Source organism: Salvelinus alpinus, chromosome 5 (genome assembly GCF_045679555.1).
Source record: "Salvelinus alpinus chromosome 5, SLU_Salpinus.1, whole genome shotgun sequence".
In the NCBI taxonomy this organism is placed as follows: domain Eukaryota; kingdom Metazoa; phylum Chordata; class Actinopteri; order Salmoniformes; family Salmonidae; genus Salvelinus; species Salvelinus alpinus.
This window is the reverse complement of record NC_092090.1, coordinates 58,760,503-59,913,935: the sequence shown is the minus strand read 5'-3', so window position 1 is coordinate 59,913,935 and position 1,153,433 is coordinate 58,760,503. Positions and strand designations below refer to the sequence as shown.

General features: G+C 42.5%; 9 protein-coding genes, 1 long non-coding RNA gene and 1 pseudogene across 21 annotated transcripts; 5 read left to right on the top strand and 6 right to left on the bottom strand.

The window, feature by feature from the left end:
• Nucleotides 1-324,016: 324,016 nt before the first annotated feature.
• Nucleotides 324,017-854,269, top strand: LOC139576408 (uncharacterized). The gene is made up of 3 exons (XR_011675108.1): nucleotides 324,017-324,725; nucleotides 324,828-324,917; nucleotides 853,545-854,269. It is a non-coding gene; the product is annotated as an uncharacterized lncRNA (long non-coding RNA).
• LOC139576399 (reticulon-4 receptor-like) lies at nucleotides 423,514-544,398 on the bottom strand. 2 transcript variants are annotated; one of them, XM_071402504.1, is made up of 2 exons: nucleotides 543,811-544,398; nucleotides 423,514-425,648 (listed from the first exon to the last, which is right to left on the bottom strand). In XM_071402504.1, the coding sequence occupies exons 1-2, from the start codon at nucleotides 543,830-543,832 to the stop codon at nucleotides 424,234-424,236; spliced, it is 1,437 nt and encodes a 478-aa protein (XP_071258605.1). In that variant the 5' UTR covers nucleotides 543,833-544,398; the 3' UTR covers nucleotides 423,514-424,233. The 2 variants fall into 2 exon arrangements, with proteins under 2 accessions (XP_071258605.1, XP_071258604.1); XM_071402503.1 differs by lacking the exon at nucleotides 543,811-544,398 and adding an exon at nucleotides 516,148-516,658.
• On the bottom strand, nucleotides 665,166-679,648 carry LOC139576398 (proline dehydrogenase 1, mitochondrial-like). The gene is made up of 14 exons (XM_071402502.1): nucleotides 679,233-679,648; nucleotides 678,176-678,384; nucleotides 676,301-676,335; nucleotides 676,047-676,196; nucleotides 675,663-675,727; nucleotides 675,432-675,548; nucleotides 672,794-672,864; nucleotides 672,546-672,627; nucleotides 671,967-672,059; nucleotides 671,608-671,754; nucleotides 671,164-671,339; nucleotides 670,633-670,731; nucleotides 667,424-667,512; nucleotides 665,166-666,824 (listed from the first exon to the last, which is right to left on the bottom strand). The coding sequence occupies exons 1-14, from the start codon at nucleotides 679,539-679,541 to the stop codon at nucleotides 666,622-666,624; spliced, it is 1,845 nt and encodes a 614-aa protein (XP_071258603.1). The 5' UTR covers nucleotides 679,542-679,648; the 3' UTR covers nucleotides 665,166-666,621.
• LOC139576397 (scavenger receptor class F member 2-like) lies at nucleotides 680,673-706,583 on the top strand. Of its 3 annotated transcripts, none has more exons than XM_071402501.1 (11): nucleotides 680,673-681,444; nucleotides 684,188-684,246; nucleotides 686,018-686,119; nucleotides 686,278-686,797; nucleotides 689,551-689,769; nucleotides 690,234-690,362; nucleotides 691,351-691,454; nucleotides 693,125-693,239; nucleotides 693,780-693,877; nucleotides 699,141-699,302; nucleotides 702,917-706,583. In XM_071402501.1, exons 1-11 carry the CDS (start codon nucleotides 681,335-681,337, stop codon nucleotides 704,197-704,199), a joined length of 2,901 nt encoding a protein of 966 aa, XP_071258602.1. In that variant the 5' UTR covers nucleotides 680,673-681,334; the 3' UTR covers nucleotides 704,200-706,583. The 3 variants fall into 3 exon arrangements, with proteins under 3 accessions (XP_071258602.1, XP_071258601.1, XP_071258600.1); XM_071402500.1 differs by having other exon boundaries at nucleotides 693,753-693,877; nucleotides 699,144-699,302; XM_071402499.1 differs by having other exon boundaries at nucleotides 693,753-693,877.
• Nucleotides 788,786-845,041, bottom strand: LOC139576407 (calcium-binding protein 7-like). Its single transcript, XM_071402513.1, has 5 exons — nucleotides 843,863-845,041; nucleotides 791,531-791,674; nucleotides 791,276-791,388; nucleotides 790,336-790,486; nucleotides 788,786-790,025 (listed from the first exon to the last, which is right to left on the bottom strand). Exons 1-5 carry the CDS (start codon nucleotides 843,972-843,974, stop codon nucleotides 789,898-789,900), a joined length of 648 nt encoding a protein of 215 aa, XP_071258614.1. The 5' UTR covers nucleotides 843,975-845,041; the 3' UTR covers nucleotides 788,786-789,897.
• A 126,379-nt stretch (nucleotides 854,270-980,648) lies between the features above and the next one.
• On the bottom strand, nucleotides 980,649-1,046,148 carry nf2a (NF2, moesin-ezrin-radixin like (MERLIN) tumor suppressor a). 4 transcript variants are annotated; one of them, XM_071402491.1, is made up of 16 exons: nucleotides 1,045,369-1,046,148; nucleotides 1,043,407-1,043,532; nucleotides 1,043,080-1,043,202; nucleotides 1,036,879-1,036,962; nucleotides 1,027,691-1,027,759; nucleotides 1,027,381-1,027,463; nucleotides 1,026,773-1,026,848; nucleotides 1,017,175-1,017,309; nucleotides 1,016,864-1,016,938; nucleotides 1,015,714-1,015,827; nucleotides 1,015,377-1,015,499; nucleotides 1,014,720-1,014,937; nucleotides 1,009,758-1,009,863; nucleotides 990,843-990,961; nucleotides 989,493-989,652; nucleotides 980,649-983,381 (listed from the first exon to the last, which is right to left on the bottom strand). In XM_071402491.1, the coding sequence occupies exons 1-16, from the start codon at nucleotides 1,045,480-1,045,482 to the stop codon at nucleotides 983,331-983,333; spliced, it is 1,776 nt and encodes a 591-aa protein (XP_071258592.1). In that variant the 5' UTR covers nucleotides 1,045,483-1,046,148; the 3' UTR covers nucleotides 980,649-983,330. The 4 variants fall into 4 exon arrangements, with proteins under 4 accessions (XP_071258592.1, XP_071258593.1, XP_071258594.1 ...); XM_071402492.1 differs by lacking the exon at nucleotides 1,045,369-1,046,148 and adding an exon at nucleotides 1,044,703-1,044,722; XM_071402493.1 differs by lacking the exons at nucleotides 980,649-983,381; nucleotides 990,843-990,961 and having other exon boundaries at nucleotides 989,499-989,652.
• Nucleotides 1,046,149-1,067,471: 21,323 nt separating this feature from the next.
• LOC139576391 (F-box only protein 21-like) lies at nucleotides 1,067,472-1,080,667 on the top strand. Of its 4 annotated transcripts, none has more exons than XM_071402486.1 (13): nucleotides 1,067,472-1,067,727; nucleotides 1,069,927-1,070,062; nucleotides 1,070,354-1,070,448; nucleotides 1,070,772-1,070,893; nucleotides 1,072,849-1,072,995; nucleotides 1,073,292-1,073,428; nucleotides 1,077,623-1,077,759; nucleotides 1,077,985-1,078,164; nucleotides 1,078,281-1,078,295; nucleotides 1,078,391-1,078,523; nucleotides 1,078,831-1,079,021; nucleotides 1,079,310-1,079,467; nucleotides 1,079,976-1,080,667. In XM_071402486.1, the coding sequence occupies exons 1-13, from the start codon at nucleotides 1,067,501-1,067,503 to the stop codon at nucleotides 1,080,251-1,080,253; spliced, it is 1,956 nt and encodes a 651-aa protein (XP_071258587.1). In that variant the 5' UTR covers nucleotides 1,067,472-1,067,500; the 3' UTR covers nucleotides 1,080,254-1,080,667. The 4 variants fall into 4 exon arrangements, with proteins under 4 accessions (XP_071258587.1, XP_071258585.1, XP_071258588.1 ...); XM_071402484.1 differs by having other exon boundaries at nucleotides 1,070,339-1,070,448; XM_071402487.1 differs by lacking the exon at nucleotides 1,078,281-1,078,295.
• Nucleotides 1,080,668-1,081,957: 1,290 nt separating this feature from the next.
• LOC139576395 (calcineurin B homologous protein 3-like) lies at nucleotides 1,081,958-1,104,323 on the top strand. Of its 2 annotated transcripts, none has more exons than XM_071402495.1 (8): nucleotides 1,081,958-1,082,205; nucleotides 1,089,951-1,090,020; nucleotides 1,093,020-1,093,100; nucleotides 1,093,368-1,093,507; nucleotides 1,093,974-1,094,035; nucleotides 1,094,282-1,094,389; nucleotides 1,095,041-1,095,088; nucleotides 1,103,258-1,104,323. In XM_071402495.1, exons 1-8 carry the CDS (start codon nucleotides 1,082,142-1,082,144, stop codon nucleotides 1,103,339-1,103,341), a joined length of 657 nt encoding a protein of 218 aa, XP_071258596.1. In that variant the 5' UTR covers nucleotides 1,081,958-1,082,141; the 3' UTR covers nucleotides 1,103,342-1,104,323. The 2 variants fall into 2 exon arrangements, with proteins under 2 accessions (XP_071258596.1, XP_071258597.1); XM_071402496.1 differs by lacking the exon at nucleotides 1,081,958-1,082,205 and adding an exon at nucleotides 1,083,133-1,083,203.
• On the bottom strand, nucleotides 1,103,255-1,137,498 carry LOC139576393 (F-box/WD repeat-containing protein 8-like). Of its 2 annotated transcripts, none has more exons than XM_071402488.1 (11): nucleotides 1,136,885-1,137,498; nucleotides 1,136,691-1,136,795; nucleotides 1,136,367-1,136,531; nucleotides 1,136,108-1,136,196; nucleotides 1,133,425-1,133,582; nucleotides 1,132,931-1,133,127; nucleotides 1,132,372-1,132,617; nucleotides 1,126,664-1,126,791; nucleotides 1,107,743-1,107,916; nucleotides 1,107,340-1,107,456; nucleotides 1,103,255-1,105,493 (listed from the first exon to the last, which is right to left on the bottom strand). In XM_071402488.1, the coding sequence occupies exons 1-11, from the start codon at nucleotides 1,137,332-1,137,334 to the stop codon at nucleotides 1,105,328-1,105,330; spliced, it is 1,995 nt and encodes a 664-aa protein (XP_071258589.1). In that variant the 5' UTR covers nucleotides 1,137,335-1,137,498; the 3' UTR covers nucleotides 1,103,255-1,105,327. The 2 variants fall into 2 exon arrangements, with proteins under 2 accessions (XP_071258589.1, XP_071258590.1); XM_071402489.1 differs by having other exon boundaries at nucleotides 1,132,372-1,132,602; nucleotides 1,136,885-1,137,497.
• A 1,936-nt stretch (nucleotides 1,137,499-1,139,434) lies between these two features.
• LOC139575317 (RING finger and transmembrane domain-containing protein 2-like) lies at nucleotides 1,139,435-1,145,621 on the bottom strand (annotated as a pseudogene).
• A 332-nt stretch (nucleotides 1,145,622-1,145,953) lies between these two features.
• Nucleotides 1,145,954-1,152,694, top strand: LOC139576396 (SREBP regulating gene protein-like). Its single transcript, XM_071402498.1, has 5 exons — nucleotides 1,145,954-1,146,688; nucleotides 1,147,208-1,147,364; nucleotides 1,147,597-1,147,748; nucleotides 1,148,098-1,148,211; nucleotides 1,148,336-1,152,694. Exons 1-5 carry the CDS (start codon nucleotides 1,146,596-1,146,598, stop codon nucleotides 1,148,417-1,148,419), a joined length of 600 nt encoding a protein of 199 aa, XP_071258599.1. The 5' UTR covers nucleotides 1,145,954-1,146,595; the 3' UTR covers nucleotides 1,148,420-1,152,694.
• The last annotated feature ends 739 nt before the right edge of the window (nucleotides 1,152,695-1,153,433 follow it).

Sequence of the window (1,153,433 nt, the reverse complement as noted above, 5' to 3'; positions counted from 1 at the left end):
ATCCAAAATTAAATCTAGAATCGGCTTCCTATATCGCAACAAAGCATCCTTCACTCATGCTGCCAAACATACCCTCATAAAACTGATCATCCTACCGATCCTCGACTTCGGTGATGTCATCTATAAAATAGCCTCCAACACTCTACTCAACAAACTGGATGCAGTCTATCACAGTGCCATCCGTTTTGTCACCAAAGCCCCATACACTACCCACCATTGCGACCTGTACGCTCTCGTTGGTTGGCCCTCGCTTCATATTCGTCGCCAAACCCACTGGCTACAGGTTATCTACAAGTCTCTGCTCGGTAAAGCCCCGCCTTATCTCAGCTCACTGGTCACCATAGCAGCACCCACTCGTAGCACACGCTCCAGCAGGTATATCTCACTGGTCACTCCCAAAGCCAATTCCTCCTTTGGTCGTCTTTCCTTCCAGTTCTCTGTTGCCAATGACTGGAACGAACTGCAAAAATCTCTGAAGCTGGAAACACTTATCTCCCTCACTAGCTTTAAGCAGCAGCTGTCAGAGCAGCTCACAGATAACTGCACCTGTACATAGCCTATCTATAATTTAGCCCAAACAACTACCTCTTCCCCTACTGTATTTATTTATTTATTTTGCTCCTTTGCACCCCATTATTTCTATTTCTACTTTGCACATTCTTCCACTGCAAATCTACCATTCCAGTGTTTTACTTGCTATATTGTATTTACCTTGCCACCATGGCCTTTTTTTTGCCTTTACCTCCCTTATCTCACCTCATTTGCTCACATTGTATATAGACTTATTTTTCTACTGTATTATTGACTGTATGTTTTGTTTATTCCATGTGTCGAATTGCTATGCTTTATCTTGGCCAGGTCGCAGTTGCAAATGAGAACTTGTTATTTTTCACCTAAAATAAAAGGTGAAAAAAAACAACAACCGGAAAACAGCCCTGATTAGTTCTTTGTGCTCCTGCACGGTGTCTGAGTTATTAATTATAGATAGTGATCCTTACAATGCGCTGCCATGTCCGATTGACAGGGGCAGAGATAACGACAAGTGGGGTCAGATTATCGAAAGCTTTGCGCTGTCCCAGAATGCATTTGTATTCATGCCTTTTGCGCCAAGCTCACAGGCATAATGTTATGCTGATAGATCAGCGGGGGAATATAATATTTTGTGTGTGTTTGTGGGGGGGATGTGTGTGTGTGTGGGTGACAGAGTGGGTTTGGTTTGGCTTATTCGGATCTCTATTAGCTTTTGCCGAAGCAGCAGCTATTCTTCCTGGGGTCCGCACAAAAACACTGATACAGTGATAGACAAGAACAGTCACACCAATTTGAAATACAATGATATACAAACAATACAACTAAATATTAATGTGTGTGTGTAGATTGTGTGTTAGAGTGTGATAGTGTGTTTGTGTGTGTGTGTCATTTCACAGTCTCTATTGTTCCATGAAATGTTATTTTGTAAACATTTTAAAGGTCCTTTTGTTGTTTGCTTGAGTAATTGTGGGGTATGTATGGGTGTCTCAGTTGTATGTTATTTGATTATGCAGACAATCTGGAATTTTCATCATAGTAATATTTCTCAAAACTAGAAGAGAAGCAGTTAATCTCTCATCAACCCTCAACCAGGAAAGACTGGCATGCATGCTGTCAGTGGTGTAAAGTACTTAAGTAAAAATACCTTAAAGTACTACTTAAGTAGTTTTTTTGGATAGCTGTACTTTACCCAACTATTTACATTTTTGGCAACTTTTACTTTTACTTCACTACATTCCTAATGATTTTTAAAAAACTTTTTACTCCACACATTTTCCCTGACACCCAAAAGTACTTGTTACATTTTGACAGAAAAATTGTCCAATTCACACACTCATCCCGTTACTGCCTCTGATCTGACGGATTCACGAAACACAAATGTTTCGTTTGTAGATTATGTTATGAATGTTGGAGTGTTTGGCCATGGCTATCTGTCAATTTAAAAAACAAGAAAATTGTGCCATCTGGTTTGTTTAATATATGGAAGTTTAAATTATTAATACTTTTACTTTTGATACTTAAGTACATTTAGCAATTCCATTTACTTTTGATGCTTAAGTATATTTAAAACCAAATACTTGTAGTATTTTACTGGGTGACTTTCACTTGAGTCATTTTCTATTAAGGTATCTTCACTTTTACTCAAGTATGACAACTGAGTACTTTTTCCACCACTGCATTTTGCTGATGTTAGTTCTGTATGTGCAGTTAAGGGCAAGGCGTGCTGCTCTGTTTTGAGCCAGCTGCAGCTTTGCTAGGTCTTTCTTTGCTGCACTTGACCATATTACCGGACAGTAATCAATATGGGACAAGACCAAAGCCTGAACAACTAGTACAGTTGATTTTTGTGTTTTTTATAACAGGCAAACCCCTCCCCATCTTGACAATAACTATTTCAATATGACTTGACCATGGTAATTGACCATCCAATGTTATACCTAGGAGTTTCGCTTCCACAACATGCTCAATGGTCACACCCTTTATGCACAACTGCAGTTGAGGTTTAGGTCTTAGAGAATGTTTTGAACCAAATACAATTTAGTTTTAGATGTATTTAAGACCAGTTTATTATGAATCACCCATTCTGATACTCATTGTAACTCCTTATTTAGAATTTCAGTGAGCTCACTGGCTTTGGGTGCTGACATGTAGAGTGTGGAATCATCCGAATATGTAGTCATTCTCGCTTTGTGTAAGACCAGTGGCAAATCATTTGTAAAAGAAGAGAAGAGTAACGGCCCAAGGCAACTGCCCTGAGGGACACAAAAGTGTACATATCTAATGTTAGAGAAGCTTCCATTGAAGAACACTCTCTGGGTTGTATTGGATAAATAACTCTCCAACCACGTGATGGCAGGTGATGTAAAGCCATAGCAATTGAGGTTTTACAATAACAATTTATGATCCAAAACATCAAAGGCTGCACTGAAATCTAACAATCCAGCTCCAAATATCATCTTATCCATTTATTTTAACCAATCATTAGTCATCTGAGTCAGTGAAGTACATGTTGAGTGCCCTTATCTATATCTACGCTGAAAGTCAGTAGTTCACTTGTTCTCTGTAAGAAAAAGTAAAATACCTCTTTTGCATAATTTCTTTGAACCATACCATTTTTCAATTCATCATCAATCCAGGGGGCTCTAAAATTCTCACAGTTCATTTCTTAATAGGTGCATGCTTGTCAACAATTGGCATGAATAATTGTACAAATACTTCCGGTGCTGTATCTGGATTCACTTCCTCATACAAATCAGACCAACATACATCTTCAACAAAACATTTTGTATGTCCTCTTATAAATTACTTTCGGCCCAACTTTTAGCACTTTGGCTTTCCTTGTTATTGTCACAATGTTATGGTCACTACAGCCAATGGGAACTGATATTGCTTTGGAGCAAAGCTCTGCAGCATTAGTGAAGATATGATCAATACAAGTGGATGTCATGGACCCAACACTATTGGTATCAATAGCTAGGCTAAGGACCCTGGGACTAAACACCTCCCACTGCAACTTGATCCTGGACATCCTGATGGGCCACCCCCAGGTGGTAAGGGTAGGTAACAACACATCCGCTACACTGATCCTCAACACGGGGACCCCTCAGGGGTGCGTGCTCAGTTCCCTCCTGCACTCCCTGTTCACTCATGACTGCATGGCCAGGTACGACTCCAACACCATCATGAAGTTTGCCGATGACACAACAGTGGTAAGACTGATCACAGACAACGACGAGACAGCCTATAGGGAGGAGGTCAGAGACCTGGCCATGTGGTGCCAGGACAACAACTTCTCCCTCAATGTGATCAAGACAAAGGAAATGATTGTGGACTACAGGAAAATGAGGACTGAGCACCCCCCCATTCTCATTGAATGGGAGCATCACACATCTTATCCAAATACTTACAGCACTTGGTCGCTTATAGCAGCACTCCAAAAGAAGAGTGTTTAGACGAGGCGGGTGAACTTGCAACCACAACACTTCAACAATATTTGACATGAGATCCCCTCTAAGCTTTACAGGAATATGGCTCTGAACATATAAAGGAACACCTCTCCCATAGGCATTCCTGTATTTTCTGTAATGTTATATCCTTGTATAGCCACTGCTGTATCATCAATAGAATTACCTCACTTTCAGAGATGGCCAGTGAATGAATGTTATCCGATGTTAGCAAGCCTTATTTCTAAGGCTACATATATTAATATGGGCTGATCTTAGCCCTTTCCTGGGTAGCTTATCAGAGATAACAGCTGAAGCTACTGACCCTAAAGCTTTTTCTCACTCCTCCCAGGCTTTTGGGAGGGAAGGTAGACATTGAGCTTGTTGTAGCAGATGTAAGCAATGTCCCCACTAGGGCTGTTACGGTGACCATATTACCGCCACACTGGCGGTCATGGGTCATGACTGCAGTCAAAATTCCACGTGACTACTAGGCTTCTCCATGCTCTAATGCTGCTGATGGTCATTAGTAGCCTAAAAACACTTGTTAACTGCCTGGTACTCATCACCCTATTGCCTTTCTAATCACTCTGATATCAATGCAAATGCTTTCAAAAATCAATTTGAACACTTCATGAGAGCTCATGTTGCGCAAAATTTCTATAGGCTATGCAATTGCGTGATGGCCTTTTTTGAAGAGGAGGATCTTATCAGCTTTCTATAAGCTAGGCCTACTAAATTTATTTATCAACTTTCCTAATATTAAGGACATTGCTTTGCTTAACAACAGGAATACAGCCTACCTGACTAACATGAATATGAACCACAGGAAATACATCCTCCATTTGCTATTAAGTGCATACGTAGATGACATGCATTTTTTTCATTCCCCTGTTTCGAGACAGGTGCATGGAAATGGTCCATTCTAAATCAAAACAAATTGTACATATATATTATTTAGTATATGTAAAGACAACATTAAATAAAAAATAGTCTGATGGGTGACAATATTAGCCTATCACTTGTGAATGATGCCCAGCATGTGCAGTAAGGCAAAAAACAGTGTATGCCTTTTTTTGCAACTTTTTCAAATCATTATTTGACAGGACAAGTAAAACATTTGAACACCTCATTGAACACCTCATGTAGCCTAGCCCATGGGCCTATATGTTTTGATAAGGTTTATATCACAACTAAAGTGGGCAAATAACTTCTTAGAATTAAGCACATTAATCCCCTTTACAAATGGTGTAGAGCACAGGTGTCAAACTCATTCCACGGGGGGCCGAGTGTCTGCGGGTTTTCGCTCCTCCCTTGTACTTGATTGATGAATTAACATCACTAATTAGTTAGGAACTCCCCACACCTGGTTGTCTAGGGCTTTATTGAAAGGAAAAACCAAAAACCTGCAGACACTAGGCCCTCCGTGGAATGAGTTTGACACCCCTGGTGTAGAGCCTAACTGGCATACACATGTGAGATTCAAGTTTGGGAAGATCATTTACACCATAAAAATGCACCTTTATAATAAAGCATTCACTTAATAATCATATTTGCGGTCACTTTTGAGAACAGTGTTTTCAGTAATTTTATTTTGGAATTGTCACGCCCTGACCTTAGAGATCCTTTATTCTCTATTTTGGGTTAGGTCGGGGTGTGACTAGGGTGGGCATTCTAGTTTCTTTATTTCTAGGTTGGCCTGGTATGGTTCCCAATCAGAGGCAGCTGTCTATCGTTGTCTCTGATTGGGGTCATACTTAGGTAGCTTTTTCACACTTGTTGGGTGTGGGATCTTGTTTGTGTAGAGTTGCCTTGAGCACTGCATAGCTTCACGTTCGTTTTGTTCTTTATTGTTTTTTTTGCCGGTTCACGTAATAAAGATGATGAACCCAAACCACGCTGCATTTTGGTCCGATTCTTACAACAACGATCGTGACAGGAACATTCACGCTTAGAGACTACTGTGAAGTCTCTGCAATGCCACGCGTGTGCATTGCATCGCTTATAATGTGAAGAAATAGCCTAATAGTTTATCAACATTTTAAGCTAAAACGTTCGGATCTTTTGCATCAGCCTCATTGCATTTGAAAGTTTTTTTGATGCGAGTGGTTGTATTAATTTTGGATCTATCGCATCCTACAACTGTCCCAGAGTATGTTTGGAATATTTATTTTTTGCACAGAAGGACAAATTGACCAATAGAATGAGTCAACATTTGTACTGACTATGGGGGATAGTACATTGACATTGGCTAGTGTTTTTGCTGTTCGTGTTGGCCGACGAAAAGTAGGCTGAATATGGACAGTTCTAACATCTTCAATATGCGCCTCGGAATAAGAGGGACGCACAGCAGATGCTTTCCTTATATGTCTGTCTTCACTTGTAGTCTACTTCTTAGCTGAGATGCCTGTGAGAAGGAATCGATTACGTGACAGGCATTGACAAATATTAATTGAGATATCTGAGAGAGCCATGTGAGTGAGATTTGCTTCGGAGCACGGCAGCCGGGAATTATGATAATTATATTCAGCCCAAGGGCACAATGGCTACTTTGGCCGCAAAATGCATGGCTGTTTTAGGGGGCATTATGGCCACACAATGGGGATGCAGGCGTGAAATTTGATGCCTGGTGAGAATATTATCAAATGCTTGTCAAATTGTGAACGAGAGACTTATGAAGTGTGTGCAGCCTTGACAAGAAACAAATCAAAGCTCATGCCTTTCATGTGACTTTTCTCAAATCGCCAATAGAGTCGCATCATGCAGCCGTAGAATGTATTAAAAATCAAATCATACTGTATAGCCCAATGTTTGTATCACAACTAAAGCTGCATAAATAATAAATCACTCTAAATTAAGCATATAGGTCGGACCTGTTTTTTTGTTAACCGCTCAACACAGAATAGCCACATGTGCCTACTTCCTTGGAAATCGTTTGGAGATAAAGAGGTCCGGGATTCTAAGCAAATTTTGTCTGGTAAATGAACTAGTGTAGCCCATAGCATAGCCATATCAGGGCCTAACATAAGAACAACTCATGAGTATGCTATTCTGTTCTGAAATAGACTACATTTTCTTCATATCATGTTTCTTTAGACCTTTCTAAAATAAATAATGGATTTATTGTGTTAGTGTAGGCTATATTAAATGGATTTATTTGACTTTGTAAATTGTAGATGTTCCAAAGGTGTACATCAGTGGCTTGTAGGCTATGCATGGGAGTCAGGAGATGTTAAACGTGTTAATTAACGGTCAATTACCGTGAGACAGGCAGTTATATGCTTGACAATCACTGGCTGACAACATTTCATGACCGCCACAGCCCTAGTCCCCACGCTCTCTGGCAGCTTTCATAGCTGGTATAACTTATTCCGCCTCTAGCGCAAAGCTACAGAGAAGTCCTCGTAGAGGAAGATATTGGAGGTCCAATCCTAAATGTCTAATCAATCAATCAAATGTATTTATAAAGCCCTTCTTACATCAGCTGATGTCACAAAGTGCTGTACAGATACCCAGCCTAAAACCCCAAACAGCAAGCAATGCAGGTGTAGAAGCATGGTGGCTTGGAAAAACTCCCTAGAAAGGCCAGAACATTGACAGGGGTGGCCAGTCCTCTTCTGGCTGTGCCGGGTGGAGATTATAACAAAACATGGCCAAGATGTTCAAATGTTTATAGACGACCAGCAGGGTCAAATAATAATAATCACAGTGGTTGTCGAGGGTGCAACAGGTCAGCACCTCAGGAGTAAATGTCAGTTGGCTTTTCATAGCCGATCATTCAGAGTATCTCTACCGCTCCTGCTGTCTCTAGAGAGTTGAAAACAGCAGGTCTGGGACAGGTAGCACGTCCGGTGAACAGGTCAGGGTTCCATAGCCGCAGGCAGAACAGTTGAAATTGGAGCAGCGTCAACCCGGACTGGAAGATCACGTAAGTGACTCAACCCACTCAAACGACACACCCCTCCTAGGGACGGCATGGAAGAGCACCAGTAAGCCAGTGACTCAGCCCCTGTAATAGGGTTAGAGGCAGAGAATCCCAGTGGAGAGAGGGGAACCGGCCAGGCAGAGACAGCAAGGGCGGTTCGTTGCTCCAGTGCCTTTCCGTTCACCTTCACACCCCTGGGCCAGACTACACTCAATCATAGGACCTACTGAGAGATGAGTCTTCAATAAAGACTTAAAGGTTGAGACTGAGTATGCGTCTATCACATGGATAGGCAGTCCATTCCATAAAAATGGAGCTCTATAGGAGAAAGCCCTGCCTCCAGCTGTTGGCTTAGAAATTCTAGGGACAGTAAGGAGGCCTGCGTCTTGTGACCGTAGCTTACGTGTAGGTATGTACGGCAGGACCAAATCGGAAAGATAGGTAGGAGCAAGCCCATGTAATACTTTGTAGGTTAGCAGTAAAACCTTGAAATCATCCCTTGCCTTAACAGGAAGCCAGTGTAGATAGGCTAGCATTGGAGTAATATGATACATTTTTTTGGTTCGAGTCAAGATTCTAGCAGCCGTGTTTAGCACTAACTGAATTTTATTTAGTGCTTTATCTGGGTATCCGGAAAGTAGAGCATTGCAGTAGTTTAACCTAGAAGTGACAAAAGCATGGATACATTTTCCTGCATCATTTTTGGACAGAAAGTTTCAGATTTTTGCAATGTTACGTAGATGGAAAAAAATCTGTCCTTGAAACAGTCTTGATTTGTTCGTCAAAAGAGAGATCAGGGTCCAGAGAATGCCGAGGTCCTTCACAGTTTTATTTAAGACGGCTGTACAACCTTCAAGATTAATTGTCAGATTCAACAGAAGATCTCTTTGTTTCTTGGGACCTAGAACAAGCATCTCTGATTTGTCCGAGTTTAAACGTAGAACATTTGCAGCCATCCACTTCCATATGTATGAAACACAGGCTTCCAGGGAGTGCAATTTTGGGACTTCACCATGTTTCATCGAATTGTACAGCTGTATGTCATCCGCATAGCAGTGAAAGTTGACATGTTTCCGAATGACATCACCAAGGGGTCAAATATATAGTGAAAACAATAGTGGTCCTAAAATGGAACCTTGAGGAACACCGAAATTTACAGTTGATTTGTCAGAGGATAAACCATCCACAGAGACAAACTGATATCTTTCCGACAGATAAGATCTAAACCAGGCCAGAACTTGTCCGTGTAGACCAATTTGGGTTTCCAATCTCTCCAAAAGAATGTGGTGATCGGAATGGGAGATTCAATACAGGCCGATAGTTTTAAAATATTTTCTGGGTCAAGGTTTGGCTTTTTCAAGAGAGGCTTTATTACTGCCACTTTTAGTGAGTTTGGTACACACCCGGTGGATAGGTAGCTGTTTATTATATTCAACATAGGAGGGCCAAGCACAGGAAGCAGCTCTTTCAGTAGTTTAGTTGGAATAGGGTCCAGCTTGAAGGTTTAGAGGCCATGATTATTTTCATCAATGTGTCAAGAGATATAGTACTAAAAACTTGAGTGTCTCCCTTGATCCTAGGTCCTGGCAGAGTTGTGCAGACTCAGGACAACTGAGCTTTGGAGGAATACGCAGATTTAAAGAGGAGTCTGTAATTTGCTTTCTAATGATTATGATCTTTTCGTCAAAGAAGTTCATGAATTTATCACTGCTGAAGTGAAAGCCATCCTCTCTTGGGGAATGCTGCTTTTTAGTTAGCTCTGCGACAGTATCAAAAATACATTTTGGATTGTTCTTGTTTTCCACAATTAAGTTAGGATGAAAAATAGGATGATCGAGCAGCAGAGAGGGCTCTTCGATACTGCACGGTATTGTCTTTCCAAGCTAGTCGGAAGACTTCCATTTTGGTGTGGCTCCATTTCCGTTCCAATTTTCTGGAAGCTTGCTTCAGAGCTCGGGTCTTTTCTGTATACCAGGGAGCTAGTTTCTTATGACAAGTATTTTTTGTTTTTAGGAGTGCGACTGCATCTAGGGTATTGTGCAAGGTTAGATTTAGTTCCTCAGTTTGGTGGTTAACGGATTTCTGTACTCTGACATCCTTGGGTAGTCGGAGGGATTCTGGAAGGGCATCTAGGAATCTTTGGGTTGTCCGAATTTATAGCATGACTTTTGATGATCCTTGGTTGGGGTCTGAGCAGATTATTTGTTGTGATTGCAAACATAATAAAATGGTGGTCCGATAGTCCAGGATTATGAGGAAAAACATTAGGATCCACAAATTTATTCCACGGGACAAAACTAGGTCCAGAGTATGACTGTGGCAGTGAGTGTTGAGACATGTTGGACAAAACCCACTGAATCAATGATGGCTCCGAAAGCATTTTGGAGTGGGTCTGTGGACTTTCCATGTAAATATTGAAGTCACCAAAAATTAGAATATTATCTGCCATGACTACAAGGTTCAATAGGAATTCAGGGAACTCAGTGAGGAACACTGTATACGGCCCAGGAGGCCTATAAACATTAGCTATAAAAAGTGATTGAGTAGGCTGCATAGATTTCATGACTAGAAGCTCAAAAGACGAAAACATATTTTTTTTGTAAATTGAAATTTGCTATCATAAATGTTAGCAACACCTCCACCTTTGCAGGATGCGCAGGGGATATGGTCACTAGTGTAACCAGGAGGTGAGGCCTCATTTAACACAGGAAATTCATCAGGCTTAAGCCATGTTTCAGTCAGGCCAATCACATCAAGATTATGATCAGTGATTAGTTCATTACTATAACTACCTTGGAAGTGAGGGATCTGATATTAAGTAGCTCTATTTTGAGATGTGAGGTATCACAATCTCTTTCAATAATGGAAGGAATGGAGGAGGTCTTTATTCCAGTGAGATTGCTAAGGCGAACACCGCCATGTTTAGTTTTGCCCGACCTAGGTCGAGGCACAGACACAGTCTCAATTGGGATAGCTGAGCTGTCTACACTGACTGTGCTAGTGGCAAACTCCACTAAGCTGGCAGGCTGGCTATCAGCCTGCTGCCTGGCCTGCACCCTATCTCATTGTGAAGCTAGGGGAGTTAGAGCCCTGTCTATAATCGTAGATAAGATGAGAGCACCCCTCCAGCTAGGATTGAGTCCGTCACTCCTCAACAGGCCAGGCTTGGTCCTGTTTGTGGGTGAGTCCCAGAAAGAGGGCCAATTATCTACACATTCTATCTTTTGGGAGGGGCAGAAAACAGTTTTCAACCAGCGATTGAGTTGTGAGACTCTGCTGTAGAGCTCATCACTCCCCATAACTGGGAGGGGGCCAGAGACAATTACTCAATGCCGACATCTTTCTAGCTGATTTACACGCTGAAGGTATGTTGCGCTTGGTGACCTCTGACTGTTTCATCCTAACATCATTGGTGCCGACGTGGATAACAATATCCCTATACTCGCCAGTTTTAGCTTTAGCCAGCACCATCTTCAGATTAGCCTTAACGTCGGTAGCCCTGCCCCCGGTAAACAGTGTATGATTGCTGGATGATTCGTTTTAATACTGCGGGTAATGGAGTCACCAATGACTAGGGTTTTCAATTTGTCAGAGCTAATGGTGGGAGGCTTCGGCATCTCAGACCCCGCAACGGGAGGAGTAGAGACTAGAGAAGGCTCGGCCTCTGACTCCGACTCGCTGCTTAAAGTGGAGAACCGGTTGAAAGTTTCTGTCGGCTGAATGAGCGACACCGGTTGAGCATTCCTATAACATTTCCTTTGAGAAGCCATGAGAAAGTTATCCGGCTGCGGGGATTGTGCGAGGGGATTTATACTACTATCTGTACTTACTGGTGGCACAGACGCTGTTTCATCCTTTCCTACACTTAAATTACCCTTGCCTAACGATTGCGTCTGAAGCTGGGCTTGTAGCACAGCTATCCTCGCCATAAGGCGATCGTTCTCCTGTATATTATGAGCAATTAGAAGGCATCATGTTAATGTTACTACTTAGCTTCGGCTGGTGGAGGTCCAGACGAACCACGTCCAGATAAAGCGTCCGGAGTAAAAAAGTTGAATGAAAAAAGTTGAGCGAGGAGAAAAACTAAAAATATAAACGTAATTAAAAAGTAAAAACCGTAAAGTTAGCAACAAAACGCACAGCAGCATGTAAACAAGTCTACAAGTTGTCTCACCATGTTGTGGGCTGTGTTCAAACTGTCAAGGGAACCTGGCTAGCTAGATAGCTAGCAGCTAGGCTAGCTGCTTCGCCAAGCAACAGTTCTTCAGACTTTAGTGTTTGGCAGTATCCCGGGAGAGATAGTAGCGGTCACATTAACTGAGGCTAACCGTGTTGCGGGATCCAAATTAAACAGGTAGGCTAGTAAACTTTCGAAACAACAAACCGAGCTCTCTTGTTCTGTGTTTTGCATATGTCGCGCTCTGATGATGTAGAGCATGTGTATGTGTGTGTGGGAGAGGAAGGGAGAGAGCAAATACAGAGCATCAGAGAGAGAAAGAGAGACAGAGTGTGTGTGTGTGTTTGCTTGTGTTTCAAACAAAATCAAGAAGCCTACAAGAGGATAGAGAGAGAGGTTGTGGTGTGTAAATAAAGGAGACTGGGTTAAGTTTAGCTATTTTTTACATTTAGCATCACTACGTCAAGGGAAATATAGTATTCTTTCAAGCAAAGATATCTACATATATTTCAGGATGTTGTGTATTCATGTAAACCCCAGGTATGGGGTAAATTGAGTCTAGGGACAGGGTAGGTTGAGTCGCCTTGGGGTAAGTGAGTGATAGTGTCCTTGTTTAGAAAGCTCAGACTCCATGTCATCAGATAAGACCTTGTGTGCTTCTGTTACTCTATCAAAGCTTCTGTTTCGCACAGGTACATGTTCGTTTTCTTTTTTATCAATGTACCTCTTCATTGTCATTCAGTCTATTTTTTCATCCATTCTTACAGCTCAAATTAACTTCTTCCCTCTTCTCACTTCCTTGGCTGCTCTGACATGATCATGTCTGCTCTGTAACAAAAAACATGCATCTTGAGTTCATATGCATGACACATTGCAAAAAATATTATGCATAAAACTGACAAAATGTAATGGACCTAAATTACCACTTTTTCATGTGGTTTCTTCCTTCACAGACTCAATGAAATTATGACCTATTCCTAAATATTTGGCCACATTATTCATTTTGTGAATGGTTTCCTATAAACTATGGGTGGCTCAAATAACCCTCTGGCTCAACTTACCCCACTCTCCCCTACAGTAGCATGGAGCGTGTAATTTGCAATGGATTGACATTGACAGTCAGGGAATGGGAGTTTATTGCCTGTGATAAAGCTGACAGCAGTTTCTGGGGGAAAAACTATCTTCATCCAGTCAGCCAAGACTCTTCAGTCGTTGTCAGATATTATTTGATCTGTAATACTCTCAGTATTTCTCATACTGCAGATAAATCAAGGGGAGATCACACAGAACACACAACATGGGGAATTTGAAAGGAGGCTGTTGAAATAAATCTATGGACCTCAATCTATCAACCCCTCTAGCAAATTCATCCCCTAGAAACATTTTTTTTAAAGCTGACTCATGAACTTAGCTATATTTATACTCCGTTAAAACACACTCTTTTACAATGTAATTTGACATTTAATTTGACTTTTGACCAGCACACATATTTCAACATTTTAGATGTTGCTGAAGTTTAAGTTTTGAGTTGCATTCTTTCCTTATGGCAACTACTTTGATTCATGCGTTCTGCTACCAGATACCAGGTGGTGAAATCCAAGCTAGGTCGCATAAATAGTCTGGGTGGAATCGAAGTCTAGGTGGAAAGCAATACTTAGGACTGCTGATGGTTTTATGAGGGGTTGATGCGATGCTACCCCCAATGAGTACCTCAGCATGCCTTTGGGTATGAAATGCTACAGTTCCGGTCCTCGCTCCGACATTTGTAAATGAGTCATGGGCATTGGTGGTTATCGCTATTCCCATTTCACCTGAGGCACAGTAGAAACAGCCTCCACCCAGGAGAGTGTAGCTTGTATCACAATGAACCCAGTCCTCTCTGAGGAGCTCCAAGCAGTGTCTCTCTCTCTCTCTCTCTGTGTGTGTGTGAAGGTATAAACTAAAATACCATCTTGTCATCCAAGTGTCAAGCCGAGCAAAGTTGCAGTGGGATTCATACAATTTACACCTGAACATGCAAATTCCCAAACGGAGGAAATGTAAACCTGGCTGTGGTTCCAAAAAATGTTTGGAGGGGTGTAACATTTCTACAATGTTTCACATTGCTGACATGTAGCATGCGTTAGCTGGTAACCTGTGTATTTAAAGCCCTCTGACTGACAGACGGACAGGGCAACAGGAAGTTCATTCTATACAACTGGGAATTGTGGGAGTTGGAGGCAGCTGCTGACCTTGCACTACTGATCAATGCATCATCATCAAACCATATCAAAGGGACTGACAGCATGGCTTTATAACCAACATATGGTTTAATTGTTGCAGCTGCTAAACGTCTAATGGGCATAACCTCACAATGCAGGGGTAATGAAAAAACATAATGCCTCTTCAGTTATGTTTTTTCATTACCCTGCATTGTGAGGTTATGCCCAATGATGACTCATCACCTAGGAAAGAATATAGGTCACATCAACATTAAAGCCTTGTTGTACCACATTTCTCATTGTGGTGGATTTGAGCTACAAAACCAGCTAATAAAGAATGAAGTGTGTAGGAAATATGAAAACGTTATTAAGGGCTATTTTAAACTTGAAATGATCTCACGGTTCAAGAGCCACATATGTAAACATGTTGGCTGGTCGAGTGAGCACTAATATGAATTCATGCCTCATTGACGGTGAGTGTTTCAGCTACTACATCATGACTCAAAACATGATATACTGTATAACAACATGGCAGAAGCTAGCCATGTACCATTCCCCAATGTTGGCTTTGCCTGGAGCTATGCAGGGTTGATATTGGTCATTACAAAGGAAGGCCATCCCTCTAGTATAAGGAGACCCCAGTGCAACAGGTGTGTAGAGACACTGCTGTGCAGCTGGTTCTTACTCTCTTGGCACTCATCACAACAGTAAGGCTATTATCGCCAATGTCCTGGCTACTTTCCCAACCCCGATGTGTAGTGAGCCTTCTCTTGAAAAATGCCTGCAGGGTCCTTACCAGTCGGTTGAGTGCTAATTCCAGTTTATACTATTTGTTGTGCGCAACATACAATGCTGCCAAATACAACTTGTATTTTTTATACTAAAACATAAAAAAACTAAATTTTTAATGACCTCTAACATCACTTTTTCACTGATTGCACAGCTTTTCTGCTCTTGCCTCCGAGGGGAAAATGACAAAAAATTTAACATTTACTTTTACTTCCCAATACAAAGTCATGATATGCTATTTCTGTCAGAAAGGAAGCTGTAAATATCTCTGATACTTATCTTATTCAACCAGGAAAGTACCTGAGAGCAGTTAGGGATTCAGTCTAATCTTTATAAGCATAATTGAACCTTTTTAGAATAAGATATTGACTTATTTTATTCTGTCCTCCTAAACTGTTTTGGAATATCAAATATCTCCCCATAGACCTCTAATCCTCTCGGAAGCTACACTGAAAATATAGTTTACCTAGCTACAGTGCCAATTACTTCACAATGGAAGAAGTTAAGTTACACTAAAGATACCCTAAGAAAAGTATAGTTTACTTAACTAAAGTTACTTTGGAAATGTTCACTACATCCGAACTACTTTGTGATAAATTATCATATCTAAAATGTCATATCTAAAATGACAGACTATAAATTGCAAGAACAAATCAGTTAACAGAATGTGTAATTTAGCCTATTAATGCAACCGCTGTGTCAGATTTCAAAAACACTTTACGGAAAAAGCATAATCTGAGAACGGCGCTCAGAGCCCAAACCAGCCAGAGAAATATCCGCCATGTTGGGTAGTCAACATTATTCATAAATAGTATTATAAATATTCACTTACCTTTGATGATCTTCATCAGAATGCACTCCCAGGAATCGCAGTTCCACAATAAATGCTTGTTTTGTTCGATAATGTCCATCGTTTATGTCCATTTATGTCCAATAGCTTCTTTTGTTAGGGGGTTTGGTAAACAATCCAAAAGCACGATCTGGTCCATTCGGACGATACGTGAATGTATACGTAAGTATAGAATCAATCTTTAGGATGTTTTTATCATAAAAGTTCAATAATGTTCCACCCGGAGAATTCCATTGTCTGTAGAAATGCACTGGAATGAGAGCAACCTCTCAAGTGAAAGCGCATGACTGAGATGAGGCTGTAGGCAGACCCCCTTAGTCAAACATCTCTCATCCGGCCCCCCTTCACATGAGCAGCCTGAAACAACGTTCTAAAAACAGTTGACATCTAGTGGAAGCCTTAGGAAGTGAAAAATAACCCATATCCCACTGTGTATTCGATAGGGGTGAGTTCAAAAACTACAAACCTCAGATTTCCCACTTCCTGTTTGGATTTTTCTCAGGTTTTTGCCTGCCATATGAGTTCTGTTATACTCACAGACATCATTCAAACAGTTTTAGAAACGTCAGAGTGTTTTCTATCCAATACTAATAATAATATGCATATACACTGCTCAAAAAAATAAAGGGAACACTTAAACAACACAATGTAACTCCAAGTCAATCACACTTCTGTGAAATCAAACTGTCCACTTAGGAAGCAACACTGATTGACAATACATTTCACATGCTGTTGTGCAAATGGAATAGACAAAAGGTGGAAATTATAGGCAATTAGCAAGACACCCCCAATAAAGGAGTGGTTCTGCAGGTGGTGACCACAGACCACTTCTCAGTTCCTATGCTTCCTGGCTGATGTTTTGGTCACTTTTGAATGCTGGCGGTGCTTTCACTCTAGTGGTAGCATGAGACAGGGTCTACAACCCACACAAGTGGCTCAAGTAGTGCAGCTCATCCAGCATGGCACATCAATGCGAGCTGTGGCAAGAAGGTTTGCTGTGTCTGTCAGCGTAGTGCCCAGAGCATGGAGGCGCTACCAGGAGACAGGCCAGTACATCAGGAGACGTGGAGGAGGCCGTAGGAGGGCAACAACCCAGCATCAGGACCGCTACCGCCGCCTTTGTGCAAGGAGGAGCACTGCCAGAGCCCTGCAAAATGACCTCCAGCAGGCCACAAATGTGCATGTGTCAGCATATGGTCTCACAAGGGGTCTGAGGATCTCATCTCGGTACCTAATGGCAGTCAGGCTACTTCTGGCGAGCACATGGAGGGCTGTGCGGCCCCACAAAGAAATGCCACCCCACACCATGACTGACCCACCGCCAAACCGGTCATGCTGGAGGATGTTGCAGGCAGCAGAACGTTCTCCACGGCCTCTCCAGACTCTGTCACGTCTGTCACATGTGCTCATGTGCTCAGTGTGAACCTGCTTTCATCTGTGAAGAGCACAGGGCGCCAGTGGCGAATTTGCCAATCTTGGTGTTCTCTGGCAAATGCCAAACGTCCTGCACGGTGTTGGGCTGTAAGCACAACCCCCACCTGTGGACGTCGGGCCCTCATACCACCCTCATAGAGTCTGTTTCTGACCGTTTGAGCAGACACATGCACATTTGTGGCCTGCTGGAGGTCATTTTGCAGGGCTCTGGCAGTGCTCCACCTGCTCCTCCTTGCACAAAGGCGGAGGTAGCGGTCCTGCTGCTGGGTTGTTGCCCTCCTACGGCCTCCTCCACGTCTCCTGATGTACTGGCCTGTCTCCTGGTAGCGCCTCCATGCTCTGGGCACTACGCTGACAGACACAGAAAACCTTCTTGCCACAGCTCGCATTGATGTGCCATGCTGGATGAGCTGCACTACCTGAGCCACTTGTGTGGGTTGTAGACCCCGTCTCATGCTACCACTAGAGTGAAAGCACCGCCAGCATTCAAAAGTGACCAAAACATCAGCCAGGAAGCTGAGAAGTGGTCTGTGGTTACCACCTGCAGAATCACTCCTTTATTGGGGGTGTCTTGCTAATTGCCTATAATTTCCACCTTTTGTCTATTCCATTTGCACAACAGCATGTGAAATGTATTGTCAATCAGTGTTGCTTCCTAAGTGGACAGTTTGATTTCACAGAAGTGTGATTGACTTGGAGTTACGTAAGTGTTCCCTTTATTTTTTTGAGCAGTGTATTAGCATCTGGGACTGAGTAGGAGGCAGTTCACTCTGGGCACGCTATTCATCCAAAGTGAAAATGCTGCCCCCTATCCCAAACAAGTTCAACGTAGAAACTTTTTTTTGTTAGAATTAGGCAGGTCTGAAGCCGAAAAATAAAGGGAATTCTTGCTTACTTCACCCATATTTTATTTTTGCAAAATAAGTAGAGTGTAGTGCCTGTTTGGCAAAAAAGTAATTATAGTGCCTTATTGGCAAAAAAGTAATTATCTACTGAAAACATATCAAGCTACTGCAAAAAATTGTTAAATTACTATTTGATTGTAGTTCATGACACTGAAAAAATGCTGGGTCAAAAATGACCCAATTTGTGTCCTTTCTGTAACCCAGCACTGGGTTATTTTGATCCAGCACTGTTTGGATTAAATGAATGACCCAACACATTGGGTTACTTGATTGACCCCAAAATGTGGTTATTTTGGACCAGCAGTTGGTTACTTTTGACTCTTTTGCTGGCTTATTGTTATTCATGTATATTTCCACCCAGCATTGGGTTATTTCTTTGTTTCTTGCTGGGTTTTCTATTTTCTGTGTTACAATATCAATAATTCAGATTTCTGCTTCTAAACAATAGCAATCAATGGTAAAGGTTTGATATAATTATTTGATGTAAAAACTGTGTTATAAAAACTCACCATTTATAACCCTGCTTCAGCCCAGTAGCCTCTAAGTTTAAATCCAACACATTGTTACATAATTATAGTTTGTGGCAATATAAAAATCTATAAAAAATAATTTAATCATGTAATGTTACAAATGCGCTGTGATACTCAGGTAATATTTATGGTTGATCTAGCCTGTCCAATGCATTCCAAATTAATGCACTGTAAACATATGAACTTAATGAAACTCAAATGGCCAACGTCTTAACAAACCTTTAAATACACACGTTCCAATAACAGAAAGGGCTCTGAAAACTACTCTCCATGGAATGTTCTATTAGCCATATCAGGAATGCATTGTGAGGATTTCATAAGACTGCATTTTTTACATTTTGCTCATCTCTGCACAGGCATTAGACATAACCTTATAAAATGAGCCAGGAAATGTGCAGGGAATCACAAAATAAAACGGACCTTTTAACATTTTAGACATGTGCCCGTCTCGCACAGTTTGGCTTGTTCTTCTATGGAAAGATACTGTTGAAGTCCGGAAGTTTACATACACCTTAGCCAAATACATTTAAACTCAGTTTCTCACAATTCCTGACATTTGAGTAAAAATTCCCTGTCTTAGGTCAGTTAGGATCACCACTTTATTTTAAGAATGTGAAATGTCAGAATAATAGTAGAGAGAATGATTTATTTCAGCTTTTCTTTCTTTCATCACATTCCCAGTGTGTCAGAAGTTTACATACACTCAATTAGTATTTGGTAGCATTGCCATTAAATTGTTTAACTTGGGTCAACGTTTCGGGTAGCCTTCCACAAGCTTCCCACAATAAGTTGGGTGAATATTGGCCCATTCCTCCTGACAGAGCTGGTGTAATTGAGTCAGGTTTGTAGGCCTCCTTGCTCGCACACGCTTTTTCAGTTCTGCCCATAAATTTTCTATAGGATTCAGGTCGGGGCATTTTGCTGATGTCATTCATTACGATAAGTGGCCTATACTAAAGAAATGTGATGTTTGAAATTAAATAAGTTTGCTGATATGGGTAATTGTTAATGGGACAATTGATGGCTAAGACTGTCAAACTAGTAGTAGTAGTTTAAAGGATCATTAAAAACAATGTGGTGCACATTGTTATAAACGTATCGTTTGTGCATCAATTCAGGCAATTTATAGCAAAATAGATTTTTGTCCTTGACACCCAGCTCTAGTTAGAACTAGCCCACCAATGACAAAATTAGACAAAATTAATGGTTTTGAAAGAATTTCAGCGTTTCCAAAATGATTTAGATATATTGCTAGGGGTCCACTCAAAAGGCATCGGTCCGGATGCGGACTGCCAGTTGAATACAAGGGGTGTACCCTATTGTACTGTACGATACTGCACTGTACTGTAGCCAATTATAATGTAGTGTACTTTACTATACTGTAGGCTACTATACTATACTGCGCTGTACTCTACTGTATCAAATCAAACTTAACAATGCATTTCAAAAGCATTCAGACCCCTTGACTTTTTCCACATTTTGTTACGTTACAGCCATATTCTAAAATTGACAACATTTCCCTCATCAATCTACACACAATACCCCATAATGACAAAGCGCAAAAACAAGGTTTTAGAAATTTTAGCACCAAAAAAAATATATACAGTATATTTACATAAGTATCATTGATCATCCTTGAGATGTTTCTACAACTTGATTGGAGTCTACCTGTGGCAAATTAAATTGACTGGACATGATCTCGAAAGGCACATACCTGTCTATATAAGGTCCCACAGTTGACAGTGCATGTCAGAACAAAAACCAAGCCATGAGGTCGAAGGAATTGTCCATAGAGTGCCGAGACAGGATTGTGTTGAGGCACAGATCTGGGGAAGGGTACCAAAACATTCATGGAACATTGAAGCTACCTAAGAACACAGTGGCCTCCATCATTCTTAAATGAAAGAAGTTTGGAACCACCCTCTTCCTAGAGCTGGCAGCCGAGCCAAATTGATCAATCAAGGGAGAAGGGCCTTGGTCAGGAAGGTGACCAAGAACCTGATGGTCGCTGACAGACCTCCAGAGTTCCTCTGCGGAGATGGGAGAACCTTCCAGAAGGACAACCATCTCTGCAAAACTCCACCAATCAGGCTTTTATGGTAGAGTGGCCAGACGGAAGCCACTCTTCAGTAAAAGGAACATGACAGCCCGCATTGAGTTTGCCAAAAAGGCACCTAAAGGACTCTCAGACCATGAGAAACAAGATTCTCTGGTCTGACAAAACCAAGATCGAACTCTTTGTCCTGAATGCCAGTCGTCACGTCTGGAGGAAACCTGGCACCATCCCTACGGTGAAGGATGGTGGTGGTGGCAGCATCATGCTATGGGGATGTTTTTCAGCGACAGGGAGATTAGTCAGGATCGAGGGAAAGATGAATGGAGCAAAGTACAGAGAGATCCTTGATGAAAAACCTGCTCCAGAGCGCTCAGGAACTCAGACTGGGGCGAAGGTTCACCTTCCATCAGGACAACGACCCTAAGCACACAGCCAAGACAATGCATGTGTGGCTTTGGGACAAGTGGCCCAGCCAGATCCTGGACTTGAACCAGATTGAACATCTCTGGAGAGACTTGAAAATAGCTGTGCAGCGACGCTCCCCATCCAACCTGACCGAGCTTGAGAGGATCTGCAGAGAAGAATGGGAGAAACTCCCCAAATACAGGTGTGCCAAGCTTGTAGCGTCATACCCAAGAAGACTCAAGGCTGTAATCGCTGCCAAATGTGCTTCAACAAAGCCTTGAGTAAAGTGTTAGAATACTTATGTAATTGTGATATCAGTTTTTTTTTAACTAAATTTGCAAAAATGTCAAAAATCCAGTCTTCTTTGTCATTATGGGGTATTGGGTGTAGATTGATGAGGGAAAAAACGATTTAGTCAATAGAGGCTTTAACATAACATGTGGAAAAAGTCAAGGGGTCTGTCTGTATACAGCACATTTCATACAAGAGATGCAATTCAAAGTGCCCCACAGTAACCTACTGTACCATAATGTAGGCTAAAATACTGCAATGTAAAATACTACAGTATAGTGAATCCTACTGTACAGCACTCTGCTGTATTGTACTGTACTACAGCCCTGTCTCAAATAGTGGTGGCAAACTTCTTCAGCCAATCACAAATTAGAGAAATGAGTCCTCCTGGAGTAATTTTGGGATTTGGAAACATTGTTATTTTGTTTTAAAGCTGAGAACCAATAAACCAATATTGTGGTTTAACTATGGGACACTTGATCCTCCCCATCTCTTCATAAAACCCAGAGAGATTCACATTGACAGACATGCTGTAAATCAGCCTGGGCATTGGTCAGATGGATATCCTTACCTTCAAACTTTGAGATGAGTGACTCAAGATTGACAATTTTCCATGGAATCTCTAAGGAAAGAAAAGACATTGTTAGAACTGGCCAAGAATCTTTCTTTCGCTCTCTCTGTCTCTCTCACACACAAACATTCCTTCCCCGCGTAGCTAACTTAACTCTTTCAGCAGTGAAAACAGCTAGTGTTATTAGAGAACATTAGCATTAACAGAAATGTTTTACATCCTAATTACTCACATGAGACTAGCTACAGTACAACAGAAACGTAGCTGGCTACCGGTAAAGTCAGCTAACCAGCTAAGTTATCAAGCTAGTGGTACCAAGTTGAACCCGTAGCTACAACGTTCACTTAGCTAACATTAGCAAAGTTAGTGCCAATGTTTGCTAGCCTAACTGGGAAGTCAGAGGACTATATAATAATATATTGCTTCAAAATAAAGAGGTTTTAATAAGATAGTGAGGCTAACGTTTAGCTAACGTTAGCTATCTAGATAATGTGAGGTAAATCAATAGGTAGCTTGCTAGCTAACGTTACCACTTCACAGGAAAATAGCTGTTTTGGTCCAGCTTTCTGCTAACATTTGTAAATGTGTCTAATAAAATGTTGTCTATAATGTGAATGAAAAAATAATGTATCATTTGTAAATTAATGTTAGCTAGTAACGTTAGTTACTTACACATTTCAGTCAGCCACCATGCCTTGCCCCTCTGTCTAAAGCCAATCCTCATTCGCTCCCATGCAGTGTGGTGTATTGTGGGATTATTGACTCAATGCTGGGTTGTCAGAATTGCCTACACTGGCTGAGTCTATCTCAATAACCCAACATTGGGTCAATAGTCCTGCCACAACAGAAATGGCCCAATAAAATGACCCAAAACCTGCAACCCAGCAATTGGGTCATACAAACAACCCATTTTGTTAGTGTACTCCCCAACACTGCTAGAGTGTCAGTGTCAAACATCACTGGCACTTCTCTCACTTCTCCTAAAGGATCGTTGCATGAGTTCCACATAAAAGATTTTGCTCTAAGCTACGGGGGATAAAAGCTATCAGTCTTCAAACACAACTGTTGCTGTGAAGAGTTACTACTTCTTTCAAATAAGTTGTGCTTATTAGAAATATCACACTCAGACATTTTCTGGGTTGTCTTCAGGCAGGCAACCAACGTTTTAGATGTGAGACAAAAGTTTGGCAAAAATCCCATGAGTTGCTACTTTGCCGTGAGCGATTAATGAGAGTACAGTCATCCCACATGATACTCAAAAACATGGCTCTTTGGCTCTTTCAACATAAGATGAATCAAGTAGGTTTATATTGAAAACATACACAGTAACCTTGACTTTGCAAGTGACTAATTCTCAGGGGAAAGATAATGAGACCTACGGAGTTATGTTGTAGGTGGGATATGTTCTGTTTGTTTTGTAAGGTTGATGTTGACATTGGAAACTGTCATTAAACGATTCTGTGACACACAATGGTGGAGGAAAGCAGATGTTTGGAAAAAGTCATGCAGCGTTAACATTGTGTTAGGTTCTATGAAAGCTCAAACCAAGTTTATTCTTCCCATAGGGTCAATACAGCTGCATTAGACAAAGGCATGCACACAAGCACTGCTATTTAACCCTTTCTCCTATGCTGAGTGTCCTTCTACATATCTGAACATAGTTTCATGCCTAGCAATAAAGATACAAAGTGATACGGACCATAAACGTTTTTCTCCCTTAATGTGACCGGACCTCGACCCCTTTCATCACTAATCCATGGCCCTCTCCCCTTATCAATGCCTGCCACGTGATCATTTTCCCTACACTCCAAGCTTAATTGCACCTACCATATGCCTTCTTCCTACAGATAACCATTAACCTTTTCACACGTACCAACACGCGGGTGTGATCATTCTACAGTGGTCCCTGTAGCGTACGATCAAATCGGTGTGATTAGAACACTTATTTAGAATGCTTATTTAGAACGTCCAGTTTCGAATGAAGCGACAATCAGCATTTGAGCTGGCCACACTGTTTTTTCAGAAACATTTTGCACAAACACAGTCCTTACAAAGTTATGTCCAGAATGTGAGCAGTTTATTTTTGGATGCAATGGTCCGACATTCACAGAAGTATCTACAACATAACACAATCATCCAATCTGGAAAAATGTAGGCTACATTTTTCCAAGCGCTAACTGAGGAAAGATTGACGTAACGCAAGCTGTCAAATTTGTATAACTCCCGGTTGACAAACTACAATATGAATTAGCTAATAGAAATTACTATTTATAATTAATAACATCACGGGTGAGCTCACCATTGATCTAAATAATTGAGTAAAACACTCTCTAGAAATCTAAAATAATCAGACAATGGGTAGTTTCTGCACGCTGCCATGCTTCTTTTCCCTCACAGAAACCAAATATAATAAGAGAAGACAAGATGAGTTTGGTCTGTTTAAAGTATGCATGATGAAGGGGGTGTGTCGTCTACCATTGTTCACATCCCACCATTCATTTCCAGAACTTCTCAAAAAATTATTGAACCCTTACTCACCTCATTTTGTTATAACATCTTTGGCGCGACAGATGATTACATGAAACCGAGAATGCATTCTATGTCAACAAACATGGCTCCACACAGCTGGAATTAGCTTAGCTCATCATAATCAGTACAACCTTCAAAAATTTATTTTACACACATAATGTGCCCATTACAATCTATGCAAGAATTCGAATGCATGGTTTGTCACCAGTAATTGAAAACGTGAATAAAACAGTAAATACACTGCTCAAAAAAATAAAGGGAACACTTAAACAACACAATGTAACTCCAAGTCAATCACACTTCTGTGAAATCAAACTGTCCACTTAGGAAGCAACACTGATTGAAAATAAATTTCACATGCTGTTGTGCAAATGGAATAGACAAATGGTGGAAATTATAGGCAATTAGCAAGACACCCCCAATAAAGGAGTGGTTCTGCAGGTGGTGACCACAGACCACTTCTCAGTTCCTATGCTTCCTGGCTGATGTTTTGGTCACTTTTGAATGCTAGCGGTGCTTTCACTCTAGTGGTAGCATGAGACGGAGTCTACAACCCACACAAGTGGCTCAGGTAGTGCAGCTCATCCAGGATGGCACATCAATGCGAGCTGTGGCAAGAAGGTTTGCTGTGTCTGTCAGCGTAGTGTCCAGAGCATGGAGGCGCTACCAGGAGACAGGCCAGTACATCAGGAGATGTGGAGGAGGCCGTAGGAGGGCAACAACCCAGCAGCAGGACCGCTACCTCCGCCTTTTGCTAATTGCCTATAATTTCCACCATTTGTCTATTCCATTTGCACAACAGCATGTGAAATTTATTGTCAATCAGTGTTGCTTCCTAATTGGACAGTTTGATTTCACAGAAGTGTGTAACGATGTTCCTCCTCCTCTTCATACGAAGAGGCTGGCTCCCTTGAGCACCGAGCCTGCCCAACCTTACCTGGTTGAATGCTCCCCGTCGCCCAACCGGGGACACCATGCGTAAGGCTGGTGCCATGTAAGCCGGCCCAAGGAGACGTACTGGTGGCCAGATATGTAGAGCCGGCTTCATGACACCTGGCTCAATGCCCAATCTAGCCCTACCAGTGCGGGGAGGTGGAATAACCCGCACTGGGCTATGAACACGTACAGGAGACACCGTGCGCTCTACTGCGTAACACGGTGTCTGCCCGTACTCCCGCTCTCCACAGTTAGCCTGGGAAGTGGGCGCAGGTCTCCTACCTGCCCTCGGCCCACTACCTCTTAACCACCCCCCAAGAAATTTTTGGGTAGTACTCACAGGCTTTTCGGGCTTCCGTGCTAGACGCGTCCCCTCATAACGCCGGTTCCTCTCTCCGGTTTCCTCCGCTCTCCGAGCTGCCTCCAGCTGTTCCCATGGGCGGCGATTCACTTCAACTTTAGCCCATGGTCCTTTTCCTTCCATGATTTCCTCCCAAGACCAGAAATCCTGCTTCGTGCGCTGTCCGTTAACCCGCTGCTTGATCCGGGTTTGGTGGGTGGTTCTGTAACGATGTTCCTCCTCCTCTTCATACGAATTTGAGGACCAAAATGCAGCGTTGGAGTTAGACATAATATTTATTTAACAAGACAAAGACGAAACAAAATACTCTTAAACAAACTACAAAACAACAAACGAAGTAGACAGACCTGGACTACGAACTTACACGTAACGAAGAACGAACGAACGAACAAGTACTGACTACAAACAAAACGAACTCACGATACAGTCCCGTATGGTGCAACAAACACTGACACAGGAAACAACCACCCACAACAATCAAAGTGAAAACACCTACCTTAATATGGCTCTCAATCAGAGGAAATGAAAACCACCTGCCTCTAATTGAGAGCCATATCAGGTCACCCTTAAACCAACACAGAAACACATAACAAAGACTACCCACCCAAACTCACGCCCTGACCGTCAAACACATACAAAACAACAGAAAACAGGTCAGGAACGTGACAAAGTGTGATTGACTTGGAGTTACATTGTGTTGTTTAAGTGTTCCCTTTATTTTTTTGAGCAGTGTATATAAATAATCCTCCCTCATAGGTAAAGTAATTACCTACCAAAAGTACAGCGAGAACCTCATGAGAGAGCTGCTGGAGGAAATGCAGTTGGGATATGGGCTATGCATATTCAGTTTTTTCCCCCCTAGTAAATAAAGTTTTTGTTGTTGTTCAACCAATCTCCACTAATTCTGCAATAAAATAGACGACTATTACATATCGTAATTTACATATATGTGTTTTCATCCAGTAAAACTGTTAAGGCGTGTACACTAGCATACAAAATCTGGCCTCAATCTTCAGCTCGAAAGATGTCCAGCTCCAGTTCCAGTTCTGATATTGGCAAATACTGTTTGTGGTTTCTGAAAGTACAGAATATAGAGGAATTATTGCTAATTAGAATACAAATAAGGATATAGCAATAAAACAATATTACAAAGAAGTAACATATTAAAAATAGTATATTGCAGTGACAAAATCACACATTTGTAAGTAGGTAACAGTAACTTTTAAGCTCCACAAGGGAGCAAGGCAGGGCAGAAGAGAGGTATGCTAAATAGGCCAAATGAAAACAAACCATGGTCATATATTTGTATTTATTTAACCTTTATTTAACTGGGCAAGTCATTTAACACCAAATTATTATTTACAATGATGGCCTACACCGGCCGAACTCGGATGACGCTAGGCCAATTGTGAGCCGCCTTACGGGACTCCCAATCACGGCCGCTTGTGATACAGCCTGGATTCGAACCAGGGTGTCTGTAGTGATGCCTCTAGCACTGAGATGCTGCGCCACAAGGCCAGGGTAGCTTCAAAATACAACACAAGCAAATACTTCTCTGTCGCAATTAGCATTGTTTTACAGAGCTAATAGAAGAATGTAGCTAGCTACATAAGCACGACTGAATATAACACCATAAAGGTTATGAAATGAGTAACGCTACCTTGCGTGTCCGCAGTTATAAGGAATATACAGACATATATTATGCTCCATACATACAGTGAGCTACAGTAGAAACGGCATGCAGAAACTATTATAACATAATAAGGCACTTACTTTGATAGAAACGCACACATTTCCAAAGTTACTTTTAGTAACGAAAACAACAATGACTGCGAAGCGGGCAACAGACGGAAAATGTGAACGCCTGTGTGCAGATCCTGTTCTGTTCTGATGGCAGATGCGCAAGTGTCTGCGGACTTGAACTACACAAACAATTGGGAAGTGCTTGGGGAATCTTGTCCGGGTCAGAAATGTCCCCTAAAAAGGACTATTTTATGTGAATGAATGAGCCCCTCAGCTATGGCACCCCTCAGGTCTCTATTACAACTAATGATTAATAACATTTAAAGTTCAGAAATCCAAACCTATCAATTGTTATGACCCTGACATGTGGCAAGCATGTTCTCTCCCACCCACATATGGTACTCTGTCATGATTCATATTAAGTCAGAGGTGTTCAAATCACCACGATCACCTCACTTGAGTTCCAATGATACTGTAACACTGAAATACTGTCCACAGAAGTATCCATGCTCTTTGTTTAAGAAATTCAAAGCATCAGCATCTGTAGCCTGGAAATCTAAACTGAATCACACTGTGTTTCATTAAGGTAGTCAGATCTCTCCAATATCGATGAACTTGTTTGGCAAAACGCTCTTAACAAGTTTCCAATGATTCAAAATTGCATTAAAGCTCTTTTATCAGACTAGCCTGCTAAATTAAGGAACACTCCAGCAACACGATGTATGTATCTATCCGCATCCAACAGACTAATTGGGCCCTTGGAAAAAATCTACTTACAGTACGAACCCAACGAGTAACCCCAGAAATTAAATGGGAGGTGCAATTGGATCTGCTGTCCTTGTGATCCATCTGCGGACGCTGTCTCCAGGGTCATTACACTAGTGAGAGGAGAGGAGAGAGAAGGGAGATATAGAGAGAGTTGAGTTGGGTGAAATTATATCAGAAAACAAGTTATAACCATTGGATCCTTATTTTAAATACAATTATTTGAAGATTAGCCATGCCAGAAACTTCATTTAGAATTTAGTGAGACATAAGGACTCAACAAATAAATGGAGTGTATTCCAATCCCAGAGTCAGTGTCCAATTCATTCAATGGTAATGTGGCACTTCACAGTTTTTTGGATTTAGTGACACACAGCTAAAAACAACAGTGTTTTAAAGGTCGTTGCAATTTTGGGGGGAAAATTGTTTGTTCTCAATCCAATTTTGGGTCATTTTCCCACCACCACTTTTCTTGTTCACACAGTGCAGTGTAATGCGAGATTGGTTTCCGTGCTACACCTGTGTTGTTTGTGTTGTCTTGCATGCTGTTGTGTTGTGTGAGCTGAGACCATGTAGGCCTCAGTTTCTATGTAGTGTATTTATGCTGCCATTCTCATGCAATCTGGTTGGGGTAGATATGCCACCTCTCCATGTCTACAGGTGTGGAAAAAAGTATCTGCTCACGTGTTACCATAAATATTGCAGAATGTTTTGCTATACAACATCGACAAACATTGTTATGATGTTCATAGAAGTTTGGATTCACCATATTCATGTGTCTTTTGAAGCCTTTGTACATAGTCTGGGAATGGAGCTCATGAATTTAAATCCCTCCCTTTAAGTGACTCTGCAAGTAGCTTCTCTGTAATGTGTGTAGTCTCATACCCCCTCACAACTTATTTTGAGTATCATGAGGTTGTCAGCACAACTCTGATATATAGACCAGAATATGATTCTCTTCACAATTTGAATGAATTAAAAATATCAGTTTATTCATCTGGCTTCGATGCAAGTGCATCTACAAAGTTATTGGAGGCAGATACAATAGGTGTTTAAATCTGACCTGGAGTATGTATCTGGACAGAAAAGAGCGGGTGATTATTTTGTATGTGTTTGTGTATTTGTGTGCACTGTACATCAAAGGAAACTCTCAAATCGAATGAAGAAAAACCCTTCTTCAGACACCAAACCGCTCCTCCTCCTCCTCTTTTTCTTCCCTCTCTTTATTCTCAGCTGCCACTGTAACGTTCTGGATCAGTGCATAGGCCAGATGGCTGCACAACACAGTTTCTCTGTCTCTACCCCCCTCTATATATATTCCCCTTACCTCTCTCTCCCTGCATCTCTCCACCTCTCTATATATGCTTGTCTTCCTCCATCCCTCTCTTTCCTTTCTCTCTTCCTCTCTATCTACCCCCCTTCTCTCTCTCTGCTCCTGGAGGGATGATCCACTCCTCCACAGCCACCCAGAGCCTCTCTTGTCCCAGCCTCCTAGAGTCTCCTCTCCCAGACTCAGCTTGCCAACGCTAACGGCTGTGTTTCTCTACTCTTTCGTCTTCTAGCTGGAGAAGATTAGGAGAGGAGAAGAGGAGCCCTGCGCCTGCGGGTCTCCCTCCCAACACATCACTTTCCCCGTCTCCTTCCTGTGCCAGCTCCTCCTCCAGTGGCCCAGACACAGACACAGACACCCATAATCCTCTCTCTGCCAACAGCCTCGGTGGACCAACACCAACAAGGCATGCTATTGGAGCTCTGCGGGGATCTGTCTTTTGTCAGAGCAGTAGATTTGTAGTGTTGTAAACACAAACTAGGCAGATATAATTGCTTTCCAGTGGAAAGGCCAGGTCGTTACTGTAAATGAGAATGTGTTTTCAGTCAATTTACCTGGTAAAATAAGGGTCAAAGAGCTAATGCAGCCTATTTTATATCACTATGAACTAATTTCCGGGTAAAAATTAAGTACCTTACTGTAATAGTTTTCCATAAAAATGTTTTAAAAAATAGTCATTTGTCCCCCAAAAATATTTGCAGCAAGAATTTTGCTTGGACGGTCTGGGAGTGATCTGAGTGGGGAGGATAAAACTCAAAACTAGCTTTTTTTCAAAACTGGCAGAGGTTTGGAACTGTCTTTGTTAGGCTGATTTACAGGCTGATTTAATTTAAAAGGTATTATGTAGATTTTATTTTACAAACGCCTCCAAAAAAGACTTAGTCTTTTACATTCTTCTTGTAGACAAACTTATTGTCTTGTAGACAAACTTATTTTTGGTTAGCTAGAACAACATTATTTTTTTGAGACAGTGAAAACTTTTGTCTGTATTTATTTGATCTTAATCTTAATCTGTTTCTGAGACCCAGACTGTGTCCCAAATGGCACCCTATTTCCTACATAATGCATTACTTTTGATTAGGGCCCATAGGGCTCTGGATGGGCCCCCTGGTCAAAAGTAGTGTACTATATAGGGAATAGGGTGCCATTTGTGATGCATTCAAGATTGTGTTGTTCTCTCTCTTTGCTCCAAATCAATACTCATAATTTAGTAAGAACACAACGACGTTAGTGTATACACAGTGCATTCGGAAAGTATTCAGACCCCTTGACCAATTCCTCATTTTGTTACGTTATAGTCTTATTATAATATTTATGAAATGTTTTTCCCCTCATGAATATACACACAATGCCCCATAATGAAAAAGCAAAAACTGTTTTTTTTAAACATTTTTGCAAAAAACAAAATGTTTTCAGACCATTTACTCAGTAATTTGTTGAAGCACCTTTGGCAGCGATAACAGCCTTGCGTCTTCTTGGGTATGACGCTACAAGCTTGGCACACCTGTAATTGGGGAGTTTCTCCCAATCTTCTCAAGCTCTGTCAGGATGGATGGGGAGCGTTTCTTCACAGCTATTTTCAGGTCTCTCCAGAGATATTTGATCGTGTTCAAGTCCGGGCTCTGGCTGGATAACTCAAGGAAATTCAGAGACTTGTCCCAAAGCCACTCCTGCATTGTCTTGGCTGTGTGCTTAGGGGTGTTGTCCTGTTGGAAGGTGAACCTTCGCCCCAGTCTATGGTCCTGAGCGCTCTGGAGCTGGTTTTCATCAAGGATCCCTCTGTACTATGCTCTGTTCATCTTTCCCTCGATCCTCCTAGACCCCGCTGCAGAAAAACATCCCCACAGCATGATGCTGCTACCACCATACTTCACCGTAGGGGTGGTGCCAGGTTTCCTCCAGACCTGACGCTTGGCATTCAGGCCAAAGAGTGCAATCTTGGTTTCATCTTGTTTCTCGTGGTCTGAGAGTCTTTAGGTGACTTTTGGCAAACTCTAAGCAGGCTGTCATGTGCCTTTTACTGAGGATTGGCTTAAGTCTGGCCACTAACATAAAGGCCTGATTGGTGGAGTGCTGCAGAGATGGTTGTCCTTCTGGAAGGTTCTCCCATCTCCATAGAGGAAATCTGGAGCTCTGTCAGAGTGACCATCGGGTTCTTGGTCAACTCCCTGACAAAGGCCCCTCTCCCCCGATTGCTCAGTTTGGTCGGGCGGCCAGCTCTAGGAAGAGTCTTGGTGGTTCCAACCTTATTCCATTTAAGAATGATGGTTGCCACTGTGTTCTTGTGGACCTTCAATGAAGCAGAATTTTTTTTGGTACCCTTCTCCAGATCTGTGCCTCGACACAATCCTGTCTCAGAGCTCTAATCAAGTCAAATATTTGTCACATGCGCTGAATACAACAGGTGTAGAGACCTTACAGTGAAACGCTTATTTACAAGCCCTTAATATGGATAGGGGGCAGCATTTTCACGTTTGGATGAAAAGCGTGCCCAGAGTAAACTCCTACTCAGTCCCAGATGCTAATATATGCATATATATATATATATGCATATGGATATATATATATATATGCATATGGATAGAAAACACTCTGAAATTTCTATAACTGTTTGAATCATGTCTGTGACTATAACAGAACTTATTTGGCAGGCAAAATTCCGAGGACAACCCATTCAGATTTGATTTTTGTTGAGGTCACTCTCTTTTCAATGTGTTTTCATTGGGAATCCAGATTTCTAAGGGACCTTCTTGTAGTTCCTATCGCTTCCACTGGATGTCAACAATCTTTAGAAATTGGTTGAGGTTTTTACTTTGAGAAATGAAGAAGTAGCCAAGTTCAGAATGAGGCTCCAGTGAAGTGTACTGTTTGTTAGAGGCGCATGACCAGAAAGCATGCTACACATTGTTTTCCTCCGGTATTGAACACAGATCATCCCGTCTTCAATTTTATCGATTATTTACGTTTAAAAATACCTAAAGTTGTATTACAAAAGTAGTTTGAAATAATTGGACAAAGCTTACAGGTAACTTTTGTAATCATGTTGAGCGAGTTGGAACCAGCGTTTTTCTGGATCAAACGCGCCAAATAAATGGACATTTTGGATATATATCGACGGAATTAATCGAACAAAGGACCATTTGTGATGTTTATGGGACATATTGGAGTGCCAATAGAAAAAGCTCGTCAAAGGTAAGGCATGAATTATATCTTTATTTCTGCATTTTGTGTCGTGCCGGGAGGGTTGAAATACGATGGTCTGTGATTGTTTGCTGGGGTGCTATCCTCAGATAATAGCATTGTTTTCTTTCGCCGTAAAGCATTTTTGAAATCTGACATGTTGGCTGGATTCACAACAAGTGTAGCTTTAATTTGGTATATTGAATGTGTGATTTCATGAAAGTAAATTTTTTTTTGTAATTGATTTGAATTTGGCGCTCTGCATTTTCTGTCATGTTTTGTCTTTGATCATCATGTCTTGTCCCTGTGCTTCCCTCTGCTGGTCTTATTAGGTTCTTTCCCTCTTTCTATCCCTCTCTCTCCCCCTCCCTCTCTCCCTCTCTCGCTCTCTCTCTCTATCGTTCCGTTCCTGCTCCCAGCTGTTTCTCATTCTCCTAACGACCTCATTTACTCTTTCACACCTGTCCCCTATTTTGCCCTCTGATTAGAGTCCCTATTTCCCCCTCTGTTTTCCGCTTCTGTCCTTGTCGGATTCTTGTTTGATGTTTGCTGTTCTGTGTCCTTGTTCCGCCCTGTCGTGTTTTTGCCTTCTTCAGATGCTGCGTGTGAGCAGGTGTCTATGTCAGCTACGGCCTGTGCCTTCCTGAAGCGACCTGCAGTCTGTGGTCGCGTCTCCAGTCGTTCCTCTCTACTGACGAGAGGATTTCAGTTTCCTGTTTTGGATTTACCTTTGATAATATCCAGGAGAATCATTGTTTGTTTTATACTGGAATAAAGACTCTGTTTCTATTACGTCGCTTTTGGGTCCTCATTCACCAGCATAACAGAAGAATCCGACCAAGATGGACCCAGCGACTATGGATTCTCTCAACACTGCCGTCGAGTTCCAGGGAGCAATGCTCGGCAGACACGAGCAGGAATTGTTTGCTGCTCGTCATGCCGTTGAGACCCTGGCCGCTCAGGTCTCCGATCTCTCTGGACAGTTTCAGAGTCTTCGTCTCGTGCCACCAGCTACTTCCTGGTCTTCCGAGTCTCCGGAACCTAGGGTTAATAACCCACCATGTTACTCTGGGCAGCCCACTGAGTGTCGCTCCTTTCTCACCCAGTGTGATATTGTGTTCTCTCTCCAGCCCAACACGTACTCAAGAGAGAGAGCTCGGATCGCTTACGTCATATCACTCCTTACTGGTCGGGCTCGGGAGTGGGGCACAGCTATCTGGGAGGCAAGGGCTGAGTGTTCTAACGATTATCAGAACTTTAAAGAGGAGATGATACGGGTTTTTGATCGTTCAGTTTTTGGGAAGGAGGCTTCCAGGGCCCTGGCTTCCCTATGTCAAGGTGATCGATCCATAACGGATTACTCTATAGAGTTTCGCACTCTTGCTGCCTCCAGTGACTGGAACGAGCCGGCGTTGCTCGCTCGTTTTCTGGAGGGACTCCACGCTGAGGTTAAGGATGAGATTCTCTCCCGGGAGGTTCCTTCCAGCGTGGACTCTTTGATTGCACTCGCCATCGGCATAGAACGACGGGTAGATCTTCGTCACCGAGCTCGTGGAAGAGAGCTCGCGTTAACGGTGTTTCCCCTCTCCGCTTCTCAACCATCTCCTCCCACCGGCTCAGAGACTGAGCCCATGCAGCTGGGAGGTATTCGCATCTCGACTAAGGAGAGGGAACGGAGAATCACCAACCGCCTTTGCCTCTATTGCGGTTCTGCTGGACATTTTGTCATGTCATGTCCAGTAAAAGCCAGAGCTCATCAGTAAGCGGAGGGCTACTGGTGAGCGCTACTACTCAAGTCTCTCCATCAAGATCCTGTACTACCTTGTCGGTCCATCTACGCTGGACCGGTTCGGCTGCTTCCTGCAGTGCCTTGATAGACTCTGGGGCTGAGGGTTGTTTTATGGACGAAGCATGGGCTCGGAAACATGAGATTCCTCTCAGACAGTTAGGGAAGCCCACGCCCATGTTCGCCTTAGATGGTAGTCTTCTCCCCAGTATCAGATGTGAGACACTACCTTTAACCCTCACAGTATCTGGTAACCACAGTGAGACCATTTCCTTTTTGATTTTTCGTTCACCTTTTACACCTGTTGTTTTGGGTCATCCCTGGCTAGTATGTCATAATCCTTCTATTAATTGGTCTAGTAATTCTATCCTATCCTGGAACGTTTCTTGTCATGTGAAGTGTTTAATGTCTGCTATTCCTCCTGTTTCTTCTGTCCCCTCTACTCAGGAGGAACCTGGTGATTTGACAGGAGTGCCGGAGGAATATCATGATCTGCGCACGGTCTTCAGTCGGTCCAGAGCCAACTCTCTTCCTCCTCACCGGTCGTATGATTGTTGTATTGATCTCCTTCCGGGGACCACTCCCCTCGGGGTAGACTATACTCTCTGTCGGCTCCCGAACGTAAGGCTCTCGAGGATTATCTGTCTGTTTCTCTCGACGCCGGTACCGTGGTGCCTTCTTCCTCTCCCGCCGGAGCGGGGTTTTTCTTTGTTAAGAAGAAGGACGGTACTCTGCGCCCCTGCGTGGATTATCGAGGGCTGAATGACATAACGGTTAAGAATCGTTATCCGCTTCCCCTTATGTCGTCAGCCTTCGAGATTCTGCAGGGAGCCAGGTTCTTTACTAAGTTGGACCTTCGCAACGCTTACCATCTCGTGCGCATCAGAGAGGGGGACGAGTGGAAAACGGCGTTTAACACTCCGTTAGGGCATTTTGAATACCGGGTTCTGCCGTTCGGTCTCGCTAATGCTCCAGCTGTCTTTCAGGCATTAGTTAATGATGTACTGAGAGACATGCTGAACATCTTTGTTTTCGTTTACCTTGACGATATCCTGATTTTTTCACCGTCTCTCGAGATTCATGTTCAGCCCCTTCGACGTGTACTCCAGCGCCTTTTAGAGAATTGTCTCTACGTGAAGGCTGAGAAGTGCGCCTTTCATGTCTCCTCTGTCACATTTCTCGGTTCTGTTATTTCCGCTGAAGGCATTCAGATGGATCCCGCTAAGGTCCAGGCTGTCAGCGATTGGCCCGTCCCTAAGTCACGTGTCGAGTTGCAGCGCTTTCTCGGTTTCGCTAATTTCTATCGGCGTTTCATTCGTAATTTCGGTCAAGTGGCTGCCCCTCTCACAGCTCTGACTTCTGTCAAGACTTGCTTTAAGTGGTCCGGTTCCGCCCAGGGAGCTTTTGATCTCCTCAAGAAGCGTTTTACATCCGCCCCTATCCTTGTTACTCCTGACGTCACTAAACAATTCATTGTCGAGGTTGACGCTTCAGAGGTGGGCGTGGGAGCCATTCTGTCCCAGCGCTTCCATTCTGACGATAAGGTCCATCCTTGCGCTTACTTTTCTCATCGCCTGTCGCCATCGGAACGCAACTATGATGTGGGTAACCGCGAACTGCTCGCCATCCGCTTAGCCATAGGCGAATGGCGACAGTGGTTGGAGGGGGCGACCGTCCCTTTTGTCGTTTGGACTGACCATAAGAACCTTGAGTACATCCGTTCTGCCAAACGACTTAATGCACGTCAAGCTCGTTGGGCGTTGTTTTTCGCTCGTTTCGAGTTCGTGATTTCCTATCGCCCGGGAAATAAGAACACCAAGCCTGATGCCTTATCCCGTCTCTTTAGTTCTTCTGTGGCTTCTACCGACCCCGAGGGGATTCTCCCTGAAGGGCGTGTTGTCGGGTTGACTGTCTGGGGAATTGAGAGACAGGTTAAGCAAGCACTCACTCACACTGCGTCGCCGCGCGCTTGTCCTAGTAACCTTCTGTTCGTTCCTGTCTCTACTCGTCTGGCTGTTCTTCAGTGGGCTCACTCTGCCAAGTTAGCTGGCCACCCCGGCGTTCGGGGTACGCTTGCTTCTATTCGCCAGCGGTTTTGGTGGCCTACTCAGGAGCGGGACACGCGCCGTTTCGTGGCTGCTTGTTCGGACTGCGCGCAGACTAAGTCAGGTAACTCTCCTCCTGCCGGTCGTCTCAGACCGCTTCCCATTCCTTCTCGACCATGGTCTCACATCGCCTTAGACTTTATTACCGGTCTGCCTTCGTCTGCGGGGAAGACTGTGATTCTTACGGTTATCGATAGGTTCTCTAAGGCGGCACATTTCATTCCCCTCGCTAAGCTTCCTTCCGCTAAGGAGACGGCACAAATCATCATTGAGAATGTGTTCAGAATTCATGGCCTCCCGTTAGACGCCGTTTCAGACAGAGGCCCGCAATTCACGTCACAGTTTTGGAGGGAGTTCTGTCGGTTGATTGGTGCTTCCGTCAGTCTCTCTTCCGGGTTTCATCCCCAGTCTAACGGTCAAGCAGAAAGGGCCAATCAGTCGATTGGTCGCATATTACGCAGCCTTTCGTTTCGAAACCCTGCGTCTTGGGCTGAACAGCTCCCCTGGGCTGAGTACGCTCACAACTCGCTTCCTTCGTCTGCTACCGGGCTATCTCCGTTTCAGAGTAGTCTTGGGTACCAGCCTCCTCTGTTCTCGTCCCAGCTCGCCGAGTCCAGCGTTCCCTCCGCTCAGGCTTTTGTCCAACGTTGTGAGCGCACCTGGAGGAGGGTCAGGTCTGCACTTTGCCGTTACAGGGCGCAGACTGTGAGAGCCGCCAATAAACGTAGGATTAAGAGTCCTAGGTATTGTCGCGGTCAGAGAGTGTGGCTTTCCACTCGTAACCTTCCCCTTACGACAGCTTCTCGCAAGTTGACTCCGCGGTTCATTGGTCCGTTCCGTGTCTCTCAGGTCGTCAATCCTGTCGCTGTGCGACTGCTTCTTCCGCGACATCTTCGTCGCGTCCACCCTGTCTTCCATGTCTCCTGTGTCAAGCCTTTTCTTCGCGCCCCCGTTCGTCTTCCCTCCCCCCCCCCGTCCTTGTCGAGGGCGCACCTATTTACAAGGTACGGAGGATCATGGACATGCGTTCTCGGGGACGTGGTCACCAGTACTTAGTGGATTGGGAGGGTTACGGTCCTGAGGAGAGGAGTTGGGTTCCATCTCGGGACGTGCTGGACCGTTCGTTGATTGATGATTTCCTTCGTTGCCGCCAGGGTTCCTCCTCGAGTGCGCCAGGAGGCGCTCGGTGAGTGGGGGGGTACTGTCATGTTTTGTCTTTGATCATCATGTCTTGTCCCTGTGCTTCCCTCTGCTGGTCTTATTAGGTTCTTTCCCTCTTTCTATCCCTCTCTCTCCCCCTCCCTCTCTCCCTCTCTCGCTCTCTCTCTCTATCGTTCCGTTCCTGCTCCCAGCTGTTTCTCATTCTCCTAACGACCTCATTTACTCTTTCACACCTGTCCCCTATTTTGCCCTCTGATTAGAGTCCCTATTTCCCCCTCTGTTTTCCGCTTCTGTCCTTGTCGGATTCTTGTTTGATGTTTGCTGTTCTGTGTCCTTGTTCCGCCCTGTCGTGTTTTTGCCTTCTTCAGATGCTGCGTGTGAGCAGGTGTCTATGTCAGCTACGGCCTGTGCCTTCCTGAAGCGACCTGCAGTCTGTGGTCGCGTCTCCAGTCGTTCCTCTCTACTGACGAGAGGATTTCAGTTTCCTGTTTTGGATTTACCTTTGATAATATCCAGGAGAATCATTGTTTGTTTTATGCTGGAATAAAGACTCTGTTTCTATTACGTCGCTTTTGGGTCCTCATTCACCAGCATAACATTTTCACTGGATGTTGGCCAGGTGTGACGCTACCGTCCCACATATCCCAGAGAGGTTAACCAACAATGCAGTTTTAAGAAAATACCTAAAAAAAGTAAGAGATAAGAATAGCAAATAATTAAAGAGCAGCAGTAAATAACAATAGCAGGGCTATATACAGCGGGTGCTGGTACAGAGTCAATGTGCAGGGGCACCAGTTTCGGAGGTAATTGAGGTAATATGTACATGTACACTACCGTTCAAAAGTTTGGGGTCACTTAGATATGCCCTTGTTTTTTAAAGAAAAACAAATTTTTTGTCCATTAAAATAACATCAAATTAATCAGAAATAGAGTGTAGACATTGTTAATGTTGTAAATGACTATTGTAGCTGGAAACAGCATATTTTTTTAAATGGAATATCTACATAGGCATACAGAGGCCCATTATCATCAACCATCACTCCTGTTTTCCAATGGCGCGTTGTGTTAGCTAATCCATGTTTTGCATTTTAAAAGGCTAATTGATCATTAGAAAACCCTTTTGCAATTATGTTAGCACAGCTGAAAACTGTTTGTCTGATTAAAGAAGCAATAAAACTGGCCTTCTTTAGACTAGTTGAGTATCTGGAGCATCAGCATTACAGGCTCAAAATGGCCTGACCTTAGAGATCCCTGTTTATTCTCTATATTTTGGTTAGGTCGGGGTGTGACTAGGGTGGGTACTCTAGTTTTTGTATTTCTATGTTTTCTTTTTCTTTGTTGGTCTAGTATCGTGCGCAATCAGAGGCAGCTGTCTATCGTTGTCTCTGATTAGGGATCATACTTAGGCAGCCCTTTTTCCCACCTTCTGTTGTGGGATCTTGTCTTTGTTTGTTTGCATGTATTTTTGCACGACGAAGCTTTTCGTTCGTTGTATTATTATTTTAATTTTTTTCGCTGGTTCACATTTAAATAAAGTATGATGAACCCAAATCACGCTGCACCTTGGTCTACCCTTAACGACGAACGTTACAGAAGATCCCACCACCAACGGACCAAGCAGCGTGGTCAGGAGGACTGGACCTGGGAGGAAATCCTGGAGGGAGAAGGATCCTGGACAAGGGCCGTGGAGTATCGCCGTCCAAAGGAGCAGATGGAGGCAGCGAAAGCGGAACGACGACAATAAGAGGAGTTAAATCAACAAAGCAAGCACGAGAGGCAGCTGAGGTTCAGACCTGAGCCAACTCCCGTGCTTACCGTGGGGAGCGAGTGACCAGTCAAGCACCGTGTTATCCGGTTCCGCGCACCATGCCTTCAGTGCGCATCCACAGCCCGGTGCGCTCTGTGCAAGCTCCCCGCAGTTGCCGTGCTAGAGTGGGCATTCAGCCAGGACCGATTTTGCCGGCTCAGCGCTCCTGGCCTCCGGTGCATCTCTTCGGGCCAGGATATCCTGCGCCAGCTCTACGCACGGTATCCCCAGTTCGCCAGCACAACCCAGTGCGGCCTGTGCCAGCTCCCCGCAGTTGCGGTGCTAGAGTGGGCATTCAGCCGGGAAGTGTTGTGCCAGCTCTACGCTCCAGACCTCCAGTGCGCCTCCACGGCCCGGCATATCCTGCACCGGCTCTACGCACTATGCCTCCAGTGCGCCTTCATAGCCCAGTGCGTCCCGTGCCAGCTCTCCACACTCACCGAGCTAAAGTGGGTATCCAGCCAGGACGTGTTGTGGCAGCTCCCCGCACCAGGCTTCCAGTACGTCTCCTCAGTCCGGTGAGACCTGTTCCGGCTCCACGTACGAAGCCTCCAGTGATGATCCATGGTCCGAAGCCTCCAGTGATGATCCATGGCACGAAGCCTCCAGTGACGATCCATGGCCCGGAGCCTGTAGTGACGATCCATGGCAAGAAGCCTGCAGCGACGGTCCCCGGTCCGGAGCCTGCAGCGACGGTCCGCAGTCCAGAGCCTCCAGCGACGATCCGCAGTCCAGAGCCTCCAGCGACAAGCTGCAGTCCGGAGCCTCCAGCGGGGGTTCCCAGTCCAGAGCCTCCGGTGACGATCTGCAGTCCGGAGCCTCCAGCGGGGGTTCCCAGTCCAGAGCCTCCGGTGATGATTTGCAGTCCGGAGCCTCCAGTGGTGGTTCCCAGTTCAGAGCCTCCGGCGGTGATCCACCGGTCCGGTTCCTCCGGAAACGATTCACGGGCCGGTTCCACAGAAGCGGAGGGATCAGCGTAGGGAGCGGGGGCTATGTTCCGAACCGGAGCCGCCACCGAGAGTAGATGCCCACCCGGACCCTCCCCTATAGGTTCAGGTTTGCGGCCGGAGGGGGGGGGGGGGGGTACTGTCACGCCCTGACCTTAGAGATCCCTGTTTATTCTCTATATTTTGGTTAGGGTGGGTACTCTAGTTTTTGTATATCTATGTTTTTTCTTTTTCTTTATGGTTCCCAATCAGAGGCAGCTGTCTATCGTTGTCTCTTATTGGGGATCATACTTAGGCAGCCCTTTTTCCCACCCTCTGTTGTGGGATCTTGTCTTTGTTTGGTTACATGTATTTTTGCACGACAAAGCTTTTTGTTCGTTGTATTTTTATTTATTTTTCCGCTGGTTCACATTTAAATAAAGTATGATGAACCCAAATCACGCTGCGCCTTGGTCTACCCTTAACGACGAACGTTACACAAAGACCTTTCTTCTGATACTCATCAGTCTTTTTTGTTCTGAGAAATTAAGGCTATTCCATGCGAGAAATTGAAGATCTCGTACAGTGTTGTGTACTACTCCCTTCACAGAACAGCGTAAACTGGCTCTAACCAGAATAGAAACAGGAGTGGGAGGCCCCGGTGCACAACTGATTAACAGACAAATACATTAGAGTGTTTTGAGAAACAAACACCTCACAAGTCCTCAAATGGCAGCTTCATTAAATAGTACCCGCAAAACACCCGTCTCAACGTCAACCATGAAGAGGCGACTCTGGAATGCTGGCCTTCTAGGCAGAGTTCCTCTGTCCAGTGTCTGTGTTCTTATGCCCATCTTAATCTTTTATTTTTATTGGCCAGTCTGAGATATGGCTTTTTCTTTGCAACTCTGCCTAGGAGGCCAGCATCTCAGAGTTGCCTCTTCACTGTTGACATTGAGAATGGTGTTTTGCTGGTAAAGAGGTATAGAGGTCCTGGATGGCAGGAAGCTTGGCCCTTTGACCTCATAGCTTGGTTTTTGCTCTTACATAAACAGGTGTGTGCCTTTCAAAATCATGTCCAATCAATTGAATTTACCACAGATGGACTCTCATCTCAAGGATGATCAATTGAAACAGGATTCAGCTGAGCATCCTTGAGTCTCATAACAAAGGGTCTGAGTACTTATCTCAATAAGCTATTTCTGTTTTAATTTGTAATAAATTTGCGAAAATTTTAGAATAAGGCTGGAACGTAACAAAATGTGGAAAACGTCAAGGGGTCTGAATACTTTCCTAATGCACTGTATGCTTCGATGTGATTCATATTGTGAAACAAGGACATTTGATTTTGCGTTTCGTTTGTATAAGGACTTTATGTGTCCCAAATGGCACTGGTCAAAAGTAGGGCACTACATAGGGAAAAGGGTGCCATTTGGGATGTACACATAGAATCCCATTAAAGTCACTCTTTCCTTATAAAGCGCTCATGACACCTTGAAAATGATACCTTTAAAAATGTCTGCCCATACAGCTTTGACAAACATTTATTTTTGCAACTCCAACTCCCCCTCTCTCTTTCTCCCTGCCAACCCTCGCCTCCTCCGAGATAGGAGGGTTTTAGGTCACTATCAGCTCAGTCAGTCTGTCCAAAATGGCACCCTATTCCCTACATAGTGCCCTACTTTTGACCAGTGCTCTATGGTCCCTAATCAAAAGTAGTGCACTACAAAGTGAATATTTGGGACTTACACAGAGTAAAGGAGATAATTATAACATAACCGTTAGGCATAGGGCATGGTGCTCTCAGCTGCAATAGAGTTTTGAATTGGTTCCACCTTAATTGGCTTATTGGACTCTGAGCCAAATTGAATGCAGCAGATAGGCAGCTAGAGCACACAGTGCTGATAGCAAGACACCTGCGACAGGCGGGCAGGTAGCAGCACACAGGTAGCCAATTGTATTGTGCAGATTTTAACAAAATCTCCCACTTCATGGCACCTTAAGTAATTGTGCACACAGAGATTGGTTACAACATGGATATGAAAATAGGATAATGTATTAGGCCTATATATGCCAGGTAAATGAAGGTTAATATTATTCAATGTGTCCCATTGTGAGTGTTCGTCATGACAAACGTGGACATACAGTACTGTATTTCTCTAGGATGTTGGCTAATCTATGGCAACTCCTAGCTGAAGATTCACAGGCCCTTGGCCTCCCAATGTGGATCCACCAGTGAGAGAAAGAAGGCGATAAGGAGAATGGTTATAGGACTATTGTTCAACTCCCATTGAACTAGAATATGGCAACCTGTTGTTTTCTGATTCAAACATGCTTTCCCAAGATTAGAGTATTTTTTTATCTACCAGTTGGTGCTGAATTGAAGACGAATATGCATATATTTAGATGGTTTTCTTTCATTGATCCTGATTCTGAACCCGTTCTGTCTATGTATTCTAGTGAGTCTGTTGACAAAATTCTAATGAAAGGTACACTGTGTTAAAGTGATGGCTGAAGATAAATGTACTGAAAACCCTATTGAATGCCAACACCATGAGAAAATCTATTGGCCAGCAAGTGTCAGGGTTTTTCACGCATATTTGTCTCCTTTTCAGCACCAATTGGTAGATTTGAAAATACTCTGATCTTGTATATTATTTAGGGTTAGAAAAGTATAAATAATAAAATAACGCACAAAATATATTGGTGAATCAAAAATAGTGGTTTGATTCATCCTGAAAGTTGCAATATTCAATTGTCCAGCCATAAAATTTTCGAAGGTGACAGTAGTTCTATAAATCTACCATAATAATCGTCACTAATCCTAGAACTGTAACGTAACGTAGGAGGCATAGAAAGACAATGGAACTGAGATGACAATGGTCCAGTCGTCGTGAACCGTGCGCCCCCTCCAGGTTTAAACTGCTACGTATCGTCTGCATTCCATAATGATTAAAATGTTCAAATTATTGCACAACTTGTAGTACCTTAGCCTAATATGATCCACTATTGCTAGCGATCCTCAGGGAATAACCACACGGACGTGACAGAGGAAAGAACGGCTAACAATAGTGGCTAATATTTACCAAGATACAAATGATAAAGAATACAGTGAGAAGTCGGGGCATATACTGTATTTAAAACATTATAGAAATCATAAATCAACTGTAGGTTTAGCGCTATACTGTCATTTGTGCATGGCTACAGAAGCCTATAGCTTGGGTCTCCAAATATCATCCCTGCAAGGTTATAATGCCAGCATTTCAGAAACGTCACTGTGGAAAACGTGCTCTTATCAATTTGTAAATTACAGTGCACGTAGAATGGTGTTATTTCTATCGGAAATAATAAAGTAGATGTTGTTCCACTTGGAACCAAGAGGTTGCTCTACCTATGTCATTGTTTCATCGCATGCAGAGGTGGTGGAATTATGAGGGAATTAAGTCAAAGTCAGAATACAGTGTATCTGTAGACACACCTCCGACTACACCCATTATTTCTTTGACCTCCACCCCAAACAGATAGCGGGTGAATAGCATGCTATTCTCATGCTTAAATTCAAGGTCAGAATACGAGTATACGTTCCATTTACGCACTATTAACCTTTCACGAGCCTCTACCCCGGGTCCGGGATCACCCCCCACCCCCCCCACACACTGATTAGCATAGCTAGCATAGCTTCACAAGTAGATAGTAGCATCTAAATATCATTAAATCACAAGTCCAAGACACCAGATGAAAGATACAGATCTTGTGAATAAAGCCACCATTTCAGATTTTTCAAATGTTTTACAGGGAAGACACAATATGTAAATCTATTAGCTAAACACGTTAGCAAAATACACCACTTTTCTAACTCCATCAGTTTCTTACTCCTTCAGGTGCTATCACCAATTCGGCTCAACTAAGATATTGATAGCCAATAACCTATAAAAAACCTCTTCAGATGACAGTCTGATAACATATTTATGGTATAGGATAGGTGTTGTTAGAAAAAAGTGCATATTTCAGGTAGAAATCACAGTTTACAATTGCACCGACCATCACAAATCGACTAGAATTACTAGATAGAGCAACGTGTATGACCAATTTACTCATCATAAAACATTTCATAAAAATAGACAAAGCATAGCAATGGAAAGACCCAGTTCTTGTGATTTCAGACCATATTTCAGATTTTCTAAGCGTTTTTCAGCGAAAACACAATAAATCGATAAGTTAGCATACCACATGTGCAAACGTTACCAGAGCATCGATTCCAGCCAAAGAGCGCTATAACGTAATCACCGCCAAAATATATTAATTTTTTCACTAACCTTCTCAGAATTCTTCAGATGACACTCCTGTAACATCATTTTACAACATACATATACAGTTTGTTCGAAAAGGTGCATATTTAGCCATACAAAACCGTGGTTACACAATAAAAATACTAGGAAATCAAGCCTCAATATGTCTGACGTCATCTATCAGAGTGATCTAGTTTAATTGAAAGCTAATCATATACTTGACTAAAAAATACAGGGTTGACAGGAATCGAAAGACAAATTAGTTCTTAATGCAACCGCTGATTTACATTTTTAAAATTATCCTTACTTTTCAATACAGGGTTCGCCAAGTGACGCGATAACAAACAAAATGGCGAAATATGCGTTTAAAATATTTCGACAGAACAACAATTTATCATATTAAATATTGCTTACTTTGAGCTGTTCTTCCATCATATTCTTGGGCAATGTATCCTTTCTATGTTATAAACGTCTTTTGGTCGATAGATGTCCTCTGTCCTTCGAAATGTCCACCACCAACGACCGACACCCCGAAACGTTTCCAAAGCTAAAAAGGGCACGACAAAGAAATTCCTCAAAATCGCACTAAACGGATATAAATTGCTATAAAACGGTTCAAATTAACTACATTATGATGTTTTTAACAACTATAACGACTGAGAACATGACCGGAGAAATCTAACTAGTTAAACAACGATTTGGAATGAGGCAGGTCCGATGCCTATCTTGCTTGTGGCGCGCGGAGAAGAGAGGGAGGTGCTCCCACGTTTTGTGGTTTTATATGGGCTGGGATTGTGCAATAGACTCCATTGAAAACGTGATGACGTACAGACACCCAGAGGAAGACGTAGGCAGTGTCGGTTTCTTCATAGCATTCACTGTCGCCTTAAAAACAGACTCCAGATCAGGGGTAAAAAATTCTGAAATCTGACACCTGTCATGAAAAGTGCTGTAGAAATTGTTCTGTACCACTCAGAGACAAAATTCCAACTTCTATAGAAACTAGAAGGTGTTTTCTATCCAATAATAACAATAATATGCATATTGTACGATCAAGAATTTAGCACGAGGCAGTTTAATTTGGAGACCCAAATATGCTAATGCAGAACAGCACCCCCTATAGTTGCAAGAAGTTAACTCGGGTCGGAATTACCCCCTTGCTGAATGGGTCAAGTTGTAGATTATGTACCCTCCATCTCTATGTTGCCATGTATTGGGTTGCCAGATTTTGCCCTTGGGTCCTCCTGATTTGTTTTGGTTTTTGTTTTGGTTGTAACTCCTTGTAAAACTTTACAATTGCATTGAGATATAATGCTATTTCAAACAGCTGGATTGTTGTAGAAGAATTCTGAATCGCTCATGTTCCACCAGGTCCACATTAAGAAGACAATAATTTACTCTGAGTGTACAAAACATGAGGAACACCGTCCTAATATTGAGTTGCACCCCCTTTTGCAGGTTGCATCACCGCCTGGTATGGCAACTGCTCGGCATCTTGACCGTAAGGCGCTGCAGAGGGTAGTGCGAACGGCCCAGTACATCACTTGTTGTTGCATATAAATGGATGAGAGAGCTTGATGTAAATTGAGAAAAGCTTTGGGCCTATGATCGAGCCTTGGGGTACTCCCTTAGTGACAGGTAGTGGCTGAGACAGCAGATGTTCTGACTTTATATTCTGCACTATTTGAGAGAGGTAGTTCGCAAACCAGGCCAAAGATCCCTCAGAGACACCAATACTCCTTAGCCAGCCAACAAGAATGGAATCGTCTGCCGTTTCGAAAGCTTTGGCCAAGTCAATAAAAATATCCGCACAACATTGCTTTGAATCAATGGTGACATCATTTAGGACCTTTAAGGTTGCAGTGACACATTCATAACCTGAGCGGAAACCAGTTTGCATACCAGAGAGAAAACTATACACATCAAGAAAGCCAGTCAGTTGATAATTGACAAGTTTTTAAAAACATTTTTGATCTACAGGGCAAAATAGAAATTGGCCTATAACAGTTAGGATCAGCTTGATCTCCTCCTTTAAATAAAGAATGCACCGTGGCTGCCTTCCAATCAAGGGGAACCTCCCCAGAAAGGAAAGACAGATTATAAACGTCAGAGATAGGCTTGGCGTTGATAGAGGCTGCAACCTTAAATAAGAAAGGATCTAAGCCATCTGACCAAGATGTTTTTTTGGGGTCAAGTTTAAGGAGCTCCTTTAGCACCTCAGACTCAGTGACTGCCTGCAGGGAGAAACATTGTAGCGGGGCAGGGGAAAATAGGGAGGAGCATCGGGGCTAGTCGCATTAGAAAGGGTGGGAAATGAGGAAATGTTGGATGGGCAATAAGGCATGGCTGAGTCAAATATGAATCCTGACTTAATGAAGTGGTGATTAAAGAGCTCAGCCATGTGCTCCTTGTCAGTAACAACCACATCATCAACATTAAGAGACATGGGCAGCTGTGAGGATGAGGGTTTATTCTCCAGGTCTGTTATCATTTTCTAGAACCTCTTGGGGTTAGACCCACAGAAAGAGAACTGCCTGAATGCAGTTATTTCTCATTTTCCTGAACGAGAGCCAGTCACACTGAGTATGCATGTGCCGAGCCTTTCGCGAAATGGAATTCTTGAGGTGGAGTAACTCTGCCAGATCACGGTCGAACCAGGGGCTGAACATATTTTTAATTCTAATGTTCTTTATGGGGGCGTGTATGTTAAGAAAACCAATGCAAATATAAAAACGAAGGACCAAGCATCTTCAACAGAGGGAATCAAGCTGATTCTAAACCAATTTACAGAAGCAAGGGTCTATGACAAATCAGGACAGGTCGTTTCACTGAGCAAGCCATTACACAGGCTGTAAAACATTGATCACTAAGGAAGGCTTGCTCATTAAAGTTTTTTTAGCAAGTGTCTGTGACAAATCAGGACAGGTCATTTCACTGAGCAGCAATTATGCAGGCTGTAAAATAGTGATCACTAAGGTCATTACAGAAAATCCTAGACTGATACCTATTAGAATGAATTGTGAGGATAACATCAAGGATCGTAGCATTTTCTGGGTGTTTGGAGTCATAACTTGTGGAATTGGTAATAATCTGAGAAAGAATCAGGGAGTCCCATTGCTGTAGGACTTCAGGAGAGAAAGAGAGAGAACTTAGGGCAGGTAGGGTACAGGCCGGCAACAGTCAACAAAGAGCTAATTGAAAGTTTAATGCTTAAAACCAGCAAATCTAATTATTTGGGGACAGACTTGGTGGAGACAACCGAGCACTGAAGGTGTTCCTTGGTAAAGATTGCCATTCCACCACCTTTGGAAGATTTGTTTTGCCGAAAAAGGTTATAACCAGAAAGGTTAACATCAGTGTTCAAAACACTCTTTCTTAACCACGTCTCAGTAATGACCAACACATCTGGATTGGAGCTGTACACTTTCAATTGATACATTTTAGGTAATAAGCTTCTAGTGTTAACATGCAGAGAATTCAGGCTTTTACGAGAGCAGAAGTCAGTGAAACCTATATCAGGGCACAAGTCAGAATTGGGGCTAGCAACAGTAGATGGGCCAGCGTGTACATGCACATTTCCAGATATCATAAGCAGTAATGCAATCAGGGCACGGCAGAGGACAGGGAGAGCTCTGCAGTGTTTATGTTTTATGAATGTACATCAGATGGCAACAAGATCATATTGTACAGCAACTTCATCAGGTAACATGAATACAAAGCCGGAGAGGTGGTTAGGATAAGATGGGAGGCCAACAGTTAATTTAACCAATAGAGAATCAGAGTTCCAAGTGTGGGAACAAACCGTCTGTCCCACAGTTGGGTAAACAAGCAAGTTCATAGTCAACAAAGCATGCAGGAGTCATGAATCAAAAGGCATAAAGCACAATAATTAAAATATAACGACTTGGGGCCAGCCATTGTAAGTTCAAAGAGTCACTCGCCCCAACAAGATAACTTGAGAGATTAGCTCTCTATGAGTCCAATAGGCTATAAAAGCATGAGATAAAACATATAAATAGTAGGCCTTTACTAGTTAATTAAAGTGTTTATGAGTAAGCTCACATAATACGCTTCATAAGTTAATTAGACTACCTAAAATTTGATCAGTCCAAAGTCGGACTCCGGCCGCAAAACCTGAACCTATAGGGGAGGGTCTGGTTGGGCATTTGTCCACGGTGGCGGCTCTGGTGAGCCAGTTGAATAAGCAGGCCCTGAAACAGAGCCTCGTTTTCAGATTTTTCACTTCCTGTCTGGAAGTTTGCTGCCAAATGAGTTCTGTTTTACTCACAGATATAATTCAAACAGTTTTAGAAACTTCAGAGTGTTTTCTATCCAATAGTAATAATAATATGCATATTGTATGATCTAGAACAGAGTACGAGTCCGTTTAAATTGGGCACGATTTTTTCCAACGTGAAAACAGCGCCCCCCTATTGACAAGAAGTAACTGGTAAATGTAGGAAGATTAAACGTTTTAAATGTTCCAATTCAAAAAGTTTGAACAGTCTAATTACCATTCAATTACAATTCTATAACTTGAAGATTGTTGAAGTTCGAATTGAATACAACATAAATACTCCACTTCATGAGGGAATTCAAGAGTTGAATTAGAATTTCGAATTACATTGGAATTGACCCCAACCCAATGGTGTAGTGCCATTACTATGTGATTGGTTCTCTTCATATCCTGGTTAATGACATATTTTGTGTGCACTAAAACACATATTACCACACCTGTAAATGCAGTGCAGTCATACTTGTCGTGCACAAATAAAGAACACACAGCCAAACATTTGCAAATAAGAAGAAAAGCTAAAACTCAAATGTATGTGTTCAAGACAGCATTACTTACAACCCTTGTATTTTATTAACATTTTGAAATGAAATGTTGAATACAGTACGATAGCAATAACAATATCTATTCCTCCAGGAAAAAAGAACCAAGACTGTACGATACCCACAGAACATGAGACTGACACCAGGAATCAGGAAAAAGAGCCCGAGTGTAGCGGGGTGCGTAATGGGCGGCAGAGAAGTCAGGTGCAGGAGAGCAGAACTTGGTAATAACCTGAGAATTATTAAGCAAAACCAACGGCATCCAGAACAACAAGAATAAATGTCCACAAAATAACCTGTCGTGCGTTCCCGGGGAACGTGCACAAGCACTACCAGAAACAATCCCACACAAAGACATAGGGGGAACAGAGGGTTAAATACACAACAAGTAAATGAGGGTGTGAGGAAAAACAAGACAAAACAAATGGAAAATGAAAAGTGGATCAACAATGGCTAGAAGACCGGCGACACCGACCGCTGCCCGAACAAGGAGAGGACCCGACTTCGGCGGAAGTCGGGTATTTCAAAATCAGATTTATGAATCAAAACGTGGATGCTGAATAAAACAACATATCTGATGTCTATATGTTTCCATACACCGTGAATACTAAATGAAAGCCTTCTCACGACGATTCAGGAAACCTTGACCCATTGGCACCCTCAGTCTTTGGCTGCTCATTTTTGTGACAACTAAAAATGGATAGTAAAAGGTGGTGGAAGGGAACGGAAGGATGTGGGGGAACAGGCTATTGAGTAATGCTGCCCATGGCTTCATTCATTGAAGGACCCCTTCCTCCTCCTCCTCCTCTTTCACATTCACTCACGTCTTAAAAGTACAGTACATGTCAGGAAACCAGTTAAGACCCATGGCCATTCTCAAGATTCAAAAGTACATCAAAATAAGAGCCACTCCATTCCATTCTGCTTAACCTTTTTACGCGTGACTTCCAAATATCTCTAACGGTCCCTCCAGCGTGAGTTTTTTTAATGCGCGTGATGTTAAAATGAGCTCACTGTTAAAAAACATATTTTACTCAACAGGAAAACAGTTAACTCGCGCTGCCTTCAAACCAAGGCACGCTGCCTGCTAATTATCTATAGGCTATGTTTCAACTTGTCAATTTCAAATAGTTTTTAAACTGTTTTATTTTCAAATGATGTGTGTTCCGCCTCCTAATTAATTCACATAGAAGTAGCCCATTTCACTGTGGCGGTCAATTTACATTTGAGGTATGCTATGTTAACGTAGGCGAGGATTAGCTAGATGAGTCGGACAAACTTCTCTCCTCGATGAGAGCCCAAGCACTCCCCAGTGTTTTCCCTGGTCAAGTATGCTGAACCTGCACCTCCAGTTAGAACAGAACCTGCCCAAACTTTTCCCCCTGCGCATTTTTCGGCTGGTACCCGTATCGCCTTCATTGTTGTTTTCCTTACTAATAATTACTTTGTGTTCCTATCAAAGTAAGTGCCTTATTACGTTATCAATAGTTTCTGTATATCGTGTTATGCTGTTTCTACTGTAGCACACCGTATGTAGCTATGTATGGAGCATAATGTACTCTGCGTGTATTCCTTTATAACCGCGGACACGCAAGGTACTAATTTCATAACCTTTATGGTGTTATACTCAATTGTACTTATGTAGCTTGCTACATTCTTCTATTAGCTCTGTACAACAATGCTAATGGTGTAAGAGAGGTATTAGCTTGTGTTGTATCCTTTGAAGCTGCCCTCATCATGACAATGGCCTGTGTATTCATTTGGCATGTTGAGCATAGCTCTGCCCTGCCCCCTTGTGGAGCTCTTCAGTTACTGTTTCTTATATCATTCATAATTGTGATTTTGTCAATGCAACTTATTATTTTTCTATAGCAGTGTTATTATGTTACTTCATTGTAATATTGTTTTAATTTATTACTAATAATTCCCCTTTATTCTGTACTTCCAGAAAACACGCACAAACAGTGTTGCATTTCATTTGCCAACATCACAACTGGAACTGGACATCTTTCTTGCCGAAGATTGAAGCCAACTTTTGTAGGCTAGCAACATTCTGTACACTACTTTACAGTTTAACTGGAGGGAAAAACAGCAAGAAAAGACATTGGCCTACGTATAATGGTTTTCTATTTTATTGAAGTATTGGTAGTGATTGAACAACAAAAACAAGTTTTTCTAGAGAAAAGAAACATCACAAAAGACTGACAACTTATTAATATGCATAACCCATATTTCAATAGTCATGTAGCGATTGAACAACAAATACTGCATTCCCAACCCCCACCCCTTGTCACGCCCTGATCTGTTTCCCCTGTCATTGTGCTTGTCTCCATCCCCTCCAGGTGTTGCCCATTATCCCCTGGGTACGTTTTGTTCGTTCAAACCTACCAGCGGTTTCCCTTGCTCCTGTTTTTGCTATAGTCCCTGTTTTCTAGTTTCTGGTTTTGACCTTTCCTGCCTGCCCTGACCCTGACTGCCGTCTTGTACCTTTGCCTCTACTCAGGATTACCGACCTCTGCCTGACCTGACCCTGAGCCCGCCTGCTGTTCTGGTGCCTTACACCCTCTCTGGATTATTGACCCCTGCCTGCCTTGACCTGTCATTTGTCTGCCCCTGTTTAAAGAATAAACTTTTATTTCATCAACACTGTCTGCACCTGGGTCATTCCTTAAAACGTGATACGCCTAAAGGTATAGTATTGTGGCAGGTCACCTGTCAAGTCAATCAGTCAGTCTGTCAGTAATTGCTGCAGATGTGCTCAATAGTGCTTGAGCGTACGGTACTCCCAAAAGCATGGCACAACACACATGGGTGTGTCAAAAGCTAAACACATGTACTTTGTCAACCTCCTCTGCTTCCATCTCCTGAAGCTGGACAGGCAGACTTGGCAGTGCCTCTCGGTGTGACTGCCTTGAGCAGCAATGCCATGCAGTGAGGCGTTAAGGGGTTGTTTACCACAGAAAGGACGCCGAGGAGTGTGGTACTCCTCCAGCAGATCTCTCATGAGGTTCTCCCTGTTCTTTTGGTAGGTAATCACCTCATCTATGAGGAAGTAGGGTGAATGAGGGAGTGAAGGGGATGAAGAGGGAGTGGGTAGGTGGGTGAGATATTATCAATGATTGTACAAAACATCAGGAACAGACTGACCAGGTGAATCCAGATGAAAGCTATGATCCCTTATTGATTTCACTTGTTAAATCCACTTCAATCAGTGTAGATGAAGGGGAAGAGAAGATTAAAGAAGGATTTTTAATATTTGAGACAATTGAGACATGGATTGTATATGTGTGCCATTCACAGGGTGAATGGGCAAGATAAAATATTTAAGTGCCTTTGAACAGTGTATGGTAGTAGGTGCCAGGCACACCTGTTTGTGTGTTTCAAGAACTGCAACGCTGCTGGGTTTTTCACGCTCAGCAGTTTCCCGTGTGTATCAAGAATGTTCCACTACCCAAAGGACATCCAGACAACTTGCCAAAACAGTGGTAAGCATCCCTGTGGAACACCTCGACACCTTGTAGAGTCCATGCGCTGACAAATTGAGGCTGTTCAAAGGGCAAAAGAGGGTGCAACTCAATATTAGGAAGGTGTTCCTAATGTTTCTTACACTCAATTTAAATGAATAATGGAACTATATGTAAACTGTATGTCAAGTAACAAAAAACCTTCTTCAGTAATCATCTCACTTGTTAGCTGGCAATGAACTATGTGAACAGCAGTGTTGATCATATGGGAAAATATCTTCTTATACCACTTGGTATAAGTACATTCCACAAAGCTGTTTATCATTTCCGCCTTATCCACTGCCCCCATTTTGAGGTTATAGTCAAGCACACAGTTTGGTTTGATATTTTTCTCTCCCTGTGGTCAACACGGTTGCTGTATGGACAGTGGAGAGGACATGGACGTCTCGTTTGTCATGCCACTTTACTGCCAGCTGTTAACCGTTCTCCTTGATTTCCACCTCACACCTCTGCATCTTCATACTTCCAATTGCTGGCATCCCCTTCCTGTTTGACTGGACTGTGCCACCGGCCCCTATGCGGTTGGAGAGCAGATGCTGTAAGAGTGTGGGACTGCTGTACCAATTGTCCACATAAAATGTGTGGCCCTTTCCGAGATGAGGAGTCATCACCACAGACCTGGACAACCCAAGCCCCTCATAATGTTGGATGTCAGTGTTGGACCCTGTGTAGACTATAATATCCTGGACAAATCCTGTCTTCATGTCGCACATAACATGACCCCAAACCTGTGCTGTGAACCCAAACCTGTGCCTTTTGGAGGGAACACCAACCTACCCTTCCATAACATCAGGGACTCGTCAATGCATTGGTTCTTGTATGGCACAAGACCCAACCAAATGCTGATGTCAGGCTGGTAAGAACATTTCTTATCTTGTGTAAGGGGTCATTTAGGTTGGCAGTAGCATTGTTGATGAAATGCAGGCATTGCAGCAGAACTAGGAAGTGGTCTTGGGAAAAGAGAGTGGCAAAAAGGGAGTTGCAAACATAGGATCTTTTCTCCAGTATTCCCTTAGGTAGCTCTTCTTCACTGTTCCCTGGCTCTCTCTTCTCATGTAGCTCTAAGGCATAGCGATTGGTCTCCTCCACTATGTCTCCCACTAACTCTTCTGTCAGAAACAGATTGAAGCAATCAGCCTCAGAGAGATGGCAAGGGGCTTTGCACTCCAGACTGGAACTCATCAAAGCCAACAGCAGGGCCAGGAGGAGGGAAATGGCTGACGGCCTTCCAGCTACCGCAAACCTTTTGTACTTCACCCACTGTTGGTCTGCCTCCATCACAACCAGCACCCTCAGAGGGACCTGATACTTTGTCGATGGGCAAGGAGTTCTCAGATTCAGGGTTCTCAATGGCCACAAGGTTTGGGGGCAAATCCTCACTGTCAGAATCTAATTCCTCAATTTCATACTCAGAATTTCCACATTTGAGTAAATGTTTTTTATTTGTATATTGATCACTGAATTGTTAGAGCTTGCAAGAAAGGCATTTCACTGTACTTGTGCACATGACATAACTTAAAACTTTTCTCCTTTAGAAAGACATTGCAAATGCTCCAACTTAGCCCACTAGCTACATAAATAAACAACAACACTGAATGGCTCACAGTGAGTGTCAGAGGATACATGATTGACTGCCGGCTCCCGCCAGTTGTATCAATAAATCATTATCAGAAATTGGTTTGTGTGCAATTTTTTTTACATTTAATTTGTATTCACATATTTTCAAGAACTGGTGACAAATCATGCATTCCGATTCTTGCATAGATTGTAATGTACACGTGTGTAAAATACTTTTTTAAGGTTGTACTGATTATGATGAACTAATGCTAAACTAATTGTCAGCTATGTGTGGAGCCATGTTTGTTGACATCATACAATGCATTCTGGGTGTCACGTGAACGCCTGTCAGACCAAAGATGTTATAATGAGGTGAAGGAATGGTTCACTCATCTTTCGAGTTAACTTTCGGAAGTGAATGAAAGGATTTGAATGATCGTAAACGACACACCCCCTTTAACATAAATACTGCAAACAGACCAAACTCATCTTGTCTCCCCTTTTAATCTTTGGTTGATGCAAAAAACACATAGTGGCACACACAAAATACCCATTGTCGGATTACTTAAAAATTATTATTATTTTGAACAATGGGGAGCTCACTGGTGATTTGATGAATTGTAAATAGTTATTGCTCTTAACTAATTTATATTGTGGTTTCTGTCAGCCGAGAGTTATCTAAATATGACCAATTGTGTTATGTCAAACTTTCCTCAGTCAGCGCTAGGACTAATGTAACCTACATTTTCCGGTTTGGAGGATTGCCTTATGCTGTCACTACTTCTGTGAATGTCTGAATATTGCATCCCAAAAATAAACTTGTCACATTCAGGAAATAACTTTGTAAGTACTGTGTTTGTACAAACTGATTCTGTGAAAAAACAGTGTGGCCAGCTCAAATGCTGCCTGTTGCATCAATCAAAACTAGACCTTCTAAATAAGCTTTCTAATCACACCAGTTTGAGCATACGCTGCAGGGACCACTGTATAATGATCACACCCGTTTGTTGGTACGTGTCAAAGTGTTAAATGAAACTGGTATACTTTTTTTATTTATCCAAATTTTATTTTGCCAATTATGGTCTTTAATGCAGGACCAACAGACAAGTTCCTTACTTTCTCCCCCTTCCATTTGCCTCTTCCATTTTTGCAGTAATGCTGCAATTAGTTGGTTGTAATTTGAGTAGAGCAGACATTTCCATACATTTTTGTTAGCTGCATGTGTGGCATAACTCCACTAGTCCTATTTATGATATAATTTACAAAGAGTATACCTTTTAAATATTTTTTTATACCATAATATTTGTTGTATTTTTTGGGGGTGGATTAAACTGAAATTGCAACCAACTTTCTATGGCTTGTTTTAACCGAAAGTGGGAGGTATAAAGGGAAAAAGGCCTCTCGAACATGGGGTGAGACATTCTTACTAATATGCTAGAGAACCAGTTCGGAACCAGCCTTTAGTGAGAGGTCTAATGCTTTAATATTGAATATTTTCTGCCCTCCGAATTCAGATTCATTATATAAATAGACCAGTTTAATTTTGTCTGGCTTGCCATTCCAAATCAAATGGAAAATGTTTTGCTCATACAATAAAAAAGAAAACAAGTCGCTAGGTGTAGGCAAGGCCATAAGCAAATAGGTAAACTGGGATATGACTAAAGAGTTAATCAGGATGATTTTTCCAAGAATAGACAGGTATTTTCCTTTCCTTTCTTATCTATTTTTGCCAACTTTCTATTAAAATGCATGGTAGTGAGATAATTTATTTCTTTCGGGATATGAGTACCGAGTATGTCCACTTCACCGTTTGACCATTATATTGGTCAACTACACGGTAATAGCCTAGTGGTTAGAGCATTGGACTAGTAACCGAAAGGTTGCAAGATCAAATCCCCGAGCTGACAAGGTAAAAATCTATCGTTCTGCCTCTGAACAAGGCAGTTAACCCAATGTTCATAGGCTGTCATTGAAAATAAGAATTTGTTCTTAACTGACTTGCCTAGTTAAATAAAGGTTAAACATTAGATTTTTTTGTGGTCCAATACATAATATAGTACACTTATCATAATTTGGTAGACAATAGTGTTTTACTCCACTTGACAGTTTAATATTTTCTGAGAATTAGCCATTATTTCTATTTTACACCTAGGGTTACTATACATAACTTTAAGAGATTCTCCAACATTGAAATATTCCAGGCATTTATGTATAAATTCCAGTCGTACTTTATCAAAAGCCTTTTCAAAATCAGCTATGCCTGGTTTCCCAGATTTGTCATAGTGTTCTATTGTTTCCAGTATATTATCTCCAATGTATCGTCCGTGTAAAAAACTTGTCTGATTAGGATGAATAATATCCGACAATACCTTTTCAGAATTTATGCATCACAACACTGAAGTGTAAGGGGCCTCCAATTTTTTAAATGGACTGGATTTTTATATTTACCACTTGGGTCCTGTTTCAGTAATAATGAAATCACACCTTCTTGTTGATTATCTGATAATCTACCATTCTTGATCTGGTTTCCGCTCAGCACAACATTGCTTAGAAGGATGTGTCACTGCAACCTTAAAGTTCCTGAATGATGTCACCATTGCCCTTAATTCTAAGCAATGTTGTGCTGCTATTTTTATTGACTTGGCCAAAGCTTTTGATATGGTAGACCATTCCGTTCTTGTGGGGCGGCTAAGGAGTATTGGTGTCTCTGAAGGGTCTTTGGCCTGGTTTGCTAACTACCTCTCTCAAAGAGTGCAGTGTATAAATTCAGAAAATCTGCTGAAAATCTCTACCCTTAACCTTGTTCTGAACACCTCCAAAACAAAGGTCATGTGGTTTGGCAAGTAGAATGCCCCTTTCCCCACAGGTGTGATTACTACCTCTGAGGGTTTAGAGCTTGTGGTAGTCACCTCATACAAGTACTTGGGAGTATGGCTAGACTGTACACTGTCCTTCTCTCAGCACATATCAAAGCTGCAGGCTAAAGTTAAATCAAGACTTGGTTTCCTCTATTGTAATCACTCCTCTTTCACCCCAGCTGCCAAACTAACCCTGATTCAGATGACCATCCTACTCATGCTAGATTACGGAGACGTAATTAATAGACTGGCAGGTAAGGTTGCTCTCGAGCGGCAAAATATTCTTTACCATTCGGCCATCAGATTTGCCACCAACACTCTTTATAGGACACATCACTGCACTCTATATTCATCTGTAAACTGGTCATCTCTGTATACCCGTCGCAAGACCCCCTGGTTGATGCTTATTTATAAAACCCTTTTAGGCCTCACTCCCCCCTATCTGAGATATCTACTGCAGGCCTCATCCTCCACATACAACACCCGCTCTGCCAGTCACATTCTGTTAAAGGTCCCCAAAGCACACACATCCCATAAAACACTCAAACTGGACAGTTTTATCTCAATCTCTTCATTCAAAGACTCAATCATGGACACTCTTACTGACAGCTGTGGCTGCTTTGCGTGATGTATTATTGTCTCTACCCTCTGCCCTTTGTGCTGTTGTCTGTGCCCAATAATGTTTTTACCATGTTTTGTTTTGCTACCATGTTGTGTTGCTACAATGTTGTGTTGTCATGTGTTGCTGCCTTGCTATGTTGTTGTCTTAGGTCTCTCTTTATGTAGTGTCTCTTGCCGTGAGTGTGTTTTGTCCTATATTTATATACATTTTTTATTCTTATTTTTAATCCCAGCCCCCGTTCCCGCAGGAGGCCTTTTGCCTTTTGGTAGGCCGTCATTGTAAATAAGAATTTGTTCTTAACTGACTTGCCTAGTTAAAATAAAGGTTAAATAAAAAATAAAATAAAAATAGGAGTGGTTAAAACGTGCGAATAACGGTCCTCTGAGTATATCAAAAAGGTTTTGGTATACCTCAATATAGGGTTGTTAAATATACGTTTTTTTTTAGGAAAAGTCAAGAACAGAGAGGTGCATGACTTTATAAAGGGCAGAGATATTTAACAAAAAAATCATATTGAATCAAAATTATTCACTTAGCTCTTCTAGTGAAGTTGCATTGCTATTCAAAATTATTGCATAATTTGAGGGTAATGTCTCAGATTCGTCACATGTACTTGTTCAAAGACTACTAAAAAAGCTGGATAATTGAAGGTTAAAAAACAACCAAATGGGTAGCACTTAACTCACAGAATAAAGGAAAGAGGTGGTGTGTGAGAGAGGAGGAGAGGAGAGAGGAAAGGAGGTGACAGGAGCGTGCTGCTGTAGGAGGAGAGAGAAGTGGGTTGATGTGTTTCACCATGAGGAGTGTGACTGCCTAGGTCCTCTGCAATATGATTAGGTTCATGTGCACAAAGCAAAGCTGCCTCTGACGCTGAGTTTATGCTAGGCTGGTCGAGGAAAGTAAACGCTCCCATCTAAATAAGAGAAATCCCACAACCAAAACCAGGGATCTTTAATGGAGTGAAACCAACCCTCTAGGACACTGCTGATGGGCATCTCTTCTACATCACAACTCAAAATTGCCATCATAGGTTCTCGAACATTGTAGACAGAAATTCCATGAATAGAGCCAACATTATTCCTTATTCAACATCTCAGAGAGGCACGTTTGTTCAAAATATCATATTTCTATCCAATTGTTCCACAATGCCACAGGTTGTTAGCTATAGCTTGCTAATGAGGTAACATGACTGAACGAGGTGTAGCCTAAACAAATGGTTAACTGTTTGGTCCGCAAGTATCCTAGTTTTAGAACGTCCTGCGATATGCTTTATGAATGTAAAATGATGCCCGCCAATGCACGAAAGAAAGAAAAAACGCTGGTATTATGGATCATATATTTTTATTATGGATCATACATTTTTAAAGGTAAGGGCAGAATCAATGTTTTCTCTGAGGAAAAGAGGGAGACTTGGCTACGTTGGCTACAGAACCTGGCTATGAAATGCCTTGGGGAAAGTGGGAGGGTTGAGTGAGACTAAAAATTCAAAGCCAGCCTACTTTTCCATACTCAAGGGAGAGAAAAACATAGTTTTTAGAACGTTATTTTACTATTAAACTCACTGCTGCTATTGTTTCTAATTTCTTAAAGCAGCTTGTGTTTCTTAACAAGGCAAAGGGTAGCTCAGCCTGGTGTCATAGAATAGTAAATGTAAATCTGCTACACTTAAATTAGAATGAAATGTTATGTTTGGTATGGTTACATAAGACAGAAGGTTACTTAAGGCAAAAACAAAAGGAGGTGGATGGGTGAACATATAACACAAACATCAAGCAACACAAAGGTTGTGTGTTCAAATCTCCTTGCGGACAACTTTATCCTTTTAGCTAATTAGCAACTTTTCAACTACTTGCTGGTTTGCAGCTACCGCAACACTTCCACATTGTCTCCATTCTGCTGTGCTGTTTTTTCCTACTTGGCTAACTGTCAAACTTTCTTGCTTTTCAATTTTAATAACCATTTAATCAAACTGTACCAACGTCTTAGTTTTTTCCTCTACTTTTTTCATTAAACTTTTTCACCCTGGATGCTTTAACTGGCATGGTTCTGCAGGACCTCCTCCAGCCGAAAAAGCTAACTAACATTATGCATCCTCTTTGCAGTTGCTGTACTCATAATATTCAGGAGAACTTTAGCCTTAAGGCGAGGATAGCCGAGTGGCAAGCTCGGCTTCAGCCGCAATCCTTAGGCAAGAGCAATTTAAGTGTAGGAAAGGATGAAACAGTGTCTGTGACACCAATAAATACAGGTAGTAGTGTTAATCCCCAATTTTCTCACGGCTTCTGGAAAGAAATGCTGTTGGCATGTTCAACCGGTGTCGCTCATTCAGCCGATAGAAACTTTCAACCGGTTTTCCCCACAAAGCAACAAGTCGGAGTCAGAGCCTTCTCAGGTCTCTCCTCCACCTGTTGCCGACGTGATTTCAACGTTTTACTGCTAACCTACAAAGTATTACAAAGCACTATCTCTCTGATTTGGTCTTGCCGTACATACCTACATATACCCTATGGTCACAAGACGCAGGCCTACTTATTGTTCCTAGAATTTCTAAGCAAGCAGCTGTAGACAGAGTTTTTCTCATATAGTCAACATTTTTATGGAATGATCTGCCTATCCATATCAGAGACACAGATTCGGTCTCAACCTTTAAGTCTTTACTGAAGACTCATCTCTTCAGTAGGTCCTATGATTGAGTACAGTCTGGCCCAGGGGTGTGAAGGTGAAGGGCAAGGCACTGGAGTGACAAACCACCCTTGATGTCTTTGCCTGGCTGGCTCCCCTCTGTCCAATGGGATTCTCTGCCTCTGAGCCTATTACGGCGGCAGAGTCAATGGCTTTCTAGTGCTCTCCCATGCCATCCGTAGGAGGGGTGAATCATGTCTTGCATGGCTTTTTTTGCTGTACTCAACTTGAGTGGGTTGAGTCACTGACGTTATCTTCCTGTCTGGTCTTGCACTCCCTCGGGCTCGTGTGGTGGGGGAGATCTTTGTGGGCTATACTTCGCCTTGTCTCAGGGTAGTAAGTTGGTGGTCTGTTAATATCCCTCTGGTGGTATGGGAGCTGTGCTTCGGCAAAGTGGGTGGTGTTATAGACTGTCTGGTTGGCCCTGTCCGGGGGTATTGTCGGGCAGGGCTACAGTGTCCTCGACCCTCCTGTCCTCAGTCCCCAGTATCTATGATTCAATAGTCTATGTGCCGGGTGGCTAGGGTCAGTCTGTCCTACATGGTGTAATTATCCTGTCTTATCTGGTGTCCTGTGTGATCTTAGGTGTACTCCCTCTAATTCTCCCATCTCTCACTCTCTCCCCTCCCGGAGGACCTGAGCCCTAGGACCATGCCTCAGGACTACCTGGCCTGGCGAATCCTTGCTGTTCCCATCCCCAATTCACCTGGTTGTACTGCTGATCCAGTTTCTGCTATTCTGTCTATGTGCTTGTGCTTCCCAATAAGCATTGTAGTTTTGTTTTGACTGTGTTGTAATTTGGTTTATTCTGATTGATTGGATGTTCTGGTCCTGAGGCTTCAGTGTGTTAGTAGAACAAGTTTGTTCACTCAGCCCCAGGACCAGCTGGGTGAGGGGACTCTTTTCTTTGCTCAGCTCTTGGCATTGCAGGGCTTGGTAATGATATGAGAGGGGGTCACTGTATTTTAGACGTTTCCAAAACTTAATTGCTCTTTTTTGAGTTATTATTATTTGTGGATATTGGCCTAATTCTGCCCTAGTTTTCCTCTGGACATGTAGGAGAATCTTACAGAACTCTGCATGCAGGGTTTCAATGGGATGTTTGTCCCATTTGATGAAATCTTGTTTTGCAAGTGGACCCCACACCTCGCTGCCATAAAGTGCACTTGGTTGAATGACACATTCAATTAGTTTTAGCCTAATTTTAATAGGTATTTCAATTTGTTTTTTAATGGCGTAGAATGCCCTGCGTGCTTTCTCTCTCAGTTCATTCACTGCCTCATTAAGGTGTCCAGTTGAGCTTATTTTTAAACATAAGTAATTGTAGTGTGTGCAGTAAATCTATATATTGTGTACCAATTGAGAACTTTGGTCTAATTCCCTGAGATCTGGATCTTCTCTGGAAAATCATTATTTTTGGGGTTTACTGCCAGGGCCCAGGTCTGGCAGTACTGCTCTAGCAGGTCCAGGCTCAGCTGTACGCCATGTGCTGTGGGTGACAGCAGGCATAGGTCATCTGCGAAGAGTAGGCATTTAACCTCTAAATTGTGGAGACTAACACCAGAGGCTGAGGATTTTTCGAGAATAGTGGCCAATTCGTTGATGTAAATATTGAAGAGCGCAGGGCTCAGATTGCAACCCTGGCGAAGGCCCGGCCCCTGGTTAAAGAATTCTGTTATTTTCTTGCCAATTTTAATGATGTACGTATTGCCAGTATACATTGATTTAATTATGTCAAATGTGTTACCCCCTACACCACTTTCAATAACGTTGTAGAACAGTCCTGTATGCCAAATAGAATCAAATGCTTTTTGGAAGTCGATAAAGCAAGCGTATATTTTGGTATTATTTTGGTGGACAGGGTGTAAATATGATCAGTCGTGCGATGTTTTAGTATAAATCCAATTAGGCTTTTCCTCAAGACATTGTGCTTATTAAGGAAGTTTAGAACTCTTACACTTATAATACTACAGAAAACCTTCCCCAGTTTACTGTTGACACAAATGCATCTGTAATTGTTAGGGGCAAATTTGTCTCCGTTCGTAAAGATTGGGGTTATGAGTCTTTGATTCCAGATGTCAGGGAAATAACCTACACTCAAGATCAAATTAAACAGTTTTAATGTAGCCAATTTAAATTTTGCAGTAGTGAGTTTGAGCATCTAATTTAGGATGCCATCAGGTCCGCATGCTTTATTAAATTTGAGGGCCTGAAGTTTCTTATAGAGCTCCTGGTCAGTAATTGGCGATTCCAATTGATTTTGATTGTCCTTTATAGCTTTTTCTAATCCATTCAACATCTCGTGAATTTGTCGTTGTTCTGCGTTTGTGTCAATTTGAACGGTGTTGTAGAGTGTTTTAAAATGGGTTTTCCATATGTCACCATTTTGTATTGCTAATTCCTCTTGTTTAGATATATATTTTTTTTTTCTCCAATTTTGCCAGAAGTTGTTTGTGGACTCCTCAATTAGTGTCAGCTGCTTGCTGTTGTACTGTGCTTTTTTTGGTTCTGAGTGTACATTTATAGTTTTAAAGTCTCACAGTAATGAAGGCATAATTCACCATTATTTGGGCCTTTGTTATTTTGGTTGGATAGATTTTCCCTTATAATTTTACAATCTGCATCAAACCAGTTGTCATCTGTGATCTTTTTTGTTTAGTTTTTTTTATCAATTTCAATTGTGCTGCTTTTTCCATTTGCCTGAATATATTGTTGATGTTTTTTACTGCTAGATTGATGCCTTCTTTACTGTGAGTGAATGTGGTATCCAGAACGTTATCTAAGAGTGTTTGGATATTTTGGTTACAGGTTGCTTTCTGGTATTCTTCTGTGCTGTTTTGGGCCCATCTGTATGAATTTCTGATGTTGTACAGCTTACTGGGCTGTGAATGTGTGGTTGTTTCCATGTCTGTTCTTTTGGGGAACAACATAATTTGGCTGTGATCAGACAGAGGTGTTAGTTACTGTCAAGCTGACGTTGAGTGAGCTGAGAGAGAAAGGGTCAATGTCTGTAATCATATAGTCTACTGTACTGTGGCCAAGAGATGAGCAGTAGGTGAATCTCCCCAAAGAGTCCCCCCGTAACCTACCATTGACAATGTACAGACCCATGCTTCTACAGAGCTGCAACAGATCCCTTCCGTTTTTGTTGACGGTGCTGTCACTGTTGTTTCTATGGGGGAGATTAAGACAGTTAGAAACAGTATGGCCTGTAATAAAGCTGTCCCCTCGTGTGGTCGTTAGATCAGGTAGTGTTCCTGTGCGTGCATTTGTGTCCCCACAGATGAGCACATTTCCCTGGGGTGGGAAATAGCACGTCTCTTCCTCAAGGGTGGGGAAGATCTCCTTTGAGTAATATGGGGATTCTGAGGGGGGATATATATTGCGCAAAGGAACACATCTTTTTCTGTTTTAACCAAATGTGATATTTACCAAATTTGAGGGGATCAATTAGATTTTGTAGTTCAGATTTGTACCAAATCAGTCCTCCAGAGTCTCTGCCTCTATTGACAGAGCTGTGTTTCTGTGATGGCACAATTACCTCTCTGTAGCTTGTGGGACAGTGAGTGAATATGTCAGCCTTACACCATGTCTCCTGCAGAATGATGACGTCAACATCTTTAAGATTTTTGTTGAACTCCAGTGTTAAACTCTTCAGTCCAAAGGTTGATGAGTTTAGGCCCTGAATGTTCCACATGCTAACTGATAGTGATTTCATGTTTCAAAAAGAAAGAATAGCAGTCAGAAATACAGTAACTACTAACTAATAAGTTGTTAAGAGTGAGAAACAGGATAACAGCTATTTTCTCTGTTATATATATAAATATTCCTATTCATTAAACAAGATTTAGTACAATAGGTGTGTGTGTGCATGCGTTCGTGTGTGTTTAGTGCAGTTTAGTGCAGATGTATTGGAGGAGCTGTTGTGTTGGCTTTTGTGGAGCGATGGGTAACGATGCTTCGAGGGTGGCAGTTGTCTATGTGTGCAGAGGGTCCCTGGTTCGAGCACAGGTAGGGGCGAGGAAAGGGACGGAAGCTATACTGTTACATTGATGCTGTTGACCCGGATCACTGGTCAAAAGGGGGTTAAGTGTAACCGATGTGAAATGGCTAGCTAGTTAGCGGGGTGCGCGCTAATAGCGTTTCAATCGGTGACGTCAGTACAGATGCATCAAAGCTGGGAACGAGGGACTGAAAAACAGCTTCTATCTCAAGGCCATCAGACTGCTAAACCCCCGTACACACTAGTGATGGTTAAGCCAATGGAGGAGCCCCTGAGAAGAACCAAGGGATGCGGGTTGTCCCGAGACAGGGACTCCGTGACCACAACATCACATGCAATAACTTTTTTACTTCGCACAAGCTGGGACAGCAGCTCCTCAAGAGGAAGCTGACGATTGTAGGAACAGTACGAAAAAAACAAGCCAGAGCTCCCACCTCTGCTGTTCAATACACGGAACAGGCCTATCCTCTAAGTTTATCATCACGGCCGACACGTCCCTAGTGTCCTACGTGCCAAAGACTGGCAAAAATATGGTACTCATGAGTACGCTGCATAGGGATGGGAGAATCTGTGGCCAAGAACATCAAAAAACAGAAATCATAATGGATTACAATGCCACAAAAAGAGTGGTGGACAATTTAGACAAGCCGGTGACTGGCTACAGCTGCAAAAGAAGAACCCTACGTGGCCACTGGTGATATTCTTCAACATCTTTGACATCTCGGCGTACAGTGTGTTTGTCATCTAGATGGCGTTGAACCCAGATTGGAACAAAGGGAAGTGTCACACCCTGATCTGTTTCACCTGTCTTTGTGATTGTTTCCACCCCCTCCAGGTGTTGCCCATCTTTCCCATTATCCCCTGTGTATTTATACCTGTGTTCTCTGTTTGTCTGTTGCAGTTCATTTTGTTCGTAAAACCTACCAGTGTATGTTTCCCTGCTCCTGCCTATATTCCTGCTCCTGTTTTCTAGTCCTTCCCGGTTTTGACCGTTCTGCATGCCCTGACCCTGAGACTGCCTGCCGTTTTGTACCTTACTCCACCGTTCTGGATTATTGACCCCTGCCTGCCCTGACCCTAAGACTGCCTGCTGTTCTGGATCCTTTACACCATTTCCGGATTACTGTCCTTGCCTGCCTTGACCTGTCGTTTGCCTGCCCCTGTGGTTGTAAAAAACTCATGTTACTTCTACGCGGTCTGCATCTGGATCTTACCTAAAAGTGATAGGAAGTTCCAGAGGTGATGGCTCTTTCTCGAGAAGCTGGGCAAGGCATTGGTAAGACCTCAAATCTAGAGGAGGCCACATATCCCAAGGACCTCAGGATCTGCAGCCATCGTGAGGAGGATTCAGGAGTAGGATGCTGGTGCCCCATCTGCTCGACCCACAGAACCAACAACTCCAATACCGGAAGTAAGTGTGAGTGATGTTGTTGCATGTGTGTGTGTCTGATTCTCCTACCTTGGCCTGCTGTAACTTTATATGTGAGTGAGATGTTAGTAACATTTCTGAACTAAATGTTTTCATCATTCTAGATTGCAGACGGTAGCAACAAGAAGAAGCGCTGTGATGTGTGTGGACCCAAGAAGGACAGGAAGACACAGTACACATTCATCAAGTGCAAGAAATACATTTGCAACACACACACAGTAAAACTCTGTCCCTCATGTGGTGTGTAGACCAGCCTTAATTGTGTTCAAACAGGCTCATTTATCGTTTCCATAAAATACTGTATGTAAAATATGTCCTTCCAATTTCTTCAGTTCAAAAGTGATGAAAACCTTGTTTCATTTATATTTGTTCAAGATAAACATGATTTATTCCACCAATCTATTGACTATAATAGATTTGTTTACAAAAATCACATTTTATCCCAAAAAACAAATAGCGCTTTTATTGATAAATGTGATCTAGCAGAGGTAAATGGCAAATATTAACCATGTATGCTGTCTATATTGCTTGTAATTGATATAAGTCAACATCAAAGTACTAAGTATTTTTAAGTAAATTGTTATTGCTGTATTCTTTTAAAAACCCAATACTGTTGTGGGTCCATCAGACCTGCGAACATTGGGTGAATAACAAAAACATGACAACCGCACAAGGGTGAAGGCATCTATTAGGCTATACTGTAGTTATATTCAAGACTCACTGCATATACTACATATTGACAATTTTTGGCCTCAATGATGACACATTGTGTCTGGAAATAAACAACAGGATCTGGATTTGCATTGTGTTTCCTCCTGCACAATCTCCTCCAGGATGAAAACCTTTTCAGGGATGAAGATGTCATCCTGAAAACAAACGTTTTGTTAAGACATCTGAACCCAAATATCAGTTGGCGTTAACAAGCTACCTGTCTCGTATGCTATGTCAACACACACACAACACAGCAAATACAGGGACATTTATTTTTCAGCAAACATTAGCTTTGTCAACTTCAGTCTAGGGTAGCTAACAAAACATTCTAAAAACAAATCTGTAAACAAAATGTATTACAGTACTATCTAAATTGGAAGCTAGCTACAGTAATTCCTACAGCCTAGCATTATACAGTTCATGTTTGAATCACTACTTGTCTTGCACACGCCTAATGATGATTAGTTTTAGTGGATTGAATACATCTCTTTGCTTAGATTTACTTCCTAAAGTGTTTCCATTCCCCTTTAATGTTCATTTCTCTACCATAAGCCACCTCCAACGTCATTTTAGAGAATTTGGCAGTAGATCCAACCGGCCTCACAACCGCAGACCATGTGTATGGCGTTGTGTGGGCGAGTGGTTTGCTGATATCAACGTTGTGAACATAGTGCCCCATAGTGGCGGTGGGCTTATGGTATGGGCATTTTATCGATGTCAAGTTGAATGCACAGAGATACAGTGACGAGATCCTGAAGCAAATTGGCGTGCCATTCATCCTCTGCCGTCACCTCATGTTTGAGCATGATAATGCACGACCCCATGTCGCAAGGATCTGTATACAATTCCTGGAAACCGAAAATGTCCCAGTTAATCCCTGGCCTGCATACTCACCAGACATGTCACCCATTGAGCATGTTTGGGATGCTCTGGATCGACGTGTACAATATCATGTTCCAATTCCCGCCAATATCCAGCAACTTCCCGCAGCCATTGAAGAGGAGTGAGACACCATTCTACAGGCCACAATCAAAAGCCTGATCAACTCTATGCGAAGGAGATGTGTCGCGCTGCATGAGGCAAATGGTGGTTCCACCAGATACTGACTGGTTTTCTGATCCATGCCCAACAGATGCATATCTGTGTTCCCAGTCATGTGAAATCCCTAGATTAAGGCCTAATGAATTTATTGAAATTGACTGATTTCCTTATCTGAACTGTAACTCAGTAAAATATTTGAAATTGTTGCATGTTGCTTATATATTTTTGTTCAGTATAGTTATATGCCTCCAGGCCTGTTTTGATGAGCTGGCACTTTGCCACGAAATGCCTACTCCTGTTTACCTAGGTAGCATGATGAGCATTAATTAGCTAGGTCTTTAAAAATGTCACTGTTCCATTTTACCTTTGTATTGTGCATGCTGGATGTTCATTCAATGACAGATCTATCCGTGAGCTGTCAAATGTCTTAAGAGCTGTCTGGCTTTGGATGTGAGACAGACTTCTCACACTTGTTGAGTGCTATGGGCAAGTTGCAGTAACCGGCTCTTGTCCAAATGCTGTTGCTGGGGGAGAACAGTAGGCAGGAGAAGCAGTACAGGCGGCTAATAACAGCGCAGCCACAGAGCCAGTCTTTCCGTTGATACCACTCAGATTATCGTGTTATTTTCTGTCTCTTCCTTTGATGTAGATCCCTAAGCTCAGGTGTTCCTTTGATGAAGGTCCCTAAGCTTAAGCTTCCATCCGTTATTACCCCCTGTTTCACTGGAGAATCATACTTTTTCAGATGCAATATCTTAGCCATCCTGATCAGCTTATCTTTAGCTAGCAGTAAAACGAAAGTAACCACCAAAAGGCGACATATGACATGTGCTGTCCATAGGAAAAATCTTGCTCTGCCTATCCTCCTGCCTATCCCATTACTTTTTTCACACCAATTCACATGCACATTTTTTTGAGTGAATGAGACATATTGACATATGGAAAAGCAGCGAACCTCTCTGCCTGCCTTTTGATGTCCGTTAGCTGGCAGTATAAGGTAGAAGCACACATGCGCAAGTCATGTCAATGCCTTGCATTGAGTTTGAAGGGCTGGAGAACGGCACATGTTGAGGGTGACTATCCCCTGGCCTCCTTGTGCACTTTGTACCAGATCACCACAAATTTGGGAAGTCCTAATTCAGAAAGATTATTTCATGCAGAAAAAAAACATAAAGATGAAAAATGATTATTCATAAAAATGCAAATATATGACTGTTCTTTTTTCATTAATTCACACAAGCCCACCCAGCCTACCTTGACAACACATCACTAGTGTGGGGTTACTTTCCTCAATTGAAGGTTGAGTGAGAGAGAAAAATGGTTATCAGCTACACCTGATTGTATTGTCCTTTCAGAGCATTTATCTCTGTCCTGTTATCTTCCACTTCAAGTGATGAATAGCCAAGTGAACAATTGTATCACAGATTTATCAAGTCCTCTGTCTGATCCACTGATGGGAGGTAGTCTTACGATCCACCTTCGATAAACCATTTGTAGATGGGCTGCTGCAACATAAACACACAGACACAGAGGGTGTACTGGGGCCTACAGTAAGAGCCCCTGGACTTTGTATTGTAAGTGGGTCCTTTAGATGCTTTTTGTGCATTTACAGTGCATGTGGCCAACTATTTCAACACAGTTTCACGCTGGTCTGAGACAAGCAAGACTACTTTTAATACACAGATAATTTTTTTTTTTTTTTTTTTTTATCGAATTCAATAATATATTTGTCCTATTGTAAAGTGTAGCCTAAAGGCCAAAATGGGCAAACTTGCAATGTATTCAATGCTGAAGTACTCTAAACCATGCTTGTGAAAAACAAATTGCCTCCAACTGTCCATCACTACTGTAAATAAAAACACAGAATATCTAATGCATTCATGAATTAAATGGCTTTAGCCGACATGCTGCGGTTAATCTGAAGGTGCACATGGGCCTATTTATATAATGAATATGAAATTGGAGGGCAGAAATTATTAACTATTAAAGCATTAGACCTCTCACTAAAGGCGTCAGTCATACAAAAGTTATACTTAAATCCGAACTGGTTGGAGATTATAAGAGTACATGGCCATAAAGGCTAGATAATTTTTTAAGCTGTTCAAACGTTCATAGATGACCAGCAGGATCAAATAATATAAACAGTGGTTAAAGAGGGTGCAACCGGTCAGCACCTTAAGAGTAAATGTCAGTTGGCTTTTCAAAGCCAACCGTTATTTTGTATTTTTTTGTACCATCTTTGAAATGCAAGAAAATGGCCATAATGTATTATTCCAGCCCTGGTGCAATTTAGATTTTGGCCACTAGATGGCATCATTGTATGTGCAACGTTTTAGACTGATCCAATGAACCAATACATTTCTGTTCAAAATGTTGTATCAAGACTGCCCAAATGTGCCTAATTTGTTTATTAATAACTTTTCATGTTGAAAATTGTGCACTCTCCTCAAACAATAGCATGGTATTCTTTCACTGTAATAGCTACTGTAAATTGGACAGTGCAGTTAGATTAACCAGAATTTAAGGTTTCTGCCAATATCAGATATGTCAATCTTCGTTTGGGTATGGGTTAGCCTACAATTAGGGTGTGGAAATGTTGCTCTTAATAGTCTACTCCCGACCGGTTACGTTGTACAGCATCATATTTTCCTAACAGAAACCCTACATTTCTTAAAATCAATCCCATATACTATGTTCTTACAAAAAAAAAAAAAAATTCTCTAGTACAGCCAATACTAAAAACTGTAAATGCTTCTCAAAGATACCCTCTGGGGGTCAAACTAGCACTAACCAGCATTAATGGCAGCAATGGCTGACACTTAAATAACGTGCCATAGAATTCTGAGGCAGCCCGCAAGGTGTGCTGCAGTATAATGCAACTTTTTAAGGAAGAACCACTGTACATCCCTGCAATAAGCTAGAGTACAGGGTACCTACAGTACAGTACAGTTCATAACACCAAGACAGTGTAAAAAAAACTTTAGTCCTTATGTTATTCCTTCCCTCTCTCAGTAAGAGTAAACAGAGCCAATAACCCCCCATTTCTCTACCATTCCACTTCCCTCTCCCTCCTACCAGATGGAGGCTCCATGTGAAGCTTAACTAATCACAACATGTAAATAATGCAAGTCACTGGCTGAGAGAGGCTGTTCACACCAGAGGGTCCTTTAGGCCTACTGCCATGCATCAGTCAGCCCGCTGCATCCAACATGGATGATGATTAAATGATTTAAATATTGATAGAGGTCATTGTTCTGATGGGGTAATCAAGCACTCGTGTTTTGCATGTTTTACAATTAATATTTACTGCCACATATTTGATTAGGCTGTGCCCAAAGGCTATCATCAGACAGCTAGAACGTGAATTATTAGATTAGTCAGAATTCTGAATTGACATAACGGAATATATAAATTCTTGTCTGAGTGGAATGGAACTCTGCTGCAGTTCCATCTCCCCTGATTGGCATGTATCCAAGGCATTAGGTGGTTTCCCAGAAACCTGAAAAAAATGATAATCTCTAAAAATACATATCATTAACTTCATCTTTCTGTGCTGCCTGAAGCTCATTGACTTCCCCTTCAAAAGGAAATGCCACTGATAGAGAGGCTTATGTTGAAAATTGTTCTATTGCTTGCAGAAGATAGCTACTATATACAACTATAGGTAGCACTATATTTGGATAGTCTGTAAATGTTCTACAGACTAAGTAACATTTCAACTATCTACTAGCCCTAACCCTTATTCTAACCTTAAACTTAACCCTAACCTCTAACTTTAACACTTACCCTAACCCTTATTCTAAACCTAACACTAACTGTTACCTTAGCAAGCAGTTGGTTATCAACAGATAGTTTGTTTTTAATTTGAGTAACTCAGACTATCCAAATAAAGTGTGACCCAGCTCTACATATGATGTGGTCACAACCACTTTACATGAATTCCCTTCCAAACTACTACTATTTGTATTATTATTACTTTTTGCTTTGTGAAAGGATCTCACACTGGGAAGGCATTGGATTGATGTCCTGTACCGTATATTTCCCAAAACAAAATGACAGAATACCAATATGGCAAGTTAAATCACAAATTCAATCTGCATATTCTAATAAAACACCTTTACATGAGTAGCAAAGTGATCCATGTTCCAGCCAATGAGTAGAATGAATCACAATTGTTGGTTTTGCCTGTAGCAATCAATGGACCTGCTTAGAACTGAATATAAAACTCAGGAATGAACCTTCCCCCAATATTGACCAATCTCTATTTATAAAGCCTGTATTTGTTAGTGTTGAAGAAGAAGAAGAAAGTAATGACCCAGGTAGGAATAAATCTTTTGAAGGATGATGTTTTGGTTCAAGGACGACACGCCGATAGAGGGCAAGTAATAGCTCCTTTGAAAATGAAGCACTCTGGTTGCGTCCCACATGGCACTCTTTTACCTATGTAGTGCAGTACTTTTGCCCAAGGCCCACTACTATTGTAATACTCTCTATCGGAACCACATAGGGAATAGTCTGCCATTTGGGATGCAGACACTCTCTCTTTGGAAGAAAATAGGATGTCGCCATCCTTGAGAAAGACCAGTAGCTTGAGGTTGATTGGACTCTCTCTCTGGAGGCAGATGGGAAAATGTCCTTTGAAGCAGCAAAGACGTAAAGAGTAACAGTGGCTGGAGAGTCAAAAGAGGTAGATGCAAACATTATAGAAAAATAAGTTAGCTGCCACCAAGGGTCTCTTCAGAGTCCCCAAGTCAAAAACAAATTCACGGCAACGCACAGTATTATACAGAGCCATGATTGCTCCCTTCCATCTCCAATTACTCAAGCAAAAAGCAAAATGGCCTTACATTTTTTTATTAAACATTATCTTATGGAATGGCGGGAACTGTGAGGAGACACACAATGAATACTCAGGGAGAAATAGGTGTAAATTCACGCGCAGCAGATGTTAATTAAGCCTTCGCAGGAATCGTGGTCACAGCCAGGCAATGGTCAAACACAGGTAGGCAGTCAAAAACAAACAATACCTCACAACCATACAAACAGAAAGAACTGAACTAAATAGGGAGCTGATGAGACCAGGTGAGAAACGAACACAGGTGAAATCAATGAACAAAAATGAAAGACAGGGCTACGTTCCAGAACACAAAGAAACAGGGCTACGTTCAAGAACACAAAGAAAAAGAACACAAGGTTGACTAAGAAAAGAAAAGCGACTAAGAAAAGAAAAGCAGAACCTTACACACACACACTCAAAAACACACAATTATTTTTGTTGTTGTATTGTTTTTTGTATTGTTTGTATATCATTGTATTTTACATTTGTGTGACTGTCCTTGTCTATCTGTTTTGTTACTTGTCTGTTTTGTTACTTGTTTTGTGTTTTTTTATGGACCCCCAGGAAGAGTAGCTGCTGCTTCTGAAAAAGCTAAAATGGGGATCCAAATAAACATCATGGCAACTTTGCCATAGTTAGATGTTATTGTTCATGTTATAATTACACACACCTGCAGCATTCTGAATTAAATTCAACGAACTGGGCGCAACAATTATGTCCCCCTTTCCAAGTTCTCATTGTGTAATCAACAAAAAGAGCACAGAGGTACATAGTGAATGAATAGTAGTCTAACAGTTTGCTGGTCAGAAAATAGTCTTCAAAATATGTCACGTAAGTTTCACGGAAGGTGTTTAAAAGCATCCTTACATGATAGCATCCTTAAACGATATGCATGCATTAAAGACTTAACTGAATCCAGACAAAGTGCAATTCCTAAGTGAATGTATAGATTTGATGCTACTGGGGTGTTTTGCTTGGGAAATAGGACATGAATGTTTGATATGAAGAAAGTTTTTACTGTATGTGAAGATCACAGACTTGTTCAGACCTCTGTGATGACATAACAATAAACCTTTCATGCAAAACTGGGTTTTTGTTGTCCTATATTGGTGGGCTACATTTCTTGGCTGCCCCCCCCAAAAAAGTGAGCCACCGATGGAGTACCAGAAAATATGTTCTATTGATTCTGTTTCCTCGTGGCAGAGTAAGCACAAGGCTGACTGTTCAATGTCCCATATATTGAGCATTCTTTTTGTAGTTTTATATAATAGCTTAAAGTGGTACTGACATCTTTTTAACTACTTTGCAGATATGAAACACAGACAATCCTAATCAGTCATAAATATCAAATTCCCAGTTTATAATACAAAACCAACTTGATTAGAGATTTTAAAAATAGGTTGTATTTTACTCAACATTCCATGACGTGCACTTAGGCATTGTTGTCAGTTCAATGCATGATTAATATACTGTAATTCACCAATTCATTTCTTGGTAGTCTAAAAAATATTGCTAATAGGTTGTACATCACAGCTGGCCTGATACATTGTTTGCTGCCTCCATTCAGATGCACTGTTTCAGTTTCAATGACTCAATATTTTGGACAAAAACTGACGAATGTAACTAAGGCTGGGAATGTCAATACAATCAAACTAGCAAGGGTAATGATCACAAGTCAGTCATAACGTGGCTAATAGGCTAGCGTATCTATTTATGTAGCAAGCTAAAAATACGGAGCCTAACATCAGCCCAGCTAGATGCTAGGAGGATGTCATGTCATGTCAACGGAGGAGTGGGTGAGTGTTAAGTTCCCACAAGACAAATTCAAAATGTCGCTCACAACAAAGGGAACTTAAAAAGAAAATCACTGACAACCAAACAAAACAGAATGATTTTCAAAAGGGGTTCTGAAAGGCACCCATGTGGGTGCCCACTGAAAGTTGTTAAAGCCACTTCTTAGGGATCGTCGTCCCGTCAACAGGACAGTTGTAAATCATGCAGCGCCTTGTGTCACCATCGCAGATTTTAGAGAAACAACAAATGTCGGTACATATAAGTGTCTTACATTGGCTGAAAGCTTAAATTCTTGTTAATATAACTGCACTGTCCAATTTACAGTAGCTATTACTGCGACAAAAATGCCATGCTATTGTTTGAAGAGAGATCCTAACAACAAAACACCTTTTTAACCGCGATAGGTTTGATGAATTAATCTCTGATGGTGAAATGTGTACTTACATTCTGAAATCTTGCTCTGATTTATCATCCAAAGGGTCCCAGAGATAACATGAAGCATCGTTTTGTTAGATAAAATAATTTTTCATTTCCTAAAAAAGTCCATATAGCATGCACGATCAATTTTGTATTTCCACTCATTCAATTTGCAAAGAAAGGAATCTGTGTAAATCTCACCCTAAACTTTGTTTCAATGAGTTAAATCATGTTCGTATGTATTCCTCAGAGATGCTAGAACGTAACAAGACTTCACTATATCATTAGGAGTGTAGTATATCCTATAGAACACCATATTTGGTCAGAGAGCGACGCCTTCATGGCATGCCGATGACACGGGCGGTCTTCACTTGAACGACTCTAACTTTGTCAAATAAGCACCAATCGGGTTCAAACAAGGCTAGCTAGAGAGCCAATGAGCTGGGCTTTACAGAAACCATGTATCTGTTGTAAAATGTAGCTACTCACCTTGTACGACAGCATGCCTTTTCATTTTGGACAAAAATTTGAATATTCAGAGTTATGAAGTTATGAAAACTGGTTGTTTTGCAAATGTTGAACTTATAATATGGCTACTAATACTGTAAAAGTTAAATCAAAGTCCAAGTATACAGATTTGACGATATTCTTGCAGAAGAATGTAATATGAATGCAAATGTCTCCTTCACTATTTGCCCAAAATTACCTGGGTAACTTCCCACTAAATGTCATGTAGTTCGCTCATACTTCAAGTTATCTGTCTGAAACCTTGCGCATACACTGCTGCCATCTTGTGGACACCATCGGAATTACAACCATAGTGATGGCTGGAAGTGGGACCTTTCTGTTGCATTTCAAAGATGGTGGTAGATGATTTTTTCTTTGTCTTTGTATTTTCTTCTACCAGATCTATTGTGTTGTATTCTCCTACATTCAATTCACATTTACACAACCGTCAAAGTGTTTCCTTTCAAATGGTACCAATAATATGCATATCCTTGCTTCAGGGCCTGAGTTACAGGCAGTTAGATTTGGGTATGTCATTTAGGCGAAAATTGAAAAAAAGGGGGCTATCCCTGAGAATTTTAAAGCCACTAGTAAGGGGTTCTAAAAGACACCCACCATGGATGCCCACTAGGTTTGCCTCCAAAAAGACAAAGAAAAATAAACCCACAACAACTTAAGATAGGCAGTAAAAAGAATATGGAGCATAACAAACAGGGGGAACCAAAACTCAGGCTTTTTTCATATCTTGTGGCCATTTTAGGGATGTGGCAACCCGCTCAAACAGAGTAAAATATACATCCACCTCCTTTTCATTGAAAGGCATTGCAAGTCAGCTGTTCCGACCAAGATCAAACTGTTGAGGGTGTAGGATGGCCTAATTGGATTTGGAGTATTTCCAGATCTATCTCCCTTTGTCGTGCTTCCAGCTCCATCTCTTTAAATCAAATGACATGCACACATTCTTTTTGTTCTAGTCTGGCTGCACTCTCTCGTTCTTGTTCTCTTTCCCTTTACTCACGCTTTAATTTTTGTTGCTCCAACTTTGCCTCTAGTTCTAGCTCCCTTAGTTGCACGTCTAGAGGATGTACATCAACCTTCCTTTCCGGGAAGGATTTTCTCCTCCACCAAAGCAGCACCGATCAACTCTTTGACTACTGCTTTTGGATAGTCAGATGCCACCTTAATGTCTTAATGCTTTGCAATGATGAGCAAATTTGCCTTTGTACATTTATCAAACATCTCCCATGTAAGGTTTTCCACAAATGCTTCCAACTTGAAGTCCATGGTTTTATTTTAATGACCCCGGCTGAATATGTCAGTAAATGTAAGCAAAAAAAGTATTTCGTGACGAATGCTCTGGATAACATGTAAACAGCCTAGCTAACCAGCTCTGCTAGAGTGAGTAAAATGGTCATAGTGAGGTGTTCTCTCATTTGTGTCTGGAAGTAGCTAGCTAGCAAGCTAGCCAACTTTTGCCAGTTGCATTGGGTGCTTGGTCTGCCTCCTGTGTCTGCATCTGGGTCTCGCCCTGTGTCGTTATATTAGTAGTGGTTTCTTTGCAGCAATTCAACCATGAAGGCCTGATTCACACGGTCTCCTCTGAGGAGTTGATGTTGAGATGTGCCTGTTACTTGAACTCTGTAAAGCATTTATTTGGGCTGCAATGAGGCCTGTAACTCTAATGAAGTTATCCTCTGCAGCAGAGGTAACTCTGGGTCTTACATTCCTGTGGCGGTCCTCATGAGAGCCAGTTTCATCATAGCGCTTGATGGTTTGATCACATTCAATCACCAATCAATACTTTATTCACTTTTGGCACCATAGAAAGGGATACCAGAAAATAATCAATCCGACTAGCTTGATTAAGCCTCCTTCAAGTACAGTGCATGCGGAAAGTATTCAGAACTCTTGACTTTTTCCACATTTTGTTACATTACAGCCTTATTCAAAAATGTAGGAAATGTTTTTCCTCATCCATCTACACACAACACCCAATAATGACAAAGCGAAAACAGAAATACCTTATTTACAAAGTGTTTAGATCCTTTGCTATGAGACTCGAAATTGAGCTCAGGTGCATCCTGTTTCCATTGATCATCCTTGAGACGTTTTTACAAATTGATTGGAGTCCACCTGTGGTAATTTCAATTGATTGGACATGATTCGGAAAGGCACACACCTATCGATATAAGGTCCCACAGTTGATAGTGCATGTCAGAGCAAAAATAAGCTATGAGGTTGAAGGAATTGTCTGTAGAGCTCTGAGACAGGATTGTGTCAAGGCACAGATCTGGGGAAGGGTACCAAAATATTTCTGCAGCATTGAAGTTCCCCAAGAACACCGTGGCCTCCATCATTCTTAAATGGAAGAAGTTTGGAACCACCAAGACCCTTCCTAGAGCTGGCCGCCCGGCCAAAGTGAGCAATCGGGGGAGAAGGGCCTTCGTCAGGAAGGTGACCAAGAACCCGATGGTCACTATGATAGAGCTCCAGAGTTCCTCTATGGAGATGGGAGAACCTTCCAGAAGGAGAACCATCCGATCGATCCTGATCAAACATCTCTGGAGAGACCTGAACATAGCTGTGCAGCAATGCTCCCCATCCAACCTGACAGAGCTTGAGAGGACCTGCAGAGAAGAATGGAAGACTCAAGGCTGTAATTGCTGCTAAAGGTGCTTCAATAAAGTACTGAGTAAAAGGGTCTGAATACTTTCCGTTTTCTTTTTTTTATGACACATTTGCAAACATTTCTAAAAAACAGTTTTTGCTTTATCATTATGGGGTATTTTGTGTAGATTGATGAGGGAAAAAAACAATTTAATACATTTTAGAATAAGGCTGTAACGTAACAAAATGTGGTATGAATACTTTCAGAATGCATTGTATATTTTATGAGATCCAGGTTTTTAAGCCTCCAGATACCCGTCAATTCCAACATGTGCATAATAGTTGTGATCTCTTCAGGTGCCAGATGGTGAGAGTTGGTAGTATGACGCCTTTACGGTCTACTGACATACTTAAAACTGTGTTGCAGTCCCCTACCATTATCATATAGTTATTTGTATCTTGGAGACTAATTTGATTATTATAAAGATTTTCAAAGATTTTTCGGTCCATACACTGTAGATTTATAAGCAATATCTGTTTATGCTCAAGTCGTATATTCAATGCAATCCATCTTCCTTGAGGATCTATTTTAACGGATTGAACCTAAAGATCTGGACTTTTTTAATAGGATTATAACACCTTTTAAATTCCTTAGCCCATGACAGAAATATATTTTACCATCCCACTCTTATTCCCAGGCCACTTCACTTTTTAAGTCATGCACCCCTCCATCCTTGACATTTCCGAAATAAGTCTATGTAACACACTGTTGTTAGAATCTTAATATCACAAACAGATCTGGAGTTATAACCAATTTAATAAAACTTCTTCAGGATTCGTGGGACAGTTGAGCTAACGTAGGCTATTGCGATTAGCATGAGGTTGTAAGTAACAAGAAAATGTCCCAGGACATAGACATATCTGATATTTGCAGAAAGCTTAAATTCTTGTTCATCTAACTGCACTGTCCAATTTACAGTAGCTATTACAGTGAAAGAATACCATGCTAGTGTTTGAGGAGAGTGCAGTTTTGAACATGAAAAGTGTTTAATAAATAAATTAGGCACATTTGATTCTTGATACAAAATTTCAAACAGAAATGCAATGATTCATTGGATCAGTCTGAAACTTATCACATGCACTGCTGCCATCTAGTGGCCAAAATCGAAATTGCACCTAATAATAATAATACATGGCCTTTCTCTTGCATTTCAAAGATGATGGTACAAAAAAATGGTTGTTTTTTTCTTTTTATTATCTTTTACCAGATCTAATGTGATATATTCTCCTACATTGCCACTAATGTCAAAGTGTTTCCTTTCAAATGGTACCAAGAATATGCATATCCTTGCTACAGGCAGTGAGATTTGGGTATGACATTTTAGTAGAAAATTGAAAAAAAGGGGCCGATCCTTAAGGAGGGCATGTCATGTTTTGAATGGTTTTCCCCATTGTCCCTCCTTCTCCCGATAGTAGGGCCTGCTCCGTTCCTTCTCCCAACAGTGGAAGGTGCCATGCCCAGTTCATTATCACCTCGATAATTGATTTGAAACTGAACCTAAACCATACCGAAAATAATGTCACACATAAACTCAGAAAAAAAGAAACGTCCTCTCACTGTCAACTGCGTTGATTTTCAGCAAACTAACATGTGTAAATATTTGGATGAACATAACAAAATTCAACAACTGAGACACAAACTGAACAAGTTCCACAGACATGTGACTAACAGAAATTGAATAATGTGTCCCTGAACAAAGGGGGGAACAAAATAGAAAGTAACACCAGTTGTGGCCACCAGCTGCATTAAGTACTGCAGTGCGTCTCCTCTTCATGGACTGCACCAGATTTTCCAGCTCTTGCTGTGGGATGTTACCCCACTCTTCCACCAAGGCACCTGCAAGTTCCCGGGCATTTCTGGGGGGAATGGCCCTAGCCATTGTATCACATGTGGGAGGATGTCTTCCCTGTAACACACAGCGTTGAGATTGCCTGCAATGACAACAAGCTCAGTCCGATGATGCTGTGACACACCGCTCCAGACCATGACGGACTCTCCACCTCCAAATCGATCCCGTCCAGAGTACAGGCCTCGGTGTAACGCTCATTCCTTCGACGATAAACGCGAATCCGACCATGACCCCTGGTGAGACAAAACCCGCGTCTCGTCAGTGAAGAGCACTTTTTGCCAGGCGTACAACAGGCCTACAAGCCCTCAGTCCAGCCTCTCTCAGCCTATTGTGGACAGTCTGAGCACTGATGGAGGGATTGTGCATTCCTGGTGTAGCTTGGGCAGTTGTCATCCTGTACCTGTCCCGCAAGTGTGATGTTCGGATGTACCGATCCTGTGCAGGTGTTGTTACACGTGGTCTGCCACTGCGAGGACGATCAGCTGTCCATCCTGTCTCCCTGTAGCGCTGTATTGTGCGTCTCACAGTACAGACATTGCAATTTATTGCCCTGGCCACATCTGCAGTCCTCATGCCTCCTTGCAGCATGCCTAAGGCACTTTCACGCAGATGACTGTTCTGCCTGCGGTTATGGAACCCCTACCTGTCCCAGACCTGCTGTTTTCAACTCTTAATGATCGGCTATGAAAAGCCAACTGACATTTATTCCTGATTATTATTTGACCATGCTTGTCATTTATGAACATTTTGAACAGCTTGGCTCTCTCTAATTCTCTCCTTCTCTCTTTCTTTCTCTCTCTCGGAGGAACTGAGCCCTAGGACCATACGTCAGGACTACCGGCATGATGACTCCTTGCTGTCCCCAGTCCACCTGGCCTTGCTGCTGTCCCAGTTTCAACTGTTCTGCCTGCGGTTATGGAACCCCTACCTGTCCCAGACCTGCTGTTTTCAACTCTTAATTATCGGCTATGAAAAGCCAACTGACATTTATTCCTGATTATTATTTGACCATGCTTGTCATTTATGAACATTTTGAACATCTTGGCCATGTTCTGTTATAATCTCCACCCGGCACAGCCAGAAGAGGACTGGCCACCCCTCATAGCCTGGTTCCTCTCTAGGTTTCTTCCTAGGTTTTGGCCTTTCTAGGGAGTTTTTCCTAGCCACCGTGCTTCTACACCTGCATTGCTTGCTGTTTGGGGTTTTAGGCTGGGTTTCTGTACAGCACTTCGAGATATTAGCTGATGTACGAAGGGCTATATAAAATAAACTTGATTGATTGATTGAGATGAGCAGGGACCCTTGGCATCTTTCTTTTGGTGTTTTTCAGAGTCAGTAGAAAGGCCTCTTTAGTGTCCTAAGTTTTCATAACTGTGACCTTAATTGCCTACCGTCTGTAAGCTGTTAGTGTCTTAACAACCGTTCCACAGGTGCATGTTCATTCATTTTTTATGGTTCATTGAACAAGCATTGGCAACAGTGTTTAAACCCTTTAAAATTAAGATCTGTGTAGTTACTGTAATTCAATTTTTACGAATTATCTTTGAAATACAGGGTCCTGAAAAAGGGACATTACTTTATTTATGTTTATGTGTGGAGTTGAGGTAGTGCTTAAAAAATCATGTTAAACACTATGATTGCACACAGAGTTAGCATGCAACTTTTTATGTGATTTGTTAAGCAAATGTTTACTCCTGAACTTATTTAGGCTTGCGATAACAAAGGGGTTGAATACTTATTGACTCAAGACATTTCAGCTCTTCATTTTGAATTCAGCTCTTCATTTGTAAAAAAATTCAAAAACCATAATTCCACTTTGACATTATGTGGTATAGGCCAGTGACACAAAATCAAAATTCAGGCTGTAACACAGCAAAATGTGGAAAAAGTCAAGGGTTGTGAATACTTTCTGAAGGCACATATTGTTCCATACTTTTAAATATTGTAACAGTTATAAGTGATATGTAACAATGTGTACCTACACCATAATAATTTCTTAAGCTTCTTGCAATAATGTACAATATTAGAAGATAAGGTATTCTGCCTCCATGATAGATTTGATTTACTAGGGATCACCACTTCCTGGCAAGGTATTTTGTGGAGAGCGAGTGAGAGAGCGAGAGAGCGAGAGAGAGATAGAGAGGCAGAATAGAGCATCAGTGCAGTCACATTACGTAACTCAAACTGTAAGACTTCCAACATCACACAGTATTTGATGCAACTGTCTTTCCGAGGAGACTTATGTCACTTTACATTCTCTTTAACCAAAGGATAGTAAATGCAAGCCGGTATTATGACACGCCTAATGAAGGATTTTTGTTCAAGTTTTCAGTTAAAAAGGTAAACATGCATAGAGTTACCCAAAGCTCTGGTTTGATCTGCTGTAGCAAAGTTAAAAACAAAATGTTTTCTCTGGTCGTCAAAATATTACATGCAGTGTCTATACAAAGAGGGACACGAATGACATTGAAGCAGAATAACGTAATAATTATGATGATTTTGCTTTAGTCTTTGTTTTCATAAGAAAACACATAAATTGCATATGCATAAGATAAAGAACATCTGATGCACACCTAGCTATACTGTAATGGGTAACAGTGAAGCCAAAACTACAGTACAGCAATAAAATGTCAAAGGCAAGTGCAAGTCTCGTGCTACAAGCAGGGTCTCACAAGCTTACATACTGTAACCACTGGTTGTACTAGCAAATACAGTACAAGGGTTTCACTGTGTCTGTCTGAAACAGCCCTGTGGAGGAAACGTAGTGGCTGCACAAACCAAGTGTTCCCATAGATTGAGAAAACAATGGCTCTAGACAAGGGTAGTGTTAATTTTCATTGAGTTTAGAAGTCAAATGATTGATATCACAGGAAAGTAGGTTACCATCATAGAAACCAAGATTATCAAAATGATCCAGAATGTCTTCCTCTTTATGTTGTTAGTCACCTCTCTATCCCTCGCTCCTTCCCCCGGCCCAGATTGCTTCAGGGCTCGGAGATCCAGAAAAGCTTAATCGCAAACAAGACCAGAACCTCAGTCATGACAAACCAACAGTAAATCCAATGAGCTGTTTGTGATGGTATTAATCTCTATTCATCTCTTCAATGTTCCAATTTTCTTTTGATCTTTCTCTAAAATAAGACATTGACAGGAGAAAAAGTTATATCTAAAAATAAAAAATAAAAAGTATTGCTTGTATAAGTGTTTGCACGTGCTATAAATAAGGTTATATTTTGGGTTAAAAAATATACATCAACAAGATTCCCAGAGGATTCAATGCTTTTATGCCTTTTCTTAACCCTAATCCTTACATTAACCACACTGAAACTATACATAACCTAACCCACTTAAATCTGCTCAATTAATTATATTATTTACCACACTTTATAAATTTGACCTGTTTAGTCAAAATTGTGTACAAAGTATTTGCTTAAGGTGTTCATCAAATGTAATAACTCAATTATAATTTGTAAACTGTCTAAGCAATACCTGGATAAATTGTGTGGTTCTTTGTGTCACGTTGGTATAAATGGATTCGGGAGACAGGCGCAGGAATGTGTAATAGGGTTTTTTATTCAGCCCAAATTACGACGTGCCGTGTAATTGCACGGGGATGAAGACCAAACAAACACGTAACAAAAACACAGGGTTGAAACCCAAACAAAAGAGCGAGGAGTACCTTGAATAAATAACACACGTGCACGATGATTAACCCACGGGACGAGACCCGTAATCATTTGCGCAATCCACAAGGGCACGAAACCCCAAAACACACAGCACAGCACCAACGGACATAGGAACAATAATCGACAGCACCATGGTGAACAAAGAGCACATATATTGAAATACAATCTGTGGGAATAGGGGCCAGGTGTGTGCAATGAAAGTTACAGAGGGATCCGTGACACTTCGGCCCATACAATAAGGACGTGTTTTGTCTGGGCTTCACCAATCTTCTTACAGTATGTCATTCTGAAAACAATCATCCAAATCAAGACGCAAAAGTATTAAAACCATAGCACAAAGAACCATTACCTCAATATACATCCTTACATTTTTTTCTCTGCAACTGGTATCATTACAACCAGAAAGACTTTCAAATGATTTGAATGAAAGAGATTGATGGATGGCAATTGTGTCCGGTAATCATTCAACTATTTTGTGAGAACTTGACCCCTGATGTTGGAGTCTAAGGCACATTCTTAACATTGGTAAATCCACACATTAGAGGGACTGTTTGGCAATGGAGAACAAGAACAAGACATTTTTCAATTATAAATGTAATCACTTGAGACTCCAAGCTATTCAAAAATGTTAGTCATTGTTCCTACAATACACATAGCAGTGAGTTTCAAGTTCTTACACTCTGAATGCCCTTCCCATACACTTTATAGGGCCCTGGTCTTCACATAATATTCACACCCCTTTTACATCCTAAATTTAAAATTGATTAAATTGAGTTCTTGTGTCACTAATCTACACACAATACCCCATAATGTCAAAGTGGAATTATGTTTTTAGATGTTCATAAATGAATTAAAAATGAAATGCTGAAATGTCTTGAGTCAATATGTATTCAACCCTTTTGTTATGGCAAGCCTAAATCTGAATCTATGCTTCAAGATTGTTTTTATCACCCGGACTGGGATATGTTCCGGGTTGCCTCAGAGAATAACATTGACGTAGACACTGACAGTGACTGAGTTCATCAGTAAGTGCATAGAGGATGTTATTCCCACTCTGACAAGTAAAACTTATCAAAACCAAAAACTGTGGATTGATGGCAGCTTTCTCACAAACCTGAATGTGTGAACCACCGCATTTAACCAAGGTGACTGGAAACATGGATGAGTACAAACAGTCCAGCTATGCCATCCGTATTAGAATCAAACAGGCAAAATATCAGTGCAGAGACAAAGTGATGTCACAATTCAATGGTTCAGACATGAGACGTAGGGGACTGTTTGTCAGGGACTCCACACATTCACGGACTATGAAGGGAAAACCAACCATGTCGCGCACACCAATGCCTTGCACCAGGACAAGCTAAACACCTTCTTCACCTTCTTCGAGGAAAACACAGTGCTGCCTAAGTGGGCCACCGCCACTCACGAGGACCGGGAGCTATCGTTCTCCGTGGCCGAAGTGAGTAAGACATTTATGCATGTCAACCTTTGTAGGGCTGCCGGCCCAGACAGCATTCCTATCCGTGTCCTCAGAGCATGTATAGACCAGCTGGCTGGAGCGTTTACGGACATATTTAATCTCTCCCTATCACAGTCTTTTGTCCCCACTTGCTTCAGGATGTCCACCATTGTTCCTGTACCCAAGAAAGCGAAGGTAACTGAATTTAATAACTTCGGCCCGTAGCACTCACTTCTGTCACCATGAAGTGCTTTGAGAGGCTAGTTAAGGATCATATCACGTTTACCTTACCCTACACCCAATACAATTTGCATACCACCCCAACAGATCCACGGATGACGCAATCACCATCGTACTACAAACTGCCCTATCCCATCTGGACAAAAGGAATACCTATGTAAGAATGCTGTTCATTGACTACAGCTCAGCCTTCAGCGCCATAGTGCCCTCCAAGCTCATCACTAAGCTCGGGCCCTGGGTCTGAACCCTGCCCTGTGCAACTGGGTCCTGGACTTCCTGATGGGCCCAGGTGGTGAAGGTAGGTAACAACACCTCCGCTACGCTGATCCTCAACACGGGGACCCCACAAGGGTGCGTGCTCAGCCCCCTCCGGTACTCCCTGTTCACCCATGACTGTGTGGTCACACACATCTCCAACTCAATCATCAAGTTTGCAGACAACACAACAGTGTCAGGCCTGATTACCTACAGCAATGAGACAGCCTATATGGAGGAGGTGAGGGCCCTGGCAGAGTGGCGCCAGGAAAATAACTTCAATGCCAACAAAACGAAGAACCTGATCATGGACTTCAGGAGACAGCAGAGGGAGCAGCCCCCATCCACATCAACGGGGCCGCAGTGGGGAGGGTGAAGAAGTCGCCTCTTAAACCTCAAGAGGCTGAAGAAATGTGTCTTGGCCCCTAAGAACCTCACAGACTTCGACAGATGCACTATCGAGAGCATGCTATTGGGCTGTATCACCGTCTGGTACAGCACATGCACCATTTTTAACTGCAGGGCAGTGGTGGAAAAGGACCCATTTATTTATTTTGTGAGAACTCTTGATGTTGGAGTCTGATGCACATTCTTAACATTGGTAAATCCACACATTAGAGGGACTAAGTTTGACAATGGAGAACAAGAATTAGACATTTTAAAATTATAAATGTAATCACTTGAGACTCCAAGCTATTCAAAAATGTTAGTCATTGTCCCTACAATACACATAGCAGAGAATTTCAAGTTCTTACACTGAATGCCCTTCCCATACACTTTATAGGGCCCTGGTCTTCACATAATATTCACACCCCTTGACTTTTACATCCTGAATTTAAAATTGATTAAATGTAATTATTGTGTCACTGATCTATACACAATACCCCATAATGTCAAAGTGGAATTATGGTTTTAGATGTTCATAAATGAATTAAAAATGAAAAGCTGAAATGTCTTGAGTCAATATGTATATATATATTTTTTTCACCTTATTTTAACCAGGTAAGCTATTTGAGAACAAGTTCTCATTTACAACTGCGACCTGGCCATGATAAAGCAAAGCAGTGTGACACAGACAACAACACATAGTTACACATGGAGTAAACAATAAACAAGCCAATAACACAGTAGAAAAAAATTACATCTATATTCAGTGTGTGCAAAAGGCATGAGGAGGTAGGCAATAAATAGGCCATAGGAGCGAATAATTACAATTTAGCAGATTAACACTGGAGTGTTAAATGAGCATATGATGATGTGCAAGTAGAGATACTGGTGTGCAAAAGAGCAGAAAAATAAATAAAATAAAAACAGTATGGGGATGAGGTAGGTAGATTGGGTGGGCAATTTACAGATGGACTATGTACAGCTGCAGCGATCGGTTAGCTGCTCAGATAGCTGATGTTTAAAGTTGGTGAGGGAAATAAAAGTCTCCAACTTCAGTGATTTTTGCAATTCGTTCCAGTCACTGGCAGCAGAGAACTGGAAGGAAAGGCGGCCAAGGTGTTGGCTTTGGGGATGATCAGTGAGATATACCTGCTGGAACGTGTGCTACGGGTGGGTGTTGTTATCGTGACCAGTGAACTGAGATAAGGCGGAGATTTACCTAGCATAGACTTATAGATAACCTGGAGCCAGTGGGTCTGGCGACGAATTTGTAGCGAGGGCCAGCCGACTAGAGCATGCAGGTCGCAGTGGTGGGTGGTATAAGGTGATTTGGTAACAAAACAGATGGGACTGTGATAGACTGCATCCAGTTTGCTGAGTAGAGTATTGGAAGCTATTTTGTAGATGACATCGCCGAAGTCGAGGATCGGTAGGATAGTCAGTTTTACTAGGGTAAGTTTGGCGGCGTGAGTGAAGGAGGCTTTGTTGCGAAATAGAAAGCCGATTCTAGATTTGATTTTGGATTGGAGATGTTTATTTTGAGTCTGGAAGGAGAGTTTACAATCTAACCAGACACCTAGGTATTTATAGTTGTCCACATATTCTAGGTCGGAACCGTCCAGGGTGGTGATGCTAGTCGGGCAGGCGGGTGCGGGCAGTGAATGGTTGAAAAGCATGCATTTGGTTTTACTAGCATTTAAGAGCAGTTGGAGGCCATGGGAGGAGTGTTGTATGGCTAGTTAGCACAGTGTCCAAGGAAGGGCCAGAAGTATACAGAATGGTGTCGTCTGCGTAGAGGTGGATCAGGGAATCGCCCGCAGCAAGAGCGACATCATTGATATATACAGAGAAAAGAGTCAGGCCGAGAAATGAACCCTGTGGTACCCCCATAGAGACTCCCAGAGGTCCGGACCACATGCCCTCCAATTTTACACACTGTACTCTGTCTGCAAAGTAGTTGGTGAACCAGGCGAGGCAGTTATTAGAAAAACCAAGGCTATTGAGTCTGCCGATAAGAATATGGTGATTGACAGAGTCGAAAGCCTTGGCCAGGTCGATGAAGACTGCTGCACAGTACTATCTTTTATCGATGGCGGTTATGATATCGTTTAGTACCTTGAGTGTGGCTAAGGTGCACCCGTGACCGGCTCGGAAGCCGGATTGCACAGCGGAGAAGGTACGGTGGGATTCGAAATGGTCAGTGATCTGTTTATTAACTAGGCTTTCGAAGACTTTAGATATGCTGGGCAGGATGGAAATAGGTCTGTAACAGTTTGGGTCTAGGATGTCACCCCTTTTGAAGAGGGGGATAACCACGGCAGCTTTCCAATCTTTAGGGATCTCGGACGATACGAAAGAGGTTGAACAAGCTGGTAATAGGGGTTGCAACAATGGCGGTGGATAGGTTTAGAAAGAGAGGGTCCAGGTTTTGCAGCTCTTTCAGAACATCTGCTATCTGGATTTGGGTGAAGGAGAAGCTGGGGAGGCTTTGGCGAGCAGCTGCGGGGTGGAGGGCTGTTGTCCTGGGTTGGAGTAGCCAGGAGGAAGGCATAGACAGCCGTTGAGAAATGCTTATTGAAATTTTTGATTATCATGGATTCATCGGTGGTGACCGTGTTACCTAGCCTCAGTGCAGTGGGCAGCTGTGAGGAGGTGCTCTTGTTTTCTGGGAGGAGGATGCAAATTTCTGCTTGAAAAAGCTAGCCTTTGCTTTCCTGACTGACTGCGTGTATTGGTTCCTGACTTCCCTGAACAGTTGCATATCGCGGGGACTATTCGATGCTATTGCAGTCCGCCACAGGATGTTTTTGTGCTGGTCAAGGGCAGTCAGGTCTGGAGTGAACCAAGGGCTATATCTGTTCTTAGTTCTGCATTTTTTGAACGGGGCATGCTTATCTAAGATGGTGAGGAAATTACTTTTAAAGAAAGACCAGGCATCCTCGACTGACGGGATGAGGTCAATATCCTTCCAGGATACCCAGGCCAGGTCGATTAGAAAGGCCTGCTCCCAGAAATGTTTTAGGGAGCGTTTGACAGTGATGAGGGGTGGTCGTTTGACCGCGGACCCATATCGGATACAGGCAATGAGGCAGGGATCGCTGAGATCCTGATTGAAAACAGCGGAGATGTATTTGGAGGGCAAGTTGGTCAGCATGATGTCTATGAGGGTGCCCATGTTTTCGGATTTAGGGTTAGAACCTGATGGGTTCCTTGATGATTTGTTTGAGATTGAGGGCATCAAGCTTAGATTGTAGGACTGCCGGGGTGTTAAGCATATCCCAGTTTAGATCACCTAACAGAACTCTGAGGCTAGATGGGGGGTGATCAATTCACAAATGGTGTCCAGGGCACAGCTGGGAGTGGAGGGAGGTCGATAGCAGGCGGCAACAGTGAGAGACTTATTTCTGGAGAGAATAATTTAAGATTAGAAGTTCGAACTGTTTGGGTATAGACCTGGAAAGTATGACAGAATTTTGCAGGCTATCTCTGCAGAACTGCCCTTTGGCAGTTCTATCTTGACAGAAAATGTTGTAGTTGGGTATGGAAATCTCAGACTTTTTGGTGGCCTTCCTAAGCCAGGATTCAGACACGGCAAGGACATCAGGCTTGGCGGTGTGTGCTAAAGCAGTGAGTAAAACAAACTTAGGGAGGAGGCTTCTGATGTTGACATGCATGAAACCAAGGCTTTTTCTATCACAGACGTCAACAAATGAGGGTGCCTGGGGACACGCAGGGCCTGGGTTTACCTCCACATCACCCTAGGAACAGAGCAGGAGTAGGATGAGGGTACGGCTGAAGGCTATCAAAACTGGTTGCCTAGAGCGTTGGGGTCAAAGAATAAAAGGAGCAGATTTCTGGGCGTGGTAGAATAGATTCAGGGCATAATGTGCAGACAGGGGTATGGTGGGGTGCGGGTACAGCGGAGGTAATCCCTGGCACTGAGTGATGATAAGAGAGGTTGTATCTCTGGACATGCTGGTTATAATGAGTGAGGTCACCGCATGTGTGGGAGGTGGGACAAAGGAGATATCAGAGGTATGTTGAGTGGAACTAGGGGCTCAATTGTAAACTAAAACAACAATATACAAGGCATATTGACATTTGAGAGAGACATACAGCGAGGCATAAAGTAATCACAGGTGTTGATTGGGAGAGCTAGCTAGACAACAACGGGTGAGACAACAGCTGATCAGCTAAAACAACAACAGGTAAAATGGCGATGACTGGGCAGAGAGGGTCGGTTAACTACACACAGAGCCTGAGTTCGCGGCTGGGGCCGACAGATAAACAAAAAATAAACAGAATGGAGTACCGTGATTAATGGACAGTCCAGCAGGCATCAGCTATGTAGCCAAGTGATCATAGGGCCCAGGGGGCAGCAATAGATGGAACAGGGAAGCCACGGAAGTAGTCGCTACTACGCTAGCACGCGGGCGACACAGCGTTTAAAGTTAGTAGCCCAGGGCTAGTAGAAGCGTCTGCTCCGACGTCCGACGGAGGCCGGTTGAAGGCACAGCGGATGGAGTATTTGTCAACAAAGGATCCAAGCCAGATGGCGAAAGAGGTATTGTAGTTGTAGTAATTTAGTTTGCTAGCCGGGAGATGAGTCTGGCTCACGGCTAACTGGTGCTAGCTTCGGGGCAGGGGCGTTAGCCACTAAAGCCACTCGGTAGCAGCGGTGATCCGGTCCCAAGGTCCAGAGCTTACGGCAAGGATCCGGTGGAGTAGTGGGTTCTAGCCGTGTTTGGGTGGAGTCCGGGTGAACAACTGAGTAGGCCGGGAGGTGGGCCTCAGGGATAGCTTCGGTACTAGGTAACTCGGTGGGTGCTAGCTAGCTGTGAAGATCATGAGTTATGGTCAAGGGATAACGGCAGGAATCCGGCGCTGTAGTGGAGAGACAGTCCGATACCGGTGGGCAGGCGAGTATTATCCAGGCAAAAAAAAAAGTTCTGGTATCTGTGCAGAAGGTAAAGGCCGTTAGCAGTGGCTAACAATGACTAAATAGCTTGTAGCTAATTAGCTGGTTAGCTCTGATGGCTAGGTGGTTCTTGCTATAAAGGTCTAAAAATTAAAAATAATAGCGATTCCGTATCTCACTGGGTGAGGCAGGTTACCGGAAGGTATAATTGAATTAAAAAGGAAAAGAGATTGAAAATAAAATTGAAATATATACAAAAAAAGACGAAAATACAAAAGTACACGAGAGGACGAACAAACACGTCTGCACTGCTACGCCATCTTGGACATTTGTATTCAACCCTTTTGTTATGGCAAGCCTAAATAATAAAAAATTCCTTACATTAAGCAAAGCAGTCAGCACCATTTTCTTGTTTTTAAAATGTACGGATTGCCAGGGGCACACTCCAACACTCAGACATTATTTACAAAAGACGCATTTGTGTTTAGTGAGTCCGCCATGCGAGAGGCAGTAGGGATGACCACACGGTTTCTTGATAAGTGCTTGAATTTGACAATTTTCCTGTCCTGCTTTTGGTTGTCATGGAAAATGTATGGAGTAAAAAGTACAATATTTTCTTTAGGAATGTAGTGAAGTAAAAGTAATAGTTGTCAAAAATAGAAATTGTAAAGTACAGATACCCCCAAAAATGTCTTCTGTAGTACTTAAAGTATTTTTACTTAAGTACTTTACACCACTGCTGCAGGGCTCTCCAGAGGGTGGTGCTGTCAGCCCAATTCATCACCAGGGGCACACTGCCTGCCCTCCAGGACATCCACAACGCCCAGTGTCACAGAAAAGTCAAGAAGATCATCAAGGACCTCAGCCACCTGAGCCACGTCCTGTTTATCCCGCTACTATCTAGAAGGTGGAGACAGTGCAGGTGCATCAAAGCTGGGACCGAGAGACTGAAAAACAGCTTCTAACTCCAGGCCATCAGGCTGTTAAATAGTCACCATTAGCAGGCCTCCGCCGAGTACGCTGCCCTGAACTTTAGTCACTGTTACTAGCCGGCTACCACCCGGTGCTCAACCATGATTCTTAGAGACTGCCCTATGTACATCATTGAACACTGGTCACTTTAACCTTTTCACACAGGAGTTACAAATATCTCTAACCGTGGCCTTTGCGTGAGTTTTTTCATGCACATGATGTCAAAATGCTCTCACTGTTCCAAAATGTGATTGTTAACTTCTTGCAACTATAGGGGGTGCTGTTCCGCATTAGCATATTTGGGTCTCCAAATTAAACTGCCTCGTGCTAAATTCTTGATCGTACAATATGCATATTATTGTTATTATTGGATAGAAAACACCTTCTAGTTTCTATAGAAGTTGGAATTTTGTCTCTGAGTGGTACAGAACAATATCTACAGCACTTTTCATGACAGGGGTCAGATTTCAGAAATTTTTACCCCTGATCTTCGATGCTCTGGTAACGTTTGCACATGTGGTATGCTAACTTATCGATTTATTGTGTTTTCGCTGAAAAACGCTTAGAAAATCTGAAATATGGTCTGAAATCACAAGAACTGGGTCTTTCCATTGCTATGCTTTGTCTATTTTTATGAAATGTTTTATGATGAGTAAATTGGTCATACACGTTGCTCTATCTAGTAATTCTAGTCGATTTGTGATGGTCGGTGCAATTGTAAACTGTGATTTCTACCTGAAATATGCACTTTTTTCTAACAACACCTATCCTATACCATAAATATGTTATCAGACTGTCATCTGAAGAGGTTTTTTATAGGTTATCGGCTATCAATATCTTAGTTTAGCCGAATTGGTGATAGCACCTGAAGGAGTAAGAAACTGATGGAGTTAGAAAAGTGGTGTATTTTGCTAACGTGTTTAGCTACTAGATTTACATATTGTGTCTTCCCTGTAAAACATTTTAAAAATCTGAAATGGTGGCTTTATTCACAAGATCTGTATCTTTCATCTGGTGTCTTGGACTTGTGATTTAATGATATTTAGATGCTACTATCTACTTGTGAAGCTATGCTAGCTAAACTAATCAGTGTGTGGGGGGGGTGGGGGGTGATCCCGGACCCGGGGTAGAGGCTCGTGAAAGGTTAAGCAACAGGACAGTTACCCGCACTGTCATCAAACCAAGGCACGCTGCCTGCTAATTGTCAACAGGCTATGTTTCAATTTGTCAATTTCAAATTATTTTCTTAAAGTTTTATTTTCTAACAAAAGTTAGAATTAAGGTGTGTTCCGCCTCCTCGATAATTTGCATAAGAAGTAGCCCATTTCACTCTTGCAGACAATTTATGATGAGAGCCCAAGCACTTGCCTAGTGTTTCCCCACATCAAGTATGAAGACATTGCACATCTCTAGTCAGAACAGGCCTCCCCCGGCACATTTTCTGGCTGGCACCCGCATTGCCTTCATGGTTGTTTGTCTTACAAATTGGACTATGGACTTATGTGCGTTCCAATCAAAGTAAGTGGCTTATTTTCTGTGGCTTATTTTCTGTATGTTGTCGTGACTGGCCTGTGAGGATCAGGTTACCGTGGATCACAGTTCTACAGAGATATCTCTCACTCCTGCATAGGGGGAGAGGTATAGAGGGATTGATGTTGGGGGGTTTTATGACCTCACGCCCATCGTAAAGTATAAGGCTGCAGCCCAACTCCATTCTGATCTCTAATGTGCGAGACTGGAATGTCTGTAAGCTTTAGGAAGAGTTTACAGCCCAAAACTACAGAACATCAAATGAATGGACTTTGGGACAATATATTTCATCAGCCAAAATGGTGGTAACAATGATAGATGGAATATGAATGTCGTTTTTTTGTTATGTTATTATAGGTTAAATGGCGACATTATAATGACAACATTGTAACTTGAAGAGTTTTCATAATATGTACATGAGGTTTACATACTGTGCGTTGTGTAGAAAATATTCAGATCAAAGAGAATGTTTTTGTATAGCTGAACTGTGAATTCATTTGTCTAAACCAGATCCTGGTAAGTTCTGATACCTTGCCTTGTAACGAGCTACGCCCAAGGGAACCCAGGGAGCATGTTATAAAGACGGAAACGCCTCTTTGTGACCCGAGGGTATAAAACTTGTGAGTTAAGAATTTACATAGCAGACTGCGTGCTGCAGCAGCCAAGGTCTACGGATAGTCGTGATCCCAAAATGCAACAAGAAGAAGAGGACAAAGGAACCTCGTAACAATCAGGGCTATGGTTGATTACTGTATCTAAGAAGGTGAATTCAAGACGAACCAACCGGTTATTCTCTTCCAGTCATCGGTTGTCTACACGGCCCTCCTACCCAAGCTGGGTCGTCAACACAGCTGATTAACTTCCTCAGAAGTCTACTCTCACAGAATGAGTGCAAGTGAACAGACCCCTAAGAGAAAGGACACTGACATCGTGTGGACAATCAGAGACTTTCTCCCGGTAACGAAGGAGACGTGGCCATCGAAATAAAATGTGTCAGCCAAACCTTTTCCACTAAGTGGAACTCTGTCTAAGAGATAGTTTACAAATGTATCCATCTGTGCTTTTATCTCGTGCACTTTTTTTCTCTCTCTCTTTCATTAAATCTCCATTTTGTGTAACACGTGTCATATTGTGTTGGTCCGCTAGGGACCTGTTGCCATTGTATGGAGTTCTAACCAATAACATACACAATAAGAATGTTTGTGTATGTGTATCTTATATTATCATTTAGCTTGTTAGTAAATAAATAATAAATTGCTGTGGTACGGAATGATTTAGTGGCACCCGTGTTTGTGCAGATTTATGAATTATGTGACGTTCAGAATGAGACTGATTAGGAAATTAATGAATTAGAGACTGCTAGGAAATCGATATTCTGATATTCTTTGAGTTAATTTGGGAAACAGTAACTCATTAAACAAAGTTTTCCCATTGTGCCCCAGGTTACTGAGTAAATGGATACCTGATTAATGTTGTATCAGTAATTATAAACATAGTTAATTATTTAATGAATAGCAGTCATCACATTAATAATACCAACATCCCGACAATGTTGTTTCTGCTGTAGCACACCATATGTATGTATGGGTCATAATGTATTTACTTTTTTATTAACATATTTTCAAGTTCTGGTGACAAATCATGCATTCCGATTCTTGAATAGATTGTAATGGACACAGATGATGTCTGTAAAATACTTTTTTGAATGTTGTACTGATTATGATGAGCTAATGCTAAGCTATTTGCCTGCTATGTGTGGCGCCATGTTTGTTGACATCATACAATGGATTCTGTTTGTCACGTAAGTGTCTGTCAGACCAATGATGTTATAACAAGGGTTAGTTCACTCGACTGACTTATGTTGCTTTCAAGACAACTGTGAACTCGGAAAAATACTAGGTAAAATCATGATGTCAATGATCTTCAGGTCGGAAAGTCGGATCTCTAGAAAGAGGCCCGAGTTCCCGAGTTGGAAGTCCGAGTTGGATGACCGCTCAAAAAAAAAATCCCAGTTGGCGCTACTGTAGCTGTCACACCCTGACCATAGTTTGCTTTGTATGTTTTATGTTTTGTTTGGTCAGGGTGTGATCTGAGTGGGCATTCTATGTTGTATGTCTGGTTTGTCTATTTCTATGTGTTTGCCCTGATATGGTTCTCAATCAGAGACAGGTGTTTTGCGTTGTCTCTGATTGGGAACCATATTTAGGTAGCCTGTTTTGTATTGTGGGTTATTGTCTATATGTTAGTTGCTTGTGTCTGCACTGTTTTATATATAGCGTCACATTCGTTTGTTGTTTTGTAAGTTTGTCAAGTGTTCTTCGTTTCTTCTTTAATAAATAGAAGAATGTATTCACTTCACTCTGCGCCTTGGTCCTCGTCTCTTCCACATTACGACAATTGTGACAGTAGCTTTTTACCCGAGTTTCCAGTTGTCTTCATCAGATTATAATTTTGGTATCAGCTCAGACCCCCCTTTCCAGGGGTTTATTTTTATTTATTGTATAAACTTCTCTTGCTGTTGCCCCCCATTTAATGATCCCCCATCATAGTAATATTTCCTGCATCATATCCCCCATCACCTTCCCCCATTCTACCACCCACGGACTTGAAAACCCCCCTAAAATGGTTTCATCCCTGTTTAGCTTTCGCGCTATGGTTAGGCTAGGCAGTAGGCTTGTATTTGGTGTGATGATTTGTGAGGTGAAAATATTTTATTTGCTTTGTGATTTGTCAAAAACAGTAAACAACTTGTCAAGTCATGTTCTCCGGTTCTTGTATACACTGTAACAAGTACATCGACAATTTGTAATATGCTGAACAGTGGCTAAACTAAGTTAATATTTTTCAGGCAATGAGCGTAGCACTCTTTGACTTTGTTTATTTGCTTCTTATAGTGAATGTCATTCTGGGATTAGGGAGTTTTCACATGTCAAACGTAAACAAACACGGCTGCCATCATAAAGAATTTAGCTGCTGTTAGCCTAGCTGACACACATTTATTTTCTAAACAACATTACATTAGTCTCTTGTGCTCACCTGAGATGTGGTACATTGTAAACTAGTCTAGCTGTTAGGTCGCTAACTTATATTTCGTTTTTTGTCAACGCAACCTGTTATTGAGACTGGTTTATGGAATGAGCTTGGCTGTGGATGTGTTCCGTGTGATGCTTGGATGATGAAGTTCGCCTTCATTTTCCATCAGTACAAAAAAATATTTTGATGCTGTTCAGACAACAATGGTTTATAGGTGTGTTTGTTGCATCACACATTCTGTTGCTACTGTTCCAATCAAGTATTTGAGATCTTACGCTAAAGGGACCACTCAACAATGATCATAAATATGTGATTTTATGCATCAAAGGGTTAATAATGTTTACATACTGTTTAACCAACTTCATATGTACTCTATTGTATTGTAGTCAATGCTCATCCTATATAACTACTGCAGTACACACCTTTATTATTCATATACTGTCCTTAATGTCTATACACACCAGCACATACATATATATATATATTGATATTCCAGACAGACATTGCATGTTCTATATAATATTTATATATTTCTTAATTCCTTTATTTTTATTTTTGGGATTTGCGTGTGTTGTTAGGAATTACTGCACTACTAGGAACATAAACAATTCACTACACCCGCGATAACATCTGTAAAATACAGTACGTTAGGGATTACTGCACTGCTAGGAACATAAACAATTCACTACACCTGCGGTAACATCTGCAAAATACAGTATGTGACCAATAAAATCTGATTTGATTTGAATAAGTTCAGGAGTAAAAATGTTGCTGAACAAGCCACATAATAAGTTGCATGTACTCAAACTGTGTGCAATAATAGGGTTTAACATATGTTTTTAAATGACTACCCCATCTCTGTACCCAACACATACAATTGTCTGTAATGTTCATCAGTCAAGCAGTGTATTTCAAACACAGATTCAACCACAAAGACCAGGGAGTGTCACGTCTGCTCCCGCGCCCGCTCCCCCTCTACGGTGCTCGAGGTCACCAGTTCACTCATCATTACGCACACCTGCCACCATCGTTACGCACACCTGCGCTTAATTATGGGACTCACCAAGACTCCATCACGTCATTTATCTCCCCTATATCTGTCACTTTCTCAGTTTCATTCCCGAGTCAGCATTGATGTTATGTTTCTCCTGTCGAGATACTGTTCTTGTTTTGTTTCATGTCTATTTATTTTTAAATCCACACCCTGTACTTGTTTCTTGTCTCCCAGCATCTGTCGTTACAGAACCGTTACTATGCCTTGCAAAGAATGGCATCTATTGGTGAGGTGATTCCAATGTGTATTGATTAAGGAGGTTGAATACTTATCTAATGAAGAAATATACACTGCTCAAAAAAATAAAGGGAACACTTAAACAACACAATGTAACTCCAAGTCAATCACACTTCTGTGAAATCAAACTGTCCACTTAGGAAGCAACACTGATTGACAATAAATGTCACATGCTGTTGTGCAAATGGAATAGACAACAGGTGGAAATGATAGGCAATTAGCAAGACACCCCCAATAAAGGAGTGGTTCTGCAGGTGGTGACCACAGACCACTTCTCAGTTCCTATGCTTCCTGGCTGATGTTTTGGTCACTTTTGAATGCTGGCGGTGCTTTCACTCTAGTGGTAGCATGAGACGGAGTCTACAACCCACACAAGTGGGTCAGGTTTTGCAGCTCATCCAGGATGGCACATCAATGCGAGCTGTGGCAAGAAGGTTTGCTGTGTCTGTCAGCGTAGTGTCCAGAGCATGGAGGCGCTACCAGGAGACAGGCCAGTACATCAGGAGACGTGGAGGAGGCCGTAGGAGGGCAACAACCCAGCAGCAGGACCGCTACCTCCGCCTTTGTGCAAGAAGGAGCAGGAGGAGCACTGCCAGAGCCCTGCAAAATGACCTCCAGCAGGCCACAAATGTGCATGTGTCTGCTCAAACGGTCAGAAACAGACTCCATGAGGGTGGTATGAGGGCCCGACGTCCACAGGTGGGGGTTGTGCTTACAGCCCAACACCATGCAGGACGTTTGGCATTTTCCAGAGAACACCAAGATTGGCAAATTCGCCACTGGCGCCCTGTGCTCTTCACAGATGAAAGCAGGTTCACACTGAGCACGTGACAGACGTGACAGTCTGGAGGCGCCGTGGAGAACGTTCTGCTGCCTGCAACATCCTCCAGCATGACCGGTTTGGCGGTGGGTCAGTCATGGTGTGGGGTGGCATTTCTTTGGGGGGCCGCACAGCCCTCCATGGGCTCGCCAGAGGTAGCCTGACTGCCATTAGGTACCGAGATGAGATCCTCAGACCCCTTGTGAGACCATATGCTGGTGCGGTTGGCCCTGGGTTCCTCCTAATGCAAGACAATGCTAGACCTCATGTGGCTGGAGTGTGTCAGCAGTTCCTGCAAGAGGAAGGCATTGATGCTATGGACTGGCCCGCCTGTTCCCCAGACCTGAATCCAATTGAGCACATCTGGGACATCATGTCTCGCTCCATCCACCAACGCCATGTTGCACCACAGACTGTCCAGGAGTTGGCGGATGCTTTAGTCCAGGTCTTGTCAGGACCCGGTGCGAGAAACAGTCACTAATAATTGGCAGAACCCAGAAGATGAGGCAGACACAGCAGTACTAGAGATGGTGGTTTAAAAAAAAAATAGATATCTTCCAAAATACAAAAGAAAATCCACAAAGTGGTAAAAACAGCAAGGGAAAAAACAAACCTCAAAAGATCAATCCAAAAATACACGAGAACAAAACCAGAGAACCTCTGGAAAATTCAACAAGAGAAAAATGTTCACAAAGGCTGGGGCTGGGTGCTAACATACAAACACTGAGCAAGGAACTGAGGAACACACAGGGTTAAATACTAACAAGGGAATGACTTACAGGTGCAAACAATAATTAGGGCAAGAAAAAACAAAAGGTACAAAAAAGGTGCAAGGGGGACATCTAGTGAACAAAACCTGAACAGTCCTGGCCAAAACCTGACAGAATCCCCCCCCTAGGAACGGCTCCTGACGTTCCTACCAGCCTTCTCAGGGTGGAGGACCCTGAACTGACGAATGAGGTCAGGGTCCAGTATGTCCTTGGCAGGAACCCAGGAGCGCTCCTCGGGACCGTAGCCTTCCCAGTCCACCAGATACTGCCAGGACCGCTGCACCCGGCGGGAATCCAGTATCCGATGGACGGTATAAGCCGACTGGCCTCCGATGATACGGGGCGGAGGGGGAGGTCTGCCTGCCGGGATAAGGGGAGAAAAAACAACAGGTTTTAATAAAGAAATGTGAAACGTGGGATTAATTTTAAGGGATCTGGGTAAGTGCAGGCGAAAAGTAACGGGGTTCACTTTTCTGGCAACCTTAAAGGGACCGATGAATTTCTGGGACAGTTTGCGAGACTCCACCCGTAGCGGTAAATTCTTGGTTGAGAGCCATACTCTCTGGCCGAGGCGCAGGGTAGGCCCGGGACGGCGACGTCTGTTGGCTTGTTGTTGGTACCTCTGTGAGGAACGCAGAAGATTAAGACGGGCCTTCTTCCACGTAAGCCGACAGCGTCTGATGAACCTCGAGGCTGAAGGCACACTGACTTCTGCCTCCTGGTTCGGGAACAATGGAGGAGCATAGCCAAACTGACACTTGTGCGGGGACATACCAGTGGAGGAGGAGCACAAGGTGTTGTGCGCGTACTCGGCCCAAACCATGAAGGACGACCATGTGGACGGGTTATTGGAGACCATACATCTGAGGGTGGTTTCCAGCTCTTGATTCATCCTCTCGGTTTGGCCATTGGACTCCGAATGGTACCCTGAAGATAGACTGGCAGTGGCCCCTATGAGTTGGCAGAAGGCCTTCCAAAACCTTGAGGCGAACTGGGGACCTCTGTCGGAAACCATATCTTGCGGAATGCCGAAGACTCGGAACACATGGTTAATCACCAACTCAGCCGTTTCCTTGGCAGAAGGTAACTTAGTCAAGGGAACGAACCTGGCCGCCTTAGAAAACCTGTCGATGATGACTAGGATAGTTGTATTACCATGGGACGGAGGAAGGCCAGTAATAAAGTCTAATGAGATATGGGACCAGGGTCGGTGGGGAATAGATAGAGGGTGAAGGAGTCCTTGAGGGCGGAGGTGAGAAGATTTGCCCTGGCAGCACACGGAACAGGCCTTGACGAAAGTGGCAACGTCTTCTTTTATGGTGGGCCACCAGAACTTACGCTGGATGAACTCCAAGGTGCGACCTACGCCCGGGTGACAGGTGAGGCGAGAGGAGTGCCCCCACAGAAGGACTTGGGACCTTGCTGCCTTGGGAACAAACAACCGATTGGCAGGACCTCCTCCAGGGCCCGGTTCGATGGCTTGGGCTTGTTTCACGGTATCCTCCACTTGCCACGAGATCGGAGCCACGATCTTAGCGGCCGGAAGGACAGTCATGTCAGTATCTTCTCGAATGGCAGGAGAGTAGATTCGTGACAAGGCGTCCGGTTTGAGATTCTTCGACCCGGGTCTATAGGTGAGGATAAACTGAAATCGGCTGAAGAAAAGAGACCATCGAGCTTGTCTGGAGTTCAACCGCTTCGCCTGCTGGATATACTCCAGATTTTTGTGGTCCGTAAGCACTTGAAACGGTTGAGAAGCCCCCTCGAGCCAGTGTCTCCATTCCTTCAATGCCATCTTAACCGCTAGGAGTTCACGATCCCCCACATCGTAATTCCTCTCGGCCGGGGTAAGCCGGTGAGAGAAGAAGGCGCAAGGATGAAGCTTCTTGTCTTCACCCCTCTGAGACAGGACAGCTCCAACCCCAACCTCTGATGCGTCTACCTCCACCACAAAAGGTTCATCCGCCGTTGGTAGTGTCAGAATGGGAGCAGAGAGGATGCGCTGCTTGAGTCCTTGGAAGGCCGTCTCAGCTTCTCTTCCCCACAGAAACCTTGTGTTGCCACCCTTGGTTACAGCTGAGAGAGGGGCTGCCACCGAGCTGAAGTTCTTGATGAACTTGCGGTAAAAGTTAGTGAAGCCCAGGAAACGCTGAACTTCCTTAACGGACTTGGGGGTGGGCCAATCCGCTACCGCCCCTACCTTCGTGGGGTCCATCTGGACTCGACCGGGTTCCACTACAAATCCCAGGAATTGTACTCGGGAGGAATGGAATTCACATTTTTCCGGCTTAACGTACAAATGGCTGTCAAGGAGGCGTTTGAGTACTTGTCTGACATGCTTAGTGTGTTCTTGAAGGGAGCTCGAAAAGATGAGGATGTCATCCAAGTAAACAAACACGAAGATGTTAAGCATATCCCTAAGCACATCGTTTATGAGCGCTTGGAACACAGCTGGAGCGTTGGTCAGGCCGAAGGGCATCACCAAGTATTCGTAGTGACCAGTAGGCGTGTTGAAAGCGGTCTTCCACTCGTCACCGGGTTTGATCCGCACAAGATGGTATGCGTTCCGCAGGTCAAGCTTAGTGAAGACCACTGCTTCCTGGAGCAGCTCAAAGGCTGTGGCCATAAGGGGTAGCGGGTAGCGGTTACGGACGGTTATGGCATTAAGTCCCCGGTAGTCGATGCAAGGACGTAATCCCCCGTCTTTTTTGGCCACAAAGAAAAACCCTGCTCCCGCCGGCGAGGTGGATGGACGCATGAGGCCTGCTGCCAGAGAGTCCTTGATGTAGGTATCCATAGCAGCTCGTTCGGGAGGAGATAGGGAAAAGATCCGACCCCTGGGGGGGCATGTGCCCGGAAACAGGTCGATGGGGCAATCGTAAGGTCTATGGGGTGGTAGTTTGGTGGCCCTCTGTTTGCTAAATACCGGTTTGAGGTCATGGTAACACTCGGGAACTCGGGACAGGTCGATGGATTCTAGAGACTCGGGAGGGGAACTCGGGGAACTTGGGAAGATACAAGTGGCTTGGCACGTAGGACCCCACTGCTTGATAGTGCCCACAGACCAGTCGATGTGAGGGTTATGGCTGTGAAGCCAGGGGTATCCAAGGACGAGAGGGAACTCGGAACACGAGGTCAGATGAAAGTTCATCACTTCCTGGTGTTGGGAAACTGAAAGTCGCAAGGGGGTAGTGACACGAGTGACAAGTCCAGATCCCAAAGGGCTTCCATCCAACGTAGTAACCCTTATGGGATCACTTAGAGGTTCAGAGGGAACGCCATTTTCCTTCGCCCAGACACCATCCATGAAGTTACCTGCGGCTCCAGAGTCTACCAAGGCTTGAAGGGGAAGCTCGTGGTTGTCCCAGGAAAGGGTAACTGGAATGAGCAGGCGGGAGTTGGATGGATGGGAGGAGGTTATGTTTCCCGTTACAGTCCTCCCAGGCCTGCACGGGAGAGTGCGTTTTCCCTGGAGCCCGGGACACGTGGAGAGGAAATGGCCCGGTTTGCCGCAATATAGACAGCATCGCTCCCTCATCCGGCGGTCTCTCTCAGCCTGGGAGATGCGTCCAACCTGCATGGGTTCCGGTGGAGTCAGCGAGGATAAAGGTGGAGACTCGGAGCTGGGACCGATAGGAGCTAGGGTGAGAGATCTACGGTTGAGCTCTCTCTCTCTCAGACGCAGGTCTATGCGTGAAGCCAACTTGATCAGGGACTCGAGGTTGTCTGGTGGTTCCCGAGTGGCCAGTTCATCTTGGATGGTGTCGGAAAGACCCTTCAAAAAGCACACTGTGAGCGCCTCGTCGTTCCAGCCACTCGCTGCTGCCACCGTGTGGAACTGGATGGCATAGTCCGTCACGCTGCGCTGACCTTGGCGGAGAGTCAGGAGCTGTTTGGCTGAGTCAGGACCGCTGGTAGGACCTTGAAACACTCGCTTGAATTCTTCAGCAAAGGTAGAGTAGCTGGCACAGCAGGGACTTTGGGCATCCCACACAGCAGTAGCCCAGGCTAGGGCTTTTTCCGACAGCAGGGTGATGATATATGCTATCTTGGACCGGTCGGTGGGAAACGACGAGGGTTGCAGCTCGAAGGAGAGAGAACATTGGGTGAAAAACCCCTTACAAACACTCGGATCACCTGAGAACCGTTGGGGAGGCGGCAGACGAGGTTCAGCCAGGGGGTTAACTGCCACGGGCACTTGAATCTGATGAACTGGAGCAGAAGCGGTTGCAGGAGAAAGTTGATCAGAAATCTGCTTTATGGAAGTCATCATCTCCGACAGAAGTTGAGAATGTCCAGCCAGTAAGGCCTCTTGCTGAACCAGAGCAGCTTCGTGACGTTGGACAGTCCCCTCGTGGTGGGACAGCATGGGAAAAAAGTCCTGGGTACTGGCTGCCTCTGGGTTCATATTAATGGCTCAGTGTTTCTGTCAGGACCCGGTGCGAGAAACAGTCACTAATAATTGGCAGAACCCAGAAGATGAGGCAGACACAGCAGTACTAGAGATGGTGGTTTAAAAAAAAATAGATATCTTCCAAAATACAAAAGAAAATCCACAAAGTGGTAAAAACAGCAAGGGAAAAAACAAACCTCAAAAGATCAATCCAAAAATACACGAGAACAAAACCAGAGAACCTCTGGAAAATTCAACAAGAGAAAAATGTTCACAAAGGCTGGGGCTGGGTGCTAACATACAAACACTAAGCAAGGAACTGAGGAACACACAGGGTTAAATACTAACAAGGGAATGACTTACAGGTGCAAACAATAATTAGGGCAAGAAAAAACAAAAGGTACAAAAAAGGTGCAAGGGGGACATCTAGTGAACAAAACCTGAACAGTCCTGGCCAAAACCTGACAGGTCTGGGAGGAGATCCCTCAGGAGACCATCCGCCACCTCATCAGGAGCATGCCCAGGTGTTGTAGGGAGGTCATACAGGCACGTGGAGGCCACACACACTACTGAGCCTCATTTTGACTTGTTTTAAGGACATTACATCAAAGTTGGATCAGCCTGTAGTGTGGTTTCCCACTTTAATTTTGAGTGTGACTCCAAATCCAGACCTCCATGGGTTGATAAATTTGATTTCCATTGATCATTTTTGTGTGATTTTGTTGTCAGCACATTCAACTATATAAAGAAAAAAGTATTTAATAAGAATAGTTCATTCATTCAGATCTAGGATGTGTTACTTTAGTGTTCCCTTTATTTCTTAAGCATGTTATATATATTAGTTTAATTTGCCATTAATAAAAAATAAAAAATGAGTTTTTCACCCACTGACATTATAGTATTGTGTGTAGATCGTTGACAAGAAATGACAGCTAAATTCATTTTAATCCAACTTTGTAACAACAAAATGTGGAAAAAAGTCAAGAGGTCTGAATACTTTCTGAAGACACTATAGAGAATATGGTGTCATTTGTGACACATCCTCCATTCAAAGACACTTACAAACAGACCTGAGAGAACTCAGAGGAAAAACACAGTGGAAATCCTGTGGATGCTGTAGCAGCAGGTCGGAAGTGCTGTGTACCCTGTGGTAATACCATCAGGCTCATTTGCATGCCAGCCATACTGGCCCTTTGCCCCAGTCACATTAGCATTTCACAGGTGTAGCTTGGCTGCGGCAACCTCAACCGTGACACATCGATATGCCTTTGCTGTTGGCCTGAATGGCTGCTATTCTGGACCATCGGTAACAGATTGTGAGTGTGAGTGCTTCCATTGCAGCCCTAAAAAGTAATGAGAGGAGAGAAGGCCAGGGAGGCAGACATCCCAGCTGTTTAATTAATTTGACCGACTGAAGAGAGGACAAATAGTGTTAAGTGGCCAGTGATAGATGATGCTGACATCTAGCTTCTGATAAATGATTATTATTTCACAAGACCTTAAAGCTATCAGAATATAAACACTCTTTACACAACAGACAAAATTGTTCAAGACCATGTCAAAATCGAGATGGGAAGGAGCGAGGGGTCCGAGACCAAGTCAAGACCGAAACCAGAAAAATGAGTCCAATTCAAGACCATAGTTGTAATTGTGTCAAATTGCCACCATAATAGGAGTTTAAAATGCCCAGTATTTCTGTGTTCGTTTTTCAGAAGAACATATGGATTCTTTAGACATTCAGAAATGTGAAAGAATGCATGCTGAGCTCAAATAGAGCCACTACAAACGATCACTAACCCAAAACAAGTCTAAAATGGATAAAAATACAAAATATGTTACAACTTCTCCCAGTCTCCCCTTACTAATAGTGAGCATGCAACTTTCAAACAATGTCCCCCCCCACACTTCCCTACCAGCGAATCAGTGAAATTCTGATGAGCGCGACAAAGTTTGAGGATATTTTTCAACAAAAGTAAAGGACAGTATTGCTACAAGTAAAGTAGGAAGCCCAGGTTTCAATAGGAGATAAGATATTAATGTGTCTTGAAATGTGTGTGGATATTTGTTCTGGCAAACCGGTTTTATGGGCTGACAATGTGAACTGATGATTTTTTCTTTCAATAAATTACGAGTCGTTATTGTCCGAGACGACAAGTAAAAATGTACCCGACACCAAGACGAGGCCGAGATACTCAATGTGGTCTCAAGACTGGACTTATGTAACTACAGGACAACTACTGTCTGTCTCTCTCTGGCTGTCATTGTTACAGTCCTAATTAGTCAGTTTATGATCTGAAGTATAAGGCAACTCATGTTTGCTAGGTGTTAATGGTTGACATCAGTAGCTTAATAACCTATGCAATCATTGCTCATGCTAATTATGGTTGGCTTGTATTACCTGATAGCATATTTATTGCTCATCACCACCTTTGAAGTTGAACAGTTTAGTAAATATAGAGCTACAGTACTTATTCTAACTTCCACTAGTAGCACAATCCATATATCCATTTTATACAGGTAATACTCAATCTTTCCCCTTTGAAAGTGAATCTCCAAAAATGTGTCATAGCTTTCTGAATACCTCCCCAGCCTTGAACTTGTCAAGGAGATTTGGAGATGTTACATCATTTATCTCTGTCGAACTTAATGCTAGACGGTAATCCTCCGGTTAAGCTGTTAACCCCATGGTGAATTCACCTCTGTTAAAATGAAGGTTGAGGTAAAATAAGGGGCAGCTGGCAGATGTTACATACAGAAGGCAGAGGGAGAGGGAAGGAGAGAGAGTGTGTGTCAGAGATCCCTCAAACAGAATTCTGAATCCTGATTTAAATCTATTTCCCTGGATGTAGATGAGTCTTTATACCTTCCTGTCTCCCTCCCATAACACAAACACATATGCTACTGACTAAAAGACATCCCGGCGATGTTTCTTGTTCACATTAAGAGTATTATCATAATCAACCCATCAGATAAACAATAAAACCCAAGTGGGGATGTGTAGGGTTGTTGTGTCATCAACCAGGCTTATCTCTGACCACCTTTAATGTTAAATCTATGAGTGCGTCCCAAGTCTCACCCAATTCCCTATCACCTCCAAAATTATTGGCACCCTTGTTAACAATTAGCAAAAAAACGATATAAAATAAACAATACAAACAATGAGCAATATGTTATGCTTCAAAAATGTGCAACTTATAATATTTTATACTTTTACAATTGCTAAGAAAAAACAAGTAATACAAAAACAATCTAAAAAAGATGGGTGTAAAAAGTATTGACACCCCTGTTTTCAATTCTTTGTGACTTTGTGCACCCTCCCCTTGCAAGGATAACAGTTTCACGACTTCCACCGAAGGTGGCTCCTCTCCCTGTTCGGGCGGTGCTCGGCGGTCGCCGTCGTTGCCGGCCTACTAGCTGCCACGATCCATTTTTCGTTTGTGTCTGTCTGTATTGTTTACACCTGTGTCTTATTAGTTGATTTGGGTGGGTATATTTACCTCCGCTGCCTGCTAGTCTTTGTGCGGGATTGTTTTCTGTGGTTACGTTAGTAGGGGTGCGTGTCTGCACCACAGGGTTTTCTTTTCTCACGGCAGTTGTGCCGTTTGGTAGTGAGTTTAGAAGTAGAGGTTTCTCCCCCGTGTGTAGCGTTTATTTCCCTGTGTGTGTGGCGACCTCGTTTGGGCGTGTTTCAGTCCCATGTTGTAGTTGAGTTGGGACTGCCTAATAAACTATTTTGCCACTGGGACTTCCTTGCTCTCCTGCTCCTGATTCCTGCACCTCCCTCCATTAGGAGGCACGTAACAAACTGCTCTTAGCCTTTTTCTATAATGTTTTATGAGATTGGAGAAGACATTGAGAGGGATCATAGACAATTCCTCCTTTACAGAGTATTTTCAGATGCTTGATATCCTTCAATATGCCCTCTTCAATTCACACCAAAGGTTTTCAATGGGGTTCAAGTTACGAAACTGAGACGTTGAACATTTTGAAGTCACCTAACCATTTCTTTGTGGATTTTGATGTGTGCTTGAGGTCATTGTCTTGTTGGAAGATCCACTTGCGGCCAAGTCTCAGCTTCTTGGCAGAGACAACCAGATTTTGTCTCAAATATCCTGGTACTTGGTAGAGTTAATGTTGTAATTGACCTTAACCATGGCCCCAGGACCAGTGGAAGCAAAACAACCTCATATATCATCAAATATCCACCACCATATTTGAGAATAGATATTAGGTTCTTGTCTGCATATGCATCCTTCTTTCGAGGCCAAATCTATTTTCGTCTCATATGACAACAGCAGAAAATTCCAGGCGTTTACATTTTGTTGTTTGCTCTCAATAAATACTTTTTTCTGGCAACCCTTCAAAAAAGCCAATTGACATGGAGGTGTTGTCTAATTGTAGATTTGGAGACTTAGTGACGCCAAGATGCGACCAAGTTCTGTAATTGTCCAACTGTGACTCTTTTGTAATTTTCTTTGCCTCCCAAACCATCTTCCTCACTGTGGGTTCGGACAAGTTACACTTGCATCCTCTACCAGGCAAGTTTAAACATCTTAATTGATGCCCTAATAGTGGTAAGTGGTATATTTGTTTTTTACCCATTGCCTGGTTTATGAAAGTCCACAACCATTTATCTATTTTCTTTTGTGAGTACTTTGCCTTTCCCCATGGTGAAGAATTAAAAAGGGATTTTAGCCATCAGCATACCCCTCTGCATCCTCTGCTACCTTGCCCCTGAAGCTAAGCAGGGTCGGGCCTGGTTAGTCACTAAATTATGAATGTTCAGTAATACGTTCACCTTTGACCTTATTAAGTAACACATTAAACAGATGCATAAATAGATCATTTAAAGAAAATACCATATATATACTCAGCAAAAGATAATTTGTAAATATCCAAATAACTTCACAGATCTTCATTGTAAAGGGTTTAAACACTGTTTCCCATGCTTGTTCAATGAACCATAAACAATTAATGAACATGCACCTGTGGAACAGTCGTTAAGACACTAAGCAATTAAGGTCACAGTTATGAAAACTTAGGACACTAAAGAGGCCTTTCTACTGACTCTGAAAAGCACCAAAAGCTAGATGCCCCGGGTCCCTGCTCATCTGCGTGAAAGTGCCTTAGGCATGCTGCAAGGAGGCATGAGGACTGCAGATGTGGCCAGGGCAATAACTTGCAATGTCTGTACTGTGAGACGCCTAAGACAGCGCTACAGGGAGACAAGACGGACAGCTGATCGTCCTCGCAGTGGCAGACCACGTTTAACAACACCTTCACAGGATTGGTACATCCGAACATCACACCTGCGGGATGGCAACAACAACTGCCCGAGTTACAACCAGGAACGCACAATCCCTCCATCAGTGATCAGACTGTCCACAATAGGCTGAGAGAGGCTGGACTGAGGGCTTGTAGGCCTGTTGTAAGGCAGGTCCTCACCAGACATCAATGGCAAATACGTTACCTATGGGCACAAACCCACCGTTGCTGAACCAGACAGGACTGGCAAAAAGTGCTCTTCACTGACGAGTCGTGGTTTTGTCTCACCAGGGGTGATGTTTATTGACGAAGGAATTAGCATTACACCGTGGCCTGTACTCTGGTGCGGGATAGATTTGGAGGTGGAGGGTTCATCATGGTGTGGGGCGGTGTGTCACAGCATCATCGGACTGAGCTTGTTGTCATTGCAGGCAATCTCAACGCTGTGCGTTACAGGGAAGACATCCTCCTCCCTCATATGGTACCCTTTCTGCAGGCTCATCCTGACATGACCCTCCAGCATGACAATGCCACCAGCCATACTACTAATTCTGTGCATGATTTCCTGCAAGACAGGAATGTCAGTGTTCTGCCATGGCCAGCGAAAAGCCCGGATCTCAATCCCATTGAGCACGTCTGGGACCTGTTGGATCGGAGGGTGAGGGCTAGGGCCATTCCTCCCAGAAATGTCTGGGAACTTTGCAGGTACCTTGGTGGAAGAGTGGGGTAACATCTCACAGCAAGAACTGGCAAATCTGGTGCAGTCCAGGAGAAGGAGATGCACTGCAGTACTTAATGCAGCTGGTGGCCACACCAGATACTGACTGTTACTTTTGATTTTGACCCCCCACCCGTTGTTCAGGGACACATTATTCCATTTCTGTTAGTCACATGTCTGTGGAAATTGTTCAGTTTATGTCTCAGTTGTTGAATCTTGTTATGTTCAGAAAACATATTTACACGTTAGGTTTGCTGAAAATCAACAAAGTTGACAGTGAGAGGACATTTCTTTTGTCATTTATTTGTCTTTTTGCTCATCTTCATCAATGGTGCCAATCATTTTGGAGGAGACTTTAGTGCACCAGTTTTGACCATTGGGTTATTCATAGAGAATAGAGTGCATTTCGGATGGAGCCAATGCTACTTCAACACCTGTCTCTTTCTTTTAAAGGTGTTTCACTTTGGTTATCAAACTGTCTTGTCATTTTTTATTGAAATTCATGGACTCGCTTTCTGCCGGGGTGGGTGATTGCAGTGGGTATAGGAGATGTATCCTGGCTGGAAATGTAATCCTTTCATTTGCTTGAACCTGTTCAGGGAATTCACCCCTCCTTTTTGATATACACACTAATAATGGCAGAAATGGTTGCCACCCCACCCACACACGCCAACCTATACATTTTAAGCCAAGGCTCAGAAGTAAACGTTTGTACAGCAACATTGTAGCCTTGGTTTTAGTACTATTACTTTAACCCACAGACTTGTATTGTTAAGCAGTTATTCCCAGCAGAAGGCACCTGTGTGTGTCAGTGAGTGAGAATGAGCTTTGATGTTGAGGTGATTCCTACTTCGTTCTACCTACGTTCTTGTTCATGAAAAATATTAAAACGAGACAAAGTACTTTCTGACGTTATTTTTATTCTAAGGCCGACCCACACATCCTCCTCGTGACACAGATACACATTTCTGCTGCAATGCAGGTTTTCTCACATCTCTCACGGCTCTTTGAATCTTCTTTGAATTCACACCGCATAATATCTGAGTTCCACGGAGGGAAGACTTCAGTCCTAATCAGCAGGGCTTACAGAACTCCTGTTGAAACAATGCAGGATGCATGGGAATCCCCGAGTTGAAAAGGCCTCTGACCTCAACTCAAGCTCAAGATAAAATGCTTATTTCTCAGACGATATTGCCAGAATGCACAGTACAACAAAGTCATGAAATCTATTTTAAGTAAGAACAAAAAATGTATATGTATTTTCATATGGAATATTGATAATGCAAGAGAGAATAAGAAAGGTAGAGAGAGGAATGTGGACTGTATACAGTAGGTGCATTTGTGGGGCTTTGTTATCATTGTATTACAGCTGAAAGTTCATCAATAATGATACTCATTGACATTGAACAATATATTGCAACACTGTCTGCATCCCCATATCAGTTAGTCTACTAGCTCTTTGCCAGTCACTGCCATCCGAGAGCTAGGAGATTGACTGATAAGTCAGGTTTAACAACAGGGTAAAGTGTGGATCAGATATTCACAGCACGCATAACCTTCTTCACCTTTCCACCCCGTTTGGAAGGCTACAGTATGTAATGGCCATAAGAAGTCTGTAAAATAACTACACGTCTTTATGACCCCCTGTTGGAAATTAGTTCATGGTTTCGGCATGTTCCACTCAGCCAACAGGCAGACGTTTTATCTCTGGAGGCAACCTTCATAACCGATACCAAAAAAGAGGGTGTGGGGGGGGGGGACTTGGAGGCCTCTCAATTGGATCATTACCTTCTGCTGTACACATCTGATGTAGTGAAGAAGGTGAAACTGATTGTTTGGAAATGACGAGTGGCAGATAGAGCTAGGAGGAATGCCGTATCTCCCCTTCAAGGTGTTCTTTCCGATCTTCAGTGGGACACATTGACAAGTGTCTGTATCCCAAATGGCACCTTATTCCCTATGTAGTGCACTACTTTTGACCCGAGGTCTACAGGCCATGGTCAAACTAGTAAGTAAGCTTTATAGGGGATAGGGTGCCATTTGGGACACATCGACAAGCTCCTTCCAGCCCACGCACCACCTCTGTAGGGAGGTGAAAGGGGAAAAGGTGCCTACTTTGTAACTGTCCACTGAGCCTCTATCTCTTAACTTTAAGAGATTTAAGTTTGATTTATTGAAATTGTTTGAGGGCTCACAGCATGTGAATGTTATCTTTATCTCTCTCAGTAGAATTTCTCTGTGGCCCCTAGTAGGCCAAGCAAGACAACATTATAGTACTTCGAAATGCATGGCACAGGTGTCAATCTACTGATGACACCATATAAGGACATTACTGCCAACGTTTGACCAATTCCATCACATAATAGATCTTTCTTTTATATACAGTAGACCTTTAATTAAGCTATTCAAATGACCAAATCGATGTTTGGCATTATGGATTTGGGTCTCAAGTTCTCTGCCGTGAGTAGAAAGATCCTGTTTATTACCTCACTAGATTTGCATGCAAATATTCTAAAATCCCCGTGAAGAAAATATGCACATTTTCCCACCAGTGGTGTAATTCCATCAAGCGGACTTATTGCAGATATGAATTAGTGCGTTGTGATGTAGTGCACACTAAATATACTTTTTCGCTTAAGTTTTCATGGACCAAATATAAATCTAAAGTTCCATCGCATTTTCAGCTCTACCGATAGTTTTGTCACAAAGCTGTTGAGTTAAATAGCAAATGTGCCTACTCTGGTCTTGGCATGTGCGCTTTAGCCAACAGCTCGCAGATGCAGTGTGGGTAGGCTGTGCGGTTAGGCTAGTCTACATGATGACATTATAATGGATACGAGCCAGAATAGGTTGTTTATTTGTCAAATGGCAGTCAAGCATCGATCATCATGTCATCAGAATAAGACCATCAGTAGTTACTGGAAAGGAGCATCAAGATCACTGTGCACTTTCACCACCTGTGAAGTTCATCATCATTCATTTAATCTGTAGCCCAATAAACTGCATGGTTTCCCGAGTCGTAGGGGGAGGACCACACACAATATCCTCGCGACTCCAAGTTTACTTCAATATGATGGCTATTATATCAATATTTGCGCATAAAGGTATTTCCACCGCCATTTCTTGCATCATTCATTTTACAGACACAAAAAGGTCCAACAATGTCGAACAAACAAATTATCTGTCGGCATTTATAAAATAGTACCTAAACTTCCTGTTTCCATCACAGTTGTCACATTAAAAACTGTGGATGGATATGTGGTTACTGATGGAAAAACACATTGATTCTCCATAAATGGAAACATTAAAGACAAATTATACTTTAATGGATAACTTCTTATTTTCCATATTGAAAACAAAATAGCAAAAACCCTAGAATTTATTCCTGCAAGAACACAGAAGCAACCTCAACAGAAATGAATAGACAGGATGAGCTGCCTTGTAATTCAATATGCTGCCCTTCTATTAAAGATCTGAATGATAAAAAAGAGAGTGGACATGATGTCAAGATGGCCCTAGAGTGGAGAAACAAATACAAATATTGGACTGAGCACCATAATGGGCTTTTCAAGGAAAAGGACTAGCTGTGAGGCTCAAGGCTGTCTGAATGTGAATGATGGTCAAATAGCTGCATCAGACACACAAACACACACATGCTGAACTCATCCCAACAGACACCTTCTACATGAGGGAAACTGGAGCACGGCTGAACAGAGTGGTTATAACCACGGAGTAGATTTAGATTGCAGCAAAATTGTGAAATTACCTTAATGCCAGTGGTGTCCGCTGATTGGCTGATTACCCAGGGCGTGAGCTGGTTGGAGTTGTCAGCAAAGCAACAAGACAGAAATATGATGCCAAGTCTTCAAACTACCGGTAGTTTCTTTGAGAAAATATATAAAGTGATCTGTCCATTTGAAGAACAGCATAAATACACCTATTTCACTTTTGCATATCAAAAACCAAATGACCACTGTTGCACATGTTGCCACTGTGTTGAACAGATTGAAATATAATATGTAGAACGAGCAACCAACTGAAATCAAATTTGACTGGTCACGGACACACATTTTGCAGATGCTATTGTAGGTGTAGTGAAATGCTTGTGTTCCTAGCTCCAACAGTGCAGTAGTATCTAAAAATTTACAACAACACACACAAATCTCAAAGTAAAAGAATGGAATTAAGAAATATATAAACATTAGGACGAGCAATGTTGGAGTGGCATTGATTAGAATGTGTATATATATGACATTTGTAAAACAGTATGTAAACATTATTAAAGTGTTGAGTGTTCCATTATTAAAGTGACTAGTGATTCCATATCTATGTACATAGGGCAGCAGACTCTCAGGTGCAGGGTTGAGTAACCGGGTGGTAGCCAGCTAGTGACAGTGACTAAGTTCTGTGCAGGGTACTGGTTGCAGGTCGGCTAGTGATGGATATTTAATGGTCTGATGGCCTTGAGATAGAAGCTGTTTTTCAGTCTCTCGATCTCCGCTTTGATGCACCTGTACTAAAATCGCCTTCTGGATGATAGCGGGGTGAACAGTCTATGGCTCGGGTGGTTGATGTCCTTAATGATCTTTTTGGCCTTCCTGTTATTGGGTGCTGTGTGTCCTGGAGGGCAGGTAGTGTGCCCCTGGTGATGCATTGGGAAGACCGCAAAACCCTCTGGAGATCCCTGCAGTTGCGGGAGGTGCAGTTGCCATACCAGGCGGGGATGCAGCCCGACAGGATGCTCTAAATGGTTTATCTGTAAAGGTTTGTGAGTGTCTTTGGGGCCAAACCAAATTTCTTCAGCCTCATGAGGTGGACCATTTCAGATTGTCAGTGATGTGTACACCAATGAACTTGAAGCTTTTCACCTTCTCCACTGTGGTCCCATCAATGTGGATGGAGGCGTGCTCCCTCTGCTGTCTCCTGAAGTCCACAAATAGCTCATTAGTTTTGTTGACGTTGAGGGAGACGTTATTTTCCTGGCACCACTCCACCAGGGCCCTCACCTCCTCCCTGTAGGCTGTCTCGTCATTGTTGGTAATCAGGCCTACTACTGTCGTCTGCAAACTTGATGATTGAGTTGTAGGTGTGAGTGGCCACGCAGTCATGGGTGAACAGGGAGTACAGGAGGGGGCTGAGCACGCACCCTTGTGGGGCCCCAGTGTTGAAGATCAGCGTAGTGGAGGTGTTGTTTCCTACCTTCACCACCTGGGGGCAGCCCGTCAGGAATTCCAGGTCCCAGTTGCACAGCTTGATGATGAGCTTGGAGGGTACTATAATGTTGAAGGCTGAGCTGTAGTCATTGAACAGCGTTCTCACATAGGTATTCCTTGTCCAGATGGGATAAGGCAGTGTGCAGTGCGATGGCAATTGCATCGTCTGTGGATCTATTGGGGCGGTATGCAAATTGAAGTGGGTCTAGGCTGTCAGTTAAGGTGGAGGTGATATGATCCTTAACTAGCCTCTCAAAGCACTTTATAATGACAGAAGTGAGTGCTACGGGGCGATAGTCATTTAGTTAAGTTACCTTTGCTTTCTTGGGTACAGGAACAATGGTGGACATCTTGAAGCAAGTGGGGACAGCAGGGATAGGGAGAGATTGAATATGTCCCTAAACACTCCAGCCAGGTGGTCTGCGCATGCTCTGCAGATGGGCCGGCAGCCTTGCGAGTGCCAACCAGCTCACAAACTGATGAACGAGTGCACCAGGGAGAACCCAACAAGCACGTCAATGCAATAAGTGAAAACAAATTATGTAACTGGGGATAGCTAGCTAACAATGTCACAAAGCATGATGCACTAGCAAGTTAACTTTCATTTTGAAATAACTTTGTGTTTCCAAGTTAGTCAGATATTCGTTTTGAAAGGCAGATAGCTAGCTGCTTAGCAAAGGTAGATAATTGGTTAATTTGACCAAAAAATCTACCAAACTAATTCTCAACGTTTCTCAACATTTCTGTAGCTGGCTAATTAATTTAATCATGCTTTGTTATACACCCGATTTTTATGCTGTTTTAGTCCACACAACATGTTGCCCTGTTACCTACAGTAAAACCTGATGAACAACATGAGGGGGTAACAATAAGTCACCATCATGCTTTTGTCCTGCCATATCCGCGATGAGAATGTTCTAGGTGTATCCCTCTGTAGACTGATGTTGGATGTACATGTCCGGTTTATCAGGTCTCAGGCTCCCATGACTGTTATGATTATTTATTTACCAGTTCATTACAATTAGCTTTTTACTTTAGCGCCATCTGTACCTGATAGAGCAGAGCTAGTCTCACGTGCGGAAGTAAGTCGTCTGGCGCGAGAGACATATTGGGAGGGAGACTAAAGCAGACCCAGAAGTTCTGACTGAACGCACATCTGAGTGCCCCAGGACGGTTCATTTATTTGTGCTGTTATTATTTATGCTAGCAGTTCCACCGCATAGCAAATAGCTGGCAAAACAATCCAAGCAATGTTTACACGCCTATACGCCCATGAATGCGGATCGGCTGCAGGCTGTTACTGAGGGGCAGAGTAGTAAGTAACTGAACAACTTGTTTTGAACAATATATTTTTGAAACAGGAAAATGTACACATTTGCCACACTTTTATGAGCATTTTAAACATAATCTATCAATTATATCATATATCATTTTTTTATAGATATAAAAATATTTATATTGTTTTTTAACCAATCACAAGTGGGGCGTCATCACTAATGCCCTACTCTGCAGGCCGCCGCTCTTTGAGCACGATAATGTTTACCATTGATAGAGCATGGTTAGTTAGTGTTCATCCAATAACCACCTTATCCAGATCCAGGGATCCAGATTTTTTGAATTTCAATAACTTTTACATTTAACATCTAAATCTATGTCAAAATGCAAGATGCTCTCATTTTATAAATCATAATTTTGTCACAATATAATTATTTAGTTGATTAAGCTTTTTTTCCCCTTATAATGCTCCTCTGAAAAGCAAACTACAATAAATTATATTACAGTTATGCTCTTTCTGTTGCTTTCCCTGTCAGATCATCCTGAATCTAAGGGTTGTGTCTGTTTGGGGAACATCATTTTAGTAATCTAGACATTTTCTGACATTTTTTTAAATGCACTTCAAGAGTGTTGTGTTCCCTCCTAATTAGTAGCTTTCTCTTTGCCTCAAAATGCTACCCCAATTAAATGTAGCTTTATATCTGATGCTGTTGTTAGCTTATACTGTTCAAATTTTTTAAACAGAATTTTCAAGGCACATTTTGTTAGGTAACAGTAATGTATGTGCTTTGAGGAATCCTCCTACCACACGTAACCTTTAAAACCTTACATTTGAAAAGTGAGGGCATACAGTATTATATGGTCTAGGGCCTAGTAGAACAAGTCATTTCTTTTGCATTTTGTCAGTCAGTTCAAGTTGAAGCTGTCCACTTCTGAGAGAGAGACAGCTGTGACATGGAGGATTAGCTGCTAAATCGGTGTTAACCAGAGTATTATGATGTCTTAGTGCATGTCCCAAATGACACCCTATTTCCTATATAGTGCACTGCTTTTGATCAGGGCTCAAAATACTCTTGTCAAATGTAGTGAACTATGTAGGGAATAGGGTGCCATTTGGGATGGACACTTAATCACATATAGTTTATGCATTCTAATATCTTGTTTGATCGAAATTGAACATTTTATGCCCTGTCTTATTTTGCAAGTCCGTGTTCCAGTTGAGCTAGATTTCCAACATGACGGTGCAAGTCCAGTATATTATGCCTTGACAAAATAAATCCATAAGTGTTCATATTGATGTGTTGCAGTTATGTTTTATAAATTTATCCTTACACATAAATATATCTACCAAACAGGAAGACTGTACATACCACACAAAGTAGCATTCAATAAAGACAAAAAAGAATCAACTAGAAAGCCACATGCAATAAAAGTCAACACTGTAACAAAGGCTAAATGATCCAATAATATGTCAGAATTTGCACAACTACTGTAACAACAAGACAAAGGGATCAGAGAACTTACCTCTAAAAACACTAACCAGACACATTACATAGCTTGCTAAATAAGTACAAAGCAAAGAACAAGGTGTGTTATCTTACCTCCTGGTCTTTGATTCCCTGAGCAGAAACACTGTTTGTGTGCAAATGCCTTCCATCCTGCTCCAGCTAATCGATAGGGTTTCCCTAATGATGACAGAAAATGAGTGCAGAGAGGCTGTATTAATGCATGGTCGAGGGCCCTCACAATCACTGATCAATAACTTAGACAGTTAAAGACAGTTCTCCCTTTTGCCCTGGAGAAAATTACTTTAGCTGGCTAGCCTGGATAGTGTGTGTGCCTATCAATTCCTCTAAGTTTGTGTTCACAGCCAACACGTCCCTAGTGTCCTACGTGCCAAAGAAAGGCAAACATTTGGTATTTATGAGTACGCTGCATAGGGATGGGAGAATCTGTGGCCAGGAACATCAAAAATCATAATGGATTACAATGCCACAAAAGGAGGGGTGGACAATTTAGACACGCTGGTGACTGGCTACAGCTGCATTTGTGATATTCTTCAACATCTTTGATATCTTGGCGTACAACGCGTTTGTCATCTGGATTGTGTTGAACCCAGATTGGAACAGAGGGAATCTCCAGAGGAGACGGCTCTTCCTTGAGGAGCTGGGCAAGGCATTGGTAAAACCTCAAATCCAGAGGAGGCAACATATCCCAAGGACCCCAGCTTCTGCAGCCATCGTGAGGCGGATTAAGGAGGAGGATACTGGTTCCCCATTCGCCCCACCCACAGAACCAACAACTCCAATACCGGAAGTAATTGTGAGTGATGTTGTTCCATGTCTGTGTGTCTGACTCTCCTACCTTGGTCTGCTGTAACTCTATATGAGTGAGTGAGTGAGATGTTAGTAAAATTCCTGATCTAAGAGTTTTCATCATTCTAGATTACACGCCGGTAGCAACAAGAAGAAGCGCTGTGATGTGTGTGGACCCAAGAAGGACAGGAAGACACAGTACACATGCATCAAGTGCAAGAAATACATTTGCAACACACACAGTAAAACTCTGTCCCTCATGTGGTGTGTAGACTTAATTTGTTTTCAATGGGGCGCCTTTATCATTTCCATAAAATACTGTATGTAAAATTTGTCCTTCCAATTTGTTCAGTTCAAAGCAATAAACATCAATAGTGATGAAAACCTTGTTTAATGTATATTTGTTCAAGATAAACATGATTTATTCCACCCATGACTTGATTATAATAGATTTCTGCTAACAAAAATCAAATGTTATAAAAAAAAAAAAAATTGTGCTTTTATTGATAAATGCGATCTAGCAGAGGTAAATGTCAAATATTAACCATTTATGCTGTCTATATTGCTTGTAATTGATATAAGTAAACATCTAAGTATTAAGTACTTTTACGTAAATTGTCATGTCTGTATTGTTTTAACCCAATAATGTTGTGGGTCCATTAGACCCGCGAACATTGGATAAATAACAAAAACATGACACCACACAAGGGTTAACAACCTGGTAGATGAGCATGCCTGCATGATGAAGTTATTCATTATTCTTTGGATGGTGTATCACTGCAAAGATACAGGTGTCCTTTCTAACTCAGTTGCCGGAGAGGAAGGATGGTGACTTTACAACACATTACCTCGTACCACTCTCCATATTTTCAAGCATTGTGGTGGCTGCATCATGTTATGGGTATGCTTCTAATCGTTAAGGACTTTGGAGTTTTTCAGGAAAAAACGGAATGGAGCTAAGTACAGGCAAAATCCTAGAGGAAAACCTGGTTCAGTCTTCTTTCCATAAGACACTGGGAGATTAATTCACTTTTCAGAGGGACAATTACCGAAATCACAAGACCAAATCAACACTGGAGTTGCTTACCAAGAAGACAGTGAATGTTCCTGAGTGGCCGAGTTACAGTTTTGACTTACAGTAATGTACTTTACCTGAAGACCTGAAAATGGTTGTCTAGCAATGATCTACAACTTAACAGAGCTTGAATAATTTTGAGGTGATTCTACAAAGTAATGACTCAGGGGTGTGAATACTTACATATTTCTGTATTTCATATTCCATAAAAAACATAATCTAAAAACATATTTTCACTTTGTCATGGTGTATTGTGTGTAGATAGGTGAGAAAAAACTCAATTTAATCCATTTTGAATTCAGGCTGTAACACAACAAAATGTGGAATAAGTCAAGGGGTATTAATGCATTCTGAAGGCACTGTAGCTGTCCAGCTGTATTTGTATCTGTCCAGGGTTTTCCGTCAAAACGTAATATTACTTCTGTGGAAACTTTACATGGGTTTCATTTACCTTGTAATAACTTTATCATAAACCGAAATCTGACATCACACTGCCAATTTAAGTAATTTGCCTCAATCAGTCTGTATAATCATACAGGTATGGAGAAAAGTTAGTATGATATACACTGCTCAAAAAAATAAAGGGAACACTTAAACAACACAATGTAACTCCAAGTCAATCACACTTCTGTGAAATCAAACTGTCCACTTAGGAAGCAACACTGATTGACAATACATTTCACATGCTGTTGTGCAAATGGAATAGACAAAAGGTGGAAATTATAGGCAATTAGCAAGACACCCCCAATAAAGGAGTGATTCTGCAGGTGGTGACCACAGACCACTTCTCAGTTCCTATGCTTCCTGGCTGATGTTTTGGTCACTTTTGAATGCTGGCGGTGCTCTCACTCTAGTGGTAGCATGAGACGGAGTCTACAACCCACACAAGTGTCTCCGGTAGTGCAGCTCATCCAGGATGGCACATCAATGCGAGCTGTGGCAAGAAGGTTTGCTGTGTCTGTCAGCGTAGTGTCCAGAGCATGGAGGCGCTACCAGGAGACAGGCCAGTACAACAGGAGACGTGGAGGAGGCCGTAGGAGGGCAACAACCCAGCAGCAGGACCGCTACCTCCGCCTTTGTGCAAGGAGTAGCACTGCCAGAGCCCTGCAAAATGACCTCCAGCAGGCCAAAAATGTGCATGTGTCTGCTCAAACGGTCAGAAACAGACTCCATGAGGGTGGTATGAGGGCCCGACGTCCACAGGTGGGGGTTGTGCTTACAGCCCAACACCGTGCAGGACGTTTGGCATTTGCCAGAGAACACCAAGATTGGCTAATTTGCCACTGGCGCCCTGTGCTCTTCACAGATGAAAGCAGGTTCACACTGAGCACATGAGCACATGTGACAGACGTGACAGAGTCTGGAGACGCCGTGGAGAACGTTCTGCTGCCTGCAACATCCTCCAGCATGACCGGTATGGCGGTGGGTCAGTCATGGTGTGGGGTGGCATTTCTTTGTGGGGCCGCACAGCCCTCCATGTGCTCGCCAGAGGTAGCCTGACTGCCATTAGGTACCGAGATGAGATCCTCAGAGCCCTTGTGAGACCATATGCTGACACATGCACATTTGTGGCCTGCTGGAGGTCATTTTGCAGGGCTCTGGCAGTGCTACTCCTTGCACAAAGGCGGAGGTAGCGGTCCTGCTGCTGGGTTGTTGCCCTCCTACGGCCTCCTCCACGTCTCCTGTTGTACTGGCCTGTCTCCTGGTAGCGCCTCCATGCTCTGGACACTACGCTGACAGACACAGCAAACCTTCTTGCCACAGCTCGCATTGATGTGCCATCCTGGATGAGCTGCACTACCTGAGACACTTGTGTGGGTTGTAGAATCCGTCTCATGCTACCACTAGAGTGAGAGCACCGCCAGCATTCAAAAGTGACCAAAACATCAGCCAGGAAGCATAGGAACTGAGAAGTGGTGTGTGGTCACCACCTGCAGAATCACTCCTTTATTGGGGGTGTCTTGCTAATTGCCTATAATTTCCACCTTTTGTCTATTCCATTTGCACAACAGCATGTGAAATGTATTGTCAATCAGTGTTGCTTCCTAAGTGGACAGTTTGATTTCACAGAAGTGTGATTGACTTGGAGTTACATTGTGTTGTTTAAGTGTTCCCTTTATTTTTTTGAGCAGTGTATAATAATACATGTATGAAAAACGTTGATGAAAAAAAGCACACAGGTGAGGTAAGATCCACAGTTAAGATAGATGGGTTCTTGGTTTGCTAATGGCACAGATGTGTGTTGTAATTCGTTTAGGGATATTTGCAAGGTATCTGGAGTGTCTGTCAGTAAAAATGATTTCAAAACCAATATTGCTTTTCAAACTCAATCTCATTTATCACTGTGAAGTGATGCGGTTAGCTGGTGTGGGGAAAATACGTGCTCTCAAATCTTAATCAAGACAGAGTAATACACCTGGGAAGAGTTCATCACTGTACAACCACATGAAAAAATAGAAAAAATAAACATCTAACAACATAAAGCTGCATTTTTACAGTCTTGCTTATTGCCAATGTTCTGTAACATATTGGTGTTGTTTTTTATCTAACAACACAATTGAACTCTACAGAGTGATACTGGACCCATTACATCTATTGTAGGTTAGTGTAGTGCAGGGATCATCAACTAGATCAGCCGCGGCCAATTCTTTTCTTGAGCGGATGGTCGGGGGGCCAGAACATAATTACAAATAATTTGTGGACTGCAAATTGACCACAAGAAGCCCAAACAGATATAATATTTGACTAAAACATAATAATTTCAAACCCTGTCAGCTTAATTATGCATGGTAATACTGGGGAACAGACTTACAAAATTAAAATCACTTGGAGCTGATTTCAATTGTGATGTTCTTTTATGTCCACCAATAAAACCAGTTGGGGAACCATGGTGTAGTGGATGTTGTACTGAACACTTGAATTAGGTTATATATTTTGTAGCGAGCATACCCCTTTCAATGTTATAAATATTTTGAAATTAGCTTTTTCATTTTTCTCTATTCAAAATGAGCTCAGTGGCTACTCTCAATACCTCCACATATAAGTGCTGCCTCTACCTAAACAATCATTATATTCTCTAACTTCCCAACATGTATGATTATTCTAAATTATGAATGTTCAGTAATACGTTCACCTTTGACCTTAAGTAACACATTAAACAGATGCATGAATAGATCATTTAAGACAAGATCATATGTAAACTCAGCAAAAGATCATTCGTAAAAATCCAAATAACTTCACAGATCTTCATTATAAAGGGTTAAAACACTGTTTCCCATGCTTGTTCAATGAACAATTAATGAACATACACCTGTTGAACGGCCGTTAACAGCTTACAGACGTTAGGCAATTAATTAAGGTCACAGTTTGAAAATTTAGGACACTTAAGAGGCCTTTCTACTGACACCAAAAGAAAGATGCCCAGGGGCCCTGCTCATCTGCGTGAACGTGCCTTAGGCATGCTGCAAGGAGGCACGAGGACTGCAGATGTGGCCAGGGCAATAAATTGCAGACAGGACGGACAGCTGATCATCCTTGCAGTGGCAGACCACGTAACAGCACCTGCACAGGATCGTTACATCCGAATATCACACCTGCGGCACAGATACAGGACAGCAACAACAACTGCTCGAGTTACACCAGGAACGCACAATTTCTCCATCAGTGCTCAGACTGTCCGCAATAGGCTGAGAGAGGCTGGACTGAGGGCTTGTAGGCCTGTTTTAAGGCAGATCTTCACTAGACATCAGAATTACTTAATGACTAAAATTATCCTATTTACACTTTATAGTTAAAGTGTAAATAGGATAATTTTAGTCATTAAGTAATTCTCGTCCAAAATGGAGATTTGCGCGATAATTAGGGAAAAAAATGTCATGGAATGAAGTGTACCGTAACATTTTTCCTTGGTTTTTTTCAATCTTGCCCAAATGCCCACAGCTGGCAAATGCCCACAGCTGGCAGCACCCAATATCATCAATTCAGAGCGCAGCTGCAACCCAATATAATGCCCATGGTCAATTTGCTATCTGTAACAATCGTCTGTTGAAGAAGGAGTGGACCAAAGCGCAGCGTGGTAAGTGTTCATGATTTATTTATAAAACTGAACACTAAATAACAAAACAACAAAGAGAACGAACGAAACCGAAACAGTTCTGTCAGGTGTAGAAACACAAAACAGAAAACAACTACCCACAAACCACAGGTGGGAAAAGGCTACCTAAGTATGGTTCTCAATCAGAGACAAAGATAGACAGCTGCCTCTGATTGAGAACCACACCCGGCCAAACACACAGAAATAGAAAACATAGAACACAAAACATAGAATGCCCGCCCTGACCAAACCAAAATAGAGACATAAAAAGGATCTCTAAGGTCAGGGCGTGGCAATATCCCTATTTGGGCTAGTTAAGCACCATCAGTAAATTACACAATGTACATGGGACAATATATGTCAATAGCTCCAAATTTTGGACTTAAAGATATCAAACCAACTAAAATGATAGAAATACAAATATTGAAAGCATTTAATGAGACAACTAAAAGGTGTGCAGCATGAAAATAGTGTACCATTTACACTGTGTAATTAATTGACAGGCTATCCAAAGAAAAAAATACTTTGCCATGGGCTGTCTGACGCTAATTGCGAAAGAAGTTGGCTAGCTAGTATAGGATACTTCCAGACACAAGACCTGGTTAGACTGTTTCAAGTTATCTAGAAGGTTGAGTGACTGTAGCTGAGTACTGTTTTGGCAGAGTTAAAGTACAAACGCTTCCCACGTTTAACTTTTAGTTGGTACTCATCCCGGATCCGGGAGCACCCCCCCACAGTAAAAAAGCTGACTAGCATAGCCTAGCATAGCGTCACAAGTAAATACTAGCATCTAAATATCATTAAATCACAAGTCCAAGACACCAGATGAAAGATACAGATCTTGTGAATAAAGCCACCATTTCAGATTTTTAAAATGTTTTACAGGGAAGACACAATATGTAAATCTATTAGCTAACCACGTTAGCAAAAGACACCACTTTTCTAACTCCATCAGTTTCTTACTCCATCAGGTGCTATCACCAATTCGGCCAAATAAAGATATTGATAGCCACTAACCAAGAAAAAACATCATCAGATGACAGTCTGATAACATATTTATTGTATAGGATAGGTTTTGTTAGAAAATTTTGCATATTTCAGGTAGAAATCATAGTTTACAATTGCACCCACCATCACAACTCGACTAGAATAAATACAGAGAGCAACGTGTATTACCTAATTACTAATCATAAAACATTTCTTAAAAATACACAGCTCACAGCAATGGAAAGACACAGATCTTGTGAATTCAGACAATATTTCAGATGTTCTAAGTGTTTTACAGCGAAAACACAATAAATCGTTATATTAGCATACCACATGTGCAAACGTTACCCGAGCATTGATACAAGCCAAAGAGAGCGATAACGTAATCATCGCCAAAATGTATAAATTTTTTCACTAACCTTCTCAGAATTCTTCCGATGACACTCCTGTAACATCATATTACAACATACATATAGAGTTTGTTCGAAAATGTGCATATTTAGCCACAAAAAAACGTGGTTATAACATGACAATACTAGCAAAACTAGCCTGAAAATGTCGGGCGCCATTTTGGACAGTGATCTGGCGTAATGAATAACTAATCGTAAACTTGACTAAAAAATATAGGGTGGACAGCAATCGAAAGACAAATTAGTTCTTAATGCAATCGCTGAATTACATTTCTAAAATTATCCTTACTGTGCAATACAGGGTTCGCCAAGCGAAGCTATACCAAAAACAATGGCGGAATATGCGTATAACATTTTTCGACAGAACAACGATTTATCATCTTAAATATTTCTTACTGTGAGGTGATCTTCCATCAGAATCTTGGGCAATGTATCCTTTCTTGGGTCTAATCTTCTTTTGGTCGAAAGATGTCCTCTTGTCCGTCGAAATGCCCACTAACGTTCGACCGGGACCCCGAAACGTGCCCGGCGCTTCAAAGTGCATCACAAAGCAACGCCTCAAAATCGCACTAAACGGATATAAATTGCTATAAAACAGTTTAAATTAACTACCTTATGATGTTTTTAACACCTATAACGAGTAAAAACATGACCGGCGATATATAAGTGGCTAAACCAACGCTTGGAAAGAGAGCCAGTCCGACGTCCATCTTGCGTCAGGCGCAGCAGGAAAAGAACGGTACATCCGGTCTTTCGCGTTTTATACAGGCCCTGATTGCGCAATCGACTCCATTCAAATTGTCACCTCTTACTGAAATCTAGAGGAAGGCATGGGCAGTGTTTGTATCCTCATAGGATTTACAGGGACTTTAAAACTGACCTGGGACCAGAGGCCAACATTTCTGAAATCTCACTCCATATCAGGAAAAGTGCTGTAGAATGAGTTCTGTTTCACTCAGAGACATAATTCAAACGGCTATAGAAACTAGAGAGTGTTTTCTATCCAATAATAACAATAATATGCATATTGTACGAGCAAGAATTGAGTATGAGGCAGTTTAATTTGGAGACGATAAATGCTAACGTTGAAACAGCACCCCCTATATTGAGAAAAGGTTAAGCACAACCTCTTAGCGCACGGATCCCGTTACCGGGATCAAAATCACCAACATCTGGTGAAGCTGGAGCGCGCCAAATTCAAATTACAAAATTCTGTCCTACATCATTTAAAAGCTTAAGGGATATGGGGCAGCATTCACCGGATGTTGAACTGCCTCCTACTCTGTCCCAGATGCTAATATGTGCATATTATTATTACTATTGGATAGAAAACACGCTGAAGTTTCTAAAACTGTTTGAATGATGTCTGTGAGTATAACAGAACTCATATGGCAGGCAAAAACCCAAACATGAAGTGGGAATTCTGAGGCTGGTCGATTTTCAAGTCATCGCCTATTGAAATCCCAGTGGGATATGGATCTGTTTGCACTTCCTACGCCTTCCACTAGATGTCAACAGTCTGTAGAACGTTGAATGAAGCTTCTACTGTGATGTTAAGCCGGATGGGAGCTGTTTGAGTCAGTGGTCTGGCAGAGTGCCAGGTCCTGGTCACGCGCATTCCAAATGATATCTACTTGCGTTCCATTACTTTTACAGACACAAAGGAATTCTCCGGTTGGAACGTTATTGAATATTTAGGATAACAACATCCTAAAGATTGATTCTATAGTTAGTTTGACAAGTTTATTCGACCTGTAATATAACCTTTTTAAGTTTTCGTCCGATGTTCGCCTGGACCTGCACGAGCGTTTGGATGTGTGTACTAAACGCGCTAACAAAAGTAGCTATAAATAATGGACATTATCGAACAAAACAAACATTTAATGTGGAACTAGGATTCCTGGGAGTGCATTCTGATGAAGCTCATCAAAGGTAAGGGAATATTTATAATGTAATTTCTGATTTCTGTTGACTCCAACATGGCGTAGATTTTTTTTTTCTATCTGCGCGCCGTCTCAGATTATTGCATGGTTTGCTTTTTCCGTAAAGTTTTTTTGAAATCTGACACAGCGGTTGCATTAAGAACAAGTGTATCTTTAATTCTATGTAAAACATGTATCTTTCATCAAAGTTTATGATGAGTATTTCTGTTATTTGATGTGGCTCTCTGCAATTTCTTCGGATATTTTGGAGGCATTTCTGAACATGGCACCAATGTAAACTGAGATTTTTGGATATAAATATGCACATTATCGAACAAAACATACATGTATTGTAACATGATGTCCTATGAGTGTCATCTGATGAAGATCATCAAAGGTTAGTGATTCATTTTATCTCTATTTCTGCTTTTTGTGACTCCTATCTTTGGCTGGGAAAATGGCTGTGTTTTTTGGACTTGGCGGTGATCTAACATAATCATATGTTGTGTTTTCGCTGTAAAGCATTTTTTAAATCAGACACGGTGGGTAGATTAACAAGATGTTTATCTTTCATTTGCTGTATTGGACTTGTTAATGTGTGAAAGTTACATATTTCAAAATAATATTTTTGAATTTCCCATGTTGCCTTTTCAGCGGAATGTTGTCGAGGGGTTCCGCTAGCGGAACGTGTGTCCTAGAAAGGTTAACTTCTTGTTAATCCAGCTGCTTTGTCATATTTCAAAAGGCTTTACGGCGAAAGCATACCATGCGATTATCTGAGGACAGCACCCAGCATACAAAAGCAATAAAAACATTTTCCAAACCAGCACAAACGTCAGACATAGCGATAAAATAAATAACTTACCTTTGAAGATCTTCCTCTGTTTCCAATCCCAAGGTTCCCAGCTACACAACAAATGGTTGTTTTGTTCGATAAAGTCCTTCTTTATATCCCACAAAAGTCAGTTTAGTTGGCGCATTTGCTTCAGTAATCCACCTGTTCAACATGCATACAAAGGAATCGCAAAAGTTACTAATAAACTTCGTCCAAACAAGTCAAACAACGTTTCTAATCAATCCTCAGGTACCCTAATATGTAAATAAATTATACAATTTAAGACAAAATGTAGTATGTTCAATACCGGAGATAAATAGCGAGGTGCGCGCCCTCATCCACGTGCGCCACAAGACTACAGTCAAACTGAGAGCCACCTTGAAAAACTACAATTACTAAGTCATTTTTCAAAAAACAAGCCTGAAACCCTTTCTAAAGACTGTTGAAATCTAGTGGAAGCTATAGGAACTGCAATCTATTTATTTATTTGCATATCCCATAGACAAGCGTTGAGATGGACAGTGACCAAAACAAATTATTTCCGGATGGATTTTCCTCGGGTTTTAGCCTGCAATATCAGTTCTGTTATAGTCACAGACATTATTTTAACAGTTTTAGAGTGTTTTCTATCCAGTGCTACCAATTATATGCATATCCATAGCTTCTGGGCCTGAGTAACAGGCAGTTTACTTTGGGCACGTCATTTATCCGAACTTCCGAACACTGCCCCCTAGCCCTAAGAGGTAAAATAATTATTTACATGATAGTTATGGTAAAAGTAGGTCACCTTGTAATACAGCAATATACAAATTATTGTGCAATTAAGATGTACCTTTGTAACTTAGTGCAGTACTCAAACAATGCTAAGATACACTGTAAAGGGGTTACTGTGAATTTGACAGTAGCTTACAGGCAGCTCAGTGGCAAGTGAAGTTATATATTCTATATTACAGTACACCTACTGTAATATAAATACGGTAATATAAATATGATATCAAAGCAAGTACTGTGTAATGACACACAGTACAATACCGTAAAATGGACTGTAATTATACTGTAAAAAAAAGTGAATGCTACTCTAATCGCAATGAATGGATAAATAAATGTATCTAATTAATTGAGGGGATGTTTTGTATTTCACATTATTTTACTGTAATTACAAGGGATTGGTGCAAGCAGGTTGGCTGCTCGGTAAAGATTTTACACATTACAATATGAATGTATATTTGGTGTTTTATATCACTTGCACTTCTAGAGGCTTCCAAACTGGCCGTAACTACAAGGCGAAACAGATCAAATGAACATGACAAAATGCTCAACCATTTAAGGTTTAAGGCTTGCTGTCTCTCCAATCTGTCCTCTATACAAATTATTGGGCACTACAACCACATACATATGTAGGATCCTGATTTGATCATCCTGTTGCAGGAAACCTTTCCTGTAACGCAGGACATGTAAAACTTGTAGTGTTTAAAAAGGCTTCTGAAGTTTGTAATTTCCTCTTTGAAATCTCTTTGAAATCTGATTTTTCCTTGCAAAAAAATTATCAACCCCTTCAAAAATGTTGATGAATTATAATCCACATAATAGTTAACATTCACTGTTGCTGCAGGATTATTTTCCTGCTGGAGCAAACTGTCCTAAAATTAAGATCCTACATCTGTAGGAGTTAAACTAGTGCAGCATTCTCACTCACGGGTGAAACAAATATAGTCTCATTCAAGGCATGCCTCAAAATATGTTAATGAGCCAGAAACAACAATACCATGCACCCACTAGTGGTCAAAAGGTTTTTGGTGCTCCAAAGATACTGTATGGTACTGTTAAAATATGCCCCGCCCAGACAATTTTTACACAATGCACCATAATTTACAGTATGCTGCAGTAAAAAGTTGTGTTTCACTGTTCATAAAACCCAAAATGGCCATATTATTTACAGTTTTTGTTCACAGTGTACCAACTGGGCAGCCTCAAATACCCATCTATTTTGTGACCATGACTTTAGGGGTCATAAAATGTTTTTCAGTGCAAAGGGTACTTGCTTTTCTTTAGGGGTGAAAATATTGCATTCACCTGTTGGGAGAATGTGTGCATTGTACTTCAAGGTGTCTCAAAGGTATCTACCTACAATACACCCTTTAAGGTTAAGGCAAAACATATTTGAAATACTTTATCCAAGGTGACTCAAGAAGGACATTTATAGAAGCACATGCCATATAGGCAAAGGCAAAAAATCACACCACAGTATAAAAACCACTGTTATGATTTAACAATGATATTTTGGTCATAAGACGATAGACCTTTTGCCGTGGAAATCAAACGAAATTATGTTCACATTTTTGTAGCTTTACAATGCAGGGTGAAGTTCTGGATGCATATCCCTTGAGATGTGGTCCGTTGTTCTTTAACTCTCTCCAACCTTACACAGAATGGCTCGTAAATAAGTCATACCACTTGTCCTTAACATGTACTGTATGTAGAAAGACTTATGTTAGGTAGTACAGTATGCCAGAGGGCTACATGTGGAAGAGCAAAAACACCGGTTTGAAGGGAATAGCATGAAGTGCTCCAACTAGATAAGTTACAAACAATGCCAAAAAACTAACAAAATAGCACAGTTGGTTAGGAGCACGTAAAAAAGCAGCCATCCCCTCCGGCATCATTATTTCATTGTAAAGCTGAGTTCATACAGATTATTTTCCCGGAAGCTACTATCCTGATAAAAAGGTGAGGTCTTTTTTTTCTTTTTTTCTTTCTTTAGATTGACAGTAGCTTCCGGAGGAAAATCTGTATGAACCGAGCTTAAAGTTGAAATAATAGCGCTGGAGGGATGGTTTGTAATTTATATTGTACATAAAGTTGCTGCTGCCGTCTCTTACGACCGAAAATAGCTTCTGGACATCAGAACAGCGATTACTCACCTCGAAATTGATGAAGATTTGTTTCTTTAATGATGTGGATGTGGCAAGGCTTGCAAAATATTACGGACTACAAATGGAAATCCAGACGCGAGTTTCCCAGTGACGCGAGCCTACCAGACGAGCTAAAAGTATTTTATGCTAGCTTCGAGGCAAGCAACACTGAAGCATGCATGAGAGCCACAGCTGTGGCAGGGTCAAGACAGGGTCCTGAAAAAGTGACGTTTCTTTTTTTGCAGAGTTTACATCTCTATGCGACAACGAGACAGATTGAGGAAGTGGATAGAATCTTGTTTCATATGATTATCAGTAAAGTGCATATGTGTAACATATTGATCACTATGTATAGCTTTGTAAGATTATAAATGATCCACCACCCAGCTTTGGAGTAGTTAGATCTATTTCCCTGCTTTTGAGAAGAGCTAGCTAGTAGTTCCTGCAGATTTCCTGCAATTGTGCTATGCTAACAATATGCTACCACACAGATACATAAAAATGGTCTCCATGAGTTTAGGTGACTTTGGATAAGTGGGAAAAATACTTAATTGCCTATCCCTTTAAAGAGGAAGTGAGAACTGTGGGAAAGGCTGGGAAACACTTACGATGAAGTTGTTCTTAACTATGTAGTAACCCTGTAATTCTTCTATAGTTATCCTATTCGATAACACTTCACCATTAAGTTTCCCTTATATTTATGTAATAACTGTAGTGACAAACAACACTAGTTACTTAGACACTGCTATTCTAACACCAGTAACACAAAAAGGCTTTCCTATTCTCTGTGTAATACACTGATGGAATCCTAACTACAGAGTTGCAGAGTCAGAAGGAGGCATATATAGCACGAACACACAGTTTGTGTCCTTCATCATATTTACTGCAATGTTTGTCATATTCTATTTTAACCTAACAGGACTGGGGACAATACCTAGTATTCTATCTTATCCTACAGTACAATACTGTAGGTTTACACACCTGAGCTCAACCAAAAGCTACTCAACTCAATTAACACTTCTTACTCATTATTTTAACACATTGCAACTACCTGTTCGCTGTCAGAGTAAGGGCCCTCTCTACCTGATTCCTGTGTAAAGCAGGGCACAGGTGTAATCTTACTTGGTGCCATGGAATTGAGATGCACACTGTAAACCAACCAATCACTCCTCTGTTTTGTTGTGACCTTGGAGAAACTCACCCTATCGGATCATCATTCAGCCACAGCCATAACATTACCAGGGTTTATTTGCCTAGCCTCTATTATTTCTTGTCATCGTATGTGTTTATTTAATAGTGTGCTCACGCAGGCAGCCTGGCGTATTATGAATCCTAGAATTACAGAGGATTTGTGCACAATGAGCAGCAATCTAATAGTGGAAGCCACAATAAAGCACATAAGAGGCATCCGATTGTGGCTGTGTAGTATAGAGAAGGCATGGTTGTGGCTTTGTAGATATCCCTGTGTTTAGAGAGGGCTTACCCTCAGGCATGACTGTAGACTCGACTCTACAGCCATTACTTGGTTAAGAGAGAGCCCTAGTTGTGATTCTGTACATACTGTAGCCCTGTGTATAGAGAGAGATTGGCGTCTTATTGTACTTAACTCATGGTAACGTGAGCTTTCATGATGATAGCATCTTTAGCCATGCCATCAGGTTGTAGGCTGAATTTGCCCAGGTTGAAGAATGATAACAACACCATTGACTGAGTGTTTAACCATTAAACTATCGTTCTTGTCCACAATGTATGGATATAGCTTGCCTCCTCAAGCTCCTTCTATAGTGAATGTGTGTGTGTGTGTCAAATCAAAATCAAATCAAATGTTATTCTCCACATGCTTTGTAAACAACAGGTGTAGACTAACAGTGAAATTCTTACTTTTGGACCCTTCCCAATAATGCAGAGAGAGAGAGAAAATATAGCAATAATAGAAAGGTAATGACATGTAATAATACAAGTAATAATAAATGCACAATGAGTAATGATAACTTGGCTATATACAAGGGGTACCAGTACGGAGTTGATGTGCAGGGATACGAGGTAATTGAGGTAGATATCTACATATAAGTAGGAATAGAGGGACTTGGCAACCGGATAGATAATAAACAGTAGCAGAAGTGTATGTGAATCAAATAAGATAGTTCAAAAATGGTCAATGCAGATTGTCCAGGTTCCCAAATTGGTTAACTATTTAACTAACTATTTAGTCTTATGGCTTGGGGGTAGAAGCTGATCAGGGTCCTGTTGGTTCCAGATTTGGTGCATCGGTACCGCTGGCCGTGCGGTAGCAGAGAGAACAGTCTATGACTTTTATAGAGGTCCTGGATGGCAGGGAGCTCAGCCCCAGTGATGTACTGGGCCGTACGCACTACCCTCTGTAGCACCTTGCAGTTGGATGCCAAGCAGTTGCCACACTAAGCGGTGATGCAGCCAGTCAAGATGCTCTCAATGGTGCAGCTGTAGAAATGTTTAAGGATCTGAGGGCAGTGTGGAGTGCAATAGAGATTGCGTCATCTGTGAATCTGTTGGGGCGGTATGTTGGGGAGGTATGCGAATTGGAGTGGATCCAGGGTGTCTGAGATGATGGTGTTGATGTGAACCATGATCAGCCTTTCAAAGCATGTCATGGCTACAGATGTGAGTGCTACGAGGCAATAGTCATTTAGACAGGTTACCTTGGCGTAACCTGTCTCACTTTTGCTATGGAGAGCGTGATCGCACAGTCTTCTAGAACAGCTGGTGCTGTCATGCATGGTTCAGTGTTGCTTGCCTCGAAGCGAGCATAGAAGGCATTTAGCTCATCTGATAGGCTCACGTCACTGGGCAGCTCGCGGCTATTTTGTGTGTGTCTGCGCATGCGTGCGTTTGTCAAAGGCCTTAATAAAAAGCTAAACTCTGACAACTGACAGGTCTTTGCCCTACTCATGACCTGAATTTATGTATAATACAATCAAAGGAATACTGAGAGTAGAAGGTGTCGTGCACATTATACAGTAATGTATCATACTATCTATGGGACTGTGGGTGTCTATAGCAATCTCACCCACAGTCAGACTACAGTAACAGGAGATGGTTGTTGTTGTCTGTGGATATTGTTGTTGTTGTTGATTCTCATCACACATCTTGAATACCTTGAACAATGGCCCCTGTCTCCAAGAAGCTGTGTCTGTGTGTGTGTGTGTGTGTGTGTGTGGGAAATTGGATCTAACAGTACCTCTAACAGTGGCCCCTGTGTAGCTCTAGCAGTGGCCCCTGTGTAGCTCTAACAGTGGTCCCTGTCTGTCTTGATTCAAACAGAACAACAAGATTACCAGGCTGGTGGTGATAGTGTAGTGAGACTGGAAGGAAGGGACGGAACGGATTGAAGCTGAAATTGTAGTGATTGTCTAATGTAGGGAGACTAGGAGGTAGTATGGCGCTGCCTATTCATCCACATTATAAGGGAAAGGGGGATACCTAGTCAGTTGTACAACTGAATGCATTCAACTGAAATGTGTCTTCCACATTTAACCCCTCTGAATCATCGACCCTGAAATAATACTCTAGCACCACCTCAGTGTTCCACGCTTTGCATACAAACATAATTGCAGTGCTCCATGAGCAGGTGAAGTGAATACCTGAGTCATAGGGTTGAGGTACCCTTGAGCTCAATGTATATATCAAAGGGAAAGTAGGGGGAGGAGAAACAGAGATACAGAGGAAAGGCAGAAAAGAAGAGCGATAGAGGGGGGACGAAGAAAGGGGGATAGGAAGAGACTTAGGAAAAAGAGGGAGAGAAAGGCACGTGCTTGTGGTCAAGGCTTTAGGTCACTGAATTACAGACCCGAGTCACAAACTGTAAGATTAGGCCAAATTGTGCCTGACCATAGGCAAGCAACCAACATTTCACCCAGGTTAAGAGATAAATTACTAAAAACATCACAAGGAGTGGTAAAGTATGTTAGAGAAGTGAATCGGGCTCAGGCTCATCAAGCCATGTTTTGGCGTGAGGGTATGATGCCCGTGTGGGCCCCTGCAGTCAAACCGTGTTGGGTAGACAGACAGACACATTGCATCACAGGCAGATAACTGGCAGAGTGAAAGATGCGGGGAGAGGGAGAAAGAGTATTGTCTCCAGGCAAAGGGAGCCTGGCGAAAAGCTGAGCTGGCCAGATTGTGCGTTTGTTTGTACGTGTGTGCGATGTGGGCCTGATTATATCAAACACACACACACATACACAGAAACAGTCTCTCAGAATTGCATGACATTTGCACCATATGCGCACACATTACTGTGACACACAAACACTCACACGCATAAACGGTATCCTTTTGCATTGCATGAAGGAGGATATTTGCACCGTGCTTGTCTCTTCAATTTCCTCAAGCATTACTTGCCTACATAGCCTGAATGCTAAAGTGTACAGAGAGAGTACAATTTAGACATGATACAGAATAACATTATATATGGAGGGAGTCAACCAGTGCATAAAATGCCACATTTTCCACACAATTTACTGACAACATCATGGTCAGGACCAGAAAACACTTAGTTCCTATATGCCAACTTGCTTTTATGACCCCTGTAATGGATACCATTATGCACGCATTAGATCAGGGCATCCTGTATTAGATTTTGCTTTTGAGAGTTTTATGGTGCCAATTTCCAAAGCAAGTGTTGGTTTGTGGCTGAGCATCAATGACCTTATGTTTATGCTAATGTCATGTGTACAGTGTGTGTGTGTGTGTGTGTGTGTGTGTGTGTGTGTGTGTGTGTGTGTGTGTGTGTGCATTAATGCATTTGTGCGTGAATTCGTGCATATCTGTGTGAGTCACTAGTGCAGTGTGTGTGTGTGAAAGGGACTTGTGTGTTAAGACTAATGAGGCTCTAGATAAAGGTTGGCTGTATAGAGTGACAGGCTTGATTTACGCGACTGGTTGGATGATCAGCTGGGAGTCCCTGAGCAGTTCTCAGAGAGAGTCCTGCCTCTGCTGCTGTCCGCACCGATATTCATTCCTCACACACACTAATGACGGAGACACACACACACTCATTCCTCACACACAAACACTAATGTCGGAGGGGACACTAACAAGATTTTAACAGAAAGCATTACTGAAACGCATTGCAAGATGAGAGTTTTTATCGCTGGAATAGTAGTCATTTCTACATGTTCACTTCTGCTTTGAGTTGGGGAAGTGTCAGTATGTTAAGTTTGACAAGAGAGAGGATAGGCATATATCCAATTCAGTATATTTATTTTACTGAGTGGCTGCGGATCCAACATTTCTGGACCCCTTGTCCCGACAGCTAAAGGTCCCAAAGTTTCTGCGCATGTGCAGGATTGGCAGCCTCTGCCTTATTTTTAACTGATGGTACAACAGAAGTTGCAAGACTCTCGGATCAAGATAAGGAGATTTGTGTGATGCATTGCTTTATGCTTTTCAACAGCCAAGTGGGAGATGGACTAAGTTTGTTGTCTTTTGTTTATGGGGCCAATTAAGTGAAAATGTATTTACTACGACTGTGATATTTGTAAGTCGTTCTGGATAACAGCATCTGCTAAATGACACATTTAATTTTTTATTATAATAGTAAAACGTTGAACCAACTATCCTCTCAACACAGCAGCCTCCACACTTGTGAAATTCAGTGCTTAGGTCCCAAATAAATTATATTTCTGTTTCTTGCTCTCTCTCTCCCTTTCTCCATTTATCCATCCTTCTCTCAGGCCAGATGAGGTGAGCAGGCTTCCTCCTCTTTCAGTTCCGCTCTACCAGAGACATAATGGTGTGTGAATAATGTCTGTGGAGGAGTGTAAATACCTTGTCATGCCAAGTTGTTTGTATCAGGCCTAGCTTTGTGCAATCGGATGCTTTATAAACTCGGGGCAAGTCTGGGCCGTGTGTGTGTATGTGTCTGGGTGTGTGTGTGCGTTTGTGCGTGCGTGTGTGATACCAGGCCGGCAGGAGATTGGGTTGCCCTGTCACTGCTACTGAAGCCCTGAGAAGCAATTGTGCTTTTAGTGCCCCGCTAGGGAGGGCCGGGAGAAACGTAATACTGTGAAAGTGTCACTTCACTTTGACTCTGAGTTGTTCTGATAAAATGGCTCACAGAAGTTATACATCAGATATGGCAGCATCTCGGGCCGGGATAGAGGAAGGCCTACTGAAGCATGCAGATCAATTGTTGGTTTGAAATTACTGGGAGGATATTAAATCAACAGATCGCTATCATCTAAATCTAAATCCAAAATAAAGCCGGGTTTAGAATACAATTATACACCTGCTTAAACTCATCTGTCAAGGTCAAACATTAGTTGGAAGTTGGAATAAGTTTCACTTATCAACACACTGACCTTGTAAAACAGAGTCCAAGTTGCTCAGCGGTTTGTTGGGATTATTACAACACCGACGGATGCCGTTTGGCTTATCCTTTTCCCCCAACCAACGTAGTTTAATCCATGTGCTGTTTACCTTTCCACGGAAAAGGGAGGGTGGGCGTAGGAGGGCAGCAGTTCACTGTATTTATTCAACATTAAACCAATCAGGGCGAACAGCAGAGGTAATCAACGGTGAAATCACATCGCTCACCTCACTAGAATATGGATAAGCAGCGGTCCGTGAAACTGTTTGATGAACAGGTTTCTGTAAAGGGCACCGGAGAGGAGAGGATCCCACTCTGTTCTATAAAGATGGAAATGTGGACATGTTTATTGGAGCCGTGTGTTTTATAGGGATCATCCCAGGCTGTAGGCTCTCCGTCTCCTATTAATGACAGGTTGCCCTCCGATTCCCTTACTCTAAGTCTCTTTAAGTTCTTCCAGACTCTCGGTTAAGTTTTGGGGCTCCCGAGTGGCGCAGCGGTCTAAGGCACTGCATCTCAGTGCTAGCGGCATCACCACAGACACCCTGGTTTGAATCCAGGCTGTATCACAACCTGCCGTGATTGGGAGTCCCATAGGGCGGCGCACAATTGGCCCAGCCTCGTCTGGGTTTGGCCGGTGTAGGCCGTCATTGTAAATAAGAATGTGTTCTTAAATGACTAAGTTAAATAAATGAAAAAAAATATAAAAACGTTCAGTGTGCCTAGTAGGTGAATACTGGTCCATAATTTAGCATAGGCAATCTTATCCTCTCACATCCAAATGGAAGGCATGTTATCCAGCACCTTTGCTGGAAAACGTGCCTTCCATTTAGAAGTGCCACTGACAGCAACGGTGTCTCTGCCATCAGAGGACTACTCCAAATCATCTTGGCTCTGGCACACGCACAGACACATACACACAGAAATGCAAGCAGGTCTATCAACCCATCTAAATACACCTCAAAGCCTACAGTATCATGTGGATCATGAGAGAACCTTCAAAAATCGGCAGAACGTTGACACTTAATGTAAGTAAATAATTTGGTGGGTGCATATGTGTTTTTTGCATATCCCAACTCCCCCTGAGACTCCCTCGGAGAGTGGGGTCACGGCCAGGGTTGGGGTCACGGCCAGGGTCGGCGACCCTGGAGCAATTAGGGTTCAGTGCCTTGCTCAAGGGCACATCAACAGATGTTTTACCTTGTCGGCTCTGGGATTTGAATTAGTCCAACACTAACAACTAGGCTACCTGCCACCCTGTAAGTAAGTAAGAAAATTAACAAACACAGGAAAATAACCAGAAGCCCGGCAGTGTTATTGATTGTTTGACTGCAAGCATTTGATGAAATGCACGCAGTGCCATAACTTGATAGGTTGTTGGTACTGTGTAGCAGTGCATGTATGAGCGCATCCGATGCAGATTAGAGTAGACCGGGGGGGGGGGGGGGGGGTGGGGTGTTGTTATACCGAGGATATAGGCTACTGAATAGCCTATTCACGTCACAGTTTCATCTTGTTGAAAGACCAAAGTGAAAGTAATATGAAGTTTGGGACACACGTTATGCTTCTGGATAATCATAGAATTATTTAATGTGAGCATTTTCTCCAATAAACATATTGCATGAACAAGTTGTTTTATTTAGGCATTTTTGGTTCGTTTGACATTTGGCAATGTGAAATCAACCAGACCAAATAAAATAAAAAATAATTGAATTACAGCTCAGAACCACAGGAGGTTGGTGGCACCTTAATTGGAGAGGACGGGCTCATAGTAATGTCTGGAATGGAATGAATGGAATGATATCGAACTCATCAAACATATGGTTTCCATGTGTTTGATACCATTCACTCCATTCCAGTCATTATTATGAGCTGTCCTCCCCTCAGCAGCCTCCTGTTCTCAGAACTATGTGTGAAAATGCCCTGAGAGTAACCAGAGACAGCGAGTTAAATCTTTGAAGTATTCAGAGACGTGGGAGATTCTCATTGTCATATTTCCCAGCATGCTCTGTTGCAGGTTGATTTTAAGAATTGTTTGTTTCAATATCTGTGATTTCACATGTAGATTGATTGTTTATGGTCTCCTGCTACATAAAGATAAGTGACATACATTTTTATAAACTAATCCAATCTGTAAGTGGTAGGATTATTGCAACTGTTACTGAGAAGGTTGTTCTAGTTTAGATGATGTATGTCCTCAACATCAGTGCATCTTTCATTGTAGTAACAGGCATTCTGAAGAAATGTTGTGAATGATGTGAAAATGCTGGTTATCCTCCTTCGTTGGATTCAATCTAGTGATGGGAAGTTTGGCTAATTTTACAGAGTCAGATCTTTTTGACTCGTTCAGTCAAAAAAATCAAATTATTTTGATTAATTTTGTTCATTTGAGTCAGTAATGCCCAGAACATGCAGTACCCCCTACTGGCAAAGGATGAACTGAAAAGAATCACAATTCTAAAAGCCTCTCGTTGTCGTTCACAATAAGGGTAGCTGTCATTTATGACTGAGACTTGTAAAAGTGTGCTTTAAACAATGTACATTTGTTGATTGCTAGGCATACAAATAAGAAATAAGAAACATTTGAAACGAGGTCTAGTTGGGGCCGCAACCGGACTAGATTGTGAACGACTCTTGGTGGAATGCATTGCTTGACTGCCGTGAGGGTGATAAGCACAATATGGTTCGTGAACTGCAGCACCTCAAATGATTTGTTATCGAGTTCGAGTTTGTTGAGCAGTGGCTATGTGTATGTTTTGGGTCTATAAAGCTGTGTCCATCATAGCATTCAATAATCAATTTGTTGCATTCATTCTTGCACCATGCAATCAATTACCAGTTCTAAAGTAATTTTCTTCTCTATGCTGTCTGCAGCATGATCTATTTTACAGTTGTTGGTCGGGGCACGTCTCCAAAGCAAGGGGAGTGCTGCTGTAGTCATTTCGGCCAGCAGAGTCACTCAGAAAAACAAATCTCGACTCTCAAGTCAGTATAAAGAGTTGTTCAAAAACTGCACATCACTAAATCCAAAAGAGGTTAGATATCACTTTGCAAGCCACCACAATGTGACACATTAAGGAATAGGCAAAAATAAGACATTACACACTTAGGCCTACTCTTCAAAAGCAAACTGTTTAAAAAATCTGTTGTTTTTACAGTAACTTACGGTAACTTACAATTACAGTTACCTGTAAGTTACTGTATGTTAGCGTACAGTATTTTACTATATCCAATAATGTGACTGTAATTGATTTAGAGTATCAATAATGCTACTGTACTCATTTGATGGTAACATACTCTTAGTCTAAAGCCTTATTTGCATATTTCCCAGAGTGCCTTGCCTTGACTGTGTTTGTTAGTGACAGAGACATATTTGTTGGATTCATCCATGTTCAGTCTTGTTTCCTTCACCAAGTGAGAGCAAATATGTTATCATTCAAATGTAATTACTGTCACGCCCTGACCGTAGAGAGCTTTTTATGTCTCTATTTTGGTTTGGTCAGGGTGTGATTTGGGTGGGCATTCTATGTTCATTTTCTATGTTTTGTATTTCTTTGTGTTTGATCGGGTATGGTTCTCAATCAGAGGCAGCTGTCTATCGTTGTCTCTGATTGAGAATCATACTTAGGCAGCTTTTTCCCACCTGTGTTTTGCGGGTAGTTGTTTTCTGTTTAGTGTTTTGCAACTGACAGGACGGTTTCGGTTTCGGTCATTCACTTTGTTATTTTTGTTTAGTGTTCAGTTTAAATAAAAAGTCATGAACACTTACCACACTGCGCTTTGGTCCGATTTCTCTTCATCCAACGACGACACCCGTTACAAACACAATATGTATTTCATAAGGCCTTATTTTGAGGTCCTTATTTTACCCTTACATCAGGCCTGCAAGTAGGGTTGCAACATTTCTCAAACTTTCCCAAAATGTCCAGATTTTCCAGAAATCCTGGTTGAAGGATTACAGATTTCATGATTATTTCCTTCCATTTCCAGGAATCTTCCAAACAATATTTCTGGAAAACCTGGGAGGTTAGAGAAAGTTACCAGAATTGTGTGACCCTACTTATAATTCACATCATGCTGGCATGTAAAGTGATCCAGCCATAATTAGAATATCCAACAGTTGGAATTTATTCAGCCACATCATTCAAAATGACTGTCATGGTTAAGAACATTGTGAGGTGACTATCTAAGCCATTTAAACTGGAACAATATTTTCAGTAATGCGTACAAAAAATCTAACTAACTGATTGATTTGTTTAGAAACTAGTTTATTATTTATCTTATAAGATCAATCAATCAGTGTACATGAAAAAACACAGATATTAAAAATCAACCTGCAGTAGAACATGCTGGGAAATATGATAACAAATTGATTACCATTGTTTTACAGTAAGTTACCATAAACAAAACCATAAACAAAACAGATTTTCGTTACCATTGCTGTTACTGTAATGCATTGAAGGTACCATCACTGGTACTGCAATCTATTGTATTCAGTGTGGAGGGAAGGGGGAAAGTTATTTGAATTCAGGCTAATTTGCATAATTTCCACAAAGGGCCTGTATTTTACATTTCCCCCCCACATTCTAAAATTGCATTTTTGTCCCCTCCGGTTTTATCATTGGAATGTGACACAAATGAGTCAATGGTGTACTTTATGACATTGCGGACGCCTCCGAGCGGTTGGGTAGGCTGTTTGGAGCATTTATCCATCTGGGAATTGTTTTTAATAATAATAATGTCCCCCCCACTTCTAAAAGCAAAGTTGCACCACTGGTGGTCATACCGGCTCTGACTTCGTCCTAGTAGGGACTGGCAGGTGGGAATCAGGAGCAGCACATAAGTTTGTTGCCTACAGGTGGTGAGACCTTGCAACTGGCCTATTGTTGTGATCCGCTATGGCACCATGTAGGCTTTTGTCCTAGGAGCTGGTAGCTAGCTGTATATGTCCAGCCTTGTATACATGTTTTATTTCAATTCAGTTATTTTTACAGTCCCTTTTACCTTGTAAAGTAAGATTAAATTGTGTATTTTTACATAACAGAGATTTATGTGGTCAGTTTGTTATCATGCAGCAAGTAGTCCAAGTCATCCATGGTTTTGTTACTCTGGCAGTGTTGATGCTGATGGGAGAGAAAAAAATTGTATCACTGAAATCACTTATTAGCGTAAGTGTCAATGGCCTTTCCAAACCAAGTTTCCTTAGTATTTATTCTAAGTCAATGTAATTGGATATTAATTTCTCAAGTTTCATCAGGAAAAGGGAAAATAATGAACGAAATGTCACAAAAGAAAATAATTTAGCAATTAAACATTGGAGTGATAGATGTTCAGAAGATGAACATGCAAGTAGAGATACTGGTGTGCAAAAGAGCAAAAAAAACAAAAAAACAATATGGGGATGAGATAGCTGGAGGGGCTATTTACAGATGGGCTATGTACAGGTACAATGATCTGTGAGCTGCTCTGACAGCTGATGCTTAAAGTTAGTGAGGGAGATATGAGTCTCCAGCTTCAGTGATTTTTGCAATTCATTCCAGTCATTGGCAGCAGAGAACTAGAAGGAAACGCTCCCAAAGGAGGAATGGGCTTTGGAGGTGACCAGTAAAATATACCCACTGGAGCACGTGCTATGGGTTGGTGCTGCTATGGTGACCAGTGAGCTGAGATAAGGCGGGGCTTTAATTTTGGATTGGAGATGCTTAATGTGAGTCTGGAAGGAGAGTTTACAGTCTAAACAGACACCTAGGTATTTGTAGTTGTCCACATATTCTAAGTCAGAACCGTCCAGAGTAGTGATGCTGGACGGGCGGGCAGGTGCGGGCAGTGATCGGTTGAAGAGCATGCATTTAGTTTTACTTGCATTTCAGGGCAGTTGGAGGCCACGGAAGGAGAGTTGTATGGCATTGAAGCTCGTCTGGAGGTTTGTTAACACAGTGTCCAAAGAAGGACCAGAAGTATACAGAATGGTGTCATCTGCGTAGAGGTGGATCAGAGAATCACCAGCAGCAAGAGCGACATCATTGATGTATACAGAGAAATGAGTCGGCCAGAGAATTGAACCATGTGGCACCCTCATAGAGACTGCCAGAGGCCCGGACAACAGGCCCTCCAATTTGACACACTGATCTCTGTCTGAGAAGTAGTTGGTGAACCAGGTGAGGCAGTCATTTGAGAAACCAAGGCTGGTGAGTCTGCCAATAAGATTGTGGTAATTGACAGAGTCGAAAGCCTTGGCCAGGTCGATGAATACGGCTGCACAGTATTGTCTTTTATCGACGGCGGTTATGATATCGTTTAGAACCTTGAGGGTGGCTGAGGTGCACCCATGACCAGCTCGGAAACAAGGTTGCACAGCGGAGAAGGTACGGTGGGATTCGAAATGGTCGGTGATCTGTTTGTTAACTTGGCTTTCGAAGACCTTAGAAAGGCAGGGTAGGATAGATATACAGTGGGGAGAACAAGTATTTGATACACTGACGATTTTGCAGGTTTTCCTACTTACAAAGCATGTAGAGGTCTGTAATTTTTATCATAGGTACACTTCAACTATGAGAGACGGAATCTAAAACAAAAATCCAGAAAATCACATTGTATGATTTTTAAGTAATTAATTTGCATTTTATTGCATGACATAAGTATTTGATACATCAGAAAAGCAGAACTTAATATTTGGTACAGAAACCTTTGTTTGCAATTACAGAGATCATACGTTTCCTGTAGTTCTTGACTAGGTTTGCACACACTGCAGCAGGGATTTTGGCCCACTCCTCCCTACAGATCTTCTCCAGATCCTTCAGGTTTCGGGGCTGTCGCTGGGCAATACGGACTTTCAGCTCCCTCCAAAGATTTTCTATTGGGTTCAGGTCTGGAGACTGGCTAGGCCACTCCAGGACCTTGAGATGCTTCTTACGGAGCCACTCCTTAGTTGCCATGGCTGTGTGCTTCGTGTCGTTGTCATGCTGGAAGACCCAGCCACGACCCATCTTCAATGCTCTTACTAAGGGAAGGAGGTTGTTGGCCAAGATCTCGCGATACATGGCCCCATCCATCCTCCCCTCAATACGGTGCAGTCGTCCTGTCCCCTTTGCAGAAAAGCATCCCCAAAGAATGATGTTTCCACCTCCATGCTTCACGGTTGGGATGGTGTTCTTGGGGTTGTACTCATACTTCTTCTTCCTCCAAACACGGCGAGTGGAGTTAGACCAAAAAGCTCTATTTTTGTCTCATCAGACCACATGACCTTCTCCCATTCCTCCTCTGGATCATCCAGATGGTCATTGGCAAACTTCAGACAGGCCTGGACATGCACTGGCTTAAGCAGGGGGACCTTGCGTCCGCTGCAGGATTTTAATCCATGACGGCGTAGTGTGTTACTAATGGTTTTCTTTGAGACTGTGGTCCCAGCTCTCTTCAGGTCATTGACCAGGTCCTGCCGTGTAGTTCTGGGCTGATCCCTCACCTTCCTCATGATCATTGATGCCCCACGAGGTGAAGTCTTGCATGGAGCCCCAGACCGAGGGTGATTGACCGTCATCTTGAACTTCTTCCATTTTCTAATAATTGCGCCAACAGTTGTTTCCTTCTCACCAAGCTGCTTGCCTATTGTCCTGTAGCCCATCCCAGCCTTGTACAGGTCTACAATTTATCCCTTGTGTCCTTACACAGCTCTCTGGTCTTGGCCATTGTGGAGAGGTTGGAGTCTGTTTGATTGAGTGTGTGGACAGGTGTCTTTTATACAGGTAACGAGTTCAAACAGGTGCAGTTAATACAGGTAATGAGTGGAGAACAGGAGGGCTTCTTAAAGAAAAACTAACAGGTCTGTGAGAGCCGGAATTCTTACTGGTTGGTAGGTGATCAAATACTTATGTCATGCAATAAAATGCAAATTAATTACTTAAAAATCATACAATGTGATTTTCTGGATTTTTGTTTTAGATTCCGTCTCTCACAGTTGAAGTGTACCTATGATAAAAATGACAGACCTCTACATGCTTTGTAAGTAGGAAAACCTGCAAAATCGGCAGTGTATCAAATACTTGTTCTCCCCACTGTAGGTCTGTAACAGTTTGGGTCTAGAGTGTCTCCCCTTTGAAGAGGGGGATGACCGTGGCAGCTTTCCAATCTTTGGGGATCTCAGACGATATGAAAGAGAGGTTGAACAGGCTAGTAATAGAGGTTGTAACAATTGCGGCGGATAATTTCAGAAAGAGAGGGTCCAGATTGTCTAGCCCAGCTGATTTGTAGGGGTCCAGATTTTGCAACTCTTTCAGAACATCAGCTATCTGGATTTGGGTGAAGGAGAAATTAAGAGGCTTGGGCAAGTTGCTGTGGGGGGTGCAGGGCTGTTGACCGGGGTAGGGGAAGCCAGGTGGAAAGCATGGCCAGCCGTAGAAAAATGCTTATTGAAATTCTCAATTATTGTGGATTTATCGGTGATGACAGTGTTTCCTAGCCTCAGTGCAGTGGGCAGCTGGGAGGAGGTGCTCTTATCCTCCATGGACTTTACAGAGTCCCAACACTTTAATTGCCTAACGTCTGTAAGCTGTTAGTGTCTTAACGACCGTTCCACAGGTGCATGTTCATTAATTGTTTATGGATCATTGAACAAGCATGGGAAACAATGTTTAAACGCTTTACAATGAAGATCTGTGAAGTTATTTGGATTTTTACGAATTATCTTTGAAAGACAGGGTCCTGAAAAAGGGTCCTGAAAAAGTTTCTTTTTTTGCTGAGTTTATGTATGCGGATGACTCAGCGCTATACACGTCAGCTACTACAGCGACTGAAATGACTGCAACACTCAACAAAGAGCTGCAGTTAGTTTCAGAGTGGGTGGCAAGGAATAAGTTAGCCCTAAATATTTCTAAAACTAAAAGCATTGTATTTGGAATAAAACACTCACTAAACCCTAAACCTCAACTAAATATTTTAATAAATAATGTTGAAATTGAGAAAGTTTGAGATGACAAAACTGCTTGGAGTATCACTAGATTTTATCTGCCATGGTCAAAACATATTGATGCAGTAGTAGCTAAGATGGGGAGAAGTCTGTCTATAATAAAGCGATGCTCTGCCTTCTTAACAACACTATCAACAAGGCAGGTCCTACATGCCCTAGTTTTGTTGCACCTTGACTACTGTTCAGTCATGTGGTCAGGTGCCATAAAAAAGGACTTTGCAAAATGTGAAAATTGAAAATTGCAATTGGCTCAGAACAGGGCAGCACGGCTGGCCCTTGGATGTACACAGAAAGCTAATATTAATAATATGCATGTCAATCTCTCCTGGCTGAAAGTGGAGGAGAGATTGACTTCATCACTACTTTTATTTATGAGAGGTATTGACAAGTTGAATGCACCGAGCGCTCTGTCTAAACTACTGGCACACAGCTCGGACACCCATGCATACCCCACAAGACATGCCACAAGAGGTCTCTTCACAGTCCCCAAGTCCAGAACAGACTATGGGAGTAACACAGTACTACATGGAACTCTATTCCACATCAAGTAACTGACGCAAACAGACAGATAAAAAAACACCGTATGGAACAGCGCAGACTGTGAAGCAACACAAACATTGGCACAGATATGAATACACACACACCCACACACACACACACACACACATACACATGGATTTAGCACTGTAGATATGTGGTAGGGGCGGAGTAGGGCCCTGAGGGTACACAGTGTGTTGTGAATGTATTGTAATGTTCTAAAATTGTATAAACTGCCTTAATTTTGCTGGACCCCAGGAAGAGTAAGTGCTGCCTTGGCAGCAGCTAATGGGGATCCATAATAAATACGAATGCAAATTAAAATACACACACACACGATAACATACGCACTCTACACACACTTACACATGGATTTGGTACTGTAGATATGTGGTAGTGGTGGAGTAGGGGCCTGAGGGCACAGTGTGTTGTGAAATTGGTGAACGTATTGTAATGTTTAAAAATTTTTGCTGGACCCCAGAAAGAGTAGCTGCTGCCCTGCCTTGCTGCCTTGGCTAATGGGGATCCATAATAAATACAAATACAAAATACAAATCCCACACATCCCTACACAGGCTCAGGTGCAGCAGCATTCATCAACAGGATTACTTGTAATGCCTCTGCAGACAAATCCCTGAGTCCCAAAAAGCGCTCAGCCGCAATCACAATGATGCCTAATTTCTCTGATTTCCTCTCCGCTTGTACTGTGCAGTTGTTAACCAAGATTCCTCTGTTGACAAGGAATATCACCTTGTCTCTGCTCCTACTAACATTATGTCTTGAACTTCACGCCTTTCAAATCAAATCAAATGTTATTGGTCACATATACATATTTAGCAGATGTTATTGTGAGTGTAGTGAAATGCTTGTGTTCCTACCTACAACAGTGCAGTAGTATCTAACAATTCACAATAATATACACAAATCTCAAAGTAAAAGAATGGAATAAAGAAATATAGAAATATTAGGACGAGCAATGTCAGAGTGGCATTGACTACAGTAGAATAGAATGCAGCATATATATATAAATGAGTAAAGCAGTATGTAAACATGATTAAAGTGACTAGTGTTCCATTATTAAAGTGACCAGTGATTCCATGTCTATGTACATGGGTCTCTAAGGTGCAGGGTTGAGGAACCAGGTGGTAGATTGTCAATGATGTGTACGCCGAGAAACTTGAAGCTTTCCACCTTCTCCACTCCGGTCGCATCGATGTGGATAGGGGCATGCTCCCTCTGCTGTTTCCTGAAGTGCACGATCAGCTCCTTCGTTTTGTTGACGTTGAGGGAGAGGTTATTTTCCTGGCATCATTCCGCCAGGGCTGTCAACTCCTCCCTGTAGGCTGTTTGGTCATTGTTGGAATTAAGGCCTACTACTGTTGTGTGTACTATGGTGTTGAAGGCTAAGCTATAGTCAATGAACAGCATTCTGACATAGGTATTCCTCTTGTCCAGATAGGATAGGGCAGTGTGCAGTGCGATGGCGATGGCGATTGCATCGTCTGTGGATCTATTGGGGCGGTATTTCTTCCACTCTTCTCAACGCCTCCGGATAGGAGACATTCCGGACAGCCCTTATTCATGCCACCTACATCTCCTTCACCCTAACAGGACACTTCAGAAATGTGAGTGCATGATCACTACCATAATTGCAGGATTTAGGCTCAGCTGCCATATAATACTCCTCCAGTCTACATATACTTGATACAATAATTGAAATGTACAGTTGAAGTCGGAAGATTACATACACCTTAGCCAAATACAATTAAACTAAGTTTTTCACAATTCCTGACATTTAATCCTACAAAGAATTCCCTGTTGTAGGTCAGTTAGGATCACCACTTTATTTTAAGAATGTGAAATGTCAGAATAATAGTAGAGAATTATTTCTTTCAGCTTTTATTTCTTTCATCACATTCCCAGTGGGTCAGAAGTTTATATACACTCAATTAGTAGTTGGTAGCATTGCCTTTAAATTGTTTAACTTGTTTCAGGCAGCCTTCCACAAGCTTCCCACAATAAGGTGGGTCAATTTTGGCCCATTCCTCCTGACAGAGCTGGTGTAACTGAGTCAGGTTTGTAGGCTTCCTTGCTCGCACATGCTTTTTCAGTTTTGCCCACATATTCTTCATAGGATTGAGGTCAGGGCTTTGTGATGGCCACTCCAATACCTTGACTTTGTTGTCCTTAAGCCACAACTTTGGAAGTATGCTTGGGGTCATGGTCCATTTGGAAGACCCATTTGCGACCAAGCTTTAACTTCCTGACTGATGTTGCTTCAATATATCCACATCATTTTCCATCCTCATGAAGCCATCTATTTTGTGACGTGCACCAATCCCTCCTGCAGCAAAGAATGCCCACAACATGATGCTGCCACCCCAGTGCTTCACGATTGGGATGGTGTTCTTTGGCTTGCAAGCCTCCCCCTTCTTCCTCCAAATATAAAGATGGTCATTATGGCCAAACAGTTCTATTTTCGTTTCATCAGACCAGAAGACATTTCTCCAAAAAGTACGATATTTGTCCCCATGTGCAGTTGCAAACCGTAGTCTGTCTTTTTTATGGCGGATTTGGAAGTGGCTTCTTGCTTGCTGAGTGGCCTTTCATGTTATGTCGATATAGGACTCGTTCTTCTGTGGATATAGATACTTTTGTAACTGTTTCCTCCAGCATCATCACAAGGTCCTTTACTGTTGTTCTGGGATTGATTTGCAATTTTCGCACCAAAGTAAGTTAATCTCTAGGAGACAGAATGCGTCTCCTTCCTGAGCGGTATGACGGCTGAGTGGTCCCATGGTGTTTATACTTGCGCACTATTGTTTGTACAGATGAACGTGGTACCTTCAGGTGTTTGGAAATTGCTCCCAACGATGAACCAGACTTGTTGAGGTCCACAATTTTTTCTGAGGTCTTCGCTGATTTCTTTTGATTTTCCCATGATGTCAAGCAAAGAGGCACTTAGTTTGAAGGTAGGCCTTGAAATACATCCACAGGTACACCTCCAATTGACTCAAATGATGTCAATGAACCTTTCAGAAGCTTCTAAAGGTATGACATAATTTTCTGGAATTTTCCAAGCTGTTTAAAGGCACAGTCAACTTAGTTTATGTAAACTTCTGACCCACTGGAATTGTGTTACAGTAAATAATAAGTGAAATAATCTGTCTATTAACAATTGTTGGAAAAATGACTTGTATCATGCACACAGTAGATGTCCTAACCGACTTGCCAAAACTATAGTTTGTTAACAAGAAATTTGTGGAGTGGTTGAAAAATGAGTTTTAATGACTCAAACGTAATTTATGTAAACATCCGACTGTACATCAGACGGGTTTTAGACCAGGTCATAGCACTATCTCTGCTCAATTGGCCTAGACCAGGCTGCAAGGTAACTTGTTTAAAAATTACTAGACAGAAGAACTCAATGTCAAATCAAATCAAATTTTATTAGTCACATACACATGGTTAGCAGATGTTAATGCGAGTGTAGCGAAATGCTTGTGCTTCTAGTTCCGACAATGCAGTAATAACCAACAAGTAATCTAACCTAACAATTCCACAACTACTACCTTATACACACACACAAGTGTAAAGGGATAAAGAATATGTACATAAAGATATATGAATGAGTGGTGGTACAGAACGGCATGGCAAGATGCAGTAGATGGTATAGAGTACGGTATATACATATGAGATGAGTACTGTAGGGTATGTAAACATAAAGTGGCATAGTTTAAAGTGGCTAGTGGTACATGTATTACATAAAGATGGCAAGATGCAGTAGATGATATAGAGTACAGTATATACATATGAGATGGGTAATGTAGGGTATGTAAACATTATATTAAGTGGCATTGTTTAAAGTGGCTAGTGGTACATTTTTACATAATTTCCATCAATTCCCATTTTTAAAGTGGCTGGAGTTGAGTCAGTATGTTGGCAGCGGCCGCTAAATGTTAGTGGTGGCTGTTTAACAGTCTGATGGCCTTGAGATAGAAGCTGTTTTTCAGTCTCTCGGTCCCTGCTTTGATGCACCTGTACTGACCTCGCCTTCTGGATGATAGCGGGGTGAACAGGCAGTGGCTTGGGTGGTTGTTGTCCTTGATGATCTTTATGGCCTTCCTGTGACATCGGGTGGTGTAGGTGTCCTGGAGGGCAGGTAGTTTGCCCCCGGTGATGCGTTCTGCAGACCTCACTACCCTCTGGAGAGCCTTACGGTTGTGGGCGGAGCAGTTGCCGTACCAGGCGGTGATACAGCCCGACAGGATGCTCTCGATTGTGCATCTGTAGAAGTTTGTGAGTGCTTTTGGTGACAAGCCGAATTTCTTCAGCCTCCTGAGGTTGAAGAGGCGCTGCTGCGCCTTCTTCACAACGCTGTCTGTGTGGGTGGACCAATTCAGTTTGTCCGTGATGTGTACACCGAGGAACTTAAAACTTTCCACCTTCTCCACTACTGACCCGTCAATGTGGATAGGGGGGTGCTCCCTCTGCTGTTTCCTGAAGTCCACAATCATCTCCTTTGTTTTGTTGACGTTGAGTGTGAGGTTATTTTCCTGACACCACACTCCGAGGGCCCTCACCTCCTCCCTGTAGGCCGTCTCGTCGTTGTTGGTAATCAAGCCTACCACTGTAGTGTCATCCGCAAACTTGATGATTGAGTTGGAGGCGTGCATGGCCACGCAGTCGTGGGTGAACAGGGAGTACAGGAGAGGGCTCAGAACGCACCCTTGTGGGGCCCCAGTGTTGAGGATCAGCGGGGTGGAGATGTTGTTACCTACCCTCACCACCTGGGGGCGGCCCGTCAGGAAGTCCAGGACCCAGTTGCACAGGGCGGGGTCGAGACCCAGGGTCTCGAGCTTGATGACGAGTTTGGAGGGTACTATGGTGTTAAATGCTGAGCTGTAATCGATGAACAGCATTCTCACATGGGTATTCCTCTTGTCCAGATGGGTTAGGGCAGTGTGCAGTGTGGTTGCGATTGCGTCGTCTGTGGACCTATTGGGTCGGTAAGCAAATTGGAGTGGGTCTAGGGTGTCCGGTAGGGTGGAGGTGATATGGTCCTTGACTAGTCTCTCAAAGCACTTCATGATGACGGAAGTGAGTGCTACGGGGCGGTAGTCGTTTAGCTCAGTTACCTTAGCTTTCTTGGGAACAGGAACAATGGTGGCCCTCTTGAAGCATGTGGGAACAGCAGACTGGGATAAGGATTGATTGAATATGTCCGTAAACACACCAGCCAGCTGGTCTGCGCATGCTCTGAGGACGCGGCTGGGAATGCCGTCTGGGCCTGCAGCCTTGCGAGGGTTAACACGTTTAAATGTTTTACTCACCTCGGCTGCAGTGAAGGAGAGCCCGCAGGTTTTGGTAGGGGGCCGTGTCAGTGGCACTGTATTGTCCTCAAAGCGGGCAAAAAAGTTGTTTAGCCTGTCTGGGAGCAAGACATCCTGGTCCGCGACGGGGCTGGTTTTCTTTTTGTAATCCGTGATTGACTGTAGACCCTGCCACATACCTCTTGTGTCTGAGCTGTTGAATTGCGACTCGATTTTGTCTCTGTACTGGGACTTAGCCTGTTTGATTGCCTTGCGGAGAGAATAGCTACACTGTTTGTATTCGGTCATGCTTCCGGTCACCTTGCCCTGGTTAAAAGCAGTGGTTCGCGCTTTCAGTTTCCCGCGAATGCTGCCGTCAATCCACGGTTTCTGGTTTGGGAATGTTTTAATCGTTGCTGTGGGTACGACATCGTCAATGCACTTCCTAATGAACTCGCTCACCGAATCAGCATATTCGTCAATATTGTTGTTGGACGCAATGCGGAACATATTCCAATCCGCGTGATCGAAGCAGTCTTGAAGCGTGGATTCAGATTGGACGGACCAGCGTTGAACAGACCTGAGCGCGGGAGCTTGTTGTTTTAGTTTCTGTTTGTAGGCTGGAATCAACAAAATGGAGTCGTATAGTTTGTATAGTATGTATAGTGCATTCGGAAACTATTCAGACCCTTTGAATTATTTGACATTTTGTTATGTTACAGCCTTATTCTAAAATGGATTAAAAAAAATATCCTCATCAATCTACACACAATACCTCATAATGAAAAAGTGAAAACAGGTTTTTATAAATTGTTGCACCTTTATTATTGATCATCCTTAAAATATTTCTACAACTTGATTGGAGTCCACCTGTGGTAAATTCAATTGATTGTACATGATTTGGAAAGGCACACACCTGTCTGTATAAGGTCCCACAGTTGACAGTGCATGTCAGAGCAAAAACCCAGCCATGAGGTCGAAGGAATTGTCCGTAGAGCTCCGAGACAGGATTGCATCGAGACACAGATCTGGGGAAGTGTACCAAAAATCTGCAGCATTGAAGGTCCCCAAGAACACAGTGGCCTCCATCATTCTTAAATGGAAGAAGTTTGGAACCAACAAGACTCTTCCTAGAGCTGGCCACCCGGCCAAATTGAGAAAGCGGGGGAGAAGGGACTTGGTCAGGGTGGTGACCAAGAACCTGATGGTCACACTGACAGAGCTCCAGAGTTTTTCTGTGGAGATGGAAGAACCTACTAGAAGGATAACCATCTCTGCAGCACTCCACCAATCAGGCATTTATGGTAGAGTGGCCAGACGGAAGCCACTCCTCAGTTAAAGGCACATGACAGATTGCCAAGATTCTCTGGTCTGATGAAACCAAGATTGAACACTTTGGCCTGAATGCCAAGCGTCATGTCTGGAGAAACCTGCCACTATCCCTACAGTGAAGCATGGTGGTGGCAGCATCATGCTGTGGGGATGTTTTTCAGTGGCAGGTACTGGGAGACTAGTCAGGAACGAGGGATAGATGAACTGAGCAAAGTACAGAGAGATCCTTGAGGAAAACCTGCTCCAGAGCGCTCAAGACCTAAGATTGGGGCGAAGGTTCACCTTCCAACAGGACAACGACCCTAAGCACACTGCCAAGCCAATGCAGAAGTGGCTTCGGGTCAGGTCTCAATGTCCTTGTGTGGCCCAGCCAGAGCCCAGACTTGAACCCGATCAAACGTCCCTGGAGAGACCTGAAAACAGCTGTGCAGTGACTTTCCACCATCCAACCTGACAGAGTTTGAAAGAATCTGCAGAGAACGATGGGAGAAACTCCCTATATACAGGTGTGCCAAGCTAGACTACTGCAATGCTCTACTTTCCGGATACCTGGATAAAGCACTAAATAAACTTCAGTTAGTGCTAAACACAGCTGCTAGAATCCAAAAAAGTTATCATATTACTCCAGTTTTAGCCTCTCTACACTGGCTTCCTGTTAAGGAGAGGGCTGATTTCAATATTTTACTGGTAACTTACAAAGCATTACACGGGCTTGCTCCTACCTATCTTTCCAATTTGGTCCTGCTGTACATACCTACACATACGCTACGGTCACAAGAAGCCGGCCTCCTTACTGTTCCTAGAATTTCTAAGCAAACAGCTGGAGACAGGGCTTTCTCCTATAGAGCTCCATTTTAATGGAATGGACGCAGACTCCATCTCGACCTTTAAGTCTTTATTGAAGATTCATCTATTCAGTGTGTCCTATGACCTATGACCACACCCAGGAGTGTGAAGGTGAACGGAAAGGCACTGGAGCAACGAACCACCCTTGCTGTCTCTGCCTGGCCGGTTCCCCTCTCTCCACTGGGATTCTCTACCTCAAACCCTATTACAGGGGCTGAGTAAATGGCTTACTGGTGCTTTTCCATGCCGTCCCTAGGAGGGGTGCGTCACTGAGTGGGTTGAGTCACTGACGTGATCTTACTGTCTGTGTTGGCGCCCCCCCCCTTGGGTTTGTGCCGTGGGGGAGATCTTCATGGGCTATACTCGGCCTTGTCTCAGGATGGTAAGTTGGTGGTTGAAGATATCCCTCTAGTGGTGTGGGGGCTGTGCTTTGGCAAAGTGGGTGGGGTTATATCCTGCTTGTTTGGCCCTGTACGGGGGTATCGTGGGACGGGGCCACAGTGTCTCCCGACCGCTCCTGTCTCAGCCTCCAGTATTTATGCTGCAATAGTTTGTGTTGGGGGGCTAGGGTCCGTCTGTTATATCTGGAGGATTTATCCTGTCTTATCCGGTGTCCTGTGTGAATTTATGTAAGTATGCTCTCTCTCTCGCAGTGCATGCTGGGAGTTTTTTGGAGTTTGAGTGTTTGGTGTGGAGGGCTCTGTCCTAACTTTCCTTTGGTGGAGGGTTAATGCAATATTTGTTTTAGCGGTATCCACAGTTTTTTCAAAGTTAGGGTGGAAGAGGGCAGAGTAAGTTTCCAGGGGTTTGGAAGGTGTGGTGTGCGCGATGGCTTCTCAGCCTAGCGCGGAGGAGATGCTGTCGATACGGCATGGATTCAAGTGTGTTCCTGAGAATGGAGTTAAGGTGGAGGAGGTTCTGCTCGAGGTCGGTGAATAGGTAGGAGCTGAATTTATACATTCTGCTTCTAGAATGAACAAAGCTGTGGTTGTGTTTATGAAAATAGCAAATTTGGTTGGTAGGCTAATTGCTAGTGGAACATTTGTAAGGGGTGTGTTGGTGCCAATTTCTCCTCTCTCTGCCCCTTCGACAAGAGTGGTAGTTGCAAATTTGCCTCCGTTTATTACGGATGGTCAAATCAGGAAAGAGCTGAGTCGTTTTGGTAAGTTTGCTAGCGGTTTTCGTGTACTGTCGGCAGGTTTTCAGGCAGATGCCGTTAAGCACGTTGTTTCGTTCCGGAGGCAAGTGTTTATGTTTCTGAATAACATTGAGCAACAGCTAAATGTGCATTTTAAAGTGAGGCATGGGGAGGGGATATATGCAGAGTTTGCCAGCACTGATAGTCTATGGTGTTTTGAGTGTGGGGATTTGGGGCATAAGAGCTTTGCGTGCCCACATAAAGGCTGTGGACTAGGTGAGGGTACAAGCGACAGTGGGGGAAATCGAGGTCAATGTGCAGGGGGTAATGAGATGCAGGCTGGGCCTAGTCATGCCAGGGATGGTGGTGTAGATGAGGCTGGGCCTAGTCATTCAAGAGGTGATGGTGTAGATGAGGCTGGGCCTAGTCAGGCTAGAGATGGTGGGGTAGCTGAGGCTGGGCCTAGTCATGCTATGGATGGTGGGGTAGCTGAGGCTGGGCCTAGTCAGGCTAGAGATGGTGGGGTAGCTGAGGCTGGGTTTAGTCATGCTATGGATGGTGGGGTACCTGAGGCTGGGCCTAGTCAGGCTAGAGAATGTTGGGTAGCGGAGGCTGGGTCTAGTCAGGCTATGGATGGTGGTGTAGCGGAGGCTGGGTCTAGTCAGGCTAGAGATGGTGGGGTAGCTGAGGCTGGCTCTAGTTATGCTATGGAGGGTGGTGTAGATGAGGCTGGGTCTAGTCATTTTATGCTAGTGGATGAGCAGAGTATAGTGGGGAAGTGTAAGAGACTAGGGGGGAGGAGGAGGGTGTCAAGCGGAAAAGGAAAAAGGGTGTGGTCAAAGGCACCATGGAAACTTTGCCTGTTGCTGTGGGGGATGCCCTGACCAGAGAGGAAGGGCAGGTGGTCAGGATGGGAGATAGAGATGAGGAGGAAAGTGGGTGTGAGGAAGAGGATGAGGAGTTGTTTCTTCCAGACTCCTCTTCAATTGGCCCGGAGCTGACAGCCAGTCAAGCAGAGGGGTCAAAGTACACGTTGAGAGAACTGACAGGTTCCTGAATGAGACCAAGGGGAATCTCAAGTTAATCTTGAGGCTTTTTTTCTAATCCGAGAAAGTTTGTAAGATCAGTACAACATGCTATGAAAAATGAGGGGCATGGTGTCCTCTCACCCAGGAAACGGTTTAGGTTGAGGAAGTGGGTCACAACAGTGCGTAAAGGTTTACCTTCAGACACTGTTTAGATGTATATTTTCTTTCTGACACTGGGGCTTTTTGAGCTTTGCTATTGGTCTCTTTCTTTGCTGGCTTTTCTCCCACTTTTTATGGAGACTCTTCGGGTAGGCTCGCACAATATAAATGGCGCCAGAGATGCGTGTTGGGTATGTAAAACAAAAAGAAGTTCAGGTGTTTCTGCAGGAGACACATAGTGATGTGTTGAATGAAGTTGAGTGGGGGCTCTGGTGGAAAGGGGCAAGTGTGTTGAGCCATGGGACAAATTTTAGTGCAGGGGTGGCAGTCTTTTTTGCACCGGGTCTGTCTGTAAAAATGTGCTCCTCAAAGGAGGTGTGTAGGGGTAGGCTGCTTGTTGTAAAAGCAGAAATGAACAACATGGGTTTTGTCTTTATAAATGTGTATGCGCCTAATACAGAGAGAGAGGCGGGGGGTTCTATTTGCGAGTCTTAGGCAGGAACTCTCACAGGTAGCACCTGAGGAGACGCTGGTGGTCGGAGGGGACTGGAACTGTACAATGGATTTCACAAAAGACAGAAATGGGGAAGAGCCTCATTCAGTGTCAGTGAGATTGTTAAGGGACATCATTAATCAGTTCGACCTAGTGGATGTTTGGAAAACTAAACATCCCAACATAAGACAGTATACATGGGTAAAGGTTTTTGGGGCTAGGGTGAGTGCAGCCCAACTTGATCGGTTTTACATGTCTAGGAATCGGAGCAATAGGCTGTTGGGAGCTACCATTCTCCCGGTGGTGTTTTCGGATCACCACATAACCATGGCTCGGATGTCTATTTCATCAGGGGCCCGGCAGGCATCCTATTGGAAGTTCAATGTAAAGCCCTTACAAGATGCCACTTTTTGCTCATGTTTCCAGACCTTTTGGGAAAGGTGGGGGCAGTGAAGAGAGGAGTATGAGTCTCTGAGTCAATGGTGGGATGTGGGGAAAGTCCACATTCGGCTTTTCTGTCAGCAGTACACAGCTCTCTCATCCTCAGAGGCTAGGAGTGTATTGGGGGAACTAGAGCGTTGTATTAGTGAGATGGAGGTAGAGATGGTGGGGCAAGGCAATGTAGGCCTTCAGGCTAATTTAGCTGAATTACGTAGGGACCTGGGTAATTTTTCCAGGTTAAAGCAAAGGGAGCACTTGTAAGAGCTAGGTTCTCCATGCTCACGGTGATGGATGCTCCCAGCTCCTTCTTCTTTGGTTTGGAAAGACAGAGCAGTGAAGCCAAGGGTATGCATTGTCTACGGCTGTCAGATGGGCGGGTGACCTCTGTGGTGGGGGAGATGCGGGAGCGGACTGTGGAGTTTTATACTGAATTGTATAGGGCAGAAGTGTGTGATCCTATGTGTGCTCAGGTCTTGTTCGCAGGACTCCCTAAGCTCTCTCTGGTACAGAAGGATGAAATGGACATTCCTCTGTTGTCCAATGAACTGGCAGAGGCCGTAACCCAGATGTCCCCCGGTCGTGCACCGGGGATCGATGGACTCCCAGTGGAGTTTTATAAAAAATTCTGGGGAATAATTGGACAGGATTTATTTTGCGTGTTGTGTGAATGCGTTGGGGTAGGAGAGTTGCCAATGAGCTGCCGTAAGGCGGCTCTGACTCTCCTGCTCAAAAAAGGGGACTTGTGTGAACTTAAGAACTGGAGGCCTGTGGCATTACTCTGTGCGGACTACAAGATATTTGCCAAGGTCCTCTCTAACAGACTAAAGTCCCATTTGGACTCGGTAGTACATAAGGACCAAACATATTGTGTACCGGGACGCTCAATCACGGACAACTTGTTCTTAATCAGGGACATGTTGGACTTGTTGAGAGGATCTAATGTGACCTTTGGACTGGTCTCTTTAGATCAAGAGAAGGCTTTTGATAGAGTGGACCATGAGTATCTGTTTAATGTGATGTCTGTGTTTGGGTTTGGGAAGAGTTTGTTGACCTGTGTGAAGCTGGGGCGTCTTGTATGGTTAAGGTGGGAGGGGGGCTCTGTAGGCCAGTCTGGGTGAGAAGGGGCATTAGACAAGGATGCCCTCTATCTGGGCAGTTATACACACTAGCCATTGAGCCTTTTTTGGGGACTGCTATGCAGGAGACTGCAGGGAGAGTGCTGGACCGGCATGGATGTGGTGACAGGCATAGCAGTGTCAGCATATGCAGATGTTTCTGTGATGGTCAGGGATGGTCAGGATATGCAGGCACTAGAGACTAGTCTGAAGGTGTACGAGGGAGCTTCTTCAGCTAAGGTGAAATTGGGCAAGAGCAAAGCTCTGTTATGTGGGACATGGGGGGATAGGCCCCCTCCTCTGCTTCCAGCGGGTTTGCAGTGGGGTTGTGAAGGGCTTAAAGTGTTGGGGGTGTACCTGGGCTCGGAGAAGTGGGTCAGGAAGAACTGGGAGGGGCTGTCACAGGCAGTGGTGTCAAGACTGGCCAGGTGGAGGAGGCTCCTGTCCCAAGTGTCATATAGAGGGAGGGTGCTGATAATCAACAACCTGGTGGCATCTTCCCTGTGGCATAAACCGGCTGTCCTCAACCCCCGAGCAGGATGGCTGCTTTCCTGCTAAAGGCGGTGCAGAGACTGCTTAACCATACTGATGTTGGCTTGAGGGAACCAGCATGCGCGCTGCAGAGGAGAGCTGGCGGATTAGGGTTGAACCGGCAGCTGTTCCTCATGAAGCTGGAGAGGCTGAGTACAGCAGATCTCTCAGATTTTTACTCTGCAGTGATGAGGGCTTGGCAGCTGCTAAGGCCCACATGAGAAGGGGGTGTGGAGCCTGGGCTGTGGGTGTGGGTGTGAGAAGGGGGTGTGGAGCCTGGGCTGTGGGTGTGGGTGTGGGAGGAGCCTATCTTCAACAACCCAGCCATCCCTTTGAGATCGGTTCAGTCGGCCACCCTGCAGAGGCAACTGATGGCGGCGGGTTTACAAAGGCTGGGTTACCTGAGACTGGTGAGAAAGGAGGGGTGGAAAACCCTGGAAGTCTTGGCACAACAAATGGGAATAAAGTTTCTTAGGCTGCTGGAGAGATTCCTGGATGAGGTCCAGTAGGCACTGTCTGAGCCGGTAAGGGGGGTGTTTGAGCGGCCAAAGGGGGAGGGGCCACCAATGTTTCCGCCACTACAGGTGACGGCAGAGACTGGAGACTGGCAAGGGGGTCTGGAGGACTTGTTAGATTGTAACACTCCGAGCCTGGGGGAGTTTGAAGGGGTGGGAAGTAAAGCCCTCTACAACCTCTGCGTTAAGGTTAGGAACATTGGGAGCCTAACAGGAGTGAAGGCACATCAGTGGCAGGGGATATGTCGGGTGGAGAGTATGGTGGGTTTTAGATGGAGAGGGCTCTACAAATACCCAGTACCAAAGAGGTCAGGGGACCTCCAGTGGAGGGTTCTTCATGGAGCCCTGGCCACTAACAGCTGGTTGGCACGGGTTGAACCGGGAATCGGGCAGCGGTGTCCTTTCTGTGTAATGAAATAAACTGTGATTCATGTGTTTTCTGTGTTCACCAGGTTAATGCCTTTAATGTCTCTGTTGGAATGTCTGTGTGAGAGGTTGGGGTGGTTTTTACTGTTGGGATGTTTATAATGGGATACAGGTATTCGATTAAGGAGAAGGCCAAATGTGTTTTGTTGAATTTTCTGTTTGCTCAGGTGAAGTTGGCTATTTGGCTAACAAGGAGGAACAGGGTCAAGGTGGGGGATAACAGACCCTTTACTATTGTTTAATGGGATGGTCTCTGCGCGCCTTAGGGTTGAGTTTGAGTACTATAGAATGATAAAAAGTGTGGAGATGTTTCAGGAAATATGGTGTGTTGGGGGGGCTGTCTGTATAGCTGGGGAAGATGTTTTGGATATACGGTTGTAGAAGTGGGTATTGTTTTGGGTATTGTGATGTTGGTTTGTATCATGTGGTAGATGGAAAGGTGAGTATAGTACATGAATGCAGTACAGGATATATTTTGGGGTTTTATTTTTAAGGGGAGGGTGAATTAAAAAAAAAATGAAATGAGAAAGTTTCAGTAAACAAAGACAAAAAGTCAGTCTCTCTCGGAGGACCTGAGCCCTAGGACCATGCCTCAGGACTACCTGGCTTGATGACTCCTTGCTGTCCCCAGTCCACCTGGTTGTGCTGCTGCTCCAGTTTCAACTGTTCTGCCTGAGGCTATGGAACCCTGACCTGTTCACTCGACATGCTACCTGTCCCAGACCTGCTGTTTTCAACTCTCTAGAGACAGCAGGAGCGGTAGAGATACTCTGAATGATCGGCAATGAAAAGCCAACTGACATTTACTCCTGAGGTGCTGACCTGTTGCACCCTCTACAACCACTGTGTGTAACGACTCCCACCAAAGGTGGCTCCCCTTCCTGTTCGGGTGGCGCTCGGCGGTCGTCGTCACCGGCCTACTAGCTGCTACTGACTTTTCCTCCCCCTCCCTTTTTGTTTAGTGGTTACACCTGTTTGTGGTTAGGGTGATTAGTGGGGCTTTATTACCCAGCAGCCCGGCCTGCTGGGTGTGCGGGATTGTTTTGTGTACAGATAGTACATGCTTGTGTGTCACGGTTCGTGTACGTTGTGTCTTGTTATTTCGTGTTCTCATTTATGTGGTGGAGCATTACATTTAGAGTGGCGTCGTGTTCACCCGTTTAGGGAATTAAATTGGAACGCTACTCTGAACTCTCTGTCTCCTGCGTCTGACTCCTTCCTCCACTACACCCCGGCATTACACTGTGATTATTATTATTTGACCCTGCTGGTCATCTATGAATATTTGAACATCTTGGCCATGTTCTCTTATAATCTCCACCGACACAGCCAGAAGAGAAGTGGCCACCCCTCATAGCCTGGTTCCTCTCTAGGTTTCTGCCTAGGTTCCAGCCTTTCTTAGGAGTTTTTCCGAGCCACCGTGCTTCTACACCTGCATTGCTTGCTGTTTGGGGTTTTAGGCTGGGTTTCTGTACAGCACTTTGAGATATCAGCTGATGTAAGAAGGGCTTTTTAATAAATTTGATTGATTGATTGTAGTGTCATACCCTAGAAGACTCGAGGCTAAATCGCTGCTAAAGGTCCTTCAACAATGTACTGAGTAAAGGGTCTGAACCCGGACGAAGCTGGGCCAATTATGCGCCGCACTATGGGACTCCCAATCATGGCCGGTTGTGATACAGCCTTATGTAAATGTGCTTTGTCATTATGAGGTGTTGTGTATAGATCGATGAGTAAAAAACAACAATTTAATACATTTTAGAATAAGGCTGTTTTGTAACATAATGTGGAAAAAGTCAAGGGGTCTGAATACTTTCCGAATGCAGTGTATCTGCTGATGGTTTTAAATCAGGTTTCCTGGATATTACGAACAGTGTCCCGAAGGGGTCGATTCTTGGTCCTGTACTTTTTTACTGTTTACATTAACAATATCGACTTGACTGTATAAAAAAAGGTATCCTCGACTTGTATGCCGATGATACTGTTGTTTACCCTATCGTCCCCACAGTTGACTAGGCTCTATCTGAAATACAGTCTACCTTCATTGTATTACAGAAAAACTTAATTGATCTGAAATGTGTGCTGAATGCAGGTAAAACTAGGTATATGTTGTTCCCTATAGCGCATAAAAATAAGTTATTTGATTTAAGCATATGTACTTTGGTTGGTGTACATATTGATCATGTCCCTGCTTATAAATATCTGAGCATCTGGACAGATGAATGTCATGCCTACTTCCGCTTTGTGCCAGGCACCATCATTGTGTGCACCCTACTCCCCATCATTACGCACACCTGCTCCGCATCATTACGCACACCTGGACTTCATCATCACCTTGATTACGCTCCCTTTATTTAGCCCTCTGTAGCCTAAGTCATCAGGAAGTATTGTTTTTGTTCACGTTCAGTACTTCGGCTGTTTTGTTTATCTGCATTGTTCATGTAAACTTTCCTTCTGCACTTGCTTCCTGATTCCAAGCGCATACGATACAATGAAAAGGCGTCTTTTAAAAAGCATATTAATGAGTTAGTTAAGAATCTGAGAATAAAAATGGCCTTCTATAGAAATAGGTCCTGTCTCTCTCTAAATAATAGAAAGCGGATTATTCATTCCAGGTCCCTATTCGTCCTAGACTATGGCAACATCATTTATATGAATGCAGCTGCCACTTCATTGAAGCCATTCGATGCAGTTTATCATAGCGCACTACACTTTATTACGGGCAACAATTTTTGTACGTATCACTGCATTCTCTACCAGAAAGTTGGTTGGCCATCTTTGATGTAATATAGGTTGATTGATACATTGCTATCTTTTAATTTATAAAGCTCTTTTGCAAAAAGTCCCACTGTACTTGGTGTGACTTAGATATGAGACTGGGCTTACAGATGTTTGGGTGCAACCGCAGCATGTGAAATGCCCTGGGTTTACGATCTACAGAAAGTCACATGTATGGAAACTTGCAGAAAGGAACACAATATAGTGTTTGTTGTTGAGAATGCAGTTAGACAGTTGAGCCCTCATGCTATCTTAAAGTCTGCACAGACAACTAATTACCTTTTACACACAATCTGCTGACTGCCACGTATACAGAAAATTGGTTGTATTTTCTCCATAAAAGCAGAGACCCACCTATGTTTGTTACGCTTTCTACTCTGAACCATTCTAGGTGATGTTGAAGGCTTCATTTTTGCAAATCTTATAATTAAGCTGTTGTTGGAAGAATCTACAGTCTCTCTCTTCCTATAGAATTTCCCTGACAGTACCTAACATCATTACTAAACTTTAGACATATGAGTTACCACACCCGTTTTCAGGGATGGCTAAGTCTGGAAATTCTTTTGGTCTCTAATGAGTTAGGTAAATCAGCTAGCCCTCCATTTCTCACCACTACACTGAATACGGACCGTTCTCACCTGCATTGGAACTCCCGCTACAGAAGACACACATGGAGAGAGTGCAGGGACCTCACTTGCTCTTGTTCATCTAGTCTTGTAGTGTTGAGGGACGCAGCACTGCAAAGTAGTAACACTTCTTACATTTCAGAGATCTGAATAGTTCTAAGGGGTACCCCATTTATTTAAAGGTTGTGTCTGTTTATTAACTATTTTTGTGGAGTGTCATTTTTTTTGAGTGTCATCCTGCAGCACAGCATTTTGGGGATGAGGTCAGATCTAATATTGGGAATATAATATTGACATAAGGTTATAGATGCTTTGTGAAGCCTCAATTTAATATGATGTTAAGTGGTGCTTATGTCATACTTTAAAAAGCAGTTGGTAGTTGGTAGTTATGACACATTTATGAGCCCTTTATAGAGACTGACATATGGTTATAGATGATTTGTGACACATTTATGTAGTGCTTATGAAGCCTTCATAAGTTGCACTTTGTTTAAAGTGGGACCAGAAGTTAGGCTTTCACTGAATTGTTATAGTACTCTGCATCTTGTCTCTCGATGACATTATGCCCTCAGTACACCTGCTGACTTATTCAGGCTTGGTCTGACTAACATTTACAGAGAGTGAAGTGTGGGGTCAAAGTTGATAATTACCCCAATGGCTTCGTCTGACTCAGATCCTCTAATATGCAATGTTGATGGTTGCATGATATATTATTGATGTAATATCTGCCTTGCGTCATTTAGCCTGATTTTTAAAGGGCAGCTGTATGTCTCAAATGGCAGCCTATGTCCTATGTAGTGCACCACTTTTGACCGGGACACATAGGGCTTTGGTCAAAAGTAGTGTACTATATAGGGCATGGGGTGCCATTTGGGATACAAACCGGCTTCGCACTTTGACCATGAGTGTCCATCACATGGATATTTTCGCAGCGCTCTACCAGAATCTGACCACATGAACATTCCATTACCACTTCCATTAGGCTATAGGAAATTGGATGTACTGTTAAAAGCATGGTGTTGGTAGGCTATGGAAAGAGGATATAGGAGTAAGTATAGACACTAACATTTATACAGATTTTATGGTTTTTACGTATGAGCTGCAAGATTTAGTAGGACTTCCATCCTATTGTCAGCTTTGACCTCATGTCGGTGACTTATGTCACTGCAGAAAGAACATCTTGTTCTTACTGTTATCTCCCTGACAGGTAAAATAAGTACAAAACATCTCCAGAAGGAGAGAACTTTTTGCTGTCATATTTTGTACTTGTACTGTGATATGTATCTTCACTACAGATATGACATTACATATTGGCATCACCAACATCTGTCATGTAGCAGACTGTAGACGCAGATTATACTGAGTCATGCAACCTAATTATAAGCCAGGATATTTCTGGAAGAGCATGTTGGGAGTACATGGGCTTTTCATTTTATCCTCAACATTGTCTGTGCACTATTCTTCGCCATGATTTGATCAGTTTCATTCTAAAGCCAGAAGCCTGGCTTAGCTTTTGTTCTGTCAGGTGAGTGGGGAAACGCAGAGCCACAGACGTGTATCCTTGGATAGGCCATTGATGAATTGCGTACAAAGTAATTGATTTTACAGTGTATAATATAATGCTGAAAAGATGTCTGGTGTCTGCGCTCTCCGGTCCAAGTTTGTGTCTGTCTGCTGTCTGTGCAGACAGAACAAAAAGGCCTGCGTCTGCTCCCTCGCCCCCTCTCTTTCTTTCTCCGTGCCCTCCCTCCCTCAATCTCTCCCTGCCTACCAGGTGTGTGGCTTGGCGGGGCATATGGTACTATGGCCTTGCTATCTGCCCAGGCCTTCCAGACTGATGATGGAGGGCACTGATTCTTGGCAGATCCTCCAGAAGCTGTGAAGAATAAACTCCTTCTCCTCTCTGCCTCTCTCTCTGCAGTCTGTCCTTTGTTGTTGTAAATAACCCTGGATCTATCATCCATGATGCACGGCTCGGGCAGATGCCCCCCTTCACCGAACACTCGCTACAGTATGCCGCCTGAACCAGCCGCTGCATACACCGTGGGCATCTCTGGGTCTCTTCCCAGCAATAGCTTTTTTCAAAAGAAGAGGGATGCATATCAGACCAAATATGGGTTTATTACATCCCTAGTAGCATCCTGAGTCTTTTTATAAAATATTTCTCAGATAGTAAATTCAAATATTTCACTTTTAAGTCAGGCGTTCTCTCTGAGACCTCCTTTAAAAAGAGTTTTGGGAATGGGAAATATAGTGGAAAAGACTCCCCTCCCCCCCTCTCTGGCAGATAAGTGAGGTATTGATAAGCTTTTACCAATTCCATGCCACCACTCTAAAACACTCGCCCACAGCCTCTCAAGCAGAATCAGTGTCCTCGATCTCCAGAGTGGAGAGTATTCCTGTAATACCCATACAACAGTAAAAGGCCATCCAGACAAAAGCCATCCCAATACCCCCAGTCCTCTCTAGCCCGCTACCACTGTTTCTCCCACATCCCCTTCTTACCACACTCCCTCTCTTTCACTCACTCCGTCTCTCTCTCTTTCACTCACCCCCCCCCTCTCTCTTTCTCAACATTTTTCTCTCAGCCCTCTCACTTCTCTCTTTCCCCCTCTCTCTAAACCTTTGTTTGTACATGGTCTGCTGCTGGAGGGTCGTTTCTTTCTCTTAGTGTTAGCATAATCGACTTTCTCATTCATTATACAGAGACAACAGAGTGTGTGTTATACAATCCATCAGGCAGCTAGGTAATTAACTTACAGATGCACAAATATCATACCCGCCCCCACAAATGCTAACTTCCCCTGTTATTGTAATGGTGAGAGGTTAGCACTTCCTGGGGGTATGATAATTGTGCATCAGTAACTTTCTCACTCATCATTATTCACGATTCATTCAGTATTATCCGTAATCATAGTAGCATCCACATTAATATAGTAGTGTTTAGGAACATATTCTACTCTTATTTACAGTAAAGTGACTCCAAAATGACACAATACATTATTTACCATTAATTTCTATTGGGCATAAAATAATCTGAAACACAACCAAACAAATAGCAAATGCATGCAACAAGTTTGAAGAGTCAAATCAAATCAAATCAAATGTTATTCGTCACATGCGCCGAATACAACAGGTGTAGACTTTACATTGAAATGCTTACTTACAAGCCCTTAACCAACAAGGCAGTTGTAAAAAAGAAGAAATAAAGTAAGAGATAAGAATAATAAATAATTAAAGAGCAGCAGTAAATAACAACAGCGGGGCTATATACAGGGAGTACCGTTACAGAGTCAATGTCAATGTGCAGGGGCACTGGTGTCGAGGTAATTGAGGTAATATGTACACTATCGTTCAAAAGTTTGGGGTTACTTAGAAATGTGTTTGTTTTTGTCCATTAAAATAACATCAAATTGATCAGAAATACACTGTAGACATTGTTAATGTTGTAAATGACTATTGTAGCTGGAAACGGCTGCTTTGTAATGGAATACCTACATACAGTAGGCGTACAGAGGCCCATTATCAGCAACCATCACTTCTGTGTTCCAATGGCACGTTGTGTTAGCTAATCCAAGTTTATCATTTTAAAAGGCAATTTATCATTAGAAAACCCTTTCGCAATTATGTTAGCACAGCTGAAAACTGTTTTCCTGATTAAAGAAGCAATAAAACTGGCCTTCTTTAGACTAGTTGAGTATCTGGAGCATCAGCATTTGTGGGTTCGATTACAGGCTCAAAATGGCCAGAAACAAAGACCTTTCTTCTGAAACTCGTATCTATTCTTGTTCTGAGAAATTAAGGCTATTCCATGCGAGAAATTGCCAAGAAACTGAAGATCTCGTACAACGCTGTGTACTACTCCCTTCACAGAACAGCGCAAACTGTCTCTAACCAGAATAGAAAGAGGAGTGGGAGGCCCCGGTGCACAACTGATCAAGAGGACAAGTACATTAGAGTGTCTAGTTTGAGAAACAGACACCTCACAAGTCCTCAATTGGCAGCTTCATTAAATAGTACCCGCAAAATACCAGTCTCAATGTCAAGAAGAGACGAATCCGGGATGCTGGCCTTCTAGGCAGAGTTGCAAAGAAAAAGCCATATCTCAGACCTGCCAATAAAAAGTAAAGATTAAGATGTGGAAAAGAACACAGACACTGGACATAGGAAGATTGTAAAAAGTGTCATGGACAGACAAATCTAAGTTTGAGGTGTTCGGATCACAAAGAAGAACATTCGTGAGACGCAGAACAAATGAAAGATGATGGAGGTGTGCTTGACGCCATCGGTCAAGCATGTTGGAGGCAATATAATGGGCTGGGGGTGCTTTGGTGGTGGTAAAGTGGGAGATTTGTACAGGGTAAAAGGGATCTTGAAGAGGAAGGCCATCACTCCATTTTGCAACGCCATGCTATACCCTGTGGACGGCGCTTAATTGGAGCCAATTTCCTCCTACAACAGGATAAATGACCCAAAGCACAGCTCCAAACTATGCAAGAACTATTTAGGGAATAAGCAGTCAGCTGGTATTCTGTCTATAATGGAGTGGCCAGCACATTTACCGGATCTCAACCCTATTGAGCTTTTGTGGGAGCAGTTTGACTGTATGGTCCGTAAAACGTGCCCATCAAGCCAATCCAACTTGTGGGAGGTGCTTCAGGAAGCAAGGGGGGAAATCTCTTCAGATTACCTCAACAAATTGACAACTAGAATGCCAAAGGTCTGCAAGGCTGTAATTGCTGCAAATGGAGGATTCTTTGATGAAAGCAAAGTTTGAAGGACACAATTATTATTTAAATTAAAAATCATTATTTATAACCTTGTCAACGTCTTGACTATATTTCCTATTCATTTTGCAACTCATTTCATGTACGTTTTCATGGAAAAGAAGGCCATTTGTAAGTGACCCTATTTTTTTGAACGGAGTGTACATGTAGGTAGAGTTATTAAAGTGACTAATAACAGAGACTAGCAGCAGCGTTCCAGAGGGGAGGTGCAAATAGTCTGGGTAGACATTTGATTAGCCGTTCAGAAGTATTATGGCTTGGGGGTAGAAGCTATTTAGGAGCCTCTTGGCGCTCCGGTACCGCTTGCCGTGCGGTAGCAGAGAGAACAGTCTATGACTAGGGTGGCTGGAGTCTTTGACAATTTTTAGGGCCTTCCTCTGACACTGCCTGGTATAGAGGTCCTGGATGACAGGAAGCTTGGCCCCCAGTGATGTACTGGGCCGTACGCACTACCCTCTGTAGGGCCTTGCGGCCGGAGGCCAAGCAGTTGCCAAACCAGGCAGTGATGCAAACTGTCAGGATGCTCTCGATGGTGCAGCTATAAAACCTTTTGAGGATCTGAGGACCCATGCCAAATATTTTCAGTCTCCTGAGGGGGAAAAGGTTTTGTCATGCCCTCTTCACAACTGTCTTGGTGTGCTTGAACCATGTTAGTTTGTTGGTGATGTAGACGCCAAGGAACTTGAAGCTCCCAACCTGCTCCACTACAGCCCCGTGATCACGTTGAGGGAGAGGTTGTTGTCATTTCACAACACGGTCAGGTCTCTGACCTCCCCCCATATGCTGTTTCATCGTTGTCGGTGATCAGGCCTACCACTGTTGTGTCATCAGAACACTTAATGATGGTGTTGGAGTCGTGCCTGGCCGTGCAGTCATGAGTGAACAGGGAGTACAGGAGGGGGCTGAGCACGCACCACTGAGGGGCCCCCGTGTTGAAGATCGGCATGGCGGATGTGTTGTTACCTACCCTTACCACCTGGGGGCGGCCCGTCAGGATGTCCAGGATCCAGTTGCTGAGGGAGGTGTTTAGTCCCAGGGTCCTTAGCTTAGTGATGAGCTTTGTGGACACTATGGTGTTGAACGTTGAGGCTGTAGTCAATGAATAGCATTCTCACATAGGCGTTCCTCTTGTCCAGGTATGAAAGGGCAGTGTGGAGTGCAATAGAGATTCCATCATCTGTGGATCTGTTGGTGCGGTATACAAATTGGAGTGGGTCTAGGGTTTCTGGGATAACGGTGTTGATGTGAGCCATGACCAGCCTTTCAAAGAATTTCATGGCTACAGACGTGAGTGCTACGTGTCAGTAGGCATTTAGGCAGGTTACCTTAGTGTTCTTGGGCACAGGGACAATGGTGGTCTGCTTGAAACATGTTGGTATTACAGACTCGGACAGGGAGAGGTTGAAAATGTCAGTGAAGACACTTGCCAGTTGGTCAGCGCATGCTCATAGTAGAGCCTGATCACATGTATGTTTCAGTGTTACTTGCCTCGAAGCGAGCATAGAAGTTATTTAGCTCGTCTGGTAGGCTCGTGTCACTGGGCAGCTCTCGGCTGTGCTTCCCTTTTGTAGTCTGTAATAGTTTACAAGCTCTGCCACATCCGACGAGCTTCTGAGCCGGTGTAGTACGATTAGAACTTACTACTGTATTGACGCTTTGCCTGTTTGATGGTTTGTCGGAGGGCATAGCGGGATTTCTTATAAGCTTCCGGGTTAGAGTCCCGCTCCTTGAAAGCGGCAGCTCTTACCCTTTAGCTCAGTGCAAATGTTGCCTGTAATCCTTGGCTTCTGGTTGGGGTATGTACGTACAGTCACTGTGGGGAGGACGTCCTCAATGTGCTTACTGAAAAAGCCAGTAACAGGAGGATAGAATTATGGTCAGATTTGCCAAATAGAGTGCGAGGGAGAGCTTTGTATGTGTCTCTTTATGTGGATTAAAGGTGGTCTACAATTTTTTTCCTCTGGTTGCACATTTAACATGCTGATAGAAATGAGGTAAACTGATATAAGTTTCCCTGCATTAAAGTCACCGGCCACCAGGAGCGCCACCTCTGGATTGGCATTTTCCTGTTTGCTTATGGTGGTATAGAGCTCATTGTTTGTGGTTTTAGTGCCAGCATTGGTCTGTGGTGGTATGTAGATAGCTACAACAAATACAGAAAACTCTCTAGGTAGATAATGTGGTCTACAGCTTATCATGAGATATTCTACCTCAGTATATGCATAGGCCCCTGCACCTTACCAGAGGCTGCTGTTCTGCCCTGCCGGTGGTCTTAATGTCGTCGTTCAGCCACAACTCGGTGAAACATGAGATATTACCGTTTTTAACTTCTACTTGCTACGCATCCCGGATCCGGGAGCACCCCCCCACAGTTAAAAAGTTGACTAGCATAGCCTAGCATAGCGTCACAAGTAAATACTAGCATCTAAATATCATTAAATCACAAGTCCAAGACACCAGATGAAAGATACACATCTTGTGAATCCAGCCATCATTTCTGATTTTTAAAATGTTTTACAGGGAAGACACAATATGTAAATCTATTAGCTAACCACGATAGCAAAAGACACAACTTTTTTTCCCGCAATTTTTTCCTGCATGGGTAGCTATCACAATTTCGACCAAATAAAGATATACAGTGGGGAGAACAAGTATTTGATACACTGCCGATTTTGCAGGTTTTCCTACTTACAAAGCATGTAGAGGTCTGTAATTTTTATCATAGGTACACTTCAACTGTGAGAGACGGAATCTAAAACAAAAATCCAGAAAATCACATTGTATGATTTTTAAGTAATTAATTTGCATTTTATTGCATGACATAAGTATTTGATCACCTACCAACCAGTAAGAATTCCGGCTCTCACAGACCTGTTAGTTTTTCTTTAAGAAGCCCTCCTGTTCTCCACTCATTACCTGTATTAACTGCACCTGTTTGAACTCGTTACCTGTATAAAAGACACCTGTCCACACACTCAATCAAACAGACTCCAACCTCTCCACAATGGCCAAGACCAGAGAGCTGTGTAAGGACATCAGGGATAAAATTGTAGACCTGCACAAGGCTGGGATGGGCTACAGGACAATAGGCAAGCAGCTTGGTGAGAAGGCAACAACTGTTGGCACAATTATTAGAAAATAGAAGAAGTTCAAGATGATGGTCAATCACCCTCGGTCTGGGGCTCCATGCAAGATCTCACCTCGTGGGGCATCAATGATCATGAGGAAGGTGAGGGATCAGCCCAGAACTACACGGCAGGACCTGGTCAATGACCTGAAGAGAGCTGGGACCACAGTCTCAAAGAAAACCATTAGTAACACACTACGCCGTCATGGATTAAAATCCTGCAGCGCACACAAGGTCCCCCTGCTCAAGCAGGCGCATGTCCAGGCCCGTCTGAAGTTTGCCAATGACCATCTGGATGATCCAGAGGAGGAATGGGAGAAGGTCATGTGGTCTGATGATTCAAAAATATAGCTTTTTGGTCTAAACTCCACTCGCCGTGTTTGGAGGAAGAAGAAGGATGAGTACAACCCCAAGAACACCATCCCAACCGTGAAGCATGGAGGTGGAAACATCATTCTTTGGGGATGCTTTTCTGCAAAGGGGACAGGACGACTGCACCGTATTGAGGGGAGGATGGATGGGGCCATGTATTGCGAGATCTTAGCCAACAACCTCCTTCCCTCAGTAAGAGCATTGAAGATGGGTCGTGGCTGGGTCTTCCAGCATGACAACGACCCGAAACACACAGCCAGGGCAACTAAGGAGTGGCTCCGTAAGAAGTATCTCAAGGTCCTGGAGTGGCCTAGCCAGTCTCCAGACCTGAACCCAATAGAAAATCTTTGGAGGGAGCTGAAAGTCCGTATTGCCCAGCGACAGCCCCGAAACCTGAAGGATCTGGAGAAGGTCTGTATGGAGGAGTGGGCCAAAATCCCTGCTGCAGTGTGTGCAAACCTGGTCAAGAACTACAGGAAACGTATGATCTCTGTAATTGCAAACAAAGGATTCTGTACCAAATATTAAGTTCTGCTTTTCTGATGTATCAAATACTTATGTCATGCAATAAAATGCTAATTAATTACTTAAAAATCATACAATGTGATTTTCGGGATTTTTGTTTTAGATTCCGTCTCTCACAGTTGAAGTGTACCTATGATAAAAATTACAGACCTCTACATGCTTTGTAAGTAGGAAAATCTGCAAAATCGGCAGTGTATCAAATACTTGTTCTCCCCACTGTATATAGCCACTAACCAAGAAACAACTTCATAAGATGACAGTCTGATAACATATTTATTGTATAGCATATGTTTTTTTAGAAAAATGTGCATATTTCAGGTATAAATCACAGTTCTACATTAAAGCTGCAATCTGAAATAGTGCCGAAGCTGCCAGAATAATTACAGAGACCAACGTCAAATACGTAATTACTCATCTTAAAACATTTCTGAAAAATACACAGCGTACAGCAAATGAAAGCCCAACATCTTGTGAATCCAGCCAATATGTCAGATTTTTTAAGTGTTTTACAGCGAAAACACAATATAGCATTATATTAGCTTACCCCAATAGCCAGAAACACAACCGCATTTACCAGCAGCAAATGTTAGCGATCGTAACAATCCAGCAAAATATATATAATTGGACTAACCTTGATATACTTCATCAGATGACAGTCCTGTAACATCATATTACACAATGCATATAGGTTTTGTTCGAAAATGTGCATATTTAGCAGCACAAATCGTGGTTATACAATGTGATCAGTGGCAACAGGTCATGCATTCTGGCCGGCGCCATCTTGGAAAGGCACCTAATCTAATCAATAAATAATCGTAAACTTGACTAAAAAATACAGGTTGGACAGCAAATGAAAGATGCATTAGTTATTAATGCAACCGCTGAGTTAGATTTTTACAATTAACGTTACTAGACATACAGTGTGCGTTACAGCCAGACTAGTGCCGCAATAATGGCGGACAAATCCGTTTACATTTTTCCACATAAATACGGAATAACATCATAAATAGCTCTTACTTTTGGACGAGCTTCCATCAGAATCTTGGGCAAGTGGTCCTTTGTCCAAAAGAATCGTTGCTTGGTTGTAAAACGTCGTCTTCAACTTCGGAATTAGCAGCTAACAATAGCTATGTGGCCACAACATGCCCAAATCCTCAAAACGCAATACTAAGGAAATTCCGAAAATAGCAATATACTCGCATAAACTGATATAACTCGGTTTAAAATAACTTCGTTATGATGTTTCTAACACCTATATCGAATTAAATTACAGACGGATATATCTAAGGTCGATAACTGAGCGTTTCAAAATGCCATCCTGAGGTCTTGCTTTGCGCAATGACGGACGTCGAAAAGAGAGCTCCCTTCGTTCCTTGGCCTTTTATAAAGTCTGAGATCTACGTAGAAACTCCATTCCAATTCTCATTGGTTACTGACATCCAGGGGAAGGCGGGTGCAGTTCATGTCGACCCATAGGATACATACAGAGCTTTAAACTGATCTGAGAACAGAGCCTCGGCTCCTCACATTAATTAAATAAAAAAATAGCATGGTTGGTTGAGAGCCGATAAGTCGGCAGCCCTCCCCTCCGGCGCCATTGTAATGCCATCAGATGAATTCATCTCCCAGTGTCTGATGGAAAGCAGACTGAACCAGATTTTCCTACAGGATTTTGCATCTTACATGTCGGTTGCTTGATTTAGTTATTGCGTGCTAGGAATATGGGACCTAATACTAAACTTTTGACTACTTCAATACACATATAAGTTAATTTGTTCCAAAACTTTGTCTTCAGAAATGAGGGGACTATGTACAAAAAGTGCTGTCATTTCTAAACAGTTCACCCAAATGAAAGCTGCCAGTCTACACTTTAACCTTTAAGCTTAACCTAAAGTCATTGTATCATTTCAAATCCAAAGTGCTGGAGTACAGAGCCAAAACAGCAACAAATGTGTCACTGTCCCAAAGTTTTTGTAGCTCACTGTAGCTCTTCCATTCATTTTATTTTACTGGTACCGGGCTAAGTTCTGACGAGTCTTCTGAGGCTTGAGGGCGACCTAGAGCAAAACAACCGACATGTAAGACGCAAAATCCTAGAGGAAAACCTGGTTCAGTCTGCTTTCCATCAGACACTGGGAGATGTAGTCACCTTTCAGCAGGACAATAACCTAAAACACAAGGCCAAATCAACACTGAAGTTGCTTACCAAGAAGAAAGTTGTTCCTGAGTGGCCAAGCAATGATCAAAAAACAATTTCACAGAGCTTTAAGAATTCTGAAAAGAATAATAGGCAAATGTTGCACAATCCAGGTGTGGAAAGCTTTCAGAGACTTACAGAGAAGGGTCATTATAACATGTGTTGACTCTGTGGTGTGAAAACTTAATTTTCACACCCATTTTCAATAAATGTGCAAAAATATCTAAAAACATGTTTTCACTTTGTCATTACGGGGTATTGTGTGTAGATGGGTGGAATTTTTTAATATTTAATCAATTTTGAATTCAGGATGTAACACAACAAAATGTGGAAAAAGTCAAGGGGTATTAATACTTTCTGAAGGGACTGTATGTGTGCATATCTACCACAATTACCTCGTACCACTGCACATCGACTTGGTGCTGGTACCTTGTTTATTACAAGTCGTGTTACAAAATTAAAAATGTATTACTTGTGTAATTACCTTTCCATAAGTCCACACCTGTTGTTTACGAAGAATGGGACAAATAACATTTGAATTGATTAGATTTTCTGTCAAACGACCTGTGAGTTAATTTTAGGTTGCCAGAACCCACTGGCCATGAAAAATACATTGCAGAAGTCAAAAACCCTCCAGAAAATATACCTAACTCTGCTCACATTACTCACGCTTAAATATCAAACCATACGAATGTTTTCACCTTGTTTTCTCTATCTTCACGAGAAGAGAAGGTGTAGCAAGGATCGGACCAACACGCAGCGTAGCCAGTGCTCAACATGTTTAAGTTGTTTCTTGGTTTCTTTGGTTTGTTCTAGGTTAGTTTGGTTGATTTTGATTTTGCTACCTGTGCTGTGAAAAATGTCTGTGCTTTTTTCTATTTGTTGGTGAGCTAACATAAATATATATTGTGTTTTCCCTGTAAAACATTTAAAAAATCGGACATGTTGGCTGGATTCACAAGATGTGTATCTTTCATTAGCTGTATTGGACTTGTTAATGTGTGAAAGTTAAATATTTCTAAAAAATATTTTTAGAATTTCGCGCTCTGCCTTTTCAGTGGAATGTGGGAGGAGTTCCGCTAGCGGAACGGGGGGGCGAGACAGGTTAATTACGAAACTGTGAAAACTTACAAATAACAAAATAATAAATGTGGCAAACCGATACAGTCCTAGCTGGTGCAGAGAAACACAAAGACAGGAAACAACCACCCACAAAATCCCAACACAAAACAAGCCACCTAAATATGATTCCCAATCAGAGACAACACAAAACACCTGCCTCTGATTGGGAACCATATTAGGCCAAACATAGAAACAGACAAACTAGACACACAACATAGAATGCCCACCCAGCTCACGTCCTGACCAACACTAAAACAAGCAAAACACACAAGAACTATGGTCAGAATGTGACAGTTTGACTCTTGAATAGAGGTAAAGCCATAATAAACTCAGCAAAAAAGAAACGTCCTCTCACTGTCAACTACATTTATTTTCATCAAACTTAACATGGGTAAATATATGTATGAACGTAACAAGATTCAACAACTAAGAAATAAACTGAACAAGTTCCACAGACATGTGACTAACAGAAATAATAATGTGTCCCTGAACAAAGGGCCAGTCAAAATCAAAAGTATCTGGTCTGGCCACCAGCTGCATTACTAAGGCTAGGCGTCCCGCTAGAGGGACAACTTCCGGTGAATCTGGAGGGCGCGTAATTCATTTATGCACATACAAGTGTCTTATATCGGTTGAAAGCTTAATTTTGTCAATAGGGGGGCGCTATAATCGTGCCCAAATTAAACTGCCTCGTACTCTATTCTTGCTCGTACAATATGCATATTATTATTACTATTGGATAGAAAACACTCTCAAGTTTCTAAAACCGTTTGAATTATATCTGTGAGTAAAACAGAACTCATTTTGCAGCAAACTTCCTGACAGGAAGTGAAAAATCTGAAATCGAGGTTCTGTTCCAGGGCCTTCCTATTCATTTGCTTGAAATCTATGGATATACATGCACTTCATACGCCTTCCACTAGATGTCAACAGGCAGTGGGAGGTGGAATGGGGTGTCTAGCTTGATCTGAGGTCGAACAAGAGCTCTTGGAATGACGTGACCCCAATTTCCTTTGTCTAGCAAGGCTAGAGGACATCGACATTGGCTTCTGAAAAGCGTTCGGTATAGACGTCTAATAACTCTGGCTTTGATTTTATTTGATACATGTGATAATATCATCGTAAAGTATGTTTTTTCAATATAGTTTTATCAGATTATTGAACGTTTATCGGGAGTTTTGGCGTTTTCCGTTCTCTGCGTTTGGTGAAGATGGACATATTCACGCCACTTGGCTAGCTAAGGTTGCTAATTCGACAGGCGAAGAGGACATTCTAAAACCAAACAACGATTTATTTTGGACAAAGGACTCCTTGTACAAGATTCTGATGGAAGCTCAGCAAAAGTAGGAACCATTTATGATGTTATTTCGTATTTCTGTGGAAAATGTTTAGTTCTATTTTCCGCCCTCATTGCAGGCGCTGTCTCGCTATAACGTAAGCTGTATGTCGTACTAAAGTTATTTTTAAAAATCTAACACGGCGATTGCATTAAGAACTAGTGTATCTTTCATTTGCTGTACAACATGTATTTTTTAGTAAAGTTTATGATGAGTTCTTTGATTAGATTAGGTGACTGTCCAAAATATCTCCGGATAATTTTGTGCAGTTTGGCTACGTATTCACATTGTAAAACCACGATTTGTACCGCTAAATATGCACATTTTCGAACAAAACATATATGTATTGTGTAACATGATGTTATAGGACTGTCATCTGATGGATTTTGTCAAGGTTAGTGAATCATTTTATATCTTTTGCTGTTTTTTTGCGATCGCTACCTTTGCGGTGAATGAATGCGGTTGTGTGGTTGGCTATTGTGGTAAGCTAATATAATGCTATATTGTGTTTTCGCTATAAAACACTGTCACGTTCCTGACCTGTTTTCCTTTGTTTTGTATTTGTTTTAGTTGGTCAGGGCGTGAGTTGGGTGGGTTGGTCTAGGTTTGATTTTCTATGTTGGGATTTTGTGTTCGGCCTGGTATGATTCTCAATCAGAGACAGCTATCAATCGTTGTCCCTGATTGAGAATCATACTTAGGCAGCCTGGGTTTCACCTGTGTTTTGTGGGTGTTTGTTCCTGTGTCAGTGTTTGGGCCACACAGGACTGTTTCAGGTTAGTCACGTTTGTTGGTTGTTGTATTTTGTAGTGTTTGTTGTTTTCCCATTAAAATATGAATACTTACCAATCCGCATCTTGGTCCGATCCATGCTCCTCCTCGTCTGAGGAGGAGAACGACTACGACAGCCGTTACAGAAACACCCACCATAACAGGACCAAGCGGATTGGAGAAGGGAGGCAAGAACAACAGCAATGGGGAAAAGAGGAATGGACTTGGGAGGAAATCCTAGATATGAAAGGACCCTGGGCAGAGCCAGAGGAGTGTCGCCGCCCCAAAGCGGAGCTGGAGGCAGCGAAAGCGGAGAGGAGGTTTTATGAGGCGAAAGCAAGGCAGAGCGGCTGGAAGCCCGAGAGGCTCACCCAAAAATGTCTTGGGGGGGGCTAAAGGGGAGTGTGGCGAAGCCGGGTTGGATACCCGAGCCAACTCCCCGGGCTTACCGTGGAGTGAGAGGGCGTCGTACTGGTCAGACACCGTGTTATGCGGTGGAGCGCACGGTGTCCCCAGTACGCGTGCTTAGCCCAGTGCGGGCTATTCCACCTTGCAGCACTGGGAGGGCTAGGTTGGGCATCGAGCCGGGTGCCATGAAGCCGGCCCAACATATCTGGCCTCCAGTACGTCCCCTCGGGCCGGCGTACATGGCACCAGCCTTACAGGTGGTGTCCCCGGTTCGCCTGCATAGCCCAGTGCGGGCTATTACACCTCGCCGCACTGGCAGGGCTACGGGGACCATTCAACCTGGTAAGGTTGGGGAGGCTCGGTGCTCAAGAGCACGTGTCCTCCTTCACGGTCCGGTATATCCGGCGCCACCTTCCCACCCCAGCCCAGTACCATCAGTGCCGACACCACGCACCAGGCTTCCAGTGCATTTCCAGAGCCCTGTTCCTCCTCCACGCACTCTCCCTGTGGTGCGTGTCTCCAGCCCAGTGCCTCCATTCCGGCACCACGCACCAGACCTACTGTGCGCCTCAGCAGGTCAGAGTCGGCCGTCTGCTCAACGCCGCCTGCGCTGCTTGCCTGCTCAGCGCAGCCTGTGTCTGAACTGCCTGCCTTCCCAGCGCTGTCTGAACTGCCTGCCTTCCCAGCGCTGTCTGAACTGCCTGCCTGCCCAGCGCTGCCCGTCTGTCCCGAGCCTTCAGAGCCGTCCAGCCAGGACCAGCCAGAGCCGTCCAGCCAGGACCAGCCAGAGCCGTCCAGCCAGGACCAGCCAGAGCCGTCCAGCCAGGACCAGCCAGAGCCGTCCAGCCAGGACCAGCCAGAGCCGTCCAGCCAGGACCAGCCAGAGCCGTCCAGCCAGGATCAGCCAGAGCCGTCCAGACAGGATCAGCCAGAGCCGTCCAGCCAGGAGCTGCCAGCCAGCCAGGAGCTGCCAGCCAGCCAGGATCCGCCGGAGCCTTCAGCCAGCCAGGATCCGCCGGAGCCTTCCGCCAGCCAGGATCCGCCGGAGCCTTCCGCCAGCCAGGATCCGCCGGAGCCTTCCGCCAGCCAGGATCCGCCAGAGCCTTCCGCCAGCCAGGATCCGCCAGAGCCTTCCGCCAGCCAGGATCCGCCAGAGCCTTCCGCCAGCCAGGATCCGCCAGAGCCTTCCGCCAGCCAAGATCCGCCCCTCAGTCCGTTGCTGCCCCTCAGTCCGGTGCTGCCCCTCAGTCCGGTGCTGCCCCTCAGTCCGGTGCTGCCCCTCAGTCCGGTGCTGCCCCTCAGTCCGGTGTTGCCCCTCAGTACGGTGCTACCCCTCAGTCCGGTGCTACCCCTCAGTCTGTTACTGCTCTTTGGAATAGTGGGATTGACATGGAGGGTGGATATTGGGAGGAGGCCACGGAAGCGGGGGTTGACTATGGTGGGGTGGGGACCACGACCAGCGCCAGAGCCGCCACCGTGGACAGACGCCCACCCAGACCCTCCCCTAGACTTTGTGCTGGTGCGCCCGGAGTTCGCACCTTAAGGGGGGGGTTCTGTCACGTTCCTGACCTGTTTTCCTTTGTTTTGTATTTGTTTTAGTTGGTCAGGGCGTGAGTTGGGTGGGTTGGTCTAGGTTTGATTTTCTATGTTGGGATTTTGTGTTCGGCCTGGTATGATTCTCAATCAGAGACAGCTATCAATCGTTGTCCCTGATTGAGAATCATACTTAGGCAGCCTGGGTTTCACCTGTGTTTTGTGGGTGTTTGTTCCTGTGTCAGTGTTTGGGCCACACAGGACTGTTTCAGGTTAGTCACGTTTGTTGGTTGTTGTATTTTGTAGTGTTTGTTGTTTTCCCATTAAAATATGAATACTTACCAATCCGCATCTTGGTCCGATCCATGCTCCTCCTCGTCTGAGGAGGAGAACGACTACGACAGCCGTTACAAACACTTAAAAAATCTGAAATATTGGCTGGATTCACAAGATGTTTATCTTTCATTTGCTGTACACCATGTATTTTTCATAAATGTTTTATGATGAGTATTTAGGTATTTCACGTTGCTCTCTGTAATTATTCCGGCTGCTTTGGTGATATTTTTTATGGTAGCTGCAATGTAAAACTATGATTTATACCTCAAATATGCAAATTTTCGAACAAAACATAGATTTATTGTATAACATGTTATAAGACTGTCATCTGATGAAGTTGTTTCTTGGTTAGTGACTAATTATATCTCTATTTGGTCGGTTTTGTGATAGCTACCCTTGCGGTAGAAAAATTGTGAAAATATGCGGTTGAGTCTTTTGCTATTGTGGTTAACTAATAAAAATACACATTGTGTTTTCGCTGTAAAACATTTTTAAAATCGGAAATGATGGCTGGATTCATAAGATGTGTATCTTTCATTTGGTGTCTTGGACTTATGATTTCATGATATTTATATGCTAGTATTTACTTGTGGCGCTATGCTAGGCTATGCTAGTCAGCTTTTTTACTGATGAGGATGCTCCCGGATCCGGGATGGTGACCAAGTAGAAGTTAAATTCTTGCTAAACCAACTGCATTGTTTGATTTACAGTAGGCTTTACAGCGAAAGCATGCCATGCGATTGTTTGAGGATGGCGCCCCACATCAAAATACTTTTCCATCGGCACAGGTTTCATGAATTCACAAATAGCGATTAAATATTCACTCACTTTTTGAAAATCTTCATCTGATTTGTCATCCAAAGGGTCCCAGCTATAACATGTAGTGTCGTTTTGTTAGATAAAATCCTTCTTTATATCCCAAAAGTCTGTTTAGTTGGCGCCATTGATTTGAGTAATCCACTTGTTCAACATGCCAAGATAGGAATCCGAAAATCTACCTCAAAACTTTGTTTCAACAAGTCACAATATGTTTCTATTTAATCCTCATATACCCTAAAATGTAAACTATAATATTTCACACAGAAAGAAGTATGTTCAATAGGAAAGCGATATTAGCAGGGGCACCTTGTCTTCATGGCGCACGCACACAAATTTCCAAGCAGATGTCCTTGAACTAAAACTCATTATTCTTACTCGTTTTGGAAGAAACAAGCCTGAAAACTTGAAGAAAGACTTCTGACATCCAGTAGAAGCCATAGGAATTGCATACTGGGAGCTAGATTTAATTTTTTCCCTACACGTTCCAATATAAGAGCAAGGGCTCTCAAAAAAAAAAGTCCAGTTGGTTTTTCTTTGGATTTTCTCCTGCCATGTCTATTGTGTTATAGTCTCATACATTATTTCAACAAACTTCAAAGTGTCGTCTTTCCAGTGGTACCAATTATATGCGTATCAGGGCCTGAGCAACAGGCAGTTTACTTTGGGCACGTCAGTCATGCGGAAATTTAGTAAAAAGGACTCTAGCCTGAAGAAGTTTTAAGTACTGCAGTGCATCTCCTCCTCATGGACTGCACCAGATTTGCCAGTTCTTTCTGTGAGATGTTACCCCACTCTTCCACCAAGGCACCTGCAAGTTCCCGGACATTTCTGGGGGGAATGGCCCTAGCCCTCACCCTCCGATCCAACAGGTCCCAGACATGCTCAATGGGATTGAGATCCGGGCTCTTTGCTGGCCATGGCAGAACACTGACATTCCTGTCTTGAAGGAAATCACGCACAGAATGAGCAATGGCTCGTGGTATTGTCATGCTGGAGGGTCATGTCAGGATGAGCCTGCAGGAAGGAGGATGTCTTCCCTGTAACGCACAGCGTTGAGATTGCCTGCAATGACAACAAGCTCAGTCCGATGATGCTGTGACACACCGCCCCAGACCATGACGGATCCCGCTCCAGAGTACAGGCCTCGGTGTAGCGCTCATTCCTTCGACGATAAACGCAAATCTTTTTGCCAGTCCTGTCTGGTCCAGCGACGGTGGGTTTGTGCCCATAGGTGACATTGTTGTTGGTGATGTCTGGTGAGGACCTGCCTTACAACAGGCCTACAAACCCTCAGTCCAGCCTCTCTCAGCCTATTGCGGACAGTCTGAGCACTGATGGAGGGATTGTGCATTACTGGTGTAAATCGGGCAGTTGTTGCCATTCTGTACCTGTCCCGCAGGCTTGATGTTCGGATGTACCGATCCTGTGCAGATGTTGTTACACGTGGTCTGCCACTGCGAGGACGATCAGCTGTCCGTCCTGTAGCGCTGTCTTAGGCATCTCACAGTACAGACATGGCACGTTATTGCCCTGGCCACATCTTCAGTCCTCATGCCTCCTTGCAGCATGCCTAAGGCACGTTCACGCAGATGAGCAGGGACCCTGGGCATCTTTCTTTTGGTGTTTTTCAGAGTCAGTAGTGTCCTAAGTTTTCATAACTGTGACCTTAATTGCCTACCATCTGTAAGCTATTAGTGTCTTAACGACTGTTCCACAGGTGCATGATCTTTCATTGTTTATGGTTCATTGAACAATCATGGGAAACATTTTTTAAACCCTTTACAATGAAGATCTGTGAAATTTGTAAAAATTTTGGGATTTTTACAAATTATCTTTGATAGACAGGGTCCTCAAGTTCAAGGTCCCGAAAAAAGTTTATTTTAGAGTTTACAATCTGGGGACCTAGGAGGCCATTGACCAAGTGGGGACTAGACTAGAGTGCCTTTACTGTGTATTCAACCCTGGAACCAGACAAATTGCCTCAAATGCCAGGCTCACTTTAGGGGCAGTGTCTGGAAGACATTTCTCTGCTTTATCCAAAGCTGCCTCTCTCTCTGGCTGGATTCACTTTTTTCATTTACATTATTCATCCACCAGTGGTAGTCTTAAGACTATATAAAACTGAGACTTCCTGCAAATAGCATAAACTTCTATGGTAGGAAGAGAGGCGAGATCAGCGCATATTTCCCCTTACAATAATGGCATTTTGATTTAGTTCTCCTACCAGTGGCACTGGTAAAACATCAACTTTATAAAAGGGAAACACACCAGGCTATCTCCAGTGCTTGGCTATCGCCTCGGGTTACCTTTAGTATTGTAGGTATTTGTACCATTTCTAACTGCTTGAGAATTCCTACATGTGCTTCCCACTCCCTTTCAGGAGTCACCAGGGTTTGTTTATATGGCTGTTAATGTAATTCATTCACACGGGCATTGTGGGATTCTGAAAACACTAAGGTGGTCACCCGCCACTTGCTTTGCTAAACAACTGAATGCCCCTTTAATGCAGTTGAGACTATAATCATTATCTCCAACTGAAACACTAGATTCCGTTGGAGGGCAAGTGTGTGTCTCTTTGTTAACATCAGAGATTGTGCACCAGCTGTTGTTTAAGTAAGTCTTGAGGTTTTGCTCGCCTGAGTTAGAATACCTCATGATAAGCTACAGGCCATACTATTTACCAAGAGAGTTTCATCAATATTTTTTGCAGCTGTCTATTTATCACCACAAACCGATGCTGGCACTAAGACCGCAGTCAACGAGCTGTTTTGGGCCATAAGTAAACAAAAAAAGTCACCGGCTTCATTAATAAGTGCATCGATGACGTCGCCCCCACAGTGACCATACGTACATATCCCAACCAAAAGCCATGGATTACAGGCAACATCCGCATTGAGCTAAAGGCTCCAGATGCCGCTTTCAAGGAGTGGGACACTAATCCGGATGCTTATAAGAAATCCCCCTACGACCTCTGACAAGCCATTAATTAACCTCAATTTTCGACTCAAATGACATACCCAAAACTAACTGCCTGTAGCTCAGGACCTGAAGCAAGGATATGCATATTCTTGAAACCATTTGAAAGGCATTATTGTTTAATTAAAATGTTTAATTAATGTTGGAGAATATAACACATTACTCAGGTTGAAATATCACAACAAACTCTGAACCAATTATTTTAATTTGGGGACAGGTCAAAAAGCATAAAAAATGTATGGCAATTTAGTTAGCTAGCTTGCAGTTTCTAGTTAATTTGTCCTGGGATATAAACGTTGAGTTATTTTACCTGAAATGCACAAGATCCTCTACTCCGACAATTAATCCACACATAAAACGGTCAACCGAATCATTTCTAGTCATCTCTCCTCCTTCCAGGCTTTTTCTTCTTTGGACTTTATATGGTGATTGGCATCTAACTTTCATAGTTACCATGATGACTGACCAAACTCAGTTCATCTTTCAGTCACACCCGTGGGTGGAGACGGCACATGGGTATCTGCAGGACTTGCACAGCGTTCAGCGTCACAAATAGAACTGACTTCTATTTTAGAGCTTGGTAATGCAGACGCTCATTGGCGAGGGCGAGCAGTGGAGCGGTGTGATCAGCATGTTAGATCTGGTAAAAGATAATACAAAGAAAAAAAACATTAATTTTTTGGTACCACCATCTTTGAAATGCAAGAGAAAGGCCATAATGTATTATTCCAGCCCATGCACAATTTAGATGTTTGCCACTAGATGGCAGCAGTGTATGTGCAAAGTTTTAGACTTATCCAATGAACCATTGCATTTCTGTTAAATGTTGTATCAAGACTGCCCAAATGTGCCTAATTGGTTCATAACTGTGCACTCTCCTCAAACAATAGCAAGTTTTTTTTCACTGTAAAAGCTACTGTAAATTGGACAGTGCAGTTAGATTAACACGAATTTAAGCTTTCTACCAATATCAGATATGTTAATGTCCTGGGAAATGTTCTTGTTATTTACAACCTCACACTAATCATATTAGCCTACGTTAGCTCAACCGTCCAGCGGGGGACCCACCGAACCTGTAGAGGTTTTAAACAGTCAAAACGTCAATACACGACTAAAATCGAATCCTACTGTTGCTTGTCGGATGTGGCAGGGCTTGCAAACTATCACGTATTACAAAGGGAAACCCAGCCGTGAGATGCCCAGTAATGTGAGCCTAATACTCGCTTTGAGAATGAGAGCATGAGAGCACCAGATGTTCCGGACGACTGTGTGCTCTAGCTCTCTTCTATCACTCACATCTCTAGCCATAAAATGGTTTGAAAGGCTGGTCATGGCTCACATCATCACCAACATCCCAGACACCTTGGGCCCACTCCAATTCACATTCCACCCCAACAGATTCACAGATGACACAATCACACTCCACACTGCCCTTTCCCACCTGGACAAAAGGAACACCTATGTGAGAATGCTGTTCATTGACTACAGCTCAGCGTTCAGCACCATAGTGCCCACAAAGCTCATCACTAAGCTGAGGACCCTGGGACTAACCACCTCTCTCTGCAACTGGATCCTGGACTTCCTGATGGGCCACACCCAGGTGGTAAGGATAGGCAACAATACATCTGCCATGCTGATCCTCAACACTGGGGCCCTTCAGGGGTGCCTGCTTAGTCCCCTCCTGTACTCCCTGTTCACCCACGACTGTGTAGCCAAGCACGACTCCAACACCATCATTAAGTTTGCTGATGACACAATAGTGGTAGGCCTGATCACCGACAATGATGAGACAGCCTATATGGAGGAGGACAGAGACCTGGCAGTGTGGTGCCAGGACAACAATGTGAGCAAGACAAAGGAGCTGATTGTGGACTATAGGAAAATGAGGGCCAAACAGGCCTCATTAACATCGACAGGGTGGTAGTAGAGCGGGTTGAGAGTTTTAAGTTCCTTGGTGTCCACATCACCAATTAACTATCATGGTCCAAACTCACCAAGCCAGTTGTGAAGAGGGCACGACAATACCTTTTCCCCCTTACGAGACTGAAAACATTTGGCATGGGTCCCCAGATCCTCAGAAAGTTCTACAGCTGCACCATCGAGAGCATCCTGTACGGTTGCATCACCGCCTTGTATGGCAGTAGCGGTACCGGAGCGCCAAGTCTAGGTCCAAAAGGTGCCTTAACAGCTTCTACCCCCAAGCCATAAGACTGCTGAATAATTAATCAAATGCCCACCCGGACTATTTACATTGACCCCCCCCCCCCCCCCCCCCCTTTGTTTTTACACTGCTGTTTATTATCTATTCATAGTTACTTTACAAATTACCTCGATTAACCTGTAACCCCCCCCCCCCTGAGAAATAGCCTCATTATTGTTAAGGGCTTGTATGTAAGCATTTCACAGTGGTGTATGTATTTACTATGTTGGTGGGACTACTATATAGTGTGTGTTTGTGACATAAACACGCCTAATAATGTTATGTAAAAATGTGTACATAATGAATGACATGTATAGCAAATACATACATTTTTCGCAGATGGCTTGATTACGGCTCAATGCTTTGATCATATCCTTCAACACTCATTCATAGGCACAGACTACTTCATCTCAAGTACCAAGTGTTCTAATCTTAAATATCAACATATTAATAATGGATTCAGAGAGAGAGAGAGATGTACCCTCTCGGGGATCCTGGCCACCGTTGTAGAGGAGAGTAGAGAGGAGGAGAGCACAGAGTTTCTCTGGGGCTAAGCTCTGTCTTTGTTTAATTACCACCAGGAAGTGGTGCTTAGAGAAGAGAAGAAGAGAGGAGAAGAGTGGTGAGGAGAGGAGAGTCGCGTGAGGTGGCAGTAAAAGAGAGGAGATGAGAGGGATGAGTGGTTGTCAGGCTGGAGAACTGATAACAGTGCTCCACAGAAAGCCCAGCCACTGAGTGGACAGACATGCCAGAGCAGAGACTCTCCAGTGGGCTTAGTAAGCCAAGGCTCTCTGCTCCGGGTCACCACCCTGTTTCTGCTCTTTCCAGTGAGGCAAAGATTTAGAGTTGCCAGTAGCACTCTGCCTATGCCATATAAGCCAACTCCACTATCTGCATAACATGGGATAGTACTCACGCGCGCGCAAGAGAGAGAAAGAGAGACGCGTGTGTGTGAGTACATGTTTAATATTGTAAACTGTAAAGAATGATGTACAGTTTTTAACGCGCAAGATGTAAGAAAAATATAAAGGCAGCGATTAACTCACACACATACACAAGCAATATATAAGCTTTTGTACTGTATATGAGCCACCCAAGGTTTGTAATGTAGAGGGTTAAAAAAGGAGGGAGGGAGGGAGTCAGTGACAGGGGAGTGGCCGCACTGTCCTTCACTGGCTCTGTACATAATACATATTCTCAATGAACTGCTGCAGGCCGGCAGGGGCTCTGCTGCTGAAACATAGGGAGCGATGTCCCTTCGGCACAGCTACAGCACTGGAGAGTCAATGCACTGTAGGGGAAATGGCGAGGAAAAAATAAGACCGAAAAAATAAGCTAAGAAAGAGGCAAAGAGATGCTGTGCGCCAATGCTTCCCACCCACAATTTGTAATCTACAGGGATGGAGATAGGATAGTATCAGGAAAGAGGGGTTGTGCAGTGGAAGAAAGGCTGACAGTCTCTCCTCTTCTGCCCCCTACTGCACAGGGGAGAAAATGGCGAATGGATGATAGGAGAAGCATATGACACTGGACAGCTCAGCAGTGATGGACCTGTTTTATATAAGTTAAGGTTTGGTTGCCCTTCCTTCAAAGTTCTCATCATAATGCCTACACAGGATTTTACACTACATGATGTTGTCACATGCAAAAATAAACATGTAATGGGGATATACACTCCATGACAAAGACTGACCAGGTGAATTTAGGTGAAAGCTATGATCCCTTATTGATGTCACTTGTTAAATCCACTTCAATCAGTGTAGATAAAAGGGAGGAGACAGGTTAAAGAAGGATTTTTTATCCTGAGACAATTGAGACATGGATTGTGTATGTGCCATTCAGAGGGTGAATGGGCTAGTCAATAAGAACAAGGTATGGTACGGGGTATGGTAATAGGTGACAGTCCAGGCACACCGGTTTGTGTCAAGAACTACAACACTGCTGGGTTTTTCACGCTCAACAGTTTCCCAAGTGTATCAAGAATGCTCCACCACCCAAAAGACATCCAGCCAACTTGACACAACTGTGGGAAGTATTGAAGTTAACATGGGCCAGCATCCCTATGGAATGCTTTCAACAACCTTGTAGAGTCCATACCCTGATGAATTGAGGCTGTTTTGCGGTGCAAAATGGGGGGGTGGGGGTGTAACCCAATATTTTATTTTTATTTAACCTTTATTAGGCAAGTTAGATAAGAACAAATTATTATTTACAATGACAGCCTACCCAGGCCAAACCCTAATGACACTGGGCCAATTGTACGCCACCCTATGGGACTCCCGAGCACGGCCGGTTGTGATACAGCCTTGAATCAAACCAGGGTCTGTAGTGATGCCTCTAGCATGCCTCTAGCACTGAGATGCAGTGTCTTAGACAGCTGCGCCACTCGGGAGCCACCATTAGGAAGGTGTTCTAAATGTTTTGTCCACTCAGTGTATAAACTATAACGTTTTTTATTGTTATTTTTTTATTTTATTAAATTTTATCCCATTTTCTCCCCCCTTTTTGTGGTATCCAATCGCTAGTAATTACTATCTTGTCTCATCGCTACAACTCCCGTACGGGCTCGGGAGAGACGAAGGTCGAAAGCCATGCGTCCTCCGAAGCACAACCCAACCAAGCCGCACTGCTTCTTAATTAACACAGCGCGCCTCCAACCCGGAAGCCAGCCGCACCAATGTGTCGGAGGAAACACCGTGTACCTGGCCCCCTTGGTTAGCGCGCACTGCGCCCGGCCCGCCACAGGAGTCGCTGGAGCGCGATGAGACAAAGATATCCCTACCGGTCAAACCCTCCCTAACCCGGACGACGCTAGCCCAATTGTGCGTCGCCCCACGGACCTCCCGGTCGCGGCCGGCTGCGACAGAGCCTGGGCGCGAACCCAGAGACTCTGGTGGCGCAGTTAGCACTGCGATGCAGTGCCCTAGACCACTGCGCCACCCGGGAGGCCATAAACTATAACGTTTGAGGAAGATTACTGTCTAACTGTCACTTCATGGAATGCCAAAATCAACATCAGAACATTCAAATAGTGTTGCTAAAGTATTTTGTACTTAAGTAAAAAATACTTTAAACTACTACTTAAGTAGTTTTTTTGGGTATCTGTACTTCACTATTCATGTATACAAAATGTTTCAGACCCTATCATAGCACTGAGACTGCACTCGTGTAGGTAGTAAATTACCTTTTAGTGGCGTCAGACCGAGGCTCTGCATCTGTCCTCGTGCTCCTAGACATTAGTGCTGCTTTGATACCATCGATCACCACATTCTTTTGGAGAGATTGGAAACACAAATTGGATCTTATGTGTCGGAAAGATATAAGTTTGTCTCTGTGGATGGTTTGTCCTCTGACAAATCAACTGTAAATGTCGGTGTTCCTCAAGGCTCTGTTTTAGGACCACTATTGTTTTCGCTATATATTTTACCTCTTGGTGATGTCATTCAGAAACATATTGTTAACTGTCACTGCTAATCGGATGACACACAGCTGTACATTTTGATGAAACATGGTGAAGCCCCAAAATCGCCCTCCCTGGAAGCCTGTGTTTCAGACATAAGGAAGTGGATGGCGGAAAATGTTCTACTTTTAGACTCAGACAAAACAGAGATGCTAGTTCTAGGTCCCAAGAAACGAAGAAATCTTCTGTTGAATCTGACAATTAATCTTGATGGTTGTACAGTCGTCTCAAATAAAACTGTGAAGGACCTTGGCGTTACTCTGGACCCTGATCTCTCTTTTGGCGAACATATCAAGACTGTTTCAAGGACAGCTTTTTGCCATCTTCGTAACATTGCAAAAATCTGAAACTTTCTGTCCAAAAATGTGGCAGAAAAATGTATTCATGCTTTTGTCACTTCTAGGTTAGACTACTGAAATGCTCTACTTTCCGGCTACCTGGATAAAGCACTAACACGGCTGCTAGAATCTTGACAAGAACCAAAACATGTGATCACATTACTCCAGTGCTAGCCTCTCTACACTGGCTTCCTGTTAAGGTCAGGGCTGATTTCAAGGTTTTACTGCTAACATACAAAGCATTACATGGGCTTGTTCCTACCTATCTTTCCGATTTGGTCCTGCCGTACATACCTACACGTACGCTATGGTCACAAGATGCCGGCCTCCTTACTGTCCCTAGAATTTCTAAGCAAACAGCTGGTGGCAGACCTTTCTCCTATAGAGGTCCATTTTAATGGAATGGTCTGCCTATCGATGTGAGAGACACAGACTCGGCCTCGACCTTTAAGTCTTTATTGAAGACTCATCTCTTCAGTAGGTCCTATGATTGAGTGTAGTCTGGCTCAGGAGTGTGAAGGTGAACGGAAAGGCACTGTGAGCAATGAACCGCCCTTGCTGTCTCTGACTGGCTGGTTCCCCTCTCTCCTCTGGGATTCTCTGCCTCGAACCCTATTACAGGGGCTGAGTCACTGGCTTACTGGTGCTTTTCCATGCTGTCCCTAGGAGGGGTGCATCACGTCACTGACGTGATTTTCCTGTCCGGGTTGGCGCCGCCCCCCTTGGGTTCGTGCCGAGTTGGAGATCTTCGTGGGTGATACTCGGCCTTGTCTCAGGATAGTAAGTTGGTGGTTGAAGATAACCCTCTAGTGGTGTGGGGGCTGTGCTTTGGCAAAGTGGGTGGGGTTATATCCTACCTGTTTGGCCCTGTCCAAGGGTATCGTTGGATGTGGCCACAGTGTCTCCCGACCCTTCCTTTCTTAGCCTCCAGTATTTATGCTGCAATAGTTTGTGTCAGGAGGCTAGGGCCAGTCTGTTATATTTGGAGTATTTCTCTTGTCTTATCCGGTGTCTAATTCTCTCTCTCTTTTTCTATCTTTCTCTCTCTCGGAGGACCTGAGCCCTAGGACCATGCTTCAGAACTACCTGGCCTGATGACTCCTTGCTGTCCCCAGTCCACCTGGTTGTGCTGCTGCTCCAGTTTCAACTGTTCTGCCTGCGGCTATGGAACCCTGACCTGTTCACTGAACATGCTACCTGTTCCAGACCTGCTGTTTTCAACTCTCTAGAGACAGCAAGAGCGGTAGAGATACTCTGAATGATCGGCTATAAAAAGCCAACTGACATTTACTCCTGAGGTGCTGACCTGTTGCACCCTCTACAACCACTGTGATTATTATTATATGACCCTGCTGGTCATCTATGAACATTTAAACATGTTCTGTTACAATCTCCACCCGGCACAGCCAGAAGAGGACTGGCCACCCCTCACAGCCTGGTTCCTCTCTAGGTTTCTTCCTAGGTTCCGGCCTTTCTATAGAGTTTTTCCTAGCCACCGTGCTTCTACACCTGCATTGCTTGCTGTTGGGGTTTTAGGCTGGGTTTCTGTACAGCACTTTGTGTTGTAGATCAGCTGATGTTACATCAGCTGATGTAAGAAGGGCTTTATAAATACATTTGATTGATTGATTGACTGGGTGACATTTTCTTTTAAGGTGTCTTTATTTTGTACTTTTTACACCACTGTTTGTAAGATACTATGAACGTTGTACAGAGTCAACATGAATTTCTTTTGATTGATTATTCTCAGCATGGCCTTATTATAGTTACTCAAATTATATATGCTCTGAAACAATATCTCCTATTTGCCTTTCAATTAACATGTAGTAATTGTGTTATTTCACATTGATGTTTACCATCATGTACCTTTACTAACGCTAATCCTGGCTACGACTTTCATCTGACACAATGTTTCCATAATTTAGTTTAGCCCTTACATACAGTATGTGTGAATTATAACCTCTCTCATCTGCTGAGCCAGGCCGTGCAGACAACCCACACAGGGTTACTTTTCATTGCACACATCACACCAGCCACTGTGATTTTGTGAAGGTAAAAAATTGTCCGCTCCTCGTTCCCCTCTCACTTATTGATCAAAGTTACCTGAGATGTAATATGGTCCAGGTGAACGAAGCCTAGGGTCCATCCGTGCAATCGCACCATACAGAAACCTGCAGAACATTGTCAAGTAACATACACGCAATCAATCATGTACAAAGTCAGAGAGCTACAGTGAAGGATACTGATGGTCCCTCCTGTCCCTCCCGTTCCTCCTTTAGGCTTCATCTGGCTGGCTGCATGGCTGACAAGTGAGCAGCTATTGCATAACGTTCTAGCTAACGTGGCTCTAGCATCTCCTGCTCCGGTGGGAGAGAACCAGGCAGGCAGCAGAGAAGAGAAGGCAGAGATGAATAGAGGAATAGGTATATGTATTTTAAAGCAATGAGATTAAACATACGTGACCTGAGGGTAAAAACAAATTTCAAAGCACCAAGGGAGAGTTGCTAGTCAGTGATAGAAAGCCTTGATCAGTGGTCGGGTAACATGGGAGTAGGGTTGCAAAATTCCGTGAACTTTCAATAAATTCCCTGGTTTTCCAGAAATCCTGGTTGGAGAATTCCAGATTCCATCTTATTCCCTCCTGATTCCGGGAAACCTCCAACTGGGATTTTGGGAAAACCAGGGTATTTCTTGAAAGTTCCCGGAATTTTGTAACCTGATATGGAAGAATACTATGGAGATAGCATGGTGTCAATATACAGCAGCTGCGGCGGGATGGCAGGAACGATATTTTGAGTGGTCTAGTAACGGGCTTCATCGTTATGAGTTGGGGTGCATGCTGGAATCCAACACACGCACACACACACACACACACACACACACACACACACACACACACACACACACACACACACACACACACACACACACACACACACACACACACACACACACACACACACACACACACACAACCCTGTTACCCAAAGGATTTGACAGTGTCGAAAGTATACGACATGAAATATGCTGTTTGTTTGTCTCTTGTGGATTCTTTTGGTGTTTGTGTTTATCCTTGAGTGGGACTCAAAAGACAAAACGTCTTCCGCCATCCTTTGTACATCATTATTTCTCTTTGAAGAGGTGAAATAATATCCTATTAGAAATGCTCTTGCATTTCTAAGTAACAACCTATTTTTAGATCCTCTGCAAATGGCAATCATCATGGAGTTAGTCACTTAAAGGAGCATCTTTCCTTTTGGACATTGCACTACCAAGAACAAGAGCTGGTTCCCGGAGGTACTGGCACTGTGGTGGTATAAAGTATCAGCCGTGACAAGACATAACTGTGTGTGTGTGTGTGTGGTGTTCGGAATACCTCACTAAATCTGATCTCCCACTCAGTCAGTTTAGTTGAGCGCAAATCAAACATGTATAAATGAACAATTTCTCACATTTATGTAATTTCTCACATTTATAGCTTCCATAAACATCCAATACAGAACCTGGATAATATAAGGGACCAACTCCATGATTGCCATTTTGCAGAGGATCTAAAATGCACCAGGTTTTTGCTTTGATCCTGGACAGAACATAATCAATAGATTGCTCTGGATTTGGATGTGAACTGACATTTTATAGGATTTATCAAGCTTTTCTCTGCAAATACTACCATGGTTGAAATCACAAGGCTGCAGTGTGTATTCAATGCTGACAAAGAACATCATGTAATGGACATCTTTGCCAAATCCCTGGACATTATCACTTGGCACATCTAATGCATTCGTACATAATCCACCCAACCCAGACAACAGTTGTGGAAACATACTACAATGTGAGGATTGCATTTTAAGACAAGTGCATAGTGATAAAAAGGCTCAATGGTGGCTAAAGACGTTTGGTAAACTATGTATTATCAGGCTACAGAATATCACAAAATAGACATTTATCCAAACATATATTATATTTCATTAACAACGTGATTGTATGTTTGACAATGTGATTGTATGTTATGGATATTGGTTCCCAATGCAGGGAGAGTTTATCATTACTCCCTAAATACTTGAGGGTCTAGCAGATCTGTACTTTCTTCCTCCTAGTTAGTTCTAGTAATCAGCACGCTCAAGTCCTGAACTTGACATTCCATTTTACAGCTGAAGGATCTTTCGTATCTCGTCGCTGAGTAGTCAAAAGCACTTCGGTTGAATCCCAATTCCAAATTCATGAATACCAACTTTGTAACACTGTATCATGAGATAGGCTTTTAAATTATTTTGAGAATTCAATTGTAACTGTGCTAGGTTTCTGAGAGGTGGCATGGAATCTCTGAATAACTGCAGGGAAGTAACTGATTGATGTGTACGAGAGGCATTTCCCACTGCTCACCTGGGTCCAGATTAATATCTCATTACTGTTATGTAACATTTTTTGTTGTTGTTGAAGACACTGCTGTGTCCCAAATGGCACCCTATTCCTTATGGGCTCTGGTAGTGCACTAAATAGGAAATAGGGTGCCATTTGGTACGAAGCGACTGAGATACAAAGGATTAGAAATCTGTGGAACCAAACCAGCCCGAGGGAATTCCCAGGGACAAAATACTCTAATTCTGTAATTATTGTCTGATATTAGGGAAACGGAAACACAGACCACTGCATATAAATCAGTCGAAGAAAAATATTAAACTGAATGTCAAAATGTGGGTTTGGAGCCCCAGCCAAACTCAACACCAGCTAAATGAAGGAAAGGAAAACAGTAGGCGACTATAGCCCTGCACTGAATCTCTGCCTGTGTTGTTCTAATTACGGCATAGGCATTCCCGATGGGGACATGATGTAGCTGCTTGTAATCTAAGGGCTTAATGGTAACTATTACTCAACAGCGTGTGTGAAAAAATGTCTCATTCTATAACTTTGAAATCAAACACACCTATACAAGGTCTACATATCAGCCCCATTGTCTCATATTGACTCCAGACAGGTACTAATAGCTCATACCGAGGAGAAAGAATAGCAATGAAGATGTATTATGTGATTTACATTTTTGTTTATGAGAGAAATGAGTCATGAAAGAGGGGGGCTGTGTGTGTGTGTGTGCGTCTGTGCAATCCATGCATGTACTCTATGAGCATGTACGTGAGAAAGATTAGAAAAATAATACATGTAGTGAATGAAAAGTAAGAGAAAGAGAGATTTTCCTGATTGTATTCTGTCCTCTCTCTGATCAATGGCAACTGCCACTTAGTGCAGGCTCAGACACTCGTGTTTAGAACCACAAAGGTAGGTACTGTAGTGCCCTGCCTGCCGTGTGAAGGACCTTTATAATTCATGTGGACAAAGTACCGCACTGGAAGACTGGATGAGCACCTCAGTAGCTGTCACATATGTTGACACTGTTGAAGAAAACAGCCAACTGTCTGTGGGACAAAATTACCCAAGGTGTCTGTGTAGTCAAGACACATTCACAACACTCGTCCCCCATCACTATGCTCGTACCAGGAAAACAACAGTGTTTGGGACAAAATAACCGGAAGAATCTACAGTATGTCTTCAAGACAGTATTCTGCTATTCTCCAACATCGTCCTTTGTCAGGGTTGCCACAACAGGACAACAAATCCCCTTGAAAACATCTCTGATTCAATCTTTGAAGCCTAATGGCAAGTTCTCAAGTATACAGACACTATTCTCTCAGGCATCTGCAAGCCTGTGACAAGCCTTCCCAACAGCACAATATGTCTTTCAAATGTCCTCGGATCTGTGAACAAGGACATTGAATACCATAAGCCAGCTCCATGTAAACCTGAGGCTGTTAACATTGGAGGTCATGAATGTGATTATTGATAATCAAAAGGGGATTTAGCATTGTTTTAAATGGTGTTGTGTCACCTTGCCTGCCTTAGGTCACTTTAACATCAGACCAAACGCGAGATTAGATACACACTACTGGATGCAAAGCGATCCTCAAGACACACATTGTGAGTCATCGCTATCACTGCAGTTCAATGTGGTTTCATTTAAACCTGTTTATTTAGACATCAGCTCTTTTATTAAAACTAAAACACAATATCTACTCATTTTGATTTCCAGGAGAACATGGACAGCAATAACCAGGGGGCAGTTCATCTCATTACCCGTTTTAATGATATTGCTGTTGGAGGAAAATAATTAAATTGTTGTCATCTGAATACATCATGTCTGACTAATGAACATTTGATTTGCCCTGAATGGCTTTAAAACCTCTACACCAACATGGTTATTTTCCTAATCAATACTAAATGTGACATTGCATTATCTTATAAGTGGCCACAAAACCATTTAAAGACTGAAGAAAAAAAGTTCCTCCTCTACTAACCCCTTAGCCATTAAATCCTATTCTCCATGTGCACTATCCTGAGGCAATTTTTTACCCAGGCTTTAAAGGTTATCCAGTAAACCATGGATGCAGCAATATGCATTTTACTCCCTAGCTGTGTGGACTGCTAATACACTTTCAATCTCCTCCAACCTTTGCTGGGGCCCTGTACATCTGTAGGAGGATCAAGCCAGATCATGTGTGTAGGAAGGCTGGCAGGCTGTTGGCTGCATCCTGGCATGCCACCCTATCCTCTGGGTGCTCTTGCTAATTGCCCTCTATCTCTCACATTGGGAAGCCTATTAAACATGTGAACGCTGTGTAGGCTACATTGCTCCACTCGGCAGTCACAGACCAGTTGAGCCTCCTCACACGTTAGTGGAATGCATGTTCTATTGCAGGCCTGGTTAGGCTACATTGTTATTTCTGAGGGATAACTTTGGTGGTGTCATGACGTCGCCTGCTTGGGTAGTGCAAACCCCATCCCCCTCTCCCTGCCTCTCCCTTTCCTACCACAACCCATGCGGTAATCACAGAGAGATGTCGTAAATTCCTGAGAATCTCCTCATGGCCAAACAGTATTAAGAGAGAGGGTAAACTTTCAGAACAAAGGAATTCTCTTCCACCTCACAGAACTTGAGGTACGAACATATTTCATATTCCTGCAAAAGCATAAAAGATCGGTGGAGAGTCCAGCTATGAACCGGTCCATTTGTCACCACGTGGGAAACTCATGTGAGACTGTGGGACTACATTACCATACCGCTGTTTATATAATAACCTCAGATATGAGGTTTACATCTGTTTGTTGTATAAAATGAATGAGTGAGTATGATACTGTTTGTATAATTGTGTAATATGATTTTGGACTGTTTAATTAAGAAAAATACAAATACCTTTTTGATTTGAACTAAATCCAAGGACCGCCCTGAGCCCAGTATGGGTCAGAGACCATGGGACAGCCCCTCTCTGCTATCTGAATAAAAGCCAACTCTAAGAAATTACCATTAGACCATGTTTATCCTCCATGGGGAGAACGAAGGTTAATGTAACATTGCTGAATCGTTAACCATACCACGTGGTTAAAACTCTTATACGAATAATAACAAGTTTTGATATTGACTACTAGTCTGCAGCTAGGAATTCGGTATCATTGAACGCGAAGAAAGACAACTGCCGAAACATCCATTCTATAACGAATGTCACTCTGAACAATCCACAATAACCGAGACAGAACTTCACTCCAACAGAAACTAACTTCTCTCCAACGATCAAGACGACACACACCGAGCATAACTATATATATATATTGATTGCAATTGTTCCCGAATGAGTGAGCGTTCATGTGTAAGGATTAGCATGTCAATTGTTATAAAGAGTATACTCTGTAGTGACTTCTTAGTCGAACCACAATTTTTCCTTTGTCTAACAGCCGCAATGCCGGTTTAGCCCCCTAGGGCATATTTCTCCCATCATTTCATGTAACTATTTTTAAGTTTGTGTGTTTGTTTTTATGCATTTCTGTGAATTAATTAGTTAGTAATAAATAAATGATTTAAGACAATTGATGTATGGATGACTCATAGTGAAGACTGGGTTCGTGCAGATAATCAACAATTTACGACGTTTGGAATGAGACTAACGTGAGGTAAAGTAAATAAATAATTAATTAGAGGACTATTGATCAGATATGAAAATATCTGAAAGGTTATATTGGGAAATTATAACTTTGTAATCTAATAACTTTCCCTGGTGCCCTCGAATTCATAGTTAATTAGTTACGTTATTACTCAAGTGATTGCGTAATCCCTAATTACAGGAATCTTTGATAAAAACTATAAGTCTTCAATTTAACGATAGCAAAGACACGACAATGGTTTGGGTTGGGCTTAGTGATTTTGAAAGGAGGTATACCTCAAAAGGTCACAGATCTATATACAGTACCAGTCAAAGGTTTGGACACACAAATCTTTCTTTATTTTCACTATTTTCAACATCGTAGAATAACAACATCAAAACTATGAAATAACACATATGGAATCATGTGTTAAACAATTCAACATACACTACCATTCAAAAGTTTGGGGTCACTTAGAAATGTCCTTATTTTTGAAAGAAAAGCAATTTTTTTGTCCATTAAAATAACATCAAATTGATCAGACATATACTGTAGACATTGTTAATGTTGTAAATTACTATTGTAGATGGAAATGGCTGATTTTCAATGGAATATCTACAGAGGCCCATTATCAGCAACCATCACTCCACTGTTCCAATGGCATGTTGTGTTAGCTAATACAAGTTTATAATTTTAAAAGGGTAATTGATCATTAGAAAACCCTTTTGCAGTTATGTTCGCACAGCTGAAAACTGTGGTGCTGATTAAAGAGGCAATAAAACTGTCCTTCTTTAGAGTAGTTGAGTCTAAAGAAGGCTATTCCATGTGAGAAATTGGCAAGAAACTGAAGATCTTGTGCGATGTTATGTAAAACTCCCTTCACAGAACAGCGCAAACTGTCTCTAACAAGAATATAAATAGTGGGAGGCCCCGGTGCACAACTGAGCAAGAGGACAAGTACATTAGAGTGTCTAGTTTGAGAAACAGACGCCTCACAAGTACTCAACTGGCAGCTTCATCAAATAGTACCCGCAAAACACCAAAATAACATCTCCTGATCTGGAAACAGAGGAGGCTGGTATCCCTACGAAACCTGGAATGGTGACAGGCTGGTGGATGAACACTGGAGAGTGTTGTGTGCGCACTCCACCCAGGGAAGATTTTGACTTCAAGTGGCAAGGTTGGCAGACACACAGCTCCGTAAGGCGTCTTCAGATCCTGGTTCACCCACTCCGTTTGATTGTTGGACTGAGGGTGAGGACAAACTGCCCGAGGACAAACTGCCCGAGGACAAACTGGCTGATGACCCCAGAAGAGTACAGAACACCCTCCAGAATCTGGAGGAAAACTGGGGACCCCGGTTGGAGGCGATGTCCAGAGGAAGTCTGTGAAGGCGGAAAACATGCTGAATAACTAACTGAGCAGTCTCATGGGCAGATGGAAGCTTGGTCAGCGAAGCGTAATGTGCCTCCTTGGAAAAGCGGTCCACAATGACCAGGATGACAGTGTGGCCCTCTGAGGATGGAAGACCCGTGATGAAATCCATAGACAGATGAGACCAGGGTCGAGACGATGTTGGCAACGGATGAAGAAGCCCCAGAAGCTGCTGATGGGGAGTTTTGTCCCGGGCGCATGTCGGACAGGCCACTAAAAAGGTCTGAGTGTCCGCCTCCGCCAAGGGCCACCAAAACCTCCTCCTCAGAAACTTTAGAGTATGCTGCCCTCCCGGATGAGAGGTGAGAAGCGACGAGTGAGCCCACTGAAGCACCTTGGACCGGGCCTCAAGAGGAACAAAAAGTCTGTTAGAAGGACAGCCATCAGGAAATGCCTCCCTACCTAGCGCCTCCCTCACTACAATCTCTATACCCCAGGATGAGCGACCTGTGAATGATGGATCCAAGCGGCTGATCTTCACTGGAGCTGGATAACTGGCGAGAAAGGGCATCCAACTTTTACGTTCTGAACAGAGTGAAGAAAAGAGCCCAACGAGTCTGTCGGGGACTGAGGCGTTTAGGCTCGTGGATGTAGGCCAGGTTCTTGTGGTCAGTCCAAACCATGAAGGGGTGTTTCGAACCCTCCAACCAGTGCCGCCACTCCTCCAAAGCCAGTTTGACCGCAAGAAGCTCCCGTTTGCAGACATCTTAGTTCCTCTCAGCTGGAGTCAGACGCCTGGAGATGAAGGCTCAGAGATGAAGCTTTTGGTCTTTAGCCGAGCGCTGAGACAGAACCGCACCCATGCCAATGTCAGTGGCATCCGCCTCTAACACAAAGGGAAGAGAAGGATCTGCATTAACCAGAATGGGGGCAGAAGAAAACCGATGTTTCAGGTCCTGGAATGCCTTCTCAGCAGCAGGGGTCCAGCTTACATGCTCAGCTGAGCCCTTGGTGAGCATTGTCAATGGCACAGCCACCGAAATAAAGGTTCTCACAAATCTCCATAAAAATTAGCAAAACCCCCAAAACGCTGGACTTGCTTGACTGTGCTGGGTCGCGGCCAGTTGACCACCACTTCTACCTTTTGGGAGTCCGTACACAGCCCTGAGACACGATGTACCCCAGAAAGGAGAACTGAGGGACATGAAAACACACACTTTTCGGCCTTCACGAATGAGTGGTGAGAGAAGAGTCTTTGAAGAACCTGGCGAACATGTTGGATGTGTTCAACCATGGATCTGGAAAATATGAGGATGTCATCCAGGTACACAAACACGAACTGGTGAAGGAAGTCGCGCAGCACATCATTAACCAGGGTCTGGGAAACGGCTGGAGCATTAGTAAGTCCAAACAGAATGACACGGTACTCATAATGTCCATTTGGGGTGTGGAAAGCTGTCTTCCACTCATCTCCCTGTCTGATGCGCACCAGATTGTACACGTTCCGGAAATCCAATTTTGAGAAAACCATAGCGCCCTAGAGTCTCTCAAAGGCTGACGACATAAGAGTAAGAGGGTAACAGTTCTTGATGGTAATGTTATTTAAACTCCGGTAATCGATACAAAAAAAATACTAAAAAATGAAAACCCGAAGTGGACGGCCGAATCAAACCAGCCACCTGCGCCTTCTTAATATAACTGTTTATGGCTGCAGCTCTGGACCTGAGAGAGAATACAGCCCTCCTCTCAGAGGTGTGGTGCCAGGAAGAAGGTTGATGGCAGAATTGTAGGATCTGTGAGGAGGCAGTTCGCTGGCCCTTCGTTTGCTGAAGAGCTGACCCAGATCCCAGTAATGTCGAGGTACACAGGAAAGATCAGGCTTGTCATCCCCAGCCGAGGGAACAGGAAGCTTCCAGACGAGCAGGGCCGGAAGGACGTGGAGAGAGTTGCTGGCAGGTGAGCTGGCATGAAGGATTCCATCCCAGAACTCTTCCTGAGCGCCAATCAATTTGAGGATTATGGATAGAAAGCCACGGATGTCCAAGTACCAGGGACAGCTCAGGAGAATCCACCAAATGTAACTGGATAAACACCACATGATAATCCAGGACTCGTAGCTGAATTGGCATGGTGAGTTGCTTCACCTTCCCAGACCCTAGGGGTTTGACCATCCAGCACAGTGACCGACAACGGAATGTCCAGCTTAGTGAGAGGCAGCCCCTGTAGGCGAGCTAATGTGCGATCCAGAAAACAGCCAGTAGCCCCAGAGTCTATGAAAGCAGGAATGTCCAACTGCCCATTGTCCCACCGCAGGTTGGCCGGAAGCAAGGTGCATACCGTGTCGGCAGTTGGAGACTGTATCTGACTAGCCAGTATTCTCCCATCTAGTGATGAGTCATCCCATGTCCCGTCAGCTCGGGACAGGAGGCACGGAAATGTCCACACTGTCCACAGTAAAGACAATGTTGCTGGTTAATCCTGCACCTTCTCTCCAGAGCGGAAAGTCTGGTGCATCCCAATTGCATCGGCTCTTCTGAAGGGTATGAAGGAGAACCAGAGCCGAGTTGAGGACTCTGACCGGGTACAGGACAGACAGACGCACGATAAGGCAGTGGAACAAACAAAGAATCGACTCCCTCACAGGGACCCGAAACACTGGAAACAACTCTGAACCCCTCTGTCCTCTCACAACTACGTACCCGAATCTGGTTGTCAATCCGGATGGCCAGAACGATAAGCTCATCCAGAGTGTCAGGGTTGTCCCGGGAAGCCAGTTCATCCTTGAGAACCTCGCTGAGTCCGTTCAGAAAGGCTGAGTGAAGTGCCTCTGCATTCCAACCGCTCTCGGCGGCGAGCGTCCGAAAGTCAATGGCGTAATCAGCTATGCTCCGGCTTCCCTGCCGATGCGCAATGAGTCTTTGAGCAGCGTTCCTGCCACTGATGGGGTGATCAAAAACCCTCTTCATCGCCTTGGTGAATCTTTGCCAATTAAAACAAATGTCTGAGTGCTGCTCCCATATGGCCGTGCCCCAGGCCAGAGCCTGTCCTGAGAGCAAGGAAATTACGTATGCCACTCTGGCACGTTCGGTGGGGAGCGTTGATGCCTACAGCTTGAAGACCAGCGAGCATTGGAGCAGGATCCCATGACACCTCCCAGGGTATCCCTCATAGCGCTCCGGTGCTGGGAGATGAGGCTCCCGAAGGGAAAAAGACGCTGAACTAGTAGGAAGTGGAGGATTAGGAACAGCCACAGGTGCAGTAGCTGTTGCTCCCGCCTGTCCTGTCTGCAGAGCGGACACAAGAGTTCTTAAATCATCCGACAATGTCTGCAGCCGCGCCTCATGGCGCCCAAGCACAGTTCCATGGTGGGTAAGATCCAACCGCAAATGGTGGAGTTCGAAATGTTCCTTGGACGACTGAGAAATCTCTGCTGGGTGCATTGTTGGCTAAGGTCTACTGTGACATTAATGCTAGTACGAACTCGAACCCAGGCGCAGAGAATCACAGCAGGCAGAGGTAAGGGTAAATCCAGAACCTTACTTAGTGTACCCTTGTGCGGTCGCTTTGTTATGACTAAGAAAAACATGAGACCTAAGCAAGGATCCAGGCCAACAGAGGAACCTAAATAGCAAGGCAACCAGGTTAATCCAATAACCAACAATCAGGGTAACCTGTAAACTAGAAGACATGATAAGTCAAGGGTAAACCTGAGGAAACAACAGTCAAAAACGACAGACGTGATACTTATAACCTGGAATAAAGATATTCATATTAGTCCCAGGCTACGGTCTTCCCAAACCACACAGACCTCAAGCCTTATCAAGAAGGATCACCCAGGGGAGAAGATAATGAGGTCCTACTCCATAGAGCATTTCCAGTATGATGTCATCCACAGAGTTACAATCTATTCTGTTGTTTCTCCATTCGACTGGTGTAAAAAACAAACTGCAGTAATATGTCAACACCTGAAAAATGTACTTCTCATTGAAGACATTCAAGGTGTTTGTCCATAGTTTCACCTCTAGATATGATTGAGGCAAAGAACGGTCCTTAAAGATTCCTGCCGTTAAAATGTACAGTATATTTCAAACCCCTGGCATTTCCTATTGCTCAAGACTTCATTCTTCACTGACAATGTTTGTCTGTCAGATATTTGTACATTTTAATTGCATTTTAATTGCATATTCATGCAGAGTCTCTGGGTTCACGCCCAGGCTCTGTCGCAGCCGGCCGCAACCGGGAGGTCCGTCGGGCGATGCACAATTGGCATAGCGTCGTCCGGGTTAGGGAGGGTTTGGCCGGTAGGGATATCCTTGTCTCAGTATGTAAAATGTATGCACTCTACTGTAAGTCGCTCTGGATAAGAGCGTCTGCTAAATGACTTAAATGTAAATGTAAAATATTGTAAGGACTGGGTGTCGGAGTGCGAAGTCAGGCGCAGGAAAAACAGAGGATTCAATAACAATGTTCCTTTAATGAAACACGGAGAACTTCGGCCACTGGGTGCTCTACGTAAACTGCCCCAGACACGGGGAACGAAAACAGTCCAGTAACAAACTCGAACATACACAAACACGTAATAGACTGAAACAAACACCAAGCTTACAAACTAACAATCCCGCACAAAGAAACGGGCGGGCCGGCTGACTGATAAAGCTCAACTAATTAAGAACAAACACAAAACAGGTGTAACCAATGAACACATAAGGAGGGGAACCAAAGGATCAGTGGCAGCTAATAGGCCGGTGACGACGACCGCCGAGCGCCACCCGAACGGGAAGGAGAGCCTGCCTCGGTCGGAGTCGTGACACATATGTCAAAAACACAATCCCTGGAGAGTACCACGCAGGGCTGCAGCACAATAGGCATCCTATTAACTATCCTTAATAACAGCCTTCCTGACAGCCCGGCTTATTCTCTACTATGTCAAGGCCTATTTCTGGATGTCCTCTGTAAAATCCAATATCTACAAGGCAGACATGATAGACACCTCTTTATTGACACCTATGAATTCTTGTTGCAGGGTTTGAGGTGACTTTTGGACCGGAAAAGAGGTTATGAGAACAAAATATAGTGGATGGAATTTTTTTAATGCTATTATATGTTTTTTTCCCCTTAACAATTGATGTGATATCAGGGTTACTTTGCAGAGACGTATATAATAATGGTGTGTTTATGTTGATGGTGCATTTAAAAAAAAACATTTTTTAATTGTTTTGAGCCTACAAGGGCGAAACTTAAGGGAGTGGTGTAGATAGAGAAGCTTAAGTTTCGGTTTTACAAACTCCAACAACAGCTTTCTCTTATCTCTTCAAGCAAGATGTCCTCCGTGCCTGAAAAGCAGAAAGAGCCACCATCCATGCTTGAAGTAAATCTTCTCCCCATTTTGCTAAATTTGCCCATCTAGGGAGAGGATTTGAAGTGTTTTTGAAAAGCCTACCCGTGGCATGTTCTCTCTGCTCTCTCGCTCTTTCCATCTGAAACATCTCAATTCAAAATGTATTTTTGATACTGTTGCAAAGCTAACTAAAAAGCAGTATTCCCCAAGTAGCCATCACATCAGCAGTGATGAATTCATGATCTTCTTTGATAAAAATGATCATGGTCATTAGAAAACAATTTACTGACTCCGTTTTGAATGTGTTGTCCTGAGTCGGCACAGAACTGCCAGGACCTTGGATCAATGGAGACACTTAAAAATGTTTATCCTGTATCTCTCGACACATTCACTAAAATAGTCATGGCCTCTTAACTTTCCAGCCATCTACTGGATCCTATTCCAACTAAACTACTGAAAGAGTGCTGTGCTTGGCTCCCTGTCCTCCAGATGTGCACCAAACTCACGAAAACTGGCAATAATAAAGCCTCTCCTAAAAAGCCTGGGAAATTACCTGGGAAATGTTCTAAACTATTGGCCGACAGTGACATCAGAAACTATTCATACCCCTTGACTTATTCAACATTTTGTTTTGTTATAGCCTGAATTCAAAATTGAGTAAATATTATTTTTTCTCGTCCATCTACACACAATACCCCACAATCACAATGTGAAAACATGTTTTTAGAAATGTTTGCTAATTTATATAAGTATTCAATTCACACCCCTGAGTCAATACATGTTAGACTCCCCTTTGGCAGCAATTGCACCAGGAGTCTTTCTGGGTAAGTATCAAAGAGAATTGTACACCTGGATTATACAATATTTTCAAATCTTTCTTTTTCATATTCTTTAGGTTGGTTATTGATCATTACTAGACAGCCATTTTCAAGTCTAGCCATAGATTTTCAAGCTGATTTAAGTCAAAACTGTAACTAGGCCACTCAGGAACATTCAATGTCATGTTGGTAAGCAACTCCAGTGTAGATTTGGCCTTGAGTTTTAGGTTATTTTGCTGCTGAAAGGTGAATTTGTCTCCCAGTGTCTGTTGGAAAGCAGACTGCACAAGGTTTTCCTCTAGGATTTTGGAAGTGCATAGCTGTATTCCGTTTCTTTCTATCATAAAAAAAACTGCCTAGTCTTTGCCAATGACAAGCATACCCATAACATGATGCAGCCACCACCCTACTTGGAAATATGAAGAGTGGTACACAGTGAAGTGTTGTTGGATTTGCCCCAAAGAAACGCTTTGTATTCATGACATAAATTTAATTTCTTTCCCACATTTTCTGCAGTTTAACTTTAGTGCCTTATCAAAAACAGGATGCATGTTTTGCATTGTGGAAGAACTACAATGTTGTTGTTCCATCCTCAGTTTTCATCTATCACAGCCATTAAACTCTGTAACTGTTTTAAAGTCACTGTTGGCCTCACAGTGAAATCCCTGAGCAGTTTCCTTCCTCTCCGGCAACTGAGTTGGAAGGACGCCTGTAACTTTGTAGTGACTGGGTTTATTGATACACCATCCAAAGTGTAATTTATAACTTCACCATGCTCAAAGGGATATTGATTGTCTACTTTTAAAAATGTTACCCTACCTATAGGGTGGGGGAGATCTTCATGGGCTATACTCCACCTTGTCTCAGGGTAGTAAGTTAGTGGTCTATTGATATCCCTTTGGTGTTATGGGAGTTGTGCTTTGGCAAAGTGGATAAGGTTATATCCTGCCTGGTTGGCCCTGTCAACTATGGATGAGGCTACAGTGTCCTCCGATCCCCCCCTGTCTCAGTCCTAAGTATCTATGCAGCAAAAGTCTATGTGCCGGGTGGCTAGGCACAGTCTGTCCTATCTGGTGTAATTCTCCTGTCTTATCTGGTGTCCTGTGTGATCTTAGGTATGCTCCCTCTAATTTGTTTCTCTTGAAATTGGGATCGGTGACCCTTCCACGGGACGGTTGAGCTAACGTAGGCTAAAGCGATTAGCATGAGGCTGTAAGTAACAAAAACATTTCCCAGGATATAGACATATCTGATATTGGCAGAAAGCTTAAATGTTTGTTAATCTAACCGCACTGTCCAATGTACAGTAGCTATTACAGTGAAATAATACCATGCTATTGTTTGAGGAGAGTGCACAATTTTGAACAGTTATTAATAAACAAATTAGGCACATTTGAGCAGTCTTGATACAACATTTTTAACAGAAATACAATGTTTCATTGGATCAGTCTAAAACGTTGCACCTACACTGCTGCCATTTAGTGGCCAAAATCTAAATTGCACCTGGGATGGACTGGAATACTACATTATGGCCTTTCTCTTACATTTCAAAGATGACGGTACAAAAAAAATACAAAGAACGGTTGGTTTTTTCATTGTGTTATAGTCTCCTACATTCCTTTCACATTTCCACAAACTTGGTACCAAGAATATGCACCAAGAATGGTACCAAGAATATGCATATTCTTGCTACAGGCAGTTAGATTTGGGTATGTCATTTTAGGTGAAATTTTTTAAAAGGGGCAGATCCTTCCAGCCAGCCAGGAAATGGTCTTAGGATACATCCCAAATGAGACCCTATTCCCAAAGTATTGCACTACTTTTGACCAGAGCTCAATAGGTCCTGGTCAACAGTAGTGTACTACATAGGGAATACAGTGCCATTTCTGAGCCAGATTAGGGTTTTGTTCGAGGAGACAAGCAGGAAATGGATGTAGGATGTTTTCCTTTCCAGGAGCATCACAGCTGTGGACTAATTATACAAGTCAACTCAGGATGGTAAAGGAGAATAGCACTCTTACCCGCTGTGCCTCCCTGATGCTCTCCCCAGTGAGGAATCACATTCAGCTGAGAGAGAGAGTTAGTTCAAGCCTGATCACCAGTCCTTCAACACTTCAGCACTCTCCTCCACTTAGCATTAGTGTTAAGCGTCTTCATCTCATCAGCATGATATGCATTATGCATATAGTTTACAAGGCACTTATATTGCGTTAGGATGCAGGTATTCATAGAAGGTGTTACTGGCTTTTCATTAGGGAGCAGGTATTCATAGAATGTGTTACTGGCTTTTCTACTGTAACTACAGTACTTGGTTAGTGATGGAATATCTGTGTTCTTATGAACTTGTCTGAAATGCGTATGCTCTACTGACCAATTAAAGTGTGAGAAAATACTTGTGATCTTGTCAGATGGTTAATAAAGCACATAATATATATCCCCCTATTTTGTGGTTTTGTTGGATATACAGTATTTGTTTTAAATGGTCACTCTCTCTAGGCTTAATTACAATTGGAAGTCTGCTCTGGTATTCTGTTTTCTAGGAAAATGGTTCCAAAAACACTGTCTGGGTTTGTGCACACCATCAATTCTTCTCTGTGTATATGCCCAGTTCTTTTCTCAGTATACTGTAATTCAAGGATGAAACATGACTTCCCTTGTTCCCTTATCTATAGTAATTATCAGTACAATATACTGCACTGTGGCTCCATTATTGTTGTCAGAACTGTTAGGCCTAGTCAATTACATAGTCATTTCTCTGGAATTGTCACTGTTTACCAACTTCTGAAGATCTTACAGGCTTCTCAATGTTTTCTCTTAATACACCACCAGGGATGGAGAGGAATGTTATATGCTACGTCTTTTTACCCTCAAATGGAAAATGTAGCAGTAAGAGAGATAAATATTTGACAGTGATGTCATGTGCATCGTATGGGATAGTGTTTCCTATCAGCCTGGGTGAAGATTACAGACACACTGAATAGGAACAGGTTCACTGACTGCACAATCTCAACAAAGTAAAATGATGCCCACCTGTTTCAGCCAAGTTACATTTGTTTTTATTTTATCATGTGACCAAATATTTAGGAAGAGGTCAACATTTGGAGTCTATGAAGGAAGAAACCACATAGAACAACTGATTAGCAAGTTAGGTCCAAAAATGCTTGTATCTAACTAAATTAGATATTTTTAAGACTGCTAAATACATCAGTTGTGGTTTCTGTAAGCTGCAATATGAAGTCCTAAACATAGCATGAAAGTGCCTCCTTGTAGCTGTGTGGGCTAATATAGTCAAAATTGTTGCTTTGGGGAAAATTGTTGGTGAGTTGAGTCAATGGCTAAACAATATACACCATACATATGAGGATTACATTTAGTCCATTTTATGCATAGTATTTTGAATACATTGCACATTTGTGTGATTAGTCAAGTTGAAATTATGAAAAATGCCTTCCTCAGTTGGGTTCATCCCCCTCTAGGCCACAATTGAAGTGTTTTCTTCCCAGGTGTAATGCAAGGCATTATCAATTGGATATGAGGTTACACCAGGGCCTGAGCCATTGTTAAAAGTGTTTTTTTATAAGTACAAAGTGTTAGAAATGTGTCCCTATGCTTACCCCGTTCCTATGCTCAATTTACCTCATACCCATGGTAAGTTGTGCCAAAATGCCACGTTTTTGGACAAGCTATGTTTACATTAATTGATTATTTCCAGGGATACACAACATCCTGAAATATATGTAGATATCTTTGCTAGAAAGAATGCTATATTTCCCTTGATGTAGTGATGCTGAATGTCAAAAATGGCTCAACATACCCCACTCTGCTATGTTTTAAGATACTAAACATTTTTGATGAATGGGAAACATTCATATTATCTGTTGCATTAGGCTATTTATTACCACATTGAAGACTTCATTCAAATGAAACTATTTATTGTGTTTCTTCTACAATTGGGTCAACCAACATTGAAGAATCCCAAAAGTGTTTTCGGGAAGCAAGGCGGATTTTATTAACTTCTATCAGACCTCTGCCTGAATGTTTACTGAACAAAGGGGGGAGGCTGAGCACGGAGGTCCCCAAAAGACACAACACACGATTAGAGCAATGATTTTACAACAGCCCAAGTGGTTCATGGGGCACAATCATTTTCTTTCTCTTGTTTTTTTTTTCTTCGTCTGAAGATTTTCTTGTCAGAAGCACTCATGTTTAAATACATTTTTATGTTAAAGAGAAAATTTCAGCCTGACAAATATGACCCAATTTCTAGTCACTTTGAAGTAAGTGCTCATTGCTTATATTTTGTTGGGAATTTTGCAATGAGGTCTGATGGTGAAAAATAATTGTTTTCTTCCCATCCATATTGCATTTTATGATTATGGCAGTGAAACTTTCATAAGCACTTTTCATTTTCGTTGAAGAGGAGCTAAACACAACATACAGTACCAGTCAAAAGTTTTAGAACACGTACTCATTCAAGGGTTTTTCTTTATTTGTACTATTTCCTACATTGTAGAATAATAGTGAAGGCATCAAAACTATGAATAACACATATGTAGTGACCAAAAAAGTTTTAAACAAATCAAAATATATTTTATATTTGAGATTCTTCAAAGTAGCCACCCTTTGTCTTGATGACAGCTTTGCGCACTCTTGGCATTCTCTCAACCAGCTTCACCTGGAATGCATTTTCAACAGTCTTGAAGGAGATCCCACATATGCTGAGCACTTGTTGTTTGCTTTTCCTTCACTCTGCGGTCCAACTCATTCCATACCATCTCAATTGGGTTGAGGGGTGATTGTGGAGGCCAGGTCATCTGATACAGCACTCCATCACTCTCCAAATAGAGCATGGAACTCCCTAGAAAGGCCAGAACCTAGGAAGAAACCTAGAGAGGAACCAGGCTCTGAGGGGTGGTCAGTCCTCTTCTGGCTGTGCCGGTGGAGATTATGAAAGAACATGGCCAAGATGTCCAAACGTTCATAGATGATCAGCAGGGTCAGATAATAATAATCAGAATGGTTTAAGAGGGTGCAACAGGTCAACACCTCAGGAGTAAATGTCATTTGGCTTTTCAAAGCCAATCATTCAGAGTTAGAGATGGCAGGTGTGGTAGAGAGAGAGTCCAAAACATCAGGTCTGGTTCAAGGTAGCACATCCAGTGAACAGATCAGGGTTCCATATCCGCAGGCAGAATAGTTGAAACTGGAGCAGGAGCATGACCAGGTGGACTGGGGACAGCAAGGACTCATCAGGCCAGGTAGTCCTGAGGCATGATCCTAGGGCTCAGGTGCTCTGAGAGAAGAGAGAGATAATAAATACTGGAGGCTGAGACAGGAGGGATCGGGAGACACTGTGGCCCTGTCCGACGATACCCTCGGACAGGGCCAAACAGGCAGGATATAACCCCACCCACTTTGCCAACGCACAGCCCCCACACCACTAGAGGGATATCTTCAACCACCAACTTACTATCCTGAGACAAGGCCGAGTATAGCCCACGAAGACCTCCCCCACGACACGAGGGGGGGGGGGGGGGGCGCCAACGCGGACAAGAAGATCACATCAGTGACTCAACCCACTCAAGTGACACACCCCTCCTAGGGACGGCATGGAAGAGCACCAGTAAGCCAGTGACTCAGCCCCAGAGTTACCCAGAGGGTTAGAGGCAGAGATTCCCAGTGGAGAGATGGTAACAGGCCAATCAGAGACAGCAAGGGTGGTTCGTCGCTCCAGTGCCTTTCCGTTCACCTTCACACCCCTGGGCCAGACTACACTCAATCATAGGACCTACTGAAGAGATGAGCCTTCAATAAAGACTTAATGGTCGAGACCGAGTCTATGTCTCTCACATGGATAAGCAGACCATTACATAAAAATGGAGCTCTATAGGACAAAGCCCTGCCTCCAGCTGTTTGCTTAGAAATTCTAGGGACAGTAAGGAGGCCTGCGTCTTGTGACTGTAGGGTACGTGTAGGTATGTACAGCAGAACCAAATCAGGAAGGTAGGTAGGAGCAAGCCCATGTAATGCTTTGTATGTTAGCAGTAAAACCTTAAAATCAACCCTAGCCTTAACAGGAAGGCAGTGTAGAGAGGCTAGCACTGGAGTAATATGATAAAAAAATGTGGTTTGAGTCAAGATTCTAGCAGCCGTGTTTAGCACATACTGAAGTTTATTTAGTGCTTTATCTATGTATCCAGAAAGTAGAGCATTGCAGTAGTCTAATCTAGAAGTGACAATAGCATGGATGAATTTTTTAGCATAATTTTTGTACAGAAAGTTTCTGATTTTTGCTATGTTACGAAGATGGAAAAAAGCTGTCCTTGAAACAGTCTTGATATGTTCGTCAAAAGAGAGATCAGGGTCCAGAGTAATGCCGAGGTCCTTCACAGTTTTATTTGAGATGGTTGTACAACCATCAAGATTAATTGTCAGATCCAACAAAATATCTCTTTGTTTCTTGGGACCTAGAACTAGCATCTCTGTTTTGTCTGAGTTTAAAAGTAAAACATTTGCCCCCATCCACTTCCTTGTATCTGAAACTGTCTAGGGTGTGACTAGGGTGTGCATTCTAGTTTCTTTATTTCTATGTTTTCTATTTCTTTGTTTTTGGCCGAGTGTGGTTCCCAATCAGAGGCAGCTGTCTATTGTTGTCTCTGATTGGGAAGCATACTTAGGCAGCCTTTTCCCACCTGTGTTTTGTGGGTAGTTATTTTCTGTTTAATGTCTGCACATGACAGAACTGTTTTGTTTTTTCACTTTATTATTTTGTTCGAGTAATAAAGAATCATGAACACTTACCACGCTGCATTTTGGTCCATGCCTTCCAACGAGAGACGTTACAGAAACACAGGCTTCCAGGGAGTGCACGTTTGGGGCTTCACCATGTTTCATTGAAATGTACAGCTGCGTATCGTCCGCATAGCAGTGAAAGTTAACATTATGTTTCTGAATGACATCACCAAGAGGTAAAATATATAGTGAAAACAATAGTGGTCCTAAAACGGAACCTTGAACTCCGAAAAGTAAAGTTGATTTGTCAGAAGACAAACCTTCCACAGAGACAAACGGATATCTTTCCGACAGATAAGATGTAAACCAGGCCAGATCTTCTCTGTGTAGACCAATTTGGGTTTACAATCTCTACAAAACAATGTGGTGATCGATGATATCAAAAGCAGCACTAAGGTCTAGGAGCACGAGGACAGATGCAGAGCCTTGGTCTGACGCCATTAAAAGGTAATTTACCGCCTTCACGAGTGCAGTCTCAGTGCTAGGATGGGGCCTAAAACTAGACTGAAGCATTTTGTATACATTGTTGTCTTCAGGAAGGCAATGAGTTGCTGCGCAACAGCTTTTACAATTTTTTTGAGAGGAATGGGAGATTCGATATAGGCCGATAGTTTTTTATATTTTCTGGGTCAAGGTTTGGCTTTTTCAAGAGAGGCTTTATTACTGCCACTTAGTGAGTTTGGTACACACCCGGTGGATAGATAGCTGTTTATTATGTTCAATATAGGAGGGCCAAGCTCAGGAAGCAGCTCTTTCCGTAGATCAGTTGGAATAGGGTCCAGGATGCAGCTTGAAGGTTTAGAGGCCAAGACTATTTTCATCAAAAACCGTAAAGTTGTCAGGTAGCAAACAAAAGTTAGCAACAAACCTCACAGCAGCACCTAAACAAGTCTACAAGTTGTGACCGGAAAATATACTCGGAATCTACAATCAATATGCATTACCCCATAATGACACAGCGAAAACAGATTTTTAGAAATTCTTGCAAATGCATAACAAAATACCTTATTTACAGAAATATTCAGACCATTGTCTATGAGACTCGAAATTGAACTCGGGTACATCCTGTTTCCATTGATCATATTTGAGAAGTTTTTACAACTTGATCGGTTTCAACCTGTGGTAAATTCAATTGATTGGACATGATTTGGAAAGGCACACACCTGTCTATATAAGGTCACACAGTTGACAGTGTATGTCAGAGCAAAAACTAAGCGATGAGGTTGAAGGAATTGTCTGTAGAGCTCTGTAAAGCACAGATCTGGGGAAAGGTACCAAAAACTTCTGCAGCATTGAAGATCCACAAGAATAAAGTGGCCTCCATCATTCCTAAATGGAAGAAATTTGGAACCACCAGAACTCTTCCTAGTGCTTGCCACCTGGCCAAACTGAGAAATAGGGGAAAGGGCCTTGGTCAGGGAAGTGACCAAGAACCCAATGGTCACTTTGACAGAGCTTCAGAGTTCCTCTGTGGAGATAGGAGAACCTTCCAGAAGGACAACCATCTCTGCAGCACTCCACCAATCAGGCCTTTATTGTAGAGTGGCCAGACGGAAGCCAGTCCTCAGTAAAAGGCACATGACGGCCTGCTTGGTGTTGGCCAAAAGGCACCTAAGGACTCTCAGACCATGAGACACAAGATTCTCTGGTCTGATGAAACCAAGATTGAACTCTTTGGCCTGAATGCCAAGCATCACATCTAGAGGAAACCTGGCACCATTCCTACGGTGAAGTATGGTGGTGGCAGGGACTGGGAGACTAGTCAGGATCGAGGGAAAGACGAACGGAGCAAAGTACAGACAGATCCTTGATAAAAACCTGCTGCAGAGCGCTCAGGACCTCAGACTGGTAAAGGTTCACCCTTCCACCAGGACAACGACCCTAAGCACACAGCCAAGACAATGAACCACTGGCTTTGGGACAAGCCTCTAAATGTCCTTGAGTGGCCCAGCCAGAGCCCGGACTTGAACCCAATCGAGCATCTCTGGAGAGACCTTAAAATAGCTTTGAAGAAACGCTCCCCATCCAAACTGACAGAGCTTGTGAGGATCTTTAGAGAGGAATGGGAGAAACTCCCCAAATACAGGTGTGCCAAGCTTGTAGCGTCATATCCAATACGTTTTGAGGCTGTAATCGCTGCCAATGGTGCTTCAAAAAAGTACTGAGTAAATTGTCTGAAAACGTATGTAAACGTGATATTTCAGATTCATATTTTTTTGCGAAATTAATAAAAACTGTTTGCTTTGTCATTATGGGGTATTGTGTGTAGTTTGATGAGGGAAAAATACTATTAATCAATTTTAGAATAAGGCTGTAACATAACAAAATGTGGAAAAATTCAAGGGGTCTGAATACTTTCCGAATGCACTGTATATACTGTATATATACTCTGTACTCTGACATTGCTTGTCTTAATATGTATATATTTCTTAATTCCATTCTTTTACTTTTAGATTCATGTATATTGTTGTGAATTGTTAGATATCACTGCACTGTTGGAGATAAGAACACAGTCATTTCGCTACACCCGCAATAACATCTGCTAAATATGAGTATGTCAGTGGAGGCTGCAGAGGGGAGGACTGTTCATAATAATGGCTGGAATGGAGCGGCATCAAACTCATGGAAACCATTCCGCTCCAGCCATTACCACAAGCCCGTCCTCCCCAATTAGGGTGCCACCAACCTCCTGTGGTGTATGCCACCAATACAATTTAATTTGATTTGTTGTTTGTAATTCGTTTGTTTTCTTGTTTTTTTCTCAATTTAACACCAAAAGCAGGGCAAAAGCCAAAGCTTGAACTGTGCCCAGTTTGGTTTCTTTTCATGAATCTGCCAAATTCCCATCACATAAAATTGATAAACACCGACACTGTTCCGACCCACACCACTGAAGATAGCCTTTAGCAAACATTGGCCTACCGTGTTCAACACAACCATACGTATTTCAGCCTAATTCTTAGTATAATTTTTAACTGATGTTTCCAGACATAGACTATCAATTACTCTACAGCTCCATAACCCCTCCTAAAAATACTATTGCATCATAGGAGATGATGACTGATGGTGGAGACTTTTCAGTTTTTAATGGCCCAAAAGCAACCTCATCCTAAAGGCTCAAAACATATGACATAATTCAAACAGCAGACTTCTTATCAGCTTAAACAGGGACATCAGCTTATCAGAATTTTATGCCGATTACTCGATGCCTTAGAGATGAGGGTGTTATGCAATAAATATTATAATCTCCCGTAATACAGAGCATCGGGTGTTGGTCCGTCACATCAAGACCTCAGTATCAGTTAGATCGGCCATCTTTCTAAGTACAGCAGCTGTTCCTGACATCTGGCACATTGCTTAGGCTTGTCTGCTGACCATAAGTACATGATAAACGAATGCATTTATCTACAGAAACACAACACTGAGGACACTGTCACCTTAAAGTACATTATGAAGTTGGCTTCATAAATAATTGGTGAGAAGGCTGGCTATAAGACCATCAATAGGGGAATTTGTGGCAGAAGAAGTATCACATTGAATTTTCAACTTCTGGCCCAAACATTACTGTGGTGAAATACTTAGGGGAGTTGCTATTTTCAACTAAGGTTTGAAGGAATTGTGTGGCATATATTTTGAAATAAGTATTGTATTTCATAGCCAGTATTGCTTTGAACTTAAACATTGATGTGTTAAAAACCTCTCTTGGATATGTGGGACGGTAGCGTCCCACCTGGCCAACATCCAGTGAAAATGAAGAGCGCCAAATTCAAATGAATTACTATAAAAGTTTAACTTTTATGAAATCACACATTCAATATACCAAATTAAAGCTACACTTGTTGTGAATCCAGCCAACGTGTCAGATTTCAAAGATGCTTTACGGCGAAAGCAAACAATGCTATTATATGAGGATAGTACCCAAGCAAACAATCACAGACCATCATATTTCAACCCTCCAGGCGCGACACAAAACACAGAAATAAAGATATAATTCATGCCTTACCTTTGACGAGCTTCTTCTGTTGGCACTCCAATATGTCCCATAAACATCACAAATGGTCCTTTTGTTCGAATAATTCCGTCGATATATATATCCAAAATGTCCATTTATTTGGCGCGTTTGATCCAGAAAAACACTGGTTCCAACTCGCTTAACATGACTACAAAAATTACCTGTAAGCTTTGTCCAAACATTTCAAACTACTTTTGTAATACAACTTTAGGTATTTTTAAATGTAAATAATCGATAAAATTGAAGACGGGATGATCTGAGTTCAATACCAGAGGAAAACAATGTGTAGCATGCTTTCAGGTCACCTCTAACAAACAGTACACTTAATTCGAGCCTCATTCTGAACATGGCTACCTCTTCATTTCTCAAAGGAAAAACCTCAACCAATTTCTAAAGACTGTTGACATCCAGTGGAAGCGATAGGAACTGCAAGAAGGTCCCTTTAGAAATCTGGATTCCCAATGAAATATCATTGAAAAGAGAGTGACCTCAACAAAAAAAAAATGCTGAATGGTTTGTCCTCGTGGTTTCGCCTGCCAAATAAGTTCTGTTTTAGTCACAGACATGATTCAAACAGTTTTAGAAATTTCAGAGTGTTTTCTATCCAAATCCACTAATAATATGCATATATTATCAACTGGGCCTGGGTAGCAGGCAGTTTACTCTGGGCATGCTTTTCATCCAAACGTGAAAATGCTGCCCCCTATCCCAAAGAAGTTTTAACCCACTAGATGTCAACATTTTATTTGGTGTCAGTCAGAACAATTTATCTAGGTTCTCTTCCTAAAGTAAACTGAATGTGTCGCATACATTCTCACCAAACGACCAAATATCTCCAAATTGTAGTTTTTATAACATCCTCAAGTCAAGCTGTTGAACTACATCAAGACCACCTCATTAACACAAACATATGATGCATTACAAACCTGAGTTTAATGTCTTCAGTCTGCAGGGCGAACCAGGGGGATAATAGATGGACCAGACAGTGGTTGAGCAGCAATCCAGGTCAAGTTGTCTCTGTTTGGGCACACCGAGGCGAGGCCGTCTGCAAGATAACGACCACTGGGTATGAGCTCATGCACCTCTTTTGACAGAGTAAAAACTCACGGACAACAAGTAAAAGCTTAAACCAAGTTTATTCACCCACTGGGTCAAACAGCTGCAAAGACAAAGACACACAAACACAAATATTTATACCCTCCTACTAGGAGGAGTCAACTCCTTGGACATCTATTTAAGTGATAATCCCCTCGAAACTGGTGTTTGGAGGATATATTGGCTCAGGTTTTGTTAAACCATGCCAATATATCCTCCAAACCCAGGCTTTGAGGGCATTATCACATTTACACAATGGGTTACCAACATATTCAAATAATGATTGACATATTTTCATTAAAAACATTATTTTGATAAATTTACTCATACTATTTCATCCTTCCACAATATATAGTCCCGACACAATTCTACGGTTGCTACCCAAGCCGGCTGGTCGTTCGTTCTATCGGTTCGGTTTCCAGATACGCGACCCAGTTTTTCAGTATTTTTGTTCTGTATCTATGGACGCAACCCAGTTGTTTGTTCTAAATGTTCCATTGCCACACTGGCTGGCAACGTTCTTATCCCTTGCTTGCTAGCTAGCCAACTACGGCTAACTTACAGTCACGTCAAACGTCAAAAAGAACAACAACAGTAGCTGCATTTGCATTTGTTTAATCTGTTTTCTAGTGACATTCATTTGGATACATTCATAACAATGAGCTAATGAGGTGCAATTTCGCCTGGCATAGAAAATGCGCTCTCTCTCGTCAGGACACTGTTGTTCTGAGCAGCTAACACAATCACTTCAAACACTGAAGCTGTAAAGAATACAAACTAGCTGCACATTGTTTTTCGTTTGACCTTTTTTCAATTTATTTTTATATATCTATTAAAATGATGCCAGCTGATTCATGATTTCGACTGGCTGAGAAACGCTGCCTGTCTGTCTCGTCCCGACTCCCGACCCCTACACGTTTCATTACTATGGGACAGCTGGAGATCGTATTTGAATATTGAAACAATGTTGCAAATGTCGGATAGACAGACAGCAAGGTTTATGCAAATTTCCACTATTGAAAACTAAATGTTAGTCTAAAATAAATGTGAGATAATGTCTAGATGCCTTTTATAGTGGAGATCAAGTTTATAATTCGCCTGGCTGAGCTGATGAGACAGTGGATTGCGCAGTCAAATGTAACAGAGTAAATAGGCATTTTAAAGTCATAGATTTAGCTGGTGGTAACGACTGGAATGAGCTTTTAACCAATCAGCATTCAGGATTAGACCCACCTATTGTATAAACAGCCAATAGATCTCTGTTGCTAGTTAGGAACTTAATTGGTTCCTCTCACTCGTGTAATCATGGCCCCGCCTCCTGCTAGAACCTTTGTGGGCATGTATATATGTGTGTGTAATAGGACTGTTCCTTCTCACTTCATCTGACCTGACCTCGGACAGAATTCATCACTCCACCCCACTCCACGGCTGTCCTACCTTATTAGAGACTGAAACCAGACTGTTGCCCTTTACCTACCTCCATAGGATCCATGAGATTTAACAATAACATGTTTGACAGAATGTATATTTCCTGCCTACATACATCTCGTACTTTTCCACTCTCCATTGACCGCAACATATACATTCATGAAACATGTGAAGTAATAAAGACATTTTAGTATGGTAACATGAATAAGTGTATTTTCAATCTAGAATCCAACACAACAAACCAGATTCACTTATTATTAAACATTTGATTTTACTAATGGGACGAGATACCGCAAAGCCCTTGTGTGAAAAGTGGAGAACATTATGTTAAGTTTTGCTATGCAAAGAATCCGCTAGAGGAATTGATTACACTTTAAGCAGGGTGTACTCTACACAATTTTGGCCGCGATTTGGCTCCCAGACAAGTTTGAGGGCAGAGCCAAAATCCCAATGTCGTTGCCTACTCGGGGCGCACGGCCATCAGAGACTTAATCTGAGGGCTACCGATCCCGTCTTTGAGCAGTCCCAGACGTCCCAAAATTTTCAAACATGTTTGATTTTATTACCAAAAAACCTGCAATGCTCTTGTAGTGTAAGATGTGCAACAACACGTTTTGAGAACAGTGATCAGCAATAGCCAATGAGAGCTCACCATAGAAGAATGACAGTTTCGCATCACCCAGAATGTTTAGACACGAGCAGGAGCGATGACTACTACTAGTATGCGTTTGTACTTGCCTTTTAACCAAAGCTACAGTGTCAAATCATTACAGCTCTGAAGTTCACAAACAATGTTATTCAATTCAAAATGGCAATCGTGAATTTCGGACTGAAAACGTTGCTTTGAGCCACAGCTCGTTCTAGCTATGTTAACAATCGAATCACACACACACATCATTGTTTTCGCGAGACATCATGGTATCGGGAATTCTCAGGACCAAGTAAAAAATATTGTAGTGTGTGACACCGTGTGTGCACCACTACGTTGGCAAGACAAAAAAACTACATGAAAGGCAATCGTTTAATGAGAGGCTCAGCGATGTTGGGATTTTGAAAGTCGTGTAGTGTACCCCCGGCATTAGTTGAACCCTCCATCATTGAAATATGGCTATGGGCGCCTATACAGTGTTATTACATGGGCATAATGTCCCCAGTTCAGGGAAAAGCCACTGCATTTGAGCCACATGCAATGTAATGTTCAATACCAAATTCAATACCAGTGTAATAGGCATTAATCCATCAGTCATTCTGACCTTGATCCCTTTGTCCACGTTTTACAAATGGTATTTTTAGTATCCTGACCAATGTGTAAGTGTTTTGGCTGTCTGACAGAACAATATCCATTTATTTTAGAGGAGTAATCCTTGCAGAGAGAAATGTATGACATTTATTAATTTGAGACCCACAGCTTTGGAGGAATGTAAGGAGTGTAAGGCATTGCTCAGACCATACACAGCGACATTCCAATCGCCTCAGCCTCTGGTCCTCAAGTCACCCAGCTGGACTCTTCACCAACTCTAGAAAGTAGTGAAGTGGCACTAGGCAGCATATCAACACTTTGATCCACAAAAATAATTGAGGTTCAAAAGCCTAAAATTGTGTTGTATTTCCACCTCCGTGCCCCAAAAAGGCACTCCTTTCCTTGTCTTTAGTCCCCCCTGATCGCTTCCAGAGAGAGAGGTAGAAAGAGAGAGTGTTATATCCCCCTGAATGTAATACTTGATTCAATCTGCTCTTTTCCACAGCTTTCCAAAGGGACCCTTTATACAGCTAATTTATATTGGAGGCTAATCTTCCAAGTGACCATGCAATAAATACAGAGCAACAGATTGAATCAACTAAACCCAGCTCAGCCTTTGGCAGTATAGCAGCTGCAATCTCTTAAAAAACACCTAGCCTTGGTGTGAAAGCATCTAAACAAGTGTCTTTGATTTGTCTGCTGAGATGGTCCCGTGGGACCGCGCGGTAACGCTAGCTAAGGTTTTAAAGGCTAGCCACAAAGATGAGGAGTGGGCAGGGATCAATAGCCGAGCAGTTTCATGCTGCTTACACAATGTTCCCCAGTACTGGTTAATTGGCTTAATGAGCAGCTGAATTAGTGAAGCACCTCTCGTAATTACTCCCTGAACTCCCTGGGGGGTCATCAGGGAGAACATACTACATCATCCAATGGAAAAAGTGTTGGTTAAGCAGATTAGGCCTAGCTACACACCGGGAAGGAAGGTGTGATAATAATACGTAGCTTGATAAGGCCTCATTTGAATTCCAGTCTGTATACACTCTTAGAAAAAAAGGTGTTATATAGAACCTAAAATGGTTATTCTACTGTCCCCATAGGAGAACCCTCTGAATAACTCTTTCCAGGTAGAACACTTTTGGGTTCCATGTAGAACCATTTCCACAGAGGGTTCTACATGAAACCCAAAAGGGTTTTACCTGGAACCAAAAAGGGTTCTCCTATGGGGACAGCCGAAGAACCCTTTTGGAACCTTTTTTGTAAGAGTCTTCATAATAGGCCTATTGTACAGTAGTATATTATTCAGTATGATATGTGAATAATTATTGTGTAATTGTATGTTTAACTAATAGATCTCTATGTAATGCAAAGTCCCATTAAGTGTTGAATATGTGACCTCAGAAGCAGAATGATTATTTACCTATGACAAGATTTAAGGCATTCTAGTGTTAAAACAGTGTTAATTTCATCAACAAAAATAGTGACTAAAGTATTCAAACATCTATTTTTCTGTGGCAATTGACAAAACTATAACTAAATGAAAATGATTTTTCATTTCAGTTGACTAAAACAAGATGAGACTAAAATCTGACTACTAAATGGACTGGACAAGAGTTTTTGGAGAGATTGAGAGCTTCTTGCCCTTTGTGCTGTTGTCCGTGCCCAATAATGTTTGTACCATGTTGTGTTGCTACCATGCTGTTTTGTCATGTGTTGCTGCCTTGCTATATTGCTGTCATAGGTATCTCTTTATGCAGTATTGTGTTGAATCTCTTTTCATGATGTGTGTTTTGTCCTATATTTATATTTTATTTATTTATTTATTTTTAATCACAGCCCCCGTCCCCACAGGAGGCCTTTTGCCTTTTGGTAGGCCATCATTGTAAATAATAATTTGTTCTTAGCTGACTTGCCTAGTTAAATAAAGTTTAAATTAAATAAAAAGAATGCTTTCATTGACTACAGCTCAGCATTCATCACCATAGTCCCCTATAAACTCATCACCAAGCTCAGGACCCTGGGACTGATACAGTGGGCATCTGTTTGCTAATGCTATGTTAAGTTAAGCTTCAACAAGACCATTGGTAATTCAAAAAGGATATCCAGGAACAGGTCTATTTCTAACAAAAAGCTGTAATGCACTGTATCCAGCGTGGACACGAAAATAAATGTCTATGTATAACTGTGGGATTGCAGTTAAATAAAAATGTATCCCTCCTTTTGTTATAAAGTACATTCTGATACAGAATATCGGAAAACTACTTCATATTTTATAGCACTAGTGTAATGGAGAGTGTGGTAAGTTGACCCAAAAAGTTGAGCCACCCTTGTTTCTAGGAAAACATACAAAAAATGAATTATTTGACCAAATATTTAAGAAGTGGTCATAATTTCATGGAGTCTGAAGGAAGAAACCACATTGAAAAATGGGTAAGCAAGTGCCCTCAAAGTATTCACACCCCCTTGACTTTTTGGTAATTTTGTTGTGTTACAGCCTGAATTTAAAGTACATTAAATTGAGATTGTGTCACTGGCCTACAGACAATACAATATAATGTCAAAGTGGAATTATGTTTTTAGAAATGTCTACAAATTCAAAATAAAATGCTGGAATATCTTGTGTCAATAAGTATTCCCACCCTTTTGTTGAGGTAAACAAAAATAAGTTCAGGAGTAAATTTGCTTAACAAGTAATAAGTTGCATGGACGCTATGTGCAATAATATGGTTTAACATGATTTTTTTATGACTAACTCATCTCTGTACCCCACATACAATTATCTGTAAGGTCCCTCAATTGGCAGTGAATTTCAAACAAAAACTGAAACACAAATGCCTCGCAAAGAAGGGCACCTAGTGAAAATAAGGAAGCTTGTACAGAATAAAAATATTCCATAACATGCATCCTGTTTGTTATAAGGCACTAAAGTAATACTGGGAAAAAAAATGGCAAAGAAATTAACTTCGTGTCCTGAATACAAAGCATTATGTTTGGGGTAAATCCAACACAACACATCACTGAGTACCACTCTTCATATTTTCAAGCATGGTGGTGGCTGCATCATGTTACGGGTATGCTTGTCATCGACAAGGACTAGGGAGTAAAAAAATAAACAGAATAGAGCTAAGCACAGGCAAATCCTAGAGGACAACCTGGTTTAGTCCGTTTTTCAACAGATACCTGGAGACAAATTCACCTTTCAGCAGGACAAAAACCTAAAACACAAGGCCGACTATACACTGAAGTTGCTTACCAAGATGACACTGAATGTTCCTGTGTGGCCTAGTTACAATTTTGACCTATATCGGCTTGGAAATCTACAGGGGTTCCTCAATTAAAAGTTTTAAGATTATGCCTCGGGACTTAGAGGTAATTTGTGGTTTAGTACGTTATCCTGCGTCACTGCTTCATTGGTCCAAACCACCGAAAGGAGAGTTAGAACACTGATTATGTTATTGGGTCCCAAGGCCTACTGTGTCTCTACCTGACAATGAATGGGCAATATAAACCAAATAGAAACTGATGATTGAGCACGACTTCAAAATTGAATTTCAATGAACTTGAAAATGGCTGTCTAGCAATGATCAACAACCAACTTGACAGAGCTTGAATAATTGTGTACAATCCAGGTGTGCAAAGCTCTTAGATACTTACTCAGAGCTGTAATCGCCGCCAAAGGTACTTCTTCAAAGTATTGACTCAGGGATGTGAATACGTATACTGTTAGATATTTCTGTATTTAATTTTCAGTACATTTGCAAAAACTTCTAAAACCAGTATTGGGTGAGAGGAAAAATATATATTTAATCCATTTTGAATTCAAGCTGTAGCACAATAAAATGTGGAATAAGTCAAGCGTTATGAATACTTTCTGACTGCACTGTAGGTCCAAAAAGCGGACTCACCAAATGAAATGAATTTGTGTTGGTGTCACGATCGTGTGGAGGAGAGACGGACCAAAACGCAGCATGTGGAAAATAAGCCATCTTCTTTTATTTTACTACGAAGATGAACATGAAACAAAACACTATTACAAACTATACAAAAACAACAAACGTGAAGCTATAAACGTAGTGCACACACACAGGCTACAAACGTTCAACATAGACAATTCCCCACAAACAGCTAAAGCCTATGGTTGCCTTAAATATGGCTCCCAATCAGAGACAACAATAACCAGCTGTCTCTAATTGAGACCCAATTCAGGCAACCATAGACTTTCCTAGATACCTACACTCAACCATAGACACAGCTAGACTACTATACTAAACATAAACCCAACTACTCTAATAAACCCCCTAAACCTTACAACCACCCTAGACACTACAAAAACCACATACATTCCCCATGTCACACCCTGACCTAACCAAAATAATAAAGAAAACAAAGAATACTAAGGCCAGGGCGTGACAGTTGGAGGTTTCATGATGCTTGTATCTAAAGTTTGTTCTAAACATACGTTAGGTCCTAAACCTCATATGTGTGCGCTAATATAGTCAAAATGTTTGTCTTGGGGTAAGTTGAGCCAATGGTTGAGAAATTGTGTTTTTTTCCGCCAGGTGTAATGCAAGGAATTATCACTGGGCCCATGTTAAAAGTGTTCAAACTAAGTATTTCAATTATTAAAAGACAATTGATTGATTGTGTTGAGTTGTGTTTGGGAAATAAAGACAGACATGTTTTTTATATTTTATCATTCAGTACAGACATTTGTATGGGGCTTAACTTACCCTGTCCTGCGGCTCAACTTACCCCATAAGTTGTGCCAAGAGACCATTTGTTTTGGGCAAGCTGTTTTCAAAACTTTTGACATGAATTCTGATTATTTCCAGGGATACACAACATCCTGAAATATACAGTATACAGTCTGTTTAGAAAGAATACTATATTTCCCTTGATAGAGTGATGCTGACTGTAAAAAATAGCTGACCTTACCCCCCTCTCCCCTACATTTACATTTAAGTCATTTAGCAGACGCTCTTATCCGCTCTTATCCAGAGCGACTTACAAATTAGTGCATTCACCTTATGATATCCAGTGGAACAACCACTTTACAATAGTGCATCTAACTCTAACCCTAATAGTCCAATAACTACAAAGGGAGAAAACCAAGTGACCAGGGCTATGCCTGTGGGGTGTTGCTCGCCAGGACCAAGCAGCCAATAGCATGCAAGCACACATGCACGGATGCACGGAACACACACTCATCAGTCATCAGTGTGTTTGAGAATGGTATTGATCATCTTTCTGGGAGATGTTGACACACACCACCTGTTACTTCACTCCGCAGCATGGCCCCACAGCACCACCGGCAACCGGCATTCCAGACTCTGTAGTGTTTACTACATACATGCCCCTCAACTGCAAAACAGCTAAAAACAGGAAGATTATATATATTTCTTTGTTAAAGAAATATCATGCAGGGAACCACAGTAGCTTAATTTCTCTTTGCTTTTACCCTCAAAAGTAATGCCTATATTATTTAAAGGTGGTTTGATACCCTCATGAAAGCAGGCAAGGATAGCTTCACTTAGCTTCAACCTTAGCTTCTCACTGCTGGCAAATGTATAATAATGAGGGATGACAGGATTCCTCCGTAGCTTCAATTATGAATGATGGGTTTTTATCTTCTTCCTGTTAATTGGCTGTTCTTGCTCAGTGATCTAGTTTGCACCTCTCAGATACATGGATCTCTCTCTCGCTCTCTCTCAGAACTGGAAAAAGAAAACCTGTCTCAATGACAGACTGCTGAAATATTTTAATATAGATGTATAATGGAAAGTCAGGAACTATTGGCGCATCACAGGGACGTTAACAAAGGTGTTTGTGACACTTGGCTGTAAAGTGAATGTATTCATCTCGAGCTACAACACTAGTACAATATCTCATTCTATACATTATTTTAGCTTATTGCTGTGTGATGGGCATTGTGAAAGTAACATGATACTGATATAGAAATGATTTGATAGCCTGAATGACACACTTTGAATGCTATTGAAGCTTTTAAAGCAGTTAATTGGATCTAGTATTTGACCCAGTATCGCTTTAATTCTGTTTTTTTCACAATGATCTGTTCATTCAAGGGATGCTGGGTCAAACACTGGATCCAATTAGCTACTTTGACAGGGGGCTAGTGACAGCTAGACGAATGCTATGCTGCAACACACACACACGTCCTGTTATCTCAGCCTTAGATAAGCCACAGCAGCATAGAGGGATGGAGGAGAATAATGCAGGGAATAATAAAACAAACGAGTCACGACTCCAGGAGAACACTCACCACATAGTCATTAGGAGGGAACCTCTGCCTCCCACACAGGGGGAGGGAACTTCTGCCTCCTAAGCAGGGGGAGAGGAGAAAAGACTCACTCAGCATCCCTCCCTTCCCCCTCCCCTTTTACATACTCTCCTCCTAGCCCTCTCTTCTCAGTCCTTCTGCACGCCTTCTCAGTCCTTCTGCTCTCCTTTTCTCTCCTGTCCCCTTCCCCTCTCAACCCACTTCCTCCTCCTCTTACTTCAGTTTGGTTTGAAGCCTCAGCTTCATCCCACTGAGGCGAAAGTTGATGTTTGAGAGACTGTATGGACTGTTATTGAACATTGCAGTAAATAAATAAGAGCATTGAATTGGTTGTGCTGTCCTATACCTTTACCTTACTGTAGCTGTATAATCCAGTCTAAAAGTAGTATTTTAAGAGTAGGCCTATGAGGCATAGAGACATTTTGACCCTAGACGCATATTTGTGATCATAGCCCAAAGGTGGTTTATTCAATTGTTACATTTTTTATGACTTTGTAAATAAGGAAAACAAAGCCATTTGTTTGTTCATTTTCAATCAGTATCAATGGTTGAATCATTTTATCAAATAAAATAAAATGTTATTGGTCACATACGTGTTTAGCAGATGTTACTGCGGGTGTAGCGAATTGCTTGTGTTTCTAGCTCCAACAGTGCAGTAATATCTAACAAGTAATATCTATCAATTTCACAACAATACACTCAATAAACACATATCTAAGTAAAGGAATGGAAAATACAAATATATGGACGAGCAATGTCAGTGTAACGGTTCTGTGACTACAGACGCTGGGAGACAGGAAGCAAGTACAGGGTGAGGATTTAATAATAAATAGACAAGAAACTAAACAAGAACAGCGTCTGGACAAGAGAAACAAAACAACATCAATGCAGACACGGGAATGAATCAGAGGAAGTGACAGATATAGGGGAGGCAATCAATGACGTGATGGAGTCCTGGGGAGTACGATGAAGCGCTGGTGCACCTAATGATGTGACAGGCGTGCATGATGATGAGCAGCCTGGCGATCTCGAGCACCAGAGAGGGGGAGCGGGAGCAGACATGACAGTACCCCCCTCCCCTCTCTAAGGGTGCCACCTGGTGTCCTACCTGGGCGAGCCTGACGGGCCGGCCGAGGTTCCGGAGCCTGACGAGCCGGCAGAGGCATGGCATGGGAGCCCGCCGAGCCAGCTGAGGCATGGGAGCCTGACAAACCAGCTGAGGCATCCCCGGTTGCTTTGGCAGCAGCATCCGGACCCGAGGTCAACAAGAACATGTTTTAATTAAATAAAATACAGGGTGAGGATTTAATAATAAATAGACAAGAAACTAAACAAGAACAGCGTCTGGACAAGAGAATCAAAACAACATCAATGCAGACACAAGAATGAAACTGAGGAAGTGTTAGACTAAAGGAGGGTAGGCAATCAATGACGTGATGGAGTCCAGGTGAGTCCGATGAAGCACTGGTGAGCATAACAATGGAGACAGGTGTGCGTAATGATGAGCAGCCTGGCGACCTAGAGCGCGCCAGAGAGCGGGGGCGGGAGCAGACGTGACAGTCAGGGTGGCATAGACTAAGATAGAGCAGAAAATAATAGATAACAGTATATACATATGAGATGAGTAATGCGAAATATGTAAACATTATTAAAGTGAGTAGTGTTCCATTATTAAAGTAGCCAGTGATTTCAAGTCTATGTGTAATGAACACGAAGGGAGTTAGAGAGCTGGTTTCCAGCACAGGGCGCAGCAGGTGTATATTGCAAAGGACCACAGGAGGAGGCAGGTAGCTGGATCCAGGGGCAGGCAGAAGGTCATACACAGGGGGTCCAAAAGGGCAACAGTACAGGCAGGGAAAAGACTAGTAACGTAGTCCGGGAGATCAAGCAATAGGTAGATAACAGGAAATCTGATAGGCCAAAGTACAGGCAAGGAATAGGTAAAAGGCGTCGTTAGTGAGGCAGGCTATCCTGCACGGGAGGAGTAAATCACGGGAAAAACAGAGCTCTGAAAGACGTGTGTCACAAAACAAACAATACCTCACAGTGATGGGGTGCAAAGAACTTAACTAAATATTATGTGATAATGACATACAGGTGTTTGAACAGGTGATTGGGATCTGGAGAGTGAACTGTGTTCAGGGGATCTAGGTGTTTGAGGGTGTGAGCTGGAAAGTGGGCTGGAAAGTGAGCTGCATTCAGGGAATCTACGTGTTTGAGGGTGTGAGTTGGAAGCAGACGTTACACTATGTATATAGGCAGCAGCCTCTAATGTGCTAGTGATGGCTATGTAACAGTCTGATGGCCTTGAGATAGAAACTGTTTTTCATTCTCTCGGTCCCAGCTTTGATGCACCTGTACTGACCTCGCCTTCTGGATGATAGCGGGGTGAACAGGCAGTGGCTCGGGTGGTTGTTGTACTTGATGATCTTTTTGGCCTTCCTGTGACATTCGGTGCTGTAGGTGTCCTGGAGTGCAGGTAGGTTACCCCCGGTGATGCGTTGGGCAGATCGCACCCTCTGGAAATCCTTGTGGTTGCGGGCGGTGCAGTTCCCGTACCAGACGGTGATACAGCCCGACAAAATGCTCTCAATTGTGGATCTGTAAAAGTTTGTGAGGGTTGTAGGTGCCAAGCCAAATTTCTTCAGCCTCCTGAGATTGAAGAGGTGCTGTTGCGCCTTCTTCACCACATTGTTTGTGTGGGTGGACTATTTCAGTTTGTCAGTGATGTGTACGCTGAGGAACTTGAAGCTTTCCGCCTTCTCCACTGCGGTCCTGTCAATGTGGACAGGGGAGGTGCTCCTTCTGCTGTTTCCTGAAGTCCACGATCAGCTCCTTTGTTTTGTTGATGTTGAGTGAGAGGTTATTTTCGTGGTTCCATACTCCCAGAGCCCTCACCTCCTCCCTGTAGGTTGTTTTGTCATTGTTGGTAATCAAGCATACTACTGTTGTGTCATCACCCACGCAGTCATGGGTGAACAGGGAGTTCAGGAGGGGGCTGATCACACACCCTTGTGGGGCCCCAGTGTTGAGGATCAGTGAAGTGGAGGTGTTGTTTCCTACCTTCACCACCTGAGGGCGGCCCGTCAGGAAGTCCAGGACACAGTTGCTCAGGGCGGGGTACAGACCCAGTGCCTCGAGCTTAACGCTGAGCTTGGAGGGTACGATGGTGTTGAATGCTGAGCTATAGTCAATTAACAGCATTCTTACATAGTTGTTCCTCTTGTCCAGATGGGATAGGGCAGTGTGCAGTGTGATGGCTATTGCATCATCTTTGGATCTATTGGGGCGGTAAGCAAATTGAAGTGTTTCTAGGGTGTCGGGTAAGATAGAGGTGATATGAACCTTGACTAGTCTCTAAAAGCACTTCATGATGACAGAAGTGAGTGGTTCGGGGCGATAGTCATTTTGTTCAGTTACCTTTGTTTTCTTGGGTACAGGAACAGTGGGGACATCAGACTGGGATAGGGAGAGATTAAATTTGTCCGTAAACACTCCAGCCAGCTGGTCTGTGCATGCTCTGAGGACGCGACTAGGGATGCTGTCTGGGCTGGCAGCCTTGCGAGGGTTAACACGATTTAATGTCTTACTCACTTCAGCCGCGGAGAAGGGGAGCCCACAGTCCTTGGTAGCGGGCCGCGTCGGTGGCACTGTGTTATCCTCAAAGCGGGCGAAGGTGTTTAGCCTGTCCGGAAGCAAGACGTCAATGTCTGCAACGTGGCTTGTTTTCCTTTTGTAGTCCGTGATTGTCTGTAGAACCTGAATTGCGACTCCACTTTGTCTTTATACTGACATTTTGCCTGTTTGACTGCTTTAAGGAGAGAACAACTACACTGTTTGTATTCGGCCATATTCCCAGTCACCTTGCCATGGTTAAATGTGGTGGTTTACGCTTTCAGTTTTGCACAAATGCCGCCATCTATCCATGGTTTCTGGTAATGGTTGGTTTTAATAGTCACAGTGGGTACAATATCTCCTATACACTTCTTGATAAACTCAGTCACCGTATCAGTGACTTCGTAGATGTTATTGTCGGACGCTACCCGGAACATATCCCAGTCCGCGTGATCAAAACAATCTTGAAGTGTGGATTCTGATTGGTCAGACCAGTGTTGAATTGTCCTTAGCATGGGTACTTCCTGTTTGAGTTTTTGCCTATAGGAAGGGAGGAGCAAAATGGAGTCATGGTCAGATTTGGAGTAGCAGTGGTCGAGTGTTTTAGCAGTGCGAGTACTACAGTCTATGTGTTGATAGAACTTCGGTAGCATTGCCTGACCATTCTGCCTGCCTTGACCTCGAGCCTGTCTGCCACTCTGTACCTCCTGGACTCTGAACTGGTTTTGACCTTTTGCCTGTCCACGACCACTCTTGCCTACTCCTTTTTGGATTATTAAACATCTTAAATGTCAACCATCTGCCTCCTGTGTCTGCATCTGGGTCTCGCCTTGTGTCATGATATAATATGTTTGATGAGTAATGAAAAAATCAAATGGGTAATTTTCCTCTTTTCAACATTGTTACTGGCAGCTAGAGAAAACCTTAACTGATTGCTTTAAACACTTGTCTCTATTAGAGCTTTTCTCTATTTCAATGCATTTAAAATGTGTTGACCGAGGCGTGTAACGAGGTGTTCTGTAACGAGGTGTTTGTAGTAAAACTGCACACACCAGTCTTCTTCACCTCAGGACTTGTCTTAAACACCACATGTCCAGCTGATATTTGTGAGCCTTTGTGTTAAACGGAGAAGTATATGCATTGTTGATAGCAAAAAGGGAATATTTTGAATGAAGTAAAAAATAAACCATCCTATTCCTCTCCCAGTGTCCTTGTATGGCTATTGGCTACCTCTACTCTCAGGCAGGAAGTGTTGAGGACTTGGCACCCCGCTATAGAACCCTGGACTGAGGCCTTGAAGCAGGAAGCACTGACAATTGTCTAATCCTACTCAGAGGCCTGGATGGGCGCCCCACTCCGCTAGGCCCCATCTCTCCCACAGCTGTGCATGCCCCTGGACACCCACCAGCTGTGGGAGAGATAGGTAGAAAGAGAAGTGGGAGAGTGCCAGGCAAACCATTAGTGAGTAATGAGAGCGGTACTATACAGTGCCTTCAGAAAGTAGTCACACCCATTGAATGTTTACACATTTTGAAGTTTTACAGCCTCAATTAAAAATCTAATCTAATTACATTTAGATTTTGTGTCAATGGTTGACTTTTTGCAAATCCAATTTCCCACGTTGATTCTGCATCATCATATTCAATTTCCTTGTTGAAATGACATGGAAACAATGTTGATTCAACCAGTTTTTTTCCCCAGGGTGCTCCTTCTTCATTGTGCTCCATCACACACACACACACATGCGCGCAGCACACACGCACACACACACGCAGCACACACACACACACACACACACACACACACACACACACACACACACACACACACACACACACACACACACACACACACACACACACACACACACACACACACACAAACACTAAAAATACATTTCTTTGTCTGTGAATCATCCATGTAAACATCTTAAAAACACGCATGAATAATATCCAATAACTCCTTAGATCACGCTCTAAGACGTGCCGTCTGTTTGTCAGCTACTATATTTGTAATTTATGAATGGCTTCAGAGCTACAGCCCACTGATTTCACAGGGCCAGTCACACTTTACACTCTAATTAAGCAGGACAATTTGCAGTACTGTAGCGTGTTCAGGCAGTAGAATGTAATGGGGTCAGCTATGGGTTGACATTGTGTCCAGTAGGCCCTATATCCATAGCCTGTTTGTTCTATGATAGGCTGGGGCTAATGGTGAGGCTGTGACACACCCGACAGCTAGCATCAATGTTAATTGTTGCAAAGTCAGCTGGTCACTGGCTGCTGCCCTCCTCTCCTCTCTTAAGGTACCATCACGGCATACATGTATAAAGTAAAGCTGCATTAGTACAGATAGTAGCATAAATCTCCTCGCACAGTCTCCGCAGTCGGACAATTTTCTCATGGCTTCTGGAAGGAAATGCTGTAGGAATGTTCAACCGGTGTCGCTCATTCAGCCGACAGAAACTTTCAACCAGTTTTCCTCATTAAGCAGCGAGTCGGGGTCTGAGGTCTCTCCTGCACCCGTTACGGGGTCTGAGACGCCGAAGCCTACCACCATTAGCTCTGACAAATTGAAAACCCTAGTCATTGGCGACTCCATTACCCACAGTATTAGACTTAAAAAGAATCATCCAGCGAACATGCACTGTTTACCAGGGGCCAGGGCTACCAACGTTAAGGCTAATCTGAAGATGGTGCTCGCTAAGGCTAAAACTGGCGAGTGAAGAGAGTATAGGGATATTGTTATCCATGTCGACACCAACAATGTTAGGATGAAAGAGTCAGAGGTCACCAGGTTACTGTACATAGCTTCAGCGTGTACAGTAAATCAGCTAGAAAGATGTGTCAGCATCGAGTAATTGTCTCTGGCCCCCTCCCAGTTAGGGGGAGTGATGAGCTCTACATCAGAGTCTCACAACTCAATCGCTGGTTGAAAACTGTTTTCTGCCCCTCCCAAAAGATAATTGTCCCTCTTTCTGGGACTCACCCACAAACAGGACCAAGCCTGGTCTGCTGAGGAGTGACGGACTCCATCCTAGCTGGAGGGGTGCTCTCATCTTATCTATGAACATAGAAGGGCTCTAACTCCTCTAGCTCCACAGTCTGTAAAATGGTATAGAATCTGCTTGATCCCCTCTGTCGAAGACGCTTGGACCTTTTTAAAAAATATTTTCAGTGGTATTGTTAACAAACACTCCCCCATAAAGAAAATTAGAATTAAAAACAGGTTCAGCCCATGGTTCGACCATGATCTTGCAGAGTTACTCCACCTCAAGAATTATATTTGGCGAAAGGCTCGGCACACGCATATTCAGGCTGACTAGCTATCATTCAGGTTAATGAGAAATAAGTGCACTCAGGCTATCCGGAAGGCCAAAGTTAGTTACTTTAAGGAGCAGTTCTCTTTCTTTGGGTCTAACCCCAAGAAGTTCTGGAGAATAAACCCTCCTCCTCACAGCTGCCCATGTCCCTTAATGAAATAAAATTGCAATTAAATTATATAAATCACAAATAAGAGCCTTTTGACTCACCCATGCGTCAATCTAAGTAACATAGATAACACATCAAAGTCCTTCAGTTTAAGCCAGATATGTCCGTTTTTTTTGTTGCATGGGCTGCGTCTCAATCCACCTCATCTGCCTCTGTGGTGGAAGGTGGCTGAGCCACATCAGTGTTTGTCAGACCATGAGAGTCCCGAAAGTTGTCTTCTCACGAAAACATATGTACCGTCCGAACATTGACCTACAAACAAATATTACCACTATGGAAAATCCGAGACTCTCACAAACATGATGGCTTTCTCCGTTTGGCTCTACGAACCCCATAAGTGTTACATGACTTGTCTGAAGTCGGTCACGCTGATGTGCCAACTTCTGTCTGTAGCATCCGAACCCTTTGAGCTACAAATGGAAGTATGGAGGTAGTTTTGTGCCTCAAAGAATATGGAGTTAAATATATATATTTAAGGTGCCTTCGGAAAGTATTCAGACCCCTTAAATTTTTCCCCATTTTGTTAGGTTACAGCCTTATTCTAAAATTGATTAAATGTGTTTTAGTTTATCAATCTGCACACAAATACCCTATAATAACAAAACATTTTTTTAAACATTTTTGCTAAATTATTAAAAATAAAAAACTGAAACATCACATTTACATAAAGCATTCAGACACTTTACTCAAAGCACCTTTGGCAGCAACTACAGCCTCGAGTCTTCTCGGGTATGACGATACAAGCTTGGCACACCTGTGTTTGGGGAGTTTCTCCCATTCTTCTCTGCAGATCTTCTCAAGCTCTGCAAGGTTGGATGAGGAACGTTGCTGCACAGCTATTTTCAAGTCTCTCCAGAGATGTTCGATCGGGTTATGGCTGGACCACTCCTGGACATTCAGAGACTTGTCCCGAAGCCGCTCCTGCATTGTCTTGGCTGTGTGTTTCAGGTCGTTGTCCTGTTGGAAGATGAACCTTCGCCCCAGTCTGAGGTCCTGAGCACTCTGGATCAGGTTTTCATCAAGGATCCCTCTGTACTTTGCCTCATCTTTGCCTCGATCCTGACTAGTCTCCCAGTCCCTGCCGCTGAAAAACATCCCCACAGCATGATGCTGCCACCACCATGCTTCATATCTACACTACCACTTAAACGTTTTAGAACACCTACTCATTCAAGGGTTTTTCTTTATTTTTACTATTTTCTACATTGTAAAATAATAGTGAAGACATCAATATACCAGATGGGATGGCGTATCACTGCAGAATGCTGTGGTAGCCATGCTGGTAAAGTGTGCCTTGAATTCTAAATAAATCACAGACAGTGTCACCAGCAAAGCATCCCCACACCATCACAGCTCCTCCTCCATGCTTTACGGTGGGAAATACACATGCAGAGATCCTCCGTTCACCCACACCGCGTCTCACAAGGACACGGCAGTTGGAAGCAAAAATCTCCAATTTGGACACCAGACCAAAGGACACATTTCCACCGGTCTAAAGTCCATTGATCATGTTTCTTGGCCCAAGTACATCTCCTCTTATTATTGGTGTCCTTCAGTAGTGGTTTCTTTGCAGCAATTCGACCATGAAAGCCTGATTCACACATTCTTCTCTGAACAGTTGATATTGAGATGTGTCTGTTACTTGAACTCTGAAGTGTTTTATTTGGGCTGCAACTTCTAAGGCCAGTAACTCTAATGAACTGATCCTATCTAGCAGAGGTAACGCTGGGTCTTCCTTTCCTGTGGTGGTCCTCATGAGAGCCAGTTTCATCATAGCGCTTGATGGTTTTTGCGACTGCACTTGAAGAAACTTTCAAAGTTCTTGAAATGTTCCATATTGACTGACCTTCATGTCTTAAAGTAATGATGGACTGTCGTTTCTCTTTGCTTATTTGAGCTGTTCTTGTCATAATATGGACTTGGTCTTTTACCAAATAGGGCTATCTTTTGTATACCCCCCTACCTTGTCACAAAACAACTGATTGGCTCAAACGCATTAAGATGAAAATAAATTACACAAATTCACTTTTAAGAAGGCGCACCTGTTAATTGAAATGCATTCCAGGTGACTACCTCATGAAGCTGGTTGAGACAATGCCAAGTGTGTGCAAAGCTGTCATCAATTCAAAGGGTGGCTATTTGAAGAATCTCAAATATAAAATATATTTGTAACGGGTGTCGTCGTCGGATGAGGGGAAATCGGACCAAAGCGCAGCGTGGTAAGTGTTCATGACTTTTATTGGAACTGAACACTAGAACAAAAATAACAAAGAGAATACACGAAACCGAAACAGTCCTGTCAAGTGAATAACACTAAACAGAAAACAACTACCCACAAAGCATCAGTGGGGAAAAGCTACCTAAGTATGGTTCCCAATCAGAGACAACGATAGTCAGCTGTCCCTCATTGAGAACCATATCCGGCCAAAAAACAAAGAAATACAAAACATAGAAAAAAGAACATAGAATGCCCACCTAAATCACACCCTGACCAAACCAAAATAGAGCCAAAAAAGCTCTCTACGGTCAGGGCGTGACAATATTTTGATTTGTTTAACACTTTTTTGGTTACAACATGATTCCATATATGTTATTTCATAGTTTGATGTCTTCACTATTATTCTACAATGCAGAAAATAGTAAAAATAAAGAAAAACCCTTGAATGAGTAGGTGTTCTAAAACTTTTGACTGGTAGTGCATATATATAATTTCCTGAGTATTCTTATACCTCCTAGATATGGGACAAACACTTAAAAAACTTATTCCGCATGATTGATTATTCTACTTTTATCAAATGTTTTGTATATATATTTTTGGGGATAGCTAAAGAGGTCCTAAGATTTTAAATCAAATAGCTGAATGATCCATGTTATGACCGTCTTAAAACAATTCCATATGTTGGCTTAGTTGTAGCTACTAAGTACTGATATAATGAGTGATGCATGGTTGTTATGTAGGAACAACTTTTCTTTCATGAACTATCAATAATAGAAGCTATACTTATTAAGAATATACTTTTGAACTTTCTGTATGAGGGCCATCCTAAAAACGTACCTTTTGGGTCTTTGCTTGTAGCTGGGTAGTTGCCTCTTGTTTGATGAGTTAGCTGTAAATCAGATTTTCAACATTTGATACTATAATAATTATGTAAAATATATACTAAAAATGTTCCACCAACAGGTATCTGTGCCAATGCACGACAACCAATAAGCAAAGCATAGCAACTTCGAGCGCTTCAACATCATGGTTTGCGTTTTCAACACCACAATCTGCACAGTTTGGATGCTAGAATTATATTTGGGACAAACGTGGGGAGGTAGCCTACAAGATACTTTTGAAGTAGCCTAATCAGAGTAAAACATTGTGACTGGTTGTGTTTATGCCACACATAAAAGGTAACATATTTAAAAAGTGAAATTTCAAATATTTAGGCTATATTGAATTGTTAGGTTCTAGGTGCGAGAGGAATAGCCAATCACAATGCAGAGCGCATGTTAAGCTTTCCTGAATAACTGGGCCTGCTGGGAGCATATGTGGCCACATTATTATAGGACGGCTTGGGAGAAGGGTGATCAGCAACAGACAGCGCGTCTCAGTATCAGAACTTAAAATACAGCCAGACTGGCCTGCTGTTCTGATTGGATAAAGCATATCCCTAGTACCCTGTCCACTCTCTTCGCTTCATTCACCCAATTACTCCTCCTTGCATGTTTCAGTCTTATCATTTAGATTGCTGCTTCCTCCTGTTAGCCAACTACTATGATCAATCAAATGGCAAGGACGTTTGCTGCCAAGCTATCGATGTGCATAGTATCTAACAAGCGAGGCCGGGGGGGGGGGGGGGTGATGAAACGTCGATGGAGTGACAGCAAACTCATCTGCCTGCTGCTAGATGAGGATACAGACACACTCCCCTCCTCGTGCTGGTCCTAATCTACAACTTTTTTTAAATCTATAAGCGTGCAGGGAGATAGGTATTTTGCCAACATCTAGCATGCTTCGACATATTTAAACACTTCCGTATTTGTGTTCATGTAGATATAGAAAGGGGACAGTGTTCGCAGAGAGAGAGAGAGAGAGAGCAGCCACAGTCTGACCAGTCTTGTCTGGGGCTTGTAACCCTGGAGCTTGTTACCCTCTCATTTCATACATCAAAATGTTTTCTTCATAACAATGCCTTAGCTTAGGTAGCCTATATAGCTTAACACTTGGTTTGCAATATATATTATTTAGATTACATTGAACCATGACCATAACTCATGTCCCACCAAGACCCAGTCCATACAGTTCATAAAGTATATGGTCCTCTCAACCTTGATTTACCCGCCATGTTGTTTTACAATTAAGGTGGTCATGAACGCTTGTGGGCTTAATGGAGCGGTACAGTGATCAGACCGTGTTACTATGACAGGCAGAACATGCCAGTAATAGAGAGAGGGAGCTATACAGGCATGACGACAAGGCGAGAACGGATGGATCGCAGCTGTCGTCCTAACGATTAGTCTTGAAGCCTCGTTATTGACAAAATAGATGTTTAACTGTAACTGTACTGGATGTATTTATGCTACATTGTGACAGTGACTCAAACACAAGCTGGCAGTGAGATGAGCATTACTAACTGGAAAGTGTTTGCGGTTCTGAAAATAACATTTTCTTTAAAGGGTGTATAGTGAACTGTAATGCAAAAAGTTCACAGCCACACTCAGACGTATGCTGTAGAAATGCAGTGCAATGCATTCAGCAAGTGATATTAGTCTTGAGCTGGTTTATAACGATCCTGCAAATGTCATGGTTATAATAACTAGCTGATAAGGGCATTATTCTACCAAAGTAATTACTCAAACCTTTACCTCAGTCTGAGGTCCTGAGCGATCTGGAGCAGGTTTTCATCAAGGATCTCTCTGTAGTTTTCTCCTATGAAAAAGATCCGCACAGCATGATGCTGCCACCACCATGCTTCACCGTAAGGATGGTGCCAGATTTCCTCCAGATGTGACACTTGGCATTCAAGCCAATCTTGGTTTCATCAGAACAGAGAATCTTGTTTCTCATGGTCAGAGTCTTTTAGGTGTCTTTTAGCAAATATCAAACTGGCTGTCATGTGCCTTTTACTGAGGAGTGGCTTCCGTCTGGTCACTCTACCATGAAGGCCTGATTGGTGGAATGCTGCAGAGATGGTTGTCCTTCTGGAAGGTTCTCCCATCTCCACAGAAGAATTCTGGAGCTCTGTCAGAGTGACCATTGGGTTCTTGATCACCTCCCTGACCAAGGCACTTCTTCCCTGATTGCTCAGTTTGGCCGGGCGGCAGCTCTAGGAAGAGTCTTGGTGGTTCCAAACTTCTTCAATTTACATTTACATTTAAGTCATTTAGCAGACGCTCTTATCCAGAGCGACTTACAAATTGGAAAGTTCATACATATTCATCCTGGTCCCCCCGTGGGGAATGAACCCACAACCCTGGCGTTGCAAGCGCCATGCTCTACCAACTGAGCCACACGGGAGCCACACGGGACCACATTTAAAAATGGAGGCCAGTGTTCTTGGTGACCTTCAATGCTGCAGACAATTCCTTCGACCTCATGGCTTGGTTTTTGCTCCGACATTGTCACGCCCTGACCTTAGAGACCCTTTTAATTTGGTTTGGTCAGGGTGTGATTTGGGGTGGGTATTCTATGTTCTTTAGTTCTATTATTTTGTATTTCCATGTTTTGGCCGGGTAAGGTTCTCAATCAGGGACAGCTGTCTATCGTTGTCTCTGATTGAGAACCATACTTAGGTAGCCCTTTTTACCACCTGTCTTTGTGGGAGGTTAACTTTGTTTGTGACACATAGCCCTTTAGCTTCACGGTTGTTTTGGATTGTTTATTGTTTTTGTCGGCGTCAAAAAAATAAAGGAATATGTACGCTCACTACCCTGCACCTTGGACTTCTTCCAGCAACGGCCGTGACAGAACCTCCCACCACAAAAGGACCAAGCAGCGTGGTAAGGGGGACCGTGGTAAGGGGGACTCATGGACTTGTGAGGAAATCCTGAATGGTAAAGTAAATAAAAACAATATGGGGATGAGGTAAGTAGATTGGGTGGGCTATTTACAGATGGGCTATGTACAGTTGCAGCAACCGGTTAGCTGCTCAGATAGCTGATGTTTAAAGTTAGTGAGAGAAATATGAGTCTCCAGCTTCAGCGATTTTTGCAATTCGTTCCAGTCATTGGCAGCAGAGAACTGGAAGGAAAGGTGGCCAAAGGAGGTGTTGGCTTTGGGGATGATCAGTGATATATACCTGCTGGAGCGTGTGCTACGGTTGGGTGTTGTTATCATGACCAGTGAGCTGAGATAAGGCGGAGCTTTACCTAGCATAGACTTATAGAGGACCTGGAGCCAGTGGGTCTGGCGACTAATATGTAGCGAGGGCCAGCCGACGAGAGCATGCAGGTCGCAGTGGTGGTGGTATGAGGGCCTTTGGTAACAAAATGGATGGCATTGTGATAGACTGCATCCAGTTTGCTGAGTAGAGTATTGGAAGTTATTTTGTAAATGATATCGCCGAAGTTGAGGATAGGTAGGATAGTCAGTTTTACGAGGGTATGTTTGGCGGCGTGAATGAAGGAGGCTTGCGAAATAGGAAGCCGATTCTAGATTTAATTTTGGATTGGAGATGTTTAATATGAGTCTGGAAGGTGAGTTAGAATATGTGGACAACTACAAATACCTAAGTCAGAACTGTCCAGACTATTGATGCTAGTCGGGCGGGCGGGTGCGGGCAGCGAATGGTTGAAAAGCATGCATTTGATTTTACTAGCGTTTAAGAGTAGTTGGAGGTCACAGACGGAGTGTTGTATGGCATTGAAGCTCGTTTGGAGGTTAGTTAACACCGTGTCCAAAAAAGGACCAGATTTATACAGAATGGTGTCGTCTGCATAGAGGTGGATCAGGGAATCACCCGCAGCAAGAGCAGCATCATTGATGTGTACAGAGAAAAGAGTCGGCCAGAGAATTGAACCCTGTGGTACCCCTATAGAGACTGCCAGAGGTCCGGACAACAGGCCTTCCGATTTGACACACTGAACTCTGTCTGAGAAGTAGTTGGCAGTCATTTGAGAAACCAAGGATGTTGAGTCTGCCGATAAGAATATGGTGATTGAGTCGATGAAGACGGCTGCACAGTATTGTCTTTTATCAATGGCGGTTATGATATCGTTTAGTACCTTGAGCGTGGCTGAGGTGCACCCATGACCAGCTCGAATACCGCATTGCACAGCGGAGAAGGTACGGTGGGATTCGAAATGGTCAGTGATCTGTTTATTAACTTGGCTTTCGAGGACTTTAGAAAGGCAGGGCAGGATGGATATAGGTCTATAACAGTTTGGGTCTAGTGTGTCACCCCCTTTGATGAGGGGGATGACCGCGGCAGCTTTCCAATCTTTAGGGATCTCGGACGATACGAAAGAGAGGTTGAACAGTCTGGTAATAGGGGTTGCAACAATGGCGGTGGATAGTTTAAGAAAGAGAGGGTCCAGATTGTCTAGCCCAGCTGATTTGTACGGGTCCAGGTTTTGCAGCTCTTTCAGAACATCTGCTATCTGGATTTGGGTGAAGGAGAAGCTTGGGAGGCTTGGGCAAGTAGCTGCGGGGGTGCGGAGCTGTTGGCCAGGGTTGGGGTAGCCAGGAGGAAAGCATGGCCAGCCGTAGAGAAATGCTTATTGAAATTCTCGATTATTGTGGATTTATCGGTGGTGACAGTGTTACCTAGCCTCAGTGCAGTGGGCAGCTCAGAGGAGGTGCTCTTATTCTCCATGGACTTTACAGTGTCCCAAACTTTTTACATTTTACATTTACATTTAAGTCATTTAGCAGACGCTCTTATCCAGAGCGACTTACAAATTGGTGCATTCACCTTATGATATCCAGTGGAACAACCACTTTACAATAGTGCATCTAACTCTTTTAAGGGGGAGGGGGGGGGTTAGGAGGATTACTTTATCCTATCCTAGGTATTCCTTAAAGAGGTGGGGTTTCAGGTGTCTCCGGAAGGTGGTGATTGACTCCGCTGACCTGGCGTCGTGAGGGAGTTTGTTCCACCATTGGGGTGCCAGAGCAGCGAACAGTTTTGACTGGGCTGAGCGGGAACTGTACTTCCTCAGAGGTAGGGAGGCGAGCAGGCCAGAGGTGGATGAACGCAGTGCCCTTGTTTGGGTGTAGGGCCTGATCAGAGCCTGAAGGTACGGAGGTGCCGTTCCCCTCACAGCTCCGTAGGCAAGCACCATGGTCTTGTAGCGGATGCGAGCTTCAACTGGAAGCCAGTGGAGAGAGCGGAGGAGCGGGGTGACGTGAGAGAACTTGGGAAGGTTGAACACCAGACGGGCTGCGGCGTTCTGGATGAGTTGTAGGGGTTTAATGGCACAGGCAGGGAGCCCAGCCAACAGCGAGTTGCAGTAATCCAGACGGGAGATGACAAGTGCCTGGATTAGGACCTGCGCCGCTTCCTGTGTGAGGCAGGGTCGTACTCTGCGAATGTTGTAGAGCATGAACCTACAGGAACGGGTCACCGCCTTGATGTGAGTTGAGAACGACAGGGTGTTGTCCAGGATCACGCCAAGGTTCTTAGCGCTCTGGGAGGAGGACACAATGGAGTTGTCAACCGTGATGGCGAGATCATGGAACGGGCAGTCCTTCCCCGGGAGGAAGAGCAGCTCCGTCTTGCCGAGGTTCAGCTTGAGGTGGTGATCCGTCATCCACACTGATATGTCTGCCAGACATGCAGAGATGCGATTCGCCACCTGGTTATCAGAGGGGGGAAAGGAGAAGATTAATTGTGTGTCGTCTGCATAGCAATGATAGGAGAGGCCATGTGAGGATATGACAGAGCCAAGTGACTTGGTGTATAGCGAGAATAGGAGAGGGCCTAGAACAGAGCCCTGGGGGACACCAGTGGTGAGAGCACGTGGTGCGGAGACAGATTCTCGCCACGCCACCTGGTAGGAGCGACCTGTCAGGTAGGACGCAATCCAAGCGTGGGCCGCGCCGGAGATGCCCAACTCGGAGAGGGTGGAGAGGAGGATCTGATGGTTCACAGTATCAAAGGCAGCCGATAGGTCTAGAAGGATGAGAGCAGAGGAGAGAGAGTTAGCTTTAGCAGTGCGGAGCGCCTCCGTGACACAGAGAAGAGCAGTCTCAGTTGAATGACTAGTCTTGAAACCTGACTGATTTGGATCAAGAAGGTCATTCTGAGAGAGATAGCAGGAGAGCTGGCCAAGGACGGCACGTTCAAGAGTTTTGGAGAGAAAAGAAAGAAGGGATACTGGTCTGTAGTTGTTGACATTGGAGGGATCGAGTGTAGGTTTTTTCAGAAGGGGTGCAACTCTCGCTCTCTTGAAGACGGAAGGGACGTAGCCAGCGGTCAAGGATGAGTTGATGAGCGAGGTGAGGTAAGGGAGAAGGTCTCCGGAAATGGTCTGGAGAAGAGAGGAGGGGATAGGGTCAAGCGGGCAGGTTGTTGGGCGGCCGGCCGTCACAAGACGCGAGATTTCATCTGGAGAGAGAGGGGAGAAAGAGGTCAAAGCACAGGGTAGGGCAGTGTGAGCAGAGCAGTGTGAGCAGTGTGAGTGCTACAGGATTTACATTTCTGTTTGGAAAAAGCTAGCCTTTGCTTTCCTGACTGACTGCGTGTATTGGTTCCAGACTTCCCTGAAAAGTTGCATATCACAGGGACTATTCAATGCTAGTGCAGGCCGCCACAGGATGTTTTTGTGCTGGTCGATTTATACAAAAATATCAAACATCCCATGGAGCACCATTAAATCCATTTTTAAAAAACGTAAAGAATATGGAACCCCAACAAACCTGCCAAGAGTGGGCCGCCCACCAAAACTCATAGACGAGGCAAGGTGGACATTTAATCAGAGAGGCAACAAAGAGACCGAAGATAACCCTGAAGGAGCTGCAAAGCTCCACAGCGGAGATTGGAGTATCTGTCCATAGGACCACTTTAAGCCGTACACTCCACAGAGCTGGGCTTTACGGAAGAGTGGCCAGGAAAAAGCCATTGCTTAAAGAAAACAATAAGCAAACATATTTTGTGTTTGCCAAAAGGCATGTGGGAGACTCCCCAAACATATGGAAGAAGGTACTCTGGTCAGATGGGACTGAAATTGAGCTTTTTGGCCATCAAGGAAAATGCTATGTCTGGCGCAATCCAACACCTCTCATCACACCAAGAACACCATCCACACAGTGAAAAGTGGTGGCAGCATCATACTGTGGGGATGATTTTTATCAGGCAGGGACTGGGAAACTGGTCAGAATTGAAGGAATGATGGACAGCGCTAAACACAAGGAAATTCTTGAGGGAAACCTCTTTCAGTCTTCCAGAGATTTGAGACTGGGATGGAAGTTCTCCATCCAGCAGGACAATGACCCTAAGCATACTGCTAAATCAACACTCGAGTGGTTTAAGGGGAAACATTTAATTGTCTTAGAATGGCCTAGTCAAAGCCCAGACCTCAATCCAATTGAGAATCTGTGGCATGACTTAAAGATTGCTGTACACCAGCGAAACCCATCCAACTTGAAGGAGAAGGAGCAGTTTTGCCTTGAAGAATGGGCAAAATGCCCAGGGTGGGTGAATACTTTCGCAAGCCACTGTATCAATATTGTTTAGAAACTATTCTAAAATACTACTTATGAATGGAATTTAGAATGTTGGTATGCATATAAAAAGTGTGATTTATCAAACAATCCCACGAGTGTCATATGGACACCGGTTGGAAATTAACATTAATAAATACCAATTGTTCTCAGCCCCAGTGCTCGTGCATTACTTTGGCTATTTGCATTTCGATACGCCCCTAATTTAACAATACATGTTCAAAATCATCTCTGTGGGGAATATACAACCCCATACCAAGACATACAACGGCGCAACCAAAAAAAGCTACGAATAAATACGCTTTTCCGAAACTGAAAGAGGTGCTTGTGTCAGAGATTGAGTGCAACCAAAACGTTTTATTTGTCTCGCTCAGTTGTGGCTTGACCAGTAAAAATAAAAACATTGCTACAAAATTAGGCCAATTCAAGTTGCTTCAGCAATTGCAAGTATACTTCAAATGAGTAGGTAACACTCACCAATAAGCCATCCATTCTCAACAGCTCCCTCCTGTAGGTGTATAGGCCACTATTGCTGTTCTGCAGAATGAACGAGTTGTGTGTTTAACCTTGCCACCACATTCAGCAACGTCGTGTTCCGCATCACACATCACCTGCACATAACAGTGGACACCTTTTCTGTTCACATATTTTATGTCAATGTGGGTGCCGTCTATTGCTCCATTTTATATTTGGGAACCAATTCATGGCATAATGGCAAAGAAACCCCTCTTGACTTCAAACTGTCGTGTGATTGTCTATGGAAATTGTGTGATGCTGTTTGTTTTGCTGATGATTGCATTCAAAGCACTGGCTCGTCGAGGGCTGTGAGAAACAATATCAAAGGAGCCAATCTGTACCTTCTGCCAAAGAAAGTTCCACCTGTCTTTTAAAACGCACTCTTTGCGAAATGTGTTAAATATTCCAATAGAGCAAGATCAGCCATCTCTCATTCGATTTCCCATTATATGTATTTTATAGTATTTCAACAATGGTATCACTTTCAGCTCATGCCTCTAATTTAACAAATGACTGTACTTTAAATGGATTATTATCGTTACAAATGCACTGATGTGGTCAAACTATGATATAGCTAGCCTGTCTATGAATTCACAATGGAAATGCAATGTAATCATATATTTTCAAAACAAAATTGTATGTGTCTGTTAAACCGCCCCTAAACAGCATACAGCTCAATTTAAACCAGTTCCTCAGAGACGGCAACGGTCAAGATTGTGAGGGCGGCTGGTATTGTACGCCCATTGTCTGCCCTCTGCTAAGTGATGCAGAAACCGAGTTGGAGAGGCCAATTAATATGATGTCAATGTGTACACATTTCAATGAGTAAGGAGGAGGTTTTAGCATCTTGTTAGTGGGTTCCAGGAAGTATGCACACTTGTCATAAAACATAATTGCCACCTTCAGGCGCCATGGGCCCTGGTCAAAAGTAGTGCACTAAATAGGGAATAGGGTATCATTTGGGATGTATCCAGTGATTGGAAGCCTTCCAAATTTGCTGCTTTGCTTTGATTCCTTATTTTTCTTCAAATTTGCAGGGAAGGAAGAATGAATCTGCAAGGAATGCACTCAGCATCTGAAATACATATGCAATATGATTATAGAGAGAAGGGGAAATATTTAAGTTTTTGCTCTCCAAGAGTTTTACCTTGTCTTTGACCCAATTCCAAGGCATTCAGTGCTTCCATTGCAGTTTGCAAGACACCTTTTGAAAAATCTCTTGTCTAATTTATGCCGACTGTGTTAAAGGTCTTCACAGGTCCAACAAACCCAGAATTCTGAGATCCGACCCGGGACCGAGTGGGTACGGGTGCTAAATTCTGGCTTTAGTCTTGGATCTGTGTGGGTTTGATATAATTGCTTCAGGTCTTGGGTATGTGCAATTCAAATTGATTTACCGACTGGACCCGTCCTCTGTTAATTTTAATGCGTGAGGTGATGAGACCTGCATTAGCTTGTTATCTCTGTCAGCCAACTGCAGCTCAATAAAACTGATAGCTTATGTCCAGCTCAAACTGGTTCTGGCAATTCCCCTCACACGCGACTGCTGCTGAGGAGAGAGAGGGCGAGCGAGTGAAAGGAACCTTGGCCTATGCTACTGTTGCTTGCGAAGATGGAGGTATTTTTCATTGAGATATAATGAAAGTTAGAGGAGAATGAGTATAGTGAAAAGAAGGCAAGAAGGGAAATGTCCTCCAAGTTTTAATACTGAAGTGGACAAAGATGAGGAAAATGTTGGCGAGGCCAAACGGGCAATGTGCAACTTGCTATTCAGGTTTTCTAACTTTAAATGATTTATTATCTTATTTCTTATTTTTTTAATCGTTATTATTGTATATCATTATTATTATTATTATTGTAGGCCTATTTAAGAATCTAAACCATTGGCTAAATTGTTGTTTGCCGCACTATACTTGTGCCGCACTATAATTGAGTTACCTTTTTTATTTCGTGCTCCGTATTTAGTTTAAGACGACCGAAAAGAGCTTCTCGACATCAGAACAGCGTTTACTCACCTTGAACTGGACAAATAATTTTTCTTTAATGAGTCGGACGAGAGGGATTTACTCCAGACACCTGAATAGGCCCTCATCCCTGTCATTCGCAGGAGAAAGAGTGGCTTATCTGCCTTTGCCATGGGTACTATTGGCCAATGTACAATTGCTAGATAATAAAGTGGATGAACTACAAGCACGCATATCCTACCAACGGGACATTAAAACCTCTCTGGGATAGGGGGCAGTATTTTCACGTCCGGATGAAAAGCGTGCCCAAAGTAAACTGCCTGCTACTCAGGCCCAGAAGCTAGGATATGCATATAATTAGTAGAATTGGGTAGAAAACACTCTGAAGTTTCTACAACTGTTAGAATAATGTCTGTGAGTATAACAGAACTGATTTGGCAGGCAAAACCCCGAGCACAATCCATCCAGGGAAAAACATTTGAGGTCACTGTGTTTTCCAATTGTTTTCTATGGGAGACCTGATTTATTAGGGCCCAGATTGCAGTTTCTATGCCTTCCACTAGATGTCAACAGTCTTTAGAAATTGTTCGATGTTTTTCTTTTGAGGAATTAAGACGTAGGGCTGTTCTTTGTAGGTGTCACTCTGAAGGGCTTTAGTCTTTTGTTGCGTGTGAACTGGAGTGCGCTTCACGTTGTTTTTATCCGGTATTAGAAACAGTTTATTCTGTCTTAAATTGTATCATTTATTAACATTTTAGGATACCTGAGGTTGGATTAGGAACGTTGTTTGAAATGTTTGGACCAAGTTTACAGTTAACTTATTAGATACTTTGTAGTCATGTTGGAACCGGTGTATTTCTGAATCAAACGCAATAAATAAGACATTTATCGAACAAAACGACCATTCATTGTGTCACTGAGACATTTGACATTGCAAAAAGAAGAAGATCTTCAAAGGTAAGGCATTTATTATATGGCTATTTCTGACTTTTGTGTCGCACCTGCCTGGTTGAAAAATAATTTTCATGTGTTTGTATGCGGGGCACTGTCCTCAGATAATCGCATGGTTTGCTTTCGCCGTAAAGCCTTTTTGAAATCTGAAACAGCGGCTGGATAAACAAGAAGATAAGCTTAATTTTAATGTATTACACTTATATTTTCGTGAAGGTTGAATATTTATATTTATGTAGTTTGAATTTGGCGCGCTACAATTTCATTGGATGTTGTCAAATCAATCCCGCTAATGGGTTTCGAGCGGGATTTGCGCTTAGGGATCCCTAAGAGGTTAACTTCTTACGGCTGAGATCCCGTTAACGGGATCGACTTGACAACAGCCAGTGAAAGTGCAGGGCGCCAAATTCAAACAGAAATCTCATAATTAAAATTCCTCAAACATACAAGTATTTTTAAAAAAAATTAAAGATAAACTTGTTGTTAATCCCACCACAGTGTCCGATTTCAAAAAGGCTTTACGACAAAAGCACACCATCTGATTATGTTAGGTCAGTACCTAGTCACAGAAAAATACAGCCATTTTTCCAGCCAAAGAGAGGAGTCACAAAAAGCAGAAATATAGATAAAATGAATCACTAACCTTTGATCTTCATGAGATGACACTCATAGGACTTTATGTTACAAAATACATGTATGTTTTGTTCGATAAGGTTTATATTTATATCCAAAAATCTTAGTTTACATTGATGCGTTATGTTCAGTAATGTTTTGCCTTCAAAACATCCAGTGATTTTGCAGAGAGCCACATCGATTTACAGAAATACTCATAATAAACATTGATAAAAGATACAAGTGTTTTACATGGAACTTTGGATAAACTTCGCCTTAATGCAACCGCTGTGTCAGATTTCAAAAAAAAATTACGGAAAAAGCACACCATGCAATAATCTGAGTACGGCGCTCAGACACAAAAACAAGCCATACAGGTACCCGCCATGTTGTGGAGTCAACAGAAGTCAGAAATGGCATTATAAATATTCACTTACCTTTGATGATCTTCATCAGAATGCACACCCAGGAATCCCAGTTCAACAATAAATGTTTGTTTTGTTCGATAAAGTCCATAATTTATGTCCAAATACCTCCTTTTTGTTCGCGCGTTTAGTTAAAAAATCCAAATTCATGACGCGTAGGCCAGACAAAGTCAAAAAATTCCATTACAGTTCGTAGAAACATGTCAAACAATGTATAGAATCAATCTTTGATGTTTTTAACATAAATCTTCAATGTTTCAACCGAAGAATTCCTGTCTGTAGAAACGAAAAGGAACGCATCTACCTCTCACGGGGGTGTGCCTGAGTGAGCTCGTGGCACTCTGCCAGACCCCTGACTCAATCAACTCTCATTCCCTCATCCTCACAGTAGAAGCCTGAAACAAGGTTCTAAAGACTGTTGACATCTAGTGGAAGCCTTAGGAAGTGCAATATGACCCCATAGACACTGTATATTGGATAGGCAAACCTACAAACCTCAGATTTCCCACTTCCTGGTTGGATTTTTTTCTCAGGTTTTTGCCTGCCATATGAGTTCTGTTATACTCACAGACATCATTCAAACAGTTTTAGAAACTCCAGGGTGTTTTCTATCCAAATCTACTAATAATATGCATATCTTAGCTTCTGGGCCTGAGTAGCAGGCAGTTTACTCTGGGCACCTTATTCATCCAAGCTACTCAATACTGCCCCAGCCATATTAACAAACTTTTGTGAAGGTTTGGAGTGGTATGGCTATTATTAGGCTTAGCTACTGCAGGCCTACTGACTCCGACAGTTGAACTTGAGGTGAGGAAGATTTTTTTTTTAGGCCAACCAGAATTACTCCTTTAATCTAATGCTTATCTTTATAACAATATTCTGATAGAAAATTTACAAATTAGCCTCCTACTGTATGCCTATATCTGTGTAGCGGTAGTAGCCTGACAAGAATAAAGAATGCATGCTGGTGTCTGGAACATGGCACCTAAGCTTCTCTTCCTTTTATATTTATTAATATCATACAGTGGACGTCTAGGCCTATATACATGCAATGCCCTGATGAATCTTTCCATTTCTTTTTCTACTCTCAGATTAGTATGGGTCTCTCCGGTCCGAACTGGCACAGGTCTGTTTGGGTCCGTTTTTCCACTGGCCTGTTTCAGAATGGGTCTGATAGTCCTCTGGTCTATTTGGAACTGAACATTTATTTATGCATATCGGGTCAGATGGGAAAGCCACGGATACATTTTGGAAAGGGTCCAACTCATTGGCCTCTAGTGTTTGTGTGTGTGTTTGCTTGCACGTGTGTGTATGGGGAAAACCCTCCCATAACCCAGAGCTATAACTGATAATAGTAGCATAAACGTTACACGGTTGATGACAAACAAATCCTGTAACTAAAGTAGGTTGTCTAATTCCTTTTCAATACTCAATACATTTCTGCCACAACTCCCTGAGCTGTGGAAGTAAAGTGTAAAGGATATAATATGTAAGTAAAAGCCATTACAGTCTACTGTTACCGCGGATAGAATGAGTGAGTGACAGCAGACATGGAGGACGAGGAACGAGAAAGGCCATATTGCCCCAGAACCTCATAATCACCACTTTGTGTCTTGTGCCCCTTTAGAGTAGTAGTATCCAGTTGTCCCTGAAAGGACTTAAATCCTAGGGTGTATAGCTTTTTACACCATTAATAACATGGATGGTTCTTTCCAATAGTCGTAGATTACAGGCATACTATAACTTATATTCTACTTATTTATGTTTTGTCTTTAGAAGGAATTGATATTCTTCAGTAAAGGCTAAGATAAGTTTCCTCTAACAATTATGCAAAATTAAATTTGCCCTAATAGCAAACACAGATGTATTTTTCATCTCTGAAAATAATGTGTATGTGTCTGCTAGCTTTAACTCATAATGTATCCATACCACACTGTACTGCATATTTGTTAGTTTTGTTGTTTTGGGAGCCAGAGCTAAACTCCTCCTCCATTCTCCCTCTCCTGCCATAATTTTCAAGGACGGAGGTACACTTTCATCCCTGAGACCTCCTGATGACTGAAAATCCTGAAAGTGACATGACCAACCGGAGACCCAAGCACCCCCTAATAAATGCCTCTCCCAGCAAACACCATAAAAACCTTCACTGAGTGCAATTAGATTGTTCCCGTATATCAAAACGCAGCAGCCAGATCAATGAAAGTGACATCCACATATAGCCCTGCCCCAAATAGAGGGATGGCAAGGGCCATTAATGAGGCATTTTACACCATGTCAGCTTGAAGATGATTTAAGAGCCTTTCAGCTGCTATATGTGATTTCCCAGACGGTGACACCCCACTATAAAATGTCTTGATCGTCTTGCAGCAAAGGGACAGGGAGGGAAGGAAAGAGAGAGTAGGATCTTTAGAGAGATAGAGAAAGGAAAGATCTTTAAAAGAGGTAGAGCCACTCTTGATTTGTAGCGCATAGCAGAGTATTCACAGCCATTAGGATGCCTCCGGTATGAATGCTGTGACAAATCATTTGAGAAAGTGAGTGGGATACACCATTATGGTCCAAAAATATTAACTTTAATCTGTGAGGAAATTAAGCAGATTTATCCATAGGTAGCTATCCGAGAAATGTGCCATCCAAGGCATTTCATCCATTATAAATCCTGCCTGCTGATTAACCATAAAGAAGATAATGCCCCTTAATATTGCTTTGTATTCTACCGATAAAAGAAAGATGTAGTTAGTCTTTCTATCTGTGATAAAGGGGGGGATTGGATTAGTGTGGTAATGGTTGCTAATAGCTCTGCATATAGATCATAGTGCAGCTACAAAAGGTACCGGCAAGGCGGCGAACAGCGCGAGTCTGACATTTGATCCCAACTTGCTCGAAAGAGCATTTGAGTGTGTCATGAAAAGAGAACAGGCAGGAGAAAGGAGAGACGAGAATGTAAAATTGATTGTGCATTTGAAACAGACAATACAGGAGCCAAGACCGACTGAGGGAAATTATAAGAAATATTGAAAGCTTTGAGGCGAGGTTCACATATCAGTGCATTTGAGCCTCTTTGCACCCTATTCCCTACATAATTAATAATGTAGCGCATTGGGCTCTGATCAAAAGTAGTGTACTTTAAAGGGAAAAGGGTGGTATTTGGAACACACAGAGATGTGATTACTTTATATGTACTGAGTCAAATCAAATCAAAGTTTATTTGTAACATGCGCCGAATACAACAGGTGTAGACCTTACAGTGAAATGCTTACTTACAGGCTCTAACCAATAGTGCAAAAAAAAAGGTACGTGTGTGTGTAGGTAAGTAAAGAAATAAAACAACAGTAAAAATACATTTGAAAATAAGAGTAGCAAGGCTATATACAGGCACCGGTTAGTCAGGCTTATTATTAAGGTAGTATGTAGGTATGGTTAAAGTGACTATGCATATATGATGAACAGAGAGAAGCAGTAGCGTAAAAGGAGGGATTGGCGGGAGGTGGGACACAATGCAGATAGCCCAGTTAGCCAATTTGCGGGAGCACTGGTTGGTCGGCCAATTGAGGTAGTATGTACATGGATGTATGGTTAAAGTGACTGTGCATATAAGATAAACAGAGAGTAGCAGCAGCGTAAAAGAGGGGTTGGGGGGAGGCACACAATGCAAATAGTCCGGGTAACCATTTGATTACCTGTTCAGGAGTCTTATGGCTTGGGGGTAAAAACTGTTGAGAGGCCTTTTTGTCCTAGACTTGGCACTCCGGTACCGCTTGCCATGCGGTAGTAGAGAGAACAGTCTATGACTGGGGTGGCTGGGGTCTTTGACAATTTTTAGGGCCGTCCTCTGACACCGCCTGGTGTAAAGGTCCTGGATGGCAGGCAGCTTTGCCCCAGTGATATATTGGACAGTACACACTACCCTCTGAAGTTCCTTGCGGTCAGAGGCTGAGCAACTGCCGTACCAGGCAGTGATGCAACCGGTCAGGATGCTCTCGATGTTGCAGCTGTAGAACCTTTTGAGGATCTCAGGACCCATGCCAAATCTTTTTAGTTTCCTGAGGGGGAATAGGCTTTGTCGTGCACTCCTCACGACTGTCTTTGTGTGTTTGGACCATTCTAGTTTGTTGTTGATGTAGACACCAAGGAATTTGAAGGTCTCAGCCTGCACCACTACAGCCCCGTCGATGAGAATGAGGACGTGCTCGGTGCTCCTTTTCCTGTAGTCCACAATCATCTCCTTAGTCTTGGTTACGTTGAGGGATAGGTTGTTATTCTGGCACCACCCGGCCAGGTCTCTGACCTCCTCCCTATAGGCTGTCTCGTCGTTGTCGGTGATCAGGCCTACCACTGTTGTGTCGTCTGCAAACGTAATGATGGTGTTGGACTCGTGCCTGGCCATGCAGTCGTAGGTGAACAGGGAGTACAGGAGGGGACTGAGCACACACCCCTGGGGAGCTCCAGTGTTGAGGATCAGTGTGGCAGATGTGTTGCTACCTACCCTCACCACCCCGTCAGGAAGTCCAGGATCCAGTTGCAGAGGGAGGTGTTTAGTCCCAGGTTCCTTTGCTTAGTGATGAGCTTTGAGGGTACCATGGTGTTGAACGCTAAGCTTTTGTCAATGAATAGCATTCTCACATAGGTGTTCCTTTTGTCCAGGTGGGAAAGGGCAGTGTGGAGTGCAATAGAGATTGCATCATCTGTGGATCTGTTTGCGCGGTATGCAAATTGGAGTGGGTCTAGGGTTTCTGGGATAATGGTGTTGATGTGAGCCATGACCAGCCTTTCAAAGCACTTCATGGCTACAGACGTTAGTGCTACGGGTCTGTAGTTATTTAGGCAGGTTGCCTTTGTGTTCTTGGGCACAGGGACTATGGTGGTCTTCTTGAAGCATGTTGGTATTACAGACTCAATCAGGGACATGTTGAAAATGTCAGTGAAGACACCTGCCAGTTGGTCAGCACATGCCCGGAGCACACGTCCTGGTAATCCGTCTGGCCCCGCAGCCTTGTGTATGTTGACCTGTTAAGCGACTTACTCACGTCGGCTACGGAGAGCGTGATCACACAGTAGTCCGGAACAGCTGATGCTCTCATGCATGCCTCAGTGTTGCTTGCCTCGAAGCGAGCATAGAAGTGATTTAGCTCGTCTGGTAGGCTCGTGTCACTGGGCAGCTCGCGGCTGTGCTTCCCTTTGTAGTCTGCCACATCTGACGAGCGTCGGAGCCGGTGTAGTATGATTCAATCTTAGCCCTGTAGTGACGCTTTGCCTGTTTGATGGTTCGTCGCAGGGCATAGCGGGATTTCTTGTAAGCTTCTGGGTTAGAATGCCACACCTTGAAAGGGGCAGCTCTACCCTTTAGCTCAGTGCGAATGTTGCCTGTAATCCATGGCTTCTGGTTGGGGTATGTACGTACAGTCACTGTGGGGACGACGTCCTCAATGCACTTATTGATAAAGCCAGTGACTGATGTGGTGTATTCCTCAATGTCATCGGAAGAATCCCGGAACATGTTCCAGTCTGAGATAGCAAAACAGTCCTGTAGTTTAGCATCTGCTTCATCTGACACTTTTTTTTATAGACCGAGTCACTGGTGCTTCCTGCTTTAATTTTAGCTTGTAAGCAGGAATCAGGAGGATAGAGTTGTGGTCGGATTTACCAAATGGAGGGCGAGGGAGAGCTTTGTACGCGTCTCTGTGTGTGGAGTACATGTGATCTAGAGTACAAAACATTAACAACACTTTCCATGACATAGACTGACCAGGTGAATCCAGGTGAAAGCTACTGTATGATCCCTTATTTATGTCACTTGTTCTTAATATTGTGTACAATCAGTGTAAGTACAAGTAGTACAGAGAGTGAGAATGGAGAGATAATCCATACAGAAATTGGCCTGTATACCTCCTACCACCCATGGATGAATCAATTTTCAGTACAAAGCCCATTTTCAGGAAACGTACAGCTTTTCATTTTCAATGTGGGCACTTTACATCTGCGGAGTCACCTTATAAATAATACATTGGGCTCCATCATTGTAATTGCGTGCTTAGGCAGTACACTCAAACCGCACAAGTTTACACAGTATGAAAGCAAGTGTACCAACTCATGCATTATAGTGAAAGAATACAGCAACCACCTCTGTATGGTAGTTCATACATAGTATATGCTATGTTGCTTTTACCTGTTACACACATACATGCATTGTACTGCACTTGTAGCCATGCGTGACTATGAATGCACTGTACTGTAGTGTTCATCTGCTTACAACACTTAGGGTGTTTGAGTTGTTCCCTGTTTGAGTCCCATGGGCACCCTATTCCATATATAGTGCACTACTTTTGACTAGGGGACATGGGGTCCAGGTCAAAATTATTGCACCTTATAGGGTGCCATTTGGGATGCAGAGTTTGTTCCTGTGTGACATAGAGGGTTTGGGGCCGGGGCCAGAACCACCATGCCATGCAGTATACAACAGCCATTTGGAAAGCTATCTAATGACTGTGTGAATGAAGTGTTGTTCATGTGGCCTTAAAGGCTCTTTTAAACCAAAAAAAATCAGCCTGCTGACAGCTAATGTGTTTCCTCTTCTTATGAGATGAGGGTGAAGGCAGTAAAACACTTTGAAGTCACTGATTTATATAACTAGTGTTACTAAATGAACAGCCAGGTGTTTAGACCAATTGAACACAAATAATGATACAACATTGGAAATGACCTTGTACTTTGTATTGCTTTACATTAACCGGACATTGTTGGATAGAGAACAAATGTATACCTTTCATTTCTTGCCGAATTGGCCAAGTGTCCATTGTCCAATGATACTCAGATTGTTTCCATACATGATGGCAACAAAGTAATTTCTATTGATCCTGGAATTCTTACTGTGGTTCAGCGACAAGTGGCTGGACAGGCATTGGGAATGAAAGCTTTGTACTACTGAAAAGTAATATAGGCCAAAACACCCTGTGTAGAGACAGTGATCCTCTATATTCACAACATGATATCATAGGAAAATGTCATCCTGTCATACTTTCACAAAAAGTTAAGCATTAACTAATTGAAGCTTATGTCAAATGGCAACGCTCCCAGCAGGCTTTGAGAATGGGAAAAGATGAGCTTCAACGACTTGAAGCTTATGGTAATACATTGCAGTCAATGGGAAAAGATGAAAAGATGACTCACAGACAGACATGTCTCTCTCTCTCTCGCTACTTTAATCCTCCTCTCCCCGTCTCTCTTCTCTCGATCTCCCTCCCTTTCTCTACTTATTTTTGCCTACCTGTGTCTCTTTCTCTCTACCTCTTATCTCCCCTTATCTCTCTTGCTCTCCCTTCTTTCATCCCTTCTCCCGTTCCACCTCTCTCTCTCTCACGTCTTTCACCATCCTATTTCCCTCCTCTCTCTCACCCTCTCCCTTTCTCTCTTCCCTCACTCTCCCCCTTATTTCTCCCCCTCCAACCCCTTTTCTCTCCCATTTTCTTTCCTTCCCGCCCCCTCTTCTCCTCTCCCTCTTTCCCTCCCTCCCCCTATCTCCCTCCCTCCTCCCTTCATAGACAGTATATTGATGCATAAATATGCATCAAGGGCATTGATGCCTACGTCAGTACATTACATTCAAGGCAAAAAAAAATGTGATTTAGCAATGAGTATAGGGAGGGAGAGAGGGTGGAGGGGGTGAAAGAAGGGGGAGGGAGAGAGAGGAGGGGGGATAAAGAGGTTGTATAGAGAAAGAGTGTGGCAAAGAGAAGGAGGGAGGAGAGAGATGTTTGTCTGTCAGTCTAATCTATTCCCATTGACTGAATGTATTGACGTAAGCGTCAATTGGCTGGGACTCTTCTTTTCCCATTGACAGGAAATGTATTGACATAAGCTTCAAGCCTGTGGCACTCATCGTTTACCATTGAGTGCAATGTATTAACACTCAACTTTTTCAATTGAATGCATTATATTGACATAAGCTTCAAGCCTGTGACACTCATATTTTCCCATGGAATGCAATATGTATTTTTGAATTAAATGTTTATTTAACCAGGTAGGCCAGTTGAGAACAAGTTCTCATTAACAACTGCGACCTGGCCAAGATAAAGCAAAGCAGTGCGACAAAAATAACAACACAGAGTTACACATAAACAAACGTACAGTCAATAACACAATAGAAAAATCGACAGTTGAAGTCAGAAGTTTACATACACCTTAGCCAAATACAAAAAAACTCAGTTTTTCACAATTCCTGAAATTTAATCCAAGTAAAAATTCCCTGTCTTAGGTCAGTTAGGATCACCACTTTATTTTAAGAATGTGAAATGTCAGAATAATAGAGAGAATGATTTATTTCAGCTTTTATTTCTTTCATCAGATTCCCAGTGGGTCAGAAGTTTACATACACTCAATTAGTGTTTGGTAGCATTGCCTTTAAATTGTTTAACTTGGGTCAAACATTTCGGGTAGCCTTCCACAAGCTTCCCACAATAAGTTGGCTGAATGTATGCCCATTCCTCCTGACAGAGCTGGTGTAACTGAGTCAGGTTTGTAGGCCTCCTTGCTCGCACACGCTTTTTCAGTTCTGCCCACAAATTTTCTATAGGATTGAGGTCAGGGCTTTGTGATGGCCACTTCAATAACTTGACTTTCTTGTCCTTAAAGTATGCTTGGGGTCATTGTCCATTTGGAAGACCGATTTGCGACCAAGCTTTAACTTCCTGACTGATGTCTTGAGATGTTGCTTCAATATATCCACATAATTTTCCTACCTCATGATGCCATGAGGTACCTGTGGAGTGCACCAATCCCTCCTGCAGCAAAGCATTCCCCACAACATGATGCTGCCACTCCTGTGCTTCATGGTTGGGATGGTGTTCTTCGGCTTGCAAGCCTCCCCCTTTTTCCTCCAAACATAACGATGGTCATTATGGCTAAACAGTTCTATTTTTGTTTCATCAGACCAGAGGACATTTCTCCAAAAAGTACAATCTTTGTCCCCATGTGCAGTTGCAAACCGTAGTCTGGCTTTCTTATGGCAGTTTTGGAGCAGTGGCTTCCTCCTTGCTGAGCGGCCTTTCAGGTTATGTCGATATAGGACTCGTTTTACTGCGGATATAGATACTTTTGTACCTGTTTCCTCCAGCATCTTCACAGGGTCCTTTGCTGTTGTTCTGGGATTGATTTGCATTTTTCCAACCAAAGTACATTTGTCTCTAGGAGACAGAATGTTTCACCTTCCTGAGCGTTATGATGGCTGCGTAGTCCCATGGTGTTTATACTTGCGTACTATTGTTTGTACAGATGAACGTGGTACCTTCGGGCATTTGGAAATTGTTCCCAAGGATGAACCAGACTTGTGGAGGTCTATCATTTTTTTCCTGAGGTCTTGGCTGATTTCTTTTGATTTGCCCATGATGTCAAAGCAAAGAGGCACTGAGTTTGAAGGGAGGCCTTGAAATACATCCACAGGTACACCTCCAATTGTCTCAAATGATGTCAATTAGCCTATCAGAAGCTTCTAAAGCCGCCATGACATAATTTTCTGGAAATTTCCAAGCTCTTGAAAGGCACAGTCAACTTAGTTTATGTAAACTTCTGACCCACTGGAATTGTGATACAGTGCAATAAGCTGTCTGTAAACAATTGTTGGAAAAATTACTTGTTTCATGCACAAAGTAGATGTCCTAACCGACTTGCCAAAACTATAGTTTGTTAAAAAGAAATTTGTGGAGTGGTTGAAAAACGAGTTTTAATGACTCCAACATAAGTGTATGTAAACTTCCGACTTCAACTGTATCTACAGTGTGTGCAAAATATAGAAGAGTAGGGAGGTAAGGCAATAAATAGGCCATAGAGGCGAAATAATTACAATTTAGCAGTAACACTAGAGTGATAGATGTGCAGATGGTGATTTGCAAGTAGAGATACTGGGGTGCAAAAGAGCAAGAGGATAAATAACGTATTGTATTGACATAAGCATCAATAGGTTGACATCATCTTTTCCCATTGACTGCTAATCGGCGGGACAATAGTAGATTTTGTTTGAAACTCAATGTTAAATTAAAATTTCCCTACCATCATATCTAAGGCAATATATCACCAATGTTAATGACATTAGCAAATCACCTTGATTTGAGGTACACAACACACTCCCTGCCTCTCGTCATGACCGTCCGGCTGTTACCGTGAACCACATTCCGGATTTTGAACAGGGTCATTAGCATTAAGAAAAAAAGCAATTTTTTTGCCTTGACCTAGCTCAATATCTAAGCGTCGGATACGAACAAGACTACATAAAGTGGCCATTAGACATGCCACCTTTCAAACTGAATACGTTTGTAGGGTCCACAGTTTTGATTACATTTATAATTTATCGCTCTCACGTGCCAATAGAGAATCAACAAGGTGCTACCTTTTTGTAGCATTTCTGACAATCCTAACATATTTTTCAGAGTTCTAAAACTGGGCCCAGCAACTCAGTTGCTCAGCAACTCAACAACACAGCTGGCTGCCTGCACCATCCAGGCAGCCGGGCAGTCATAAGAAGTGGATGAGATCAAACCTAGGCTACTGTGCATAGCTATATATTGGTATTCAAGCAGAGGTTAATCAATAAATGCATACAGTGGATTGTCCGACATGAATCAATGGGTGGTTGTTATTAGTGAGCTGTTTCTGATTTGAATATGGTTTTGTTTTTATTAGCTAGGTAGCCAGCAGTTGTACTGTAGCTAGTTAGCCAACTTAACGTTTGACCATATAAGAGCTAATGTTGGCAAGCTAGCTATATTTGGTTATGGAAGGTTTTTACGCAGATTTCTTTGGTCATGAAATTAGCTAGTTAGCTGGAGACAGATAACAGCTGACCTAGCTAGTTACAGCACACATTTAACATTAGATAGATCATGTCCTAATGTCAGTTAGCTAGCTAGCCAGCCAACGATACCCAAACAGAGGTGTGGACATTCGTGCACCACAACTCAATGTTCAATACTGTATATACCACATTCTTTCACAAACAAGCTGGCTAGCTAGCTTTAAGTTGAAACATGAAACTTTGCAACTCTGCCATGCTAGTAACTCTGCATTACTCAACCTACATTAGAAAGCTAGTGCATTTCAGAAGAAATTCCAAGTTTTTACCTTGATGCTAATTCAGTATGTTCCCTTCCCTGTCATTGTCAACTCTTCCCTCTTCTCATGGCATTTAATCCCAAATATCTCTGACCAACAACTTTGCCATGTTACTTGATTGCACTTGATCGCTCCAAGCTGACTACTTGACAGCTAGCTTATGTGTACTAGCTAACTCTATTTACAGTGTTAGCCCATTATTATTTTTGCAGCGTTGGGCAACCTCCTCTCAAACCCTGATAACCAATGTATAACGATGCATAGCTTACACAGGGAAGATAATGGGTACAGAAATCAGGAATGCGACAGGCTCTATAGACCTCTATATCTATATGAGTGACATGTTGTTATGTTGGGCACCTACTGTCCCAAAAAATATTTTTTACATGTATTACTAAAATAAAAATGTAAGGAAATACAGGCAGGCACCACAATACTACAAGATAACACAGTTCACTCCATCAAGCCTGGTGGTCTTGTAAGTATAAAATAAAAGCTTGGTTTTTAATATAATAAAAAATATGTTGAAAAGGTACTGGAATGGGGTGTCAGTGTGGTATGTGAAGAATCCAATACTTTACCTTGTATGCAGTTTAATTCACATTAATGTTGGGACAGTGTAGGCCGGTGGGAGGAACTATGGGAAGACGGGCTCATTGTAATGGTTGGAATGGAATTCATGGAACAGAGTCATACATGTGGTTTCCATATGTGTGATGTGTTTGATACTGTTCAATTTATTTGTGGCGCTCATGTGAATTTCATATATTTTTTGGCTTCAGATCCATCTCACTTAAAACTAATCTGTTTGTTTTTAATAAGCGTCAACATTAACTGCAATTAATTGACATAATTGCTGGGACCACCCACATGCGAAATGTATTCATACATTGCTGTAACTAAATGGCATTTATTATTATTATCAATTGGTTGACGCTCTTCTTTCCCCATTGTGCCTGCAAAGCTTGCTATGAGCATGCCCAGTTGACGCCTAACTTTTTGCAAAATCCTGACAAGATGACTGATAATGGGCTGATAATCACTGAAAATCCTGACAAGATGACTGATAATGGGCTGATAATCACCCCAATGGTGGAACAAACTCCCCCACGACGCCAGGTCAGCGGAGTCAATCACCACCTTCCGGAAACACCTGAAACACCACCTCTTTAAGGAATACCTAGGATAGGATAAAGTAATCCTTCTAACCCCCCCCCCCTTAAAAGAGTTAGATGCACTATTGTAAAGTGGTTGTTCCACTGGATATCATAAGGTGAATGCACCAACTTGTAAGTCGCTCTGGATAAGAGCGTCTGCTAAATGACTTAAATGTAAATGTTAAATGTAATCCAAGCAGTTATAGGGGCTCAATAGGGAAATAAGGGGACTGTGTGAGTTTGTGTGTGTGTGTGTGTGTATGCAAGCGTGCATGCATGCGCGTTTGTGTGGCCTTTCGACTGAGGTTCTGATTGATCTTCCCACTTTTGCCAAAACGGATGAGGGCCGAGAGAGAAGAGCTGAAGCCAGGGTATCAATTGCCTCTGAGAGGCTGACCTTCAAGGCTGAGGGGTTATAAGGGTTCCAGGGCCCGACAGGTTAGACTCAAGAGAATTGCACCGGCATTTCCACAGACTTAACAAAACACACCTCTTCGTCCCTCTCCCCTCAGCTGGCTGATATTAGACATTAGAGGATGTTTGGTTGCCATATGTCCGTTTAGAGAGAACAGAGAGAGAGGGAGGGAGAATGAGGAAGGGAGGGAGGAAAGGATGGCGGGCTAGGAGAAGGATGGCGAGAGAGATGGAGAAAGTGTGAAAATGGCCTCAACCTCATAACTTAAAAGCAGCTGTTATTACTCAACTGATTACCGATTACTCAAAACTGTATTAAGAATAGCTTGTGAAGAATAGCTTGCTTAATTGGACCACCAGTAATGTTTAGAAAGTGTTTCACTTCACTGCTTTCCCAATTTGTCAAACAATTACAAAAAAATGCAATCCTTTAAAAATATATTTTTATTCATTTAATATGCACCTTAATTTGATCATTTTAAATGAACATTAAAGAATATTAGTTCAGTGTGTCATGTTATAATTGATGACAGTGTTAAATTTGCTGGGATTTAATTCTAGAAAATGTTGTTTTCTAATTATCTTGTTGTATTGTAACATAGCACAAAAAGGAGCAGCAAAAACGAATGAAATACTGAGGCCATTACTTAGAGGAGAATGACAGAACATGTGTAACTGTTTATTAATCATCAAATGTTCCTGTCATGCAGATACCTGATATGGTCTCCTCTCCCACTGTAACACGTCTAGTTCCAGTACATGTCCCATCGTCAGACCATTGGACTACTTCAGTAACATCCAGTCTAATTAGGCACCCACGGAGAGCAGGCTCTGTCACATGTATTAACTCATCCCGCGCTCTCCTCATAAAAAACAGAAATACCTTATTTACATACAGTGCCTTCGGAAAGTATTCAGACCCCTTGACTTTTTCCGCATTTTGTTACGTTACAGCCTTATTCTAAAATGGATTAAATAGTTTTTTCCCCCTTATCAATCTACACACAGTACCCCATAATGACAAAGCAAAAATATGTTTTTATATTTTTGCTAATTATTAGAAATAAAAAAATGGAAATATCACATTTACATAAGTATTCAGATCCTTGGTACTTTGTTGAAGCACCTTTGGCAGCAATTGCAGCATCAAGTCTTCTTGGGTATGACGCTACAAGCTTGGCACACCTGTATTTGGGGAGTTTCTCCCATTCTTCTCTGCAGATCCTCTCAAGTTCTGTCAGGTTGGATGGGGAGTGTCACTGCACAGCTATTTTCAGGTCTCTCCAGAGATGTACTTTGCTCTGTTCTAAATAAATCGCTACCTTCTGTATACCACCCCTACCTTGTCACAACACAACTGATTGGCTCAAACGCATTAAAAAGGAAAGAAATTCCACAAATTAACTTTTAACAATTCACACTTGTTAATTGAAATGCATTCCAGGGTACTGTCTCATTAAGCTGGTTGAGAGAATGCCAAGAGTGTGCAAAGTTGTCATCAAGGCAAAGGGTGGCTACTTTGAAGAATCTCAAATATAAAATATATGTTTAACACTTTTTTGGTTACTACATGATTCCACATGTGTTATTTCATAGTTTTGATGTCTTCACTATTATAGAAGGTGTGTCCATACTTTTGACTGGTACTGTATATAAAAAAGGACTCTAAGTTGAAGAAAAATGTCTACTCAGGTCCCTACACAGGCTCCAGAGACTGAGAGGGGAGAACGTCTTCATTCAGTATTCCCTGCAATGTTCCACCTTGAAGTCATGGATATCCAAAAATCTTTCCGCTGCCTTGACAATGATGTCTAGTTTCTTCAATTTTTATTTTATTAGTTTGTCATGTGCAATTCCTCACTTAAAAAAGTGAAAATCCATTTCTTCATTATTAGTGTTTCAGGATCCCTCTGAGTAATGGCGGCAGGCAGCTTAGTGGTTAGAGCATTGGGACAGTAACGGAAAGGCTGCTGGATCGAATCCCTGATTTGACAGATAAAAAATCTGTCGTAATGCCCCTGAACAAGGCAGTTAACTCCCTGGTATGCTGTCATTGTAAATAAGAATTTGTTCTTAACTAACTTGCCTAGTTAAATACATTTAAAATAAAAAACAACATTCACTGCAGGCTGTGGTGCATACACTTCCATCTCATTTCCACTCTCTCCTTCAGCAATTTGCACTGTCTCCACATTGGAGACTTTCTGAGTAGCCCTGATTCTAGCTACTGTGGGCTCTCTGGGAACTTGGGAACATGATAACCACACCTATACACATCTCAAGGAACCAACCTTATGAGTTACAAATCAACCTTTACCCTTAGCACATTAGACCATTGTTGAAAAGGAATAGTTACCATAGCTAATTGAAGCTGATTCAGACATCTGGTTATTCAAAGATAATGTACCTAGAATTATTATTATTATTATTATTTCTCTCCGTTTCTTCTATTCCCCTAATTGTCTTGATTAGGTTTTTAACTTTTCTTTAAAGTCCAATGGAGCCATATTTATCTCAATATCAAATCAATTCTAGTTAACAATTAAGTTATTGTGATTATTTTTGACCATTTTAATTGAAAACAAACAAGAATAGCAAAGAGCAATTGCTCAAGCAAGAAATTTGCTAAGACTGTCTGGGAGTGGCCTGAGTGAGGAGTGGAAAACTAAACTTGCTGTCATTGGTAACTCTCTTTCTTATTGGTCTATTAACTAATTAACTTCCTTGTGATGTCACCAGGTAGTACAAAACTCCATCCCAATTAAAACAGGATGAAATTTCAGGCAGTCGTTTCAAACAGCTTTACACTAAAAGGGCATTATCATAATTTTCATAATTTCACAGTATTATTCCAACCTCGTAGTGTGGAAATATATACAGTGCATTCGGAAACTATTCAGACCCCTTGAGTTTTACCACATTTTGTTATTTATTCTAAAATTGATTAAATGTTTTTTCCTCATCAATCTACACACAACACCCCATAATGACAAACAAGAACAGAAATTTTGATTTTTTTAGCAAAATGTAAATAAAAAAAACAAAACAGAAATACTTTCTCTACATAAGTATTCAGACCCTTTACTATAAGACTCGAAATTGAGCACAGGTGCATCCTCTTTGCATTGATCAGCCTAACGATGTTTCTACAACTTCATTGGAGACAGTGAATGTGAGAGTAAAAACCAAGCTATGAGGACGAAGGAATTGTCCGTAGAGCCCCGAGATAGGATTGTGTAGAGGCACAGATCTGTGGAAGGGTACCAAAACATGTCTTAGCATTGAAGGTCCCCAATAACACTGTGCCCTCAATCGTTCTTAAATGGAAGCAGTGTGCAACCACCAAAACTGGCCGCCTGGCCAAACTGAGCAATCAGGGGAGAAGGGCCTTGGTCAGGGAGCAGACCATTAATAGAGTTGACAGAGCTCCAGAGTTCCTCTGTGGAGATGGGAGAACATTCCATAAAGACAACCAGCTCTGCAGCACTGCACCAATCAGGCCTTCATGGTAGAGTGGCCAGACGGAAGCCACTCCTCAGTAAAAGGCACATGACAGCCCGCTTCGAGTTTACCAAAAGGCACCTAAAGGACTAGATTCTCTGGTCTGATGAATCCAAGATTGAACTATTTGACATGAATGCCAAGCGTCACGTATGGAGGAAACCTGGCACCATCCCTACGGTGAAGCATGGTGGTGGCAGCATCATGCTGTGGGGAAGTTTGCCAGCGGCAGGGACTGGGAGACTAGTCAGGATCGAGGGGAAAGATGAACGGAGCAAAGTACAAAGAGATCCTTGATGGAAACCTGCTCAGGACCTCAGACTGGGGCGAAGGTTCACCTTCCAACTGGACAACGATCGTAAGCACACAGCCAAAACAATGCAGGAGTGGCTTCGGAACAAGTCTCTGAATGTTCTTGAGTGGCCCATCCAGAGCCCAGACTTGAATCCGATCGAAAATCTCTGGAGAGACCTGAAAATAGCTGTGCAGCAAAGCTCCCCATCAAACCTGGCAGAACGTGAGAGGATCTGCAGAGAAGAATGGGAGGAACTCCCCAAATATAATTGTGCCATGCGTGTAGTATCATACCCAAGAAGTCTTGAGGCTGTAATCACTACCAAAGGTGCTTCAACAAAGTACTGAATAAAGGGTCTGAAAACTTATGTAAATGTGATTTTTGCTTTGTCGTTATGGGGTATTGTGCAAAGATTGATGAGGGGAAAAAACGATTTAATCTAATTTAGAATAAGGCTGTAACATAATGTGGAAAAAGTCAAGGGGTCTGAATACTTTCCAAAATGCACTCTATATAAAACACAGGGAAATATAGTTTTTGACTACACTGGGCCTTTAAGAGGAAAGCTTCTGCATGTTTCTATCCAGGTTTAGAGTTTAATGGGTGCATCCGCTCAATATTCCAGTAACTGAATAACAGATTGGGGCCCCATGTTCATGGATCTTAGTTTCAGCAGTGGGGGGAAAGTGTGTGAGACTTCTATTACTTCTCTAGCAATCTAAGAGCAAGACAGTGGTGCAGGGTAATAGAACCATTAATTATGCCTGGTCACAGTGATAATGGCAGCTCAGATAGAGAGGAAGGTTCAGGCAACAGCAGTATGTACTATATCAAAGGGAAGAATAGCATTGCATCCATTTGTGCTGCCACCACAGTGAGACAGCCAGACGGTTGTGTTGGCAGGCTGTGTGTGGATAATATTTCACTCAGAACAGCACCACTGTAATTTCGATGAATTATCTCTGCAATGAGAAAACAATAATTAAACTACCAATGATACCTATTGGGCTGAGGAAATGACGGCGGGCGGGCTGCGGCTTCTGCTTTTGTTGGATTGCCTTTTCGTTTCTCTCAACTCTAGCTTACTCGGCAGCGCTTTTCATTGTCACTTACTTAATTACTGTTAATTGAGCAACTTGATTGACTGCCATTGTGATTGACTCCCTTTATAAACCTTTTTGGGGGTCGCCCAGGGGAAGGTGCAGGTGGGAGAGAAGTGACGTGTGTGAAGCGACGTGTGTGAAGCGACGTGTGTTTTGTTTGATTTTAATTGTTTGTGCTGTATCCTCCCTCCATTTTGTGTTGAGCTTAAGCTAATGCTAACGTGGTTCTTGAAAACGGAAAAAATAAATGAAGTTGTCAACTGTCTCTGCCCCTCCCATGTTCTTCCACTCAATCCAAAACTAAAATAACATGTTTTGCCTATGGTAGAGCTGTTATTCAGAGCTCCCTATGCTCTTGGTGTAACCCTAGGCCGGCATAGTCGGATAAGGGGCACCGAGTGAGTTTAGTCACAGCCCCTTTCGGCCAGGGTGTGACACACACACACACAGTTTATTTATGGGTGCTGTTGTAGGCTACAACCACCCAATGAGTGTCAAATAGATACCCATACGTATGTCATCAATGGGATGTAAGGTCATGTTTGTGTCCCAGGTCTTCCTTGGGGAAGAGGTCTTCTGACCTAAATGCAATTGGTTCAATAATGGTAAATAAAGGATGGGAGATCAGCTCACAGTCAGATCTTGATTGCTGTCAGGGCTTTCAGTTTGCATTCACTATCCTTTTTAGGATAGGATAGGACAGGACATGATAGGATGTAGGAGATGATTAGACAGAAGTAGTTTGTTCCAATTTTGAAGCCCGGAAGAGAGGATGTTTCTCCCTCCCTCTCGCTATCTCCACTCATCTCTCAGGATTATAGTGCTTGAACCATGACCCGGTTGCCTGGGGATGATGAGAACACTTAAAATCTCTTCCACTATGCTCTCTTTTAGACTTAATGATCCTTGCATCACAGCATCTCCACGGCACCTGCTGTCCATCGGGAGGTCTTATAGGGACGGACAGTTTTTTTTTCAATTCCGTAAGTAACCTAAATATTGGACCGACTCAACACCACAGATATTATGACATGGCACATACTTTTTTTTCCTGGTCAGGAAAACTATTGACCCTATGACTAGGGCCCGTAGTTTTCCCTGGTACTGTGGTCAGAACTCCTAGCCCTAAATAAAAGGCTATAACTACAGGACTAGAGTTTTTCCTGATCAGGTCACGTGGTCAGGAATAACTACTGTCCCTATTATACAAAATGGAATAACAAAGTACATCAAATCTTATCAGTAGGTGTCACACCCTGGCCTTAGTTATCTTTGTTTTCATTATTATTTTAGTTAGGTCAGGGTGTGACATGGTGTAGTATGTGTTTTTGTATTGTCTAGGGTGTTGTATGGTTTAGGGGGTTAAGTAGAGTAGATGGTTTAGTGTTCAGTGTAGGTGTCTAGGAAAGTCTATGGTTGCCTGAATTGGTTCTCAATTAGAGACAGCTGGTTATTGTTGTCTCTGATTGGGAGCCATAGGCTTTAGCTGGTTGTGGGTAATTGTCTATGTTCTATGTCTATGTTCTAGTTCTTTATTAGCTTCACGTTCGTCTGTTTGTTGTTTTGTTTCGTTTTCCTTCTTATAATTAAAAGAAGATGTATTTTGCACACGCTGCGCCTTGGTCATCTCTCTCTCCTATAGACGATCGTGACAGTAGGAGACAAATGAGTTGTCAGCACCAGCTAAGTAGGACATGGCATGGCCCTTATTGAGCTTCCTCCCCTTCTCAGATGCTCTTCTCATGTAAACAAAAAGGTGCATGCTGCTGCCTCTCCTCCTCACAGTGTGCTTGATGTGGTGTATAGTTATCACTATCTACTGTCTCGTGTGAGCACAGCACTCAAATGCCACTGTCATCTCAGGCCATTTGCTTGGGGTGTGTAGTCCTATAATATGATGACAATGACCTTTACTGAGTGTAATGGGTACTTAATATCAGGCAAATCCCTCAATTGACTAACATTTGTACAGTAATTTAGGTTAAGATCTCATGTCTTACCAGCTGTAAGCTTGCCAGAGCTTGTTTGATAAAACAGCCTTGGCGGAAAATGTGCCCGGAGAATTATACAGTACTGTATGAGATACCATTTTAGTGCTGTGGTGTTTTATCTTAATACTGCCATCTGTTATGTATAAACTGTACATCCACATCACAAGTATCTCTTGACAACGAACGGGGATGGTAACTTTGGTGTGACTATATAATATCGTTGTGACTGTATGTTATTAGTGCCTTTGCTGCATTATGTATTCTCTATGTGTCCAAAGTCCTTCATGGTCGGTGGTTTCCAGGAAACTATCTCCCAGGCAAGAAGTGATTTATTACTTCAGTGGTTTGACGTTACTACCTCCTTGCCTTCACAAACCCACAGTAATTAATTCCTGTAGTAATTCACTGTGTACAAAAATGTGCCAGTCGGAATGCTAATTTTATTCGTATCTTTCCACATTTCATATGAAGAAAATAAAAAATAGCAATTGTCACTTTCATTCGTTTCAAGGACCTGTAATCAGTAAAATGTAGTGCTGTTACATGGTGGTACAATATAATAGAGACATCTGTTAAGTGGTACTTATTCTCCAGTTTGTATGGAAACATCCTTTTACCTGACCGTGAAATGTTTTCTGAACAACACAACCTTTATTCCCTGTGTATTTTCAGTGCCTTCAGAAATTATTCAAACCTCATGACTGTCACGACTTCCGCCGAAGTTGGTCCCTCTCCTTGTTCGTTCGGCGGTCGACGTCACCAGCTTTCTAGTCGCCACCGATCCCTATTTCATTTTCGTTTGGTTTTGTCTTCATTATTACACACTTGATTTCTATTCCACTAATTATGTTCCTTATTTAACCCCTGGCTTCCCTCTCTGTTTTGTGCGTTATTGTTTGTCATGTGGGTTTGTGTTATTTGTGCTTTGGATTTTGTGTTCCGTGCTGGAACATTATTCTCTAATTTTTTGAGTAAACTATCGGACTAAACTCATCTCTGTGTCCTGCGCCTGACTCCACCTTTATCCATTTCACCAAAACCCTCACAATGACTTACTCTACATTTTGTTGTGTTACAGCCTACATTCAAAATATATATTTCTGTATCTATATTATCTTTGCACAATTGCCCATAATGACAAAGTGAAAACATGTTTGTATAAATGTATGTCAATGTATTGAACATTAAATGCAGAAAGAGCTCATTTACAGTTGAAGTCGGAAGTTTACAAACACTTAGGTTGGAGTTATTATAACTATTTTTTTCAACCCCTCCACAAATTTCTTGTTAACAAACTATAGTTTTGGCAAGTCGGTTAGGACATCTTTTTTGTGCATGACACAAGTAATTTTTCCAACAATTGTTTACAGACAGATTATTTCACTTATAATTCACTGTATCACAATTCCAGTGGGTCAGAAGTTTACATAAACTAAGTTGACTGTGCCTTTCAACAGCTTGGAAATTTCCGGAAAATTATGTCATGGCTTCTGATAGGCTAATTGACACAATTTGAGTCAATTGGAGGTGTACCTGTAGATGTATTTCAAGGCCTACCTTCACACTCAGTGCCTCTTTGCTTGACATAATGGGAAAATCAAAAGAAATCAGCCAAAAAATTCTGGTTCATCCTTGGGAGCAATTTCCAAATATCTGAAGGTACCACGTTCATCTGTACAAACAATAGTATGCAAGTATAAACACCATGGGACCACGCAGCCATCATACCTCTCAGGAAGGAGACACATTCTGTCTCCTAGAGATGAACATACTTTAGTGCGAAAAGTGCAAATCAATCCCAGAACAACAGCGAAGGACCTTGTGAAGATGCTGTAGGAAACGGGTACAAAAATATCTATATCCACAGTAAAACGAGTCCTATATCAACATAACCTGGAAGGCCGCTCAGCAAGGAAAAAGCCACTGATCCAAGACTGCCATAAAAAAGCCAGACTACGGTTTGCAACTGCACATGGGGACAAAGATTGTACGTTTTGGAGAAATGTCCTCTGGACTGATGAGACAAAAATAGAACTGATTGGCCATAATGACCATCATTATGTTTGGAGGGAAAAGGGGGAGGATTGCTAGCCGAAGAACAACATCCCTACCGTGAAGCACAGGGGTGGCAGCATCATGTTGTGGGGGTGCTTTGCTGCAGGAGGGACTGGTGCACTTCACAAAATAGATGGCATCATGAGGCAGGAAAATTAAGTAGATATATTGAAGCAACATCTCAAGACATCAGTCAGGAAGTTAAAGCTTGGTCGCAAATCGGTCTTCCAAATGGACAATGACCCCAAGCATACTTCAAAAGTTGTGGCAAAATGGCTTAAGGACAACAAAGTCATGGTATTGGAGTGGCCATCACAAAGCCCTGACATCAATCCTATAGAACATTTGTGGGTAGAACTGAAAAAGCATGTGTGAGCAAGGAGGCCTACAAACCTGACTCAGTTACAACAGCTCTGTCAGGAGGAATGTGCCAAAATTCACCCAACTTATTGTGGGAAGCTTGTGGAAGGCTACCCAAAAGGTTTGACCCAAGTTAAACAATTTAAAGGCAATGCTACCAAATACTAATTGAGTGTATGTAAACTTCTGACCCACTGGGAATGTGATGAAAGAAATAAAACCTTAAATAAATAATTATTTCTACTACTATTCTGACATTTCACATTCTTAAAATAAAGTGGTGATCCTAACTGACCTAAAACAGGGAATTTGGATTAAATGTCAGAAATTGTGAAAAACGGAGTTTAAATGTATTTGCCTAAGGTGTATGTAAACTTCTGACTTCAACTGTACATTCTGTAGGTATTCACACCCCTGATTCAAAACATGTTAGAAGCACATTTGGCAGTGATTATAGCTGAGTCTTTCTGGGTAAGTCTCTAAGAGCTTTGCACACCTGGATTGTACAATATTAACACATTATTCTTTAAAAATTATTCAAGTTGGTTGTTGATAATTGTTAGACAGCCATTCTCAAATCTTGCCATAGATTTTCGAAGCTGATTTTAGTCAACTCTAACTAGGCCACTCAGGAACATTGTCACGTGTGCTCCCTCTCCGGCCTCTAAGTCACCAGGCTGCTCGTTAGGGCGCACACCTGTCACCAGCGTTATGCGCATAACGACTCTCACTTGGACTCCATCCCCTCCTTGATTACCTGCCTACCTTTATATGTCACTCCCTTTGGTATCTTCCTCAGTTGTCATTGTTGCTGTTTCATGTCAGTGCCCTGTTTGTGTTTCTTGTTTTGTTCTGTTAATTTATTAATTAAATGTATTCACTCCCTGAACTTGCTTCCCGACTCTCAGTGTATATCGTTACAAACATTTTAATGTTGTTTTGGTACAGTAAGCAACTCCAGTGTATATTTAGCTTTGTGTTTTTGGTTATTATCCTGTTGAAAGGTGAATTTGTCTCCCAGTGTCTTTTGGAAAGCAGACTGAACCAGGTTTTCCGCTATGATTGTGCCTGTGCTCAGCTCTATCCAGTTTATTTTTATCCTAAAAACTCCCTAGTCCTTTCCCATGACAAGCATACACATAACATGATGCAGCCACCACCATCCTTGAAAATATGAAGTGGTATGTTGTGTTGGATTTGCCCAAAACATAACACTTTGTATTCAGGACATAAAGTTGATTTATTTGACAAATGTTTTGCAGTTTTACTTTAGTGCCTTAATGCAAACAGGATGCATGTTTTGAAATATTGATATTCTGTACAGGCTTCCTTCTTTTTACTCTGTAATTTAGGATAAGTTATTGTGGAGTAACTACATTGTTGTTGATCCAGCCTCAGTGTTCTCATATCACCACTATTAAACTCTGTAACTGTTTTAAAGTCATAATTGGCCTCATGGTGAAATTAAATACATGAGTCGTTTCCTTCCTCTCTGGCAATAGAGTTAGGAAGGACGCCTCTATATTTGTAGTGAATGGGTGTATTGATACACCATATAAAGTGTAATTGAATAACTTTACAATGCTCAAAGTGATATTCAATGTGTTCTTTATTTTATTTTAATACATCTTCTGTATTTCATTTGAAATACATTTGTTTTCACAGAAGGGCACCATTTTGCTCGCTCGGATGCTTTCTCTGGTGAGATTGAGTCTTGCTGTTGGTGCGTGTCCTGGTCCAAATAATCAATGTCTATTCAGAGACTACCTATCATATCTCAAAATGTATGGGGGGGCACATCAGATTTTAGGGGGGCTGTGGCCACCCTGTGCCTCCCCCTGGACATGCCACTGCCCATGAGGAAGCAGCTCTAGCTGGATGGGTTTCAACAAGTCTCGGGGATGTCTGGGATGAGTGATGTTTTCACTGCTAACTGGGAAAAGACTGAGAGGCGAAGGGATGAATTCAGCAAGAGTTTTTATTGGAAGCAGGCCATACATCTTTTTTTTTATGGCAAGTGTATATTTATAGGTACTACCTTAATCCCCTTTGAATAGAAAAATAATAGCAACTATATATCAAGACACACCTTGCATACAGTAATAGTACATCTACATCACTGCAGGGCATTTACAGTTGAAGTCGGAAGTTTACATATACTTAGGTTGGAGTCATTAACTCGTTTTTCAACCACTCCACAAATTTCTTGTTAACAAACTATAGTTTTGGCAAGTCAGTTAGGACATCTACTTTGTGCATGACACAAGTAATAATCGTTTACAGACAGATTATTTCACTTATAATTCACTATCACAATTCCAGTGGGTCAGAAGTTTACATACACTAAGTTGACTGGGACTTTAAACAGCTTGGAAAATTCCAGAAAATTATGCATAGGCTTTAGAAGCTTCTGATAGGCTAATTGACATCATTTGAGACAATTGGAGGTGTACCTGTGGATGTATTTCAAGGCCTCCCTTCAAACTCAGTTCCTCTTTGCTTGACATAATGGGAAAATCTAAAGAAATCAGCCAAGACCTCAGAAAAAAAATGATAGACCTCCGAGTCTGGTTCATCCTTGGGAGCAATTTCCAAATGCCTGAAGGTACCACATTCATCTGTACAAACAATAGTGCGCAAGTATAAACACTATGGGACCACTCAGCCATCATACCGCTCAGGAAGGAGACTTGTTCTGTCTCCTAGAGGTGAACGTACTTGGGTGCGAAATGTGCAAATCAATCCCAGAACAACAGCAAAGGACCTTGTGAAGATGCTGGAAGAAACAGGTACAAAAGGATCTATATCCACAGTAAAATGAGTCCTATATCAACATAACCTGAAAGGCCGCTCAGCAAGGAAGAAGCCACTGCTCCAAAACTGCCATAAAAAAGCCAGACTACGGTTTGCAACTGCACATGAGGACAAAGATCGTACTTTTTGGAGAAATGTCCTCTGGTCTGATGAAACAAAAATAGAACTGTTTGGCCATAATGACCATTGTTATGTTTGAAGGAAAAATGGGGACGCTTGCAAGCTGAAGAACACCATCCCAACCATGAAGAACGGGGTTGGCAGCATCATGTTGTGGGGGTGCTTTGCTGCAGGAGGGACTGGTGCACTTCACAAAATAGATGGCATCATGAGGTAGGAAAATGATGTCGATATATTAAAGCAACATCTCAAGACATCAGTCAGGAAGTTAAAGCTTGGTCGCAAATCGGTCTTCCAAATGGACAATGACCCCAAGCATACTTCCAAAGTTGTGGCAAAATGGCTTAAGGACAACAAAGTCAAGATATTGGAGTGGCCATCACAAAGTCCTGACCTCAAACCTATAGAAAATTTGTGGGCAGAACTGAAAAGCATGTGCGAGCAAGGAGGCCTACAAACCTGACCAACTGGGAATGTGATGAAAGAAATAAAAGCTGAAATAAATAATTCTCTGCTATTATTCTGACATTTCACATTTTTTAAATAAAGTGGTGATCCTAGCTGACCTAAAACAGGGAATTTTTACTTGGATTAAATGTCAGGAGTTGTGAAACCGAGTTGAAATGTATTTTGCTAAGGTGTATGTAAACCTCCGACTTCAACTGTACAGTCGTGGCCAAAAGTTTTGAGAATGACACAAATATAAATTTTCACTAAGGCCTGCTGCCTCAGTTTATTTGTCAATTTGCATATACTCCAGAATGTTATGAATAGTGATCTGATGAATCCCTCTTTGCCATGCAAATTAACTGAATCCCCCCAAACATTTCCACAGCCACAAAAGGACCAGCTGACATCATGTCAGTGATTCTCTCGTTAACACAGGTGTGAGTGTTGACGAGAACAAGGCTGGAGATCACTCTGAAGCTTCAAAAGGAGGGTGTGCTTGGAATCATTGTTCTTACTCTGTCAATCATGGTTACCTGCAAGGAAACACATGCCATCATCATTGCTTTGCACAAAAAGGGCTTCACAGGCAAGGATATTGCTGCCAGTAAGATTGCACCTAAATCAACCATTTATCGGATCATCAAGAACTTCAAGGAGAGCGGTTCAATTGTTGTGAAGAAGGCTTCAGGGCGCCCAAGAAAGTCCAGCAAGCGCCAGGACCGTCTCCTAAAGTTGATTCAGCTGTGGGATCGGGGCACCACCAGTACAGAGCTTGCTCAGGATTTGCAGCAGGCAGGTGTGAGTGCCTCTGCACGCAAAGTGAGGCGAAGACTTTTGGAGAATGGCCTGATATCAAGAAGGGCAGCAAAGAAGCCACTTCTCTCCAGGAAAAAGATCAGGGACAGACTGATATTCTGCTAAAGGTACAGGGATTGGACTGCTGAGGACTGGGGTAAAGTCATTTTCTCTGATGAATCCTCTTTCCGATTGTTTGGGGCATCCGGAAAAAACCTTGTCCGGAGAAGACAAGGTGAGCGCTACAATTAGTCCTGTGTCATGCCAACAGTAAAGCATCCTGAGACCATTCATGTGTGGGGTTGCTTCTCAGCCAAGGGAGTGGGCTCACTCACAATTGTGCCTAAGAACACAGCCATGAATAAAGAATGGTAAATACATATCCTCCGAGAGCAACTTCTCCCAACCATCCAGGAATAGTTTGGTGACGAACAATGCCTTTTCCAGCATGATGGAGCACCTTGCCATAAGGCAAAGTGATAACTAAGTGGCTCGGAGAACAAAACATTGATATTTTGGCCAGGAAATGGCCATGGCCAGGAAACTCCCCAGACCTTAATCCCATTGAGAACTTGTGGTCAATCCTCAAGAGGCGGGTGGACAAACAAAAACCCACAAATTCTGACAAACTCCAAGCATTGATTATGCAGGAACGGGCTGCCATCAGTCAGGATGTGGCCCGAAAGTTAAGTGACAGCATGCCAGGGCAGATTGCAGAGGTCTTGAAAAAGAATGGTCAACACTGCAAATAGTGACTCTGCATCAACTCTCCCCCCCCCCCCCCCAGAAAAACTTTTTTATTTGAAAACTGATTTCCTACCATTCTAAAATATTTAGAAATTCCCTAACACATGGAATTAACTTTTTTTTTACAATAATGTCTAATAGTGTATTATTTTACATTGCTCTGTTTTAATTTTAATTTTATATTTTACCTTTTCTTGTTTCATTGTATGTACTGGCAGAGATTAGGGATTAATAAAGTATAACCATAATCATATATACAGAAATATATGTATTGTTATATGAAGACAAGACTAGATATTGTGGCCAACTTCATAAGATTTCTCCTCGCTAGTTGCTGCTGTCTTTCAAGCTCACGTGAAAGTTGCACATTAACAGGCTTTGGCTCCTGAATCCGAGACATCAGAGCTAATTTGTGACATTGGCTGTCTTTATGCGCACAAAAGCGCACAAAATGTCTCCAGTGCCTTCGTCTAATTTTGAGATCCCACAGCCCCGTGACAGAGTAAATGAGTTTCACATCATAATCACATGTGCCTGTCTATACACAAAAATTAAGAGGAAAATAAGCTATAATGTACCTAAATTAGTGCAGAAATTTGTCTGTTGTCTTCCTGCGATATCACAGCATCATCAATCAGAGCAACACAAAAGAGACTTTCCTTCAGGATGAACACATGGTAACTGTGTACCTCTCAGAGAGAGAAAGAGGTAAACAAGAATATAAAAAGTTATTGTGAATATAAAACAAAACATAAGATCTGAGTGGAACTCTACTCTCTTTCGTGAGTGCCACTTTCACTAGAACAGGTAGCACCTTGACATAGCGCAGTGTAGTAATAGTTACAAGTGATACTAGAGATTTTTTTAAAGTTAATAAAAGCTCTCTCCATGAAAGTGAATTGTGGTGAACTTTGTTCAACATAAACGCAATTCCATCAATGGTAGTTTAAGGAGTCCCCCATGACCAATAGACGGATTGGTTGGCTGAGATTGTCGACAACATGTAAGATGTATTTCATCTCCAATGTTTATTGAAAACAAATACATTTGCACAATGACTTGTCTCAAATACATTGTTAGTTTTTGGTTAGCTAGCTAGCCAATTTTAGCCAAATTAGCATTGACATGAAATCAGTCAAAACACCTCAAAACGAGACATGGTATCAAGAACAAGATGAAACGAGCTGAAATGAGTCACTTACGATTCTCCAGATGGCAGTTTCTAGTCATTCTTGCTAGCAATCTGGCCATCCAGAATCACAGCGACACGGTGACTTCTGCCCCATGGAAGCGCGCACATCGTTTTTGTCCTTTTGCTGTTCATTCTTGCAGTTTTACCTTACCTTGCTATCTGGTGTGCTATTGTGATCAACACACACAGTTCCCGAGCCTCTTAAATATAGCTGACAGATTTGGCTGTGCAGGATTCAGTCTCTCTCTCTCTGTGAATGACTCAGTACTGTACAATAAGTGACTTTTGTTAAACTCAGTTAGCTTTTTCTCAGATGAATAAATGATAAAACTTTGAGACACGAAGACAAATACAATAACCAACAAAGGCACCGCTGAGCGGACTTGACAAAGAGTCATTGTACACTTGCAGGAAATATGCTAAAGTGAATAAAGACAGTCTAAACATCAGTTTGATTTTGACTCAGCGGAAGACAGGGAAAGCAGCTCATCTAACTAGTGATTAAAGGGATTTACTTTTTAATATGATGCAGAATGTATCTCTGCCTGTCACGCCCTGACCATAGAGGGCTTTTATTCTCTATGTTGGTTAGGTCGGGGTGTGATTTAAAGTTTGGTTATCTAGGTGAATTATATTTCTATGTTGGCCTAGTATGGTTCCCAATCAGAGGCAGCTGTTTATCGTTGTCTCTGATTGGGGATCATATTTAGGTAGCCATTTTCCCATTATGCTTTGTGGGATCTTGTCTATGTATAGTTGCCTGTGAGCATTATTCTAGCTTCACGTTTCGTTTGTTCGTTTTGTTCTTTGAAGTTTTCTATTCCAAAATAAAGGATGGAAACATACCACGCTGCATCTTGATCTACTCCTTATGACGAACGTGACAGAAGATCCCACCACAAACAGACCAAGCAGCGTGGCCAGGAGGAGAAGACATCCTGGACTTGGGAGGAGATAATGGCAGGAGACGAAAGCCATCCATGGAAGCAGACGCAGGAGGATCAACGGCGACTCCGAAGTTCACGACCACAACGGAAGCTCGAGAGGCAGCCCCAGATCTTTTTGGGGGGGGAGCACACGGGTTAGTCGGCGAAGCCGAGGGGCGAGTCTAAGAGCGAAGAAGAATATTGGGATGGACTGAGCGAGGAGTATTGTGAGATAGTTGAGGGGAGTGATGAGGTAGAGTGGATGTTTTGGTGTCTGGAGCAAGACAGTCGCCGTGAGGAGCGTGGGACCAGTCAGGCACCATGTTTTGCGGAGATACGCAATGTGTCTCCAGTGCGCATCCACAGCCCGGTGCGTTCTGTGCCAGCTCCTCGCACTTGCCGTGCGAAAGTGAGCATCCAGCCAGGACGGGTTGTGCCGGCTCAGCGCTCCTGGTCTCCAGTACACCTCCTCGGTCCAGGATATCCTGCGCCGGCTCTACGTACTGTGTCTCCAGTGCGCCTCCACAGTCCAGTACGTCCTGTGCCTCCTCCCCGCACTCGCCCTGAGGTGCGTGTCATCAGCCCGGTGCCACCTGTACCGGTCCCACACATCAGGCCTCCAGTGTGCCTCCACAGTCCAGTACGTCCTGTGCCTCCTCCCCGCACTCGGCCCAGTATATCCTGCGCCGGCCATACGTACTGTGTCTCCAGTGCGCCTCCACAGTCCAGTACGTCCTGTGCCTCCTCCCCGCACTCGCCCTGAGGTGCGTGTCATCAGCCCGGTGCCACCTGTACCAGTCCCAAGCATCAGGCCTCCAGTGCGCCTCCACAGTCCAGTACGTCCTGTGCCTCCTCCCCGCACTCGTCCTGAGGTGCATGTTATCAGCCCGGTGCCACCTGTACCGGTCCCACGCATCAGGCCTCCAGTGCGCCTCCACAGTCCAGAGTTTCCTGTGACAGTTCCCAGTCCGGAGTTTCCGGCGACAGATCCCAGTCCGGAGCTTTGGGCGACAGATCCCAGTCCGGAGCTTCGGGCGACAGTTCCCAGTCCGGAGCTTCCGGCGACGTTTCACGGTCCGGAGCCTCCAGGGGTGGTTCTCAGTCCGGAGTCCCCGTCGACGATCTACGGTCCTGTTCCTCTGGCTACAACCCACGGTCCGGTTCTTCCGGCGACGACCCACGGTCCGGTTCCTCCGGTGACGTGTTCACGAGTGGAGTGGGTACTTCGCCCCACACCGGAGCCACCCCCGACGGCAGATGCCCACCCGGACCCTCCCCTATTGAGTCAGGTTTTGCAGCCGGAGTCCGCACCTTTGGGGGGGGGGGGTGATACTGTCACGCCCTGACCATACACCATTCTCTGTGTTGGTTAGGTCGGGGTGTGATTTTAAAGGTGGGTTATCTAGGTGAATTATATTTCTATGTCTATGTTCCCAATCAGAGGCAGCTGTTTATCGTTGTCTCTGATTCGGGATCATGTTTAGGTAGCCATTTTCCCATTGTGCTTTGTGGGATATTGTCTATGTATAGTTGCCTGTGAGCATTATTCTAGCTTCACTGTTCGTTTCGTTCTTTGAAGTTTTCTATTCCAAAATAAAGGATGGAAACATACCACGCTGCATCTTGGTCTACTCCTTATGACGAACGTGACACTGCCAGACCAAAGATGATTAGTCAACTCAACATTTAATCGATTGATTTCCATAAGTCTCGCTATCGAAGGTCAAATTTCTTTACCTCCCCTCGGCATTTACTGGTGTCCAATGTTATCAACTGGCCCTCAACAATCTAGAAAATAAATGCTTAATTCTAAGAAAACAAGTTTAGTAGTGAGGAAAGTTGGATAATCAGATGCTGAACTGATTTAATCCGTTTGAAAGCACCCTTTTCATGTCCTTTAGTACTTTGATAACCCCCGCCTTTGCCCTACTCATCTATCCCTCCCTCCCTCCTGAAATTCATGTCAGTGTTAATCAACAAGTGTGCACCCCTGTTAGAGGATTCAGTGGGTAATGGAACTGGTAACTCCTGACAGCTTCTCTGTGTTCACAGAGCAGACATGAATACAGGGAGTACATGCAGAAGGGCAAGCTATTAACTCTGGATGTATAAGGCAGCTAGCTGCCTGCGCATGTCTCCCGATCCAGGCTTCCCTCATTCCCTGACTGAAATGAAACCTCTATAACGAGCTGACAGGTGTAATGTTTATGCTTCAATTGTCACTCAAGTCGTAGGGGCCGACCTTCATTGTTTAGTCTCTTTTTGTTTTTTAATGATACCAGTAAAGCAAATGTTTATGCAGCTTCAAAGGATTTATGTCAAATATTGGAAGGAGGTCTTCTTAATGCGTGGCTTTCTCATCTCATCAAAGCCTGCTGTGAACACTTTCCAATCTCAACATATGTGCTATACTATACTACAGCATGTTTGTAGTAGCGTCTGTAATCCACTCTGATACACAGTGCCTTCGGAAAGTATTCAGACCCATTGACTTTTTCCAAATTGTGTTACGTTACAGCCTTATTCTAAAATGGATTAAGTAAAGAAAAATCATCAGCAATCTACACACAATACCCCATAATGACAAAGCAAAAACAGGTTTTTAGACATTTTTGCAAATGTAAAAAAAAAAAGATACCTTTAAGTATTCAGACCCTTTGCTATGAGACACAAAATTGAGCTGAGGTTCATCCTGTTTCCATTGTTCATCCTTGAGATGTTTCTACAACTTAAATGGAGTCCACCTGTGGTAAATCCAATTGATTGGATTGGAAAGGCACACACCTATCTATATAAGGACCCACAGTTGACTGTGTATGTCAGAGCAAAAACCAAGCCATGAAGGAATTGTTCATAGAGCTCTGAGACAGGATTGTGTAGAGGCACAGATCTGGGGAAGGGTACCAAACAATTCTGCAGCATTGAAGGTCCCCTAGAACACAGTGGCCTCCATTCTTCAATGGAAGAAGTTTGGAACCACCAAGACTCTTCCTAGAGCTGGCTGCCTGGCCAAACTGAGCAATCGGGGGAGAAGGGCCTTGGTTATGGAGGTGAACAAGAACCCAATGGTCACTCTGACAGAGCTCTAGAGTTTGATGAAAACCTGCTCCAGAGCGCTCAGGACCTCAGACTGGGGTTTAGGTTCACCTTCCAACAGGACAACGACCCTAAGCACACAGCAAAGACAACACAGGAGTTGCTTCAGGACAAGTCTCTGAAAATCCTTGAACCCGATCGAACATCTCTGGAGAGACCTGAAAATAGCTGTGCACCAACGCTCCCCATTCAACATGACAGAGCTTGAGACAATCTTCACAGTAGAATGGGAGAAACTCACCAAATACAGGTGTGCCAAAACTGGATCGTCATACCCAAGAAGACTCAAGGCTGTAATCACTGCCAAAGGTGCTTCAACAAAGTCTTGAGTAAATTAAACTGTTCTAATCTACACAGTAGGGGTCAATGTACAGTACTGACCTGAGCTGAACCCAGTCAGGATGCAGTCAGCTGCTAATTCAGCTGTGGTCACCCCCATTGGTTAGACATGAAACGTGAACATAATGGACATCATTATACATTCAACGCTTATGCAATGAAACGACACTAAATGTCACGATTTTCGTTAGGTGAAAGAGAGGACCAAGGCAATTCTGCAGAGATATAAATACATCTTCTTTTTAATAGAAGAAGCAACAAACACGAACACTAATACAAACTAGACAAAACAACAAACGACCGTGAAGCTATCAAACGAAAGTGCAGACACAAGCAACTAACGTCAAGACATAGACAATTACCCACAACCTACCTAATGACTATGGCTGCCTAAATATGGCTCCCAATCAGAGACAACGATAGACAGCTGTCTCTAATTGAGAACCAATCTAGGCAACCATAGACTTACCTAAACACCTACACTGAACACAACCACATGAACTCTACAAAAAAAAACTAGACAATACAAACACCCTAGATGAGACAAACACACACAAACATCCCCCATGTCACACCCTGACCTAACTAAAATAATACAGAAAACAAAGATAAATAAGGCCAGGGCGTTACACTAAACATAAATATGAACTCCAATTCATATAAGGAAATCAGTCAATTGAAAAAAAAAAAATTAGGCCCTAATCTATGGATTTCACATGACTGGGAACACAGATATGCATCTGTTGGTCACAGATACCTTAAAAAAAGGTAGTGGTTTGGATCGGAAAACCAGTCGGTATCTGGTGTGACCACCCTTTGCCTCATGCAGTGCTACACATCTCCTTCACATAGAGTTGATTAGGCTGTTGATTGTGGCCTGTGGAATGTTGTCCCAATCTTCTTCAATGGCTGTGCGAAGTTTCTGGATATTGGCGGGAACTGGAACACTCTGTCGTACACGTCGATCCAGAGCATTCCAAACAGGCTCAATGGGTGACATGTCTGGCGAGTATGCAGGCAATGGAAGAACTGGAAAATGTTCATGAATTGTGTACAGATCCTTGCAACATGGGGCCGTGCATTATCATGCTGAAAGATGAGGTGATGGCGGCGGATGAATGGCATGACAATGGGCCTCAGGATCTCATCACGGTATCTCTGTGCATTCAAATTGCTATCGAAAAAAAATAATTGTTTTCATTGTCCGTAGCTTATTCCTGCCCATGACATAACCCGACACCATGGGGCACTCTGACATCAGCAAATCGCTCGCCCACACAATGCAATACACACTGTCTGCCATCTGCCCGGTACAGTTGAAACGAGGATTCATCTGTGAAGAGCTCACTTCTCCAGTATGCCAGTGGCCATCGAAGGTGAGCATTTGCACACTGAAGTCAGCTACGATCCCAAACTGCAGACAGGTCAAGACCCTGATTTGGTGACGAGCACGCAGATGAGCTTCCCTGAGACGGTTTCTGACAGTTTGTGCAGAAACTCTATGGTTGTGCAAACCCACAGTTTCATCAGCTGTCGGCGTGGTTCATTTTAGATCATCCCACAGGTGAAGAAGCTGGACATGGAGGTCCTGGGCTGTTGTGGTTACACGTGGTCTGCGGTTGTGAGGCCGGTTGGATGTAATGCCAAATTCTCTAAGGCGACTTATGGTAGAGAAATTAACATAAAATTCTCTGGCAACAGCTTTGGTGGACATTCCTACAGTCAGCATACCCATTGCCTGCACCCTCAACTAAAATACATCTGTGGCATTGTTTGGTGTGACAAAACTGCCCATTTTAGAGTGGCATTTTATTGTCCCCAGCACAAGGTGGACCTGTGTAATGATCATGCGGTTTAATCAGCTTCTTGATATGCCACACCTGTCAGGTGGATGGATTATCTTGGCCAAGTAGAAATGCTCACAAGCAGGGAAATGTGTGCACAACATTTGAGAGAAATACGCTTTTTGTGCATATAGAAACTTTTGGGGATCTTTTATTTCAGCTCTTAAATTATGGGACCAACACTTTACATTTTTGTTCAGTACATATATGGGTCTTTAACCGTCATTAGACACCATAGCATTGTTTTCAAAGGGCCACATGACCTCAAAAATAAAAATATGTTACGGGAGCATCCTCATCAGTAAAAAAGCTGACTAGCATAGCGCCACAAGTAAATACTAGCATATAAATATCATGAAATCACAAGTCCAAGACACCAAATGAAAGATACACATCTTGTGAATCCAGCCATCATTTCCGATTTTTTAAATGTTTTACAGCGAAAACACAATATGTATTTCTATTAGCTAACCACAATAGCAAAAGACTCAACCGCATATTTTCACAATTTTTTTACCGCATAGGTAGCTATCACAAAACCGACCAAATAGAGATATAATTAGTCACTAACCTAGAAACAACTTCATCAGATGACAGTCTTATAACATGTTATACAATAAATCTATGTTTTGTTCGAAAATGTACATATTTGAGGTATAAATCATAGTTTTACATTGCAGTTACCATAAAAAATATCACCAAAGCAGCCGGAATAATTACAGAGAGCAACGTGAAATACCTAAATACTATCATAAAACATTTATGAAAAATACATGGTGTACAGCAAATGAAAGATAAACATCTTGTGAATCCAGCCAATATTTCAGATTTTTTAAGTGTTTTACAGCGAAAACACAATATAGCATTATATTAGCTTACCACAATAGCCAACCACACAAACGCATTCATTCACCGCAAAGGTAGCGATCGCAAAAAAACAGCAAAAGATATAAAATTATTCACTAACCTTGACTAACTTCATCAGATGACAGTCCTATAACATCATGTTACACAATACATATATGTTTTGTTCGAAAATGTGCATATTTAGCGGTACAAATCGTGGTTTTACAATGTGAATACGTAGTCAAAATGCACAAAATTCTCCAGAGATATTTTGGACAGTCACCTAATCTAATCAAATAACTCATCATAAACTTTACTAAAAAATACATGTTGTACAGCAAATGAAAGATACACTAGTTCTTAATGCAACCGCTGTGTTAGATTTAAAAAAAAATAACTTTAGTACGACATACAGCTTACGTTATAGCGAGACAGCGCCCACAATAAGGGCGGAAAATATGACTAAACATTTTCCACAGTAATACGAAATAACATCATAAATGGTTCCTACTTTTGCTGAGCTTCCATCAGAATCTTGTACAAGGAGTCCTTTGTCCAGAATAATCATTGTTTGGTTTTAGAATGTCCTATTCTCCTGTCGAATTAGCAACCATAGCTAGCCACGTGGCGCAAACGTGCCCACCTTCACATGACGCAAAGAAAAGAAAATTCCAAAACTCGCAATAAACGTTCAATAAACTGATACAACTCGGTTGAAAAAAACTACTTTATGATGTTTTTATCACATCTATCAAATAAAATCAGAGCCGGAGATATCTAACGTGTATACCGAAAGGTTCCTTCTCGCGCCTTCGAAGACAATGAAATTTCCAGACACGTCATTCCAAAAGCTCTTGTTCGGCCTCAGATCAAGCTAGACACCCCATTCCACCTCTCACAGCCTGTTGACATCTAGTGGAAGGCGTATGCAGTGCATGTATATCCATAGATTTCAGGCAAATTAATAGGAAGGCACTGGAACAGAGCCTCGATTTCAGATTTTTCACTTCCTGTCAGGAAGTTTGCTGCAAAATGAGTTCTGTTTTACTCACAGATATAATTCAAAAACGGTTTTAGAAACTTGAGAGTGTTTTCTATCCAATATTAATAATAATATGCATATTGTACGAGCTAGAATAGAGTACGAGGCAGTTTAATTTGGGCACGATTTTTTACAAAGTGAAAATAGCGCCCCCCTATTGAGAAAAGGGTTTAAGATTGTGGTCCTTCCACTAGACAGAAACCCTCTAAAAAGCATTACTTCATGTAGACACCTGCTCATCCTCCTTCCCCCCCACCTACCCCACTACATTGTTTGCCACAGACCTGTTTGCAGCTCCTCTGTGGCGGGTGAATGGGCCAGTTTGCAGCTCTTCTATGATGGGTGGTGAGTGGGCTAATGCTCCTCATTAGAGAGGTGAATTTTCCAGAAATTGCAACTGCGCTCTCTTCACAACACCTCAATTACCTCTGTTACTGCAGCTCAAATCAAATACCCCCATTGACTCGCTGGTTGTAGCTCTCATAGACAAGAAAATAAAAAACTTTCATTGATGCCTCTCCTGGCACGCTTACTGGAAATGTGTGTGTGTGTGTGTGTGTGTGTGTGTGTGTTGGATGGGGGGTGGGGTTAAAGGGATGTGTGTGTGTGTGTGTGTGTGTGTGTGTGTGTGTGTGTGTGTGTGTGCGTGCATTCATGTGTGGATGGCTGATACAGTGTTGGCAGTACTGGGAGGTAATCATTCTACAGTACATAATAGACCTGGACTGCATGGAGTATTTTTGTTCTACTACTAGATGTACTTAAGCACTTTAAATTAGATCGGATCATTAGCGGTTCCCAAGCACCAAAAGGTGAAGAAGTCATTGGACATTTTTTAACCCTCAGAGTCCCGGAATTCCATAACTACTAGAATGCCTGTGACATCATTCTGACCGTTGCTATTTAAATTGTATAAATATTCCATAATAAATAACTAAATGAATGCACTAAAATAGGTCATAAGAAATCACAGGACAACAAATTCTAATTCTAATCAGTCAGAAAATGTATTGATTGATCCAGAAGCACAGACTGTAAATAATAAAATAAGATGAGAACTGGCCCATCCAAACTACACCTATACTATATTGAAACGAATTTCACACATATAAATAAAACATAATAATAGATGTGGCCTATTAATTATATTGACAATAGTCTGATAGGTGACAATATTATCAATTGTTGAATTGAGAATGAAGAGACTGATGACCTGCACAGTGTGCATTGACAAATAAGCAAGGAGTCTACCAGATAGCACTTTGTTAATACCATCCTAAAGAGGTCCATGCAAGCAAGACATTTTTATTGCTATACCCTATCAGGGTTGATTGATTGACTCTGTCAATCACCACATTCTTATTGGCAGACTCAACTGCCTTGGTTTCTCAAATGATTGCCTCACCTGGTTCTCCAACTACTTCTCTGATAGAGTTCAGTGTGTCAAATCGGAGGGCCTGTTTTCCGGACCTCTGGCAGTCTCTATGGGGGTGCCACAGGGTTAAATTCTCAGGCCAACTATTTTCTCTGTTTACATCAATGATGAGCTCTTGCTGCTGGTGATTCTCTGGTCCACCTCTACGCAGACGACACCATTCTGTATACCTTTGGCCCTTCTTTGGACACTGTGCTAACTAACCTCCAGACAAGCTTCAATGCCATACAACACTCCTTCCGTGGCCTCCAACTGCAAGTAAAACTAAATACATGCGCTTCAACCGATCGCTGCCCGCACCTGCCCGCCTGTCCAGCATCACTACTCTGGACGGTTCTGACTTAGAATATGTGGACAACTACAAATACCTAGGTGTCTGGTTAGACTGTAAACTCTCCTTCCAGACTCACATTAAGCATTAAGCATCTCCAATCCAATATTACATCTAGAATCGGCTTCCTTTTGGATGGTCTGTTTTTAACATGTAACTTCTTCCTAGAATAACCATGGTTCCATCCTCATGTGAGTAGGCTACTAGTGACAATCAACAATAGCCATTGGGTTATTACAATATATTCTTACTGTTAAATATGTGTGTTGACTGTGGAAGGGCAGGGCCTGTGATGTCTGCTAGACATGTTGCAGCCATAGCCTTGGCTACGAAGCACGGATAAATACAACTCAAAACATGCTATTCTGTTCTTTTGAAATAAATGTCCTTGTATAATTTGTTTCATGACCTCCCTAAATGAAATATTAATGGATTTATTTGTGATTGTGTATATTAACACGGAAGGCAGAGAGCATCATAATCATCAAAAACTAATTTAAATGTTTAATTACTCTGCCATTTTTTAAGTCATGTCTCCCTTGTCCTTGACTTTCCTTGAATAAGTCTATTTAACAAATTGTCGTTGTTAGAATCTTAATAATATAAAAAAGTAATGAGTTATAACCAGTTTTAGGAGGGCGTGTACTTTTTTTAAATGGTTTTCCCCGGCCTGCTCTGCTCCTTCTCCGATAGTTTGCGCCATGCCCAGTTGATAAATGCCTAGAAACTGAACCTGAACTATAGCAAAACTAATTTCACACATATAACAGATTAAATAAACTAAGTATAGTATGATGGGAAAGGAAAGGGGAGAATGGGTGAGCTGATGAGTGAGGGGAAGTGAACGATGCATAATTATGTAATTACCAATTGTGAATAAAGAACAGGTCGGGCCATTCTATTGTATTAATCTATTCTATTTATCTCAAAATGGTGTAGCCTATATCAGTACACCGCATCTAAGCAGTTTTATTAGTCTACTCTAGGCCTACTTGGAATAAGCTGCACAATTTACAATGGCAAGACCAAGCGGAATGGATGCACATGCTTTGTTAAGGTGTCAGCATGCTTTAGTTTGGCTGGTGGCTAGATGAACCGAATGAGTGTGCGCACATACTCAGCTTGAAAAATGAGAATAGTAAGTCCAATCAAAGCTACTGTAGATATAACGTGATTTGACGTCATTTTATCTGTGGCCAATGACCTTGAGTCTTCTTGGAAGGGCAATTCAAATGTAACTCTATGTTAGCACCCAAAGGGCTCACATTCTTGATGTCTACCCTTACTAAAGGCGGGTGACGTAGTGTCCCCATGAGTGACAGAACACTGAGCCAATCACGGTGCAATGCTCCTATTTTCTGCTGGCCTGCTCCACCACAGAAAGCACTGAGCTAGGCTGAAACACCTACATTTTGGAGCTGCCTGTTTGTTTGCGGCTTCATTAAGTCAATGATATATTTTTTTTGCATTGTTTGCAAACTAATGTGACACATTATTAATGCCAAAATAACATGCAAAACAGGCAAGCCCCCCCAAAAAATAAATAAATAAATATATATTTTAAATTACATTTTTGCAAAAACATTTGGGGCTCAAAACAAGATAACTGGCCACTGTTCACAACATCTCTGATTTATTATTCTGATTCAGGCTGAACGGCTTTCGATATCTTGGAAAGGATCCATATCGGGCAGCAGGTGAGCGAGTGTTGGATAACGTTTCGTATCAGATGGCACGCCTTTACTAGGTAAAAGGAGGAACACTCCTCTGGCCTGCTGCTGTGTTCGACAACATGCTTGAACTTGGCTACTATCAACGTACACATGTTGTTCAAGCAGTGCATGAACAACACGAGTAGGACAGACTTCATAATGAGTCTGGCACACGGGCTACGTGAGAAACATATCAGGTACAAGGCAGCAGCAAAGATTCACGGGAGCCATTGCGCAGGAGAAATTGCAAGGTGGGCAGCTGCACTAGGAACTCTGACCTGGTTAATGAACTTCTGCCTGTCCTCAACCTGCCTACTGCCTGCCCCTTGTATTCTAATAAATATCAGAGACTCAAACCATCTGCCTCCTGTGTCTCGCCCTGTGTCGTTATATGCTGGCCCCACATGTGGTTACCATGTTGAAAACCTGATTGCTAACTTTCACAAAACACTACAAGAACGTGTTTTAGTAAAAAAAATCATTTCATAGCACCTACCACTCATAGCACCTACAAAGCTGTGTTGAGTAACTTTTGCTCCATCGCCTCCACATTCTGGACAGTATTCATATGGATATCAGCCTCGGGTAGTGCTGCTGTGTCTGTGTTACCACTGTCAGGTCCTGACTCGTCTTCATCCATGTCTGAGCGTCTGCAGATCAGAAGTCTACTCTGCCTTTTTATGTTTAATCTGGGCCTGTTCATAGGTAGCTGTGAAAAGAACACATCAAGTATTTAGGCTGCTGATCTAGTGCAACATTTCAGACTTTATCCAAGGGATCTAAATACTCATTTTAGCTGGTACCTAGTTGGGTTAATCTCTTGGGCCAGACATTAACAAACCTATGTGGGCTACAAAATGGATCCTTATGGCTGCGTTTACACAAGCAGCCCAATTCTGATAATTTTTTTGACCAATCAGACCAGCTCTTTTGCCAGATCAGCTGTTATAGCCCTCAAGGGTTTACTCATGTGTGACCCAGGTAGTAAGCCCGACTTGTTCCCAGAGACAGTCCCTGACCCTATTCACACCAGGTAGCCCACTTACAGCCCATAAAAACATTGGTGAAGGGCCCAATTGGGAACCATTTTATAGACAACATGGGTTTTCCTGTTTGTGACCAAAATGGTTTGGACCCAATCGTGTTAATCATTATTCCTGAAAAAATAACATCAGATTGCCCATTTACAGCCCATCAAAAAAATTATCCAGGGCCCATTTGGGACCAACTCAACTGGCACCAGCTAAGAACCATTTAGAGCCCTTGCACAGTTGAAACCCAATAAGCCAAGTTGTGGCCCAGTTATCATCCATTTTGTGTTTCCATAGCTTGTTATGGGCCTGGTTTTCTTTTGGACAGATCTGGATAAAGTTGTGGCCAATCATAACTTTCCTGACATATGGTATTATTTGAGCTTATAAAAAAGCCCCCAAATCTGCTTTCAGAGTGGAGGCTCATCCCTCTTTAATGTTGCCTATTCCAAGTAGAGTTCTTGGGCTCATCCTTTCGAGCTGACTTTCCATGCATTATAAATAAAGGCTCTAAGCAGCACTTTGGTATCCCTGCAGCAAGAACAGCAGGCAGCTGTTATTAAAAAGACATGTTCTGTCAGAGCAGAGTAGACCTATCCTCCATTAGTTTTTTATCTCAATATCAAATCATGTCTGGGTATCAATAAATTACCTTACTGTGATTTATTGTTATTATTATATAATTTATATTATTATATTATTATATAATTTTAAATTAAAATGGTCAGAAAGAAACAAAAATGGCTTCTTAGCAAAGAGCCATTTCTCAAGCAACAGTTTAGCTCTGTCTGGGAGTGGGGAGGGGAAAACTGGCTATTATTGGCAGAGAGGTATGGAACTCTTTCTTATTGATCTATCAACTGATTTTCTTGCAGCTTTACTTGTGTAGTTACAGGAATACAATTCTAGGTAGACACAATGAGACCATAACACCGCCTAGAAACAACAAATCATCTACAGTGCCTTCAGAAAGTATTCAGACCCCTTGACTTTTTCACATTTTGTTACGTTACAGCCTTATTCTAAAATAGATTTGAGCATTGTTGGTCTGAGGTGGTTTGTCCAACTGCAACTCTGGGGAACGTTCCAATGTCCTGTCCTGCTCATTTATGCATTGATCCAGATCCCCGGATGGAACGTCCTGTCTTTCTTACCATTTCCAGGCCAAATCCTTCCTTAACAGTTGATGCAGGTGAGCTAAGAGGGTAGAGAGCTTAGGGAGGAAGCGATGATAATAGTTCAGTAAGCCTAGATAGGTTTTCTGCTCTGTAACATTTGTCAGAGCTGGAGCTTCCACTACAGCCCTCACTTTAGCTTTGACAGTGTGTAACCCCTTGGCATCCACCTTGTGACCCAGGTACTGCACGTCATCAGCTAACAGTGTACACTTGCTCCTCTTCAGCCGTAGACCGGCCTCTTCCATCCTTCTCAAAACTTCACCCAAGTTTCTGAGATGTTCCTCCTTCGTGACTCCCATGACAATAATGTCGTCGAGGTAAACTGCTACCTTGGGTATCCCCTGCAGATCTCCCTCCATGGTTCTTTGGAAGATAGCTTGTGCAGATGACACCCAGAATGGTAAGCGTTTATAGGTAAACATCCCTCTGTGGGTGTTTATGGTCAAGTACTTCTGTGAAGCTTTATCCAACATGAATGGTAGCTGGAACCCCTTTTAATGTCCCTAGCTCTTCTTCGAAAACACACTATATGTTCTCTATGTTTGGTTAGGTCAGGGTGTGACTCGGATGGGAAATTCTATGTTTTCGGCCGAGTGTGGTTCCCAATCAGAGGCAGCTGTCTATCGTTGTCTCTGATTGGGGATCATATATAAGTTGTAATTTTCCGTTTGGGTTTTGTGGGATCTTGTTTTCTGTATAGTTTATTTTGCCTTACAGAACTGTGTGCTTTCGTTTTCACTTTGGTTATTTTGTTCGAGTGTTTTTTGAAAATAAATATATATATATACACTTTCCACGCTGCGCTTTTGTCCACTCCTTTCTACAAGAGCCGTTACACATATTCCCAGACTCAATATTCTTGGTTTCTCAAATGACTGCCTCGCCTGGTTCACCAACTACTTTGCAGATAGAGTTCAGTGTGTCAAATCGGAGGGCCTGTTGTCCGGACCTCTAGCAGTCTCTATGGGGGTACCACAGGGTTCAATTCTAGGGCCGACTCTTTTCTCTGTAAATATCAATGATGTAGCTCTTGCTGCGGGTGATTCTCTGATCCACCTCTACGCAGACGACACCATTCTGTATACATCTGGACCTTCTTTGGACACTGTGTTAACTAACCTCCAAACGAGCTTCAATGCCATACAACACTCCTTCCGTGGCCTCCAACTGCTCTTAAACGCTAGTAAAACCAAATGCATGCTCTTCAACCGTTCGCTGCCGGCACCCGCACGCCCGACTAGCATCACTACCCTGTACGGTTCTGACCTAGAATATGTGGACAACTACAAATACCTAGCTGTCTGGCTAGAATGTAAACTCTCCTTCCAGACTCATATTAAACATCTCCAATCCAAAATCAAATCTAGAATTGGCTTTCTATTTCGCAACAAAGCCTCCTTCACTCACGCCGCCAAACTTACCCCAGGAAACCTGGCACCATCCCTACAGTGAAGCATGGTGGTGGTAGCATCATGCTGTGGGGATGTTTTTCAGCGACTGGGAGACTAGTCAGGATTGAGGCAAAGATAAACGGAGCAAAGTACAGAGAGATCCTTGATAAAAACCTGCTCCAGAGCACACAGGACCTCAGACTGGGGTGAAGGGTCACCTTCCACCAGGACAACGACCCTAAGCACACAGCCAAGACAACACAGGAGAGGCTTCGGGACAAGTCTCTGAATGTCCTTGAGTGGCCCAGCCGAGCCCAGACTTCAACCCGATCGGACATCTCTGGAGAGACCTAAAAATAGCTGTGTAGCAATGCTCCCCATCCAACCTGACAGAGTTTGAGAGGATCTACAGAGAAGAATTGGAGAAACTCCACAAATACAGGTGTGCAAAGCTTGTAGCATCATACCCAAGAAGACTCTAGGCTGTAATCGCTGCCAAAGGTGTTACAACAAAGTACTGAGTAATGGGTCTGAATACTTATGTAAATGTGATATTTCAGTTTTCAAATCCTGTTTTCTTTGTCATTATGGGGTATTGTGTGTAGATTGATTTAGAAAAAAAACTACAAATGAATCAATTTTAGAATAAGGCTGTAACCTGCCAAAATGTGGAATAAGTCAAGGGGTCTGAATACTTTCCGAAGGCACTGTGCATGTCATTCAAAATGTCACAGGAAACATGGACACCACATGTTTCTTTGTCATGCCCATTTGGCAGGTCTTTTAGTCCACTTCTCTATCATTTATAGCCATGCTAAACATTTCTGAAGAATTAAAAAGATAAACAACAGCATTTCTATATGTTTTAATAGTTTATATAATACAATGAGTTTATTCTGTCAACAAAATAATTTACAATAATTATAACCAAAAATGAAATCGTTATAATCAGTAAACTCTTTAAGCATTGTGTGTGTGTGCGTGAGAGAGAGTCTGTGTCTGAAAACTAGCCGGAAAAGTATTGCTTCCTGTCTTTGTTGCCTCCTCTCCTTGCCTCTCCTTGAAAGTGCATTGTGGCCTGAGGGAAGGAACCTTCCCTCCTCTCCCCCAGTGTGCTTTGAGAGGGAGGTGAAACGAGGCAAAAATCTAAATTGCATGTCTTTGATTCCTCACGGTGTCTCTCCTCCTTCTCAAAACCCATTGGATAAGAAGGTGAGAGGAAGGACCTCTGACATTCTCATCCAATGGGTTTTGAGAACGAGACAAGGATAGACGATGCAACGAATCAAAGCAATTGAGATTCTCCCGAAGACAGAGGAAGCAAGTATTTAACAGCTATTAAAGCCCCCATGCAGTCTTTGTAATTACATTTTTTAAATCATCAATTTATGTCTAATAAATCACTGTGTGTGTGTTAATATAATGAAAATAACTGTAACGATGTTCGTCTGAGGAAGAAGGAGTAGACCAAAGCACAGCGTGGTACGTGTTCTTGATGTTTATTATAACCTGAACAAAAAAACAAAAGTGGAACAAAACGCAACAGTTCTGTCAGGTACTCACACAAAACAGAAAACAACTACCCACAAACACAGGTGGGAAAAGGCTACCTAAGTATGATTCTCAATCAGAGACAACGATAGACAGCTGCCTCTGATTGAGAACCACACCAGGCCAAACACAAAGAAATAGAAAACATAGAACAAAACATAGAATGCCCACCCCAACTCACACCCTGACCAAATCAAAATAGAGACATAAAAGGGAACTAAGGTCAGGGCGTGACAGTACCCCACCCCAAAGATGCAGACTCCGGCCGCAAAACCTAAACCCATAGGGGAGGATCTGGGTGGGCATCTATCCGCGGTGGCGGCTCAGGTGCGGGACGCAGACCCCACTCCACCGCTGGCTTACCCCACTTTGGTGGCACCTCTGGTGCAGGGACCCTCGCAGCCGACCCCGGACTGGGGACACTCGTAGCGGGCCCCGGACTGGGCACCCTCGTCGCTGGAGGCTCCGGACTGGGCACCCTCGTCGCTGGAGGCTCCGGACTGGGCACCCTCGTAGCTGGAGGCTCCGGACTGGGCACCCTCGTCGCTGGAGGCTCCGGACTGGGCACCCTTGTCGCTGGAGGCTCCGGACTGGGCACCGTCGTCGCTGGAGGCTCTGGACAGGGCACCGTCGTCGCTGGAGGCTCCGGACTGGGCACCGTCGTCGCTGGAGGCTCCGGACTGGGCACCGTCGTCGCTGGAGGCTCCGGACTGGGCACCGTTGTCGCTGGAGGCTCCGGACTGGGCACCGTCGTCGCTGGAGGCACCGGATACACTGGGCCGTGGAGGCGCACTGGAGATCTCGAGCTAAGAGCCTGCACAACCCGTCCTGGCTGGATGGTGACTTTGGCCTGGCACGTGCGGGGCGCAGGCACAGGACGCACTGGGCTGTGCAGACGCACTGGAGACACAGTGCGCAGATCCGGCGCAGGATATCCTGGCCCGAGGAGACGCACTGGAGGTCTGGAGAGCAGGGCTGGCACAATCCGTCCTGGCTGGATGCTCACCCTAGCCCGGCAGATGCGGGGAGCTGGGATGTAGCGTACCGGGCTAAGAACGCGTACTGGAGACACCGTGTGCTCCACCGCATAACACGGTGCCTGACCAGTACGACACCCGCCACGGTAAGCACGGGGAGTTGGCTCACGTCTCCAACCTGACTCTGCCACACTCCCCGTGTGCCTCCCCCAAAAAAAGATGTGGGGGCTGCCTCTCGGGCTTCCTTGCCAGCCGTGTTCGTCTCGCCGACTCCATCCTCCGGTATCCCTCTTCGCACTGCTCCATAGAATCTCAGGCGGGCTCTGGCACTCTCCCTGGGTCGACCGACCACCTCTCTACCTCCTCCCAGGTTGTCTCATACCCCTGGCCACACTGCTCCTCCTTACCACGCTGCTTGGTCCTTTGGTGGTGGGAAGTTCTGTCACGGCTGTTGAAGGAGGAGGACCAAGGTGCAGCGTGGTGAGCGTACATTTTCTTTTTATTAGATAAAAATGACGCCGAACAAAACAATAAACACTACAAACACAAACCGTGAAGCTCAAAGGCTATGTGCCCTAAACAAAGTTAAAAAAGCTACCTAAGTATGGTTCCCAATCAGAGACAACGATAGACAGCTGTCCCTGATTGAGAACCATACCCAGCCAAAACATAGAATGCCCACCCCAACTCACGCCCTGACCAAACCAAAATAGAGACATAAAAAGGATCTCTAAGGTCAGGGCGTGACATTAGGTTTTGATTCAACTCTAATAACATTGAATGTATCTGTGTTTATATATTAATGTATTCACGTGATAAAATGTCAAATTATCATTAATGACATTGTAACAGCTCCAAACAGTCCACTGCAAGAAATGCTCACTGGTACCCTAGTTTATAGAAAGACCCTTATATACTTTGAAAAATATCTAAATACTGTATATAGTTGATGTTGACCTTGGTGGAAGGACGTTAAGGTAAGAGGGCAATGATATGTGATGCATGACTAATGATGCCTTTCATCTAGGCTTTAAAATCAGACTGTCAACGAACACATGCAATGGACCATGCACTTACGCTGAAGCAATAAAGTCATCGTATGGAGCAAGTAGGGTTGCAAAGAAAGGGTATATTACTGGAAACTTTGGGGTGTTTACCAGTAAACTACCAGAATTTTGGTAACTTTCAAGATGACACCTTGTGGCGTTTTTGGATACTTCATATTATCAGGTGTTTGTAATTATCTCTGGACCTCTGTGTGGCCTTATCACATGAAAAATATATGAAATAATTATTTGATTATTTTAATTTACATTTTGATTCACAATTTGCTATAAATAAAAAAAATACAGAAATATGCAATTGATAAAAAAATAAACCATATGAACCATTTCTCTATTCCTGTCCCTGTTTCGCTGTCGGCTGCTGTGTGAGCGAGCTACTCCCTCTCCCTACTCTGTGCACGGACGAGAGAGAGGGGTGCATTCTAATAAACACAACCATATGACCGTTACATAGAGGATAGTCACAGCTTTCTGTGAGTGAATAATGTATTTCTCAGCTCTCAATATTGAGTTCATAGCACCACTTCACCACCGGAAAAGGCTATGTAGTATATGGATATTTCCATCAAAAAGGACCCATGTGCACAAACGAAAGCTAAGAGTACTTTAAAAAAAAATCCATCTTAAAAATGTGATATTAAAGGCTTTGATTTTTGGATAAATAGATGGAAAAGGGTTCTTAGAAAACATTGACCAGAAAAAGTCTTAAACGATATCAGTTATACATCAAAACACAATAATGTTGACTTAAAAACCCCTGCCAACTAATATCAACATATATTTAGTTTTTGAGAAATTGTTACCTTCTGGAAGGTTAAGAAATATTGCCTTGTGCCTTGTAATTCGTTACCAAAACCCACCTATCTGGGCTGGTAGTATTACAGAGAAAAAATGTTTTACAGTATGCATTTGAGTGGGGCACATGCTATGATGGGTTCAGATTTCGTCCGGTCTGTTTGTGGAGGTTAACATCAAGGTTAACCAGACCAAATTTCAACTACTTTTCAACGTGGACGTCTGATGTCGGATCGGTACTCAGTGGATGAGGACGCTGGTCAGAAGCATCATGCCCATAGGGGGCAGTTTGGATAGCAAAGTACAGTACAGTACTGATTACAGCACAGTAGAGTACTGTACAGTGAGTAGAGCACAACAGAGTACAGTCCAATACAATAGTAGAGTACAGTAAAGAAACCGAGTATAGTACAGGAGAGTACAGTATATTGTAGTGAATTGTACTGTACTCTACTGTACTCTACTGCAGTGGTTCCCAAACTGTGGGGCGCGCGGCCTAGGGGTGGGGGGCACGAGGGGTGGGGGGCACGAGGGGTTGGCGGGGGTCCGTACCTCAGTCCGGCTTTAAACTTACTCTTGAAAGTTGTAATAGTAGAAATCACAAAGTGCAGTTTTGAAATTGGGTAGTGCATCATCAGTTCCTCTTCTCATGTTAGTCATTGCAAACTTTAGAGAACTATTTATAACTTGTCAGAAATGTCCAGATCAACTAGCCCATGTCAGCTAATGTTTTAGTTTTTGTTTTTTTTAGCCCATAAATATTGTTGTACATTTTTTGTCACCTAAATACCACATGAATACACATTAGACATGGCAAAATGTATAAAATTGCAAGATAATAGCTTAAAACCTGAAAAATTCTCTCCACCAACAAGAGGAGTGTGAACAGCGCGATAGAAATAGACGTCGCGCGTGCACACAGGTGGGGCACTAGATATTTGCCAATGCTGGACGTGGGGCCCCGAGTGAAAACGTTTGGGAACCCCTGCTCTACTGTAGTGGACTTTACTCTACCCTACTTTGCTCTGCTGTGCTGTATTGTACTGCACTGTACTCGACTGTGCTCTGCTGTGCTGAACTGTGATGTTCAAACTTGTGAAACATGAGGAGAATGACATTCATAACAATAAATATGCATATCTTAGGTAGTACAGATCAGGTACCCATGATGTAATTACGTTACTATAATTCCATTACTGGGAGTAAACCCACTTCACTAACTATAGTTCAGAAATATGAAAATAATATACATAACCATGGTAGTAATTGAAAGGGAACAGTTTGGAGATGATGGGGAAATTATTAGACCAAAAACATAACAGTTCACCTGACACACGACTGAATCCAAACAACTTTTCATTTAATGTGCATTTTACATTTACTGTACTTTGACACATTTGTTGATATTGAAATCTGAAAATACTCTGTAACATGAAAATAATATTTCTAGAAAATGTGGGGTAGGTGCAACATAAATTCAGTGAGGGGACTAACCGCTGTCCCCAAGTGACTACACACCTCTCTAATGTGTGCACAGTTCCTAAGTAATTTCAATGCACTTTTATGACTCAAAGAAAAGTCTTCAACTATTAGGTGCTTTTTTTTTTTTTTAAATATCTCCTAGCTGTGCCGTTGAGGAACTAGAGCAAGCACAATTGTAGTTGTTTTGTTTGGAACACAACCCTGCATCCCCGCCATCACACAATTACTCTTGTTAACGCAATCTAAAAATGTTCCATTATAAATATCAATCTGGGTTTGGTGGGCATCATTTGATAGCTTGTTCTATTGCCAACATGACTACTGTAGATAAGATATAAAATATGATATTACAGTGTTAGGCTTTCACAATGCAATTCAGGGAAACAAATCCTAATTTTGGTGGGCATTGAAAGGAGTCACGAGTGCATTCAGATGCGTAGATAAACATAGGCTTATTCTGTTCAGAACAACCCAGGGTATGACGCCATGTCATCTTGTAACTGTACATAAAACAGTGCTAAAAAAACACTGACACTGTATATGACATGAGTTTTATGAAATGGAAATGTGAAGTTCACATTTGGCTTGCTTGTATGACATCAAAGCAGTATTTATTATAATCCTCAACGTCTCTTCTTTCTAAATACGTAGAGTCCTCTTGATATACAGCATTTCCCTCACTCAGACAACAAAACACTTGCAAAAGTTGCCTAATTAGTGGGAGAGATGGGGGCAACTTCTTGTTAGGTGAGTTGCTGAAGTTCAGAACGGCTGTCAGTCAAAACCTATACAGCGCTGTGAAGTGCAGAGAAGGCGCTCTGATGTCATGTATTGCATGTTACTGTACAGAAACTGTGTTTCAATCAAAGAGTTTGTCAGTGAAATTTTCAACCCATATACGGGTACGAATTTAAAAGGCTACCAGAGTTCTTGGAAAACGTGGTTGCATAAAAACCTGAGAGAGTAATTCCGTAATTCCATTACCAAAGTTTGCATCTACACAGTTCTTCCACTAAATTTGTTTTTGTACATTTTTCTGTGGAATTTGTTAAAAGTAGTCCTTGTGCATAGAGTTGCATGGTTTGTAAAACTTTTAAATCAATGTTTTTTGTTTGGCATACATTTTAAAGTAAAAAAAAAAGTAATTAAAAAATGTAAAACGTAATTACGTTACCATGGAATTGCCCTTATGATTTTCATGCGCCCCCTGAGCGAAGCCAAACAGAGCACGCCATTTGAATAGGCCTACATCAAGTAGCATCCATAGGCCTACCGCTGGAAAGTACACTGCTCAAAAAAATAAAGGGAACACTTAAACAACACAATGTAACTCCAAGTCAATCACACTTCTGTGAAATCAAACTGTCCACTTAGGAAGCAACACTGATTGACAATAAATTTCACATGCTGTTGTGCAAATGGAATAGACAAAAGGTGGAAATTATAGGCAATTAGCAAGACACCACCAATAAAGGAGTGTTTCTGCAAGTGGTGACCACAGACCACTTCTCAGTTCCTATGCTTCCTGGCTGATGTTTTGGTCACTTTTGAATGCTGGCGGTGCTTTCACTCTAGTGGTAGCATGAGACAGGGTCTACAACCCACACAAGTGGCTCAAGTAGTGCAGCTCATCCAGCATGGCACATCAATGCGAGCTGTGGCAAGAAGGTTTGCTGTGTCTGTCAGCGTAGTGCCCAGAGCATGGAGGCGCTACCAGGAGACAGGCCAGTATATCAGGAGACGTGGAGGAGGCCGTAGGAGGGCAACAACCCAGCAGCAGGACCGCTACCTCCGCCTTTGTGCAAGGAGGAGCAGGAGGAGCACTGCCAGAGCCCTGCAAAATGACCTCCAGCAGGCCACAAATGTGCATGTGTCTGCTCAAACGGTCAGAAACAGACTCCATGTGGGTGGTATGAGGGCCCGACGTCCACAGGTGGGGGTTGTGCTTACAGCCAACACCGTGCAGGACGTTTGGCATTTGCCAGAGAACACCAAGATTGGCAAATTTGCCACTGGCGCCCTGTGCTCTTCACAGATGAAAGCAGGTTCACACTGAGCACATGTGACAGAGTCTGGAGACGCCGTGGAGAACGTTCTGCTGCCTGCAACATCCTCCAGCATGACCGGTTTGGCGGTGGGTCAGTCATGGTGTGGGGTGGCATTTCTTTGCTGGTGCGGTTGGCTCTGGGTTCCTCCTAATGCAAGACAATGCTAGACCTCATGTGGCTGGAGTGTGTCAGCAGTTCCTGCAAGAGGAAGGCATTGATGCTATGGACTGGCCCACCCGTTCCCCAGACCTGAATACAATTGAGCACATCTGGGACATCATGTCTCGCTCCATCCACCAACGCCACGTTGCACCACAGACTGTCCAGGAGTTGGCGGATGCTTTAGTCCAGGTCTGGGAGGAGATCCCTCAGGAGACCATCCGCCACCTCATCAGGAGCATGCCCAGGCGTTGTAGGGAGGTCATACAGGCACGTGGAGGCCACACACACTACTGAGCCTCATTTTGACTTGTTTTAAGGACTTTACATCAAAGTTGGATCAGCCTGTAGTGTGGTTTTCCACTTTAATTTTGAGTGTGACTCCAAATCCAGACCTCCATGGGTTGATAAATTTGATTTCCATTGATAATTTTTGTGTGATTTTGTTGTCAGCACATTCAACTATGTAAAGAAAAAAGTATTTAATAAGAATAGTTCATTCATTCAGATCTAGGATGTGTTATTTTAGTGTTCCCTTTATTTTTTTGAGCAGTGTATATTTTTTAATTGTTTTAACTGATCGTTTAATCAATTAGCGTAAATCATTATCTAGCAACATGATAATATATAGAGTTAGCAATCTAGCTAAGTGTTTTGAGTTCCTGTGACGCACACAAATGTTGGTCACAATTATAATCAAGACATGGGTGGAATAAATCATGCTCATATTGAACAAATATATATGAAACAAGGTTTCCATCACTGTTGATGCTTATTGCATTGAACTGAACAAATTGGAAGGACAAATGTGATCTGTTTCAGGAATCTAGGCGTATGTTGCAGGTCACTACTTCACAGGAGAGCAATTTGAATGTAATTTTTGTTTTTTATCAAAATGCTTTTTTTTGGCAGAAATGCCTTCTCGAACATGTGAACTTGTATGCCATCTGTAAATACGAATAAAACATTTTAATTACGAGCCTAGTTGGTTTAGCCACAGAAAAAGTAAGCAACCTTCAAACTAGCCATGATTGGCTGAGATAATGACATGCTGAGAGATGAGTTGAGATTGGTCTGCCATATATGACACTTCTGTCTATTTGAGCTGGTCAGTATGTCTAGTAATCCTGTCTAGTGCGGCTTTTTTAAATGTATTGTGTATTAAGGACAACAAAGTCAAGGTATTGGAGTGGCCATCACAAAGACCTGACCTCAGTACTATAGAAAATTTGTGGGCAGAGCTGAAAAAGCGTGTGTGAGCAAGGAGGCATACAAACCTGACTCGGTTATACCATCTCTGTTAGGAGGAATGGACCATAATTCTCCAAACTTATTGTGGGAAGCTTGTGGAAGGCTACCCGAAACGTTTGACCCAAGTTAAACTATTTAAAGGCAATGCTACCAAATACTAATTGAGTGTATGGAAACTTCTGACCCACTGGGAATGTGATGAAATAAATAAAAGCTGAAATAAATAATTCTCTCTATTATTATTCTGAGATTTCACATTCTTAAAATAAAGTGGTCATCCTAATTGACCTAAGACAGGGAATTTTTACTAGGATTAAATGTCAGGAATTGTGAAAAACGGAGTTTAAATGTAATTGGCTAAGGTGTATGTAAACTTCCGACTTCAACTGTAGGTGAGACAACCCCATATCAGTCGAATATACAGTATACAAAATTCCATTCCAGATAAGCAATGGATATGCATTTACATTTTAGTCATTTAGCAGACACCCTTATCCAGAGCGACTTGCAATTAGTGTAATTAAATGCCCTCCCGCAGGGGGGGGGGGGGGGGGGAGTGCTCAGGTTTGAATGTTTTGTTTGAGCATAGCCTGACGATAAGGATGGGCAGCACCAGAGTAGGCAAGCACCAGGGTCTTGAAGATGATGCAAGCTTCGTCTGGAAGTCAATGGAGTGTGCGGAGGAGTGGGGTGACATGGGAGAACTTAGGAAGGTTGAACACCAGGCGGGCTTGATGACAAGTGGGGAGCGTAGTCAACAGAGAGTTAGAGTAGTTTAGACGGGGGATGAAAAGTGTCTGGATTAGGACCTGCACCGCTTACTGTGTGAGGAAAGGTCGTACTCTACAGATGTTGTAGAGTGTGAACCTGCAGGAGCGAGTCAGTGCAAACATATTTGCAAAGAACAACAGGGTGTTATCCAGGTTCTTTGCACTCTGGGAGGGGGGCACTGTGGAGTTGTCAACCATGATGGAGAAGTCTTGGAGTGGGAAGTCCTTCCCCAGGAAGAAGAGCATCTCTGTTTTGTTGAGGTTGAGGTGGTGGGCCGATATTCAAGCTGAGATGTCTGCCAGGCACGCAGAGATACGTATTGCTACCTGGGTGTCCAAAGGGGAGAAGGAGAAGAGTAGAGTGTCATCCGCATAGCAATGATAGGAGAGAACATGTGAGGATATGACAGAGCCGAGTGAAAATAGGAGAGGACCTAGAACCGAGCCCTGGGGGACACCAGTAGTGAGAGCACGTGGTGCAGAGACAGATCCTCTCCACGCCACCTGGTAGGAGCAACCTGCTAGGTAGGATGCATTTCAGGAGTGTGCAGAGCCTGAGATGCCCAACCTTGAGAGGGAGGAGGATATGATGGTTCACAGTGTCGAAGGCAGTGGATAAATCTAGGAGGATGAAAACCTAGGAGAAAGAGTCAGCTTTGGCAGAGCGAAGAGCCTCTGTGACACAGAGGAGAGCGGTCTCATTGACATAATTGGTTGATGGTAGGTGGGGGCGGTACATACTGTATAAACACAAACTCACTTCTTTGACAACATCCTTGACAACCAACATGGAGAACTTTGACGAAAGTATCAGAACAAGTCCACAAATAAAATACATCTTTATGATAGCTCTTCTAGGGATTTCAAAATACATGAAAATGAGTTTGAACTCCTGGAAAGAAATCAGGGAGGTAATGGCGATAGATGCGGTAAAGAGGACAATGGAATGCAGACCGTGGGGATAGAAGGACGTGTATTGGTGCACATTCAACAAATCTGATCAACAAACCACACTGTGGTTACTAATGGGTTCTGACTTCTAAACTTGAAATGTTGTTAATCATTAGGAATCCTATGGAAATGAGAAGGGCCACAGTCTGGTTTCTACACCAGAAGTTAATGGTTATCTGTAGGAGGAACGTATATGGTGGGGTTAATTAAGGTTGGATATGAGCCAGGGGCTTGGAATGCACTGAGTAAAGGAAAGGCAATAACATGGTTGCTGTCACTGATAAGGGTGAGAAATGGAGGCCGAAGTCAGGTCACATTAACTTCTTGCCGCACGGATCCCTTTTACCGCTGAATTACAGAGCGCCAAATTCATAAATAATACTACAAATATTTATAATCATGGAATCACAAGTGAAATATACCAAAACACAGCTTAGCTTGTTGTTAATCCACCTATCGTGTCAGATTTTGAAAATATGCTTTACAGCGAAAGCAATCCAAGCATTTGTGAGTGTATCAATCACTGCTAGAACAGCTAGCCTTAAATTAGCTTGGTCACGAAAGTCAGAAAAGCAATAAAATGAATCGCTTACCTTTTGATAATCTTCGGATGTTTGCACTCACGAGACTCCCAGTTACACAATAAATGTTATTTTTGTTCGATAAAGATTAGTTTTATAACCAAAAACCGCCATTTGGTTTGCGCGTTATGTTCAGAAAACCATAAGCTCGTTCCGGTACTGAAGGGCAGACGAAAATTCCAAAAAGTATCTGTAATGTTCATAGAAACATGTCAAAGGTTTTTTATAATCAATCCTCAGGTTGTTTTTAACCTTTCTGAACCACCCATCCCGGATCCGGGATATTTGTCATCAGAAACACTGACTAGCATAGCGTAGCCTAGCGCGAACGGTATATAATAAAATATAATTTCATGAAATCACAAGTGCAATATTGCAAAACACAGCTTAGCCTTTTGTTAATCCATCTGTCGTCTCAGATTTTGAAATTATGCTTTACAGCGCAAGCAATACTTGCATTTGTGTAAATTTATCGATCGCTCGACAAAACAATAAGAACACTTAGCGTCAGGTAACTTGGTCACGAAAATCAGAAAGCAATCAAATTAATCGTTTACCTTTGATGATCTTCGGATGGATTCACTCACGAGACTCCCAGTTAGACAGCAAATGTTCCTTTTGTTCCATAAAGATATTTTTTATATCCAAATACCTCCGTTTGCTGCGTTATGCCCAGGAATCCACCGGAAAAAACGTTCGCGACAACGCCGGAAAAAAATCCAATTTATATCCATAATGTCCACAGAAACATGTCAAACGTTGTTTATGATCCAACTTCAGGGTGTTTTTCAAATATCTTTTCGATAATATATCAACCGGGACAGTTGGCTTTTCACTAGGACCGAGAGAAACAATGGCTCCCTTTCACTTTTGCGCAAAAATCACTCAGAGCCCCCACCTATCCACTTACACAATGTGCCCTTTCACGCTCATTCTTCAAAATAAAAGCCTGAAACTATGTCTAAAGGCTGTTGACACCTTAGGGAAGACATAGAAAAAGAAGTCTGGTTGATATCCCTTTCAATGGGCAATAGGTATGCATGGGAACAGAGAGGTCTCAAAAACAGGGCCACTTCCTGGTTGGATTTTTCTCAGGTTTTAGCCTGCAATACCAGCTCTGTTTAACTCACAGACAAAAAATTTAAAGTTTTGGAAACATCAGAGTGTTTTCTATCCTAATCTGACTATTACATGCATATTCTAGTTTCAGGGGCTGAGAAATAGGCAGTTTCAAATGGGTACGCCTTTTTTCAACTAGTCTTAAGAAGTTTTAACATACATATTCGATCATATTTCAACCGGACAGTAAAATGTTCAATACTACAGAGAAAGAAAATGTCGAGCGACATCTCTCCTGCGCAGGAACTAATCAAAGGACACCTGACGCGATTTGATAAATCTCGCTCATTTTTCAAAATTAAAGCTTGAAACTATGTCTAAAGGCTGGTCACAGCCTGAGGAAGCCATTGGAAAAGGAATCTGGTTGATATCCCTTTAAGTGGAGGAGGGGCAAGCAATGGAACAGGGATAAAAAATAAATATATATGCACTTCCGGGTTGGAGTGCCTCAGGTTTTCGCCTGCAAAATCAGTTCTGTTATACTCACAGACAATATTTTGACAGTTTTGGAAACTTTAGAGTGTTTTCTATCCTAATCTGTCAATTAAATGCATATTCTAATATCTGAGCCTGAGAAATAGACCGTTTACCTTGGGAAAGTTATTTTTCCAAACATAAAAATTCTGCCCCCTAGCTGAAAGAAGTTAAGGGAGAAGGAACAGTTTATTACCTCCGTCACCTGCCTAGCAATAAAGATGTCATGTTTAGAGGTGAGGAGGAGACTTCACCCAAATTGGGGTATATATACTTGTGCTGGTGGAAACATGTCTTTGTCTGTTCAGCTGTCTGACCCATTGGGTGAATAAACTTGGTTTGAGCTTTACTAATCGTCCGTGAGATTTGATCATTTATTTAGAACCTAACAGTTGGCACTGCAAGCAGGATTCACCATGATTTACAGTCCAAATCGGGATTTAGAATCAGTGACACAGCAGGAGCCGGCACCAAAAACAAGGTAGGCACAGTTCCTACACCTGTTATCACTCATTCTGACCTTGGTGAGATGAGTCGTATAACCAATTATAGGATATGGACATAGAAAGCCTGAGCTTCATCAGTAGTCCCTTGTATTATGACCGGTCGTAGCTTTATGGTATATGGTAAGTCCCAGAAGTTAAGCCTGAGCATGCTGGTACCTACAGAAGGTAAGTCCTAGGGGGTAAATCCCAAGTGGGGTTAGTTCCCTACTAGATAGACCCTTAACCTCTCTAGGGTACGTGAGACGTTAGCGTCCCACCTCTTCAACAGCCAGTGAAAGTGCAGGGCGCCAAATTCAAAACAACAGAAATCCCATAATTACAATTCCTTAAACATACATGTATTTTACACCATTTTAAAGATACACTTGTTGTAAATCCAGCCACAGTGTCCGGTTTCAAAAAAGCTTTACGACGAAAGCAAACCAAACGATTATGTTAGGCGAGTGCCTTTTCACAGAATAATATAGCCATTTATCCATCAGAGAGATTAAAGTAGATGTGACGTGTCAAAATTTTGATTGATGACCCTATGTGAACTCTATGTGAACTCTATGTGAACCCTATGTAGTGATGACGTGTGCATGTCTTCTGGTCAGGCAAGCCTGGTTAGGTGGGGGCTATGGGGTGAGTAAGGGTCCATTTGACAGGCCGTTAATGATTGATGACCCAAGCCTGATTTATGACCCTATGTAATGATTTATGACCCTATGTCATGTAGAAGGGTGCATGCCCAGGGGGGTTGGTGGGGTTGAGTAAGTGACCATGTGTCAGGTCAACCTGTTACTGTTTCTCACGGTTTGGGTTGGTTAATGCCCCTTATAAAGCCGCTGAACAATTCCTGTTTAAGAGTGCACAAGATCTTAAGAATAACCATGGAATTTGGGATCGGTACCAAAGAAGTGATGACGGTAACAACTGAAGCAGGCCCTCGGGTTGCCCATAGAGCAAGGGCAAAGTATCAACCAGCAATATATGATGCGCCAAAAAAACGTTTTTTAAATGTGTATAGAACCCAAATACCGCCAGCAAATGCTCTGACAGATCAAGTGTTGATGTCTAATGGCCAGCAGTGGGGGTATCGGTTTGATTACCTGGCCTGTAGAGTGACCCTCTATACGGTAGAAGAAGGAGAAGAATATACAGAACAGACTGTAGGCTTGGAATATGGTGTTGAAGACTGGTCGGTTTTTCGCAAGGTTGTGTGTCCTGAACTGAGCCTTATCACCAAGGGGTATACTGTGTTCACGGGCCACGAGACCCGTTGGGAAGGTACCCCAGACTCCTCAGGACAAATATTTCACAGGGTGAAAATACAAAGACAGAATGGCCGACCGTGCGGCGCTGTCGAGTTCTATATCGGCACCGAGGCAATCCGAAACCACAACCTTAGGGGTGGTGGCCTGACTGGGGATACCCGACTGCGTCTGGTTATTCCTTTCAAGAGTTGGGATGTAATGGAATTGAAAATGTTGCAACCGTTGGATGCTCTCTTTGTACAGAGCCAACAGCGTCAGAGCCTTGTTCATTTAAAGAAGTGCATAATATATACGAATCGTAAAGATTACGATGCAAAAGAGCCTCAAGAAGATACAGCGTCAGAAGAAAACTAAGTAAGCGGATGCTTTAACTTCTTGCGACTACAGGGGGTGCTGTTCCGAATTAGCATTTTGTCGTCTCCAAATTAAACTGCCTAGTACTCAATTCTTGCTCGTACAATATGCATATTATTAATTCTATTGGATAGAAAAAACTTTCTAGTTTCATACAACGTTGAAATTATGTCTGTGGGTGACCCAGAACTCTTTCTACAGCGAAATCCATGACAGACAGTGAAAGGTCTGAGAGCGAAGCTCTGGTTTCAGATCAGTTTTTAAGGTCTCTGTCTATCCTATGGAACGACACGAACTGCACCCGCCTTCCCCTGGATGTCAGTAACCAATGAGAAGTGGAATGGGCCTTCTAGGTAGCTCTCAGAGGTTATAAAAGACCAAGGAGTGAGAGTAGCCCCCCTTTCGACGCTCGCCCTTACGCAGGAAGGGACCTCCGGATGCCATTTTCACAGGCTCGGTTATCAACTTGAAATGTATCCGTCTGTAATTTAATTCGATATAGGACTTAGAAACATCATAAGGTAGTTAATTTAAACCGTTTTATAGCAATTTATATCCGTTTAGTGCGATTTTGATGCATTTCTATGTGAAGCACCGGGCACATTTCGGGGTCCTGGTTGAACGTTAGCGGGCATTTAGACGGACAAAGGACATCTTTCGACCAAAAGAAGATTATACCCAAGAAAGAATACATTGCCCAAGAATCCGATGGAAAATCACCTCATAGTAAGTAATATTTAATATGATAAATCGTTGTTCTGTCGAAATATTTTAAACGCATATATCGCCATTTTGTTTTCTATCCCTTCGCTTGGCGAACCCTGTATTGCACAGTAAGGATAATTTTAGAAATGTAAATCAGCGATTGCATTAAGAACTAATTTGTCTTTCGATTCCTGTCAACCCTGTATTTTTTAGTCAAGTATATGATTAGCTTTCAATTAAACTAGATCACTCTGATAGATGACGTCAGACATATTGAGGCTTGATTTCCTAGTATTTTTATTGTGTAACCACGGTTTTGTATGGCTAAATATGCACCTTTTCGAACAAACTGTATATGTATGTTGTAAAATGATGTTACAGGAGTGTCATCGGAAGAATTCTGAGAAGGTTAGTGAAAAAATTAATATATTTTGGCGGTGATTACGTTATAGCGCTCTTTGGCTGGAATCGATGCTCTGGTAACGTTTGCACATGTGGTATGCTAACTTATCGATTTATTGTGTTTTCGCTGAAAAACGCTTAGAAAATCTGAAATATGGTCTGAAATCACAAGAACTGGGTCTTTCCATTGCTATGCTTTGTCTATTTTTATGAAATGTTTTATGATGAGTAAATTGGTCATACACGTTGCTCTATCTAGTAATTCTAGTCGATTTGTGATGGTCGGTGCAATTGTAAACTGTGATTTCTACCTGAAATATGCACTTTTTTCTAACAAAAACTATCCTATACCATGAATATGTTATCAGACTGTCATCTGATGGTTTTTTTTATAGGTTATTGGCTATCAATATCTTAGTTGAGCCGAATTGGTGATAGCACCTGAAGGAGTAAGAAACTGATGGAGTTAGAATAGTGGTGTATTTTGCTAACGTGTTTAGCTAATAGATTTACATATTTTGTCTTCCCTGTAAAACATTTTAAAAATCTGAAATGGTGGCTTTATTCACAAGATCTGTATCTTTCATCTGGTGTCTTGGACTTGTGATTTAATGATATTTAGATGCTACTATCTACTTGTGAAGCTATGCTAGCTATGCTAATCAGTGTGTGGGGGGTGGGGGGTGCTCCCGGATCCGGGATTGATACTCGTGAAAGGTTAACCCCGCCCCCCCAGGTACCCAATGGACTTGTTCTACAATAAAAAGAAAAAAGCAGCCAGTTCTTCATTTCAGCATACACCATGGATCTCCAGACCATCTACGAGGAAGCCACTACGTCATGGGGGCCCGACACTAAAGACTCTATGCCACGAAGCCCTACACTCTACGCACCCCTGGCAAGACCTGTGACACCCCCGACATTTACCCAGCCTGAGGATGTGTTTGATGGGGTGGCCAGTACTATTTTTGTGGATACAATCAAGGCCTCTGTAGCTACACTTTTAAACGTGGTGATTGGCGAATATATACGAGAAAAATGCATCGGCTGTGAGATCAATCATCCCAGCCAGCGTCGTCATCCTTGCCTCTACGACCCTCCTAGATACTACTTTTTCAATCATTTTGAGGAGCTGGTGAAAAGACTGTGGTCCTGCCGTTTTATACCAGCGCTGGTCATCGCCCTGGAGTCTATGGGTCTTGTGCCGTCTATCCCTAGAGTTTACGGGGTAACCGAAGCCTTCCTACATGAACTGAAGGAGGCCATCTTCATCCATGAGAAACTCAAAGAAATCCGACACACCCTGGTGGACGACAACAAATACAGGGAAGCTGTGGTGGCTGATGTGATGCTTTTCTGGCTCAATAAATCCCAAGAGACCGAGTGACATTTTGTTTATTTAGAGCTATGGGTAACTATGTGTCTACGATGTTTGAGCGAATAAATACCTTTTTTCTTTTGAGAGACCTTACAAATGTTATGCATCAGATTATTGAAAATAAAGTGAACAATGTAAAGTTCTACACGACCCACAATACAGGGGTTATTGTAGAGCGTGTGTTAAAAATGGAGCAAATCATGAAACATGTCCGACATACGGGCGAGAGTTTACAATGGTCACATATGGTATCAAGGCTTGTTGAGGATTCTGAAGAACTAGAAATAACTTTGGCTAAGATTTTACATTATTTGTTTGAACCACCCTTTAATGTGAATGTGTATCATATTTGTTGTTTATATACTTATATATCAGACGTGTGTGTTTTAAAAATTCAGCGAAACAAACCTGTAAATCTAAACAATATATACAGGGTGTTGCATGCTGTGATTGTTGAGAAAACGGGGACTTGTATCTTGCAACAAATCCTGAATTGTCTGTATACGTAATAATTGTTGCATTCTTAAAATAAAAATTCACAAACTGAAATGTTGTCGTTATATGAAAGTGGCTCATTACAGTTATTGTACCTCAGAGAGGCAAGAAGGATGGCTGAGCAGCTGTTGAAAAACATATATTATAATCCCGCTAACCCCGGGTCTTATGGGGGTAAAGAGCGTTTACAGAGAGCTATAGTCGAAGAAACAGGTAGTCTGTTAAGCGATGCTAAAGTGAATGAATGGTTATCAGAGCAAGATGCCTACACTCTACATAAACCTGTAAGAAAACAATTTCCAAGAAATAGAGTTTTTTCTACGCATCCATTATCCCAATTTCAGGCGGATCTATGTGACATGCAGTCCCTTGCCGATAAAAATGATGGAAATCGCTACATGCTAACGGTTATAGATATTTTCTCTAAATTAGCCTATGTAAGGGTGTTAAAAAATAAGAGCGGGGCAGAGGTGACCAGGGCCTTTGAATCGATCTTGAAGGCAGGAGGCGCACCCAAGAAAGTGCAGACGGATGGCGGAAAAGAATTTTTTAATAAAACATTTCAGAAGCTAATGAATAAGTATAATATAGTACATTTTGCTACAGGCTCTGATTTGAAAGCTTCGGTTGTGGAACGCTTTAATAGGACTTTGAAAGAGCGGATGTGGCGATATTTTACAGCTCACAACACCAACAGATATACAGACATAGTTCAGGATTTAGTAAACGGGTACAACCACAGCTACCATAAGACTATACGTATGAAGCCCTCTGAGGTCTCTTCGGAAAACTCTTTTCAAGTCTTTAAAAATATGTATGGTTTGTTCCCACTTCGCCGTAAGAAAAAAATGACTTTTAAATTCCTAGTGGGTGACTTGGTGCGTATATCAAAGTTGAGGGGTGTTTTCGACAAAAAATACGAACAAGGTTTTAGCTCGGAGTTGTTTACCGTTACCGAATGTCTGCCACGCATTCCGCCGGTCTACAAATTAAAAGATTATGACGGGGATCTTATAGAGGGATCTTTTTATGAGAAGGAATTACAGAAGGTCCAGTTGGGTAAAGACAAAGTCTTTCACGTGGAGGAGATTCTAGATCAGAAGAGAGAAAAGGGTAAAAAATGGTTGCTGGTCCGCTGGAAAAACTGGCCTCAAAAGTTCAACAGTTGGGTATTGGAGCAGGATGTGGTGGAGGCAACGGGGATTAATTTAAACCCCTAGTCATGATAACTAGCGCATCATTCGCGTGTACACAGTTGGGCATCATGGAACACAGCGGCTTCTACCTGACTCTCCCCAGTAATGCGTCGGCACAGATATATCGTAATAATCAGAGTTCGAAGTATACAACCAATTTTCCAAAGCCTATAGAGTTATCAGAGGCTTGGGAAGTAGGTCTCAGCGAGATTACATACCCCCATAGTTGGTATAATATCAAAGCTAAGGACCGTGATTTTTATTGCAAAAGGTTATCGGAACCTGCGAAACTTATTAAGCTTAAAAAAGGTTTCTATAGAACCGTCGACAGGATCGTCTCAGAGTTGAATGAACACCTAACCCTGAACAAGATGGAAATATTCCTATTCTACAATCCAATCCATAAAAGGATACAAATCTCAGGGCCTGCTAACGGAGGTATAAAGACCAGCGGTAATTTATCCTACATGTTGGGGATGGGTCCCAATAAATGGACGTATGTGAACGATAAATTATTCCCATTCCCTGCGGATATACATGCAGGCTTTTACAACATATTTGTCTATACCGACATCATAACCTATCAAAGGGTCGGAGACAGCTGTGTGCCCCTCCTGCGAACAGTTCATATAGACGGCAAGGATGGGGACATCGTCACTGTCAATTATGACAAGCCGCACTACGTACATGTCAGCAAGAACTATATTGAAAACATTCTGGTTGAGCTTAAAACGGATCAGAACGAAAACATTGAATTTACTTATGGTAAAACGATTGTAAAACTCCACTTTAGACCCACCAAAACCTCTCTACATATATAATAGCTGTATTATATTTATAAACATAATACAAATAAAAGAGTTATGGAGCACCATCAGCTCGACCCTAACCGTTATGTTTCATACTATGTGGATCAAGTGGGTAATGGACTACCAGGATATCATGGAGCGCCGACAATGTATGGTTCGGGGATAGGAGGTATATTCCGTAACCTCTTCAGGATGGTTTTACCGTTTATGAAGAGAGGCTTCAGCATAGCCAAACCACATTTAAAATCAGCGGCTAAAAATATAGTAAGTGAGGTTGTAGCCAATGCTATGACCCGAAGGGCGTCACCAGAGGTGGAGCATCAAGAAGGCTCGGGGCTTATGATATTGTCTCGAAGGCCAAAAAAGAGACCCCCTGGTTTAAGGCGTAGGCCGGCACCTAAAAAGCGGCGGTTAACTGTTAAAAGAACCTCAGTAAGTCAAAGACGGGGTAAAGTGAGGAGGTCTGTACCAAAACAGGCTAAAAGAATACTAGGAAGTATTTTCTAAAAGAATAAGTGACATGGCTCTTTTACATCGAATGTCCTCTGAAGCTATAAAGACAGAACTCGATCTTTTCACGGCACCGTTAACCTTTTGTCAATAGGGGGAGCTGTTAGCATTATTTTTTTTTTTACATTTCCAAATTAAACTGCCTCGTACTCAATTCTTGATCGTACAATATGCATATTATTGTTATTATTGGATAGAAAACAGTCTATAGTTTCTATAGGAGTTGAAATTTTGTCTCTGAGTGGTACAGAACAATTTCTACAGCACTTTTCATGACAGGGTTCAGATTTCAGAAATTTTTACCTCTGATCTGGGGTCTGTTTATAAGGCCACAGTGAATGCTATGAAGAAACCGACACTACCTACGTCTTCCTCTGGGTGTCTGTACGTCATCACGTTTTCAATGAAGTCGATGGGACGTTCACAGCCATTATAAATGACAAAAATGTACAGAGACCCCTCTTTCTCAACGTGCGCCTCAAGCGTGAAGGCCATCGGACCTGCCTCGTTCCAAATCGTTTTCTAACCAGCAGTATTTCTCCGGTCATGTTTTCAGTCGTTATAGTTGTTAAAAACATCATAATGTAGTGAATTTTAACCGTTTTATATCAATTTATATCCGTTTAGTGCGATTTTGAGGAATTTATTTGTCGTGCACTCTGAAAGTTTGGACACGCTTTAGGGTGTCGGTCGTTGGTGATGGACATTTCGAAGGACAGAGGACATCTATCGACCAAAAGACGTTTATAACATAGAAAGGATACATTGCCCAAGAATATGATGGAAGATCAGCTCAAAGTAAGCAATATTTAATATGATAAACCGTGTTTCTGTCGAAATATTTTAAACGCATATATCGCCATTTTGTTTTGTATAGCTTCACTTGGCCAACCCTGTATTGAAAAGTAAGGATAATTTTAAAAATGTAAATCAGCGGTTGCATTAAGAACTAATTTGTCTTTCGATTCCTGTCAACCCTGTATTTTTTAGTCAAGTATATGATTAGCTTTTAATTAAACTAGATCACTCTGATAGATGACGTCAGACATATTGAGGCTTGATTTCCTAGTATTTTCATTGTGTAACCACGGTTTTGTATGGCTAAATATGCACCTTTTCGAACAAACTGTATATGTATGTTGTAAAATGATGTTACAGGAGTGTCATCGGAAGAATTCTGAGAAGGTTAGTGAAAAAATTAATATCTTTTGGCGGTGATTACGTTATAGCGCTCTTTGGCTGGAATCGATGCTCTGGTAACGTTTTCACATGTGGTATGCTAACTTATCGATTTATTGTGTTTTCGCTGTAAAACGCTTAGAAAATCTGAAATATTGTCTGGAATCACAAGATCTGGGTCTTTCCATTGCTATGCTTTGTCTATTCTTATGAAATGTTTTATGATGAGTAAATTGGTCATACACGTTGCTCTATCTAGTAATTCTAGTGGATTTGTGATGGTCGGTGCAATTGTAAACTGTGATTTCTACCTGAAATATGCACTTTTTTCTAACAAAAACTATCCTATACCATGAATATGTTATCAGACTGTCATCTGATGGTTTTTTTTATAGGTTATTGGCTATCAATATCTTAGTTGAGCCGAATTGGTGATAGCACCTGAAGGAGTAAGAAACTGATGGAGTTAGAATAGTGGTGTATTTTGCTAACGTGTTTAGCTAATAGATTTACATATTTTGTCTTCCCTGTAAAACATTTTAAAAATCTGAAATGGTGGCTTTATTCACAAGATCTGTATCTTTCATCTGGTGTCTTGGACTTGTGATTTAATGATATTTAGATGCTACTATCTACTTCTGAAGCTATGCTATCTATGCTAATCAGTGTGTGGGGGGTGGGGGGTGCTCCCGGATCCGGGTTTCTGAGGCAGTAAAAGTTAACGCAGCATTCAATAGATAGATCCAGTTATGTGGAGATAGCCCCTCTCTCTGCTATTACCGATAACGGGCCTATCGAATTTTTCATACCAGGCCATGGTGACAACTATCTGGACCTCAACAACACCTTGGTGCATTTACGTCTAAAAGTGACCAAAAGAGATGGGTCTAATATTGCAGGCGATGCCAAAGTGAGTCTCATTAATTACCCCTTGGCCACCATTTTCTCCCAAGTTGATGTGACTTTGGGTGAACGCCTAATCAGTCAAAGCAGCGCTACATACCCTTATAGAGCCATCATGGAGTGTTTACTAAACTACTCCGAAGACACTCTCAAAACCCAATTTAGCGCCGGGCTGTTTAGCAAGGATACTGCAGGAGCCTCTATGGAATCGACAGACCCTTCCACTGGTGCAAACAAAGGACTAGCGGCACGAGCTCGCTACTGCGCCGAATCTCGAGAGTTTCATTTGCTAGGCCCTATACACTCTGACATTTTCTTTCAAGAACGGTTACTCTTAAATTCGGTTGATTTAAGATTAAAATTAACCAGGGCCAAGGATGATTTTTGCCTGATGTCTCCCCAAGACGGGGATTTTAGTTTGAAAGTGTTGGGGGCAACCCTTTTTATTAAAAAAGTATCTGTATCTCCGGCCGTGCGCCTGGGTCACTCACATGCTTTGATGAAAGGAAATGCCCTTTACCCTCTCCAAAGAATTACCATGAAAACCTTTAGCATACCTGTGGGCAGTAGAATCTGCAGTCAAGAAAACCTATTTCTAGGCCCTTTACCTAGATATGTGGTTATAGGTCTGGTTGATCACGCCTCTAATACGGGCAGTTTAGATAAAAAAAACTTTAATTTTCAGCACTTCAATGCAGAGTATGTAGCGCTCTGTCAGGACGGACGTCAGGTTCCGGCGAAGGCTTTCCAACCACAATTTAATAACAACATATCTGTGCGAGAATTTTACAATCTATTCCTGGCTACAGGGCGACATCTAAAAGATCTCTCTTTACCTATTGACAGAAATGATTTTGCAGAGGGTTACACGTTGTATGCTTTCAATTTATCCCCTGATGATGACACCTCAGGAAATCTGTCTGTGGTGTCCCAAGGGAACCTCAGGCTGGAAATGCGTTTCCGTACACCTTTAGCCTGTACAGTTAGCATGATTGTTTACGCATGCTCTGATTCAATCTTGGAAGTGAATGCCCGAAGACAGGTCTTAGTGGATTATTATTAAGGACCTTTGAACAAAGACATGAATACCCAAGAGTTGGACGGGCTCATGAGCCGCTTGATTGGAAAACAATTTTGTGGAGTGTTGGCTTGTGATGAATTACCTATTGAGATATGGCCTGAGAGGCCTGCAATGTTTATTGTCAATACCCATCCTAAACACATGCCGGGTGAACATTGGCTAGCTATGACATTAGAACAGGAAGGTGGAAGAAAAATCTCAACTTTTTTTGATTCCTATGGCTTTCCCCCCGGTTTTTCCCATTTCCCTAAATCTATTAAAGATTTTTTGACCCTAAACGGTTCAAAGATCTACTACAACATCAAACAAGTGCAAGATAACCTTTCCACTACATGCGGTCACCACTGTGTATTTTACCTGTGCCAAAGAGCCCGGGGAGTTTCTTTTGAAGATGTAATGTCTCTTTATAAGGATGATTTAAGAAGTAATGATAACCTTGTAGCTTGTTTTGTTAGAAAATATCAAAAGTGTTCAAATGTGTGTCCTTTAAGAACGCGTAATCAAGGCGTATGCTCACGTCATATGTTTCAAGAATGTCACAAATGTTAAAATGCTTATTTTTTCAAATATTTTTTTTTATTGAATTTAATCATAGTCATTCAAAAGTCATTTTCAAAAGGCTAACCACCCCGAGAGATCGGGATTAGGAAAAGGTCCTGAGACGTTCAGGGGAGTAAATGAGTTATCATCATCGTTTTCATAGGGTGGAGGTGTTGTTGGGTCATCTTTAGGGGTGCTGTATCTCGTTGAAGGCTTTTGTTTTAAAGCTTGAATCTGTTGACGAAGCTTATGGTTGGGTACACCCGAGAGGGGAATGTTGAGGATTGCCAGGGCCTTAAGAAACTGACGCCATCCTGGAGGCCTTCGGTCCTCAGCAACCTTGTGGGCAGCCGTGGTACTTTTAAGCAAGTCCTGCATATGGGACCCCCTAACCACAGAGCCCTGAAGGATAAACTCTCCAGAGTCGTTCCAAGCAGCTACCCCCTTTGAGTCTTTTATCTTGTTCATAATGTATTTAACATTCTTCCTGTTACGTAACGGCACATGTGTCAGTAGGTCATGCATAACTTTATCTTCAATTGGCATTTGAGCTTCACCAGACATATTATCTCCACTAGGTAAGATCGCCGGTACAGGCCTTACAGGGGCCGGGCTCTCGTTAGGTTCGACATCTGTTAAAGGGTCCGGTAGGGAAAGGGTTAAATGGCTAGTCTCTCTCTCCCCTTGTTTTACCCGAGTCAAATACCTTTGCATTAGGTTTGTGTATTTTTGAATCTTATCATAGGGGTTCAATCCTTTTCGGTTCAAGACATCCTTCATGGCCGTATCCAAATCATTTTCAGCTGTTTGTCTGATATTTTCAGGACCCTGCATTTGTTTTTTAAGTCTATCCAACTCTTGTTGAGGCACCAAGTACATTTTAGTGGCCATCACACAGCGTGTTCAACCCCCACGTCTGGCCGCAATAAGGCTGGTGATGAAGGGCACGGCTATACTTAGTAAAGGCAGAAGAAAACCCCCAGACTGTTGTATACTATGTCTTTTCTTTTGAAGACTGGCCCTTTTATTGGCAAAGAGTTTGATCGCGGTCTTTTGTCTCTTTAATTTTTTCAATTGGTTCAGGGTGAGTGGAATGCGTCCTTTGAGAAGATTCAAAGCAATCTCACATAGGGCTAATATGAGATCTGAAGAACAGCGACCCAAGATGGCCTTCCGTTCTTTAGCTGTAGACCCAACTAGCCTTCTCAAGAGGGGGAGGTTTCTTTTTAAACGCAGAGACATAGCGTTTACTTTTTAGGAAGGTATGCAGCAGGCCTCTCCCCCGGAAACAGCCCTGTACGTAGCCTAAGGTGTTCTGGAGTATTTGCTTTTAAATCCACGATTAAATAAGAAAATGGCTCTTTGGTAGCGTCCTCATAGCTCTCCATAAAGTATGATTTCCGTCCAGGGTACATCTGCTGAGCTAGAGTGCTAATTTGCAGTTTGTCTCTAGGATTTTTAAACAATACCATGTAGTTGGCATTCAAGCTAATGGTCCGACTATTTTTACCTTGGTGAAACACATTCTGGACCAAGTAAAGCACGGACAGGTTTCTATGATGAGTATATTGGGTAAAAGCTCGTGCAATTTCGGGGTGTTCGCTACCAGCAAATAGCATATCGTCCAAAACCAGCAGATTATTTACATGTGGGGGGAGAAGTTCATCATCAGACAGAGAATCGGGTATTCCTTCAACAAACTTGATTTTTATTGTCTTCAATAATTCATCATACAGAGGTTGGTAACATGAATAACACCATACAATATTGTCAGGCTTTTGAGATAACACATGTTCAGAATTCTCTAAAATACTTTTTACAAAAAAAGTTTTACCACTGTTTGAAGGGCCTGCAATTAATGCTGAAAAAGGCAATTGTAGACGGGGGTCAAAACCCTCGACAGCAGTCATAATATCTTAAGCTTTAAGACACACTGGGGCTTGTAGCATAAGTCAGTAGCCAAAGGGCAATGTGGTACCGTCAGGCAATAGCTGTCTCTTGTCATAGACTACCCTGAATCTTTTAGTGAGTGGTGCGTTTCTTAGATGGAACCCCTTTTTATCCCTCACTATTTTGTTGTAGGAGCTCAAAATCTCCAAGTCACTATTCTTGTCCTTTACGAACCCCTCGACCAAGCGCGTGATTGATTCCAAGTTTACACGCGGGGCATTTTCATAGTTTTGAGTCACGCCTTTGGCTTTCAACACCACGTGATTGGCTTTAGTCCTAAAAGCATAGCTTTTTGGACCACATGAGGACCATTCTGTAATATGGTCACCCTCTTCGAGTTCACTCGTTAAACCCCCAAGATAGTTGCTAAGTGGGGGGTTCCAATCCCCCGGTTTGCTTACATAGACCACAGAGTCTGTGTCGTGGTAAAGAACCCGCCTCTGAAGCTGTTCCATGAGGGTGTACAGTTCAAGTCGGCCATAGGCTGTGGTAAATGCTGCAAGAAACACATTTACATTACCCGGGGGTAGAACCCACTTTTGGTGGCGCCTCCATTGCACCAAGGCAATGTCTTGACTCAAGAAGGAAAAATGTGAAATTTCGTATTGGTCCGAAAAAACAAATTCCAAAAATTCTTCGGGGTCTTTAATGATCGAAGTTGTTAGCATATTGCATCTCTGCGCTAATTTCCCCCAAAGGGAGTTCAAGTACAATTTCGACACATTTCTTTTGGTTTTGTTGACCACTATTCTGTCAGGGTCAAGAAGTATGCCTTCTCTGTCATGGTAGTCTTGAATGTACTGATCTTTACTTTCTTGATCTGTGACCGATGCAGGATAGCCTGAAGCCATCTGCTTGCATCTCAAGAAGGTTTTGATGTACTCTTTAAAAAGTGTGTCTGATTTCCTGGAAAAGTTCCACACTTCAAAGATTTTGGCCACACGATACCCCTTCTCTAAAGCCTTAGAGAATTCTACAGTGACCCATACACCTGTCAGGGCTCTTTGTTGATCTGAGTGATCACAGGGGTTTTCCTGGTTGTTGTTTTCACAACATGTGCGACAAAGGGGAAAGAAAAGTTTTCCTTTAGGACCCTTGTAAGGCAACACAGGTATAAACAGCCCCCTAGGAGGGTAGACAGTCGCTTTGATTAAACCAAAATAATTTTGGGGTTCGTCAAAGTCGCTGTGAATAATTTCAGGATGCCCTATAGGATAGAATGAGGAACTCATTACATGAGGATATAGGGATGTAAAATCTACATAGCCTATTGTCTCGTCGGGTTGAGCTACATAACGCAATGTCAAAGCATTGGTCCGGCCTCCAAACAAGGCCTGTCGCGGTTCCAGGGGCTCTGGAGGGTCATAATGGGTAAGGAAGGCCTTAACACTAGGATCCGCCTTTTTGAGGGCTGTCCATTCGTGCTCCCACAAAACCACAACTTTTAACCCGTAAGTAGCCTTTAAAGAATTCAGTTTGTCTTGAAACTCTTGATACATTTCCCCAAAAGTCTTTTGGGTTAGGACACACAAGGCCTGGGGGACAAAGCATAATTTACAACCGTGGAAGAAACAACCGTTGTACTCATACACTGTCTCAACCCCGTCAATCTGTGTGTATCCATCTACATGGTAAGGCCCAAAAGCCTTCTCCCCCCGATTCAAAGCATGTTGGATAAAAATATCTTTATCCTGGGCCAAGTACTCCAACCATTGAATGGAACCACTAGAGTAGGCCTTGAATTGGCGTCGGTAGTTGTCTGGCGATGGGATAGCTATAGATTCAGGAGTTAGATAGTGTGTACGATAGGTTTTCATGCACGCGGATGCAATAGTTGTACAGCTCCAGGGGTCAATGCCCGCATCTTTGATTACCTCTTCTCTGAATCTGAGGCATCCTTCACGAAGTATAACAACGTCATTGTCACAGTATGATTCCATCTCTTTATGGAAATCAAAAGTGCCATGTCTTACGGTCTCGTACCATGTCAAGAATCTCTCCCGCTCTTTGGGAGACATTTGATCACACCCGTACATTTCGGGGGCTGGATAAGATCCTATATAATGTAGATTCTCCTCAGATGTGAAGAAATGAGGGAAATAGCCTTTGACAGAGTTTTCAAAACCCAAGGCCTCTGGCATTTGAGCCAATCTCATGGGTAAGAAGCTTAAGCTGTCAATGTATCTCTGTTTGAAGGCGGGGTCAACAAAGCATAATATTTTACTCCCTTGAGCTATGACACTGGGGGCCACGCCTTGCTGTATCAAAGGGTTCAGAAGCAGATAGGCGTCATAGGCTCTAGCATTGTGAGCTATAAACGTGAAGTTTCTGTACTGGGCTTTTCTAAAATGTTTTAGAAAGAGCCGGGCACAATTGGGTCCCTCGGCCGACCATTTTTCACCCTTGAAAGTCATGGTTGACACAAAAATAGGCAAATGAACCCCTGATTGCTGATTTGTCTCAAAATCATAAAACACATATTTCTCTGTATGTTCATCTTCAGCCAAGGGCTGAATGTAACACTCATGTGTTACTTCTTGAACCGCTTCCGCGTCTCTGCTTTTCAAAGGACCTTTACAGATTGGGCAGTGTATAATTCCACAAACATGAGGTTTAGGGCTATCTATTTTAAGGTTGTAATTGCAATGACATTTTGGACATTTCTTGTTAATGTCACAACTGCTTACAGATTTACATGCCTTGGGATGCCATGTTTCAGTTTTGTGTTTTTCGTAACAGTAGGCCGAACGACATGTGCGGTGACAATCCGCACAGGGGGTCAAGTTTAGCGGCTGCATAGGGCAATGTTTATCCAGACATACTGAACAGTTGTAACGGCACGAGTGCCCCCCCATGCGTGTGTAGCCGGTATGACAGGCTGGACAGACATATGGAGCGCCTAAAAAGGCTGTGATGTTAGTTACGGCATAGTAATGCTCATTTTGCACATAAAAGTACATAGTCTTAGGATGTGGTTCGGGTATATTTTGGAACTTGAGGAGAGCGTCATTAGCCCTACTGTGGTACAAAACCACAATCTTGATGTTCAGAAAGTTTTCAAATTTGACTATGTCTGAGAAAGCCACAGCATCCTGTATACCGAGACCCACCGCAGTTTGTAGCTCTCGAGCTTTTTGTAACGCGGCTTGATCAGTACATCCTGGGCTGAGTAAGTGGGCCAAACCTATGGCAAAACATAGCTTATTACCTGGATTGGGAACGTTTATGAGATAGGCCCTTTTATTGCTTATGATTTCGGACTGCATTAAACTCTCGAGCTTTCTTCTCTGACCCCCGCCCCCTTGTGGTTGTCGTACTAATTGTACTACAAGTTCGAGGGTCCTATCTGCTAGCACGTTTAAATTTGACTGAACAAGGCGTTCTAGCAGTTTAACAAATTGTTCAAGCTCTGCTTCACCATTCTGTAAAATAAGCGATACCTTGCTCTGTAGACTGTCTCCACAAATTTCCAACTGTAAGAGATCCCTAGGTTTGCTATAATCTCTAATCCTAGCTAACAGTTCATTCAAAGTGTCCATAAGCATTACGTAAAACACAGCATATTCCCGAATCTGACCCCCCCATGCGAAATTGAAAAACTGTCGAACCTCAATATTGCTGAATTTATTTCGACGCAAAACATGTACACTTCGATCAAGACCTCCCCCCTCCAGATTTGCTAGGCAATTGTCCAACTGTTCAAAAACATCGTATTGGGTTTCAGACTCTTCGGACATTGGTGTTAAAGGCTGATTTATAGGTGTCTGGGGTGCCGAATTAAACCTAGGGCTCTCGTTCTGTACACTGATCTCAAGACCGCCCCCCTCCAGATTTGCTAGACATTTGTCCAACTGTTCAAAAACATCATATTGACTTTCAGACTCTTCGGACAATGTTGTTAAAGGCTGTCTTAGAGGTGTATGTGGGGCCGAATTAAACCTAGGGCTCGCGTTAAGCTGGGTAATTAGAGATATGATGGTTTCGGGAATCTGTGATAACATGTTTTCCTCGGAAGGCCCTGACTCATTCATACGTGTAATAATGTCTATGAGTTCGGAGGGAATCTGTGATAATAGATTTTCATCTATTGTCATTATGTCAATTACCCCCGAATCATTCATATGGTTAACTATATCTTGGAGCTCTGTAGGGATCATGGCTAAGAGGGTTTCAATTGTCTCACTTAGGTCTATAGGGGGCGCCATTTGTCTAATTAAGGATGTGTGTGTGTGTGTTTACATGTGTGTTTTTTAACGGCGGTATTTGCTTGTTTTAGCCCTAATGTTTTTTAACATACGGGGTAGCTCGCTACGCCAGAATGACACATCCTGATTGTATTGATGCTCGAGTAGAATACACATGCGCCTCTGGAGTAGAGCCTTTCGTGATTTTAAACCCAGGGTAAACGCTTTGAAAAAACGGTCTTGGTCTATTTCAGAATCTGCTGTTGCCCCCACAGAATTGGCCGATTCAAGAAGGTTGGCAGCTTCACAGAACATCAAATCGTCTACCTCAGAAATGTCATTTAAATCTTTGAAATCATCAGGTTTCGCTGTTTTCTTGACTGGTGTCTTTGGAGCCTCCTCGGGGATGCTTGTCTGGGCATCCTCCGATGTTTGTGTGTTGTCTTTATAAACCGGTGAGGAGTCTGAAATAAAAATAATACATACAAAAATAGGTTATTAACCCTAAAATATGTTAAAAATGCCAAATACATTTCAGATATAAGCCTATATATTAACAATACATTAATTAAATACCTCGGCTTTTTTGACGAGGGCTGTTCTGAAGAAGTTCTGAAACCAGGGGCTGATGTCTTTGTTCAGCCAGTATTACAGCATCTGCAGGTTCGGTAGATGTTGAGCCTGAAAAAAAAAAAAAAACAATATAAGGCCTGGTTTTAACATATTCCGGCATAAAAAAAATATATAAATAAAAAAATAATAAAATAACGCTATAAATAATAATATATAATTGATTCATACCTTGTCCTTGGAACGAGGTCTCGTGAATATCGGCCAAGTAGAATTGTTCGGGTGAAGCGGAACTGTGGATCTGAGCACTAATTATCCTTTGGTGTTTAGAAATATGGGGGACAACGTTGTCCTGTCCCAGGGGAGTTGACTTGCCGTTTAAATCCTGTGTTCGTGGCTTGTGTGTAAAAACATCCGGGTCATAGGGGATAATTGTCTCGTAGTCATATGCTTGGCAGAAACCGTTCAGGCTCCATAGGGCCTCGTTTAACCTTCTAGGCTTTAGGTCCTCTGTAAACATATAAAATAACTTTTAATATAAGATGCCCACACTTTTTGTTTTTAAGGTATAAATATTTTTATGTATGGAATTCTTGGAGCTTACTTACGTTTACAATTCAGGGTAGGCGTTTGTTTGTCTGCACTTTGTTCCGGAGCCCCATTGGATGGTTCGAGCTCAGTTATACCTCGGAGTATCTGCGTGAATGCTTCAGAATCTATAAAACATTCGACAATATTAAAGCTATAATCACTTTAGCTAATATTGCCTTGTTATACGGTAAGCATACTGGTCCTAATGATTGTTTAATATTTCTATAACATACCCCGCTTTTCAAACAATTCCCCACAACAACCAAATCTAATATAAAGATTTATTTCAAGAACTCACCTTGCTATAGATCCATTAGACTGTTTTCCCCGATTATCTTTTTAACGCTTCAGTCCGATAACGATTCTTGGAGTTTCTGGAGGTGCTGTTTGCATCGGAACTAAAACGCTGCTAACATTGCCCCTGGTTTCTAGCGCTTTTGTACCCTACGACCTAGAGAAAAACCCCTGAATGATTTTTACATAGCATTTGGGGTTTGTCGTTTTTTCGGGCTATACCCCCGCCCATGGTATATTTGACACATTTCAAACACATGGTATTGGGTGTGTCTAAACATTAGGATCCTTTTGGATCTTCTAAAATCTCCGGGGTGCTAGCACCTAGATGCAGGGGTGGGGTGGTCTCGACATCGCTGGGATGAATGACTTTTTAGCCCACCTAAAAAATAGTTTTATGAAAGGCCTTTAAGATTAGGAGTCGTAAGACACAATATTATTGTTGGGGGGTAGGCATCTGTTTTGCAGGCTAGTGTAAACCTTGGTTTCAAACGACCCCCCTGGCATAGAGCGAGAGAGAGAGAGAGAGAGAGCCTTGAGCGCAGATGCAAGGGTATTTTTTTAACACACACACCCCAGCCCCCCACTTTTTCTGTTTTTGAAACACACACAGCCACTAAAGAAAACTCCCTCACGCACATACGCGCGCACATGGCTTTTTCCGCAAGTTTTTTCTCAGGGACAGACTGCGCTAAGAGTGAACAAACGCGAGAGTTCATAACGTGGTGAGATTCTGATTTTAAAACCATTTATTTCATTCAAAATATTTAGTACATACATTTTATATCCTTACATTCTTAAGGTCTTTTACGATGCCTTTCTTACAGATCCAGGGGGCTTATGCAACCACCCGCCATTGTCCGTGTCGAGTTCGCCCTCAAAAGGCAAGGCTCTCTTGCTAGGTACATCAACACTTGGTAAGTTTTCACTCCAGGGGTAGATCCTCCGTCGGGCCTTTTGGTCTTGACTCTGTCTCAAGGAAAGCCTCGCCCAGCGCTTTAACTGTTCCCGATTTTGGAAGAGAATGTCCAGCTTATTCATAAGGGTTATGAAAATCGGATAATCCAACCATTTAAAACTAAACACAGGCATAAAAAAGTTGACATCTTTGCAGGCTCTGGAAGCTACAGGAGAATTGACAGACTTTGTAGCATTAGCACCATCATAAAATTCACAGGCTAAAATTGTCACTTTGTTATTAGGGGCATAGTCCATTGAAGCGATTCTTAGAGCTTTCAGATCACAGCGTCCGCAGACCTGTTCTTCCAACGCATAGCCCGGCAGCTGTGTACCACTCAGAGCCTGTTCAATTTTACAGAGAGCCAGCCTGATCTTTAGCCATTCTCTCATCCCCAGAGCAGGAGAAAAAATCCCAGGTTTTGCCTGATAAATGGGTTTGGATCCACTGTCTGTGAATATCTTTACCGTAGAATCCTCAGGGTGGAATATGTAAGACATAGGGCCCTCACTCGTACCCAAAAATCCTTTAAAACATTCTGGAGCTTCACACAGAACTTCTTCAAGGCTTTGGTCACTGGGTTCATGACAAGCCGAGCATAACATCCCTAAAATTGGCATAGGTGTCATTTTTGTTTAATATTCAGGGGGTTATCTTGTGCACTCTTAAACAGGAATTGTTCAGCGGCTTTATAAGGGGCATTAACCAACCCAAACCGTGAGAAACAGTAACAGGTTGACCTGACACACGGTCACTTACTCAACCCCACCAACCCCCCTGGGCATGCACCCTTCTACATGACATAGGGTCATAAATCATTACATAGGGTCATAAATCAGGCTTGGGTCATCAATCATTAACGGCCTGTCAAATGGACCCTTACTCACCCCATAGCCCCCACCTAACCAGGCTTGCCTGACCAGAAGACATGCACACGTCATCACTACATAGGGTTCACATAGAGTTCACATAGAGTTCACATAGGGTCATCAATCAAAATTTTGACACGTCACATCTACTTTAATCTCTCTTCCATCCAAAGAGAGGATTCACAAAAAGCTGAAATATAGATCAAATTAATCACTAACCTTTGATGATCTTCATCAGATGACACTCATAGGACTTCATGTCACACAATTCATGTATGTTTGTTCGGTAAAGTTCATATTTATATCCAAAAATCTGAGTTTACATTGGCGCCTTAGGTTCAGAAGTCACAAAACATCCTTTGATTTTGCAGAGAGCCACATCAATTTACAGGAATACTGATAATAAACATTGCTAAAAGATACAAATGTGGGCCTCCCGGGTGGCGCAGTGGTCTAGAGCACTGCATCGCAGTGCTAGCTGCGCCACCAGAGTGTCTGGGTTCGTGCCCAGGCTCTGTCGCAGCCGGCCGCGACCGGGAGGTCCGTGGGGCGACGCACAATTGGCTTAGCGTCGTCCGGGTTAGGGAGGGTTTGGCCGGTAGGGATATCCTTGTCTCATCGCGCTCCAGCGACTCCTGTGGCGGGCCGGGCGCAGTGCGCGCTAACCGAGGGGGGCGGGTGCACGGTGTTTCCTCCGACACATTGGTGCGGCTGGCTTCCGGGTTGGAGGCGCACTGTGTTAAGAAGCAGTGCGGCTTGGTTGGGTTGTGCTTCGGAGGACGCATGGCTTTCGACCTTCGTCTCTCCCGAGCCCGTATGGGAGTTGTAGCGATGAGACAAGATAGTAATTACTAGCGATTGGATACCACGAAAATTGGGGAGAAAAGGGGATAAAAAAATATATATATATAAAAATAAAAAAAGATACAAATGTAATGCATGGAATTTTAGATGCAGTTCTCCTTAATGCAACCGCTGTGTCAGATTTCAAAAAAGTTTTACGAAAAAAGCAAACTATGCAATAATCTGAGTCGGCGCTCAGAGCCCAATCAAGACACAAATATAGCCGCCATATTATGCAGTCAACAGAAGTCAGAAGTAACAATATAAACATTCACTTACCTTTGATGATCTTCATCAGAATGCACTCCCAGGAATCCCAGTTCCACAATAAATGTTCGTTTTTGTTCGATAATGTCCATCATTTATGTCCAAATTACTCCTTGTTGTTCTAGCGTTCAGTACACTTTCCAAACTCACAACGCGCGGGCAGGTCCAGCAGAAAGTACGGACGAAAAGTTAAAAAAGTTATATTACAGTCCATAAAAACATGACAAACGAAGTATTGAATCAATCTTTAGGATGTTTTTAACATAATTCTTCAATAATGTTCCAACCCGAGTATTCCTGTGTCTTCAGAATTGCGATGGAACAGAGCTCGCTCTCACATGAACGCGCATGGTCACATCATGGCAGACCTGACTCATTCCTCTCTCCTTCAGCCACACTAAACAGTAGAGGCATCAGACAAGGTTCTAACGACTGTTGACATCTAGTGGAAGACTTAGGAAGTGCAACATTACCAATATCCCACTGTATCTTCAATAGGGGCTGAGTTGAAAATCGACCAACCTCAGATTTCTCAGGTTTTTGCCTGCCTGATGAGTTCTGTTATACTCACAGACATCATTCAAACAGTTTTAGAAACTTCAGAGTGTTTTCTATCCAAATCTACTAATAATATGCATATTCTAGCTTTTATAGCTTTGTAGCAGGCCGTTTACTCTGGGCATGCTTTTCATCCGGACATGAAAATACTGCCCCCTATCACAAAGGGGGGGGGGGGGGGGTGAAAGTCCCAGCCGCCTTGGCCGTAAGGCCATAGAGTGTGTGTGTGTATGGATAAATGGTTATGCTTCTGTACTAGTACGGTAGGTTTTTAACCTCTAACGAGCCTCTACCCCGGGTCCGGGATCACCCCCCACCCCCCCACACACTGATTAGCATAGCTAGCATAGCTTCACAAGTAGATAGTAGCATCTAAATATCATTAAATCACAAGTCCAAGACACCAGATGAAAGATACAGATCTTGTGAATAAAGCCACCATTTCAGATTTTTAAAATGTTTTACAGGGAAGACAAAATATGTAAATCTATTAGCTAAACACGTTAGCAAAATACACCACTTTTCTAACTCCATCAGTTTCTTACTCCATCAGGTGCTATCACCAATTCGGCTAAACTAAGATATTGATAGCCACTAACCAAGAAAAAACCTCTTCAGATGACAGTCTGATAACATATTCATGGTATAGGATAGTTTTTGTTAGAAAAAAGTGCATATTTCAGGTAGAAATCACAGTTCTACATTGCAGCTGCAATCTGAAATAGCGTTGGAAGCAGCCGGAATAATTACAGAGACCCCAGAGACCGACGTCAATTACCAAAAGAATCATCCTAAAACACTTCAGAAAAATAGACAGCCTACAGCAATCGAAAGACACAGATCTTGTGAATCCAGAGAATATTTCAGATTTTCTAAGTGTTTTACAGCGAAAACACAATATAGCATTATATGAGCGTACCACAATAGCCAGAATCACAACCGCATTTACCAGCTGTAAATGTTAGCGATCGTAACAACCCAACAAAAGATATATAATTTGACTAACCTTGATATACTTCATCAGATGACAGACCTGTAACATCATATTACACAATGCATATAGCTTTTGTTCGAAAATGTGCATATTTAGCAGCATAAATCGTGGTTATACTATGTAATCACTACAAACATTGCATGTATTCTGGCCGGCGCCATTTTGGATTAGCGCCTATTCTTATAAAAATACTATTCATAAACTTGACTAAAAAATATAAGTTGGACAACAATCGAAAGATAAATTAGTTCTTAATGCAATCGCTATGTTAGATTTTTAAAATTAACGTTACTAGACATATAGTGTGCGTTGCAGCCAGACCAGTGCCTGCAAAAGTGGCGCGCAAACACTATGACATTTTTCCACATAAATACGTAATAACATCATAAATAGTTCCTACTTTTGGACGAGCTTCCATCAGTATCTTGGGCAATGTGTCTTTTCTTCAAAAGAATAGTTGCTTTGTTGTAAAACGTCCTCTTCACCTTTGGAACTAGCTGCTACCATTAGCTATGTCGCACACACATGTCCAAATCCTCAAACTAGATACAAAGGAAATTCAGAAAAATAGCACTATACTCGCATAAACTGATATAAATCGGTTTCAAATAACATCGTTATGATGTTTCTAACACCTATATTTAATTAAATTACAGACGGATACATCTCTGGTCGATAACTGAGCGTTCCAAAATTTCATCCTGACTTCTTGCCAGGCGCCATGACGAACGAGACAAAGAAAGGTACTCTCGTTCCATCCGGCTTTATAACCTCGGACAGCTACGTAGACAGACCATTCCACTTCTCATTGGTTACTGACATCCAGGGGAAGGCGGGTGCAGTTCAATTCCAGCCATAGGATATACACAGGCTTTAAAACTGAACCCAGATCAGAGGATAATTCTCAGACCTTCGCAAGTCATGTCAGGATTTTTGCTGTAGAGGGAGTTCTGGGTCACCCACAGACATAATTCAAACGGTTTTAGAAACTAGACAGTGTTTTCTATCCAATATTAGTAAGGATATGCATATTGTACGATCAAGAATTGAGCAATAGGCCGTTTAATTTGGAGACCAAAAAATGCTAATGCGGAACAGCACCCCCTATAGTTGCAAGAAGTTAAGAAGTAGAACATGGAGAAGGACAACTGGTGGAAATGTGGATGGTGATAAGAAGATTGCCTATATGTTCTGGAGGGAAGCCACATTCATGGTTAAAAAAACAAGAAGATATTCAAATGTTGTGTGAACATGATTTATGTGTATTAGCAGTAGCAATAAGGAGAGAGGTTGGTTTATACCCTGTTGGGGTGGGGAACCGTGACAGATTATGTGGAAAAAGAAAGACAACTGTGAATAATTTTGGTAATGTGTGTTATCAACAACAGTGATATTTGAGGCCTAACACTGGAATAAGACATTAGGTCACCTGTTTTCTCCAGGAATAAATTGGCAGACACTTTAGTTTTGGTTCTAATACAAGGTATCAGGTCCCGTGACCAAATTATTAGGCACCTATACCATATCTCCTCTCCGGGAAATGGATATCACTACCTGAAAAATAGTTCAAATTGGCATGTATTAGAGCCGTGGATGAGGAGATCTAAACACCCTGGACACCGTCCGGAGAAGAGTCGGAATAATAACTTTTGAAATGGCGACCGGTGCTCCCGATTCTTCCTGTAAAGCGGGGCTAGAGGAAGAAAAGTTTAATAGGGCCATAGAGGTGCTGAAAGAGGTGCATGAGCATTCTACCAAATTGGCTCAAACATTATTATTTTTTTGCAAACTGGATAAAATTGGTCAGCATATCCCTGCTGACGGAAAATTCCAAACAAATAAAGAACTCAGAGATGCTGCTGTGGTATGGCACAATGACATCAATGAGAAATCGCAAGCTCAATACACCAGCGTTTTGATGTCAGCATTCTATCAACAAAAAAACAAACAGATAAACCCCAAATTAGCAGATGTACTCAGCTGCAAAAGACTGGGTACGTGAGTACATAGATAGAATGTTCATGTCTGCTTTGATGGCAGGTTTGAAACCTCTTATCAAAATGGCAATTGTGGGGGGTAGTGTATGAAATAGAGCAGGATGCTTTGAGAGTGGAATCTAACTCCGCTTACTTCGCAGTTCTGCGAGGGGTTAGTACAGCCACAGTGAAAGTCACTAACAGTGGTTTCAATGGCCAAGGTTAGACAAAGAAACAGGGAGGGAAACGTTGCGAAAAAAACATCAAAGTGTAGGGCGATAGATCCCTGTTTTAGATGTGGGGCCATTGGTCTTTGGAAGAATGAGTGTAGAGTGGTAATGGAGCCTACTGCACCTGCTGAATTTGGAGGGAATGCTGCGATGCGAGCATTTTGCATTTTTGACAAAAGAACCAGCAGCGAACACTCTTGAAAGCAGCGGGGCAGGAAACTCTCACATACTGTAGCTGTGTATGGCCTTGGTTCAATCGAAAGTGTTTCATAGAGATGACAGTTTCTATGTGAAGGGAGACGTAGGAGGCCACGTCTCACACAACTTTTTAATAGATGCCTGAGATCAAATATCGCTGATTCCTTACGATGAGAAATATGCTAAATGTACAGTACATTCAGCAAGGTAACAGGGGCAGCATCGAAAGCGATATGATTACTACCTGTCTTTAATAGGGATAGGGGGCAGCATTTTCACTTTGGATGAAAAGTGTGCCCAGAGTAAACTGCCTCCTACTCAGTCCCAGATGCTAATATATGCATATTATTATTAGTATTGGATGGAAAACACTCTGAAGTTTCTAAAACTGTTTGAATCATGTCTGTGACTATAACAGAACTTATTTGGCAGGCAAAACCCTGAGGACAAACCATTCAGATTTTATTTATTTGAGGTCACTCTCTTTTCAATGTGTTTTCATTGGGAATCCAGATTTCTAAGGGACCTTCCTGCAGTTCCTATCGCTTCCACTGGATGTCAACAGTCTTTAGAAATTGGTTGAGGTTTTTCTTTTGAGAAATGTAGAAGTAGCCATGTTCAGAATGAGGCTCCAGTGAGGTGTATTGTTTGTTAGAGGCGCGTGACCAGAAAGCATGCTACACATTGTTTTCCTACGGTATTGAACACAGATCATCCCGTCTTCAATTTTATCAATTATTTACGTTAAAAAATACCTGAAGTTGTATTACAAAAGTAGTTTGAAAAGTTTGGACAAAGCTTACAGGTAACCTTTGAGATATTTTGTAGTCACATTGTGCAAGTTGGAACCGGTGTTTTTCTGGATCAAACGCGCCAAATAAAGGGACATTTTGGATATATATCGACGGAATTAATTGAACAAAAGGACCATTTGTGATGTTTATGGGACATATTGGAGTGCCAAAAGAAGAAGCTCGTCAAAGGTAAGGCATGAATTATATCTTTATTTCTGCGTTTTGTGTCTCGCCGGGAGGGTTGAAATATGATGGTCTGTGATTGTTAGCTGGGGTGTTATCCTCAGATAATAGCATTGTTTGCTTTCGCCGTAAAGCATTTCTAAAATCTGACACATTGGCTGGATTCACAACAAGTGTAGCTTTAATTTGGTATATTGAATGTGTGATTTCATGAAAGTTAAATTTTTATAGTAATTTATTTGAATTTGGCGCTCTGCATTTTCACTGGATGTTGGCCAAGTGGGACGCTACCATCCCACATATCCCAGAGAGGTTAACTTCATATGGCTGCAGTCCCGTTAACGGGATCGATATGACAACAGCCAGTCGAAGTGCAGGGCACCAAATTCAAAAAACAGAAATCTCATAATTAAAATTCCTCAGACATTCATGTGTCTTATATCATTTCAAAGGTAATCTTGTTGTTAATCCCACCAAAGTGTCCGATTTCAAATAGGCTTTTCAGTGAAAGCACTACAAACGATTATGTTAGGTCACCACAAAACCACAATAACCACAGCCATTTTTTCCAGCTAAAGATAGCTTTCACAAAAAACAGAATAGAGATACAATTAATCACTAACCTTCGATTATTTTCATCAGATGACAATCATAGGACTTCATGTTACACAATACATGCATGTTTTGTTTGATTAAGTTCATATTTATATAAAAAAATCTGAGTTTACATTGAGGCGTTAGATTCACTAGTTGCAAAAACATCAAGTGACTTTGCATAGCCACATCGTTTCAACAGAAATACTCAACATAAATATATATGATAATACAAGTAATACAGATAGAATTATAGATATACCTCTCCTTAATGCAACCGCTGTGTCAGATTTAAAAAAAACTTAACGGAAATATAAACCATGCAATAATCTGAGACGGAGCTCAGATGATTAGCCAAATTAGCCACCATGTTGGACTCAACAGAAACCAGAAAATACATGATAAATGTTTCCTTACCTTTGATGAATTCATCAGAATGCATTCCTAGGAATCCCAGGTCCACAATAAATGCTTGATTTGTTCGTTAATGTCCGTCCGTTATTTATGTCAAATTAGCTACTTTCGAATTGTTTACCAAGCACCCTAACCAAAGTCTCAAAGCGCGACCACTATAACGTGACGAAATGTCCAAACGTTCCGTTACAGTCAGTAGAAACATGTCAAACGATGTACTGAATCAATCTTTAGAATGTTGGTAACATACATCTTGACTAACGTTCCAACCGGAGAATTACATTGACTTCAATTGAGAGAAGGAACGGAGCTCACTCTCACGTGAACGCGCCAGTTCAATGCGTGGGCACCTCATGGCAGTGATTACTAATTTCTGTCTCCTTCGACCCCCCTTCACATTAGAGTCATCAGACTTAGTTCTATTGACTGTTGACATCTAGTGGAAGCCGTAGGAAGTGAAAACCCATCCATATCTCTCTGTATTTTCAATGAGAGCTTGGTTGAAAATATGGCACCCCAGAAAAAATCCAAACAAAAAATCAGGTTTTTGCCTGCCATATGAGTTCTGTTAATCTCACAGACATAATTCAAACAGTTTTAGAAACTTTAGTTTCTAAAACTGTTTTACAATACTAATAATAATATGCATATATTAGCAACTGAGACTGAGGAGCTGGCCGTTTACAATGGGCACCTTTTCATCCAAGCTACTCAATACTGCCCCTGCAGCCATAAGAAGTTAATTATGATTCAGAAAGGAGATAAGAGAGAGAGTGCTTGTCACATCTGCTCCTGCAACGCCCTCTGGTGTTCATCCGGTGTCTTCTTGACCTGCAGTTACTCCCCCTGTACACACTCTCTCCCTCTCTGTGTGATTGTGTGGTTGGAGACAGGTGTGCTGGAGTCAGAGCAGATCCCTACCAGCTGCAATTCGTTCCATAATCAAGACCTCTACAAATACTCAGTCCTGCCACTTCTACTCTGGCAGATGGTAATCTCTGCTCATTACCGCTCTGTCTTTGGCTCCTGTCTCCCGTTCCACATCTCACCACCCAACTACCTTGCTCTGGATTTTACTCACCACCACTACCTTGGATTGCCCTCAGGACCTGTTTACCCTGTTCTACTCAGATAACTCCAACCTCAGTCTCCACATCAGTTTTTTCTGCAACTCCTCCGAGCTTCCCTGGATCTGCACCCCATATCTCTGTGTAACAAAAAATACTTTGGTTCATTCATCCCTGTTTACTGATCTGAGTCTAGTCTTGGGTGCCCCTGTGTCGCTCCGCTCCGTTCCCCTGTGTCGCTTGCTGCCCTCAGCTGTGAGGGGAGGCTGCACTGCTCAAATTTATTGGGTCTAGGGAGGGTTTTTCTCCCTACAAACCTTATCTTTAAGTGTCCTCTGAGAGGGAGACTTAGAGAACCCACTAGATGATAGCTTGGGCCAATCATGAGGTTGAGCGGTTTCGTTTTACAATGTCATCAGAATCTTAATGTTAAATCACATCAATACATATGGATTGCTGGATGATACAGTACAATTAATTACATACAAGGCTTATAGTCTGTGTCTTGCGTTAACACCCGAGGATGAGGATGAAGGAGACTGGCATGGAGATTAGCATCCCATCGGCATAGAACAGAACGGCATGGATGGCTCTTTTCCCAATCTCCTTTGCATCAAGTCAATATGTTTTCTAGGTGTCGTGGAACATTAGAGTGATCATTGTTCCAGAGGAGGGATTGGTGGGAATTTGACTAATTGTCTTGAGAATGTTTTAGTATGTTTATAACTTTAGAGTTGGATTAGTAGTAGTGACTAATGTGTTATGGGTTAGATGGACAGTGACTGGAGCGGGATGGAATGTGACTGAGGCAGAGATCAGTGAGGCTCATAAATTAAGGAAGGGGTGATAGTCTCTGGGGAATGATACCACTCCTCTATGTATATTGTTACAGGAGATAGCTTGTAGGAGAGGGAGTATAGCTAACTGTGCACAATATAGAAACTATTAGGAAGTTAAATTGAACATCACACATACCCAGATCATGGTGAGAGTAGCAGAGATAGTGTTATCATTTCAGACACTATTGTCAACTTTCAATGAGGGGTTTGTCAAAGAAGGTACAACGCTTGAAAGGATAGCCACAGATTCATGATTACAGGAGGCCACATCACCAGAAGGGTGGTTAGCTGTAATAATAGCATCACATCTCCTGCAGAGTGTGATTAAGAAACATGTGACTCAGAGTTTTGTTAGGTTGGATACTCTTTCAACCACTAATCTCTTCCCCATTTCTAACAGCCAGCAAACGCTTGACATATCTCCCAGAAGATTGGGAACGACCTAATCTGAGCACAAGAAAGTATTATCCACAGGTACAGACTGTAGCAGAACACAGGAGGTCATTGGAGATGTTGATGGCTAGGGGACTGGGTATGAGTTGGGACATAGGTAGCGAGTATCTGAAAGGTTCACTCCTAGATCTATGAAAATAATAGGAGCACAGGAGACAGATTCCATGCAATAGTTATTCTCACGGCAGTCGCTGTAGGGACAGTAGCTGAAGGATGCTATAGTAACAGCATAGAATTGGACAACTCACAAATGAGGGGTGTTGTGAAGTATGCGTCATGGGCAGTGTTAGTAGTAGCAGGGGTTACTTCGATAACATTGTTGGGATATCATCTTCTGAGGGCATTGATGTTCAAACGTATATACAGTGCTGAGTTACTTCAAGAGGAGGTAAAGTTGATTAAAGCCACGCATGTATTTATCGGGTGGCCATGGAGGAATAAGGAGATGGGGAGCAAAGTGAAAATGACATGGCTTAGGAACACCTCTTGGAACCTGTGGCCGGACAGGGGAAGACTGGGTGAAAGCATGAGGAGTTTTTTTTAGGGCCTTTGTTTTTGTGGAACCCAGCAGAAAAGTATCCTGAAGCCATAGAGTCAGGCGAAGAGAGAGTGGGAATCGTCATGTTATCAAACTTTGTTTTTTCTTTGCATATATAATTATGCATAGTTTAACACATTATTCATATTTGCTATGCTTTGTGTTTCTCTATGCGCTATCACTCTGTTGGGAACCAGAAGGAGGAAATGGAGAAAGTCAAAAGCCCCAGCTGAGATGTCACTCTCAGTTATCTGACGAGAAATGGAAATAAGAGTGTGCACAGTGTGATTATAGAACAGAGTTGTAAGCATAATAATCAACTGTGAACGTTAATCATGTTTTATTTCTAAGTATTTTCCAGGTTTATATAATGTTGAACACTAAGGTGTTAATGTTCAAAAGGGGGGACTAATGGGTTCTGACTTCTAAACCTGAAATATTGGTAATCATCAGGTATCCTATGGAAATGAGAAGGGCCACATTCTGGTTTCTACACCAGACGTTAATGGTTATCTGTAGGAAGAATGTATATGGTGGAGTCAATTAAGGTTGGATATGGGGCTTGGAATGTACTGAGCAAAGGAAAGGCAATCACATGTTTGCAGTCACTGAAAAGTGTGGAGGGCTGTGGATTAGTGAGGAATGGGGGCCGAGGTCAGGTCAGGTCACATTAAGGGAGAAGGCGTCGTTTATTACCCGGATCACTTAACTTCCTGCTTAGCAATAAAGATGTCATGTTTAGATGGAAGGAGGTGACTTCACCCAAATTGGTGTATATATACTTGTGCTGGTGGAAACATGTCTTTGTCTGTTCAGCTGTCTGACCCATTGGGTGAATAAACTTGGTTTGAGCTTTACTAATCGTCCATGAGTTTTTACTCTTTATTTAGAACCTAAAAGTTACTAAAATCCAATTTGGATATATTTGGCTGCATAACTGTATAACTATTCTCACTGCATAACATTTACGACGGTAGCATAGCTAGCATACAGAAATCAGTAGTGGTAGACAGTACTTTTTAACCATAAAGCATTTGATTGATTATGATAACATGCCCATTTATTGGGGTTGACATGCATACAAGCATTATACTCAAATGTTTATCTTAATTAACATAGTGTGAAATACATATATAAACTATAGCCTATATGTAGGTACATTTTGCTGGGGGCAATGGGGAGATTTGGGATGGATATGCATGTGGGAAAATGGTACTGCCTTTTTACTTCATGCCAACTTGGCTGAACTCCTATATCATGCACCGGGAAACGGACTTGTCTTTTCCTTTAGCCAGTTGCTCGTAATTAGCTGGATGGCTATCACTATGAGTGGTGCAGTGCAGACCAATTTATTAGATGTGTATGACAGCTCCCCAAAGTGCAAAAAAATATAAATGCTCTGACTTCTGCGGTGGCCGCATCGCAGTAAATGCTGTACGGCCACTGCAGACGTTGGATTGACCATGAATAATCTTTTAGCCAGCAGAGGCGTAGCTCTATGAATGTTAATTGCACAAAGCCTATTATTTGGCAGGGAATACAATTTATAGATCAGCGATTTTACAAATGGTTGGTTTCAATGACTCACTGCCCCTAATTGACAATTTTGCAACAACTTCCGAATCCGTTGGAGAGGATAAGCTTGAGATACTACAAATACTATTCCCTGCGAAATTATAGACTTTGTGCAATTAAGATAAGTAAACTAAACTTGTGCAATCAAGTTGGCTAGGGTCATTTTTACATTTCCAATTCAAATTTGAAGAAATGTTAAAATAATGTAGGAGAAAATCCAAAGAAAAATCAACTGCACATTTTCTTGGGAGATCCCATGCGCTTTCAATGGAAAGCTATGGGTCCTATGCAATTCCAGGTCCAAGATTGCAATTCCTACGGCTTCCACTAGATGTCAACAGTCTTTGTTCAAGGTTTCAGGCTTGTTTCTTCCAAAATGAGGAATAATTTTGAGTTTTGGTACTGAGAGTCAGAGGACTTGCTAATTTTACTTTTCTATTGAACATACTTCCTTCCGTATGAAATATTATAGTTTAATTACATTTTTGGGTACCTGAGGATTAAGTAGAAAAATAGTTTGACTTGTTTTAAAGCTTAGCGTATCTTTTTGGATTCCTTTGTCTGCATGTTGAACGAGTGGATTACTGAAATCAATGGCGCCAACTAAACAGACTTTTTGGGATATAAAGAAGGATTTTATCTAACAACACCACCATACATGTTGTAGCTGGGACCCTTGGGATTGCAAACAGACAAAGATTTTCAAAAAGTAAGTGATTATTTAATCGCTATTTGTGATTTTATGAAGCCTGTGCTGGTTGAAAAATATGTTGATGTGGGGTGCCGTCCTCAAACAATCACATGGTATGCTTCCGCTGTAAAGCCTATTGTAAATTGGACAATGCAGTTAGATTAACAAGAATTGAAGCTTTTTACTGATATAAGATACTTGTATATTCATAAATGTTTAATATTACAATTATTTCTTTGAATTGCGCGCCCGCCAATTTCACCGGATGTTGTCGACAGGTGTCCCGCTGATGGGAATCCTAGCCCATAGAAGTTAACTTCTTTATGATAGGGGGCAGCATTTTCACTTTTGGATGAATAGCGTGCCCAGATTGAACAGCCTCCTACTCTGTCCCAGATTCTAATATATGTATATTATTATTACTATTGGATAGAAAACACTCTGAAGTTTCTAAAACTGTTTGAATGATGTCTGTGATTATAACAGAACTCATATGGCAGGCAAAAACCGGAGAAAAAATCCAAACAGGAAGTTAGAATTCTGAGACTGGTCGATGTTAAACTCATCGCCTATTCAATTCCCTGTAATATATGGATCTGTTTGCACTTCCTACGCCTTCCACTAGATGTCAACAGTCTGTAGAATGCTGAATGAAACCTATACTGTGATGTGGGACCGGATGGGAGGTGTTTGAGTCAGTAGTCTGGCAGATTGCCAGTTGAATCAATTTTATTTTATATAGCCCTTCGTACATCAGCTAATATCTCGAAGTGCTGTACAGACACCCAGCCTAAAACCCCAAACAGCTAGTAATGCAGGTGTAGAAGCACGGTGGCTAGGAAAAACTCCCTAGAAAGGCCAAAACCTAGGAAGAAACCTAGAGAGGAACCAGGCTATGAGGGGTGGCCAGTCCTCTTCTGGCTGTGCCGGGTGGAGATTATAACAGAACTATGCCAAGATGTTCAAAAATGTTCATAAGTGACAAGCATGGTCAAATAATAATCATGAATAATTTTCAGTTGGCTTTTCATAGCCGATCATCAAGAGTTGAAAAACAACAGGTCTGGGACAGGTGGCGGTTCCATAACCGCAGGCAGAACAGCTGAAACTGGAATAGCAGCAAGGCCAGGCGGACTGGGGACAGCAAGGAGTCACCACGGGCGGCAGTCCCGACGCATGGTCCTAGGGCCCAGGTCCTCCGAGAGAAAGAAAGAGAGAAGGAGAAAATTAGAGAGAGCCAAGATTTTCAAAATTTCCATAAATGACAAGCATGGTCAAATAATAATCAGGAATAAATCTCAGTTGGCTTTTCATAGCCGATCATTAAGAGTTGAAAACAGCAGGTCTGGGACAGGTAGGGGTTCCATAACCGCAGGCAGAACAGTTGAAACTGGAATAGCAGCAAGGCCAGGCGGACTGGGGACAGCAAGGAGTCACCACGGCCGGTAGTCCCGACGTATGGTCCTAGGGCTCAGGTCCTCCGAGAGAAAGAAAGAGAGAAGGAGAAAATTAGAGAGAGCCAAGATTTTCAAAATGTTCATAAATGACAAGCATGGTCAAATAATAATCAGGAATAAATCTGTTGGCTTTTCATAGCCGATCATTAAGAGTTGAAAAGAGTTGGTCCTAGGGCTCAGGTTCTCAGAGAGAAAGAGAGAACGAGAGAATTAGAGAGAGCATACTTAAATTCACACAGGACACTGGATAAGACAGGAGAAGTACTCCAGGTAACCAACTGACCCTAGCCCCCCGACACAAACTACTGCAGCATAAATACTGGAGGCTGAGACAGGAGCGGTCAGGAGACACTGTGGCCCCATCCGAAGAAACACCCGGACAGGGCCAAATAGGAAGGATATAACCCCACCCACTTTGCCAAAGCACAGCCCCCGCACCACTAGAGGGAAATCCTCAACCACCAACTTACAATCCTGAGACAAGGCCGAGTATAGCCCACAAAGGTCTCCACCACAGCACAAACCAAGGGGGGGCGCCAACCCAGACAGGAAGATCACGTCAGTAACTCAACCCACTCAAGTGACGCACCCCTCCTAGGGACGGCATGAAAGAGCACCAGCAAGCCAGTGACTCAGCCCCTGTAACAGGGTTAGAGGCAGAGAATCCCAGTGGAGAGAGGGGAACCGGCCTGGCAGAGACAGCAAGGGCGGTTCGTTGCTCCAGAGCCTTTCCGTTCACCTTCACACTCCTGGGCCAGACTACACTCAATCATATGACCTACTGAAGAGATAAGTCTTCAGTAAAGACTTAAAGGTTGAGACCGAGTCTGCGTCTCTCACATGGGTAGGCAGACTGTTCCATAAAAATGGAGATCTATAGGAGAAAGCCCTGCCTCCCGCTGTTTGCTTAGAAATTCTAGGGACAATTAGGAGGCCTGCGTCTTGTGACCGTAGCGTACGTATTGGTATGTACGGCAGGACCAACTCGGAAAGATAGGTAGGAGCAAGCCCATGTAACGCTTTATAGGTTAACAGTAAAACCTTGAAATCAGCCCTTGCCTTAACAGGAAGCCAGTGTAGGGAAGCTAGCACTGGAGTAATATGATCAAATTTCTTGGTTCTAGTCAGGATTCTAGCAGCCGTATTTAGCGCTAACTGTAGTTTATTTAGTGCTTTATCCGGGTAGCCGGAAAGTAGAGCATTGCAGTAGTCTAACCTAGAAGTAACAAATGCATGGATTAATTTTTCTGCATCATTTTTGGACAGAAAATTTCTGATTTTTGCAATGTTACGTAGATGGAAAAAAGCTGTCCTTGAAACAGTCTTGATATGTTCGTCAAAAGAGAGATCAGGGTCAAGAGTAACGCCGAGGTCCTTCACAGTTTTATATGAGACAACTTTACAACCATCAAGATGAATTGTCAGATTTAACAGAAGATCTCTTTGTTTCTTGGGACCTAGAACAAGCATCTCTGTTTTGTCCGAGTTTAAAAGTAGAAAGTTTTCAGCCATCCACTTCCTTATGTCTGAAACACAGGCTTCTAGCGAGGGCAATTTTGGGGCTTCACCATGTTTCATTGAAATGTACAGCTGTGTGTCATCCGCATAGCAGTGAAAGTTAACATTATGTTTTCGAATAACATCCCCAAGAGGTAAAATATATAGTGAAAACAATAGTGGTCCTAAAACGGAACCTTGAGGAACACCGAAATGTACAGTTGATTTGTCAGAGGACAGACCATTCACAGAGACAAACTGATATCTTTCCGACAGGTAAGATCTAAACCAGGCCAGAACTTGTCCGTGTAGACCAATTTGGGTTTCCAGTCTCTCCAAAAGAATGTGGTGATCGATGGTGTCAAAGGCAGCACTAAGGTCTAGTAGCACGAGGACAGATGCAGAGCCTCGGTCTGACGCCATTAAAAGGTCATTTACCACCTTCACAAGTGCAGTCTCAGTGCTATGATGGGGTCTAAAACCAGACTGAAGCATTTCGTATACATTATTTGTCTTCAGAAAGGCAGTGAGTTGCTGCGCAACAGCTTTTTCTAAAATCTTTGAGAGGAATGGAAGATTCGATATAGGCCGATAGTTTTTTATATTTTCCGGGTCAAGGTTTGGCTTTTTCAAGAGAGGCTTTATCACTGCCACTTTTAGTGAGTTTGGTACACATCCGGTGGATAGAGAGCTGTTTATTATGTTCAACATAGGAGGGCCAAGCACAGGAAGCAGCTCCTTCAGCAGTTTAGTAGGAATAGGATCCAGTATGCAGCTTGAAGGTTTAGAGGCCATGATTATTTTCATCATTGTGTCAAGAGATATAGTACTAAAACACTTAAGTGTCTCTCCCGATCCCAGGCCCTCGCAGAGCTGTGCAGATCCAGGACAGCTAAGCCCTGGAGGAATACGCAGATTCAAAGAGGAGTCCGTAATTTGCTTTCTAATGGTCATGATCTTTTCCTCAAAGAAGTTCATGAATTTATTACTGCTGAAGTGAAAGCCATCCTCTCTTGGGGAATGCTGCTTTTTAGTTAGTTTCGCAACAGTATCAAAAATAAATTTTGGATTGTTCTTATTTTCCTCGATTAAGTTGGAAAAGTAGGATGATCGAGCAGCAGTGAGGGCTCTTCGGTACTGCACGGTACTGTCTTTCCAAGCTAGTCGGAAGACTTCCAGTTTGGTGTGGCGCCATTTCCGTTCCAATTTCCTGGAAGCTTGCTTCAAAGCTCGGGTATTTTCTGTATACCAGGGAGCTAGTTTCTTATGACAAATATTTTTCGTTTTTAGGGGTGCAACTGCATCTAGGGTATTGCGCAAGGTTAAATTGAGTTCCTCAGTTAGGTGGTTAACTGATTTTTGTCCTCTGACGTCCTTGGGTAGGCAGAAGGAGTCTGGAAGGGCATCAAGGAATTTTTGTGTTGTCTGAGAATTTATAGCACGACTTTTGATGCTCCTTGGTTGGGGTCTGAGCAGATTATTTGTTGCGATTGCAAACGTAATAAAATGGTGGTCCGATAGTCCAGGATTATGTGGAAAAACATTAAGATCTACAACATTTATTCCATGGGACAAAACTAGGTCCAGAGTATGACTGTGGCAGTGAGTAGGTCCAGAGACATGTTGGACAAAACCCACTGAGTCGATAATGGCTCCGAAAGACTTTTGGAGTGGGTCTGTGTACTTCTCCATGTGAATATTAAAATCACCAAAAATTAGAATATGATCTGCTATGACTACAAGGTCTGATAGGAATTCAGGAAACTCAGAGAGGAACGCTGTATATGGCCCAGGAGGCCTGTAAACAGTAGCTATAAAAAGTGATTGAGTAGGCTGCATAGATTTCATGACTAGAAGCTCAAAAGACGAAAACGCCATTTTTTTTTTTGTAAATTGAAATTTGCTATCGTAAATGTTAGCAACACCTCCGCCTTTGCGGGATGCACGGGGGATATGGTCACTAGTGTAACCAGGAGGTGAGGCCTCATTTAACACAGTAAATTCATCAGGCTTAAGCCATGTTTCAGTCAGGCCAATCACATCAAGATTATGATCAGTGATTAGTTCATTGACTATGACTGCCTTTGAAGTGAGGGATCTAACATTAAGTAACCCTATTTTGAGATGTGAGGTATCACGATCTCTTTCAATAATGGCAGGAATGGAGGAGGTCTTTATCCTAATAAGATTGCTAAGGCGAACACCGCCATGTTTAGTTTTGCCCAACCTAGGTCGAGGCACAGACACAGTCTCAATGGGTATGGCTGAGCTGACTACACTGACTGTGCTATTGGCAGACTCCACTAAGCTGGCAGGTTGGCTAACAGCCTGCTGCCTGGCCTGCACCCTATTTCATTGTGGGGCTAGAGGAGTTAGAGCCCTATCTATGTTGGTAGATAAGATGAGAGCACCACTCCAGCTAGGATGGAGTCCGTCACTCCTCAGCAGGTCAGGCTTGGTCCTGTTTGTGGGTGAGTCCCAGAAAGAGGGCCAATTATCTACAAATTCTATCTTTTGGGAGGGGCAGAAAACAGTTTTCAACCAGCGATTGAGTGCTGAGACTCTGCTGTAGAGCTCGTCACTCCCCCTAACTGGGAGGGGGCCAGAGACAATTACTCGATGCCGACATCTTTCTAGCTGATTTACACGCTGAAGCTATGTTGCACTTGGTGACCTCTGACTGTTTCATCCTAACATCGTTGGTGCCGACGTGGATAACAATATCTCTATACTCTCTACACTCGCCAGATTTAGCTTTAGCCAGCACCATCTTTAGATTAGCCTTAACGTCGGTAGCCCTGCCCCCTGGTAAACAGTGTATGATCGCTGGGTGATTCGCTTTAAGTCTAATACTGCGGGTAATGGAGTCGCCAATGACTAGGGTTTTCAATTTGTCAGAGCTAATGGTGGGAGCCTTCGGCGTCTCAGACCCCGTAACGGGAGGAGTAGAGACAAGAGAAGACTCAGACTCAGACTCCGACTCGCTACATAATGGGGAGAACCGGTTGAAAGTTTCTGTCGGCTGAATGAGCGACACCGGTTGAGCATTCCAACAGCATTTCCCTCCAGAAGCCATGAGAAAGTTGTCCGGCTGCGGGGACTGTGCGGGGGGATTTATACTAACGTTACTATCTGTACTTACTGGTGGCACAGACGCTGTTTCTTCCTTTCCTACACTGAAATTACCCTTGCCTAACGATTGCGTCTGAAGCTGGGCTTGTAGCACAGCTATTCTCGCCGTAAGGCGATCGTTCTCCTGTATATTATGAGTACAGCGACTGCAATTAGAAGACATCATGTTAATGTTACTACTTAGCTTCGGCTGTTGAAGGTGTTGACGAACCATGTCCAGATAAAGCGTCCGGAGTGAAAAAGTTGAATGAGGGAAAAAAGTTGCGATGGAAAAAACTAAAAATATAAACGGTAATTAAAAACAAAAACAAAACAAAAAAACGTAAAGTTGTCAGCTAGCAAAGTAAAGTTGGCAGCAAAACGCACAGCAACAAAACGCACAGCAACACGTCTGCAGATTCAACAGGAAGTGACGCAGGAATGCTGATGCTTAATGAATTCTATGACCATTAACAACACTGCAATGACCTCCTTTGCCAAGCAACAAACTGCTTCTGCGTAGCCAACAGAGAACAGTTCTTGGTCATGCGCATTCCTCATGATATCGCCATACGTTCCATTACTTCTAGAGACTGAAAGGAATTCTCCGGTTGGAACGATATTGGATATACAGTAATCCCTCGTTTATCGCGGGGGTTACGTTCCGAAAATGACCCGCGATAAGTGAAATCCGCGAAATAGAAAACTTTTTTTTTTTTTACAATTAGCAACTATTACATGTATACAAATACAGTGACTCACGTGTAGGCCGTTTCGTCGACATTATGGGTTTAGGAGATGTTCGAAATTACAAGATAATTTGCCAAGCTGTTTTATGTACGTACACATAACTGCACGAGACGACAAAATGATAGCACAATTCGTAGCATGTTTTGATACAAGAAGCGGGAGTGAGTTTTTAGCGAATCAGAATGCAGAGCACAATGCACCAAAAAAAAAAAAAAAATGCATTATGAAAATCCGCGAAATAGCGAATCCGCGATAAGTGAACCGCGAAGTGGCGAGGGATCACTGTATATGATAACAACATCCTGAAGATTGATTCTCTACTTAGTTTGACCAGTTTATTCGACTTGTAATATAACTTTTTGAAGTTTTCGTCCGACGTTTGCCTGCATCTGCGCAAGCGTTTGGACACGTGTACTACACAAGCTAGCAAAAGTAGCTACTTGGACATAAGTAATGGACATTATCGAACAAAACAATGATTTATTGTGGAACTAGGATTCCTGGCAGTGCATTCTGATAAAGATCATCAAAGGTAAGGGAATATTTATGATGTAATTTCGTATTTCTGTTGACTCCAACATGGCGGAGAAATGTTGTTAAATCTGAGCACCGTCTCAGATAATTGCATGGTGTGCTTTTTACGTAAAGTTTTTTAAAAATCTGACACAGTGGTTGCATTAAGAACAGGTGTATCTTTAATTCTGTGTAAAACATGTATCTTTTATCAAAGTTTATGATGAGTATTTCTGTTATTTGACATGGCTCTCTGCAATTTCTCCGGATTTTTTGGAGGCATTTCTGGACATGGCGCCAATGTAAACCGAGATTTGTGGATATAAATATGCACATTATCGAACAAAACATAAATGTATTGTGTAACACGATGTCCTATGAGTGTCATCTGATGAAGATCATCAAAGGTTAGTGAATCATTTTATCTCTATTTCTGCTTTTTGTGACTAATGTCTTTTGCTGGGAAAATGGCTGTGTTTTTCTGTGGCTATGTACTGAGCTAACATAATTGTTTGGTGTGCTTACCCCGTAAATCCTTTTTGAAATCAGACATGTTGGCTGGATTCACAACATGTGTAGCTTTAATTTGGTATCTTTCATGTGTGATTTCATGAAAGATTGATTTTTATAGTAATATATTTGAATTTGGCGCGTTACATTTTTTCTGGCTTTTGGCCAAGTGGGACGCTACCGTCCCACATATCCCAGAGAAATTAAAAAGAGATACAAGGTTCAAAGAAGCCTGTACATCCATTGTCAATTGGCTGGTCAATGTACACCTGTTGCTAATGCAAAATTCCGGACAATTTTCCACTCATAATGAGAAACTTTGAACTGAGGTGTCATTACTATTAACCCTAAAACAAACTTTAAATATTTTCAGAAATGTGCAAAAATTCATTATGGGGTAATGTGTGTAGATTGATTGGGAGAAAATAACTATTTAATCCATTTCAGAATAAGGCTGTCGAGAACACAAAGAAGGCTGTTCTATAAAACACCTGTCTCCGGATTACATCTTCAAACTAAGGGCAAACATGGCATCCATGACAGAGAGAAAAAAGTGTTCATTCATGTATACAGGTAAGAGTTTAGCTACACTTTCAGATATGATATGTTTCTAATTTAGTCAGAAAGTAATTTTCATTGTAAGTTAAAGCGTACTGTTAGCTAGCTGGCTGCCTCGCTAGCTAACATTACGTGTATGATCTGTGTAGTAATATTATTTGTATCTCAGAAATCCATTTGCATTGCTAGTTATAGCCTAATGTTAGCTAGATAGCTAATGCTGAACCTAGTTGGTTAGCTTTAGCTACCTGCAGATTCATGAATGGTAGTATTGCTGCATTCAAAACGACTGGGAACTCAGAAAAATACGAGGTCAAATCATGACGTCAAAGATCTTCAGGTTGGAAGGTCTGCTCTAGTAAGAGGCACGAGTTCCCAAGTTGGAATTTCGAGTTGAATGACCGTTCAAATAGATTTTTCAGAGTTGGAGTTCATTTTCTTCCTGAGTTCCCAATTGTTTTGAACGCTAGGAAGTCGGAGATTTCCGAGTCCCCAGTTGTTTTGAACGCGGCTTTAGAGTTGTTATTATGGTTCATTGTTTAGCTAGTGAGCTATATGTCTAAACAAAAGACTCCACTATGCAAGTAGCCATTTCACTGTATCATTTACACCTTCTGTATCCTGTGCATATGACAAATACTTAGGTTTTATTTGATATAGTGTGTGTGTTTACCAGAGACGGTAATGTGAAGAACAACATGATCTGCACCAAAGTCAGATTAGGATGTAGGCCAAGGACTAGATAAAGTATATTTTTACTACTACTTTTTGCTACTACTTTCACCACTTTTAGTCTTGAAATCTATGGTTGTTTACTACACTGTGAATCCTTAAAACTTCTTAGGGCTAGGCACCTTTTTTCTCAATTTCTGCCTGACTGATGTGCCCAAAGTAAACTGCCTGTTGCTCAGTCGCTGAAGCCAGGACATGCATATAATTGGTACCATTGGAAAGAAAACACTTTGACGTTTGTAGAAACGTTCAAATAATGTACCACACAATAGATATGGTAGGAGAAAATCCAAAGAAAAATCAACCTGAATTTTTTTGAGAGAGCCCATGATCTTACAATGGAAAGTGTAGGGGCATACTGAATTCTAGCTCCCAGGATGCAATTCCTATGGTTTCCACAGGGTGTCAGCAACTTCCAAAATGAATAAGAAATATGAGTTTTAGTACAGGGACACAGTCTTGGAGATTCGTGTTTGGGGCGCGCCCAATTTACAGTAGCTATTACAGTGAAAAAATACCATGCTATTGTTTGAGGAGAGTGCACAGTTATGAACTTGAAAATGTATTAATAAACCAATTACGCACATTTGGGCAGACTTGATACAACATTTTGAACAGAAATGCAGTGGTTCATTGGATCAGTCTAAAACGTTGCACATAAACTGCTACCATCTAGTGGCCAACATACAGTGTGGCCTTTCCCTTGCATTTCAAAGATGATAAAATAAAAATAGATTTTTCTTTGTATTATTTTTTATCAGATCTAATGTGTTATATTCTCCTACATTAATTGCACATTTCCACAAAGTGTTTCCTTTCAAATGGTATCAAGAATATGCATTTCCTTGCTTCAGGTTGTGAGCTACAGGCAGTTAAATTTGGATTTGTAATTTTAGGTGAACATTTAAAAAAAGGTTCCGATCATTATTTACACTTATTTTTAAAGCATGGCTGGTTAAGGGCTTGTAAGTAAGCATTTCACTGTAAGGTGAACCTGTTATATTCGGCGCATGTGACAAATAAAATTTGATTTACTATCCCTTTCTCATACATACAAACTAGTAATTACCTACTAGGCTGTTCTATTACATACAGTATAATGTTATTGTCAAAATATCTGCAATTTCTAAACAGACGTTGGAGAACCCATGTGTGAGGATACCTGTTCTATGACCAAAAGTGAATGATAACCCTGAACAATGCTATTCTATAGCCTGGCAATGAAACCTACACATTTTCTACCAATATTAACTTTTAAATCCCAAGCACAGTAGTACACAATTTGAGTAACGCTTAGGTAGTCAGTTGTCAGAACAGAAATTACAAGATTATGTTATAATGCTGTTATTGCATCAAATGGTTGTTTTATGCAACAGAATAAGGGGTTGTTAGAACGCTCATCTGTGAGTGTTCGATTGAGGATGTGCCTCTGGTAGATTTACGATGTCTTTGGGTGATACTTCATTCCAGAGCATGAGATAAAACTTCTTGTCAATAGGGGGGGGCGTTATTTTCACTTTGCCTCGTACTCTATTCTAGATCATACAATATGCATATTATTATTACTATTGGATAGAAAACACTCTCAAGTTTCTAAAACTGTTTGAATTATATCTGTGAGTAAAACAGAACTCATGTGGCAGCAAACTTCCAGACAGGAAGTGAAAATTCTGAAAATGGGGCTCTGTTTCAGGGCCTGCCTATTCAACTGGCTTATATTTATCGATATACATGCACTTCATACGCCTTCCACTAGATGTCAACAGGCAGTGGAAGGTGGAATGGGGTGTCTAGCTTGATCTGAGGTCGAACAAGAGCTTTTGGAGTGGCAGGTCAGGAATTTCCTTTCTCTACCAAGGCGCGCGAAGCACATCGATATTGTCTTCTGATAAGCGTTCGGTTTACACGGCGAATATCTCCGGCTCTGATTTTATTTGATACATGTGATAATAACATCGTAAAGTATGTTTTTTCAACCGAGTTTTATCAGATTATTCAACGTTTATTGGGACTTTTGGCGTTTTCCGTTCTTTGCGTAGAGAGAAGATGGGAACGTTATCAAGCTTGGCTAGCATTGTGGCGCGAATTCGACAGAAGAAAAGGACATTCTAAAACCAAAGAACGATTTATTCTGGACCAAGGACTCCTTGTACAAGATTCTGATGGAAGCTCAGCAAAAGTAAGAACAATTTATGATGTTATTTCGTATATCTGTGGAAAATGTTGATTCCTATTCTCTGCCGTTTTGGCGAGCGCTGTCTCGCAATAACGCAAGCTGTTTGTTATGGTAAAGTTATTTTTAAAAATCTAACACGGCGGTTGCATTAAGAACCAGTGTATGTTTCAATTGCCATACAACAAGTATTTTTATGTAAAGTTTATGATGAGTTCTTTGGTCAGATTAGGTGAGTGTCCAAAATATCTCTGGAGATTCTGGTGAATCGATGCTACGTATTCACAATGTATAATCTGGATTTGTAGCTCAAAATATGCAAATTTTCGAACAAAACATAAGTGTATTGTATAACCTGATGTTATAAGACTGTCATCTGATGAATTTGTTCAAGGTTAGTGATTATTTTATCTCTATTTTGTCGGTTTTGTGCAAGCTATTTTTGCGTGGAGTAAATTGCGTTGTGTGTTTGGCTACTGTAGTGAGCTAATAGAAATATATATTGTGTTTTCGCTGTAAAACACTTGAAATATTGGCTGGATTCACAAGATGTTTATCTTTCATTTGCTGTACACCATGTATTTTTCATAAATGTTTTATGATGAGTATTTAGGTATTTCACGTTGCTCTCTGTAATTATTCTGGCTGCTTCGGTGCTATTTGTGATGGTAGCTGCAATGTAAAACTATGATTTATACCTCAAATATGCAAATTTTTCGAACAAAACATAAATGTATTGTATAACATGTTATAAGACTGTCATCTGATGAAGTTGTTTCTTGGTTAGTGACTAATTATATCTCTATTTGGTCGGTTTTGTGATAGCTACCTATGCGGTAGAAACATGGTGAAAATATGCGGTTGAGTCTTTGGCTATTGTGGTTAGCTAATAGAAATACATAGTGTTTTCGCTGTAAAACATTTTACAAATCGGAAATGATGGCTGGATTCACAAGATGTTTATCTTTCATTTGCTGTATTGGACTTGTGATTTCATGAAAATTATATTATATGATATCCCTGTCCCGTTAGGCTAGGCTATGCTAGTCAGCTTTTTTGATGAGGATGCTCCCGGATCCGGGATGGGTATCACTGAAAGGTTAATGTTTCTGTTCTATAAGGTACCAGGGAGAGATGACTCCAGGGCCAGACCCTGGTCTCCACACAATGATATACTGTCTGCTGTGAATTATAAGTATCTTTCATACTAGTCTTAACCTTGTGACCCATTCCATACATCTGTTGTTTGTCATGTAGTCTGAAGGGGGTGTATCTTTTCTATAAAATATCTATATAAATACTGTACTGTTGTCTCAGGGCTTTCAACGAATCATCTGAGAGTGATTTGTCGACCAGCCATCATTAAGGTATAGCACTCAATCAATTCACTTCATATGTGTGTGTTGTAGTGACCTGCTCCCTTATTAATAAGTGAATAAAAATGTAGTTTAAGTATAACTCTGACTTGTGTGATAAGTTTGTCTCACCTCATTTGATAGCAAAGAAATTACCCACCAGGCAGTGTAACATATACAGTTGAAGTCGGACGTTTACATACACATTAGGCAAATACATTTAAACACAGTTTTTCACAATTCCTGACAATTAAACCTAGTAAAATATCCCTTTAAGTCAGTTAGGATCACCACTTTATTTTAACTTCTCTGGGGCAGGTGGGACGCAAACGTCCCACCAGCCAATAGCCAGGGAAAGTACAGCGAGCCATATTCAAATAACATGATATAAAAATCTAACTTTCCTTAAATCACACATGTAAGATACCAAATTAAAGCTACACTCGTTGTGAATCCAGCCAACATGTCATATTTCAAAAAAGCTTTTCGGCGAAAGCATAAGATGCTATTATCTGATGATAGCACGTCAGTAAACAAACAGAGTAGCATATTTCAACACTGCAAGCACGACACAAAACGCAGAAATAAAATATAAATCATACCTTACCTTTGACGAAATTCTTTTGTTGGCACTCCAATATGTCCCATAAACATCACAAATGGTCCTTTTGTTCGATTAATTCCGTCGATATATATCCAAAATGTCAATTTATTTGGACCGTTTCATCCAGAAAAACACAGCTTCCAACTTTCGCCAAGTCACTACAAAATATATCAAAAGTTACATGTAAATTTACCAAAACATTTCAAACTACTTTTGTCATACAACGTTAGGTATTTTTTAACTTCTAACGAGTCAGAAACCCGGATCCGGGAGCACCCCCCACCCCCCACCAGTAAAAAAGCTGAATAGCATAGCTAGCATAGCGTCACAAGTAAATAGTAGCATCTAAATATCATTCAATCACAAGTCCAAGATACCAGATGAAAGATCCACTTCTTGTGAATCCAGCAATCATTTCTGATTTTTAAAATGTTTTACAGGGAAGACACAATATGTAAATCTATTAGCTAACCACGTTAGCAAAAGACACCATTTTTCTTTGTCCACCATTTTTTCTCTCCACCAGTAGCTATCACCAATTCGGCCAAATAAAGATATTGATAGCCACTAACCAAGAAAAAACGTCATCAGATGACAGTCTGATAACATATTTATTGTATAGGATAGTTTTTGTTAGAAAAATGTGCATATTTCAGGTAGAAATCATAGTTTACAATTGCACCCACCATCACAACTCGACTAGAATAAATACAGAGAGCAACGTGTATTACCAATTTACTCATCATAAAACATTTCATAAAAATAGACAAAGCATAGCAATGGAAAGACACAGATCTTGTGAATTCAGACAATATTTCAGATTTTCTAAGCGTTTTACAGCGAAAACACAATAAATCGTTATATTAGCATACCACATGTGCAAACGTTACCCCAGCATGAATCAAAGGCAAGGGGAGCGATAACGTTATGATCACCAAAATATGTTAATTTTTTCACTAACCTTCTCAGAATTCTTCCGATGACACTCCTGTAACATCATATTACAAAATACATATAGAGTTTGTTCGAAAATGTGCATATTTAGCCACAAAAAAACGTGGTTATACAATGAGAATACTAGCAAAACTGCCCTGAAAATGTCGGGCGCTATATTTGAGAGTGATCTAGTCTAATCGATAGCTAATCATAAACTTGACTAAAAAATACAGGGTTGACAGGAATCGAAAGACAAATTAGTTCTTAATGCAATCGCTGACTTACATTTGTAAAATTATCCTTACTGTGCAATACCGGGTCCGCCAAGCGAAGCTACACATAACAAAATGGCGACATATGCGTTTAAATTTTTTCTACAGAACAGCGATTTATCATCATAAATAGTTCTTACTGTGAGCTGTTCTTCCATCAGTATCTTGGGCAATGTATCCTTTCTTGGGTCTAATCTTCTTTTGGTCGAAAGCTGTCCTCTTGTCCGTCGAAATGCCCACTAACGTTCGACCGGGACCCCGAAACGTGCCCGGCGCTTCAATGTGCATCACAAAGCAATGCCTCAAAATCGCACTAAACGGATATAAATTGCTATAAAACGGTTTAAATTAACTACCTTATGATGTTTTTAACACCTATAACGAGTAAAAACATGACCGGCGATATATAAGTGGCTAAACCAACGCTTGGAAAGAGAGAGAGTCCGACGTCCATCTTGCGTGAGGCGCAGCAGGAAAAGAACGGTACATCCGGTCTTTCGCGTTTTATACTGGCCCTGATTGCGCAATGGACTCCATTCAAATTGTCACCTCTTACTGACATCTAGAGGAAGGCATGGGCAGTGTTTGTATCCTCATAGGATTTACAGGGACTTTAAAACTGACCTGGGACCAGAGGCCAAAATGTCTGAAATCTCACTCCATATCAGGAAAAGTGCTGTAGAATGAGTTCTGTTTCACTCAGTAATAACTATAATATGCATATTGTACGAGCAAGAATTGAGTATGAGGCAGTTTAATTTGGAGACGATAAATGCTAATGTTGTAACAGCACCCCCTATATTGAGAAAAGGTTAAACGTTAATAATCGATCAATTTGAAGACGGGATGATCTGTGTTCAATACAAAACAAAACCAAACTGACGCAACTTTTTTCATAACGTGACTCTCTCCAAAAATGTACTTCATGTGACCCTCATTTACGATAGCCCTACTTCTCTTCTCTACCTCACTACACAAAGGAATAACCTCAACCGATTTCCAAGGACTGGTGACATCCAGTGGAAGCGGTAGGCCATTAGAAATCTGGTGTCTCTAAAAGAGCTCATTGAAAAGACAGTGACATCAAAAAAATACAAATTCTGAATGGTTTGTCCTCAGGGTTTTGCCTGCTACATAAGTTCTGTTATTCTCACAGACATGATTCAAACAGTTTTAGAAACTTCAGAGTGTTTTCTATCCAAATCTACTAATAATATGCATATCTTATATTCTGGGGATGAGTAGCAAGCAGTTGAATTTTGGCATGCTATTTTTCCCGAAAGTGAAAAAGCTGCCCCCTGCCCTCGAAGTTAATTAAGAATGTGAAATGTCAGAATAATAGTATAGAGAAGGATTTATTTCAGCTTTTATTTCTTTCATCACATTCCCAGTGGGTCAGAAGTTCACATACACTCAATTAGTATTTGATAGCAATGCCTTTAAATAGTTTAACTTGGGTCAAACGTTTTGAGTAGCCTTCCACAAGCTTCCCACAATAAGTTGGGTGCATTTTGCCCAATTCCTCCTGACAGAGCTGGTGTAACTGAGTCAGGTTTGTAGGTCGCCTTGCTTGCACACGCTTTTTCAGTTCCACCCACAAATGTTCTATAGGATTGATGTCAGAGCTTTGTAATGGCCACTCCAATACCTTGACTTTGTTGTCCTTAAGCCATTTTGCCACAACTTTGGAAGTATGCTTTGGGTCATTGTCCATTTGGACAACTAATTTGCAACCAAGCTTTAACTTCATGACTGATGTCTTGAGATGTTGCTTCAATATATCCACATAATTTTCCTACTTCATTATGCCATCTATTTTGTGAAGTGCAGCAGTCTCTCCTGCAGCAAAGCACCCCCACAACATGATGCTGCCACCCCCGTGCTTCACGGTTGGGATCGTGTTCTTCGGCTTGCAAGCCTCCCCCTTTTTCCTCCAAACATAATGATGGTCAAACAGTTCAATTTTTGTTTCATCAGACCAGAGGACATTTCTCCAAAAAGTACAATCTTTGTCCCCATGTGCAGTTGCAAACCGTAGTCTGGCTTTTTTATGGCAGTTTTGGAGCAGTGGCTTCTTCCTTGCTGAGCGGCCTTTTAGGTTATGTCGATATAGGACTCGTTTTACTGTGGATATAGAAACTTTTGTACCTGTTTCCTCCAGCATCTTCACAAGGTCCTTTGCTGTTGTTCTGGGATTGATTTGCACTTTTCGCACCAAAATACGTTCATCTCTAGCAGACAGAATGCGTCTCCTTCCTGAGTGGTATGATGGCTGCATGGTCCCATGGTGTTTATACTTAGGTACTATTGTTTGTATACATGAATGAACCAGACTTGTGGAGGTCTACAATTTTTTTTCTGAGGTCTTGGTGGATTTCTTTCCATTATCCCATGATGTCAAGCAAAGAGGCACTGGGTTTGAAGGTAGGCCTTGAAATACATCCACAGGTACACCTCCAATTAAATCAAATGATGACAATTAGCCTATCAGAAGCTTCTAAAGCCATAACATAATTTTCTGGAATTTTCCAAGCTGTCTAAAGGCACAGTCAATAGTGTATGTAAACTTCTGACCAACTGGAATTGTGATACAGTGAATTATAAGTTAAATAATCTGTCTGTAAACAATTGTTGGAAAAAATTACTTGTGTCATGCACAAAGTAGATGTCCTAACCGACTTGCCAAAACTATAGTTTGTTAACAAGAAATTTGTGGAGTGGTTGATAAACGCATTTTAATGATTCCAACCTTAGTGTATGTAAACTTCCGACTTCAACTGTATCTAGCTTAAGATCATTGTTTTCACTGTAAGTAGCTCTGGATAAGAGCATCTGCTAAATTACTAAATTGTCAAATGCAAATGTTTTACATACAGACCTCATATTACTGTATTTTTTTCAACTAAAAAAAATTATATTGATTCACGAATGTATCATTGTACAGTTCTTTATTCAAAATGTAGTTGTTACATTTGACTGTGTTAAACCTAGCAGTACGATTTATTTAGAAAAAAAACGAGTATTGGTCTCTGAAATGAAACCATCAAATAATGTCTTTCATTGAACAAGGGAAAGTAGTCAGTTGCACAACTGAATGCATTCATCCGAAATCTGTCTACCGCATTTAACCCAACCCCTCTGAATCAGAGCGGTGCGGGTGCTGCCTTATCATCCACGTCATCGGCGCCTGATGAGCAGTTGTTGTTGGGGGGGTTAACTGCCTTGCTCAAGGGCAGAACAGCAGATCTTTTCCACCTTGCCGCCTCGGGGATTTGAACCAGCTCCCTTTCTGTTACTGGCCCGACGCTCTTAACTTCTAGGCTTCCTGTGGCCACTTGTCATGGTTAGATAGTAAAAAAAACACACTAATCTCTTTCATAAATTCTTTAAAGCCAATTTACCAACACTTCTGAAAATTGATTTTGGTGTGGAATATCTCTGATTCAAAGGAGAGAGACTTTTAGATTTCTTCAATAAGTGATTGCTGAGAGCCCAATGAGTACATTTAGGTTACAACTCTTTATAGCAAAGTACATCCTCCTGAATGGTCATGACAAACAACAGATGTTATAATTATACAAAGGTGCTGTGGTAGCAGGATTACAAGATTATGCTATATTTATGCACCAAATATATTTTGCTATCAAGCAACAGATAGCAAGATTTGCATTGCGCCAGGTTTCTGTCTCTAGGTCATGTACTGGTTGTTTATTTTATTTTATTTAACTAGGCAATTAAGAACAAATTCTTATTTACAATGACGGCCTACACTGGCCAACCCAGAAGACGCTGGACCAATTGTGCTCCGCACTATGGGACTCCCAATCACGGCCGGTTGTGATACAGCCTGGTTTATGCAGGGTTATCTTCTCAGTTTCACTCTCCTTAACACACAGATACTAATGCAACATGGGATACTGGGTCCTCATCACAGTTTCTGTAGTCCAGTGTTCATCTGCATGTGGGAGAAAAACTGGAGGGAGGGTTCACCTGGCCCTGGCAGACAGGCCAGCATTTCACAGACACTAATCATTTAATGGAATGCAGGCTGTAGGTTTTATCACCAAGCCATCATAAATCAATTGCCAGTGCCAAGCCCCAGAGGTCCAACTCAGTCCCACAGACACAGATGTGACAATACTGAGAAGCCTTATTCGATGCATAAACAGTATTAAAACAAAATCTTCTAATTTTACACCATAGGATACATAGCATTTTGAAATGAAACGCTTCATATGTCCATATGTTATTTGTAACATGTTGTATCCAAACGCTATCAGGAACCTGCAGCGAGCTGAGAAGTTAATATAATGGTAAATATGCCAGTGTGCCACCAGGCATAGTAACTGACCTCAGAGGAGGGGTGAAAGTAAGACCTCGACATGAACCAAACAAATAAATAATTCACTATATTTACAAACACATGCACTGCCTCCATGCTATTTTCAACAACTACAGTTCTGTACCTCTGCTGTACTGTACGTCATTAGCTGACTCACTGTTCCTCCAATGTACAGAGTCCCCACTTTGTTGTAAATAATTTACTGTATGTTATTAATTTATAAATAGAAGACTGTGATTGTGATGAGGATGATGGTGATGACAAGGAGAAGGATGATGATGACGACAAGGGTGGGGGTGGTTTGGAACCTTTTTTTTGTTTATACCTGCACCAAATTGTAAAATAATGTATGAATTGACTACATTTTATGTGTTAGTGGTTCTTTGAGTATTGCTATGTTTATCATTGTGATTCACTTTGTGACAATACAAAATGGAATGACAGGGATTGATACAATTATTTGTTGCTCTGTTTTCTCTAATGCATATTATTTTATCGTCTAGTCAACTCAGTCAAGATTATTTGGTTTAGGAGCAACACTTGAGTGTGATGTTTAACCTTTCACGAGTATCAATCCCGGATCCGGGAGCACCCCCCACCCCCCACACACTGATTAGCATAGCTAGCATAGCTTCACAAGTAGATAGTAGCATCTAAATATCATTAAATCACAAGTCCAAGACACCAGATGAAAGATACAGATCTTGTGAATAAAGCCACCATTTCAGATTTTTAAAATGTTTTACAGGGAAGACAAAATATGTAAATCTATTAGCTAAACACGTTAGCAAAATACACCACTATTCTAACTCCATCAGTTTCTTACTCCTTCAGGTGCTATCACCAATTCGGCTCAACTAAGATATTGATAGCCAATAACCTATAAAAAAAACCATCAGATGACAGTCTGATAACATATTCATGGTATAGGATAGTTTTTGTTAGAAAAAAGTGCATATTTCAGGTAGAAATCACAGTTTACAATTGCACCGACCATCACAAATCGACTAGAATTACTAGATAGAGCAACGTGTATGACCAATTTACTCATCATAAAACATTTCATAAAAATAGACAAAGCATAGCAATGGAAAGACCCAGTTCTTGTGATTTCAGACCATATTTCAGATTTTCTAAGCGTTTTTCAGCGAAAACACAATAAATCGATAAGTTAGCATACCACATGTGCAAACGTTACCAGAGCATCGATTCCAGCCAAAGAGCGCTATAACGTAATCACCGCCAAAATATATTAATTTTTTCACTAACCTTCTCAGAATTCTTCCGATGACACTCCTGTAACATCATTTTACAACATACATATACAGTTTGTTCGAAAAGGTGCATATTTAGCCATACAAAACCGTGGTTACACAATAAAAATACTAGGAAATCAAGCCTCAATATGTCTGACGTCATCTATCAGAGTGATCTAGTTTAATTGAAAGCTAATCATATACTTGACTAAAAAATACAGGGTTGACAGGAATCGAAAGACAAATTAGTTCTTAATGCAATCGCTGATTTACATTTCTAAAATTATCCTTACTGTGCAATACAGGGTTCGCCAAGCGAAGGGATAGAAAACAAAATGGCGATATATGCGTTTAAAATATTTCGACAGAACAACGATTTATCATATTAAATATTACTTACTATGAGGTGATTTTCCATCGGATTCTTGGGCAATGTATTCTTTCTTGGGTATAATCTTCTTTTGGTCGAAAGATGTCCTTTGTCCGTCTAAATGCCCGCTAACGTTCAACCAGGACCCCGAAATGTGCCCGGTGCTTCACATAGAAATGCATCAAAATCGCACTAAACGGATATAAATTGCTATAAAACGGTTTAAATTAACTACCTTATGATGTTTCTAAGTCCTATATCGAATTAAATTACAGACGGATACATTTCAAGTTGATAACCGAGCCTGTGAAAATGGCATCCGGAGGTCCCTTCCTGCGTAAGGGCGAGCGTCGAAAGGGGGGCTACTCTCACTCCTTGGTCTTTTATAACCTCTGAGAGCTACCTAGAAGGCCCATTCCACTTCTCATTGGTTACTGACATCCAGGGGAAGGCGGGTGCAGTTCGTGTCGTTCCATAGGATAGACAGAGACCTTAAAAACTGATCTGAAACCAGAGCTTCGCTCTCAGACCTTTCACTGTCTGTCATGGATTTCGCTGTAGAAAGAGTTCTGGGTCACCCACAGACATAATTTCAACGTTGTATGAAACTAGAAAGTTTTTTCTATCCAATAGAATTAATAATATGCATATTGTACGAGCAAGAATTGAGTACTAGGCAGTTTAATTTGGAGACGACAAAATGCTAATTCGGAACAGCACCCCCTGTAGTCGCAAGAAGTTAAACCTGCCCGTCACACCCATGAGAACCAGCGATCTACAAAATACTTTACAGGTGAAGCCTTGCAATGTGCGTCTGGCTTATACTCCCAAAGCCCTGGCTCAGATAGGTAAAATATGCATGCTTCTGGAACAATCAGTCTTGTTTACCCAAAGCTTTTGAAAATGCAGGTTCAGAATCTATCTGCTATGAATTCTGATCTTCTAAATCCCAGTCTGTTGATGTAAACTGCCTCCTACTCCTACTAAGTTTGCCTGTCATATGAGTTCTGTTATACTCACAGACATAATTCAAACAGTTTTAGAAACTTCAGAGTGTTTTCTATCCAATAGTAATAATAATATGCATATATTAGCATCTGGGACAGAGTAGGAGGCAGTTCACTCTGGGCACGCTATTCATCCAAAGTGAAAATGCTGCCCACTATCCCTAAAAAGTTAATTTCAGCCGGTCGGTCACATATGAACTGTAACATTAAAATCTTTTAAATTGCTGCATGTTGCGTTTATATTTTTGTTCACTGTAGTTTTGTTCACTATAGAATTTTGCGGGGCATGGAAACATTGCTCAATTGGTATCAAAGGGACCTAACGTGTGCCATGAAAACATTCCCAAGACCATTACACCTGTACCATTGACACGAAGCAGGATGGGGCCATGGACTCATGCTGCTTACGCCAAATCCTGACTCTGCCATCAGCATGACTCAACAGGAACCGTGATTCGACGGACCAGACTATGTTTTTCCACACCTCAATTGTCCCGCGTTGGTGATCGCGTGCCCACTGGAGTCGCATCTTCTTGTTTTTAGCTGATAGGAGTGGAACCCAGTGTGCTCGTTTGCTTCAATAGCTCAGCCATTATGCACACCACTGTTGTACTGTGCCATTATTTGCCTGTTTGTGGCCCGCCTGTTAGCTTGCAAGATTCTTGTCATTCTCCTTCAATCTCTCATCAACAAGCTGTTTTTGCCCACAGGACTGCCGCTGAGTGGATGTTTTTTGTTTGTCACACAATTCTCTGTAAACCCTAGACTCTGTCGTGTGTGAAAAGCCCAGGAGGCTGGCTGTTTTTGGGATACTGAAACCGGCGCGCCTGGCACCGATGATCATACAATGCTCAAAGTATCTTAGGTCACTAGTTTTGCCCATTCTAACGTTCAATCAAACAGTAACTGAATGTCTTGGTGCCTGTCTGCCTGCTTTATATAGCAAGCCACGGCCACCTGTCTGCAGAAGCGAACCGTTTTAGTGAATGGGGTGGTGTAGCTAATATATATATATATATATATATATATATATATTTACAGTACCAATCAAAATTTTGGACACACCTACTCATTCAAGGGTTTTTCTTTATTTTTACTATGTAATGGAATTTTTATGTTTGTGCTTATAACTAATTTCTGTGTTCTATTTCTGTGCTATTCTATAAACCAATTTCTATGTTCATACAAGTCGCTGACGGAACAAATCCTCACTATCAGTAGCTGCAATTTGGCAGTACGCCTAGACGTTGTTTTGAGGACGAAGTACAGATATCTCAGTTTCAAGGTCTCAGCTTAGAGCGAAGAAGCCTCCTGAGGTATTGGTCTGTCACATGTTATGAATCAGTATCAGTTGGTCACATGAATAAAACAAAATTGTGATGATAAATTAATTATGCTAAATCATGCAAATATAACTTGTCTGTGTATAGCCGTTGTCGTGTCTTTACTGTCATTAAATTGAAGACTTAGTTTTTATCAAAGATTCTCTGTAATTAGTTATTACGCGATCAACTAAATAATAACGTAATAATTAACTAGGAAGTTGGGGCACCAGGGAAAGTCTTCAGATTACAAAGTTATAATTTCCCAATATAACCTTTCAGATCTGATTAATGATTTATTTATTTTACCTCACGTTAATCTCATTCCAAACGTCGTAAATTGTTGGTTATCTGCACGAACCCAGTCTTCACTATGAGTCATCCATACATCAATTGTCTTAAATCATTTATTTATTACTAACTAAGTAATTCACAGAAATGCATAAACAAACAAACAAACTTAAAATGGTTACATGAAATGATAGGAGAAATATGCCCTAGTGGGCTGAACCGGCATGGCGGCTTGTTAGACAAAGGGAAAATTGGGGGTCGACTAAGAAGTCACTACAGAGTTCATAATTATAACAATTGACATGCTAATCCTTTACACATGAACGCTCACTCATTCGGGAACAATTGCAATCAATATATATATATTTACGCTCAGTGTGTCGTCTTGATCGCTGGAGAAAAGTTAGTTTCTGTTGGAGAGTTTCGTCCGTCTTTCTCTCTCTCTGTCTTGGTTAGAGGAGATAGTTCAGAGTGACATTCATTCGTTTCGTTATCGAATGGATGTTTCGGCGGTTGTCGTTCTTCGCGTTCAATGATACCGAATTCCTAGCTGCAGACTAGTAGTCAATATCAAAGACTTGTTCTTATTCTGTCGGTATAGTCTAAGAGTTTAACCACGTGGTATGGTTAAAAGATTCAGCAATGGTACACAACCTTCGTTCCCCTCCTAATGGAGAAAAAACATGGTCTCCTGATAATTTCTCAGAGTTGGGTTTTTATTAGGATTGCAGAAAGGGCTGTCCCAGGATGTCTGACCCAACTGGGCTCAGGGGCGGGTCCTCGGATTTAGTTCAAATCAAAAGGGATTGGATTTTTCTTCATTAAACAGTCCAAAATCATATTACACAATTATACAAACAGTATCATACTCGCTCATTCATCTTATACAACAATTAGATGTAAACCTCATATCTAAGGCTATTATATAAACAGTGGTATGGTAATGTAGCCACACAGTCTCCCATGAGTTTCCCAAGTTGTGACAAACGGACCAGTTAATAGCTGGAATCTTCACCATTCTTTTATACTTTTTCCGGAACATGAAATTTGTTCGTACCTCATGTTCTGTGAGGTGGAAGAAATCCCTTTGTTCTCTATGAAAGTTTTACCCTCTGCTATACTGTGTGTCCATGAGGAGATTCTCAGGAATTTACGACGTCTCTCTGGCCACAGCATGGGTTGAAAGAGGAAAGGGGGAGGCAGGGAGTGGCAGGGAGAGGGGGATGGGGCTTGATGTACCCAAACATGCAACGTCATGACACCGTATATAAGACAACTGCTGGGACTACCCAGGGATAACTCCTGATTTACATGTGTACTATGGTGCATTGAGTTTGTTGGAACCTCTCCAGCGCGCTGACAAATAAAGGATTATTAATTTAAGATTGACTTCAAGTGTCCCTGTGTAAGAATTTCTACAAAAATTATTTTCTATATTGTAAAATAATAGTAAAGATATTAAAACTATGAAATAATACATATGGAATCATGTACAGTGGTTCTTCCTTTAAAAGTTACGAGCTTATGCCGCAACCGTTAGTGGTAGATGGTGTCATTCTGTCATTGCACCACACTTTCACAAGGGAGAGTTAGAACGCTGATGTATCGGTAGCCTAAACTGTTGCAATTAATGGGGGCATTTTCAGTCTAAGAGTCTCTCTTCTCTGGCAAGAGAGTACTGCAACACAACAAAACTGTCGGTGGTCCTGGAGTTAGGAGAGAACTTGGTTAAATACAATGGGGGAATTTCACTTCACATGTGAACTGCGATTTTTGAAAAATAGGCACAGGGGGCCTTTTGGTTTCTTTCGCTCTAAAAACAGAAATAATTCTAAATAAAAAACTGTCTTTATTTACAAATTAGTAAGAATGTCTCACCCCATGTTAAAAAATTGCCTTTTCCTAACTAAGACCCTTAATTAAATCACTTTAGCCGTGATTGTAAAGTTAATCAGCTGATGCATTGGTCCAGTGCTAGGTGGCATTGGCGGAGAGTCACGTTATTGGAGGAGAGTCAGGCGGCATATACGGAGAGTCAGGTAGAGAATAACGCATTGAAGAGGGCGAGGAACAAGATGGAGTCACAATCCATGCCAGGCACACCTGTAAGCTCTGGAACTCCACCTCCTGTTTGTGGACTCTGCAAACAATGTGTCCTTGATGAAAATACCTGCCTATTTGTGGAAAAATCACAGATTAACTCTTTAGTCATATCACAGTTTACCTATTTGCTTATGGTTTAGCCTACCCCTAGCTGCCTTTTTTAAAATTATATATTATAAATATTATAAATATTCAATTTTATTTGGAATGGGAAGCCAGACAAAATTAAAAGGGCCTATTTACAGTATATAATGAAGGGGGCAGAAATTTGAAATTACCTTATCAATTGGAAACTTTATCAAGTGGAAGGGGGTAAAAGTAAGGAACTTGTCTGTCGGCCCTGCATTAACTTCTACTTGCACACAATCCCGGATCCGGGAGCACCCTCATCAGTAAAAAAGCTGACTAGCATAGCTAGTGTCCAACACGCGATAGCGCGTGACAAATAAATTCCAGAAAATCGCAATAAACTGGTATAAACTGCTATAAGTCGGTTTAAATTAACTACCTTATGAAGTTTTTAAGACAAAAATCAAATTAAATCAGAGCCGGAGATATAGAACTTCTCAAACGAAAGCTTTTCAGGACGCCATGGTGATGTCCCTCCTGCGTCAGGCCCCCCGTTGAAAAGGTCGGACCTTCCGTTCCAAGAGGATTTATAGTGCCCCAGATGATGCAATCCACTCCATTCAAATTCTCACCGCTTACTGACATCTAGGGGAAGGCGTATGCAGTGCATGTAGCCCCATAGCTTACATTGGAATTTATAAACTGGCCCTAGAACAGAGACCTCGATTTCAGAAATCTCACTTCCTGACAGGAAGTGTGCTGCAGAATGAGTTCTGTTTCACTCAGAGAAATAATTCAAACGGTTTTAGAAACTAGAGAGTGTTTTCTATCCAATAGTAATAATAATATGCATATTGTACGAGCAAGAATTGAGTACGAGGCAGTTTAATTTGGGAACGATATTTTACAAAGTTGAAACAGCACCCCCTATATTGAGAAAAGGTTTTAAAGACCAAAATCGGTTAAAGAAAGTTGTGATAAATAAAAATATATACCAGTTTCATTTAAGGACCAAACAATTGACAGCTGTGCCATATAGATTGCAAAATAGTTGGTAAGAGATTTTCAATCTACCGATTCCATGGCACATGGTTTATGAATTGAAAAGCAATTTTCCGTACCTCCTGAAAGCCCTAATATTAAAACCAGTCAAATGCATTCTCTCCATCACCCACACGCACTTTAAATATTAGGATAATAAAGCATTTAAAAGGCTGACATTGGTTGATTGTAATACTTCTGACAGCCAAAATTTTAACTCCACCCATAACTTTTGGACTTTTAAACATTCCCAGGAGGCATGGATTATTATAACCTACTGCAGATCTAAAACCTATGGGTGCAAACAACGTTTCCCTGATGGGCTATTAGCTGGACAATAGAGTCTTCAACCTTTACTAAAGGATAGTTCGGGCTAGGTGTGAAAAAAAAATCCCCCCAACTTGAAAAGTATTAAGTACTCTAAAGTTTTACATTTCTAACTACAAACATCATGCAACCGCAAAATGTCGGGTAAAGCATATACTTTATGCTTCTGTTAATAAAATAATGATAAATACTCGTTCAAAACGTTTATTTCAACTATCAGCAGGACAAAAGACTCTTGCCAAGTTTTGGGACTTAAAATATATTAATGGATTAAATATAATTAATATCACTGAATGACATAGCATGGGGACTGGTCTTGATAAATCAAACAGATTTTTTGGGGGAAATGTTAGGATTTCTTTGCTCTTCACTATTAAAATATTAAAATCTTTCAAATGTATTCATGAATTAAAACGCTTTAGCCGACATGTTGTGGTTCATCTGATGAAGGTGCACATGGGCCTATTTATATAATGAATATGTGTCACGGCAGTCGTTGAAGGAAGACCAAAGTCCAGCGTTGTGAGCGTATATATTCTTATTATTTACGAAAATGTCGCCAACAAAACAACAAACGAAGAAAACAACCGTGAAGCTTACAGGGCTAAGTGCCACTAACAAAAGTCAACTACCCACACTGAAAGGAGGGAAAAAGGGCTACCTAAGTATGATTCCCAATCAGAGACAACCATAGACAGCTGTCCCTGATTGAGAACCATACCCTGCCAAAACATAGAAATAAAGGATGCCCACCCCAAATCACACCCTCACCAAACCAAATAGAGACATAAAAAGGCTCTCTAAGGTCAGGGCGTGACAGTAACCCCCTCAAAGGTGCGGACTCCGGCCGCAAAACCTAAACCTATAGGGGAGGGATTGGGTGGGCATGTATCCGCGGTGGCGGCTCAGGGGCGGGACTCAGACCCCGCTCCACCTCTGGCTCACCCCACTTTGGTGGCACCTCTGGTGCGGGGACCCTCGTCGCCGGCCCCGGACTGGGGACCCTTGTAGCTGGCCCCAGACTGGGCACCCTTGTAGCTGGCCCCAGACTGGGCACCCTCGCTGCAGGCCCCAGACCGGGCACCCTCGTTGCGGGCCCCGGACCGGGCACCCTCGCTGCTTGCCCCGGACTGGGCACCCTCGCTGCGGGCCCCGGACTGGGCACCCTCGTTGCGGGCCCCGGACCGGGGACCCTCGTTGCGGGCCCCGGACCGGGGACCCTCGTTGCGGGCCCCGGACCGGGGACCATCGCTGGAGGCTCCGGACCGGAGACCGACGCTGGAGGGTCCGGACCGGGGACCCTCGTTGCGGGCCCCGGATTGGGGACCGTCGTTGCGGGCCCCGGATTGGGAACCGTCGTTGCGGGCCCCGGATTGGGAACCGTCGCCGGAGGCTCCGGATTGGGGACCGTCGCCGGAGGCTCCGGATTGGGGACCGTCGCCGGAGGCTCCGGATTGGGGACCGTCGCCGGAGGCTCCGGATTGGGGACCGTCGCCGGAGGCTCCGGATTGGGGACCGTCGCCGGAGGCTCCGGACTGGAGACCGTCGCCGGAGGCTCCGGACTGGAGACCGTCGCCGGAGGCTCCGGACTGGAGACCGTCGCCGGAGGCTCCGGACTGGAGAACGTCGCCGGAGGCTCCGGACTGGAGAACGTCGCAGGAGGCTCCGGACTGGAGACCGTCGCCGGAGACTCTGGACTGGGGAGACATACAGGAGGCCTGGTTCTTGCAGCAGGCACAGGACTCACCAGGCTGGGGAGACATACTGGAGGCTTGGTTCTTGGTGGAGGCACCGGATACACTGGGCCGTGGAGGCGCACTGGAGGTTTCGAGCGTAGAGCCTGCACAACCCGTCCTGGCTGGATGGTTATCTTCACCCTGTAAATGCGGGGCGCTAGCACAGGACGCACTGGGCTGTGCAGACGCACCGGAGACACAGTGCGCAGAGCCGGCGCAGGATATCCTGGGCCGAAGAGACGCACTGGAGACCAGGCGCGCTGAGCCGGTACCATCCGTCCTGGCTGGATGCTCACCCTAGCCCGGCAGATGCGGGGAGCTGGGATGTAGCGCACCGGGCTATGAGAGCGAACTGGAGACATCGTGTGCTTTACCGCATAACACGGTGCCCGACCAGTACCACGCTCCTTCCGATAAGCACTGGGAGTTGGCTCAGGTCTATACCCTGACTCAGCCACTCTCCCCGTGTTCCCCACCCCAAAATTGGGGGCTGCCTCTCGTGCTTACTCCGCTGTGCCAACTCCTCGTAGCGTCGCCGCTCTGCTTTAGCTGCCTCCAGTTCCTCCTTCGGACGGCGATATTCACCAGCCTGTGCCCAGGGTCCCTTGCCTTCCAATATCCGCTCCTCCCGGCCACGCTGCTTGGTCCCTTGGTGGTGGGTAGTTCTGTCACGGCCGTCGTTGAAGGAAGACCAAAGTGCAGTGTTGTGAGCGTACATATTCTTATTATTTACGAAAATGGCGCCAACAAAACAACAAACGAAGAAAACAACCGTGAAGTTTACAGGGCTAAGTGCCACTAACAAAAGTCAACTACCCACACTGAAAGGAGGGAAAAAGGACTACCTAAGTATGATTCCTAATCAGAGACAACCATAGACAGCTGTCCCTGATTGAGAACCATACCCGGCCAATACATAGAAATAAAGAAACATAGAAAACAAAACATAGAATGCCCACCCCAAATCACACCCTGACCAAAACAAATAGAGACATAAAAAGGCTCTCTAAGTTCCGGGCGTGACAATATGAATTCAGAGGACAGAAATTATGAAATATTAAAGCATTAGACCTCTCACTAAACGCGTCATTCATACAATAGTTATACTTAAATCCAAACTGGTTTTGCAGCACGCAAAGTTCTTTGTTTGTCAGACGAATCATTGGGTCGAAACTACAGAACAGTACAAAACAAGAGAACACTCATGGTTAATGTTCTGGGGGAAAAGTGATATATATATATATCAGCAAAGGATGAAACTTCCCTTTTTCAGGACCCTGTATATCAAAGATAATTCGTAAAAATCTAAATAACTTCACAGATCTTCATTGTAAAGGGTTTAACTTCTAACGAGTCAGAAACCCGGATCCGGGAGCACCCCCCACCCCCCACCAGTAAAAAAGCTGAATAGCATAGCTAGCATAGCGTCACAAGTAAATAGTAGCATCTAAATATCATTCAATCACAAGTCCAAGATACCAGATGAAAGATCCACTTCTTGTGAATCCAGCAATCATTTCTGATTTTTAAAATGTTTTACAGGGAAGACACAATATGTAAATCTATTAGCTAACCACGTTAGCAAAAGACACCATTTTCTTTGTCCACCATTTTTTCTCTCCACCAGTAGCTATCACCAATTCGGCCAAATAAAGATATTGATAGCCACTAACCAAGAAAAAACCTCATCAGATGACAGTCTGATAACATATTTATTGTATAGGATAGTTTTTGTTAGAAAAATGTGCATATTTCAGGTAGAAATCATAGTTTACAATTGCACCCACCATCACAACTCGACTAGAATAAATACAGAGAGCAACGTGTATTACCAATTTACTCATCATAAAACATTTCTTAAAAATAGACAAAGCATAGCATTGGAAAGACACAGATCTTGTGAATTCAGACAATATTTCAGATGTTCTAAGTGTTTTACAGCGAAAACACAATAAATCGTTATATTAGCATACCACATGTGCAAACGTTACCCGAGCATTGATACAAGCCAAAGAGAGAGATAACGTAATCATCGCCAAAATGTATTAATTTTTTCACTAACCTTCTCAGAATTCTTCCGATGACACCCCTGTAACATCATATTACAACATACATATAGAGTTTGTTCGAAAATGTGCATATTTAGCCACAAAAAAACGTGGTTATAACATGACAATACTAGCAAAACTAGCCTGAAAATGTCGGGCTCCATTTTGGACAGTGATCTGGCGTAATGAATAACTAATCGTAAACTTGACAAAAAAATATAGGGTGGACAGCAATCGAAAGACAAATTAGTTCTTAATGCAATCGCTGAATTACATTTCTAAAAATATCCTTACTGTGCAATACAGGGTTTGCCAAGCGAAGCTATACCAAAAAAAATGGCGGAATATGCGTTTAACATTTTTCGACAGAACAACGATTTATCATCATAAATAGTTCTTACTGTGAGCTGTTCTTCCATCAGTATCTTGGGCAATGTATCCTTTCTTGGGTCTAATCTTCTTTTGGTCGAAAGCTGTCCTCTTGTCCGTCGAAATGCCCACTAACGTTCGACCGGGACCCCGAAACGTGCCCGGTGCTTCAATGTGCATCACAAAGCAATGCCTCAAAATCGCACTAAACGGATATAAATTGCTATAAAACGGTTAAAATTAACTACCTTATGATGTTTTTAACACCTATAACGAGTAAAAACATGACCGGCGATATATAAGTGGCTAAACCAACGCTTGGAAAGAGAGAGAGTCCGACGTCCATCTTGCGTGAGGCGCAGCAGGAAAAGAACGGTGCATCCGGTCTTTTCTGTTTTATACTGGCCCTGATTGCGCAATCGACTCCATTCAAATTGTCACCTCTTACTGACATCTAGAGGAAGGCATGGGCAGTGTTTGTATCCTCATAGGATTTACAGGGACTTTAAAACTGACCTGGGACCAGAGGCCAAAATGTCTGAAATCTCACTCCATATCAGGAAAAGTGCTGTAGAATCAGTTCTGTTTCACTCAGAGACATAATTCAAACGGCTATAGAAACTAGAGAGTGTTTTCTATCCAATAATAACTATAATATGCATATTGTACGAGCAAGAATTGAGTATGAGGCAGTTTAATTTGGAGACGATAAATGCTAATGTTGAAACAGCACCCCCTATATTGAGAAAAGGTTAAACACTGTTTCCCATGCTTGTTCAATGAACCATAAACAATTAATGAACATGCACCTGTGGAACAGTCGTTAAGACACTAACAGCTTACAGACTGTAGGCAATTAAGGTCACAGTTATGAAAACGTAGGACACTAAAGAGGCCTTTCTACTGACTCTGAAAAACACCAAAAGAAAGATGCCCAGGGTCCCTGCTCATCTGCATGAATGTGCCTTAGGCATGCTGCAAGGAGGCATGGGGATTGCAGATGTGGCCAGGGCAATAACTTGCAATGTCCGTACTGTGAGAAACCTAAGACAGTACAACAGGGAGACAGGACAGACAGCTGATCGTCCTCGCAGTGGCAGACCACATGTAACAACACCTGCACAGGATCGGTACATCCGAACATCACACCTCCGGGACAGGTACAGGATGTCAACAACAACTGCCCGAGTTACACCAGGAACGCACAATCCCTCCATCAGTGCTCAGACTGTCCACAATAGCCTGAGAGAGGCTGGACAGAGGGCTTGTAGGCCTGTTGTAAGGCAGGTCCTCACCAGACATCACCGGCAACAATGTCGTCACTGGACCAGACAGGACTGGCAAAAAGTGCTCTTCACTGATGAGTCGATGAACGAATTTGCGTTCATCATTGAAGGAATGAGCGTTACACCGAGGCCGGTACTCGGGATCGATTTGGAGGTGGAGGGTCCGTCATGGTCTGGGGCGGTGTGTCACAGCATCATCGGACTGAGCTTGTTGTCATTGAAGTCAATCTCAACGCTGTGCGTTACAGGGAAGACATCCTCCTCCCTCATGTGGTACCCTTCCTGCAGGCTCATCCTGACATGACCCTCCAGCATGACAATGCCATCAGCCATACATCTCTTTCTGTGCGTCATTTCCTGCAAGACAGGAATGTCAGTGTTCTGATATGGCCAGCGAAGATCCCGGATTTGAAGCAAATCAGGCCTTTATGGTAGAGTGGCCAGACGGAAGCCACTCCTCAGTAAAAGGCACATGACAGCCTGGTGGGTGTTTTCCAAAAGGAACCTAAAGGACTCTCAGACCATGCGATACAATATTCTCTGGTCTGATAAAACCAAGATTGAACTATTTGGCTTGAATGGAAACCTGGCACTAGCTCTACGGTGAAGCATGGTGGTGGTAGCATGATGCTGTGAGGATGTTGTCAGCGGCAGGGACTGGGAGACTAGTCAGGATCGAGGGAAAGATGAACGTAGCAAAGTACAGAGAGATCGTTGACGAAAACCTGCTCCAGAGTACTGAGGTCCTCAGACTGTGGTGAAGGTTCACCTTCCAAAAGGACAACGACCCTAAGCACACAGCCAAGACAACGCAGCAGTGGCTTCGGAACAAGTCTCTGAATATCCTTGAGTGGCCCAGCCAGATCGTGGACTTAAACCCATTCAAACAACTTGACAGAGCATGAGATAATCTGCAAAGAAGAATGGGATGGACTGTGGCTTGGTGATCACCTAGATACTGTCAGTAGGCCATTGATAGTTCTAGAGACATAAAGTTCAGAAGTTTAACTTTTTCCTTGTTCCTTATTTTCAATTTGGATAGCAAGTGAAATGATAATGTTTTGCCAATAATGTTGTTGGAGACATGGACAGTCCATGGCGCTGAGTCTCTCATTCCTGCTCATGAAATGGGTTTGAACTCAAGTGACAATAGTGATGCAATCTTCAGCTGCTTTTACAGTAAAGGATTCCATTGTAATGATGAAGATGAATATCACAAACTCGTGTTCGCTATTGGACATCTTATCTGCAGAGACCACACTGCATGCGCAGCGGGAGTGGCTCTCTCAGGCAGGATGGCATAAGAAAAACCTTGTATGGAAATCAATGCATTGCTATAGTGTGTTTATTTTCTGGGGAGGTATAGAGGCAGCTGTATTTTCAAGTCAGTTGTGACTAATGATACTGAGAAGTTTTCTCAACAATGTAACTCATCTAATTACCAAATTGTATTTATTCAGATGTTATTATTCTCGCCTGCTAGATGGTTAATTGATTAAGATAGCATCGATTTTTTTAGTAATCTCTGAATAGGATTACATAATTCCCTCATTCTCTGTTTGGGATACATTTTGTTAAAGGTAATCCATGTTTCTTCATAATGGATCTAAAGTAATATATTTCAGCTCATTTTATTTGTTGACCTGTGCAGGTTAGAAACCAGTCTGAAATGCACAACACAATTGGTTTTATGACCTGTCTGCTGAAAACATGGAGTAGAGTTTTATTAGAATTTCTTTTATCCTATAGCTGTTTTTGCACAAACACAGTCTTTGCAACATTATGTCCTCAATTTGAGCAGCTTATTTTTGGATGCAGATGTTCAGACATTCACAGGAGTAGCAGAAGCACAACACAAATCTCTTCCAAATCGGAAAATTTAGGCTACGTTAGTACTAGCTCTAACAAAGGAAGGAGTGAGCTAACACAAGCGATCTGATATAGCTTACTCTTGGCAGTAACCATAATATGAATTAGCTAATAGCAGTTACTATTTACAATTCATCACATCACGGGTGTAGGGTGACAACATTTAAAATCCCCAAATAAAGGAACAACACAGTGATTTTGCGGGACATTCCCCGGACAGTGCAGCTTAAACGTCGGAGTCCATCCATTGGGGGCTGTTCTGCTGTAGACAATTCCCTAGATCTCACTGCACACGGTGGCACTACAAAGTCTGCCAGTCCAACACCAGGATAAGGAAGCAAAGGAGGTTGACAAAGTATGTGTTTACCTTGTGAGACACCCTTGTGTGTTGCGCCATGCTTTGGGGAAGTACCATACCCTCAAGCACTATTGAGCACATCTTCAGAAGTTACTGACTGACTGACTTGACAGGTGACCTGCCATGATACTATGACTTTAGGGTGGAGGGTGGGAATGCAGTTTTTGTTGATTTGAGAATTATAGACTGTTGCTCTATGATTTAAATACACTTTGTTATTGTGTGAGTTAGTGGGTTCTAGAAAAACGTTATCTTGATGGTGGTCTTGTTGTTGTTATGGGTGTTTAATCTGCACAACTATGGAAAATAAATGTATGTTATAATGGATTTGTGAATGTTGTGATGCTATCTTGAGTGTATTACCAAAATACAACCCTGGCTGTCAGGAGGAACTCTATTTCAGAACTCCTTAGCTTCGGAACAAGCTAGGCTCCATTTGAGTGTGAAAATTGGAGGCAGGGATGAGTAAAGAATCACCCCACTCGCGCCCCAGAGGTACATCAAGAACCTGGCCCTGCATCTGTCATCCCTCCTGCTTAGGCGTAGAGCATGCTATTCCCATGACGAAGCCTCCACAGTAAACAGTACATTAATGTAGCACATTACTACAAACCGTCCACTTTTCCAGTTTGATTTTCCCTGGATGCTGGAGCCTAATTGAGAAGGATTAAACACAGATATTTTGAGGTAACACTTCATTTTAAGGGGGCCTTGTTACAGTGTAATTACATATGTAGGGGTGGCAATTGCAGTCTGTAATTATAGAGGTGTAACAACAAATGCTTGTTACCATGCTTGTTAAAATGTAAAAGTTTCCGAAAGCAACTGACGCAACTCTCCTATAAAGGGCTTTGGATTCTGATGCCCAGGCCCAGGTCCATCTGTATATTGAAATGCATGGAAGCTTATGAGAGCTATGGTAAAAAAGGGGTGTTTGCATATATATATATATGTGTTTTAATCGTTAAATCATAAATGGTGCATTTGACCTGGAAAGCAACAGTAACCAAGGGGGGGGGCTGATGTTTCACGTTGACCTTGCAAATGTTTCACGTTGAAGAACATTCTCACTTTTGGATAGGATGCATTTGTGCACTTATTTATTAAGGCATTACTTCTAGCTGGATAACAGGAAGCTAAACCCTAAATGCTAGAAATCACGATAGTGATGATAGTACAGATATTGCAGGAAGGTTTCTATACCATCTCTGATGATAGCTAACTAGTAGGCTTATTGTAGAGTTTCTTTGCTAAATTTTTATACATTATTCTTCTTCTCTACCACAAGGTATCAGACACCAGGATGGGAAAATGCTTAGAAGAAAGAAACAGATGAAGACACAGATGTTGTCAATTTCCATTGTTAAAAAGGGAAGGAAAAGACCATCCTGTTCTCTCTGAATTGGCTTGCTAGCTACAGTAGGCTACTCACCATTCTATAGGCTGTAGCTTCGAATCACCAAATTATTTTATGTTACTGAGTAGGCCTATATGTTTGTTTTTCTAAATGATCTAATTATTCATCCAACAATAAAAATCCTTATTATTTTGTAAGAAATTAAATGAATTTTTACATGTTCCAATAAAGTTGACTAAAGTAGAAGCTTATGGTAGCAATGCCTTTGTTTAACTTGGGTCAAACGTTTCGGGTAGCCTTCCCACAAGCTTCCTACAATAAATAGGGTGAATTATGGCCCATTCCTCCTGACAGAGCTGGTGTACCTGAGTCAGGTTTGTAGGCCTCCTTGCTCGCACACACTTTTTCAGTTCTGCCCACACATTTCCTATAGGATTGAGGTCAGGGCTTGTAATGGCCACTCCAATACCTTGACTTTGTTGTCCTTAAGCCATTTTGCCACAACTTTGGAAGTATGCTTGGGGTCATTGTTCATTTGGAAGACCCATTTGCAACCAAGCTTTAACTTCCTGACTGATGTCTTGAGATGTTTCTTCAATATATCCACATAATTTTCCTCCCTCAGAATGCCATCTATTTTGTGAATTGCACCAGACCCTCCTGCAGCAAAGCACACCCACAACATTAATGCTGCCACCCCCGTGCTTCACGGTCGGGATGGTATTCTTCGGCTTGCAAGCCTCCCCCTTTTTCCTCCAAACATAACAATGGTCATTATGGCCAAACAGTTCTATTTTTGTTTCATCAGACCAGAGGACATTTCTCCAAAAAGTACCATCTTTGTCCCCATGTGCAGTTGCAAACCGTAGTCTGGCTTTTTTATTGCGGTTTTGGAGCAGTGGCTTCTTCCTTGCTGAGCGGCCTTTCAGGTTATGTCGATATAGGACTTGTTCTACTGTGGATATAGATACTTTTGTACCTGTTTCCTCCATCATCTTCACAAGGTCCTTTGCTGTTGTTCTGGGATTGATTTGCACTTTTCGCACCAAAGTACGCTCATCTCTAGGAGACAGAGACAGAACTGGATGAACCAGACTTGTGGAGGTCTACAATTTGTTTTTAGGTTTTGGCTGATTTCTTTTGATTTTACCATGATGTCAAGCAAAGAGGCACTGAGTTTGAAGATAGGCCTTGAATGTTTCAAGCTGTGTAAAGGCACAGTCAACTTAGTGTATGTAAACTTCTGACCTACTGGAATTGTGATACAGTGACTTATAAGTGAAATAATCTGTCTGTAAACAATTGTTGGAAAAATGACTTGTGTCATGCACAAAGTACATGTCCTAACCGACTTGCCAAAACTATAGTTTGTCAACAAGAAATTTGTGGAGTGGTTGAAAAACTAGTTTTAATGACTCAAACGTAAGTGTATGTAAACTTCCGACTTCAACTGTATCTACAGCATAACACAGTCATCCAAACTGGAAAAATGTAGACTACATTTGTCCTAGCGGTAACTGATTGACTAAAAATCAACAATATGAATTAGCTAATATAATTTACTATTTATAATTAATCACATTCCGGGTGAGCTCACCATTGATCGAAATAATTGATAAAACACTCTCTAGAAATAGAAAGTAATCTGACAATGGGTAGTTTCTCCGTGCTGCCATGCTTTTTTCCCCTCACAGAAACCAAAGATAATAAGAGAAGACAAGACAAGTTTGGTCTGTTTATAGTATGCATGTTCAAGGGGTGTGTCGTCATAGCAATAGCAATGTCTTTCAAAAGGAGACAACTCACGAATGCAGAAATTCTGGAGATTTTTGGTTAATTCTGACAATGAGTCTGAGTATGAAAGTCAGGAATCAGATTCTGACAGTGACAGTGACGAGTTGAACACCAACCTTGTTGCCATTGAGAACCCTGAATCTGAGGACCCCTTGTCCACTGACGAAGTCCCAGGTCCCTTTGAAGATGCTGGTGGTGATGGAGGTAGACAGACAGTGGATGAAGTACAGGAGTTCTGTGGTAGCTGGAAGGCCGCCAGCCATTTCACCCCTCCTGGCCCTGCTGATTGCTTTGATGAGTCCCAGTCTGGAGTGCAACGCCCCTTGCCATTTCCAACTGAGGCAGTGCTTCAAGTTGTTTCTAACAGAGGAGCTGGTGGGAGACATAGTAGAGGAGACCAATTGCTATGCCTTGAAGCTACAGGAGAAAAGAGGGCCAGGAGTGGGGGGGAAACTCGCTAAATGGGTGACAACCACATTTGTGAAATGTATTCCTTCCTGGTGACAGTCCTTCTCATGGGGATAGTAAAGAAGAACTCCCTAAGAGAATACAGGAGCACAGATTCTATGTTTGCAACTCCCTTCTTTGCCCGCTCTTTTCCCAAGACCGCTTCCTAGTTCTGATGCGATGCCTACATTTCGTCAACAATGCTAATGCCATCCTAAATGACCCATTATGCAAAATAAGAAATGTTCTTACCAGCCTGACATCAGCATTTGGTCGGGTCTTTGTGCCATACAAGGACCTATGCATTGAAGAGTCCGTGATGTTATGGAAAGGTAGGCTGGCGTTCCGTCAATATATTCCCTCCAAAAGCCACAGGATTGGGGTCAAGTTCTTTGTCATGTGCGACGTGAAGACAGGATTTGTCCAGGACAGTTTACACAGGGTCCACCACTGACATCCAACATTATGAGGGGCTTGGGGTGTCCGGGTCCGCGGTGATGACCATGCTGGCTCCTCATCTCAGCAAGGGATACACTTGTATGTGGACAATTGGTACAGCAGTCCCACACTCTTCCAGCATCTGATCTCCAACAGCACAGGGGCCAGTGGCACAGTCAGGACGAACAGGAAGGGGATGCCGGCATTCGGATGCAGGAAGATGCAGAGAGGGGAGGTGGAGTTCAAGGAGAACGGTCAACAGCTGGCAGTAAAGTGGCATGCCAAATGAGACGTCCACTATCCAGACAGCAACCATGTCGGCCACAAGGTGGACCACCTGACGGGAGAGAGAAAAATCAAACCAGACTGTGTGCTAGACTATAACCTCAAAAGGGGGGCAGTGGATAAGGCGGACATGATAAACAGCTTTGAGGAATGCACTCGGAAAACGACCAAGTGGTCTAAGAAGATATTTAACCTCATGAGAGAGCTGCTGGAGGAGCACCACACCCCTCGGCGCCCATCCACTGGGAGTTGTCCTGCTGCGGACAATCCCCTACTCCTCACTGCACTGCATTTTCCCTGCAAAGTCACTCAAACTGCTGCTCAAGGTGGTCACACACAGAGGCATTGCAAAGTCTGCCTGTCTGGCACCAGGAGAAGTAAGCAGAGGAAGTTGACAAAATACATGTGTTTAGCTTGTGATACACCTCTATGTATTTCACCGTGCTTTCATATGCTCAAGCACAATTGAGCACATCTGCAGCAATTAGTGACTGACTGACCTGACAGGTGACTTGACAGGTGACCTGCCATGATACTATGCCTTTAGAGGTGGGGGGTGGAAATGCTGTTGTTGTTCAGTAACTGCATGAATTTTAAATATGGGCTATGCATATTCAGTTTTTATCCCTCGAGAAAAACAAGTAGTTGTTGTTGTTCAACCAACCACCACCAATACTGCAATAAAATAGACGACTATTACATATTGGCCTATGTGTTTTCTTGCTGTGTTTTCATCCAGTAAAACTGTTAAGGAGTGTACGCTAGCATACAAAAGCTGGCCTCAATCTTCAGCTCGAAAGATGTCCAGCTCCAGTTATGATATTGGCAAATACTGTTTGTGGTCATCAAAAAGAAAGGAGGACCAAGGCACTCTTCATATAATTAATTAAAATGCCTTTATTAGTATGGCATGTTCAATAGAAACAAAGTTGTTTAAAAACCGACGCGTTTCGGCTGCATGGCCTTCGTCAGGGAGTACAGAAAAAAGAGAATACAATGTCCTCTTTTGAAAGGCTTTTCCAATTAGCCCTAATTAGAAGAGGGAGTGGTTACCAAATTGGACACACCTAGTAAGCAATAATATACACATGAAAAGGTGAAATACTGTAGCTATGTTATCATGAGCATACAACTCCAAGCTAGAAGCATCAGAACACCCAGAGAGGCAGTTCCAACCCTAACCATGACTGGGAGAAGTGTCCAGAACAAGAAAGCAATATATTCCACAGTACTCCAGACCACAGCAAAACATGAACAACAGTCCAAACATAGCTAGAGGGCAATTGAGCAAAATGTCCACTAGATGACATCCCCCAGGCAGACCAGTCATTAGTGGTAATGAAAGTCTGACAGAACCCATCTCTAAGTACATTGATTACTTTATTAAGCCTTTTCTGTTGTCACTTCCAGCCTATCTTCAAGATACCACAGATGTGTTGAACAAAATTAAGGAATTGAAGAATATAGGTACAGCTTCCTTTTTAGTCACCATGGATGTGGAGTCTCTATACACCACCATTGAGCATCAACAAGGTTTGGCAGCGATGCACCATTTCTTGAGTACCCGGCCTGAAACTGAGATGCCTCCTACAGAATTCATTGTATCACTGACTGAATGGACTCTTAATCATAACATCTTTATCTTCCAGGACCGTATTTTCAAACAGGTCAAAGGATGTGCCATGGGAGCTTGCTACAGCCCTTCCTACGCTGGTTTGTACTTGGGTAAATGGGAAAATGACTTCATTTTGGATCCTTCTAATAACCATTTCTTTGACCGGATTATATGGTGGGGACGCTATATTGATGATGTTTGCCTGTTTTGGTCCGGCTCAGAAGATGAACTTATTTCCTTCCACCAATACCTTAACAGCATTAACCCTAACATCAAACTAACTATGGAATACAGCAAGGATAACATTCATTTTTTGGACCTCGATATTAGTTAAAATGACAAAGGTTGTTTGCACACATCAATCTTTAGGAAGCCTACAGATGGGAATACCATTCTGAGGGCAGACAGCTTTCACCCCAAAAGGCTAAAAGAGAATATTCCATATGGCCAATTCCAAAGAGTCCGTAGAATTTGCGATCAGGAAACAGACTACAGTGTCAAATCTGCTGAATTGGAGAATCGCTTTTTGGATCGGGGCTACAGCGTTCAGGTCCTGAAAGATGCAGGTATAAGGGCTGGATTACTTGACAGAGAGAACTTGTTACGAAGAGGAGTGCCTCGTGATACATCAGAGAGAGTGTATTTTGTTACAAAATACAGCACTGAAGCAGAGAACATTAAAAGAATCATTAAAAATAATTGGGGAATCATCCAAAGTGATACGCTACTACGCCAAGTCTTTCCTGAACCACCAGTCATAAGCTTTAAGAGATGTCCTACCCTAAATGACAAATTAGTCCACAGTTATCTTCCGGGTGACTCTCAAAAACTTGGCTTGACCACAAACCCAAGGGCTCTTTTAAATGTTACCAGTGCAACCATTGCAGTAATATTGCACAGAAAAAGTATTTTGTTGACACAGCTTCTAAAATGGAGTATTACCTCAAGCATTTTATTAACTGCAAAACCACTCATGTCATCTATAGACTGGAATGTCCACAGTGCAAGGTGTTCTACATTGGACGGACAAAGAGACGCCTTCAAGATCGCTTGGCGGAACACAAGTACGCCATACGGGTAGGCAATGAAGACTACCCCATGGCAAGGCACTACAAGTCCTTACACCATGGTAACCCTGCCTCCCTACAAGCTATGGGTATTGATCATGTTCCGGCCTCTATTAGAAAAGGGGACCGTCTTAAACAGTTAAACCAAAGGGAAAGTTTTTGGATTTACAAACTACAGGCCACTAAGTACCCTGGTTTAAATGAAGATATGGATTTCTCACCCTTCCTGTAGGGTCGTGATGGGTCCATTTTCTGTCATCTAGTGGACATTTTGCTCAATTGCCCTCTAGCTATGTTTGGACTGTTGTTCATGTTTTGCTGTGGTCTGGAGTACTGTGGAATATATTGCTTTCTTGTTCTGGACACTTCTCCCAGTCATGGTTAGGGTTGGAACTGCCTCTCTGGGTGTTCTGATGCTTCTAGCTTGGAGTTGTATGCTCATGATAACATAGCTACAGTATTTCACCTTTTCATGTGTATATTATTGCTTACTAGGTGTGTCCAATTTGGTAAACACTCCCTCTTCTAATTAGGGCTAATGGGAAAAGCCTTTCAAAAGAGGACATTGTATTCTCTTTTTTCTGTACTCCCTGACGAAGGCCATGCAGCCGAAACGCGTCGGTTTTTAAACAACTTTGTTTCTATTGAACATGCCATACTAATAAAGGCATTTTAATTAATTATATGAAGAGTGCCTTGGTCCTCCTTTCTTTTTGATGACCAATTTACACCTTTTACCAAAGAGCACCTTCTATCTACCAAAATATACTATAGTGTACCTTAGTAGCGCTTCCCTTCCTCCTCTTTCTACTGTTTGTGGTTTCTGAAAGTACAGAATAAAGAGGAATTATTCACCTCTACCGATTCTCTCTCCTGGATCCGGGATCCTCCTCATCAAAAAAGCTGACTAGCATAGCCTAGCCTAACGCGACAGGGATATCATATAATATAATTTTCATGAAATCACAAGTCCAATACAGCAAATGAAAGATAAACATCTTGTGAATCCAGCCATCATTTCCGATTTTTAAAATGTTTTACAGCGAAAACACAATATGTATTTCTATTAGCTAACCACAATAGCAAAAGACTCAACCGCATATTTTCACAATTTTTCTACCGCAAGGGTAGCTATCACAAAACCGACCAAATAGAGATATAATTAGTCACTAACCAAGAAACAACTTCATCAGATGACAGTCTTATAACATGTTATGCAATAAATTTATGTTTTGTTCGGAAATGTGCATATTTGAGGTATAAATCATAGTTTTACATTGCAGCTACCATCAAAAATATCACCAAAGCAGCCAGAATAATTACAGAGAGCAACGTGAAATACCTAAATACTCATCATAAAACATTTATGAAAAATACATGGTGTACAGCAAATGAAAGATAAACATCTTGTGAATCCAGCCAATATTTCCGATATTTTAAGTGTTTTACAGCGAAAACACAATATAGCATTATATTAGCTTACCACAATAGCCAAACACACAAATGCATTTATCAGCAGCAAAAGGTAGCGATCGCAAAAACCAGCAAAAGATATAAAATTAATCACTAACCTTGACCAACTTCATCAGATGACAGTCTAATAACATCAGGTTATACAATACATATATGTTTTGTTCGAAAATGTGCATATTTTGAGCTGCAAACCGTGGTTATACATTGTGAATATGTAGCATCGAATCACCAAATTGTCCGGAGATATTTTGGACACTCACCTAATCTGACCAAAGAACTCATCATAAACTTTACTAAAAAATACATGTTGGACAGCAAATGAAAGATACACTAGTTCTTAACGTGTTAGATTTTTAAAAATAACTTTACCATAACAAACAGCTTACGTTATAGCGAGACAGTGCCCGCAAAAAGGGCGGAAAATAGGACTCAACATTTTCCACTGTAACGTCCTGACCAGAGTTCTTATGTGTTTTGCTTGTTTAGTGTTGGTCAGGACGTGAGCTGGGTGGGAATTCTATGTTGTGTGTCTAGTTTGTCTGTTTCTGTGTCCAGCCTAATATGGTTCTCAATCAGAGGCAGCTGTCAATCGTTGTCCCTGATTGAGAATCATATATAGGAGGCTTGTTTTGTGTTGGGATTTTGTGGGTGATTGTTTCCTGTCTCTGTGTTTTGTCTGCACCAGATAGGGCTGTCTCGGTTTTCACATTTGTTATTTTGTTACTTGTAATAGTGTTACCGTTTATTCGTCTATTAAACATGTTGAACACTAGCCGCGCTGCATTTTGGTCCTCTCCTTCATCCCAGGAAGAAAACCGTGACATCCACAGGAATACGAATTAACATCATAAATTGTTCTTACTTTTGCTGAGCTTCCATCAGAATCTTGTAAGGAGTCCTAGGTCCAGAATAAATCGTTGTTTGGTTTGAGAATGTCCTTTTCTCCTGTCGAATTAGCAACCTTAGCTAGCCATGTGGCGCGAACATGCCCATCTTCTCCTGACGCAAAGAAAGGAAAATTCCAAAAGTCGCAATAAACGTTGAATAACCTGATACAACTCGGTTGAAAAAAACTACTTTGATGTTTTTATCACATCTATCAAATAAAATCAGAGCCGGAGATATCCACCGTGTATACCGAACGCTTTTCAGAAGCCAATGTTGATGTCCTTCCCGCGCCTAGGTAGAGAAAGGAAATTCTGGTCACGTCATTCCAAGAGCTCTTGTTCGACCTCAGATCAAGCTAGACACCCCATTCCACCTTCCATTGCCTGTTGACATCTAGTGGAAGGCGTATGCAGTGCATGCAAATCCATAAATATAAGGCAATTCAATAGGCAGGCCCTGGAACAGAGAATCGTTTTCAGATTTTTCACTTCCTGTCTGGAAGTTTGCTGCCAAATGAGTTCTGTTTTACTCACAGATATAATTCAAACAGTTTTAGAAACTTGAGTGTTTTCTCTCCAATAGTAATAATAATATGCATATTGTACGATCTAGAATTGAGTACGAGGCCGTTTAAATTGGGCACGATTTTTTCCCAAAGTGAAAACAGTGCCCCCTATTCACAAGAAGTTTTAAGTAGAATATAAAATAAGGATATAGCAATAAAACAATATTACAAAGAAGTACCAGAATAAACACTGCGACAAAAATAGTATATTGGATTGACAAAATAACACATTTTAGTTATAACAGTAACTTTTGAGCTCCACTGTAACGACTTTCCTCTTCTTCTGACGAGGAGTAAGAGATATCGGACCAATTTGCAGCGTGGTAAGTATCCATTTTAATATGTAAAATTGAACACTACAAAATAACAAAGTGAAAGAACAAACGAAAATCGAAACAGTCCCGTATGGTGCAAACACAGACACAGGAAACAACCACCCACAAAACACAATAGACAACAGGCTACCTAAATATGGCTCCCAATCAGAGACAACGACTGACACCTGCCTCTGAGAACCATACTAGACCAAACACATAGAAATAGAACAACAGAACAAAACATAGAAAAAACAACATAGATTGCCCACCCTGACCAAACTAAAATAAAGACATAAAAAGGAACTAAGGTCAGAACCTGACATCCACAAGCTTTTATATTTTTATTTTCTTAACCTCAAATTCAACATACTCTCCTGCAACCCGCCTCACCCAATGTTGTATGGATCTGCTATTTTCTTTACTTTAGAACCAGAACCCACAACAGAAGCTAGCCAGCTAACTAGCTACTAGCTAGTAGTCAGCAGTCATCAGCTAACCTTTAGCCCGGACAATTCCTGCCAGTCTGCACAGCGCGATTCAACCCAGAGCATATTGGACTTCTTCTTCTCCATATCTCTGGATTCCTACCGCAAGCTCTGAACCTTTTCACCTGGATCATCGCAGCTAGCTAGCTGTTATCCGAGTGGCTACTTCTGGCTAACGTCTCTGTCCCGAAGCGAGCACCAATTAGCCTGGAGCTAGCCTATGCTAGGCCCATCTCCTGGCTAGCTGAAGAGGTCCATCAGCAACTCCTTGGGCTACAATACCTATTTTGCCAATTGCCCTTGATAACTTTTACTGCCGATACTGAGCCCCGCCGATTCATCACGACTGGACTATCAATGTAATCCGCCCGAGGGTTTTTTTCAACAGGCTCCTCCGTCGTGACGTCCACTGAATGACCATCTGCTAGCCTGCTAGCTGCGGCTCACTAACTGTCTAGAGCATATCGGACTGTTAGCTGAAGAGGTCCATCAGCCAATTTCTTGGGCTACTATTACTTTTTTGCCAATTGGCCTGGACCCTTTACTACACGGAGCCCTGCTGATCCATCACAACTGGTCTGCCGACGTAACCGCACGAGGGGGCTACAACAGCCTGCTAGCCCTGGCCCGCTAGCTGTCTGAATCGCCGTGTCTCCAGCCCACCTAGCTACTCACTGGACCTCTATGATCACTCGGCTACGCATGCCTCTCCCTAATGTCAATATGCCTTGTCCATTGCTGTTTTGGTTAGTGATAATTGTCTTATTTCACTGTAGAGCCTCCAGCCCTGCTCAATATGCCTTAGTGAACCCTTTTGTTCCACCTCCCACACATGCGGTGACCTCACCTGGTTTAAATGGTGTCTCTAGAGACAATACCTCTCTCATCATTAATCAATGCATAGGTTTACCTCCACTGTACTCACATCCTACCATACCTTTGTCTGTACATTATGCCTTGAATCTGTTCTACCGCGCCCAGAAACCTGCTCCTTTTACTCTCTGTTCCGAATGCACTAGACGACCAGTTCTTATGGCCTTTAGCCATACCCTTATCCTACTCCTCTGTTCCTCTGGTGATGTAGAGGTTAATCCAGGCCTTGCAGTTCCTATTTCCACTCCCCAGGCGCTCTCATTTGTTGACTTCTGTAACCGTAAAAGCCCTTGGTTTCATGCATGTTAACATTAGAAGAATCCTCCCTAAGTTTGTTTTATTCACTGCTTTAGCACACTCCGCCAACCCTGATGTCCAAGCCGTGTCTGAATCCTGGCTTAGGAAGGCCACCAAAAATCCTGAAATTTCCATCCCTAACTATAACATTTTCCGACAAGATAGGGGCGGAGTTGCAATCTACTGCAGAGATCTGTCCTACTATCCAGGTCTGTGCCCAAACAATTTGAGCTTCTACTTTTAAAAATCCACCTTTCAAGAAACAAATCTCTCACTGTTGCCATTATAGACCACCTTCTGACCCCAGCTGTGCCCTGTACACCATATGTGAATTGATTGCCCCCATCTATCTTCAGAGCTCATGCTGTTAGGTGACCTAAACTGGGACATGCTTAGCACCCCGGCCATCCTACAATCTAAGCTAGAAGCCCTCAATCTCACACAAGTTATCAATGAACCTACCAGGTACAACCACAAATCCGTAAACACGTGCACCCTCATAGATATCATCCTAACCAACCTGCCCTCCAAATACACCTCTGCTGTCTTCAACCAGGATCTCAGCGATCACTGCCTCATTGCCTGCGTCCGTAATGGATCTCGGGTCAAACAACCACCCCTCATCACTGTCAAACACTCCCTAAAACACTTCAGCGAGCAGGCCTTTCTAATCGACCTGGCCCGGGTATCCTGGAAGGATATTGACCTCATTCCGTCAGTATAGGATACCGGGTTATTCTTTAAACGTGCTTTCCTCACCATCTTAAATAAGCATACCCCATTCAAAAAATGTAGAACAAGGAACAGATATAGCCCTTGGTTCACTCCAGACCTGACTGCCCTTGACCAGCACAAAAACATCCTGTGGCATACTGCAGTAGCATTGAATAGCCCCTGCGATATGCAACTTTTCAGGGAAGTTAGGAACCAATATACACAGGCAGTTAGGAAAGCAAGGCTAGCTTTTTCAAACAGAAATTTGCATCCTGTAGCACATCCTGTTTGCACACCAGTTTCACTACTTACACATCATCATCTGCTCATCTATCACTCCAGTGTTAATCTGCTAAATTGTAACTACTTTGCTACTATGGCCTATGGCCTTACCTCCTCATGCCATTTTGCACACATTGTATATAGACTTTCTTTTTTTCTATTGTGTTATTGCCTGTACACTTGTTTATTCCATGTGTAACTCTAGGTGGTTTCTGTCGCACTGCTTTGCTTTATCTTGGCCAGGTCGCAGTTGTAAATGAGAACTTGTTCTCAACTAGCTTACCTGGTTTAATAAAAGGTGAAAAAAAAAAAAAAATAAACTCTAAAGTTCTGGGACACTGTAAAGTCCATGGAGAATAAGAGCACCTCCTCCCAGCTGCCCACTGCACTGAGGCTAGGAAACACTGTCACCACCGATAAATCCACGATAATTGAGAATTTCAATAAGCATTTTTCTACAGGTGGCCAAGCTTTCCAACTGGCAACCCATACCCCGGTAAACAGGTTTGGTTCCTCAAATGACCGCTTCGCCTGGTTCACTAACTATTTCTCAGACAGAGTTCAGTGTGTCAAATCGGAGGGCCTGTTGTCCGGACCTCTGACAGTCTCTATGGGGGTGCCACAGGGTTCAATTCTCGGGTCGACTCTTTTCTCTGTATACATCAATGATGTCGCTCTTGCTGCTGGTGATTCTCTGATCCAACTCCACGCAGACAACACCATTCTGTAAACTTCTGGCCCTTCTTTGTACACTTGGTTAACCTTTTCTCAATATAGGGGGTGCTGTTTCAACATTAGCATTTATCGTCTCCAAATTAAACTGCCTCATACTCAATTCTTGCTCGTACAATATGCATATTATAGTTATTATTGGATAGAAAACACTCTCTAGTTTCTATAGCCGTTTGAATTATGTCTCTGAGTGAAACAGAACTCATTCTACAGCACTTTTCCTGATATGGAGTGAGATTTCAGACATTTTGGCCTCTGGTCCCAGGTCAGTTTTAAAGTCCCTGTAAATCCTATGAGGATACAAACACTGCCCATGCCTTCCTCTAGATGTCAGTAAGAGGTGACAATTTGAATGGAGTCGATTGCGCAATCAGGGCCAGTATAAAACAGAAAAGACCGGATGTACCGTTCTTTTCCTGCTGCGCCTCACGCAAGATGGACGTCGGACTCTCTCTCTTTCCAAGCGTTGGTTTAGCCACTTATATATCGCCGGTCATGTTTTTACTCGTTATAGGTGTTAAAAACATCATAAGGTAGTTAATTTAAACCGTTTTATAGCAATTTATATCCGTTTAGTGCGATTTTGAGGCATTGCTTTGTGATGCACATTGAAGCACCGGGCACGTTTCGGGGTCCCGGTCGAACGTTAGTGGGCATTTCGACGGACAAGAGGACAGCTTTCGACCAAAAGAAGATTAGACCCAAGAAAGGATACATTGTCCAAGATACTGATGGAAGAACAGCTCACAGTAAGAACTATTTATGATGATAAATCGCTGTTCTGTAGAAAAAATTTAAACGCATATGTCGCCATTTTGTTATGTGTAGCTTCGCTTGGCGGACCCGGTATTGCACAGTAAGGATAATTTTACAAATGTAAGTCAGCGATTGCATTAAGAACTAATTTGTCTTTCGATTCCTGTCAACCCTGTATTTTTTAGTCAAGTTTATGATTAGCTATCGATTAGACTAGATCACTCTCAAATATAGCGCCCGACATTTTCAGGGCAGTTTTGCTAGTATTCTCATTGTATAACCACGTTTTTTTGTGGCTAAATATGCACATTTTCGAACAAACTCTATATGTATTTTGTAATATGATGTTACAGGAGTGTCATCGGAAGAATTCTGAGAAGGTTAGTGAAAAAATTAATATATTTTGGTGATCATAACGTTATCGCTCCCCTTGCCTTTGATTCATGCTGGGGTAACGTTTGCACATGTGGTATGCTAATATAACGATTTATTGTGTTTTCGCTGTAAAACGCTTAGAAAATCTGAAATATTGTCTGAATTCACAAGATCTGTGTCTTTCCATTGCTATGCTTTGTCTATTTTTATGAAATGTTTTATGATGAGTAAATTGGTAATACACGTTGCTCTCTGTATTTATTCTAGTCGAGTTGTGATGGTGGGTGCAATTGTAAACTATGATTTCTACCTGAAATATGCACATTTTTCTAACAAAAACTATCCTATACAATAAATATGTTATCAGACTGTCATCTGATGAGGTTTTTTCTTGGTTAGTGGCTATCAATATCTTTATTTGGCCGAATTGGTGATAGCTACTGGTGGAGAGAAAAAATGGTGGACAAAGAAAAATGGTGTCTTTTGCTAACGTGGTTAGCTAATAGATTTACATATTGTGTCTTCCCTGTAAAACATTTTAAAAATCAGAAATGATTGCTGGATTCACAAGAAGTGGATCTTTCATCTGGTATCTTGGACTTGTGATTGAATGATATTTAGATGCTACTATTTACTTGTGACGCTATGCTAGCTATGCTATTCAGCTTTTTTACTGGTGGGGGGTGGGGGGTGCTCCCGGATCCGGGTTTCTGACTCGTTAGAAGTTAACTAACCTCCAGATGAGCTTCAATGCCATACAACTCTCCTTCCATGGCCTCCAACTGCTCTTATATGCAAGTAAAACTAAATGCATATGTTTTGTTTTTGTTTTTGAGTATTTCTGTATTTGAATTTGGCGCCCAGCAGTTTCACTGGCTGTTGAAGAGGTGGGACGCTATCGTCTCACGTGCCCAAGAGAGATTAACTAACCTCCAGACAAGCTTCAATGCCATACAACTCTCCTTCCGTGGCCTCCAACTGGAAGTAAATCTAAATGCATGCCCTTCAACCGATCGCTGCCCGCACCTGCCCGCCCGTCCATCATCACTACTCTGGACGGTTCTGACTTAGAATATGTGGACAGCTACAAATACCTAGGTGTCTGGTTAGACTGTAAACTCTCCTTCCAGACTCACATTAAGCATCTCCAATCCAAAAATTAAATCTAAAAACGGTTTCCTATTTCGCAAAAAAGCATCCTTCACTCATGCTGCCAAACATACCCTTGTAAAACTGACTATCCTGCCGATCCTTGACTTCGGCGATGTAATTTACAAAATAGCCTCCAACACTCTACTCAGCAAATTGATGCAGTCAATCACAGTGCCATCCGTTTTTGTCACCAAAGCCCCATATACTACCCACCACTGCAACCTTTATGCTCTCGTTTGCTGGCCCTCGCTTCATATTCGTCGCCAAACCCACTGGCTCCAGGTCATCTATAAGTCTTTGCTAGGCAAAGCTCTGCCTTATCTCAGCTCACTGGTCACCATAGCCCACCCGTAGCACGCACTCCAGCAGGTATATTTCACTGGTCACCACCAAAGCCAATTCCCCCTTTGGCCGTCTTTCCTTCCAGTTCTCTGATTCAATGACTGTAACGAACTGCAATAATCACTGAAGCTGGAGACTCATATCTCCCTCACTGTCAGAGCAGCTCACTGATCACTGCAACTGTACATAGCCCGTCTGTAAATAGCCCATCCAACTACCTCATCCCCATACTCTTATTTATAATTGTTTTGCTCCTTTGTACCCCAGTATCTCTACTTGCACATTTATCTTCTGCACATCTATCACTCCAGTGTTTAATTGCTAAATTGTAATTATTTCGCCACCATGGCCTATTTATTGCCTTACCTCTCTTATCTTACCTCATTTGCACACACTGTATATAGACTTTTTCTACTGTGTTATTGACTGTATGTTTGTTTATTCCATGTGCAACTCTATGTTGTTGTTTGTTTCGGGACTGCTTTGCTTTATCTTGGCCAGGTCGCAGTTGTAAATGAGAACTCAACTAGCCTACCTGGTTAAATAAAGGTGAAATAAAAAAAATGAATATAAAACAAGGGGGCAAGGCAGGGCAGAGCAGAGCTATGCTAAACAGGCCAAATGAAAACAAACCATGGTCATATTTTTTATCTGTTTAACTAGTCATTTAACAACAAATTATTATTTACAACGACGACCTACAGCGGCCAAACTCGGACGACGCTAGGCCAATTGTGCGCCGCCCTATGGTACTCCAAATCACAGCCGGTTGTGATACAGCCTGGATTCGAACCAGGGTGTCTGTAGTGATGCCTCTAGCACTGAGATACAGTGCCGTAGATTGCTGCGCCACTTGGGAGTCATAAGGCCAGCGTAGCTTCAAAATACAACACAAGCTAATACTTCTCTGACGCAATTAGCATTGTTTTACAGGGCTAATAGAAGAATGTAGCTAGCTACATAAGCACGATTGAATATAACACCATAAAGTTTATGAAATGTTACCTCGTGTCCACAGTTTACTGGTGTTCTTCCATGCCGTCCCTAGGAGGGGTGCGTCACTTGAGTGGGTTGAGTCACTGACGTGGTCTTCCTGTCTGGGTTGGCGCCCCCCCTTGGGTTGTGCCGTGGCGGAGATCTTTGTGGGCTATACTCGGGCTTGTCTCAGGATGGTAAGTTGGTGGATGAAGATATCCCTCTAGTGGTGTGGGGGCTGTGCTTTGGCAAAGTGGGTGGGGTTATATCCTACCTGTTTGGCCCTGTCCGGGGGTATCATCGGATGGGGCCACAGTGTGTCCTGACCCCTCCTGTCTCAGCCCTCCAGTATTTATGCTGCAGTAGTTTGTGTCGGGGGGCTAGGGTCAGTCTGTTATACCTGGAGTATTTCTCCTGTCTTATCCAGTGTCTTGTGTGAATTTAAGTATGCTCTCTCTAATTCTTTCTTTCTCTCCCTCAGAGGACCTGAGCCCTAGGACCATGCCTCAGGACTAGCTGGCATGATGACTCCTTGCTGTCCCCAGTCCATCTGGCCGTGCTGCTGCTCCAGTTTCAACTGTTCTGCCTGCGGCTATGGAACACTGACCTGCTCACCGGACGTGCTACCTGTCCCAGACCTGCTGTTTTCAACTCTCTAGAGACAGCAGGAGCGGTAGAGATACCTTTAACGATCGACTATGAAAAGCCAACTGACATTTACTCCTGAGGTGCTGACCTGTTGCACCCTCGACAACTACTGTGATTATTATTATTTGACCATGCTGGTCATTTATGAGCATTTGAACATCTTGGCCATGTTCTGTTATAATCTCCACCAGGCACAGCCAGAAGAGGACTGGCCACCCTTCATAGCCTGGTTCCTCTCTAGGTTTCTTCCTAGGTTTTGGCCTTTCTAGGGAGTTTTTCATAGCCACCGTGCTTGCTTGCTGTTTGTAGTTTTAGGCTGGGTTTCTGTACAGCACTTTGAGATATCAGCTGATGTAAGAAGGGCTATATAAATACATTTGATTTGATTTACGTAACAATCACATTCTGGAATGGAGAAAATGTTCAAACATCACGTGCATAAAAAACTCACGCTGGGGCGACCGTTAGAGATATTTAGAACTCACGCATGAAAGGTTTAATCCTGTATTGTCGCTTTGCCTGTTTGATGGTTCATCTGAGGGTGTAGCGGGATTTCTTATAAGTGTACGGATTAGTGTCTCGCTCTCTGAAAGTGGCATCTCTAGCCTTTAGCTCAATGTGGATGTTGCTTGTAATCCATGGCTTCTGGTTGGGATATGTACGTACGGTCACTGTGGGGACGACGTCGTCGATGCACTTATTGATGAAGCCGATGACTGAGGTTGTATACTCCTCAATGCCATTGGATGAATCCCGGAACATATTCCAATCTGTGCTAGCAAAACAGTCCTATAGCGTTGCATCCACATCATCTGACAACTTCTGTATTAATCGAGTCACTGGTACTTCCTGCTTTAGTTTTTGCTTGTAAGCAGGAATCAGGAGGATATAATTATGGTCAGATTTGCCAAATGGAGGGCGAGGGAGAGCTTTGTATGCGTCTCTGTGTGTGAACTAACAGTGGTCTAGAATTTTTTTTCCTCTTGTTGCACGTGATATGCTGGTAGAAATGGATTTAAGTTTGCCTGCATTGAAGTCCCCGGCCACTAGGAGTGCCGCTTCTGGATGAGCATTTTCTTGTTTGCTTATGGCCTTATACAGCTGGTTCAGTGCGGTCTTTGTGCCAGCATCGGTTTGTGGTGGAAAATTGACAGCTGCAAATAATATAGATGAGAACTCTCTTGGTAGATAGTGTCGTCTACAGCTTATCATAAGGTACTCTACCTCAAGTTAGCAATACCTCGAGACTTCTTTAATATTAGACATTGCGCACTAGCTGTTATTGACAAATAGACACACACCCACGCCCCTCGTCTTACCAGGCGTAGCTTCTCTGTCCTGCCGAAGAATGACAAATTCCGCCAGCTCTATATTATCCGTGTCATCGTTCAGCCACGACTCGGTGAAACATAAGATATTACCGTTTTTAATGTCCCGTTGGTAGGATAGTCTTGATCGTATGTCATCCATTTTGTTTCCCAGGGATTGCACCTTGGCCAATAGAACGGATGGTAGTGAAAGTTTACTCACTCGCCTACGAATTCTCAGAAGGCAGCCCAACCTCTGCCCCCTTTTTCTCCATATTTTTTTCACGCAAATGACCAGGATTTGGGCCCGGTCCCGAGAAAGCAGTATATCCTTTGTAGCGGACTAATTAATTAATTAAAAAATCTTTGTCCAGTTCGAGGTGACTAATCGCTGTTCTGATGTCCTTAAGTTCTTTTTGGTCATAAGAAACGGTAGCAGCAACATTATGTACAAAATAAGCAAAAAAATAAGTTACAAACAATGTGAAAAAACAAACAAAATAGCACAGTTTGTTAGGAGTTCGTAAAACGGTGCCATTTTCACACTTTTGGAGTTAACTTCCAAACAACAACGTGGAGTTTTGAAGAGTGCACATTCACAAGTACGTAATTAGAGCCTAGTGAGCCTCCAACATTTCTAATCTTGGACACCCAGCGCATCTGCCCACGAGAGATTATATCCTTGTGACAGTTGTTACTCAATCGGATGGAGCTAAGAAGAAACAAAACAATAAATGTGTGAATTTAGTGGAAACTTGCCCATTTGTAACAAGCATGGTAACAAGCATTTGTTCTTACACCTCTGTAATTTCCACATGTTGTTGTTACGGTGTAAGTGTGAGTTATTACACTGTAACAAGTATTGTAGTTAATTGTAATTACACATGTAAATGCACTGTCATAAGGACTCATTAAAATGAAGTGTTACCCATTTTATAACAGTTTTTCTCCTTTATTGGAAACAGTTATGTTAGTTTCAATTTGAGATTACATTATAGGGACTATGGTACAAAATTACCTGTCTAGCTTAGCTGGTCACATTTGCACCTTAGCATTGTCAAGTTGTTGACTTTTGTACATTGTCCCTGTCAAAATACAAATACATAAACATTTATGTTGGTGAGAATGAATGTTGTTGTTGGTACATTAAGCATGCACGGTGTTATGGCTTCTGTCCTGCCCTCAGACGTTCTCTCGGGCATCTGGTTTCGAGCAGATTTGAGTGCTGCCTGATTACTGACTGTGTGACAGTGTGCTGCCGGCCTGCCTCATCAGGATTTACAGCTGTGAGATTGAGCGCTTTCCAGTTGCACTGAGCCCTCTGCCCTCTGGCAGGTACACAGTCATGGGAGAGGGTATGTGTGTGTTTTCCCACATGTGCGCGTGCGTGTGTCTGTCCGTTTAAGAGTGTGCGCATGTGTGTATGATTTATTATTTTTAATCATTCTTAAATGGATCATTAGATGTACCAGTTCTACAGTGGCCAAATCCTTTTGGATATCAGCCTAATATAGTGCAAATGCTCTGCAGCCTCATACTGTAGCTTTTCAGTGGTTGCTGTGTTCCTAACTAGTAGGAATGGCTCTAAAATAGTCTATGAATGTAGGGAATTGGGATAGAGAACAAATTGCCACTCTACATTCCGAAATCCTAACTGATTGAGAAATTATGAGCAGCTCATCTCTATATAAATGGTTCATGGTATTATCCCTGTTGGATACTACACATCCCCTGTCCAATGAATGGAATAACGTTGTTTCGTAACGTACATAGATACCATATGCAGATAAAGGCTGTCATACCAGATCTAGCCTAAGCTGCTAACGTTAGCCATCAAGCTAACAAAGTTAGTCCTCGATGAGATTTCCAATGGAGCCTTCTTTGTCTGGAGAGGTAAATGAACGGTTCCAGCGCTGTAAGAGCTGTATCTACTATGCTTTGTTTTTGTGACAAACTGGATCACTCAGAGTTCCAATGTGGCAATTGTTTGCTTGCCGAAGATTATAGACTTGAGGTGGCTTCCTTGATCACGCAGGTAGGAAGCCTACATAAGAAAATGGTGAAAACGCAGAGTGGAATGTTGACCTTTTCTACGCCGGTGGCTGGATGTCATTCGCGCATGTTCGATACATCTCTGTCTTGTCGGTTGTTGTCATCCGACTGGCCGGTGTTGTCCGGAGTTCATTCGCCAGGGGAGCCATCTCCTGCCTCTTGTCCCCCATCTGATAGGGGAGTCGAAGGAGCACAGCAATCAACGATGGTCGCATGTCACGAGCCATGCAAGCCGAAGACAGCGGCCTGTCGCAAAGCAGCTTACACTCCCAATGAGAGGTTCAGAGTCGAAACAAACAACAAATAGTTTCGCTGCCATAGAGCCTGATCTTCCTGCACCTTTGTCGCTGGGGGTACCTGTGTCTGCGGCCGCTGTGCCTACTCCTACTCCTTCCCCTACGATTCCATCCCTGCTTTGGATCGAGCGGGGCTTCTCCATCTGACGGAGGCCTGCACCATCCTGTGAAGCGTGGGAGAGGATTTCCTCGTCCTTTTCGCCAGCCGTGATTTTGGGCAGCTCCATGGTAAGAAATGTGACTGTTCCTATTGCAAAAACAATGTCCTATCCCAGAGCTCGAGTAAATGACATTACTAAACTGCTTCCAAATGTACTACGTCTGGATATGGACATCGATTCTATCGTAGTCCACGTGGGTTTTAATGACATTATGAAGGGCAGCTCTGAACAGTTGAAACTGGATTTCAAAGAGCTGATTGACTCTCTGCTAGACACTAATAAAAGACCCATCGTATCAGGCCCTGTGCCCTCTCGGAATCGTGGCATTGAACACTTTAGCAGGATTATTTATCTTCACAACTGGCTATGTGATTATAGTAGCTCAAGTTGACAATTTTGGTACCTTTTGGAAGCAAAACACATTTTATAAGGAGGATGGGATCTACCCAAATCATTTGGGTTCCTGGATCCTTTCACAGCATTATAAGGCTGCGTTGAGACAATGACTTATCAATGACCCAAGTCCAGCTCAGTTAATCCCTACCATTGTGTCGCTGAGTATTCATACTGCTTTAGCAAATGTACATTTTACCAGTGGCATTTGTAGACAATGCAAGTAACCTAAATGATGTCCCTCTAACTGCCCTAAATGCCTCTGCTGATCCTATAGCTATTGTATGCAGCAATCATGTGTCTATGAACCAGATTTATGCTGTTAGCACTGAGGTGGTGTGCCCTAGTAGGAAGTCCACTGTATGCAGCTCACCCTGCACTAACATAAATAACAAGAGAATATCTACTTCGGTTAACCTTTCTAGAACCTCAACCCCGGATCCGGGATCACCCCCCACCCCCCACACACTGATTAGCATAGATAGCATAGCTTCAGAAGTAGATAGTAGCATCTAAATATCATTAAATCACAAGTCCAAGACACCAGATGAAAGATACAGATCTTGTGAATAAAGCCACCATTTCAGATTTTTAAAATGTTTTACAGGGAAGACAAAATATGTAAATCTATTAGCTAAACACGTTAGCAAAATACACCACTATTCTAACTCCATCAGTTTCTTACTCCTTCAGGTGCTATCACCAATTCGGCTCAACTAAGATATTGATATCCACTAACCAAGAAAAAACCTCTTCAGATGACAGTCTGATAACATATTCATGGTATAGGATAGTTTTTGTTAGAAAAAAGTGCATATTTCAGGTAGAAATCACAGTTTACAATTGCACCGACCATCGCAAATCGACTAGAATTACTAGATAGAGCAACGTGTATGACCAATTTACTCATCATAAAACATTTCATAAGAATAGACAAAGCATAGCAATGGAAAGACCCAGATCTTGTGATTCCAGACAATATTTCAGATTTTCTAAGCGTTTTACAGCGAAAACACAATAAATCGATAAGTTAGCATACCACATGTGAAAACGTTACCAGAGCATCGATTCCAGCCAAAGAGCGCTATAACGTAATCACCGCCAAAAGATATTAATTTTTTCACTAACCTTCTCAGAATTCTTCCGATGACACTCCTGTAACATCATTTTACAACATACATATACAGTTTGTTCGAAAAGGTGCATATTTAGCCATACAAAACCGTGGTTACACAATAAAAATACTAGGAAATCAAGCCTCAATATGTCTGACGTCATCTATCAGAGTGATCTAGTTTAATTAAAAGCTAATCATATACTTGACTAAAAAATACAGGGTTGACAGGAATCGAAAGACAAATTAGTTCTTAATGCAACCGCTGATTTACATTTTTAAAATTATCCTTACTTTTCAATACAGGGTTGGCCAAGTGAAGCTACACCAAACAAAATGGCGATGTATGCGTTTAAAATATTTCGACAGAAACACGGTTTATCATATTAAATATTGCTTACTTTGAGCTGATCTTCCATCATATTCTTGGGCAATGTATCCTTTCTATGTTATAAACGTCTTTTGGTCGATAGATGTCCTCTGTCCTTCGAAATGTCCACTAACAACGACCGAGACCGCGAAACGTTCCCAAAGCTAGAAAGTGCACGACAAATAAATTCCTCAGAATCGCACTAAACGGATATAAATTGCTATAAAACGGTTAAAATTAACTACATTCTGATGTTTTTAACAACTATAACGACTGAAAACATGACCGGAGAAATATAGCTGGTTAGAAAACGATTTGGAACGAGACAGGTCCGATGGCCTTCACGCTTGAGGCGCACGTTGAGAAAGGGCGGTCTCTGTACATTTTGGTCATTTATAATGGCTGTGAACGTCCCATCGATTTCATTGAAAACGTGATGACGTACAGACACCCAGAGGAAGACGTAGGCAGTGTCGGTTTCTTCATAGCATTCACTGTGGCCTTATAAACAGACCCCAGATCAGAGGTAAAAATTTCTGAAATCTGAACCCTGTCATGAAAAGTGCTGTAAAAATTGTTCTGTACCACTCAGAGACAAAATTTCAACTCCTATAGAAACTATAGACTGTTTTCTATCCAATAATAACAATAATATGCATATTGTACGATCAAGAATTTAGCACGAGGCAGTTTAATTTGGAGACCCAAATATGCTAATGCGGAACAGCACCCCCTATAGTTGCAAGAAGTTAAGCTTCCCAGTAAAGCAATGAAAACAAGCAAGCATCTGTGTGCCACATCATACTGTGGTAGCAATACAAGGTTATAATATTTACAGGAAAGACAGAAATGCCAGTGGTGGAGGTGTTGCTGTTTATATTCAGAACCACATTCTGTCACGACTTCCGCCAAAGTCGGCTCCTCTCCTTGTTCGGGCGGCATTCGGCGATCTACGTCACCGGCTTTCTAGCCATCGCTGCTCCATTTCTCATATATCCATTTGTTTTGTTTCACACACACCTGGATGTCATTCCATAATCAATCTGCATGTATTTAGTCCTCTGTTCCCCTCCATGTCTTTGTGTGTAATTGTTTATTGTTACGTGGATTTTTGTCAGGCGCTGTACTTTTGTTATGTACCGTATTTTTTGGGCACTAGTATGTTTTCTGTGCTGTCGTTGTTGACCGGTATTAAAGTGTGCCTGTTTACTATAATCCGCTCTCCTGCACTTGACTTCGCCTCCCATATACATTCCTGTAAAGATTAGAGAGGATCTCATGTTAAATACTGTTGAAGTAATATGGCTACAAGTTCATCTGCCTCACCTAAAGCCCATTATTGTGGGAAGCTGCAATAGACCACCAGTGCTAACAGACAGTATCTGGATAGCATGTGAATGCTTGATAATGTATATGATATTAACAGAGAGGTACATTTTCTGGGTGATTTCAATATCGACTGGCTTTCATCAAGCTGCCCACTCAAGAAAAATCTTCAAACTGTAACCAGTGCCTGCCACCTGGTTCAGGTTTTCAGTCAACATAGCAGGGTAGTTACAAACAGCACAGGAATGAAATCATCAACATGTATTAATCACATCTTTACTAGTGCTGCAGAAAGGTGCTTGAACGCAGTATCCAGATCCATCGGATGTAGTGATCACAATATAGTAGCCATATCTAGGAAAACCAAAGTTCCAATGGCTGGGCCTAATATAGTGTATAAGAGGTCATACAATACATTTTGTAGTGATTCCTATGTTGTTGATGTAAAGAATATTTGTTGGTCCGTGGTGTGTAAAGAGGAGCAAACAGACACTGCACTTTTATTTTATTTTTTTAAGGGTTGTATCAGCTTAATATTGCGGAAAGAATGTTGCTTCCATCAATGTAATTGTCTGCGTCATTTCCAATTCCCCATATATTTTTGGGGTAAATATATATATCCATACACGTATGCACATACACATATATATATCCATACACACATATACATACACATACATACATTTTTAGTCCTTCCTCTATTTCTGATGTCCATCCAGTTTGATTTCTATTTGTAACTGTGCTATTTCACAAAAGTTCCGAACCTACAGTGGGGAGAACAAGTATTTGATACACTGCCGATTTTGCAAGTTTTCCTACTTACAAAGCATGTAGAGGTCTGTAATTTTTATCATAGGTACACTTCAACTGTGAGAGACGGAATCTAAAACAAAAATCCAGAAAATCACATTGTATAATTTTTAAGTAATTAATTTGCATTTTATTGCATGACATAAGTATTTGATCACCTACCAACCAGTAAGAATTCCGGCTCTCACAGACCTGTTAGTTTTTCTTTAAGAAGCCCTCCTGTTCTCCACTCATTACCTGTATTAACTGCACCTGTTTGAACTCGTTACCTGTATAAAAGACACCTGTCCACACACTCAATCAAACAGACTCCAACCTCTCCACAATGGCCAAGACCAGAGAGCTGTGTAAGGACATCAGGGATAAAATTGTAGACCTGCACAAGGCTGGGATGGGCTACAGGACAATAGGCAAGCAGCTTGGTGAGAAGGCAACAACTGTTGGCGCAATTATTAGAAAATGGAAGAAGTTCAAGATGACGGTCAATCATCCTCGGTCTGGGGCTCCATGCAAGATCTCACCTCGTGGGGCATCAATGATCATGAGGAAGGTGAGGGATCAGCCCAGAACTACACGGCAGGACCTGGTCAATGACCTGAAGAGAGCTGGGACCACAGTCTCAAAGAAAACCATTAGTAACACACTATGCCGTCATGGATTAAAATACTGCAGCGCACGCAAGGTCCCCCTGCTCAAGCCAGGGCATGTCCAGGCCCGTCTGAAGTTTGCCAATGACCATCTGGATGATCCAAAGGAAGAATGGGAGAAGGTCATGTGGTCTGATGAGACAAAAATTGAGCTTTTTGGTCTAAACTCCACTCGACGTGTTTGGAGGAAGAAGAAGGATGAGTACAACCCCAAGAACACCATCCCAACCGTGAAGCGTGGAGGTGGAAACATCATTCTTTGGGGATGCTTTTCTGCAAAGGGGACAGGACGACTGCACCGTATTGAGGGGAGGATGGATGGGGCCATGTATCGCGAGATCTTGGCCAACAACCTCCTTCCCTCAGTAAGAGCATTGAAGATGGGTCGTGGCTGGGTCTTCCAGCATGACAACGACCCGAAACACACAGCCAGGGAAACTAAGGAGTGGCTCCGTAAGAAGCATCTCAAGGTCCTGGAGTGGCATAGCCAGTCTCCAGACCTGAACCCAATAGAAAATCTTTGGAGGGAGCTGAAAGTCCGTATTGCCCAGCGCCAGCACCGAAACCTGAAGGATCTGGAGAAGGTCTGTATGGAGGAGTGGGCCAAAATCCCTGCTGCAGTGTGTGCAAACCTGGTCAAGAACTACAGGAAACGTTTGATCTGTGTATTTGCAAACAGAGGTTTCTGTACCAAATATTAAGATCTGCTTTTCTGATGTATCAAATACTTATGTCATGCAATAAAATGCAAATTAATTACTTAAAAATTATACAATGTGATTTTCTGGATTTTTGTTTTAGATTCCGTCTCTCACAGTTGAAGTGTACCTATGATAAAAATTACAGACCTCTACATGCGTTGTAAGTAGGAAAACCTGCAAAATCGGCAGTGTATCAAATACTTGTTCTCCCCACTGTATATACATTTTACAGATCCGGTATGTTTTACATTGTTTATCTTGTTATTAGTCCCACCATTCAGCTCCATTCAACCCCTCCCATCTATCTCTCAACATCATCCATTTCGGATTTCTATTTGCCATATATTTTTCAACTGTGCTGTGATGCTTCCCAAAAGAATTTAACCTTTCTATTCTCATAGCTTCTACGGATTGTAAATTTAAAAAAAAAAAATGTTTTTTTGCTAAAATAATTATTATATTATTGATTGATTGACTATGGCTTTTCAAATCACCCAGTATTGCTATCTGTAGCGTTAGTTCTAGGCAAATGTTGCAATTCTTCAGCCATTCCTGGACCTGTGACCAAGAACGAGCTACATATGGACAATACCAAAATAAATGATCTAATGAGTTTGCCTCCTCACAGCAGAATCTGCAGAGCTGGGAAGATTGTATCCCCCATATATATACCATTCTATTAGTTGCAAGAATTTTGTATAGTCATTTATTAAATAGAAATATTCAAAGTTTTGAATCCGGCGTTGTTTTGCGTATCAATTCTTAAACCATGTGCCATGGAATGGGTACATCGAAAATGGGAGATGGGTACATCTCTTCCCAACTATTTTGCAATTTATAATGGCACAGCTGTCAGTTTTTTGGTCCTTAAATGAAATTGGTATATTATTTTATTTATCACACTTTTCTTTAACCATTTATGCTCTTTAATACAGGGCCGACATACAAGTTCCTTACTTTTTCCCCTTCTACTTGCCTCTTCCATTTTTGTGGTAATGCTGCAATTAATTGGTTGTAATTTTGGGTAGAGCAGACAGCTGCATGTGTGACATAACTCCACCAGTCCTATTTATGATATCATTCACTAAAATACCTTTTTAAAACATTTCTTCGAAAAATTGTTTTTTTATCAATTAGTATATTTGAATTTAACCACAATATTTGTTGTATTATTTGTTCTGTCTTTTCAGGTAGATTAAACTGAAATTGCAACCAACTTTCTAAGGCTTGTTTAAAAAATTAAGATATTTTGGAGATTATTTCCTTTTCAAGCAACCGAAAGTGAGCAGGTGTAATATGAATAAAGGGGAAAATGCCCTTCTTGAACATAGGATGAGACATTCGTACCAATTTACTAGAGAACCAGTTTGGATTTAAGTATAACTTTTGTATGACTGATGCCTTTAGTGAGAGGTCTAATGCTTTAATATGTAATCATTTCTGCCCTCCGAATTCATATTCGTTATATAAATAGGCCCTTTTAATTTTATCTGGCTTGCCGTTCCAAATAAAATTGAATATTTTTGGTTCATATAATTTAAAAAGCAGGTCACTAGGTGTAGGCAAAACCATAAGCAAATAGGTAAACTGTGATATGAGTTAATCAGGGTGATTTTTCCACAAATAGACAGATATTTTCCTTTCCATGGTAGCAAGATCTTATCTATTTTTGCTAACTTTCTATAAAAATGTATTGGAGTGAGATCATTTCTTTCTTTTGGGATTTGTATACCGAGTATGTCCACATCTCTGTCAGACCATTTAATTGGTAAACTACATGGTAATGTAAAATTAGCATTTTTTTGTGATCCAATACGTAATACTTATCATAATTTGGTTTTAATCCAGAGAGGATAGCAAAAGTATCTAGATCCTCTATGAGGCCGTGGAGAGACTCTAATTGTGGTTTTAAAAGAAAACATGAATCCTCAGCATACAATGACACCTTAGTTTTTAAGCCACAGATTTCTAATCCCTTAATATTATTGTTTGATCTAATCTTAACAGCTAACATTTCGATGGCAATAATAAATAGATATGCCGATAGTGGACAACCTTGTTTTACTCCTCTAGATAGTTAAAAACTTTTTGAGATGTAGCCATTATTTACTATTTTACACCTAGGGTTACTATACATAACTTTAACCCATTTTATAAGAGATTCCCCAAAATTGAAATATTCTAGGCATTTATATATAAACTCCAGTCGTACTTTGTCAAAAGCCTTTTCAAAATCAGCTATGAAAACCAGGCATGGTGTCCTCGATATTTCATAGTATTCTATTGTTTCCAGTACTTGTCTTATATTATCTCCAATGTATCGTCCATGTAAAAAAACTGTCTGATTAGGATGAATAATATCTGACAATACCTTTTTAATTCTACGCACCAAGCATTTTGCATCACAACACTGAAGTGTAAGAAGTCTCCAATTTTTTAAATGGACTGGATCTTTATACCACTTGGGTCCTGTTTCAGTAATAATGATATCAGACCTTCTTGTTGCGTGTCTGATAATCTACCATTTATATAGGAGTGGTTAAAACATGCTAATAATGGTCCTTTGAGTATTTAAATTTTTTTTTGTATACTTTCACTGGTATGCCATCCAGCCCTGGAGTTTTCCCATCCTTAAAACTTCTTTGGGATAGGGAGCGCTATTTTCACTTTGTAAAAAATCGTTCCCAAATTAAACTGCCTCGTACTCAATTCTTGCTCGTACAATATGCATATTATTATTACTATTGGATAGAAAACACTCTCAAGTTTCTAAAACCGTTTGAATTATATCTGTGAGTAAAACAGAACTCATTTTGCAGCAAACTTCCTGACAGGAAGTGAAAAATCTGAAATCGAGGCTCTGTTCCAGGGCCTTCCTATTCATTTGCTTGAAATCTATGGATATACATGCACTTCATACGCCTTCCACTAGATGTCAAGAGGCAGTGAGAGGTGGAATGGGGTGTCTAGCTTGATCTGAGGTCGAACAAGAGCTCTTGGAATGACGTGACCCCAAATTTCCTTTGTCCAGCAAGGCGCGGGAAGGAACCCTGGATTGCCTTCTGAAAAGCTTTCGTTATAGACGGCTAATATCTCCGGCTTTGATTTTATTTGATACATGTGATAATATCATCGTAAAGTATGTTTTTTCAATATAGTTTTATCAGATTATTGAAAGTTTATCGGGAGTTTTGGCGGTTTCCATTCTCTGCGTTTGGTGAAGATGGACAGCTTCGCGCCACTTGGCTAGCTTTGGTTGCTAATTCGACAGGAGAAAAGGACATTCTAAATCCAAACAACGATTATTCTGGACAAAGGACCCCTTGTACAAGATTCTGATGGAAGCTCAGCAAAAGTAGGAACCATTTATGATGTTATTTCGTATTTCTGTGGAAAATGTTTAGTACTATTTTCCACCCTCATTGCAGGCGCTGTCTCGCTATAACGTAAGCTGTATGTCGTACTAAAGTTATTTTTAGAATTCTAACACGGCGATTGCATTAAGAACTAGTGTATCTTTCATTTGCTGTACAACATGTATTTTTTAGTAAAGTTTATGATGAGTTCTTTGATTAGATTAGGTGAGTGTCAGAAATATATCCGGATAATTTTGTGCAGTTTGGCTACGTATTCACATTGTAAAACCACGATTTGTACCGCTAAATATGCACATTTTCGAACAAAACATATATGTATTGTGTAATATGATGTTATAGGACTGTCATCTGATGAAGTTTGTCAAGGTTAGTGAATAAATTTATATCTTTTGCTGGTTTTTTCGCTATCGCTACCTTTGCGGTGAATGAATGCGGTTGTGTGGTTGGCTATTGTAGTAAGCTAATATAATGCTATATTGTGTTTTCGCTGTAAAACACTGAAATATTGGCTGGATTCACAAGATGTTTGTCTTTCATTTGCTGTACACCATGTATTTTTCATAAATGTTTTATGATGAGTATTTAGGTATTTCACGTTGGTCTCTGTAATTGTTCTAGCTGCTTTGGTGATATTTGTGATTGTAGCTGCAATGTAAAACTATGACTTATACCTGAAATATGCACATTTTCCGAACAAAACATAGATTTATTGTATAACATGTTATAAGACTGTCATCTGATGAAGTTGTTTCTTGGTTAGTGACTAATTCTATCTCTATTTGGGGGTTTTGTGCAAGCTACCTGTGCTGTGAAAGAAATGTCTGTGCTTTTTTGTATTTGGTGGTGAGCTAACATAAATATACGTGGTGTTTTCACTGTAAAACATTTAAAAAATCAGACATGTTGGCTGGATTCACACGATGTTTATCTTTCATTTGCTGTATTGGACTTGTTTAATGTGTGAAAGTTAAATATTTCTAAAAAATAGCGGAACCCCGGGGCTAGACAGGTTAAAGGCCCCAATTGCATCAAGAAGTTCCACCTCTGTAATTTGGTCTTCACATGAGTCTTTCTGTACAGACAAAAAAATCCATACAATTAGTTTCAGTTAGTGGAGGAGACTGAAACGAAAACATATTCTTAAAGTACTTTACTTCCTCTGTCAAAATATAATTTGGTGAATCATGCGTGACTCCATCATTTGTAACAAGTTTTAATTAAAAAAAATTGGTAGCATTTCTATATTGAAGATTGAAAAAGAATCTGGTGCATTTTTCCCCATATTCCATCCAGTTCGCTTTATTTTTATAATATATTACACTCGATCTTTCTTGAATAAGTTCCTCCATTTATTTTTGTTTTTCCTCTAACTTATTCTGTGCCTCTATGGTACCGTTTTTATTGCTATCTAACTGTACTGTTAGTCCTTCAATTTCCTTTGTTAATATGGACTCTTTTGATCTAAATTGCTTTTGTTTTATAGATGAGTACTGAATTGCATGGCCTCTAAAGGTACACTTAAGTGTCCCATACAATACGGGGATCTGTTGAACCTATGTTATGTCTGAAAAAGTCAGTTATAAATTCTTCTGTCCTAGTTCTAACCAATTTATCATCTAGTAGGCTTTCATTAAATTTCCAATATCCTCGCCCACGTGGAAATTCTGTAAGAGGAATATATATGGCAATTATGTGATGATCCGACCGCATTCTGTCCCCTATCAACACTTTTTAAACTTTTGGTGCCAGAGAGAATGGCATAAGAAAGTAGTCAAGACGACTAGCTTGATTAAGTCTCCGCCATGTATATCTCACTAGGTCAGGGTATTTAAGTCTCCATATATCCACTAATTCCAATATATCCATGACATTCATGATTTCCTTAAGTGCCCGAGGGTGATAGTTTGTAGTGTGATTTCCTTTCCGGTCCATAGAGGCATTTAAAACCGTATTAAAATCTCCCACCATAATAATAGAGTCTAGTGTTGCTTGTAGAGTTGATAAATTCTTATATATATTTTCAAAGAAGCTTGGATCATCATTATTCGAACCGTATAGGTTAATAAGCCATATCTGTTTATTGTCCAATAACACATTTCAAATAATCCATCTACCTTGAGGATCTGTTTGGACAATTTGCACATTTGGATCAAAATTATTGTTAATTAAAACCATCACCCCTTTTGAATTTCTTTGCCTATGGGAGAAATATATTTCGCCCCCCCCGGTTCTTTTTCCACAAAACTTCATCTAAAACTGTTGAATGGGTTTCCTGTAAACAATAGATATTATATTCCTTCTCTTTTAGCTAGGTAAATACTGATCGTCTTTTCTTATTATCTGCTAGGCCATTACAATTGTAACTGGCTATACTTACTTCACCACTTACCATAATGAGACACAACTTTCAATTATTTATATCAAAATATATGTTTGTAAATGTACCATTAAAAAGTAACATGATGATTGAGTGTCTATATAGCTGTACCATGATATTTGCATTGCTACTAAGTAAACCTCCAATTGGTCCCTACTATTCCACCCGCTAAAAGCCCTCCTCATCCCGAGTTGGGTTGTCATCCCAATGCCCGGCAGACCACCCTCGACCCCCTGTATCCCATAGCCCTGAACCGACTGGGATCCATCCTTTGAAAAGAGCACACAGTGCCATTTACCGAATTGAGGTAGATCAACTGCCAAATGCATTTCCATCGCCCTCACCTCGATTTGTATTATATATAGCTGTGGATCATCCTCTATTGTCCCTGACATCTTTTACTCCTTCGCAACAGTTGTGGGATATACACATACACCCACACACACTCAACCCTTACCCCCCACACAACCATAAGCTCACATTCTCAACAATTGCACCATCCCAGAGCCCAACTCAAGATAGGTCTTGATTTACAATTGCACTTACAGTTGCAGCTGCATGAGAAGGCCTGCAAGACTGCGCAAAAAATGGGCAGAAATTTAGAGATTTTATTAACCATTGTCACATCCTAGATGATGGAGGTGAAATGTACACCCTTTCCCTGAAACACCCACAATACGGTCAACCGTATTGACCATATTCCCAAGCATCTCCATGCAGTCAGACTTTGATTTTGTGCCACCAGGGTCACAATAATATACCCCCTCTCTGAATGTCCGAGTGTGACCCCCTTCCCATGGGTTACTGCAGCTAGTGTTGCCAGCACTGCCACTGCCTGGGTGGGGGCACCCCACCGGAATCCCCACCGGCTAGGTACAAGGCTAGGTACAAGGTAGTCAAAGTTCTCATTAGCAGCTTTGAGAATATCCTTGTGTAGTATGCTCTCCCTTTAGGGGGCTTTGCAGGACCAACCCTGCCAAGCAGGCTCAGAATCTTGAGGGGGCAGTGCTGCTCTTGGTCTCTGACCTCATTTTGGCTGCATACAGACCGCTTACAGCAGGCACAAAAAACAGTTAGGGACTTCTCCGTTTCTAGGTCATTCAGGTGGGTGTCTAGGGTATAGGGTCATGGACCGTACCATTGAAATAGGATCATAAATAAATAATTAGATAATTTATTTAAAAAATGTAGTTCCCCATGATAGGACAATAAATAAATAAGACGTATAATTCATTATAAAAGTATATCCATCATCTGAACAACATTGAAAGCCCTCTCGTACCCCGGCTCACAGCAATACATTGGTTCTGGGATATGCAACCATTTCATTACTCACTCACTCAACATTCCCAAACATAACAAATAAAATCAAAAATAAACATACACCACACCATCCACACATACTGTGCCTTTTGTTTACTTAGTTTGTATCTTCACTATGTTGAATTAGTGCTTGTGTGGTCAATTAGTTATATGTGAAGATATATAGAAAAGCTATATTTTTTATTGTATTGTTACAATCCATAACCGGGCTAGAATTGTGTTTATTCTCCTCATCTATGAGAACTTTGTAATTTTTTAAATAACCATGGAGTAGTCTTTATGTCTCTGAACAACTGGTTATCAATATGTAGTTTATCAACGACGAGAGCTACTCGTTTCGCTTTTAATACATTTTCTTTGAAAATTGGATACAGAACTTTACGCCGTTCTGCAATTTCCTTCGGAAACTGATCATTCATGCCAATTTTGGTCCCAGCAAGTCTTTTACCCAGGCTTTAAACCATTATTTTATCTTCAAATGAAGCAAATTTGACAACGATTGGATTTTGTCGATAGCTTCGCGTGGGATCTGAAGCGCTGTAAGGAGGAACTCTAACTACAGATTCAGGAACTTCCCCTTCTTTCTCCTGGATACCTGTAAGTACCAGATTCTCTCTCGTGGATCTAGTTTGTATGTCCAGTAAGGCTTCCCTCAGGACGGTGTTCTCCTTTTTAATTTCATTAATTTCGGTTTCAATCTTATTGACTGTCCCTTTTAGCTTGTGTGTTTCCTTCTCCTTGTCACAGCTTTTTCATCACTCATCTCGAGGCTTGTCTTCAACTCTTTTATATCCTTACTAACTAATTCAAGTAGACCCAGTTTGTCATTTATTGATTTTAACAGATCGGTTTTGACCTTTACCATTCCCAGTGGTGAAAATATTAAATTGTCACGTTTTCGTTTTGAAATCGGTTCCCCTGTCTTACTCTCCGTCATGTTTGGGTGTTGCTTGTTTTTGTAATATTTTTTGATAAATGTCTCTAGTCTTAAGATTTGTTTTGTGTTATTATCCAGATTGAAGGTTATCACCCACCAGATTATGTAGTGCTAATATTTTAATCTACCCATCATGTCCGATTTTTTAAATGTTTTACAGTGAAAACACAACATATATTTATGTTAGATCACCACCAAATCCAAAAAACACACAGCCATTTTTCCCAGCCAAAGATAGTCACACAAAAGCAGAAATAGAGATAAAATGAATCACTAACCTTTGATAATCTTCATCAGATGACACTCATAGGACATCATGTTACACAATACATTTATGTTTTGTTCGATAATGTGCATATTTATATCCACAAATCTCAGTTTACATTGGCGCCATGTTCAGAAATGCCTCCAAAATATCCAGAGTAATTACAGAGAGCCACGTCAAATAACAGAAATACTCATCATAAACTTTGATGAAAGATACATGTTTTACATATAATTAAAGATACACTGGTTCTTAATGCAACCGCTGTGTCAGATTTTTTTTTTTTACTTTAGGAAAAAGCATACCATGCAATAATCTGAGACGGCGCTCAGAAATACACAACATTTCTCCGCCATGTTGGAGTCAACAGAAATACGAAATTACATCATAAATATTTCCTTACCTTTGATGATCTGTCATCAGGAATCCTTGTTTCACAATAAATCGTTGTTTCGTTCGATAATGTCCATTACCAGTGTCCAATTAGCTACTTTTGCTAGCACTTTTAGTTCACATGTCCAAACGCTGGCGCTGGTCCAGGCGAACTCGGACGAAACTTCAAAAAGTTATATTCCAGGTCGAATAAACTGGTCAAATTAAGTAGAGAATCAATCTTCAGGATGTTGTTATCATATATATCCAATAACTTTCCAACCGGAGCATTTCTTCATGTCTGTATAAGTAATGGAACACATGGCCAAATCATGACTAGCGCGCGTGACCAGGAACTAGCATTCTGCCAGACCACTGACTCAAATAGCTGCCATCCGGCCCCACATCACACTAGAGGCTTCATTCCAAAATCAAATCAAATCAAATTTTATTTGTCACATACACATGGTTAGCAGATGTTAATGCGAGTGTAGCGAAATGCTTGTGCTTCTAGTTCCGACAATGCAGTAATAACCAACAAGTAATCTAACCTAACAATTCCACAACTACTACCGTATACACACAAGTGTAAAGGGATAAAGAATATGTACATAAAGATATATGAATGAGTGATGGTACAGAACGGCATAGGCAAGATGCAGTAGATGGTAGAGTACAGTATATACATATGATATGAGTAATGTAGGGTATATAAACATAAAGTGGCATAGTTTAAAGTGGCTAGTGATACATGTATTACATAAAGATGGCAAGATGCAGTAGATGATATAGAGTACAGTATATACATATACATATGAGATGAGTAATGTAGGGTATGTAAACATTATATTAAGTGGCTAGTGATACATTTTTACATTATTTCCATCAATTCCCATTATTAAAGTGGCTGGAGTTGAGTCAGTATGTTGGCAGCGGCCACTAAATGTTAGAGGTGGCTGTTTAACAGTCTGATGGCCTTGAGATAGAAGCTGTTTTTCAGTCTCTCGGTCCCTGCTTTAATGCACCTGTACTGACCTCGCTTTCTGGATGACAGCGGGGTGAACAGGCAGTGGCTCGGGTGGTTGTTGTCCTTGATGATCTTTATGGCCTTCCTGTGACATCGGGTGGTGTAGGTGTCCTGGAGGGCAGGTAGTTTGCCCACGGTGATGCGTTGTGCAGACCTCACTACCCTCTGGAGAGCCTTACGGTTGTGGGCGGAGCAGTTGCCGTACCAGGCGGTGATACAGCCCGACAGGATGCTCTCGATTGTGCATCTGTAGAAGTTTGTGAGTGCTTTTGGTATCAAGCCGAATTTCTTCAGCCTCCTGAGGTTGAAGAGGCGCTGCTGCGCCTTCTTCACAACGCTGTCTGTGTGGGTGGACCAATTCAGTTTGTTCGTGATGTGTACACCGAGGAACTTAAAACTTTCCACCTTCTCCACTACTGTCCCGTCGATGTGGATAGGGGGGTGCTCCCTCTGCTGTTTCCTGAAGTCCACAATCATCTCCTTTGTTTTGTTGACGTTGAGTGTGAGGTTATTTTCCTGACACCACACTCCGAGGGCCCTCACCTCCTCCCTGTAGGCCGTCTCGTCGTTGTTGGTAATCAAGCCTACCACTGTAGTGTCGTCCGCAAACTTGATGATTGAGTTGGAGGCGTGCATGGCCACGCAGTCGTGGGTGAACAGGGAGTACAGGAGAGGGCTCAGAACGCACCCTTGTGGGGCCCCAGTGTTGAGGATCAGCGGGGTGGAGATGTTGTTACCTACCCTCATCACCTGAGGGCGGCCCGTCAGGAAGTCCAGGACCCAGTTGCACAGGGCGGGGTCGAGACCCAGGGTCTCGAGCTTGATGACGAGTTTGGAGGGTACTATGGTGTTAAATTCTGAGCTGTAGTCGATGAACAGCATTCTCACATAGGTATTCCTCTTGTCCAGATGGGTTAGAGCAGTGTGCAGTGTGGTTGCGATTGCGTCGTCTGTGGACCTATTGGGTCGGTAAGCAAATTGGAGTGGGTCTAGGGTGTCAGGTAGGGTGGAGGTGATATGGTCCTTGACTAGTCTCTCAAAGCACTTCATGATGACGGAAGTGAGTGCTACGGGGCGGTAGTCGTTTAGCTCAGTTACCTTAGCTTTCTTGGGAACAGGAACAATGGTGGCCCTCTTGAAGCATGTGGGAACAGCAGACTGGGATAAGGATTGTTTGAATATGTCCTTAAACACACCAGCCAGCTGTTCTGCGCATGCTCTGAGGACGCGGCTGGGAATGCCGTCTGGGCCTGCAGCCTTGCGAGGGTTAACACGTTTAAGTGTTTTACTCACCTCGGCTGCAGTGAAGGAGAGCCCGCAGGTTTTGGTAGCGGGCCGTGTCAGTGGCACTGTATTGTCCTCAAAGCGAGCAAAAAAGTTATTTACTCTGTCTGGGAGCAAGACATCCTGGTCCGCGACGGGGCTGGTTTTCTTTTTGTAATCCGTGATTGACTGTAGACCCTGCCACATACCTCTTGTGTCTGAGCTGTTGAATTGCGACTCTACTTTGACTCTATACTGGCACTAAGCTTGTTTGATTGCCTTGCGGAGGGAATAGCTACACTGTTTGTATTCGGTCATGTTTCCGGTCACCTTGCCCTGGTTAAAAGCAGTGGTTCGCGCTTTCAGTTTCACGCGAATGCCGCCATCAATCCACGGTTTCTGGTTTGGGAATGTTTTAATCGTTGCTGTGGGTACGACATCGTCAATGCACTTTCTAATGAACTCGCTCACCGAATCAGCGTATTCGTCAATGTTGTTGTTGGACGCAATGCGGAACATATCCCAATCCACGTGATCGAAGCAGTCTGTAGAACCGCTACCTCCGCCTTTGTGCAAGGAGGAGCACTGCCAGAGCCCTGCAAAATGACCTCCAGCAGGCCACAAATGTGCATGTGTCTGCTCAAACGGTCAGAAACAGACTCCATGAGGGTGGTATGAGGGCCCGACGTCCACAGGTGGACGTCCTACGGCCTCCTCCACGTCTCCTGATGTACTGGCCTGTCTCCTGGTAGCGCCTCCATGCTCTGGACACTACGCTGACAGACACAGCAAACCTTCTTGCCACAGCTCGCATTGATGTGCCATCCTGGATGAGCTGCACTACCTGAGCCACTTATGTGGGTTGTAGACTCCGTCTCATGCTACCACTAGAGTGAGAGCACCGCCAGCATTCAAAAGTGACCAAAACATCAGCCAGGAAGCATAGGAACTGAGAAGTGGTCTGTGGTCACCACCTGCAGAATCACTCCTTTATTGGTGTTGTCTTGCTAATTGCCTATAATTTCCACCTTTTGTCTATTGCATTTGCACAACAGCATGTGAAATTTATTGTCAATCAGTGTTGCTTCCTAAGTGGACAGTTTGATTTCACAGAAGTGTGATTGACTTGAAGTTACATTGTGATGTTTAAGTGTTCCCTTTATTTTTTTGAGCAGTGTATATTCCATTTACATTGCAGACGCTTATATCCAATATGACAGCATATTTTTGTATGTGACCCCAATGGACATCGAACCCACAACTCTGGTGTTGCTACTGCCATGCTTTTATTAAATTAGCCATGTACAGGACTACTACAATAGATAAGTACAATATAATACAATACATGATTACAATACAGGTGGAATATGTATGATTGCCATCCCCATGAGCGTACCTTCAGGCCATGAAAAAGGCATGTAATGACCTCCATCCAGACCTACACTGAGTATACCAAACATTAGGAAAGCATTCCACAGGGATGCTGGCCCATGTTGACTCCAATGCTTCCCACATTTGTGTCAAGTTGTCTGGATGTCATTTGGGTGGTGAAACATTCTTGATACACACAGGAAACTGTTGAATGTGAAAAACCCAGCAACATTGCAGTTCTTGACAGAAACCGGTGCACCTGGAACCTATTACCATACCCCGCTCATCTTTTTGTCTTGCCCATTCACTCTCTGAATGGCACATGCACATACACAAGTCTACATTTTCTCAAGGCTTAAAAATCCTTATTTAACCTTTCTCCTCCCCTTCATCTACACTGACTGAAGTGGATTTAACAAGTGACATCAACAAGGGTATCAAAGCTTTCACCTGGTCAGTCTATGTCATGGAAAGAGGAGGTGTCCTTAACGTTTTGTATACTCAGTGTATGTCGGCTTGGATTCGCCGTGCCAAAAGGTTTTTCCCCAGGTGCATGAACAATGAGGACATTTACTGCGATGTTGATGCATTTTTTGCTATTGGATTACCTGTTTGTTAAAATAACTAAATTGAGAATATATCATTATGTCTTGTTTTGGTATTTAAATCAATGTTCTCATGTTATTTCACATTGTGCGACAGTGGTTAGAGCGTTGGGCCAGTAACCGAAAGGTTGCTAGATCGAATCCCTGAGCTGATAAGGTACAAATCTGTCGTGCTGCCCCTGAACAAGGCAGTTAACTTCTAACGAGTCAGAAACACGGATCCGGGAGCACCCCCCACCCCCCACCAGTAAAAAAGCTGAATAGCATAGCTAGCATAGCGTCACAAGTAAATAGTAGCATCTAAATATCATTCAATCACAAGTCCAAGATACCAGATGAAAGATCCACTTCTTGTGAATCCAGCAATCATTTCTGATTTTTAAAATGTTTTACAGGGAAGACACAATATGTAAATCTATTAGCTAACCACGTTAGCAAAAGACACCATTTTTCTTTGTCCACCATTTTTTCTCTCCACCAGTAGCTATCACCAATTCGGCCAAATAAAGATATTGATAGCCACTAACCAAGAAAAAACCTCATCAGATGACAGTCTGATAACATATTTATTGTATAGGATAGTTTTTGTTAGAAAAATGTGCATATTTCAGGTAGAAATCATAGTTTACAATTGCACCCACCATCACAACTCGACTAGAATAAATACAGAGAGCAACGTGTATTACCAATTTACTCATCATAAAACATTTCATAAAAATAGACAACGCATAGCAATGGAAAGACACAGATCTTGTGAATTCAGACAATATTTCAGATTTTCTAAGTGTTTTACAGCGAAAACACAATAAATCGTTATATTAGCATACCACATGTGCAAACGTTACCCCAGCATGAATCAAAGGCAAGGGGAGCGATAACGTTATGATCACCAAAATATATAAATTTTTTCACTAACCTTCTCAGAATTCTTCCGATGACACTCCTGTAACATCATATTACAAAATACATATAGAGTTTGTTCGAAAATGTGCATATTTAGCCACAAAAAAACGTGGTTATACAATGAGAATACTAGCAAAACTGCCCTGAAAATGTCGGGCGCTATATTTGAGAGTGATCTAGTCTAATCGATAGCTAATCATAAACTTGACTAAAAAATACAGGGTTGACAGGAATCGAAAGACAAATTAGTTCTTAATGCAATCACTGACTTACATTTGTAAAATTATCCTTACTGTGCAATACCGGGTCCGCCAAGCGAAGCTACACATAACAAAATGGCGACATATGCGTTTAAGATTTTTTCTACAGAACAGCGATTTATCATCATAAATAGTTCTTACTGTGAGCTGTTCTTCCATCAGTATCTTGGGCAATGTATCCTTTCTTGGGTCTAATCTTCTTTTGGTCGAAAGCTGTCCTCTTGTCCGTCGAAATGCCCACTAACGTTCGACCGGGACCCCGAAACGTGCCCGGTGCGTCAATGTGCATCACAAAGCAATGCCTCAAAATCGCACTAAACGGATATAAATTGCTATAAAACGGTTTAAATTAACTACCTTATGATGTTTTTAACACCTATAACGAGTAAAAACATGACCGGCGATATATAAGTGGCTAAACCAACGCTTGGAAAGAGAGAGAGTCCGACGTCCATCTTGCGTGAGGCGCAGCAGGAAAAGAACGGTACATCCGGTCTTTTCTGTTTTATACTGGCCCTGATTGCGCAATCGACTCCATTCAAATTGTCACCTCTTACTGACATCTAGAGGAAGGCATGGGCAGTGTTTGTATCCTCATAGGATTTACAGGGACTTTAAAACTGACCTGGGACCAGAGGCCAAAATGTCTGAAATCTCACTCCATATCAGGAAAAGTGCTGTAGAATGAGTTCTGTTTCACTCAGAGACATAATTCAAACGGCTATAGAAACTAGAGAGTGTTTTCTATCCAATAATAACTATAATATGCATATTGTACGAGCAAGAATTGAGTATGAGGCAGTTTAATTTGGAGACGATAAATGCTAATGTTGAAACAGCACCCCCTATATTGAGAAAAGGTTAACCCGTTGTTCCTAGGCTGTCATTGAAAATAAGAATTTGTTCTTAACTGACTCTAGTTAAATAAAGGAAAAATTTTAAACATATACTTTGGATCAATGGTTGTGTGGCAAAAGATGTCTTCAAACAAAATGAATGCACAATAAATCATTTTGAATATGAGACTTGCTGTGTTACAAGTGTTACCAGTTTGGAGTTTTGTACTAAGAGTTAAGAAAATTCACCACATACTTGTGAAAATAGCACCAAAAAACCTAATACTACATTCCAGACTGAGAACCGCCGAAGGTCAATTGATTTCCCGATTGATTCTAGCAAATGTTCACAAATGTGTCAAATGCTTACAAGGTATTTAAATTAGGCTGCATATTCCACTGTGCCGCGCCGTGTGACCGTCAGAGAGGAGAAGGGTGACATTGATGAACCATCTGCTCGCCGAACATCACCGTAAGCAGCTGTACTGATGGACAGAGCCCTATGCTTTCTGACACACTGTGCACTAGAAAATGCCAGCTCAGCAAATTTGGCGTAATAATTATGTACCAACTCCTGTGAACCAGAATCATCAGAGTACAGTGTGCCCTCTCCTCTCTCTGGATTACATGAAGAAAAGCAGAAAGAACATTTTCGGAAGTCTGAGTGAGAAAAATTGCTTGTGAAGGCTGGAGTGTTTTTTTTTCACTGGTTTATGACATCACTGAACCTTTCAGGGCCTTTTCTAAAGGATGAATGTGTGTATGTGCGTGTGTGTGTGTGTGTGTGCTGTACGTGTGCATGTCAGAGAAAGATTGTTCATTTGCAGACCGAAAAGCAAGCAACTGTTTTAGCCTTCTTTATATGTCTGAGGTCCTTCAGTGGTGAGCAGTGAGCAGCATAAACCTTCTCATATAAGCCTATGCTGAGAGAAATGTCTAATTACTCATGATCAAAGGGTGCTGTTCTGTTAAGGTGATGTGGAGAGTCAAACAGAATATGCATGAAGAAATGTAGGCAGGTCACTTTTATAGAATATTGGATCATTTTCTGTCTGGACTGCTGACATTTATTCTTTGTCGTTGTGACTGCTTGTTACTGTGTCTTTGAAGCAAACTGGATTAAATGAAAATATGTTAAATATCACCAAATTAGGAAATATAAACAACAAATAACTGCTAAAATTATTTCTACTAAAAATGCAATGCCAAATGTGACTGAATTCAGGAAGGTGAGCTTTGGTTTATATTTTTTTATTTTTTACAGGTATATCACACTGCAGTTGGAGGAAACATGGGAAAGTTATGCTTCTTTGAAATGTGATAAACTTGTTATGCCACTTCGCAGACAAGGAGGAGGAAAATGCCCTTGATTGATTTTCACGCTTTCTAGAGAGCTCTTCTTTATCTAGGCCCATTCAACATTGTTCACGCCCTCTTAAGCCTTACACCATCTCTTTAAGAATTCACATGTACTAAACAATAATATAAACGCAACATGTAAAGTGTTGGTCCCATGTGTCATGAGCTGATATAAAAGATCCCAGAAATGTTCCATCCTCACAAAAAGCATTTTTCTCTCAAATGTTGTGCACAAATTTGTTTACATCCCTGTTAGTGAGCATTTCTCCTTTGCCAAGATAATCCATCCACCTAACAGGTGTGGCATATCAAGAAGTTGATTAAGCAGCATGATCATTACACAGGTGCACCTTGTTCTGGAGACCAAAAAATGGCACTCTGTAAAGTTTGTCACACAACACAATGCAACAGATATCTTATGTTTTGAGAGAGCATGCAATTGGCATGCTGACTGCAGGAATGTCCCCCAGAGCTGTTGCCAGACTACTGCATGTTAATTTTTCTTCCATAAGCCGCCTCCAACGTCGTTTTAGAGAATTTGGCAGTACGTCCAAGTCGCTAGTTGCTAGTATCACCTTCTGAAAAATTTTCCACTACATTTGTAACTAGTCAGATTTTCTAATCCTCTCTTTCGCTTCCGGGTGAGGTAGATCCAGGATTGGCAACAAGTTCTTCATATAATTTGGCGCAGATTATATGCCCTCGGGGCTGTTTTGCTAGAGGCTAGAGGCTGTTTTCCTTGTCAAAGTACTCTGTGATGAGTCCATGGATGACATTCAAATTCCACATCACTGTACATACACTTTATGTGCATTTTGGATGATTATAACCACTGTCAAGATTAAAATAGCCATGTGGGTGTCATTACTTTGAATATTCGGCCAATTTATCATATACACTGAAATCATTAGCAATATAGACTTCATGGATTGCAGTATTCAGACCCCTTGACTTTTTCCACATTTTGTTATGTTACAGCCTTATTCGAAAATGGATTAAAAAAATAAATAATCTCAAAACAATCTACACACAATACCCCATTATGACAAAGCAAAAATCGTTTTTTTGAAATGTTTGCTAATATATAAAAAATAGAAAACTGAAATATGACATTTACATAAGTATTCAGACCCTTTACTCAGTACTTTGTTGAAGCATATTTGGCAGCGATGACAGCCTCGAGTCTTCTTGGGTATGACGCTACAAGTTTGTGTCACGACTTCTGCCGAAGTCGTTGCCTCTCCTTGTTCGGGCGGTGTTCGGCGGTCGACGTCACCGGTCTTCTAGCCATCATCGATCCATTTTTCATTTTCCATTGGTTTTGTCTTGACTTCCCACACACCTGTTTTCAATCCCATCCATTACCTCTTGTGTATTTAACCCTCTGTTTTCCCCTCATGTCTTTGTCAGAGATTGTTTTATGTCAAGTGTTGTTTCTTGGTGTATAGGTGCGCGACGGGTCCTCGTACCCATGTTTATTTTATGTATGTACATTTTCGTGTTTGGAGCATGTTAAGTGGACATTTATTAAAAGTCTCCATTTAAACTCCGTTTAACTCTCCTGCGCCTGACTTCCCTGCCACCTATACACACGACTCTGACAGTTTGGCACACCTGTGTTTGGGGAGTTTCTCCAATTCTTCTCTGCAGATCCACAAGCTCTGTCAGGTTGGATGGGGAGTGTCACTGCACAGCTGTTTAAGTCTCTCCAGAGATGTTTATTTTATATATTTTTTCACCTTTATTTAACCAGGAAGGCCAGTTGAGAACAAGTTCTCATTTACAACTGCGACCGTGTCAAGATAAAGCAAAGCAGTGCAACAAAAACAACAACATAGAGTTACACAGGGGATAAACAAACATACAGTCAATAACACAATAGAAACATCTATATACAGTGTGTGCAAAATTAAGTAAGGAGGTAAGGCCAATAGTGGCGAAGGAATTACAATTTAGCAATTTACACTGGAGTGATATATGTGCAGATGAGGATGTGCAAGTAGAAAATACTGGTGTCCAAAAGAGCAGAAAAACAAAAACAAATATGGGGATGAGGTAGGTAGTTGGTTGGTTGATTGGATAGGCTATTTACAGATGAGCTGTGTACAGCTGCAGCGAACAGTAAGCTGCTCTGACGGCTGACGCTTAAAGCTTGTGAAGGAGATATAAGTCTCCGGCTTCAGTAATCTTTGCAATTCGTTCCAGTCATTGGCAGCAGAGAACTGGAAGGAAAGGCGGCCAAAGCAGGTGTTGGCTTTGGGGATTACCAGTGAAATATACCTGCTGGAGTGCGTGCTACAGGTGGGTGTTGCTATGGTGAGCTGCTATGGTGAGCTGAGATAAGGCGGAGCTTTACCTGGCAAAGACTTATAGATGACCTGGAGCCAGTGGGTTTGACGACAAATATTTAGAGAGGACCAGCCAACGAGAGCATACAGGTCGCAGTGGTGGGTAGTATATGGGGCTTTGGTGACAAAAGGGATGGCACTGTGATAGACTGCATCAATTTGCTGAGTAGAGTGTTGGAGTCTATTTTGTAAATGACATCGCCGAAGTCAAGGATCGGTAGGATAGTCAGTTTTACGAGGGTATGTTTGGCAGCATGAGTGAATGAGGCTTTGTTGCAAAATAGGAAGTGGATTCTAGATTTAACTTTGGATTGGGGATGCTTAATGTGAGTCTGGAAGGAGAGTTTGCAGTCTAGCCAGACACCTAGGTATTTGTAGTTGTCCACATATTCTAAGTCAGAACCGTCCAGAGTAGTGATGCTAGCCGGGCGGGCGGGTGCAGGCAGTGATCGGTTGAAGAGCATGCATTTAATTTTACTAGCATTTAAGAGCAGTTGGAGGCCACGGAAGGAGTGTTGTATGGCGTTGAAGCTCGTTTGGAGGTTTGTTAACACAGTGTCCAGAGAAGGGCCAGTTGTATACAGAATGATGTTGTCTGCATAGAGATCAAAGAATCACCTGCAGCAAGAGCGACATCATTGATATATACAGAGAAAACAGTCGGCCGGGGGGAATTGAACCATGTGTCACCCCCATAGAGACTGCCAGAGGTCCGGACAACAGGCACTCCGATTTGACACACTGAACTCTATCTGAGAAGTAGCTAGTGAACCAAGCGAGGCAGTCATTAGAGAAACCAAGGCTTTTGAGTCTGCCGATAAGAATACAGTGATTGACAGAGTCGAAAGCCTTGGCCAGGTCGATGAAGATGGCTGCACAGTACTGTCTTTTATCGATGGCGGTTATGATATCGTTTCGGACCTTGAGTGTGGCTGAGGTGCACCCGTGACCAGCTCGGAAACCAGATTGCACAGCGGAGAAGGTACGGTGGAATTTGAAATGGTCGGTGATCTGTTTGTTCACTTGGCTTTTAAATACTTGAGAAAGGGAGGGCAGGATGGATATAGGTCTGTAACAGTTTGGGTCTAGAGTGTCTCCCCCTTTGAAGAGGAGATGACCGCGGCCGCTTTCCAATCTTTAGGAATCTCAGACGATACGAAAGAGAGGTTGAATAGACTAGTGACAGGGGTTGCAACAATGGCCCTGGATAATTTTAGGAAGAGAGGGTCCAGACATGTCTAGCCCAGGTGATTTGTAGGGATCCAGATTTTGTAGCTCTTTCAGAACATCAGCTGTCTGGATTTGGGTGAAGGAGAAGCAGGGGGTGGGGCTTTGTTGTCCAGGGTTGGGGTAGCCAAGTGGAATGCATGGCCAGCCAAAGAGAAATGCTTGTTGAAATTCTCGATTATTGTGGATTTATCAGTGGTGACAGTGTTTCCTAGTCTCAGCGCAGTGGGCAGCTGGGAGAAGGTGCTCTTATTCTCCATGGACTTTACGGTGTCCCAAATCTTTTTGGAATTAGTGCTGCATGATGCAAATTTCTGTTTGAAAAAGCTAGCCTTTTGATTGGGTTCAAGCTCTGGCTGAGCCACTCAAGGACATTCAGAGACTTGTCCCGAAGGCACTCCTGAATTGTCTTGGCTGTGTGCTTAGGGTCGTTGTCCTGTTGAAAGGTGAACTTTCACTTCAGTCTGAGGTCCTGAGTGCTCTGGAACAGGTTTTCATAAAGGATCTCTCTGTTCTTTGCTCCTTTCATCTTTCCCTCGATCCTGACTAGTCTCCCAGTCCCTGCCGCTGAAAAATATCCCCACAGCATGATGCTGCCACCACCATTCTTCACAGTGGGGATGGTGCCAGGTTTCCTCTAGATGTGACGCTTGGCATTCAGGCCACAAGTTCAATCTTTGTTTCCTCAGACCAGAGAATCTTGTTTCTCATTGCCTGGAGTCCTTTAGGTGCCTTTTGGCTAATTCCAAGCGGGCTGTCATGTGCTTTTTACTGAGGAGTGGCTTCCATCTGGCCACTCTACCATAAAGGCCTGATTGGTGGTGCTGCAGAGATGGTTGTCCTTCTGGAAGGTTTTCCTATTTCCACAGAGGAACTCTGGAGCTCTGTCAGAGTGACCATTCAGTTCTTGGTCACCTCCCTGACCAAGGCCCCTCTCCCCCGATTGCTCAGTTTGGCAAGGCGGCCAGCTCTAGGAAGAGTCTTGGCGGTTCCAAATTTCTTCCATTTAGGAATGATAAAGGCCACTGTGTTCTTGGGGACCTCCAATGACCTCAAGGCTTGGTTTTTGCTCTGACACACACTGTCAACTGTGGGTCCTTATATAGACAGGTGTGTACCTTTCCAAATCATGTTCAATCAATTCAATTGACCACAGCTGAACTCCAATCAAATTGTAGAAACATCTCAAGGATGATCAATGTAAACAGGATGCACTTGAGCTCAATTTCGAGTCTCATAGCAAAAGGTCTGAATACTTATGTAAATAAGGTATTTTTCATTATTTTTGCAAACATTTCTAAAAACCTGTTTTCACCTTGTCATTATGGGGTATTTTATATAGATTAATGAGCGTAAAATATTATTTTATCCATTTTAGAATAAGACTAACGTAACAAAATGTGGAAAAAGGGAAGGGTTTGAATACTTTCCGAATGCACTGTACATAAATCTTATTTGATCTTCCTGTCAGTTGCCCCAAGGCATTTCATGCAAGTGGCATACTGTGTCTGCAGTTAATGCTCAAGCAAGATCTTGACACATGCAGGGCATTTGAACAAAGAAACAGTGGTATAGCTATTCCAAATGGGCTTTTACGACCTATTATTATGTGTAGAGCTTTTTCAAATAGCTTTTAGAGGTCACACTAAAAGCATATTTTGAGAAAGGTGCTAAGGGTAGGCCTACTCCTTTACAGACATATCAACTGTGATGACATTAGACCAGATACACTTAGACCCCCACAAAGTTAAAAAGTTGAGAATAAAATAGCTTTTACAGGTCATAATAAAAGCATGTAGGGCAGGCCTGTTGACGAAAGGTGTATGGGCACTCTCTTTAGACATAGCAGTGTTGGTGACATTAGACCAGGTGCCTTTAGCCTCCCACAGAGTAGGAGAAAGAAAAAAGAAAAAATGTGGTAAAAGACAGAAAAGCATGACATGTGGTCTCCAGGTTATGACCCCCCAACCCCACACTCACACACACACACAAACACAGTGGAGCCAGCATGTCACTCATCCGGTGGCGTACGCCAGTATCCCGTAGAGGACTGAGAGGAGAAAGAACTAAATGTGTAGTACTACAATACTGGGGCTTGAGATCAGGCCACCTTTGACAAAGCACTCTGTAATCAGCCACAAACAATGAGCCTGCCTTGCCACTGTAGGCCTGGGCCAGAAACGGACTGGCAATAGAGCAGGTCCATCTTTATGCAGTGGGCCTGTCTAAGTTGGGGCTCTTGCACAGAACGATCATTATTTGGCTAATAATGGGGGCCTCAAGGAAGAAAATGAGTGTGGGCCTGCCATCTGTTTAGAAGGAACTGAGGGAGAGATTACAGATGAACTGAGGGAGAGATTACGGTCTACTTACTCTACACATAGGTGAAGTGTAATGTGAGGTTTCACTAGCTGTTGTTCACTATAGATCTGAGGGCAGTTTTTGCTGAAAACATCTGAGGGATCTTTTTATAGTTTTATGAGGTGTATAATTTTCACATACCTCATTCAAACAGTATAACAGAATGCTGTTGTACATTTTTATGAATGTTGAAGATGTAATATCTGAGTTGGCAGTGTAAGAGGAAACCTGCCTCTGCTATTATTTAGGTAATGAATTATGTCATGATGTCCATTAGATCATACACAATGTATAATAGGGTCTCATAATTATTACTGTATGTGCGAATGAATTCAGACACTGCCATAGGCCTACTGTATGTTTGGACATGTACAGTATTACATTACATCGTAAGCATTAGTCTGCGGAAGCAATATAAACTCAGCAAAAAAAGAAACGTCCCTTTTCAGGACCCTGTCTTTCAAAGATAATTTGTAAAAATCAAAATAACTTCAGAGATCTTCATTGTAAAGGGTTTAAACACTGTTTCCCATGCTTGTTCAATGAACCATAAACAATTAATGAACATGCACCTGTGGAACGGTCGTTAAGACACTAACAGCTTACAGACAGTAGGCAATTAAGGTCACAGTTATAAAAACTTAGGACACTAGAGGCCTTTCTACTAACTCTGAAAAACACCAAAAGAAAGATGCCCAGGATCCCTGCTCATCTGCGTGAACTTGCCTAAGGGCAATAAATTGCAATGTCCGTACTGCGAGACGCCTAAGACAGCGCTACAGGGAGACAGGACGGACAGCTGATCGTCCTCGCACTGGCAGACCACGTGTAACATCACCTGCATAGGATCGGTACATCCGAACATCACACCTGCTGGACAGGTACAGGATGAGTTACAACTGCCAGAGTTACACCAGGAACGCACAATCCCTCTTTCAGTGCTCAGACAGTCCCCAATAGGCTGAGAGAGACTGGACTGAGGGCTTATAGGCCTGTTGTAAGGCAGGTCCTCACCAGACATCACCTGCAACAATGTGGCCCATGGGCACAAACCCACAGTCGCTGGACCAGACAGGACTGGCAAAAAGTGCTCTTCACTGACGAGTCGCGGTTTTGTCTCAATAGGGGTGATGGTTGGATTCGCGTTTATCGTCGAAGGAATGAGCACTACACCGAGGCCTGTACTCTGGAAGGGGATTGATTTGGAGGTGGAGGGTCCGTCATGGTCTGGGGCAGTGTGTCACAGCATCATCGGACTGAGCTTGTTGTCATTGCAGGCAATCTCAATGCTGTGCGTTACTGTGAAGACATCCCCCTCCCTCATGTGGTACCCTTCCTGCAGGCTCATCCTGACATGACCCTCCAACATGATAATGCCACCAGCCGTAGTGTTTGTTCTGTGCGTGATTTCCTGCAAGACAGGAATGTCAGTGTTCTGCCATGGCCAGCGAAGAGCCCGGATCTCAATCCCATTGAGCACGTCTTGGACCTGTTGAATCGGAGGGTGAGGGCCAGGGCCATTCCCCCCAGAAACTTGCAGGTAGGTGCCTTGGTGGAAGAGTGGTGTAACATCTCACAGAAAGAACTGGCAACTCTGGTGCAGTCCATGAGGAGGAGATGCACTGCAGTACTTAATGCAGCTGGTGGCCACACCAGATACTGATTGTTACTTTTTTTAAATTCCATTTTTGTTTGTCACATGTCTGTGGAACTTGTTCAGTTTATGTCTCAGTTGTTGAATCTTATGTTCATACAAATATTTACAATGTTAAGTTTGCTGAAAATAAACACAGGTGACAGTGAGAGGACGTTTCTTTTTGTGCTGAGTTTATGATTGAGTAGTCATGAGTGTTTATTTTTAATGCTGTTGAATTCTGTGTGATTGTTAGTTATACTTGAGAGCTATCCTCCAGTGCCTAAAAATAACACATCAATAACCAACCAGCTATATGAAAGGATAACTTTTATTCATAATATATTCATACTTGTACACAAGTAAAATAAAATGCATATCTATGATTCCATTGCAATCTCTGTGAAACATTTAGATAGCATTATTTTAGCCAATGCTACCCGTACCCATACTGTGATAAAAACATACATAAACTCAAACTGGGGAGAGAATAAACATTTGTCTTTACTTATAAACATAAAAAACATAACCGTACCCGACAAATGCAACACTTTTTGAATAAATAATGGGGGAGTGAAAATCAATTTTTCAACAAACAAACCCTAAACTTTCTTTGTGTGCGTTCAGACCCTCTGGAATTAATGTTATTTTTTATTAATTTTTTGTGGTCTGTCTAAGCAGTCACTGTCTCAGCAGTAAAAGCTTTTGAGACAGAAAAGGGAATAAGGAGTCTCCAAAGTGGTGTAGCTTAGACACGGTACAGTACATACAGAACAAACAATTTGTTATATACATTAGATCTGACATGTTCTGCAAAGGCATCCTTTTTTGTTAACCTCTCTATTATCATAAGTCCTTGTTACCCTGGCGAAGGGTCCAAACCTGACTTCCTGGGTTATCAGTCTCTGGGCTGTTAGTGGAGGTCAGAGATCACTGCAGATAGATTCTGTATCATTGTCATGAGCATTAATAACAATCTGTGAGTCCCAACAAAGTTTATTTAGCATGAATCCCATCCCAGGCCCTAAGGTCCTAAGACATGACCAACGAGAACCAGAACCAGATTATGGACATGAAGAGAAAACTCAGCTCCAGCTGCATTGTAGATCCATGGCCTTTGAGACATTGTGCATCGGATTTGGGTTTTTTAGTGCACTTCTTTTTCTTCCTGGTTGGGGCTGTAGAAGGTTCCAGATCTTGCAGTTGGACTAAGGACTGGTCAAGGTTGTTGGACAGAGTCCCCAGAGGCCCGTCGTTGAGACTCTGCTTATTCCGGATGGTCTCATTTTTTGTTCGCTCCTGCTCTCTGAATTTGGTCTTGGATATGTTCTCCTTCTCCTTGAGGGGGTTGTTGGTGATCTGGCGGCTGTTGTAGGATGAGGGGTCAGGGATGGTTTTCCCAGAGATGATAGAGGACTTATCATTATCTGGAAGACAACACCTGGGAATTCCATTTCCCAGAGGATTTTCCGTGGAGTCAAATTTTCCAGACCACAGGTTGGAGCTGAAGAGCTGGGTTTGGATCTGAGGAGTTTCCACACACCCTTCCAGATCATCACTCTTCAGCCGTTTCAGGTCCTTCCCAAACAACTCCAGTGGGACGTTACACTCAAGCTCTGAGCTGGAGCCCTTGAAGCGTTTGAACCAGTCCCACAGGGTCCTGGCCCGACAGTCACAGACCCACTGGTTCCCGTTGAGACGCAGGTACTGGAGGGACCCCAGCGGGTCCATGGTTTCCCCAGTCAGCACGGTCAGGTTGTTGTAGAACAGGAACAGTGTGGTCAGTTTTCTCAGGTCACTGAATGCTCTTGGTTGGACGTAGATCACCCGGTTTTGGTGGAGCAACAGGCGGTCGAGGTTAATGAGGCCACGCAGCATGTGGTCCGATACGGTCTTGATCTTGTTGTTGTGCAGGAAGAGATAGGTGAGGTTGGTCAGGTCCAGGAAAGTGTCGTCGTGCAGGGCCAGTAGGTTATTGTCCTGTAGGTAAAGGTACTGCAGGGAGAACAGTCCCTGGAACGCTCCGACAGGTAACTCCGACAGGCCGCACCTGTGCAGGTGGAGGGTGTGAAGCTTGGACAGGCCCCTGAAGGCCGTGGGGCTGATGATTCTCAGGTTACTGTTGTCCCCAATGTCCAGCTCCTCCAGCCGCTCCAGACCATAGAAGGCCCCAGCTTCGATGTGGCTGATGTTGTTGGAGTACATCCAGAGCACGGTGAGGTTGTGTACAGAGCTGAAGCTGGTGGAGCGGACCACGGTCAGCTTGTTGCTCTGCAGGAATATCCGCTGGCTCTGCACAGGGATCTCGTTGGGGATGGAGTACAGTCCTTGTTGCTGGCAAGCCACGGTGGGCCGTGGCTCACTGTAACACACACATTTGACCGGGCAGCCCTCTGCTCCCCGAGGCACCAGGTTTAACCACAACACAAGGAACAGGAGTCGGCCCCCTGGAGAGAGAAGAAGAGATGAGTGGGTCAGTTCTACAAGTACATAAAAATACTTCATCTTAATTTCAATGTAAATGTGATTTGTAAATGTGGTTTTTAAATGTGAACATCTCTGCCTATCTCTTGATTGGTTTTCGATTTTGCTTTCCTCTAAAGCAAAACAAAAACTTTACAATATTGTTCCCTGATCTCCCTGGTAATTTTTTGTAATTAGACACTGGCCTAATATTGAACTTCAATTCATATACCTATCCAATCACCATTACATCACTTTCCTTTACATTTACAGTAAGTAATCCCTGAATATTCTGCAGCATAAAGAGGCAGTGGAACACCCTTTAGGCCAGGGCTCTCCAACCCTGTTCCTGGAGAGCTACTGTACTGTAGGTTTTCACTCCAACCCTAATCTAGAACACCTGATTTTAATAATTAGCTGGTTTATAAACTGAACCAGATTAGTTACAACTGGGGTAGGAGCGAAAACCTACAGGACGGTAGCTCTCCAGGAACAGGGTTGGAGAGCTCTAGGCTCTCACCTAGTCCTCTCCTAACTAGTAATGCAGTGTGTCTTTAAAGAGAAAACCGTCAGTGATTATTTGCCCCTGCGGACCCATTTCCTCCTTGCTGCTAACGCAAGCATGAAGACCTGGACGATTGAGGAGAGGGGTCCCGAGAAGCTGATTCATTAAATATGGGTGTGTAGCTTTTAAGCAGAATTAACCAAAGCAAATAGGGCGGATGGAACTAAGGTTTGACATTTAGCCTGTCGCGTAAAGATAAGTGTAGTGGGAGCCTGGACCCTTTCGTGCCTGGCTGAGAGGCTGAGATCTTGATGCTAGTTTCCAGGGTGGAGAGCAGAACTGGGTTCAAATAGAATTTGAGATCACTTAAAAAAAAGTTATGTTATCACTGTTGTGTTTCTAATTGTTTCCAGAAGTAATTCATTTTCGCTTGAGTTATAGGAATGCAATGTGTTATCGCCTACCTAACACCGGAACATGCAGACACAGCACAGATACAAGTATAGCGATTTCACTAATTCATCAAATGCAGATCAAGATTTCAAAGTGTGACAGCAGGAGATGCCAAATCCAATATGTCATGTCAGGTGTCAGGTGTTATTGGCAGATATTGTACAAATCTTAGTGAATCCAGCCCTAGCTCCTGTCCTAAGTGAGGATTTCCATCCACAGCTGCCACAGCCATCACTGGAATCCCAGGCTCTGCCGTGACAGGTAGTGAGGTACTGGAAAATGCATGAGCTTTACCCTCCTTCACTCACTCACTCCTTCTCTCCACCACTCCTGTTTTTCCTCCCCTGCCTCCCTCCCTATCTCACCCCATCTCTCTTTCCTCCTCCTCCCCTCCCTCCCTCTCCGTCCCTCTCTTCCTCCCTCCTCCCTCTCCATTGCTTTTAATCCATCCCTCCCTCTCTTCATCCCCCTCCCTCATCCCTCCATCCCTTCCTGTTCTTCATGCAGCAGTTGTAGCATCTCATCCCTGGCCATTGTGAAGCGGGGGCTGTGGTGTGGCTTGACAACAGCCCCCCGCTGCACTTTCCCTCCAATCTCCCTCTTCAGCCTTCAGCCAGACACACTATGCCACCAGAAAGCTGTTAAGTTTCCTTCCACTACTCTTTATTTCTGCATCACAACACTTTTCCCTCCCAATTCCTAGCCACTTGCTTCTCTAACAATAGCGATATATTTTTTTTGTAACTGCAGCAGGCTTTGTATCTCCTCAACGCATCTCCGCTCACTGTCTTATTTCCACCCATGCGTTGTATGTTGGAGACCTGGTTTTCTCAGCTCCCGGTATAATGTTCTATAATGGTCTTCATTCTAATCTTTTGAATGACAGTATAGTCTAAGCCAATCAGGTGTTATCAGTTGTCATTATTTTTTTTATACTAATTATTGCCTGCTGCCTGCTGACTGCTTTCTTTATATACAGATGTAGGATATTAATTATAGACAGTTTGCTACAGCAGGAAAATAATCATTCAGAAATAGGAAATGTGGATTATAATTAATGGACATTTTTCAAGTCTGAAATGTAAAGGTGGAAATTGCAACTCAGAAGCCTTTTAAAAACCTCAAATACACTACACGTTTTACATTTCCTGCATTGCAGTAAAGTTGTCGTGCAACAGGGTGATCAAATTAAGATCCTACATCTATAGGACTGTGTCAATTACCTTGCCATTAGTGTTGTCAAACAGAATTAAGAAATCCAAAGACGTTTTTGCCCTCATCACGTTGACCCCACCTTGTTTTTACTGTGCTTACAGTTCCGTGATTAATAACTGTGTAAACAACATAGTAGTTACATATGTTTTACTATGTAATTACATGGTAATAGGGTTGTTGAGGAATCAGTTACACAATTTAAACAAGGAATGAGTAATTACACATTCACTTGATGAAGGTTATCCCACATGTGTAACTACTGATGTTATTACACATGTTCTTGTTCCACTATGCAACTGTTTTGTAATTACACATTTTAACGTCACCTGTGAAGTACCATGTTAATAACTGAAACCAAAACCGGACCTTGTTACATGTAACAACAATTGTAACAACTATCGGCTATTTTTCAATTAGTTTATTTCTGTTTTGGTAAAAGCAACAATATAAAGTGAAGTGACATCTGAATTGCTTTGTAGTTACAATGTAACAACCTTTGCAGACAATAGGCTAACCAAGGGAAATGAGGAAAATGATTTTACAGTTTGACTTTTCTTTAATGGATTTGAGAAAGATTCATATTCAAACAACTCAACCATTTCAGACTCAAAGCTATAACTATTTTAGCTAGTAAAAATACAGGGTGGTAAAGCTAGCTAGCTAGCATTTCCACATCATTCACTAATGTAGCTAGCTAGGCACTGGTAGCCTAATGTCAACACGTTTTCAACTCAGTTAATAAACTTTACTAAATCATCATAAAACATTTCATTTACAATGTTAGTTCACTATTTTGGAGACTTACTTTGCACATTAAAAACATGACAAATTAAGAGACAGAAATAACATGTAACTTCCACTTGGCTGCATAGGAGAGTTGTGAGAGGTCAGTGTGATGTCAGTGTTCTTCTGGCTTCTTTATTTATTGTTCTTTTGAATGTACATACATGTAAATAAATAGTGAACAAAAAGGTTAAAAGATAAGACCCTTTTTAAAAATGTATACCTAAAATGACATACCCAAATCTAACTGCCTGTAGCTCAGGACCTTAAGCAAGGATATGCATATTCTTGATACCATTTAACAGCTTCTACCCCCACGCCATAAGACTCCTGAACAGCTAATCAAAGGGCTACCCAGACCCCTCTTTTACGCTGCTGCTACTGTCTGTTTATTATTTATGCATGGTCATTTTAACGCTACCTACATACTACATCAATTACCTCAACTAAAATATTGAATTAATTTTTTTAAACAATTTTGTTTGAGTTCACCAGGAAATTATGTCACACTGACCTATCACCTCTCAAACTGTCCTCTGCAGACAAAATGGAAGTCACTATTACTATTTCTGTCTCTTAATTTGTCGTTGGCATTTAATTGAATGTCCTCCTGTCTCCAAATTTCTCCTGGATAGCCTATGGTCTGCAAAGGTTGTTTCATTGTAAATACAAAGGTTGTTACATTGTAACTAAGTAATTATAAAGCTTATACACTACTGGGTTTCACTTTACGTTAAGTTGCTTGCTCCTGGTTAGGTACATGATAATGACAAGTATATCCTATGTAACTACATGGTTCTTACAATACACTTGATTCAGAATAGCCTTTGAGCCAGGTCATGGCACACATGCGGAATAACCTTCAGCAAGTGAATGTGTAATTACACATTCCTTTTTCCAATTGTTTAATAACTGATTCCGCAACAACCCTATTACCATGTAGTTATATAGTAAAACCTATGAAACTACTATGTTGTTAACAGTTATGAATGTGCTAGTTACATAGTAATAGGGGCAACTTAATGTAAAGTGTTACCTGAATACATACTGTATATAACATCGTTATTGTTTTGGTGGCAACCTTCATATCAAACAATCACAAAATGTAGCATAAATCCCCCAAAAATATATCTTATTTTGCTTTGCCAGCTTTGGTTTCAACATTGAATCTCCCCTATCTGGTGTGTCGAAACACAGCCCAACACAGCACAATGTCACACATCCACATCTCCAGAAACTGGTGTTTCAGAAACTGGCATCCCACGAGAAAAGTCCATTATTGTCCAACAGCAATCTTAACTCTGTCTAAGATGAGCCAAGAAACTCTTTGTCTTATGGCGACGATACAAAGTCAAACATCCTCCCAAGCTCTTAGTAAACTGAAGCTCATTGACTCAGGCTCGCTTCCGTGTTTGAGAAGCAATTGTCTTCACAAAAGGATGCAGAGCCTGAGTCCCAAGTTGCACCCTATTCCCTATATAGTGCACTACTTTTGACCAAAGCACTATGCCACTTGTGACACAGACAGGGAGACAGAGGTGGAGATATGCCCAGACAGTTAACAACCTGGTGATGAACGGCAGACATCAAGCATAATCCTCACTTGTCTAATTGTATTATTTGCCAAAACAAAACGACTATGAACAATGTGGGAGAACAGAGAACACTCCAGATAATAGCGAGGGGTGAGGAGGGGTAAGGAGGACATAAGTGGGAGCAGCCAGAGAGCGCTGTTTACTTAGCGCAGCAGTGCATGACAAGCCTGACACCCTCCAGCTCATTTGCATACCTCCCTGGCTGTGTGTGTATGTGTGAACTACTTCACTACTCTAGCCCCATCCGTGGCTTTCTCTCAGCATGATAGAGGCATCCTATCCCAACCCTGGCAGCACCTTGAGAGCACACAGGGCATGCACAAAGGGGATCCAGGGGATCTGCAATCCATCATACTGGCTTCACTCTGAAGAGGCTTGGATTGGGCCCGGATGGGTAACATGACAGTATTATCCTTCAGCTGAGAGGAGAGGAAGGGAAGAGAAGTGATGTCTCTCTCTGAGATAGATGACACAGAGCATCTCAAGGGATGCAATGGCCTCTTTCTTTCTTTACTCACACAACATTAGTGATTGTTGTTTCTATGTGGATTTCAACATGTTCTTAATATATTCAAGATGTTTGTACGTTAGGCTGTTTGTTGTAAATGCATTCATGCATACAAATGCAGCCTTATATCATGTAGAAATTAATAACTTAACTGTTATTTTCCCAAAGCGCTGTCACAAAGTGGTTGTAAACCCAAGTGATTGTGTATGGTGATAGAGTGCATTAAAACCTCTTCCCTACTGTCATCTAAGGACCTACATTTTGACTGAATTGTGACCGGATTTTAAAAGTTGGTACCACTCCTAAATGCTTCCCCCCAGGAACATACAGGCATGGAACTACTTTTCCTAAATGTTCCTAAATGTTTTCCCCAAAGAACATTATGCAGGGATGGAACAGATGCTCTCTTGTAACAGTAAATAAAGATGTGTGCATCCTGATCAAACCTGGGTGTTTAGGACAAGATGCCACATAACTAGCATTGGAGTCACTACCTGGTCCCTGCCTGCTCTGTGTGTGCATATGTGAAAGTGTGTGTGTGCGCATTTGCATTTGTGTGTGTGTGTGTGTGTGTTTCTGGGGGACACCGTGGTCTAGCATGCAGACGAGAACACAATTAGCGGAGGGGCAGAGGGACAGATCATGTTCTGTCTGCCACACATCTGAAAGAAAGAAAGGAGAAACAGTGTGTGTGGCTGGGTGTGTGTGTGAGGGGAGGGGGGTTTGGGGGTGCAGAGAGATAACTGTATGAGGAGAGGAGGATGGGCGTTATGTGTGGGAGAAGTGAGAAGTGAAAATATGTAAACAATACCAGATTGTGAACTACTTCTGGCCCCAAAGCACTGTATTTTCAGATGCACGACTCTTCACTTGTAAAATGGGAAACATTACGAGAAAAAAAGAATACAACACCGACACAATATATTCTAGCAAGTCACTGGGTGAAGGCCTCAAAGCACAGCATGTTTAGAATGCTTGTCATCATTTCTAAAATGGTCAACACAATGCCGAGACCAACTTTAAAAAAAACTGTGACAATTTATTCCAGCAAATCACTTAAAGTCTGGGACGAAGTTATGAAAACCTGAGACCACTTGTCCTGTTTTGTAGTTGGAATCCAACCAACATGCCCTCAATACAACCTCATGTCATCATGGTAAAATGGGAAGATTGTAATAGATGACATTGAAGTCCCAATGGGAGGTTTTTAGAGGTATCTTCCATACAGTTATCTCTCTGCACCCCCAAACCCAAAGCCCTTGCCACTTTAGCACATTCAATTGTGTAGAATGTATAATGCAAGTCTCAGTTGAGAAAGTGTGTGGTGGGAGCCATATCAGAAGAGTTGGCCTACCTTGTGTTATGCCATGCGGTTCGTCCATATCCTTTATGGCCCATAGCATAGCACATCTATGTACTGTAACAGCAAGCGTAATTCTGCATGGGCATATTTTCTTCAGCTAAAGTAACTTAATTATGCCATGTAGAAGCACATAAGTATAACGTAGATATGCCAATCGGAATAAGCAGCACAAATGCTACTGTATTTAGTGCGGTTGCCATCTTTCAGATGTAACATGTGACACCAGGTAGCTCATTACGGTGATACTAAGCACAGGTGTTTGTCCATCTAAGAGCATCATTCTGCATGGGTGTAGTTATTTTCTGCATACAATTACACCATATGTACAAAAGTATGTGGACACACCTGAAATTGGTGGAATCGCAATTTCAGCCACACCTAACAGGTGTATAACATCGAGCACACAGCCTTGTAATCTCAATAGACAAACATTGGCAGTAGAATGGCCTTACTGAAGAGCTCAGTGGTTTTCAACGTGGCACGGTCATAGGATTCCACATTTTTCCAACAAGTCTGTTTGTCAAATTTCTGCCCTGCTAGAGCTGCCCCGGTCAACTGTGAAGTGGAAACGTCTAGGAGCAACCATGGCACACACTATCGAGCTCCAGACTGCCTCTGGAAGCAATGTCAGCACAAGAACTGTTCGTCTGGAGCTTCATGAAATGGGTTTCCATGGCAGAGCAGCTGCACACCAGTCTAAAATCACCATGTGCAATGCAAAGCACTGGCTGGAGTGGTGTAAAGCTTTCCACCATTGGACTCTGGAGCAGTGGAGTGATGAATCACGCTTCAACATCTGGCAGTCTGATGGACGAATCTGGCTTTGGCGAATGCCTCAATGCATAGTGTCAACTGTAAAGTTTGGTGGAGTTTGGCTGTTTTTCATGGTTCGGGCTAGGCCCCTTAGTTCCAGTGAACGCTACAGCATACGATGAATTACAATCTGGGCGATTCTGTGCTTCCAACTTTGTGGGAACATTTTAGGGAAGGCCCTTTCCTGTTTCAGCTTGACAATGCCCCTGTGCATACAGAAATACAGAAATGGTCGGTCGAGATTGGTGTGGAAGAACTTGACTGGCCTGCACAGAGCCCTGACCTCAACCCCATCGAACACCTTTGGGATGAGTTGGAACACCGACTGCAAGACAGGCCTAATCGCCCAACATCAGTGACCGACCTCACGAATGCTCTTGTGGCTGAATGGAAGCAATTCCCTGCAGCAATGTTCCAACATCTAGTGGGAAGCCTTACCTGAAGAGTGGATGCTTTTTAAACAGCAAAGGGGGGACCAACTAGATTATCTACTCTCCTGGCAATCTCTGCAACCCCATAACAGTTTCATTATGGTACAAGTGTAGTGTTTGACACCATTTTAGACTGGCACTTGTTCTTTGATTTTTTGTCTTGGCCATGGTTACGCAGTTAGTCTGGCTATTTAGAAACGGTTTAAGCCCCAGCAGCGCAATAAAACAGTTGTTTGTACTTAAAAGGCACTACAGTCGGACTACAGTCGGACCTAACATTATGTACTCCATCCACATCACTTGGACAGGATCATTACGGAAAAATTCTAGTGTTAGGCGTTTGGCACCTAGACGTTTAAGAATGGCAATTGTTTTCTGCTCGTCAACAACAGAGGCAAGTTGAGATGAACTCTTTGCAAAGGGGGTTACAATTGGAGAAAAACAAATCAAACAAGGTTCTCTCTTACTCTCGACCTCTAGACTAAATCCCATCCACTTCTTAAATGATCCATTTAAGAAGTGAGTGATAGACGGTGGTGGAAATTGCCTGGTAGCAAGCTGCTGCAAAGGGGGAACTTATAGGGGATTTCGACCTCTAGGTTTTGAACTATTTATGTCAAGCTCAACGTGACCTTCCAAGTACTTTAAGAGCATGCACCATTTGCCATTGTCAAAGTTTCTTGCATAGTCTTCTGTATCATGCTTTTCAATGTGACTACTGTAGGGTTGCAAAGCCACCGGTAATTTTAGTAATTAAGAAGTAATCTATGGCAATGTATGGTCACTCTGGTAATTTATACTTGAATAACTTAAAAAATACAGTATATTAATGTACAGATTTTTTATTTTTTATGGTTAGAGCATTGGTCCAGAAACCGAAAGGTTGCTAGATCGAAACCCCGAGCTGACAAAGTCATAATATTCATACAACCTAGCGGTCAAACAGGGAAATGGTTCCAATCGTTTTTCCACCATACAATTTTTCCATAGGGGGTTTTAGAAACTGTCTGAGACAGATTTACATGGTTATCAAAATGTCATTCCAGAGTAAGCCTACACGAAACACAGCCCTTATTTAAAGTGTTTTCCCCCATGGGAGAAATGTATTGTGGAAAAATAATTGGAACCATTTCCCTGTTAGATCGCTAGGTTTTATGGATATTTTGACACCCCCACTATGGGGTTCTATTGTCCATGAGTTTCTAGTGGATAGACCATATGGTTAAAGAGGAAATAGCCTAATTCTCCTGAGATTCTCCTGCACATTTGTATACTTTTTAGCTAGTAATTTTAAAGTAGCGCTCACGCAACAAAACGGGTCTCTGGAAATTCTGTACAATGTCATCAAATCATTGTTCTTGAGCCTCTGTAGCGTGCACAGAGAATAAAAATAATAATTGTGGTGTGCATGTGGGGTGAGCATGTTGATCTCACCCCGCAACATCATTGAACAATACTGTGCTGACCTGATCCCAACTCACACTTTAATTCGATTGATCCACGTGTCAATCTAATTAACATAACACGCCCCCATCAAAATCTGTGTAGCCCTTTCTTGCAGTAAAATAACCAAATCACGCTCTAGTGGCCTCATTCGGTGGAATGTTATTAATATTTTTCATAATTATTATTTTTTTAAACCTTGAAAATCCTATGTTTCTATGTCAAACATTTTTGTTATATTTCAAACTTCTGTGATGTATATAAAGTGTAATATTGGGATGCAAACTCAAAATGTAATACATTTGAACTCTATATCTGACATGGTACAGGTGTCTTTTCAAGGCCATAACTATGTGTGTGAGGTGTATACTTTTGTTTCAAAGTAGATTTGTTTAAGACTACCAAGAAACACTCTGTGTGGCCCTGATTTAACCCACTACAAGGAATGTGCAAAGCTGTCATCAAGGCAAAGGGTGGCTACTTTGAAGAATCTAAATATAAAATATATTTTGATTTGTTACTTACACTTTTTTTTACTTACTGCATGATTCTATATGTGTTATTTCATAGTTTTGATGTCTTCACTACTATTCTACAATGTAGAAAATAGTAAAAATAAATAAAATAAACTTGAATGAGTAGGTGTGTCCAAACTTTTGACTGGTACTGTATATTATTTAGTATATGTAAAGACAATATTAAATCAAGAATATTCTGATGGGTGACAATATTAACCTATCACTTGTGAATGAGGCCCAGTGTAAGAAACAATGCCTTTTTTTGCAAATTTTTCTAATCATAGTTGCACACCTCATGTAGCCTAGCTCATAGGCCTTTATGTTTTAATAAGGTTTGTATCACAACTAAAGTGGACAAATATCTTCTTAAAATTAAGCACATTAATCCAGTTTACAAAGGGTGTAGAGCCTAACTGGCATATATAAGTAGCGTGTGAGTTTCAAATTTGGGGAAGTAAATTTTCACCATAACAATGCATCTTCATAATAAAATAATTACATATGTAATTGCATTTGTGGTCACTTTTGATAATGATGTTTTACTCTAATGGAATATTGGCGCTTATAGCCTACTACCATGTGCGCATTGCTGCACTTATAATGTGAAGAAATAGCCTAATAGTTTATCAACATTATAAGCTAAACGTTCTGATCTGTTGCATCAGCCACATTGCATAAAACAGTTTCTGTGATGCTAGTGGTTGTATTAATTTGGGATCGATCTCATCCCACAACTGTCCCAGACTATGTTCGGAATATTTATTTCTTGCACAAAATAGAATAGGTCAACTTCTGTACTATGGGGGATAGTAGATTGACATAGGCTAGTGTTTTTGCTGTTCATTAGGCCTACTCATCTTGTTAGCTAACGAAAAGTAAATGTGGGCATGTCTTCCCATATCTTCAATATGCACCTCGGAATTGGATAAGGGCGCGTGCAGTTGCGTCCCCAATGTGTCTGTCTTCACTTGTAGCCTGTGAGAAAGACTCGATTACGTGACGGAGAGCCATGTGAGTGAGAGGCGCTTCGGATTGCGCGCAAACGGCATGGACATATTTGGGTGCATTATGGCCAGAAAGGGGATGCCGCCGTGAAATTTGAGGCATTATCAAGTGCTTGTCAAATTGTGAATGGTTTCTCAAATGACTGCCTCGCCTGGTTCACCAACTACTTTGCAGATAGAGTTCAGTGTGTCAAATCGGAGGGCCTATTGTCCGGACCTCTGGCAGTCTCTATGGGGGTGCCACAGGGTTCAATTCTTGGGCCGACTTTTCTTTGTATATACCAATGATGTCGCTCTTGCTGCTGGTAATTCTCTGATCCACCTCTACGCAGACGACACCATTCTGTATACAACTGGCCCTTCTCTGGATACTGTGTTAACAAAACTCCAAACGAGGTTCAATTCCACACAACACCCCTTCCGTGGCCTCCAACTGCTTTTAAATGCTAGTAAAACTAAATGCATGCTCTTCAACCGATTGTTGCCCGCAGCTGCCGGCCCGACTAGCATCACTACTCTGGGCGGTTCTAACTTAGAATATGTGGACAACTACAAATACCTAGGTGTCTGGCTAGACTGCAAACTCTCCTTCCAGACTCACATTAAGTATCTCCAATCCACAATTAAATCTAGAATTGGCTTCCTATTTCGCAACAAAGCCTCATTCACTCATGCTGCCAAACATACCCTCGTAAAACTGACTATTCTACCGATCCTTGACTTCAGCAATGTCATTTACAAAATAGCCTCCAACACTCTACTCAGCAAATTGGATGCAGTCTATCACAGTGCCATCCGTTTTGTCACCAAAGGCCCATATACTACCCACCACTGCGACCTGTATGCGCTCGTTGGCTAGCCCTCACTACATATTCGTCGCCAAACCCACTGGCTCCAGGTCATCTATAAGTCTTTGCTAGGTAAAGCCCCGCCTTATCTCAGCTCACTGGTCACCATAGCAACACCCACCTGTAGCACGCGCTCCAGCAGGTATATTTCACTGGTCATCCCCAAAGCTAACATTTCCTTTGGCCGCCTTTCCTTCCAGTTCTCTGCTGCAAATGACTGGAACGAATTGCAAAAATCACTGAAGCTGGAGTCTTATATCTCCCTCTCTAACTTTAAGCATCAGCTGTCAAAGCAGCTTACCGATCACTGTACCTGTACACAGCCAATCTGTTAATAGCACACCCAACTACCTCATCCCCATATTGTTATTTATTCTCTTGCTCTTTTGCACCCCAGTATCTCTACTTGCACATCATCATCTGCACATCTCCAGTGTTAACTTCTTCTTAATAGGGGGCGCTGTTTTCACTTTGGGAAAAAATCGTGCCCAAATTAAACGGCCTCGAACTCTGTTCTAGATCATACAATATGCATATTATTATTACTATTGGATAGAAAACACTCTGAAGTTTCTAAAACTGTTTGAATTATATCTGTGAGTAAAACAGAACTCATTTGGCAGCAAACTTCCAGATAGGAAGTGAAAATTCTGAAAATGGGGCTCTGTGTCAGGGCCTGCCTATTCAACTGGCTTATATTTATGGATCTGTATGCACTGCATACGCCTTCCACTAGATGTCAACAGGCGGTAGAAGGTTGAATGGGGTGACTAGCTTGATGTGAGGCCGAATGAGAGCTTTTGGAGTGACAGGTCCGCTCTTTTGTCAGTTTTCAACGGCGCACAGGGGAACTCCACATTGTCTTCTGAAATGCGTTACGTATACACGACGAAATGCTCCGGCTCTGATTTTATTGGATACATATGAGAAAAACATCATAAAGTAGGATTTTCAACCGAGTTTGACCAGTTTATTGGGAATTTGGGAATTTTTCGTTCCAGGCGCAACGATTTCTTGGACACGTGAGCTCCACTTGGCTAGCCAAAGTTGCTAATTCGACAGAAGAAATGGACATTCTAAAACCAAACAACGATTTATTCTGGAACTAGGACTCCTTGCACAACATTCTGATGGAAGATCATCAAAAGTAAGAGAATATTTATGATATTATTTCATATTTTTGTGTTTTATGTTGGCTCCAACAAGGCTGAGAATTGTAGGGCGCTGTCTCACAATATTGCATGCTGTATGTTGTACTAAAGTTATTTTTAAAAATCTAACAGCGGTAGCATTAAGAACCAGTGTATCTTTCATTTGCTGTACAACATGTATTTTTTAGTAAAGTTTATGATGAGTTCTTTGGTTAGATTAGGTGACTGTCCAAAATATCTACGTATTCACAATGTAAAACCACAATTTGCAGCTCTAAATATGCACATTTTCGAACAAAACATAAATGTATTGTATAACATGATGTTATAAGACTGTCATCTGATGAAGTTGTCCAAAGGTTAGTGATTAATTTTATCTCTATTTCTGGGTTTTGTGAAAGCTATGTTGGCGGTGAATAAATGGCGTTGTGTGTTTGTGGTGAGCTAATAGAAATATATATTGTGTTTTCGCTGTAAAACACTTAAAAAATCTGAAATATTGGCTGGATTCACAAGATGTTTATCTTTCATTTGCTGTATACCATGTATTTTTCATAAATGTTTTATGATGAGTATTTATTTATTTCACGTTGCTCTCTGTAATTATTCTGGCTGTTTTGGTGCTATTTGTGATGGTGTCTGCAATGTAAAACTACGATTTATACCTCAAATATGCACATTTTCGAACAAAACATAAATGTATAACATGATGTTATAAGACTGTCATCTGATGAAGTTGTTCAAGGTTAGTGATTAATTCTATCTCTATTTGTGGGTTTTGTGAAAGCTACCAATGCGGTGGAAACATGGTGAAAACATGGCGTTGTGTGTTTTGCTATTGTGGTGAGCTAATAGTGGCCTCATTCGATGGAATGTTATTAATATTTTTCATAATTATTTTTTTTTAAACCTTGAAAATCCTATGTTTCTATGTCAAACATTTTTGTTATATTTCAAACTTCTGTGATGTATATAAAGTGTAATATTGGGATGCAAACTCAAAATGTAATACATTTGAACTCTATATCTGACATGGTACAGGTGTCTTTTCAAGGCCATAACTATGTGTGTGAGGTGTATACTTTTGTTTCAAAGTAGATTTGTTTAAGACTACCAAGAAACACTCTGTGTGGCCCTGATTTAACCCACTACAAGGAATGTGCAAAGCTGTCATCAAGGCAAAGGGTGGCTACTTTGAAGAATCTAAATATAAAATATATTTTGATTTGTTACTTACACTTTTTTTACTTACTGCATGATTCTATATGTGTTATTTCATAGTTTTGAAATAACTCCGCTTCATAGTTTTGAAAAAACCCCGCCCTCCGCTTTGCTTTATCTTGGCCAGGTCGCAGTTGTAAATGAGAACTTGTTCTCAACTGGCCTACCTGGTTAAATAAATAAAAAACAACATTTGCAACAATTTCTAAAAACCTATTTTTGTTTTGTCATTATGGGATATTGTGTGTAGATTGATGAGGAAAAACATGTATTTAATCCATTTTAGAATAAGGCTGTAACTTAACAAAATGTGGAAAAAGTCAAGGGGTATGAATACTTTCCAAATGCACTGTACATTTCTCGAGTGCATCAACGTTGTGTGTTGTGTCGCGATTGAACAGGATAAATGGATGAACACATGCCTTGTAAAAACCTAATAGCGTATGGCACAATATATTCAACAATTCTAACATACACCAGCGACTCCATTTAGGAGATACAGGTTGTGAGCATAGTGTTTCTGATCGGGTTGACGATCATCTTTGAATGTATTGGTGTGGCTACAATAATCTTTAGCACGCAACATTTTCTGGTTTGCAGAGAAATACAATGAAAAATATCAATTTACTACTACAGAGATCTAATGGATCTAACTTCTACTTTCAAATGTTTTTTCTAAGTTATGATGCATGGGTTTGATCAATTTATTCTTCTGTTATCAAAATAACTACTGGAAAGCCACTCATCCCACTTGCTTCAGCAACTCTTCCAACTGTTGACGTTTTAGACAACTGCCACTAGTTCGGTGCCAAAACATTTACAACAAAGACATATTGACAAAGCAAAATAAAAAAGCTAAGGAGTAGAGCAAAGGAGTAGGGCATTCAAAGAGTTGGTCTGATGGTCAGATGTGATGTCATCAGCCTCCCTCCCTCTACTAGTTTACAAGTTTGTAGGTCAATGCTTGGACGCTACAGACGATTTTCTGTAGCTTGGCCACCTTCCACCGCAGATGCTGTTGGATATAAGAGCAACGTCAACTTACCAACATTATGACCAGGAATACGACTTTCCCGAAGCGGATCCCCTGTTCGGACCACCACCCAGGATAATGGTGCTAATTCCACGGATCCAAAACAACGATGTCGCAGAAGGGGCAGATGAAGCGGCCACCTGGCCAGGCTCCGTAGTCGTGCACATCGCACACCGCTCCCAAGTATACTACTAGCCAATGTCCAGTCTCTTGACAACAAGGTATTCGAGCAAGGGTTGCCCTCCAGAGAGACATCAGCGATTGTATCATTCTCTGTTTCACGGAAACATGGCTCTCTTGGGATATGTTGTCGGAATCGGTTCAACTACAGGGCTTCTCTATGCATCGCGCCGACAGAGATGAACACCTCTCTGGGAGAAGAAAGAGCGGGGGTGTATACTATATGATTAACGACTCATGGTGTAATCATAACAACATACATGAATTCAAGTCCTTCTGCTCACCCAATCTAGAATTCCTTACAATCAAGTGCCGGCCATTTTACCTACCAATAGAATTGCAGACACCAAGACGGCCATCAAGGAACTTCACTGGACTATATGCAAACTGGAAACCATATATCCTGAGGCTGCATATATTGTAGCTGGGGATTTTAACCAAGCAAATTTGAGAACAAGTTTACCTAAATTATTCCAGCATATTGATTGCGCTATGCGCATGCGCAATACCCTCGACCGCTGCTACTCTAACTTCCGCGATGCATACAAAGCCCTCCCCCGCCCTCCCTTTGGCAAATCCGACCACGACTCCATCTTGCTCCATCCGTATTATAGGCAAAAACTGAAACAGGATGTACCAGTGACAAGAACCATTCAACGCTGTTTATACCAATCGGAAGCCAAGATTATTTTGATTATGCGGACTGAAATATGTTCCAGTCGGCCTCAGAGAACAATATTGACCTATACGCTGATTCTGTAAGTACGTTTATAAAGAAGTGCATTGGAGATGTTGTACCCACTGTGACTATTAAAATCTACCCTAACCAGAAACCGTGGATGGATGGTGGCATTCGCGCAAAACTGAAAGCGCGATCCACCGCATTTAACCATGGAAAGAGGTCTGGTAATATGTCTGAATATAAACAGTGTAGCTATTCCCTCCGCAAGGCAATCAAACAAGCGAAATACCAGTACAGAGACAAAGTGGAGTTGCAATTCAGCGGCTCAGACACAAGACATATGTGGCAGGGTCTACAGGAAATCACAGACTACAAAAAGATGCTTTGATGATAATACAGTGTCACCGTCGCAGCCCGCTAACAAGGACTGCGGGCCCTCCCTCTCCTTCTCTGTGGCTGACGTGAGAAAAACACTTAATCGTGTTAACCCTCACAAGACTGCTGGCCCAGATGGCATCCCTAGCCGCGACCTCAAAGAATGCGCAGACCAGGTGGCTGGTGTGTTTACGGACATATTCAATCGCTCCCTATCCAAGTTTGTTGTCCCCACATGCTTCAAGATGGCTACCATTCTTCCTGTACCCAAGAAGGCAAAGATAACTGAACTAAATTACCACCTCCCCGTAGCACTCACTTCTGTCATCATGAAGTGCTTCGAGAGACTAGTCAAGGATCATATCACTTCCACCTTACCGGCCACCCTAGATCCACTTCAGTTTGCAAACCGCCCCAACAGGTCCATGGACGACGCAATCGCCATCACACTGCCCTATCCCATCTGGACAAAAGCAATGCCTATGTAAGAATGCTGTTCATTGACTACAGCTCAGCATTCAACACCATAGTACCCTCTAAGCTCATCTTCAAGCTGGAGGTCCTGGGTCTCAACCCCACCCTGTGCAATTGGGTCCTGGACTTTGACGGGCCGCCCCCAGGTGGTGAAGGTAGGAAACAACATCTCCATTTCGCTGACCCTCAACACTGGGGCCCCTCAAGGGTACGTGCTTAGCCCCCTCCTGTACTCCCTGTTCACACACGAATGCGTGGCCATGCACACCTCCAACTCAATCATCAAGTTTGCAGACGACACAACAGTAGTGGGCTTGATTACCAACAACGACGAGTCAGTCTACAGGGAAGAGATGAGAGCACTCGGAGTAGGGTGTCAGGAAAACAACCTCTCATTCAATGTCAACAAAACAAAGGAGATGATCGTGGACTTCAGGAAACAGCAGCGGGAGCACCCCCCTAAACACATCGAAGGGACAGCAGTGGAGGAAGTGGAAAGTTTTAAATTCCTCTGCGTACACATCACAGACAAACTGAAATGGTCCTCTCAAAGAGACAGTGTGGTGAAGAATGCGCAACAGCAACTCTTCAACCTCAGGAGGCTGAAGAAATTTGGTTTGTCACCCAAAACCCTGACAAACCTTTGCTGATGTACAATCGAGAGCATCCTGTAGGGCTGTATCACAGCCTGGTACGGCAACTGCACCGCCCTCAACCGCAAGTCTCTCCAGAGGGTGGTGCGGTCTGCACAACGCATCACTGGGGGAAAACTACCTGCCCTCCACGACAACTAAAGCACCTGATCACAGGAAGGCCAAAAGATCATCAAGGACATCAACCACCCGAGCCACTGCCTGTTCACACCGCTACCATCCAGAAGGCGAGGTCAGTACAGATGCATCAAAGCTGGAACCGAGAGACTGAAAAACAGCTTCTATCTCAAGGCCATCGGACTGCTAAACAGCAATCACTAACTCAGGCACTAACTTGCCTACATTGAGACCCAATCACTGGCTACTTAAATAAATGGATCACCAGTCACTTTATAGAATGCACTCTAAATAATGACACTTTAATAATGTTTACATTACATTACTCATATCACATGTATATAATGTATTCTATTCCATCTACTGCACCTTGCCTATGCCGCTCGGCCATCGCTAATCCATATACAGTACTTACATGTACATATTCTCATTCACCCCTTTATATTTGTGTGTATTGGGTAGTTGTTGGGGAATTGTTAGATTACTTGTTCCCCTCTCTCCACTGGGATTCTCTGCCTCTAACCCTATTACAGGTGCCGAGTCACTGGCTTACTGGTGCTCTCCATGCCGTCCCTAGGAGGGGTGCGTCACTTGAGTGGGTTGAGTCACTGACGTGTCTTCCTGTCTGGGTTGGTGCCCCCCCTTGGGTTGTGCCGTGGCGGAGATCTTTGTGGGCTATACTCGGCCTTGTCTCAGGATGGTAAGTTGGTGGTTGAAGATATCCCTCTAGTGACGTGGGGGCTGTGCTTTGGCAAAGTGGGTGGGGTTATATCCTGCCTGTTTGGCCCTGTCCGGGGGTATCATCGGATGGGGCCACAGTGTCTCCTGACCCCTCCTATCTCAGCCTCCAGTATTTATGCTGCAGTAGTTTGTGTCGGGGGGCTAGGGTGAGTCTGTTATATCTGGAGTATTTCTCCAGTGTCCTGTGTGAATTTAAGTATGCTCTCTCTTTCATTCTTTCTTTCTTTCTTTCTTTCTCTTTCTCTTGCACACCTGAGCCCTAGGACCATGCCTCAGGACTACCTGGCATGATGACTCCTTGCTGTCCCCAGTCCACCTGGCCGTGCTGCTGCTCCAGTTTCAACTGTTCTGCCTGCGGCTATGGAACCCTGACCTGTTCACCGGACGTGCTACCTGTCCCAGACCTGCTGTTTTCAACTCTAGAGACAGCAGGAGCGGTAGAGATACTCTCAATGGTCGGCTATGAAAAGCCAACTGACATTTACTCCTGAGGTGCTGACCTGTTGCACCCTCGACAACTACTGTGATTATTATTATTTGACCATGCTGGTCAATTATGAACATTTGAACATCTTGGCCATGTTCTCTTATAATCTCCACCAGGCACAGCCAGAAGAGGACTGGCCACCCCTCATAGCCTGGTTCCTCTCTAGGTTTCTTCCTAGCCACCGTGCTTCTACACCTGCATTGCTTGCTGTTTGGGGTTTTAGGCTGGGTTTCTGTACAGCACTTTGAGATATCAGCTGATGTAAGAAGGGCTATATAAATACATTTGATATTATTGCACTGTCGGAACTAGAAGCACAAGCATTTCGCTACACTCGCATTTACATCTGCTGACCATGTGTATGAAAATAACATTTGATTTGACATAGGCGGATGTGGCGGATTGAGACGCAGTCCAGATAACTCAGCTTAAATTGACGGATTTTTGTATCATGGTACTTAGATTGAGGCGCTGGTGCGTCAATAGACTCTTAAGGTTAAAATCTTCTTATTGGATTATTTGATATATTCTACATGAGATAAAACCACACAGAGGGCCAAAGATACTTACAGACCCCTGTGATAATCTGAAGTACCCAAAAAAAGGCCAGTAGATTTAATCTGATAGAATTCCCTCCCAAACTGAAAGTTAACAAAATTCTGGTAGTTTACTGGTAACCTTAAAAAATGTCGAGTAATATACTCTCCCTTTGAAACCCTAAATGTGACACAATGATAGAGCTTTTGCAGGCGGGTAGAAATCTGAACTGTGAACGGTTTGAGAGACAAACCACTATGGACCCCTCTCTTATCTCTTTAATATGTCATGTAACCTCACGCTATCTGCTCTGGTTCTGCAGTCTCTGCACTTTGGTGGAGGGCTGTGCTCTGTCGCTGACTACGCAGGCAGTCGACAAATGTGTCATCCACAATCATCGCAGGCTTAGCTTGATTGGGAGAGGGCCAAAGGGTGTTCTTCGATTGATAAACCAAAGTACGTCAGCAAGTCTAACAAACAGAATGGGCTAATCCTTCAGTGATGCGTTATAGTGTTGTGCTGGAGTTCAACTTAGAAGCCACATGAATGACTTGAAAGCACAAATAGAATCAACATGCACATTCACACACACAGAGAGAGAGAGAGAGAGAGTTCCATATGGGTTAGCATTCTGTAGCTTCCACAAGCATCTGCCATTCCAACCTTCACATGCAAGGCAGCAAATTAATGATCAAATCAAATCCCATTTTATTTGTCACATGCACCGGATACAAGTGAAAAGTGAATGCTTACTTACGAGCCCCTAACCAACAATGCAGTAAAAAAATATGGATAAGAATAAGAAATAAATGTAACAAGTAATTAAAGAGTAGTAGTAAAATAACAATAGCGAGACTATATACAGCGGGGTACCGGAACCAACAATGCAGTTAAAAAAAATATGGATAAGAATAAGAAATAAAAGTAACAAGTAATTAATGAGCAGCAGTAAAATAACAATAGCGAGACTATATACAGTGGGGTACCGGTACAGAGTCAATGTGCGGGGGCACCGGTTAGTTGAGGTAATATGCACATGTAGGTAGAGTTATTAAAGTGACTATGCATAGATGATAACAACAGAGAATAGCCGCGGTGTAAAAGGGGGGGCAATGCAAATAGTCTGGGTAGCTATTTGATTAGATGTTCAGGAGTCTTATGGCTTGGGGGTAGAAGCTGTTTCGAAGCCTCTTGGACCTAAACTTGGCACTCCGGTACCGCTTGCTGTGCGGTAGCAGAGAGAACAGTCTATGACTAGGGTGGCTGGAGTCTTTGACAAGTTTTAGGGCATTCCTTGGACACCGCCTGGTATAGAGGTCCTGGATGGCACTAAGCTTGGTCTCACTGATGTACTGGGCCAGTCGCACTACTCTCTGTAGTGCCTTGCGGTCGGAGGCTGAGCATTTGCCATACCAGGCAGTAATGCAACCAGTCAGGATGCTCTCGATGGTGCAGCTTTAGAACCTTTTGAGGATCCGAGGACCCATGCCAAATCTTTTCAGTCTCCTGAGGGTGAATAGGTTTTGTCGTGCCCTCTTCACGACTGTCTTGGTGTGCTTGGACCATGTTAGTTTGTTGGTGAAGTGGACACCAAGGAATTGAAGCTCTCAACCTGCTCCACTGCAGCCCCGTCGATGAGAATGGAGGCGTGCTCGGTCCTCTTTTTCCTGTAGTCCACAATCATCTCCTTTGTCTTGATCACGTTGAGGGATAGGTTGTTGGCCTGGCACCACACGGCCAGGTCTCTGACCTCCTCCCTATAGGCTGTCTCGTCATTGTCGGTGATCAGACCTACAACTGTGATCAGGCAAACCATCGGCTAACTTAATGGTGTTGGAGTCGTGCCTGGCCGTGCAGTCATGAGTGAACAGGGAGTACAGGAGGGGACTGAGCACGCACCCCTGAGGGGCCCCCGTGTTGAGGATCAGTGTGGCGGATGTGTTGTTACCTACCCTTACCACCTGGGGGGTGGCCCATCAGGAAGTCCAGGATCCAGTTGCAGAGGAAAGTGTTTAGTCCCAGGGTCCTTAGCTTATTGATGAGCTTTTAGGGCACTATGGTGTTGAACGCTGAACTGTAGTCGATGAATAGCATTCTCACATAGGTGTTCCTTTTGTCCAGGTGGAAAAGGGCAGTGTGGAGTGCAATAGAGATTGCATCATCTGTGGATCTGTTGGGGCAGTATGCAAATTGGAGTGGGTCTAGGGTTTCTGGGATAATGGTGTTGATGTGAGCAATGACCAACCTTTCAAAGCACTTCACGGCTACAGACGTGAGTGCTACGGGTCGGTCGTCAGTTAGGCAGGTTACTTTAGTGTTCTTGGGCATAGGGACTATGGTGGTCTGCTTAAAACATGTTGGTATTACAGACTCGGACAGGGAGAGTTTGAAAATGTCAATGAAGACACTTGTCAGTTGGTCAGCGCATGTTCGCAGTACACGTCCTGGTAATCCATCTGGCCCTGCGGCCTTGTGAATGTTGACCTGTTTAAAGGTCTTACTCACATCGGCTGCGGAGAGCGTGATCACACAGTCTCCCGGAACAGCTGGGGCTCTCATGCATGTTTGTGCAATTTGCCTCGAAGTGAGCATAGAAGTAGTTTAGCTCGTCTGGTAGGATCGTGTCACTGGGCAGCTCTTACCGTTGTAGTCTGTAATGGTTTGCAAGCCCTGCCACATCCGAGCCGGTGTAGTACGATTCGATCTTAGTCCTGTATTGGCGCTTTGCCTGTTTGATGGTTTGTCAGAGGGCATAGCAGGATTTCTTATGAGCTTCCGGGTTAGAGTCACGCTCCTTGAAAGCGACAGCTCTAGCCTTTAGCTCAGTGCGGATGTTGCCTGTAATCCGTGGGGTATGGGGTATGTACGTACGGTCACTGTGGTGACGAGGTCATCGAAGCTCTTATTGATGAGGCCAATGACTGATGTGGTGTACTCCTCAATGCCACCAGAGGAATCCAGGAACATATTCCAGTCTGTGCTAGCAAAACAGTCCTGTAGCTTAGCATCTGCTTCATCTGACCACTTGTTTATTGATCTAGTCACTGCTGCTTCCTGCTTTAATTTTTGCTTGTAAGCAGGAATCAGGAGGATATAATTATGGTCAAATTTGCCAAATGGAGGGCGAGGGAAGAGCTTTGTATGCGTCTCTTGTGTGTGGAGTAAAGGTGGTCCAGAGTTTTTTCCCTCTGGCTGCACATATAACATGCTGATAGAAATTTGGTAAAACAAATTTAAGTTTCCCTGCATAAAAGTCCCCGCTTACTAGGAGCGCCGCCTCTGGGTGAGTTTTTTGTTTGTTTGCTTATGGCGGAATACAGCTCATTCACTGCTGTCTTAGTGCCAGCCTCAGTCTGTGGTGGTATGTAAACAGCTACGTAAAATACAGATGAAAACTCTCTAGGTAGATAGTGTGTTCTGCAGTTTATCATGTTTCATCTTTAATCTTCCGCGTAGGTCATTGATTTTCTTTCTCCAAAGACTGCATGTTTGCTAGCAGAATGGAAGGAAGTGGGGGTTTATTCGATCGCCTACGAATTCTCAGAAGGAAGGCCTTCTGGACCCTTTTTCTCCGCCTCCTCTTCACGCAAATCACAGGGATCTGGTCCTGTTCCCGAGAAAGTATATAATTCGCTTTTGTTCGTTTAATTTCCAAACAAATGACGAAATTCTTTTGATTCTTAAAGGAGTTCTGCTATTCCTCTACCAGCCAGTGATAGGTAGTTTGTAACTAGATACATTGGACTTAAAAGCCTGCAATGCAGTAAAAAGGCTTAAATGAACCTGAACTTATTTGATCGATAAATTGAATGCGCTGATTGAAGCTTGATTGACATGAGAGGTGCGTGTGTGCGTGCATACATGTGACGTTTCACCCTGAAAGTAGCACCTGGTGGTCCTTGGTGTTGGCATACACAGTACTGACTGTACATTATGACACAATGCTGACATGCCGATCGCTGAAAGGCATACTTTAGATACACTGTACGCAGTTGACAGATGGGCTGCTTTGTATCTGGAAAAGTAACTGAACAGAGCTGACATCTTAGTTCTGTGGCCTGTCTCTGAGCTCAAGTTTTGCATCAGTGAATTCAAGACTGTGAGATTTGTGATACTCTGCTTTTTTTATGAGAGTAATGGATGGACACACTACTGGATGAAGATAAAAGGACGAGATGGATTGCATAGTGCAGGGACTCATTTACAAGCTCTTGAGGTGTATGCGTTTAGGGATGAGGTGTGTGTGTACATATATGTGTGAGTATGAAGAAAGACTATACTGTTGACATATACAGTGGCAAAAAAATATATGTGAACCCTTTGGAAATACCTGGATTTCTGCATAAATTGGTCATACAATTTGATCTGATCTTCATCTAGGTCACATCAATAGACAAACACAGTCTGCTTAAACTAATAACACAAACAATTATATGTTTTTATGTCTTCATTGAACATACCATGTAAACATTCAGTGCAGGGTGGGCAAAGTATGTGAACCCTTGGATTTAATAACTGGTTGACCCTCCTTTGGCAGCAATAACCTCAACCAAACATTTTCTGTAGTTGCGGATCAGACCTGCATTTTGGACTCTTTACAACACTGTTTCAGTTCAGCAATATTCTTGGGATGTCTGGTGTGAACCGCTCTCAAGGTCATGCCACAGCATCTCAAATCGGGTTGAGGTCAGGACTCTGACTGGGCCACTCCAGAAGGCGTATTTTCTTTTGTTGAAGCCATTCTGTTGTTGATTTACTTCTGTGTTTTGGGTTGCTGTCCTGTTACGTCACCCAACTTCTGTTGAGCTTCAACTGGCGGGCAGATAGCCTTTCATCTCCTACAAAATGTCTTGATGAACTTGGGAATTCATTTTTCCGTCGATGATAGCAAGCTGTTCAGGCCTTGAGGCAGCAAAGCAGCCCCAAACCTTGATGCTCCAACCACCATACTTTACAGTTGGGATGTAGGTGCTTGCCTACGGAGCTGTGAGGGGAACGGCACCTCCGTACCTTCAGGCTCTGATCAGGCCCTACACCCAAACAAGGGCACTGCGTTCATCCACCTCTGGCCTGCTCGCCTCCCTACCTCTGAGGAAGTACAGTTCCCGCTCAGCCCAGTCAAAACTGTTCGCTGCTCTGGCACCCCAATGGTGGAACAAACTCCCTCACGACGCCAGGTCAGCGGAGTCAATCACCACCTTCCGGAGACACCTGAAACCCCACCTCTTTAAGGAATACCTAGGATAGGATAAAGTAATCCTTCTAACCCCCCCCCCCCCTTAAAAGAGTTAGATGCACTATTGTAAAGTGGTTGTTCCACTGGATATCATAAGGTGAATGCACCAATTTGTAAGTCGCTCTGGATAAGAGCGTCTGCTAAATGACTTAAATGTAAATGTAAATGGATGAGGTTTTGATGTTGGTGTGCTGTGCCTTTTTCCCCCCTCCACACATAATGTTGTGTATTCCTTCCAAACAACTCAACTGTAGCTTAATCTGTCCATACAATATTTTTCCAGTAGCGCTGTGGAACATCCAGGTGCACTTTTGTAAACTTCAGACGTACAGCAATGTTTTTCTTGGACAGCAGTGGCTTCTTCCGTGGTGTCCTCCCATGAACACCATTCTTGTTTAGTGTTTTACGTATCGTAGACTCGTCAACAGAGATGTTAGCATGTTACAGAGATTTCTGTTAGTCTTTAGCTGATTATTCTCAACATCATTGAGCAATCTGCGCTGTGCTCTTGCAGTCCTCTTTGAAGGACGGCCACTTCTAGGGAGATTAGCAACAGTGCTGAACTTTCTCAATTTACAGACAATTTGTCTTACCGTGTACTGATGAACATCAAGGCTTTTAGAGATACTTTTGTAACCCTTTCCAGCTTTATGCAAGTCAACAATTCTTAATATTATGTCTTCTGGGATCTCTTTTGTTCGAGGCATGGTTCACATCAGGCAATGCTTCTTGTGAATAGCAAACTCAAATTGTGAGTGTTTTTTATAGGGCAAGGCAGCTCTAACTAACATCTCCAATCTTGTCTCATTGATTGGACTCCAGGTTAGCTGGAGAAGTCATTAGTCTATGGGTTCACATACTTTTTCCAACCTACACTGTGAATGTTTAAATTATTTATTCAGTATAGACAAGAAAAATACAATAAAATTGTGCGTTATTAGTTTAAACACATCATGTGTGTCTATTGTTGTGACTTAGATGAAGATCAGATCATTTGATGACCAATTTATGCAGAAATCCAGGTAATTCCAAAGGGTTCACATACTTTTCTTGCCACTGTAGACTACAATTGTAGTCGAAGTCCTGCCTACAGTAAAGGTCGTTATCCATCAACTGACTTATACACCATTATAATCAACAAGGCTCGGATCACACAACACATTTGTTTACTCAAGTGGCATCTCAAGTGACATCCATTAGCTAGCCATTAACTCACATAATGAGTTCTAATATGAATGCAAAGCACACCTGGATGCATAGCATAACTCATCACTAAAGGGGAATTGGGTAGAGAAAACTATACAACTCTGTGATTTGTAGGCTACATCCATTTCTGGTATTTAAAAAAATATATATCTATTGATTCTTCAAATGTACCATCTCATAAATGCCTCATGAGCTAAGGCCAACACCAGTCGACTGCAAACACGCCTGGATAATCACAATAGAGACATAAAGATGGAGGAGTGATTCACACAAGGCTTAGCCCATACGGATACAGTAAGCTCCCATCACAGAGCAGCCTCTACTAATTCTGACCAAGCTTTTTGCAGATCCATCTATTTTCGATGCTTAGGCACCCTTGAGGAACGTTGACCTGGAAAAGACAAACCCTCTCTCTACTTTCATCTCCGAAATTTAACGCATTAGGGCCAACTGCACAGTGGGCCTTATTTCTCTCCTGTGATTCTGCCCAGTAATACGAGGAGAGCTCTTTTCTCCTCTTCTGTGCTGTTTGGTAAAAGATATTTCCACCCAAGAGAATTTGTGAAATTTTAACCCACATTTCTACAAATAGAATGCCAGGCCATATAGGCCACACATCTAGTCTAGACACATTTTTATTCTGAAACTAAGTTCACCTTTTCATCTTGTTCTATTCTGTGATTCTGACCAGTACGAGAAGGGCACTACTCTCTGTTACTGTGGTGTTTTCAGTCAGTTTCTCTTTTCAAAAAAGCTATGTCAAAGAGATACATTTACTGCTTAGTGACTGTAAATCCCATTTGCTTGGCCTCCATACTGAGCTGTGTGTGTGTGGGTGGAGAGCTGAAATCACGGGAGCATGCAGTCCCATATCTTACTTTTATGCTTCCACATTTCGCAAAGTATAGGTAACTCATTCTACTCTAAACCCTTCACATATCCTGGACTCCATTGCACAATGTGAAATACACTACTCAATTCTTTTGAGAGTCTTTATCCTACAACTCTGGGTTCATTGTTACCATGCTAAAACTATTTTGAGGAAGTCATAAAAAGGACCACCTAGTGAAATCTTTATTCATTTATGATGTAAACACTTCAGAGTGATGATAAAGAGGGATTTTGCTGGCGAGAAAGAGAAGGGGAGCAAAAGACAGAAGAGTCATGGCATTGGGCAGAAATCCCCCTCTTCGTGCAGAGAGATACTGTATGACATGCAGGCAGGCAGAGGGTTTGAGTCCCAAACTTTGAATTCAATCAGGCCTGCTCTGCTCTGAATCCCTTCCAGAGAAAGTTGCCTGCATGCCTTCATGGACGTATGTCACATTCCCCATCTGCTCCTCTGCTTGATGTTTGCTGCTGTCAACACTGTAAGCCAGCAAATAACCAAGTTAGCCTACAGTGGTTCTTCCTTTAAAAGTTGCGTCGTACTCCAGCACAGCTTGCGGGCTGCCGCAGAATTCTATGGCATGTTATTTGTCAGCCATTGTTGCCATTAATGCTAGTTAGTGCTAGTTTGACCACCAGAGGGTGAACCACTGTTTGATCTACCACTAACGGTCATGGCATAAGCTCATAACTTTTAATGGAAGAACCACTGTAGCTGGCCTATGATCTGGGAACAAGACCCTATTTGCAACGGGATGGACACACAGATTCTGATGGGGGAAAAAAGTGAGGGGTGTACACACTAAAAGGGTTATTTGGCTCGTAACGATAGCGGATCCCTCTATGGTGCTATATAGAACCCTTTTTCAAAGGTTCTATAAAGAACCATGCTCATACGGTTCTAAATGAAACCTTTATTGTGCTATAAAGCAGGGTTTCCCAAACTCGGACCTAGTTAGCCATATTATATTGTTAAAATTCCATAGGTTTTGCTATTATGTTAATTGACAATTTGAATCAGGTGTGCTAGCCGTGGAATGGCTAGGGGGTCCTTGAGGAGAGGTTTGAGAATCACATATTTAGACAAACGTTTTCTCAATTGTCACAATAAATACTTGAGTCTTTCACAAGACACTTTCACTGGCCATAGTCATAATTAACATGTAATGGCATAACACCACAGATTAGATCAACTGGAATGACACTCTTCACCCCTTTTTCTCCCCAATTTCATGGTATCCAATTGGTAGTTACAGCCTTGTCTCATCGCGGCAACTCACGTACAGACTCGGGAGAGGCGAAGGTCGAGAGTCGTGTGTCCTCCGAAACACAACCCAGCCAAGCCCCACTGCTTCTTGACACAATGTCCGCTTAACCCGGATGCCAGCCGCACCAATGTGTCAGAGAAAACATGCCCCATGGGTCTCCCGGTCGCGGCTGGCTGCGACAGATCCTGGACTCGAACCAGGATCTCTAGTGGCCCAGCTAGTACTGCGATACAGTGCCTTAGATCACTGCGCCACACGGGAGGCCTGAAATGACAGGCTTACTCACAGTTGCACAAAATAAGCTGAGCGCAAACCATTCCCAAAAATGTTCTAATGAGCCGCTGCCCCTACATTTTAATTATCACTAAAAGAGCAAAGAACCATTTTCTGAACTGCAAAGACTGATTGAACGTCTCAAAGGGTTATTTTAATCATTATTGTTCCACATAGAACCATAACGCTTCCAAAGAACCCTTGAAAAATCATTTTTTCTTAGTGTGTGTTTAATGGCCTCCTTTGGCGCACTAGTGTGCAACTAGGAATATTTTGCTACCCTACAAAACAAAAAGAGGAGGAGAGGGAGAGTGAGAGAGAAAGCGATGGAGAGGGAAAAAAGAGGGGTTGGATACACAATGCAAATAGTCCGGGTAGTCATTTGATTACCTGTTCAGGAGTCTTATGGCTTGGGGGTAAAAACTGTTGAGAGGCCTTTTTGTCCTAGACTTGGCACTCCGGTACCGCTTGCCATGCGGTAGTAGAGAGAACAGTCTATGACTGGGGTGGCTGGGGTCTTTGACAATTTTTAGGGCCTTCCTCTGACACCACCTGGTGTAGAGGTCCTGGATGACAGGCAGCTTAGCCCCAGTGATGTACTGGGCCGTACGCACTACGCTCTTTAGTGCCTTGCGGTCAGAACATTTTTAGGATCTCAGGATCCATGCCAAATCTTTTAAGTTTCCTGAGGGGGAATAGGCTTTGTCGTGCCCTCTTCACGACTGACTTGGTGTGTTTGGACCATTCTAGTTTGTTGTTGATGTGGACACCAAGGAACTTGAAGCTCTCAACGTGCTACACTACAGCCCCGACAATGAGAATGGGGGCGTGCTCGGTCCTCCTTTTCCTGTAGTCCACAATTATCTCCTTAGTCTTGGTTGCGTTGAGGGATAGGTTGTTATTCTGGCACCACCCAGCCAGGTCTCTGACCTCCTCCCTATAGGCTGTCTCGTCGTTGTCGGTGTTCAGGCTGATCAGCTCACTGTTGTGCTGTCTGCAAACTTAATGATGGTGTTGGAGTTGTGTCTGGCCCTGCAGTCATGGGTGAACAGGGAGTACAGGAGGGGACTGAGCACGCACCCCTGGGGAGCTCAAGTGTTGAGGATCAGTGTGGCAGATGTGTTGCTACCTACCCTCACCACCTGGGGGCGGCCCGTCAGGAAGGCCAGGATCCAGTTGCAGAGGGAGGTGTTTAGTCCCAGGATCCTTAGCTTAGTGATGAGCTTTGCGGGCACTATGGTGTTGAACGCTGAGCTGTAGTCAATGAATAGCATTCTCACATAAGTGATCCATTTGTCCAGGTGGGAAAGGGCAGTGTGGAGTGCAATAGAGATGGCATCATCTGTGGATCTGTTTGGGCGGTATGCAAATTGGAGTGGGTCTAGGGTTTCTGGGATAATGGTGTTGATGTGAGCCATTACCAACCTTTTAAAGCACTTCATGGCTACGGACGTGAGTGCTACGGGTCTGTAGTCATTTAGGCAGGTTGCCTTCGTGTTCTTAGGCACAGAGACTATGGTGGTCTGCTTGAAACATGTTGGTATTACAGACTCAATCAGGGACATGTTGAAAATGTCAGTGAAGACACCTGCCAGTTGGTCAGCACATGCCCGGAGCACACGTCCTGGTAATGCATCTGGCCCCGCAGCCTTGTGTATGTTGACCTGTTTAAAGGTCTTACTCACGTTGGCTACGGAGAGTGTGATCTCACAGTCGTCCGGAACAGCTGATGCTCTCATGCATGCCTCAGTGTTGCTTGCCTTGAAGCGAGCATAGAAGTGATTTAGCTCGTCTAGTAGGCTCGTGTCACTGGGCAGCTCGCGTTCGCGTTTATCGTGGAAGTAATGAGCGTTACACAGAGGCCTGTACTCTGGAGCAGTATCGATTTGGAGGTGGAGGGTCCGTCGTGGTTTGGGGTGATGTGTCACAGCATCATCGGACTGAGCTTGTTGTCATTGCAGGCAATCTCAATGTTGTGAGTTACAAGGAAGACATCTTCCTCCAGCATGTGGTACCCTTCCTGCAGGCTAATCCTGACATGATCCTCCAGCATGACAATGCCACCAGCCATACTGCTCGTTCTGTGTGTGGTTTCCTGCAGGGTTAGGGTTCTGTGTGTGATTTCCTGCAAGACAGGAATGTCAGTGTTCTGCCATGGCCAGCAAAGAGCTCGGATCTCAATCCCATTGAGCCCATCTGGGACCTGTTGGATCGGAGGGTGAGGGCTAGGGCCATTCCCCTCAGAAATGTCCGGGAACTTGCAGGTGCCTTGGTGGAAGAGTACGGTAACATCTCACCGCAAGAACTGGCAAATCTGGTGCAGTCCATGAGGAGGAGATGCACTGCAGTACTTAATGCAGCTGGTGGCCACACCAGATACTGACTGTTACTTTTGACCCTACCTTTGTTCAGGGACACATTATTCCATTTATGTTAGTCACATGTCTTGTTCAGTGTATGTCTCAGTTGTTGAATCTTATGTTCATACAAATATTTACACTTGGTACGTTTGCTGAAAATAAATGCATTTCACAGTGAGAGGACGTTTCTTTTTCTGCTGAGTTTATATTGAAGACAGCGCCATACAGGTCTTGTACAACAATCCTTTATGTAAAATAAAACATAATGGTTACTTCGATGAGACCTTTGAATTGTCAAGAGGCGAAAAACAAAAAGTTGCCCTCTATACCTATTTAAAATGGACATTGAACTGATAGCTTTAAAAATCAGACCTAATGATAACATTAAGGGGCAAAACATTTATGAGGACCTGGATAATTTCTCCAGTTTCTCTGGACTAAAACCCAACTATGATAAGTGTACTAAATTACGGGTTGGGTCTTAAAAAAGAAACACATTTTAAATAGCCATGTGGTCTCCTGATTAAATGGGTGGATGGTGAAGTCGATGTGCTTGGTGTACATATCTTCAAAAAGTTTAGCAATCTTGCAGCTATTAACTTCGATAGAAAACTGATAGAAAATCTTGAAGCCTTCGAGAAGGAAACACCTATACATTTACGGGACCCTGATTACCGTGATTAATTCTCTAATGATATCGCAGTTTACATATTTATTCATGGCTCAACCAACTCCAGGAGAATCCTTAAAAAAAAGTTAAACAAGCATATTTATATAACGAACATGCGTTTGGAGGGTTACTATTAAATATTAATGTATTAAACTGCTCTTTCTAAGCCTTCATTGTACTGAAATTGAATCTATATCCACACCGGTTTTCTAGCTACTAAGAGTGGACCATCCTATGTTTAAGAGTGGGCTCTTTGCCTTTTTGCAGATTAAAACCTTACATTTTCGGTGGATTGACAATGGATCCCTGTTTAAATTATCAGTCATACACAGTTGGCTACATTTTAAATTTCATCCTCCAGAAAATGCAGATCTAATATTACAGCAAACAATATGGCTAAACTCCAATGTACTGATAGAGGGAAAAAAAATATTTTGTAAACAAGGATGGTAAAATTTAACACAAGCAACTAACAATAGTGTATGGAGGTGTATGCTTGATACAACCACGGCTCTGCCAAAAAAATTGGAACAGACAATTACTTGAAGAGGAAATTAAAGAATGAGTCTGTCTACCCATTATAATAATTGGCTTAAAATGGTTAGTATAAATCTAAAGATTGTATCAGTTTCACTTAGGGTTGACAGCAATTGCCTATCAAATTCAAGTCAGTTGGGAACAGGTCTTTGATATCCCAATACCTTGGCATCGGGTCTATGAACTGAAATATAAAACAATAATTGACACATCAATCCGTTCATTTCAATTTAAGATATTATATAAAATACTTTATACAAAAATAACTCAATACAGTATATGAGGAATTGAACAGTCAGCCTTGTGCAGATGCCATGAGGAAACAGAATCAATTGAGCATCTTTTCTGGTACTGGTGGCTCGCTTTTGGAGTCAGTTCCAGGAATGGTTGTTATGTTATAATATCAGGATTTAAATGGACCTGCAAATTGTGTTGTTAGGGGATCTGAAAACCATAATCAGACAATGCGAAATTTCATTATACTCTTGAGTAAAGTATTCATTTTTAGGGGAATATCATTTTTACAAACGGGGAGATTAAAAAACCTCTTAAGACATCACAGTAAAAATGGAGGGACATATCAAGTGGGAACTACATGTACCGTACATGTGAGCGAAAATAGCTGTAAGTAGCAGTAGAGGTACTGATGTTTGTTAGTTTAAATCAATCAGGGGATGAACGGTAGGGTTGGGAGGAAAAATGATAAAGACAAATAATAAGAAGGGGGGAAACAAATGATGCAAACCATTCAATTGATAGAACCCAAAATCTATCTGCAATATAAAAAAATTATTCTGGTCCATTTTCTCAGTTGGACGAATCGACTGATGTCAGTGTGGAAGCCCAGTTGATTGCATTTGTGCGATACACAGACATTTGGGAAATAAATAAGCACATTGTGTTCTGCAAGAAGCTAACGGGGAGAACTACTGTTGACAGAATGTTTCACATTATTGACAGCTTTTTCTCAGAGCACAATCTGGATTGGAAATCCTGTGCTCATGTGTGCACGGATCGTGCTGCATCAATGCCTAGGAGAGTGAAAGGATTAATTATGCCCACATAAAGAAGGTCAATCCCACTGTATCATTCAAAGAGAGGCATTGGCCAGCAAGAGAATGAGTCCTAAGTTACATGATGTTTTGAATGATGCAGTGAAAGTGATTAACTTTATCCATCCAGTCCAGGCCTCTGAATCACTGACGGTTTGAAAGGCTCTGTGATGACAGTTGGACTGAGCACCAGAAGCTACTGCTTCACACCAACATCTGTTGGCTATCCAGAGTGAAAACACTCACACCCCCTTCTGGCTGTGTTCGAGGACACAGACTGGGGAGCCCGCCTTGCCTATCTTGTTGATGTGTTCAGCAAACTGAACATCCTGAATCTAACTCTGCAAGGTAAAGACACACACAATCTAAACATGTATGACAAAGTGTGTGGATTCATGAAGAAAATCAAACACTGGGAGAAGAACTGTGATGATGGGGATATAAGTCGTTTCCAGCAGCTTGACACCTACCTTTCTACAGGTGATGTTCACAGAGCTCCTATGGTGCTCTATAACCTGCTAATTCATATGCCTTGTGACTGTGATATATAGGCCTAAAGGCCGAGACAATAAGAAGATACAGTGGCAGAATAAATTCAACCACACCTTTGTTTTATCACCAAGCCGGATAGCAACCTCTGTCTAGTGAAGTCCACATTGCATATTGCATGTACAGTAACAGACAGTAACAGTTACATGGCCTACAGCATGGTCAAGCAAGTTAATGTTTCCAAAATTTTCAGCCCACTAAACTACTGATTTACAACCACAGAGAGTTACCGCAAGTTGTAAAAAAAAACAGGAGCTGCCTGCACTATTCCAGCATAATTTCAATTTCAACATTTCAACATCACCAAATCCCAACTACTTAATCTAATACAGTGACAACTAAAATACTTTAGTCCAATCAACGTAAGCTAAATATGATGTGGCTGTCCATGGTTCTGATTTAAGTGTGTGTGTGTGTGTGTGTGCATGCACATTCCTACAAGTAGAAAACATGTTGACTCACCCTACTTGTAGAGAAACGCCAATACCATCCTCAACTCTTTCATGTTGACGAAATGGTCTATCATTCTGTCATAGATTACACGCTTTCATTTTTGTTGTCCTAGGCTACCTGGATGAAATGCTTACTCAGTAACCTAACTTCCATTCATGGGCAACGTTAGCTAGTTAACATTAGCCTTCCACATCTATCTACAACATATTGAACTTCCATCCTATCAGGTTAGGGGCACAACAATGTATGAATTAATGGTTGGATCAGTTATATATAACCAATTAATGGTTATAATCATTGGCCAGTATGGAGAATTAAGTAAAACCACAAGTCCAAATCCCAATATCAATCCATGGCTAATTTAGGTAAGGGACAATTTTAGCTAGATGGTTAGCTAGCCACCGGAGGACAACACAAGATGCAACAATTCAAGTTGTTCTGTCAATGACGCATTGGGAGCCAATGGGATTTGATAAGAGTGACACCAAATCCAAGCTGGCTTCCCGTGACACTTTTTTTGGTGCACCAGGACCATTCACAGTTGAGCTCGCTCGGCAACAATGTCATACTTTTTCGGACCAGACAGCATCACATATGGCCTACACGTCGAGACAGAGGGGCACTGTTTTGGTCGCTCGGATGCTTTCTCCTGTGAAATAAATTCAGTCAATTGCGAATTGAAGGAAAATTATGAAACACAGAGAGACGAAAGATACATCATTTTATGTTTTTATTTGATTGATCATCCATGAATACACACCACTGCTTCCCTGACACTGAAAAGAAGTCTGCCAAACTTGACTGGGTGCGTAAACAACATTTTTGTCAAATGTACACCTAATCTAGGAATCACGCTGGTCGCACGCACATGAGGGGGTACTTCAGGCAGGTCAGGGGTACAGTACCCAAAAAAGGTTGGGAACCACTGCTGTAGCAAGCCGAGCTGAGCAGTTGTTCTCCTTTAGAGGAATGGCCTGTGCATTATTTACCAGATGTATCACTGTACCCTGTGCAGACAAAAAGCCCTGCAGCAGGAAAATTGATTTTCTGCAGAGGAGACGCCGTGATAAGGAGGAAAAGAAGGAGAGACAGGGAGACATAGAGTTTTACTTCCACCTACACCAATATACTATTCTGTGCTCGGCTATCTCCTCTGCCTCCTCCCTGTCTCCTGATAAGGCCGATAAATGTGTTCTTTACATTAGAGCCCTCCATGGATCAGTCACCTTTTTCATTCCAAAGTTTGAGCCCTGGCCCACCGCATGTCCACACCGGGAAGCTATCATCCCTCTTCTCTTTATCTCCAGCGTAAAGGATGAGCCAAGACCCAGGGTAACGCCACATCACCCCCTCTATCCTATGGAGCGATTTCAGCGCCAACAGAAACTGTATTTGAATACAATATTTTTGTAATGCACACATTGAATCATTGCATTCATAAATGTAACTTGTATTTCATGATTTGAAACTGAATTGAATGACTGTTGCATTCAACTTTACAATTCAATTAAAATGTACAGTTGAAGATGGAAGTTTACATACACCTTAGCCAAATACATTTCAACTCAGTTTTTCACAATTCCTGACATTTAATCCAAATAAAAATGCCCCGTCTTAGGTCAGTTAGGATCACAACTTTATTTTAAGAATGTGAAATGTCACAACAATAGAAGAGAGAATGATTTATTTCAGCTTTAATTTATTTCATCACATTTCCAGTGGGTCAAAAGTTTATATACACTCAATTAGTATTTGGTAGCATTGCGTTTAACCTGGGTCAAACGTTTCGGGTAGCCTTGCTCAAGCTTCCCAATATAAGTTGGGTGAATTGTGGCCCATTCCTCCTGACAGAGCTGGTGTAACTGAGTCAGGTTTGTAGGCCTCCTTGCTCGCACACACTTTTTCAGTTCTGCCCACACATTTTCTATGGGATTGAGGTCAAGGCTTTGTGATGGCCACTCCAATACCTTGACTTTGTTGTCCTTAAGCCATTTTGTCACAACTTTGGAAGTATGCTAGGGGTCATTGTCCATTCGGAAGACCCATGTCCACATAATTTTCCTCCCTCATGATGTCATCTATTTTGTGAAGAGCACCAGCCCCTCCTGCAGCAAAGCACCAACACAACATGATGCTGCCACCTCCGTGTTTCACGGTTGGGATGGTGTTCTTCGGCTTGCAAGCCCCCCCTTTTTCCTCCAAACATAAGGATGGTCATTATGGCCAAACAGTTCGATTTTTATTTCATCAAACCAGAGGACATTTCTCCAAAAACTACGATCTTTGGACCCATGTGCAGTTATAAACCGTAGTCTGGCTTTTTTATGGCGGTTTTGGAGCAGTGGCTTCTTCCTTGCCCAGCGGCCTTTCAGGTTATGTCGATATTGGACTCGTTTTACTGCAGATATAGATACTTTTGTACCTGTTTCCTCCAGCATCTTCACAAGATCCTTTGCTGTTGTTCTGGGATTTATTTGCACTTTTCGCACCCAAGTACGTTCATCTCTAAGAGACAGAATGTGTCTCCTTCCTGAGCGGTATGACGGCTACGTGGTCCCATGGTGTTTATACTTGCATACTATTGTTTGTACAGATGAACGTGGTACCTTCAGATATTTGGAAATTGCTCCCAAGGATGAACCAGACTTTTTTTTCTAAGGTCTTGCCTGATTTCTTTTGATTTCCCCATGATGTCAAGCAAAGAGACACTGTGTTTGAAGGTAGGCCTTGAAATACATCCTCAGGTACACCTCCAATTGACTCAAATTATGTCAATTAGCCTATCAAAAGCTTCTAAAGCCATGACATCATTTTCTGGAATTGTTAAAGCTGTTTAAAGGCACAGTCAACTTAGTGTATGACCCACTAGAATTGTGATACAGTGAATTATAAGTGAAATAATCTGTCTGTAAACAATTGTTGGAACAATTACTTGTGTCATGCACGAAGTAGATGTCCGAACCGACTTGCCAAAACTATAGTTTGTTAACAAGCACTTTGTGGAGTGGTTAAAACAAGTTTTAATGACTCCAACGTAAGTGTATGAAAACTTCCGACTTCAACTGTAATTAAATATTCAAATTCAATATTTATATATTAGGTTTCAATATGGTAGATATTGCATTCATTCTCTGTGTATCAAGTTAACAAACTATAATTTCAAATTTACTAAATGTAATATATTCAACTTTTCAGACTCAGCTCTCAAGTTCAGTTCTCTAAAGTGAGATTCAAAACCAGAGACAACATCCATGTCACGTCCTGACCATAGTTCTTGTGTGTTTTGCTTGTTTAGTGTTGGTCAGGACGTGAGCTGGGTGGGAATTCTATGTTGTGTGTCTATGTGATGTTGCATGTTTGCACTCAGTGTTATAGCAGTCACGTTCGTTTTGTTATTTTGTATTGTTTGTTAAGTGTTCTTCATTATTAAAAGGAAGAATGTATTCTAATCACGCTGCGCCTTGGTCCTCTCTTTCACCTATAGACGATCGTGACAGAATTACCCACCAACCAAGGACCAAGCAGCGTGGTAAACGGCAGGAGAAGCAGCAGCAGCAGCAGCAGCAGGAGAGGCTGAACTATTTGGAGGAATGGACATGGGAGGACGAATTAGACGGCAAAGGACCCTGGGCAGAGCCAGGGGAATATCGCCGCCCCAAAGAAGAGCTGGAGGCAGCGAAGGCTGAGAGGCGCTATTATGAGGCGCCAGCACGGCAGAGCGGCTGGAGGCCCGAGAGGCAGCCCCAAAAATTTCTTGGTGGGGGGCACACAGAGAGTGTGGCAGAGTCAGGAGTCAGACCTGAGCCAACTCCCCCTGCTTACCGTAAGGAGCCGGTCAGGGCGGAATTGGAGGTGAGCGACAGTGAAGGAATTAATGGGGAAATTGGAGGAAAGAGTTATGAGGGAGGTGCTGGTTTGGTGCATGAGGCACGACATCCGCCCGACTGAACGTGTCGGGGAGTTGATGTCACCGGGGACAGCTCTCCATACTCGTCCTGAGGTGCGTGCTAGCCGTCTGGTTGAGACTGTGCCAGCCTCACGCACCAGGCCTCCTGTGCGCCTTCCTAGCCCTGCACATCCTCTGCCAGCTCGGCGCTACAGCTCTCCCAGCCGTGCTTCCAGTGGAGAGAGGGGGCGTCGTACCGAGCAGGCACCGTGTTATGCGGTGGAGCGCACGGTGTTCCCGGTGCGTGTGCTTAGCCCGGTGCGCAACATCCCAGCTCCCCACATCTGCCGGGCTAGGGTGAAGATCCAGCCAGGGCGGATGGTGCCAGCCCTGCTCTCAAGATCTCCAGTGCGCTTTCACGGTCCGGTCTACCCAGTGCCACCTCCACGCACCAGCCCTCCGGTGGCAGCCCCCCGTACCAGGCTGTCTCTCCGTCTCATCGCTACAGAATCTCCCGGCTGTCCAGCACTGCCAGAGCGTTCCTCCTCTCCAGCGCTGCCGGAGTCTCCCACCTGTCCGGCGCTGCCAGAGCTTCAGCCCCTCAGTCCAGAGGCGCCAGAGCCAATCTGTTCAGCGCTGCCAGAGTCTCCCGCCTGTCCGGCGCTGCCAGAGCTTCAGCCCCTCAGTCCAGAGGCGCCAGAGCCAATCTGCCCAGAGCCGATCTGTCCCGAGCCGTCAGAGCCGCCCGCCTGTCCCGAGCCGTCAGAGCCGCCCGCCTGTCCCGAGCCGTCAGAGCCGCCCGCCTGTCCCGAGCCGTCAGAGCCGCCCGCCTGTCCCGAGCCGTCAGAGCCGCCCGCCTGTCCCGAGCCGTCAGAGCCGCCCGCCTGTCCCGAGCCGTCAGAGCCGCCCGCCTGTCCCGAGCCGTCAGAGCCGCCCGCCTGTCCGGCGCCGCCAGAACCCGTCTGTCCCAGAGCCGTCAGAGCCGCCCGTCTGTCCCAGAGCCGTCAGAGCCGCCCGTCTGTCCCAGAGCCGTCAGAGCCGCCCGTCTGTCCCAGAGCCGTCAGAGCCGCCCGTCTGTCCCAGAGCCGCCCGTCTGTCCCAGAGCCGTCAGAGCCGCCCGTCTGTCCCAGAGCCGTCAGAGCCGCCCGTCTGTCCCAGAGCCGTCAGAGCCGCCCGTCTGTCCCAGAGCCGCCCGTCTGTCCCAGAGCCGTCAGAGCCGCCCGTCTGACCCAGAGCCGTCAGAGCCGCCCGTCTGTCCCAGAGCCGTCAGAGCCGCCCGTCTGTCCCAGAGCCGTCAGAGCCGCCCGTCTGTCCCAGAGCCGCCCGTCTGTCCCAGAGCCGTACGTCTGTCCCAGAGCCGGACGTCAGAGCCGCCCGTCTGTCCCGAGCCGTCAGAGCCGCCCGTCTGTCCCGAGCCGTCAGAGCCGCCCGCCTGTCCCGAGCCGTCAGAGCCGCCCGCCGGACAGGAGCCGTCAGTGCCGCCCGCCGGACAGGAGCGGCCAGTGCCGTCCGCCGGACAGGAGCGGCCAGGGCCGTCCGCCGGCCAGGAGCGGCCAGGGCCGTCCAGGATCTGCCAGAGCCGCCAGTCGGCCAGGATCTGCCAGAGCCGCCAGTCGGCCAGGATCTGCCAGAGCCGCCAGTCGGCCAGGATCTGCCAGAGCCGCCAGTCGGCCAGGATCTGCCAGAGCCGCCAGTCGGCCAGGATCTGCCAGAGCCGCCAGTCAGCCAGGGTCTGCCAGAGCCGCCAAAGCGGGTATTGACTATGGTGGAGTGGGGGCCACGTCCCGCGCCGGAGCCGCCACCGCGGACAGATGCGTCCGGAGTCCGCACCTCAGGAGGGGGGTACTGTCACGTCCTGACCATAGTTCTTGTGTGTTTTGCTTGTTTAGTGTTGGTCAAGATGTGAGCTGGGTGGGAATTCTATGTTGTGTGTCTATGTGATGTTGCATGTTTGCACTCAGTGTTAAAGCAGTCACGTTCGTTTTGTTATTTTGTATTGTTTGTTAAGTGTTCTTCATTATTAAAAGGAAGAATGTATTCTAATGCCTCGCAAAGAAGGACACCTATTGGTAGATGGGTAAAGAAAACTGACATTGAATTTCTCTTTGAGCATGGTGAAGTTATTAATTACACTTTGGATAGTGTATCAATATACCCTTGTGCCCAACGGTGACATTAAAACAGTTACAGAGTTTAATGGCTGTGATAGAAGAAAACTGAGGATGGAACAACAAGATCGTAGTTACTCCACAAAACGAACTTAAATGACAAAGTGAATAGAACGAAGCCTGTAAAAAAAATATATATATATCCAAAACATGCATCCTGATTGAAATAAGGCACTTAAGTAAAATGTACTTTATATCCTGAGAACAAAGCATTATATTTGGGACAAATGGAACACAACACGTCACTGAGTACCACTCTTCCTTTTTTCGAGCATGGTGTTGGCTGCATCATGTCATGGGTATGCTTGTCATCGGCAAGGACTAGGGAGTTTTTTTTTATAAAAATAAACGTAATAGAGCTAAGCACAGGCAAAATCCTAGAGGAAAACCTGGTTCAGTCTACTTTCCAACAGACACTGGGAGACAAATTCACCTTTCAGCAGGACAATAACCTAAAACACAAGGTCAAATATGTGACTCAACACCTGGATTCAGTCTTATGTTGCAAAATGTGAAATGGTGTTTTTCTTTAAATTGGACAAACATAGAGACTCAGAGCTACAACATGGTATATCATACACTGCATTTTAGGAACAATGGGAAAGTAATTCTGGTTTGAAAGTTGATCAACTTGGAAACTCACTTTTGAGAAAATCGCCTTTGAATGTTTTTCTATTAGTGAAGAGTTCTTCTTTGTCTAGACCCATTCAGCATCGTTCACACACTCTTAAGCTTTAGCCCCACCCAATGTTAGCTAGTTAAACAACAATGAAGTACAAACCATAACATTGTTTTCCACTGGCCGCATTAACAAAGCCTAGTCAACCACTTTTGGAAAATGGCTGCCTCCAGAATTTCAGAACTCTTGGTGTAAGGAAAAAAATGCTATCTTAGTGTTGATAGGCAAACAATGTTATGGTTTGCACTTATTGTAATGTATTTATTGAATTTGATTTGATCTAATCAAAATATATTCTTGACAAAATGAAAAGTTGCATTGTAAGGATCACAGGAGACCTGGGTTAGAAGCCCATTAATCAAACTAAGGCATGTCTTCAGGTCTTAGGCAAGGTTTCTCATCACACTGATCACCAAACCACCTCCGTTGAAATCTCTTAAATGGGGTGCACAGATCATTTTGTTTTTGTTTGCCACACCTTCTGAAGAAAAAAAACAGCACAGACCATCATATGCTGGTAACTAATGATGTTTTTGCTTGTGACCAGTCCTTTGATGCTGGTATTCTGGTGACCAGCTTATGCTGGTGATGCTGATATGATGGTGCAATACAATACATTACATATATACAGTATTAAGGGCTTACTTTGACGGCCACGTCTTTCCCCTAATACAGCTGGCTTGCAAAGTTATGTTCCATTTCTATTGGAATCCAACCAGAGTGGGGATATCCAATCATTTGAATTTGGTCAACCAGCATAACCAGCTAGACCATTCTGGTCAGACCAGCTTAACCAGCTAGACCATGCTGGTCAGATCAGCTTGACAACCATCAGAGCAGCACTGACCAGCATAGACCAGCATGGATCAGAATGAAAGTTATACTGGCTGTGCTGTTTTTTTCCAACATGGGCTTAACGTGTTGTTGTTGTGCAGTTGGCCTGAGTTCGAACAGTCAGCCCACCAAGGCCAGCCCCTTCCCAGGTTGACTTCAAAGTGGCAATGGAAACAAAGCTTAGGGCACTTTTCAAGCTCATATTAATCATCTCCAGAACCAAACTAGTGTCTAGATGTCTATATACATCTGATCTGTGGTTAAAAAGATAAGACGAAAGTTCCTTAAAAAATGACATCACAGGGTGGGATTAAAAGTAAAAACGGCAACCTGTTTGCTCTCTATGTCACCGCAAATCTCATAGCGTTTGAAAATCATTGTTTTTAATGTCTTAACTTTTGATGATGTAATCGGGTATAACTTTTTAACTTAATAATGCATAATTTTCACATATGTTAACCCTGGTATTTTGCTGGAGATAATGAACACGAAGTTGCCCTTTAAGTGCCTAGGACATAACGTCAGCACATTTAGAGTGCTGATAATGGAGGTCAGGTGGGTCACCCCGGGTATGGAGTAAGTTGAACCCAGTTGGGGTAAGTGGGTGCTGGTGTCCTGTGACAGTGGGTGATGGTGCTGGTAGGTCAACGTTTAAAGATGATGTCTGCTCTGTAACAATAAAAATGCACTTGAGTTCATACGCATGACACATTGTAAAAGTACTATGCATATGATTCATTAAACTGACATAATGTAATCATAATTTGTATGTGGTGGTGGCCATTGGCTCAACTTACCCCAACATTTTAACTATATTAGCACACACAGCTACAAGGATGCACTTTCATGCTAGGTTTATGACTACATATTGTAGCTTATAGAGACCTCAACGGATGTATAAAACAATCATACATCTATCTACTTTGGTTTAGATACAAGCATCATGAAACCTATAACACACAAAAATGTATTTGACTCTTTGAATTTTTTTTACATAACTTGTGGTTTCTTCCTTCACCCCTTGTTTCTGGGAAACCATACACAAAATTAATCAGGTGACTAAATATTTAGGAAGCGGTCATACTTTCATAGAGTCTGTGAAGGAAGAAACCACAGACTAGGAAATTATGACCACTTCCTAAATATTTAGTCACCTGATTTATTTTGTGTATGGTTTCCCAGAAACAAGGGGTGGTCTCAACTAATCCTTTGGCTCAACTTACCCCACTCTCCCCTACAGTAAAGATGGATGAGATACAGTACTGTCCCTAAGCAGTACTTTAATGTGCAGAGGGGCATGTGAATCCAATTCCAAAGTCATTAGAACTGTCATCTGACTTCTGAATTCAATACTTTGAAGTTAATTGCACCCCCTGCTTGGCAACCATCAGCACTTGACATTGTTTGACTGTGTGTGCATCCATGAGATATATATATTTAACTAGGCAAGTCAGTTAAGAACAAATTCTTATTTACAATGACAGCCTACAGGGAACAGTGGGTTAACTGCCTTGTTCAGGGGTAGAACGACAGATGTTTACCTTGTCAGCTCAGGGATTCGATCCAGCAACCTTTCGGTTACTGGCCCAACACTCCAACCACCAGGCTACCCGCCGCCCCTATGAAGCCAGCAGCAGAGACACACAGAGCGACTAAGCCCACTTGATCTCCCCTCTGCTGAGAAATCTGCTTACAAAGACGGTCTGCCTGACCGCCTCATCACCTGAGCAGACATCACCTATAGGGCTAAACCCATTTAGTCAACTGGTCGATAGGCTGTTGGTCAACCGATATTTCATTAGATGAGTAGAGGCAAAAAATAAATATATATATATACACTGCTCAAAAAAATAAAGGGAACACTAAAATAACACATCCTAGATCTGAATGAATGAAATATTCTTATTAAATACTTTTTTCTTTACATAGTTGAATGTGCTGACAACAAAATCACACAAAAATGATCAATGTAAATCAAATTTATCAACCCATGGAGGTCTGGATTTGGAGTCACACTCAAAATTAAAGTGGAAAACCACACTACAGGCTGATCCAACTTTGATGTAATGTCCTTAAAACAAGTCAAAATTAGGCTCAGTAGTGTGTGTGGCCTCCACGTGCCTGTATGACCTCCCTACAACGCCTGGGCATGCTCCTGATGAGGTGGTCCTCCCAGACCTGGACTAAAGCATCCGCCAACTCCTGGACAGTCTGTGGTGCAACGTGGCGTTGGTGGATGGAGCGAGACATGTTGTCCCAGATGTGCTCAATTGGATTCAGGTCTGGGGAACGGGCGGGCCAGTCCATAGCATCAATGCCTTCCTCTTGCAGGAACTGCTGACACATGAGGTCTAGCATTGTCTTGCATTAGAAAGAACCCAGGGCCAACCGCACCAGCATATGGTCTCACAAAGGGTCTGAGGATCTCATCTCGGTACCTAATGGCAGTCAGGCTACCTCTGGCGAGCACATGGAGGGCTGTGCGGCCCCCCAAAGAAATGCCACCCCACACCATGACTGACCCACCGCCAAACCGGTCATGCTGGAGGATGTTGCAGGCAGCAGAACGTTCTCCACGGCGTCTCCAGACTCTGTCACGTCTGTCACATGTGCGTGTGAACCTGCTTTTATCTGTGAAGAGCACAGGGCGCCAGTGGCGAATTTGCCAATCTTGGTGTTCTCTGGCAAATGCCAAACGTCCTGCACGGTGTTGGCTGTAAGCACAACCCCCACCTGTGGATGTCGGGCCCTCATACCACCCTCATGGAGTCTGTTTCTGACCGTTTGAGCAGACACATGCACATTTGTGGCCTGCTGGAGGTCATTTTGCAGGGCTCTGGCAGTGCTCCTCCTGCTTCTCCTTGCACAAAGGCGGAGGTAGCGGTCCTGCTGCTGGGTTGTTGCCCTCCTACGGCCTCCTCCACGTCTCCTGATGTACTGGCCTGTCTCCTGGTAGCGCCTCCATGCTTTGGACACTACGCTGACAGACACAGCAAACCTTCTTGCCACAGCTCGCATTGATGTGCCATCCTGGATGAGCTGCACTACCTGAGCCACTTGTGTGGGTTGTAGACTCCGTCTCATGCTACCACTAGAGTGAAAGCACCGCCAGCATTCAAAAGTGACCAAAACATCAGCCAGGAAGCATAGGAACTGAGAAGTGGTCTGTGGTCACCACTTGCAGAACCACTCCTTTATTGGTGGTGTCTTGCTAATTGCCTATAATTTCCACCTTTTGTCTATTCCATTTGCACAACAGCATGTGAAATTTATTGTCAATCAGTGTTGCTTCCTAAGTGGACAGTTTGATTTCACAGAAGTGTGATTGACTTGGAGTTACATTGTGTTGTTTAAGTGTTCCCGTTATTTTTTTGAGCAGTGTATATCATGGTGTACAAGACACCTGTCTGATTCAAGTGGACTGATCCATTGTGGAGGCCGTGGGAATGGCACAGTCCATAAGTCTAAGACGTGTGCTACTGAAATTGTATATGATTATATTACATAAGAACAATGGTGTAACACTAATAAAAATAATATTATTTTATAACAAATGCGCTTTCTCCTTCGTTGGATAGCGGCCCCTGTCCACGGTTCTGAGCCAAATCAGTGCGCTGTTTAATTGGCCTTTTCCTAGACCATGTTGCTGTATGCATAATAGCAAAGTTAACCAGCATATTGGTGTTGAGAACAATGCCGCGGAGGCAGCAGCAGAATAAGGAGATGAGAAATCAGCCATTGCCTTATTGTCTAAGAAAAGGAAACCCCAATTTAATTAGGTCTATAATCAAAAGCCTAACTGTTAAATGCACCTGGCTTTATAAATCATCAATATATATACAGAAATAAGACAGATCCTGCTTCTGTTGCCAGTTTGAGTGTTGGTTTAATAGCCTACTGATTCTGTGAGCACCAAACCTCACGCAACGACATGTCAAGTGAACAATTTCACAAATTAGGCTTTGCTGTAATAAAGGCTTGATACTTTTTTTCGTTAGTACAGCTCTCTGTCATGGGCGCAACTTTGGTTTTAGAAGTGGGTGGGACATTATTATATTTTAACCAGTCGGATAAAAACTCCAAACAGCCTACCCGACCGCTCGGAGGCGTTTCCATGGTCCTAAAGCACACCATTGCATTATTTTGTATCACATTAAAATTATAAAACTGGGGGGGACATGTCCCCAGTGAAAGTTGCGCCCCTGCTCCTTGGTATTATTTAAAACGTATTTCATGTTGTATACACTGTTCCACTGTTTTTTTTTTTATCTCCTTCTTATTTTTATTATTACTATTATTATTATGATCATAAGTAATGTCATTATCATTAGTAGACTTAGTATAGCAGCCTTGTATGACCACCATTGAGCTGTAGGCCTAAGAGCACATCCTGTTTAGTCTTAATACCGTAACTTTCTTAGGCCTATATTTCAATACTTCTATAGCCTACTGTATCAATGAATCATTCATTTGTTCATGTCATCACATAGCATAGGAGTCATTCATTATTTGAAATGCAATCAAGCGTTTGTTTTCAAATAATTAGCTTATATAATAAATAAACCGTTCCATTTTAGAGAGAATGGTGCTGGAGGAAATGGCTGCCGTTTTTCGAGTTCCTAACCAATTGTACTATTTTGTGTGCTTTTTCACGTTGTTTACAACTTATTTTGTACATAATGTTTCTGCCACCATCTCTTATGACCGGAAAGAGCTTCTGGATATTAGAACAGCGATTACTCGAACAAGATGAAGATTTTTTCTTTAACGAGTCGGGCGTGAAGGATTTACTCCAGATAGTTGACTGGGCCCAAATCCCAGTCATTCGCATGAAGAGAAGATGCCGATAAAGAGGACGTAGGTCTGGGTACCTTGTGAGAATTAGTCGGCGAGTGGGTAACCCGCATCTACCATCCGTCCTATTGGCCAACGTGCAATCATTGGAGAATAAACTGGATGAGCTCTGTTCAAGACTATCCTACCAACGGGACATTAAAAACTGTAATATCTTACGTTTCACCGAGTCGTGGCTGAACGACGACATGGATAATATACGGTTGGCTGGTTTTTCAGTGCATCGGGAAGACAGAACAGCTGCCTCCGGCAAGACAATGGGTGTCTATTTTTCAATAACAGCTGGTGCGCGGAATCAAATATTAAAGAAGTCTCGAGGTTTTGCTCACCTGGTGTAGAGTATCTCATGATAAGCTCTGGACCACACTATTTACCACGAGAGTTCTAATCTTTATTTTTCGTAGCTGTCTATTTACCACCACAAACCGATGCTGGCACTAAGACCGCACTCAATGAGCTGTATTCAGCCATAAGCAAACAAGAAAATGCTCATCCAGAGGCGACGCTCCTAGTCCCGGGGACTTTAATGCAGGGAAACTTAAATCTGTTTTACCAGCATGTCACATGTGCAACAAGAGGAAAACAAACTCTAGACCATCTTTACTCCACACAAAGCTCTCCCTCACCTTTCATTTGGCTAAAGTCTGACCATCCTCCTGATTCCTGCTTACAAGAAAAAATTAAAGTAGAAAGAATCAGTGACTCATTCAATACAGAAGTGGTCAGATGACACAGATGCTAAGCTAGAAGACTGTTTTGCAAGCACAGACTGGAAAATGTTCCGGGACTCACCTGATGGCATTGAGGAGCATACCACATCAGTCACCGACATCATCAATAAGTGCATCGATGACGTTGTCCCCACAGTGACCATACATACATACCCCAACCAGAAGCCATGGATTACAGGCAACATCCGCACTGAGCTAAAGGGCAGAGCTGCCACTTTCAAGGAGCGGGACTAACCTGGAAGCTTATAAGAAATCCTGCTATCCCCTCAGACGAACGCTCAAACAGGCAAAGCTTGAATACAGGACTAAGACTGAATCCTACTACACCGGCTCTGATTCTCAAAGTTTACATACACTTAGGTTGGAGTCATTAAAACTCATTTTTCAACCACTCCACAAATTTATTGTTAACAAACTATAGTTTTCATGTCGGTTAGGACATCTACTTTGTGCACAACACAAGTAATTGTTCCAACAATTGTTTACAGACAGATTATTTCACTATCACAATTCCAGTGGGTCAGAATTTTACATACACTAAGTTGATTGTGCCTTTAAACAGCTTGGAAAATTCCAGAAAATGATGTCATGGCTTTAGGAGCTTCTGATAGGCTAATTGACATCATTTGAGACAATTGGAGGTGTACCTGTGGATGTATTTCAAGGCCTACCTTCAAACTCAGTGCCTCTTTGCTTGACATCATGCGAAAATCAAAATTCATTTTAGACCTCCACAAGTCTGGTTCGTCCTTGGGAGCAATTTCCAAATGCCTGAAGGTACCACGTTAATCTGTACAAACAATAGAACGCAAGTATAAACACCATGGGACCACGCAGCCGTCATACGGAACCGCATTCTGGAACCGCATTCTGTCTCCTAGAGATGAATGTACTTTGGTGCGAAAAGTGCAAATCAACCCCAGAACAACAGCAAAGGTCCTTGTGAAGATGCTGGAGGAAACAGGTACAAAAGTATCTATATCCGCAGTAAAACGACTCCTATATCGACATAACCTGAAAGGCCGCTTAGCAAGGAAGAAGCCACTGCTCCAAAACCACCATAAAAAAGCCAGACTACGGTTTGCAACTGCACATGGGGACAAAGATTGTACTTTTTGGAGAAATGTCCACTGGTCTGATGAAACAAAAATAGAACTGTTTGGCCATAATGACCATCGTTATGTTTGGAGGAAAAAGGGGGAGGCTTGCAAGCCGAAGAACACCATCCTAACCGTCAAGCACGGGGGTGGCAGCATCATGTTGTAGCGGTGCTTTGCTGCAGGAGGGACTGGTGCACTTCACAAAATAGATGGCATCATGAGGGAGGAAAAATATTTGGATATAATGAAGCAACATCTCAAGACATCAGTCAGGAAGTTAAAGCTTGGTCACAAATGGGTCTTCCAAATGACCCCAAGCATACTTCCAAAGTTGTGGCCAAATGGCTTAAGCACAACAAAGTCAAGGTATTGGAGTGGCCATCACAAAGCCCTGACCTCAATCCCATAGAAAATTTGTGGGCAATACTGAAAATGTGTGTGCGAGCAAGGAGGCCTACAAACCTGACTCAGTTACACCAGCTCTGTCAGGAGGAATGGGCCAAAGTTCACCCAACTTATTGTGGGAAGCTTGTGAAAGGCTACCTGAAACGTTTGACCCAAGTTAAACAATTTAAAGGGAATGCTACCAAATACTAATTGAGTGTATGTAAACTTCTGACACACTGGGAATGTGATGAAATAATAAATAATTCTCTCTACTATTATTCTGACATTTCACATTCTTAAAATAAAGTGGTGATCCTAACTGACCTAAAACAGGGAATTTTTACTCTGATTAAATGTCAGGAATTGTGAAAAACTGAGTTGAAATGTATTTGGCTAAGCTGTAGTAAACTTCCAACTTCAACTGTATATATATATTTTTATTTTACCTTTATTTAACTAGGCAAGTCAGAACAAATTCTTATTTTCAATGACAGCCTAGGAACTGCCTTGTTCAGGGGCAGAACGACAGATTTGTAACTTGTCAGCTCGGGGATTCGATCTTGCAACCTTTCGGTTACTAGTCCAATGCTCTAACCACTAGGTTACCTGCCACCAAAGGAAGAAAGTATTACAGGGGGCAGTTTAGAAAAAACGAATCATATCAGAATCGTCCTCTGGAATAACGGACATTCTGGAATAATAAATACATAACCAACATTCTCTAGTAATACTAGTCCCGTGCAAATTGGTCTTTGGTCACATGCATGTGTCTACTTAAGTTGTAGACTTTTCCCAGTGCCCCCATTACAAACATGCAATTAAGAAAAAATGGCGTTGACAGAGAGGGCTGCCGTGCTTCTAGCTCTTACAAGCATTTCGCTACGCCCTCAATAACATCTGCAAAACACGTGTATGTATGTGGAAGTACTTTTAATGACCAAGGTGGTTATGTTATTTATGCATGTTTTTCTTTGCAGGAAATAGATTCTTGACCAAATCAGGGACAATATGAGGGAGAATCATACAGTTAGGACCTGCTTTATAACACTTGCATACCATTAAACTGTATGCCTGTGTATGAAAAGAGCAACCTTGCAGTATCTGGTGTTAATAATATAATGCCATAGTTGGCTATCTGGGGGAATAAGGATGTATATTATTCACCCGATAAGCTTGAATAAGATAAGAATCACTAGAGTTTTGCATTCAACAGTATATCTATAAGAGCAGCCTCGCTGTACGGTATCTTGGGATAACAATAGAACATAATGTTTCCCTTTTCCTTACTACATTCATTATCTTTGCTAGAGGTTTCTCACCACAAACTGTCTGCAGTCAGATATACGACAAACAAGTGAAGGTGGTACAAGAGATATTACATGACAGCGTGCACAAATATCATAAATGATTGTGCATCAGCGTACAGACAAACAACAAAAACAAAGACTTAAAATGTATATCTACATAGGCACAAAAAAAGCTGATAGCCAACGATACAAACAACATATATATTGTGATCAGTTAAATAGTTACTCATCCAACTTCTGTTAGCTTACTAGCCTACTGCTAGCATAGCATTAATATCTCACAGTTGCCTGAAACTAACAACTGATGAACTCCCATGACAACAAAATGTCTGTTGTTGATTATATGTTACAGCCTATACATTCAAAATGTGCTATACTGCTTTGTTAATTAAGAAAATCCATAGTCATACTTTATAATCACAGTGATGACCTGGGTAACCTCTATACATAAAGGAGCCTGACAAGCAAGTTATGATTAATGAGACCTTACCCTCTGGGCCTGGATGAGAGTTATATTAGCTGCCGGGGCTAGCAGGGCTAAGACCTTAGACTTTAGCTCCAATGGCTAATCCCATATCTTTTGTTAGAGAACTGAGCGATTTCCCCTTAGATAGGCCAGCTGCAAAGTCAAATTGATTATATTGTAAAAATGTATGAAAACAAAAGTTAGTATTTTGGTCTTAATTTAACGTTAGTGTTAAGGTTAGGTTTACCATTTGATGACTTTGTGGCTGTGCCAGCTACAGTGACCACTCTGAAGAGCTGCCTCCAGAACAAGATTCATGACGAAAAACGTTAACCTCCCTTAGCTAACAGCAGGGGGTTAGAACATCATCGTTGCTGTTGTCCAACATCAGTTAAATACACAGCCTAACCTACTTCTTATATTAACAATTATTCAACAAAATATCTGATTTCATAGCACAATCCTTGTAGAAGTAGTTTCCATTTATATAATGGTGGACTGACTGTGTGAAGACAATTTTGACCAATCTTTCCCATCTGGCATTGCTTTACTTTGCCCTTGAGGGCTGCCCGCCTGTGACAACACTCATTAAGAGGATTTAAATTAAACTATTTTTAAACTCGATGGTGTTAATATTTGATGGGGCTGGGCCTCCGTGGCCTCCTGCGAGGAATCTGCCATGCTTAAAGGTAGACTCAGCAATATGACATACAGTCGTGGCCAAAATTTTTGAGAATGACACAATTATTAATTTTCACAAATTCTGCTGCCTCAGTGTCTTTAGATATTTTTGTCAGATGTTACTATGGAATACTGAAGTATAATTACAAGCATTTCATAAGTGTCAAAGGCTTTTATTGACAATTACATGAAGTTGATGCAAAGAGTCAATATTTGCAGTGTTGACCCATCTTTTTAGAGAGCTCTGCAATCCGCCCTGGCATGCTGTCAATTAACTTCTGGGCCACATCCTGACTGATGGCAGCCCATTCTTGCATTATCAATGCTTGGAGTTTGTCAGAATTTGTGGGTTATTGTTTGTCCACTCGCCTCTTGAGGATTGACCACAAGTTCTCAATGGGATTAAGGTCTGGGGAGTTCCTTGGCCATGGACCCAAAATATCGGATGTTTTGTTCCCCGAGTCACTTAGGTGTGACTTTTGCCTTATGGCAAGGTGCTCCATCATGCTGGAAAAGGCATTGTTCGTCACCAAACTGGATGGTTGGGAGAAGTTGCTCTCGGAGGATGTGTTGGTAGCATTCTTTATTCATGGCTGTGTTCTTTGGCAAAATTGTGGGTGAGCCCACTCCCTTGGCTGAGAAGCAACCCCACACATGAATGGTCTCAGGATGCTTCAATGTTGGCATGACATAGGACTGATGATAGCACTCACCTTGTCTTCTCCGGACAAGCTTTTTTCCAGATGCCCCAAACAATCGGAAAGGGGGTTTCATCAGAGAAAATGACTTTACACCAGGTCTCAGCAGTCCAATCCCTGTACCTTTAGCAGAATATCAGTCTGTCCCTAATGTTTTTCCTGGAGAGAAGTGGCTTCTTTGCTGCCCTTTTTGACACCAGGCCATCCTCCAAAAGTCTTCGCCTCACTGTGCATGCATATGCACTCACACCTGCCTGCTGCCATTCCTGAGCAAGCTCTCTACTGGTGGTGCCCCGATCCCGCAGCTGAATCAACTTTAGGAGACAGTCCTGGCGCTTGCTGGACTTTCTTGGGCGCCCTGAAGCCTTCACAACAATTGAACCGCTCTCCTTGAAGTTCTTGATGATCCGATAAATGGTTGATTTAGGTGCAATCTTACTGGCAGCAATATCCTTGCCTGTGAAGCACTTTTTGTGCAAAGCAATGATGACGGCACGTGTTTCCTTGCAGGTAACCATGGTTGACAGAGGAAGAACAATGATTCCAAGCACCACCCTCCTTTTGAAGCTTCCAGTCTGTTATTCAAACTCAATCAGCATGACAGAGTGATCTCCAGTCTTGTCCTCGTCAACACTCACATCTGTGTTAACGAGAGAATCACTGACATGATGTCAGCTGGTCCTTTTGTGGCTGGGCTGAAATGCAGTGGAAATGTTTTTGGGGGATTCAGTTCATTTGCATGGCAAAGAGGGACTTTGCAATTAATCTGATCACTCTTCATAACATTCTGGAGTATATGCAAATTGCCATCATACAAAATGAGGCAGCAGACTTTGTGAAAATTCATATGTGTGTCATTCTCAAAACTTTTGGCCACGACTGTAGATGCAGAAAGTAAACAGCATAGTGGGTCAATTTCTGCAACTACTAAGAGCGTTGAAGCACAAGGCTCAACTTCTCCGCAGTTTTGTTGCCCTGGCTACCACGTTATGAACAGCGTGAATCTAACCCATACCCATGCACAGATACTGTTTGTCACTGTGTAAGACCGAAATCTTGCATCTCGCTCGTCTCAATATCTGTGGTGCTGCTCGTGGCCAATGTCATTTCGCTGACAGTCTAGTACAGTCTACCTTTAACCCACACTCCTCCTCCCTGTGGTCTGGCCGCGCTGATTTAAATAATTGTATACTTCTTATCAGGCCGGTGGCTGAACACTTTATATACAGTTGCTACAGTCATCTAAAGCATGCATACAAGAACATCTACATCACAACACTGGGGGCCAGTATACAGTACAGGGACCACTGGTTGAAGACTTCATATACAGTCAGAGTCATGCATATATTTAGATGTGGCTCTGACTACAATGCTCAAAGGCAATGATACAAGGACATTTAGTACATCGCATCAGAAAACTTGCTAACAGTACAGTACAGTAGCTACAGTACAGTGTGTGCTGTTCTCTCTAGTGAGAACCATGCCCTCGATGGGCAAACTTGGGTCTCCATCTGTTCTACCTGCCTCAGTGGAAACAAAAGAGGGATAGAAGAGTGACAGACAGACACAGACAGACATACAGTGAGATTTAGAGAGCAAGATACAGAGGGAGACAGAAAGACAGACAATGCAGAGAGAGAGAGAGAGAGAGAGAGAGACGGACAGAAAGGTGTAGCGATACAGACAAACACAGAAAGAGAGAGAGAGAGAGCACCACTCACATCCCAGACCAGTCAGAGCTGCTGGGAACAGATTGCAGTGGCACAGGTACACGGCAGATAGCTAAACGCAGGATGAAAAGAGCTGTCAGTGGGAAAGGAGAAGAGTTGATCGGGGGGCTGACACTTCAAACCCACGACTGATGCAAATTAAAGCAGGCACTGCAAAGGAGCCGCCATGCGATGTGGGAAAGAGCTGAAGCATCGGATACAATACATTTTTAATTTGAGAGGAGAGACACCAGAATAAAGTCCACACAACTTGCCTCAATCAGAATACTAAGTACCCTGCTGACATTATTTATAGATTTAAATGAATGTGGGCGGACTGACTGTGCATGCATGCACACACACATGCGCACATGTAAGCATACACACACACCCACACCCACACCATAGATAGCAGGACAGTATTAGAAACAGTGAAAGAGATCCAAGCTTCTCAATATGTCATGTAGTATAGTTGCGTGAGAAAAGCTTAAGCCTGCCCCCTAGTGTTCATCCCAGTCCCACATGACACCAGATCAACTCTAAAATGCTGTTACTAGTTTATACTTAAATACCCTAAGTATGCCTGTGCTCACATCTCTGATTAAACTCCTATTAAGCATTCTGTCTTCTGCAGAACCAAATCCCCACTCTCCAAACCCCTATATCGGTTAAGATCTTGTATGATTTCATATGAGACACCATTCCATGTCTGTAGTATACAGTAGTTAATAAGTCCTCCTTGGCCAAGAATATCTGTGCAGTAGTACAAGATGTGTGAGAGCCACTGTGACTGTGTAATCACACTGTCTCTGTAGCTCGTCTAAAAACAGGTTGCTCTGTCGGGAGGAGTGTGGGTGTTTGTGTGTGTGTGTGTGTGGAGGAGGGAGGGAGGGATCCACCAGAAATGTCCAAAGCTCATTAAATGGTCTGCGATGAATCCTTTAGAGACGGTATTCATTGAACTCATGATTTGCATGACATATCTCTATGAATACATTTCTGCAATAAATGGGGCTATCAACAGCACTAAAAAACAAACACACACAAATGTTCTGGCATCAAACAATATTAAAATAGAGGACAGAATGTGCTAGGCTACAATATTTAACAACAGTAGAAAGATACAATAAACTGTCAAGAGTGTGCCGTTGGTAATAGTGTATGCTAATTTATTGTCCTTTGTGGATCTACATCAAAGTCTAGCAGATTGCATTAAGAGGAAGATGAATCATATGACAAATAGAATTCATAAGATACAAAATAAAGTCATCTACTGTATTAATAAGGAACACCAGTCTTGTTTTCAAAATCCTCCATATTTCAACAACACATTGTATGTTGGCTACTGAAATGCTGTTATATAGTCATTTGCAGCAGACCACTAAAATTAATAAATAAGGAATCTCACCCCAACATCTCTTCCCCCTGATACATAGAGATTCTGGCCCTCACGTACGTTTCTTCCCACCGGACGGTAATCCGACGGTATAAATTAAACACTGCTCGTCTCAACCATCAGCAGTACGTATGATCATGGTCTCTTTGTTTAAGAATCCAAGCTAGCAAATATCTGACAGCTCAAATCCCAGCAGCCAATGGACTGAATAACAAACAGCATCGAACCACACCGTCCAACCGTCGTTATGCAGAAGGAATGTCTTCGCTAGCTGCTATGTAAATGATGTCCCTGTCAATGAAAGCTTCCGGTTGTCAATAGAGGATGTCAACAGCTATAATCAAGCTGTGATATCTGTAATCAACATGTCAACAGGTTTTAAAAAGAAATCTTTCTGGATAGGTGATGCTGTTTGTTGACAAGGGCATTAGCTGAAACCCAGACTTGTTTAATTTAGACTTAAACCGAGCCTCAATGAATGGGCTATAGCTGTCATGGTAGGAACTCTCCTGTCAACAGTTGTGTAAACTGTAATTACCTGCTGTCAAAATATAAACCAGTAATCAAAGATACAAGAGGGAAAAGAGAAAACATACAATCAAATGGTGATATTTGGAAGAGTTGGGGACTTAAAGTCGGTACATAGCCTAAAGTGAAGTCTAATATTTGGTAACTGAACCTGAAGTTGGACTATTACTGTGCAAGTGTGCCATGTTTCACCTCAGTCCCCAAGCAGTATTGTGCATAAGCCTTATAGATGGAAATCCCCACCAATTTGGAGACCTGGCTGTCTACAACATTGGCTTCAAGTCAAAGTCTGCCTCAGAGGCCAAGTCTTGGCAGGGGTGGAGAATAGCTATAGTATGTTCAACAGGAGTCTTAGCTTGTTGTTTTATTCAATTGACTTTAAGGGTTGACGAGAGGCGTACATATTTTTGGTATTTGGTATTTTATTAGGATCCCCATTCGCTAAATACTTCTTGTAACGTCTCTCGTCGGAAGGCATGGACCAAAGCGCAGCGTCGTAAGTGTTCATGACATTATATTTCTCAAAAACACTAGAACAAAATGAAACACCGAAACAGTTCTGTCAGGTGCAGACACTAAACAGAAAATAACTACCCACAAAACACAGGTGGGGAAAAAGGCTGCCTAAGTATGATTCCCAATCAGAGACAACGATAGACAGCTGCCTCTGATTGGGAACCACACTCGGCCAAAAACAAATTAATAGAAAACATAGAAGTAAAGAAACTAGAATGCCCACCCTAGTCACACCCTGGCCTAACCAAAATAGAGAATAAAAGCCTCTCTATGGCCAGGGCGTGACACTTCTCTTTCTTGTTTCCATGAGTCTAATTGGGTATAAAAAGTCTAGGGCCAAAAGTATTTCCTGACCACAGGAAATTGACCCCAGTTATCAGTCCAACAAGGGCCCAGAGTTCTCCCCTGGTCAGGTCATGTAGTCCAAACCCCCCAAAAAAAATCACAATTCTTACAAGGTTATTATTTAAAGTCCAATGATTTCTTATCTTCTCATGTGGAAAACGAGCAATGATTAATGGATATGAATCATAACCAAATGGTCTGATTGCAACCTCCCTCAGAATCCTTCTCCTAAACGTTAAGAGTTCTCCTCCTGCTTCGCCTCCTTCTCATTATGATTTAATAAGGCATGGCAAACAATGCTGACTGACAAACTCCCTGATACTTCAACCAATTCTCTTAACATTTGTTATTCCCTTGGCAGAACAAATATATATTTTTTTAGACTACCACACTCACAGAATGCAGTATAAAAGGGGATAAAAAGGAGGAGGGAAAAAACATATGTTTTGTGGAAGGAAGCTGCAGTTTCATCCATTTGACCAATTTGTTTTCGTGGATTTTTTCCCCTCAGACAATAGCACTGTGCATACATCCACCCATCGCAACAAGGACATGTTTATCAGACAGGCACCACTCTAGAAATGACCAATTTACAGAGTAGCCTACCAAACATGAAGGTGATGAACATATGTCTACACGGAACTCAACACCTGCTTAATTCTGTCAGACAGGGATCAAATCGTATGGAAACAAATAGGATCAGTACCTGCCGTTTACAGTTGAAGATCCCATTATACAAGGTTACTACCCAGATAGCACAGAACATTCTGAGAACTATATGTTTCTTAGAGCTTGGTGAGTGCGTGGTTGTCCTATGGTTATTTTGCATACAACCTTCCCACAACTTTCTAGGAATGGTGCAGGATAGTTGCCTAGATTTGGAACGTTCTCAGCACAATTTAAGGAACTTGACAAAAAAACTTTATTTTCTTGGTATTTCATTACTTTAACAGAACGTTTTCTAAAAGTTCAAACATGATTACATTTCATTTCAATTTTGGTAATATTCTAGGAACATTCTCCAACTGGCTTGACATTGGGAATGTTCTCAAATAGTTCAGAGAACATTAAGAAACATCATTCTTCTGTGGGAATTTCAATACCTCAGCATAGAGTTTCCTACAGGTTTCCTCATGGTTCTATTTAAAGTCATGTTCTCAAATTGTTCTGAGAACGTTCCAAAAACACCATAAGAAAAAAAAACTGATCTTAATGAGTACTTGTCTCTTTTGAAATGGGGTCTGTTTGAATAGACAAAAATGAACAGCTTTGTTTGCATAAAAAAAACATCTCATAGCTCCATCCTGGTTGCGCAGTGGACTATTTCCATGGAATAGAGGATTATAGGTACAAATCTCACAGATACCATGTCAATTACATTTTTTTATATGTTTGCATGATTAATACCTAAGATAATGAATTTCCATATGTCTTATATGTGCTTGGAGAAAAAAGTTAACCCAAAATAAGCTAGCAGTGTTAATAAAAGTAGTATTGAAAGTTTAAAGGAAGTTATTAAAAAACCTAAAACGAACGTATAATTTCCGTTCTCAGAGCGTTAAAGGGATACTTTGCGATTTTGGCAAAGAAGCCCTTTATCTACTTTCCCAGATTCTGATTAACTTGTGGATACTATTTTTATGTCTCTGTGTCCAGTATGAAGGAAGTTAGAGATAGTTTTGCGAGCCAATGCTAACTAGCGTTAGTGCAATGACTGGAAGTCTTTGGGTATGCTAGCAGTGGATAAAGGGCCTCATTACCAAAATCCTGAAGGGAACCATTTCCAGAACTTCCCTGCAACATAAAAATAAATTCTCAGAACAGGTAAAACTTTCACTTCTGTTCTCAGATCATTTCTAAAACCGTATGGCTTTATTCCCACAACCAATGTGAATCCAAAAACATACAGTACCAGTCAAAAGTTTGGACACACCTACTCATTCAAGGGTTTTTATTTATTTTTACTACTTTCTACATTGTAGAATAATAGAAGACATCAAAACTATGAAATAACACATATGGAATCATGAAGTATTTATACCCAAATTTGGGTGAAGTATCCTCCTTCCATCTAAACATTACATCTTTATTGCTAGGCAGGAAGTTAAGTGATGAAGGGCAATAAACTGTTCCTTCTACCTTAACATGACCTGACTTGACCCCGACCTCCATTCCTCACTAAACTACCTCTCCACACTTATCGGTGACTGCAACCATGTGATTGCCTTTCCTCTACTCAGTACATTCCAAGCTTAATTGCCTCCACCATATCAACTCAGCAAAAAAAGAAACGTCCTCTCACTGTAAACTGGGGGGGCAAAATCAAAAGTAACATTCAGTATCTGGTGTGGCCATCAGCTGCATTAAGTACTGCAGTGCATCTCCTCCTCATGGACGGCACAAAATTTGCCAGATCTTGCTGCGAGATGTTACCCCACTCTTCCATCAAGGCACCTGCAAGTTCCCGGACATTTCTGGGGGGGGAATGGCCTTAGCACTCATCTTCCGATCCAACAGGTCCCAGACGTGCTCAATGGGATTGAGATCCGGGCTCGTCGCTGGCCATGGCAGAACACTGGATTTCCTGTCTTGCAGGAAATCACGCACAGAACAAGCAGAATGGCTGTGGCACTGTCATGATGGAGGGTCATGTCAGGATGAGCCTGCAGGAAGGGTACCACATGAGGGAGGAGGATGTCTTCCCTGTAACGCACAGCGTTGAGGATGCTGTGCACACCGCCCCAGACCATGACGGACCCTCCACCTCCAAATCGATCCCGCTCCAGAGTACAGGCCTCGGTGTAACGCTCATTACTTTGACGATAAACGCGAATCCGACCATCACCCCTGGTGAGACAAAACCGCGACTCGTCAGTGAAGAGCACTTTTTGCCAGTCCTGTCTTGTCCAGCGACGGTGGGTTTGTTCCCATAGGCGACGTTGAAGCCGGTGATGTCTGGTGAGGGCCTGCCTTACAACAGGCCTGCACAAGGTCGATACCCAGCTCTCAGTCTAGCCTCTCTCAGCCTATTGCAGACAGTCTGAGCACTGATGGAGGGATTGTGCGTTCCTGGTGTAACTCGGGTAGTTGTTGTTGCCATCCTGTACCTGTCCCGCAGGTGTGATGTTCGGATGTACCGATTTTGTGCAGGTGTTGTTACACGTGGTCTGCCACTGCGAGGACGATCAGCTGTCAATACCAAGAGTGTGCAAAGCTGTCATCATGGCAAAAGGTGGCTACTTTGAAGAATCTCAAATATAAAATATATTTAGATTTGTTTAACATTTTTTGGTTACTAAATGATTCCATATGTGTTATTTCATAGTTTTGATATATTCACTATTATTTCCAAATAACCAAATGTGCTAGCTGGTTATCGACCTTGTGCAGCAGCTGCTGCTCTACCATTGAGCAAACAGGGCTTAGTGGGGGGAAAGCAAAGTTAGCTATTGCATTATTGGGAGGAAAAAAGTGACTTTAAGGATTAAAGTTTATATTTTTTTAATTGAATATCAGAACGTCGGAGCAAGCCGGGATAAATAAACAAAGGCAATACAATCCGATGAAATCCTCTTGTACCTTTGAATATATTATATTATCGTGTCTGCTTGTGTGTAAAACAGGTTTCTTTGTTTTGTTTAGTGTCGTTGTGTGTGTATGTGAGTGTGCCTGACAAGGGATTTAGTTCTTGGAAGGCTTATAAAATGGATGTTTCCGGTATAAGCTGACCAGGTAGATCATATTGGGCGAGAGAAAGCAGGAGAGAGAGAGAGAGAGAGAAAGACAGAGAGAAATCATGAGAGAAAGAGAGGTATTCAGCATAACATACAGGGGTAAAGGGAGACAGGTAATAGAGCAATAAACAGTTAGAGAAAGCGATAAATTGTAAGTAGGACTGCATTACTGTGAATATAAATTAAAGGTCTGTATAGGTCCTCTATACAAAATTAGGCTATTCAAACATGAGTATTTGCCTTTAAGCCTGGGAAAATGTCCATTGGGATAAAACACCACCATGCAGAACTATGAGACGACATCATGAATCTCAGACAGTCTCTCTCCTCTTTAAGCCACAGATCCTATCAGGACGACAGAGGACTTAAAGTAAACTTATCCTTAAAGATGTTAAACTTAAATCAACACTTTGAATATGAAAGCTTGGGCGACTTGTGTGTGTCCGTTGCACGATGCCAATGTGAGTCAGCCAGGCCTGCTACTTCAGTCAGTCCCCTAGAGGTGCAAGAAGGGCTCAGGCCCACAAACCTGAGCATGTAAGATATCACCCTCCTCTTCAGAAGGAAGGGACAGCTTGAAGAGATAAAGTGACATCACTCAGCCAGACCTCAATGGTGGCTGTGGTCAGCGGCTCAGATAAGAGGCCGAATGGAGCTGTGCAGCTGGAGTGGTGACTGGCAGCTCCTTGAGTAGGCAGATAAGGAGGTCTGGAGACATTAGCTGTCTCTCACATTTGGGGAGAGATTGAAAAGTTCCCCTTATACACTCCAAGCAATCCAAGCAGTGATAAGCTGTCTGGGAGAGTGATATAACACTGAATTAATTTAAAGATGTTTCTCAGACTATGCTTTAGCATTTCCATTTACAGCTGTATTGCTTTCTTAGTGATTGCTCCAAGCAATATGTACAAACTCACACATGCACCATTTCAAATAGCATTTTCAAACAAGATTAATAATTTTCTGAATTCAATGAGAAACTAATGCTCCTTTCTCTGCACCCTCTGTATTGTCATTACCACAGCAACATACAGTACATCTGAGGAATTACAAAATGGAGGGCACCAAAAGTACAGCAGTATGGATCCAAACTAGAGGTCAACCGATTATGATTTTTCAACGCCGATACCGATTATTGGAGGACCAAATTACCGATACCGATTAATCGGACAATTTTTTTATTTTTTTTATTTGTATACTGAATGAACACTTATTTTAACTTAATATAATACATCAATAATATCAATTTAGCCTCAAATAGATAATGAAACATGTTCAATTTGGTTTAAATAATGCAATAACAAAGTGTTGGAGAAGAAAGTAAAAGTGCAATATGTGCCATGTAAAAAAGCTAACGTTTAAGTTCCTTGCTCAGAACATATGAAAGCTGCTGGTTCCTTTTAACATGAGTCTTCAATATTCCCAGGTAAGAAGTTTTAGGTTGTAGTTATTATAGGAATTATAGGACTATTTCTCTCTATACAATTTGTATTTCATATACCTTGGACTATTGGATGTTCTTATAGGCACTTAAGTATTGCCAGTGTAACAGTATAGCTTCCGTCCCTCTCCTCGCCCCTACCTGGGCTCGAACCAGGAACACATCGACAACAGCCACCCTCGAAGCAGCGTTACCCATGCAGAGCAAGGGGAACAACCACTCCAAGTCTCAGAGCGAGTGACGTTTGAAACGCTATTAGCGTGCACCCCGCTAACTAGCTAGCCATTTCACATCGGTTACACCAGCCTATTCTCGGGAGTTGATAGGCTTGAAGTCATAAACAGCGCAATGCTTAAAGAATTGCGAAGAGCTGCTGGCAAACGCACGAAAGTGCTATTTGAATTAATGCTTACGAGCCTGCTGCTGCCTACCATCGCTCAGTCAGACTGCTCTATCAAATATAAAATCATAGACTTAATTATAACATAATAACACACAGAAATACGAGCCTTTGGTCATTAATATGGTCGAATCCGAAAACTATCATTTCGATAACAAAACGTTTATTCTTTCAGTGAAATACGGAACCGTTCCGTATTTTATCTAACGGGTGGCAACCCTAAGTCTAAATATTGCTGTTACATTGCACAACCTTCAATGTTATGTCATAATTATGTACAATCTTGGCAAATTATTTACGGCCTTTGATAGGAATAAATGGACTTCACACAGTTCGCAATGAGCCAGGTGGCCCAAACTGCTGCATATACCTTGACTGCTTGCACAGAACGCAAAAGAGGTGACACAATTTCCCTAGTTATAAGAAATTCATGTTAGCAGGCAATATTAACTAAATATGCAGGTTTAAAAATATATACTTGTGTATTGATTTTAAAGAAAGGCATTGATGTTTATGGTTAGGTACATTGGTGCTACGACAGTGCTTTTTTTGCGAATGCGCTTGTTAAATCATCACCCGTTTGGCGAAGTAGGCTGTGATTCGATGAGAAATGAACAGGCACCGCATCGATTATATGCAACGCAGGACACGCTAGATAAACTAGTAATATCATCAACCATGTGTAGTTAACTAGTGATTATGTTAAGATTGATTGTTTTTTATAAGATAAGTTTAATGCTAGCTAGCAACTTACCTTGGCTTCTTGCTGCCCTCGCGTAACAGGTAGTCAGCCTGCCACGCAGGCTCCTCGTGGAGTGCAATGTAAGGCAGGTGGTTAGAGCGTTGGACTAGTAACCGGAAGGTTGCAAAAACGAATCCCCGAGCTGACAAGGTAAAAATCTGTCGTTCTGCCCCTGAACAATGCAGTTAACCCACCGTTCCTAGGCCGTCATTGAAAATAAGAATGTGTTCTTAACTGACTTGCCTAGTTAAATAAAGGTGTAAAAAAAAAAAAAAATCGGTGTCCAAAAATACAGATTACCGATTGTTATGAAAACTTGAAATCGGCCCTAATTAGTCGGCCATTCCGATGAATTGGTCGACCTCTAATCCAAACCAACGAAAGCTCCAGCGACTCTAGGGCAACACCCAAGCGGTGGCGAGTCACAGCAGTAGCTGTTGCGTTTTGGCAAACACTGAACCCAACATGTGTCTGAGAGTTATTTCAGAACAGTATGGTGCTCCTGCATGTCTCTGAACTTGCCTCCGTGTTCATTGGTGTTTTGACTTATTCCTTCTACCTCCTGGAGTAAATGCACCAATGCATCTCCAGAATTGAAGTTCTAAGGAGTCAAAACTTTTCTGTTCTGCAGGTAGAAAGATTATGATTGGTTCTTGAACCACTGAGAGACTCCTCTAGGTTCACAGGGCACATACAAGCCACCTCAGCTTTGTTTTGATCTCATCTCATAAAAGCAAAAGCAATTGGTGTAGCTACTCAAGCATTCACTGAAGTACAGTAGTAACTAATGACATGATGCTACGTCTGACAGCTTTTCATTCATCATGCCATTCCAATTACCTGTAAGTCAATTAGCTGAGCCAATAAGTTGTGTTAGTTATCACTAGGGTTGCAAAAGCTTGGTGCGTTTTTCTAACAATAATGTCTGTGTCAATTTAACAAAATTAACTTGCTAACAACTTGTTATTGTATTCGCATGGCTGTTGTCATCAACCAGAAACCCGGAAACATGGTATGCTGTCATTTGACTTTTCAAATGACAGCGCCGAAGCAGAGACGACTTTTCACTGTGAAATAGGCTTTATTTATGTTGGTTGGTAATACGGATTTGCACACTTTGAAAAGTGATGATATCGAGGTGAGTGAAATAAGTAAACAGCAGATATAAGTTTGGTGTTGTTGATGTTTGATGTGAAACTTGGGGTGAAACTTGGGGAATAGCTCACAGATTATTAAATCCTGTCACGTCATGGTCATGATAACTTGGTTGGTACAGGTTAGCACATCAGCGGTGGAGCTCGATTGATTGCTCTCTGTCTCATGGAAATAGTTGCAGTGTTTAGCTGTTTATAGTCAGCTAACTAGTTGGTTGTTTTGTCTTGTTTCTACCGATGTAATTCATATGGAAATGGACCAAGCTGCTGGCTAGCTAACTAGTTAGTCTGTCAGGCAAAAAAAGTTGTGTGATGTAGCAATTTTGGGCTGCGCTCACGAACCTCTGCTGTCACTTTCACTAGCTTACCATACAGACAACCAGCTAACTAGCCAATGAAATGAAGGCTAGAATAATTTGTGTTAGCTGTTGGGCTTAGGTTATGGTTTGTCATGTTTGCTAGGTGCAGATATTCATAGAGCGCATTTCCCTATTATTTGACAGCTTAGCTGTCATGTTATAGTAGATGCCCGGCACAGTGGAGCTCATATGATGAGTTGAATATTTGTTTACATAGACAGCTAACAAGTTGCTTGTTTAGTCCTGTTTCTACCAATGCAATTCATTTGGAAGCTGTCCCAGTTTTGTAATTAATCAGCCAACATTGGCGAACTCTGTAGTTAGTCTGTCAGGCAAGGTAGCGAGCGAGCGAGCGAGTGAGCGAGAGAGGGTTAGAGAGATCTGTACTAAATCTTATCGAGAGAGGTTACCTACATTTAGAAATAGTCTCTGAATAGTTGTTAGCATTATTGTTCGCATTTTTACATTGTTTCTGGAGAAAAAAAAATCGCTGGCAATCAAATAGCCTACTTTGTGTGGGTTTTGAAATACATTCTGAATATTGTCTTTTGGACACACTTTGGATCATTTATTTATTCACATGTAAATACAAATATAACTATAATATATTCCTGTTGACATGAATGTGGTGTCATATTAAAGAAGAAGTTGTGCTCTTTAAAGCTAAGCGGAAGTCCATTTCCCCTGAAAACAGGAAAATCCAGTTGTTGGGGACTCAGCAGAGACTAGGGCCAAGGAAGTGAAAGATATTATGACATTGAAAAAAAAAGTGAGAAGGCCCCAGTGCTGTCTTATAACTTGTAATTGTTGTTTGTTGTTTGTTTTTAAGCTATGTCTGTTTGAACTGTGTGGGAAAATTAGCTTTATCTTGAAAATTCTCAGTAATCTACAGCCGCATTCTCAAATCAAATTGTATTGGTAACATACACATATATAGCAGATGTTATTGCAGGTGTAGCGAAATGCTTGTGAAATTGCATTTCAGAATTGTATTCTAGAATTATATTGGGGTCTAAAGGGTTAACAGAAAATATATGGCAATTTAGGTAATTTATACTTAAATAATAATAATGCAGTCATATATATTATACATTTTGTGTCCATATTGTCCATTTGTTTCTAGTAGATAAACCATATAGTTCAAGAGAAAATAGCCTAATTAATTTAAAAAGCATCTAATCAACAATGCCATTATTGCCTTTTTTCTTAGTTTTTTGTGTTAAAGGTATTTCTTAAGGAATGGGGCCCACTTCTTCACTTCTTTTTTTTGAACTTTATTGAATAGATAGTAAAGTGTTTGAAAGACAGGGGAGGTAAAGTCAAATGGCAGTGAGTGGACCGATTCAAAACGATGGGATCTTTAGTGACCACAGAGTGTCAGGACACCAATTTAATCTCCCATCCAAAAGAAAATGTCCCCCAATCACTGCCCTGGGGCATTGGGATATTGGAATATTTTTTATCATAAATGTTTTTATTTTAAAATCATCTTATTGAATTATTTCATATATATTACATGTAATAATGCCCCACAGAGGATCATGGATAATTACAGACACCTGTGATAATCTGAAGTACCCGCAAAGGCCGCTAGATGTCATTTTACAAAATTTTGAATATACCTTGAATGTTTCGGATCGAAACGTTGTCAATAAAGCGGTGAATTGGGAGCTTTAACAGTGAGTGGACCTTCTTGTTCTGTACTAGTATTCTTTATTAGCCCAGCACCTATGTTTTTAAGGATGTGTGGATGACCACAAACTTTTCTTTAAACCTTGAAGGTTACCAAAATTCTGGTAGTTTACTGGTAAACTTAGAAAGTTTCCAGTTATATACCCTCCCTTTGCAACCTTAGTTGTCACCCTCAGTAAATTATAGGATAATAGCCTCTATGGCATAAAGTAACCTCTAAGAAGATTACAGGCAATGTAATGGCAGGTAGCCAACACCTCCTTTAGCCGCCTTTCCTTCCAGTTCTCTGCTGCCAATGACTGGAACGAATTGCAAAGATCACTGAAGCTGGAGACTTATAGCTCCCTCTCTAACTAAGCATCAGCTGGCAGAGCATCTTACCAATCACTGTACCTGTACACAGCCCATCTGTAAATAGCACACCCAACACCATATTGTTATTTTTTGTTGTTGTTAGTCTTCTGCACATATATCACTCCACTGTTAATGCAAAATTGTAATTATTTAACCTCTATGACCTATTTAATGCCTTACCTCTGTCATGACGTTGCCTGCTTGGGTATAGCAAACCCCATCCCACTCTCCCTGCCTCTCCCTTTCCTCCTTCAACCCATGCTGTGATCACAGAGAGACGTCGTAAATTCCTGAGAATCTCCTCATGGCCAAACAGCATTAGACAGAGGGTAAACTTTCAGGACAAAGGAATTTTCTTCCACCTCACAGAACTTGAGGTACGAACATATTTCATGTTCCTGCAAAAGTATAAAAGCTCGGTGGAGATTCCAGCTATGAACCGGTCCGTTTGTCCCCATGTGGGAAACTCATGAGACGGGGTGGCTACATTACCATACCGCTGTTTATATAATAACCTCAGATATGAGGTTTACATCTGTTTGTTGTATAAAATGAATGAGTGAGTATGATACTGTTTGTATAATTGTGTAATATGATTTTGGACTGTTTAATGAAGAAAAATACAAATCCCTTTTGTATTTGAACTAAATCCAAGGACCGCCCCTGAGCCCAGTTAGGGTCAGACATCCAAGGACAGCCCCTTCCTGCTATCCGAATAAAAGCCAACTCTGAGAAATTATCATTAGACCATGTTTTTCTCCATATGGGGAGAACGAAGGTTAAGTACCATTGCTGAATCTTTAACCATACCACATGGTTAAACTCTTAGACGAATAAGAACAAGTCCTTGATATTGACTACTAGTCTGCAGCTAGGAATTCGGTATCATTGAACACACAGAAAGACAACCGCCGAAACATCCATTCTATAACGAATGTCACTCTGAACTATCCACGATAACCAAGACGGACCAAACTCTCCAACAAAAACTAACTTCTCTCCAACGATCAAGACGACACACCGAGCGTAAATATATATATATTGATTGCAATTGTTCCCGAATGAGTGAGCGTTCATGTGTAAAGGATTAGCATGTCAATTGTTATAGTTATGAACTCTGTAGTGACTACTGAGTCGACCCCCAATTTTCCCTTTGTCTAACAAGATTCCCTTTGTCTAACAAGCCGCCATGCCGGTTCAGCCCACTTGGGCATATTTCTCCCATTTCATGTAACCATTTTTAAGTTTGTTTGTTTGTTTATGCATTTCTGTGAATTAATTAGTTAGTAATAAATAAATGATTTAAGACAATTGATGTATGGATGACTCATAGTGAAGACTGGGTTCGTGCAGATAACCAACAATTTACGACGTTTGGAATGAGACTAACGTGAGGTAAAATAAATGAATCATTAATCAGAAGACTATTGATCAGATATAAAAATATCTGAAAGGTTATATTGGGAAATTATAACTTTGTAATCTGACTACTTTCCCTGGTGCCCTCGAATTCATAGTTAATTAGTTACGTTATTATTCAGTTGATCGCGAAATCCCTAATTACAGGAATCTTTGATAAAAAATATAAGTCTTCAATTTAATGATAGCAAAGACACAACACCTCCCTAATCTTACTACATTTGCACACACTGTACATTGAACTTTTCTATTGTGTTATTGACTGTACGTTTGTTTATGTGTAACTCTGTGTTGTTGTTTTTGTCGGCAGCTTTGCTTTAACTTGGCCAGGTCGCAGTTGTAAATGAGATGTTCTCAACTGGCCTACCTGGTTAAATACAGTGGCTTGTGAAAGTATTCACCCCCCTTGGCATTTTTCCTATTTTGTTGCCTTACAACCTGGAATTCAAATATATTTTTTGGGTGTTTGTATCATTTGATTTAAACAACATGCCTACCACTTTGAAAATGCAAAATATTTTTTATTGTGAAACAAACAAGAAATAAGACAAAAAGACAGAAAACTTGAGCGTGCATAACTATTCACCCCCTGAAAGTCAATACTTTGTAGAGCCACCTTTTGCAGCAATTACAGTTGCAAGTCTCTTGGGGTATGTCTCTATAAGCTTGGCACATTTTTCTGCAAGAATATCGTCAAATCTGTATACTTGAACTTTGATTTAGCTTTTCCAGTATTAGTAGCCATATTATAAGTTCAACATTTGTAAAACAACCAGTTTTCATAACTTCATAACTCTGAATATTCGTATAATTTTTGTCCAAAAGGAAAAGGCATGCTGTTGCACAAGGTTAGCAGCTACATTTTGCGGCAGATACAGGATACTCCCGTAAAGCCCAGCTCATTGGCTATCTAGCTCGCTTTGTTTGACCCCGAGTGGTGCATATTTGACAAAGTTAGAGTCGATCAAGTGAAGACCGCCGTGCCATGAAAGCGTCGCTCTCTGACCAAATTCGGTGTCCTATAGGATATACTACACCCCTAATGATATAGTGAAGTCTGGTTACGTTCTAGGATCTCTGAGGAATACATACGAATGTGATTTGACTTGTTGAAACAACATTCAGGGTAAGATTTGTTAGGAGCTCTCCTCAAACAATAGCATGGCATTTTTTTACGCAGTAATAGCTACTGTAAATTGGACAGTGCAGTTATATTAACAAGAATTTAAGCTTTCAGCCGATATAAGACACTTATGTACCGACTATACAAATTGCTATACAAATTTATGGAAAGTGGTGTTGGGGAAAAAACATACGACATTATAAAATAAATCCTCACAAACAAGTATGCGGTTAAAATTGGCAAAAAGCAAACATTTCTTTCCACATGGCAGTGGGGTGAGACAGGGATGCAGCTTAAGCCCCACCCTCTTCAACATATATACTGTATCAACAAATTGGTGAAGGCACTAGAACAGTCCGCAGCACCCGGCCTCACCCTACTAGAATCTGAAGTCAAATGTCTACCCATTGCCCTTTGTGGTTGTGAGGTCTGGAGTCCGGTCACCAACCAAGAATTCACAAAATGAGACAAACACCACATTGAGACTCTGCGTGCAGAATTCTGCAAAAATATCCTCTGTGTACAATGTAAAACACCAAATAATGCATGCAGAGCAGAATTAGGCCAATAATTATCAAAATCCAGAAAAGAGACGTTAAATTCTACAACCACCTAAAAGGAAGCGATTTCCAAACCTTCCATAACAAAGCCATCACCTACAGAGCGATGAGCCTGGAGAAGAGTCCCCTAAGCAAGCTGGCCCTGGGGCTCTGTTCACAAACACAAACAGACCCCACAGAGCCCCAGGACAGCAACACAATTAGACCCAACCAAATCATGAGAAAACAAAAAGATAATTACTTGACACATTGGAAAGAATTCACACAAAAACTGAGCAAAGTAGAATGTGATTTGGCCCTAAACAGAGTGTACACAGTGGCAGAATACCTGACCATTGTGGCTGACCCAAACTTAAGGAAAGCTTTGGCTATGTACAGACTCAGTGAGCATAGCCGAGCTATTGAGAAAAGCCGCCATAGCCTGTCTTCTCTTGAGAGCCAGGTATGCCTATGTGCACACTGCCCACAAAATGAGGAGTAAACAGAGCTGCACTTCCTAGCCTCCTGCCAAATGTATGACCATATTAGAGACACTTATTTCCCTCAGATTGCACAGATCCACAAAGAATTCTAAAACAAACCCAATTTTGATAAACTCCCAAATCTACTGGGTGAAATACCACAGTGTTCAATCACATCAGCAAGATTTATGACCTGTTGCCACAAGAAAAGGGCCACCACTGAAGAACAAACACCATTGTAAATACAACCCATATTTATGTTTATTTATTTTCCCTTCTGTACTTTAACCATTTGCACATTGTTACAACACTGTATATATACATAATAGGACATTTGAAATGTCTTTATTCTTTTGGAACTTCTGTGAGTGTAATGTTTAATGTTCATTTTTATTGTTTATTTAACTTTTGTTTATTATCTACTTCACTTGCTTTGGCAATGTTAACATATGTTTCCCATGCCAATAAAGCCCATTGAATTGAATTGAATTGAGAGTGTGAGTGAGTGAGTGAGTGAGTGAGTGTGTGAGCGAGACGTGAGTCCTGTTCCACATAAGCCACGGGGTACTTTGTTGCCTCGCTGAGTCTGCAGTATCTCCTCTCCTCAACATGTTCAACACAGGAGGAGAGGAAAAAGGGCTAGGCATTCTACTGGCAATTTGACTGCCTCTTCAAAGAGATATTAACATAGTGCCGGATCCCTTTTATCTTCCGTTAATTTTAAGGATGCCAGCCCAAATTTAAATTCCGTGAGAATAAAAGGGCCTAAAAATATCAGATGGAAAAATAATTTAAAAAAGAGGGATGTGAAAAAAGAGGAGTAAAACAGGTTGAGGACAGACAGCTGGGAGGAATGAAAATGCCTTCTCATTAATTAACTGCACCGTCGGAAAGACAGACAGACGCTCTCACAAGCTCTCACCACCGTCGCTATGTCAGCTGTAGTATACAGGTGCCATACAGTCAAGGACACAGGTGTAACGATATTGAAATAACTGGAATGTAGTGTTTGGCAGAAAAGACAGCTTCCTGGTTTGTGATTTGAATTAAATTCCCAAGTGGAATTGTTAGTGCGTCATTGTACTACTATCATCTCAATGAGTAGCACTCTACGCTATGATAATAATACAGTAATGATAATCATATTCTCTGTAAGCAGCAACAGTTAGGCTGAGAACGGTGACCTCCCAGCTTCTGCCTGCCTGCCTTCCTCAGCTCAGTTCAGTGGGTTGAGCTGCCGTGGGAGGGCTGTTAGGATCGGAACTAAAAGTGGCATGAGAATAGGGGGAGAGGAGTATGAATAGCAAAACTCTAAATGCGTATAACACAAACAGCAATACAGTGTGCCGTGCCTCCCTCCCACAGCATCAGGGAGATGGGAATATCATCTATTTCAGTTCATCTAAATTTTGCCCCAATACAGAAAAACACACATCCCATCTCCGCCTGCCACAGACAAAAACCCCTCTCCCCCCGCCCAGTAGCAGAAGCCCTATGTATTTGTCATCACTATAGCCTTTCTTTGAGAGTTTTTCCAGCCAACTGTTGTTGTTTTTCTTTCTTTAAATTTGAGTACATTTCAACCACGTCCCTAGCTAAAACAGGCGAGGCACAAGACTCCTATATGAGTCCCACACAGTCAGTCAGAGTAAAAAGTTTCCCAGGTTTTCAAAGTGAACCTCAACCATTCAACCCTCTCCCTTCCTCCTGCTCCCACCAACTTTGCTGTCACTTTGTATACCATGTTTAAGATGCACCAAACAGTGAAGTGAAAAAATAAGAATCCAGAAGCAGGAGGATGATGTGAAGTGGTGACATGCAGTAAGGCAAGAGAGAAAAGAGGGAGAGAGAGATCAGGTAGAGAAAAAGAGGGAGAGAAGGAGTAGATGAGTGCTGGGAAGAGAGAGAGAAAGAGTGGTATATACTGTAAATACTGATGCCCTCATCAGCTTTCTCCCCATTTCTTTATCCATCTTCACACAGTCTTCTTCTTCAACAAAAAAAGGTTGTCTGCCAAGAGTCTTATACATCCTACCACTTCATATTACTTTACACACACTATATACACTCATACACACTACTTTGTACATACCCTTTAGCTTTAACTATATGATGCTCCAATCTATTCCCAGTCATTTTTTCGTTGCCTACCTTCTTATTTATTTATTTTATTTATTTCACCTTTACAGTGCCTTGCAAAAGTATTCATCCCCCTTGGCGTTTTTCCTATTTTGTTGCATTACAACCTGGAATTTAAATTTATATTTTATTTGGATTTCATGTAATGGACATACAAAAAATAGTGCAAATTGGTGAAGTGAAATGAAAAAATATATTTTCAAAACGGAAAACTGGTGTGTGCATATGTATTCACCCCCTTTGCTATGAAGCCCCTAAATAAGATCTGGTGCAACCAATTACCTTCAGAAGTCACATAAGTTGTTAAATAAAGTCCACCTGTGTGCAATCTAAGTGTCACATGATCTGTCACGATCTCAGTATATACAGTTGAAGTCAGAAGTTCACATACACCTTAGCCAAATGCATTTAAACTCAGTTTTTCACAATTCCTGACATTCAATCCTAGTAAAAATTTCCTGTCTCAGGTTAGTTAGGATTACCACTATATTTTAAGAATGTGAAATGTCAGAATAATATTAGAGAGAATTATTTATTTCAACTTTTATTTCTTTCATCACATTCCCAGTGGGTCAGAAGTAGAGGTTGACCAATTAATCGGAATGGCCGATTTAATTAGGGCCGATTTCAAGTTTTCATAACAACCGGAAATCTGTATTTTTGGACACCGATTTGGCCGATTTTTTAATCTGAACTTACATTTTTTTTTACACCTTTATTTAATCTTTATTTAACTAGGCAAGTCAGTTAAGAACGCATTCTTATTTTCAATGACGGCCTAGGAACGGTGGGTTAACTGCCTCGTTCAGGGGCAGAACGACAGATTTTTACCTTGTCAGCTCAGGGGATTCAATCTTGCAACCTTACAGTTAACTAGTCCAACGCTCTAACCACCTGATTACATTGCACTCCACGAGGAGCCTGACTGTTACGCGAATGCAGTAAGCCAAGGTAAGTTGCTAGCTAGCATTTAAAAAAATCTTATAAAAAACAATCAATCAATCATAATCACTAGTTAACTACACATGGTTGATGATATTACTAGTTTATCTAGCGTGTCCTGCGTTGCATATAATCGATGCGGTGCGTATCGTTGCTCCAATGTGTACCTAACCATAAACATCAATGCCTTTCTTAAAATAATACACAGAAGTACATATTTTTAAACCTGCATATTTTGCTAAAAGAAATCCAGGTTAGCAGGCAATATTAACCAGGTGAAATTGTATCACTTCTCTTGCGTTAATTGCACGCAGAGTCAGTGTATATGCAACAGTTTGGGGCGTCTAATTTGACAGAATTTTACGTAACTATGACATAACATTGAAGGTTGTGCAATGTAACAGGAATATTTAGACTGATGGATGCCACCCGTTAGATAAAATACGGAACGGTTCCATGTTTCACTGAAAGAATAAACGGATTCGACCCTATTAATGACCCAAGGCTCGTATTTCGCTGTGTTATTATGTTATAATTAATTCTATGATTTGATAGAGCAGTCTGACTGAGCGGTGGTAGGCACCAGCAGGCTCGTAAGCATTCATTCAAACAGCGCTTTCGTACGTTTTCCAGTAGCTCTGCTGTTTATGACTTCAAGCCTATGAACTCCTGAGATGAGGCTGGTGTAACCGATGTGAAATGGCTAGCTAGTTAGCGGGGTGCGCGCTAATAGCGTTTCAAACGTCACTCGCTCTGAGACTTGGAGTGGTTGTTCCCCTTGCTCTGCATGGGTAACGCTGCCTCGAGGGTGGCTGTTGTCGTTGTGTTCCTGGTTCGAGCCCAGGTAGGAGCGAGGAGAGGGGCGGAAGCTATACTGTTACACTGGCAATACTAAAGTGCCTATAAGAACATCCAATAGTCAAAGGTTAATGAAAAACAAATGGTATTGAGAAAAATAGTCCTATAATTCCTATAATAACTACAACCTAAAACTTCTTACCTGGGAATATTGAAGACTCATGTTAAAAGGAACCACCAACTTTCATATGTTCTCATGTTCTGAGCAAGGAACTTAAACGTTAGCTTTCTTACATGGCACATATTGCACTTTTCCAACACTTTGTTTTTGCATTATTTAAACCAAATTGAACATGTTTATTTATTTGAGGCTAAATTGCTTTTATTGATGTATTATATTAAGTTAAAATAAGTATTGTTGTAATTGTCATTATTACAAATACATTTAAAAAATTGGCCGATTAATCGGTATCGGCTTTTTTTGGTCCTCCAATAATCGGTATCGGTATCGGCGGTGAAAAATCATAATCGGTCGACCTCTAGTCAGAAGTTTACATACACTCAATTAGTATTTGGTAGGATTGCCTTTAAATTGTTTAACTTGGGTCAAATGTTTCAGGTATCCTTCCACAAGCTTCCCACAATAAGTTGGGTGAATTTGGCTCATTCCTCTTGACAGAGCTGGTGTAACTGAGTCAGGTTTGTAGGCCTCCTTGCTCACACATGCTTTTTCAGTTCTGCCCTCACATTTTCCATAGGATTGAGGTCAGGGCTTTGTGATGGCCACTCCAATACCTTGACTTCGTTGTCCTTAATGCCACAACTTTGGAAGTGTGCTTGGGGTCATTGTCCATTTGGAAGAACCATTTGCGACCAAGCTTTAACTTCCTGACTAATGTCTTAAGATGTTGCTTCAATATATCCACATAATTTTTCTGCCTCATGATGCCATCTATTTTGTGAAGTGCACCAGTCCCTTCTGCAGCAAAGCACACCCACAACATGATGCTGCCACCTCTGCGCTTCACGGTTGGGATGGTGTTCTTCAGATTGCAAGCGTCCCTGTAACGTTCGTCTTCCTCCTCGTCTGAGGAGGAGCAAGGATCGGACCAAAGCGCAGCGTGGTTTGAATACATACTATCGTTTATTAAACGAAGACGAAAAAAACACTTGAACAAACTACAAAACAATAAACGACGTGAACAGACCTGAACTTGAGAACATATAAAACATGAACGCACGAACAGAAACTAACGAAACAGTACCGTGTGGCGAACAGACACAATCACCCACAAACAACCAGTGAAAACAGCCTACCTTAATATGGCTCCCAATCAGAGACAATGACAAACACCTGTCTCTGATTGAGAACCATATTAGGCCAAACGAACAAACCTAAACATAGAAACAAATAACACAGACTGCCTACCCCAACTCACGCCCTGACCATACTAAATAAATACAAAACAAGGAAAATAAGGTCAGGAACGTGACAGTCCCCCTTTTTCCTCCAAACATAACGATGGTCATTATGGCCAAACAGTTCTATTTTTGTTTCATCAGACCAGAGGACATTTCTCCAAAAGGTACGATCTTTGTCCCCATGTGCAGTTGCAAACAGTAGTTTGGCTTTTTTATGGCGATTTTGGAGCAGTAGCTTCTTCCTTGCTGAGTGGACTTTCAGGTTATGTCGATATAGGAGTCGTTTTACTGTGGATATAGATACTTTTGTACCTGTTTCCTCCAGCATCTTCACAAGGTCCTTTGCTGTTGTTCTGGGATTGATTTGCACTTTTCGCATAATCTGTCCGTAAACAATTGTTGGAAAAATGACTTGTGTCATGCGCAAAGTAGATGTCCTAACCGACTTCCAGAAACTATAGTTTGTTAACAAGAACTTTGTGGAGTGGTTGAAAAACGAGTTTTAATCTCTCCAACCTAAATGTATGTAAACTTCCGAATTCAACTGCATACACCTGTTCTGAAAGGCCTCAGAGTCTGCAACACCACTAAGCAAGGGGCACCACCAACCAAGCGACACCATGAAGACCAAGGAGCTCTCCAAACAGGTCAGGGACAAAGTTGTGGAGAAGTACAGATCAGGGTTGGGTTATAAAAATATATCCGAAACTTTGAACATCCCACGGAGCACCATGAAATCCATTATAAAAAATTGAAAGAATATGGCACCACAACACACCTGCCAAGAGAGGGCCGCCCACCAAAACTCACGTACCAGGCAAGGAGGGCATCGATCAGAGAGGTAACAAATAGACCAAAGATAACCCTGAAGGAGCTGCAAAGCTCCACAGCGGAGATTGGAGTATCTGTCCATAGGACCACTTTAAGCCGTACTCTCCACGGAGCTGGGCTTTACGGAAGAGTGGTCAGAAAAAAACATAGCTTAAACAAGGCGTGCGGGAGACTATACAAACATATGGAAGAAGGTACTCTGGTCAGATGAGACTGACATTGAGCTTTTTGGGCATCAAGGAAAATGCCAAGTCTGGCGCAAACCCAACACCTCTCATCACCCACGAGAACAACATCCCGACAATGAAGCGTGGTGGTGGCAGCATCATGCTGTGGGGATCTTTTTCATCGGCAGGGACTGGGAAATTGGTCAGAATTGAAGAAATGACGGATGGCGCTAAATACAGGGAAATTCTTGAGGGAAACCTGTTTCAAGCAACACTCGAGATTTAGCAGTATGGGATAGATTGACTCGTCAACGGGACAGTTGTAAATCATGCAGCGCCTTGTGTCACGATCGCAGATTTTTAGAGAAACAACAAGTGTCCGTACATATAAGTTACTTAATATTGGCTGAAAGCTTAAATTATTGTTAATATAACTGCACTGTCCAATTTACAGTAGCTATTACTGCCAGAAAATACCATGCTATTGTTTGAGGAGAGCTACTAACAAATCTAATCCTAAACGTTGTTTCAACCAGTCAAATCACGTTTGTATATGTATTCCTCAGAGATCCTAGAACGTAACCAGACTTCACTATATCATTAGGGGTGTAGTATATCCTATAGGACACCAAATTTGGTCAGAGAGCGACGCCTTACTGGCATGGCGGTCTTCACTTGATCGACTAACTTTGTCAAAGAAGCACCAGTGGTCAAACAAAGCTAGCTAGATAGCCAATGAGCTGGGCTTTATGGGAGTATCCGGAAACTCTGTATCTGTCGCAAAATATAGCTGCTAACCTTGTGCAACAGCATGCCTTTTCCTTTTGGACAAAAATTATACGAATATTCAGAGTTATGCAGTTATGAAAACTGGATGTTTTGCAAATGTTGAACTTATAATATGGCTACTAATACTGGAAAACTCCAAGTACACAGATTTGACGATATTCTTGCAGAAAAATGTAATGCAAATGTCTCCATCACAATTTTCCCAAATGTACCTGGGTGACTTCACACTAAATGTATAGTTCGCTCATACTTCAAGTTACACAGCTGCCATCTTGTGGACACCATCGGAATTACAACCAGAGTGATGGCTGGAAGTGGGACCTTTCTGTTGCATTTCAAAGATGGTGGGTAGAAAAACATTTGTTTTCTTTTTTTGTATCTTCTTCTACCAGACCTATTGTGTTATATTCTCCTACATTCAATTCACATTTACACAAACTTCAAAGTATTTCCTTTCAGATGGTACCAAGAATATGCATATCCTTGCTTCAGGGCCTGAGCTATAGGCAGTTAGATTTGGGTATGTCATCAGAGGCGAAAATTTTAAAAAAGAGGGCTATCCCTAAGAACTCCTTTTAACCTTGCCCACACAAGTCACAAATTGCACATTTATCATACTGACATGTCCATGGCCACACTATCTGGGGCTGAATCTAACAAAAAACCTTTATATATTTTCCTTTGACACCTGTCATGACGTTGGCCTGTGGGTAAGGTTTATAACCCCCCCATAAATACCATGCTCCCTTACCTCTCTCTTGACTCTACAGAGGAACTCTTGAATAGCCTTTGTTAAACATAGAGAGTCTGGGAACATCAAACAAGGGGAGGGAAAGGAACCATATTTCGGTAATAGAACCAGTTGAAAATATGCGTTGGTACTTAATGAATATGATGTCTCAGATGACAATCGAACTGACATTATGACTGATGACAGGACGACCTAAACTGTATCTGGGAAAGTCTACACATTATAGTTATCATATTCAAACGTTTAAATATAAAATTATTTGTGAAAAGATTAAATGTAATTTTAGCTTCCAAATGAGAAATTTGGGTTTTCATAAGGTTAGGGCTCTGCTCAATCAGGGCCCCGCCCCTGTGAAGAGACATGGGTTATAAACTATGAAACACACCCTTCTCCCTCCACTATATAAGCCCTTGACGAAAATGTAACCTCCTGTTCCGGGTACATTAGGATGACGGTCCGATGTCAGAAGGATTCAGATAATAACTACAGAACGAAGCCAACCTCAGCGTGAGTTTTGGTTGCGAATGGTATGAACTTTGAACTATTATTCGCTACAGAAGTGATACCTCCTAGGCGTTGAGTTAGCAGCGGCCGCTGTAAACGTGGGCTAGGAAAGGACGTACAGAGTATCCCGTCTACCACACAACGACAACACTACAACGTTTCCCGTTCACCACCAGAGACGCTCTTCAAAGGACAAAGGACACTGTTGGGCCACACGGCCTTCCATCTACCACCAACCTATTGAAGCGCAGCTCAGAGTAAATATTTATTGCATTTTCCTTTTCCAAATGGGCGGTAATTTAGAATGCATAAGATTCTGTATTTACGATAGAGTAGCTGCCTACGGCCCGATAGAGACAACGCTTCTCCCTTTGTTCTTCAGTCTTCCCGCTCTTTCACTCAAACCCAACCCCCTTTTCTTTGTGTAACCAGCTGTCATATCTGTTTCGTCCACTAGGGACGTTTTTCTTTATGACATAATTTGTAATCAAGGTATGATTAATTCTGTGTGATTAGTTAGGTATTTAGTAAATAAATAATTAAACCCAATTTTGTATTGCTGATTCAACTTGTTAGCCAGGGTTCGTGAAGATAACCAAGAATTTACAACTTTCAGATGAGACTGAAATAAGGTGACGATTAATATTGACTGCTATTGATGGAAAATATGACTAGGTCTTTAAGAGTTTATTCGGAAGATAACTGCTCTATAAATATTATTTTGTGGTGCCCCGACTTTCTAGTTAATTACATTTACATGATTAGCTCAATCAGGTAATATTAATTACAGATTAAGGATTTTATAGAATAGCATGTCATATCACATAATCCGGCATAGCCAAAGACACGACACACCCATTTCCCTGTTTCCTCCTCTTCTCTCTCTCTCTCCCACATGTTTTATTTATTCTTGAGTGTCGTGTCATGACACCTCACCGATTTGTCTGTGTTAAATCTCTTAAAACTCAGATAAGAAGTCTCAGAAAACGGCACAATCTAACATGAGTTTATGGATGGTTCAACAGATGTGCTAAATACACATCCTCTCATGTGGTGTGATGTCCTGCAAGATCCTCGAATAGAGCTAGGAACTAAAGTGTAGGAACCACTCCAGAAGCATCTCCTCTGCTTCTCTCAATTGCACCCTATTCCCTAGTGCACTGTATGGGCCCTGGTCAAAAGTAGTGCACTACATAGTGAATAAGGTTCCATTTGAGACGCAACCTCTCTATCAGCGCTCGGCAGCCTGGCCTAGCCCGTCCTTCATCTCCTCCAGTCTGAGAGAGAGAGAGCTGTTGAACCAACCAACGCAGCATTGCACCACCGCAGCATTGCACCACCGCAGCATCGGACCACGCTGCGACTTTAATACTCAGTTAATTACTCTCATCTTGACATAAATGCAGTTATCTAGCATTGAAAATACATTAGCTCACGCTCTCTTTAATAGTTTTAATTAGCTGTTTAAAGGAAGCCGGTTCGCCGCTAAGTGACCGATGAAGTCGATACTGTAATATGTTTCTAATATGCATAGCTATAGCCCTCGATGCCTGTTTAAAGAGGTGGTGCATTGGGATTTTGGATGGTGATAGCGGTTTTGATATGCCGGATGAATCTATCCAATTATAACAAACTAATAGGCCTATCCTGTCGCAGGCTGCGAGGCAGAAACCCAGACAGGCCATATCAAATGAGCATTAATTCTTAGCAGTGATAATGGAATGGAATTAATCCGCCAAACTATTGACGATGGAATCCTTTTCAGAGAAGCTGTTTCAATGTCAGTTTCATCTTGATGAAAAGTTAACCTCTCATTAAAACGAGATGAAACATAGACATTATCTATCGATGGGGAGTTTTGTTTTTCTTTCATATCAGATTAAACAGAAAGGACAGGGCCTGTATTCACACAGTTTCTCAGAGTAGGTGATCTAGGATCAGTTTTGCTTTTCAGATCATAATGAATAAGACTCTTTCTGAATACAGGTCCATACCTTTTTGCTCTTGCTTGAGCAAAACCATTTTCAGATAATAATGAATAAGACAGGGGGGACCTTTTGCTCTTGCTTCAACAAAACCCCTTACAGACTATGTGGTGTTGATAGCAGAACCTCTACTGCACTAGCCTTCAACAGTAATAGAGTTCCAAGTCTATAATTTATCAATTTGCTGAACAACCGCCTGCCTCAGCCCAGTCAGTGGTGAGCTGCCCCTCACAGTGGAGTATGGACCTAATGGATACTCATGGTTTTTAATGTAGAGTCATATTCCACTCAATACAGGCCAGAAGCACCACTGTTATTATTACAGGGTTCGGCCTCTGAAAATGATTCAGCGAAAATCAACAAGCATTGAATGATGGGAAATTAACAGCACTTGTGTCCATTTCTGTCTCCACCCACAGCTAAGCATAACATTGGGACTGGAGATGTTAGCTGTCTATTGACGTCAAATGTCTAATTACATTTTTAGGAGAAAATATAACTGCTACTGTATCATTTAAATTCTGCGGTAACCGCCCCCAAAAGCAGCCAAGCTTTGGTTTGGAGTCAGTTAACACAGAAGAAAAAACAAAAACTCCCTCCCCCCAGTATATAAACACAAGTATCAGGGTCTCAACGCGGGCAGAAACAGAGCTTGAGGAAAATTATGCTCTAAATGAAGATGTCCTCCTACAAAATAAGTAGTCTACCTGTTGCCCGGCTCCAGTAGTTGGATAAACACCCAAAAAACAAAGAGAAGCCTAGAGGTAAAACTGAAGAATGAGTCATAACACCTTTACCACACAGAGGATGGTGCACCTCTTTCATGGGCGTTTCTCCTGAGGAGTCAACACACACACACACACACACATACAAGCACCCATGCATACACGCACACACACATACGAGGGTGCTCCTATTTCTGGCAGTTTTTCGTGACTCTGAGGAGGCAGTAGGAGACGCCAACATGATGCCCAATAGTGTTTACAATACACCTTCTCACAATATGCTCTTTCTGCCGCCTAACCAGTGTGTGAGTCAGTGTGCAACGGAGAGTGTGACAGTTGGCGTGTGTGTGTGCTTGCTAGTGCATGCCTGTGAGTGTGTGTAAGAAGACAAGAGAAGAAGAGGCATGCATGCTCTCTCTCCGGGCTCATATTTCTCTGCGGTGTAGAATAGTGTGCCGACTGGCAGGCCGCCTATTCAAGCGCCGCATTTTAAAGGCATGGTGGGAATCGCATCACAGTCAGGCATGGAACTTAATATGCTAAAACTTCCCAGGGAGCGATGGAGAGAGAGAAAACATAACCTGTCAATTACCCAAGGCACAAGTGCTGGAAGATTAATTGGAAACCGCCAGAATTTTCCACAAGACAAAGCAGGTCTTGGATCAGAGACTAAAGATCAGCAGTCCTGTAAGGCTGGGGTCGCTAGCTGACTAACTACAATGTTAAAGCTGAGATCCGCATTAGGAGAAAAAGCAACACTGGCCGCCCCAGGCGCATTTCTTATTGTTTTAGTTTTGTTTATTGAATAACGGAGAGGAGTTCTGGCATCAAGGCAAAAATCATAGTACATACTCTGCTGTTCTAATGCGTGTGCAATAGACCAACTCTAACTCCAGCGATGCATACAAGGCCCTCCCTCACCCTCCCTTCAGCAAATCCGACCATGACTCCATCTTGCTCCTACCATCCTATAGGCAGAAACTCAAACAGGATGTACCCATGACTAGAACCAATCAACGCTGGTCTGACCAATAGGAAGCCACGCTTCAAGATTGTTTTGATCACGCGGACACTGAAATGTTGCGGGCAGCCTCAGAGAATAACATCGATTTAAACGCTGACTCGGTGAGTGAGTTTATAAGGAAGTGCATTGGAGATGTTGACTATTAAAATCTACCCTAAACAAAAACCATGGATGGATGGCGGCATTCACACAAAACTGAAAGCGAACCACCGCATTTAACCATGGAAAGAGGACTGGGAATATTGCCGAAAATAAACAGTGTAGTTATTCCCTCCGCAAGGCAATCAAACAAGCAAAATGTCGGTGTAGGGACAAAGTGGAGTCGCAATTCAACGGCTCAGACAGGAGACATATGTGGCAAGGTCTACAGGCAATTACGGACTACAAAAATGAAAACCAGCCACGTCACAGACACTGACATATTGCTTCCATATTGCCCGCTTTGAGGATAATACAGTGCCACCGATGCGGCCCGCTAATAAGGACTGTGGGCCCCAGCCACGTCACGGACACCGACATATTGCCCGCTTTGAGGATAATACAGTGCCACCGACGCGGCCCGCTAACATGGACTGTGGGCCCGTGGCCGACGTGAGTAAGACATTTAAACGTGTTAACCTTCGCAAGGCTACTGGCCCAGACGGCATCCCTAGCTGCGTCCTCAGAGCATGCACAGACCAGCTGGCTGGTGTGTTTACGGACATATTCGTTCCCAATCCCAGTCTGCTGTCCCCGCATGCTTCAAGATTGCCACCATTGTTCCTGTAAACAAGAAGGCAAAGATAACGGAAATAAATGACTATCTTTTGCCATCATGAAATGCTTTGAGAGACTAGTCAAGGATCACATCACCTCCACCTTACCTGCCACCTTAGACCCACTTCAGTTTGCATACCACAGGTCCACAGACGATGCAATCGCCATCACACTGCACACTGCCCTATCCCATCTGGACAAGATGAATACCTATCTAAGAATGCTGTTCATTGACTACAGTTCAGCATTCAACACCATAGTACCATCGAAGTTCATCATTACGCTGGTGGCCCTGGGTCTCAACCCCGGCCTGTGCAATTGGGTCCTGGACTTTCTGACGGGCCGCCCCCAGGTGGTGAAGGTATGAAACAACATCTCCACTTCGCTGACCCTCAACACTGGGGCCCCACAAGGGTGCGTGCTCAGCCCCCTCCTGTACTCCCTGTTCACCCATGACTGCTTGGCCATGCAGGCCTCCAACTCAATCATCAACTTTGCAGACAACAGCAGTGGACTTGAATACCAACAATGACAAGACAGCCTACAGAGAGGAGGAGAGGGCACATGGAGTGTGGTGTCAGGAAAACAACCTCTCACTCAACCTTAACAAAACAAAGGAGATAATCATGGACTTCAGGAAACAGCAGAGGGAGCACCCCCCTATCCACATCAAAGGGACAGTAGTGGAGAAGGTGGAATGCTTCAAGTTACTCGGCGTACACATCACAGACAAACTGAAATGGTCCACCCACACAGACAGTGTGGTGAAGAAGGCGCAACAGCGCCTCTTCAACCTCAGGAGGCTGAAGAAATTTGGCTTGTCACCTAAAACCATCACAAACTTTTACAGATGCACAATTGAGAGCATCCTGACGGGCTGTATCACCGCCTGGTACGGCATCTGCACCGCCCTCAACCGCAAGGCTCTCCAGACGGTGGTGCAGTCCGCACAACATATCAGCTGGGGCAAACTACCTGGCTTCCAGGACACCTACAGCACCCGATGTCACAGGAAGGCCAAAAAGATCATCAAGGACAACAAACCACCCAAGCCACTGCCTGTTCACCCCGCTACCATCCAGAAGGCGAGGTCGGTACAGTACTTCTATCTCAAGGCCATCAGACTGCTAAACAGCAATCACTAACTCAGAGAGGCTGCTGCCTACATAGAGGCTCACTAGTCACTTTAAACAATGCCACTTTAATAATGTTTACATATCTAACATTACTCATCTCATGCATATACTGTATATTATACCATCTATTGCATCTTGCCTCTGCCGCTCAGCCATTGCTCATCCATATATTTATATGTACAAATTCTTATTCCATCCCTTCAGATGTGTGTATTAGGTAGTTGTTGGGTAATTATTAGATTACATGTTAGACATTACTGCACTGCCGGAACTAGAAGGACAAGCATTTCGCTACACTTGCATTAACATCTGCTAACCATGTGTATGTGACCAATAACATCGGATTTGATGATGTGCAATGATGTCCGCCGGGGAAAAAAACGTGTCTTTGTTGTTGTAATATCGCAAGCGGACATGGCAGTTTCACCACTACGGATTCTACCTTTAAGTCAATGGCATTGACTTTAGATCTTACATAATAATAGTTTGGGTGAATTATATATAATAGAATTAAGTTGATAACTTGAATTATACATATACATACAGTACCAGTCAAAAGTTTGGACACACCTACTCATTCAAGTGTTTTTCTTTATTTTTACTATTTTCTACATTGTAGAATAATAATGAAGGGCATCTCCTGTGTGGTTCCCACCGTGAAGCATGGAGGAGGAGTTGTAATTGTGTGGGGGTGCTTTGCTGTTGACACTGTATGTGATTTATTTAGAATTCAAGGCACACTTAACCAGCATGGCTACCACAGCATTCTGCATCGATACGCCATCCCATCTGGTTTGCGCTTAGTGGGACTATCATTTGTTTTTCAACAGGACAATGACCCAACACACCTCCAGGCTGTGTAAGGGCTATTTGACCAAGAAGGAGAGTGATGGAGTGCTGCATCAGATGACCTGGCCTCCACAATCACCTGACTTCAACCCAATTGAGATGGTTTGGGATGAGTTGGACTGCAGAGTGAAGGAAAAGCAGCCAACAAGTGCTCAACATATGTGGACTCCTTCACTCCTTCAAGACTGTTGGAAAACCATTCCAGGTGAAGCTGGTTGAGAGAATGCCAAAAGTGTGTAAAGCTGTCTTCAAGTAAAAGCGTGGCTACTTTGAAAAATATAAAATATATTTTTATTTGTTTAACACTTTTTTGGTTACTACTTTATTTCATAGTTGTGATGACTTCACTATTATTCTACAATGTAGAAAATATTAAAAATAAAGAAAACCCGTGGAATGAGTAGGTGTGTCCAAACTTTGGACTGGTCCTGTGTATATATATATATATTAAAAATAAGACATACGAGGTAGGCAATTGTTAAAACACTAGTTTTCTTCTTTGAATAAGTTATATCACACATCATATATGCAATCATTCCATGAGTTTCTGGGAATCCAGAATGTTTAGGGATCCCTACCATCCAACATCAAAATACATTTCTGATGATTGAAATGTTTCCCCTATATTTGAAGCCTTCATAGTAATTTGTTTACTGGGAGGATATTAAGTGTCGGCAGGGCTTGTCTCGCTCACTGATGTTAATTGCTGAGATGATTGGGTTTACTCGAAACATGAACAGACAAGCAAAAACAAGTTCAGATTCTGATTAGCGATATGAATATCTGAGCAAGGCACCCAGACATCTCTGAATCTCTGCTCTCATTAGATCGATTCTCCCAGCGTAATATCACAGCACAGAACCCAAAATGGATGTCAGAATAATCCCACGCAGCATGTCATCAAGCCCACACATGCACACACATACACACGCACGCACACACAAATGGCTTGAAATGGACACACAAGATCATGTTCATAGTGTTCCAGCAAAGCTGTTGACCTGGACCAGGGTTCATGACCCAGGCTTTGGATCAGGAGGACCTGGGCATTGGTTCCCATGTAGAGGGCCAAACTGTTTGAAATTATGTCATTTCAACCAGATTTTCCTGCTGGGTTGGAAGTGATGTTGGATGAGATCTGACTCTGGCCAGGGCATGGATGGGATCAATGGGTGAGGTGTAGACATGAGGTCAGTGTGAACAAAACACATATGCACGCACATAAACACGCACACACAATCTCATCTGCTGAGGGAAAAGCCATAGCTCTGGTTGGTTGCTGATATCTACACTAGATACTCTGCCTTTACACCTGAGAGAGATGGAGCGGGAGTGGGCTAGAGAGAGAGAGAGATGGAGAGAAAGAAAGAGAGAGATTTAAGAGAGAGAGCAGGAGCAAGAGAGATAGTGAAGGAGAGAAAGAGAGAGATGGAAAGAGAGAAGAAGAGAGACTCACTTTAGTTGGATAGTTCGGATAGTCTACCTGTAGAAGCTCTACAGATGGTCATACTATCAACAAACCATTTGTTAATAAGCAACTACTTGTTAAGGTTAGGTTTAGAATAAAGGTAAGGGTTAAGGTTAGGATAAGAGTTAGGGTTAGTAGGTAGTTAGTTAAATTGTTACTGATAGTCTGTAGAGCATCTATAGATGGACTATCCAAATAAAGTGTTACCGAAAAGAGACAGTGTGTGTGAGAAGAAGAGAGCATACATACAGCAGGGACAAAGGGAGTCTGGTGACAGAGCTGCACTTGTCAGATTTGCATTTTAATAAGTGTAACCTACTGTACTTTAAGCTGATCAGAAGACGCAATAGAACCTGATTCACTTGGACATCCCTCAACACTGTTGTAACATTTAAAGGTACATTCTGCAAAATTTACACCTGTTTAATAGTTATTTCAATCAACGATATACACCTGTAGATTTTTTAAGAATATAAATGATATAACTCTTATCTTTTTTAAAACTGCATTGTTGGTTAAGGGCTTGTAAGTAAGAATTTCACGGTAAGGTCTACACCTGTTGTATTCGGCGCATGTGACAAATACAATTTGATTTGATGTGTTGGAGCTGCCGTTTGGCTGATATTGAATTATGGAATGTTTCTTTAAAGGGGGGCTGGGGTTTGCTTCCTGTGATATTGCATCTGTTAAGGAGGTATCCAACTACCAACACAGAGATCCTATAAATATGTAATTATATACTGTAGGTGTCACGACTCCCGCCGAAGTTGGTCCCTCTCCTTGTTCGGGCGGCGTTCGGCGGTCGAAGTCGCCGACCTAGCCATCACTGATCCTCTTTCATTTTCCTTTGGTTTTGTCTTGTCTTGTATCACACCTGGTTCCAATCCCATTCATTACATGCTGTGTATTTAAGCCTCTGTTCCCCCTCATTGTCCTTGTCGGTGATTGTTTGTTTGTAAGCATTGTGCAAGATATGTTCTGGTGTGCGACGGGTTTTGTACCCACTTGTATTATTTTGTATATTTTGGTTTTCTGAGTTTGAGCACTTATTAAACTGCTCCGTTTTATACCAAGTTCGATCTCCTGCGCCTGACTTCCCTGCCACCAGCACGCACCCTTACAGTAGGAAGGGTTGGGGAGTAACGGATTACATGTAACGGATTAAGGGAACACAAAAAACGGTAACTGTTATCAATTACGTTACCAGCAAAAATATTGTAATCAGATTACAGATACTTTTGAAAAACTAGATGATTACTTCGAGGATTACTTTTAAATTCAGAAAGGATGTTTGTGAAACAAAATCTTCAACATTTCTCTGTTTTCTCAATGACATTCAAATCAGCATTGAAAAAAGGTGCAAGTTTACGGTGGTTCCACCTGAGCGAGTCTGACCACAAGTCAGCGACCAGTATGATGACATACCAAATGTGTTTGATGGATCGCGGGAAAAGAGCAGGAATAGGCTTTTGTAGGCTACAGTCCAAGCTATGTCTTCCAATGGTGCGACTGCTGTCGGAATCAAAAGATTATCCAACTTGAATAAATGCTTGGAGGTAAGGATGTCCAGTGGTGTAATCTACGGCGATACGGATATCACTTATTATTGATATCTACATTGCGCATTGATGTGAGTCACACTGCTGCTCTCTCATTTAGCTATTTGCGCCTTACGGATTGTGGTTGTTGTGGATGGTTGTTCACAAATATAAATGTGTATTTGAACCCAATAATGGTTGAATTCAAGGAGTTTAAGCTGCCTATCAATCATTGTTTTTGAAACCAGTGGATAGCCAGTGAAAAATGCGTTCCTGCAACATCTGCATAGTGCGGATCCCAGCCTATGGAATAAAAGTGGGGCTTTTATTGCTCAATCTAATTCATGCTGATGAAAAAAATACATCCATAGGCCTAATGGACACATGCTCAAATTCGCACACTTTTGATAGACTTAATAGGGCAATCTGTAGATGCTATATCCATTTTTGGGTGTTTGGGATAGGGGGCAGCATTTTCACGTTCGGATGAAAAGCGTGCCCAGAGTAAATTTCCTGCTACTCTGGCCCAGAAGCTAATATATGCATATTATTAGTAGTATTGGATAGAAAACACTCTGAAGTTTCACGTTCACGTGAGAGCGAGCTCTGTTCCATCGCACTTCTGAAGACAATGGAATTCTCCGGTTGGAACATTATTGAAGATTTATGTTAAAAACATTGTTTGACATGTTTCTACTGACTGTTACGGAACTTTTTGACATTTCGTCTGCTTTTAGTGAACGCGCTTCGTGACTTTGGATTTGTTTACCAAACGCGCTAACAAAAGTAGCTATTTGGACATAAATGATGGACATTACCGAACAAAACGAACATTTCTTGTTGGAGTCCTGGGACTGCATTCCGACAAAGTTCAGCAAAGGTAAGTGAAGATTTATAATGCTATTTATGACTTTTGTTGACTGCATAATATGGCGGATATATTTGTGTCTTGATTGGGCTCTGAGCGCCGACTCAGATTATTGCATGGTTTGCTTTTTCCGTAAAGCTTTTTATGAAATCTGACAGTGGTTGCATCAAGGAGAAGTGCATCTAAAATTCCATGCATAACAGTTGTATATTTTAGCAATGTCTATTATGAGTATTCCTGTAAATTGATGTGGTTCTCTGCAAAGTCAAAGGATGTTTTGGAACTTCTGAATGTAAGGCGCCAATGTAAACTCAGATTTTTGGATATAAATATGAACTTTACCAAACAAAACATACATGTAGTCCTATGAGTGTCATCTGATGAAGATCATCAAAGGTTTCTGATTAATTTTATCTATATTTCTGCTTTTTGTGAATCCCCTCTTTGGCTGGAAAAATGGTTGTGTTATTCTGTGAATAGGCACTCACCTAACATAATCGTTTGGTTTCGTTGTAAAGCCTTTTTGAAATCGGACACTGTGGTTGGATTTACAATAAGTGTATCTCTAAAATGGTGTAAAATACATGTATGTTTGAGGAATTTTAATTATGGGATTTCTGTTGTTTTGAGTTTGGCGCGCTGCAGTTTCACTGGCTGTTGAAGAGGTGGGACGCTACCGTCTCACGTACCCTAGAGAGGTTAACACGCCTACCATCATTTGCTGATCAATAGTCTGCACATTACACCTTAGACACACTCAAACACAATGCAGCAGCTGTTGCTAAATCACACAGCTGTATAACTATTCCCTGAACTTTACTACACCGATCACACTGTATTTTCTTAATGTATGTTTCTTTGTGAATGGCAATTTCATCATGACCACCTCTCCTGCTGATCACCAGTTATCTTAGCTACAGACACCTACCTGTCTCAGTCAATGAGAGAATGCTTGAAATAGACAAGACGGAGGCATTTTCGAAATTCAATCGGACCCCCTGCAACTGGACATTTTATGACTCCTGTTTCCAAGAATCGAGGACAGTATTGCCAAGGTTGGTTGAAAATGTTCTGTGCTACACCACAGTACCTGTCCTATAACTCCCAGTAATGGATACCAAAAATATTTGATGAAATCACATTATCTGCTGTAACAATTTTTAGCTACAGGTCTCTCCAATTTACTACACCTGAGACACACGCAGACACACTGAACTGTACCACTGTTCATACTGTATTTTATTAATGTTACTTCTACCATATAACATTCTTGTTGAATACCCAGTTCTCTTTTTGAGTTAGTGTTAAAGAGTGTACATTTCCCTGTATTTTAGATTGACAACCCTGTTTTTTGTAGATTGACAAATAAACATTATTTGGATATATCTGGTCTAACATCTGTTGGAAGATACAGAGCCCTGTACAGTTTATATAAATATATTCTGTAAATCTAGAAAGGCAAACCATTTTGAATATAGAAAATATTCATATTTATCTTATGGTGGTTCTACATGGTCTTATGCTGAGCCACACTGTTCTTTATCCGGCTTCGGTACACTGGCAATGGTTGTTGTCATGGTGGGTTCAGAAAGCTGAGACTCTTTGTGCTTGTGGAGAATGCGGTGTACAGCCAGCTGGATAAGAATCTGACGGAAGTGGTGTATGGCTTGTAGACCTTCTTAACCACCAACTGTTTAGACCTCTTGCAGGAGATTTGCTGGTACTGCACATCTCCTGGAAAGACATGGGTGTGGTGTTTGCATTTCACACTTTTTTTGTGGGAGGGACTTACGGCAACACGCCTTTGTTGGTAAAAGTATCAACCAAAAGGGACCTAAGTGTTTAGAGACAGGCTATTGTGTTGTCTAGGGACAATTACGGATATTGGGAGCTGCTTTTGAGAGGAACAATCTGTCAATAAAGTGAATTTGCTGGGGGGCTGCAGAAGGTGTGAAACGTTTTAGGAGGGCAGTTCTTACACAGCATGTATTGTTTTTTTATTTGTATTTAACTAGGAAAGTCAGTTAAGAACAAATTGTTATTTACAATGATGGCCTACCAAAAGGACACAGCACGAAGGGCAAGAAGGTAGAGACAACAATATATCACACAAAGCAGCCACAACTGTCAGTAAGTGTCTATGATTGAGTCTTTGAATGAATAGATGTATGGGAGATTGAGGAAAAATGGCATCTCTCAATTGTTCTCATACACAGCAATACATTTACTGTCTCTAAGCAGAACTCTGCACAACCAAAAACTCCTTCCTTATCTCAAAGACCTGTCTGTAAACCTCCCCAGCCTATTGACTTTGACAGATAATTCTTGTCAATAGTAGCCCTTGACAGGGGATTTTGTAAACTTGTCTTTGTATTGTGTTTTGAGAATCTGCAGAGGGAAGAATGATGTGGTTGTGTCAGTAGTGTGGTAGTCTTGATTTTATACCTTTCAGTGTCCCTCGCTGGTTTCTGTCCCACAATCTTGTTGTGCTCTTGTTGTGTGTTCGCTCCCTCATGCTGCCGCTTTGGGTATTTTTCAGCAGGGCACTGTGGAAGGACTCGAAATAACCTGAGTTTTACAAAGAGAAAAGCTGTAGACTAAATTGATTACATGGTCTGGAAGGTACTCTGTGGTCCTCAGGCTACCTCTTACCACCTATAAACACAAACCCATACAAACACTACCCAATTCATGTTTATGCCATGTTACTGTAAATTGAGCAATCTTAGTCGTCAACGTGTAAATATTTTTGCCAATTTACCTTAATCTTCTGCATAGCTAGGGGTTGGAAGCACATGATGGGGTAATCAGATTCTGTACTGCCTACACCAATATACACAATAGAGGTCGACCGATTTATGATTTGTGAACGCCGATACCGATTATTGGAGGACCAAAAAAGCCGATACCGATTAAATCGGACGATTTTGTTATATTCATTTGTAATAATGACAATTACAACAATACTGAATGAAAACTTATTTTAACTTAATATAATATATCAATAAAATCAATTTAGCCTAAAACAAATAATGAAACATGTTCAATTTGGTTTAAATAATGCAAAAACAAAATGTTGGAGAAGAAAGTAAAAGTGCAATATGTGCCATGTAAAAAAGCTAACGTTTAAGTTCCTTGCTCAGAACATGAGAACATATGAAAGCTGCTGGTTCCTTTTAACATGAGTCTTCAATATTCTCAGGTAAGAAGTTTTAGGTTGTAGTTATTATAGGAATTATAGGACTATTTCTCTCTATACGATTTGTATTTCATATACCTTGGACTATTGGATGTTCTTATAGGCACTTTAGTATTGCCAGTGTAACAGTATAGCTTTCGTCCCTCTCCTCGGTAGGGGCTCGAACCAGGAACACATCGACAACAGCCACCCTCGAAGCAACGTTACCCATGCAGAGCAAGGGGAACAACCACTCCAAGTCTCAGAGCGAGTGACGTTTGAAACGCTATTAGCGCGCACCCCGCTAACTAGCTAGCCATTTCACATCGGTTACACCAGCCTAATCTCGGGAGTTGATAGGCTTGAAGTCATAAACAGCTCAATGCTGGAAGCACAGCGAAGAGCTGCTGGCAAACGCACGAAAGTGCTGTTTGAATGAATGCTTCCGAGCCTGCTGCTGCCTAACATCGCTCAGTCAGACTGCTCTATCAAATATCAAATCATAGACTTAATTATAACATAATAACACACAGAAATACGAGCCTTTGGTCATTAATATGGTCGAATCCGGAAACTATAATTTCGAAAACAAAACGTTTATTCTTTCAGTGAAATACGGTACTGTTCCGTATTTTATCTAACGTATTTCATCCCTAAGTCTAAATATTGCCGTTACATTGTACAACCTTCAACGTTATGTCATAATTATGTACAATTCCTCGTGGAGTGCAATGTAAGGCAGGTGGTTAGAGCGTTGGATTAGTAACCGGAAGGTTGCAAAAATGAATCCCCGAGCTGACAAGGTAAAAATCTGTCATTCTGCCCCTGAACAAGGCAGTTAACCCACCGTTCCTAGGCCGTCATTGAAAATAGGAATGTGTTCTTAACTGACTTGCCTAGTTAAATAAAGGTGTAAAATAATCGGCCACAATCGGTGTACAAAAATACCGGTTACCGATTGTTATGAAAACTTGAAATCGGTCCTAATTAAATCGGCCATTCCGATTAAATCGGTCGACCTCTAACACACAACAATAATTATTTAACCACCCCACTAATTGTATTGATCTCTATTAGACTGACTAGCTTAGCACACCTAACATGGACATGTCAATGTTGTCAGCTTGCTGTTAGCTAACTAGCTAGCATCACTAAATTGCTAGCCAGCGGAGAACCAACTAACCAACCATATACACATTCATCACTGCTACCAACACACAAACAGAGAGTGAGTTAGATATATCGACATTTCTATTTTTAGTAATAGTGTGTTTTCCAGACAGGGGTGGAATAGATGGCTACCCTATTGAGCTAGCTCACATTAGCTAATGTTAGTCAAAGATAGAACAAACAAGCAAACATCTTTAATCTGCTTAAGGTAGCTACCAGTCTACCAGTGACTACCATGGCATAGGTGAAATTGATTGCAGTGTGTAGCCAAAAGATTAGCTAGTTATATGATTTAGCTGATGGCTTTCAGAGATCGATACAGGACTGAAATGTTAGCTAACTTACCTAGTCCCGCTAGGCAAGCAAGCTAGCTGATGTAAATTACCTCTAATCGAGAATCTTCCATTTTGTTGTGAAGAAAAACATTGATGGTATCACATCACTTATCTGCTGTCGTCGAAATGGATTACTGATCAGTTCAGCCTGAAAATCCCTCTGATAATCTTTGGTCACCATAAGCATCATTCTTGATAGCCGCAAGCCACTGGCAGCATCGGGGTAAATCTCTGGTAGGTAGAACGGTGAAAGATAACTTATTTTTGCAATTGTTTGTAATTAGCACAGCAAGGCACAGAACATCACATGGGCATGATGACACACGTTAGTGAAAAACAAACGTTTTCAAAAAAGACATTGCCTAGAGAAGTTCTGAGTTTGTGGCACGCCCCATCTACCTACTGGGGAGGTATCTGCATTCTCTATGAATGCCGGACTTTGTTGTTCACTATGAGCAGACGAATACACAGTAAGTCAATACTTCCTGATTCTACCAGTGAAATTAAAATGTGCTCGTTTTAGCTTGTGGTATAGTTTATGACAAAAACGTAATGTTGTTAATATAGTAATGACGATATGCCGTGGCAGAGACAGGACATATGTTGGAAAGATTTTCATGGTTGTACATTTTATCTGTAGAATGTGGTTATTTTCTTTAATATTTTTTTTGCGAAAAAAAAACACCCTAAAATATTAATGTTCAAGTAACTTTCATTGTTATAGTTCAGAATAAATAATGCAAATTAGTGTCAAAAAGTTAATAAAATACAAAACAGTTAAGTGTTTACAACTTAAAAAGATAACCATATGGGTGGTGATGTCACTTTATTACTTTAAGTATTGAACACTGAAATACTTTGAGTTGGGTTATTTTAATGGTTCTAGGCAACAGGTTTTCAACCCAAAAATGTTTTTGAGGAACTAATTACATTTTACAGTGAATGTGATTCTATTCATTCTAGCTGAGTATCAATATTTTGATTAATCTATTTACAGTGTATCTCTGTATCTGTCAGAGTTTAGGTCTAGACATGAAAGCTACCTTTTTACATATGTAATAGAAGATGCAATCACTGAAATCAGCATACAAAACTGCTGTTAATATATGGAAGAATTCCCTCTGAATCTTTTCAACTTCAGTTTGAATGAAGATGAATAGAACAGAATGCAGACAAAGAACTAAGAATGAATAGAATAGAACCACTAGAACAGTGAAGAGTTCCACAGACAAAGAGCACATACGATTAAAAGAAGAAAAAAAAAAATCACCATCCATATTCAATTCCCTTCAGTCTCTTTATTTTCCAGTAACTACTAGTAACAATTGATACAGAATAGAGGAACAGATCAGAGAAATTCATTGAGACTAACATTTTCCCTCAAATACTAATGAGATAAACATTGCCAGAAAAAAAAAACATCCCTTTTTCAGGACCCTGTCTTTCAAAGATATTTCTCAAAAATCCAAATAACTTCACAGATCTTCATTGTAAAAGGTTTAAACACTGTTTCCCATGCTTGTTCAATGAACCATAAACTATTAATGAACATGCACCTGTGGAACGGTCGTTAAGACAATAACAGCTTACAGACGGTAGGCAATTAAGGTCACCTTTATGACAACTTAGAACAATAAAGAGGCCTTTCTACTGACTCTGAAAAACACCAAAAGAAAGATGCCCAGGGTCCCTGCTCATCTGCGTGAACGTGCCTTAGGCATGCTGCAAGGAGGCATGAGGACTGCAGATGTGTCCAGGGCAATATATTGCAATGTCCGTAACTGTGAGACGCCTAAGACGGCACTACAGGGAGACAGGACGGACAGCTGATCATCCTCGCAGTGGCGGACCACGTAACAACACCTGCAAAGGATCTGTACAGCCAAACATCACACATGCGGGATAGGTACAGGATGGCAACAACAACTGCCCGAGTTACACCAGGAACGCACAATCCCTCCATCAGTGCTCAGACTGTCCAGCCTCTCTCAGCCTATTGCGTACAGAGGGCTTGTAGGCCTGGTCTGGTGAGGCAGGTCCCTCACCAGACATCACCGGCAACCACGTCGCCTATGGGCACAAACCCACCGTCGCTGGACAAGACAGGACTGGCAAAAAGTGCTCTTCAGTGACAAGTTGCGGTTTTGTCTCACCAGGGGTGATGGTCGGATTCGCGTTTATCGTCGAAGGAATGAGCGTTACACCGAGGCCTGTACTCTGGAGAGGGATCGATTTGGAGGTGGAGGGTCCGTCATGGTCTGGGACGGTGTGTCACAGCGTCATCGGACTGGGCTTGTTGTCATTGCAGGCAATCTCAACGCTATGCGTTACAGGGAAGACATCCTCTTCCCCCATGTGGTATCCTCAACCTGACATGGGCCTCCAGCATTACAATGCCACCAGCCATACTGCTCGTTCTGTGCGTGATTTCCTGCAAGACAGGAATGTCAGTGTTCTGCCATGGCCAGCGAAGAGCCCGGATCTCAATCCCATTGAGCACATCTGGGAACTGTTGGATCGGAGGGTGAGAGCTAGGGCCATTCCCCCCAGAAATGTCCGGGAACTTGCAGGTGCCTTAGTGGAAGAGTGGGGTAACATCTTGCAGCAATAACTAGCAAATCTGGTGCAGTCCATGAGGAGGAGACGCACTGCAGTACTTAACACAGCTGGTGGGCACACCAGATACTGAATGTTACTTTTGATTTTGACTCCCTTTGTTCAGGGACACATTATTCCATTTCTGTTAGTCACATGTCTGTGGAACTTGTTCAGTTTATGTCTCAGTTGTTGAATCTTTTTATGTTCATACAAATATTTACACATGTTAAGTTTGCTGAAAATAAACCCAGTTGACAGTGAGGACGTTTCTCTGAAATGTTGTTGTTGATCCCTTAATCCCTTTCCTATCAGATCTAGGCTGATCATCAATTCACAGCCATCTTGTTGCTGGAAATAACACAGCTACTAAAATACAACCACCATTCAAACACCCAGGACTGCCTGGGATGCAAAACCTGTCAAAGCATGTCAACTTTGATATTAGAAATGGAAATTCTCTACAGCTGACCACTAACACTCATCCAATAACATATCTTTCCATCATAACAAACAGAGATTAACAATTCTAAACCATGATTGGTATCGGAAAGATAGATCAATAAACATGATCAATTGGATATGAAGGGCACGATATACACTGTATGAATGCTCTACAGTCTATACAGTACCAAACACCACGGTAGAGCAGGAATATCCATTCCTGGATCCATAGCCTTTCTGGTTTTAATTTCTCCCTGGTGCTTAATTGATTGATTACTGTAAAGTTATTAGTTGGCCATGCAGAGGGTCCATTCCCTAGCACCTGATCAGAGGAAAAGGTGTTTTAGACCTCCTTGCTGTAGAGTATGGGTTGAAGTTACACTCTGGTTACTACTCTTAACAACTAACTTGTCCTAATTGAAAGTACCAACCCAGGCCCTGGAGTAGTGACAGTAAGGACATTATCACATGAAGTTTGGAACCCTGGTTCGATTTCCTGGGGCGTTTGTGAGAATTCTACAGAAAACGTTTTGCATTCACAAGACCCGAAAATAACTATTTCAGGGTGTGCTTAGCAAGACACACATTTTACATGACGTTAGATACAGTAGCTAGCTTGTTTAGAAAGGGTAAAAAAGGTCCAGGCCTCTCACGCTGCCGTGCCACAATACCTGGTGTTTTGGTCCTGTATCTTGGACCCACTACTCACGCTGGTCCAGGATTAATTTCAGCCAGGGTTCGTTTGCGTTTCACACATGCTTTATAGCGTGGATGAGGGTACCGAACGCTCTAGGACCTGGATCATAAGTGGATATGTGAAAGCGCCCTAAGAGCAGAGCAGTATACCCAGGCTGACAAGAGAAAGCCTGACAAAGGCTCTGTTCTACAGTCTAATTTAAGAGCTGCTTCTGCTCTGTCTTATTAACAATTTACTAGACATCAGTCTATGCCATCATGCCTCCATTGTGGCATAATCTGCGTCACAAACTGAACCGAACGCACCGGTGCCCTGAAATGCAACCTTTCATGTCTGGGCACTTATACATTAAACCATGCAACTTTCATATGAGGGCAATCAGGACATGCACTGTTCAGTCTAGATAGGGTTGACTTGACTTGTCATGTCATACTTGACATTGTATGTGCGCGTGCCAGTACAAAGAACATAGCATTAACGAACAGGTCCCGATAGGATTTAGTATTCTAGGTTGCATTAGTATTTTTGTACAAGCAAGCCGTAAATTAACTAGAGACAAATATTTGGCGCCATGTAAATTTTGATGGCTGTTGCATAAATTCTCTCATCTGTGATTTGTCATGAACATCTAGGAGGATGGACTTTGCCAGAAAATGCTGTGGCTTAGTCCTGCTGATTGGGCTCTCGACGAATCACCTACAGGGGGCTCGGCTCGTTGACAAGCTCGTTGACAAGTACTTAAATAAGAAAGTTGACTTGTTTTTTAAGAAATTTAAAGGTCTCTCCTTTTGATTACAATAATTCCGGGACACTTCACTTGACATCGTACGTGCCTTGTGGCAGATAAGGTTCATTTAGTTGACATGGTACTGTATTGGTCATGCCATTAGAGAGACTTGTACAGAGTAAAGATGACCTCATTAACTCTGTGTCAGCTCTGCCAGATAGGCCTCTGTATGCTGAAGCCTCCCTGAGAGTCGCTGTGCGTGCGAGAGAGAACAAGAGGGGCAGTCCCATCAATTAGTTAGTTCAAAGAGCCATCAACCAATGCACACATGCATACTAGGGCTAAAGTGGAAAGTGGAAAGCCTTCCCAGAAGTGTGGAGGCTGTTGTAGCAGCAAAGGGGTGACCAACTCCATATTAATGCTCATGAGTTTGGAATAAGATGTTCAATGAGCAGGTGTCCACATTCTTTTGGTAATTTAGTGTATTTAAAAAAAATATATACAGTGGGGAGAACAAGTATTTGATACACTGCCGATTTTGCAGGTTTTCCTACTTACAAAGCATGTAGAGGTCTGTAATTTTTATCATAGGTACACTTCAACTGTGAGAGACGGAATTTAAAACAAAAATCCAGAAAATCACATTGTATGATTTTTAAGTAATTAATTTGCATTTTATTGCATGACATAAGTATTTGATCACCTACCAACCAGTAAGAATTCCGGCTCTCACAGACCTGTTAGTTTTTCTTTAAGAAGCCCTCCTGTTCTCCACTCATTACCTGTATTAACTGCACCTGTTTGAACTCGTTACCTGTATAAAAGACACCTGTCCACCCACTCAATCAAACAGACTCCAACCTCTCCACAATGGCCAAGACCAGAGAGCTGTGTAAGGACATCAGGGATAAAATTGTAGACCTGCACAAGGCTGGGATGGGCTACAGGACAATAGGCAAGCAGCTTGGTGAGAAGGCAACAACTGTTGGCGCAATTATTAGAAAATGGAAGAAGTTCAAGATGACGGTCAATCACCCTCGGTCTGGGGCTCCATGCAAGATCTCACCTCGTGGGGCATCAATGATCATGAGGAAGGTGAGGGATCAGCCCAGAACTACACGGCAGGACCTGGTCAATGACCTGAAGAGAGCTGGGACCACAGTCTCAAAGAAAACCATTAGTAACACACTACGCCGTCATGGATTAAAATCCTGCAGCGCACGCAAGGTCCCCCTGCTCAAGCCAGCGCATGTCCAGGCCCGTCTGAAGTTTGCCAATGACCATCTGGATGATCCAGAGGAGGAATTGGAGAAGGTCATGTGGTCTGATGAGACAAAAATAGAGCTTTTTGGTCTAAACTCCACTCGCCGTGTTTGGAGGAAGAAGAAGGATTAGGACAACCCCAAGAACACCATCCTAACCGTGAAGCTTGGAGGTGGAAACATCATTCTTTGGGGATGCTTTTCTGCAAAGGGGACAGGACGACTGCACCGTATTGAGGGGAGGATGGATGGGGCCATGCATCGCGAGATCTTGGCCAACAACCTCCTTCCCTCAGTAAGAGCATTGAAGATAGGTCGTGGCTGGGTCTTCCAGCATGACAACGACCCGAAACACACAGCCAGGGCAACTAAGGAGTGGCTCCGTAAGAAGCATCTCAAGGTCCTGGAGTGGCCTAGCCAGTCTCCAGACCTGAACCCAATAGAAAATCTTTGGAGGGAGCTGAAAGTCCGTATTGCCCAGCGACAGCCCCGAAACCTGAAGGATCTGGAGAAGGTCTGTATGGAGGAGTGGGCCAAAATCCCTGCTGCAGTGTGTGCAAACCTGGTCAAGAACTACAGGAAACGTATGATCTCTGTAATTGCAAACAAAGGTTTCTGTACCAAATATTAAGTTCTGCTTTTCTGATGTATCAAATACTTATGTCATGCAATAAAATGCAAATTAATTACTTAAAAATCATACAATGTGATTTTCTGGATTTTTGTTTTAGATTCCGTCTCTCACAGTTGAAGTGTACCTGTGATAAAAATTACAGACCTCTACATGCTTTGTAAGTAGGAAAACCTGCAAAATCGGCAGTGTATCAAATACTTGTTCTCCCCACTGTATATATATGTATATATACACTGCTCAAAAAAATAAAGGGAACACTAAAATAACACATCCTAGATCTGAATAAATGAAATATTCTTATTAAATACTTTTGTCTTTACATAGTTGAATGTGCTGACAACAAAATCACACAAAAATGATCAATGGAAATCAAATGTATCAACCCATGGAGGTCTGGATTTGGAGTCACACTCAAAATTAAAGTGGAAAACCACACTACAGGCTGATCCAACTTTGATGTAATGTCCTTAAAACAAGTCAAAATGAGGCTAAGTAGTGTGTGTGGCCTCCACGTGCCTGTATGACCTCCCTACAACGCCTGGGCATGCTCCTGATGAGGTGGCGGATGGTCTGCTGAGGGATCTCCTCCCAGACCTGGACTAAAGCATCCGCCAACTCCTGGACAGTCTGTGGTGCAACGTGGCGTTGGTGGATGGAGCGAGACATGATGTCCCAGATGTGCTCAATTGGATTCAGGTCTGGGGAACGAGCGGGCCAGTCCATAGCATCAATGCCTTCCTCTTGCAGGAACTGCTGACACACTCCAGCTACATGAGGTCTAGCATTGTCTTGCATTAGGAGGAACCCAGGGCCAACCGCACCAGCATATGGTTTCACAAGGGGTCTGAGGATCTCATCTCGGTACCTAATGGCAGTCAGGCTACCTCTGGCGAGCACATGGAGGGCTGTGCGGCCCCCCAAAGAAATGCCACCCCACACCATGACTGACCCACCGCCAAACCGGTCATGCTGGAGGATGTTGCAGGCAGCAGAACGTTCTCCACGGCGTCTCCAGACTCTGTCACATGTGCTCAGTGTGAACCTGCTTTCATCTGTGAAGAGCACAGGGCGCCAGTGGCAAATTTGCCAATCTTGGTGTTCTCTGGCAAATGCCAAACGTCCTGCACGGTGTTGGCTGTAAGCACAACCCCCACCTGTGGACGTCGGGCCCTCATACCACCCACATGGAGTCTGTTTCTGACCGTTTGAGCAGACACATGCACATTTGTGGCCTGCTGGAGGTCATTTTGCAGGGCTCTGGCAGTGCTCCTCCTGCTCCTCCTTGCACAAAGGCGGAGGTAGCGGTCCTGCTGCTGGGTTGTTGCCCTCCTACGGCCTCCTCCACGTCTCCTGATGTACTGGCCTGTCACCTGGTAGCGCCTCCATGCTCTGGACACTACGCTGATAGACACAGCAAACCTTCTTGCCACAGCTCGCATTGATGTGCCATCCTGTATGAGCTGCACTACCTGAGCCACTTGTGTGGGTTGTAGACTCCGTCTCATGCTACCACTAGAGTGAAAGCACCGCCAGCATTCAAAAGTGACCAAAACATCAGCCAGGAAGCATAGGAACTGAGAAGTGGTCTGTGGTCACCACCTGCAGAATCACTCCTTTATTGGGGGTGTCTTGCTAATTGCCTATAATTTCCACCTGTTGTCTATTCCATTTGCACAACAGCATGTGAAATTTATTGTCAATCAGTGTTGCTTCCTAAGTGGACAGTTTGATTTCACAGAAGTGTGATTGACTTGGAGTTACATTGTGTTGTTTAAGTGTTCCCTTTATTTTTTTGAGCAGTGTGTATATATATATATATATATATATTTATTTTACCCCCTTTTTCTCCCCAATTTCGTGGTATCCAATTGCTGGTAGTTACTGTCTTGTCCCATCGCTACAACTCCCGCACGGACTCGGGAAACCCAACCCAACCAAGCCGCACTGCTTCTGAAACTCTTGGCGCACGGATCCCTTTAACGGGATCATTTTAAACAACCGCTGAATTGCAGAGCGCCAAATAAAAAAAATAGGCTAAGCTGTGTTTTGGTATATTTCACTTGTGATATTATGATATCACAAGTGAAATATACCAAAACACAGCTTAGCCTGTCTGGCTCCGGGGTTCCGCTAGCGGAACTCCTCCCACATTCCACTGAAAAGGCAGAGCGCGAAATTAAAAAAATATTTTTTAGAAATATTTTACTTTCACACATTAACAAGTCCAATACAGCAAATGAAAGATACACATCTTGTGAATCCAGCCAACATGTCCGATTTTTTAAATGTTTTACAGCGAAAACACCACGTATATTTATGTTAGCCCCCCACCAAATACAAAAAAGGACAGACATTTTTCACAGCACAGGTAGCATGCACAAAACCAACATAACTAACCAAGATCCAACCAAACTAACCAAGAAACAACTTCATCAGATGACAGTCCTATAACATGTTACACAATAAATCTATGTTTTGTTCGAAAAATGTGCATATTTGAGGTATAAATCAGTTTTACATTGCAGCTACCATCACAGCTACTGTCAAAAATAGCACCGAAGCAGCCAGAGTAATTATAGAGACCAACGTGAAACACCTAAATACTCGTCATAAAACATTTCTGAAAAATCGATGGTGTACAGCAAATTAAAGACAAACATCTTGTGAATCCAGCCAATATTTCTGATTTTTTAAGTGTTTTACAGCGAAAACACAATATAGCATTATATTAGCTTACTACAATAGCCTACCACACTACCGCATTCATTCATCAAGGCACGTTAGCGATAGCAATAGGCACGTTGGCGATAGCGAATAAACCAGCAAAATATATACATTTTCACTAACCTTCATAAACCTTCATCAGATGACAGTCCTATAACATCAGGTTATACATACACTTATGTTTTGTTCGAAAATGTGCATATTTAGAGCTGAAATCAGTGGTTATACATTGTGCTAACGTAGCAACTTTTTCCCAGAATGTGCGGATATTTTTCTAAAACTCACCTATTCTGACCAAATAACTATTCATAAACATGACTAAAAAATACATGTTGTATAGGAAATGATAGATACACTAGTTCTTAATGCAATCGCTGTGTTAGAATTCTAAAAATAACTTCATTACGACATCCAGCTTATGTTATAGCGAGAGAGTGCCCAAAATCTGGGCGCAAACTACTAGTACAACATGTTCGACAGATATATGAAATAGCATCATAAAATGGGTCCTACTTTTGACGATCTTCCATCAGAATGTTGTACAAGGGGTCCTTTGTCGTGAACAATCGTTGTTTGGTTTTAGAACGTCCTCTTCTCCAGTCAATTAGCACAGAAAGCTAGCAAAGTAGCGCAAAGCTCTCCTTCCTGAACAAAGGCACACAACGCAACACGCCTAACGTTCCGAAAAAATTTCAATAATCTAATAAAACTATATTGAAAAAACATACTTTACGATGATATTGTCACATTTATCAAATAAAATCAAAGCCGGAGATATTAGTGGTCTATAACGACAGCTTTCCAGAAGGCAATCCCAGGCTCCTTCTCGCGCTTTCCAGAAAACAGGAAATGGGTGACACGTCATGCCAAGAGCTTTTATTCCACCTCAGACCAAGATAAACACTCCATTTCTTCTCTCACTGCCTATTGACATCTAGTGGAAGGTGTATGACGTGCATGTATACTTATACGTATCAAGCCCATTTATAGGCAGGCCCTAGAACAGAGCATCGTTTTCAGATTTTCCACTTCCTGATCAGGAAGTTTGCTGCAAAATGAGTTCTGTTTTACTCACAGATATAATTCAAACGGTTTTAGAAACTAGAGAGTGTTTTCTATCCAATAGTAATAATAATATGCATATTGTACGAGCAAGAATTGAGTACGAGGCCGTTTAAATTGGGCACGATTTCCCCCCAAAGTGAAAACAGCGCCCTCTGTCCTCAACAGGTTAACTTATTGTGTCAGTTTTTGAAAATATGCTTTACAGCGAAAGCAATCCAAGCGTTTGAGTTTATCGATCACTAGACAAAACATTACGAAGAGCTAGCATCAATGTAGATTGGTCACAAAAGTCCGAAAAGCAATAAAATTAATCGCTTACCTTTGATGATCTTTGGATGTTTGCACTCACGAGACTCCCAGTTACACAATAAATGTTTACTTTGTTCGATAAATATTATTTTTATATCCAAAAACCTCCATTTGGTTGGTGCGTTATGTTCAGAAATCAACAGGATCCAGCAGTCATGAAGGGAAGACGAAAATTCCAAATAGTATCCGTAAAGTTCGTAGAAACATGTCAAACGTTTTTTATAATCAATCCTCAGGTTGTTTATAACATAACTAATCAATCATATTTCAACCGGACGGTAAACTATCAATACTAGAGAGAAAGAAAATGTCAAGCAACAACTTTCGCCCGCATGAACTAATCAAAGGACACCTGGTCATCCACTGACGCATTTTGATAAATCTCGCTAATTTTTCAGAATAAAAGCTTGAAACTATGTCTAAAGCCTGTTCACAACCTGTGGAAGCTAATCTGGTTGATATCCCTTTAAATGGAGGATAGGCAGGCAATGGAACAGGGATTTTTCAAAATAAGAGCCATTTCCGGGTTGGATTTCCTCAGGTTTTCGCCTGCAAAATCAGTTCTGTTATACTCACAGACAATATTTTGACAGTTTTGGAAACTTTAGAGTTTTCTATCCTAATCTGTCAATTATATGCATATTCTAGCATCTGGGCCTGAGAAATAGGCCGTTTACATTGGGAACGTTATTTTTCCAAACATAAAAATTCTGCCTCCTAGCGTCAATGAAGTTAACACAGTGCGCATCCAACGGAAGCCAGCCGCACCAATGTGCCGGAGGAAACACCGTACACCTTGCGACCTGGCCAGCGTGCACTGTGCCTGGCCCGCCACAGGAGTCATCAGTGCGCGATGACACAAGGACATCCCTGCCGGCCAAACCCTCCCTAACCCAGACAACGCTAGGCCAATTGTGCGCCGCCCCATGGGCCTCCCGGTCACGGCCAGCTGTGACAGAGCCTGGGCTCGAACCCAGAGTCTCTGGTGGCACAGCTGCACAGTGCCACCACTGCGCCACCCGGGAGGACCCCCATGTAGTGTATTTCTGATACAGTATTACCATGATAGGAGCATCAGATCCAACAGATGTGATGGATAGTGGAGATAATGAGATAGTGGATACCCCCAGGGGCTTTGTGTGGTTGGTCAGATGGTTGGCTGTATGATGTATCATATCTGGCGTGTGATGTAAATTGAGCATCTGATCTGCATATTGATAAACATACTTCCCTTGCATGTGAGCTGTCATAATATTGCATGATGTTGCTGTGAGCACATTGGTGAGGTTTTGATCTTGCCTGCCATGCGTAGGCTTCTTTAAAGGATTATGATACCGTTTATGTTAGAGTGGATTTTTTAAGCACATAAATAAATCTGTTGCGTAACTCAAATTTCATTCCGGCTCTTGGAGGGGTTATAGGCCCTACCCTGAAGAAAGAGACAAATAAAAAAATGTATCCTATGTCGGTCGATTGAGGGAGGAACTACATTTTTCATAGGCTGTCGCTGTAGCATCCCAGAACCTTGTCCCTTCCAAATATAAAATTCCAACAGTCAGGCAATAACCCAAAGAGGGGATTAGAAACATATAATCTAAATTACATTCTCTCAGCAGGCTTTGTTTTTTCTCTACTTATTTTCTGTATAAACTGATATCATTTTCTTAATTTATCCACTTAGTCTCTCGGTCTACTGATTAGTAATGACGGGTTTGAAAGACATGGGCTAACCTGCAGAGATGGTTCTGGGGCCTTTCTTGCTTTCTCTCTCTCTCCCTCTCTCTCCCTCTCTGTAAACATCAACACAGCACTTCATGAGGGCTAGCCTGCCGAGCCAATTTCAAAGTGTTCCCCTGAAGAACTGAGGTTAATCAGGATTCACTAAACATGAGTTGTCCCAAATGGTACCCTATTCCCTATTAGTGCACTACTTTTGACCAGGGGATAGGGTGCCATTTGTGACAAACCTATTACCCTGAAGATTCACAATCAGTGGAGAGTTCCTTCCAATGCAATCCAATACTATCCACGAACTAACACCTCTAGCACCCCGTTGCAGTATTCTCTATGGAATCTGTGGTTGATTCCTGTGAGAGGGTATCTCCTTGCTAGTCATTTAGGCACTTCGTGTGAAGGATGTCCCTTGTGTCCAATGTGTTGCTGTTCCTTAGAATTTAGGTCAGGTTTAAAGATACTTGAACTTAATTTTTAGACACCGCTAAGATGAACGAGCTATCACCTTCTGGTGGCGACAAACAGTTGCGAATCAACATGTAGAATCATCTGAAAATGAACAGAAAAAGGTCCCCCGGTGCTGTAAACTGTTTGTCGTCAGTGTGTTTTGTCTATTATAGAAATCAGAGACGTTGATGGAATTAATCAGACTGTGTCAATTTAGGAAGTGTGAAACCTGGTGTATACTGTACTTGAAAAAATAAAAGAATGCTAGACGTGCACAAACAGAAGAGCAAACTGAAGAAAGGAAAATACTCAGCCACTCTTGGATAACAATGGAAGTTCACTTCAAAAGAGCTTCTTTATTGTTGAAACGTTTTGGCATTTAGCCTTCATCAGGGTTGACTTCACTTATACTGCAATTGTACATGGTGGTTGTGTTCTCCTCTAACTGGTGTAGATTATATACTTCCCACTATGAAAAGGCATCATATCAACCTCCAATGTTGGCAAATATGACTTAAATTTGAAATTAACCAAACCTTGAAAAATGCTGTTGTCGAATTTTGCTGGAAACCAAGGATAAAAAACAGTTTGATGCATTTTATCAAATTAAATCAAAAGGCACATTGATGCAATGCAATTCGTTAGAAAAATTCTGGAGAAATAATGTGAAGTGGTAACAATGTTGACTCAACATATCTTTCCCTGGCAGATTTGTTTATGATTTTTTAACTGCGTACAGTTGTATTCCCTCCACCGGGCTAAAGTCTTTCCTTCCTCTATCTGTAATTGGGTCTTGGGTTGCGTATCAGCTTAATACCAAAACATATGTTGTGCTGACTGTAATTGACCCCTGGGTGGTTTATCTTAAACCTCATGGGAAGAGTTCTGCCACTTTTTTTTGGCCTAATGCCAATCACAGCCAATCCAGTTTACCATGCTGCCCTATCTGGAGAACCTCAATTAGATCATCCTGGGTAGGAGCACACACACGCAACACCTTTTATCAGCACTACTCTATCCACATGGGCAGAGCCTTATCTAAGTGGCCGACTAAGCCATAAGTGGCCGACTAAGCCTGTCACATTCTTCCCAGTCAAAATACACTGCTCAAAAAAATAAAGGGAACACTTAAACAACACAATGTAACTCCAAGTCAATCACACTTCTGTGAAATCAAACTGTCCACTTAGGAAGCAACACTGATTGATAATAAATGTCACATGCTGTTGTGCAAATGGAATAGACAAAAGGTGGAAATTATAGGCAATTAGCAAGACACCCCCAAAAAAGGAGTGATTCTGCAGGTGGTGACCACAGACCACTTCTCAGTTCCTATGCTTCCTGGCTGATGTTTTGGTCACTTTTGAATGCTGGCGGTGCTCTCACTCTAGTGGTAGCATGAGACGGAGTCTACAACCCACACAAGTGGCTCAGGTAGTGCAGTTCATCCAGGATGGCACATCAATGCGAGCTGTGGCAAAAAGGTTTGCTGTGTCTGTCAGCGTAGTGTCCAGAGCATGGAGGCGCTACCAGGAGACAGGCCAGTACATCAGGAGACGTGGAGGAGGCCGTAGGAGGGCTACAACCCAGCAGCAGGACCGCTACCTCCGCCTTTGTGCAAGGAGGTACACTGCCAGAGCCCTGCAAAATGACCTCCAGCAGGCCACAAATGTGCATGTGTCAGCATATGGTCTCACAAGGGGTCTGAGGATCTCATCTCAGTACCTAATGGCAGTCAGGCTACCTCTGGCGAGCACATGGAGGGCTGTGCGGCCCCACAAAGAAATGCCACCCCACACCATGACTGACCCACCGCCAAACCGGTCATGCTGGAGGATGTTGCAGGCAGCAGAACGTTCTCCACGGCGTCTCCAGACTCTGTCACGTCTGTCACATGTGCTCATGTGCTCAGTGTGAACCTGCTTTCATCTGTGAAGAGCACAGGGCGCCAGTGGCGAATTTGCCAATCTTGGTGTTCTCTGGCAAATGCCAAACGTCCTGCACGGTGCTGGGCTGTAAGCACAACCCCCACCTGTGGACGTCGGGCCCTCATACCACCCTCATGGAGTCTTTTTCTGACCGTTTGAGCAGACACATGCACATTTGTGGCCTGCTGGAGGTCATTTTGCAGGGCTCTGGCAGTGCACCTCCTTGCACAAAGGCGGAGGTAGCGGTCCTGCTGCTGGGTTGTAGCCCTCCTACGGCCTCCTCCACGTCTCCTGATGTACTGGCCTGTCTCCTGGTAGCGCCTCCATGCTCTGGACACTACGCTGACAGACACAGCAAACCTTTTTGCCACAGCTCGCATTGATGTGCCATCCTGGATGAACTGCACTACCTGAGCCACTTGTGTGGGTTGTAGACTCCGTCTCATGCTACCACTAGAGTGAGAGCACCGCCAGCATTCAAAAGTGACCAAAACATCAGCCAGGAAGCATAGGAACTGAGAAGTGGTCTGTGGTCACCACCTGCAGAATCACTCCTTTTTTGGGGGTGTCTTGCTAATTGCCTATAATTTCCACCTTTTGTCTATTCCATTTGCACAACAGCATGTGAAATTTATTATCAATCAGTGTTGCTTCCTAAGTGGACAGTTTGATTTCACAGAAGTGTGATTGACTTGGAGTTACATTGTGTTGTTTAAGTGTTCCCTTTATTTTTTTGAGCAGTGTAGTTTGCGCATATATTATATGACAAAAAAAACGATTACGTTTTTGTTTGTTTTAGTGTTCGGAACCGAAGTCTACGCCCCTTCGTCAGTGATTGGTCAACAGTACTACTACTAGTAGGAGTGGAAATTATGGACAGGATTCTTCAATGAAGTGTTTGTAGTCATTCAACAAGAGACGACTAGTTTTCCACTAGTTTTCCACTTTCCACTGCACCAAACATCTTATTTGGATGTAAAATTGCCCGACTAAGACCACTGCAACATTTTTTTTCTCTCTAGATTTCTTGATTTATCTTGGATTAATACCGGCTATGTTGTTGCTACAGTGTCTTATATTGCTGCTTTTTTTTAAGCGAAGGTCTTTTGAGAGAGTATGTGAGGCAGAGACGTTCTCTTCGCATAGCTGAGTTCTGCTAGGAGCAAACCGAACCTAGTATGCGGGGGGGGGGGGGGGGTCAGTCGGAATCTCAACTTACTGTTAGTTAAAATAGTAGAATACAAAATGTACAATTTCTAAATGTAGTAATGCATCAGCAGTCACTGTCAATTGTTTCAATGTTTTATTTAACCTTTTATTTAACTAGGCAAGTCAGTTAAGAACAAATTCTTATTTATAATGACGTTCTATGCCAGCCATACCCTAACCCGGATGACGCTGGGCCAATTGTGCGCCGCCCCATGGGACTCCAAATCACGGCTGGTTGTGATACAGCATGGACTCGACCAGGGTCTGTAATGACACCTCTAGCACTGAGATGCACTGCCTTATAGTGCTGCGCCACTCAGGAGCCCATGTCAGCCAACATTTTCTAGATCTATCTAACTATCTAAACCTTGTAGTAACGAGGGGCCCTGACCTCCAGGGGGCCCCCATTGATTTCTCACTCAGATATCATATGAACATGGTAAAATTGCAGGAAATTAGCTTTTAAACTGCAATTTTTTCACAAAAAATGTGTAGAACTGCAGGAAATTTACTTTTAAACTGCAAATTACTCTCAACCTTATGGCAAAATGTGCAGGAAATTACATAGGAACTTAATTTGAGAATTTAATGCAGAAAATAAATTCATATTTCACTGAACTTGCACTAACAAAATGTTATATTAACACTATTGCATTTTTCATGTAGGCTAATTTTGGCCAGTTATTAGCTAAAATAACTAGCTAATAACTACCGATCAAGCAACATTATGGACTAAATGTTAAAATCCTGTTGCACGATTATTTTGCTGTGACAATACTGGTCAAATTAAGATCCATGTTTGTAGCTTTAAAACTGTAATATTTTCACTCCTTTCCATGGCAGAATGTGTAGAATTGCAGAAAATGTACTTTAAAACGGCAACATTTTCTCTGCACCCCATGGCAAGATGTGTAGGAAAATGTACTTTAAAACTGCATATTTGTCTCTCTGCCGCCATGAGGGGGGGCTACTAAATGTTTTTGCCCCCCAACCAAATCTCGCTTAGGGCCCCTTACACGGAACCCAAACCGGTTGCGTGCGTGCGCTATCGTGCATAAATGTATTTTGCCTCCCCACACCAAACGTGATCACGACATGCAGGTTAAAATATCAAAACAAACTCTGAACCAATGACATTAATTTGGGGACAGGTCGAAAAGCATTAAACATGTATGGCAATTTAGCTAGTTAGCGTGCACTTGCTAGCTAACGTTAATTAGTCCTATTTAGCTAGCTTGCTGTTGCTAGCTAATTTGTCCTGGGATATAAACATTGAGTTGTTATTTTACCTGAAATGCACAAGGACCTCTACTCCGACAATTAATCCACACATAAAACAGCCAACCGAATTGTTTCTAGTCATCTCTCCTCCTTCCAGGCTTTTTCATTGTTTAACTTATATGGTGATCGCATCTAAACGTTCATTGTATTACCACGACTACCGGCAAAGCAGTTCGTCTTTCAATCACCCACGTGGGTATAACCAATGAGGAGATGGCACGTGGGTACCTGCTTCTATAAACCAATGAGGAGATGGGAGAGGCAGGACTTGCAGCGCGATCTGTGTCAGAAATAGGAATGAGTTCTATTTTAGCCCTCTCGCTCGCGAGAAGTTTGTGTAATAAATGAATAACATGGATTTCTAAATGTATTTTGCGACGCTCGCGCACGCGACGTGTCCGGTCTGGTCAGCATGTTAGAAACGTCCCTGCACATGGGACTGCATTGCATGGAGGGGAAATGTGGAAGCTACTCGTTTGTTTTCTCTCTCTCTCTCTCGTTGTCTCTCTTGGTGTTACATACTCCTGCACTCTCACTCAGGCCTCTCTCTTTTTCTCTCACTCTATTCTTCATCTTGTCTCTCTCTCTCTTCCTCCCACTCTCGCTCCTTCCCCCTTACTACCTTCTCCTCTCAACCTCATCTTTCATAATATGCACCCTCCAAAGCTTTTAGATGCATGACTAATACATTGGCAGTATATATTTTCTTCTAATAGGAAACAATTGAGGAGAATTCACTCAAAAAGAAGTTGAGCTTTGGAAATAATAATTCTCTCTCACACACTCTAACTGCCTGCCCCCCTTTCCTGTCTCTCTGCCTTTCCCTCCAGGCTCTCTATTTCTATAACCCCCCTCTCTCTCGTCTCTTGCCTCATTCTCCCATCTCTCTCTCAGTACCTCTCAAACACGCCCATTCAGAAATCTATTTTAAATTCCCTTTTAGAATACAGAGGCTGCCATGTTTTAGTGCGAATTTATACCAATATGATGTTTGATCACACCTATTGCAGTGTATATGCTAATCAAGCTTTGTTTTTCATGTTTCTCTTCCATTCATTCTTTCAGCTCGAATATTCCAAACATTCTGCTACCTCATATCTTGTCACTTCAAGCAGCCTATTTACAAAAATGGAGCAAATGGCAGATTGTCGCCAAAATATTAGCAGAGTCCTCATTGTTTGGGTTTAAAAGCTCATGGAATTAAAGCATTCAGCTCCGTGTAATGATTTGATCCATTAGTTTGTCCTACATTGGCTTTGATTGGCAATTGACAGGAAATAAAAGAAAGAAGCCCCAGAGCAACAGCTACTCCAAGGGAGGTGGTTGGTATTTGATCATATGCTGGCTGAATGAGAAATAGCATACATTAAACCTGCTTTGGCTGTGACAGTTTAAACACATGACACGACAGTCTATTTGATGAATCCATTCACAGTAAAGGCTTTTGAAGTGTGCAATTTACAACTGTACAACTCACTGAGATATCAGCACATTTGGTTGTGTGTCATTAAGCATAATACTAAATCACAACAGAAAGTGAATGATGAACATTTGCTTATAGAGCACTGGGGAGCCATTCCATGTTGCATGCCAATGAAATGGGATTCAAATGATTTTACATCAGCTGTGGACATATCAAATGGAATACACAAATAGATGTTGGCCGTAGGATTTGGAGTTGTGAAACACAAACACACTATAGGCTACTGTAATCTGAGGCTTTCTTACTATAATCCTGTGTTTTTAGGAGTGTACACAACATATTGCGTGAGCAGAGTGGCCTTGTTAGCCAGCCTGCCAGCTTAGTGGAGTCTGCCACTAGCACAGTCAGTGTAGTCAGCTCAGCTATCCCCATTGAGACCGTGTCTGTGCCTCGACCTGGGTTGGGCAAAACTAAACATGGCGGTGTTCGCCTTAGCAATCTCACTAGGATAAAGACCTCCTCCATTCCTGCCATTATTGAAAGAGATCGTGATACCTCACATCTCAAAATAGGGCTACTTAATTTTAGATCCCTCACTTCAAAGGCAATTATAGTTACTGATCATAATCTTGATGTGATTGGCCTGACTGAAACATGGCTTAAGCCTGATGAATTTACTGTGTTAAATGAGGCCTCACCTCCTGGTTACACTAGTGACCATATCCCCCGTGCATCCCGCAAAGGCAGAGGTGTTGCTAACATTTACGATAGCAAATTTAAATTTACAAAAAAAATAAAATGACATTTTCGTCTTTTGAGCTTCTAGTCATGAAATCTATGCAGCCTACTCAATCACTTTTTATAGCTACTGTTTACAGGCCTCCTGGGCCATATACAGCGTTCCTCACTGAGTTCCCTGAATTCCTATCGGACCTTGTAGTCATAGCAGATAATATTCTAATTTTGTTGATTTTAATATTCACATGGAAAAGTCCACAGAACCACTCCAAAAGGCTTTCGGAGCCGTCATCGACTCAGTGGGTTTTGTCCAACATGTCTCTAGACCTACTCACTGTCACAGTCATACTCTGGACCTAGTTGTGGATCTTAATGTTTTTCCTCATAATCCTGGACTATCGGACCACCATTTTATTACGTTTGCAATCGCAACAAATAATCTGCTCAGACCCCAACCAAGGAGCATCAAAAGTCGTGCTATAAATTCTCAGTCAACACAAAGATTCCTTGATGCCCTTCCAGACTCCCTCTGCCTACCCAAGGATGTCAGAGGACAAAAATCAGTTAACCACCTAACTGAGGAACTCAATTTAACCTTGCGCAATACCCTAGATGCAGTTGCACCCCTAAAAACTAAAAACATTTGTCATAAGAAACTAGCTCCCTGGTATACAGAAAATACCCGAGCTCTGAAGCAAGCTTCCAGAAAATTGGAACGGAAATGGCGCTCCACCAAACTGGAAGTCTTCCGACTAGTTTGGAAAGACAGTACCATGCAGTATCGAAGAGCCCTCACTGCTGCTCAATCATCCTAGCCAGACGTGTCCCCCTGCTTAAGCCAGTACATGTCCAGGCCCGTCTGAAGTTTGCTAGAGAGCATTTGGATGATCCAGAAGAAGATTGGGAGAATGTCATATGGTCAGATGAAACCAAAATAGAACTTTTTGGTAACTCAACTCGTCGTGTTTGGAGGACAAAGAATGCTGAGTTGCATCCAAAGAACACCATACCTACTGTGAAGCATGGGGGTGGAAACATCATGCTTTGGGGCTGTTTTTCTGCAATGGGACCAGGACGACTGATCCGTGTAAAGGAAAGAATGAATGGGGCCATGTATCGTGAGATTTTGAGTGAAAACCTCCTTCCATCAGCAAGGGCATTGAAGATGAAACGTGGCTGGGTCTTTCAGCATGACAATGATCCCAAACACACCGCCCGGGCAACGAAGGAGTGGCTTCGTGAGAAGCATTTCAAGGTCCTGGAGTGGCCTAGCCAGTCTCCAGATCTCAACCCCATAGAAAATCTTTGGAGGGAGTTGAAAGTCCGTGTTGCCCAGCAACAGCCCCAAAACATCACTGCTCTAGAGGAGATCTGCATGGAGGAATGGGCCAAAATACCAGCAACAGTGTGTGAAAACCTTGTGAAGACTTACAGAAAACGTTTGACCTCTGTCATTGCCAAAAAAGGGTATACAGTAATCCCTCGTTTATCGCGGGGGTTACGTTCCGAAAATGACCCGCGATAAGTGAAATCCGCGAAATAGAAAACTTTTTTTTTTTTTTACAATTAGCAACTATTACATGTATACAAATACAGTGACTCACGTGTAGGCCGTTTCACTGCTCTTCAGACTGGGCCGCTGCATCCTGACTGCGCTCTGCAGTGTTCTCTTCTTCTGAAGCCCGCGGTGCAGGTGTGTTTGTTCGGGAGAAGAACATAGTGATAGGCAGCTGTTGTCGCTCTTTTTTCTTCTTTGCAAAAAGATCCTTGTACACCGACATGCCACCATCGATTACGTTGGAGAACTGTAATGAACGGCTCATCAAAGGGTCCCATTCCTCAGCTACTCGCTTAAGTTCAGTGGCCATTCGCACCATGGTTGCTAAGCGACCAAGCGTTAGTCCTTCCTCCTCATCTCTCGTGTCCTCTTCTCCCTCTTCTCTTTCATCGTCGCTTTGTGGCTTTGTCATTTCTGCCAGCTCTGCATCGGTCAGCGGCTGTGCGTCTCCATCAATCAGGGCGTTTATGTCATCCGGACTCATGTCATTAAAGCCGTCTCCTCCAATCTGTTTAGCCAGATTCACAGCTGTTTCTACGGCAGAGTGGTGGACCTCGTCAAGCGAGCCTCCGGTTGCGTTTTGCACTGCCTCTGGCCATAGTTTTTTCCAGCAGGCCTTCAGAGTTTCCGTTTTCATTTCCTGAATGGCCCTCTGAATGTTTTGGAGACACGATGCAATGGTGTATCCACGCCAGTAGTCCTTCAGTGAGAAATCTTGATCCGAGTCCATAGCGTCAACAAGATGTTGCAGGGTGTTGCGCGTATAGAGAGCCTTGAAAGCACGGATGACTCCTTGGTCCATGGGCTGAATCAGGGATGTAGTGTTTGGCGGCAGAAATTCGATTTGCACACCATCATATGCCAAATCATTACCGTGACCTCCGGCGTTGTCAAGGAGCAGAAGCACTTTAAAGTTCAGTCCCTTTCCTCTCAAATAACACTTGACCTCCGGGATGAAACAGTTTTTGAACCAATCCAGATTGAGCGCTTTTGTCATCCAAGCCTTTGCATTGTACATCCAGTAAACAGGCAAATCATCCTTATTTTTGTTTTTCAGCGCCCTGGGATTTTTAGACCTGTAAATCAGCCCCGGTTTAATCATGAAACCTGCGGCATTTCCGCACAGCCAGGGTCAAACGGTCTTTGTGAACTTTAAATCCTGGGGCTTTGGCTTCTTCCTGCATGATGAAGGTGCGGGAGGGCATTCGTTTCCAAAATAAGGCAGTCTCATCCATGTTAAAAACTTGTTCGGGCTTATATCCCCCCTCCTCAATGATCGCCTTGAATTTATTGTTCACGAAGGCTTCTGCCTCAGCGGTATCCGCAGACGCCATCTCACCGTGCAGACAAACATTTTTAAGTCCAAAGCGTTTCTTAAACTTTTCAAACCAGCCCTTGCTTGCATTAAATGCGCTTGGCACTTTGTCAGCAGCACTTGCTGGGGGCCTGGCATCCTCTCCCACTGTGTCAGCAGCACTTGCTGAGGGCCCGGCATCCTCTCCCTCTTCCCCGTCACTGACAGCAAAGTTTTCATACAGCATTCTCGCTTTTGTGCAGATAACGTTTGTATCCAGGGTTATGTTTTTTTTCCTGCAGTCATTAATCCACAGAGCTAATGCCGTCTCCATCCGTACCATGGTCTTGTTGCGGACAGTTACAACCCTTTTTGCATTCGTATTAAAATTGACTGCTGCTGTCGTCCTTATGTTTTTTTCCTCCTTCTTTATGTAACGAACGGAAGATTCATTGATTCCGTAATGGCGAGCAACGGCTGCATAGCTTTTACCTTCCCTTAGCATGTCCAGAAGTTTAACTTTATCTGAGATAGGTAGCATCTTCCGCCGTTTGGGCCCATCCGCAGGTGCTTTTGTCGGTCCAGGCCGTTTCGTCGACATTATGGGTTTAGGAGATGTTCGAAATTACAAGATAATTTGGCCAACTTAATGTAAATTTGCCAAGCTGTTTTATGTACGTACACATAACTGCACGAGACGACAAAATGATAGCACAATTCGTAGCATGTTTTGATACAAGAAGCGGGAGTGAGTTTTTAGCGAATCAGAATGCAGAGCACAATGCACCAAAAAAAAAAATTATATGCATTATGAAAATCCGCGAAATAGCGAATCCGCGATAAGTGAACCGCGAAGTGGCGAGGGATCACTGTATAACAAAGTATTGAGAAACTTTTGTTATTGACCAAATACTTATTTTCCACCATAATTTGCAAATAAATTCATAAAAAATCCTACAATGTGATTTTCTGGATTTGTTTTCTCATTTTGTCTGTCATAGTTGAAGTGTACCCATGATGAAAATTACAGGGCTCTCATCTTTTTAAGTGGGAGAACTTGCACAATTGGTGGCTGACTAAATACTTTTTTGCCCCACTGTATATACAGTATATAAAAAAAAAAAAAATGTTTTAAATAAAATCGGCCGATTAATCGGTATCGGCTTTTTTTGTCCTCCAATAATCGGTATCGGCATTGAAAAATCATAATCGGTCGACCTCTAATTACATGTGTGTGTTCTTGTATGCGTTTATTTGAATGAGTGTGTGTATATGCATGTGCTCCAGTTCTTGTATACACTATAACAAGTACAATTAATATTTGTAATATGCTGAAAAGTGGCTAAACTAAGTCAACATTTTTCAGGCAAATGGGAGCAGCCATCTTTGACTTTGTTCATTTGCATCTAATATTGAATGGCATTCTAGGATTAGGGAGTTTTCACCAAATCAAATCTAAAGAAACATGGCTGCCATCATAAAAATGTTGCTGTTGTTAGCTTAGCTGACACGCATCTCTTCTCTAAACAATATTACATTTCTCTCTTGTGCTCACCGGAGATGTGGTACATTGTAAACAAGTCTAGCTGTTAGGTTGCTAACTTGTCTTTTGGTTTTTGTCAGTGCAACCTGTTATTTAGACTGGTTTATGGAATGAGTTTAGCTATGGATGTGTTCCATGTGATGTTTGGATGATGAAGTTTGCATTTATGTTTTACAATAAAAGGTGAAATTGAGGAATACATTTGCGATGACCTTTATTTCCCATCAGTACAAAACATTGTTCCGATGTTTTTCCGACAACAACGCTGTTTGGACGCGTTTGTCATACGTTCTGTTGCTACTGTTCCAATCACATATTTGTGATCATACGCTGCAGGGACCACTCAACAATGATCACAAATATGTGATTGTATGCATCAAAGGGTTAACCATATTTTCACATGTATTACATTTTGTTAAGACCACCTTTTCAGGTGAGGAGAAAAGCATGTTTTTACCTCACGTGAATTGTGAAACATTCATCAGTTTCACATGTTAAAAAAAAACTCCACATGACAATCTCACTTTCACGTGTGGAGTTGCATGTTCACATGTGAAAGCGAAAATCAAACTTGCAGTTCCACATGTAAGAAAATTCCACATTTACTCCAATGTTTTTAAACAAAGTAAATGTAAATAAACAGTGTATAGCCTTCTTTCTTTTTAAAACTACATTTTTTACATTATGGATGGTCAGTCCTTGAATCCATAGTATAGTCTATGGATTTGAGAGTGGTTGCAATTTTCCCTATCTTTGGTAATGTTCCTCTGGCTTTCGCTTTTACTGCTCTTTTTCCAGTTGAAAGTTTTAGCAGATTCATTCCAGCAACATAGCACCCTGCATCTCACTGCTGGTTTGCCTCTGCAGCTAAACCTAGTCGGTCCCTGGATGGGTGACCAGATGTAGCGGGAAGTGGTGTAAATAATAATGTGAAAAATAAACGTGTAAAAAAAATCTTCATGTGAAACTTCAACATGTGGCCAAAAACCAAATGTCTGACTTTCGTGAACGTTTTACATGATTTATTATTATTTATGTTTTACATCTCAAATTGTTCATGATGTTTTTGTTATAAGGGTGGGCCACCAATACCCAATCAATCATTGGTAAAGAAGCAGTTACAGAGCGATATAATCCGATCGGTCTGAGCATCCAAGCAGACCGTCTGCAGACTTCATCAAAGAGCAGCTCCTAATGGCCATGGCAGCAACGGGCCAAAATAGGTGTGGACGAAGTTACGAAATCCCATGGCACATTGTTATTGCAAGCTTTGTCTAAATATACTGATGCAACTGTCCTTTGGTCAAATAGGCTAGTGGTAGAATGTCAGATATATCATCATTATTGAAACCATCAAAGTCACTCGGTGTGAGGTTGTTTGTTACTGCAATGAATGAATGACTATCCATAACAGGAGATATACAAATCAATTGTCCCACTCAAATTTCAACATTATTGATTCTATAGTGTCAGAGCTAGACGAACAGAGACTACTATTCTATTTTGTAAATAATTTTTATGTAGGTAAGAGGTAGCCTAAATATAATGATAACTTTGCTTTCACAAAGCACTGAGTCAAATTGCATTATGTTTAGTATGCTAGTTTGAAATTCAATAAGAAATATTTCATATTTGTCCAAATGGTCCCCTCCACGTTACCTTCTCAATGTAGCAGCAGCATGCGGAGCGCAATGACCTTGCTCTATTTCAATTGTATTAGTCCATAGCCTAATTTACAATCATGCACCTGCACCATCCTAGTCAATGTAGCCTATAAACAACTTTCTGGGCGGTTGGTTATCTGTGTACTTACCCTCAACAAGACTGGTCTTCATGATTTATGAATAAATAACAGTAGTTGAATAAATCCAGCAGAGGGAACTCTGTTTGCAGAGACTGTATATCCGCTCTCGGTTGCAATCGATAGATAATTGCAAATCCAGTTCCCTGTGCAGTCACGGACCCCCCCCTAAGCCACTGTTATATTCAAACTTTAGACGGCTTTCCTGCTGAAGCCGACAGAAGGCTGGAAATGCGCTCAGTCATTTGGGCCAGTGTGAGCGAAGACAAACTAGGGTGTAATATCCAAACTGGGACCTTTCAACCAACACACAACGTACGGGAGCGCAGAGCGCCCTTCCAAAAGGATGCACAAACAAGCAACAAAAAAACACACAAAGAGCTCAAAGTTCCAGAATTTGGAAAATCAAAAATAGACAGAAAAATACAAAAATAAATCCATGGATACTGTGGTACATATCCTGTCTGATTTCTACCCGGCTGTAATCCGAACGAGGTAGGCCTAAATGAGAAGAAGCCGCTGTGTATGGTTGTATATTGGCTGCACTGCCATGCACGATACAGTATGCGTTTGCATGGAGTCGTGAAAAAAGAGAGGGCGGGGCGGGAAGAGAGGGGCACTCAATCGAGAGAGTCCAAAGATGAATGTTTTATGGGTCTGGATCAGGGACTGCACACGAATGAATGTTTTATAAGATTCGGGCGGTTTGACGTGCTGGGAATCTATTTGGATCAGACATGTTCAAGCACACACGTGCATACGAAAACAAAATAAAAAAATTACACTGTGTAGGTGAATGGCTTTATGGGATCAGGCAAAAATAAACTATGGTAGAGAAGTGGCAACGCAGTTCTGACTGTCAAACATTCTAGACGGAATGGATCTTGACTCGCCAATAAGAACTGCATTTAGAATGAGCTTTTGACTGAACATAATTATATAGCCTACATGTAAAAATATAAGCTTTTGTTATTTCAGTAAAAAAGTAGGACACAATTCTATTCTGTTACAAATCTCCCAAATTTTCATCACCGTTTAGCATTCACCAAGTGAACCATCGAGGTCTTATTTTTTAATTGAGATAGTATAGCCTACTCTCAGATAAATTGTCGCACCGTCATTAGGTGTACACTACAGTAGGCTACACAAGTGCACAAAAAAAGCTTCTGAGGATCATGCGAAACGTTTGAGTGGATGCGGCCAACAGCTATTTGATGTAATACAAACTGCAGTTAAAAAGTGATTGAATATTGAGCACAATCGACGCATGCTGCTGAGACTGATTGGACCGAGAGGGAACCAAATCCCTGTGCTGTGTGCAGGTCTACTGAAACCCAAGGGATTTTGATCAGTAAAGACTCACTGTTATTTTTAAGTACCATGCGCCCCCTAGCGGTAGACAGAGTTATAACGTGGTCCTTCACCACTATGGACAACACCAGAGATGCTGTGGTAGATGTTCTCTCTCACCTTACAGTCTTCGGGCAACAAACTGGATATAGTGCAATTGAAGCTACTAGATGTCGTAACATACAACAAATATTTAAAAACAACCAATGACTTTTTGGTACATCTTATAAAGGAGACCAAATTCAATAGAAGATACAAGAGAGAATAGCATCTGATTTGAGTCAATCAGACTGAACAAGGCACTTCTGATGCCTGTGTTCTAGCATCAGCCATAATGCCAACATATGTGGGTTTTAGTTTACATCTGGCCACAGTACAGGTCATGGTGTATTTTAAGCTACAGACACTAAAACCAAGTGATTAAAGAATATCATATCTGACAGGTGAGGTGATGCAATGATGGATTGCTGAATACAATTTGTGGGTAGATTGTAAACCGGGGGGATAAGCCCAATCACCTTTGGTATTGAATCACACTAATAGAATACTCTGCAGAGCCTTCTATGAAACGCTTTGCAGCACAGGCCAGATAGGTTGGTAGTTGGCATGGGTAACATGACTTTTGTAACCTGGAAGAGCAAAGGTCACCCATTGTACGGAAGCAATGAGAGACTTAAACCTTAGTTAACACCTGGCTGGTGCTCAAGTCATACCCATATTACAGTTTTAACATTGTAGCTCTTTTTCCCATGGTCAAATAAAATCACAGAATGGCAGCGGGTAGCTAGTGTAGCCACCAGGTAGCCTTCCTGCACATATACAGAACATTCAGAATATATTCACACCCCTTGACTTTTTCCACATGTTGTTGTGTTAGAGCCTGCATTTAAAATGTATTAAATTGAGATGTTGTGTCACTGATCTACACACAATACCCCATAATCAAAGAGGTATTATGTTTAAATGGTGATTTTAAAACAGTTACAGAGTTGAATGGCTGTGATAGGAGATAACTGAGGATGGATCAACAACATTGTATTTACTTCACAATACTAACATAAACAACAAAGTGAAAAGAACGACGCCTGTACAGAATAAAACATATTTAAAAAAAGGAATCCTGTTTGCAATAAGGCATTAAAGTAATGCAGCAAAAAATGTGGGAAAGAAATTAACTTTTTGTCCTGAATACAAAGAGTTTCATTTGGAACTAATCCAATACAACACATCACTGAGTACCACTCTATACATGTTCAAGCATAGTGGTAACTACATCATGTTATGGGTATGCTTGTCATCGGCAAGGACAAGTGAGTTTTTGTAATAAAAAGAAACGGAATAACTCTAAGCACAGGCAAAATCCTAGAGGAAAACCTGGTTCAGTCTACTTTCCAACAGACACTGGGAGACAAATGTACCTTTCAGCAGGACAATTACCAAAAACATAATGTAAAATATACACTGGAGTTGCTTACCAAGACGAAATTGAATGTTCCTGAGTGACCTAGTTACAGTTTTGACTTAAATCGGCTTGAAAATCTATGGCTGGACTTGAAAATGTCTGTCTAGCAATGATCAACAACCAACTTGACAGAGCTTGAGGAATTGTTTTAAGAATAAATGGGCAAATATTGTACAATCCAGGTCTGCAAAGCTCTTAGAGACTTACCAGAAAGACTCACAGCTGTCATCGCTGCCAGAGGTAATGTATTGACTCATGGGGTTGAATCCTTATCTAATCAAGATATATTCGTGTTTTATTTTCCATTTATGTTTTTAAGATTTTATACATTTTCTCCCACTTTAACATTAGAGTATTTTATGTAGATCATTGACAGAATATTACATTTACATCCATTTTTATCCCACTTTGTTAGACAAAATGTGGAAAAAGTCAAGGGGTGAGAATACTTTCTGAAGCCACTGTAGTTTTCGTAATGTCACTGTGGAGATCTTGAATTAATTCCAGCCTCCTTTTATGTCCATATGTCAGTGTGTGGGTGGGGGATATATCATTACTGATTCTACTGCTTCCTCTCACCTCATTATAGAGTACTGTCTCTAATCTCCAAGACACCCACATTACCACTGCAGTGCATTATTCACGAATATGCATCCCAAATGACACCTTATTCCCTTTATAATGCACTACTTTTGACCACAGCCCTATGGGCCCTGGTCAAAAGTAGTGCACTATATAGGTAATAGGGTGTCATTTGGGAAACGGACACTGATATACAGGACTGAAAAGGATAGGTATATTGTGTGGGAGGTTGGAGGCTTTAGTCTCCTCCGTACAATAAGAGACTGTAAATTACTGCAGGTGATCACCATCACCATATGAATTGAACTTTAAGAAGATCATCTAAAAATCTTTAATTCATGACTGTAATGAAATGAGTGAGTCAAGCTGTTGGAGTTTCAAAGCTGAAAGCTCTGGTTTCTATACTATCCTTTCATCAAGAACCAGAAGGATCAAACATGGGAGCTGGATCAGATCAATTACATCCTTTGGTAGGAGAGGAAATTTGCAGGTGTTGCCATTGGAGGGATATCATTAATAAATGACATGTGCAGGACTAGCTTACATTCATAACCAGAACGATTAGTGTCCCGTGTAGTAGTAATAGCTATGCAACAGTGGTAAGTTGAATTTGGACATTGTCATTCCCTACCGCCATCAAAAGCATCACAGGTGCATCTTAAATTAACGATGGCTGTTCATTCCATCAATATCAATATTTTACAAGATACCCTGAATGTATTACATGCCAGGCTTCATAAAGAAACACTCTACATTGCATTGAGGAAAACCAATCAAGATTCCCTTCATCCAATCCCTCTTTCCACAGCTGCTGTCATTATTAGCAACAGAATGTGAGACAGATATCACCATTTTTTTTCAACTTGTAGGGCATAGTGTTCACTCACAATGCTGCTGGGTCTTCATTGAGGTGACACTAGGAGTGGCTCCCAACTTGCACCCTATTTCCCATATAGTGCACTTATTTTAACCAGACCCCTAGCTGGACAAAAGAAGTGCACTAAATAGAGAATAGGGTACCATTTGAGATGCACACCTAGTCAGATATCACTTCTGCCCTTGCAGACCTCATGACAGGTAATTTTCCCTCAGTGGCCTGCAGAAGACAATAGCAGTGATGGAATTGTTTTCACACTCTGTCCAGAACCTTATTAACTCATTGGAATAAATACAATGTTGACTTGTTCACATTAAATTGTAATTACGCTGATCCCTTCTTTCCTTGCCTACACTTTCTCATCTCACTTTTTCCATTTGTCGTTTCAATTAGATTCCCCTTCTAAGTCATCGGGACCGTGTGGATTGGAATGGCTTTTCTGACTCATAAATTAAGACGCAGTCGTCCGATGTATGTACTTTAGTGTGGCTGGGGGCCGGTGGGGAAAGGTGTGTCCCCCAATTGGCACCCTATTCCCTATATGGTGCACTACCTTTGATCAAAGGCCCATAAGCTCTGGTCAAAAGTAGTCCATTATTTAGGGAATAGGGTGCCAGATCACGCCTGACGGCCACTACATCTAGAAGGAGGGATATGCAAACATGTCATGTTTAAAGGACAATTAGATGGGAATGCATTCTCTCTCGCTCTCTCACTCTGCATCTTAATGTGCTCTGTCTGTCTGTTGACTCTGGGTTTCTTATACAGAGTAGAGGATGTTTGGGTGAGCAGTACAGACCCAGATCATTAGTCTCATAGTATAGCTTTGGTTTGATGCTGTCTTCTGGGTGATATGGGGACACAATGACAGATGTCAGTGGGTGTATTTCTCCCACAGTAGCAAAATCAATTGAACTTTTCATAAGCTGTCTGTAAGTTGAGAGTTATACAGTGTACTTAAGGACTTATGGTCCACTGTATAGGCCTACTGTGTGTATGCACGTCACATTATCAGCATTTATTGGATATCAGCATGAATTGGTTCTATAAATTGTTTGAGACTTTTTGTGATTATAGGTCAGATAGAATATAAAACCTATTTGATGTTAGTTTCACTGTAACAGATGGAACACAACAAGAGTAAAAAAGATTACACTGGACAATCATCTCCACTACAGCACAGAACAGTATAAGAACCTTACATAATCAAGCATTTGTTTGTAGCTGGTATCCCTTCTGCACTGACGGATGCTGAATATTCAAAACCTTTCAATCTGAATTAGTTATTTTTAAAGATGTTTAACTGGATTGGTTTACCCCGGCCTCTGATCATTTGAAGAATATTTGTCTTGACATTAACCTGACACAACTAAGATTCAAACCTACACCGGATTAATGTAAGAAACTCAGCAAACTCTTCGCTGATTTACCTAATTTTGACAAATTGCCCCCACAAGTACTTATTGAGTGGTGTCTTTGCTAAGGACACAAGTGATCACTGTCCTACTACATCTATTAGAGATACCAAACAGAAAAACATTGATTCTCATATAATTAAAGAAAAATGTAAAAAATAAAAACTCCCCAGACGTTTTTCATGATACGCATTGCTCTGAGCTTTCCTCTATCAGCTGCATGCCTGACCCTGAAAAGGCTCTTGAACATTTCTCATCTATTTTTATAATCTCTAGCAGATGCTCCCTTTAAACACCTTAGAGTTAAAAATAGAACAAAACCAACAAATTAATTCTCTATAGAACTTTCAGATCTCGTTATGATGAGAAATCAGGCCTGGGACAAGGCTAGAAAAACTGACTCTGTAGCTGATTGGCCACACTTCAGGCAATTGAGAAATAGATGTACTTCCTCAAATAAGAAAACAAAATCAAGCTACTTTCTATGTTCTATCTCAGACTCTGCTGGTGATCCGTCTACATTTTGGAAAGCAGTTCATGCACTGAAGCGTGGAAATTCCTCTCCTTCCCTCCCTAAGCAGACTCTGGCATCATTAATGAGAAAAAAATATGCTTTTAAACAGCATTTTATCTCAAAGAAATAGTGGTTTAATTGACCCTGGTCAGTCAGTCGACTGCTCTTCCCTCTCCCAACCTCCAGTTGGCTCAATGGCAGATCAGTCAACTACTAGTGAAGCTTTGTTTTCATTTAAACATATTTCTTCTTGTGATATGCTATATGCCTTGCTTAAGATGTATGTTTTTTTTTAATCCACTGGGGCTGATTTGCTTGATCCTTTCTTGTTGCAGCTTTCTGCTCTCCTGATTGCTGAGTCATTGACGCATATTTTTTATCTGACGGTGATCTCTAGTGCTATCCCCAGAGTTTGGAAGGTGGCCCATGTGCTCCCCCTCCACAAAGATGCTCACGCCTAGCAAAAATGTTCGAATCATTAATCCACTGTCAGCTTAGATCCTTCCTAGCTACGAGATTTATTCTAAATGTTCACCAGTCTGGTTTCAGGAAACACTGGATACTTGCTTTATTCACATATCAAAACTTTTTATACTGTTAACCACTCTTTATTAATTCAACATTTGTCTGCAATCAGTATGGATCAGGTGTCATGTAATTGGTTAAAAAATTACTTGACAGACAGGACACAATGTGTTTTTTCTGATGGTGTTTCATTGATATTACGAAAGGTGTCCCACATGGATTGATTTTAGGTCCTGTACTTATTACTGTCTATATAAATAATGCTGCTCAATCAAAAAACATTTTTTTTACATGACACTGTTGTGTATGCTATTGCCCCCAAGGTTGACCAGGCTTCAGTCTGCCTTCATTGCTTTGCAGAAAGCCTTTGTTGAACTGAAATTGGTACTTAATGCCGGTAAAACCAAGTATATGTTATTCATCAAATCACATAATTGATTTATGCATATGTACATTGGATGGTGCCCTCATTGATCGTGTTATAAATATCTGGGTATCTGAATTGACGAAAGCTATATTTCAAAAAGCATGTTGATGAGTTAGTTAAGAAATTATTCTTTAAAATAGGCTTATTTTATAGGAATAGGTTATGTCTTTCATTAAATAGCAGAAAACAAATAATTTAGTCGACATTCATACCGGATATAGACAATGCCGAAATTATCTATATGAATGCAGCAGCCACTGTATTGAAGCCAATAGACACAGTTTATCATAGCGCACTACGCTTTTTATGAGCAATAAGTTCAGTACATATTTTTGCATTCTGTATCAGAAAGTAAGCTGACCCTCTTTGAAGTCTCGTAGATCAATGCATTGCACTCTTTTTGTTTATAAAGCCCTCCGTCATAAACTACCGCCATAACTTACCTCATTGTTAACTTACAGACGTACGATATACTGTACCCAACCCGGCCTCATGGATACTAACTCTGGAGATCCCTTTGAGCTCCACTGAGTTAGGTAAATCTGCTTTTAGTTTTTTTGCACCTTACTTGTGGAATAATCACCAAGGCTGGATGAATCGGTTGATGACCTTTTAACTAAAGAATGTGTTCTATGATTGTGTTTAGCTTTTCTTGTGTTGATGTAATTATTAATGTGTATATTGATGTGCATAGTGTATATGGATGTGTATACGGGCTCATCTGTAAAAGAGACATTGGGTTTTGCTTGGGTGTTGTGGACCAAACCAAAATATAGACATACACAGCTCTCTACGGTCAGGGCGTGACAGTTACACCAGCTCTGTCAGGAGGAATGGGCCAAAATTCACCCAATGTATTGTTGGAAGCTTGTGGAAGGCTACCTGAAACGTTTGACCCAAGTTAAACAATTTAAAGTCAATGCTACCAAATACTAATTGAGTGTATGTCAACTTCTGACCCACTGGGAATGTGATAAAATAAATAATTATCTCTACTATTTTTCTGACATTTCACATTCTTAAAATAAAGTGGTGATCCTAACTGACCTAAGACAGGAAATTTTTACTCTGATTAAATGTCAGGAATTGTGAAAAACTGAATTGAAATGTATTTGGTGAAGGTGTATGTTAACTTCCGACTTCAACTGTATTCCTTGCCATCCATTCTGAAACTAACTGCAGCTCTTTGTTAAGTGTGGCATTCATTTCAGTCGCTGTAGTAGCTGACGTGTATAGTGTTGAATCATCCGTGTACTGTACATAGACACACTGGCTTTACTCAAAACCAGTGGCATGTCATTTGTAAAGATTGAAAAATATAAAGGGCCTAAACAGCTGCCCTGGGGAATTCCTGATTCTACCTGTATTATGTTGGAGAGGCTTCCATTAACGAACACCCTTTGGGTTATGTTAGACAGGTAACTCTTTATCCACAATATAGTCATAACACATACGTTTTTCCAGTAGCAGATCATGATCACTAATGTCAAAAGCCGCATCTCTTCCACCCTCACCTCAGTCACCATGACAGTAGCAGACTTGATGTTTCACCTCACCATTAACACTAGCAAATGGTTCAAAACAAGTCAGGATAATTAAAAATACGGAATGTTAAGTTGCAATGTTAGTTCATAATTATTGGCACCCTTGATAAAGATGAGCAGAAAAGACTGTATAAAAATAAATAATACAAATACTGAGCTGTATTGCATGCTCAAAAAAATGGGGAAATTATATTATTTTATACTAATACCAGGGATGGACAACTTTGATGGGGGTGGGGACCACAAAACATCTGAACTCATGAGGGGCCGCAATGGCTTGCGGGTCTGCATACCAACACCCATACCCACACATGCAGTGTCCTCGGCGTATTTAAAAAAAAATATATATATATATAACCTTTTTTTAACTAGGCAAGTAATTTAAGAACAAATTCTTAATTACAACTACGGCCTAGGAACAGTGGGTTAACTGCCTGTTCAGGGGCAGAACGACAGATTTTTACCTTGTCAGCTCGGGGACTCGATCTAGCAACCTTTCGGTTACTTGGCCCAACCCTCTAACCACTAGGCTACCTGCCGCCCCGCTTTGGGGGCCCTAAGCAACATTTTGTCATGAAAATAGAGCTCTTATTTGGTCACACACACCAGTGCAGTGGTGGGTTTGATGTTGAAAAACAGAAGCATATGCAGAAAAGTACCCCATGCCTACGGTAAAATATTGTGGTGGATCTTTGATTTTATGGGGCTATTTTGCATCCACTGGCCCTGAGGCCCTTGTTAAGGTCATAAACTTTACCAAGTGCCAGGACATTTTAACCAAAAACCTGGTTGACTATTCAAGGAGGATGACACTTGGCAGCAAGTGGATCTTCCAGCAAGACAATAACCCAAAGCATTCCGAGATAATATACAGTATGCTGGTTTTAATCTCATTATAGTTTATATTCAGATAGGATTTTGAGGATTATTCTACTTTTATAATTTTCTATTTGGTTGTCTTATTGGTTTCTGTCACGTTTTGTCTTAACTCTAAAAATAATTCAGGACAGGGCCAGGATCTGTTTTATTCCAGGAACAATACATTCTTCCAACAATACATTCCTCCCCCATCCATAAATAACTCCTTCCCTCTCATTCCTTCTCCATCTTTCTATTTCCTCTCCTTCCCTCTCCTCCAGTCCAGTCTGACAAGGCAGAGGAAGGCATGGCTAGGGATCAGTCAAGGACCTCATCTGATCTCTTTCTTTTCTAAGTCTCTCTCGCTCTCTCTTTATCGTGTTGCTTTGCCAGCTTTGCATAAGAAGTTGGTGTAAGGTCAGAAGAGAATGAGTGAAGCCTGAGGATTTGAGCTTGTTAGACAGCTGAGACAAGGACGCAGGGAATTGGAGCTCCTGACACTACATTTAACATTACATTTAAGTCATTTAGCAGACGCTCTTATCCAGAGCGACTTACAAATTGGTGCATTCACCTTATGATATCCAGTGGAACAACCACTTTACAATAGTGCATCTAACTCTTTTAAGGGGGGGGGGGGTTAGAAGGATTACTTTATCCTATCCTAGGTATTCCTTAAAGAGGTGGGGTTTCAGGTGTCTCCGGAAGGTGGTGATTGACTCCGCTGACCTGGCGTCGTGAGGGAGTTTGTTCCACCATTGGGGTGCCAGAGCAGCGAACAGTTTTGACTGGGCTGAGCGGGAACTGTACTTCCTCAGAGGTAGGGAGGCGAGCAGGCCAGAGGTGGATGAACGCAGTGCCCTTGTTTGGGTGTAGGGCCTGATCAGAGCCTGAAGGTACGGAGGTGCCGTTCCCCTCACAGCTCCGTAGGCAAGCACCATGGTCTTGTAGCGGATGCGAGCTTCAACTGGAAGCCAGTGGAGAGAGCGGAGGAGCGGGGTGACGTGAGAGAACTTGGGAAAGTTGAACACCAGACGGGCTGCGGCGTTCTGGATGAGTTGTAGGGGTTTAATGGCACAGGCAGGGAGCCCAGCCAACAGCGAGTTGCAGTAATCCAGACGGGAGATGACAAGTGCCTGGATTAGGACCTGCGCCGCTTCCTGCGTGAGGCAGGGTCGTACTCTGCGAATGTTGTAGAGCATGAACCTACAGGAACGGGTCACCGCCTTGATGTTAGTTGAGAACGACAGGGTGTTGTCCAGGATCACGCCAAGGTTCTTAGCACTCTGGGAGGAGGACACAATGGAGTTGTCAACCGTGATGGCGAGATCATGGAACGGGCAGTCCTTCCCCGGGAGGAAGAGCAGCTCCGTCTTGCCGAGGTTCAGCTTGAGGTGGTGATCCGTCATCCACACTGATATGTCTGCCAGACATGCAGAGATGCGATTCACCACCTGGTTATCAGAGGGGGGAAAGGAGAAGATTAATTGTGTGTCGTCTGCATAGCAATGATAGGAGAGACCATGTGAGGATATGACAGAGCCAAGTGACTTGGTGTATAGCGAGAATAGGAGAGGGCCTAGAACAGAGCCCTGGGGGACACCAGTGGTGAGAGCACGTGGTGCGGAGACAGATTCTCGCCACGCCACCTGGTAGGAGCGACCTGTCAGGTAGGACGCAATCCAAGCGTGGGCCGCGCCGGAGATGCCCAGCTCGGAGAGGGTGGAGAGGAGGATCTGATGGTTCACAGTATCAAAGGCAGCCGATAGGTCTAGAAGGATGAGAGCAGAGGAGAGAGAGTTAGCTTTAGCAGTGCGGAGCGCCTCCGTGACACAGAGAAGAGCAGTCTCAGTTGAATGACTAGTCTTGAAACCTGACTGATTTGGATCAAGAAGGTCATTCTGAGAGAGATAGCAGGAGAGCTGGCCAAGGACGGCACGTTCAAGAGTTTTGGAGAGAAAAGAAAGAAGGGATACTGGTCTGTAGTTGTTGACATCGGAGGGATCGAGTGTAGGTTTTTTCAGAAGGGGTGCAACTCTCGCTCTCTTGAAGACGGAAGGGACGTAGCCAGCGGTCAAGGATGAGTTGATGAGCGAGGTGAGGTAAGGGAGAAGGTCTCCAGAAATGGTCTGGAGAAGAGAGGAGGGGATAGGGTCAAGCGGGCAGGTTGTTGGGCGGCCGGCCGTCACAAGACGCGAGATTTCATCTGGAGAGAGAGGGGAGAAAGAGGTCAAAGCACAGGGTAGGGCAGTGTGAGCAGAACCAGCGGTGTCGTTTGACTTAGCAAACGAGGATCGGATGTCGTCGACCTTCTTTTCAAAATGGTTGACGAAGTCATCAGCAGAGAGGGAGGAGGGGGGAGGAGGATTCAGGAGGGAGGAGAAGGTGGCAAAGAGCTTCCTAGGGTTAGAGGCAGATGCTTGGAATTTAGAGTGGTAGAAATTGGCTTTAGCAGCAGAGACAGAAGAGGAGAATGTAGAGAGGAGGGACTGAAAGGATGCCAGGTCCGCAGGGAGGCGAGTTTTCCTCCATTTCCGCTCGGCTGCCCGGAGCCCTGTTCTGTGAGCTCGCAATGAGTCATCGAGCCACGGAGCAGGAGGGGAGGACCGAGCCGGCCTGGAGGATAGGGGACATAGAGAGTCAAAGGATGCAGAAAGGGAGGAGAGGAGGGTTGAGGAGGCAGAATCAGGAGATAGGTTGGAGAAGGTTTGAGCAGAGGGAAGAGATGATAGGATGGAAGAGGAGAGAGTAGCGGGGGAGAGAGAGCGAAGGTTGGGACGGCGCGATACCATCCGAGTAGGGGCAGTGTGGGAAGTGTTGGATGAGAGCGAGAGGGAAAAGGATACAAGGTAGTGGTCGGAGACTTGGAGGGGAGTTGCAATGAGATTAGTGGAAGAACAGCATCTAGTAAAGATGAGGTCAAGCGTATTGCCTGCCTTGTGAGTAGGGGGGGAAGGTGAGAGGGTGAGGTCAAAAGAGGAGAGGAGTGGAAAGAAGGAGGCAGAGAGGAATGAGTCAAAGGTAGACGTGGGGAGGTTAAAGTCACCCAGAACTGTGAGAGGTGAGCCATCCTCAGGAAAGGAACTTATCAGGGCGTCAAGCTCATTGATGAACTCTCCAAGGGAACCTGGAGGGCGATAAATGATAAGGATGTTAAGCTTGAAAGGGCTGGTAACTGTGACAGCATGGAATTCAAAGGAGGCGATAGACAGATGGGTCAGGGGAGAAAGAGAGAATGTCCACTTGGGAGAGATGAGGATCCCAGTGCCACCACCCCGCTGACCAGAAGCTCTCGGGGTGTGCGAGAACACGTGGGCAGACGAGGAGAGAGCAGTAGGAGTAGCAGTGTTATCAGTGGTAATCCATGTTTCCGTCAGTGCCAAAAAGTCGAGGGACTGGAGGGAAGCATAGGCTGAGATGAACTCTGCCTTGTTGGCCGCAGATCGGCAGTTCCAGAGGCTGCCTGAGACCTGGAACTCCACGTGGGTCGTGCGCGCTGGGACCACAAGGTTAGAGTAGCAGCGGCCACGCGGTGTGAAGCGTTTGTATGGTCTGTGCAGAGAGGAGAGAACAGGGATAGACAGACACATAGTTGACAGGCTACAGAAGAGGCTACGCTAATGCAAAGGAGATTGGAATGACAAGTGGACTACACGTCTCGAATGTTCAGAAAGTTAAGCTTACGTTGCAAAAAATCTTATTGACTAAAATGATATAGTACTGCTGGCTGGTGAAATAGGCTAGCTAGCAGTGGCTGCGTTGTTGACTTTGTTTGAAAGTGTAGCTGGCTAGGTAACCTCTAACTGGCTAGGTAACCTCGACAATTACTCTAGACTACACAATTATCTTGGATACAAAGACGGCTATGTAGCCAGCTAAGATCAAACAAATCAAACTGTTGTACTGTAATGAAATGAAATGTAATACTACCTGTGGAGCAAAGCGGAATGCAACTACTCGCTCCAACCCGGAAGTGCGTATCGTAGAGGGAGAGGCAATAGAAGTGTTGTTTCTTGTATTATTGTCTTTTGTGTCTTTAGAGGACTGCTTCACCTTAATGTCCCCTTTCCCTTTTCTTCTGTCCTTATTTTGTCCCACTTTGTCCCTTCTTTGTCCCTTCTTCTCTTCTGCCAACTAGACACTCCTTGTTAGCTAGCTAGCTTCTTCCAGGAATGTCCCTAGCAACTGCCTAGCAACAGGTAAACAACTTAGCTAGCTAAGAAAACGGTATAATTTTATGAAAAATTGTTACTTTTCAAAAGCCTTTCTTCTTTGTTTGCTGCTTGTTTGGTCTCCTATTCAGTTTGCAGTTTTCTTTTGATTTTTTTTCGATGTTACTCCGCTGTAAGGTCATGGAAATACTACAATGTTGTTATTTTAGTTGTGGAAATACTTCATTGATGTCATCATAGTAATCTAAGATTCTAATGAAGTCATGAAAATGCTACAGATGTAGTACATTAGTAGCCTAATGTCTTATTGGGTTTTCATAGAAATTCTACAACGAGGTCACAATAGTACTGTTTCTGAGTAGTAATAGTCCCAGTCAGTATTAGATCCATTACACTATACACTATCTACTGTATATTCTGCATAGGGGATACTGTGGGTATCTGCTTTTTAATCTACAGCAATCAATTTTGTTATGAGTTATATTGTGTTGAGAGAAGTTTTGGTTTCTGTGTTATTCACTTGAATGAAACAGCTTTATGGGCTCTAATCAGTGATTAGTTTAATTCCATTGCAATTGTATTCATTATTTCCCCCCCCCCCCTAAAAATGTAGCCCTATACATGTAGCCCTATGCAGTGACACATGGTATTATATCATACAAACGTGAGCTTTGGATGTGAAGCTTATGAGCTTAGCGCTTAACAGGAACAAATTAACAATTTGACATAGATTAAATTACTTTAGTTCATAAAGAAAGCACTGTTTAACCATTTATTATAATAGATTACAATGCATAATCTTGTCGTGGCATTAGGCTCTGCTCCTTCAGGGTAGCTGCTGAAAAAAACTGCATAGACCAGCATGGTCTGGATACCAGGCTTCGTTGTGTTTTCGCCGGAGACCAGCATTCGTTGTGTTTTTGGTGATGACCAGACTTGGTTGTGTTTTGGACACATCTCCAGCATACCAGAATATACCTGCAAAACCAGCTTCAAGTCACATTATGCTGGCTTGCAAAGTGATGTCGCTGAAGCTGAAGACTTATATTTCTCTCACTAACTTTAAACATCAGCTATCTGAGCAGCTAACCGATCGCTGCAGCTGCAGCTTTCTTTTTTTCTATTGTGTTATTGACTGTACGATTGTTTATTCCATGTGTAACTCTGTGTTGTTGTTTGTGTCGCACTGCTTTGTTTTATCTTGGCCAGGTCGCAGTTGTACATTTTAACTTGTTCTCAACTGGCCTACCTGGTTAAATAAAGGTGAAATAAAAAAAAGTCTAATTACTATTGGAATCCAGCCTGGCTATGGATAATATAAAAATGATATTCACCCACAATCTTGTATTCAGAATGACTCCCAGGGTTAGAAAAAATTATAAAGTAGAGTACCTAAACCATCTAAACTGGAACAACCATTTCAGTAACGGATGCAATTGTCAGGAATGGTGTATTGGAGGCGAAGTCAAGTGCAGGAGAGCAGATTATAATGAACAGGCACACTTTATTATAGTTCCAAAAAACGAGAGCACTACATGAAACAAACGCGCTCAAAAAAACGGAACATAAAAGTAGAGCGCGTGAATTAACACCACCTAACATGAAAACAATTACACACAATACATGATGGGAAACAGAGTGTTAAATAGAAGTAACTTAATTGGGGAAATGAAAACCAGGTGTGTATGGAAACAAGACAATTGGATATACGAAAAATGGAGCGGCGATGGCTAGAAAGCCGGTGACGTCAATCGACTCCGCCCGAACAAGGAGAGGGGCTGACTTCGGCAGAAGTCGTGACAGCCATGAGTCCAACTAAGATTAGTTTAGAAAAATGTATGCTATTTATCTTTGTGTAGCATGAAAGGTGACATTAATTCATATGTAAATGTCGAGTAGTTATGTCTAGATGTTTTTTTAAGCCCTGGCTAGCATACAGATACTATAAACAGGGTCCCTTGTGGACCACAATTGCTTTGCAGAATGTTCAGGGTTTCTATCAAAAACGAGTCAGTATGCCGAATAAACTAGATATCCTAAATAGTGTTGTGTTTGCATTGGCTCAAATAGGCTATATGGCACTAACTCAGCCAGCCAGGAGTACCTGTCGGTGGGGATGGGGGAGAGTGACTGATCAATCGTTTCATCAAGGAGAGAGGTTTCATCTGAGCAGGGGTTCAGAATCATCAGTACTATAGAAAAAAGGAATTATTCAAAAAGCTCAACAAAAAAAATTAGAGGGAAAGGATGTGGAAAGGGAAAGGATGTGCAGGATAATGTAATGTTAGCCAACCCTAAGCCAGATAACATTATTATAACAAGAACATGTTATGGGGCAGAGAGAAACATTAGCAGTTTTATACTGTTTGCAATTCTCATGCTATTTTACATATTTTGCCATGAGATTGAGAGAAAATTAGTGTTTTAGAACAAATTTCCGGTCACAACGAATCTGCTTTTGATGGGCGCCGAGACGCCTCACTTCCTCAAGCCATGTATGCTGATACCAACCTCGTTGGCACAGCCAGATCTTGGCTGACCATTTCTGGGCCCGATAAATTGGGATTACCTACCAAGCCTACAGCACAGAGGGAAATTGCAGAGAGAAAAGGCTGGCCTGGACACTGGCCAAGTAGTAATGATACTGGACCCTCAACAGCTTCGAGCCTCCTGGCCAGTGGGCCATATCACCAAGACCATGCCTGGGACCGACGGTTGTGTTAGATCAGTGGAGATCCAGGTAAAGAACCGGACATATATCCTGCCAGTTGCCCGACTAATTCCTCTCCCTGAGATGACAGAGGACATGGAGCGATGAGCCTTTGGAGGAGTGTGGAATTTAACACATTTCCGGGGTGCCTGTAGAAAAGGCCCATGGAGTTGGTAGAATCGCCCTTTAATTCATGGCCACTTGCACAGCTTGGCTAGTGCTCTTTAATTAGGTCAGGACTCAACTCATTAAAAGGACTATTTGAGATGTTGTACCCACTGTGACTATTAAAACCTACCCAAATCAGAAACCGTGGATAGATGGCAGCAATCGTGTAAAACGGAAAGCGCCAACCACCTCATTTAACCATGACAAGGTGACTGGGAATATGGCCGAATACAAACAGTGTGATTATTCCCTCCGTAAGGCAATAAACAGACAAAACGTCAAAACAGAGACAAAGTGGAGTCGCAATTCAACGGCTCAGACACAAGATGTACAGTACCAGTTAAAGGTTTGGACACACCTACTCATTAAAGGGTTTTTCTTTATTTTTACTATTTTCTACATTGTAGAATAATAGTGAAGACATCAAAACTACGAAATAACACATATAGACTCATGTAGTAACCAAAAAAGTGTTAAACAAATCAAATATATTTTATATTTGAGAATCTTCAAAGTAGCCACCCTTTACCTTTACAGCTTTGCAAACTCTTGGCATTCTCTCAACCAGCTTCACCTGGAATGCTTTTCCAACAGTCTTGAAGGAGTTCCCACATATGTTGAGCACTTGTTGGCTGCTTTTCCTTCACTCTGCAGTCCAACTCATCCCAAACCATCTCAATTGGGTTGAAGTCAGGTGATTGTGGAGGCCAGGTCATCTGATGCAGCACTCCATCACTCTCCTTCTTGGTCAAATAGCCCCTACACAGCCTGGAGGTGTGTTTTGGGTCTTGTCCTTTAAAAAAAAAAAAATGACAGTCCCACTAAGCACAAACCAGATGGGATGGCGTATCACTGTTGAATGCTGTGGTAGCCATGCTGGTTAAGTGTACCTTGAATTTTAAATAAATCACTGTCAGTGTCACCATCAAAGCACCCCCACACCATCACACTTCCTCTTCCATGCTTCACGGTGGAAACCACACATCCAGAGATCCTCCGTTCACCTACTCTGCGTTTCACAAAGACATGGCGGTTAGAGCCAAAAATCTCACATTTGGAATCAATGTCCATTGCTCGTGTTTCTTGGCCCAAGCAAGTCCCTTCTTATTATTGGTGTCCTTTAGTAGTGGTTTCTTTGCAGCAATTTGACCATGAAGTCCTGGTTCAGTTATTTCGCAGTCTCCTCTGAACAGTTTATGTTGAGATGTGTCTGTTACTTGAGCTCTGTGAAGCATTTATTTGGGCTGCAATTGCTAAGGCTGAACTCTAATGAACTTGATCGATGCCAAATACATTTAATTGAAAACTAAAATATATCTTAACTGTGGATAAGTCATTCAAGTTCAGTATTGCTAGCTAGCTAGCAAAGTTATTCACATTTCTTGCTAGCTAACCAAATGACACCTACAGCATCTCTAGCTAACAAAAAATGATATGAGGGGAAAAAGTCAGTCACTCACCCATTACTCCAATGACATGACATCCTCCAATAGCTAACTTTAGGCTCCCTGATTTTAGCTTGCTAAATAAATAGCTAGTTACATAAATAGATACGCTAGCCCGCCGATGTAAGATTCTGCTTTTCTTTTCTTAGTCAACCTTGTGTTCCTTTTCTTGTGTTCTTGAACGTAGCCCTGTTTCTTTGTGTTCTGGAACGTAGCCCTGTCTTTCATTTTTGTTCATTGATTTCACCTTTGTTCGTTTCTCACCTGGTCTCATCAGCTCCCTATTTCATTCAGTTCTTTCTGTTTGTATGGTTGTGAGGTGTTTGTTTTTGACTGCCTACCTGTGTTTGACCATTGGCTGCGACCACGATTCCTGCTTTGTGTGAAGGCTTAATAAACATCTGCCGCACACTGCGCGTGAATCTACACCTTTTTTTCCCTGAGTATTTATTACAGCCGATGTCAAACTCAATCAGCGCACGGGCCATATTGTAAAAACACAACAAATTCACGGGCCAGACAAAAACTGCGATCCAAACTGCCCATTGTTTTTATTTAAAAAAATATATCCCTTTATAAAGTGTACATAGGATGCTGTATATAGCAATTTAACATATTATAACAAAAGAGATTAATAACACTTGTCCAACCTTTGCTACTATGCTTTCAGATGTGCATAATATGCTACGACCTGAATCAAAAAGTAATTAATAACTCAAAATTTAAAAAAACGTAGCTATAGTTTGTTGTAACATTTAGACTTAAAACATGTTTTAACTTTTTTTTTGCACTGCTGGATCACCGGTGTAGTTGAATGCAGCATTGCTGTTTGGTGCACTCAAAATGCGTTTTAGATGAGTAGCCAACCTAGGCTACTGCTCAAATGTTGCTGTAATAGGCCTACATGTTTCTCTTTTGCATGGTGTTTTGTTGCAGCTTTAAAACAAAAGCCAGAGTGCAACATTTTAGTAGCCTAGGTAGGACTGCAGCATGTGTCTGTCCACTTTCCCTTCGCTGCGCTCTGTAAATGGGACACACAACAGCAGCGCCATTGAAGTTGAATTTACCAATGGGAGCGCATCAGGCTGTAATTTCATAAAGTAGGTGACTCAACTGCAGTGTTGCCAACTTAGCGACTTTGTCACTATATTTAGCGAGTATTCAGACCCCTCTTTTTCTGGTGTTATTGGAAACTTTTGGAGACTGACGTGAAAGAAAGTATCGTTCTTACTCTTCTGAACGAGCAGCGCGTGCTGCCGTGGGCCCCACCCCTGTCCCAAAGCACTCACAGGCGGCCCAGTCCCTCCCAGCTGCAGTCAAAGCAGGAGATGTTCAACCCTCCACGTCCAGACTGCAAATGAATCGCGCATGCAGGAAGCCGCCGCAGGCTGATCCCGCCCTGGCTTACATTCGGGGCGGGATGTAAATGTGAAATGTTCTTTGTCTAAAATAAATCACTGCACAAAAATAAATCACTGTATTTGACTCACACAGCCTCAGTCACTTACTCACCTTGTCCACTGTGTGTGTGCCTCTCTGTGACATAAGCTAAACATCTAGCTGGCTAGCTCATCATGTCTCAGTCTAAACTGTACACTCAAAAATACAGAAAGGAGTGGGAATCAAACTCTGAATTCAAAGGCTGGTTGAAGCCGTTTATTGGAGATGATACACTGGCATACTACCTGTATTGTAAGGCTGATTTCTACGCCTAACTTAGTGATGTAAAAAAAACACATGACGACTCAAAAACATACTCAAAAGGCAAAGCTTTATAACAGTTCCACCCAAAACAAGCTGCCATTTATGGTTAAAAAAATGTACTCTGCAAAAAAGGCTGAGGCCACCATGGCATTAGCTATTGTTGAACACTGTTCCATGCTGGCATGTGATAACATTGGAGAAGCATGTAGAGCTGCTTTCTCAGACTCCACTGCTGCTACTCACCTCAAAAAGCACAGGACAAAGTGCACAGAAATGATTAATGGTGTTCTAGCAGCATACTTCCTGAAAAAGTTGGTCGCAGATGTGGGTTACCAGGGTTTCAGCCTCCTCCTTGATGAGTCCACAGATGTAAGTGTTTCTAAGTACCTGGGGGTTGTGATAAGGTACTTTAGTGACACCAAGCAGACAATTGTATCAACATTTATGGGGCTTGTTGAGTTGGAGGGACTGCCTGCTACTCAGGCCCAGATGCTAGGATATGCATATTATTATTATATTTTGATAGAAAATACTCTGAAGTTTCTAAAACTGTTTGAATGATGTCTGTGAGTAAACTGAGATTTTTGGATATAAATATGAAATTTATCGAACAAAACATACATGTATTGTGTAACATGAAGTCCTATGAGTGTCATCTGATGAAGATCATCAAAGGTTAGTGATTAATTTTATCACGATCTGCTTTTTGTGACTCCCCTCTTTGGCTGGAAAAATAACTGTGTTTTTTTGTGACTAGGTACTGACCTAACATAATCGCATGGTATGCCTTTGTCGTAAAGCCATTTTGAAATCGCACACTGTGGTGAGATTAACAACAAGTTTTTCTTTAAAATGGTGTATAATACATGTATGTTTGAGGAATTTAAATGATGAGATTTCTGTTGTTTGAATTTGGCGCCCTGCACTTTCACTGGATGTTGGTCAGGTGGGACGTTAGCGTCCCACGTACCCTAGAGAGGTTAAAAAAGAGAAACTCCTGGGGATAGGGACTGACAATGCCTCTGTTATGACGGGGATTAACAATGGGGTCCATAAAGTGCTGAAGGAGGAGTATGGCCTAAAATATCTGGTTCTTATTCGCTGTGTGTGCCACTCTCTGCAGCTTGCTCATTTGTAGTTCTAAACATATTTAGGGTGTTTTTTACTCACTTTTTGTCTCTCCCACGACGTTATTCCTCTCTCCTACAGCGTCCATCACAATTACATGGACAATTATGCAAATTAGGTGATGACGTCTGTCACGTTCTGACCTTAGTTCCTTTGTTTTGTCTTTTGTTTTAGTATGGTCAGAGCGTGAGTTGGGTGGGATGTCTATGTTAGTTTTTCTATGATTTTCTATTTCTGTGTTTGGCCTGATATGGTTCTCAATCAGAGGCAGCTGTCAATCGGGAACCATATTTAGGTAGTCTGTTTTCTGTTGGGTTTTGTGGGTGGTTGTTTTCAGTCTTTGTGTGTCTGCACCAGACAGAATTGTTTTCGGTTTTCCTTTTTGTTTCACTTTGTTAGTTTGTATTTGTTGTATTCATTCCTATTAAAAGTCATTATGATACGGACCAAGCTGCGCATTGGTCTTCCGAGAAGAAAGCCGTTACAACGTCATTTAGTGACTTCTAGCAACTTTTAGTACAGCCAATAGCTACTTTCCTTCCTGAGGATTTGGCAACACTGTTCAACTGTTGACTCATTTATACTCGCTTCGGTGTCCTATTCGGCACGCTGGCCTGGTGCTTGACACATGGGCGCTAGCCTGTTAGCCACATTATGACTGACTTGTGATCATTGCCCTTGCTAGTTTGATTGTATTGACATTCCCAGCCTTAGTTACAGTCGTCCATTTTTGTTAATATTAAGTTATTGAAACTGAAACGGTGCATCCCATATGAGGGCGGCAGCAAACAATGTAGGAGGTCAGCTGTGAATTGCAACCTGATAGCAATACATTTTGGTCTACCAAAAAATGTATTGGTGAATTATACTAATCATGCATTAAACTGCATCAATCTATTCTGCCAACAATGCCTTACTGTATGTCATGGAATTTTGAGTAAAAAATAACCTATTTTTAGAACCTAATCTAGGACTTTGGTATTTGTGACTGATATTATGATTGTCTGTTTGTTTCATATCTGCAAAGTAGTTAAAACGCTATCAATTCCACTATAATTATGTTTGTGTCACGATCGTCGTAATAACATTCAGACCAAAGCGCAGCGTGAAATCGGTTCGACAATTTATTAGAAGTGAACCGCACCAAAAAAACAATAAAGAGCAAACGACATGTCAAGCTATGGAGTGCTCACAGGCAACTACACATAAACAAGATCCCACAAAACACAGTGGGGAAATGGCTGCCTAAATATGATCCCCAATCAGAGACAACGATAAACAGCTGCCTCTGATTGGGAACCATACCAGGCCAACATAGAAATAAAACAACCTAGATTACCCACCCTAGTCACACCCCGACCTAACCAAAATAGAGAATAAAAAGGCTCTCTATGGTCAGGGCGTGACAGTTTGTTCTAAACCTATTGATGCAACCCAGTCGTTCGTTCTAAATGTTCCGTTTTCATAATAGCTGGCAACGTTCTTATCCCTTGCTTGCCTGCTAGCTAGTCAACTTTGGCTAGCACAGTCACGTCAAACAGTGCAGCCAGAATAACAGCAGAGTAGCTGCATTTGCGTTTGTTTAAGCTGTTTTCTAGTGATTTTGGGGCGGCATACAACCATAACAATTTGCTAATGATGCACGATTTCGCCTGGCATAGAACATTTGCTCTCTTGCCAGGACACTTCAGAGGAGCTAGGCAAGTCTGTTGGAGGAGCTAGTTTGCTGAAAAACTAGCTGCATTTTGTGTTTTTCTATTGGTGTTTATTTGTATATATCCATAAAAAGTATGCTGACTCATGATTTCGACTGGCTCAGAAAAGTTGCCAGACTCTCTGTCTCGTCCCGACACACTTATTACTATGGAATAGCTGGAGATCGAATTTCAATATTGAAACAATGTTGCAAATGTCCTAGAAACAGACAGCAAGGTTAATACAAATCTCCGCTGTTGAAAACCAAATGCTAGTCTAAAATAAATGGTAATGTCTAGATGTTTTTTTAAGGTCTCTTTTACAGATGAATTACATACAGTAAATTAGAGAAAATACACACGTCAAAATATAAATATAAAAGTAGAAAGAAAAACATGGTCATATGTTCATGATAAGTTCCTCAATCAGCTTTCTGAATTGCCCTAGAGGCACCAGAACATAGATTTTGTTAACATGAATAAATATGGTGCAAGGAAACTAAAAGCTGGTTTACCTAACTCAGTAGAGATCAAAGGAATTTCCAAAGTTAGCCATCCCTGAGACCAGATGTGATAACTTGTATGTCTGAAGTTTATTAAGGATGTTAAGTACAGTGGGACTTTTTGTAAAAGGGGCTTTGTAAATGAAAACATAGCAATGTATCAACCTACCTGACATAAGAGGGCCAACCAACTTTCTGGTGGAGAATGTAGTGATGTGTACTAAAAGTATCTCCCGTAATAAAGCGCAGTGTGCTATGATAAAATGCTTCTAACGGCTTTAAAGAATTGGGAGCTGCGTTCATATAGATGATGTCGCCGATAGGAACGTTGACTGAATAATCTGCTTTCTACTATTTAATGAGAGGCAGGACCTATTTCTATTGAAGAAGCCCATTTTTATTCTCAGCTTCTTAACTAACTCTTTAATATGCTTTTTAAAAAAGACAGTTGAGATCAAGTTCATAAATTGCTTGGCTGGGCTGATGAGACAGTGGATTGCGCAGTCAGATGGAATAGTGAATAGGCATTTCAATGTCATAGCCTTAGCTGGTGGAACACGGTTTAACCAATCAGCATCTAGGATTAGGCCGACCCATTGTATAAACTCAAATAGGCTACACGGTTGTTGGCTTTTCACTGTTGATCAACAATGCAATTTTGGGAAAACATTGGACATTATAAAATAATGTAATGTTTTTCTCCTACAGTACCCAACAAACAATTTTAATCAATGACTCATTTTATGCATTTATATTATTTGGGCACGGAGAGTAGGCCTAACTCCGTGATAAGAACCGCCTGAGATCAAGTCAATTAAATATGTTGCTTGTTTTGTCTTAGCCCAGTTTAAACCGAGTGGAACTAGTCTTATAACACATAGGCCTACCCACCCGGCAAGTTATTTGCCGACCCGTGCCTCTGCCTGTTTTACAACACTTTTCCCATGTCCGAATGTATATCAGTAATCGGTACACGGTTCTGATTATGGGGTTGTCATTTGCATCGTCGAGCAGTGCCCAAGAAATAATTGAATCCAATTACGAGACGCTACCAACCCCCTCCAGAACCAAACCAAACATGGATTCCATGTTGTCTTCTCATCTTGCGTGCACACCTGTCTGTGTTTTACACCTGTTTGTCCAAGCTACTCAGACCGCCACAGTGGAAGCGCCATAATACCCATAAAAACACGGAAATGGTTCCAATGGTTTTTCCGCCATTCATTTTTCACATTGTGAATTTTACCCAAAAAATCGAATGAATTGTGTTTGGTGTAGGCTTACCTTGGCGTGACATTTTGATAGCTGTGTAACTCTCTCGGACAAGGTGAGTTTTATCAATATATTTGCCTCAATTTACAAAAAAAAAATTGCAATGCTAATTATTGATAAAAGTTACCTTGTACAAGAGAGATTTGCACGGTTTTCAAAACGTCACAGCAAGGTAAGCTTATATGAAACACAGACCTTATATGAAGTTGTTCTAAAAACCCGATGAAAAATGGATGGGGGAAAAAATTATTGGAACCATTTCGAGGTTTTATGACTCATACTGTGGTATTCAATATGGGCATTATGCTGCCGCAGCCAGGTAGCAAACAAGAAGTAGAATGGACATGTGCGCACAAACATTGACATCCATGTTTGGTTTTGATTTGGAGGGTGGTGATACTGTAGCATCTAACTATTGGATAAAATTATTTATTGGGCACTGCTCAGCGATGCAAACCAGGACATTTTAATCAGAACCGTCTACCGATTGTGCACATATATTTCAACGTCAAACACATGCTGCTGAAAAGGTAGTCATTTGCCGCATCCTTAACTCAAACACTTATCCAATGTTATGCACTAAGACGGATGTTACTTTTAAAATGGCTGTACTTAATGTTATTAATTGTATATGTGAGGGCAAGCTCTATTTTGTCTATGTGTTTTATAGCCTACTCGCAGGTATTTGGTTAGACCTTGTTGGTAAGTGTTACCACACAGGTTAAGATTAACAGACAGACTCAATTACCTTTTTGTTGTACCTTCTACAAAGAACATTTGTACCTAGTTACTGTGAAAGCCAGTCTTACTTCAGGGAGTCAGGTCAGGTGAAGCCTACATGGCCTTACTACTAAACACAATGTGAGGACAGGTGAGGTGAAGCTAGCCCCTCTGGTAGGCCTCTTCTTACAGATGGACGGGGGCTGTTATTTGATGAGCTCCCCAACCAGCTGAGCAGCACATTAACATGAAAGAGTGCCTCACCCATGACCCGGGGGCTGAAACATGGTTCTGAGAGGGAGGAGAGGTTAGATTAAAAGAAGGAGAGGGACAGGAGAGGAAGGGTCTCTGTCTGTGTCCCAAATGGCACCCCATCCCCTTTAAAAGTAGGCCACTGTAAAGGGAATAGAGCACCATCTGGGATGCATCCAGTAATTTTGACCTCTCTCGCTAGCTGTATCGACCGTAGATGTGAGGGAGATGAGCAGTCAATACGCCCACGTCCAATTAAAGCCTTCTCCAGCAGCACCGTCAATGGTTGTAATTGCAATGCCTTTCAGGAGTCATTTGATATAGTTAACGTAACACACATGTAGCAGCGGGTCCATGGTATAGCTCTGTCCGCTCCAGATGGTAAAGCACGTCAGGCCAGTCCAGTCAGTGATGATATACTGTATACACTTAACCTTACACACTTGTACAGCAAGCAGTGGGTACATGCTATTACTTGGTCTCTGTCCAATCTAGACATGCACTATTACACTCCACGGCAGGCCAAGCAAGGCAAGGGAATATACACTGAGTGTACAAAACATTAGGAACACCATCCTAATATTACATTGCACCCCCCTTTGCCCTCAGAACAGCCTCAATTTGTTGGGGCATGGACTTTATAAGGTGTCAAAAGCATTCCACAGGGATGCTGTCCCATGTTGACTCCAATGCTTTCCACAGAACCATTCCTGGACAATCCTAGCCTTGTGGGATGGGGCAATATCCAGCTGAAAAAAATCTATTCGCTGATGGATATATGCTGCCATGAAGGGATGCACCTTATTGGCAATGATGTTCAGTTATCCCGTGGCATTCAAACGTTGCTCCACTTTTATCAAGTGGCCCAATGTGTGACATGAAAACACACACCACACCATCACACCACCAGCCTGCAATGTTGACACACGTCATGATGGATGCTTGTTACTCATGTGATTTTCTCCATACCCTAGTCCTCCCATCAGCGTGAAAAAGCAGGAACTGGGATTCATCAGACCAGGCAATGTTTTTCCAATTATCCATTGTCCAGTGTTTTCATTCCTTAGGCCACTGCAACCGCAGTTTCTTGTTTTTTGTTGAAAGAAGTGGAACTCTGTAAGGTCATCGGCTGCCATACCACATTTGTATCAAAGTATGACGAGTTGTGCATTTTATTGGTCTTGGGGCACCAATGTTGTACTGGACTGTCAGTTGACTAACTGTAGCCCATAGCCCATCAGTTGCTCTGCACAATTTATGTCAGTCTCCTTTGTCCTCTTTCATCAATGACTCGTTTTCAAACGCTGGCCTGCCATTGGCTAGATGTCCTTTGGGTGGTGGATCATTCTTGATACACACGGGAAACTGTTGAGCATGAAAAACCCAGCGGCGTTGCAGTTCTTGACACACTCAAAATGGTGTGCCTAATTTAATACCCTTTTCAAAGGCACTTAAATCCTTTGTCTTGCCCATTCACCCTCTGAATGGCACACATACACAATCCATGTCTCAACGCTTAAAAATCTTTCTTTAACCTGTCTCCTCCCCTTCATCCACACTGATTGAAGGAGATTTAGTTGACTAAAATTGCCCACTGTTTTCCTCAATTTGAACACAACTAGACTAAATCATTATGTAAATGTCACAAATGTGACAGACTAAACTAAATCTAAAAAAAGAGTGCCAAAAACAGTCCTGCAGCTGCTAAATACATTTTTTTACTTAAAAAGGAATGATATGTACCCATTCTTTCTTAAAGAATATAACTTAGAAATTCCTCATGAGCTTAGTTAAACTGTTGTACCCCACCAGAACCCAAAATATATGCTTGTTTTATTCCAATGTTTGTAAACAAACAATACACTCTTAGAAAAAAGGTGTTTAGAACCTTTTATTCTCTATTTTGGTTAGGCCAGGGTGTGACTAGGGTGGGCATTCTAGGTTCTTTATTTCTTTGTTTTTGGCCGAGTGTGGTTCCCAATCAGAGGCAGCTGTCTATCGTTGTCTCTGATTGGGAATCATACTTAGGCAGCCCTTTTCCCACCTGTGTTTTGTGGGTAGTTTCTGTTTAGTGTCAGCACCTGACAGAACTGTTTCGGTTTTTCACTTTGTTATTTTGTTCGAGTAATAAAATATCATGAACACTTACCACGCTGCGCTTTGGTCTGATCCTCATTGCGACGAGAGCCGTGCCACTAAAAGGGTTCTTCGGCTGTCCCCATAGGAAAACCCTTTGAAGAACCCTTTCGGTTCCAAGTTTTGGGTTCCATGTAGAACCCTTACCACACATAGAACCCAAAAGAGTTCTTCCTGGAACCAAAAAGGGTACTCATAGCCGTCTATTTACCACCACAAACTGATGCTGGCACTAAGACCGCACTCAACAAGCTGTATAAGGCCATAAGCGAACAACAAAACAGGTTACTACACACACAGAGACACGTGCAAATCTAACCATAATTCTATCCTCCTAAATCCTGCTTACAAGCTAAAACTAAAGCAGGAAATATGAGTGACTTGCTCAATCCGGAAGTGGTCAGATGCTACGCTACAGAACTGTTTTGCTAGCACAGACTGGAATATGTTCCGGGATTCATCCAATGGCATTGAGGAGTATACCATCTCAGTCACCGGCTTCATCAATGACGACGTCGTCCCCACAGTTATCGCACGTACACTAATCTGGAAGCTTATAAGAAATCCCGCTATGTCCTCAGATGAACCATCAAACAGGCAATGCGTCAATACAGGACTGCAATTGAATCCTACTACACACATCCTACTGCTCTGACGCTCGTCGGATGTGGCAGGGCTTAAAAACTATTATGGATTACAAAGGGAAACCCAGCTGCTAGCTGCCCAGTGACGCAAGCCTACCAGATGAGCTAAATGCCTTTTATGCTTGCGTCGAGGCAAGCAATACCGAAGAATACATGAGAGCACCAGCTGTTCCGAGCAACTGTGTGATCATGCTCTACATAGCCATTGTGAGCACGACATTTAAACAGGTCAACATTCACAAAGCCATGAGGCCAGACAGTTTACCAGGATGTGTACTCAAAGTATGTGCGGACCAACTGGCAAGTGTCTTCACTGACATTTTCAACATCTCCCTGACTGAGTCTGTAAAACCTACATGTTTCAAATAGACCACGATAGTGCCTGTGCCCAGGAAAGCCAAGGTAACCTGCCTAAATGATTACCACCCCGTAGCACTCTAGTCGGTATCTATGAAGTGCTTTGAAAGGCTGGTCATGGCTCACATCAACACCATCATGCCGGAAACCCTAGATCCACTCCAATTCGCATATCGCCCCAACAGCTCCACAGATGACGCAATCTCCATCGCACTCCACACTGCCCTTTCCCACCTGGACAAAAGAAACAGCTATGTGAGAATGTTCATTGACTACAGCTCAGCGTTCAACACCATAGTACCCACAAAGCTCATCACTAAGCTAAGGACCCTGGGACTAAACTCCTCCCTCTGCAACTGGATCCTGGACTTCCTGATGGGCCACCCCCTAGGTGGTAAGTTTCAGTAACAACACATCTGCCACGCTGATACTAAAAAATGTGTCCCCTCAGAGGTGCGTGCTTAGTCCCCTCCTGTACTCTCTGTTCACCCACGACTGCGTGGCCAAGCACGACTCCAACACCTATACGTTTGCTGACGACACAAGTGGTAGGCCTGATCACCGACAACGATGAGCCAGCCTATAGGGAGGAGGTCAGAGACCTGGCAGTGTGGTGCCAGGACAACAACATCTCCCTCGATGTGTGCAAGACAAAGGAGCTATAGGAAAAGGAGAGCCGAACAGGCCCCCATTAACATCAACAGGGCTGAAGTGGAGCTGGTCGAGAGTTAAGTTCCTTGGTGTTCACATCACCAACGAACTATCATGGTCCAAACACACCAAGACAGTTGTGAAGAGGGCACGACAACACCTTTTCCCCCTCAAGAGAATGAAAAGATTTGGCATGGGTCCCCAGATTCTCAAAAAGTTCTACAGTTGCACCATCGAGAGTATCTTGACCGGTTGCATCACCGCCTGGTATTGCAACTGCTCGGCATCTGACCATAAGGCGCTACAGAGGGTAGTGCATACAGCCCATTACATCACTGGGGCCAAGCTTTCTGACATCCAGGACCTATATACTAGGCGGTGTCAGAGGAAGGCCCAAAAAATTGTCAAAGACTCCAGTCACCCAAGTCATAGACTTATCTATGCTACCGCACGGCAAGCGGTACCGAGCACCAAGTCTGCCACTCGCTGTTTATTATCTATGCATAGTCACTTAGCAAATTACCTTGACTATCCTGTACCCCCGCACATTGACTCGGTACTGGTACACCCTGCATATAGCCTCGTTATTGTTATGTACATTTTCTTGTGTTACTTTTTTATTTTAGATTTTTTTTTAACTTTAGTTTATTTAGTAAATATTTTCTTAGCTCTATTTCTTGAACTGCATTGTTGGTTAAGGTCTTGTAAATACGTTTTTCACTGTATTTCACTAAGGTCTACACCTGTTGTTTTCGGCGCATGTGACAAATGAAATTCGATTTGATTTGATTTTGTTGCTGGTGATGGAAAACACTGTCTCAGGCACCACTCCAGAATCTCCCATAAGTGTTCAATTGTGTTGTGATCTGGTGACTGATAGACTCCCTATGCTACTTTGAGACCCCTCTTTCAAAGACACTGATCTCTTCTGGCCATAGTAGCCAAAATAATGGAGATCTGGGATTTGTTTTTATATTACCCAAAGCAGGATGGGATGGTCATTTTTTTATTAACTCGGTAACCACACCTGTGTGGAAGCATCGGCTTTCAATATACTTTGTATCCCTCATTTACTCAAGTGTTTCTTTTCTTTTGTCAGTTATCTACCTGTATCTTCCTTTTGCTGTCAGACTGCTTTTTGGGTAGTTGATGCTCAAATGTTGTTCACTGCTTACAGAATTGATCAAAACAGTCACTCTCAAGTTTGGGAAGTTTGTGCTGAGGGCATGGATTTGCCCCATTATGGTAATTTGCGCATAAAATGTTTTAACAGGAAATGTGAAGGTGATAGTTGATTCATGTATTACAAGAAAAATCTATTATTACCTAAAATGAGGAAGAAAAAAATGTATTCCACTATGGTGAAAGACAAAAAGATAACCTGCGTACCATGACGGGATTTAACATTTTCTGTCTTGTTGAAAGTCAAATGTATGCCCACTGTGCCTTGCATTTTAATGTATTCGTTCAAGCAGAAGTCTCTCCCTCTCTCTCCCCCCCACTTCCTTCATCATAGTGCCGTAGTGATTCATTACTTGCAGGCTAAATATGGCCTTGACTTTCCAGTTGTTACATTAGACCACAGCACCAGTCTCACCGGCCTCTATAAATCAACCAGTACTGCTAATGGAGGTTTTACACCATTTGTAATTCCTTCTTAGCTACTGCATAGTGGGGCATTGTCTCTCCTCAGATGACAGCCGTGAAAAAAACCGTTGGTCACTAAATCCGGCGAGAACTAGGAGGTGTTACGAGGAGCGGAGCAGGTGAACCCAAGAGCAGACTCAGATGAGGAGATTGGGATAAGGTATGCAAGGTTATTTTTTGAAAAGCAGGGGAAAGATGGGGTGCAGGTCAGGGGAAGCTTGGGCGGATTGCAGGAAGCCAGGTTCTGAGGCTGAGGCTGGAGCGAGGGGAGTAGGGGCTGGGTAAGGAAGTCCTCCAGAGCGGAATCCAAGGAAGCAGTGGAGTGGGTGTTCTGGCCAGGGTGGCAGGACTGACGAGATGTGGGGCTGTAGTCAGGGACCAGAGTCAGAGCAGATGGTACTGTAGCGGAGAGAAAACAGCGTCAGGCAAGGGAAAACAGGCACAACATGAAAACAGGATCTATGCATGAGCCAATGGATAAACCGCTGACTGACTGAGAAGAGGCTACGATCTGGCAGTGTGGAAATGGCAGGGCTGAGTATTTGTAGAGGTCTTGATTATGGAACAGGTTGCAGCTGGTGGGGATCTGCTCTGAGGGCACCTATTGGTAGATGGGTAAAAACATAAAAAAGCAGACATGGAATATTCTTTTGAGCATGGTGAAGTTATTAATTATACTTTGGATGGTGTATCAATACACCCAGTTACAGTGCCTTGCAAAAGTATTCATCCCCCTTGGCGGTTTTCCTAGTTTGTTGCATTACAACCATTTGGATTTCATGTAATGGACATACATAAAAGTGAAATTACTAGTTTAAAAAAATTATATAAAAAAAACCCCGGAAAAGTGGTGTGTGCATATGTATTCACCCCCTTTGCTATGAAGCCCCTAAATAAGATCTGGGGCAACCAATTACCTTCAGAAGTCACATAATTAGTTAGATTGCACACAGGTGGACTTTATTTAAGTGTCACATGATCTGTTACATGATCTCAGTTTATATACATATTTTCTGAAAGGCCCCAGAGTCTGCCACACCACTAAGCAAGGGGCACCATGAAGACCAAATAGCTCTCCAAACAGGTCAGGGACAAAGTTGTGGAGAACTACAGATCAGGGTTGGGTAATAAAAATATATCCGAAAATTTGAACATCCCACGGTGCACCATTTAATCCATTATTAAAAAATGGAAAGAAAATGGCACCACAACAAACCTGCCAAGAGAGGGCCACCCACCAAAATTCATGGACCAGGCAAGGAGGGCATTAATCAGAGAGGCAACAAAGACACCAAAGATAACCCTGAAGGAGCTGCAAAGCTCCACAGCGGAGATTGGGGTATCTGTCCACTTTAAGCCGTACAATCCACAGAGCTGGGCTTTATGGAAGAGTGGGCAGAAAAAAGAAAAAAATAAGCAAACATGTTTGGTGGTCGCCAAAAGACATATGGGAGACTCCCCAAACATATGGAATGTACTCTGGTCAGATGAGACTGAAATTGAGCTTTTTAGCCATCAAGGAAAACGCTATGTCTGGTGCAAACACAACACCTCTCATCACCCCGAGAGCACCATCCCCACAGTGAAGCGTGGCGGTGGCAGCATCATGCCTTGGGGATGTTTTTCATCGGCAGGGACTGGGAAACTGGTCAGAATTGAAGGAATGATGGATGGTGCTAAATTCAGGGATATTCTTGAGGGAAACCTGTTTCAGTCTTCCAGAGATTTGAGACTGGGACGGAGGTTCACCTTCCAGCAGGACAATGACCCTCGGCATACTGCTAAAGCAACACTCGAGTGGTTTAAGGGGAAACATTTAAATGTCTTGGAATCGCCTAGTCAAAGCCCAGAACTCAATCCATTTGAGAATCTGTGGTATGACTTAAAGATTGCTGTACACCAGCGGATCCCATCCAACTTAAAGGAGCTGGAGCAGTTTTGCCTTGAAGAATGGCCAAAAATCCCAGTGGCTAGATGTGCCAAGCTTGTAGAGACATACCCCAATAGACTTGCAGCTGTAATTGCTGCAAAAGGTGGCTCTACAAAGTATTGACTTTGGGGGGGTGAAAGTTATGCTCGCTCAAGTTTTCTGTTTTTTTGTCTTATTTCTTGTTTGTTTCACAATAACAAATATTTTGCATTTTCAAAGTGGTGGGCATGTTGTGTAAAATCAATTTTAATTCCAGGTTGTAAGGCAACAAAATAGGAAAAATGCCAAGGGGGGTGAATACTTTCGCAAGCCACTGTACTACAAAGATACAGGGGTCATTCTTAACTCAGTTGCCGGAGAGGAAAGAAACCACTCAGGGATTTCACCATGAGGCAAATGGTGACCTTAAAACAGTTAGAGTGTAATGGCTGTGACAATAATAACCTAAATGACATAGTGAAAAGAAGGAAGCATGTACAAAATAAAACTATTCTAAAACATGCATCTTGTTTGCAATAAGGCGCTAAAGTAAAACTGCAAATAATGTTTCAAAGAATTTAACTTTGTATTCAGGACATAAAGGGTTATGTTTGGGGCAAATCCAACCCACCACTGAGTACCATTCTTCATATTTTGAAGCATGGTGGTGGCTGCATCATGTTATGGGTTATGCTTGTCATCGGCAAGGACTACAGAGTTTTTTTTGTTAATAAAAATAAATGAAATAGTGCTACACAGGAAAAATCCTAGAGGACAACCTTGTTTAGTCTGCTTTCCAACAGACACTGGGAGACAAATTCACCTTTCAGCAGGACAATAACCTAAAACACAAGGCCAAATATACACTGGAGTTGCTTACAAAGATGACATTGAATGTTCCTGAGTGGCCTAGTTAGTTTTGACTTAAATCGTCTTGAAAATCTATGACAAGATGTGACAACTGTTGTCTAGCAATGATCAACAACTAACTTGTCAGACCTTGAGGAATTTAAAGAATAATGTGCAAATATTGTACAATCCAGTTGTGCAAAGCTCTTAGAGACTTACCCAGAAAGACTCACAGCTGTATTCACTTCCAAAGGTGATTCTTACATGTTTTGACTTAGGCGAGTGAATACTTATATAAATGAGATATTTATGTATTTCATTTTTCAATATCTCTTTGTCATTATGGGGTATTGTGTGTAAATGGGTGAGAGGAAAAACATATTTAATCAATTTAAAATTCCGGTTTTAACACAACAAAATGTGGATAAAGTCAAGTTGTATGAATACTTTCTGAAGGCATTGTAAACATCATCAATCATCACACCAAATATCCCCCAGAGAATATCCCCAAACTTACAATCCAAAGGACGCACAACACTTTGGTTAGGAAACAGCATGTGAATGTCCGTCAGCATCAAAACACTCTATTCTCCACAGACGGCAAAGCACGCTCTAAATTGAGGGACGTGAGGGGCAAAGCCCTGGAATGAGCCAGAGCACCCTGATTGGTTAGAATGAGTAGCGGCTTGAAGGGTGATTGACAGGGCTGCAAGCCAATCAAGTTGAAAAGGGACAGCCTTTTTTAACATGCCATCTGCACTGATCTGTCTGATAACTCGCAAGCATTTTTGGGATAGCTGAAAATACGTTTAGCTACAATATGCTTTCCTAACATTCGAAAATGTTACCAAGGTGACATCATCCTTTCATCCTCAAAAGAGTGAGTTATTCTTACCAAAAACTATAAAGCTGTAGCCAATAATAAAATAATAATGAGCAAGTCTTCACCAACTACAGTAATTATAGTAGCAAAGTTCTAGCTAACATTTACATTACATTTAAGTCATTTAGCAGACGCTCTTATCCAGAGCGACTTACAAATTGGTGCATTCACCTTATGATATCCAGTGGAACAACCACTTTACAATAGTGCATCTAACTCTTTTAAGGGGGGGGGGGGGTTAGAAGGATTACTTTATCCTATCCTAGGTATTCCTTAAAGAGGTGGGGTTTCAGGTGTCTAACGCATACATTCATTTTCATTATCTGTTTAGGCTGAGATTATAGTGCCTAGTTCTACAGCACACTTCTTTGTTACATAGTAGTGAGGCACAGTGCAAGCTGTCAGAGTCAGATACATGCTGATTTCTGAGAACAGTCCCATAACTTTGGTGCTGTACAACTTCATCAACAAGTTGGCAAACTAGCAACTGTATGGCCATTCAAACAAGCTTGTCCTAGGCAGCTAGCTATAGCAAGTTTGCTCAGCTGATCGAGCGTGGTTTGCCGTAGTAGCCAGTGTGTCAAAGCTACCGAAAGCGGAGTGATTTTCAGAATTAGAAATTAGTGTTACGTGGATGTACAAAATCTAGATTTTTTTTAGAGATGAGTTCCACGTCCTACAAGACAGATCGATTGAAAGACAAGCATTGCGTAGCAGTGATGCCATCAGACATGAGACAATTGTCACGACTGTCCTGTAAGGATCCAAATAGGTCAGATCAGGCTTACAATGAATAACTTCAACCATACTCCCTTTTCACCCGCAGAGGTCGGGGAGGAGGGAACTGGTGGGGGTTAACAACTCACACCCTGTTGTAAATCAAGGACAGAACATTTATCTCTCCCTCTCCAATATTCACAGAGGAATGTCTTTTGTTTCAACAGACTTTTCCCGACGGAACTCTAACACATTCTAATTTCTAACATAGAATGTGGGGAACAGTCAGTGGTGACTAATGTTATTTTGTGATGTTGTTAAAAATGTTAAAGGAAATACTGTAACTTGGAAAGTATACCCACTACATGTGTGACGTGTCCATCTTATGTGTTGTGCATAAAATATGAAAAATGATTAAATTGTTTTTGTTAAGAGAGGGGTGTGATTTGAGAAACTATAAGAGATAATACTTTGACATAACTGAACAAATGACAAGTCACGCCCCCAAGTGCGGTCAGAGAGCGTGTCATTCTGACGGAATCGCCCCTCTCGAACAAACTGCATAAATGATTGGTAATGAAATTAACATATCAGACCAGAGAGACGTAGAGCTGCAGCTTTATGTTTAAAGTGGTTTGAACTCTGAATCTCAAAACGAGGTAGAGACGATAAACTCACCTCCCGGGCAATCACTGGTACGGCTGATTAGCTGTCTTAAGTAAAGTATCTTGATGTGGGACCATTCTACTACTCTGTTCAAACCATCGTTTTACGCTACTCTTATCACCCCACTGGGAACCATCAACACGGCTGGCTAGCCTATCTTCAAATAAGCATCTTCCAGAACGAATGGAATAGAATAAACTCTGTATCAGGTTAGAAGGTAAGACCCAGATACAGACTGTGTCCAAGTAACAATGTTTATTATAGCAACAGGGGCAAGCAAACAACAGGTCAAGGCAGGCAGGGGTAGATATTCCAGAGTAGTGGGGCAAGGGTACAGGACGGCAGGCAGGCTCAGGTCAGGCAGAGATCGGTAATCCAGAGGTGGTGCAAAGGTACAGGATGGCAGGCAGGGTCAGGGGCAGGCAGAGTGGTCAGGCAGGACAGGCAAGGGTCAAAACCAGGAGGGCGAGAAAAAGAGAGACTGGGTAAAAGCAGGAACTGAGACAAAACGCTGGTTGACTTGACAGACAAGACGAACTGGCAACAGACAGAGGGGATAATGGGGAAGATGGGCGACACATGGATGGGGGTGGAGACAATCACAAAGACAGGTGAAACAGATCAGGGTGTGACATTGTAGTTCTGTTCAGGACTACACTGTTCAGGACTACACGATAAGGTTTACTGCAGAGGAAACAAAAGTAGAAGACTTGTTGGAACCCCTTTAAGACAATCAGAGCCTTACAAATGTGCCGCAAAAAGGCCCAACCCCCTTTCCAAGGTGGCCCGGTTCCGAGAGAGACACAGCGAACCAAGGCATTTCACGTAAATACGTTCATGATTTCTTACTCCAAGCGGGCGGTGGTTCGTGTGCAAGTTGTCGGAGTACTATGTGAGAGTAGTTTCTAAACATACCAACGTTAAGTGTCAGTGTCCCTCTCTCTCTCTCGATGTCTTTTGCATCAAGCATATTGTTGTTAGTCCTCTAGGGACATGTTTTTAACGTATTAAAGGCGTATGTTCATCCTGTGTTACCATTTAATGTAGGCCTAGTGTGTAGGGTAATGTAGTGCTGCACAAAACACAACCACCTTGTCTTGTAAGTACTAGTAACAATGCCATTAAGTGCTTTTTCACCAGTCCTTTGGCAGTAGAATCGCTCATTCTTTGTAACCCAACACTCCCAGAGCAAAGCCTAATTGATCAATCTGAATCTCAATTAAGTTACAGTATAATTGCTTTTTTAGGTCTAAAAACATGTCTTTGCTCATACGAACAGCCAGGCAGCATCTGTTTATCGTCCTACCACACTATGCATTGTGTCGTTACTTGACTTTAACAATTTGAAGACTGTTATTCATCTAATTACCTAAATATGTTTAATTGTTTCCCAATTAAATGAATCATGTAACAATTAACTTATTAGGATCTGGGGCACCACGAGAGCGGTTCTTTAAAGAATTACCATCTCCCAAATTAAACTCTAAAAGTCTTTACCTATCACATCTATAAACAGTCATCTTGATAATCATAACCTCGTAGCATATCATTCTGAACAGTCGTAACCTCCTTGCATCTGCAGAAACCTGAGCCTTACTTATGATTCAGTACTACACAAATTGGTTTCATTATTTATTTACTAGCTAATTAATTGAACTTGCTGAACCCATGCCGACCCAAGTTTCCCAGTTCAAGTTTCAGTATTGTGTGATAAAGCATTTGTTATTTGGGTAAAACACCATGCTTTTATTTGATGTCACATTTCTCACAGTAAAATTTATTGGAACCGTAATAGGAGGGACCCAGCAGGCTTCCACCAACTGACTGTTGATGGGATCAATATTTTTGATGTGTGTAAGTCTGAAGTGAAAGTAGCATCAGCTGTCTCCCAAATGGCATCCTGTTCCATATATAGCTCTAGGGGCCCTGGTCAAAAGTATATATACTTTTATAGGGAGCCATTTCAGACACAATTAATGCTAGTTTCACTTCAGACTTACAGGCATGTGTCGGTATGCGTGGGTGTGATATGTGCGTGTGTGTATTCGGAAAGTATTCAGACCCTTGACTTTTTCCACATTTTGTTACGTTACAGCCTTATTCTAAAATGGATGAACATTTTAGTTTATTCCACAAGACATTTCAGCACATTTATTAAAAACAGAAATACCTTATTTACATAGATACTCAGACCCTTTGCTATGAGACACGAAATTGAGCCTGGTGCATCCTGTTTCTATTGATCATCCTTGAGATGTTTTTACAACTTGTTTGGAGTCCACCTGTGGTAAAGGTACACAGCTGTCTATATAAGGTCCCACAGCCGACAGTGCATGTCAGAGCAAAAACCAAGCCATGAGGTCGAAGGAATTGTCTGTAGAGCTCCGAGACAGGATTGTGTAGAGGCACAGATCTGGGGAAGTGTACCAAAAAATATCTGCAGCGTTGGAGGTCCCCAAGAACACTGTGGCCTCCATCATTCTTAAATGGAAGAAGTTTGCCTAGAGCTGGCTGCTCTACCAAACTGAGCAATCGGGGGAGAAGGGCCTTGGTCAGGGAGGTGACCAAGAACCCGATGCTCATACTGACAGAGCTCCAGAGTTCCTCTGTGGAGATGGGAGAACCTTCCAGAAGGATAACCATCTCTGCAGCACTCCACCAATCAGGCTTTTATGGTAGAGTGGCCAGATGGAAGCCACTCCTCACCAAAAGGCACCTAAAGGACTCTGGTCTGATTAAACCAAGATTGAACTCTTTGGCCTGAATGCCAAATATCACATCTGGAGGAAACCTGGCACCATCCCTATAGTGAAGCATGGTGCTTGCAGCATCATGCTGTGGGGATGTTTTTCAGCGGCAAGGACTGGGAGACTAGTCAGGACTGAGGGAAAGATGAACGCAGCAAAGTACAGAGAGAGATCCTTGATAAAAACCAGCTCCAGAGTCCTCAGGATCTCCGACTGGGGTGAAGGTTCACCTTCCAACAGGATAACGACCTTAAGCACACAACCAAGACAATATAGGAGTGGCTTCGGGACAAGTCTCTGAATGTCCTTCAGTGGCCCAGAGAGAGCCCGTACTTGAACCCGATCGAACATCTCGGGAGAGACCTGAAAATAGCTGTGCAGCGATGCTCAGCATCCAACATGACAGAACTTGAGAGGATCTGCAGAGAAGAATGGTAGAAACTCCCCAAATACAGGTGTGCTAAGCTTGTAGCTTCATACCCAAGAAGACTCAAGGCTGTAATCGCTGCCAAAAGCACTTTAACAAAGTACCGAGTGAAGGGTCTGAATAGTTATGTAAATGTGATATTTAAGTTGTTTATTTAAAAAGATTTCTAAAACCAGTTTTTGCTTTGTCATTATGGGGTATTGTGTGTAGATTGATGAGGGGGGGGAAACGATGTAATACATTTTAGAATAAGACTAACGTAAAATAAAATGTGGAAAAATGTCAAAGGGTCTGAATATGCACTGGATAGTCTTGTGAGTGTGCATAGCGTCATTGTAACATCAATGCAGATAGTTAAGGTAACCTTTGAAATAACAATTTTGCAGTCTGGGGGCCTGTTACCGTTTGCCGGACAGTAAGAGTGTGAACAGTCTATGGCTTGGGTGTCTGATGTCTTTTCAATTTTAGGTCCTTCCTCTGCCTGAGAAGTTCTGGATGACAGTTAGCTCGGCCCCAGTGATGTACTGGGCTTTCCGCACCACACTCTGTAGTGCTTTGCGGTCAAGGGCGGAGCATTTGCCATACCAAGCGGTGATGCATCCGTATAACTTTTTGACCCGCTCTACTGCAGCCCTGTCGATGTGAGTGGGGGCGTGCTCTCTTGTCTTTCCCCTGTAGTCCACAATCAGCTCTTACTGAACTTGAGAGGCTGTTGTCCTGATCAGACCTATCACAGTCGTGTCATCAGCAGCAAACTTGGAGTTGTGCGTGGCCACACAGTCGTGGTTCAACAGGGAGTACAGGGGGGGACGAAGCACACACCCCTGAGGAGCCCCCGTGTTGAGAGTCAGTGTGGGGGAGGATTTGTTGCCTACCCTGACCACCTCGGGCCGTCCCGTCAGGAAGTCCAGGATCCAGTTGCAGAGGGAGGTGTTCAGTCCCCGGGTTCCGAGCTTGGTGATGAGTTTGGAGGGGACTCTGGTGTTGAAAGCTGAGCTGTAGTCTATGAAGAGCATTCTCACATAGTTATAGAGGGAAGTGTGTACAATTGAGATTGCGTTATCTGTGGATCTGTTGGGACGGTATGCGAGTTGGGTGTCTAGGATAATGGTGTTGATGTGTGTTATCATCAGCCTTTCAAAACACTTCATAATTACAGATTTGAGTGCTACATGGCGATAGTCATTTAGGCAGGTTATCTTGGAGTTCTTGGGAACTGGCACAATGTTGGTCATCTTAAAACATGTTGGAATTACATATTGGGACAAGGATAGATTGAAAATGTCTGTCAAGACACTTGCCAGCTGGTCTGCGCATGCTCTAAGGACGCACCCTGGTATTCCATCTGTCCTTGTGGCCTTACGAGTGTCAACCTGTTTAAAAGTTTTACTCACATCAGCCATGGAGAGCAAGATCACACAGTAATCCGGAACAACAGGGGCTTTCATGCAAGACTTGGCTGTGTTTTTCTCTAAGCGAAAATAAGAGGCATTTGCCTCATTTTGGGAGTTCTGGTCACTGGGCATCTAGCGGCTGGGTTTCCTTTAGTCATCCGTTATCGTCTGCATGCCCTGCCACATCCGACGAGCAATCGGAGCCGGTGTAATAGGATTCCACCTTCCTCCTATATTGTCCTTTGTCATGTTTGATGCCTTGTCGGAGGTCATAACGGGCTTCTTGTATTTGTGCATGTCCCGTCTAAATGTAATTGCTTCCTACTTCCTGTCCACTGACTTCACACACTAACAGATTTTTGTTTAGTTATGATATACAATGCCTTCAGAAACTATTCATACCCCTTGACATATTCCACATTTAGTTGTGTTACAACGTGAATTCAGAATGGATTAAATATCTTTTTTGTTCTCACCCGTCTACACACAATACCCCATAATGAAAATATGTTTTTAGAAATGTTTGCACATTTATTGAAAATGAAATACAGCAATATCTAATTTGCTAAAGTATTCACATCCAGAGTCCATACTTTGTAGAAGCATCTCTTGTGGCAATGACAGCTTTCCATTCTTCCTTGCAGATTTTCTAAAGCTCTGTTAAGTTAGATGAGTAATGGCGGTGAACAGCAATCTTCAAGTCTTTCCACCGATTTTCAATGGTATTCAAGTCTGGGCTTTGGCTGGGCATCTCTAGGACTTTCACATTCTTGTTCTAAACGCTATTCCAGCGTTACTTCGCCACAGTCTAAGGTCATTTTCACTCTGAAGCAGGTTCTCATCAAGGATTTGCCTGTATTTGGCTCCATTGATTGTTCCCGCTATTCTTACCAGTTTCCCAGTCCCTGCCGCTGAAAAGTATCCCCATAGCATGATGCTGCCACCACCATGCTTCATGGTAGGGATGGTGTTAAACGGGGGATGAGCTGTGCCTGGTTTTCTCCAGACATAGCGCTTTGCATTCAGGCCAAAGAGTTCAACTTTTGTCTCATCAGACCATAGAATCGTTTGCCTCATGATTTCAGTCTTTCACATGGCTTTTTGCAAACTTCAGGTGTGCTGTCCTGTGCCTTTTTCTCAGGAGTGGCTTTCGTGTGGCCACTGTCCTCCCAAAAAGCCCAGATTGGTGAAGTGCTGTAAGCAAAGTTGTCCTTCTTGCAGGTTCTCCCATCTCAGCCAAGGAACTCTGTAGTTCTGTCAGAGTGGTCGTTGGGTTCTTGGTCACCTCCCTGATCAAGGTCCTTCTTAGCGGTTGCTCAGTTTGGACGGACGGCCAGCTCTAGGCAGAGAGTCTGTGTAGTTCAAAAAAAGTCATTTCCCAATGATAGAGACCACTGTGCTCTTGGAAAATTTCACTCTAAATATTTTTTTATATCCTTCCCAATTTACACTACATGACCAAAGGTGTGTGGACACCTGCTCGTCAAACATTTCATTACAAAATCATGGCCATTAATATGGAGTTGGTCCCCCCTTTGTTGCTATTACAGCCTCCACTCTTCTGGGAAGACTTTCAACTAGATGTTTGGACATTGCTGCAGGGAATTGCTTCTATTCAGTCACGAGCATTAGTAAGGCTTTCCACTGATGTTGGGCGATTAGTCCTGGCTCGCAGTCAGCGGCCCATTTCATCCAAAAGGTGTTCGATGGGGTTGAGGTCAGGGATCTGTGCAGGCCAGTCAAGTTTTTCCACACTGATCTCCACAAACCATTTCTGTATGGTTGCTTTGTGTACGGGGGGCATTGTCATGCAGAAACAGGAAAGGGCCTTCCCCAAACTGTTGCCACATAGTTGGAAGCACAGAATAGTCTAGAATGTCATTGTATGCTCTAGCATTAAGATTTCCCTTCACTGGAACTAAGCCCCAGACCATTATTCCTCCTCCACCAAACTTTACAGTTGGTACTATGCATTTGGGCAGGTAGAGTTCTCCTGGCATCTGCCAAACACAGATCCATCGAACTGTCAGATGGTGAAGCGTGACTCCAGAGAACGCGTTTCAACTGCTCCAGAGTCCAATAGCAGCGAGCTTTACACCACTTCGGCAGATGCTTGGCATTGCGCATGGTGATCTTAGGCTTGTGTGCGGCTGCTCAACCCATTTCATGAAGCTCCCGATGAACAGTTGTGCTGACGTTGCTTCTAGTGGCAGTTTGGATTTTACGCGCAACGCGCTTCAGCACTCGGCAGTCATGTTCTGTGAGCTTGTGTGAACAATCACTTCGCGGCTGAGCCGTTGTTTCTCCTAGACGTTTCCACTTCACAATAACATCTCTTACAGTTGACAAAGGCAGCTCTAGCAGAGCAGAAATATTACAAATTGACTTGTGGAAAAGTGGCATCCGATGATGCACTTCGAGATATTAGCTGATGTACGAAGGGCTATATAAAATAAACTTGATTGATTGATTGATGTTGCCACGTTGAAAGTCACTGAGTTCTTCAGTAAGGCCATTCTACTGCCAATGTTTGTCTATAGAGATAGCATGACTGTGTGCTCGATTTTATAAACCTGTCAGCAACGGGTGTGGATGAAATTGCCGAATCCACTCATTTGTAGAGGTGTCCTTATACTTTTGTAAACACTACCGGTCAAAAGTTTTAGAACACCTCAATGGTTAGAGGGTTTTTCTTTATTTTTACTATTTTTTACATTGTAAAATAATAGTGAAGACATCAACACTATTAAATAATACATTTGGAATCATGTAGTAACCAAAAAATGGTTAAACAAATCAAAATATATTTTAGTTTTTGAGATTCTTCAAATAGCCACCCTTTGCCATGATGACAGCTTTGCACACTCTTGGCATTGTCTCAACCAGCTTCACCTGGAATGTTTTCCAACAGTCTTGAAGGAGTTCTCACATATGCTGAGCACTTGTTGGCTGCCTTTCCTTCACTCTGTGGTCCGACTCATCCCAAACCATCTCAATTAGTTTGAGGTCGGGGGATGTAGGAGGCCAGGTCATCTGATGCAGCACTCCATCACTCTCCTTCTTGGTAGAAAAGCCCTTACACAGCCTGGAGGTGTGTTGGGTCATTGTCCTATTGAAAAACAAATGATAGTCCCACTAAGCCCAAACTAGACGGGATGACGTTTTGCTGCAGAATGCTGTGGTAATCATGCTGGTTTAGTGTGCCTTGAACTCTAAATAAATCAGACATTGTCACCAGCAAAGCACCCACACACCATACCACCTCCTCCTCCATGCTTTATGATCGGAAATACACATGCGGAGATCCTCTGTTCACCTACTCTGCGTCTCACAAAGACACGGTGGTTGGAGCCAAAAATCTCCAATTTGGGCTCCAGACCAAATGCTGCTGAGATGTGTCTGTTACTTTAACTCTGTGAAGCATTTATTTGGGCTGCAATTTCTGAGGCTGGTAACTCAAATTAACTTATCCTTTGCAGTAGGGGTAAGTCTGGGTCTTCCATTCCTGTGGCGGTCCTCAGAGCCAGTTTCATCATAGTGCTTGATGGTTTTTGCGACTGCACTTGAAGAAACTTTCAAAGTTCTTGACATTTTCCGGATTGACTGACCTTCATGTCTTAAAGTAATGATGGTCTGTCGTTTCTCTTTGCTTATTTGAGCTGTTCTTGCCATAATATGGACTTAGCCCATCTTCTGTAAACCACCCCTACCTTGTCACAACACAACTGATTGGCTCAAACACATTAAAAAGGAAAGAAATTCCACAAATTAACTTTTAACAAGCCACACCTCATAATTGAAATGCATTCCAGGTGACAACCTCGTGAAGCTGTTTGAGAGAATGCCAAGAGTTTGCAAAGCTGTCATCATTGCAAAGGGTGGCTACTTGAAGATTTATTTAACACTTTTTTGGATGCTACATGATTCCATATGTGTTATTTCATAGTTTTGATGTCTTCACTATTACTCCACAATGTAGAAAAAAGTAAAAATAATGAAAAACCCTTGAATGAGTAGATGTTCTAAAGCTTTTGACCTATAGTGTATATACTGCACAATTATATCTCTGAGATCTACGGACTTCATGGTATAATTTCTGCTCTGACATGCACTGTCAACTGTGGGACCTTATATAGTGTGTTTCTAAATCATGTACATATAATTGAATTAATTGCCCACAGGTGGACTCCAATAATGGTGTAGTTACATCTCAAGGGTGTTCAAAGGAAATTGGATGCCCCTAAGCTCAATTTGATGTGTCATAGCAAAGGGGTGTGAATACTTATGTAGATGAGATATTTCTGTATTTCATTTTCAATAAATTTGCAAAAATGTCTAAAAACATGTTTTCACTTTGTCATTATGGGATATTGCTTGTAGATTGGGTGACAAAAATAATCAATGTAATCCATTTTGAATTGAGGCTGTAATACAACGGAATGTGTAATAAGTCAATGGGTATCAATACTTTCTGAAGGCACTGTACTGAAGGCACGTGCCCTGCTCTATGCCTTACACATTTACTGCTTTAACAGTTACTCATCGTGCTGACTTCATATGTGGTGACTGAATATTGCAGTAGTACAGTACGTAAGGGAGGCCAACATACAGTACAGTACATTGAGGTATTGTTCCTTGGTCACTGAGCATACAAAATCAATACCAATAGGACCTGTGATGAGTTGTGCTACTTTTCTGGTTGTTATTGACTGTGTTATTGAAGTGGAATCCAAACTAAGGTAACTATAAGTACTGCTCTTTACTCTGAGCACACTGACATTCTATAGTAAGTATGCTATCAGTGTAGTATGCAAGGCTAGTGCAGTTGTTAAAATGATTCACTATGTGTTGCTAGACATATGGGGTACCCTCGTTCCCTCCCATGTGACTGCTACCCCTGCCTTCATTACTTCACCTCACAGAGTGAGAATGGATGTGTGAACAGGGGAACTCCATTTTTTCTCTATTCTTCAGGTTTTAAGGGCCTGCATGGTCTGTCTATTGGGGTGAAATTAGTAATCGCTCCACCATCCATCATACACTGACCTGCTATTGATCGCCACTTCTCTTTTAAACAAAATTGAATTCCAGAAAAATAATACCAAATGTAGGGTGGCCCAGCCCCTGAAGTGACTCTTATCAACTGTATGCAAGGATTCCTTTGTTGTCTTAGGAATGCTGCATTATCACTCCAACACCCATTCTCCAACCCCCACACCTCTGAGAAGCAGAGGTTATGTTGTCTTTACATCCTGAAAGTTTGGTATCTGATTGGAAGTTAACTGAACAGTAATGCTATTGATCAACAACTCAGTTTGAATCCCAAACAACTCACATGCTTATAAAAGGGTCTTAGATTCATTGTCTCGCTCTCTGTTCTTTGTTTCTGACCTGCGCTGTTGAGATACACTCTCTAGTCCCTGGGGCTGAGAAACAAGGACATTCTGTCTCTCTCCCTCTCACCTAGAGTAATGCCTTGTTAATGCTTGTTAAACTAGGGTAGAGGGCACTATTTTCACTTCCGGATGAAAAGCGTGCCCAAAGTAAACTGCCTGCTACTCAGGCCCAGAAGCTAGGATATGCATATAATTGGTAGATTTGGATAGAAAACACTCAAGATAATGTCTGAGTATAACAGAACTGATTTGGCAGGTGAAAACCTGAGAAAAATCCATCCAGGAAGTTTTTTTTTTTTTTATGTTTGTAGTTTTCTATTGAATGCCATTACAGTATTCATTGACTTAGCACTCAAATTGCACTTCCTATGGCTTCCACTAGATGTCAAGTCTTTAGAAATTGTTTCATGCTTGAATTCTGAAAAATGAGGGAGTAAGACCACTCTGAATGAGTGGACCATTCAGTGTCCCAGAGCTTTTTCATGCGCTCGACCGAGTGTGCGTCTTTCTTGTTTACCTTTTATATTGACGACGTTATTGTCCGGTTGAAATATTATTGATTATTATGACTAAAAACAACCTGAGGATTGATTATAAACATCAGTTGACATGTTTTTACAAACTTTACAGATACTATTTGGATTTTTCGTCTGCCTGCGTCTGAGCCTGTGGATTACTGAACAAAACGCGCGAATAAAACTGAGGTTTTTGGATATAAACATGGACTTTATCAAACAAAACAAACATTTATTGAGTAAATGGGAGTCTTGTGAGTGCAACTATATGAAGATCATCAAAGGTAAGTGATTAATTTTATCACTTTCTGACTTGTGTAACTCCTCTACTTGGCTGGTTACTGTTTGTAATGATTTGTCTGCTGGGCGCTGTTCTCAGATAATAGCATGGTATGCTTTCGCCGTAAAGCCTTTTTGAAATCTGACACCGTGGTTGGATTAACAAGAAGTTAATCTTTAAACCAAATTTTTATAATGAGTATTTCTGTTTTTGAATTTGGCGCTCTGCAATTTCACTGGATGTTGGCCAAGTGGGACGCTAGCATCCCACGTACCCTAGTGAGGTTTTAATGCTTGGAAAGCTTATGCCTTTTATAATGTTATCATTCATTTTACAAAGTAATACAATACACATGCATTTAGAATTCCATTCTCAGACCTTTTGTTGATGTTCCAATTCCTGTAACTCAACTATAGTTTATTGCATATTGCTAAATCATCTTTATGGAATCAGATAACCATTTTAATAGGCTTTGTTAACATACACATTGCATAGTCTTATCACAGGTTGCATGTGAGGTAGTATATATAATATATGCTTAGGCTACTGTATATGATAAATATTACACTACATAAAATTATATATCATTAGGAACTTTAGATGTCCGGCGCAGGTGAGTAATGTAGAGGATTGACATATTCTACTGTGTTCTATACCCGCTGGTCTGCACAATAATTTCACAGACAATCATTTCACAGACAACGAGAGTTGACTGAAGGCTTACTTTCTCAAAACATTTCCAAGTGCCAGGTTCCTTTCACTATAGATGAAAAGCGTGTCATGCCCTCAGTCATGGATGCTTGCCAAGAGGTTTTAGGCCCAACTGCTGCCACAAAGATCAGTGAAATCCCACTTTCCAATGACACTGTCACAAGTAGAATCCAGGATATGGCCAATGATACTGAATGACTTGTAGGTGTAGACAGAGCCTGCACATGAAATTGGTTTGCAATCCAATTAGATTAGATTAGACGACTGACATTTCAAATGCCCCGCCTTGCCCTGCTTCTTGGAATATATATTTGCTACATATATAAATAATGTATTTGTTGCAAAGAGTTGCCTCAGAATACAACTGCAGGAAAAAGATTGTGTTCTGAACGTGTACAGACTGTAATGGACATGGATTATGATGGGACTGTTGTATCAGGATTTGTAGGTCTACAGACTAGACTGCTGCCTAACTTATCCATGCGGGGATGCGCAAGTGACATTTTCCAAGCAAATTGTAAAATTGCTTGGTCATCTGGAGAGAGAGTGGATAGAGGCATTTTCGATATGCTCCGCCAATTCTCAACTCTGTCTGACGTGGGTGATGTAGACATAGATAAAATGATGGGGTCACATCTGAGCAAAATTTGACTAGTACTTCCTCTCACAATCTGATCCACGCCCGGAAAAGCAGTGGATGTGTAATCTGTTTACCAGAACCGAAGAGACTCACAGCTTGTCACCGGTTTCTGATGATAAAATATTGGAGCTGACCAGTGACTAAGGCCTACATGCTCGTTTTAATGAGTTGTGCCTGTCCACCAGGGGCGCAACTTTGGTTTTAGAAGTGGGTTGGACTTAACCTGGTAAGGATTCCTACCCCAGAATTTTTGGGGTCATGTGAAGATCATTTCCTGCATTTCTACCCAATCCAATATGACCCATGGCCCTTCAAGATGTCTCTATTTAGAACAACAAAAAGTAAGCAAAAATGCCCACAGTCATCAAGCTAGGTAAGAGATCATTATTAAATATATTTGTGATTGATAAGACTGAACTAGATCAAAGGTATTTCAATAATCAATATAGTGTTGCACCTTCAACCAATAGCCTAACAAATGAACAACTCTTTAAAAAATGAAGTACAAAGAGACATACTCTATATCAAATTTCAGCCAGACCGCCCCGAGCTGCCTACACGCCCGACACCCACCAGTCTAGTCAATGGAGCGGCGGGTAGCTTAGTGGTTAGCGCGTTGGGCCAGTAACTGAAAGGTTGCTAGATTGAATCCCAACAAATCTGTTGTTCTGCCCCTGAACAAGGCAGTTAACCCACTGTTCCTAGACTGTCATTGTAAATAAGAATTTGTTCTTAACTGACTAGTTAAATAAAGGTACTTTTTTTTTTTAAGAACTCAACTCTCTCCCAAAACAATTTCCTTCACAACTTTTTTTTATTTTATTCCCAAGGGAAAGGTTTAAAAAATAAATAACACGTACACATACAGAAACAGCACATCCTCCATATACAGTGCATTCAGAAAGTATTCGGACCCCTTGACTTTTTATTATGTTTTTTTCACCCTCATCAATCTACACACAATACCCCATAATGACAAGAAAAAACAGGTTTTTAGATAAAAAAATAAATAATAAAAAATATTACGACCCTTTCCTCAGTACTTTGTTGAAGCACCTTTTGCTGAGATTACAGCCTCAAGTCTTCTTGAGTATGATGCTACAAGCTTGGCACACCTGTATTTGGAGTCTGTTGCAATATTTTAATTTTGTTGCACTAAGAGAGGAGAAGCTGCTCACATAAGTAGGTAGAATAAAATGGGATTAACGTCTTCACTGCCCCCCAGTTTTATCAAAAGTTTCAGAAACAGACGTCTCACATGTCCCCAAATGGCAGCTTCATTAAATAGTACCCGCAAAACACCAGTCTCAACGTCAACAGTGAAGAGGCAACTCCGGGATGCTGGCCTTCTAAGCAAAGTTCCTCTGTACAGTGTCTGTGTTCTTTTGCCCATCTTAATCTTTTATTTTTATTGGCCAGTCTGAGATATGGCTTTTTCTTTGCAACTCTGCCTAGACCAGCATCCCAGAGTGATCCCTTACAATCCCAACCCTGGCTGTGGAGATTTTTCAGCGGCAGGGACTGGGAGACTAGTCAGGATCGAGGGAAAGATGAACGGAGCAAAGTTCAGAGAGATCCTTGATGAAAACCTGCTCCGGAGTGCCCAGGACCTCAGACTGGGTCAAAGGTTCACCTTCCAACAGTACAACAACCCTAAGCACACAGCCAAGACAACACAGGAGTGGCTTTGGGTCAAGTCTCTGAATATCCTTCAGTGGACCAGCCAGAGCCCGGACTTGAACCCGATCTAAAATCTCTTGAGAGATCTGAAAATAGCTGTGACCTTTGACGCTCCCCATCCAACCTGACGGAGTTTGAGAGGATTTGCAGAGAAGAATGGGAGAAACTCCCCAAATAAACACCTTGACAATCTCTGGGGTGTCCCTGGTACAATTAGGCTAAAGGCCTAGGCTATACGAAAAGCATGCTTGAGATAAATAAGCTTTTTGTGCTTATGGAACATTTCTGGTATCTTTTATTTCAGCTCATGAAACATGTTGAATTTATATTTTTGTTCAGTATTAAATAAAATCTCATTATCACTGTTCCATCATTTTATAAGGATTTCCGATAAGGAACGTAAAGGTATTACATTTAACGAATGTGTTTCAGAGAGGAGGAAATTGCTTTTGAAATCTGACCTCTCTTCGTTCCAAGTCCCTCCAGAGATTTGTCATCTCTGCTCAGACTGAAAATAGTCTGTGGTTTAGGTTAAACCCTATTGTAGAGAACTCAATGAGGGCCGAATAATACCATTTGCAGACAAATTCAGGACCGTCACAGCATGCACACACAAATAAACGTGCACGCACCCGCACACACACTTTACGGAGAATGAAGTTATTTAACAGTCAGATTAACACTGGAGTGTAATCTGTTGTCTGGGGTGACACGGCAAAGGTGAGGGTCATCATTCACACTGTAGATAAATAAATACAACACTTCCCAACGACCTTTTGACAAGGTTAATTAGGCTTTGTAGTTTTGCGAAGACAGACAATCTCCAGGTCTGACCAGGCTGTGTTAGTGGAATGGATGTCTGAGAGAGAATTGTGCTCGTGCTTCTTAGGAGAGTGGGTGGGTGGAGGAGGCTGGAAATAGAAAGGTCTGTGTAGCATCCTAATTACAGCAGCTCCATACTGCTGACTACTGTTGTTTCTCTGTCTGTGGCAGCCTACGAAAGGGAACGCCGAACACCTTACCGCTTTTTGGATTGAGGCGAAAATACATAATTAAAGAAACAGTCTGAGATTTGGGAAGCTGTTCCAAAACCAAAACAAGTGGTTTGAATCAGCACCTATCAGTGTTAAACAGAACTGCAATGGACCGTCATTACCACAGATGGAGTTATGTTATCAGAGTTAGCATGGTATTATTCTGGACACATACTGTAGTAGTTTCATAGTGCATTCAGTGCATCATCTATTTTCTAACTTAATGGGTATTTTAACACATATACTCAGAGAATGGGATGGAATGGGAGGTCAAATCAAAGGGGATGCCCTGAGCTGTCCAAACACCACACAGCTGGATCAATCATTCCGATTAAAGTCTTACTCCATGGCATAGCTCTCCTTTAACACGTTATACAAGGTGAAGGATTTCCTGTAGGTTGGTGAAACGTACTGTACATGCTGATGTTCTCTGGGAAAGTTAATCTCGTTAAATTCCTCCCTTCACACATGATATGAGAGATAATGAATGGGAGTCAGTCACATGGGCAGGTTTTGATATTTTGACAAACTGGAGATGTAAGAGGGAGCGGACATCCCAATTACTGTAATGAAGTTCTTCATGAAGACTCACTAAAGTTCACTTTAATGCTCAAAGCGAAACCGTGTTACAGAGGAATAGCAAGGGGGAACATGAATGGGGTGACATTTTGTTCCACTTGTGTAATAAATTACTGTGTCAAATCCTATAGATCCTCTCGTCTGTCATCTCGCGGCTGGAATCCACAGCATTTACTCTACAATATAACAACTTGGCCATGACTTACCACACATCCAATGCTCAGATTGAAATTAACTTATTTGGGGTATCCCCCCTTCTTTCCGCCTAAAGACATAGCCTAATCTAACTGCCTGTAGCTCAGGCCCAGAAGAAAGGATATGCATATTCTTGGTATCATTTCAAAGGAAACACTCTGATCTTTGTGGAAATGTGAATATAACACAATAGATCTGGTAGAAGAAAATACAAGGAAATAAATATATGTTTTCTGTTTTTTATTGTTGCTGCATCATCTTTCAAATGACCAAGACCAGCCAAACATACAGATAGGATGCTGTGGATGATTTAAATGAAGAACATAAGATAGCAACAATAGCTGAGCAAAGTTTTAGACAGATAACTTAAAAAATTTGCGAGCTACATGACATTGAGCATGAAGTGTCCCACACAAATGTACCCAAGTGGCCGAAATGGTACAGTGATATATTTTGAAGGAAAGAACTATATACAAAATACATAAATGCTATTCTAACACACCCCCAAAAATATATACACTGCTCAAAGAAATTAAGGGAACACTTAAACAACACAATGTAACTCCAAGTCAATCACACTTCTGTGAAATCAAACTGTCCACTTAGGAAGCAACACTGATTGACAATAAATTTCACATGCTGTTGTGCAAATGGAATAGACAACAGGTGGAAATTATAGGCAATTAGCAAGACACCCCCAATAAAGGAGTAGTTCTGCAGGTGGTAACCACTTCTCAGTTCCTATGCTTCCTGGCTGATGTTTTGGTCACTTTTGAATGCTGGCGGTGCTTTCACTCTAGTGGTAGCATGAGACGGAGTCTACAACCCACACAAGTGGCTCAGGTAGTGCAGCTCATCCAGGATGGCACATCAATGCGAGCTGTGGCAAGAAGGTTTGCTGTGTCTGTCAGCGTAGTGTCCAGAGCATGGAGGCGCTACCAGGAGACAGGCCAGTACATCAGGAGACGTGGAGGAGGCCGTAGGAGGATAACAACCCAGCAGCAGGACCGCTACCTCCGCCTTTGTGCAAGGAGAAGCCGGAGGAGCACTGCCAGAGCCCTGCAAAATGACCTCCAGCAGGCCACAAATGTGCATGTGTCTGCTCAAACGGTCAGAAACAGACTCCATGAGGGTGGTATGAGGGCCCGACGTCCACAGGTGGGGGTTGTGCTTACAGCCCAACACCGTGCAGGACGTTTGGCATTTGCCAGAGAACACCAAGATTGGCAAATTCGCCACTGGCGCCCTGTGCTCTTCACAGATGAAAGCAGGTTCACACTGAGCACGTGACAGACGTGACAGAGTCTGGAGACGCCGTGGAGAACGTTCTGCTGCCTGCAACATCCTCCAGCATGACCGGTTTGGCGGTGGGTCAGTCATGGTGTGGGGTGGCATTTCTTTGGGGGGCCGCACAGCCCTCCATGTGCTCGCCAGAGGTAGCCTGACTGCCATTAGGTACCGAGATGAGATCCGCAGACCCCTTGTGAGACCATATGCTGGTGCGGTTGGCCCTGGGTTCCTCCTAATGCAAGACAATGCTAGACCTCATGTGGCTGGAGTGTGTCAACAGTTCCTGCAAGAGGAAGGCATTGATGCTATGGACTGGCCCGCCCGATCCCCAGACCTGAATCCAATTGAGCACATCTGGGACATAATGTCTCGCTCCATCCACCAACGCCACGTTGCACCACAGACTGTCCAGGAGTTGGCGGATGCTTTAGTCCAGGTCTGGGAGGAGATCCCTCAGGAGCATGCCCAGGTGTTGTAGGGAGGTCATACAGGCACGTGGAGGCCACACACACTACTGAGCCTCATTTTGACTTGTTTTAAGGACATTACATCAAAGTTGGATCAGCCTGTAGTGTGGTTTTCCACTTTAATTTTGAGTGTGACTCCAAATCCAGACCTCCATGGGTTGATAAATTTGATTTCCATTGATAATTTTTGTGTGATTTTGTTGTCAGCACATTCAACTATGTAAAGAAAAAAGTATTTAATAAGAATATTTCATTCATTCAGATCTAGGATGTGTTATTTTAGTGTTCCCTTTATTTTTTTGAGCAGTGTTTGTATATATATATATATATATATATATATATATATATATATATGGGGAAAAAATCAAATAATAAACAAACAAATAACAAGGGTAACTATTTACACATTTTCTATTTACAATATTGTATATTTTACAAATAAATAAATAGATATTGTTAAGACCCTCAGTCCTCTACACAATATTGTGCTGCTGGTGCCATGGCCCATAGCAGTCTCTTTCTGCTGTAAAGCAGAGGCTTACTGAACAGGTGGTGCAGGTGGTGGGGCATTTCCTGTGACAAAGGGCACAACGTCGCCTCCCCATTGTGCCCTTTTTGCCCTGAGGCACATTCATGCCTGCAGAGATGAATCTGGGCAGGTGAACACCACTGGTTGACGGAGCAGAAGGTGCTGTAGCTAGCAAGCTCCTGGATGAGTAGCTCCCTAAAGGCTAGCTGTGAGATGGGGGGCTGTCTCTATCAATTTCCTCTATAATTTGGGTTAAATCTGTATACCTAGACTTTGTTTTAGCTTTTCCTGATTTATTCGCCATAATTTAAATATATAAACTTGTTGAAAATGCTATTGAATATGTACTGCTATGCGTAACACTCGTGGCTCCGTCAAGTATGATTTGCAATGGCGAATGAACCTCTTTTACGCCAGAGTTTACGACAAAGGCTGGTCTTCAAACGTATAACCATTACATATTGCCGTTTACCTCAGCTCATTGGCTAGATTTCAAAATGATCAGTGGTCATTGGGCCAAAATACAGTCAATCAACGATAGACTGGTCCTACCATTGGTGCGCAATTAGGTCATTGATTGGTGTCTTCAAATCGGTTTGTTTCGGTCAATACGTCCCGGGAAAAGAGCCATCATGTATGGCTGTGTTAGTAACAACCAGAGGATTGCAATGAAACCAACCATGACTGGATAAACATTTGTTTAGTGTGTGTAATTACCACGAACGCTTCGTCCAAAGTTGAATGAGACGGAAATCACGACGCAACCGGTTTACAAATGTTTCGTGTTAGGCTATAAAAATGTATTTTATCTAACAAAACGAACATTCACTGTGTAGTTAGGACACTTGGTATTGCCACCAGAGGAAGATCTTCAATGGTAAGCGATTTATTTTATTGTTATTTCTGACTTTCGTGACGCTAATGCTTGGTTGGAAAATGCTAGTAATACTTGTGTGTGTGGGGCGCCGTCCTCAGAAAATCGCATGTTTGCTTTTGCAGTAAACCTTTTTGAAATCTGACACAGCGGCTGGATTAATAAGACGTTCATCTTTTAAATGATGTAAGATACATGTATTTACAAGAATGTTTAATACAACGAATGGTGTATTTAAAATGCTAGCTCTCTGCAGTTTCACCGGATGTTGGCCTGGTGGGACGTTAGCGTCTCACCTACCCTAGAGAAGTTAATAAAGGGTGAGATTCCAACACTGTTGACATTTGCGACCCATTTTAAAAAACTAGGCGTTTGACGCGGGTCACTCCTTCACAGGAGAGCCGTTTGAACGTGACCTATTTATTAAAATCAAAATGCCTTCTCGAACTGGTGAACTTTCATGTGCCTTAATAACAAATTTGTAAGCCAACTGAAAATACAAATAAAATTGTTTAATTATGAGCCTAGTTGGTTTAGCCACAGAAAAAGACAGCAACCATCCCGCTAGCCATGATTAGCTAACATAATGAGATGGCTGGACATGCGTTAGGATTGGTCTGCCATATAGCACGCTTCTGTCTGTTTGAGCTGGTCGGTATGTCTAGGTAATCCTGTCTTAGGCGGCTTTTTTTTTTATTGAGTAGTAAAACTTCATAAACCTAATGTCAAGTTAAAGTGTATTGCTAGCTAGCTAATTTTAGCTGGATGGCAACAACCAGGTTCAGGTAGCTAACGTTACGTGTATGCTCCCCACTTTCTGGGGGACAGAGTTTTGAAATCATTGGAATTTGAGGAAAAAAGTAGACGGGTAAGATAATCTAGCTAGCTGCATTTTCAGATATTACACATTTATAGTTGACAGAAAGTGGTTTCATTTCAAGTTAAAGTGTACCGCCGGCTGGCTTGCTAGCTAACATGTGTATGATCTTATTTTTTCTGAGACACATTTGCTTGACTAGTTATAGCCTAATGTTAGCTAGCTAACATTGAACCTGGTTGGTTAGCTACCTGCAGATTCATGCAGGGTAGTAACGTCATGAGTTGGGATTATGGTTCATTGTTTAGCTAGCTCCATGTCTTAACAAAAGACTCCACTATGCAAGTATCCATTTCAATAGAATGTCACTGCAACAACTGTTGATAGAAGTACTAGCTGGTAAATTCACTATGGCTATCTACTCCAATTTGACACCACGGGTAAAATAGTCTAGCTAGCTACATTTTCAGATATTGCACGTTTTTAATTTTGACAGTATTTTCAGTTCAAGTTAAATTGTACTGTTAGTTAGCTAAAGTTAACTGGTGATGATCTTATAATTCGAATCTCAGAGCCACTAGTTATAGCCTAATGTTAGCTGGCTAACATTGAACCTGGTTAGCTACCTGCAGATTCATGCAAGGTAGTAATGTCATGAGTTGGGATTATGGTTCATTGTTTTGCTAGCTAGCTACATGTCTTAACAAAAGATTGTCGTCTTAGTGTGCAAGAGCGCGGAATAACTGCTGAATTTACAAACGCTCAAAACCTGTTGAATATCGCCGGTGTAAGTATACGTTGTCAAAAAAAACGTAATTCAATTGTTGCCAGCAGCGCAGTTACAGTCACCAACGCTCTGGATAACATGAAAACAGCCTAAACAGCACTGCTAGGGCGAGTAATGTTCAGTGAGCTGTTCTCTCTCACTTAGATGTCTGGAAGTAGCTAGCAAGTTAGCCAATATACTAAGCTTGACTACTGTTGTTAGTACATAACGCTCAGATCAACCCTAAAAAGTGTTGGGTGTGCTAAAGCTTAAGAGGGTTTGAACGATCCTGAATGGGTGTAGACAAAGAAGGACTCTCCAATAGTAGTACTAAACAATTCAAAGGCCATTTTCTCCAAAGTGAGTTTACAAATTTATCAACTTTCAAAAGCAAAATGTATTTCCCATTGTTCCTCAAATGTAGTGTATGATATACAGTAGCATTTTGTAGCTCTGAGTCTCTACTTTAATCCATGTTAAAAAAAAATGCTACATCAGACCGATTTGAGCCGGTCGGTCACATTTCATTATTTTCTTGTAACACTAAATTGGAACATTCTTTATGGATACACATTAGAATTGTCCATGAAAATACAGTGGCAGGTAATACTGAACGACCCATAGGCCATTGTCTTTCAAATGTCAAATGTTTTATGTCACCCTTTGACACCACCAGTGTCAGATCAGCAACTTGATCTTGTCCCTTTAGCACTAATGCAATAATAATGTGTCCGGATGTGGACACATTATAATAATAAATAAAGAGTCTGGATGTGCTACTGGTAGCTAGGGATGGTGGACATTTTTTTTTTCAGACGCGACTTAGGGATGCTGGCCTTCTAGGCAGAGTTGCAAAGAAAAAGCTATATCTGTCCAGTGTCTGTGTTCTTTTGCCAATCTTAATCTTTTACTTTTATTAGCCAGTCTGAGATATGGCTTTTTCTTTGCAACTCTGCCTAGAAGGCCAGCATCCCGGAGTCACCTCTTCACTGTTGACGTTGAGACGGGTGTTTTGCAGGTACTATTTAATGAAACTGCCAGTTGAGGACTTGTGAGGCGTCTGTTTCTCAAACTAGACACTCTAATGTACTTCTCCTCAGTTGTGCACCAAGGCCTCCCACTCCTCTTTCTATTCTGGTTAGAGCCAGTTTGCACTGGTCTGATGAGTTTCATGAGAAAGGTCTTTGTTTCTGGCCATTTTGAGCCTGTAATCGAACCCACAAATGCGGATGCTCCAGATATTCAACTAGTCTAACGAAGGCCAGTTTAATTGCTTCTTTAAATCAGGACAACAGTTTTCATCTGTGTTAACATAATTGCAAAATGATATTCTAATGATCAATTAGCCTTTTAAAATGATCAACTTGGATGAGCTAACACAACGTGTAATTGGAACACAGGAGTGATGGTTGCTGATAATGGGCCTCTGTATGCCAATGTAGATATTCCATAAAGAAATCAGCCGTTTCCAGCTACAATAGTCATTTACAACATTAACACACAGTATTTATAATCAATTTGATGTTATTTTAATGGAAGAAATGTGCTTTTCTTTCAAAAACAAGGACATTTCACGGTAGTGTGTATATATACACTGAGTGTACAAAACTTTAGGAACACCTTCTCTTTCCATGACATAGACTGACAAGGTAAGTCCAGGTGAAAGCTAAGATCCCTTATTGATATCACTTGTTAAATCCACTTCAATCACTGTAGATGAAATGGCAGAGTCGGGATATTTCAGGATTTTCAAGCCTTGAGACATGGATTGTGTATGTGTGCCTTTCAGAGGGTGAATGAGGAAGACAAAATATTCAAGTGCCTTTGAACAGGGTATGGTAGTAGGTGCCAGGCGCACCCTTTTGAGTGTGTCAAGAACTGCAACGCTGCTGGGTTTTTCACGCTCAAGAGTTTCCAGTGCGTTTTAAGAATGGTCTGACACCCAAAGGACATCCAGCCAACATGACACAACTGTGGGAAGCATTAGAGTCAACATGGGCCAGCATTTCTGTGGAACACTTGACACCTTGTAGAGCAACCTGACGAATTGAGCTTGTTCTAAGGGCAAATGGGGGTGCAACTCAATATTTGGAAGATGTTCCTAATGCTTTGTACACTCGGTGTATATCTCATTTTTTTGCTAGGTAGTTAACATTAGCTAGCACTAGTTGGCTGTACCTGCACCAAAACTCCAGTATTTCTCATCCTATAGCTTGTTCTCCATCTTCCTTTTGAATGTTTTAAATGGTGTGCCAACATGTTTTGAGAACTTTTATCTCCAAAACTAATTTTCTCATGTCTCTTTTGTTCCTCTGCAGGAGACATATGCAGTATCAAATCACAATACATATAGAATCTTGATACATATAATATTGTATCATGAGGTCTCAGCCCTATTGTCAGGAACTATAGTCCCAAACACAAGTGCTTTGATACAAGGAGGAGGATGTGATTTCAAACCTCTCTCTGGATGAGTGTGAACAACTGAACCAGTTTGTGCTCACAGATATTAATAATAGTTCATAAGACAAGGTGCTCTTTGGACTCCCAGGTTTGTGAAATTGATGAAAAATTGGAGGCTGAACTTGTAGTAACTTCTATACCCTCTCAAAAAAACACTCCACTCCAAACAGATGCAGTTGCAGTTAAAAGGCCTTCATTAAGTTGGTGTATCCATGTACAGTGGGAAAGTTAAAACAAGGCAAACAATTTGTCTACTACCAAAGTGTGGCAGGGTTTTTCACAGCAGGGCTGGGTGACTGGACCTCTCTGGCAGTGTAAATCTACTTTTCACTAGATACCACATCAACAGCTTCCATTGACCTAGATTCAGAGACACACAGGGTACAATAACATGAGAGGATATTGTGGAATTAAGGGCAAGCTGGGCAATTTTAGCTGAGCAGAACCCTCCAGGTGGTGGGGGCTGGCGGTGCTTACATTTCCTCCCCAAATCTCTCAGAACAATCACTTGCATTTTGGGAATTCATTTTTTTGCCTGACGCTTCCTGCATGTGTCACAAAGAGATACCACAACTGTTGTAGCAGCATTCAATGTCAGCAGAACAAACCCTGATAAGTAGGTACGAGCTCTGCGAATCCATTAGGCACACAAAGAAGAATACAGATTCAAACTTGAATTGATGTTTGTCAACTCAGACTCATGTCGCATGTGACAAGGATTAGACCATCACAGACTACAAAAGGTAAATCCAACTGTGTGGTGCCCACTGTAGCCTCCCTCCCAGATGAGCCTTAGACTTGGTATGCTTGCTTCAAGGCAGACAATACCGTGCCATCCAGGAAGACTCTCGCTGCTCCAGACGACAACGTGCTTTTGCACTCCCAGGCTGACGTTAGGAAAACTCTCAAAATAGTGAATAATCACAATGTCGCCACCCTGGCCATGTCCTAAGAGTGTGTGCTGACCTGCTGGTGTCTTCTCAGACATCTTCAACCTGTCCCTATTCCCGTCTGTAGTCCCCACCTGTTTTAAGGAGACCACAATCGTCCCAGTCTCCAAAAAACAACGTGACATGCCCAAATGATTATCGCCCTGTCTCGCTCACCTCGGTCATCATGAAGTGCATCGAGAGGCTGGTCATGGCCCACATTAAGGTCAGCATGCCAGGCCCACTAGACCCACTCCAATTTGCCTACCGCTCCAACAGATCCACGGAAGATGCCATTTCCATCGCTATTCATACGGCCGTACCACATCTGGCAAAGAGGTGAGAATGCCGTTCATTGACTACAGTTCAGCATTCAATGCTATTGTTCCCCCCAAGCTCGTCACCAAGCTCAGAACCCTGGGTCTGGACACCACCCTCTACAACTGGATCCTGGACTTCCTGACGGGGAAGACCACAGGCTGTTAGGATTGCCAACAACACTTCCTACACATTGATTCGTAACACACAGGCCCCCCAGGGATGTGTCCTCAGTCCTCTGCTGTACTCAATGTTTACCCACAACTGCGTGGCTTTGCACAACACTAATTCCATAATAAAGTTTGCTGACGACACCACGGTTGTAGGCCTGATAACCAACAACGAAGAGTCAGTCTATAGGGAGGAGGTAAGTGAACTGGCTTTGTGGTGTCATGACAACAACCTCTCCCTCAACGTCAGCAAAACAAAGGAGTTGACTTCAGCAAGCAGAGGAGTGAACATGCCCCGATCCACATCAACAGGACAGCAGTAGAGAGAGTCACAAGTTTTAAGTTCCTCTGCTTCCACACCACTGAGAACACTACCACCAGTGGACGCTCCTCAGAGGAGGAAGGTGAGGACCATCCTCCTCAGGGAAATGTCATAAAAAGTAAATTATGTCTGAGGAAGCATCATCAAGGACCCCACACACCCCAGCCACGAGCTGTTCTCTCCCTTACCATCGGGCAGACGGTATCGGAGCGTGAGGTCTGATAGAAACTGTCTCTGAGCCTGTTGATATCTACAAGCCATCAGACTGTTGAACACTTGAACTGGACTGACTACCTGCTCTGATTCTCGGCACCTTAGCACATATGCACACACACACCCACACACACATATACATTCATGCTACACACACATGACACCTGCTGCTACCATACTCTTAGTATACTGCTCAGTGTATACACACAGGCTTACACAAGTGTATGAGGTCCTCAAGACCCTATGCATATCCCAGTGTTGGGATAGTTACCACAACCTCCTCTGTAAAAGACAAAGGTGGCAGTTACCTGACAGCAGCCAGAGACGGCAGAGAGAGAATAGAGCCTTATCTCTCCATGAATTTACGTCTCTCCTTTCCCTATCCTCCTTTTATTTGTCCTTTTGCCTTCCCTACTTTCTCTCCTTACCTCTCCCCCTGAGTCTGAATTCGATGCTCTGTTCAAGGACCTGCCTATAAATGGGCATGATACGTATGACTATACGTGCACGTCATACACCTTCCCCTAGATGTCAAGAGGAAGTGAGAGAAGAAATGAGTTGATTATCTTGGTCTGAGATGGAATGAATCCTCTTGGAATGACATGTCCTCCATTTTCGGTTTTCTGGAAGGCGCGTGGAGGGACCTGTAATTGCCTTCTGAAAAGCTGTCGTTATAGGCGAATACTATCTCCGGCTTTGATTTTATTTGATACATGTCACAATATCATCGTAAAGTATGTTTTCAATATAGTTTTATTAGATTATTGAAATTTTTTCGGGACGTTAGGCGTGTTGCTTTGTCTGCATATGTTCAGGAAGGATAGCTTCGCGCCACTTGGCCAGTGTGCTTGCTAATTCAAGAGGGAAAAACGACGTTCTAATACCAAACAAAGACGGTTCTGGACAAAGGACCCCTTGTACAACATTCTGATGGAAGATCACCAAAAGTAGGACCCATTTTGTGATGCTATTACATATATCTGTCGAACTAGTAGTTTTGCGCCCATGTTTTGGGCATCTCTCGCCATAACGTAAGCCTTATGTCGTAATGAAGATATTTTTAGAATTCTAACACTGCGATTGCATTAAGAACTAATGAATCTATCGTTTCCTATACATGTATTTTTTTGTAATGTTTATGAATAGCTATTTGGTCAGAATAGGTGAGAGTCTAATAGAAATATCCGCACATTCTGGGAAAAAGATGCTACGTTAGCATAATGGATAACCACTGATTTCAGCTCTAAATATGCACATTTTCGAACAAAACATAAGTGTATGTATAACCTGATGTTATAGGACTGTCATCTGAGGAAGGTTTATGAAGGTTAGTGAAAATTAATATCTTTTGCTGGTTTATTCACTAACGCTAACGTGCCTATTGCTATCGCTAACGTGCCTTGATGAATGAATGCGGTTGTGTGGTAGGCTATTGTAGTAAGCTAATATAATGCTATATTGTGTTTTCGCAGTAAAACACTTAAAAAATCGGAAATATTGGCTGGATTCACAAGATGTTTGTCTTTAATTTGCTGTACACCATCGATTTTTCAGAAATGTTTTATGATGAGTATTTAGGTATTTCACGTTGGTCTCTATAATTACTCTGGCTGCTTCTGTGCTATTTCTGACGGTAGCTGTGATGGTAGCAGCAATGTAAAACTGATTTATACCTTTATTTATACCAAATATGCACATTTTTCGAACAAAACATAGATTTATTGTGTAACATGTTATAGGACTGTCATCTGATGGCGTTGTTTCTTGGTTAGTTTGGTTGGTTCTTGGTTAGTTTGGTTGGTTTCGTGCATGCTACCTGTGCTGTGAAAAATGTCTGTCCTTTTTTGTATTTGGTGGTGAGCTAACATAAATATATGTGGTGTTTTCGCTGTAAAACATTTTAAAAATCGGACATGTTGACTGGATTCACAAGATGTGTATCTTTCATTTGCTGTATTGGACTTGTTAATGTCTGAAAGTTAAATATTTCTAAAAAATATGTTTTGAATTTCGCGCTCTGCCTTTTCAGTGGAATGTGGGAGGAGTTCCGCTAGCGGAACGCCGGGGCTAGACAGGTTAAAAGAGGATATCGGCCTCTTTGTAGCTTTTTATCGGCCTGATTTATTATAATATTTCTTTGCCCCTTTTTCTCCCCAATTTCATGGTATCCAATCGGTAGTTACAGTCTCATCGCAGTCTTGTCTCAACTCCCGTACGGACTCGGGAGAGGCAAAGGTCGAGAGCCGCACTGCTTCTTGACACAATACCCGCTTAACCCGGAAGCACAGCTGCACCGGTGTGCACTGCGCCCGGGCCTGCCACAGGAGTCGCAAGTGCGCGATGGGACAAGAACATCCTTGCCGGCAAAGCCCTCCCCTAACCCAGACGATGCTGGGCCAATTGTTCGCCTCCCCATGGGTCTCTCCGTCGTGGCCGGCTGCGACAGAATCTGGACTCGAACCAGGATCTCTAGTGGCACAGCTAGCACGGCGATGCAATGCCTTAGACCACTGCACCACTCGGGAGGCCTTATCGGCCTGTTTGTATCTTCCTCCTTTTTCTCTCTCCGGTTAATTAATCTTATTAATGCATTAACCGTTTTTCCTTTAACTTTTCTACTTAATCCTTATCCCTGGTTCGGTTCTCTCCCTGGTCGACAAGGTAGGGGTGTGTATATGTTTAGTGTTTTGCTCCACTGAGATGGTTCAAGGCAGGGTGGGTGTTCAAGCAAGGCTTGTATTTCTGTTCAGGTACCGTCCTTGTTGTTTACTCCACTCCAAGCATGTAGCATGCTTCTGTCTACAACATGAGCTATGCAGTATGTGTAGATAATCCTTGCTACTGCGGCTTTAAAAAAATACATAACGTTAGCCATGGAGAACTGCAAAAATGTTACTACTGCTCTTAACTACATTGCTGCCTTGAATTTAGCAGGCGCTATCGACAAAGATCAGTGGGAAAAAGCTGTTGACTACTTCAAGCTTAAATGTCACATGCACAAGTACAGTGAAATGACCTTTTTTCAAACTCAAAACCCAACAGTGCAATAATCAAGAACAATGTAATTCTAGAAAAAAAACACAGGAAATAAGAAGAAATATGAAGAACACGAGAAGTAAGCATACTATATACAGGGTCAGTACCATATTTACAATGTGCAGGGATACTGGAGTTATGGAGGTAGATACAGTACATATAGCGGTAAGGTGACTGGGCAACAATATATACTATAAGAATAGCAGCAGCTTGTATCAAATCAAATTGTATTAGTCACATGCGCCGAATACAACAGGTAGACCTTACAGTGAAATGCTTACTTACGAGCCCCTAACCAACAATGCAGTTTAAAAAAAATACAGATAAGAGATAAAAGTAACAAGTAATTAAAGAGCGTGTGTGTAGAGTGAGTATAAATGTATCTGCATATTATGTGTGAGTGAGCAGATGATGGAGTTAGTGTGAGTGTTCATAGAGTGCAAAAATAAAAGATAAAAGGTTAACTCGGATAGTCCATGTAGCTATTTTGTTAGCTATTTATCAGTCTTATTGCTTGGGGATAGAAGCTGTTCAAGAGCCTGTTGGTGCCAGACTTGATGCACCGGTACCACTTGCCATGTGGAAGCAGAGAGAATAGTCTATTGCTTGGGGGGTTGGAGTCTTTAACGATTTTCCGGGTCTTCCTACCAGACCACACGATGAAGATGTCCTGGATGGCAGGGAGCTCGGCCCCAATGATGTACAAAAAAGTCCTACAGGAATCCAGTAGGAATTCAACCTTTTGTGAAGGAATCCTGTAGGATTGACAAATTCCTGCAGGAAAAACCCCTGAATGCTCCTGCAGGACTCCTTTGAAACGTACTTCAACGTCACCTCTAACCTGAATAGGAAACAGCATCATCACGCAGCTGGCGTTAACAAAGCAAGCTTTAATGCTAGCTAGCTACGTCTGTTTACAATGTAGCAGTGTGTCACGACTTCCACCGAAGGTGGCTCCTCTCCCTATTCGGGCGGTGCTCGGCGGTCGTCGTTGCCGGCCTACTAGCTGCCACCGATCCATTTTTCCTTTTCGTTTGTGTCTGTCTGTATTGTTTGTGTCTTATTAGTTGATTTCGGTGGGTATATTTACCTCCGCTGCCTGTTAGTCTTTGTGCGGTATTGTTTTTCTGTGGTTACGTTAGTAGGGGTGCGTGTCTGCACCACAGGGTTTCTTTTTTCTCGGCAGTGGTGCCGTTTGGTAGTGAGTTTAGGAGTAGAGGTTTCTACTCCGTGTGTGGCGACCTCGTTTGGGCGTGTTTCAGTCCCATGTTTGTAGTTGAGTTGGGACTGCTCAATGAACATTATTTGCCACTGGGATTTCCTTGCTCTCATGCTCCTGATTCCTGCACCTCCCTCCGTTAGGACGTACGTAACACAGTGTGAGGAACTAGTGCTAGCAATTCAGTGAACAACTTTCCCAGAATGGAAATATTTAACACAAATAATAATAATACAAGTAAAATAATTGATTTACTCAGTACAGTACCCGACGTCACAGTAATGCCAAAAAGATCATCAAGGACAGCAACCACCCGAAGAACTGCCTGTTCACCCTGCTATCATCCAGAAGGCGAGGTCAGTACAGGTGCATCAACGCTGGGGCCGAGAGACTGAAAACAGCTTCTAACTCAAGGCCATCCGACTATTGAATAGACATCACTAGCACGGAGAGGCTGCTGCCTACATACACAGACTTAATAATGTGTGACTCTAATACATGGAACACTAGTCACTTTAATAATGTTTACATATCTTGCATTACTCATCTCATATGCATATACTGTATTCTATACAATCTACTGTATCTTAGTCTATGCCGCTCTGACATTGCTCATCCATATATTCTTACTTCCATTCCTTTACTTAGATTTGTGTGTATTAGGTATTTGTTGTGAAATTGTTAGATATTGATGCACTGTCGGAACTAGAAGCACAAGCATTTCGCTACACCCGCAATATCATCTGCTAAACACATGTGAACAATAACATTTGATTTAATTTGATGTTAGTGAATTAAGGTGACACCGACCAGAAATGTTTTACGTGGGATCCTCCGCTTGCAAATCGCTTGGTCTGCTTCTACATCATTGTGGATATATGACATGTAAGCTTTCATGCGTTGTACAGAGGCTGAAGCAAAAAAAAAGTGAAATTGCGAAATAAGCTTACAGTTTAAGAATGACAAATAGCCATAATAGCTGTGTTTCAGTGTGAAGCTAATATTACATTGCATTGGGACTGCTGGTGTTTTATTTCCAAGGAACAGGTTTGCATCGTAATAAATTCATACAACTATAACACCTATGCATATTATTAAATTAGGCGATATGATGCAATATAACTAGATTAGAAGGCCACTTCATCCTAGTGTAAGCTAAATGCATTGGATACAAAACAAACACTGGCATATTAAAAGGACAATGTCCACTTTAATTATATGCATGCATATCAAACAGGAATACACCACATTCGGAAAGTATTCAGACAGACCCCTTGACTTTTTCTACATTTTGTTACGTTACAGCCTAATTCTAAAATTGATTTTTTTTAAGCAATAGACCATAATGACAAAGTGAAAACAGCTTTTATTTTTATTTTTTTGCAAATGTATTAAAAATAAAAACAGAAATAGCTTATTTCCTTAACTATTCAGACCCTTTGCTCTGGGAAATTGAGCTCAGGTGCATCCTGTTTCCATGGATCATCCTTGAGATGTTTCTTCAACTTGATTGGAGTCCATCTGTGGTAAATTCAATAGATTGGACATGATTTGGAAAGGCACACACCGGTCTGGAGAGACAACATCTCTGGAGAGACCTGAAAATAGCTGTGAGGCGATGCTCCCCATCCAACCTGAGAGCTTGAGAGGATCTACAGAGAAGAAAGGGATAAACTCCCCAAATACAGGTGTGCCAAGCTTGTAGCGTCATATCCAAGAAGACTAGGCTGTAATCGCTGACAAAGGTGCTTCAATGAAGTTATGAGTAAAGGGTCTGAATACTTATGTAAATGCGATATTTCAGTATTTTTTTTTATAAATGTGCAAACCTGTCAAAAAAACTGTTTTTGCTTTGTCATTGTGGTAGTGTGTAAAAATTCAATTTTAGAATAAGGCTATAACAAGAAAATGTAGAAAAAGTAAAGTGGTCTGAATACTTTCCGATGGCACTGTACATTTATCTCTATATATCTGTCAGTCTCTCTCTCTCTTTCTCATCTATCACATGATTAGAAGCAAAAATCACCCATTGTATAAACACCTCTTATTCTGGTGTGGATTCATTTTTTCCCCCGATCTGAAATACCATGGACTGCCCTACATAGTGATCAAACTACGTGTGTGATGATTTGTTGTGGCTATAGATGCTTTGACATTTTTCCAACGATTTGGATGTTGCTTTCCACCAGCTCCTTTAGCTCTGCTGAAATATGATGGATTATCCAAATTGGGCTCATGAACTACTGAGCCGTGTACGTTGCTTCAACTTTAGAATATTCCCATTTCAATTATTTGACTGACATGAGAGATGCCTAATATGAGCCTCTGCAGTGTATTTAATATTTACCCTGGCATTTAAGTACCTGAATAAATGCCAGCTAGGAGGCTACATGTCAGAGTTGCTTGTTGCAGACATTAGATAGACACTCAAACAGCAGCAGGCACTTTGTGTTGCTTCCCAAATGACACCCTATTCCCTATATAGTACACTACTTTTGAACAGGGCTCTATAGCGTATAGGGTGCCATCTGTGACGCAACCGCTGTTTTCTTATCTATCGTCCCTAAAATGACACATTTTAAGTGGAAAGCATTCAAACTAGCACTTCAGTGTGTTCCACCTCCACACAGTCATAACAAGTCCTGAATTGAGTGAATCTCCCTGACGATGAATGGTTGGTGTGTGGAGCCTGTGGTGTCTTCTAAATGTGTCTGTCCATCTTTAGACTGAATGCTAATGCACCAGTAGTGCGAGAATCATGCTCCTACGTGCTATGTGTCAAGTAAGCCCAGCAACACTCTGGAAACACACACACATATGCACAGACGCACAAGCCCAAAAAAAGGACGGCAACACTCTCTCTCTGGATGGTTTCTGTCTTGTCTTCACACCCACAAGTTGGCAGTTGCTGGATCATATATGTGATGATTTCTGATCTGTTCTGGCTCTCTGATATTTTGTTATTGATGAACTATACTGAATTATTCTGACCGCATTGAAGAGCAGGCACCACATTTGTTTACAATAACGTAAAAACGCACACACAGATCCACGCACGGATACATACACACACACAAACTCATCAAACTATAGGGACAAATCCTTTTTTCCAAGCATTTTGATCCTCTTACCCATAACCGAAGGTGACAAAATGTAAAAGGTGAAGGTTTTAGGCAAGGCTGCACTGTGTCACGGAACAAGTACAGCTCATGAGAGTTCAGTCTTACTTCCTTAAATTAGGTTACTCTGATTCCCTCCCTTACTTACTTGATTTAAGGTTACTGTAACTGTCCCCTGTAACTGTCACCAGTCATGTTGCTGACTCCAGTGCCATGTAATGCTCTGCAGAACCTCCCTTTTATCCAGGAGACCATATGCACTGTAGATTAAAACAGCAAACCCCAGATTAAAAGACTCTGCCATCCCAGATCCTAGCCTGCTGAGTCCTAATGAAGGAAAGGGCTTAGAGCGTTTTAACGGAGAGACAGAATTATTTCCCGTACCAAGCCCCACAAGTCTTGCACTTACAATCAGATATGCACAACACAAAGATAAATGGTTTTGGGAAGATTTCTTTGTGTAATAAAGGGAGACAGTGTGTGTGAGGAAGCATGTGTGTGTGTGTTTGGCACAAGCTTGTTTGTGTGTGTATAGTTATGTGTGTTGGTGGAATTTAACCAGTGATTTATTGATTTAAATACATTTTAGAGCCCCCTAAGGGCAGCTCAGAATGAATGAGAGAAATTGCCACCTTGAGAGCGTGGACGTGGGGGACGTTGATATGTTTAATTTGTTTTGTGCTTGAGCTACAGCTAAGCCTATATAGGCTGCATACCAAATGGCACTCTATTTCCTATTTTTGATCAGGGCCCATAGGGAAAAGAGTGCCTGTCACTCTCAACTTCCTATTGGGTTTGTTGTTTGTCGAGTCGTTACAAAATGCATCCTGTCGAGCTAAAATGTGATAAAACACATTCCACCCAGCTCGCTACTCAATGAGATTAAGCCGATCCTTGAAGCTGTGGCTCCAGTGTGTGTGTTTTTGTGTACGTGCGTGCGAGAGAGAGAGAGAGGATGAGAATTGGTTCAATGCCACCTGGTTAAAATTACGGCAGAATTTGTTGAAGAATGCCAGATTAGTGCCAAGAACACTCCAATGAAATCTGTCACGATAATGAGGTGATGAGAATGTTTTCTGACCAGTAATTAAATGGTTGGCAACAATAAATGTGCCAAAATAGAGAGAAAATTCCTTGTAGGACTATGGCCATCGCTTCAGTGGTTTATTCACTGGAACATGGTGTCCATACCACTAATGACATAATCCAATTACGTCACTCTAATATAGGCCTACTATACCTACACATTCATACACTAATCTGAACATAGCAGCAGGTAACCTAGCAGTAGAGCGTTGGGCCAGTAACCGAAAGGTTGTTTTTTGAATCCTGAGCTGACAAGGTGACATTTCTGTCGAAGTGCCCTTGAGCAACGGCATTTAACTCTAATTGCTCCAGAGTCACCGCCGTTGATAAAGGAAGATAACATATGGAATTGTTTTAAGATGGTCATACCATGGATCATTAAGCTATTTGATTTAGAATTTTAGGACCACTATGTTTCCGCAAAAAAATATAAAATAAATCAAATGTTGAATTTAGCCTTTACTACTATAGCCAATTGAAAGTCATTGAATAACACATTAATGGCAAAAAAAGACAGTACAAAAAAATAAAAATTTAGGAGATATAAGAAAGCTAAGAAAATATATATACCTTTTTTACAAATATTTAACCCCTTTTTTTGTTGACACAAAACTACCTCCATACTCCATACCAGTCATTTGTATGGTTTACCTTCAGACGAGTCACGTGACACTTGTGCGGGTTGTAGAGCAAAATGGAGAACACCATCGTTCTGACGCTAGAAACGTTTTCGTGAGTAGACACATTTTCGGGAATTTCTCCTGGTCTGACAAACAATGCTGTAGCTCTGCCACTTTGGATTGAGACACAGCCCATACAAAAAACAGATTACTCTAGTTTAAACTGATGGATTTTGATGTGGATTTTTGTAAATGATCATTAGATTGACGCATGGGTGCATCAATATACTCTTAATATACTATATTCAGTGGATTTTGCAAGATGATGACATTCAGCTGAGCTCTCAATGTATTACTGTAAGAGAGTAATTCCGTGTGTGTGTGTGTGCATGCGTGTTTGTGTGAGTGCTTGCGTCTGTGCTTGCGTATGTGAATGGATGCGCATGAGTGTGCGTGTGCATATGAAGGGATGGTTGAGGGGGTGAGAGGAAGGGGGTGTTCAATTGGCTCAGATCAGCCATCCTGACAGAACCCTAGTTGTGTAACGCCGATGCCATCCCAACGTACGGAGGGAGGATTAGAAAGCACCCTCCAGGGATGTGGGTTAATTAAAACTTTTTTGTAGTAGGAGCACCGCCCCATCTGTTTGGGACATGATAAAGCCAGTCCCAGTTGTCAGCACAGGGAGCAGATTGGGGGTAGACAGGGCTAGTTCACACAGGGGCATGCTCCCTCTCTCTCGGTACCTCGCTGTACAGAGGAATAGGTAGGCATGTGTTCACCACGTAGAGACACAGAACAGGAGTGGGATGTGTGTTTGGTAATTATGTTATAAGACAGGAAGTCAAAACCACAGAACCCAATTATTGCCCAAACCAATTGGGCTAATTAGTTAGGACATTTATTGTACACTATGTAGATGGAGTCAAAACTAGATAACACAGCAATGGCACAAAAATATGGGCTCATCCAATTGTTCATCATCAGTATGATGAGTCATGTCAGTTAAATTTGTCATCTGACGCCTCCCAAAAATCTGAGGAGGTGAAGCTTTCTCTATCTGCTCCTCTCTCTCTCTTTGCACCTCTCCCTCAACGTCAGCAAGACAAAAGGAGTTGATTGTGGACTACTGGAAACAGAGAGCCGAGCACAACCCTATTCACATCGACGGCGCTGTAGTGTCAACATCACTAAGGACATGGTCCAAACACCATGGTCCAAACACACCAACACAGTCATGAAGAGGGCACAAACACACCAACACAGTCATGAAGAGGGCACAACAACGCTTCTTCCCACTCAGGAGGCTAAAAAGATTTGTCATGAGCCCTTAGATCCAGCACCATTGAGAGTATCTTGACTGGATGCATCATTTACATTTTAGTCTTTTTGTAGAAGCTCTTATCCAGAGCAACTGGATAATTTGCATTTTCTTTACAGTTATTACTAGTCCCCCATAAGAATCAAACCCACAACCTTGGTGTTGCAAGAGCCATGCTCTACCAACTGAGCCACACAGGACCACTCCGCTTGATATTGCAACTGCTTTGCATCCGTAAGGGGCTACCGAGGGTATTACGTACAGCCCAGTACATCACTGGTGCCGAACTCACTGCCATCTAGGACCTCCTATACCAGGCAGTGTCAGAGGAAGTACCTAAACATTTTCAAAGACTAAAGCCACCCAAGTCATAGACTGTTCTCTCTGCTACCGCACGGCAAGCGGTACAAGAGCGCCAAGTCTGGGACCAAAAGGCTCCTGAACGGCTTCTACCCCCAACCCAGAAGACTGCTGAACAGTTAATCAAATGGCTACCTGAACTATTTGCATTGACCCCCTTCTAATTTGCACTATGCACACTCACTGGACTCTACCCACACACTCACACATACAACACTGACACTCCAACACACACACACTACATACGCTCACACACACACGCATATTGACGCCACTCACACACTCTTCACATACGCTGCTGCGACTATTTATTATCTATCCTGATTGCCTTGTCACTTTTACCCCCATCTACATGCACCAATCAAAAGTTCAGACACAGCTACTCTTTCTTGGTTTGTACAATAAAAGTGTAGACATCAAAACTATGAAATAACAAATATGGAATCATGTAGTAACCAAAAAAGTGTTAAACAAATCAAATATATTTTAGATTCTTCAAAGTAGCAACCCTTTGCCTTGATGTCAGCTTTGCACACTCTTGGCATTCTTTCAATCAGCTTCACCTGGAATGCTTTTCCAAGAGTCTTGAAGGAGTTCCCACATATGCTAAACACTTGTTGGCTGCTTTTCCTTCACTCTGCGGTCCAACTCATCCCAAACCATCTCAATTGGTTTGAGGTCGGGTGATTGTGGAGGCCAGGTCATCTGATGCAGCACTCTATCACTCTCCTTCTTGGTCAAATAGCTCTTACACAGCCCGGAGGTGTGTTGTCCTGTTGACAAACGATAGTCCCACTAAGCGCAAACCAGATGGGATGGTGTATCGCTGCAAAATGCTGTGGTAGCCAATCTGGTTAAGTGTGCCTTGAATTCTAAATAAATCACTGACAGTGTCACCAGCACAGCACCCACACACCATCACACCTCCTCCTCCATGCTTCACAGAGGGAACCACACATGCAGAGATCATCCGTTCACTTACTCTGCGTCTCACAAAGACACGGCGGTTGGAACCAAAAATTGCAAATGTCTGATTGCTTGTGTTTCTTGGCCCAATCAAATCTCTTCTTCTTATTGGTGTCCATTAGTAGTGGTTTCTTTGCAGCAATTCGACTATGAAGGCCTGATTCACAAAGTCTCCTCTGAACAGTTGATGTTGAGATGTCTGTTACTTGAACTTTGGGAAGCATTTACTTGGGTTGCAATCTTAACCACTGCAGCAAAGGTAACTCTCGGTCTTCCTTTCCTGTGGTGGTCCTCACTAGAGCCAGTTTCATCATCGTGCTTTATGGTTTTTGCGACTGCACTTGAAGAAACTTTTACATTTCTTGATATTGTCCGCATTGACTGACCATTATGTCTTAAAGTAATGATGGACTCTTTGCTTATTTGAGATGTTCTTGCCATAATATGGACTTGTTTTTTTACCAAATAGGGATATCTTCTGAATACCCCCCCCTACCTTGTCACAACACAACTGTTTGGCTCAAATGCATTAAGAAGGAAAACTTTTATCAAAGGCACACCTGTTCATTGAAATGTATTCCAGGTGACTACCTCATGAAGTTGATTGAGAGAATGCCAATAGTGTGCACTCTCATCAAGGCAAAGGGCGGCTACTTTGAAAAATATGAAATATATTTTGATTTGTTAAACACTTTTTTGGTTACTACATGACTCCACATGTGTTATTTCATAGTGTTGATATCTTCACTATTATTCTACAATGTAGAAAATAGTAAAAAATAAAGAAAAACCCTTGAATGAGTAGGTGTGTCCAAACTTTTGACAACTGTACATATTATCTCAAATATCTCATACCCCTGCACATTGACTCAGTACCGGTATTCCTTGTATATTGTCTTATTTTATTGATACCATTTCCTTTTGTATTTTTTGCATATTTCTCTTAATTTTTAACTCTGCCTTTATCATGACACTAGGCCAAACCCAAATGCAGACACAGGAGGCAGATGGTTGGAGTTTAAGATGTTTAATAAATCCAAAGGGAATAGGCAAGGGAATGGTCGTGGACAGGCAAAAGGTCATAACCAGAACAGAGTCCAGGAGGTACAGAGTGGCAGGCAGGCTCGAGGTCAGGCAGGCGAGTACAGGACAGGCAAGGAGGAGGACTAGAAAAAGCAAAACAGGAAACTGGGCAATACTGCTGGTAGGCTTGGACATACAATACAAACTGGTACTGAGGCAGGAAACACAGGGATAAATACACTGGGAAAACAAGCGACACCTGGAGGGGGTGGAGACAATAACGAGGACAGGTGAAACAGATCAGGGTGTGACAGCCTTGTTGGGAAAGCGCTCGTAAGTAATAATTTCAGGGTAAAGTCTACACCTGTTGTAGTCGGCGTATGTGAAAAATAACATTGGATTTTAGACAGATATATGTTTTGCTTGTTCTCTTCATTCTTCCACAGCATAGAACTTTCACACTATATAGGGTGCCATTTGGGGTGCACACCTTGTCTGTCTGAGATGTGAACATAGAACGGCCAAGACGTCCTAAAGAAACAGCAGAAGCAGCAGCACACCATAAGAAAAGCTAATAAACTGTTACTAACCTGAGGCACGCCGATCCAACCACTGACTCTGTATGATGTTCCTGTGCATCCAGAGTATGCAGTAACACCAGCACACCTGAAAAAAATAGTACATGATGATTTAAGCAACATGTGTGATGGCATTCTCAGCATCCCCAGTAGCTTTCACACGAGTGATTTTATATTTTGGTCTCATGATAAAAACAAGGCTGTGATTCAATATCTTTTCGGTCACGCTGTTGTGTACACTGTATCTTCCTCTCCATTTTTGGAATCCAATTGCATTTCAAGTGCCTTTAGTTATGGTGTGGTATGAAAATTGGTTTCTCCTCCTGGCTAAATCATGCACATTTATGCATAACAGGGCATGAAGTAAATATGATTTATATAAACAGCATGTGCAGAGAAAAATGTCCAAGTGCTTACGCCAAACAAGCTAAATAGAAAGGAAAAAAAGATCAAATGTACAATCATCTGCTTAATTTGCCTTGACAAGTTTAGTTTATTTGCTTGAAAATTGCTCCATTTCCCAGCTGAACTTTGACTGTTCTTATGAACGTCTTAGGGCTAGGGTTCTTTTTTCAGATTTTCCGCCTGACTGACGTGCCCAAAGTAAACTGCCTTTTACTCAGGCCCAGAAGCCAGGATATGCACATAATTGTTACCATTGGATAGAAAACACTTTGAAGTTTGTAGAAATGTGTTAAAAAAATTATGAGACTATAACACAATTGATATGGTAGGAGAAAAAAAAAGAAAAACCAACCGGAAATGTATTTTTTTTTAGATCCCATGCTCTTTCAATGGAAAGCTATGGGTCCTATACAATTCCAGCGCCCAGATTGCAATTCCTATGAATTCCACTAGCTGTCAACAGTCTTGTTCAAAGTTTCAGGCTTGTTTCTTCCAAAACGAGGAAGAATTTTGAGTTTTGGTACAAGGAGTCAGTCTGTGGGTGCGCGACGAAGAGGACGCGCACTTGCTAATTTTACTGTTCTATTGAACATACTGCTTTCTGTATGAAATATTATAGTTTAATTACTTTGCAAGTTGAACAAGTGGATTACTGAAATCGATGGCACTAACTAAACAGACTTTTTGGGATATGAAGATGGATTTATTTAACAAAACGACCATGCATGTTGTAGCTGGGACCCTTGGGATTGCAAACAGAGGAAGATTTTCAAAAAGTAAGTGATTATTTAATCGCTATTTGTGATTTTATGAAGCCTGTGCTGGTTGAAAAATATATTGATACGGGGCGCCGTCCTCAAACAATCGCATGGTATGCTTTCGATGTAAAGCCTATTGTAAATCGGACAATGCAGTTAGATTAACAAGAATTTAAGCTTTTAACCGATATAAGATACTTGTATGTTCGTAAATGTTTAATATTCCGATTATTTACTTGAATTGCGCGCCCTCCAATTTCATTGTATGTTGTCGACAGGTGTCCCGCTGACGGGACGCCTAATTATGAAGCAGAGCAGCGCTTGGTTTTCCCGATGTATGGAGAAAAACATAATAAAGGGAGTGTCGTATTGTTTTGATTTTATTTATGGCGCTGCAGTGTATAGCAGCCGATTTACCGGCTCCTGTCCAGATGTGCTATTTTCAGGGGGTTTTTCACAGCTTTTTTTGTACATAATGTTTCCACCATCGTTTCCTATGAACAAAAAATTGTTTCTGGCCATCAGAACAGCGGTCACTAACCTCGATTTTGATGAAGATTTCTACTTCAATGAGTCAGAGGTGCTGGACATATTGCTCAACCGCTTCAGGCTATTATCCCCAAAACTCAGAAAAGAAATAGGCGGTGTAAGAGAGGCCGACGTGCAGGCACTGGAGAACAAACTGGACGAGCTTTGTTCGAGGCTATCCTATCAACAGGACCTGAAGAACTATAATATCCTATTTCTCAGCGTTGTGGCTGAACAAGGACATGGATAACATACACTGAATGTACAAAAAATTAGGAATACCTTCCCTTTCCATGAAGTAGACAGAACCAGGTAAATCCAGGTGAAAGCTATGATCCCTTACGGATATCACTTGTTAAATCCACTTCAATCTGTGTTTGAAGGGGACAAGAGATGATTTTTAAGCCTTAAGACAATTGAGACATGGATTGTGTATGTGTGCCATTCAGATGGTGAATGGGCAAGACAGAATGGTAATAGGTGCCAGGCGCACCGGTTTGAGTGTGTCAAGAACTGCAAAGCTGCTGTTTTTTTTAACGCTTAACCATTTCCGGTGTGTATCAAAAGGACATCCAGCCAACTTGACACAACTGTGGGAAGAATTGGAGTCAACATGAGCCAGCAACCATATGGAACGTTTTTGACACCTTGTAGAGTACAGGTCCTGACGAATTGAAGGTGTTCCTAATGTTTTATACACGCAGTGTACATCTAGCTGTTTTTCTATGCATCGGCAGGACAGAATGGGAGTGTCGGGTAAACTCAAGGGGTGAAGTGTGTGTCTCTTTAATGACAGATGTTGTGCGACCTCTAAAACTTTGGAAGTCTCAAGGTTCTCTCGCCTGAGTTAGGATATCTCATAATAAACTGTAGACTATACTATTAACCAAGAGTGTTTTCATCCAAATTTTTCGTAGCTATCTATTTACCACCCTAAACCAATGCTGACATGAAGACCACATTGAACGAGCTGTATAGGGCCATAAACAAACAATAAAATGCTCATCTGCTCCTAGTGTCCGGTGATTTTAATTCAGGGAAACTGAAATCCGTTTTACCTCATTTCTAACAGCATATCAACAGTGTAACTAGAGTCAAAACAACTCCAGATCACCTTTACTCCACACACTTTCAAGGAGTGGGACACCAATCCGGAGGCTTATAAGAAACCATCACAGGCAAAGTGTCAATACAGGACTAAAATTGAATCCTACTATACATGGTATGATGCTCGTCAGATGTGGCAGGGCTTGCAAACTAGTACAGGTTACAGAGAGAAATCCAGCCGCGAGATGCCCAGTGATGTGAGGCTACCAGACAAGCTAAATGCCTTCTATGTTGGCTTCAAGGCAAGCAACACTGAACCATGCATGAGAGCGCAAGCTGTTCCAGTCAGCTGTGTGATCACACTCTCCTCAGCCGATGTATACAGGTTAACATTCACAAGGCTGCAGGGCCAGACCGATTACCAGGACACGTACTCAGAGCATGCGTTGACCAGCTGGCAAGTGTCTTCACTGACATTTTCAACCTCTACCTGACACAGTCAGTAATACCCATTGCATCATTTGAGCCGGATCCTGCCGGAACAGGATACAGCACCTCTCAGTTTTGGACTGTTTCATTCCGGAACCCATTTACCAGGATACGGTACCTTTCCTGGCATGAAAAATAATTGTTACTGTTTGCGATGTAAAAATTCTAATAAAAGCAATTAGAGTTAATTTACATTGGCTCCTCTGTAATTGTCCTGCCCCCTAAAAAAACGTAATGTGAAAACGTGCCTGATATTGTAAGAATAGATTAGTGTTGGGTGAGCCCGGGTTTATGGTTTGTGCAACCTATATAGACCAACTTGTGCCCATTGCTGTGGTAAGAGAGAGAAGCATGCCTGTATCTTTCACAGTGCTAGTCCATCTCTCCAACGTTGCACTTCGCCATTTATTTCCTTATAGAATCATAGCCGCAGGAAGTGCGCTGGAGGTGCCACAGCACCCCTGATAAATTGAAATACATTTGCCAAAGATATAGAATTACTGCTGTCTGTTCAGAAAGAAATGAAATAATTCTGAATAGTACATCAGGAGTAAGCCTATAATTTAGCTGAAGAGGATCAATAGCTTATTTTTAAAAATTGCCTAGCTGTGGCATGCCTACAGACGAGAACGCGCAGCAAATCTGTCAGTTAACAGCATGCAGCCAAAACAGGCCCTTCACAATATTTCAAAACACAGGTTGGAAAGCAAATGGATCCTGCTGAAAAGAGAAGACTAATATGAAGTCCATGTGCCCAAGAACGCCATGGTAACCTGTCTAAATGACTAGCACTCACATCTATAGCCATGAAATGCTTTGAAATCCTGGTCATGGCTCACATCAACACCATCATCCCAGACACCCTGGACCCACCCACTCCAATGCACATAGCGCCCCAACAGATCCAAAGATGCACTCCACACTGTCCTTTCCCACCTGCACAAGAGGAACATCTATGTGAGAATGCTGTTCATTGACTACAACTCAGCATTCAACACCATAGTGCCCTCCAAGCTCATCACTAAGCTAAGGACCCAGGGACTGAAAACATACCTCTGCAACTGGATCCTGGACTACCCGGAGGTGGTGAGGGTAGGCAACAACATATCTGCCACTCTGACCCTCATCAAGGGGTGAGTGCTTATTCCCCTCCTGTACTCCCTGTTCACCCACGACTGCATGGCTGATCACGATTCCAGTGCCATCATTAACTTTGCTGATGGTGGTTGGCCTGATCATCGATAACGATGAGACACCCTATTAGGGAGGAGGTCAGAGACCTGGCAGTGTGGTGCCAGGACAACAACCTCTCTCTCGACGTCAGCAACACAAAGGAGCTGATCGGAGCAGTAGTGGTGCGGGTTAAGAGCTTCAAGTCCCTGTGTCCACATCACTAAGGATGTATCATGGTCCACACTCACCAACTAAGTCATGAAGTGGGTACGACAACACCTCCTGCCCCTCAGGAGGCTGAAAAGATTTTGAAAGTTATACAGCTGCACCACTGAGAGCATCTTGACTGGCTGCATCACCGCTTGGTATGGCAACCTCTTGCCATCCGACTGCAAGGCGCTACAGAGGGTAGTGCATACGGCCCATGACATCACTGGGGCCGAGCGCGCTGCCATCCAGGACCTCTATATCAGGCACAAGACCCTGAGCTTCTACCCCCAAGCCAAGACTGCTAAATAGTTAGTCCGGGTAACTATTTGGTTATTTAACCTTTTCACGCTTGATTTCCAAATATCTCTAATGGTCACCCCAACGTGAGTTTCTTATGTGTGCGGTGTCAGAATACACTCACTGTTCCAAAATGGGATTGTTACGCAACAGGACAGTTAACCCATGCTGCCCTCAAACAAAGGAACGCTGCCTGCTAATTAACTATGTTTCAACTTGTCAATTTCAAATTATTTTCAAACAAATTGTATTTTCACATGCTGCCTGCATGTGTGTACATGCTTGTGCACCTCTACCCTGAGAACACACTGGCATGTCAAATGCTGCTCTCACTCTCACGCTAAGAGGCATGTATTCATGGCATGCTTAACCAAAGGCAAAGCATTAAGCCACAGGGGTGGGTTGCTGCCAGGTCCCCTCTGGGAGAATGTATGAACTGTTTGAGGCTAGCAGAGGGGAGAATTTGCTGGACAAAGGAGTAAAGAAAACCAACAGCTACTTCCCGCCATGCAATGATGTACATGAGGAGTACCTCTGTTAATTTTTTGTATTGTATTATTGTCACATACTCCTGATAGGTGCATTGAAATGTGTTTAGGGCACTTCTGGAGCAAATGAGGGTTAAGTGCCTGATTCAAGGAAAAATAATCAGATTTTTCACGTTGACGGTTCAGGTAGTCGAACCAGCAATCTTTCGGTTACTGACCCAACGCTCTAACATACCCCACATGACAGACATCTCCAGCATGAGGCCTAATTAGAATTTTGAATATACCTCAGAATGTTGTGGTAGTGTGCTAACCGTGGCTTAGGGGAATTGGTCTGAGACATGGATTGTATTAACATAGCATGGCATGGTTGGCACCAAAAATGTGTTTTAGTTAGTTGGCTGAACTGAAATCCCTGGCTGAACCGACTGAGCTGGCTGAGCTGCTACACTGGCTGAACTTTCTTCTCCTGACCGTCTTGGAACTTGACAAACACTAATTAGGAAGCTTATTGGTATGAAACAGCAATCTATATCCATATACTTGAGTAGGGGGAGAGTGAGACGGGGTGTTTGGCACCATCTAATCATTATTGATGGTTATTCAGTCTCACTTAGCAACTGGATGGTGGCTGACTGATGATGCTCAGAGAAGGGCGTAGATGGATTGCTATTGGCTGGGTCTCACAGTCCATACAGACAATTAAGGTGAGTTACACTAAGATGGACATTTTTGGGCGATCCCCAGACTTCAAAGCATGTTGGGACAGCTTCTCATAGAAAGATATAGCCAACCTGTACTGTAACATTGCAGTGGAACAGAATAAAATAGTTGATCTTATTCACTCACATTTCATCCCAAAAACATATATAGCAGCAATAATAGTTAGGTGGACTAAACTGTAAGCAAATATAGCGGGAGGAGTGAATCAGCATAATATTTTTACAGCAGGACCCATACTGAAAGTGTTTTGACAAAATAGGCTCTCAGTGCATCGCAGGGAAAGAGCATTGTTAAGTTAAATTGATTATTATTCCTCTTTGTCTGTGCATGCTGCGAGGCAATCCCAGATTCTCACTGAAACTCTGTATATACAGTAAATCATATAGCTAGATGCATTTTTGTAGGAGTAATATTATGTTTTATCTCTGTTGTATACTGTGCACATTCATACATTTTCATGATTCTAGTCAATATTTGATCTGTATTAACACTGAGGTTCATAGAGCACAAAAGCCACTTTTCTGCTTTCCCATACATTCTTTTTCGATATTTACATGAAACAATAGGACCAGGTTCTGAGTGTTTTTCATCTACGTCGGTATTTGTTTTGGCATGTCAGCAGTATACCAAATGTGCATCCATATGTCAGTGTGTATATGCATTATGAAGTGTGCATGTGTGTTTGCAAGTGCTATGATGTATGTATGGAGGCTTTCATGTCTGCAGGATGGTCTTTGTTCATCTGTGCGCGACACAGGAAGTACCCGTGCTAAGGACTATTCAATGATGGTCTGACCAATTAGAATCCATGCTTCAAGATTGTTTTAATCACATGGACTGTGATAAGTTTCGGGTTGCTTCTGAGAATAACATTGACGTATACGCTGACACGATGTCTGAGTTCCTCAGGAAGTGTATAGGGGATGTTGTTCCCACTGTGACAATTAAAACCTAGCCAAACAAAAAAACATGGATAGATGGCAGCATTTGAGCAAACTGAAAGCGCGAACCACCACATTTAACCACGGCAAGGTGACTGGGAATATGGTTGAATACAAACAGTCCAGTTATGCCCTCTGTAAGGCAATCAAACAGGCAAAACGTTCGTCCAGAGACAAAGTGTAGTCGCAATTCAACGGCTCAGATGTCTATGTGACAGACTCCAGACAATCACGGATAACAAAGTGAAAACCAGTCACATCGCGCACACCGACGTCTTGCTCCCAGACAAGCTAAACACCTTCTTCACCTGCTTTGACGATAACACAGTGCCACCGATGCGGGCCGCTCCCGAGGACTGTGAGCTCTTGTTCTCCGTGGCTGACGTGAGTAAGACATTTAAGAGTGTTAACCCTCGCAAAGCTGCCAGCCGAGGCATCATCCCTAGCCACATCCTCAGAGCATTAGCAGACCAGCTGGCTGGAGTGTTTACAGACATATTCAACGTTTCCCTATCCCAGTCTGCTGTACCCATTTTCTTCAAGTTGTCCACCATTGTGTCTGTACCCAAAAAAGATAACTAAATTACTATCGACCCGTAGCACTCACTTCTGTCATCATTAAGTGCTTTAAAAGACTAGCTAAGGATCATATCACATCCACCTTAACCGACACCCTAGACCCACTGCAATTTGCATACCGCCCAAATCATCCACAGATGATGCAATCGCCATCACACTGCACACTGCCCTATCCCATCTGGACAAGAAGAATACCTATGTAAGAATGCTGTTCATTGTCTACAACTCAGCCTTCAACACCATAGTACCCTCCAAGCTCATCATTAAACTCGGGGCCCTGGGTCTAGGGCAACAACACTTGGGTAGGCAACAACACTTCCACTACGCTGATCCTCAACACAGCGGCCCCACAAGGGTGCGTGTTCAACTCCCTCCTGTACTCCCTGTTCACCCATGACTGCGTGCCACGCACACCTCCACTGACTGCGTGCCACGCACACCCCACACCTCCACCTCTCAATCATCAAGTTTGCAGATGACAACACTGGTAGGCCTGATAACCAACAGTGACGAGACAGCCTACAGGGAGGAGGTGAGGGCCCTCAACGTCAACAAAACAAAAGAGCTGATCATGGACGTAAGGAGACAGCAGAGGGAGCATACCTCCATCCCTATCGACGGGGCTGCAGTGGAGAAGGTAAAAAGCTTCAAGTTCCTCGGCGTACACATCACTGACAATCTGAAATGGTCCACCCACACATACAGTGTGGTGAAGGCACAAAAGTACCTTTTCAACCTCAGGAGGCTGAAGAAATTTGGCTTGGCCCCTAAGACCCTCACACACATTTACAGATGCACCGGGCTGTATCATAGCCTGGTACGGCAACTGTACCGTTCGCAACCGCAGGGCTCACCAAGTGTTGTGCGGTCTTCCCAACTCATCACTGGGGGCACACTGCCTGCCCTCCAGGACATCTACAGCACCCGGTGTCACAAGAGGGCCATAAAGATCATCAAGGACCTCAGCCACCCGAGCCGGGGCCTGTTCACCCCGATATCATCCAGAAGGCGAGGTCAGAGATTAAAAAACAACTTATATCTCAAGGTCATAAGACTGTTAAAACTTCTTGACGCTAGGAGGCAGAATTTTTATGTTTGGAAAAATAACGTTCCCAATGTAAACGGCCTATTTCTCAGGCCCAGATGCTAGAATATGCATATAATTGACAGAGTAGGATAGAAAACACTCTAAAGTTTCCAAAACTGTCAAAATATTGTCTCTGAGTAAAACAGAACTGATTTTGCAGGCTAAAACCTGAGGAAATCCAACCCGGAAGTGCTCTTATTTTGAAAAATCCCTGTTCCATTGCCTCCTATCATCCATTTAAAGGGATATCAACCAGATTCATTTTCCAATGGCTTCCACAGGTTGTGAACAGTCTTTAGACATAGTTTCAAGCTTTTATTCTGAAAAATTAGCGAGATTTATCAAATCGCGTCAGTGTCCTTGATTAGTTCTTGCGCGCGAAAGTGGTTGCTCGACATTTTATTTCTGTCTTGTATTGAATTACTTTACCCTCCGGTTTAAATATTATCGATTATTTATGTTGAAAACAACCTGAAGATTGATTATAAAAACGTTTGACATGTTTCTACGAACTTTACGGATACTATTTAGAATTTTCGTCTGCCCTTCAAGACCGGCACGATTCTGTGGATTACTGAACATAACGCGCAAACCAAATGGAGGTTTTTGGATATAAAAATCATCTTTATCGAACAAAAGGAACATTTATTGTGTAACTGGGCATCTCGTGAGTGCAAACATCCGAAGATCATCAAAGGTAAGCGATTAATTTGATTGCTTTTCTGACTTTCGTGACCAATCTACATTGCTGCTAGGTGTTCGTAATGTTTTGTCTAGTGATCAATAAAATCACACAAACACTTGGATTGCTTTCTCTGTAAAGCATATTTTCAAAACCTGACACGACAGGTGGATTAACAACAAGCTAAGCTGTGTTTTGCTATATTGCACTTTTGATTTCATGAATATAAATATTTTTAGCAATTGTTTTTGAATTTGGCGCCCTGCAATTCAGCGGTTGTTGATGACAATTATCCTGTTAAAGGGATCCGTGCGCCAAGAGGTTAAATAGCCATGACTAGCCGGCCATCACCCAGTACACTGCCCTGACCTTAGTCACTGTCACTAGCCGGCCACCACCCGGTTACTCAACCATGCACCTTGGAGGCTGCTCCCCTATGTATATATACATGGAACACTGGTTACTTTAATAATGTTTACATACTATTTTACCTATTTCATAAGTATATACTGTATTCTAGCCAAGGCCATCCTATTCAACTATTGCTGTACATACACTATATATACAAAGGTATGTGACAGGTGTATAAATCGAGCACACCGCCATGCAATCTCCATAGACAAACATTGGCAGTAGAATGGCCTTACTGAAGAGCTCAGTCACTTTCAACATGGCACCGTCATAGGATGCCACTTTTCCAACAAGTCAGTTCGTCAGATTTCTGCCCTGCTAGAGCTGCCCCAGTCAACTGTAAGTACTGTTATTAAGAAGTGAAAACTTCTCGGAGCAACAACGGCTCAGCCGCGAAGTGGTAGGCCACACAAGCTCACAGAACGAGACCGCCAAGTGATGAAACGGTATGGTGTGTAAAAATTGTCTGTCCTCGGTTGCAACACTCACTACCGAGTTCCAAACTGCCTCTGGAAGCAACGTCAGCTCAATAACTGTTTGTCAGGAGCTTCATGAAATTAGTTTCCATGGCAGAGCAGCCGTACACAAGCCTAAGATCACCATGCACAATGCCAATCGTCGGCTGGTGTGGTGTAAAGCTTACCACCATTGGACTCTGGAGCAGTGGAAACACGTTCTCTGGAGTATTATATATTATCACGTCACCAAATAATTGATTGAAACACAATTTTGCAAAGAAGGTCTACAGTAGCCTCAACAGCACTCTGTAGGGTAGCACCATGGTGTGGCCGGAGGACAGCTAGCTTCTGTCCTCCTCTGAGTTCATTGACTTCAATACAAAACCTAGGAGAATCATGGTTCTTACCCCCTTCCATAGACTTACACAGCAATTATGACAACTTCCGGAGGACATCCTCCAACCTATCAGAGCTCTTGCAGCATGAATTGACATGTTGTCGACCCACGCAAAGGATCAGAGAATTAATCTAGTACTGACAGCATAAACTACAGCTAGCTAGGACTGCAGTGCATAAAATGTGGTGAGTAGTTGACTCAAAGAGAGAGAAAGAAAGTAGTTTAACCTTTTCTCTGCTGTTTCCACTTTGGAAAATATCGTCTCCAAATTAAACTGCCTCATACTCAATTCTTGCTCGTACAATATGCATATTATTATTACTATTGGATAGAAAACAATCTCTAGTTTCTAAAACCGTTTGAATTATGTCTGTGGGTGAACCAGAACTCTTTCTACAGCGAAAATCATGACAGGACATGCGAAGGTCTGAAAACTAGGCTCTGATCTCGGATCAGTTTAAAGCTCTGTGTGTGCCCTATGGATCGAAATGAACTGCACCCGCCTTCCCCTGGATGTCAGTAACCAATGAGAAGTGGAATGGTGTTTCTACGTATTTCTCAGAGCTTATAAAAGGGCAAGGAACGAGGTGCGCTCTCTTTTCGACTTCCGCCATTACGCAACGCAAGACCTCAGGATACCATTTTGAAACGCTCAGTTATCGGCCTTAGATATGTCCGTCTGTAATTTAATTCGGTATAGGTGTTAGAAACATCATAACGAAGTTATTTGAAACCGATTTATATCAGTTTATGCGAGTATATTGCTATTTTCGTAGTATTGCGTTTGAGGATTTGGACATGTGTGTGCCACGTAGCTACTGTTAACTGCTAGTTCCGAAGTTGAAGTGGACGTTTTACAACAAAGCAACGATTATTTTGGACAAAAGGACACCTTGCCCAAGATTCTGATGGAAGCTCGTCCAAAAGTAAGAGCTATTTATGATTTTATTCCGTATTTATGTGGAAAAATGTAAACGCATTTTTCGGCCATTATTGCGGCACTAGTCTGGCTGCAACGCACACTGTATGTCTGGTAACGTTAATTTTAAAAATCTAAATCAGCGGTTGCATTAATAACCAATGCATCTTTCATTAGCTGTCCAACCTGTATTTTTTTTGTCAATCTAATCGATAAATAATCGTAAACTTAGGTGCCCTTCCAAGATGGCGCCGGCCAGAATGCATGCCATGTTTTGACTGATTACATAGCATAACCACGATTTGTGATGCTAAATATGCACATTTTCGAACAAACTCTATATGCATTGTGTAATATGATGTTACAGGACTGTCATCTGAAGAATTCTGAGAAGGTTAGTGAAAAAATTAATATATTTTGGTGGTGATAACGTTATCGCGCTTTTTGCCTTGAATCAATGCTGGGGTGATGTTAGCTCATGTGGTATGCTAATATAACGATATATTGTGTTTTCGCTGTAAAACACTTAGAAAATCTGAAATATTGTCTGGATTCACAAGATGTTAGGCTTTCATTTGCTGTACGCTGTGTATTTTTCAGAAATGTTTTAAGATGAGTAATTAGGTAATACACGTTGCTCTCTGTAGTTATTCTAGTCGCTTTGGGTGAGTTTTGTGATAGTGGCTGCAATGGTGAACTGTGATTTATACCTGAAAAATGCAAATTTTTCTAAAAAAACATATGCTATACCATAAATATGTTATCAGACTGTCATCTTATGAAGTTGTTTCTTGGTTAGTGGCTATATATTACTTTATTTAGTCGAATTAGTGATAGCTACTGATGGAGTAAAAAACTGGTGGAGTAAAAAAAGTTGTGTCTTTTGCTATCGTGGTTAGCTAATAGATTTACATATTGTGTCTTCCCTGTAAAACATTTTAAAAATCAGAAATGATGGCTGGATTCACAAGATCTGTATCTTTCATCTGGTGTCTTGGACTTGTGATTTAATGATATTTAGATGCTAGTATTTACTTGTGACGCTATGCTAGGCTATGCTAGTCAGCTTTTTTACTGTGGGGGGTGCTCCCGGATCCGGGATGAGTACCAAGTAAAAGTTAACAGTTTAACAAAATAATGTGTTCCTAAATGAAGACGAAGCAATCACTTACAATTTCACTTACTGCAAATGCAGCTAGCTAGTTTAGCCTACAGAAACACCCTGCTCAATACAACGTGGCTGCTATGAAAACTGTGAACTGTGTTTACGCGTGATCAGGGGTATATTCATTCCGCCAATTCTGTTCAAAAACGACTCAAACAGAAGCAAACTGAACAAAACAGGGATAAACATACCTGAATGTGTCCAATAGAAACTCTAATTTGCAACTAATGATTACACCGACTATCAGCTAGATGCAGGCAAGAGTGTGCAAGGCGGTATTGAATGTCACTGTCTGTCTATGTGACACTGTCTGTCACATCAAATTTGTCTCTCGACATGTGTGCATCTACGTTATAAACGATCATTCATAGGCTAGGTTATAGCAACCTCATGATGGTATTGTCACGGCCGTGAAAAGAAGAGGACCAAGGTGCAGCGTGGTGAGCGTACAGACTAAAGCTAAAGACTATGTGCCCTAAACAAAGTCAACTTCCCACAAAGACAGGTGGAAAAAAGGGCTACCTATGTATGGTTCTCAATCAGAGACAACGATAGACAGCTGCCTCTGATTGAGAACCACACCCGGCCAAACATAAAGAAATAGAAAACATAGAAATAAAGAAACTAGAATGCCCACCCTAGTCACACCGTGGCCAAAACAAAATAGAGAATAAAAGCCTCTCTATGGCCAGGGCGTGACAGGTATACGGAAAATTTGAGTATCATGTAGTAGCCTAAAGCTATCGCTATTAGATTTAACTGGGTGAATGGAATATGAATGACAGTCAATATGCTGTAAGAGAAATAAGGCCATGCTCATGAACAAAAATGTGTCCTTCTCATCTGAAACGGCACTGACCGCCACTGGTGTGTGTGTGTGTTTGTGCATTGTGCTGACATGAGGATCTATTCTTTACACCACAAATCATATTTTACCTTTACAGTTCTTCCAGGCCGCAATATTCAGTGTCTTCTATATTAAGAACAAGAAAATTGCAGTGAAATTGCAGTGAAAGCTTGTTTATAATGAGATCATAAACACAGCAGACGCTGAGAATCGCAGCCATAATTGGATGAATAGGGTATGAAGCACCCCATCCCGCAACACCCTCCCACCCTCCTTCTTTCCTTCATACACATACACATACAGTAAACACAGGTAGGCCTATTATATATTCATGGTATGTCTTAATGGCACCTTTAACATCAGTTTATGCACGCACACAGACTCGCACATGCACACACAGCCATGAGGGTAACATTTAACTGGAGTAAATACAGTTGAAGTCGGAAATTTACATACACCTTAGCCAAATACATTTAAACTCCGTTTTTCACAATTCCTGACATTTAATCCAAGTAAAAATTCCCTGTCTTAGGTCAGTTAGGATCACCACTTTGTTTTAAGAATGTGAAATTACAGAATAAAAGTAAAGATAATTATTTATTTCACCTTTTATTTCTTTCATCACATTTCCAGTGGGTCAGAAGTTTACATACACTCAATTAGTATTTGGTAGCATTGCCTTTAAATTGCTTAACTGGGGTCAAATGTTTCGGGTAGCCTTCCACAAGCTTCCCACAATAAGTTGGATGAATTTTGGCCCATTCCTCATGATAGCTGGTGTAACTGAGTCAGGTTTGTAGGTCTCCTTGCTTGCACACACTTTTTCAGTTCTGCCCACAAATTTCCCATAGGATTGAGGTCAGGGCTTTGTGATGGCCACTCCAATACCTTTGTTGTCCTTTAAGCCACTTTGTCACAACTTTGGAACTATGCTTGGGGTCATTGTCCATTTGGAAGACCCATTTTGTCACACAAAAGTTGGGGTGGGGTGGGTATTTCTTTGTTCTATTATTTGTATTTCTATGTTTTGGCCGGGTAGTGTTCTCAATCAGGGACAGCTGTCTATCGTTGTCTGTGATTGAGAACCATACTTAGGTAGCCCTTTTTCCCACCTGTTTTTGTGGGAAGTTGACTTTGTTTGTGGCACTTAGCCTTAAGCTTCACAGTTTGTTTTGTATTGTTTATTGTTTTTTGTCGGCATTTCCAATAAAAAAGGAATATGTACGCTTACCACGCTGCGCTTTGGTCCACTTCATTCAACAGCCGTGACACATTTTCGACCAAGCGTTATCTTCCTGACTGATGTCTTGAGATGTTGATTCAATATATCCACATAATTTTCCTTTCTCATGATACCATATATTTTGTGAAGTGCACCAGTCCCTCCTGCAGCAAAGCACCCCCACACCATGATGCTACCACCTCCGTGCTTCACGGTTGGGATGGTGTTCTTCGGCTTGCAAGCGTCCCCCTTTTTCCTCCAAACATAATGATGGTCATTATGGCCAAATATTTCAATTTTTGTTTCATCAGACCAGAGGACATTTCTCCAAAAAGTACGATCTTTGTCCCCATGTGCAGTTGCAAACCAAAGTCTGGCTTTTTTATGGCGGTTTTGGAGCAGTGGCTTCTTCCTTGCCGAGTGGCCTTTCAGATTATGTCGATATAGGACTTGTTTTACTGTGGATATAGATACTTCTGTAACTGTTTCCTAAAGCATCTTCACAAGGTCCTTTGCTGTTGTTCTGGGATTGATTTGCACTTTTCGCACCAAAGTACGTTCATCTCTAGGAGATAGAACCCGTCTCCTTCCTGAGCGGTATGATGACTGCGTGGTTCCATGGTGTTTATACTTGCGTACTATTGTTTGTACAGATGAACAGTGGTATTGTTTGTACAGTGGTACCTTCAGGCGTTTGGAAATTGCTCCCAAGGATGAACCAGACTTGTGGAGGTCTACAATTAGTTTTTTGAGGTTTGGCTGATTTCTTTTGATTTTCCTATGATGTCATGTAAAAAGGCACTGAGTTTGAAGGTAGGTCTTGAAATACATCCACAGGTACACCTCCAATGGACTTAGGCTAATTGACATAATTTATCAGAAGCTTCTAAAGCCATGACATCATTGTCTGGAATTTATCTAGCTGTTTAAAGGCACAATCAACTTAGTGTATGTTAACTTCTGACCCACTGGAATTGTGATACAGTGAATTATAAGTGAAATAATCTGTCTGTAAACAATTGTTGGAAAAATGGCTTGTGTCATGCACAAAGTAGATTTGCCAAAACTATAGTTTGTGGTTGAAAAACAAGTTTTAATGACTCCAACCTAAGTGCACGTAAACCTCCGACTTCAAGAATCTAAATAATTGCTAAGGCATGTATCCTAGCTTGGGCTTGCAAAATAATAATTAATCGTTCCAAGAAATTGATAAAGTATGATTTATGAAACTCTCAGTCCGTATCCTGTCTCGCCTTGCCCTGGAACTGTCTTGGCGTATCAAGTAAGGAGGGTTTCAATTGTGCTAACCCCTGTCTCTTTAGGAAGTGCAAGGAGTGCTTTGGCAGCCCTGAAAAATCTAAACATCATTAATCATTGCTAGAGTGCCAATCTCTCTCCAGTACCCCACCTTGTACTGCTACAGTAGCTCCACTCCCTTTCCCTCTCCCTCTCTCCACCACCCCACCCTGAGCCTGCTGGATCTGGAAAACTGGGAACGTTCCCACCCCTTATCTTTCTCCCTCTCCCTGCCCAAGCAGGCTCAGCTGGAACCAAGAGCCAAGAGCCAGGGGCCTTAGTCTTGAAAACCTGACCCTAGGCAACAGTGACAAGAGTCTGGTTTCAATCACAGACTCTTTTAGCAACTTCGATAAGGGAAACATCTATTTCCCTGTTGGGTCCACATACCGAAGCATGACATATATTTCAAATACGTATATGTAATATACATTAAGTGCACAAAACATTAAGTACACTTTCCTAATAATGAGTTGTTGAACCCCAATCTTTTGCTCTCAGAACTGCTCAATTCGCGAGGGCATGGACTCTACAAGCTGTCGAAAGCGTTCCACAGGAATGATGGCCCATGTGGATTCCAATGCTCACTACATTCATGTCAAGTTGGTTGGATGTCCTTTGGGTGGTGGACTATTCTTGATATACACGGGAAACTGTTGAGTATGAAAAACCCAGCAGCGTTGCAATTCTTGACACAAACCGGTGCACCTGGAACCTACTACCATACCCCGTTCAAGGGCACTTAAATATTTTGTCTTGCCCATTCACCATCTGAAATGCACACAAACACAATCCATGTCTTAATTATCTCAAGGCTTAAAAATCCTTCTTTAACCAGTCTCCTCCCCTTCATTTACAATGATTGAAATGGATTTAACAGGTGACATCAATAAGGGATCATAGTTTTCACATGTATTCACCTGGTCAGTCTATGTCATGGAAAGAGCATGTGTTCCTAATGTTTTGTACACTTAGTGTATGTACTAATATTTGAAATAAATCTAAATATACTGAATATCTAAATATACTGAGCAAAAATATAAATGCAACATGTAAAGTGTTGGTCCCATGTTTCATGAGATGAAATAAAAGATCCCAGAAATGTTCCATACGCACAAAAAGCTAATTTCTCTCAAATGTTGTGCACAAATTTGTTACATCACTGTTAGTAAGCATTCCTCCTGTGCCAAGATAATCCATCCACCTGACAGGTGTGGCATATCAAGAAGCTGATTAAACAGCATGATCATTACACAGGTGCACCTTGTACTGGGGACAATAAAAGGACACTCTAAAATGTGCAGTTTTGTCACACAACACAATGCCACAGACTGACTGTAGAAATGTCCACCAGAGCTGTTGCAAAATGTAATATTCATTTCTCTATCACATATCAGGTTTCAGGTAAGACCCAAGTGCAGACTGTGTAGAACTAACAACTTTTATTGCAACAACAGGGGCAGGCAAACGGCAGGTCAAGGCAGGTGGAGTAGTGGAGCCAAGGTACAGGACGGCAGGCAGGCCCAGGGTCAGGTCAGGCAGAGGTTGGTAATCCAGAGTAGGGGCAAAGGCACAGGACGGCAGCCAGGCTCGGAGTCAGGACAGGCAAGGGTCAAAACCAGGAGGGCAAGAAAAAGAGACTGGGGAAAAGCAGGAGCTGAGACAAAACTGGTTGACTTGAACAAACAAGACAAACCGGCACAGTCAGAAAACAAAGGTATAAATACCCAGGGGATAAGTGGGGAAGATGGATGACACCTGGAGGGGGGTGGAGACAAGCACAAGGACAGATTATACAAATCAACGTCGTTTTAGAGAATTTGGCAGTACGTCCAACTGGCCTCACAACCGCAGACCACGTGTAACCACGCCAGCTCAGGACCTCCACATCCGGCTTCTTCACCTGCTGGATCATCTGAGACCAGCCACCCGGACACCTTATGAAACAGGAGTATTTCTGCCTTTAAAGAAGCTGTTTTGTGAGGAAAATCTCATTCTGATTGGCTGGGCATGACTACCAAGTGGTTGGGCCTATGCCCTCCCAAGCCCACCCATGGCTGCACGCCTGCCCAGTCATGTGAAATCCATAGACTAATGAATTTATTTCAATTGACTGATTTCCTTATGTGAACTGTAATTCAGGATAATCGTTGAAATTGCTGCAAATTGCGTTTATATTTTTGTTCAGTATACATTAATTACTCATATGTCCATATATGTATGTCACATATATTTCATAAATATATTTACAAATGAGATTTTAGCCGTTTTTAAATATGTTTTAATATTTTTTACATGTTGGCAGCGTCGCTGCACAGCTATTTTCAGGTCCTTCCAGAGATGTTTGATCGGGTTCAAGTCCGGGCTCTGGCCTGCCCACTCAAGGACATTGCGAGTCTTGTCCAGAAGCCACTCCTGTGTTGTCTTGGCTGTGTGCTTAGGGTCGTTGTTCTGTTGGAAGGTGAACCTTAGCCCCAGTCTGAGGTCCTGAATGCTCTGGAGCAGGTTTTAATCAAGGATGTCTCTGTACTTTGCTCCGTTAATTTTTCCCCTGATCCTGACTAGTCACCCAGTTCCTGCCTCTGAAAAACATCCTGAAAGCATGAGGCTTCCACCACCATGCTTCCCTGTAGGGATGGTATTGGCCAGGTGATGTGCGGTGCCTGGTTTCTTCCAAACGTGACTCTTAGCATTCAGGCCAAAGAGTTCAATCTTGGTTTTATCAGACTAGAGAATCTTGTTTCTCATGATCTGAGAGTCCTTTAAAATCGAAGATTTATATTAACCAACCATGCAATTTATTTTGTATTTTTGCGTTGTTCGTAACTTATTTTGTACATAATGTTGCTGCTAGATTTGGCATGGGTCCTCAGATCCTCAAAAGGTTTTACAGCTGCACCATCGAGAGCATCCTGACGGGTTGCATCACTGCCTGGTACGGCAACTGCTCAGCTTCCGACCGCAAGGCACTATAGAGGGTAGTGCGTACGGCCCAGTAAATCACCGGGGCCAAGCTTCCTGCCACCCAGGACCTCTATACCAGGCGGTGTCAGAGGAAGGCTCTAAAGCTTCCACCCCCCCGACACACACACACACTGCTTCTACTCTCTGTTATTATCTATGCATAGCCACTTTAATAACTCTACCTACATGTACATAATTACCTCAAATACCTCGACTTCGGTTCCCCCGCACATTGGCACATTGACTCTGTACCGGTACCCCCTATACATAGTCCCGCTATTGTTATTTACTGCTGCTCTTTAATTTTTTGTTATTCTTATCTCTTACTTTTTTAGGGATTTTCTTCAAACTACATTGTTGGTTAAGGGCTTGTAAGTAAGCATTTCACTGTAAGGTCTACACCTGTTGTATTCGGCGCATGTGACATATACAATTTGATTTTGATTCTGATCTACCACCTCTAACCTTTTTCATTGGAAAATGGCCTGCTTGAGGCTGGAGAACATGTTCTGCCAAGGTACCTGGAAGTTGCTGACCCACATTGTGCTCATGCTAATCGTTGTTGTTGTAGGCAAAGAAGAGGCCGGACTTGGAAGGGACAGCTGTTCACTCATACCACTGACTGGCTCACAAGGCAGAGGGGATGATGAGCGAGCACCAGAATATTTAAAGAAGAAAGATAAAACAATTTAGGCAAAAATTACAATGTGTAGGACATTTCTTTAACTTAGGCGCACACGCGCTCCTTGTAAAAAAGGTCAGCGTAGAGCCCTGCATGGCTGCATTATTTACCCCATATATTGTTTCACTTCCGAGAGGAGTAAAACTTTTCTTCTCCTGACACTGATGCCACAACACTGTACAATCAAAATGAGCTAATAATCGTTCATCTTTTTCTCCGGCTATGCATGTTTGTCGAGGGACAGATCATTAGAAAATGACAAACTATTTACAGATCCACATTTACATCGACTTCGGCGATGTCATTTACAAAATTGCCTCCAACACTCTACTCAACAAATTGGCTGCAGTCTATCATAGTGCCATCCGTTTTGTCACCAAAGCCCCATATACTACCGACCACTGCGACGTGTATGCTCTCGTTGGCTGGCCCTCGCTTCATACTCGTCGCCAAACCCACTGGCTCCAGGTCATCTACAAGTCTCTGCTAGGTAAAGCCCCACCTTATCTCAGCTCACTGTTCACCATAGCAGCATCCACCCGTAGCACGCACTCCAGCAGGTATATCTCACTGGTCACCCCAAAAGCCAATTCTTCCTTTTGCTGCCTCTCCTTCCAGTTCTCTGCTGCAAATGACTGGAACAAACTGCAAAAATCTCTGAAGCTGGAGACTCTTACCTCCCTCACTAGCTTTAAGCACCAGCTGTCCGAGCAGCTCACAGATCACTGCACCTGTACATAGCTCATCTGTAAATAGCCCATCCAATCTACCTCATCCCCATACTGTTTTCATTTATTTATTTATCTTGCTCCTTTGCACCACAGTATCTCAACTTGCACATTCATCCTCTGCACATCCTAACATTCCAGTGTTTAATTGCTATATTCTAACTACTTTGCCACCATGGCCTATTTTTTGCCTTACCTCTCTTATCCAACCTCATTTGCACATGCTGTATATAGATGTTCCTACTGTATTATTGCTTGTATGTTTGTTTCTTCCATGTGTAACTCTGTTGTTGTATGTGTCGAACTGCTTTGCTTTATCTTGGCCAGGTCGCAGTTGCAAATGAGAACTTGTTCTCAACTAGCCTACCTGGTTAAATAAAGGTGAAAAAAAATCTATTCTTCATTTGTCTTAAAACAAATACAAAGCCATAAAACTATCTGTTAGGCTATGCACTGCATCCTTCCCAGCAGAAGAGGACAAACAAATGATTTACATTTGTATATATTATTTTCTTTCTTTTACGTATTTTTTGTCATTTATGTCCCTTTTATTGCATGTGCCTCGCTCCCTCATAGCATAAACCATTTATTTTGAGGGCAAACAAATTAATTATTAACCTTGTGTATGTGGGAGAGAGAGTCAGTGTAGTGTCCATAACAATTACATAAACATGTCACATTTATCAATCAAGTCTCACCTCTTTGCTTGAAGGACTGAAGCAATTTCTAGCACTGTATTCGAGTCAAAAGGTCTTTTATGTCATCCGGCTGAACATATTCAAGGTCTCTAATATTCTCCACTCAAACATTTCCCCTCAGATGCTCCAACAAAGATATCAGCGTCTCGGGCTCCAACTCGGGCAATTGGTGTTTAATTGCATCTTGAAGACCCTATATGCCTACACTGGTTTAAGGAGAACACACTGAGTGATGCAGGGAAACAACAGAGAAACCTAACACTTTATAAACTGGTACTGGGTAATAATCACTCGAACTATCTGCATTAACACACATAATTAATCACAGAATCTGGTATAAAATGAACCACGGGATCGACCAGTGACAGACTGATACACCCCAACGATTACATGGACCTGTGACCAGAATCAGTGAGATCTTTACAAATGTGTATCCATCATCATTTTCTAAAGGCCTTTAGTGTATTTTGTTCCTTTGTATACAACTGTAGACACCTCTGCAGTAATTTGCTTTGTGAACCCTTTTGACTGTCGTTATATCATTTCTCTTCAAATTCATTCATGACACAAACTTCCATGCTATGTGGAAACATAAGTATGCATAAGTATGATGGGAGTAACTCAAACTTGATCCCTTAAATTATGTCTTGGTCTGTGGTGGACAGCTCCTCAACACATTGTTGATCGTTTCTGATTGTTCTCTTTGGACCAAGCTTGTGAGGTGCTCTTTGAAATGTTTCTCTTTCAACTAAGCAGTATCAGCAGAAAAACTTAGTACAGCTAAAGTTTTCTGTAAACCCACCAATACAGCGGGGTTGTCCCCAGCAAAGGTCGATCAATGACCCTTTAAAACTTCTTAAGGCTAGGGGGCACTATTTTCACGTCCAGATGAAAAGTGTGCCCAAAGTAAACTGCCTGCTACTCAAGCCCAGCCCGGTAACGAGTTCAAACAGGTGCAGTTAATACAGGTAATGAGTGGAGAACAGGAGGGCTTCTGAAAGAAAAACTAACAGGTTTGTGAGAGCCGGAATTCTTACTGGTTGGTAGATGATCAAATACTTATGTCATGCAATAAAATGCAAATTAATTACTTAAAAATCATACAATGTGATTTTCTGGATTTTTGTTTTAGATTCCGTCTCTCACAGTTGAAGTGTACCTATGATTAAAAAAATGACAGACCTCTACATGCTTTGTAGAAAAACCTTCAAAATCGGCCGTGTATCAAATACTTATTCTCCCCACTGTATATATATATATAGATTTGTACACATACTGTTTTACTTACAATATCACATTTCAGGGAGCTGTCTTCTAAAGACAACCTGCAATGCTGCTTAGTACTGTAAAATAATTGTATATTACTGTAAGTATTTCCTTGTAAATTTACAACATTATACTGGCACCAGAGTTGCAGTGGCGGGTATTCATGGATTCCAAGGGAAGCCAGGCTGATCTTTCGTCTTTCTGTGTTTCATAATTTTCCTTCAATTCGGAAGAGTATGAATATCACACAGGAGAAAGCATCCAAGCGAGCGAAAGAGCACCCCTCTGACTCTCTACGTGTAGGCCATCTGTCTGGTCCAAACGAGTTTGACTTTGTTGCCGCTCATAGAATTGAAGGCAAGAGAAGCCAGCAAGCATTTGGCCTCCCTTGACAATAGAAGCATAAACAATTTGCAGATTAGCGTTGATCTAAACTGAGTGAGCTCAACTGTGAATGGTCCTGGCGCACCAAAACCAGTTTGGATTTTGGCGTCACTCCTATCAAATCCCACTAAGAGCATAAGTCACTGACAGAAAAACCTGATTTGTTGCATCTCGTTGTGTTGCTGTCCTCCAGTGGCTAAATAGCAAAAATTGTCCCTTTCCTAAATTAGCCATGGATGGAGATAGGAACTTTGCCAATGATTTTAACGGCGGTTCTGATCCAACCATTAATTCATACAATGTTGTGCCTCTGGTTTGAGAGGATGGAAGTTCAATATGTAGCTAGATGTAATAAAAAGCTAATGTTAATTAGCTAATGTTGCATATGAATGAAGTTAGGCTAGCGAGCAAGCATTTTAGCCAGGTAGCCTGGGACAACAAAAAATAAAAGCGTGTACTGTATGATAGAGTGATAGACCGTTTCGTCAACATGAAAAAGAGAGGGATGATATTGGAGTTTCTTTACAAGTAGGGTGAGTAAACATGTTTTTTCCACTTGAACGAACGAACGCGCACGCACACACACATCCACACAGAAATCAGAACCATGGAGAGCCACATTATATTTACAGTTGAAGTCGGAAGTTTACATACACTTAGGTTGGAGTCATTAAAACTCGTTTTTAAACCACTCCACAAATTTCTTGTTAACAAACTATCGTTTTGGCAAGTCGGTTAGGACATCTACTTTGTGCATGACACAAGTATTTTTTCCAATAATTGTTTACAGACAGATTCTTTCACTTATAATTCACTGTATCACAATTCCAGTGGGTCAGAAGTTTACATACACTAAGTAGACTGTGCCTTTAAACAGCTTGGAAAATTCCAGAAAATTATGTCATGGTTTTAGAAGCTTCTGACAGGCTAATTAACATAATTTGAGTCATTTGGAGGTGTACCTGTGGATGTATTTCAAGGCCTACCTTCAAACTCAGTGCCTCTTTGCTTGACATCATGGGGAAATCAAAAGAAATCAGCCAAGACCTCAGAAGATTTATTGTAGACCTCCACAACTCTGGTTCATCCTTGGGAGCAATTTCCAAATGACTGAAGGTACCAAGTTCATCTGTACAAACAATAGTATGAAAGTATAAACACCAGGGGATCACGCAGCCGTCATACCGCTCAGGAAGGAGACGTGTTCTGTCTGCTAGAGATGAATTTACTTTGGTGCGAAAAGTGAAAATCAATCCCAGAACAACAGCAAAGGACCTTATGAAGATGCTGGAGGAAGCAGGTACAATAGTATCTATATCTACAGTAAAACGAGTCCTATTTCGACGAACAAAAATAGAACTGTTTGGCCATAATGACCATCATTATGTTTGGAGGAAAAAGGGGGAGGCTTGCAAGCCGAAGAACACCATCCCAACCGTGAAGCATGAGGGTGGCAGCATCATGTTGTGGGGGTGCTTTGCTGCATAAGGGACTGGTGCACTTCACAAAATAGATGGCATCGTGAGGGAGGGAAATTATGAGGATATATTGAAGCAACATCTCAAGACAACAGTCAGGAAGTTAAATCTTGGTCGCAAATGGGTCTTCCAAATGGACAATGACCCCAAGCATACTTCCAAAGTTGTGGTATAATGGCTTAAGGACAACAAAGTCAAGGTATTAGATTGGCCATCACAAAGCCCTGACCTCAATCCTATAGACAATTTGTGGGCAGAACTGAAAAAGCATGTGCGAGCAAGGTGGCCTACAAACCTGACTCAGTTACACCAGCTCTGTGAGGAGGAATGGGCCAAAATTCACCCAACTTATTGTGGGAAGCTTGTGGAAGGCTACCCAAAACAGTTGACCCAAGTTAAACAATTTAAAGGCAATGCTATCAAATACTAATTGAGTGTATGTAAACTTCTGACCTGCTGGGAATGTGATGAAAGAAATAAAAGCTGAAATAAATCATTCTCTCTACTATTATTCTGACATTTCACAGTCTTAAAATAAAGTGGTGATCCTAACTGACCTAAAACAGGGAATATTTACTAGGATTAAATGTCAGGAATTGTGAAAACTGAGTTTAAATGTATTTGGCTAAGGTGTATGTAAACTTCCGACTTCAACTGTAGCTTAAATTGGACTAAATAGTTTTTGGTATATTTTAGTTGTCACTGTATTTGACTAAGCAGAGGTGATTTGCTGTAGCTTACATTGGACTAAATAGTTTTTGGTATATTTTAGTTGTCACTGTATTTGACTAAGCAGAGGTGATTTGCTAATAAAATGGTGCTGGAATAGTGGAGACAGGTTTTTTTCTTTGCAACTTGCGGTAACTCTGTGGTTCTAAATCAAATAGTTGTTTAGTGGTCTGAAAATGTTTCTAACATTAATTTGTTTGACCATGCTGTAGGTCATGTTACTGCCCATGCAATGTGCTTTGGGGTGGCTTGGCTTCCCCGGTGATTTTACCCACACACCGATACTGCACTGTTGCCGGCTTAATACAGTAATTTTGATCTAAAGCAAAATTACAGTATTAAGCAGGCAATCGTGGGGTCTGTATAATGCTGTAAATTTACAGGGGAAAGTTTTACAGTGTGTGTAAAAAGAAAAGCATAATTACACATCCTTTTCACAGTGCCTTGTTGAAATGAAATAACCATACATTCCAATACACATGCTAGCTTGCCACTCAGCATGAATGCCTACATTACACAGCTTTTAATCTAAGTGGTATGGACGTTTGGATATTGAAACAGAGCCATTAAATGTATATAATTCAAATTGATCATTCAAATTGAATAAATTATTAAAAAGTAATGTAACTTATAATTGTGTCATGAAATCCGTACACAAGGTAAGTAACAAGTCTGTACTTTCATGTTCCATACAGTGATAGGTTTTTACTATACTGTAGCCTACTCTATATCTATTTAGATATAGGTATTTGATTTATATTTCAGTAGCTGTTCAAGTGATGGAGCATTGGTATTGCATTGAGATCTGATATATAGCTTTGCACTGTATCGTTTAGCAAACCAACCGATGACTCTCTCTCAGTCAGAAAGTATGGACTGATGCTGTGATGCTGTGATGGGGTGGAAACCTACCGGGGTGACAGTCATTAAGTTTCAGTGTGGCTTTCCATTTATCAGTCAGATATTCCCATTATCAATCGCTGGTATGTGAAAGGCAGAGGCTGCCTGTGGGCGGTTTTGACAATCAGACACATGACTCACTCAGCACTACTTGGTGTGGCCCTGGATGACAGCTGGATGAGCTCCCTGTATGGCCCATATTAATAGAATAACTAGAATGATATGGCCGCTGGTTCACCCAGCACATAACATTGACTTGAATGGGAATGGCTGTTCTAGTAATTATATTTATATGGCCCCAGCTCTTTTTAGTTAGGAACAGTGCTTAATTTGAGCCGGACCCTGTTACCTCTCAGTTTTGGACTGTTCCGGAATCTATGTGCCAGGATCCAGTACCTCTGCTGGCATGAAAAATAATTGTCACTGTTTGCGATGTAAATATTCTAATAAAAGCAATCAGAGTTAATTAAAGTTGACTCCTCTGTAATTCTCCTGCCCCTAAAAAATGCAATGTGAAAATGTGGCTGATATATTCTAAGAATTGATTCGTTTTGGGCCAATGCGGGTTTATGGTTTGCGCAACATTGTAGCCTATATAGAGCAACACGTGGCAATTGCTGTGGTGAGAGAGAGAAGCATGCCTGTATCTCTCATGGTAATAAAATGAGATTCCCTTTCTATGATCTCTCTCCATCTCTCTGCTCTGATAGATATGAGCCTGCAACTCTCATCTCTCCAGCGTTGCACTTCATCATTTATTTCCTTATAGAATCATAGCCACGGGAAGTGTGCCTGAGGTGCTGCAGCACCTCTGATGAACTGAAATACATTTTCCAAGTTATAGAATTACTGCTGCCTGTTCAGAAAGAAATGAAATTATTTTGAATAGTACACCAGGAGTAAGCCTATAATTTATACAGAGGATCAATAGCTTATTGTGTGTAGCCCAATCACAAGGAATGCCTACAGTTGGGAACGCGCTGCAAATCTGTCAGTTAACAACATGCAGCCAAAACAGGCCTTGCAATATTTCAAATACAATCATGGGAAAACACAGATTGGAAAGTATCCTGCTGAAAAGATATGACTAATCTGTCTAGGCTACCAAGTTATCAACTCTAAATATTAGTTAGCTGGCTAACATTTAGGAGTCCAGCAAACATGTTCTTCACTCGCTAGGAACAGATTATAATTAAAACCTTAAAACAAAACCGTTTTCTGGAGATTTGTGAGAGGAGTGCTGATGATGTCGCCCCCACTGCATGAACTTTTGGTAGCCTGATTGCATCCAGACTGAGGAGAAATCCGCAGTCTGTTTTGGCTGACCTCCTGAAGTGGTCAGCCAAATCTGAATTCAGTCAGACCACAACACGACTTGTGTGCATCTAGACCCGTCTTTTCAATGTGATCTTCGTATTCTGATAACAGAAGTACCATATAATTGTCAAGTGTAGACAATGACCTCAGTTTGTCAAGTAGCCTGTCATTTAGATCATTTGTGAGGTATAAAAAAATATTCAGCTAAAAAGTCTTAAGTAATCCAAAATAATGTAGAATTGCATGAAATGTGTTTATTAAAGGACACATTTTTCCTGGACACTAGGCTACAAAATTGTTTTCCCATGTGTGCATCTTCTGCAAGTGCCTCTACTCTACTGCTCTATGGCAAAGAAAATTCCGGCACCTCGCAATTTACATATAAGCATGGTTAGGCACCTCCCAATTTACATATAAGCATGGTTAGGACGAGAAGAGCCTCAGTAGTAATGTTAAATGTTGACAGATGGATGGATGGATGGATGGATGGATGGATGGATGGATGGATGGATGGATGGGCGGGTGGGTGGGCGGACAGACAGATCAATTGAAATGAACAGTAGCCGACGGATACAGTTAATATCTTTGAGCAGAAATTTGCATAGATTAGATACAATGAGAGAAGATTCATTTAATTGTCCCTGAATGGAAATTTGCCTTGGACCATCATATTGGAATTCTCATCAGGGATGTTTCACGGACTTCTTACACACGCATTGTTTGAATCAACCTGACCATGTTGGGAATCAAATCTGCACCGTCTGCTCTAACTCAATACTAATGAGTTTAAGCCTCCTGCATCCTACCGGTCCCCAAGCACACACTCATGTGCTTACACACAGCCACACTCACGAACACACTCATGTGCAGACACACACACACACACACACAGTATGATCACATGTTAACACCACCTTTTGTCATGTGAGGAGAATAACATGTTTTCACCTCACATATGAAGTGCAGTTTCACATGTGAAAAACAGAAGAAGACGGCTATATCGGTCCACTAATGCAGGACTAGTAAAGGCCCAGTGCACTACTTTTTAAATAATATTTTCTGTTCACTCAAATTTTAAGGAGGTGCTGCAGCACCCTCACAACTACTACTTCCCATGGCTATAGCTGAAGATACCATTGTAGCTAGCGACCTCCACCTAATAATTATAATAAAAAAACAAACGTCATTACCATGACAATAAACTTAAACGGAAGGCAACAATCATATAATTGGCTTAGCTGCCAATGTGTATTATTTAACATTACTATTAAAATAGTACTCAATATATAAGAATGGGTAAATGTTTATAAGTTGCTAGCTATCCCATAAAGCCATCACCGAAAACCACATTGTCATCTTCTTCTGTAGTTTGGCTGGACTGAAGACGATCAAAGTTTGGAAACATTCTAAGTATGAGGTGTCCGTCTCGCAACGGAGCCTTCAACCGAAATGGGGCATTGTGTTCCCAGTCTTCTGTGGACGTCCCCATTGAAATGCATGACATCCGGTGCAACGTAACGGAGTGCTTATGGGTAATGTGAACGAGACTTTACTAACACACGATATCTCATACAGCACTGGCCCGATTGCGACAACTTGGGTGAATGATGTGTCTTGCTATAGAGATCCGGCATTAACAACATTACACTGATTGGCCCAAGGCGGGAGCTATAGTAATTACTGAAATTTGTGAATCACACCAGAGAGGAAGACAAGAAGTAAGAGGGATAACTGGGCCCAAAATCCGTTTTCTCCAGCTAGTGGTGTTTTTTCTTTGGCATATGACATTGAGTACAGGGAGTGGATTGGTTAAAGAGACTGCAGGGCTCGACATTTACGGCTGCCTGTTGGGCCGGCAAAATCTACCAAGCTAACCGGGCCATTTAAACAAGCTTTCATAAGTCCCGCTTGGGCCAGTAACCTACATTTTCAAACTCCAAAACAGAAACATATATTTGTATTTAATCCTTCACAATCTTCCCGACATCTGATGCTTCACACTTGTTATCAACCAGGGCTCCAGTCCAAACTCAAAGTAGACAGCCCTAAACGGCCCTAAACCCTCAGCCCTTGAATGAGGTTGTACATTGTCATATCGGAGTGTACCTTAAATGTGACTTGTTTCAGGAAACTAGGCCTATGTTGCACGTCACTACTTCACAGGAGAGGCATTTGAACGCAAACATTTGGTTTTTTATCAAAATTAAGTTTTGGGGCAGAAATGCCTTCTGGAACATGTGAACTTTCATGTGCCTTAATAACAAACGTGTATGCCATCTGTTAATACAAATACAGTGGTTAAATTACAAGCCTAGTTTGTTTAGCCATGGAAAAAGCCAGGAACCTTCCCACTAGTCATGGTTGGCTGAGATAATGGATGGGCTGGACATGCTGAGAGATGATTGGTCTGCCATGTAGCACGCTTCTGTCTATAACAAAGGGCTGCTGAGTATGTGTATGTAATCCTTTCTAAGGAATCCTTTGTAATCCTTTCTAAGCTATTTTGAAAGATATCACAAATAACTCCAAAAGTGTTGGTCTCCACTTTCTGGAGGACAGAGTTTTGAAATCAGTGGAATGCACGGTGGAACCATGGCATCCATGAGAGGGAGAAGCGTTCATCCATGTGTACAGGTAAGAGAGTCTAGCTAGCTACATTTTCAGATAGTATACACTACCGGTCAACAGTTTTAGAACACCTACTCATTCAAGGGTTTTTCTTTATTTTTGCTATTTTCTAAATTGTAGAATAATAGTGAAGACATCAAAACTATGAAACAACACATTTGGAATCATGTAGTAACTAATAAAGTGTTAAACAAATCAAAATATATTCTTCAAATAGCCACCCTTTGCCTTGATGACAGCTTTGCACACTCTTGGCATTCTCTCAACCAGCTTCACCTGGAATGCTTTTCCAACAGTCTTGAAGGAGTTCCCACATATGCTTAGCACTTGTTGGCTGCTTTTCCTTCACTCTGCGGTATGATTCATCCCAAAGGAGGTCTTGGTCAAATAGCCCTTACACAGGCTAGAAGTGTGTTGGGTCATTGACCAAATGAGGATATAACGTTAGGCCAACCAGACAGTGTCCAAGTTCTAAAATTCTCCGGTAGAATGCCCTGCTTTTATTTCATCACACTCACAGCCAAACGCTATTTTCTGTAATTAGCTTGCCATTAAGTTTTAAATAATGATCTTGTTGTGAGTTTATTTTCCTGTAATAATGAATACAACTTAGCTCAAGTTAAGATGTTGTCAACTATATGAGGTGGTCATGATTTGATTTGGCTAGCCAGCTAATTTAATGTTAGCTAGCTAGCTAACAAGCTAGAAACTAACCAAAACATTGTTTAGAAAGTTGAGCTGAAAAACAACCAACCTAAATCTATCAATGTAATTATATATTTTTTTGGGGGGGGGGGTTACAGATAGTAATGCATGCAAAGATAATATATTTGTCTGGCCTCAATTGTTCCTTGACTTCATCAATCATCCTCTCTGTCAATAATTCTAATGTTATACCTTCTAATAGTAACTGTATTCACTGGTTAAATGGGAGAGAAGGGAGGTCGTTGTCGTCTTAGAGCTAACATTTTTTTTGCAGATGTGCTACCTGCCAGCGGTAATCTTCTCTGATTGACTGAAAGTTTCAAGGGGCAATCATCGTTAAGTAACATAATATACTGAACATAATAAATGCAACATGTAAAGTGTTGGTCCCATGTTTCATGAGCTGAAATAAAAGATCCTCACAACCGCAGACACACTGTAAACACACCAGCCCAGGACCTCCACATCCGGCTTCTTCACCTGCGGGATCATCTGAGACCAGTCACCCGTACAGCTGATGAAACTGTGGGTTTGCACAACCAAAGAATTTCTGCACAAACTGTCAGAAATCGTCTCAGGGAAGCTCACTTGCGTGCTAGTCATCCTCACAAGGGTCTTGACCTGACTGCAGTTTGGCGTCGTAGCTGACTTCAATGGGTAAATGCTCACATTCGATTGCCACTGGCACCCTGGAGAAGTGTGCTCTTCATGAATGAATCCCAGTTTCAAATGTACCGGGCAGACAATGAACACAATTGCATTTTATTGATGTCAATTTGAATGCACAGAGATACCATGATGAATTCCTGATGCTCATTGTCGTGTTATTCATCTGCCACATCACCTCTTGTTGCAGCATAATAATGCACTGCCCCATGTCGCAAGGATTACTGGAAGCTGAAAATGTCCCAGTTCTTCCATGCATATTCACCAGACATGTCACCAATTGAGCATGTCTAGATCAAAATGTACGACATCGTGATCCAGTTCCCGCCAATATCTATTAACTTCGCACAGCCAATGAATAGGAGGGGGACAACATTCCACAGGACACAATCCAGAGCCTGATCAACTCTATGCGAAGGAGATGACATTGTACAAAATACTGACTGGTTTTCTAGTCCACGCCCCTGCCTTTTTTAAGATGGTATCTCTGACCAACAGATGCATATCTGTATTCCCAGTCATGTGAAATCCCTAGATTATGGCCTGTTACATTTATTTTGATTGACTGATTTCCTTATATGAACTGTAACTCAGTCAAATCATGGAAATTGTTGCATGTTGCGTTCATATTTATATTTTATACTCCCAGTCACTGCCGCTGAAAAACATCCCCACAGCATGATGCTGCCACCACCATGCTTCACCGTAGGGATGGTGCCAGGTTTCTTCCAGACGTGACGCTTGGCATTCAGGTCAAAGAGTTCAATCTTGGCTTCTTCAGACCAGAGAACCTTGTTTCTCCTGGTCTGAGAGTCCTTTAGGTGCCTTTTGGCAAACTCCAAGCTGGCTGTAATGTGCATTTTACCGAGGAGTGGCTTCCGTCTGGCCACTCCACCATAAAGGCCTGATTGGTGGAGGGTTCTCCCATTTCTGGAAGGTTCTCCCATCTCCACATAGGAAATCTGGAGCTCTGTCAGTGACCATCGGGTTCTTGGTCACCTCCCTGATCAAGGCCCTTCTCCCCCGATTGCTCAGTTTGGCCGGGCGGCCAGCTCTTGGAAGAGTCTTGGTGGTTCCAAACTTCTTCCATTTAAGAATTATGGAGACCACTGTGTTATTGGGTAACTTCAATGTAGCAGAAATGTTATGTTACCCTTCCCCAGATCTGTGCCTCGACACAATCCTGTCTCTGAGCTCTACGGACAATTCCTTCAACCTCATTGCTTGGTCTTTGCTCTGACATGCACTGTCAACAGTCCATCCTTATGTAGACAGGAGTGTGCCTTTCCAAATCATGTCCAATCAATTTAATTTACCACAGGTGGACTCCAATGAAGTTGTAGAAACATCTCAAGAATGATCAATGGAAACAGGATGCGCCTGAGCTCAATTTTGAGTCTCACAGCAAAGGGTCTGAATACTTATGTAAATAAGGTATTTCTGTTTTAGATTTTATACATTTGCAAACATTTCATTATGGGGTATTGTGTGTAGATTGTTGAGGATTTGTATTTATTTAATCCATTTTAGAATAATACTGTAAATGTGGAAAAAGTCAAAGGGTCTGTATACTGTCCGAATGCACTGTATATACACCACCGTTAAAAAGTATGGGGTCACTTAGAAATGTCCTTATTTTTTAAAGAAAAGCAAAAAAAATTATCCATTAAAATAACATCAAATTGATCAGAAATACAGTGTAGACATTGTTAATGTTGTAAATGACTATTTAGACACTATGTAGACATTTTATGGAATGTCTACATAGGCATAGAGAAGCCCATTATCAGCAGCCATCACGCCTGTGTTCCAATGGCACGTTGTGTTAGCTAATCCAAGTGTATCATTTTAAAAGGCTAATTGATCATTAGAAAACCCTTTTACAATTATGTTAGCACAGCTGAAAACTGTGGTGCTGATTAAAGAAGCAATAAAACTGTCCTTCTTTAGAGGAGTTGAGTATCTGGAGCATCAGCATTTGTGGGTTCGATTACAGGCTTAAAATCGCTCGAAACAACCACAGTGTCTTTGTGAGACGTGGTGTTGGTGAACGGATGACCTCCTCATGTGTATTTCCCACCGTTAAGCATGGAGGAGGAGGTGTTATGGTGTGGGGGTGCTTGCTGGTGACACTGTCTGTGATTTACTTAGAATTCAAGGCACAGTTAACCAGCATGGCTACCACAGCATTCTGCAGCGATACGCCATCTTATCTGGTTTTGGCTTAGTGGGACTATCAACAGAACAATGACCCAACACACCTCCAGGCTGTGTAAGGGCTATTTTACCAAGAAGGAGTGCTGCATCAGATGACCTGGCCTCCACAATCCCCCAACCTCAACTAAATTGAGATGATTTGGGATTAGTTGGACCACAGAGTGAAGGAAAAGTGCTCAGCATATGTGTGAACTCCTTCAAGACGGTTGAAAAAGCATTCCTGGTGAAGCTGGTTGAGAGAATGCCAATAGTGTGCAAAGCTGTCTTCAAGGCAAAGGGTGGCTATTTGAAGAGTCTCAAATATAACATATATTTTGATTTGTTTAACACTTTTTTGGTTACTACACTATTCCATATGTGTTCTTTCATAGTGTTGATGTCTTCACTGTTATTCTACAATGTAGAAAATAGTAAAAATAAAGAAAAACCCTTGAATAAGTAGGTGTTCTAAAACTTGACCGGTAGTGTATAATGGTAATTTAGATGTTGTACACAGCCATACCTTGTTATAACCAGGTATAACCATAGGTGACTATATAATGTACTTCATCTCTGCAGGTGATCTGTCTCTCTGGTCAAAATCACTAATACAGGTCCCCCTCCATCCTCTGATAAAATGTATAACTTATATTTTATATTATATATTATGTCTCCAGAGGAACCAGGATTCAAATAAATACTTTTTTAGATTTGCACTAGAAAACCTACTTTTCATGGAATACACACCAATGCACCTCTAAAGGGGGACCTGATACAGGTCCCCCTCTACCCTCTGCTGGTATGGATAACTTCTTGATACTGTATGTCCGCAGAGAAACCTAGATTTAAATAAAGGTCCTTTCTATCAAATTACTGTGTTCTTTTGGCTGCCTTTTTTTTTTAAAGTCCGCATTGATATAGAAGCACCTAATAGTGATTTATATTTTTTAAGGATAAGGTGATTGACAAAGTCATAAAAACATGGAAAATGTAATAAACCACCTTTGGGCTAGGATCGAAAAGACCCCAGTTGGTAGAATGTGGGTTAAGGTATTGTGTGAATGTGTTTGTTATTTGAATTAATGTAAATACATACTTCTCTGAAAATATATTACTTTGAATTAGGTCTGTCAGAGATAATCAGTTAACTCAAGTAAATGTTATGTAATTTTAGTGAACACATTTGTTTTTGTCGTCATTAATCGCACGGTCTGAAAGCTTTCAAAATACACTGAGAACATCCCAAATACGTAATATATATACAGCTAAAAACCACAATGGGTTGTCAAAACAAATTAACATTGAGGTTAAAGAAAGTGTGCCTTATCAATTTACTTGATTTTGCTAACCGTTACTTTGGACAAACTCAAGACTTGAGAAAAATTTGTAAGAAATATTAATTGAAAGAGAAGCTTAGTGTCGGCTCTTGTGCTTTAATGGTCAAGACATTGGGTTCCCCCGTGGAACACCCAGGTTCAAATCCCACTGGTTACGAAAGCACATGTTGAACTTAGAGTAACATATGTGAAATGTTGGAAAACTTTGTGTTTAAGTCATGTGAAAACCATGTGTCTTTTTTTGTTGTTCATGTGACATTTTTCATATGTGATTTGTTCACATGTAAGAAAAGTAAGCGTGAAGTATTAGCCAGGAAGGTAGGTAGCCTATTGGTTAGAGCGTTGGGCCAGTAACCAAAAGGTAAAAATCTGTCGTTCTGCTCCTGAGCAAGGAAGTTAACCCACTGTTCCCGGGTAGGCTGTCATTGTAAATAAGAATTTGTTCTTATCTAACTTGCCTAGTAAAATAAAAACATGTGTTTGACTCATGTGGAAAAAAATAAAAACATGTTTTTTTTGTAAGGAATCCCTGCTTCTCTCTATCTCCATCTCTATCTCTCTCTCCTTTGAATTACAGCATTACCCGTCCGCTGTTCATCACCCCGACCAGACCGTAGCCAGATCATTAATCAGGGTGAACTTTTAACATGTCATTTGGTAGAGCTTAAGGAGCCATTTTGTGCCCTCTCCGCCATGTCATTGGTCCAATATATGTCACTCTGTAACGGCTGGTCAGAACTCATTTTTGTTGTTGGTGTTAGTATTGATGAGATTAGTGGAGCGAGAGAGAGACCGCCTCTAGTGTGCTCAGACAGCATTCTGTCTGGTTGTGTCCTAAATGGCACTCTATTCCCTACATTGTGTACGACTTTGACCTGGGCCTATAGGGAATAGGGTGCCATTTGGGACACCAACAGACAGTCTCTCGCTAATACCATCAAGGTTGACCGGGATAGCAACAGCTGGAGTGGGGGTCCCTGTCTACTGTAATACAGTGTGGCATTATCTATTCTGTCTTTCTATTAGTGATGGCTGGGCCAGCCAGCCTGCCAGGGTTGGATTCTGAAATTTAATCACAGAATTGGAGAGTAATTCTACTTCCTTTCAGTCCAATTTGTGTGTTTGCATGTCTGTGTGTGTCTATTTGTATCTGTTTGTGTCTGTGTGTATTGTGTGTACTGTGTTTAAGAGTTGCTGTTTATGTCAGTATTTTTGTACTGGTTTACCCTAACCACACAGTGTGTTTTGATCTGTATCAGATCTCTATCAATATCTGCAGCAGCCCATATCCCATACAGTGTAGCTCTGAGTATTTGTATATAAGCGTTGGGTAACTGTCACGCCCTGACCTTGGAGAGCTTAGAGGTGTGATTTGGGTGGGCATTCTATGTTAATTTTTCTATGTTTTGTATTTCTTTGTTTTGGCCGGGTATGGTTCTTAATCAGGGACAGCTGTCTATCGTTGTCTCTGATTGGGAACCATACTTAGGCAGCCTTTTCCCACCTGTGTTTTGTGGGTAGTTAATTTCTGTTTTGTGTTTCTGCACCTGACAGAACTGTTCGTTGTCGTTTCTCGCTTTTGTTATTTTTGTTCTAGTGTTCAGTTTTAAATAAAATCATGAACACTTACCACGCTGCGCTTTGGTCCGATCCTTCTGCCCTGGCTGGATGCCCACGATGACCGTTACAGAACTACCCACCACCAACGGACCAAGCAGCATGTAATGGACTCCTGGACATGGGAGGAGATACTGGACAGAAAGGGACCCTGGAGACAGGCTGGGGAATATCGTCTTCCGAAAGAGGAACTGGAGGCAGCTAAAGCTGAGAGGCGGCGATATGAGGCAAGTCAGCGAAGCAGGCACGAGAGGGTGGGGTCACACGGGGAAATTGACGGAGTCAGGCTATAGACCTGAGCCAACTCCCCGTGCTTACCGGAAGGAGCGTGGTACTGGTCAGGCACCGTGTTATGCGGTAAAGCGCACAGTGTCTCCAGTGCGCACTCATAGCCCAGTGCGCTATATGTCAGCCCTCCGCAAGTGCCATGCTAGAGTGGGCATCCAGCCAGGGCAGATTGTGGCAGTTCAGCGCACTTGGTCTCCGGTGCGCCGTTTCGGCCCAGGGTATCCTGCGCCGGCTATGCGCACTGTGTCTCCGGTGCGCTGTGACTGCTCAGTGTGTCCTATGCCTTCGCTCCGCCCGTGCCGGGCTAAAGTGGGCATTCAGCCAAGTGGAAAGGTGCAATTGTCAAGCACTAGATCTCCAGTGCTCCCCCACAGCCCGGTTCGACCTGTGCCTGCACTCTGGAGGTGCCGGGCTAAAGTGGGCATCCAGCCTGGAGGAGTGGTGCCAAGGCTGCGCACCAGATCTCCAGTGCTCCCCCACAGCCCGGTTCATCCTGTGCCTCCTCTAAGGACCAGGCCTCCTGTAGGTTTCTCCAGCCTGGTGGGCCCTGTGGCAGCTCCACGCACCAGGCTGTCCCTGCGTCTCCTCCCTCCAGCGACGGTCTCCAGTCCGGAGCCTCCAGAGTCGCCCTCCAGTCCGGAGCCTCCAGCGACGCCCTCCAGTCCGGAGCCTCCAACAAGGGTGCCCAGTCCGGGGCCCGCAACGAGGGTGCCCAGTCCGGGGCCCGCAACGAGGGTGCCCAGTCCGGGGCCCGCAACGAGGGTGCCCAGTCCGGGGTCGGCGGCGAGGGTCCCCACACTAGAGGCGCCACCAAAGTAGGCCAAGCCAGAGGTGGAGCGGGGTCTACTTCCCGCACCAGAGCCGCCACCGCGGATAGATGCCCACCCAGACCTTCCCCTATAGGTTCAGGATTTGTGGCTGGAGTCCGCACCTTGGGGGGGGGTACTGTCACGCCCTGACCTTAGAGAGCATTTTATGTCTATATTTTGGTTTGGTCAGGGTGTGATTTGGGTGGGCATTCTATGTTCATTTTTCTATGTTTTGTATTTCTTTGTTTTGGCCGGGTATGGTTCTCAATCAGTGACAGCTGTCTATCGTTGTCTCTGATTTGGAACCATACTTAGACAGCCTTTTCCCACCTGTGTGGCAAAAGAGAGCAGCAAGGGCAGACCAGGGATAATCTCTCCTCTGGGTGATAATGAGGAACTATATAGTACAGTAATCCTAGCCTGGAAGGAGCCTCAACCTGCCTGCAACACAAACTAACTCACACTCACTCACACACACACACAAAGACCTCCCAGTCCCAACTGAATTATCTCCACAGCAGGAAATCACATCCACACAGTCGTACCTCAAGCCTTGCCCTGCCGAGGTGTTATGATATTTTTTATCTGAAAGGCAACCAGATTGATAGTAAAGCACCAAAATTGTTTCTGGAGAGAAGAGCGTAGGATGAGTGGCTTTCTGTTGACTAATGGAAGCCTGGGGTTAAGCCCTCTTTTAGAAAAGTGTGTGAAAGATAGAAGGGAAGGTGAAATATCAGCCATTTTCTGTGTGTGTGTGTGCGTGTGTGGGTGTGTGTGTGTGTGTACCCTCTGTGCTGTGTGTATCTGTATGAGGGACTGTTGTACATCAGCTCAAAGAGAGAGAAAGAGGGGTTGGGAGAGATACGAGGACAATAATCCTGCACTCCTCTCTTCGCTACCTCTCTCTCTCCTCTCTAGCTGATTATCGCTCTATCTCTCTTTCTCTATCTCTCCTCTCTTTCTCTGTGTGTGTGTGTTCGTGTGTGTGTGTGCAATCTATATCTGTGTAAAGATAATAATCCTTGAAATATCAAGGTAGGGATTATGCGGTTATGGTGGCTGATATCACAGGGAATAGAGTGCTGTTATCCAGCGACACTATCGTATTGTGACTGCAAGAGGTTATTAATGGAAGGAAATGTGTGCTGGACATAGAGAGAGGGAGTTGAATGTTGAGTGTGCTTCTTTACGTGTGCGTTGTGACATTTGTAGTGGAATATTTCTGATTTAAAGGAGAGAGACTTTTTAGATTTCTTCAAAACAATCAAACTTTATTATTCATTATTGCAATAATGGAGCTGGTCAACAACCCCCCATGGGTGATCGCTCAGAGCCCAACGAGCAGTTTTGGGTTACATCTCTTTATAACAAAGTACATCCTCCTGAATGTTCATGACAAACAACAGATGTCTAGAATTATGCAAAGGTACAATGTGATATCAAGCAACATCAAGATTTACATCGCACCAGGTTTCTGTCTCTAGGTCATTTACTGCTTGTTTATACAGAAATACTGATGCAACACAGGACACTAGGTCCTTCCCTCAAAGGATGAAGTCCAATGTTCATCTGCGATGTGGAAGAAATAAACTGGAGGGAGGGTTTGCCTGGCACTGGGAAACAGGCCAGCATTTCACACAGACACTAATCATGGAATGGAATGTCTTTAGGTTTTATCACCAACGGCATCTTAAATCAACTGTCAGCGTTAAGCCTCAGAGGCTCCTCTCAGAAGAACAGACAGAGTGTGAAAGTAACAATATAAGAATACATTCTAATATAAAGTAATGTGAATAACATAATGTTGTAATTTCCGCCACACATTCTTTAGGAAACATAAATGATGGACTGTAAGATAAGAGAAAAACATACATCTGTGCCTGTAGTTTATGCTCTTCTGCTAAATGTGGATTCTGCCCTTATTATACTATATGGCCGTAAGTTTTGAACAATGATGTGCAATAGCCCTGAGAAGCAGGTCCAGCCTTAAGATTTTTTTTTACGTATGATATTTCCCTAACTAAAATAGGTCAGCATGAAATTTCATACACTAAAAACGGCTTTAGCTGGAGGACTAGTAAAGGGCTGGAAGCTGGATGGGATGTGTGAAGTTCCAACACATCTGGAGTCTTATCATGGGAAAGGGAAGATCCCTACTGCCCCCTGCTTATGAGTTCTGGTACTATATTCCTCTACCAGAATGTATTCTATCCAGAGCACTGCTCACCTATATTTGCTCGATCTAAAGTGTGTGGGCTTAGCGGTATGAATCATCATTTCAACTCGGCCGTGGGCGGCAGAACGCAACGGAGAAAGAAAGGATATCCTTTTCTTGCGGATCACATGCCGCCCGCCAGCCGAATCTCTCGAAGCCCACACACAGAAGAGAAATCAATGAAGATGTTTTAGACTTGGCTGCTGTACAGTCGACTTTTATATGCTGGATTCTACCCTTCTGCCCAGGGTTAGGAATATGGAGTGAGGAATAAGGAGCGGTAGGAGTAGAGGCACTGTGCCATATCTATCTACTCACTGACTCATCATCCTGAAATAAAAATTGCAATTATTTATATCCTGTTTGGAGATGGACAGGTATAATAAGGATTTAAGATGATGAAGGAACTTCTCTTTATTTTTCTCTGCTCGCTTCCCCCACAACACATCTAATGACATAAGTCCACAGTCCCTCTGAGGAAGGAAGCATTGTAGAGGTATAAGAGGTAATTGTATAAGTAGGACGTGATTATGATGATGTGGTTCTCTTCTCTGCTTCCTCCCACAACACATCAGTCCTTTTCTTCCTTCCATTTGATGGAGTTCTAAGTTCAAAGTCCCTCTGAAGTCATTAGGCATGAAGGAACTAAAACATGATATGCCCTTAGTTTTTACCTTTATTTAACTAGGCAAGTCAGTTTAGAAAAAAATTGTATTTTCAATGATGGCCTAGGAAGAGTGGGTTAACTGCCTTGTTCAGGGGCAGAATGACAGATTTTATTTTGTCAGCTCAGGGATTCGATCTTGCAACCTTTCGGTTACTAGTCCAAAATTCTAGCCACTAGGCTACCTGCCACCTGGTAGTGAACAATCACTATAATATACAGTAGGCCCAGTACCATCAACTTTCGTCTTCCCTAGGTGCAGTTGCTAGTGCAAGAAGAAGAAAACCAATTTGCTGTCTTTCTGTTTCTGTTCTGTTCCCGTATCTCTCCTCTTACTGTATGGCTAGGCAACATTCATCCTACCGATCTGGATTTTCACCCGACCTGAAACCCATGTGATGCATGGCTGGCAGTACGCTGTCTTCCTATAGGTAGGCTGTCTTCCATAATGTTCTGGTGTGCATCTCAAATGGCATACTATTCCCTATTTAGTGCACTTCATTCAAATATGTAGTATATAGGAAATAGGGTGCCATTTGGGACTAAGATTAGTTCTGCATCAGGTATAGAATGATGGAATCCACCCAGATCCAGTCAGCCTTGGAGTTTTTTTTTGTTTTGTTATTTATTTAAGACCAGTTGGCTTGGCCATAAGATAAGATGGCGCCGACAGAGAGGGACTATGCAGTATTTCGTTTTTTATGTATTATTTATTATATTGTTAGCCCAGAAATTCATAAGTGTTAATACATACAGCCAGGAAGAACTATTGGATATCAGAGTGACGTCAATTTACCAACATTACGACCAGGAATATGACTTTCCTGAAGGGGATCCTTTGTTCTCACCACCACCCATGGCATTTGATCTGATTCCAGAGGCAGACGCAGAACAACATCACCGCAGAATACGTAGACGGAGCGGCTTCCTGGTCAGACTTCGGATGCGTGCACACCACCCACCGCTTCCGAGTATATTACTCGCCAATGTCCAGTCTAGATAACAAGGTAGATGAAATTAGTGCAAGGGTTGCTTCCCAGAGAGACATCCGGCAGTACTTATGTCATGCAATAAAATGCAAATGAATTACTTAAAAATCATACAATGTGATTTTCTGGATTTTTGTTTTAGATTCCGTCTCTCACAGTTGAAGTGTAGCTATGATAAAAAATTACAGACCTCTACATGCTTTGTAAGTAGGAAAACCTGCAGTGTATCAAATACTTGTTCTCCCCACTGTATATATACCCCTTTCTCTCCCCCAATTTCATGGAATCCAAATTGATAGCTACAGTCATGTACTATCACTGCAACTCCCACACAGACTCGGGAGAGGCGAAGGTTGAGAGCAATGCGTCCTCCGAAACACAACCTAGCCGATCCACACTGCTTCTTGACAGAATGCCCACTTAATCCAGAAGCCAGCCATACCAATGTGTCAGAGGAAACACCGTACACCTGGCGACCGTGACAGCATGCATTGCACCCAGCCCGCCACAGGAGTCACTAGAGCGTGATGGGACAAGTACATCCCTGCCAGCCAAACCCTCACCTAACACAGATGATGCTGTGCCAACTGGGCTGGCTGCAACAGAGCCTGGACTTGAACCAGGATCTCTAGTGGCACAGCTAGTACTGCAATGCAGTAGCATTGCCCCACTCGGGAGGCCAGGTGGAAAGTTTTGAGTTCCTCAGTGTACATATCACCGACAAACTGAAACGGTCCACCCACACAGACAGTGTCGTGAAGAAAGCGCAACAGTGCATCTTCAACCTCAGGAGGCTGAAGAAATTTGGCTTGTCACCTTAAACCCTCACAAACTTTTACAGATGCACAATTGAGAGCATCCTGTCGTGCTGTATCACTGCCTGGTACGGCAACTGCACCGCCCACAACCACAAGGCTCTCCAGAGAGTGGTGCGGTTCTGCACAATGCAATCCTTGGGGCAAACTACCTGCCCACCAGGACACCTACAGCACCCGATGTCACAGGAAGGCCAAAAAGATCATCAAGGACACCATCACCCAAGCCACTGCCTGTTCAACCCGCTACCTTCCAGAAAGTGAGGTCAGTACAGGTGAATCAAAGCTGCGACCGAAAGACTGAATAATAGCTTCTATCTCAAGGCCATCAGACTGTTAACTTCTTATGGCTGCAGGGGCAGTATTGAGTAGCTTGGATGAAAGGTGCACAGAGGTGCCCAGAGTAAACGGCCTTCTCCTCAGTCATAGTTGCTAATATATGCATATTATTATTAGTATTGGATAGAAAACACTCTGAAGTTTCTAAAACTGTTTGAATTATGTCTGTGAGTATAACAGAACTCATATGTCAGGCAAAAACCTGAGAAAAAAATCCAAACAGGAAGTGGAAATTCTGAGGCTGGTGGATTTTCAACCAAGATCCCCATTGAAATTACAGCGAGATGTGAAGGTGGGCCGAATGAGAGAAGAATTAGTCACCACTGCCATGAGGCTAATTGATCATTAGAAAACCCTTTTGCAATTATGTTAGCACAGCTGAAAACTGTTGTCCTGATTAAAGAAGTAATAAAACTGACCTTCTTTAGAGTAATTGAGTATCTGGAGCTTCAGCATTTGTGGGTTCGATTACAGGTTCAAAATGGCTAGAAACAAAGAACTATCTTCTGAAACTCATTAGTCTATTCTTGTTCTGAGAAATTAAGGCTATTCCATGTGAGAAATTGCCAAGAAACTGAAGATCTCGTACAACGCTGTGTACTACTCCCTTCACAGAACAGAGAAAACTGTCTCTAACCAGAATAGAAGGTGGAGTGGGAGGCCCCGGTGCACATCTGAGCAAGAGAACAAGTACATTAGAGTGTCTAGTTTGAGAAACAGACGCCTCACAAGTCCTCAAGTGGCAGCTTCATTAAATAGTACCCGCAAAACACCAGTCTCAATGTCAACAGTGAAGAGGCGACTCCGGGATGCTGGCCTTCTTCACTGTTGACTTTGAGACTGGTATTTTGCGGGTACTATTTAATGAAGCTGCCAGTTAAGGACTTGTGAGCTCTGTTACCTTCAAGTAGGTTTCGGTTTTGCTAGGGCGTTGTTTTTTCAGATTTTTGTTTTAAGTCTATCAAAAAAACTTAACCCTTACCTTAACCATTCGGAGTTAATGCCAAACTTAACCCTATTCTTAAAATTCTGAATTGATGCCTAAACTTAACCTTAAACACTTACTACTTTGAAATGTGATACTTAAGAAGCATGGATGGATGTCTAATTCTGACATGAGACTGTGAGAACTAGTAGCATAATACATGGGCACCATTCATTGGCTAGAACAAAAGCTAGTGGTGGTGGTGGAGGAGGAAAAAAGGGGAAGATTGAAAGAAATCCAATCAAGATTAATTATTCTTCTGTTTTAGTGACTTTCAGGAGAGGAAGAGAGAGAGCTTGGCTTTCATGGCCATTGTTTGAGTCCTAATGGCACCCTTTTCCCTATAAAGTGCATTACTTTTGACCAAAGCACTATATAGGGAATAGGGTGCCATTTGAGACACAACCATTGGATTAGTAATTTCTATCAGGACAGCTTTGTCTCTCACCTCCTTGGAAACTGAACGGAAACTAAATTAGAGAAACAGCCAGTCCGACAACAAGCTGTGGTGGAAGAAAAACCAATTAATTCTTCCTGAGACGTGTGATGTGAATGAAGTGTTCCCTACGCTTTTAGACTCTCCTGTCTGCCCCAGCTACTGATATCTGACATGCTGATATCTAAAACATACACATGCACACAGACCCAGGAGATCTGTAGCCTATGACAAACAAAATGACTCATCGTTCATAGTAAAATGGTATGGATGAGAGAACAACAGCAGCGATAAGATGCCAAATTTTCTCTCTCTCTCTCTCTCTTTGAATGCCTCTCTCTCAACAGACCAATGAGATTAGTTAGTGCCAGTCCCATCTGTTGCGTTTACGTCTCATTTGTTTACTCATTGGCTGACATCAGAGCCGCCAACCAAGGGGAGCTGTGTGTAATCAGGCTGGTCCGGGTTGAGTCTCTCTCTCTCCCCCTCTCATCTCTCTATTCCCCTATCTTTTTCTTCCTCATTCTCTCTTACTCTGTCTCTCTCTTCTCTTCTCTCTCACTCTCTGAAGAGTGTTCAGATCAATGGAGCATTACAGATTACCCAGAGCCATTCAGTGAGTAAAGTGACACTGATGAAGCACACACGCTCTGATACTGTTGATCACTGTTGACTACAATGTGTTACGGGATTATCACACTCCACAAGTGTGACTAATCCCCCCTGTTAATTCAGCAAGCATTTTCATTGGACAATTGACCTAATCATGTGACTTGTATATTGTGTATTTCAGTCCTCATGTGTTGTGTTCTATGTGGCTGCCCACAAGAAGTGAATGCAGTCTGGAGGCCTGGTGGAGCCGGGTGTGCTGAGAGCATATGGCTACGTTTGGTGAATGCACATGGAAAATGAATTTTGAGCTTTAATTGATAACGGGAGTAAATGAATGCCTGCCTCCTGGGCTGCACCACTTGCTGTGCCCCTTTTGTTTTGTTAGTACGTTTTGTGTGGTTTTAAATAGCATGGTTTTAACCCATGAGTCTGAGCTCTGTCTAAGCCGGGCGGGGTTCTACTACATACTGCTTAACCCACTTCATATGTGTATACTGTATTCTAGTCAAGGCCATCCTATTCAACTATTTGTGTGTGTGTGTGTGTGTGTGTGTGTGTGTGTGTGTGTGTGTGTGTGTGTGTGTGTGTGTGTGTGTGTGTGTGTGTGTGTGTGTGTGTGTGTGTGTGTGTGTGTGTGTGTGTGTGTGTGTGTGTACACAGTACCAGTCAAAAGTTTGGATACCTACTCATTCAAGGGGTTTTCTTTATTTTTAGTATTTTCTATGTTGTAGAATAATAGTGAAGACATCAAATCTATGAAATAACACATGGAATCATGTAGTAACCAAAAAAGTGTTAAGCAAACAGCCACCCTTTGCCTTGATGACAGCTTTGCACACTCTTTGTATTCTCTCAACCAGTTTCACCTGGAATGCTGCAACTCATCTGCAACTCATCCCAAACCATCTCAATTGGGTTGAGGTCGGATGCTTGTGTAGGCCAGGTCATACAGCACTCCATCACTCTCCTTCTTGGTAAAATAGCACTGTAGAATGCTGTGGTAGCCATGCTGGTTAAGTGTGCCTTGAATTCTAAATGAATCACTGACAGTTTCACCAGCAAAGCACCATCACACCTTCTCCTCCATGCTTGACGGTGGGAACTACACATGCGAAGATCATCCGTTCACCTACAATACGTCTCACATATAAAATCTCAAATTTGGACTGATCAAACCATGGGACAGATTTCCACCGGTCGTGTTTCTTGGACTAGCAAGTCTCTTCTTATTATTGGTGACCTTTAGCAGTGGTTTCTTTGTAGCAATTCGACCATGAAGGCCTCCACGCAGTCTCCTCTGAACAGTTGATGTTGAGATGTGTCTGTTACTTGAACTCTGTTAAGCACTTATTTGGACTGCACTCTGAGATGTGGTTAACGCCAATGAATTTATCCTCTGCAGCAGTGGTAAGTCTGGGTCCACCTGTGGCAGTCCTCATGACAGCCAGTTTCATCATAATGCTTGATGGTTTTTGCAACTGCACTTAAACTTTCAAAGTTCTTAATGTTCCGTATTGACTGACCTTCATGTCTTTAAGTAATGATGGACTGTTTGTCTTTGCTTGTTGGAGCTGTTCTTGCCATAATATGGACTTGGTCTTTTACCAAATAGGGCTATCTTCTGTATAGCACCCCTACGATGTCACAACACAACTGATTGGCTCAAACACATTAAGAAGGAAAGAAATTCCACAAATTATCTTTGAATTGAAATGCATTCCAGGTGACTACTTCAAGAACCTGGTTGATATAATGCCAAGAGCTTGCAAAGCTGTCAAGGCAAAGGGTTGCTACTTTGAAGAATCTAAAATGTTAAATATATTTTGATTTATTTAACACTTTTTGGGGGGTTACGACATGATTTCATAGTTTTGATGTCTTCACTATTATTCTACAATGTAGAAAGATGTACAAATGAAGAGAAACCATTGAATGAGTAGGTGTGTCCAAACTTGATTGGTACTGTATATATTATGCTATCCTACGTATTCTACAGATATACTCAATGTTATATATATACACACAAACACACTGGACTCTGACATTGCTCATCCTAATATTATATTCTGTATTTCTTAATTCCATTATTGTACTTTTAGATTTGTGTGTATTGTTAGATATTACTGCACTGTTAAAGCTAGGAACACAAGCATTTCGCTACAGCTCCAATAACTTGTGCTAAATATGTGTTTGCGACCAAATTTGATATGGAATTTTTTTAAGAGGGTCAAGCCAAGGATCCTTTTGTTATTTGCTTTAGATTTTTAAGACCCATTGAAGTACAAAACATATTTTTTTGCTTTATTGCTGTTAGCCCATACAAACACATTTGAATTGAGACTTGACTTGGTATAAAATAGCTTTGACTTGGAGCCTCATGACTCTGGACTTTGACTTGAGACTGACTTAAAATGATCTGACCTGGTTATGTCACTCATTTTGTGGCACAGTCTACATGGATTAATCTACATGTAGCCGCATCATCGCCCTTGCAAAGAAAATGCAACAGATTGGCTAGTGAAACGTACACTCGGAACTCTAATTGGACCAGCAAACTCTCAATCAACACAGGTCGGGCGAGCAGTTTGCAGTTGTTTTGAACTTGGCAGAAATCATGCTGGATTGACAGCATGGCCAATGTATTGAAACTGTTCTGGCCCGTGGTGTTGTATGTTTATTATTTTTATTTTAATCTTGGTAAAGGGACCGTTAAACCCAGACTTGGACCACCCACTACACTGAATAGCAAGCTAGTGATTGATTGCTTTGCAACACTTGCAGTTGGCAACTGATTGCTTCCAAACCACTCATTGTTGAGTTTGCGATTTCCAACTTGTGTAATGTTTACAATACATCGGCCTTCAATACATTTTTCATTTTATAGCAACAATGTGCACAATGTTTAGAGTGCACATGAACATTTGCAAGACTAATGAGGTAGCAATTGTTTATTTAATTAAATGTATGATTGTCTTTGTTCATATTTCCCAGGTTATGTCAGAGTTCCGTGTGTCCTGTTCCTGTCATTTTTGTTATGCGTAATAGGAGTGCGTGCTTTAGGCTACATGGCCTGCGCTCCACGCTTTGCAGTCAGAACATTGAATGAGAGAAAATAGTTTGTCTGACCAATTTGCCTACAATGAATAACACATCCTCTCCCTCCCCTATTCAGTGTTAGAGAACAATATCACAGGCAATTTAATGAACATCTGCAGAGTCGCAGGGTGATAATTATTGGGAAGCATGATTCGTTTCTGACTGAGATATTAATAGACTCTCAGTAATGAAACAGGCATTAGCCTACAATTATCACACAAAATGACCCATACCGGGAGTCTAACTCAAAAGCTGGGCTATCAAAAGAGAACGATAACTTTGTGATTTCTCAATTTACTTTCAACTTGTACAAGACTTGTTGAGGCCTTGTGCATTTTTCCATACATTCTTCTTGTCAGCCATTTTGATTATAAACTCACTTCGTGAAACACATTTTGACTAAACAAAATTAACGACTTTTCACAGATAGCTTAAGTATATTTACAAGAGACAAGGTTGGAGTGTAAAATCCAACATATTTAAAATGTAATTAATTTACATGCCAAATGGACAAATAAATAGCACACTCAGTATCAGTTATTTGATGTCCAGAATCGTATACAATACTGTAATTGCATCCCTGGATATGAACACAAAAGAAACTAGGCTTCCGGAGAACCAACCCTCCAGACCCAAAAAACTCTTATTGATTCAAACTAAACTAGCTCTGTCTATGAGAGCAATATTTAATACAGTACTACAGAGGCACCAGTGTGTGTAGACAAGTATACATTCTCACCCTAGATTTATGTACAGTATACATTTCCAAAGAACACTATATGATACTATCTTTAAAACATTATGTAGGAAATCTACAGAAATACTCCTCAGAGGTTTTTGTATTCTCAAGAAGCATTATAAAGTAAAAGGGATATTGATGGATATTTTACTTCCATTTAAATCAAGCCTGCTATGTTTTTATTACTGTTGTCCCTCTCCAGGATAAATAGAGCTATAAAAAGCAGCGAGTGACGGGCAGACTGGGCCAGCCTGACATTTTAGGGAGTCCTGTTAGAGTAGTAAAGATGCCCATATGATGTATGCAGCGCTCTGAGGATGCTGAGGACACCAAGAGGAATGCTCACAGAGAGAATTAAGAGAGAGGAAGAAAGGGAAGTGGGGGAAAGAGAGAGGGAGAAAGATGGCTAGGGGGAAGGGGGAGAGATTAACAGAGAGAGGGGTAATCGATAAGAATAAGACAGAGAACATGACAAAGAGAGGGAGGAGACAGAAAGAGAGAGAGCACTAGAAAGAGATTAAGCAGCATAGACAGACAGTTAGCTAGCTGTGATTTCATAGTCCCGGTTCAGGCTGAGGTCTGTAGAAGACCTGTCCCGAGGCCAGCCTGCGTTTTAGCTCCTTCCACAGCAGCTCCCTCTCCCTCTGGGAACCCTTCATGAAGCCCCTGTTCTCCTGGGCACGACGGGATAGGTACGGTATCACCTCATTCACCGGCCCGTATGGAACATATTTATAGACAGGGAAACCTGCCTGGCCTGGGGGAGAGAGACAGAGGGGAAGATAATGACATTTATTGGGGCAGCTTTTCAGTACAAACCCCAAAAATATTATACTTGGCTAGTGTAATGGAATTAGTGAGTTGGGAATTTATTCAACTAATCGTGCACTTAAATTTAAGACCACACAAAGTTGAACCAGTAGTATCTTCGCTAGGATGGAGCAAAAGCCTTCACATCCTGTGGATCCCCAGCACCTCAGTTGATCATCCCTGATTTAGTTCAATACAATGTCTTTGATTGACAAACTAGTGCTGTGAGCCAACAACAGTCATGGCCAATTTGTAAATAATGTGTCAGTGCAAGTCCCAGAACGCCATATGTTCACATTGCAGGGTCATGAGGTTCCATGTGTCAGCACAAATAACTGACTGCTATTGGGAAATACCAATACTAATCCTATGGAATCTAAACAGGGCCGACAGGCCATCAAATCAGCAGTGCTCTGTGAGGTCCGAGAGCTCTGTCTGTCCCTGCATCCCAATAATCTGTCCTGTAGGAATGGGAAGTGCAAACTTGGACTATTGGGAAGCTAACCAATCAATCAATTAACCAATCAGTCAGTCAGTCAGTCTCACCCAATGGGAAGCTGATTTGGTCGCACATGCCCAGCAGCTGTCCAAAATACACCTTGTTCTCCGTGGGAGTCAGGCCCAACTCATTCATCCTGTGTCAACAAGAGGAAAATGAATAATATAATAGTTATATTTGTATGGTATATGACGGTGAAGTAGACAGTCTATGAAACTAAGAGATGAGGTACCCGGGCATAGAGACTTCCTTTGGACACATTTTGTTACTGTATGTGCAAGCAGCTCTAGCTAGCACTAATGGTGAAAGGGACACGTTAGCTTTCCACACACAGTTGAAATCGGAAGTTTACATACACTTAGGTTGGAGTCATTAAAACTCGTTTTTTAACCACTCCACAAATTTCTTGTTAACAAACTATAGTTTTGGCAAGTCGGTTAGGACATCTACTTTGAGCATAACACAAGTAATTTTTCCAACAATTGTTTACAGACAGATTATTTCACTTATAATTCACTGTATCCCAATTCCAGTGGGTCAGAAGTTTACATACACTAAGTAGACTGTGCTTTAAAACTGCTTGGAAAATTCCATAAAATTATGTCATGGCTTTAGAAGCTTCTGATAGGCTAATTGACATAATTTGAGTCAATTGGAGGTGTACCTGTGGATGTATTTGTGGAAGGCCTACCTACAAACCCAGTGTCTCTTTGCTTGCCATCATGGGAAAATCAAAAGAAATCAGCCAAGACCTCAGAAAAGAAATTGTAGACCTCCACAAGTCTGGTTCATCCTTGGGAGCAATTTCCAAACGCCTGAAGGTACCACGGTCATCTGTACAAACAATAGTACGCAAGTATAAACACCATGGGACTACGCAGCTGTCATATCACTCAGGAAGGAGATGTGTTCTGTCTCCTAGAGATGAACGTACTTTGGTGCGAAAAGTGCAAATCAATCCCAGAACAACAGCAAAGAACCTTGTGAAGATGCTGGAGGAAACAGGTACAAAAGTAAATATATCCACAGTAAAACAAGTCCTATATCGACATAGCCTGAAAGGCCGCTCAGCAAGGAAGAAGCCTTTGCTCCAAATCCACCATAAAAAAGCCAGACTACGGTTTGCAACTGCATATGGGTACAAAGATTGTACTTTTTGGAGAAATGTCCTCTGGTCTGATGAAAGAAAAATGTAACTGTTTGGCCATAATGACCATCGCTATGTTTGGAGGAAAGGGGGGGCTTGCAAGCCAAAAGGCTACCCAAAATGTTCGACCCAAGTTAAACAATTTAAAGGCAATGCTACCAAATACTAATTGAGTGTATGTAAACTTCTGACCCACTGGGTATGCAATGAAAGAAATAAAAGCTGAAATAAATCATTCTCTCAACTATTATTCTGACATTTCACATTCTTAAAATAAAGTGGTGATCCTAACTGACCTAAAACAGGGATTTTTACTAGGATTAAATGTCAGGAATTGTGAAAAACTGAGTTAAAATGTATTTGGCTAAGGTGTATGTAAACTTCCGACTTCAACTGTACAGTCGTGGCAAAAAGTTTTGAGAATGACACAAATATTAATTTCCACAAAGTTTGCTGCTTCAGTGTCTTTAGATATTTTTGTCAGATGTTACTATGGAATACTGAAGTATAATTTACAAGCATTTCATAAGTGTCAAAGGCTTTTATTGACAATTACATGAAGTTGATGCAAAGAGTCAATATTTGCAGTGTTGCCCCTTATTTTTCAAGACCTCTGCAATCCGCCCTGGCATGCTGTCAATTAACTTCTGGGCCACATCCTGACTGATGGCAGCCCATTCTTGCATAATCAATGATTGAAGTTTGTCAGAATTTGTGGGGTTTTGTTTGTCCACCCGCCTCTTGAGGATTGACCACAAGTTCTCAATGGGATTAAGGTCTGCGGAGTTTCCTGGCCATGGACCCAAAATATCGATGTTTTGTTCCCCAAGCCACTTAGTTATCACTTTTGCCTTATGGCAAGGTGCTCCATCATGCTTGAAAAGGCATTGTTCGTCACCAAACTGTTCCTGGATGGCTGGGAGAAGTTGCTCTTGGAGGATGTGTTAGTACCATTCTTTATTCATGGCTGTATTCTTAGGCAACATTGTGAGTGAGCCCACTCCCTTGGCTGAGAAGCAACCCCAAGCATGAATGGTCTCTGGATGCTTTACTGTCGGCATGACACAGGACTGATGGTAGCGCTCACCTTGTCTTCTCCAGACAAGCTTTTTTCCGGATGCCCCAAACAATCGGAGAGAGGATTCATCAGAGAAAATGACTTTACCCCAGTCCTCAGCAGTCCAATCCTTGTACCTTTTGCAGAATATCAGTCTGTGCCAGATGTTTTTCCTGGAGAGAAGTGGCTTCTTTGCTGCCCTTCTTGACACCAGGCCATCCTCAAAGGCTTTGCCTCACTGTGCGTGCAGATGCACTCACACCTGCCTGCTGCCATTTCTGAGCAAGCTCTGTACTGGTGGTGCCCCGATCCCGCAGCTGAATCAACTTTAGGAGACGGTCCTGGCGCTTTGCTGGACATTCTTGGGCGCCCTGAAGCCTTCTTCACAACAATAGGAACCGCGCTCCTTGAAGTTCTTGATGATCCGATAAATGGTTGATTTAGGTGCAATCTTACTAGCAGCAATATCCTTGCCTGTGAAGCCCTTTTTGTGCAAAGCAATGATGACGGCACGTGTTTCCTTGAAGGTAACCATGATTGACAGAGGAAGAACAATGATTCCAAGCACCACCCTCCTTTTGAAGCTTCGAGTCTGTTATTCGAACTCAATCAGCATGACAGACTGATCTCCAGCCTTGTCCTCGTCAACACTCACACCTGTGATAATGAGAGAATCACTGACATGATGTCAGCTGGTCCTTTTGTGGCAGGGCTGAAATGCAGTGGAAATGTTTTTGGGAGATTCAGTTCATTTGCCTGGCAAAGAGGGACTTTGCAATTAATTGCAATTCATCTGATCACTCTTCATAACATTCTGGAGTATATGCAAATTGCCATCAACTGAGGCAGCAGACTTTGTGAAAATTAATATTCGTGTCATTCTCAAAACATTTGGCCACGAATGTACATAGTATATGCTTTAAACATGAGAAAAACTCTATAGAAATGCATTAACTACATGTGTTAGAGTTTGAGCAGGAAAACTAGGCAGAAAGCCATCCTCAGTGTGTCTGTGTCAAGCTAAGGCCATGCAGTGCAGTAATGAGACTTGCCTCCTGAGGGTGTGCTTCACTGTGTCCTCATTGTGAGAAGCAACCATGACATTGGCATTTCTGTTCAGTCCAATCTCATCGAGGACGTAGTCTAGACACCTTACAAAGTACAGACATGACAGAAATGTTAAGTAAACTACAGGAAGCCTAGCGGTTAAGAGCGTTGGGCCAGTAACTGAAAGGTTGTAGTTTGAATCACTGAGCCGACTAGGTGAAATATTGGTCGATGTGCCCCTGAGCAAGGCACTTAACCCTAGATGCTCCTGTAAGTCGCTCTGGATAAGAGTGTCTGCTGAATGACTAAAATAAAACCAAAATGCTCTCTGTGTGAAACGATGTTACACAGCTGTGACATAAAAATTACCCATAGTGCTCTACTTTTAGTCAAGTCAGAGAGTTTAGTTTATAGGTCATTCATCATTTTAACAGGTTCTTAAAAACAATTGCTATTCAATACGAATTGAAGAATGTTTTAAGTACCGTATGTATTTAAGCAAAGTGAGTAACTAAATAAGCACATCCATCCCTTACTTGTGGTACATCATGTTAGTGGTCTCATAGTCAGGGTTGATGGGGTCCTCGTATCCGATCTCCTCCGCTCTGCTCCTCTCCTGGTACATATAAGCCCCACGCACCAGCTTGGCCCCAAAAAACCATCCCTCACGCCTCGACAACTCAACATCCATGGTCACGATATCATAGGCCTCCTACAATGGAAGAGAAAGCGAGCGGAAGGAAGTAAATGAGGGATATTAGGGACACCGGTCATCTGTATAATAATGCCGTATAAGCTGTTTATAAGCAAACCTTCAAATTATGTGTTTCAGAGAGCTGCTGGTAAGACATGACTACATATACAGTATGAGCATAGAAACTCAGTGACAGGGTCTCTAGTAGCCTCAGCTCCCAGGCTTCAATTTCCTTGTCATGTGACAAACAAGACTTGGAAGGATGGCAACGTAACGGGTCTCTAACCTTGAGGTAGCACTGGTAGGTATTGAAGATGACAGGTTTCCTTCTATTGTAGGTCCTCTGCATCTCCACAGTCAGTGTGCTGATGGCGGGCTGGAAGTAGGTCTGCTCTGCATCCACCATCAGACGAACACTGTGCTCCTCTGCATGCTGCAACACAGACAGCCAGAACAGGTGAGTTCCAGTTCAATCCGCACATGAGCTCAGAGCTTTTCTCAATACACCAAGGAAACTGAGCTGGTAGCTAATTGTGAGGTGATAAGATGACCTGGCGTGATGTAACCTTGACATAGCATAACATTGCTGAAGATAACATAAACATGGCATGGTTTCATATAGCATTTTGACCTCCCTGTGTTTACATTGGCAAGTACGTCCAGCCTCTGGAGCATCCTCTTCATCTGTTTCTCCTCCTCCTCTGTGAACTTATTGAGCAGGGGCTCCAGCTGACCAGTCTGGACAAACAAAGAAAGGAGAGCCTAAAATACCTTACCTGAGGCTCACTGAATCACACTGTCTGAGCTAACACTGGAGACAGCTCACACACACAGAGACCTGAGGGCCTTTACCTTCAACAGACTGGCTTTGTCTAAGCTAAGATAAGTAAGTATTAACACACGGCCTCAAGCCTTCTCACACCGCTGAGGTGTGTGGTTATTCCTTTGAATTGCACAGCTGTCATGTGTTAATGCTTACATAGGGAATGGCGTGCCAATTCAAACCATTTCAGGCCCAGTGAGTCACAAGAGGTGTAACTCCTTTCAAACATTCATTCACCATTCTGGGATAAACTCTAAACTGAATAGTCAATCTTATCAACGTATTTGCTCAAACAATTGACAGGGTTTGGAGGAGTTTACAGAACCACTTGAGTTTGAAACAAATCCAAATGGTGCTTATCTTCTAGAGTACTTTCATTGCCATTGCCGTGCCTTGCTTACCTCTAAATTTGGGACAACCAGCAGATCTGATATCTTTATTCTGTCGTCGATCAGGCTGTTCCAGTCCAGCCTGTCAATGGTTCTGGAGGGCCACAGAGAGAGACCGCTTTTAGTCAAATATAGTAATATATAATATTTTAGTCAAATATAGTTGTTGTCAGGGGCTTTTTCAACAAAGTATGCAAGGGAAATTATTCTACTGCTTTATGACATAATACAGTTTCTCGAACTAGTGGTATTATCTTTACCCTGATCCTTGTTTCTCTCCAGTGAACCAGCCATGGAAGTCACCTGTGGCCCCCAGCGTGGTCATAAACTCCTATATGGACAAATAGGCATTTTTGACCGTATATATAGTACGACATTGTTATCTCAATGGATGAAATAGGTCAAACAAGGGGTGATCACCTAAACACAAGTCATTATAAACCCTAAAGAACAGCAACTGTGTTCTCAGGGTTGGGTAGGTTACTTTGTAAATATAATCTGTTACGGTTACTAGTTACCTTCCAAAAATTGTAATCAGAATCGTAACTTTTGGATTACCCAAACTCAGTAACATAATCTCTTTACGTTCAGTTACTTTTAACTTGTTTTCCGCTTAAGAGGCATTAGAAGAAGACAAAAATGAATATGACCAATTGAATGACATTTATTGCAGGGTAAATACATTTGAGAGTTTACATCGCTGGCTATATATGGATGTTACATTTTACTTTATGGGTTGGTAATGTAGGCTTCTTCTAACCCATTGCTTTCTACTACAGATAATAATACAAGTAGGCCATATATTTGCATTAAAAAACAAAGTCTGTCAGATGTCCTGTCGTTCCAATTAATTAATACCCCTTGATCTCCAAGACTTGGAAATATAGATTAGCCAAAATGTTTTACCTGAACTTAACCCAAACACTAAGGACTTAATAACCTACTCTGTTGTTTATGTTTTGTTGTCATGGAGGACTGATTGGGGTCCTTGCTTCAAGTTGAAAAAGAAATGTTGCGCTCATGTAATGGCATGCTTTGAGCACTACTGAAAAGTACAATTTGCATGTGACAAATGAATACCATATGCTGCATTTGCTATAGGCCAATTGCTTACATTTTTGTCGGTGACACTTTGATATGCTGATCATTTGCAGCTGTTAGGGATAATTCTACCAAAAGTGTGCAAGTTTGGGCATGTGTCTGTTTTTTTTATCAGCATGAATTAGATTGAGCAATAAAAGCCCCACTTAAATTAAACTCGTTTTTGACAGTATTGAACACAATACCACAGGGAGTTTAGAAAGGAGAAACTCCCTCAAACTTTTATTCAATAGGCTGGGAACCGCACTAAAGCTGTTTCAAGAGCTGACTCACTGACTGTCCACTGGTCACAAAAACAATGATTGATAAGCAGCTTAAACTTCTTAAATTCTACCAGTATAGGGTTAAAATACACATATACATTGGTAAGCTGCAATCCCCAACAACCACAATCTGTAAGGCGCACAGACACACACATGGTACCATACACACTATACACACATGGATTTTGTGTTTTAGATATGTGATAGTAGAGTAGTGGCCTGAGGGCACACACTTAATGTGTTGTGAAATCTGTTGTGAAATATAATGGCATGTTTTAAATTATATACAATTGCCTTAAGTTTGCTAGACCCCAGGAAGAGTAGATGCTGCCTTGGCAGCAGCTAATGGGGATCTGTAATAAATACAAATACAAAAAGCTAAATGAGAGAGCAGCAGTGTGATTCACATCAATGTGCTATGTAGATATAAATAATAAGTGATATCCACCACTGCTGTTGTCCTTAACTCCAAGCGTTTATTTAAGTTGGATAATCGTTTGATGCCGACAGCAGTCGCACCATTGGAAGACATAGCTTGGACTGTAGCCTACAAAACCTATTCCTATTTTCCTGCGATCCATAAAACGCGTTTGGTGTGTCATCATAGTGTCACACCCTGATCTGTTTCACCTGTTCTTGTGCTTGTCTACACCCCCTTCCAGTTGTCGCCCATCTTCCCCATTATCCCTTGGGTATTTTTACCTGTGTTTTCTGTCTGTCTGCACCAGTTCATCTTGTTTGCCAAGTCAACCAGCGTTTTTCTCTCAGCTCCTGTTTTTCCCCAGTCTCTCTTTTTCTCGTCCTCCTGGTTTTGACCCTTGCCTGTCCTGACTCTGAGCCCGCCTGCCTAACCACTCTGCCTGCCCCTGACCTCGAGCCTGCCTGCTGCCCTGTACCGTTTTGGACTCTGCCCTGGCTATAAACTCTTTCCTGTCCCTGACCTGCCTTTTGTCTATCCCTTGGACTATAATAAATATCAGAGCTCAAACCATCTGCCTCCTGTGTCTGCATCTGGGCCTCGCCTTGTGTCGTTATACATAGTGGTCTCTGACTTGTAGTCAGACTCGCTCACGCCGAACAAATTTAAACTTGCGCCTTTTTTGAATTCTGACTTGAATGTCATTGTCACGTATACTCCCTCTCCGGCCTCTAGGTCATCAGGCTGCTGATTATCCCGCACATCTGTCACCATCGTCGAGAGCACCAGCGCTTCATGACACTCACCTGGACTCTATCACCTCCTTGATTATCTTCCCTATATCTGTCACTCCCCTTGGTTCTTTCCTCAGGTGTTATTAACGGTTTCATGTCGGTGCGTTGTTTGTGTTTCGTGTTTATTTTTTTGTTTATTTATTAAAACACTTGCTTCCCGACTCTCAGCGCACTCGTTACAGTCGTTGAGAAAACTTTCTTTCTGAATTGAAAAGTAATCCTATAAGTAATCATCTAGTTTTTCAAAAGTATTTGTAATCGGATTACAATATTTTTGCTGGTAACAGAACCGTTACTCCCCAACCCTGTGTGTTCTGTATACCTGTAGTGGCTGCAGCTCTAGCCTCTGCTCCAGAGCCTCCATGCCATCTCTCCCCTGCTGTGCTGCCAGGAAGCTGAAGAAACGCCTCCATTTCACCAGCACCTCCGAGAACTGGAGCTATAGAGGTAGAGAGCAAAATACAAGCATTATAGCACTTTACCAGAGAGTCAACTATCAGCTAAGTGTGTGCTACACATTGATATTGAATGAGGTGAGTTCCCCCTTAACTACCAGGAACTGAGGTCGTCCCAGTGCAGTCATCTTGATGGCAGAGAAGCCATCCACTGAGCTCCCACCTGGATGAAGGTTGATAGGTCACACATGCTCAGTGTAAGCCACACTAATATCAATCAAAAACAGCAATATATAAATTCATGGGAATAGGAAGCTGATGCATTTTGCATAATGTTGTCTAAACAGTAAGGTTACATAGAGGGATATTTTGCTGAGTAACAATTACGGTCTTGCGTTCATGAGTGTCCATTAGTGAGTGTTATGATGCCAAGAAACTACAAATTGGTACATGGTAATTACTATTATTACTATTAGTCACTGAATAAAAAACTCCATCCCAACCACCCAGCCTTTTCGTATTGTTTATATCCACAGGTGTACCAGATGCTTTGATACACTTTAGGAAGGTCTCCATGTGTTGGTCACATTTGGCCTCATCAGAGTAGAAGTATGTCCTGGCGCCGGTCACTTCCCCTCGGCGGTCCCCAAACTGTTGGTGAGCCTTGTACTGCTTTTCTCTGTGGTCCATGCCTGCAGGGGGAAGCAAACACATCAGCATCCCTCCCTATTGCAACCAGTTGCATCATATAGTTTGGGCTCAAATGAGAGCAAAAAAACCGCAAGGACAGACTTACTCATGCCTTCTTTCTCTGTAGCAGACACGCATGAGCTGACAATGAGAAAAGAGAGGAGAATTGATTAATTTGTTATGGACACAAAGTATTACAAGAGATCTCTATCCACACACACACACACACACACACATTCAATTCCTTGGTGAGCACACATCAAGCCCCGTTCCACTTCTAGAAATAAACACCATTCTATGAACCATATTGCCTTTGAGGCACAAGCCAGTGTATATAGCACACATCTACCCACAGGTGGCCCCAGATTGACTGAAGCTGAGCTGTCTCCCTGCCAATGTTTTGACCTTCCTGAAAGGGCTCTCAGACACACTACACCATCACAGATCACAGGACACAAGGGCTGACGTCACAGGATACTACATTGGGTATTTTGGTGGTTATTGGTGCTAGGTTTGGTGGGCTTTTGGACGTCACTGTCAGTGCGTTTAAACAGAAGGAGGTTGAATGGTATGATGGCATGTCTGGACTGTAAGTGCCAGACGTTTTACATGCTTGGGATGGAACTGTAAATGTCTGAATGATGGTTTGGTTGTTGGTTTGCATATTTGTGTGTACATCTATGAGCTTGTGAAACCTCCATACTTTTCTATTTTATTCTCCTGGAAGGCCAAGCGTTCCTGTTGTTTGTGTCCTACTCTAGCTGATCAGTGCGATTCTCTTTGGAGGGTCATAGGAGTGCATGTCAAGCACGAACGTTACTATAGCAGTCGTCTTGCATCAAAGTAGACTAGCTACCTTTCCCTAGCGTATGCCTTGCAGGTCTGTTTTTTTTAACCAACAGAGAGGCCTGACTGAGACTTTGATGACCATGTCTTTTGATGAGAGAGAGAGAGAGAGAGAGAGAGAGAGAGAGAGAGAGAGAGAGAGAGAGAGAGAGAGAGAGAGAGAGAGAGAGAGAGAGAGAGAGAGAGAGAGAGAGAGAGAGAGAGAGAGAGAGAGAGAGAGAGAGAGAGAGAGAGAGAGAGAGAGAGAGAGAGAGAGAGAGAGAGAGAGAGAGAGAGAGAGAGAGAGAGAGAGAGAGAGATATATGTTTATCTCTCTCAATTTCAATTTAAGCAGCTTTATTTATCTCTCTCACTGGACTAAATGCCGACCAAATTTCTTATTTATTTATTTGTAGGTATATAACCTCAAAGTTAAAGTTGTCCTTCAAAGAGGGGCCAGGAAACTAAGCTAAGAAGAAAAACAAATGTCCTTAGCATAACTAACTCACAGTGTGAGTATATAGTGCCATTATCTCACACATCAAAACTACAGCTCTCCTCAGAGAAAACGGTTGTGTAAGTTTTTCCTGGCCTGTCATACAGGCTTATATCAGAGCTGGGATCAACTCATGTGACAGAATTCCTGAAGAGTGAGTTCCGAGAGGCCAGCCAATCCACCGAGGAGGGCCTTGACCAAACCGACCAATGGGGTCTGGACAGACTAGTGTTTACATCCTAAGAGGGATATCAAATTATAGCATGTCCCTGGCTTCAAACAAGTGGAAAATCATACTTGTGGTCATTCACTCTAGTTAGATTTGGATGCCTTTGATTTTATACAAAATAAGGAAATTACATTAGTTTGGGGAACTAAATCTGTATGTGTGAAAAATAGAACTTTGTTTGCTTAAAACAGTGCTTGTGTGCTTTCAGAAGTGAATAACACAGAACTGCAGTACTTTCTATGTTCCCTAATCCTCATCGAAACCTAACTGATGACAGGAAATGCATTCATCAAACAACCACTCATATTCCTTCTGATTAAGTTGTGGAACAGCATTTTATATAGGTTAGGAACAGCATTTTATATAGGTTAGGAACAGCATTTTATATAGGTTAGGCACAGCATTTTTAGGGTAATAAGCCATTTACTTACTCCATCTCTTTAGTGACTGCATCCTCCTGTGTGAGGTCCTCCTCTACACTGTAGTCCAGGACAGAGCCCACTCCGAAGGCCCTGTTCTTTTGAATCAGAGACTTGATGGACTTGTGGTCCTCTCCTGCCACAAACTGACCATAGAATGTCATCTTCATAAACTGCTCAAATGCCTTCTTCCCCAGTAGGAACTTACTGATGTCCATCAGCTAAGAAAAAAAGGGAAATGCATTTAGAACCCGATTCAAGGTATAGCGCGATTAAAATTAAAGCGTTTACAGTGAATGCAGTCCCCACAAACAAGTAAACATTTCCTTTCAATTTCATTCACGCCATTACTGTGGATCGTCAGTGCTACGGATTGAATCAAGACAATAATTGTGTGGTAATAATGGTAATAAAGCCTTTATGAATGCTACATAACATTGTTATAGCATTTGCCATGAACACCGTCTTTTTCAGTTTTTGGAAATTTCCCTGAGGTGAGAACCTCAAGGTGACAGCAAACAGTGGGAGGAGGGCCAGGCAAGTCAGGCACAGTTATGTTCTATAAGAGGGAGTAATTCCACACTCTAAATAGACCGCTTGGTGGTAACGTTACCTAGTGATAGGCACACAGCATGCTAGGTAGACAACAGATTTACTGGAAGAGAGGTAATAGATTCCTTGCTGCCTGCCCCTGTATGCACACCCTTTAGGTTAACTGAATGTTAAACAACTATGTTTATGTTTTCTTATACCACCTCAAATAAGAGTTCTCTCACTGGAAAAATAATTCCATTATATTCTGTTTCTTATATATCCTATAAAATGCAGATTGTCCTGCATTTAGAAAGTCATTTGGGTCTTCTGTGTTGTCTTCTATTATGAGTCAGCATCCTTCTAAAGGACAGACAGATCAGCAAGTGAAACCACCACAGCAGGGTGTAGAGAGACAGAGATCACATGCGGTAATGTTTCTCTAATATAGTTTATGTGTCTCACCAACTTGAGCTTCTCAACAACAAAACCAATGCAAAACGTAATGCAGATTCAGCACACAGATATTGTACCATACCTCCTTATTCTTATCAACCAACAGGTCATAAGAGCACAGTTTGAAAACCACCAAACTTCTGAGCAGTTCCAAATTATCTTTACTCTTGTATGCTTCCTGGGTCAGCTCAAAGTCAATAGAGATCTTTGGAGAGGAGGAAGCATTTCTGCTTTTCCTTGAAGAGTAGGACTCTCTGTTGGTGACATCCTGGTCTGCCTGAGTTGAGGCGACAGTGGACTGTGCTCTTCGGTTAGAAAGGCTATTCAGTCTTCTGACGTTTATATCCACGCCTGCCCGAGTAAGGGCAGGTACAGTTTTGACATAAGACATGAGTTTTGAGGTGTTGCGTTGGTCTCAGCGGAACTGACTAAGCAGGTGAGCGCAGCATCGATTGTGGGCTGTTTAAAATTTGTTTCGCATTTATCTGCCACGCGTATTCGTATCTACTCCGTTCATGCATATTTACAGTAGTTTAATTCTGAAGTACCGGTTGGTGGAAAAACCCTGACGCATGCATATTGATTTTGACGTAATAGGTTAATTTCGACACGTCTTTATTGAGACCTCATTGGCCAAGACTTTAAAGTGGACTTGGGCGCGCAAGACCATAATTCTGTCCGCTGTCATGAAATCTTGTGGAATAGGGATTTTTTGTGTAGGCCTAATGTTGCACCTTCAATATCAGGAAAAAATAGTACTACTATTGTATTGAAAAACTATGGCCATATACTAATAACCCACAGTCCTCTCTGTGGTTATTTTGCCAGTTCATTTAATGAAACAGACGGGGGAGCCATTGCCGTGCAAAAGTATAGCCTAATCGGGAGTCTTTCTGTCAAATTCCCATACAATGAAGTTGGCATAAAATTGATTTGGACTAGCGTTCATATTACAAAAATGTCAATAAATACATTTGATACTTGATATAATTATTCTTATTCTTATAAAATTGTTATTTTTATTACTCTCTAATTTCTCTTTTTTATATATTAAATAACTAAGTGTCTTGCTCTGCCAATCAAGGTGTCCCAATTTGCCAGTGTCGACAGCAAAAATATTGGTCTTAGGACAATCATCCATTCTGTGTTTAATATTTTTTCTTTTTTATAGTGTAATAGATTTCTTAACCTATTTAGAATTGCATCATTTTGGGGGTGTTTCAGAAAGTGTCCCACTTTACCAATACTCACCCTATTATTATTATTATTAGTAGTAGCAGCAGTAGTAGTAGTAGGCCTATGTATTATATTTAATATTTTGACGAAAGGTTGGCAATGAAGAACGAGACCTAGGCCTATATCATATTGTCCCCATGTGGCACACCCACTTTTGCGTGTTGCTTATCGCCTCTTTTCTCTGAAAAGAAATCCACTGTGGCGCACGAAAAGTATGCTCACTTAACTCTGTGTAACTAACTGCAGGCAAGAGTAGAGTAACAAATCAGAAAGTGCCTGCCCCCCCCCCCGCCACTCATGACAGCGCAATAGAAAGAGAAGACAATAACACTTATTAATCTTTGATTTAAAAAAAAAAGGGAATCTTTGCCTCGAACAGTCGAAAGATTTAGTTTTTACCTATTCCATAGCACTGGGCATAAAACATAATATTTGTGGTCAAGTTATGGTTGGTGGCAATAAGCGGGTGCTTTTATTATCGGAGGAGGATGCCCGTTGGATTCCGCTACTTTCCTGATGCCTCTTTCCTTCTTCCTTATTCTTCTGAAAATGTATGGGATAATGAATGGTTTAATATTACAAATCAGCAATGAAGGAAAGTAATCGTTCGAGGAGATCGAATTGCGTGTTCAAGTTTGGGTTTTATAACTTCTTTGGAACTGTGCTCTGTGTGGTTTGGTGTCGCTACACATTCTTTCAACTCTTGGGTACGTCGATGGCGTAGATGGCGCAGTGGTAAGCCTTTTCTCCCCAACTGGAACCTGGATCATATCTCGAATACTTGGATAAAGCTTCTGAAGTTCCCACAATAACAAAACTTTTTTTTTTTTACCTCCGTGGATTATAAACGCAACCCTGGAGAGCCGAAGAATAGGAGCAATTGTCGTTTTCTGGAGAGGAGGAATGCGGAGAGAAAGAGGCATCTAGAAGGATGCTGTTTCTTGTAAAATGGAATTGAAGATCATTATTGAAGTTGTTGTGGTGGTTTGTTCATTTTTTTCTTTGAGTTTTAGCCAAGAACTCAATCCCAAAGGCAGAAATGTATGCAAATTACCAGGGTAAGTATAGCTGCACTGCGGACGCGGAATAATGGGCTTCTGTCGATTAAAAAAAAGGAGTTGCCTGCCTCTATCGCTCTCCATGCGATGCAACTACTAGCCTACTTGTTGATTATTCAGATCAAATTCTGAACTATTGTGCTTTGAGTATTGACTACTCACATTGCAAAAGTTTGTTTTAGACTCGGGATTACTGGTTTCTCTTGCCCTCCACAACCTAAAATAGTTCATTTTCGATATTGTGTAGGCTAGTTGGTCATATTTCTTTTCATATGCACTCTCCTTACACAAGGAGGAGTCCATCTGAGGAGCAGCCATCCAGATGCTACCTACATCTGGAATCGTGGGTAATGTTCTATAATTTCACATAGGGGGCGCTTCCAGGCCTTATATATTTAGTGTCACTGGCCTGAAGTCGTGGCATCGGCTATGTGGCTGAAAATAACCACACAAAATTGTATGGCTGCAGCTACTAGAAACAACGGTAAGTTGTAGACTGAACTTATAGACAGGGGGTGCATCAAGTTAGCTTAAGCCTACATTTCTTATTCACCAGTAAGCACCTTTACTTTGCAGACTGAAAACCACATGTCAAAGGAGTGTCGGTGTAGGACCAGAGTGTGTGAAATCTGTTGACATTTTGTCATTCCATAATAGAGGTCAAAGCCCTTCTGTGGTCTGGCATTATACACATTTAAAGGACATGACAAGTAGACCCCTGGGCCCTCCCTGCGCCTATCCTTACCTTTCGTGTTAGAATGTGATCAAATGTGACTCAATAGACAATGGTGAGCATTTACAGTGTCTCATGGGCAAAACATGCTCCTTTGTTGTCAAAGTTGTTGCCCAAATGTCTATAGTTGGTTTGAAGGCCATTACTTTAACATTTAGCATCCCGGAGGAGTGTTAGTGCTAGTAGTCAACCCTTTATCTTCAATGAAATCACACACGTTCACTGTTGGCCCCACTCTCAATTTAAAGTCTCTACCACAATCCTATTCTTAGTGTTTTTACTTTACTGGCTTGCATGATTTATTTTTTGCAGTGCAACACCCCTATAATTTTCTTTCATTTGTGCATTTTGTTTAATCTCTTTACTGGGTTCACTGCTCACAGGAAGAATTGAGGGAAGTAGTTGTTCATTTATCATTGCTGCTTAGCACTTCCTATCTGTGTCCTCGTGTTACTAAATCAGCTCGCTGACTGTAGTGGGGCCATTGACAACATTAACAACGTTGGTTCACACATCATTGTTTGTCAGTATTCAATGCATCATAAAGTACCATGGGAAAGTGAGAAGAAAAAAAAACCCACACAAATTGAGAAAAGTTGCTATCTGATTTTGTCAGTGTTGAGAAACAAATAATATGTTGTTGAATGAAGTGTTCAGTACTAGAACACTGTTCGAAGTGCCAAATGTAACAATACTGTGGCCGATAAAGTTTAGGCTAATTTGAGTAACAAAAGACAAATGTGAGTCCTGCTTTATCTCAAAATGTCACATTTGTTACGCAATGAACATCATGTGTTCTTTTCCAGAGCTGTGATGGATTGAGCTGTATGTCAAAGGTCAGATGGGGTCATCTAAAATCGCAGACACCACTGACCACATTGGAAATGCTTCACTGAAAAGAGATTTGATTAATACCTTACAAACAGCTTCTTGTGAGGTATAAATAAACCAACACAGTTTTTTATCTATGTATTAGCTCATTCTTGCGTCTTTAGACCCAATCCAGAATAGTAGGCCTAAATAAGACCAGTATCCCTTAGACTCTCCCTCTGTGTGACAGACCCAGGTCTGAGACAAAACAGAGAGGCTGAAATAGTGTTTTTCACAAATGCCAGGTTTTAGAGGGGAAAAACAGCGCATGTGTGTGTCTGTGTGCACGTGTGCGTGCGTGCGCACAAGCCCTGACTGAAGGCAGAATTCCGCCCCCAACACTTTAGAGGATGTAAAAGTGTGGCGGGGGCCTCTGGGAGGTCAGTGGTGTGGGAGGAAGAAGAGAAGCATCTGTCCTTTCCTGACAGAGCAGTGCGGAGAGGAGAAGAGAGCAGAGTGGAGGGGATCTAGCTTTGCTTCAAACTAGACCGCCAAAGACTGCCTCTCTAAACTCACTCCCCACTCCTCACTCCTTCCTGGCTAGATGTGGGGTCATCTTTAAACAGTATTTGTGTTCTTTCTGATACCAAAGCTGTGCTTGATTGAGACTGACTGACACACTGGAACAAATGGGATAGTCCCAAAAGTGCAAAACATCACCCTTCAGGTATGCCTGGTAGGTTCATTCACACATTCAAGTATTTGAAAGAAAACATTGTTTTTGAACTGTGGTTGTAGCTAGCTAGCTAGCTATTGCTAGAGTTGCTCTTCTATAGTCTCCATGGGTTAGCACTTCAGAGGCTACTATTCTTCTGACTGTTGACTGCTGACAGGCCGGGCAGGAGAGGTCGAGTTGAAGGGGCTTTGGAGAGAAGGATGTTTATGTGAGAAGTGTGTTATTCATATTTACCCATTTCTTTGCACATGGAAAGCATATGGAGAAAGTCAGAACAAATGCTGCGCAGACGTTTAGAGTTTTCAGCGTTTGCCACATGAAGGACAAGTGTGAGGACTAAGGAGATGAAAGGATAGTAGTGGTTGTGCAGGGTGGTGGCATGTTGTTATATTCCAGTGTCTGTTTAAGTTTCCTTGCTTATTTTCTTCCTCTCTGACACGCTCGTATTTCTTCTCCTCTGTCAGGTCACCAGGCTTTGTGTGCTGCAGCGGGTGGGGGCAGATAGGAGAGGAATGTTTGACACGTATGTATACAGCATATCAACATCATAGCACAGTATTTTCATATGTACAGTTGAAGTCGGAAGTTTACATACACTTAGGTTGGAGTCATTAAAACTCGTTCTTCAACCACTCCACAAATTTCTTGTTAACAAACTATAGTTTTGGCAAGTCGGTTAGGACATCTACTGTGTGCATGACACAAGTCATTTTTCCAAAAACTGTTTACAGACAGATTATTTCACTTATAATTCACTGTATCACAAATCTAGTGGGTCAGAAGTTTACATACACTAAGTTGACTGAGCCCTTAAACAGCTTGGAAAATTCCTGAAAATAATGTCATGGCTTTAGAAGCTTCTGATAGGCCAATTGACATAATTTGAGTCAATTGGAGGTGTACCTGTGGATGTATTTCAAGGCCTACCTTCAAACTCAGTGCCTCTTTGCTTGACATCATGGGAAAATCAAAAGAAATCAGCCAAGACCTCAGAAAAAAAATTGTAGACCTCCACAAGTCTGGTTCATCCTTGGGAACAATTTCCAAACTGCTGAAGGTACCACGTTCATCTGTACAAACAATCATACGCAAGTATAAACACCATGGGAGCACGCAGCCGTCATACCACTCAGGATGGTGACGCATTCTGTCTCCTAGAGATGAACGTACTTTGGTGCAAAAAGTGCAAATCAATCTTGTGAAGATGCTTGAGGAAACAGTTACAAAAGTATCTATATCCACAGTAAAACAAGTTCTATATCGACATAACCTGAAAGGCCGCTCAGCAAGGAAGAAGCCACTGCTCCAAAACCACCATAAAAAAGCCAGACTACGGTTTGCAACTGCACATGGGGACAATGATCGTACTTTTTGGAGAAATGTCCTCTGATGAAACAAAAATAGAACTATTTGGCCATAATGACCATCGTTATGTTTGGAGGAAAAGGGGGGAGGCTTGCAAGCCGAAGAACACCATCCCAACCGTGAAGCACAGGAGTGGCAGCGTCATGTTGTGGGGGTGCTTTGTTGCAGGAGGGACTGGTGCACTTCACAAAATAGATGGCATCATGAGGGAGGAAAATGATGTGGATATATTGAAGCAACATCTCAAGACATCAGTCAGGAAGTTAAAGCTTGGTCGAAAATGTGTCTTCCAACTGGACAATGACCCCAAGCATACTTTAAGGACAACAAAGTCAATGTATTAGAGTGGCCATCACAAAGCCCTGACCTCAATCCTATTGAAAATGTATGGGCAGAACTGAAAAAGCGTGTGCAAGCAAGGAGGCCGACAAACTTGACTCAGTTACACGACCTCTGTCATGAGGAATGTGCCAAAATTAACCCAACTTATTGTGGAAGCTTGTGGAAGGCTACAACCGAAACGTTTGACCCAAGTTAAACAATTTGAAGGCAATGTTACCGAATACTAATTGAGTGTATGTGAACTTTTAACCCACTGGGAATGTGATGAAATAAATAAAAGCTGAAGTAAATCATTCTCTACTATTATTCTGACATTTCACATTCTTAAAATAAAGTGGTGGTCCTAACTGACCTAAGACAGGGAATTTTTGCAGGATTAAATGTCAGGAATTGTGAAAAACTGAGTTGAAATGTATTTGGCTAAGGTGTATGTACATTTCTGACTTCAACTGTACATGTTTATATCACTTAGGGCCTGTTTCCTGGACAGAGATTAAGTTTAGTCCTGGACTAGTTTAGTCCTGGTGAAACCAGCCCTCAATGTTTAATATGTGGACATGTAGTGATTCAGTACATCCTCCCCCTAGCTCTCTGTGAAGGCAACTTCACCTGTAAGGAAAATGAGGTATGCGTTAGGCCCAATGAATGCCGCTGTCGCCATGGATACTTCGGAGCCAGTTGTGATACAAGTAAGCACCTTGTTTTTCGGACACATCTCACACGTCCTGTCCTGAAACATCAGAAAGGACATATTCACCTAGATTTAAGGCATCAAATAAATGTTTATGTAATGCTTATGATGTTCTCACCATAATATCCTGATATTACTTCATCCCTCCTTTTTCAGAGTGCCCCACCCAGTTCTGGGGCCCAGACTGCAAGGGCAAGTGCCAATGCTTTCCCAACGGCCAGTGTGATGACGTGACGGGCAAGTGCACGTGCAACCCTAACCGCTGGGGGCCCAACTGCGAGAAGCCCTGCCTCTGCCAGAAGGGCAAGTGTGACCAGGACACAGGCACATGCACTTGCCAATATGGCTTCTGGGGCCCTCAGTGTGCAAACAACTGCTACTGCAGTCTCAACTCTGTGTGTGACCAGAACACAGGAAGGTGTAACTGTAGTCCAGGCTGGTCGGGGAGGAATTGTGCCATCCAGTGTAATTGTAATAACTCTCCATGCGAGCAGTTCACGGGTCGTTGCCAGTGCCGGGAGAGACTATGGGGCCCCCGGTGCGACAGGTATTGTCAGTGTATCCATGGGAAGTGCAACCAGGCGGATGGCTCATGTACCTGCACACCGGGGTACCGGGGGAAGTTCTGCAGGGAACCGTGTCCCGCAGGGTTCTACGGACAGAACTGCAGGAACAGGTGAGGAACCACTGGAGAACATTACTCTGTGTCATTATAACCACAGATAAGACATTTTTCATGATAGTGTAGCAGATGGGAAACTGAAAAGCCGTGGATTCTTACAAACAGGGCTTTCTCCTAATTCTTTTCCAAGGATCTTAATGTTACTGTTTTTTTCCTGATACGCATTATATTGTGGTTTTGGAGTTTTGATTGGAAATATGATTTGACATACGCTCCAGCTGATAACCCATAACATACAGTGGGGCAAAAAAGTATTTAGTCAGCCACCAATTGTGCAAGTTCTCCCACTTAAAAAGATGAGAGAGGCCTGTAATTTTCATCATAGGTACACTTCAACTATGACAGACAAAATGAGAAAAAAAAATCCAGAAAATCACATTGTAGGATTTTTAATGAATTTATTTGCAAATTATGGTGGAAAATAAGTATTTGGTTACCTACAAACAAGCAAGATTTCTGGCTCTCACAGACCTGTAACTTCTTCTTTAAGAGGCTCCTCTGTCCTCCACTCGTTACCTGTATTAATGGCACCTGTTTGAACTTGTTATCAGTATAAAAGACACCTGTCCACAACCTCAAACAGTCACACTCCAAACTCCACTATGGCCAAGACCAAAGAGCTGTCAAAGTACACCAGAAACAAAATTGTAGACCTTCACCAGGCTGGGAAGACTGAATCTGCAATAGGTAAGCAGCTTGGTTTGAAGAAATCAACTGTGGGAGCAATTATTAGGAAATGGAATACATACAAGACCACTGATAATCTCCCTCGATCTGTGGCTCCACGCAAGATCTCACCCCGTGGGGTCAAAATGATTACAAGAACAGTGAGCAAAAATCCCAGAACCACACGGGGGGACCTAGTGAATGACCGGCAGAGAGCTGGGACCAAAGTAACAAAGCCTACCATCAGTAACACAACGCCGGCAGGGACTCAAATCCTGCAGTGCCAGACGTGTCCCCGTGCTTAAGCCAGTACATGTCCAGGCCCGTCTGAAGTTTGCTAGAGAGCATTTGGATGATCCAGAAGAAGATTGGGAGAATGTCATATGGTCAGATGAAACCAAAATATAACTTTTTGGTAAAAACTCAACTCGTCGTGTTTGGAGGACAAAGAATGCTGAGTTGCATCCAAAGAACACCATACCTACTGTGAAGCATGGGGGTGGAAACATCATGCTTTGGGGCTGTTTTTCTGCAAAGGGACCAGGACGACTGATCCGTGTAAAGGAAAGAATGAATGGGGCCATGTATCGTGAGATTTTGAGTGAAAACCTCCTTCCATCAGCAAGGGCATTGAAGATGAAACGTGGCTGGGTCTTTCAGCATGACAATGATCCCAAACACACCGCCCGGGCAACGAAGGAGTGGCTTCGTAAGAAGCATTTCAAGGTCCTGGAGTGGCCTAGCCAGTCTCCAGATCTCAACCCCATAGAAAATCTTTGGAGGGAGTTGAAAGTCCGTGTTGCCCAGGAACAGCCCCAAAACATCACTGCTCTAGAGGAGATCTGCATGGAGGAATGGGCCAAAATACCAGCAACAGTGTGTGAAAACCTTGTGAAGACTTACAGAAAACGTTTGACCTCTGTCATTGCCAACAAAGGGTATATAAAAAAGTATTGAGATAAACTTTTGTTATTGACCAAATACTTATTTTCCACCATAATTTGCAAATAAATTCATTAAAAATCCTACAATGTGATTTTCTGGATTTTTTTCCCTCATTTTGTCTGTCATAGTTGAAGTGTACCTATGATGAAAATTACAGGCCTCTCTCATCTTTTTAAGTGGGAGAACTTGCACAATTGGTGGCTGACTAAATACTTTTTTGCCCCACTGTATATTAAAATAATTGTCCAGTGTTTACAGATTTCTATCAAATATGACCTATAAATAATTACAACATGAGTGAAATGTTAATGAAGTATTTAAAAAATCAGCTTTTCTGTGGTGGAATGGTGTGGGCGTATACCGGTCATAAAAATTATTCATGCGAGTATAGGATTTTAACTTTTATTTATCTAGGGAAGTCAGTTAAGAACAAATTCTTATTTACAATGACAGCCTACACCGGCAATGCTGGGCCAATTGTGCACCACCCTATGGGACTCCCAATAACAGCCAGTTGTGATACAGCCTGGATTTTAACCAGAGTGTCTGTAGTGACACCTCTAATACTGAGATGCAGTGCCTTAGACCGCTGAGCCACTCGGGAGCCCAGGAAGAGTCAACAGCATTATTTGGGTATGAATTAACAGAATATACATTTTTAAAAGTGAGATTTTCACTGGACAGTTACTTTAAACATGATCCGTAAAAGTGTATTGGAGCGATACTGTGGAATTGGTATTCACAGTATCTCATAATAATCATCCAATATGCTGAAGCCATTCAGGTTAAGTGATTTACCTTGCTCAAAGTCTACAGAACTAATGTTATACATGAGCTGCTACATAGCCGCTTTCCCACACTTCTCTGACCTCTATGTCATAGATGTTATAAGAAAGGCGGTATGGAGGTGTAAAATTTCTACAGGCTCCTGGAAATGTATATACAGGGCCCGCTAACCTGTGTAGATACCAACACAAAGATTCGCTATAAAAATGTTCCCAAATAGTCTTGCTGTCAATAGGCCAGGCCAAAAGTAGTGCACCATAGGGAATATTATGTTAATATGGTGCCGTTTTGTAGGCAAATGTCTCAACCACCATCCTGATGCCCTCTCTCCCTTCATGTCCTGACTCCAGGTGTGGCCACTGTAAAGGCCAGCAGCCCTGTAAAATAACAGAGGGGAGGTGTGTGACCTGTGAGAGGGGCTGGAACGGGACCAAGTGTGATCAGATGTGCCTGCCAGGCTTCTTCGGAGAGAACTGCCTGGATGTGTGTCCCCCGTGTAAAGATGGCCACTTCTGCAACCGCATCGACGGAAAGTGCTCCCACTGCAACCCCGGCTGGATCGGGGACAGGTGAGAGAATGGAATGGAAACACAAACACACATACACACACATAAACACTTTTTTTGCTTCTACCTGGTAGTTTGTTGCACTCACCTGGTGTCCCAGGTATGAATCAGTCCCAGATTTGAAGGAGAGGATGAAAACTAGGAGTGTTTTGGCCCCTCCAGGACCGACATTGAACAGCCCTGCTCTAGTACAACACTTGAAAACATAACTTCAAACAAAGACTTACAGTTATGCTAATATACATTTGAATACAAAGCTAGAGAAAATGTCAATTGTTGTCTACTTTTCAGCATGTCAAAATGTAATTTACATAGATACTGCATTATAATTACTATTTCAAATACCTGAACTTGTACTGGCACAGGCTTTCGTGTTGTGCTAATGGTTCTGAGACATGACTCACAGCTGATGTGACAATGATCATAATAAACAACATTCATTCCTGTTTTGTATCCCTGGTCGGTAGGTGTGAGGTGCGCTGTCCCAACGGGACTTATGGGGATAACTGTGAGAATGACTGCAGCCACTGTTTTAACGGCGTTTGTCACATTGCTACCGGAGAGTGCCTGTGTGAGCCGGGATTTTACGGGACCTAGTGAGTCGGATCTTTCACCAAAACATCTTAATGTTTACGCTTCCCTTCATGGCTACATTACCCAGAGAGCAGTGGCGGTCGGTGCCATTTAAGATGAGGGAGGACAATTGTTTTAAATGAACATGGCCTTATTTCTATTGCAGCATATTGGATGACTGTCATTCATACTCCATTCACTCAGCTCATTGTAACATTGACAGGTTTAGGCTACTACATGATACTAACATTTTCCCTATACCCATCATGAGGTTGCTACAACCTAGCCTATGAATGGAAGTTTACAATGTAGGTGCAAAGGTCGAGAGAAATTTGAGTAAATAAGGTGACATACATTGACACATTCAATACCGCCTTGCACAGTCTTGCCTGCATCTAGCTGATCAAGGGTGTAATCATTAGTCAAACACTTGCAAACAAGAATTTATATTAGACAAATTCCGGTATGTTTATTCCCGTTTAATTCTGTTTGGTTTCATTTAAGAAAAGTTTTCAACAGAATTGGCGAAATGAATACACCCCTGATCACACGCAAACACAGTTCACTTTCATAGCAGCCACATAAAACAGGATGATCGATTTGAGCTTTGAATTATTCCTTCTCGCATTTACGCCCTCTCCTCCACTCCACCTTTTCCCTTCGCTTGTGGACTTCAGTGCACAACACATTAGCAGTCTGTGACTAGGCAAAAAAACTTTCCAAGCCAAACCTTCATATCATAACCGCTAACCGCTACACACAGTCTACATCGCTGTCACCATTATTAGCTACCGTCAAGTCAACGATGTAGGCTGATGACAACGATGTAGGCTGTGTGTAGCTGTTAGCGGTTATGATATGAAGGTTTGGCTTGGAAAGCTAATGTGTTGTGCACTGAAGTCCACAAACTTTTTTTTACTGTCTTTGAATCCCTGTGCCACTGTCTATTTAATTGTATGTGTCTCGCATGGACACAGTAACTAAGTTGTTAGTGTCTCCTCTTTCTTCTAGCTGCAATATGACGTGTCAGATGGGTCAGTATGGAGTGAACTGTGCCCAGACCTGCTCCTGTCACGACAAGAACTGCAACCCAATGTCTGGGGCCTGCAACCTACGTAAGGAAACCAACCCACTCTCTTTCCTTAGTCACACACACACACACACACACACACACACACACACACACACACACACACACACACACACACACACACACACACACACACACACACACACACACACACACACACACACACACACACACACAGAGAGAGACAGAGACACACATATACACTCTGCAACCTACGTAAGGGAACCACTCTCTTTATTACCTCATTCACTTCTACAGATCTGGGTGAATGTTAGGTCACTGTTTTTGAAGCCAGCCACGCTGCAAGACCTAAAATGTAGATGTAAAAAGGCATTCTTAGCAGAGTACTTGCGGCGTCAAACCCTGGTGCTTCTAGTGATAAAGACGTTTTTATATATTTTTTAAAGAAAGGCACAACATAAAGAAAACACACCCCTGCATGAAACCATAGGGAACATATCAAATGTGTGCACTGCACATGAAGGTCCCAATAGCCAGTTGATAGCGGTGACGGAGACAAGTTCGTCCTAAATGGCACCCTATTCCCTATATAATGTACTACTTTTGACCAGAGCCCTATGGGGGAGACAATGAGCACTAGCACACATGTCGATTCAGGTCAATGTAGTAGTTGAGCCTAACGGTGTTTCCAGACTGCCTGGTGTCCTTTTTTTACTTCTGTGTTTGTTGGCACTGTTCCTGTCCCGCTGGAGAGAGAGAAAAGAGGAAGAGGAAGAGAGAGCTGGAGGAAGAAAAGAGAAGGGATGGAGGGAGGGAGGAGAGCAGCTTGAGGAAACAGGGTTACCAAATAGACATGTTGGGAAGCAGTGATGATGTCACCAGGTCAGGCCTTTGGGCTCTGCCAGGCTAGTCCCTTCCTTTTTCCAGCTGTGAACACAGAGGCCTTACACGCCACACCCAGGCCACACTTCCATTCATCCACAGCCTCTATGACAGAAGAGGGGCGTAGAGGGCCAGGGGCCAGCAGTATTTATCTATCTGCTAACGTATAGGTCATCTCACTGATGGCGTCATCTGGCTGCACAGTGCATGTATACTGTGGAAATTAAGGGTGCGTCTGAAATGGCATCCTATTCCGTATGCAGTGCACTGCTTTTGATTAGGGCCCATAAGGCTCTGGTTAACAGTATAGTGTTCTATGTAGGGAATAGTGTGCCATTTCGGTCACACCCTGAGAGATGCTTATGCAACAGATGGACTGCTGTTCTGTTTAAGTGTATCCAGCTTAGAAAGGGAGGGGTGCTAATAAATCATCAATGAATTATGGCGGTATAGGGAGTGTAGTAGAGGAGTGAGAGAAAAGTGAAAAGATGGGGTTTGACAGATATTTCAGAAGTAGAATCCACAACAGGAGATAGATAATGCGGGTGGCGATTTAATAGATGGAAGTCAATTGGTCTGTTCCACATTGTCGATAATTTGGATATCTCTATCTCTTCAATGCCCTCTTTAACGATAGGCCTACAGTATTTCCACAGTGTGGAGGGTCAACACAGTGCAGGACAGATTGAATTTCAGCTCCAGACTTCTGATTCTGTGAGTTCAGGGAGTTCTGACAGAGAGTAACGTTAGTTGGCACCAGATATATTATACAAATGGCTCTGGTTGGCACTGGCAGTCTGCACCAGTGTAGCACACCCAAAAATCCCTGCTTGTGTCTGTCTGCTGTTTCAGAGCCCAACCAGCGGATGGGCGTGATCGCGGCAGGAACCCTGGTCTCTTTTCTGCTCATTGTCCTCCTCTCGCTGCTTTGCTGCTGCTGCCTCTGCCGAAATAAAGATGACCACAAGTGAGTGACAGACACGGGCCTGGTGTAGGGCGAGGGATGGGATGGGTTGGAAGGGAAGAGTGGGCCATTTGCCTTCCTTGCTAGTAGCTCATGCAGATGGCTTTATCCTTTGAAATCATTTTTTGCCCTTTTATCTTATATCGTTGCTTTCTTTTGACAGTGACAATATATAGTATTAAAGTACATATAGTACAGTTAGGGCCTGGGGGAAAGACTGATCAGGAAAGACTCTGGGTCCTTGTTATAAGTTACAATAAGGGCCTAAAGTCTTTCCTGGTTAGTTCACATGGTAAGGAAGAACGGTAGGCCCTGCATAGCATATTGTCTGTAGCCAAATCAAAAATCGGGTCAGTATGATATTGTGTGTGGTCTTTTTCTTCATGTGGTCCATGAAATGTTGCTTGTACTGCAAGCGTGTCAATACAGATGAACATTACCCACATTTGAATCAGTCTGTGGTGTTTCGTAATTTAGTATGTTTTCCATGGCGTCACCCCTCCCTCTTTCCCTCAGTCCTGACCAAGGCAACTCTACCAACAGCAAAAAAGCCAAGCGGATCCTGTGTGGACGATTCAGCCGAATCAGCACCAAACTCCCCCAGATCCCACTGAGACGACAGAAGCTGCCCAAAGTAGTCGGTAAGCCCCAATCCCTCCTCCCCATAGTCTACCGCCTCAACCCTGCCAAGACAGAGCCTGCATCCCAAATGGCATCCTATTCCCTAAATAATGCACTACTTTTGACCAGAGCCCTATGGGCCCTAGTTAAAAGTAGTTCACTATGTAGGGAATAGAAGGTGTCCTTCGGGATGCAGCTACAGCCACTTTCTTCAATAGGATACTCTCTTGTTTGTTTGTGTATATTGTGTATATGCTCCATGTGTCTCTGGATGATCCCATAGTTTCTGTGTCATAATCATTGCAAGCCATCGGCAAGAGGGAGAGAGCGTTTTCATTCTACCTTTGCTCTGTGATACTTCTCTCTGCGACTCTCTGTGGAGTGGTTTTCAGACAATGAATAGGGTTGAAAAGTGTACTGCGGCTGCCAAATGGGTATGGGGTTTCATCTGAGAGGAATGCACTGGTTGCAGGGCTTATTATTCTTGGCACCCTTAAATACCATGTGTTCATATTATTACAACCCTAAACAGGCCCTTCTCTTTTTTCTCTCTTTTCTTTACTCATTTCCCTCCTGCCCTCCTTCCTAAGAAAGTGAGTTGAGTTCCTACTCTGCTGGGCTGAAGGCAGTGCTATTAAGAGAGAATGGGTCAGTGTAGTGGTGTGGTGCTCGGGAGGTCTGAGTGGTGTTGAGTGATACTTTATCAAAGGCTGCTCTGTTTGTGTCAATGTGGATGGGAGAGGAGGGAGAGTAGCTCCTGTCTGTCTGTGTGGAGGGAGGGAGAGAAGGAAGTGGAGGAAGGTCTCGTGGTCTGGGATAGGATTGTCTGTCGGGACCCAACTCAAGTCAGCTTAAAGGACATTAAACATAACCTACATACTGAAGAACTCTCCTTTGTCTACCCAGATGCCTTCTGGAATCTCTAGAAATTTCAAACACGGCCACATTCTGTGCCGTTCTGCTTTGGCTCTGCTATGTAGGAGTTAAATTGAATCATGGCTATCTAGACTGGTTCTGAATGCATGGATGGAATAGCTCTGACAGTGCTCTGACTAGATTTTGGAATTAAGAAATGCCATATTTGTGGGATATATTGTAGTTACCTTTACCAATTAACAGTGATGGGGAAGGAGTTAAAAAGTGGTGACCTTGTTTCTCTCCTCTTTCACAACGATTAGCATGTTCTTCTCCACTTCTTTAGCTGATTATTTCAACTCGCAGCTGTCTTCATTGTGCCTGCGTAGAAACACACACTGGAACAGTATTGTCTTTGTCATCCAGTGTCATGGGACATTAAGATCATTTTGCACAAACACCCTCAAAGTTTACTGTAACTTATAAACAATCCGCCAGAGGCAACAGAAATGGCATTTTGTTAAAAGTCTATGCGTATGACCTTTCAAACAAACAAGCCCTTTCATTATTTTGTGCACAAAGCATATCGTGCCATGTCTGGGTTGCGATCAAGCAAATCAAGGAGAACAAACTACCACTTTGGGAATTTGTAGAGAGTAGAATAGAGTTTTTGGTTCAAACCAAAACCAATTCTCTCTAAGTTTTCCTCCCTCACATTCAACAATACATGACAACACACAGCTATAAAAATAACTGACTGAATTTAAGAATATACTTTGGAGTCCTTCTCCCAGTGTTATAGACTCTCTTGTTCATAAGGAGAGATAAACTGGTCAGCTTCTCTCTCTCTCTTTCTCTCTCTCTCTCTCTCTCCCTCCATCTCGAGAGCCAGGACGCTCTGCTTTGCTTTCCTCATTGCCTGCCCACAGAAGCGTGGCCTGCCTGCCAGCGTTTTGAAACTCTCCCCTCCCTGGGGCGCCGTCAGTCCCTTCAACATTCCACAGGAGGCCCACTGGACTCGAAACAGGAAGTGGCCAAATTTACCCCAGCCCGTGTCAGACCTATGATTTACCAACACTGTGGTCAACACACTACAACAGATGTGGCAAGACAAAAGGAAAGATGAAAAAGGGGAGGAATAGGAGGGAGGAAGAAAACCTTTATGCTGTCTTTACACAAACACTCACCCATTCCAATACAAACGTAAAGAGAAACAGAGGGCGGAGGAATAGGAGGAAGAGGAAGATGAAGAGGATGAGGAGGCAGGAAGAAAATATTTAAGGTGTCTTTACCCAAACTTTCACCCAATCCAAGACAAATGTAAAGAGAAACAGAGGGAGGAAGAATAGGAACAGGAGGAAGAGGAGGAGGAGGGAGGAAGAAAACATTTGCTCTGTCTTGCATAGCTCATATAGCTCCTCCGTTCCTTCATACATAAACGTTCTCCCATCCCCCCTCCTCTTCTAAAACCTCCACACTGCTTATAGTTTGTCATTCCATTCTAAGCATATTTATCCAACGCCCTATACTATAGTTAGCTATCTCACGCTCGGCTGGCTGCCTTCCCCCATTTCCATTCCGTAGTCCTCTGTGTGTGTGCGTGTGTGTCACAAATGGTACCCTATTCACTATACTGTATAGTGCACTACTTTTGGGCTCTGGCACCCTATCCTACTATAATATAGGGGATAGGGTGCCATTTGGGATACAGTTGCATGTCCGAATGCTTCCCTGTGAAAAGTGATGTGGAGCGGGACCACCTGCTCCAGTGTAGCTGGCCTCACAGGCAGCTATGATAGGCCTGTACAGCTGGGGTTCATCAGAAATGCACAGTTGTCCAATGGACTCTGTAGGCTGAGCTTTGGGCTTTCGCTGCTGCCCTGTCTCTCCCTGAAGAATCCATCCGGCTCCAGACTTTTAGTCTGCTGCAACAGCAGTTGTTCACTGTATCATGAAAGAGAATGTATGGAATAAAGAGCCAGTTGGTTAGTTGGTCAATTGAGGTTACTTACAGTAGGCCCTATGCTATACCTATTGGACACTGCATCAGTCCTGAGTAATATAGTCTAGCACAGACATTGGTTAAGTCAACTGGGACATTCTGCTATTGTACCTCCATGGCATTGGAGTCGTCTGTTCATTATAGTCTAGCATAGCAGGGCTGTTACAATAGTCATGAAGTGCATACCGTTCAAACAGAATGTCTGCCATTTATTTATGTATCTACTTTATTGAATTTGAACAAAATAATTTTCAGCTGGAAGAAAAGCTGCTATGAAAGAATTTTCATGGCCTTTCTTTTCTGTGTCCGTGGATAAATATTTGGATGGGCACTGTTTATATTATATTGTTTGTTTCTAACGGCTGCCATTGCTACAATCCAACTAATCTACATCAAGTCAATTTCCTCCATTTAATCCCATCACCATGGCGGTATTATGTAGAATTTGAACAATATCTGAACAATGTTGGGATGTCACCAGATATAATGCCTGGAACAATTTCAGAAGTATGGAGAAATAGACAAATAGTCACTTTCTGCTTGACTCTGCAGTATGTAGGATATCCTCATAGTACCCACCATTTTCAGTGGAAATTCCCACCAAAATAGATAGTCCCCTTGCATCAATCTAATTAACAAAATTAAAAGATTCCCATCAAAATCCATCTGTTCAACCTCTGAGGTTAACCGCTATCCACCTATGTCACTGTTTGTCAGACCTGGAGACATCCCGAAAATCAGTCTTCTCACGAAAACGTACAGTATCTAGTGTCTGAACGGTTTAGCTTACAAACTAAAATGGAAAAGATGAGACTCTCACAAACAAGATGGTGTGGTCCATTTTGCTCTATGACATCCACATAGGACTTGTCTGAAGTTGGTACCGCCGATGTGCCAAATTCTGTCTGTAGCATCCAAACCGTACAGACTAATATCACCACTCTCTGGAAAGATGAGACTCCCACAAACACGATGATGTTCTCCCTTTTGTTCTGTGACCCCCACAAGTGTCACAGGACTCACAGGACTGAAGGTAACCCCATACCGGTTAAAACAATTTGTTTTGTTTTAACCGGGGGGATATATATGTGTAAAAAAATATATAAAAATCCTGAGCTTTCATATATCTCCTAAATATAGGACAGACACTTCAAAATCCATTTCCTAATGTTACATTTTTGGACTGTCTGTATTGCCAAGAAAATCTGATACCTACAGGGGTCCTAAAATTCTCAAATCTAAAAGCTAAATGATCCATGGTATGACCATCTTAAAACAATTCCATATGTTAGCTTAGTACACCCCCCCCCCCCCCCCAAACCCCAAGGCCTAGTTAACAAGTGCTGTGAGAATAGTAAAGTAATGTTGCTCTTGCATTTACACATCTCCTGGTACTCATTTAGCTGTAGCTGTACCACACCTGGTTGTGTTGGTGTTAGCAGAGGTCAGTTGTTTTACAGTTTGGGAGATGACATCCATGCCACAACGTTCATACTATAAACTCATAACACAATAAGGACCACAATGGAAATACGTTGTAAAACTTTTTTGATTTATCCTCAATGATTTTAAATGCAGTAAATCTACTTGTGTTGCTGAATTGTGTTTAAAATGGTCAAATAAATAATGTCAAATACATAGAGAGTTGGAGGGGAACTTCCAGCCAAGAGAGGGTTTAGTTTTAGCTTAGCGTTAGTGGAGAACAAACGGATGGGCTCATGTGTCATCCAGTAGAGGGGGGAGGGTGTAAATTGACGTATCTGATGTGGTTAGTGTCCAGTTAACGCCCAGTCACACACACACACACACACACACACACACACACACACACACACACACACACACACACACACACACACACACACACACACACACACACACACACACACACACACACAGTCAGTCAGTCCTCGGCCAGTTGGGGAAAGGAGAAGAGGAACCACAGACGTCCCACACGAACACAGCTGTCACCCAGACTGAAGGGTCAGCAGAATACATCAACATCTAAAGAGGAGGGAGGGAGGGAGGGAGGGAGGGAGGGAGGGAGGGAGGGAGGGAGGGAGGGAGGGAGGGAGGGAGGGAGGGAGGGAGGGAGGGAGGGAGGGAGGGAGAGAGAAAGTACTTACATTTAGGAAATGGAGCATTCTCTGTCTATTGGTATGATAACTAAAGGAAAACTCAAACTTATTTCTCAGTAAATAGTCGTTTGTTTAAGGATTGTAGAATCACGCAGATTGTCACAAAAAAATTACATGAAACACTATTGTAACATTCTAGATAACTCAAGCCAGACTGTACCGTGCCTGACAACATCAACACACTCCACAACATCTCTCTCGATCTGTTGTTCTTGTAAGGTAGTCCTGTCAATCTACTTCTCTCTGACCCCTGCTTCTCTGTGTTTGTTTTCTCTCCCTGTCCCCCAGTAGCCCACCATGACCCGGAAAACACATTCAACTGCAGCTTCATCGAGCCCCCCTCTGCAGTTGAGCAGCCCTGCCCCTCCTCCTGGTCCTCCCAGGAGTCCTTTGATTCCTTCGAGGAGGAACCCAGCGATGATGGCCCCGTATACTGTGTACCCCATGAAGGTGAGTCATTACACACACACAAACACAGACAGACAGACAGACAGACAGACAGACAGACAGACAGACAGACAGACAGACAGACAGACAGACAGACAGACAGACAGACAGACAGACAGACAGACAGACACACAGACACACAGACACACACACGGTCGGACACAAACGACAATGGACCTGTCTAAACAATGTGTGCCCTATGAAGGTGAGTCATCAGGAAAGAACAATAAACACTGTGATTAGCCACAGCTACTCCACAAATAAACACATCCAGGCACGTATGGATGCATGCACATACACACGTACACACACAGATGTTTGAACACACACACACACACTTGGAGTGGGATTTGTTTGTCACAAAGTGTAAAGGAAGAGTACGTACTAGGATGACTGAGCACTGAGTCACACACTTCTGCAAAGCTAATTAGAGAGATATGATAGTTAGTTATCCTTACCATGTGCCATCGAGTCCTGTCCCTTGTGTTGATGTGAAGCAATGAACAGGAAATATAATGGTAAAGTCATCCAATTCATGAATCTCTCAATGTAGTTTGGTGGAGAGCATCATGGCTATCAGTTTATATATTATTTAGTTTAGAGTTTATTGTTTTTGGAGGCCTCAAAATGTCTTGATATTATTCAAGAAGATAAATATGATGTACACTCATTCTAAATAATGTGAACATGCCTCACATAAGCATCCTTTATCCCCGATGATGTACTAATACTCTATATGAAGAGTTTAATTAAAAGCCGCTGTACAGTGCCTTCAGAAAGTATTCAGACCCCTTGACTTTTTCCACATTTTGTTACGTTACAGCCTTGTTCTAAAATGGATTAAATAAATAAAAACCATCAGAAACCTACAGACATTACACCATAATGGCAAAGCAAAAACAGGTTTTTTGATTTTTTTGGCAAATATTTTCAGACCCTTTGCTATGAGACTTGAAATTGAGCTCATCCTTGAGATATTTCTACAACTTGATTGGAGTCCACCTGTGGTACATGCAATTGATTGGAAATGATTTGGAAAGGCACACACCTGTCTATATGAGGTCCCAAGAACACAGTGGCCTCCATCATTCTTAAATGGAAGAAGGTTGGAACCACCAAGACTCTTCCTACAGCTAGCCGCCTGGACAAACTGAGCAATCGGGGGAGAAGGGCCTTGGTCAGGGAGGTGACCAAGAACCCAATGGTCTCTCTTACAGACATCTAGAGTTCCTCTGTGGAGATGGGACAACCTTCCAGAAGGACAACCATCTCTGCAGCACTCCACCAATCAGGCTTTTATGGTAGAGTGGCCAGACGGAAGCCACTCCTCAGTAAAAGACTCTCTGACCATGAGAAACAATATTCTCTGGTCTGATGAAACCAAGATTGAACTCTTTGGCCTGTATGCCAAGCATGACGTCTGGAGGAAACCTGGCACCATCCCTATGGTGAAGCATGGTGGTGTCAGCATCGTGCTGGGGGGATGTTTTCAGCGGCAGGGACTGGGAGACCAGTCAGGATCGAGGCAAAGATGAACAGAGCAAAGTACAGAGAGATCCTTGATGAAAACCTGCTCCAGAGCACTCAGGACCTCAGACTGGGGCGAAGGTTTACCTACCTTCTAACAACCTGTTTTACTTTGCCATTATGGGTTATTGTGCGTAGATTGATGAGGGGAAAAAATATTTTACACATTTTAGAATAACACTGTAACCTATTTTTTTGTTGTTGAAAAAGTCAAGGGGTTTGAATACTTTCCGAAGGCACTGCATATCTATTTTCAGAAATTAGCTTTTAAAGAAATTATGAGTGTTTTTTCACTATCTAATAATGGCAATAACAGATGTGTATTTGTTTAAAATCTATTACTTGATGGATTCATTTCAGAGAGACACATAATCATGTTTTTTTGCAAAATGCTCTATTTCCGCCTCACTTTCAGTGAAATAAGTAGTACTACTAGGTTTTACACAGTCAAATGTATTCAGTAGAGTCATATGAGATCTGTATGTAAAACATTTACTTTTGACATTTTAGTCATTTCGCAGATGCTCTTGTCTAGAGCGACTTACAGTAAGTGCATTCATCTAAAGATAGTTAGGTTAGACAACCACGTATCTCAGTCAAATATACAGGATATGAACATTCCGTTCCTGCTAAACAATGGATATATATAGCGTCTTGAACAGTGGTGTAGTGGTGCCTAGAGAGGTGTGTTTCCTATCATTTTGCCTACGTTTTTCCAAATGGCGCCCTGTGTGAAACATTATATTAGAAACAGTGACATACACTCTGAATGACCTAAAATTATAAATCCCATAATGATCTCTCACAGTCAGGCCAACCCAAGCTGTACCGTTCAGTAGGCTAATACTATTGAAACAGATAGACTGAGTCAGAAATTCACAGGTTTCAGATTTTCCCCCATTTTTTCAGGTTTTCGTTCTCAAAGTCACACTTTTTTTTCTTCTTCAGGAAAAACAACAAAAAAGTCCATAACAATGCACATCAGGAAACCACTTTTGAGGTCTGGTAAAAATCTAATAAATTGTGATTTTTGATGGTAGCTACCCTTTAATTTGAGTATGCAGGTACCTAGCACTATTGTTTGATTAGCTGTGTTTCTGTAGCACATGATATGGAGTTTGCAAAAGAAATGACCACTGGATTGATGCAAATAATCATCATGATATCATTCTGCCAGGAAGGCATGGGCTACTTTGTAGCTAGTTAACATTTAATAGAGAAGGTTTTTAGGAAAGCCTTTCCATCTACCAGAAGACAGTAAGAACTATCATTAGCATCACTATATTTTTCCTGTTCCTTAATTGTTTGAAACCTGGACGTTTTACTTCATATTATGAGGCATGTCTTACCTTGATTCAAAGTAGCCTAAAGTCAAAATCATAGAAATGTGGAGGCAATTCTTTTTTATAAAGACTTACTCATATGCATTCTCCTGTTTTATTGGTTTTCTTTCAACTTTCTTTCAGCCAAAGGCATTATTCTAATCATATTAGCAACCCATGATAGTTGTTGCATCTTTAAATTCCACCTCTTTTTAACGGATATTTCCATCTCTGTATTTCAATCTCTGGCCATGAAACAGCTTGCATGTGCAGTGCGGACTTCAGAACGGTGTTTTCCCGCAAATTGCATTTGGGAACATTCACGCATTGGTCTACTGCCATGTGTACATTGCTGCGCCTAAAATGTGAACAAATAATAGTTTATCAACATTTGAAGAAAAACATTCCATTCTGTTCCATCAGCCCTATTAATTGATACGGCTTATACCTCCGCTACACTACTTTGATACCTATCAGTGGGAATTAAGAAGTGAGTATAGGCAATGCCCACTGAAAAAACAAGTGGGTATACGGCGTATACCTGCGTATACCCTCCACTACACCACTGGTCTTGAATACAAAATTTGAGAACAGTAATATTTTACACACACATGAAGGTACTCATAAGCGATCATTTCTGATAAAATTAAATAAAAAGTAATACATGTGTGGATATAGTGTTTTGGAAATAAACCACCTACGTATGATCACCATTACCATCCAAAATAAACCTGACTCTCATCAATTATATATCTTACTGTCCCATAGAGTCACTGAATGAGAGTAAGGAGAAGCCAGCAGCTGAGAAGCCATCCGCAGCAGCTGTGCCCAGTGAGGACGATGCAGGGGAGTACACCTCTCTGAAAGACACCAGCGCTACCAGCATCACCACCAACAAGCCTCAGGCTGGGGATGGGAGCGAAGCAACCCTGCTCAAGTCCTCTGACAGCGAGGGCTCCACCAGCGGCTCTGAGTCGGCCATCGGGGCCCTCTATGCTCGCATTGCACGCCTCTCCAAGAACTCCAAGGACGAAGAGGATGGGGGTGGCAGCACAGTTACAATAGAGGTCAAAGGTAATGGCAAGCCACCATCCCCGGGATGGAAGACCACCAACAAACCACGCCCGCCAGACCCCTCCACCAAACCGAAGGTGTCGTGGATCCATGGGAACACCGGGGGTACCACACCCCAGGTGGAGCAGCTGAACCAGGGTGGTAAGGGGCTGACAGTGCCCAAGGAGAGGACGACCAGGAGCTCCAGCGACAGCTCAGCCAAGAGCGAAGAGAGGCAGAGGCTGAAGGAGACGTCCAAGGAGAAGAGGAACCAGGAGGGGAAGGGGACGGAGGTCAATGGTTCCCCCAGCAAACACAAGGCTCACCGTCTGGGAAGGTCCAGGGAGGATATTAACCACATGGAGCACATAAATGGAGTGGTGCAGAACGCTCTCAAGAAGATCGGTAACTTCCACAACTCCAACTCTGACAAGAAGGCGGCCGAGAAGGCAGCCGCTGTGGAGAACCCCAAGGAGCCGCCCAAGAGCCCCAAAGTGATCCACCCACACATGAACTCCGAGGCTGCCACACTCCTGGCGGCCCAGCTCAAGGAGAAGACGCAGAGCATCAACCGCAATGAGGGCACCGGCCTGGTAAAGACCAACGGCCTGCCCACCCCAGCCTTCCGGGACCGAGGAGACCGGGAGAAGCCCACTCCTCCGCAGAAGGCCAAGCGGACCACTCCGACCACCCCAGGCCACCAGGGCTCCAACAAGCCTCTGCTGCCCACCACCACCAGCCTCCAGAAGATGGTGGGTGTGGGGGTCCCCACAACGGACCCAGCCACCCCCGAGGTCGCCCCCAAGAGCCCGGAGAAGCAGGACTTGAACGGCTCCAGGGTGGGAGAGGGTGATGGTGGAGCAGTGGACGTCACGCCAAAGAAGACCCCCATCAAAAAGCCTCCCAGAAAGAGAGGCAAGGAAGGGACATTGGATACTGCTCTGGAAACTAAGACACCAACAAAGACAGCAATTATGCCACCGCAGATAATCAAATAGACAATTTTTTACTCCAAGACCTATTGACCAGGGTTTTTTATTGTTACTCACACACATGACAATGGGGAATTAATTACTTTTCTTCCAAAGGAGACATGCAAAAGGACTTGGTGGTTTTTCATCAAAGGAATTTATTATGTGTGTGTGTGTGTTGTTCGTCCAGGACCAGTGGAAAGTAAGTAGAACTTTGTTTAAACTGTGGTTCTTCTCATTGGTGTGTTTGTATTATATTGAACTCATATACCTGCAATGTATCAGTTTTCCACTTCAAAGCCGGACATAACTGTGGCAGTGGGAGAGTTCTGACAGCGGCAAACAATCATCTTCTATTTTCTTCCATCTATACTATATCTCTCCAATGCCCACCACTATATTTATATAGGAATTTCCGACAATAATTGTAAATTAAAATGTTTTTCCTCAACATTGTATGTGATACAACAATAGAAATGTAATCTATGCAAAGTGAGGTCTCAAGTTGAAACAAGGTACTGAGAATACAAATATGGTATTTGTCTGTTCGATTTAAATTAGCCAGTTTCCATAAGGAACACTCCATAAAGTAGATTGTTGAGTTATTTGTATCTTTTTTTGTTGTTGCTATGTTGTCCACAATCTAATGTTTTAGCTGAAGTACAGTACGTTTGTTCCACAGTTTTGTCAGTCACAGTTTATTGACAATGAAATTAGTTATCAATGCAAACATTTAAGGAACCACTTGTTGTCATTCCCCTCCTAACAGAGCAATAGCCCTGTATTCTGAAGGCACGCACTATATTACCCGGATATGCTATAAAAGCAGCTAAAAAAAGCTAAGATGCTGTTATGTTCTTTCGTCGGGCCTATTGAACAGCTAGTGTAAATGTCTTAGTCTTAGATTCTTTCCCACTCAATAGTTTTCAGCCTGATTCTTACGCACTAATAAATGTGGGTAGGCAATGTTCCTTATACCAAATGCTTCTGTGCATTGTTTCTGCAGCCATTGTTTTCTAAGAAGCACATAGAGACAGATGTATTGCCACTAGGTCTTTGGCCACTAGAAACAGTCTGTGAGAGGCATTGGCTTATCTGGTATTTCTCATCATAATGTTGTTTATAAAGGTTGAAGTCATGTTTGAATTCCACATCCACGGGGAACGCATCAGATGAAATATTATACTTACATTTTGATACTTCAGTCATTCTTTACCCGTATATTAATCATCCACCTACCTGACAGACAATCTCGTCATGTTACATTAGAAGGTTTACTTTTTCTTAACTTGAATTCCAGTGTGGCTAATTAGCTGAATAATGCTAGCTAATTAAAGCTAATTGGTTAAAGAGGCCTTATTGAATCAAGGGTAACACTTACCCCGACAGGGATGTTTTGTTTAATCAACATTTCATATTGCATTAAGTTTTACTGGTTTTATACATGTGATGATTACTACATTACAAGAGGAGGCTCGTAGAAAAGAGTATGGAATATAAATACAACACTTCATTAAAAAAACAATTAACCAATCTGCATAATATAAAGTAGTACAAAAGTGGCAGTGGTTCAGACTGTGGATTCAGACTTACTGTCCATTCCACAGTTTTCAGAGCTATTTGATAGTGCTTATGATTGTTTTGGTGCCTTTGATGTTTTCATTTTGTTATGGTACAGCCAGCCTACTCTTTACCAGCGTTCTTTTTCTACACGTGAAGGTGTTTTTGTATCAGTATAATTGTATATGTTTGTAAGCTGCGCTTATATGAATTATTTTGCTACTTATTTTTGTTTGTGTCAATGAACTGGCTTTCATGTTACATTTGATTGTTTGTGTCAGGGTCTCTGCAGCCACAGTATGAGTATGTACTTTGTAAAGTTGCCTTTGGCTTGTCATTTCCCTTTCTTCTGTTGATGTTATTGTTTGTTTAACACTTAACTGCATGAAGCAGAGTGCAACTTATCTGGCATTAATAGCTACACAGGAATCTATAGCCTACTCTCTTTATCTTATCGACTTTCCCAATTGCTATCATTTTGTCCATAGGAAATATCAAATATCAAAACTTCAAAGGATTATACAGGATGTGCATTATTGTGTTACCACTGTTATTAAGTACATGTAACTAAAACCATATGAGTTGTGTGATTATAAAGTGCCAATTTAAGCAAGCAGATAACACATCTTTTTATATCTGACTGACTGGCCTCTGCCTGCTTTCACAGGCTACAGTACATATTTGTAAGCAGGGCCTCAAAACGCTGCAGAAACATTATCAGCGATATGGTATATTTGTAACTCATCATTCTGTTTTGTTTGTTAGTCTGATCTGATTTTCAGTTGTTTATTGTCGTTGAATTTTTTTATTTTATTTTATTTACTTCTTTGAAATAAAAGCGATTACATGTAGCTATATGGACATTCTCACCTCTCACATTCATCTGTGAACCTATCCCTCGGTCAACCTTTTGCGTGCTAAAATATTATCATTACCATCACACAAACATCACACAGTGGCCCGAGAGTATTGATTTCAGAACCAGACATAAAGCTCCCTTCCCCCATTTGTAGCCTAGAACCATCCATCCTCTTAGCAATAATTGATATTTTACAGTTTCCGGTGACTCCTGGCTGCCTCTCTCCTGGAGACAAAGAGGACACAGAGACTTTTTCACGGTCACACTTGATCATCAAAGAGGCAGAAGAGCCAGAGGAACCACTGCTGGCTTCCTCCTGAGGGAGACAAGAGCTCCTTTCATGGGGGAAAACAGTGGGAACTCTGTGCTAAGGACCCCAAAGTTAATGCATCATGCGCTGCATATTTGTACTCTTTTGGGGGATAGAAGGGTATATAGCCAGGAGCAAGGCAGAAGGCTGTGAATGAGTGTATGGATGGATCATGTGGTCGGGTAATTGAATCCAGAAGACCGGGTCATTGACTTGGGCCTGCACTGCTGACATGGTACTCCACTTCCATGTTTTTTTAACTGCATGTGTATGCGAGCATGCGTGTGTATGTGTGTCTTTCTGCGAGTGTGTATTTCTTTGAGTGTGTGTGTGTAGCATAGACTAAACAAAGCGCCCCCTATGCACAGCTAGACTGCAAACTAGGGCACAGTCACGATGTGACACAGAGGTCGACCGCAGCTTCAGACCACACTGTGACCACAAAGAGAAGGTCTGAGCCAATCATATCCCAGTCAAACCCAGAGAAAGCAGTTAAATGTGTCTTGATTGACACATGACGTTTCTACGTTGTGTTTTTAATGTAAAGCCCTTTCTAAAATAGACCTCCCTCCACTAACTTCCAAATTCAGTTTGTGATACTAACCTGGGCATAAGTGACATAGGCAACATCGCCTAAAACTCCTGGTCGAACAGCAAAATATTTATTTGCATATGCAACCAAATTGGTCGGACTTTAGAGCCCAGTCTCCACCATCAAGAGGGGGCCACTAAAATGTTTTGCCTGTGAGGTGGGGGGACCCCCAATTAAATCTCGCCTGGGGCCCCCAAAAGGCTAGGGCAGGTCCTAATACTAATTCACAACATCCCAAAGAACTCTCGACTACTGTATTCAGTGTTTGGCTGTAGAACTGGCAGAGTAGAATTGTATAGAACTTACTGATTGTTAGAATGTAATATAACTTATTGAATGTAAGAATGTTATCAAACTTATTGTCAGAGTAGAACTTACAGTCGTGGAACTTACAGATGGTGGAGGTTCTCAGCCCAGCATTGCAATATCTGTCACACAGTTGCTCTCCCTCAACATGCCCTATAAGACCGGAATGAATGAGAAGGCATATCTGCGTTTAATCAGAGTCTTTTGAGAATGACAGGCACAATCTAACATTCACACACAACGTTTTTGTACGAGTATTTTCAAAGAGAAAGTTTGCAGATAGTGTATATCTCTTTTCTTGTGATTTGGCCAATTCAAATATCAACTTTAGTTGAATTTAAACAATGCCTTTGGCCTGAGCTCTGAAGTATTCCTGTACTGTATACAAATGTTGTGGTTTTGGATGGTTATGATTCCATCCAAAGTTTCTCTAACTCTATTGGTTAGAGAAATATGAAAATATGTGTTTACTCGTTATTTAGATGCTCAAAGCTTCTCATGCAATTTGTAAACGACAGTATTAGAAAAACAAACAAACCATACAGGATAACTTCCAGGTTTGACAGTCAAACTGTTAGGGGGGAATAGAGTGGGTGGGAAGTGCAATGACAAGTTGACTGACAGTCTAAACAGAAATTGGATCTTGGCACATATGACGGCTGTGTAGTGTGCCAGGTCTCTAGAAACAGCAACAGTGAGTCAGCCAAGCTAACAGCCCTAGAACCTAGAAGGGTCTTTTCAGAACCCTGCGTTACCACGGTAACAGGAACAGACTGCATCCACATCTGGCATCCATTTCAGCCCTAGCTGCAAAAAAAAAAATAGAAAGAAAGAAATGTATGAGTGAGGGAAAAATACAAATATTTTCTGCAATGCAAAGCAGAAAAGAAAATGGACTAAAAATATATATATATAAAATATAAATGTTTCTGTGGCTAGAATGCATGGAGAAAATGTTTTTATATTCTCCCAAACGTTGCGGATATTAGAGCGAGACTCACTGGATGACGTGCACTACTTGTAAAATTATATATTGGACTAAGCAGACTATTTCAGCATTGAGAGGGAAGTACAGGTTCATTCAAGGCAACATACGTTTTCATAGTAATTCCTGACTTAAAACTATACACATTTCGTTCAAAGTATCTTATCTACTGTCTGATGTTCATGTCAACATATTGTCTTACAGCAAAAGACATTGTTTAATTTTAGTGCTTTGTCACATTGAATGTAATTTAATGTAATGCTCAGCATGTGTAGCTTCAGTAACTATGAAATGACTTTTACTGGAAATGGAGCTGGCGTTTTCCCTCGCCCTAAACCACACACACACGCACACACACACGCACGCACACGCACACGCACACACACACACACACTAACCACAGCATGCTGAGGTCAGTGTTTCACCATAAGGAAATAACGCTGGGATCCCATGTGTGTTTATATATTTCCAGTGACATCTACTCGCTCTGTGATTTAACACTGTCATTATAATAGTATAATATAGCCCAAAACTCAAAACTCCCTCACAATGGCACCACACTCAAATTGGATATTCTGACATACTATGTTGGTTGAAGACAACCACATTGCATGACATCTCAAATAGACATTCGGCAACACTTATCTTTAGTAAAGTTCAGGTCAGTATTATGATATATCTGTCATAGAAAGACAAAAAGGGATTATGGGTAAGTAAACGAATAAGGGGTCTAGCATATTTAAAATAAGTTTGTCATGTAATGTAATTATGCTTAACATGTGGGTTTGAAGTGTCTGCAGATATTGAAACATCAGTATAATATTTTTTTGGGCAAATTATAACTAAATCAAAAGAGTTGCTCTACCAAAACAACAAGGCAGGCTAACGAAGTTGTGATTTGCAATGAAACATTTATCTCAGCACAGTATTAACCATAAGAGTCGAAGCCCTTTCTAAGCCGGGGGAGGGAGAGGGAGGGGGGATTGGGTACTACTAAGCTATATGGAATTGTTTTAAGAAGGTCATAACAAGGATCACTTTCCTATTTGATTTAGACTTTTAAGACCCCTTGAAGTATCAAGAAAATATATATATATATATTATTTGATGACACATTTTATTTAGCCTTACTGCTATTAGACCATAAAAATTGTCATGTTGGTATGAATGATTCGGGAGACAGGCGCAGGAATGCGTAATAGGGTTTTTATTCAGCCCAAATTGTGGCGTGCCGTGTAAAGGCACGGGGACGAAGACCAAACAAACACATACACAAAACACAGGGTTGAAAAGTTTTTTTTAAATGTACCTCGAATAAATACACACACGCACAATGATTAACACACGGGACGAGACCCGTAATCATCTGCACAATCCACAAGGGCATGAAAGCCCAAAAGACACAGCACAGGTACTCACAGGCACCAACGGACATTGGAACAATAATCGACAGCCCAAAGGAAACCAAAGGGCACAATTAATCAAGTACTAATCAGTGGGAATTAGGGGACAGGTGTGCGTAATGAAAGTTCCGGAGGGATCAGTGACACAAATGCATAGAATAACAGATTCACTACATGGGACAACAGATAGTCCCCTCATTAAATCTAAAGGAAGTTTGTTCTGAAGTGTCTATCCTATATCTGAGAGATATAAGAAAGATCAGGAAACATTTGTTATTTATTTTTTTACATGTATTTAGCCCCTTAGTTTTGTTACTAAACAGTCTCCATATCTGCTTCCATTCATTTTTTCAACTGGTACCGGTGGACCTTCAGATGAGTCTTGTGAGGCCTGTGGGTCTCCTAGAGCAAACCACAGAGGGGTCATTTGTGTGTATTAGTGTGTAGCCCAAACTGTTTCAGACGCCACAGACAGAAGTTGGCAGATCAGCTGTACCGACTTCAGACGAGTCCTAAGACACTTGTTGGGGTCGTAGAGCAAAACGGTGAACACCATCGTATTTGTGAGTCTTTTTCCATAGACGGGTCATAATAGTTTGTAGGCCAAACCGTTTGGACGCTACAGATTTTCGGGATGTCTCATGGTCTGACAAACATCGCTCTAGCTCTGTCACCTTTCACCACAGATGCGGTTACATAAGCGGATGCGGTAAATTGAGATGCATCCAGTGCAAATAAAACAGAAATCTCTAGCTTAAACTGACAGATTTCTATGGGTCTTTTTGTATTATGCTAATTATATTTCCTTGCGGACAATGACCTTACTAGCATTCAACCACACTTCTTCTGTAATGCAGACACTTAGCTAGTAATTATAGTTGTATGATTCATTAGTTATCATCTTGTCTTGTCGTAAACATGGCATTACTGGTGAATGGGAATCATTTGGGAGATAATGAATCCATCTACAATCCCTCTCCATCCAGATTGTTTTCTGGTGGAAAGAGAGGGGTATGCAAACAGTTGTCTGGGACTTTAAATAGCCTAAACTATTTTTTCCCCCTTTGTCAGCATAATTCTGCTGAGAGTGTATTAAGGAGCTCTGGTTCTAATAGAAAACAGGTCAGTCAAATGTTCTCTCTCTCCTTCCCTTCCCCTCTCTCTTTATCTCTTCCTTTTCTCTCTGTCTCTCACTGTCTCCCTCATTCCCTCTCGCCCTCTTTCTTTTCCATCTTTCCCTCTCTCTTTCCACACCCCCATCCACTATCTATAGAGAGGAGGCAGTGTGTCTCCAGGTTTCAGTTTTCACATATTCCAGAGTCAGACCCAGAGCTTTTTAACTTCCTCTCCAACCTGGAGTAGAGAACCTCACTATGCTCCAGAGATTGGGATGGAAAATGGTCACAAGATTCAGCTCTCTTCTATCCAAAAGCTGGAGAGGGAAATGATTCAGAGCAACAGAGCGTATATTTTTATGCACTGAACCAATGGTCCTACAGTCAATGTAATCAAAAGCATACTGATAAATACACTCAAGCCTCAAGCGGTTGCACACATTGAGTACATTGTATGAGATGCAGGCATTCTTTTCACTATTTTCTGTGCCAAGAATTACTAAAACGTATGTTGCCACCATGGACTTTCCCTCTCTGGCTTTCCCCCTTGCCTAACTTTCCCCCTTGCCTAACTAGCTTGCCTTATCGCTGTCTTGCTCTCTCCTTTTTCCAGCCAAGTCATGGTTATTCACACCCTCTTTATCCTGGCTTAATTTGCTGAGATGATACGGCTTTCCGTTCTGCCCACCCAGCTTTCTGCCTGAGACTCCAGGGGTTGATAATGGCCGTCTGACTCTCTAACGCTAAATGGAACACAGGGAGTGCGCGTCACTGCTTTGTGTGTGTGTGTGTGTGTGTGTCCCAGGCTCACACTGAAGCCATTACCCCCTCCTAGCCACACACACACACTGTGGCCATGTGTTTTCCATTAGCAGGCTGAGATTAGAGAGGGGAGCAGCAGTGGTAGTCTGTTTGCCCCGTAGCCTCTCTGATGTGGTCAGCGGCTGGACATCGATCATTGCAAAACTCCCACATCCGGCATGATGTCAACTCACGCCGCCTCCCTAACTCGCTAGTTATTCTCAAATCTAAATATGTAAACATTGAGCCCCCTCCCTCACCTCACACCACCACAATAGAAAAAACAACTGTTTTCTCCGTTGAGGGTCATAAAGCTTTTATTTAGGTGTGGAGATTAGTGACTAGATTCTATGGGGTTGTATGTAGTCTAGCACATGGCTGAATTGAAAAAAAGATTTAAAGCGTGGATATTGTCATTATTGCAGGATGTCCATCCTCTGGTTCGTGCCACATTGCCAAATGCTCAAAATGGACATATTCCAGCAGCAACTTATCATAATGTATTAGATGTACATGTATTATGTGTCAGCAGAGGGTATAGGCTGTTTTGGCTCTTAGACCTGAGCATAAGTAGGGCCAGTAGTTTGCCCTGACCATGTTACTTGACCAGGAATAACTCTGGGGACCCAAATTATTGTATATGCAACTCTAGTGTGCAACCCTGTTACCATGCCTACAGTTACCAACCCTATTTTACAGGCAGCAGTGTTTCCAGCAGACAGAGAAAGTCAGGGAGGAAGGCCTTAATTCCCTCTGCAGCCCTGAGGGCCCAGACAGGATCAAACACACAGCCAGACCCCTGTTACTGTTAGTGAAGCTTCCCGCCGCAGCACCACATTAGTGGAGAGAGAGGATAGAGGAAGTGTATGTCTCTATAACAAGCCCTGACGACTGCTGAGTGTGAGGAAACTAAGAGACAGGAGACAGGACGGATAGACACACACACAGACAGGGGCCTGCAGATCAGTTGGGGAAGAGAGAGGGGCTTCCGATTGGTTCCCCTCATTATGCATGTTCGGGACGGCGTGCTGGGAGTCTAGTACACTCACGATGGACATGATAGGAAGTAGGGAAGATATTTTTTAGATGGATGTTTGATCTTGCTCCAGATTCTGTGTGGAAACCTGCCCTCTAAATACACCTCTGCTGTCTTCAACCAGGATCTCAGCGATCACTGCCTCATTGCCTGCGTCCGTAATGGGTCCGTGGTCAAACCCATCATCACAGTCAAACGCTCCCTAAAACACTTCAGCGAGCAGGTCTTTATATCCGACCTGGCCCGGCTATCCTGGAAAGATATTGACCTCATTCCGTCAGTAGAGGATGGCTGGTTATTCTTTAAATGTGCTTTCCTCACCATCTTAAATAAGCATGCACCATTCAAAAAAAATTGAACCAGGAACAGATATAGCCGTTGGTTCACTCCAGACCTGACTGCCCTTGACCAGCACAAAAACATCCTGTGGCATACTGCATTAGCATCGAACAGCCCCCGCGATATGCAACTTTTCAGGGAAGTTAGGAACCAATATACACAGGCAGTTAGGAAAGCATAGGCTAACAGAAGTTTGCATCCTGTAGCACAAACTCCAAAAAGTTCTGGGACACTGTAAAGTCCATGGAGAATAAGAGCACCTCCTCCCAGCTGCCCACTGCACTGAGGCTAGGAAATACTGTCACCCCCGATAAATCTACGATAATCGAGAATTTCAATAAGCATTTTTCTACGGCTGGCCATGCTTTCCACCTGGCTACCCCTACCCGGTCAACAGCTCTGCACCCCCCACAGCAACTTGCCTAAGCCTCCCCCATTTCTCCTTCAGCCAAATCCAGATAGCTGATGTTCTGAAAGAGCTGCAAAATCTGGACCCCTACAAATTAGCTGGACTAGACAATCTGAACCCTCTCTTTCTAAAATTATCCGCCGCAATTGTTGCAACCACTATTACTAGCCTGTTCAACCTCTCTTTCGTATCGTCTGAGATCCCCAAAGATTGAAAAGCTGCCGCAGTCATCCCCCTCTTCAAAGGGGGCGACACTCTAGACCCAAACTGTTACAGACCTATATCTATCCTATCCTGCTTTTCTAAGGTCTTCGAAAGCCAAGATAACAAACAGATCACCAAGCGCAACATAGCTTCAGCGTGTAAATCAGCTAGAAAAATGTGTCGGCATCGAGTAATTGTCTCTGGCCCCCTCCCAGTTAGGGGGAGTGATGAGCTCTACAGCAGAGTCTCACAACTCAATCGCTGGTTGAAAACTGTTTTCTGCCCCTCCCAAAAGATAGAATTTGTAGATAATTGGCCCTCTTTCTGGGACTCACCCACAAACAGGACCAAGCCTGACCTGCTGAGGAGTGACGGACTCCATCCTAGCTGGAGGGGTGCTCTCATCTTATCTACCAACATAGACAGGGCTCTAACTCCTCTACCTCCACAATGAAATAGGGTGCAGGCCAGGCAGCAGGCTGTTAGCCAACCTGCCAGCTTAGTGGAGTCTGCCACTAGCATAGTCAGTGTAGTCAGCTCAGCTATCCCCATTGAGACTGTGTCTGTGCCTCGACCTAGGTTGGGAAAAACTAAACATGGCGGTGTTCGCCTTAGCAATCTCATTAGGATAAAGACCTCCTCCATTCCTGCCATTATTGAAAGAGATCGTGATACCTCACATCTCAAAATAGGGTTACTTAATGTTAGATCCCTCACTTCAAAGGCAGTTATAGTCAATGAACTAATCACTGATCATAATCTTGATGTGATTGGCCTGACTGAAACATGGCTTAAGCCTGATGAATTTACTGTGTTAAATGAGGCCTCACCTCCTGGTTACACTAGTGACCATATCCCCCGTGCATCCCGCAAAGGCGGAGGTGTTGCTTACATTTACGATAGCAAATTTCAATTTACAAACGTTTTCGTCTTTTGAGCTTCTAGTCATGAAATCTATGCAGCCTACTCAATCACTTTTTATAGCTACTGTTTACAGGCCTCCTGGGCCATATACAGCGTTCTTAACTGAGTTCCCTGAATTCCTATCGGACCTTGTAGTCATAGCAGATAATATTCAAATTTTTGGTGATTTTAATATTCATATGGAAAAATCCACAGACCCACTCCAAAGGCTTTCGGAGCCATCATCGACTCAGTGGGTTTTGTCCAACATGTCTCTGGACCTACTCACTGCCACAGTCATACTCTGGACCTAGTTTTGTCCCATGGAATAAATGTTGTAGATCTTAATGTTTTTCCTCATAATCCTGGACTATCGGACCACCATTTTATTACGTTTGCAATCGCAACAAATAATCTGCTCAGACCCCAACCAAGGAGCATCAAAAGTCGTGCTATAAATTCTCAGACAACACAAACATTTCTTGATGCCCTTCCAGACTCCTTCTGCCTACCCAAGGACGTCAGAGGACAAAAATCAGTTAACCACCTAACTGAGGAACTCAATTTAACCTTGCGCAATACCCTAGATGCAGTTGCACCCCTAAAAACGAAAAACATTTGTCATAAGAAACTAGCTCCCTGCTATACAGAAAATACCCGAGCTCTGAAGCAAGCTTCCAGAAAATTGGAACGGAAATGGCGCCACACCAAACTGGAAGTCTTCCGACTAGCTTGGAACGACAGTACCGTGCAGTATCGAAGAGCCCTCACTGCTGCTCGATCATCCTACTTTTCCAACTTAATTGAGGAAAATAAGAACAATCCAGAATTTCTTTTTGATACTGTTGCAAAGCTAACTAGAAAGCAGCATTCCCCAAGAGAGGATGGCTTTCACTTCAGCAGTAATAAATTCATGAACTTCTTTGAGGAAAAGATCATGATCATTAGAAAGCAAATTACGGACTCCTCTTTAAATCTGCGTATTCCTCCAGGGCTTAGCTGTTCTGGATCTGCACAGCTCTGCCAGGGCCTGGGATCGGGAGAAACACTTAAATGTTTTAGTACTATATCTCTTGACACAATGATGACAATAATCATGGCCTCTAAACCTTCAAGCTGCATACTGGATCCTATTCCAACTAAACTACTGAAAGAGCTGCTTCCTGTGCTTGGCCCTCCTATGTTGAACATAATAAACGGCTCTCTATCCACCGGATGTGTACCAAACTCACTAAAAGTGGCAGTAATAAAGCCTCTCTTGAAAAAGCCAAACCTTGACCCAGAAAATATAAAAAACTATCGGCATATATCGAATCTTCCATTCCTCTCAAAAAAAAATTAAAAAGCTGTTGCGCAGCAACTCACTGCCTTCCTGAAGACAAACAATGTATACGAAATGCTTCCGTCTGGTTTTAGACCCCATCATAGCACTGAGACTGCACTTGTGAAGGTGGTAAATGACCTTATAATGGCGTCAGACCGAGGCTCTGCATCTGTCCTCGTGCTACTAGACCTTAGTGCTGCCTTTGATACCATCGATCACCACATTCTTTTGGAGAGACTGGAAACCCAAATTGGTCTACACGGACAAGTTCTGGCCTGGTTTAGATCTTATCTGTCGGAAAGATATCAGTTTGTCTCTGTGAATGGTTTGTCCTCTGACAAATCAACTGTACATTTCGGTGTTCCTCAAGGTTCCGTTTTAGGACCACTATTGTTTTCACTATATATTTTACCTCTTGGGGATGTCATTCGAAAACATAATGTTAACTTTCACTGCTATGCGGATGACACACAGCTGTACATTTCAATGAAACATGGTGAAGCCCCAAAATTGCCCTCGCTAGAAGCCTGTGTTTCAGACATAAGGAAGTGGATGGCTGAAAACGTTCTACTTTTAAACTCGGACAAAACAGAGATGCTTGTTCTAGGTCCCAAGAAACAAAGAGATCTTCTGTTAAATCTGACAATTAATCTTGATGGTTGTAAAGTCGTCTCAAATAAAACTGTGAAGGACCTCGGCGTTACTCTTGACCCTGATCTCTCTTTTGACGAACATATCAAGACTGTTTCAAGGACAGCTTTTTTCCATCTACGTAACATTGCAAAAATCAGACATTTTCTGTCCAAAAATGATGCAGAAAAATGAATCCATGCATTTGTTACTTCTAGGTTAGACTACTGCAATGCTCTACTTTCCGGCTACCCGGATAAAGCACTAAATAAACTTCTGTTAGTGCTAAATACGGCTGCTAGAATCCTGACTAGAACCAAGAAATTTGATCATATTACTCCAGTGCTAGCTTCCCTACACTGGCTTCCTGTTAAGGCAAGGGTTGATTTCAAGGTTTTACTGTTAACCTATAAAGCGTTACATGGGCTTGCTCCTACCTATCTTTCCGAGTTGGTCCTGCCGTACATACCTACACGTACGCTACGGTCACAAGACGCAGGCCTCCTAACTGTCCCTAGAATTTCTAAGCAAACAGCTGGAGGCAGGGCTTTCTCCTATAGATCTCCATTTTTATGGAATGGTCTGCCTACCCATGTGAGAGACGCAGACTCGGTCTCAACCTTTAAGTCTTTACTGAAGACTTATCTCTTCAGTAGGTCACATGATTGAGTGTAGTCTGGCACAGGAGTGTGAAGGTGAACGGAAAGGCTCTGGAGCAACGAACCGCCCTTGCTGTCTCTGCCTGGCCGGTTCCCCTCTCTCCACTGGGATTCTCTGCCTCTAACCCTATTACAGGGGCTGAGTCACTGACTTACTGGTGCTCTTTCATGCCATCCCTAGGAGGGGTGCGTCACTTGAGTGGGTTGAGTTACTGACGTGATCTTCCTGTCTGGGTTGGCGCCCCCCCTTGGTTTGTGCTGTGGTGGAGTTCTTTGTGGGCTATACTCGGCCTTGTCTCAGGATTGTAAGTTGGTGGTTGAAGATATCCCTCTAGTGGTGCGGGGGCTGTGCTTTGGCAAAGTGGGTGGGGTTATATCCTTCCTGTTTGGCCCTGTCCGGGGGTATCATCGGATGGGGCCACAGTGTCTCCTGACCCCTCCTGTCTCAGCCTCCAGTATTTATGCTGCAGTAGTTTATGTGTCGGGGGGCTAGGGTCAGTTGGTTATATCTGGAGTACTTCTCCTGTCCTATCCAGTGTCCTGTGTGAATTTAAGTATGCTCTCTCTAATTCTCTCCTTCTGTCTTTCTTTCTCTCTCTCGGAGGACCTGAGCCCTAGGACCATGCGTCAGGACGACCGGGCATGATGACTCCTTGCTGTCCCCAGTCCACCTGGCCTTGCTGCTGTTCCAGTTTCAACTGTTCTGCCTGCGGTTATGGAACCCTGACCTGTCCACCGGACGTGCTACCTGTCCCAGACCTGCTGTTTTCAACTCTTAATGATCGGCTATGAAAAGCCAACTGACATTTATTCCTGATTATTATTTGACCATGCTGGTCATTTATGAACATTTTGAACATCTTGGCCAATGTTCTGTTATAATCTCCACCCGGCACAGCCAGAAGAGGACTGGCCACCCCTCATAGCCTGGTTCCTCTCTAGGTTTCTTCCTAGGTTTTGGCCTTTCTAGGGAGTTTTTCCCAGCCACCGTGCTTCTACACCTGCATTGCTTGCTGTTTGGGGTTTTAGACTGGGTTTCTGTACAGCACTTCGAGATATTAGCTGATGTACGAAGGGCTATATAAAATAAACTTGATTGATTGATTGATTGATCACCGACCATTTAGAATCCCACCGTACCTTCTCCGCTATGCAATCTGGTTTCCGAGCTGGTCATGGGTGCACCTCAGCAACGCACAAGGTCCTGAACGATATCATAACCGCCATCAACAAAAGACAATACTGTGCAGCCATATTCATCGACCTGGCCAAGGCTTTCGACTCTGTCAGTCACCGCATTCTTGTCGGCAGACTCAACAACCTTGGTTTCTCAAATGACTGCCTCGTCTGGTTCACCAACTACTTCTCAGATAGAGTTCAGTGTGTCAAATCATAGGGCCTGTTGTCCGGACCTCTGGCTGTCTCTATGGCTCTATGAGGGTGCCACAGGGTTCAATTCTCGGGCCGACAATTTTCTCTGTAGACATCAATGATGTCGCTCTTGGGGCTGGTGGATTCTCTGATCCATCTCTCTGCAGACGACACCATTCTGTATACTTCTGGCCCCTCTTTTGACACTGTGCTAACTAACCTCCAGACGAGCTTCAATGCCATACAACTCTCCTTCTGTGGCCTCCAACTGCTCTTAAATGCAAGTAAAACTAAATGCATGCTCTTCAACCGATCGCTGCCCGCACCTGCCCCCCGTCTAGCATCACTACTCTGGACGGTTCTGACTGAGAATATGAGGACAACTACAAATACCTATGTGTCTGATTAGACTGTAAACTCTCCTTCCAGACTCATATTAAGCATCCAAATCCAAAATAAAATCTAGCTTCCTATTTCGCAACAAAGCATCCTTCACTCATGCTGCCAAACATACCCTCGTAAAACTGACTATCCTACCGATCCTTGACTTTGGCGATGTCATTTACAAAATAACCTCCAACACTCTACTCAGCAAATTGGATGCAGTCTATCACAGTGCCATCCATTTTGTCACAAAGCCCCATATACTACCCACCACTGCGACCTAAATGCTCTCGTTGGCTGGCACTAGCTTCATATTTGTCGTCAAACCCACTGGCTCCAGGCCATCTATAAGTCTTTGCTAAGTAAAGCCCTGCCTTATATCAGCTCACTGGTCACCATAGTAGCACCCACCCGTAGCACACGCTCCAGCAGGTATATTTCACTGGTCACCCCCAAAACAAATTACTCTATTGGCTGCCTTTCCTTCCAGTTCTCTGCTGACAATGACTGGAACAAATTGCAAAAATCACTAAAGCTGGAGACTCATATCTCCCTCACTAACTTTAAGCATCAGCTATCAGAGCAGCTTATAGATCATTGCCCATCTGTAAATAGCCCATCCAACTACCTCATCCCCATATTGTTATTTATTTTATTTATATATAATTTTTGCTCTTTTGCACCCCAGTATCTCTACTTGCACATTCATCTTCTGCAGATCTATCACTCCAGTGTGTATTTACTAAATTGTAATTATTTCGCCACTACGGCCTATTTATTGCCTTACCTCCCTAATCTTACTTCATTTGCACACACTGTATATAGACTTTTCTATTGTGTTATTGACTGTACGTTTGTTGATTCCATGTGTAACTCTGTGTTGTTGTTTGTGTCACACTGCTTTGCTTTATCTTGGCCAGGTCGCATTTGTAAATGAGAACTTGTTCTCAGCTGGCTTACCTGGTTAAATAAAGAAATAGGCCTGTTGCTATACTGTATGTAGACCAGATGTCATACAGATCCTACAAGGAGTTGGTTTTCACTAGGGCCCAGAGTTGTTCCTCACCTGGTCACATGGTCTGTAGAAACTCCTACTCCAGGGTTTCTCAAACTCGGTCCTCAGGACCCCAAGAGGTGCACGTTTAGTTTTGTGCCCTAGCACTACACAGCTGATTCAAATAATCAACTAATCATCAAGCTTTGATCATTTGAATCAGCTGTGTAGTGTTAGGGCAAAAACCAAAATGTGCACCCCTTGGGGTCCCGAGGACCGAGTTTGGGAAACGCTGTCCTAGTCTGATGTACGATAGGTACAATGGATGATGTAAGAATAGACTAAGATGATTTGACAATACAGACAGTGATTTTTTTTAAATATATAGCAGCATGGGGTGTGAATTTGTGTAGGCTTGACATTGGAGTTTAAGTTTGTGGAACGGGGAACAAGATATGAGGTGCATGGAGGTTAGTGTGCCTTTGTGTTCATGAATGTGGCTTTTTTTGTTGGGTATGACTGAGTTCCTTCCTATTTTCACTGCATTTATCTTCCTGTCTTTTCACAGGAATCAGTTCACCATGTGACCTATCTCACTACAGCTCTACACCATCATTAGTCCCTCAAATTATCAGCAGATGGATGGTTGTAATCTCTCGTTCTGACATACTCTCCAACATAGAAGGAGGCCTACACACACATACAGGGAGAAAACATATGGTATGCATCCACACATATACAGTACTCTCACAGAGGCATGCCAAGAATACCCAACCCCCATCTTCTCCTTTCGCTCTCTTTCCTTCTCCTGCTGTTTAAAATGTAATTGTATTTGGATTGTTCTGCTGCTCAATCTAGGCCAGTAAACGTACATTGTGAGAAACATGGCTGGGTTTATAACACAAATAAAGATAAATTAAAGTAAAACTATAACTATTTTCCGTGTCGGAGGGGGACTGTTCTTTTTAATTTGGGCTGTGGATTTACAGTCACAGCCAAGGGGAGGAAACTCTGTTAAACTCTGTTCAAATGAGGACTGCTCTACCATTTGACACATCATGGCTTGCAGACACCGAACTGCTGAATGTTAAGGGTTGAACATCAAGTTCTAAGCTCTAGACTGGGAAATATAGAGAGGGATGGTTTTGCTTTAGCATTCCAATCTAGAAGGGTTTATTTTTCTTGGAAACATAATTGTCTGTGGCTAGAATTTGGAAGTAGGCTACATTTTACCCGCCAATCTGCCCGGAAATAAAAGTCAGTTGTTGTTGCCCTCTAGTGTACATGTCATGCCTCTGTTTTATTGACAAAGGACAAGCAAAGGTTCTACTATGGAATGGAACAACAGAATACTTTTTTTTGTCATCTACTGTATTGTTGTGTCATGGGATTTGACTGCATTCATTTCAAGGGGACTTCTAGGGTTAAAGGCATGCTTATTCAATGTAACCATTTATTTCAACCTGACATACTGTTGTTCTACTGTAGCTCCATCTGTGGGGAAATAGAGAAACGTTCTATGGTGTCAGATTCTAAAGTGTTTTACTATGTTTCACTATTCTCTGCAGCACACAGTTTAGCAGGTATTTTACCGTCATACATACAGGCTTAATAACAAGTTCAAGAAAATGCACTGCAGTGTGCCATGAGGTATGTTTTCACTGGCACCATGATCTGGGAAAAAGTGATAAGGATGCAGGTGTCCTCGAGGGTTGCTACAGAGACAGAGGATATTTTATGGAGTCGGGGGTACCAATCCTGATAGAAAGTGTTCATTAACATCTATATTTATGTTCAAGCCATTTCAAGTGGAACAAGTATTATGCCCATCTGGTGTCCATTTCCCATAATGTCTGTCATTGAGAATAAACCAAAAGAAAACCCAAACTAAAAAGATGACTCATTTTCCTAATGGACCCTCTTCCCCCTTGGCCCTGCCACCTTGTTCAGTGTCACAGATGTCACAGATATAGCCGTTGAAGAGATACCTGTAATAGCCAAGGGCATACTTAAGGTAAGTTAAATGTGAATGATGTGGTGGTTAAATTAGTGAAATTAATTGACTTCTGTACTCTGAACATACCTTTGTTAAACTTTCTACTTAGGAGGAAGACACATATTTATTGTTGGTACACGAAGGCTTGACTATCTTTGATCTAACTGAGAAACAGATTAGACATGGTGGTTGTGAATGAAAAATACTCATTGTCTGTTCATTTTTCCCATTGGGCCCAAGTGTGGTTGGATGAGCCATCAAGAAGATGCCTGAGCTCGATACGTTTCTCATGGAGCGATGGGCATTGTAGTATCCTTCTATTGGTTTCTGTGTAGATCTTAAATAGATTTATGAGGCTAGATTATAATTTTATTATGGTTGCTATGTCGCTTTCTAATGATATTTTGGGAGATCGTTTGCATTGTACATTGTGCATTGTAGTATGTTAGCATTACCTCATATGGTTACATCGTACCTCATGTCATTTTTTTCAAAACTTGACCCACCCAAAGCCTTTTGTAGTTTCTCATGACCTTCCAGATAAACAAGAACATGTGTGTTAGCGACAACCCAGTTTTATGCCATCGTGAATTGGCCTCAAACCACAAGTGGGTCCAACTAAGTTCAAATCCATCATGTGTCAGTATTCAAGTATGTTGAATGATGTTTGATCTCACTTGAAATATATCCAGAAGTAGATTGTTCTTGAAGTTGTTGGTGTTCCCGTATCCTACAGGCAGAGAGTGAACCTAGTCCTGGACAACAACAAAAAATCATGCTTAATGGAGAATCTTCACTGAAATAGATTTTTTTGGTCCAGGACTAGGAATAATCTGGGCTCCGGAAACCAGCCCTACATATATGTTCCTTGAGCATCATTTCCGTTGAAGTCACAATCTGGAATATGATTACAGGGGAGGAAAGAATCCACTTCTGATATTCTACAATGATAAGGATGAGGTTGTTCAGGTAAGATATGATTCCCATTGAAGATGCTACATATTGTAGCAAATTCAGAGGGTAACTCTGACTGGGATTTGAACCTAGGTCCAGTGACTGTCAAGCCAACACTTTAACCATTATGCCAAGAGCTCCAAACCATTCAACAAAGTCGCTGGGTGTTGGGTTAAGGTCGTTACATTAGCTCATTCCTTAGGGAGAGCTTGTCCCCACACCAAGTACCTTACATGTAAATGCCTCTCCAAAGGCCTCATCCCACTTCTGACACCAATGTAGTGGATGTGGGGGTAGGCCTGACAAGGCCTCAAACCCAGGTCCAGCTACTGTATAGCCAACACCTTAACTCTTACGAAGTCAGAACCTCTTGATGGGTGTTGTTTTAAGATCGCTACAATATCGTCTAAAGGTCAGACAAAGATTATCAGATAAATGGTTGGGTAAATAACATATATTTTCTGACCTTGACTCAAGCATGACAAGATTAGAGAGGAATACATAACTATTGCAAGAAGACATTACACAATAAAAAATAGGAACATATAGGTGTGATTTTAAACAGTTAAAGAGAAAGAGGCATGACAGTGATGCTGTATATTTTCTGAACCTGTTCAATCTTGAATTATGGTTTCCCCGCCCTGTACTGAATGTAAACATTTTGTGTGTGTGTTGTATCAGGTGGATGAGATCAGCAGTCTGCTGGAGTTGCTGGGTTTCTACAATAGATCTCAGAAGAGAGAGGAGGTGCCAGGGCAGTTTCAGTACTTTCCCCTGCGTGCCCCCAGAGATGAGCTGTAAGCACAGGGACACCTTGTGGCCATACTCTGTCATTGCAGCCTGTCACACATAACGAGTGAGGCCCCAAGGCCACAACATAATCCAGGCCTCAGTCTGAGGAATACAGACTCTGTACCACACTGTCTCACTGTAATTTAAACATTAATTGAATCATGAATTTGTCAATAAAAGTTTTCACAAGTTACGTAAAATGTTTCTCTTACTGACTTTTTGTGGCTTACTACCATTTTATAGAGATCCTATTAAATTACTATGTAATAAACCCTCAACGTTAGAATGGGGTGAAAATGGCAGCCAGATTGGCCAGGGAGAAATCCAAACCAGTCTAATTGGCGTGAATGGCAGAATTGACAGAATCCAGATTTTACTTATGCAGGTAAATAAAAGTAAGGCGGGTGATGTATCAGAAATTGTGTAGTAGAATTATTGTCAACCTAAAATATTGTCATATAATTATATATACAGTTGATATGGGTTGTTGACCAATTTTCTGTCTAAATAGCCTCTAAAATATATGTAAGCAGACCATAAATGTCTCAATTGTTGTTTTCTTGGAAAGCTATGAGTGCTATTATATGATACAATATCAGTAATTGTTGCAAGTCCAACTGATTTCTGCCAGTTTATTCCTGCATTGTTTTAATGGAATATTGGAATAATGGCAGTTCATTTGAAAAATGAATGGAATCATTCCTCTTAAACTGGCAGGCAAACTAGCTAACAAACATACAGTGCAGATAAATTCTTCAAATTCATTCTTTTACACAATATCTTATCACAACACTTGCAAACCATGGTTGACCAACTCCCTGACCTAAACGGCGGACCTTTATACCATCATAAGAAGGTTCATGTCCATCTAATATTCTAATTCCTAATGATGTGCTTACCACACAGTCTATCTTCCATCAAAACATGATATATCTACATCTCTTTAAAGTCATAGAGCAGTGTTTCAACAGGTAACGATTGATATTAGTTAGTGTAGCAAATATGTGTGATGTTGATTTAGAAGATAACCTGCCTTAATCCTTATATCAATTACAGGGGATTCACAACTAGCACTTAATATTCTGAGAACAGTATGTTTCTTAGAGCTTGGTGAATGTGTGGTTGTCCTATGGTTAGTTTGCATACAACCTTCCCACAACTTTCTGGGAATGGTGCAAGATAGCTGCTTGGCTTTAGAACATTCTCAGCACATTTAAGGAACTTCACCAAAAAAATATTTCTTGGTATTTTATTACTTTAATAGGACGTTTCCTGACAGTTCAAACATGGTACATTTCATTTTTATTTTGGGAATGTTCTAGGAACATTCTCCAACTGGTTTGACATTGGGAATGTTTACTCATGGATCTAGAACGCTAAGAAACAACGTTCTTTTGTGGGAATTTCCGTACTTGAGCAATACGTTTCCCACAGGTTTCCTCATGGTTCTATTTAAAGTCGTGTTCTCAAATTGTTCCAAGAACGCTAAGAAACAATGTTCTTCTGTGGGAATTTCAGCAAAATCTTTCCTACAGGTTTAAAAAAAAATGTATACCACTATCTCCTGATAGTCAAGCACTGCAGTGCTTATACCGCTTTCTCATGACACATCAAGCACTGCAGTGCCTTAGACCGCTGCGCCACTCGGGAGACCCCTACAGGTTTTCTCGTTGTTCTATTTAAAGTCATGTTCTCAAATTGTTCCGATAACGTAAGAACACTTTCCATTAAAAAAAACACAAGAAAACTTTTATAGCATTCAAAGAACATTCTAAGAATCTTATTTAAAAACATATCCATTCCGTTCTCATAATCAACAAAACTATCCTCTATCTTGTAAAGTGTGTTCAGGTGTGTTGGCCGCGGCCACTAATTGGGCATATCTGATCTTAATGAGTGCTTGTTTTCTTTGAAATTGGGCCTGTTTGAATAGACTAAAATGAACAGCCTTGTATGTGTAAAAAAACATGTTAGCACCATCCTGTTGGAGCAGTGGAAAAATTCCATCAATAGAGAACAGAAGATTATAGGTTCAAATCTCACTGATGCTATGTCACAATAAAAAAATCATTAATTTCCATGTGTCCTATCTGTGATTGGAGATAAAAAGAGTTAACCTGAAAATTAGATGTTATTTTATTGAAACATTCAGTGAATGTTTTAAGGAAGTAAAAAAAAAACATTAAAATAATATAGATTTTGTCTCTCTGTATTTCATAATTGTCCTTCAATTCGAAAGAGGCTGAATGTACACTACATGACCAAAGTATTTGGACACCTGCTCGCGAACATCTCATACCCCCTTTGCTGCTATAACAGCCTCCACTCTTCCGGGAAGGCTTTCCACTAGATGTTGGAACATTGCTGCGGGGACTTGCTTCCATTCAGCCGCAAGAACATTAGTGAAGTCGGGCACTGATGTTGGGCAATTGTGCCTGGCTCGCAGTCAGTGTTCCAAATCATCCCAAAGGTGTGTGATGGGGTTCGAGGTCAGGGCTCTGTGCAGGCCAGTCAAGTTCTTCCACACCAATCTCGACAAACCATTTCTGTATGGACCTCACTTTGTACACGGGGGCATTGTCATGCTGAAACAGAAACGTTTCTTCCCCAAACAGTTGCCTCAAAGTTGGAAGCACAGAATCATCTAGAAGGTCATTGTATGCTGTACCATTAAGATTCCCCTTCACTGGAACTAAGGGGCCTAGCCTGAACCATGATAAACAACCCCGGACCATTATTCCTCATCCACCAAACTTTACAGTTGGCACTATGCTTTGGGGGCAGGTAGCGTTCTTCTGGCATCTGTGTCACGGCTCCTCCTCTGCAGTGCAGGGGGCGGTTCCTCCTGCAGGCAGAGGAGGGTCGTTAGTGATTGGAGCCACCTGGGCTCAGGGTATAAAGCTGTCACTAATCACTTTTCTCTCTCTCTCTCTCTCTGCTCCTCCAGGTATGCTCATGATTTGTTTGTTCCTTTGTTTTGCCTAGTTTTCATTCAGTCATGTTCACACACACATATTCACGCATCCATGCACTTTACATACACCTTACATTATGATACTTCCACCCCTCATTCCTTTTTCTTAGTTTAAGTTAATAGTTTGTTGTAGAATAAAGAACACTTTTAAATTGGCCTATACCTGTTGTTCGTGTCCCCTCATTTTTGTCACAGGCTATGAGCCGGCTTGTGACACTGTCAAACCCAGATTCGTCCATCGGACAGCCAGATGAATGTGTTTCCACTGCTTCAGAGTCAAATGGCGGCGAGCTTTACACCCCTCCAGCTAACGCTTGGCATTGCACATGGTGATCTTAGGCTTGTAGGCCATGGAAACCCATTTCATTAAGCTCCCGACGAACAGTTCTTGTGCTGATGTTGCTTCCAGAGGCAGTATGGAACTCAGTTGTGAGTGTTGCAACCGAGGACAGACTATTTTTTTTCAGCACTCGGCGATCCCGTTCTGTGAGCTTGTGTGGCCTATTATTGTTGCTCCTAGACGTTTCCACTTCTCAATAACAGCACTTACATTTGGACTTGGCAGTTCTAGCAGGGCAGATATTTGATGAAGTGACTTGTTAGAAAGGTGGCATCCTATGATGGTGCCACGTTGAAAGTTACTGAGCTTTTCAGTAGGGCCATTCTACTGCCAATGTTTGTCTATGGAGATTGCATGGCTGTGTGCTCGATTTTATAAACCTGTCAGCAACGGGTGTGGCTGAAATAGCCGAATCCACTAATTTGATATACATACACCATATTTTAAAAAGTATCTCCCCCGGAGAAAGCATCCGAGCGAGCGAAACAGCGCCCCTCTATATGTGTAGGTTATCTATCGTGAGCTATATAAAGTTGGCCTTTTCCTAAATTAGCCATTGACGGAGACAGAGATTTGGACATGTGGTTTTACTTAATTCTCCGTACTGGCCAGTGATTATAATGGTGATTCTGATCCAACCACATGTGAAAGAGACGTGATTAAAATACAACTTTGAAATACTTTTCCAAAGGAGGAAGCTACTAAAGTGTTAAATTGTGCCCAAAATGTAATCAAATCAAACCAAATTGCATTTGTCACATGCGCCAAATACAACCTTACCCTGAAAATGCTTACTTACAAGCCCTTAACCAACAATGCAGTTTTAAGAAAAATAACAGTTAAGAAAATATTTACTAAATAAACAAAAGTTTAAAAAAGTAATAACAATAATATTGAGGCTATATACAGGGGGTACCGGTACCGAGTCAATGTGCGGGGGTACAGTTTAGTCGGGGTAATTGAGGTAATATGCATATGGTAGGGGCTAAGTGACTATGCATTGATAATAAGCAGTGAGTAGCAGCAGCTTAAAAAAAGGGGGTCAATGCAAAAAAAGATATAATAATTTTGATGTAACCTTTATTTATACAGGTTTTTCTCATTGAGATAACATCTCTTTTCCAAGAAAGGCCTGAAATAGTCCAGGTAGCCATTTGATTAACTGTTCAGCAGTCTTATGGCTTGGGGGTTAGAAGCTGTTAAGGAGCCTTTTGGACCTAGACTTGCAGTAGCAGAGAGAACAGTCTATGACTAGGTTGGCTGGAGTCTTTGACAATTGCTGGATATTGTGATCTGTTATAAAATTGTAATTTTGTTATGAAATTATGAGTTGATGCACTGTTTTATAATTGCGCTGTTTATTTACATAAATCATGTGCGTTTCAAAACGGCCTTTCAGTTCGGTTACTTTGATGATTGATAGTGGTAGTGGTAGTTATAACCACATGATGATTGATAGTGGTAGTGGTAGTTATAACCACATGATGATTGATAGTGGTAGTGGTAGTTATAACCACATGATGATTGATAGTGGTAGTGGTAGTTATAACCACATGATGATTGATAGTGGTAGTGGTAGTTATAACCACATGATGATTGATAATGGTAGTGGTAGTTATAACCACATGATGATTAATAGTGGTAGTGGTAGTTATAACCACATGATGATTGATAGTGGTAGTGGTAGTTATAACCACATGATGATTGATAGTGGTAATGGTAGTTATAACCACATGATGATTGATAGGTGGTAGTGGTAGTTATAACCACATGATCATTGATAATGGTAGTGGTAGTTATAACCACATGATGATTGATAGTGGTAGTGGTAGTTATAACCACATGATGATTGATATTGGTAGTGGTAGTTATAACCACATGATGATTGATTGTGGTAGTGGTAGTTATAACCACATGATGATTGATAGTGGTAGTGGTAGTTATAACCACATGATGATTGATAGGTGGTAGTGGTAGTTATAACCACATGATGATTGATAGTGGTAGTGGTAGTTATAACCACATGATGATTGATATTGGTAGTGGTAGTTATAACCACATGATGATTGATTGTGGTAGTGGTAGTTATAACCACATGATGATTGATAGTGGTAGTGGTAGTTATAACCACATGATGATTGATAGGTGGTAGTGGTAGTTATAACCACATGATGATTGATAGTGGTAGTGGTAGTTATAACCACATGATGATTGATATTGGTAGTGGTAGTTATAACCACATGATGATTGATAGTGGTAGTGGTAGTTATAACCACATGATGATTGATAGGTGGTAGTGGTAGTTATAACCACATGATGATTGATAGTGGTAGTGGTAGTTATAACCACATGATGATTGATAGTGGTAGTGGTAGTTATAACCACATGATGATTGATAGTGGTAGTGGTAGTTATAACCACATGAGTGCACTAAATGACCATAAGAGGGATAGTAAACTTTGAAGAGTGTGGGCAAAGTCCCAATAGTAAATGATCATTGTGCTCAGATCCTGGTGAGAGATCTTTTCTGATGATCCAAGCGTAGCTTGTAGCTTTCGTGGATAGATAGGGAGACAGAACAATAACAGCACAAAAATTGACAGCACAAAATCTCCAAAGGATATTATTTCAATTCCAATCCTATATGCCAAGTTATTTGGTTGAGATAAGAGGAAGAACGATTGGTAACAGTACATTTTATTATTTTCGAAAAGTTTCTTTCAGTAGAATATTTCAATTTCACAACTAAAAACATTTAATAACCAGCTTACAAGTAACCGAGTACTCAAGCAGAGGTACTAAAGGTCATCTTATAACGAACACTATGATTGTATCACTAAATAATAATAACAGCTTGCCCGACTTCACTAATGTTCTTGCGGCTGAATGGAAGCAAGTCCCCACAGCAATGTTCCAACATCCAGTCAAGATAATCTCTCTGACTGATATAGCCTACTGTGCAATCCAATCCATGCTGATTTAGTTTTATTTATTTTATTTTACCTTTATTTAACTAGGCAAAACAGTTAAGATGAAATGCAGTCCTGTGTTACTAGCGTTTCCCTCATCCCCCATTTACCCGACGACCCTGCCCTCCCCGGCCTCGTCCGAATCACATTTAATACGTTTTGAATTCCATTTGCCGTTGAAGAGGAGTAGGGAATAGAAATAGGGGTAAGAAAAAAAGAGAGCGAAAATCCCTCTGGAGGTTCGGGCACATCTGAGGCAGCTCTCCTCACTGCTGCGATTTCTCTGGCTTCTCATCAAATTGACTTTCATTTAGCTGAATGTGGTGAATAATAGCCTGCGAGAGGCAGGGGACATAATACTCCCTATCTCACCAAACATATTGTTTCCCTTGTGATTTCACTTTGAAATGTGACTGCGAGTTCTGAGTGTCTCTCTCTGTCTGTACCCCAGGATTCTTTTGTATTTTTTTTCTATCTTTCGTCTTCATCCCCCTGTGTTGCAGAGTACTGTCATCTCTCTCTCTCTCACACACTTCCCCTCTCTCTCTCCTGATGCGGTAGGCCCCATCTTCTCCTTAATTATAATTGGGTGCAGCTTCAAGGTAATCACGAATGTGATCTCTGAGACGTGTGGTGGTGGTGCTGTGAGAGCTGTGTGAGGGGCGATGAGAAACGACTGCCTTCTGGATCTGTGTGTGTGTCTCTGTGTGTGCGTGTGCGTGTGCGTGTGTGTGTGTGGGTGGGACCTCCTTGGACAGGTGCCAAAAATGTGTGTGTATGCTTAGAGACTTATTATATGTGACTGTGATGACTCTATGGCTCTATGAAAATATGTACGTTTGTCATCCCCCGGAGATGTGTCTCTCTCTTCTCTCTCTCCTTCTCTTCCTTTTCTCTTTGCACCCTCTCTCTCTCTCTTTGCACCCTCTCTCTCTCTCTTTGCACTGCAAAAGTTATGAAAGACAATGACATCACATTTTTAGGGAATTATTAATATAATGAGTTACATAGTGTGCATCTATGATAACTTTATGTAATATACCCTCTCTCTCTCTCTCTCTCTCTCTCTCTCTCAAATTGTTCTTCTATCACCAACCATGGGACAGTGAAATGGGGTTCTCCAGATCCAGAATGAGACATGGTCGTGTGTTTGGGGAGCTTCATCCAGGGTATTTGGATGGTGTTTTGGGATAAGCTGCAATCTCTTACTCTCATTCCCACAGACATGATGATGTGTAGAGTAGGGCCTGTTGGCTTGTTGTTGGTGAGTGAAAGGAATACAGCTGTAGATGGGAGCACAAATAATGTTTTCCTACCACAACATATAGGTGGGAAACCTGACTGTTCACCTTGGATTTAAATGTTTTGGTGATGGTTGAGCATAGGCTACTCATGTAGGTACAGAGTGCTAGAGAGAGATACCTCATCATTTTTAACAGTGATAAAAATCCTCAGTAATCATAGACAAATATACAACATATAGGCCTCTATTTTTACAACACGTAGATATCACAGGCCTAATCTCAGTATAGACAATACCAAACATGCCACTTTTCTTCATCCACCACATTGTTTCCATCATATTGCAATCTCTAATGCTGAGCCCAGAGAAAATAGAGAGATTTTGACACCATCCTTAGTGGCTCATATTGGGAATCAGGTGAAGATTGGTGCCGGAACCTTGCAATCTGAGTGTGATTGTCTGTATTATGGGGGATGCCAGGGTCCAGGGTAATTCACTTCCCTCAGTCAGGGGTTAAATGGCCACTCAGGGTTCTGCATGAAAAGGACCGCATTACATTGCTTGGGCTCAGTGAGACAGGTGGATCTTAATGTGTTGCTATGAGCTAACTGTGAACCTGACATGTATTTAAGTGTTTGCTGTTGGTATTTGGGAGTGATTTAAGTTATTTAAGTTAGCTTTTCGTGTTTCCCTAATGAGTAAGCGAGTTCTTGCAGATTATGGCAATATAGGCAAGAGAGAATATAGTAGACGATATGTGTCAAAAAGTGATTGATGATCTATTTTTAGTGTCATGTGGTTATGCCCTTTTATGGACATCCTGTCCAGATGTTCTCACACTATGAAGTGACTGCTTTATGTAACATGATAGTGCAGCTGTTCCTTTTGTATCGTCTGTTGAATTAGGTGTGGACCAAAGCGCAGCGAGGTGTGTTCATGTTATTTTTTATTAAAACTGAACACTAAACAAAATAACAAAGAGAATGAACGAAAACGAAACAGCACTGTCAGGTGCAGAAACACAAAACAGAAAACAACTACCCACAAAACACAGGTGGGAAAAGGCTACCTAAGTATGGTTCTCAGAGACAACGATAGACAGCTGCCTCTGATTGAGAACCACACCCGGCCAAACACACAGAAATAAAACATAGAACACAAAACATAGAATGCCCACCCCAACTCAGGCCCTGACCAAACCAAAATAGAGGCATAAAAAGGATCTCCAAGGCCAGGGTGTGACACCTTTGAAGTAAAGCATATGTTTTCAATAAAAATGTCCTGGTGATTGATGTGTAGTGGCCTTGTTGAACTGTTGAATGTGTTTGAACATTTGAAACAGTTGGGAATTTATGTAGTGAATGGGGGAGGCCTGAGTTTGACAGTGAAAAAAATGAGAATTTATGTAGTGAATTGGGGAGGCCTGAGTTTGAACATTTGACACATTTGGGAATTTATGTTGTGAATGGGGGAGGCCTGAGTTTGAACATCTGAAACAGTTGTGAATTTATGTGGTGAACTTTTGGAGCTGCTGTTTAGGGAGCTTGTGAAATGGAAAAGTATTTGCTGGGTATGTCTGCCTGAGTATAAGTAAGTGTTAGACTTGTCCTATGACAAGTTGAACGCGGAACAAGGAAGAGCTTGGTTTTGTTTGTTTGGAAAGTTTGTTGTTTGAAAGTGTATTGGAAAGTTATTGCTAGCTACCTAGCTTCTTAGTTTGGATCCCGCGACGCAGTTGGCATCAGTTGTTGGCATCAGCCCACGACATGGTTAGCCATTGTGGCTGGTACCGCGAATTGTCCCGGGTTTGTGGCTGTCTAGATCCCTGCTGTTTGTTGTTTTCAATTTTCCCAGTGACTTGCCCTGTCTGGAACTGCAAGGAGAAACAATGTAACCTAGGTTGCTAGCTACCATGACAAAGACCAAAGCCGGCGGGAGTAACGTTGAGGACAGTGGTGTCTCTCTATCACACGTGAAGGATCTTTAAAACTACCAAAAATAGTCCTACAAGCAGTTGTTACAACAACAAGAAAATATATTCAAGTGTTTTGTCCAAATGTGGATTCTACTAATAAAAGAATGGACGACCTGACTAGAGAGGTCCAGGACCTGAAGAACAGTTTGCAGTTCTCCCAGTTTCAGCTCGATGAGTTGAAACAGGAGAACGGCAAGATGACAACAATCTGTAAGTCATTGAGAGAGGACATCAGTTCCCTGTGTAAATCCATGATAACAATTACACATAAATCAGACTATCTCAATGGACAATCAAGACGGAACAACATGTTTGTGGACGTAATTGCAGACTCTATACAATGAGGCCTGGACGGAGTCTGTGGACAAAGTGAGGGAAATGATCTCTGAGAAATTGAAGATGGACCACAGGAAGATTGAGGTGGAGCGCGCCCACAGGACAGGAAAACCCACCACCGGCCCAGGTGATAGGCCCCGGCCGATAGTGGTCAAGTTCCTGAGGTTCAAGGACAAAGTAGCTCTTCTGGAAAGAGCCAAGAACTTCCTCACCGAGGACTATCTTGAAGCTGTGCGCTAGAAGAGGAAAGAACTGATCCAGAGCGTGTGAGGTGATCCACTATGATCCACAGTGATCCACTGCCAGAGTGTGTGAGGACATTGCGTACATCCACTATGACAGGCTCACTATCCACCCTCCCTCCCAGAAGCCTGGAAGGGATGAGAGAGCCTATGGGTTTGTAGCCTTAATCCCGCAGCGCACACACGCACACACACACACACACACACACACACACACACACACACACACACACACACACACACACACACACACACACACACACACACACACACACACACACACACACACACACACACACACCAATTGATTATTTGACTGCTGAATGTATATATTTTTCTCTTTCTTCGTCTGCTCTTTTCAGTATTATGTCTATCTCTGATAAGCTACACAGGAAAGGGCTGAAAATAGCCCATATTAATATGTGTAGCCTTAGAAATAAGGTTCACGAAATCAATAACTTGCTAACATCAGATAACATTCATATATTAGACACTTAGATAATGGTGATTCTGATCCAAACATATAGTTATAACCACTGAGACTCACTTGGATAATTCATTTGATGATACATCAGTAGCGAGACATAAATGCTTATGGGGGAGGTGTTGCTGTATATATTCAGAGCCATATCCCTGCAATGCTTAGATAAGATCTTATGTCAAGTGTTATTGAAGTGTTGTGGTTGCAGGTTCACTTGGCACATCTAAAGCCTTTTCTTTTGGGGTGTTGCTATAGGCCACCAAGTGTGATCAGTCAGTATCTAAATAATATGTGTGAAATGCTTGATAGTGTATGTGATCTAAGCAGAGAGTTCTACTTTATTGGGGATCTGAATATTGATTGGTTTTCATCAAGCTGCCCGCTCAAGAGGACTGTAATCTGTGCCTGTAATCTGGTTCAGGTTAATTATCAACCTACCAGGTTGTTTACAAACAATACAGTAACAATATCTTCCACATGTATCGATCACATTTTTACTTATGCTGTAGAACTTTGCTCTAAAGCTATATCTGTACCCATTGGATGCAGTGATCCCAATATAGTGGCTATATCCAGGAAAGCCAAAGTTCCAACAGCTGGGCCTAAAATAGTGTATAAGAGATCATACAAAAGATTTTGCTGTAACTATGTGGATGATGTTAAATATATTTGTTGGTCTGATGTGATTAATGAGGAGCATCCAGATGCTGCACTTCTTCCAATTATTGATAAACATGCACCTTTTAAGAAACTGACTGTTAAGGCTCCATGGGTTGAAGAGTAATTGAAAAACACGTCTCACGTCACCCCGCTCCTCCGCTCTCTCCACTGGCTTCCAGTTGAAGCTCGCATCCGCTACAAGACCATGGTGCTTGCCTACGGAGCTGTGAGGGGAACGGCACCTCCGTACCTTCAGGCTCTGATCAGGCCCTACACCCAAACAAGGGCACTGCGTTCATCCACCTCTGGCCTGCTCGCCTCCCTACCTCTGAGGAAGTACAGTTCCCGCTCAGCCCAGTCAAAACTGTTCGCTGCTCTGGCACCCCAATGGTGGAACAAACTCCCTCACGACGCCAGGTCAGCGGAGTCAATCACCACCTTCCGGAGACACCTGAAACCCCACCTCTTTAAGGAATACCTAGGATAGGATAAAGTAATCCTTCTAACCCCCCCCCCCCCCCCACCCTTAAAAGAGTTAGATGCACTATTGTAAAGTGGTTGTTCCACTGGATATCATAAGGTGAATGCACCAATTGCTCTGGATAAGAGCGTCTGCTAAATGACTTAAACGTAAATGTAAAAACGATATGGTTGAAAGAGATGGGGCAAAAGGAGTGGCTAATAAGTCTGGCTGCACATCTGACTGGCTTGCTTACTGCAAATTGAGAAATGATGTGACTAAACTCAATAAAAAGAAGAAGAAACTTTATTATGAAGCAAAAATCAATGACAAAGAATAATGGAAAAAAACTTTCAATGAAATTATGGGCAGAAAGACAAATTCAACTCCATCTTTCATCAAATCAGATGGCTTATTCATCACAAAACCATTTGATGTTGCCAATTATTTTAATGATTATTTCATTGGCAGAGTGGGAAAACTTAGGCAGGAAATGCCCACAACGAACAGTGAGAAACTGTATTCATGCCTTAAAAACAAATAATGAAAGAAAGGCAGTGCAAGTTTGAATTTTGTAAAGTTAGTGTGGGAGAGGTGGAACAATTATTGTTATCGATCAATAATGACAAACCTCCTGGCATTGACAACTTAGATGGAAAGCTACTGAGGATGGTAGCTGACTCTATTGCCACTCCTATCTTTCATATTTTTAATCTGAGCCTAGAGGAAAGTCTTTGTCCTCAGGCCTGGAGGGAAGCCAAAGTAATTCCGCCAGCCAAGAGTGGTAAAGCGGCCTTTATTGGTTCTAACAACCGACCTATAAGCTTGCTGCCAGCTCTTAGCACTGTTGGAAAAATTGTGTTTGACCAAACACAATGCTATTTCTCTGTAAACAAATTAACAACAGACTTTCAGCATGCTTATAGAGAAGGGCACTCAACATGCACTGCACTGACACAGATGACTGATGGTTGGTTGAAAGAAATTGATGATAAGAAGATTGTGGTAGCTGTACTGTTAGATTTCAGTGCAGCCTTTGATATTATTGACTATAACCTGTTGTTGAAAAAACGTATGTGATACGGCTTTTCAATCTCTGCCATATCGTGGATTTAAGAGCTATCTATCTAATAGAACTCAGAGGGTTTTCTTTAATGGAAGCTTCTCTAATGTCAAACATGTAAAGTGTGGTGTACCGCAGGGCAGCTTTCTAGGCCCTCTACTCTTTTCTATTTTTACCAATGACCTGCCACTGGCATTAAACAACACATGTGTGTCCATGTATGCTGATGATTCAAACAAATATGCATCAGCAACCACAGCTAATGAAGTCACTGAAACCCTTAACAAACAGTTGCAGTCTGTTTTGGAATGGGTGGCCAGTAATAAACTGGTCCTGAACATCTCTAAAACTAAGAGCATTGTATTTGGTACAAATCATTCCTTAAGTTTTAGACCTCAGCGGAATCTGGTAATGAATGGTGTGGCTGTTGAACAAGTCGATTGTAAACTGTCATGGTCAAAATATAGATTCAAGGGTTGTAAAGATAGGGAGAGGTCTAGCCGTAATAAAGAGATGCTCTGCTTTTTGACACCACACTCCAAAAAGCAAGTTCTGCAGGCTATAGTTTTGTCTAATCTTGATTATTGTTCAGTCGTGTGGTCCAGTGCTGCAAGGAAAGACCTAGTTAAGCTGCAGCTGGCCCAGAACAGAACGGCACGTTTTGCTCTTAATTGTAATCAGAGGGCTGATATAAATAATATGCATGCCAGTCTCTCTTGGCTAATAGTTGAGGAGAGACTGACTGCATCACTTCTTCTTTTTATAAGAAACATTAATGTGTTGAAAATCCACGGCTCTGACACACACTTATCCCACCAGACATGCTACAAAGGGTCTTTTCACAGTCCACAAATCCAGAACAAATTCAAGAAAGTGCACAGTATTATATAGAGCCCTTATTACATGGAACTTCCTTCCATCTCACATTGCTCAAATAAACAGCAAACCTGGTTTCAAAAAACAGATAAAGCAACACCTCGCGGCACAACCCCTCTCCCCTATTTGACCGAGAGAGTTTTTGTGTATGCATTGATATGTAGGCTACATGTGAATTTAAAAAAAATGTATGTAGATCTGTCCTTGAGCTGTTCTTGTCTATTCTGTATTATGACATTCTGTATTCTGTTTCATGCTTTGTGTGGACCCCAGGAAGAGTAGCTGCTGCTTTTGCAACAGCTAGTGGGGATCCTAATAAAATACCAAATACAATGTCTAAAGCAGATAAACCACAGAAAACTACAGGAAACATGCCTCTTAGACCAATTATAGGTGTATTGTGATTTACCTTCAATGAATGAAATCGCTGCCTCTCTCTATGTCTCTCTCCCCCTTGGGGTGAGTGTGAGGCCTGGTTGCATGGGTGGTGTCAGGTTACAAGCTGTTGGGTTACAAGCAGAGAGAGAGATAGCGAGAAACCTTCCCGATGCCTTCTTTTCTAAGAAAATAATAATAGTTTAAAAAAATGTTTAACTGTCTTTCCGACAATGAAAAATAATTATACATTTTAAATATATATTTTGTAGTAATGTGTGATAATAATATGTATGATATATATAAAGGTTTTGTAAAAACATTTTTTTTTAGAGGTATAGTTTAATATTGCATAGTCACTTTTAATAATAGTCATATGTTTAAATGTTGGTAGTAACGTTTTTGAAGAAATAAAGGGTTTTAAAATGTATTTTACCTTTAATGAAATCTCAGGCTCTCTCTGTCTCTCGTCCTCTGGACCTTTATCTCTCCGTCAAAGGAGAGAGAGTGTGTGTGTGTGTGTGTGTGTGTGTGTGTGTGTGTGTGTGTGTGTGTGTGTTTGTGTTTGTGTTTGTGTGTGTGGGTGTGTGTGAGACAGGGTGTCAGGTTACATTCAGAGAGAGAGAGAGCCAGGCTCCAAGGCGTTCTTTCTAAGACAATACATTTAGAAAACAGTCTTTCCTACAACAAAATAATTATACATATAAACATTTAATTGGTATTAAATGCAGTATTGTGTGATAATAATATGTAGGATTTATATAAAGGTTTAGTAAAAAGAACATTAGAGTTATAGTTTAATACTGCATAGTAAACTTTTTAATAATTGTAATATGTACAGTAGGCATTTCGGGAATTAACATTTTTGAAGAAAATATTATGTTTAAAAAGAAAATGTAAATGACCTTTAATGAATTAAATATCTCTCTCCCTCTCTCTGTATGTCTTCCCCGATCTGTTTCTCTGTTTCTCTACACAAGAGCCAGGGGTTCCTGTAAGATGTATGTGTTTGTGTGTGTGTGTTTGTGTGAGTATGTGTCTTTAAAAACACCTGTCTGAAAACGGTTGTGTCCTGGGGTGTCCGAGGATCTCATGACCTATGACTCTGAACGTGTCTGTATGTGTCTTTGAACCAATGTTTTTTTAAACCTGTCTAACCTTTAATCATCAATACCCAATATATTAAATAGTGAACATGAATGGTTCGTTGGGTGGCCCCTTAACCCAACAATGAAGAGGCGACTCCGGGATGCTGGCCTTCTAGGCAGAGTTGCACATAAAAAGCCATATCTGAGACTGGCCAATGAAAAGAAAAGAGTAAGATGGGCAAAATAACACAGACACTGGACAGAGGAACTCTGCCTAGAAGGCCAGCATCCCGGAGTCGCCTCTTCACTGTTGACATTGAGACTGGTGTTTTGCGAGTACTATTTAATGAAGCTGCCAGTTGAGGACTTGTGAGGCGTCTGTTTATCAAACTAGACACTCTAATGTAATTGTCCTCTTGCTCAGTTGTGCACCGGGGCCTCCCACTCCTCTTTCTATTCTGGTTAGAGCCAGTTTGCACTGTTCTGTGAAGGGAGTAGTACACAGTGTTGTACGAGATCTTAAGTTTCTTGGCAATTGATGAAATTTATGTTCAAATGTTGCATGTACATTTTTTAGCGCCTAGATATTGTGTTATATGTTAGAATGTCTAACAAACAACTATATTGTATACATTAATAATATTGTTTTGTCAGGGAAATGTACATATAATAATAATGAAGTTTTACCTGCACCTGTATGCAGACGATACGTTTGTGTACTCTATCGACCACCCTGCTGATCATACTCTATCTGAACTACATTATGCTTTCATTATTTTGCAGAAAACCTTTATTGACCTTAAATTATTATTGAATACGTGTAAAACTAAGTATAAGTTGTTTTCTAGAGTGTACAAAAATTATTCTAATGATTGAAGTGTATGTACCTAGTATGTTGTATATGTATAGTTAAGCTGTCTTTAAAAAAAAAAACATATTGTTGAATTAGTTAAGTAAGAAGATGAATATAAAAAGGGGCTTCTTATACAGAAACAGGTCTGGCCTCATGCTTAATAGTACAAAGCAGATAATTCAAGTGATGTTCTTACTGGTCCTAGACTATGGCGAAACCATCTATATGAATGCAGATGCCACTTCATTAAAGCCTTTAGATGCATTTGACCATAGATCACTTTGTTTTTTTATGGGTACAGGTTCAGTACACATCCCTGCATTCTCTATCATGAAGTAGACTGACCCTCTTTGAGGTCACGTAGGTCAATTCATTCCTCTCAGTGCCTTTATATAGCTATTTGACATACTGTAAACTCCCTCTGTAGCTAACATCTACAACATCTACCATTAGACGTACGAGTCGAAGGTATCATACACAGTCTCAGGGATAGCTAGCTCTGGACATTCCTTTGGTCTGTACAGAGTTAGGTAAATCAGCTCTTTGCCCCTTACTTGTGGAATAATCTCCAAGCTTCTCTAAACATGAATGTTTTGGTGTGTCTAGGTTAACCCTCCTGTTGTGTTCGTTTCAAAATGACCTCCCAATTATAGCTTATAATAAATCCATAATAATCCATATATTATCACCTAATGTTGTGTTGGATCTTTTTATCAACTTGAGTTCTTGTGAACATTACACATTTTGAAATTATATTTGCTATTAATGGCCTATAGGCCTCATTGACCTGAGCTCATACAACTAGTTTTTGAGTAAAAAAAAGCATAATGTATGAATTATTTTGACAATAATAAATACTCAGATGAAACATATTGTGCTATTTATCACAGACTACTTTCTCCTCTAATGCATCTTCACTGTCAGTTTCCTGGCCTCTCTTCTCCTCACCAGTGTTATGATCAAAGATATGATCAAGAGCCTCTCATACAGTATACAGTTTGGTCATTGTGCTGCCACAGAATGAATTGTGAGCAAGGCCTCAAAAAATCTTTATATACCAGAGCTGCGAGAAAAGTTCTTCTGAAACAATGTTGCTCATTGTTTGTGAGCATGCCAACAGATGTGGTTCCTGTGGGGGAAAGATTATTTTGGGGAAAGGTCCCGTGGGGGCTGCGTGTGTGTGTGTGTGTGTGTGTGTGTGTGTGTGTGTGTGTGTGTGTGTGTGTGTGTGTGTGTGTGTGTGTGTGTGTGTGTGTGTGTGTGTGTGTGTGTGTGTGTGTGCGTGTGTGTGTGTGTGTGTGTGTGTGTGTGTGTGCTCAAACACACATGCGTGTGGGGGTCTGGGAGAGGAAGTGTGTCCATCTGATGAATGGGCATGTGCCTGAACTCTATTTTATACACTAATTGTAGTCTCACCCATTCATTTCTAATGACCAGTCATTTTTGACCGGAAGCACCACAGGTGTGTACACAAGTTAAACAAAACACTCAAAATTGAATGAAAATCATCAAAATGTATCTTGTGTGTTCAGATGCCCTGTGTGGACAAAGTCATGGTACCTTATGACAATCAGATTAAATGAACTACATTTTTCAGAGAGAAAACTTGTATATCGGTCCAATACGACCGGAACACAGCTGGAGGGTAAATTCATGACTGCTGAATGAGGCCTGTTGCAACTTACTTACAGAACCTTTAAAGGAGTTCGTGAAACCATTCAGTCATGCATGTATGTAAACATATTTAATGAGTATTGCTTGTTACAGAAGACTACCATTGTGCATTGAATAGCCATTCACCACTGTTACACCTTCTTGATGTGATGGTTCTCTATGTCTGTACATGTTTATAATCCACATAGTGTGAATAGTGGTTTCCATAAAGTTATTACCCCCCTAAACCTGAATCTGAAATTACCTTTATGATCTTTCTTACCACTTTTGCTTTGGGGTTCTATCCCCTCTTTCAAAATCCACACTTTGAACAAATATTTAACATTCATGATGCTTCACTATATGTATCCCTAAACTACCCACAACAACTATTATCTACTGTTATTCTCAATGGCCTTACTGACAATATGAAAGTTTTATACAGAGCTAAATACAATGTTGGAGACAGTTTATGTCTTTCGTTACGCAAACATTTGTTTATTAGATTATATTTCTCATTAAGAATAATGTTGTTTTAATTATATATGAGTCATGCTTTGCTTTGCTCATGTGTTCTCTTATAGGTCAATGATTTTAATTAGAATATAGCAATTATGTTCTCGCTTCGAATTACTTAGAAGGGTATGTGGTCCCACCCCTCCCATGTGTGCCCAGGTGCATATTTTATAGTACATATACATTCAGGATGTAAGGCTTACTAGTTATGGCAAATGTTAGGAAGACCTGGTTGTTAAAACAAAACAACAACAACAAAAAAACAGCAAAGCTTTATTCTTTGACCACATCTTTTAACATACGTTTTATTTGTGTCTTTTTCATTTACCCCGTTGATTGGCTCCAGCCATTGGAAGCTCGGTGCATGTGCAAAGAAAAAGACGCAATTCAATCATTGATGGATGGTGACGAAAAATAAAGACATCGCCAGTAGTCATGTTAAGGTTTTCAATGTTTTTTTGGTGGAGTTTATGGATTTACATGTGACTATGCATTATATGATGCCTGAATAGGAAAGAGGATCTGATCAAGCCTATTGGTGTGAATGTTTTGGGGTTAATTCCACATCTGCTTGCATTGCTTGGTAGTGTATTAGCATGGTATGAGACAACATAAATAATACAATTTAAGTGAAATAAAAATAAACAGTGTTATCCTAAATTGTTATCACATCAACAACATCAAAATCGTTCAGAATGTACCTGTTTTCAGTATAGAATGACATGTATACAGATTATATCACAACTTTTTGTGTTTTGTCTTAATGATTGTTCTTTAGTAAATAGGAAACTCAACAGTGTGTTAGTCAGAGAAACATTAACTAGATAGTTATGTTTGTGAAACCTTGAAATTAACACAATGAGAAGTGATTTTGTAACAACAGATTTGAATGAGTAATTGTATCAAATATATATGTATAGTTGTATGTTTGAATTATCGCTCATATAAACTGTTTTCATCACTGCCTTGTAAACACATTCTTGTAAGTTGGAGTTACTGTACGTGAATACGTGAATCTGTTGTACAGATTTCAGCACTTGACATGACGTTGACATTTCTGGGTATGTCTCACCTGTAACATAATAATAATAATAATAATAATAATAATAATAATAATAATAATAATAATAATAATAATAATGATTATGATAATAATAATAATAATATTGTTATATTATTTGTATAATAATACAAATTTGTTCATCAACCAAATGTATTTCTTAAAAACCCTTTTTGCATCAGCAGTTGTCACAAAGTGTTTTACAGATACCCAGTCTAAAAACCTAAGACCAATCAATGCATATACCGAATCACAGCATCTAGGAAACACTCCCTAGAAGTCATAAACCCAGGATTAAAATTAGAGAGGAACCATGCTCCGAGGGCTGTGCTGAGTGGACATTTAAGAGTACAAGTGTCCCTTATTGTTATTCAAGATGTTCCAATGTTCGTAGATGACCCTCATGGTCATATAATAACCAGGGTGGCTATAGAGTGGGCAAAAGTTCGACACTCAGGAGTCAATGTCATGTCTTTTGGCTTTTTCATGGCCTGAGAGAGAGAGAGAGAGAGAGAGAGAGAGAGAGAGAGAGAGAGAGAGAGAGAGAGAGAGAGAGAGAGGATCTATTACATAAAGTTATCATAGATGCATACTATGTAACATTATATTAATAATTCCCTAAAAATGTGATGTCATTGTCTTTCATAACTTTTGCAATACAAAACATTTAAACATTGTTAAATATTTGTTACTTTGTTATACATTGAGTGAAATTGTATGCATTGAGAGAGAGAGTAATATTACGCAATAAAATAATAGACCATCACTCACACAGACATGGCTTCATAGTTTATTATCATAGTTTGATCATAGTTTGTCATAGTTTCTAATTATCCTTTCTAATCATAGTTTGAACATAGTTGGCCAAAGTTTCTAATCATAGTTTCTAATCATATTTTCTAATCATACTTTCTAATCATACTTTCTAGTCTAAGAGGTTTTGATATAATAAGAGGGTCAAATTTAATCTAAGATGGCAGAAGCTATTGTCTACAAACAGTATGAATAAAAACAATGGCTACTTCTCAATGGATAAATAGCCTTCATTTTTAAAACATATCATTCTTAAATAAAATATTTCTATATACAAACATCACCTCGAATATTCAACTCACCTTCAAAAAAAAAGTTACATGAGGAAGAAAGGATTCCCAGGTTATCTGTTGAAGAGGGGAGGCGCAGTTGAGTGAGCTGGGGGCTTTTATGGTCCTGCCTCTGGGAGCCTGTTAGCTTCTGACATGATGAGAGATTGAAAGAGGGCCTACCTGTAAGATATTTTGTCCTACAAACATTCTATTTGAAGAGGTTTTCGAACATTTAGGGACCTAATCTCAAACACTCATGAAAACATGAAAAACATTATTGTCTACATACACTAAAGAATGTGAATTTGGTCATAAAAATGCTTTATGACAGGTTATGTGCATGAAAATAAAGATGCTTAAAAATGTGACATTTTGGAGAGATTTTGGAACACTATAGGTACCGCCTAGGCCTTGTTATGGATAAATGTCTATAAAGATAGACCATTATAAGATATCCGCTCCATTTTTGAGGGCCATGTTGACAAGATGTTGGGGAATCACTGGAGGGGTATATTGACCAACTGAGCATCTTAGTGTACAGCTCAATAAACACAATAGGCATCTTGATACATTTCAGTCTTCTGTGATGTATTTAAAGTGTCATATTGGGATGCAAACTAAAAAATGAACACATTTAAACTATATCTGACATGTTACTGGTGTCTTCTTTTTTAAGTCCATAAGGGGAGGTGAGGTGTAGACTTTTGTTTCACAGTAGATTTGTTTAAGACTACCAAGAAACACTCTGTGTGCCCCTGATTTAGCCCAGTGCATTAAAAGGTTATTAAGGTGTAAAATGGATCTGTTTAAGTCATAAGTAAAGGGTCCATCTTAAAGAGTAAAAATACCCTTTCAAAAGGAGTATGGTGTGATTGACTGAGACATACACCCCAGGACACCTCAGGAGACCTCAAACAAACAGTTGTTATGGGGTACCACTATGTACATATAGTGAAATACGGTGTAAGGTTTGTAAAAATTTCTTGACCATTCACATGGATTTGCTGAGTAGTCTTTTGGAAGGTTAAAGGTTAGACATGTTTAAAGAAAATGTTAGTTCAAACACGCATTCACAACCCCGAGGGGAGAGAGAGGTTCTGACATCCTCGGACCCCCAAACAACTGTTTTTCAGACAGTTGTTTGGGTTCCTTGGGGTTAAGAGGCCCCCCAACGAACCATTCATGTTCACTATTTAATATATAGGATATTGATGAGAACTCTTTTAAAAAAAGTTAAAGTTTAGACATGTTTAAAAAACATTGATTCAAACACACATACAGACACGTTCAGAGTCATAGGTCATGAGATCCTCGGACGCCCCAGGACACAACTGTTTTCAGACAGGTGTTTTCAAAGACACACGCTCACACACACGCTCACACACACACTCACACTCACACTCACACTCACACTCACACACACACACACACACACACACACACACACACACACACACACACACACACACACACACACACACACACACACACACACACACACACACACACACACACCTTCCAGGAACCCCTGGCTCTTGTGTAGAGAAACAGATCGGGGAAGACATACAGAGAGAGGAAGAGAGATATTTAATTCATTAAAGGTATGTTACATTTTCATTTTAAACATAATATTTTATTCAAAAAATTCCCAAAATGCCTACTGTACATATTACAATTATTAAAACGTTTACTATGCAGTATAAACTATAACTCTAGTTTTTTTACAAAACCTTTATATAAATCCTACATATTATTATCACACAATACTACGTTTTAATACCCATTAAATGTTTATGTTTATGTTATATGTATAACTATTTTGTTGTAGGAAAGACTGTTTTCTAAATGTATGGTCTTAGAAAGAACGCCTTGGGGCCTGGCTCTCTCTCTCCGAATGTAACCTGACACCCTGTCTCACACACACCCACATACACACAAACACACAACCTTTGACAGAGAGACAAGGCTCCAGAGGAAGAGAGACAGAGAGAGACAGAGATTTCATTAACGGTAAATTACATTTTAAAACCCTATAAACCTTTATATATATCACACATTATTATCACACATCACTACAAAATATATATTTAAAATGTATAATTATTGTTAATTGTCAGAAAGACAGTTAATTTTTTTTATTTATTATTATTTTCTTAGAAAAGGAGTCCTCGGGAAGGATTCTCTCTCTTTCTCTCTCTCTCTCTCTCTGCTTGTAACCCCACAGCTTGTAACCTGACACCACCCATTCATCCAGGCCTCACACACACCCCAAGGGGGGAGAGACATAGAGAGAGGCAGCGATTTTATTACTTGAAGCTAAATCACAATACACCTAGAATTGGTCTAGGAGACATGTTTTCTGTAGTTTGCTGTGCTTTATTTGTGTTAGACTTGTCATAGAACAAGGACATAAATTCCCAACTTTTTAAAACTATCAAACTCAGGCCTCCCCCATTCACTACATACATTCCCAACTGTTTCAAATGTTCAAACACATTCAACAGTTCAACAACGTCACGACACATCAATCACCAGGACATTTTTATTGCAAACATATGCTTTACTTCAAAGGAACAGCTGCGCTATCATGTTACATAAGCAGTCACTTCATAGTGTGAGAACATCCGGACAGGATGTCCATAAAAGAGCATAAACATATGACACTAAAAATAGATCATCAATCACTTTTTGACACATGCCGTCTACTATATTCTCTCTTTTAGGCATGTCTTTCGGTTCTGTTTAAGCTGAGTTCTTAGGACTATCAAAGTGTGATATACATTCATGTCAGATAAGAGCAGTCATCTATGCTTATCGATTTGTTGGGTGCACAAAGTAAATAATTTACCTTCAAAATCAGACTTTTGCCAGGATGGAGCTTTTGCTTTGAAACAACTCCCTGCAATTAATGCAAACAGAAGATGCCCTAAGAGAGTGTGAAACTTTTGATTGGTCAGTTGTTTTTTTTGTAAAGGTGGGAGCAGAAGGATCTTGAAGTTTTGCAATCTCAGTTAACCCAGAACTAAAGTCTCACTTAATTGGTCAGCTGCTCGATAAAGTTTTGTGTCTATAGAGCCATTTTCTGTTTACCATCAAACTTCACGTTCGAGTGAAAAGTGTGCATCCCAACATCAAAAAGCTCTGTAGCAGCATAGCTAACACTGATGTCGGGACAAACTTAACAGTAAGTGAGTGATGATAATTAAAACACGCAAGACTGATTGCTATAACTGATTGTTCAACAAGTGTATTAATCCTCTGGCTTTATTTGTGCTATTTGTGACTTTTTTACTGGCTTGCTAGCTAGCTAGGTAATCAATCCTCTGACGACATCCGCGATGTTGTCGACAATAACCATGTGATTACGTGTTAACTTGCACTAACTGCATTTGAAGTTGCATGTGATCGTATCCACTGCTAGATAAACAACGCGATGAACAAGGAGCTCCACCCTCTCTCTTTTAAATATTTAAAGTTTGATAAGCAAGTGGTTTGAGAGCTAAAACAGCAGAGGATTCATTACTGTCACACTGATGGGAAAACACATCTAGTCTAATGGATATCCTGGGCCCAGTTTTTCAAAAGATATGTATTCGGATATCGGCTATCCAATAGGATTAAATGCATATAAATAGAACAGGAGCCCCCGTTCAAGTCAATGATTCATCTGTTCAATTCATTCTATGTCTATGAATTTAATCTTATCCAATAGACGAAATCCAGGTAGATACTTTTTGAAAAACTGGGCCCTTGTGATCCATAGTGTGGCTAACACCTAACTGTCGATGTACTCCTGACTTCAGACTCTGGAATGGCTCTTTGATGATGTTGGCACAACGCGTTGATAATGAAGGGGGCTGTGCTTTTACTGTTTGGCTATCTTCTGTGTCTTTCTCATTCAAACACACCCACACACACAGCCAAACACAGCCCCCGTGTGTTGTTACCTTACATACACAGTTGGATTTTCAACTCCAAACAACGAGAGGTATCAACCCCCGAGGGGAAAAAAACATTTGAGAGAAGCAATCAAACCCATCGCACAATTTCTGAGTCAATATTACAAACAGCCTCCTTTCCACACCAATGTGGTCACAGATCTCCCTGCGCTGTGTGTCACGTGGGTCAAGCTTAAAAAACATATACACACACCATCATCATAATTTCAGGAAAACATGCAGCATGTGATATCTTGTGAAATGCCCGTCACTTCTGCATACTGCAGGTCTCCAAGGCACCAAAGATGAAAACAAACAAAAACTTTTACAAAACAGAAATGATTGGTACATGAGATTACAATTTCATAGAGTTATGGCTAGGGTTAACCCATTACAGTCTAAGCCCCGTCTAAGCCGGGGGAGAAGGGGGTTCTACTAAGCTATGGAATTGTTTAAGAAGGATAATTTTGCTATTTGATTTGGAAGGATAGTTTTTCTATTTGATTTAGAATTGTTAAAACAAGATATAAGAGATATAAGAAAGATCAAGAAACATTTCAAAAACAAAAATCCATGTATTTAACCCATTATTTTTGGAACTGAACAGTCGCCATACACAGTGCATTCGGAAAGTACCCCTTGACTTTTTCCACATTTTGTTACGTTACAGACTTTAAAAAATAGATATTAAATTGTTTTTTCCCCCTTCTCAGTCTGCACACAATACCACATAATGACAAAGCAAAACCAGGTTTTCAGAAATGTTTGATAATTTATTAAAAATAAAGAACGGAAATATCACATTCACGTAAGTAATTCAGACCCTTTACTCAGTACTTTGTTGAAGCCCCTTTGGCAGCGATTACAGCATCGAATGTTCTTTGGTATAACGCTACAAGCTTGGCACAAGCTTGGCACACCTGTATTTGGGGAGTTTATCCCATTCTTCTCAGCAGATCCTCAGGAGCATTGCAGCACAGCTATTTTCAGGTCTCTTCAGAGATGTTAGATCGGGTTCAAGTCCGGGCTCTGGCTGGGCCACTCAAGGACATTCAGAGACTTGTCCCGAAAACACTCCTGCGTTATCTTGGCTCTGTGCTTAGGGTCATTGTCCTGTTTGAAGGTCCTGAGGTCCTGAACACTCTGGAGCAGGTTTTCATCAAGGATCTCTCTGTACTTTGCTCTGTTCATCTTTGCCTCAATCCTGACTAGTCTCCAAGTCCCTGCCAGTGAAAAACATCCCCAGAGCATGATGCAGAAACCACCATGCTTCACCATAGGGATGGTGCCAGGTTTCCTCCAGACGTGACGCTTGGCATTCAGGCCAAAGAGTTCAATCTTGGTTTCATCAGACCAGAGAATCTTGTTTCTCATGGTCTGAGAGTCTTTAGGTACCTTTTGGCAAACTCCAAGCGGGCTGCCATGTGCCTTTTACAGAGTGGCTTCCGTCTGGCCACTCTATCATAAAGGCCTGATTGGTGGAGTGCTGCAGAGATGGTTGTCCTTCTGGAAGGTGTTTCCGTGTCCTAAGAGGAACTCTAGGACTCTGTCAGAGTGACCATCGGGTTCTTGGTCACCTCCCTGACCAAGGCCCTTCTCCCCAATTGCTCAGATTGGCCGGGCGGCCAGCTCTAGGAAGAGTCTTGGTGTTTCCAAACCTCTTCAATTTAAGAATGATGGAGACCACTGTGTTCTTTGGGACCTTCAATGTTGCAGAAATGTTACGTTACCCTTCCCCAGATCTGTGCCTCGACACAATCCTGTCCCGGAGCTCTAAGGACAATTCCTTCAAACTCATGGCTTTGTTTTTGCTCTGAAATGTGATTTATTTTTTTCTCATTTTTTCTCATGCACCAATGCACACAAATTATACATAGAGTCAGAGTCCCTATTGTGATCTTGCATACTTGAATGGACGACTTGGGACGTAATGTTACAATGTACTTTGTTAGAACTGTTGCTGCAGTCAGTAGTCACATGGAATGCATTTCAATAAACAAGTAAATAAAAGTAAATTATATGTAATTTCTTTCCTTCTGAATGCGTTTGAGCCAATCAATTGTGTTGTGACAAGGTAGGGGTGGTATACAGAAGATAGCCCTATTTGGTAAAAGACCAAGTCCATATTATGGCAAGAACAGCTCAAATAAGCAAAGAGAAATGGCAGTCCATCATTACTTTAAGACATGAAGGTCAGTCAATACAGAACATTTCAAGAACTTTGAAAGTTCAAGTGCAATCGCAAAAACCATCAAGCGCTATGATGAAACTGGCTCTCATGATGACAGGAAAGGAAGACCCAGAAGTTACCCCTGCTGCAGAGGATAAGTTCATTACAGTTATCAGCCTCAGATTGCAGCCCAAATAAATGCAGACACATCTCAACATCAACTGTTCAGAGGAGACTGAGTGAATCAGGCCTTTGTGGTCAAATGACTGCAAAGAAACCACTACTGAAGATCACCATTCAGAATAAGAGACTTGCTTGGGCCAAGAAACCCGAGCAATGGACATTAGACCGGTGGAAATCTGTCCTTTTGTCTGATGAGTCCAAATTTTAGATTTTTGGTTCCAACCGTTATGTCTTTGTGAGACATAGAGTAGGTGAATCGATTATCTCCTCATGTGTGGTTCCCACAGTGAAGCATGGAGGAGGAGGTGTGATGTGTGGGGGTGCTTTGCTGCTGACACTGTCATTGATTTATTTAGAATTCAAGGCACACTTAACAAGCATGTCCACCACAGCATTCTGTATCGATATGCCATCCCATCTGGTTTGTGCTTAGTGGGACTATCAACGACCCAAAACACACCTCCAGGCTGTGTAAGAGCTATTTGACCAACAAAGCGAGTGATGGAGTGCTGCATCAGATGACCTGGCCTCCACAATCCCCTGACCTCAACCCAACTGAGATAGTTTGGGATGAGTTGGACTGCAGAGTGAAGGAAAATCAGCTAACACGTGCTCAGCATATGTGGGAACTCCTTCAAGACTGCTGGAAAAGCATTCCTCATGAAGCTGGTTGAGAGAATGCCAAGTGTGCAAAGCAGGCAACGGGTGGCTACTTTGTTTAATACTTTTTTGGTTACTACATGATTGCATGTGTTATTTCATAGTTTTGATGTCTTCACTACAATGTAGACAACAATAGAAATACAGAAAAAGTATTGAATGAGTAGGTGTGTCCAAACGTTTGACTGGTACTGTACCTGTTCATGAGAGTCTCATCTTTCCATAGAGGGGTCATACTAGTTTATATTAATAATATAGTTTGTACTAATAATAGCCAAACCTTTCAGACGCTATAGACGATTTTGTGAGAAGACCGATTTTTGGGATGTCTCATGGTTTGATAAACACCGCTCTAACTCTGTCACCTTTCACCGAAGGTGCGGAAGTGCGGAAGTGCAACATCGGTGGATGCAGTGGATTGAGACGCACCCAATGAAAAACTAAACAGATATCTCTAGCTTAAACTGACAGGTTTTTATGGGGATTGTTTTTTAATGCAAACTAGATTTCAGCGGGGCTGCCGAAATCGACTCTACGGATACTTTGAGATTTTGGCAATGTTATATATTTCCCCAGAGTCAGATGAACTTGTGGATACCATGTTTATGTCTAGCTTGCTGGCAGGTACCCATAAACTTCCAATCATAGCACTAACGCTAGTTACCATTGGCTCGCGAAACTACCTCTAATTTCCTTCATACTGGACACAGACTCTGGGGAAGTAGATAAAAGGCCTCATTGCTAAAATCCCGACGTATTCCTTTAAGATTGAACCGGGATGTGAACATGAAGCTACGGTTGGGATTAGGGTTGAGGTTAGGGTTAGGGTTGGGATTGTTAAATACAGTTGGAAAATGCTCTAACTTAAGCCAATAATATATCAAGTTGTACAAGGCTTATAGTTTTTCATTAAATCAATTGTTGTTGATATTGTCTTGCTAAGTAAATTTAAGTTAAGTGCTGTCTATCTAGGCTGCTTTCACACAGGCAGCCCAATTGTGATCTTTTTTCCACTAATTGGTATTTTTCCCAATCACATCAGATCTTTTCACGTAAGATATTTTTCAGAGCTGATCTGATTGGTCTAAAGACCAATTAGTGAAAAAATATAATAATTGGGTTGCTTGTCTAAATGCATCCCATGTAGCATATGTAATCATTATTGTTTGAACTGTTTAATTGCTCAGAACTTGTGACTGCTGATATATTGACCTTGTTTCAGGCCAATTTGTGTTGTAACCTTGCTAATTTGTGGGCGTGTTGTAGAAGGTGTTTTCTTAACCTCTGCCAGGCAATCAGCAATTATTAATGGGAGGCGTGTCCTTCACCTCTGCTAGGCAATAAGAGTTAGGACTTCAGTCTCCCCTGTTTTTACAGTGGCAGTGTCATTGCCGAAACAAAGACAGTTCAGCGATATTTGAGAAAGAGCGGAAAGCTCCACACTACTCTCTCACTTGAGTATCTCACCTAGTTATTTTCAGATTCACATTTTGCTCTTTTGTAGGTTTGTCAACTTTGTGTGCTCCCCACCCCTTTGCTGCAACCCTTCTAATGTAGTGTACCCGGAGCACACAACCTGTGTGGAATTTCTCCAGCAGCGTTTGGAACTACCGATCATGTTTGCCTGACGGAGACATGGATTACCCCAGAGAACACTGATACTCAAGCTGATCTCTGGTCATGTGTTCTCTCATAGTCTGAGAGAATCTGGTCACCGCGGTGGTGGCACAGGGCTACTCATTTATTTTTATTAGAGAGTGTATCTTTTCCCCCTCTCTCTCACCTGTCCATCTCCTCATTTGAATTTCATGATGTAATCTATCGCCCAACAGGTGCCTCAATGAGCTTGACACCTTGATAAGCTCATTTCCTGACAATGCCTCACCACACATCATACTAGGCAACTTCAACCTCCCGACGCCTGCCTTCGGTCTTCCAGCTCCATGGCTGTGTGACTCACTGCGAGCTCACAGAACAGGGCTTTCGGTATCTGAGTGAAAATGGAGGAAAACAAAACTTCCGGAGGACCTTCCCCTGTATCTGCTGCTAAAGCCGCTTTCTATCACTCTAAATGTCAAGCTTCTGTCTCTAACCCTGGGAAATTATATTCCACTTTCTCCTCCCTCCTTGATCCTCCTCCCTCTCTTCGGACGACTTTGTCAACCACTTTGAAAATAAGGTTGATGACATCCGTTCCTCATTCACTCAGCCTATTCTCTGTCCTGGCACCACAATGGTGGAACCAGCTTCTCCCTGAAGCTAGGACAGCAAAGTCCATCTTCCGAAAACATCTGAAACCCTTCCTCTTCAAAGAGTATCTTAAATAATCTCGCACCCTCTACTCACCCTTTTGTGAAGTAACTATTTTCCCCCTAACTAGCTCTGTTGCTGAAAGCTGCTTTATTGAGGAAAAATTTACTTACTATTACTGTGATATGTGGTTGGCCCACCTATCTATTTTAAGATTAATGCACTAACTGTAAGTCGCTCTGGATAAGAGTTGGATAAAAATGTATACATTTACATTTGAGTCCACTAGTCCCACTCACGCAGAATTACCCTACGCTCTGACCTCTTTCTCTCTAGATGAAATCTTGCGACTATTGATGTCCAGCTGCCTGTCAAACCTGCCCGTTCGACTCCATCCTCTCCTTACTTCTCCAGACAATCTCTGGAGACCTTCTCCCAATCCCCATCTCCCGCAACTCATCCCTGACCACTGGCTGAGTCCCCTCTGACTTCAAGATGGCCAGAGTCACTCCCCTCCTCAAGAGACCAACACTTGACCCCTCTGATGTCAAACTACAGACCGGTATCACTTCTTTCTATTCTTTCCTATACACTTGAGAGAGCTGTCTATGACCAAGTCTCTTGTTATCTTTGTCAGAATGATCTTCTTGACCCTAACCAGTCAGGCTTCAAGACGGCTCACTCTACTGAGACCACTCTCCTCTGTGTCGCCGATGCTCTTTGCTCTATCAAAGCTGACTCTCTCCACTGTTATCATCCTCCTAGATCTATCCTCTGCGTTCGACAATGTGAATCATCAGATGCTCTTCTCCTCCTCTCCACCTTCTCAGGGATGGGCGACTCAGCCTCTCCATACCCTCTCTTTTTCTATACACAGTCACTCAGGTCCATCATATCCTCAAATGGCCTCTCCTATCATTGCTATGCAAATGAGACACAGCTACTTTTCTCCGTCCCCTCTGCATGCCTGGAAACGTCTCAGCTTGGACGTCTGCCCACCATCTCAAGCTCAACCTTGACAAGGTGAGCTGCTCTTCCTTCCAGAATCCTACCTGCTCCAAGACCTCTCCATTAAGGTTGACAACTCCACAGTGTTCCTCTCCCAGAGTACAAAGAACGTTGGCGTGACCCTTGGCGTGACCCTCATGCTCTACAACCCTCAGATTCAACTCTAGACCTCGAAGCCAGTTCCACAGCTCTTTTTAATCACAAACTGATTTAGACCTGGGACACCAGGTGGGTGCAAATAAGTATCAGGTGCAACTGATAACCAGCAAGCTCCGGACCTCGTAGGGTAAGAGTTGAATACCCCTGCTCTACAACATCCGTAGAGTAAAACATTCCCTCACACTGAAAGTGGTACAGGTCCTAATGCAGGGACTTGTCATCTCCCGTCTTGACTACTGCAATTCTCTGGTTGGGCTCCCCACTTGTGTCATCAAACCTCTGCAACTTATCCAGAACGCAGCAGCCCACCTGGTGTTCAACCCATGTTCTCCCATGTCACCCCGCTGATCTGCACATTCCACTGGCTTCGAATGTCTACGGCGCAGCAAGGGGAACTTCCCCTCCATACCTTCAGGCTATGCTCAATCCCTACACCCCAAACCGAGCACTCCGTTCTGCCACCTCTTGGCCATCCCACTCCTATGGGGGTCAGCTCCCGCTGAGCCCAGTCAAAGCTCTTCTCTGTCCTGGCACCCCAATGGTGGAATAATACAAATGAATGCTTGACAGGACCTATGGACATGTATACAGTCTATGATTGATGAGCTTCTGTGAGTGACCGCACCTATACAGTAGCTAGGGACAGGAAATTACCTAACAGCGTGGCTGGGTTGAAAAAAAAACATGATAGTTTAGGAAGTTTATTCAACCAGCATATTTAAAACATAGTATTTTGGCATAGGGGTCGAAATTGGTTCAGTTTAAGGCTACGGTTAAGGTTATGGTTATATTTGAGGTAAAGTTTGAACCTTGATGTGGACTTAGGGTTATGGTTACTGGTTGCTGTTAGGGTTAGGGCTTGTGATAAGGTTATTACAGACGTTTCATTTCTTCATATTATTTTCTTAGCTTCGCATTAAAGAAACACATCAATCCTCAATTAAAATTCCATCAATGTCAAATTCTCAAATAAGTATATCCAACCCAAGGGACCACATCCTCCTGGGGAGAGAGAGCAGAAATATTTAGTAGAATTTTGTTAGGATCTCCTACTCTTCCTGGGTTTCCAAACAGGAAACAACAAATAATACATCATATACATAACACTACAAAATACAATAGTAGTGTTGATTGAATTAGATTAGGATGTTAGGTGACTTCTGATGAATTTCCCATCTTGACAATGGTCCATGACTGTGCCCTGCATAAGAATATACTCACTTCTCAACCAACACCTGACAGACAGGACATCAGACATCGGGAACATGACAGTCTTTCAGCCTTAATGAAAATGTATATTACTCACCCTTACATTTTGGGGGGGACTTTCATAAATCATATCTTGAAATTCATAACATACTAAAAGCCTCTGTAGCAAAAATAAGCCTAATTATTTCAGCAACAACGCACTCCCACATCATACATTGTAAGCACGCTAGTTACAGTGCCTTCTAAACACATGATTGACATGGGGGAAAAGAGGGTGGGCTATCGGCTGATTGATGATGATTGATGTAAATCTGCTAGGTCGCGAGCGCAATTTCTTTTACTGACTGTGATTTATCTTCTAATCTTCTAACTCATGATATGTGGCTGGCTGGCTAGTGTCTTTAGTGGATATTTTAGTATATGATGGTTAGCTAGAGTGTAGACTAGCTGTGTTGCTGCTGCCCTGACATACATGTGCAACTCCTGACTTAAGACGGGTTTGTGTTGGGTCGGAGGGTCGTTGAGGCAGCCACTCAAATCAAATCGTATTAGTCACATGCACCGAATACAACAGGTGTAGACCTTACAGTGAAATGCTTACTTACAAGCCCCAAACTGACATAGCAGTTTAAAAAAATACAGATAAGAATAAGAAATAATAATAACAAGTAATTAAAGAGCAGCAGTAAAATCACAACAGCGAGACTATATACAGGGGGGGCACCGGTTAGTTAAGGTAATGTATACATGAAGGTAGAGTTATGAAAGTGACTATGCATAGATGATAACAGAGAGTAACAGCGGCGTAAAAGAGGGGGAGAGGAAAGGGGGGGGGGGGGGGCAATGCAAATAGTCTGGGTAGCCATTAGATTTGGTGTTCAGGAGTCTTATGGGTTAGAGGTAGAAGCTGTTACGAAGCCTCTTGGCGCTCCCCAGAGCAATTTAACTTATTCCAGAGGCTGACCCAAAACAACACCTACGAAGAAGAGGTACTCGAGGCGGTCTTCTGGTCTGACTTAGGAAGTGTGCACATCTCCCACCGCTCCCAAGTATTTTACTCGCTAATGTCCAATCTCTGGATAATAAAATTGATGAGCTCAAGGCGAGAGTTGCTTTTCAGAGAGACACCAGGAATTGTAACATACTCTGCTTCACGGAAACATGGCTCTCTCAAGATATACTGTCTGACTCTGTAAAGCCAGTTGTGTTCTCAGTACATCGCGCCAACAGGAACAAATATCTCTCCGGAGCCAGAAAGGTGGAGGTATATGTTTTATGATTAACGATTTATGGTGCAACTGTGATAACATACAGGAACTCTAGTCCTTTTGTTCACCTGACCTAGAATAACACAATCAAATGCTGACCATACTATCTCCCGGAATAATTTTCGTCAATAATAGCCACAGCGGTCTATATTCCCCCCAAGCGGATATCATGACGGCGCTCAAAGAACTTCACTGGACTTTATGCAAACTGGAAACCACATATACTGAGGCTGCATTTACTGTAGCTGGGGATTTTAACAAAGCAAATATGAAGAAATGCCCTGAAATTCTATCAACATATTGAATGCTGTACTCGCGCTGCTAAAACCCTCGACCATCGCTAAACCTACCCTAACCAGAAACCGTGGATAGATGTGAACGTTCGCACAAAACTGAAAGCGCGAACCACCGCATTTAACCAGGGCAAGAAGACTGGGAATATGAAAGAATACAGTGGAGGTATTCCCTCAGCAAAGCAATCAACCAGGCTAAATGTCGGTATCGGGACAAAGTTGAGTCCCAGTTCAATGGCTCAGATACCAGACGTTTGTGGCGGGGTCTACAGACAAGAACAGATTATAAAAGGAAAACCAGCCACGTCGCGGACACCAACGTCTTGCTTCAGGACAGGCTGAGGATAATACAGTGCCACCGACATGGCCCCCTATCAAGGACTGTGGGCTCTCCTTCTCCGTGGCCGATGTGAGTAAGACATTTAAGCATGTTAACCTTCGCAAGGCTGCCGGCCCAGATGGTATCTCTAGCCGCGTCCTCAGATCATGCGCAGACCCAGCTGGCTGGTGTGTTCACAGATATATTCAATCTCTCCCTATCCCAGTCTGTTGTCCCCACATGCTTCAAGATGGCCACCATTGTCCCTGTCCCTGTACCTAAGAAAGCAAAGGTAGTTGAAATAAATTATTATCGCCCCATTGCACTCACCTCTGTCATCATGAAGTGCTTAGGAGACTAGTCAAGGACCATATCACCTCCACCTTACCTGCCACCCTAGACCCACTTCAATTTGCTTACCGCCCCAATAGATCCAAAGCTGATGCAATAGCCATCACACTGCACACTGCCCTATCCCATCTGGACAAGAGGAACAACTATGTAAGAATGCTGTTCATTGACTATAGCTCAGCATTCAACACCATAGTACCCTCCAAGCTTTTTTATTTTTTATTTTTTATTTCACCTTTATTTAACCAGGTAGGCTAGTTGAGAACAAGTTCTCATTTGCAACTGCGACCTGGCCAAGATAAAGCATAGCAGTGTGAACAGACAACACAGAGTTACACATGGAGTAAACAATAAACAAGTCAATAACATGGTAGAAAAAAAAGAGAATCTATATACAATGTGTACAAAAGGCATGAGGTAGGCAATAAATCGAATAATTACAATTTAGCAGATTAACACTGGAGTGATAAATCATCAGATGATCATGTGCAAGAAGAGATACTGGTGTGCAAAAGAGCAGAAAAGTAAATAAATAAAAGCAGTATGGGGGTGAGGTAGGTAAATTGGGTGGGTAGTTTACAGATGGACTATGTACAGCTGCAGCGATCGGTTAGCTGCTCGGATAGCAGATTTTTAAAGTTGTTGAGGGAGATAAAAGTCTCCAACTTCAGAGATTTTTGCAATTCGTTCCAGTCGCAGGCAGCAGAGAACTGGAAGGAAAGGCGTCCAAATGAGGTTTTGGCTTTAGGGATGATCAGTGAGATACACCTGCTGGAGCGCGTGCTGCGGGTGGGTGTAGCCATCGTGACCAGTGAACTGAGATAAGGCGGCACTTTACCTAGCATAGCCTTGTAGATGACCTGGAGCCAGTGGGTCTGACGACGAACATGTAGCGAGGGCCAGCCGACTAGGGCATACAGGTCGCAGTGGTGGGTCGTATAAGGTGCTTTAGTAACAAAACGAATGGCACTGTGATAAACTGCATCCAGTTTGCTGAGTAGAGTATTGGAAGCTATTTTGTAGATGACATCGCCGAAGTCGAGGATCGGTAGGATAGTCAGTTTTACTAGGGTAAGTTTGGCGGCGTGAGTGAAGGAGGCTTTGTTGCGGAATAGAAAGCCGATTCTTGATTTGATTTTGGATTGGAGATGTTTGATATGAGTCTGGAAGGAGAGTTTGCAGTCTAGCCAGACACCTAGGTACTTATAGATGTCCACATATTCTAGGTCGGAACCGTCCAGGGTGGTGATGCTAGTCGGGCGTGCGGGTGCAGGCAGCGACCGGTTGAAAAGCATGCATTTGGTTTTACTAGCGTTTAAGAGCAGTTGGAGGCCACGGAAGGAGTGTTGTATGGCATTGAAGCTCGTTTGGAGGTTAGATAGCACAGTGTCCAAGGAAGGGCCGGAAGTATATAGAATGGTGTCGTCTGCGTAGAGGTGGATCAGGGAATCGCCCGCAGCAAGAGCAACATCATTGATGTATACAGAGAAAAGAGTCGGCCCGAGAATTGAACCCTGTGGTACCCCCATAGAGACTGCCAGAGGACCGGACAACATGCCCTCCGATTTGACACACTGAACTCTGTCTGCAAAGTAGTTGGTGAACCAGGCAAGGCAGTCATTAGAAAAACCGAGGCTACTGAGTCTGCCGATAAGAATATGGTGATTGACAGAGTCGAAAGCCTTGGCCAGGTCGATGAAGACGGCTGCACAGTAATGTCTTTTATCGATGGCGGTTATGATATCGTTTAGTACCTTGAGCGTGGCTGAGGTGCACCCGTGACCGGCTCGGAAACCGGATTGCACAGCGGAGAAGGTACGGTGGGATTCGAGATGGTCAGTGATCTGTTTGTTGACTTGGCTTTTGAAGACCTTAGATAGGCAGGGCAGGATGGATATACAGTGGGGAGAACAAGTATTTGATACACTGCCGATTTTGCAGGTTTTCCTACTTACAAAGCATGTAGAGGTCTGTAATTTTTATCATAGGTACACTTCAACTATGAGAGACGGAATCTAAAACAAAAATCCAGAAAATCACATTGTATGATTTTTAAGTAATTAATTTGCATTTTATTGCATGACATAAGTATTTGATACATCAGAAAAGCAGAACTTAATATTTGGTACAGAAACCTTTGTTTGCAATTACAGAGATCATACGTTTCCTGTAGTTCTTGACTAGGTTTGCACACACTGCAGCAGGGATTTTGGCCCACTCCTCCCTACAGATCTTCTCCAGATCCTTCAGGTTTCGGGGCTGTCGCTGGGCAATACGGACTTTCAGCTCCCTCCAAAGATTTTCTATTGGGTTCAGGTCTGGAGACTGGCTAGGCCACTCCAGGACCTTGAGATGCTTCTTACGGAGCCACTCCTTAGTTGCCATGGCTGTGTGCTTCGTGTCGTTGTCATGCTGGAAGACCCAGCCACGACCCATCTTCAATGCTCTTACTGAGGGAAGGAGGTTGTTGGCCAAGATCTCGCGATACATGGCCCCATCCATCCTCCCCTCAATACGGTGCAGTCGTCCTGTCCCCTTTGCAGAAAAGCATCCCCAAAGAATGATGTTTCCACCTCCATGCTTCACGGTTGGGATGGTGTTCTTGGGGTTGTACTCATACTTCTTCTTCCTCCAAACACGGCGAGTGGAGTTAGACCAAAAAGCTCTATTTTTGTCTCATCAGACCACATGACCTTCTCCCATTCCTCCTCTGGATCATCCAGATGGTCATTGGCAAACTTCAGACAGGCCTGGACATGCACTGGCTTAAGCAGGGGGACCTTGCGTGCGCTGCAGGATTTTAATCCATGACGGCGTAGTGTGTTACTAATGGTTTTCTTTGAGACTGTGGTCCCAGCTCTCTTCAGGTCATTGACCAGGTCCTGCCGTGTAGTTCTGGGCTGATCCCTCACCTTCCTCATGATCATTGATGCCCCACGAGGTGAGATCTTGCATGGAGCCCCAGACCGAGGGTGATTGACCGTCATCTTGAACTTCTTCCATTTTCTAATAATTGCGCCAACAGTTGTTTCCTTCTCACCAAGCTGCTTGCCTATTGTCCTGTAGCCCATCCCAGCCTTGTGCAGGTCTACAATTTTATCCCTGATGTCCTTACACAGCTCTCTGGTCTTGGCCATTGTGGAGAGGTTGGAATCTGTTTGATTGTGTGTGGACAGGTGTCTTTTATACAGGTAACGAGTTCAAACAGGTGCAGTTAATACAGGTAATGAGTGGAGAACAGGAGGGCTTCTTAAAGAAAAACTAACAGGTCTGTGAGAGCCGGAATTCTTACTGGTTGGTAGGTGATCAAATACTTATGTCATGCAATAAAATGCAAATTAATTATTTAAAAATCATACAATGTGATTTTCTGGATTTTTGTTTTAGATTCCGTCTCTCACAGTTGAAGTGTACCTATGATAAAAATTACAGACCTCTACATGCTTTGTAAGTAGGAAAACCTGCAAAATCGGCAGTGTATCAAATACTTGTTCTCCCCACTGTAGGTCTGTAACAGTTTGGGTCCAGGGTGTCTCCCCCTTTGAAGAGGGGGATGACCGCGGCAGCTTTCCAATCCTTGGGGATCTCAGATGATACGAAGGAGAGGTTGAACAGGCTGGTAATAGGGGGTGCGACAATGGCGGTGGACAGTTTCAGAAATAGGGGGTCCAGATTGTCAAGCCCAGCTGATTTGTATGGGTCTAGGTTTTCCAGCTCTTTCAGAACTAACTATCTGCTATCTGGATATGGGTAAAGGAGAAGCTGGGGAGGCTTGGGCGAGTAGCAGCGGGGGGGGCGGGGCTGTTGGCCAAGGTTGGAGTCGCCAGGAGGAAGGCATGGCCAGCCATTGAGAAATGTTTGTTGAAGTTTTCGATTATCACGGACTTATCAGTGGTGACCGTGTTACCTAGCCTCAGTGCAGTGGGCAGCTGGGAGGAGGTGCTCTTGTTTTCCATGGACTTTACAGTATCCCAGAACTTTTTGGAGTTAGAGCTACAGGATGCAAATTTCTGCTTGAAAAAGCTGGCCTTTGCTTTCCTGACTGACTGCGTGTATTGGTTCCTGACTTCCCTGAACAGTTGCATATCGCGGGGGCTCTTCGATGCTATTGCAGTTCGCCACAGGATGTTTTTGTGCTGGTCGAGGGCAGTCAGGTCTGGAGTGAACCAAGGGCTATATCTGTTCTTGGTTCTGCATTTTTTGAACGGAGCATGCTTGTCTAATATGGTGAGGAAGTAACTTTTAAAGAATGACCAGGCATCCTCAACTGACGGGATGAGGTCAATATCCTTCCAGGGTACCCGGGCCAGGTCGATTAGAAAGGCCTGCTCGCAGAAGTGTTTTAGGGAGCGTTTGACAGTGATGAGGGGTGGTCGTTTGACCGCGGACCCGTGGCGGATACAGGCAATGAGGCAGTGATCGCTGAGATCTTGATTGAAGACAGCAGAGGTGTATTTGGAGGGCAGGTTGGTCAGGATAATGTCTATTAGGGTGCCCATGTTTACGGATTTAGGGTTGTACCTGGTGGGTTCCTTGATGATTTGTGTGAGATTGAGGGCATCAAGCTTGGATTGTAGGACTGCCGGGGTGTTAAGCATATCCCAGTTTAGGTCACCTAACAGAACAAACTCTGAAGCTAGATGGGGAGCGATCAATTCACAGATGGTGTCCAGGGCACAGCTGGGAGCTGAGGGGGGTCGGTAGCAGGCGGCAACAGTGAGAGACTTATTTCTGGAGAGATTAATTTTTAAAATTAGAAGTTCGAACTGTTTGGGCATAGACCTGGAAAGTATGACAGAACTTTGCAGGCTATCTCTGCAGTAGATTGCAACTCCTCCCCCTTTGGCAGTTCTATCTTGACGGAAAGTGTTATAGTTGGGTATGGAAATCCCAGAATTTTTGGTGGCCTTCCTAAGCCAGGATTCGGACACGGCAAGGACATCAGGGTTGGCAGAGTGTGCTAAAGCGGTGAGTAAAGCAAACTTAGGGAGGAGGCTTCTGATGTTGACATGCATGAGGCCAAGGCTTTTTCGATCACAGAAGTCAACAAATGAGGGTGACTGGGGACATGCAGGGCCTGGGTTTACCTCCACATCACCCGAGGAACAGAGGAGTAGTAGGATGAGGGTGCGGCTAAAGGCTATCAAAACTGGTCGCCTAGAGCGTTGGGGACAAAGAATAAAAGGAGCAGATTTATGGGCGTGGTAGAATAGATTCTGGACATAATGTGCAGACAGGGGTATGGTGGGGCACGGGTACAGCGGAGGCAAGCCCAGGCACTGGGTGATGATAAGAGTGGTTGTATCTCTGGACATGCTGGTCTCAATGGGTGAGGTCACCGCATGTGTGGGGGGTGGGACAAAGGAGGTATCAGAGGTACGGAGAGTGGAACTACGGGGTCCATTGCAAACCAAAACAATGATAATGATAACTAGCCTGAACAACAGTATGCAAGGCATATTGATATTTGAGAGAGACATACAATAAGGCATAAAGTGATTGCAGGTCTTGATTGTTGAGAGCTAGCTAAAACAACAGGTAAGATAACAGCAGCAATAACAGGGTGCTAGTCTAACACAGCAACAACAGGTAAAAATGGCGACGACTAGGCAGAGAGGGTCGGATTAACTACACACAGATCCTGAGTTAAAGCACAGAGCCGACAGATAAAACACAAATAAACAGAATGGAGTACCGTGAATTAATGGACAGTCAAGCAGGCATCAGCTATGTAGCCAAGTGATCATAGTGTCCAGGGGGCAGCCGTAGATGGAGCAGGGAGGCCTCCACTAAGCTAGTACGCGGCGTTTAAAGTTAGTAGCCCGGGGGGTGGTCTGCTCAGACGGAGGGGGTCTGCTCAGATGTGGTCGTGTCGACAGAGAATCCAAGCCGGATGGCGATGGCGAAAGAGAGGTTGTGAATTGTAGAATTGTGTTTGCTAACTGGTGCTAGCTTCGTGGCAGTGGCGCTAGCTGCGCTAGCTGCAAGCTAGCTGTGAGGATCAGAAGTAGTGGCTCAGGGATTACGGCAGGAATCCGGCGTTGTTGTCGAGAGACAGTCCGATGCTGGTAAATTGGTGAGTAATATCCAGGCTAATAACAGGGCTGGTGTCTGTGCAGAAGGTAAAAGCTGCTAGCAGCGGCAAAAAATGGCTAAATTAGCTTGTAGCTGATTTAGACCAGTTGTGATGGATTGGCAGGGCTCTGTGTCGGCAAAAAAAGGTCCAGTCCAATTGGCAAAAGAGGTATTGTAGCCCAAGAATTCGCTGGTAGACCTCTTCGGCTAGCCGGCAGATGGGCCTAGCTCGAGGCTAGCTCAAGGCTAACTGGTGCTTGCTTCGGGACAGAGGTGTTAGCCAGTAGTAGCCACTCGGTTGCAGCTAGCTAGCTGTGATGATACGGTGTAATTGTCCAGAGCTTGCGTCAGGAATCCGGTGATGTGGTAGAGAAAAAGCAGTCCTATATGCTCTGGGTTGATATCGCGCTTGCAGACTGGCAGGTATTGGCCCGAGCTGAAGCTGGCTGTGTCCGAGTTAAGGGTGAAGACCGCAGCAGTGGCTAACTGACTACTAGCTAGTAGCTAGTTATCTGGCTAGCTTCTGATTGGGGTTACGGTTCTAAAGTATAAAAAATAGCAGGTCCGTACCACATTGGGTGAGGCGGAATGTAGGAATGTATATTCAGTTCCTAGATGGAAAGTGAAATTAAAATATATACGAAATGTATACGAAAAATACGAGGACTATTTACACGGGACAAGACAAGACAAACACACGTCCGACTGCTACGCCATCTTGGATTCATTGCTTATCATCAAGCTCGAGGCCCTGGTTCTCAACCCCGCCCTGTGCATTTGAGTCCTGGACTTCCTGAACCGGTTGCCCCCAAGTGGTGAAGGTAGGAAACAACACCTCTTTGCTGATCCTCAACACTGGGGCCTCACAAGGGTGCTTGCTCAGCCCCCTCCTGTACTCCTTGTTCACCCATGACTGCATGGCCAAGCACGCCTCCAACTCAATCATCAAGTTTGCAGATGACACAACAGTAGTAGGCTTGATTACCAACAACGATGAGAAAGCCAACAGGGAGAAGGTGAGGGCTCTGGGAGTGCGGTGCCAGGAAAATAGCAATTTACTCAACGTCAACAAAACTAAGGAGATGATCGTGGACTTTGGGAAACAGCAGAGGGAGCACCCCCCTATCCACATCAATGGGACCGCAGTGAAGAAGGTGGAAAGCTTCAAGTTCCTCGGCATACACATCACTGACAAACTGAAATGGTCCACCCACACAGACAGTGTGGTGAAGAAGGCGCAACAGCGCCTCTTCAACCTCAGGAGCATCAAGAAATGTGGCTTAGTACCTTAAACCCTCACAAACTTTTACATTTGCACAATTGAGAGCATCCTGTCGAGCTGTATCACCGCCTGGTACGAGAACTGCACCACCCACAACCGCAAAGCTCTCCAGAGGGTGGTGCGGTCTGCCCAACACATTACCGGGGGCAAACCTCCTGCCCTCCTGGACACCTAAAGCACCCGATGACACAGGAAGGCCATAAAGATCACCAAGGACAACAACCACCCAAGCCACTGCCTGTTCACCCCTTCATCCAGAAGGCGAGGTCAGCACAGGTGCATCAAAGCTGGGGCAGAGAGACTGAAAAACAGCTTCTATCTCAAGGCCATCAGACTGCAAAACAGCTATCACTAGCACATCAGAGGCGGCTGCCTATAGACATAGATCACTGGCCACTTTTAGAAATGGATCCCTAGCCACTTTAATAATGTTCCGTATCTAGCATTACCCATCTCATACGTATAAACTGTACTCCACACTATTCTACGGTATCTTAGTCACTTATAATTGTTTTTACATATTGTATTCTATACTACACCACTGACCGTTAAACAGCCATCTCCAGCACATCAGAGGCTGCTGCCTATAGACATAGATTAGGAATCACTGGCCACTTTAAGGAAATTAAACACGAGCCACTTTAATAAGGTCTCCGTATCTTGCATTATTCATCTCATATGTGTAAACTGTACTCTGTACTATTCTACGGTATCTTATCACTTTAATTGTCTGTAAATATTGCATCACCCATCTCATACAGTGGGGAGAACAAGTATTTGATACACTGCCGATTTTGCAGGTTTTCCTACTTACAAAGCATGTAGAGGTCTGTCATTTTTATCATAGGTACACTTCAACTGTGAGAGACGGAATCTAAAACAAAAATCCAGAAAATAACATTGTATGATTTTATAATAATTAATTGGCATTTTATTGCATGACATAAGTATTTGATCACCTACCAACCAGTAAGAATTCCGGCTCTCACAGACCTGTTAGTTTTTCTTTAAGAAGCCCTCCTGTTCTCCACTCATTACCTGTGTTAACTGCACCTGTTTGAACTCGTTACCTGTATAAAAGACACCTGTCCACACACTCAATCAAACAGACTCCAACATCTCCGCAATGGCCAAGACCAGAGAGCTGTGTAAGGACATCAGGGATAAAATTGTAGACCTGCACAAGGCTGGGATGGGCTACAGGACAATAGGCAAGCAGCTTGGTGAGAAGTCAACAACTGTTGGCGCAATTATTAGAAAATGGAAGAAGTTCAAGATGACGGTCAATCACCCTCGGTCTGGGGCTCCATGCAAGATCTCACCTCGTGGGGCATCAATGATCATGAGGAAGGTGAGGGATCAGCCCAGAACTACACGGCAGGACCTGGTCAATGACCTGAAGAGAGCTGGGACCACAGTCTCAAAGAAAACCATTAGTAACACACTACGCCGTCATGGATTAAAATCCTGCAGTGCACGCAAGGTCCCCCTGCTCAAGCCAGCGCATGTCTAGGCCCGTCTGAAGTTTGCCAATGACCATCTGGATGATCCAGAGGAGGAATGGGAGAAGGTCATGTGGTCTGATGAGACAAAAATAGAGCTTTTTGGTCTAAACTCCACTCACCGTGTTTGGAGGAAGAAGAAGGATGAGTACAACCCCAAGAACACCATCCCAACCGTGAAGCATGGAGGTGGAAACATAATTCTTTGGGGATGCTTTTCTGCAAAGGGGACAGGACGACTGCACCGTATTGAGGGGAGGATGGATGGGGCCATGTATCGCGAGATCTTGGCCAACAACCTCCTTCCCTCAGTAAGAGCATTGAAGATGGGTCGTGGCTGGGTCTTCCAGCATGACAACAACCCAAAACACACAGCCAGGGCAACTAAGGAGTGGCTCCGTAAGAAGCATCTCAAGGTCCTGGAGTGGCCTAGCCAGTCTCCAGACCTGAACCCAATAGAAAATCTTTGGAGGGAGCTGAAAGTCCGTATTGCCCAGCGACAGCCCCGAAACCTGAAGGATCTGGAGAAGGTCTGTATGGAGGAGTGGGCCAAAATCCCTGCTGCAGTGTGTGCAAACCTGGTCAAGAACTACAGGAAACGTATGATCTCTGTAATTGCAAACAAAGGTTTCTGTACCAAATATTAAGTTCTGCTTCTCTGATGTATCAAATACTTATGTCATGCAATAAAATGCAAATGAATTACTTAAAAATCATACAATGTGATTTTCTTGATTTTTGTTTTAGATTCCGTCTCTCACAGTTGAAGTGTACCTATGATACAAATGACAGACCTCTACATGCTTTGTAAGTAGGAAAACCTGAAAAATCGGCAGTGTATCAAATACTTGTTCTCCCCACTGTATGTATATACTGTACTCTATACTATGCCACTGTATCTTAGTCCAATGCCGTCCTGACATATATGTATATACTTATTTTCTTAATCCAATCCTTACTTAGATTTCCGTGTATTTTGTGTATATGTTGTGAAACTGTAAGATATTACTTCTTAGATATTACTGCACTGTCGGAGCTAGAAGCACAAACATTTAGCTACACCCGCAATAACATCTACTAAACATGTATGAGACCAATAAAATTTGATTTGATTTCTCTGCTGCATGTATCAATCAGCCAACCTGACCGGATACTGGTGATGATGATGATGTTGGGTTAATTCAATGTTATACTTCTGTGGCAGTACTGTTGATATTTAAACTAGGTACTGTAGCTTGCTACACATACTCTACCGGTGACTGCATCTCTCAAGCCATGCATGTTTGGATACCGGGACTGGGAAACAGGCACAACCCGGTGCACGCGAGCTCCGTACAGGGCAGATCAACAGGTGCAATCAACGGAGGGGTGGGGGAGCAAACTTAATGACAAAATACTAATTTTGGGGGAAATTATACCACCACCCAAAAGGGCACTTTGGAGACTGGAAGAGCAAAGGTGTGTCAGGCTAAGTAACAGGTCCAGAACAAATTCAAGGAAACGTACAGTATTATACAGAGCAATGAGTGCATGGAACTCCCTTCCATCTTATATAGCACTAGTGAACAGCAAACCTGGCTTAAAAAGACAAATAAAGCAACACCTCACGGCACAACACCTCTCCCCATGTGACTTACTTGTTGTGTGTATGTACTGACATGTGTAACTGTTCACGTTTTCAGTGTAAAACTGAAAGCGCGAACCACTGCTTTTAATCATGGCAAGGCGACCGGAAACATGACCGAATACAAACAGTATAGCTACTCCCTCCGCAAGGCAATCAAACAAGCTAAGCGTCAGTATAGAGACAAAGTAGAGTCGCAATGCAACGGCTCAAACACGAGACGTATATGGCGGGGTCTACAGTCAATCACAGATTACAAAAAGAAAACCAGTCCCGTCGCAGACACCGACATCTTGCTCCCAGACAAATTAAACAACTTCTTTGCTCGCTTTGCGGACAATATAGTGCCACTGACATGGCCCGCTACCAAAACCTGTGGGCTCCAGTATTGCCAACTCCTCAGTAAGGAAAGTAGCTATTGGCTGTCCTAAAAGTTGCTAAATGACGCCATCACCTAATTTGCATAAATGGCCATGTGCATGTAATTGTGATGGACTCTGTAGGAGAGAGGAATAACGTCGTGGGAGAGACAAAAAGTGATTAAAAAAATCTCTAAATATGTTTAGAACTACAAATGAGCAAGCTGCAGAGAGTGGCACACACAGCGAATAAGAACCATATATTTGAGGCCATACTTCTCCCTCAGCACTTTATGGACTCCATTGTTAATCCCCGTCGTAACAGAGGCATTGTCAGTCCCTATCCCCAGGAGAACACCTCTCGAGGAAAGCCACAACAGCACGGGCTATAGATTTGGCATCTCCTCCCTCCAACTCAACAATCCCCAGAAATGTTGATACAATTGTCTGCTTGGTGTCACTAAAGTACCTTATCACAACCACCAGGTACTTAGAAACACTTACATCCGTGAACACCATTAATAATTTCTGTGCACTCTGTCCTGTGCATTTTGTAGTGGGTAGCAGCAGTGGAGTCTGAGAAAGCAGCTCTACATGCTTCTCCAATGTGATCACATGCCAGCATAGAACAGTGTTCAGCGATAGCTAATGCCATGTTGGCCTCAGCCTTTTTTGCAGAGTAAATTGTTTTAATCATAAATGGTAGCTTGTTTTGGGTGGAACTGTTATAAGGCTTTGCCTGTTGAGTATGTTTTTGACTTGTCATGTGTTTTTTTACATCACTAAGTACCCACTCCGCTCGTGAACACGTCATCGGAGGACCCGGACCGTGGCTCGTTGCAGGAAGAACCGGACCGTGGGTCGTCGCCAGAGGAACCGGACCGTAGATCGTCGCCAGGGACTCCGGACTGGGAACCCCCCTGGAGGCTCTGGACTGAGAACCCCCCCTGGAAGCTCCGGACCGCGGACCGTCGCTGGAGTTAGGCGGAGAAATCAGCCTTACAATACAGGCCCGTGTATCAACTCCAATAAACGGCTTCAACCAGCCTTTGAATTCAGGGTTTGATTCCCACTCCTTTCTGTATTTTTGAGTGTACAGTTTAGACTGAGACATGATGAGCTAGCCAGCTAGGTGTTTGAGGCTGTGTGAGTCAAATGCAGTGATTTATTTTAGACAAAGAACATTTTACATTTACATCCCGCCCTGAATGTAAGCCAGGGCGAGCTCAGCCAGCGCATGCGTGATTCATTTTCAGTATGGACACGGAGGGGTGAACACAGAGAGTGTGCTGCGCGAGGACTGGGCCACCCGCCTGTGAGTGCTTTGGGACGAGAGTGTGGCCTACGGCAGCACCCGCTGCTCGTTGAGAAGAGTAAGAATGATACGTGCTTTCACATCAGAGTCCCTAAAAGTCTCCAATAACACCAGAAAAAGTCACTAGATTTGTCGCAAATCGATTTTTAAAAAATGTGTAGCTAGAGGGGTCTGAATACTCGCTAATTATAGCGACAAAGTCGCTAAGTTGGCAACACTGGTGTTAACCCTCGCAAGGCTGCTGGCACAAACGGCATCCCTAGCCGCGTCCTCAGAGCATGCACAGACCAGCTGGCTGGTGTGTTTACGGACATATTCAATCAATCACTATCCCAGTCTGCTGTGCCCTACATGCTTCAAGAGGGCCACCATTGTTCCTGGTATGGCAACTGCTCCGCCCACAACCGTAAGGCTCTCCAGAGGGTAGTGCGGTCTGCACAATGCATCACCGGGGGCAAACTACGTGCCCTCCAGGACACCTACATCATCCGATGTCACAGGAAGGCCAAAAAGATCATCAAGGACAACAACCACCCGAGCCACTGCCTGTTCACCCCGCTACCTTCCAGAAGGTGAGGTCAGTACAGGTGCATCAAAGCTGGGAACAAGAGACTGAAAAACAGCTTCTATCTCAAGGCCATCAGACTGTTAAACAGCCATCACTAACATTGAGTGGCTGCTGCCAACATACTGACTCAAATCTCTAGCCACTTAATAATTGGATGTAATAAATGTATCACTAGTCACTTTAAACAATGCCACTTTATATAATGATTACATACCCTACATTGCTCATCTCATATGTATATACTGTACTCTATACCATCGCTCATCCATATATTTATATGTACACATTCTTATTCATCCCTTTACTCTTGTGTGTATAAGTAGTTGTTGTGAAATTGTTAGATTACTTGTTATACATGTATATTACTGCACTGTCGGGAACTAGAAGCACAAGCATTTCGCTACACTCGCATTAACATCTGCTAACCATGTTTATGTGACCGATTTGATTTGAACTGATGCATACACACACACACACTCGTTCATGTTTTTAAATGTATGTAAATTGTAAAATATTTTGTCTGTAATGTCTTTTTTGTTATACTTCGAACCCCAAAAGACCTTCTGTCGCCATTGGCGTCGGCTGTTGGAGTTCCTAATGAATCAAATCAAATGACTGTGCTATTCAATGCATTTCTCTGGGCTATAGTAGAAAAGGCCAAATGCAATATTTTATCAAATAATTAGTAAAAAATTATTGATACCCAAAGGGGTCCTAAAATTCTAAATCAAATAGCTAAATGATTCATAGTATGACCACCTTAAAAAATTCCATATGTCAGCTTAGAACTCCACCTCCCACCTCAAAACGGCTTACACTTTTAAGAATGAACTATAAAACCAACTCTCACTGGACCTTTAAGAAATATACTGACATGCTGATACTGGTATGCTTATTTCTCCAAACACCTTTTTCGTCCTGCTGATGAAATCAAATATTATCCCCTTAACACAAACAACCCAGTGTTGACTAATGGGTCAAATGTAGTGACATTTCCTCCTGGCTGGAAACGTAACATTGTTTGGTTTCCTTGCAGTTGGTTGATTGCTCCACAAACAGTGACCTGTGAAATGGAGGGCTCAGGGGCAGTGAGGAAAGTTAAAGGTTGAGTTAGAGATTTAATGATTCAGATTTGGTGTTAGCATATTTGGGTGGAGCTGGGTAGCCAGATGTGTTGCACCAGACCATATCCTACAATAGCAACCTAAAAAGCGTGCTAACAATACTGTGAAAAATGTGAACTTCGGGCTTGTTAGCCAGACAAGGAACTTGGTGAAGGGAGGATATTTTTCTGGTTGTGTGGCGGCTCGTTGATAATGGCTGTATGTCCAATGCAGGTGGAGTTGGCATTGACAGTTCCGGCCACTTAATCCTAGTCAATAACAGTACATCTAAGGTATAGAGAACTACATCAGCTTCATCTCTAGTTGTTTGCATTTGATTATGACCATTTGCAAAGCATATGAGAAAACTGTATTTTAACAAAGTAATCAAACCACACTCTGGGGAGAAAAGACTTCTGTAGTAAAATTATGAATAGTCCAATCTCTGATTTATTTTTAATTTAAAAAATCTAACTCCCTTTTTCTCCCCAATTTCAATCTTGTCTCATTGCTGCAACTCCCGCACCAGCTCGGGAGGCGAAGGTAGAGTCATGACCTACCAAACCCCGCTTCTTAACATCCGCCGGCTTAACCTGGAAGCCAGCCACAACAATGTGTCGGAGGAAACACTGTTCACCTGACGACCGAGGTCAGCCTGCAGGCTCCCGGCCCGACACAAGGAGTTGCTAGAGCACAATGAGCAAAGTAAAGCCCCCCGGCCAAACCCTCCCTTAACCCGGACGACGCTGGGCCAATTGTGCGGTGCCCTATGGGACTCCCGATCACGGCCGGTTGTGATACAGCCCGGGATCGATGGAGTGCCTTAGACTGCTGTGCCACTCGGGAGGCCCCCAGCGTCTGATTTCAACGGAGGAGCACAGGAGATATAGTATCATCATTAACGTAGAGGTGAAACATATCCATTTATATGTGTTGGTGTGAACAGGACCATCAGGGCTTTTTACCAATATGGTACTAATAGTCCCCTCCACATGCAGGCACGCACACATGCATACACACACACACACACACACACACACACACACACACACACACACACACACACACACACACACACACACACACACACACACACACACACACACACACACACACACACACACACACACACACACACACACACACACACACACACACACACACACACACACACACTCACGGATGGCTAGAGAGAGGGAGTTCCAGGAGATCCACCATCCGCCAGTGTCGCACTTCCGCAACTGCAGTGAAAGGTGGCAGAGCTAGAGCGATGTTTGTCAGACCATGATGAGACATCCCGAAAATCAGTCTTTTCACATAGACGTCTCTAGTGTCCGAACAGTTTAGCCCACAAACTAATATGGAAAGATGAGACTCTCATGAACATGATGGTGTTCTTCGTTTTCTATATGACTCCCACAAGTGTCACGGGACTCGTCTGAAGATAACCGGTACCGTTGTTTTTTAAACTAATGGATGTATGAAGGTAGTTTTGTGCATAACCCAATAAATGCAAAAAAAGGGGTTAAATATATGTTAAAAAATATATATAGAGTACCAGTCAAAAGTTTTAGAACACCTACTCACTCAAGGGTTTTCTTTATTTTTACAATTTTCTACATTGTAAAATAATAGTGAAGACATCAAAACTATAAAATAACACAAAAAGAAATGTTAAACAAATCAAAATATATTTTATATTTGAGATTCTTCCTTGCCTTGATGACAGCTTTGCACACTCTTGGCATTCTCTCAACCAGCTTCACCTGGAATGCTTTTCCAACAGTCTTGAAGGAGTACCCACATATAATGAGGACTTGTTGGCTGCTTTTCCTTCACTCTGCAGTCCAACTCATCTCAAACCATCTAAATTTGGTTGAGGTCGGGGGATTGTGAAGGCCAGGTCGTCTGATGCAGCACTCCATCACTCTCCTTGGTAAAATAGCCCTTACACAGCCTGGGGGTGTGTTTTGGGTCATTGTCCTGTTGAAAAACAAATGATAGTCCCACTAAGCCCAAACCAGATGGGATGGCGAATTGCTGCAGAATACAGTGGGAGCCATGCTGGTTAAGTGTGCTTGAATTTTAAATAATTCACAGTATAGCACCCCCACACCATAACACCTCCTCCATGCTTTATGGTGGGAAATATACATGCGGAGATCATCCGTTCACCCACACCGTGTCTCACAAAGACACAGTGGTTAGAACCAAAAATCTCAAATTTGGACTCCAGACCAAAGCACAGATTTCCACCGTTCTAATGTCCATTGCTCATGTTTCTTGGCTCAAGCAAGTCTCTTCTCTTCTGTTACTTGAACTCATTTATTTGGACTGCAATTTCTGAGTCTGGTAACTCTAATGGACTTATCCTTTGCAGCAGAGGTAACTTTGGGTCTTCCATTCTTGTGGCGGTTCTCATTAGAGCCAGTTTCATCATAGCGCTTGATGGTTTTTGCGACTGCACTTGAATAAACTATCTTCTGTATACCCCTCTACCTTGTCACAACACAACTGATTGGCTCAAACACATTAAGAAGGAAAGAAATTCTACCAATTATCTTTTAAGAAGGCACACCTGTTAATTGAAATGTATTCCAGGTGACTACCTCATGAAGCTGGTTGAGAGAATGCCAAGAGTGTGCAAAGCTGTCATCAAGGCAAAGGGTGGCTACTTTGAATAATCTCCAATATAAAATATTTTGATTTGTTTAACACTTTTTTGGTTACTACATGATTCCATATGTGTTATTTCATAGTTTTGATGTCTTCACTGTTATTCTACAATGTAGAAAATAGTAAAAATAAAGAAAAACCCTTGAAGGAGTAAGTGTTCTAAAACTTTTGACTGGTAGTGTAATTTCATAGGCTATTTTAGTCAACTTGTCTAGTCAATGCTAGGCCTGCAGGTTCTCTTCAGTCCAAACATCAGGGGTCTCCAACAGGTCAATTGCAGCCCACCTATGAGTAGCTCGTCATGAAAGTACATGCAGTTTCACCCCAAACTGTCGGAAACAAATCTCACAAGTAGCGTATCAGACACCGCAAGCTCTCAGCTACTATCTAATCAACGCAAAATTGAAATTATCCCACCCCTGGTTAGCCAGTATTGGCTTAAAAGGCAAACCTGACACTATCTGACAATTAATATCCAGCAATACTGCCCGTCTGTCTGTGTGGTGAGCACATTTGTCTATCACTCTGCTGCATCCAGTTGATGTGATAACCATCTTGTGGGTTGACAGAAATACAGTACTTTCCACAAAACCTTCTCAATTAAATGTTCACTGAAAAGTTTGGTTTACCTGGCAGAAGTATATCATGAGTAAGTATATCATTTGTTTCTATTATTTGTAATTTGCAAACTTTGCCATGAAATGAGCAGAATAAGTACATAACCATCATAAGACCAGCACATTAGATGGCACATCCCTCACTCCCTAGATGCACAATTAAAGGGCCAGAAGCGCAATTAAAGGGGAATTACACTCAAATCAAATCATCAAATCAAACTTTATTTAAACTGCACTTTTCAGACATGGAATGCAACACAATGTTCTTCACAGGAAAAAATGTAAACAGTGAAAATAAAAACGAAAATAATTACTACATAACAAACATAAGAGAATAAAAAAAAGAATAACAATAAAACCCGAATGACTAAAAAGCACCCTAAGAAAAAGCAAAGCTAAAAAGGTGTGTTTTAAGACCTCTTTAAAAAATGTCCACAGTTTCGGCCCCCCTCAGGCTATTCCAGAGGCTGGGGGCAAAGTAACTAAAGGATGCCTCTCCATAGTTAAAAAGCCAGTGCCAGAAGACCTGAGGGACATCACTTAAAAGCATGTCTGACATGTATTGGGGTGCACAATCGTGGATTGATTTAAAAACCAATAGAATAATATTACAATTAATTCTAAAACTCACAGGCAGCCAGTGCAGAGACCTTTTTCCAAAATACTGTAAAAAAATCAGCTGTTTGAAAACCTATTTCTCCAGAATTTTGCTTAAGAATGGAAGGTTGGAGATTGGCTGAATTTAGATTACTTTTATTCAAAAGTGGTTTCACCATAGCAGTTTTTAGTGCAGTGGGGAAAATGCCTGTGAACAGGGAGTGATTAACAATAGCTTGCACTTCTTCAGATATGCAATTAAAAACTGTTTTGAAGAAGGCGGTGGGGATAGGATTGAGAAGGCAGGTAGAAGGCTTAAGTTGTGATATCACTTTCCTGAGCATGTCTGTGTCAACCAGAGAAAATAAATCCATATTGCCTTTGCGTGGTAGGCACAAATCAAACTTCTTATCAGGTCTTGCTTGACTGATATCCAGCCTAATGTTTGTTATCTTATCTCTGAAATATGCTGCAAACGCATCACGTTTAGATGTGGAGGAAAGTTAACATAGGTTTGTGGGGGTAGGATTTATCAGGCCATCAATGGTCGAAAAGAGTAGTCTCAAATTATTCTGATAATTAGTGATCAAGTTCGAAAAATGAGCCCGTCTGGCATTTCTAATTGCCTTGTTATATATGCCAAGTTGCTCTCTCAGAATATCATAACTAACTATCATAACTTTCTCCACTTCACTTCTCCACGCAATTTCTCTTTCATTTATTATTTTCCTCACTCATCCAAGTGGCTCTCCATTTGGATGTGGCCTTTTTCAACTTTACTGGAGCTATGGCATCAATGGTTGCCCTTAATTTGCTATTAAAGTTATCAACTAAATCATCACAAGAGGAAGGCAGAATAGGTGATGGAGTATTGTTCATACACTCAATAAAATCTGTAGCAACTTCAGAGGTAAGATAGTGTTTCTTAATAATGTGTTCAGTATTACCATGTGCTATGGGCAACAAGGTATTACAAAATACACAGTGGTGATTAGATAAAGCAACATAAACAATAGAGGATATGTCAATAGAAAGGCCCTTGGTAATAATCAGGTCCAGAGCATGGCCGCGGTTATGGGTGGGCCCAGTTACATGTTGGATAAAGTCCATAGAGCTCAAAAGATTCTGTAATTCAATGGCCTTGGAGTCAGTCTCTTTGTCAACAAGAATATTAAAATCACCCAACACAATGATTTTATCATAGTTCTCAAGGACAATAGACAATAGTTCAGAGAAATCAGTAAAGAAAGTAGGGCAATGGTTTGGCGGCCTACAGAGGGTTATGGCCAGCACTGGTGGCTGACATTTAAACAGTATAGCATGATGCTCAAAAGACCCAAAGTCGCCAAATGAAATGTCCTTACAGCTGATAGAGTATGAAAAGCTGTAGTCCAGGGGGAGTCTTCATTAAGAGTGACACTACAGTCTGAAGACAGCCATGTGTGAGAAACATACAGTCAACTTTGTGCTCAGTAATTAGGTCATTCACATGAAAGGTTTTACTAGTGATTGCTCTAACATTTAAAAGTGCCATATTCAATGAGTGTGGGCTACTCTGCTCCTGGTGCATCTTTCTTCAGATAACCAATGGTATAACAACCAAATTATTAACGTTACAACCACGTTTATCACATTCTCCAATATATCAGAATGGTAGAAGATGACCGTGTGTTTAAACTCACTAGAAGGAGGAGTTAAAGGAACATAAATTAGGTTACTCACAATACCTATAGTGCCATTTCTATAGGAGTTGATATGATTTCCAAGTCCTCTGTTGCTTATTCTGACAGGGAGAACTGAAGCACTACCAGAACCTGCCTGTCAGTCTCTAAAACAGTTTGCGATGTTGCTGGAAATAATAATGGAACACCTGCGGTTAGGGTGAATCCCGTTTCTTTAAAAAAAGTGCTGGTTGCTCCCACAGCAAATCAAAGTTGTCACAAAAAGAGAAATTCCTGTCGTTGCAAATTCCTGTCAAAATTCCTGTCGTTGCAAATTCCTGTCGAAATTCCTGTCGTTGCAAAGTTTCTTCAGATTACTCGTTTAGGGCAAAGAGTCGGCTGAAACGTTACGAACCCCTTCGGTAGCACGGAAGGGGGCCAGAGATAATTATTCTCTTCCCTGTCTTGGTGAGGGTCTTTAAAAAAAAAGTGTAGTTCTCCCTCAAAAAAAAAGTGTTCTTCCAGACCCCCAAAAAGTGTCTTCTGATGTGATGTAAGCACTGACATGGACTCAGAACATCCAATTCCGTTGTTATTCAATGAACAATTGTAATTTTAAGAGTGAAAAACAAAGAAAATCTAAAACGAGGAAAAATAAAACTGAGAACATAATTTGGGAAAATATAAAACAGAATTTGAGGGAAAAAAATCACAGATTTTATAGGGCCCTCCCCTTAGAGTTCTTTGTTAACCATTATTTTACCAAGTACGCTACCGTTCAAAAGTTTGGGGTCACTTAGAAATGTCGCCTCATCACTGTTGACATTGAGACTGGTGTTTTGTGGGTACTATTTAATGAAGCTGCCAGTTGAGGACTTGTGAGGCGTCTGTTTCTCAAACTAGATACTCTAATACACTCTAGTGCACCGGGGCCTCCCACTCCTCTTTCTATTCTGGTTAGAGCCGGTTTGCGCTGTACTGTGAAGGGAGTAGTACACAGCGTTGTATGAGATCTTCAGTTTCTTGGCAATTTCTCACATGGAATAGCCTTCAAGAATAAACTGACGAGTTTAAGAAAAAAGTTATTTGTTTCTGGCCATTTTGATCCTGTAATCGAACCCACAAATGCTGATGCTCCAGATACTCAACTAGTCTACGGAAGGCCAGTTTTATTGCTTCTTTAATCAGGACAACAGTTTTCAGCTGTGCTAACATAATTGCAAAAGGGTTTTCTAATGATCAATTAGACTTTTAAAATGATAAACTTGGATTAGCTAACACAACGTGCCATTGGAACACAGGAGTGATGGTTGCTGATAATGGGCCTCTGTACGCCTATGTAGATATTCCATTAAAAAATCAGCTCTTTCCAGCTACAATAGTCATTTACAACATTAACAATGTCTACACTGTATTTCTGATCAATTTGATTGTGAAAAATTTGATTTTCTTTCAAAAACAAGGACATTTCTAAGTGACCCCAAACTTTTGAACGGTAGTGTATATTGACAGAAAACATAGGGCACTACTTTCTCTTGTACTCTAAGGACCCGGGGAAGAGTTGCAGGGGATAGGAGAAGAGAAGAATATGCCTATTTGAAAGCTAAAAAAAATAGAGGCCGCTGCTGTACATAACAAATAAATTGGTACAGACAAGAGTAAATGTCTTAAATTAAAGAATGAATGCAGCAATCATCTAGCTGACATCTGTAAAGCTTCCTCTTTCAATGTTGCTTCTCTTGATGGGCCTGGGGAGAAAATGCATTATCTCTAAACAGCGTAGCCTAAATATTCTTCCCTGGCAAACAATTTCAGATTAAAACCACTGAAAACAAAATCCTGTTTCTGATGCATATTTTACGTGGTTGAAATACTGACAGCTGTAAAAGGACCAATCACTGATTAAAAATACCTATATTCGCATTTGCTCAAAATACTGAAAGAAAGAAATCTTACCATATTGCTCCACTCCTTTTCCTGAGACAAAAATAACATTTGGTGTATCATTGTACTGCAAGAAATACATAATTCTGCATGAGTTAATTTCATATTAGGCTACGGGTGAGATGCTATAGGCCTGTCAGTGTCAAGATTTCAGTTTCTATTTCAATCTCAAGTTCAAAAGTATAATTTTAGCTGTCTCATTTCAGCTGTCTAATTCCGGCTCTCACATTTGTTGGCAAAGTAAACATTTTATAATACGATATATTAGTTTCTCACAATATCACAATCTTTCACCATAAACAAGTATTTTACAATAATACTCAAAGTAGTCAGTAGTAATAGAGAAATGAGTATTTCAAAGTGTCAAATATTTAAGTAGGCCACTTCCAAATGGAGATCCATAGTAATAATTCAAAGTTTATTTGTTCTGAAGATACGGAATAGTTGGCATAGCACAATTAAATAGTAGCCTTACATACAGTAATGGCGGTGTAGTACAATACTAGGAGTACTTGTACAGTGGTGCAATAGAGGCAACAGCGGTGTGGGTGTAGAGATGTGCAAAGAGTGATCTTGTGACAACAAGGAGAGAATAGATACTTTATTGTCCATTGGTTAGAACGGAAATCTGTCTTCTGTTTTTCCCAACACCCTGCAGTGCAGCACCCCTGAGTGGAGAGTGTGGGGGTGCCTTGCACAAGGGTAAAATGGCAGGAGATGGTACATGGGAGCCTTCCAGCTGCCAGTTCAAATCCATACCCATTTTTGTGTCGTCCTTGGCTTGAACCATTGTAGTCATGGCACCACACTCGTTCAGTGCTCCTGTAGTTGCCTAGCCCGAGAGCACTGTTTCCTGATCCTGATCCTAAGGAACCAAAGTGGTGCACATTTTTGTTTTTGCCTTAGCACTACACATCTGATTCAAACCATCAAAGCTTGATACGTTGATCATTTGAATCAGCTGTGTATTGATCGGACAAATATAAGAATCTGCCCCAGAACCAGAAATGTGCCCCGGTCCGGGCAAGAAAAAATGGGAATGGAATTGAACTGGCAGCTGGAAGGCTGTTGGTCTTTTTTCCCCCCACCTTTATTTAACCAGGTAGGCAAGTTGAGAACAAGTTCTCATCTTCTGCCATTATGCCCCTGATCATGATCAAGCCACCTAACCCCCCACAATTGCTCTCCATACAGGGGCTCTGCACTGCTGCTGACCCTGTGCATTTGTTGGTGATGGGAAAGAGTGAATACATATTTTCCATTCTAACCAATGGATTATAAAGTTGTATTAAATTCCTATTTAGCGTCATCTATGTCTTTATCCAGCATACTGTCCACCTAGAGAGGGATAGACAGCCCTGACAACACCAGCTGGCTCCCCATGTACTCCACTCCTGTAACGTAGACGCAGGGAGTCAGGAAGCAGGTGCAGTTAGTGAGTTTAATGATAACGAACATGGAACGATACAAAACATGGAAACACAAACAATACTACCTGATGACTGACAAAACAAAGTGCTAGATAAATGTTAAGTAATAATGGTAATAATGAAGTGCAGGTGTGACTGATGATAAGGTACAAGTGTGGGTAATGATGGTTGCCAGGTGTGCATAAAGATCGATTGCTTTGTAAGTGTATGTATGTCCCTTAAGGTCCTTGTGTAATTGTAATGTGATATTGTACCCCCTAGCTCGATTGTCCATTGTATATAATCTATATATACTTGTGTTCCCTCGTGTACTTTCTGTATTGATTTGTTGTTAACAAAAAATAAAAATAAAAAATAAATAAATAAAAATATGGATTGCTAGGACCGGTGGTTAGTAGATCGGTGACGTCTAGCACCGGAGAGGGAGAGCGGGAGTAGACGTAACAACACCAGGAAATATATGTCTACCATCAAGCATTATTTTCTGAAAAAAAAGGACAACACATTAGACTCCCCTGCACAGCCATTTGTTGAAATATATCAGCTCAATGTTGATGGGACACCTTTCACGTTGATTATAACCCACAGACCCCCAAGATGAGTATTAACCATGCACTATCGCTCACATAGGATAATGAGTTGTCTAAAGCCAAATCTTCCTCTTAGTTACTCTTTCGCATCAATATACATTTTTTTTGTAGTAGACACAGTAGGATTATGGGCTGGCATTTGGATAGATATCTAGCCAGCTAGCTAGCTTGCCTAATGTAACGCCTAATAATATAAAATAAGGTAACCAAGTGTAACGGATGTGAAATGGCTAGCTAGTTAGCGGTGGTGCGCGCTAATAGCGTTTCAATCGGTTACGTCACTCGCTTTGAGACCTTGAAGTAGTGGTTCCCCTTGCTCTGCAAGGGCCGCAGCTTTTGTGGAGCGATGGGTAACAATGCTTTGTGGGTGTCAGTTGTTGATGTGTGCAGAAGGTCCCTGGTTCGCGAGGGGACGGACGTAAAGTTAAACTGTTACACAAGTCCTAGCTACTTTAGTTAGTTAGTTAGTTAGCTAAGTTCAGGCTAACTGGGCAAGCCACCCCATCAGCTTTGGGGGTATATAGCTATAGCTGTATCACAATTGCTTGCACAGAGAGCAGCTATGGTAGCTTAACAACAATACAAGGATGTAGCTATCATTGTGTTTCACAGAATTAGCTATTCAAGTTAGCTAGCTAACATTCGCTAGTTAGAGTCGAGAGCTAGCTAGTTAGCTACTACCGATGTTACAGCAACCCACAATCAGATGTATATTCCTGTTGTACAAAGTTAGCTTTTTGGGTGGCATAGACAGCTTTTAAAAGACTAGACAGTTTTTGCTAGGTCTTCAGACAGTGAGTGGAACACAGTTAGATTGATAGCTAGCTTGCTTGGTAGCAGATTAGCTAGACTAATAACACATTAATGTTACCTAAAGTGAAATGTAGCCAGACCTTCATAGCAGTCCTGTCTCAATGAATCCCAACAACTCAACCCTTAGCTACCCCTAGTAGCTAAAGCTATCTATCTAGCTAGCTAAATTTCTTCTTGTTGGTTTAGCTTTCTGGCAGACTAGACACTTTGTGGCACCAATTTAGAGGTTCTGCGGTGGAATCCATGCCACTACAAGTATGGTGAGAAATACATACATTCTTTGGTGTTAAGATGGTGTCTTCCCTAAGAATGAGATGGAGAAGCAGGGTCTAAACCCTTGAATAGGGGTTTAGTTGTGGTTTAGAAGTTTTTCCTCAGTCATTTGTCCAGGGTCAAGAGGCCATAGATGTCCCGGTCTATTTCATGCCGCTCCGCAGCACCTGATTGGCTGAGAAGCATGACACTGATGATGAAAGCAATGGCGAAGCACATATCAGGCTCTTGTGTACACACGTCTGCTTGACTTGCTGCGTTGGACTAGCTGCTTGACAGGGAAGGGAGGCAAGAGGATAAGGAAGGTATCTTAGAGGAAAAGAGCTACTGTACATATAACGCAGCTTCCTCCGGGCTATGCATTTTCCCACCACGTCAACTTTCCATATCTCTCACCTGTTACTCCCTCTCAGTTAATCTATATGCCTGTCTAAAAAAACAATTATACACAGTGTATTATAGTGTGTACAAGAAGTCTCTTACGATCTTTATCCACCTGAGACGCATGTTAAACTGTGTATCATAGTGTGAACTATAAAATGTCTACTGCAAAGTGTGTACTATAAGATCCCTTACTGTCTATATCCACCTGGCAGGCCCCTGTGTTCTATATATGGCTCTCCTCGGTCATGATGATGTTCTAGATGTCCTTCATGGTCAGGTGGTCACAGAACGTACGCACGCACACACAAGCAGGAACTGTTAATGTTATGTTTTTCACCCCAATTGATATGGTTAAGATTTGGGAATGGTAAGTTGATCCTGGACTTTCTAGCCTGAGAGAACAACACAACACTGCCCATTGATGCGTGTGACATATTGAATGACTGTCTTGACTTGGGAACATACACTTCCATACACACACTACAACGTGTGTTTGTTTTAGATTGAACACAAAAACACTGCTTAGGCATAGACATTGCCAAGGGAAGCCTGAATCGGTCCTCAAATACTTGGTAATTCCTATTACTGTCAATATGGGAGGGTAATTATCTGGCAAACTGTCTCAGAATTAACACCTGATTACATCTACTTGGATTTCACTTCATTTGATAAGTTGGGTCTAAACCCTTGGATGGGAATGTGGACCGTAGATCATGAAAATGAGCCTCTTTAACGGGGACACATAACCATTCACCTCCAGATCATTCCCGTACGAAAGGTTTTTGCATTGCAACTGCAGTTGGAGTACAGTAAAACTGCAGTTCAACTGCAGTACACTGCAGTTATTCTACAATTACTGTGTACAAAATATCAAAGTCGAATGCAGTTACTGCATTTTCTAATACGGCAGACTTTTTTGTAAGGGATGGGCCTGCATACACAAGCTTTAACTACGTCACCAAGTCTTCAGACATATCTCCCAAATGGCCAACGACATCAAAACAGCTGGATGCAGAAGTTCGATGTCTTTTAACATTTTGACAAATCGTATCAAGAGCATAGCACATGCCACATACTGTAAAGTAACACCTCTCAGTCTATTCCCATGTCTGTTATGTATGAGGGGATGTTCTACTTTGTCTTACAGCAGCCTGACTCCCATCAGAACCTTCAAAGAGACAGATGAAGGTGATATGATGCCTGGGGGATTGGTGATGATACTAGGCTAGAATCCAAAACATCTCAGAGGAGGAACGATGGCAACAGGCATCAGTGTGATCAGCTGGGATTCACAGATACAACATGGACTGACTATCAAATGTGTGTGCCCACTAGTGATACTGCAATGTAAGCATCATCAAAGGGACATGCTACCTAAGGTCTTAAACCACATGTGATAGATTGCACACCTGGGACCTAGAGACTCTGGAAAGCCAAGAGGCGACTTGAGATGGGATATAATAGCAATCCATAAATCTACTGAACCCAAGAAAACACATCAGTTTTTAAGTTGAGTTACTATCTGAAATGTCATAATGTCAAACAGTGCTTGTTCATAGAGCTGGTCATCATTCAAAGACAGTGTTATGATTGTAGGTCTTCTGTAATTTTCACTCATCAATAGTTGTGCATTAATATACTTTATTTATGTGAAATAATATCCCACGACAGACAGACATCTGGTGTGATCAATGAACATATGTCACAGGGGGCGGAAAATATACAGTAACATGTTTTTGCAAGATACAGAAACATTAAGTATCAAATTACAATATAATGAATGGAACTAGAACATTCGGTAGACTCAACATTTATACATTACAACACGTTTTGTTTCATCTGTAAAAGAAAATAAATATTTGACTGGTTTCTATTTCTGTACAGCTTTGCTTTGACAATAAACTATGTTTCGTTTACACTTTATTTAAACGTACAATGCCAAAGTGTCTCAGAGGATAAGACAAAGTAACAGGTCGTGGAACAACCTTATCCGGACCCTCGGTTTCAAAGGGCAACATATTGTAGTCTCATTAGAATATGTAAAAAATAAAGACATTTAAGCAGTGTAGTCAACTGTCGCACAAACTGAATGTACCAACAACAGATTTACCAGTTAAATGTAACAACAAATTAGGTGGGGTCATCATCTACTCTTCTTTATCATTGCATTCTTTTGATGATATAAGGAAAATGTACAAAACAGTAACTATTCAAAACACAGACAAGTATGTTTTGCGCAGTACTACAAAGTGCTACATTTGTTTACAGTACATTTGTTTAAAGTACATGTAAATTGACAATGTGCAATTGTATTATGTCCTCTTGCGACCTTGATGCTTTTAACAAAATGCTCATGCACATGAGATAATTGTTGTCCTGACTGTTTTTAGACAGGACAGTAATCATTATTCCATCACCTCAGTGGTATGCTACATTAACAATGTCTATACTGTATTTCTGATCAATTTGATGTTATTGTAATGGACAAAAAAATGTGCTTTTCTTTCAAAAACAAGGACATTTCTAAATGACCCCAAACTTTTGAACTGTACTGTATATTTTTTTGTATAAATCCTTATTATTTACTTCAATGATTTTCAATTTGAGTGTCATTTTTTCTATTCCGGCTACATTTTCTCGTTCTGAACTTATAACACAGGTGGGAGTTTAAGGACGGGTGTGGTATCAAATCAAAGTGTATTGTTCTCGTACACAGTTTAGCAGACGTTATGGTGGGTACAGCGAAATGCTTTTGTTACTAGCTCCTAACAGTGCTGTAAAATGTCAAATGTGACAATGACGACAAGAGCAGCGGCTCACCAATTTGATAGCTCCAGCACAGTTACACCTCAGGCATCACCTAAACAAAACAATGAAACTGCTGTGCAGTTGTCGGATATCGCTGGTTAGCGCTGGAACTGATTGAATCTAGGCCCAAGTGATGAGCTATTAAATGTTCATTATCTTGTGGTTAGTAAGAGACCTTTAACTACATACAGTGATTTACTTTCATAGCTTTGGTTGACATTTGTATCTTACAGATGTATACAGATTCTCTCAGTATTCATGTACGTCATTCAATGGCAACATTGGCAAACATGCAGAACACTTTAAAGACCACTGGGATAGCGTAAATATTACACGGACATGGAGTAGTGCTTTATTGCAGAGCTTCACGGGCCATGTGATGTTCAGTATAGCTGCTGTATAGTCCCAGAATGAAAGAGGATAGAAACCTGATGTTTCAGCAGTGCCTTAATGGTCATGAACACTCTTAATCAAGTTTTTCATGAAATATCTGAAGGAAACTTTGGTCATCAAACTATGATGACCAAAGTATGAAAAATGACTGTTGCTTCTACATTGACAACGTTTTATCATAAAGTTACTGGTCCCCTCCCCCATGTTAAACACTTGGAATCATTATTAAGGGTACATGGTGACATCCCTTTAACTCTAATTTTATTACACCAATGGTAACATGATGTTATCTTACCTACATATGTTCTGCCTTGTAACCAACATTGAAGAAGATGTGTTTGCAGAGGGGCGTGGTTCATATAGCTACAGTGGGGCAAAAAACTATTTAGTCAGCCACCAATTGTGCAAGTTCTCCCACTTAAAAAGATGAGAGAGGCCTGTAATTTTCATCATAGGTACACTTCAACTATGACAGACAAAATGAGAAAAAAAATCCAGAAAATCACATTGTAGGATTTTTTATGAATTTATTTGCAAATTATGGTGGAAAATAAGTATTTAGTCACCTACAAACAAGCAAGATTTCTGGCTCTCACAGACCTGTAACTTCTTCTTTAAGAGGCTCCTCTGTCCTCCACTCGTTACTGTATTAATGGCACCTGTTTGAACTTGTTATCAGTATAAAAGACATCTGTCCACAACCTCAAACAGTCACACTCCAAACTCCACTATGGCCAAGACCAAAGAGCTGTCAAAGGACACCAGAAACAAAATTGTAGACCTGCACCAGGCTGGGAAGACTGAATCTGCAATAGGTAAGCAGCTTGGTTTGAAGAAATCAACTGTGGGAGCAATTATTAGGAAATGGAAGACATACAAGACCACTGATAATCTCCCTCGAATCTGGGGCTCCACGCAAGATCTCACCCCGTGGGGTCAAAATGATCACAAGAGCGGTGAGCAAAAATCCCAGAACCACACGGGGGGACCTAGTGAATGACCTGCAGAGAGCTGGGACCAAAGTAACAAAGCCTACCATCACTACGCCGCCAGGGACTCAAATCCTGCAGTGCCAGATGTGTCCCCCTGCTTAAGCCAGTACATGTCCAGGCCCATCTGAAGTTTGCTAGAGAGCATTTGGATGATCCAGAAGAAGATTGGGAGAATGTCATATGGTCAGATGAAACCAAAATATAACTTTTTGGTAAAAACTCAACTCGTCGTGTTTGGAGGACAAAGAACGCTGAGTTGTATCCGAAGAACACCATACCTACTGTGAAGCATGGGGGTGGAAACATCATGCTTTGGGGCTGTTTTTCTGCAAAGGGACCAGGACGACTGATCCGTGTAAAGGAAAGAATGAACGGGGCCATGTATCGTGAGATTTTGAGTGAAAACCTCCTTCCATCAGCAAGGGCATTGAAGATGAAACGTGGCTGGGTCTTTCAGCATGACAATGATCCCAAACACATCGCCCGGGCAACGAAGGAGTGGCTTCGTAAGAAGCATTTCAAGGTCCTGGAGTGGCCTAGCCAGTCTCCAGATCTCAACCCCATAGAAAATCTTTGGAGGGAGTTGAAAGTCCGTGTTGCCCAGCAACAGCCCCAAAACATCACTGCTCTAGAGGAGATCTGCATGGAGGAATGGGCCAAAATACCAGCAACAGTGTGTGAAAACCTTGTGAAGACTTACAGAAAACGTTTGACCTCTGTCATTGCCAACAAAGGGTATATAACAAAGTATTGAGATAAACTTTTGTTATTGACCAAATACTTATTTTCCACCATAATTTGGAAAACCATAATCAAACCATAATTAACCATAATTAAAAATCCTACAATGTGATTTTCTGGAAAAAAAATTCTCATTTTGTCTGTCATAGTTGAAGTGTACCTATGATGAAAATTACAGGCCTCTCTCATCTTTTTAAGTGGGAGAACTTGCACAATTGGTGGCTGACTAAATATTTTTTGCCCCACTGTAGATAGCTACTCTACTGGTGCTACATTTTGACTGTAGGGTGTTAGTAAATATAATTAAAAGTTTACCCTCTTCATCTATGGCAAAGCTACTTATATGTTTCCCCATTCATCCGTGTCTGGTGTTCGTTACTGGTTAGCTAGGTATTCAGCCAGCATGGAACAAAAGCCAACAAATTCGTCAGTGCTGCTGTAAACCGCATCACAAGAGACATTCCAAACGGGAGATGTATAAAAACGTTGTTTGAGTTGCTTTGTGTATCACCAAATGTGCTTGAGATGATTTTACTGCAACACTGCTCAAAACATCCAAGTTGCTTGACATAGAGCTTTCAAAAAGCTGTCAGTCATGGTGAGCTCATGAATTTAAGCTCCCCGCCCACTTAGCCTGTCTTGTTTAACTTCCTGGTAGTTTCAGATAGACTGTTTAGGTCCTTTAAAGATGATAGTTATTTTTGTTTGGTTCTTTTATCTCATAGTATTGCATCCCAAGGACAACAAGGACCTACCATGGGACAGAAGCAGATTGAAGGTCATTGCTCCTGCTTTGATTCTCCAGTGCAGGGCTGCCCTATAGATGAGCCTAAAGGATTATATAGATCATGTCTGGCCGGTGATGATGTGATATAACATGTGATATGTATACTCATGATTTATTGCTCAATATAGCCATGTACATAGAACTGACCAAGGAGCACAAATACATTCCATCATTCATCTTATACAGAGCTAACAACCCTCTTCTTTGTATATTAATTAAAACAAATGTATTCCTTTATTTAACTAGGCAAATCAGTTAAGAACAAATTCTTATTTACAATGACAGCCTACCGGGGAACAGCAGGTTAACTGCCTTGTTCAGGGGCAGAATGACAGATTTGTACATTGTCGGCTCGGGGGTTTGATCCAGCAACCTCTTGGTTACTGGCAAAAAGCTCTAACCACTAAGCTACCTGCACTAGGCTATGCACATATAACACATATCAATAACATACTGTAGGATTTCTCAGTGATATGCTAATACAATCCATCACGTCTGAGCTGTTTTTCATTGGCAGTAAGATCTACTATGATGATCGTCATGGGGTGCTCAGTGAAGTTAATAGTCCACAGTACGTCGATACGAACAGTTCCCCAACAAACTACTTTTACAATACGAGCATGTAGTCCACTAAACAGCCCTTATGTTCATGCAGAACTGTGAAATATTCCTATCATGACATATTATTTGGTACACAGTACAGAAAAACACATTCTCCATTCCCTCCCCTGACCACTGAACTTTGGTCCTTGACCTCCGACCCCAACTCCATTAACAAAAGTGGTCACAGTTGGTCATACGTGATTTAAAACACACCTATGTTTGTTACACAGTTATATGGATATACACTTATAATAACTTCTACAGAGGTTTCAAGAGACGACTGGTTAAAGCCATGCACTTCATGCACAGATGATGGTCATCCTCCAGGCCCACATAGTAGGGTCTCAATGGGTTCAATTCAGAAAGGAGTTTAAGGAGCAAGTTGGGAAATATGCCCATGAAGTCAATTGGATGAGAGCCATGTATTCTTTTCCTTTCAGTTTATTTTAATGTTGGTTTGATTGTCTGTTGTTGTTTTTGTCGTTGTTGTTGTTGTGGTCATGGTTGTGTTTGTGGTTGTTGTTTAGAAGTTTTTCCTCTGTCATTTGTCCAGGTGTCTTACATTAGTCTCTTTCAGAGGGTCAGGAGGCCATAGGTGTCCCCGTCTACTTCATGCCGCTCCGCAGCACCTGATTGGCTGCGATAAGCATGACACTGATGATGAAAGCAATGGCGAAAGCACATATCAGGCTCTTGCGTACACACGTCTGCTTGACTTGCTGCGTTGGACTAGCTGCTTGACAGGGAAGGGAGGCAAGAGGATAAGGAATGTATTTTAGTGGAAAAGAGCTACTGTACATATAACGCAGCTACCTCCGGGCTATGCATTTTCCCACCACGTCAACTTTCCATATCTCTCACCTGTTACTCCCTCTCAGTTAATCTATATGCCTGTCTCAAAAAAACAATTATACACAGTGTATTATAGTGTGTACAAGAAGTCTCTTACGATCTATATCCACCTGAGACGCATGTTCTGAGTGAACTATAAAGTGTGAACTATAAAGTGTCTACTACAAAGTGTGTACTATAAGATCCCTTACTGTCTATATCCACCTGACAGGCCCCTGGGTTCTCTATATGGCTCTCCTCGGTCATGATGATGTTCTCGATGTCCTTCATGGTCAGGTGGTCGCAGAACGTGTCGTACAGCAGCCTCTTCAGCTCCTCCACCGTCAGCTTCTGCATGTCAGTCTGGACACAGACACAGACACAGACACAGACACAGACACACACACACACACACACACACACACACACACACACACACACACACACACACACACACACACACACACACACACACACACACACACACACACACACACACACACACACACACACACACACACACACACACACACAGACAATCACGAGCTATTGTCACTACGGTGGAGATACTGTTTCAAGGGTGTTTTTCACCCCAATGAATATGGTTAAGATTTGGGAATGGTAAGTTGATCCTGGACTTTCTAGCCTGAGTGAACAACACAACACTGCCCATTGATGCATGTGACATATTGAATGACTGTCTTGACTTGGGAACATACACTTCCATACACACATTACAATGTGTGTGTTTGTCTTAGATTGAACACAAAAACACTGCTTAGGCATAGACATTGCCAAGGAAGCCTGAATCAGTCTCTAAATACTTGGTGACTCCTATTACTGTCAATATGGGAGGGTAATTATCTGGGAAAATGTCACAGAATCAATGCCTGATTACATCTACATAGATTTCACTTCACTTGATAATAAGACAAGCGTAGAAAAGGGATGGCACTGTCCTATTAACCGTCCAACCAAATCTGGCAATTACATTTGTCTTTGTTCCAAGTCAAAAAGACTTAGATAAACGCGATAGATAAATAATTTGATAGATAGATGACAGCTATAGCGAAGCATCCTGATCACCCAGAAGCATTTGCTTCAGCTTGTCAGTGGTAATCAGCAGGAGAGATGCGGGTAATGATTACTTACCTTCCAGAACACGGAGTCAAAGTCGGTTCCGTGGAACTTGTCAGGCATTCCGGCTGCTGTCAGCTTGGGTCCGAGGAGAGTGACAAACTCCTCGAAATCCACCTGACCATCACCTGTTGATGACAGTGGGGCGAAGACATCTGTTATGCTAGTGTGTTTGCGAGCACACATGAATGCGTGTATGCATACCCATGTGAGTGCCTGTGTGCGTGCCCTGAGTATTTTTGTCGGTGTGTGTGTGTGTGCGTGTCTCACCGTCCATGTCCAGTCTCTGTATGATGACCTCCAGCTCCACCTCGTTGGGCATGTATCCCAGGGATCTCATGGCCATGCCTAGCTCCTGCTTGGAAATAAAGCCATTCCCATCACGGTCAAACACCTTGAATGCCTCGCGGATCTCTGCAGAGAAGACACATACGAAGGAGTATATGAAACCAGCCTACCTGTTCTGTGCGCCAAAGAAATCAATCAATCAATTAATGTATGGTTGTGCGTGTGTGTTTGGTGGGTGGATCTTAATTGCACAAGGCCTATTATTTGGCCGGTAATAGTATTTTTATTGATTCTACACATCACTTTGTTCAAGTTGATTCTCTCCAACATACTTGTAAGTTGCAGCAATTTTTGGGGTTGCAAACGGTCTATATCACATCGATATTAGTCAGGAACATTTATTCCAGTGCTCAAATGTATTTAAAAAATGGAAGTAGGATAATTTTGGTCATCGAGTCGTAATGGTATCCAATTAAACTTTGAGTGAGGCGTAGTGCCTTTACAGCCCTCTAGTTGGCCCTCGAAACAAAACTAATCGAGAATGATGTTCTGTAACCCAACCCACCCTGGAGAGTTGCTTGAAGAGTAATGGATGACAAAAATACTAGGATTGAAGCAAATGTAAGGAATTATAACTTTATAACAAATCATTTACAGTTAACAGGAATATGTTAGCTGTAGAGACAAATTATAATGCAATTTTTGGCTAAAAATCTGGCTAACATTGGCCAGCTAGCTATGCATTTAGCTTTCTATGTGTGCGGTTCACAGTTATATGAATTGTAATTTGTCCTGTTTAATGTTTTAGGAACTACTGAGCAAACCAGAAAACAAGGCTGTCATCTTGTGGAAGTAAAGAATTCAGCTAAAGCATTTAACGTTACTGGAAATTGAATGAAACATTTTGTAAACTTGACTTGCTTCTTAAAAAAAAAAAAATGCTAAGTCCGACTTGTCATTGTTCTTTATTGAAGTAACGTTAACGTTAGCGATTTAAGATATTTGTCTTGCAATGCAGCTGACGTAACATAGCTAGCTAACTCTTTTATTGCTTATTGTGTAGTAGAGGATAAAAATACCTGTATTCCTATGGATGGGTAGCTATGTAGCCGATCTATGTAGACCTTAAAACATTTGGTATAAATATTAGTTCAGAATAGGGGTTTTCATTTTTTTATTGCTTCCACTTGTTAATCCCATAGAAATTGCAAGAAACATGTGAAGGAAATGCGACGGTTACATTTCAAACTGCAAACTGTTGGGATTGAGCCAAAGTCAGTATATTTCAAAACAGTTTTGTGAGATTTGTCTAACTCACGATTTACATGAGGGTTGGGTTTGGATTACAATCATGTCCCTTACCCACTAACACGGGATTGTATCACCTAGGGAAAACCTTCATGACGCTGCGCTAATTACGTTCTATCCAATCATAACAGCGAACCTTCAAACAGTGAGACAGACCGAACCATTACACAGCGCCTTGGACTCGGACATGTTTACATAAGACAACGCAATTGATGTGTTTGACAGTGATTACTCAAGTCTGCCACTGTTTTGGTCATATTGACAATTGAGACGATGCACACTTGCATCCACACTGCCACTTGTCAATATTCCAAAATTCAAAACCTATACACGAGCAGTTTGTGTACCGCCACAACTTGTTTTGTGCTATGATTCGATATAAAATTATATATAACAGATGCACACTCTGGTAAGAGATAGTGAGAAAGCTATAAATGCGAAACGTCACCAAAACACACACGTCGCCACTCTCCAGTAACTTGATAGCTGATTTAGCTAATATGGCCTGTCTGTACATTGTGCCTGCTAGCTACTATTAGCTAGCTTCATTGACAACAGTGGTGGAGAGTACTTACGTATAAATACTGTAAGGTACTACTTTAGTTGTTTTTTGGGGTATCTGTACTTTACAATTTATATTTCATTGATAATTTTAACTTCACTACATTCCTAAAGAAAATAATGTACACGGAACTAAAATAGAAACGCAACAGGCAACAATTTTTAAGATTTTACTGAGTTACAGTTTACAGCCCTAATCCATGGATTTCATGACTGGAAATACAGATACCGTAAAAACAGTTTTTTAGATGTGGATCAGAAAACCAGTCAGTATCTGGTGTGACCACCATTTGCCTCATGCATTGCAACACATCTCCTTTGCATAGAGTTGACCAGGCTGTTGATTGTGGCCTGTGGAATGTTGTCCCTCTCCTCTTCAATGGCAGTGCGAAGTTGCTGGATATTGGCGGTAACTGGAACACGCTGTCGTACACATCAATCCAGAGCATCTCGAACATGCTCAATGTGTGACATGTCTGGTGAGTATGCAGGCAATGGAAGAACTGGGACATTTTCAGCCTCCAGCAGTTGTGTACAGATCCTTGCGACATTGAGCCGTGCATTATCATGCTGAAACATGATGGGATGGCGGTGGCTGCATGGCACGACAATGGGCCGCAGGGTCTCGACACGGTATCCCTGTACATTCAAATTGCCATAGATAAAATCCAATTGTGTTCATTGTCCGTAGCTTATTCCTGCCCATACCATAACCCCACCGCCACCCTGGGGCACTCTGTTCACAACGTAACATCAGCAAAACGCTTGCCCAAACGACACCATACAGTCTGCCATCTGCCTGGTACAGTTGAAACCAGGATTCATTCCTGAAGAGTACACTTCTCCAGCATGCCAGTGGCCATCGAAGGTGAGCATTTGTCCACTGAAGTCGGTTATGACGCTGAATTGCAGTCAGGTCAAGACCCTGGTGAGGACGACAAGCACGCAGATGAGCTTCCCTGATACAGTTTCTGAAAGTTTGTACAGAGATTATTCAGCTGGTTCATAGGCTGGCGTGGTTACACGTGTTCTGCGGTTGTGAGGCTGGTTGGACGTACTGCCAAATTCTCTAAAACGACAATGGAGGCAGCTTATGGTAGAGAAATGGACATTAAATTCTCTGGCAACAGAGGATATTGTGGATATTGCTGCAGTCAGCATGCCAATTGCAAACTTTCTCAAAACGGCAGACATCTGTGGCATTTTGTTGTGTGACAAAACTGCACATTTTAGAGTGGCCTTTTACCCTCCCCAGCACAAGGTGCACCTGTGTAATGATCATGCTGTTTAGCTTTTTGATGTGCCACACCTGTCAGGTGGATAAGAAATGCTCCCTAACAGGGATGTAAACACATTTGTGCACACTATTGAGATATCAGCTTTTTGTTGGTATGGAACATTTCTGGAAACTTAACATGTTGCGATTTTCTTTTCAGTATGCTTTTTATTCCATATATTTTACCTGACACCCAAAAGTACTCGTTACATTTTGAATGCTTAACAGGACAGGAAAATTGTCCAATTCACACACTTATCATGAGAGCATCCCTGGTCATCCGTACTGCCTCTGATCTGGTGGACTCATTAACCTGTTTAGGACTGGGGTTCCGCTACAGCGAAAGCAGCGAAAGCTCCACAAACGATTATGTTAGGTCACCACCAGATAAACCCAGCCATTTTTCCCGCCAAAGAGAGGAGTCACAAAAAGCACAAATAGAGATAAAATTCATCACTAACCTTTGATGATCTTCATCAGATGACACTCATAGGACTTCATGTTACACAATACATGTATGTTTTGTTCGGTAAAGTTCATATTTATATGCAAAAATCTTATTTTACATTGGCGTGTTAGATTCAGTAGTTCCAAAACATGCAGTGATATTGCAGAGAGCCACATGAATTTACAGAAATACTCATAATAAATGTTGATGAAAATACAGCTTTTATACATTAAACTTTAGATACACTTCTCCTTAATGCAACCGCTGTGTCAGATTTCAAAAAAACTTTACGGAAAAAGCATAATCTGAGAACGGCGCTCAGAGCCCAAACCAGCCAGAGAAATATATGCCATGTTGGTTAGTCAACATACCATAACTCCACCGTCACCAATGCGGCACTCTGTTGGGTAGTCAACATTATTCATATTATTCATATATAAATATTCCTCCGATTGCTCAGTTTGGCCGGGTGGCCAGCTCTAAGAAGAGTCTTGGTGGTTCCAAACTTCTTCCATTTGAGAATGATGGAGGCCACTGTGTGCTTGAGGACCTTCAATGCTGCAGAAATATTTTGGTACCCTTCGCCAGATCTGTGCCTCCACACAATCCTGTCTCCTTCAACTTCATGGCTTGTTTTTTCTCTGATATGCACTGTCAACTGTGCAACCTTATATAGACAGGGGTGTGTCTGAATACATATGTAAATAAGGTATTTATGGATATTTTTGTTGCAAAAATGTAGAAAAAAAAGTGTTTGCTTTGTCATTATGCGGTTTTGTGTGTAGATTGATTAGGAAAAACATGGAACAATGTGGAAAAAGGTGAAGGGGTCTGAATAATTTCCGAATGCACTGTATATTGTAGCAAAGGCTAAGTTCATAATATGCTTTTGGGAAACCGGGCCCTGGTAATCAATCCGCGCCCTTTCAAGAGATTGGCTTGACAGCTGCTGGATCCGGTTTGAGTCCCGGGCAGGGGTACCCCTGAAATCGCTACAATATACTTCCATGGTTCGTTTCATTGACTCTCCCATTTAACTGCCCCTAATTAACCCAGTTGTTGCTACATCTTCTGTGTCCGTTAAAGAGGATAATCTTGTGAAAAGTGAGGTGAAGAGTCACTGATCTATAAATAGTATTCCCTGCCAAATAATAGGCTTTGTGCAATTAAGATTAGCAGAGCTACTCCTCCCCTGGCATAGGCGATCCCCCTACCAAACACCCACAACCAGACATTGATTGATTGGAAACAGCTTGTGTAATTTCTTAGGATTACCTCTACCTGCATTAAACCTAGTGCATAATGCTGGAAATACCGGTAAAAGCAAAGTGCCTCAAATAAGTCCAAAAAGCATGGCTTTAGTTAGGCCGTATATAAATGGTTGCTTCGGGACAAAAATATCTGACAGACACATTATTTAATTTATTTAACTAGGCAAGTCAGTTAAGAACAAATTCTTATTTACAATGACGGCCTTCCCCGGCCAAACTCTAACTCGGACGATTCTGGGCTGTTGTGTGCCACCCTATGGGACTCCCAATCACAGCCGGTTATGATACAGCCTGGAATCGAACCAGGGTCTGTAATGATGCCTCTAGCACTGAGATGCAGTGCCCTAGACCGCTGTGCCACTTGTGAGCCCACTTGAGCCCACTTCTACTTCAAACAAATCTAAAGCATACTGAGCAGGTCCAGCTTTAAAATACTTCCCCCACATCTGGAACAAGATTCAAAGCCCATTTCCTTATTAGTGACTGAATCCCATCATTCATATGTGTTGACGATCAACGTCCAGTCATATAAAAAATGACAGTGGTCAAGTGATAATGTGAAATGACTGATCATAAAATATGTAGTTTAGGGAAAGTATCTCTGTAGATACAGTAGATGACGGCTAGATCTACTGTAGGATAAATCTGCTCTGGTTGCTACTCTTTCTTTCACAGGAGCCAAGGTTCAACAGCACATATTTAAAATAATCATGTATAATATTATATTTGTGTTAAGTCACTGTAAGCTGGGAAATGAAATATAGCTCTGTGTGATTACATCATAGATAACATTTGCAAGTGGGAATTGAAAAGATACAAAACCCGATTTGAATATGAATACATCTAGAATTGAATGCACAAGGGAAATTTTACTTGCTCGTGTTCTCACAGTTATTACAACTTTTTTCTAATCTATTACAAATGCTCAAGCTTTCGTAATTCTGTGTTCACTCTTAAAACTCATTGTTAATGATATGCAGTGTGGTGAATGTAATTTGCTGTTGCATTGATGTAGTGGGGTTTCAGAATAGGGATGTATAGGCAAGTCTGGACAAAATAAACCGCTGACTCCTTTTTGACAAATATTTTGTGTGAGGAAAACAAAAACAAAATGTGAGGATGAATGATGACATAATGTGTTGGTATTGTGTACATAAGATGTTGCCAAGGCTTTGGGAAATCTTTTTTTTTTTAAGGCGCAAACAAAATGGAAACCCATCCGCTACAGGGACAGGGGTACTTGGCTATCATGGATTACAATGGATTACAATGTGACAAACAATTTATAAGGTGGAGTATAATTACATTTTACTGCAGCTGTTTTTCACGTTTATCCAATGTATTATTGCAGGTATGGGGTTGAGTTATTGAAAGCCTCCAGATACATTTTTCACCTCATGGCTAGCCCGGCTGCTCCCGATCCCATTGTTTATACATCCGCCTGAGGTCCCTGGCTCCATCTGTTTGCTGGTGTTAGCTGTGGAAACAGTTAGCTCTGCAGCAGAGCAGACACCTATTCCATTGAAATGCTCAGATGCTGCCTCTCAGGAGGGGCAAGACCTTTAGAGAAGGTGGCAAAACCATTTTAGAAGGTGCTATATCTCTTAATTGGCTTAACTTGCTGATTGATTAAAGACAGAGATTAATAAAACATCTAAAAATGTTGAGTACCACGTTACAAATAAACTTTGCCGTAGATTAAATGTGCCATTGTTTTTTACCTGAATCAAAATAAATATATTATCCAGTGTTTGTCCAGGCTTGTGTAGAGAAATATGCTCTTTGTCCAGGTCACGTACAACTTATGACGATATACACTGAGTGGAAAAATGCTCACTAACAGGGATGTAAACAAATTTGTGAACAACATTTGCGAGAAATAAGCTTTTTGTGAGTACGGAAAATTTCTGGGATCACTTTACATGTTGCATTTTTATACTGTTCAGTCTATACACTGAGTGTACAACATATTAGGAACTCTTTCCATGACAGACTGACCAGGTGCTAGCCGATTTATTTGAATCAATTAGTCAAGTTATGTCACATTTACCATCTCTCCTCCAAACCTTGACTGTTATTCATTTGAGTGCATCTCTTTGTCCCTCTATGCTCCGGCATACAAGTATGATTGGTTCATGGACTTGAATCTGAAGTGGGACAGCCTGCCTGCTGTATATAGCATGCTGCTAGAGATGTGGGGGCTGGAATTCACCACCTGTCTCTTCAGTGGCTGGTACATGGGCACAGAGCTGGTAGTCAGGGACTTCTGTGACAGCTCTCGCTACAACATCTTGGAGGTATTATGATAATCTTATAAAGCATTTGTAAGCATTTCTAAACATTTAGAAGCACCCCTTCGGTGGCTGGTACATGGGCACCGAGATTGGTGTCAGGGACTTCTGTGACAGCTCTCGTTACAATGGTTAAATGCCACTATTTTGACATTCTAATGAGACCATGACGTATTACAGTGTTATAACAGTTATGCAGAAGGGAATTCTCAAGAGTTGTGAGTGGACTTTTTACTATAATCTTTTACTATGATATTTACTAGAATCTATAATATGCTTTACTGTAATCTGATAGGGCTATTTAAGATATGTCTTCAATACTTACCAGTGTGGTGGATTAATCTGATATCATGACAACATACATACAGAGCTAACATTCATCACCTATACGCTCAAACTTCATGCAATAGGTTTCCATAACACATCAAAAATATACACAACACATTTCCATGTCATGGAAACAACACCTGCTGTTTCCATGATATGGACTGACCAGTTGAATCCAGGTGAAAGCTATGATCCCTTATTTATGTCACCTGTTAAATACACTTCAATCAGTGTAGATGAAGGGAAGGAGACAGATTAAACAAATATGTTTAAGCCTTGAGACAATAGAGACATGGATTGTGTATGTGTTCCATTCAGAGGGTGAGTGGGCAAGACAAAATATTTAATATTTAAGTACCTTTGAACGGGGTATGGTAGTAAGTGCCAGGCACATCGGTTTGAGTGTGTCAAGAACTGCAATGCTGCTAGGTTTTCACGCTTTACAGTTTCCCGTGTCGATCAAGAAGGGTCCACCGCCCAAAGAACATCCAGCCAACTTGAAACAACTGTGGGAAGCATTGGAATTAACATGGGCCAGCATCCCTATGGAATGCATTCGACACCTTGTACAGTCCATGTCCCGACGAATTGAGGCAGTTCTGAGAGCAAAAGGAGATGCAACTCAATATTAGGAAGGTGTTCCTAATGTTTTGTACACTCGGTGTACGTTTACAGTATATTACTAATATCAATGCCATAGCTGTCAGCACAAGACATCTATTAACACACTGTAAACCCAAACAGTACTATTCATTAATTGTATTAAGTTCTGTAAACATAATATATGTGAGAACGTTGTAGTAACACAACTGTTTTAGGTTCCCATAACATACACCTACCTCACTTTTGATTTCGTGAGACTCGTATTTGTTTAATCAGATGAAACGTATCGGAGAGTTCTGGTCTTCTGATATCAGGACTTCTGAAGATAGATTGACAGTCAAGTTTGACCTTGATTATGTCTGACGTCATATACAGTACCAGTCAAAAGTTTGGGCACACCTACTCATTCCAGGGTTTTTATATATTTTTAACACATATTAAAAAAAATATTCCAGGCTGTATCGCAACCGGCCGTGATTGGGAGTTCCATAGAGCGGCACACAATTGGCACAGCGTCGTCGGCGTTTGGCCGGTGTAAGCCGTCATTGTAAATAAGAATTTGTTCTTAACTGACTTGCTTTTATTTAAATAAGCAAGTCCGGACCACGCTGGGCCAATTGTGCATCGCCCTATGGGACTCCCCATTATGGCCGGTGGTGATACCTGGAATCGAACCAGGGTGTCTGTAGTGACGCCACAAGCACTGAGATGAAATGCCTTAGACCGCTGCACCACTCGGGAGCCCATATGGAATCATCTAGTAACTTGATGACAGCTTTGCACACTCTTGGCATTCTCTCAACCAGCTTCATGAGGTAGTCACATGAAAAGAATCACAAAGCCCAAAGATAAAAAATTAAAAAAATGATATAGCGTACACTCCAACTATCTTTCAAAGGGTGCTTGATTCAGCATAATCCTGCAGATTCTGTTTCTCTTTGGGGCCACATGACACACAGCTAAATCCACAAAGAGATAATGTTCTGTCTTAATTGTCCCCAAGAGACATAAAATGCTCTGCTTTTCCCCCATTTTTTCTACTAGTGAGATGCAATCACATTTTCAGACATATGGGCGGAGAATTGTAACAGTAATATTCACAATTTATTAGTCAATTTAAAGACTGTCAATCTCATATGAATATGATCAACAATTAAATGAGGAGGGGGACCTTAATATCAGAAAAATAATTTAAAAGATTTCTATTCAAAATGATAATGGAGAAGCATACCAATTATGAGGATGTTTCCACCACTTTCTGAATCCCAACTTAACTATAGCGCTGAATGTAAATGTGACTGTTTCAAACATTACCTGTCCTAATATCAGTTCACCATGTACTAAAGTTGTCTATCTCTACAAGGTACAACCTAGGGCGATGGACAGCATACGGTCATGGACAAAACGGAAGGTATAGTATAGCCCATAGGGGATGGAAAAGATTGACATGCTGTAGAAAACATTCACCTAAAAACAGATCAAGTAAGCAAGCATTACTTCCTGACCCTGGCCCTATCTCAGATAATGTTTCCTTGCTGCCGCAGATTTCCTGTAACTGATTTTGACCTTCTTTAAACAGATCTGTGTTTGTTCCCCTTTCTTTTTCTTTGTTCCTGTTTGCTTCGGTGAGCTTCAGAGCTGCATCCTCCTCTCTCTGGGAGTGTTTGCCACCATTTTATTTGTACTGAGTGGCATTTGCTTTGATGTAAAAAGGTGCTTGTTGGACTTCAAAGATAGAACGCCATTATGTTCAGTCCCCTAGGGGTTTGATGGAGGATAAAACACACTAGGTAAGATCTGGAGATCACTGAGTTTTCCAAAACCATTTCAAGTTTAACCCCACAAGAGAAAGGTGTCCTAGTCTTTTTCTCCCCAGAGTACTGTAAATCAATAAAGCACAAAGCCACTAACAGTATCTCGCTGAAGCTCACAACTAAGTTAGTATCTGATCAGACAGAAACTACTTGGGAGCCAGACAGATATCAGTTGAACATGTAAGCTATGTTGGGATAGCAGCAACATTCACAGGAAACTCAAAGGAGACTTTCTATCTGAAACTTATCTGAAGGACTTGGTTTGATCATACTTTGAGGTGATTTTGGCTCAGATTTCAGACAATGCTAAAGTGGGAGTAGAATTCTGGAGGAGTTTTGTTGATTGAGCCCACATAGGCTGAGAGAACATGTGGGCACAGTCAACAAAACATATAACATAACAGGGTTGGACAAAACAATCAGCAGGATTGGACTAAAAAAGAAAGATCTGGCAAAAAAATAAATGTCAATTAATTATAATAATAATAATTCACATTTCCTGTTGCTGCAGGATTCATTTCCTGCTGTGAGAAACTGTTCAAGTTACGATACTGCATCTGTAGTTTACAGTCACCCTGACCCATAGACTACTTCCAAGGTAAAACAAATATTGCTGAATACTGAAATAATAAAATGTAACTAAATACAATTTTATTGGTCACATACACATGGTTAGCAGATGTTAATGCGAGTGTAGCGAAATGCTTGTGCTTCTAGTTCCGACCGTGCAGTAATATCTAACAAGTAATCTAAGAATTTCACAACAACTACCTTATACACACAAGTGTAAAGGGATGAATAAGAATATGTACATGTAAATATATGGATGAGCGATGGCCAAACGGCATAGGCAAGATGCAGTAGATGGTATAGAGTACAGTATATACATATGAGATGAGTAATGTAGGATACGTAAACATTATATAAAGTGGCATTGTTTAAAGTGACTAGTGATACATTTATTACATCCAATTTTTAATTATTAAAGTGGCTATTGATTTTAGTCAGTATGTTGGCAGCAGTCACTCAATGTTAGTGATGGCTGTTTAACAGTCCGATGGCCTTGAGATAGAAGCTGTTTTTCAGTCTCTCTTTTCAGTCTCTAGATTAACAATCTTCGTACCTGAATGAAAGCCCACTTCACGGGACATATCTATTGAGGTTTTTGAGGCATCCATTGCCTACAGTAAAATTATTGCCTTGAGTTTCGTTTTTATCTGCTGTTAAAATTTCCTAATTACTTGCTGCAGTGACTTTGGGAAGTGATGGCTTAGAGAGCTGTGAAGTGGCCTGAGGAGAGGAAATAACTACTCCTACAATCCTGGGACGGACGGACGGACGGACGGACGGACGGACGGACGGACGGACGGACACACACACACACACACACACACCCACACACACACACACACACACACACACACACACACACACACACACACACACACACACACACACACACACACACACACACACACACACACACACACACACACACACACACACACACACACACACACACACACACACACACACACACACACACACACACACACACACACACACACACACACACACACCTACCTATACCTATACCTATACCTATACCTATACCTATAAACCTGGGTTTTCTCTCCATGCTTCAGATCCAGAGAAGTACTCCCTCCTCCAGTCAGACCCTGTGTGCGTATGTGTTGTACTCCTCCAGTCAAGCTCCCATCTGCCAGGACGACTCGCTCACATCAGTAATTGCAGCAGCTCTTCATGTAAGGCCCTTAAAAAACGATGCTTACGATCTTTTAACTGTGTTTGTGTGTGCGTGTGTGTGATGTGTGGCTCTGCAAGATATTTTTAAACAGCTAACACATCTTCTGCTGGAAAGGGGCCTACTTGCACGTCCAACATTTTTTCAATATTGCTGTAACAGGGTCCTAACACGGCTCTGGAGTATTCTAAAGGGGATGCTGTCTGTGTTTCTGGTAAACTCCCAGCTTTGAATGAAAACCCTCTCTAGTGCGACGATTCCCTGATCCACCTCTACGCAGACGACACCATTCTGTATATTTCTGGCCCTTCCTTGGACATGTGCTATCTAACCTCCAAACGAGCTTCAATGCCATACAACACTCCTTCCGTGGCCTCCAACTGCTCTTAAACGCTAGTAAAACCAAATGCATGCTTTTCAACCGTTCGCTGCCTGCACCCGCCCGCCCGACTAGCATCACCACCCTGGACGGTTCCGACCTAGAATATGTGGACATCTATAAATACCTAGGTGTCTGGCTAGACTGTAAACTCTCCTTCCAGACTCATATTAAACATCTCCAATCCAAAATCAAATCAAGAATCGGCTTTCTATTTCGCAACAAAGAATCCTTCACTCACGCCGCCAAACTTACCCTAGTAAAACTGACTATCCTACCGATCCTCGACTTCGGCGATGTCATCTACAAAATAGCTTCCAATACTCTACTCAGCAAACTAGATGCAGTTTATCATAGTGCCATCCGTTTTGTTACTAAAACACCTTATACCACCCATCACTGTGACCTGTATGCTCTAGTCGGCTGGCCCTCGCTACATATTCGTCGCCAGACCCACTGGCTCCAGGTCATCTATAAGTCCATGCTAGGTGAAGCTCCGCCTTATCTCAGTTCACTAGTCACGATAACAACACCCACCCATAGCACGCGTTCCAGCAGGTATATCTCACTGATCATCCCAAAAGCCAACACCTAATTTGGCCGCCTTTCCTTCCAGTTCTCTGATGCCTGTGACTGGAACGAATTGCAAAAATCGCTGAAGTTGGAGACTTTTATTTCCCTCACCAACTTTAAACATCTGCTATCTGAGCAGCTAACCGATCGTTGCAGCTGTACATAGTCCATCTGTAAACAGCCCACCCAATTTACCTACCTCATCCCCTTACTGTTTTTATTTATTTACTTTTCTGCTCTTTTGCACACCAGTATCTCTACTTGCACATGATCATCTGATGATTTATCACTCCAGTGTTAATCTGCTAAATTGTAATTACTCGCTCCTATGGCCTATTTATTGCCTACCTCCTCATGCCTTTTGCACACAATGTATATAGACTCATTTTTATTTTATTTTTCTCCTACTGTGTTATTGACTTGTTTATTGTTTACTCCATGTGTAACTCTGTGTTGTTGTCTGTTCACACTGCTATGCTTTATCTTGGCCAGGTCGCAGTTGTAAATGAGAACTTGTTCTCAACTAGCCTACCTGGTTAAATAAAGGTGAAATAAAAAAATAAAAAAAATAAAAAAGTGGTAGCAGATGTTATGAGGTTTGAAGTAGTGAATTACCCTGCTTAATGTGCAACATACTCACAGGATTGTGGTCCTATGTTGCTCAGAGCATGGCACTAGCTACTCTGTCATGGGTTAAATTCCTGCAGGGATCTCAAACCTACTAAATATGTATGTGCTCACTGTACAGTAAGTCAATGTGGATAAAGGCATCTGCTAAGTGGCATATATTACAGTCAGATCCAAAATTATTGGCAGCATGATAAAGATGAGCAAAAAATATGATAATTTATTATCAGTAACATTTAAACTAAATCTGGAATTGTAGCGGACCTCAGTGCCCTCCACTTACAAGTCCAGCCGTGCACCTTGTCATGGGGTGCGGGGGGGGGGGGGGGGGGCTCCATGGGACCTCGGGGGTGGGCAGGGGGTCCATGGCTGGGTTAGGTTAGGCCCTCTAGGGGGGGGGGGGCAACACCCCCCCACCTGGGATCGGCCACAGGGGGGCTCCACTGGTTGTTTTAGGTAATTTTTTAACCATGGCCACCTGGGTACCCAATAATAATCAATGAAGGAGCTCTGCTGGGTCCCACTTCTCGCTCATTGCACTTCTCGCTCTACAAACAGGTTACCAGAGGCTGATGGGGGGGGATGGGGCCTCTAGGCCTACTCTCTCTGCCCTCTCTCTGGGCCTATCACTTCAGATCACTCCCAGTCATGGAACTTTTTTCCTCTCCACAGCCCAAGTCCAGACTTCCAGGCCTCTAGGCCTACTCTCTCTGCCCAGCTTGCCCACCTGCCTGTCCCTCCCTGGGCCTACCACTTCAGCTCTGTGCACATGGTAACCTATAACACTTTTCAGACCCCTAGGTCTCCACACCTACTCTTTCTTCCCAGTCCAACACCCCTCTCTCTGGAGATCAACCATGACCAAACACACACACCCACACACACACACACAAAGGTGCATTTCAAAGTAACACACTTTTTTAGCAAACAGTGGATAATGGATTTATTTGTGCCTCAGAGATCGGGCCTGGTTGGCGTTATGAGGCGGACGATGGGAACGATAGTAACGAGATTGTTTGGTAAGGGAGTGATTCATGTGATCCGCAAAGGTTCTGAGGTCTTTAACAGAATCTTGATTAAAGCTAATTGTCGCAATGCTTCATCGAAGTGTGCCGAACGTTCCATGACTTCCAATGCCAAACTTGTCAAATATCTGTCCCACATAGTCCCCGAGATTATCGTACAAAAACATTGTATAAAATAAACAATACAAATTCTGAGCTAACAAAAATAGGAGATGTTTTTTAAATGGTAGAGATTTTGTTTAACAAATAATATTTTTTTCTCAAAAAGATAGGGGTCCAAATTATCGGCACCCCTGTTTTCAATACCCTTTAAATATTATGTATGGAGGAATGGTCTAAAATCTCTCCCAATATGTTCTCCAATCTCATATATATATTTGTTTAAAGTTCATTGTAGTTATCCTTGCAAGGTGAGGTATTGAAAGATATTGAAAACAGGGGTGCCAAGCACTTTGGCCCTTATCTTTTTCGAGAGACAATATATTACTTGTTCAACAAAATCCCCTACTCTGAGCAATTGTATAGGTATATTTTCCCCTTTTTTTGCATACAATATAGCTCAATATTTTAATTATTTATTTTATACAGTCTTTTTTGCTCATCTTTATTAAGGGTGCCAATCATTTCTGACCTGATTATATTACTCACCCAACGTGTTACAAATAGGGGTAAAATGGGCAAGAAGTCAGTAGGGTAGAGTTCCACCAGATGCTAAGAATTATGCAGCTCTGCCACTTTACAAATTCCAATTTGACCCATGGATATAGGATGTTACATAGAGCTGTGAGATGGATCTCTAAGTTGGTGTTCATTCTGTTTCTGTGGGATCAACCTGGGCCTTCACGCTAGAACCATGAGAACACCCAAAAAGGTCAAATGCAAATATCAAATACTACGCATAGAAACAAATCTGTACAAAGGTTTATCCTAAATGTATCCAAGCTATTTACAGGAAATATCCACAATCCATACACTCTATAGAAAAACATTTGCTTTCTAAAAGCTAATAGGATTATTTGGCTGTCCCCTTTGAAGAACCCTTTTTGGTTCAAGGTACAAAGATTTTGGTTCCAGGTATAACTATTTTGGGTTCCATGTTGAACCCTTTCCACAGAATCAAAAAGGGTTATCTTATTGGGATAGTAGAAGAACACTTTTGGAACCCTGTTTTCTAAGTGTGTATCCAACTGATCTTGCATATCAACAAAGTTGGAATATTGGTAACTGCACAATTATATTTTCATAACATAAAATATGTGTACAGTATCTTATTCTATATCCAATGAAGATCAAATTACTTTTCATTAAACGAAGACACAATATCATCCTGGAATACCTTCACGGTGGTTTCTTTGATTGAAAAACGAATAAGCGATTCACCCACAAACTAATCACAGTTAATTTCACAGGTAATAAAGTATTGCTATATCCAGTGATTCTCTGCAATCAATCAAAAGGGAAGTAAATGATTTAACCCTACCCTAGCTCCAATAAATGTACAGATGTCATCTGGCTCACACTGTAATCCATCCGATTAATTTGGAAAACAACAATGTGTCACACCCTGATCTGGTTCACCTGTCCTTGTGATTGTCTCCACCCCCTCCAGGTGTCGCTTATTATCCCCGGTGTATATATCCCTGTGTTTCCTGTCTCTCTGTGCCAGTTCGTCTTGTTTGCCAAGTCAACCAGCATTTTTCTTTGCTCCTATTTTTCCCAGTCTCTGTTTGTTTCTAGTCCTCCTCGTTTGACCCTTACCTGTCCTGACTCCGAACCCGCCTGCCTGACCACTCTGCCTGTTCTGACAACCAGCCTGCCTATCCCCTTGATATGTTTTTGGACTCGGACCTGGTTTCTGGCCTTCAGTGACCTCTGTCACCATTCTGTTCTTTTAAGTGTTCAGGTGCAGAGACGCCGAAAGGCAGGCTACTACTACTATTGAAGTAGTAACGTCCGAAAGATGTGATGATGGTTGTTAGCTTAACTGACTCCTCAGCTAGCGGGATATGCCAGAAACCCATGTTTGCGTCAAGCTTCCTGAAGTTTTTCCCCCGGCAAGTGAGCCATGGGTCTGTTTAACAGTGGGAAGTTTGTATTTCTCTACATACTGACTCGTTGAGACTAGTGAAATCGACATATATCCGCACGTCCTCATTCTTCTTTGGAACAACCACCATGCTGACACTCCAGTCCTTGTGCTCCTCCACTATGATGACAACCTTGAACTCGTGTATGCGCTCTAGCTCTTTCTTCACTCTTGGCAGCAATGTCAGAGGAATCAGTTGTGGAGTGAGTAGGGCTCTGCACTGGGTTTTAGCTTGATGGTATATGCCAAGGCCGCTTTGGATAGCTTTCTTTCAGTGTCTGTAGAATGATCAGTGCTGTCAGGTCTAACAACTAGCTAAAGCTTTGTGATGGCTGGTCAGCCTAGTAAAGCTATGTGTACAGTAGATTTCTGATGGCGTGCACGTCCTCCAGTGTCTCCTTTCTTTCCTCTCTCTCTTTTTACCCCACTCTTCTGTCAAATTTGGTGCACAAATTTGTTTACATCCCGGTTAGTGAGCAGTCCTCCTTTGACGAGATAATCAATCCACCTGACAGGTGTGGCACATCAAGAAGCTGATTAAACAACATGGCCATTACACAGGTGCACCTTGTGCTGGGGGACAATAAATGTGCAGTTTTGTCACACAACACAATTCCATAGATGTCTCAAGTTGTGAGGGAGCGTGCAATTGGCATGCTGACTGCAGAAATGTCCACCAGTTCCTGGAAGCTGAAAATATCCCAGTTCTTCCATGGCCTGCATACTCACCAGACATGTCACCCAACAGATGCATATCTGTATTCCTAGTCATGTAAAATCCATAGATTAGGGCCTGTCAGGTGGATGGATTATCTTGGCAAAGAAGAAATGCGTACTAACAGGGACTTATTCCAATTTGTCCACCAAATTTGACATGAATAAGCTTTTTGTGCATATGGAAAATTTCGGGACGAAGACTTTACATTTTGCATTTATATTTTATAGATGTCTCCATCTCAATCTTCTCTATGGATTCTAGGAACTCATTGCATTTACCATATCGAAGTCCCGAGGCGTGGCCCCCCTGTATGGCCCCCCTGTACAATCTTTATCACCAGCATTCTTTTCAAAAGCGGTGACAAATTGAGATATATCCTTCTCTGACATCCTGTCAATGAATCCAGAAATCTCTCCCAGGTAGACATGTAGCTGTCAAATGTAAAGTGAGAAGGCAACTGTGAAGATTCATGATATGTTGGTGGAGGTTGCAATATTGGATAATGTGGAGGATGCTCTCAGCGGTGAAACAAAAAGATTGCCATGTCAAAGTTCTATTTAATTTTCTCTGTCTGTCTTTTGGTTCTACATTAAAGGGGCAGTGCAGTCAAAAACATGTTTATCATTTTTTTCCCACACTATGAGGTCAAAATAACACTGAGGTCAAAATTATGATAATGCCTTTATAGTGTAAAATAAAAAATGCCTGGATTATAGCCTGTTCAGGTGGGATGGAGTTTTAGGCCCACAGTATGACATCAAAATCTAATCTGATTATTCTGTCCAATGATCATATTTTATTTGCATATAGTTGAAGTCGGAAGTTTACATACACCTTAGCCAAATACATTTAAACTCAGTTTTTCACAATTCCTGACATTTAATCCGAAAAAAAATTCCCTGTTTTAGGTCAATTAGGATCACCACTTTATTTTAATAATGTGAAATGTCAGAATAATAGAAGAGAGAATGATTTATTTCAGATTTTATTTCTTTCATCACATTCCCAGTGGATCAGAAGTAAACATACACTCAATTAGTATTTGTAGTATTGCCTTTAAATTGTTTAACTTGCACAAGCTTCCCACAATAAGTTGGGTGAATTTTGGCCCATTCCTCCAGACAGAGCTGGTGTAACTGAGTCAGGTTTGTAGGTCTCCTTGCTTGCACATGCTTTTTCAGTTCTGCCCACAAATTTTTCTATAGGATTGAGGTCAGGGCTTTGTGATGGCCCCTCCAATACCTTGACTTTGTTGTCCTTAAGCCATTTTGCCACAACTTTGGAAGTATGCTTGAGGTCATTGTCCATTTGGAAGACCATTTTCGACCAAGCTTTAACTTCCTGACGGATGTGTTGAGATGTTGCTTCAATATATCCACATAATTTTCCTGCCTCATGATGCCATCTATTTTGTGAAGTGCACCAGTCCCTTCTGCAGCAAAGCACACCCACAACATGATAATTCCACCCCCGTGCTTCAGGTTTGGGATGTGTTCTTCGGCTTGCCAGCCTCCCCCTTTAACCTCCAAACATAACGATGGTCATTATGGCCAAACAGTTCTATTTTGTTTCATCAGACCAGAGGACATTTCTCCAAGAAGTACGATCTTTGTCCCCATGTGAAGTTGCAAACCATAATCTAGCTTTTTATGGCGGTTTTGGAGCAGTGGCTTCTTCCTTGCTGAGCGGCCTTTCAGGTTAGGTTGATTTAGGACTTGTTTTACTGTGGATATAGATACTTTTGTACCCGTTTCCTCCAGCATCTTCACAAGGTCCTTTGCTGTTGTTCTGGGATTGATTGCACTTTTCGCACCAAAGTACGTTCATCTCTAGGAGACAGAATGCGTCTCCTTCCTGAGCGGTATGACGGCTGTGTGGTCCCATGGTGTTTATACTTGCATACTATTGTTTGTACAGATGAACGTGGTACCTTCAGGCGTTTGGAAATTGCTCCCAAGGATGAACAAGACTTGTGGATGTCTACACATTTTTTTCTGAGGTCTTGGCTGATTTCTTTTGATTTTCCCACTGTCAAGCAAAGAGGCACTGAGTTTGAAGGTAGGCCTTGAAATACATCCACAGGTACACCTCCAATTAACTCAATTGATGTCAATTAGCCTATCAGAAGCTCCTAAAGCACTGACATCATTTTCTGGAATTTGTTTAAAGGCACAGTCAACTTGGTGTATGTAAACTTCTGACCCACTGGAATTGTGATACAGTGAATTATATGTGAAATAATCTGTCTATAAACAATTGTTGGAAAATTACTATGCACAAAGTAGATGTCCTAACCAACTAAATAAAACTATAGTTTGTTAACAAATTTGTGGTGGTTGAAAAATTACTTTAATGACTCCAACCTAAGTGTATGTAAACTTCCGACTTCAACTGTGTGTTTCATCCTACTTTGAAGGGGTAAGCTCTAGTTTAGAGTCTAGATCAGTTTCTCAACTCCAGTCCTCAGGTCCCCCCAATAGCACATATTTTTGTTGTTGCCCCTGACAAACTCACCTGATTCAATTCATTGAGGGCTTGATGATTTGATGATTAGTTGACAAGTGGAATCAGGTGTGCTTGTCCAGGGCTACAAAAAAAGTATGTTCTGTTGGGTGTACTGGAAGACTGGAGTTGGGAAACGTTGGTCTAGATCAGAGTTTCCCAAACTCGGTCCCAGGGCCCCCCTGGGCGCATGGTTTGATTTTTGCCCTAGCATGACAGAGTTGATTCAAATAAGCAACTCATCAACAAACTTTGATTATTTGAATCAGCTGTGTAGTGCTAGGGAAAAAAACAAAAACCCAGGAAGCCCTGGTCTAGATGGTCCTCTGCCAATCAGAACTGTGTATATGTATTTACATTTCTATTAACATGCCCACACAATCAGACTGAGAATTTCAATGGCAATAGGAGGCTCAGGAAAATAAATGATGTTATTGTCATTAAAAAATATATATTTATTAGACATACAACCTTTATCTCTCTGTTTCAATGGCTGCCAATTATTTTCTCACCTCCATCCATGTTTTAATTTAGACTCTGTCTCATCAATCAGTAGTACTACAAAAAATGAACAAATATGGGTGGGTACCAGGGTTGGGGTCAATTTCATTTTAATTCCTGTAAATTCTGTAGGCATAATTGGAATTGGAGTTGGAAGTTCATTATCTTGCAATGTTCTTCAATGAGAAAATGTTGGAATTGGAATTTGGTTTACTTTCTGAACGGGCTGGAATTTAAATGGAATTGACCCCAACCCTGGTGGGTACTACACAATTGATTTACACTTTGTCAAACAAATATGGTGAAACAAAAAACTCTTGTTAAGGAGAGAGAGGGAGTTTAAGTCATCCTTACCATCTTCCATCTGTTCATTACAGTGCAACTTCTCTTGAGCAGCATGGCACTGAAGTCATACATCTCTGATGCTGTGATAGCTGAATAGGCCCGATGGCATATTGTCATCTTGTTCCATGCTAATTACATGATGACAGGACTGTGAGTGCCGTCGATGGCTCATAACGCAACTCCTTGTTAGATGTAGACAATAGAATGCAGGGTTATAGACAGGAATTTACCAGATACACCTCGTATTGTTACATGGCCTTGACAGAAGATGGGAAACGTGATGGCATTGATTAAATAAAACGTAGACCTTATAGAATTTAAAATTCACCCTTTTTTCACATCTTGTGTGGATAGTGGCTTAGTTTTGTATGAAATCCTTAACCCTGATTCCTTATAACTCCATAAACTATTAACATACCTTAAGCCTACCAGCAAGATCGAAAGTAATAATTCATTACCCTTGTTAAACAAGTAAAGCCTTAGGATAAATAGATTATAGATTCTCAACGATCAGGAGTAACAAGTTGCTCTTTTAGTGTAAGGTACAGTATGTGTATTTAGTCCTCCTGCACCCAGAGAACCTGCTAACCAGCCAACACATCTTTGCAATGAAGATTGGTCACTGTTACAGTATGTGTTGTTGTCCTTATCACCACGGCAGCATATGTTTTCAATGGACGGGTGATGTTTGACCCCTTGAAAATACACCCCCACAACATCCACAAATTCTGCATAGGCATACATAATGTTCATCATTTCTGCCTAAGCCTAATGAGCATACGCCAGAGTCTTTAAATATCCCCATTTGTATTCACTCAAGTATTTCCACAGAAATGGAAAGAAAACCTTCACCTTGAGGCTATCAGATGTTGTCAGTGTTTCCTCTGCACTTACTAGGGGAGCAACATAAATATCAACATAGCCTTGCAGGCTGTCGGTGTCATTAGAAATACACTGCTGTCATTGTGAAATGGTTTTGAGATCCAAAGTGAGTTTGTCAATCAAAACAATAGACAGTGCATAAAAGCAAATACATTGTACATTCATAGACATGCACTTTTCTCCATGTTACAGTTGTTGCCTTTGTTGCGATAACAAAATACAACCTGGTAGAAAATTAGAACATTATGTCTTTCCTACAGCTACTAAGATAAACTGAAAGACAATCTTACAATACAGGCTGAGTAGTATTACTATGTGTCTCAGAGAACCACATGAAAGAGACTTCTTCTTATTTGTGTTCTATTATTGAAGTCACTTCCTGTTAGATTTGCCTCAGCTTCCTGTCTCTGGAGGACGACAGCCAATAGTATCTCAATCCTAGATGACAGCCATTTGGTTTTCCTAATGAATCAAGGTGGAAGCCCATCACAGCTCCTGAGGCACGGTGATGGAGAGATGTGACTGTTAATTTGGTTGATTTAGATGATTCCTGACACTACTTTGGATGAGTCAGTAAAACAGTTTATGAGTCTGTAAAACAGTTTATCCCAAAGGGGTACACTAGCGCACTCGCTATATAAACAGTTGCATTTGTTAGTTAACCTGACAGTGATCAAGAGAGAGCTTTTGGCATGCCTACCTATGAATATGACTCAAGGAGTGTGGAAAAGTGTTTGCTTGGGAGAGTTTTAAAAGGTGGGCAACCTAAATCAGTTGTAGGCGAGCTAGCAAGCATTTATCGGACAACTGGTGGTTATGAGGCAGCATGCCACTGTAGGCAAGCTGATATTGGACCCATGTCTACCACCAATGCCACTAGCATCGCAACACCGTCCATGGTTAACCAAGTCAATATGACGCTATTGAAGTGTCGGCCCACTGCAAAGCCAATGAGCTGTATGCACATTGGGCCGCTGCCTTTGCCGATTGTGGGCTGCTCATGGGCCACTGTAAGCTTGCTACAGCGAAAGTGGATCAGTGCTAGGGTGCAATCATATTCACCTCAGACATAATTGAGGATGATTTACATAGATGCTATCCCGGTAATCTCTGTGTACTGTCTCCCTCCCATACATCTGGCTCTCATCATATTTGAAGATGATGGGAATCTGTTTGAATAGGATCAACCCTCATTCCTCCCCAGTAGTGTAGGAGAAAATGTTGAGATCACATCACCTTAATCCTAATCTTCTTGTACATTTGCAATATGTTATCCCACATACACTTAAGCCTCCAGAGCAACAACAAATGGCATTCTATTCTGTTCCAATTATAGCTTTTGACAACCCCTCTCTTGTGTTGGGAGAGCGATGCTGGTTGCCTCATCCTCCTGAGTGTTCAAGCTGGTAATTGAAAATCTAGTTTTTGGCTGTGTGTATCATTAGTAGGCCATACCCTCTCACACACCAATTTGACCCCTCCCTGCCTCCTCAATCGCCTGGCTGATGCTGAAGCATTTTACATCTCTGACAACCAGAGACAATTCTCACCCTCCCCCAACAGACTCAGAAGCCAAATAGGGATTGTACATTAAAGAGTTTATTTACTATTGGACGTAAATTCTGTGCAATCTCCTCCCACCCCAACTTTGCTCCTACATTTTGATTAAAATCTTGAATGGTGAGTATTCAAAATGTTCAAAATAACCACACTTGTGATTATTGTGATTCAAACAGCTGCTTAAAAGGATGTGTCTTTTTATGAAACAGTTTTTATAATTTTGTCTGTCTGAAACACTACCCACCATGGCTTAGCCGTCTGGCACAGATTTGTGTGTTAAGCCTTAGCGGCTTAGCTCATTTTGAAAGAGGCTGGTTGCAGTGAGCCAGTACCTTTCATTTTGTCTCATATCATTAGACAAATTCAAAATGAAACGGTGTCTGTTCAAAGAGCCTGAGGCTATTGTAGACTACAAATAAAAGGGTTGTTTCATGAAATGAGTGCCTTTTATATCCTTTTGATATTTTAAGTAAAAATTGTGCACATAAATTGCATTTTTAAAGCCTGTTAGAATAAATGAAGTGCCATTTAATATAGACCACATGGAGAATTCAATCAATCAATCTGATTGTTAAAATGAATATAGACTTGCTAAAGAAATTCTGCATTTGTGACTCTGTGACTTCTATGGGGATTTTAACCCACTTAATCCAACATTTCTCCAAGTATTCATCATCATTATAAAGGCTAGTTATTTTTGTTGCTTTGACAGTCATTTCTGAAGATGATTATTTATTTAATGTGATTAGTGATTATCCCTTCATTTTAAGGTCAACCCTGTTTTAATATGGTGAAACTATTCCTTAAAAAAAAAAAAATCAAACATTGAACATTTAACAGACAAATCATAGTATAAAAGAAGATGAGCTGGTTCTACTCTTTTTTGCCATTTGCTGATGTTTTGTTATGGAAAACTGAATGGGTCAAGCATAACACGCCAGCATAATACATTATTACTTTTTTATTGTGAAGCTTGCATTAAATTGCGACAACCTGTTGCACACAGCAATATTCTATTCCCCCTGTCAAATGGAGATTTATGGCTGCTAGACAGCTAGAAATTGAGATTCATTTGAACTACATAAATCAAAAATCCTCACTCAGAACACCCTAACACTTTGTACCACTAAAAATGTTTGATTCAGTCTTGTCTTCTCTCATATACCACAACATGCAATTGGTGCGCAAACACAATTCTATGTGATGTGCTATGTTTTTTCTTTGAAAGTCATGTTTGCTCTGAAGAAATTTGACACCGTCTAATGTCGCTGATGTGGGAGTGACAGGGTAGACTAAAGGAGTGAATGATATAATCATGCAAATGACACTGCAAAGAACAATGTTACCACTGACATGCTGCTCCTATGACATACATCTCCTAGCAACCAATTCCATGAGCAGCAGCCCTTAAGAAGTGCTCCTCCTTAAATGTACATTTTTTGTCAAATTATTTTTATTATATGTGAAAAGTTTAATTATTTTTGTGCATTGCTATGTTCTGCACATCTAGAGGATACGGAAGATACTTTTATTTTATGGAGATAGTTTGATTTGGAGAGAATGATCGACTTGGTTCCGGCAAGCAGTAGCGGATTTAGGTATGGGCGATCAGTTTTCTATTGATAATTTAAACGTCACGTCAATGATATCATGTCAACGTGTGGGACTGTTTGTCAATTAACCTTGTCGGATTGGGTGCCCTGATTCTAGTTTGTGAGCTTGGCAGGCTACTGCCTGGGAAGGTCTCCCACTCAGAAGTACGAGATGGGGAGGGGGGCGGGGGTAGGTTGACCTCAGGTCTCCCCACTGGAAGCCCGAGGTAGTGGGAGCGGGGGAATCTATCAAATAGTGCACCTCTAACTTTGTACAGTACTAATGCAATTAGTAAAATCATTCACACTACGAAATGCTACCAAATAAATCACAATTCATTCATAATACTGTGAATATATAGTTTCACAGACATATTGTTGCATTTTTTTCTGGTTTGTGTGAAATTGTTAAGAATAATATAAAACCAGTCCGCACACCAACAAGGTGAATTGGTTTAGTCTTGACTCTTGTTTGACAGTGTTGGGGGATGGGTAATGTATTGATGCTCAAGTGCCAAATCAACACAAATGGATAAGAAAAGGTCTAAGCCATCAGGTACCCAGTTTAGGAAAATAGAAAAGAAGAAGAGGAGAAACGCGCTAAAGATAAAGGTATGCAGCTACATTTGAAGTCGGAAGTTTAAATACACCTTAACCAAATACATTTAAACTCAGTTTTTCACATTTCCTGACATTTAATCCTAGTAAAAATTCCCTGTCTTAGGTCAGTTAGGATCACCACTTTATTTTAAGAATGTGAAATGTCAGAATAATAGTAGAGAGAATTATTTATGTCAGCTTTTATTTCTTTCATCACATTCCCGGTGGGTCAGAAGTTTACATACACTCAATTCGTATTTGGCAGCATTGCCTTTAAATGTCTTATCTTGGGTCAAACGTTTCGATTGCAGCCTTCCACAATCTTCCCACAATAAGTTGGGTGAATTTTGGCCCATTCCTCCTGACAGAGCTGGTGTAACTGAGTCAGGTTTGTAGGCCTCCTTGCTAGCACACACTTTTTCAGTTCTGTCCACAAATTTTCTATAGGATTGAGGTCAGGGCTTTGTGATGGCCACTCCAATACCTTGACTTTGTTGTCCTTAGGCCATTTTGCCACAACTTTGGAAGTATGCTTGGGGTCATTGTCCATTTGGAAGACCCATTTGCCACCAAGCTTTAACTTCCTGACTGATGTCTTGAGATGTTGCTACAATATATCCACATCATTTTCCTGCCTCATGATGCCATCTATTTTGTAAAGTGCACCAGTCCCTCCTGCAGCAAAGCACCCCCACAACATGATGCTGCCACCCCCGTGCTTCATGGTTGGGATGGTGTTCTTCGGCTTGCAGGCATCCCCCTTTTCCTCCAAACATAACAATGGTCATTATGGCCAAACAGTTCTATTTTTGTTTCATCAGACCAGAGGACATTTCTCCAAAAAGTACGATCTTTGTCCCCATGTGCAGTTGCAAACCGTAGTCTGGCTTTTTTATGGCGGTTTTGGAGCAGTGGCTTCTTCCTTGCTGAGCGGCCTTTCAGGTTAGGTTGATATAGGACTTGTTTTACTGTGGATATAGATACTTTTGTACCTGTTTCCTCCAGCATCTTCACAAGGTCCTTTGCTGTTGTTCTGGGATTGATTTGCACTTTTCACACCAAGGTGCGTTCATCTCTAGGAGACAGAACACGTCTCCTTCCTGAGCGGTATGACAGCTGCGTGGTCCCATGGTGTTTATTCTTGCGTACTATTGTTTGTACAGATGAACGTGGTACCTTCAGGCATTTGGAAATTGCTCCCAATGATGAACCAGACTTGTGGAGGTCTACAATTTTTTTTCTGAGGTCTTGGCTGATTTCTTTTGATTTCCCCATGATGTCAAGCAAAGAGGCACTGAGTTTGAAGGTAGGCCTTGAAATACATCCACAGGTACACCTCCAATTGATCCAAATGATGTCAATTATCCTATCAGAAGCTTCTAAAGCCATGACATAATTGTATTGATTTTTCCAAGCAGTTTAAAGGCACAGTCAACTTAGTGTATGTAAACTTCTGACTCACTGGAATTATAAGTGAAATAATCTGTCTGTAAACAATTGTTGGAAAAATTACTTGTGTCATGCACAAAGTAGATGTCATAACCGACTTGTCAAAACTATAGTTTGTTAACAAGAAATTTGTGAAGTGGTACAAAAAGGAGTTTTAATGACTCCAACCTAAGTATGTAAACTTCCGACTTCAACTTTGTCATCTCTTTATGAGTTTAATATTATGCATGTAATGAAATAGGCTAGTATAACACTTATGTTTGTTAGCCTACGTTGCTATTTTGCTTGCTGTGCTATTACACATAGGGTGACAATATTCTGTTTTCTGTCCTACTTGCTTTTATAACATTGGATATAATTTCACACAGTTTCATCATGATAATGTATGTAGCCTGCAGAAAAATGATTACAACCTAACTAGCACATTATTAATTTGGTTAACTTTCATTGAGGTGATATCATAAAGATTTTCTGTGATTGTATTGACTAGGTCCTGAGCTCAGTAAGGGGAATTTCCAATGCTGTAGGCTAACTTAAAAGACATCTATATTATGCTGATATTTTGTATCTTTTGTGGTATATTGAGTCTTTTGGGGTGTCTTATGCCTAGAATTAGCCAAGGAGGTTGTATGGTTCATTTGGTTCCTATTCTGAAAGTTTGATAAATTGTGCATAATGACATGTGTATTTAATTGTGCAACAAATGTATTTAGGTTGTCAGACTCATATACTGTCCTTCAATGCAAATTCAGGAGGCACTTCTGAAATATTTTGGAGCACCCTCTGGCACTGGCCAGGATGAGGAGTCATCTACCTCCTCAGCCACACAGGCCTCTTCAAAAATTATCTCGGAGCCTCAGGATAAGGAGCCATCCACCTCCTCAGCCACACAGGTGTCTTCGCAAATGTTGTCTGAGCCTGAGGATGAGGATGAAGACCCATTTGCTTCCACTTCTCCCCAGCAGGATTCTTCAGGTGTGTTTGTGCGCACGCGCACATGTGTATGTGTGGGTACACGCACATGTGTTTATGTGTGCATCCCTGCATAACATATACAAAATAAATATTTTCCCTTTTGCAAAGTTTTAAGTTTCCATATTATAGGTAACATTGATGATTTTATGATTACTGGGTATGTATGTGGGATGTTCCACCTCTAGAAATGCTGTGAATAACGTGTGTTAACTAATGCCCTTGTGCTCTCCATTAGAAATGCCTGTAGCAGCATCCCCACCAAATCCTGCTGCTGAGGATGAACCACTGTCTACAGACCCTGCTGACTGGCCCTCAGTTCTGACTGACAGCTTTCGGACACAACTAGTTTGCAGAGGACCAGGTGAGGTACCACCTAACTTTGTTTTCCCAAGGAATGAGAGTGATGGAAGAAGTTGCCACCAGCAGTATTTCAGGAAGACCTTGGTGAGTGGTGAAAAAATCCCTAGAGGTTGATTGGTGTATTCTGAAAGAAACAACAGCCTCTTCTGCTTCTGCAGCAAACTCTTTTCTAAGAAGAAAATTCATTTAGCAAACTCAGGACTGACAGACTTGGAAACATGCAAGCCTACGCAACGTTTATAAATGAGGCCCCTGAACACCAAAACTGCATGAAAACATGGAAAGAACTGGCAATGAGGATCAAAAAATGGGAAACAATTGATAAGCAGGAGATGGTACTTATGGAGGCTGAGAGGATAAGACGGAGAGAGGTGTTGACACGTCTGACAGCTATTGTGCAGTCTCTGGCAATTATAAATCTGGCACTAAGGGGACACACAGAAACACTCTACTCTCCTTCAAATGGCAATTTTCTCAAAGAGGTTGAACTGATGGCACAATTTGATCCAGTCACGAAAGAGCACCTTAACCCATCCAAAAAGGGACCTCGAGTCACACTACCAGCTACCTTGGCCACCAAATACAGAATGAACTCATTGATTTGTTGAGCAGCAAGGTCATTTCAATAATGGTGAGTGACGTCAAAATGGAAAAATTATTCTCTATCATTCTAGATATGAATGCTCCCACTCCTGACTTCCTCCACAGGCCTTAGAAGAAGCCTGACATTGTTTTGATGATGATCTGCAATGGAAAATGCACTCATTAAATAGTGTGTTGGCAAAGTTGTGGTGCCCTACATCTGAGAAAGCCATGGAGCTCCTGACCGTGGCCCAGCTTTGGTTCACAAAGCCCTATAATTGTACATACTGGAACCAATGACCTGCATACTTAACAGGAGAGGGTGACCACATCACTTGGGAGAGTAATGAAGAAGAACTCTACCACCTTCCCAGATGTGAGGATTGTAATGTCCACCCCGCTAAAGAGGAGAGATGTTCACCCTGCCACCATCGGAGAGGATAAATGTCAGCCGATCCCGGGACTGTGCTAAATTGGGTGGCCAGTCCACCTCCCCCCACAGGAGCAGCAGATCAGCCACCAACTCCAAATCAGACGCACCTTTAGACCTGCATCTGGTGGTGCCTCACAGAGACTCAAGAACAGCTAGCAACACTTTCCCCCACACCACCCTCTTCTCTCCCAGAAACTGCATACACTGAGCTATTCCCAAGCCGTACACAGTCACAGAGGCCCCACACAGAGTTTGGAGCATCTCTGGCCACAATGCTCTGCACACCACCCTCTTCAACTCCACCAGAACCTCCCTCCCATGTTACCAGACCAAGCCCACCTCAGCACAACTCAAACAGACACGGCACATCACAGCACAGCTCAACCAGACCAGGCCCACCTCAACTCAGCCCAGCTCTACACAGCACCTACCACTACCCCAGGGTCTGGCAAAACACTGTCTAGTGTAGTGCACCAAATAGTGCTGTTCACACCATGTATCATTCACATCATCAGTCCTCATATGCTGATAGTTTAGAGCTTTGCCAGCTACACTGCTCCTGTAGTTGACTGGAAATCTTTCAGACAACTGAGAAACAGATGTACTATCTTGATTAAGAATGCTAAATCAAGCACATTTTTAAGGTCTATCTTTGACTCTGCTGGTGATCTTTCGAAATTTTGGAAAACAGTAAATGGACTGAAACGTACAAATTCCTCTTTTTACATGCCTAAGCAGGTTCTGTCTGACTATGGCATATTAACTGAGAAGAATGAGATAAGTGATGTTCTTAATCGTCATTTTACCTCAGCAGGCTTTTTATTTTAGATAAACTGTGGTTTAATTGACCCTAGTCAGTCAATCAACTGCTCTTCCCTCTGCCAGCCTCTAGCTGAATCAACGGTTAAACCGTCAACTTCTAGTGAATATTTGTTTTCATTTCAACAATTTACTACCTGTGATGTGCTAGATGCCTTGCTTAAGATTGATGTAAAAAAAAAAAAAAATTCAACACGGGCTGATATGGCACTCACGTCTGTAGCCATGAAATGCTTTGAAAGGCTGGTCATGGCTCACATCAACATCATTATCCCAGAAACCCTAGACCCACTCCAGTTTGCATACCGCACCAACAGATTCACAGATGATGCAATCTCTATTGCACTCCACACTGTTCACTCATGACTGCACAGTCAGGCACAACTCCAACACCATCATTAAGTTGCTGATGTTGCTGATGACACAACAGTGGTAGGCCTGATCACCGACAACAATAAGACAGCCTATAGGGAGGAGGTCAGAGACCTGACCATGTGTTGCAAGGACAACAACCTCTCCCTCAACATGATTAAGACAAAGGAGATGATTGTGTACTACAGGAAAACGAGGTCCGAGCACGCCCTCATTCTCATCGACGGAGCTGTAGTGGAGCAGGTTGAGAGCTTCAAGTTCCTTGGCGTCCACATCAACAACAAACTAACATGGTCCAAGCACAAGACAGTCGTGAAGAGGGCACGACAAAACCTATTCCTCCTCAGGAGACTGAAAAGATTTGGCATGGGTCCACAGATCCTCAAAAGGTTTTACAGCTGCACCATCGAGAGCATCCTGACGGGTTGCATCACTGCCTGGTATGGAAACTACTCAGCCTCCGACCGCAAGGCACTAAAGAGGGTAGTGCGTACGGCCCAGTATATCACCGGGGCCAAGCTTCCTGCCATCCAGGACCTCTATACCAGGCAGTGTCAGAGGAAGGCCCTGAAAATCGTCAGACTCCAGCCACCCTAGTCATAGTCTGATCTCTCTGCTACCGCACGGCAAGAGGTACCGGAGCGCCATGTCTAGGTCCAAGAGGCTTCTAAACAGCTTCTACCCCCAAGCCATAAGACTCCTGAACAGCTAATCAAATGGCTACCCAGACTATTTGCATTGCCCCCCCCAGACCTCCCCCTCTTTTACACCGCTGCTAATCTCTGTTGTTATCATCTATGCATAGTCACTTTAATAACTCTACCTACATATACATATTACCTCAACTGACCGGTGCCCCCACACATTGACTCTGTACCAGTACACCCCTGTATATAGTCTCGCTATTGTTATTTTACTGCTGCTCTTCAATTACTTGTTACTTTTATTTCTTATCTGTATTTTTTAAACCGTATTGTTGGTTAGGGGCTAGTAAGTAAGAATTTCACACTAAGGTGTGTCTCCCGGGTGGCGCAGTGGTCTAGGGCACTGCATCGCAGTGCTAGCTGCGCCACCAGAATCTCTGGGTTCGCGCCCAGGCTCTGTCGCAGCCGGCCGCAACCGGGAGATCCGTGGGGCGACGCACAATTGGCATAGCGTCGTCCGGGTTAGGGAGGGTTTGGCCTGTAGGGAGGGTTTGGCCGGTAGGGATATCCTTGTCTCAGTATGTAAAAAAAATGTAATAAAATGTATGCACTCTACTATAAGTCGCTCTGGATAAGAGCGTCTGCTCTTGGCCGGTAGGGATATCCTTGTCTCAGTATGTAAAAATGTAATAAAATGTATGCACTCTACTGTAAGTCGCTCTGGATAAGAGCGTCTGCTAAATGACTAAAATGTAATGTAAATGTAAGGTCTACACCTGTTGTATTCGGTGCATGTGACAAATAACATTTTATTTGATATGCTTGATGTCACGGCTGTTGGAAAAAGGGGACCAAGGTGCTGCGTTGTGAGTGTACATACCTTTAATAGTAGATGTTGCCAACAAAACAATAAACAATACCAAAACAAACCGTGAAGCTTAAGGCAATGTGCCATCAAACAAAGTTAACTTCCCACAAAGACAGGTGGAAAAATGGGCTACCTAAGTATGGTTCTCAATTAGAGAAAACGATAGCCAGCTGCCTCTGATTGAGAACCACACCCGGCCAAACACAAAGAAATAGAAAACATAGAAATAAAGAAACTAGAATGCCCACCCTAGTCACACCCTGGCCTAACCAAAATAGAGAATAAAAACCTCTCTATGGCCAGGGCATGACACTTGATCAATTTTTCCTTCAAACTCTCTGCCCTCCTGATTGCTGAAATATTAACCCATATTTTTTAACTGACGATAATATCTGCTACTATCCCCAAGGTTTGGAAGGCAACCCATGTACTCCCTCTTCACAAAGTTGGTGACCCTTGTAACCTAAATGATTAATCACCCTATTTCAAAACTTTCTTGCCTAGCTAAAATATTAGAATCCTTGATTAATTCTCAGCTAAGATCTTTTTTTAAAAATGTATTCTAAATGTACATCAGTCAGGTTTAATACCAGGTCATTGCACTTTCTTTGCTGCATCCCTATTTATAAATGATTTGCTTAATTGTATGGATAAAAAGCAACATTGTGCTGCCCTCTTCAATGACCTGGCAAAGGCCTTCGATGCTGTTGATCACTCATTGCTAATTCAGAGGCTTTCATCAATTGGCCTAGACTTGGCTGCATGTAACTGGTTCAGAAATTACTTAACAGATAGAACTCAATGTGTATCTACTGATGGTGTTAAATACAGTTTTCTGGACATCACAAAAGGTGTCCCACAGGGATCAATTCTGGGTCCTGTACCTTTTACTGTTTACATAAAAATATTGACAATTGTAACCTGCACTTGAATGCAGATGATACTATTGTTTATGCTATTACACCCATGGTTGACCAGGCTCTATCTGAACTACAGTCTGCCTTCATTGTATTAGAGAAAAAACTATATTGACCTGAAATTACACTGAACAAAAATGTAAAATGCAACAAGCCAAAATGTCCATGAATTTACTTAGTTACAGCTCACATGAGAAAATCAGTCAATTGAAATACATAAATTGGATTTCACAGGACTGGGAATACAGATATGCATCTGTTGGTCACAGATACCTTTTAAAAAAGTAGGGACATGGAACAGAAAACCAGACAGTATCTGGTGTGACCCCCATTTGCCTCATGCAGCGCAACACATCTCCTGGAAACTAGAATACACTGTCGTACACGTCAATCTCGAGCATCCTATTCATGCTCAATGGGTGACATGTCTGGTGAATATGCAGGCCATGGAAGAACTGAGACATTTTCAGCTTCCAGGAATTGTGTACAGATCCTTGTGACATGGGGCTGTGTGTTATCATGCTCAAACATGAGGTGATGACGGCGGATGAATGTCACGACAATGGGCCTCGGGATCTCATCACGGTATCTCTGTGCATTCAAATTGCCATAGATAAAATGCAATTGTGTTGTTGTCCATAGTGTATGCCTGCCCATACCCCAACCGCCACCATGGGGCACTCGGTTCACCACGTTGACATCAACAAACCGCTCGCCCACACGACGCCATCTGCCAGTACAGTTGAAACCGGGATTCATCCATGAAGAGCACACTTCTCCGGCGTGCCAGTGGGCATCGAAGGTGAACATTTGCCCAATAAAGTTGGTTACGATGCCGAACTCCAGTCAGTTCAAGACCCTGGTGAGGACGACGAGCACGCAGATAAGCTTCCCTTAGGCTTAGACAGTTTCAGCAGAAATTCTTCGGTTGTGCAAACCCACAGTTTTATCAGCTGTCTGGGTGGCTGGTCTCAGACTATCCCGCAGGTTGAAAAGCCGGGTGTTGGGCTGGCGTGGTTACACATGGTTTGCTGTTGTGAGGCTGGTTAGACGTACTGCCAAATTCTTTAAAACTACGCTGGAGGCAGCTTATGGTAGACAAATTCATATTCAATTATCTGGCAATAGCTCTGGTGGAAATTGCTGCAGTCATCATGCCAATTGCACGCTCCCTCAAAACTTGCACGCTCCCTCTGTGGCATTGTGTTGTGTGACAAAACTGCACATTTGAGTGGCCTATATTTTCCCCTGCACAAGGTGCACCTGTGTAATGATCATGTTGTTTAATTAGCTTATCCATATGCCACAACTGTCAGATGGATGGATTATCTTGGCAAAGAAGAAATGCTCACTAACAGGGATGTAAACAAATTTGTGGACATCATTTGAGAGAAATACATGTTTTTGCATATGGAAAATTTCTGGAATCTTTTATTTCAGCTCATGAAACATGGGACCAACACTTTACATGTTGTGTTTATATTTTTGTTCAGTGTAGTACTGAATGCAGGGAAAAGTAAGTACATGTTGTTCTCTAGAGTGCATAAAAATAACTAATACAAATAAAATAATGATTTAAGCATATTGTATGTACTTTGGATGGTGCCCATATTGATCATGTCTCTGCTTACAAATATCTTGGCATTTGGAAAGATGAAAATATGTCATTTAAAAGCATATCGATGTGTTAGTTAAGAAGCTGAGAACAAAAATGGGCTTGTTCTCTAGAAATAGGTAATGCCTCTCGCTAAATAGTAGAAAGCAGATTATTCAGTCGACGTTCCTATTGGTCCTAGACTTCAACCTCATTAAAGCCGTTACATGCAGTTTATAATTAAATGCAGTTTATGCTTTATTTTTTAGTACTCATCACTGAATTCTCTACCAGGAAGTTGGTTTGCCCTCTTTGATGTCACATAGGTTGATACATTATTATGTTTTCATTTTATAGCGCCCTTTTACAAAAACTCCACCTGTACCAACGTCATTACTAAACTTTAGGCTTATGAGTTACCACACCCGAGTAAATCCGCTTTTAGTTTTCTTGCACCTTATTTGTGGAACAATCTTCAAAATGTTCTAGAACTTGATGTTTTGGTGCCTCTAGGTCAATTCAGAAAGCTAATTGAGGAAATTATTACTGATGAATATGTTTTTTTTCTTTTTTCTGCTTATTTATATTTTGATGTGTGTATTTTCTGTCATTTCTGTAATTCAGGGCTCATCCCTTAAATATACTTTGGTCTCAGTATTAATCCCTGATAAAAACCAAGGTTAATTAAAAATACCTTATTCAATAAGTCTGTTGACAAAAGAAGCAACTAGGCAGTGTATTTCATCTTATATTTTTCTCTATGTTTGCTAGTAAAGCGAGAGAGAGAGAGAGAGAGAAATACATATTCTGAAACTACTCACTGTCTGAACAACCCTGTTGGCATCCACTCGAGGAGTGTTGATTTATCACATGCTCAGTCTATAGAGAGTTGAAACTCATCCATACAAAATGTAATCATTTTGTTATTCACGTTTTTCAGCCAGCTTTTCTAATTGTAACCAGTCACAGCACAGAATGGGTTTACTGTGCTGTGCCAAGCCCAAAGTGTGTGTTTGTGTGTGTGTGTGTGTGTGTGTGTGTGTGTGTGTGTGTGCGCACGTACTTGCTCGCATCTTGTGTGTGTGTATGCATGAGTGTGTTTGTGTGTGCGTGTGAGTGAGTGCCTGTGTGCATGTCAAATCAAATCAAATTGTATTAGTCACATGCGCCGAGTACAACAGGTGTAGACCTTACAGTGAAATGCTTTCTTCCGAGCCCCTAACCAACAATGCAGTTTAAAAAATACGGATAAGAAATAAAAGTAACAAGTTATTAAAGAGCAGCAGTAAAATAACAATAGCGAGACTATATACAGGGCGGTACCGGTACAGAGTCAATGTGTGGGGGCACCGGTTAGTTGAGGTAATATGTATATGTAGGTAGAGTTATTAAAGTGACTATGCATAGATGATAACAACAGAGAGTAGCAATGGTGTAAAAGAAGGGGTGGTGTGGGGGGGGCAATGTAAATAGTCTGGGTAGTCATTTGATTAGATGTTCAGGAGTCTTATGGCTTGGGGGTAGAAGCTGTTTAGAAGCCTCTTGGTCTTAGACTTGGCGCTCTGGTACCTCTTGCCGTGCAGTAGTGGAGAGAACAGTCTATGACTAGGGTGACTGGAGTCTGACAATTTTCAGGGCCTTCCTCTGACACGGCCTGGTATAGAGGTCCTGGATGGCAGGAAGCTTGGCCCCGGTGATGTACTGGGCCGTTTGCACTACCCTCTGTAGTGCCTTGCGGTCGGAGGCCGAGCAGTTGCCATACCAGGCAGTGATGCAACCCGTCAGGATGCTCTCGATGGTGCAGCTGTAGAACTGTTTGAGGATCTGTGGACCCATGCCAAATCTTTTCAGTCTCCTGAGGGGGAATAGGTTTTGTCGTGCCCTCTTCACGACTGTCTTGGTGTGCTTGGACCAGAAATTTCCCAAGATGGCGTAGCAGTCGGACGTGTGTTTTGTCTTGTCCCGTCCTGTCCCGTGTAAATATTGTTTTCCTAAAATGTTTTTGTATATACACTGCTCAAAAAAATAAAGGGAACACTTAAACAACACAATGTAACTCCAAGTCAATCACACTTCTGTGAAATCAAACTGTCCACTTAGGAAGCAACACTGATTGACAATAAATTTCACATGCTGTTGTGCAAACGGAATAGACAAAAGGTGGAAATTATAGGCAATTAGCAAGACACCCCCAATAAAGGAGTGGTTCTGCAGGTGGTGACCACAGACCACTTCTCAGTTCCTATGCTTCCTGGCTGATGTTTTGGTCACTTTTGAATGCTGGCGGTGCTTTCACTCTAGTGGTAGCATGAGACGGAGTCTACAACCCACACAAGTGGTTCAGGTAGTGCAGCTCATCCAGGATGGCACATCAATGCGAGCTGTGGCAAGAAGGTTTGCTGTGTCTGTCAGCGTAGTGTCCAGAGCATGGAGGCGCTACCAGGAGACAGGCCAGTACATCAGGAGACGTGGAGGAGGCCGTAGGAGGGCAACAACCCAGCAGCAGGACCGCTACCTCCGCCTTTGTGCAAGGAGGAGCAGGTGGAGCACTGCCAGAGCCCTGCAAAATGACCTCCAGCAGGCCACAAATGTGCATGTGTCTGCTCAACCGGTCAGAAACCGACTCCATGAGGGTGGTATGAGGGCCCGACGTCCACAGGTGGGGGTTGTGCTTACAGCCCAACACCGTGCAGGACGTTTGGCATTTGCCAGAGAACACCAAGATTGGCAAATTTGCCACTGGCGCCCTGTGCTCTTCACAGATGAAAGCAGGTTCACACTGAGCACGTGACAGACGTGACAGAGTCTGGAGACGCCGTGGAGAACGTTCTGCTGCCTGCAACATCCTCCAGCATGACCGGTTTGGCGGTGGGTCAGTCATGGTGTGGGGTGGCATTTCTTTGGGGGGCCGCACAGCCCTCCATGTGCTCGCCAGAGGTAGCCTGACTGCCATTAGGTACCGAGATGAGATCCTCAGACCCCTTGTGAGACCATATGCTGGTGTGGTTGGCCCTGGGTTCCTCCTAATGCAAGACAATGCTAGACCTCATGTGGCTGGAGTGTGTCAGCAGTTCCTGCAAGAGGAAGGCATTGATGCTATGGACTGGCCCGCCCGTTCCCCAGACCTGAATCCAATTGAGCACATCTGGGACATCATGTCTCGCTCCATCCATCAACGCCACGTTGCACCACAGACTGTCCAGGAGTTGGCGGATGCTTTAGTCCAGGTCTGGGAGGAGATCCCTCAGGAGACCATCTGCCACCTCATCAGGAGCATGTCCAGGCGTTGTAGGGAGGTGATACAGGCACGTGGAGGCTACACACACTACTGAGCCTCATTTTGACTTGTTTTAAGGACATTACATCAAAGTTGGATCAGCCTGTAGTGTGGTTTTCCACTTTAATTTTGAGTGTGACTCCAAATCCAGACCTCCATGGGTTGATAAATTTGATTTCCATTGATCATTTTTGTGTGATTCAACTATGTAAAGAAAAAAGTATTTAATAAGAATATTTCATTCATTCAGATCTAGGATGTGTTATTTTAGTGTTCCCTTAATTTTTTTGAGCAGTGTATTTCGTATATATTTTAATCTGACTTTACATCTACGGACTGAATATACTCTCCTGCAACCTACCTCAATCAATGTGGTACGGATCTGCTATTTTTATACTTTAGAACCGGAACCCCCATCAAAGGCTAGCCAGCTAACTAGCTACTAGCTAGTAGTCAGTTAGCCACTGCTAGCGGTCTTCACCATTAACTCGGACACCAGCCAGCCTCAGCTCGTTCAATACCTGCCAGTCTACACAGCGCGATATCCACCCAGAGCATATAGGACTGCTTTTTCTCTACCACATCTCCTGATTCCTACTGCAAGCTCTGAACCTTTACACCGGAGCATCGCAGCTAGCTAGCTGCAATCCAAGTGACTACTCCTGGCTAACGTCTCTGTCCCGAAGCAAGCACCAGTTATCCTTGAGCTAGCTTTGAGCTAGGCCCATCTCCCAGCTAGCCGAAGAGGTCCACCAGCTAATTTCTTGGGCTACAATACTTATTTTGCCAATTGGCCTGCACCCTTTACTGCCAACACGGAGCCCCGCCGATCTATCACGACTGGTCTGCCGACGCAATCGTCCGGGGTGGTCTCAACAGGCTCTTCCCACCGAAGGCCTTTCTGCTAGCCCCGGCATGCTAGCTGTCTGAATCGCCGTGTCTCCAGCTCGCCTAGCGTAGTAGCGACTACTGAATTGGCCCCCTGACTCACCTATTGCTACTCATTGGACCCTATGATCACTCGGCTACACATGCCTCCCCCTAATGTCAATATGTCTTGTCTATTGCTGTTTTGGTTAGTGATAACTGTCTTATTTCACTGTAGAGCCCCCAGCCCTGCCCAATATGCCTTAGACAGCCCTTTTGTCCACCCCCCACACATGCTGTGACCTCACCTGGCTTAACTGGTGCCCCCAGAGACAAAAACCTCTCTCATCGTCACTCAATGCCTAGGTTTACCTCCACTGTACTCACATCCTACCATACCCTTGTCTGTACATTATGTCTTGAATCTATTCTTTCATGCCCAGAAATCTGCTCCTTTTACTCTCTGTTACAAACGCAATAGACGACCAGTTCTAAAGGTATAGCCTTTAGCTGTAGCCTTATCCTACTCTGTTCCTCTGGTGATGTAGCGGTTAACCCAGGTCCTGCAGTCCCCAGCACCTCTACCATTCCCCAGGCGCTCTCATTTGTTGACTTCTGTACCCGTAAAAGCCTTGGTTTCATGCATGTTAACATTAGAAGCCTCCTCCCTAAGTTTGCTTTATTCACTGCTTTTGCACACTCCGCCAACCCTGATGTCCAAGCCGTGTCTGAATCCTGGCTTAGTAAGACCACCAAAAATCCTGAAATGTCCATCCCCAACTACAACATTTTCCAACAAGATAGAACTGCCAAAGGGGGCGGAGTTGCAATCTACTGCAGAGATAGCCTGCAGAGTTCTGTCATACTATCCTGGTCTGTGCCCAAACAATTTGAACTTTTACACATCCACCTTTCCAGAAACAAGGTTCTCACCATTGCCGCTTGTTACAGACCCCCCTCAGCCCCCAGCTGTGCCCTAGACACCAAATGTGAATTGATTGCCCCCAATCTATCTTGGGATATGCTTAACACCCTGGCAGTCCTTCAATCTAAGCTAGATGCCCTCAATCTCACACAAATTATCAAGGAACCTACCAGGTACAACCCTAACCCAAAACCATGGGCACCCTCTTAGATATCATCCTGACCAACATGCCCTCTAAATACACCTCTGCTATCTTCAACCAGGATCTCAGCGATCACTGCCTCATTGCCTGCGTCCGTAATGGGTCCGCAGTCAAACGACCACCCCTCATCACTGTCAAACGCTCCCTAAAACACTTCAGCGAGCAGGCCTTTCTAATCGATCTGGCCCGGGTATCCTGGAAGGATATTGACCTCATCCCGTCAGTAGAGGATGCCTGGTTGCTCTTTAAAAGTGCTTTCCTCGCCTTCTTAAATAAGCATGCCCCATTCAAAAAATGTAGAACTTAGAACAGATATAGCCCTTGGTTCACCCCAGACTTGACTGCCCTTGAACAGCACAAAAACATCCTGTAGCGTTCTGCATTAGCATCAAATAGCCCCCACAATATGCAACTTTTCAGGGAACCAATATACACTGTCAGTTAGAAAAGCTAAGGCTAGCTTTTTCAAAACGAAATTTGCATCCTGTAGCACTAATTCCCCCCAAAATTGTGACACTGTAAAGTTCATGGAGAATAAGAGCACCTCCTCCCTGCTGCCCACTGCACTGGGGCTAGGAAACACTGTCACCACCGATAAATCTACGCTAATCGATCATTTCAATAAGCATTTTTCTATGGCTGGCCATGCTTTCCACCTGGCTACCGCTACCCCGGCCAACTAATCTGCACCTCCTGCAGCAACTTGCCCAAGCCCCCTCCCCCCCAGCCCCCAACCCCGCTTCTCCTTCACCCAAATCCAGACACCTGATGTTCTGAAAGAGCTGCAAAATCTGGATCCATACAAATCAGCTGGGCTAGATAATCTGGACCCTGTCTTTCCAAAATGATCAGTCATCCCCCTCTTCAAAGGGGGGGACACTCTAGACCCAAACTGTTATAGACCTATATCCATCCTGCCCTGCCTTTCTAAAATCTTCGAAAGCCAAGCTAACGTACAGATCATCGACCATTTCGAATCCCACCGTACCTTCTCCAATATGCAATCTGGTTTCCGAGCTGGTCATGGGTGCACCTTGCTCAAGGTCCTAAATGATATCATATCCGCCATCGATAAAAGACAGTACTGTGCAGCCATCTTCATCGACCTGGCCAAGGCTTTCGACTCTGTCAGTCACCACATTCTTATCGGCAGATTCAATAGCCTTGGTTTCTCAAATGACTGCCTCGCCTGGTTCACCAACTACTTCTCAGATAGAGCTCAGTGTGTCAAATCGGAAGGCCTGTTGTCCGGACCTCTGGCAGTCTCTATGGGGGTGCCACAGGGTTCAATTCTCGTGTCGACTCTTTTCTTTGTATATATCAATGATGTCGCTCTTGCTGCTAATGATTCTCTGATCCACCTCTACGCAGATGACACCATTCTGTATACATCTGGCCCTTCTTTGGACAATGTGTTAACGAACCTCCAAACGAGCTTCAATGCCATACAACACTCCTTCCGTGGCCTCCAACTGCTTTTCAATGCTAGTAAAACTAAATGCATGCTCTTCAACCGATTGCTGCCCGCACCTGCCTGCCCGACTAGCATCACTATTCGGAACAGTTCTGACTTAGAATATGTGGACAACTACAAATACCTAGGTGTCTGGTTAGACTGTAAAATCTCCTTCCAGACTCACATGAAGCATCTCCAATCTAAAATTAAATCTAGAATCGGCTTCCTATTTCGCAACAAAGCCTTCTTCACTTATACTGCCAAACATACCCTAGTAAAACTGACTATTCTACTAATCCTTGACTTCGGCGATGTCATTTACAAAATAGCCTCCAACACTCTACTCAGCAAACTGGATGTAGTCTATCACAGTGCCATCCGTTTTGTCACCAAACCCCATATACTACCCACCACTGCGACCTGTATGCTCTCGTTGGCTGGCCCTCGCTACATATTTGTCCCCAAACCCACTGGCTCCAGGTCATCTATATGTCTTTGCTAGATAAAGCCCCACCTTATCTCAGCTCACTGGTCACCATAGCAACACCCACCCATAGGCGCTCCAGCAGGTATATTTCACTGGTCATCCCCAAAGCCAACACTAATTTTGGCCGCCTTTCCTTCCAGTTCTCTGCTGCCAATGACTGGAACAAATTGCAAAAATCACTGAAGCTGGAGACTTATATCTCCCTTTCAGAATAGCTTACCGTACCCGTTAACAGCCAATCTGTAAATAGCACACCCAACTACCTCATCCCCATACTGTTATTTATCTTCTTGCTCTTTTGCACCCCAGTATCTCTACTTGCACATCATCATCTGCACATCTATCACTCAGTGTTAATGCTTAATTGTAATTCATTCGCCTCTATGGCCTTTTTATTGCCTTACCTCCCTAATCTTCTACATTTGCACACACTGTACATAGATTTTTCTGTTGTGTTATTGACTGTTCGTTTGTTTATGTGTAACTCTGTGTTGTTGATTTTGTCGCACTGCTTTGCTTAGTCTTGGCCAGGTAGCAGTTGTAAATGAGAACTTGTTCTAAACTGGACTACCTAGTTAAATAAAGGGGAAATTAGTTTTTTTTTAAATGAAATAAAAATATTAGTTTGTTGGTGATGTGGACACCAAGGAACATGAAGGTCTCAACCTGCTCCACTACTGCCCCGTTGATAAGAATGGGGGCGTGCTCTGTCCTCTTTTTCCTTTAGCCCACAATCATCTCCTTTGTCTTGATCATGTTGAGGGAGAGGTTGTTGTCCTAGCATCACACGGCCAGGTCTCTGACCTCCTCCTTACAGGCTGTCTCGCGTTGTCGGTGATCAGGCCTACCACTGTTATGTCATCGTCAAACTTAATGATGGTGTTGGAGTCGTACCTGGCCGTGCAGTCATGAGTGAACAGGGAGTACAGCAGGGGAATGAGCATGCACCCCTGAGGGGCTCCTGTGTTGAGGTTCAGCGTGGCAGATGTGTTGTTACCTACACCCAAACAAGGGCACTGCGTTCATCCACCTCTGGCCTGCTCGCCTCCCTACCTCTGAGGAAGTACAGTTCCCGCTCAGCCCAGTCAAAACTGTTCGCTGCGCTGGCACCCCAATGGTGGAACAAACTCCCTCACGAGGCCAGGTCAGCGGAGTCAATCACCACCTTCCAGAGACACCTGAAACCCCACCTCTTTAAGGAATACCTAGGATAGGATAAAGTAATCCTTCTAACCCCCCCCCCCCCTCCCCCTTAAAAGAGTTAGATGCACTATTGTAAAGTGGTTGTTCCACTGGATATCATAAGGTGAATGCACCAATTTGTAAGTCGCTCTGGATAAGAGCGTCTGCTAAATGACTTAAATGTAAGTGTAAATGTACCCTTAACACCTGGGGGCAGCCAGTCAGGAAGTCCAGGATCCAGTTGCAGAGGGAGGTGTTTAGTCCCAGGGTCCTTAGCTTAGTGATGATCTTTGAGGGCACTATGGTGTTGAACGCTGAGCTGTAGTCAATTAATAGCATTCTCACATTAGTGTTCCTTTTGTCCAGGTGGGAAAGGGCAGTGCAGAGTGCAATAGAGATTGCATAATTTGTGGATCTGTTGGGGCGGTATGCAAACTGGAGTGGGTCTAGGGTTTCTGGGATAACGGTGTTGATGTGAGCCATGACCAGCCTTTCAAAGCACTTCATGGCTAAAGACGTGAGTGCCACGGATCGGTAGTCATTTAGGCAGGTTACCTTACTGTCTTGGGCACAGGGACAATGGGGTTCTGCCTAAAACATGTTGGTATTACAGACTCAGACAGGGAGAGGTTGAAAATGTCAGTGAAGACAGTTGCCAGTTGGTCAGCACCTGCTCACAGTACACGTCGTGGTACTCCGCCTGGCCCTGCGGCCTTGTGAATGTTGACCTGGGGATGACGTCATCAATGCACTTATTGATGAAGCCAATGACTGATGTGGTGTACTCCTCAATGCCATTGGAGGAATCCCGGAACATATTCCAGTCTGTGCTAGCAAAACAGTCCTGTAGCTTAGCATCTGCTTCATCTGACCACTTTTTTATTGATCGAGTCACTGGTGCTTCCTGCTTTTAATTTTTGCCTGTAAGCAGGAATCAGGAGGATAGAATTATGGTCAGATTTGCCAAATGGAGGGCGAGGGAGAGCTTTGTATGTGTAACGATGTGCGCTGAGAGTCGGGAAGCAAGTTCAGGGAGTGAGTGTTTTAATAAATTAACGGAACATAAAACAAAACAAGAAACATGAACAAACCACAGACTTAACACTGGAACAGAAACAATAAGGCCTAGGGAAGGAACCAAAGGGAGTGACATATATAGGGAAGGTAATCAGGGAAGTGATGGAGTCCAGGTGAGTCTGATGACGCGCAGGTGCTCGTGACGATGGTGACAGGTGTGCGCCATAACGAGCAGCCTGGTGACCTAGAGGCCGGAGAGGGAGCACACATGACAGTACCCCCTCCCCGACACACGGCTCCAGCCGCAGGATGCTGACCAAAATGATGATCCCGGGGATCAGGAGCGGACCGGTCACCTTTGCTGAGGCACGGGAAACCTGTCAGTGCAGCTGAGACATGGGAGTATGGCGACCTAGAGCACCGGAGAGAGCATACGTGACGGTACCCCCTCCCCGGTGCGTTCGGCTCCAGCCGCAGGACACCAACCAAAGTGACGATCCCTGGGATCAGGAGCGGACCGATCACCCCTGCTGATGCGCGGGAACCTGTTGCCGGCTGGGGCACAGGAACCTGACAGACCGGCTGAGGCATGAGAGCCTGATGAGCCCGTGGAAGCAGGGGCTCTGGCAATCCGGTGAAGGCATGAAAGACTGACAAGCAGGCTGTACAGGGGAGCCTGGCGATCCGGCTGAGGCATGAGAGCCTGTAGCAGCTTCCGGACCCGACATCATTCCCACCGAAACAAAAAAACAAACACTCCCTGATGCTTCCCTTAGGTGACGCGTTATTCTGTAATGATGTGCGTTGAGAGTCGGGAAGCAAGTTCAGGGAGTGAGTGTTTTAATAAATAAACGCAACATAAAACAAAACAAGAAACACGAACAAGGCACAAACTTAACATTGGAACAGAAACAATAACGCCTGGGGAAGGAACCAAAGGGAGTGACATATTTAGGGAAGGTAATCAGGGAAGTGATGGAGTCCAGGTGAGTCTGATGACGCGCAGGTGCTCGTGACGATGGTGACAGGTGTGCGCCATAACGAGGAGCCTGGGGACCTAGAGGCCGGAGAGGGAGCAGACGTGACAGTATGCGTCTCTGTGTGTGAAGTAAAGGTGGTCCAGAGTTTTTTACCTCTGGTTGCACATTTAACATGCTGATAGAAATTTGGTAAAACGGATTTAAGTTTCCCTGCATTAAAGTCCCTGGCTAATAAGAGCGCCGCCTCTGGGTGATCGTTTTCTTGTTTGTTTATGGTGGAATAAGGCTCATTCATTGTGGTCTTAGTGCCAGCCTCAGTCTGTGGTGGTATGTAAACAGCTACGAAAAATACAGACGAAAACTCTCTAGGTGGATAGTGTGGCCAACAGCTTATCATCAGATACTCTACCATAGACGAGCAATAGCTCGAGACTTCCTTAGATATTGTGCACCAGCTGTTATTTACAAAAATACATAGTCCGCCGCCCCTTGTCTTGACAGACGCCGTTGTTCTATCCTGCCGGTGCAGCTTATAACCAGCCAGCTGTATGTTGATAGTGTCGTCGTTCAGCCACGACTCCGTGAAGCATAAGATATTACAGTTTTGAAAGTCCCGTTGGTAGTATAATCTTCCGCGTAGGTCATCTATTTTATTTTCCAAAGATTGGTCGTTTGCTAGCAGAATGGAAGGAAGTGGGGGTTTATTCGATTGCATACGAATTCTCCGAAGGCAGCCCGCCCTTTGGCCACCTCCTTCTCTTCACGCAAATCACGGGGATCTGGGCCTGTTCCCAGGAGAGCAGTATATCATTCACGTTGAGCTCGTCAGACTCGTTAAAGGAAAAAAAGGATTCTGCCAGTCCGTGGTGAGTAATCGCAATCCTGATGTCCAGAAGTTATTTTCGGTCATAAGAGACGGTAGCGGCAACATTATGTACAAAATAAGTTCAAAAATAAGTTACAAACGACGTAAAGAAACGAACAAAAAAAACACAATTGGTTGGGGACACGTAAAACGTCAGCCTTCTTCTCCGGTGCCATCTTTACCGTGTGAGTGAGTGCGAGTATGAGTGAGTGCGCGTGCGCGTGCGTACGTGTGAGCCTGTGTGTGTGTGTGCATGCATATGTGACTCCAGGTTCAATTAGCTATTCATCTGGTTTATGTCCCAGGGAATTTTCTCTTCAGTAACCACTACACAGTGAGGTCTCTCACAAGACCTGACCTGCAAGACATAATCAGATGCTGTCATTCACACTTATGCATGCATTCTGTCATGGTCAGATAAGCCAAAATGTGAGGCATTTGAATTGTTTGTACATTGATATACATCTTCTCACACCGAAAAACAACACAATATACCAACAGTTTCAGTCAATCTGTCAAAGCTCAACCATGCAGCCAAATGCTGTCTGTCTCAAACTGGGTTGAGTGCCTTGAGCCTTTCTTCCTCTCTCTATCTGAACTCAACACAACAGTATAATTGTGTTCCCTTTAAATACAAGCTATAAATATACTGTAGCTGATCCATAAACCTCAATCAGGTGACAAGGGTAAGCCAGCCAGACAACACAACACTGAGTGAAGCCCTACAATAGGAGATTTCTGTCACAATGTGAGCATTTCTCTATCGTTGAGATTATTAATCCACTGGGTTTCTATACACCCTTAAAAATAAAAAGTGCAAGTTGGAACCAAATAAGGTTATTGAGAGCGATACCATAGGGGAAACATTTTAGGTTCTCTGAAGAACCATACATAAATACAGGACCGGAATTAAATAGCCCTGCTGTAGGGTTTTAAGCATTATTTGCACATTTCCCAAGGTGCCTATCGAGTGAATTTTTGAGTTACCCACCCATGACTGTTTCCTAGTGACAAAGACATGGTTGTTGCATTTATTCATTTGAAGTCCTGTGATCTTCACCAAGAGAGATCCTAAGTAAATATGTTGTCATTAAAATTCAATTAAGATAATACAATACATATTTCATAAGGCCTTTTGAGTGCCTAGTTTTACCCTAATACAGTTCCCTGAAATGTATAGTCTTACAGGCCACATCAGGCCTGCAAGTCATATTATGCTGGCTTGAAAAGTGATGTGAAATTCATATTGGAATCCAGCCAGAGTGGGGATATTCAACATTTGCGTGCAGAATGACTGCCAGGGTTGAGAAGACTAAAATATGAGACTACCTTAAATATCTCAATTGGAACAACATTTTCAGTAATGGGTGCAATAAGTCCAAGTAAAAGATGAGTTTAGAAGAATAAATGTTATTTATATTTGAGTAGCATAAGATGAATGAATGAAGCAATGTACATGCAAAAACCTAGATATTGAAACAAACAATTCTTAAAATTAACCTGCAATAGAGCATGTTGGGAAAATATGATAATGAAGGGTGTGGTTATGTATCAACTCTGGTTATTAACACCAACAGTGGGGTTATTTTACCCCACTGAGTGTTAACAAGAAAATTGTGGAGTGGTTGAAAAACGAGTTTTAATGACTCCAACCTAAGTGTATGTAAACTTCCAACTTCAACTGTATATATTTTTTTGCTGATACAGAATAATTAAATCAAATTATATGGTCAGATGATAAGTTGACTTCATTCAGAGTGACACATTTTCTTTTCCAAAAGCAATGAGGACTTGGTATGCTATGGTTCTTTACCATCTTATATGGACAGCGGCTTTACTCCTGCTGTGTATTCACTCGTGTGTTCTTCTCTTGACGTCACTTTTCTGAATGGTTTTCCTTCATGACTTATTCAAAAAAAATATATATACAGTGGGGAGAACAAGTATTTGATACACTGCCGATTTTGCAGGTTTTCCTACTTACAAAGCATGTAGAGGTCTGTAATTTTTATCATAGGTACACTTCAACTATGAGAGACGGAATCTAAAACAAAAATCCAGAAAATCACATTGTATGATTTTTAAGTAATTAATTTGCATTTTATTGCATGACATAAGTATTTGATACATCAGAAAAGCAGAACTTAATATTTGGTAGAGAAACCTTTGTTTGCAATTACAGAGATCATACGTTTCCTGTAGTTCTTGACTAGGTTTGCACACACTGCAGCAGGGATTTTGGCCCACTCCTCCCTACAGATCTTCTCCAGATCCTTCAGGTTTCGGGGCTGTCGCTGGGCAATACGGACTTTCAGCTCCCTCCAAAGATTTTCTATTGGGTTCAGGTCTGGAGACTGGCTAAGCACCTTGAGATGCTTCTTACGGAGCCACTCCTTAGTTGCCATGGCTGTGTGTTTCGTGTCGTTGTCATGCTGGAAGACCCAGCCACGACCCATCTTCAATGCTCTTACTGAGGGAAGGAGGTTGTTGGCCAAGATCTCGCAATACATGGCCCCATCCATCCTCCCCTCAATACGGTGCAGTCGTCCTGTCCCCTTTGCAGAAAAGCATCCCCAAAGAATGATGTTTCCACCTCCATGCTTCACGGTTGGGATGGTTTTCTTGGGGTTGTACTCATACTTCTTCTTCCTCCAAACACGGCGAGTGGAGTTAGACCAAAAAGCTCTATTTTTGTCTCATCAGACCACATGACCTTCTCCCATTCCTCCTCTGGATCATCCAGATGGTCATTGGCAAACTTCAGACAGGCCTGGACATGCACTGGCTTAAGCAGGGGGACCTTGCGTGCGCTGCAGGATTTTAATCCATGACGGCGTAGTGTGTTACTAATGGTTTTCTTTGAGACTGTGGTCCCAGCTCTCTTCAGGTCATTGACCAGGTCCTGCCGTGTAGTTCTGGGCTGATCCCTCACCTTCCTCATGATCATTGATGCCCCACGAGGTGAAATCTTGCATGGAGCCCCAGACCGAGGGTGATTGATCGTCATCTTGAACTTCTTCCATTTTCTAATAATTGCGCCAACAGTTGTTTCCTTCTCACCAAGCTGCTTGCCTATTGTCCTGTAGCCCATCTCAGTCTTGTGCAGGTCTACAATTGTATCCCTGATGTCCTTACACAGCTCTCTGGTCTTGGCCATTGTGGAGAGGTTGGAATCTGTTTGATTGAGTGTGTGGACAGTTGTCTTTTATACAGGTAACGAGTTCAAACAGGTGCAGTTAATACAGGTAATGAGTGGAGAACAGGAGGGCTTCTTAAAGAAAAACTAACAGGTCTGTGAGAGCCGGAATTCTTACTGGTTGGTAGGTTTTCAAATACTTATGTCATGCAATAAAATGCAAATTAATTATTTAAAAATCATACAATGTGATTTTCTGGATTTTTGTTTTAGATTCCGTCTCTCACAGTTGAAGTGTACCTATGATAAAAATTACAGACCTCTACATGCTTTGTAAGTAGGAAAACCTGCAAAATCAGCAGTGTATCAAATACTTGTTCTCCCCACTGTATCTATATATTTTTTCTCGCAATAAACAAAAAACATACATAGACAAAAACAATAGGCAACATAACATTTACATACATACTGTCACGCCCTGACCTTAGAGAGCCTTTTTATGTCTCTATTTGGTTTGGTCAGTGTGTGATTTGGGGTGGGCATTCTATGTTTTGTTTTCCATGATTTTGTGTTTCTATGTTTTGGCCGGGTATGGTTCTCAATCAGGGACAGCTTTCTATCATTGTCTCTGATATGGAACCATACTTAGGTAGCCCTTTTTCCCTCCTTTCGTTGTGGGAAGTGAAATTTGTTTGTGGCACTTAGCCCTGTAAGCTTCACGGTTGTTTTGTATTGTTTATTGTTTTTGTCGGCGTCATCACCTAAATTAAAGGAATATGTACGCTCACAACGCTGCGCTTTGGTCTAGTTCTTTCGACGGCCGTGACACATACATTCATCAGTGTTAATTAGTGTCGATTTTTCAGTGTAACATTTTTAGTGATCATTCAAGAGTTAAATTAAAAGTCTAAATAGTTAAATGAACAAACTATAGTTTTGACAAGTCGGGTAGGACATCTACTTTGTGCATGACACAAGTAACTTTTCTAAGAATTGTTTACAGATTATTTCACTTATAATTCACTGTATCACAATTCCAGTGGGTCAGAAGTTTACATACACTAAGTTGACTGTGCTTTTAAACAGCTTGGAAAATTCCATAAAATTATGTAATGGATTTAGAAGCTTCTGATAGGCTAATTGACATCATTTGAGTCAATTGGAGGTGTGCCTGTGGATGTATTTCAAGGCCTACCTTCAAACTCAGTGCCTCTTTGCTTGACATCATGAGAAAATCAAAAGAAATCAGCCAAGACCTCAGAAAGAAATTGTAGACCTCCACAAGTCTGGTTCGTCCTTTGATGCAATTTCCAAATGTCTGAAGGTACCACGTTCATCTGTACAAACAATAGTACGCAAGTATAAATACATGGGACCACGCAGCCGTCATACCGCTCAGTAAGGAGACGCGTTCTGTCTCCTAGAGATTAACGTAATTTGGTGTGAAGTGCAAATCAATTCCAGAATAACAGCAAAGGACCTTGTGAAGATGCTGGAGGAAACAGGTACAAACTATTTATATCCACAGTAACATGAGTCCTATTTTGACATAACCTGAAAGGCTGCTCAGCAAGGAAGAAGCCACTGCTCCAAAACTGCCATAAAAAAGCCAGACTACGGTTTGCAACTGCACATGGTGACAAAGATTGTACTTTTTGGAGAAATGTCCTCTGGTCTGATGAAACAAAATAGAACTGTTTGGCAATAATGACCATCATTATGTTTGGAGGAAAAAGGGGGACGCTTGCAAGCTGAAGAACACCATCCCAACCGTGAAGCATGGGGTGGCAGCATCATGTTGTGGGGGTGCTTGCTGCAGGAGGGACTGGTGCACTTCACAAAATAGAGGGCATCATGGGGCAGGAAATGTATGTGGATATATTGAAGCAACATCTCAAGACATCAGTCAGGAAGTTAAAGCTTGGTCACCAAAGGGTCTTCCAAATGGACAATGACCCCAAGCATACTTCCAAAGTTGTGGCAAAATGGCTTCAGGACAACGAAGTCAAGGTATTGGAGTGGCCATCACAAAGCCCTGACATCAATCCCATAGAAGCTTTGTGGGCGGAACTGAAAAAGTGTGTGCGAGCAAGGAGGCCTACAAACCTGACTCAGTTACACCAGCTCTGTCAGGAGGAATTGGCCAAAATTCAGCCAACTTATTGTGGGAAGCTTGTGGAAGGCTACCTGAAACATTTCACCCAAGTTAAATTGACCCAGCAATCCTACCAAATACTAATTGAGTGTATGTAAACTTCTGACCCACTGGGAATGTAATGAAAGAAATAAAAGCTGAAATAAATCATTCTCTCTACTATTATTCTTACATTTCATATTCTTAAAATAAAGTGGTGATCCTAACTGACCTATAACAGGGAATTTTTATTTGGATTAAATGTCAGGAATTGTGAAAAACTGAGTTTAAATGTATTTGGATAAGGTGTATGTATACTTCCGACTTCAACTGTATCACTTATACAACGCGCAGACTTTTAGCATAAACACTTTTACACCTCTACTGGCTTGCCCCTACTAGCTAACCACTAGCAACCTTGAAATAAATGACTTATTAACAGTTCAGCACATCAGCATTTCTCATACTGTTACACAAAATCAAGATAAACCTTTACCATCATAGTATTCATAAAATGTAAATATAAGAAAACTGTCTAAAATGCACTCGTTGGGCAATGTTAGCTATAGCTAGGCACATGCTAACCTGAGTGCTAACGTTACTAACATTATTAGCAACAGTAACAGTAAATCCAGGTATAATGGCTACCACAAACATTGGCTACCATGATATCCTGCAAGTTCTATCGGCTAATAACGATCAGGGAGCAAAACTAAATACATACTGTACCTTGAAATAAACAATGACTGTACTCGTTCACTGTACTTGTGCACTTGACATAAAAAAAATTGAAACTTCATACAATAGGGGATTTCCGCCACTACAGTGTGAGATTTCAGTCACAATGTAAGCATGAGTGTTCTGTCTCATTGACAGGATTCCTCTACAGGGTTTCTATGTAATACAGATTATGTTTCTACCAGGGGTTTACATTTCAAGTGCTGTTTATATGGATACATACATTATTGCTATTGGGCAACGTGTGCCGGGGTGCAGAAATACATATATTAACACACACACATCTCTAACCCTTTTGTTCGAGAGACAGTATCAATGCTAGTTTTCATTTTAGAGTACTGCCTTCTTACCAGAACAAGTACTGGTCAGTCACTGATAAGCAAGTCCACAATAAGGCACTATTACACACCAATAAACAAAATATGTGGACTCAGTGGACAGGCTTGTAGCACTGTCTTTTGAATATGTGGACATCCCACTACTCTCACAATTCCCACTCCTCTCACAATTCCCCTTTCACCTGCAAACAGGTGAAGCTCTAACCACACACAAGTATACCACTGATTGATGATTAAATCAATTGATTAATTGATGGCTTCATAATTTATTAAATTATAAAGTTGAGGTAGAAAAGCAACGAAACGAAACATCTGTGAATGACAATCTACAGTGGTTGGGTGGTCTAAACGGAGTCACACATTGTTAGCACCGTGAGGCGAGGGACTGCTTGAAATGCAGACGCTTTGAGTGGCGCTGTCCATGGTGCCTAATCTGATAACGCTGACAGCGACTCCGTCTGAATGAACTCAAACCGCTCGCTGAGAGCCACACCAATTAGCCTATAGTGAATGCAACTGCCTTAACCTGACACTTTTTCACACATTGAAAGAGCCATGATTATATAGACTAGGCAACAGAATACCATCAGAGCTGGTAACCGAAACAGAGCTGATTATATAACAGGTAAAGTCTCATCCTCACCTTCAACCTCGTCCTCGGGCAGGTTGACCGGGGCTCGGTAGGCGAGCATGTCCGGGATAGTGCAGATGCCCCGGTACATCAAATTGGAGGTGATTGGATGCATGATAGGCATGGCTGCGGTGACGGTCTGGGGCTGCCACCTGTGACCTGGTCTTCATATGAGTGGTTCTTCAGAGATTCGTTCACAACTTTACTTTCAAAGAGGGTGCGGGGGTCAAGTCCATGGATAGGAAGGAACCGCTGTGGCCACAGGATCGAGAGGCAGGAGAGAGGAGAAGATCCGTGAATTCCTCCCCCGTTCTTTGGTAAATGAACACTAAGAAGACTAATATATTATTTGTATTTTTTTATAAACGTGACGTTGTCACAGTATATCCTTTTTATTTATCTGGATACTTGACAGTTATGTTTACAGACATTGCGAGATGGATCTAGCCTAGGTTGAGGGAATTCATTGGCAACTTTTGAAACATGCCTATATTGCCACACTTATAATTGCTATTAGCTGAACAAAACTAGAAACACATCACGGCGACTCCATCTGCTGAGACACACTGCCAGTGAGCTTTCAGCGCAACATGCAAATAAAAAAGACCAGCGGTTTATCTCACTGCGGTAGAAGAGAGGCAGACAAAGACAATTAGACAATTCAACTATGCTTAATCCGTTGTTTTTGTCCAGTCGTTCGTGCAGATAAATAATATTAATTCAGCCACTTGTTGGATCTCTTGGATGCAAGTTATTTTCTTGGTGCGCACTCTGTCCCTTTATCTTCCATTGAGCACTCAGTGTTAAAAATCCAGGTGAAAAATCCAGATTAAAGACTGACAGAGGAGGAATTAAGAGCCCAAATGTACCTTCACTCAAAACTGTCTCCGGAATCGTTAGAACATTCACTAAAATAGCCTATGCGTTCAGCCTAAGCACTCGCTCGCCCTTATGTTGGTCATTGGCACGGGGCGCCTTTTCATCTCCAATTCACTATTTGTTCCGCACAGGTAATGGACTCTTGTGAACGGCAGCCCTGGACCCCAGCTCTCTCACACACCCGTTCACATACACTCCGTACCCTGACCCAACTGTGTGTGCATCTTTCTCTACGCGTTCAGTCTGTAGTCCACAGAGCGCGCAACTAAATCCCGTAGCGACACACGTGCTCCACTGGTATCACATAAACAACGAGAGCTGTGATTAATGACAACGAGGCACAATAACATACCGATGATTTATCCCCTGGCGTCTCTCCTCTCAAATTAATACATTTTACCGTTTATATCTGAAACCTTAAATTGCACACCAAATGTTAAACACTGAACAGCCATGTGTGCCATTGAGGTTGTTGACCAGAAACCACTGAATGTGATGCCAACAAATACACAACATGACCAAAAGTATGTGAACACCTGGCTGTGTGCTTGATTTTCTACACCTGTCAGCAACGGGTGTGGCTGAAATAGCCGAATCCACTAATTTGAAGGGGAGTCCACATACTTTGTAATAATAGGGCAAAATAGGGCAGGCATTTGCATTTAAAGTAATTGAAGTCACAAGTGTCTTTCATGAAGTTCTAAAAAAGGGATAGTTCACCCAAATTCCCAAATAAAATGTTGGTTTGCTTACCCTATAAGCAGTCTAGGGACAGCAATACAGGATTTGGTTTAGTTGTCATTGCCTTGTTCCCAAATTTGTCGCCACTAACCATTTGGACATGATGTGTGAAAAATGCTAATATCAATACCATGGCTAGAATGAAATTTGTGCCACAAATGCTAAAATGTTAGCATTTGGAAACTGTCAGGGAAATAAAACCAAAGCATGGATTGCTGTCATACCTTGTACATAGCTTGCTTGCCGAAGATTATAGGCTTGAGGTGGCTTCCTTGATCACGCAGGTCGCCAGCCTACATAAGAAACTGGGGAAATAAGCGGATACAAACAACGAATAGTTTCGCCGTCCTGGAGCCTGATCTTCCTGCACCTTCGTCGCTGGGGGTACCTGTGTCTTCGGCCGCAGTGTCTACTCCTATGATTTTGAAGTCGACTTTGGCAGCCTTCCATCCCTGCTCTGGATCGAGCCGGGCTTCTCGCTCTGTCGGAGGCCTGCACCAGGTGCCTCTCACCCATCCATTAAGGGTTCTCCGAATCCTGTGACGTGTGGGAGTGGGTGGATTTCCTCGTCTTTCTCACCAGCCGTGATTTTGGGCAGCTCCATGCTAAGAAATGTGACCGTTCCTGGTGCAAAAACAATGTCCTATCCTGGAGTTTGAGAAAATCACATTACTAAGCTGCTCCCGAATTTACTACTTCAGGACATGGAAATCGATTCTATCATAGTCCATGTGGGTTTTAATGACATTATAAAGGGCAGCTCTGAACAGTTGAAACTGGATTTTAAAGAGCTGATTGACACTCTGCTAGAAAGTAATAAAAAAAACATGGCCCTGTGCCCTCTCTAAATCGTGGCATTTGTAACGAAACTCTAATTCTTCCTCCTCCTCGGACGAGGAGAGGAGAGAGGGATCGGAAGACCAATTTGCAGCGAGGTATGATGACATGATATTCTTTATTCACAAGACGAAACTAAACACACGAAGAACACTTGATAATTTTACAAAACAAAACGACGTAGACAGACCTGAACGAGAGAACTTACATAAAACATGAAGAACGCACGAACAGGAACAGACTACATATACTAACGACAACAAAACAGTCCCGTGTGGTGCGAACATACACTGACACGGAAGACAACCACCCACAAACAAACAGTGTGAAACAGCCAACCTATATATGGTTCTCAATCAGAGGAAAACGTCAAACACCTGTCTCTGATTGAGAACCATATAAGGCTAATTTCAAGTGACCTAAACAAGAAACACAAAACATATAATGCCCACCCCAACTCACGCCCTGACCAACTAAACACATACAAAAAATAACATAAAACAAGTCAGGAACGTGACAGCATTAAACGTTTTGGCAGGATTCTTTCACCTCACAACTGGCTACGTGATTATTGCAGCTCAATGTGTGCAACTTTTGTTGAGAATTTCAATACCTTTTGGGGAAAAAAACACGTTTTATAAGGAGGATGGGATCCACCCAAATCATTTGGGTTCCTGGATCATTTCACAGCATTATAAGGCTGAGTTGAGACATTGACTTATCAATGACCCAAGCCCAGCTCAGTTAATCCCTACCATTGTGATGCTGAGTTGTCATAATGCTTCAGCAAATGTTCATTGTACCAGGGGCATTGGTAGACACAATGTAAGTAACCTAATTTATGTCCCTATAACTGCCCTGAATGCCTCTTCTGATCCTATAGCTATTGTATGCAGTAATCATGTGCCTATGAACCAGATTTATACTGTTAGCACTGAGGCAGAGTGCCCTAGTAGGAAGTCCACTGTAAATAACATGAGCATATTTACTTCTGCTAAGCTTCCCAGTAAAGCAATGAAAACAAGTAAGCATCCCAGAAGAAACATGCTTAAAATAGGCCACGTTAACATATGTAGCTTAAGAAACAAGGTTCATGAAATCAATAAATTGCTAGTAACAGATGACATTCATATTCTGACTATCTCTGAAACTCACTTAGATAATACCTTTGATTATACAGTGGTAGCAATACAAGTTTAGAACATTTACAGAAACGACAGAAATGCCAATGGTGGAGGTGTTGCTGTTCATATTCAGAACCACATTCCTGTAAAGCTTAGAGATGATCTCATGTTAAATACTGTTGAAGTAATATGGCTACAGGTTCATCTGCCTTACCTAAAGCCCATTCTGGTGGAAAGCTGTTATAGACAACCAAGTGCTAACAGTCAGAATCTGGATAACATGTGTGAAATGCTTGATAATCTATTTGATATCAACAGAGAGTTACATTTTCTGGGTGATTTAAATATTTACTGGCTTTCATCAAGCTGCCCACTCAAGAAAAAACTTCAAATTGTAACCAGTGCCTGCAACCTGGTTCAGGTTATCAGTCAACCTACCAGGTTAGTTACAAACAGCACAGGAATTAAATCGTCATGTATTGATCACATCTTTACAAATGCTGCAGAAATGTTCTTGAAAGCAGTATCCAGTACTCAGCTCCACCATTCTTTGAATCAGATGGCTCATTCATCATATAACCGAATGATATTGCCAACTACTTTAATGTTTTTTTTGGCAAGATTAGCAAACATAGGCATGACATGCCAGCAACAAACGCTAACACTACACATCCAAGTATATCTGACCAAATTAAGGAAGACAAGCATTGAAATGTTCAATTCCGTAAAGTGAGTGTGGAAGAGGTGAAAAAATTATTGTTGTCTATTAATAACTTCTCTAGGATAGGGGGCAGCATTTTCACTTTTGGATAAATAGCGTGCCCAATTTCCATTTCCTTCTACTCATCCCCAGAATACAATATATGCATATTATTTGTAGATTTGGATAGAAAACACTCTGAAGTTTCTAAAACTGTTTGAATCATGTCTGTGAGTATAACAGAACTTATGTAGCAGGCAAAACCCCGAAGACAAACCAAGCAGTTCCTACCGCTTCCACTGGATGTCATCAGTCTTTGGAAATTGGTTGAGGTTATTCCTTTGTGTAATGAAGAAGTACGGCCATCTTGAAGGAGTGTCACTTGAAGTGTACTTTTTGAGAGAGGCCCATGACTCGAAAAGTAGCGTCAGTTTGTTGTCTTCCTGTATTGAACACAGATAGTCCCGTCTTCAATTTTATCGATTATTAACGTTTAAAAATACCTACAGTTGTATTACAAAAGTAGTTTGAAATGTTTTGACAAAGTTTACACGTAACTATTGAGATATTTTGTAGTGACGTTGCGCAAATTGGAAGCTGTTTTTTTCTGGATCAAACGCGCTAAATAAATTGACATTTTGGATATATATGGACGGAATTAATTGAACAAAAGGACCATTTGTGATGTTTATGGGACATATTGGAGTGCCAACAAAAGAAGCTCGTCAAAGGTAAGGCATGATTTATATTTTATTTCTGCGTTTTGTGTTGTGCCTGCAGGGTTGAAATATGCTACACTCTCTTTGTTTACTGTTGTGCTATCATCAGATAATAGCATCTTATGCTTTCGTCGAAAAGCCTTTTTGAAATCTGACATGTTGGCTGGATTCACAACGAGTGTAGCTTTAATTTGGTATCTTACATGTGTGATTTAATGAAAGTTTGATTTTTATAGTATTATCTTTGAATTTGGCGCTCTGCATTTTCCCTGGCTATTGGCCAAGTGGGACGCAAGCGTCCCGCCTATCCCAGAGAGGTTTTAACAATGACAAGCCACCGGGGTCTGACAACGGATGGAAAATTACTAAGGATAATGCCACTCCTATTTGCCATATGTGACTCACCACCTGGATTCGGTCTTACGTAGCAAAATATGAAATTGTGTTTTTTACATTGGATAAAAGTAGATACTCAGAGCTACAAAATGGTATATCATACACTGCATTTGAGGAACAATGGGAAAGTATTTCTGCTTTGAAAGTTGATCAACTTGTAAACTCACTTTTGAGAAAATCGCCTTTGAATGTTTCGGTATCTAGTGAAAAGCTCTTCTTTGTCTACACCCATTCAGCATCGTTCACACCCTCTTAAGCTTTATCCCCACCCATCTCGGAGCGCTCTCGGAGCGCACACTTGACGCTCTGGCCGGTGATTTGTTTACCTCTGGATAACATGAAAACAGCCTAACCAGCTCTACTGGCAACAATTTCATTACGCTTTTTGCAGACGTTTACTGACACCGGCCATATTCAACGGGTGGTGTACACACGTCACATAACATTAGCTAACGTTAGCTAGTTAAACAACAATGAACAAAGTACCAACAATGCCTAACATTAGGCTCTAACTAGAAAACTAACAGCTCTGGGAAACAAATAATAACGTCCGCTAGGGAGCCAGCCAACTAACGTTAGCCAGCTAGATAACAGTACACTTTAGCTTAAGACATATAGCTAGCTAACTAGGTAAACAATGAACCTTCTAGGTAAACAACATTTAAGATCACACACGTCACGTAACGTTAGCTAATGAGCCAGCCAGCTAACGTTAGTTTGTTTAACAACAATGAACAACGTGCCAACAATGCCACAGTGCTGGGAGCTAACCAACCAGGTCCAATGTTAGCTAGCTAACATTAGGCTCTAATTAGAAAAGCAAACGGCTCTAGGAAACAAATAATAACGTCAGCTAGGGAGCCAGCTAGCTAACAGTACCCTTTAGCTTGAAATTAAACCACTTTCTGTCAAAATTAGAAACGTGTAATATCTGAAAATGTAGCTGCTAACGCTAGACTATCTTACCTGTATACATCATCATGCATGATGGATGCGTCTCCCTGTCAGGAATGCCGTAGCACGGTTGCCCTTAGTTTGAAGATGTAATCCGGAGACAGGTGTTTTCTCCATCTCTTTAGCTATCATACTCTAATTCTACTGATTTCAAAACTTGATACTCCAGAAAGTGGAGAGCAACACTTATGCAGCTCCACTACACAATATATAAAAAAAGCAGTGTTTGACAGGATTACCAACACATACTGACAAGCTCAAATAGACAGAAGCCTTGAATGTGGCAGACCAATCCGAATGCATCTCTCGGCATGTCCAGCCCACTCATTATCGCAGCCAATCATGGCTGGTGGGAAGGCTGCTCACTTTTTCTGTGGCTTAACCCACAAGGTTCATAATTTAATTAACAATTGTATTCGTATTTACAGATGGTATACAAGTTTGTTATTAAGGCACATGAAAGTTCACATGTTTGAGAAGGCATTTCTGCCCAAAAACGCATTTTGATAAAAATACATTTTGGTGACTTGCTTCTAGTTTCCTGAATCGGGTTACATATTTTCTGGCTCAAATAGCCGACCAATCAGCCTGTTTACCTACCCTTAGTAAACTTTTGGAAAAAATTGTGTTTGTGTCACGCCTGCTCCCGCTCCCCCTCCCTGGCGCTCGAGGGCGCCAGGCTGCCCATCATTACGCACAGTTGTCTCCATCAATACGTGCACCAGCCCTTGTTAGAACTCACCTGGACACAATTACTTTGTTGATTGCCCCTCCTATATCTGTCTGTTCCTCAGTTTGATCCCCGTGTCAGCATTATTGTCGTTATGTTTCCCCTGTCCAGACGCTGTCCTTGTCTGTTTCATGTCGGTTATTTATTAAATGTTCACTCCCTGTACTTGCTTCTCGTTTCCCAGTGTCTGTCCTTACAGAATGCTGACACACAATTTGAAGCACCAGGGAGTGTTTTGTTTCTGTTGGTGACGTCGGGTCCGGGTGCCGCTGCCGAAAGGAACCGGGGGTGCCTCAGCTGGCTCATCGGGATTCCACGCCTTAGCTGGCTCGAGAGGTTTCCTTGCCTCAGTAGGCTCAAAGGCTCCCACCCCACGTCACGCCTCAGCCGGCTCATCCGGCTCCCGCGTCTCAGCCAGCTCGTCAGGCTCCCACGCCTCAGCGGAATTGTCAGGCTCTCACGCCTCAGCCGGCTCGTCGGGCTTCCACGCCTCAGCTGGCTCGTCCGACACCCATGGCTCGGCAGGGCCGTCAGGCTCGCCCAGGTGGGATGCCAGGTGGCACCCCTAGAGGGGGGGTACTGTCATGCCTGCTCCCGTTCCCTGGTGCTCGAGGGTGCCAGGCTGCCTATCATTATGCACACCTGTCACCGTCGTTATGTGCACCAGTGCTTCTTTGGAAAGAAACAGGGGTGCTTCAGCTGGCTCGTCGGGCTTCCACACCTTAGCTGGCTCGAGAGGTTTCCTTGCCTCGGTTTGATCACAGGCTCCCACCCCACGTTATGCCTCAGCCGGCTTGTCAGGCTCCCACGCCTCAGTCGGCTTGTCAGGCTCCCACGACTCAATCGGCTCGTCAGGCTCCCACGACTCAGTCGGCTCGTCAGGCTCCCACAAATCAGCCAGCTCACCAGGCTTCCACGCCTCAGCCGGCTCGTCGGGCTCTCACATCTCCGCCGGCTCGTCGGGCTCCCACGCCTCAGACACCTTGTCCGACTCCCATGTCTCGGCCGGGCCGTCAGGCTCGTCCAGGTGGGACGGTGGGTGGCGCCCCTAGAGGGGGGGTACTGTCACGCCTGCTCCCGCTCCCTGGTGCTCAAGGGTGCCAGGCTGCCCATCATTATGCACACCTGTCACCATCGTTACGCGCACCAGTGCTTCTTTGGACTCATCTGGACGCCATTACTTTGTTGATTGCCCCTCCTACTGTATATCTGTCTGTTCCTCGGGTTGATCCCCGTGTCCGCATTATTGTCGTTATATTTCCCCTGTCCAGATGTTCTCCTTGTTTGTTTCATGTCGATAATTTATTAAATGTTCACTCCCTGTACTTGCTTCTCATCTCCCAGCGTCTGTCCTTACAGTTTGACCAGATGCTATTTTACAGTACACAAATTGATAACAGACATTCAGCATGCTTATAGGGAATGACATTCAAGAAGCACGGCACTTACACAAATGACTGATGGTTGGCTAAGAAAAATTCATGATAAAAAATGTGGGAGCTGTTTTCTTGGACTTTAGTGCAGCTTTTGACATTATCGATCATAGTTTTCTGCTGGAAAAATGTATGTGTTACGGCTTTACACCCCCTGTTATATTGTGGATAAAGAGTTACCTGTCTAACAGAACACAGAGGGTGTTCTTTAATGGAAGCCTCTCCAACATAATCCAGGTAGAATCAGGAATTCCTCAAAATTGTAATTGGCTAAGAATACCTTGGATGTACACAGAGAGCTAATATTAATAATATGCATGTCAATCTCTCCTGGCTCAAAGTGGAGAAGAGATTGACTTCATCACTACTTGTATTTGTCAGGACCCGGTGCGAGAAACAGTCACTAATAATCGTCAGAACCCAGAAGATGAGGCAGACACAGCAGTACTAGAGATGGTGGTTTAATTAAAGAACAAAATCTTCAGGCAAAGAAACTAAATCCACAATGTCCAAAAATAAAGCCAAAAGGCACAAAATGGAAATCCTCCAAAATACAAAAGAAACTCCACAAAGTGGTAAAAAACAGCAGGGAAAAACAAACCTCAAAAGACTACTCAAATAATACACAAGAACTAAACCAGAGAACCTCTGGAAAATCCAACAAGAGAAATATCTGAATAAAACAAGGCTTGGGCTGGGGCTGGGTGCTAACTTACAAACACTGAGCAAGGAACTGAGGAACACACAGGGTTTAAATACTAACAAGGGAATGACCTACAGGTGCAAACAATAATTAGAGCAAGAAAAAACAAAAGGTACAAAAAAGGTGCAATGGGGACATCTAGTGACCAAAACCCGAACAGTCTTGGCCAAAACCTGACAGTATTTATGAGAGGTATTGACATGTTTTAAATACAACTTATGTGACAGCGGGGACAGTGGGTGGGGTTATATCCTTCCTGTTTGGCCCTGTCCGGGGGTTTCTTCTGATGGGGCCACAGTGTCTCCTGACCCCTCCTGTCTCAGCCTCCAGTATTTATGCTGCAGTAGTTTATGTGTCGGGGGGCTAGGGTCAGTTGGTTATACCTGGAGTACTTCTCCTATCTTATCCAGTGTCCTGTGTGAATTTAAGTATGCTCTCTCTAATTCTCTCGTTCTCTCTTTCTTTCTCTCTCTCGGAGAACCTGAGCCCTAGGACCATACGTCACGGCAAACCGGGCATGATGACTCCTTGCTGTCCCCAGTCCGCCTGGCCTTGCTGCTATTCAAGTTTCAGCTGTTCTGCCTGCGGTTATGGAACCCCTACCTGTCCCAGACCTGCTGTTTTCAACTCTTAATGATCGGCTATGAAAAGCCAACTGATATTTATTCCTGATTATTATTTGACCATGCTTGTCATTTATGAACATTTTGAAAATCTTGGCTCTCTCTAATTCTCTCCTTCTCTCTTTCTTTCCCTCTCTCGGAGGACCTGAGCCCTAGGACCATACGTCACGGCAAACCGGGCATGATGACTCCTTGCTGTCCCCAGTCCGCCTGGCCTTGCTGCTATTCCAGTTTCAGCTGTTCTGCCTGCGGTTATGGAACCCCTACCTGTCCCAGACCTGCTGTTTTCAACTCTTAATGATCGGCTATGAAAAGCCAACTGATATTTATTCCTGATTATTATTTGACCATGCTTGTCACTTATGAACATTTTGAACATCTTGGCATAGTTCTGTTGTAATCTCCACCCGGCACAGCCAGAAGAGGACTGGCCACCCCTCATAGCCTGGTTCCTCTCTAGGTTTCTTCCTAGGTTTTGGCCTTTCTAGGGAGTTTTTCCTAGCCACCGTGCTTCTACACCTGCATTGCTTGCTGTTTGGGGTTTTAGGCTGGGTTTCTGTACAGCACTTCGAGATATTAGCTGATGTACGAAGGGCTATATAAAATAAACTTGATTTGATTTGATATTCTATGTGCACTATTTTTATGCTTTCCATTCTTAAGTTTCGTTTTTGTGACTTTTACTTTCGGTTTGGGGCACCAACTTCAAACAGCTGAAAATAAAATATTTGTTGTTATTAAAAATATTTCACAGCGATTCTTAACCCTAAATATAGCTTGTTTTGTCAGATACATTGAATTTAGGTGAAACATTATAATTTTCGCAAACAGGAAATGGCAGAGCATTTTCTGCATATTGCACCTTTAAGTATGACATTTTTTTCTGGATTTTCAGACAGTGGCTCTTCACTGTCTTTTTGTTCTGTGATTAATAAACTATTGAGTGTTTTAAAAGATAATTCAAGTCACATAGCCTTTGTTCCCAAGTGTTGCTTCTGAGGCTCAGGTATTTGCATAACAATGGACAAGGGCATATATATATATATATAGTACAGTACAGTAGACTTGCTATTGGAAACTTTTATAGTCTCGCATCATTAGCCCTTATCACCACTGCTTTCCCGCTGGGCACAGATGTCAGTTAAACATCTAGTTTTGATTGATGAGCTGTCAACTGAGGTGAATTCATTGTGAAATCAACAAAAATTGTCAGCATGTCATTGGATTTAGATTTAAAATTGGGTGAAAAAAAGACTAAATGCCCTTTTTACAAATTCAATACATTTTTCATGTTGATTCAACATCATCACATAGATTTTTTGTTGTTGAAATGACGTGGAAACAACGGTGATTCAGCCAGTTTTTGCCCAGTGGGCTGTGTGTGTGTCAATCCTCTGTTGACGACTTGGGAGGGCAGTGTAATTACAGTCCATCAGAGACATCATGAATATAGTGTTGAGAGTAAACACAGCCACACACACACACACAGACACACACACACAGTGCCTTCAGAAAGTATTCATACCCCTTGACTTATTTCACATTTTGTTGTGTTACAGCCTGAATTCAACAATTATTAAATATGTTTTTTTTCAAATGTATTGAAAATGAAATAAAGATATCTCATTACGTATTCACACCCCTGAGTCAATACTTTGTAGAAGCACTTTTGGCAGCGATTACAGGTGTGAGTCTTTCTAGGTAAGTCTCTAAGAGCTTTCTACACCTGGATTGTGTAACATTTGCACATTGTTCTTTTCAAAATTGTTCAAAAAATTCTCTGTCAAATTAGTTGTTGTTAATTGCCAGACAACCATTTTCAGGTCTTGCCATAGATTTTCAAATAGATTTTAGTCGAAACTGTAACTGGCCACTCAGCAAAATTCTATGTCTTCTTCTTAAGTAAGCAACTCTACTCAATGTAGATTTGGCCTTGTGTTTTAGGTTATTGTCCTGCTGAAAGGTGAATTAATCTCCCAGTTTCTGGTGGAAAGCAGACTGAATCAGGTTTTCCTCTAGGATGTTGCCTGTGCTTAGCTCCATTCCGTTTATTTTTTATCCTGAAAAACTCCCCCGTCCTCAATGATTACAACCATACTCATAACATGATGCAGCCACCACAATGCTGGTACTCAGTAATGTGTTATATTGGATTTTCCCCAAACATAACACTTTGTATTCAGGAGGAAAAGTTATTTGCTTTGCCTAATGTTTTGTAGTTTTACTTTAGTTCCTTGTTGCAAACAGGATGCATGTTCTGGAATATTTGTATTCTGTATAGGTTTCCTTATTTTTACTCTGTCATTTACGTTCGTATTGTGGAGTAACTACAATGTTGTTGATCCATCCTCAGTTTTCTTCTATCACAGACATTAAACTTTGTAACTGTTTTAAAGTCACCATTGGTCTCATGGTGAAATCCCTGAGCGGCTTCCTTCTGTAAGAGGTACGTACTGGTGGGAGAGAAGTCAGGCGCAGGAGAGCAAAAACTGTGTTACAACGACGTAGTTTAATAATAAAAATCACCGTAAACAGAACAATCAATACAATGGGTACAAAACCCGTCGCACACCAGAAAATAACATGCACAAGCACTTACAATAAACAATTCCGGACAAGGACATGGGGGGAACAGAGGGTTAAATACACAACATGTAATGATGGAATTGAAACCAGGTGTGTGGGAAGACAAGACAAATGGAAAATGAAAAATGGATCAATGATGGCTAGAAGACCGGTGACGCCGACCGCCGAACGCCGCCCGAACAAGGAGAGGAACCAACTTCGGTGGAAGTCGTGACAGTACCCCCCCCCCCCCCCTTGACGCGGGCTCCAGCAGTGCGCCGACTCCGGCCTCGGGGACGACCCGGAAGGGCGAGGCGCAGACGAAGACAGTGGAACTCCTGCAGCGTTGAAGGGTCTAACACGTCCTCGACCGGAACCCAGCACCTTTCCTCCGGACCGTACCCCTCCCACTCCACGAGATACTGAAGGCCCCTTGCCCGACGCCTCGAATCCAGTATGGAACGAACGGAGTACGCCGGGGCCCCCTCGATGTCCAGAGGGGGCGGAGGAACCTCCCGCACCTCAGATTCCTGGAGCGGCACAGCCACCACCGGCCTGAGGAGAGACACATGGAACGAGGGGTTAATACGGTAATTGGGGGGAAGATGTAACCTATAACAAACCTCGTTCACTCTCCTCAGGACTATAAATGGCCCCACAAACTGCGGACCCAGCTTCCGGCAGGCCAGGCGGAGGGGCAGGTTTCGGGTCGAGAGCCAGACCCGGTCTCCGCCTCACTGCAGTTACGGTCTGCGTTCTCTTTTTGCCGCAGCACGGCCCGCTGAAGGTGAACACGGGCAGCTTCCCATGTCTCCTCCGCGCACCTGAACCAGTCGTCCACCGCAGGAGTCTCGGTCTGACTCTGATGCCAAGCCGCCAGAACCGGCTGGTACCCCAGGACACACTGGAAGGGAGAGAGGTTAGTGGAGGAGTGGCGAAGCGAGTTCTGTGCCATCTCGGCCCAGGGCACGAACGCCGCTCCCTCCACCGGCCGGTCCTGGCAATAAGACCGCAGAAACCTGCCTACATCCTGGTTTACTCTCTCCACCTGCACATTACTCTCGGGGTGAAACCCCGAAGTAAGGCTGATCGAGACCCCCAGACGTTCCATGAACGCCTTCCAGACCCTAGATGTGAACTGGGGACCTCAATCAGACACTATATCCTCAGGCACCCCGTAGTGCCGGAAGACATGCGTAAACAAGGCCTCCGCAGTCTGTAGGGCCGTAGGGACTCCGGGCAGAGGGAGGAGACGACAGATTTAGAAAACCAATCCACAACGACCAGGATCGTGGTGTTACCCTGTGAGGGGGAGAGATCGGTAAGAAAATCCACCGACAGGTGCGACCAAGGCCGTTGTGGAACAGGTAAGGGGTGTAGCTTCCCTCTGGGCAGGTGCCTAGGCGCCTTGCACTGGGCGCACACCGAGCAGGAGGAAACATAAACCCTCACGTCCTTAGCCAAGGTAGGCCACCAGTACCTCCCGCTCAAACAGCGCACTGTCCAACCGATCCCAGGATGACCAGAGGAGGGTGACGTGTGGGCCCAATAGATCAACCGGTCACAAACAGCAGACGGGATGTACAGACGCCCAGCAGGACACTGGACGGGAGCGGGCTCTGCACGTAACGCCTGCTCAATGTTCGTGTCCAGCTCCCACACTACCGGAGCCACCAGGCAGGAGGCGGGGAGTGGGATCCATGGGCCGCTCCTCTGTGTCATACAGCCGGGACAATGCGATTGCCTTCACGTTCTGGGAGCCTGGTCTGTAGGAAAGGGTGAACACAAAATGGGTGAAAAATATGGCCCACCTTGCCTGGCAAGAGTTCAGTCTCCTCGCTGCCCGGATGTACTCCAGATTGGTGGTCAGTCCAGATGAGAAAAGGGTGTTTAGCCCCCTCAAGACAATGTCTCCAAGCCTTCAAGGCCTTGACGATAGTCAACAGCTCCCGGTCCCCCACCTCATAGTTTCGCTCCCCTGGGCTGAGCATCTTCGAGAAGAAGGCACAGGGGCGGAGCTTCGGTGGCGTACCCGAGCGCTGAGAGAGCACAGCTCCTATCCCAGCCTCGGACGCATCCACCTCCACTATGAACGCCAAAGAGGGATCCGGATGGGCCAGCACGGAAGCCGAGGTAAACAGAGCCCTCAGATGAACAAAAGCCCTGTCCGCCTCAGCCGACCACTGCAAACATACCGGGCCTCCCTTCAGCAATGAGGTAATGGGGGCCGCTATCTGACCAAAACCCCGGATAAACCTCCAGTAGTAGTTGGCAAACCCTAAGAACCGCTGCACCTCCTTTACCATGGTGGGAGTCGGCCAATTACGCACGGCTTGAAATGCTCCATCTCCATCTCCACCCCTGAGGTGGAAATGCGGTACCCTAGGAAGGAGACGGACTGCTGGAAGAGCAGGCATTTCTCAGCCTTGACGTACAGGTCATGCTCCAACAGGCGACCAAGCACCCTGCGCACCAGGGACACATGCTCGGCGCGTGTAGCAGAGTATATCAGAATGTCATCAATATACACCACTACACCCTGCCCGTGCAGGTCCCTGAAAATCTAATCTACAAAGGCTTGGAAGACTGATGGCGCATTCATCAACCCATACAGCATGATGAGGTACTCATAGTGCCCTGAAGTGGTACTGAAAGCCGTCTTCCACTCGTCTCTCTCCCGGATACGCTCCAGGTTGTAAGCACTCCTGAGATGTAGTTTGGTGAAGGAGCGCGCCCTATGCATTGACTCAATCACTGTGGCTATGAGCGGTAGCGGGCAACTATACCTCACAGTGATCTGGTTCAGACCTCAATAGTCAATACACGGGCGCAGACCTCACTCCTTCTTCTCCACAAAAAAGAAACTCGAGGAGGCGGGTGAAGTGGAGGACCGAATGTACCCCTGACGCAAGGATTCGGAGACATATGTTTCCTTAGCTGCCGTCTCCACCTGTGAGAGGGGATACACGTGACTCCTGGGAAGTGCAGCGTCTACCAGTGTCACGTTCCTGACCTGTTTTCTCTTGTTTTTGTATGTGTTTAGTTGGTCAGGGCGTGAGTTGGGGTGGGCATTCTATGTTATGTGTTTCTATGTTTAGGTTCATTATCTGTTAGCCTTATATGGTTCTCAATCAGGGACAGGTGTTATTCATTTCCTCTGATTGAGAATCATATATAGGTAGGCTGTTTCACCCTGTTTGTTGGTGGGTGATTGTCTTCCGTGTCTGTATGTATGTTCGTACCACACGGGACTGTAGCGTTTGTTTGTAGTCTGTACCTGTTCGTGCGTTCTTCGTGTATTTGTAAGTTCTCATGTTTTAGGTCAGTCTACGTTGTTTATTTGTTTTGTAGTTTGTTAAAGAGTTTTCGTGTTTCGTCGTTCTGTTAATAAATATTCATTATGTATTCATCACCCGCTGCGCCTTGGTCCGCTCATTCACCACAAGACGACCGTTACAGAATCACCCACCACAAAAGGACCAAGCAGCGTGTGAAACAGCAACAGGACCCACCTACACATGATTTATGGCAATGGGAGCAGGATCTGGGCTACACTACGTGGGAGGAGATCGACAGGTGGGCGATCGACCCAGGGCGAATGCCGGAGCCCGCCTGGGATTCTCTGGCGCAGTGCGAGGAGGGATACCGGCGAATGGAGGCAGCACGACGACGCGGTAGGAAGCCTGTGAGTCAGCCCAAAAAATGTATTGGGGGGGATGCTAAAAGGGAGTGTGGCGAAGTCAGGTAGGAGACCTGCGCCTACTCCCTGTACTTACCATGGAGAGCGAGAGTACGGGCAGACACCGTGTTACGCAGTAGAGCGCATGGTGTCTCCTGTACGTGTGCATAGCCCGGTAGGTACATACCAGCTCCTCGTATCGGCCGGGCTAGATTGAGTATTGAGCCAGGTGCCATGAAGCCGGCTCAACGCCTCTGGTCTCCAGTGCGTCTCCTCGGGCCGGCTTACATGGCACCAGCCTTACGCATGGTGTCCCCGGTTCGCCTACATAGCCCGGTGCGGGTTATTCCACCTCCCCGCACTGGTCGGGCGACGGGGAGCATACAACCAGGTAAGGTTGGGCAGGCTCAGTGCTCAAGGGAGCCAGTACGCCTGCATGGTCCGGTATTTCCGGCGCCACCTCCCCGCCCCAACCCAGTACCACCAGTGCCTACACCACGCACCAGGCTTCCTGTGCGTCTCCAGAGCCCTGTTCCTCCTCCACGCACTAGCCCTGTGGTGCGTGTCTCCCGCCCATTACCACCAGTGCCTACACCACGCACCAAGCCTCCTGTGCGTCTCCAGAGTCCTGTGCGTCCTGTTGCTGCTCCCCGCACTAGCCTGAAGGTGCGTGTCCTTAGCCCGGTACCTCCAGTTCCGGCACCACGCACCAGGCATACAGTGTGCCTCAGCCGGCCAGAGTCTGCCGTCTGCCCAACGCAGTCTGAGCTGCCCGTCTGCCAAGCACCGTCAGAGCTGCCCGTCTGCCAAGCACCGTCAGAGCTGCCCGTCTGTCCCGAGCCGTCAGAGCTGCCTGTCTGTCCCGAGCCGTCAGAGCTGCCCGTCTGTCCCGAGCCGTCAGAGCTGCCCGTCTGTCCCGAGCCGTCAGAGCTGCCCGTCTGTTCCGAGCCGTCAGAGCTGCCCGTCTGTTCCGAGCCTTCAGAGCTGCCCGTCAGTCAGGAGCCGCTAGAGCCGTCCGCCAGACAGGAGCCGCTAGAGCCGTCCGCCAGACAGGAGCCGCTAGAGCCTTCCGCCAGACAGGAGCCGCTAGAGCCCTTCCGCCAGACAGGAGCAGCCAGAGCCTTCCGCCAGACAGGAGCAGCCAGAGCCTTCCGCCAGACAGGAGCAGCCAGAGCCTTCTGCCAGACAGGAGCAGCCAGAGCCTTCCGCCAGACAGGAGCAGCCAGAGCCTTCAGCCAGCCATGAGCAGCCAGAGCCGTCAGCCAGCCATGAGCAGCCAAAGCCGTCAGCCAGCCATGAGCAGCCAGAGCCGTCAGCCAGCCATGAGCAGCCAGAGCCGTCAGCCAGCCATGAGCAGCCAGAGCCGTCAGCCAGCCATGAGCAGCCAGAGCCGTCAGCCAGCCATGAGCAGCAAGATCCGTCAGCCAGCCATGAGCAGCCAGATCCGTCCCTCAGTCCGGAGCTGCCGTCCCTCAGTCCGGAGCTGCCGTCCCTCAGTCCGGAGCTGCCCCTTAGTCCGGAGCTTCCCCTCATTCCGGTGCTGCCCCTTAGTCCGGTGCTGCCCCTTAATCCAGTGGGGTTAAATTGGAGGGTGGTCATTGGGAGGAGGCTACAAAAGCGGGGATTGACTATGGTGGGGTGGGGACCACGCCCAGAGCCTGAGCCGCCACCGTGGACAGATGCCCACCCAGACCCTCCCCTAGACTTTATGCTGGTGCGCCCGGAGTTCGCACCTTGGGGGGGGGGGTTATGTCACGTTCCTGACCTGTTTTCTCTTGTTTTTGTATGTGTTTAGTTGGTCAGGGCGTGAGTTGGGGTGGGCATTCTATGTTATGTGTTTCTATGTTTAGGTTCATTATCTGTTAGCCTTATATGGTTCTCAATCAGGGACAGGTGTTATTCATTTCCTCTGATTGAGAATCATATATAGGTAGGCTGTTTCACCCTGTTTGTTGGTGGGTGATTGTCTTCCGTGTCTGTATGTATGTTCGTACCACACGGGACTGTAGCGTTTGTTTGTAGTCTGTACCTGTTCGTGCGTTCTTCGTGTATTTGTAAGTTCTCATGTTTTAGGTCAGTCTACGTCGTTTATTTGTTTTGTAGTTTGTTAAAGAGTTTTCGTGTTTCGTCGTTCTGTTAATAAATATTCATTATGTATTCATCACCCGCTGCGCCTTGGTCCGCTCATTCACCACAAGACGACCGTTACAACCAGGAGATCTATCGCACAATAGCCCCGTCGATGGGGTGGTAATTGAGTTGCCTTCTTTTTGGAGAAGGCGAGAGCCAAATCGGCATATTCAGGGGGAATGCGCACATTCAGGGGGAATGCGCGCGGTGGAGACCTGGTCTGGACTTTCCACCGTAGTAGCACCAACGGAAATCCCTAAACACCTCCCCGAGCACCCTCGCGACCACCCCGTGAGAGACCTCTGTTGCCAAGAAACAGTGGGGTCATGACAAGCTAACCAGGGTAGGCCTAGCACCGCGGGAAACGCAGGAGAGTCAATAAGGAAGAGACTAATTCTCTCCTTGTGACCTCCCTGCGTCACCATGCCCAGAGGAGCGGTGGCCTCCCTAATCAACCCTGACCCTAATGGTCGACTATCTAAGGCGTGAACGGGGAAAGGCACAGCCACGGGAACAATGGGGATCCCTAAACTATGGGAGAACGGTCTATCTATAAAATTCCCAGCCGCGCATGAATCGACGAGCGCCTTATGCTGTGAATGCGGGGAAAACTCAGGAAAAGTGACATACAAAAACATATGTGCAACAGAGGGCTCTGGGTGAGAATGGTGCCGAACCAACCCGGCACCGACCGGTAATGTGACCTCTGCGGCCACAGATGGTGCACGAGCTGGAACCCCCTCCGGTCTCCCTGCGCACCGCCCCACACAGCTCCATGGGTATCGGAGAGGGGGTGCGGGGGGATGGAACCAACAGACCCCGATCTGAACGTCCGCGGGTAGCCAGCAGCTTATCCAGCCGGATGGACAGGTCCACCAGCTGGTCGAATGTGAGCCTGTTGTATCTGCATGCCAACTACCGACGGACGTCCTCGCGCAGACTGCAGCGATAATGGTCGATCAGGGTCCGGAATTCTGTGCGTACTGGCGGCAGAGAAGTCAGACACAGGAGAGCACAAACTGTGTTACAACGGCGCAGTTTAATAATAAAAATCACCGTAAACAGAACAATTAATACAATGAGTACAAAACCCGTCGCACACCAGAAAATAACATGCACAAGCACTTACAATAAACAATTCCGGACAAGGACATGGGGGGAACAGAGGGTTAAATACACAACATGTAATGATGGAATTGAAACCAGGTGTGTGGGAAGACAAGACAAAACAAATGGAAAATGAAAAATGGATCAATGATGGCTAGAAGACCGGTGACGCCGACCGCCGAATGCCGCCCGAAAAAGGAGAGGAACCAACTTCGGCGGAAGTCGTGACACCTTCCTCTCCGGCAACTGAGTTAGGAAGGATTTCTGTATATTTGTAGTGACTGGGTGTATTGATACACCATACAGTGTAATTAATAACTTCACCATGCTCAGTGTCTAATTTTTATTTGTTTTACCCATCTACCAATAGGTGCCCTACTTTGTGAGACACTGAAAAACCTCCCTGCTCTTTGTAGTTTAATCTGTGCTTCAAATTCACTGCTCGACTGAGGGACCTTACAGATATTTTTATGTGTGGGGTACAGAGATGAGGTAGTCATTCAAAAAATCTGGTTAAACACTATTATTGCACACAAAGTGAGTCCATGCAACTTATTATGTGACTTGTTAAGCACATTTTTACTCCTGAACTTATTTATGCTTGCCATAACAAAAGGGTTGAATACTTATTGAATCAAGACATATAAGCTTTTAATTTTTAATTAATTTGTATAAAGAAATACAACATTCATTCCACTTTGACATTATGGGGTATTGTGTGTACGGTAGGCCAGTTGCAATTCTTTAAAATGGAATTAATTAAATATTTAGGCTGTAACACAACAAAATGTGGAAAAAGTCAAGGGGTGTGAATACTCTGAAGGCACTTTACGTGTGAGACACATCTGATATCCTGTACACCTCAATTTTCTTAATCCCGCCTCTACATTGATGTCACTCTCTATCTCTCTATATATTTCTCTCTCTCTGGCTCTCTCGCTCTCTCTCTGCCTGCTTGCGTTTATTCATCCCTCCATCCCATCCCTGTGTTAAATCCGAAGGCCCGGTAAAAACACCTCTCCACATCATTGCCTGCACCAACCAACCCAGGCCATTGACTCACAATCCTCTCTTAGAAGAAGCATTCAAAGCTTCTCTGGCATCCAGTGATTTTCTTCCAAGTTACTTTTCAACTGTTCATCGATCCCGATGCAACCAGCTCCCCTTGGCGACTGGGCTGTAAACAAAAAGCTTGAAGTTCTCTGTGGCTATACCACCTCCTCCATCTTCTCCAACATAAACCTGGAGTGTTCACAAAGCAGCCTACCTACATTAGAGTGCACTCATTGAAGAGGCATTGAGAAGGTCAGACTGCTTTGTTTTTCCAATAGACACTCAATTAGCCTGACGTTTAGGCCCCGATGCAGTCAGCGCCTTCCTTTGTTACCACAGGCATCTAATGATTTCCCTCTCCCGTGCTGGAGCATGTGTGTTAGTATCTCCTACTGTTGTTTTCTGGCTCAACTCTGTCAGTGGTGTGGTGAGTCTGTCGGTCTAAGGGCTAGCACTAGATGGCAGTGCTCCTACCCTCACTGCCCACACAACCCTCAGTGCATAAGCTCTCTCATCTATCTGAATTCCAAATCGAGAACTAGATTTTGTACCCGCAAGGCAGTTGCGTAGATGTTAGACAGGGTTACAGTAGGTGGTAGAGGATCAATTCGGAATTCATTGTATGTTGTCTAGTAACGTTTCTCATAACCAAAAATGAGCTGACCCTGTGTCAGTGCTTGGGTACAACTCCTTCCCACTCATTGCCACTCATGGGCAATTGTGTGCTATGAGTTAGCATATGCCATACCATGGTGGCATGGAACTGGGCTGAGCTGAACTAGGGGGACTAGGGGAACAGGGGTGGGTAGCTGAGCTAGGGGGGCTCTGGTGATGCCCATCAGGGCTCTGATGACAGCTTGGCGCCACAGATTTAAACCTCCTCATACCGAGCCCAGCTCCTCAGCTCCCTGGCAGTTATTCACCAAAGACAAGAAGGTGGCTCACAGGAGGCTGACAGCCTCTTCCTCAGACTCTTTTTTCTATTGCCAAATCTCTTCTTCAGGTGGAAAATCTGATTATTGGCAAGGAGAGAGACTGAGGTTTTTGGGAAGAAGCCTGATTGCATTGTTAGAGATTAAAAAAGGTGAATGATTAATAAAGAGGGAAAGACCAGTCAAAGGTTTTAGAACACCTACTCATTCAAGGGTTTTTTCTTTATTTTTACTATTTTCTACATTGTAGAATAATAGTGAAGACATCAACACTATGAAATAACACATGTGGAATCATGTAGTAACCAAAAGAGTGTTAAATAAATCAAAATATTTTTTATATTTGAGATTCTTCTCTTGGCATTCTCTCAACCAGCTTCACCTGGAATGCTTTTCCAACAGTCTTGAAGAAGTTCCCACATACAATGAGCACAGGTCATCTGATGCAACACTCCATCACTCTCCTTCTTGGTCAAATAGCCCTTACACAGCCTGGCGGTGTGTTGGGTCATTGTCCTGTTGAAAAACAAATGATAGTCCCGCTAAGCCCAAACCAGATGGGATCGCGTATTGCTGCAGAATGCTGTGGAAGCCATGCTGGTTAAGTGTGCCTTGAATTCAAAATAAATCACAGACAGTGTCACCAGCAAAGCACCCCCACACCATAACATCTCTTCCTCCATGCTTTACGGTGGGAAATACACATGCGGAGAGATCATCCGTTCACCCACACCACGTCTCAGAAAGACACGGTGGTTGGAACCAAAAATCTCAAATTTGGACTCCAGACCAAAGGACATGTTTCCACCGGTCTAATGTCCATTGCTTGTGTTTCTTGGCCCAAGCAAGTCTCTTCTTCTTGTAGGTGTCCTTTAGTAGTGGTTTCTTTGAAGCAATTCAACCATGGAGGCCTGATTCACACAGTCTCCTCTGAACAGTTGATGTTGAGATGTGTCTGTTACTTGAACTCTGTGGAGCATTTATTTGGGCTGCAATTTCTGAGGCTGGTAACTCTAATGAACGTATCCTATGCAGAAAAGGTAACTCTGGGTCTTCCACTCCTGTGGCGGTTCTCATCAGGTGCCAGTTTCATCATAACGCTTGATGGTTTTTGTGACTGCACTTGTTTGAAATGTTTCAAATTGACTGACCTTTGTGTCTTAAAGTAATGATGGACTGTTGTTTCGCTTTGCTTATTTGAGCTGTTCTCACTCTATATACACTCTAAAAATTAACAATAGGCTAGACAGCATCTTCTACTGGAGAGGTGATCTACAGTCATTTTGATCTCTAATCCAGGGTTTTAACCAAGCCCAGACCTGCTTAGTTTGTATCTTTGTCTCTGACTACTACCAATGTGCTATCGTGAGAATAATGTTTGAGAGACCTCTTAATAACTAAATATATTATTCACTGTTGCTATCGAAGTCATTCCAAAGGATAGTTAACAGAGCAAATTAAATGTAACCATACTTTGAGTCATATATCATCAATGATACTATTTAGGCTTATATAGTATTTGCGAATTCAATTCAACCCAGGGTTCAACAAAGAATAGACAATTCATATAGGCGTAGGGTTTCATGCTTTGGTTTCATTTCATATGTACTCAAGTTAATCATTAATTTAAAAAAAAACTCATCTCCTGTCACGATCGTCTATAGTAGAGAGTGAGGACCAACATGCAGCGCGTGGAAAGTAAGTCATCTTCCTTTTATTTGAAGAGAACGAACACCAAACGAAACCACTTTACAAAATAACAAAACAGACGAACGTGAAGCTAAACATGAACTAGTGCCTACAAGCAACATAGAACATCGACATAGACAATACCCCACAAACAGCTAAAGCCTATGGTTACCTTAAATATGGCTCCCAATCAGAGACAACAATAACCAGCTGTCTCTAATTGAGAACCCATTCAGGCAACCATAGACTTCCCTAGACAACTACACACAACCATAGACACAGCTAGATACCTATACTAAACATAAACCCAACTACTCTAATAAACCCCCTAAACCTTACAACCACCCTAGACACTACAAAAACACATACACTCCCCATGTCACACCCTGACCTAACTAAAATAATAAATAAAACAAAGAATACTAAGGCCAGGGCGTGACATAACCCCCCCCCCTTAAGGTGCGAACTCCGGGCGCACCAGCACATAGTCTCGGGGAGGGTCTGGGTGGGCTTCCTTCCACGGCGGCGGCTCCGGCACAGGTCGTGGTCCCCACCATAGTCACTACCCGCTTACGTAGCCTCCTCCAAATGGCCACCCTCCACATTAACCCCACTGGATTAAGGGGCAGCACCGGACTAAGGGGCAGCACCGGACTAAGGGGCAGCACCGGACTAAGGGGCAGCACCGGACTAAGGGGCAGCACCGGACTAAGGGGCAGCACCGGACTAAGGGGCAGCACCAGGATAAGGGGCAGCACCAGGATAAGGGGCAGCACCAGGATAAGGGGCAGCACCAGGATAAGGGGCAGCACCAGGATAAGGGGCAGCTCCGGACTGAGGGACGGCAGCTCCGGACTGAGGGACGGATCCTGGCTGGACGGCTCTGGCGGATCCTGGCTGGACGGCTCATGGCTGGCTGACGGATCTGGCTGCTCATGGCTGGCTGACGGATCTGGCTGCTCATGGCTGGCTGACGGATCTGGCTGCTCATGGCTGGCTGACGGATCTGGCTGCTCCTGGCTGGCTGACGGATCTGGCTGCTCCTGGCTGGCTGACGGATCTGGCTGCTCATGGCTGGCCGACGGATCTGGCTGCTCATGGCTGGCCGACGGATCTGGCTGCTCATGGCTGGCCGACGGATCTGGCTGCTCATGGCTGGCCGACGGATCTGGCTGCTCACGGCTGGCCGACGGATCTGGCTGCTCACGGCTGGCCGACGGATCTGGTTGCTCACGGCTGGCCGACGGATCTGGCTGCTCACGGCTGGCCGGCGGATCTGGCTGCTCACGGCTGGCTGGCGGATCTGGCTGCTCACGGCTGGCTGACGGCTCTGGCAGATCCTGTCTGGTTGGCGGCTCTGGCAGATCCTGTCTGGTTGGCGGCTCTGGCAGATCCTGTCTGGTTGGCGGCTCTGGCAGATCCTGTCTGGTTGGCGGCTCTGGCAGATCCTGTCTGGTTGGCGGCTCTGGCAGATCCTGTCTGGTTGGCGGCTCTGGCAGATCCTGTCTGGTTGGCGGCTCTGGCAGATCCTGACTGACGAATGGCTCTAGCGGCTCCTGACTGACTAACGGCTCTGACGGCTCGGGACAGACGGGCGGCTCTAATGGCTCTGGGCAGACGGATGACACAGACGGCGCTGGGGAGACGGATGGCTCAGATGGCGCTGGAGAGACGGATGGCTCAGATGGCGCTGGGGAGACGGATGGCTCAGATGGCGCTGGGGAGACGGATGGCTCAGATGGCGCTGGGGAGACGGATGGCTCAGATGGCGCTGGGGAGACGGATGGCTCTGGCCGGATGAGGCGCACTGTAGGCCTGGTGCGTGGTGCCGGAACTGGAGGCACCGGGCTAAGGACACGCACTTTAAGGCTAGTGCGGGGAGAAGGAACAGGGCATACTGGACCCTGGGGACGCACATTAGGCCTCGTGCGTGGGGCCGGAACTGGTGGTACCGGACTGGGGACACGCATCTCAGGGCTAGTGCGGGGAGCAGCAACAGGATGCACAGGACTCTGGAGACGCACAGGAGGCTTAGTGCGTGGTGCCGGAATTGGTGGTACCGGGCTGGAGACACGCACCATAAGACGAGTGCGTGGAGGAGGAACAGGGCTCTGGAGACACACTGGAAGCCTGTTACGTGGTGTAGGCACTGGTGGAACTGGACTGGGGCGGGGAGGTGGTGCCGGAAATACCGGACCGTGCAGGCGTACTGGTTCCCTTGAACACCGAGCCTGCCCAACCTTACCTGGTTGAATGCTCCCCGTCGCCCGACCAGTGCGGGGAGGTGGAATAACCCGCACCGGGCTATGTAGGCGAACCGGGGACACCATGCGTAAGGCTGGTGCCATGTATGCCGGCCCGAGAAGACGCACTGGAGACCAGACGCGTTGAACCGGCATCATGGCACCTGGCTCAATGCCCAATCTAGCCCTACCAGTGCGGGGAGGTGGAATAACCCGCACCGGGCTATGAACACGTACAGGAGACACCGTGTGCTCTACTGCGTAACACGGTGTTCACCCGTACTCCCGCTCTCCACGGTTAGCCTGTGAAGTGGGCGCAGGTCTCCTACCTGCCCTCGGCCCACTACCTCTAAGCCCCCCCCAAGAATTTTTTGGGGCTGACTCACAGGCTTCCTACCGCGTCGTCGTGCTGCCTCCATTCGCCGGTATCCCTCCTCACACTGCTCCAGAGAATCCCAGGCTGGCTCCGGCACTCGCCCTGGGTCGATCGCCCACCTGTCGATCTCCTCCCACGTAGTGTAGTCCAGATTACGCTCCCATTTCCATTCCTCCTTGCGCTGCTCCTGTTGCCGCTTTTCGCGCTGCTTGATCCCGCATTGGTGGGGTATTCTGTCACGATAGTCTATAGTAGAGAGTGAGGACCAACATGCAGCGCGTGGAAAGTAAGTAATCTTCCTTTTATTTGAAGAGAACGAACACCAAACGAAACCACTTTACAAAATAACAAAACAGACGACCGTGAAGCTAAACATGAACTAGTGCCTACAAGCAACATAGAACATCGACATAGACAATACCCCACAAACAGCTAAAGCCTATGGTTACCTTAAATATGGCTCCCAATCAGAGACAACAATAACCAGCTGTCTCTAATTGAGAACCCATTCAGGCAACCATAGACTTCCCTAGACAACTACACACAACCATAGACACAGCTAGATACCTATACTAAACATAAACCCAACTACTCTAATAAACCCCCTAAACCTTACAACCACCCTAGACACTACAAAAACACATACACTCCCCATGTCACACCCTGACCTAACTAAAATAATAAATAAAACAAAGAATACTAAGGCCAGGGCGTGACATCTCCATCTCAACCAAAAATCTAAGTTAAAGAATAGGACTAAATCCAATCAAACTTTATTTGAAGTGCATTTAAAGTTTGATTAGATGTATTATTATTTTTATTTAACCTTTATTTAAGAACAAATTCTTATTTACAATGAAGGCCTACCCCGGCAAAGCTGGGCCAATTGTACGCCTCCCTATGGGACTCCCAATCACAGCCGGTTGTAATGCAGCCTGGAATCGAACCAGGGTCTGTAGTGATGCCTCTAGCACTGAGATGCAGTGCGTTAGACTGCTGCGCCACTCGGGAGAAAATTTGAGTGATTCGATTTCATTATATTGTTAAACTTAGTGCACCAGTGGCTCAGATGAAACTTTCTAAGCATTAGATATCCTTTAAATGTTGATATTTGGTTGCGTTGTCAACCAAACACAATTCAATAATATTTTTGCAATAAAGTAAATAGCCTAAAGTTAAAGCTATTGTACAAACTAATGTAACAGTGGTTATTCAACCTTAATATTAGTAACACATCCATGGCCACATTTTGAGGTTAGCCTATTGTAACTATGAATGTATTCTGATGTAATCATCGAAAATGTGCATGTTCAAGATAGCATGCAAAGGTCACAGGTCTGTGGAGATATTGAAAATTGCTATAATAATCTCCACAGGAACTTGAACAGCATTGATCACTTGCATTATATACTTTTAATGTAATCTCAACTGCAATGCTGGTCATTTGGTTGTGCTATTAGATGAACAACAGCGATAACACATTAAGTTGTATAAATAGAAAATATCTGATATTGTTTATCCATTGGAATTTGGTTGTGCTTTTAAATGGTTGAAAGCATAGCGATAATAAACAAAAATGTATATGAAAAGAAGACGGAATGTGACTGACCTGCACAGATAGGAAAGTGTCCAGATGACTGTGTGGTGATTGACCAGTAGGCGAGGTGTGGATGTTCTGAAAGATGAATACTGATCAATCATCTGAACACTTTAAGAGCCCCCATCGACACCTGAGTGGCAATCAGCGGGACAATTAGTCAATATCCCTAAATTGATGTTGGTCATCTGCTATTGTCTGCTTGATTTAAAGCAGTGTGTCGGAAGATAAAGCAAGGATATTTTGAACAGGATTCATTTTTCCAAACTGCCCCCTGTAGGGTAATATGGGGCAAGACACCACCCCCAAGATCAACGTCTAATTGCTGAAAAAAAAGCATTGTAGGTGGATGATGGCCATACTTAGGGTAACAAACTATGAAGGAAAATACATGGCTACATTTGACAGATTTATTTGTTATTTAATCAAATGTATTTATTTTTTAAAATCTTGCCCCCAACATACTAACCTAGCATATTACTACTCCAAAACCATCAACATTTTCCTCTATAAACAAGTGGATGATTTATTTTAAGGCTTCCCTACATGTATATAAGAACTAAATTATGTATCTAACTTTTTTTCTAAATAACAAAAAATATGATCAATTTACCTCAAAATCGTTCTGATGGAATTACTTCAAAAGTGTTGATGAAACAGAGGAAATTTGTAATTGATCAAAACTAGCGTCTCGCACCCTAGTACCCTTATTTTTCTTTCTTTCAATTGAATCTCATGACGGAAGCATGGAGGTTTTTATTGATGATGATGATGATGAAATATCTTCATGTCTAGACAATAATATCTGTCTACACTGATATCTTGTCCTTGGCTGCCAAATGTATAGGTTTCCACATAATATTTCAATTGAGGAGGTGCACCATAATCATTATTTTAGCGATCCACGGTAGACGTCCAATGATGTCACGCATATGGTAATATTGTCAAACATTTGCTAGCTAGCTAACCAACAACTGTAACAATGTATGTGAGAGACAACAAGCGCTCATTGTGCAACTTTATTTATGTTTTCAATAGCGGTGTGGGAGCCTGACGAGCCGGCTGAGGCATGATGTGGGATAGGAGCCTGATGAGCCAGCTGAGGCGTGGGAGCCCGACGAGCCGGCTGAGTCATAACGTGGTATGGGAGCCTGCCGAGCCAACCGAGGCAAGAAAATATCTTGAGTCAGCTAAGGCATGGAAGCCCGACGAGCCAGCTGAGGCACCCCTGGTTCCTTCGGCAGTGGCACCCGGACCCAACGTCACCAATCCCCCCTCAAAAAAAAAAATCCCTGATGCTTCCAATATTGGTGTCTGCATTCTGTGAGGACAGACGCTGGGAGACGAGAAGCAAGTACAGGGAGTGAAGATTTAATGGATAAACGTACATATAGCAAAACAAGAACAGCGTCTGGACAGGGGGAACAAAACGACATTAAGACATTAATGCAGACACGGGGAAGAAACTGAGGAAGTGACAGATATAGGGGAGGCAATCAATAAAGTAAGACAGTCCAGGTGAGTCCCATGAAGCGCTGATGTGCGTAACGATGGTGACAGGTGTGCGTAATGATGGGCCGTCTGGCACCCTCGAGCGCCAGAGAGGGGGAGCTGGAGCAGGCGTGACACAGATTTTTTCTTCATAATTTTAAATGAGCAGATTGAGCTTTTAAAGAAAAAACGAATACAGCAGCAAATCCTACACCAGACAGACTGACATAAAAATTCTAAAGTAAAATTGGTGGAACATTGTGTGTGTCATTCCAGGACCCCCTATTGAAGAATTTCCAGATTCTACTACCATATCCATCCACTCCCCCAGACACCATCTAGGGATGAGGAAATCTGTTTTTCTGCCTGTCAATCTGGGGGGCTAGTACCCTTCCCTTTCTGTCATATCTGCCCCTGAACCAATCATTCTCTCCATTCAGACCATGTTGCTGGCAATACAGAGCGAGCTGCAGGGCAGGTGGAAAACTACATGGAGTGAATAACGGCCCACATTGCATCCTATTCAGCTACAGACAGATTAGGTCACAATTTTCCCTAATAAATAGGGAATAGGGTGCCATTTAGGACATTTAAACTGCAGACTGGAGCCACAGGGACCTGCGGGCTGAAAAACAAGGAAGTGGGAGAGGGAAAAGGGTGATTTCTCTCTATTTGGGACTGAAGGACACAGACGTTATGGTCATTGGGATAAAGCGCAATACACAAATGCATCTTCATGACCGGCTAGCCACTTCAGCATATTGCTTTGGGAAAATTGCATTAGTCTAGTTTTGTTTAGTGATGTATGTTTGTGTAAGCACTGATGTTGTGTGATGCAGTACTCAGACTCAGACCCAGACAGAGCTTTGTTCCAATTGAATATCCCATTTCAAACATTCCCATTTGGTAAACAGTGGCACAGCCAGCCCCGGTTCCGATTCTCTTTAACTCTCATAACCACTGTGTGTGAATGCTCACTGTAGCCATTTCTGGGTTTTGGTTGAGTTACAGTTAAATCTGAAGTCTATAAAAAACAAGAGAGCTGCCAGGGAAATAGGAGCAGAACTGAGATGAATTGATCTCTCTGAATGCTGCAGCAGCAGAAATAGCATATACTACATTCATCAGAAAGGGTTCCTTCAGTGATATGGTTTCCAACTCTCTGAGATTGAGAACTCTTTTTTTTCTCTGGCCTTCTGTTGTAGCCACATTCAACCAGCCTGATCTTGCGAGTTCACACTCTGTTTTACTTGGCTTGCGAGATCAGACTGGTTGAACAAGGCTACTTATATGGTTGTGCTGGTATTCATAGCCCCGTTTGGCTCAGTTGGTAGAGTTTTGCACTTGCAATGCCAGGGTTGTGGGTTTGATTCCCATGGGGGACCGGTATGGAAATGTATGCTCTCATACTGTAAGTTGCTCTGGATATGATTGTCTGTTAAAATGTAATTCATATTCTCTTCCTGGGACTTTGTGCTTATCTCCAATTGTTCCTCTCATCTCCCCTATGCCTCCATGGGCAGTCCTGAGATGGGTGGACCATGCTGAAGATTTCTGGACGACGCGCCTGTTTGAAGCTCCTGTTTGAAGTTCCGTTCCATTATTTGGGGAGCTTCCGCCTTGGATGAGGAAGTGGGGAGAAAATATGGGTAGAGGTTGGTTGTATAGACTTGGATGTGTGGAAAAAAGGAGCTGAGCAAACCTTTTCTTTTAGAAAAGAAAAGAAAAATCCTGATGACTGATCAAAACCTTAAATTACAGAGCGATAAAGAGGCCGCATTCACCTACGAGTCCCTCTGAGGGATATTATAACAATCTGTTTAAAACACAGTGCTACTGGACATTTGATTGGAGAGAGACTCTTGATCTGATGCCTCTAAACAAATCAAGGCCTTGCAGGAGTTCTCAAACACCATGAAGATATTCAAGGCAATACTGGAAGTAGAAGAGAGCTCCGCGTAGTGTGCATTTGCAGAGACATAGAGGTGTGTGTTTGCTTTTGATTGTCTGAGTGGGGTAATTTAATGGATACAGGTGTAAGGCCCTGCCACAAACTTACGTGCTCTCTGGCACCTGGGGCTGCATGGTGAATTGCCCCAAAACAAAATTTAAGGGCCAGTACACCCCCCCCCCCCCCCCCCCCCAAAATGTATCTCTCTATTACGGTATCCAGATAATTGACTACTTAAATGTGTGTTAGAATAACACTGTTGCATCCATGCCTGGTATTTGGTGACTTTTTCCACATTTTGTTACGTTACATCCTTATTCAAAAAATCCTCATCAATCTATACACAATACCACATAATGACAAAGCGAAAACAGGTTTTTAGACATTTTTGCAAATGTATAAAAAAAAAAAAAACAGAAATACCTTATTTACATAAGTATTCAAACCCTTTGCTATGAGACTCAAAATTGAGCTCAGGTGCAAGGATGTTTCCATTGATCATCCTTGAGATGTTTCTACAACTTTATTGGAGTACACCTGTGGTAAATTCAATTGATTGGACATGATTTGGAAAGGCACACGCCTGTCTATATAAGGTCCCACAGTTGACAGTGCATGTCAGAGCAAAAAGCAAGACATGAGGTTGAAGGAATTATCCGTAGAGCTCCGAGACAGGATTGTGTCGAGGCACAAATGAGAAACAAGATTTTCTGGTCTGATGAAACCAAGATTGAACTCTTTAGCTTGAATGCCAAGTGCCACGTCTGGAGGAAACCTGGCACCATCCCTAGGGTGAAGCACGGTGGTGGCAGCATCATGCTGTGTGCATGCTTTTCAGCTGCAGGGACTGGGAGACTAGTCAGGATCGAGGGACAGATGAACAGAGCAAATTACAGAGAGATCCTTGATGAAAACCTGACCCAGAGCGCTCAGGACCTCAGACTGGGGTGAAGGTTCACCTTCCAACAGGACAATGACCCTAAGCACACAGCCAAAACAACGCAGAGAGGCTTCGGAACAAGTCTCTCAATGTCCTTGAGTGGTCCAGCTAGAGTTCGGACTTCAACCCGATCAAACATCTCTGGAGAGACCTGAAAATAGCTGTGCAGCAATGCTCCCCATCCAACCTGACAGAGAATGAGAGGATCTGCATAGAAGAATGGAAGAAACTCCCAAATACAGGTGTGTCAAGCTTGTAGCGCCATACCCAAGGCTGTAATCGCTGCCAAACGTGCTTCAACAAAGTACTAAGTAAAGGGTCTGAATACTTTTGTAAATGTGATATTTCAGTTTTTTATTTTATAATACATTTGCTAAAATTTAAAAAAAAAAATGTTTTTGCTTTGTCATTATGGGGAAACAAACAATTTAATCCACCTTAGAATAAGGCTGTAACGTGACAAAATGTGGAAAAAGTCAAGGTGTCTGAATACTTTCCGAAAGCACTGTATCAGAGATTTGTTCTCTGAAGAGAACTTTGATGCCATCAATATGAATGTATGATCTCTGTGGTAACTTTTATCTGTACAGAGTGAACTCTGACGACACTGTATGGAAGGATCACTTTGTCCTCTTTGTAATTATTTGCATTGGTCTCATCCCCCACACAAACCTTTAGATGCTATGACATCCCATGAAGATTGGGCCTGTGTGATCAGGTTACTGTAACTTGGTATTGTTTGATTGGTCAATGGTGGTTGGTTTTGGTTTGAAAAAGTCACACCTCCATATGTTGGACAGTGACACATTTTTTGTTGTTTTGGCTCTGAAATTATACAATGACAATGAAGTTAAAGTGCAGACTGTCAGCTTACATTTTCTACATTTTCATACAAATCGGGTGAACCATTTAGAAATTACAGCACTTTTTGTACATAGTCTCTTCATTTTAGGGGACCAAGTTATTGGGACAAATTCACTTATATGTGTATTGAAGTAGTGTCACGTTCCTGACCTGTTTTCTGTTAGTTTTTGTATGTGTTAGTTGGTCAGGACGTGAGTTTGGGTGGGCAGTCTATGTTTTCTGTTTCTATGTTGGTTAATGGGTACCTAATATGGTTCTCAATTAGAGGCAGGTGGTTTTCATCTCCTCTGATTGAGAATCATATTAAGGTAGGTGTTGTCACATTGTTTGTCGTGGGTGGTTGTCTCCTGTGTTAGTGTCTGTCTATGTTGCACCATATGGGACTGTTTCGGTTTGTTTGTTCATTTTGTTCGTTCGGTTTTTATGTAGTCATTTCCCTGTTCGTGCGTTCTTCGTGTTACATGGTAGTTCTTACGTCCAGGTCTGTCTACATTCGTTTTGTTAGTTAATTCAAGTATAGTTCGTTTTTTGTCTTCGTTGTTTTGTCGTGTCTAAATAAATATCATGTCTAAGTATCACGCTGCGTCTTGGTTCAATCCATGCTCCTCCTCTTCGGATGAAGAGGAGGAGGAACGCCGTTACAAGTAGTAAAAAAAGTATTTGGTCCCATATTCATAGCACACAATGACTACATCAATGTTGTGACTACAAATTTGTTGGAAGCATTTGCTGTTTGTTTTGGTTGTGTTTCAGATAATTTTGTGCCCAATATAAATGAATGGTAAATAATGTATTCTGTCATTTTGGAGTCACTTTTATTTTACAGGCTGGAATGCGGTTTCAGGATGTCAGGACTTCAAAATGGCACAATACATTATTTACCATTAATTTCTATTGCACACAAAATTATCTGAAACACAACCAAAACAAACAGCAAATGTATCCAACAAGTTTGTAAAGTCACAAGCTTGATGTAATCATTGCGTGCTATGAATATGGGACTATATACTAAACCTTTGACTACTTTAAAACACATATTAAGTTAATTTGTCCCAATAGTTTTGGTCCCTTAAAATGGGGGGACTATGTACAAAAACTACTGTAATTTCTAAACGGTTCACCCTGTCGTGACGTTGCTACAATTAATGCGATGACGGCTATTCATCGAATGATTACATACCACATTCAATTATTATGCGATTAAATTATTCATACAACAATTAATTAAGTAGTAATCTGGGGCACCACGGGAAAAGTTTATTTAATTAACGAGTTACTGTTTCCCGATTGAACCCAATATCAGAATATCTTGATATACTATCCGTCATCCATCAATCATTTGCTCCTATTTCAGTCTCATTCTAAACGTCATAATATCCTATGAATCTGCACATACCCTAATCTACATGATGAATCTTAATTATTTATTTCCTAACTAATGAAATAATCACACAGAAATACATAAACACACACACAGGATAGATTACACATTGATTACTAACAATTCAATGAAAAGTCCCTAGTGGACAAACCCGATATGACGACTTGGTACACAATGAAAAGGGGTGGGGAAAGAAAGAGCGGGAGGAGAGATAAAGGAATTCAACTATCGTACATAGAGTTGAATAATATGCTCATCGTAAATGTGGATATTTAGCACCCTAACAACCGCTCATTCGGATTTGGAAATGCAAAGTATATATTTACACTTGTATGTCTTTGTCGTCTCTCTCTGGTGAAATCGCCCGATCAGTCTGTGGAGAGTAGTTCATCAGAATGTCTCTGGTTGTGTAACTCTCTGGTTGTCCACCAGAGGTCACCATGTCCTTAGTAGTCGTAGATTCTTGGTCTCGGAGTGTCTGTTAGAATGGATCTTCCAGAGGCGTAACTCGCGGTGTAGCGGGCCTTGTCCTTCACTCTGTTTATTTAGAATAGATACCCTAGAGATACCTATAGTGGTGAAAGGGAATTGTTCTTTGTCGCTCTTCTTCGGTCGAGTTTCTTAGGCTAACAGTGCAAAAACAGCTGTAGACTGAATGTTCCTGTGTAGTCTTCTTTGAGAGTTTCAGAGGGTCTTACCATTTTCTGGTATTGTAGTCTTTAAACCCCTTCATAACGTATTCAGCTCGTGCTGCACGTATACCGGTCTTTAGTTTTAAACCATTTCTCAGCCGTGTAGCCACTGCTCCACGCTGTCTGGTCTAATATGTTCATTCTTCAGCGAATCCTTTTAAGCACTCACCTTGGACGGCGGTTCCATCCTGTTGCCACAATGTCTGTGCTTACGTGGGCATGGTTACTAACTATGCACAAGTCTATTTGAAAAAGCATTATCTCATTTAGAAGGCTAAAATCACATTTCATCTTCTCACAAATAGTTTCATATTTAATCACGTAAGTTCCACAACATTTAGATGTAAATCTGATAACTGGGACGTATACATGTGTAGAGTTACCGTTATTTGGTTATACTGTCCTTAATAATATCACAAAACAACAACTTATTTGATATGATTATTGTTTAAGTCCCGTCAAGCATTTCCCACATTATTTACGTTAGAAATATTGTTTCAATGTCCAACCTTTCGATGTTACAGTACTGCAAAATCTCTCTCTTTTGTAACAAAGGGATTTTTAACTTCCATTTCTACAGAGTGGGAGAGAGTTCCTGCAAGGTATTTACGATCGTCATAAAACTGGTTTGCTCTGTTTTTTTTATAAATTCCTTCCAATGTGTCTTTTAATAATTCTCTTTTTGTTTTCTCATGATTTGGTTGGGGGATAATTGTGTTGCTGTCCTGGGGCACTGTGGGGTCTGTTTGTGAACAGAGCCCCAGGACCAGCTTGCTTAGAGGGCTCTTCTCCAAGTTTATTTATCTGTAGGTGTTGGCTGTGTTATGAAAGGTTTGGGCATTGCTTCCTCTTCCGAGGTTGTAGAATTTAACAGCTCTTTTCTGGATTTTGATAATTACCGGGTATCTGTCTAATTCTGCTCTGCATGCATTCTTTGATGTTTTACGTTGTACACTGAGGATATTTTTGCAGAATTCTGAGTGCAGAGTCTCAATTTGGTGTTTGTCCCATTTTTTGAATTCTTGGTTGGTGAGATGAGCCCAGACCTCACACCCATAAAGGGCAATGGGTTCTATAACTGATTCAAGGATTTTTTGCCAGATCCTAATTGGTATGTTGAATTTAATGTTCCTTTTGATAGCATAGAAGGCCCTTCTTGCCTTGTCTCTTGGATCGTTCACAGCTTTGTTTTACCGCTGATGTTTAGGCTGAGGTATGTATAGTTTTTTGTGTGCTCTAGGGCAACGGTGTCTAGATGGAATTTGTATTCGTGGTCCTGGGAACTGGACCTTCTTTGGAACACCATTATTTTTGTCTTACTGAGATTTATTGTCAGGGCCCAGGTCTGACAGAATCTGTGCAGAAGATCTAGGTACTGCTGTAGGCCCTCCTTGGTTGGGGACAGAAGCACCAGATCATCAGCAAACAGTAGACATTTGACTTCAGATTCTAGAAGGGTGAGGCCGGGTGCTGCAGACTGTTCTAGTGCCCTCGCCAATTCGTTGATATATATGTTGAAGAGGGTGGGGCTTAAGCTGCATCCCTGTCTCACCCACGGCCCTGTGAAAAGAAATGTGAGTGGTTTTTTGCCAATTTTAACCGCACACTTGTTGTTTGTGTACATGGATTTTATAATTTCGTGATCACTCCTTGGTTCCAAATATTGGAGAATATGCCAGAGCTGAGGATGATGTTAAAGAGTTTAAGTATAGCCAATTGGAATTTGTGGTCTGTATATTTTATCATTTAATTTAGGATACCATCAACCCCACAGGCCTTTTTTGGTTGGAGGGTTTGTATTTTGTCCTGTCCATTCAATGTAATTGGAGAATCCATTGGGCTCTGGTAGTCTTTAATAGTTGATTCTAAGATTTGTATTTGACCATGTATATGTTTTTGCTGTTTGCTTTTTGTTATAGAGTCAAAAACATTGGAGAAGTGGTTTCTCCATACATCTCCGTTTTGAATAGATAACTCTTTTGTTTAGAGTTTTCCAATTTTCCCAGAAGTGGTTAGATTGTATGGATTCTTCAATTACATTGAGCTGATTTCTGACGTGCTGTTCCTTCTTTTTCAGTGGTGTATTTCTGTATTGTTTTTGTGATTCACCATAATGAAGGTGTAGGCTCAGGTGTTCTGGGTCTCTATGTTTTTGGTTGGATAGGTTTCTCAATTCCCTACTTAGGTTTTTGCATTCTTCATCAAACCATTTTTCATTGTTGTTAATTTTCTTAGGTTGTCTGATTGACATTTTTAGATTTGATAGGGAAGCTGAGGGGTCAAATATACTGTTTAGGTTTTCTAATGCGAAGTTTACACCTTCACTATTACAGTGAACCATATTGTCCAGGAAATTGTCTAGAAGGGATTTAATTTGTTGTTGTTAATTGTTTTTTGGTAGATTTCCACACTACTTTCCTTACTTCTACACTACTGGTCAAAAGTTTTAGAACACCTACTCATTCAAGGGTTTTTCTTTATATTTACTATTTTCTACATTGTAGAATAATAGTGACGACAATCAAAACTATGAACTAACACATTTGGAATCATGTAGTAACCAAACGAGGGTTAAACAAATCAAAATATATTCGAGATTCTTCAAATAGTCACCCTTTGCATTGATGACAGCTTTGCACACTCTACACTGGTAGTTTATTGCATTTCTTAATATTTTTCAGTTCCTTTGGCTTTGATGCCTCATGATTGAGCAAAGCTCTGTTCAAGTAGAGTGATTTTGCTGTGATCTGATACAGGTGTCAGTGGACTGACTGTGAACGCTCTAAGAGACTCTGGGTTGAGATCAGTGATAAAGTAGTCTACAGTACTACTGCCAAGAAATGAGCTATATGTGTACCTACCATAGAAGCCCCCTCAAAGCCTACTATTGACTATGTACAGTGGGCTCCAAAATTACTGGCACCCCTGACTGGCAATGCACAAACAATGCTTAAACAAATATAAACAATATAATTATAGAGATAAACTCAAAATACCAACATGTGAGAAATACTCTACTTTATTAATGTTTCAATGGAACCAACCAAAATAATGTATTGATTTAATTAAAAATGAATGTCCTCCAAATCAAGGTTTCACAATTAATGGCACCCTTAAAGATTATTGTAAATAACATTTACCAAAATTAAACCTCAAATTAAATTCCACTTATTTAAGTTTATCTTAGTCTTAAGGAACTATATTAAGCCATTACATCACTTCCTGTTTCCTGTAACACACATGCAATATCCTGCTGTCATCCAACACCATGAAGAAAACAAAGAACTGGCAGTTCAAAAGAGACAGATAAATCTGGTAATGGCTAGAAGAAGATCCACAAACGATTGAATATACCACTGAGCACTGTCATTGCAATTATTTAAAAATTCAAAAGATATGGAACAGTTGAAAACCTCACGGGTAGAGGACGCAAATGCATTTTTCCCCCCAGGATAGGGAGGAGGATGGTGAGAGAAGCAACAAAATCCCCAAGAATCACTATGAAAGAATTGCAGGCCTTGGGGTCACCAGGTTTCAAAAAGCACCATCAGACGCCACCTCCACAACCACAGGCTCTTTGGAAGGGTTTCCAGAAGAAAGCCCTTTCTGACCCCAAGACACAGACGCAAGCGCTTGAAGTTTGCCAAACATTATTTAAATTATGACTGGAAGAAGGTGCTCTGGTCAGATGAAACCAAAATTGAACGTTTTGGTCAGATACAGCATCGGCATGTTTGACGTCGAAACAGAGATGCATGCAAGGAGAGGAACCTCATACCCACGGTGAAATATGGACGGGGGTTAGTGATGTTTTGGGGCTGTTTTAATTCCAGAGGTCCAGGGGCACTGATTAAGATTGATGGCATAATGAATTCCACCAAGTATCAGGCAATTTTGCCTGACAATCTGGTTGCCTCTGCTAGAAGGCTGGGACTTGGCCGTAGGTGGACTTTCCAACAAGACAATGACCTGAAACATCAAGATCCACACAGAAATGGTTCTCTGACAACAAAATCAATGTTCTGCCATGGCCATCTCAGTCGCCGGACCTCAATCCAATCGAAAACCAAATCAAATCAAATCAAATCAAATTTATTAGTCACATACACATGGTTAGCAGATGTTAATGCGAGTGTAGCGAAATGCTTGTGCTTCTAGTTCCGACAATGCAGTAATAACAACAAGTAATCTAACCTAACAATTCCGCAACTACTACCTTATACACGCAAGTGTAAAGGGATAAAGAATATGTACATAAAGATATATGAATGAGTGATGGTACAGACGGCATAGGCAAGGTGCAGTAGATGGTATAGAGTACGGTATATACCTATGAGATGAGTACTGTAGGGTATGTAAACATAAAGTGGCATAGTTTAAAGTGGCTAGTGGTCCATGTATTACATAAGATGGCAAGATGCAGTAGATGATATAGAGTACAGTATATACATATACATAAGAGATGTGTAATGTAGGGTATGTAAACATTATATTAGGTGGCATTGTTTAAAGTGGCTGGTGGTACATTTTTACATAATTTCCATCAATTCCCATTTTTAAGGTGGCTGGAGCTGAGTCAGTTTGTTGGCAGCGGCCGCTAAATGTTAGTGGTGGCTGTTTAACAGTCTGATGGCCTTGAGATAGAAGCTGTTTTTCAGTCTCTCGGTCCCTGCTTGGATGCACCTGTACTGACCTCGCCTTCTGGATGATAGCGGGGTGAACAGGTAGTGGCTTGGGTGGTTGTTGTCCTTGATGATCTTTATGGCCTTCCTGTGACATCGGGTGGTGTAGGTGTCCTGGAGGGCAGGTAGTTTGCCCCGGGTGATGCGTTCTGCCGACCTCACTACCCTCTGGAGAGCCTTACGGTTGTGTGCGGAGCAGTTGCCGTACCAGGCGGTGATACAGCCCGACAGGATGCTCTCGATTGTGCATCTGTAGAAGTTTGTGAGTGCTTTTGGTGACAAGCCGAATTTCTTCAGCCTCCTGAGGTTGAAGAGGCGCTGCTGCGCCCACTGTACCTGTGGGCTGAGTGGAAGAGGGCAGTTGATAAGCGCAAACCCAAGAATGTGAAAGATCTTGAAAGGATCTGCATAAAGGAATGGTCCAAAATCTCTCCAAATGTGTTCCTTAACCTTGTCAAACATTACAGGAAAAGACTCCATGCTGTTATCCTTGCCAGAGGTGGTTGCATTAAGTACTAAATGAGGAGTGCCAATAATTGTGAAACCTTGATTTTGGTTACATTTATTTTGTATTAAATAATTGTATGATTTTGGTTGGTTCCATTGAAACATTAATAAAGTACAGTATTTCTCACATGTTGGTATTTTGAGTTTATCTCTATAATTATATTGTTTATATTTTTAATACCCAGCGTCCGACAGAGCTGCAGGAGTTGTGATCCGTTTTTGTTGGTTATGTTGTCGTAGTTGTGTCGAGGGGGGCACATGGGAGAGGGAATGCTATCAGGTAGGTGTTTGTCCCCCTGTGTGCTGAGGGTGTCAGGTTCTTGTCCAGTTCTGGCATTTGGGTCACCACAGACTAGTACATTTCCTTGGGCCTGGAAATTGTTGATCGCCCCCTCTAGGATGGAGAAGCTGTCATCGTTAAAGTATGGGGTTTCTATTGGGGGGATATAGGTAGCACACATGAGGAAATGTTTCTCTGTTGAGATAATGTCCTTATTAATTTCTAGCCAGATGTAAAATGTTCCTGTTTTGACTCATTTAATAGAGTGGGTTAGGTCTGCACTATACCAAATTAGCATACCCCCCGAGTCTCTTCCCTGTTTCACACCTGGTAGTTTGGTGGATGGGACTACCATCTCTCTGTAACCTAGAGGGCAACCAGTGGGTCCGTCTTCTTCATACCATGTTTCTTGTAGGATGATTATGTCTGTATTCCAATTTCAAGGATGAAGTCTGGGCAGATGACCTCAGACCTTGTATATTCCAGGATGAGATAGTAAAAGCTAGTCTAGTGTTGTTTGTGTGTGATTTAGGCCTGGACCATTACAGTAGGTGTGAGCAGATTATGTTGAGCATCTGATCGATCGATATCTATCTCTCTCTTCTCTTCTCTCTCTCTCTCTCTCTCTTTCTCTCTCTCTTTCTCTCTCTCTCTTTCTCTCTCTTCTCTCTTTCTCTCTCTCTCTCTCTCCACCGACTGACACATATGTAACCCTCAGCCAAAGAAAAGTTCAAGTCTTGACTTTCTTCAGCTTCTTAGGGACAGGCCCATTTTTTTCTCCACTTCCTGTCTGAATGACGTGCCCAAAGTAAACTGCCTTTAGCTCAGGCCCTGAAGCCAGGATATGCATATAATTTGTACCATTGGAAAGAAAACACTTTGAAGTGTGTGGAAATGTTAAAATAATGTAGAATAATATAACACAATAGATATGGTAGGAGAAAAACCCACCCAAATGTTTTGGGGGAGAGAGACCATCCTCTTAGAAATGCAAGAGAAAGGTCATATTGAAAATTAGCTCCCTGGATGCAATTCCTATGGTTTCCACTGGGTGTCAGCAGTCTATGTTCAAGGTTTCTAGAATGACCCAGCCTTCGAAATTTGTGTTTGAAGACATTATGCACCTGCTAAAATCGGTTTCCTATTGAATATACTTCTTTCCTAAATAAATATTATAGTTTGATTACATTTTAGGGTATCTGAGGAGTAAATAGAAATGTATTTTGACTTGTTGAAACAAAGTTTAGGGGTAGATTTTCAGATTCCTTTCTCTGCAAATTGAATGAGTGGATTACTCAAACCGATTGCGCCAACTAAACTGACTTTTTGGGATATAAAGTAGGATTTTATCTAACAAATTGACACTACATGTTATAGCTGTGACTCTTTGGATGACAAATCAGAGGAAGATTTTCAAAAAGTAATTGAATATTTAATCATTATATGTGAATGTATGAAACCTGTGCCGGTGGAAAAATATTTTGATGTGGGGCGCCGTCCTCAAACAATCGCATGGCATGTTTTCGCTGTAATAGCTACTGTAAATCGGACAGTGCAGTTAGATTAACAAGAATTTAAGCTTTCAGCCGATATAAGACACTTATATGTACCTAAATGTTTAAAATCCATAATATTTATGATTATTTATTTGAATTGCGTGCCCTCCAGTTTCACCGGAAGTTGTCTCGCTAGCGGGACACCGATCCTCAAGAAGTTTTCAGATTGTGATTTTGGGCATTATAAGAAAGGCAAAACAACCACCCACTGGGCAAAAATGTCATAAAAATCTTTGTGATGAAGTTGAATCAATGTGGAGAACTGATATATAAAACTAGACGTTGACATATGTGCCCAGTAGGTAGACACAGACTCCAAATACCTAAATAGACCTCAGGATTCGAGGCCAGAGAAAAGTGTTCCTGATGGAGCTTATTTACCCTTAATCTCTGCAGAGTTTTTGGGCATGTTGTGGAAATTCTTACACTGGGACACTCAAAGTCAATCTTATATGAATCATTCTTTATTGATCGCAAGCTGGAGAGGTCACAGTCAAACTTATATGCATGAAGTAACGGTCTGAAGTGAGCTCTAACGGGGCAGTCCCGTTAGTTCCCTTATATACTGACAAGTTACATTTGCATGATTTAGCTTATTCATAATTAATGTTTGCTTCATTCATGTGACGACCAATACTGGGTCATGTATGTGACAGACCAATACCTCATGAGGCTTCTTCTCTCTGAGATCTTGAAACCGAAATATCCCTTTAGGCATACTGTCAAATTGCAGATACTGATAGTGACGATTCGTTCAATCAGTCACTTGCATGAACACAGAAATTGGTTGATAGAAAAGCACAAACAGAACACACAAAAATTGGTATCACAGGCATCTTAAAAAGAAGTGCTCGGCAAGGCTCCTTCCAGAATTTGCATTGTTTCTATCAGTCTGACTTCAAAGTTCTGGAAACCAGGGCAAGATGGCTCTGTCATCTTTCCCCTCCCATCAGTGAACTGCAGTTTGTTTACACAAACCTTTAGAGGGGAGCCCTGACACATCAGAACATCTGAGTCTGCAGGCTGTGAAGCCCAGAAACGCAACAATATCAATGGGGAAACTATCCCCTTTGAAAAGTTCAGCAAAACTCGAAGTTCAGCAAGACATGTGATGTGAGTTTAAATCAAGCCACAACTATACTGAAATTCACTCTTTGCCCGCTTTGGTTGTCATTGAGATAATTCAACACTTTTCCATGTCTTGCTTTCACTGTCAATATAAAAATTCCCTTCACGTAAAATTGACTTTCCAGAGCTTTTCCAAAGTGTCACAGTCTCTTACACATTATTGGTGAGTCAAGTCCTCACTATGTACAGTCGTGGCCAAAAGTTTTGAGAATGACACAAATATTAATTTCCACAAAGTTTGCTGCTTCAGTGTCTTTAGATATTTTTGTCAGATGTTACTATGGAATACTGAAGTATAATTACAAGCATTTCATACGTGTCAAATGCTTTTATTGACAATTACATGAAGTTGATGCAAAGAGTCAATATTTGAAGCTTCCAGTCTGTTATTCGAACTCAATCAGCATGAAAGAGTGATCTCCAGCCTTGTCCTCGTCAACACTCAGCTAGTCCTTGGCACAACTACACTTCTCTGTGAGAGAAACTTTGTGGGATTCTCATATCTGCTGTTCCAGACTGAGTGTTGAGGAGGACAAGGCTGGAGATCACTCCGTCATGCTGATTGAGTCCGAATAACAGACTGGAAGCTTCAAAAGGAGGGTAGTGCTTGGAATCATTGTTCTTCCTCTGTCAAACATGGTTACCTGCAAGGAAACATGTGCGTCATCATTTCTTTGCACAAAAAGGGCTTCACAGGCATAGATATTGCTGCCAGTAAGATTGCACCTAAATCAACCATTTATCGGATCATCAAGAACTTCAAGGAGAGTGGTTCAATTGTTGTGAAGAAGGCTTCAGGGCGCCCAAGAATGTCCAGCAAGCGCCAGGACCATCTCCTAAAGTTGATTCAGCTGCAGGATCGGGGCACCACCACCTGTGTTAACGAGAGAATCACTGACATGATGTCAGCTGGTCCTGTTGTGGCTGGGCTGAAATGCAGTGGAAATGTTTTTGGGGGATTCAATTCATTTGCATGGCAAAGAGGGACTTTGCAATTAATTGCAATTCATCTGCTCACTCTTCATAACATTCTGGAGTATATGCAAATTGCCATCATACAAACTGAGGCAGCAGACTTTGTGAAAATTAATATGTGTGTCATTCTCAAAACTTTTGGCCACGAATGTACTTGTACTGTACACTGAGTGTATAAAACATTAGGAACACCTGCTCTTTCCATGACATAGACTGACCAGGTGAATCTAGGTGAAAGCTATGATTGATGTCACCTGTTAAATACATTTCAATCAGTATAGATGAAGGTGAGGAGACAATTTAGACATGGATTGTATATGTGTGCCATTCAGAGGGTGCACAGTAAAAAAGGGTGTAAGAATTACAGTGTTGACTTATTTTAACCCAGGATGAGTATTTTCAACATTATGAGGAGTCAATGAGCTCTAGTGTCAGAATTAAATCGGAGTGTAAAAGTATGCAGTCACTGCAGTGTAAATTCAACTCAATTCAGTGGAATGAAAAAAAAAGATGTGTGAATATTAACACCATTTTGAGTCAAATTAACTCTGAAAATGTGACACCACCTGAGAGTAACCTTTATTAACATTATGTAGACTGGGAACAAATGTTATCTGAAACAGTGTTGAATTCAACTCTATAGGAGTTATATGAACACTTTTATTTTTACTGTGTGAATGGACAAGACAAAATATTGAAGTGCCCTTTGAATGGGGTATGGTAGTAGGTGCCAGGAGTACCGGTTTGAGTGTGTCATGAACTGCAACAGTGCTAGGTTTTTCACGATCAACAGTTTCCCATGTGTAACAAGAATGGTCCACCACCCAAAGGACATCCAGCCAACTTGACACAACTGTGGAAAGCATTGGAGTCAGCATGGGCCAGCATCTCTGTGGAACACTTTCGACACCTTGTAGAGTCCATAACCAGACGAATTGAGGCTGTTCTGAGGGCATATTAGGAAGATGTTCCTAATGTTTTGTAAACTCAGTATATATGGAAATAGCTGAAAATCCACATTTCCCCTGTCTGAAATCAATTATACCCAGGTGCCTTGAGATCTTGAAATCTGGCAGTTCCCTGAGTGGATTTAACATACTGTACACTTAGTGACGCTACTGGATCGGTCTATATCAACGCCTTCCACCGGTGCCTCCCCTACCAGTCTCCCCTCCACTCATGTCTCCTATGACTGTACTCCACTGGAGCAATATGGTTCTCTAAGAAGTATGGAACAGCAGATATGAGAATCCCACAAAGTTTCTCTAACAGAGAAGTGTAGTCATGTCAAGGACTAGTTGACCCACCACTGTTTAATGACAGCTTCTGAAGGGAGGGGTGCATATAACAGTATGCACAATACACAGAAGGGCAACTTCTTAGAATGAGTGTGTGTGTGTGTGTGTCTGTGTGCACATTCATTTGTGTGTGTGAGCACAAGTGTGTGTTTGTGAGAGTGTGTGTGTGCATGCTTGTGTGCGTTTGTGTATGCGTTTGCCTCCATTTGGGTGTGTCTGTGCGTGCATCCTTGCATGTCCATCTGTACTACACCATCCTCTATTTCTCCTATCTTGGCGCTTGCTTTCATGCTTCTTCTTGGCATAGAACTTGTCCACTACTTTTAAACTATTTGCATACCCCTAATCTCCTGCCAGTGGTGAAAATAAAAAGTTGAAGGCCACATTAATGTGGATAAACCTGAATTAATCATGAGTAACGAGTGAGAAAGCTGAAGACGTGCAAATATTAAAATAGCAAATAATATATTTTTTGGGGGGTGATATTTGTGAGTCTCACTCATCATTATTCACATAATCATGGTAGCATCCACATTAATGTAGAAGTGTTTTGAAACATATTGTATTCTTATTTACATGAAAAGTGACTCCAAAATGACACAATACATTATTTACCATTCATTTCCATTGGGCACAAAATTATCAAATACTAAACTTCTGACTACTTTAATCCAATACTTTTGGTCCCTTGAAATGTGTGAACTATGTACACAAAGTGTGATTTCTAAACGGTTCACCCGATATAGAGGAAAATACCCTCAAATCACAAGTGGCACCTTAATTGGGGAGAACGAGCTTGTAGTAATGACTGGAGCGGAATCAGTGGAATGGTTTCAAATACATCAAACAAATGGTTTTCAGGTGTTTGATGCCATTCCATTGCTCCTTTCCGGCCATTATAATGAGCCGTTCTCAGCAGCCTCCACTGTCTCAATTTAATGCTGACAGTCTGCACTTTAACCTCATTGTCATTGTATCACTTCAAATCCAAAGTGCTGGAGTACAGAGGCAAAACAACAAAAAATGTGTCACTTTCCCATTTATTTTGGAGCTCACTGTAAAAGGTGTGAAAGCCACATGCTAAAGTTAGTAAAGAGTCTGTCTAAATAGTCTGTCTACAGACTGCTCTCCACTCAGCCATATAGGACCACCACCTGGATACAAAGCATTTGGCTTGCTCAAAGCTTCAGTGTGTGCGTGTGCGTGTGTGCGTGCGTGTGTGCGTTTGTGCGTGCGTGTGTGTGCAATAGACATTAAAACCAGTAGATAGTGATAGTGCTGATGTCACCCGCATATTCCTATGGAAAATTCCTGATGGTGCATGAAGCCGGAAGTATTTGAATTTGAAAGGCGCCATATTGCTGAAGGTGACTGTGATAGAAAAATCACTAAGGATTATGGTGAATGTGGCCTTAACTAGCAAAGGATCATGGTTGATGTAGTAGTTTTCATCCTGCCTGAGAGCGCTTCCAGAACTTGCCGGCCCATGATTGGTCTGTGTCAGCAAGTGGTACTGTGTGACGACAAATGTAGTTGTCAGAATGGATCGCTATTTAATTAAATATCTCAATTTGTAGCGAACTTATTTTAAATAATTCACCGTGCAAATCGAACTTGATAATAATAAACACATTTTAGAGCCCAAAACGGACGTCTAACTAAATTATTTTGGCCGTTCTGGCGATCGTAATTTCCCTAGGCTTTCTAGGGCAGACCAGGGCTTTTGGCACTGCTAGGTTGCTACGCAGTAGCCAACCAGCAGAGCTCGTGACTTCATGCTGGACACTGAGGGCCTGGTGTGTGCGTGTGTTCATGTTTGCTTAGCTTTCTCTGTGATTTAATGCTACATTAGCATGTAAAGTGACCTAGAAATGTATGTGGAAGCCCAGGAGGCTGTTAGAAGCTGGTGGTTCTGGCAGCTCATGTCTGAATGAAGTCTCCCTGAGTCATACAGCTGCTGCTACAACGACACTCATCTAGTTAGGTAGCACCTATTGATCACAATAGAGTTATAGACTGTATAATTTAATAACTTCATTAGATTATCCTACAGACTGCAGGGAACTTTTAATTCGATTCAACAATTTGTCAGTAGTTTTTGTTTTTTGGTGGTACTGCAATAAATAGGCAGACATATTCAGTGTCTGAGCTTGTCCTGCTCATAATGAGACACACAGTGACATAATCCGATGCAGCAAAGTGGCAGAGCTGATCTTTAAAGTGACTAACCCACTCATGTATGAATGTACTGCAATTACACATTTTGCATAGTAATGACAAGGGCAACCACTACTACTACTAATTGCTACAAATGGTCTAATTTTGTATTCCCAACGTATTAAAGCTTGAAGCTTGCATTTTTTTATTATATTCTCTCTCGCTCTCCCACACACACAAAACAACCCTCTTAAACAGAGGAAAGTGAAAGACCTCTGATTTCAAAGACGCCCTATGCATTCATCCCAACAGGGAGAGGCTGTCTGAGGTGTATTCAGGGGAAGAGTGGGCGCCAGTCTGGTTTATCTAATACCCGTGAAGGGTACCCAGGTGCCCTTGTTTGTGAGCGGAATCACTGGCTAAGGCCAGGCTGGAGGCGATGCCAGCAGGTGGACCAGACAGACAGATGAGAGTGGTGTTCATTCGCTTGCTCATTTGTTTCTTCGGCACCCTCTCAGTCCTGCACCCTTGGTTTTTTTCAGGCGCTCACAGCGAGGCGCCCCCCCAATAATAAGCACCCTGATGAATCTTCATTTGTCTGTCTACTGTTGTTCATTTTCCACACCGGGTGTCCAATTTGTCCTCTAAAACTTCTTCTTAGTAGATTTCTTAGAAATACCTTGAGTATTTGATTGAGTCTATCACTGTAAACCCCAAAGCATTTTTAACTCAAATACTTCTGGTAGTCTAACTCAAAGTCAATGAAAAGTCATTATTACTTCAAATGTTTGTGTGGTAATGGCTCAAAACTAAATGAGAAGTCACATCAACTCTAAGTTATGATAAAAAATAACAAGCAAAACTTTTTACCCAAAATGCAGGTAGATTTTTTTGGAATTGTTTTTAATATCTCTGTTTTTGCATGTACATTGAGTGATTGATTGATTAATCTTATGCTACACAAAGATAAATAACATACATTTTTGTAAACTAATCCAATCACTTAGTTAGTTTTTTGCACCCGTTACTGAAATGGTTATTTCCGTTTAAAACGCTTAGGTAGTCTCCTCACGCTGTTCCTAACCCTGACTGAGGAGTGACGATAAGGTCGATGAAATCAGGGAGAGAAATCAGGGATTGTAACATACTCCATTTCACAAAAACATGGCTAGCTGGAGACACGCTGTTGGAGTACGTACAGCCAACGGGATTGTCAGTGCATTGCGCCGACAGGAATAAACATCTCTCCGGTAAAAAGAAGGGCCGGGGTGTATGTTTCATGATTAAACGACTCATGGTGTAATTGTAACAACATACAAGAACTCAAGTCCTTTTGTTCACCTGACCTAGAATTCCTCACAATCAAATGCCAACCATAATATCTCCCAAGAGAACTCTCCTCAGTTATCGTCACAGCCGTGTATATCCCCCCACAAGCGGATACTAAGACGGCCATCAAGGAACTTCCCTGGACTTTATGCAAACTGGAAACCATATATCCTGAGGCTGCATTTATTGTAGCTGGGGATTTTAACATAGCTAATTTGAGAACAAGGCTACCTAAATTCTATTAGCATATTGATTGCAGTACACGAGCGAATAACACACTCAACCATTGCTACTCTAACAACCTCAATGCACACAAGGCCCCTAACCCGCCCTCTATTTGGCAAATCTGACCATGACTCCATCTTGTTGCTCCCCTCCTATAGGCAGACACTAAAACAGGAAGCGCCCGTGCTTAGGTCTATCCAATGCTGATCTGACCAATCTGATTCCATGCTTCAAGATTGCTTCGATCACGTGGACTGGGATATGTTCCGGGTAGCCTCAGAGACTAACATTGACGTATAAGCTGACTCGGTGAGCGAGTTTATAAGGAAATGTATATGAGGTGTTGTACCCACTGTGACTATTAAAACCTTCCCTAACCAGAAACCATGGATTGATAGCAGCATTTGCACAAAACTGAAATCAGGTATCACCACAGACAATGCAATCGCCATTACACTGCACACTGCCCTATCCCATCTGGACAAGAGGAATACCTATGTAAGAATGCTGTTCATTAACTACAGCTCAGCATTCAACACCATAGTACCCTCCAAACTCATCATTAAGCTTGAGACCCTGGGTCTCGACCCGCCCTGTGCAACTGGGTCCTGGACTTCCTAACGGGCCGCCCCCAGGTGGTGAAGGTAGGAAACAACATCTCCACTCCACTGATCCTCAACACTGGGGCCCCACAAGGGTGTGTTCTCAGCCCCCTCCTGTACTCCCTGTTCACCCACGACTGCGTGGCCATGCACAACTCCAACTCAATCATCAAATTTGCAGACGACACAACAGTGGTAGGCTTGATTATCAACAACGACGACGAGACAGCCTACAGGGAGGGGGTGAGGGCCCTCGGAGTATGGTGTCAGGAAAATAACCTCTCACTCAATGTCAGCAAAACAAAATAGATGATCATGGACTTCAGGAAACATCAAAGGGAGCACCCCCTTATCAACATCGACGGGACAGCAGTGGAGAAGGTGGAAAGTTTTAAGTTCATCGGTGTACATATAACCGACAAAATGAAATGGTCCACGCACACAGACAGTCTGGTGAAGAAGGCGCAACAGCGCCCCTTCAACCGCAGGAGGCTGAAAAAATGTGGCTTGTCACCGAAAACACTCCCAAACTTTTACTGGTGCACAATCTAGAGCATCCTGTCCGGCTGTATCACAGCCTGGTACGGCAACTGCACCGCCCACAACCGCAGGGCTCTCCAGAGGGCGGTGTGGTCTGCACAATGCATCTCCGGGGGCAAACTACCTGCCCTCCAGGACACCTACAGCACCCGATGTCACAGGAAGGCAAAAAAGATAATCAAGGACAATAACCACCCGAGCCACTGCCTGTTCATCCCGCTTCCATCCAAAAGGCGAGGTCAGTACATATGCATCAAAGCTGAGACAGAGAGATTGAAAAACAGCTTCTATCGCAAGGCCATCAGATTGTTAAACAGCCATCACTAGCACAGAGAGGCGGCTGCCTAGCTACAGACTTGATATCATTGGCCATTTTAATAAATGGAACACTAGACACTTGAATTATGCCACTTTAAGAATTTTTACCTACCTCAAATTACTCATCTCATATGTACTGTATATACTATAAACTGTGCCCTTCACTGTCTATTCTTTACTATCTATTGCATCTTAGTCGCTCTGTCACTGCTCATCCATATATTTTATACTTATATATTCTTATCCCATTCCTTTACTAGTTTGTGTGTATTAGGTTTTGTTGTGGAATATGTTTGATATAACCTGTTAGATACTGCTGCACTGTCGGATCTACAGTGAGGGAAAAAAGTATTTGATCCCCTGCTGATTTTGTACGTTTGCCCACTGACAAAGAAATGATCAGTCTGTAATTTTAATGGTAGGTTTATTTGAACAGTGAGAGACAGAATATCAACAAAAATATCCAGAAAAACGCATGTCAAAAATGTTATAAATTGATTTGCATTTTAATGAGGGAAATAAGTATTTGACCCCCTCTGCAAAACATGACTTAGTACGTGGTGGCAAAACCCTTGTTGGCAATCACAGAGGTCAGATGTTTCTTGTAGTTGGCCACCAGGTTTGCACACATCTCAGGAGGGATTTTGTCCCACTCCTCTTTGCAGATCTTCTTCAAGTCATTAACGTTTCGAGGCTGACATTTGGCAACTCGAACCTTCAGCTCCCTCCACAGATTTTCTATGGGATTAAGGTCTGGAGACTGGCTAGGCCACTCCAGGACCTTAATGTGCTTTTTCTTGAGCCACTCCTTTGTTGCCTTGGCCGTGTGTTTTGGGTCATTGTCGTGCTGGAATACCCATCCACGACACATTTTCAATACCCTGGCTGAGGGAAGGAGGTTTTCACCCAAGATTTGACGGTACATGGCCCTGTCCATCGTCCCTTTGATGCGGTGAAGTTGTCCTGTCCCCTTAGCAGAAAAACACCCCCAAAGCATAGTGTTTCCACCTCCATGTTTGACGGTGAGGATGGTTTCTTGGGGTCATAGGCAGCATTCCTCCTCCTCCAAACACGGCAAGTTGAGTTGATGCCAAAGAACTCCATTTTGGTCTCATCTGACCACAACACGTTCACCCAGTTGTCCTCTGAATCATTCAGATGTTCATTGGCAAACTTCAGACGGGCATGTATATGTGCTTTCTTGAGCAGGGGGACCTTGCGGACGCTGCAGGATTTCAGTCCTTCACGGCGTAGTGTGTTACCAATTGTTTTCTTGGTGACTATGGTCCCAGCTGCCTTGAGATCATTGACAAGATCCTCCTGTGTAGTTCTGGGCTGATTCCTCACCGTTCTCATGATCATTGCAACTCCACGAGGTGAGATCTTGCATGGAGTCCCAGGCCGAGGGAGTTTGACAGTTATTTTGTGTTTCTTCCATTTGCGAATAATTGCACCAACTGTTGTCACCTTCTCACCAAGCTGCTTGGCAATGGTCTTGTAGCCCATTCCAGCCTTGTGTAGATCTACAATCTTGTCCCTGACATCCTTGGAGAGCTCTTTGGTCTTGGCCATGGTGGAGAGTTTAGAATCTGATTGATTGATTGCTTCTGTGGACAGGTGTCTTTTATACAGGTAACAAACTGAGATTAGGAGCACTCCCTTTAACAGTGTGCTCCTAATCTCAGCTCGTTACCTGTATGAAAGACACCTGGGAGCCAGAAATCTTTCTGATTGAGAGGGGGTCAAATACTTATTTCCCTCATTAAAATGCAAATCAATTTATAACATTTTTGACATGCGTTTTTCTGGATATTTTTGTGGTTATTCTGTCTCTCACTGTTCAAATAAACCTACCATTAAAAGTATAGACTGATCAATTCTTTGTCAGTGGGTAAACGTACAAAATCAGCAGGGGATCAAATACTTTTTTCCCTCACTGTAGAAGCATAAGCATTTCGCGAAACTCGCAATACCATCTGCTAACCATGTGTATGTGATCAATAACATTTGATTTGATTTGATTTGACTGTCATTATGAATACAAAATTCCAACTGCTGAATATCCTCTGGCCTGGATTCCAATAGAAATTACACATCACTATGCAAGCCAGCATAATGTAACATGCTGGTAGGGTTGCAAAAAACGGGCAAATTTCCCAGGTTTTCCAGAAATCCCGGTTGAAAGATTCTTGAAATCCAGGATTTTTTTCTAAATCAGGGAATTTGGGGAAAGATACCAGAATTTTGCATCCCTAATTGTAAGCCTGATGTGGCCTGTTAAGCATGAGTTTCAGGCCACTGTATCTTGGTAAAACTGGGCCTCAAAATAAGGCCTTATGAGATATGTAATGTATTGTCATAAAGAGTTTAACCCCCTAGTCAATATCCATGCTCCTGTGGAAATCTAATTAGCTTAATCAAAAAATCCCCCCCAAAATTCTGTCAGTTTAAGCTAGTTATATATGTTTTCTTGCATTGGATGCATCTCATTCCACCGTATGCGCAGATTTTGAAGGAGTTCCCACATATGCTGAGCGCTTGTTGGCTGCTTTTCCTTCACTCTGCGGTCCAACTCATCCAAAACCATCTCAATTGAGTTGAGGTCGGGTGATTGTGGAGGCCAGGTCATCTGATGCAGCACTCCATCACTCTCCTTGGTCAAATAGCCCTTGCGCAGCCTGGAGGTGTGTTTCGGGTCATTGTCCTGTTGAAAAACAATTGATAGTCCCACTAAGCGCAAAGCAGATGGGATGGCGTATCGCTACAGAATGCTGTGGTATGCTTGAATTCTAAATACATCACAGACAGTGTCACCAGCAAAGCACCCACCGCACCATCACACCTCCTCCTCCATGCTTCACGGTGGGAACCACACATGTGGAGATTCTCCGTTCACCTACTCTGCATCTCACAAGACACAGTGGTTGGACAAATCGCAAATTTGGACTCATCAGACCAAAGGACAGATTTCCACCAGTCTAATGTCCATTGCTCATGTTTCTTGGCCCAAGCAAGTCTCTTCTTATTGGTGTCCATCAGTAGTGGTTTGAAGGCCATGAAGTCCTGATTCATGCAGTCTCCTCTGAACAGTTGATGTTGAGATATGTCTGTTACTTGAACTCTGTGAAGCATTTATTTGGGCTGCAATCTGAGGTGCAGCTAACTCTAATGAACTTATCCTCTGCAGCAGAGGTTACTCTGGGTCTTCCATTCCTGTGGCGGTCCTCATGAGAGCCAGTTTCATCATAGCGCTTTACATTTTTTGCAGCTGCACTTAAAACTTAAGCCTCATCGTCCCGCATGCAGGACAACTACCGGTGAAACTGGAGGGCGCACAATTCAAATAAATAATCAAAAAGTTATGAATATTAAGCATTTAGGTACATACAAGTGTCCTAGATGGGATGAAAGCTTTAATTATTGTTAATCTAACTGCACTGTCCGATGTACAGTAGCTATTACAGCGAAAACATGCCATGCGATTGTTTGAGGACGGCGCTCCACGTCAAAATATTTTTCCACCAGCACAGGTTTCATAAATTCACAAATAGCGATGAAATATTCACTTAGTTTTTAAAAATCTTCCTCTGATTTATCATCCAAAGGGTCCCAGCTATAACATGTAGTGTCCTTTTGACAGATAAAATCCTTCTTTATATCCCAAAAAGTCTGTTTAGTTGGCGCCATCGATTTGAGTAATCCACTCGTTCAACATGCAAAGAAAAGAGTCCGAAAACCTACCCCTAAACTTTGTTTCAACAAGTCAATATATATTTCTATTTAATCCTCAGATACCTTAAATGTAATCAAACTATAATATTTCTTACGGAAAGAAGTATGTTCAATAGGAAATAGGAAATCAGGTGCTTCTTGTCTTCTTGGCACGTGCAAACACGGATTTCCAAGACTGTGTCCTTGTACTAAAACTGTTCTTATTCGTTATTCAAGTTACAAGCCTGAAATCGTGAACATAGACTGCTGACACCCATTGGCAGCCATAGGAATTGCATCCTGGGAGGTAGAATTGAGTATGCCCTTATACTGGCCATTGGAAAGCATGGTCTCTCAAAAACAAAAACAAATCTGGGTTTTTCTTTGGGTTTTCTCCTACCATATCTATTGTGTTATACTCTGCTACATTATTTTAACATTTCTACAAACTTCAAAGTGTTTTCTTTCCAATGGTACCAATTATATGTATATCCTGGATTCAGGGCCTGAGTAACAGGCAGTTTTTTGGGGGCACATCATTCACACAGGAAGTGGAGAAAAAAGGGGCCTAGCCTGATGAAGTGCACTTAAAGAAACTTTCAAAGATCTTGAAATGTTCCGTATTGACTGACCTTCATGTCTTAAAGTAATGATGGACTGTTGTTAATCTATGCTTATTTGAACTGTTCTTGCCATAATAGGGACTGGGTATTTTACCAAATAAGGCTATCTTCTGCATTTTTGTATTTGTATTTATTATTACAGAGCGAAGCACCACACCTGGTTGTTTTTATGTGTAATCTGCATACTTATTTATTTGTATTTATTATGGATCCCCATTAGCTGCTGCCAAAGCAGCAGCTACTCTCTCTTCCTGGGGTCCAGCAAAATTAGGGCAATTTATACAATTTGAAAACATTACAATACATTCACAGATTCCACAACACACTGTGTGCCCTCAGGCACCTACTCCACCACTACCACATATCTACATTACTAAATCCATGTGTATGTATAGTGCATATGTTATCGTGTGTGTGTGTGTGTGTGTGTGTGTGTGTGTGTGTGTGTGTGTGTGTGTGTGTATATATATATGCATGTGTCTGTGCCAATGTTTGTGTTCTTTCACAGTCCCCGCTGTTTCATAAGGTGAATTTTATCTGGGTTTTTTATCTAATTTTCCTGCTTGTGTCAGTTACTTGATGTGGAATAGAGTTCCATGTAGTCATGGCTCTATGTAGTACTGTGTGCCTCCCATCGTCTGTTCTGGACTTGGGGACTGTGAAGAGACCTCTTGTGGCATGTCTTGTGGTGTATGCATGGGTGTCCGAGCTGTGTGCCAGTAGTTTAGACAGAGTGCTCGGTGCATTGAACTTGTCAATACCTCTCATAAATAAAAGTAGTGATGAAGTCAATCTCTCCTCCACTTTCAGCCAGGAGAGATTGACATGCATATGATTAATATTAGCTCTCTGTGTACATCCAAGGGCCAGCCATGCTGCCCTGTTCTGTACCAATTGCAATTTTCAATTTTCACATTTTGCAAAGTCCTTTTTTATGGCACCTGACCACACGACTTAACAGTTGTTAAGAAGGCAGTGCCTCGCTTTATTCTAGACAGACTTCTCCCCATTTTAGCTACTACTGCGTCAATATGTTTTGACCATGACAGTTTACAATCTAGTGTTACTCCAATCAGTTTAGTGACCTCAACTTGCTCAATTTCCATATAATTTATTACAAGATTTAGTTGAGGTTTAGGATTTATTGAGTGTTTTGTTCCAAATACAATGCTTTTAGTTTTATAAATATTTAGAGCTAACTTATTACTTGCCACCCACTCTGAAACTAACTGCAGCTCTTTGTTGAGTGTTGCAGTCATTTCAGTCACTGTAGTAGCTGACGTGTATAGTGTTGAGTCATCCACATACATACGTCCACACACATACATGGCATGTCGTTAGTAAAAATTGAAAAAAGCAAGGGGCCTGAACAGCTACCCTGGGGAATTCCTGATTCTAACTGGATTATATTTGATAGGCCCTCTGAACATTATATTTGATAGGCCCTCAGAACACCCTCTGTGTTCTGTTAGACAAGTAACTCTTTATCCACATTATAGTAGGGGTTGTAAAGCCATAACACATACGTTTTTCCAGCATCAGACTATGATCAATAATGTCAAAAGCTGCACTGAAGTCTAACAAGACAGCCCCACAATCACTGTATCATCAATTTCTCTCAGCCAATCATCAGTCATTTGTGTAAGTGCTGTGCTTGTTGAGTGTCCTTCCCTATAAGCATGCTGAAATTCTGTTGTGAATTAGTTTACTGTAAAATAGCATTGTATCTGGTCCGTTATTTGAGCCAGTAAAGGGGGCTTTACTATTCTTGGGTAGCGGAATGACTTTAGCTTCCCTCCAGGCCTGAGGGCACACACTCTCTAGCAGGCTTAAATTGAAGATGTGGCAAACAGGAGTGGCAATATCGTCTGCTATTATCCTCAGTAATTTTCCATCTAGATTGTCAGGCCCTGGTGGCTTGTAACGGCGTTCCTCTTCCACTTCATACGAAGAGGAGGAGCATGGATTGAACCAAAATGCAGCGTTGGAATAAGACATAATGAATTTATTGAACAAGACAAAACGAACTATACTTGACAACTAAACAAAATAACAAACCGAATGTAGACAGACTTGGACCACGAACTTACATGAAACACGAAGAACGAACGAACAAGTACTTACTACAAACAAAACGACGAACGAACGAAACAGTCCCGTATGGTGCAAACATAGACACAGACACAGGAGACAACCACCCACAAACAAACACTGTGAAACTACCTACCTTAATATGATTCTCAATCAGAGGAGATGAAAACCACCTGCCTCTAATTGAGAACCATATTAGGTACCCATTAACCAACATAGAAACAGAAAACATAGACTGCCCACCCAAACTCACGTCCTGACCAACTAACACATACAAAACTAACAGAAAACAGGTCAGGAACGTGACATGGCTTGTCATTGTTGATAGAAAACAATAATTTTTTCACCTCTTCCACACTGACTTTACGGAATTCAAAAGTACAATTCTTGTCTTTCATAATTTGGTCCGATGTACTTGGATGTGTAGTGTCAGCATTTGTTGCTGGCATGTCATCCCTAAGTTTGCTTATCTTGCCAATGAAAAAGTAGTTAAATTAGTTTGCAATATCAGTGGGCTTTGTGATGAATGAGCCATCTAATTCAATAAATGAAGAAGCCGAGTTGGCTTTTTTCCCAACATTTCATTTAAGGTGCCCCAAAGCTTTTTACTATCATTCTTTATATAATTTATCTTTATTTCATAGTGTAGATTATTTTTCACATGATTTCTTAATTTGCAGTACATTTGCCAATCAGTTGGGCTGCCAGACTTAATTGCCTCATCCCTCTCAACCATACAATTTTTCAATTCCTCATCAATCCAAGGGGATCCAAGGGGAGTTTTTACAATCATTTTTTTAATCGGTGCATGCTTATTAGTAACTGGAAAATGTAGTTTCATAAATGCGTCAAGTGCAGCGTCTGGTTGCTCCTCATTACACACCACAGACCAGCAAATATTCTTTACATCATCAACATATGAATCACCACAAAACTTATTGTATGACCTCTTATACACTATATTAGGCCCTGCCTTTGGAACTCTGGTTTTCCTAGATATGTCTATTATATTGTGATCACTACATCCTATGGATTTGGATATAGCTTTAAAGCAAATACAGTTGAAGTCGGAAGTTTACATACACTTAGGTTGGAGACATTAAAACTTGTTAGTACTTGTTAACAAACTATAGTTTTGGCAAGACGGTTAAGACATCTACTTTGTGCATGACACAAGTAATTTTTCCAACAATTGTTTACAGACAGATTATTTCACTTATAATTCACTGTATCACAATTCCAGTGGGTCAGAAGTTTACAATACACTAAGTTGACTGTGCCTTTAAACAGCTTGGAAAATTCCCGAAAATTATGTCATGGCTTTAGAAGCTTATGATAAGCTAATTGACATCATTTGAGTCAATTGGATGTGTACATGTGGATGTATTTCAAGGCCTACCTTCAAACTCAGTGCCTCGTTGCTTGACAACAGTGGGAAAATCAAAAGAAATCAGCCAAGACCTCAGAAAAAAAGTGTAGATCTCCACAAGTCTTGTTCATCCTTGGGAGCAATTTCCAAATGCCTGAAGGTATCACGTTCATCTGTACAAACAATAGTACGCAAGTATAAACACCATGGGACCACGCAGCCGTCATACCACTCAGGGATGAGACGCGTTCTGTCTCCTAGAGATGAACGTACTTTGGTGCAAAAAGTGCAAATCAATCCCAGAACAACAGCAAAGGACCTTGTGAAGATGCTGGAGGAAACAGGTACAAAAGTATCTATTTCCACAGGTAAACGAGTCCTATATCGACACAACCTGAAAGGCCACTCAGCAAGGAAGAAACCACTGCTCTCAAACCACCATAAAAAATCCAGACTACGGTTTGCAACTGCACATGGGAAAAAAGACTGTACTTTTTGAAGAAATGTCCTCTGGTCTGATGAAACAAAAATAGAACTGTTTGGCCATAATGACCATTGTTATGTTTGGAGGAAAAAAGGGGAGGCTTGCAAGCCGAAGAACACCATCCCAACCGTGAAGCACGGGGATGGCAGCATCATGTTGTGGGGGTGCTTTGATGCAGGAGGGACTGGTGCACTTCACAAAATAGATGGCATCATGAGGGAGGAAAAGTATGTCGATATATGGAAGCAACATCTCAAGACATCAGTCAGGAAGTTAAAGCTTGGTCGCAAATGGGTCTTCCAAATGGACAATGACCCCAAGCATACTTCCAAAGTTGTGGCAAAATGGCTTAAGGACAACAAAGTCAAGGTATTGGAGTGGCCATCACAAAGCCCTGACCTCAATTCTATAGAAATTTGTTGGCAGAACTGAAAAAGCGTGTGCAAGCAAAGAGGCCAACAAACCTGACTCAGTTACACCAGCTCTGTCAGGAGGAATGGGCCAAAATTCACCCAACTTATTGTGGGAAGCTTGTGGAAGGCTACCCGAAATGTTTTACCCAAGTTAAGTAATTATAAGGCAATGCTACCAAATACTAATTGAGTGTATGTAAAATTCTGACCCACTGGGAATGTAATGAAAGAAATAAAAGCTGAAATAAATCATTCTCTCTACTATTATTCTGACATTTCACATTCTTAAAATAAAGTGGTGATCCTAACTGACCTAATACAGTGAATTTTTACTAGGATTAAATGTCAGGAATTGTGAAAAACTGAGTTTAAATGTATTTGGCTAAGGTGTATGTAAACTTCTGATTTCAACTGTACATTATCAAGCATTTCACACATATTATCCAGATACTGACTGTTGGCACTTGATGGTCTATAGCAGCTTCCCACAAAAATGGACTTTAGGTGAGGCAGATGAACCTGTAGCCATATTACTTCAACAGTATTTAACATTAGATCGTCTCTAAGCTTAACAGGAATGTCGTTCTGAATATAGACTGCAACACAGCCTTCGTTGGCATTTCTGTCTTTTTGGTAGATGTTATAACCATGTATTGCTACCACTGTATCATCAAAGGTATTATCTAAGTGAGTTTCAGAGATAGTCAGAATATGAATGTCATCTGTTACAAGCAAGTTTTTGACTTCATTGACCTTGTTTCTTAGGCTATATATGTTAATATGGGCTATTTTTTAGCACTTCTGGGTTGCTTGATTGTTGTTAATGCTTTACTGGGAAGCTTATCAGAGGTAGACTTACTCATGTTATTTACATTGGAGATGATAGTGCAGGGTGAGCTGCATAAAGTGGTCTTCCTACTATTGCACACCGCCTCAGTGCTAACAGTGTAACTCTGGTTAATAGGCCCATGATTACTGCTTTCAATAGCTGTAGGATAAACAGATATATTCAGTGCAATTAGGGGTACATAAATTAAATTACTTACATTGTGTTTGCCAATGACCCTAAGATCATGTACATTTGATGCAGCATTATAACGACTCGTTGTCACAATGGTAGGGATTAACTGAGCTGGTCTTGGATCATTTACCAGTCATTGTCTCAACGCATCCTTGAAATGCGTGGACAGAGTCCAGGAGCCAAGATGATTTGGATGGACTCCGTCATTCCTGTTGAGTATCTTCTGTTTCCAGAAGCGGTCAAAGTTGTCAATAAAAGTCACTCCAGCAGAGATACAGTAGTCTTTTAGCCAGATGTGTAATGCCAGCAGTCTGTATACCACCTGTTAGGTTCTAAATATCAGAGTAAGAAATTGACGGACACTATAAAAGCTTCAACCAAGTTTATTCACCCCAAAGGATTGAACAGCTGAACAGACAAAGGTTTCACCTATGGTAGTATTTTTACCCCACTTTGGGGTGGAATCTCCACCTTCACTCTAAACATTACATCTCTGTTACTAGGCAGGAAGTTAAGTGACGCGGGCAATAAACTGTTCCATCTCCCTTAACGTGACCTGACCTGACCTCGGCCCCATTCCTCACTAATCCACAGCTCTCCACCCTTATCAGTGCCTGCCAAGATATGATCGTCTTTCCTTCACTCAGTACATTCCAAGCTTAATTGCCTCTACCATATACATCCCTCCAACAGATAACCATTCACTTCTGGTGTAGACCCTACACTATGGCACCCCTCATGACTTTTAACAAGGCACACCTGTTAATTTAAACGCATTCCAGGTGACTACCTCATGAAGCTGGTTGAGAGAATGCCAAGAGTGTGCAGAGCTGTAATAAAGGCAAAGGGTGGCTACTTTGAAGAATCTCAAATATAAAATACATTTTGATTTGTTTAACACTTTTTTGGTTACAACATGTTTCCATATGTGCTATTTCATAATTTTGATGTTTTCACTACTATTCTACAATGTAGAAAAAATAAATAATAAAGAAAAGCCCTTGAATGAGTATGTGAGTGTGTCCAAACTTTTGACTGGTACTGTATATATGGATATTGTGTAGTTCCAAGCAAAATATAAATATTTTTTCCTGATCTTTCTAACATCTCTCAGATATTGGACAGACCAAACTTCTTTTCGATTTTTGGGGGGGGGACTATATGTTGTTCAATGTAGTGAATCTGTTATTCAATGCCTTTGTATGGGCTAATAGCAGTAAAGCTAAATACACATTTTCATCAAATAATTGTTTAAAAAAGATATATATACTCAAATCAAATTGAATCAAATGTTATTTGTCACATGCGCTGAATACAACCTTACAGTGAAATGCTTACTTACAAGCCCTTAACCAACAATGCAGTTTTAAGAAAATACCTACAAAAAAGTTAGAGATAAGAATAACAAATAGTTAAAGAGCAGCAGTAAATAACAATAGCGGGGCTATATACAGGGGGTACCGGTGTGCGGGGGCACCGGTGTCGAGGTATTCGAGGTAATATGTACACGTAGGTAGAGTTATTAAAGTGACTATGCATAGATAGTAACAGAGAGCAGCAGCAGCATAGAAGGAGGGGGGCAATGCAAATAGTCTGGGTAGCCATTTGATTAGCTGTTCAGGAGTCTTGGACCTAAACTTGGTGCTCCGGTACCGCTTGCAATGCGGTAGCAGAGAGAACAGTCTATGACTAGGGTGGCTGGAGTCTTTGACAATTTTTAGGGCCTTTCTCTGACACCGCCTGGTATAGAGGTCCTAGATGGCAGGAAGCTTGGCCCCGGTGATGTACTGGGCCGTACGCACTACCCTCTGTAGTGCCCTGCGGTCGAAGGCCGAGCAGGTGCCATACCAGGCAGCGATGCAACCTGTCAGGATGCTCTCAATGGTGCAGCTGTAAAACCTTTTGAGGATCTGAGCACACATGGCATATCTTTTCAGTCTCCTGAGGGAAAATAGGTTTTGTCGTACCCTCTTCACTACTGTCTTGGTGTGCTTGGACCATGTTAGCTTGTTGGTGATGTGGACGCCAAGGAACGTGAAGCTCTCAACCTGCTCCGTTACAGCCCTGTCAATGAGAATGCGTGCACCACATAGCCAGGTCTCTGACCGCCTCCCTATAGGCTGTCTCATCGTTGTCGGTGATCACTGTTGTGTCATCAGAACACTTAATGATGGTGTTGGAGTCGTGCCTGGCCATGCAGTCATGAGTGAACAGGGAGTACAGGAGGGGACTGAGCACATACCCCTGAGGGGCCCGGTGTTGAGGATCAGCGTGGCAGATGTGTTGTTACCTACCCTTACCACCTGGAGACGGCCCGTCAGGAAGTCCAGGATCCAGTTGCAGATGTAGGTGTTTAGTCCCAGGGTCCTTAGCTTAGTGATGAGCTTTGCGGGCACTATGGTGTTGAACGCTGAGCTGTAGTCAATTAATAACATTCTCACATAGGTGTTCCTTTTGTCCAGGTGTGAAAGGGCAGTGTGGAGTGCAATAGAGATTGCATCATATGTGGATCTGTTGGGGCGGTATACAAATTGGAGTGGGTCTAGGGCTTCTGGGATAATGGTGTTGATGTGAGCCATGACCAGCCTTTCAAAGCACGTCATGGCTACAGATGTGAGTGCTACGGGTCGGTAGTCATTAAGGCAGGTTATCTTAGTGTTCTTGGGCACAGGGACTATGGTGGTTGCTTGAAACATGTTGGTATTACAGACTCAGACAGGGAGAGGTTGAAAATGGCAGTGAAGACACTTGCCAGTTGGTCACCGAATGCTCAGAGGACACGTCCTGGTAATCCATCTGGCCTTGCAAGTGGCCTTGTGAATGTTGACCTGTTTAAAGGTCTTACCCACATCGGCTGTGGAGAGCGTGATCACACAGTTGTCTGGAACAGCTGATGCTTTCATGCATGTTTCAGTGTTGCTTGCCTCGAAGCGAGCATAGAAGTGATTTAGCTCGTCTGGTAGGCTCGTGTCACTGGGCAGCTCTCGGCTGTGCTTCCTTTTGTAGGTTGTAGTAGTTTGCAAGCCCTGCCACATCTGACGAGTGTCTGAGCCGATGTAGTATGATTCAATCTTAGTCCTGCATTGACGCTTTTCCTGTTTGATGGTTCGTCGGATGGCATAGCGGGATTTCTTATTTCTTAAGCTTCCAGGTTAGAGTCCCGCTCCTTGAAAGTGGCAGCTCTACACTTTAGCTCAGTGCAAATGTTGCCTGTAATCCATGGCTTCTGGTTGGGGTATGTACATATATTTGGATGCGCATGTGAAATGAGCACATTTAAAAAATAATAGCCTTGGTCTATACTTGTATTTTTATCCCAATACAAAGAAGCTGCAATGACTCAGCTAACAACTGTCTGTTGTTTTACCATAGCATGCAACATGGTAACAAATACAGTACTGAAAATTGTCCATCAAGCTGGAAATAACTCAGCTCCAAGTGAAAAAACTGTATTCATGCTCTGTTTATCATTTCTTATCCACAGGATCCCCACACCGGAGTGTGTGGGTTAGAGGTTGTTTCCACCCTTGTGGTTCTATAAAGTGCAGTGCTGTATGAGTCAGAGCTCTGTTTTCTCTCACAGTGAAAGGAGAGGGAATGGGCTACATGCAACGGGCTACCCTGAGAGTGAGCTGAATAGCTGAATAGCTGAATGGAAAGGGTCTCCACTGCATCACAATCATCACTAAAACAATCATACTTATGCTTTTATTAGAACCAATCAGGCAAAAACACACAATATCAAGTGATGTCAGCATTTAAGATGTTGTATTTAATGGGAAAGCATCATATCGGTGCATGTAATTTACATTTCCTTAACTTTTCTTTAAATAAAATGAAAAAACAAGGTTCAGTTAACTTGATAGGTGTTTCTCTTCACTTCTTGCTGTGGTTGTATTCACTCTGTTTCCATGCTCATATAGGAACGATTTGTATGTAGAAAAACATTTGTATATAGGAAAAAGACAAGTTAATAAATTGTCAAAGAAACGCAAGGCTTTCAGATAGAGCAAGAGGAAGTCAAGTCAAACTGTCTGCAGGGAAACTCCATCTTCTTGAGGCTTTGTCTGGTTGTGCTGCTTTGTGCAATGGGAAACAGAGGGACAGTCAGAGGCTAGAATATATCTGCCTGTCGGGGGATATCACGCTGCTGCCTCTGCATTAAAATGAAATTGCACCCCCTGCCTGCGTCTCAAAGTGGAAATGGCTTCCCCTGTTCCCCTCACCAACTCAGAGGAGATTAGGAAGGCCCCACAGCCTCCCCGTGGGCCAAGGTAACACCATGTGCTACCGCCATGAGTTTTACATCAGGAACTACTGACCCAACGTCTCTCTCTCTCTCTCTCTCAGTGCATGCTGGGAGTGTTTGGTAGTTGAGAGTCCGTGTGTAGTTGAGAGGCCACTTTCTTGTATTTTTTCTTGGTGTTTTCTTTCCATTTTTATTTTCTATGGTGGAGGGTTAAAGACACTGGTAGTTTCGCGGTACCCTATGTTTCCTTTTCAAAGTTAGGGAGGAAGAGGACAGAGTTTAGTTTCCTGGGGTTTCGAAGGTGTGGTGTGCGTGATGGCTTTGCAACCTAGCGCGGAGGAGACGGAGTCGTTACGGCATGGATTCAGGTGTGTTCCTGAGATTGGAGTTAAGGTGGAAGAGGTTCTGCTCATGGTCGGCGAACAGGTAGAAGCTGAATTTATACATTCTGCACCTAGAATGAACACAGCTGTTGTTGTGTTCATGAAAAGGGTGAATTTCGTGGGTAGGCTGATTGCTGGCGGAATATTTGAAATATTTGTGTTGGTGCTGATTTCTCCCCTGTCGGGTCCTTCAACAAGGGTGATAGTTGCAAATTTGCCTCCGTTTATTACAGATGATCAAATCCGGAAAGAACTGAGTCATTTTGGTAAGTTTGCTAGCGGTTTTCGTGTTCTGTCGGCAGGTCTTCAGGCAGATGCCGTTAAGCATGTTGTTTCATTCCGGAGGCAAGTGTTCATGTTTATGAATAACAATGAGCAACAGTTAAATGTGCGTTTTAAAGTGAGGCATGGCGAGGGGCTCTACGCGGAGTTTGCCAGTTCAGATAGTCTACAGTGTTTTGAGTGCGGAGATTTGGTAGACTAGGTGAGGGTAGAAGCGCCAGTGGGGGAAATCGAGGTCAACATGCAGGGGGCCATGAGACCCAGGCAGCAGAGGCTGGGCCTAGTCATGCTATGGATGGTGGTGTAGATGAGGCTGGGCCTTGTCTGGCTAGAGATGGTGGTGTAGCTGAGGCTGGGCATAGTCATGCTATGTATGGTGGTGTAGATGAGGCTGGGGGTAGTCAGGCTAGCGATGGTGGTGTAGATGAGGCTGGGTCTAGGCATTGCCATAAATGGTGGTGTAGGCATTTTGGCATTTTGAGCTTTGCTATTGGTCTCTTTCTTTGTTGTCTTTTCTCCCACTTCTTATGGAGGCTCTTCGGGTAGGCTCGCTTAATATAAATGGCGCCAGAGATGCATGAAAGAGGAGTGTGTTGGGTGAATATGTAAAACAAAAAAAAGTACAGGTGTTATTTCTGCATGAGGCGCATAGTGATGTGGTGAATGAAGTCGATTGGGGGCTCTGGTGGAAAGGGGCAAGTGTGCTTAGCCATGGGACACATTTTTGTGCAGGGGTGGCAGTCCTTTTTGTACCGGGTCTGTCTGTAAAAAATGTGCTTCTCAAAGGAGGTGTGTAGGGGTAGACTGCTTGTAGTGAAAGCAGAAATGAACAACAGGGATTTTGTCTTTATACATGTGTATGCGCCTAACACAGGGAGAAAGAGGAGGCTTCTATTTCGGTGTCTTAGACAGGAACTCTCACAGGTAGCGCCTGAGGAGAAGCTGATGGTCGGCTGGGACTGTAACTGTACAATGGATTTTACGAAAAACAGAAATGGGGAGGAACATCATTCATGCACATGGTGGGTGTTAAGGGACATCATTGCCTAGTGGATGTTTGGAGAACTAGACATCCCAACACAAGACAGCATACATGGGTGAGGGTTTTTGGGGCTAGGGTGAGTGCAGCCCAACTTTATACATTTTACATGTCCAGGAATCAGAGTAATAGGCTGTTGGGCTTGAACCTTTCCAAAATTGCTGCACTGTGTTGAAGAGACCAGCTTCTCTTCTCCATGGCCTTCAACCTTTTCCTCTCCATTCTCCCTGTGATCACAACATAACCATAGCCCGGCTGTCTATTTCACCAGAGCCTCGGCAGGCATCCTATTGGAAGTTTAATGTAAAGCTCTTACAAGATGCCACTTTTTGCTCAGGTTTCCAGACTTTTTGGGAAAGGTGGGGCAGCGAAGAGAGTAGTATGAGTCTCTGAGTCAATGGTGGGATGTGGGGAAAGTCCAAATTCGACTTTTCTGTCAACAGTACCCAAGCTCTGTCATCCTCAGAGGCTAGGAGAGTATTGGGGGAACTTGAGTGTAGTATTAGTGAGATGGAGGTTGAGATGGTGGGGCAAAGCAATGTAGGCCTCCAGGCTAATTTAGCTGAAATACATATGGACCTGGGCAGTTGTTTTCCAGGTTAAAGCAATAGGAGCACTTGTAAGAGCTAGGTTCTACATGCTCAATGAGATGGATGCTCCCAGCTCCTTCTTCTTTGGTTTGGAAAGACACAGCGGTGAAGCCAAGGATATGCATTGTCTACGGCTGTCTGATGGGCGGGTGACCTCTGTGGTGGGGGAGATGCGTTGTATAGGGCAGAACTGTGTGATCCTATGTGTGCTCAGGTTTTGTTTGCAGAACTCCCTAAGCTCTCTCTGGCACAGAGGGATGAAATGGACATTCTCCTGTTGTCCCATGAACTGGCAGAGGCCGTAACCCAGATGCCCCCCGGCCGTGCACCGGGGGTCGAAAAATTCTGGGGAATAATTGGACTGTACTTCTTTTGCGTGTTGTGTGAGTGTGTCGGGGTAGGAGAGTTGCCGATAAGCTGCCGTCGGGCCGCTCTGACTCTCCTGCCCAAAAAAGGCAACTTGTGTGAACTTGAGAACTGGAGGCCTGTGGCATTGCTCTGTGCGGACTATAAGATATTTGCCAAGGTCCTCGCTAACAGCCTGAAGTCCCGTCTGGACTCAATAGTACACTAGGACCAGACATATTGTCTACCGGGACGCTCAATCGTGGACAACTTGTTCTTAATCAGGAACATGTTGGACTTGTCGAGAGGATCTAATGTGAACTTTGGACTGGTTTCTTTAGATCAAGAGAAGGATGTTGATAGAGTGGGCCATGAGTATCTGTTTAATGCGATGTCTGTGTTTGGGTATGGGTTTGGGGAAAGGTTTTTGGCCTATGTGATGATGTTGTAGGCTGGGGCGTCATGTATGGTCAAGGTGGGAGGGGGGCTCAGTAGACCAGTCTGGGTGAGGCGAGGTATTAGACAAGGATGCTCTCTATTGGGGCAGTTATATACACTAGCCATTGAGCCTTTTTTGGGCCTGCTAAGCAGGAGACTGCAGGCTGGACAGGCATGGGTGTGTTGACAGGCATAGCAGTGTCGGTGTATGCAGATGACGTTTCTGTGATGGTCAGGGATGGGCAGGATATGCAGACACTAGAAAATTGTCTGAAGGTGTAAGAGTGAGCTTCGTCAGTTAAGGTGAACTGGGGCAAGAGCAAAGCTTTGTTATGTGGGGCATGGAGGGATAGGGCCCCCCCAACCAGTGGAGTTGTGAAGGGCGTGTACCTGGGCTCAGAGAGGTGGGTCAGGAAGAACTGGGAGGGGCTGTCTCAGGAAGAAGTGGGAGGGGCTGTCACAGGCAGTGGTGTCAAGACTGGCCAGGTGGAGGTGGCTCCTGTCCCAAGTGTCATATAGAGGGAGGGTGCTGATAATCAACAACCTGGTGGCATCTTCCCTGTGGCAATCACTGGCTGAGGGTGGCAGTGTTGTATATGTCCGTAAACGAAGGAGGACAAGGCCTGGTGGAACTGGAATGCAGGATGGCTGCTTTCCGATTAAAGGCGACACAGAGACTGCTGTACCATACTGATGTCGGCTGGAGGGAACCAGCATGCGTGCTGCTGAGGAGAGCTGAATGATTAGGATTGGACCGGCAGCTATTCCTCGTGAGGCTGGACAGGCTAAGTAAATCTAATTTTATTTGTCACATACACATGGTTAGCAGATGTTAATGCGAGTGTAGCGAAATGCTTGTGCGTCTAGTTCCGATCATGCAGTAATATCTAACAAGTAATCTAAATTAACAATTTCACAACAACTACCTTATACACACAAGTGTAAAGGAATGAATAAGAATATGTACATAAAAATATATGAATGAGTGATGGCCGAACGGCATAGGCAAGATGCAGTAGATGGTATAGAGTACAGTATATACATATGAGATGAGTAATGTAGGGTATGTAAACATTATATAAAGTGGCATTGTTTAAAGTGGCTAGTGATACATTTATTACATACATTTTTCCATTATTAAAGTGGCTAGAGTTGAGTCAGTATGTTGGCAGCAGCCACTCAATGTTAGTGATGGCTGTTTAAAACCTCTCTTGGGTAGGGGGCAGTATTTTGACATCCGGATGAAAAGCGTGCCCAAAGTAAACTGCCTGTTACTTAGGCCCAGAAGCTATATAATTTGTGGATTTGGATAGAAAACACTCAAAAGTTTCTAAAACTGTTACAATTATGTCTGTGAGTATAACATAACTGATATGGCAGGCGAAACCCCGAGGACAAACCATCCCCTCCAAAAGAAATTCAGCCTACCACTATTTTCAATGGCTATCACTTTTATTATAAGGCCAAGTCCTCCCAGATTTTAGTTCCTAGGGCTTCCACTAGATGTCAACAGTCTTTAGAAAGAATTTCACGCTGGTTTTTGGAAAAATGAGCCAGAAATTGTAGTTTTTCTAGGTGGCTCCCATTTTGGCAGTTCTTTGGTATTTTTCTCCGGTAAAGACAATAACGATTCTCCGTCTTAAATTGTATCGTTTATTTACGTATTAGGTTTGATTATAAACGTTGTTTGACTTGTTTGGAAAAGTTTATTGGTAACGTTTGGGATTCATTTTGTATGCATTTTGATGGAGGGAAAATGGGTGGATTATTGACTGAAGCACGCCAGCTAAACTGAGTTCTTATGGATATAGAGAAGGACATTTTTTATATAGCTATTTCTGACTTTCGTGTCGCACCTGCCTGGTTGAAATATGTTTTTCATGTGTTTGTATGCGGGGCGTTGTTCTCAGATAATCACATGGTTTGCTTTCGCCGTAAAGCCTATTGAAATCTGACACAGCGGCTGGATTAACAAGAAGTTAAGCTTTATTTGATGTATTACACTTGGGATTTTATGAAAGTTAAATATTTATAATACTGTAGTTTGAATTTCGCGCTCTGCAATTTCACTGGATGTTGGCCAGGTGGGACGCTACCGTCCCACCTGCCCATAAGAAGTTAATAGTCTGATGGCCTTGAGATAGAAGCTGTTTTTTAGTCTCTCAGTCCCCGCTTTGATGCACCTGTACTGACCTCGCCTTTTGGATGATAGCGGGGTGAACAGGCAGTGGATCAGGTGGTTATTGTCCTTGATGATCTTTTTGGCCTTTCTGTGACATCGGGTGGTGTAGGTGTCCTGGAGGGCAGGTAGTTTGCCCCCGGTGATGCATTGTGCAGACCTCCCTACCCTCTGGAGAGCCTTACGGTTATGGGCAGAGCTGTTGCCGTACCAGGCGGTGATACAGCCCGACATGGTGCTCTCGATTGTGCATCTGTAGGCCCACACAAGAAAGGGGTGTGGCGCCTGTGCTATGAGAGGAGCCTATCTTCCACAACCCAGCCATCCTTTTGAGATCGGTTCAGTCAGCCACCCTGCAGAGGCGACTGATGACAGCGGGTTTAGTAAGGCTGGGTAACCTGCGACTGCTGGGAGAGGAGGGGTGGAAAACCCCGGAAGTCCTGGCACAACAAACAGGACTAACATATCTTAGGCTGCTGGAGAGATTCCTGGATGAGGTCCAGGAGGCACTGTCTGAGCCGGTAAGGGAGGTGTTTAAGCGGCCAAAGGGGGAGGGGCCACCAATGTTTCCACCACTGCAGGTGACGGCAGAGACTGGGGACTGGCAAGGGGGTCTGGAGGACACTCCAAGCCTGGGGGAGTTTGAGGGGGTGGGAGGTAAAGGCCTCTACAACCTCTGTACTGAGGTAAAGAACATTAGGAGCCTTACAGGAGTGAAGGCACATCAGTGGCAGGGGGTATTTAGGGAGGAGAGTATGGTGGGTTTTAGATGGAGGGCGGCTCTACAAACTCCCAGTACCGAAGAGGTCAGGGGACCTCCAGTGGAGGGTTCTACAACAGCTGGTTGGGAGTCGGGAGTCGGACAGGGGTGTCCTTTCTGTGTCATGAGTGAAACTGTGATTCATGTGTTTTCTGTGTGTACCAGGTTAATGCCTTTAATGTCTATGTTGGAATGTCTGTGTGAGAGGTTGGGGGTGGGTTTTACTGTCGGGATGTTTATAATGGGATACAGGTATTCAAATAAGGAGAAGGCCAAATGTGTGTTGTTGAATTTTCTGTGTGCTCAGGGAAAGTTGGCTATTTGGCTAACAAGGAGGAACAGGGTCAAAGGTGGGGGATAACAGACCCTTTACTATTATTTAATGGGTTAGTCTCTGCGCGCCTTAGGGTGGAATTTAAGTTCTATAAAATGATATAAAGTGTGGAGATGTTTCAGGAAATATGGTGTGTTGGGGGGGCTGTCTGTACAGCTGGGGAAGATGGGTTGGATATACGGTTGTAGAGCTGGTGAGGTTTTTGGTTATTGTGATGTGTGGTGTTGTTTTTTTATCGTGTGGTAGAGGGCATGGTGGATATGCATTAACATTAACAGTTTAAGGATCTATATGGAAGCATATGGCTTATGGTTCCTTTGGGGTATAGAAATGAGTTAACACGCATCTAAATATCCAGTTGTCATCCAACACTATGGGGAAAGGCAAGAACTTGGTGTTTGATCACCTTTCAGAACCATTTACACACTAAGGGCTCATTCAATCAGATCTGCATTAGCCAACATCCGCACAGCGGTTGTTTTGATGGTGTCAGAGGTAGAACTGCATTAGAGCTGTATAATCTACAAGTGGCTCCTGAAATGTATACCTAAAGCGGACATTGCCATTGGCTGCACGGAGTCGCATTAATATAAATCCTATGCAGCCTTGTTCACAAGTTCTGTCACCTCGATTAGGATGACAGAAATACTCATAATTTAGTTGAATGGTTTTTCAATTGTAGCGTAATTATTTCTGTATAGCCTACATTTTCTCGTTATGAACTTATAATACTAGTACGGGGGAGAGTGTGGCTTTGTGACAATGATGCAAGAGCAGCTGCTCACCGATTTGACCACTCCAACTCAGTTCCAGCAGTTGCTCACTGATTTGATGCTCCAATGCAGTTCCACCTCCAAAACATCCGCTTTGCAGGTGTCTGCTATCACCGGTTAACACTTGATCTGATTGAATATAGGCCATACTGTATCATTTCAGCAGCCAGGTCACCCATGATACAAGTCAGTATTCGACGTCCATCCATGTCTGAGGACGTCGGGAGATGATGTGGAAAATGGCCACGAGGGGAAACAGTGAGCTTCAAGTGGGTTTCGGTTTTGCAAGGGCATTGTGGATGGGGATAGCGAATGGGCATAAGCATCTGCCTCTGATTTCAGACGTTGCAAGTTTGAATCCAGCAATATAAAGTTGTTTTTTGTATTTTTATTTTAAGCCTATCCCAAACATTAACCCTTACCTTAACCATTCAGAGTTAATGCCTAACCTTAAGAATTTTGAGTTAATGTCTGAACTCAACCCTAACCTTAAAAATTCGGAGTTAATGCCTAAATTTATCCTTAAACACTTTGAAATTTGATGTTTGGAACAACTTCCAAATTTGACATTTGAGAAATATGGATGAACGTCTAATTCTGACGTGAGTCTGTGAGCGCTAGTAGCATTTCAGAGTGTGGTGAGGTGAATGAGTGAGACACTCAAATACACATGCACGCACATGCATATGCACACAAACAGACACCATATGATTTGACAGCTGTTGTCATGGAACTATCCCAGAATCAACAATCACTGCTTGCCTTGGACACTCACTGACAGATGTTGCAGGATAGTGAACTTGGAGTGAGTCAGCTTCTGCCATAGATTATTAGTATTATTAGTATTATTCCAACACTGCATGGAGTTAACTAGACTGTTTCAGTTGCAATTACAGTACATACTTCAAGCTACGTATATATTTAGCTAATTAGAGTTCAAATATGTTTTTTTTATGGCCAAGTTCTGCCTATTACTGTTTTATTGTGAATTATGCATCGCTGGAACACATTGTTTAACCGATTACAATGCGTGGACGGCCCACTATGCTAATTCAAGTTTGGCTCAGGATAGCTTGCATTATATTACATCTTTACTTTCTCATAGTAGTGTTGGTATCCCGTGGCCAAACTGTTTATAATAGTAGTATTGGTATACTGAGCCCTGACTGACTTATCTATTATCTGACTCCCTGGTTTCTTCCTGTTCATTAAGGAATCCTGATAGAGTCTGCTCTAGTCTGTTTCTGGTCTGTGAGCTCACTAACAGGCAGTAGAGGGATGAGAGAGACAAGAGGGAGAGCTGCTGGAGTTTCTGCCAAGCAGCTGCTCACTACCTCTGACAGGCCCCTGCCCAAACCTCACCAGGCCTTGCTTTGACCAGCCCAGCATCAAACCGGCACAGCCCAGCTCAGACCAGCCTAGACTTGTGGTGCAGATGTCACATCCTGGCTAGTAGACATTGAGGGGAAAAAGCGGGCTGGCTATTGAGGCAGACAGCCAGCCATGTCTGGTGTCTCTAAAGTGGTGATGATGAAGAGAGTAAAGTATGAAATTGGAAAGAGAAGGTGTGTGTGTGTGTGTGTGTGTGTGTGTGTGTGTGTGTGTGTGTGTGTGTGTGTGTGTGTGTGTGTGTGTGTGTGTGTGTGTGTGTGTGTGTGTGTGTGTGTGTGTGTGTGTGTGTGTGTGTGTGCGCACAGCTGTCTCTGTGTGTGTGTGTGTCATCCCCTTCAGAGCAGAAACTCACTTAGAGAGTCTTACAGCTCAACAGGTGTCATCCCCCACCCCCCTCCTCCCATCCATCGCCATGGCTGACACATCTCGTTCATCCCAGTCAGTCACTAATTGCCCTTTCCTTCAGGTAAACAACCTAACCTGTCATTTGCTAATGTCTACTTATGGATGTGTTTGTCCTACAACACTGTGTGTCACAAGCTCACAAATCAACACTGTCAACGAGAAAATGTCAGGAAATTCATTATCATGTATTTATAAGTGCTACGATGCTAAAGCTATTTCACAAGATGCAGCAGAACTGTCAGTGTCAACATTTGACATTTCCCATCGGTGTGATAAGGGTATGACAGTATTTCACCCCCTAGAGATTAAACTTGATTTATCTCTTTGTTTCACCCCTTGTCCCAAGCAGACCAAGAGGATAGATCTCATTTTAATGTTTTTCAGCTGTATGGCATACGCACACGAATGCACGTGCATATGCATATATGCATACACACCCACACACACTCCAATGCTCAACTTCAGTTTCAGCCCCTTTGATAAGGGAAAACCCAAATTAAAATGATATCTGGGCATAAATGGATTACATGAAAGACAGAATATCATTCAAACAGAGTTAATCACCTCTCTAAGGGTAATTTGCAACTGAATGGAACACAGACAACATGAAAGACCTTCATTAACCTTGAGTATGCACCACCAAATGCACATCAGTTTATTAATTTCATCCTCATTATAACGTCAGGTATTATAATGATTTTGGTCAAAATCAGGATTATTTATATTGTGATTATGTATAAGGTGTAAGTAAAAGATCAACATGGAGGGTAAACTGGAGCCACTACAACCTACAGTAAGGGAAGGTTGACAAAATGTCTCAAAGACCCCAAATAATGAAGCATCTTTCACATAAGATGTCCCTGGCTCCATCTCAATTATTCTTTCCACAATTCCTTGCGTCCTCTTTCCACACCTCCTCCTCAAACCAGAGTAGAAGATCGAACGTCACTTTCTTCTACCTTCTTCTTCAGTGTGTTTTCTGAGAAGGAGGCAAGGAGAGAGGCTGCGAGGAATCAAGGAAAGTAGCATTGGAAAAAAGCCAATTTGTCAGCCCTGCCTGCTAAATGTGTGGCTTATGGAGACAGGCGTGTTTTAGGGCACCTCTCTCTCATATGAATTCCGCCTGCAGATATACAACAACACCTCAGCCATGTCCCCAATCTCTTGCTTTAATTGCCATAAACAGTGAAGGCGCAGAAACGCCACTCACTCCCTGTTTGTTTTGCCTATAGCCTACCTGTCACGTAAACACACACACCCACGCACACAAACACACACACACACATAGCTCTTTTGCGTTTGTGCATTTGTGTGCGTGTTTGTCAGCCAGTAAGTCTGTGTACACCCACTGTACCACTTTCTGTCAGCAAATATTTGAATTGTGCATCTGAAAACGACTGTTTGGATTGTGCCTACAAGAGGCGTGGGTGTCCATATATGCATACATGGTGACTCATTCACAAATTAGTACACTGAGTGGGCTACTGTATAATAAACTCTGTAATTAAAAATATTTCTGGTACTAACTGATATTGTTGTCGACAGAAGTTGTGGCACAAATATGATAGACAGAAAATTAACTATCAAAAAAAGATAATAGGCTACCTATTGATAAAATGGCTCTAGTCATCATATTTTCTTCCATCAGCCGACGCTGAATATCCACTCAAATCACGGGTAAACAGGAGTGCAACTCTCTCTCTCTCTCTCTCTCTCTCTCTCTCTCTCTCTCTCTCTCTCTCTCTCTCTCTCTCTCTCTCTCTCTCTCTCTCTCTCTCGGGAGTTCTGTGGAAAATCCCCATATCTGACTGCTGAGTCATTAAGATTCTGAACACCACCTCAGCTGAGAATTCACTCTCTCGCTCTGTGTCTCTTTGTTGTCTGTAGGTCATTCTTTCTATCCCTTTCTCACTTTTTCTGCTCCCCCTCTTACTCTTACCTTTCTCACTCACTTTCCTTCTGTCTCTTTCTTTCTTTCCCTCTCTGTCTCTGCACTTTACTGAGGCTCTGGTGGGAGTTACTGCAGTCGTAAAGCAGCAGCAGTCACACCTTAGGGATTATCAGCTCCTGTCTCTGTGATGTCCAGGGACATTCTTTAAAAAAGGTGTAATCTAGAAACTAAAAGGGTTTTTGGGTTACAAGTAGAACCCTTTTCGTTCTCGGTAGAACTATTTTGGGTTCCATGTAGTTTTACATGGAAATCAAAAGGGTTCTACCTGGAACCAAAAAGGGTTCTACCTCAAACCTAAGTGTTCTATGGGGAGAGTCGAAGAACCCTTTTGGGAACCCTTTTTTATAAGACTGCACGATAAGTAATGTCATGACTGACCACGAGAATCCAAATAGGTCAGATCAGGTTTGCAGTGAATAACTTCAATCAGACCCCCTTTCACCTGTAGAGGGAGGAGGAAAGAACTAACTACACTCACATTATGTTGTAAATCAAGGGAGAAGATTCAGACCTGTGCTCTCCAAATTCACCAACAGACCTTTTCCCGCTAAAACTCCAACACGTTCAAAAGTGAATACTGGAACAATATTTATAACGTAGAACGTGGGGAATGGTCAGAGGTGATCGATAGAACACTATAGATCAATGTGATGTCATTAAAAATGTTAGAAAGGAAACTGTAACTTGGAAAGTATACCCACTACATAGATTAAGTTTCCATACTATGGGTTGTGCATGTAATCTGAAAAAGTATGAAAGTGTTTTTGTTAAGAGAGGGATGTGATTTGAGAAGTTATATTATATAACTGTTTTCCATAACTTTGCATAGTGAGTAGTCAACGCCCCAAAGCCCCTTTTGAGCAAAAGGTATACATGATGAGTTAAGAAATTAACACACTAGACCAGAAAAGTGTGAAGCTGCAGCCACGCGTTTAAAATGGTTTAAAGGGCCTCCCGAGTGGTGCAGTGGTCTAAGGCACTGCATCGCAGTACTAGCTGTGCCACTAGAGATTCTGGGTTCGGTGTTTCCTCCGACACATTGGTGCGGCTGGCTTCCGGGTTGGATGGACATTTGGTCAAGAAGCAGTGCAGCTTGGTTGGGTTGTGTTTCGGAGGACGCATGGCTCTCGACCTTTGCCTCTCCCGAGTCCGTACGGGAGTTGCAGCGATGAGACAAGACTGTAACTACTACCAATTGTGGAGAAAAAAGGGGTGAATTAAAAAATGTATATATATTAAAAAATAATGGTTTGAACTTTGAATCTCAACACGAGGTGGAGACGATAAACTCACTTCCCGGACAATCACTGGTACTGCTGATTATCTGTCCTAAGTAAAGTATCTTTGAAAGCGAATTTAAGTAGTACCATCCTGTTACTCTGCTCAAACAATCGTATTACGCTACTCTCATCACCCCACTGAGAAACCATCGATACGGCTGGCTAGCCTATCTTCAAAGAAGTATCTTCAAGACCGAATGAAAGGAAAATCAACTGTAGTGCTGTTCAGGACTACACGACAAGTCACCAGATAACTACAAAGAAGGACAACAGAAGAAGAGTTGTTGGAACCATTTCAAACCATCAGCGTGCTGCGAAAAGGCCCAACCCCTTTTCCAAGGCTGCCACGTTCACCAAGAGATCCCCGGCGAACCCAGGCATTTCAGGTAAAGACATTCATGATTTCTTACACAAAGAGGGGCGGCGGTTCGTGAAAAAGTATATGGTTATTGTAGATGAGAGATGTGGCAATGTTAAGTGTCTCTGTCCTTCTCTCTCTCTCCCTCTCCATATCTTCTTTAACAAGCATCCATGTTGTTGTATTCTGCTAGGGACCTGTTTTCAGCATATTACGTCTCCAATCAATAACAGGTGGAGAGTGTGTGTGTTTATCTTATGTTCCCATTTAATTAGCTTGTAAATAAATAATTAAACCAATTTGTGTAGTACTGAATCATAAGTAAGGCTTGGGTTTTTGCAGATGCAAGGAGGTTACAACTGTTCAGAATGGTGATATGATACGAGGTTGTGGTTAATAAATTGACTCTTTATAGATGTGATAGGTAAAGAACTGTTAGAGTTTAATTCAGGAGATGGTAAAGAACTGCTCTAGTGGTGCCCCAGATCCTAATGAGTTAATTGTTACATGATTAATTTATTTGGGTAACAATTAAACATAGTTAATTAGATAAATATGTCTTCAGATGAATGTTAAAGTAAAGTCACGACTGTAATCTACCTGTAAAGGGTGAGCAATAAGCTCACAGTGAAAACACAACATCTGCCCTTTTCATGTGGTGAAGTTTCTCAAAGTGTTTATAAAGTTCATATTTACTTTAATGTCTGAATTCGTTATATGCCCCATGTGCTTTACTTCTTCAAAGACTACTATATCAAATACTCTATTTTGCTTATTGCTGCATGTGTCATGGCTCACAAATTAGGTATCTGCCTTATCAAAATTAAAATGCTAATCAAGAATATGCTTGAATTCGGAAATTATTCAGACCCCTTCACTTTTTCCACATTTTGTTACATTTTAGCCTTTTACTAAAAGGGATTAAATAAAACAAATCCTCATCAATCTACACACAATACCCCATAACGACAAAGCAAAACTGTTTTTTAGAAATTGCCACATTTATAAAAAAAAAAAAAAAACTGAAATACCTTATTTACATAAGTATTCAGACTCTTTGCTCTGCGACTCGACATAGAGCTCAGGTACATCCTGTTTCCATTGTCCATCCTTGTGCTGTTTCTACAACTTGATTGGAGTCCACCTGTGGTAAATTCAATTGACTGGACATGATTTCAAAAGACACACACCTGCCTACATATTGTCCCACAGTGGACAGTGCATGTCAAAGCAAATACAAAGCCATGAGGTTGAAGGAATTGTCTGTAGAGCTCCGAGACAGGATTGTGTTGAGGCACAGATCTGGGAAAGGGTACCAAAAAATGTCTGCAGCATTGAAGGTCCCCAAGAATACAGTGGCCTCCATCATTCTTAAATGGAAGAAGTTTGTAACCACCAAGACTCTTCCTACAGCTGGCCGCCTGGCCAAACTGAGCAATTGTGGGAGAAGGGCCTTGGTAAGGGAGGTGACCAAGAACCCGATGTTCACTTTGACAGAGCTTCAGAGTTCCTTGGTGGAGATGGGAGAAACTTCCAGAAGGACAACCATCCTTGCAACACTCCACCAATCAAGCCTTTATGGTAGAGTGGCCAGACGGAAGCCACTCCTCAGTAAAAGGCACATGGCAGCCAGCTTGGAGTTTGCCAAAATGCACCTAAAGGACTCTCAGACCTTGAAAAACAAGATTCTCTCATCTGATGCAACCCAGATTTAACTCTTTGGCCTGAATGCCAAGCGTCACGTCTGGAGGAAACCAGGCACCGCTCATCACCTGGCCAATACATCCCTAAGGTGGTGGCAGCATCATGCTATGGGGATGTTTTCAGCGGCAGGGACTGGGAGACTAGTCAGGATCAAGGGAAAGATGAACGGAGCAATGTACAGAGGGAAAACCTACTCCAGAGCGCTCAGGACTTCAGACTGGGGCGAAGGTTTACATTCCAACAGGACAGCGAGGCCATAATCACTGCCAAAGGTGCTTCAACAAAGTACTGTGTAAAGGGTCTGAATATTATGTAAATGTGATATACATTTGCAAAAATTTATAAAAACCTGTTTTCGCTTTGTCATTATGGGTTATTGTGAGTAATTATATAAAGTACCAGTCAAAAGTTTGGACACACCTACTCATTCAAGAGTTTTTCATTATTTTTACTATTTTCTACTTTGTAGAATGTCTAATGTCCGTTGTTCGTGTTTCTTGGCCCAAGCAAGTCTCTTCTTCTCATTGGTGTCCTTTAGTAGTAGTTTCTTTGCAGCAATTCGACCATGAAGGCCTGATTCATGCAGTCTCCCCTGAACAGTTGATGTTGAGATGTGTCTGTTACTTGAACTCTGTGAAGCATTTATTTGGGTTGCAATTTCTGAGGCTGGTAACTCAAATGAATTTATCCTCTGCAGCAGAGGTAACTCAATCAATCAATCAATCAATTTTATTTTATATAGCCCTTCGTACATCAGCTAATATCTCGAAGTGCTGTACAGACACCCAGCCTAAAACCCCAAACAGCTAGTAATGCAGGTGTAGAAGCACGGTGGCTAGGAAAAACTCCCTAGAAAGGCCAAAACCTAGGAAGAAACCTAGAGAGAACAGAACTATGCCAAGATGTTCAAAAATGTTCATAAGTGACAAGCATGGTCAAATAATAATCATGAATAATTTTCAGTTGGCTTTTCATAGCCGATCATCAAGAGTTGAAAAACAACAGGTCTGGGACAGGTGGCGGTTCCATAACCGCAGGCAGAACAGCTGAAACTGGAATAGCAGCAAGGCCAGGCGGACTGGGGACAGCAAGGAGTCACCACGGGCGGCAGTCCCGACGCATGGTCCTAGGGCCCAGGTCCTCCGAGAGAAAGAAAGAGAGAAGGAGAAAATTAGAGAGAGCCAAGATTTTCAAAATGTTCATAAATGACAAGCATGGTCAAATAATAATCAGGAATAAATCTCAGTTGGCTTTTCATAGCCGATCATTAAGAGTTGAAAACAGCAGGTCTGGGACAGGTAGGGGTTCCATAACCGCAGGCAGAACAGTTGAAACTGGAATAGCAGCAAGGCCAGGCGGACTGGGGACAGCAAGGAGTCACCACGGCCGGTAGTCCCGACGTATGGTCCTAGGGCTCAGGTCCTCCGAGAGAAAGAAAGAGAGAAGGAGAAAATTAGAGAGAGCCAAGATTTTCAAAATGTTCATAAATGACAAGCATGGTCAAATAATAATCAGGAATAAATCTCAGTTGGCTTTTCATAGCCGATCATTAAGAGTTGAAAACAGCAGGTCTGGGACAGGTAGGGGTTCCGTAACCGCAGGCAGAACAGTTGAAACTGGAATAGCAGCAAGGCCAGGCGGACTGGGGACAGCAAGGTGTCATCATGCCCGGTAGTCCTGACGTATGGTCCTAGGGCTCAGGTTCTCAGAGAGAAAGAGAGAACGAGAGAATTAGAGAGAGCATACTTAAATTCACACAGGACAAGACAGGAGAAGTACTCCAGGTAACCAACTGACCCTAGCCCCCCGACACATAAACTACTGCAGCATAAATACTGGAGGCTGAGACAGGAGCGGTCAGGAGACACTGTGGCCCCATCCGAAGAAACCCCCGGACAGGGCCAAACAGGAAGGATATAACCCCACCCACTTTGCCAAAGCACAGCCCCCGCACCACTAGAGGGAAATCCTCAACCACCAACTTACAATCCTGAGACAAGGCCGAGTATAGCCCACAAAGGTCTCCACCACAGCACAAACCAAGGGGGGGCGCCAACCCAGACAGGAAGATCACGTCAGTAACTCAACCCACTCAAGTGACGCACCCCTCCTAGGGACGGCATGAAAGAGCACCAGCAAGCCAGTGACTCAGCCCCTGTAACAGGGTTAGAGGCAGAGAATCCCAGTGGAGAGAGGGGAACCGGCCTGGCAGAGACAGCAAGGGCGGTTCGTTGCTCCAGAGCCTTTCCGTTCACCTTCACACTCCTGGGCCAGACTACACTCAATCATATGACCTACTGAAGAGATAAGTCTTCAGTAAAGACTTAAAGGTTGAGACCGAGTCTGCGTCTCTCACATGGGTAGGCAGACTGTTCCATAAAAATGGAGATCTATAGGAGAAAGCCCTGCCTCCCGCTGTTTGCTTAGAAATTCTAGGGACAATTAGGAGGCCTGCGTCTTGTGACCGTAGCGTACGTATTGGTATGTACGGCAGGACCAACTCGGAAAGATAGGTAGGAGCAAGCCCATGTAACGCTTTATAGGTTAACAGTAAAACCTTGAAATCAGCCCTTGCCTTAACAGGAAGCCAGTGTAGGGAAGCTAGCACTGGAGTAATATGATCAAATTTCTTGGTTCTAGTCAGGATTCTAGCAGCCGTATTTAGCGCTAACTGTAGTTTATTTAGTGCTTTATCCGGGTAGCCGGAAAGTAGAGCATTGCAGTAGTCTAACCTAGAAGTAACAAATGCATGGATTAATTTTTCTGCATCATTTTTGGACAGAAAATTTCTGATTTTTGCAATGTTACGTAGATGGAAAAAAGCTGTCCTTGAAACAGTCTTGATATGTTCGTCAAAAGAGAGATCAGGGTCAAGAGTAACGCCGAGGTCCTTCACAGTTTTATTTGAGACGACTTTACAACCATCAAGATGAATTGTCAGATTTAACAGAAGATCTCTTTGTTTCTTGGGACCTAGAACAAGCATCTCTGTTTTGTCCGAGTTTAAAAGTAGAACGTTTTCAGCCATCCACTTCCTTATGTCTGAAACACAGGCTTCTAGCGAGGGCAATTTTGGGGCTTCACCATGTTTCATTGAAATGTACAGCTGTGTGTCATCCGCATAGCAGTGAAAGTTAACATTATGTTTTCGAATAACATCCCCAAGAGGTAAAATATATAGTGAAAACAATAGTGGTCCTAAAACGGAACCTTGAGGAACACCGAAATGTACAGTTGATTTGTCAGAGGACAGACCATTCACAGAGACAAACTGATATCTTTCCGACAGGTAAGATCTAAACCAGGCCAGAACTTGTCCGTGTAGACCAATTTGGGTTTCCAGTCTCTCCAAAAGAATGTGGTGATCGATGGTGTCAAAGGCAGCACTAAGGTCTAGTAGCACGAGGACAGATGCAGAGCCTCGGTCTGACGCCATTAAAAGGTCATTTACCACCTTCACAAGTGCAGTCTCAGTGCTATGATGGGGTCTGAAACCAGACTGAAGCATTTCGTATACTTTGTTTGTCTTCAGAAAGGCAGTGAGTTGCTGCGCAACAGCTTTTTCTAAAATTTTTGAGAGGAATGGAAGATTCGATATAGGCCGATAGTTTTTTATATTTTCCGGGTCAAGGTTTGGCTTTTTCAAGAGAGGCTTTATCACTGCCACTTTTAGTGAGTTTGGTACACATCCGGTGGATAGAGAGCTGTTTATTATGTTCAACATAGGAGGGCCAAGCACAGGAAGCAGCTCCTTCAGCAGTTTAGTAGGAATAGGATCCAGTATGCAGCTTGAAGGTTTAGAGGCCATGATTATTTTCATCATTGTGTCAAGAGATATAGTACTAAAACACTTAAGTGTCTCTCCCGATCCCAGGCCCTCGCAGAGCTGTGCAGATCCAGGACAGCTAAGCCCTGGAGGAATACGCAGATTCAGAGAGGAGTCCGTAATTTGCTTTCTAATGGTCATGATCTTTTCCTCAAAGAAGTTCATGAATTTATTACTGCTGAAGTGAAAGCCATCCTCTCTTGGGGAATGCTGCTTTTTAGTTAGTTTCGCAACAGTATCAAAAAGAAATTTTGGATTGTTCTTATTTTCCTCGATTAAGTTGGAAAAGTAGGATGATCGAGCAGCAGTGAGGGCTCTTCGGTACTGCACGGTACTGTCTTTCCAAGCTAGTCGGAAGACTTACAGTTTGGTGTGGCGCCATTTCCGTTCCAATTTCCTGGAAGCTTGCTTCAAAGCTCGGGTATTTTCTGTATACCAGGGAGCTAGTTTCTTATGACAAATGTTTTTCGTTTTTAGGGGTGCAACTGCATCTAGGGTATTGCGCAAGGTTAAATTGAGTTCCTCAGTTAGGTGGTTAACTGATTTTTGTCCTCTGACGTCCTTGGGTAGGCAGAAGGAGTCTGGAAGGGCATCAAGGAATTTTTGTGTTGTCTGAGAATTTATAGCACGACTTTTGATGCTCCTTGGTTGGGGTCTGAGCAGATTATTTGTTGCGATTGCAAACGTAATAAAATGGTGGTCCGATAGTCCAGGATTATGTGGAAAAACATTAAGATCTACAACATTTATTCCATGGGACAAAACTAGGTCCAGAGTATGACTGTGGCAGTGAGTAGGTCCAGAGACATGTTGGACAAAACCCACTGAGTCGATGATGGCTCCGAAATACTTTTGGAGTGGGTCTGTGGACTTCTCCATGTGAATATTAAAATCACCAAAAATTAGAATATGATCTGCTATGACTACAAGGTCTGATAGGAATTCAGGAAACTCAGAGAGGAACGCTGTATATGGCCCAGGAGGCCTGTAAACAGTAGCTATAAAAAGTGAATGAGTAGGCTGCATAGATTTCATGACTAGAAGCTCAAAAGACGAAAACGCCATTTTTTTTTTTGTAAATTGAAATTTGCTATCGTAAATGTTAGCAACACCTCCGCCTTTGCGGGATGCACGGGGGATATGGTCACTAGTGTAACCAGGAGGTGAGGCCTCATTTAACACAGTAAATTCATCAGGCTTAAGCCATGTTTCAGTCAGGCCAATCATCAGTGATTAGTTCATTGACTATGACTGCCTTTGAAGTGAGGGATCTAACATTAAGTAACCCTATTTTGAGATGTGAGGTATCACGATCTCTTTCAATAATGGCAGGAATGGAGGAGGTCTTTATCCTAATAAGATTGCTAAGGCGAACACCGCCATGTTTAGTTTTGCCCAACCTAGGTCGAGGCACAGACACAGTCTCAATGGGTATGGCTGAGCTGACTACACTGACTGTGCTATTGGCAGACTCCACTAAGCTGGCAGGTTGGCTAACAGCCTGCTGCCTGGCCTGCACCCTATTTCATTGTGGGGCTAGAGGAGTTAGAGCCCTATCTATGTTGGTAGATAAGATGAGAGCACCCCTCCAGCTAGGATGGAGTCCGTCACTCCTCAGCAGGTCAGGCTTGGTCCTGTTTGTGGGTGAGTCCCAGAAAGAGGGCCAATTATCTACAAATTCTATCTTTTGGGAGGGGCAGAAAACAGTTTTCAACCAGCGATTGAGTGCTGAGACTCTGCTGTAGAGCTCGTCACTCCCCCTAACTGGGAGGGGGCCAGAGACAATTACTCGATGCCGACACATCTTTCTAGCTGATTTACACGCTGAAGCTATGTTGCACTTGGTGACCTCTGACTGTTTCATCCTAACATCGTTGGTGCCGACGTGGATAACAATATCTCTATACTCTCTACACTCGCCAGATTTAGCTTTAGCCAGCACCATCTTTAGATTAGCCTTAACGTCGGTAGCCCTTCCCCCTGGTAAACAGTGTATGATCGCTGGGTGATTCGCTTTAAGTCTAATACTGCGGGTAATGGAGTCGCCAATGACTAGGGTTTTCAATTTGTCAGAGCTAATGGTGGGAGCCTTCGGCGTCTCAGACCACGTAACGGGAGGAGTAGAGACAAGAGAAGACTCAGACTCAGACTCCGACTCGCTACATAATGGGGAGAACCGGTTGAAAGTTTCTGTCGGCTGAATGAGCGACACCGGTTGAGCATTCCAACAGCATTTCCCTCCAGAAGCCATGAGAAAGTTGTCCGGCTGCGGGGACTGTGCGGGGGGATTTATACTAACGTTACTATCTGTACTTACTGGTGGCACAGACGCTGTTTCTTCCTTTCCTACACTGAAATTACCCTTGCCTAACGATTGCGTCTGAAGCTGGGCTTGTAGCACAGCTATTCTCGCCGTAAGGCGATCGTTCTCCTGTATATTATGAGTACAGCGACTGCAATTAGAAGACATCATGTTAATGTTATTACTTAGCTTCGGCTGTTGAAGGTGTTGACGAACCATGTCCAGATAAAGCGTCCGGAGTGAAAAAGTTGAATGAGGGAAAAAAGTTGCGATGGAAAAACTAAAAATATAAACGGTAATTAAAAACAAAAACAAAACAAAAAACGTAAAGTTGTCAGCTAGCAAAGTAAAGTAAAGTTGGCAGCAAAACGCACAGCAACAAAACGCACAGCAACACGTCTGCCGAAAACTCTGGGTTTTCCTTTTATCACACCCTGATCTGTTTCACCTGTCTTTGTCCAGGTGTCGCCCATCTTCCCCAATATCCCTTGTGTATTTATACCTGTGTTCTCTGTTTGTCTGTTGCCAGTCATCTTGTTTGTCAAGTCAACTAGCGTTTTTGTCTCAGCTCCTGCTTTTTCCCAGTCTCTCTTTTTCTCGCCCTCCTGGTTTTGACCCTTGCCTGTCCTGTCTCTGAGCCCGCCTGCCCGCCTGCCCGCCTGCCTGCCATCCTGTACTTTTTCCCCACCTCTGGATGACCGACCTCTGCCTGACCCAACCCTGAGCCTGCCTGCCATCCTGTACCTTTCCCCCACTACTGGTTATCAACCCCTGCCTGCCTTGACCTGTCATTTGCCTGCCCTGTTGCTGTAATAAACATTGTTACTCTGACACAGTCTGCATCTGGGTCTTACCTTCAAACCTGATAGTACGAACTGGCCATAACTGATCCAGCAGATCCGGGCCAGCTGCGTGACGCCATCTCCTCCCAAGGAGCCACCATCAGGAGACACAAGGAACTGCTTACCCCCCCCCCCCCCCCCCGGGAATGCTTCAATGGAGAGTCAAGCACCTGTCGGGCGTTTCTAGCTCAGTGTGCCCTCATCTTCAAGCTTCAGCCCTCCTCCTTCCACTCAGGCTATCTTGGAGCGATCCACCTCATCACGCTGATATCCGGGAGGGCTCTCACCTGAGCTACTGCTGTATGGGAACAGCAGCCGGCCATATGCATTAGTCTGGAGTGGTTCGTGGGAGAGGTGAAGAAGGTGTTTTACACCCCGTTCTCTGGGAGAGAAGCTGCCAGGAAGCTATTCCTACTTCGGCAGGACTCCTGCAGTGTGGCCGACTATTCAATGGATTTCCGCACATTTGCAGCGGAGAGTGCTTGGAACCAGAAAGCACTGTTCGATATGTTCCTGCATGGCATCTTGGAGGAGGTCAAGGACGAGCTTGCTGATCAGGAGTTACCTACGGATCTCGATTCCCTCATCGACAAAATGATTAGCCCTTCTGCTGTTCGTCTTCTGTTGCCCCGTACCCTTCGTATTCATTCCCACCTTTCATGTGCCCAGAGTTAAACCCATGTCTCACAGCCCTTTGTCTCCTGTTTCCAGGCCCACCCCTCTCCCCTGTCTCATCGACGGCCAACTGGCTTATACGGTGAGGCGTCTCCTGAAGGTTTGACCTCAGGGCAGGGTTTTTTTTGTCTCAGCTCTTGCTTTTCCCCAGTCTCTCCTTTTCTCACCCTTCTGGTTTTGACCCTTGCCTGTCTTGTCTCTGAGCCCGCCTGCCGGACCACTCTGCCTGACCCTGAGCCTGCCTGCTGTCCTGTACCTTTGCCCCACCTCTGGATACCAACCTCTGCCTGACCCGACCTTGAGCCTGCCTGCCATCCTGTACCTTTCCCCCACGACTCTGGTTATCGACCCCTGCCTGCCTTGACCTGTTTGCCGGCCCTGTTGCTGTAATTAACACTGTTACTCTGACACAGTCTGCATCTGGGTCTTACCTTCAAACCTGATACCTTTTCTGTGTCGGTCCTCATGAGAGCCAGTTTCATCATAGCCCTTGATGGTTTTTGTGACTGCACTTAAAGAAACTTTAAACGTTTTGACATTTTGTGGATTGACTGACCTTCATGTCTTAAAGCAGGTATTCCCTAACTGGGGTACACGCAATGCCGTCGGGGGTACGCCAAATAAAAATGTGATTCACATTAAAAAAATATATATATATAAATATTGTCTTCACATTTTTAAACAGTACATTTATATTTTCCAACGGGGCTATACATTTGGGTGAGGTATTTTTCACGCCTGAGTAGCCTCGTTTCACTGCCAAAAATTAAACCACAGTGCTCAGTGAAATAACAACACAATGTTAAACACAGGTTGCCTAGTCAAACAATTAACATTCAATCACAATAACCGTTACTCTCTCGCGGGAAACCTTCACTCTCGCTCAGACATTTAGAAACAAAACATGACAATTTGAAAAATAAGTCACAGGAGTTTTTTGAGCGAGAATAAAGATGACTTTCGAGTAGTAAGACATGTATAAAAGCAACAGACACCATTAATTAGAAGCATCTAATATGGTGAGCTACCAAGTGGCTAGGACAGGCAATCCCCATACTATTGTGGAGGACTTAATTCTTCCTGCTGCCACGGATATGGCTGGGACAACGCTGGGGGAAAAGGCCCAAACAACTATACAGACAATGTCTTCATCAAACAACACTGTTTCACGACGCATCAATGACATGGCAGGAGATGTTTGGAAACAATTACTGCTTCGCATATAAGACAGTAAATTCTATGCGTTACAGCTGGGTGAGTCAACAGACGTGGTGGGCCTGGCACAGCTCCTGGTATATGTCTGTTACATTTATGGGGGGTCAATTAAGGAAGACATCCTCTTCTGCAAAACACTGGAAACCAGGACATCATGAGAGGATATTTTTAAAGTACTGGACAGCTTTGTGACATCAAATGGACTTTGGTGGTGAAGATGTGTTGGTATCTGTGGCGCAAAAGCCATGACAGGGAGACCTAGTGGAGTGGTAACACACGTGCAAGCAGTTGCTCCCGACGCCACTTGGGTACGCTGCAGCATCCCCCGAGAGGCTCTTCCTGCCAAGGGAATGCCTGATAGCTTGAAAGATGTTTTGGACACTACAGTGAAAATGGTTAACTTTATTAAAGCAAGTCCCCTAAACTCTTGTGTATTTTCTGCATTATGCAATGATATGGGCAGTGACCATGTAACGCTTTTACAACATGCAGAAGTGCACTGGTTATCAAGGGGCAAAGTATTGACACGTTTTTTTGTATTGAGACGAGCTTAAAGTTTTCTTTACTGACCATAATTTTCACTTGTCTGACCGCTTGCATGATGACGAGTTTCTCACACGACTATGAGAATCTGGGTGATGTTTTCTTTCGCCTGAATGATCTGAATCTAGGATTACAGGGACTCTCCGCAACTATATTCAATGTGCGGGACAAACATGAAGCTATGATTAAGAAGTTGGAGCTCTTATCTGTCTGCATTAACAAGGACAACACACAGGTCTTTCCATAATTTTATGATTTTTTTTGTGTGCAAATCAGCTCAAGCTTACAGACAATGTCAAATGTAATATAGCGAAGCAGCTGAGTGAGCTGGGTGCGCAATTACGCAGGTACTTTCCCGAAACGGACAACACAAGCTACTGGATTCGTTATCCCTTTCATGCCCTGCCTCCAGTCCACTTACCGATATCTGAACAAGAGAGCCTCATCGAAATTGCAACAAGCAGTTCTGTGAAAATGTAATTTAACTTCTCTGCGCTACGGATCCCTTTAGCGGGATCATTTTCCTGAACAACCGTTGAACTGCAGGGCGCAAAATATTACAAAAAATATTTATAATCATGCAATCACAAGTGAAATATACCAAAACACAGCTTAGCTTGTTGTTAATAACCTCTAACGAGTCACAAACCCGGATCCGGAATCCCCCCCATCAAAAAAGCTGACTAGCATAGCCTAGCCTAAAGCCACAGGGATATCATATAATAAAATGTTCATGAAATCACAAGTCCAAGACACCAAATGAAAGATACACATCTTGTGAATCCAGCCATCATTTCTGATTTTTTAAATGTTTTACAGGGAAGACACAATATGTATTTCTATTAGCTAACCACCATAGCAAAAGACACAACTTTTTTTCCCACCATTTTTTTTCTGCATAGGTAGCTATCACAAATTCGACCAAATAAAGATATAAATAGTCACTAACCAAGAAACAACTTCATCAGATGACAGTCTGATAACATATTTATTGTATAGCATATGCTTTGTTCGAAAAATGTGCATATTTCAGGTATAAATCATAGTTTTACATTGCAGCCACCATCACAACTCTCACCAAAGCAACTAGAATAACTACAGAGAGCAACGTGAATTACCTAAATACTCATCATAAAACATTTATGAAAAATACACAGCGTACAGCAAATGAAAGACAAAGATCTTGTGAATCCAGCCAATATTTCAGATTCTTTAAGTGTTTTACAGCGAAAACACAATTTAGCATTATATTAGCTTACTACAATAGCCAACCACACAGCAGCATTGATTCATGCACGTTAGCGATAGCGAATAAACCAGCAAAAGATATAAAAATTTTCACTAACCTTCTCAAAACTTCATCAGATGACAGTCCTATAACATCATATTACACAATACATATATTGTTTGTTCGAAAATGTGCATATTTAGCCGCACAAATCGTGGTTATACAATGAGAATAGTAGCCAAGCTGCCAACAAAATGTCGGGAGAAATCTTGGGAGAGGCACCTAATCTAATCAATAACTAATCATAAACTTGACTAAAAAATACAGGTTGGACAGCAAATGAAAGATACATTAGTTCTTAATGCAACCGCTGTGTTAGATTTTTTAAATTAACGTTACTACGACATACAGCGTGCGTTAAAGCGAGACCGCACCGAAATTAATGGCGGAATAGTAGTGTAACATTTTTCAACAGAACAACGAATTAACATCATCAATAGTTCTTACTTTTTGATGAGCTTCCATCAGAATCTTGTGCAAGTTGTCCTTTGTCCAGAATCATCGTTGCTCGGTTGTAGATTGTCGTCTTCAACTTAAGAATTAGCAGCAAACATTAGCTATGTGGCCCAGACGTGTCCAACTCTTCATAACGCAGCACAAAGAAAATTCCGAAAATCGCAATATACTGATATAAACTGATATAACTCGGTTTAAAATAACTACATTATGATGTTTTTAACACCTATATCGAATAAAATCAGAGCCGGATATATCTAAGGCCTATAACGAGAGCTTTTCAGAATGCCATCCTGAGGTCTGTCTTGCGCCATGACGAACGTTGAAAAGAGTGCACCCCACGTTCCAAGAGCTTTTATACGGCCTCCGAACTACCCAGACACTCCATTCCAATTCTCACTGCTTAATGACATCTAGGGGAAATCGTATGCAGTGCATGTCGACTCATAGATTACATGCAAATTAATAAACTGACCCTGGAACAGAGTGCCCGATTTCAGATTTCTCACTTCCTGACAGGAAGTTAGCTGCAACTTGAGTTCTGTTTTACTCACAGATATAATTCAAACGGTTTTAGAAACTAGAGAGTGTTTTCTATCCAATAGTAATAATAATATGCATATTGTACGAGCAAGAATTGAGTACGAGGCAGTTTAATTTGGGAACGAATTTTTACAAAGTGAAAACAGCGCTCCATATTGACAAGAAGTTTAATCCACCTATCATGTCAGATTTTGAAAATATGCTTTGCAGCGAAAGCAATCCAAGCTTTTGTGAGTGTATCAATCAATGCTAGAACAGCTAGCCCCAAATTAGCATGGTCACGAAAGTCAGAAAAGCAATTAAATGAATCGCTTACCTTTGATAATCTTCGGATGTTTGCACTCACGAGACTCCCAGTTACACAATAAATGTTATTTTTGTTCGATAAATATTACTTTTATAACAAAAAAACGCCATTTGGGTTGCGCGTTATGTTCAGAAAACCAAAGCCTCGTTCCGTTCGACGGAAATTCCAAAAAGTATCCGTAATGTTCGTAGAAACATGTCAAATGTTTTTTATAATCAATCCTCAGGTTGTTTTTAATAAACATAATCGATAATATTTCAACCGGACCGTAACCTATTCAATAAAAGAGAGAAAGAAAATGGAGAGCGCGCAGGAACTAATCAAAGGACACCTGACTACTTTTGAAAAATCTCGCTCATTTTTCAAAATATAATCCTGAAACTATGTCTTAAGCCTGGTCACAGCCCGAGGAAGCCATTGGAAAAGGAATCTGGGAGATACACCTTTAAATGGAAGAAAGACGGGCAAGGAAACACAGATAATTATTTTTTTAAATCACTTCCGGGTTAGATTTTCTCAGGTTTTCGCCTGCAGAATCAGTTTTGTTATACTCACAGACAATATTTTGTGTTTTCTATCCTAACCTGTAAATTATATGCATATTCTACGATCTGGACCTGAGAAATAGTCAGTTTACCTTGGGAACGTTATTTTAAAAAATCTGACCCCTAGCCTCAAGAGGTTAATTAGAAGCCACTGCCAGATTTCTGGACAGGGCTGCGCTCAGAGTTTCTTGCCTTGGCAAATCGCGCTGTTAAGACACTGATAACCTTTGCAACCACGTACCTACGTGAGAGTGGATTCTCAGCCCTCACTAGCATGAAAACTAAATACAGGCATAGACTGTGTGGAAATTGATTTAAGACTGAGACTCTCTCCAATACAACCCAACATGTGCATCCTTTCAAGCATACCCTTCTCATTAACCTGTGGTGAGTTATTCACAATTTTTGATGAACAAATAAGGTTTTATATGTAAAATGGCTAAATAAAGAGCAAAATTATAGATTTTTATGATATTATTATTTGTGCCCTGGTCCTATAAGAGCTCTTTGTCACTTCCCACAAACCGGGTTGTGACAAAAACTTACACTCATTCTTATGTTTAATAAATGTATCGTATAGTGTGTGTGTGGCAGGAATACAATGATGACAAAAAACAACATTTAAGAGTGTGCTGACCCTGGTGCTTGAGGGAGTACGCAGCTGGAGGTTGAATGTTTGAAAGGGTACAGGACAATAAAACGTTTTGCAACCACTGATCTAGTTGGTTAACAGACACAGATTAGTATGTTTGTTATATAATATTTGGAGGTGTGTAGTGTAATATCTCTACGGGCTGAAAAGTATTTACGAGACGTTAATAGGTTGCCCCTTGGCATCCTCAACTGCTTGGCACTGTTAGTACTGTCTCTATGACTCTATAAGCCAGTTATCCACGAGATACCTTACAAACTGAGCCACTAAAGAGAGATAACATTATTGTTATGAAGGCTGTTCGTTTCACTCAAGCTAACCTTTGTAGAGAAAACACAGGCTCTCAATTCATTTCTCCCAATCTAAAGAGCATGAGGCTGAGGCTAAGGGGAGACCAACTGTTTGTTTGTTTGTGTGTGTGTGTGTGTGTGTGTGTGTGTGTGTGTGTGTGTGTGTGTGTGTGTGTGTGTGTGTGTGTGTGTGTGTGTGTGTGTGTGTGTGTGTGTGTGTGTGTGTGTGTGTGTGTGTGTGTGTGTGTGTGTGTGTGTGTGTGTGTGTGTGTGTGTGTGTGTGTGTGTGTGTGTGTGTGTGTGTGTGTGTGTGTGTGTGTGCGCGCGTGACAGAGAGAGTAAGAGATAGAAACAGCATATTAGATTTCTAGGGAGATGCACATTTATACATCACCACAGCCTCAGTAAATGGGCCAATCTGCTACCACCTAGATATTCCTTCTGTTGTTGACTCTGAATTAATAGGCGAACACACCCCCAAGGCCACATCTATCTGGTTAAAGTGGTGTAGCGGTCTAAGTTACTGCATCTCAGTGCAAGAGGCATCACCACAGTTCCTGGTTAGAACGTATCACATCCGGCCGTGATTGGGTGTCCCATAGAGTGGCGCACAATTGGCCCAGTGTCGTCCGGGTTTGGCTGGGGTAGGCCGTCATTGTAAATAAGAATTTGTTCTTAACTGACTTGCCTAGTTAAATAAAGGTTAAATAAATACATTAAAAAAAATACAAGTTACCCCTGTATCGTTCCAATTAGATCATCCATGCTGTGTTGTATATAAAAAGTGCCCCTCCCATCTGATATTTTTTAGGGATGGAAATTAAGTTAGCCCGCGACTAGTACTTTTAAGTCAGAGTTAGTAGAAAATATGCCCAACTAGCCCGCTGACTAGTGACATTTTGTATTTTCAAATATAGCATGGCACAGGTTTTGGACCTGGACTAGTAAAAAACTGTAAACTCAAACACTGTAAACTTATTTCAGTGTGGTGCCAGGTTGGAAAACATACCAAAACCAATCTCAAATACAATCCTCACCTTCCCTTATTTCAGAACCATGCTCTCCACCTGGGTGGATGTCCCATCTCTTTCCTCAATGGTCTGAAAGAGGGATTTATATTATCTCAGACATTACTGTGCCCTCAGGGAGCTCATGGCACATTTGTTTATATGGTTTGGGAATGGAGGTGTATTTTTTCCTGTCTCTGATATAATTTGTAGAAATATACCATGTTCACCATTGTTCGGTCTTGTCACTTGTTTCTTTGTCCATGTGAACCTTTTACCAATAACAATAAAAACATTTGAGACATTTAAATCCACTAAGTACTGTAGACCGTCAACCTCAGTTACTTTGGATTTTGTGTTTGTAAAACTTTCCGTGATATATTCCTTTTTGCCACAAAGCACCTGAGTTGTATACGATAGGGAGTATGAGTATATACCCTTGCTATGAGGAAAACATAACCAGCATGTTGTGAAGTTGAACACAAACAGCAGAGGGAAAATAGTGATGAGTGTTGCATGAAAATTAAGATAATAAAGTCTCATTAATTGTGTTAAAGTAATTATATTTAGCTCTCTACAAGGACAGACTGCTGTTGTGTGTAATAAACACATAGATTCATTAATTACCTGTGGTCTAGCTGTAGAGTTTCTCTCTCCCTTTCCCACTACACTATTGTCATCCTATACAATACGTTTTTGTGAAAGTACCTAAACTCACACACAGTACCTAAAAAGAGTAAGCTCAATTTCTCAGAGCTTTAAAATATACTATATTTGATTCCCGTTTTTTTTTTTTTACACTATTCCATACATAGTGCATTGGGCCCTAGTCAAAAGTAGTGCACTATAGGGAATAGGATGAATATTTCGTTGAGGCTTTAATGGCCGGCTCCCATTGTTATGAGCAGGGTTGGGTATGTTACCTTCTAAATGTAATCCGTTACAGTAACTTTTGGATTACCCAAACTCAGTAATGTAATGTGATTACTTTCAGTTACTTTTAGATTAATTTCCCCTTAAGAGGCACTAGAAGAAGACAACAATGTATATTACCAATTAAAAGACATCTATTGCAGGATAAATCAATATTAGAGTTTATATAGCTGGCCATAAATGGATGCTGCATTTTACTTTATGGGTTGGTTATCTTCTATTAACTCATTGCTTTCTACTACATACCATTAGCCTATATCTTTACATTAACAACCAAAGTCTGTCAGATTTCCAGTCATTACAATTAATTTAATCTTCAAGAATAGGACTTGGAAATATAGATTAGCCAAAATATTTTAACTCAAAAACGAAGTACTTATTAGCCTACTTTATTGTATATGGTTTTGGAAATGCTGCTCTCCTGGAATGGCATGCTTTGAGTTCTACCGAAAAGTGCTATTTGCATGTGAAAAATGTATGACATATGCTGCATTTGCTATAGGCCTATTGTTTACGTATGTTGGTGACACTTTGATATCTCGATATCTCGATAATTTGCAGCTGTTGAAGTCTATAAAAAGTGCGATAGTTTGAGCATGTGTTCCGACAAGCTTTTATTCAAGTTGCAGAATATTTGGATACCGACAGCAGTCGCACCATTGGAAGACATATTCCATACACTGCTAAAGCTAACTCTCTCTCCTCTGCTCTCATCCTTCTAGACCTATCGGCTGCCTTTGATACTGTGAACCATCAGATCCTCCTCTCCACCCTCTCCGAGTTGGGCATCTCCGGCGCGGCCCACGCTTGGATTGCGTCCTACCTGACAGGTCGCTCCTACCAGGTGGCGTGGCGAGAATCTGTCTCCGCACCACGTGCTCTCACCACTGGTGTCCCCCAGGGCTCTGTTCTAGGCCCTCTCCTATTCTCGCTATACACCAAGTCACTTGGCTCTGTCATATCCTCACATGGTCTCTCCTATCATTGCTATGCAGACGACACACAATTAATCTTCTCCTTTCCCCTTCTGATAACCAGGTGGCGAATCGCATCTCTGCATGTCTGGCAGACATATCAGTGTGGATGACGGATCACCACCTCAAGCTGAACCTCGGCAAGACGGAGCTGCTCTTCCTCCCGGGGAAGGACTGCCCGTTCCATGATCTTGCCATCACGCTTGACAACTCCATTGTGTCCTCCTCCCAGAGCGCTAAGAACCTTGGCGTGATCCTGGACAACACCCTGTCGTTCTCAACCAACATCAAGGCGGTGACCCGTTCCTGTAGGTTCATGCTCTACAACATTCGCAGAGTACGACCCTGCCTCACACAGGAAGCGGCGCAGGTCCTAATCCAGGCACTTGTCATCTCCCGTCTGGATTACTGCAACTCGCTGTTGGCTGGGCTCCCTGCCTGTGCGATTAAACCCCTACAACTCATCCAGAACGCCGCAGCCCGTCTGGTGTTCAACCTTCCCAAGTTCTCTCACGTCACCCCGCTCCTCCGCTCTCTCCACTGGCTTCCAGTTGAAGCTCGCATCCGCTACAAGACCATGGTGCTTGCCTACGGAGCTGTGAGGGGAACGGCACCTCCGTACCTTCAGGCTCTGATCAGGCCCTACACACAAACAAGGGCACTGCGTTCATCCACCTCTGGCCTGCTCGCCTCCCTACCTCTGAGGAAGTACAGCTCCCGCTCAGCCCAGTCAAAACTGTTCGCTGCTCTGGCACCCCAATGGTGGAACAAACTCCCCCACGACGCCAGGTCAGCGGAATCAATCACCACCTTCCGGAGACACCTGAAACCCCACCTCTTTAAGGAATACCTAGGATAGGATAAAGTAATCCTTCTAACCCCCCCCCCCCCCCATTAGAGTTAGATGCACTATTGTAAAGTGGTTGTTCCACTGGACATCATAAGGTGAATGCACCAACTTGTAAGTCGCTCTGGATAAGAGCGTCTGCTAAATGACTTAAATGTAAATGTAAATATGATGGACTACAAAAGCCTATTCCTGATATTTTCCCGCGATCCATCAAACGTATTTAGTGTGTCATCATTGTGATCACTGACTTGTGGTCAGACTCGCTCAGGCAGAACAAACTGAAACTTGTGCTTTTTGATAATGCTGATTTGAATGTCATTGAGAAAAAAGAAAGGTGTCACATATCTTTTCCCCAAACATCCTTTCTGATTTTAAAAGTAATCCTAGAAGTAATCGTCTAGTTTTTCAAAAGTATCTGTACTTACAAAATAAGAAATATTGTTGCTGGTAACGTAATAGATTACAGTAATCAGGTACATGTAATGGACTCCCCAGCCCTAGTATGAGACAGAGAGGCTGAAGAGAGAAACGTATTTAAGTCTCCCCAGATGGTGTGATGGTGGATGATACTGACTACATTTGTTCAATGACAGTAAGAGCACAATCTGCAGGGGGTCTCATCTATACAGAATAATATTCTGTTTTCTGGTGTATGTTTTTCACCAAAGAAAAATATGTATTGTGGATTTTAGAAGTGGATATACAGTACTATATTCAAGTGTTTGATTTGTCTATTTTATATTGTATCGCTTTAAGTTTGTAGCATTTGAGAATCCACAGTTTTATTTATTCCTTACCCTGAGGTCAGAACATGCACACAATAACATACAACATACATACACACAAACTCTATTTGCCTTGATCCTGAACTACAACAAACGTATTACTGTCTCTTTAACCTAGTTGATTTAGTCGTATTCGAACCCAGGAAATGTCCCTAACACCAATTCACTGTTCTTTTTTTTACCCCCTTTTTCTTTTTATCAATCTTTTCTAGTTTATTCTCCACAGGTCTTATTGATTCTAATTGAAACAGGCAGAGGATGCAATTGCAGAGCAGACCATCCCAATGAAATTTACCCAGCAGAACAAGCTAGTTTGCATCCCAAATATAATCCTATCCCCTATATAGTGCATAACGTTTGACCAGGGCCCATAGGGCTCTACTCAAAAGTAGTGCACTCTAAAGGCAATAGGGTGCCATTTGGGAAGCACTTCTGGACTCTGGGATCCGGCTCTCTCTCAGGCTGACTAGTCCTGGTTTTGATAGGCTCCAATGAAACAGCTGACCAATTAAACTCACTCATGTGTTAAAAACAAATGCCTTCCCTTTTGTCACCCACACCGGCAAAGCAATTTCTGTCAGATGTCTGACACAGAATTTTACTGTAAAGATTATTGTTGTGTATTGGGGTTGTGCCGCAGAGCATCATGGGAATTGTATGTGTTGAGACCGAGCACATTCCAGATAAATGGTTGAACCTGATTCCCGTCTCCCGTCTCTTCATCAATGACTCGTTATACAGACGTGGTTATGAAACCCACATCACAAACCTTGATTACAGTGCCTTCAGAAAGTATTCACACCACTTAAATTTTTCCACATTTTGTTGTGTTACAGCCTGAATTTAAAATGGGTTCAAATAGAATCACTGCCAAAGGTGATTGTACCATGTATTGAATCAGGGGTGTAAATACTTATGTACATTTTCAATAAATGTGCAAAGAATTCTACAAACACGTTTTTACTTTGTCATTATGGGGTAAAACAAAAATATATATTTCATCCATTTTAAATTCAGGCTGTATGTAACACGTGGAATCATTGAGTGTACAAAACATTAGGAACACCTTCCTACTATTGAGTTGCACCCCCTTTTGCGGAGCATGGACTCTACAAGGTGTCAAAAGCATTCCTGAGGGATGCTGGCTCATGTTGACTTCAATGCTTCCCACGGTTGTGTCAAGTTGGTTGGATGTCCTTTGGGTGGTGGACCATTCTTGGTACACATGGGAAACTGTTGAGGATGAAAAACCCAGCAGCGTTACAGTTCTTGACAGACTCAAACCGGCGCACCTGGCACCTACTACCATACCCCGTTCAAAAGGCACTTAAATATTTGTCTTGCCCATTCACCCTCTGCGTGGCACAATCCATGTGGAAAATGATTGCACTCAAGTCACTCTGGATAAGAGCATCTGCTGACTAAAATGTAAACGCCTCAATTGTCTCAAGGCTTAAAAATCCTTCTTTAAACTGTCTCCTCCCCTTCATCTAGACCAGAGGTACTCAACTACTATTTGAGAAGGTCCAGTGACACAAATTTCCTAGGTGGCTAAGGTCCGGATGGATATCGTCCTTTATCGGCGCTGTGGTACAACGTAGTTACAAACATAGTCGTCTACGATGTTTTTATATCAAATGTACATTAAATACATTAAATGAGACTAAGAATTTGAATTAATGACAACTTCTTTCAAATGTAAACATGTGCAACAACATTGCTGAAGAACAAAAGTGCTTGCATAATTGTCTATGCAAAAAGTGCACTGTGAACCATTGTACATGGGCCTTGAATTAAAGAATATATATTTAAATTAAATAAAGTGCATGTTTTCTGGAGAATAGGAGAGTTGAACAAAAATAATAATCTGAATCCACAGAACATCACTGTTGGCCATGCAATATTCATCTATAAGTCACTCTGGGCCTTGCCCTGCATTAATGAGAGAAATTACACTTTCTGTCTCCTGCCAATGCTTTGAACTTTGACACAAATGGTGTGAGAGCAACTCTGAGTTACTGGTGCAGGTGTTCATTGGTGAGCCTGGTGCGGTATTTGTTTTGAATTAAGGTCATTGTTGAGAAGGCTGATTCACAGCAGTATGTGGAGCCAAACATGGTCAGAATGTATAGTGCCAGTTTCTTGAGAGCAGGGACATCACCTGCATCATGTGCATCTTTCCCCAGAAAGTGACAGGGTCACAATCACCAGCCTGCTCCTTCAAAGCCACATTTTCAACCCTGAGTTCATCTTTTTGTTTACTTTCAAGCAAGGTGTCAGAAACATCAGACATGCATTCTTTTACCATTTCAGCATCTGAAAATGTAATTTTTGTGTTTTCCCAAAACCCAAGCTATACTCAGTGAACACTCCATTGCACGTTGTTGGCCTGTCAGTGAATTGACATGCACTTTAATGGACCTCTCATATTGGGATTTGAGTTGGTTAATCTCGTTTGTTCTTACCTCCGTGTTCAGGAGAGACGTCTGATTGAATTTATTATGCCTGGTGTCATAATGGCGCTTAACATTGAAAACATTACATTCAAAGACGAGTGGACAGAACAGTATTGATTCATTCTCCCTGCAACTAGCACAAAACCAATGTGCCTGGTATGCAGTGTAGTCTGTTTCCCGTAGCTCGCGTGAAAAGTGCCAGAGTAAACGTACATTTTTTTTAACAAGCCATATTAACAAAGATACTGGTAAGGAAGCTTCTTCTATCTGTGATATTTACAGTTGAACCGTTTCTTTCTGCCTGCTTGTCCCAAATTCTCCGTGGAGGATTTGTAGAAGAAGAAAAAAAGAGGAAGTGAAGCGCTGCTAAGGTCCACAACAGTAGATTTTGGTAGACAGAAGGTGCTCTTTGGTAAAGGGATACATTGGTTATCAAAAAGAAAGGAGGACGAAGGCACTCTTCACATAATTAATAAAAATGCCTATTTGCATGGCATGTTCAAAGGAAACAAAGTTTGAAAAATCCGACACGTTTCGGCTGCATGGTGTTCGTCAGAGAGTACAAAGAAATGATAATACAATGTCCTCTTTTGAACAGCTTTTTCTAATCAACCCTAATTTGAAGAGGGAGTGGTTACAAAATTGATTGGACAACACCTAGTTAGCAAAACTATACACATTAAAAAGTGAAATACTGTAGATATGTTATCAAAAAATTAAACTCCAAGCTAGAAGCATCAGAACGCCTAGAAAGGTAGTTCTAACCTAAAATATGACTGGGCAAAGTGCCAAGAATTGGAACGCAATCTATTCCATAGTACACTAGAACACAGCAAACATGGACAACAACAGTCTAAACATAGCTGAGGGCAATAGAGCAAAATGTCCACTAGATGACAGCAAATGGACCTATCACGAAAGGTGAGAAATCCATATCTTCATTTAAACCAGGGTACTTAGTTGCCTGTAGTTTGTAAATCCAAAAACTTTCCCTTTGGTTTAGTTGTTTAAGACGGTCCCCTTTTCTAATTGAGGCCGGAACATGATCAATACCCATAGCTTGTAGGGAGGCAGGGTTGCCATGGTGTAAGGACTTTTAGTGCCTTGCCATGGGGTAGTCTTCATTGCCTACCCGTATGGCGTACTTGTGTTCCGCTAAGCAGTCTTGAAGGCGACACTTTGTCCGTCCAATGTAGAACATCTTGCACTGTGAACATTCCAATATATAGATTTTGTCATTAATGAAATGCTTGATTTGATACTCCATTTTAGAAGCTGTGTCTACAAAATACTTGTTCTGTGCAATATTTCTGCAATGGTTGTACTGGTAGCATTTTAAAGAGCCCTTTGGTTTGTGGTCTAGCCAAGTTTTTTAAGAGTCACCGGGAAGGTAGCTGTGGACTAATTTGTCTCTTAGGGTAGGACATCTCTTAAAGCGTATGACTGGTGGCTCTGGGAAGACTTTGCATAGTAGCGTATCGCTTTGATGATTCCCCAATTATTTTTAATGATTCTTTTAATGTTCTCTGCTTCAGTGCTGTATCACAAGGCACTCCCCTTCGCAAACAAGTTCTCTCTGTCAAGTCATCCGGCCCTTATACCTGCATCTTTCAGGACCTGAGCGCTGTAGCCCCGATTTCAAGAAGCGATTCTCCAATTCAGCAGATTTGACACTGTAGTCTGTTTCCCGATTGCAAATTCTGCAGACTCTTTGGAATTGTCCATATGGAATGTTCTCTTCTAGCCTTTTGGGGTGAAAGCTGTCTGCCCTCAGAATGGTTTTCCCGTCTGTAGGCTTCCTAAAGATTGATGTGTGCAAACAACCTTTATCATTTTTACTGATGTCAAGGTCCAAAAAATGAATGTTATCCTTGCTGTACTCCATAGTTAGTTTGATGTTAGGGTTAATGCTGTTAATGTATTGGTGGAAGGAAGTAAGTTCATCTTCTGAGCAAGACCAGAATACGTCCCCACCATATAATCCGGTCAAAGAACTGGTTATTAGAAGGATCCAAAATGAAGTCATTTTCCCATTTCCTCAAGTACAAACCAGCGTAGGAAGGGCTGTAGCAAGCTCCCATGTAAAAATACAGTCCTGAAAGACAAAGATGTTGTTATTATTAAGAGTCCATTCAGTCAGTAAGACAATTAATTCTGTAGGAGGCATCTCAGTCTCAGGCCGGGTACTCAAGAAATGGTGCATAGCTGCCCATCCTTGTTCATGTTCAATGGTGGTGTATAGAGACTCCACATCCATGGTGACTAAAAAGGAAGCTGTACCTATATTGTTCAATTCCTGAATTTTGTTCAACACATCTGTGGTATCTTGAAGATAGGCTGGGAGTGACGGCAGAATAAAGTAATCAATGTACTTAGAGATGGGTTCTGTCCGACTTTCATTACCACTAATGACTGGTCTGCCTGGGGCGTTTTCAAGATTCTTGTGGACTTTTGGATGAAGATAAAAATAAGCCATACGCGGACTGCCATTGAAAAGAAATTTGAACTCTTCGTCTGAAATGTAGCCATTCTCCTTAGCTTCTGTGAGGATCCCTTTCAATTCAATTTTTAGGTCCTCTGTAGGGTTGAAGGTAAGAGATAGGTAAGAGGTAGAATTCATCATTGTCTAATTGACGGTAGGCTTCTGTCACATATTTGTCTTTACTCCACACTACTGTAGCGCCATCTTTGTCTGCTTTTTTAACCACAATCCGTACATTTTTGGACAATGATTGAACAGCATCCCTCTCTGTCTTAGAAAGATTACGTTGTGTTTGGTTAGAGTCAATTTTACCCTTAAACAGATTCTCCACATCAACATTCACCTACTTGGTCAATTAATTTAGTGTGGCATTCTGGACGATGGGACAAAAGGTGGACTTGGGCTTAAAACGTGTTTTTTGAGGGTACAGAAACTGCCTGACCTCTGAGACACCGGTGTCTGTAGTTGGAGAGATGTTTTGCTTGTAACAGGCCTTCAGATGTAGATTCCTGTAGAAACGAAATAGGTCAATCTTTGTATTGAATTCATTAGTTGAGTATGTGGGGGCAAAGGACAGTCCTTTAGATAAGACCCTTAAACAATAATCAGAAAGGGGTTCTCCAGAAATGTTGATCACAGCCTTGTTCTGGTCCTGCTCCATGTGGTTGGATAGTCTTGATTTCTTCCTCCCCCTCTGTGTTGGCCTCTTCCACGTCCTCTCCCTCTCTTGTTGAGGAACCTGTGTGACTCCTCTTCCTGGTCTAAAAAATCTTGGGAGGAGCTGGCCTCCGAGTGTCTGGGATGATCCTCATCATCACTGCTCTTTAAGTTGAAAGAAACCGATCTAGGCTTCTTCCTCTGTGGATGTGATTCTGAATTCTTGCAGGTTGGTTTTCTCCAGGCAAAGACCTTGCCATCTCTATAGTCTACTTCATCTCTTCTAAATGTTCTTAGCTTGTTTTGCTTTAATGTCAGAAGGAATGTGTCTACTTTCAAGATCTCATCACATTGTGCTTTGTTAGAATTGTCACTGTGTTCTGTGACTTTCCTTTCTACTTCTTCAATTTCTGTTTGGACTACTTGTCTGTCCTTTTTAGATTATTCTATTAGAAGAAGCATTAGGTCAAAAGAACACTTGTTGAGAATAGCCTCCCATTTATCTCTAAATTCAGTTTTACCTTGTGCTCCGTTAGCTGGAAACTTCATAATACGGAGTCCTCTGGGGATTAGGCCTTTCCTCCAATAATCAGACAAGGGGATAGAATTGAGGTCAAGTTTGGTGTCTTTCTCCATAAGGTGTTGCAAGTCTCTGTACACCTTGTTTAAGTCCATTCCAGTATTCTCTGTGGCTGTCATCTCATCTAGCAATGGGGTAGTGGTAATAATCTTTTGGCCCTCTTCATGGGAATAGGAAAATATTGTAGCCTCTTGGGTAAAATCCATAGTATGAGTTGTAAAATGGCCACAAAACACAGAAAAGCACCTCTAAGCACTACCCAAGTGCTATGATTAACATGTTGAAAAAATTTTAAAAAGGAGGGGGAAAGGAAGCGCTGCTAAGGTACACAATAGTAGATTTTGGTAGACAGAAGGTGCTCTTTGGTAAAAGTGGTAAACTGTTTATCAAAAAGAAAGGAGGATCAAGGCACTCTTCATATAATTAATAATTCCGTGGAGGATATTTGGATTAATGTGATTGGGTAAGACCTCGGCCTCTTGTATTTGCATATAACCACACGATTAGATTAGACAGGGCATTAGTAGAGGTGGGCGTTGCTTCAAGAGCGAGAAAGAGAGGTTGCAGAGTTAAAGAAGCTGCTACGCCCGGGAGATTTTTTAAAGCCATCTTAAAATAATGTTTTGACTTTTATATAACACAATGCGATGTTGTCCGGTCCGGATTCACCCTTCTCTGGGTCCAGACCCGGACCGCCAGTTGAGTTTGGCTGATCTAGACTGACTGAAGTGGATTTGATAACAGCTGACATCAATAAGGGATCAAAGCTTTCATCTGGTTTCACCTGGTCAGTCTATGTCATGGAAAGAGCAGGTGTCTTAATGTTTTGTATATCTCTGTTATGTGTGGGAATACTTGTGTACAGATTTCCAAAATTATCTAGTGTTTTTACAGTCTTTTATGCCAAAATGGAGAACACCATCATGCTCGTGAGAGTCTCATCTTTCCATAGAAGGGTCATAATACTTTGCAGGCCAAATCATTCGGACGCTACAGACGATTTATTGAGAAGACCGACTTTTGGGATGTCTCATGGTCTGACAAGCTCTGCTATGGCGCTGTCACCTTTCACCGCAAATGCTGGAGCGTTACATAGGCGGATGGGGTGAATTGAGACGCATCCAATATAAATAAACAGATATCTCTAGCTTAAACTGACACATTTTTATGGGGATTCTTTTATTATGCTAATTAGATTTCCGCAGGGCGAGGACATTGACCTTATGGGGTTAATAGAGAGCTGGGTAGCATGAAGAACATTACAATGAAGCTTAGCATTAAGCCAGACAGGAAACCAACATTTCTGAAAGCACGACCCGTAACTTATGCTATCAGACCAAATCGAAGCTGACACTTTAGTCAAGAACAAAGTAATGGAGCTGGTCAGCATGAGTTAACTTCCTATGGCTGCAGGGGCAGTATTGAGTAGCTTGGATGAAAGGTGCACAGAGGTGCCCAGAGTAAACGGCCTGCTCCTATGTCATAGTTGCTAATATATGCATATTATTAGTAGTATTGGATAGAAAACACTCTGAAGTTTCTAAAACTGTTTGAATTATATCTGTGAGTATAACAGAACTCATATGGCAGGCAAAAACCTGAGAAGTTCCACTTCCTATTTGGAATTTATCTGGGGGTGCCAGATTTTAAACCAAGCACTCATTGAAAATACAGAGAGATATGGATGGGTTTTCACTTCCTACGGTTCCACTAGATGTCAACAGTCAATAGAACTTCGTCTGATGACTCTAATGTGAAGGGGGGCCGAAGGAGACAGGAATAAGTAATCACTTCCACGAGCTGATCACGCATTCACCATGCGCCTTCACATGAGTAGGACGTCCGTTCCATCTCTCAACTGAAGTCAATGTAGTTCTCCGGTTGGAACGTTATTCAAGATGTATGTTAACAACATTCTAAAGCTTGATTCAGTACATCGTTTGACATGTTTCTACTGACTGTAACGGAACTTTTGGACATTTCGTCACGTTATAGTGGTCACGCTTTGTGACTTTGGTTAGGGCTTTTGGTAAACAATTCCTAAGTAGCTAATTGGACATAAATAACGAACATTATCGAACAAATCAAGCATTTATTGTGGACCCGGGATTCCTAGGACTGCATTCTGATGAAGTTCATCAAAGGTAAGGAAACATTTATCATGTATTTTCTGGTTTCTGTTGAGTCCAACATGGTGGCTAATTTGGCTATTGTTCTGAGCTCCGTCTCAGATTATTGCATGGTTTATTTTTCCGTAAAGTTTTTTTAAAATCTGACACAGCGGTTGCATTAAGGAGAGGTATATCTATAATTCCATGTGTATAACTTGTATTATCATCTACATTTATGATGAGTATTTCTGTTGAAACGATGTGGCTATGCAAAATCACTTGATGTTTTTGCAACTAGTGAATCTAACGCGCCAATGTAAACTCCGATTTTTTGATATAAATATGAACTTAATCAAACAAAACATGCATGTATTGTGTAACATAAAGTCCTACTAGTGTCATCTGATGAAGATATTCAAAGGTTAGTGATTAATTTTCTCTATTTCTGGTTTTTGTGAAAGCTATCTTTCGCTGGAAAAATGTCTGTGCTTATTGTGGTTTTGTGGTGACCTAACATAATCGTTTGTAGTGCTTTCGCTGAAAAGCATATTTGAAATCGGACACTTTGGTGGGATTAACAACAGGATTACCTTTAAAATTATATAAAACATGTATGTTTGAGGAATTTTAATTATGAGATTTCTGTTGTTTGAATTTGGCGCCCTGCACTTTCACTGGCTGTTGTCATATCGATCCCGGTAGCGGGATTGTAGCCATAAGAAGTTAACAAATGCATTGTCCGTTGGTGGCCGTGGAGTACCTGTGTCCTGTGGTAACTCCTCGCCTGCTAGACTGAGCTCTGTGTTGCATGTCACTGGCTCTGCATAGTCCTGTTCCTGTCTGCTGTCCTCGTCTCTGTTGTCTGTCACTGGCTCTGCATAATCTGTTTCCTGTCTGATCAACATGCCTACGTACTCCTCTACCATCCCCCAGTAGCACAGTGTGCAACACGGGCCCTGTGATTTCTTGAACCAGCCCAGGTATCCATTTAGGTCCATACCAAAAGTTCTTGGTATACACCGAGTCTCCGACTACAAAACTGCGAGCTTTTGCATGTTTGTCATGGTAAGTTTTCTGTCCTGCTTGCTTAGCCTGCACCTTACTCTTTAGGTCTGGGTGTATCAAGTCTAATGTGCACCTCAACTTCCTCCCCATCATCATCATCTCAGCTGGTGAAAGTCCGGTGGTTGACTGTGGCGTGACACAATATCTAAACGACAGTCTACTCAGTTATGTCTGCAACAAGTCGCCTGCACTCTTTTTCATCAGCTCTTTGAAACTCTGAATGGCTCTCTCTGCCAAACCATTCGGCGCAGGATGGTGTGGTGCCGAAGTGACATGTGTGATTCCATTCTTCGTCATGAACTCCGTACAGTTCTCACACACAAAACACTGAGCATTGACTAAAACAATCATCTCTGGAATGCCATGAATACTGAAACTGTTCATGAGGCACTCCATGGTAGCCGCAGATGTAGCTGAGCTCACTGGATATACATCCAGTCATTTTGAGTGAGCGTCTACTATCACCAAAAACATCTTCCCCATGAAAGGACCCGCATAGTCTATGTGTAGCCTTCTCCAGGGCTTGACTCTGATGTAGCTGCTCCATCGTCGCTGTGTGTCCTCTCTCTGGAACGATGACACAGGCTCCCCACAGCACACAGCCGTCCTGGACACTGAGCTCGTGCTGTCTCTGTTTGTATGGAGCAAACTCGGGTCCCACATTGTGATCTGGCCACCTCCTCAGTGTGTACTCACGGACCCTCGACAGGACTGGATCTTTCACTGTCCAGGTAGGCTGCAGCATAGGATTGATGTGGGTACAGAATGCAGTCCATCAGCCTTTGAAACGTGGCGGGGGTTCCATGAAGTCCAAAGGGCAGTCGCACATATTGTAACATACCGTCTGGGAGTGGAGAATGTCATATTTCAAGAGCTGCAGGGGTCACAGGAGCCTGCCAAAACCCCTTGGTTTGGTCAAGTGTACTAATGAACTGGGCATTTCCCAGGCTTTCTATTCTCGGCATGGGTTAAGCATTATTATTTTTTAATGGCATTCAACTTACGGAAGTCATTACAGAATCATACTGTACCATCTGGTTTCAACACCAAGACTATCGGGCTGAACCATGCACTGTGTGACTCTTCAATGACATCCAGCTCCAGCATCTTCCCCACTTCTTGTTTAATTGCGGCTCTTGTCGCCTCTGGCACCCGGTAAGGTTTTTGATGGAACCTTACCCCCAGAGGCGGGATGTCATGTTGGATGTGATATGTGTGTCCTGGTAAGGATTAAACACATCTTAATTTCCCAAAACCAACTCACGTAACTCTTGGGTATGGGAAGGCGATACATCTCCAAGGGTAATCTCTTCCAGCAGATTCTCGGGAAGAGGAAGTGGCCAAAAGTACTGAAGTCTTTAGGTGTTCCCCCAACACAGTGCTTCTTGACTTGCCCACTTTAACAGGTTAATATGATACACCTGTTCTGGATTCCTTCTCCGTGGCTGACGGATGAGGTAGTTCACCGGGCCCGTTTTCTACAGCACCTTGTAGGGACCCCGCCAGTTGTCCAAGAATTTACATTCTGTTGTGGATACTAACACCATAACCCGATACCCTGGGGGCAAACTTTCGGTGTTTAGCGGGACGGTTATACACTCGACTCTGGGCTTCTTGGGCCTGCTGTGAATGTTCCTTCACAATGGGCATTACAATGTTAATATGTTCTCTCATTTATTCCATGTGCTCTATGACAGTGTTGTGGGCGCTGGTCTGTTGTTCCCAGTTCTCCTTCGTCACATCTAACAATCCCCTGAGCCTGTGGAAAAACAACAGCTCAAATGTGGAAAAACCTGTGGATGCCTCTCATATGGCAGACATCAAAAACGGCAGCAGCTGGTCCCAGTTTCACCCATCCAGTTCAATGGTCCATCTGAGCATGGATTTCAGGGTTCTATTGAATATTTTGACTAGGCCGTTGGTCTGGGGGTGATATACAGAAGTGCGCAGTTTGATTTGAAGCAATTTACATAAATCTTTCATCACCTTGGACATGAACACCGTACCTTGGTCCGTCAGGATCTCTCGGGGTAAACCTACCCTGGAGAACATCTGTAGCAGCTTTCTGGCGATACGCTTGGTGTTACGAATCCCTTTTGCTCTGCAGTCTATGGGGGATGGCAACGAGACCCGTAACATAACTCATGCAAATTATAGGGGGGGGCAGGAAAAGGGGCTGAGCTGGACCCAAGGAAAGAAACAAATATCCAAAAACACCCCTAAGCTAGACTAGCCTACTTCAATACAGCCAACTAACTTACCAAAAATACAGTGGGTGGTCCACCCAGTTCTAACTAGTGTTCTTAGACAAAGTATTCCTACGGGTAGTGTATGCCCATGGGCGACTTGTCTTGGTACCCCCTTTTCCCACCATCAAACAAACAGTCAAACCATAACAAAAACAATACTCACAGGGTAACGGACAAAGTGACATGTAGTTGCTAAACCAAACAAGAGATCTACAGAGAGATGGCATGACAGAGAGATTGAGCTCCAGAGAAAACAACTGACAGGGTTTTTAAACCAAGGGAAAGGGAATGTGATAGGGTAAGAGAAAAGGAGCAGGTGTCTTCTGATTAACGACTGATTGGTGACTGATTGGGGAATGATGATTGCCACCTGTGAGGGGAGAAGGAGAGAAAATAAAGACACATAGGATACACACAGGATACCTGTATCCGTAACACGTGGTGTTGGCACTACGCAGGGGAATAGCCTCGGGATACCTGGTGGCATAATCCACTATGACCAGTATATGTTGAAAACCTTTTGCAGACCGTGGTAATGGTCCAATTAAATCCATATCAATTATATTGAAGGGCGTGTCTGGCAACGGGATTAAGGGATTTTGTAAATCAGGAAGGGGTGAGGTTCTCTGTCAGGAAGGACACGCCTGGCAATACCTTACCACATCTGCATAAACTCCCAGCCAGAAGAAGTGTTGCAACACCCGTTTGTGTTTTTTCTCTCCATAAATGTCCTCCCAACAAGTGGCTGTGGGCCAGGTTCAGCACTGTCCGCCGAAACCGGGTTAGAACCAACAGCTGCTCCACTGACGTCATTGGACTTCGTGACCTGGTATAAGAGATTGTTCCTCATGGAAAAATGGAGAAAGGTGAATACATAAGCAGGATTTATAGGTACATCATCTATTACCTTGACATTCTGTCTGGTGTTCTGTAGTGTGGGTCTTGTAGCTGAGCAGTACCAAACCTTCCCTTAAACTGTGTTAACTCGGGAGGAAAAAACTAATTGGCATAAGAATTTCCAGGCCCCTCGCTTCCCGTTCCTCCTCTTCTCCCATTTCTGACCCATATATCCCCACTGGGTTTCCTTCCCCTTCTTCTCCCAGGAGAACTCGAGTGTCGGCTACGGGAGTCAGGAAAGTAAGTACCAATTTGTTAATTTTCCTTTCATAGGTCAGGGAGTTCTTTTGTAGTGGTTTAATTTTCTTTTCACTGGAAAATGTAAATGATACCTGGCATGCCCTGTTACTGGCACATCCATCTCCTTTGTACTGTAATTCTTTCGACAATTCTTAAAAATATGGACAGTCGCAACCCAGTAGCACGGGATATGGTAGGTACTCAATCAACCCTAGGTTACCTCTGAACCGCCCGCTGGTGGTGTTAATCTCTACATCTGCGGATGGGTAAGTGTTGATGTCCCCGTGTACACAGGCGATGTCCCTGGTTGCAGCGGCAGTCCTCTGCGGCTGGGTTAATAGTGATGGCCTGATGAGGGAGACCATGCTCCCGGAGTCTAGCAGAGCATATACTTCTTTCCCTCGGACCTGTACCCGACTGAGGTGCGGTGGGTGGCGGGGGGCTTGGACCGAAATGACATGGCAGTGGTGTAGATTGGAAATGTCGACCTGCATGGGTTCCTCCTTCTTGGGACAGTGCCATGCGATGTGTGTGTCCTAGTTCGCCACAGCAGTAGCACACCCGGGTGTCAGAATCAACCCCTCTATTCCTTGTCTTTGCTTCAGGTTGGAAACCCTGATCCTGGCGCCCATGTTCCCCCTCCAGTCTTTGGATTCTTCCTTTCAAAACCCGGGGAGTCTGCAGTTGAGATGTCTTGTGTCCTCGTTCTTTGAGGCCTCCCTTTTCCTGTGTGGTTCTGTCCAGACAACTGGATTTGAGCAGTTTGTCAGTTCCTCGACATATCTCAACAAGGTCCACCACTCCATCCGCTGTGTTGGGACTGCCCTGGCTGACAACCTTCTTTAGCTCGTAAGGTAAGGCCCGGATGTAGTGGTCAATCAATATTCTTTCCACAATGTCCGCAGTAGTGAGGCTTCTGGAGAAGACCGACTTTTGGGATGTCTCATGGTCTGACAAGCTCTGCTATGGCGCTGTCACCTTTCACCGCAAATGCTGGAGCGTTACATAGGCGGATGGGGTGAATTGAGACGCATCCAATATAAATAAACAGATATCTCTAGCTTAAACTGACACATTTTTATGGGGATTCTTTTATTATGCTAATTAGATTTCCGCAGGGCGAGGACATTGACCTTATGGGGTTAACCTTTCACGAGTATCAACCCCGGATCCGGGAGCACCCCCCACCCCCCACACACTGATTAGCATAGCTAGCATAGCTTCAGAAGTAGATAGTAGCATCTAAATATCATTAAATCACAAGTCCAAGACACCAGATGAAAGATACAGATCTTGTGAATAAAGCCACCATTTCAGATTTTTAAAATGTTTTACAGGGAAGACAAAATATGTAAATCTATTAGCTAAACACGTTAGCAAAATACACCACTATTCTAACTCCATCAGTTTCTTACTCCTTCAGGTGCTATCACCAATTCGGCTCAACTAAGATATTGATATCCACTAACCAAGAAAAAACCTCTTCAGATGACAGTCTGATAACATATTCATGGTATAGGATAGTTTTTGTTAGAAAAAAGTGCATATTTCAGGTAGAAATCACAGTTTACAATTGCACCCACCATCACAAATCGACTAGAATTACTAGATAGAGCAACGTGTATGACCAATTTACTCATCATAAAACATTTCATAAAAATAGACAAAGCATAGCAATGGAAAGACCCAGTTCTTGTGATTTCAGACCATATTTCAGATTTTCTAAGCGTTTTTCAGCGAAAACACAATAAATCGATAAGTTAGCATACCACATGAACAAACGTTACCAGAGCATCGATTCCAGCCAAAGAGCGCTATAACGTAATCACCGCCAAAATATATTAATTTTTTCACTAACCTTCTCAGAATTCTTCCGATGACACTCCTGTAACATCATTTTACAATATACATATACAGTTTGTTCGAAAAGGTGCATATTTAGCCATACAAAACCGTGGTTACACAATAAAAATACTAGGAAATCAAGCCTCAATATGTCTGACGTCATCTATCAGAGTGATCTAGTTTAATTGAAAGCTAATCATATACTTGACTAAAAAATACAGGGTTGACAGCAATCGAAAGACAAATTAGTTCTTAATGCAACCGCTGATTTACATTTTTAAAATTATCCTTACTTTTCAATACAGGGTTGGCCAAGTGAAGCTATACCAAACAAAATGGCGAAATATGCGTTTAAAATATTTCGACAGAAACACGATTTATCATATTAAATATTGCTTACTTTGAGCTGTTCTTTCATCAGATTCTTGGGCAATGTATCCTTTCTATGTTATAAACGTCTTTTGGTCGATAGATGTCCTCTGTCCTTCGAAATGTCCACCACCAACGACCGACACCCTAAAACGTGTCCAAACTTTCAGTTTGCACGACAAATAAATTCCTCAGAATCGCACTAAACGGATATAAATTGATATAAAACGGTTCAAATTCACTACATTATGATGTTTTTAACAACTATAACGACTGAAAACATGACCGGAGAAATATTGCTGTTAGAAAACGATTTGGAACGAGGCAGGTCCGATGGCCTTCACGCTTGAGGCGCACGTTGAGAAAGGGGGGTCTCTGTACATTTTTGTCATTTATAATGGCTGTGAACGTCCCATCGATTTCATTGAAAACGTGATGACGTACAGACACCCAGAGGAAGACGTAGGCAGTGTCGGTTTCTTCATAGCATTCACTGTGGCCTTATAAACAGACCCCAGATCAGAGGTAAAAATTTCTGAAATCTGAACCCTGTCATGAAAAGTGCTGTAGAAATTGTTCTGTACCACTCAGAGACAAAATTCCAACTTCTATAGAAACTAGAAGGTGTTTTCTATCCAATAATAACAATAATATGCATATTGTACGATCAAGAATTTAGCACGAGGCAGTTTAATTTGGAGACACAAATATGCTAATGCGGAACAGCACCCCCTATAGTTGCAAGAAGTTAACTTCTTATGGCTACAATCCCGCTACCGGGATCGATATGACAACAGCCAGTGAAAGTGCAGGGCGCCAAATTCAAACAACAGAAATCTCATAATTAAAATTCCTCAAACATACATGTTTTATATAATTTTAAAGGTAATCCTGTTGTTAATCCCACCAAAGTGTCCGATTTCAAATATGCTTTTCAGCGAAAGCACTACAAACGATTATGTTAGGTCACCACAAAACCACAATAAGCACAGACATTTTTCCAGCGAAAGATAGCTTTCACAAAAACCAGAAATAGAGAAAATTAATCACTAACCTTTGAATATCTTCATCAGATGACACTAGTAGGACTTTATGTTACACAATACATGCATGTTTTGTTTGATTAAGTTCATATTTATATCAAAAAATCGGAGTTTACATTGGCGCGTTAGATTCACTAGTTGCAAAAACATCAAGTGATTTTGCATAGCCACATCGTTTCAACAGAAATACTCATCATAAATGTAGATGATAATACAAGTTATACACATGGAATTATAGATATACCTCTCCTTAATGCAACCGCTGTGTCAGATTTTAAAAAAACTTTACGGAAAAATAAACCATGCAATAATCTGAGACGGAGCTCAGAACAATAGCCAAATTAGCCGCCATGTTGGACTCAACAGAAACCAGAAAATACATGATAAATGTTTCCTTACCTTTGATGAACTTCATCAGAATGCAGTCCTAGGAATCCCGGGTCCACAATAAATGCTTGATTTGTTCGATAATGTTCGTTATTTATGTCCAATTAGCTACTTAGGAATTGTTTACCAAAAGCCCTAACCAAAGTCACAAAGCGTGACCACTATAACGTGACGAAATGTCCAAAAGTTCCGTTACAGTCAGTAGAAACATGTCAAACGATGTACTGAATCAAGCTTTAGAATGTTGTTAACATACATCTTGAATAACGTTCCAACCGGAGAACTACATTGACTTCAGTTGAGAGATGGAACGGACGTCCTACTCATGTGAAGGCGCATGGTGAATGCGTGATCAGCTCGTGGAAGTGATTACTTATTCCTGTCTCCTTCGGCCCCCCTTCACATTAGAGTCATCAGACGAAGTTCTATTGACTGTTGACATCTAGTGGAACCGTAGGAAGTGAAAACCCATCCATATCTCTCTGTATTTTCAATGAGTGCTTGGTTTAAAATCTGGCACCCCCAGATAAATTCCAAATAGGAAGTGGAACTTCTCAGGTTTTTGCCTGCCATATGAGTTCTGTTATACTCACAGATATAATTCAAACAGTTTTAGAAACTTCAGAGTGTTTTCTATCCAATACTACTAATAATATGCATATATTAGCAACTATGACATAGGAGCAGGCCGTTTACTCTGGGCACCTCTGTGCACCTTTCATCCAAGCTACTCAATACTGCCCCTGCAGCCATAGGAAGTTAACTCATGCTGACCAGCTCCATTACTTTGTTCTTGACTAAAGTGTCAGCTTCGATTTGGTCTGATAGCATAAGTTACGGGTCGTGCTTTCAGAAATGTTGGTTTCCTGTCTGGCTTAATGCTAAGCTTCATTGTAATGTTCTTCATGCTACCCAGCTCTCTATTAACAAATGCATTGTCCGTTGGTGGCCGTGGAGTACCTGTGTCCTGTGGTAACTCCTCGCCTGCTAGACTGAGCTCTGTGTTGCATGTCACTGGCTCTGCATAGTCCTGTTCCTGTCTGCTGTCCTCGTCTCTGTTGTCTGTCACTGGCTCTGCATAATCTGTTTCCTGTCTGATCAACATGCCTACGTACTCCTCTACCATCCCCCAGTAGCACAGTGTGCAACACGGGCCCTGTGATTTCTTGAACCAGCCCAGGTATCCATTTAGGTCCATACCAAAAGTTCTTGGTATACACCGAGTCTCCGACTACAAAACTGCGAGCTTTTGCATGTTTGTCATGGTAGGTTTTCTGTCCTGCTTGCTTAGCCTGCACCTTACTCTTTAGGTCTGGGTGTATCAAGTCTAATGTGCACCTCAACTTCCTCCCCATCATCATCATCTCAGCTGGTGAAAGTCCGGTGGTTGACTGTGGCGTGACACAATAGCTAAACGACAGTCTACTCAGTTATGTCTGCAACAAGTCGCCTGCACTCTTTTTCATCAGCTCTTTGAAACTCTGAATGGCTCTCTCTGCCAAACCATTCGGCGCAGGATGGTGTGGTGCCGAAGTGACATGTGTGATTCCATTCTTCGTCATGAACTCCGTACAGTTCTCACACACAAAACACTGAGCATTGACTAAAACAATCATCTCTGGAATGCCATGAATACTGAAACTGTTCATGAGGCACTCCATGGTAGCCGCAGATGTAGCTGAGCTCACTGGATATACATCCAGTCATTTTGAGTGAGCGTCTACTATCACCAAAAACATCTTCCCCATGAAAGGACCCGCATAGTCTATGTGTAGCCTTCTCCAGGGCTTGACTCTGATGTAGCTGCTCCATCGTCGCTGTGTGTCCTCTCTCTGGAACGATGACACAGGCTCCCCACAGCACACAGCCGTCCTGGACACTGAGCTCGTGCTGTCTCTGTTTGTATGGAGCAAACTCGGGTCCCACATTGTGATCTGGCCACCTCCTCAGTGTGTACTCACGGACCCTCGACAGGACTGGATCTTTCACTGTCCAGGTAGGCTGCAGCATAGGATTGATGTGGGCACAGAATGCAGTCCATCAGCCTTTGAAACGTGGCGGGGGTTCCATGAAGTCCAAAGGGCAGTCGCACATATTGTAACATACCGTCTGGGAGTGGAGAATGTCATATTTCAAGAGCTGCAGGGGTCACAGGAGCCTGCCAAAACCCCTTGGTTTGGTCAAGTGTACTAATGAACTGGGCATTTCCCAGGCTTTCTATTCTCGGCATGGGTTAAGCATTATTATTTTTTAATGGCATTCAACTTACGGAAGTCATTACAGAATCATACTGTACCATCTGGTTTCAACACCAAGACTATCGGGCTGAACCATGCACTGTGTGACTCTTCAATGACATCCAGCTCCAGCATCTTCCCCACTTCTTGTTTAATTGCGGCTCTTGTCGCCTCTGGCACCCGGTAAGGTTTTTGATGGAACCTTACCCCCAGAGGCGGGATGTCATGTTGGATGTGATATGTGTGTCCTGGTAAGGATTAAACACATCTTAATTTCCCAAAACCAACTCACGTAACTCTTGGGTATGGGAAGGCGATACATCTCCAAGGGTAATCTCTTCCAGCAGATTCTCGGGAAGAGGAAGTGGCCAAAAGTACTGAAGTCTTTAGGTGTTCCCCCAACACAGTGCTTCTTGACTTGCCCACTTTAACAGGTTAATATGATACACCTGTTCTGGATTCCTTCTCCGTGGCTGACGGATGAGGTAGTTCACCGGGCCCGTTTTCTACAGCACCTTGTAGGGACCCCGCCAGTTGTCCAAGAATTTACATTCTGTTGTGGATACTAACACCATAACCCGATACCCTGGGGGCAAACTTTCGGTGTTTAGCGGGACGGTTATACACTCGACTCTGGGCTTCTTGGGCCTGCTGTGAATGTTCCTTCACAATGGGCATTACAATGTTAATATGTTCTCTCATTTATTCCATGTGCTCTATGACAGTGTTGTGGGCGCTGGTCTGTTGTTCCCAGTTCTCCTTCGTCACATCTAACAATCCCCTGAGCCTGTGGAAAAACAACAGCTCAAATGTGGAAAAACCTGTGGATGCCTCTCATATGGCAGACATCAAAAACGGCAGCAGCTGGTCCCAGTTTCACCCATCCAGTTCAATGGTCCATCTGAGCATGGATTTCAGGGTTCTATTGAATATTTTGACTAGGCCGTTGGTCTGGGGGTGATATACAGAAGTGCGCAGTTTGATTTGAAGCAATTTACATAAATCTTTCATCACCTTGGACATGAACACCGTACCTTGGTCCGTCAGGATCTCTCGGGGTAAACCTACCCTGGAGAACATCTGTAGCAGCTTTCTGGCGATACGCTTGGTGTTACGAATCCCTTTTGCTCTGCAGTCTATGGGGGATGGCAACGAGACCCGTAACATAACTCATGCAAATTATAGGGGGGGGCAGGAAAAGGGGCTGAGCTGGACCCAAGGAAAGAAACAAATATCCAAAAACACCCCTAAGCTAGACTAGCCTACTTCAATACAGCCAACTAACTTACCAAAAATACAGTGGGTGGTCCACCCAGTTCTAACTAGTGTTCTTAGACAAAGTATTCCTACGGGTAGTGTATGCCCATGGGCGACTTGTCTTGGTACCCCCTTTTCCCACCATCAAACAAACAGTCAAACCATAACAAAAACAATACTCACAGGGTAACGGACAAAGTGACATGTAGTTGCTAAACCAAACAAGAGATCTACAGAGAGATGGCATGACAGAGAGATTGAGCTCCAGAGAAAACAACTGACAGGGTTTTTAAACCAAGGGAAAGGGAATGTGATAGGGTAAGAGAAAAGGAGCAGGTGTCTTCTGATTAACGACTGATTGGTGACTGATTGGGGAATGATGATTGCCACCTGTGAGGGGAGAAGGAGAGAAAATAAAGACACATAGGATACACACAGGATACCTGTATCCGTAACACGTGGTGTTGGCACTACGCAGGGGAATAGCCTCGGGATACCTGGTGGCATAATCCACTATGACCAGTATATGTTGAAAACCTTTTGCAGACCGTGGTAATGGTCCAATTAAATCCATATCAATTATATTGAAGGGCGTGTCTGGCAACGGGATTAAGGGATTTTGTAAATCAGGAAGGGGTGAGGTTCTCTGTCAGGAAGGACACGCCTGGCAATACCTTACCACATCTGCATAAACTCCCAGCCAGAAGAAGTGTTGCAACACCCGTTTGTGTTTTTTCTCTCCATAAATGTCCTCCCAACAAGTGGCTGTGGGCCAGGTTCAGCACTGTCCGCCGAAACCGGGTTAGAACCAACAGCTGCTCCACTGACGTCATTGGACTTCGTGACCTGGTATAAGAGATTGTTCCTCATGGAAAAATGGAGAAAGGTGAATACATAAGCAGGATTTATAGGTACATCATCTATTACCTTGACATTCTGTCTGGTGTTCTGTAGTGTGGGTCTTGTAGCTGAGCAGTACCAAACCTTCCCTTAAACTGTGTTAACTCGGGAGGAAAAAACTAATTGGCATAAGAATTTCCAGGCCCCTCGCTTCCCGTTCCTCCTCTTCTCCCATTTCTGACCCATATATCCCCACTGGGTTTCCTTCCCCTTCTTCTCCCAGGAGAACTCGAGTGTCGGCTACGGGAGTCAGGAAAGTAAGTACCAATTTGTTAATTTTCCTTTCATAGGTCAGGGAGTTCTTTTGTAGTGGTTTAATTTTCTTTTCACTGGAAAATGTAAATGATACCTGGCATGCCCTGTTACTGGCACATCCATCTCCTTTGTACTGTAATTCTTTCGACAATTCTTAAAAATATGGACAGTCGCAACCCAGTAGCACGGGATATGGTAGGTACTCAATCAACCCTAGGTTACCTCTGAACCGCCCGCTGGTGGTGTTAATCTCTACATCTGCGGATGGGTAAGTGTTGATGTCCCCGTGTACACAGGCGATGTCCCTGGTTGCAGCGGCAGTCCTCTGCGGCTGGGTTAATAGTGATGGCCTGATGAGGGAGACCATGCTCCCGGAGTCTAGCAGAGCATATACTTCTTTCCCTCGGACCTGTACCCGACTGAGGTGCGGTGGGTGGCGGGGGGCTTGGACCGAAATGACATGGCAGTGGTGTAGATTGGAAATGTCGACCTGCATGGGTTCCTCCTTCTTGGGACAGTGCCATGCGATGTGTGTGTCCTAGTTCGCCACAGCAGTAGCACACCCGGGTGTCAGAATCAACCCCTCTATTCCTTGTCTTTGCTTCAGGTTGGAAACCCTGATCCTGGCGCCCATGTTCCCCCTCCAGTCTTTGGATTCTTCCTTTCAAAACCCGGGGAGTCTGCAGTTGAGATGTCTTGTGTCCTCGTTCTTTGAGGCCTCCCTTTTCCTGTGTGGTTCTGTCCAGACAACTGGATTTGAGCAGTTTGTCAGTTCCTCGACATATCTCAACAAGGTCCACCACTCCATCCGCTGTGTTGGGACTGCCCTGGCTGACAACCTTCTTTAGCTCGTAAGGTAAGGCCCGGATGTAGTGGTCAATCAATATTCTTTCCACAATGTCCGCAGTAGTGAGGCTTCTGGGCTCTAGCCATTTTTTTGCTAGGGGAACCAGGTCAAACATCTGTGACCTGGGTGCCTTCTCGTGTTGATACATCCAAGTATGGAACCGCTGGGCCCTCAAAGAGACAATGACTCCAAACCGTGCTAATATTTCCTTCTTCAGTGTGTCATAGTCATTGGCTTCTGTTGCCTCCAGATCAGACCACACCTGTTGTGCATCCCCACAAAGAAATGGATCCAGTATTTCTGCTCATTTTATCTGTGGCCATGCCTCACGTTCTGCCGTGCGCTCAAATGTCTTTAGGAAAGCCTCAACATCATAATTCGGCATCATTTTCTGCAGATACCGAGTGGCCACGATAGGTAGACCAGCGGTCTGTTGAGCAATTTTCACTGCAGTGATTTCAGCAGTTAACTTTTGCACGTTCATATTCACCTGCAGTTGACACTTCCTTTGTTCCTCTACCAACAAGCAATTGGTTTCCCCTTGCTGACAATTGGCTTCTTGTTGCATGTTATTGGAAGTCAATAATTGCTTCAAAAGATCTTCCATGGTTGTCTGTCCTTAAAACAACTTTCCCCCAAAAAATTGTGTATGTGTATCCTCACTGCCTTGCCCACATTCTCCACCTATGTGGTGGTTTCGTCCCCAAGACCTTTGTAAGGCAGCGTTTACACATACAAAACACCCATGACCAGTCCATGTGAAGGGTTAAACCGGTTTATTACTATCAGGTTTCGGCAGCGTTCCTGATATACAAAACTCAAATCAAACACTTCATCACCAGTGGAAGGTCCTCCAATCTTAGTCTTTGGGGGTTCAATCCTTGTTTTAATCATAAGTTCCTTTCTTATGTTAAACCTCCTTCTCCACCATATACTCGGTCTCCCCAATAACCTCATACTTCTTCACCTGCCGGGGTCAAAGAAAAGACAAAGAAAGAAAACCCGCTCCTGGGTTAAGTAGAGGCCCTGATTGGTTTCACCTGTCTGCAGTTTGGCTCTGATTACAACTGGAGACAGGTGTGGCTGTTCTGCTGCCGTCTAGACGTTTTTCCCTGAGCTGTCCATGGTCCTGCCTCTGGGGAATACGTCACATTGCTGTCTGTGGTGCTGGCAGCCAGAAAACAAAGACACCTTGCAGGCACATACCGTCCATCCACCATACAACCCCTGAAACCACTATACAATGTTATGGCCAGCACTGGTGGCTGACATTTAAACAGTATAGCATGATGCTCAAAAGACCCAAAGTCGTCAAAATAAATGTCCTTACAGCTGAGAGCATTAGTAAAAATAGAGGCTGTCCCCACACCCCTTTTCCCTTTGTTTATAGAGTATGAAAAGCTGTAGTCTGGGGGGTGGCTTCAATAAGAGCGACACTACAGACTGAAGACAGCCATGTTTCAATGAGAAACATGCAATCAACTTTGCGCTCAGTAATGAGGTCATTTACGAGAAAGATTTTACTAGTGATTGCTTTAACATTTAAAAGCTCCATATTCAAAGAGTGTGGGCCACTCTGCCCCTGGGGCATCTGCCTTCGGGTAAACAATGGAATAACAACCAAGTTATTAACGTTACAACCTCGTTTTCTCCCATTCTCCAATCTATCAGAATGGTAGGGTATGACAGTTTGTATGAACTCACTTGAAGGCGGAGTTAGAGGAAAATAAGTTAGGTTACTCACAATAACCATAGTGCCATTTCTACAGGAGTTGATATGCTTTCCAAGTCCTCTGTTGCTTATTCTGACAGGGAGAACTGGAGCACTACCAGTCCCTATCCGTCAGTTTCTAAAATAGTTCACGATGTTGCTGGAAACAATCTTTGAACCCTTACGGTTAGGGTGAAGCCTGTCTCCTTTAAAAAGGGCCGGTTGCTCCCACAGCAAATCAAAGGTGTCACAAAAGGGAGATGGCATTCTGACCGTTCTTCGATCTTGAGATTTGTTCTGCTTTCACCTAACACATCTGATGTCAAATGACAGTTAGGATTATCGGCTGTCGCACAACAACAGATAAATCTTCCCTAACAGCAAAACGGTTGTTAGTAAAAAGTGAACTGAACTATAGCAAAGCTAAATGAAATAATACGATTTGATCTAATACTATTTGAACCCAGGTCTGGTAGATACAAAAATCAGAATGTCCATAATCACCCTAATACATAGTAACAGAGTCCTGTCCTCAATATACACATCATACACTGATACACACACATCAAAGCAGTGGAGATGACTGTGTACTGGAATTCAGTGTTTTACTCCAGTGTGTTGCTGTGTTTTGTGACATTTTGACAGGGCTGCAGATACACACACACACACACAATAAATAAACACACTCACAAACAGGCAAACAGGTTATTACAGGCCCTGGAGGGAGCCAGTGGATTGAGACATGAGAGGACTAACACAAACTTAGTAGTCAATGCAAACACACAAACAACATCAGATCTATAATCCATGCACAAACTAGACTAACAAACTGTCCTCAACCAACCAACAAACTAAAACCAACCAAACAACCACACTACCAACTAAGCGTGAATTGTATAAACAGCCAAACATGTAGTCCATGGTTACTTTCATACAGTTTGTTTCACTGCACGATGCTACACCCCTCCATACCTAGCTGGATTATTCAGTCTCATTGGTCTTTCATGTGTGTATGTAATCCTCCACAATGACAGGGTGTGTGATTAATAAAATAAACCCAGCACTGTCCCAGACACATGCATAACGCTCTCTACCTCTACCACTTACTATTCAACTCTGCCTAAGCACAATAAAAGACTGGACTCTGCAAGGCAGAAAGACTGACACTCACACAGAAAGAGAGACAGTTGATAATGAAGTGGCTACACTGACTCGGCAGCGGGGACGAGCCAGCATATGACATCAGCAGAGAAAAGAAAGAAGAAGAAAGCCGTGTGACGAGGCCGAGAAAGTTAGAGCCTTGAAGGATAAATAGGTCACTAATCCACAACAGACTGGGAGAGGGAACAAAAATGGAGAGGTGGAAGGAGATTCGAGAGGGGGAATGAGAGAGAGGCAGTGACATTTTAAGAGTGAGAGTGAGTGAGTGAGAAAGAGTAGTTTGAGAAATATTCCAGGCTTGAAAATATGGATTTTTGGACAGGAGGAGACTGCATGGAAAAGAAGCAACATGTAGCTTTTAGCTGAATTTGAGTTCTGTTTCCTCATCTGTTCAGAACGCCTGTGAGGAAGAACCCCTTCTCTATATGTATGTGTGTGTGTGTTTGTGTTATTAATGTTAAACAGGAAGCGTGCCATCATTTTATTGTTATGGGGAGAGCCGTATGGAAGGAGGCATGGGCCAGTGAATGAACACTGAACAGTAAAATTATATTACTGGGCCAGCACTGCCTTCTGTGGTGCATTCTGCCACTATATCCGGCAGTTACGTAGATAGTACTACACTGTACCCAAATCACAAACACTACAAATACAACAAGCTGGTTCACTTGGACGAGGACTTCTTCGGATGTTCCATGTTTCCTGACATTATTCCAAAATTTATCAAACAAATAATCTCTAAAGATTTCCATCATAGCACTTTAACTTAACTCTCTGCATCAGAGACTGAAGCCAAATTGCTGGGATGTGTGTTGCACAGAACTTGAGGATGTGGTTCCCTGTTTCTTGAGGATTGACCATGTCTGTCACCGTATCCAAACAGACAAAGCCATGTCTTTTGGGATCCAATCAATAGAAAAGAAAGCAGAGCATCTGGTGTGTCTCACAGCTCTGGTGTACAGAATACAAACAACAGAGGTACCAATTACTTCCCTGTCCTGCTCCTCCTACCTCTCCGGTACTACCTCTGCTCCCTTGTGTACCACTTTACAGCTGCTGGGTCCCGGTCCTGACTCGCCAACAGAGCCATGGTCCAGAGAGCTCAACTATGGGCCTCCCCCTCTTTTGGGTGCATCTCAACATGTTTTTTTATTGTATACTGAGTATATCATGTATACTGAACAAAAATATATACACAACATGTAACAATATCAAAGATTTTGTTGAGTTGAATGAAATCAGTCAATTGAATTAAATGTATTAGGCCCTAATCTATGGATTTCACATGACTGGGCAGGGGCGCAGCCATGGATGGGCCTTGGAGCTCTGTTTAACTGAATGAACAAACTTTTTTGAACTTATATTTGTATATTTTCCAACCTCACTTGCACACCATTTTTACCAGTTTATCTGTACTGTTTTGTCTTGTTTAAACTGCCCCGGGAGGCCCATGGGGCGGCGCACAATTGGCCCAGCATCGTCCGGGTTAGGGGAGGGTTTGGCCGGGAGGGATATCCTTGTCTCATCGCGCACTAGCAACTCCTGTGGCGGGCCAGGAGCAGTGTACGCTGACACAGTCGCCAGGTGTACGGTGTTTCCTCCGACAAATTGGTGCAGCTGGCTTCCGGGTTGGATGGGCATTGTGTCAAGAAGCAGTGCGGCTTGGTCGGCTTGTGACCTTCGCCTCTCCCGTCTCCGTACGGGAGTTGCAGCGATGAGACAAGACTGTAACTACTACCAATTGGATACCATGAAATTGGGGAGAAAAAAGGGGGAAATACAAAATAAAATACAAAATATCTAAGATGAGAAAAACATGACTGTGGTTTCTCACTCTACTATCTCGGCTTTGAGGCTGCGTGACTATCAGCAGGTGCAGGCAGTTCTCAGCCTGAGAACTAAAGAAGTACATCTCCATTACCCCCAGTACTTTTCCATCATTGCACATTGCAAGCATACAAAGGTTATCACATATATACAGTAATCATGGCATTGGTGTAGCCCCACACCCGACCCCCGGGGTAACCCCCAACAAAGTCTATGGAAGGGGGTGAGAACCATCAGCCCCTAGGTTTTGTATTGAATTCAATGTACCCAGAGGAGGACGTAACCTAGCTATCCTCCAGCTACACCATGGTGCTACCCTACATAGTGTTGTTGAGGCTACTGTAGACCTTTGCAAAATAGTGTGTTTTAATTGTTTGGTGACGTGATTACATTTAGTATAGTTATATCTAAAAAATATTTTTTATTTTGTTTTACAATTTTAATTTTTATGAAATTCACTGAGGATGGTCCTCCCCTTCCTCCTCTGAGGAACCTCCACTGGTGTGAATAAATAAAACCTAAAACCTAGTCTAAAGTGTCTCCCTCTCCTCATCTTCATCTGCACTGATCTGTAAACACAAGCTAGGTTAATTAAATAAAGAGGATGACTACCAGGACATGTCTTTTACCTGTCCAGTCAGTGCAGAATCAGATGGAGGAGAGGAGACGAGAAGAGGAAGACCCTGATACTATTTAGATGCACCCCAGGAGAGGAGGAGGCTTCTGGCAGACAAACTATGCAAATCTCCTTCCTCCTCCATGTCCCTTCACAGTCTCTCAATTGCGCCTCAACACAACAGACCAGTAAACCTAAAACTGGGTCAGTAAAACAGGGCAAGAGTAGAAAATAAAAAGATTTGTCTTGCCGTCTAATTAATGCCCTCCAGACATGCAGTTCGCTCTGAGGTACTTTTTTTATCCTACTATTATTTGGGTTTAAAAACAGACTGAAATCCCCCTGGGGCCCACTGGACGACTTCGTTAGTCTGACTAATAGACGACATTCAGGCAACAGCAATCTGTCACGACACTGTGAGATGGAGGAGATTACTGCAGAGAGAGGGGAGGATATGTAAAGAAAAGGAACTCATTTGCAGGTAACAAACAACAAATGCATCAGCACATGGGCAGAGCCCAAAGATCTGTATAGATAATGATTTATTAGGATGGGATAAAGAATTTTAAGAGCATCATTATGTCCAGCCTCCCTCACCCACCCTGTCCCAAATAATAATCTCATCGTGAATAATTTACTATTGGCTTCTCGTTAGTGACTCTCAACGTCGAGCACTCATTAGCATTCTAACACAGTGGAAACCCATAAACAGCTTTCTGGCAACAGCTGCACATTTTATGGGGCTGGGGGGAGAGAAGATGACAGGGATAGAGAGAGGGAGAGGGAGAGGGGGATGATGGCTGATAGATAATGATAATGATGAGTTTGCTCACTACACAGCACAGCTGCAACAGCCGTCTGTAATTGCAAACAGAGAGTGAGAGAAAGAGGAACAGAAAGTAAGAGAGAAAGAGAGCCATTAAATAGATACAGTGCATTCGGAAAGTATTCAGAACCCTTGACTTTTTCCAAATGTTGTTACATTACAGGCTTATTCAAAAATGTATTCAATAAAATAAAATCCTCAGCTATCTACACACAATACCCCATAATGACAAAGCACATTTTTGCAAATTTAGAAAAGAAAAAAAATATGAAAAGAAATGTATTTATAGTACCAGTCAAAAGTTTGGACACACCTACTCATTCAAGGATTTTTGTTTATTTTTACAATTTTCTACATTGTAGAATAACAGTGAAGCCATCAAAACTATGAAATAACACATGGAATCATGTAGTAACCAAAAAAGTGTCAAACAAATATTTGAGATTCTTCAAAGCAGCCACCCTTTTCCTTGATGACAGTTATGCACACTCGTGGAATTCTCTCAACCAGCTTCACCTGGAATGCTTTTCTAACAGTCTTGAAGGAGTTCCCACATATGCTGAGCACTTGTTGGCTGTTTTCCGTTCACTCTGCGGTCCAACTTATCCCAAACCATCTCAATTGGGTTGAGGTCGGGTGATTTTGGAGGCCAGGTCATCTGATGTAGAACTCCATCACTCTCCTTCTTGCTCAAATAGCCATTACACAACCTGGAGGTGTTGGGTCATTGTCCTGTTGAAAAACAAATGATAGTGCTACTAAGCGCAAACCAGATAGGATGGCGTATCGCTGCAGAATTCTTTGGTAGCCATGCTGGTTAAGTTTGCCTTGAATTCTAAATTAATAATTGACAGTGTCACCAGCAAAGCACCCCCACACCATCACACCTCCTCCTCCATGCTTCACAGTGGGAACCATACATGCAGAGATCATTCGTTAATTTACTCTGCGTCTCACAAAGACACGGCAGCTGGAACCCAAAATGTCCAAATAGGACTCATCAGACCAAAGGCCAGATTTCCACGGGTCTACTGTCCATTGCTAATGTTCCTTGGCCCAACAAGTCTCTTCTTATTATTGCTATCCTTTAGTAGTGGTTTCTTTGCAGCAATTCAACCATGAAGGCCTGATTCACGCAGTCTCCTCTGAACAGTTGATGTTGAGATGTGTCTGTTACTTGAACTCTGTGAAGTGTTTATTTGGGCTGCAATTTCTGAGGCTGGTAACTCTAACGAACTTATCCTCTGCAGCAGAAGTAACTCTAGGTCTTCCTTTCCTGTGGCGGTCCTCATGAGAGCCAGTTCATTCATAGCGCTTGACGATTTTTGCAAATGCAATTGAAGAAACTTTCAAAGTTCTTGAACTTTTCTGTATTGACAGACCTTCATATCTTAAAGTAATGATGGACTGTCGTTTCTCTTTGCTTATTTGAGCTGTTCTTGCCATTATATGGACTTGGTCTTCTACCAAAAAGGGCTATCTTCTGTATACCACCCCTACCTTGTCAAACAACTGATTGGCTCAAACACATTAAGGAATGAAATTCCACAAATGAACTTTTAACAAGGCACTCCTGTTAATTGTAATGCATTCCAGGAGACTATCTCAAGAATCTGGTTGAGAGAATGCCAACAGTACGCAAAGCTGTCATCAAGGCAAAGGGTGGCTACTTTGAAGAATCTTAAATATAAAATATATTTTGATTTGTTTAACACGTTTTTGGTTACATGATTCCATATATGTTATTTCATAGTTTTGATGTCTTCAAAATTATTCTACAAAGTAGAAACAGTTTTAAAAAATAAAGAAAAACCCTTGAATTAATAGGTGTGTCCAAACTTTTGACTGGTACTGTGTGTGTGTGTGTATATACAGTGGGGAGAACAAGTATTTGATACACTGCCGATTTTGCAGGTTTTCCTACTTACAAAGCATGTAGAGGTCTGTCATTTTTATCATAGGTACACTTCAACTGTGAGAGACGGAATCTAAAACAAAAGTCCAGAAAATCACATTGTATGATTTTTAAGTAATTAATTTGCATTTTATTGCATGACATAAGTATTTGATCACCTACCAACCAGTAAGAATTCCGGCTCTCACAGACCTGTTAGTTTTTCTTTAAGAAGCCCTCCTGTTCTCCACTCATTACCTGTATTAACTGCACCTGTTTGAACTCGTTACCTGTATAAAAGACACCTGTCCACACACTCAATCAAACAGACTCCAACCTCTCCACAATGGCCAAGACCAGAGAGCTGTGTAAGGACATCAGGGATAAATTGTAGACCTGTACAAGGCTGGGATGGGCTACAGGACAATAGGCAAGCAGCTTGATGAGAAGGCAACAACTGTTGGCACAATTATTAGAAAATGGAAGAAGTTCAAGATGACGGTCAATCACCCTCGGTCTGGGGCTCCATGCAAGATCTCACCTCGTGGGGCATCAATGATCATGAGGAATGTGAGGGATCAGCCCAGAACTACACGGCAGGACCTGGTCAATGACCTGAAGAGAGCTGGGACCACAGTCTCAAAGAAAACCATTAGTAACACACTACGCCGTCATGGATTAAAATCCTGCAGCGCACGCAAGGTCCCCCTGCTCAAGCCAGCGCATGTCCAGGCCCGTCTGAAGTTTGCCAATGACCATCTGGATGATCCAGAGGAGGAATGGGAGAAGGTCATGTGGTCTGATGAGACAAAAATAGAGCTTTTTGCTCTAAACTCCACTCGCCGTGTTTGGAGGAATAGAAGGATGAGTACAACCCCAAGAACACCATCCCAACCGTGAAGCATGGAGGTGGAAACATCATTCTTTGGGGATGCTTTTCTGCAAAGGGGACAGGACGACTGCACCGTATTGAGGGGAGGATGGATGGGGCCATGTATCGCGAGATCTACACCAACAACCTCCTTCCCTCAGTAAGAGCATTGAAGATGGGTCGTGGCTGGGTCTTCCAGCATGACAACGACCCGAAACACACAGCCAGGGCAACTAAGGAGTGGCTCCGTAAGAAGCATCTCAAGGTCCTGGAGTGGCCTAGCCAGTCTCCAGACCTGAACCCAATAGAAAATCTTTGGAGGGAGCCGAAAGTCCGTATTGCCCAGCGACAGCCCAGAAACCTGAAGGATCTGGAGAAGGTCTGTATGGAGGAGTGGGCCAAAATCCCTGCTGCAGTGTGTGCAAACCTGGTCAAGAACTACAGGAAACGTATGATCTCTGTAATTGCAAACTAAGGTTTCTGTACCAAATATTAAGTTCTGCTTTTCTGATGTATCAAATACTTATGTCATGCAATAAAATGCAAATTAATTACTTAAAAATCATACAATGTGATTTTCTGGATTTTTGTTTTAGATTCCGTCTCTCACAGTTGAAGTGTACCTATGATAAAAATTACAGACCTCTACATGCTTTGTAAGTAGGAAAACCTGCAAAATCATCAGTGTATCAAATACTTGTTCTCCCCACTGTATATACAGTGGGGAGAACAAGTATTTGATACACTGCCGATTTTGCAGGTTTTCCTACTTACAAAGCATGTAGAGGTCTGTAATTTTTATCATAGGTACACTTCAACTGTGAGAGACGGAATCTAAAACAAAAATCCAGGAAATCACATTGTATGATTTTTAAGGAAATTATTTGCATTTTATTGCATGACATAAGTATTTGATCACCTACCAACCAGTAAGAATTCCGGCTCTCACAGACCTGTTAGTTTTTCTTTAAGAAGCCCTCCTGTTCTCCACTCATTACCTGTATTAACTGCACCTGTTTGAACTCGTTACCTGTATAAAAGACACCTGTCCACACACTCAATCAAACAGACTCCAACCTCTCCACAATGGCCAAGACCAGAGAGCTGTGTAAGGACATCAGGGATAAAATTGTAGACCTGCACAAGGCTGGGATGGGCTACAGGACAATAGGCAAGCAGCTTGGTGAGAAGGCAACAACTGTTGGCGCAATTATTAGAAAATGGAAGAAGTTGAAGTTGACAGTCAATCACCCTCGGTCTGGGGCTCCATGCAAGATCTCACCTCGTGGGGCATCAATGATCATGAGGAAGGTGAGGGATCAGCCCAGAACTACACGGCAGGACCTGGTCAATGACCTGAAGAGAGCTGGGACCACAGTCTCAAAGAAAACCATTAGTAACACACTACGCCGTCATGGATTAAAATCCTGCAGCGCACGCAAGGTCCCCCTGCTCAAGCCAGCGCATGTCCAGGCCTGTCTGAAGTTTGCCAATGACCATCTGGATGATCCAGAGGAGGAATGGGAGAAGGTCATGTGGTCTGATGAGACAAAAATAGAGCTTTTTGGTCTAAACTCCACTCGCCGTGTTTGGAGGAAGAAGAAGGATGAGTACAACTCTAAGAACACCATCCCAACCGTGAAGCATGGAGGTGGAAACATCATTCTTTGGGGATGCTTTTCTGCAAAGGGGACAGGACGACTGCACCGTATTGAGGGGAGGATGGATGGGGCCATGTATCGCGAGATCTTGGCCAACAACCTCCTTCCCTCAGTAAGAGCATTGAAGATGGGTCGTGGCTGGGTCTTCCAGCAAGACAACGACCCGAAACACACAGCCAGGGCAACTAAGGAGTGGCTCTGTAAGAAGCATCTCAAGGTCTTGGAGTGGCCTAGCCAGTCTCCAGACCTGAACCCAATAGAAAATCTTTGGAGGGAGCTGAAAGTCCGTATTGCCCAGCGACAGCCCCGAAACCTGAAGGATCTGGAGAAGGTCTGTATGGAGGAGTGGGCCAAAATCCCTGCTGCAGTGTGTGCAAACCTGGTCAAGAACTACAGGAAACGTATGATCTCTGTAATTGCAAACTAAGGTTTCTGTACCAAATATTAAGTTCTGCTTTTCTGATGTATCAAATACTTATGTCATGCAATAAAATGCAAATTAATTACTTAAAAATCATACAATGTGATTTTCTGGATTTTTGTTTTAGATTCCGTCTCTCACAGTTGAAGTGTACCTATGATAAAAATTACAGACCTCTACATGCTTTGTAAGTAGGAAAACCTGCAAAATCATCAGTGTATCAAATACTTGTTCTCCCCACTGTATATACAGTGGGGAGAACAAGTATTTGATACACTGCCGATTTTGCAGGTTTTCCTACTTACAAAGCATGTAGAGGTCTGTAATTTTTATCATAGGTACACTTCAACTGTGAGAGACGGAATCTAAAACAAAAATCCAGGAAATCACATTGTATGATTTTTAAGGAAATTATTTGCATTTTATTGCATGACATAAGTATTTGATCACCTACCAACCAGTAAGAATTCCGGCTCTCACAGACCTGTTAGTTTTTCTTTAAGAAGCCCTCCTGTTCTCCACTCATTACCTGTATTAACTGCACCTGTTTGAACTCGTTACCTGTATAAAAGACACCTGTCCACACACTCAATCAAACAGACTCCAACCTCTCCACAATGGCCAAGACCAGAGAGCTGTGTAAGGACATCAGGGATAAAATTGTAGACCTGCACAAGGCTGGGATGGGCTACAGGACAATAGGCAAGCAGCTTGGTGAGAAGGCAACAACTGTTGGCGCAATTATTAGAAAATGGAAGAAGTTGAAGTTGACAGTCAATCACCCTCGGTCTGGGGCTCCATGCAAGATCTCACCTCGTGGGGCATCAATGATCATGAGGAAGGTGAGGGATCAGCCCAGAACTACACGGCAGGACCTGGTCAATGACCTGAAGAGAGCTGGGACCACAGTCTCAAAGAAAACCATTAGTAACACACTACGCCGTCATGGATTAAAATCCTGCAGCGCACGCAAGGTCCCCCTGCTCAAGCCAGCGCATGTCCAGGCCTGTCTGAAGTTTGCCAATGACCATCTGGATGATCCAGAGGAGGAATGGGAGAAGGTCATGTGGTCTGATGAGACAAAAATAGAGCTTTTTGGTCTAAACTCCACTCGCCGTGTTTGGAGGAAGAAGAAGGATGAGTACAACTCTAAGAACACCATCCCAACCGTGAAGCATGGAGGTGGAAACATCATTCTTTGGGGATGCTTTTCTGCAAAGGGGACAGGACGACTGCACCGTATTGAGGGGAGGATGGATGGGGCCATGTATCGCGAGATCTTGGCCAACAACCTCCTTCCCTCAGTAAGAGCATTGAAGATGGGTCGTGGCTGGGTCTTCCAGCAAGACAACGACCCGAAACACACAGCCAGGGCAACTAAGGAGTGGCTCTGTAAGAAGCATCTCAAGGTCTTGGAGTGGCCTAGCCAGTCTCCAGACCTGAACCCAATAGAATATCTTTGGAGGGAGCTGAAAGTCCGTATTGCCCAGCGACAGCCCCGAAACCTGAAGGATCTGGAGAAGGTCTGTATGGAGGAGTGGGCCAAAATCCCTGCTGCAGTGTGTGCAAACCTGGTCAAGAACTACAGGAAACGTATGATCTCTGTAATTGCAAACAAAGGTTTCTGTACCAAATATTAAGTTCTGCTTTTCTGATGTATCAAATACTTATGTCATGCAATAAAATGCAAATTAATTACTTAAAAATCATACAATGTGATTTTCTGGATTTTTGTTTTAGATTCCGTCTCTCACAGTTGAAGTGTACCTATGATAAAAATTACAGACCTCTACATGCTTTGTAAGTAGGAAAACCTGCAAAATCGGCAGTGTATCAAATACTTGTTCTCCCCACTGTATATATATATACACAGTTGAAGTCGGAAGTTTACATACACTTAGGTTGGAGTCATTAAAACTCGTTTTCAACCACTCCACAAATTTCTTGTTAACAAATTATAGTTTTAGCAAGTCGGTTAGGACATCTACTTTGTGCATGACACAAGTCATTTTTCCAACAATTGTTTACAGACAGATTATTTCACTTATTTGTTTTAAATTTTAAATTTTTTATTTCACCTACAACTGCGACCTGGCCAAGATAAAGCATAGCAATGTGAACAGACAACAACACAGAGTTACACATGGAGTAAACAATAAACAAGTCAATAACACAGTAGAAAAAAAGTATGAGTCTATATACATTGCGTGCAAAAGGCATGAGGTAGGCAATAAATAGGCCATAGGAGCGAATAATTACAATTTAGCAGATTAACACTGGAGTGATAAATCATCAGATGATCGTGTGCAAAAGAGCAGAAAAGTAAATAAATAAAAACAGTAAGGGGATGAGGTAGGTAAATTGGGTGGGCTGTTTACAGATGGACTATGTACAGCTGCAGCGATCGGTTAGCTGCTCAGATAACAGATGTTTAAAGTTGGTGAGGGAAATAAAAGTCTCCAACGATTTTTGCAATTCGTTCCAGTCACAGGCAGCAGAGAACTGGAAGGAAAGGCGGCCAAATGAGGTGTTGGCTTTTGGGATGATCAGTGAGATATACCTGCTGGAGCGCGTGCTACGGGTGGGTGTTGTTATCGTGACCAGTGAACTGAGATAAGGTGGAGCTTGACCTAGCATGGACTTATAGATGACCTGGAGCCAGTGGGTCTGGCGACGAATATGTAGCGAGGGCCAGCCGACTAGAGCATACAGGTCACAGTGGTGGGTGGTATAAGGTGTTTTAGTAACAAAACGGATGGCACTATGATAAACTGCATCTAGTTTGCTGAGTAGAGTATTGGAAGCTATTTTGTAGATGACATCGCCGAAGTCGAGGAACGGTAGGATAGTCAGTTTTACTAGGGTAAGTTTGGCGGCGTGAGTGAAGGAGGCTTTGTTGCGAAATAGAAAGCCGATTCTTGATTTGATTTTCGATTGGAGATGTTTAATATGAGTCTGGAAGGAGAGTTTACAGTCTAGCCAGACACCTAGATATTTATAGATGTCCACATATTCTAGGTCGGAACAGTCCAGGGTGGTGATGCTAGTCGGGCGGGCGGGTGCAGGCAGCGAACGGTTGAAAAGCATGAATTTGGTTTTACTAGCGTTTAAGAGCAGTTGGAGGCCACGGAAGGAGTGTTGTATGGCATTGAAGCTCGTTTGGAGGTTAGATAGCACAGTGTCCAAGGAAGGGCCAGAAGTATACAGAATGGTGTCGCCTGCGTAGAGGTGGATCAGGGAATCGCATGCAGCAAGAGCAACATCATTGATATATACAGAGAAAAGAGTCGGCCCGAAAATTGAACCCTGTGGTACCCCCATAGAGACTGCCAGAGGACCGGACAACATGCCCTCCGATTTGACACACTGAACTCTGTCTGCAAAGTAGTTGGTGAACCAGGCAAGGCAGTCATCAGAAAAACCGAGGCTACTGAGTCTGCCGATAAGAATATGGTGATTGACAGAGTCGAAAGCCTTGGCCAGGTCGATAAAGACGGCTGCACAGTACTGTCTTTTATCGATGGCGGTTATGATATCATTTAGTACCTTGAGCGTGGCTGAGGTGCACCCGTGACCGGCTCGGAAACCGGATTGCACAGCGGAGAAGGTACGGTGGGATTCGAGATGGTCAGTGATCTGTTAATTAACTTGGCTTTCGAAGACCTTAGATAGGCAGGGCAGGATGGATATAGGTCTGTAACAATTTGGGTCCAGGGTGTCTCCCCCTTTGAAGAGGGGGATGACCACGGCAGCTTTCCAATCCTTGGGGATCTCAGACGATTTGAAAGAGAGGTTGAACAGGCTGGTAATAGGGGTTGCGACAATGGCGGCGGATAGTTTCAGAAATAGAGGGTCTAGATTGTCAAGCCCAGCTGATTTGTATGGGTCCAGGTTTTGCAGCTCTTTCAGAACATCTGCTATCTGGATTTGGGTAAAGGAGAAGCTGGGGACGCTTGGGCGAGTAGCTGCAGGGGGGGGGGGGGGGCGGAGCTGTTGTCCGAGGTTGGAGTAGCCAGGTGGAAAGCATGGCCAGCCGTTGAGAAATGCTTGTTGAAGTTTTCGATTTATCGGTGGTGACCGTGTTACCTAGCCTCAGTGCAGTGGGCAGCTGGGAGGAGGTGCTCTTGTTCTCCATGGACTTTACAGTGTCCCAGAACTTTTTGGAGTTAGAGCTACAGGATGCAAATTTCTGCTTGAAAAAGCTAGCCTTTGCTTTCCTGACTGACTGCGTGTATTGGTTCCTGACTTCCCTGAACAGTTGCATATCGCGGGGACTATTCGATGCTATTGCAGTCCACCACAGGATGTTTTTGTGCTGGTCGAGGGCAGTCAGGTCTGGAGTGAACCAAGGGCTATATCTGTTCTTAGTTTTGCATTTTTTGAACGGAGCATGCTTATCTAAGATGGTGAGGAAGTTACTTTTAAAGAATGACCAGGCATCCTCAACTGACGGGATGAGGTCAATATCCTTCCAGGATACCCGGGCCAGGTCAATTAGAAAGGCCTGCTCGCAGAAGTGTTTTAGGGAGCGTTTGACAGTGATGAGGGGTGGTCGTTTGACCACGGACCCGTAGCGGATACAGGCAATGAGGCAGTGATCGCTGAGATCCTGATTGAAGACAGCAGAGGTGTATTTGGAGGGCAAGTTGATCAGGATAATGTCTATGAGGGTGCCCATGTTTACGGATTTAGGGTTGTACCTGGTGGGTTCCTTGATGATTTGTGTGAGATTGAGGGCATCTAGCTTAGATTGTAGGACTGCCGGGGTGTTAGGCATATCCCAGTTTAGGTCACCTAACAGAACAAACTCTGAAGCTAGATGGGGGGCGATCAATTCACAAATGGTGTCCAGGGCACAGCTGGGAGCTGAGGGGGGTCGGTAGCAGGCGGCAACAGTGAGAGACTTATTTCTGGAGAGATTCATTTTTAAAATTAGAAGTTCGAACTGTTTGGGTATGGACCTGGAAAGTATGACATTACTTTGCAGGTTATCTCTGCAGTAGATTGCAACTCATCCCCCTTTGGCAGTTCTATCTTGACGGAAAATGTTATAGTTGGGTATGGAAATCTCAGAATTTTTGGTGGCCTTCCTAAGCCAGGATTCAGACACGGCAAGGACATCAGGGTTGGCAGAGTGTGCTAAAGCAGTGAGTAAAACAAACTTAGGGAAGAGGCTTCTGATGTTGACATGCATGAAACCAAGGCTTTTTCGATCACAGAAGTCAACAAATGAGGGTGCCTGGGGACATGCAGGGCCTGGGTTTACCTCCACATCACCCGAGGAACAGAGGAGGAGTAGGATGAGGGTGCGGCTAAAGGCTATCAAAACTGGTCGCCTAGAGCGTTGGGGACAAAGAATAAAAGGAGCAGATTTCAGGGCGTGGTAGAATAGATTCAGGGCATAATGTGCAGACGGGTATGGTGGGGTGCGTGTACAGCGGAGGTAAGCCCAGGCACCGGGTGATGATAAGAGCGATTGTATCTCTGGACATGCTGGTTATAATGGGTGAGGTCACCGCATGTGTGGGAGGTGGGACAAAGGAGGTGTCAGAGGTATGAAGAGTGGAACTAGGGGCTCCATTATAAACTAAAACAATGATAACTAACCTGAAAAACAGTATACAAGGCATATCGACATTTGAGAGAGACATACAGCGAGGCATAAAGTAATCGCAGGTATTGATTATAATTCACTGTATCACAATTCCAGTGGGTCAGAAGTTTACATACACCAAGTTGACTGTGCCTTTAAACAGCTTGGAAAATTCCAGAAAATTATGTCATGGCTTTAGAAGCTTCTGATAGGCTAACTGACATAATTTGAGTCAATTGGAGGTGTACATGTGGATGTATTTCAAGGCCTAACTTCAACCTCAGATCCTCGTTGCTTGACATCATGGGAAAATCAAAAGAAATCAGCCAAGACCCCAGAAAAACAATTGTAGACCTCCACAAGTCTGGTTCATCCTTGGGAGCGATTTCCAAACGCCTGAATGTACCACGTTCATCTGGACAAACAATAGTACACAAGTATAAACATGGGACCACGCAGCCGTCATACCGCTTAGGAAGAAGACGCGTTCTGTCTCCTAGAGATGAACGTACTTTGGTGCGAAAAGTGCAAATCAAATCCTAGAACAGCAAAGGACCTTGTGAAGATGCTGGAGGAAACAGGTATAAAATGATCTATATCCACAGTAAAACGAGTCCTATTCCGACATAACCTGAAAGGCCGCTCAACAAGGAAGAATCCACTGCTCCAAAACCGCCATAAAAAAGCCAGACTACGGTTTGCAACTGCACATGGGCACCTCGCCCGCAGCAGTGACATTCAGGGTGGGGAGGATGTATTCTTGGCCCTCAGTCCACTTGTGAGAATGCGTGCTGTTGGACACAAAAGCTTGATAGGTTGCTGGCAAGGACTCACAGACCTCTGTTACCATCTGCTTCAGCAGGCAGGATGACTGGACCCCTCTACCAGATCTTCAACTGATCTGCTTGTGCTCTGCATCAGATGGCCCAACTTTGCACACCCTGCAGTCAGCAGGCTTGAACACAGGCTGGCTGAAGACATAGTTTGTGACAGTAGGATGGAATTATGGAACAGTAACAGGACATCACACTCACCCTCAGTGTGCATTCACCACACACTCGCTCGCACACGTGCGTACACACACACACACACACACACACACACACACACACACACACACACACACACACACACACACACACACACACACACACACACACACACACACACACACACACACAGATGCACAAACACATACGTACACACACAAAAACCTACATCCACAGGCACGTGCACACCAGTGGTGTAAAGTAACTAAGTAAAAATACTTAAGTCTTTACTTTAACATAATTATTTTGTACAACTTTTACTCCACTACATTTCAAAAGAAAATATATACTTTTTACTCCCATACATTTTCCCTGACACCCAAAATCACTGGTTAAATTTTGAATGCTCAGGCAGGACAGCAGTATGGTACAATTCATGGGCATATCAATACTGTAGATCAGCCAATGATCTGGTGGAGTCACTAAACACAAACACTGTGTTTGTTAATTACATCGGAGTGTGCCCCTGGCAAAAAGTTGTGTTGTCTTGTTTGCTTAATACAAGGCATTTGATGTATAGCAATTACTTTAACTTTTTACTTAAGTATGACAAGAGTACTTTTTCCACCACTGTACTTAAGTAAAACCTGATACTTTTACTCAAGTAGTATTTTACTGGGGAACTTTTACTTGAGTCATTTCTACTAAGGTATGACAATTTAGTAGTTCTTCCACCACTGGTGCAAACACACACACACACTTCAGACCTTGTCCTCATTATGTGATCTGAGCTGACTGCTACTAACTACATATTTGGAGTATCTGTTTCTTTTTTTAAATATGTCTAACTGGGTGTGTGGGAGGTTGTTACATAACATTTTATTCATTCCAAAAGTATAATGTTATTTTCAGAGTGGCGTGGATAACATTTTCTCCATTGTGTGCAGAGTGGAAGAAGACAGTTTTAGCAGGCTATGGTTGTTAGTCATTGACAAAATAAGGCTTCATAAAACCTTGGTCATTCTTGAATAAAATGTTCGCTTACATTTTAATTATTTTTCACAGATGATCAATTCAAACATACAGTATTTCTATAAAATAGTATAGTGTTTAAAAAGGCAACTTACAACACATGCAAAATAATAGTATTTCAAAAAGAAAAACACTGTTCACTGTCCTCGTTTAATGCCAACAAGAAAATAAACAATTTTCACAGATAAGACACATAACAATGCATTCAGAAAGTATTCAGACCCCTTGACTTTTCCACATTTTGTTATGTTACAGCCTTATTCTAAAATGGCTGAAATTGTTCATGGGGAAAAAACTATCGACTCACAATACCCCCATGCTGACAAATCATTTTTTTATTAATTTAATTTTGAAAACTGAACTAAGTATTCAGACCCTTTACTCAGTACTTTGTTGAAGCACCTTTGGCAGCGATTACAGCCTCAAGTATTCTTGGGTATGACGCTACAAGCTTGGCACAGCTGTATTTGGGGAGTTTCTCCCATTCTTCTCTCCAGATCCTCTCAAGCTCGGTCAGGTTGGATGGGGAGCGTCGCTGCACAGCTATTTTCAGGTCTCTCCAGAGATGTTCGATCAGGTTAAATTCCGGGCTCTGGTTGGGCCACTCAAGGACATTCAGAGACTTGTCCTGAAGCCACTCCTGCGTAGTCTGTGCTGTGTTCTTAGGGTTATTGTCCTGTTGGAAGGTGAACCGTCATTCCAGTCTGAGTTCCTGAGCGCTCTGGAGTAGGTTCTCATCAAGGATCTCTGTACTTTGCTCCGTTCATGTTTCCCCTCGATCCTGACTAGTCTCCCAGTCCCTGAAAAGCATCCCCACAGCATGATGCTGCCACCACCATGCTTCACCGTAGGGATTGTACCAGGTTTCCTACAGACGTGACGCTTGGCATTCGGGCCAAAGAGTATAATCTCCGTTTCACCAGAGATGGTTGTCCTTCTGGAAGGTTTTACCATCTCCACTGAGGAACTCTAGAGCTCTGTCAGAGTGACAATCAGGTTCTTGGTCTCCCTGACCAAGGCCCTTCTCTCCTGATTGCCCAGGTTGGCCGGGTGGCTTGCCACTTCCATTTAAGAATGATGGAGAGCACTGTGTTCTGTGGGACTTTAAATGCTGCAGACATTTTTTGGTAGCCTTCCCCAGATCGGTGCCTCGACACAATCGTGTCGGAGCTCTACGGACAATTCCTTCCAACTCATGGCTTGATTTTTGCTCTGACATGCACTGTCAACTGAGGGACCTTATATAGACAGGTGTGTGCCTTTCCAAATCAATGCCAATCAATTGAATTTACTACAGGTGGACTACAATCAAGTTGTAGAAACATCTCAAGGATGATCAACGGAAACAGGATGCACCTGAGCTCAATTTCAAGTCTCATAGCAAACAGGCTGAATACTTTTACAAATAAAAACACAGAAATACCTTATTTACATTAGCAAACATTTATACAAACCTGTTTTCTCTGTCATTATGGGGTATTGTGTGTAGACTGATGAGGCAAAAAATTTATTTAATATATTTTAGAATAAGTCTGTAATGTAACAAAATATGCAAACAGTTTCAGAGTGCACCGTATTAGATCAATACAATGGAATGGAATGCAAACTCAAGTTTGTTCAAAGAGCTAAAAAATAAACATAGCTCTGACATTTTTCCCAAAAGTACCAACGATAGGTTAGATCAGTGTTGCCCAATCCTGGTCATGGGGATTCAAAATGTTCACCGCACACATATTTTGGTTTTTGCCCCAGCCCAACTGAATAAACTAATCAAAGCATTGATGAGGAGCGGATTAGTTGAATGAAGTGTGTTAATGCTAGGACAAAACAACAAAAATGTGCATCGCTGTGGGTCCCCAGTATCAGGATTCAGGAAAACTGTGCTAGATGTACACCGGATTATTGTACTGTAATACTCTTACCATTCCTTCATCTTCACCCAGAGTTCAAAGGCTATTCCACTCTGCTTTTAAAGGGTAGAACAGAATATAGTGCACTTGGTACCTTTGTACTAGAGAACACCTATACAGAAATTAACTTACGGCAGCCAGAGACTTGAGGTGACGTGATACGAGTTGATAATATTGTACTGTAATTTTTCAGTGGTATTTACCTGTTAATACTCATTATGCACTTATTTGAGTGGTAAGGATACTGATACATAATTAAACATACTTTACCTTCCTGCTAGTGAATGGTAAATAGTATGTTTGTTTCAATGTTACACGAATAACACAAACTGTAGTTATTGTAAGTATTGTTTGGTTATTTTAAGGTAAATATCAGGTAAGAAGTAGTGGAATGTAAATTAAAGTGTAACTCATGATTTGTCTCTCTTGGCCTATACAGTATGTAAACTTCAGTTCTTAAATTAGTTTTGACCTAGGCGGTGGTCCATCGTTTGACCACAGTTGTGGTGAAATGAAGCCAAAGGCCACGTAGTATGGAATGTACTGTAGTGATAAAGTCCACACAGACACACGTGCACGCACACAGACACGTGTGCACGCAAACAGACGTGTTCGCACGCACACAGTCAAGCACGCACACACACAGTCAAGCACGCACACACACAGTCAAGCACGCACACACACAGTCAAGCACGCACACACACAGTCAAGCACGCACACACACAGTCAAGCACGCACACACACGTCCCTGGTGACATCTATAGTTCTTCAAAGTAAGCCACTCTGGTCTTGGTGCTCTGTAGAGTTAGCTGTAAGAGAAAAATACATGAATTAGATCTCCAAAACACCATAAACATTTGACCAGGATCAGTTCTACTGCTGTACAACAGTGCTATTTCACACATGAAATATCAGCTGGAGTTAGTTTCAAAGTGGCAAAGACTGTAAGGTGCCATATCCACTGACAAAAACAGACTTGGACAGGTTTTTCTATACTAGAAGTGACTTGTTAGCTGGCAATGTGGCTGTTTGTGAGGTGACATTATCCACCTAGGATAATGCTTTTGCATGTACTACCTCACCTCTTGACAGTCTGTATTTACATTCAGCATTCTGACGGAACACGATGTTGAAGCCATTGTTTTCTTTGTTATTTTGATTGAATCCTGACCATATTAGTATGGAACGCTGACCCTTATAGAATCCTGACTTAATCTAGACACTTGTTTACTCCTGGTTCCTTTAGTTGAACACAAGTTTCAAAGTTAAAAGACGCTATGGGGAGAACAAATCGAATAGAGAGCGTTGTCATCTTGCAGGACACTTAATGGGCATGATTTTCTTGTCCTGTCAAATACACAGCTCTGACTGTGATCTAAGGGAGTCACGATGACTGACATGTCTTTCTAGTCTACCTCTGCTATATACTTTAAAACCGTCTCAGAAGTTTGGGAGAGTACCTCACGGCACAACGTCTCTCATTTACATTACATTTACATTTAAGTCATTTAGCAGACGCTCTTATCCAGAGCGACTTACAAATTGGTGCATTCACCTTATGATATCCAGTGGAACAACCACTTTACAATAGTGCATCTAACTCTTTTAAGGGGGAGGGGGGGTTAGAAGGATTACTTTATCCTATCCTAGGTATTCCTTAAAGAGGTGGGGTTTCAGGTGTCTCCGAAAGGTGGTGATTGACTCCGCTGACCTGGCGTCGTGAGGGAGTTTGTTCCACCATTGGGGTGCCAGGGCAGCGAACAGTTTTGACTGGGCTGAGCGTGAACTGTACTTCCTCAGAGGTAGGGAGGCGAGCAGGCCAGAGGTGGATGAACGCAGTGCCCTTGTTTGGGTGTAGGGCCTGATCAGAGCCTGAAGGTACGGAGGTGCCGTTCCCCTCACAGCTCCGTATGCAAGCACCATGGTCTTGTAGCGGATGCGAGCTTCAACTGGAAGCCAGTGGAGAGAGTGGAGGAGCGGGGTGACGTGAGAGAACTTGGGAAGGTTGAACACCAGATGGGCTGCGGCGTTCTGGATGAGTTGTAGGGGTTTAATGGCACAGGCAGGGAGCCCAGCCAACAGCGAGTTGCAGTAATCCAGACGGGAGATGACAAGTGCCTGGATTAGGACCTGCGCCGCTTCCTGTGTGAGGCAGGGTCATACTCTGCGAATGTTGTAGAGCATGAACCTACAGGAACGGGTCACCGCCTTGATGTTAGTTGTGACCTACTTTTTGTGTGTATGTACTGTAAATTGTAAAGTATTTTGTCTGTAATGTCTTTTTCGTTATGTGTCGGACCCCAGTAAGACTAGCTGTCGCCATTGGAGTCGGCAAATGGGGATCCTAATAAAAATGTAAATAAAAAATATCAGAGGGAGCAGCAAGTGGTGGAGGTTTGAAGCACTATGGGATGAATCCAAAGTTGAGATTTGTGCATGTACTTTAACTCAAATCTCTGAACAAATATCCCATTGATATCAATGCGTGATTATGAGTTATATCACCTTATCTTAAGTTTGTTAGGATTCTTGATGGACAAGAATTCTAACAACTCCCCACCCCCCGTCTAAAACCTCTACAGACTAAAACCTAATTCAGTCAGGTAAAACAGAAAATGTTTTTTTTCTCCTGTCCCCCATTAACCTAATGTAGCAGGCGTAAAATAAACACTTGAAAGGATGCCCCGCATTCTGGTCTGGGCGAGAGAGAGAAACTGTCGGGAGAGGTTCTCTTCTGGGGACTGTAAATAGCGAGGCACACATCCAAAAGTAAAAGTCGCATCGCAGGCTCTCTTCTTTTCCCCCTGAAAACTGGATGTTTCCAGCTTATCAGGGGGACTGCCAGCTTAAATACTAGAGTGGGGGGGTTGGAAAACATTATTGGTGCTAAACTGTTAGCTAAATCTGTAGACACGGGTGTTCAAGCTCACCAAAATATACAATATGAGGGAGAGAAATGGATGTGCACAGTCTCTGTTTACCATCGTCTTATTTTACACCAGGCAGGTAGCCAAGCTTATAGACTAGCTGGCCACAGGCCTGACAGGGTAGAGAGTGTGTGTGTGTGTGTGTGTAGGTTCTTCTATCCTTGCGCGGGCGTAAAATCCCCAAATGTCCCCACAAGGATAGCAAAACAAGGAAAATGATCCCTCGTGGGGACGTCCCCATGAGGACAAATGCTATTTTAAGCTTAGGTTAGGGTTAAGGTTAAGGTTATGGTAAGGTTAGGGGAAACAGAATTTTGAATGGACATTAATTTTAGGTCCCCACGAGGATAGAAGAACATAACACGCGTGTGTGTGTGTCACCATATTGTATTTTCCATTTCCTCTGTTTAGTCATCATGCTGATATTAATACAGATACTTACAATGAGCCATTTGGCAAAAAGATAATATTAGTTTTAAGAGTGTTGAAGAGTAAGTAAGCCTTGTCGAGCCAGTTAATATTCTCGAAAGGTTATTCAATAAACAATCAATAAAGACTTTCTATCTACTCAATCACGACAAAGTCCATAGCTGTGTACCAGCCTAAGGAAATCAACCTAATCTTTACCTCCTAGCTACTCTTCCCAAACCCACCATGTGAAGTTCATCATAACTTATTTCATTTGTAGCCAAATAAACTGAGTCGTAGTGGGAGGACCACACACAATATCATTGCGTGAGTCCAAGTTTACTTCAATATGTGTTATTATATGAATATTTGCGCATAAAGGTGTTTCCACCACCATTTCTCGCATTATTAATTTTACCGACACAAAAAGATCCCACCATGTCGAACGAAAAAAATTGTCTGGTGGAAACACCAGTTTCCATCACAGCTGTCGAGATTTTTTTTATACAGTATGATGTTACTTGCATAAAAACTGTGGAAGGAAACGTGGTTAGTGATAGTTATTTCCTTCAACTTTCTGAAGAGGCAACGAAAATTCCCTGTGAATGTGCAGTACTTTGTGTAGCCGTTAGCGATGATGCTAATGACATTTCTTCTGGTAGATGGAAAGGCTTTCGCAAAAACTCTCAATTAAATGTTAACTACAAAGTAAACCATGCTTACCTGGCAGAATGATATCAGGATTATTTGCATTAATCCAGTGGGTATTTTTTTTTTTTTCTACCATCACCATCACTGCTAAACAACAGCCTCTTGCTAGGTGCTGCACTGGAGTTAAATGGTAACTACACCCAAAAATAACATTGTCCAAAATTGTTCCCAGACCTAAAAAGTGGTCTCTTGATGTGGTTTAAGCATTGTTGTGGACTTAGTACATCCAATTGAGTTGTTTTTCTATTACATAAGTGTGATTTTGATAGCGAAAATCATTAAAAAAACAGGGGGAAACTGAAACCTGGAAAAACAAAACGGAGAAAACAGAATTTGGGAAAAAACGTAATCAGACAAAAAATCATTGATTTTATAGGGCCCCTAAACCAGTGGTCCCTGTCGACTCCAGGCCTCCCTCCCTTTACTCCATTGCCCTCTCTGCCTCCTTCCCTCTCTCCTCCCACCTCTCCCCTCCCCCCTTCTCTCAACCCCTCTGCACCCTTTCCTCTCTTCTCACCCCTTCGCAGCCTCCCCCTCTTTTTCTCAGGGTAAACACACAGATAGACATACAGTGGGGAGAACAAGTATTTGATACACTGCCGATTTTGCAGGTTTTCTTACTTACAAAGCATGTAGAGGTCTGTAATTTTTATCATAGGTACACTTCAACTGTGAGAGGCGGAATCTAAAACAAAAATCCAGAAAATCACATTGTATGATTTTTAAGTAATTAATTTGCATTTTATTGCATGACATAAGTATTTGATCACCTACCAACCAGTAAGAATTCCGGCTCTCACAGACCTGTTAGTTTTACTTTAAGAAGCCCTCCTGTTCTCCACTCATTACCTGTATTAACTGCACCTGTTTGAACTCATTACCTGTATAAAAGACACCTGTCCACACACTCAATCAAACAGACTCCAACCTCTCCACAATGGCCAAGACCAGAAAGCTGTGTAAGGACATCAGGGATAAAATTGTAGACCTGCACAAGGCTGGGATGGGCTACAGGACAATAGGCAAGCAGCTTGGTGAGAAGGCAACAACTGTTGGCGCAATTATTAGAAAATGGAAGAAGTTCAAGATGACGGTCAATCACCCTCGGTCTGGGGCTCCATGCAAGATCTCACCTCGTGGGGCATCAATGATCATGAGGAAGGTGAGGGATCAGCCCAGAACTACACGGCAGGACCTGGTCAATGACCTGAAGAGAGCTGGGACCACAGTCTTAAAGAAAACCATTAGTAACACATTACGCCGTCATGGATTAAAATACTGCAGCGCACGCAAGGTCCCCCTGCTCAAGCCAGCGCATGTCCAGGCCCGTCTGAAGTTTGCCAATGACCATCTGGATGATCCAGAGGAGGAATGGGAGAAGGTCATGTGGTCTGATGAGACAAAAATATAGCTTTTTGGTCTAAACTCCACTCGCCGTGTTTGGAGGAAGAAGAAGGATGAGTACAGCCCCAAGAACACCATCCCAATCGTGAAGCATGGAGGTGGAAACATCATTCTTTGGGGATGCTTTTCTGCAAAGGGGACAGGACGACTGCACCGTATTGAGGGGAGGATGGATGGGGCCATGTATCGCGAGATCTTGGCCAACAACCTCCTTCCCTCAGTAAGAGCATTGAAGATGGGTCGTGGCTGGGTCTTCCAGCATGACAACGACCCGCAACACATAGCCAGGGCAACTAAGGAGTGGCTCCGTAAGAAGCATCTCAAGGTCCCGGAGTGGCCTAGCCAGTCTCCAGACCTGAACCCAATAGAAAATCTTTGGAGGGAGCTGAAAGTCCGTATTGCCCAGCGACAGCCCCGAAACCTGAAGGATCTGGAGAAGGTCTGTATGGAGGAGTGGGCCAAAATCCCTGCTGCAGTGTGTGCAAACCTGGTCAAGAACTACAGGAAACGTATGATCTCTGTAAATGCAAACAAAGGTTTCTGTACTAAATATTAAGTTCTGCTTTTCTGATGTATCAAATACTTATGTCATGCAATAAAATGCAAATTAATTACTTAAAAATCATATAATGTGATTTTCTGGATTTTTGTTTTAGATTCCGTCTCTCACAGTTGAAGTGTACCTATGATAAAAATGACAGACCTCTACATGCTTTGTAAGTAGGAAAACCTCCAAAATCGGCAGTGTATCAAATACTTGTTCTCCCCACTGTACCACAGAGCCACATTGCAATGGCAGTGCAGTCTCAGTCCCCAACACAAATAGTATTACTCACTGGCCCCAGTTCAATTAAACAAGCAGTGACTAAGCCCAGCTAAAGCTCAGAACACCCAAGGTGTTCCCATCCATTCCAATGACTGATCGCAGTGCTAAAATCAATTAGTGCTACTCAAACAAGTTTATTTTACACACGGAGACAGAAGGGGTGGCAGGGGGAGGGAGAGGCATTTTGTATGGATGTGCCAAAGCTCACATTTCACCTCAATGGTTTTACAGATTTAGCGAAGAATCTGAGGGTTGTAGATAACGGTTCAGGTTGTGAGCTTAATTTGTTAATTCCTCTTGATGATAGCAGAATAAACCTCTATGTGAAAGTAGTTAGACGGTTATCTAACGGTTATGTTTGATATGCAAGTCTGTGGTGTTTGAGTGGTAGGCTATATGAGTTGTGTGGGAGCAGTGTGTAAGGAGTGATGTGAGAAGTCTGTATGACAATTGTTTGTGCGAGATACACCCATGCATGTGTCATTGACACTGGATAGGTTAGCGACAGACATCACTATAAGGTGTACCTTTTTGAAGTTGCTGTGCTAGCTGGTGCCTCTCTTAGTGTTAGGTGTTTATGACGATTGTGTAAAACGTAATCCTATGTATGTGTGTGCGTCTGTCTGAGGAGTTATAGAGCTTACCTTTTTGAAGTTGCTGTGCTTGCTGGTGCCCTTCTCAGTGTTCTCGTTGTGGAGTATATCCAGAGGCGTTTCTCGCTCCTTCAGCTTCAGAGACTCTATCTCTGTCTTCAGCTCATTCAGCTGCTCTTGAAGGTGCTTACTCTTCTCCATGTACTCCACCCTGAGAGGACCACAGAAAAAAGAATGACAATCCTCCACCTGGGTCATACAGGCCGAAACAAGAAAGTATTATCCAAACTTAAGAATAAGAAACTTTTTTTTTTCTTCTGTTCGACAATGTTTTGAAATAGTTCTACTACGGTGTGCCCTAATGAATAGAATCCTAACCAAGACCTCCAAGATGAAAATTGTTGAGTTTTTAGTCTTCCCATTTGACAATCTGTCATTTTGATTCATGAATATGACATAAAAACGGTTGTAAAATCTTGAGTAGCTGCTTGAATTTCATTGATTAACATAAAGTTATAGATATACAAACAAGATGATAGTGATAAAACAACATGTCTACATCATTATTTTCAGAACTTAAACATCCTGAACTAGTACAATCTGTGCCACATCTTTACAAACAAATATCAATGTATTGTGACATTTCCGTACACTATAATATCCATTAATTATGAAATGAGTGCTTCTGACTGGAATGCGTCAACATAGTAACACCATGAGTCGCGGTCCATGACATTTCCGTGCTCAACGCCTGATAGAGCACGCGGGACATGTCTCATTCTGTGGTGTACTGTACATGTGTACAATCAATCAGTATCTAATTGGATGAAGTCAGGTGGCAGGACAAAGAGAGTGGCCAGTGAGTGACTCACTTTTCCGTCTTGAGAGATGGGAGAAGAGAGATTAAAAGATGGAGAGAATTAGACAGGGAGTAGGAGACAGCGACAGAGCAAGAGCAGGAGATGCGGTTGACAAAGACGAAGACAGGCAGTCGGAGAAGGAAGGGGAGAAAGAGTGAGAGAGCGAGAGATATGGAGAAAGATGAGGGACAGAGAGAAGAAAATGACAGGTGAATACAGGACAGAGAGGGAAGGTTACTGTAGAGTAAGTACATCTGATTGGATGAAGTCAGGCAGAAAGAAAGGCAGTAATGAAGTCAGGTAGAAAGAGAGCCAGCTCCTCGAGATAGAGAGCAAGAGAGACGGGGACGAATAGAACAGAGACGGAAAGAGGGACAAGTCTGTAATAGTGGTGTATCTGATTGTTAATGCTGCAGGATGAAGCGAGGTGGTCAGTCACTCACTTATCCTTCTCGAAAGAGGAGAGAAGAGAGAGAGAGCAATAGAAAGAAAGAGAAGGATGAGAAGACAGACAGAGAGAGCGAAGTGGTCAGTCACGCACTTCTCCTTCTCGATTTCCATGGAGAGGCGCTTCATGTCTGTGTCTTTGAAGTCGAAGCTCAGGTTCTCTCTGCTGAAGCTCAGGTCTGGAGGCATCGCATCACCTGGGACGGCCGAGGGCTGGGAGGAGAGAAAGCGAGGTAGAGGGGTGGGGAGGGAAATGAGTGAGTGAGGAGATGGGAGAAGAGGGAGAAAATATAAAATGAGAGAGGGGGATAGTGAGTAGCAGCAGAAGAGGGTGACAGAGAGATAGACGGGAGAAGTAGACGGGAGAAGATAGATGGAAGAACAGGATGACAGAGAGAGGGATGGAGTGACAGATGCGAATGAATACTTTGATATGAGCGCAGACACACTTTGGAATGGTGACGGAGGCAAAATACCCTAGAATGCATTAGTCAAATCAACTATATGCCCTGAGCTTGTCTGATGCTTTAAGCGAAATGTTTGATGAAATAATTAAGACATAAATTACTAGAGCGGGTCCAACGGCAATTGATTTGATTGTGCCGGGCCTGGCTCAGACTTGCTGCGCTGTGTTGAAAAAAAGACAGCGAGTGACTGTGACTAGCACCCGTTGTCGCCCTCTACTCCCTGCTGCAGCGCCACAGAACATCAACAGTGTGTATCACGCTGTCCGTGCTTTGCTAAAGCTGCAACATAATTACAGCCATTTCTGACTGAAAAGTTACTGTAAGTATTGAAATACGGTATTAAGACTAAACAGGATGTGCTCTAAGGCCTGCACCTCAATGGTGGTTATACCAGGCTGCTATACTAAGCCTAATAATGAGAATGACATCATTTATTATAATGATCATAATAATAATAATAATAATAACAATAAGAAGGATATCAAAGAAAGAAATTGGGTTATTATTATTATAAATATAATTTCTGACAATTTGGAAGTGTAAACAGCAATAAATAATAAAAGAGAGGCTGATCTAACAAAAGTGTAAAGCCTTTATTACAGCATAGCAAAGAATAAAAACAGCAGAATTTGTTAATCCGACATGTGAGGCTTGGTGCTCACGGAGTCAGTAAGATATTAAACAAACACTCACAGGCAATATTTTATATATATATATATATATATATATACATATATATATATATATATATATATATATATATGGATGATTTATAAAGCCAGGCACATAACAGTTATGCTATTGATTATAAACCTAATAAAGTTGGTTTCCTCTCTCCTCACTTTTCTATAGGCAATTAAAGCAAGGGCTGTTTTCTCGTCTCCTAACTCTGATGCTGCCTCTGCCGCATTGTTCTCAATACCAATATGCTGGTTAACTTTGCTATTATGCACACAGCAACATGGTCTAGGAAAAGTCACCAATTCAACCCGAACTGATGTCTTTCAGAACCATGGATAGAGACCACTATCGAACGCGGGAGAAAGAGCATGTTATAAAATAATATTTTTTTGTTATTACATAACCATATAACCATATGCAGGGTTATATGGGACGAAAATCCACTCTCACATAGGTACGTGATTGCAAAGGGCATCAGTGACTTAACAGCGCAATTTGCCAAGGCAAGGAACTCTGAGCGCAGCCCTATCCAGAAATCTGGCAGTGGCTTCTGTTTAAATTCAATTTTCACAGAACTGCTCGTTGCAATTTCGATGAGGCACTCTTGTTTAGATATTGGTAAGTGGACTGGAGGCATGGCATGAAAGGATAACGAATCCAGTTGTTTGTGTCGTCCATTTCGGGAAAGTACCGGCGTAATTTCGCACCCAGCTCACCCAGGTGCTTTGCTATATCACATTTGACATTGTCTGTAAGCTTGAGTTCATTTGCACACAAAAAAAACATTAAATGACGAAAAGACCTGTGTGTTGTCCTTGTTAATGCAGACAGAAAAGAGCTCCAACTTCTTAATAATAGCCTCAATTTTGTCCCGCACATTGAATATAGTTGCGGAGAGTCCCTGTAATCCTAGATTCATATCATTCAGGTGAGAAAAAACATCACCCAGATTGGCCAGTCGTGTGATAAACTCGTCATCATGCATGCGGTCAGACAAGTGAAAATTATGGTCAGTAAAGAAAACTTTAAGCTCGTCTCTCAATTCAAAAAAACGTGTCAATACTTTGCCCCTTGATAACCAGTGCACTTCTGTATGTTGTAAAAGCGTTACATGGTCGCTGCCCATATCAGTGCATAGTGCAGAAAATACACAAGAGTTCAGGGGCCTTGCTTTAACAAAGTTATCCATTTTCACTGTAGTGTCCAACACGTCTTTCAAGCTATCAGGCATTCCCTTGGCAGCAAGAGCCTCTCGGTGAATGCTGCAGCATATCCAAGTGGTCGTCGAGAGCAACTGCTTGCACGTGTGTTACCACTCCACTAGGTCTCCCTGTCATGGCTTTTGCACCACAGATACCAACACATCTTGACCACCAAAGTCCATTTGATGTCACAAAGCTGTCCAGTACTTTAAAAATATCCTCTCATGTTGTCCTGGTTTCCAGTGGTTTGCAGAAGAGGATGTTTTCCTTAACTGACACCCCATAGACGTAACGGACATATACCAGGAGCTGTGCCAGGCCCACCACGTTTGTTGACTCATCCAGCTGTAACGCATAGAATTCACTGGCTTGTACGCAAAGCAGTAATTGTTTCAAAACATCTCCTGCCATGTCATTGATGCGTCGTGAAACAGTGTTGTTTGATGAAGTAATTGTCTGTATAGTTTTTTGGGCCTTTCCCCCAGCATTGTCCCAGCCATAGCCATGGCAGCAGGAAGAATTAGGTCCTCAACAATAGTATGGGGATTGCCTGTCCTAGCCAGTCAATAGCTCACCATATAAGATGCTTCAAGCCCCTTCTTATTAATGGTGTCTGTTGCTTTTATACATGTCTTACTACTCGACAGTCGTCTTTATTCTCGCTCAAAAAACTCCTGTGGCTTATTTTTCAAATTGTCATGTTTGGTTTCTAATGTTTGGTTTCTAAATGTCTGCGCAAGAGAGGTTTCCCGTGAGAGAGTAACGGTTAATGTGATTGGATGTTAATTAATCGTGTTACATAAAACACTACCTATCTTTCCTTACATTTATGATACTGTTTGTCGTTATATGATATTCCAAGCATTTAAAAATGTAATTACACATTGAACTTGATCCTGTAAATTACTGGATATTGCTGTCGGACTCTTTTTGTATGGAGATCTCGGAAGTGAACTGTAACCTCGTAACATTTCGTATCTTTCTATGTTACGGTGTAAAAACCGTTTATGGGCACACATATCCAAAATAATGTTGGGAGATTGCAAAATCTAATGCTTCTAACAGAAAGAGCAACTTTAAGATGATTAACAAAACTAAAATCCATTCTGTTATTAACAGGGTTCTTCAATAATTATCCATAATAGTTGTTTGACGCGCATTTGAGGTCTAACTGTTAAGTTACTAGAGAACATTCTCACACTACATCAGTTGATTTTTCTGAATGACAATCAAGTGATAAAGAGCTTGTGTGATACCGCACGCGATTGAACAACAGCCAAAGTGTTGGAATTCATGTTGATCTCAAGGATTGACAACATTTGTGTGTCTGTTGTTACGGGGTCAAGATAAATAGCCTGTCTTTTCCTGAGGATTCTTGAGGTAAGATTACAATGACAGCTGTAGCCTAGTTGTCTGTTTGACTTATGGCAGATTTGTTACATTGAGCAGATAGTGTCAAGTTCATGAGAGAAAGTAATGGGCGATGGAACGCTAGTTGACTTGTGATGGGACAGTGAGTCTGTGTGGTAGAGCCATCGTCATGCACAACATGAGTGCAATGTGCATACAAAACATTCACTTCTAAAGGATTTCCAAAAAAACGTACCCAATTTAATGTTGACTGCAATTAAAAAAGAACTGGCAGAATGGTATCAATTGAGTGGGCGTTAATTTTGCAAACTCTCCCATCACATGTCTAGTAGCCAACAAAAACCCTAGCTAAACAGTCAATTGCAAGGTGTGCAGTTGAATTAAAGGGGAACTACAGCATTTTTTGCAAGGCGCACAATTGAATTAAAGGGGAACTAAACCAATTATATAAATTTGTTTTACTCAAAGTGGGTCTACTGATATGTTTTAAGCATTTGTTGTTTTTCTATAAAAAGCGATTTTGAGAGGGAAAATCAGATTCTTTGGGGAACATTTCCTAAACTATTTCATAGGCCGACTTGTTGTCCTTTATTTATGATTAATATACAGTATATGATATTATCATAATTGTACATAGCCTGCCAGAATACATTGTTAGACAGTTTTAAAATACACTTTAATGCTTTTGATTGGATTTTGTGTGTCGTATTTACAATAAAATGTTACAAGTTCAAAGTTACATAATGGCATATTCCAAGAACACAGGATGAGATGTTACTATCCTTTGTGCAAGCACTTCCAACAGTTCATGAACAGTGAGACTGGTGAAATTTGGGGAGCGCATCGTCAGTAGTGTACCTTTGGTTCCTAGGGTGTTTCGGCATTTCACACTATACACCCTCCCCAAAGGCGGCCAGCGACAGGGTGATCAATCCTACGCTTGCGTCCCATTCCCAATTAGTCATAGGAGTTGCCTTGTTGTTGATAGCCAACATCCCATGGGACTATGCATGGCAGGGGCGTCTTCCTCCCTGAGTCAAGCATTGTTGACCGCATACCTCCTGGCCCTCTCACTTCGGGGCCCAGCTGGGGTCTTTCCTCTTCATCCAGAGCCATTGACTGCTGCCTTCTGCCGCCTCTGATACAGCTTTGATTGCCAAACGCTGGCTCTGGCCCTTAATTCCCAGGTCTCTAAGCAGTCTGGTTGTAGATGTTGCCACAAAACCTCTGCAGCCCACCTCCACTGGTCGGACTTCTGTGTTCCAGCCATGATGCCGTGCTTCGGCAGCTAGATCGGCATAGCGCAGATGTTTTCGCTCATAAGCCTCATCTACTGAGTCCTCCCAGGGTACTGTGAGCTCAATGATGAAGACCTTCTTGAGCGAACGGGACCAGAGCACCATGTCAGGTCTTAGGGTGGTGGTTGCGATCTCCGGAGGAAACACAAGTTGCCGGCCAATGTCAGCTAGCATTTTCCAGTCGCGGGCCAAGCGCAGCTGGTCTCGCTCTAATGGTGTAGAGCCGCTCTTCGGTGGTTTAGCCCCTTCGCGGACAAAGGTCGTCCGTAAGGGGTGTGATGCTGCTGGGGGTGGTAGGGAGTTGGTGGCAGCTCGCTCCTCCTCCAGGGTGGACGCAAGGTTTTTAAGGACTTGGTTGTGACGCCAAGTGTAGCGTCCTTGGGTGAGGCTTGTTTTACACCCTGTGAGAATGTGCCTGAGGTTGGCTGGCATGGAACAGAGGGCACAGTCCGGATCTTCACCATACCATTGGTGAAGATTAACTGGTGTTGGAAGGACGTCATATGTTGCTCTGATGGAAAAGCTCAACCGCCTCGCTTCCATGGCCCACAGATCCTTCCAGGTGATCTTCCTCTTCTCCACACTGTCCCATCGAGTCCACTGTCCCTGTTTGGCAAGAGAGACTGCCTTGGCCCACCTTGCAGCCTCCTCCTGATGGCGTACTTCCTGCACTACCATCTTCCGCCGCTCTGGTGCAGTGGCCTTACTCCAAGCAGCACGGCTAGTTAGCCCAAGGCCTCCTCTCCCTTGCTGAACATGACCCACAATGTCAGCATGTCTGAGGGCTGCTGTTGCCTCCTGGACTGCTTTTCCTGGCCTCCATTTGCGCCCAGTTGCCAAGGTCGGCGCGTTGTTGCTCACCACTGGGTCTCGAGATTCATTCAGTGTCATCTGGAGCCTGGTTTTTGCACACTTGAATTCCTCTGTTAGACTGGTGAGGGGCAGCTTGAGGACACCATCTCCATAGAGGCCTATGGTGGTAAGGCATCGTGGAACTCCGAGCCACTTCTTTAAGTAGCCTGTGACTCCTCTTTCCATCTTCTCCACTGTTGAGATTGGAACCTCATACACTGCTAGGGGCCACAACACCCGGGGTATGAGACCAAACTGCAGACACCAGGCCTTTAACTTTCCAGGTAGCTGGGTGTTGTCGATGGACTGTAGGCTACTACTGATGTCTTTGCGCAGCTGTTGCACCTGGTCTTTGTCCTTCAGGCTTGCATCATATCACCTTCCAAGGCTTTTTACCGTAAGTCATAAGTATAAGTAAGTATAAGTATAGTCGCAGGAAGTAGGGGTGACGCAGCACCTCCTGATGAATCAGTATTAAAATACAAATTTATATTTATACTCTTGTATGAGCGGAGATAAATACTCAGCAGAGCGGGGAGAAAAATTTAGGACATATTAAACAAAGAAAAAAACTACAATAAAACAGACATGAGATGTCCCTTGCTTGTAGTATACTAAAAGAGGAATGTTTCAAGCAGACTGTGAGAAGGCAAAAAAGCTACAGCAGCGGAAAAAAATGTATAACGCCAGAGCTTCCCAGCAAGAAAATCATATTTAAATGTATATCAATCCATTTAGAAAATCTGACCCTGATGTCACATTGGTCGCTTTATTTATAGAAAGACCCATTTACAGTGCCTTGCAAAAGTATTAATCCCCCTTGGCGATTTTCCTATTTTGTTGGAAATTCTTGAGGGAAACCTGTTTCAGTCTTCCAGAGATTTGAGACTGGGACAGAGGTTCACCTTCCAGCAGGACAATGACCCTAAGCATACTGCTAAAGCAACACTCTAGTGGTTTAAGGGGAAACATTTAAATGTCTTGGAATGGCCTAGTCAAAGCCCAGACCTCAATCCAATTGAGAATCTGTGGTATGACTTAAAGATTGCTGAACACCAGTGGAACCCATCCAACTTGAAGGAGCTAGAGCAGTTTTGCCTTGAAAAATGGGCAAAAATCCCAGTGGCTAGATGTGCCAAGCTCATAGATACATACCAAGAGACTTGCAGTTGTAATTGCTGCAAAAGGTGGCACTACAAAGTATTGACTTTGGGGGGTGAATAGTTATGCACACTCAAGTAGTTTTTTTTGTCTTATTTCTTGTTTGTTTCACAATAAAACATATTTTGCATCTTCAAAGTGGTAGGCATGTTACATAAATCAAATGATACAAACCCCACAAATAATCTATTTTAATTCCAGGTTGTAAGACAAAAAAAAATAGGAAAAATGTCAAAAGGGGGTGAATACTGTATAAAGTGTCTTAGAGTAAGAGTGGCGATCTCGGATAAGTTTAACCTTTAGATTATAATGAATAAGAGGGAAGACCTGAACCTAGATCAGCACTCCTACTCTGAGACACTCTTTGAATACAGGCCCTGTACTGTATGTTATGTACTGTACTCTGTAATACTGAGAAGTGATGTAATATATGAACATAATTCTCTTGTGGGCGGGCAGACAGGCAGAGTGTAAAGGCTACTGTGCTGGAGGTGGACTAGCTACTGTACATCTAAGTGGTGGAAGGGTGATGAGTTCATCTACACGAGTCAGTCATTTAATGTAAACAGATTTGGATGTGAATGCCGCTGCATCAATGACATAATTTGCTGTATTAGCACACTGTATTACTTATACAACTAATATACTGTAAGTACAGGACATGAGTAAAAACTAACGTGGGCATTGTTTAATGCGTTTCACAAGACAAAACATCCCAAGTATTCCAATGTACTTAAGCAGGTGGGCGTTACAAGTGGAATAAAGGGACAAACTAGAATATCAATACACAACATATTCCTCTCCCTTTACTTTTGATGCCTCATAAGGAAAAAGTTAATATTCACTGTTTTGCATATTATTTTCTTTTTAACATAACAGTTATCTTAATGTAAATAAAGGAACTTTTCAGAATAACCTTTTCTGAACTAGGCAAAGAAGGTAGATGGCCTCAGTTCCCAGACTTAACCCGGGGGTGTATTCTGCCCCAATGTCGGAGGTTAGTCAGAACTAAATGTTCAATCTTTCAGGGGGTCGTCTTTCTCTCTCGTAATGACAACGTACAGGTGAGTCGACAGTCGCATTGTCACTGAGTCAGAGTGGTGATGGTGTATGCCCAGACTGGGGTGCAACAGTACCCTGAAGTAGGCACTCTGGCTGGTTCAATTGAGTTTGGAGCACTTTTCAAATTTCTAGGTTGCTGCAGTGGATGTTCAGTGATGGCTCGTAATCATGGTAGGTCTCCAGTAGCTGATCTTGGTTTGTCACTTGACATGAGTCATCTCTGAGGTTGGTTCCTGGCAACAGTTGATCCACGTGTCTCCTGCAGATTATGTTCTCCGGTGTGTGAACTGTGTAGAACACAGGGCCTGTTTGTGCGACCACTGTTGCTGGTAAGGCTGACCCCAATTAGTCGACTGGTCGATTGTTAGGCTGTTGGTCGACCGAGAATGTTTTAGTCAAGCAGTAACAAATATACACTACCGTTCAAAAGTTTGGGGTCACATCGAAATGTCCTTGTTTTTGAAAGAAAATTAAAAAAATTGGGCCCATTATCAGCAACCATCACTCCTGTGTTCCAATGGCACGTTGTGTTAGCTAATCCAAGTTTAGAATTTTAAAAGGCTAATTGATCATTAGAAAACGCTTTTGCAATTATGTTAGCACAGCTGAAAACTACTGTACTGATTAAAGAAGCAATAAAACTGGCCTTCTTTAGACTAGTTCAGTATCTGCAGTATCAGTATTTGTGGGTTTGATTACTCTAACCAGAATAGAGTGGGAGGCCCCGGTGCACAACTGAGCAAGTGAGCAAGAAGACAAGTACATTAGAATAACATTTGTGAGACGCAGAAAAAATGAAAAGATGCTTAAGGTGTGCTTGACGCCATCTGTCAAGCATGGTGGAGGCAATGTGATGGCATGGGTGTGCTTTGGTGGTGGTAAAGTGGGAGATTTGTACAGGGTAAAAGGGATCTTGAAGGAGGAAGGCTATCACTCCATTTTGCAACCCCATGCCATGTGGACGGCGCTTAATTGGAGCCAATTTCCTCCTACAACAGGACAATGACCCAAAGCACAGCACCAAACTATGCAAGAACTATTTAGGGAAGAAGCAGTCAGCTGGTATTCTGTCTATAATGGAGTGGCCAGTATTCACTGGATCTCTCAACCCTATTGAGCTGTTGTGGGAGCAGCTTGACCGTATGGTACGTAAAAAGTGCCCGTCAAGCCAATCCAACTTGTGGTAGGTGCTTCAGGAAGCATGGGGTAAAATGTATTTCGATTGTCTCAACAAATTGACAACTAGAATGCCAAAGGTCTGCAAGGATGTAATTGCTGCAAATGGAGGATTCTTTGACGTACAATTACTATTTAAATAAAAAATCTTCATAACCTTAGACGTCTTGACTAGATTTCCTATTCATTTTGCAACTCATTTCATGTATGTTTTCATGGAAAACAAGGACATTTCGGAGTGACCCCAAACTTTTGAGCGGTAGTATATATATTTGCACTCATCTCAGTGAACTAGTCCATTGGAGGCCTAGACTAAAAGTCATTTTATGCTTGATCCAAAATTGTGGTCTGAGGCTCCATATGGATGGTGTAACGCAATTGCGGAGCCTCCAGAGGCCAAATCGAGCTCCATACAGCATCACCATGCTCCTCCCACATTTTGTAGGGCTCTGTATAGCTCCACATTGACATGATTGGTTGACGGTTTTCTACATCCTGTAAAAAACACAAACCCACTTCCTTGACAACAGCTCTGCACTGTTCCGCGAAGCGCAAGAAGTATGAATGCCCTGACTTCTGCTGAGGCCATATCACCGTAAATGCTGCATGGCCAATGCAGACGTCGGATTGACCATGCGATCAGATGCAATGCACTTCTTTCTCCAGAATGCGCACTCTCCCGCCAATTTGTGCACATTTATTGTATCATAACTTCATTCTGTTAATTGTTTGCATATATCAATTCCCCATTACATATTTCACCAGTAATTTCTAATCTCTGTCATTTCTGTTAATGCATACCATATTATTATTCCCGTTATCACTGTCGGAGTGGACACATTATTTGCAGAGTACACAACGTATGCTACACTTGTGAGAAACACGTTTTGGTTAATTTCCTTCCATTTACGAGGTGTCAATTTAGTCATTGTCTTTTTGTTTGGAGAGCTCCTGTCAATGTTGAGTAAGGACGCACACGCATTTAAGTATCTTTGGAGGGAGTTGAAAGTCCGTGTTTCCCAGCACGAAAACGTTTGACCTCTGTCATTGCCAACAAAGGGTATATAACATATATAAACTTTTGTTATTGACCAAATACTTATTTTCCACCATAATTTGCAAATAAATTCATTACAAATCCTACAAATGTGATTTTCTGGAGAAAAAAAATCTAATTTTGTCTGTCATAGTTGAAGTGTACCTATGATGAAAATTACAGGCCTCTTTCATCTTTTTAAGTGGGAGAACTTGCACAATTGGTGGCTGACTAAATACTTTTTTGCCCCACTGTAAATGTGCCCATTTGGGGATCTGATAGTATTTCTGATTGGCTTAACACACTACCACTAATGACCTGTGGAGATTCTCAAAGTAATGTTTTCTTCACCTCAAATAGCAAGCAAACAAAGTCTGTTTTTACATCCATTGAGAATTACAATAATTCCTCAATGTATTTGAAAAACCTTTCTAGCTCTCTCCGTTTCGATAATCAGTGTGAAAGGGAAAAATGTCATGCTCTGTTCGAGTGGAAACGTAATAAAATAAGCCTACCTGATTACTTATCAGTGCTTGGACTGAAATAAGTTCCGGTACTCATTTTGATATTTATATTTAGGTGCAGGCGCTCCACAATATGTGAGCTAATATTCTATAAAAAGGAACAGGACCTCAAGCAGCAGAACATTTTAGGTGCCGGTACTCAACCCCGGTGAGCTCCTGCCAAGTCAAGCACTGCTTCTTATCCCTTGCACAAATAGCCTACAACTGTGTCCGTCCCAAGCTCACTGGCACGGGAAACTCTGAGGGCCCAGAATATGTTATACGCAAGCTTCAAGCAGGACCCAAGTTAATAGTTAATGTTTCAAGTTCCTTGCAGATTGGCTACACTACACATGGCCTATGTGATTTATAGGATATTTCTTTTTAAAATCAGGATATTTTCTACCTGCAGGCTGCAATGTTTTTATTTGTTGGCTTTATGTAGACTATTTTTACATAGTTGGCAATGGGAGTTACTTTTTAGGTTTGTATCATTTTCATTTAGATTAACCACATGACAATGATTTAGATATGAAGTTATTATAAATTAAAACAAACTGATTCACAAAAACCAAAACTGGCACCCAGATAGGTAGAAATGGTAAGATAAATTGGCATTCCACATTCGTGTAGCCTATTACCGGCAACTTCAGGAGAGTAATGGCAGAATCTGCGGAAGCCAGCAGGAGCAGGAGGAGAATAGTTGGGTCAGGTTAAGTTTCTCTTCTGGTTATCTAGATCTCTGGCGCACTCGAGGCATTTATTTCATAAAACCGTAAGCTTAAAGCATCAGACAGGCACAATGTATATCGTTGATTTTATTAAAAAACACATAGGGTGTGTCTATATGGAAAAATTACGCGGGTGCCAATTTGTTGTAGTATGGGGGGTGTTTCTGTAGGTCAACAGGAAGGTGTTTAGGCGTCTATTGAGGGCCCCGTTCTCGTGATGTTTTTAAAGCTTGCTCCTTTTGTCTGGACAAAACTTTAATCTCTTCATCACTGCAACGTCGGGCCATTTGCTGTGTGCGTCGACTACAACTAAGAACATATTATCCTCCAGTGGGCCTGCATAGTCTATGTGGATTCGCTGCCAAGGCTCCTCTGAGAAGTCCCATAGCTGAGGCATGTTCCTCATCTTTTGACATGCAGAACGTGACTTGGCCTTGTCTTTGATAGCAGCGTCCAAACCTGGCCACCAAAAGTAGCTGTGTGCAATCTCCTTAATTCGCACCATGCCACAGTGCCCTGAATGGAGTTCAAGCACCTGCCTTCTCAGAGCAGCGGTATGATGACTCGAAAGCCCCATAGCAAACATCCAGACTGAACTGTGAGCTCATTTCTCCTCACCAGGTAAGGCTTTAGGCTGTCCGACAGCTCTCCTCCTTTCCCACGAGTGACAATGTACACAACCTCAGACATCACTGGATCAGTGTGGGTGAACTTTTTCACTTGGACAGATGTAACTGGGGTGTGCGTCACTTCCTTGAAGTAGAAGATTTCAGCCTGGGAGTGCTCAGTGTGTGTGACAGGTAAGCGAAGCCTTGAGAGGCCGTCTGCTGATATCGTACTGGTGAGCAAATAACAGTAATGCCCATCGCTGCATACGGCTGGCTGCGAGCAACGGAATGCCGGTGTGAGGACCAAATATGGAGATAAGGGGTCTATGGTCCGTCAGCAGTGTGAATCGTCGGCTAAACGGACACTGATTACATTTCTTAACTCCAAACACGATGGCGAGTGCTTCACGCTCCATCTGTGCATAATTGCTCTCGGCTTTATTTAAGGTCCATGATGCGAAAGCTCCCGTTCTGTGGGGATGGAGCTTCTGCGACGGCCTTCACCTTTGATGGCACTTTGTGGAGCGCTGAACTGTCGATGACGTGGCCCAGGTACTCAACAGAAGGTCGGGAAAAAGTGCATTTGTCCTTCCGGACCCTCAGACCATACTCCTCCAGTCTCTGTAGTGTAGCGTCCAGGTTTCTCAGGTGCTCATGCTCGTCTTTGCCTGGTGATGAGTAGATCAAGGTAACAAGGTAACACAGATCCGGTACCTGTCCTGTACAGTCCTTTGTGAGTCACTATGGTCTCCAGTTCTTGTGACTCTTAACCCACATGCATCTGTAGATAGACCTTTCTTACTGAATTTCTGTCCTCCAGGTAAACCAGAAAAGAGGTACTCAATGAGGGGTAGTGGTTATTTTTCAGCAGTCAAGTCAAATTTTATTGGTCACATACACATGGTTAGCAGATGTTAATGCAAGTGTAGCGAAATGCTTGTGCTTCTAGTTCCAACCAGGCAGTAATATCTAACAAGTAATCTAACAATTTCTCAACAACTACCTTATACACACAAGTGTAAAGGAATGAATAAGAATATGTACATATAAATATATGGATGAGCGATGGCCCGACGGCAGAAGCAAGATGCAGTAGATGGTATACAGTACAGTATATACATATGAGATGAGTAATGTAGGGTATGTAAACAATATATAAAGTGGCATTGTTTAAAGTGATACATTTATTACATCCAAATGTTAATTATTAAATGGCTAGAGATTTTAGTCAATATGTTGGCAGCAGCTACTCAATGTTAGTGATGTCTGTTTAACTTCTTTGGGACTGGGGGGCAGTATTGAGTAGCTTGGATAAAAAGGTGCCCAGAGTACACTGCCTGCTACTCAGGCCTAGAATATGCATATAATTAGTTGATTTGGATAGAAAACACTCTGACGTTTCTAAAACTGTTTGAATGATGTCTGTGAGTATAACAGAACTCATATGGCAGACAAAAACCTGAGAAAAAATCCAACCAGGAAGTGGGAAATCTGAGGTTTGTAGTTTTTCAAGTCATTGCCTATCGAATATACAGTGTCTATGGGGTCATATTGCTTCCTAAGGCTTCTACTAGTCTTTAGAACCTTGTTTGAAACTTCTACTGTGAAGGAGGGGGGAATGAGAGCTGTCTTTAGAACCTTGGGGTCAGACCCCTGAAGCTGTCTTTAGAACCTTGGGGCCAGACCCCTGAACCTTGGGGTCAGGGGTCTGGCAGAGTGCCATGAGCTCAGTCTCGCGCACTCCCGTGAGAGTTAGCTGCGTTCCATTGCATTTCTACAGACAAAGGAATTCTCCGGTTGAAACATTATTGAAGATTTATGATAAAAACATCCTAAAGATTGATTCCATACTTCGTTTGACATGTTTCTACGAACTGTAATATGACTTTGTCTGAACTTTCGCCTGGACTTGCCCGCGCCTCCTGAGTTTGGATTTGTGTACTAAACGTGTGAACAAAAAGGAGGTATTTGGACATAAATGGACTTTATCGAACAAAACAAACATTTGTGGAACTGGGATTCCTGGGAGTGCCTTCTGATGAAGATCAAAGGTAAGTGAATATTTATAATGCTATTTCGGACTTCTGTTGACTCCACAACATGGCGGGTATCTGTATGGCTTGTTTTTGTGTCTGAGCGCCGTCTCAGATTATTGCATGGTGTGCTTTTTCCGTAAAGTATTTTTTAAATCTGACACAGCGGTTGCATTAAGGAGAAGTTTATCTATAATTCCATGCACAACACTTGTATCTTTTAGCAATGTTTATTATGAGTATTTCTGTAAATTGATGTGGCTCTCTGCAAAATCACCGGATGTTTTGGAAGCAAAACATTACTGAACATAACGCGCCAATGTAAACTGAGATTTTTGGATATAAATATGAACTTTATCGAACAAAACATACATGGATTGTGTAACATGAAGTCCTATGGGTGTCATCTGATGAAGATCATCAAAGGTTAGTGATTCATTTTATCTCTATTTCTGCTTTTTGTGACTCCTCTCTTTGGCTGGAAAAATGGCTGTGTTTTTCTGTGACTAGGTGCTGACCTAACAATCGTTTGGTGTGCTTTCGTCGTAAAGCCTTTTTGAAATCGGACACTGTGGCTGGATTTAGAACAAGTTTAACTTTAAAATGGTGTTGAGGAATTTTAATTATGGGATTTCTGTTGTTTTGAATTTGGCGCCCTGCAATTTCACTGGCTGTTGGCGAGGTGGGACGCTACCGTCCCGAATATCCCAGAGAGGTTAACAGTCTGATGGCCTTGAGATGGAAGCTGTTTTTTAGTCTCTCGGTCCCAGCTTTGATGCACCTGTACTTGATGATCTTTTTGGCCTTCCTGTGACATCGGATGGTGTAGGTGTCCCCGGTGACGTGCTGTGCAGACCTCACTACCCTCTGGAGAACCTTACGGTTGTGGGCGGAGCAGTTGACGTACCAGGTGGTGATACAGCCCGACAGGATGCTCTCAATTGTGCATCTGTAAAAGTTTGAGTGTTTTTGGTGACAAGCCAAATTTCTTCAGCCTCCTGAGGTTCAAATCAAAACACATTTTATTTGTCACATACACATGGTTAGCAGATGTTAATGCGAGTGTAGCGAAATGCTTGTGCTTCTAGTTCTGACAATGCAGTAAACACCAACGAGTAATCTAACCTAACAATTCCACAACTACTACCTTATTCTTTATCCCTTTACACTTGTGTGTATATGTACATAAAGATATATGAATAAGTGATGGTACAATACGGCATAGGCAAGATGCAGTAGATGGTATCAAGTACAGTATATACATATGAGATGAGTAATGTAGGGTATGTAAACATAAGTGGCATAGTTTAAAGTGGCTAGTGATACATGTATTACATAAAGATGGCAAGATGCAGTAGATGAGAGTACAGTATATACATATACATTATATTAAGTGGCATTGTTTAAAGTGGCTAGTGATACATTTTTGATCAATTCCCATCAATTTCCATTATTAAAGTGAGCTGGAGTTGAGTCAGTATGTTGGCAGCAGCCACTCAATGTTAGTGGTGGCTGTTTAACAGTATGATGGCCTTGAGATAGAAGCTGTTTTTCAGTCTCTCGGTCCCTGCTTTGATGCACCTGTACTGACCTCGCCTTCTGGATGATAGCGGGGTGAACAGGCAGTGGCTCGGGTGGTTGTTGTCCTTGATGATCTTTATGGCCTTCCTGTGACATCGGGTGGTGTAGGTGTCTTAGAGGACAGGTAGTTTGCCCCCAGTGATGCGCTGTGCAGACCTCACTACCCTCTGGAGAGCCTTACGGTTGTGGGTGGAGCAGTTGCCGTACCAGGCTGTGATACAGCTCGACAGGATGCTCTCGACTTTGCATCTGTAGAAGTTTGTGAGTGCTTTTGGTGACAAGCCGAATTTCTTCAGCCTCCTGAGGTTGAAGAGGCGCTGCTGCGCCTTCTTCACAACGCTGTCCCGTCGATGTGGATAGGGCGGTGCTCCCTCTGCTGTTTCCTGAGGTCCACAATCATCTCCTTTGTTTTGTTGATGTTGAGTGTGAGGTTATTTTCCTGACACCACACTCCTAGGCTAGAGCCCTCACCTCCTCCCTGTAGGCCGTCTCGTCGTTGTTGGTAATCAAGCCTACCACTGTAGTGTCGTCCGCATACTTGATGATTGAGTTGGAGGCGTGCATGGCCACGCAGTCGTGGGTGAACAGGGAGTACAGGAGAGGGCTCAGAACGCACCCTTGTGGGGCCCCAGTGTTGAGGATCAGCGGGGTGGAGATGTTGTTACCTACCCTCACCACCTGGGGGCGGCCCGTCAGGAAGTCCAGGACCCAGTTGCACAGGGCGGGGTCGAGACCCAGGGTCTCGAGCTTGATGACGAGTTTGGAGGGTACTATGGTGTTAAATGCTGAGCTGTAATCGATGAACAGCATTCTCACATAGGTATTCCTCTTGTCCAGATGGGTTAGGGCAGTGTGCAGTGTGGTTGCGATTGCGTCGTCTGTGGACCTATTGGGGCGGTAAGCAAATTGGAGTGGGTGAAACAGCCTGACAGGATGCTCTCGATAGTGCATCTGTAAAAGTTTGTCAGGGTTTTGGGTGACAAGCTAAATTCCTTCAGCCTCCTGAGGTTGAAGAAGCGCTATTGCGCCTTCTTCACCACACTGTGTGGGTGAACCATTTCAGTATGTCTGTGATGTGTACGCCGAGGAACTTAAAACTTTCAACCTTGTTCACTGCTGTCCCTTCGATGTGGATAGGGGGCGCTCCCTCTGCTGTTTCCTGAAGTCCACGATCATCTCTGATTTGTTGAGGTTGTTTTCCTGACACCACATCCCGAGTGCCCTCACCACCTCCCTGTAGGCTGTCTTGTTGTTGTTGGTAATCAAGCCCATTACTGTTGTGTCGTCTGAAAATTTGATGATTGAGTTGAGGTGTGCGTGGCCACGCAGTCGTGTGTGAACAGGGAGTACAGGAGAGGGTTGAGAACGCACCCCTGTGGGGCCCCAGTGTTGAGCGTTAGCGAAGTGGAGATGTTGATTCCTACCTTCCCCACCTGGGGGCGGCCCGTCAAACTCCAGGACCCAATTGCACAGGCCGGGGTTGAGACCCAGGGAATCCAGCTTGATGAGCTTGGAGGGTACTATGGTGTTGAATCCTGAGGTATAGTCAATAAACAGCATTCTTACATAGGTATTCCTCTTGTCCAGATGGGATAGGGCAGTGTGATGGCGATTGCATCGTCTGTGGACCTATTGGGGCAGTATGCAAACTGAAGTGGGTCTAAGGTGGCCGTTAAGGTGGAGTTGATATGACCCTTGACTAGTCTCTCAAGGCACTTCATGATGATAGAAGTGAGTGCTACGGTGAGTGTAGTCATTTAGTTCAGTTATCTTTGCCTTCTTGGGTACAGGAACAATGGTGGCAATCTTGATGCATGTGGGGACAACACACTGGGATAGGGAGCGATTGAATATGTCCAAAACACACCAGCCAACTGGTCTACACGCGCTGAGGAAGCGGCTAAGGATGCCGTCTGGGCCAGCAGCCTAACACGTTTAAATCAGCCACGGAATTAGCTTTATTCTGAATTGCTTCGCTGCGCATGCCACACACTAACCTATCACGTAGTGTCACTCAGTGCCCAAATTCACAGTGTTCAGATAACTGTTTAAATATAGCCACAAACTGAGATTGACTCCCCTTCCTCTTGATTTCTCTTATGAAACCTAAATCTCTCTGCAATGGTCTGGGAGAGTTTTAAGGTAGCCACAATATCATATGATTTATCTCCAGTTTTTTTAGGCGTAAGTAGGCCGCGCAGTAGATTTAATGTTTTTCCTCCCATAACAGTCAAATGTTGGCACAATTACTTCTGCTTTAATTCCATTTGCCAACACAAAGTACTCAAAACTTTGTAAGAACTCCATTGTTCCACAGATTCATTAAACGTTCCAATATATCCAACCAGTGCTGACATTTCAGATTATTATTTTTCTTTCACACTTTTTAGACGTTCCCTTACTCCCAGACCCCTTTTTTCCACTCACAGTAATTCCACTTTCTCCCTCTCGAGGCTCTCGTTGCTGTGACATCGGAAGCTAGCTAGCGTCACTCGACTACCTAGCTCCACATTTTCTTTGTGTCTTTCTACAGCGAGAAAACTAATTAAACTGACTTTTTGCCAAAAATAATGAATGCAAATGTGAGAACATTTCTTCCTTGTTGCCAGTTTTGTTGTATAGCACACTATATTACTTATATAGCTAACATAAGGACAGGTCACTACAGTAGAAACTATAGTGGGCATTGTTTAATGCATTTCATAGGACAAAACATTCCACGCATTCCTAAGTACGTAAGCAGGGGAGCGTTACAGGTGCCCTAAAGGAACAAACTAGAATATCAATACGCAACAATTGTTTTATGCTTTTACATTTAGGCTAACATGAAGATAAAAGCTGGAGCATGTGTCAAGGATATTGTACATGTCAGTCTTATTCTAATGCATACACGTGTGTGTATAATATATATATGTGTATAATATATATATATATGTGTGTGTGGGAGAGAGTAGACTTGTGTAGCTGGGTTGATGTGTAGGCGGGTTTGTAAGTGTATGTTGGCTGTTGTGTAAGCGGGTGTGTGTGGGTTGCATCCTTCCGTGGATGGATTTCTGAGTGTAAGAGCTGTTCTTGTGTAGGAGGATATGTGTGTGTTGCCTGCTCTTATGCAATCACATTTTTGTGAATGTGTGTGTGTGTGTGTGTGTGTGTGTGTGTGTGTGTGTGTGTGTGTGTGTGTGTGTGTGTGTGTGTGTGTGTGTGTGTGTGTGCAAACGTGTGTGCCTGTGTGTATCAAGGCTGTTACCGAGTAGGTAGACTTGCTGGTGATCTCTAGCAGCTTGTGTTTGGCCCTCCTTTCAGAGTCCCTGGCTTCCTGCAAGTCCTGCTTCAGCTGGTCAGCCTCAATTGCCCTGAAAGGAGGCAGGGAGGGAGAGAAAGAAAAAGGGGGAGAGAGGGGGTCAGCGAGGCTGAAATAAATAGACAATTTGTATAGAGGCATAGCATGTACACTTTTTTTACCATGTAATTACCATTTCTTCATTAAATACAGAGTAAATAGAAAGTGTGTATGTTAGTAATGCACGGGTTGAATCATAACCCGCAGTACCCGTGGGACGGATGGGTTTAGGGTCATGAAATACTGTGTGGGTGAAGGGCGGGTGGGTTTAATCCATAAATCTTTCTTGTGCAATTTATATCTATAGGCTACATTGAGGTTCTTTCATTATTTTAAGGCTATCTGGCATTAGTGCGTAAGTCTATGCTTCAGGGCCTAACTTTACCTGCACCAAATAGCCTACACAACAATCACTTTTGAGAACAGGCAGAAAGTTCAAGTCGATCCACTGAGGCAAAAAGGGCAACGTCAGAGTTTCATTTTAATGAGAGAAAAGCTGCAAAATGGAGTTAAAAATAAAGAGAATGGAGAGAGAATTTGGTGAAGTGGAAAAGGAGGATGATAGCAGTGTTGTGTAATTTGTGAGACGCTATACACATTTGACAGTCACAAGACGGGGACTTCAAAATAGGCCTATCTGTAATGACGATGCAGGGATTAAGGAAGCAGGTCCAGATGGTGACTTTAATATTAACGAACATAGAGAGTTACATGAAAACAGAACTAATACTGCCTGATGACTGAGGATGGTGAGGGCTATATAGAGAGTAATCAGGGTGGTGATGAAGCCCAGGTGTGCTTAACGATGGGGAGCAGGTGTGAGCAACGATTGCCAGGTATGCAATGTGGGTTGCCAGGACCGGTGGTTAGTAGACTGGCGACATCAAGCCCCGGAGGGAGCAGGAGTAGGCGTGACACCTATTACACGTCAAGGGAACAGTAGCATACTGTTCAGATGGGTTAAATGGGAACTGAAATCTGGAAACCAACTGTAGGTCGATAAACTCTGTCTTTGTCGTGTAGAGTAGGCCAGAAGGCTAAACTGAAAAATAGAACCGCTATCAAATTAAAACGATTGCAGAGCCGCATGGGTGTTTCTTTATATAGTGATTCCAGAAGAAAAAAACAGTACTGCCACCAAAGGTATACATTATGGGACAGCTTAAAAACAATGCTGCCCCATCAACAGCTCAATCAAAATGGTCCCCCCTTTGAACTGAGAGGCTACTTTTGTTACAATATAACACATTTACAAAATCCCATCACTACTGACACGGTGTCTTCCAATACGCCCATTCCCATAAACGAGCCATTCGGGACAGGCACTACAAAGCCAACCCGATTGCCATAGCTCTGGTCCTTATCCCAGCATACCTGGAAGCTACAGAGACGGAGAGAGAGGAACAGAAACAAACAGCGTGCTCATCATATCATTGATAAGTACAATAAACATTGCTAAAACATATAATAAACATAAAACATGAACGCTTGTCTGTATATTGTTTATACTATAACAAACTGTTACTGGAGGTAAGAATAAAGTGTGTAATGTATGTACTAAGATGGAAGTTAACTTCGCTGTGTCGACCCACATTTTGCACAGAAAATCTTTCCCATATTTTTTGTTGTTGGGTTATTGCATTTTCTCCCCGGTCCCTAAATGTCTTTGCACTGCGAAAGGAGAGCTGACAGAACTTTATCAATGTATGCTTCAATCTAGTTAACATTTTGATAATTTATTACCTTCCGGTGAGCAACTTCTAGGGCAACATACACTGAGTGTACAAAACATTAAGAATGCATTCTTAATATTGAGTTGCACTCCCCTTATTCCCTAAGAATAGCCTCAATTTGTCAGGGCATGGACTCCACAAGGTCTCAAAAGCATTCTATAAGAATGCTGGCCCATGTTGACTCCAATGCTTCCCACAGTTGTGTCACATTGGCTAGATGTCCTTTGGGTGGTGGACCATTCTTGATACACAAGGGAAGCTGTTGTGTGAATACCCGGCAGCGTTGCGGTTCTTGACACAAACCGCTGCGCCTGGCACCTACTACCATAGCCCGTTCAAAGTCACTTAAATCTTTTGTCTTGCCCACTCATACTCAATGGCACACAATCCATTTCTCAATTGTCTCAAAGCTTAAAAATCCTTCTTTAATCCTCTCCTTCATCTACACTGTTAGAAGTGGATTTAACAGGTGAAATCAACAAGAGACCATAGCTTCCACCTGGTCAGTCTCATGGAAAGAGCAGGTGTTCTTAATGTTTTGTACACTAGGTGTACAATGACAGAAGAGATGCTGCATTTATCTAATTATAGACAAGTTAACTAACAGTCTACCAAAATGATAAGCAGGAACATATCTAGGCAAAAAAATAAAAAATAATTTCATCACATACAGTATAGTCGGGCGGTTACGGATGGGTTATTAGCAATTGTGGGAGGGTGTGGGTGAACAAACATCTGGCCCACGCACCAATAGCGTACATGTGTCCAGGGGCGGAACTTCAATTACCTTTGGTAGCCAATGCAAAGGGCCCCCAAAAAACTTGTCATATCACTTTTTAAAAATGGTCACAAGCAGAATAGAGGGTGCGGTATTACATAAATCAGGTAGCGATTGCCCATACTGAATAAGATTTTACACAGGCGGGAGGCCCCTAGCTATGCCTTGCACCCATGAGAGTGAAAGCTAAGCTCCGCCCTGCACGTGACCAGCTGCATCACAACAAAAACACTCAAATTTAAACTTAATCTAACTCCACAACAAAGTCTAGCTAAACTTTAAACTGTTTTACCATTGAGCACCACATTGAAAGCATGTGTTCAACTTTCTTTTTCTTTTCATTTTCTTGGGATCCAATTAGATAATGACTAATAATCGGTCGGGACGATATTGATGGCCGAATTATCCTATCGGCCCTTGAGTATTGGCGCAGCTAATCTCCCCTTTATAGTGCCAGCGCACTTGCCTCGTGTGAAACTCCTGCAAGCCAGAGCAACTCATTGCTAGTTAGCTTGTCCTCGAGGAACCTCTGGGCTGCTTGCCCAGCTACCCACTCATGCTGAATATTAATGTAGCACACTTTAATAATGCCCCATGGAATGTAGAAAGTATTAATTAATTTACTGTTAGGCAGTGTTGCACTCGAGTGCAGTCTCGAGACCACATATTGAGTGTCTCGGTCTTGTGTGTCGGATACATTTGTACTCGATCTTGACTCCGTCTCGGACAGTGAGGACTAGGTAATTTTTTTCCTAAGACCAGCGGAGTAAAAATCTCAATCAGCTTCCATTTAATCAGCCAGGCCAAATATATACTCTCCTTTATTAAAACATTATCTTAACAGTCTTTATATCTATTAGACACGTTAGTGCAGTGGCGAACCTATAGGCCTTCAGTGTGTGACATGTTCTTGATTCTGAAGACAGCAACTAATACCACCGCACTCATGTAGGAGTGCACTTTTTGTAAAACGCAAAGGACCAGTGGTGTAGTTGAGGCTATACGCAAGTATAAGCCGTATATACCCACTTTTTCCCCCAGTGGTTTTGAGTGAAAATCTGAAAAATCTATAGGATTTTTTAATATTTTTTTTTAATAGGAAAACACTGAAATCCTTCACTGGGCGGGCCGTTTGGGAACTTTTTGTCTCCAGGCACCACTACATATGGGCGATGGAAAGACAGCAGTCACACATGATGATAAAGGACAAGCAGTCCATAAACTCTGACATAATAAGCCAGTAGCTCCCAATCGTAATACAAAAACAACCATTACAAAAAACATTTCTGAAATATGAACACAGAAATACTATACATTTTGAACTCTTATGGTGATTTGACTAAATTGCAAGCACAGTCTTGAATTGGACTCATTTTTCTGGTCACGGACCCCTTGTCCCCCTCCGGACTTCACTCGGACTCGATTTGCTCTGGTCTTGAATCAGTCTCGCTTTAGGTGATCTCGAACACAACACTGCTGTTAGGCAAAACAATGTCCATACAGCACTTCACAAAGCAACATACCGGTAGCTTGCTTGCTAACGAGCTAGGTTAACAAAATTCAGCATTCATAAAGCTAGCTTTGCTAGTTATGACGCTAACATCAGTTCACTACCCTAAAACTGATAGCTAATAATGCTGATTATCCATGACTTTCCCTTGCTGAGCCAAAATGCCTGTCTACAAGATTAACAAGTGGTGTCTTTTCTCTTTAAAAGAAAACGAAGTCACTTCTGTGAAAGTGTTGATCAGTAGACCTAACATGGTCCCAAATTAAAAGGAACACCGATTGTTTGTCATCTGTAGCCCCATAGACTGAAATAAGCCAAAACGACCTCAATAACTCACTGCATGCACACAGTCCTATTGAATATGAATTCACCTGTATTGTGAGTAGGCCTATGCCATCTTGATTTACCCAGTTTATCATGAGATTTACCATTATGTTGTTACATTGTTAAAAACAAAGTCAAATTGGTTGTATTATTGATTTGTTAATGCATACATGGCTGTCTCTGGAAAACTGTACCATCAAAATGTTTACATTTAATGATATTTATTACTTTAATAAAATATCTGCCATTGTCCCCAAAAATCAGTACCTGCCCTTAAAAACCCATATTGGTCGTTCTCTACATCCAATGCACATCTTGTTGTGCTATTTTTCACCCAAAGAAAATAAATTGAAGTTAAGCAACATTTTATTTTACTTTACAATTTTGTAATTTAGCAGACTATCCAGAGTAGTGAGTGCATACATTTTCTTACTGGTCCCCCGTGGGAATCGAACCCACAACTCTGACATTGCAAGGGCCATTCTCTACCAACTGAGGCACACGGGACCATCCATTCGACTCACCTCCTCTCTGACTCATCAGCCATCTTGAGTGCCATCATCTCCGCCTCCAGCATCTTCTGCTCCATCATTCTCCTCTCCTCCTCTGAGCGGATGGCTGTCACCTTGATACGCTGCATTTCGGCCTCGGCCTCACTAGCCTTCTGGGACAGCAGCGTCGCTTCCTCTTCAGCTATCTGGGCCTTCTCAGCCAGGAGATCTGCTGTCTCCTCAGAACGAAGCTAGAGAGGGGGACAGAAACAGACATAACATGTTCATAGAAGTTAATAAACATTCATAAAGCAGTTTAGCCTCCTCCTCAGCTGGTCTGCTGTCTCCCCACTATGCAGCTACATAGAGGGATGGAAAGAGACAAGGCCTTCATAAGCAGTTCACAAACATTCATAAAGCAGCTACGTGGGCCTGCTGTCTCATCTGAAAGCAGTAAGAGGGGGGTGGGGTAAGAGAGTAAGACACACAAATCATTAACCACATATTGTGCCTTAGCAGAACGATTACAAAAACTAAATGATTTTGATTAACAATCTTTAAGCATCAGGACCCAAAATCCCTGGGTAAACCATCCCTCTTCCAAGTGAAAAATCTATTTATATATGAGATGTGTCTGGGTCTAGGAACACCCCACTGGGTTTAAAAAAAGGAACACCCCACTGTTCTTACCAGAGCGTCATTGGCCATGTGGGCTTCATCCTGTAGCTGTATCAGTCTCCTTTCCAGATCGTCCCTGGCTCTCTCTGCTACCTCTCTCAGGTGCTTCTCCCTCTCTAACCGCTGCCTCTCCACCTAGACACAGACAGAGAGCGTGGCGGGGGCGTGAGCAGGTTACAGGTTTGACCGAGAGGGACATAGTCAGGATCACAAAGAGACAGAGGACAAAGGTAATGATGAACAAGGGGGACAAGAGCTGCAGCTGTAAGGGCAGAAAGAGGAGCACAGAGACAATAGAGGTGGTAAACCACCATGTCTCTTCCAACGACTCAGCCTCCATTGCTCATACCCGTTTCCTGGCCCTCTCCTCTCGGGCCTGGGCCTTCATCTGTTGCACCTCTAGAGAGTCCACCCTCCTCCTCCGCATGAACAGGTCATGGTTCCCCATGCACAGCTGCAGGATCTAGAGAGGAACAATTAGGTGAGTTTAAGTACACTTAAAGGTCCAATGCAGCCATTTTCATCTCAATATCAAATCATTTCTGGGTAATAACAAAGTACCTTACTGTGATTGTTTTGAATAAAATTGTTTAAAAAAAAATGCTTCTTAGCAAAAAGCAATTTCTCAAGCAAGAGAGGGGCAAAAGTGGGGAGGGGAAAACTGAAAACTGGCTGATATTGGCAGAGAGGTTTGGAACTCTTTCGTATTGGTCTATTAACTAATTTGAGGTCACCAGGCAGGCCAAAGCTCCATCTCAACAAAACAGGCTGATATTTCAGGCGGTCTTTTCAAACAGTTCTTACACTAAAAGGGCAGTATCAACATTTTCAGAATTTCATAGTATTATTCTAACCCTTATAGTGTGGAAATATAAACTGAGTGTACAAAGCATTATGAACACCTTCCTAATATTGAGTTGCACCCTGCCTTTTGCCCTCAGAACAGCCTCAATTCATTGGGGCATGGACTCTACAAGAAGTCATAAGCGTTTAACAGGGATACGGGCCCATATTGACTCCAACGCCTCCCACAAGTTGGCTGGATATCAAGTTGGCTGGATATCCTTTGGGTGGTGGATCATTCTTGATACACACAGGAAACTGTTGAGCGTAAAACTCAGTAGCGTTGCAGTTCTTGACACGAACCAGTGTACCTCACACCTACTACCATACCCTGTTCAAAGGCAAATAAATATTTTGGCTTGCCCAATCACCCTCAATGGCACAAATACACAATCCATGTCTCAAGGCTTAAAAATCCTCCCCTTCATCTACACTGATTGAAGTGGATTTAACATGTGACATTAATAAGGGATAGACTGACCAGGTGAATCCAGGTGAAAGCTATGTCATGGAAAGAGTTGTGTACATTCAGTGTATAAAAGCCAGGAAATCAAGTTTCAAAATCAAGCACTGGGCCTTTAAAAGGAAGAATCTAGCTCTCACATAATACAGTCAACAACAAAAAAAGCATGTTTAGTTTTCATCACTGTACTCACCAACTTGTTAAGCCTCAACTTGGAGGAGTTGAACTTGAACACGTCTGTTTTCTTGTCCAGAGGCTTTATGGCGAACTTGATCAGAAAGACGACAATACACATTAAAACCTCAAAGTAAGAGGTTACACAAACTGTAAAAACAGACTTGTTCGATTCAGGGTTGGGGTCAATTCCATTTAAATTCAGTCAACTCAGAAAGTAAACTGCATTAAATTTGAATGTCTGTTTAATTCCTGAGTTGAATGGATTGAAATGCAACTGACCCCAATCCTGGTCCAATTTCAGAGGCTGTAGGAGTAACGATCCAGTACCTCTCTGTCGCTGTAGGAGATGTTGCGAATCTCATTCCAGGGGAAGGAACATTTGGGGGTTAACTTGTTGTCTGGATCGTAGATATGTAGACCCAAGGCATCCACTCCCAGCAGGAGATCTGTTCCCTTCTTGTTCTGGGGTAAATAAAAGAACAGAGTGACGAATGAAGAAAGCGAGGATGAAACAAAGAAAGTTAACCACACACTCTATTTTTATGTATCCTTTTATTTAACTAGGCAAGTCAGTTAAGAATAAATTATTATTTACAATGACCCTAATGAAGAACATTTAATTCCATGTTATTTCTTTAACCAGGATAGTCCAAATTAGTGACTTAGTAACACTTTCCACTATTTTCCAGGAAGTCTTGGGTGGTGAATGAGAAGAGGAAACAAAGCCCTCAGTAGCTGTGAGATTACCAGACTTCTCTAGTGTGTTTGTCTTCTGACAGACAATTCATTACTCTCCTTTACGCTAATAAATACCAGCTGCGATACAAAGTAGTGCTCTTTGTTGACTGCTCTACTTTCTTTGTTCTACACTTGTGTCTATCTGTCCGACAGGCAGTAGTGGCAGTGGCACAACCTGGTAACCACAGGAGGTTGGTGGCACCTTCATTGGGGAGAAAGAGCTTGTGGTAATGACTGGAGCAGAACGGTATCAAATCATTCCAATCGCTCCGTTCCAGCTATTATGATGAGCTGACCCCTCAGGAGCCTCCACTGCTGGCAACTCAATTAATTATAGAGCTAGGCAATATGGAAAAAAATCCATATTGCAATAAATTTATGTTATAACGATAAATAGAATGATGCGTTTTAGGGCTGACCCCAATTAGTCGACTGGTTGATTGTTTGGTCGTTAGTCTGTTGGTCGACCGGGATTGTGTTACTGCTCGACACTATGTGTGTATATTTATTTGTGCCCATCTCAGTGAACTAATCCACTCCCGCCTAGACTAAAAGCCGATATATGCTTGATCTGAAAATGCGGCTCCATATAGAGGGTGTGACACAATTTTCGAGCCTCGAGAAGCCAAATCGAACTCCGTACCGCATCGCCACGAGCCTCCCAAATTTTGTAACAACTCTGTATAGCTCCACATTGACATGATTGGTTGACGGTAGAAACACAAACTCACTTCCTTGACAACAGATCTGCACTGCTCAACGAAGCGCAATAAGTATGAATGCCCTGACTTCTGCTGAGGTCATATCACCATAAATGCTGCATGGCCAATGCAGACGTCGGATTGACCATGCGCGCAGATGCACAATGTCCTTCTTTCTCCAGAATGCCCAGAATCTCCCGCCAATTTGTGCACATTCATTGTTTCATAACTTCATTGTGTTAATTGGGTTTGATTGTTAGTGTATATCAATTCCCAGTAGTACATTTACCGTTAATTCCTAATCTACAATGTTTGTTACTATGGTTACGGTCATTTCTGTTTAAGCATTCAATATTATTCCAGGCTTCCTGTTATCATTGTCAGAGTGGACACATTGTTTGCAGTGTGCACAACCTATGCTAAACTTCTGAGAAACAAGCTTATTTCATTCCATTTATGCTGCTCGATCATCCTATTTTTCCAACTTAATTGAGGAGAATAAGAACAATCACAAATGTATTTTTGATACTGTTGCAAAGCTATCAAAAAAGCAGCATTCCCAAGGCCTCTCGGGTGGCGCAGTGCTAGCTGTGGGTTCGAGCCCAGGCTCTGTCGCAGCCGGCCGCGACCGGGAGGTTCATGGGGCGACGCACAATTGGCCTAGCGTCGTCCATGTTAGGGAGGGTTTGGCCGGTAGGGATATCCTTGTCTCATCGTGCACTAGCGACTCCTGTGGCGGGCCGGGCGCAGTGCGCGTTGACCAGGTCGCTAGGTGTATGGTGTTTCCTCTGACACATTGGTGCGGCTGGCTTCCAGGTTGGATGGGCGCTGTGTTAACTTCGAGGTTAGGGGGCAGCATTTTCACGTTTGGAAGAAAAGCATACCCAAATTCAACTGCCAGCTACTCATCCCCAGAAGATAAGATATGCATATTATTAGTAGATTTGGATAGAAAACACTCTGAAGTTTCTAAAACTGTTTGAATCATGTCTGTGAGTGTAACAGAACTTATTTAGCAGGCGAAACCCCGAGGACAAACCATTCAGATTTTTTTTTTTTTTGAGGTCACTCTTTTCAATGGATTTTCATTGGGAATCCAGATTTCTAATTGACCTTCTTGCAGTTCCTACCGCTTCCACTGGATGTCAACAGTCTTGAGAAATTGGTTGAGGGTTTTTCCTTTGTGTAATGAAGAAGTAGCCCTGTTCAGAAAAAGAGTCGAGTGAAGTGTACTTTTTGTTTGAGGCGCGTAACCAGAAAGCATGCTACAGTTTGTTTTAATCCTGTATTGAACACAGATCATCCCGCCTTCAATTTTATCGATTATTTACGTTAAAAAATACCTAAAGTTATATTACAAAAGTAGTTTGAAATGTTTTGGCAAAGTTTACAGGTAACCTTTGAGATATTTTGTAGCCACGTTTGAGCAAGTTGGAACCGGTGTTTTTCTGGATCAAACGCGCCAAATAAATTGACATTTTGGATATATATCGACGGAATTAATCAAACAAAAGGACCATTTGTGATGTTTATGGGACATATTGCAGTGCCAACAACAGAAGCTCGTCAAAGGTAAGGCATGAATTATATTTTTATTTCTGCGTTTTGTGTCGCGCCTGCAGGGTTGAAATATGCTTCTCTCTCTTTCTTTACAATGTTGCTATCCTCAGAAAATAGCATTGTTTGCTTTCGCCGAAAAGCCTATTTGAATTCTGACATGTTGGCTAAATTCACAACCAGTGTAGCTTTAATTTGGTATCTTTCATGTGTGATTTAATGAAAGTTTGATTTTTATAGTATTTTATTTGAATTTGGCGCGCTGCATTTTCTCTGCCTTTGGCCAAGTGAGACAGTATCGTCCCGCCTAAACTCAGATTTTTGGATATAAATATGAACTTTACCGAACAAAACATACATGTATTGTGTAACATGAAGTCCTATGAGTGTCATCTGATGAAGATCATCAAAGGTTAGTGATTAATTTTAACTCTATTTCTGCTTTTTGTTACTCCTCTCTTTGGCTGGAAAAATGGCTGTGTTTTTCTGTGGCTATGTACTGACCTAACATAATCGCAAGGTGTGCTTTCGCGGTAAATCCTTTTTGAAATCAGACACTTTGGCTGGATTAACGAGAAGTTTATCTTTAAAATGGTGTAAAAAACTTGTATGTTTGAGGAATTTTAATTATGAGATTTCTGTTGTTTTGAATTTGGCGCCCTGCAATTTCACTGGCTGTTGGTTAGGTGGGACGCTACCGTCCCACATATCCCAGAGCAGTTAAGAAGCAGTGCGGCTTGGTTGGGTTGTGTTTCGGAGGACGCATGGCCCTCGACCTTCGTCTCTCCTGAGCCCGTACAGGAGTTGTTAGCGATGAGACAAGACAGTAACTACTAACAATTGGATACCACGAAATTGGGGAGAAAAAGGGGAGAAAATAATAAATTAAAAATTAAAAGCATTCCCCGAGAGAGGATGGCTTTCACTTTAGCTGTGATAAATTTGTGAACTTCTTTGACGAAAAGATCATGATCATTAGAAAGCAAATTACAAACTCCTCTTTAAATCTGCATATTTCTCCAAAGCTCAGTTGTCTTGAGCCTGCACAACATTGCCAGGACCTAGGATCAAGGGAGACACTCAAGTTTTTTAGTACTATATCTCTTGACACATTGATGAAAATAATCATGGCCTCTAAACCTTCAAGCTGCATACTGGACCCTATTCCAACTAAACTACTGAAAGAGCTGCTTCCTGTGCTTGGCCCTCCTATGTTGAACATAATAAATGGCTCCCTATCCACCGGATGTGTACCAAACTCACTAAAAGTGGCAGTAATAAAGCCTCTCTTGAAAAAGCCAAACCTTGACCCAGAAAATATAAAAAACTATCAGCCCATATCGAATCTCCCATTCCTATCAAATTTTTGAAAAAGCTGTTGCGCAGCAACTCACTGCCTTCCTGAAGACAAACAATGTATATGAAACGCTTCAGTCTGGTTTTAGACTCCATCATAGCAGTGAGACTGCACTCGTGAAGGTGGTAAATTACCTTTTAAATGGCGTCAGACCAAGGCTCTGCATCTGTCCTCGTGCTCCTAGACCTTACTGCTGCTTTTGATACCGGCGATCACCACGTTCTTTTGTAGAGATTGGAAACCCAAATTGGTCTACATGGACAAGTTCTGGCCTGGTTTAGATCTTATCTATCGGAAAGATATGTTTGTCTCTGGATGGTTTGTCCTCTGACAAATCAACTGTAAATGTCAGTGTTCCTCAAGGTTCCGTTTCAGGACCACTAGTGTTTTCACTATATATTTTACCTCTTGGTGATGTCATTCGGAAACTTAGTATTAACTTTCACTGCCATGCGGCCGATACACAGCTGTACATTTCAATGAAACAAGGTGAAGCCCCAAAATTGCCCTCCCTGGAAGCCTGTGCTTCAGACATAAGAAAGTGGATGGCAGTAAATGTTTTACTTTTAAACTCGGACAAAACAGAGATGCTAGTTCTAGGTCCCAAGAAACAAAGAGATCTTCTGTTGGATCTGACAATTTTGATGGTTGTACAGTTGTCTCAAATAAAACTGTGAAGGCCTTCGGCGTTATTCTGGACCCTAATCTCTCTTTTGATGAACATATCAAGACTGTTTCAAGGACAGCTTTTCCGCATCTACGCAACATTGCAAAAATAAGGGACTTTGTCCAAAAATGATGCAGAAAAAATAATCCATGCTTTTGTCACTTCTAGGTTAGACTACTGCAATGTTCTACTTTCCGGTTACCCGGATAAAGCACTAAATAAACTTCAGTTAGTGCTAAACACTGCTGCTAGAATCTTGACTAGCACCAAAAAATTACTTCATATTACTCCAGTGCTTGCCTCTACACTGGCTTCCTGTTAAGGCTAGGGCTGATTAAGGTTTTACTGCTAACCTACGAAGCATTACATGGGCTTGCTCCTACCTATCTTTCCGATTTGTAGTGTAGTAAGTTGGTGGTTGAAGATATACACCTCTAGTGGTGTGGGGTTGCGCTTTGGCAAAGTGGGTGGGGTTATATCCTGCCTGTTTGGCACTGTCCGGGTGGGGCCACAGTTTCTCGACCCCTCCGGTCTCAGCCCCCAGTATTTATGCTGCAATAGTTTGAGTCAGGGGGCTAGGGTCAGTCTGTTATATCTGGAGTATTGCTCCTGTCTTATCCGGTGTCCTGAGTGAATTTAAGTATGCTACTTCTCTTTTTCTCAGAGGACCTGAGCCCTAGGACTACCTGGTCTGATGACTCCTTGCTGTCCCCAGTCCACCTGGTCGTGCTGCTGCTCCAGTTTCAACTGTTCTGCCTGCGGCTATGAAACCCTGACCTGTTCACCGGACATGCTAACTTGTCCTGGACCTGCTGTTTTCGACTCTCTCTCTACCGCACCTGCTGTCTCGAACTCTGAATGATCGGCTATGAAAAGCCAACTGACATTTACTCCTGAGGTGCTGACCTGTTGCACCCTCTACAACCACTGATTATTATAATCCAACCCTGCTGGTCATATATGAACGTTTGAACATCTTGGCCATGTACTGTTATATCTCCACCCAGCACAGCCAGAAGAGGACTGGCCACCCCTCAGAGCCTGGTTCCTCTCTAGGTTTCTTCCTAGGTTCCTGTCTTTCTAGGTAGTTTTTCCTAGCCACTGTGCTTCAACATCTGCATTGCTTGCTGTTTGGGGTTTTAGGCTGGGTTTCTGTACAGCACTTTGTGACATCGGCTCACATAAAAAGGGCTTTAAATACATTTGATTGATGAGTTCTCAATTTAGTCATTGTCTTTTGTTTGGAGCACTCCTGTCAATGTTGAATAATAACCTGCAGGTTGCAATGGTTTTATTTGTTGGCTTTATGTAGGCTATTTTGACATAGTTGGCAAAGGCAATAGAATTTACTTTGTAGGTTTGTATCGTTTTCATTTAGATAGAATTTTAATTAACCACAAGACAATGATAGATATAAAGACGTTACTATAAAATAAATTAAACGGTTTCACGAAAATGTGCATATGAAAACCACAATTGGCACGCAGATCGGTAGAAATGGTAAGATAAATTGGCATTCCACATGAGTAGCCTATTACCGGCAACTTCAGGAGAATAGATAAGTCAAGTTAAGGTTTTTTCCTTCTGGTTATCTAGATCTCTGGCGCCCTCAAGGCATTTATCTTATTTCATCAAACCATAAACTTTAAGCTGACAACTTTTAGTCAACCAAGATATTTTTTTTGTCGGGGGAAAACCCTAATAAGTTTAAAGGTTAATAAAAATATATTTTTTTATAAACTACTACTACTAGTTTGACGGTCTTAGCCATCAAATTGTCCCATTAACAATCACCCATATTAGCAAACTTATTTAATTTCAAAGGCTACTCATCATAATGAACAATATCAGCAAAATTCCTGTGATAGTGTCACGAATCCCGCCGAAGATGGTGCCTCTTCCCGTTCGGGCGGCGCTCGGCGGTTGTCGTCGCCGGCCTACTAGCTGCCACCGATCCCCTTTTCTGTTTCATTTAGTTGTGTCTGATTTGTTGCACCTGTTTCGTGTTTAGGTTTGATTGTGGGCTATTTAAACCCAGTTGGCCCGCCGACTTTTGTGCGGGCTTGTTTTTCTGTTTGTGGTGTTTCGTTCATTTCTTGTGGTGTCTGTTCCTATTTCTGTTTAGTCCTGTTTGTTTGGACTGGGACTTTACGCGCCCTTGTGTGTGTGGCGTGACCGTCTCTCTGGTATTTTGGAACATTAAATCCACGTCCTTTTTGAACTACCCTGCTCTCTGCGCCTGACTCCTTCACACACCACTTTTGGAATCCTGACAGATAGGTGTCGATAAACTGAAATTTATCTTCACAGCTCTAATTCATTACTCTGATAGATACAAGGTACCGTTCATCTTAACCTACATTAATAACTCATGTTGAGAAGGTTTGATGTGGTACTTAGAATGCCCCAGTCTTTTAGAGTAGACATTGATCATTGCAGTAGGCTATATTATCTCACTTCAAGAGAGAAATTGATTTCATAAGACATGACATATTAAAAAGGGATAATCAGCCCCCCAGAAATAAAAATTATGATACTCCTGTCAATTTGATGAAAGGCTAGGTACTATCAGTGGGTAAAATACAAAAGATCGCCAAATCAACCAAGAAATGGTATTTACATTTACATTTAAGTCATTTAGCAGACGCTCTTATCCAGAGCGACTTACAAATTGGAAAGTTCATACATATTCATCCTGGTCCCCCCGTGGGGAATGAACCCACAACCCTGGCGTTGCAAGCGCCATGCTCTACCAACTGAGCCACATGGTCATACTTGTCTGGAACACATCCATCAGTTTATCGTCATGACAAAGTATATATTTTGCTTAGATGTGCTCAATCTAAACAGTGTATGAATTTATTCAACTTAGTTTCTCCTTCAAGTACCATCTAGCAATGCACCCTGTGTGTCTGTGGGAAACATGGGAAAGGGCCCTTCTCGCCATAGCAACATACTGCAATCGCTCTGGTCAGAGCAAACTGCAAGTTGAACTCTGATAGACTCCTATATTGATAGTGCAGTTTAAGCGATTTTATAGCTAGCTAGCAACACTGAGAAAAATAAAAAGGCAACATGTAAAGTGTTGGTCCCGTGTTTCAGTAAAATCTTTGAAATTGTTTGCATGTTACATTTCTACACTGAACAAAAACATAAAATGCAACAATTTCAATGAGTTACAGTTCATATAAGGAAATCAGTTTTAGGCTGGGTTTCTGTGTAGCACTTTCTGACATTGGCTGATGTAAAAAGGGCTTTATAAATACATTTGATTGATTGATCTGTTGGTCACATACCTTAAAAAAATTAAGTCGGGGCGTGGATCAGAAAACTAATCAGAATCTGGTGTGACTACCATTTGCCTCATGCATCGACACATCTCCTTCACAGAGTTGATCAGGCTGTTGATTGTGGCCTGTGGATTGTTATCCCACTCCTCTTCTATGGCTGCGAAGTTGCTGAATATTGTCAGGAACTGGAACACACTGTCGTACGCATCGATCCAAACATGCTCAATGAGTGACATGTCTGGTGAGTATGCAGGCCATGGAAAAACTGAGACATTTTCAGCTTCCAGGAATTGTGTACAGATCCTCACAACATGGTGCCGTGCGTTATCATGCTGAAACTTGAGGTGATGGCGGCGGATGAATGGCACGACAATAGGCCTCAGTATTTCATCACGGTATCTCTATAGTCAGGTCAAGACCTTGGTGACTACAAGCACGTAGATGAGCTTCCCTGAGACGGTTTCTGACAGTTTGTGCAGACATTCTTCAGTTGTGCAAACCCACAGTTTCATCAAGTGGCTGCTTTCAGACATTCCGGCAGGTGAAGAAACCGGATGTGGAGGTCCTGGGCTGGTATGGTTACATGTGGTCTGCGATTGTGAGACCGGTTGGATGTAATTCTCTAAAAACGACATTGGAGGTGGCTTACGGTAGAGAAATTCACATTAAGTCTCTGGCAACGGCTCTGGTGGACATTCCTGCAGTCAGCATGCCAATTGCACGTTCCCTCAGAACTTGAGACATCTGTGGCATTGTGCGTGTGACAAAATGCACATTTTTAGAGTGGCGTTTTGTTGTCCCCAGCACAAGGTGCACCTGTGTAAAGAGGATGTTTAATCAGCTTCTTGATATGCCACACCTGTCAGGTGGATGGATTATCTTGGCAAAGGAGAAATGCTCACTAACTGGGATGTAAACAAATTTGTGCAAAAAAAATGTAAGACACATTTTAACATTTCTGGCTCTTATTTTTACTCATGACATTTATATTTTTTGTTCAGTGTACTTCATATACTATTATTGACTGGTATTATTGTGTGCAACTACGTTTGCTAGCTAGCTAGATAGAGCATTGCATTGTGGGTTTTGTAGTAGACTTGAGCTACAACACATTTCCACATGTTGCTACCAACCTTGTTATAATGAAAAAATTAAACATCCCCACATTTTTCCCCCCACAGTGTAATTTAACACTGTTAATCATAGGAATGAGTGGTTTGGGGTGGATTATCCCTTTAAAGAACATCATGATGAAGTGGTAATACTGGAGTAAACCATGGTCACTTTTCATATTAGTCACTCATGACAGACTGTTAGATTTGGTTCTCGGTGCTGAGATTACTTTTATAAAGCTTAAATCAATCTCACTATATTAGGATCCAGATATTTTATACTACAACCTCCTGAAGTACAAATGAATATAGGATTCAACTTTCACCTTATTTCTTCATTTTGAGGATAATAGCTTTTTATTGGTTTACTGATGGATGAATCATCCAGGATGTTTATCATACCTTTCCATGAGCTTAACGCTTCTAACGTTTCTATAGGCTTATTGTATGGGCTTAACACCTCTCTCTTTGATTGGAAACAAGCAGAAAAGGTTCAGGCTCACCCTGATGGGAAAGTAATTGATGCCGTACATCTCCAGGTCTTGAGCTATTTTTAAGTACTCCATCTCAGCATCTTCCCTGTGTCAGGAGAAGAGAACACGAGATCAGAACATCATGTGTCAATGAGAGAGACCTCTTTCTAACTCATGCATCATCACGTGTAATAGAGCAGTGGTTCCTAAACCCAGTCCTCGAGTACCCCCAACAGTACACATTGTTACTGTAGCCCCGCACAAGCACACCTGATTCAACATCAGCAGGGGGTTTCACACTAACGTAGAGTGTAATTCCCTGAATGCACTTGAAGTCACACTATGTGGTTTAGGCAAATAAACAAATTCTGCTTGCATACTTTGACAAAAAACACAACGTTGACACTCGTTTCACTTTTATCTGATGTTCTGTTGATGTTGATGTGGCTGGCAAATACAAGCAAGAGGGTAGATCCACAAGTGCATTTTCATGTGTGCCTTCTTTGGTGTTAGCCCGAGTACATAAGCCTAATTCTAAGCAAGGGAGGAAAAAACTCCTAAGCACTGAAAACTGTCATAGAGAATCAGTGAAGACAGACACTTTATCCCTAGACAGGTATATGACATTGCAGCTTTACCTTGTCCTCCCTCTATGCTCAGCATAACAAGAAGTGATTCTCTCCTCCCACATCTCTGCTGTCATTTGGTAAAGGTTGATCACCTAAAAAACAGAGGATAGGTAGTCACAACAATCACTCAAACCTTTATGTAAAATATATGCAGTACAATAACAAAAACATGTCTTTGTACATGTGTTCCAGGAAATCCAAGGAAAACTTTATTACCGACATTGATAATGTCCTTACCATTTCTGGCAGAAATTAAAACTACTAGGTTACTACGGTGGTGCTTAGTATTGCAGCTAAAAGACTAATGGCAGTCACTCACCCTCTTTGGTAAGAGTTCCTCTTGAGCCAGAAAGCCTAGTTTGTGGACATTGGGGTCATAGTCTCCATACTGCAAAGTCAAGAGAGCAAAAGCAGTTAAAAGGTAATGGTCAGGCCAGGATAACAGCCAATAGAGATAATATGATAGAATATCTCTATCCTTTTATGAAGTTTATGATGTGATAAAGTCACAGTATTAAGATGAGAGATGATTCGGTCAAAATGAACAGGGTCAGGTCTTCCATCAATGCACAGACTAATTTACTTGCAGCACACGCACACACACACCTTCCTGGTCATCAGGAAATGGTGACATTATAAAATGTCATTAAGATATGGTTCACAAATGATAGAGAGGAATAACAATGGACGAGAGAAGGGAATGTCAAATACCTTCAGTGGTGACACGAAAATTACCACCCCCGGGCTAGAGAAAACTATGGTAGTTCCTTTATAATGCAGTGTTTGTTTGTGTGTGTGCGCGTGTGTCAGGAACACAGTTTCAGGACTGGTACAAAAAGGCCAAAGGAAATGGGTCTAAAATTTGTGTATGGACCAGAAACTGATGGGACCTGATGATAACGGCAGGTAGCCTAGTGGTTAGAGCATTGAGCCAGTAACCGAAAGGTTGCTGGATAGGATACCTGAGCTGACAAGGTAAAAATCTGTCGTTCTGCCCCTGAACAGTTCCCCGGTAGGCCATCATTGTAAATAAGAATTTGTTCTTAACCTTTTGTCAATAGGGGGGCGCTATTTTCACTTTGTAAAAAATCGTTCACAAATTAAACTGCCTGGTACTCAATTCTTGCTCGTACAATATGCATATTATTATTACTATTGGATAGAAAACTCTCTAGTTTCTAAAACCGTTTGAATTATATCTGTGAGTAAAACAGAACTCATTTTGCAGCAAACTTCCTGTCAGGAAGCGAAAAATCTGAAATCGAGGCTCTGTTCCAGGGCCATCCTATTAATTTGCCTGAAATCTATGGATCTACATGCACTGCATACACCTTCCACTAGATGTCACGAGGCAGTGAGAGGTGGAATGGGGTGTATAGCTTGATCTGAGGTCAAACGAGAGCTCTTGGAATGACATGACCCCAAATTTCCTTTGTTCAGCAAGGCGCGGGAAGGACCCTGGATTGCGTTCTGAAAAGCTTTCGGTAAAGACGTTAGATATCTCCGGCTCTGATTTTATTTGATATATGTGTTAAAAACATCATAAAGTAGTTATTTTAAACCGAGTTATATCAGTTTATTGCGTTTTTCGGCATTTTATTTTCTGTGCGTTATGTGAAGTTGGGCACCTTTGTGCCACATGGCTAGCTTTGGTTGCTAATTCGTCAGGAGAAGACGACATTCTACAACCAAACAACGATTATTCTGGACAAAGGACAACTTGTACAACATTCTGATGGAAGCTCATCAAAAGTAGGAACCATTTATGATGTTATTTCGTATTTCTGTTGAAAATGTTTAGTTATATTTTCCGCCCTGATTTTGGGCGCTGTCTCGCTATAACGTAAGCTGTATGTCGTACTAAAGTTATTTAAAAAAAATCTAACACAGCGGTTGCATTAAGAACTAGTGTATCTTTCATTTGCTGTCCAACATGTATTTTTTAGTAAAGTTTATGATAAGTTATTTGGTCAGATTAGGTGAGTGTCAGAAATATATCCGTACATTCTGGGAAAAAGTTGCTACGTTTTCACAATGTATAACCACGGATTTCAGCTCTAAATATGCACATTTTCGAACAAACCATATATGTATTGTGTAATATGATGTTATAGGACTGTCATCTGATGAAGATTGTGAAGGTTAGTGAATAAATGTATATCTTTTGCTGGTTTTTTCGCTATCGCTACCTTTGCGTTGAATGAATGCGGTTGTGTGGTTGGCTATTGTAGTAAGCTAATATAATGCTATATTGTGTTTTCGTTGTAAAACACTTAAAAAATCTGAAATATTGGCTGGATTCACAAGATGTTTGTCTTTCATTTGCTGTACACCATGTATTTTTCATAAATGTTTTATGATGAGTATTTAGGTATTTCACGTTGGTCTCTGTAGTTATTCTAGCTGCTTTGGTGAGATTTGTGATGGTGGCTGCAATGTAAAACTATGATTTATACCTGAAATATGCACATTTTTCGAACAAAACATATGCTATACAATAAATCTGTTATAAGACTGTCATCTGATGAAGTTGTTTCTTGGTTAGTGACTAATTATATCTTTATTTGGTCGAATTTGTGATAGCTACCTATGCGGTAATTTTTTTTTTGAAAATATGCGGTTGAGTCTTTTGCTATCGTGGTTAGCTAATAGAAATACATATTGTGTTTTCGCTGTAAAACATTTTAAAAATCGGAAACGATGGCTGGATTCACAAGATGTTTATCTTTCATTTGGTGTCTTGGACTTGTGATTTCATGAAAATTATATTATATGATATCCCTGTTGCGTTAGGCTAGGCTATGCTAGTCAGCTTTTTTGATGGGGGGATCCCGGATCCGATTTTGTGACTCGTGAGAAGTTCTTAATTAACTAACTTGCCTAGTTAAATAAAGGTTACATTTAAATAACAGCTACTGACCATTTAGCTTTCATCAGTTGGAACTGAATGTGAGTTTCTACCTGGTAACTAGGGAATCATGGTTAATAACAAATTCGTCATCATTCAGAAAAAGGACACAGTAGTAGTTTTGGAAGTGTGTTGGATACTGTTGGTTGTTGTAGTTGTATGGAGGGTGTGTTGTTACTGTATTTCAATTCTAAACCTTGAATTACATGAACCTAATCAAGACATTCAATCGACAAGAATCCCTTTTATATGACAATTCGCAAATTTATCAAATCATACGATGTCAGCTGCCAGAGCAGCAATGCAGACTAGTAATAACCGGTCGATCGTATCTCAGACCAATTCTGTGTATTGTATTCTATTCACACAGTGGGGTTACATTGCAGGCTGCCTGGTGTGTCACACACTCTCTCCACTCGCTACCCCACTCCCTCTATTCTTCTTCTGCTACCCCTGCTCTACCTACAGCCAGTGAGTGAATGCCTGGCCAGGCAACTTCCTGCATTTTTTTTAAGCAGCCGTTGCTTGAAATTCCCTGTCAACATGTCTCTGGAGCGAGGTGCCCCGCTGAATACCAAACACGAGTCTATCCTGCACTGCCTAGCAGAATGATACTTTAGCCTACACACATACACACACACGTGCATGCACATACCAACCAACAAATACACAAACCTTTTTGCTTCTTATAAACCCTTTTTCAGTCTACCCTCCTTCAATCTCTCTCCATCTCTTGCATGTCAATTAAGCTTTCCACTGCTTATGATGTTCAGTGGTATCTGATGTCATTGAAATCAGACTACAGATCTTAAATCGAAGTCTGTACGATTGCCCTTAACGCAACCTGCCTCTAGGTTAAATCATGCCAGTTAGAATCACTTGTCTTTCCCCCACTCACTTTGCCTTCATTTTCTTCATAGAGAACATCCCATTCCACACACACGTGGGGGGTGTGGTGGGGGGGGGGGGGGGGGGGAAATCGATGTAGTTTCATGTCGCAATATTATTTTAACTCAAAGTATCGATTTGTAAATAATTATAATATTAAACAATTTCAGGGATGCAAACTGCTGAGGGCCCAAAAAGGTGACACTTTTTTGTTTTTTGCACTGAAACATGCAAAAGGAAATCCCTGCTAGGGGGAAATGCATGCTTTAACTAATTAGACAACAAAGAATATGATCTACATGATCAGTCTCTGTGTGTAAAATAAAAAGTGGTTAATGTGAACCTAACTCACAGCTAAAAAAAAATATGTAAAGAAAGCAATCCAATGTTCTTTGTAGCCTAGACCTACTGCAAATGACACTTAGGTCTTGAGAAAAAAAACAATACACTAATTTGCAATTAGCCATGACAGCCTTTATAATAGAACGCTTGTGACCACACACATAAATATTGTACTTGGGGGGAAAAAAACATCTTAAAGTAGAAATAGAATGAAACAAACAGGCATTCTATTTTTACTCTATTATAGTGGCCACTATAGTTGACATTGATCAAGTGCACAAGGCTACATGTGTGCAAACATAACGTTCACTGAGTAAAAAAAAGTATAATCCCCCTCACACACGTTACTGTCAAGTTCAACACAACAAAAACAATATCTTTGGGCTACACTGCAAATTATTACATTGTACATTTTCTGCCTGTGGACATAGGTTCTACAATGTGCCAACAAAAGTGAGAAAGCGGGAAAGTGTGTGATGTTCCTTTCACCTCTATAGTGGCATCTAGCTTAAGCCAGGCCCAGCTCCAGGCAGCTACACTTGATCCCTGAATCCACTTGTTAACATGCAACGCCTCATTTTCACCTAATTATCTCATCCTGAAAATTAACCACATACTGTAGAGGGAAAACATCAGTTAACAGATAGTGGTTGGTTTGTTAGCTAATTAACATTTCAGATTGCCAGGGTCCAGTAAGCAACTAACACGTTATAACTTGAGGAACGGCAAGGAGTCTACACCGAGGTATACACCGAGGTAACGAAAGTTTCAGGTTGCATATTCAACGAATATTCACCTGTAGTTTTCCTTACGTCCACCAACAGCAGTTGGGGACCGTCAACATAGTGACAAATCACATTTTACAAATTTCAATAGCTCTTTAACCATTACTCCTAAAACGTTCAAAACTGGTTGTAGCTAACCCGATGGCATAGACACACATTGCATACACTTTTTTTTGTCAAATTACATCTCGCACTATTTTAAATTATTTATTTAAATGTATTTATTTCAATAGCTCATTGGTCATGTGACCTAGTGACTTCAAACAAGGTTCAGAATGTACACTCAGTGGGCCTACACATTGCACACCCTTTAGTTTGTCCATTTTCATCTCACACGTTTTTACATTACATTTGTAAACATTCAAATTTCAATAGCTCCTTGGTCATGTCACCACTTTGGATCCTATTCTTGGACAGTTAGAAGACACAATGCATCAATGCAACAAAAAAATAATACTAATTACTGTCCATGAGTAACCTCAACCTTGTGGATCTGTGGGTGTTTGGGCCAATAAAGTGCCAATTCTACCACTGACTAGTCTCTCATGCCCCTATGAACAGTTTTTCATCTAAACCGGACCTTTTAGTACTAGAGTATACTAACCCCTAATTGGGGCTCTTTTCTTGACATACAGTAGCAGTTTACCAGATAAGTCAAGAAGATCAGAAAGTGGATTGTAGTAAGGGTGTATTACATCCTGTGCTGGCCCCATTGTCATATCCATTCTGGATTCTGAGTGGTAAAATCATAGCTGAATAGGGTTGGATGCTATATGCTACTTTTATTATTCTCCTGAAATGGTTCATTCATGGTAAATTATGTATAATTTAGGCTGTGTGTAGAATGGGGCATAAAGGAAATTACCTCCAATAGATTATAGTGATAAGGAAATCAGCATAGTATTTTGGCCTGTGTATTCATTTGCCTATAACTAATCAGAACTCCATTATGTTTCCATTAAAAAAAAGAATACTTCCAAAATGAGAAGATCCTGCCATGGAAAAGACTGGGTGGACATAAAGTGGAAAGGAAGGAAAATAACTCAGCTGTGGGGTCTTTGTCATGCAGGTTTGAGTTATATTTTCAATAATGAATGGTTAGCTGTGATGTGACAATTAGGTCAAAAACTATTTTTTGGTGTAGATGGCCAAGGAAGTTGCACAGAACTTCCCCAACATCCCCTCCCAAATTGATATAGAACCTTCACAAAAACACATGGAGCAACTGCGAAAAGAAATGGCTGAGGATATACTAAAAATGTCTGGTATGTAATGACATTTAATTCAAAGTAAATTATTCATTTTTATGTAGTTGTGTGGGACAACCATATGTTCAGTTCATGCCTATGATTTCAGAGTTCAACAAAGCCAACAGCTGCTTCTTGTGTGCCACTGAAAGAACCTGGATGTGGCCCAAGGACTGACTGATTTAGTAACTTTATTTAACATGTTTATAATCTTTTGACAACAGTGACGGAATATAAGACATTTTATGATATAACACAATGGATGGCTAAATCGCCATACTGAATTGATATTATTTATAAACGTTTTACGCTTTGTTTTGTTTTAGATTGAATGTTTGCATGCCAACGGTGGTTCCATGTGCTGTGCTTAGGAATGAAGACAAGAGTTCAGAGTGAAGAACACAAACTGGAAGTGCTGTGAAAATGTATGCTATACCCTATCCACACTGAAGAGGCTCTGAAATGTACATCAACCAGGGATAAAGAGAAAGTTAACACTGAAATGTTTTGTACTTATTTGAAGTAAAGTGTCTGACATGTTGGAAAAGATTAAAGGTCTACAGTTTCTGTTAAATTTGTCAATATTACATTTTTATTAATTGATTTTCTAGCCACCATTACTGTGTTACATGTTCAGTATATGTATTGACCAGCAAACCCACTGCAGCCTACCTCACTAGCTCACTCTCCATCCCTCCTTTGGACAATTAATAACATGACTCTCGTACTTTGCCCTTTATGGTTGATATTAACAATGAAAGGAGATATCTGTCTCTCTCCTATTGTGTACCGCTGTTAAGTACTGTGGCAAAATAAGTACTTAGAACTACTAATTATTATAGATAAATATTAAAGAAAACGGTTAACACGGTACTGAACTCCCTAATTGTCAAACTAATATTAATGTACAACAATATAGAAGATACATGACTAAAGGTTATGCAATATGGGTGTATATCCACTGCACGCTTCTTTGGTGTGTAATTGACATGACCAAGGAGCTATTCAAATGTAAAACTATGAAAAATGTACATTACACTGCGTGATTTTACAGTACACAAACAAGAGTGTGCAATATATAAGGCTAGTCCGTGGGCATTCTGAAGTTCGTTTGAGTCCAGTAAGTCACATGACCAAGGAGCTATTGAAGTTTAAATTCTGAAAAATCGATGTAAAATCAAGTGAGACGAAAATTGACAAACTAAAGGGTGTGCAATATATAAGGGTAGTCAGTGTACATTCTGAACCTTGTTTGAAGTAATTAGGTCTCATGACCAAGGAGCTATTGAAATTGTAAATTTTGCAAAATGTTTGTAAAAATGTGAGATGAAAATGGACCAACTAAAGGATGTGCAATATAGAAGGGTAGTCAGTGAACATTCTGAACCTTGTTTGAGTCAAGTAACGTAAACTCACCCCATTCCGTACAAACGTGCGTAACCGCGACATTCAAACGAGGCTACAAAGAAAACTAATGGGACTGTAGCGACTGTGTTGACTTCAAAATCGGGGGTGTGAACTAGGTTTCTATTCAAGAGTTGATCGACATGGTAATGGCTCTATAGTATTGGAGAAAAGTTGAAAAAAATTGACCCTCCGTTACATCTTGACGTGTCATGTCGTAACGTACAGCATGCATAAAGCAACTATTTATGTCTTACAATCTCTCCACCAGGTGTAGCACTTCTCTCATCTTTTAAAAACAAGAAATGGGGCCTCCCGGGTGGTGCAGTGGTCTAGGGCACTGCATCGCAGCGCTAGCTGCGCCACCAGAGTCTCTGGGTTCGCGCCCAGGCTCTGTCGCAGCCGGCCGCGACCGGGAGGTCCGTGGGGCGACGCACAATTGGCCCAGCGTCGCCCGGGTTAGGGAGGGTTTGGCCGGTAGGGATATCCTTGTCTCATCGCGCTCCAGTGATTCCTGTGGCGGGCCGGGCCGGGCGCAGTGCGCGCTAACCAAGGGGGCCAGGTGCACGGTGTTTCCTCCGACACATTGGTGCGGCTGGCTTCCGGGTTGGAGGCGCGCTGTGTTACGAAGCAGTGCGGCTTGGTTGGGTTGTGCTTCGGAGGACGCATGGCTTTCGACCTTCGTCTCTCCCGAGCCCGTACGGGAGTTGTAGCGATGAGACAAGATAGTAATTACTAGCGATTGGATACCACGAAAATTGGGGAGAAAAGGGGGTAAAACTTTAATAAAAAAATAAAATAAAAATAAAAATTTCGTCATCATTGCATGCGATCATCATTCTCAAAGCCGCTGTTTACTTCTAAGATCACTTTAAAACCGCCCTAAAAACCCGATTCAAATTTGACACAAACCTTCAAATAGGTATGTAATGACACATTATATAAACTCTTTATAGTGTTTTATTTACATTTTAGAGGCAATAAGGTAAACTATTTTGGATTCAAACGAAAGGTGACTAGTTTGCATCCCTGAACAATGTTTGTTTTTTGCTAGGTAGCGTTAGCTAGCGCTAGTCAGCTTTACCTGTACCAAAACCCATGTATTTTTCATTCAGTGGTATCTTGACCTACATGGCATATCAAGAAACGGATCATTACACATTGCACCTTGTGCTGGGGACAATACAAGGCCACTCTAAAATGTGAATTTGTGTCACACAACACATGTGAAGTCAAGAAAGTTAAGCAGATAAACTAAAAGACAATCAACGTGGACTGCTGATACACTGAGAGCATGTTACCGTTTCTGCCATGTCCAGTTCAAATGATCTGACAGGAGAGGAGAGCTGGCCTGATGTGATTTGTGGATAAGAGATGGGATGTGTTCCAAATGGCACCCTATTCCATATATAGTGTACTACTTTTGACCAGAGACATATGGCCATGGTCAAAAGTACTGCACTATAAAGGGAATCTGGTGCAATTTTGGACACAGGCTTGGTCAACGGTCGTCCTCTTTCACCCCCAGGCTTCTAAATTGGCATTAGGTGGTGAGGCGTGGGTACTCAGTCAACAAGTCCTTTGAGATGAATCAGTGGTTTCTCTGGAGGACCTCTGTCAAGACCTGCAACTTGTTGTTACAGAGAATCCCTTTTGGGGTAATCTAGAAACAGACAGGTTTGGAGTGATGCAAACCTTCAGCAGAATGGTGTGGGGAAGTTCATTTGGAGAGTCTTTCTTTGCAAATGACTCCCAAGGCTTGCTGTCAGGAGGGTCATTGAGCTTGGCACTGTATTGTTCATCAGGGCTTTCAATTAATTATAGATGGATATATGGATGGATAGACTGACGAACAGACGAGTGTATGGAATGGACTTGTGGACAGACAGGTTTATTGATTGTAAGAGGAGAAAACAGAGTTAGTGATACAGACCTTGGCCTGGACGGCATAGGAGGCCAGCAGCACCGAGGCTTCAGGAGGGCAGTAGATCTCCTCTTCCAGGATCTTATTCTTCACCTGAATAGAAACAACAAGAGTGACAAAATCTGACCTACAGTGTAAAAAAAAGTTACTCTTCGGATCAACCCAAAAAATTATTGCTTCAACTAATTACCAGTAAATTAGTTGAAATTGAAAAACATTACATTTCCTCAATATACTACACACAATACCCCATAATGACAAAGCAAAAACAGGTTTATAGACATTTTTGCAAATGTATAAAAAAATAAATCACTTTTATGAAATATCACAATAATATAAGTATTCAGACCCTTTAACTCAGTACTTTGTTGAAACACTTTTGGCAGCAATTACAGCCTCATGCCTCATGTCGTCTTGGGTATTCTCCCATTATTCTCTGCAGATCCACTCAAGCTCGGTCAGGTTGGATGGGAGCGTCGCTGCACAGCTATTTTCAAGTCTCTCCAGAGATGTTCGATCGGGTTCAAGTCCGTGCTCTGGCTGGGCCACTCAAGGATATTCAGAGACTTGTCTCGAAGCCACTCCTGCGTTGTCTTGGCAGTGTACTTATGTTTGTTGTCCTGTTGGAAGGTGAACCTTTGCCCCAGTCTGAGGTCCTGAGCGCTCTGGGGCAGGTTTTCATCAAGGATCTCTTTGTTCTTTGCTTCGTTCCTCTTTCCCTCAATCCTGAATAGTCTCCCATTCCATGCCCCTGAAAAACCTCCCCACAGCATGATGCTGCCACCACCATGCTTCACCGTAGGGATCGTACCAGGTTTCATCCAGACGTCTGGCTGCTCTACCATAAAGGCCTAATTGGTGGAGTGCTGCAGAGATGGTTGTCCTTCTGGAAGGTTCGTCCATGGTTCCAAACTTCTTCCATTTAAGAATGATGGAGGCCAATGTGTTCTTGGGGACCTTCAATAATGCAGAATTTTTTTTTGATAGCCTTCCCCAGATCTGTGCCGCGACACAATCCTGTCTAGGAGCTCTAGGGACAATTCCTTTGACCTCATGGCTTGATTTTTGCTCTGACATCCACTGTCAACTGTGGGACCTTATATAGACGGGTGTGTGCCTTTCCAAATCATGTCCAATCAATTGAATTTACCACAGGTGGGACTCCAATCAAGGATGATCAATGGAAACAGGATGCACCTGAGCTCAATTTCGAGTCTCATAGCAAAGGTTCTGGATACTTATGTAAATAAGTTATTTCAGTTTTACATTTTTCATACATTTGCAAACATTTCTAAAAACCTGTTTTCACTTTGTCATTATGAGGTATTGTGTGTAGATTGATGAGGAAAATGTTTAATTAAATCCATTTTAGAATAACGCTGTAACATAACAAAATGTGGAAAAGGTGAAGGGGTCTGAATACTTTCCGAATGCACTGTACAACCCAACTCACTTTTTAATTTAGAAATACTTATGTAAATATACAGTATTCAATCGTGTTACAAGCAATTCAATAACTTCACTGTTAACCAATACATTTAATTGATTCAATAACTTGAGATAATGTTTCAAAATATTTCCTTTACACAAGACTTTCGCATGTAGAAGCCACAATATTATAACCAAGGATTGGCTACTTTAAAATAGGAAGCTTATCAGGCTCTTTTGTAACACTACAGATACTGGCAGTGAACAAGTTTAAGTTTGACTATACCATAGCATTATTGAATACTCATTTCTAATTGGCTAGAAGGCCATTCTAGAATGGACATTAAAAGCAGATAACGAACGAGTGGGTCTGTAAATATCAATCTATTTGAATGAAGGACTGGGTCGCATCTCCAGCAACCAAAAGATGAGAAAGTACTTATTTGCTTATAAAAATTGTAATATCAACAGGGGGGGAAAGTATTTCTACCTGTAAATGTGTGCTTTCATATTGTTTTCTTTGGCAACTGTGGTATAAGCAGTATAAACACCATTCTGTACATTAACTTAGAAATCATCATCCATTATTTCCAAGGTAATGTAGAAGGTCTGCGTTTATCCCGTACATTAAGGAATACAATAGACCACAATAACTAGAATGACATTCACTCTCACGGGTGGCCAAAACGAACAAACTGAAAGCCACGCCCCTAATAAGCCACACCCCCAACTCTTCATATAGGCTGCTATCTCTACATTGCCCCACCGCTATTCAATGCGCATGAGGTGTTGAAAGCAATTTAGAAGCTTTCATTCAATTCCAAATATCACATTGATCTGTCGAATTTATTTGATTTCAAATCGGCTTGGGCGGTATACCATATATACCGGGGTATTTGGAAAAAGCCACGGGATAGTTTTTCAATACCGTCAACAATATATTTTATTAGCATTCTGGTAATATTGGCCTAATAAAGCCCCACAGCGGAGGTGTCATAAAACCCTTCAAACCTAGCGGTCAAACAGGAAAATGGTTCCAATCGTTTTCCACCTTTCATTTTTCCCATAGGTGATATTACAAACACACATAGGGTCTAGCTTACCTTGGCGTGAAGTTCTGTTTCTGACAAGGTGACTTTTATAAATATTGTAGCACGCTCAAGGGTGTGGGGTTTCCACGCCACAAAGTTCAATAACAAAACATGCACCAGTAGCACAAATAGAAGGCAAATGGGGAGTTTATTAGGGATATTGGTACACTGGGGAAGAGGGGGGAATTCACCAATCACCTCACAGTCCACAAGCCGTTCTTTGTGTCCGTTCCGTTTTCCAGGGGTAATCCTCACACTCGGGTCCTCAGCCAATCCGGTCCACAAGGGGGTTGGGCCGACAGTCCAGGTCACAACAGGTAATCACACAGATATAGTTCTCTCACTCTTCATAACGCACTTGGCTCTCTCCTACTCTGCCCCTTTGTGCAGGCTGCTTCCTCCTTTATCCACAAGCACTCCCTGGCTTAACGATCTACAGCCTCGCCTCGTTGGGGCAAAAAGTCCATATAAGGCTCAGGGGTGGAGCCAGCGACCTGCAAGATATCGCCCCTCAATTACCTCTCCCCTCACCTATCCCTGCTGTCTGCCACACATCCCTCCCCCCTCAGCTCAGACCGGGAGGGAGGGGCGGTCCAGCTCCCTAGAGCATCCCTCCTGGAGAGGGCATCGGCATTTCCATGGGCTGCACCTGATCTGTGGACGATAGAGAAAGCAAAGGGCTGTAAGGATAGGAACCAGCGGGTGACCCGGGCGTTACTGTCCTTATTCCGTGACATCCAAACCATGGTTCGTTACGAGGGTGAAGTGCCGTCCCAATAAGTAATACTTCATCGTTTCTAGCGCCTACTTGATCGCTAGACATTCTTTCTCCACTGTGGAATATCTTTGTTCCCGTGGCAACAGCTTCCGGCTAATGTACATGACTGGGTGTTCCTCACCTTCTTGGAGCTGTGATAGGATGGCACCCACCCGTTTCGGATGCATCGGTCTGAACCACCAGTGGTTTGGAGAAGTCCGGTGTCACCAGCACAGGTTCAGAACACAGTGCTCCCTTTAGGTTCTGGAAGGCTTTCTCTGTCTCCTCGGTCCACTTCACCTGGGCGGGCAGACGGCTCCTAGTCAGATAGGTCAGGCTGGCTAGGGAGGCAAAGTGGGGAATAAATCTCCGGTAGTAACTAGTCAACCCCACAAACGTGCGTACCTGCTTCTTGGTGAGGGGGCGGGGCCAGTCCTGAATCGCCTCCACTTTCTTCACCTGGGGTTTGACGCATTCCTTCCCGATCGTGTACCCCAGGTCCTCAGCCTCCCGTAGGCCGAGCTGACATTTCTTTGGGTTTGCTGTTAGCCCCGCCTTCCGTAAGGCCTGCACTACCGCGCTCACCTGGTTTAGATGGGTCTCCCACTCACTCCCATGGATCACAATATCATTGATGTATGCCGCCGCATACTTCCAATGGGATCGGAGAACCCGGTCCATCAACCTCTGGAAGGTGGCCGGGGCCCCATGCAGCCCAAAGGGCAGCTTCTTGTATTGGAACGTCCGTCCGGGGTGGCGAAAGCAGTTTTCTTCCGTGCCTCGGGAGCTAAGGGCATTTGCCAATAATCGTTTGTCAGGTTGAGCGTGCTGATAAATCGGGCTGTCCCTAGCCGTTCGATTAATTCATCAATTCGGGGCATGGGGTAGGCGTCGAACTTTGAGATTTCATTTACTTTTCTAAAATCATTACAGAATCGAATGGTGCCGTCTGGTTTCGGCACCAACACTATGGGGCTGGACCACCCACTATTCGACTCTTCGATTATATCAGCTTCCAACATCGTTTTTACCTCGGTCCTGACAGCCTCTCTCCTTGCTTCCGGTATGCGGTAGGGTCTCAACTTCACCTTTTTCCTGGGTTCGGTGATGATGCTGTGCCAGATCGGTGTGTCCTGGTTCACTGGAGAACACATCCTGTTTTCGGCCGACCAACTCCCTCAGCTCCTGCTTCTTGACTTGACTCAGCTGCTCCTCCATTGTCACCTCTGCCGGCTCGGTCTCTGTGGTAGCCTTCTTCGGGGAAATAGAGTAGAGTAAATCACGTGCATTTAATTTCTTTAGCAGGTTCACATCGTAAATCTGGGTCAGATGCCTACGTCCCGGCTGTCCTTCACCCACCTTCTCAATGACTTCGTATGGCCCATTCCATCGGGCAAAAACGTATATTCTGAGGTGGGGACCAACACCAACACTTTGTCTCCTGGCTGAAAGTCCCTTCGCTGTGCCCCTCTGTTGTACACCCTCGTTTGGGCCTCCAGCATGTGTTCCCGTAACAGGGGCCACAGGGTTGCCATCCGATCTCTCATTTCTCCCATGTGCTCCACCAAGGTTCGGTGGGGCGACCAAAACTCCATCCCACCAAAACATGCTAAACTTTTCAAACAGGGCATTATCATCATTTTCATAATTTCACCAGTATAATTCCAAACACATAGTGATATATATATAAAACACAGGAAAACCAAAGTTTTTGACTGCACTGGGCCTTTAAAACCGAATTGGTAATTGATAAATGGGATTAGTTGAATTGGATAGCAGGGAGACCATTGTAACAAATCTCATCTCGCGTGAAGGGATAATGGAATTGGGGCCATGTCCCAAATGGCATCCTATTCCCTATGTAGTGCACTACTTTTGACAGGGCCCATAGTACTCTGGTCAAAAGTAGTGCACTACATAGGGAATAGGGTGCCAGTGTGTCAGTACTGGGAAGGAATTCCCTTCAAAGTATTAGGGCAGGGGAGAAAGGGCACTGTTAAAATGCAGTACATTGATTCCACATGGCCGAATACAATCAGAGAGGGACAATGGGAAAGTGTATTACTGAGAGTGCTCTGGACTGAGAGGGCTTTGGCTCTGGTGCTCACTAACCATAGCAGTCAAAGGAACTAGATGTGAAAGTTTGCCCTCTATTGGCAGTCTGCCTGAAGAGACCTGTGATATAACTTCAGAGAACAGTAATGTAGCTGCAGGTGTATTATATTGCCCATTTCAATGGGATCACTGGTCAAGTAAGTACATGAGTGCACAAGTGGAGTATTATTACATTGATGTACTAAGTGCCTAAAGAGATAAATGTCTGTGCATAGTGTTTCAAGATCTGTAATATAACTGTATGATTCTCACAGAAACATTTGAGAGCTTTCTATCAGTTAACTGACCAAAATTCACCTAGGTATTTCTTAGATGATGACAAACAATTTAAAACATTCTTAAAAGCTGCTAGTGCGGTGAGGCAAGCCACTGGAAAGATTGCCAACACATAAATCCATCTGTAATCCATCAGCATGTTCAGCATGTTCTGAGAGGTATGTCAGTTGGATTTGAAGTGTACATGCAGGACTTGGAAGAAGAAGTGTCGGTCCCAAATGGCACCCTATTCCTTATTTAGTGCACTACTTTATAGCAGTGTCTTGATAAATATCAATTGACAATCCAAACCAGATTTTCTTAAGAGGCGGTGCAAAAGGGAAAAATGCATACATGTTCAAAGATCCTAGATGAAAAGTTTTGAAAATGAGAGGCTTTCATAATGTATCTCCAAAACGATTAATGATAAGATCAGTGAAAATTACACTGACAAGAGCTACTTTCTTGGTGGCCAACTCCAATTTAAAAAATAGCCTAGAGTTTTTACAGTGAAACATATGGATTGAGTTGATGAGAAGGAATGAGCGTGCCATGCATAGTCACCTGTAGGAAGAAGAGATGCTGAGTGATGTCCTGAACCAACTCCTCCTCTGCGTTCTCAGGGTAAAACTTGGCCAGGAAATTAAGGGTGATTGGTTCCTCCTTGGACACATCGTGGTCCAAAACCTGCAACAGAGACCAAAACAACATGGACAACTCAATTAGTCAGACAGTTTCTTGCAGGCTCCTGACATCCCTAGACGATGTATGGCTGGTGAAGAAGACTACATCTCGATTCAACTCACAGTGTTCACAAACAATGTAAGGGACACTGAGTACCAACCAGCACATCAATCTACTTCAGCAAGTCCGTCTGTTGCTAAGATTTACCTTCTTGTCCATCTTGATCCAGGCTACAGTGTCTTTGACATCATACTGGAACCCGAAGAACCACGTCTCTCTCAGTCCCAGAGCCCGGCACACCAGATCAAAAAGATCTTTTCCCTTCCATTTGACCTGAAAAACAGGATAGCAGCATGAATTGATATTAGGATAAATATGGGAATAGTCTCATGATGTGGGTGGAGTGAATGATTGACAGATCAAAGAGCATCTGCAGAGGGCAGTATGAAATAAAGCAGAGGGTAAGATAAGTCATAATAGTCATGATGAGAGTCATGAGAGGCGACAAATGCCTTTGCTCAGGCTGGACATAGACAGTCCATCTTTCATAAGCAGGGAGCGGCTAAAAGTATTTCTATAACCATTCAGCTCAAAGCTCAGAGAGGCATATCAGATACACATTCATTCTCAATTAAAAAGCTTTAATCTCAGATTGTTTAACTTTAAAATGCACCAATAGAACTTTAACAGTACGACAATTCAGGCTGAGCAAGAGAGAAAGAAAAGTGCCTAGGATATCAGCTCAATATGAGAAAGAAATTAAGGACAACTGAAGTACAGTCAAGGTCAATTTAATAATGTACTTCAAAGACTCTGCACCTAAAAATGCAAACACTCAATAATGACTATTTATCAAGCATATAATTTATAAAATTATCATCCAGGCACAGACAGTAATCTGAGCAAACCTGCAATTGATGTTCTGCAGGTCTGTGTTATTTCCAATTTCCAACAGTGGTAGCGTTCAGGCTCCCTCACTTGTTAAGTACTGATGGCCTTTCCAAGTTATTATTATGATGCATTCTTTACATAGACTAAGGCCCAAGGCAATGTTAAATTGACTGTTATGTTAGTCAATTGCACTACAGTGGCTGAAAGGCAAAGGACTAAAAGTAATCTAGGCCTATTCTATACATCTGCATAGGTATTATCCTAAAGCCTATAATTTCTTCTTTGGTTGGATTCGAGAACAACATCTACATTTCATTACCATCTTTTGGTTAATGAATTGTATTGAAGTGATCTTAAAAAGAGCAACACAGAGGTAATCTATCTGCATACTGTTGTTTCCTCTTGAGCCTAATATGAAGAAAATATCTTGCAGATTTTACACTGTATTCACAGTGTAAAATGCATTACTAAGTTATTACTAGCATTACTAAGTTATTACTATTACACAGGTAGTTTTAAATGATGTAGTTACTGTAGCCCAGTGTTTCCCAACTCCAGTCCTCGAGTACCCACAACAGCACACATTTGTGTTGTAGCCCAAGACAAACTCACCTGATTCAACTCAATGAGGGCTTGATTATTAGTTTACAAGTTGAATCAGGTGCGCTTGTCCAGAATTGAGAAACAATGCTGTAGCCTATAGGGTCAAAGTAAAACAGAAGTGTCAGCTGTGTTTGAATAAGAAACAGATTAAACTGACTGACACCTGTAGATTCTGTCTGTGTCCCAAATGGCACCCTATTTCTTATGTAGTGTGCTACTGTTGATCAGGACCCATCTGATCAAAAATAATGCACTGCATAAGGAATAGAGTGCCATTGGGACACAGTCTGAGGGATAGCCAAGAAGGTCAGGGTGATGTCATAGGTGTCATGCTGTTGAGTGAATAGAAGAAAATAATATGTATTTAACCTTTATTTAACTAGGCGAGTCAGTTAGGAACAAATTCTTATTTACAATGACGGCCTACACCGGCCAAACCCAGACGACACTGGGCCAATTGTGCACTGCCCTATACTCCCAATCACGTCCGGTTGTGATACAGCCTTGATTCGAACCAGGGTGTCTGTAGTGATGCCTCAAACACGGAGACGTAGTGCCTTAGACCACTGCTCCACTTGGGAGCCCCCAAGCAAGAGCTGGACAACGACATTATTCATGTTCGTAGCAACTAGGCTACAAGCTACACATTGACACATACAGAAAGGGAGCACACACCTCACAACTGAATTCCATGTCTGCATCCATTGTGGTGATCCTGACATTGAAGTTCTTGGCTTGTTTTCTTCTCAATGAGTTGAGTCCCATTTTAGCTGCTAAGGCACTTGCCATGTTGACAAACCCACAATTTATTTAGCTAGACTATAACGTTAGTTATAGCTAGTGTATAGGTATGTGACGACGTCAACAGGTGCACACAATGTCGTCATAACAAGAATATCATGTGCTTTCCCATTCGTAGTGTTTTTAGAGACTATTTATATAATTTACATACTTTATCTTCTTCAGTGTAATCACAGTTCTGCGCGTGGGGAACCTTAAGGTTGCGCCAAAACATTCGCAAGCTAATTTAGCTTTTTAGCTATAACTTAATCTACAACTTCAGCAATTTACTGTACCCAGATTTGTAAATCTAGATTGGTAAAATATATTTACTATGGCATTATCCAACACATTTTACTTCCCGTTGTGCTATTTGGATAGCTAATTGGCTTGATATAGCTAGCTAGATCGCCTAGCTAACTTTCAGATGGGGAGCTTCACCTGTTTTGTAAACATACCCACGCGCTAACTCATACATTCGGTTGTTTCATACTCGGAAAACGGGTTCCCCGTTGAAACAGTAATTCCGTCCAAAAGTAAAGTATCCTCGCACTAATGGAAAGGTGATATATGTCTTCTGAAACCTTTTATTTACAATAACAAAAATAATCAGAACTCCATTAGCATACTATGCTAGCAGCTAACTAACTTCCTCATTCATTGAGAGGGCGGTCCTAACACATCTAGCTGAAATCAGAGATAGAAGAGGAAACGAGACACCCCACTCACAATAGTTTTTTTTTTTGGGGGGGGGGGGGTCAATGTAAATCAAGGAACTAAGTAGACCAGACCCAGCTGCTATTGCGTTGGTGTCTACGGGAGATACACCCAGTTAAGTAGACCGGAACTTACTATTTTTTTCAATGGTTAATGACCTGAGTGACCAATCTTCATTTACCCACCATCTTTACTGTAATGTGAATATTCTTCTTTGGGTTGTAACTTGTGCATCCAGCGCCATCCTCTGGTCATAAAATACCAACAGATGAGAATGACATTGATCACGCTGGTATTTTGAGTGGCCAACAGTGGGCAATATATGGGCAGTAACAGAGTCATGGGTTCACTTCAGTCAGTTTGCAAAACATTTTATTAGTAGTACGGTAAAGACAAAAGCACTTAACCCGAAATGTTGAATGTACAGTACACTGGACCCAATTCTACATGAAGTGGAGATGTATCTGTCTTAAAAATTGAATTTCTACATGCAACGTTATGTTATGCCAATGAATATGCTGAATAAATGAGTTAATAAAAGCGAAAACATAAATGTTTATGTACATGACAATGTTTCTCCCAATCAGCCTGTCTGCTCTCACGGGGAATGATCGTTCATTTTCAAGCCTCTGCTTACTCTTCCTATCTTTCCTCTGCTTACTCTTCCTGTCTTCGTGTGTGTGTGTGTGTTTCCTGGTAATTGTATCTGGAGAGTGATGAGGATTACCGATGCTGAAAGCTTCAGACTCTTCACAAGTAATAATGTGCTCAACAACTCACATAATAAGTTGCATGGACTCACTGTGTGCAATAATAGTGTAACATGATTTTTGAATAACTACCTCATCTCTGTACCCCATACATACAATTATCTATAAAGTCCCTCAATCGAGCATTACATTTCAAACACATATTCAACCACAAAGACCAGGGCGCACCTATTGGTAGATTGGTAAAGACACTTTGGATGGTCTATCACAGGCATCCTTCCTCACTCAGTTGCCGGAGAGGAAGGAAACCACTCAGGGATTTCACCATGAGGCCAATTGTGACTTTAAAACAGTTACGGAGTTTAAAGGCTGTGATAGGAGAAATCTGAGGATAGATCAACAACATTGCAGTTACTCCACAATACTAACCAAATTGACAGAGTGAAAAGAAGGAAGTTTGTACAGAATAAAATACTCAAAAACATGTATCCTGTTTGCAACAAGGCACTAAAGTAATACTGCAAAACATTTGGCAAAGCAATTCACTTTTTGTCCTGAAAACAAAGTGTTATATTTGGGGCAAATCCAATACCACACATTACTGAGTACCACTCTCCATATTTTCAAGCATAGTAGTGGCTGGGTAGTTTTTCAAAATAAGAAATAAACAGAATGGAGCCCAGGCAAACTCATAGAGGAAAAGCTGGTTCAATCTGCTTTCCAACAGACACTAGGAGATTAATTCACCTTTCAGCAGGACAAATCTACACTGGAGTTGATTACCAAGAAGACAGTGAATGTTCCTGAGTCGCCAAGTTACAGTTTAAACGTAAATCTGCTTGAAAATCTATGGCAATCCTTGAAAATGGTTGTCTAGCAATGATCAACAACCAATTTGACAGAGCTTGAAGAATTTTGAAAGGAATAATGGGCAAATATTGTACAATCCAGGTGTGCAATCTTAGAGCCTTATCCAGAAAGACTCAAAGCTGTAATCGCTGCCAAAGGTGATTCTCAGGGGTGTGAATACTTATGTAAATTAGATATTTCTGTATTTAATTTTCAAGAAATTTGTAAACATTTCTAAAAACATGTTTTCACTTTGTCATTATGGGGTATAGTGTGTCGATGGATGAGAAAAAAATTGATTTAATACATTTTGAATTTCAGGCAGTAACACAACAAAATACGGAATATGTCAAGTGGTATGAATACTTTATGAAAACACTTTATGAAAAGTGCGTGAATTGGACCATTTTTCTGTCTTGTTAATGTAGCACATGAGCACATGGGGTGTGTGAAACTTACTCCTCAGCCTGAAGTGTTGCTACTTGCACCGCCGAATTGTTAACTTACCGTTGGCGCCGACTTTTAAGATGCTTCGGGAGGGCAGTCACCTTCAGGCCAATGATGGTCTTTTGAATGTCAACATTCTCACAATAAATACATTTAATATATTCTATCACAAAAATAATAATTTGGTTGTGTTTATGAAGGTCTTAGGTAACAGAATATGAAATAAAATGTATTTCAAAGAACACAATACCATTTTCCTTAGTTTATATAACTGTAGGCTATTTGAAAAAGATGGCGCCGATAGAGATGGCAGCTTCGCTTCTAGTCCTTAGGAAACTGTGCAGTATTTAGTTTTTTATGTATTATTTCTTACATTGTTAGCCCAGAAAACCTTAAGTGTTATTACATACAGCCGGGAAGAACTATTGGAAATCAGAGAGACGTTAACGTACCAGCCCAACCAGCATTACGACCAGGAATACGACTTTCCCAAAGCGGATCATTTGCCTGCACCTCCCAAGGCATTTGAACTGATTCCAGAGGATGACCCAAACCAACGCTGCCGTAGGAGAGGGTGCCGGAGAGGTCTTCTAGTGAGGCTTCGGATGCGCGCACACGCCCCCCACTGCTTCTGAGTATATTACACGCTAATGTCCAATCCCTAGTTAACAAAGTTGACAAAATCAGGGCAAGAGTTGCTTTCCGAAGCGATATCCGGGATTATAACATACTCTGTTTCACGGAAACATGGCTAGCTTGGGACATGCTGTCAGAGTCAAATCAAATCAAATTTTATTAGTCACATACACATGGTTAGCAGATGTTAATGCGAGTGTAGCGAAATGCTTGTGCTTCTAGTTCCGACAATGCAGTAATAACCAACAAGTAATCTAACCTAACAATTCCACAACTACTACCTTATACACACACACAAGTGTAAAGGGATAAAGAATATGTACATAAAGATATATGAATGAGTGGTGGTACAGAACGGCATGGCAAGATGCAGTAGATGGTATAGAGTACGGTATATACATATGAGATGAGTACTGTAGGGTATGTAAACATAAAGTGGCATAGTTTAAAGTGGCTAGTGGTACATGTATTACATAAAGATGGCAAGATGCAGTAGATGATATAGAGTACAGTATATACATATGAGATGGGTAATGTAGGGTATGTAAACATTATATTAAGTGGCATTGTTTAAAGTGGCTAGTGGTACATTTTTACATAATTTCCATCAATTCCCATTTTTAAAGTGGCTGGAGTTGAGTCAGTATGTTGGCAGCGGCCGCTAAATGTTAGTGGTGGCTGTTTAACAGTCTGATGGCCTTGAGATAGAAGCTGTTTTTCAGTCTCTCGGTCCCTGCTTTGATGCACCTGTACTGACCTCGCCTTCTGGATGATAGCGGGGTGAACAGGCAGTGGCTTGGGTGGTTGTTGTCCTTGATGATCTTTATGGCCTTCCTGTGACATCGGGGGGTGTAGGTGTCCTGGAGGGCAGGTAGTTTGCCCCCGGTGATGCGTTCTGCAGACCTCACTACCCTCTGGAGAGCCTTACGGTTGTGGGCGGAGCAGTTGCCGTACCAGGCGGTGATACAGCCCGACAGGATGCTCTCGATTGTGCATCTGTAGAAGTTTGTGAGTGCTTTTGGTGACAAGCCGAATTTCTTCAGCCTCCTGAGGTTGAAGAGGCGCTGCTGCGCCTTCTTCACAACGCTGTCTGTGTGGGTGGACCAATTCAGTTTGTCCGTGATGTGTACACCGAGGAACTTAAAACTTTCCACCTTCTCCACTACTGACCCGTCAATGTGGATAGGGGGGTGCTCCCTCTGCTGTTTCCTGAAGTCCACAATCATCTCCTTTGTTTTGTTGACGTTGAGTGTGAGGTTATTTTCCTGACACCACACTCCGAGGGCCCTCACCTCCTCCCTGTAGGCCGTCTCGTCGTTGTTGGTAATCAAGCCTACCACTGTAGTGTCATCCGCAAACTTGATGATTGAGTTGGAGGCGTGCATGGCCACGCAGTCGTGGGTGAACAGGGAGTACAGGAGAGGGCTCAGAACGCACCCTTGTGGGGCCCCAGTGTTGAGGATCAGCGGGGTGGAGATGTTGTTACCTACCCTCACCACCTGGGGGCGGCCCGTCAGGAAGTCCAGGACCCAGTTGCACAGGGCGGGGTCGAGACCCAGGGTCTCGAGCTTGATGACGAGTTTGGAGGGTACTATGGTGTTAAATGCTGAGCTGTAATCGATGAACAGCATTCTCACATGGGTATTCCTCTTGTCCAGATGGGTTAGGGCAGTGTGCAGTGTGGTTGCGATTGCGTCGTCTGTGGACCTATTGGGTCGGTAAGCAAATTGGAGTGGGTCTAGGGTGTCCGGTAGGGTGGAGGTGATATGGTCCTTGACTAGTCTCTCAAAGCACTTCATGATGACGGAAGTGAGTGCTACGGGGCGGTAGTTGTTTAGCTCAGTTACCTTAGCTTTCTTGTGAACAGGAACAATGGTGGCCCTCTTGAAGCATGTGGGAACAGCAGACTGGGATAAGGATTGATTGAATATGTCCGTAAACACACCAGCCAGCTGGTCTGCGCATGCTCTGAGGACGCGGCTGGGAATGCCGTCTGGGCCTGCAGCCTTGCGAGGGTTAACACGTTTAAATGTTTTACTCACCTCGGCTGCAGTGAAGGAGAGCCCGCAGGTTTTGGTAGGGGGCCGTGTCAGTGGCACTGTATTGTCCTCAAAGCGGGCAAAAAAGTTGTTTAGCCTGTCTGGGAGCAAGACATCCTGGTCCGCGACGGGGCTGGTTTTCTTTTTGTAATCCGTGATTGACTGTAGACCCTGCCACATACCTCTTGTGTCTGAGCTGTTGAATTGCGACTCGATTTTGTCTCTGTACTGGGACTTAGCCTGTTTGATTGCCTTGCGGAGAGAATAGCTACACTGTTTGTATTCGGTCATGCTTCCGGTCACCTTGCCCTGGTTAAAAGCAGTGGTTCGCGCTTTCAGTTTCACGCGAATGCTGCCGTCAATCCACGGTTTCTGGTTTGGGAATGTTTTAATCGTTGCTGTGGGTACGACATCGTCAATGCACTTCCTAATGAACTCGCTCACCGAATCAGCATATTCGTCAATATTGTTGTTGGACGCAATGCGGAACATATTCCAATCCGCGTGATCGAAGCAGTCTTGAAGCGTGGATTCAGATTGGTCGGACCAGCGTTGAACAGACCTGAGCGCGGGAGCTTGTTGTTTTAGTTTCTGTTTGTAGGCTGGAATCAACAAAATGGAGTCGTGGTCAGCTTTTCCGAAAGGGGGGCGGGGGAGGGCCTTATATGCGTCGCGGAAATTAGTATAACAATGATCTAGGGTTTTTCCAGCCCTGGTAGCACAATCGATATGCTGATAGAATTTAGGGAGTTTTGTTTTTAGATTAGCCTTGTTAAAATCCCCAGCTACGATGAATGCAGCCTCAGGGTGTGTGGTTTCCAGTTTACAAAGAGTCAGATAAAGTTCGTTCAGGGCCATCGATGTGTCTGCTTGGGGGGGAATATATACGGCTGTGATTATGATTGAAGAGAATTCCCTTGGTAGATAATGCGGTCGACATTTGATTGTGAGGAGTTCTAGATCAGGTGAACAGAATGACTTGAGTTCCTGTGTGTTGTTATGATGATCACACCACGTCTCGTTAATCATAAAGCATACCCCCCCGCCCCTCTTCTTACCAGAAAGATGTTTGTTTCTGTCGGCGCGATGCATGAAGAAACCAGCTGGCTGCACCGACTCCGTTAGCGTCTCTTGAGTTAGCCATGTTTCCGTGAAGCAGAGCACGTTGCAATCCCTGATGTCTCTCTGGAATGCTACCCGTGCTCGGATTTCATCAACCTTATTGTCAAGAGACTGGACATTGGCGAGTAGTATGCTAGGGAGTGGAGCGCGATGTGCCCGTCTCCGAAGCCTGACCAAGAGACCGCCTCGTTTGCCCCTTTTACGGCGTCGCACAGGGTCGCCGGCTGGGATCAGATCCATTGTATTGGGTGGAAGGCAAAACACTGGATCCGTTTCGGGAAAGTCATATTCCTGGTAGGAACGATGATGAGTTGACGTTAATCGTATATTCAGTAGTTCCTCCCGACTGTATGTAATGAAACCTAAGATTACCTGGGGTACCGATGTAAGAAATAACACATAAAAAAACAAAATACTGCATATTTTCCAAGGAACGCGAAGCGAGGCGGCCATCTCTTTTTCGGCGCAGGAAGTTGAGTCAGTACAGCCAACGGGATTTTCAGTGAATTGCGCCGACAGGAATAAACATGTCTCCGGTAAAAAGAAGGGCGGGGGTGTATGTTTCATGATTAACGACTCATGGTGTAATTGTAACAACATACTGGAACTCAAGTCCTTTTGTTCACCTGACCTAAAATTCCTCACAATCAAATGGGACCATATTATCTCCCAAGAGAACTCTCCTCGGTTATCGTCACAGCCGTGTATATCCCCCCGCAAGCGGATACCAAGACGGCCATCAAGGAACTTCACTGGATTTTATGCAAACTGGAAACATATTCTATTATTTTGGGCCGGCAGCCAAATGCAACATGGCACCGACAGAGATGGTCGCCTCGCTTCGCGTTCCTTGGAAACTATGCAGTATTTTGTTTTTTTAATGTATTATTTCTTACACTGATACCCCAGGAAATCTTAAGTCTTACTACATCCAGCCGGGAAGAACTCTTAGATATAAGAGCAACGTCAACTTACCAACATTACGAGCAGGAATACGACTTTCCCGAAGCGAATCCTCTGTTTGGACCACCCAGGACAATGGATCGGATCCCAGTAGGCGACCCAAAAACAACGACGCCGCGGAAGGGGCGGACAGAGTGATTTTCTGGTCAGGCTCCGTAGACGGGCACATCGCTTACCGCTCCCGAGTATACTACTCGCCAATGTCCAGTCTCTTGATAACAAGAGACTGATTTTGAAATTTGGCTTGTCACCGAAAACACTCACAAACTTCTACAGATGCACAATCGAGAGCATCCTGTCGGGCTGTATCACCGCCTGGTATGACAACTGCTCCACCCACAACCGTAAGGCTCTCCAGAGGGTAGTGAGGTCTGCACAACGCATCACCGGGGGCAAACTACCTGCCCTCCAGTACACCTACACCACCCGATGTCACAGGAAGGCCAAAAAGATAATCAAGGACAACAATCACCCGAGCCACTGCCTGTTCACCCCGCTATCATCCAGAAGGCGAGGACAGTACAGGTGCATCCAAGCTGGGGCCGAGAGACTGAAAAACAGCTTCTATCTCAAGGCCATCAGACTGTTAAACAGCCATCACTAACATTGAGTGGCTGCTGCCAACATACTGACTCAAATCTCTAGCCACTTTAATAATAAAAAATGTGGATGTAATAAATGTATCACTAGTCACTTTAAACAATGCCACTTTATATAATGTTTACATACCCTACATTACTCATGTCATATGTATAAACTGTACTCTATACCATCTACTGCATCTTGCCTATGCCGCACGGCCATCGCACATCCATATATTTATATGTACATATTCTTATTCATTCCTTTACACTTGTGTGTATAAGGTAGTTGTGAAATTGTTAAATTACTTCTTAGATATTACTGCACAGTTGGAACTAGAAGCACAAGCATTTCGCACCACTCGCATTAACATCTGCTAACCATGTGTATGTGACCAATAAAATTTGATTTGATTTGATTTACCATTCATTTTTTGGGGGCACAAAATAATCTGAAACACAAACAGCAAACACATCCAACAAATTTGTAAAGTTACAAGCCTGATGTTATCATTGCATCCTATGAATATTGGACCAAATACTTCAGTTTTGCTACTTTAATACAGGACTAAGATCGATTCGTACTACACCGGCATCCAACGCTCGTCGGATGTGGCAGGGCTTGGAAACTAGTACAGACTAGAAATGGAAGCACAGCCGCGAGCTGCCCAGTGACAAGCGCCTTCCAGATTAGCTCAATTACTTCTATGCTCGCTTTGAGGCAAGAAACAAGCATGAGAGCATCAGCTTTTCCGGACGACTATGTGATCACGCTCTCCGCAGCCGATGTGAGTAAGACCTTTAAACAGGTCAACATTCACGAGGCCGCAGGGCAAGATGGATTGCCAGGACGTGTACTCCGAGCATGCGCTGACCAACTGGCAAGTGTCTTCACTGACATTTTCAACCTCTCCCTGTCTGAGTCTGTAATACCAACATGTTTCAAGCAGACCACCATAGTCCCTGTGCCCAAGAACACTAAGGTAACCTGCCTAAATGACTACTGACCCATAGCAATCACATCTGTAGCCATGAAGTGCTTTGAAAGGCTGGTCATGGCTCACATCAACACCATTATCCCAGAAGACCTAGACCTACTCCAATTTGCATACTGCCCCAACAGATCGACAGATGATGCAATCTCTATTGCACTCCACACTGCCCTTTTCACACCTGGACAAAAGGAACACCTATGTGAGAATGTTATTCATTGACTACAGCTCAGCGTTCAACACCATAGTGCCCACAAAGCTCATCACTAAGCTAAGGACCCTGGGGCTAAACACTTCCCTCTGCAACTGGATCCTGGACTTTCTGACGGACCACCCTCAAGTGGTAAGGGTAGGTAACAACACATCCGCCACGCTGATCCTCAACATGGGGGCCCCTAAGGGGTGGGTGCTCAGTCCCCTCCTGTACTCCCTGTTCACTCATGACTGCATGGCCAGGCACAACTCCAACACCATCATTACGTTTTCTGATGACACAACAGTGGTAGGCCTGATCACCGACAACGACGAGAGCCTATAGGGAGGAGGGCAGAGACCTGGCCGTGTGGTGCCAGGACAAATCAAATCCAAGTGTATTTGTCACGTGCGCCGAATACAACAGGTGTAGACCTTAGAGTGAAATGCTTACTTACAGGCCCTAACCAACAGTGCAATTTTTAAGTAAAAAATATGTATTAGGTGAACAATAGATAAGTAAAGAAATAAAAAACTACAGTAAAAAATAACATTAGCGAGGCTGTAACAGTAGCGAGGCTATATACAGGCACCGGTTAGTCGGGCTAATTGAGGTAGTATGTACATGTAGGTATGGTTAAAGTGACTATGCATATACTGTATGATAAACAGAGAGTAGCAGTAGCGTAAAAGAGGGGTTGGGGGGGAGACACAATGCAAATAGTCCAGGTAGCCACAACCTACCCCTCAACATGATCAAGACAAAGGAGATGATTGTGGACTACAGGAAAAGGAGGACCGAGCACGCCCCCATTCTCATCGACGTGGCTGTAGTGGAGCAGGTCGAGTGCTTCAAGATCCTTGGTGTCCACATCACCAACAAACTAACATGGTCCAGGCGCAACAAGACAGTCGTGAAGAGCGCATGACAAAACCTATTCCCACTAGGGAAGACTGAAAAGATTTGGCATGGGTCGTCAGATCCTCAAAAAGTTCTGCAGCTGCACCATCGAGAGCATCCGGACTGGTTTTATCACTGCCTGGTATGGCAACTGCTCGGCCTCCGACCGCAAGGCACTACAGAGGGTAGTGCGTATGGCCCAGTAAATGACTGAGGCCAAGCTTCCTGCCGTCCAGGACCTCTACACCAGGCAGTGTCAGAATCCCCTAAAAATTGTCAAAGACTCCAGCCACCCAAGTCATTGATTGTTCTCTCTGCTACTGCATGGCAAGTGGTACCGGAGCGCCAAGTCTAGGTCCAAGAGGCTTCTAAACAGCTTTTACCCCCAAGCCATAAGACTCCTTAACAGCTAATCAAATGGCCACCCCGACAATTTGAATTGCCCCCCCCCAATGCTGCTGCTTCTCTCTGTTTATTATCTATGCATAGTCACTTTAATAACCTACATGTGCATATTACCTCGACTAACCGGTGCCCCCGCACATTGACTCTGTACCGGTACCCGCTGTACATAGCCTCGCTATTGTTATTTTACTGCTGCTCTTTAATTATTTGTTACTTTTATTTCTTATTTTTTACTTATCTATTTAAAAAAAATACTTTGCAGGTATTTTTCTTAAAACTGCATTGTTGGTTAAGGGCTTGTAAGTAAGCATTTCACTGTTGCATTCGGCGCATGTGCCAACTTTTTTAAAAATTTGATTTGTAAGTGAATTTGTCCCAATTCTTTTTGTCCCCTAAAATTGGGGGGCTACGTACAAAAAGTGCTGTTATTTCTAAACGGTTCACCCTCAAATTAAAGCTGACAGTCTACACTTTATCCTTCAAATCCAAAATGCTGGAGTACAGAGCCAAAACAACACAAAAATTGTCACTGTCACAATACTTTTGGAGCTCACTGTATGTCACTCACTGACAGTCCCTCAAATGTCCCATTGAGAGTTTGGGACTAAAAGGTTCTATCTGCAAAAGATGATTCTGAGATAATTGGCTTTAAAATTCTGAACCCTCATTGGTTTAAATGGGGTCAGTGATTTTTATTTAGAGTACTATGCTTGATACTCAAGTATATTTGAGCAATTACATTTACTTTTGATACTTAAGTATATTTAAAAGCAAATACTTTTAGACTTTTACTCAAGTAGTGTTTCACTGGGTGAAAAAGCAACAGATACCATTAATAAGAAGGGGCTAGAAGTCTTTTATATGGTGAGCTACCGAGTTCTACCGAATTATTCCTGCTGCCATGGATATGCCTGGGACAATGCTGGGGCAAAAGGCCCAAAAAACTATACAGACAATGCCTTCATTAAACAACACTGTTTCACAAGGCATCAGTGACATGGCAGGAGATGTTTTGAAACAATTACTGCCTCACATACAAGCCAGTGAATTTTATGCTTTACAGCTGGATGGGCCTGGCACAGCTCCTGGTATATGTCCGTTACTTTTATGGGGGTCAATTAAGGAAGACATCCTCTTCTGCAAACCACTGGAAACTAGGACAACAGGAGATTATATTTTTAAAGTACTGGACGGCTTTGTGACATCAAATGGACTTTGGTGGTCAAGATGTGTTTGTTGGTATCTATACTGATGGCGTAAAAGCCATGACAGGGAGACGTAGTGGAGTGGTAACGCGTGTGCAAGCAGTTGCTCCTGATGCCACTTCAGTACACTGCAGCATCCCCCGAGAGGCTCTTGCTGCCAAGGGAATGCCTGACAGCTTGAAAGACGTTTTGGACACTACAGTGAAAATTGTTAACTTTGTTAAAGCAAGGCCCCTGAACTCTTGTGTATTTTCTGCACTATGCACTGATATGGGCAGCGACCATGTAACTCTTTTACAACATACAGAATTGTGCTGGTTATCAAGGGGCAAAGTATTGACAAGTTTTTTTAAATTGAGAGACGAGCTTAAAGTTTTCTTTACTGACCATCATTTTCACTTGTCTGACCGCTTGCATGATGACGAGTTTCTCACACGACTCGACTATCTGGGTGATGTTTATCTCGCCTGAATGATCTGAATCTAGGATTACAGGGACTCTCTGCAAATATATTTAATGTGCTGGACAAAATTGAGGCTATGATTAAGAAGTTGGAGCTCTTCTCTGTCTGCATTAACAAGGACAGCACATAGGTCTTTCCATCATTGTATGATTTTTTGTGTGCAAATTAACTCAAGCTTATGGACAATGTCAAATGTGATATAGCAAAGCACCTGAGTGAGTTGGGTGCGCAATTACGCAGGTACTTTCCCGAAACGGATGACACAAATAACTGGATACATTATCCCTTTCATGCCCTGACTCCAGTCCACTTACCGATATCGGAACAAGAGAGCCTCCTTGAAATTGCAACAAGCGGTTCTGTGAAAATTGAATTTAATCAGAAGCCACAGCCAGATTTCTGGATTGGGCTGCACTCAGAGTATCCTGCCTTGGCAAATCACGCTGTTATACACTGATGCCCTTTGCAATCACGTACCTATGTGAGAGTGGATTCTGGCCCTCACTAGCATGAAAACTAAATACAGGCACAGACTGTGTGTGGAAAATGATTTGATACTGAGACTCTCTCCAATACAACCCAACATTGCAGAGTTATGTGCATCCTTTCAAGCACACCCTTCTCCCTTCTGTGAGGAGTTATTCACAATTTTCGATTAACATATAAGGTTTTATATGTAAGATGGTTAAATGAAGAGCAAAATTATTGATTTTAATTATTATATTATTTGTGCCCTGCTCCTTTAATATCTCTTTGTCACTTCCCACGAGCCGGTGTAACGATGTGCGCTGAGAGTCGGGAAAGAACTTCAGGGAGTGAGTGTGTTAATAAATAAACACAACATAATACAAAATAAGAAATACGGACAACGCACAGACATGACACAGAAACAATAACGCCTGGGGAAGAAACCAAAGGGAGTGACATATATAGGGAAGGTAATCAGGGAAGTGATGGAGTCCAGGTGCTTGATGAGGCTCAGGTGTGGGTAACGATGGTGACAGGTGTGCGCCATCACGAACAGCCTGGTGACCTAGAGGCCAAAGAGGGAGCACACATGTCAGCCAGATTGTGACAAAAACTCACACTCATTCTTATATTTAATTAATGTATTGTATAGTGTGTGTGTGGCAGGCTTACAATGATGGCAAAATAAAACATTTGAGAGTGTGCTGACCCTGGTGTTAGAGGGGGTACGCAGCTGGAGGTTGAATGTTTGAAGGGGTACGGGACAATAAAAAGTTTGGGAACCACTGGTCTAAATTTTTTTAAATCCTTTAACCAGTCTCCTCCCCTTCATCTACAATGGTTGAAGTGAATTTAACAAGTGACATCAATAAGGGATCATAACTTTCACCTGGATTCACCTGGTCAGTCTATATCATGGAAAGAACAGGTGTCCTTAATGTTTTGTACACTCAGTGTATGTCAGTAAATTGGTAAATTAGTCAAGCCAGCTATCTAAACGTATAGTAACCATGGCCAAATTACCGACTGGGCTAGCAGGGCACGGATTTTGTTAGTCACTCTCACTCATATGCATTTGTAAAGTATTCAGACCCCTTGACTTTTTCCAAATGTTGTTACATTACAGCCTTATTATAAAATGTGTTCAAAAATTGTTTTCCTTCAACAATCTACACACAATACCACAGACAGTTTGAATCACAGATGTTTATTGACAAAACAGCGGGCAGGCAAACCACAGGTCAAGGGGTGGTAGAGGTCAGTAATCCAGGGCAGAGTCAGTAAGGTACAGAATGGCAGGCAGGCTCAGGGTCAGGGCAGGCAGAGGTCAGTTACCCAGGGCAGATTCAGAAAGGTACAGAATGGCAGGCAGAATGGTCAAAACCGGGCGGAGAAAAGCACAAGACAGGGTGTGACCCATAATGACAAATATTTACAAATTTATAACAAATAAAAAACAGAAGTACTTTATTTACATAAGTATTCAGACCCTTTGCTACGAGACTCGAAATTGAGCTCAGGTGCATCCTGTTTCCATTGATCATCCTTGAGATGTTTCTACAACTTGATTGAAGTCCACCTGTGTTAAATTCAATTGATTGGACATGATTTGGTAAGACACATAACTGTCTATATAAGGTCCCAAAGTTGACAGTGCATGTCAGAGCAAAAACCAAGCCATTAGGTCGAAGGAAATGTCCGTAGAGCTCCGAAATAATAATGGCGCCGGGGGAGGGCTGCCGTTTTACGAGCTCCTAACCAACTGTGCTGTTTTGTTTGTTTTGTAAGTCATTTTGTAGATAATGTTACTGCTACCATCTCGTATGACCGAAAAGAGCTTCTGGACATCAGAACAGCGATTACTTACCTCGAACTGGACGAAGATTTTTTCTTTAATGAGTCCGACACGAAGGATATACTGCTTTGTCGAGACAAGGCCCAAATTCCTGTCATCAGCGTGAAGAAAAGACACTTGGACCGAGACTTGGATGAACAATGACACGGATAATATAGAGGTGGCTGTCTTCTCAGGGTTTCGGGAGGACAGAGCAGTTACGTCTGGTAAGATGAGGGGTGGGAGTGTGTGTCTATTTGTCAATAACTGCTGGTGAGCGATGTCAAATATTAAAGAAGTCTCGAGGTATTGCTCGCCCGAGGTAGAATACCTCATGATAAGCTGTAGACCACACTATCTACCAAAACAGTTCTCATCTATATTATTCTTAGCTGTCTATTTACCACCACAAACCGAACATGGCACTAAGACCGCACTCAACGAGCTGTATAAGGCCATAAGCAAACAAGAAAATGCTCATCCAGAAGCGTCCCTCCTAGTGGTCAGGGCCTTTAATGCAGTCAAACTTAAATCCGTTTAAGCTCATTTCTACCAGCGTGTCCTATGTGCAACCAGAGGGAAAAAACTCTAGACTACCTTTACTCCACACACAGAGACACATACAAAGCTCTCCCTCACCCACCATTTGGCAAATCTGACCATAATTCTATGCTCCTGATTCCTGCTTACAAGCAAACCTAAAGCAGGTATTACCAGTGACCCACTCAATACGGAAATGGTCAGATGACGCGGATGCTACGCTACAGGACTGTTTTGCTAGCACAGACTGGAATGTGTTCCGAGATTCATCCAATGGCATTGAGGAGTATACCACCTCAGTCACCGGCTTTATCAATAAGTGCATCGGCGACGTCGTCCCCAGCGCGACCGTACATACATTTCCAAACCAGAAGCCATGGATTACAGGCAATGTCCGCACTGAGCTAAAGGCTAGAGCAGCCGCTTTCAAGTAGCGGGACACTAATTCGGATGCTTATAAGAAATCCCGCTATGCCCTCAGACGAACCATTAAACAGGCAAAGCATCAATACAGGACTAAGATTGAATCCTACTACAGCGGCTCTGACGCTCGTCGGATGTAGCAGGGATTGAAAACTAGTACGGACTACAACGGGAAATCCAGCTGCGAGCTGCCCAGTGACCCGAGCCTACCAGACGAGCTAAATGCCTTTTATGCTCGCTTCGAGGCAAGCAACACTGAAGCATGCATGAGAGGACCAGCTGTTCCGGATGACTCTGTGTGATCACGCTCTTTGTAGCCGATGTGAGAAAGACCTTTAAACAGGTCAACATTCACAAAGCCGCGGGGCCAGGTGGATTACCAGGACGTCTACTCAAAGCATGCAAGGACCAACTGGCATGTGTCTTCACGGACATTTTCAACCTCTTTCTGGCCGAGTCTGTAATACCTACATGTTTCAAACAGATCACCATAATCCCTGTGCCCAAGAAAGCTGTCACATCCTGATTTTTTTCACCTGTCTTTGTGCTTGTCTCCACCCCCCTCCAGGTGTTGCCCATCTTCCCCATTATCCCCAGTGTACTTATACCTGTGTTCTCTGTTTGTCTGTTGCCAGTTCGTTTTGTTTCGTCAAGCCTACCAGCGTTTTCCCGGTGCTCCTGTCTTTCTCTTGTTCCTGTTTTCTAGCTTTCCCAGGTTATGACCATTCTGCCTGACCTGACCCTGAGCCTGCCTGCCGTTCTATACCTTTCAGACTTTGCTCTGGACTACTGACCTCTGCTTGCCCTTGACCTGTCCTTTGCCTGCCCCCTGTTTCTGTATAAACTTTTGTTACTTCAAAACTGTCTGCCTCTGGGTCTTCTCCTGAGCTTTGATAGTATGAACTGGCCATGATGGACACAGCAGACTCGGACCAGCTCCCAAGGAACCACCATTAGGCACAAGGAGTTGCTTCTTGGTCTTATGGAAGGGTTCCAGACATGACCGCACGTTGAACACATTGCTGGAGCAATTCAGTGGGTTGTCTGTCAGGCAGCCTACCACGACGGTAACCTCACAGCCCCTTAGTAACCCAGCTGTTAGCAGCACGGTGTCCCCGGCCACCCCGGTTTTCCAATAACCCCACTTACCCTCCCCCGAAACGCTTCGCTGGAGAGTCGGCAACCAGTCGGGCGTTTCTCGCGCAGTGTTCTCTCATCATCGAGCTGCAGCCCTCCTCCTTCCCCTTGGACCGCTCGAAGATATTGTACCTCATCACGCTGATATCCGGAAGGGCTCTCACCTGGGCTATGGCCATGTCGAGACAACAGTCGGCCGTATGCTTTAGTCTGGAGGAGTTTGTGGCGGAGGTGAAGAAGGTTTTTGATTCTCCATTGTCCGGGAGAGAGGCTGCCCGGAAGTTACTCCAGCTTTGGCTCCCGCAGTGTAGCAGACTATGCGGTGGATTTACACGCGTTGGCAGCTGAGAGTGACTGGAACCCGGAATCGCTGTTTGATACATTCCTGCACGGATTATCGGAGGAAGTTAAGAACGAATTAGCAGTCCGGGAACTACCGACAGATCTTGACTCACTCATTACCTTGACCATCTGGATCGATGGGTGGCTACGGGAATGTAGGAAGGAGAGTAGGTCCGACTCCACTCGCCTGCCAAAGGATTCCATCTCGCCTCCGAGGCATCCCGGAAGTCCCCGAAGTCTCAGTTGCCGAGAGGACCCGAGGTTACCCGAGTTCCACCGAGTGTCTCCGAAGTCTGATGATTCACCTCTTCCCGAGCAGATGCAACTAGGCAGAGCTAGGCTGTCCCCAGCCGAACGTCTACACCAGCTTCACACGAAGAGTTGTCTGTATTGTGGCACTACTGGTCAATTCGTGTCCTCCTGTCCACTAAAAGACCAGGCTCACCAGTAGGGGTGAGTACTCTGGTGGGCCATACGGATAACCTTTCCTCTCCCCTTACTTGCATCCCTTTCCATGCCATCCTGCTGTGGGGGAACCAGTCGAAATCTCTCCGGGTTCTCATCGACTCTGGGGCCAATGAGAATTTTTTGGGCGCCACCCTGGCCGCCGAGCTGTTCCAATTTATGCTAATTCAGTCTCCTAAGGTTCCCGTAGTATTGGGATTCTTTTGGCTCCAGCGACACAATCCCCTCATAGACTGGACTGCTGGTGCCATCATGGGCTGGACGTCTCCGCGTTCGTCGCCGCCTCCATGGTCTGTGTGCAGAACAAGACTCCTCTGCAAGCTCCGGGTGGTTTTCTTCAACCACTGCCTGTCCCTCATGGTCCCTGGTCCCACATATCCCTGGACTTCGTAACGGGTCTTCCCCCATCTGATGGCAACACCACCATCCTAACAGTAGTGGACCGGTTTTCCAAAGCCGCCCACTTCATTCCTCTCCCCAAGCTACCCTCTGCCAAAAAGACGGCCCAGAGCATGGTGCAGTACGTCTTCCGGATCCATGGACTCCCGGTGGACATAGTCTCCGCCCGGGGTCCTCAGTTCTCGCCCCGGTTCTGGAAGGTGTTCTGCACACTCATTGGGTCGTTGGCCAGCCTGTCCTACGGGTTGCACCATCAGTACAACGGCCATTCGGAATGAGCCAATCAAGACCCGGAGACGACTCTTCACTGCCTCATCTCCGCCAACCCCACCACCTGGAGCAAGGAACTCGTGTGGGTTGAATACACCCGCAACACCCTCCCCTACTCTGCCACTAGGCTCCCGCCTTTCAAGTGTTCCCTGGGTTATCAGCCCCCGCTCTTCCCAGAGCAAGAGGAAGAGGTCGGCAAACCCTCTGCCCAGATGTTTGTCCACCGGGGATTCCAGTACCTGGTTGACTGGGAGGGTTATGGCCCAGAGGAGAGGTGCTGGGTCCCCACGAGGTCCAGGCCTCGTCGCTGAGTTACAACGCCGGCACCCCGGTCAACCAGGTATGCGCCCAGGTAGGACGCCAGGTGGCGCCCCGCCCCCAAACTTTTTATTCTCATTTCGATACCAAACCCACCACTGGTGTTCGTGGCCAAAGAGCTCTATTTTCATGTCATCTGACCAAAGCACCGGTTCCAATCCAAATGCCAATGCCATTTAGTAAACTCCAGGTGTTTACATTTGTTGGATGACATGAAAATAGATCTCATTGGACGTGCACTCCCCTACCTTCTTGAGAGAAAAAAAAGTATTAGTTGTTAAAAAAAATGTTTTTCTATTTGTCGATCTATTTCTAATCTATTTGTATTAGTATAAAATTTTATTATTTCCACTTTTTTTTAAGCATACAATATGGTAGCTCACTATGTGAATTGTTTATTTTATACAGTCATTATTGCTAATCTTTAGCAATAATTTAGGACTGCACTGTATACACAAAACATTAAGAACACCTGCTCTTTACATGATATACACTGACCAGGTGAATTCAGGAGGAAGCTATGATCCCTTATTGATGTCAGTTGTTAAATACACTTCAATCAGTGTAGATGAAGGGGAGGAGACAGGTTGAAGAAGCATTTTTAAGCCTTGAGACAATTGAGACATGGATTGTGTATGTGTGCCACTCAGAGAGGGAATGGGCAATATAGAAGATTTAAATGCCTTTGAACGGTATATGGTAGTAGGTGCCAGGCGCACCGGTTTGTGTCAAGAACTGCAATGCTGCTGGGTTTTTCGCACTCAATTGTTTCTTGTGTGTATCAAGAGTGGTCCACCACCCAAAGGACATCAAGCCAACTTGACACAACTGTGTGTAGCACTGAAGTCAATATGGGCCAGCATCCCTGCGGAACGCTTTCGACACCTTGTAGTGTCCATGCCCTGATGAATTGGGGTTGTTCTGAGGGCAAAAAGGGGAGGGGGTGCTACTAAATCTTAGGAAGGTGTTCCTAATGTTAGGTATACTCAGTGTATGTAGAGTGTTTGTGTGTGTGTGTGTGTGTGTGTGTGTGTGTGTGTGTGTGTGTGTGTGTGTGTGTGTGTGTGTGTGTGTGTGTGTGTGTGTGTGTGTGTGTGTGTGTGTGTGTGTGTGTGTGTGTGTGTGTGTGTGTGTGTGCGCACCCAGCGTGCGTGTGTGTTTTACCTGGTAGTAGTATCTGTAGCGTGATGAGAAGTCCAGATGCCCAAAGCTTCAGACTATTCATGATCAGAGCAGATTCATCAGGTCACTTTGTACTTCAGACCCTACATCCCTCTCTCTGACATCAAATGTCACACATTTTCATGACCGAGACTACTCTTCAGGTAACCACTGGTTATCTGAAACACATTGTGGTGGAGTATGACTGCTGAAAACATCCAATGTTAACTCATACATGTAGGACTAGGCTATTGTGAGCTAAGAGATACGTCTTTGCACGATACTGTTTGTGTCTGAAGTGCTGTTGTTACTATGTACTGTGTGTGTACTCCTGCCACTACTAACACTTTTCTACATTCCTTGGTAACTGAGGTAATGTGAGCTATGTTTGTGTTTTAACTTTCAGGTTTACAGTCTTGTGATGTGCAGGAAGACTGGGATCAAATTCAGTGCTTGTCACTTTTGCACAATTGTATTGAGTTTGTTGGATTCCTAACATGAACCATACCATATTCATACATCAAATCAAATAAATAAATAAAATGTCCAATGCGCTGAATACAACAGGTGTACAGTTGAAGTCAGAAGTTTACATACACCTTAGCCAAATACATTTAAATTCAGTTTGTCACAATTCCTGACATTTAATCCTAGTAAAAAAAAAACTGTCTTAGGTCAGTTAGGATCACCACTTTATTTTAAGAATGTGAAATGCCAGAATAATAGTAAAGAATGATTTATTTCAGCTTTTGTTTCTTTCATTACATTCCCAGTGGGTCAGAAGTTTACACGCACTCAATTAGTACTTGGTAGCATTTAAATGTAAAATGTTTAACTTGGGTCAAACGTTTCGGGTAGCCTTCCACAAGCTTCCCACAATAAGTTGGATGAATTTTGTCCCATTCCTCCTGACAGAGCTGGTGTAACTGAGTCAGGTTTGTAGGCCTTGCTCGCACATGCTTTTTCAGTTCTTCCCACAAATTTTCCATAGGATTGAGGTCAAGGCTTTGTGATGGCCACTCCAATACCTTGACATTGTTGAGCCATTTTGCCACAACTTTGGAAGTATGCTTGGGGTCATTGTTCATTTGGAAGACCCATTTGCGACCAAGCTTTATCTTCCTGACTGAGGTCTTGAAATGTTGCTTCAATATATCTACATAATTTTCCACCCTCATGATGCTATCTATTTTGTGAAGTGCACCAGCCCCTCCTGCAGCAAAGCACCCCCACAACATGATGCTGCCACCCCCGTGCTTCACGGTTGGGATGGTGTTCTTCGGCTTGCAAGCATCCCCCTTTTTCCTCCAAACATAACGATGGTCATTATGTTCAAACAGTTCTATTTTTTTGTTTCATCAGACCAGAGGACATTTCTCCAAAAAGTATGATCTTTGTCCCCATGTGCAGTTGCAAACCATAATCTAGCTTTTTATGGCGGTTTTGGAGAGGTGGTTTCTTCCTTTCCGAGCGGCCTTTCAGGTTATATCGATATAGGACACATTTAACTGTGGATATAGATACTTTTGTACCTGTTTCCTCCAGCATCTTCACAAGGTCCTTTGCTGTTGTTCTGGGATTGATTTACACTTTTCGACCAAAGTATGTTCATCTCTAGGAGACAGAACGCATCTCCTTCCTGAGCAGTATGACGGCTGCGTGGTCCCATGGTGTTTATACTTGTGTACTATTGTTTGTACAGATGAACGTGGTACCTTCAGGCGTTTGAAAATTGCTCCCAAAGATGAACCAGACTTGTGGTCTACAATTTTTTCTGAGGTCTTGGCTGATTTCTTTTGATTTTCCCATGATGTCAAGCAACAAGGCACTGAGTTTGAAGGTAGGCCTTGAAATACATCCACAGGTACCCCTCCAATTGACTCAAATGATGTCAATAAGCCTATCAGACGCTTCTAAAGCCATGACATAATTTTCTGGAATTTTCCAAGGTGTTTAAAAGCACAGTCAATTTAGTGCATGTACACTTCTGACCCACTGGAATTGTGATACAGTGAATTATAAGTGAAATAATGCGTCTGTAAACAATTGTTGGAAAAATTACTTGTTTCATGCACAAAGTAGATGTCCTAACCGACTTGCCAAAACTATAGTTTGTTGACAAGACATTTCTGCAGTGGTTGAAAAACGAGTTTTAATGACTCCAACCTGTAAACTTCCGACTTCAACTGTAGATGTTACCGTAACATACAAGCCTTTAACCAACTACTAATCACTACTGTATACAGCATGTACTTGTCCTGCTACTAACAACATGTATTTTATTTTATAAAATACTAATTTACTGTATAATATAAATATATTACCAAATTAGTTTTTTTTTATTCAGTCATTCCACTCCCCTCGGTTTTGGGTTATCTCGAAGTTCAGCCCCCTGCGCCAGAAAGGGGCGTGGCTTGTACAATGAGGTAATCGGAGTAAACAGTAAAGATGGCGACGTATGGAGCAGGAGGACAGGGGTACTCCGGCCTGAACGGGATGGTTTCCGAGACAGAACACAAAATAATGACAGACCTACCGGCCGAGTTACTCGAGTACATCTTATGCTTCCCTGTCCTCAAGCATGTCGACATTTGCAACGTTTCCTGCAGCTGCAAGCGGTTACACGACGTTTGCCATGGCAGAGGGAAGGTCTGGGGACACCAGTACAAACTCAGGTGAACTGACATTAGCTTGCTTGCATAATCCCACTAGCTAGCTAGAGACGTAGCTATCTAATGCTAGATGGCATCTACATCGCAGTTGCGCCTCTAAAATACGAAATTATAGCAGTACAGTCAGCACATATCCGTCATAGCGAGCTACTGTCGCAAGGGAGCTGTCAAACGGCCGTTGACATTCTGCTGATGCACCAAATTCGACATAACGCAAAGTAACGTTAATAGCTAGCTAGCTAACGTTATGTATCCAGCCTAGCTAGGTAGCTACCATGTCCAGGGTTTATATAAGAAGCTACTAAAATATCTAGGTCACAATTAACCATTTCACAATTTCACATAATCGTGCCTCTGAGGACAGGACATTAAAGTTGTGTGACCTTGAATGCTTGGAAATTGTGATTGAGGTCTTGTGCAGTTCTTGCCAAAAATCAGTTGGCTTGCTGGTAGTTTTGTTTCTCTGACTGAGTCCCCTGTATGGTTAAAGTTATGGCAAACCACTGCTGATTTTGAATCTATTGGAATAATTATTTGTAAGCCAGCCACATGTTACTACATAGTAATTAGGCCTTACAGAAATGTTTAATGTCATTATGTACCATGCAAGTGATGGGCTGATAGTAAACTCATCAAAAAAAGAAATGTCCTCTCACTGTTAACTGCGTTTATTTTCAGCAAACTTAAGATGTGTAAATATTTGTATGGACATAAACAGATTCTACAAATGAGACAAACTGAACAAGTTCCACAGACATGTGACTAACAGAAATGGAATAATGTGTCCTTGAACAAATGGGGGGGTCAAAATCAAAAGTAACAGTCAGTATCTGGTGTGGCTGCACCAGATTTGCCAGTTCTTGCTGTGAGTGTTACCCCACTCTTCCACCAAGGCACCTGCAAGTTCCCGGACATTTCTGGAGGAAATGGCCCTAGTCCTTACCCTCCGATCCAACAGGTCCCAGACGTGCTCAATGGGATTGAGATACGGGCTCTTTGCTGGCCATGGCAGAACACTGACATTCCTGTCTTGCAGGAAATCACGCACAGAACAAACAGTATGGCTGGTGGCATTGTCATGCTAGAGGGTCATGTCAGGATGAGCCTGCAGGAAGGGTACCACATGAGGGAGGAGGATGTCTTCCCAGTAACGCACAGCGTTGAGATTGCCTGCAATGACAACAAGCTCAGTCCGATGATGCTGTGACACACCGTCCCAGATTATGACGGACCCTCCACCTCCAAATCGATCCCTCTCCAGAGTACAGGCCTCAGTGTAACGCTCATTCCTTCGACGATAAACGCAAATCCGACCATCACCCCTGGTGAGATAAAACCGCGACTCGTCAGTGAAGAGCACTTTTTGCCAGTCCTGTCTGGTCCAGCGACGGTGGGTTTGTGCCCATAGGTGACGTTGTTGCCGGTGATGTCTGGTGAGGACTTGCCTTACAACAGGCCTACAAGCCCTCAGTCCAGCCTCTCTCAGCCTATTGTGGACAGTCTGACCACTGATGGAGGGATTGTGCGTTCCTGGTGTAACTTGGGCAGTTGTTGTTGCCATTCTGTACCTGTCCCGAAGATGTGATGTTCAGATGTACCGATCCTGTGCAGGTGTTGTTACACGTGGTCTGCTACTGCGAGGACAATCCGCTGTCCGTCCTGTCTCCCTGTAGTACTGTCTTAGGGGTCTCACAGTACGGACATTGCAATTATTGCCCTGGCCACATCTGCAGTCCTCATGCCTCCTTGCAGCATGCCTAAGGCACGTTCACGCAGATGAGCAGGGACCCTGGGCATCTTTCTTTTGGTGTTTTTCAGAGTCAGTAGAAAGGCCTCTTTAGTATCCTAAGTTTTCATAACTGTGACCTTAATTGCCTACCGTCTGTAAGCTGTTAGTGTCTTAACGACCGTTCCAAAGGTGCATGTTCATTAATTGTTTATGGTTCATTGAACAAGCATGGGAAACAGTGTTTAAACCCTTTACATTGAAGATCTGTGAAGTTGTTTGGATTTTTACGAATTATCTTTGAAAGACAGGGTCCTGAAAAAGGGACGTTTCTTTTTTTGCTGAGTTTATTTATGATTTTACACCCAACATACATTAGCCTACTACTTGTTCACTGAACTCAACTCCCTACTAATCTGACACATACAATGAAATTCACTGTATCTGACTGCAATCTCTTTCCCTACACTCCCCAGATGGCCAAGATTGCAGAAGCATTACCGCCAGAATGAGTGTTGCGATTGGCTGAAAGAATACAGAACGCGACACACTGTTGGTCTACAAATACGACGAACAGTTGTATCCATCTCAAAGAGATTCTTCACGGAAGTTGTAAGTAATGACATTCGCAGTAAGCTGTCATGGTTATTGTCATTCTAACTTAGCCAGGCTAGTTTGTGGAGACTGAAGTAGTGTTACTAACATTGTATGAACTTGTAAAGGAGTTGGTGACAGTTGTCTCTTGGCCATACTAATCCACCACATCATGGTGTCTGTGATTTAGCTGCTGTACGCAACTGCGCACGTGATCATGCGTTTTTGTGTGTGTGTGTGTATGTGTGAGGTTGGCTGGCCTGGTTAGCACTAACCCAGAGATCTGTAACACAGCCTTGCGTTGGCCAGGTGCTGGGGGACAGCTTTGCTGAGATTGAGTCCCTCGGGGCCCCTGAGCACTTCTGTGAAGACGAGCTGCTCTCCATACTGAACTCAGATAGGAGGTAAGAGCCATGTCTACACTCCAGTCCAGCACAAAAATCTATCTTTGGTCATTGGTTCTGTTTTATGTGTTAATGCTCCCTGGAGCTTTGTTTTATGTGCATTGTTACAATCTTTTTTTCTCCATCTCTTCTCGCCCTCTCTTGCCTTCTCCATCACTCTCTCTCCCTATTTATCTCTCTCTCATTTTCACCTTGCTTGCCCTCTCACCTTTTTCTTTCTCTCCTTCTCACTCTCTCCTTCTCTTTCTTGTGCCTTCTGTCTCTTTCTTTCTTGTGCCTTATCTCTTTCCATTCCTCTTCTCTCTCTCATCCCACCCCCATAGGAAAAGCCTGACACTGAAGTACTATGCAAAGAAAATCCTTTATTTCCTTCGCCAGCAGAACATTCTAAGGAGTTTAAAGATGTTTCTCGAGCAGCCTGCAGAGCAGCAGTCAGCACTAGAGGGTGAGTCATGGATATGGTGTACTTACTGTAGTACATGTGGAGTGGGCCTATTCATACACTGCATTTACAGTGGGGAGAACAAGTATTTGATACACTGCCGATTTTGAAGGTTTTCCTACTTACAAAGCATGTAGAGGTCTGTAATTTTTATCATAGGTACACTTCAACTGTGAGAGACGGAATCTAAAACAAAAATCCAGAAAATCACATTGTATGATTTTTAAGTAATTAAATTGCATTTTATTGCGTGACATAAGTATTTGATCACCTACCAACCAGTAAGAATTCCGGCTCTCACAGACCTGTTAGTTTTTCTTTTAGAAGCCCTCCTGTTCTCCACTCATTACCTGTATTAACTGCACCTGTTTGAACTTGTTACCTGTATAAAAGACACCTGTACACACACTCAAACAGACTCCAATCTCTCCACAATGGCCAAGACCAGAGAGCTGTGTAAGGACATCAGGGATAAAATTGTAGACCTGCACAAGGCTGGGATGGGCTACAGGACAATAGGCAAGCAGCTTGGTGAGAAGGCAACAACTGTTGGCGCAATTATTAGAAAATGGAAGATGTTCAAGATGACGGTCAATCACCCTCGGTCTGGGGCTCCATGCAAGATCTCACCTCGTGGGGCATCAATGATCATAAGGAAGGTAAAAATCAGCCCAGAACTACACGGCAGGACCTGGTCAATGACCTGAAGAGAGCTGGGACCACAGTCTCAAAGAAAACCATTAGTAACACATTACGCCGTCATGGATTAAAATACTGCAGCGCACGCAAGGTCCCCCTGCTCAAGCCAGCGCATGTCCAGGCCCGTCTGAAGTTTGCCAATGACCATCTGGATGATCCAGAGGAGGAATGGGAGAAGGTCATGTGGTCTGATGAGACAAAAATAGAGCTTTTTGGTCTAAACTCCACTCGCCGTGTTTGGAGGAAGAAGAAGGTTGAGTACAACCCCAAGAACACCCTCCCAACCGTGAAGCATGGAGGTGGAAACATAATTCTTTGGGGATGCTTTTCTGCAAAGGGGACAGGACGACTGCACCGTATTGAGGGGAGGATGGATGGGGCCATGTATCGCGAGATCTTGGCCAAAAACCTCCTTCCCTCAGTAAGAGCATTGAAGATGGGTCGTGGCTGGATCTTCCAGCATGACAACGACCCGAAACACACAGCCAGGGCAACTAAGGAGTGGCTCCGTAAGAAGCATCTCAAGGTCCTGGAGTGGCCTAGCCAGTCTCCAGACCTGAACCCAATAGAAAATCTTTGGAGGGAGCTGAACGTCCGTATTGCCCACCGACAGCCCCGAAACCTGAAGGATCTGGAGAAGGTATGTATGGAGGAGTGGGCCAAAATCCCTGCTGCAGTGTGTGCAAACCTGGTCAATAACTACAGGAAACGTATGATCTTTGTAATTGCAAACAAAGGTTTCTGTACCAAATATTAAGTTCTGCTTTTCTGATGTATCAAATACTTATGTCATGCAATAAAATGCAAATTAATTACTTAAAAATCATACAATGTGATTTTCTGGATTTTTGTTTTAGATTCCGTCTCTCACAGTTGAAGTGTACCTATGATAAAAATTACAGACCTCTACATGCTTTGTAAGTAGGAAAACCTTCAAAATCGGCAGTGTATCAAATACTTGTTCTCCCCACTGTATATGTATCATACTCTCATGACTTGTATTCAGTGTAGGCCTAAATTAAGTAAGGCAGACAGCTGAACATGGGCCTAGCCAAACATTTAATAAAAAATAATGGGTGTTTGGAGAGAAAAAAAACAATGGCCGTTTTTCCCTCCATTGTGGTTTTTGAAGTCCTATGATTGCACCACTGTTTGCATTAAAATCCATAGAGAGAGAGTGTTAATAACAAAGCCATAAAGAAATGTAGTGTATAACCATGTGTTTTTACAGTCCTCTATTGTCTCCTCTCCTACTGTAGGAGCTGTGCTGGTGGACCAGTATTGTAACCCCCTGGCAGATGTGTCGTTGGACGGTATATCCTCCCAACTGGAGGAGATCACTGACAAGGTCAAGAAGATGCTGCGGATGAAGAATTCCTCTCATCCAAGCCTGAGGGTCACACAAGGTTGGTCTGAGCTGGAGAGAAACACATGTTGGAATGTTCTGTTTGTCTCTCAGGAATTAATACAAAGAGCTAATACAAAGTCAGGCATTGTCAGACCTCAAAAGTAGTCTAATGTTGATGTTTTAGTGCATTTCCACGTCGACAAATTTTGATTTTGGAGTTAACTATCAAAGTTCACTTATCTAACTTAGGAGCTTGTGAGTGTATTACATTGTACCATTGGTTTTGACCTTAGTACATTCTCAGCACCGTTCTTTGCTAATACTTAACGATGTGATCCTTTGTGTTCTGTCTAGGTGACTGCTTTGCTGTGGAGGACTTTGAGCTCGAGAGACAGGTGGTGGTTGCCCTCAATGCTGTTTTGTACGAGCAGCTTCAGTACAAGGGCAACGAGTGTGATTACTACAATCCTCTCAACTCTTACATACACCAGGTAGGTGCTCTCATCGAGAGGCTATAGAGGTATTGGATGGTGATTTACATTCCAGAGCGACTTACAGTTAGTGCATTCATCTTAAGATAGCCAGGTGGGACAACCCCATATCACAGTTATAGCAAGTAAATTCTTCCTCGATGAAGTGTCTATCAGCAAAGCCAGAGCTAGTAAGGGGGGAAATAGTTAAGTACGAGTGTTAGTTTACTAAAGGCTTCTTTTTTGGGTGGGGGTGCGAGGGAGGGTTCTGTGGGAGTATTGAAGATACTCTTTGAAGAGGTAGGGTTTCAGATGTTTTCAGTCCTAGCTTCAGGGGGATGTTGGTTCCACCATTATCGTGCCAGGACAGAGAAGAGTTTGGACTGGGCTGAGCGGGAGCTGCCCTCTCGTTGGGGTGTTGAGGGCCAAGAGATCAGAGGTGGCAGAACAGAATACTTGGGTTGGGGTGTAGGATTAGAGCCTGAAGGTAGGGAGGGGAAGTTCATTTTGCTGCTCCGTAGGCAGGCACTATGGTCTAGTAGTGGATGCGAGCTTCGATTGGAAACCAGTGCAGTGTGCGCAGGAGTGGGGTGACATGGGAGAATTTAGGAAAGTTGACACCAGACGGTGCTGCAGCGTTCTGGATTAGTTGCAGGGGTTTGATGGCACAAGCGTGGAGCCCAACCAACAGCAAATTGCAGTAGTCCAGACGGGATGTGACAAGTGCCTGGATTAGGACCTGCGCCGCTTCCTGTGTGAGGTAGGGTTGTAGAATAGTGGTCACCAACCTTTTTTAAATTTGTTTACTTTTTACCCCTTTTTCTCCCCAATTTCGTGATATCCAATTGGTAGTTAGTCTTGTCCCATCGCTGCGACTTCCGTACGGACTCGGGAGAGGTGAGCGTCGAGAGCCATGCGTCCTCCCCGAAACACGACCCAGCCAAGCCGCACTGCTTCTTGACACACTGCTTGCTTAAGCCGGAAGCCAACCGCACCAATGTGTCGGAGGAAACACCGTACAACTGGCGACCGTGTCAGCGTGCATGCGCACAGGAGTCGCTAGAGCGTGATGGGACAAGGACATCCCGGCCGGCCAAACCCTCCCCTAACCCGGACGACACTGGGCCAATTCTACGTCGCCTCTTGGGTCTCCCAGTCGTGGCTGGCTGCGGCACAGCCCGGGATCAAACCCGGATCTGTAGTGACGCCCCAAGCACTGCAGTGCCTTCGACCGCTGCGCCACTCGGGAGTCCCCCGGTCATCAATCAGTCCCCTGGTCAAGATACTTTTGCAGTCAAAAAGCAAGCTGAGATCTCAGAATACGAAAAAACACGAAAAAAAGGGGCGCAAACCTTTAGGTCTTTATTGTTGGCTTTTCTACAGAAATGTTTGGTGATCGACTAGGAATGCCTTGAAGATCGACCAGTCGATCGCACAGTTGGTGACCACTGTTATGGAGCATGAACCTGCAGGAGTGAGTCACTGCTTTGATGTTTGTAGATGGACAACAGGGTGTTGTCCATGGTCACACCAAGGTTTTTTGCACTCTGGGAGGGGGACACCATGGAGTTGTCAACCATGATAGAGGTCTTGAAGCAGGCAGACCTTCCCCGTGAGGAAGAGTAGCTCTGTCTTGTTGAGTTTGAGGTGGTGGACTGACATCCAAGCTGAAATATCTGCCAGGCACACAGAGATGCATGTCGCCACCTGGGTGTCAGAAGGGGGAAAGGAGAAAAGTAATTGAGTGTCATCCGCATAGCAATGATGGGAGAGACCATGTGAGGATATGACGGAGCCGAGTAACTTGGTGTATAGGGAGAAGAGGATAGTGCCTAGAACCGAGCCCTGGGGGACACCAGTAATGAGAGTACGTGGTGCAGACACAGATCCTCTCCACGTCACCTGGTAGAAGCGGCCTGCCAGGTAGGATTCATGTGTACAGAGCCTGAGACGCCCGGCGCTGAGAAGGTGGAGAGGAGGATCTGATGGTTCAGTGTCAAAGGCAGCATATAGATTTAGGAGGATGAGAACAGAGGAAAGAGAGTCAACTTTGGAAGTGCAGAGAGCCTCCGTAACACAGAGAAAAGCAGTCACGGTTGAGTGACCCATATTAAAGCCTGACTGGTTAGGGTCAAGAACATAATTCTGAGAGAGATAGCGAGGGAGTTAGTCAGAGACAGAATGCTCAAATGTTTTGGAAAGAAAATAAAGAAGGGATACCGGTCAGAGGGGTCAAGTGTTGGTTTCTCGTGGAGGGGAGAGCCTCAGGACATTTTGAAGTCAAAGGGTCGGGGACAGTGGTCGGGAATGGGAGAAGTTCTCCAGAGATGTTCTGGAGAAGGGGATGGGGTTGAGCGGGCAGGTTGTTGGGCGGCCAGACCTCACTGGAGAACTCGTTTCATCTAGAGAGAGAGGGGAAGTCAAGGCGTAGGGTAGTTCTTTGTGAGTGGGACCAGGGGACTCAATAGGCTGAGTGAATGAGGAGCGGATGTCATCACCCTTCATTTCAAAGTGGTTGACAAAGTAATCCGCATAGGAGGGAGAGGCTGGAGGATTAAGGAGGGAGGACAAGGTGGAAAATAGTTTCTTAGGGTTAGAGGCAGAAACTTGACAATTAGAGTGATAGAAAGTGGCTTTTGCAATGGATACAGAGGAAGAGAAGGCAGAAAGGAGTGAAAGGATGATAGGTTCTCCGGAACTTTAGTTTTCCTCCATATTTGCACCGCTGCCCTGTTCTGTAAGCTCGCAATGAGTCACTCAGCCACGGAGTAGGAGGAGAGGGCTGAGCCAGCCAGAAGGAAATGGGATAGTGCGAGTCATAGGATGCGGAAAGGGAGGATAGTAGAATCGAAGAGGCTGAATCAGGAGACAGTAAGGAGAAGGATTTAGCAGAAGGGAGTGATTATAGGATAGAAGAGGAGACTGAGAGCGAAGATGGCTACAGCGCATGTGGGTAGGGGCTGAGTGGCTAGGGTTGGAGGAGAGGGAGACAAAAGGAAACAAAGTAGTAATCAGGGACCTGGAGTGGGGTTGCTGTGAGATTAGTAGGCAAACAGCCTTTAGTAAAGATTAGGTCAAGCGTTTTGCCTGCCTTGTGAGTGGGAGGAGATTGGGAGAGGGTGAGGGGAAAGAAAGGAGGGAGGTTGAAGTCACCCAGTACGAAGACCGGTGAGACATCATCAAGAAATTAGCTTATCAAGGTGTCAAGCTCATTGAGGAACTCTCTAAGGGCATCTGGTGGGTGATAGATGACGACAAAGTTAAGCTTGAGTGAACAAGTGACAGTGACAGCATGGAATTCAAATGAGGAGATGGACAGGGTAGTGAGGGAGAAAAGAGAATCTCCACTTAGGAGAAATGAGCAGCCCTGTGCCAACACCGCGACGACTAGATTCTCTCGGACTATGAGAGAAAACATAGTCAGATGAAGCGAGAGCAGCTGGAAAAGCAGTGTTCTCTGGGATGATCCATGTCCCCGCCAGGGCAAAAAAAGTCTAGGGACTGAAGGGCAGCATAGGCTGAGATGAACTCGGTGTTCTTGACCGAGATGAACTCGGCGTTCTTGACCGAGATGAACTCGGCGTTCTTGACTGCAGATCGGCAGTTCCAAACGCTGCCGGAGTCCAGGAATTCCACTGGGTTGTGCATGCAGGGTACACTAAATTAGAAGGATTGCAGACAAGGGGCAGGGAGCGTCTGTAAAACCTACACAGAGATGAGCGAACTGGGATAGAAAAAAGTGCATAGTTGCCAAAGCTACAAAAGAGCAAAATGAGATCATCTGAAAATAACTAGGTAAGATACTCCTGGTTGATGTGTCAACAATCATCTGCAAATTATGAGCAGTCAGCAGTGCTAAGTAGGCTACTGGGAAGACAGGCAGCACTTAAAGTAGATGGCCTTAGCTAGCAAGAAGACAGTACTAGACAACAACAGATTAAGACAAAAATTATACTTATCAGTCCTAGAGATACAAGGAGTCCTCCAGCTAGAGCTATAGATGTTATCCTCGGCCTGTAAGCGTCTCAGAGTAGGAGTGCTGAACTTCCTAGATCAGCACTCCTACTTTGAGTCTTTTTGAATATGGGCCCTTTATTATTTAAATATAGTGAAAGTCTATTGATACTGTTATCCTCACCTTTTAATGGACAAAGTGGCTCTTTGAACTCTAAGTGGCTCTTCCTTACAGTCCCATGTCTTCTATTCCTTACCTAGGTGTTGCTCCGCCGGACAGGCATTCCCATCAGCCTGTCTGTCCTGTACATGACCCTGGCCAGGAAACTGGGGGTTCAGCTGGAGCCCGTAAACTTCCCCAATCACTTCCTGCTTCGCTGGTGCCAGCATCAAAGAGGGTAAGGGCCAGAGTGTGAGAGGAAGTGAACGTAAGGCATATACTTGAATGATCAGCCTTTAGTTCAGAACTAGTTCATGATTGGGTGAAATGCAGCATTGCTCTCCCAAAACTCTCCCAAAATGTCAATATACCCAATGTAGCATCGTCTGCGTTGCATACAAAAAATTTCCTCAAAGTAACTTATTTTTTACTTGTATTGATAAAGCTACACATCTCATTCCAGGAGTGGGGACATCTATGACTTTGTGTACATTGACGCTTTCGGTAAAGGCAAGCAGCTGACGGCTAAGGAGTGTGAGTACCTCATCGGTCACCAGGTGACTGCAGACTACTACAGTGCCATCAGTACCACAGAAGTGCTGCTAAGGATGGTGGGGAATCTGCTCAACATCGGCAAGCGAGGGTAAGAGTTGTGGACTTAGGGATGTGATTTTTCTTCAACTAATCAATAACTTTTCTGACATCTTCTATCTGTACATCCAAAATCTTATTTTTCCTTATTTTCTATGTTGTCCTCAGGATCTCATCCTTGAGGTAATGTTAGAGTTGGTCAAAAATAAATTCCTACACTCAACTGTCGCTGCTCTGGTATGAAATAACATTGTGTATCACTGTGCTGTGTCATGCAGGGAAGGCAATGAAAAATCCTACCAGCTGCTGAGAGACTCTCTGGATCTCTACCTCACCATCAACCCAGACAATGTTCAATACCTTCTACTACAGGCCAGACTCTACTTCCACCTGGGCATCTGGCCTGAGAAGGTTAGCATGATTTCTCAAGATGGCACATCATGAACCCAAGTACATGGAATTGGACCATATGCCTTTACCCTGGCTTTGATCATGTTCAAAGAGGCAGCACATTTAGAGTTTATTTTATTTTATTTGGAAATCCATTTTTGTAAGAAACAATTTGTCTTCTGTCATTTGGCTATTGGTCTGCTTCTCTAACCTCCAGGACTAGCTGCCTCTACTTTCTTACTACGGTACAGAGCAGAGGACGAGCTTTCCCTAACTGATAATGACTGGTGTCTGCTTGATGTCTCACCCCTCTCCCTGCCTCCTCCAGGTCCTAGACATCCTGCAGCACATCCAGGCGTTGGACCCGTCCCAGCATGGGGCGGTAGGCTACCTGGTGCAGCACACCCTGGAGCATATCCAGCACAAGAAGCACCCGGTGGAGCCAGAGGTGAAGAGACGCAGCGCCCCCGAGCACGTAGAAGTGCAGTACAGTGTAGGCCTGATCATGAAACACAAGAGGTGCGTCTAAGTTCTGACCAGGCAGTCAGTCACTCTATCCACTTCCTTTATTATTTTGGTCTTCTTTCCATCTGTCCATACTCCACTACCCCTTATTGATAAATGCAGACACTCTAAAAAAAAATATATATTTACTACATTCCCATGAGTTTAAGTTAGTATTGCCCTGTAGTGTGACTCGGATGTTTTGTATTGATAAAGCCCATGTGTTACACTGTACACCATCTCTCTCTGACACTGAGTGGCTGCCCCCCCCCCCCCCCTCCCCTCCCCTCCCCTCATTACCAGGTCTGGCTATAACTGTGTGATATACGGCTGGGACCCCAAGTGCACCATGAGCCAGGAGTGGATCACCACAATGAGGGTCCACCAGCTGTCCAGCGGGGCCAACCAGCCATTCTACAACGTCTTAGTGCAGGACGGTACCTGTCGATACGCTGCCCAGGGTACGTCTCTTCTAGACACACTAACATACATTCTCAATGTGTCAGGGCAATGGTAGTTAGTTAAGAAGGCGCTCTAAGATGTAAGAAACTTGACAAATGTAGTACTTGAAATGCTTATTGAAGAGTTATACATGCTGGATGAGTAGAATACCTATCTGCTAAGGTGTAAGCCTATATGTTTTTGCATTAACACACAGAATATGCAGCTGTCTTGTACAGCAGTGGTTCCCAAACTTTTTCGGTTACTCTTCCAACAACTAAATTTTGCTCTGCGCTGAGTACCCCTGAAGTACCTCCTCATGTACATTTAACAGTAGGCCTATGGTCTTATGAGACTTCTCAAGTACCCCCTGTGGATAGACCAAGTACCCCCGGGGTCCTAGTACCCCTGTTTGGGAACTACTGTTGTACAGTAACTTGCCTCCACTCAGTTTAAGATTTGATGTCACATGATACGATACTTAGTTTTCTTTAAAGTATCTTTCTGCCTCTTTCTCCCATCTCCCAGAAAACCTGGAGCCTCATTCCGCTCCTCTGGAGATCGCCCATCCGGAGGTGGGCCGCTATTTCTCAGAGTTCCATGACAGCCACTACGTTGCCAACGAGGAGTTGCAGACACGCTACCCGGAGGACATGGCAGAGACCCTGGGCACCGTACGGGACCTCTACCACAGACTGACGCCCTCCTCAGGGCAGGCCTCAGGGCAACAGGAGAGCCCTAAAGGCCCCGGGGGCTCCTCCCAGGACCAGAAGAGCCAGGAGAACCAGGAAGCCATGCCCATGTAGCTTAGCGTCCACTACTTCTCGGCCCTTTCCAAAACAACCCCTAGCCCCTACCACCTAGGCACTTGTGTAGATCTGAAAGGATTGGATGGGTATAAACAATGTCAGAATTACAACTAGCCTATCATAGGGCATAGTGGAGCTACTACTAGACCCTACAGCAGGGATAGATTCAGCCGCGAGCCGGTTTTTTATTTTTATTTTTTTTCTTCTAGAGTGGATGGTCGGGGAGCCGGAACATAATTACAAATAATTTGTAAACTGCAAATTGACCGCAAGAAGCCCAAACAGATATAATATTTGTCTAAAACATAATCATTTCAAACCCTTTCTTACATTTATATACGATCATATGTCTCTCTTATGTGTGGGAATACTTGTGAACTTATTTCCCAAATTAAAATCACTTGGAGCTGATTTCCTGGTGTTTTTACAGTTTTGTATGTCCAATGAAAATGCAAAAAAAGATACATAAATAAATATATATTTGGTTGCTCAGAAGGTTTTAATTGGGGGGCCAAATAAAACCACCTGCGGGCCAAATTTGGTGGGCCACCAGTTGGTGAACCCTGGGCTAGGGGTTGTTTCTAGATGGGAAGCCCCCTCTCTTCCCCATCCAATTCCTTTACTTGACAACGTCCTGTCCAGAACCATCAGGGCCCCTGTTCACAAACTATCTCAGAGTAGCGAGTGCTGATCTAGGATCAGCTCATACCTGCCAGTATAATTGTATTCACTATTATCTAAAATGCTAAACTGATCCTAGATCATCACTCCTAGTCTAAAGCGATTTATGAATGAGTGCCCTGGAATGCTTCAGTACCTGGATCATGTGCTGTACCACCGATTGCCAACCAACGCCAATAAAAGCCAAAACCCCTTTTCTCTCTCCACCTTCAAGAAGATATACCAAGCTTGTCTCCTTTACTCTCGCTCTCCATCTCAATCTACTGTCTTCACCTTCCGTCAAGTTCTTCCCAGAGCTGACCCCTAGGCCATCACCCGCTCTCTTTTACCTCCACATGAAACACTATCAAAATGAACGTTACAGTATGAAACCATGTGAAAATTAACATTACTGTTACAATATCTCTTTCCATCTTCACATTACATTATAATAATGATTCATGCACTTACGAAAGGATGACTTTCGAATTTCTAGAACATGTTATACATTTTTTTTCTGTATATTTACAAGTAAAACATTGTAGGACTTTTAAGGGCTCACAGATGTGTTGAGCTGTGTAAAAAGAAAACCACTAGAACTACAATGACTTGAAACCGTAGTGGTGAGACTGGATGAAATGAAAGGAAAAAATAAAATGTTTCAAGGTTTATTTTGGTCTTCTACTATGTTATTTACAACAAACTGTTGTATTGTCTCTTCAAGAGCATGCTAAAGAATATACATTATAGTAGCCTGTGTATTTATTTTACAAAATAACGTTCTGATGAAATGCTAATTGTGCTGCAGTTGCTATTAATGACTGTTGGTTCATGTTCTAAATGTATGTATGTTCCAAATTTCTTTAAGGACAATTAATTGAATTCATTCTGCATTCACTTATGGAGAAATGTGTATCAAACTTGTTCAGGACCTTGGTAATCCCAGAAGTAAAATCTATTGGTCAACTACACGCAGAATCTGCCCACGGGAGATTAGGACTTTGGGGATAACAGCAAAGCATCCCTCCCGACAGACCATAATAAAGAGTGCATGTGTTACTAACTTCTTTATGACAGCAGAGGGAATCGCTAGTTGGTAGGGAGCACAGTACAGTAGGAGCGCGAAAAGTCCACATAACTCGTAGATTCACCTGCGGCAAAAATCGTAGTACACTCTTGTAATAATTTCAATGCGGAAAGTGTCGCTCTTTTGGGAATAACCGCAATGGGAGCCTCGCAGTCTGCGCGCACTGAACATGAGTTCCAAGATCTGGCTGATCGAACTGGATGTAAGTAGCCTGGGCTATATTATGCTCAAACTATAAGTGTTAATCAAATCAAAGTGTATTTGTCACGTGCGCCGAATACAACAGGTACCTTACAGTGAAAAGCTTACTTACTAACCAACAGTGCAATTTTTAAGTAAAAAATAGGTATTAGGTGAACAATAGGAAAGGTAAGGAAATAAAAAACAACAGTAAAAAGACAGTGAATAACAATAGCGAGGCTATATAAAGGCACTGGTTAGTCGGGCTAATTGAGGTAGTATGTACATGTAGGTATGGTTAAAGTGACTGCATATATGATAAACAGAGAGTAGCAGTAGCGTAAAAAATGGGGTGGCGGGACACAATGCAGATAGTCCGGGTAGCCAATGTGCGGGGGCACCGGTTAGTCGGGATAATTGAGGTGGTATGTACATGTAGATATGGTTAAAGTGACTATGCATATATGATAAACAAAGAGTAGCAGCAGCATAAAAGAGGGGTTGGTGGGGGGACACAATGCAAATAGTTCAGGAAGCGGTTTGATTACCTGCTCAGGAGTCTTATGGCTTGGAGGTAAAAGCTTTTGAGAAGCTTTTGGTCCATGCAGTAGTAGAGAGAACAGTCTATGACTGGGGTGGGTGGGGTCCTCTGAAACCGCCTGGTGTAGAGGTCCTGGATGGCAGGCAGCTTAGCCCCGGTGATGTACTGGGCCGTACGCACTACCCTTTGTAGTGGCTTGCGGTCGGAGTCCGAGCAGTTGCCATACCAGGCAGTGATGCAACCAGTCAGGATGCTCTCGATGTTGCAGCTGTAGTCAATGAATAACATTCTCACATAGGTGTTCCTTTTGTCCAGGGGGGAAAGGTCAGTGTGGAGTGCAATAGTGATTGCATCATCTGTGGATCTGTTTGGGCGTTATCCAAATTGGAGTGAGTCTAGGGTCTCTGGGATAATGGTGTTGATGTGAGCCATTACCAGCCTTTCAAAGCACTTCATGGCTACGGACGTGAGTGCTACAGGTCTGTAGTCATTTAGGCAGGTTACCTTAGTGTTCTTGGGAACAGGGATTATGGTGGGCTGCTTGAAACATGTTGTTATTACAGACTCAATCAGGGACATGTTGAAAATGTCAGTGAAGACAACTGCCAGTTGGTCAGCACATGCCCGGAGCACACGTCCTGGTAATTCGTCTGGCCCTGCGGCCTTATGAATGTTGAGCTGTTTAAAGGTCTTACTCACATCGGCTACGTAGAGCGTGATCACACAGTTGTCCGGAACAGCTGATGCTCTCATGCATGCCTCAGTGTTGCTTGCCTCGGAGCGAGCATAGAAGTGATTGAGCTCGTCTGGTAGGCTCGTGTCACTGGGCAGCTCCCGGCTGGGCAGCTCCCGGCAGCGTCGGAGCCGGTGTAGTATGATTCAATCTTAGCCCTGTATTGGCGCTTTGCCTGTTTGATGGTTAGTCGGAGGGCATAGCAAGATGTCTTATAAGCTTCCGGGTTAGAGTCCCGCACCTTGAAAGCGGCAGTTCTAGCTTTTAGCTCAGTGCGAATGTTGCCTGTAATCCATGGCCTCTGGTTGGGGTGTGTTTGTACAGTCACTTTGGGGACGACGTCCTCGATGCACTTATTGATTACACTGTTTCTATTGGATTATTATCAAATGCACCCAAAAAATCTAATTTGATCTTGTGTCAGGAAAATAAATAGCCTATCCTTAGATGAAGGGACAAATAGCATAAATGCCTCAATCTCATAGTTCAAACAGGAAATATGAATTCCTTTGTAGTGAGTCTTCCGAAGAGCATACAATAAGACACTGTATTCCAGCTGTTTTCACATGAATAGACAATAGTTGGATTGTCCTTCTGGTCATTCCATTAAAAATCTAGGCTACTCCTTCCAAAAAGCTTAAAGGACAGATGGACAACTGTTTTTTTAACAAGTTGAATAGAATGTCATGCTACTTGCCAATATGGTGCCATGTATGGTGAATAACCCATTGGAGTAGAATCTGTGATGATTTAGAGTGCAGTATTACTGTAAATGATGTAACTCAAATCCATTGACAGTCAAATATCACACTATTTTTGGAAGTGACAAGGGTAAAAAAAATATATGTTTTTTAAAAGTGGGTTATTTACTCTTTTGTGATAGGATGATGTTCTACAAATTTGGTCTGTTGCAGCAACATTTGTTGTGCTTGGAACACTGATCTGTTCATTCTCATCAACTGGCTTCTGTTATAAATGGGAGAACTGTGCTTCCTCCTCCCTCAGTGTAGAAGGGTGAGAGAGGTCAATCAAGACATAAAACAATACTCTGATTTCCAATGTTCAACATAAAATGTTTAGATTGTAATAAGTGTAATAACTTAATACAGCATGTTGGTTATTCAGTGTGAGATAACTCCTAAAGGAAGATAATGGTGAAGAAACGTGTCGCGCATTATGCAGCTGAATGGTATGCAAGTATTTGAACTGAAGTTTATAACCATGTCTTCCCTGAGTGCTGTTTCCTTGGCGTTTGTGGGGAAGCTTGTGTTTTTCAGTGATCCTGAAAGCTATACAGGTGTGGTTTCGGACCCAGGAAGGTTCAACCATGCTGGGCAGGTTCCAGGTGAGAGGCCAGACAAAACACGGCACCTGGCCCTCCAGGTTGGGGGTTGGGCGTGGGGCTAACAACCCCACCCAGTAAAAACCACCATGTTACAGAAACTGCAACAACTTCCAAAATTCAGGAAACTCTTGCCAATCTGTAGGCACTTTGACGGCTTTAGATGAAAGCCATACCCTGGAAATCAGGAGATCGTTGAGGAGTTTGCTAGGGCCCATAACTACAGTCAGTCTTGGAGTATGGAACTTCTGCACCACGTTTGAAACTTCAAAAACAGCTCAAGTTATCAGAGAGATAGACAAGTACAATGTGGACATCCTGTGTGTAAGGGAAAGCAGATGGACTGGTTAAGGGCGCAAGGTGACAAGTGATGGCTCAACAATTCTCTTCTCAGGAAAGGACGACGCCCACTCCAGTGGTTTAGCTCTCATTGTGAGCAAAACAACTGCCAAATCTCTCTTGGAATGGGAACCCATCAGTGACCAGCTTATCAGAGCATAATTCAACTGCAAGGTCACCATCCTGCAGTGCTATGCCCCCACCAACGAGACAGAGGAAGAGGACAAGGATGACTGGTATGAGCAGCTACTGCAAGCAGTATCCAATGTCCCACAATACAATGTGTTCCTGATAACTGGAGATATGAATGCGAAGGTTGGAGCCGGTAACATCGACTATGAGCAGGCCATGGGGCAACACGGCTGTGGGACCGTCAATAACAACGGTGAAAGGCTTGCCGACTTCTTCCTCAATAACAGCTGTGTGATTGGTGGCACACTCTTCCCTCACAAAGACATCCATAAATGAACATGAAGATCCCCAGATGGTCACACTGTCAACCAAATCGACCACATCAATGTCAACGAGACTTGCCAAAGGTCCCTATAGGATGTCAAGGTCCACCACCAGATGTCAACAGCAAGCTGTGAGCCACAAATGCTGTAAAACAAGGGTGGAAAATATTCAACATCAACAAGCAACACCTTGCCTGAGATAAAGAAAGTCTTTACTATCGAGCTAAGACATTGCTTCAGTTCATTAGCCAAAGCAGAAGATGAAGACCAGAGGGGTATACTACAGATGTAGGATCTTAAATTTGATCCAGTTTGCTACAGCAGGAAAGTAATCCTGCACCAAAAGGAAATGTGAATTATTATGTGGATTATAATTAATGGATATTTTTGTAGGGGTTGATACATTTTCTTTCATACATTCGTAAGGGAAAATCAAGTTTGTAATTTACAATTAGACATTTCTAACTTCAGAAGCCTTTTTAAACCTCAAATACAATAACAATTTAAGAATGTCCTGCATTGCAGGAAAGTCAACCTGCAATAGGGTGATCAAATTAAAATCCTACATCTGTACAAAGCAGGATCAACTAGTTAGCCTGCTAACTTGATAAACAACCAAAAATAACTATTGAATTTCTGAGGGGTATACTACAAAGCAGGATCAATAAGTTAGCCAGGTATATATTCTGAAATAACTTAATTTTTTTTTTGAAAGATAAGTTTGAAATAGGTATGGTCTATTTGACTCAACAACCAAAAACGCATACCTACGTTTAGCTTTCTACAGTTGGCCAGAGTAAAATTGTTGAATGCAAAATCACCTAGGCTGATTGAGCGAGCACAGTAGCAACGGTCATCAAAATTGTTAAAATGTTTTACAAACAATTTTAATAAATGCAACAGTTGACCAATCGAACAATGGATGAAGATACTCCAAACTATGTTTTTAATCCATCAGATATTGACTGTATTATAGCACATAAAACATTTTACTGGCACGGACAAATAATGAATCAGGGTTGAAGGATTTTGGTGGGAATTCAGGTATTCAATTTATTGTCAAATGTCACTTTTTCTTTCTTAGAATAAACTCATATAAACATTTTCAAATGGTAATCAGGTATTTTGTAATTATTGTGTGTTAAAATAAATACAATTATACGTGCATCATTTGCATAAATACACTGGGTGTACAGTATTTGCATATACAGTGCATTCAGAAAGTAGTCAGACCCCTTCCCCTTTTCCACATTTTGTTATGTTACAGCCTTATTCTAAAATTGATTAAATAAAAACATTTCCTCAGCAATATACACACAATACCTCATAATGACAAATAAAAAATTGGTTTTTAGAATTTTTTTGCAAATATATTTATTATTTCCATAAGTATTCAGACCCGAAAATCGAAATGCTCGGGAAACAGGGTGCATCCTGTTTCCATTTATCATTCTTGAGTTTTTTCTACAACTTGATTGGGGTCCACTTGTGGTAAATTAAATTGATTGGTCATGATTTGGAAAGGAACACACCTGTCTATATACGGTCCCACAGTTGACAGTGCATGTAAGAGCAAAAACCAAGCCATGAGGTCGAAGGAATTGTCCGTAGAGCTCTGAGACATGATTGTGTCGAGGCACAGATCTGGGGAAGGGTACCAAAAATGTCTGCAGTATTGAAGGTCCCCAAGGTCCCCATCATTCTTAAATGGAAGAAATTTGGAACCACCAAGACTCTTCCTAGAGCTGGCCGCTCGGCCATACTGAGCAATCAGGGGAGAAGGGCCTTGGTCAGAGAGGTGACCAAGAACATGATGTTCACTCTGACAGAGTTCCAGAGTTCCTCTGTGGAGATGGGAGAACCTTCCTGAAGGACAACCATCTCTGCAGCACTCCACCAATCAGGCCTTTATGGCAGAGTGCCCAGACGGAAGCCACTCTTCAGTAAAAGGCAAATGACAGCCCTCTTGGAGTTTGCCAAAAGGCACCTAAAGGACTCTCAGACCATGAGAAACAAGATTCTCTGGTCTGATGAAACAAGATTGAACTCTTTGGCCTGAATGCCAAGCGTCACGTCTGCAGAGAAGAATGGGAGAATGGGAGAAACTCCCCAAATACAGGTGTGCCAAGCTTGTAGTGTCATACCCAAGAAGACTCGAGGCTCTAATCACTGCCAAAGGTTCTTCAACAAAGTATTGAGTAAAGGGTCTGAATACTTATGTAAATGTGATATTTCAGATTTTTACAAGTTAGCTAAAATTTCTAAAACCCTTTTTTTGCTTTGTCATTTATGGGGTATTGTGTGTAGATGATTAGGGGGAAACAATAGAATCCATTTTAGAATAAGGCTGTAACGTAACAAAATGTGGAAAATGAAAGGGGTCTGAATACTTTCCGATTGCAATGTATTCATACATTAACATAAATGGGTAGAACTGGGCTGAAACCACCAAAAACTTGCTCTGTCTAGGCCTATCTGCACTAACCTGCACTGTCTAGACTGCCTCATTAATGACTGTTGTTGTCACATTCTTTACATTGTTTGTGAGGTCAGACATAATATCACTATAATCAGTGTTCATTTTTGGAAGTTGCTTTCATTTCAGAGCATCTAATTTGTAAACATTTCAACTCTATTTTAAATTATGACTTTTTTCAATTCAACAAAACCCATAAAAATAAAGTTATCTTTCTTGTGATGTTAGTGTAGAGACGATACGTTAAAGGTAGACTCAGCAGTGTGACATAGATGCAGAAAGTAAATAGCATAGTGGGTCAATTTCTACAATAACTGACCCTGTTTCACTGTGCTACCTACTCATGTAATGTCTCATAAATACCTATAGGTCTCGGCCTTGTCTGATAAATACTGATACTACTATAGCAACATGTCCTTGGCTTAAGTCATTCCACACACACGCCCATGCCCGAGAGGCTTGACGATTTAGCAATTCAAGGATTTCTATTATCTGCTTGAAAACATGACTAACAAATCTGTTATCCTTCCTGTGATTACATTGTTGAAACAATTGCACTGATACCTCTGTTCACAAAAATGGCTTAAGAGTTGAGCCATGAGCTTGCAGTGCAAAGTCAAGGTTGGCTGAATACAGATGCAACTCAAAGGGTTGAGAGGGAAAACAGAAGAGTCTGAAATGCAATACGCAATATTGCTGTATTGCTGCATACACACCACCCACGTAAGTCTATAAACCTGCCTGTGCAAGAGTTTAGTGTGTGGCATTGTTCTGTGTGGTTGCTGAAGCATTCACCTTCAGTAGTTGTTGCTACTGCAAAAAATAATTTTGTTAAGGGCATTTCCGTGTCCCATAAGCACTAACATGTGAAGTTCATAGGAGCACATCAGATTTGGTGTCAAATTAAAGCTAAGAGTCTACATATGTTTTTTATTATTAAGGAATATATAAATTCTTTAACTATTTTCCATCCTAAAAATGTAGAATAAGGCACTGATTTCTGGTCAAATAGATGGAAAAGGGGTCTTGGCAAACAGAAAAAGTCTTAATTCGGAGTAGATATTTTGGAAAATGTGGTGACATAAAAAACTGAGGGAGATTTTACCTTAAGTATGTTATCAAATCTGCACTGTCATTTGAGTAAATGTGTTTTTGTAAAAATGTCAGTAGAAATTGATAAAAGTAGTCCTTGTGCATATGGTTATATGGTTTAACTTTTCAATCAATAGTTTTTGTTTGGCATACTTTTAAAGTGAAAAATAGTCTCACCGTCATTCTGTTACCATGAAATTATTCTTATGTGCTTTCAACAAGCACTGTGAGGGCAAAGCACGTTCCACCTTTGAGGAGAAGTCAAAATAAGCACTATTGTATGCAAAGTTTGCACGCAAAGTAAAATATCACAATCTGTGGTTCTTTAACTGTATCTTGCAACCATAACAGGGGAAATATTACCCCCTGTGATCCTGTATTTCAGACATTAGCTCACAAAGAAGTCAATAATTCAAAGTTCCCTTTGAAAGCAAATATAATCTCACTAGAGTATGTTTGTTTTTCTATTATTGTGTTTTTTATCATTATGCTGATTGTGTTGTAGGCCTATTGTTGTCACAATTCTGCCCATTTCTTAAGAGGTTTATCTGTTCTGTACCCTTTTGCACCTGAATCCAAAGTTCATAATTGCTACAGGTCATTTACATGTTTTACACTTCAAAACCAATACATACCAGAATGAAAGGCTAAAAAGAAAATATTTGGTGAAGATATCCAGCTAGTCTTGAAGGGTGGGGTATCTAGAAATGGAATACCCTCAAGTTATTATGCCTTTAATAAGTCTTAAGTTGCTAATCCTCCAAACTACTGTGAATTGTTTCCATTCAGTTTCCCTGGAGCAGATTGGCAACCTCAACAAGAGATTCAGACAGCTGAGCAAGAATAAGGAGACACTAAGGTAGTGTCACCAACACCATATATTTACAGTGCATCATCGGCTGTCACCCATCTCATCTATTCGTAAACTGTAAAACCATTCTGGAAATATTTTATGTATTTTGGAATTTACCTTAAAATATGTTACGTAAAATATAGTAGCAGTTCACTTACAAATAGTACAAGGTCGAACAAAATAAAAGCACATCCTCTAAAGTAAGAGGGAAAAAGGTTTTGTTGTATTTCGAATGGCTTGTAATTCCACCCCAAAGAATACGTTACCATATTGTATTTTTGGAGTGCCAAAATCCTTTTGACCACTAGTGGGTGCATGGTATTGTTGTTTCTGGCTACATTTGTGCTGTACCAATTTAATTGATATGTAGTAGTAGTACCCCATCAATTAAATGTCTATAGGGGACAGATTGGAGTGGAAGCAAGTCTTAAACATTTAATGGTTGAGTATTTGCCTTAATGGTTGAGTATTTGCCTTTGCCATGTAGTCACTGTATGGAAGCCTTTGTTAATGCCTCTAGAAGTGTAAGTGCAACATTTGGTATTTTATAACACTTACACTTCTGGAGGCCTTAACACAGGCTTCAAAATTGGCAGTCATTGATATACTGTCATATGTAAACACATTACCTAGCAGCCAACCTGCTTGCAAAGACCACTTATCCTGGACATTTTCTTGATACCGTTCGTTACGATAAGAAGCTTATACTGGAGAAATTTGAAATTAAACAAGTATTTCTAATATGGTTTTGTTGTTTCTGGCACATTAACATATGAGGTGTGCCTTGTAAGAGGCTACATGTGTCCTACCTGTTAGTGAAAGGGCTGTACCAATGTAATTGATACTTGTTGACAGTAACCTTAATATAATACTTGTTAACAGTAACCTTGGCCTTTAGCAAAAGGCAGTAAACATCTCACATGATAATATACACTGCTCAAAAAAATAAAGGGAACACTAAAATAACACATCCTAGATCTGAATGAATGAAATATTCTTATTAAATACTTTTTTCTTTACATAGTTGAATGTGCTGACAACAAAATCACACAAAAATGATCAATGGAAATCAAATTTATCAACCCATGGAGGTCTGGATTTGGAGTCCAACTTTGATGTAATCCAACTTTGATGTAATGTCCTTAAAACAAGTCAAAATGAGGCTCAGTAGTGTGTGTGGCCTCCACGTGCCTGTAGACCTCCCTACAACGCCTGGGCATGCTCCTGATGAAGTGGCGGATGGTCTCCTGAGGGATCTCCTCCCAGACCTGGACTAAAGCATCCGCCAACTCCTGGACAGTCTGTGGTGCAACGTGGCGTTGGTGGATGGAGCGAGACATGATGTCCCAGATGTGCTCAATTGGATTCAGGTCTGGGGAACGGGCGGGCCAGTCCATAGCATCAATGCCTTCCTCTTGCAGGAACTGCTGACACACTCCAGCCACATGAGGTCTAGCATTGTCTTGCATTAGGAGGAACCCAGGGCCAACCGCACCAGCATATGGTCTCACAAGGGGTCTGAGGATCTCATCTCGGTACCTAATGGCAGTCAGGCTACCTCTGGCGAGCACATGGAGGGCTGTGCGGCCCCCCAAAGAAATGCCACCCCACACCATGACTGACCCACCGCCAAACCGGTCCTGCTGGAGGATGTTGCAGGCAGAACGTTCTCCATGGCGTCTCCAGACTCTGTCACGTCTGTCACATGTGCTCAGTGTGAACCTACTTTCATCTGTGAAGAGCACAGGGCGCCAGTGGCGAATTTGCCAATCTTGGTGTTCTCTGGCAAATGCCAAACGTCCTGCACGGTGTTGGGCTGTAAGCACAACCCCCACCTGTGGACGTCGGGCCCTCATACCACCCTCATGGAGTCTGTTTCTGACCGTTTGAGCAGACACATGCACATTTGTGGCCTGCTGGAGGTCATTTTGCAGGGCTCTGGCAGTGCTCCACCTGCTCCTCCTTGCACAAAGGCGGAGGTAGCGGTCCTGCTGCTGGGTTGTTGCCCTCCTACGGCCTCCTCCACGTCTCCTGATGTACTGGCCTGTCTCCTGGTAGCGCCTCCATGCTCTGGACACTACGCTGACAGACACAGCAAACCTTCTTGCCACAGCTCGCATTGATGTGCCATCCTGGATGAGCTGCACTACCTGAGCCACTTGTGTGGGTTGTAGACTCCGTCTCATGCTACCACTAGAGTGAAAGCACCGCCAGCATTCAAAAGTGACCAAAACATCAGCCAGGAAGCATAGGAACTGAGAAGTGGTCTGTGGTCACCACCTGCAGAACCACTCCTTTATTGGGGGTGTCTTGCTAATTGCCTATAATTTCCACCTTTTGTCTATTCCATTTGCACAACAACATGTGACATTTATTGTCAATCAGTGTTGCTTCCTAAGTGGACAGTTTGACAGAAGTGTGATTGACTTGGAGTTACATTGTGTTGTTTAAGTGTTCCCTTTATTTACTTATTTATTTAATTATTTTTCTCCCCAATTTTCGTGGTATCCAATCACTAGTAATTACTATCTTGTCTCATCGCTACAACTCCCGTACGGGCTCGGGAGAGACGAAGGTCGAAAGCCACGCGTCCTCCGAAGCACAACCCAACCAAGCCGCACTGCTTCTTAACACAGCGCGCCTCCAACCCGGAAGCCAGCCGCACCAATGTGTCGGAGGAAACACCGTGCACCTGGCCCCCTTGGTTAGCGCGCACTGCGCCCGGCACGCCACAGGAGTCGCTGGAGCGCGATGAGACAAGGATATCCCTACCGGCCAAACCCTCCCTAACCCGGACGACGCTAGGCCAATTGTGCGTCACCCCACGGACCTCCCGGTCGCGGCCGGCTGCGACAGAGCCTGCCGCGCCACCCAGAGACTCTGGTGGCGCAGCTAGCACTGCGATGCAGTGCCCTTGACCACTGCGCCACCCGGGAGGCCCCCTTTATTTTTTTGAGCAGTGTAGTTGTTACTAACATATTTTCATGTCATGTTTTCTTTTGCAGTCGACAGGATTTGGCGAGCATCTCTGCTCTAGATAACAATCCACTCCGGCCTCAAATTATTAATGCCTTCTTTGACAAAAGGTGATTATATAGCCAAAGTACAATATTGAAATCTCTTGTTTAATACATACTGCATTTACTGACATTACTGTTAAAACGATGTTTTTACACAGAGGACAGTTTTGTTCATGAGATAATCGGTGATGCTGTAAAGGCCTTGGTTTTGAAGCATGTTCAACCCTGTGTTGAGTGAATTCACATATGTAACTCTATACCCCTAGCCTTGGTAACCTCACCGGTTAGTCTGGTTTAACCAGGCTAATGCCTCTCTGTGTTTATTTGATTTAGAAACCTCCGTCAGAATGAGGTGGGTACGGTCCAGGTGATTGGCTTTGAGGAGTTCCTTATGGTCATGTCTCACTTTCGTCCGGCAGCTATGCACATCACAGAGGAGGAGAGGGAGAAATTGAGGCGGGAAAAACTACGCTGTATGGTTTGGTGATGAGTAGAGTAACTTTGCTGCGACTTGTGTTTGTGCCCAGAGCTAATGCCTAGGCTTTAGCTCAGTGGGCTAATGTGGTCTTGACTGAGTCATGCAGGCAACATGTTTTATATAAGGGCTATTCCAGATTGAATCATAACATAGTTTCAGTTCTCTAATCATACTCTAGTGTAGAGTCTAGATTGGGTCTGGAGTAGACCAGCCAGTCTGTCTTGCTCCTACTTATCATGGATGCAGCTCAGAAAGCCAAACATTCTCATAATCATGACTTCCTCATCCACCCTGATGATGTGAAATGAGCCATTAGGCCCCTATCCTGCCCCTGGAACCCTTCCAATTTGATGATGAATAGAATATAAATCATAGTAGAGACCTGTTACACTATCTTTGGGGATAAAATAGTTAGTAAAAATTTCCTATTTTGCTTGTTCGTCTTCATTGTGTCTCTTCAGTTGTGTTCAACATGCATGACACAGACAGTGACGGCACCATCACTCTGGAGGAGTACAGACGGGTAAGGCCTCCCTTTTCTACTCTCTCCTCACCATAATCCTCCATGGCCCAGGGCGTGTATTCACAAAGTATCTCAGAGTAGGAGTGCTGTACTAAAATCAGGTTCCCCCTTGTCCATGTAATATTATTCATTATGATCAAAAAGGCAAAACTGATCCTATGTCAGCACACCTATCCCGGTACATTTTTGTGAAGGTCTGTTTATCATTGACGTTGAATGGACCGGTGTGCTCTTTTCTTCCTCTAGGCGGTAGAAGAGCTCCTGTCTAAGGCTGGCACAATCGGGCAGGAGACCGCAAAGGCCATTGCAGACGCCGCCATGCTGGAAGTTGCAAGCACCACAAGGGGCAAAATGGTAATGGGGTTATCACTTAATCACTCATGTTCGTACCCTTAAGACCAAAGAGTGTGTGAGTAAGATAAAACGATAACACAATTGATTACAGTGAACCACATCTTATTTTTAAGTGCAAAGAACTGTTCTACTTTGTACTGCTTTGTGCCGTGCCTAAGAACAACCCTTAGCCGTCTGATATTCATGATGGTCCACAAGTCCTCATGCCTTATTGCTTAAAGTGGCAAACTGCAGTTGAAACAATAACGTGTGTACAATAAAATACAAAGGATATTTTATGCTGAAACCATAATATTAAACACCAATGGTTTTCACTAAGTTGATGATTTATATTTCGGATAATTTGTACAGCTTTGTCACTATAATATTTTTTTTTCAAATCATCTTATTTGATTATTTCATATATTTTACACGCGATAAGGCCACAGAGGGACAGATATTATTAGACACCCGTGATAATCTGAAGTACCTAAAAGGCCCTAGATGTCATTTTATACAATTCCAAAGAAACCTTGAAAGTTACCTAAATTCTGGTAGTTTACTGGTACATTTGAAAAGTTCCAGTAATATACACTCCCTTTGCAACCCTATGTAAAAATGTATGTAGCAACTGTAGATTTCCCCTTTAAATTGGGTTACTTTGTTTTTCAGGAACCTGATGAATTCTATGAAGGACTCACTTTTGAAAATTTTCTTCAGGTATGGTTGTATATACAGTACAGTATACAGTGAGTGTACAAAACATTAGAAACAACTGCTCTTACCATGACAGACTAACCAGCAGACTGTGCCAGCTGCATACCACACTGCATACCACTGCTGGCTTGCTTCTGAAGGTAAGCAGGGTTGGTTCTGGTCAGTCCCTGAATGGGAGACCAGATGCTGCTGGAAGTGGTGTTGGAGGGTCAGTAGGAGGCACTCTTTCCATTGGTCCCAAAAATATCCCAATGCCCCAGGGCAGTGATTGGGGACACTGCCCTGTGTAGGGTGCAGTCTTTTGGATGGGACGTTAAACGGGTGTCCTGACTCTCTGAGGTCATTAAAGATTCCGTGGTACTTATTGTAAGAGTAGGGGTGTTAACCCCGGTGTCCTGGCTCAAATTCACAATCTGGCCCTCAAACCATTCACGGTCACCTAATAATCCCCAGTTTACAATTGGCTCATTCATCCCCCTCCTTTCCCCTGTAACTTTTCCACAGGTTGTTGCTGTAAATGAGAATGTGTTCTCAGTCAACTTACCTGGTAAAATAACAGATAAATAAAAACTAGGTGAAAAATATGTCACTTGATAAATCTGCTTCAAACAGTGTAGATGAAGGGGAGGAGACATGTTAAATAAGGATTTTTAAGCCTTGAGACGGATTGTGGACACTAGAGGTCAACCGATTTCAAGTTATCGGAAATCGGTATTTTTGGACACCGATTTGGCCAATTTCTTTTTTCTTTACACCTTTATTTAACTACGCAAGTCAGTTAAGAACACATTCTTATTTTCAATGACGGCCTAGGAACGGTGGGTTAACTGCCTTGTTTAGGGGCAGAATGACAGATTTTTACCTTGTCAGCTTGGGGAGTCAATCTTGCAACCTTACGGTTAATTAGTCCAACGCTCTAACCACCTGCTTTACATTGCACTCCACGAGGAGCCTGTCTGTTACGCGAATGCAGTAAGAAGCCACGGTAAGTTGCTAGCTAGCATTAAACTTATCTTATAAAAAACAATCAATCATAATCACTAGTTAACTACACATGGTTGATGATATTACTAGTTTATCTAGCGTGTCCTGCGTTGCATATAATCGATCTGGTGCGCATTCGCAAAACAGGACTGTCGTTGCTCCAACGTGTACCTAACCATAAACATCAATGCCTTTCTTAAAATCAATACACAGAAGTATATATATTTTTAAACCTGCATATTTAGCTAAAAGAAATCCAGGTTAGCAGGCAATATTAATCAGGTGAAATTATGTCACTTCTCTTGCGTTCATTGCGCGCAGAGTCAGGGTATATGCAACAGTTTGGGCTGCCTGGCTCGTTGCGAACTAATTTGCCAGAATTTTATGTAATTATGACATAACATTGAAGGTTGTGCAATGTAACAGGAATATTTAGACTTATGGATGTCACCCGTTAGATAAAATACGGAACGGTTCCGTAATTCACTGAAATAATACATGTTTTGTTTTCGAGATGATAGTTTCCGGATTCGACCATATTAATGACCGAAGGCTTGTATTTCGCTGTGTTATTATGTTATAAATAAGTCTATGATTTGATAGAGCAGTCTGACTGAGCGGTGGTAGGCAGCAGCAGGCTCATAAGCATTCATTCAAACAGCACTTTCCTGCATTTTGCCAGCAGCTCTTCCCTATGCTTCAAGCATTGCGCTGTTTATGACTTCAAGCCTATCAACTCCCGAGATTAGGCTGGTGTAACCGATGTGAAATGGCTAGCTAGTTAGCGGGGTGCGCGCTTATAGCGTTTCAAACGTCACTCGCTCTGACTTGGAGTAGTTGTTCCCCTTGCTCTGCATGGGTAACGCTGCTTCGAGGGTGGCTGTTGTCGATGTGTTCCTGGTTCGAGCCCAGGTAGGAGCGAGGAGAGGGACGGAAGCTATACTGTTACACTGGCAATACTAAAGTGCCTATAAGAACATCCAATAGTCAAAGGTATATGAAATACAAATCGTATAGAGAAATAGTCCTATAATTCCTATAATAACTACAACCTAAAACTTCTTACCTGGGAATATTGAAGACTCATGTTAAAAGGAACCACCAGCTTTCATATGTTCTCATGTTCTGAGCAAGGAACTTAAACGTTAGCTTTCTTACATGGCACATATTGCACTTTTACTTTCTTCTCCAACACTTTGTTTTGCATTATTTAAACCAAATTGAACATGTTTCATTATTTATTTGAGGCTAAATTGATTTTATTGATGTATTATATTAAGTTAAAAGAAGTGTTCATTCAGTATTGTTGTAATTGTCATTATCGGCCGATTAATCGGTAACAGCTTTTTTGGTCCTCCAATAAAAATCATAATCGGTCGACCTCTAGCATGAACCCTCCTTGGTGTCGAAAGCATTCCACAGGGATGCTGGCCTATGTTGACAATGCTTCCCACAGTTGTGTCAAGTTGGATGGATGTTTTTTGGGTGGTGGACCATTCTTGATACACACGGGAAACTGAGCGTGAAAAACCAAGCAGCGTTACAGTTCTGGCACCTACTTCCATACCCTTTTCAAAGGCACTTAAATATTTTGTCTCGCCCATTCACCCTCTGAATGGCACACATACACTATATATACAAAAGTATGTGGACACCCCTTCAAATGAGTGGATTCCGATATTTCAACCACACCCGTTGCTGACATGTGTATAAAATCGAGCACACTCCATAGACTAACATTGGCCTTACCGAAGAGCTCAGTGACTTTCAACATAACACCGTCATAGGATGCCACCTGTCCAACATGTCAGTTCATCAAATTTCTGCCCTGCTTGAGCTACCCCTGTCAACTGTAAATGCTGTTGTTGTGAAGTGGAAACATCTAGGTGCAACAACAGCTCAGCCGCGAAGTGGTAGGCCACACAAGCTCACAGAACGGGACTGCCATGTGTGCCATTCAGAGTGCCGAAGCGCGTAGTGCGTAAAAATCGTCTGTACTCTGTTGCAACACTCACCACCGAGTTCAAAACTGCCTCTCAAAGCAACGTCTGCACAAGAACTGTTTGTCGGGAGCTTCGTGAAATCGGTTTCCATGGCCGATCATCCGCACAAAAGCCTAAGATTACCATACGCAATGCCAAGCGTCAGCTGGAGTGGTGTAAAGCTCGCTGCCATTGGACTCTGGAGCAGTGGAAAAGCGTTCTCTGGAGTGATGAATCACACTTCACCATCTGGCAGTCTGACGGACTTGGTTTGGCGGATGCCAGGAGAACGCTATCTGCCCCAATGCTTAGTGTCAACTGTAAAGTTTGTTGGAGGAGGAATAGTTAGTTCCAGCGAAGGGAAATCTTAACGCTACAGCATTCTAGACGATTCCGTGCTTCCAACTTTGTGGCAACAGTTTGGGGAAGGCCCTTTTCAGCAGGACAATGCCCCTGTGCACAAACCGAGGTCTATACAGACACGGTTTGTCGAGATCGGTGTGGAAGAACTTGACTGGCCTGCACAGAGCCCTGACCGCAACCCCATCGAACACCTTTGGGATGAATTAAAACGCAGACTGCGAGCCAGGCCTAATCACCTAACATCAGTGCCCAACCTCATTAATGCTCTTGTGCCTGAATGGAAGCAAGTCTCTGCAGCAATGTTCCAACATCTAGTGAAAAGCCTTCCCAGAAGAGTAGAGGCTGTTATAGCAGCAAAGGGGGGTACCAACTCCATATTAATGCCCATGATTTTGGAATGAGATGTTCGATGAGCAGGTGTCCACTAGAGGTCGACCGATTATGATTTTTCAACGCCGATACCGATTATTTGAGGACCAAAAAAGCCGATGCCGATTAAAACCTTTTCTCAATACAGGGGGTGCTGTTTCCACTTTGGAAAATATCGTCTCCAAATTAAACTGCCTCATACTCAATTCTTGCTCGTACAATATGCATATTATTATTACTATTGGATAGAAAACAATCTCTAGTTTCTAAAACCGTTTGAATTATGTCTGTGGGTGAACCAGAACTCTTTCTACAGCGAAAATTATGACAGGACATGCGAAGCTCTGAAAAATAGTCTCTGATCTCGGATCAGTTTTAAGCTCTGTGTATGCCCTATGGATCGAAATGAACTGCACCCGCCTTCCCCTGGATGTCAGTAACCAATGAGAAGTGGAATGGCGTCTCTACGTGTTTCTCAGAGTTTATAAAAGGCAATGGAGTGAGATGTCCCTTCTTTTCGACGCTCGCCAGGACGCAAGGGAGGACATCAGAAATGCATGCTCAAAAGCTCTCGTTATTGACCAAAGATCTATCCGTCTGTGATTTAATTCGATATAGGTGTTAGAAACATCATAACGAAGTTATTTGAAACCGATTTATATCAGTTTATGCGAGTATATTGCTATTTTTCGGAATTTCCTTAGTATTGCGTTTGAGGATTTGGACATGTGTGTGCCGTGTAGCTATCGTTAGCTGCTAGTTCCGAAGTTGAAGAGGTCGTTTTACAACAAAGCAACGATTCTTTTGGACAAAGGACACATTGCCCAAGATACTGATGGAAGCTCGTCCAAAAGTAAGAGTTATTTATGATTTTATTCCGTATTTATGTGGAAAAATGTAAACGCAGTTGCCGGCCATTTTTTGCGGCACTAGTCTGGCTGTAACTCACAATGTATGTCTTGTAACGTTAATTTTAAAAATCTAAATCAGCGGTTGCATTAATAACCAATGCATCTTTCATTAGCTGTCCAACCTGTATTTTTTTTGTCAATCTAATCGATAAATAATCGTAAACATAGGTGCCTTTCCAAGATGGCGCCGGCCAGAATGCATGCCATGTTTTGACAGATTACATTGCATAACCACGATTTGTGATGCTAAATATGCACATTTTCGAACAAACTCTATATGCATTGTGTAATATGATGTTACAGGACTGTCATCTGAAGAATTCTGAGAAGGTTAGTGAAAAAATTAATATATTTTGGTGGCGATAACGTTATCGCCCCTTTTGCATTGATTCAATGCTGGGGTGATGTTAGCTCATGTGGTATGCTAATATAACGATATATTGTGTTTTCGCTGTAAAACACTTAGAAAATCTGAAATATTGTCTGGATTCACAAGATCTGTGTCTTTCGATTGCTGTATGCTGTGTATTTTTCAGAAATGTTTTAGGATGAGTATTTTGGTAATTGACGTCGGTCTCTGTAATTATTCCGGCTGCTTCCAACGCTATTTCAGATTGCAGCTGCAATGTAGAACTGTGATTTATACCTGAAATATGCAAATTTTTCAAAAAAAACATATGCTATACCATAAATATGTTATCAGACTGTCATCTTATGATGTTGTTTCTTGGTTAGTGGCTATATATATCTTTATTTAGTCGAATTAGTGATAGCTACTGATGCAGGAAAAAAATGGTGGGAAAAAAAAGTTGTGTCTTTTGCTATCGTGGTTAGCTAATAGATTTACATATTGTGTCTTCCCTGTAAAACACTTAGAAAATCTGAAATATTGTCTGGATTCACAAGATCTGTGTCTTTCGATTGCTGTATGCTGTGTATTTTTCAGAAATGTTTTAGGATGAGTATTTTGGTAATTGACGTTGATCTCTGTAATTATTCCGGCTGCTTCCAACGCTATTTCAGATTGCAGCTGCAATGTAGAACTGTGATTTATACCTGAAATATGCACATTTTTCAAAAAAAACATATGCTATACCATAAATATGTTATCAGACTGTCATCTTATGAAGTTGTTTCTTGGTTAGTGGCTATATATATCTTTATTTAGTCGAATTAGTGATAGCTACTGATGGAGTAAAAAACTGGTGGAGTAAAAAAAGTGGTGTCTTTTGCTAACGTGGTTAGCTAATAGATTTACATATTGTGTCTTCCCTGTAAAACATTTTAAAAATCAGAAATGATGGCTGGATTCACAAGATCTGTATCTTTCATCTGGTGTCTTGGACTTGTGATTTAATGATATTTAGATGCTAGTATTTACTTGTGACGCTATGCTAGGCTATGCTAGTCAGCTTTTTTACTGTGGGGGGTGCTCCCGGATCCGGGATGGGTACCAAGTAAAAGTAAAATTAATAATGACAATTACAACAATACTGAATGAACACTTATTTTAACTTAATATCATACATCAATAAAATCAATTTAGCCTCAAATAAATAATGAAACATGTTCAATTTGGTTTAAATAATGCAAAAACAAAGTGTTGGAGAAGAAAGTAAAAGTGCAATATGTGCCATGTAAGAAAGCTAATGTTTAAGTTCCTTGCTCAGAACATGAGAACATATGAAAGCTGGTGGTTCCTTTTAACATGAGTCTTCAATATTCCCAGGTAATAAGTTTTAGGTTGTGGTTATTATAGGAATTATAGGACTATTTCTCTCTATACGATTTGTATTTCATATACCTTTGACTATTGGATGTTCTTATAGGCACTTTAGTATTGCCAGTGTAACAGTATAGCTTCCGTTCCTCTCCTCGCTCCTACCTGGGCTCGAACCAGGAACACATCGACAACAGCCACCCTGAAAGCAGCGTTACCCATGCAGAGCAAGGGGAACAACTACTCCAAGTCTCAGAGCGAGTGACGTTTGAAACGCTGTAAGCGCGCACCCCGCTAACTAGCTAGGAATTTCACATCGATTACATCCGCCTAATCTCGGGAGTTGATAGGCTTGAAGTCATAAACAGAAGAGCTGCTGGCAAAACGCAGGAAAGTGCTGTTTGAATGAATGCTTACGAGCCTGCTGGTGCCTACCATCGCTCAGTCAGACTGCTCTATCAAATCATAGACTTAATTATAAAATAATAACACACAGAAATACAAGCCTTTGGTCATTAAAATGGTTGAATCCGGAAACTATCATTTCGAAAACAAAACGTTTATTCTTTCAGTGAAATACGGAACCGTTTCGTATTTTATCTAACGGATGGCATCCCTAAGTCTAAATATTGCTGTTACATTGTACAACCTTCAATGTTATGTCATAACTATGTACAATTCTGGCAAATTAATTACGGCCTTTGTTAGGAATAAATGGACTTCACACAGTTCGCAATGAGCCAGGCGGCCCAAACTGCGGCATATACCCTGACAGCTTGCACGGAACGCAAGAGAAGTGACAATTTTCCTAGTTATAAGAAATTCATGTTAGCAGGCAATATTAACTAAATATGCAGGTTTAAAAATATATACTTGTGTATTGATTTTAAAGAAAGGCATTGATGTTTGTGGTTAGGTACATTTATGCGCAACAACAGTGCTTTTTTCGCAAATGAGCTTGTTAAATCATCACCCGTTTGTCGAACAGGCACCGCATCGATTATATGCAACGCGGGACACGCTAGATAAACTAGTAATATCATCAACCATGTGTAGTTAACTAGTGATTATGTTAAGATTGATTGTTTTTTATAAGATAAGTTTAATGCTAGCTAGCAACTCACCTTGGTTTCTTGCTGCCCTCGCGTAACAGGTAGTCAGCCTGCCACGCAGTCTCCTCGTGTAGTGCAATGTAAGGCAGGTGGTTAGAAAGTTGGACTAGTAACCGGAAGGTTGCAAAAACGAATCCCCGACCTGACAAGGTAAAAATCTGTCGTTCTGCCCCTGAACAAGGCAGTTAACCCACCGATCCTAGGCCATCATTGAAAATAAGAATGTGTTCTTAACTGACTTGCCTTGTTAAATAAAGGTGTAAGAAAATATATATTTAAAAAATTAAAAATTCAATTTTTTTTTTTTAAATCGGCAAATCGGTGTCCAAAAATACAGATTACCGATTGTTATGAAAACTTGAAATTGGCCATTCCGATTAATGGTCGACCTCTAGTTCATGCTCTGACGAATTGAGCCTGTTCTGAGGGGAAAAGGGAGTGGTTGGGTGGGAGGGGGAGTTGGGTGGGGGAGGAGGTGCAACTCAATATTAGGAAGGTGTTCCTAATGTTTTGTACACTGTGTACAACCTCTTCCCCACTTCCCCATTTCACAAGCTATTCAAATTGGCTATTGTTACATTGGTTGAAAAAAGGAAATGCCACTTCACTTTTGAGTTATGCAAAAGAATGCTATTACAACACAGTGACATTTGCTGTCTTAATATACTGCTATACTTTATATATTGAATACTGCCATATGTCTTATATTCCCCTACATTTTCTCCCCACAGATTCTTAAAACCTTGGATATTGAGACGAGGATGCACGTTCGCTTTTTAAACATGGACACTGCAACCATGCGATGTGGAAAATGAGTCCCTGTCTCCTTTAAAATACATCTGGTACTGCTGTTTTTACAGAATGAATCTCTCCGGGCTTCCTTTGGAATGAAGCCAAATACCTATTTTAACTTATGAATGATTGATGGGAGATCATAATCCACTGTGATATACAGTGTCTTCAGAAATTATTCATACTCCTTGACTCTTCCACTGCTCCAGAGTCCAATGGCGGCGAGCTTTGGAATTTGACATAATGGGGTATTGTGTTTAGGCCAGTGACAAAAATGTCAACAATCCATTTTTAATTTCAGGCTGTAACACAACAAAATTTGGAAAAAGTCAAGGTGTGTAAACGCTTTCTGAAGGCACTGTAAGTGTACAATATTGTCTAAATACCGTATGTTGTACATTTTAAAAGGACAAACTATGCTGAAACTATATTTTAAGGTTCAGGTTAGACATTTGCATCCATTTCAGTGCCGTGCAATGTCCTTGCAGTATTTAGTGCTTGCCTGTGACTGAATACTAACATGCTTTCAGCTAAAAGTAAACACATACACCTCCAGTGCTCCAAATGAATCCCTTCATACCACCCTCATGTCAACGTTATGTATACATAACAGTACAGACATTTTGAATGTCTAGAGGTTCACACGACCCGCCACGTGGATCACTGAGAGGATCGGTGTTGGCATCCAGGGTCACTTTTATTCTGGCTCTGTGGGGCACAGTGCATTTTGACAGGGCTTCAGAATACACGGAAGACTCATTTATTTAGTTCACCAAGCTTCATTATTCCTGTGTCCTTTCAGTGGAGTCTCACCATTCTACCCTCTAAATCAAAGACCACTTTTATGTATTACTCATGGTGAAAACATTGATCCTTAAAATAAATGTTTAAATACATTAGATGAATATTGTTCTTTATATCCAAAGAACCTGTAATAGCCTTTGCACTAATGTATACACATATTTTAGTCATTAATTAAAAATAAAGAAATTATGAGATGAAAAATTGTTGGAGTTACTTGTGTTTTGCTTCCATCTTCTTGTGAAGATAGATAAGACTGCCATCTGCAATTCCACTGAAGTAAATTAAGTGAAAGGACCATGTGACTGTTGTTGCCCATCAATTTGTGGAGGATGTCAGTACCAACTTCAATGTCTAGTTAAAGGTCCAATGCAGCAGTTTCTATCTCAATATTAGTAATTACTAACAATTGGATACCATGAAATTGGGGAGAAAAGGGGGTAAAATTAAAAAGGTACGTTTTTTTTTGTTTTTTGTTAATGGTAAAAGATTAACAAAAGTAGCTTAGCGAAGTGACATTTCTCAAGCAAGAATTTTGCTAGGAATATCTGGGAGTGGTAAGGAGAAAACTGAAAATTAGCTATTATTGGCAGGGGTTTGAAACCATCTTTCTTATTGTTCTATTAACTAGCTCTTACACTAAAAGGGCAATATCATCATGTGGAAATATATATAAAACACAGAAAAATCACGTGTTTGACTGCACTGGATCTTTAACAAAACATGATCCCATCATAAGATGAAATCCATTCAGAATTCATTGCGCTAGACAAAATTTGCTAGATTAAAACAAACTCCTTAACAGTCCAAGGAAACATGAGCTTCTTTTAAAAAATAAGGACAGCTACTAATTAAAAATGAGATTCAGTTTGAAAAATCAAAACGGATATATAAAAGCTGATTTGCTTTGTACATACTGTCTACAGGGCTGGTGGTAGGGGTATGCAGGGCTGATGGTAGGGGTCTGAAGGGTTGGTAGTAAGGGTCTGAAGGGCTGGTGGTAGGGGTCTGAAGGGCTGGTGGTAGGAGTCAGTGGGAGGGGTGAAAGCCAGACAGGATATCATAGGGCACGGCCAGGCCAATGCTGTTGTTGTAGCCAGATGACTCCACATTGTTGGACCTGCAGATGGGCAGAACATGCGCTGGTGGAAGGGGTCTGCAGGGCTGATGGTACTAGTAGTAGGGGTCTAAAGGGCTGGTGGTAGGGGTCAGTGGGAGGCGTGAGAGCCAGACAGGATGTCATAGGGCACGGCGAGGCCAATGTTGTAGTTGTAACCAGATGACTCCACATAGTTGGACCTGCAGATGGGCAGAACATGGTCCTGGGAGGTGGAGTCCTCTGAGAAGTCATAGTGGCAAATCACTCCCCTATGTCTATAATGTGGACACACAAGAATTGGGGCAGTTAAACAACAAAACAACAAACAGACACTCATAGAATTAAATAGAATGTACAGTGCCTTCAGAAAGTATTCACATCCCTGGACTTTTCCCACATTTTGTTGTGTTACAGCCTGAATTTAAAATGGATTAAATTAAGATTTTGTGTCACTCGCCTACACACAATACCCCATAATGTCAAAGTTTGAATTAAAAATTAAAAGCTGAAATGTCTTAAGTCAATAAGTATTCAACCCCTACGGAAAGCCTAAAGTAAAAATGTGGTTAACTACTCACATAATTTATTTTTAATAATTTTATTTAACCTTTATTTAACTAGGCAAGTCAGTTAAGAAAAAAATATTGTTTACAATGGTGGCCTACCCTGGCTAAACCCTAACGACGCTGGGCCAATTGTGCGCCGCCCTATGGAACTCCCAATCACGGCAAGTTGTGATACAGCCAGGAATCGAACCAGGGTCTGTAGTGACGACTCTAGCACAGACGCAGTGCCTTAGACTGCTGCGCCACTTGGGAGCCCAAGTGAGTTGAATGACTACCTAATTTCTCTACCCCACACATACAGTTATCTGTAAGGTCCCTCAGTCGAGCAGTGAATTTCAAACACAGATTCAACCCCAAAGACCAGGGTGGTATTCCAATGGTGAAGTTATTAATTACACTTTGGATGGTATATCAATACACCCAGTCACTACAAAGATACAGTTGTCCTTCCTAACTCAGTTGCCGGTGAGAAGGAAAACGCTCAGGGATTTCACCATGAGGCCAACGGTGACTTAAAACAATTACAGAGTTTAACGACTGTGATGGAGGATGGATCAACAACATTGTAGTTACTCCACAATACTAACTTAAATGACAGAGTGTAAAGAAGGAAGCCTGTACAGAGTTAAAATATTCCAAAACATGCACCCTGTTTGCAATAAGACACTAAAGTAAAACTGCAAAAAATGTGTCAAAGAAATTAACTTTATGTCCTGAATACAAAGCTTTATGTTTGGGGCAAATCCAACAAAACATATCACTGAGTACCACTCTTCATATTTTCAAGCCTGGTGGTGGCTGCATCATGTTATGGGTATGTTTGTCATCGGCAAGAACTAGGGAGTTTTTTGGGATAAAAATAAATGGAATAGATCTAAGCACAGGCAACATCCTAGAGGAAAACCTGGTTCAGTCTGCTTTTCAACAAACACTGGGAGACAAATTCACCTTTCAGCAGGACAATAACTAAAAACACAAGGCCAAATATACACTGAAGTTATTCACCAAATCGACATTGAATGTTCCTGAGTGGCCTAGTTACAGGTTTGACTTAAATTGGCTTTAAATGTATGGCAAGACTTGAAAATGGCTGTCTAGCAATGATCAATAACCAACTTGACAGAGCTTAAAGAATTTTTTTAATAATAATGTGCAAATATTGTACAATCCAGGTGTGCAAAGCTCTTAGAGACTGACCCAGAAAGACTTACAGTTGTAATCGATGTCAAAGGTGATTCTAACATGTATTGAATCATCAGGGGGTTGAATACTTATGTAGTCAAGATATATTAGTATTTTATTTTTCATTCATGTTTTACAAATGTTGACAGACTATTTTGTGTAGAACGTTGACCATTTAAAAAAAAATATGCAAGCAGTTTAATCCCACCTTGTAACACAAATGTGGAAAAAGTAAAGGGGTGTGAAAACTTTCTGAAGGCACATCTATGCAGACACTGATCTCTGTGTAATGTGGAATCTTCAGTAGAATAAACAAGTATCTTGCTAAACTCTAAATGTATAAATTTGAATTTTGGGTGGTGTTATTAGGGACCTGCGGTGGGCTGTGAGGTCATCATCTGTGATGCAGGCTCCTCGTGGAGACTTCTCGTCTGGGATGTTGGCTGTCACCAGAGTGCTAGTGTTGAATCTCAAGTGTCTTACTGGGTGCCTGCAAACAAACAGGAGGGAGAAACAACAAACACCATTTTTTATTATTAAAGGGATCAATCAATACTGATGCGCCTGTTTGGTTTGCTGCCAATGTCAGCCTGATAGGTAAATGTTGTGTATTGCTGAATATTTTAGCAATGCATACTTGCATTGACAGGAACGGCAAGACACTTACATTTTTATATTTCAAGTACTGAATAGCACATGTAAGAATTCTACCTGCCTTTTGTGGCACAAACAAATAGATGTATGAGCAACCAATAGAAAGAACTCTGCTGTCCCACCTGTTGTGCATCTCCCACAGTTTAGCTCCCATCCTCATCTCCCAGACGCAGACCAATCCCTCACCTCCGCCACTCACAATCTTCCAATCGTCTGCCTGCACGGAGGTCACGCCCATGTGGTGGGCGTACAGTGATGTCACAGAGGAGCCGGTGCGCAGGTCAAACACCCTCACCCTGAAACAGAACACAGCAAAAGCAAGTAGTCATTTCATCTCAGGAAGTGATGTTGCAGGAAGTAGATCAGACAAAGGTGGTCGATTCACTCCACTACTGGAGATATGAAAGGATGCATCTTTCCTAGGCTGATCCCAGATCTGTTTGTGTTCTTGCCACCTCTATTGCTGTTATTTTCAAGCCGTGGCATGACAATGAGTGCCAACAAGGAGTTGGCATTATAGAACCAACAGACCGGCACTCAGGCCACATCTTAACTAGGTTACCAGAGGAAACTTGGTGCCTCCGAACAATGCATTACAAAAACAACAACAGAAAACTTATAAACGATGATCAGAAAAGACAGACCAACAAAGACAGGAATAAACACCAACACCAGGAGACATTGAGGGGATTTCATCTGCTTCATCTACTTTAGACCACTTATAAACATACGTTTAATTACTTTAGCCACCAATAACACTCATTCACTCACAGAACCAAAGCTACAAATATTGAAGATGTTTTGAACTGATTAAACACGGTGCTGTTGTAGCATTAATAGAACTAAGAGGAGGATTCTTGGGTCTGGTTTGATGAGCCAAACATGCCCTACGGACCTCCAGCTCCATCTGTTGCCATCACTGCTTTAGTTTATTGGGTCCCACCGCACAGCAGCAGGAGGATGACTTCATGCAAAAAGCTTTCCAAAAGTTCATTACCCAAATTGTATTTATTTGGGGGTGAGCAGATTTAATTTCCGCTTCAATAAATTAAACGAATCAGGGTTGCATAGCTAAATGGGCATTAGCATTGTAACTAAGACGAATGGTGAGACATGGGCTGCATCCCAAATGGCACCCTATTCCCTATATAGTGAACTACGTCTGACCAGAGCCCTATAGGTCCTGGTCAAAAGTAGTGCACTATATAGGGGATAGGGTGACATTTGAGACACTGACATGGCTGCTGAGTAGTGTTGTTTCATGGGCGCTCACGCTTCAGCAAAGGGGTTTAAAAGTTAGTGTCTGGCAGTCTCCGACAGTCATAAATCTAATGTTTGGAGCGAGCCCTGGTCTTCACTGAGCTGCCAGTTGACAAGCTATTTCACATTAATCAGCATGATCCTTGTTTTCTACTAGCCAGTTGAATGATAGGGCAAAAACATATATACAGTGGGGAGAACAAGTATTTGATACACTGACGATTTTGCAGGTTTTCCTACTTACAAAGCATGTAGAGGTCTGTAATTTTTATCATAGGTACACTTCAACTGTGAGAGAAGGAATCTAAAACAAAAATCCAGAAAATCACATTGTATGATTTTTAAGTAATTAATTTGCATTTTATTGCATGACATAAGTATTTGATACATCAGAAAAGCAGAACTGAATATTTGGTACAGAAACCTTAGTTTGCAATTACAGAGATCATACGTTTCCTGTAGTTCTTGACTAGGTTTGCACACACTGCAGCAGGGATTTTGGCCCACTCCTCCCTACAGATCTTCTCCAGATCCTTCAGGTTTCGGGGCTGTCGGTGGGCAATACGGACGTTCAGCTCCCTCCAAAGATTTTCTATTGGGTTCAGGTCTGGAGACTGGCTAGGCCACTCCAGGACCTTGAGATGCTTCTTACGGAGCCACTCCTTAGTTGCCCTGGCTGTGTGTTTCGGGTCGTTGTCATGCTGGAAGACCCAGCCACGACCCATCTTCAATGCTCTTACTGAGGGAAGGAGGTTGTTGGTCAAGATCTCGCGATACATGGCCCCATCCATCCTCCCCTCAATACGGTGCAGTCGTCCTGTCCCCTTTGCAGAAAAGCATCCCCAAAGAATGATGTTTCCACCTCCATGCTTCACGGTTGGGATGGTGTTCTTGGGGTTGTACTCATCCTTCTATTCCTCCAAACACGGCGAGTGGAGTTTAGAGCAAAAAGCTCTATTTTTGTCTCATCAGACCACATGACCTTCTCCCATTCCTCCTCTGGATCATCCAGATGGTCATTGGCAAACTTCAGACGGGCCTGGACATGCGCTGGCTTGAGCAGGGGGACCTTGCGTGCGCTGCAGGATTTTAATCCATGACGGCGTAGTGTGTTACTAATGGTTTTCTTTGAGACTGTGGTCCCAGCTCTCTTCAGGTCATTGACCAGGTCCTGCCGTGTAGTTCTGGGCTGATCCCTCACATTCCTCATGATCATTGATGCCCCACGAGGTGAGATCTTGCATGGAGCCCCAGACCGAGGGTGATTGACCGTCATCTTGAACTTCTTCCATTTTCTAATAATTGTGCCAACAGTTGTTGCCTTCTCACCAAGCTGCTTGCCTATTGTCCTGTAGCCCATCCCAGCCTTGTGCAGGTCTACAATTTATCCCTGATGTCCTTACACAGCTCTCTGGTCTTGGCCATTGTGGAGAGGTTGGAGTCTGTTTGATTGAGTGTGTGGACAGGTGTCTTTTATACAGGTAACGAGTTCAAACAGGTGCAGTTAATACAGGTAATGAGTGGAGAACAGGAGGGCTTCTTAAAGAAAAACTAACAGGTCTGTGAGAGCCGGAATTCTTACTGGTTGGTAGGTGATCAAATACTTATGTCATGCAATAAAATGCAAATTAATTACTTAAAAATCATACAATGTGATTTTCTGGATTTTTGTTTTAGATTCCGTCTCTCACAGTTGAAGTGTACCTATGATAAAAATGACAGACCTCTACATGCTTTGTAAGTAGGAAAACCTGCAAAATCGGCAGTGTATCAAATACTTGTTCTCCCCACTGTATATATTCCTCCGAAATAAACATACCCAAACACATGAGATGGCCATAACCAATAACTGGTAACGTTGCATAGTTTTAGAAAGGTCAGGAACTCACCCTTCTGGTAATAAAAAAATAAATAATACTCACTTTTGAGGACAAACTCAAGTATATAGTACAAATATTTTGAGAATATGAAAATCATATATGAATGGTCAATTCTATGAAATGATTGTCTTTTTTTTCATGTTGAGAGAGCTAAATCCGTCTGAGAATATGACAGTGAGATGAAACTACAATGAACAAAAATATAAACGCAACATGTAAAGTGTTGTTCCCATGTTTCATGAGCTGAAATAAAAAATCCCAGAAACTTTCCATATGCACAAAAAGCTTATTTCTCTAAAATGTTTACATCACTGTTAGTGAGCATTTCTCCTTTGCCAAGATAATCCATCCACCTGACAGGTGTGGCATATCAAGAAGCTGATTAAACAGCATGATCATTATAGGTGCACCTTGTGCTGGGGACAAGAAAAGGCCATTAAAATGTACAGTTGTGTCACACAACATAATGCTACAGATGCCTCAAGCTTTGAGGGAGCGTGCAATTGGCATGCAGGAATGTCCACCAGAGCTGTTGCCAGATAATATCATGTTACACAATACATTTATGTTTTGTTCGATAATGTGCGTATTTATATCCACAAATCTCGGTTTACATTGGCGCCATGTTCATAAAAGCCTCCAAAATATCCGGAGAAATTGCAGAGAGCCACGTCAAATAACAGAAATACTCATCATAAACTTTGATGAAAGATACATGTTTTACATAGAATTAAAGATACACTTGTTCCTAATGCAACCGCTGTGTCAGATTTCAAAAATACTTTACGGAAAAAGCACACCATGCAATAATCTGAGACGGCGCTCAGATATAACAACATTTCTCCGCCATGTTGGAGTCAACAGAAATACGAAATTACATCATAAATATTCCCTTACCTTTGATGATCTTCATCAGAATGCACTCCTAGGAATCCTAGTTCCACAATAAATCGTTGTTTTGTTCGATAATGTCCGTTACTTATGTCTAAGTAGCTACTTTTGCTAGCATGTTTTGTGCACATGTCCAAACGCTCGCGCAGATGCAGGCGAACTCAGATGAAAACTTCAAAAAGTTATATAACAGGTCGAATAAACTGGTCAAACTAAGTAGAGAATCAATCTTCAGGATGTTGTCATCATAACTATCCAATAATGAGAATTCATTTGTGTCTCTAGAAGTTATGGAAAGCGAGACGATATCGCTTGGAACGCGCGTGACCAGGAACTGGCATTCTGCCAGACCAATGACTGAAACACCTCCCATCCGGCTCAACATCACAGTAGAGTTTTCATTCCACGTTCTACAGACTGTTGACATCTAGTGGAAGGCGTAGGAAGTGCAAACAGATCCATATCTTACAGGGAATTGAATAGGCGATGAGTTGAACATTGACCAGTCTCAGAATTCTCACTTCCTGTTTGGATTTCTTCTCAGGTTTTTGCCTGCCATATGAGTTCTGTTATACTCACAGACATCATTCAAATAGTTTTAGAAACTTCAGAGTGTTTTATATCCAATAGTAATAATAATATGCATATATTAGCATCTGGGACAGAGTAGGAGGCAGTTCACTATGGGCACGCAATTCATCCAAAAGTGAAAATGCTGCCCCCTATCACAAAGAAGTTAAGTGCCTTTTGGCAAACTCCAAGCGGGCTGTCATGTGCCTTTTAGTGAGGAGTGGCTTCTGTCTGGCCACTCTACTATAAAGGCCTGATTTGTGGAGTGCTGCAGAGATTCTCAAAGGTTATCCCATCTCCACAGAGGAACTCTGGAGCTCTGGAACTCTGGAGCTCTGTCAGAGTGACCATCGGGTTCCTGGTCACCTCCCTGACCAATGCCCTTCTCCCCCGATTGCTCTGTTTGGCCAGGCGACCAGCTCTAGGAAGAGTCTTGCTGTTTCCAAACTACTTCCATTTAAGAATAACGGAGGCCACTGTGTTCTTGGGGACCTTCAATGCTGCAGAATTGTTTTTGGTACCCTTTCCCAGATTTCTGCCTCAACACAATCCCGTATCGGATATATACGGACAATTTTTATTTATTTAACCGTTATTTAACTAGGCAAGTCAGTTAAGAACAAATTATTGACTTCCGGCGACGATGTGGCGAGGAGCAGCAGCTAACTATAGCTCCAACTATATTTTAACTAATTATTCAACGCCTATTTACACATTTTGTTAACTAATTGTCCAAAATATCGGTTACATGGAAAAAATTACTTAGAAATGCACATAAGCAGACACTTTTGACGAAAAACACAAATGTCATCTCTACCTGCAGCTAGCAAGGAAAATGGCGGAGAAGAACAACCTGATGACCCAGTTCTAAATGAGATTCGCAAAATGAACAAAAATCTCGAAGAGAAAATTGCGAGTGGGCGAAGTTGTGGCTGAAATAAAACATACAGTGGGTGCACTGAAAGCAAAAGTGGACACACTCGACAACCAAGTTACACACGCAGAAGAGAGAATATCAACCTCGGAGGACAAGAACAACCGCCTAAACGACACTGTTGAAAAAATGGAGACTGATCGAAGAACAACTTCAATACCAGGAAAATAAAAGTCGGAGACACACACTTTGGATCAGAGAGTTTCCCGAAATCCACATAAATACGGAAGATTGTGTGAAAGACATTTTACGCAACCTATTTGATAACACACCGGAGGATGTTAAGTTAACAACATGCCCATCGAGAGAACACATCGGAAACCGACGACACTGCGCCCAGGACCAGCCCTACGCAACCCCCGGCCTATCCTGGTGAAATTCTTACGATACACTGACAGGGAGAAGGTCCGGCTCAGAGCCAAAGAGCATAGGACTTTTCAATGGAAGGAGACAAAAGTGGAGTTTTCCCTGACTTTTCCAAAGAGTTCAAGACAAGAGAGATGCATTCACGGAGGTGAGGCATATGTGCATGAAACGGGGACTGAAATACTCGTTGCAATATCCTGCCGTGTTCTGGGTTACTTTGAGAAGATCATTACGTCGTTTCACAGACCCAAAAGAGGCAAATAATTGTGTCATGGACGTCAATGAGGCCAAACAAATTGAGTAGTGTGGTAGGCTATGGAAGTTACGCATGGTGGCAATGGTTCATCACGGATGGACTACCATTTTTCTCTAAGGCGATATAACTTCCCATGTTGTGAGTAACAGTCTCATTGAGTGTTTATTCTACGAATGCCGCCTATAATTTATCTTTCTGGTTTACATCTGACATCATTATAGTACTAGATTAAGCAGGACTATAGTCCAAGCATATCATTATGTATTATGGCTATAGTGGGGATAAACATATATTAAGTTTTCATTCTAATAACAGCAATAGTGGGTCAATATAGACCACAACAGGTGTGTTCGTGCCATGAGTGATGGGCACAAGCCAAAGTGTTAGTCAGTTTATTTTATCATTATTATGACTTATACCGGTCTCTCTTTTGTGGCTGACCTCAGTTTACATTCCTGTCTTTTGGATCTATACAGTTCATGTCTCCACGAGAAAGGTAATCTCTTCTCTTTGAGAGAATAACGATCAGCCTGTCTTTATGTTCGATGTTTTGATTGATTTATGTCACCTCTATGACAGGTCATATTTGTCATTTCAAAATGTATGCGGTCATGCCTATATTTGGCGTTGGTAAAACATGCTCTAGTTGGAGCATCAGCGCTCGGAAGACCTCGGGACACTTCACACGGATGAAGGCCTGGTTTAGGGGGGAGGGAGATTTGTATTTTGTATGTTCCTTTTTTTGTACCTTGTGGAGTTGGGGGGATCTTTATAACATATTGGTTTTATGGAAAGTATAGTGTTCTGGACGGGGGGATATTACCAGTTCTTCACTTTCATTGATTCGCTAAGCAGTGGCTATCAGAAACACATAGATTTAAAATATTCTAACACTCGTCATGTTGTGGTAATAATATATTTACAGCCTTTCAGATAATGACCAATGTGATTAAAGTTACGTCTTGGAATGTGAACGGACTAGGTTCATATTTAAAAATACGTAAGGTATTGGATTATCTTCAACAAAAACACTCCGATGCGATTATGCTCCAAGAGACCCACTTACTGGAAAAAGAATGCTCCCTCCTAGGGTGGGAGACAGATGGGTGGGTAGTGCTTACCATAATACATTCAACCAAAATAAAGAGGTGTCTCTATTCTATTTTCCAAAGGTATACATGTTCAAGTGGAAAAAGAGTTTACGGACAAATAGGGATGAATCTTGATTATACTTGTAAAGATTTCAGGACAAAATATAATATTGAGAAATACTTGTGCTCCAAATGAAGAGGACCCAGACTTCTTCCTTCAACTTAACAAAATAATACTGGATTTCGGTGGTTTTCCTCTGGTACTGGGGGGGGGTGATTATAAATCAGGTCCCTGATGCTTTTTTAGATAAATCCAAAACTGGTCTAACCAGGACCTCAAACTCAAGAAATTAAAATACTGTGTAAAGATGTTGGTCTTTATGATATATGGAGATTGATCAATCCCACCGCTCGCAATTACACATTCTTTTCAAATAGGCACACTGTTTATTCATGCATCGACTACTTTCTGATCTCACACTCTCTCATAGATAAAGTGGGTGCTTACAATGTGGGCAAGATAGCTATGACAGATCATGCACCCATTGATCTGACTGTTGGAATAGGAGACGAAAGATACAATTTTAAATATTGGCGAATGAACACCAGCCTCTTACAGGACAAGGCGTTTTGTGAATTCCTTAAAACACACTTTACGATATTCTTTGAAACAAACAACAATAGTGCGAAACAGGTACATGTCTGGGAAGCTTTTAAAGCTTACATACGTGGAGTAATGATACAAAGATCAGCTACCATTATGAAATTAGATAAACAGAAAATGTATAAACTTGAAACAGATGTTAAAATGCTGGAGAGGGAATATTGGTCCAATCCCAGCAACATTTCTCTGGTAAATCTGACAAACACCAAATAAGAGCAGAATATTTTATTCAGTAAAAAAGCGGAATATTCCCTGTACAGGCTGAAACAGAGATGGTACGAATCTAGTGAAAAGGCAGGAAAACTGTTGGCCAGTCAATTGAAAATCTAGAGAAACAGCTTGGCAAATAGGTGGAATCAGAAATAAGACAGGCAAGCTGATTACCAATCATAAAGAAATAAACAATATTTCGAGACTTCTTTCAGGAACTTTATATTTCAGACGGTCCTTTAGATATGCAGAAAGCAGAGGCATTCTTTCAGAATCTGAACCTTCCTAAATTAACAGAGGAAGACAGGAATTGGCACGACCGCCCTATTACTTTGGAGGAATTGACCGAAACTATAAGACAAGCACCCAGTGGTAAAACTTCAGGGTTGGATGGGATACCTAGTGATTTCTATAAAAGGTTTGCAGAGCAGCTTAGCCCAGAAATATTGAAAACATTTAACACATCGATTGACACAGGTGAGCTCCCACCTTCTATGAGTGATGCAGTAATAACCCTAATCCTCAAAAAGGGAAAGGATCCCCATGAGTGTGGGAGGTACCGTCCAATTTCTTTGATAAATTATGATGAAAATTGTTTACAAAACTTCTGGCTATGAGGGTGATACATATCATTAAGAAAATCACAAATCCAGATCAGGTGGGATTTGTGGAAGGCAGAACTTCATCTGATAATGGTAGACGCCTGCATGTCATCTGGAAGGCAAAAGATTTGTCCCTAAACGCAGAGAAAGCCATTGATAGGGTGGGCTGGGACTACCTGCATTATACTATAAATACATTTGGATTTGGACAGGGCTTTCAGAATATTATTAAACTTTTGTACAACGACCCCAAATCCATAGTAGTCACTAACGGACTACGATCATCTCCATTTTCTGTAGGACGAGGCTCGAAACAAGGTGACTGTCTCTTGCCCCTCCTATTTATTATAGCATTAGAACCATTAGCAAAAGCTATTAGGCTGCATCAGTCAATCAAAGGGATTAATATGGGAGGTATGGAGAATAAACTACTGCTTTATGCATACGACATATTACTATTAATATCAGACCCCCAACTCTCCATTCCACCTTTACTGGACCTTGTAAATGCATTCTCAGAGATATCGGGGTATAAAGTAAAACTGGACCAAATCTGAAGTAATGCCTCTATCAAAACATTATCTGAGAAATGATTTCCTCAGCTGGAGGTTTCAATGGGTGCCTAAAAACTGGAGGTACCTGGGGATCAAGGTCTAGAGAACATGATTTCTGAAAATCTTGACCCACAATTGAACAAAATTCAACTCCAGTTTAAGAGCTGGGATAAAGTATAAATCTCATTATGGGGTAGGATACAGTTTATAACGATGGTCATAGCTCCTAAACTGAATTACGTCATCAGCATGTTACCACTATCCATACCTGTCTATACTTTTAAATCCAAGGACAAAATTATTACTGAGTTTGTTTGGGCCGGTAAAAAGGCCAGGATGAAACTAGCGCGATTACAGGCAAAGACTGAGAAGGGAGGAATAAAGCTCCCTAACATGCAATTGTATTAAGAAGTCTTTGTAGCTTACCAAATAGTCTCTCTCTTTATTGAGAACTCGACTAGGCCAATCTGGGTGGACATAGAGGAAGAACTTAATGCCCCATTCGGGGCATCAGATTATTTGAGACAACAAAAGGTGGGACTCCAGAATCCAATACGGTCCCATACTAAATATATATGGAGCCAGATTCATAAGAGAGAGAGAGATCTTCACCTTTCTTGATAAGCTATGCTTCGTTATGGAACAACCCTAAATTGAAAATAGGGGGACACATGGTTTTCTGGAAAGGTTGGTATAGAAAGGGGATAAAGAACATTGGTTGTCTGTATCAAGAAAACACTTTCACCTCTTTTGAAGAGCTGAGGTCCAAGTATAATACAGAAACAGGACTTTTGGAGGTATCTCCAGCTTATGTAGGACAAAACAACAACAAATTCCTAGTACATTCCGATATAAGCGTTAAGATAGAAATCCTATGCAAATTACCACATACCGAAGGGCTTATATACAGCCACCTTATAGGTGCATTTAATGAAACTTGTAAGGGTCTAAAGGATGTATGGGAAAAAGACCTGGAGGTAACATTTGGAGAGGAGAAATGGAATATAATAGTACAACAGATGCTCCTCCCTATGAGAGATGCCTGGTCCAAGCTGATTCAATTTAAAGTGTTCAATAGGATTTATTGGACTCCTCTGAGGTTGAACAGAATAGGTTTGATAGAATCCAGACTCCAGGCTTACATACCTTTTGGCGGAAGGTAATGGAAAAGATTGGGGATATTCTAGGTACCACAATACTTGTAAATCCTGCTTTGCTATTAGTGAATATCACTAAGGATATTGATGGACTGAGAAGCTCATGTTTAAACTGGCTAAAAGTTGCTCTAACACAGCCAAGAGTCATACAGAGACACTGGAGGGAGAAGGACCATCCGTCTTATAAGGAATGGTATGCGGCCTTGGCAGAAACAGCTTCATTTGAATGATGAATGATTTATAAAATGAATGGTAAACTCGCTATCTTTTCTGACATCTGGGGACATTGTCTCTCAGAGAGAGAAAGTGAAAACAATATGCAATGGCCTGATAGACTACAGACATACAGTTGAAGTCGGAAGTTTACATAATTCTAAGCCAAATACATTTAAACTCAGTTTTTCACAATTCCTGACATTTAATCCTAGTAAAAATTCCATCTTAGGTCAGTTAGGATCACCACTTTATTTTAAGAATGTGAAATGTCAGAATAATAGTTGAGAGAATGATTTACTTCGCTTTTATTTCACATTCCCAGTGGGTCAGAAGTTTACATACACTCAATTAGTATTTGGTAGAATTGCCTTTAAATTGTTTAACTTGGGTCAAACGTTTCAGGTAGCCTTCCACAAGCTTCCCACAATAAGTTGGGTGAATTTTGGCCCATTCCTCCTGACAGAGCTGGTGTAACTGAGTCAGGTTTGTAGGCCTCCTTGCTCACACGCGCTTTTTCAGTTCTGCCCACACATTTTCTAAAGGTTTGAGGTCAAGGCTTTGTGATGGCCACTCCAATACCTTGGCATTGTTGTCCTTAAGCCATTTTGCCACAACTTTGGAAGTATGCTTGGTGTCACTGTCCATGTGGAAGACCCATTTGCGACCAAGCTTTAACTTCCTGACTGATGTCTTGATGTTGCTTCAATATATCCACAATTTTCCTTTCTCATGATGCCATCTATTTTGTGAAGTGCACCAGCCCCAACTGCAGAAAAGCACCCCCACACCATGATGCGGCCACCCCCGTGCTTCACGATTGGGATGGTGTTCTTCGGCTTGCAAGCCTCCCCCTTTTTCCTCCAAACATAACGACGGTCATTATGGCCAAACAGTTCTATTTTTGTTTCATCAGACCAGAGGATATTTCTCCAAAAAGTAGGAACTTTGTCCCCATGTGCAAACCGTTTTTTTAAATGGTGGTTTTGAAGCAGTGGCTTCTTCCTTGCGGAGTGGCCTTTCAGGTTATGTCGATATAGGACTCGTTTTACTGTGAATATAGATACCCTTCTACCTGTTTCCTCCAGCATCTTCACAAGGTCCTTTGCTGTTGTTCTGGGATTGATTTGCACTTTTCGCACCAAAGTACGTTCACCTCTAGGAGACAGAACGCATCTCCTTCCTGAGTGGTATGACGGCTGTGTGGTGCCATGGTGTTTATACTTGCATACTATTGTTTGTACTGATGAACGTGGTACCTTCATGCGTTTGGAAATTGCTCCCAAGGATGAACCAGACATGTGGAGGTCTACAATCGTTTTTTCCGAGGTCTTGGCTGATTTCTTTTGATTTTCCCATGATGTCAAGCAAAGAGACACTGAGTTTGAAGGTAGGCCTTGAAACAGGTACAGGTACACCTCCAATTGACTCAAATTATGTCAATTAGCCTATCAGAAGCTTCTAAAGCCATGACATAATTTTCTGGAATTTTCCAAGCTGTTTAAAGGCACAGTCAACTCAGTGTATGTAAACTTCTGACACACTGGAATTGTGATACAGTGAATTATAAGTGAAATAATCTGTCTGTAAACAATTGTTGGAAAGATTACTTGTGTCATGCACAAAGTAGATGTCCTAACCGACTTGCCAAAACTATAGTTTGTTAGCAAGAAATTTGTGTAGTGGTTGAAAAACAAGTTAATGACTCCAACCTAAGTCAAATCAAATCAAAGTTTATTTGTCACGTGCGCTGAATACAACAGGTGTAGACCTGACAGTGAAATGCTTACTTACAGGCTCTAACCAATAGTGCAAAAAAGGTATTAGGCGAACAAAAGGTAGGTAAAGAAATAAAACAACAGTAAAAAGACAGGCTATATACAGTAGCGAGGCTACATACAGACACCGGTTAGTTAGGCTGATTGAGGTAGTATGTACATGTAGATATGGTTAAAGTGACTATACATAGATGATGAACAGAGAGTAGCAGTAGCGTAAAGAGAGGGGTTGGCGGGTGGTGGGACACAATGCAGATAGTCCGGGTAACCGTTTGGTTACCTGTTCAGGAGTCTTTTGGCTTGTGGGTAAAAACTGTTGAGAAGCCTTTTTGTCCTAGACTTGGCACTCCGGTACCGCTTGCCATGCGGTAGTAGAGAGAACAGTCTATGACTGGGGTGGCTAGGATCTTTGACAATTTTTAGGGCCTTCCTCTGACACTGCTGGTATATAGGACCTGGATGGCAGGCAGCTTAGCCCCAGTGATGTACTGGGCCGTACGCACTACCCTCTGTAAGTGCCTTGCGGTCAGAGGCCGAGCAGTTGCCATACCAGGCAGTGATGCAACCAGTCAGGATGGTCTTGATGTTGCAGCTGTAGAACCTTTTGAGGATCTCAGGACCCATGCCAAATCTTTTTAGTTTCCTGAGGGGGGAATAGGCTTTGTCGTGTCCTCTTCACAACCGTCTTGGTGTGTTTGGACCATTCTAGTTTGTTGTTGATGTGGACACTAAGGAACTTAAAGTGTATGTAAACTTCCGACTTCAACTGTACATAGACGACTGGTAGGGGTAGGAATTTATTTGATTATTATTATATATATATATTTTTTTTTTACATTTTTCCTTTTGTTGTAATAGTTATGAGGGGGGGGGGGGGGGGGTTATGGGTGAAAAAAGTTTGTTTATTTTTCCATCTGTGTGTGCGGTGTGTTTGGGGGGTGTTCACGCCCCCTGACTTTTTCCACATTTTGTTGCGTTGCAGCCTTGTTCTAGAATGCATTAAGTTGTTTTTTTATTTGGTCCGTCTTGGAGTGGGGCTATGGCGTGGCGGGGTGCGGGCGGGGAGTCTGGGTGCTTTCCGGGTGCTCTGTGTTATTCATGTCTGTCAAGTTATTGTTTAATGCCAAATGTAATTCAATTGCATTGTTGTTATATCGTAAAAGGAAACAATAAAAACTATAATTACAAAAAAAAGAACATTCTTATTTACAAAGACGGCCTACCCCGGCCAAACCCTAACCCAGACGACGCTGGGCCAATTGTGCGCCGCCTTATGGGACTCCCAATTACGGACGGTTGTGATACAGCCTGGAATCTAACCAGGGTCTGTGGTGACGCCCCTAGCACTGAGATGCAGTGCATTAGACCGTTGAGCCACTCAGGGCTCGATTCCTTCGAATTCATGGCTTGGTTTTTGCTGACATACACTGTCAACTACGGGACCTTATATAGACAAGTGTACCTTTCCAAATCATGTTCACTCAATTGAATTTACCACAGGTGGACTCCAATCAAGTTGTAGAAACATCTCAAGGATGATCAATTGAAACAGGATGCTCAATTTCAAGTGTCATAGCAAGGGGTCTGAATACTTATGTAAATAAGGTATATATATATATTTTTAATGCATTGGGGTATAATGTGGAAAACATTTCAGTTAATCCATTTAAGAAGAAGGCTGTAACATAACAAAATGTGGATAAAGGGAAGGGGTCTGAATACTTTATGAATGCACTGTAGGCCAGAAAATGTGACACGTCCCTCCCTATGCAAATGTGGAGTCTGAAACCTTTAAGACTTTAAGTCAGCCATGCGAGAAGAAAGATTGGGCTTTCTTGCACTATAAGACACAGGACCATTTGACTGTCACAGCAGTGGAGGCTGCTGAGGGGAGGAAGGCTCATAGTAATGGCTGAAATGGAGTCACTGGAATTGTATGGAAACCATGGAAACCATATGTTTGATACCATTCCATTGACTCCATTCCAGCCATTATTATGAGCCGTCCTCCCCTCAGCAGCATCCATTGGTTCACAGAGCACTTTGTACACAAAAATGTCAGTTGCAACCGGTCCAAAACGGCTCTAAGTCCCCCAAATAAGAGACGTAACATCTAAGGGGCTAGACAACACAGTAATGTGAGAGTGAAGCTGTAAACTAGATTAGGAATGACATTGAAGTATTTGAGTGTCTGTCATCTTGTCAATAGGGGGGCGCTGTTTTCACTTTGGAAAAAATCGTGCCCAAATTAAACTGCCTCGTACTCTATTCTAGATCATACAATATGCATATTATTATTACTATTGGATAGAAAACACTCTCAAGTTTCTAAAACTGTTTGAATTATATCTGTGAGTAAAACAGAACTCATTTTGCAGCAAACTTCCATACAGGAAGTGAAAAATCTGAAAACGATGCTCTGTTCCAGGGCCTGCCTATTCAATTGCCTTATATTTATCGATATGCATGCACTTCATACGCCTTCCACTAGATGTCAACAGGCAGTGGAAGGTGGAATGGGGTGTCTAGCTTGATCTGAGGCCAAACAAGAGCTTTTGGAGTGACAGGTCTGGAAATTTCTTTGTCTTCTCTGGCGCGCGAAGTACGTCGACATTGTCTTCTGATAAGCGTTCGGTATACACGGCGGATATCTCCGGCTCTGATTTTATTTGATACATGTGATAATAACATCATAAAGTCGTTTTTTTTCAACCGAGTTTTATCAGTTTATTCAACGTTTATTGGGACTTTTGGAATTTTCCGTTCTTTGCGTCAAGAGAAGATGGGCATGTTCGCGCCACATGGCTAGCTAAGGTTGCTAATTCGACAGAAGAAATGGACATTCTAAAACCAAACAACGATTTATTCTGGACCAAGGACTCCTTGTACAAGATTCTGATGGAAGCTCAGCAAAAGTAAGAACAATTTATGATGTTATTTCGTATTTCTGTGGAAAATGTTGATTCCAATTCTCTGCCGTTTTGGCCAGCGCTGTCTCGCAATAACGCAAGCGGTTTGTTATGGTAAAGTAATTTTTTAAAATCTAACACAGCGGTTGCATTAAGAACCAGTGTATCTTTCATTTGCCATACAACAAGTATTTTTATGTAAAGTTTATGATGAGTTCTTTGGTCAGATTAGGTGAGTGTCCCAAATAGCTCCGGACATTCTGGTGAATCGATGCTACATATTCACAATGTATAACCACGGTTCGCTGCTCTAAATATGCAAATTTTCGAACAAAACATAAGTGTATTGTATAACCTGATGTTATAAGACTGTCATCTGATGAAGTTGGTCAAGGTTAGTGATTAATTTTATATCTTTTGCTGGTTTTTGCGATAGCTACCTTTTGCGGTGAATAAATGCATTTGTGTGTTTGGCTATTGTGGTAAGCTAATATAATTCTATATTGTGTTTTTCGCTGTAAAACACTTAAAAAATCGGAAATATTGTCTGGATTCACAAGATGTTTATCTTTGTACACCATGTATTTTTCATAAATGTTTTATGATGAGTATTTATGTATTTCACGTTGCTCTCTGTAATTATTCTGGCTGCTTCGGTGCTATTTGTGATGGTAGCTGCAATGTAAAACTATGATTTATATCTCAAATATGCACATTTTTCGAACAAAACATGAATGTATTGTATAACATGTTATAAGACTGTCATCTGATGAAGTTGTTTCTTGGTTAGTGACTAATTATATCTCTATTTGGTCGGTTTTGTGATAGCTACCTATGCGGTAGAAACATGGTGAAAATATGCAGTTGAGTCTTTGGCTATTGTGGTTAGCTAATAGAAATACATAGTGTTTTCGCTGTAAAACATTCTAAAAATCGGAAATGATGGCTGGATTCACAAGATGTTTATCTTTCATTTGCTGTATTGGACTTGTGATTTCATGAAAATTATATTATATGATATCCCTGTCCCGTTAAGCTAGGCTATGCTAGTCAGCTTTTTTGATGAGGAGGATCCCGGATCCGGGAGAGAGAAGTGGTAGAGGTTTAAAGGCCCAGTGCAGTCAAAAACTTTATTTTCCAGTGTTTTATATATATTTCCACACTTTGAGGTTGGAATAATACTGTGAAAATGATTATATCCTTTTAGTGTAAGAGCTGTTTGAAAAGAGTCAGAGTTTTGGCCTTTCATGGTGACATCACCAGGCAGTAAATTAGTTAATAGCCTCTCTAACAATTACACATTTTTGGTTTTCCCTCCCCACCCAGACCACTCCCACAGTCCTAACAAAATGATTGCTTGAGAAATTGACCCTTCTCTAAGCCCCGCCCCAGAATTTTGGCCAACCAATGGATAGCAACTGTCGTCGAGTCCGACATCTCGGACAAGCTCCCGTTTCAAATGCATGAAAGCCAATGAGAGCTATGGCAAAACTGAGTTCATAAAAAAATTGCTAAATTGTTTAAAATAGCTAAATTGTACCTGGGGTACTTGCTCCGGTGATTCCTGAAATGCAAAGCCTATTGGAGTATTTTTCTAATCTGAAATTATACTTTTGTTACATTGTTTGCTAGCTCAGCTGGTTAGCTAGTTATCAGTCTCTTATCAGTTATCAGTAACCACACGTTAACGCTAGCTAGCCAGCCAGTTAATATAACTTGGTTTTCTCTAAATGTATGTTAGCTAGCTAAGTTCGCTATATTATGAATCCAACTATCATCTGCTGTCGACATCAGGATACGACTTGAGAGAACTAGTTAGCTCCAAAAGTAGCTTTGAGTGCATGACAGTGCATTCAGCCATCCAGTGGCTAGCCACTGTACCAGGTTCCCGTGAAGCAATTGTAATGACATTCCACCACAACATACCTGATAGTCTCCTGACTAGCAAGGTGTAGTCTGTGTTCACTTGATTGTGTATTAAAAACACAGTTTGAGATCGTTGTGAGGTTTTTTTCTTCAGTAGTTTGAATTGGGAACAGAGATTCCCAGGAAAATGTTGTCTGAGGTTGCAACAGTAACCAAAGGTGGCAAGGCTTAGCGAAGGGTCAATTGCCCATTGCTAAGAAGCAATTTTTGTTTCTTTCTGAACATTTTCATTGAAAATAGTAAGGTGCTTCATTGTTACACAGAAATGAGTTGATATTGAGATAAAAATGGCTGCATTGGACCTTTAACATCAGTTGAGCTCAATAAAGGTACGTTTAAAACTAGACTGGCAACTATTGAACGTTTTACCACAGAATGCATGAGATTACACTTGATTCAATGAAATGGAAAGGCTAATAGAGGAGACGAAGCAGACAGTATATTTTTCTTTGTTTTAGGGTTGTGGTTTGTTATTTCCTATGGGTATAGGACCACTGGGCACAACCATGGCTCGCTCTCCATTCCACCCCCCATCCCTTCCTCTCTCCCTCCCCAGTCCCCAAAATCCTTCCTGTTTGTTCAGATGTGGCCCAGGCAATTACGATCAAGGCAGTATTCCAGACAGCCCCGGCCTTATCAGGACCCTCGTTTTTGCTCCCTAGAAACTTCAGAACGAGAGTGAGAGAGCAACTAATTAGGAGAGAAGAGAGACGGAGAGGAGGAAGAGACGCATTAGGCCCTGGCCTTTGGCCATCCTAATGGACAGCTAGAGCAGACCCACTGCCTGCCTTCTCATCTCCCTCGTGCCCCTTTGTCCCTGGCACATCAGACAAGGCCAAATGGTCACAGCCAAGTTGGCCTCCGACTGACTACGTACAAGACTACTTAATCAGAGAGGGGGACATAGGTAAGAGTCTCCTACTTTGTCTGTTATTCTTGCAGATGGGGGTCGTACCTTACGAGAACGGCTGTGCCCAACGAGATGTAGTGCTACACATGCTTTCCTCGCTTTTGGCTGTCTACTTAAGGCCAGATGAATTTGGTGAAGGAGTTTGATTTGTAAGGATTCTGCCAAAAGTGCTATGCTTTCACCTGCCAACTCCTGTCCCGCTGTCAGGGACAAGTGCAGATGAGGATGGCTCTCTTTTGTGTCTTTCTTTCCCCATACTGACGGCCAGGTTGCAGATGCGGCGTGTGTGTGTGTGTGTGTGTACAGCGGCTGAATGGCGAGGCCACTGGACAGCAATGTGGAGACTGCCATCGTCTGCCACCCTGCTGTTTCCTTCACAAATACCCCCAGGTGATGGGCTGGCTGCAGATAACACACCATCCACCCCGACCGACGCTCGTTGCCTACCTCTCCACAAAGAGTCCAGTATTTCACTTCCAATCATTAATTAGGTCCCCTCTCTCTCTCTCATAACCAATGTTGATGCTTTGCTTTTCAAGGTATGCCAGTGGAGGTGTGAAAAATTGCTTTTCTTTTCACAACTTTGCAAACACCTGATCCTCCTCCCTAGAAGTACGCTGTGATTTGCACCTCCACGTTCCAATATTCCTAATCAGTTGTAATTGTGTGTTGAGGAAAATTGTGTTGTGATAAAGAGTTATTGCATCTGACTTGAACCTGGAAGGTATACCCAAGGGAGCCACAGGCACTACGGTCGTGTTCAAACTTGTCAGACAAAAGTATGTGAGACAGATTTTAACACCATAGTGCCTATATGTGTGTGTGTGTGTGTGTACCCAGCTGGTGTGGTGACACATACGGCGGTCCCATACCTCCTATCTTTGTTTCCACAGACGAGCATGTGAGGAGGGCTGTCTCTCAGGTTGACACAGGAGAAGTCTCCCGCTGAGTTCCCCACAGACATCTCCGACTGGCCCGTCTCTAGACTGTACACCTGGATCTGAACACACACACCAACACAGTTAAGACTCATTCACTACTGTTGCAAAAGTTAGCACCAAAGGCAACACATAGAAGTTATTTGACAATGGCTTCTGTTGCTACAGACATATTTATTCATCCCTGAACACTGCAGCAAGAGTTAGACAGCACCTGCATATGAGCAGATAAAATGCTATTGAGGGAGTCATTCAGTAGTGGATACAGCAGAGTACATAGTCACAATGTACTCTAAATCCAGCAACAGTGTCAGACTTAAGGCAGTAAAGACAAGTTGATCTTCACAACTTTCTAGTCATGCACACACTGGGCTGGACGATATGGACAAAATCCATATCACGATAAATTGACTGAATTATCACAATAACGATAAATAGCAAGATATGTTTATAACATTAATGTGAACCAGTTCTACATTTTTTTTTATATCACCTTAAAACTAGGCTACTAGTATTACTTTGAATGTTGTGGCTATCAATTGTCCCATTAACAAATCACCCATATTAGTAGACTTATTTAATTTCAAACTTCACATTTCTCCAGTATAGGCTTCTTATCGTAAGGAACAATATCAGCAAAATGTCCACGATAGGTAGTTGGTTCAGTCGGTGTCGCTCATTTTCGGTTTATCGTCCCAGCTCTATCACCAACACGCCCTAATACACACACAGCACTATTGGCAAAGTCTGAGAGCTACTGAATTATGTATGACATTATGAATCTCCCAAGATGCCTTTCAGAAGTGTGCCGAGTTAAAAGCCCACTGAGAATCCCTCACACTTTGTCTGTCTGTCTGAGCTCATAGACTTCTCACAACACTTTCCTTCACCTCACATTTACAAAGGAATTCATCTCTGTGCAGTTAACAGGCAGAAGACAATGCTTTGTAACAGATTCTAGACTGAGTTCAGGTGGGTATGCGGAGAGCCAAAAACAGTACTTGGATCAATACCAACAGGTTATCAGGATGAATGAGTGAACATAGAAGAATGCTCAAATGTGGGGAAATTAAGATAATCTCAAAGAAATGCAATGGTTCCATGTCAATAATCATAAACACTACCTTTTCTTTGCAAAAAGATTTAGCTAAGAATGCAGTATTGCAAAGCTAAATTAAAACAAGTTTGACAATGATAGGAGGGAAATTGACCCACAAACATCCCTATTAATTCAAATAGAACAATTAATTGTGTTCCCTCCAGTCAGAGAGAGAGAGAGAGAGAGAGAAAGATGGATAAGAGAGAGAGTGGGGAGATGAACCGAAAGAGGGAGAGAGATAGAGATGAAGAGGAAAGAGAACAGGCAGCATGATGTAAGGCTTGAGAAAGTGCCAGCTGTTCTGTGTCTCCTATTTGGGCCACATAGCCTTAATTGTGAGATGGCCCTGAGCGGAGCATGCCAAAATCACACACAGACAGACATACAGACACACACACATTAGACTTTGAAATGACAGCTTGATGGGATTTGGACTGAGGGGGTAGGATGAATGGGAAGGAGAGGTAAAGGGGCTGTCTGCCTGCATGTATTTCGATTAATCATCACCTTTTTTGGAAGGAGGTTTGATTAAAAAGCATCCCAAACCAGCTATTATGTGGAGGAGCCATCAGGGCAGTTTAAAGCTAATGTCCAACCAGTTAAGTGGGCACTTCAGCATGTGTTGATGAAAGGAATCATGGCTTGGCTACAGCAGTCATCGGGTTAATGTGCCTGACAGATTCCTAGTGGGATAGTTAGGGGGAAAAAAGGAACCGCTAATCTATAATTTGTCCTAACTCACTCCCTTCACCAGTCCCTTTGTTTGGTAAACAAACACATATGTCCCTTATCTATTGTCAAATAATGCAATGAGTTGATGAGTTCATGTTGCATTAGACTTTCAGGTGCATTGTTTAAAGGGGCCGTGCAGTTAAACGCGATTTTCTTGTTTTTTCCCTCATATTTCCACACTATGAGGTCAAAATAACACTCTGAAATTGTGAAAATTACAATAAGTGCCTTTTTTGTGTAAGAGCTGTTAGAAGAAAAAAAATCCTGGAATTTCAGCCTCATCAGATGGGATGGAACTTTTGGCCCACATCATGATGTCACAAGGTCATTTGATTATAATAGACCAATGACTGTTCACCTGGGTAAGGGGGTGGGCCCTGGACCATGCTATCAGCCAATCAGGGCTGTGTATGTAAATATCTTCACATTTCTTTCCGAACGCCCACACAGACTGAGCATTTCAAGGGCCAAAGGAGGCTCAGGGAAATAAATTATTACAAATATATTCTGGAGTTAGTTTCATGATATAAACACACACAGTGATTTGTTAGACATAGATTGGTGATCTACAGAACATAGACTGACATGGACATAAATTACGCTCAAAGAGTTTGAAGATATGCCTACAAAGCAACCGGTCGGAAGTGAATCAAGAACATTTATCTAAACGACAAATGGAACAGGTCACACTTTCCCCTGAACAAATATACACTGAGTGTACAAAACAGTAGGAACACCTGCCTTTTCCATGATATAGACTGACCAGGTAAATCCAGATGAAAGCTATGATCCCTTATCGATGTCACCTGTTAAATCCTCTTCAAACAGTATAGATGAAGGGGGGGAGACAGGTTAAAGGAGGATGTTGAAACCTCGAGACAATTGAGACATGGATTGTGTATGTGTGCCATTCAGAGGCTGAATGAGCAAGACAAAGATTTACAGTAAGTGCCTTTGAACGGGATATGGTAGTAGGTGCCACGCGCAACGGTTTGAGTGGGTCAAGAACTACAACGCTTCTGGGTTTTTCACGATCAACAGTTTCCCCTATGTCTCACGAATGCTCCACCACCCGAAGGACATCCAGCCAACTTCACACAACTGTGGGAAGCATTGGAGTCGACATGGGCCAGCATCCCTGTGGAACGCTTTCGACACCTTGTAGAGTCCATGCCCAGATGAATTGAGGCTGTCCTGAGGGCAAAAGGTGGTGCAACTCAATATTAGGAAGGTTATGTACACTCCGTGTACGTAATGGTTCTGTTCTGTGTAATCTATGTAATGGTTGTGTTCTGTGTTAGGTCTATAAGCCATGCCGCCTGTGGTTTTACCAGCTTTATCTGGGTGTCCGGAGGGTACAGGGTAACAGGAGCCCAGTAGAGACCAGCTGAGCAGATGTCCAGACCCCCAGGTTCACTAACAAGGGAAGGATTGGGGAATTGGGGGTGTAGGTCCCCTGGCAGGGGAGAGGGAGTAGTAATGAGGACCTAGAGACTGACTGCTAGCTGACTTGCTGACTCTCGCAGACACCAGACAGACATAGACAGGCCAATAGACACAGTCATGAACAAGACACACATATAGACATAAGACACAGACAGACACATGTAAAAGACAGAGACAGGAAAGGCAAACGGACAGACAGACAAGAGAAGAGTGGCACATCATTTGACCTGGATAACAAAGACAATTCATGTCATAATACATCCAAAACATTTAGCTAGTAGAAAAGCAACCAATCATAGTGATGACTCACTTTTCAGTGTGAAAAGAGAGAGATAACATGTCTGGATGCCACCACCATTTCTTTGACAGCTTTTAATTAGGCATATGTCTTCTCATTAAATAGCATATAACACATTCTGCCTCGCCAGAGTCTGTTGGCAATTCTTACTTCCCTCTTCGCAGTAGGAAAATGCTGTCAGAAACACTATGAAACCGATAGACTTGTTAAAGCGGATTAAAAGTTGTAATTTTTTAACTTTAATTAGTGAAGGGAAAATGTGACAATCATGAATTGGCATAATTTTGTAAAGATGAGCTAGCTAGGTCTATAGTGGAGAAAGAAAACAAAAGAAACTCAATGCTCAATCTAATACATGACCAATACCATATCAAATATACAAACTTAGAGATGTTGCCTTAGTATACTTGATTGGATAGTGAAACTATTCAAGTAGCCGACACTATTTTGGACGGAAAGACACACCAACAAAATGTGTACCAAGATCTATGGAGCTGGCAGCCTATACGACGTCTCTTTTGATTGTAGAAGCAGAACTCCAGCTCATAATATGATTTAGTTTAGCTGTAATCTCTGTTAACCCAGCAGTAAAATCGAGTGTAATTTGGTCCAATGCGTGATCAACTTCTGTGTTCATACTTAGAAATTGAGAAGTTAGAAATTGATAATTCAGGCAAAAGTCCCCCCCTTCCGATCTGTGTGGGCAGACACGCAAAGCACTCGAGGCAAAGCAGTAGAAGCACCGCTTTTCACCCAATCCTGATACATCCAAATAACCCGTGACGATACCCCAAAAAAATTGAACGAATGCCGCTCGTTATCTCATGCACCCCATTCAGTCTCGGCAGATTCTTTGGTCTACATGCAGAATCTGCCCACGGGAGATCAGTTTAGCTGTAACCTTGAGAGGAAAGAGTAAAGTTATTCCTCAAACTTTCTAAGTCTTTCTAAGGTCCACTATGTGGTGCTGTAGGGCTAATATAACAACATCAGCAATGAGAACATTGTAATGATGTCAGGGGGAGAGTCTGCCAAAGACCTGTCGAACCAACAGAGAGAGGCTCCATTTGGGACCGGTCCCTAGTCACTTGACTAATTACTTAAGTACCAGTATCAGTGCCTAGACAAAACATAAAACTTTTAAGAGGAGCGAGACAGACTGAGGTTTTTATCTTAGTGGGTTTTTGAAACAGTGAGATATTCCTTTTGTCACAAAACACAGAAAAAAAACATCTCCTTGCTAAAATGTGTCCTGAAATACACTGGAAAGCATGACAATGATTTCGTATTGAAACCCAAACCTGATCCCTGAGCAACTCTTTTGTCTCCTGGGTATGTAATCTGCAGAGGGATAAATAAAGGTATGAGCCTCCGTTAGGAGCAGGGTCCTTAGATACAAGACATTAATAGACGCAAACAGCAACTTCTTTGGGAACAAGAGACTAAACTTGTTTAGTGTGCGTGTGTGTGAGAGAGTTTGTGCGTTAAGAGAGTAAACTAAATACTACAGTAATTAGGAACAATACCCAGGAGGAGTAGTTCAGCTATTTCTATGCCCACAATCCCCAGCGGGTGGCCCCATCTCTGTCCCAGATTCCCCAAGTTGGGGTGCACCACCCCATGTGGGTTCCAGAGACTCTAAATACACTCAGATTGGTGCATTTCTACTCAGACTCAGAGAGATGCAGGTTTGGGGTGACATAATAGGATTGCAATTAATTTAGGACTTAAATTCAACCCTATACTAACATCAATAAAAGCCTAATTCAAGGTTGGCCAATTTGTAGCCGTCCAAATGTGTTGAGTGCTTAGACAAATAATGGTGTGGGCTTCAGTTTTGGCTTTGCGCATAGCTTTGGCATACCTACCTCAATTTAACCCTGTTCCCAACTCCAAGGATAGTAGAACAAAAGCCACAGCTGGGTTGTATTCATTAGGCATCAAAATAAAAATTGTGGAAAACGGCCTGGAACAGAAGGGGACCACCTTATCTTTATTTGCAAAGTTGTGCCCTGATGAATAGGACCATGTAAAAAGACTATTTTAGTACACTGTTGATGCACCCACCTTGTTGCCTCCATCGTTCATGGCCCAGCCACAGCTCTTGATCCCCAGGGCAGCGTGAGAGGCCGAGGCATCCAGACAGGTGATGGGGTGGCCGTAGACGGTGTGGAGCACCCGGGGTTCCAAGTCCTCAGGGGCCAGCAGGTACACCGTCTCCCCAGCAGACAGGGCCACCAGGGGGACACTGTCCCCTCCTCGCCCCCCGGCCCATGGCACCACAACCATAGACTCCACCTGGGACCAGAGTCTCTGTTAGAACAAGTTATAACAAATTTATTCAGCCTGCTGACTACTGTCACAGGGAGTGAGACGTCTAAAGTAGCTCCCATATGAAAAGTCCAGTTGCACTGTTAATGAACAAACTAATATGGTATAATGGATTGACTGTGACATAAGGTTGAAATTGAAATCACAACAGCACACTGGATCAATGTAGACACCCTATCATTGCAACAGGGAATTGTATCATAATCCTCATTAAAATTATGAAGCTGATGGTGCTTTTCCAGACAAATCAGAGACAGACTGATAGACAGAGAGAAAGAGAGCGAGGTAGACTCACAGGTTTGGGTAGAGTGGCCTGGCAGAGGGTCCTCCAGTAGCCCCTCTCATCAGGCTGGTCCAGCCGGACATCTAGCCCAGCAGCAGTAGCCAAGGTGGGGCTCTCCAGGCTCAGAGCCAGGGCGTGGACCCTCCCAGGGATCTGGAAGTGGTGGACGGGCTCCTGTCCCGTCTCTGTGCTCCACACATCCACACATCCTACACAGGAGCAGAATATACAGTTAACATTTACCCAAAGACTTCTCAGTGTGGCCGTCCATGTGTCCATACACCTTAGTGGAACTTGGTAATAAAGTGTGAACTGTACATCTGCCTCCTGCCGGTCATTATCATGCCTTCTAACAGAGGCACCAGGGTGGTTATACCTATCAAAACCGGCACTTCTTTCAAAGACCACCGACCAACAGGTGGCGCTCCTTTTCAATGCCCTAAACTGGAAGGCTAGCCAGTAAAATAGCCACTAAGTTGACTGCAGAGTTGAGGACCCTCACTCACCATCGTCATAGGCAGCCACAGCCACAGTGTTGTTGACCCGGATGTGACTGACGTGAGGTCTGGGGGTGACGTCTGCCGTCAGGGGGCTTGGCTTCAGGAAGGAGGCTGCAGAGTCCCAGTGGAGGGTGTCCCACAGTCTCACGTCCCCTGACGTGTACCTGAGGGGACAAAAAACAATGTAAGGGATGCTAAATTTTATTTTGAAATGACCTAAGGCTCCGTTTAAACAAGCAGCCCAATTCTGATATTTTTTTTCACTAATTGGGTCTTCTGAAAAAAATTGGATGTTAAAATATCTTATGCAATTGGTCAAAAGACCAATTAGTGGAAAAAAGATCAGAACTGGGCTGCATGTCTAAACACAACCTAAGAAGCATGAGGATGCATCTTAATTTTTCCATTTAAATATGCTAACTGAACCATGGTAACCATCCGTGCATTATATTATGTGAATATGAGTGGATGTCTGTGTGCTTATGGGCGACATGACAGTAAATGGGTGGGTGGTGATGTGGTTCAAATGTGTGAGTATCTGTGAGTCTCAGTCAATTGGAGGCATGGCAGAGATAACACAGCCTTTCCAGGGGGTGGGTATGGTGGCAGCTGAGTCCTTCACAGACGGCCTGGGACGAGCCACACCACCCCAGGCCCAGCCATATACCCCAGCACCAGCTGCCCTGGGCTGCCTCAGACAGACAGAGCCCCTCTCTGGTGCTGGAGCCTGGATGTGGTTCAGGATTCGTGCTGAGCTGGGCAGCTGGAGAAAGCTGCAGACTGACAACCACAGAGAGTGGCACCAAAGGGCTGCTGGATAAAATCTTTCAGCTATTTAGCTACTAACAACACTGTGGCACAAACAACACGGTATGATAGCTAGCTTCCATCCCCCTCATTAACTTAAACCACATCAGCTAGCAACTGTACCACCTACTTCAATCAGCATCCGTATCCCAACATGAGGAAACAAGAGACAGAGAGAGACAGATAGAGAGGGGGAAAGGGGGCTAAAACACTCCATCTGACATCTCAGGGTTTGTTAGGAAGGTAACAACAGGCGCACACTCTACATAATTAGTGCATTATCTTTCAGCCAAGAATCAACAGGAGAAATGTATGCCTCAGCTGGCACTTTTCTTCATCCAAATAATCTCTGGAAACTTCTGACATATCAATTCCAAGGAAGATAACAACCTACAGTTCTGCTTCATCAGTGCATCTACAAGATACTACATAAAAGTGAGAGAAATATTACCTTATGTGTCATTACAAAATGTCCACAAAAAAAGCAACTTTGGTTAAACAAGGATCCCAATTTCAAAGGGTTGCTAAAATCTACAATGAGTATCTTAGAAAATCAGTCATCCAAATCTCTAGATGTGAATAGATGTAGGTAAAAAGAATTTGCAGCAGCAGGCAGGCCTCTGTTGTCTGGCTGAGACTGAGGCTGTGTCTCAAAATGGAACCCTATTCCCTATATAATTCACTAGTTTTGACCAGGGCCCGTGGGGGGCTCTGGTCAAAAGCAGTGTAATATCTGTGTGGGGAATAGGATGCCATTTGGGACACAGGCTGAGAGTTCACCGGGGCCAGGGGAGAATTTAATCAGACCACCCCCTGGGCACCAGCCTCCTGATACAACGTTTGCCAGATTCATTTCAGCAGCTGAGTACTCAAGTCACGCTATCATCCTACAGTAGTGGGCCCAGTCAGTTTAAGTAGCTTACTTGATGCAAACATTTTTTTTTACAACAGGTTGAATTAAAAGAGTTTGAGAAAAAAGGAGTCCAAAGACAAGTGGTGGGTCTATTTTAGTACAAAGTCAGTGCAGCAGCTCGTGCTGATCACCACAGCTGCTTGCCCCTCCTGACATTAAAAACTAAGGATGGGCATTTTAAATTATTTCACTATTCAAATAATATCATGTTTTTTTTCGGAATCCGGATAGTCTAAATAAAAAATACATATTTTCCTCTACTCTCTTGACCAATCAGAATGATGCAACATGCCACAACAGCAGACAGTGCTCAGTTGTTTTCAGGGTACTATATCGGTAGTTTTTGGCTAACAGTAGACTAGGCGAATAGCAACAGTGAAAGAAGTCTGATGTTCTCCATCATATAATGTTGTGTTTTCTGGTGAGTGTTTTGCATTGATCTGTTTCAAGTCTTGTGGACCCTGCGTTGGTGCGCGCCTGTAGGCTAATCGTTATTTGAAGTGGGAAAAATACCATACCGTTGTCAGGGCTGACCGGAGGGATAAATGTGCTATGATAGTAAAATGCCCTTTCATTTAAAATGCAACCCATAGAGCATGAGAGAGAAAATTAGCCTGAAAAGAAAACAATCTCATTGTATGTCCTCTGAACTGTAATCTACATTTAGTGTGCAACTGTAAACAATGTTCTGTCAAAGCCATGTACCATCTGAAAGCAGCAGTAGCTCAATGTGCCATACATAAACACTACATTCTAAAGTTGGTTGTTTTATCAAATTATGCATTTCAAATGTCATGATATATCCTTGTGTGTAACAACTTAACATGGACTATTTAATTCAGACAAAGCTTTTCCATTGTTAAAATAAGCATTAAAAAAAAGTGTTGGAATACTAACGTCCAATCGGATATCCAGATATTTGATTAACCGTGCCCATCCCTACTAAAAACAGGTTATATTATATCTTACCCAGCAACAACATAGCTGTCACAGGAACTGACATCACACAACACTTTCCCCAGCTCGTACTGCAGTTGGCTGATTGATCCAACACGATTCTAGGAGTAGGAAGAGAGACACAAAACATGTCTTTTCTAGACATCCCTATGTAATTACAACGCTGTTACTATAGTTAATAGTCTACCGTTTGATGGGTGTAAGGGCAACTTCAGGTGAAGTGTTGCCAAAGTGTCATCTCAGAAAAGCATTTAGTTAACTGAACCCCTACCTTCCAGTTGGAGCGCACAGTGTTTTCAGAGTTCCTGCAATCTCGTAACATGCTCTTCCAGCAGGGGGAGTCAGAGACAGAGGCCCCGTGGTGATAACCCTCTGTCTGACACATCCTAAACCACAGCACCTCATCCTCTGCCAGGACCCCCCACGCCTTGCTCACCTGTGAAAGTATCGGAGACTATAATGAATACTCATTGATCATCATATACTGTACATCGGAGTAGATTGAACAAAACAGTGTAAAGTCAATATTCAGACCTATGTTTCAAGTGACAACAGAGTCATTATGATTTTTATGTGATTGATAATCATAGTTTACCTGAGCACATCGCCCCAGCTCTGTCCGACTGAGGTACTGGAAGATCTTCAGCGCTAACTCGTAGGGCAACTCAATGTCAAAGAAGGGAATGTCATTTGTCTCATTCTGCAAAAATAGGAAAATACCAATGAAATCGAGATCCACACAATGTCTAGTGGCAGGCTACCTCACAAAGACTATCACCCTCATCTTACCAGGTCTTGAATGAATTGATCCACTAATTTGTCACCCTTGTTAATTTTCCTCTGGGGTTGTTGTTGGGAGGAGGTGTTACAGGCGCTTGTCAGACTGTGGTATTGTCTCTTCCTTCGAGTCCTCTCCTCCTGGATCCTCTCCAACAAGGGACTGGTCCTTCCATCTAGCAAGCCCTCGGCTATCGACACATACTCGGGTTGGTCCTCCTTTGGAGTTTTTGCTGCAGACAAAAATGCTTCCTGTCCTCCCTTACTGCTCCCCTGTGATGTTGAATCCTGTCTTTTTTCTGGTTCACTTCTGTTCTGACCAAAATCTTCAAAATACCGTTTTAATTTAGAGTCTTCCCGACTTGGTTGAAGAGTAACGTTACAGTTCGAATGCGCCTCGTTTTTAATCGTCAGTTCTTGCTTCCAATGCTCTCTGAACGCCAGAAGCTCGTCTTCTGCCATGTTTTTCTAACATAGTTACAACAACATACATATAGTTGACAAAATTACAAATTGGTAGGGTTAAATTGTTAGTAGCTGGCTAGGTAACTTATCTAGCTCATGCTAAAACTAAAACAAACACTGAAGTCCTGGAACAAAAACTGTCCGACTAGAGAGACTTTGCGGTCTTAGAGTTCCGCGATGTTTAATTCCTCATTGTTTATTTTAGGCGTTGCGAACTGTGGTGGATTATTACAATATTTCATTTAAAAATAGGATAACTGGCACAATTAATAAGATTGACATGAAAATACATAATTATCAAATAGCATTAAATTCCGATTGTGTAAAATGTCTAGGGGCCTGTATTGTACTTTTTATTTTAAATCCTATGATTATCCGATTAGACATCGCTATTCGTCTATCCTATCAAACAAAAGGCTCGTCAGATAAGATGAGACGACGTTTTTTTTAAGAGTTAATGATTACCTCTCTCTTTTGGGAAAAGATGATGTAAACCCCTCACACCATGTGACTCTTTAATCGTGTATAACGCGAGAGAGAGAGAGAGAAACAGAAACAGTCCAGATCTGATCCAGACAATAAAGAGGATAATTTTATATAAGAGCGGATCAGAGGAGGGGACATATAAAGAAGATAGAGCGATTTGTAGAGAAGATGTGCTGGCTCCCGATAGACGAGCCTCTGCCTCTACCTGGCGACGTGATGGTCTGTGCCCAAGGAACCTCACCATGCTCCGGAACCCAGTCACTCGCCTCTCGCCTCAGGTGGATCGGGGATGAGATGGATAAAAACTGGACGGTTGGATCTCGAGATAACAGATATAATGAGAAACTTGGGTTGAATAGAGAAGCCCACTTTAAAGGCTTTGTATGCACAGCAATACAAATCACCGTCCTCATACTCTTTCTTAGAAAGCGACACCTGTAGATGTAAGTCACTGCAACGGCAAAACCAGCAACAGGTAAGCTTCACAGGTGCCCATCACATGTTGGTTTGGCTATGAGAAATGCAAACAAACTTGGTTGCGAGTAAAGACGCTTTATTGTCGACCTTCCCAACAATGTTCAGCAGGTGATTTGCGAAAATGTGGTTATATTTAATTATAGTTGGTGTGAGATTTAGTTTATTTACAATTGAGTATTTATCATTGATGATTATTTATTTATACAATTGGGTATTTATCTCAATGAGTATGTATCATGGAGTTATTCATAAGAACAACTATGCTGGGCTATTCACTGAGGATTAACTTCTTCTAAATATGATCTAAATGTTTTATTATACGCTCAAAGCAATTAATATTTATCCACTGTAGATGGTGCCTTCAGGATCCTGAGGAGAGAGAGCTGTCAGAATATTTGCACTGAGAAAAAGGATGCCAGCCAGCCACAGCCAGCCGAGGTTCGGTGTGCACGGTGGTCATAATGACCATGCCCCAAAATCGGCGAGACAATTAGGAACAGGGTACATTTTTTGTACTTTGTTGGCTAAGGAAAATGTTGTGCTTCGGAATTCATGTGACATAACATTATGTCACAAAGATTAAGTAACATTTTCAGTTCTTGTTTTATGGGTATAAGATGTAGTACTGTGTGAATACATTTTTAATTGCGTTATTTCCCAGTTTATTTTATTGTTTGACTCACTGCTTGGAATTCAGTAGGATTTAACAGACATAAATTGTGTTAGTATCATCACTCTCACTTTCTGGCGGTTTTTCCGAGAACAGAACGGCGACGTCATCCTCCCTTGACGGTTACCAAAGGAAAAACGTACTATAATTGCCCACGCGACTGTCATACGTGGACGACCTTACACTTGAATTATCGATGCACTAATATACGATGTCAATTACCTAACTGAAAAAGCTTATTTGTATCAAAAAAATACATGTTTCTACTTTTTAGACGCCCCGTCCCCTTTGAGCAATCTTGAAATGGTGCTCTGTGGAGAAATAGCACTGTACTTTTTACATAAGGTTCTGTAATAATTAGAGACCATACAAAGTCTGGATTCTATCCTTACTAAATATGATAATCAATTTGTAAAGGTTTTTTTCTGAAGACATTTTTATTAGGTGAATAATAATGTTAGTTGTATCAAATATTGATAACAAAAAAAAAAAGTAAAATCAACTGTTCTATTTTTTGAACTTTTGAAATTGGCTGGGGGCTCAGCATTGTTAAGGCAGATAATGTTTATGAAACCATGCAAGAAATCTTGTGTGCAAAAATAAGGGCATGCTATTCATGTTTACAGTACATAAGCTGTTTTTCTATATCGCAAAAACTGTAGTTTTCAATTGCAGTGCTGAATCTGTGTCTTTTATAAAGAATGTGTTCTTTACATGCTATTTAAATTTGTATTACATTGTGAATTCTGTGCTCACTCTGGATAATAAAAGTTTCAAAGTAAAAATGCTTTCATGCTATCATTGTTATGCAAAAAGTAATGGCAACATAAAACATTCAACAAATGCTGAACAATACAGCTTCAATCATGGTTTCATTGAAAAATCTGATACATACTGAAAACACACAACTTGTGTTCGAGTTTCTCAAAAAAATGTTTTGGTAGGTCTGATGTCATCAAACATAAGCTGTATCTTTACTAGAAATCAGGTGAAATGTATAACACGTAAATTGTTGCAAGAATGGTAACATTAGTGAAAGATCTACGAAATACATCAGCAAATGAGCAATTGATGTGCTGACATAAGCTACCCTGTACAAGAATACTGACCAATACCACACTGCTGTGCTGCACATTCTATTTCTTTGTCAGGATGGATGAGACAACTGTATAGACTGTAGAGTTTAGAGTCAGTGTGGAGTCTAACGGGCAACACAGTACGGGCATACTAAAATTACTTATCCCTCTGTAATGTCCTCCAGTGTCCTGGAGGCTAATGGCTGTCAATCCCAGCTAGTAGATCTGGAAGTGGGCAGAGGTGGTGCCTATGACCACAGAGTGGGAATATTTGCTCACGGTCTAACCACAAATACAGGCACTCCTCACAGAACACATGCTGGGGGGAGAGACAAACACATGGGCTTTACCCTCACATTCACTTTGGTTTACCACAAGGAGTATGCATTGAGTATTGGTCAGTTATTCAATACAGTATTGATCAGTAAGGCCACAGAAAGAAACAAAAGAGTCATGAACAGTGACTTTAGCATCAAGCTACACCACACTAAGGGTCATATAAAACATACATTTTTTATTTCACCTTTATTTAACTAGGCAAGTCAGTTAAGAACAAATTCTTATTTACAATGACTGCCTACCCCGGCTAAACCCTCCCCAAACTCGGACGACGCTGGGGCAATTGTGCGCCACCCTATGGGACACCCGATCATGGCCGGTTGTGATACAGCCCATACTGTTAGTCGGCTTGTGGTTACCATGGTTAACACCAGCGAATGGTGTTATAGTAAAGTATGTAGTAGCAGAGCTTATGGTTTGATGTATGTACTCTCACATGCCAGAGAAGAGCTATGGGGTTTCTGAAGTCACCCTGACAAATAGCACACACATCTCCAGCCTCACTGCACTGCTGGCTGCTGGCCCTCACACCATAACTCTATGGGTGATAGAGCATCAGGTAGGTGATCACAAAGAGACAAACCTTGTGTTTACATTCCCATACCTTACAGCAGGGATTATCAGCTAGATTCAGCCACGGCCCAAATTTTTCTTGAGCGGATGGTCGGGGCACCGGAACATACAGGAAATACAAATAATTTGAAGACTGCAAATTGACCGCAAGAAGCTCAAACAGATATAATATTTGACTCAAACATAATAATTTCAAACCTTGCTTACATTTGTTTATGATCACGTGTCTCCCTATTATGGAAATACTTGGGAACAGAGTTCCAAAATTAAAATAACTTGGAGCTGATTTCCTGGTGTTTTTACAGTTTTTTATGCCCCCCCAAAACTTAATAATTACATTAATTCTCAATTTGATTTGCTCTGAAAACTTGGGGGGCCAAATAAAACACCCGCAGGCCACCAGTTGGGGAACCCTGCCATTCAGGGTCAACTCACTGTATACAGTATCTTTATTATGATGTTGCATTTTAATACGGTATATGTAGTAAGATGATTCAATCAGAGTGCAAGATCAGGCAAAACCAATTGACAGTTGAAGGTTTACAACTGTAGCTTGTAATGTTATAGGGCAGTGATGTGGTCTGGTATTTGGCCCTGATACTTTTCTTTACAGAAAGTAATTTACATCTGAGAGAACTGCAGAGAATTTCCAATGCCCTGCGTATGGCTGATACTCATCCACAGAGGTCAAACGACTGAAAGATAAACACAATACAGTCAAGGCACTAGAATCGGGTGCATTAGTGCAGCCCTGGAACAAAAGCCTGCCTCCGGACCAGGTTGGTGACCACTGTATAATATCCTTAAAACATGACAATTTCTCACTCTGAAACATTACAAATTCTTCCCCGAATACAGTGCCCTACTGATTCCTTTTTTATGATTCCCTTTCTGCTCGACTTAATGACTCAAACCCGCCCCCACTTTCTCAAATGTTCTATTCTTTAACCACTCAGTGATGGGCAGTGTCCTGTCCCATTTTGCAATATTCCGAGGACACACCTCTGTGAACAGCTCTGACTCAATTTCTCCAAGTTCTCATGATCTCAATCCATAATACTTTGACAGCTGCACGCACCCATTTACTAGGATTTTTTTTGCACACAGCAGCAAAAATAAGGGGTTAAATACATATAAAATCTGTTGTTCCATGTAGTGAATTTGTTATTCAATTCATTTTTTAAAAATATATTCTTCAAGGGGTCTTAAAATTCAAAATCAAATAGCTAAATGATCATCCCACAGCTTTGACAGGGCTTAGACTTTTATGGGTTAAGAGCAGCACACTGTAAGAGTTTTAAAGCAGCACGCTCCAGACTAAGCATGGCCCCTGGCCTAGGCTCCACAGGCCGCAGCTTCTTTCCTCATTGTACCTTCCTGCCACTAGTCCTGGCTACACACACACACACAACCACTTGATATGTCAAACTAAAACTGCACTCCAGCCAGAAACGTTGAGCCACAGCAGCAGTTCTAAAGCATTCTGGGACTTCCTGCTTGTTTTTGTTCATTAGTGATGCTGACCTCTAAACCTACCAATCAAAGCCTACCCAGCAGTTGGGTACGCCACCATTATAAGTCATTCCTATCAGCTGCTAAAAGCATGTTTTCATTCAATCTTGCTTCAGGTGGCTGCATGGTTATTAGAAAATACATTTCCCTGAAGTGGGAGTGCACCGACAGTGCCAAAAATGTAGCCAACAAGCCATGTTAAAATAACAGTAGAGCAGGGTAAATCAAATACATTTACAACCCACCACAGTATACAGTAAATCAATGCACAAGAGTCTGGGCTGTCTTTTTCTGTAGGCCTCCACTTGTGCCGACTTGCATGATTGTGCTTGTGAGATCATTAAATCAGTCCTTCCATGGATGGAAGCAAAAGCAAAAGCACGAAGCAGAATGATTGGCTGATGTGTGGCCATGACTTCATCGGCTGAAAGTGGGCCACTTGGGCCTGTTTCAGGACAAGGTTTGGTTGGGGCAGAGGGTGGTGGGAAAGGTGGGGGTTGGTTGGTCGGTTGGTTTAGTGATAGCGTGAGGCGGGTACCCCAGCAGCCGAGGAGGACTGGGAGCACACACAGCAGTAATGGTTCAGGCCCAGGGAAGGATGACCTCACCTCTGCTTCCCCCCCAGGGAGAAATGAGCTCAGTGGCAGCAGCCTCACTCTCTGATTGGCCTGTTTATCAGCCGAGTCAAAATACACTCTGTGACCCCAACGGGCAAAACCTGCACGGAGATAGAACACCAACAGATGACAGACAATGACAAATACACACTCTTTCTGTGACCACAACATGTTATAAACAACACTTTCACATGGATAAGACACCAAAATCAACACACACACACACACACACACACACACACACACACACACACACACACACACACACACACACACACACACACACACACACACACACACACACACACACACACACACACACACACACACACACACACACACACACACACACGCTCCCACATTGTGACCCCCAGGACATAAGTGAAACTTTAATGAATATAAAACACACACAAGCTGTGACCCTCAGGACACCAGAAAATACATTATGAATATAACACACACTCACACAGGCTCTTACCATGGATTTAAAGGCCCGGAGGATCTTGGGCAGAAACAGAGTGAAGCCTTTCAGGCCGATGGTGAAGTACTTGAGAACAAAGTCAGTGATCCCCATCGCCCAGATCAAAGAAGTCAAAGCTGTTGATGTTGGGCTTTGCAAACATCAGGCTGAGGTGGGAAAAAAAACAGCAGCGATGAGACATGAGACTTCAGTTCTGTACAGGTTGAGGTTTGATCATGGATAGACGTGATACATTATGTCTAGTCTCTATTGGTTACAAGGGATCATTGATCAACAGAAGATTTAGTAACAAAAATGAACAACGTAACTCAAATTTCATAAAACAAAACTAAATGTGATAACCGGTGAAATTATAAATAAACACAAAATCAATACAGGAAACGTAGTCACATGGTGACATATGCCTAAAGACAATGAAAATAACATTAGAGCATAAAGGACAAAAATGAATGAATAAATAACCACACGCATTCTGTACACACAAAGATAAGAAAGAAAACCAAATCAAAGACAACAATGTCAAACAAAAGCAAACGGTTTACCTAATGTATAGGCCTAAACATTCAGTGGTTGACAATGTCACATTTTTATAGTGCCATATGAAGAGACAACCAAAGAAACATGGTTTTACCATACCTGTTGTACAACTCCGCAGCACTGAATGTGTAGTAGAGATACAATATTTTTCTAGACAGGAGCATGATCATCCACAGTGCTACAACCACAGACCTCTCCTCCTGATATGCAGACAGACAAATAGTAAATAATCAAATGCATTATTAATCAGTAATGTACGTATATTCTCACGAGCTGAACCAGAACCAATTCTCAAGCTAGCTATTTATGTAGACTAGATAACACTCAAGAAATATGCTCAAATGTTTATAAATTTAAAAACCTAAAAACTATAAGAGTTATGGTCTTAGATCGAAGTTGTATAAAATGTGAGGATTGCCCGTAGTGACACCAGGTGCTTGAATGTTGAATTGGCAAAGGAAATGTGCTGGCCATCCCAGCACACAGCAATACCTACCAGAGAGATACAAAAGAGTTATCAGTCAGTCACACACACTATCTGACACTTCCCAATTTCCCAAATGTTCCTTATTCCACAAAACAACCAACTCCATGACTATACAATTACAAAGCAACTACTAAAGTATTAGGCCAAGAAAATGGTTTAGTATGAACACTCTGTGACTAGGCAACAAAAACATTATAAATCAGAGTAGTAATTCATGTTTCTACACTGGTATAAGAGTCCCTTTAATTTATTTGTAATCTAAAACCAGTCTTACCCAGCTTGTGCTGAAAACAAACTTTATCTAGGAGGATCAGAAGGAATGGGAATTCCCTCTGCAGCCAGGTGACTATGGACTTCAGCTCCGATATAGCTGGTGCTAGTGTAGAGGGCTCCTCCGAGACCACCTTCCTGTTCCCATGCCTCTCTATGGCCCCTGCAGCCGAGTGCAGGAGGGAGGTACGGTGTTGGAGTGGCTGGTGGTGATGAAGTTGCGAGGACGGGCGGGGGAGGTAGGGCCCACCCTCAGTGTGGTGTGGACCCCTTTCCTCCCTGGAGGAGACGGTCATCTGGATGAAGACGTCTTGGGGAGTCCCCAGAACCAGGCCAACCACCTGGAAGTTAGCTTAGGGCACGCCGGACCCAGAGAGAACCCCGACCCCAACCAGGCCGGAGAAGAGCTGCTGGGGGAAGTAGGCGAGTCAGGCTTCAGGCAGTCAAACACGCCTTGGTCCAGGCTGCTTTATGATCCCAGGGTTTGGCTACGGGTCCTGGAGAGCAGAGAGAGGATCAGCTACATCTTTTGACGGTTCAAAGACTGTTGTCTAGTCTATTTCCTGCATTGCCTTGCAATGAATTTGGTTCCTGAAGTTAACATGTTTTATCTACCTTCCTCTTTAGTGGGACATTTCAGGTTATGATGAACCTGCAGAGAGGCCTGTGTCCTAGAATGTAGACTCGAACCTTTCTGAGGGCATGCCATCGGTGTGACTGCTATACCTCCTCTGCATGGCACATCCAGTCCATCCCCATTTGATCCAGGTTTGTGGTGGGGTGCAGAGAGACACACAGATGGCAACGAGTGAGTGAATACGGTAAAAAGCAGCAGGGGGGGGGGGGGGTATCGATGGTTGGCTAGGGGGGGGGGGGTATCGATGGTTGGCTAGCCTTTTATTGCGACATTATAGCTAGTCGCAGATAGATTAGATAGATTGTGGCACTATCACACCACCATTTACATGTAAATGGTTTACTGATTTTTCAGATTTATATGGTTGCTTCCTAAATTCATTAATTTTGCAAGGAAATTGTTGAGCTCACTTGAATCATCGTTTTATTTATAATTATCATTCCCCTGTCGCACACACCCCTGCGGCTGCCCGGCTCGCAACTATGTTTTCCCTGTGTGATGACGTAAGTGAAATTGTAAATCGACCAACTAGCGTTCACTTTTCCACATCCGAGTTTGGAAAATGTTCTGATGGTGGACGTCAGATTTTTTTTAAATCGTTTATTTCCGAGGCTTTCTCTGTCATTTCTCTGAAGTGAATGCCAGCAACAGCTGTCTTTTAGAGTTATAGCCAGTTAGCGATGAGTCTTACAGCAGGTTACTAACGTTAGCTAGCTAATGCTAACTCTAGCAGCTGGATGAGTACAGTAGCTAGCCCAGTGTCGTTAGTGTATTCACAGGCTAACAAAGCAGTCTTTATCCAAAACGGCTTGCTAATATTTACTTTGTAGCTAGCTACCTAGCACTACGGAAATAGTTTTTACAGTTAATGTATTCACTGCTACCACGTTTTCTAGCATTGCTAGCTAGCCAGCAAAATGGGTTAGTTTGCGGTTATGGTGTTGACCAAACAGTTACTCTGTCATAGCCAGACACCCCAGTTGAACTGCAGGTCTCTACTGAACAGTTTATCCAGCTTGCTTGTTATTGGAGCATTCCTGCAATTCAATTCCTCTGGCTGGACTGGGTGGTCGCTGGGATCTCCTAAGGTCATGCCATGGTGCTACGAAGATTACTAAGAAAACGTTGGGTGCTAGGTGTTGTGTTTGGACTTTCTTTGATCTACTTCTTAACCAACACCCTGAAACAGGTATTTCAACTTTTGACATCTCAGATTTATGTCTAGCTCAAATAACTGGAAACAGATATGATCTTTGTCTGTACAGGCCTACGTTAGCCTAGACAGTCTGAGGTCCAGCTCGGGTGGGTATAATTTGTGGAACGTTCTAACAGGAATCTGTTCCAAAAACTTGGTAAAGTAACGTTACAAGGTTGCCAACAAACGCATACAAAGTAGCATGATCAATTCAGCTAGCTGACGAATAGGCATCAACTCACCACGTAGCTTATTCTTAATGTTTGTCCATAGGCTACCAGAGTGAGGACAGATATTTTACGGAATAAACGTTGTGAGTGAAAAACTTAATTAAATAGCCCGCTCCCTACCTGGTATCTTATTCTGCAGCTATACAACTTAGTATGCGTTGTTTGTTGACAACCTTGTTATTTACGAAGTTTTTGAAACAGATTCCTGTTGGAACATTCCACAAATTATACCCACCCTTTGGCTATACAAGACGTGTGAGATGAATTGTGTTGTGTTATGCAGGAGGAGAGAACCATAAGGGATCGCACCCTGTTGGAGGCCAGGGACCCGGACCACCGGATCCCATGGAAGGTCAGGTTTAACCTGGGCAACAGTAGCAGGCTGATCACTCAGTGCCGGAACTCCATTCAAGGCAAGACACTGCTCACAGATGAACTGGGTAAGTTATTAACTTAACTGGACTCATTCATTATCCCTTAGGAAATAATGGCTTTATCTCAATCTGTATTTCCACAATTCTCCTCCCACCGGACCTTCTTCTCCAATGTGTTTTGATGAGAGAGGATTCAAGGAAAGATGAATTAAGAAAAGCCCCTATCATTGAGGTATTATGAAAGACCACTTCAATATTCAAGTCACTGACTAATCCATTGTATGTAATGGTCCACCAGGTTATGTGTGTGAGAGGAAGGATCTGCTGGTGAACGGTTGCTGTAATGTCAACGCTCTGAGCTCCAGACAGTACATCTGTAAAAGTTGTCTGGCCAACGGCTGCTGTAACATCTACGAGTACTGTGTGTCCTGCTGCCTCCAGCCTGATAAGGTATTCAAACTGTGGCACTCTTGTTGTGCTGCACCCAATAGCTAAATTGTTTGTTCCAAATGAGAATTTGCTACTTTTGTATACACATCTGTTGGATGCATGCACTTTTCAGTCAATGGTATCATATCTCTATCTTACCTTTGACTCTTCAACTCTACATTGTTTTCATCTTAACCTTTTGCAGTGGTTGAGTTATAACTAATCCATGTTAGAAATACCAGATTTTGATCTGACCTTTACACCTCTCTCTCTCTGATCTCTTCACCCAACTGTCCCTTTATTTTTGATGTTCTCTCTCCCCCCTCTCTCTCTCTCTCTCTCCCTCACTCACTCGCCCTCTCTCTCTCAGCAACTTCTACTAGAGCATTTCCTGAACAGAGCTGCAGACGGCTTTCAGAACCTCTTCACCGCCGTGGAGGACCACTTTGAGCTGTGTTTAGCTAAGTGTCGGACTTCATCGCAGGTATGTTGAGTTGTGTACATGAAACAAATGCATACCTCCCTGACCCTACCCACATGCTTTCATGCAGAGATGGTAAGAAAAACATTCTAATGGTTGTGTTTACCTTCTCATTTTGCTAATGCAGAGTGTACAACATGAAAATACCTACAGAAATCCACAAGCAAAATACTGTTATGGAGAAAGTCCACCTGAACTCCTGCCTATATGATTGTTCGATCCTCTGGGACCTACGAGACTAAAGAAACGAATAATAGTCCAACTAAGAGCCAAGGGACACCTTGATGCTCCTTGAGAAGGCAGGCTTCATCTTGTGTCCCATACTGGCCTTAAATTCTAATACCATACAGTGCCATCAAGAACACCAGAGCCATATACTGTATAGAGGGAGTTTGGCAAACTTTGACTGACAATAACGGACACCATGTTGAACCTTTTGATGTAATAATGTGAGTAATCGTCTCTACATATGGCTCTGAAGAACACTATCGTAACCTCACAACTATGGACAAATACTTTGTGATTTTTCTATATTATTTACACTTCATAAGTGCATAGCTTCATAACTTCATCAGTGATGATCATCAGGTCTCATTCGCTCACCAATTGGGATTCGCCTCATGCTGACCATTGTTTCACATCATGGGCGTGTTCATTAGGGCATGCAACTGAAAGCGTTTTAAAACGTTTCGCAACATAACCAATAAGAAACCCACATTTTAGTTAAGTCCCTCCCTGTTTAAGTTTTCTTCCATTTGGTGCCAAATGAACATGACCCATGTAATAAAGGTTTTTATTTCAAGCCTGATCAATGTACTGAAGGATGGTATTAGTTAAGTCGTCATTGTTGAGAAACAAACTACAAAGAATGTGTCATCACTTGTGTGTAGTTGTGCATGCATATTGACTGATGGCTATTTAATAACGTGACTGAAAGTAATCGGCTCACGGTTTACGTTGCAATGTCTATTCTTCAGACCCTTTCAGAATAATTATCAGTATTGCATTTTGTATAGAAATTGTATCTATTTTACACTATGAAAGAATTCTATATTATGATGACTAAAGACCCTATAGTCTATCTGGGGCTGAGAGCTGTATCAGAGAGCTGTATCAACATGTAGAATTGGCATATTTTGATTGAATATATGACAAAATAACTTTTTCAACGTTGTTTTTTTCATTGTCAATATACATACATTTTCTTTCTGCTGTGCTATTGTTACCTATCATTTTGACATGGGTTTGACAGCTTGATCTGCTTTACCATGCTCTGTCCACCTGCCTATGCTATAATTGCCTGGCTACGCAAAGTCCTTGCTGCAGTCAAATGCTACGCCACACCCATGGAAGTTCTTCTTTGCAGTGAGTCTGGATCTGATTTGAGTACCTCCCCGACGATTTCTAGAATCAAACACATTCTAACTGTTCGGATCAGTCCCAGAAACTGATGGTTTGGGCCATAGCCAGAACACATGGGTAAAGCAGCATTTTTCACACACTGCTGATTGGTAGTGATGAGCCAATAGCTGATGACTTTGTTTTGTACAACCCTCCCGATTTTTACATCACCACAAACGACTTCAAGGATGGCAGTCTCAGTGTGAAGCGAACATAGAGCAGTGGAAGAATTCAGTTTGAGTCTTCAGGCAAATGCTATACACCCTGGAATACAATGATTGGACACCAGGGGCCTCAGTTTCTATGCAATATGAAAAAAATATTTAAAAAATTGGCTAACGTACAATCAATCACTGGAGAATAAACTGGAGGATCTCCGTCGAGACTATCCTACCAACAGGACATAAAAATTGTAATATCACTGAGTTGTGGCTGAACAACGACACGGATAATATACAGTTGGCTGCGTTTCCCGTGCATCGGGAGGACAGAACAGCTACGTCTGGGGTGTGGACGAGGGGTGGGGGTGTGTGTTTATTTGTCAATAACAGCTGGTGTGCAATGTCTATTATTAAGGAAGTCTTGAGGTAGAGTACCTAAAAAATAGCTGTAGACCACACTAACTACCAAGAGCAGTCTATTTACCATCACAAATCGATGCTGGCACTAAGGCCGACTTTTTTTTAATGCAGGCAAACTTAAATCCGTTTGACCTAATTTCTACCAGCATGTCACGTGCAACCAGAGGGGGAAAAAATTCTAAACCACCTTTACTCCACACACAGAGATGCATACAAAGCTCTCCCTCGCCCTCCATTTGGAAAATCTGACCATAATTGTATCCTCCTGAATCCTGCTTATAAGCAAAAACTAAAGCAGGAAGTGCCAGTGACCCACTCAATACGGAAGTGGTCAGATGACGCGGATGCTACGCTACAGGACTGTTTTGCTAGCACAGACTGGAATATGTTCTGGGATTCATCCAATGGCATTGGTGAATATACCACCTCAGTCACCGGCTTCATCAATAAGTGCATCGATGACGTCGTCCCCCACAGTGGCCGAACGTACATATCCCAACCAGAATCCATGGATTACAGGCAACATCCGCACCGAGCTAAAGGCTAGAGCAGCCACTTTCAAGGAGCGGGACACTAATCCGGACGCTTATAAGAAATCAAGCTATGCCCTCAGACGAACCATAGAACAGGCAAAGCATCAATACAGGACTAAGATTGAATCCTACTACAGCGGCTCTGATGCTCGTCGGATATGGCAGGACTTGCAAACTATTACGGACTACAAAGGGAAAACCAAGTCACGAGCTGCCCAGTAAAGAAAGCCGACCAGACAAGCTAAATTCCTTTTTATGCTCGCTTCAAGGCAAGCAACACTGAAGCATGCATGAGAGCACCAGCTGTTCCAGACGACTGTGTGATCACGCTCTCTGTAGCCGGTGTGAGCAAGACCTTTAAACAGGTCAACATTCACAAGGCCGCGGGGCCAGACGGATTACCAGAACGTGTACTCAGAGTATGCGCGGACCAACTGGCAAGTGTCTAAACTAACATTTTCAACCTCTCCCTGACCGAGTCTGTAATACCTACATGTTATAACCAGACCACCATAGTCCCTGTTCCCAAGAAAGCAAAGGTAACCTGCCTAAATGACTACTGCCCCGTAGCACTCACGTCGGTAGCCATGAAGTGCTTTGAAAGGCGGGTCATGGTTCACATCAACACCATAATCCCGGAAACCCTAGACCCACTCCAATTTGCATACCACCCCAACAGATCCACAGATTACGCAATCTCAATCGCACTCCACACTAACCTTTCCCACCTGGACAAAAGGAACACCTATGTGAGAATGCTGTTCATTGACTACAGCTCAGTGTTCAACACTACAGTACCCACAAAGCTCATCACTAAACTAAGGACCCTGGGACTAAACACCTCCATCTGCAACTGGATCCTGGACTTCCTGACGGACCGCCCCCAGGTGGTAAGGGTAGGCAACAACACATCTGCCACGCTGATCCTCAACACGGGGTCCCCTTCTGTACTCCCTGTTCACCCACGATTGCGTGGCCAAGCATGACTCCAACACCATCATTAAGTTTTCTGACAACACAACAGTGTTAAGCCTGATCAGCGATGAGACAGCCTATAGGGAGGAGGTCAGAGACATGGCAGTGTAGTGCCAGGACAACAACCTCTCCCTCAATGTGAGCAAGACTAAGGAGCTGATCGTGGACTACAGGAAAAGGAGGGCCGAACACTCCCCCATTCACATCGACGGGGCTGTCGTGGAGCGGGTCGAGAGTTTCAACTTCCTTGGTGTCCACATCACCAACAAACTATCATGGTCCAAACATACCAAGACAGTCGTGAAAAGGGCACGACAAAACCTTTTCCCCCTCAGGAGACTGAAAAGATTTGGCATGGGTCCTCAGATCCTCAACAGGTTTTACAGCTGCACCATCGGTTTGCATCACTGCCTGGTATGGCAACTGCTCTGCCTCCGACCGTGAGGTGCTAAAGAGTGTAGTGCGTACTGCCCAGTACATTACTGGGGCCAAGCTTCCTGACATCCAGGACCTATATACTAGGCGGTGTCAGAGGAAGGCCCAAAAAATTGTCCAAGACTCTAGTCACCCAAGCCATAAGTTGTTCTCTCTGCTACCGTATGGCAAGCGGTACCGGAGTGCCAAGTCTAGGTCCAAAAGGCTCCTTAACAGCTTCTACCCCCAAGCCAAACGACTGCTGAACAATTAATCAAATGGCCACCCGCACTATTTACATTGACCCCCTTTGTTTTTACACTGCTGCTACTTGCTGATTATTATCGATGCATAGTCACTTTACCCCTACCTACATGTACAAATTACCTCGACTAACCTGTACCCCTCGTATATAGCCTTGTTATTATTTTGTGTTACTTTTTATTTCTTACTTTAGTTTAGTTAGGAAATATTTTCTTAACTATTTCTTGAACTGCATTGTTGGTTAAGGGCTTGTAAGTAAGCATTTGATGGTAACCTGTTGTATTAGGCACGTGACAAATAAAATTTGGTTTGAAAATACTACTTAGGAACAGAATGTAGAATGTGTGTTAGCATAGAAAAAGTGTGATTTATCAAACAATCTTATGCACACACTGGTAGGAGATAACCATAGATAAATACCAATATTGTTCTCAAAGCCTCAGTGCTTGTGAGTGACCTTGGCTGTTTGTGTTTCGAAATTGGTCAAAATAATCCCTTTAACACATGGGGAATATACAACACCCTACCATGAAATACAACGGCGAAACAAAAAAAGCTTTAAAAAAAATAAATAAATAAAATAAACTTTTTCTGAGACTGAAATAGAGGTGCTAATGTCTGCGATTGAGTTCAACCAAAATGTTTTATTTCACTCATTCAGTTGTGGCTTAACCAGTAAAAATATAAGCATAGCTACAAAGAGAGGACCATTAGGACAATTCAAGTTGCTTTAGCAATGGCTAAAATACTACAAATGAGTAAACAACACTCATCAATAAGCCATCCATCTTGTAGACGTATAGGCCAACAGTCGTGCATTCCACCTGGCCACCTTATTCAGCAGCATCTTTTGAGCATCACATAACCTATCAAATGCACATAAAGAGTGGAAGCTTTTTCTGTTCACATGCATAGTTAAAATCACCATCCCAAAATGATTTCATGGCAATGTGGATGCTGGCTATTGCTCTGTTCATATTTGGGAACCCATTGATGGCGGCATGGCAGACACCCCTCTTGACTTCACCCAGTTGTGCGATGGTATTAAAAAAAAAAA

Coding starts and splice junctions, on each gene's coding strand:
- LOC139576399 (XM_071402503.1), bottom strand. CDS start 516,217: ATGAGGGAGCGAACACACAACAAGAGCACAACAAGATTGTGGGACAGA. Junction 425,649..516,147: donor CCAGCGAGGGACACTGAAAG/GTATAAAATCAA, acceptor TTCTCTCTCCAG/GGGGCCGACTCCTGTTCCTT.
- LOC139576398 (XM_071402502.1), bottom strand. CDS start 679,541: ATGTCTTATGTCAAAACTGTACCTGCCCTTACTCGGGCAGGCGTGGAT. Junction 676,197..676,300: donor TACAGAGAAAGAAGGCATGA/GTAAGTCTGTCC, acceptor TTCCCCCTGCAG/GCATGGACCACAGAGAAAAG. Junction 675,549..675,662: donor TGGGACGACCTCAGTTCCTG/GTAGTTAAGGGG, acceptor CTACCTCTATAG/CTCCAGTTCTCGGAGGTGCT.
- LOC139576397 (XM_071402499.1), top strand. CDS start 681,335: ATGGAATTGAAGATCATTATTGAAGTTGTTGTGGTGGTTTGTTCATTT. Junction 690,363..691,350: donor CCGGGATTTTACGGGACCTA/GTGAGTCGGATC, acceptor TCTTTCTTCTAG/CTGCAATATGACGTGTCAGA. Junction 691,455..693,124: donor GTCTGGGGCCTGCAACCTAC/GTAAGGAAACCA, acceptor CTGCTGTTTCAG/AGCCCAACCAGCGGATGGGC.
- LOC139576407 (XM_071402513.1), bottom strand. CDS start 843,974: ATGCCTATCATGCATCCAATCACCTCCAATTTGATGTACCGGGGCATC. Junction 791,389..791,530: donor ACAGAGACTGGACATGGACG/GTGAGACACGCA, acceptor TGTCATCAACAG/GTGATGGTCAGGTGGATTTC. Junction 790,026..790,335: donor CTGTCAGGTGGATATAGACA/GTAAGGGATCTT, acceptor CCTGTCAAGCAG/CTAGTCCAACGCAGCAAGTC.
- nf2a (XM_071402491.1), bottom strand. CDS start 1,045,482: ATGGCAAGTGCCTTAGCAGCTAAAATGGGACTCAACTCATTGAGAAGA. Junction 1,017,310..1,026,772: donor TCAATTACTTTCCCATCAGG/GTGAGCCTGAAC, acceptor TATTTACCCCAG/AACAAGAAGGGAACAGATCT. Junction 990,962..1,009,757: donor CCAGCAAGTCTACCTACTCG/GTAACAGCCTTG, acceptor CTCTCCTCCCAG/CCCTCGGCCGTCCCAGGTGA.
- LOC139576391 (XM_071402484.1), top strand. CDS start 1,067,501: ATGGCGACGTATGGAGCAGGAGGACAGGGGTACTCCGGCCTGAACGGG. Junction 1,070,449..1,070,771: donor ATACTGAACTCAGATAGGAG/GTAAGAGCCATG, acceptor CCACCCCCATAG/GAAAAGCCTGACACTGAAGT. Junction 1,077,760..1,077,984: donor TGGTGCCAGCATCAAAGAGG/GTAAGGGCCAGA, acceptor ATCTCATTCCAG/GAGTGGGGACATCTATGACT.
- LOC139576395 (XM_071402495.1), top strand. CDS start 1,082,142: ATGGGAGCCTCGCAGTCTGCGCGCACTGAACATGAGTTCCAAGATCTG. Junction 1,082,206..1,089,950: donor TCTGGCTGATCGAACTGGAT/GTAAGTAGCCTG, acceptor GTTTCCATTCAG/TTTCCCTGGAGCAGATTGGC. Junction 1,093,101..1,093,367: donor AATGCCTTCTTTGACAAAAG/GTGATTATATAG, acceptor TATTTGATTTAG/AAACCTCCGTCAGAATGAGG.
- LOC139576393 (XM_071402488.1), bottom strand. CDS start 1,137,334: ATGGCAGAAGACGAGCTTCTGGCGTTCAGAGAGCATTGGAAGCAAGAA. Junction 1,136,796..1,136,884: donor ATCAATTCATTCAAGACCTG/GTAAGATGAGGG, acceptor CTATTTTTGCAG/AATGAGACAAATGACATTCC. Junction 1,136,532..1,136,690: donor AGCTGGGGCGATGTGCTCAG/GTAAACTATGAT, acceptor ATACTTTCACAG/GTGAGCAAGGCGTGGGGGGT.
- LOC139576396 (XM_071402498.1), top strand. CDS start 1,146,596: ATGGTGCTACGAAGATTACTAAGAAAACGTTGGGTGCTAGGTGTTGTG. Junction 1,147,365..1,147,596: donor ACTGCTCACAGATGAACTGG/GTAAGTTATTAA, acceptor ATGGTCCACCAG/GTTATGTGTGTGAGAGGAAG. Junction 1,148,212..1,148,335: donor AGTGTCGGACTTCATCGCAG/GTATGTTGAGTT, acceptor TTGCTAATGCAG/AGTGTACAACATGAAAATAC.